Source organism: Schistocerca americana, chromosome 5, assembly GCF_021461395.2.
Source record: "Schistocerca americana isolate TAMUIC-IGC-003095 chromosome 5, iqSchAmer2.1, whole genome shotgun sequence".
NCBI lineage: Eukaryota > Metazoa > Arthropoda > Insecta > Orthoptera > Acrididae > Schistocerca > Schistocerca americana.
The window spans coordinates 305,921,801-307,075,233 of NC_060123.1; the positions used below are offsets into that span (position 1 = coordinate 305,921,801).

Consider the following 1,153,433-nt stretch of genomic DNA (forward strand, 5'->3'; position numbering starts at 1 on the left):
GATTGTTGACTTATTGCAATACATCAGTCGACTGGGCGTGTGGTGCGCTGAATCGCCGATCCTGTCGCAGCAACTCAGCAACGATGTCTGCAGCAGGGGAAAGAAAGGCAATCTGCAAACCAACAGGATTCACAACAACCTAACCGTGTACCCAACGTCGACGGCCCGCCGAAGATCAAATTATAAGTTCTTTCCCAGATACTTGAAAAATCCATAAAGCAAAACATAGAGCTGTAGCAGATTCAACCTGGAAGATAAGGATAGACGCATCAAAATTCACCAGTCCCTGTTGTAGACAAGTTTTCTCGTAGAAAATTTTTTTTGACAGTTCAACAAAGTGACAGAGTTTCTATATATTCGTTGTGTGGTCTGACACTCCTTGATATCTTTGCCAGAATAAATTGAAATTCTCCTGATTTTTCCTTAAATAGTGAAACACGTATGTAACATAGCAGCGATGGCGAGGCATTGTAGCATCTGTGACCAAAGAGTATGCGCTTGACCGCGCGAGTGTTGCGAGCGGTTCTTAGTCTGTCAGTAGTCGTTGCGAGTCTGTAGCTCTGTCTAGTTGCGTGGAGTAGTCTGTCAGTAGTTGTTGCGAGCAGTAGCTCTGTTCAGTTGTGTGCAGTACAGTAGTAGTCGTCATGTAGAGCAGTACGCTAGTAGTCGTCATGCAGAGCGGTCGGTCAGTGGTAGCAGCCCAGTGCGGTTGTGTGATGTAGTCTGTCGGCAACACTGGTCAAGATGCTGAATGAGGTATACTGTTACTTAGTTTATTTATTGTAATTAATTTTCAACAAGTGCCCCCAATAATAATTTTGATTTCAAAACCAATTTTACATAAAATTTTTTATTTTTTATTGAAGTAACTATTTCGTTCCATTTCCCTTAAAGTAAAGTTTCAGTTTTCAGTTAAATAATAAAAAAAAAGAATATTATTATTTGCAATGCAGTTCCTCCAAGCCGTGCGCAAGAGTAAGAGCAGAAATTTGACTAGCAGTTACAATGAGGTAAGAATTTAATTCTGATTTTTGCACAGGGCCAAAGACCGATATTTCGGTTTAATTGAATTTCATTAGCACTGAATTGTTTTTCATTATTTTTGTGGGAGCTTACACCAGAGTCAGATTGCGAATTTCACATTTTTGTTGCCTTTGTTAGTATATTTCATTGCAGGGAGGTTATGCTTCTTGGCTCCATTTCTATTAAATACTGTCTTTAAAGTTTCAGTGGAGAGGTTACGCTTAGCGCAATGTGCATTAGCATTCTTAAATAGTATTGTCATTCCTTTTAAATTTCGGTGGGGAGGTTACACTTGGCGACACCCAGTCCAGGATCGAATTTCGTTGAGAATTTTTTGAGCGACAGTCAGATATCTGCTCTTATTTGGTTAGGTATAATTAGGATTTGGCGCAACGCTTTTATTAACTTGTGACTTTCTTTCTACAGGTCAACGGCAATTCGTTGCTCTATTGTATTTGTGTGTTGCTTTTGCATTTGTGCTTATTTGTTTTTGAATAATTGTGACTATTGTAAAAATGCCGCGAAAGACTGTGAATAGTGTATCGCGAGGTATTGTGAATGAATTTACCGACTTAAACAACGTGATTGATAATAATTTTGACACGCAGAGTAATGATGACAATCCTGCGTTCACTAACAATCAGTGCATTCCAACCACTAATGATGACTTTTGTCTTAATGATGAACAAACGAACTCAATTGTCTCGTCTGTTAATTTGACGACAATTGATGGCGCGGAGCGGTCTATAGTAATGAGCGCTGCCGAGCCTAACACACCCGGTTTGAAAAATTCTGGTGAAAGTGGTCAGTGTACCGAAAATACGACGGACTCGAGTGAGAAACCCTTTTGTAAATTACAGAATGACCAAATGGTCACACAAAACGCGACAATGGCAAATACACCGTCAAACAGTACAGAGAATAGAGCAGGTAATGCTACTGAGGCTGAAATTATAGCATTATTGCTACAAATGATTAAAAAACTTGATGAACAGCACAAAGAATTTATAGAATGGAACAAAGAATTTTCTGAAAGTCTTAAACAGCAGAACGAAAAACACGACAACGTTAACGAACAGAACAAACAAGTTAGGGAAGAGATTACAGCTGTTACCGTTCAATGTCAGGACAATAAAGAACAATTACGTGTGGATAGTAAGGCTTGTGCTAATAACAGTAATGAAAAAGTTGGCACTGTTGCACAAGAATTAAGTAGCACACATGTAGACACAACAAAATCACAGATACACGAAATTAATGCAGTCACCGAACAATGTCCTAAAAACGCAGTACAGATTCGCGACGAAGTTAATTTAGAGTCAGTGGAAGTTTTACACACTGTGAATACGGAAGTTGTTAATAAAAGTGAACGACACAACAACCAAATTGACGAAAGTAGTAAAGTAATAGAATTAACAATTATTTCAGTCACCAATACGTCACAGAACCCGCCACGTTGCGAAGATTTGTCAGACTTACGCAGCGCGTATAATGTGAGCAATTTCCAGAGACTACGAGACGTAAAATCCGAAAAGCCACGCGACTTAAAATATGAAAAGCTACGCAACTTGAAGTACGAAACGACACAGACGAACAGATTCACACACAAACCTGAACGTGTTCTCAAATTCAGTGACGAGAACGTTGATAATAAGCAATTTGTATTTGTAAGAAAATGTAAAGAATTTAATAATGACAGAACACAGGTACACGCTTTGAGCTATATACGACAATTTGTTTTTGTACTTTCACCGCTATTATCTGTAATGGAGAAACTAGCTTTGAATCTGAGGCGACAATTTGCTATTGTATTTTCATCAGCATTATCTATTATGCAGAAATTTGAATTAACATGGTTACAACAATTTGGTTTTGGAATTTTACCGCCATTGCCTGCAACGCTAAAGCTAAAATTTATTTGCAGTGCGTAATTGACGTCAGGGGATTCATTACGCTTTAATGAATATGTGCCGTAGCGAGCATAGGGCCCCGAGCTGTAGTAGTGCTGTTTCATCTTTAGTTTTCTGCACTGCTGCCTTTTCTTCTACTATCCTTTATATCTATCAAAACTGCTCTTTAACTATTGCTCTATGTAGAATTAAGAATCGTTGTAATGAAAACCCGATATGACAAATCTTTTACCGAATGTGACAATTTTCAGTAGGCACTCCCGTAATGACAACTACCGCCGTAATTTTAATAACAGATAAAATCGCAATCATCAGTATGTGCAAAATTATCAGCAATAGCAAACCACATTTTAGTAACAATAGATGTTTTTCACTACAATAGCATGAAAGTCAACCGCTTAGCATACCTAACCAACAATGCAGTCTACAAGGTCAACCAAACTTTAATGTTTCGCCGCGTGCACGTATAGTCCCAGCTCCAACAAATAGCAACGCATGGCAGCAAAGAAATAACTACGTACAGATAACACACTATTTCAACTCGTATCGCAATGCGCCGTATAGAAATTACTATCATGACAGACGTAAAAAAAAATTATGAGCACAATTTTCAGCGTACATTTAATAACAGTCGATCTTTTCAGCAGCAAGAACATCAGCAACAACACATTATCATGAATGATCCAGACAATAGGTGTCATCGATAGCGTAATACGTCAGTAAGAAATAACAGAACAGTTCATATAGTGGATATGCCACAACATTCTCCCGTAAATAATAACACGTACGATAGATTTTAACCAGATACAGCACAGATTGCATATTACAGTAACGCAAACATTACTTTTGACACGCAGAATTTTGCTCACGAGAATGTTATTTGAAACATGCTCTGTTGAATGCACCACTTTTATCGCACCCCGATCTTACTAGAAATTTTTCCATTGCCACCGACAGTTGTAACACCGCTTTAGGCGTACACATTTTCCAGGAAATTGAAGAAGATGGTTCTACAGTAATTAAAGACATCGCATTTGCAAGTCGCATTCTGTCACCTGCTGAACGAAATTATTCCGTCACAGAACTTGAAACATTATGCGTTGTATGGGCTTTTACGAGATTTAGGCACTTTCTTTATGGCAGACATACCACCGTCTACACAGACCACACAGCAATACAATTTTTGCTTTCGGCTAAATTTACTCACGACAGATTAAGTAGATGGAAACTTTATTTACAAGAATTTAATTTTGCAATAGTTCACATTCCCGGTACGCAAAATGTTATAGCAGACGCACTATCGCGTTCTATCGGCAACAATCAGCAAGACGTAGCAACCAACTTCTGCAAAACAAATTTCAGTGTCATGTACATTCAGCAAGTTGCATTTGAAAACTTTATTTCATCGTCATTACAGGACATAGCACAAGAACAAAATAAAGACAACGTGTGGAAAGAAATTAAACACCTTTGGCAAGATAATAATAATGTTACGATTAGAAACCATTACACTGTACGCAATGACATTCTGTTTCGCCGCTCTCATCCTGACAGCAACAATTGGTTATTATGCATTCCTGACGAACTGGTTAACAAATTAATTTGGTACACTCATTTAAGTTACGCACATTACGGAGCACGAAAATGTTTTCTTATACTGAGACAGAACTGTTATTTTACCAACATGGAGAAACGTATACGACGAGTTTTAGCGTCTTGTAAAATTTGTCAGAAAGCTAAATCAGACACCACTTCACATATTCCTCCATTATATCCCATTATACCTGTTAAATTAAGACACATGGCCGCTGTAGATATTTTTGGTCCGATTCCGAGATCTAACAGAGGTTTTTGATACATATTTGTCGCTGTTGAGCTCGCTTCAAAATTTGTTACTTTCACTCCGTTACGCAAAGCTACTGCTAAAACTGTTTCGAAAGCATTTGTAAAACATTTTCTATTTCATGTAGGGCATGTGATGAAAGTAATTTCTGACAATGGATCTCAATTTCGTAGTAGCGTATGGACACGCATGTTACGAGCCAGAAACATTTCTCCGATTTATATATCCAAGTACCATGCTTCTTCGAACCCTTGTGAACGGTTAATGAAAGAAATTGGTAAACTGTGTAGAGTATACTCCCACAAAAGACATATTGATTGGGATACACACATACTCTCATTCCAAGACGTAATTAATTCCATTCCAAATGAATCCACTATGCTATCTCCGTCTGTTATACTGAAAAACGTAGAACCACCAAACAAAATTAAAGAATTAGTAAACTTCGCCAAATGTCGTCGACTAAGACACCACGAAATAATTGACATTGCGCTGAACAACATCAAACGTGCCGCAGAGCGCCGGAGAAAACAGCAAAAACAGGTTTGTACACGCCGCGACTTTCACGTTGGACAGAAGATATTAGTTCGTACACACTATTTATCCAGCAGAATAAAAGGTAAGTGCAGTAAATTTGAACTTCTATACGCCGGTCCATATCGGATTCGCAGCATCCCTCACCCCAATGTTGTACACGTCGAAACTTTGAGAACCAGAAAATCGAAAGGCAACCACCATATCTCAAACATTAAACCGTTTATTGAATGAAGACACTTTATGATTCAACACACTATGATGTCATTTATTAATGCAATTATTTCACTTGACTAATTACTGATGATTATCGCATTTTTTCTTGGCAAGTGCCCGGCAAGGTAAGGTTAGCAGGTCGCTTTTCTTGTCGTTACACATCAGACCGTGCACATTTTCCACTTTTTTTGTGTATATGATTGTATTCCAGTTTTGTTTGTATGTATTGTGAAATAGTTAGGATATAACACACACCAGTTGACTTTGACATTTTTTTGCCTTATGACATCTCAACATCGTGACTGTTTTACATTTTTTGCTGCTGCATTGTGATATTATCTGTACATTTTGCCTCTGAACACTGTCAATGCCTTTGACATATTACGTTTTTTGTCATGTTATGCTGTATGGTTAATTATGTTACCATAAACCAGTCATTATTTAGTGGGTATATGATTTAAATGCAAGACATTAATCTCTGTTCATCAATTTCAGTAAGAAATGGTGCGTGTAAGAAATAAATTCAACAGAAATGGGAATTTCACCTACGGAATAAACGAAAGAAGATGCAATAACTTTATGAGGAAGAGTAAATTGATCAGGATTAACAAGCATTAACAAGAATATACTATACTCATCGTAGAATAGCAGTCTTAACTAATTTTTTCTTTCAGAATACAAGGTGATTGATGCAGGCTGTCAGACTGAACTACACATCTTAGTTTTAGTGATGAAATATGCTAGAGATAAGGAATAGTTGTATAATGAGTAATGAAGTGATTTTTTGCAGATGATAATGAATACTGATGAATAATGATGAAGGATATGGCATTATGAATAATGAAGTTTTTATTTACAGGTGATGATAATAGTGAAGTTATGATAATATGGATAATGAAGTGATTGATAATGAAGTTTTTTCTTTACAGATGAGGATAATGTTGGAGTTTTATATTTATGCTATGTAGTTATTTAAGTATTTGTTGCAGTTTGTTTTGACAGCAGGTGTTATATTGCATAGTAGGATGACGGAAAGTTTTGGAAAGGACAGCTATGGAACACATTTTATACACATTTCACTACTTGTTAATTCGAAGTTCACTACTTTTCAGCATAGTGTGCGTTTCTTCTTTCAGGTCAATAATCCATTTTGTATTTTTTCCAGGAGATGCTTGTCATGATACTTACTAAAACTGTTACTTATTATACCTGTTCTAGTACTTGCATTTTTATTTTTTTTTTTTTTTTACCCATTTGTGTTTATCATTTATAAATGTGATCACATATACTGCCTTGTTACATAACCTTGCTACAGCTGACTCATGACGTATGACGTTACCTATCCTCATTTGCAGCAATAGGTCAAAAGCAAATAGTGTTATGCCTCAGCAATTAATTATCGATCCCAATGCAATGCATTGCTAAAAGAGGTATTACCACTCCCACATAATGTCACTAGTTTATGATAATTCTGAATAATACTAATTAGCTCTGAATAGTATGTCACTTGAGTAATGACTTCTTAATGAGACAAAAAAAAAGTGTATATATAAAATAATGCTTAGTAACTGGCTAGTAATTGCCACTGTTATTGTAATGAGACTACTTATAATCCCCATGATTATTAATGCTATGACTATAATTAACTGATTTTTAATAATGACTTCGTAATGATCTGAATAATACTGAATGAGGAACAATGCTTTATACTATTCGATACCTGATGGCCACTGAGTGCCAATAATTAGTGTCACTTAATGAATTGTTATTAATTATGCCATTAATTAGCTCTTGTTTTCAATGTTCATACTTTGTAATTGGAAATGAATGTGACTGTTTAATAATGCTTTGTAATTAGTAGAAGGCTAATGATTCTTACTATATTGAAATGACAAATGATTAATTAACTATGCTTTATAATTGGAAATGAATGTGACTGTTTAATAATGCTTTGTAATTAGAAGAAGGCTAATGATTCTTACTAGATTGGAATGACACATAATTAATTAACTATGCTATTGTTTCATAATGCTTTGTAATTAGGAAAAAGCTAATGATTATTACTATTGAAATGACAAATGATTAATTAACTATGCCATACTTTGTAACTGGAAAAGAATGCGATTGTTTCATGATGCTTTGTAATTAGGAGAAGGTTAATGATTAATACTATATTGGAATGACAAATGATTAATTAACTATGCTATACTTTGTAACTGGAAAAGAATGCGATTATTTAATAATGCTATGTAACTAGGAAAAGAAGATTACTGATTCTATGTAAAACAATTAATGAACATTTTTCTGTAATACTACATACATGGTACAGAAATGTTCAATAACTGGGCTATGAATGCCGCAAACTACTACTGTAATTGACAATATTATGTGACTTAATGTCCTTCACCTCATGAGCTAACTACCCTGAATTACTGCGATGTCCATTTGTCCTGTTTATCCTAGTGATCATGGAGCGCTATCTTTGGTTCTGCACTAATTCTACGTTGGCGTGCCTTGTAAGAGCGTGGTGTTGACACGACATGCTGTCCACCACCGTGAGCGATGAAGACGTTATTATGGTCCCACTGTTTGGTGTACCTAATGTACTGCCAAAATGAAAACATGAAACATTAATACGACAGTTCAGTGTCTTGGCTACACTGATAAATTCTGAGGGGAAAAGAACTTCAAGTTGTGTCACTTGGTGTTGTACTTCTGTGGAAAGATATGGACTTTCAAAACAGCTGTGTGCAATCTAAAGTGCTACAACCATGATGCAATCCTTCCCTTTCCTATCCTAATTCTTGTCACATAGTGAAAATCATTTTTTGCTAACATTATTTATGTTCATGGCTATACATTTTTTTCGATTCGCTAAACTCCAGTGCGAGTACACTTATGTCACTGGTCGACATGATTTTTTTTGCTATTATGTTTATTTATTGCCAGAATGCTAAAGACATTTTTTTTGATTTATTCCGAAGTACAATATATGTGCACTTTTGTCTTTTATATTGTATATACATTTTTTATCTTCTGAACTACAGTGCATGAGCACTTCTGTTAGGTGTTAATATGTTTTCTACTGAACTTCAGTGCCTGTACACTTTTCTCATTTTTCAATATGATTTCCACTATTCTGTATATTCAATACTTTAATGCGTATGCACTTATGTCATTTGTTACTAATTGTACATACATTTCATCAATTACTGATATGTTCTCAACTGCAGTGCATGTGCACTCATGTCACTTGTCAACATAATATTTTGCCAGTCTGTTTATTTGTTCTGAATATGCTAAAGAATTTTTTTCAGTGCCTGTGCACTTTGTTATCTGTCAGATAATTTGTATATACATTTTTCTGATTTGCTACTATGTTTTGTACTCACATTTTGTCTTTGTCTGATATATTTTGTACTTAGTGCGTGTGCACAACATTTAAATATTATGTAAGTTGTAGAATTTTGTTAATTAAAGAAAAATTTTGCCGCGCTTGGCAAGTCCAAATGACTCACCATCGATGCCAAATTTTTGCCCCCCCAGTGGAGGGTTATGAAACACGTATGTAACATAGCAGCGATGGCGAGGCATTGTAGCATCTGTGACCAAAGAGTATGCGCTTGACCGCGCGAGTGTTGCGAGCGGTTCTTAGTCTGTCAGTAGTCGTTGCGAGTCTGTAGCTCTGTCTAGTTGCGTGGAGTAGTCTGTCAGTAGTTGTTGCGAGCAGTAGCTCTGTTCAGTTGTGTGCAGTACAGTAGTAGTCGTCATGTAGAGCAGTACGCTAGTAGTCGTCATGCAGAGCGGTCGGTCAGTGGTAGCAGCCCAGTGCGGTTGTGTGATGTAGTCTGTCGGCAACACTGGTCAAGATGCTGAATGAGGTATACTGTTACTTAAGATAATCATCGGATAATGTAAAGTTTATTTATTGTAATTAATTTTCAACAAGTGCCCCCAATAATAATTTTGATTTCAAAAGCAATTTTACATGAAATTTTTTATTTTTTATTGAAGTAACTATTTCGTTCCATTTCCCTTAAAGTAAAGTTTCAGTTTTCAGTTAAATAATAAAAAAAAAGAATATTATTATTTGCAATGCAGTTCCTCCAAGCCGTGCGCAAGAGTAAGAGGAGAAATTTGACTAGCAGTTACAATGAGGTAAGAATTTAATTCTGATTTTTGCACAGGGCCAAAGACCGATATTTCGGTTTAATTGAATTTCATTAGCACTGAATTGTTTTTCATTATTTTTGTGGGAGCTTACGCCAGAGTCAGATTGCGAATTTCACATTTTTGTTGCCTTTGTTAGTATATTTCATTGCAGGGAGGTTATGCTTCTTGGCTCCATTTCTATTAAATACTGTCTTTAAAGTTTCAGTGGAGAGGTTACGCTTAGCGCAATGTGCATTAGCATTCTTAAATAGTATTGTCATTCCTTTTAAATTTCGGTGGGGAGGTTACAATAGTTAATTAATGTCACTAAAGAATCAATCCTGTTCTCTTTCAACGAAATATTCCACTTTAAAACCGATCCTCCCGACCACAATCGCCGATAAAGTTTCAAAACGGAATCCTAAAACACTTCCCAGTATCGATTTTGTTCAAAATATCAATACGTGTCGACCTCTCACCAATAAAACATCAAACCAGTCAACCATTGAAGATCGTCCACACTCTCGACAAAACCCTGCCAGAACCTCTTCAAGAAGTCTGAATTTTAATAAAACTTGCAAATCTCATACATAAGTAATATTTACGATGCATGTCGTAACAACAGAGTCAACTGACTGTTCCAACTCGAAGTTTATTTAACAGTTGATAACCAACTGACATCCAATTACAAACTTTATCCTTCCACATTCAACATTCAACTCCTTTTCCTTTTATAAAAAAAAACATAAAACATATTTTAATAATGGTCAGCATGATGTTTCAACGGTTCTTCCAGCCGCTGGCCGTCGACTACGATGCAATAGTGGTTAGCTCTCGTCGTGCGCCGCTTCTGGAGTCCCCACCGGATCATCTTGCTGCCACGCTCGACATGAAAGAAAAGAAACAAAATCTTTTTAAATAACAAGTCCCCACTTAACATACTACAAATAAATAAATATATATATTAACATTTCGTACCTGGCGTCGTTCAAGCGGTAAAGAAACGCGATGTTTCCTGATTAGACTTTTGAAACACGACATATCCCCACCACTAGCTGAGTGACTCCAGGTTTACTAAACCAATTATTTTCTCATATCAACTTAGACATAATTCATTTACTTTATGATTAATTGCTCCAGTTCATTTTTGTATACACTCATGTTTTTCTTTGCCGAAGTTTATTAACATCTTTTCCTTTAGTCCTCTTAAACCTTTTAATATTGACTATAAACTTCATTTTAGTTTGAATATATATATATATATATATATATATATATATACACATCTATCCCTTTTTTTGTATCATTCCCTACCAGTCATTCATAGGAATCATTCATATTATTCCTTTTAAGAATATTTGAAGAAATTATTTCAGACTACATAGTAGTCTCCTTTAGGTAAGTTCCTTATTAGTCGTTTTAGTACTAAATAGTTAGACTAAAAAAGTCATTCTAAGTTTTTAAACTCTTAACTTTAATTGTCACCCCTTATGGTGGTTACTCTTAATAACAACATTATTTTATAACAGATTACACATTTTACCTTTGTTGTTTAATACAACTGGTTTATCCACTTATATTATACAAACCTGTCTTATCTAACAGAACTCTGTTAATTACTTACAGATCAGATTTTCAGTAACTTTTCATGATATTTATTTCATAATATCGTAATCATTGGTTACTACCAAAATACCTTGTATTAATGAAATTTTAATGTGTTTCCACGTTATTTATTTCTACCGATTGATGTTTAAGTTTTTGATAATTGATCTTGATTTGTAAATATATATTGTGATACGTTTTGGAGAGATCAGGTATCCGATCCTCTATGGATACGAACTCTTTACAGTTCCTTTCATATTTAAAATTAACACAAGTTTACTGGTTTTATCCCAAAGGTTTGAATAATGCGTATTATCACACTCCCTATATGAACTTTAAACTACCATTTGAGAATGCTCTTACTAGTTTTCAGAGTCGAACTTTAATTTCATTAAGTACATACAACCATCTTAACATCCTCCTACTTCCAGTTGCTCTGATGTTTTTGTTAATTGGAGTTTATTACTGCCCTTTTCCCTAGACAGGCGCCCATGGCCCCAATGATCACCTTATTCCAGTTAGGTGTCATTGCAGAGTGTACTTACAAGTCATACTGAACGAACCTTAGTCTCAATGACAAAACAATTTCCTCTATATGTGTTTACCATTGCAGAGAAGCTTCATAGCAATACCTGGGTACTATGTACCAAGAGAAGGGATTACACTAAAGTGAGGCTAGTAAAACCCATATTTCCTTCTAATTAAAACACCACCAGTATGCAACTTCAAATTATTATAATCACTCTCCTACACCCTCTGTAATATTATTAATGCTTCATTAAAGTTCACTCGTCATTTAGTTTTCGTATTCTGGACGGTTAACTTCTATTTACTGCTTATCCTTTGGTAGATTTTATTTCTTTCTGTTATCCTGAGGTATCCATTCCTTTTCTCTCGCTCTCTCTCGTATCTTATTATTTATCCTGAACCTCTTTGCTTGACCCTTTTTACCCTCTCGTACATAGGATAAGATATTCAATCCTCTTAAAATAACGAATCCCTACTAACTTAACCCTCCCTTAGGTAAGTTAGTATCTGTGTGTGTGTGTGTGTGTGTGTGTGTGTGTGTGTGTGTGTGTGTGTGTGTGTGTAAGTGTAATGTGTTGTGTATGTTTAATGTGTCGTATTATACCCCCCCTACAAACAACAATATAAACCCACCCTTACTGCATTCGATTGGGTTAATAAAACATAGAAATAATCTTTCCTTCCAAGTCAATAAACATATTTCAACGGAAATACGTAATTGTTAAACGCAATTTATAGATAAACAATCTATGTACTGTGAACTTTGATTATTGTAACAGTCTTTCCTAAAATTGATTGCAGTGGGCATTGAAACTACCTTATTCATTCTTAGATCATTCGAATAAGATAGAAAATGAGTAAGGTTGTCGTAAAATAACCACTGTCACAGCTTGAAACCTGTGATCGCTACATCAACTAAAAATCAGTGAACCTCCTGAGGTTATTGTTCTGTAATCTCCCAATATTTTCTAACTTGTGTCACGTTATAAGTCCTCTTCTCTTTCTTACTTATTTGCCATTATTCGGCAGTTAAATCCATTGTACTGATGTACTTCCTCCCTTTTAATCGGGCCAACACTTCTTTCATAGGTAAGGGACGATCTCGTTCCATTTCAATCACTCGATTCAGTGTCTGTGCATCTAAAACTAATCTACACTGCCGTCTGCCTTTTTTACCACTAAAATCGGATTATTATATTGGCTTTTGGATCTTTCAATAATGTCCTGATCTATCATCTTTTTAAGTTCAAGAACTACAGCTGGTTTAATGGCTATAGGTGTGGGATATGGTTTCTTAAAGAAAGGCTTATTATCTTTAATCTTAAGTTTGCATTCATACCCTGCTATCCGACCGGGTTTATCGGAGAAAACATCCTTATATTTTACCAACAAGTCTACTAATTGTGTTTTTTTCCATTGGTGATAAATAATCATTCTCTTTTAATTTCTTTTTGAAACGATTCTCATTGCTTTGTTGTACTAGTTTGTTATCATTAATTGATATGTCTGCGACTGCACATAGGTGTGCTTTCTCTACATTATGTACATCCTCAATTTCACCTTTACAAAACTGAGATTCAAAACGCTTACCCTGTACAGTACATATCATAAACCCTTTCTCAAAATCTAGAATAACCCCATGGTTATTTAACCAATCTAACCCCAAAAGAACGGGTATATTCATCTTAGGAACTACCAAAAAGTTTTGGTAAAATCTAAGACCTGCAATTACAAAAGAAATCCACACCTCTAGCTTTACATTTTGTCCCTGTCTGCCTGTAATTCCTACTATCCTGACACTCGTTACAGGAAGCTTTTGGACATTTCAGGTTTTCTTCCCTATCTATAAACTATGCTTCATCTATTACACAGACTTCACTGCCGCAATCAATCATCATGGTGACTCTTTCCCCATTTATATGCCCATGGACGAACGGTTTTCTAACATCACCTCTTTCTATGATCTCAGTTTCTTCCAATAATTCTCTCCTGAGGTCCCTTTCCTCCTTTAAATTTATTATTCCTAGCCTTTTGGACCGATATTTAGATCTTCTTTGTCTCTCGATACGGCCCCCATCGAAAGACTTTCCTCGTTTCCCATATTATCTATCACTACGGCTCCTACAGGGTATTCCTAAATTTCAGACGACTTTTCTTCCTGTTTTCTACGAACTTTTTCTCTTCTTTTTCCCTCATTCTCCTCATTATTGTTACGAAAATTTGGATTGCTATTATTATTGTTGTTGTAAGCCCTAACATTACGACTGTTATTGTTATTAGAAGGGTAAGGTCGCTTTACTTGGCAATAATGAGAATTACGAAGTTCTCCAGAACCACCACCTCAATCATTTCCTCGCCCAAAATTATCTCTCGAAAATCTTTACCTGTCATCTTCACGGGATTTATTTAAAATATCTAATTGTTCTAAGTAGCTTAAAATACTACTTACTCTTCCCCATTCTCTCCCTATTAATTTCCTTTTTACATATGTCGGCATGCGACTTATTAACACCCTAATTGGATGTCCTTTATTGATAGGTTCATCTAAAAACTTTACTCTTCTTAAATGCCACTCGAAGTATTTTCGGAATCCTCCCCATCTGCGATTGTAAGGGGCCGGATCCAATAATTCTAACGTTAACTTTTGTTGCTACCCTTCTGACCAATATTTTTCCTTAAATTGGTAGACAAAGTCCTCGCAATTACGAAAATATTTAGCATTTAATACGCCCCATTCGGCGGCTTCTCCTTCCAGATGCGCTACCACAAAGCTAATTCTTTCCTTACTATCCCACGTTCAAGGTAAAGCATCCTCAAATGTTTTTATAAACACAATGGGATGTACAGTGTGTAACTGTAAGACGGCAGAGTTGTGAGGGGAGTGCGGGGAGAGGTGGAAGCAAGCATAGGCTGGTGAGGGGAGAGGAGCCGATGGGGGGGGGGGGGGACAAGGCACGCCTACCAGTTGCACTGCTAGCACTACAAATTGAGCGTCATGCTTACACGAAAGCAGACGAAAGGCCTGGAAGTAAAACTCGCTTTAAATGTTGTTCGTAAACGAAACTGAAATCGTCATGTACATTAAAATCTATATATATTCATCCGATATTCATCCGATTGCCATGAAACTTTGGTGAGTTGTTTTCCAACTCCCGAAAAGGTAATGGACAATGTTTCAACAGTTATGACAATGCAACATGCGTAGCGCAATTGATTAGGTCAAGGCTTGTCATGCAGCAGACCCTGATTCGATTCTCACTACTCGCAATTTTTTTCATTCCCTGCAATGTTAAACTATTAATTATACAATTTAAATATACTTAAGCAGGTCATGTAGTATAACGTAACTGTCAATCTCTATATATAAAAATGAATGTATGTATGTCTGCCCTCTCTGCGTTCCCAAATCATTCATCCGATTGCGATGAAATTCTGGTGATTTGTTCTCCGTACGCCCACGAAGGTTCCTAGGCGAAAAAAAAAAAAAAAGAAATAATACACGTTCTTGAGGAGATATGACGTCATAAACAACGAAATGCCACCGCGGGAAAATACCCAGATTTATGCATCCACTATTTGAGAATGAGAGCACTTAGCGTCTAGCAACAAACGTTACATACAATTTGAACACTTTACGAAAATTTTTCTCGCTGACACTCCCCACAAAATAATGACAGAAAAAAAAGGTGGTCGCTTACTAAATTTTTCAGTACATACCGTAAATCTGCCGCAGTAGGCATGACGTTTTAATGTATTTTTTCGTTACTATTAACTCTAATCGCAACATATTTAGCATACAGTATCCGCATATATCAGTAAATGCGCCGGCAAATTTATGTCTCTTTTGACATATAATTCAGGAGATATTACGAGGTAAACATCGAGATGCGTGAAAAAGTGCCGCGTCAGGCATGACTTTTTTTCTATTATTTCTCCACTACTAACACTATTCGCAACACGTTTCGCAAACGTGTTAAAAAAGTATATAAAACCACGCAGAGTAGTACATCGCAAAACAATAACGAAGCAGACGACAATGGCCACCTTGTACAACACAGCTACGTAATGTTGGTAGCAGTCGAAACTGCGTGCCTCCCGAAGCCTCCCGACGTTTACCGACTTCTGCCGATTCAGAACTAGGGAGAGGTCTGCCATCTAAAAGTTTACACACTGTACTGAGCCTTCGGGTTTAAAACTAGGAAACCGGTTCGATAACTGACCACTATTTCCAGTCCGAATTTCTTCCCACAAATCTTTAGTACAAGGAATAACCATAGGTTCTTTTCCATTTACGCGTGGATTCTCCGTGCTCCCTTCAGAGGTATTATACTGTACGGGATTTTCGTCTAATATTATTATATAGTGCTTTTGAGCTAGCACCAGAAGTCTCTTCCCGTTGTCCTCGGGGAAGTAACACGGACAATCCATCGCTAGTTACGTCACGGTTAATGTCCACTACAAAATCTAAATTACGATCAGTTCTAATTGTCTAGTTTCTTTCCGCACGAAGTCTCTCCAATCCGCATCGTTCAACAGATTCTCTTTGCCGAGACTCGTTTAATTCTATTTCATTCCTCTCTATTCGTTACTTAAGAGAAGAGGGTTCTTGTTTTTCCTTTTCTAATTCACTTGTAATCTGAGATAATTTTTCTTCCTGTATATTGTTTATAACAGTTTTAATTTCCTCAAGAGAATCAGTAAATTCATCCCTGGTAGCTTTAACAATGTTTTGAATCTCTTCTCTTAACTCATTGTTGTTAGTTTAGAGATCGGTGGAGAGATTTGATTTCAGACTAGCAAAATCTTCGGAAAGATAATGTATATCTTGTATCAGCTTATCTTTTTCTTCCCTAGACTCACGAATGTGTATTTGTAATTGTGAAGCTACTTCTGTTATCTGTTCCGTAACTTCTTGTTTGAAAGTATCGTTATCCTTTCTAATATCCTTTATCTGTCCACCGATCTCCACTTTCAAAGCATCTATACTATTATCTAAGGACTGCGACAATTCGGTTTTCGTTCTGTCCATAGACTGTGACAATTCGGTTTTCGTTCTGTCCATAGACTGTGACAATTCGATTTTCGTATCATCTGACTTAACTGAAAGAGCCTGAAGAATACTACTAATTCCTGCCAATTGAGTAGCTAAAGATAAATTTTCCTTTTCCAGCTGTGTACACCTTTCGTTCACATGCTTCGATTGTTCGGCTATTTCTTTTCTAATCTCCCTGTGTTCCTTTCTGGCTTCCCCACGGTCTCGTTCGACCTTCTCCATTTCATTTGTTATCAATGGTTCACTTTCTTGCGCCTCCATCTTATCGCGAAAACCCACAAATACAATGACTCAAAGTTATACCGTTGTCCGTGCTCAATTCGGTCCTAACCTTCTTCTTTTTCTGCTTTTACGGCCTCATTGGACCACTTCAGTCAATCATTTCTGGTCCTCTTCTTTGGTATTTTCCCCTTCCGAGTGGCCCAGTATCTCTTCATTCGTTCCGATGCTTTTCGTCGTTCCTTATCTGTAAATACCCTTTTCATTGTATGTCGTTTGTCAGTTTTTGGTTTAAATCTTATTTCTGTGTCCCTCAACTTCTTTAAATTTGGCGTTTTGTTCTGCAAATCATCCAGAGTTATTTCCAGTTTTTCCATATCCTCTCTTATTTCCTTAAGCCATCCTCCTTGTTGTTTCAAATTCCAGAGTTTCTCAATAATTTTCCTTGATAATCTGGTTTCTGGTGTCCTCAGAATGCGACCACAAAAAGAGATCCTTTTCTTTCGTATAGTATCAGTGATGGGCTCCAGTTCTCTGTATACCACTTCATTTGGAACTATCCGCCATTGCCCAGCTTTTTGATATTTCTTATTTATGCATGTTCTAGCAATTCTTCTCTCTACTTTTAAAATTTTGTCAATTCTGTTTTTCTGGGTGACTTTAAAAAGGGTTTCACTTCCGTATGTAACCTCTGGTTGAACCACCGTCTTGTAATGTTTTAATTTTGTTTTAATTGATAGACATTTTTTATTGTACGTAGACCATGTTAGTTTTTGAGCTTTTATCATTTTATTAGTTCTTGCTCGCCATGCAGGTTTCTCGTCCAATTTATGTGTTATAATTTCACCCAGGTATTTAAATTGTTTCACTATTTTAATTTCCCTATTGTTCACTGTGATGTGATCTATTACAAGTGGATCCGTTACCATTATTTCAGTCTTTTCAAATGATATCTGGAGTCCTAATTTTTGTGCTATATTTTGTAAGCTTGTTATTTGTTTCGTGGCTTCCTGAATATTATTAGCTAGTAATGCTAGGTCATCAGCAAATCCCAAGCAATTTAGGTTTATTTTATCTTTCTTAGTTCCAATTTTAATATTCATAGGATTTTCCTTGTACCATTCTCTCATTACATATTCAAGAGCACAATTGAATAGCAATGGTGATAAACAATCTCCCTGTCTCAACCCTGTTTTAATCGTAAATGGTTCAGATATTTCTCCTCTAAATTTTACTTTGGATTTGGTGTTTGTTAAGGTTAACTGTATCATTTTTATTAATTTAGGATGAAGTCCAAAATTCCTTAATATTTTCATCATTGAAGATCTATGGATGCAATCATACGCCTTTTTGAAATCTACAAAGGTTATGACTAGTTGTTTTTGCCTTCTTTTGTAGACATCCATAACTAACTTCAAGGTGATTATCTGTTCTGGGCAGCTTCTCCAGGCTCTAAATCCTCCTTGATATTCTCCCAGTTCCAGTTCTAATTGATCTTTACAGCGGTTGTATAGTATTCTTGACATGATCTTATACGTGCAGTCCAAAAGGGAAATTCCTCTATAGTTGTCTGGATTTGATTTTTCTCCTTTCTTATGTAATGGATGTATTATAGCAGTAGTCCAATTTTCTCGTAATTTCTCTTCATTCCAGATTTTTACTATGCATTGGTGTAATGCTATCTTTACTGGTTCTGCTGCATATTTCCAAAGTTCAGCAAACGTTTGATCTTCTCCACTTGCTTTGTAGTTTTTGAGTTCTTTCAAAGCTCTGTAGACCTCATTAATTGTAGGTGGATTTATATTTTCTGCTGGGGTTTTAATTGGGGTTTCTGTGTTTATCTGAAGAAGTTCTGGGGGATCTTCACAATTTAGTAACTTGTTAAATGTTTCTGCTAGAATTTCTGTATTTTTACTATTGCTATGGGCTAGGTTATTATCTTTATCTTTTAACATTAATGTTGGAGGATCATATCTTTGTAATTGTCTGCCAAATATTTTGTAATAGTCTCTTGAGTTTGTTTTTTCACTATTTGTTTCTATCATTAGAAGTATATCTTTTTGGTACTGACGTTTAACTCTCCTTATTATTTTTTGTGTTGTCTTCCTTTGTTTTGTGAGTTCCAAATATGATTTTTCTGTTTTTTCATTTTGATGCCTTAACCAGGCTTGGTGTCGATCCAACACTGCTTCATCACATTCATCGTTCCACCACTGGTGTTTTTTCCTTGGATTTACAGGGGCAACTTGTTCAGCTATTTGTTTCAATTTGGGAATTATTTCTTCCAGATCATCTGTTATTTTTATATCCCTGGTTTGTGCTTCATAATCCTCATTTTGTATCAGTTTATGAGGGTCATAGGTTCTCTTCTTCTTCTGGTGGGATTTTTTCTTTGCTAATGGGGTTAATTTAATTTTAATTTTTATCATGTAATGATCTGATCCGGTATCTGTCCCTCTCAGTACTTTCACATTGTAAATTTCCTTGTGGTAATTCTTATCCATGCACACATGGTCCAGTTGCCACTCTCCTTTTTTCCAGTCTGGATGTTTCCAAGTTTTTAGTTTACTTGGTCTTCTCTTAAAATACGCCGACTTTGAGATCATGTCATGGTTTCTGCAAAATTCCACTAGTCTTATGCCATTTTTGTTTGTTCTTCTTTGTGCTGTCCATTTCCCTATTATGTCTCTACATCTCTTTTCCCTTCCTAACTGGGCATTGAAGTCTCCAATTAAAATTTTGATGTGATTTTTATTAATGTTATTCGTCGTTTGATCTAAGAGCTCCCAAAATTTTTCTACCTCTTCTCTGCTTTTTTATTATTTTTATCATTTGTCGGGGCATGGGCATTTATTATTGTGTACATTTTATTTGCAGCTTTTAGAATTAATGTTGAGAGCCTGGGAGATTGTGCTTTAAATTCTATTATGGACTCTATTATTTTCAGACTCACCACGAATCCTGTTCCAAATTGTGGACACTGTTTCATGACTCTTTTCCCTGGTATTCCCTTATAAATCCTATATTCTTGTGATTCTATCGGCTCCTGATCAGTATTTCTCATTTCTTGAAGTCCGGTTATGAGAATCCCCTTGCGATCCATTTCATCCGTCAGAATTTTGAGTTTGCCTGGTTGTATGAGGGAATTTATATTGTGTGTCGCAATGTAGTTTATTTGTCCTGTCTTGAGTTTTGGTCGTCTGTCCGTTTTGGGTATTTTCAGATGCTCCGACTCATCCAAGTTATCTTTCAGGTGACTGCCCAACGTATCCGAGTGCAGTCTTCCTTGGTTATTGCCAAGCGGTGGATTATTCCTTGAAAGATTTCCTTCCATGTTTGACTTTCAAAGGTAGTCAACCTTGTATGGAGCAAGCTCCGAGTTACAACTACGGTTGTTAGCCGTAGAGGTTGTTTAGTGTTTGGTCCGCGAGAGCTATTTTATTTCGCTCAAGTCCGCCGGTAAACCGGTGAGGACCCCCCTATCCGCCACCTGGGACGCGCCACGTCGGAGTATCACCGCTCCGCCTGCTACGACACCGTAGTAGGTTCGTGGTCCTAACCTTCTACAAATTAATACACTCACTCGCATTTCGCGTTATACTCCCGTAATGAAAACGACTCACAGAGTCTGTCTTTCACCACTACAACGACGAGCTGCCGGCCTCGTCGTCTGCAACCCGCGTCTACTGCAACTGCGTCGCTGTCTCCGACCAGCGACTCTGTAACAGCGTCACTGACCAGTAGCAGCTACTCTGCACCGGCGTCGTCGGCTGCAAACGGCGCTACGGCAACGGGCGTCACCGACCGCTAACTGCTACACAGCTACGGTGTCGCCGACTGCGAGCAGCGACAACTCGAACCTGTACAAACTCTTTACCAAAATCGAACCTCTACAAACTCTTTACCAAAATTGACGGTGGGGTTTCTTCCTCCTCACCACTGCAGTCGCATCGGCTGTCTTGACTTCAGCCGTTCCGCACTTCGATCACTGTCGCGCTCTATCCGGCTTCGGTGTCCTGTCACCAGGACGCCACGTCTGCGCTGAACCGCCGATCCTGTCGCAGCAAGTCAGCAACGATGTCTGCAGCAGGGGAAAGAAAGGCAATCTGCAAACCAACAGGCTTCACAACAGCCTAAATTTTTTGACAGTTCAACAAAGTCACAGAGTTTCTGTATATTCGTTGTGCGGACTGACACCCCTTGATATCTTTGCCAGACTAAATTGAAATTCTCCTGATTTTTCCTTAAATAGTTAATTGATGTCACTAAAAACCAATCCTGTTCTCTTTCAACGAAATATTCCACTTTAAAACCGATCCTTCCGACCACAATCGCCGATAAAGTTTCAAAACGGAATCCTAAAACACTTCCCAGTATCGATTTTTTTCAAAATATCAATACGTGTCGACCTCTCACCAATAAAATATCAAACCAGTCAACCATTGAAGATCGTCCACACTCTCGACAAAACCCTGCCAGAACCTCTTCAAGAAGTCTGAATTTTAATAAAACTTGCAAATCTCATACATAAGTAATATTTACGATGCATGTCGTAACAACAGAGTCAACTGACTGTTCCAACTTCCAACTCGAAGTTTATTTAACAGTTGATAACCAACTGACATCCAATTACAAACTTTATCCTTCCACATTCAACATTCAACTCCTTTTCCTTTTATAAAAAGAAAAACATAAAACATATTTTAATAATGGTCAGCATGATGTTTCAACGGTTCTTCCAGCCGCCGGCCGTCGACCACGATGCAATAGCGGTTAGCTCTTGTCGTCCGCCGCGTCTGGAGTCCCCACTGGATCATCTTGCTGCCACGCTCGACATGAAAGAAAAGAAACAAAATCTTTTTAAATAACAAGTCTCCACTTAACATACTACAAATAAATAAATATATATATTAACATTTCTTACCTGGCGTCGTTCAAGCGGTAAAGAAACGCGATGTTTCCTGATTAGACTTTTGAAACACCACACTGGTATTCTCAGCATCGATCGTCGACGGTGCGCACTTTCTGTCCAATATGAGCCTTCCCGTACTGACCTTCCGCTAACGCAGATGGTCTTTCAATCTTCATAAAATAACTGTTTTACGAGATGGGCAAAAGACAGTTTTCACTCTGTGCTTTTTCGATATGCGTCTGTTTTTGCCCAATAGTGCGCCAGTGTACGGTATGAAGGCAGTGGCTGTCTCTTCCTCCGTGACCTGTTTTGTCTCCACAGGTTATGGTGGGGCAATGAGCGCACCTAATCTGCCATTCTGGATATCCGTTTTTTCGGAATACTGTTCTGAGGTCTTCCAGTTTGTGGGGCAGACCCTCTGCGTCTGAAACGGTGCGCGCCTTGAGTGCTTAGCCGGCCGCTTTGGTCTCGCGGTTCTAGGCGCGCAGTCCGGAACCGCGCGACTGCTACGGTCGCAGGTTCGAATCCTGCCTCGGGCATGGATGTGTATGATGTCCTTAGGTTAGTTAGGTTTAAGTAGTTCTAAGTTCTAGGGGACTGATGACCACAGCTGTTAAGTCCCATAGCGCTCAGAGCCATTTGAACTATTTTGAGTGCTTATGTTTTTAGTATCCCTTTCCTCCGCGAATGGTGGTGGCAGCTGTCTGCATGCAAATACAGGTCAGCGTCCATTTTATTCCGGTACACACCGTAGCCTAGGGCGCCATCAATTCTTTTATTGACCGTGACGTCCAAGAATGCTAATCTTTCTTGCTCTCCCGTCTCCATAGCGAATATTATTTTAGGATGTGTGGACTTCAAATGTTCGAGGAAGTACGGAGTTTGTCCCTTCCATGGGGCTGGTTGACGAACGTGTCATCCACATTCCATTTGGCTGACGCTAGGGCTTCTCCTTCGATTTTCTCCATATAAAAATTTGTCACCACAGGCGAAAGTGGGCTGCCCATGGTGACTCCTCCCGTATGTTCATAGCGTTCTCCATTAAACAGAAATTACATGGAAGTCAGGACGTGCCTGAAAAGGTCAGTTGTCTTTTAGTCAAATTTATGACCAGTAAGCTATAGTCACTCTCGTAGATGTAACCTGGTGAACAACGACAGGAATGGGGTACTAAAAACACTAATGCACAGGACGTGCGTCATTTGAGACTCGGAGAGTCTGCTCGATGAGCTGGAACACCTCACAACTGTATTCCGAAAAAACGGATACCCAGAATGGCAGATTAGGTGCGCTCTTCGCCCCACCATAGCAGTACAACCTGTGGAGACAGAACAGGTCACGGAGGAAGAGGCAGCCACTGCCTCTGTACCGATACTGGAGCACTATTGGGAAAAAACGGACGCATATCGAAGAAGCACAGAGTGGAAACTGTCTTTTGCTCATCTAGTAAAACACAGGCGTTGTTGGGAAGAGTCAAAGACGATCTGGGTTAGCGGAAGGTCAGTGCGGGAAAACACATTGGACAGACAGTGCGCACCGTCGACGATCGATGCATAGAACACCAGACGCCCAGTCGACTGATGTGTTGCAACAAGTCAGCGGTCACAGAGCACTATTTGACGAGAATCACCCGATGAAGCACGAACGTACCCGGACCCTGGCACAGACTTCCAAGTACTGTTAGAGAAGCCATAGAAATGTTCACCAGAGACGATCTCATCAAGCGAGATTGCGGCTATAATCTTAGCAAGTCTTGGGACTCTAAGCAACCAAAGCGATGTGGCGACCAGGGTGTCATTGCTATCACAGATGCCGTCGTTTGCGCCTCTGCGACCGCCGACGAGCACCTCCGACGAGCGGGTCGCGAGGGCAGGGCCGGTCGCCCTCAGCAGCTCAGTTCCTCACCACAGCTGACCATGACGACATATCTGATGGCCGAAATATTGTGCCCGTTGGACACTATGAACCAGCAGTACACCCGTGGACTGTTCGATCAACATACACGCCACGCGAAGTTGAAGAATCGCTGCTATAAAAATGTTTATAGAATTTAAAAAAAAAACTGTGCTGGCAGGTAGTTGACTCTAGCACATCGCCTTAAATGCATTTATATGTTATAACTTACCCTACATTTAAATTACAAAAATAATGTAATATTTGTACGAATTTATATTGTTAAACTGTAGTTTAATAAATTTGCTTTTATGACTTTTTTTGCCGCGCTCAAGCGTAAAATAAACAGTATATCCGTGGGCTGTCCGGCCATTTATATAACTGATGAGTACCAAACTGCTGGAAAAAAACTAGTACATCTGGAAAGAAGACGTTGCATATGCCACCTGAGGGATAGTGGATGTACTGATAATAGTTTCAACGCCGTCCACCAACAAATAGCGTAAAGGCATCTGTGTTTACCCTTTAATAGGGAATGCTAACAGTCAAAAGGCTCAGTGTGGCGCAAACGTGTGAAGCAATCAGGCAACTATGGCACGGAGACACACTCACGCTTCCTACAGCCAACTGAGTGAGTTTGAAAATGAGCCAAATTGTGGCCTTTCGAGTGCCGCGATGTCTTTTCGGAGACATACTACGCAAGTTAGACATGCTGTTCAGTTGTGGAACGATGTTGGTACCAGTGGCAACGGGAACTTTCTCGCACTAGTAGGCAAGGTTCTGGACGTCTATGCTGCGCAGACGGCCGTCAGGATTGTCGTATTCTATGACACATCTTGCAGCTACAGATAAGAGGGCTTGTGAACCCAGAGGCGTTAGCACGAACTGTTGCTAATCGGTTATTAGCAGAGACACTACGGGGACACACTCCTCTAGCTCGACTTCCACTCACAGCATCTACGTGCACGGCTCGACTGGTACTGTCAGAGGATCACTTTGGCGATGGAATGGCGCGCCGTGGTCTTCAGCGACGAAGTCAGGTTCTGCCTGCACGCATCTGATGGTCGTTCGAGCGGACGATACAGACCTGGTGAGCGTTGTGTCGTACAGTGCATTCGTCCAATACACAATGGCCCCACCACAGACCTTAAGGTTCGGTGTGCCATAAGCTACAACTCTCGTTCATATATGGTATTTCTGGAGGGCGCGCTCAGCAGCGCTCGGTACGTGCAGAATGTTGTTAGATCCGTTCTTTTGCCTATCATGCAACAGGAAGGTGATGGTTTGTTCGGTTAGGATAACAGTCGCCCACACACCGCCCGTGAAATTCAACGAGCTCTGCAAGACGTGCAGCAACTTCTGTGGCTAGCACACGACTTGTCTCCAGTCGAGCACTGGGGGGGCCAGAAGTGACCCGTACTACTCGCCAACCAACAACTCTTACGAAACTATGTGAACAGGTCGAGTAGACGTGGATCAACCTATTCCAGGACAGTTTTCGTCATCTGTACGATCGACTGGATGCCAGAGTCAGCATCTGCATTACCTCCCATGGAGGCGTACTAATATAGGTGTTTCAGCGAGGGTCGATATCTGATACCACAGAACCGCTTTTGGTATTAATTTGTACATGCAATCATTTCACGTACTCCATATGCACTGTTGCACGATAAATTTTGAGGGAATTGGAAACCTCTAAAAGGATGTACTACTTTTCTTCCTACAGTGTATTTAAATTTTCGTGAAAAGCTAGTTTTTTCCTTAACTATGTGTCGTATAATGATATAATTTCACAGGTGCACTCAATAGTACATGTGGATACTGTCAGCAAAACGTCTTTCTCATAGAGTAGGTAGTAAAGAAGTAATCATTAAAACGTCATGCCTGATTCTGAAGATTCACTGCAGGAATAGCGACTTTGCAGTAAGCGATAAACTTTTTTTCCTTTTATTATTTTGTGAAGTTGCCAGCGAGAAAAAGTTTCCAAAAGGTTTGAAATTATGTGTAACGTTTGTTGGAAGTCGCAAAGTGCTTCATTCTCAAATGCTGCATCAATGTAGTCTGGGTAATTTGCGCGCCGCGAGTTACTCTGCCTCAGTGCATACAATCTGTTACGTAAGAGCAAGGTTGGCATTACGTGCAGATAGTAAAAGATATCGCCTTAGTTCTTTCACAGACCAACAGAGGGAACATTTGTCCTTCATGCAATGTCCATGAAGCATCAGTCTGCTTTGAATTCTTGACTGAGATACACAAGAAGAGACATGAGTGCAGGTTAGGCGTCGAGTTTATCAAAGATGTTTGAAGGCGACTGCCAAACGTTGGTTCATCAACGAATATGGAGACTGGACACTGCAGGAGGACAATGATTCGTAACACCGTGACAAGCTTTGCAGTGACTGGAAAATGGAGGAAGGTGTGCAGGTACTGGATTGGTCCCCACGGTCGCCTGATGCTTATCCTATTGAAAATGGATGGTCTTACATCAAAAATAAGTTGCAAGAAAAAAAGAAGTTCGCTTTGTAACATCTGTCAACTCGCATTCGATACATTTGGAGGTGTTTTCCACGTAAATACGAGGAAAGCTTTGTTTCAAACATACCTCGGAGATGCCAAGCAATTATCGACACTGCCGGTGACTAGCGTATTATAAATTGCAAGTGTATTTTTGTTTTGTTCATATAAGATGTATATATATGCTTTAGTTTGTTGTCAAATACATTTTTTAACTTTAATAATTAACGTACTGTGATAAAAATTTAACGTGAGATTGTACCTCGTAAAAAGTAGGTTATGATTTAAATTTGTTAATTCTGTCGATAATGACAAGAAGTATTGAAAATCAAACCGTCCTTGCCCCTGGAAGCCACGAGGTGGACATTCTGCAAGCGCATGTGCGATCGTTTTATCCATTTAGCAGTACAGATAAATGTCACTTCGCACAGGTTAGTAGCCACACGACAGTTGTTTAGTAGTCTATTGTGTGCGTTCTAAGCGTGTGCCGACAGAATAGTTTGTGTGTGAACGGATATTTTTGTTATAAGAAGTGTATGTGGGAATGTCAACAGACCAGTATCTAGCACAGCGTTTACGGCGGTTTCGTAGATGTGGAGGACCAATTGATTTGTATTAAGAATTACAAATGAAACATATCTTTAAGACATTTAACGTCCTGTGTAGAATGACAATACGGAACGCATTACGCTTAAAATACAGAATTTTACAGAAACAAATGTGGGAGTAACTTTCCTCATTACTGGTTTATCTCTTTTCTTGTAACGTGGAAAGAGTCAGAATACGCAACCTGCGTATCAGTTTCTTTTTTGTGAAACTGTCTTTTGCAAGGCAATCATCCACTTCCATATGTAGAATACCTTAGTGCCAATTCAACAGTATTAAACAAACAGTTTTATTTTCGTATTAGCTTTCATTACTGATTCTACCACCTCATAAATTTAGTAATGGGAATAGCAGTGGAGAAAAGCGCAAGAAAAAGAGTTTTACGTATGCTTCAGTCAAGTGCATTGTACCAACAAAATCGTGTTACAGCTGTAAGTATCTAACGAAAAAAATTGTACCATAAGGTGACCAGATTTCCAGAATCAGATATGGAACCCGAAATAGAAGTTGAAATTAATCGAAAATTTGTGGAAACTTTTTTAATGCTATATGTATATAGCAGATTTTCGTTTTAACTAGTTGATTTATGCTACTATTACAAAGATTATCGTACATTTTTGATAAAAAATCTCACTAAAAAATCAAAATTCCTTGCACTATTAATCAGGTAAATATTTTATTGTTGTCACAAGCAAACACTGTATATTAGTTTAATGTAATGAACTCTTTAATTGGGACAGAAAAGATTGTTATTTACATAGGATAATTATTTTTCACTCTCTATTGGCCTGGAAGTTTCGCCATGGATAGCTACTGAAAGAGTTATTTGTTATATTTTGAAGAAAAATTTATGCCATTCAGGAGTTTCATTTTTTCAAGCGGAATCTTATAAAGAACAACGCAAACAGTTTCTTGAAAACGAATACTAGTTATAATTATTTCCTTAACAGTTTCCACACTGAACCTGTTATTTTTATGGTCCATAAACCATTTGTGATAGAGGACGCTCTTTGTGAAGCAGCATTAATGCCAAGTAGAACTAAACACAAATGTAGTATTGAGCTACAAATTCTTGCAGCAGATACCTTGAGATGCAAGGAAGTTGAAAGTGGTAGACTTCGTTCAGTTTGCTGTAATCAATCGATGACTAGTGAAGCGATTTATTTTCTTTGTTCCTTGGGTATGACTACATTTGTTCTTCATTTGGTTATACTACACGTTACTCGAGTTACTTCAAAATATATAGGAGGTTAAAGAAAAACAGAACAATATACGTCCCATATGTATTTTGACAGGACAACGGATCACTTAAGGTAAATAAAGGACGATCCGTAAAATAAGGGACGTTTGATCACCCTAATGTAACATCAGTTACGCGAGTCAGGTTGGTGCATGTGTAATACTAGGCGCACTTCTAAACGAGGTGACAAAGTCGCAACATGCAGTGAAAAGCCTAATGACGGTGATCGGAACCACATAGAATTGTAGTGAACTATACGTATGCTCCAGACCACAATAAACTGCGTGCCAACATAGCAAAACGTTGATTCCCTTGCCAAGAAGCATGAAAACCATAATGAATCACAACGATACCGAAATTATTTTATGCTACTCTTTTCGTACGATTCTCGAGCATGAAATTGGGCCTAAGATTACGACCGTAGAGACAAGAAGTGCATCTTCACACCATTTTATCTGATTTAACAGGACACTTATGCTAATTTAACTATACTTGTGCTGTATTAACAACAGCAAGAAACATTTAGAAGTAGCTTCTTATTTGATTCGTTTAAATGCTTACGATAGCAGAATTTCCATCTTCAGCCTGTATTAATGTTACTAGAGTGTGGAATTGCTTAACCGCTGTGAAAAAGTCACGGTAGGGCTAGCTGTTATGTACACAGGGACGAAGAGGACAGTGAAGAAGAGTGATCATTATCACGAACCTTTCCTTAACTTTTTAATACGATTATCCATAGATAGAAGAAATTAGTAACCTGATATTCAAATCAACAACGGGTCATAAATCAAAATTACATTGTTTGTTGGGACAGGATTAAACATGCAACGAGGATGAATTACATAGCCTCGTGCGGACTTAAGTCGATTACGTAGCATTTAGAGAAACGAAATCTGTTAAACAAAGACAAAATTTAAACGAACACAAAATCCAATGGCATGTACTTGAAGTACTATGGGAACTCAAACGGTTATTGAATACAAATTTCTGAAAGAAATTATATCTCTCGCCTATTTTAGACTGTTTAATATCGGGTGTAGGTGGAGGGTCCGCTTAATTCAAACGATTTCGGTAACTGCTGACGGTTGGGTGATTCTAGTGTATCTCTAACTGGAACATCAATCTCGGATTTCCATGGTGCCATCCAAAACTGATGTTTATTCGTGCCAGAAACATTTTTTGTTTAGAAAGCATGAATGGACATTACAAATATGAATATAAGCTTTTAATTACTGTTCAGATTGGAGTGGCACTGCCGTAGATAGTCGATCAAACTGTTCCGTCGGTGTTTGGTGTGGGGCTTCCAGGTTCGAATCCTAGTGGCAGAAGGAATTTTCGTAGCCACTTTTTACCGATAAAAGGAGGAGCGATGGGAGCATGCCGTTCTTGGCCCCTGCTTTGGGTTCCAGTATTCTGTGCTAAATTCCAAACACCTTCGCGGTTTCTCAAGGAGAGAGTGCATGTGGCACTGACTGAGAGAGATGTCTCAGTGATTGAGGAATACCCGAGGCGTGGGGTTCAAACCTGCTTCCGGCCATTCAGATATAGGTTTGCCACAGTTTTCCTAAATCGTTTAAAGTAAGGGCCGAGTTTATTGAAAAGGATACAGTCACCATTTTCCCTCATCCTTGCGCTTACCAAAGCAAGCTTCTCGGTGTTTTCTTTAAGCGACGTACGTAAATCACGGAAAATCTAAATAACAATGGCTAAGCGGAGAACTGAACCACCGTCCTTCGAAGTATGCACCTTTCTCAGAGCAATAGTGGATCCAGGGTACCGTTCACAATTACAGCATAATCATTATGTACTTGTACGAAATGTTTCAACGTCAACACTAAGGAGCATTATATCACAGCACTCAGTTTTTGAAGAACTTTCGAGTTCCGTGCAAAACGTGTACAGTTGCTTTAAAAGGAAAATTTCTTGCTGCAGTATCTCAGTTGATACAAGGGTTACAGGTATAAATGATGGGCGATGTTTTGCAGAAGCTCTAAATTTAGGGTGAACTTCAATGCAAGATACTTTTAATATATTCCACAACGAATCTCTGACTCGAAATTTGGCAGAAAGCCCAAAGAGATTTTGGTCGTAGCCAGTGGCGGGACACGAACAATAACTTCACTGCGCGACAGTAATGCTGATGTTATTAATGACAACACTAAAGCAGAGTTAGTAAACACGGTTTCCTGAAATTCCTTCACAAAAGAAGAAGAAGTAAATACGCCAGAATTATAATCAAGATCAACCGCCAACTTGGGTAAATTAAAAGTATATATCCTCGGTGTAGTGAGGTAGCTTAAAACACTTAAGAAAGGCAAGGCTTGCTGTCCAGATTGTATATCAGTCAGGTTCCTTTCACAGTACGCTGATACAATAGCTCCGTATTTAGCAAACGTATACAACCGCTCGCTCGCAGGAAGACCCATATCCAAAGACTGGAAAGCTGCACAAGGCACACCAATACCTAAGAAAGGAAATAGAAGTAATCCACTGAATTACAGACCCATATTACTAAAGGAGATTTTCAGTAGCATTTTGGAACGCATAAATCCTCGAAGAAAAGGATTTATTGACAAATGGCCAGCACGGATTCAGAAGATATTGTCTTGTGAACACAATTAGCTTTTTTTTCGCGCGAAATAATGAGTGCTATTGACACGCAACGTCAAATTGATTCCATACTTTTAGATTTCCAGATGGCTTTGACATCGTTCCGCAAAACGACTTCTAATTAAATTGCTTGCCTCTGGAGTATTGGCTCAGTTGTGTGACTGGATTCGTGATTTCCTGTCACAAAGATCACAGTTCATAGTAACTGACGGAAAGTCATCGTGTAAAACACAAATAATATCTGGCGTTTCCCAAGATAACGCCCTCTGTTGTTCCTGATTTGCATAAACCATTTAGCAGACAATGTGTGCTGTCTTCTTAAAATGTTTGCAGATGATGCTGTCAGTATTTTACTGTCATTTAAAGTCACCAGATGATCAAAACGAATTGCAAAATGATTTAGGCAAGATACCTGTACAGCGCAAAAATTAGTAATGGACTCCAAATCATGAGAAGTGCTAAGTCATCCACATGGCCATTTAAAAGAATTCGCTGAATTTCAGTTACACGACAAATCACACAAATCTAACGTCTGTAAACGCAGAAATACTTCGGGATGTAATTAGGAATAACTTGAAAATTGGAACTATCGCATAGATAACGTTGTGGGGAAAGCAAATCAAGGACTGCGATTTGTTGTCAGAACACTTCGAAAATGTAACAGGTTTACTAAAGAGACTGCTTACACTACGCTTGTCCTCCCTCTTCTGGAGTACTGCTATCCGGTGTGGGACCTGCATCAGAAGAGTCTGACGGAGAACATCGAAAGAGTTCAAAGAACTGCTCGTTTCGTATTATCGCGAAAAGGGGAGAGAATGCCACGGATACCATACACCAACTGGGGTGGCACTCATTAAAACATAGGTGTTTTTAGCTACGGCAGGACCTTATCATAAAATTTCTATCACCAACCTTCCCCTCAGACTGTGAAAATGTTTTGTGGGCGCCCACCTACATAGGGAGAGATGGTCATCATAATAAAATGAAAGAAACCAGCGCTCGCACGGGAAGATTTAAATGTTCGCTTTTCCCGCACGCTGTTCGAGAGTGGAACGGTGTAGATATATCTTAAAGGCGGTTCGATGAACCCTCTGCCAGGCACTGAATTTCCAGTTGCAGAGTAATCATGTAGTTGTTGACGTAGATGTAGATGCGACAAGGGTATGTGCTCAACTGCGTATTATCACATGTTGGAAACCTAGTTTTGAAATCTAAAACCGTTCACAAAATAAATGAGGCATTACTTCTTCTCACCTAGTATAATGGCTACTTTCAGTGCCACAAGGATATGCATGCTCGTACAGGTTTTCACCAACTATAATACGCCGTCATTCGTGTAATATTCCACAGCATTTGTTATTTAAGAAACCGGTTTTCAGTTGTTAGGATATCGACAGTTACAAAAATAAATATGTGTGACTGTGAAACTTTTGTGGAGTCAAAAATCTGAAAACAATGCAACTACAAAAACTAGAGTATCTCAGTTGGTTCCTAAAAATTACAGTTGTTGATTTTTCAAAGGTCATCATTTTTGCCATTGACTCTAGAAATAACTTATTTTCGCGATTGCAATTTCGGCCTTAGCGCCATTATATTGCGGTGTGATGCAAATGACTGTGGTTCAACACATGTCAAACTTTGAACATCCTCCGAAATGTACGCATGTCATTGTCGTATCTGAGCCTGTTAATAATGTTGACATCATTAGCATAAATCTCAATTACGCACAGTTCTTGAACACTGCATCTGAAATGAGGCAGTAGGCGTGAAGATACATTCAGAGGTCGCATTTTCTTTTAAACGTATCGTCGCACCAACTGCCTCAGTTTACATGTAAACAGTGTACGAGAACAGTGGGTTATTGGGATTTATGTTAGGAATAAAAAATAAATGTAAATGTCGTGTGAGTAGGGCCTCCCGTCGGGTAGACAATTCGCCCTGTGCAAGTCTTTCGATTTGACGCCGCTTCGGCGACTTGGGCGTCGAATGTTAGGGCTGTTAACATTTTTAACAGACGCAGAAAAGACAAATGACAGGTGCACATGTCGCAGGATTTTGGAAGTTTGACATGGACTGAAGCAAAGTCGTTCTATAATAGTCCTAAGGCCAAAATTGCAACCGTGAAAATAAATACTTTCTACAGTCAGTGGTGGAAATGTGTTTTAAAAAGTACTACACGACTCCGAACCCCCACCCATGAGAAGTTAAACTATTGTTAATTTTTCACTGAGGGCGAACGAGAGGTGTTTCAGTAAGAATGCGATGTAAGTGAAATAATTCCTCTAGATTGTCCTAAGTCAGACTTTAATAACATCATCATCGGAAGCCAACTGAGATACTCAGTAGCTGCACTATTTTAAAATCTTGATCCCACGAAAATTTCATAGCTATACATACTCGTATTAATCGCGCATACAAAATTGACACTCGGCGCGGAGGCTGATGGGAGCGACTGTAAATCGGAAATGCCTTTATGGTCGCTCCCGTCAGACACCGCGCCGAGTGTCAACTTTGTTTGCGCGAGTAATACTATCTTTCTACCTCATAATGGTATAACAGCCGAAAACCTGTTCGTAAAATAATGAATATTATAAAGCAACAGTTCGTGTGTTTTTTCATTCATAATGTATGAATTATTATACAAGAACCGTCGGAACAGTCAGTTAAAGCAACTACAATAACGTGCATCAGCAAAATCTCTCGGCAGTGGCGGGAATCGCGCGTTTCGCCTTACGGGGCGCGTAGGGTTCGCAACACATTCAAGTCTCGCCTGCACGTGTCCCGTGGGTCTGCAGTGGTCGGTTGGTGGTTCAGTAAGATTTGCTCAAATAGGCACGAGTATAATTCGGAAATCTGCCCAAATCGTACAAGTATTTCAGTCCCGACGCATTCAGTGAACTTTTATATGCTGATTACTTGTGTAAAGCGGAACGTGTCTAACACGGAAGCGGAAAGCAAATCTTAGAACATACTTAATAATTAACTGTATAATGCGGAAAATAATCTATACAGTACTACTGTATTACAGTTCATTAGTTATTCACGACTCTACAAAGATGTTACTTTTAACATCTCTGTTAACCGGCGCAAAACCAAGAAAAGAGGTCCAGCGCAGCGAGGCACTGCTGGTGTGGACCTAAAACCGCGCCGCTCTGTGCAGCAACGAGTAAGTTACGCTCAGTGTCGGTACAGTACATCAAAGGAAACGGTTCGTTCGTCAGCGCTCTGTTTGTTGGCTTTCTCGTTTTCCTCATTATTGACGCACGCCGGTGCATACAGGAACACTGCTGCGCATCTACCAACACCGTTGCAATGTGCGCAGTGAAAGAGATGGGTATTGTTCCGTTAAACAATGGTTTTATCCGGCAAAGTCATTACAGTAACATGATGTCGAACAAACGGTATGTGTCGTCAACACGTAACTAAAAGATTAATGTAATCGAAGCGAATGAGAAAGAGAAACTCTTAGTGCGCTAAATTATGTTGCGTTTCAAATGCGGTAAAACACAAATTTATGACACTTTAAGAAACAAGGATAAGATTCGGGATGAATGGATGAAAGGGAACAGGCAGATGAAAAGAAAGGCGAAGAAGGACGGAAATGAAGAAATTACGAGATAGTGTGGGAATGGTTCGTAAGTGCGCGGGCAAAAAACTTACCTTTATCTGGACCCATGTTGCAGAGTGAGGCTCTGAAAGTCACCAAAGAGCTTGGAATTACGGAGTTTAAGGCATCCACAGAATGGCTGGACTGTTTCAAAGCTAGGCACAACATCGTGTGGAATGACGTGTGTGGGGAAGCTAAGGATGTGCAGGAAAGTGTAGCAACAGAATGGAAGAGAATACTACTGTCCAAATTAATTGTGAATTATGGCCCGAAAGACGTATTCAGTGCCTATGAAACAGGACTGTTTTATCGCGCGCTTCCTTCAAAATTGATAGCAATTTGAGGTGAAAAGTGCACCGGTTGAAAAATGTCACTGTACTGCTGGTGATTGTAAAAGCGGCAAAACAGCGTTGTTTCAAAAACATAGACGTCACTTAGCTTGCAGTTACATGGTGAAGCAATAAAATGGCGTGAATGGTGAGTGGTCGTATGGAAGGACGGTTGGGCTCTTTCAATGGCACAATGAAAGAAAGAAATCGGCAAGTTTTCCTTTTCCTAGGCAATGCAACCTGCCACCCGAAAGTAACGTTACCAAACGTCAAATTGGCTTGGTTCCATCCAGGTTCACCAGCCTCACACAACCCATGGACCAGGGGGTATTTACACACTCAACCGTCTTCTTAGTGTTGAAGAAGCCGAAAGTGCGTTTGCTTTTGCACGGTCAGTTTCTGTCTCGGATGCAGTAAATTGGATTGGCTTGTCAGTAAAGGAAATAAAACTCGAAACTGTCACCAAGTGCTTCAACAAAGCGCGGTGTGGGGTTCAAGAACAAGACGCTTCTGTGGCCAACGAAGCTCAAGAAAACGCAGCAGCAATTGCTGAATTAATGAAAATGCGAAACATTTCATGTAGTGCAGATGATTACAATGGAAGTGATGACATTCTGTCAACTCACTCTACCTTCAATTCAGCAATAGATTTAACAGAAATCCGCAACACAGAAGAAGAAGATGAAAAAACAAAGGAAGAATAAGAGGAGCTAAATCATGAAATTAATACCCCTGAAGAAGCCATTGCACACACAATTCTCCCAACTTGTTGAAACTATTGTATGTTGCAAAGAATTGTCTAGAAGAAACAGTTTTGAACAGGAAATTTATATAAGTTTCCCTCCTTGGTATGTGGCGAAAAAAGTGAAATGTAAAGCAAATAAACATGACAATAATATTCATGTACGTACAATAATAAACCAATTTAAAGTTCCAGTAAAAATATAGAAATGCCGTGTTACTGTGCTGGAGTGAAGGTACGTAAATACAGCATATGCATAATTAAAAATTTTTACTGTACTTCTACGCATGATACTTGACAAATTTTATGTAGCCCAATGAGTTTAGTTTAATCCTGAAACTTGTCCAATTTGGAAAATTATTTTCGATTCCGTTTTGACCAAGTTTTATTGTAGCAGTGTTGCTTGTGCGTTGCACAGTATTTCTACGGTAATGCATACGCAATGATACCTTTAATTGTAATACATTTTTATAATATACGTAAATTATTTATTCGAAAAGTTCCTCACTATTAAGCTGGACTTTTTGTGTACATGTTTGGGTTCCTGAGCAAAAGGTACCGTCACTGTCAGTTTGTTTTTCTGTTGAGTTTCCACATTATTTTAAAGCGCTCTCTATCTGGATCGACCTTGCAAGCAGCGTTACATGTTGTAAACGGCAGGTAAACGCGTGCAGCCACTGTTCACGGCCGCTTGTGACTGTCAGGCTCCGGGGTGAAAGCGGCCTCGAAGGGTTGCGCGGTCTGTGGCCCTGCTCCACCGCCTTGCGTAGGCGTTGGTCTGTGTTCCCCAACACTTGACACATGGTACGTCAATGGTCGTCCTTAACAGATAAATTAACCGTTAAGACTGCAACGCTAGTACAATATCTCGTTATCTATATCCTGAGTAGTTATCCTATATTGTGTAAGTGTTCTTAACGCGACGATCAGCGATACAAAGGGTCAGAGTTGAAAGTATTCTCGTCGTATAACCGTTCTCAATTTGTGCAGCGTGATTCCCAGTGGTACATAATTATGGGGTATTTTGAGTGACTGGATCTACTATTCCGCGAAATAGCTCAAATGTAAAGTAAAAGTGCGATCTGGTGAGCGGGAAACCAATCAGAATGACGAAAGTGTCATTACGGCCTTGTCAGTGTGATCTGTCTGTCATAGCAGGCACTTGTTATAGAAGGTCTCCCACGAAACTAAAGAAATATACAGGGTGACTCAAAATTCAAATGGCTCTGAGCACTATGGGACTTAACATCTATGGTTATCAGGCCCCTAGAACTTAGAACTACTGAAACCTAACTAACCTAAGGACATCACACAACACCCAGTCATCACGAGACAGAGAAAATCCCTGACCCGGCCGGGAATCGAACCCGGGAACCCGTGCGTGGGAAGCGAGAACGCTACCACACGACCACGAGCTGCGGACAGAGGGTGACTCAAATGAATGGGAAATTTTGGCATGGAAATTAATAGCTCAATGTATATTAAAGAGTATGTCATTCCTGAACGTCACAAGCATTTTTATTTCTTGAGTATCATATCCGACAGATTAGCTCCCCTTCGGCGCACACATTCCTGCAGTCTGACGTTATGCATGACTCGACCTAACATTTCAATAGGAATCCTGGAGATGTTCTGTCGTATTCCTGTTTTAAGTGGTTCGGTGGTAGCATGTCGAGCGGGATAAGGAGCGCTCTTAAGGTGGCCACACAAGAAAGTCAGGTTCAAATGGTTCAAATGGCTCTGAGTACTATGGGACTTAACTGCTGTGGTCATCAGTCCCCTAGAACTTAGAACTACTTAAACCTAACTGACCTAAGGACACCACATACATCCATGCCCGAAGCATGGGACTTAACTGCTGTGGTCATCAGCCCCCTAGATCTTAGAACTACTTAAACCTAACTAACCTAAGGACACCACATACATCCATGCCCAAGGCAGAATTCTAACCTGCGACCATAGCGGTCGCGCGGTTCCAGACTGTAACGCCTAGAACCGCTCGGTCACTTAGGCCGGCGCAGTTATTGCAGTATGAGCTGCTGCAAGACTGGTCTTAGAGAGATAACAACAGAAATTATCGGCTCCTTGCTTTCTGCTTGTTCTCGATTAGAAGATGACAGGCGTTAATATCCAATGTAGGTGGAAGAAACGACGATACTGCGTCTGCAGCATACCGAATTTCTATGCCAAATATCTGACAGATGAAGTTCCTTGCGAATATAAATGGGGGTCGTGAGTCGTGGTTGGGTAGCTCAGTTACTAGAGCACTTCCCCGCGAAAGGCAAAGGTCCCGAGTTCGAGTCTCGATCCGGCCCACAGTTTTGATCTGCCAGGAAGTTTCATATCACCGCACACTCCAGTGCAGAGTGAAAATTTCATTCCGTTAAACACCCTGATGCTTACTATGAAACCTGATAGTTTAGTCGCCATTGTAACAAATTATGAGAGTGTAATGTTGTGAACACATTTTTGTAACTGATGAAAGAAAGTATTGTCGCAGGAACGAGCCCTCCAGAATTATTTTCCACTGAAGAAGACAGTAAAGAGATTCCTTCCCTCAACCGTCATACGAACACCAAAATGACAGACATAGAAAAAAAAAAAAAATACTGACAGATAAGAAAAATCAACCAAAATTTGTCAACAGAGGAAAGGTTGAGTAAACTTGATGGGATATGATTCCACATAGAGTTTGCAAAATAATCTGCTCTTCTTCAAGCAGCAGTCCAAGCAGGGACGATGCGTTCCCAGGGATTGGAAAAATGCGCAGGTCATACCCGTTTTTAAGAAAGGTAGTCGAATAGTTTTACTCAAACAGAGGCCAATATTCCTGAAAAATAATGGTACACGTTTTATACATGTGTGTTATGGCCTTTCTCCTCTGTAAGGATTCAATGAACAATAGATACCGGCGCTCAGGTTGACGTCGTGTTCCTTGACTTCGATACAGCTTCTCAATGTCGTCTAATGAACAAAATACCAACGTATGGAATATCAGACCAGTTCTGTGATTACATTGAACAGTTCCTAGCAAATAATACGTAGTTCTTCATTCTTAACGGAGACAAATCATCAGACATACTTCAGACGTATCACAGGAAAGTGTTACGGCTCGGAGCACTATGGGACTTAACAGCTATGGTCATCAGTCTCCTAGAACTTAGAACTACTTAAACCTAACTAACCTAAGGACATCACACAACACCCAGTCATCACGAGGCAGAGAAAATCTCTGACCCCGCCGGGAATCGAACCCGGGAACACGGGCGCGGGAAGCGAGAACGCTACCGTACGACCACGAGCTGCGGACGAAAGTGTTACGGGACCGTTATTGATCACAATACGGGCTGTTTCAGGAGGGATAGTAAATATTTTAGGAGTTTGTAGTACAGATTAATTCAAATAAAACATTCCATGCAACATGTGTTCAGTGCTTATTGGTTACAGAGATACAGCTGGTTACAGATGTAAGCTTTCATTAAGCCTGTTGGTATTCCAGTTGCCATGGGTTTATTTACGATTATCATTTTTATTTTGAAGTTCTTGTGAAGATGCACTTGACTTTACATAGCCGAAATCTTAAACTGTGATCGTGATGCCTATTTCTTCTTTTCTTTAGGTGAAATGTACAAAAATACGTTCGCGGAAGTAAAACCGTTCTGCGGTCAGCAGCAAATGCCTATTCTCTAAACTTTCTCAATAGTCTTTAGCGAAAAGAACGTCATATTCCGCCTTTCCCCGCTGGCTGTCCCCCGCTCCCATTCTCCATCGCCCCCCATTTGACCTCACGAAGCATATCTGTAATACTCGCTCGTTGCTCGAACCTACAAGTAACAAACCTGGCAGTATGTGTCTGAAATGCTTTAAGCTGCCCTTGAATCCGACCTCTGCGGATCCCAAGCACTCGAGCAATACTCAACAATGGGTCGCACTATTCTGTCCGCAGTTATTACGTATAAACTACTCTTTCTTAGAATGCTCCCAACACACTGAAGTCGACCATTCGTCTTCGCTACTACAGACTTTACGACCTCGTTCCATTTCATATCGCTTTGCTACGTTACTCCTATTATTTACGTGATTGTGTCAAACAGATGACTGCTAATACCGTATTGGAACATTACAGGATGTTTTCATACCAATCGGTATTAATTTACATTTTTCGACATTTAGAGGAAGCTGTCATTCATCACAGCCGACCGGAGTGGCCGAGCGGTTCTAGGTGCTACAGTCTGGAACCACGCGACCGCTATGGTCGCAGGTTCGAATCCTGCCTCGGGCATGGATGTGTGTGACGTCCTTAGGTTAGTTAGGTTTAATTAGTTCTAAGTTCTAGGGGACTGATAACCTCTGAAGTTAAGTCCCATAGTGCTCAGAGCCATTCATCACACCAAAATAAATTCTGTCTAAGTCATAACGTATCCTCCTACAGTAACTCTACGACGATAATATTTGGTGCAATACTTCATCAGCAATCAGTCGCAAGCAGTATTCAGCCTGTCCGTTAGATTGTTTACGTATATGGAGCACATGAGCGATCCTTATAAACTTCCATAGGGCACTCCAGATGATGTCTCTGATGAATACTCGCCGTCAGGAACAATGTACTGGAGTCTACTAGTCCAGAAATCTTAGATCCACTCACATATTTGGGGACCTATTTTTGTAAGCTCCAATCTTCGTTAAGTCTACATTAGGGGACTGTGACAAGCCCTCCCCGCAAATCTAGGAATATCAAACCAGACTGTTGCCCTTCATCGAAGGATATCGTGAGAGATCCGCGCGGTGTAGCCATGCGGTCAGTGGCGTCTTGTCACGGTTCGCGCGGCTGCCCCCGTCCGAGGTTCGAGTCCCCCCTAGGGGATGTGTGTGTTGTCCTTAGCGTATGGTTCAAATGGCTCTGAACACTATGCGACTTAACTTCTGAGGTGATCAGTCTCCTAGAACTTAGAACTAATTAAACCTAACTAACCTAAGGACATCACACACATCCATTCCCGAGGTAGCATTCGAACCCGCGACCGTAGCGGTCGCTCGGCTCCAGACTGTAGCGCCTAGAACCGCGCGGCCACTTCGGCCGGCCTTAGCGTATGTCAGTTTAAATGGTCCAAATAGCTCTAAGCACTATGGAACTTAACATCTGAGGTCATCAGTCCCCTAGACTTAGAGCTACTTAAACCTAACTAACCTATGGACATCACACACCTCAATGGCGAGGCAGGATTCGAACCTGCGACCGTAGCAGGACTCAAGCCCCTAGAACCGCTCAGCCACAGTGGCCGACAGTTTTAATTAGATTAAGTAGTGTGTAAGCCTAGAGACCGATGAACTCAGCAGTTTGATCCCATAGTCCTTACCACAAATTTCCAATATCGTGTGAGAAAAAGGCAAATTGAGTTTCGTACGAGTGACGTATTGTAAATCGAGGCTCATTCGCGGATAGAAGCTTATCTGTCTCAAGGAAATTTATTATATTAGAAAATAGAATTCTGCAGTAAACCGATGTTACGGATGTTGGTCTTTTACCTTTCTTGTCTGAAAGTAAGGAGTTCTGAAATAAATTTTTAGGGCAGAAACAGTACAATACCTGTCACAAAAATAGACAAGTTGCAGTGTGGAGAAGGTAAAGAAAACCGCATTTAATCCATCTTCTTCGCACAGTGTGAGAAAATGGTCAAAAGAGAAACTGCATCTTCAGGTCTGTAAGTGTCTCTCATTAATGCAACTAGTGTTCAGATATTGCAATTTGACACTTCACAGCACTGCCGGTAACCTAAGGATCAGTAGTAATCGAGCGGTACTGATTTGTTCCCGCTCAGTGCCAGTGGAGTAAGGCAACGATACTGTTCGCACTAGCATTGTATCCTGTTATGACGTAACTCGTAGCAACTGTAATAGGTTTCATTTTCGAAGATACGGAAAAGGAAAATTGCGGTTTCGAGCCACCATTTAGCAATCTTTATCTCCGTGTATCAGCTCCGCTTTTGTAGAAATAACGATGCCTGCTGTGCAAGAGTAATCGAAGTGTGAGTTGGAGGTCATTTAGATCCGCTGCCAGCGAAATTCCAATTTACAACTCGAGTACAGTATAAATCTTTTTATTTACGTGTATAAATTGAGAAAAAAATATAAAACTGTGCTAAAAACTGTACGTAGGAGCTGATTTACATTTCCGTTTTGTGTAAGACTCCCCTCCCCCCTCCCCCACAGTTTCACCAGTCTCCATATGTAAGCCCCACGGAAACAGTAAAGCTTACCTACAACATGTTGTAACTGTATGAGTAAGTATTAGCGCATATATTTACAGAAGGAATAGGCCTGCTTCGAATAGAGACGTGGTTGAAAGACAACGAAATCTCAGTGCATTACATGATGTCGGGGGCGTGTTTTCTGCCTCCTTGTGAAGGAAGTCCATAGACGAAGGTTGTAACGTAGTTCTGAAAAATGCCTTTATTGCGCCGATTTTCTGAGTAAGGACTTCCAACAGCTTGAAGCAGGTCAGAACCGTCGAATTTGTCACAAATTGTCAGAGATATTAGACATGAAAAATCTTGTCACAAGGCAGTACAGGATTGTCTTATTGAAACCCTGCGAGAAATGCTTGCTTGAACATAATGCTTATGCTAACCCAAGCATGCAGGTTGTGCTGTTGTATTTGACGACTAACGGCACCTGTGCAGTGTCCTGAATGAGTTGCAAGTGTGAGTCGTAGTTAGAACAGTGTTACATGTACTTGCGAGTGCATTACGTCGAAGCTAAGTGAATTTGTGGACAAGTTGCTGACACTCGTACGGTTGGTGCATTCGTAGCCAACGTAGCAGAATCTTTGGTTTTTCAAGAAGCATCGTATCGAAGATTTATACCGCATACAAGGAAAGCTGAAAAAAATCACTCGCCAAGTCACACCGCGGACGAATGTGTTTGTCGACGGATCGGGACAGATGCTCAACAAAGAGAATTGTGACGAAAAATAAAAGGATGACAGCTGCAAAAGTCACAGTAGAACTAAATGTCGCAATCGCGAATTCTGTCAGCACCAAAACAATACGAAGCGAGCACCGTAAGCAGGGAATTGCAGCGCGAGCTGGAATTCCAGAACCACTCATCAGTAACGCAAATGCCCGTAACAGGAAAACGTAGTGTCGAAGCCATAAAACCAGGGCTATGGAGCAATGGAAGAAAATCATTTGGGTCGACGAGTCTTGTGGCACGCTGCTTCCAAGTTCTGGACGAGTTTACGTACCAAGAGTGAATTTTGGCAGCCATACCACGGGGTTCTATGGGCTCAATGGTTGCTCTGTAAGGTCGCATTACTGTCAAGGATCATGTGAACATTTTGGGATAATCAGATCCATCGCATGGAACAATTTTTGTTCCCCAATGGTGGTGCAGTTTCAAAATGGCTCAAATGGCTCTGAGCACTATGGGACTTAACATCTGTGGTCATCAGTCCCCTAGAACTTAGAACTACTTAAACCTAATTAACCTAAGGACATCACACACATCCATGCCCGAGGCAGGATTCGAACCTGCGACCGTAGCGGTCGCGCGGTTCCGGACTGAGCGCCTAGAACCGCTAGACCACCGCGGCCGGCCGGTGCAGTTTCCCCAGACGACATCGCCGCTGTTCGCAAAGCTCGTATCGTCCAGGACACGTTTTGTCAGCACAAAGAAGAGTTGTCGTACCTCCCATGGTCACCACAGCCACAAGATCTAGATCTCAGTATTATTGAGCTTTTCTGATCTACTTTAGAAAGAAGGGTGTGTGATCGCTATCCACTTCCATCAGCTTTACCTAAACTTGGCAGTATTTTGCAGGAAGTTTTTTTTTTTTTTTTCCCCCATCCCTATACATACTAGTGGCGATCAATAGGTAATACAAACCTTTTTTTCTCGGCAAGTTTAGGTTTAAAAATGCGGAAGTTATTGTGGGAGATCGGGCAATATTCTCCCTTCAGCCGTTATAGTTTCATGAAGTTCCGATAGGTGTCGGCGCTACACGTGCCTTGAAAATGGAGCCTGTAGAGGAATTGCGTTCCAAGTAGAGCTACCATAATTTTCTTTTGGCGGAAAGCCAGAGCATCGTAGATACTCCTAGACGCTTGCAGAATGTCTAAGGAGACCTGGCAGCGAACAAAAGCACGATGAGCCGTTGGGGGAGGCGTCGGTCATCACCACAACAAAGCCGCTGGAGCTTGTCCGATGTCCCACGTGCCGGCTGACCGCACACAGTTATGACTCCAGCAATGTTGGAGTGTGCGGGCACTCTCATTCGAGATGATCGACGGATAACAGACAAACAGCTCGCTGCATAACTGGACATCTCTTTTGGTAACGCTGACAACACTCGTCCATCAGTTGGAATACTGAAACGTGCGTGCCAGCTGGCTTCCTCGCCTTCCGACTCCCCACCTGGTTGGTCCAATCAAGGATCCACTTCGCAGGAAGCAGTGCGTGGATGATGGGAAGGTTATTGATGCAGCAAGACGTTGACTCCGACGTCGACCAGTAGAGTTGTACCATGCGCGCACACAGGCCTTCCCAGTAAGTTGGCGTAGGCAGTCGCATTGAAGGGAGATTACGTTGAAGAATAGGATTTTATAGCCAAAAGAGTGAGACATAATATTTTGTATTGGCACCCTGCTTTCAGAAAAAAATATGTTGCATTACTTATTGAACTCCTCTTGTATTAACTACAAGACGCAATCCAGGAACTCTGCAAGTCAATTGCCCGATGAGCATGCGGATGTTTCAGAAGCGGCAGCTTCTCGGCTTAATAGCGTGCAGTAGCCTCAGAGCAGATAGGGTGTATGACACATGCCTGCCGTGTGTGACACCCTGCACTACACGGACGGGCTGATTTATTCTGGAGCCCACAACCTGGACAGTGTATCGATAGTTAGTAGGGGAATGTTCTCTTTAGAGACTTATCTTTCCTAGGCGCACAGTATGACCTAATGCATTTCGGGAGCAGCATTGCAAATTCTTGCCTGCAAGAACCAAATCATAAGAGACAATGTAAACTTCTGAACTTACGGTTTACTATCTTTAGCCCGAAAAAAGCAAGTTCTTTAAGAATTATTTCCTCAGGATTTGTCATAGATATCAATGTCAAATTTGGTCAAAATGTTTATTGATATTTCATCTACAAACTGGAATTTTTTAGATCGGAAATGTCGAAGAGCAAAGGCGGAAGTGTCGTTGCAACGAAACAAAATTTCGATGCAGACTTCCACGCGCGGTATGTCACAGGTCAGCCGGCTCGTCTGAAATTAAAATTGAGTTGACGTTAGCGAAGTATATAAGATTTTTAGGAGTTGTACCTCGCTCAAGTTATTTGGACCATAAGAAACAAAATGGTGGCCATTTAAAAAAAATTGGGTTTTTTCATCGATATTTCGACTTTGTCGGCCAAGTAAAATTATTTTTTGTTGATGGATCGGAATAAAAGTGGTACAACTCCTAGACAATTTAGTTAGCTTCGTCGGAAATAAAGAATCATGCCAATCGGTTCAGTAGATTTGAAGTTACCATACCGCGCGATAAAAAAAGTCATTTCGAGAAAAACGCTTTTGCAGTTTTGACTAAATATAAATGCAATATAACGCAACTTACGTTCAATCTGCTATTCCGGGTCCATAAACTAGTCCTTCCTCTTCCTCATAGAGGGCGTTCTGCTCGATCTGGGCCATCCTGCGCTGCTCCAGAGCCGCTCGTACGGCCGGTGACAAGCGGTTTTCGACCGCTTGAATCCGGTGGTCATCCGAATGCTTGGTGAACTGCGTCGAATAGAGTCCCAGGGTGACGTCCATCGTTGTCATGGTATTCAGAATTGCTGAATACCCTTCGCTGAAGCTGCTCACTGCCAGGAAAGTCGCAATCTCCACAGTCTTCTCACCAGAATGCAAATGCTTGGGGGCTAACTTCCAAACACACGAGTTCAGACTTTCATTTGAATTTTGTGTGTTTCCTCCCAAGCACCGGTACAATAACTCGTCCTCCGAAAGAAAAAAACTGGCGCGTGAAAAAGACCGATTTCAGCCAGGTGCATGTTTTTGTTCAACCGCGAATAACAAACATTTCCGTTCCGTATTCGGAAAAACCGTTTCAGGGGTAGATTCTAAACACTTTTATGGATTCAAAAATGCAATTTAAAAAAATAGTAAACCTCGCCTTAACATTGTGCTGATCTGATAGTACCCAGATTTAGATACTGCTATAGTCAACCATGTAATGTTTCTAACCAAAAATATGTAAACATACTGACAGATCCAAACGTTTTATCTAACTTCAGTATGGCTAGTGATGTAGATGACAGGAATTGGCAGATGCATGGAAATTCTAAGCTCCCAGACTATATTTCTTCATGCGGCAAACAAAGTCGTACTATTCACAGTGAAAAAAAAAAGTATTTTATGACAGCACGCTTGTTGCATTACTAAGTTTCTTAATCATTAGTCACCATTCGCTGAATTAACCATAGTAAAAAGGCAAAATAACTAAATGGTTGTTTTTACAATACTCATGGATGGGTTTCCACCGCAATATCTTTTGTTAGAGACATGTGTATGGTTGGTAACCATGGTGTTAAAACAATGTCTTAAGAAAACTGGTGCAATAAAAAAGTGCATTTTACAGTAGAGTACTCACATGCGCCTTTCTGTGCCTTTACCTGAGCTTATGCTAGTGATATTTGTTCTGACATTCAAAAGTGCCTCTAATTCGTAAACGAGATTATAACTAGAAAACCAGTTCATGAACACAGTACATGCGCAGTGTATGCTGAAAATCATTTGGTTAGTAGTGAAAAAATTGCGGTAAAATATACTGTACTAACTAGTTATCTACTGCAACTTTTAGATAATGTGAATTCCTCTTACTACGATTAAGAGACCTACAACAACACTCTGATGTTCGCGTAAATGGCCCAACTCCTCATGATAATTGTATGTCGAAAGAGGCCTAAAATTTTCTTAGTGTGGGTGGTATCTATTTATTCTCCTTGGACGCTTACATTGCTCACCAATAAAGTCGCTGCAATTTGTGTGATGGCTCATCACAGTTGTGGTGTGGGGTTTCTCCATGGCGCACGTATTACTAATGCGATTGTTGAGTATTTCGTCTTTCGCGAAACAGGTTTCATTCGAGAGAAGGACGTCCGCAGGAAAGAGAGTATTGAACAAACAGCGCTGTAGCAACCACTGGCTCGATACGTTGCGACATCCAAAGCCACCAGGAGTTGAAGCATCAGCTTTCTGTGAGTGATAAGCTTGTAGGTGCTGTTACCGTACTGAATCTCACACAGTGATTGCCTCTTCCAAGTCGGGAGCCCATATACAACTGTGTCCTCGATAGCTATATTGGGACATAAGCTGTTTACCTAAACCGTTGGGACAGTCTTGGAGACAGACATCTCCTGTTTGTTTACCTGGCTCGATTAAACCTGACTGCTTGCCTACAGTTTAAATTTCCTTGCTCGCACACGAATACCATGTGTAGTAAATCCTTAAGTGTGTATCACGCCGCATTAGTGGGGCTAGTTGACTCTTCAGTTACGCTCGTAAACGCAGAATACAGTGTTACGGGTACTTAGATCTTGAATGACCATGTCACTGTACACACTTCACCTGCAGTGCATAAGTAGAATTTGCCGTCCCACACCTCACGTCGTACGCCTACAAGTCAGTCGAGTTTGCCTTCCCTGCAACGTTAGTAAAAACTAATACAATAAATCAGTTTATTACATCGTTCGATTGGTGATACGTAAGTTCTCGTATTCGTCTGAGAGAATCATTCCACAGCACATTTGATTTTATAGTTTTCGACTCAGTTGTTTTGCTGATCAGGGTTCTCTATTGTTAATTAATTCATGTGACGTCCTCCATTCCATCACCGCCCCCTCCCCTCTCCATATAGAATTTATATGGTCATCATGGAAGAGACTCACATGTGAAAATAGTATTTGCCTGTAAGAGTGTCCCGTGTGTCTTAAACAGTACGGTATACGAGAACAGATAAAACCCGGAAGAAAAAACGCACTAAATGCCTGGAAAACTGGGAATGCAGAAATTTAGGTTAAAGGCAAACACGTTTCACTTGGAAACCACTGTTATGTCTCTCATTATTATAAATTAGTTCAGTAATGATTAGCAGAAATGAGATTAGTAATAAACTTAACACCTAAGTCGGTGACTGGGAAATTGAGAAAGTGAAGGAATTCTGCTACCTCGAAAGAAAAATATTACCTGACGGACGAGGCAAGGAGTACATAGACTACCACAGGCAAAGAGGGCACACCTGTACAAATGAAGTCTATTAGTGTCAAAGATCAACCTTAATTTGAGGAAGAAATTTCTGAGAAACTATGTTCGGATCACATCTTTGTATGGAAGTGAAACATGGACTGTGGGAAAACCATAAATGAAGAGAATCGAGTCGAATGGAATGTGGCGCTATACAAGGGTGTTGAAAATTGGATGGACTGATAAGATAGGAAATGAGAATATTGTCCGCAAAATCGGTGAGAGGAGGACCATGTGGAAAACATTGGCATGGAGAAGGGACACAATAACAGGACATGTTTTAATACATCAGACAATAACTTTAACGTTACTTGAGGAAGCTGTAGAGGGCATAAACCCCAGGGAAAGGCAGAAATTGGAATGCATCCAACAAATAATTGTGGGCTGAAAGTACATAAATGACATTAAATGAATTTGGATCAACTGACGAGAGCACTGTAATTTCGAGCGTTGCTCAGAGTTACCTATTTGGATAATTCCTCTTCCTAGTTCATATCAATGATTCACTACAGAGTGCGCAAGGCAGCTTCCAAGTTTTTCAGTTTTGTCTCGTCTGAGGTTGTTAACTCACACTATATAACTAAGAGTTCAGGTAATTCTTACGCCACATAAATCCAACTTATTATGCAAATCTCCATAACTGTCAGACTTGTGAGGTTGTTAAAATATTGTACGTTCTTATAATGATAATATTATTATAAACATATTATCAACTAGTTAAACATTTTACGCACGCTATAAAACAAAGACTTCACGTAATTCATACATCCGTCTCTAGGTTCAATACATAAATCCAACTCATTATACGAATCTCCATAGTTGTCAGACCATATAGCATTGTCTGTATTTTGTATTGCTTGAAACCGAACTTCAGTGAAAAAATTTTGGAAATTCAATAGTGATATTTTCTGAGTATTTTGGTGTATGGGACCCATGGTCTTCGGTGGCTCCTGATAGAGTATTAATGTGATTATGATTTATTCTGTGTGTTATCCCATTTACTTTTGTTCCTGTGTAATTACCTTCACAATACTGGAAAAACCTAAAATGTGTCGTCACCAAACATACAGCACCAGTCACAGAGAACTCCACAACACACAGACGAAACATGTCCCCTTTTGTCACAGTGTGTTCGATCCGTTTCTGCCAGTGTACAGCACAGGACGTTACATATCATCATCGATGCTCACAAATCCCACAAATTTGGCGCACTACTCCTGCGGCTGCAACATTCTCAGGTTCATATGACTATCGATAGGAGTTTCCTAAACTAGGCTCTCCACATTCCCCAGGAGAAGATGTTCGTTGGCGTTATGTCTGGTGATGTTATATCTGGTGACCGAGTCGCCCATGGAACAGGACCACCGCAGGGTGGTTTGGTGCTAATATTACGAACTTTCGGGGCTGATGGAAAAGGGTAAAGGTATCAACTTCAGGTAAGAGGCCCTGTTTCAGAAATGACTGTGTCGAAAGCTGTAAGGGAAAGTCGTTCTGATACAGTGGAATAGATGTAGCGGCACTGTTGTTGCTAAGATTGTAGAGTAGGCAACTTTCAAAGGTGGTAGTATTGACCAAAACAAGAAAAAAATTTCTGATAAACCTGAACTCGAAAATGTATACCTTAAAAGCTATGTGCACTTGTTCACCTTCGCTGCTGTGAAAGACATCTCTTCTGCTGAACAAGTGCCCTTAGTTCTTGAGATACGCATTTTGGAGCCCATATTTACCGGACATTTTTCTCGCTTCAGTCCAAACTACCTCTTCCCAAAATATGTAAAGCAAAGAGCTTGCAGTAGATGTGTTTCACAGTATCGAAGACGAACACGTGCTAGTAGCTCTTGAGGAATGCATGTTTACTATAAATGTTTGGTTGTTTTGGTCCATACTACCACCTCTAAAAATTGCCTACCCGCAACAACATTACCGGTACATGTATTCCCCCATCAGTGGTATCAGAATGATTTTCGCTTATATTTCTCGACTCGGTCTTTTCCGGACCAGGGTCCCTTACCTCAAATTGATACTTTTAGCCTTCTCTGTCATCGCTGAAAGTTTGTGACATCATCACGAATCACCTTGTACCGCTGCCTAAACTGCACATCTACTGACTCATTGAACTCCTATACTAGGAGTACGTCGGTCAACTCTTCATCAGTAAAACTATTCATGCTACTCTTGTATCACTGCGCGACATAGAACTAACACTGTTGGAAAAACGAACCAGAAACAAAACCGAGCAATACCAAACGCATGCTTGATAGAAAAGAGTAAAATGTTCAAGTTGGTTTCATTGTTGTCAACAGCACGTACCGCCAGTGAATGTAACACGTTCACTCCCAAATAAGACACACATCACACTCCGTCGCCATTTCAACTGTATTACCAATATTTTTAACTCAGTACTGATACAGAGTAAGAGATGAAACAAAATACCGTTACTTTGTAGCCAGCCACCGGAGACCATGTGTCTCTTGTACCAAAATATGTAGAAAAGTCGTTAGACAACCTCCGAAATTTTTTGGTACAGTTCGAATTCAGCCAACAAACGCGTTTCCATCGTGTTTTATTTGGCAACGACGCAAACATAATTAGAACAATTTTAGCTCAGGAATAATTAAAAGCCTATACTACAAGGCATTAGTTCTCTGTTCATAGCTAATAGACTTAATAAGTGATAGCAAAGTGAGTGACATTCAGTGCATCACATTCATAGGTCTAAGTAGAGCGACGTTCTCATGGAAGGCATAGTCAAGGCCTTCAGCAAAAGTGGACTGCAGCCAGTTCAAGGGTAGAATATCTTCCAGAATTAGTATTCACGATACACTTTTGTTTATTGGTGTAATAAGGGCTAACATTTTTAGGGGACTCAGTCCATGTGTCAAGGGTAATTTGAACCAATAGTGCGCCATCTGGACAATTCAACAATTTTATAGAGATCAACATCTAACATTCTTACATTGGTGTCGATGTACTACTTTTCCACGAAATTTCTCGTTGACAACATGCATTTAGTTGAATGGGACAGTTGTGTTATTTCAATAAATACATGATAGAGAAACAATTTATATGTTGTTAAAACCTGCTATATTGTTCACATAATGGTGGATAACTCTAAATCACATACAATGAAAGAACTCACACATTTATTGAAGACCTGTATAATTCCCATAATTTCTCATACAACTACAGTTACATTCACCTTTTTCTGCTATTCTGCTTCAGATGGATCGACGGAATGGTGCACTTTAATGTGATCAGTAGTGGCTGCCCAAGTTTCTCTTTGTTTCTCTACTTTACAATAGTGGCCCCTTTGGAAACAGCGACAACGACAACTAGATTCAATCTTTTGAGTCCAAAGATCAGGGGTTCTCTTTTATTTTCTTCACGAATACCTGAAGTCCACTTAACTATCATCGTTGCTATTTCAGTTTGTTAAAATGATTAGAATTTACCAAATATTAACCGCGCAATGAGGACTCAGGAATCCTACTTCGTGCAGTGTATATCTTAAAATATAGCAGGTGATTGGCAGACCGGGTGCTAAACTAATGCTCTAGAAGTCATCTTTCCCATTTCCTGACAATGGTTATTAATTTTAATTTAAAATTATACATTTACAAATTGTTATTAATATCACAATAATACAAATTTATTATTATTGATATAGTGTATCAATAACTTACTCCATCGTGTGACAATATTTCAATAGTCCTATGAAGTAAACAAATGTGAAATCCAACGTCAGATGCCCCAAAAGAGACAAAAATGTCGTCGGTAAACGTTTGATTCTTTTTAGTACAGAGTAAAGTTTCGTAGGTTGAGAACATTGGCGGTAATATAGAGAAGCAAAGGTGCGTGCGGCGCCAAGGACGCTGACACCCATAGACCTACGCATCCTCTGTACTGGGTCGCGCAACCCTCACACAGGAAACGAAACAGTAGAAAGCGTCGGAGTATATAAGTAGGCTACGACTGCAGACCGCATTAGTACCACGAGGACCTCCACTGGACAACATGAGGATCATAACGGTGAGTCAGCGGATCGCCTCACACCGCATAAACCTTGATGTATGTTCTGTGCGCCGCTCTATAAAGTACTTCTGCTGTGTCGTAAACAGATTGGAGAAATATTTGACGCACCTCATTTGCTGTAGACGATTTCGAGCATCATTCAAAGGTGCATCAAATGTTTCTATAAAACTTTTTTAATTTCAAGTTTTGTTCACAAAGCAAGATCTTATTGACACTTCATTTGCTTTCCTAGCGTCTTCGGTTCTCAAAACGTCCTGAATTTACTACTTGACTCTAAGAAAGCCATTTTAAAATAAAACATCATGTCAGTGCATGATTTTTACGCAAAATATCTAGGCCTTGAACAGATGAACCTTTGGCGCCTCATTAGCGTTTCTAGCGTCTTCTGTTCTCAAAATATTCTAATTTAGTACTTCATTCGAAAGAAGCCTTTTTGACAGTTAAATACCACACCAATGTAACTTTTGACGAGCAAAATAACTAGGCAAAGATGAACTTTTTGATGCTCTTTACATAGCTAGCAGCAGTAGTTCGTGAAAAATTTTAATCTTCCCTTGGATCACTAATTAAGTTTTTATTAGTTATCCTCATTACTTGGAAACCAGTTAGATGCATTTTTGCAAAACAAGACCTCACACCGGGCACTATCATACCCATTTGCCCTCCCCCCCCCCCCCCCCCCCCCCCCTTGTCTGAATTTGAAAATTAGGACCAAAACATTTCCTCAAATCACTAATTAATTTTTCTTGATTATCCTGATTATTTTCAAGCAAATAAACATTTTTTTTGAAAAACTAGCCCTCACGCCGTTCAACTTGATGCCCCGCTGGTCCATTTTCACTCTTTGTATTGCTGTGAAAATTCGGACAACACGTTGCGTAATTTATACAGAGTTTTGTTTTCGCTCCGCTCTATCACTTGAGCAAAATCCATGATTATTCGTGTGTAACTTTACATTCACTACAAGAACTGCCAACCAAATCCGATTTAATAAATTATCGATATCTACCCCTACTCCGTCAGCGAGCATTAAAGACTGCAGGAACACTGCGTTCCTGTCGTTTGCAAGATTCTGGTTGAGGTAGTGCGCTTGTTCCTCCGAATATCTATCTGTATTACGTGAAAGACCCTCGTCAATTATTACGCCGTATAATATTTTGGCTGTTTATTCAATAAAAGAGAGACAGATGGTGAAACTTTTCTCGTATTGAAGCAGCGTGGACGCCGAGCGTAACGCTCGACTGGCGAAGAAAGACAAGAATATTACGATCCCGTCGACGACAAGGTCAGTAGGGACGAAGTACACGTTCGAAGCGGAGAAACTATGACACACGAAGTAGGCTATGTTCTTTTCATTTCCCTCACAAGGTTTAGGAACAATATGGATATACGACATCCGGATGGCTGACCGTGGTTTTGATTAGCTGTTCTGATTACGAGCTGATTGTGTTACCCACTGCGCTATTTTGGGAAGAATGCTGTCTCTTCGTCTCTTCCCGGCAAAATGCTGGTGCTGAATGTGCTTCTATCTCCGTGTACGTATGAAGTATTCACCTGTAAGCTGAACACCATGCACCAGCGTGGGTAGCGACCATAGCTGCACGAGTGTTTCATCAAAGAGACCACAGCTATAATCATGTGAAGTAGAATGCAACACCTGTTACACTGCACAGCTGATCGAAAAATATATCTGTTGTTATATATTCGAAATGGATGGGCCAGTTAGCTAGAATGAACTATAAAGCATGCAGGTGAAAAATTTAATATATTTGTACGTTTCCACAAACTAAACATCGTTGTCGAAGCACTTTTTGTTTCCCCGAATGTGCTTTTTGAAACCTCCCCTTAGAAGTCCACCACCCCTTATTTCAACTAGTCAAAGCATTCAACACTTCGATGTATTTAAAATTTTGTGAAGCAAATCATCTGTTGAGATGTTGGAGGATATGACAGGATCCAGTGCGAGATACTGTGTAGTGTCTAAAAAGTTACCACAGCACAGTGCAGATGGCATCACTTTCCGCACATTGTATTTGTTTCTGAACTTCATCTCAGTTTCAAAAATGATGTAACGTCAGCTGAAATCTCTCAAGTCAACTTCGTTAAATATCTCGGCTGGCCGAATTTTCGTGAAGGGTTATCTTTGAATGTTTGCGGTGTTGGTGAATTCAAATTCTGCGGCTATATGAATTGCTATCTCGCCTTCATATTACATAAGAATCCCACATTTCCTCATCAGTCACGGTGTCCAGTGCCTGGGACATGTGGCACTGACGACTTTACGTACTTGGACAGGAAAGTGTAAAAGCGCTCTGTCTAGATGCGCCCACATCTGAATGACAAACAGTTGCACGTACATAAACGCAGTGCAATGCCTTTGCTGGACTTACTGAGAAGGTACGTTGATTGCCCTTGTTGTTACTGAAATTTCCAAAGTATCACTGGCTCAAGATTACTTCCAAATCCATAAGTTCCTATTCCAAAGTTTTTGCATTTCTACTCCTCTGTCAACTCCTTCAATTTTTACAGAACCTGTTGAATCAGCCTGCATATGTATTTTATCAAAAATACGAGCTAATACTCACATTTTCTAGGCAATCCTATTGCTATTTTGGAATCTAAACTGAAAATCAAATGTCCTAGAATACATGTAACCTATTGGTTAGAGCTGTGTAATGGTGTCCATCAGATCAGCCAGGAGATTTTGCAACTGAGATACCAAATAAAGGCACAAATAAGCTTTCGACAGCTGTCTCCGTCTTCAACATTGCCGACCACGACTTCTCAGCCAGCAAGTTTTAACCGAAGTAAACACAGCCCGTGAAAGCCTAGACTGTACTATTATAAAAACAACTTCTTAGCACACAGACCTGTAACCAACTAAGTTCCACACAGGAGGAATGAAAATGTTTCTTAGCTACGTATCGCTTGTACTGCTGTCAAAGTAAAACTAGGTATTTCGAATGGAGTAAAACCGCAAACATTGTGGAAGTTGACCTTTTGGCATGGAGTGGTAGGGAACGGAGATTTTGTCTTTCACATTCTGCAAACGGATTTATCATAAAAGAAACCATTTTGTGAATGTTGGCCGGCCGCGGTGGCCGAGCCGTTCTAGGCGCTTCAGTCCTGCTACGGTCGCAGGTTCGAATCCTGCCTCGGGCATGGATGTGAGTGATGTCCTTAGGTTAGTTCGGTTTAAGTAGTTCTAAGCTCTAGGGGACTGATGACCTCAGATGTTAAGTCCCATAGTGCTCAGAGCGGTTTGAACCATTTTATGAATGTTTGAACTGAACGATGAACATACCAAGATCTGTGACGCTACAGAAGATCACAAATACCGCGTTAGTAACTATAGCACATGACCTACATTGCATGTAGCATATAAAAACACAAAATTTTGAGTAGTATGAGTCAGGTTCAAGTATTTCTTTCTAACCCCTGTTCAACTGTTACTCCATTCGTTTTCTATTTCACTCTTTCAAATCTAGAAATTTCTTCTTTATTGATATACATATACAGATTGCTGTTAGATACATTAATTTGCTGTGCTCACAGATTCCTTACGTTTTACGAATCTTGCCGAAATTATCTTGTTATTCCGGCTTACGTATTACATGTGCTTACGTTTCAGTGAAAATTGGTAAAAATACCTTACCATAAATTTTAAATTTGAAGGAATTTGATAAAGTAATCTCAATACCATATTCTTCTGGGTGTCTTTTTGCAGACTTCTTACAGTGTTATTCAGTAATTTCTCTGTGAATTAGTATATTGTCAAAATTAATTCAAACAACACTTCTATTGCAGCGTACATTTTTTTGAGGTGTCCCCTTTCCGGGTTACAAGCCTGACATTGCTCAAGAAAATATATTGATATCGAAGTAATTGTCAATGTTTCATGTATTTATTGTCTCTATGAATCAAGTACACCTGCTGTTCTTCAGTTATATATAGTGTTAGCATTGGCCGCTGCTCGTACGTTGCCAAAGTGAAAACGTGTATTTCAGTACCGCTTTCACAAAAAAGCATTTCTGTTTCTGTCTGTCTTACTGGCTGCCTATTATATCATATCTAGAACTTTAAATGTCTTTAGATGCTTCGGGATTGCACACATCATTCATATTTTTGAGACTTATCAATTTGTTTATCTTTTTTATGAATATAGGACGCTCTTTGTGCAGGATTTTCATACTGTGTAATCACATCGTTTTAAATTTTTCACGTGAGGACATTGGAAGTATTAGTGATATGGTTGCAAGATATGACTCAGGAACTAACAAAAATAATTTATTTTAATTTTTTCAGCTTTGAGTCATACTCGCTCATTTTGTTTCGTTACATAATCAATAAGATGTTAACAGTCTATATCGGAGAAATGGTTCAGAATTCCATATTATAAAATCCCAATGTTCGTAGTTTAGTTGTTCATTCGAGAGCAGTCTTTGCAGTTAAATGCCCCAAGATAGTTCCAGCATAACTTGACATAAGTGGAACATTTAGTACTGCACAGTCATACAATTCACAGTAACTATGTTTACATTATTCACGTATGAACTTCCTGAACGCAGTTGTGATGCTACATCCTCTATGGCAAGAAAAGACTGACTCATCATTTACAATACTTCAGTGCAGAGGTTCCATACCTACCTCTACCCCTAAGCAAATTTTGCGAGTTTCTGGCAAAAGCTACGCTACCGATGAATCGTTAGGAAAGTTCTTACAAAATAATGACGGCACATATTAATTGCAAAGTGGTCATCATAAGCGCAGTTTCTGAACGAATGCTTCTATTGATAGCGCCGTAAACTACAGCCAGTAATCGAGTATATTCATAATTCCATGGGATGTTTGATGATTGGGAACAAACATAGTGATGAGCCAAAGCATTGTCAACGTGCTGGCCTACGTTTGGAACGCAATACAGCAGCGATTCTGATTGCGATGGATTCGACAAGTCCTTGGTAGCTGCCTGGAGACTGCCTACATTACGCTTGTCCGCCCTATCCTAGAGTACTACAGGGCGACGTGGAATCTTTACCAGATAGGACTGACGGCGGACATCGAAAAAGTGCAAAGAAGGGAAACTCTTTTTGTATTATCGCGAAATAGAGGTGAGAGTATCACAGATACGATATGCGAGCTGGTGTGGCAATCATTAATATTCTGTTGACTCCCACCCACATAGGGAGAAAAGAGCGTTACAGTATGAAACATCCCCTTATAAAAATTTATGAATGATTGTGCTGATAAACCCCTTACGTTATTTGACTTTCAAACAGCTGAGCAAAACTGAACGAACTTAGACATTTCTCTCTTTACTTATTCTGATCATCAGTAAACTGACACACAATACTTCTAGCGCAACGCAGTCTGACTTTAAATAATCCCTACAAAAGAATGGCCCTTACTAACAATAACCTATACCTTTCATGAATCACTTACCTCACAAAAATCATCGTTACTTGAACTACTGCTATACAACGAGCGCCAACACTGCCAGCTGAATAAAAGATTCTAACTACCGAAGTCACTAACTACTGATAGGCATAGTTAGCAAATGAAAGATTTTGATAGAGAACAAACAATTTATTTACCTTAATAGTGTTCAAAAATTGATGACATCCAATCTTACAAATTTACTGTCTCTGATAAGACACACGTCCAGATCATCCGCTCTCAAAACTCCGCCATCTCTCTCCCCACATCCACCACTGCTGGCGGTTCACCTCCAACTGCGCAACGCTACGCGCTTTTAACATCCAACTGCCCACTACAATACAGAATTTTTCAACAATGCCAACCAGCCACAGACTGCACACAGCACAGCCAGTGATTTTCATACAGAGCGCTACGTGCCGTTACCAATATAAAAACCTAAACAGCCTACTTAAAAGTATAATAAGAAAAGTCAGAACTCGCATGGATTGATTCAAGCGTTCGTTTTCCCCACATGCTATTCGAGAGTGGAATGGTCGTGAAATAAACTGAAAGTGGTTCCGACAACCCTCCACCAAGCACTTAATTTTGAATTGCAGATTAGTAATATAGACTTTGAGATATGTGGCATCAGATTAGGCAATTCCCATAAATTACCGGTCGGGGACGTGGGCACGAAGCTGGCACCCGAACGCGTCTCACATCGGGTTCAGATGAGGCGTATTTCTTGCCAAGATATCAACGGAAGTTGATTATTATGACTCTCGAACCAATGTATAACGATTCTGGCCTTGTGACACGGACAACTGTCCTACTGGGATACACCATCGCCGTTGAGGAAGACAGGAATGCAGTTGATCCACAATAATGTTCACATAGTCCACAGCTATCGTGGTGCCTTCGCCCCCCCCCTCCTCCCACGCTGTTCCACCACCACCACCAATAGCGTAATACTGCACCCACCACTCACTGCTCTGTGTCCGTTGCGCGGGCGGCATGTGCTTCTAGCAGCTTTTCACCTAGATGTCACTAGTATAATTAAAGAGAAATGTGAGCTGTCGTGAAGTGTAGCAACTGTACCTGTATGTGTGTGTGCAGGTGATTTTCTTGATCGTGCTGGCGCTGTCTCTTGTGATGGCGATGCCGGCGGGACCAGACTCAGACCCGACGGACGGCGACGAGGACACCAGGTCCAACCTGTTCCTGCTCAAGAAGAAACTGCTGTTAAAGAAGAAACTGCTGCTGCTTGGCTGAAGCCCACAGGTACCACACGGAATCTCTACTTTGCTTCTCATATGGCACTCACAGCGTCCAGATACGTATTACAGCAACATTCTTATTAATGTACACTACTTTCTACAAAACTTGGATTGTTATATACACAGTCACGATATATTTAATGGGGAGTTCCTCTCGAATCCGCTCCTCGAGTAGGAGCGCTTTCTTCTCTTGGTACGGTACAACACTAAGCTGTGCACTGAGGTGACAAAACTCATGAAATAGCAATATGCAGATATACAAATGGCTATAGTACCGCGTACACAAGGTATGAAAGGGCAGTGTACTGCCGGAGTTGTCATTTGTACTCAGGCCATAAGGCCGCGCGACGAGAATTAACAGACTTTGAACGCGGAATGATAGTTGGAGCTAGACGCCTGGGACGTTCCATTTCGAAAATCGTTAGGGAATTCAGTATTTCGACATCCACAGTGTCAAGAGTCTACCGAGAATACCAAATTTCAAGCATTACCTCTCACCACGGACAACAAAGTGGCCGACAGTCTTCACTTAATGACTGAGAGCAGTGGCGCTTGCATAGAGTTGTCAGTATTAACAGACAAGCAGCACTGCGTGTAATAACCGCAGATATCAATGTGGAACGAACGACGAACGAAACCGCGGCGAAATTTAACGTTTATGGGCTATGGAAACAGAGGAAGCCATGCCAGCATGGTATCGCCAGCAGCGCCTCTCCTGGGCTCTTGACCATATCGATTGGATCCTAGACGACTGGAAAAGGGTGGTCTGGTCACTTGAGTCCCGATTTCAGTTAGTGAGAGCTGATGGTAGAGTTCGAGTGTGACGCGGACCCCACAAACCCATGGGCCAAAGTTGTCAACAAGGCACAGTGCAAGCTAGAGGTGGCACCATAATGATGTGGATCGTGTTTACATGGAATGGACTGGGTGCAACTGAACCGATCATTGACTGCAAATGATAACGTTCGCCTGCTTGGAGACCATTTGCAACCATGTTGTTGGCCTTCATGTTACCTAACAACGATGGAATTTTTATGGGTGACAATGGGCCTGGTCACTGGGCCACAACTGTTCGCGAATGGTTGGAAGACCATTCTAAACAAATCGAGAGACTGCTTTGGTCACCTACGTCGCCTGACATTAATCACATCTAACGTTTATGGGACATAATTGGGAGGTCAATTCGTAAACAAAATCCTTCACTGGAATGAATCATTCTGCTGCATTTAAAAGCCTTGTTTTATTCGCCACTGATTTCGGCCCTTCGATGCAGGATCCTCTACGGTAAACCAGGTAATCATGCAGATAACCAGGTAACCGCCATAATATGCCTCAACAGTGGGCACTATCAAATCGATGTCCGTGGTGATGAATTCCTGAATTTCTTTTTGTGTTGCTGACAACACCCAGAACGTCTCATGGATCAACAGAATGTTACATTGCAGCATTTAGTCCAGCCAGAATCAAAGATTCTCCTCTGACCTACGCCATTACCGTTGACGCTCTCCGCAATGTCCATTCGTTGGGAATGACACAGAATAGTTGGGCAACTCATATGGAGCTAGTAATACCATCTAACGCTTCTGATAGATCATTGCTTGACTACCTCCATTCATGATCTGCTGAATTGGTCCATTTACGTCAGTGATACGAGTGTATGGCCGCCCGCACTAAGCAACGTCTTTACTGCTTGTGCGACTTTTCACAAAATCACATATAGAACTCAAACAGTTCCGAAAGTTTCGCTGTCGTGTTTCCTTCTGTTTCTTTCGAAATCTTTAGAGTCCCGGTAAACGTGCTACCATATAAAGATCGAACATTTACTTTCTATGAATAGAGAGAAATTCTAAATCTTGGAATTCGCTAACACTGTTCATCTACGACTCGGCTTTCGCGTCAGAAATGAGAATACAAGTTTCTTTTAGGAATTCGTCCTCTAACACGTGTAGTTTTTGACTCTACTACATGTTAACGATGAATAAGAACATTCACGGTGATAGTTATCACTACACATACTTTACTGTAACTGTCACCTTAAATAGAAACTAGAGTTGAGCAGCAATGTGAAGAAATGCCCGAAATGGCGCAATCGAGCTTGTTGGTGACAAACTCGTCGTTTGCAACGGAGACGTAACTTAAAACGCAACCCAAAGCAACCCAGGACATAGGTGGCTTGTTGCACTCTTATGGTGATACTTTTAAAACAACTGTAAGCAGTTAAGAGTTACAATGTTTTAACGAATTTTTCATGCAGATCCTGTTGGAAGCAGAACTAGTTTTTGATAATATTCTTCTCGGGTATGCAGCCGGATCATAACGTCTTCATGACACAATATTTCCGCGGTCCATCTGGCCGCCATCTTCAGGTGAGAGTGCTGGTGCACGAACTCGCCGGAACTGACTTCATAGCGCAAGCTGCGGCCCCTATATAGGCCAGCAGAAGACCCACAACGCGTGCGCGAGAAGGTGCCGTAACTGCCCTCTAGCGCAGTAAACATACCGCGCCGCCAGTGGTGGAAATAGGCGAAATCGAGATATCACTGTCAAAAATTAAAAAAACTTTTTATTCCGACGATCGAAACACAGACCGTTGTTTTTTGATGTCAGATAACACCGGGTCCCAAGTCTTACTTAAAAGATAGCCCTTGTCTCTATTAAGAAGATTGTCAGATAAACGAATCTCTATGGATTCTTTTAAAACACAGTCCCAATAGCGAGATGCAGGGGCAACCATTTGTGTCTTGTCATAGAGCATTCTGTGTCCTTCGGTGAGACAGTGCTCCGCCACTGCAGACTTCTCAGGTTGAAGCAGCCGTGTGTGCCGCTGATGCTCAACACATCGGTCCTGAATGGTCCGGATTGTCTGCCCAATATAAGCCTTCCCACAGTGGCAAGGGATCTTGTACACGCCGGGCTTCCTCAAACCCAAGTCATCCTTTACAGAGCCAAGGAGCGCTCTAATCTTGGCTGGCGGACGAAAAATACTTTTGATGTGGTATCTTTTCAGAATTCTTCCTATCTTCGAGGAAATGCTCCCAGCAACAGGCAAAAATGCCACCGATTTGCAGGTATCTTCTGGTGGTTCAGGTGAAGGTCCATACTGGAAAGCACGACGGATCTGTTTATCTGTATACCCATTCTTCTTGAACACAACCTTAAGATGGTCCAATTCTTGTGTCAAGCTTTCTCCATCTGAAATGGCATAAGCTCTTCTCGCCAACGTCCGCAGGACCCCCGTACGCTGGAACGATGGATGACAGCTAGAAGCATGCAGGTAACGGTCCGTGTGCGTAGGCTTACGATAAACACTGTGTCCCAGTGTCCCATCATCCTTTCTGTACACCAGAACATCCAGAAACGGAAGCTTCCCATCACTTTCCACCTCCATGGTAAACTTGATGCTAGGATGCAGGGAATTAAAATGATCTAGGAGGCGGTCAAGAGCTTCTCTCCCATGATGCCACACCATAAACGTATCGTCAACGTACCTCCAAAAACAAGTTGGTTTTAAGGACGCCGTCTTCAGCGCCATGTCCTCAAAATCTTCCATAAAAAGATTGGCGACTATTGGGGACAATGGGCTCCCCATAGCCACTCCGTCAGTCTGTTCAAAATATTTGTCATTAAATAAAAAGTACGTCGACGTCAGGACGTGGCGACAAAGCCTGGTTGTTTCCTCATCCAGTTTCTCACCAATTAATTGCAAGGATTCTTCCAGAGGAACCCGGGTAAAAAGCGACACGACATCAAAGATCACAAGTAAATCCGAGGGACTAAGAGACAAGGACTTCAATCTCTGAATAAACAGCACAGAATTGGAAATGTGATGTTCGCATTTACCGACGTGAGGGCCAAGAACAGATGCTAAATACTTGGCTAGATTGTAGGTAGGAGCACCCAAATTACTCACGATCGGACGAAGCGGGACCCCTTGCTTATGAATCTTGGGTAGACCGTATAATCTCGGTGGCACGGCAGCACCAGGACGAAGTTTTTTAAAAACGTCGTCAGGTAAAGAACTCTTCTTCAGCAGTGAAAGCGTCTTCCGTTTAAACTATTTCATTGGAACGTAACTACATAGTGACTGACAGAAAAATTAAATTAATGAAAATACGTTAACTGTAATGAAAGCATGATATTGTATCCTAGATATATGGCATATTGTACTTACCGTAAGTGAAAACTGTTTCAGTTAAAGCATGTTGTTGTTGTTGTGGTCTTCAGTCCTGAGACTCGTTTGATGCAGCTCTCCACGCTACTCCATCCTGTGCAAGCTTCTTCATCTCCCAGTACTTACTGCAACCTACATCCTTCTGAATCTGCTTAGTGCATTCATCTCTTGGTATCCCTCTACGATTTTTACCCTCCACGCTGCCCTCCAATGCTATATTTGTGATCCCTTGATGCCTCAGAACATGTCCTACCAACCGGTCCCTTCTTCTTGTCAAGTTGTGCCACAAACTCCTCTTCTCTCCAATTCTATTCAGTACCTCTTCATTAGATATGTGATCTACCCATCTAATCTTCAGCATTCTTCTGTAGCACCACATTTCGAAAGCTTCTATTCTCTTCTTGTCCAAACTATATATAGTCCATGTTTCACTTCCATATATGCCTACACTCCACACAAATACTTTCAGAAACGATTTCCTAACACTTAAATCTATACTCGATGTTAACAAATTCTTCAGAAACGCTTTCCTTGCCATTGCCAGTCTACATTTTATATTTTCTCTACTTCGACAATCATCAGTTATTTTGCACCCCAAATAGCAAAATTCCTTTACTACTTTAAGTGTCTCATTTCATAATCTAATTCCCTCAGCATCACCCGACTTATTTTGACTACATTCCATTATCCTCGTTTTGCTTTTGTTGATGTTCATCTTATATCCTCCTCTCAAGACACTGTCCATTCCGTTCAACTGCTCTTCCAAGTCCTTTGCTTTCTCTGACAGAATTACAATGTCATCGGCGAACCTCAAAGTTTTTATTTCTTCTCCGTGGATTTTAATACCTACTCCGAATTTTTCTTTTGTTTCCTTTACTGCTTGCTCAATATACAGATTGAATAACATCGGGGAGGGGCTACAACCCTGTCTCACTCCCTTCCCAACCACTGCTTCCCTTCCATGCCCCACGACTCTTATAACTGCCATTTGGTTTCTGTACAAATTGTAAATGCCTTTCGCTCCCTGTATTTTACCCCTGGTCAAAAGCTTTCTCTAAGTCTACAGATGCTAGTAACGTAGATTTGCCTTTCCTTAATCTTTCTTCCAAAATAAGTTGTAAGCATGCTGTAATGTTACTCGTAAATGAATCAATTTTACAAAGTCAAATTTTACTTAAGGTTATTGTATGTAGAGTGCAGGATGGCCTTCCTGAATCACTTGATTCGCTAATAATGAATTCCTTACGTAGTAAATGGTTATCTTATACTGTAATGCCACAGATTATTTGCATTCAAAGATATTTCACTTATTCTAAGTTTCCTTTTCGTTTTTCGTTTAGTTAGTTAAAGGCAAAGTTGTTTTCCTTTTCTTTTCCTTCAGTTTACAGTAGCCTCCTTATCCCTAACAACTCGGAATAACGAATACCTTACTTAGTAGTCTGAAATAGCAACTTTGTTCCCACGAACTGAGAATTCAGTTTTCTCCCCTAATGCGTTTATAGAAAGGAACATATATCTCTGTAAACTACGTTCAAGAATTGTTATACGCCTCACAACTGATTAAACGGTTACTTTGAGGTCAAAGTCTGAAATAAAGTCGAAGAAAACACTAGACGTAAACTGCTTACACATGAGTGCATTTTCCACTTCCACGCGTACATCAGTCTCGAGAAAACTTCTCCTTAAAGTAAAAAAAATAGAACAAATTAACACGACATCGTACTATCTATTGCTTGTAGCAATACAACTCTATATTCCTCCTTTCAATGAAAGCAGTAAAATATTTACACGTAAAATAAAAATAATTTTTATCGGTTGTCTTCTCCGTTAGCAAATGTTAATGCAATCTTTTTCTGTTCCAGCTTCGTCATCAACTTCGTATCAGCACAGGTGTAGACTACACTCATCATAGACTCTCCAAACACAGTCATCTCCTTCTGTACATATCGTTTTTCTTTGTATATATACTATGTTTCAGATTGTAAATAAATGTTTGTTTTACTAAATTAGATCTTTACGCTGGTTTCCTATCGAATACTTGCTCTCACCACTTACTTTCATTTTAAACAGAAGTATTCGTGACAGTGGATTTTACTCTACTTTCTCTCTGAAATAACAAGACAATCCGTTTCACACAGGTAAACTTTAAAAGTTTCACTGACAAACATCAATAGCTGACTGAATCTGCTGTGAGCAGATACATTTCCCTATTCGATACAAGTGCGAAATGTAGATTTATCACATGAAATGTAATTACATGACATAGGTATATTGAGGCTCTTTTAGTGTATTTACATTTACAACACGGTAAGAAAACAGTATTTTTCCCTATGTATCGTCATAGATCTCTCCTTCAAATTTATGAAATGTAAAGTAAAAGTCAAAATGTTTTTAATTCTAGAGAACAAGTACTAAGTTAATACATCAATATAGCCATTCTTTTTCTACAGGCATTCTTAATGTATGGAGCAAGTAGCACGATGACTTGGTAAAAATTAGTAACACCACCATGATATACGAAATAGAGGTAGAAATATATATTATTTTATTGGATTGCTAAAAGATTTGTATTGGTAAACAGATAATAAGCTTCTTAAATTTAAGTTGGGTTGTTCACAGATATTCTGTATAATCTACTCGACTACTTCACATTAAAACGTTCGTGACACTGAAAGATTCAGAATCATTCAAAATTCAAGTTTGACTAACTTTAAGAATCACAGTTGCTTTGCATGTCGGCAACAGCAGTCTGTCTTCTTGTGGTTTCTGAAAACAGCATCAACAGAGATTCGTAGTAACACATATGGAGGTTATATCAACAAAAATACAGATGCGGCTGTCATTTCTCAAGCAGTAATTTATTCATTAAAAAACTTAAAAGTTTTATTTGAGTCTTTTATTGTCTTTAAAGACTTATTTACTTCCACGGGGTATATTGATATGGATACTCTTCCAGGAAGCACAAGAGAAACGTCTATATCGCTACATACGGAGCCAAGAAGTACGTATGTAAAAACTAAGCATCAGCACAGTTAGTGAGAATATGCACGTGCATGACTAAACGAAACTTTTTAGTTTGTTGGAACATATAATAACGTAAAAAGTATATATCATAAAGGGTATAAGATGGAGAGAAACAGGACTAATATTACAATTGGTCTGTCGGAATGTGAGGCAGGTGGATTATTCTCAGACGATAATGTGAATGTAATCATTTCAGTTACAAAGAAGGCAGATGCTGACACGTTTGAATATTACTGAGCCATCAGTTTAATAAGCCGTAGCTGCAAAATACTGATATGAATTACTTATAGAAGAATGGAAAGACTGGTAGAAGCCGACCTCGGGGGATATCAGCCTGGGTTTTGGAGAAATGCAGAAACATATTAGACAATACTGATCCTATGACTTATCTTACAAAATAGGTTAAAGAAAAGCAAACTTACATTTACACTATTTGCAGATTTAGATATAACTTTTGACAGTGTCGATTGGAATACAACCTTTGAAAATATGAAGGTATTGTGGATAAAATGCAGGAAACAAGCATAAAGACGACTACCGTTACAAGAGTTGAAGGACATGAAAGTGGTTGAAAGCGGAGTGAGGCAGGGTTATAGCCAATCCCTGGTGTAAAAAAAAAAATGGTTCAAATGCCTCTGATCACTATGGGACTTTACACCTGGGGTCATCAGTCCCCTAGAACTTAGAACTACTTAAACCTAACAAACCTAAGAACATCACACACATCCATGCCCGAGGCAGGATTCGAGCCTGCGAACGTAGCAGTCGCGCGCTTCCGGACTGAAGCGCCTAGAACCGCCCGGCCACCGCGGCCGGCCCTGGTATTATTCAGTCTGTAGAGTGAACAACTAGTATAGGAAACCAAGGAGGAATTTAGTAAGAGGATTAAAGTTCAGAGAAAGGAAATGAAGACCTTAGATCTGGGGCAGAAGCTGTAATACTGTCACAGACGGCGAGAGTCTTGGAAGAGTAGTTGAATGGAATGGATAGTGTCTTAAAAAGGGATTATAAGATGAACGCCAACAAAAGAAAAATAAGAGTAACGGAGAGTAGCAAAATTAAATCATGTGCTGCTGAGGGAATTAGATTACGAGTGAGACACTAAAAATAACGGAAGAGTTTGGTATTTGGGCAGCAAAATGACGATGGCCGAAGTAGAGAGGACACAACATGCAGAGTGTTTATAGTTAAAAGAGAATTTCTGGAGAAGATGAACTTATTAAATCTACTGTTGATTAAAGTGTCGGGAAGTCTTTTCTGAAGGAATTTGTCTGGAGTGCAGATCTGACGGAAGTGAAACATGGACAGTACGCAGTTTAGACAAGAAAAGAATAGCGTTTCAAATGTGGCGCTATAGAAGAATACTGAACATTAGGCAGGTCTTTAAATATTTTACGATATATTACATAAACGCTATTAAATTAGTTACAGGGTTCATGTTAACTGCTACGGTCGCAGGTTCGAATCCTGCCTCGGGCATGGATGTGTGTGATGTCCTTAGGGGAGTTAGGTTTAAGTAGTTCTAAGTTCTAGGGGACTGATGACCACAGATGTTAAGTCCCATAGTGCTCAGAGCCATTTGAACCATTTTTTTTTATGTTAACGTTCAGCGGTTTTTCTTATACGTTACCCATCTAATGCAACGTCAGTGTTATTCTCTTCGGTGAGCGTAGCCTGCCAATATTATTCCATTCGGTGCGTGTAGCCCGTTACGACAGAAGATATATTCGATGCCCCTCTTGTGAGACAATTAAGTATTCAATAAGAAGCATGTTAATGACTCACATCGAGCAGCAATATAAGAGTTTTCAAGAAATCCCATTTCTTGTATATTTACACCGAAAATCTTAAGAATTTTATTCGAGCTGTTTGATAACTAAAATTTTGTTTACACTTAGTGTAGCTCCCAGATTATAGCTTCAATAAGAAACATGTTTATGACTCACATCGAGCAGCAATATATGAGTTTTCAAGAAATCCCATGTCTTGTATATTTACACCGAAAATCTTAAGAATTTTATTCGAGCTGTTTGATAGCTAAAATTTTGTTTACGCTTAGTGTAGCTCCCAGATTATTTGTGTTGACTGCTGCATTGTTTGTTACGTCGAGGGTCAAATGTTCTCAAGTATTATGCAAAAATAAGTTCAGAAGCAGGTATGACAGACACTAAGCTGTTACTTCTCCTTGGAAGCTTCTGTTTACGCTGCTTCTGGTTGCCAGTATTTCCTTGGTATATTATAGGAGGAAATAAAGGAAAACACGAGTTTCATTTCTTTTGTTGGCAGCACTACAAAAAAAAAAGATGGAGCTTTCCTACTTCTGCCTTCACATGCTGAGTAAAGAGATGTACTATGAATGGGAGTACAATATTTTAAATTCATTCTCCTATTTAATATTATTAAATCCTTTTTCACTTTCACAGAAAAAAACAGTCATAAAGGGTGATTATTAAATTAACGGATAAACATATAAAACTTCGTGACAATAAGGAAACTAACATGGAAACTAATATAAACGTCGAATGGAATTTTTGTTTAGAACTCAACAGCTGTAAAATAAGAGTTGTAACAGTATTATACCAAGTGAAAAAAAGTCGTTTGTATAATGAATTAACGAATTACTGTGGCCAACAACTGCAAAGTTGTAGGCACGGGAAGGTGAAGAGGTACATTTTTTTCTGCTATCGTCTGCGGCCCTGAGAGGATGCCCAGCTATCCAGCTACGCAAAGTGCCAACGGAGCGTGTAACGTTGGCGACAGATGATGAATACATGAGAGCGAGTGAAACGCCCGTGCGCTGCGTGCAGATGCTCTCCTGCCTTTTGCCGACTTGCATACGCAATTTTAGTTTGCGGAAGCCTTCACCAACGTGTCTTTATTTTGGGAGGCCATAAACGTGTACCTACTGCAAATCACGAAAGCAGCGTTCGAAATGAGCTAAGACGTAAGCAGTAGCACACACATCTCTCCAGACGTGAGCCCCAGTTTTCTCCAGGCAACCGCTTCTGAAGCGTCTAGATCTTCATGGATTTCCAATTGTTTAACATTACTGAAAAAGCAAGCTTTCGTTGTAGAATTCATTCCTCCTCCGTAGCAGATACCAGTAGCGCAAGATACCCACACGTAGCTGTCGTGAGTCTTGGGGCTGGAAGGAACCTGCAATTGTACGACGTCTTCAAGGGTTACTGTCCACTACGGTACCGTTGTTCAGTTTCAGATGCTCACCCTATCGACAGTGTTTGTTGGATGATGATGATTGGTGTGTGGGACGCTCAACTGCGCGGTTATCAGCGTCCTTACAAATTCCCAACCTTTGCTCAGTCCAATCTCGCCACTTGAATGAATGATCATGGAAGGATGAGGACAACACAAACACCCAGTCATCTCGAGGCAGGTGAAAGTCCCTGACTCCACCGAGAATCGAACCCGGAACCCCGTGCTCGGGAAGCGAGAACGCGATCGCGAGACCACGAACTGCGGACGTGTTTGTTGGAGACAGAAAAAAAAACCATGGTTCAAATGGCTCTAAGCACTATGGGACTTTACGTCAGTCCTCTAGACTTAGAACTACTAAAACCTAACTAACGTAAGGACATCACACACATCCATGCCCGAGGCAGGATTCCAACCTGCGATCGTAGCAGCAGCGCGGTTCCGGACTGAAGCGCCTAGAACCGCTCGTCCATACCGGCCGGTGGAAGGAGAGAGAGTATGACACTGTTTACAGTGATTCGTCCGTCGTATGGAGATGTTATTCTGTTAGTGCAATTCGAGATTATTAGGCCATATGCATACACCACGTTTCTCTTCCTTTTTGTCATTGTCATAAACAATGCAAATACTATACATCCTATACGGTAGTTGCGACCCCTTGTTGCGCTAAAGACAACCCTAATGTGGAACAATGAATATATTCCTTCCTGTGCTGTTATTAAATGTAGTTAAAAAGGAACAATGATGTATATAATTACAATATCAGAAGGAAAAATAACATTCATTATTCGACGTTAAGGTTGCCTTTAGCGGAAAAAGGGGTGCACAAAGCTGTAACAAAAACTTTTCATCAGTGATACAAAATGTCTGACAGACAGTTGAATAAAGTTTGAAAGCCAAATGAAAAAGTTTTTCTTCTATCCCTTAGAATAATTTCTATTACCTTAATGTCTAAAAATGGTGAGTAGGAACTACTAACTCATATCTGTATATATAAAATAATAATAAATAAATAAAACTTGTAGATGTTCTGCACGTAGCTATATTTACAACTCAATTTGCGATGTGGATGTAAAATTACTCTTCGCACAGCTTTAAGATTTATCGTGCAATGTTATTCATGGAACATGAAACTAACTAACTAACTCTACACTACAGAGTTATCGTTAAGGCACCTAACGGGGAAGTAACCGAAGTTAAGTCGAAATCCTTACACAAGATAAGTGAGCCGCATAGAATTATTATTATCATTGTTGGAGAACGCAGAGAGGTCTTTGTACTGCCGCATGGCATAGCGGCGGCACGGTGACATCTTGGAAAGTTGGATTAGACTATCTGGGAAAAAAATGACAAACACGAATATTTGTTCATTACAATATTTCATGTTTAAACAGTTCATACTTGTAATATACAAGGCGTGACGTCTGGAGAGGTTAGACACGTTTCCGGATATTAATTAATCGAGCTCACGTTGAGTCTACTTACTTTTCAGGACCACTCTGTTAAGGTATTGGCTGAAATGAATTATCTGGTGCAGGAAAATAGGAAGTTCAATGCAAACTTAGAAAAAGACAACCTCTCATCCGTATAGGAATTTAAGCCATACGAAAGTGTTTGTTACCAACAAGCGAGAGAAACTTATATTGGGTATTATGCGGGGTGTTCAAAAAGTCTCTCCGCAGATGATAGTTAACCTGCCTGGGTTTTTCAACGAAACAATAAACGCACAACGATACTGCAGTGATATTCTGTACCCATTCATAGGAGAACTTGTGTTAAGTGAAATACTGAATGGTTATTTTCAACAAGACGGTGCAACCGCGCATGCAGCTCGCGTTTCAATGTCACTGCTTGCTCATGTTTTTGGTGGTCGCAAATTTCACAGGGACTTCGGCCTCCACGATCGTCTGACCTAACACCACCTGGCTCTTTCTTCTAGGGTGCAGCGAAAGCAACTGTCTATAAAAACCGTCCAAAATCCATCGATGAATTGAAAACTACAAGATCCACTTTCACTGCTTCTGTTACAGAAGAAATGTTACAGCTTGCGTTTGGAAATATGATCAGACGAACTGAATTGTGTATTGAACAACAGGGGGGACACTTTCAATATTTAACGTGAAAATCTGTAAATAAAAATTAATATTCAATACATTAATACCTTTATTTCACTGAGTTTCATTTCGGTATATTCACTGCGGCATACGGCACGCGCGGCTAACAATCATACGGCACTGCGGAGAGACTTTTTGTACACGACGGAGCGGTTGGAAAAGCTATCCTTCTGATAGTATTGTAACCGTCAAGAAGAGGCACTTCGGTGCGGCAACTGAGTTTGCCCGCATCTCGTGGTCGTGCGGTAGCGTTCTCGCTTCCCTCGCCCGGGTTCCCGGGTTCGATTCCCGGCGGGGTCAGGGATTTTCTCTGCCTCGTGATGACTGGGTGTTGTGTGATGTCCTTAGGTTAGTTAGGTTTAAGTAGTTCTAAGTTCTAGGGGACTGATGACCATAGATGTTAAGTCCCATAGTGCTCAGAGCCATTTCAACCATTTCAACTGAGTTTGACGGTCACTATAATGTAGGCAATCTGCATAGAATTTTCGTTCTCTGTTCTGAAAGCGACCGCAACCGCTCAGTAATATTGAAGCTGTGCTTTTGAAATGACAATGAAGTTGCAAGGTGCTATAAAATGCTTGTTTGGAAGATACATTCTGGCTTTTGGAATGAAATGCACGATGGGCTGTGTTAGCTACTCGTGTATCTGGAAGCATTGCTTCGCAAGAAAGTTGAGAATTGAAAACCAAAACCGACCTGGGAAACAGTCAATTTAGGCCCCGAAATTCAAGCCCTGTTCTTATAGCTACTGTAACAGTCTACGAGTGATAGTACAGTGTGTTAAAAAAAGGTCGAATATTTTTAGACATGGTGGTACTCATGGGAACAAGAAAAACTTTCAGTAAACATGAATCTCGAAGTGCATACCTTCTGAGATCAGTTGTTCACATGAGATGCTGAGATGACTATCGATGGAATTGAATATCGGTGCCATTCGTCGTAAGCCATTAGATACCAATTTAAGCTGGCCCAGTTGAATTTTTACACACTGGTATTCACTGTGGACGTGGTTCTGTAGTGTGTGCTCATCGTTGACTGCCGTCTTGTTTCACGAGTCCCCATAGCCAAAATCCTAGAGCATAGAAGTCTGGGTACGAGGAGGCATAGGTATTGGTCTCCCCAGGTAATCCAGTAGTCTTGAAATATCAGTGCAAAAAAGTGCTGGTTCACCAACGTCTTTGCTGACATGGAACATCTTCCAGCCAAGAACGCCTGCCCATACCTTGACAGAACAACAATGCTAAGACAATACTTCCGTAATTGCGTGGATTTCTCTTTTCAGCATACGTAAGCTGATTAATAAGATTTGCAACACTGCTCGTGTGAACCACACCTCGTCAGTAAATAGAATCTCATATGTGAACTGTGGATCTATATTAAATTTTTTTCAAGCGCAATTGACGGAACCGCACACAGTTACCTCGTTACCTTTGGGCAGTGACACTCAACCTGTACACCGCAGCGTTCTGGTGCGCTATGAATGACGGCCCATGGAGCCTTGGATTTGTTTCATAGCTAGCGGCAAAGACAACAATTGTGGAAATAAAATGTCTGGTGTCGTAAGCAGTCATTACTCCGAAGCTGAACTACCGCGCGTTACACATAGCACCGGCAGTGAATGTTGTGTTTGAAACCAGTTTTTATTGTACTATGACTTTGTTATAAAGTTTTTAAATTTGTCAAGTGGAAATAAAAATCGACAACTTGCTAAGGACTACAAAGAAAGTGCTAATGAAGATAGAAATGCAAGTACAGAAAATACGACGGTAACTACTTAAATTTTTGTTTTCCGTGCACTATTGTGAACAATGAAATGAAATGATCGCATGGCATTTATGGGCCGGGAGGCCCCACGCGGGGGAGTTCGGCCGCTGTATTGCAGGTCCTCTTTAGTTGACGCCACTTCGACGGCTTGCGTGTCAATGATAATGAAAATGATGAAGGACACACAACACCCAGTCCCCGGCCGGGAATCGAACCCGGGCCCCTTGCGTGGAGGCAGAAACGCTACCGCTACGCTACGGAGGCGGAAATTGTGAACAATGAATAGAGTCCACAGTATGTTTTGGGTCTGAAGGTACTTTCTGTTGAATGTACGCTACTAGCAAAGTAAATGTAATTGAGAAAGTGTTCATAAAAATGATACGGTCAAAACAAGAGAATACTTTTCTAGGAAACTAAGTGAAATGAAGGAACATATATCATTTTCTAAATAGAAGAAAATCTCGAATAAAGCCCTTCTATGGTTCTACAATGTAGTTTACCGTGTAGCAAAATGTAACAAAGCCCATACTGTTGCTGAAGAAGTAATTCTACCATGTGCTGTTGACACGGCGTCTGTTATGCTTGGAGAGCCCGTGGCAAAACTGCTTTTGCCCCTTCCTTAGTCTGGCACTGCAATGAGTCATCAAATTCAAGATTTGAGAGAGGATCTTCATGAAAAAGTTACAGAAAAAACTGAAGGGAAGGATTTTGTTTTCCTGCTTGATGTGGCCATTGATAGCAAAAGAGATGCTTATTTAATGTACTACGTGCGGTTTGTTGATGAAAAAAGTTACGAAATGATGGGATATCTTCTTTTTTGTAATGAAGTAAATACAGGTACGACAGGCAAACGTTCATTCGAAATGCAGGCAAAAATTTGTTCGAAATGGTGGACAACTTCACGATAGAAAATCAGATTAACAGGGCACACTATGTTGGTGTGAGCACAGCTGGTGCACGATCCACGGCGGGACGTTACAGCGGTGTACAAGTACTTATCTGCGGCATAGCTCCTGATATTGTGTAGAACCGTTGCATTATCGATAGAGAAGCACTTGATTTCTCAATTTTTGATTGTTGCTCTGAAAAAAGTCTGAGAAGTGTCATTAATGTGGTGAACTGTATTAAAAACTCGACACCCGAAAGCCAAATTTCTTAATGTGTCACGATATGGGGGGCTGGATATATATCTCTCTCATTTTGCCCGTAGCTCTTGATCTAGTGGCTGCCTTTGGATCACGAGGTTTCGGGTTCGATTCCCGGCCGGGTCGGGGGTTTTCTGCGCCTGGGTACTGGGTGTTCGTGTTGTCCTCATGATTTTATCACCATTCGGGAAAGTGGCGAGACTGGAATGACTAAAGATTGACACTTTGTAAGGGCGCTGATAACCACGCAATTGAGCGCTCCACAAACCAAATATCGTCATCTGTTATTTTATAACAGGACTCGTTGGCTTGCCGGAGGGAAAGTGTCATGGCGCATTTTTAACCTGGAAGAGGAAAATCATATCAGTAATAAGTGCTTTCTAGAAACTGACGTTCTATTTTAGGTCGTAGACATACGTGATATATTTCAGAAGTTAAACTCACTGAATAACTCTCTGCAAGGAAGTGAAACTCATTTCATTCAGCTTCGGTCTTCAAGAAGAAACTTCTTCTTTGGAAGTAAACATGAAAGACGGAGGAGAAATGGACTACTTTCCAAGTTGGCAGCATTTATAAACGACGGTGAGATAGACATTACTGCAGATCTTTTTTCTTTAAGGGGACGACATTCATCTGAACTTAAAGTTCGCTTTGAAATATACTTTCGTGAAAAGAGTGGTAGGTTTCAGTGGTTTCAAAATCAGTAACGATTCTCTTTCTGAGATCAGTACTGTAGAAGAGGAAGAGTTGATAGAAGTTTCATTATATTCTGAACTGAAAGTGATGCCAACAATTTGGTATTCAATAAGAAAAAAGTTTCAAGACTTGAGAAAGAAGGCAATGAAGATATTAATTCCTTTTGCAACGTCCTATAATCGCGAGAGTGGGTTTTCGGCAGTGACTGTCACTAAAACCATGTAAAGATCAAGACTTTGTGAGGAAAAGGAAATGAGGTTGATGTATTTCAGTTGGTGCCAAGATTTCTCAAGTTGTGTAACAAGATGCAAGTTCAAGTGTCACCCTGAGTAGTATTTTATTCGTAAAATTGTTAATTAATTATTTAAGGTTTTACAAGCTACCCTGGAGCGTAGTCAAGGAAAAAACATAGCTGATCACCGGACCCAGGAATTCAAAAGTTTGAAAACCGTTGCCCTACTGCCGGAATTCGCAAAATGTGGTATGGATACAGCAGCTGTTCATGAAGTACCGCCTTGACAAAAAAAATGATCTACGCTTTCCTCTGGTAATAAGCATCGGGATTTTGGTCCAGTAAACGCAGCACACGCTCCGCCATCTTTACAGGTGATAGACTACCTGTGTCCTCATGACGTTGGAAACTTCGGCCGAAAGCTTATCAGCACAGTAGTAGAAAACACAGGAGTGAGATTATTTGTAAAAGTAAGGCACTATGAAACACGCAGAGTTGCGAGTAAGTTATCATACAATAACACACACCAACACAACTGAAAATGCAGTACAACGCAACTCGTACCAGAGAAATGACTGCAGGCTACCTAACTTGAGTGCTATTGAACAGAAAGGCATCAATAAATCTTTGGACCCTTCTCAGAAGCTCGAAAGCAACGTTCGTGCTCATATCCACTAACAAACGTCTATAAACCCTTCCTACAAAAGGGTAATGAGATAACAGAAAGTTTTACGTGGAAATATTTTAGGTTAGCCGTGTGATGCAATTCTATTCAAGTGGCTATTCATAAATCTGAAAAGAAGTGCCAGTAATCTATCTTTTCCAGATTGATTGCTTCATAGGGAAACCGCTGGCCGTTAGAACAAAAAGTGATTGAAATTATCCGCCTATTTTCATACTGGTCGTTTTACTTACCTTTACTTTATCAGCTTTCTTCTTGTGTTTAAAGTTATTGTATTTGGCTCCAATTTTAGAAATTATCCTTAGCTTTGCTAACATTTATTTGAAGTCAGAACCACTTCCTATGCGCGGTAACGTAATAGGGTTTGCGTAGCATGGCATCCAGCTAATCTTGCAAAGCTGTTATGAAAACACTGACTGCTCTTCTTAGTTTTGACACTTTTTTAGAAAAGCCTTTCCAAGAAACTGACGTTTTTCAGTCGAAGAAGGAGGTGAAAATACTTCGCTTCTAACAACTATTATCACTTAGAGAACTACGTTTTAATTAGTATTTAACTATTAAAACATCGATAGACATATCAGTAACTTTCATAATGCTTTGCCTAGATGAAATCCAATTGTAGGTTTGTGATCCTCTGATAAAACCTCTTATGAAACGGAATCGTTTGATGAACGTAACGATAGCATACTTTTGGCATTTTCAAATGATTTTTTTGTATGTTTTGAGATCTTATGCCCCTTTCGGCCCAGTTTAATCAGAACATTACAAACACAATTTGCATGCGACCAGAAACCGAAATTTGTGAGGAATTCCCGATCTCATTTGAGTAAACTAAACTATCGGTGTTATTAACCGTCAAAATGATTTAAATTTACACGATACTTAATTTGAGTCATAAAGAGTATCGTAATTTCGATGTAGGACTTACGTGACGCCACTAAGTACTAGAGCAACCTCCGCTGTAGGAGGGGGTGGGCGGTCGGGTCCCCTTTGAGAATAACACTTCAGTTGGTTAAAAATTACATTACAAAATACATCGCTGTACTACTATTTTTTTAAGACAGTCCATTTCGGTCCGCCATCAGACTATCTTCAGGTTGCAGAAGCAACTTATCTGTGCATTCTCACAGTTGCTATATCAGCTGGAATAGTAACTGTCTATGCGTAACATTTATGTCCTGACTTTCGTGAGTGGTTGTTACATGTGAGTGTCGTGGCAGACACTAGCAGACGGCAGTTGTGAGTATGTTGACAAGATAGCGCTGCATTATGTTTGTCTATTTTTTCTAGAAGTTGAAGGTAGCAACACTGAATCACATGGGCAACAAGATACTTCAGTCGACCAGTGCGTCCGTAAAATGTTGTTTATGAAAACATTAGTAATAAGTCAAGATTATTGGAAGTGTTGTTCATTATTTATAAAGTTTAAAGTTCACCAAAAACATATATATGAAGCCATGTACTTGCACTCTGGACAGTAAGTGACTTCAAGATAAGCATATCAAAGTCAGCTGTGGATTTTGGATTCTACATTATTAGTGGGACTCGAGTTAATAGCAGTTAAAATAAACAATAAGCAGATCTCAGACTTCCCGTGAATGTAATCGATAAAGAATGAAATTAGAGGGTCTCCGTTACCAGTTAATATTTGTTCTATTTCCGCTGGGTTTGAACCTCCAGAGTAAGATGGATTTATGTGAACTAATAAGACATGAAGGTAAACCTGTGTCACTATCTGTAGTAGAAGGCGAAAAGAAACACTGTTTAATTTATGGCTCCAAGTTTTGTGGAGGTCTTTGATTCAATAGATGAACAAAAACTTAAGTGTACAAGTAGTAGTCACAGATCCATTTTCGGTCATTTTAAATCACATACACTTTGCAAACACTGAAGTAGGCAAAGATGGCGTCTACAATCTAATAAAAGCGTAGACATCCACAATGCTTTGAGACTTGAGCAAAAATGCACTATAGCGCCAAAGATACTAGTATAGGCACGCGTATTCAAAGGTCTGCAGGGTTCTTGGTGTTAGTTCCCTTCAGCACTACTTCAGACACGTAAATATGCAGAATACGGCGCTGCGGTTGGTAACGCTTATATAAGACAACAAACAACAGCCTGGCACAGTTTTTAGATCGGTTACTGCTGTTACAATGGCAGGTTATCAAGATTTAAGTGAGTTTGAACGTGGTGTTAGAGTCGGCGCACGAGCGATGTGCCACAGCAGCTCCGAGACAGCGATGAAGTTGGGATTTTCCCGTACGAGCATTTAACGTGTGTACCGTCAATATCAGGAATCCGGTGAAACATCAAATCTCCGACATCGCTGCGGCCGGAAGAAGAAAATGCAAGAATAGGACCAACGAGGACTGAAGAGAATCGTTCACCGAGACAGAAGTGCAACCCTTTCGCAAATTGCTGCAGATTTCAATGTAGGGCCATCAGCAAGTGTCAGCATGCAAACCATTCAACGAAACATCATTGATATGGGCTTTTGGAGGCGAAGGGCCACTCGTGTACCCTTGATGACTGCACGACACAAAGCTTTACGCCTCGCCTGGGCCTGTCAACACCGGCATTGGACTGTTGATGATTGGATCATGTCGCCTGGTCGGACGAGTCTCGTTTCAAATTCTATCGAGTGGATGGACGTTTATGGGTATGGAGACGACGTCATGAACCCATGGACCCTGAATGTCAGCAGATGACTGTTCAAGCTGGTGAAGGCTCTGTGCCGCGTGGGATTAGCCGAGCGGTCTTGGGCGCTGCAGTCATGGACTGTGCGGCTGGTCCCGGCGGTGGTTCGAGTCCTCCCTCGGCCATCGGTGTGTGTGTTTGTCCTTAGGATAATTTAGGTTAAGTAGTGTGTAAACTTAGGGACTGATGACCTTAGTAGTTAAGTCCCTTAAGATTTCACATACATTTGAACATTTTCTTTTTGAAGGCTCTGTAATGGTGTAGTGCGTCTGCCGTTGGAGTGATATGGGACCCCTGGTACATCTAAATACGACTCTGACAGGTGACACGTACGTAAGCATCCTGTTTGATCACCTGAATCCATTCATGTCCATTGTGCATTCCGACGGACTTGGACAATTCCAGCAGAACGATGCACACTCCACAGGGCCAGAATTGCTACAGAGTAGCTCCAGAAACACTTTTCTGAGTTTAAACACTTCCGCTGGCCACCAAACTCCCCAGACACGAACATTATTTCGCATATCTGGGATGCCTTGCAACGTGCTGTTCCGAGATCTCCACCGCGTCGTAGTCCTACGGCTTTACGGACAGGTCTGCAGGATTCCTGGTGTCAGTTCCCTTCAGCACTACTTCAGACATTAGTCGAGTTCATGCCACGTCGTGTTGAGGCACTTACGAGTGCTCGCGGGGGCCCTACTCTATATTAGGCAGGTGTACCACTTTATTAGGCTCTTCAGTGCATATTTCTGTTCATATTTTTAGCAGGAAACCTCCAGAATACGTGAGACTTCTTTTGCCGCTATTGGCAACATCATTAATTTACGTTCTTTTCACTAGTACATCAGTGTGAAGCCTGATTTAAAACAGGTGAGACGAAGCTACATTCTGAACTATTAACCAGCAGTTTTAAAGAAGCCACGCCCTCATGACGAACTGTGTTTGGCAGTAATTGCGTTTGGATCTGAAGATGACCTGTGAGAAGATTCAAAAACGGTAATGAATGGTTTTCTATCTGTCATCCAATGGAAAGACGGTGGTGTCAAATGTACAGTGAGTAGTAACAATTTTAGCTCATCTCTAGAAGTGAGAGCTAGTTACGACACATATCGTAACTTCACAGCACCGCTAAACTTAAGGCGTACTTCTTAATGCTGTCCAAGTTAGTCGTAATGCACCGCTCGGTTAGAACAGTTTACCGTCGCTTACCAATAAGAACGTAATTGATGGATAACGTATTTTTTTTAAGTCTACAATTACAGTCTTTCATTCCTTCTATAGTGTATTTACTTTTCTTACAGATCTTTTGATGCGAGCCGTCTAGAGTGAAGATTACTTTATTGTTACTGAACTGTTGTTGTATAACGTGTTGTGGTACGATACTACTCTTTAACAACAAAAGAGTGAAATATAATTTTATCTCGTGTGGAATTTGCCGACAGGAAAGGAGAAGCACTGAAGAATAAGGTGAGCTTATTTGTTTTGTGTGTGAGACACTATGGGTGGGATTAGCGTTTTGAAACACCCCATACAATGGTGTAGCGTGCATATATCACACAGTGCAGCCATCCATCGTGGTGGTTCTTGTTTGTGAAAATGATACGAAAAAATTTCTCGTGTGACATTAACCCATCAAAAATAAGATGAGGTTATCCAGTAGCTCCATAGAATAATGGCTAACGCTCTAGGCTCTAGGCTAATGGCCGCGTGTTCATATCCACAGAACGTTAATTTTTATAAAATCCTTATGATTAGGATTGTGGTGTTTATTTTTATTCGTTTGATTTGGTTTCAATGGTTTTAAATATAATTCTTTTCTTAAAATTATTTTCTGATCATCGAATGCAATTAACGTATTAACTTTGTTATTTTGGACGAATTTAATGAAGTGAATTTGCATAAAAAGTGTGACTGAGCTAAGGTAGCGTTTATACACTATTGGCCATTAAAATTGCTACACCAAGAAGAAATGCAGATGATAAACGGATATTCATTGGACAAATATATTATACTAGAACTGACATGTGATCACATTTTCACGCAATTTGGGTGCATAGATCCTGAGAAATCAGTACCCAGAACAACCACCTCTGGCCGTAATAACGACCTTGATACGCCTGGGCATCGAGTCAAACAGAGCTTGAATGGCGTGTACAGGTACAGCTGCCCATGCAGCTACAACACGATACCACAGTTCATCACGAGTAGTGACTGGCGTATTGTGACGAGCCAGTTGCTCGGCCACCATTGACCAGACGTTTTTAGTTGGTGAGAGATCTGGAAAATGTGCTGGCCAGGGCAGCAGACGAACATTTTCTGTATCCAGAAAGGCTCGTACAGGACCTGCAACATGCGGTCGAGCATTATCCTGCTGAAATGTAGGGTTTTGCAGGGATCGAATGAAGGGGAGAGCCACGGGTCGTAACACATCTGAAATGTAACGTCCACTGTTCAAAGTGCCGTCAATGCGAACAAGAGGTGACCGAGACGTGTAACCAGTGGCGCCCCATACCATCACGCCGGGTGATACGCCAGTATGGCGATGACGAATACACGCTTCCAATGTGCGTTCACCGCGATGTCGACAAACACGGATGCGACCATCATGATGCTGTAAACAGAACCTGTATGCATCCGAAAAAATGACGTTTTGCCATTCGTGCTCCCAGGTTCGTCGTTGAGTACACCATCGCAGGCGCTCCCGTCTGTGATGCACCGTCAAGGGTAACCGCAGCCATGGTCTCCGAGCTGATAGTCCATGCTGCTGCAAACGTCGTCGTACTGCTCGTGCAAATGGTTGATGTCTTGCAAACGTCCCCATCTGTTGACTCACCTTCGAGTCAGGGCTATACGATCCGTTACTGCCGTGAGGATAAGATGCCTATCATCCCGACTGCTAGTGATACGAGGCCGTTCCGTATTACCCTCCTGAACCCACTGATTCCATATTCATCTAACAGTCATTGGATCTCGATCAACGCGAGCAGCAATGTCGCGATACGATAAACCGCAATCGCGATAGGCTACAATCCGACTTTATCAAAGTCGGAAACGTGATGGTACGCATTTCTCCTCCTTACATGAGGCATAACAACAACGTTTCACCAGGCACCGCCGGTCAAATGCTGTTTGTGTAAGAGAAATCGGTTGGAAACTTTCCTCATGTCAGCAAGTTGTAGGTGTCGCCACCGGCGCCAACCTTGTGTGAATGCTCTGAAAAGCTAATCATTTGCATATCACAGCATCTTCTTTCTGTCGGTTAAATTTCGTGTCTGTAGCACGTCAAGTTCGTGGTGTAGCAATTTTAGTGGCCAGTAGTGTATCATGGTGGGAAAAGAATTTATGTTTTAAATGTAAGACGATAACCACCCAAGAAAATGTACATATCGTTTTCGGACCAAAGTGCTGTTTTCTTTTATATCCTAAGCCTTGAGACCTAAAGGAAAGCAAGGGCCTCTTCTTAGCATATGCTATGCACCTCGCACTGCCGTAGTCCTGCACTGAGAATTAGTGATCTTCGTCAGTCAGATTCAGTTATGCAGTCTTTTGAACTGAGTTCAGCATATTTTGCACTTAAGTTGATGTGATTTGATTTGTTGTTATTTTACGAGTATTTTATAAATTTCTTCCAATTTTTGCCTTTCAATCTTCATTGCGTGTAAAGTTTTATTGTGTTGGTCTCTGTAATGCACTACTTCGTGCGATGCACTGCGTCATAGAAGTAAAATTTGATTCAAATTCGTCACCCATATTCGCTTGCAATATCTAGTGTTTCGCCTTTGTTTGTTTTGACCTTAGCAGTAGTAAAGAATAATGTTCTTCCCGCGTCTGTTAGACTGTGAAATACTTGTATGTGATACTTTTTCGTATGACTACTGCGTTGTTCTAAATGTTTTTTTTTTTTAAGACGCCGACGTTATTAATTGTTGCTATTAATTGTTTACCTCTGTTTATGCTGTGAACTGTGCAAATTTTGTGAGATCCCACGGTGTGTGGTCCACAGCGATCTTGCGAGAAAACCCATACGTTCCAGTGTGCTTTGCCTACCTTGGTAACAATTTAATTCTCATTTTTACCTGTGTTATGTTTTTTTGTATGTCTATGTGGGATTGAATTTGTGGAACTTTAATTCACGTAGTTTTTTGTGGGCACTCGTGTGTTCGGTTAATGTGAGACTTCTAAGGGCGCCCATATGGTATTTTGAAAGGGGGGGGGGGTTGGGGCCAATTTGTCAGTGGCCATAAAAAATTCCAGTTCCGACCATGTTAAAAACCTGCGTAATACCGATTTTCAAATTATTTTCTTGAAAGAAAAACATCTAACTACACCATATCTTTTCCTTTTTCTGAGAGCTAGGGGGTTGGGCGCCCCACCCCTCTTCTTGCCCCAGATGTGTGCGGCCATGGAGCCTTCAGCTGCTGATCACACACGCTTCCATTTTGCTTCTCTTATCAGTGTTAGCAATAGTCGTATGGAGTTAGATGGGTTCGTGAAAGTATACCTATCAATTTGTTTGATTGTAACCTTATGAGAAGGGAACGATAGTTTTGGTATAGCTTTGGGCACAGTCCACTGTCTTTCCAGATTCCTGTTGTCTCACTTTCATTATCCATTACCCGTTGTCAAATAACTGGATAAATAACTCGAATTAGAATGGGATTCATCCTTAACTCATCGATGTGCACTTGTATTGTATTGTGTTGTATGTTAACCGGGGACCTAGAAACGACGGAGAGGCTCCGTCCCCGCCGCAGCCGCAGTGGTCCACAACCGCACGACGACTACCGCAGTCCACTTCACCCCTCCGCCGCCCCACACAGAACCCAAGGTTATTGTGCGGTTCAGCCCCCGGTGGACCCCCCCAGGGAACGTCTCGCACCAGACGAGTGTAACCCCTATGTTTTCGTGGTAGAGTAATGGTGGTATACGCGTACGTGGAGAACTCGTTTGCGCAGCAATCGCCTACATAGTGTAACTGAGGCGGAATAAGGGGAACCAGCCCGCATTCGCTGAGGCAGAGGGAAAACCGCCTAAAAACCATTCACAGACTGGCCGGTTCACCGGACCTTGACACAAGTCCGCCGGGCTGATTCGTGCCGCTGACCAGGCGCTCCTTCCCGCCCCGAAAGCCGTGCGTTAGACCGCACGGCCAACCGGGCGGACGATGTGCACTTCTTTAATCGATTTTACTGCTAGATTTTACTTGTGGCAGAGTGGTCTTGGTGGACAAGAGTTCGTGATTAACTGCACACATGCACCTTGAATCTGACCAGTCAGTTATTAGCAGATAAAGTAAAACAAAGTACTTCAGCATGAGTAAATACTTTAATAGCACTGGCCACCGCAGTTGCGCTGAATGTGCTGTTGATGTAAGTGCACATTACTTCCACAGTTTGTATGTTTCAATCAAATTCTTTCGGGTAGTAAGCTGCGCATTTTTTAACACTAAAAACAGTGTCTTATGGTTGGTTTTAGTGTTACAATATGACCTGACTTGAGACTCAAAATGATTTTATTCAAAGTATGTTTTTAATATTTGACGTTTTCCTTTTGGGGAGCATATGGAAGTGGCATTAAGTGAGTCGCTGCGGAAGAGAAATTAGGAATACTGAGAACAAGCGTTCTTATTAAATTACAATTTACATTGTACTTTTTTTTGTAAGAGAGAACAGGTAACTGGTCCGGAAAAGCTCCTTTAGCCGAGTCAGTTTCTGAAAAAAGGGGAGCCGGAACTTTTAAAATCCGCTATACATCTTCGATGAATCCAAAAGCAGGATATTGGGCGGTGTTAGAGGTATCATTCTAATACGGATCGTTAATTTTTATTTGGCTTATTTTGCCTAATTTGACGAGCGCTGACGTGACGACACAGTCCTCGTTCACGGGCGTTCCTAGTGATGGCGGAGCGCTGGGAAACTACCATTTCTATAAGCCAATTGCAGGAACAGCGCAATAGCTGCTAAATAACGATCATCGTAGTTTTCAAGGTTATCCTTTGGACCACCATGCAATGCGTTTTCTTCTTATACTGCACTCTCAGCGACGTTCTGAAGGCAAACTCCAAAAACTTCGATGGCGAAGAAGGAGTAGTGCAAGATAGCTCTTCTCTGCGTGATTTTCATATGGACAGATGGATAGGAGATGTAGAGCTAGCAACAAGACAAATGGAACCCTTGTTTTGTTCTTCGTATTGAACACATACCATAGATATACTGATCGACAGAAGCAGGAACAGTTTGAATAATTCACATAACTCTAAATTGTTCTTTAAGGACGATTAGAGATCGCCCCTGACGTAGATAAACAAACTATTTCACTTCCCATTTTTGATTAGATACTTGAAAACAGTTGACATCTGTGATAGCAAATCGGATAACAGTCAACAAGAATGATGTAGAAACCACTTCTAGAGTAAAGACGGTTTACGACAGTTATCAAAATTCGTATAAAGTTCTTAACAATCTATATAAATAAAAATGTAAATGTCCGTTTGTTCAAAATCATGTATCTCCAAAAGTTCTCAACCCATATCTTTGAAATGTTGACATGCGTCTTTTAGGTGCCTATTAAATTTATAAAAAATGTATATACGTATATTAAAAATAGGTATATAAAAACACACGTTTATTCAAGTGAAACATTTTGCCAAAATTTCAAAGCCTTCTGTCAAAAACTTTTGGAGATATATGATTAGCAACATTTAAAGTGCTATGTAAGTACAGACGTAGATGTTCGTTTCTTCAAAGTCTCAAACCACCAACCGTTCTTCACAGATTGCTTTGGAATTATGACGCAACACTGCATTTGAATATACACGTGGTTTTATGTACTTATTGGAACGCTATCTTATATGTATGTAATATAACGAAAGGGGAAACATTATAAAATATGAATGTTGGTTTCTTCAAAATCGTAAATCTCAGAAAGTTCTTGACCGATTCCTATGAAATTTCCGAACAACTTTGAATTCTAATACCGGCATGTTTGTAGGTGCCTAATTCTTTAATATATGATTTATAATACATATATATGTAAATTTTTGAAATTTATTTGTAACAGTGTTTTCCTATTATTAAATTTATATAAATTTATGGATTACATCTATATAAAAATAGGTAAATGAAATCACACGCGTACATCAATGGAACGTTGTGTTTTAATTTCAAAGCAGTCGCTCATAAGCTTTGGGAGAACTGCGATTAGAAACATCATTCATAGGATAGGAACATAGTTCGCTTCTTCAAAATCTCAAATCTCCGAAACTTCTTAATGGATCGCTTTGAAATTTTGACACAACCTTGCTCAACTGTTTTTATATACCTGCTGGAACGGCATCTGATGTATGTGTAATATATACGTAATAAAAGGGGAAACGTTATAACAATGTAATTGTTCGTTTGTTCAAAAGCGAGTATTTCCGAAAGTTCTTGACCGATTGCATTGAAATTTTGATACAATGTTGAATTAGGTACCTAGTTATATATATATATATATATATATATATATATATATATATATATATATATGTGTGTGTGTGTGTGTGTGTGTGTGTGTGTGTTTAAGGGGAAAACATTGTTACCAAAAATGTCAAAATGTACCTTTTTGATTTAGTTCAAATATTTACACTACAGTAACAAACGTTTAGACACATACAGACTATATACGTTTTAATGTATGTATAAAATAAAAGTTAGTGAAATATTGTTAGCTTGTGGTCTATTTGCTTATAACTAGAATACTACTACAGAATCTGAATCTGCAATAACATTAAACAAGGCTCATGGTCAGAGAGAGGGAGAAAGAGCGGGTGGAAAGAGGGATGGAAGGAAATTGACACAGAAAACGGAAAGAGGAGACGAACAGAGAGTGGCAGGAGGAGATGTAGAGAGAAATGGAGGAGGAGAAGATAGACAGAGAAAGGGGGGGGGGTAATGGACAGAGAGAGATGGAACGAAGAGGAGATAGAGAAAGATAGGAGAGGGAAGAGGGCAGGAGAAGATGGAGAGAGAGGGGGAGAAGATCAACAGAGAAAGGGGGAGGAGGTGATCGACAGAGAGAGATGGAAGTAAGAGGAGATGGACAAAGTTAGGAGGGGAAGGGGAGATGGAAAGAGACAGGGAAGATTTCAGAGTAGGACTTATATCCAACTCTTTTCAGCCGGCCGAAGTGGCCGTGCGGTTAAAGGCGCTGCAGTCTGGAACCGCAGGACCGCTACGGTCGCAGGTTCGAATCCTGCCTCGGGCATGGATGTTTGTGATGTCTTTAGGTTAGTTAGGTTTAACTAGTTCTAAGTTCTAGGGGACTAATGACCTCAGCAGTTGAGTCCCATAGTGCTCAGAGCCACTGAACAACTCTTTTCCATCCAAGCAGATTGAGCCACAGCAAAGCGTGGCTGGGTACAGCTAGTCTCACTATAGTTATACAAAAGGCTAGTAAGTTTGTAAGTTTGAATTTGCTTAGCACTATTTTTATCATTAACAGGCTACTTGCTAATAAATATCCACTTTTGCTACAATATTGAAAATAATTCTTTGGCAAGTGGCTACACTCATGGAATAGAACAGTCACCAAGTTGATTTAGATGGCGGCCATGACAGAACACCAACATTTGCTCTGTGTGTAAATAAATAGTTGGATAAGAATTCCTATATATAAAGCAACTGTGAGTAGATTGCATAAGCAACTAACATGAATTTAAACACGTATGTGTCATCGGTTTAATATCGGTTATACGAAGAAGGCCTGCCGTAAAATACTTACAGACAGCTCCAAACGGCACTCGAACCACCGAGATTTATAATTATTACTCTGATGTATGATTGTTCCAACGTATTCGTTCTACTTTTGACACTAGTCCTCCCTCACCTAGTACACTTTACAATATGTCTTGCGTACGTTGTATACTGCCAAAAACTGACGTATGTTCTCGTTCATATTTCCTCTGAGACGAAAGCTGGGTCGATGCTCAAATTCCACATACACTCTTCATATTTTCGTGTGTCCTGACGTGGGTATTTTTTCAAGTTTTCATTTCATTTTATTTATTTTAGTACATTCATATGTAAGAATCAAATAAATAACACAACAGAAGAGGATAAATTATGTCTGAGAAGTAAAATTTGTCACTTGAAACCGTCAGTAAGCTCTACGCATTTGCTTCGACTACTGTTCGCGCTCTTGTGTAGAAAACGCAGCAGTGCATAGAGTGTTTCCGATATGTAAAAGGTGTGTCGCCCATTATTTAGCTCAGTGTGCATTTTAAACCATATTAAACCATATTATTATTTTTTGTTTCTAAGGCATTTAGCGTCTGGTGATCTCATGATATCAGTGGAGGAATGGATTTTACGAGGGTTATTCGGAAAAAAAGGAACGATCGGTCGCGAAATGGAAAATACAGTACAAATCTGATGAAGCTTTGCACAGATGCGTTGGGCACAGTGTCTAGTACACCCGTCGATCGCATCATGTCACTCTTTTCAGTTCTGAGCTCACAGTGAGAATGTAAAGATGGCTAGAAATTAGCGTCTCCAGCCAAGTATGAGGGCCTCCGAAAGATTTCGCCTGAAGCTATGCAATCCACATAACATAACTCGTGTGGTTCGTTCTACACAATTCTCGGTCGCATTCTGCAGCGGCAATGAAGATGCTCCTGCACCGTTTTCGATGGGAAGTGTTTGATCACCCCCAATACAGCCTGTAATCGGCTACCCCTGAGGTTCATCTCTGATCAAATGAACCGCTGGCTATGAAGACAATATTTCGACACAGACAATGAGCTGCAGTCCAGAGTAGAAAATTGTCGAAAAGCACTGGTGGCTGTCTTCTATAACGAGGGAATTGAAAAGTTGGGACAGCGCTACGACAAATGTCTAAGTCTGAGCTGCGACTGTGTAGAGAAGTAGCAGGAAGGTGTAGCTAACCGTTGCCAATAAAACAGTTTCGATTTGCACTGCGGCTTCCATTTCGCGACCTATCGTTCCTTACTTTCCGAATAGCCCTCGTAAATTTAGCATACATAGTAGACTACTGGTCATTATAATTGCTACACCACGAAGATGACGTGCTACAAACGTGAAATTTAACCGAAAGCAAGAAGATGATGTGATATGCAAATGATTAGCTTTTCAGAGAATTCACACAAGGATGGCGCCGGTGGCGACACCTACAACGTGCTGATACGAGGAAAGTTTCCAACCGATTTCTCGTACACAAACAGCAGTTAACCGGCGTTGACTGGTGAAACTTTGTTGTGATGCCTCGTGTAAGGAGGAGAAATGCGTATCATCACGTTTCCGACTTTGATAAAGGTCGGATTGTAGCCTATCGTAATTGCGGTTTATCGTATCGCGACATTGCTGCTCGCGCTGGTCGAGATCCAAAGACTGTTAGTAGAATATGGAATCGGTGGGCTCAGGAAGGTAATACGGAACGCCGTGCTGGATCCCAACGGCCTCGTATCACTAGCAGTCGAGATGACTGGCATCTTATCCGCATGGCTGTAACGGATCGTGCAGCCACGTCTCGACCCCAGAGTCACAAGTGGGGACGTTTGCAAGACAACAACCACCTGCACGAACAGTTCGACGACGTTTGCAGCAGCATGGACTATCAGCTCGGAGACCATGGCTGCGGTTACCCTTGACGGTGCATCACAGACGGGAGCGCCTGCGATGGTGTACTCAACGACGAACCTGGGAGCACGAATGGCAAAACGTCATTTTTTCGGATGCATACAGGTTCTGTTTACAGCATCATGATGGTCGCATCCGTGTTTGGCGACTTCGCGGTGAACGCAAATTGGAAGCGTGTATTCGTCATCGCCATACTGGCGTATCACCCGGCGTGATGGTATGGAGAGCCATTGATTACATACACCTCTCGGTCAGCTCTTGTTCGCATTGGCGGCACTTTGAACAGTGGACGTTACATTTCAGATGTGTTACGACCCGTGGCTCTACTCTTCATTCGATCCCTGCGAAACCCTACATTTCAGTAGGATAATGGCTGGTTCAAATAGCTCTGAGCACTATGGGACTTAACTTCTGAGGTCATCAGTCCACTAAAACGTAGAACTACTTAGACCTAACTAACCTAAGGACATCACACACATCCATGTCCGAGGCAGGAGTCGAACCTGTGACCGTAGCGGTTGCGTGGTTCCAGACTGTAGCGCAGAATAATGCACGACCGCATGTTGCAGGTCCTGTACAGGCCTTTCTGGATACAGTAAATGTTCGACTGCTGCCTTGGCCAGCACATTCTCCAGATCTCTCACCAATTGAAAACGTCTGGTCAATGGTGGCTGAACAACTGGCTCGTCGCAATACGCCAGTCACTACTCTTGATGAACTGTGGTATCTTGTTGAAGCTGCATGGGCAGCTGTACCTGTACACGCTATCCAAGCTCTGTTTGACTAAATGCCCAAGCGTATCAAGGCCGTTATTACGGCCAGAGGTGGTTATTCTGGGTACTGATTTCTCAGGATCTATGCACCCAAATTGCGTGAAAATGTAATCACATGTCAGTTCTAGTATAATATATTTGTCCAATGAATACCCGTTCATCATCTGCATTTCTTCTTGGTGTAGCAACTTTAATGGCCAGTAGTGTATTATTCGCAAAGAAACAAACTTATTGAAATATGGCAAAATTGTACATATTTGTAAGCTTTAAAATATTGCTGATAGGCATTTCAACTTACTAGATGGTGAGTCTCATTTTGACCATTTCTTCCCCTTATATACGTTATTACTTACTCCATACACTACGAATGCTTGCACAAAAATATGACCGAGTTTACGTGTTGACTTAGCACTTTCTCTCAAGAATTAATATTTTTGCTAACATTTTATTTGATTTTTCCGAAATTTAAAGGAAGTAACTATCATCGTACACAGTCATAACATAATTATTTACGATTTACGGTGCCTGTGTTATTCCGAATTACTATGCAAACTTTATTCGGACATGCACTCATGTCCGAAGGAACAGCGACTACAGCCGCTATGAAATACATGAAATGTATTCGCAATTGCGAACTTGAACAACCATCAGCTGTATAATAGAATGACGACAATGAAAATTTGTTCCGAACTGGGACTCGAATCCAGATTCCCGGCGTCACCTTACCTGTTGGCTACCCAAGCTCGATCTACAGCCAGCCCCTAACTACCACGAGAATTTCTGCTAGTAAAGGCAAAGCGGCAACGCACTCGACAGGTAACCAATATGAATACGTTTTCATTTAATATATCACACATTTATTTACAATTTGGAGCACAGTATATACACAAAGGAAAGTAATGAAAATGGAATATACAGGAGAGGCGATGGTGAATGTAGTCTACGAATGTGTTGAAACGAAGCTGATGGCGGATCTGGAACAAAAAAAGAATTGCATTAATTTTCTCACAACGAAGACGTACATGTAAATCTTACACTACTTTCCTGGAAAGGGGGCAGTACATAGAATATTATTTTACGTAATAGGAGGAACAGCTTCTTACGATGTCAAATTACTGTACTCTATTCGTCTTTAAGAAGAAGCTGTCACAAGATTTCTATGCGTTTAATAGTGTAAAATACAATACAGTAGAGTCTCGATAGTTCGAGTTTCCAGTAATCGGAGCCTTTTTTTTTTTTTAAAAAAGATTGCAATGATCTATTTTCTTTTTTTTACTGACATGATAAATGATAAAAACATCATTGCAAAAGACAAAAGATAGATAGGGAGAGTACAGCTCAGTGACAAAGCAGACAACAATGCAATCAACACCGACGATTAGCTCGCTGCCCTGTTGCACGAACATTTGTTGTCAGTATGGCACGAAATACCCCGACTGCTGCCGGCTGCTACCGATCAAAACTGGGGAGTTCATATGCTGCTGTAGTTCCCAAAACCCGTACTGTACAGTGTTGTGTGTCGTTTTGTTTGTTGACTGTGTGTTCCGTTGTACACCTTACAAAAATGAGTGCTGTAACAAAAAAGAGGAAATTTGTGCCTTTGCATCTAAAATTAGAACTAAGACGACTTGACAAAGGAGAAACAATAAAAAAACTTGCTCAACGAATATGGTGTCGGCGAAGTTACTGTTGGTGACTGGCGAAGAAACCGACTTAAATTGGAACAGTTTTCTTCACAGAAATGCTCACACGAATCTCTCAGTCGAAGAAGTATAAAGAAGTCAGACTTCGAAAAAACAAATCAGGCATTGTTCATGTGGTTTACCCAATAGAGGCAGAAGGGTGCTCCGATTTCTGGGCCAATCTTGCAAGAAAAAGCTTTGTTTTTCAGAAACCAGCTGCAGGAAGGAGATGACAATTTCGCTGCTAGTGTGGGCTGGCTCAAGTGGAAGAAGAGGCACGGAGTGCGTCAACTAGACGTATGTGGAGAAAAACTCTCTGGTGACGGTCAGGCCGTTTCAAAATTTATCGTCGAGTTTAAAAAAATCGTAACTGACGAAAATTTGTCTAATGAATAAATATAGAACTGTGACGAAACTGGACTAAAGTTTAAAATGTTACCAGCGAGAACACTTGCTTCTTGTAAAGAAAAAGTGCTCCCGGGCACAAAAAAAGCAAAGAGAAGCCACAGTTTTGGGAGCTTCAAATGCAACTGGAAACCACAAACTAGTTGTGATTGGGAAGTCTGCCAAGCCAAGAGCATTCAATAATGTATCCATCTCAGCTCTTCCGGTTGTCTATACACATCAGAATAATGCCTGGATGAATCAGGAAATCTTCAAGAACTGGTTTCTTAACTTATTTGTACCTGACTACAAGAATTTTTTAAAAGAAAGGCGACTGCCATGCAAAGCAATTTTGCTCATGGATAATGCATCCTCACATCCAAGTGCAGAACTGCAGTGCGACAGTATCCGCGCCTTGTTTTTCCCACCAAACGTTCCCTGTCTCATTCAGCCCAAGGATCAGGGCGTTCTGGAATGTCTAAAAAAAAGTATCGATGGCAATTGCTCAGTCAATCCTGCATTCCGAGGACAACGAAAGTATTGTAGGAGCTTTGATGAAAGTGACTTTGAAGGACGTCGTGTACTGGGATAGCGAATCTTGGAGCGAAAAAAAGTCAGACACGATTTCTAAGTCATGGAGGAAAATTCTGCAGGGAAGTATGCCAGACACAGAAACTGAAGATTTAGCAGATGAGGACGATCAACCATTGTGTAATTTAATCAGAAGATTGCCAGGGTGTGAAGAGGCAGAAGAGGTGGAAGTAAGCGAGTGGTTAAATTCGGACGAACAGTTGGAAGTGACACACTCTTTCTATAATTGACATGGTTAACATTCCATCGCAGTGTGAGAGTAAAGAGGATGACGAGGCAGAGGCTGCACCGATGATGAGTCACACCGATGGCTATGCTGCTCTCGAGGCCGCCATATGCTACGTGGAACAACAGCCGGAGGCGACGCCAACTGACCTACTGCTCCTGAGACGGGGGCGTGACATTGCCGCGAGGAAATGTTGCAGCTTCGCCAAACAAAAGACACTTCACTATTACTTGTCTATATAAATAATTATTGTTATTCTGCCAATGAAATTGCATGTGTAAATACTTTTATTTTAATAAAGTTCATATTTTGACCTGTATTACTTACAGTATCATGATATTTCTTTTTCCCATTTAAATTTCGATAGTCCGAGTTTTCGATGGTTCGAGGTGGTTCCGGTCCCGTTCATCTCGACCTATCGAGACTCTACTGTATATGAAAAATCTTTGGTACAAGTATATGCGTACTTTTTTCCAGTTTGCTTCAAATGTGCATACATACAGCTGCGTCAAGCGTATAACCGTTCTTGGACATAAATTGAATTTTCTCGTTATGAGAGTATTGAAGGGCTATCTGTTTTAATTGTTAAAAATCATTCCAAAGCCAATAGGCCTATCACTCAAAATTTTTTTTATTCAATACAACCCGCTTCAACAGTCTTAGCTGTCATCTTCAGGTCTTAAACACTTTTTTTTTTTAGTAAAATATGTTCATCTTCACTAAACCTCATGCACAAGATGTCAAGTGGACAAAACTTGGCACTTTATGAACATTTGTCATCGTAAAATATTTAAAAACACACACCAATTTGTGCAAAAACTCATGTCTGTATACAATTGGACATAAAATACGTCTGTTCTTTTTTCTCATCATTGTAGTCACCACTGAAGAGCAAACTGACTGACTTCACTAGCTTTGCTCTTTCAGTCTACGAAAAGTATTGTTATTCCGATTTGTTGTTGAGGACGAGGATGGTCTGAATGGGGAGGGGGGGGGGGGGGAGAGGATAAGACAATGAGCTCAGACTTGTGCTCTTTCTAGGGAAAAAGAAAACCTGAGTTGTAGCTGATGCAAGAGGAACTTCCAAACGAATATATTATAGCTTTATATTTAACCAGTCGCGTAGTGCAGGGAGTGGTTGGCGTGCAGTAATGAGAATGCTGTCGTGGTACCGTATCTGGACACATAGTACGAGAACAAAGTAGTTGTGCCGTGTGGTACCTGTGGATATTAGCCGAGTAGCAGCAACTTCTTCTTTAACAGCAGTTTCTTCTTGAGCAGGAACAGGTTGGACCTGGTGTCCTCGTCGCCGTCCGTCGGGTCTGAGTCTGATCCCGCCGGCATCGCCATGACCAGAGACAACGCCAGGACGATCAGGAAAATTACCTGCAAGCAAACAGTCGCTACACCTCAGCACAACTCAGATTAAACTTTAATTATCCTAGTAAATGTAAGCTCACAGTTGACAATTCCAGTATGAAATCAGCTACAAACAAAGGTGTGTTGCATCACCCAGATAGGTCCTGCTGGTGTGTTGTTATTATGACTACTCCTGTACCAATTGGAAGGTCACCCCCGACGTTGTTTTTAAACATACATACAGTTACCACGAGCGCTACCTTCGGATAGAACGCCACACTGGAGTGGATTGCAGCATTTGAACTGAAAATAAAGTAGCAGTACGGACGCATTAGGGACATCGTCCGCAACTGGTGGTCTAGTGGCTAACGTTGCTGCCTCTGAATCACGGGGTCCCGGGTTCTATTCCAGGTCAGGTCGAGGATTTTCTCTGCCTGGGGACTTGGTGTTTGTGGGGCTCTCATCATTTTATCATCATCGTCACCCGTGGCAGTGGTTAGAGTGGACTGTGTACAAAAATTGGGTTGCGTAAAAATTGGGTCTTTGCACGGGCGCTGATAACCCCGCAGTTGAGGGCCCCACAAACCAAACATCATCATCATCATCATCATTAGAGACGTCTGTGGAGCAATGGAGTCAACATCCACTACGCCACGAAAGACAATCGCAAGCAGTGATCGGGTCCGCATCATTACGTTACGCGTAGGAAGCTTGTCAACTTGGGAAGTTGCACCACCCGTACACCAGAATCAAAGTGGTGTGTTGCGAACATACAGACGGCTCCAATTGACAGGTAGTATTGATGCCTTGCACCACACAGGCCGTCTACGTTTGGCAGGTAAGCTTGTTGGTCGATAACTACGACTTTTGAGTCAAAGGAACCGTCAGATAATTGCTCCAGAACTCAATTTGGCGTTCGCAGAGGCTACAGGACGTAACGTATCGCACCAGTTAGGAGACAATTGTGTGATGCTAGTGTCCATTCACGAGGACCTAGGCGAACACCACGTCGTACACCAAAACAACATGGACTTCGTTACATGTGAGGAAGAAATCATGTAGAATGGACGCCTTACGATTGGCGTAGGGTGTTGTTTATCGAGGAAACTCGGATCTGTTTGAACCCTGATAATCACTGACAACGTGTTTGGAGATAGCCCGGCAATATTGAAAGTGTCCAACGCTGTGTCCCTCATGTGTAACAACGTTGTGATTGAGTGATACCCTAGGATGGCCTTACATGGGACCACCGTACACCTCTTGTGATTGTTGAGGGAAATCTCGGTGCTCTACTGTACAGGGACGAGATTCTGCAACCAATAGTCGAACCATATCGTCAGCATTTTGATGACAATTTCATCTTTATAGCCGATAACTCGCAAGCTCATCATGCTGTTCTAGTAAACACCTTCCTTAGCATCCTGGGATTACCAGAATGGGGCGGCCAGTCTGTTTCCCAAACATAAAGTGTATCGAAAGTGTGTGACTGAAACAAGCTATTTTTGGACGTCGACAACAAACACGTACACAGCGCGACTTTGCAGAACCGCTATTGAAGAATGGATAATTTGGGCCAGAACCTGATGATTTCATCTGCCACGATGTATTCAAATTTGCATCGGAGCAGAAGGACGTTCCACATTGCATTGAAGTTGCCCAGAAACGCTGTGAAAAACCTCCCATGGGAAACAGATTACACAAATGTTTTTACTTTCTTTTTTATTTGGTGATCTGGACAAATTGCAAATATATATGCGTCAGAGCAAGTTTTTGTTTTCTTTGCTTTGAAATACGATATAAAGGAATTAATGTAGGTTGATTCTTACAAAGAAAAAGACAGCAACCAGCCACTATTAATACTGCTATTTATTTAAGTAAATAGCGCTATTTACGTAAATAAATAGCAGTATTAATAGTGGCTGATTCCTGTCTTCTTCTTTGTAAGAATCAACCTACATTAATTGTATACAGCGACGGTCTCACTATGTCAGTTTTAGACAAAATAGCATAACGACGCAAAGGGGTCGTGAAAAACTTTTGTTGAGGTGGGTATCTATTCGTATTCACCAGAAATCACTTTTTATTGTGAATAAAGTTGACTATCAAATATTGCTCTGCCGGTGGATACATTCGTTTAGAAACAATTTTTATAAAGACTGTCTAGTAACTGGAAGTTGCAAACGGTTCAAAAGGCTCTAAGCACTATGGGGCTTAACATCTGAGGTGATCAGTCCCTTAGATTTAGAACTACTTAAACGTAACCAACCTAAGGACATCACACACATCCATGCCCGAGGCAGGATTCGAACCTGCGACCGTAGTAGCAGCGCGGTTCCGAACTGAAGCGCCTAGAAACGATCGGCCACAGCGGCCGGCTGCAAACAGTGTTTATAAAGATCTATGCAACATAGTACATCGGTAGTCCAGGTTTCTTCAGTAGCTTCGATCGATTTACTCAAGGATATAAGGGAAGTAACTGCCCGGAAGAAGCGACCGACTGTATAACAACTGCATTCGCAATGCGCATAACAAACGAAACCATAAGTGTGAATTGAGTAAGTGTACAATGCAAAACACTCCACTTACGTCACAGTCTACTGCAAGAATCTGTAAGCGTTTAATATCAGAGATTGCTATCGAGTGAAGAATTAAAAGAATATCATTGGATTTATAGTTAGTTCTCTGAAGCCACAGACGTAATACGAACATGATCGTGAATAACAGATTATACGTGTTCATAAAGTTCATTAATTTTCAATAGTTCCGAATTCAATCTCTAACATGACTTTTTCTTGGTAGCTGCAGCCCAGTCGTTGCAGCTCATACCAGTAGTATGGTCACTGGAGTAGCGTGAAAAACCGAGCGAGTTGGCGCAGTGGTTAGACACTGGACTCGCATTCGGGAGGACGACGGTTCAATCCCGCGTCCGGCCATCCTGATTTAGGTTTTCCGTGATTTCCCTATATCACTCCAGGCAAATGCCGGGATGGTTCCTCTGAAAGGGCACGGCCGACTACCTTCCCCATCCTTCCCTAATCCGATGAGACCGATGACCACGCTGTCTGGTCTCCTTCCCCAAAACCAACCAACCAAGTAACGTGAAACGTCAAACGGGAGGTTTACGGGTTAAGACAGATTCTTCTCAGTATTGATAAACAAAGAAAAGAAGGCTTATAATTTACAAAAATGTGAATAATAAATATAAATCTTGACTAACGGAAACATGCTGATGGGTTAAGAGAAGAAGAAACCATCAGTTACGACAGATAATAATGATAATACTCCTTCGTGAAAGGGGAATAATTAGGTTTTCAGTTATCAGTGGACGTGCAGCGATCAGTACTACCACAACACAATTGAAGACGCGTAGCTCAGCTCACAAATACCCGTTTCAAAGGTTATACACAATAAATATATTGACAATTATCTCCATGTTTATATACAGTGCGTGCAACAACTGGAATTGCTATGACGTTGAATGGCAGCCAGAGTGCATTAGTGTTATTCGTGTTTGGTGTTGTTACCATGCCTGGTAGTGTATATAAGTGGCGTGAACAGCATTAGATGTTGAGTGATGACTATGAAGGACATGAAGACGCCTCGTTCTCGTCTGAGAAAGCGTTATCAGCACCTGACAGAGTTTCAAAGGGCCCTCTTTGTGACCGGCTGGTCGAACCGCGCAGTATTCAGTTCTGTGGGCCATTCGAATGTGACAGTGGCCCGATGTTGGCCTACATGGAACGAGAGGGCAGGAATGCTGGTCGTAAAGGTTGGTCGACCACGTCTGACCACGACAAGCGACGACAGCCACACTGAGCACCAAGAACGTCGAATCCCCCTGACATCTGTGCCTGGCGTCCGGGAACAGGTAACTGACTCCCTGCAACACTCTGTGACATGCCGCACTATTGGTTGGAGAAAAACAGCAGCCGCACTAGGAAATTATCATTCCATGCGTAGGCTGCCGTTAACGTAACAACAAATGGTAGCGTTTGGGGTGTTGCCGGACTGGGAAGCATGGATTGCTGCTGCATGGCTTTGCAATGTGTTCAGCGATAAATTGCGGTTCTGCACTGCACCGTATGACGATTGTCAGCGAGCACGTCACAGACCTGGGAGAGCTCCTGTTCGTCCATTGTTTTGAAGAGCCGCAGCGGTATTAATCCTGGCGTTATGGTGTGGGAAGCCAATGGTTATGGCTTCAGTTCGCTGTTGTTAGTGACTGAGGGAACTCTGACGTCACAGACGTTCCGCGGCCTCATGTGTTACCTCTCATGCGACAGTACCGTGGTGCCAGTTTTGACGAGAACAATGCTCGACCACCATTTATCTCTATGAACTGTATGCTTGATTTTAAGGTGCTTCAGTGTCCAGGAAGATCCCCAGAACTATACGCGATGTAACATGTGAGACCAGCTCCCAAATTCACTCCGTCCCGGGCCCGATATCCAGAAGTTACACAAGTTGTGGGCCATCTTGCCTTAGGAGAGGATATAACTGCTTTGTGATGCCCTTCCCAACGGAATCAGTACATACATCCAGGCCAAAGGGTCTGCCATATCCTATTGATAAGTTAGCTCATTCTGAGAAATTCTTTGAAAATTATATTTACTTTTGTAATCACTGAAATAGTATGACGTACGCTCCCAACCCATGAAGTTTGCCGAGCGGGATTAGCCGAGCGGTCTTGGGCGCTGCAGTCATGAACTGTGCGGCTGGTCCCGGCGGAGGTTCGAGTCCTCCCACTGGCATGGGTGTGTGTGTTTGTCCTTAGGACGGATTAGGTTAGGGACTGATGACTTTAGCAGTTAAGTCCCATAAGATTTCACACACATTTGATCATTTTGAACATGAAGTTTCACTGCGTGTCTTCCTCTACTTCAGGGTATTTTACTTTTTTTGCTTGCTGTGTATTTGCATGCCCTTTAATCTGAAATGTGACGAGCTATATCACACGCGTGCTGCGTTGGGATTGATGTTTGCATTCATAGTGACGGTGAAGTTATTAAGAAAAACTGTAAGCAAATAACAAAATGAGAACCACAAAAAAAAGGGTCCAGAAATTTCTATGTACCAGTTCTATTACACACAATATAAATTTTGTTGTAAAGAAGTTTAACAGATTTTCCATAAAATGTAAGCAAATGTAATTCTTAATCTATACTAACAAGATACCTTCGCTCTATACCCCAGCGTCCAACATCATTACATTCTCTGGTTTCGGCTCTGTAGGAAGAATGACCTGCTGTTACTTCACAGGTAATCAGAGACCAGAATGAAAGTGTCCCCAGCAGAGTTCAAGTTGTCCTAAAGGCCAAGGGTGGACACATTCCCTATTAATGTGCACTAACAGGTGTCAGGATACTTTTGAACAGATAGCGTATGTATGGAAAGAAGTTGAATGTTGCGTGATTTTTCTTGAATTACGTTTTCTCGAGTTTCCAACGATATACATGTCCTAGACGTACAAAAGCAGTCTCGTGATGTCTGGCATTGGCTATCATGCTTGCTAAGCAACCCCTGAGAAAACGCCTTATTTTTCTTTAGATCTACTCTATCTCCTCTATTAATCCTATCTCGAAACAAAACAGCACTTACGAGCATTACATACAAATTCCGCTCTAAAATAATTTTTACTATGCCCTAAATTATATGAGCATCATTAGTTTACGGTAATGTTCTGTACTGCGCTCTTTTCTCAGCCAGTTGTCAGACTAGTATATTTTGGCACAGGATTTCATAGTAAAATTTGCCTACACAAATGATGGTACAATTTGGCGCAATTCTTCTAAGGATTCGACAATAAATGCAGAGATCCCAAAAACTCGGAGTCAATGGAGATATTGCTATCTTCATGAACGACAAGAAACACAAACGAAAAAAACTAGTATATTGCTTCAGGTGCAATAAGTACCAAAACACATATTGCTATCATTATTGATGCCATTATTTGGTTCCCTAGTGGTAAAAACGTCTGTATAAACTGAAAGTTACCGCTGAAGAGAGCTAACTAGGACGTTATAGGTGCTCTACGATAAAGCGTGATTCAGCTGCAATTGAAATGTACACTGTGGTGATAAAAGCTATTGGACAGCGATATGCATGTATACAGATAGCGATAGTATCGCGTGCATGAGCCATCAAAGGGCAGTGCATTGGCGGATCTGTCCGTAGTACTCATCTGATTCATGTAAAAAGTGTAAAAAGGTTTCTGAGTTGATTATAACCGCTCAACAGAACGGTAGTTGTTGTTAGACGTTTGCGACATTCAATTTGACGAATATTTAGGAAATTCAATGTTCAGAAATCCACAGTTTTAAGAGAGCGCAGAGAATACCAGATTTCGAGTTTTATCTCTCACCACGGATAATGCAGTGGCCGATGGCCTTTACTTAACGAGCGAGAGCAGCGGCGTTTGCGTAGAATTGTTAGTGCAAAATAGACAAGCAACACTGTGTGAAATAACCACAGAAACCATTGCGGGACATACGGCGAACGCATCCGTTAGGACAGTATATCGTATCTGGGGTTAATGGACTATGACTGCAGACGACCGACGCGAATGCCGCTGGTAACAGAACGACATCACCTGCAGCGCGTCTCCTGGACTGAAAACGATGGCCTGGTCATCCAACTGAACCGATCACTGACTGGAAAAGCAGTGGTTAGCACACTGAACTCGCATTCGGGAGGACGATGTTTCAAACCCGAGTCCGGCCGTTCTGATTTAGGTTTTCCGTGCTTTCCCTAAATCGCGGAATGGTTCCTTTGATAAATATGGGATGGTTCCTTTGAAAAGACGTGGCCGACTTCCTTTCCTATCCTTCCGATGGGAACGCTGACCTCTCTGTTTGGTCCCCTCCCCCAAATCATTCAACCAACCAACTTCTTTGAGGATAGTGATCATTATTTCATTATATGTTAATCTTTACTGAACTCGTTCAAAGCAAAGCTTAAATAATATTTCAACATTATATTTTTGTGCAATTGTAACCAACAATATTATTGGTATATCGGAGTTGTTTTTTTATACACTTTCTTTTTATTCGCGAACGCCAAAAGGTCACTGACACTTTATTCTACCACTGGGAAAAGATTGACAGTTAATTTTATATGTCCTGTTCCTCTTGCGGTGCGCCACGGACCTCCTTTTGTCCTGCGTAGTGCAGCAACGTGACGTAGCATGGAACCAAAAAGTCGTTGGAAACCTCTGCAGAAATACTGAGCCATGCTGGCCCTATAGCCGTCCATAATTGCCAAAGCGCAGCCGGTGCACGATTTTGTGCACGAACTGACCTCTCGATTCTTACCCACAAATGTTCAGCAGGATTCATGACAGGCAGTCTGGGGAGGGGGCAAATCATTCGCTTGAGTTGTCCTAAACGTTCTTCAAACCAATCGCAAGCAGTTCTGACCCGATGACATGTTTGAGAACATGAGGTCAATGAATGGCTGCAAATGGTCTCCAAGTAGCCGAACATAACAGTTACAGTCAGCTGGGTGGTTTTCCTGAAGCGATTTAGAGGTGAAATCACAGAAAATCTAAATCAGTGTGCCCGGACGCGGGTTTGAACCGTTGTCTTCACGAGTGCGAGTCCAGCGTTCTAAGCCGCGGCGCCACCTCGCTCGGCGCTTCAAAGAAGGGTGCAGTTTCTTTAACAAAGACTGTATCTGCGAGGAGGAAAAAAATCTTATTAATATTACCTTTCGTGACTTCTATCTCCAGCAATATAATACGCGGACAACGCTAAATGTTATTATACAGAGTAAAGTGAAGCTGCATTATGAATTAACACGTGTCATTCGTTTTATTTGGATTTTTAAATGGCTTCTTGGTACTCTACAAAATAATATTTTTACAGAAATGCCGGTGTTCGGCAAAATTAAATAGGCGTATACTTTTTGTACGATACTATATTCAGTACATACTCAGACGAGATTGTTAGATAGTGAAAATATGAAACTAAACAAGGTGTCTACAATTACTCCGCTCTATTTTGATGAGCAAATAATTATATGGAAGGCGGAAAATTACCTCAGTTTTGCGACATATGGCCTGAATCAAATGTGTAACAGCTACCATCTAAAACTGTCGGTATTTAAAGTTAATTTTTCTATAAAGGGAAATTTACAGTACGCTCCAAAATAGTACTGCATGAGTAATCGCTAGATATGTCACATTTTGAGGTATTAGGCTGCGAATGTGAAAACAATGTCACTAATAAATTAAAGAAATTTCAAATGAAATGTCACAGAACGCAGAGAACACAGGGTAAAAACTAGAATGGGTACAAAGCTAAAGTTTTAGAAAATCCGAATACGCCTATTCTAGTAACTGAAAGAGATTATCGGACATTAATTAAGGAAGACAAAAGAAGAATAGGCGACAGCTGGCTGAAATGAAATTTTTAATGAAAGTTAAAAGATGTACCCTCAGAGATCAGACACAAACCAGTCTTGTGAAGAAAAACTTAATGTGTTCCGTTTAAATGGAAAATTATAGCAAAGATGCATCAAATGGAAAGAACGGATCAACAAGTAATGAATTATAAACCGATATGAAAGAGAGATTCAGGGCAGATGAGGAACAGATGGTCTTAATGAAGACGGAACAGGCTGTAAGTGTACTCCATGAAGTTACGATGAAGAAGAACAAGAGGAGGAAAGACACTCCTTTACATTTCACATTTATCACTGTTTGCCACTTTCTTCTACACCTAATAAATTATTAGCTTCTCAACGGTTTGAAATTAGTGAAGTGTTGAATGCGTCACTGTTCGATTGATTGAACCAGAATGTGGTGGAAATCTAAGCCGAATGTCAAGAAAGTTTATTCTGAGATTTAGCGAGAATAGTGATGAGTATGCAGGGAACTGAACAATATGTGTATAGATACAATACCTTTTTGACCTACATGTCTCATAAACCGCTCTAGGCAGTTGGCCATTCATTTTGAGCATGTGTTGTAATAACAGACGAATTTTCTTAGATAAACTGCTCACGTGAGCAGGGTATACATGGGATCTTTCTTTGTTGACCTAGTCGATGGGACTTTAAAAATCTAATACACCTTCGTTTTTTCTTCCGCCACACGGAGATGATAGGCATGGAGCCCATCTTCATTTTATCTCACCATTTTGTGTCACCCTTTTCCCTCATTTCATCCTACGCCCAACCAACACATCACTGTACTGATAATCATGCACCGCAGTTGGTAGCCTATCACAAAAAGATACTTAAACTTTGTATTAGGTCGGAGGAAGACAAGTGCGTACTGTGTCTGCCAATACATTGCAAACTATAGCAGTGCAGAATACCCGCAGAGTTTAATGCTCAGTGAATATGGAAATATCCCAGATAACGATGAAGTACCAAATAAGACACATAGAGAGCTATCAATGAAATTTAAGATTACGCACGAATAATGCTGTATTTTAACTTTGAATGGCAGCAGCGCAAAGAATATTCGTGGAGGCCTATGCGATGTGAAGCGACCCGGTAACTCACCGTTATGATCCTCATGTTGTCCAGTGGATGTGCTGCTCGCTACTGGTGCGGTCGGCAGCCGGCCGCCTGCTTGCTTATATACTCGCAACGCTTTCTACTGTTTGTCTGCTGTCAGCTGGTTGCGCGACCCAGTGTGGAGGCTTCGTAGGATCGTGCGTGTCAGCGTCCTTGGTGCCGCACACATCTTCGCTTCTCTGTGTAGCAGCCAATGCTCTCAACCTACGAAGCACTGTAGCACACTGAAAAATGGAATCATTACTGGAAACAATTTCGTCTCTCTTCCTGACTTTTTCTTACTTGAGTTTCCCTTTTTTTATTCCGTATATTTGTACGACTATACAGATTAATCAAAAAATTGATGTAAAATAGGGTGTAAATGAAAGAATCATTAAAACTAAGCACTTGGGAAATGTTCAAACAAATGATGTATAAAAATATTTAGAGTTTAAAATAACGAGGGGATTTCAACAAGTAAGCTACATTTCCTTGTGACATTCCAAGTAACTTTTATTGAATACTGCTCTGTTCTTCAGAGTCTCTGTAATCGACAGTTGGAGCGTTCTACGAATCTTTCAGTTCCTCGACGATAGCAGTCCACTCCTTTGTCACGGAGCATTTTGGGAAACGTCTTCGTCGTTGGAAAATCTCTTTCTCCCATATGTCCTTTCAGTTTGCCCAAAGGATAGAAATCGTATGGTTCAAGATCTGCACATCCCGATCAGCAAGCCGGCCGGAGTGGCCGTGCGGTTCTAGGCGCTACAGTCTGGAACCGAGCGACCGTAACGGCCGCAGGTTCGAATCCTGCCTCGGGCATGGATGTGTGTAAAGTCCTTAGGTTAGTTAGGTTTAATTAGTTTTAAGTTCTAGGAAATTAATGACCTCAGAAGTTAAGTCGCATAGTGCTCAAGCCATTTGAACCAAACTGTTGGCACCATTTCACTACAGACGGACACGACAATGCATTTGGTCCATATACCAGCAGAATTTCACGGTGAATCTGTGTGCAATTTAGACGTTTTGGCCACAAGAAACGTATTGCCCCACGTACTTTTACTTTAGAGTGGGGCTGTTGACAAATATCGATATATCGACATTTATTCTATAATATATCGATAAATATGCATCGCCGATATTTTTTCCACCGACATAGCGACATCAAAAAAGCAAATGCTGTGACGATATTTTTATTTTATATTGTATTTTTTCACAATTTCCGGTAAATATTTGAAGTTGTTCTTTGGAAATAGTAGTAGACATAGTTTTACTTTCATTGTCTGAAGGAGTCTTACCACTTTTTGAGCTTTCATCAGGTCCAATCTTTCCCTTTGACTGTGTGAAGGAAGTATATGTGGCAGAAAAGAAGAAGTCCGACTGCACTTGGGGTTGGCGATGTGAATGGAATAACCAGATTTCTGATGTAAAGGAATAGCACACCAGCTGCGATAAAAAACAATTTTTATCGTAACTAGTGTGCTATTTTTTCGTTCTTCAAAACAGTTGCCGAAAATGATGGACATAAATCTAAATTACAAGATCGATCTTTACGATGGACGGAGACGTGTGAGGTAAAATGCTGACGCAATCGGCGCTCGCCGCTACCAACAGAAACTGAAACGTTTAGCTGTACCACGCAGTTTTGACAGTGCAAGTACTAGGTCGCTGGCGTTGGCAGAAATGAAAAAACAGGAAGTCGACATGACGTGTTTCAGACAAATCCGATATGGGATGGAACCGAACGACGGACCCATCGGACACCTTTTACTGCGCCACTTAACATGTGGTTACCATTGTTAGCAAAGTGGTTCTCGCAAAACGTGCAAGTGCATCGTTGTCCATTCAATTCGTGCTTCAGAGGACGATGGACAGGCTGCTAGTTTGTTGACGTACAGAAAACTTGAATATTGGAAATATTTTACAGTGCGCAGCCGATATTTTTACAGGCAAGTACGTCGATATTTTTTCGCCAAAATATCTATATCCATACACATTTTCGATTTATCGAGACCCGATTACGATATTCTATTAAGCGTCGATATATACGATTCCCAATATTTGTAAAAGAATCGACAGTCCTACTCGAGTGTGTGTGTGTGTGTGTGTGTGTGTGTGTGTGTGTGTGTGAATTCCTAAGTGAGCAAACTGCTTCGCTCATCGGTCCCTAGACTTACACGCTATTTACACTAACTTATCCTAAGAACAACAGACACACCCACGCCTGAGGGACGACTCGAACCTCCGGCGGGAGGGGCCTCGCACGGCGCATCAAACCTCGTGGCCAGTCCGCGCGACGACACTTATACTTCGAACAATGTTTCCAGTTGCCCCGCCATTCCAATCGCTCACTGTGAAGCACCTGTTATCCACGGCTCAGCAGAAACCCGGAACACGTACTCTCTTCTGGCCGCTACTGTTGTGTTCTAGTCTTACAAGGCGACCGTACGAACTTCTCTTCACCAATTTGATTCGTGTTGACAGGCCGTGTAGGGCACGTCCAGGACTCCAACATACACAGGGTGGTCCATTGACTGCGACCGTGCCAAATATCTCACGAAATAAGCGTCAAACGAAAAAGCTACAAAGAACGAAACTCGTCTAGCTTGAAGGGGGAAAGCAGATGGCGCTATGGTTGGCCCGCTATATGGCTCTGCCATATGTCAAACAGATATCAACTGGGTTTTTAAAATAGGAATCTCCATTTTTAATTACATTTTCGTGTAGTACGTAAAGAAATATGAATGTTTTAGTTGGATCACTTTTCTCGCTTTGTGATAGATGGCGCTGTAATAGTCACAAACATATGGCTCACGATTTTAAATGAACAGTTGGTAACAGGTAGGTTTTTTAAATTAAAATACAGAACGTAAGTACGCTTGAACGTTTCGATTGTTCCAATGTGATACATGTACCTTTGTGAACTTATCATTTCTGAGAAAGCATGCTGTTACAGCGTGATTACCTGTAAATACCACATTAATGCAATAAATGCTCAAAATGATGTCCGTCAACCTCAATGCATTTGGCAATATGTGTAACGACATACGTCTCGACAGCGAGTAGTTCGCCTTTCGTAATGTTCGCACATGCATTGACAATGTGCAGACGTATGTTGTCAGGTTCAAAATGGTTCAAATGGCTCTGAGCACTATGGGACTCAACTGCTGAGGTCATTAGTCCCCTAGAACTTAGAACTAGTTAAACCTAACTAACCTAATGACATCACAAACATCCATGCCCGAGGCAGGATTCGAACCTGCGACCGTAGCGGTCTTGCGGTTCCAGACTGCAGCGCCTTTAACCGCACGGCCACTTCGGCCGGCATGTTGTCAGGAGTTGTCGGTGGATCACGATAGCAAATATCCTTCAAGTTTCCCCACAGAAAGAAATCCGAGGACGTCAGATCCGGTGAACATGCGGGACATGGTATGGTGCTTCGACGACCAATCCACCTGCCATGAAATATGCTATTCAGTACCGTTTCAACCGCACGCGAGCTATGTGCCGGACATCCATCATGTTGGAAGTACATCACCATTCTGTCGTGCAGTGAAACACCTTGTAGTAGCATCGGTAGAACATTATGTAGGAAATCAGCATACATTGCACCATGTAGATTGCCATAGATAAAATGGGGGCCAATTATCCTTCCTCCCATAAAGTCGCACCATACATTAACCCGCCAAGGTCGCTGATGTTCCACTTGTCGCAGCCATCGTGGATTTTCCGTTACCCAATAGTGCATATTATGCCGGTTTACGTTACCGCAGTTGATGAATAACACTTCGTCGCTAAACAGAACGCGTGCAGAAAATCTGTCATCGTCGCGTAATTTCTCTTGTGCCCAGTGGCAGAACTGTACACCACGTTCAAAGTCGTCGGCATGCAATTCCTGGTGCATAGAAATATTGTACGGGTGCAATCGATGTTGATGTAGCATTCTCAACACCGACGTTTTTGAGATACCCTATTCTCGCGCAATTTGTCTGCTACTGATGTGGGGATTAGCCGCGACAGCAGCTAAAACACCTACTTGGCTACCATCATTTGTTGCAGGTCGTGGCTGACGTTTCACATGTGGCTGAACACTTCCTGCTTCCTTAAATAACGTAACTATCCGGCGAACGGTCCGGACACTTGGATGACGTCGTCCAGGATAACGAGCAGCATACATACATAGCACAAGCCCGTTGGGCATTTTGATCACAATATCGACCTTTTCCGCAATTGGTAAACGGTCCATTTTAACACGAGTAATGTATCACGAAGCAAATACCGTCCGCACTGGAGGAATGTTACGTGATACCACATACTTCTACATTTATGACTATTACAGCGCCATCTATCATAAAGCAAAAAAAGTAGTCCAACTACAACATTCATATTTCTTTACGTACTACACGAATATGTAATAAAAATGAGGGTTCCTATTTAAAAAACTCAGTTGATTTCCGTTTGACCCGTGACAGCGCCATCTAGCGGGTCAACCATAGCGCCATCTGGTTTCCCCCTCCAAGCCAGACGAGTTTAGTTCTTTGTAGTTTTTTTCGTTTGATGCTTATTTCGTGAGATATTTGGCCCGGTCACTATCAATGGACCACCCTGTACACATAGCATTACGCAGTTTTCGATCATTTTCGAGAAAATCGAATTTGAACATTTTATGCGGGCTTACATACTTCATATGGTCGCTAGTAATCAAGGATCTCGTAGCCAAGGGAGTAAGTACGTCTGTGGATCGAATCTTACTTACGATAGGCTTTTTCTTGTTACATTCCCATAAAATTCTAGCAAGAGATACGCGTGTCGACGCGAATTTGTTTGATGACGGAGTGCCGCTTACGAATGTAACCCAAGTTTGTTTTCCAATAGCCACATTGTAAAATCATGCACATGAAAAGATTCGGCGTTCATTACAAGTGCTGTATGTCCCAACTCCCCAGGGGCTCAGCATTCATTTGCTGAGTACGGGCTTGGCGACCCCGGGGTCCTGAGCTGGGGACTGGTCAGCGCCGCCAGTCTCCTGTCACCGTAAACCCCGGACATGCTTCAGCGACCACCGCATGGCGCAGCGGTGGAATGTTGTGTGCTGCGGGGAATGGTAATCTGGGCTTGACCGCCTGGATTGCGAGGAAGGTAAACCTCTATAAAAACCCCTCAATCTTGCAGTGTGCTGCGCGCCTATAAGATGCGTGGCTGTTGGGGTGGAACAGTCGCAAGCGGGCAACCTCTGGGGCACCTGCCGCACCCCAGTTGTATAAGGCTTCCTCAGGCATGCGGGGTTCTGTCTGAGCGGACCTTTAGTTCCCTAGCTGCTCGTGGGACCACAATGGACCCTTCGACCTCTACATTTCCCCCTACCAGTGGATTGGGTGGCCCACTGGTAGGAAAACACACCCCATCGAAAAAGCGACTTCGTGCTGCGAGTCCTCCAGCGCCTGGTGTTACTAGAGATTTATCAGACTGTCGTAACAGAGCACATGCTGATATCCAGAATGTGTTTTTGATTGTCAAACGGAAGGAAGGTAGCTTTGAGAGAGTTTCTCCCTTTTACATCCACAAGGGTCTTGAGGGAATTGCAGGAACACTGAAATCTGTGAAGCGTCTGCGCAATGGGACTCTGTTAGTTGAAACTTCTAGTTCCCGTCAAGTCACTTCTCTTAGGAAAGCAACCTGTCTCGGAGAGTACGCTATCGAGACCGAGCTCCACTCCACTTTGAACTATAGTAAGGGTGTTGTGACATGTAGGGACTTGGTGGATATCCCAAAGGACGAGTTGAAATCTGAGTGGGCTGACGAAGGTATTGTCGACGTGCAGCATATTATGAAACGAGTCGATGGGGACCTAGTCAAATCCGACTCGTTTATTCTCACGTTCAATTGCCCGAGACCCCCAGAGCATGTTAAAGCGGGTTTCTTACGTTTGCCAGTACGGCCATATTTCCCCAACCCAACGCGCTGTTTTAAATGTCAGCGCTTTGGGCATACTACGTTGGGGTGCAATGGGATAGCCACTTGTGGCAAATGTGGTCAGCCTGCCCATGAAGGAGCCGATTGTTCATCGCCTGTGAAGTGCGTGAATTGCTCTGGGAGTCACCCTGTCTGGAGCCGGGTCTGCCCCATCTATCTCGAGGAACGGAAGATACAGGAGATCAAAACATCTAAGCGCATCCCCTATGGTGAGGCCAAGAAGCTCTTTAAGGCCATGCAGCCTCCTGTGTTTACAACATCTTTCGCTTCCACTCTGCAGAAACCGGTACAGTTGGCCACTGTTGCTACACAAACGGAGGTTGCTAGTGTCAGCACTAATACCTGCATTTGCCAGTGCACTTGTGCTGCTGCGGTTGTTTTGCAACCTGCAGCTCTCCCCACAACGTCGGACAAGGCCGTGGTTGCTGACATTGGGGTACTTCCTGCCCCTCCCCATATGGCACCTTCTGCCCAGGCGAGTAAAGCTCCAACTGTTGACAAGGTTCTGCATTCTAAGCCCCCCAAGACGAAGACGCCGAAGGTGAAGGTTTTGCCACCTGAGGAGACTACGATGCCATCGTACTATCTGACATCTCCCTTGGGTCGCCATCGGAGCTGATGGACATTGATGTCGACCGGGGGCGATCTTCTCGCCCCAGGAATAAATCTCCGGCCAGTACGGGCTCTCCTCCAAAGCACAGGGGCAGGGTGAAAATTGAGCCACCCTGATCACTGGCTCCCATATTACAGTGGAACCTGAATGGGTTCAGGACGCATGTGGCCGAATTACAACTCCTTGTACGAGAGCGCCCCTTGTGCTTATGTCTCCAAGAGACACATTTCCGGGCCACTGATGCTCCTTCTTTACGGGGCTATACCGTGTACCGAAAAGATGATCTGATGGGGGAAAGGGCAAAGGGTGGTGTTGCGGTTTTTGTCCATGACATGCACCACTCATCTGAGCTCCCTCTCGTTACGGACTTGCAAGCAGTTGCAGTTGACCTTCTTGTGGGGAGGAGGCTCACAATCTGTTCCGTTTACTTACTGCCTCAGGATGCAATAGACTCTGAGGCTCTCACAGACCTTATTACCCAACTCTCCCGCCCATTTCTCCTTCTGGGGGACTTCAATGCTCATAATGTCTTATGGGGCTCTACGACTACTTGCCCCATGGGTCGCATTCTGGAAAGCCTCATGGCATCCGAAGAACTGTGCATCCTCAACTCTGGTGCTCCCACTCATTTCTGTACTGCTTCTGGGTCGTCGTCAGCTATTGACCTTTCCTTTTGCTCTCCAGCACTCGCGGATTCTGCTCTGTGGGAGGTTGCCGCTGACCTCCATTCTAGTGACCACTTCCCCCTGTGGATTCGCCTCCTGGATGAGACTGTGGCATTACCAGTGCCGCCCAGGTGGCACCTCTTCAGAGCTGACTGGACAGTTTTCAGCTATTTAGCTGTTTTGGAACACCGTGTCAGCGTCCACGAATGGGTCGACCATGTTACAGCCGTGATCTCCCATGCTGCTGAATTGTCGATCCCACGGCCCTCAAGTCATCCCAAGAGGCGCCCTGTCCCTTGGTGGACCACTGAGTGCCGCTCAGCCATCCGAACCCGCCGTGCAGCTCTGCGCCGCTTCAAGTGCCGTCCCTCAGCTGACAATCTTGCGGCCTTTCGGGTGGCAAGGGCCAAGGCGCGGCGAGTGATTAAAGAGAGCAAACGACGGTCATGGCAATCGTTCCTGAACTCCATCTCCCGCTCCACTAGTTCTACGAAAGTATGGGAAGCCATCAGGAGGATTTCCGGGAAACGCAGCCAACTACCTGTCACGGCATTGCTGCATCAGGGCTGTCTACTCACGGCGCCGAGAGACATTGCCCAGACACTGGCCATGTATTTTGCCGAATCTACTGCCACTATTAACTGTGATCCAGATTTCTGCCGCTACCGCACTGCCATCGAGAGGGATCACTTGGACTTCCGGTCTCCAAATTCTGAACCCTACAATTGCCCCTTCGCAATGTGGGAACTGGATTCGGCGCTGTCTGTGGCTCATGATACTGCGCCAGGTGATGGTCAAATCCTGTACAGCATGCTGCAGCACTTGTTGCTGCCATCCAAGGAAGTTCTCCTGAATTATTTTAATATGATATGGTCATCCGGCACGTTCCCTGACTCGTGGAGGGAGGCGATTTTGGTTCCCCTCCTAAAACCGGGAAAAGACCGAATGCATCCCAGTAGTTATCGGAGTATTGCTTTGACGAGCTGTGTCGGGAAGACATTGGAACGCATGGTCAACCGTCGCCTGGTTTGGCTGCTCGAGACCAGGCAGCTCCTTAGCCACTCTCAGTGTGGCTTTCGGAGATGTCGTTCAACTATAGACAACTTGACCCTGCTTGAGGCAGCCATCCAGCAGGCCTTCCTACGTAACCAGCATTGTCTAGGTGTATTCTTTGACATTAATAAGGCGTATGACACTACTTGGCGCCGCCTTATCCTCAGTCAACTCCATCAGTGGGGCTTTCGTGGCCATCTCCCCATCTTCATTCGGTCCTTTCTTTCCCGTCTCCTCTTTCGATATCGGGTTGGTAATGTGCTATCTGATTTGTACGTGCAGGAGAATGATGTGCCTCAGGGAAGCGTTTTAAGTGTCACCCTCTTTGCCGTCGCCATTAACAGTATTACGTCCAATATCCGGAGTCCTGCCCGGCGCTCCTTGTTTGTGGACGATTTTGCTGTTTTCTGTTCTTCCTCCAGTCTTGTCACTGCTTAGTCGGCAGCTGCAGCTTACGATAAAGCGATTAGAGGCATGGACTGCGAAGACGGGTTTTACCTTTTCTGCAGACAAATGTGTGTGTGTTCATTTTAATCGTTCTCGACGTGCTTTTACCTCCCCTGAATTGCGTCTGAGGGACACCATTCTTCCTTTTAGAGACACTGTCAGGTTCCTGGGCTTCACTTTTTATTCCAAGTTGTCGTGGTTGCCGCACCTTAAAGACCTCAAGGTGCGGGCCCTGAAGGCGCTGAATATTTTGAAGTGTCTGAGCCATCGGTCCTGGGGAGCAGATCGGGCGCGTCTGCTGCAGTTTTATGGGGCTTTCATCCGGTCGCGTCTTGCTTATGGATGCACCGTGTATGGGTCAGAGAGGCCTTCGTATCTGAAGATTCTTGACGCAGTACACCATGAGGGTATCAGGCTGGCTACTGGTGCCTTCCGTACCAGTCCCATCCCCAGCCTGTGTACTGAGGCAGGGGAACCGCCGCTCGCCATCCGGCGGAAACTCCTCATGGTGCGACGGGTGTGTCAATTCCTTGCCTGTCCTACCTCCCCTGCATACCCTACTGTTACCCGACCGCCTATGGAACGTCTCTTTTCCAGTCGTCCAAGGGCATCGAGACCATTTGGGATTCGTGTCAAGCATTTGCTTGAGTCCCTTGGTGTGGAGCGTGTGGCACCCCAACTCCAGGGTTTTACCCGCCTGCCTCCCTGGTTGCTCCAGAGGCCCAGCATCCTTTTAGACTTGTCAGAGTACCGGAGGAGCTGCACTCATGCGTTTGTTTTTACCTCCTTATTTTACGATATTTTAAACCAGCATGCCGAGCATGTACCAGTATTTACGGATGGCTCTAAACAGGGGGACTCTGTTGGTTGTGCTGTTGTTTTCCCTGATCGAGTCGTCAAGTTACGGCTTCCTGCGGCGTTTACCATCTTTGATGCCGAATTGTTTGCGATCTTGCGGGCATTGGAGCAGATGAGATGTGTTCCCAGTCTTAAGTTTCTCATCTGTTCTGACTCCCTGAGTGCCCTTCAGACCATGCAACACTTGTACCCAGCGGATACGGTCGTCCAGAACATCCATGATGCCCTACTCCACCTGCAACGGCAGGGGAAGGAGGTTTCTTTCTGCTGGGTGCCGGGGCACGTGGGTATTGGGGGAAACGAACTGGCCGATGTGGCTGCCAAAGATGCATGTTCCCTCCCTCACGTTGTTGAATGTGCCGTCCCCCTCCATGCTGTTACCTCCCTTTTGCGTTTTCGTGTTATGCGTCAATGGGAAGAGGAGTGGCTGGCAGTCGGTGAAAATAAGCTGCGTCTGGTCAAGGCCACCACGCGGCCATGGCGTACGTCCTACCAGTCATGCAGGCACGATGAGGTTCTCCTCCCTATCGCCTCCGCATCGGGCACAGTCCCTCAACACATGGTTTTTTACTCCGGCGGGAGGACCCCCCAATCTGCAGTGCTTGTGGCGTCCAGATTACTGTCCGCCACATTTTACTTGACTGTCCTTTATTCTCTGATCAGAGGGCGGTAGTTTCCTTGCCACCGGATTTGCCCTCTATTTTGCAAGACGACGCAACGACTGTGGTTAAGGTCTTACGGTTTTGTGTCCTGTCCAATTTGTTGCCTCAGATTTTAGGGAGAGGATTTTAATGTGCTGCTGGGTGACTGGCTCACCCAGGCTTTAGGTAACAGGTCCGCCACTCACGATTACTCACTTGTTTCACTTCGATTTCTGTTCTTTTTTCCTTGTGTTTCCTTTGCTTTTTTAGTGCGTTTCTCCTCCTCTTGTTTTGCCTCTGTATGTGAGGATTTGTAACTGCGTCAGGTCTGTGTCTTTTAGCCGTTCTCCTTGTTCGCTGTCCGTCTTCGTCCCTTCACTGCATGTGTTCCTGTTTCTATGCGTGTGGGCGCTGATGACCACGCTGTTTAGCGCCCGAAAACCTCAAACCACACACACTGTATGTCCCAATAATTATTGTCTCCCATGGCTCTACTCTCAGTATCAACCTGATTCGTGCAGTGCTTCGTAGGTTACACATTCTACTTGCCATACAAGTAGATAAAATAATATAAATAAAATGAATCTCTTGATATGATCAAAAGTTATTGTATACCCATCTTTTTTCCAATCTCATTACGAAAAGAAATTTTTCCTTTTTTTCAGGATAAACATTATGAAAATAATAAATAAATTATTCAATAACACAGTTCGCACAGTCATAATAATTAAGGACATATGATTTTGGGGCCCCGTGCTTCTGAAATTAACTGCTTAACATGCTCACCTGTGGACTTCTTGACTACTAGCGACTAAACAAAATATATATAAGCACGTGTAATATTTTCAAACTCTGTTTTCTCGAAAACGGTTGAGAGTTGCGTCTTCCTGTTTACATATGTTGAAATTGCAGTCAACAGTAAAAGCTATTTGTTTACATTATATTTTACTGAAAGTTGATTGTGTTTTTACTGTAATAGTCTGTTGGATGCTAAACTTTGCGCTTCTTACTTTTGAATGATGTGCATACCAGACTTATGGCTGCTGGTTTGCTTAACGGTAGTGTTGGTGGTAAAATTCAACTGCGAGAACGCATAGAGAAATTTGACTGCGTGAATTCTGTGCTAATCATGCCGTGTCTGAGATATTATCACAAAATCTGGCTACAAACTTTCATGAAAAACTGATTAATTTGAAACTTAAGTTGGCCCCTCTGAAATATAATCGAAGAAAAAAATCTATTTTCTACACTGTTTGGCGATCTACGCATACACAGGATGAAATGGTTGGGGACTTAACTTATACGTATTTACAACAATCCTCTCTTCAGTGAAAAAAATCACGTCTATTACAACATGACTATGCTAAGAAATGTGTAACACTAACAAAAAAATCAAAGGATTTCTCTACAAAATGTTTTACATTGGAATGTGGTGTAAACCACGGGATTATTTTGTGCACAATGTTTCGACTTCCGTCGCATTCAGGTGAGATATTGAGCTAATCGGCAGACACGGAATGGTCCATTGCAGACTGAGAAGAATTTTTGAAACTTATTCTTTGATTTCTTCAATAAATGTCGGACTAAAATCTTTGGAACTGCTTTCAATTTATTGTTGCATCTCTTCCTCTGTAGCAGTTTTCTCTTCTCGGCTGTCCGTTTCGCGTTTTAAAAGCTATTTCAGTGACTTCATTATGTCTTAAGCATTGTGACTTTGGAAAAGTTACTGTTTCTCTAATGTTGTCAGGCAGACATTCCTTTTTCAGTATCAAATGCGGAGAGAGTGAAATGTCCTGAAATATTTGGATGAAGTGTGATTTTTGTGATAGTACAGTGTGCATAATTATCGTATTTCTTTCATGATTCCTTCAGACATGTTGAAAGAAGCAATGGTACTGTGAAATGAAAATGTACGTATTCAAAGAGCCAAACGAAACTGGGGTCCTCTGCCGCGGTAACTTTGTAAACACGTCCAACTCCTCTTAAAAAATCCTTATTAAATGTTGCAAAGTGGTGTAAAAGAGGCAAATCTAAATGGAAGTTCTACTTCCTGAAAAATTTACGAAAAACCTTGACCGCTCATTGGAACGAATCCATGCAGGTACACCGCTGCTAAATGACGTAATTTAAGTTGAATAACGGGAAACAGCTGAGCAAAATGTGAAGTGGAGCATGTTTTAGCTTTTTGACAGATTTTACATTTGGTCAGAACACGCCGGAAGCTTTTTTCCATATTGTGAAAGTAAAAGGTCTGACGAAGTATGTAAAAACATTTTCTCGCTCCATAGTGTGCATAACTATGACGAATGTACCAAACTAAATCCTTGACGAAATCACGTGTAATTCAAACAAGCCACATATTGATATCAGATATCAAACGTTTGAAGAGAATGCTGTTCCTAAACAAATAACAATGTGTAACTGTCGAGTTGTTTGTTTCTCCTCACAGCTGCTTGATGTACTCCCATACTGGATCTTTATCTTGTTCTTTCACAGTATCCTTTAAGACAGAAGAAACATAATTTTCGAAAACAACTTGTTGTACGTGTAGAAGACTGAAATTTGTCTGGGAATGCTGTGGATGAGTCAGTTTTTGAGCCACCAAGAGATCGTGAAAAGGCATCAGCAACAACATTCTCATTTTTAGGAATGTGTATAACAGTGAAATGAAATTACTGTAAATATAGTGCCCATCATCCCAAGCGGTCGTGAGAAAGTTTGACGGACATTAGAAGTTGTAATGCACAGTTGTCTGTGTATACTTTAGTATGTTTGCAAAATAAAATGGTTCAAATGGCTCTGAGCACTATGGGACTTAACATCTATGGTCATCAGTCCCCTAGAGCTTAGAACTACTTAAACCTAACTAACCTAAGGACATCACACAACACCCAGCCATCACGAGGCAGAGAAAATCCCTGACCCCGCCGGGAATCGAACCCGGGAACCCGGGCGTGGGAAGCGAGAACGCTACCGCACGACCACGAGATGCGGGCTTGCAAAATAAAAAATATCGAAATTTTGTAAAAGCGCAAACGACAGTTAATGCCTCAAGTTCTGACTGAATAATTTCGTTCAGAAGCGGGAAGAACACAGCTGGCGAATACAATGCTCTTAGTAACAGTATCACCATTTTCCTCTACTTCGTGAAACATTTGAACACCAAGGGCAGTCTTGGAGCTGTAGGTCATGATGCGAAAATCATGTGAATGGTCCGGGTGAGAAAGTGAAAGTGCATCTAGTAAAGCTTGTTTCAATATATCAAATTCCTTTTGTGCTTGTTAGTCGCTAAAGCCCCCCTGAACCATGACCCTTGACGCTGGTGGGGAGGCTTGCGTGCCTCAGCGATACAGATAGCCGTACCGTAGGTGCAACCACAGCGGAGGGGTATCTGTTGAGAGGCCAGACAAACATGTGGTTCCTGAAGAGGGGCAGCAGCCTTTCCAGTAGTTGCAGGGGCAACAGTCTGGATGATTGACTGATCTGGCCTTGTAACATTAACCAAAACGGCCTTCCTGTGCTGGAACTGCGAACGGCTGAAAGCAAGGGGAAACTACAGCCGTAATTTTTCCCGAGGGCATGCAGCTTTACTGTATGATTAAATGATGATGGCGTCCTCTTGGGTAAAATATTCCGGAGGTAAAATAATCCCCCATTCGGATCTCCGGGCGGGGACTACTCAAGAGGACGTCGTTATCAGGAGAAAGAAAACTGGCGTTCTACGGATCGGAGCGTGGAATGTCAGATCCCTTAATCGGGCAGGTAGGTTAGAAAATTTAAAAAGGAAAATGGATAGGTTAAAGTTAGATATAGTGGGAATTAGTGAAGTTCGGTGGCAGGAGGAACAAGACTTTTGGTCAGGTGATTACAGGGTTATAAATACAAAATCAAATAGGGGTAATGCAGGAGTAGGTTTAATAATGAATAAAAAAATAGGAGTGCGGGTTAGCTACTACAAACAGCATAGTGAACGCATTATTGTGGCCAAGATAGACACAAAGCCTAAGCCTACTATAGTAGTACAAGTTTATATGCCAACTAGCTCTGCAGATGATGAAGAAATTGATGAAATGTATGACGAGATAAAAGAAATTATTCAGGTAGTGAAGGGAGACGAAAATTTAATAGTCATGGGTGACTGGAATTCGTCAGTAGGAAAAGGGAGAGAAGGAAACGTAGTAGGTGAATATGGATTGGGGGGAAGAAATAAAAGAGGAAGCCGCCCTTTAGAATTTTGCACAGAGCATAACTTAATCATAGCTAACACTTGGTTCAAGAATCATAAAAGAAGGTTGTATACCTGGAAGAATCCTGGAGATACTAAAAGGTATCAGATAGATTATATAATGGTAAGACAGAGATTTAGGAACCAGGTTTTAAATTGTAAGACATTTCCAGGGGCAGATGTGGATTCTGACCACAATCTATTGGTTATGAACTGCAGATTGAAACTGAAGAAACTGCAAAAAGGTGGGAATATAAGGAGATGGGACCTCGATAAACTGAAAGAACCAGAGGTTGTACAGAGTTTCAGGGAGAGCATAAGGGATCAATTGACAGGAATGGGGGAAAGAAATACAGTAGAAGAAGAATGGGTAGCTCTGAGGGATGAAGTAGTGAAGGCAGCAGAGGATCAAGTAGGTAAAAAGACGAGGGCTAATAGAAATCCTTGGGTAACAGAAGAAATATTGAATTTAATTGATGAACGGAGAAAATATAAAGATGCAGTAAATGAAGCAGGCAAAAAGGAATACAAACGTCTCAAAAATGAGATCGACAGGAAGTGCAAAATGGCTAAGCAGGGATGGCTAGAGGACAAATGAAAGGATGTAGAGGCTTGTCTCACTAGGGCTAAGATAGATACTGCCTACAGGAAAATTAAAGAGACCTTTGGAGAGAAGAGAACCACTTGTATGAATATCAAGAGCTCAGATGGCAACCCAGTTCTAAGCAAAGAAGGGAAGGCAGAAAGGTGGAAGGAGTATATAGAGGGTTTATACAAGGGCGATGTACTTGAGGAAAATATTATGGAAATGGAAGAGGATGTAGATGAAGACGAAATGGGAGATACGATACTGCGTGAAGAGTTTGACAGAGCACTGAAAGACCTGAGTCGAAACAAGGCCCCAGTAGTAGACAACATTCCATTGGAACTACTGACGGCATTGGGAGAGCCAGTCCTGAAAGAACTCTACCATCTGGTGAGCAAGATGTATGAAACAGGCGAAATACCCTCAGACTTCAAGAAGAATATAATAATTCCAATCCCAAAGAAAGCAGGTGTTGACAGATGTGAAATTTACCGAACTATCAGTTTAATAAGTCACAGCTGCAAAATACTAACGCGAATTCTTTACAGACGAATGGAAAATCTGGTAGAAGCGGACCTCGTGGAAGATCAGTTTGGATTCCGTAGATATGTTGGAACACGCGAGGCAATACTAATCTTACGACTTATCTTAGCAGAAAGATTAAGAAAAGGCAAACCTACGTTTCTAGCATTTGTAGACTTAGAGAAAGCTTTTGACAATGTTAACTGGAATACTCTCTTTCAAATTCTGAAGGTGGCAGGTATAAAATACAGGGAGCGAAAGGCTATTTACAATTTGTACAGAAACCAGATGGCAGTTATAAGAGTCGAGGGACATGAAAGGGAAGCAGTGGTTGGGAAAGGAGTGAGACGGGGTTGTAGCCTCTCCCCGATGTTATTCAATCTGTATATTGAGCAAGCAGTAAAGGAAACAAAAGAAAAATTCGGAGTAGGTATTAAAATCCACGGAGAAGAAATAAAAACTTTGAGGTTCGCCGATGACATTGTAATTCTGTCAAAGACAGCAAAGGACTTGGAAGAGCAGTTGAATGGAATGGACAGTGTCTTGAAAGGAGGATATAAGATGAACATCAACAAAAGCAAAACGAGGATAATGTAATGTAGTCAAATTAAGTCTGGTGATGCTGAGGGAATTAGATTAGGAAATGAGACACTTAAAGTAGTAAAGGAGTTTTGCTATTTAGGGAGTAAGATAACTGATGATGGTCGAAGTAGAGAGGATATAAAATGTAGACTGGCAATGGCAAGGAAATCGTTTCTGAAGAAGAGGAAGTTGTTAACATCGAGTATAGATTTAAGTGTCAGGAAGTCGTTTCTGAAAGTATTTGTATGGAGTGTAGCCATGTATGGAAGTGAAACATGGACGATAACTAGTTTGGACAAGAAGAGAATAGAAGCTTTCGAAATGTGGTGCTACAGAAGAATGCTGAAGGTAAGGTGGGTAGATCACGTAACTAATGAGCTAAAGCAGTTTCAACTTTTACCAGCTAACTAACATTCTCTCAGAGTGTCCACAGCTTTGCAGTGAATGAAACGGCGAAATAAAAAAACTCTTCTAGCTTGGCGTCTAGCATTAGGAACTGCAATTTCGCTAATGGCCTGTAGCTTTTCTGGATCGAGTTCAATAGCAGAAGCCGGAATGATATGACCTAACAATTTTAACAGACGATTTTTCAAATCCAGGTTTTCTTAAATTGACTGTAATTCAATGATTTCAAAATATTTCCAACAATGAGTTCAGGACGCTATTATGTTGGTTCCAAGTTTGTCGTCGACATTAGCACTGATTCTGTCCTTTAAATGTGTTGGGAGAATGGAGTTCAAACCTCTGATGAAAGCTGCAAATCAAATGTTGAGACTGAAAGGTAGTTTGCAAAGCTGACAACAAATTCCGAAACATATAAATGCTGTGTATTTTAAACAACAGAAATGTAATTTGATCTGTCAGAATCCTGATTTTAAATCGAGTGTGGAAAATATAGTGACCCTATGAAATTTCTGAAGCAACTCATCTAATGTTTCTGTTTCTGTTACTAAGATACCATTAATTAGTCTCGACTCTAAAACAAGTCTCAGAGAACCACCCTTTTTTGGAAAAACGTGTAACGGACTATTTAAGGGCTAGCTACTGTTTCAGTTAAGTCTTGTTGGAGCACAGATCCAATTTTCTGTTTTACTTTTTAATGAATGGAATGTCGTAATGTCTAGAAACGAAAGTATTGTGGGGCGTCACTTGAAATTCGTAAGCAAATCCGTGCATAGATCCGCGAACATTGTCGAAAACAAGGGAATGAGTCTGTAGAACTACCTGTAATTATTTCCTATCCATGTCTATTGCAGCTTCATACCTGTCTATTTTTGCTTGTGTTGTCGGAGAAATGTCTAAATTTGATTCTTCCTTTTAATTAATAATAGGAAATTCTGCATCAGTGACGAATGTCGTGTACCAATTCATGGTTTTGGTTGACATAAAAAACTGTAACCTGTTAAACTCCTGGCCCAACACTGAAAAACACTTCTCAAAATGCAATGTAATCTGTGTATCATTGTTTTGTAACGAAATGCGTGAATTTTGAAACTGATTTTCGTCTGTTTAAGAAATCCATGCAAAGCATAATATCTGTTACTGGTAGTGAAACGATTCAGAAGTTCAGAAAGAAAGGGTGACCTTGTACAGTAAATTGTAAATATGTTTGCTATTTTACATCGACACCTTTCCCTGAAACAGCTCCTCTAATTTTTGTTCGTTTTAACGGTAAAGTAGGGCAAGTTTCATGTAAATTGCAGTTATTGAATGCTACGTCACTAATTACTGAAATAGGAGAGTCTGGATCTAAAACTGCGTTTAAAGAATGTTTACCTATTTGTGGGTTAAATGAAATCAATAGCAATCTCATATAATTTGACTTGATAACATTTAATGCAACTTCAATAATAGTTAAGCTTTGTCTGAAATCACGTAACTATTATCCAAGAATTACAAACACTACACTTCACATGTATATGTAAAATTAAATGCAGATGGCACCTCTATAGACTGTGTAACAAATGAAAAATTTCTGGGAATGAATATTGATTCTCAGTTGACGTGGTGTGAACACACAAAGGTACTTGCAAACAGAAGGTCATCAGCATGTTATGCCCTTAGAATCCTATCATCAGTGTGTAACATGCAGTGTCTTTTAGTTACATGTTATTCATATGTACACCCAATTCTTAGCTATGAAATTCTTTTTTGGGGAACAAATGCACAAAAAATGAACACAATTTTCAAACTCCAGAAAAGAGCCATAAGAATAATAACCAAAAATACTAGTAGAGCTCATTGTAAAGATCTGTTCAGAACACTGGGGATTTTAACTGCTCCATGTGAATACATTTACCAGTCAGTTATACACATCAAAAATAACATTGCTAATTACTGCACAAACAGCTCTGCCCATGACCATGCAACAAGATATAGACTCAACTTACATTTACCGAGAAAAAATAAATATAAAACCGAAAACAGCATTTTCTACCACGATATAAAACTGTACAATAAATTGCCAAAAGAGAATAAAAAATTTGCCAAAATACACTTATTTAGAAATTCAGCTAAAAAGTACATGTTATGCAATACATTTTATACATTGAAGGATTACTTAGCTAAAACAGAGTAGGATTTTGATAAAAAATGTTATACAAATAAATATTAACAATAATGATTATAAATTATCCAAAATTCCACATAACACCTTCACTTTGATTTTTCCTTTCTAGAAATACTTACCATGAAGCTATGCATAGCACAATACTAACACCTTTTCCTCTTTCTGAGCTCAACATCTCACTCATTATGGAGGGATGCTGACTCAGTTTTTCAGGATAGCAAATTGGAAGTTGCGTTACAGAAAATGGCACAGAGATCACCAGTGTGTGTGTGTGTGTGTGTGTGTGTGTGTGTGTAGTGAGTGAAGTGTTATGAAACTGAAACAATGTGTGTATGGTGCGTGCAGTGACTGATAGTGAGATATGAGTGAACAATGTGACATTAGATTATTTAATAAGTTATTTGTAAAAAGAAGTGTTGTATACCAGGAGTAAAAGTAATGACTGTCTCTAACTAGAAGTCTGTAAATATATGTGTATACAAATTAGCTTATTTTAAATTGATCTATATTTGTAAATACTTTGACATGTCCTATATCCTTGTAAAAAGAGATCTACGGATGAATAAAGCTACTACTACCTCTACTACTACTACTAATCTTTCCTTTTAAAAAATCCAAAATCAAATTCATAAATCTATCACTCTCACGATGCTCGATAAATCTCAATAAAAAGAATTTACCAAGAATGTTGCATTATCAAACCGCTATCGCAAAGAAAACAAACGTAATCGATATCCTTACCTGTAATCCATTCTTCAAAAAGAGTATGCAGTTGTGTTTTGGAACATATACTGTATTCGAACATTATGAAGTACCTCGAAAAAAAAACGATTTATTGACACATAGTCAGCACGGTTTCAGAAAATATCATTCTTGCTCTTTATACTCGTGAAATAATAAGTGCTATCGACAGGGGATGTCAAATTGATTCCATATTTTTAGATTTTCAGAAGGCTTTCAACACCGTTCCTCACAAGCGTCTTCTAACCAAACTGCGTGCCTACGGAGTATCGCCTCAGTTGTGCGACTGGATTCGTGATTTCCTGTCAGAAAGCCCACAGTTCGTAGTAATAGACGGAAAGTCATCGAGTAAAACAGAAGTAATATCCGGCGTTGCCCAAGGAAGTGTTACAGGCCATCTATTGTTCCTGAACTAAATTAACGACATAGGAGACAATCTGAGTAGCTGTCTTAGATTATTTGCTGATAATGCTGTCGTTTACCGTCTTGTAAAGTCATCAGATGATCAAAACGACTTGCAAAATGATTTAGATAAGATATCTGCAAGGCTCGATAAGTGGCAATTGACCCTGAATAAGGAAAAGTGTGAAGTTATTCGCATGAGTACTAAAAGAAATCAGCCAAATTTCGATTACGCGATAAGTCACACAAATCTGAAGGCTGTAAATTCAACTGACCTGTCAGACTCTCCTGGAGCACTCTAGACGAGACCTATGTCTCCGATGAATACCCGCCGCCCAGAGGAACGTACTGAGTTCTGTTACTAGTGTTTCTTAATAGCATGCGCCTGTGTTGTTAAGAAGTTTGATGGTGACTAAAAGACAAGAGGGCTCGTTTTTGTTTGTTGTTGTAATTTTTTGGAACTTATAGTGTAGCTTAGAGTCGTCTGCAGCGCCACATTCGAGTGGTTTTGAAGATGCTAACTTAAATACTTCCATTCGTATTTTCTTGTCTGTAGCAAGTATTCGCAATGTGTAAATAGCTCCTCAGTCATTTATTCACTGAATTAATGTAGCTGTCCCACTCATCTAAGTACACTCCTGGAAATTGAAATAAGAACACCGTGAATTCATTGTCCCAGGAAGGGGAAACTTTATTGACACATTCCTGGGGTCAGATACATCACATGATCACACTGACAGAACCACAGGCACATAGACACAGGCAACAGGGCATGCACAATGTCAGCACTAGTACAGTGTATATCCACCTTTCGCAGCAATGCAGGCTGCTATTCTCCCATGGAGACGATCGTAGAGATGCTGGATGTAGTCCTGTGGAACGGCTTGTCATGCCATTTCCACCTGGCGCCTCAGTTGGACCAGCGTTCGTGCTGGACGTGCAGACCGCGTGAGACGACGCTTCATCCAGTCCCAAACGTGCTCAATGGGGGACAGATCCGGAGATCTAGCTGGCCAGGGCAGTTGACTTACACCTTCTAGAGCACGTTGGGTGGCACGGGATACATGCGGACGTGCATTGTCCTGTTGGAACAGCAAGTTCCCTTGCCGATCTAGGAATGGTAGAACGATGGGTTCGATGACGGTTTGGGTGTACCGTGCATCAATCAGTGTCCCCTCGACGATCACCAGTGGTGTACGGCCAGTGTAGGCGATCGCTCCCCACACCATGATGCCGGGTGTTGGCCCTGTGTGCCTCGGTCGTATGCAGTCCTGATTGTGGCGCTCACCTGCACGGCGCCAAACACGCATACGACCACCATTGGCACCAAGGCAGAAGCGACTCTCATCGCTGAAGACGACACGTCTCCATTCGTCCCTCCATTCACGCCTGTCGCGACACCACTGGAGGCGGGCTGCACGATGTTGGGGCGTGAGCGGAAGACGGCCTAACGGTGTGCGGGACCGTAGCCCAGCTTCATGGAGACGGTTGCGAATGGTCCTCGCCGATACCCCAGGAGCAACAGTGTCCCTAATTTGCTGGGAAGTGGCGGTGCGGTCCCCTACGGCACTGCGTAGGATCCTACGGTCTTGGCGTATATCCGTGCGTCGCTGCGGTCCGGTCCCAGGTCGACGGGCACGTGCACCTTCCGCCGACCACTGGCGACAACATCGATGTACTGTGGAGACCTCACGCCCCACGTGTTGAGCAATTCGGCGGTACGTCCACCCGGCCTCCCGCATGCCCACTATACGCCCTCGCTCAAAGTCCGTCAACTGCACATACGGTTCACGTCCACGCTGTCGCGGCATGCTACCAGTGTTAAAGGCTGCGATGGAGCTCCGTATGCCACGGCAAACTGGCTGACACTGACGGCGGCGGTGCACAAATGCTGCGCAGCTAGCGCCATTTGACGGCCAACACCGCGGTTCCTGGTGTGTCCGCTGTGCCGTGCGTGTGATCATTGCTTGTACAGCCCTCTCGCAGTGTCCGGAGCAAGTATGGTGGGTCTGACACACCGTTGTCAATGTGTTCTTTTTTCCATTTCCAGGAGTGTATATGTTCACAACAATAAATTAATTGAGAAGGCTGACATCTGACATACAATAATGACAATGTAAAAACCCTTACGTTTTTAAACAATGAACAATGAACAAAGGTTAGTATGGCGAAAATATCTTTAGTTCTTGAATGGAAATTCGTGAAAATATCTTTAGTTCTTGCGCGGAAATACGTGCAAATAATAGCCGTCGATATCACAAAGAAACGAAACTATGTTCGGTGAATATGGTTAAGAGTATTACACCGGCTAATTGCGGAAAATATTTTGGTGCTGAGGGTAGCTGTATTCAACTTTTCCCGAATGTCAAGGGTGTATGCCTTCAACAGAATCTCCCTCTATCCTTAGTACCAAAAAGGTAAGTCCTGTTATTCAGTCAGTATGCTGTCATTGTAATAAAGTATAATGTAACGTGTGAAAGAGCCTATATTTCTAGAGATTTATGGTAATTAAAAATAAGCGTATTAGGAATGACCCGGGAGGTAACGTCCTGATGTAATACTATTTTTTGCTTCATTATTCACCTTCTGGGCTAAACGTGTAGTAATTACGTTCGTATCGGTGTCAGATAAAAAAGCTTGGGAGCACTGTACATTAATCTAACGCATTATGTATCCCCTTAGACAGTATAACAAGTAATATAAATCGTAGCCCACAAAAGACATGTGATCTGACGATGGGGTAGCTAGAGAATATGATTTATGTGCAGGAAAACCTGAAGATTGGAAGATATACTCTCGAAAGACATAATTATATAATGGGAAGAATATGACCAGCTTTGTGGCAGAATGTTAATAAAAACAATAGTAATAATAATGATAGTAATGACGCGTAATATATTAACAACTGCAGCCTCACGTGCTACACATCATTCAAAAGTATGGAGCCCGTCTCGTACACTGTATCATTAATATATATTAGGAAGCAGATGAAGGAAGTTCACTTTCTATGATGTAACGTTGTATAGCAACTTTTTACTTCCCACCAGATACATAAGGAGAAATCAAACTCAGCAGCTGTCAGAACAAATATTTTTTAAAGTTTTCTACTAGGACAAAGTATGTGTGAGTCGCTATCACTTCACTCGTCATATACCTCATAATTTTATCGTTCTGTGTGAAGAGTAAGACTCAGTGATACAACTATCACAATTTAATTCTTCTACTACCTTTCGTTTCTTCTATCGAATGGACTGGGATTGAACACTAAATCTTTCTGCCACTGAGAATGCATTGCTTTTGTAATAGAATTAGAGGAGTTAAAGGTATTTTTATCGGTTCTTATTAGATAAAAATTTCATTTATGACATTAAAAGACAGAAAAGTACATGTGTTCTACAGATATTACTTATTAGTTTATACTTGCCGCAATATACTTTGTGTTGAGGGACTGTCAGCAGTATACCATGTGAAACAGCTTCACCTGCCATGGTATAAATATTGGATTCGCTATTACAACCCTAGAAATACACTCCTGGAAATTGAAATAAGAACACCGTGAATTCATTGTCCCAGGAAGGGGAAACTTTATTGACACATTCCTGGGGTCAGATACATCACATGATCACACTGACAGAACCACAGGCACATAGACACAGGCAACAGAGCATGCACAATGTCGGCACTAGTACAGTGTATATCCACCTTTCGCAGCAATGCAGGCTGCTATTCTCCCATGGAGACGATCGTAGAGATGCTGGATGTAGTCCTGTGGAACGGCTTGCCATGCCATTTCCACCTGGCGCCTCAGTTGGACCAGCGTTCGTGCTGGACGTGCAGACCGCGTGAGACGACGCTTCATCCAGTCCCAAACATGCTCAATGGGGGACAGATCCGGAGATCTTGCTGGCCAGGGTAGTTGACTTACACCTTCTAGAGCACGTTGGGTGGCACGGGATACATGCGGACGTGCACTGTCCTGTTGGAGCAGCAAGTTCCCTTGCCGGTCTAGGAATGGTAGAACGATGGGTTCGATGACGGTTTGGATGTAGCGTGCACTATTCAGTGTCCCCTCGACGATCACCAGTGGTGTACAGCCAGTGTAGGAGATCGCTCCCCACACCATGATGCCGGGTGTTGGCCCTGTGTGCCTCGGTCGTATGCAGTCCTGATTGTGGCGCTCACCTGCACGGCGCCAAACACGCATACGACCATCATTGGCACCAAGGCAGAAGCGACTCTCATCGCTGAAGACGACACGTCTCCATTCGTCCCTCCATTCACGCCTGTCGCGACACCACTGGAGGCGGGCTGCACGATGTTGGGGCGTGAGCGGAAGACGGCCTAACGGTGTGCGGGACCGTAGCCCAGCTTCATGGAGACGGTTGCGAATGGTCCTCGCCGATACCCCAGGAGCAACAGTGTCCCTAATTTGCTGGGAAGTGGCGGTGCGGTCCCCTACGGCACTGCGTAGGATCCTACGGTCTTGGCGTGCATCCGTGCGTCGCTGCGGTCCGGTCCCAGGTCGACGGGCACGTGCACCTTCCGCCGACCACTGGCGACAACATCGATGTACTGTGGAGACCTCACGCCCCACGTGTTGAGCAATTCGGCGGTACGTCCACCCGGCCTCCCGCATGCCCACTATACGCTCTCGCTCAAAGTCCGTCAACTGCACATACGGTTCACGTCCACGCTGTCGCGGCATGCTACCAGTGTTAAAGACTGCGATGGAGCTCCGTATGCCACGGCAAACTGGCTGACACTGACGGCGGCGGTGCACAAATGCTGCGCAGCTAGCGCCATTCGACGGCCAACACCGCTGTTCCTGGTGTGTCCGCTGTGCCGTGCGTGTGATCATTCCTTGTACAGCCCTCTCGCAGTGTCCGGAGCAAGTATGGTGGGTCTGACACACCGGTGTCAATGTGTTCTTTTTTCCATTTCCAGGAGTGTATTTTAAGACAGAAGTAGTTTGCTGCTGATGAGTTAACGCTAAAGTATTTTCGGCTCTCATCACTTATTACAGTTTTGACGAGCACATTAGAGAGCAGAAGAGCCGTCATTGTCCGCCTTCCTAGCTGCAAGTTGTTTTCACAGAAACAGCTTCATTACACTATTCTTCAATTTCGCCGTACCCTACTGAACACTTAATGATGGTTTTGCTAAGACGTGTGTTTGCACGGTCGCATGCTTGCGACATCTACGACACCATGTGAGAAATACGGTGTTTATGTTTATAGACTCGCTACTTTCAGAAGAACATCCATCCCGTTGTACATATTTACATCTACAGGTCTGCAACAAAGAGCAAACATTACTGTGGCTGCTTTTTGGTTTTTCAGGATTCTATCTTTTCGGACATCTGATAAACTAAATTTGCTTACTTGCTGTCTGTATATGTATCTTCCTGATAGACATTAGCTGCAGAACGTTAGACGCAACTGTGACATAAAAGAACAGAATAGGAATCTCAAAGAACTACCAAATACGCACAGTACACATCATAAATACTAGTCGCTGCATTTTATGGAATGAAGTACAACAAAATAAATATAATTAGCAATTGTTTCAATGAAAAACAAAAACGTACGTATAATTGGTGCAGTACTGCTGCTGCTGTTCAAATTCGATTCACGGTGTTGAGTTTACGAATTATTCCAGGGACAGCAAGAGTCCAGTAAGAGACAAATGGAAATGTAGTTTTAGACACGTAACACAGTGAACTATAAAACAACCAAGAGTACATAGCGAAACATTTTGTTTAAAGTAATTTTTTGTAATGTACAATATACAAGGTGAGTCAAATTAAACTTACAGCCCTTTTAATTCGTTAACATATAATTTTGTCGTATTGATGATACTCGTAACTCTTGCGTTAACCGAGGTAAAATGTGTGTGAAATCTTATGGGACTTAAATGATAAGGTCACCAGTCTCTAAGCTTACCCACTACTTACCTAAATTATCCTAAGGACAAACACACACATCCATGCCCGAGGGAGGACTCCAACCTACGCCGGGATCAGCCGCACAGTTGATGACTGCAGTGCCTAAGACCGCTCGGCTAATCCCGCGCGACGTTAAGCAAGGTATTGGAGCCAGTATGTTTATTTTAAATTGGTTAAGTCGGACAGTAGCGAGGAGATAGATACAAACAACAGCCATCGTTCGAACATGGCAGCAATAGTTTCGAGTAGTTGTTGTTGTGACCGAAAGGTGGCAGCATCTTATGGACTTAAATCTTACGTTGTTAAAACAATAAATATATCTTCAGAACGAAACTTTATCTTTAGTACTTGAATTAATTACACAGGCCAACGAAACATTTTTCTTTTAAAAACTCTTTTTTAGTTCGATAGCTGATATTTATAGATTTTTATGAGCTGAATCCATATCTAGTCTCAGGTTTGTTTTTATCACCCATAGTTTTAGAGCAATATGCTTTTTATTATATAGTATAAAAATCCTGTGCTATATGGTAAATGGGGAGATTATTGAAACGCCTTGTTATAACATAAGCATGGTTTGTATTTACAGTATGTACTTAAAACAATGATATGTGTTAATAGAGGTGTCACTTGTCAGCTGGAATTGGTTTGTATTTTCTTTCTCTTTTTTCTTTGAAGCTCATTGTGTAGCTTTTTCTTTGATGAGTCGCTTGCTGAACTTCTCTGTGAAGTGACCAGCACTAGTCCCCCATCATGTTGGTGCTCCAGCGGCCTTGGTAGCGTTTTTCCATTACTTGAGTGTCCTGGTGAAAACGCTCTCCTTGCTCCTCACTAACGTTTCACATATTGTCTGGGAAGTAATCAAGGCGACTGTTCTTTCAGGCTCATTAAACATCCTAAAGTTTTAAACTTCTTTAACATTGTAGCTATAACACAAACATATTCTGGGTCTTTTTCATGTCCTAAGAACTTTGTAACGACTTGCTTGAATGATACCCATGCATCTTTCTCATTTAACGTCATTTTGGATTCAAAGTTCACATCAAACATCAATTTCCTAATGTCAAATCCAACAAAGACGCCTTCTTTTAGTTTATCTTCTTAAAGGTGTGTAAACTTTTGGCAGAGATACTTAAAACGTGGTTCATCTTTACGCAAAGCCTTTACAAACCGTTTTATTAGGCCTAACTTTATATGTAGGGGTGGTAGGATCTACAAGGTTTTTGGGTAGAATGTTCTGCTCACCAGGTCTTAAAGACTCCCTGACAGGCCAGTTCTCTTCTCCACTAGTGTTGATCCCTAGCCCTACTGTCCCATTCACACAAGAAAAATGGAAATTTGGTAAAGCCACCTTGCTGACCAAGGAGCATGCTCGTTACTTTTAGATCGCCACATATCATCCAACCACGAGCAGAATAACCTATTTTATTTAGCACTATTTCGAGCTTTTCATAGCTTCCTTTCATATGTACAGAATGTCCAACAGGTATAGATGCAGACATGTTACCATTTTGTAATAAAACAGCCTTTAAACAAGTTTTGCATCAATCAATAAACAGCCTGCAGTCTTCCTTTTTGTACTGAATACCAAAATCGTTCATCAGAGTGGAAATGTCTGAACAGTACACTAAATCACCTTCTTGTTGAAAAACTTGGAAAATTGCTGCTTTCTCTTTCTATACATGTATATGCTGGTTCCAGCTGCCAATAAGTTCATTTCTTTAAATCTAGAGCCAAGCAATTCAGATTTTTCTTCCGTTAAGCCCAGATACCTAACCAGATCGTTAAGCACGGTCTGAGTAAATAATTTGGGCTCTAGGCTTTCTGTTTGACAATGGAATTCAGCATCATCTGGTTCATCTAAATACTTCTGTTGGAATAGAATTTAAATCATCTGGTGGTTCAGGAACTGGCAAATCTACATCATTCCCTACTGGTCAGATGGCGGACGGAAGGTTAGGGTAGCTTATTAGGACCAGCAATATCAACACTGCAAAAGTAGCAATCATCGGAATGATTTTTTTTGCTCCCTCTATATCACATGAACAGCAAATCTAAAGGCTCTTTCCTCCTTTTCGGACCATTTTCTCAGATCTTCAGCACACACATAACATACATTATGTGGCGCCCAAGATTTATCTTGATCTCCAAGTTCAGATCCAAAGTATGATAGATAAACCTTTTTCGTGAAGTCTGTAATGTTTCTTTGGTGTATTTTAATCACAAATTCACCACAAATGTAACTAAAACTGTCAGGAGAGTTTTTACAACAACGATTGGTCATTGTACAGAGCACATGTACAGGAAACGAGAAAGTGTGGTTAGGTTGACAGTAAACAAAACACCATCTGCTAACACAAAAATAGAATGGACCTTTCTTTGGGAGCAAATGTTTTTCAGCAGTGCTACCAACGTCATCTACATTCATTACATCTCCTTTTTTAAAATTATTTTAACTATATAAAAGCTGATAAATTCCTTAAAAATGGCTTAATTTAATAAATTTAACTGTAAAATGTGAAGAAATGGTAGGTGATACAGTTTTTTTAAGTATCATATTTGAATTTCCCACCCTAAAAGACATAAGAATAAGGTATTTTCAGCAAAAAAGTTTTAAGCTCGATATTATGAATGACTGTGATTGCGTGAGACTGTCGAAACTGTAATTTAAGATTGCCGTGGGCTTCGAGTGTCTTTGCAGTAAACAATCACCAATATATTGAAGTTCTCACTCAAACTATCCATTGTTAACCTGATTCCAGAAAGCCTTATCTGCAATGCTTAGAGGCGTATAGTGCGTCTAGTTTAGGCTACCGCTTTCTCTTGCCAGAGAACGTTATTCAGTTTCTAACATGTCAGACGTGTGGACCGAATTGCAGCAGAAGATATCGACGAAAGGTGAGTGGGCATTATCTGTAGGACGAACAATACTAACCTCGCCGTTGGGATTTTCTTCGGGATCTTCTGAGGTCCACGGTTAACTCATAGTTCAGTTAACTGACAGTCAGATACCCGTAGACACCACAAGATTCTGAAGAAAACCCAGCCGGGTTTCTTGTGTGAATGGGACAGTAGGGCTAGGGATCAACACTAGTGGAGAAGAGAACTGGCCTAAGAAACCAGAAGATTTTACCTTCAAAATTAGTTTCAACTAGACATACGGAATACATTATGTGTTTTAGATATTATCTGTCTGACATACTTCATTGGATCCTAATCGGAATGGAAACATGTTTGAGATGTCACTAAGTGCAATCAAATTAAGTTTACACGCATTAAAGATCCTCTCATACACAGTTACATATTTCCTGATATTTGTAATTTCCTAGTATTAATCTACATCTCTACTGATTGCCATACGGAGTAGTAGTATCGACTGCTATATTGTATTATCAAATTAGCATAGTCACCGTGGTAAGATGTATCGCATGGAAACTACGTTATACGGGTACTTAGAAATCGCGACATTTACGTTTCGGGTAGTTCGGATACTTTTGCACGTAGTAAATCATTGGTTGTTAATTAAAATGCACTCTGTGGATGGTATTGTAGGTACTAACGATGGTTTTGCGTGAAATGTCTAGAAAATGGAAGACCGTCGGAACAGATTTATTTAGAAAATCCGCACCCGCTGGCTGTTGCAACCCGTTACTCTTACTAAAATTTTGCCCCTTTGTCTTGGATTTGGCGTCGTCATTTCCTATCTGGTTTGTGTGAATCGCTCATGACTTGCGTGTACTGGAGGTTTTTGTGATAATAATGCAATAATTCAGATATAATGGAGAAAGGCAAAAATGGTTCATATGGCTCTAAGCATTATGGGACTTAACATCTGAGGTCACCAATCCTCTAGAACTTAGAACTACTTAAACCTAAACCTAAACGTAAGGACATCATACACATCCGTGCCCGAGGCAGGATTCGAACCTGCGACCGCAGCAACAGCGCAGTTCCAGACTGAAGCACCTAGTGGCAGGCTGGAGAAACCAGACGTGTAGTTTGATGAGGCTGCCAGAGAAATACCGAAACCCAGCAATCGTTGTTTGCAAGATATAATGAATTGTACGTCTACATCTACACTCCGCATGCCACCTTACGGTGTCTACCTTTCCCGGTTACAGTCGCAAATTCTGTGCAGGAAGCTCTGAACGATCTCGAACGTCTCTGATTTTGGCTTTACGGTCTTCTTGCGAGGTGCACTTAGGAGGAAGCAGTACGTTGGCTGGCTCATCTAGAAACACACTGATGAGTCAAAACACTATGACCACCTACGTAGTAGCATGTTGGTCCACATTTGGAATGCAATACAGAAGAGAAATGCGCGGCGTGAATTCCACAAATTCCTCCCGGCGTATGTCGCACCAGATGTCTATGAACAGGTGGCGCAATGCCCGTAAAGTATGCGCCGATGGTATCTGGGCGCGGAGCTGGCAACCAGTAGTGTCCTACATTGTTTTTATTCGGTTCAAATCAGGCGAATTTCCAAGCCAAGAATTCAACGCGAGTTCACTATTATGCTCATCAACCTACTGTAGCACAGTTTTGGTCTTGAGGCAAGCACGGTTACCCTGTTCAAAGATGCCTTCCCCGTCGGGAAAGACATCAACGATGAAAGCATGTACATCGTCCACAGTAATGTTCACGTACACAACAGCTGTCATCATGCCTTCGATTATTACTCACAGAAGCTCGAGTGAATATCCCCCATAGCATAATACTGTACCCACTGGCCTGCATCCGTGGTGCGGTTCATTTTTCGACCACCTGATCGCCTGGACGATACCATATCCCGACACGACGATCGATCTGGTGTAACAAGACACGTGATTTATCCGACTAGACGACACGTTTCCATTGATCCACGGTACAGTCTCAATCATTCCGTGCCCACCGCACTCGTAATTGACGACGTCGTTGTGTCAACATGGGAAGACGTAGGGGTCGTCCGCTACGGGGACTCAAGTACTATGAGCGTCATTTCAAACATTCTGCACACTGTAAGACAGCACTGAAGAAATAATTTATTTTACAAAATACCTTTACAGGCCTTCAGCATAATCTCCGTTTTTTCCTATGATAGTTTCCCAAACTTTTAGTAACTTCTCTATTCCTGATAGGGCACCTGGGTTGTTGAGCTGTCTGATTTCTCGGGTCACCTCTCTGGAAGCTTTCTTTACGAATTGTATCAAAACGTTTTCCGCGGGGTTCTTTGGTTGGTGGGGAAGTATTTCCCATCCGTATTTGTTGAGCGTTTCTCTCACTGGTAGGGCAATATGGGGTCTTGTATTATCGAGCAGAACGAGGACACCAACTGCACACATGTCAGGCCTCGTTTGACGAATTTTCGGGGGCAAAACATTTTGCAGAAATACTTTGTTGTACGCGCCTGTTACAGACGTCCCTGTGGAACTTTGGTTGCAACTGTGACTCGATTCATGTTATACGCAAAGATGATCACCAGTTTCACCTTTGATTGTTGGCGGCGGAAGTTTTTCGGGCGTGGAGAGTCGGAACTTTTTCATTGAGACGACTGAGACATCGGTTCTGGCTCAAAATCCCCTATCTAGGACTAATCAAGAGCAACAGTCGTTTTCAGATACTGTGCTCCTTCTGCTCGATTACGTTGAAGCAATTCTCCTGCTATTCTTCTGCGACTTGCTTTCTGCTCTTTACTCAGATCATGTGGGACCCATCCAGCTGCAACTTTTCTCAACTTCAGCTTTTTAGTTATGATTTTGTAAACTGAAGTGACAATAGATTCTGTCCTCATATTAAATTTCCTTACGTGTTTTGCGTCGATCGTCTCTCAAAATGTCATTAACAGTACCCTGAGAGATTTAGTCTGTTGCAGCTCAGCCTTTCACTTCTTTGGTTGTCGTCAGTGCTTACTCGACCTTCACGACAATGAGCAGACCACTGTGATACCGTGCTACGATCCACTAAAGTATTCCCATACACACCTCTCTCAACGTATTCTAAATTTCAGTTGAGTTCTTTCTACGCAGGGATTCGATTTTGATGTAGGTACGCTGGTCACTAAGTGTAATCCGACTTGAGTTGGTTTCAGCTTCTATTTTAAAACTGAGTTACGACACAACATCGCGAACCAGCAAACACGTAATATACGACCGTCATGGCTAAAGCCTACATCTACATCTACATCTACATCCATTCTCCGCAAGCCACCTGACGGTGTGTGGCGGAGGGTACTTTGAGTACCTCTATCGGTTCACCCTTCTATTCCAGTCTCGTATTGTTCGTGGAAAGAAAGATTGCCGGTATGCCTCTGTGTGGGCTCTAATCTCTCTGATTTTATCCTCATGGTCTCTTCGCGAGATATACGTAGGAGGGAGCAATATACTGCTTGACTCCTCGGTGAAGGTATGTTCTCGAAACTTCAACAAAAGCCCATACCGAGCTACAGAGCGTCTCTCCTGCAGAGTCTTCCACTGGAGTTTATCTACCATCTCCGTAACGCTTTCGCGATTACCAAATGATCCTGTAACGAAGCGCGCTGCTCTCCGTTGGATCACCTCTATCTCTTCAGCTGACAAGAATCTCACGTCACCGTAACAGTCGCGCATGCGCAGTGTGCAGGACTTTTGAAATGACCCTCGTACATTGTGCACTGGACGGTGTGCCCCAAAACAATTGTGCCTGCTTCAGCGTTGTACTCTGGCATCAGAACTGACACAAACCATCGGCATCTTGCTTTTCAGAGCGGGGCAAGCCTCTGACTTCCCCCAGGACGTCCAACACCTTGTCGCCTAGTCATGGTTTCACCGTCCTTGAACCACTTTTCCGTAGATTTTCACGACTAGAAGCTGGAGAACAGCCAAACGGCTTCGTCGTTTCCGAGATACTCGTACTAGGCTTCGGGCATAGCAATCTGTCCTTTGTCAGTAGTTTGCCCAATTGGATTTCCCCATTTGCGGTCCCTGTCGTCGCTAGAGTAACTTCCCAATCATTTCTGATTCGGTTATATATTTTACTTCCCGTGTGACGATCTTGTAACGCCATTAGAAGAAATTCAGTCACGCGGTGGGCAGTTGTCGTCATCCTTTCGCTCAGCAGCACCCGTTTCCAGAACTATAACATTTACCGGATCTTGCTGCACAATACGTATCTTGCACTGTCCTCCACTGCAGCTGGATGAGAATTTCCGCGAAATTTTCGCTATTTGTTCTGTCAGTCTTACCTGGCAAAAGTCTCAAACTAAGGAGGAATACTGCCATATCCGTAGAATGAGGGCTTTATGTTCTGTATCTTCTGTGAATGTATTACACTCCTGAGGACTTTTCCAAGGAATCTATACCTTTCTTACTGTTAGTTTTATGTGGCCATTCTACCCTAAATTGCTCGGTACACACTCTACCAAGCAATTAAAGGATGTGACTATTCCCAATGATTGTTGGAAAATAATGTGATTATAAAATAACATGTCTTGCAGCCTGTTGATGAGCAATAAGTTACATTTGTTTAATATTTGAGTCAACTTCCATTTACTGCATCATGCTTGATCCTCAGAAGATCCTTCGGCAGTTCGCTACAGTTTTGTAGCGTTGCGATTTCTCTATATATAGCATCCGCGAACGGCTCTCTGGAACTTCCGGCGTTATCCAGCCGGTCATTTATATTTAAGCAGCCATTATCCTATGACGCTAGCTTTGCGTACGCCCTAAGATAATTTTACATCAGTGTACTTCTCTGGTTTTCTGCGCACTACGCTCGTGTTTTATTCATTAGGCGACAGTGTGAAACTGTGTCGAACGCTTACCGAAATTCAAGGAACGGGTAGCTGCGTGGGCATCGACATCTGCTGTCTTCTGAGTCTGGAAGGTGAACAGAGCGAGCTAGGTTTCACAATGTTGTTGTTTGCGGAGTTCAACTCGATTCCTAGAGAAGAAATGTATTCTATCTAGAAAGGTACAATACGTGAGTATAAGACATTAAAAAAAATATTCCGCAGCATAATGGCATCAGTATATGGGTCTATAGTCGTATGCATCTGTTCAAATCCTTTTTGAAAACGTGAATGACCTGCGTATTTTTACAACCAATTGGAAGGCTTTTATTCCTCCAGTGAATTGCGACAGAGTGCTGCTCGAAGAGGAACTAGATCTTTCGAATACTGTATGTAGACTTGCATAGGCATCCAGTCAGCTCCAGTTGCCTTTACTGTGTTGAATGATTCTGGTTTAATTTTTATACACCGGTCGCTTATCTCGATATCTGTCATTTCGGTGCTTCTTCTATGACAGAAAGAATCGTAGTATGATCTTCCTCAGTAAAACTATTTCGGGAAAACGCAGTTAGTATACTATACACCACACTCCGCTCTTCGGCCGGTTTGAACATCGAGCGAATGAGCAGATTGCTTTGGTTAGTTTACTGACTAATAGTAAGATCAAAATTTCTCACGACTATACGTTGGATCGATTGATACAACTTTACTCGTTGAATGGTTGTATCATTGCGCTCATTTTGACTTCGTTCGTATTTTGTTTCTCAGCAAGGCTTTGACTATGGTTGAATTTGCACTAAAGTTTTCTCCACTTTCGAAATTACTTTATAATCCGGGTGTTGAACCTTGGCAGGCTTTTCTCATCAATCAGAGTCTTGCTCGGAATAAGCCTAAGGCCTGTCACACAATAATTTTGAATTTAATCCATTTATAATCTCAGAGACGAATGTTTGATGTTGAGCACACAGGTAATATGAACTCTGTTTCTTGTCGTACTCTGCAGTCATGGACTGCGCGGCTGGTCCCGGCGGAGGTTCGAGTCCTCCCTCGGGCATGAGTGTGTGTGTTTGTCCTTAGGATAGTTTATTGTAGTGTAGTGTAGTGTAGTGTGTAAGCTTAGGGACTGATGACCTTAGCAGTTAAGGCCCATAAGATTTCACACACATTTGAACTTTTTTTTCTTGTCGTACTTACTAAGCAAAAATATCTTCCTGCCTTTCGTAATATCTTTCCTGACACCCATAGTAAGTGATGCTACAATGACATTATGGTCACTATTTCCCTGCTGTAAGTTACGTGAACTGAAAAGGTCGAGCCGATTTAGAGCTAGGACGTTACCCTCACGACTTACGTCTCCCATTAACTGCTAAATTTAGTTTTTACATATTACATGTAGAACAATAATACCACACGAGTACCTAGCCATACCACTTCCCATAATCATTTGAGTCTCCCAGGCTATAGCTAATAAGTTGAAATATCCCCCTGATACTATAACGTGGGTACGAAACGTACGCTTTACTTTCACCAAGGTTTCTCTGAAATGTTTGACCACTATGGACTCTAAGCCAGGTGGCCTATAAAGTACTAGATTACTATGTTTGATCCTTCTTTAAAACTTCTGTTAACCCAAGTTTCGGAATATATTATAGCCTCGTTTGATCTTATGGCATTGTCTATATCTACGCACAAAGCTCTATGAGCGGTGTCCACCTATCTTTGCGATATATATTTCAATTACAATTTAAAATTTTGCTGTTATTTATTTCTGGTTTCAATCGTCTTTCTGTATCTAGTACTATGTGGTTCAAATGGTTCAAATGGCTCTAAGCACTATGGGACCTAACATCTGAGGTCATCAGTCCCCTAGACTTAGAACTACTCAAACCTACTAACCTAAGGACATCACACACATCCATTCCCGAGGCAGGATTCAAACCTGCGACCGTAGCAGCAGCGTACTATGTGGATAGTACCGTAGAAGTGAGACTGTATGTGGCACCTCTCCGTGGACATTCCTGCAGCTAACTAATACCGTATTAATATTTTACAAATTGTTTTATGACGTACGTTTTTGCTAATTTTTTAGGGCAGGTTAACCTGGCTAACATGTAGGTGTACAACATAAGGCTTGGAGAAAGAAACCTCCAATAATACTCTGCATATGTCGTGAAGCACACACTGAAATGGCCAGTGCGATGTAGCAGTCCGAAAATCTGCCTCCTACGTCTACAAGTTGAAATGTACAGTCGATCGCCATTAGTGAAATGGAGTTGAGACGCTTATGAAATTAGCAGACGTGATTTTCGTGTACTGGGAAGCAAATACAGACTCTAGGAAAACTCACACTTGGTGCTAGGCTAATAAGAGGGCTTTACATACAGATCACTTACTATTTTCTTCGTATTTATTGGATCAGTTTCCTAACGGAGTGAAAGCAGTTCTCAAAATACTCGAAAAGATTGGAAGATTCCCGGCGCTCTCAAGTGTAAAACAGTTTTAGCTTATTATAGCATTTGCCGATAGGTGAGTACGTAGCGTTATAGGATAGTATTTCAAAAGATGGTAGCTTAAATGTAGCTAGTAGCAACATTTTTTCTTTTTATTTAAATTCCTTATGCAAATAAAAATGTTATTTAACAAGTAACTAGTCGCAAGTTTTCAATAAAAGTAGCATCTTTTTATTTTTTACGTAGTATTCGCTTGAATGTGTGAGTATTCACAATAAACTGAAATTTGGTAGAAAAATGTGAAACATGAGATGGAATATAAAATACTTCTTCATTTCTAGAGCTTTAATAGTGTTATTCAATTATATACAAACCTCTGCAGCCGAGGTCACTAAAGCACAACAGTGCGGTGGCATTTGAATCGGAGAGAAAGCGGTTCGAATCCTCATGGTGGATGAAAATTTCACCGCAAGCATTTATCCAGCAATGGTGGTAGGAGTGGTGGCTTAACTTTCTCATCACTGGTCTTATCGCGTGTGTGGTGGGGTAACCTCCAAGTCTCTCCGCAGTATGTCATGAAGTGTGGGTCTGTGGCAGTGCTGATGGCGAACCGTCCGTAGGATGTGCACGTTCAGCTCGGTGGCCCCCTTAGTACTATTCGACAGGAGTAAAGCCTGTGCCAGCACTTCCTTCTATCATCATCATCATCATCATCATCATACAACACAACATAATAATGCACTATACGCGCAACCAATACCCTCCACAAATACGCATTTTAACTTAGTTGAATTATTACGATTGAATAATAACTGCACGCAGCTCGTGCTCTCGCGGTAGCGTTCTCGCTTCCCGAGCACGGGGTCCCGCGTTCGATACCCGACGGGGCCAGGGATTTTCACCTGCCTCGAGATGACTGGGTGTCTTCATCATAATTTATCAAATGGTTCAAATGGCTCTGAGCACTATGGGACAACTTCTGAGGTCAGCAGTCCCCTAGAACTTAGAACTACTTAAACTTAACTAACCTTAGGACATCACACACATCCATGCCCAACGCAGGATTTGAACCTGCGACCGTAGGGGTCGCGCGGTTCCAGACTGAAGCGCCTAGAACCGCTCGGCCACCACGGCCGGCCATCATTCATCCCCATTACGGTCGGAGGAAGGCAATGTCAAACCCCCTCCACTAGACGTTGCCTAGTACGGCTATGCGGGTCTCCCGCATCGTTCCCTACGCACTGTCAGGGAGTATGGGACTTCCAACATCAATAATAACTAGTAACTTGAGTGGAAACTTTTGGCTAGAGAAGTCGCTTGCCCACTGTTTTAACACGATTATCTCTCACACTTCCAGGAAGACAAGTAATTCTTAATTTAATTCTCAAGTCTATGGAACAAATTAATTTGATGTTACAGTTCATAATCATGTTGTATCTCTCGATGTGGAAGTCAGCACCTGCAATAAAATTTCCGAAGCTCTGCAGAATTCCGCGATCGTCGACTCTGAAAGTTCTTGAAATAGTCATAGGCATAATTGTACGCCTTGGGGAAGCCAAGTTTCGTGGCTGAGGTAAAGCTGTGAGTCGTGCTTGGGCGCCTCAGTCGGCAGAGCACGTCCGAACTCAGTCGAGAGCGGACGGGTAGAGCAACGCAGAGCGCTCCGAGTGCGTGTTGTCTCGGGCACTGTGTTATTGACAAGGGAAACTCACCACCCCCCCCCCCCCCCTCAGATTTTGTGGTAAAATGCCCCAGTGGATAGCCCGACGAAAACTGAACACAGATCACACAAGAAAACAGGAAGAAGGAGCACTAGTGTGAAAAAAGAAGAAAAATAGAACCAGTGAGCGGTTCAAGCTCAAGTTGTGGAACAGAGCGAATTGCACGAACGTGTGGTCACGGTTTTGGATATGTGAAGTTCCCTTGTGAGTACATTCGCGCTTGTGCTCGAATTGATCCCGGCAGAGAGACATTTAGAAAAGCGCAGGAACCGTTGTGCCAGACGTCTCCCGGCGCTCAACTGCAGCGATATCCCCGTACCGGAGAAAACGGTTAGTAACACTACCACTGGCATTGCTAAGAGCGAAAATTAAAATTTCCCTTCCCACGTAAGGCCATTACCGTGTGAAGTATATGAACGGCTGTTCTACTGCTGTCCCCTCCTATTTTTAGTCACAGTCCTCTTCAGTGACAATGAGTCGTGTGGATCGCTTCGATTTCTCGATCGTCGATTGTGCTTTGTGCCCGAGCGCGTCTCTGCTAAACGACAGAGCAGCCTCTTCAGTTAGGCGTCGGAGGAAGGACAGCGGCGTGAAGGACGTGTCCGCGGAACGCTGTGCTGTTAATTGGTGAAGCCGTGAGCCTGTTTGGGCAGGCGGGTGTATTTCGGACGGCCAGCGGAGTCGTATGCAAGGAACGCGACGGTGACTGAGCAGCGTTCTTTGCTAGTGCCTGCCGAGCTATGTCTCGGGGAATAAGCTTATGAGGGACAACATGAAACGTGGATCTGCAGCCATCCCCTGCAAACAAAATGTGCGCAGCCGGGTCCTGATAAAAAAAAGACGTGATGAACAATTTTGACTCTGTTCTTCATTATCGATAGTTGATGCCCTGTTGTGGATGTAATGTTTGAACCTGGCCTCGGTGAATTAAAACTTTGACCTTTTATGTGACTCTTGCTGTCGTTAAATTGTGTGCAGTTATTGTGCATTGGGACGCAAGGCATTCTATCAGAATAGGACAATGGCTGTGCCTATTTTAAATTCTACTATGCCAGAGTGAGTCTGTATGTCTAAATTGCTATTCTGTTCGTTTACTTGTAATTTCGGTACGGCCTGTAACGGCCGTCATATTGTAGCTTACTTTTAAGAGTCTGTAAATTTAGAAATATTTTCTTGTTAACTGTACAAGCAGCTTCAAGTAAGCATATTGATTAAGCTTTCTGGCCGCTTGTTGTATGGTGGGTTCACGGTTGCCAGTAAACTAGTGTCTGAGTAAGTGCATTGTGTTAAGTTAGGCTTCTAGGGGTCTACTGTTTACCCTTATCTAACGACCATTAGCTCAGGCCGAATTGCTCTAATTGCTTAATATTAGTAACAGGTGCTGGTTGGTGAAATATGTACGTCAGTTATTTAAGTCCATCATTGTCAGATGTGATATAAAATAATTTCTTGAATATTTTATTAACACTTAGGTCTGTTTTATTGTGGCTACTGTCAAATCTTAAAGGCCTTCTGTTGAATTAGGTCTTGTCAGTTGAGGTCGGCCATTTTACTATCACGCCCCTGCCTGGACCTCCTTCTAATGATGTATTGCTTTGTATGTTAATCGGCATGTAATTGTGTAATCTAACTTTAGTTTTATTTTAAAATGATTTCAGTAGCGCCCTCTCTGGTTTGGGCGGTTGTTAATTTCCCTTGCCGCGCAGACTCGGCCGTTGTTTCTCGGGCAGTGGCGTCGACGTCCTACCTGACTGCAACGTCACTACGGCCTTTCACAGAGTCTTGGCGAACAAAGAAATTTGATAAGACATTCTATTATTGTTGTATCTTATTTAATGTTGTTAACTTTATCTACGGACATTTTTACCAAGCCACTTCATTTAGTTGTTGTTTAAGAGTTAAGCTTTTCGTTTATTGATGAAGCCATCGACTGATTTAAACCAAATGTTTTAAGGTTCTGAATTTTGTTTGCTTTTACACTAGTTAAATTCATTAACACAACAGCTGCAAATAATTTCGAATTTCGAGTAGAAACTAATACCATTTATGAGAAATAATCCAAAGAATTGTAGTAAGATTTTCTTGCAATAATTCGCCACTGTCATCACACTGACTCACCAAGCTTCAATGTTTTAATGTCTTGTTACATTCTGTTGCATCTTTTATCAAATAAAGTGTTGTATTCGTTTTAACTGTGAATGATGCTGTTGTTGTTACCCTCTTCGGTCCGCAGTTGCACCCCACAGCCGAGTGTGCACAATCCTAATGCAGTTTGTTAAAGCAATGCAGTGCGTTTTCAGACCGTCTGTCACGTTCGCTCAACATACACTTCCGTTCACATTGCAGCTTAGCGGATAATATTTTTTTTGCTTTACCTCTATGCAGTATAAATCTTCCATACGGTGCCTCTTGAAACACCAGTCACTTCCGCTGCCTTGGTTATGGAAGCGCCAACGATACGAGCACCACGTCTGAATGTAAAGAACTCCGACATGATGCTTTCATAACAACACAGAGCACTGTTCTAGCCACGACTGAGACGTGCAACGCACAGGTGCAGTTCGTAGTCACACACAACAGCGCGACCTGTAGACTTGGTTAGCATCTGCGTTTATGTTCATGCGTGCACTCCTCACGGTGTTTCCATATCTTTGGCCAACTCCAGTACCGTCATACATAATTGTTGCTGGAAATAGAGCAGTAGCGAGCTACGGTGGACAGCCGTGTTCCGTGTAATTCTACAGAACACGTCACGTACAGTCCTTCTTACAAAGTTTCAAGAACCACCTTTGCGGAATCCAGGAATACGCTACTCCCCTGCATATGGTACCGGTAGGAATCTTGAAGAGAAGATTAAACTGATTGTATCGGACTGATTATATTGCCGGCTGTGGCCTTTAAGCACTCATCCTTCCCACATTCCATACATGACCTCAGCCGTAGACGTCACAGTGATCTTCACAGTATATGTGTGGATGTAAAATGTATGTGAAAATGTTAGAAGCTACATGGGAAAGTCTATTCGAACAGTTTCACTGCTCTGCATCGCATTTCAGAACAGAAATCTAGATAAATCTGCTGTTTCTGATCATGGTCTTAGGAATGAGGACAAGAATGCGTTTCAACAGACCCTTTTGAAATTACTGAAACATAAGGGTGAAGGACGCTAAGGATGTTATATAGGTATCAACGATTTTAACTCCTCAAGTGAATACTTCCCGTGCGCGCTGCTCTGCTCTCAATGCGTAATGTTCCCAAGAGCTGGCTCACTCATTGAAACATTTCGTAGTGAATGATCAGAAAGTAAAGTGGATTAGGGTGGACAAAATCTATTAATTTTACATAATTACATTTCGTTTGCAGTGGAGGAGCTACTTGATTGAGAAGCAGAGGCACCGGTCACGAAAACTGACAACGGCCGCGAGACCGACGTGCTGACCACGTGCCCCTCCGTATCCGCGTCCGGTGACGTCTAAGGTCTGAGGATGACACGGCGGCCGGTCGGTACCTTTGGGCCTCCAAGGTCTGTTCGGATGGCATTTGTTTGTTTGTTTTTGTTGTACAGAGAGGAATTTCACATTCTTTACACCAATACAATTTTTGAAAGGCCTCGTCTCGTGCGTATTCCAAACTTCGTGCTTGGCATATTCTTCCTTGTGCTTGACAAAAATGCTGGCTAATGAGTAAGTCGTTTTGGTGTTCGAGATGGACATCCGGAGGTTGTTGCTCTGGAGAGGATTCGGCCAATTGTTTCTCGAGAATAATTACGAATTCGAAACCGCTTTTTTCGCCGCCATATTTTTTGTATAACGCAATGAAGCATGCATGCAATGTTTAATCAATGGCGAAAAATCTGTTGTTAATAGCTTTTCTGTCTGATCTCGCCCATTTGGTGGCTTTGCAACACCACGCCTCAGATATTCTTATTATAACCCAATGAGGGGGAAAGGAAAGGATTTGGATTCGGTTTTGTTGTGTAATAGGCAACTTATAAAAAGTAATTAATGACTAATAACTACTAAGTATTTATTACCTAGGAGAACATAATATACAATTTTGTACAAAAATAATGTATTTAACGAATATAAAACAAATGATGCGAAGCGGCACAGTAAATTACTGTAGAGTCAATACGTCGCCGTTGACCAACAGGTGACGGTAAATGGCGGGCGCTGTGTTTGTGAGGCTCCTCTGTGATGACTTATAAGCTGTAACAGTAAAAAGATTGGCGAATTTGATATACTAAAAGAATATATCGGCATTAATCTACATTTCGCAGAAGACCCGAAACAAATCCGAGTAATCCAAATCATTTGTTTGCGATCACAGGACCAACAACAGGTTACTTTCTCTCAGCTGTTTTCTGCGGTTGGTGCTGTTTGTTACAAATACAAAGGATCAGAACAGTTTCAGAAGCCCCTTAGTCATTTATGACTAATTAATAATGTTATTAAATACGACACTGCATCAGTATCAGGCAGAGCTGTGGCAATTATGTTATCAAAATATGAGAGAAGCTGGAACTGAAGGAAGAAGGATTCAATCTTTCTTATCTTTTGACGCAATACCATTCACATGATATAGAATGAGAGGTTTTAAATTCTGTTAAGAATAGCAGAGATAGAAATCAATAAACACATGACACAGAATGCCAACTTAGTATTACAAGATCTTACTCAGTTTTCTTTTTCCTCTTTGTTAAATTAAGTTTTCGTTCCAAATTCTAGCTTCAGACTGTAAATTCATCTTATTTATAATCAAATGGTTCAAATGGCTCTGAGCACTATGGGACTTAACTTCTGAGGTCATCAGTCCCATAGAACTTAGAACTACTTAAACCTAACTAACCTAAGGACATCACACACACCCATGCCCGAGGCAGGATTCGAACCTGCGACCGTAGCGGTCGCGCGGTTCCAGACTGTAGCGCCTAGAACCGCTCGGCCACACGCACCGGCTATTTCTAATCAGATGTTAAAAGTATCTCCACATAAAACTTTGTTTCCCCTCTTTTTTTTAGTTAATGTAATTATTTATATACGACAAAATGTAATGTTTCCCAGTATAAACGCTATGTCATTCTTGTATCTCCTGCACAGATAATATATGTGTATATCGCACATTTTGTTGTCACCTGAAGATGGCGTAAGAAGCAGAAAGCCGGTTCAAGACCGAAGAAATATAATTTTGTCGAACATTAAGAAGTATTTTCTAATTTAATGTTAACATCATGTTCTGCCAAGCACTGGCCGAAAATTTTGTTAATGTTAGTTTAGAAAGTATTTATTTCAATTACAAGTATCAGTAAAATATAAAGTGGGAAATCTCTTATTATCACGTTTAGCTTAAAAAAAGCTACCATCAGTTCCTTTTATATATAAAAAAAGATTCTAGCCAACATAGTGCTTGATTTTTGATAATACAGTTAATTTGATCCTGGGAAACGGAGATAAGACTGGGTTACAACGTCAGCAACATTAGCAAACTAAATGCGAAGAAGAAACTGCGACTTTAACTTCCATGAAGTACATATTTTTAAAACATTTAATGTCCAGAGTACATTAATAACTAATCTGCATGAACTGAATGAGATAATAACGAATGAATATATCCTCCAAGGCTCATCTAAATGGAACACGAAGAAACATATGAATATTACTTCCACATAAATGGAGGAGGCGACGTTGTTCTAATTTTAAATTTTCCATGACGTCTACACACTTGAAGTTAAGCCCACATTTGAATCCAATATACTATACTGCAGTGCTCGTCGATTGCGTGAACGGAGTTCCCTTTATGAAAAATGTCCGTAAAGCTGAAGTGAAATTCCGCGATAATACAAAAAATTGCGGCTGATGTAAGCTGGCTTGTAACCATAGTAGATAAAATGCGTTTGAAAAATGCAAAATTTCTTATATATTGCCTCACGTCGTAGCACTTAAGAACAGTGATAATGTTATGAAGCTTACTAATTTCTCTCATTTTCTATCAATAGGTTGAACTGCAAAAGAAATTAGTATGCCATGTGAGTAGTTCTTTTAAGAATTTTAAGAATATGTGGTAAATCTAATAATAATAACCGGTATTACAAAAATACAGACTTTTCCAAGAACCGTTTCTTGTATGACTTTTGTTGGAATACCGTTCTAGTTTACAATGGCTGTAGATCACATAGATTGTATGCAAAGACGACTACAACGAGCAACCATAGTTTGATGGGGCACACGAATGTCACAGAAATGCTGTAAAATCTGAACGACTGCCGCCTCGAAAGATAACTCGTATATTGCTCCTTTTATTTTATTTTTTTTTGTTTGAATGAAGAAGGCTGATAGCACTTTAAACTCTACTCTGGAAATTCAGATTATGGTTTTCATCTAAAGAAACTAAAAAATCAAAGTTCTTGCGTATAAGTTCTGCTGAGACCATGAAGAAAAGACTGGCCCAGTATCTGTTCTCAGATACGTAGATGTTATTGTTTAAATATTCCATTGTGAATGGAAGCTTTATATATGAGAAACTGAAAGACTCCCTCCGAAATGCGCAACGCAGAGATCTGCAGACCGTTGACGTTGTTAGAGAGAGAAATAAACTAAACTTTATCTTTTTGAAATACATCCTTTGGTCATTTCGAAATTGAACATAAAAAAGAAGAATAACTTCAGTTATATTGTTGTTGGAGCTGATGTGATCGTTTTCAAATGCCGTAGTAGTTACTTGTAGCGGGGTTCAAATTCTAGTTAGCCCTCCTGATTTAGGCCTATATTTTCCGTGTCCGTGCTAAATAACTTCAGTGAATAAGGAACTTTGCTCCAATAATAATAGGAAATCTTCTATTTTCCTTTCTCGTCGAGTCTGTCAGTGCGCCGTCTCTAATGGCCGTGTTGCGTACGTCACGTTGAACTGTCAACATCATTGCTTCCTGTCGGGATCGATTCTAGTAGTAAATGAAATTTTGTCCCTATTAAGTTGCCCACAAGGAGTGAAAAGTTGGCGGTAACTAGTTTATGATTACCGGGATGTAAACCAATGTCAGAGTGTAAGTTCCAGACCTCTCCAAAGTTTAGGAGCATACCATACTGTTAACTGTAATCGTTCCATCAGATGGGAACGTTTACCTTGGAGTCCTTTTGGTATTATTCAGAGAAAGCAAACTGCTTGGCAGCATTATGTTTCACGGTCTCCTAATCCTTCCATCTTAATTATCTACTCGAACTCTACACTGCATCCTACACACACTCACTGAAGTTGCCTACTGCAAACTGTTACGCACAAATACCGGAAGCGGCAAATATAAAGGCTCGAACAAAATCGCACTGTATCTACATCCACACCTATTGTCGGCAAACCTCTGTGCGATCTATAATTTCTCCGATATTCTCATTGTGGCCGTTTCACGAGTAGTAGGTCGGAGGAAGTAATATGTTGTCCATCTCTACCTGGAATGTACGCTGTCGGAATTTCAATAGCAAAGTGCTCCGTGATTCCTCTATACTCTGCAACTACCTTGTGTGGCGGAGTGTATTTCTCGTACCACTATCTTTGGCCACCTACTCTGTTCCATTGGCGAATGGCGCATGGAAATGATTGTCGGCAAACCTCTGTGCGATCTATAATTTCTCCGATATTCTCATTGTGGCCGTTTCACGAGTAGTAGGTGGGAGGAAGTAATATGTTGTCTATCTCTACCTGGAATGTACGCTGTCGGAATTTCAATAGCAAAGTGCTCCGTGATTCCTCTCTTTTAGCGTCTTCCACTGGAGTTTATCATCTCTGTAACGCTAAGTGACCCGTGAAAAGCACACCTCTCTTCCCCATCTCTCCTATTACTTGGCTCGAGTCCATGGCTGATAATACTCATAATTGGTCGAACAAGTGTTCTGTAAGCCACTTCTTTCTTGCACGAGTTCTCTCAGTGATCCACTAGATCATTAGCATGACTTGTAAACGGCCATGATCACTCTAGTCGAAACTGTGCCCCGTGAATAGACGACACCACGTCAGAACTGCTGACAGCCGTGGGAGAGATAGCCGTGGCAAAACTCTTCTAACTGGTGTGCTAGATGTATGGGACAGGCGAAATGCCCTCGAAGTTCAAGAAGAATATAATAATTCCGATTGTAAAGAAAGCAGGTGCTGACTGTTACGAATATCACTGAACTATCAGTTTAATAAGTCGTGGTTGTAAAATACTAACATGACTTCTTTACAGAAAAATGCTAACACTGTTAATAGCCAACCTCGAGGAAGATCATTTTGGATTCCGAAGAACTGTAGGAACACGCAACGTAATACTGATCCTACGACTTACCTTGGAAGGTAGGTTAAGGAAAGACAAACCTACGTTTATAGCATTTGTAGCCTTAGAGACAGATTTTGACAATTGTGATTGGAATGCTCTCTTTGAGAGCAGAGGTAAAATATAGCGAGAGAAAGGATATTTACAACTTTTATAGAAACCGCATGGTAGTTACGAGAGGGAAGATGTGGTTGAGAAGGAAGTGAGACAGCGTTATAGACTATCGCCGATGTTATTCAATCTGGACATTGAACGAGCGGTAAAAGAAACCAAAGACAAATTAGGAATAGGAATTAAAGTCCAGGGAGAAGAAATAAAAACTTCGAGGTTTGACATTGTAATTCTCTCAGAGACAACGAAGTACTTGGAAGAGCAATTAAACGGAATGGACAGGGTCTTGAACGGAGGATTTAAGAAGAACATCAACAATAGAAAAACAATGATAATGAAATTCAGTCGAATCAAATCAGGTGATGCTGCGGAAATTAGGATACGACGCACTTAAAGTAGTAGATGAGATTCGCTATTTGGACAGCAAAATAACTGATTATGGGCGAAGTGGAGAGGATATAAAATGTAGGTTGGTGATTCCCAGAAAAGTGTTTACGGAGAAGAAAAATTTGTTAACGTCTAATATAGATTTAAGTGTTAGGAAGTCTTTTCTGAAATTATTTGTACGGAGTTTAGCCATGTATATAAGTGAAATATGGACGATAAACAGTTTAAACTAGAAGACAACAGCAGAAGGCTGAAGATTAGATGGGTGGATCACGTAACTAATGAGGAGGTACTCAACAGAACTGAGGAGAAGAAATTTGTGCCCGAGCGGTTCTAGGCGCAGGTTCGAATCCTGCCTCGGGCATGGATGTGTGTGATGTCCTTAGGTTAGTTAGGTTTAAGTAGTTCTAAGTTATAGGCGACTGATGACCTCAGTAGTTAAGTCCCATAGTGCTCAGAGCCATTTGAACCATTTTTGAAATTTGTGCCACAACCTGACTAGAAGAAGGTATACGTTGATAGGACACATTCTGATACATCAAGGGATCACCAATTTAGTGCTGAATGTAAGTGAGGGGGGGGGGGCAAAAATAGTAGAGGGAGACCAAGAGATGATTACAGTAAGCAGGTTCAAAAGGGTGTAGGTTGCAGAAGTTATGTGGAGATGAAAGATATTGCACAAGAAACAGTAGCATGGAGAGCTGCATCAAAACAGTCTTCAGACTGAAGACCACAACACAACAACAACATACTTTAAGACACTCCTGAAATTACCTTTATATCTATTGATTTCGTTCAGTTAAGTAACACGTTATCACATATTATTTGTTATAACTGCTACAATAAATTGGATGAAAATTTTACATCGGCGCGCTGTCACTTACGAGTTTCTAGTGTAGCTCTTAGAGGTGAGTTTCAATCCTCAAATTGTACGTGTTGATTTCTTTTAGACATGTATGATATGCCGATTGTTAGGGGTATACGTGCAGATACTCTTATTGCTGACTGAGGACAGTGTACTCAACAACATTACATAAAAAATTTTGATAGCTACTCATTTTAACTTGTCTGACATGTATTCCTGGCCATGCTACACCTTTCTTTAACTAGCATATCATCACATTTTAGTCTGTTCAGTTGTTCCCTTTTATGTGTAGGGATATTTGGTTTTATTTGCTTTTACTGGAGTTTTCACTTTGTTTATGACTATGTTTATGAGCGTTATTTTGTTGCAACTAGGTAATCACTTTCATATTGTCATATATGATGCACCCGCTATTACCAGATGCGTTGAACTGTCATTATTTGCTCTTAAAGAGAACGTTTACATTTGAAGTGTGCTCTGATTGTTGTAGCATGTTTCACACGCGCATATTTTGCATGCGTTTATTATGGCACGTTTGCTGCCTATTTTGTATTTCAGAAAGTCGTTTTTCTTTTGTCTGGAAAGCGACTTTAATTTTATTGTTTGACATAACAGTCACGGTACATGTATATGTACTCATGTGTTTACGTTTTAATTATTTTCATTCGCGTGCTAGTGTTTTCTATCACCTCTATTTAATACAATTTTTCGACATATATGTTCAGTTTATAAACGTATGACATCGACTCTGATTAGCTAGTGTCTTTTAGCTTTCAGATTATGCTCGCGGTATGTGAGATATTTGTCACTCTTCCGCCGTTGGTGTTTCTTCCACCACGCTGGTTACCTGAGACTTGTCTTAGGTGTCTATTGTGAACATAGTTTTTATCATTAAGTCAGGTCTTTCTCTTTTTTCTTCGAAGCTTCTTGTACAGCTTTTTCTACGATGAGTCGCTTGCTGAACTTCTCGGTGAAGTGACCAACAATAGTCCCCCCATCATGTTGGTGTTCCAGCGGCCTTGGTAGCGTTTTTCTATCACTTTATGTCCTGGTGAAAACGCTCTCCTTGCTCCTCACTAACATCTCCCATATTGTCTGGGAAGTAATCAAGGTGACTGTTCAAAAAGTGAACTTTCAGGCTCATTAAACATCCTAAAGTTTTAAACTTCTTTAACATTGTAGCTATACTAGAAACATATTCGTCCTAAGAACTTTGTAACGACTTTCTTGAATGATACCCATGCTTCTTTCTCATTTAAGATCATTGTGGATTCAAAGTTAACAAAAATTTTCTAACGTCAGGTCCGACAAAGACGCTTTCTTTTAGTTTAGCTTCTGAAAGGTGTGTAAACTTTTGGCAGAGATACTTAAAACATAGTCCATCTTCAGGCAAAGCCTTTACAAACTGTTTCATTAGACCTAAATTTATATGTAGAGGTGATAGGAGTACCTATTTAAGATCTACAAGGTTTATGGGTACAATGCTCTTCTCACCAGGTTTTAAAGACTCCCTCACAAGCCAGTTCTTTCTGCACCAGTGTTGATCCCTAGCCCTGCTGTCCCGTTCACACAAGAAACATAGAAATTTGGTAAAGCCACCTTGCTGAGCAAGGAGCATGCATGTTACTTTTACATTGCCATATATCATCCAACCATGAGCAGAATAGCCTATTTTATTTAGCACTATTTCTAGATTTTCATAGCTATCTTTCATATGTACAGAATTTCCAACAGGTATAGATGCATACATGTTACCATTGTGTTATAAAACAACCTTTAAACTACTTTTGGATGAATAATAAATAGCCTCCAATCTTCCTTTTTGTATTCGATACCAAAGTCATTCATCAGACCAGGAATGTCTGAGCAGTACACTAAATCATCTATCACCTTCTTGTTGTAAAAACTTGGAAAATTGCTGATCTCTCTTTCTGTACATGTATGTGCTGGTTCCAACTGCCAATAAGTTCTTTTCTTTTAATCTAGAGCCAAGCAGTTCTGTTTTTTCTTTCGTTAAGCCCAGATCCCTAAGCAAATCGTTAAGCTCGATCTTAGTAAACAATGTGAGCTCTAGACTTTCTGTATTACAATGGAATTCAGCATCATCTGGTTCATCTAAATACTTCTGTTGGAATAGAATTCAAATCGTCTGGTGTTTCAGGAGCCGGTTTAATCTACACCATGCCCTACTGGTCAGATGGCGGACGGAAGGTTAGGGTAGCTTGGTACCTTCTTGATTTTCAAATTATGACCACTAACATCAAAATTGCAAAAGTAGTAATCATTGGAATGATTTCTTGGCTCCCTCCAAATCATAGAAACAGCAAATATAAAGACTTTTTCCTCCTTTTTGGACCATTTTCTCAGATCTACAACACACACATAACATACTTTATGCGGCTCCAAAGTTTAGATTCAAAGTATGATAGATAACCCTTTTTTCACAAAGTCACCACAAATATAACAAAAACTGTCAACAGTGTACAGCACATGTACAGGAAACGGGAAAATGAGGTTAGGCTGACAGTAAACAAAACACCATCTGTTAACAAAAAATAGAATCGACCTTTTTTGCCAGCAAATGTGTTCAGCAGTGCTACCAACGTCATCTACATTCTTTACACCGCATTTTTAAATTATTTTAACTATATAAAACTGTTAAATTCATTAAAAACCGCTTAATTTAATGAATTTTTCTGTAAAATTTGAAGAAATGGTGGGTGATACAGGTTTTTAAGTATGATATTTGGATTTCCCACCCTAAAAAACACAAGAATAAGAGCAAAAAAGTTTTTCCATCGTTGGCCTGTGTTTTTGGTACAGCTTAAACAGAATGACAGCTTTCAATTTCAATAACATTACATCATTATTTACTTCTTTTTCAGACTAACAATAATAGCTATTAGGAGTAGTATGTTTTAGGTTGGTTAGTACCGCCAAGTATGCGTGGCAAGAGTAAGCCACTAATGCTTATTTTCCCCTGGGCAGCAGCTCAGGTGTTGGAGCGTGGACTGAAAATAGGTAATCTGTACTGACAGTCGTAGTCCACATAGTGGTGCAGTTACGACCGTGCAGAAAACATCAGATAGTAAATAATGTGCCGTATTTGAGGATAGTCTGTTAGACACAGAGGAAAAGAATTAACACACTGATATGGGTACATATTAAGGTACCAGTGGCCACAATATCTGCACTAATACCCCTAATACACTATATAACAAATACTTAGCAAACCAGAAAGCAAGAAAACCCTGAACGACTATTTGGGTGATGTAGCAGCAGCGATAGCAGAAGCTGGAGCGGCAGCAGAAGCAGTTGCAATGCTTACCAGGACGAGCTGGCGTATGTTGCAACATCAGCCGAGCAGCAGCAGCTTCTTCTTGAGCAACAGTTTCTTCTTGAGCAGGAACAGGTTGGACCTTGTGTCCTCGTCGGCATCGGTCGGGTCGGAGTCGCTTCCCGCTGGGGCGCAAAGAACTACAGCCACCAGCATAAGCACCAGCGCAAGTATCTGCCAAACCACAAAAGTATCGTTAGCAATACTGTGCGGGATACATCATGCGCAGAAACGGGAAAATTGGTACCTCTAACAATAGCGTTTTCAACCGTACCACAAAATCTACTCAGAAAGCTCCAATAAGGTAAGGGGCCCTCATATCGTCCCTGCTCCTAGCCTCGTCCCCATAGGAATTTCAGGTTTCCGCAGTCGGTAACAAAAGTCTAGCTGCGCGTGAATGCGTGACGTCAGTCCATTGTTTTCTTGAGACAGTTTGTCATATGCAGTACGTTTAGCTTCCGTGTATGAGGGAATTCAATTTTTTATGCTGAGGTGAGCCAGTTCTATAGTTCATAGTATGATGACTGATTTGTGTTCAAATATTGGGCTGAATTTCTGTCTTAGGTTTTAGTTTTTGGTACGTAATCGCTATAGTTAAAGGTTTGACTTATGTTGCCGTAGCGGCCATTATAACAAATGTGGGGATGCTTATAATTTCGTCCGGTGCAGTTCTTTTTTTCGTTCCGGGGTCATTATTTGGAACTGTTATTATAAATTGATTTTACTTGCTATTTATAAAAATTACTTTATTTTTTTTCGCACGGGAAACCGCAAGCGGAGGGAAATGGGTTCTTCGCAGGAAATGGTTGGTTTGATATCACGAAACATGCTCTTCGTATACACAGAAATACAAATTCACGTGTGACACATCTTCAGTAATTTGAAGGCTTTATTCATTCATGGGCCTTCAAATGATTTATGATAGTGAATGTGTCTGGGAACGTTAGAATTGGGAAATTCGTTTAAATTAATTGTACTTTTGAGAATGTTCATGGGGGTGAAATTACGACATATTTTTTGTATTTCCGTTTTTTTCAGTATCCATCTTTATGCCAAATACTGTCTTCAATATAGTAAACAATTTCAAGTGAAGGATACATTTTGAAGTATACACTCCTGGAAATGGAAAAAAGAACACATTGACACCCGTGTGTCAGACCCACCATACTTGCTCCGGACACTGCGAGAGGGCTGTACAAGCAATGATCACACGCACGGCACAGCGGACACACCAGGAACCGCGGTGTTGGCCGTCGAATGGCGCTAGCTGCGCAGCATTTGTGCACCGCCGCCGTCAGTGTCAGCCAGTTTGCCATGACATACGGAGCTCCATCGCAGTCTTTAACACTGGTAGCATGCCGCGACAGCGTGGACGTGAACCGTATGTGCAGTTGACGGACTTTGAGCGAGGGCGTATAGTGGGCATGCGGGAGGCCGGGTGGATGTACCGCCGAATTGCTCAACACGTGGGGCGTGAGGTCTCCACAGTACATCGATGTTGTCGCCAGTGGTCGGCGGAAGGTGCACGTGCCCGTCGACCTGGGACCGCAGCGACGCACGGATGCACGCCAAGACCGTAGGATCCTACGAAGTGCCGTGGGGGACCGCACCGCCACTTCCCAGCAAATTAGGGACACTGTTGCTCCTGGGGTATCGGCGAGGACCATTCGCAACCGTCTCCATGAAGCTGGGCTACGGTCCCGCACACCGTTAGGCCGTCTTCCGCTCACGCCCCAACATCGTGCAGCCCGCCTCCAGTGGTGTCGCGACAGGCGTGAATGGAGGGACGAATGGAGACGTGTCGTCTTCAGCGATGAGAGTCGCTTCTGCCTTGGTGCCAATGATGGTCGTATGCGTGTTTGGCGCCGTGCAGGTGAGCGCCACAATCAGGACTGCATACGACCGAGGCACACAGGGCCAACACCCGGCATCATGGTATGGGGAGCGATCTCCTACACTGGCCGTACACCACTGGTGATCGTCGAGGGGACACTGAATAGTGCACGGTACATCCAAACCGTCATCGAACCCATCATTCTACCATTCCTAGACCGGCAAGGGAACTTGCTGTTCCAACGGGACAATGCACGTCCGCATGTATCCCGTGCCACCCAACGTGCTCTAGAAGGTGTAAGTCAACTACCCTGGCCAGCAAGATCTCCGGATCTGTCCCCCATTGAGCATGTTTGGGACTGGATGAAGCGTCGTCTCACGCGGTCTGCACGTCCAGCACGAACGCTGGTCCAACTGAGGCGCCAGGTGGAAATGGCATGGCAAGCCGTTCCACAGGACTACATCCAGCATCTCTACGATCGTCTCCATGGGAGAATAGCAGCCTGCATTGCTGCGAAAGGTGGATATACACTGTACTAGTGCCGACATTGTGCATGCTCTGTTGCCTGTGTCTATGTGCCTGTGGTTCTGTCAGTGTGATCATGTGATGTATCTGACCCCAGGAATGTGTCAATAAAGTTTCCCCTTCCTGGGACAATGAATTCACGGTGTTCTTATTTCAATTTCCAGGAGTGTATGTAACAATTTGTAGCCTTTGCCATAACCTTTATGGGCTTATAATGTGTTAACGTACTAAGGTGACGAAATTCGGTCCCCCTATCTTATCAAAACTGAAAACTGGGGAATAATAAATTGTTTTGGGTTACCCGGATGACTATATGTGCTCCGAAAATACGAACGACATTTTTCAATTTCAAAAACGTGAGGACTCGCAATGAGGTATGCGGTTTCAGAGTATGATAGAGTACAGATTCATAACCGATATTACCGATCAGGAATCGGTGAAGAAGGTATAGAAGGTGACTTGAGTGAGAAGATGGAAGGGATTCCTTTACAGCGTGTTGCGTAACTTGGTTCCTGTCATTTATACGAATGGTGTACAGAGGGCACATCCAAAGATTTTGCAATCCGACTATCCTGCCTCATGTTAGGTTCCTTAGCGGCTTCCGTCTAGGGGACGACTGGAAACAAGGGGTTCTTGAGGTAGTGCTTCACCAAGGTAAAGCTGGCAATATTAAAGCCTCGGTCCACAAGAGCATCTGCTCTTCCGGAGCACCAGCATCAACGATCGCCTAGCCTGGCTGCAAGCGTCAACATGTGAGCAACAGTGGCACTGTGCAGGTCACCTAGCCCAGCCTGATAAGTATTTGAATTTTTATTTTATTTTTCACTTTTTGATTTTAATCTTTACCTGTTATGTTCAAATACAGATAACTGTGGTCCACGTGCAGAGTAGTATCATCCCATCAGCATGGAATGTGCTGACGTCATGCCTACTATGTATCGGCTGTTGGCAGACTCCATTGAGTGTGGGAGAGACTCACGTGACAACTGCTGGTCGCCACCTGGCGCGTCGGTTTCAGCCTGCCAGCCTGGTCGCTCCCCCTCCGGTACTGGCTTCCAGTTAGCACCGAGTGAAGTCTCTCCTACACAATTTACCTCGGACATGGTTCCGCACCGAAATTAACGTCTTCTGAAGATCGCCATGGCCGGGTGATGGCCTCACAAGCAGAACGGGGTGCGCCTGTATGTATCCCGTCAACTGAGTATAGTGAGTTTTTAGCTTCTAACTCTTTCCTTGGAAAAAGTGCCTTGAGATGCCCACGTCCTCGCAACCTCCAACATCCCCTCTACACCTGTGTAATATTATTGATTCGCTAACGTGCCCTGATTACTCAAGCGCATAGCTGGGTCTGGGTAACAACTAAAAATTATTCACCAGTTTCGAAATAGACTAGTGGGTCTGGCTGAAACATTCTACGGCCTTTTTAGACTTATGCAACTAAAAATTCCACTACATAGTATGTAGAACTGGCTGAACATCCTTTAAAATAGACTAAACAGTCTGGTAATTTCCTATGATGTAGCGGGGAATATTGTTAAAACATGGCGTGGCAATCGGTAACCGTCATTCTCGTAATGGTTCGTTCGAACAGAAAATAGATACAACATTCAGTTGTCTCTTGAACCTGTGGTATGTGGCCGGAGCTACGCATTGCGTAGAAATGGACGAAGGCGAATACCGAGGCCCACCAGCAGCGAAGATTGACTATAATGGTTGACCATGTTGGTGCTGCGACTGTCGAATCAGTTAAATCGTTATTTATTAAAAGTTACATCATAGCTGTTACACAGGTGACATAATAACTGAGATAATTTTCACTGAAAATGAGTGTTTTGGAGAGTCGGAATAAAGAATATTTCCTGTGATAAATCGTCATTGACAGACTAAGTTCATGGAACTCAGCGGAGATTATGAGGAAAGCGGACAGTTTCATTTATTATGTTGAGACAGAAATTTCTGGTTTGCATCATACGATGCACATTTTGTGGATACCCGATTTCTCAATTGCCTTTTCAGCCTCGAAAAGAGTTCCTACGTTATGCCAACATTGGTATATAGTGCATTACATGATACTAACCTGTAACCATTTAATATAGCCATTATAGCTTAGCAGCATCTAATGCAGTGTACACCAATGTTGACATAACACAGGAACTCGTTTCGAGGCTGGGAAGTTGGTTGCCAACACAGTGTACATCGTGTAACGCAATATGTATTAGACAGGGAGGGCGGTCTTGATGAGATACAAGGAACATAAGGATGCATACTGTATCATGGGGCCGCGCGGGATTAGCCGAGCGGTGTAAGGCGCTGTAGTCATGGACTGTGCGGCTGGTCCCAGCGGAGGTTCGAATCCCCCCTCGGGCATGGGTGTGTGTGTGTTTGTCTTTAGGATAATTTAGGTTAAGTAGTGTGTAAGCTTAGGGACTGATGACCTTAGCAGTCAAGTCCCATACGATTTCACACACATTTGAACGTTTTTGTATCCTGGAAACTAGCTTCATCTACTGCAAGGAAGTAGCTACACATGAAAGTAAATATAAAACATGTGCGCACGTTCAAAAGGGAGATAGCAGTACTGGATATTTAAACTGATTTATTAACCTTTCTTAGTGTCAACACGAAGCAATAGCCTTTTCGTAAGCTTAATTTAGAGATATAACAGAGAATAGAAGTAATTATAGAACTTCAGCCACTATGGTGGCAGGGCTTATCTCTGCAAATAAACAAGCAGCAAACAGCCACTTGGGAGTAGATATTCTCAGCTGAGTGCGCCGCATACATATTCCTTCTGCTAACCCGATAACGCAGTGTTACTGCTAGTCAACTGGACTGGCGTCTGGGTTACATAATCAAAACCATCAGCTGATTAAGATGAGAGCTTTGAATTTCTAACTGCGTTGTTGTGTTATGTGAACATCGTTGTAACGTATTTTGGGGTGCGGTGAAAAAGGGAAAAGGCACTCATCGAGTCACCGATTTTGATCACCTTTCGCACGATAGCAATACATGATTACGTGCAATAAATGCTGCTCTAGTACGATGCACTCTTCAGTGGTTCTTGAGAAATCGAAGTTCAAAGTTTTAGGATCCTATAACACTGAAGCGCCAATGAAACTGGTATAGGCATGTGTATTCAAATACAGAGATATGTAAACAGTCGGCAACGCCTATATAAGACAACAAGTGTCTGGCAAAGTTGTTAGATCGGTTGCTGCTACTACAATGGCAAGTTATCAAGACTTAAGTGAGTTTGAACGTTGTCTTACAGTCGTCGCACGCGAGATGGGACACAGCATCTCCGGGGTAGCGAAGAAGTGGGTGTTTCCCCTTATGACTGTTTCACGAGTGTACTGTGAAATCTGGAATCCGGTAAAACATCAAATCTCCGACATCCTTGCGGCCGCAAAAAGATCCTGCAAGAGCGGGACCAACGTCGACTGATGAGAATCGTTCAACGTGACAAAAGTGCAACCCTTCCGCAAATTGCTGCAGATTTTTCAATGCTGGGCCGTCAATATGTGTTTGCATGCGAACCATTCAACGAAACATCATCGATTTGGGCTTTCGGAGCCGAAGGTCCACTCGTGAACCCTTGATGACTGAACGACACATAGCTTTACGCCTCGCCTGGGCTCGTCAACACCGGCATTGGACTGTTGACTGAAAACATGTTGCCTTGTCGGATGAATATCGTTTGAAATTGTATCGAGCGGATGGACGTGTACGGGTATGGAGACAATCTCATGAAACCATGGACCCTGCTTATCAGCAGGGGACTGTTCAAGCTGGTGGAGGCTCTGTGATGGTGTAGGGCGTGTGCAGTTGGAGTGATAATCTTCCAGAAAACGCTATTTTGCTACAAAGAATAAAAAAAAGGTCTAATGTCTATATAAAAGGAAATGTCGTGACCGACTGATTGACTCATAATCGCGCAGCCCAAACCGCTAAGGATAGAAATTGAAATTTGGAGAGCGTGTTGATGTCTTGTTGTAGACATCATTTAAGAAGGGATTGTTCGAAATACTACTCCTAGGGCAGTCAAATGGGGGATGAAAGGCTTCTTGAAAGTATGTCGCTATTAACGAAATTTTGAAGCTAGAACTACGAAAAGTGATATTTGGTTTCTCAGTCAGAAATAAAAAAATACATGTTTCATTGTTTTCGTAAATTTAGCCCCCAAGGCACTGAAATAGGGGATGAAAGGTGTTACGTTAATATTTAATTCTGAAAGCATTCTTGAAGTTAAGTCTATGAAAATTTTTATTTGGATTCTCTGTTAAAAATAAAAAAAATACCTGTTTGAATGTATTTGGGAGATCGAACCTTAACGGCGTGAAATAGAGAATGAAAATTTTTAAGAAAATATTTAGTTACATTAAAACATTTAATAAGCTAAATCTATTAAAATTGATATTTTACTTCTCGATTGGAAATATCAGGACACGAACCCAAAAGGCAGGATTAAAAAAATGGCCGACTCCAGCTAGCAGAACCGCTTTTTGGTCAGAAGTAGATTCGGAAAAAACCGTGATCCTATGGCCTTAATTAGCGTGAAACGTTTAGAAGGTGTTGGAATTTATGAACTACACAAAGACTCGATTAAAGGAAAACAAGATATCTGCAGACCATACATTCTACGCGAGCGAAGCAGTGCGCGCTAATTTAGTTGTAAATGTAGATGCATGAGATGAATTGAAAAATAATTTGTTAATTAATGTTACATGTCCCGCCGGAGATCCGACTCCTCCCTTGGACGTGGACGTGTGTGTTGTTCTTAGCATAAGTTAGTTTAAGTAGTGTGTAAGTGTAGCGAACGATGACCTCAGCAGTTGGTCCCCTAGGAATTCACACACATGTGAACATCTGAATGTTAAATGAAGACCAGAGTGTCATTTGGGAACCTCTAAATGGCAGGCATGGACCTGCCGTAAGGTAAAAATGTACAGTTCAGCCTTCTGATCCTGCCGGTCCTTAGAGCCTGACCGACTACCGCGTCGTAGTCTGTCTGTGGCGTCATCGAACGCGGTGTGGTGGGGAATGTGATCAACACACTGCCCTCCCAGTGGTCGTCGGGTTTGACCTTGGCACGGCTACTAATCAGTCGCGTAAGTACCACTCCTTCCACCAAGGAAAAATCCTTGGCAGAACCGGGAATCGAATCCAGATCATCAGTATGGCAGTCAGCAGCGTTGAACACTTTTTGTTTGTTTTTTGTGTTGTCTCGTTTTGCTCGTGATTGTTCGTTCTATTTGTTCGCAGCGAACGTCCCATGACGCTTGTTTAAGTTCATCGTCGTTCCATTGATATAGATTTCTTTATTACAGAGGACGGCAAACCCTCTGACCGAACACGCTGTGCTACCGTGCCGGCATACTCAGCTACGAAGCTGCATACTGTAAAATGACTTGTTCCGGTTGAGTTCGATAAAAAAATCGTTCGAATTTAAGGGTTCTGCTGAACTGCCTCACTTCATCCTAAAGACCCTTGCCCTTGTCGCTGGTTCATTATTAGTGAAATCTAACGATCGGTTTGGTGGAGTTCATTGCACACAATGGATTGATATGTCACTATAAGTTAATTACATTTATTGAAAGTTATTATTGAATTATAATGACAAAATAATGGTTCAAATGGCTCTGAGCACTATGGGACTCAACTGCTGAGGTCATTAGTCCCCTAGAACTTAGAACTACTTAAACCTAACTAACCTAAGCACATCACAAACATCCATGCCCGAGGCAGGATTCGAACCTGCGACCGTAGCGGTCTTGCGGTTCCAGACTGCAGCGCCTTTAACCGCACGGCCACTTCGGCCGGCTGACAAAATAATGCCACGGAATTCGAAGAAAACAATTTTCATTAATACTTCAATTTCCGACATCATTACTCTTTCGGTAAGTAACCGTTAATACAATCCCGTGCTTAGACTTCTCCGACCGGTAACTCTCGACCCACAGCACTCACTGAGTGCCGCGCTGTTGCGCTTTCAAAAACATTCCGCCGTAAAACATCCTGTTGAGCCATGAGATACTTAAACGAGGGTTGTCGCAGTCACAGTGGTTGAATTCGCTCTCGTATCGATCGAAATGCAGCAACTGTGACTTCAGAAAATGATTAATGAATCATATAATTTACCAGTTAACGAAACATCTTCCTTTGGGCAGGATCGTTAACAAGGCAAAATCCGAGGTGAGGTATAGTAAGGAATCGTTAGGCAATGACTTATTTATCGACACTATTATTCATGCATCACAGTGAAGTCATTCTGCGTCATACCCGCTCCGAATAAAATACTCTGTTCCCGAACTGCATTTGGTGCATCAGTAAACAGCAACAGTGTCCTCTACTGGTGGAATGGGCCGGGATGTCCTATTTTCCCACCTTTTGTGCTGCAGACTGCTGCATTTAGATATCATAAGTGACTGAGTTGTTAGTCATGAGTTTATAACCGCTCAGGGCGCCCTTTTGTTACTGTACACTGCGAAGATACGTCTACTGTGTATTTAAAATGGCGCCTTTTCCGCGATCTTCAGCGGCGATAAGAGTGTTTTGTGGAAGATTAGAAAAAAAAAACAACGAAGAGATTCGACAGCAGTAAGGGTAAGTTTTGGGACCTTAGCCGATTGTGCTAATGCAGCTGCTCGGTGGCTGTAGCTTTCATAGGCTGCTTAACCGGCTCGTAAAAGTTTGAACCTCAATTTCTCGGAAACCGTTGAAATGTGCAACATACCAAAGCTTCATTCGTAGCATATACGTACGTCTCGAAAAGAAAATTGGCAATTTGTTAGATGATGATTAATTTTACTTTAGCAAAGGTAAAGACAACAGAGGCAACTCTAGTGTTGGGCTTGATAATGGAAGTAAGAGATACCGAAAATATGTACACCTTCACGGCATATGTCGACTTAGAAAAAAGTGTTCCGGAATGTAAATTCGTGTAAGATGTTTCAAATTCTCAGGAATACACATGTCATCTTAAGGAAAGATGGGTAATATACCGGATGTAGAAGAACCAAGAGGGAAAAATATGACTGAAATACCAAGTACGAAGGGCTCAGTTTAAATAGGGTGTAAGGCAGGGATACAGTCTTTCGTCACTACTGGTCAACCGCAGATAGGTCTGCTGGGTACTAGCGCCATACGATCATTTCATTTCACCGAAGCATCAATGACTGAAATACCGATTGATTATGATTAAAGTGCAGCTAATTACGGTGGGGTGTAACTAGCATATAGCAGCGAAACTTTATAAAATCATAATGCTTTAATGCGGAACCGATTTACGCTGGAAAAAGTTAGTTACAATTTTGGGCACCTAGTGCAAATATGGCGTTGTACTGCATCCCGTCGACGTCTCCGGTTTTCATATTGAACAAATTGTATATGCGGCAGTTAATAATAAAATCCACGTTGCGCCTTTCTCACTTGTTTGACCTTTTCTGTCCGCATCCCATTCCTATTGAAATAAGCCCTTCATATGGAAACGTTTCTATATGCCTTTCTTGCTTCACAGCACCAGATTTTCACCTAGTGACCACAACTAGAACCAATATCAGATTACCCTCCATTCAGAGGCTGTTGCACGCAGCGACCGTTATTTTGATTTGTAAATAATAGATTTCAGCTGTCAGTTGTCCTTTGGAATTTTTATTGGCAGTTCTAGATTTCAGCTAGGAACTAGCCATTCTCAATGCACCATCCTTTTTTTTTGGTCAATGCATGTAATGCATGTTGGTCTGGCTATGTACACAGTTCACTGAATACAAAAAGAAAAAAAAAGGATGGTACACTGAGAATGGCTATTTCCTAGCTGAAATCTAGATCTGCCCATAAAAATTCCAATGGACGACTGATAATTGAAATCTATTATTTACAAATGGAACCAATATTTATTCCGGCTGAAATCGGAGCCGCATTGACGCATTAAAATATCTAGAAGTTTCGGTGCCGTACGATGATTACAACCCGCACTGGACCTCTGTGAGTATCTGTGCTTTAATTATAGCCACCCGGAACGAAAAAGGTTCAGGAGTGGGCTTAAAATTCACGTTAAAGGACAAGCTCTAACAATCACAAGATTCGCTGATGAAATTGCTGTTCTCAGTGGACACGTGGAAGAATTCCAGGACCTGGTGAATGAAATGAACAGCCTAATGAGCAAACACTATGGACTGTGAGTAAACCGAAGAAAGTCAGAAGTAATACGGAACAGGAGAAATGAAATAAGCAATAAACGTATTATCAGAACTGGAGACCACGAGGTAGACGATGTGAAGGAATTTTGCTGTCTTGGAAGCAAACTAACACATGACAGGCGAAGTGAACAGAACACAGAAAATAGTTTACCACAGGCAAAGATAGCATTCCTAACCAAAATATGTGCAGTAGTATCAAACATAGGCGTTAATTTGAGGAAAATATTTCTGTCCCCATCGCATATCCCCTCAGATTTAGTAGTAAAATGGCCCAGTGGATAGCCAGTCAAAAATTGAACGGAGCTCTGGCTGAAACCAGGAAGGAGGTGGACCGAGCTGTGAATAAATAAGAAAACTAGACACAGTGAACGGTCAAAGGCTAAGATCTGCAACATCGAGCGAATTGTAAGGATCACGGCTTCGTGTTTGTGTGGTCCTGGTGTTGGACTGCAAAGCGGGAGATCCGTGTTCAGATTTCTCCCGTGCCCCATGTTTTTTACACAAAATTATGAACTTTAACGTCCGATCATTGACTTGTCTGTTCTCCTTCTGTAGTCTTGGCAACTGTCTTTTATACATTGGTTATAGAATATGAGTCATGTGGTAAGAATATATTTCCTTCGCAAGTAAATGTGATGAACAGTAAGAGCAGGCGATATACCGCATAGACCTCTCATTTAAGTGAAAATAACAAGTACACGGATGTGAATTATGTTACTACAAAGGAAATCAAGAGTCAAAACTTCAAAAAAACAAAAAAAGTTCAAATGTGTGTGAAATCTCATGGGCCTTAACTGCTAAGGTCATCGGTCCCTGAGCTTACACACTATTTAACCTAAATTATCCTAAGGACAAACACACACACCCATGCCCGAGGGAGGACTCGAACCTCAGCCGGGACCAGCCGCACAGTCCATGACTGCAGCGCCTTAGACCGCTCGGCTAATCCCGCGCGGCAAAACTTCCAAAATGGAACGCAAGAGTCATAACACGTGGTACTTGTGTAGAACAAATACGACATACTCACGTCTGGAGGTCCATTAATTATGCCTCGCTGTGACACAAATTTGAATACAGCGAACAGACACGTCAATGATCCGACTGCCAGTTCATAATTTTGTGGGGAAAAAAAAGTTGGTCACAAGGGAGATTTAAACACTGATCTCCCCATTCGCAGTCCAACCCCGCCACGACGATGTTGCACGTCTAGAACTTGGACCGTTCACTGTTTGTATTTTGCTTCATTTTTCACAGTTCAGTATACCTTCTTCCTGGTTCCGTGATTAATATGAGTTCAGTTTTTGACGTACTATCCACTGGGCCATCTTAACAACTATATATAAGGGGGTCGGGGGTCGGTTGCTATGGGAAGTTCTCATTGTGAGAATTTACGTTTTGAACACAGCACTGTATTGAAGTGAGTCACGGGACTGTGAGGAAAACGGAAAAATAAGAGTTTGAGATGATGAGAATTAGGGTAGCTGATAAGGTAAGAAATGAGAAGGTTCTCCCCAGAATCGGCAAGGAGAGAAAATTGTGGAAAACACTGAAGAGAGAAGGGGACATTATGACAGGAAATGTGTTAAGACATGAAAGAATAACTTGCGTGCTAGAACATGATGGTTCAGAGGATAAAAAGTAAAGAGACCGAGACTGGAATATGTCCAACAAATGATATAACCAACAAATGAATGAGGCCATTGCCTGTAAATGCTACCCTGAGACGAAAAAGGCGGCACAGGCAAGGAAATGATGGTGTGCATCAGACCAGTGAGAAGTCTGGTGGCTCACAGAAAAAAGTACATTGTATAATCGCGCTAAAGATGAGCCCCATCGGTGACGCGTTGGCTGTGTATTTACACTACTGGCCATTAAAATTGCTACACCACGAAGATGACGTGCTACAGACGCGAAATTTAACCGACGGGAAGAAGATGCTGTGATATGCAAATGATTAGCTTTTCAGAGCATTCGCACAAGGTTGGCGCCGGTGGCGACACCTACAACGTGCTGACATGAGGAAAGTTTCCAACCGATATCTCATACACAAACAGCAGTTGACCGGCGTTGCCTGGTGAAACGTTGTTGTGATGCCTCGTGTAAGGAGGAGAAATGCGTACCATCCCGTTTCCGACTTTGATAAAGGTCGGATTGTAGCCTATCGCGATTGCGGTTTATCGTATCGCGACATTGCTGATCGCGTTGGTCGAGATCCAATGACTGTTAGCAGAATATCGAATCGGTGGGTTCAGGAGGGTAATACGGAACGCCGTGCTGGATCCCAACGGCCTCGTATCACTGGCAGTCGAGATGACAAGCATCTTATCCGCATGGCTGTAACGGATCGTGCAGCTACGTCTCGATCCCTGAGTCAACAGATGGGGACGTTTGCAAGACAACAACCATCTGCACGAAGAGTTCGACGACGTTTGCAGCAGCATGGGCTATCAGGTCGGAGACCATGGCTGCGGTTACCCTTGATGCTGCATCACAGATAGGAGCGCCTGCGATGGCGTACTCAACGATGAACCTGGGTGCACGAATGGCAAAACGTAATTTTTTAGGATTAATCCAGGTTCTGTTTACAGCATCATGATGTGTTTGGCGACATCGCGGTGAACGCACATTGGAAGCGTGTATTCGTCATCGCCATACTGGCGTATCACCCGGCGTGATGGTATGGGATGCCATTGGTTATACGTCTCGGTCACCTCTTGTTCGCATTGACGGCACTTTGAACAGTGGACGTTACATTTCAGATGCGTTACGACCCGTGGCTCTACCCTTTATTCGATCCCTGCGAAACCCTACATTTCAGCAAGATAATGCACGACCGCATGTTACATGTCCTGTACGGGCTTTTCTGGATACAGAAAATGTTCGACTGCTGCCCTGACCAGCACATTCTCCAGATCTCTCAGCAACTGAAAACGTCTGGTCAATGGTGGCCGAGCAACTGGCTCTTCACAATACGCCAGTCACTACTCTTGATGAACTGTGGTATCGTGTTGACGCTGCATGGGCAGCTGTACCTGCACACGCCATTCAAGCTCTGTTTGACTCATTGCCCAGGCGTATGAAGGCCGTTATTACGGCCGGAGGTGGTTGTTCTGAGTACTGATTTCTCAGGATCTGTGAACCCAAATTGCGTGAAAATGTAATCACATATCAGTTCTAGTATAATATATTTATCCAATGAATACCCGTTTATCATCTGCATTTCTTCTCGGTCTAGCAATTTTAATGGCCGGTAGTGTATATGTGAGCCACGACGGATCATCTCCTAGCTATGTCCCCGCAGCCCGTGGGCCCCCCGCGGAGTCACGCGTCGCTCCGCCTAGGTCACGGGAGACCGGACAGGGCCAAACCGGACGCGCCCTTCGCCGCCGGCCGCAGCTTATTATCGCGCCGGCCAAATATTTGAACGCAAGCGCAGTTAATCTGCACCGCGGCGTACACATCCCGTCCCGCTTCCTGCTGCTGCCCGGACTCCGCTACGTGTGCTGCCGGTCCATGCCGCCCCGTCTGGCCGCAAGCACTCGACAGTCGATATCACTGGACAGCTATCGATAAGGCTATTGATACAAATCAGCTTGTTCTGTGCTAATAATTTTTTGTCAAAATTAGTCGTATTAGTGATACAGAGCTATCCACGATCTGTATTTACAATGTCGAAAAATATCCCAACACCATGAAGTAGTTGTGCGACATAAACGAAAATTGGTAGAGGTGTTTCTACTTGTGAAAGATGACGTCTATTCAGATTTCGCTCCTGTCGCATGTGGCACTAGAAGCTCCATTATGAGGGTACCTGTCATGCTTGTTTTAAATACCCGCTGTAACGATCGTGAGCGTTAGTTACCAGTGAGATAGGACTAGTAAGTTGGCGTTAGTCAAGAATGCCTTTAAGATGACGAAGATCGCCATAATCAACAGATCACTGAGTGTGAATGAGGTCCTGTAACAGAAGCTAAATGTTCTTTCTGCGATACTGCAGTAAGACTTGGCAGGAATTTAGCTACTGTACATGGCTGCTGGCAGCAGTGGCCACGACAATGTACGGTCGCAAGAAGACCGGTTTCTGGACAGTCACTTGGCACTACCGAGTGGGAAGACAATCGTGTTCGGTGTATGGCTCTGTCGCATCGTACTGAATCTGCAGCAGCAATTCGAGCAGTAGTTGGCACGGTAGTGATCCAACGAGCTGTTACAAATTGCTTACTTCAGGGACAGCTCCGTACCATGTACCGTGCATCCTACTGCCCCCAAACCACCGCCGTTTGCTACTTCACCGATGTCAAGCGAGGACTTACTGGAGATCGGACTGGAGGTCTGTTGTGTTTACTGATGAACTCTGATTCTGTCTCGGCTCCAGTGATGGCTATGTGTTGGTTAGCAGAAGGCTAATGAAGGGCGTGCCACCAACCTGTCTGCGTGCTAGGCACACTTGACCTATACCTAAAGTTATGGTCTGGTGTGCGATTTCGTGAGACAGCAGGAGCTCTCCTGTAACCCTACGCATCCTGACTGCCGCTATACATGAAGAGCATTCCAGAGGGTGTTTTCGAATAGCATAACACTCGCCTACATACCGCTGTTATAACCCAACTTGTTCTACAGAGTGCTGGCACGTTAAAAAATGGTTCAAATGGCTCTGAGCACTATGGTACCTCTGAGGTCATCAGTCCCCTAGACTTAGAACTACTTAAACCTAGGCAGGCTTCGAACCTGCGACCGTAGCAGCAGCGCGGTTCCGGACTGAAGCGCCTAGAACCGCTCGGCCACTACGGCCGGCTGCTGACATGTTGCCTTGTCCTTTTCGATCACCATATGCCCCCACTCGAGCGCCAAAGGGACATCATCCGATAACAACTCCAGGGTCACATACAACCATCATTAATCGTCCCAGTATTGACCGACCAAGTGCAACAGGCAATCTCACAAACTGACATCCGGCACCAGTACAACACAATGCAGACACCTTTTCGTGCTTGCATTCAATATTCTGGCGCTTACACCAGTTACTAAGGTACCAGCATTTCACATTGGTCTCGCTTACATTACTCTGTGAACTTTCAACGTCAATCACTTAAAAATGTTGCGTAAACAGATGTATTCCAAAAATTTCATTACTCTATGTTAATTATATCTTGATGAGATTTTTTCGTAATACACTTATCCTCTGTCTGTTGATTGCTGTTTCCTATTCCAAAATGACCGGCACTGTCACCCATCGTCAAATCATACCTCATAGTTACACAAGTAACTGTCCTAATGGAACTGTCATGACAGTGAACTGATAATTCCGTTAGGACAGGTTACTATCTAACTACGAGATATGACATTTTAGAATAAGATACAGCCATCAAAATACATAAAATAAGCGTATTTTGTCTTTGGAGATCATTACGGAACACGGTGAACTTACGTACTATTTTAATAAAAGCAATAGTCTGGAACACAATACACTGGTTTAGGTCTTTCAGACCATCCTCAGACCAAGGCCCTGAAATGTAGAACATTTGCAATGGGTCATGTGCGACACGCACTTAGCAACTTTGGAATCTAACATAAAAGCGACATTGATTACGATATAAGATGATACAATGTCCAGATGTCGCGAGGACCCAGAGCACGGAGCCTCTATGTAAAATCTACTGGTACCTGCCACAAATTGCTAACTATGTACAAAGACTAGGGTTAATGAAAGGGAAACTCACCCACCTTTCCTCACCTTGATTTTAACAAAACGATCAAAATCCAGAAATAGAGTGTCAATTAAAATAAAATCCTCATATTATACATGAAAACGTTATAGACTATTGTTTGCTATATGCAAACACATTTAAAATGTGTAAAAGGCCCGTAATAACAGCCAGAATATTAAAAAAACACCCTCTGTCGTGTACTTGGCCAAGCTATTAACTTGGGTCTATGTTGCTATGGTGACTAGCACGTAAGGTCCTTTCTGCTAAGCAGGACGCCCAGGGTCGCCACGAAGACACAAGTCAGCCTGTATTGTTGTGCATGGTGTGGCTCCTCTCGCTGGTGGGCGGCCTAGCGAAGTGTTCCACCCACTACTTGGCATTATGAAGTGTCCAGTCACAACATGTCCGTATACATAAATTGACAGTCTGTTTATTAAAATAACCCAAACAATACAGGTATTTATTACAATAAAATGTAACAATGGCTCCAACGGAAGTTTGCCCTTGTCATGTAGTTACCTGAACTATCAGGTTGCGTTTGGACTGTAATAGTAAATGACATGGAAATTCTAATCTATTGAGCAGAGACTGAGTTAAGCAACACCAAAGCGGGTCTGAACTGCTAATTTTACGAAAAACTCTTTCTGAGTTGTTTCTCAAATAATTTTTTCTTTGTTGAATTAGGTAAGCACGCCTGTCGAAAAAGCCATTCACTCCTAGGAACCTAACGCTAATATCATCTAATACCGCCTCCAAGCTTGATAAAGGTCTCATTTCGTCGAAGAAGAGTCCTTCTGTCTGTTCAGTTATGCTACATCCAGCTGAAGGTTGATTGATTGGTTGGTTGGTTGATTTTGTTCAGGGGACCAAACAGCGAGGTCATCGGTCCCATCGGATTAGGGAAGGGTGGGGAAGGAGAGCGGCAGTGCCCTTTCAGAGGTACCATTCCGGCATTTGCCGGAAGTGATTTAGAGAAATCACAGAAAACCTAAATCAGGACGGCCGGACACGAATTTGAACCGTCATCCTCCCGAATATGAGGCCAGTGTGGTTAACCACTGTGCCACCTAGCTCGGTTCCAGATGAAGCTACTCACTGATCACGTAGAACTGCGAAATTGCGGAAACGTTTCATAGCGGACCATTCGAGTTTCGATATGGTACATGAGTATTTGTAAAACCTGGAACATGTGCGTGCAGCCCTGCGAACATGCACGTTGCCACCTTGGAAGTGAGGAGTGTGTGCAATTTACTCATCAAGGAAATCTAGGAAGAAGGGCAATACGGGCACTGAGAGTTGAAATAAAATCCCGATTCACGTGCAAGGTAACGTGAATCAGTCCGCCCTAGTCATGATACAAAAGTCTGTCCCGATATCTGAGTGGTCAGCGTGACGGATTGCCATCCTACGGGCCCGGGTTCGTTTCCCGGCTGGGACGGAGTATTTTCCGCTCAGAGACTGGATGCCGTGTTGTCTTCATCATCAGTTCATCCCTATCCGGTGCTCAGGTCGCCCAATGTGGCGTCGAATGTAATCAGACCTGCACCAAGGCGCTCGGACCTGCCCCCGAAGGGGCCTCCCGGCCAATGACGCCAAACGCTCATTTCATTTCCATGGTACAAAAAAACGTCTTGAAGCATAGCAAGAGCTACATCTGGCATGAACTGGATCCTCCACACGCTAGTGGCAAATATCTCATTGGGCTATTGGTGGACTCGACGCTTTCCACTATCCGAAAAGAGGGAAAATCGAGACTCATCAGACCAAAATAACAGTTTTTCTATGTCGTTTGGGCCTTTGCAGAGGTGCAGCTTTATGTGCTGCTGAGAGCAAAGATCTTTTGAAGGGTACACTGCATGCTATTACCTTTGCAAGGTTCACTCGGAAATTGGTCGAAATGGACCAATATTCGCTGACAGCAAATGCTGCTGTCATGTTTGAAATCTATTTTGATTCACAAGGCGTCATAAACTTTTCAGGTCCCTGTCGGTTGGGATCTCACTAAGATCACTCTTCTTACACTCTAAGACTATTCTTGCCAATAGTAGTCCAAAGTACTAACCAATCGTCTTCTCGCTGAGTTACACGCACAAACAAAAATCGTATTAAGTTCCAAAAATACGTAAGGACCTGTTGACTGATAACACAAAATCTCTTAACATTTCCGGTGCAAATATATTCTAAGGATAAAAGCCGACACACCACGAAGAAATTAGCTGAAGCGGGTGAAAATATGAATATGTGATGTAAATGTACAGACAAACAAATTATTATAGTTTCAGAAAAACTTAATGATTTATTCAAGAGAAAGAACTTCACAAACTGAGCAAGTCAATGAAGCTTTGGTTCACCTGGCCCTTATGCAAGCAGTTATTCGGCTTGCCATTGACTGATCGAGTTGCTGGTTTCTCCTGAAGGCTATCTTGCCAAATTCTGCCCAACTGGTGCATTAGGTTGTCAAAATTCGGGGCTGGTTCGAAGGCCTTGCCCATTGTGCTCCAAAAGTTCTCTACTGACGAGCGATCAGGCGACCTTTCTGGTCAATGTAGGGTAGAAATTCTCGCCATGTGCGGCCGTGAATTACCTTGCTGAAATGTAAGCCCATGATGGCTTGTCATAGAAGATAACACAATGGGGCGTAGAATATCTCTGACGTACCGCTGTGCTGTAAGCGTGCCGCGGATGACAACCAAAAAGATTCCTGGTATGGAATGAAATGGCACCCCAGATCATCACGTCTGGTTGTCGGACAGCATGGCGGGCGACGGTCATGTTGGTATCCCACACTACCTGAGGCGTCTTTAGACACGTCCTCAGCCTGGAATCTCATTCACTGGAGTATAATTGTCTTCAGTGATGAGTTCCGCTTCGAACTGAGCGAAGAACTTTCTGGACACGTCCCGGACGGCCTTAAATGTCGCCTGACAGACAGCCCGACAATGGGGCAGAGTAGTTATGGTCTGGGGTGTCATTTCGTTTCATACCAGGACCGCTTTGGTTGTCATCCACGGCACCCTTACAGCACAGCGGTACGTCTACTATATTCTACGCCCTGTTTTCTTGCCCTTCATGGAAAGCCATCTGGGACTTACCCTTAAGCAAAATAACGGCCCCCCACTCTCTCTCCCCCCCCCCCCTCCCCGCGCACGGCGAGAGTTTCTACTGCTTGTCTTCGCTTCGTCCTTGCCAAACCCTAACCTTCGGAGCGTCATGGGTAGGGCCCTCCAGCCACTTCGGGATTTTGATGATCTAGGGCGCCAGTTGGACAGAATTTAATAGAATATCCCTCAGAAGAATATGGAACATATGGAACAATTCTGTCAATCAATGCCAAGCCAAATAACGCCTTCCAACGCGTTACTGACTTGCTCAATTTGTGAGGTTCTTTTTTTGAATGCATCATCAAGTTTTACTGAAATTGTAATCATTTCTTTGTCTGTATATGTATTTCACGTCTATACATTGCCGCCTCCCCCCCCCCCCCGTTTTTAGTGTATTCCTGAGAATCTGAGAATGGTGATTCATTCCTTTTCGAGATGTTGAGCAGTCCGTGCTGACAAACCAAGAAACTGGTTAACTTCGGTCACGGTTTGCTCATGGCCACATCCAGAAAACACTGTACTACCGACTGAAACACGCATACACTTCAGTGACATGACTTAGTACGTTAGCTGCAGAGAGTGACATCAGCGTCTGGTACCAGTTCTATACCATCCGCAGCACTCCAGAGCGGCCTATCTGTTCTTTCAAGACAGTGCATAATATTTTGTACGATGAGCTTTCTTCAATGGTGACCAGTCTGTCTTGAGTTGCTAGCAATGTTATGTTAGCGACCTTTATCGTATCTCGGCCTACATGCAACTGAATATACGGAACTATCATCTCCCTAGAGGTGTTTCGACTTTTTTTTATTATTATAAGGAAAAATGAGAACATGTGTCAACCCAACAAGATGCTTCAATAAAGTAATGTCAAAAGTGATCAGCAAAACGAAAATAGAGTATACTCAGTTACATGCACAGAGACATAATCTAAAATAATTAATATACTGACTTTGATTCAGTGAAATGAAGTGAATTGGTGGTGGCGATAGGCGCGTCAGTCCGGAACCGCGCAACTGCTACGGGCGCAGGTTCGAATCCTGTCTTTGGCATGGATGTGTGTGATGTCCTTAGGTTAGTTAGTTTAAGTTCTAAGGTCTAGGGGATTGATGACCTCAGATGTTAAGTCCCATAGTGCTCAGAGCCATATGAACCATTTTTGGTGGTGGCGATGACATGAATGAAGCTGGAAAGATTTGAAATGTTATAAACGAAAACCGATGTGATGTAATGAGTATACCACGACTAATGAAAATTTGCGACAAGGACTCGTACCTGGTTTTCCAGTTTTCCGTGAGCAGGTTCCTTAACTATCAGTTGTGTAAAGTGTCTGGGAAGAGCACTGCCACGTTAACATAGTTTGTGGACTACGGCCTTCAGTGGCAACAGTAAGAAGTGTTATATCACTTAAATAATTAATATTAATTACCACAAATAATCACATAACCGGTTTCAGCATAGTATTTCCATCTTCACATGTGATAATTACTCGTAAGCTACAAACATTTTCGTCATAATCTGCAGTTATATGCACATTGAACATAATGAAAATAATATAAAATTCACCATCCGTCCAAAAAGCTTCGAGACTGGTTTTATTGCCGATGTATAAGCGACGTCAGCACAGTAACTACGTTGGAAGTCTGAACTAAGAATTCTAAACAACAGATGCGAATTCAACGAATCAGTTGTGAGCAGGCAGTGTTATGTAGTGGACGTGCCGCCGCAGCGTGTCTTCGTTTTGGTATCTTAAATCGCAATGGAGCGACGAATTGAACAAGACTAAATCAAGAGTTCAAGACATTCTCTAGAATATTTTGCAGAAGAGAAAAGTGTGTGCAAAGTTTGTACCGCACACCTTGACTCTCAAACAGAAACGACGCATGTACGTTTGCGCGACTTCACTGAAATGCAAAACAACTCTTCTCTGGATCACGGGTGATCAGACTTGTTATAAATACGAACATACCGCGAAGCGAAAAGTGCAGAAATTCTCATAAGGGTCAACGCTTTCACGGCTTAACCGTTATTCAAGTCAATGTGTCCCGCAAGTTGAACAACATCCCAAAGAAGGACCTAGTTTGGCACGGTTGTATGAGAATTCTATGGGTCGCATTCGAGCGGGCAAAGACTATGTAGAACTTCTGAAACATTAAAACTACCATCTTAAATTTTCTCTTTTTTTTTACTAACCCACTCTCGAAACTTTTTGGGGTGATGGGGTATGTCATTAAAAATGCATAATGTCGTCACATGACATGACGAAACTATCTGTTGATTATCACATCTGAAGATGGCAGTAGTATGCTGAAAACAGCAACGTGTTTGTTTATAGTAATTATGAGGCCTGGACATAATAAATATTATTATGTGAACATTAATAAGGACGCATCCTCTCATCTGCTAATACGTTAGCTGTTAAAAAATGTTGGATCGCTGACCTAGTGTTTTCAAGACCTTTAGACTACCATTTTCAAAGTACAAGGTGTTTCGAAGATAATATACGTATTACTAAGTATTATGTTATGAAAACTATCTATCGGTACGCCACGGGTGGGTTATAGTAAGAACCAATAAATTGTATAGTTTGTATTCATGCCAGTTAGATGTCGGTTGTCTTCCGTTTGCTCGGTTTCCATCACATGTCGCAAAATGCCTACTCTGCAGCAGAAATTATCTGGTGTACTCGAGTTGCGAAGTGTAATTCCGTTGTTACGGCGCAAAGACGTTTCATGTTGAGGTACGAAACAGATCCTCCGAATACATGGAAAATTATCAGATGGTATCGACAGTTTGTAGACTCAGGATGTGTATGTCAAGGAAAGAGTCCTGGCCGCCCTCATGTTTATGACGCTTTCAAACTTAATCCTACAATATCAACTCGTCGTGCCAATCTGGATTTACAGCTGCCCACAACAACAATTTGGTGTGTTTTGCGACGTCGGTTGGCTATGAAGCTGTATAAATTATCTACGTCATTACGACAAACGCAAACGTGTGGCGTTTTCTGGCGAGCTTCAGAATACTCTCACAATGATAACACTTTCGCACAATGCACCGTGTTCAGTGACGAAGCGACTTTCCAGCTTAGAGGGAAAGTAACAACACAGTGTTGGAATCTGCGGCCAACAAAATACATATGCACACATTGATCATGTTGGTGACTCATCCAAAGTCGACGTGTTTCCGTGATATCCCACTCATTTCTTCACGGACCAGTCATTTTTGATGGACACGCGGTTATCGATCAGCAGTATCTTGCTATGTTACAAAAATGGTTGTTTCCTAGGCTGAAGCAAGACAAATTCATTTTCCAACAAGATGGAACACCCCCTCACTGGAGCCAGCGGGTGCTTCAATATCTGAATGAAACTCTATCGAACCGTTGGATTGGTCTGCGTTTTATTGACAGTACACTTAGAAAATGTAACAGACATACTAAGGAGACTGGCTACACTACATCTGTCAGTCCTCTTTTAGAACATTGCTGCGCGGTGTGGGATCCTTAACAGAGAGGACTGACGGAGTGCATCGAAAAAGTTCAAAGAAAGGCAGCACGTTTTGTATTATCGTGAAATATGAGAGAGAGTGTCACAGATGTGATACAGGATTTGGCCTGGACATCACTAAAAGAAAGGCGTTTTTCGTTGCGACGGAATCTTCTCACGTAATTCCAATCACCAACTTTATCCTCCGAATGCGGAAATGTTTTGTTGACACCGACCTACGTAGGGAGGAACGATGAACGATCACCACAATAAAATAAGGGAAATCAGAGCTCGTACGGAAATACGAGGCTGTTCATTCTTTCCGAGCGCTATACGAGATTGGAATAATAGAGAATTGTGAGGGTGGTTCGATGAACCCTCTGCCAGGCAATTAAATGTGATTTGCAGAGTATCCATGTAGATGTAGATATAGATGTAGAAGCAGTCGGCGACTTAGCACTTCTCAGCTGGCCTCCACGGTCGCTGGATTTGACGCCCTATTTCATTAATGACGACGTTCATGCAGCAACAGTGCCACAGAAACTACAAGACCACGGTCATTGTTATCTGAATATGGGAAGAATTCGAGTATCGATGTGATATTGTTCATGTCGCTGGTGGAGGACATATTGAACATCTGTGATCTAGATTTGAGAGATTCATAAACACGTGTTCAAAGTTTGACAGCTGCATGCCTTACAGTTCAATAAATATAAGCGTGTGAAATAGGCATATTCATTTTTGAGCAGCCAGCTCTTCCTTCCATTGAAAAAAAAAAAAACAAAAAAAAAAAAAACAAAAAAAACTAGCTTCTTACCTCGAGTTAAGAGAATTACGCGTAGAACAAAATTACGTGTCTTTCGGCCTATTCTCGTTTGCATGAAACCTCGCTTAGATTTTCTTGAACCATTAACGAAATAATAGGGTCGCAAGTTTCAGGTGATTCGCGCTGTACACGTATAATAACGATTGTTGCTGCTGCAATAAAGTTTATGGAAAGAAGAATACCGCTGGGTCAATTGAGGTGGTCGCAGAGCTTTAGACTACACTAGCTGCGAGCGGCAATGACAATAAATATCCACAGTCCAGCAAACAGCGGTAGAAATGATAGGTGACAATCATCAACCTTAACAAGACCCCCCTGGGAACGGGGTCACGCTGGCGGCTGAAGGCGGGTGATTAGAGCGGCAGGTCGCAGCGGAGCTTACCGTCACGAACTTCATGGCTGTCCTCTGGCTGCTCTGTTCCTGGCTCTGCCGCTGAATGATGGATGGAGCGCCGGCGCTGTCTTTATATAGGCGCAGCGCCGCCCTTCCTGGCGAGTTGCGTGTGCAGAAGGGCGAGGGCGGCGGTGGCGCCAGTAAACAAGGCCACCGGCCGCGGCCACCCCGCCCCAGTTACAAAACTTGGCGCCGCAGACACCGCCGCCTCCAGCGCGGGCTCTTCTGGCAGGTGGGGAAACACACAAACCAGCGGAAAATTGCGTCTGAAGACTGAAGTGAGCATAGCGATTAGGCTAAAAATTTAGGAGATTTCGATCTTACTCAAAGTCAGTAAGTGGATCGAAGTCATCAATTCAGTCGCACGGTCACGGTAATGTCTCCGTAACGGAAGTGAAAATAGAAGGCTGCAGTACGGAATTCAGCATTTCCAAATTGCTCCACCGTGGAAGATCGAGATATCTACATCTACATTTATACTACGCAAGCCACCCAACGGTGTATGGCGGAGGGTACTTTACGTGCCACTGTCATTACCTCCCTTTCCTGTTCCAGTCGCGTATGGTTCGCGGGAAGAACGACTGCCGGAAAGCCTCCGTGCGCGGTCGAATCTTTCTAATTTTACATTCGTGATCTCCTCGGGAGGTATCAGTAGGGGGAAGTAATATATTCGATACTTCATCCAGAAAAGCACCCTCTCGAAACCTGGACAGCAAGCTACACCGCGATGCAGAGCGCTTCTCTTGCAGAATCTGCCACTTGAGTTTGCTAAATATCTCTGTAACGCTATCACGCTTACCAAATAACCCAGTGACGAAACTCGCCGCTCATTTTTGGATCTTCTCTATCCCCTCTGTCAACCCGACCTGGTACGGATCCCACACTGATGAGCAATACTCAAGTATAGGTCGAACGAGTCTTTTGTAAGCCACCTCCTTTGTTGATGGACTACATTTTCTAATGACTCTCCCAATGAATCTTAACCTGGCACCCGCCTTACCAACAATTAATTTTATATGGTCATTCCACTTCAAATCGTTCCGCACGCATACTCCCAGATATTTTACAGAAGTAACTGCCACCAGTGTTTGTTCCGCTATCATGTAATCATACAATAAAAGATCCTTCTTTCTTTGTATTCGCAATACATTACATTTGTCTATGTTAGGGGTCAGTTGCCACTCCCTGCACCAAGTGCCTATCCGCTGCAGATCTTCCTGCATTTCGCAGCTATTTTCTAATGCTGCATCTTCTCTGTGTACTACAGCATCATCCGCGAAAAGCCACATGGAACTTCAGACACTATCTACTAGGTCATTTACATATATTGTGAAAAGCAATGGTTCCATAACACTCCCCAGTTGCACGTCAGAGGATACTTTAGCGTCTGTAGACGTCTCTCCATTGAGAACAACATGCTGTGTTCTGTAGGCTAAAAACTCTTCAGTCCAGCCACACAGCTGGTCTTATATTCCGTAGGCTCTTACTTTGTTTATCAGGCGACAGTGCGGAACTGTATCGAACGCCTTCCGGAAGTCAAGGAAAATGGCATCTACCTGGGAGCCTAATATTTTCTGGGTCTCATGAACCAATAAAGCGAGTTGGGTCTCACACGATCGCTGTTTCCGCAATCCATGTTGATTCCTACAGAGTAGATTCTGGGTTTCCAGAAATGACATCGCGAGCAAAAAACATGTTCTAAAATTCTACAAGAGATCGATGTCAGAGGTATAGGCCTGTAGTTCTGCGCATCTGCTCGATGACCCTTCTTAAAATACTTCGTGAGATGCTCTTCCTCCTCTCTGTCATCGCAAGAAGGTCGATATGGCAGTCACTGAGATTGTGACCGTGCAATAGGAACACTACCCCCTGGATCGAATTAGTTTCTATACAGACGCTGCGAAAGAAATTGCTCCCTTTCTAGCGCAGGTCACTGGTAAGACGAAATGTACCACGCAGTTGGGGAAAATCACAGGTCGTCATCGATTTCAAGAAAGTTTGTCGAATTGATGCACTTAATTCTAGGCCTATATCACTGACGTCGATCAGTTGTAGTCGTTGAAAGACATCTGGCTGCATACTATAGTATATAGCTACACGTAAAATGTTTAACTGTCAGCCTGGTATTCGGGCGTAAAGCCCAACGCAAACAAACAAATTTACGCATATTGATATTAATAACATAATAATATTCACATACCTAACAATAGAAACGTAAGTTTACTTACATATCATGCACCTCCATATAAAATTACATGCATTTCAATTATAAAATCTCTATGATGTTTTCTAGATCAACATCAGTTTTGAAAACACAGAGATTTTATAACTGACACCCATGTACTCTGATAAGGGGAGGAGGAACCATAATATGTAAGTAACCTTGTGTTTCAACTTTTATTTTATTTATTTCATGTACTGCATTTTTAGACACCTGTTGCCTATTGTTTTAAAACAGGTCTTACATTTTACAGTTTTTTCGTACGATAATGTGAATTGTTCGATTACTCTAAGCATATAACGTATTCAGAAATAAAAATTAAAATATTATTAATGAGGTACAAGGAAAAAAATTAAAATTAATTAACGGAAACGGAGGGTACTAGCAAAAAATTATTAACTAATCGTTGAAATTTAAGGAAAGATTAGAGATGAAATGCAGATTATCGCGACAGAAGTGCAGTGCGGTGTTGTCGGGGGCAGACACCACTTACAGTTAAAAATAATATCTACTTAGCCCCCTCTACAAGTCCTCGAAGTTTGCAATGAGATTTTGAATCGCCGTGCACACTAAGTGATTTGGTCAAGGTAGTTGCTGGCATCGTCGTCTGTGTTATTCTTTGGCTCAGTTTCGCCATCTTTGCCGGCCGGTGTGGCCGAGGGGTTCTAGGCGCTTCAGTCTGGAACCGCGTGACCGCTACGGTCGCAGGTTCGAATCCTGCCTCGGGCATGGATGTGTGTGCTGTCCTTAGGTTGGTTAGGTTTAATTAGTTCTAAGTTCTAGGGCAGCGGTCTCCAAACTTTTTAGTCCGCGGGCCACATTGACTCCTCCATGAAGTCATAAGGGCCAAGATCTACCTAGTGGGATTAAAGCACCCTAGGACTCCATGATCACCGTAATGTAAGGCTAAAGGAAAGATTAAATCGCAAAAATCTAAGGTTGTGGGAATAGCTAGCACTGAAACGAACTACGATTTTTATTTAATTACATAATTTTGATTGGTGGACGTACCTGACCGAAATTCTGGGGTATTTTATCCTGGCGAATTTCACCGACAAAAAAGTATGTCACTGCACATTCTGTATGTATTTTACAACGTAATCAAAAGAAAGTGAAACCTCGCTTAAGAAGCATCTTCCATAATGATTACTAAGGCTAGTCGCCGAACTGGCGTCCATTTGAAAGACTTGCAACCAGAATCGTGAGTAGAATAAAATGCAAAGAATTTTTTTACTTAACAATGGCTGGCCCTACAGTACCTTTCCAGCTCTAAGGATTATAGAAAAAAGGGTGAAATAAGGAATTCTGCATTCGCAGATTGTTTCACCGCGGAAGGTCAAGATACAGTTCCTCCTAGCAATCATTGCACGAACGCTGTAATGGAGATATTGAGACAAGTGATCTCGAAATAGATTATCAATGGAAATCACCGCATGGTGGAAAGACAGGTGAAACGGACTAGATACTTACGAGGTTCTACAGAGTCTCTCCGGAAGAACTTGCTTCCTGTCTATTGCAGAGCCCTCGGATAAGGAGGTTTCCAGGCGATTGGGAAAAATCACAGATCGTTACCGTTTTCAAGAAAGTTCGTCGAACTGACGCACGTAATTATATACGCACTAGCTGACAAACCCAGCATTGCCCACGTATTCATTTTACTAGTTTTCCTATTAGAAACGAAAACAAAAAATGGACTTTTTTTGTAGTGAAGTGTCGAAAATACTTCATTTCCATGTATTAGTGAAAACACCTTTGAACTTGTGAAACAGTAGTATACAGAAAAATGCAGTACGGATGTGTTGAGCCTTGTCTGCTCCAGTTCATTTTCTTTCAGTCTTCCGAGGTCTTCTTTCACTGGTGCCCCGATGTGCGGCGCGAATTTAGCACGATGATATCTGTCTCAGAGAGTTTGAAATAGGCCAGCAGTGGTTTGTGAAGTGAGAAGGGGTAGGAAGGGGTTTTTGCGCTCAGTGGTTCCTTCGGCCGTTAGTTCTGTTCGTGCCGAGATCGACCTCTCACTGCTTTGGGCAGATGCAATCACATTGGTGTATCGACGATGTCCTCCAACGGCCTCCAGTGGATTTACACTTCCTTGTTTATCCATGCAGTGCGGACCTGGAGGCTTACAGTTTTGCCCTCATAGTTTCTGCGTGTGCAAGAACCAATACCGTGAAAGTTTGGGGTCATTATTGCTCGCGCTCTGATATGTGTGCCTCTGCTGTTGGTGCCTTATGCATCACTGGAACATTTTAATTTATTGTGATTAATTTTGGCAGCAAGCGTTTTAGCGAGAGAGGTGGCGCAGTGATTGGCACACTGAACTCGCATTCGGAAGGACTACGGTTCGAACCCACATTCCACTGTCCAGATATAGGTTCACCGTAATTTCCCTAAATCGCTCCAGGCAAATGCCAGGATGGTTCCTTTGAAAGGGTACGGCCGATTTTCTTCCCCATCCTTGACACAGTTCGAGCATGTGGTCCGACTCTAATGACCTTGATGGCGACGGGACGTTAAACCTAATCTTCCTTCCTTACTCCGCAACCGTTTTGTACCTTGTGTTTGTCTCATTGGTGGAAATTTTGGATGTAAATTAGTGACTGTCACTGCCTTGACGATAAAGAACACTAAGACATTTACTTGCTGTGGATTATCAAGGCAGCATTTTCAAATTCTCTGGTTTACTAGTGAAATTTAACTTTCGCCTCACATCTATGGCAGTTTGTTGTTCGAGCTTCTGTGTTTAATTAAGTTTTTTACTCAGTCGTGGTAATTTGCTCATGAGCCGTGTGGCATAATTCCTGTTCACTGAGTTTGAGATTTTTTTACGCTTCGTAAGGTTTTTTTTACCTTTTAATTATTTTAAGCGGAATTTCCTGAATTAAAATGTGTGTTGTGAACCTAGGTTCTAATTAGTTGCCAAACCTGAGGACTGATTCAAGGAAACAATGTTTGTAAGGGCTAGTCACTAAGTATTCCCTTGAAGGGGTAAGGTGAATCGTTTATTTGTGTTATCTGTTTGATTCAAGCGGGCACCGACCTTGCGAGTTTGATGTAAAGTTTACCTAAACTATTTGTGGAGACAGTAATTATTGTATTTTTATACTCTGTTACCAGTGTTTTAAGATTTTTTTCTTTAAGCAGTTTTTTTGGGAGTAATGCTTGCTATCTTATTTTATGATGGATCTTTTTGGGCTTATAGCCGTGATCTCTTAAGAAGATGACGATAGTTGTTCATGTAATTTATATTTCTGTAGCCTATATCTCATGTGTGTGGTGTCTGTTTGCAGCATCTCTTAGCCTCGAGAAGCGCGAGTGCGACATTTCTGCGGCTGCCGGTTGTGGGGGACTGTTGCTGTTGTGCCCCTGCGTGTGCACTCCGGCTGTGTTTGAGGCGCGTCCGTTATTGCTGTATTGGGACTGTTCACCTTGGTGGCTTGCGTTCTTTGCGTTAAGTTTTGCCTTTCTCTTCTTAAGGCTCAGATGTACTTGCTTTAACTTCTAAATATTCTTCCTGGAATCCTATATGTTAGCGACGTTGTAATTAAATTTTGAGGTAGTTCCTGAGCCTGTTCAAATATTTGCATGTAAACTTGGTTTGCTGAGGAACATTTTGATGTAATTTCCGCTCTGATTGCCATCTTCTTAGATTTTTATTTTCCATGAGAACTCACTATTCTTTGCTTGAGATTAATTTTTCGTCTTAACCGTTCTATGGATGTAAGATCATTTGTCAGATCTGCCATGTATGGGTGTTTATTCCAAATTATCAGTTCTTAACTTACAAATTGTGACTGTTTGATAAGATTATGCAAGAGTTATCTTTTACTTCATTATTGTTTAAGAAAAGTTTTATTAAGACTTATTTTTTATTTGTTGCTGGCATTGATTCCTTGGGGTAGCAAGAACTGAAAGTCTAGTCATGTCAATCTATGGTTAAAATTTAAAAAAGCTTATTTTCATTTAACAACCTCGTATGTTCAGAGATATTTGGTGATATTGTATTTCATTTTGTGTTATTATGTGCACTCTAAAGAAATGTGATCATTTAAAGTACAAATGATGCAACAATTGTGGACCCAATCTTCCATGTGATCCTTTTCCTATCCCAACCTGTATCTTGCCGTTTCATGTACAAGTACAATATCCAAATTAAGAAACATTAGCCCGTACTGTTCCTGTAAGCTAGGCGCATCTGCTTCGTGTGTCTAAAACGCGATTTTATAAAGATCTCTAGGGCAACACCTCTTTGTAGCTCTATAGATGGCCATTGTTTTCGCCTACAGACGTTTGCACTTCGCAGTTGAAAGCTGTCGAAAGCGCTGCCACGTGTCAGGTGTTTCCTTAATTTGACTAGACCGTAAGAGTGTCTTAGTAGTAAGGAATAAATAAATTAAAACTTCATGTGTGACGCATGATGCAGTTCAGTCTTCATGAGGTCATATCTCTTAAACTATAAACTATAAGCCGTACAATGATGCATTTGTGTAGATACATCCAGCGGAAGATGTAGATACTATCCCCGAAATACACAACTGACCATTAAAATTGGTACACCAAGAAGAAATGCAGATGATAAACGGGTATTCATTGGACAAATGTATTATACTAGAACTAACATGTGATTACATTTTCACGCAATTTGGGATCATAGATCCTGAGAAATCAGTACCCAGAACAACCACCTCTGGCCGTAATAACGGCCTTGATACGCCTGGGCATTGAGTCAAACAGAGCTTGGATGGCGTGTACAGGTACGGCTGCCCATTCAGCTTCAACACGATACCACAGTTCATCAAGAGTAGTGACTGGCGTATTGTGACGAGCCAGTTGCTCGGCCACCATTGCCCAGACGATTTCAATTGGTGAGAGATCTGGAGAATGTGCTGGCCAGGGCAGCAGTCGAACATTTTCTGTATCCAGAAGGGCCCGTACAGAACCTGTAACATGCGGTCGTGCATTATCCTGCTGAAATGTAGGGTTTCGCAGGGATCGAATGGAGGGTAGAGCCACGGGTCGTAACACATCTGAAATGTAACGTCCACTGTTCGAAGTGGATGACGAATAAACGCTTCCAATGTGCGTTCACCGCGATATCGTCAAACACGGATGCGGCCATCATGATGCTGTAAACAGCACCCAGGTTCGTCGTTGAGTACACCATCGCAGGCGCTCCTGTCTGTGATGCAGCGTCAAGGGTAACCGCAGCTAAGGTCTCCGAGCTGCTGCAACCGTCGTCGAACTGTTCGATCAGGTGGTTGTTGTCATGCAAACGTCCCCATCTGTTGACTCAGGGATCGAGACGTGGCTGCACGATCCGTTACAGCAATGTAGATAAGATGCCTGTCATCTAGACTGCTAGTGATACGAGGCCGTTGAGATCCAGCACGGCGTTCCCTATTACCCTCCTGAACCCACCGATTTCATATTCTGCTAACAGTCAATGGATCTCGACCAACGCAAGCAGCAATATCGCGAGACGATAAACCGCAATTACGATAGGCTACAATCCGAACTTTATCGAAGTCGGAAACGTTATGGTACGCATTTCTCCTCCTTACACGAGGCATCACAACAACCTTTCACCAGGCAACGCCGATCAACTGCTGTTTGTGTATGAGAAATCGGTTGGAAACTTTCCTCATGTCAGCACGTTATAGGTGTCGCGACCGGCGCCAACCTTGTGTGAATGCTCTGAAAAGCTAATGATTTGCATATCAGAGCATCTTCTTCCTTTTGGTTAAATTTCGCGTCTGTAGCACGTCATCTTCGTGGTGTAGCAATTTACAAATAGAATCAGCAGGAAAGAATAATAAAATCAGACGCCAAGACTGATGTCGCATTTTTTCACGCGTCTCAGTGTTTACAACGTCATATTTTCTGAACTATCTTAGGTTGGTGGTTCTTACAACCATAGTGATTATTGCCTGACAGTAAGGGATATGTGTACCAAGTTTGGTTGAAATTGCTCCACACGCGTACATACATCCATATTTAAGATTTTTATGGATCTCTCTGCTGTCAAGCTGATGCAGTTGAAAGACGTCTTGCTGAATACCATGAGCTACGTGTAGATTGTTTGATTGCCAAACCGGTGTTCGGGCTTACAGCCCATCCCCAGTGGCATCTGGTACAGAGGTCAAACAGTCAAATATACTGGGGAAAGTGTTATACCTGACTGATATTGTACCTAGAAGCACCTGATGGTTTCTGGTCATTTTTCAATCTAGTGACAAGATTTTAGAGTCACACGAAGGAATGTGCACTACAAGTTAAAGCCGCCATAAGCAGATTCCGGCACCTACTGTTCTTCTTATTATGAGATGCGACGTTGTTTTTTGGACCGCGTTTGTAAATATTACCAGCTCTGCATATTTATGTGCTGTGTAATACATTTAAGCTATTTGGAGGATATTGCTAATTCTTCAGTTACAGTTATATGATGGGTAAAATGCTATGTACAGAGTGCGGCGCTTAAATCCGGACAAATGAAACTTTTTTTTAAAGCAAGTTTATTAAAGCAAAATGCAAATGAAAATCCTTTCTCACATAAATAGTGGTATTTATCAAGAGTAACATTAAACGGTGTAAACCCCTTCAGCCGCAATAACCACCTCCAATATTGTCCTGAAGGTATCGCACCCACTCTTTAAAACAGTGCTGTCTATATTCGCGAACGCTGCTTCGACAGCGGTGCGTACAGATGGACGTTATGCTGCCTCGTCTTATTGGTAACTCTTTCGACTATTCTCCAAAAACAGTGGTCGAGAGGGCTCTGTGAAGGCTTTCTCGCACACTCACAGATGTAGCTATCATCGACAGTTCATGTTCTTTCTATCGGGTTCTCTTTAATCATAAAAGATGGCAGTACTCCTCCCGTCTGTCAAAGAGAGTCTCTCTCTCCGTCATTTGCGGCATGAGAAATGAAATAAAACCTATTTAACTATGACTTACTCCTTATCTCCATAGGTTAAATCGTTTTACTTAAATTGTATTTAGGTTGTGTGCTTCGATAAATTACCTGCATTTCAGTAGGTATAAAAAAGACGCGCTGTTTGTGAGCGAAATTCATTTGGAAGTATGTACGTGAAATAGTGTTACCTTACACTTGCCTCCCAAAGTGCAAATAGTTTCTTACCGCACATGGAATTAAATAAATTCATATTAACCATTATACTATTCTGCAAAGCAGCTACCAATATTAAAGGAAAACTGAAAATCGCTCCTTCGTACACATTCGAGAACTCCTTTCCAAGCAACATTTTACACTTAAATATTGTTCATACAATGGAGAGGTCATTTAGCACAAAAAATGGTTCAAATGGCTCTGAGCACTATGGGACTTAACATCTGACGTCATCAGTCCCCTAGAACTTAGAACTACTTAAACCTAACTAACCTAAGAACATCACACACATCCCTGCCCGAGGCAGGATTCGAACCTGCGACAGTAGCAGCAGCGCGGTTCCGGACAGAAGCGCCTAGAACCACTCTGTCACACCGGCCGGCCATTTAGTACATTAAAATTCGTGTCTAACACATGGTTTTTTGAGTAATCTGTCTGATAAGTATGAATATTATTCTTTTCAGTATAGCAGGAAAAGCATACTTTTAAAACAGTGTTAATGACGCCGGCTGGTGCTTTCATCATCCACTAATGTTTCTGTGTCCGCTAGTCCACATGTCAAAGGGAATGGTGTACATACTTATGATCGTTAATTAGTGAATATTTTTCCAGTTAATACAATTCATGTCAACAGGCAACAATTGACATGCGAGAGTCGCATTTAACTGGGAGGATATAGCTCATTACATTCACAATCTTACTACCACTCATATTTGGTGTAGATTTAACTATCATTTTCTTAGAAAGACAATATTCAACACTATTCTTCAAGCTTTCGATTCCCTCTGTACCATTTCGAGCACAAAATAGCCTTTTCGTTGCTGCTCCGCAATTTAACCACGTAAATCGCCTTCTCTAGGTTCCTCAAATAACTCATAAATCATTTCTTCGCTTTCCTTTTCATAGCATAGCAATCCGTTCTACATAACTCACACCATAAATAAATGAATAGCTCTGTTCTTCGCTGAATGGCTGTTATCTTCTACTCACTTAACAAGACTGACATAGAACAGTCACACCTCACTATAATAAATGCCCTCATAGACGCACAATATTGAAAAATTATCTTTACATCCACTGGCAGATAGTAAGAAAAAAACTTGTTTTTAAGTGTTGTTCCATGAGTAGGAATAAAATGATAATGGGTTCATTAATGTTAGCACTAATCATATATACATGTCCTGTAAACCAACTAGTTCCGCATGATTTCGATAAAAGAATCGTTCAAATGGCTTATGGAACATGTAACTAACTAACTAACATAAAATGGATTGGCTTCCTTACGTTTGTCTTCTGTTGCAACTGTCGCAAAAGACAATATGTAACGTACACAGGTCCACCAGAACTTTATGACCACCTACTTAATGGCCGGTATGTCCACCTTTGGCACAAATAACAGCGGCGACGCGACGAGACATGGAATAAATGAGGCCATGGTAGGTCGCTGGATGGATTTGGCACCCAATTCCTGTAGATTCCGGGGAGAGGGGCGATCGACTATGACGCCGGTGCCAATCACATCCGAACCGTGTTCGATCGGGTTCAGATTTGGGGGTTGGAGGGCCAGTACATCAACTGGAACTCGCCACATGATAGTCAGGAAGAAGTGCTCTGCTGCCAGTATACGATACTCCTTGGCCTTCCTTGTGCCTTGCCCGAGCTCCACTTCACCCGAGGATGCCCACTAGAATGTTCCCCAGAGTATAATGGGGCCGCCGCTAGGCTGTCTCCGTCCAGCAGTACAAGTGTCAAGCAGCTGTTCCCCTGAAAGACGACGGATTCGTACCCTCCCGTTGGCATAATGAAGACGGTACGGGATTCATCAGACCAAGGAACGCTCTACCACTGCAACCAACGTCCAATGTCGATGGTCACATGCCAATTTCAGTCGTAATTGCCGATGTTGTGGTGTTAAGATCGTGACACATGCATGGATCGTCGATTGTAGAGGCCCATGTGCTCAGACACATGTACTGTGCCCAACATTAAAGTGTGATGTTAGTTCCGTCACATTTCATCGCCCGTCCTGTTTTACTAGTCCGCTCAGCCTACGACGCCGGACATCTGTAACGAGAAGTTGCCGCGCAACCCCACGATACCTGGACGTGGTTTCACCGTGGTTTCGTCACGTGTTGAAGACACTCACTACAGCACTCTTCGAACAGCCGACAAATCGTGCAGTTTCAAAATGATCGTGCCGAGTCTCCAGGCCATCACAATCTGCCCTCGGTCAAACTCAGACAGATCACGTGCCTTCCCAGTTTCTGCACACGGACAGCACCCTCAATGGTACTACATGCACGGTGTGTGTCCTCGCCAGGTGACGCTGCTATCATCAGGACGTGTTTATATCGGTAGTAGATCGGTTGTCATAGTGTTCTGGCCGATCAGTGTGTATAATTAACGTTGTCACCTGCCAATAAAAATCTTTTCTGTTTCTGCACTACTTTTCATGAAATTTATTAGTTTTCAATTACCTGAACGTCACTTAAAAACCGCCTCCTTACAATTTTCTGGTTTAGTCATTTACATAAAGTTCTTCAGTACTGCAACTCTTTCTTTATTTATCCCCATTACTTCTTGTGCTAAGTGTGTGGCATTACGATACACTCTATGAAAATATATTGAGAATACTTTTTTCATTACAGTACTGCACAGAAAAAGATCCAGTACTAAACGAAATAACAAGCAACACAGTAACGAAACTAAACAATGTATTATAAGATAATACTTACCGGAACCAATGTGAAAATTTTCTGCGTCTTCTTCCACTTTACTTTATCATGTCTCTTCCTCTACTCTGGAAAGAGAACAATCCCTTGACCTTAACTTTTTTGCTTCCTTCTCCCCATTTCCAAGGTGCTTGGTTCATCAAATGATTAAAACATTTGCTTGCACCAACACATCCGTACTCAGTATGAATATATTTGACTAACGAAACCAAATGTTCAGCTGTGATACATAGCTTGCACTGATGGATCCCAGACTCTTGACTATAGAGCATTCATGCAACTTGAATTTTTCTTGCCCAATAGATTGTTCCTGAACTTCTAACATCACCAGTTGCTGTCTCTGTAATGATTCTAAGTTCTCACGTTCATCAAGTTTGGTTGACAACTCGTTCTCTATAGTAACATCATTTACAAGCTGTACTTCCTTCCTGCTTACTTCATCAGTTTCTTGGCCGGGAGCTGCTACAGTGACCTGTCGCAAATTTTTCTCTGTAGCATGCTCTTCCAACGTCAGTTGATCACCCAAAAAATTTACTTCTCTGCTCTCTCCTTCACAACATATGCTCATTTTACATTCCCCAATGAAGACATTGACTTGGTTTTTCCTGAGCCAGTCCATTACCTGCAAAACTTTCATTCTTAACCCCACTACTACATACATTGCCTGCTGAAAATTCATTATTTCGTTACAAAATTTTATATCAGCCATCTTCTTTACCGACCTACTGCTACCTCTAGTCGCCCCATGCCAAATTATTTCTTTTACGGGTAAGATATTTGTCTCGCCACGCTTCGTAATTATCTCTCCACATGTGCTGTCAATTAAATATTTATCACTTCCAATGTGATCATTAATGTCAGTTCTTTATCATTGACACGCTTAGCAACGATTTCGGTAAGTTTAATTGCTCCTTTAACTGACCTTCTACTAATAATTCTCTTAACCCCACTATATCTTGACACCGTACAAAAGGTGACTTGTGTATGGGGTTGTCAACAGAGAGTGTTAGTACCTCAGATGGATGCTCACTAATTCTCACACCTTCGGTAACAACTGGTCCTCTCCAAGGTCTATTAGTTCTCTCGGCGCTTGGCATAACCCTGGGGGCGGCTGACTGTTCCGAACCTTCTCCCATTACTGCGTTTACTATGAATTCAATTACCGTTCTGGTTTTGATATTCCCAATTTCTGTTATGGTAGAATCTGTTGTTTCGTCTTATATTCTTGTTAGTATTTTGGTGATTGTATACTATCCCTCCATAACAGACTTAATAGATACATACCTCCTCATTATTCTTAATTTTGACCTAGTACTCACTTTATGACCACTTTATTCTTCCTCATTATTATATGACAAAAATCATTCTGTGCCCATGATGTCATAAATACTTATTTATTTTCGACAATCGCTTTCGAAAAGTTTTACGGTCATCTTCTCGTCTTCAAAAATTCTTGTTACAAAACGTGTTCATTGTGAGCTGGAACTTTATGCCGAGTTGTCATATTAGTGGGTATAATGTAGCACATTATGCATGAGTTTGTCATAAATAAAACGTTTAAATCAAAAAGCACCTTATGCAGATGGCCAAGTCCGTATATGTAATGCTGACAGATGATTCTTAAGCTAAACTCAGTCTTACCCTGTTACCAGATTGCACAGATAAACTGGCTGACGCGTTTCTAGGATTCTTCGAGTAACCACACCACCTACTTTTAAGAAAAGGCAAGTTGCATGCATTAAGGCTGTGTTAGATTTCGGATGCTCTATACGATCCTCCATAAAGACTTAATGTGATTGGCTTATGTATATACTTTGCCACTAAAGTTTACGGTTATCATGCATGCTTTAGAATATTTGCAGACGGAGCGCACACACTGTTTCGGCATATTTAATATGCAATACATAGCCCGGTAAGGAACTGAAACACCACCTCCGCTTCACGAGGCAGCGGTGGAACGCTAGACCTCCCGAAAGACGGCTGCAGAAGCTGATGTTCAATACTAATTTATTCATATTAATTGATATTCGTATGTAACTACCACAGAAGATTTTTTCTGTGTCCTCATTTCTCATGAAGAGAATGCACAGTGTGTGGATTCATATTTATTTCGTGTATCGACCATCTTCCTTTTTCCCCTATTTCATGTATAAACCAACTTCCTTTTCCTCTGTTCTTCTGATAATTTCTGATTACTTAATGTCTGTGAACTTATGTGTCCGAAATCGACTGGGGGGGGGGGGGGGCAGAAAGGTTTTGTTAGTAGTCGTCTGTGCTGTAGTATCGATTCTGTCCGCTTTTGCCACAGGAATCTAAGAGTTTTTTCTCACTCACGAATGAAAGCGTCTCCCACTCTTTGATACAGGTAGCTTTCTGTAGAACATTAGGGTGAGTTCTTTCCATGACGAATATTGAGAACCCTTCCCGCATTTTACCAACTGATGTTTGCAGCCGTGCAGCCACCGCTGCTGTGAAAAAAAGTCCTTGTGGAACATCTATATCAAGTGTTACTAGTATGGGGGAATCTCATTGCATTCAGTTTCAAGAACGTACATTTCAGTGATCCAATTTAATTAATTTACGAGAGGTATGCGTGGTCAAGCACTTGACCTTGTTTTCGGAGCAGGTGACTATGAGTACTTAGCAGTGATATCTCATTTGAGTAATTACTCGCTGTCGGCCGATGTGGTCGAGAGGCTCTAGGCGCTTCAGTTCGGAACCACGAGACTGCTATGGTCGCAGGTTCGAATCCTGCCTCGGACATGGATGTGTTCGATGTCCTTAGGTTAGTTAGGATTAAGAAGTTCTAAGTCTAGGGGACTGATGACCTCAAATGTTAAGTCCCAAAGAGCTTAGAGCTATTTGAATTACGCGCTGTGTTCTCCTGATCACCGTACATGACGTTATTTCTGAAAAAAGTTGCATCTCAGTCGCATGTATTTTCAATGTCTTTGAATAATCTTTAATTTGTTCCTGTCAACCACGTTTGAAGTATAATAATCAGTGTGCGATTGTTTAAGCGAGTATGTTACTCTTAGCAATCACTCGAAGTTAGATGTTACTGTTGCACGGTTTAGCTTCTGTAAAAAGGAACTATTTTATATTCATTCACACAGTGATCATATAGCGCCGAAACGGAAGACAACAGACAGAAGGCCGAAATACTGAATTCGGTCTCCCGAAATTGTTTCACCGCGGAACACCGTAACATGGTCCCCGCTTTGCATCGTCGAACGAACGTCTAAATGGAAGATACTGAGATAACTGATCGTGGAATAGAGAAACAACTACAATCGCTTAGCAGTGGAAAGGTGTCTGGACCAGATCAGATAACTATAGACTCTACAAAGATTATGTGAAAGAATTTGTGCCTCTCGTAGAAGCAATTTATCGTATATCGCTTTAGCAACTGGAAGGAAGCGCAGGTCACTCCCATTCTTAGGAAGGGCCGTAGGACAGATGCACACAGTTATAGACCTGTATTGTGGACGTCAAACAGCTGCAGAATTATGGAACACATTTTATGCTCAAGAATTATGACACTTTTGAATAATGAAAATCTCCTCTATAAATATCAACATGGATTCCGCAAACAGACATCCTGCGAAACTCAGCTCCCTCTGTCCCTCCATTGGATCCACAGCGCCATAGGCAACGGCGCTTGGCTTCAGGAAGGCTTTTGACGCCGTCCCATACTAGCGTTTAGTGAAAAAAATACGAGCTTATCGAGTATCGGAGCAGATTTGCGAGTGGATTCAAGAATTCCTTGCAGACAGAGCTCAACACGTCGCTCTTACAGAACAAATCAGCAGATGTAAGGGTAAGGAAGTGTGATATGACCGATACTGTTTCTAATATATGTAAATGATCTAGTAGAAAGCGTCGGATGCTCTTTAAGGCTGTTCGCAGATGCACAAAGTACAAATGCCAGAAGATAGTAAAGATTTGCAGAATGACCTCCTGAGAATTGATCAATCGTGTAGGCTCTGGCAGTTGAACCTGAACGTAAATAAAAGTAACCTAATGCGCATACATAGGAAAAGAAATCCACTACTGTGTAGCTACACTATCGATGACAAACCGCCGGAAACAGTATCAGCCGTAAAATACCTAGGAGTAACTATCCAGAACGACCTTAAGTGGAGTGACTACATAAAACAAGTAGTGGGGAAAGCAGATGGCAGACTCAGTTTGAAGGAAGAATATTAAGGAGATGTAGCTCATACAAAGAGGGAGGGGCTTATAAGCCACTTGTTCGGTCGAGTCTTGAGTATCCGGGATCCCTACTAGGTGGGAGAGATGGAAGAAGATCCAACGAAGAGCGGCGCGTTTCGACACGGGATCGTTGATATTTGGGCTGTTGCACAGATATTTCAGTACAACACAGATACAGGGGGCAAGAATCAAAACGAAATGTCACTACTGTGTACTCACAAAATGTCGCTAACCAAACCTGGCATTATTGCCGCTAGAGTTCTACGCAACGGATTTGACAACTGTTAGCAAGGCATAATTGTGGCATTATTCATAAAAAGAAAGTCCAAAGAGGGAAAAAATTGTAATAAAAAACCAGCTACGAGCATATATATATTTCATGTTCGATTTTTGGATTTTTAGTAATTTGGAGCCGCTAAAGTATTAGAGGCTTCAATTAAAATTATCCACGCCTTTGCGAAATGTACATACCTGCTTCTCGACATGTTGAAGATAGCACTGGAAACATATATTCTGTTCTAGCGTACACGTCCTGGTAAGCTTTAGTTCTATAGTCCTAATCTTGAATGATCACTGTGTTATGTCTAGCCCCATAACGCTGCACAGGACTCCTGGTCTAGTACACGAGTTTCCGTTATTCTGTTAAGTTTGGAACCGTCTGAGAGATTTTGTGAATAATAAATTTCTGGAATTTTGGTGGGTAAGTGGCTGAGGAGGACATGGCGTTATGAAATTAACGGTGTAACACACACACACACACACACACACACACACACACACACACACATATATATATATATATATATATATATATATATATATATATATATATATATATATGCCGCCGTTGGATAAGCAGCTGCCAGCAGCAAGTCGTATACTCTTAGCTCACTTATTTGTTACATAGTTTAATTCTTAATTTCTCTGCGTGTTTTTGGGTACTTGCATTGTTTAATTCATAAATTTCGGGCGTATTACAGTATTTGAGACTTGGAGCATCGCGTTTTAGTACCTGAATAGTGTAAAATCGCATAGTCTCCTTCCGCCGCCGAGCAGTGTGTCAGCAGTGCGCAAGTAGCAGCATTACTGCATTTACTAGGCATTCTTGTATTTTCATAAACGTTTAAATTTTGTGTCCAATTGTTTGTGCTCTCTGTAGATTAGTTCTTTGCACAACAGTTTTTAGCATGGATATGGACTGCAACTGCTATGTTCGGATGCGGGCTTAGTTGGCATCCCTTCGCTCCCAGCATCACGCAGTGTTGGCTTCGGTCACACAGCTTGAGGCTGTTGCCAATGGGCAACATTGTGGGGGTCCGGATGGGTGTTTGTCGGGGTCGGCCAGCTCGTCCCACGCATCCCCTGATCGGACTACGACTGTGGCTGCCCGGGATACTGCCCACATTGAGACTGATCCCTCACCTGTGATAGAGTGGGAGGTCGTCTCGAGGTGTGACAGGGGGCGAAAGACATTCCGGAGGGCTGAACAGAAGGCCTCTCCAGTTTGTCTGACGAACCGGTTTCAGGCTCTGTCTCCAGCTGATACTGATCTTCGGCCGGACGTAGCTGCTTGTCCTGTTCCAGAGGTTGCCCCTCAGTCTGCAAGATCCGGGCGGTCGCAGAGGGTGGGCTTACTGGTAGTTGGGAGCTCCAACGTCAGGCGCGTAATGGGGTCCCTTAGGGATACGGCAGCAAGGGAGGGGAAGAAAACCAATGTGCACTCTGTGTGCATACCGGGGGGAGTCATTCCAGATGTGGAAAGGGTCCTTTCGGATGCCAGGAAGGGTACAGGGTGCATCCATCTGCAGGTGGTCGCTCATGTCGACACCAATGATGTGCGTCGCTATGGATCGGAGGAAATCCTCTCTGGCTTCCGGCGGCTATCTGCCAGTCTCGCTAGCGGGATGAAAGCAGAGCTCACCATCTGCAGCATCGTCGACAGGACTGACTGCGGACCTTTGGTACAGAGCCGAGTGGAGGGTCTGAATCAGAGGCTGAGACGGTTCTGCGACCGTGTGGGCTGCAGATTCCTCGACTTGTGCCATAGGGTGGTGGGATTTCGGGTTCCGCTGGATAGGTCAGGAGTCCACTACATGCAGCAGGCGGCTACACGGGTAGCAGGCGTAGACTGGGAGGTTTTTTACGTTAGATGGCCTCGGGCAAGTACAGAAAGGGCAACAGCTTCAAAGGGTGCGGGGCGAAGTCAGGACATGCGGGGACCAAGAAGCTATCGGTATTGTAATTGTAAACTGTTGATGCTGCATTGGTAAAGTACCGGAAGTTCAAGCGCTGATAGATCGTTATAGGTACGGAAAGATGGCTGAAGCCAGAGATAAATTCTGCCGAAATTTTTACAAAGGCACAGACGGGGTTTAGAAAGGATAGATTGCATGCAACCGGTGGTGGCGTGTTTGTCGCTGTTTATCCTGTAGTGAAGTAGAAATGGATAGTTCCCGTGAATTATTATGGGTGGAAGTTACACTCAACAACCGAGCTAGGTTAATAATTGGCTCCTTTTACCGACCTCCCGATTCAGCAGCATTAGTGGCAGAACAACTGAGAGAAAATCTGGAATACATTTCACATAAATTTTCTCAGCATGTTATAGTCTTAGTTGGAGATTTCAATTTACCAGATATAGACTGGGACACTCAGATGTTTAGGACGAGTGGTAGGGACAGAGCATCTAGTGACATTATACTGAGTGCACTATCCGAAAATTACCTTAAGCATTTAAACAGAGAACCGGCTCGTGGAGATAACATCTTGGGCCTACTGATAACAAACAGACCCGAACTTTTCGACTCTGTAAGCGCAGAACAGGGAATCAGTGATCATAAGGCCGTTACAGCAGCCCTGAATAGGGAAGTAAATAGAAGTACAAAATAAGGGAGGAAGGTTTATCTGTTTAGCAAGAGTAATAGAAGGCAGATTTCAGACTACCTAACAGATCAAAACGAAAATTTCTCTTCAGACACTGACGATGTTGAGTGTTTATGGAAAAAGTTCAAGGCAATCGTAAAATGCGTTTTAGACAGGTACAGTCGTGCTGAAAAGTATCCGAACGATCTGAATTGCATTTCGCCTGATTCGCATGCAACCCACATAACGCAGCTGTCTAGCAGGTCCTCTAATCGCTCCTTGGTACAGTCGTTTGACTATTGAAAAAGGTTCCAACAAGTCACCACTAGAAAACACTGCTCTGTATCGCAATAACTCAAGATGTAAAGTAATACTACGATACTACAAATATCAGGGAACACCTTATCACAGGTAAAACTGTCCTTAAGGCTTGTAAGCTCACATTTATTACAATAAATGACATTCCTGAAATGTCACCACTCCATTATTACGTCAGATAGGTAATGCACATAGTAAGTTCTTCGTATTCATGATTTCCTCTTCAAAGTAACATACCGTACTTATTATTTAACACAAAATGACATTAAAAATTTAAGTTATTCACGAGCAGTTAGTTGAGAATATGTATGAACTTCAAATGACACGACGAACCGTCTCGTTCTGCATATGAATTCAAGCCCAGGTCATGCAGACTAAGCAAAGAATTCGTGACTGACGGAAACTAGCAGTCATTCCTGATTAGGCATACAGAGAATGATACACCTCGATTTTAGACAGTATCAGTTAGCAAATATCAACTTTAATTACATAACGCAAACATTTTTAACGGACGCGAATTCCAACCCAGCACCTATTGTCCCTGTTAACGAACCACGAGAGATGTTAAATATTGCTTCTTAACAAGTAACTTACTTGAAATGCCGTGAGGTAAAGTTTTATGTTGGACAGGGATTCGAACCCAGAACCTAATTAGATAGATATCGAAGCACAATCAACTGTGACATATCGCATTTTCTCGGCAGTACCTAGATGTTTTAACTGAAATGACGAGACGAAACACTCATTTTTTCTTCAAAGGACTCCAACCCGGCACCTATCGCTGCTATATTGTAGAGAAAACGAACGTTAACTATGGGTTTGTTGCACCAGCAGCGACATGTGAGCATATTTGAACTAGAGATAATATGACGAAGAGTTCAGTGCTGACTGGGAATAGAGCCCCATACATACCGTTGTTGACTACACGCAAAGACACGTGAGCTACCGAATTTTCCTCCACCAGCAGCTCGGAATAATATCTTGAACTTACAGTGATCTCGCAAATAGTTCTGTGTATCACTGGGAGTCAAAAACGTCAAATATCGCTAGCGTTGACAAGGAATGAAAATACATTGCTAGATCTTGATAAGACATAATGAAATATTTAGTGCCGGGCCAGGATTCGAACCCATTCACGCGCAATATGTGGAGATGTTGAGGAATCTGCAGTTTTGAACAAACAACAAATTGTAACCGAGCTGTGTTGTCCCGAAGGGAACAAATTCCGCGTTAAGGGCGGTCTGAGTTGCATTCACAGTTCAGAACCAATTTTATCGACATACAGAAGCTCAGATAAAAGATGGAATAAGTGTCCTGTGAGCCTACGTAGCGTTTGTTTCGTCACTAGAAATAAACAACTAGTATAAGAAAGGTTACTCGTGATGGAGTTTCTACATGTCGCCACTCCAGAATTTACTGTGGCTCAACCTAACGTCTACTTGGTAAAGATGGAATATCATTTTTAATGTCAATTTCAGACCACAATGCCATTATATCTTCTTCACTTGGTGTTGCCAGAAGAGAATGGAATCTGTCTCTCCCTATCTAAAATCACTGCCCGAAGTTGGAATCGAACCCAGACCATGGATATATGAACCTCTAATTTTTTTTGTATTTTTTTATTTTATATTCTTTTTTTAATTTCGGCTTCTTATTTTTTTCTGTAAGCTGGATGCCAAAATTACCTTAGCTAACATAAATGAGAATGAATATTTCTTCTTGCTATTAATTAAAGGTAATGAATCTTCCTCTTGCTAATGGGAAGACAAGTATATTAAAATAAACTGAAACGTGAAGTCTCTCATCTTCATAAGGAAACATAAAATCTTGCATCCCCTTGAAAAACGTTTTTTCGAAATTAAAATTTCTCTGCGTATGGCATAAGATGATTAAAAAAAATAACATACATAAAATTTGATGTCTAATTTCTTCATGAGGATGTAGTCCGGTGCATGTTGCCACGGACTTGATTTCTTTTCTGTAGTGTCTCGTGAAAGGATCGAAGGCATTCCGGTTCCAGTTATCTGTAATCGTGCAAGGCTGACGTCTCTGAATTCCGTACCGATCTTAATCTGTTATTGTTCTCTGTGTAATTTTATTCCACGATTCTATTTAGGAAGTGTCCTTAATTTTTTTTTGTAGTCTTTTGTCCGCATGAGATGATGGTGCTGAGTCGTTAGATACACCCAGTAATCTTCTTAGCTTTTATTTTCTGCCTTCAAGATATAGTGCACTGTGTGCCATTTTAGCCAGTTAACAGCTTTTATTTTCGTATTAGGATATGGCGCTGCGTCTGGAGTCAGAAAACGGTTGGAGATGTTCTGTTAGCGGTCGCTAATTTATGCTTAACTATATGCCATATGTCTCTTTCTCTTTCACACACGAATTGGTGTTCTTCAGTGTCAAGAAGGTTGCATGACGCGCACAAGGGCGAATTTGTGAGATGTATAGCATGCAATTTGGAATTAGTTGATATTTTCCTGTTGACTGCATTATACCAAGTTGCTTTCACCTTAGAGGGTAAGTTCCGATCGTGGATATTTTTCCAAATTGCAGACCAGTCGTTGTTGGGGTATTTTCTTTCAATAATATTTCTTTCCTTAGCTTCCATCAAATATGTATAGATGTCCTTTACTCTCTTCAACTGCTGTTCTGAGAGCCTCGAGGAGATATAACTGTACTCAACGAGAAAAGTTTTTAGGTGACAAAGACCAGCTGGTACATGCTTCACATCTATTGGCGGCTTCATGCTTGCTGGAGCAATTTCATTCAGCAAGTGGGCCGTTAAGCTGTCGGGCATCTGTTTCCATTGCTTGCACATTCGACACACATATAACGCTCGTGACCTGTAACTGACATCAACAAGGTTTAAACCTCCTTTCCTTGTTGGGAGTGTTAGTGTATTGAACTTCACTTTGAAAATGTTGCCTCGGCATACAAAGCTTCCTATCGCGGAAAAAATTCTTCTGGTTGTTTCTAATGGCATTGGAAAAGCTTGGACAACATAGTTAAGTTTGGATGTTATATACACATTTACTAGTTTGGTTTTCTGTATCTCGTCCAGTTGCCTCATACTGTTTCCTTGTACAGACGCTCGTATGCTTGCATGTAGTTTTTTATAATTGACGGCAATAGTGTGTTGGATGTTGCTCCTAAATTCAGTATCCAAACATTTCAGTGTGGATACTTCCGTCAATTGTCCCCGATTTTGCATGCATATTCCTCTTCCTAGGTTCATGATGCCTGACTTCCTTTTATTCAGTTTGGCGCCAGAAGCAAGTTCATATGTGTGTACAATCTGAAGAGCTTTCGCCAATTCATCTTCATTTATAACCAGCACGCCCACATCATCTGCGTAGGCGTTGCAGACTATTTTCTTTCCGTTTATACACAATCCTTGCAGGTGTCGCGAGGAGAGGTTCTATTGCTATTGCGAAAAGGGCCATTGACATTGGGCAACTTTGACGTACGGATTCAGTCAATTCAATCTCCCTACTTAGTTGTCCGTTTATCATTATTCGTGCTACACTGTTTTTCAGAATTTGTTGAATAATCCTCACGAATCGTTGTGGGAATCCCGTTACTTCCATGATACCAAGGAGATACTTATGATCTACTCTGTCAAACGCCTTCTCGAAGTCTAATGACACTAAAGCACGTTTTATTCGGCATACATTTGCGGTTGATATTATATCCCTATATTCGCATATATGCTGATAGATGCTTCTGTATTTGCCTGCACATGTTTGGTACGTGCCAGTTACAGAGTTCAAATGGCTCTGAGCACTATGGGACTCAACTGCTGAGGTCATTAGTCCCCTAGAACTTAGAACTAGTTAAACCTAACTAACCTAAGGACATCACAAACATCCATGCCCGAGGCAGGATTCGAACCTGCGACCGTAGCGGCTTGCGGTTCCAGACTGCAGCGCCTTTAACCGCACGGCCACTTCGGCCGGCAGTTACAGAGTTAATAACCATTTTTATTCTTCTTGCTAATACGCGGGCCATAATTTTGTAATCACTGTTGAGTAATGTTACTGGGCGAAGGTTTTCAATTGCTTTGCTAAATGAGTTTTTAGGAATTAGAACTATGATCGCTTCAGGAAATTCTTTGGGAGCGGCAACAGTACCATTCATGATTTCGTTGCACATACATAGCAACTTGCTTTTCATTAGTGGCCAGAACACTTCGTAGAATTCCACGGGGATACCATCAGGTCCTGGAGACTAATTTTTAGGACTCTGTGCTATTGCGTCTTTCAATTCGTCCTCTTCTATTTCAGCCGTGAGATTTTCTACTTGCTCTGTACTAATTCGTCCTGATACGTTGCTAACAAGATCACGCCGCGCCTCGTCGACGGTAGGTTTGGTGGACATCATTGTTCTTGTTGTGGTCTTCAGTCTTGAGACTGGTTTGATGCAGCTCTCCATGCTACTCTATCCTGTGCAAGGCTGTGGACATCGCATCTGAGATATATTTATGAACAGCGTTTCGAATTTCATGCTGTTTTGTGTGCCTGGTCCCATCAGTATTTTTCTGTTTCCTCTCTTATTCTCACGCATTACATGGTACATAGCTGTTTCTTCCCCCTCTACAGTGTTGTGTATTCTCGCTCTGGCTTTAAAACCTTCTGCCTGTCGCCTCTTCAGTGCTAAAAGTTTTGCTGTAACTTTCTGAATCCGGCTAAAGTTCTCCATTAATCGTGTGTCCGTGGTGTACAGGTCTCTAAGGCAGTTAAAATAAAATTCAGTCGTCTTTTTAATCCAGAAACTTTTCTGTCGTGAGTAATCGATCAGCATTCTTCTTATTTTAGGCTTCGCACATTGTAATCACCAAGCTATGGCAGAACCGTATAGCGGGAATCGTTTCTCGCATTCTTGCCACACATTAGTAAATGCTACGCGACATTCCCCATCTTGTAGATGTGTGATGTTGAGTTTCCATATGCCCCTCGCTCGGTAAGTCTCTTGTTTTGCCAAATTTACTGTGGTGATGTACGCGGCGTGGTCAGAAAACATAGTGGCCCAGACCTCAGACTGGAGTACATGGTTCTTAAGGTTGGACGAGACGTAAAATCTGTCTAGCCAGCTTGCTGAGTGACTGGTAAAATATGTGAAACCGGCCTGTGCGCCACGGGTATGTTCCCAGGTATCGGTTAACTGCATTTGGTGGACTATTCATTCCAGTTCTAAGGACTTGTTGAAGCTCTGTGTCTGGTCTTTCGGGCTAAGTACAGAATGAAAATCGCCGGCTAGGATTATATAATCTTGACGTGCACCGAAGACATGAACGATTTCACTTTTAAAAAAATCCGCTCTAGCACGCCTGTTATTGTTGCCTGACGGTGCAGAAACGTTGATGATGCGGGCATTATTAACAGTCACTGCAACCCCTCTGCTGTTTTCAAGTTTTGCTATTTGTTTGACACGGATGCCTTCTTTCGTGAGAATTGCGGTTCCCAGCTCTGCACCGATGCCGGGGTTTCTTATGGCGTTCTTTCCACGTATGTTTTCTAATTTAATATCTATTACTTCCTGTAACAGTAGTATATCAACGTCAGCTGCGTATAGAAAGTCTTGCAGATGTTGTAAATGCAGGGAGGAGCGTATCTTATTAATGTTCAACGTAGCGATTTTGTAGGCTTGTGCTGCGTTCATATTGTCCTATTCATTACCGAAGTCAATATTCGTCATACGAAGTGCTGTCGGAGAAAATCCTTTTTCACATGTATGTTCCGGCAATGATGTATCCATCGTGTTCAGTTGATCTCTTGGGGCAGGAGTCTGTTCCGTTCCTCCAGTTTCATTCAATTCTTCATCTTGATTCATTTCATCCGATTCATCAGCCCAGGTTTTGTGTTGATTAGCTTTCGATGTCTCTTTTACTGCATTTCTAGTATCAGGGAAAACCTTGTCTGCACCGAGATTTGCTAGCAGCTTCAACCTCTCGTGTGACGAATGGTCCGTTGACATGGGGCATGGTGTATTTGATTTGGCTTGCAAGGGGTTAGGTGCCTGCATACTCAGAACCGGATTACTATGTTGTTCTTCATGCAGTTTGTTGCTAATCTGCTTTGCTTTTTCTCGCAAAGGCGGTGCCAATTGTTCAGCGTCCTTATGAGCTAGTCTCCTCTTTTTATGTTTCCTTGGAGGACTGACTCTTGGGGAGGTTTCATCGTTTTCCATTACCTCTTGAGTTTCTTGCGCTCGGTCCTGTTCGCTGGCAAGTGATGGGTTGGTTTCCTTGTGATTTTCTGGAGACTGCTCATTCTGAAGGACTATAACCGGTTCAGGAGTTTGTTCTAATTGAACAGAGATATTTGGTTCCTTTTCTTGACTCTTTGGCTGTGTAGTCGCCGTCGAGTCGCCAACTTCCATTATCACTTCATTGCCGCGAGCTGCATCATCCTGAGTAGCGTCCCGAGTAGCGTCAGGAGCGTCACGCGTATGGAGTTGTCCTGCGCCTGCCGCTACGTAAGTTACAGGCAACGTTGACATGGCTGGGGGTCTCACTGCTTCGCCCGCAGGTAGCTGGGCCACTCGGCGTTGTATACACTGCGAGCGGACATGGCCCGTACCGCCGCAAGACGCGCGGGTTCTTGGCTGCCCATCATATATTACTACAGCCCGATAACCACAAACATTTAAATACGAGGGTATGTGCTTGTATAAATCAACTCGCAGTTGCCTGATACCATTCAAGACGGGGAACTTGTGAGCGGGAGACCACTTTTCTGCAAAATTGCTAATTATTCTCCCATAAGGAGCTATCACGGAATTGATCTGCTCAGCGGTGATTTCAAATGGTAGCTCAAAGATACGGACAGTCCTTAATCCAAAGCCAGCATGCGTAACACGAACTTCACTAACAGTGCCATCGTGATGTTTGAACTTAAATGTTCCGCCACTAGATTCAACAATTTTGTCACACAATTCCGTGTTTTTAAGCTTGACATACACAATGCTACTCACAATTGAAAGGTGAATACCTATAATATCATCAAACGAAATTTTCACAACTTCCTCTAACCATGTCTCAATTTCGAACGAATTCGGTCTCTGCCCTTTCTGGTCAAAAACAAATTTCAATGTGTCGCTTCTTCAGGCTGATCCATCTCTCCTTCTAATATGAATCCATCAAAAGTCTCAAACAACGCAGCTAACTACTGCAACAGGCGCTTGACTTACCGAGCGGAGCGCAGCAGACCGCAGCGCACAGCACACCCCGGAGGTCCGCACACCACGGCCGCCAAAAGCCGAGTATCTCATCAGCCCAACAGACCACCAAATCCTCTTCTCAGTGGCTCATTTTTCTATCATAACGCCGTTGTGCCACACTGGCTGAGAATTCTGACACACAGGCTCCCTGTATCAACTTGCAGCATGTTCAGTAAATTCATTTACTTGGTTGACCGAATCACCATGAACTAGCTGCCTCGGCTACCCAGTGAATACATTCAACTTTATTTTGTAATCACCAAAATAAAATCACGTAACTACCACCAACACAGAACTACCAACAGTGTAGGATGCAGAAATTTAAATAGGAAGTGTTCCTTTCCACTTGAGCTACTCTATTCCGCTATCTGTTTGTTGAAAACGTCGTGCAGTGCAAAAGAAAAGGTATAACTGTTTGTCTCTCATAAGTATTGACCTGGCCATTTGCATTATCCCACAGCGCTGTGGAATGCAGAAGTTCTGGAGGACTTGTTTTTTACTTCTCGAGCTGTTATAGCTACGTGTCGGCTAGTAGCGTAATGTTACGTGTCGCGCACGGTAGATAAGATGTCGCAAGTTCGAGTACATTCACTGCTATATTTTTTAAAACGCAATTCTGCTGTCTGCTAAAGTTATCAATCTAATGGAACTTGTAACATAATTCCCTTCACTTCTCAACCCAAAATAGTCGTATGTGAAAAAAGGGCTAACTTCTGCGACATTTTGTTCATTTCAGGTTTAACAGCCAGCCAGACAGTAGATGCATCTCGAAAATTTTGTATTATGTATGTCCGCAGCTCGTGGTCGTGCGGTAGCGTTCTCGCTTCCCACGCCCGGGATCCCGGGTTCGATTCCCGGCGGGGTCAGGGATTTTCTCTGCCTCGTGACGACTGGGTGTTGTGTGATGTCCTTAGGTTAGGTAGGTTTAAGTAGTTCTAAGTTCTATGGGACTGATGACCATAGATGTTAAGTCCCATAGTGCTCAGAACCATTTGTATTATGTATGGGTAGAGCGCATCGTGCCAAAATACGTCGGAAAAGTATTTTCTACATTAGCTGTCGTCTGGTAGTGGCATTTTATTCTTCTTCAAACCTTATTTGACAGCTTTAACTCAGAAAAAGTTTTCTACATGCATACAATGAATAAACCGTAAGTGCATTTTCAAACTCTTAGAGATAAAATCAAAGAATTCGCATATAACGTTGATGATTAATTTCTCTCTTACGTTTACTATTGTTTTAACAACACTAAAGGAAACATTAGGAGAATTGTGAGCTGGGTTATAAGAAATGTAATAAAACTACCCACAATAATCTTATGACGAAAGTCTGTTTTAATAAAACTGAGTATCTGCACACAAGCGTGCCTCTATCGTCACGAATTGGTAAAATACTACTCACTTAGATTTTGATTGGGTCTGTGTTTAATTTGTATGCTGTGTCATACTCAAGATGTATGCAAATGTGGCATTTCATAAATAAAGTTATGTATTCCTAGAAACCCAAAATTTGGTTGTCAGCAGCGGATAGAGGCGTTACCTGTTGTGCAGCATTGTAAGTTTTTCACCATTGCACTATGAGCCGAAAGTATTTTCTTGCGATTTCCTTATCGATGTTTGATTTGACTGGTTGTTGCTCTTTTTTTTTTTTTTTTTCATTTATTGAATTTCAATTCCCCCCGAAGGGGGCGGGCGGGCAGCAGCTTAGTACGCCGCTCTTCAGCCGACAGATTTTGTGACAAAGAGCGAGAGAACAAATAATAAAAAAAACAGGCGATAAAATCGGAGACTTAGAGAGTAACAAGGCGAAAAGAAATCATGGAACTTAAAACAACAACACAGGGATGATGACGCTAATAAAAATACATACGAAGTAGACAGGGAAAACAATAGACAATTAAAAAAACACGGCGACAGTCTGGATTCTGTTCGCAAAGGAAATAAAATTCACACCGAGCGACAGCATGGTTTCTGTTCGCAACACGAGAAAGACAAACAACACTGAATAGTCACTGGAACACTGCACTAAAAAGTTGGCAAATGTGACACCACAGTCGAGAGCAGGTGGGGGGAAACTGGACAGAAGGTGGGAAAACGAAAAAGGGGGGGAAAGGAGAGTAAAAGCGAAGGGGGGAGCCGGGAAAGGAGCTGAAGGAGGATGAGGACCCATAAGAGGGGTGGGGGGCAGATGCGACAGGGAGTGGGGTAGGCAGGGGAGGGGAATACAAAAGGACTGGGGGGGAGAAGGGAGGTAGGGAGAGGTTTAGTGGGGAGAAAAACAGGTCAGAAGGGGGGGGGGAGAGGGAGCCCAGGGAAAGGACAGAGGAAAGGAGGGGGATGGAGGATCAGAGTTGATAGGAAGGATAAATGGAGGGAGAGAGGGCATCATCCGGGAGGGGGAGTTGATGGAAGCCACCTTGGGAAAGGAGATGGAGGGTGTAGAGATGGAGGGTAGGGGGGACACAACGGTGAAGACGTGGCAGGGGGCGGGGACGGGAGAGGAGAGGAGCAACCAGGGGGTGAGGGGGTTCAAGACGGCGGGAGGTGTAGTGTATGCGGATATGTTCGAGGAATAGGAGCAGATGGGGGAAAGGAATGAGATCATAGAGGATCCGTGTGGGGGACTGGAGGCGGATACGGAAGGCGAGGCAGAGTTCATGACGCTCAAGGATCTGGAGGGACTGATAGAATTTGGGGGGGGGCAGATATCCAGGCAGGACTGGCATAACAGAGGATGGGACGGATGAAGGATTTGTAGGTGTGGAGGATGGTAGAGGGGTGCAACCCCGGTTGTTGCTCTTTCACAGAAGGGATAAAAACGCTACGCTCAGTGAGACTGGAAATGAGAACCGTAACAGACGCTGTGTCATAGGTCAGCACGTTGCCACAGAGCTGGCGAAGAAGTATGTGTCTTAGCTTCCTCTTACGAGAGCAATAGTGGCTAGAACTCGTAAACCGCTATTTAAAATACGAGATTAGTTGAGATATCCACGTGCAACGACTTTCCTGGGCTGAAACCGTAAATTTACAATCTTTTGTAACACCTCAAGCGATAATATCTCAGATTATTCAATGGAAATGACAGGTAAAATCAAGTGACCTCTGGGGCTTAATTCCGTGCACACCAGGAAGTAACTCGTCGATCACAGAGTTGCCAAACATACATTGCCTTGTTGCCAAATCTCAGTTACAATACCAGCAGGAAGAAGACGAACAGATGTGATCTTACAGCGGGCTGGGAAGTGACCATAGCGGTGTCTCCAAGTCGCGGCTTGTACGGCCTGAAATACGTAATGCGTCTGATTCGCATTTCTGTAACTAGGTTTAGGGACTGGAGCGTAGTTACTAATAATACTCAGAACTGACTGCAAACTAAGCATCATAGATCAGTAACTCTCATAGTTGTTTTTATATTTCTTTCGTAAGTGTACTCAAAATTAAGAAATTCATTCACAGGCGTTTTCGTGCCTCGCCGATAGTGGAGCACAACAAACAAATAAAAATAAAAGAAAGAATGTGTGTGTGTGTGTGTGTGTGTGTGTGTGTGTGTGTGTGTGAGACAGATAGTGAGAGAGAGAGAGAGAGAGAGAGAGAGAGAGAGTAAAAATCTGTAAAGAAGTTGAATCATGGTATGTAAAGAAATCATTAAAATGACACGTTCCACATCATTACGAAATATCGTGTTCATGATCTATGAAACAAGAATTAATCTAATGTAGTGTAATCTAATCTAATCATATCATATTGATGACTAGCCATGAAGAGTCATGAATTACCGAAATTTTTGTTAATACCAGTAACCAAATCTAAACTTGAAAATAAAAAACGACAATTTTTGTAATAAACCGGGACTTCTGTCAAGACCCTTTCGCCCCTGTTAATTAACCACGAAAGATGTCTGATATACCTCTATTCTGAAGTAACAAAGTGTGCATGTATTTAAAGATGAAGCGCATGATGTGAAGTTCTGTGACAGAGATACAAACCCAACACGGTTCTTTCCCTGTCTACAGAATCCTTTTCATGTCAATATCAAACATCAGTAATTACTCGTAGATTACATTAAAACTAAAGTAATTGATGAAGACGTTACTTGATAACAAAAACACGCTGCCTTTCTTCATTTACTTGCGCCTGGACCTGGCTATCGAGTACCTCCAAACCAAAAGGCAAGAGATCTTACTGCCTTCCGATATACGTCGCTGTCAGTTCTTCCATATGATTTGGTCGACATGACCTGTTTCAAGTTGTGTATGACAGACAATGTTTTAGAAAATCAATCGTTTTCCTTTGCAAGAAACAGAAAGATTCTCATTGTAAGTATCCAAGTACAAAATTTACGCAATATTAGTTCAAATTTAATATTCACTTCTTTAATGTAGGAAAGTATTTCACAGTTGCAAATTCGCATCCGAATCATTGACCTTACACTTAATCGCTAACCATAAATTCTAGCTCAGAGTGACACCAGTTTAAGTAACCTAATGTAGCGAAGACAGTTTGCCAGTGCTCTTTCTCACCGGAAATTACGCAGTTCACTCACTGGGCTCCATAAGTACACTGTAACACTAATTTCTGTGTGTAAGCAATGCATACGAATTAGAATTTAGTGGTGCTCTCTCTTCCACTTCTGTATACAATATGCCTGACCTAAACGGGCCCTTTATCATTACAGGCCCTGGGCAGTGCAACATCATGCTGACAACAGTAATATGCTTATACTGACAACCTGACTGTTCGTTTTACCTGATTTTGTAATCATTTAAATAAAACAACATGACCTCCCAGTGGGAGACATCTCGTCCCTCTTTTCCTTCTGTGAAATTTGTCACTAAGCTTTTTGCCTTCCACCCAGCGAAATGCGGCAGAGTACGGCCGGTAAACGATTCACAAACCACGATTTAGTGCCGTTAAGACGATTTCTTTAAACATTGTCGTAGCTGAAGGAATTTAGTTTCGTCTTAAATCGTCTCAATCAGCAGTGTTCCCAGACTTCTCAAATAGGAAAAAGCTCATTATCCAGGTACGAAGGATGTAAAACAAACTTCACAAATTTTGTGTCAGGTTGATCTTTACGTCTGATAGCACTGCTAAGTATTTTGTCTATGAGGTATCACAAGTAGTGTTCCAGTAGCTGTGGGAATCATTGGTTGAAAACGAGTTTAACACCAATGGGTACAGTACTGCTAAACATTCTAAATGATTATCAACCTGAGTCTGAATTCATCCGCAAACTGAGGCGAATTTATAATATTGAAGCTAGACTGTGTATCCTTGTCTTCCTTGAGTGGGCATTGGAAGGCGTTTACACACACGTATACAATACTATGAATACATCGAAAGCTATAGTTAACGTTGCTCTCATAAACTACTTTTGTTTTTTAATTCTTCTGGGTCTTCAGCGTGCAATATGTGTTGTAGATACAGTTTTAGAGCAGAAAATTGATCGCCGAGTCGTTCACGTAACGTGGGCAATACAGTCGTGCTCCTCTCAGAATCCTATGTCCGGCAATATGCTCGATCGTGCAACATTGTAGACTGCGGCACTTCCCAGAGGAAGTCTTGGCTTCAGTCTTAGTACATTACTCTTGACTACGACCGTAGTCTTGAGGTAAAACGCGAGACTAGCTAATACGACGTCTGGTAACTAAAAGCACACGCCGAAAAAGTTTTTATCGCCCCTTTCCTCTCGGTGCTGAAGCTGTGAGTGTAATTCAAGCGAATCTACAATAGATTTCGCTTTCTGTCACGCTAGTAATAACAGTTTGGTCCAACAATGTTTTAGCGAAAGATTTCTTTGCCGACCATCTGCCTCTGAAGACCGCATGCGTGTGAGTTGTCTGGGACCCGTTTACTGCCTACCGGCGGGGGCTGAGGCACTGCATTGTCTCGACTTCTGCCGACAACGTCTGCTCCACTCGGCTCTCTCGAACATGTAAAATGCTTTAATGTTGTTGAGTGGTGACCATAAAATCTGTCTACGATTTGTTCAAATGGCTCTGAGCACTATGGGACTTAACATCTGTGGTCATCAGTCCCCTAGAACTTAGAACTGCTTAAGCCTAACTAACCTAAGGACATCTCTCACATCCATGCCCAAGGCAGGATTCGAACCTGCGACTGTCACGCGGTTCCAGACTGAAGACCCTACGATTTGTATTTCCCTCTTGGTAGCAAAGGAGGCACAAAATCGTTTTTATTTGATGATTATTTTATTACACTATAATGCAATACAGAATGCGGCACAGAATTAATTTCGTTGTTTCTGATCCAGTGCACTACAATTGAAGCGTCACATTCTGTTCTTTTTCCTTTCATGGGAGGTTCCTCAAATAATTTCTTATTGTCATGGATTCATATGTGTTAGTCAAGGCACAGACAGTAAATGCAATGTAATATGTTTGATTTCTTTCTTTGATTCTCTATGGTCAATGGATGCAAAAAATTGTGTCAATACCTATCAGAACCTGCTCTATAGCTACTCAGGCAAATTGCTTGTTTTGAGGTCTATACCTTAATTAATGGAGAAGTGAACGCTGTTCACAACTGATATTTAAAATATTCAATTGGATTTAAAGCGACAAAATTGGCCATATTTGAAGCTACCCAGAGAAAAAGTAAGTTGCTAGAGCCACTGTTAGCAATTATCTGCAGGGAGTTCCTAATTGCTACTGTGGAAATTTAGCATAGACGCCCTATAGTAATCAAGAGGTTCATTTCCTTCATATCACCCTGGCATGTGAGTCTTAAGTGAAGAACAATATTGAAATTCGTGTCGCTGATGGTCGATTCGAATTTCTTCAGAGACGCTAGTACTGCGAAGCAGCTCGGCAGTCAGAAAGCCAAGATCTATGACCATTAACACAACTTACTCAGTCGAGCTACCAAGAGGATTTGATGTGTAAAGGTTTTCTTCCGATTTCGATGCAGAATTTTTTCTGGAAATTCGTAGCTCCACAAAATATATCAGAAAAAAAGCTTGCATACGCTGGCCCCTACCACAGTTAGAGCTGACGACTGATTGAGCCGTTCTGACTCAAGACACGGGCGGTACCACCGGGCTACGGACACACAGCTGCCTGTACGCCACTCTCATCATGGTGTTTGTCGCTCAGCCTCATAACGCATCGTGAAAGATAATAAAAGTTGTCACTTATGTGAAGAATAGCATTTCTTTAGGCAAAAAATTGAATTTTCAGTCTCAGTGTCTTAGTTTACATGAGGATTATATAGCACGAGTCATTCAAATGGAAAGGGAATATCAAGTGAATTTAGCGAATCAATTCAGTACCATACGCGGAAGTGATTGCACTGTCACAGTGTTACCTAATGTTTGTGACGATGTTGCCAATTCTCAGCTGTGCTAGGAACAGCTCTGTAGCGGTGTGCGAGGAGAATCCCATGCTCGTGTCATAGGAGGATTGGAGAGGTAGCTCGGGGTTTGGTTAATATGCAGCGTTTTCTCCCACCAGTTGTGTCAAACATTCACGTGTATAATCTTCCATCACGATTACAGTTTCCTACAAAATATATACGGATAAAACACTTACCTTGTTACTTTGTTACAAAATATTATTTCAGTAAAATAAAAAGTCTTTGGAAATCACTTATGCCCACCTGTCACAAAAGTAAGATAAATACTTTGCTCCTCGAAATCGATTGCACCTATGTGCAGTCTTGTGACGTTTAAATAAATCGTCTTAACGGCACTAAATCGTGGTTTTTGAATCATTTACCGGCCGTACTCTGCCGCATGTAACTGGTTTGAAGGCAAAAAGCTTACTGACAAATTTCACAGAAGGAAAAGGGGGACGAAATGTCTCCCACTGGAAGGTCATGTTGTTTTATTTAAATGATTACAAAATCAGGTAAAACAAACAGTCAGGTTGTCAGTAGAAGCACATTATTGTTGTCAGTATGATGTTGCACTGCCCAGGGCCTGTAATGATAAAGGGCCCGTTTAGGTCAGGCATATTGTATACAGAAGTGGAAGAGAGAGCACCACTAAATTCTAATTCGTATGCACTGCGTACACACAGAAAATAGTGTTACAGTGTACTTATGGAGCCCAGTGAGTGAACTGCGTAATTTCCGGTGAGAAAGAGCACTGGCAAACTGTCTTCGCTACATTAGGTACTTAAACTGGTGTCACTCTGAGCTAGAACTTATGGTTAGCGATTAAGTGTAAGGTCAATGATTCGGATGCGAATTTGCAACTGTGAAATACTTTCCTACATTAAAGAAGTGAATATTAAATTTGAACTAATATTGCGTAAATTTTGTACTTGGGTACTTACAATGAGAATCTTTCTGTTTCTTGCAAAGGAAAACGATTGATTTTCTAAAACATTGTCTGTCATAGACAACTTGAAATAGGTCATGTCGACCAAATCATACGGGAGAACTGACAGCGACGTATATCGGAAGGCAGTAAGATCTCTTGCCTTTTGGTTTGGGGGTACTCGATAGTCATTTCTAGGAGCTAGTAAATGAAGAAAGGCATCAATTACTTTAGTTTTAATATAATCTACGAGTAATTACTCATGTTTGATCTTAACATGAAAAGGATTCCGTAGACAGGGAAAGAACCTGTTCTTGGGAAAAAACTTCTGTGACCAAAAGGCATCACATGATCTTCAAGTACAGTGTTCCAGCAGCGGTATGAAGAAAATGATAGTAATAATGACGGTAATAATCGAATTATCCGGTAACTTCACACTTCCCAGTGGATTTTCTCGAACTAAGAAATTTGCTTAATTTGTGAAAATTTCAAAATGGCTTCACATCGAGCCTATGATGCCTAGAAGAGTCTTTACATCCTGCTGACATGAGAATAGCATGATCTCCGCTTCAGAAGCTTGCTTCTACTTAACCATTTAATAGACTCGCGTTTTTTCCACCGTGACTAATTTTGTAAGCTAAGCACTTCATCTGTTACAGCACACTCCTGGGGCTGGGAAATGTGGCCACAATTGTCTGGCGGAAAGAACTATCACAGGTGCAATGCGTGGGTTCAGGCATTTACTTTTAAGCGACACAAACAGATTTACTTTACCCCTGGTAACATCAAGAGAAAGACGTTATAATCCAGAATCCGCATTAAACATCAAGTTCCTTTATTACCAACTGGGCAGAGCCGGTTTACGTTGGGAAATGACATAGCGGAAGTCATGGTAAACAGAAATATAGTCGCCAGTAAACTTACTTACATTAGAAAATTTTATTTTATTTGATGAACCGATAGCCATTTAAAGGAACAGGGCTTTTATTTTACTTGTACTTGATTGAACTAGAGACGTTGAAAAATTTGGTACTGGACTGTGATTCGAATTCGTATCTCCACTTTTGAGGATCTGAATCTCTCGGAACAGTATCGTTCAATCATTTCTTTCCTTTTCTCCAGACTGCAATCTTCTCTAGGTCTCCTCCAAAAGGTAAGTATGTGGGTCCGAATCCTGATCCAGTACAAAAATATTCATAATTTCATTTCAAGCAATATCACGTGCACACCGGCCTATTAGTGAAAATTAACGAACATTTTTAATGTCTGTTCATGTGTTGCCAACAATCGCAATAGGTGTCGTTATTTCTGGTCAAACACGCACACATCTTACTATTGGTGAGTAAGCAACTGATACTTAAGCTGTATTCGTGGATGCACGGTAGGTGCCCATTTCGATTGTCGCTTAGGCACAAAAGTTTGTATCCTTATTTTAGATTCAAAAACCTAGCAGCTGGCAAGAAAAACAGATACGAAACATTTGCTTTTACTTAGTTAACAATCCGATTACGTGTTGGGTTAGTATCTCCGTCACAGAACATTACATCATAAACTTCATCTTTAAATGCATGCACACTTTGATACTTCAGAATAGAGGTATATCAGACATCTTTCGTGGTTACTTAACAGGGACAAAAGGGTCTTGATAGAAGTCCCGGTTTATTACAAAAACTGTCATCTTTTATTTTCAGGTTTAGATTTTGTTACTGGTATTAGCAAAAATTTCGGTAATTCATGACTCTTCATGGCTAGTCATCAATATGATACGATTAGATTAGATTACATTAGATTAATTCTTGTTTCATAGATCATGAACACGATATTTCGTAATGATGTGGAACGTGTCATTTCAATGAAAGATTTCTTTACATACCATGATTCAACTTCTTTACAATTTTTTACTCTCTCTCTCTCTCTCTCTCTATCTCTCTCTCTCACTCTGCCGGCCGCGGTGGTCTAGCGGTTCTAGGCGCTCAGTCCGGAACCGCGCGACTGCTACGGTTGCAGGTTCGAATCCTGCCTCGGGCATGGATAGCAGTGCTATCAGACGAAAAGATCAACCTGACACAAAATTTGTGAAGTTTGTTTTACATCTTTCGTACCTGGATAATGAGCTTTTTCCTATTTGAGAAGTCTGGGAACATTGCTGATTGAGACGATTTAAGACGAAACTAAATTCCTTCAGCTACAACAATGTTTAAAGAAATCGTCTTAACGGCACTAAATCGTGGTTTGCGAATCGTTTACCGACCGTACTCTGCCGCATTTCGCTGGGTGGAAGGCAAAAAGCTTAGTGACAAATTTCACAGAAGGAAAAGAGGGACGAGATGTCTCCCACTGGGAGGTCATGTCGTTTTATTTAAATGATTACAAAATCAGGTAAAACGAACAGTCAGGTTGTCAGTATAAGCATATTACTGTTGTCAGCATGATGTTGCACTGCCCAGGGCCTGTAATGATAAAGGGCCCGTTTAGGTCAGGCATATTGTATACAGAAGTGGAAGAGAGAGCACCACTAAATTCTAATTCGTATGCATTGCTTACACACAGAAATTAGTGTTACAGTGTACTTATGGAGCCCAGTGAGTGAACTGCGTAATTTCCGGTGAGAAAGAGCACTGGCAAACTGTCTTCGCTACATTAGGTTACTTAAACTGGTGTCACTCTGAGCTAGAATTTATGGTTAGCGATTAAGTGTAAGGTCAATGATTCGGATGCGAATTTGCAACTGTGAAATACTTTCCTACATTAAAGAAGTGAATATTAAATTTGAACTAATATTGCGTAAATTTTGTACTTGGATACTTACAATGAGAATCTTTCTGTTTCTTGCAAAGGAAAACGATTGATTTTCGAAAACATTGTCTGTCATACACAACTTGAAACAGGTCATGTCGACCAAATCATATGGAAGAACTGACAGCGACGTATATCGGAAGGCAGTAAGATCTCTTGCCTTTTGGTTTGGAGGTACTCGATAGCCAGGTCCAGGCGCAAGTAAATGAAGAAAGGCAGCGTGTTTTTGTTATCAAGTAACGTCTTCATCAATTACTTTAGTTTTAATGTAATCTACGAGTAATTACTGATGTTTGATATTGACATGAAAAGGATTCTGTAGACAGGGAAAGAACCGTGTTGGGTTTGTATCTCTGTCACAGAACTTCACATCATGCGCTTCATCTTTAAATACATGCACACTTTGTTACTTCAGAATAGAGGTATATCAGACATCTTTCGTGGTTAATTAACAGGGGCGAAAGGGTCTTGACAGAAGTCCCGGTTTATTACAAAAATTGTCGTTTTTTATTTTCAAGTTTAGATTTGGTTACTGGTATTAACAAAAATTTCGGTAATTCATGACTCTTCATGGCTAGTCATCAATATGATATGATTAGATTAGATTACACTACATTAGATTAATTCTTGTTTCATAGATCATGAACACGATATTTCGTAATGATGTGGAACGTGTCATTTTAATGATTTCTTTACATACCATGATTCAACTTCTTTACAGATTTTTACTGTCTCTCTCTCTCTCTCTCTCTCTCTCTCTCTCTCTCACTATCTGTCTCACACACACACACACACACACACACACACACACACACACACACACACACACACACACACATTCTTTCTTTTATTTTTATTTGTTTGTTGTGCTCCACTATCGGCGAGGCACGAAAACGCCTGTGAATGAATTTCTTAATTTTGAGTACACTTACGAAAGAAATATAAAAACAACTATGAGAGTTACTGATCTATGATGCTTAGTTTGCAGTCAGTTCTGAGTATTATTAGTAACTACGCTCCAGTCCCTAAACCTAGTTACAGAAATGCGAATCAGACGCATTACGTATTCCAGGCCGTAGAAGCCGCGACTTGGAGACACCGCTATGGTCACTTCCGAGCCCGCTCTAAGATCACATCGGTTCGTCTTCTTCCTGCTGGTATTGTAACTGAGATTTGGCAACAAGGCAATGTATGTTTGGCAACTCTGTGATCGACGAGTTACTTACTGGTGTGCACGGAATTAAGCCTCAAAGATCACTTGATTTTACCTGTCATTTCCATTGAATAATCTGAGATATTATCGCTTGAGGTGTTACAAAAGATTGTAAATTTACGGTTTTCAGCCCAGGAAAGTCGTTGCACGTGGATATCTCAACTAATCTCGTATTTTAAATAGCGGTTTACGAGTTCTAGCCACTATTGGTCTCGTAAGAGGAAGGTAAGACACATACTTCTTCATCAGCTCTGTGGCAACGTGCTGACCTATGACACAGCGTCTGTTACGGTTCTCAGTTCCAGTCTCACTGAGCGTAGCGTTTTTATCCCTTCTGTGAAAGAGCAACAACCAGTCAAATCAAACATCGATAAGGAAATCGCAAGAAAATACTTTCGGCTCATAGTGCAATGGTGAAAAACTTACAATGCTGCACAAGAGGTAACACCTCTATCCGCTGCTGACAACCAAATTTTGGGTTTCTAGGAATACATAACTTTATTTATGAAATGCCACATTTGCATACATCTTGAGTATGACACAGCATACCAATTAAACACAGACCCAATCAAAATCTAAGTGAGTAGTATTTTACCAATTCGTGACGATAGAGGCACGCTTGTGTGCAGATACTCAGTTTTATTAAAACACTCTTTCGTCATAAGATTATTGTTGATAGTATTATCACATTTCTTATAATACAGCTCACAATTTTCCTAATGTTTCCTTTAGAGTTGTTAAAACAATAGTAAACATAAGAGAGAAATTAATCATCAACGATATATGCGAATTCTCTGATTTTATCTATAATAGTTTGAAAATGCACTTGCGGTTTATTCATTGCATGCATGTAGAAAACTTGTTCTGAGTTAAAGCTGTCAAATAAGGTTTGAAGAAGAATAAAATGCCACTACCAGACGACAGCTAATGTAGAAAATACTTTTCCGACGTATTTTGGCACGATGCGCTCTACCCATACATAATACAAATGGTTCTGAGCACTATGGGACTTACCATCTATGGTCATCAGTCCCATAGAACTTACTAGCGGTTCAGGCGCTCAGTCCGGACCCGCGCGACTACTACGGTCGCAGGTTCGAATCCTGCCTCGGGCATGGATGTGTGTAATGTACTTAGGTTAGTTAGGTTTAAGTAGTTCTAAGTTCTAGGGGACTGATGACCACAGATGTTAAGTCCCATAGTGCTCAGAGCCATTTGAACCATAGAACTTAGAACTACTTATACCTAACTAACCTAAGGACATCACACAACACCCAGTCGTCACGAGGCAGAAAAAATCCCTGACCCCGCCGGGAATCGAACCCGGGATCCCGGGCGTGGGAAGCGAGAACGTGCATCTACTATTTGGCTAGTTGTTAAACCTGAAATGAACAAAATGTCGCAGAAGTTAGCCTTTTTTTCACATACGACTATTTTGGGTTGAGAAGTGAAGAGAACTATGTTACAAGTTCCATTAGATTGATAACTTTAGCAGACAGCAGAATTGCGTTTTAAAAAATATAGCAGTGAATGTACTCGAACTTGCGACATCTAATCTACCGTGCGCGACACGTAACATTACGCTACTAGCCGACACGTAGCTATAACAGCTCGAGAAGTAAAAAACAAGTCCTCCAGAACTTCTGCATTCCACATCGCTGTGGGATTATGCAAATGGCCAGGTCAATACTTATGAGAGACAAGCAGTTATACTTTTTCTTTTGCACTGCACGACGTTTTCAACAAACAGATAGCGGAATAGAGTAGCTCAAGTGGAAAGTTGGTAGTTCTGTGTTGGTGGCAGTTACGTGATTTTATTTTGGTGATTACAAAATAAAGTTGAACGTATTCACTGGGTAGCCGAGGCAGCTAGTTCATGGTATCTCGGTCAACCAAGTAAATGAATATACTGAACATGCTGCAAATTGATACAGGGAGCCTGTGTGTCAGAATTCTCAGCCAGTGTGGCACAACGGCGTTATGATAGAAAAATGAGCCACTGAGAAGAGGATTTGGTGGTCTGTTGGGCTGATGAGATACTCGGCTTTTGGCGGCCGTGGTGTGCGGACCTCCGGGGTGTGCTGTGCGCTGCGGTCTGCTGCGCTCCGCTCGGTAAGTCAAGCGCCTGTTGCAGTAGTTAGCTGCGTTGTTTGAGACTTTTGATGGATTCATATTAGAAGGAGAGATGGATCAGCCTGAAGAAGCGACACATTGAAATTTGTTTTTGACCAGAAAGGGCAGAGACCGAATTCGTTCGAAATTGAGACATGGTTAGAGGAAGTTGTGAAAATTTCGTTTGATGATATTATAGGTATTCACCTTTCAATTGTGAGTAGCATTGTGTATGTCAAGCTTAAAAACACGGAATTGTGTGACAAAATTGTTGAATCTAGTGGCGGAACATTTAAGTTCAAACATCACGATGGCACTGTTAGTGAAGTTCGTGTTACGCATGCTGGCTTTGGATTAAGGACTGTCCGTATCTTTGAGCTACCATTTGAAATCACCGCTGAGCAGATCAATTCCGTGATAGCTCCTTATGGGAGAATAATTAGCAATTTTGCAGAAAAGTGGTCTCCCGCTCACAAGTTCCCCGTCTTGAATGGTATCAGGCAACTGCGAGTTGATTTATACAAGCACATACCCTCGTATTTAAATGTTTGTGGTTATCGGGCTGTAGTAATATATGATGGGCAGCCAAGAACCCGCGCGTCTTGCGGCGGTACGGGCCATGTCCGCTCGCAGTGTATACAACGCCGAGTGGCCCAGCTACCTGCGGGCGAAGCAGTGAGACCCCCAGCCATGTCAACGTTGCCTGTAACTTACGTAGCGGCAGGCGCAGGACAACTCCATACGCGTGACGCTCCTGACGCTACTCGGGACGCTACTCAGGATGATGCAGCTCGCGGCAATGAAGTGATAATGGAAGTTGGCGACTCGACGGCGACTACACAGCCAAAGAGTCAAGAAAAAGAAGAGGGGCAGCAGCCTTTTCAGTAGTTGCAGGGGCAACAGTCTGGATAATGGACTGATCTGGCCTTGTAACATTACCCAGAACGGCCTTCCTGTGCTAGTACTGCGAACGGCTGAAAGCAAGGGGAATCTACAGCCGTAATTTTTCCCGAGGAAATGCAGCTTTACTGTATGATTAAATGATGATGGCGTCCTCTTGGGTAAAATATTCCGGAGGTAAAATAGTCCCCCATTCGGATCTCCGGGCGGGGACTACTCAAGAGAACGTCGTTATCAGGAGAAAGAAAACTGGTATTCTACGGATCGGAGCGTGGAATGTCAGATCCCTTAATCGGGCAGGTAGGTTAGAAAATTTAAAAAGGGAAATGGATAGGTTAAAGTTAGATATAGTGGGAATTAGTGAAGTTCGGTGGCAGGAGGAACAAGACTTCTGGTCAGGTGAATACAGGGTTATAAATACAAAATCAAATAGGGGTAATGCAGGAGTAGGTTTAATAATGAATAAAAAAATAGGAGTGCGGGTTAGCTACTACAAACAGCATAGTGAACGCATTATTGTGGCCAAGATAGACACAAAGCCCATGCCTACTACAGTAGTACAAGTTTATATGCCAACTAGTTCTGCAGATGATGAGGAAATAGATGAAATGTATGACGAGATAAAAGAAATTATTCAGTTAGTGAAGGGAGACGAAAATTTAATAGTCATGGGTGACTGGAACTCGTCAGTAGGAAAAGGGAGAGAAGGAAACATAGTAGGAGAATATGGATTGGGGGGAAGAAATGAAAGAGGAAGCCGCCTTGTAGAATTTTGCACAGAGCATGACTTAATCATAGCCAACACTTGGTTCAAGAATCATAAAAGAAGCTTGTATACCTGGAAGAATCCTGGAGATACTAAAAGGTATCAGATAGATTATATAATGGTAAGACAGAGATTTAGAAACCAGGTTTTAAATTGTAAGACATTTCCAGGGGCAGATGTGGATTCTGACCACAATCTATTGGTTATGAACTGCAGATTGAAACTGAAGAAACTGCAAAAAGGTGGGAATTTCAGGAGTTGGGACCTGGATAAACTGAAAGAACCAGAGGTTGTACAGAGTTTCAGGGAGAGCATAAGGGAACAATTGACAGGAATGGGGGAAAGAAATACAGTAGAAGAAGAATGGGTAGCTCTGACGGATGAAGTAGTGAAGGCAGCAGAGGATCAAGTAGGTAAAAGGACGAGGGCTAATAGAAATCCTTGGGTAACAGAAGAAATATTGAATTTAATTGATGAAAAGAGAAAATATAAAAATGCGGTAAATGAAGCAGGCAAAAAGGAATACAAACGTCTCAAAAATGAGATCGACAGGAAGTGCAAAATGGCTAAGCAGGGATGGCTAGAGGACAAATGTAAGGATGTAGAGGCTTGTCTCACTAGGGGTAAGATAGATACTGCCTACAGGAAAATTAAAGAGATCTTTGGAGAGAAGAGAACGACTTGTATGAATATCAAGAACTCAGATGGAAACCCAGTTCTAAGCACAGAAGGGAAGGCAGAAAGGTAGAAGGAGTATATAGAGGGTTTATACAAGGGCGATGTGCTTGAGGACAATATTATGGAAATGGAAGAGGATGTAGATGAAGACGAAATGGGAGATAAGATACTGCGTGAAGAGTTTGACAGAGCACTGAAAAACCTGAGTCGAAACAAGGCCCCGGGAGTAGACAACATTCCATTAGAACTACTGATGGCCTTGGGAGAGCCAGAAATGACAAAACTCTACCATCTGGTGAGGAAGATGTATGAGACAGGCGAAATACCCTCAGACTTCAAGAAGAATATAATAATTCCAATCCCAAAGAAAGCAGGTGTTGACAGATGTGAAAATTACCGAACTGTCAGTTTAATAAGTCACAGCTTTGAAATAGTAACACGAATTCTTTACGGACGAATGGAAAAACTGGTAGAAACGGACCTCGGGGAAGATCAGTTTGGATTCCGCAGAAATGTTGGAACACGTGAGGCAATACTAATCTTACGACTTATCTTAGAAGAAAGGTTAAGGAAAGGCAAACCTACGTTTCTAGCATTTGTAGACTTAGAGAAAGCTTTTGACAATGTTAACTGGAATACTCTCTTTCAAATTCTGAAGGTGGCAGGAGTAAAATACAGGGAGCGAAAGGCTATTTACAATTTGTACAGAAACCAGATGGCAATTATAAGAGTCGAGGGGCATGAAAGGGAAGCAGTGGTTGGGAAAGGAGTGAGACAGGGTTGTAGCCTCTCCCCGATGTTATTCAATCTGTATATTGAGCAAGCAGTAAAGGAAGCAAAAGAAAAATTCGGAGTAGGTATTAAAATTCATGGAGAAGCAGTAAAAACTCTGAGGTTCGCCGATGACATTGTAATTCTGTCAGAGACAGCAAAGGACTTGGAAGAGCACTTGAACGGAATGGACAGTGTCTTGAAAGGAGGATATAAGATGAACATCAACAAAAGCAAAACGAGGATAATGGAATGTAATCTAATTAAATCGGGTGATGCTGAGGGAATTAGATTAGGAAATGAGACACTTAAAGTAGTAAAGGAGTTTTGCTATTTAGGGAGTAAAATAACTGATTATGGTCGAAGTAGAGAGGATATAAAATGTCGACTGGCAATGGCAAGGAAATCGTTTCTGAAGAAGAGAAATTTGTTAACGTCGAGTATAGACTTAAGTGTCAGGAAGTCATTTCTGAAAGTATTTGTATGGAGTGTAGCCATGTATGGAAGTGAAACATGGACGATAACTAGTTTGGACAAGAAGAGTATAGAAGCATTCGAAATGTGGTGCTACAGAAGAATGTTGAAGATTAGATGGGTAGATCACATAACTAATGAGGAGGTGTTGAATAGGATCGGGGAGAAGAGAAGTTTGTGGCACAACTTGACTAGAAGAAGGGATCGGTTGGTAGGACATGTTTTGAGGCATCAAGGGATCACAAATTTAGCATTGGAGGGCAGCGTGGAGGGTAAAAATCGTAGAGGGAGACCAAGAGATGAATACACTAAGCAGATTCAGAAGGATGTAGGTTGCAGTAGGTACTGGGAGATGAAGGATCTTGCACAGGATAGAGTAGCATGGAGAGCTGCATCAAACCAGTCTCAGGACTGAAGACCACAACAACAACAACATCTCTGTTCAAATAGAACAAACTCCTGAACCGGTTATAGTCCTTCAGAATGAGTAGTCTCCAGAAAACCACAAGGAAGCCAACCCATCACTTGCCAGCGAACAGGACCGAGCGCAAGAAACTCAAGAGGTAATGGAAAACGATGAAACCTCCCCAAGAGTCAGTCCTCCAAGGAAACATAAAAAGAGGAGACTAGCTCATAAGGACGCTGAACAACTGGCACCGCCTTTGCGAGAAAAAGCAAAGCAGATTAGCAACAACAAATTGCATGAAGAACAACATAGTAATCCGGTTCTGAGTATGCAGGCACCTGACCCCTTGCAAGCCAAATCAAATACACCATGCCCCATGTCAACGGACCATTCGTCACACGAGAGGTTGAAGCTGCTAGCAAATTTCGGTGCAGACAAGGTTTTCCCTGATACTAGAAATGCAGTAAAAGAGAAATCGAAAGCTAATCAACACAAAACCTGGGCTGATGAATCGGATGAAATGAATCAAGATGAAGAATTGAATGAAACTGGAGGAACGGAACAGACTCCTGCCCCAAGAGATCAACTGAACACGATGGATACATCATTGCCGGAACATACATGTGAAAAAGGATTTTCTCCGACAGCACTTCGTATGACGAATATTGACTTCGGTAATGAATAGGACAATATGAACGCAGCACAAGCCTACAAAATCGCTACGTTGAACATTAATAAGATACGCTCCTCCCTGCATTTACAACATCTGCAAGACTTTCTATACGCAGCTGACGTTGATATACTACTGTTACAGGAAGTAATAGATATTAAATTAGAAAACATACGTGGATAGAACGCCATAATAAACCCCGGCATCGGTGCAGAGCTGGGAACCGCAATTCTCACGAAAGAAGGCATCCGTGTCAAACAAATAGCAAAACTTGAAAACAGCAGAGGGGTTGCAGTGACTGTTAATAATGCCCGCATCATCAACGTTTATGCACCGTCAGGCAACAATAACAGGCGTGCTAGAGCGGATTTTTTTAAAAGTGAAATCGTTCATGTCTTCGGTGCACGTCAAGATTATACAATCCTAGCCGGCGATTTTCATTCTGTACTTAGCCCGAAAGACCAGACACAGAGATTCAACAAGTCCTTAGAACTGGAAAGAATAGTCCACCAAGTGCAGTTAACCGATACCTGGGAACATACCCGTGGCGCACAGGCCGGTTTCACATATTTTACCAGTCACACAGCAAGCTTGCTAGACAGAATTTACGTCTCGTCCAACCTTAAGAACCATGTACTCCAGTCTGAGGTCTGGGCCACTATGTTTTCTGACCACGCCGCGTACATCACCACAGTAAATTTGGCAAAACAAGAGACTTACCGAGCGAGGGGCATATGGAAACTCAACATCACACATCTACAAGATGAGGAATGTCGCGTAGCATTTACTAATGTGTGGCAAGAATGCGAGAAACGATTCCCGCTATACGGTTCTGCCATAGCTTGGTGATTACAATGCGCGAAGCCTAAAATAAGAAGAATGCTGATCGATTACTCACGACAGAAAAGTTTCTGAATTAAAAAGACGACTGAATTTTATTTTAGCTGCCTTAGAGGCCTGTACACCATGGACACACGATTAATGGAGAACTTTAGCCAGATTCAGAAAGTTAAAGCAAAACTTTTAGCACTGAAGAGGCGACAGTCAGAAGGTATTAAAGTCAGAGCGAGAATACACAACACTGTAGAGGGGGAAGAAACAGCTATGTACCATGTAATGCGTGAGAATAAGAGAGGAAACAGAAAAATACTGATGGGACCAGGCACACAAAACAGCATGAAATTCGAAACGCTGTTCATAAATATATCTCAGATATGATGTCCACAAACCTACCGTCGACGAGGCGCGGCGTGATCTTGTTAGCAACGTATCAGGTCGAATTAGTACAGAGCAAGTAGAAAATCTCATGGCTGAAATAGAAGAGGACGAATTGAAAGACGCAATAGCACAGAGTCCTAAAAATAAGTCTCCAGGACCTACCAAGTGTTCTGGCCACTAATGAAAAGCAAGTTGCTATGTATGTACAACGAAATCATGAATGGCACTATTGCCGCTCCCAAAGAATTTCCTGAAGGGATCATAGTTCTAATTCCTAAAAACTCATTTAGCAAAGCAATTGAAAACCTTCGCCCAGTAACATTACTCAACAGTGATTACAAAATTATGGCCCGCGTATTAGCAAGAAGAATAAAAATGGTTATTAACTCTGTAACTGGCACGTACCAAACATGTGCAAGCAAATACAGAAGCATCTATCAGCATATATGCGAATATAGGGATATAATATCAACCGCAAATGTATGCCGAATAAAATGTGCTTTAGTGTCATTAGACTTCGAGAAGGCGTTTGACAGAGTAGATCATAAGTATCTCTTTGGTATCATGGAAGTAACGGGATTCCCACAACGATTCGTGAGGATTATTTAACAAATTCTGAAAAACAGTGTAGCACGAATAATGATAAACGGACAACTAAGTAGGGAGATTGAATTGACTGAATCCGTACGTCAAAGTTGCCCAATGTCAATGGCCCTTTTCGCAATAGCAATAGAACCTCTCCTCGCGACACTCACGCATCACCTGCAAGGATTGTGTATAAACGGAAAGAAAATAGTCTGCAACGCCTACGCAGATGATGTGGGCGTGCTGGTTATACATGAAGATGAATTGGCGAAAGCTCTTCAGATTGTACACACATATGAACTTGCTTCTGGCGCCAAACTGAATAAAAGGAAGTCAGGCATCATGAACCTAGGAAGAGGAATATGCATGCAAAATCGGGGACAATTGACGGAAGTATCCACATTGAAATGTTTGGATACTGAATTTAGGAGCAACATCCAACACACTATTGCCGTCAATTATAAAAAACTACTTGCAAGCATACGAGCGTCTGTACAAGGAAACAGTATGAGGCAACTGGACGAGATACAGAAAACCAAACTAGTAAATGTGTATATAACATCCAAACTTAACTATGTTGTCCAAGCTTTTCCAATGCCATTAGAAACAACCAGAAGAATTTTATCCGCGATAGGAAGCTTTGTATGCCGAGGCAACATTTTCAAAGTGAAGTTCAATACACTAACACTCCCAACAAGGAAAGGAGGTTTAAACCTTGTTGATGTCAGTTACAGGTCACGAGCGTTATATGTGTGTCGAATGTGCAAGCAATGGAAACAGATGCCCGACAGCTTAACGGCCCACTTGCTGAATGAAATTGCTCCAGCAAGCATGAAGCCGCCAATAGATGTGAAGCATATACCAGCTGGTCTTTGTCACCTAAAAACTTTTCTCGTTGAGTACAGTTATATCTCCTCGAGGCTCTCAGAACAGCAGTTGAAGAGAGTAAAGGACATCTATACATATTTGATGGAAACTAAGGAAAGAAATATTATTGAAAGAAAATACCCCAACAACGACTGGTCTGCAATTTGGAAAAATATCCACGATCGGAACTTACCCTCTAAGGTGAAAGCAACTTGGTATAATGCAGTCAACAGGAAAATATCAACTAATTCCAAATTGCATGCTATACATCTCACAAATTCGCCCTTGTGCGCGTCATGCAACCTTCTTGACACTGAAGAACACCGATTCGTGTGTGAAAGAGTAAGAGACATATGGCATATAGTTAAGCAGAAATTAGCTACCGCTAACAGAACATCTCCAACCGTTTTCTGACTCCAGACGCAGTGCCATATCCTAATACGAAAATAAATGCTGTTAACTGGCTAAAATGGCACACAGTGCACTATATCTTGAAGGCAGAAAATAAAAGCTAAGAAGATTACTGGGTGTATCTAACGACTCAGCACCATCATCTCATGCGGACAAAAGACTACAAAAAAAAATTAAGGACACTTCCTAAATAGAATCGTGGAATAAAATTACACAGAGAACAATAACAGATTAAGATCGGTACGGAATTCAGAGACGTCAGCCTTGCACGATTACAGATAACTGGAACCGGAATGCCTTCGATCCTTTCACGAGACACTACAGAAAAGAAATCAAGTCCGTGGCAACATGCACCGGACTACATCCTCATGAAGAAATTAGACATCAAATTTTATGTATGTTATTTTTTTTAATCATCTTATGCCATACGCAGAGAAATTTTAATTTCGAAAAAACGTTTTTCAAGGGGATGCAAGATTTTATGTTTCCTTATGAAGATGAGAGACTTCACGTTTCAGTTTATTTTAATATACTTGTCTTCCCATTAGCAAGAGGAAGATTCATTACCTTTAATTAATATTAAGAAGAAATGTTCATTCTCATTTATGTTAGCTAAGGTAATTTAGGCATCCAGCTTACAGAAAAAAATAAGAAGCCGAAATTAAAAAAAAATAAAATAAAATAAAAAATACAAAGATAATGAGAGGTTCATATTTCTATAGTCTGGGTTCGATTCCAACTTCGGGCAGTGATTTTAGATAGGGAGAGACAGATTTCATTCTCTTCTGGCTACACCAAGTGAAGAAGATATAATGGCATTGTGGTCTGAAATTCAAATTAAAAATGATATTCCATCTTTACCAAGTAGACGTTAGGTTGAGCCACAGTAAATTCTGGAGTGGCGACATGTAGAAACTCCATCACGAGTAACCTTTCTTATACTAGTTATTTATTTCTAGTGACGAAACAAACGCTACGTAGGCTCACAGGACACTTATTCCATCTTTTATCTGAGCTTCTGTATGTCGATAAAATTGGTTCTGAACTGTGAATGCAACTCAGACCGCCCTTAACGCGGAATTTGTTCCCTTCGTGACAACACAGCTCGGCTACAGTTTGTTGTTTGTTCAAAACTGCAGATTCCTCAACATCTCCACATATTGCGCGTGAATGGGTTCGAATCCTGGCCCGGCACTAAAGATTTCATTATGTATTATCAAGATCCAGCAATTCCGAGCTGCTGGTGGAGAAACATTCGGTAGCTCACTTGTCTTTGCGTGTAGTCAACGACGATATGTGTGGGGCTCTATTCCCAGTCAACACTGAACTCTTCGCCATATTATTTCTGGTTCAAACATGCTCAAATGTCGCTGCTGGTGCATCAAACCCATATTTAACGTTCGTTTTCTCTACAATATAGCAGCGATAGGTGCCGGGTTGGAGTCCTTTGAAGGAAAACATGAGTGTTTCGTCTCGTCATTTCAGTTAAAATATCTAGGTACTGCCGAGAAAATGCGATATGTCACAGTTGATTGTGCTTAGACATCTATCTTATTAGGTTCTGGGTTCGAATCCCTGTCAAACACAAAGCTTTACCTCACGGCATTTCATGTAAGTTACTTGTTAAGAAGCAATATTTAACATCTCTCGTAGTTCGTTAACAGGGACAATAGGTGCTGGGTTGGAATTCGCGTGCGTTAAAAATTTTTGCGTTATGTAATTAAAGTTGATATTTGCTAACTGATACTGTCTAAAATCGAGGTATATCACTCTCTGTATGCCTAATCAGGAATGACTGTTAGGTTCCGTCAGTCACGAAATCTTTGCTTAGTCTGCATGACCTGGGTTTGAATCCATATGCAGAACGAGACGGTTCGTCGTGTCATTTGAAGTTCATACATATTCTCAACTAGCTGTTCGTGAATAATTTAAATTTTTAATGTCATTTTGTGTTAAATAATAAGTACGGTATGTTACTTTGAAGAGGAAATCATGAATACGACGAACTTGCTACGTGCATTTCAGGAATGCCATTTATTGTAATAAATGTGAGCTTACAAGCCTTAAGGACAGTCTTTCCTATGATAAGGTGTTCCCTGATATTTGTAGTATCGTAGTATTACTTTACATCTTCAGTTATTGCGATACAGAGCAGTGTTTTCTAGTGGTGACTTGTTGGAACCTTTTTCAATAGTCAAACGACTGTACCAAGGAGCGATTAGAGAACCTGCTAGACAGGTGCGTTATGTGGGTTGCATGCGAATCAGGCGAAATGCAATTCAGGTCGTTCGGATACTTTTGAATATGACTGTACGTGCCGAGTAAAACTGTGAGGGACGGGAAAAACCCACCGTGGTTCAACAACAAAGTTAGGAAAGTACTGCGAAAGCAAAGAGAGCTTCACTGCAAGTTTTAACGCAGTCCAAACCTCTCAGACAAACAGAAGCTAAACGATGTCAAAGTTAGCGTGAGGAGGGCTATGCGTGAAGCGTTCAGTTAATTCGAAAGTACAATTCTATGTACTGACTTGACAGAAAATCCTAGGAAGTTCTGGTCTTACTTTAAATCAGTAAGTGGCTCGAAACAGCATGTCGAGACACTACGGGATGATGATGGCATTGGAACAGAGGATGACACGCGTAAAGCTGAAATACTAAACACCTTTTTCCAAAGCTGCTTCACAGAGGAAGACCGCACTGCAATTCCTTCTCTAAATCCTGGCACAAGCAAAAAAATGGCTGACATAAAAATAAGTGTCCAAGGAATAGAAAAGCAACTGGAATCACTCAACAGAGGAAACTCTACTGTACCTGACGGGATACCAATTCGATTCTACACAGAGTACGCGAAAGAATTTGCCCCCCCCCCCCTTCTAACAGCCGTGTACCGCAAGTCTCTAGAGGAACGGAAAGTTCCAAATGATTGGAAAAGGGCACAGGCAGTCCCAGTCTTCAAGAAGAGTCGTCGAGCAGATGCGCAAAATTATAGAGCTATATCTCTGACGTCGATTTGTTGTAGAATTTTAGAACATGTTTTCTGCTCGCGTATCATGTCGGTTTTGGAAACCCTGAATCTACTCTCTAGGAATCAACATGGATTCCGGAAACAGCGATCGTTTGAGACCCAACTCGCTTTATTTGTTCATGAGACCCAGAAAATAGTAGATACAGGCTCCCAGGTAGATGCTATTTTCCTCGACTTCCGGAAGGCGTTCGATACAGTTCCGCACTGTCGCCTGATAAACATAGTAAGAGCCTACGGAATATCAAACCAGCTGAGTGGCTGGATTAAAGAGCTTTTAGCAAACAGAACACAGCATGTTATTCTCAATGTAGAGACGTCTACAGACGTTAAAGTAATCTCTGGCGTGCCGCAGGGGAGTGTTATGGGACCATTGCTTTTTACAATATATATGTAAATGATCTAGTAGATAGTGTCGGAATTTCCATGCGGCTTTTCGCGGATGATGCTGTAGTATACAGAGAAGTAGCAGCATTAGAAAATTGTAGCGAAATGCAGGAAGATCTGCAGCGGATAGGCACTTGGTGCAGGGAGTGGCAACTGACCCTTAGCATAGACAAATGTAATGTATTGCGAACACATAGAAAGAAGGATCCTTTGTTGGATGATTATATGATATCAGAACAAACACTGGTAGCAGTTACTTCTGCAAACTATCTGAGAGTATGCATGCGGAATGATTTGAAGTGTAATGATCATATAATATTAATTGTTGGTAAGGCGGGTACCAGGTTGAGATTCATTGGGAGGGTCCTTAGAAAATGTAGTTCATAAACAAAGGAGGTGGCTTACAAAAGACTCGTTCAACCTATACTTGAGTATTGCTCATCAGTGTGGGGTCCGTACCAGATCGGGTTGACGGAGGAGATAGAGAAGATCCAAAGAAGAGCGGCGCGTTTCGTCACAGGGTTACTTGGTAACCGTGATAGCGTTACGGAGATGTTTAGCAAACTCAAGTGGCAGACTCTGCAAGAGAGGCGCTCTGCATCGCGGTGTAGCTTGCTGTCCAAGTTTTGAGAGGGTGCGTTTCTGGATGAGGTATCGAATATATTGCTTCCCCATACTTATACCTCCCGAGGAGATCACGAATGTAAAATTAGAGAGATTCGAGCGCGCACGGAGGCTTTCCGGCAGTCGTTCTTCCCGCGAACCATACGCGACTGGAACAGAAAAGGGAGGTAATGACAGTGGCACGTAAAGTGCCATCCGCCACACACCGTTGGGTTGCTTGCGGAGTATAAATGTAGATGTAGATATATACAGGGTGAGTCACCTAACGTTACCGCTGGATATATTTTGTAAACCACATCAAATACTGACGAACCGATTCCACAGACAGAACGTGAGGAGAGGGGCTAGTGTAATTGTTTAATACAAACCATACAAAAATGCACGGAAGTATGTATTTTAACGCAAACCTACGTTATTTTAAATGGAACCACGTTAGTTTTGTTAGCAAATCTGAACATATAAACAAATACGTAATCAGTGCCGTTTGTAATTTTGTAAAATGTTAATTACATCCAGAGATATTGTAACTTAAAGTTGACGCTTGAAACCTTCGACGTTCAGTTGCGTGTTGTAACAAACACGGGCCACGGTCGGCGAGCAGCATCTGCAGGGACATGTTTACGATGACGACCGTGTTTACGAGTCTGGCTGTAGTGCACTGTTGTGGTTTGGTCTAGCTGTCGCAGTGTCCGCATGTAGCGCTTGCTGCTATTGTTATTCTGCATTCGTCTCCGCACGCAGACCAACTGTAGTACACCGTGTTACCAGACGTCTGTGATTGAGTAGTGTTGTAGGAACTGTGACCATGGTGTATTCGAACTCTGAAAAGACAGAGATGATACTCATCTATGGCGAGTGTCGACGAAATGCAGCTGAAGCCTGCAGGGTGTATGCAGAACGGTGCCCGGACAGAGAGCATCCAACGTGCCGCACATTGCAAAACATCTACCGCCAACTGTATGCAACAGGTATGGTCGTAGCACGCAAACGGGTCCGTAACAGGCCCGTCACAGGAGAAGCGGGTGCAGTTGGTGTGTTAGCTGCTGTTGCCATGAACCCACACATGAGTACACGGGACATTGCGAGAGTCGGTGGACTGAGTCAAAGTAGTGTCATGCGCATACTGCATCGTCATCGCTTTCACCCGTTTCATGTGTCGCTACATCAGCAATTACACGGTGATGACTTTAATTATCGAGTGCAATTCTGTCAATGGGCATTAACAGAGAATGCGTTGCAGTTCTGCCTGTTTACCGATGAAGCGGGTTTCACAAACCACGGGGCAGTGAATCTACGGAACATGCATTACTGGTCCGTGGACAATCCTCGCTGGCTCAGACAGGTAGAGCGACAGCGACCGCGGACTGTAAATGTATATTGCGGAATCATTGGCGACCACCTCATTGGTCCTCACTTCATTGCAGGGGCCCAAACAGCTGCAACATACATCGCGTTTCTACAGAATGATCTGCCAACGTTGTTCGAAAATGTCCCACTGGAAACGCGTCGACGTATGTGGTATAAGCATGATGGTGCACCTGCACATTCCGCCATTAACACTAGGCTGACCCTTGACAGGATGTTCGACGGGCGTTTCATAGGACGTGGAGGACGCATAAATTGGCCAGCCCGTTCTCCTGATCTTACACCTCTGGACTTCTTTCTGTGGGGTACCTTAAAGGAGAACGTGTACCGTGATGTGCCTACAACCCCAGAGGATATGAAACAACGTATTGTGGCAGCCTGCGGCGACATTACATCAGATGTACTGCGGCGTGTACGACATTCATTACTCCAGAGATTGCAATTGTGTGCAGCAAATGATGGCCACCACATTGAACATCTATTGGCCTGACATATCGGGACACACTCTATTCCACTCCGTAATTGAAAACGGAAACCACGTGTGTACGTGTACCTCACCCCTCATGGTAATGTACATGTGCGTCAGTGAAAAAGACCAATAAAATGGTGTTAGCATGTGGATGTAATGTGCTGTTCCAGTCTCTTCTGTACATAAGGTCCATCACCGTTCCCTTTGGATCCCTACGTAATTCGGTGCTCTCCGATACACACGATCGAACAGCAGTGGAGTGGTACTCAAGCGTCAACTTTAGGTTACAATATCTTCGGATGTAATTAACATTTTACAATGCAACAAACGGCACTGATTACGTATTTGTTTATATGTTCAGATGTGCTAACAAAACTAACGGGGTTCCATTTAAAAAAAACGTAGGTATGTGTTAAAAAACATACTTACGTGCATTTTTTATGGTTTGTATTAACCAATTACACTAGCCCCGCTCCTCACGTTCGGTCTGTGGAATCGGTTCGTCAGTATTTGATGTGGTTTACGAAATATATCCAGCGGTAATGTTAGGTGACTCACCCTGTATATATAATCGCGCGCAAAACCCACATCTTATAGTAGATGAAAATGAAGATAATTACAAACAATCAATCACATTGTTAAATATTTGCACTTCACAGACCCATCAGTCAGCAACTGTTGTCTTCATTAGGAATTCAGTCTGACCTCTCTGATGATGACTGGAAAAGTAAGAACGAGGTCTGAAACATCCATGCTTCTCTGAAAGACAGAGAGACTGGCAACCTCCTCAATTGTACTGATGAAATAAAAAGGAAAAAAAATATCAAAAACCATCCAGCAGAACTTGAAAATAACCAACGATGTAGTTCCTGCCCTTTAGTGCTCATATTATTCCTGCAGAAGTTCGAGTGCATTAGGCAGACACTACTTTGTCAAAGTATTCATAGTTTTTAATTTTAACCCTGGGATATTGTGTAAGAAAATTAATCGAATTTCGTTTTAAGATTTAAGGGAGTAAATGCCTATTCACTGGAGTAATATTTCAGAAATTCAGTACACGTTCTTTGTTTTTACTTGAAATTTCAGAGTCTATATTTTAGAGCCTAATGAATGAGAAATAGCGTGTAATTTACCTAATCTTCAGTCACAAGTTTTAGGTACAATATTTACCCACTAGAGTATTTCTTAAAATTCTTGACTGTTTTTGAACTGATTTAAAATAAAATCTTTAAATTTTTCAAGTAAATGAATAATGTAACAAATGCTCCAAAAAGCATTGGACGTTCACCAAAACAACGTATAACTCTGTTTAAATGAGAAGGAACTAAATGAAAGCGATATTCTCAGTATTATACTTATTAGGATTATACGAGTGTTTAGTGGTGGAAAAGAATCTGGAGGAAACCAAAGAGTTAAAAGTTGTGGCAGAAAGTATTTGTACAGCAAACACTAAAATTTCTTCATTTCATTAAGTTTTGCGTTCATATTACAGTGTTTAAAGCATGTTTTTATTTTTCATATTCTTAAATTTTCAATTTTTTAAATTACTATTTCATTGTACAACAAATCTGCTTGATCTTTAGAAGCAAGGATGTTTAAATAATGAATTTTCTGATGAGAATTCCAATCAAATGTTTCATTTCACTTAGACGCGTATCGCCTGTGGACAGTAGGGAAACAAATATTTTATGAATAAAAGGAATTAAGGTTCATTGAGAGGATATAAATACTTTAAAGCTTCCTGATGTCACTGTAACTGTCGGAGACACGAAACAACTTGAAAGATCAGTTACACAGAACAGAGTGTATCTCGATAATTGGTTATGAGATTAACACCAATAACAGTATAAAAAGGATAGTGCAGTCCTGAATTAAGTCAGCTGACCAAAGAAGGATCAGATTAGGAAACGTGAGGCTGTAACTAGTTAATAAATTTTCTTATTTCGGAAGCAACTTAAGTGGCACTGCCGGAATCAAACGATCTACATATAAAAATCAGTCTGGAAACGACAAGTACAATTTTTCTGAAAAGGGGAAATTATTAACATTACTTATAAATTTAAGTGATATACGGAAGTGAGAGTTGAAACAAATGGAAAGCACCAGGCCGATATTCATTAATTTTTGGGGCAAAATTCATCACTTAAAAATGTTAAATGTTTCAGGTTTCATTCTATTCCGATCTGACGTCCACATCATTGTCAGTATGAGGTGTGATCCCCATGGAGAGAAATATATTCTTGTATTCATTGTAGCTTGGAAACAAACTCCTTCTGAATATCATCTCTAAGAACTGCTTTCCATGCTGTGTCAATTCTTGGAGATTGATGGTGGTGTAGGCTGAAATGGAAGTATCATTTTCCCATCATATCCCAAACACATTTTATGGAGGACAAATCAGAGGACTTGGCAGGCCATTCAAGGAACTGTGCATTCCCGAAGAGGTTTAGAATGTAAACTGCAATGATGTGTCTTGAATTACCCTGTTGAAGTATGGCATCTGGTACAGTAGTTATGGGAGTTGCGATTACAGGACCTATCATTCTTGCCACATGCTGGGTAGCATTCATCCTCCCTTTAAAAAACTACCAAACCAGTCATATCCAATAGCTCCCCACACCATGCTTTCAGGAGTCAGATATATGTATGTCACAGAATCACTACTTGCTGTGACATTTGACCGGGTCATCTACAGACACGTTGACGTCGATGTGGCCGTAACAAACAGAAGCGAGACTTACATCAACGCCAAAAAATCCCATCACCTTGTTAGAGTTGTGTGAGATAAGCGAAAGATGGTAAGGTGTTTCTACAATTTAAACATGACGTCTATTCAAATTTCACGCCAGTCGCATAAGTCCATAAGAGCATTGTGGATTACCTCGAAGGAAACGGTCTATTGACACACAGTCAACATGGGTTTAGAAGACATCGTTCCTGTGAAACACTACTAGCTCTTAATTCACATGAAGTGTTGAGTGCTGTTGACAAAGGATTTCAGATCGATTCCGTATTTCTGGATTTCCGGAAGGCTTTTGGCACTCAACCACACAAGCGGCTCGTAGTGAAATTGCGTGCTTATGGAATATCGTCTCATTTATGTGACTGGATTTGTGATTTCCTGTCAGAGAGGTCACAATTCGTAGTAATTGACGGAAACTCATCGAGTAAAACAGAAGTGATTTCTGGCGTTCCACAAGGTAATGTTATAGGCCCTTTGCTGTTCCTTATCTACATAAACGATTTTGGAGACAATCTGAGCAGCCGTCTTCGGTTGTTTGCAGATGACGCTGTCGTTTATCGACTAATAAAGTCATCAGAAGACCAAAGCAAACTGCAAAACGATTTAGAAAAGATATCCGAATGGTGCGAAAAGTGGCAGTTGACCCTAAATAACGAAAAGTGTGAGGTCATCCACATGAGTGCTAAAACAAACTTCGGTTACGCGATAAATCAGTCTAATCTAAAAGCCGTAAATTCAACTAAATACCTAGGTATCACAATTCCGAACAACTTAAATTGGAAGGAACACATAGAAAATGTTGTGGGGAAGGCTAACCAAAGACTGCGTTTTATTGGCAAGACACTTAGAAAATGTAACAGACCTACTGAGGAGACTGCCAACACTACGCTTGCCCGTCCTCTTTTAGAATACTGCTGCGCGGTGTGGGATCCTTACCAGATAGGACTGACGGCGTACATCGAAAAAGTTCAAAGAAAAGGCAGCACGTTTTGTATTATCGCGAAATATGGGAGAGAGTGTCACAGAAATGATACAGGATTTGGGATGGACATCACTAAAAGAAAGACGTTTTTCGTTGCGACTGAATCTTCTCACGAAATTCCAATCACTAACTTTCTCCCCCGAATGCGAAAATATTTTGTTGACACCGACCCACATAGGGAGGAACTATCACCAAGGTAAAATAAGGGGAATCAGAGCTCGTACGGAAGGATACAGGTGTTCATTCTTTCCGCGCGCCATACGAGAGTGGAATAATAGAGAATTGTGAAGGTGGTTCGATGAACCCTCTGCCAGGCACTTGAATGTGATTTGCAGAGAATCCATGTAGATGAAGATGTAGGAGTGAGCCGCTAATAGCGCCACTATGACAATACAAATCAGGTTTGCTTTAAATACGCACTGTAACGGTCGTGAGCATTAGTTATCTTTGAGATGCTATGTAGAGAGTTGATGTTAGTCAAGAATACCTTTAAGACGACGAAGACGCCACTCACTGAGTTTAAATGAGGTCATGTAATAGGGCTACAGAAGCTGGTTGTTTCTTCTGTCACACTGCAGAAGGACTTTGTAGCCAGTGTATGTGGCTGCTGGCAGCCATGGTCACAGGAACGTTCGCTCTCAAGAAGACGGACTCCGTATCGCCACGTGGCTCTACCGAGAGGGAAGACGGTCGTGTTCGGCGTATGGCACATCGTGATGCGACTGAAGCAGCAATTCGAGCAGCAGTTGGTACCACAGTGACACGACGAACTGCTACAAATCGGTTACTTCAAGGACGGTTCCGTGCCAAACGCTATGTAGCGTGCATTCCACTCACCGCAGACCACCATCATTTACGTCTTCAGTGGTGTTAAGTGAGAGCTCATTGTGTTTTCTGATGAAAGCCGGTTCTGCTTTTGTGCCAATGATCGGCGTGTGTTGGTAAGGAGGAGGCCAGGCGACCGCCTGCAGCCAACCAACCAACCGGCCTAGACACATTTTACATACACCTGGAATTATGGTCTGGGGTGCAATTTTGTATGACACCAGGAACACTCTCGTGGATATCTTACGCACCCTCACAGCAAATGTTTACGTTAGTCTGGTGCTACGACGTATTCTGCTACCATCCATGAACAGCATTCCAAGGGTGTTTTCCAGCAGGATAACCCTAGACCACATACCTCTGTTATAACCCAACATGTACTACAGCGTGTTGAATTGTTGCCTTGCCCTGTTAGATCACCAGATCTGTCTCCAATAGAGCACATACGCGAAGGATGACACCTCCAATTTCATCCACAACCAACATTAACTGTCCCTCTAGTTACCGATCATGTGCAATAGGCATGGAACTCCATCCCACAAAGTGACATCCGGCACCTGCACAACACAATGCATGCACATATACATGCACGCATTCAACATTCTGGTGGTTCCACCTGTTATTAATGTACCAGCAACTCACGTTTACAATGGCTTTTATCGCGATTACACTAACCTGTGCTCATGCAACGTTTCAGTTAAATATGTTACCTATACAAATATATTCCCGAAATTTCATTACTCTACGTTAATTATTTCCTGGTGTTGGGATTTTTTTTCCATCCTTGTTTTACTGAACACTACAGAATGCCACCCAATGTCTCAACGGACTCTAGCTCTCTACCATACAAATCTCTGATGTCTGCGGTCTGTTGTCAGCGGTAAACGACGCATGACGACTCGAGACCTCGACCCATCTCAACCTACCTCAAACTGCCTTGGTCGCAGATGGATCGCGCTCTGTGGCCACGAAGATGGAACACAGTAGGTGGGATTCTCAGTCACATCTGCTCGCTCTATCCCAATGTACCATTTACCTTGGAGGTAGAATAGGATGGTGTCCTACAGTTTCTTGAATGTCTTGTGAAACGAAAACCAGATGGCAAGCTGGAACACAGTGTTTACGGAAAACTAACACATAGTCTTCTGTATCTAAACGTCTCCATTAGTCACCATAACGCCCACCGTAAACGAGTATTACGCAAACTTGTTCACAAGGCGCAGTCCGTCTGGAACCAAGACAGCCTTCCAGTTCAGCTGAAGCACCTAGACGCTACATTCCGAAGTAATGGGAACAGCAACAAGCAGATTAGGCACGCGTCTTGACAGGTTGTACCTAGACAATAGCAGGAAGAAAAATAGAATAAAAAACCAATAGAATGAAGTCAGCAGAAGCCTGCAGCGACAAATGTCAAATGTGTATTGCATTCACCCCCTAAGACATTGGCACTACAAGGTTCAGTAAAAGATGAAGAATACATTCGCAAACCAGGAGTTTCTGAAATTCCTTGCCATTTCGGAACCCTGCTGCCTTGAGATTCAGTAAAGGATGATGTACGTATATGAAAACTGGCGATCCACCAAATCCCCTGCTAGTTTTAGAAGGAATAGATTGGGGAAGTTGTATGAACCGTAGTCGAGAGGTGGCATAAATATAAACGCCAAAATGAATTACGCCAACCCGCCAAATCGGCCGTGGCTATCCATAATATAAAAACTGCACATGCTACAGATTACAAAAAATCCCAGATTCTTAGGTAACCGTCCTCTTTTTGGAACTATGTGATCAAAGGGACCACTGAAATCAGTGTCCGTGATTATCTAGTTAAGGAAGACAGCGACCTAGAACCGAGATAGGTGTGGATACTTGCGCTGAGCAGAGAAAAAGGAATGCGTTCCAGTAGAGAGAGATCTGTACAAGCCGTTGATAGTACGGTCAGTGGGGGCTGTAATTGGCAGTTCACCAAGGCCACTCCTTCCCCCTCTCCTCCGACAAGGAGGAAGTTGCGCGGACAGCGACAGGAGTATGGTGGAAGGGTAACGGCCAACTATACAGGGTGTTACAAAAAGGTAAGGCCAAACTTTCGGGAAACATTCCTCACACACAAATAAAGAAAGATGTTATGTGGACATGTGTCCGGAAACGCTTAATTTCCATGTTAGAGCTCATTTTAGTTTCGTCAGTATGTACTGTACTTCCTCGATTCACCGCCAGTCGGCCCAATTGAAGGAAGGTAATGTTGATTTCGGTGCTTGTGTTGACATGCGACTCATTGCTCTACAGTACTAGCACCAAGCACATCAGTACGTACCATCAACAGGTTAGTGTTCATCACGAGCGTGGTTTTGCAGTCAGTGCAATGTTTACAAATGCGGAGTTGGCAGATGCCCATTTGATGTATGGATTAGCAATAGCCGTGACGCGGTACGTTTGTATCGAGACAGATTTCCAGAACGAAGGCGTCCCGACAGGAAGACGTTCGAAGCAATTGATCGGCGTCTTAGGGAGCACGGAACATTCCAGCCTATGACTCGCGACTGGGGAAGGCCTCGAACGACGAGGACACCTGCAATGGACGAGACAATTCGTCGTGCAGTTGACGATAACTCTAATGTCAGCGTCAGAGAAGTTGCTGCTGTACAAGGTAACGTTGACCACGTCACTGTATGGAGAGTACTACGGGAGAACCAGTTGTTTCCGTACCATGTACAGCGTGTGCAGGCACTATCAGCAGCTGATTGACCTCCACGGTACACTTCTGTGAATGGATCATCCAACAATGTGTCAATCGTCATTTCAGTGCAAATGTTCTCTTTACGGATGAGGCTTCATTCCAACGTGATCAAATTGTAAATTTTCACAATCAACATGTGTGGGCTGAAGAGAATTCGCACGCAATTGTGCAATCACGTCATTAACACAGATTTTCTGTGAACGTTTGGGCAGGCATTGTTGGTGATGTCTTGATTAGGCCCCATGTTCTTCCACCTACGCTCAATGGACACGTTATCATGATTTCATGCGGGATACTCTACCTGTGCTGCTAGAACATGTGCCTTTACTAGTACGACACAACATGTGGTTCATGCACGATGGAACTCCTGCACATTTCAGTCGAAGTGTTCGTACGCTTCTCAACAACAGATTCGGTGACCGATGGATTGGTAGAGGCGGACCATTTTCATGGCCTCCACGCTCTCCTGACCTCAACCCTCTTGACTTTCATTTATGGGGGCATTTGAAAGCTCTTGTCTACGCAACCCCGGTACCAAATGCAGAGACTCTTCGTGCTCGTATTGTGGACGGCTGTGATACAATGCGCCATTCTCCAGGGCTGCATCAGCGCATCAGGGATTCCATGCGACGGAGGGTGGATGCATGTATCCTCGCTAACGGAGGACATTTTGAACATTTCCTTTAACAAAGTGTTTGAAGTCACGCTGGTACGTTCTGTTGCTGTGTGTTTCCATTCCATGATTAATGTGATTTGAAGAGAAGTAATAAAATGAGCTCTAACATGGAAAGTAAGCGTTTCCGGACACATGTCGACATAACATATTTTCTTTCTTTGTGTGTGAGGAATGTTTCCTGAAAGTTTGGGCGTACCTTTTTGTAACACCCTGTATAAGACGCTGACCAGAGCGTAACAACAGTCATGAAGATCCATCTGAAGATGACAACGAGTCTGTTTGCCGAAATCTCGTGAAGAACCTAAGGATTGATCCGGACAGATATTTGAGAATTCTGCTAATCACGTATCCATCGGAAGATGTTGGTCTCGTTTTTGGCAGGACAGATGGTAATCTTCTGCCACCGGAGGGTGGGCATATTACTTCTTGTCAAATGTCAGGGAGAGGCTCCAAATTGTTCACGTTTGGTCAGCTACTTATCCTGTCCATTATCTGATAGGTCAGAATCCAGGGAAAACAGGTACAGAGCTGTGGCGGTGCAGTCTTGTATGCACCTAACAACATTCTGTTGGACTGTGAAGTAATAACCGGTTACTAGCTTTCGGAGCTCGAGGCTTCTACAAGTTAGTGTGAAAAGGAATCTAAACACGGAGTACCGTAATCACTGAAATGGCTTAATATTGTTCAATAGCTGTCATAGTCCATGTCGCCTCTTCCACATACTGTTGTTAACTATTACAAGTAAATTATTACAAGTATCTTTCCTTCTTCCTTTCTGTTCTTCTTTCCAATAGCTCTCTCACTTTCATTGTTATTAGTCCTCTCTCATTATTATTATTATTATTATTAGTATTTTATGTAATATTAGGTGGAGTATCTTAGGAGTCCCTGGTTTGTCAGTTAGAGGTGGGACTCCGTCACCTCCAAAAGTCCGAGGCAGTTTGCTCTGATTGTTGCCAGCATCATATTTAAAGTACCAGGGAAGCAGGTTGCTAGCCTTACTTGCCCCGAGTACCATTGGGTTTTACCCCTAACGGCTGAGGGACTAACCGATGGATTTGGTAGTCTTTGCCGTATGAGCACAAAGGTGACCACGACTCAGAATATGTCCGAGATGCCCAGCCTTATTCCAAAGTAACTGGTATCCCAACTGTCGGGACCACTTACTTGGCCACTCTTACGTTGCCCGTGGTTCATGAACTAGGACATGACTACAGGAACCCACACCATGAAGTTATTGTCTGTTCTACAAGATTATGGAATAGGAGGCAAACTTTTGCAAGCAATTAAAGGTCTTTACATGGATAGTCAGGCAGCAGTTAGAGTTGACAGTAAATTGAGTTCATGGTTCAGAGTAGTTTCAGGGGTAAGACAAGGCTGCAACCTGTCTCCACTGTTGTTCATATTATTTATGGATCATATGTTGAAAACAATAGACTGGCCGGGTGAGATTAAGATATGTGAACACAAAATAAGCAGTCTTGCATATGCGGATGACTTAGTTGTGATGGCAGATTCGATTGAAAGATTGCAAAGTAATATTTCAGAGCTAGATCAGAAATGTAAGGACTATGGTATGAAGATTAGCATCTCCAAAACGAAAGTAATGTCAGTGGGAAAGAAATATAAACAGATTGAGTGCCAAATAGGAGGAACAAAGTTAGAACAGGTGGACGGTTTCAAGTACTTAGGATGCATGTTCTCACAGGATGGCAACATAGTGAAAGAACTGGAAGCGAGGTGTAGCAAAGCTAATGCAGTGAGCGCTCAGCTACGATCTACTCTCTTCTGCAAGAAGGAAGTCAGTACCAAGACTAAGTTATCTGTGCACCGTTCAATCTTTCGACCAACTTTGTTGTACGGGAGCGAGAGCTGGGTGGATTCAGGTTACCTTATCAACAAGGTTGAGGTTACGGATATGAAAGTAGCTAGGATGATTGCAGGTACTAGTAGATGGGAACAATGGCAGGAGGGTGTCCACAACGAGGAAATCAAAGAAAAACTGGGAATGAACTCTACAGAACAGGCTTAGATGGTGGGGTCATGTTACGCGCATGGGAGAAGCAAGGTTACCCAAGAGACTCATGGATTCAGCAGTAGAGGGTAGGAGGAGTCGGGGCAGACCGAGGAGAAGGTACCTGGATTCGGTTAAGAATGATTTTGAAGTAATAGGTTTAACATCAGAAGAGGCACCAATGTTAGCACTGAATAGGGGATCATGGAGGAACTGTGTAAGGGGGGCTATGCTCCAGACTGAACGCTGAAAGGCATAATCAGTCTTAAATGATGATGATGATGATGATTAGGTGGAGTGTAATTTTAATGGATAGTTTCAACGGATAACAGCTACAGCTCACTTATAGCTAGTTCTTAGAAGCAACAAGTGCAGAGGCACGCACACTGCCAGAACGGTCGCAGACGTCGTGTAGGAAGGCCCCTAGTATAGGTCTAAAAGGTGATTCACAATTCCTATTACAGGCTGCTACAGGTTGTAGAGGGGAATTAGTAGATAAGGTTCTGAGAAGAAACCCGTGTCTGGAAATGTACCGTTTTCATATAAAATAGCTCTCAAGTTACTTAGTTACATGTTCCGGCCAACATTTAAACGACGCCTTTATCAAAATGATATGTAGATATACTTGATTACTGTTAACATTAATCAGTAAGTTATATTTTCAGTTCTAATTACACAACTACACCCAGAAACTTTTGTTTTTGGCAAATGGCCAATGATTTTTGTTACTTCTTATTGAAGGCCTTTCTGAGCCACTGACATTTTTAGTAGGGATAATAAAGGTAATTTTTACTCTAGTGCTGTAGGTATGGACTTCACTGTTCTATCCTGTTACTGACTGCTGGTTATGTGCTGCACCAGTTGTTCGTATGACTTTGTTATGCAGAGCTAAATGTAGAGTGTTTTCTCAGAATTTAGGAAGAGTCCATTTTGTGAGAATGACCTAATAATTATTTGGAAAACGTCAAGTTTACACCTGGCTAGCAGACGTTAACAATAGATTTTAACACATCGCTGATATTCACTGAACGTAAGTTTTAAATCACAGAAGACACGAAACGAATTAAAACTCGAAAAAGCATGAACAGTACTAAACTGCCACTACCCGGCAGTTACGAAAGCAATGCAACGTATCCAAGACAACACGTACTGTTCCGCAACCCAAGATCGGATCGCTTTCAAATCTTCAGGTACACAATCAGAGAAGTGGACTCGTCGTCTGTCCCTACTGTAATTATGGCATCACTATACATATTTCGTCTGTCTGGCTGCCAGAAACTGGTACGGTCGCTGCTAAGAGGGTTGACTGTGTTTTTCCACGGCGAATCGCTCTTTCGACTTTAAATAGCACGTCTTTCATAACACAGAAGAACTCGATGAAAAGTATCTGGAAAATTGCAAATACCATGGGCTCCTGTAGAGCGTGCAGTTCAGAACTTAGTATGTCCTCTGGGTGCTTACCGTGAAGTGGAAAATTTGAAAGCAGTCCGATCGTGAAACTTATTTTACATCGAAAAGGTACGTTTCCGGACATGAGTTCCTTATCAAAAGTTTATATGCTAAATCCTCGCTACAAGACTCAGAAGGCTGTAACAGGATTATGAAATACCCAGTATATTATATATTGTAAGAAATAACACAAAAATGTATGTGATTTTTATATAGCGTCTTTAAAAATTCAATGTTTAAATCGATCCATAGAGTTAGCTAGGTGATGAATCATCAATAAAGATAAATAAACAAAAGAAAAGCGTCAGCTTAGTAATGTTCGCTCGTAGTGTTCATTGTATAATACTTTCCATTCCTGTCAGTGTGTCTCACATTCACAGAAAAAAATAAGGCAGTGAAAAATGAAAGAAAGAGGCATAATGCCTCGAGACTAACAGCCTTGGGTGTGTAAGGTTTCTTTAGATGTGTATACTGGATATTTCTCAGAGGTTTGCAATAGTCGACACGTTACGCCACAGAGTTTATGAGTATAAGCAATGTGTTCTTTGGTTGTTAGAAGCATTGTAGTTGCAGTAAAATTAAAAGAGAAACTAGTGAATGAATCGGGTGTTGGTCATGCTCCTGAGTGGTCTGGAAATAACTTCCAGAATGCAGAGATAAAGATATAGGCGATGATGAATTTTGGAAATATAACTTGATAAAGACTAATTTGGGAAGTGAAGATTTCCAGGTATGTTATTGCAGCACTACTTGCTTGCACATACTTTATGATATCTTAGGGGAAAGAAAAGTTTTAATAGGACTTTTCTTTATTGGTTTGGGTCAGTTAGTTAATTATTGAGACGTGGTTAAACAAACAACAATAAGGGAAAACAACAATATGGGAATTGTGAGTCTGCCTTGCTGCAAAACACTTTGTTATTTGTTTACTTATACATTCCCCAAACTAGTTTCGGTGACAAATATCACTTTCATCTGTGGGTTCTTCAGATCTGAAACATGCAGAAAATACCATAATTATACAACCACAGCAAATATTTTTACTGTTCGTTTTTTGAAATATAGTTTTCTATGGCTACTTTCGTACTACCTTATTTATTGTATGTTATCACATGTTTTAAGAATTATTATCTGTGTTTGAGACATATTTTCAGTGCTTTTACTGTTCCCGTTTTTTCTCAGTGTTCATTATGTCGTCTGCAACTTGTGTGAGCGGCTGTTAGTAAACAAATCCTAGAAGGTGAGCTTGCGTATGTCAGCGTTATACACTTGATGTTGCGGTAGTGTTGTGGAACACACTTTTGGTGTGTACTGGGATGTTACTTAGTTATTCGTGTACTCACGTCCGTTGGAATGGCGGGTGTAGCAGATTCTGTACACAGAAAAACAAAACTTTCGCACTTTGTTTATGAACCAGAACATTACGCCATCTTGCTGTTCGCGTGTGTCGCGAGAGATGTATCGCATGTTGCGAGAAGGCTATGAAAACTGTTGCGGGAGTTACAACTTCTGTTCCTTATTTATGTCTGTGTGTGTGACGGGGAAGTGGTTCTTTTGCGTGTATGTGCTTTCTGTTCTGTGTTCTTTGTCAGTTCTCTCAGAGCGGTAAAGAGTGTGTTGTGTTTTCGTTTGTTACATTTTTTCCTTCCACTTAGCCTTTTGTATGTAGTAATTTTCTTCTATTGTTAGTTGTCGGTACATACTGTTACTTTGTTTCAGAATGTGTAGATCGCTTTCGATGTTAGTGGGTTTATGGCTTTTGTTCGTTATGTGTTCTGAGAAAGTTGAATGTGTGCTGTCATTCTTTAGAACTCTCAAGTGCTCTGTGTACCTCGTTCGGAAATTTCTGCTTGTTTGTCTTCTGTATTGGGCCTGACAAGAGTTGCATGTGAGTTAATATATATTCCAGCATTGCTGCGTTTGTCTGAGATTTTTTTGTCTGGTCTTAGCCTTTCCTGAAATGTATTGTTTGTTCTGAATGTTATTGGGATCCCTTGCTTTTTCAAGATGTTTCCAATTCTATGTCATATTTTGTTATTGTGTGTTAGTGTGTACCTTTTGTCTCTTTTTCCTGATGTGGTGTGGTCTGCTGTGTTGCCTGCGTGTTCTACCTCTAGGTTTCCAGATCCTGTGGTTGTGCTCTTCAGAGGGTGACTGCTATTTTTATGTTTCATTTTTACCTTGTTGTTGAGTTTGTTCGTGATGTCTGTTTTGTAGTCGTTTTCAACAGTAATTTGTTTGATTGTATTTAGTTCCTTTGTGTAGTTTTCTGGTTTAAGATGCGTTCTGTTTATTGTGTGGAGCATGTGTGTAAGACTGGCATATTTATGCACTGTTGGATGGTTGGATGAGCTATGAATAACAGTGCTTGTGAATGTGGGTTTTCTGCAGATGGAGACTTCATGTTGGAGGCTGTTTTTTTGATTGTAAGATCCAAGAAACTTAGTTCCTTGTTTTATTTCTTTTTTTCTATTTCCATTGTGAAGCGGATTTGTGGGTGAACTGTGTTGATGTTAATTTGTAGCTGTTCTACCCTGTTTTATGTTTCACCCGTAAGACAGATTATGTCATCCACATATCAGTACCAGTAGATTATTTTGTGCTCTCCTTGTTTTACAGTGTTGTTGAACATTGTGTTCTCTATATGATCCAAGAAAATGTTAAGTATTCACGTGGCTTGCACTCTGAAGTTATAGATTTATTACTTTTTCGCCATGTCAGCAATTACACTGGTGTCCAAAATTAAAGCAGCCAAACTGCTGTTTCCCCGTCTTGTGTCTAGTGCACGATATAATCATGCAAACTGTCAGCAGATGCCGTTACGATGGTGTTCTGCATGGAAGATAGCATTCATATCCACTGAGAACCACGCCAGCTACTACGTCAGGGCACCTATCTAACGGGGTAGTGTTGTCAGGGCAGCCCCACGTCCACAATTGCAGTGCACACAGTCACAGGCGATACAGTATAACACAGAGAAGACACCTACAGACTATCTACTGTGGGGGACCTACGAAGAATGGAAGCAGAAAAGTCACAAACTGATGTCGCTCGATGGCTTAATGTGAAAGGTTCTGTTGTTTGTCGAATGAGGCAACAGTTTAAAGAGAGCGAAACTGTATCCAAACCAGGACAGGACCGACCATGTGTGGCATCAGAGAGAGTGGGCCGTTATTTGGGTATAAGGGCACGATGGTACCACCATAGTACTGTACTGAAACTGGCATCTGACCTCACAGCATCCGCCGTACGTGTTGAATCGAGGAAAACGGTGTGCAGAAGGTTTCAACAGAGTAGCCTCTGTTGTTAGAGATCTGCTGTCTGTTTACGTATGGCGTGTCTTTTCAGAAGGGAACGTCTAGAGTGGAGCCTTCAACATGCTACCTGGATGGTCGGACGGTGGGCCAATGTTCCTTTGACAAATGAGTCCCGATTTTGTCTGGAGAATGATTCTCGACGGATTCGCATCTGAAAGGCACGTGGGACACGATTTCGGGCCCAAATATTGTGGAAAGAGACCGATATCGAGGAAGATCCCTAATGGTCTGGAACACCTCTTCAAGAAACTGTTCGGGTGTATCACCAAGATTTAACTGCTGTGAGGTACTGTGAGGAGTCTTGGGATCTGGTGAGTGTTTGTTGCCAAATGCTATTAGTCCAGACCTCGTACTGACGGGCGATAATCGATAATGCTCGAGCTCACAGAGCACAGTTTTTTTTTTTTTTTTTTTTTTTTTTAAACGTAAGATATTTGCTCGCATGACGAGGCTTGCTCGCTCTCCCAATTTGAATACCAAAGAGCATGTCTGGGATGAACTAGGGAGACGGGCTGCACCCCGTCAGCATCCTCCAACCACTCTGAAAGACTTGTGAGCAACTCTGCAGGAAGAACGGGCGTTATTGCTTCAACATGAGAATGAGGACATCATTCACAGCATGTCCCGTCGTTGTCAGGTCTGTATAGGTGCCAGAGGTGGTTACACCCCATACTGAACACGTTAACCAGTTATCACAATGTGTGTGCAAATCTGTTAAGTTGAAAAAAAGGAAGAAAATTTTTGTGTACCTTTACGCATGTTGCAGCTGATTACGTTCTGCATTCTTTAAATTGTTTCTACTATACTATTACCTGTTTATACTGTTTTGTGACAAAATATACGCAACCTTGCAAAATTTCCGTTTGTTGCCTTAAATTTGGACCTCAGTCTAATTTCATTGCGAAGTCATATTTTAAATAAGCAGTAATTTTTGTAAAGATGATTGTGATACACTATGAGTTCTGTTATTCACAATATAGCTGTTTAAAAAAGGTTAGTTTCTTTTCAAACACTAAATCGTTTAAACTGCACCACCTTCCCATCATGAAAGTTTATTTTCTTGTTATATGTGTCGCAGCATGGCACAGTGGATAAACTGTCGTTGAGCTAGTTTCCTGAAGTGCTGTGTTTTTTTTGTGTTCAGCAATTCGAGTAGTACCGACTTTCTTACACCACAGATAAGCGATGAAAATTTGTTAGGTCTAGTTCTATTATAGTCAAGATAATAAGATCATTCACAGTTAGGTGTTCTATTTAAGAATTATTATCGGTTTCAGATTAAGTAAAGTGTGTTCAGATTCCATTTCATATGCAGACAGTTATTACATTTGTGCAATTTATATTTGTGCGTGTATTATTTGATGCTTGGGATTATCTTTGACCAGTTTGCTAGCGTAAAATCACAGGGGATTTAGACTGAAACATTTTGGTTATTTATTCCTTCAAACTACGATTCCTAATTTTATGCAGCATTTTTATTCCGTTAGCTTCGTGCTTTGGAACTGCAAGTCACGTACATTGACGTCACGCATTACAGCAATGTTCACTGACTGCACAGTACATATTTTCACAGCATAGCTTATTTGATGTACAATTGTACGTTATTAAACTGGTGACTGTTAATTCAAATACCGTTATACAGTTTGAGATATTTTAGTGACACTTTATCAGCTAGCGTTTCGTAATTACGCTACTTGCATTGTTCAGGACAACAACACACACCCCAAGTTTAAGATAGGCATCCAGTCCAATCCACGTTTGGTTCACAACAAATAAACAATCATATTCAGCAAAGTTACAGCTGGTCTCCCTCACGTTGATCATAAATCTATCTTTGAATACTTTTTGATAGTCGCTATTTTCTAAGTAGTCTGTTTCTCATGGGTTTTCTTGCAACTGAGTCTGTGTTTGGATTTCGCCAGGTCTGAAGTTGCCTCGGATTTTCTTCCATGAGTGAATTCAACTAATAATAATGTCCATAATCATAGTATTAAACAAAAAAATCTTAGGTAGTGTTTGTTAAGTTTACTTTCATGTAGAAAGTGATAAATAGTACTGTGAGTGAGGTTGTTTACCATTTACCGAGTAATGTACAATGCTTGAGGGATAACTCTGAAAGAAAACTGTAAATGTTTCTCTTCATAACCCATGGGTGGTTTTTTATTCGTAAAGATGTTAAACATGTTGTATGAAAGGATAACGTGCTCAACCCTATCATCAAGCTATATTTTGCTTTTGTTTCTACTAATTTGCAAATGATAATGTGCCTCCAAACATAAAAATTGAGTTTGTAAATTGAACTGTAAATGATTGGTCCGACATCATTATTCTATTAATATCGCCAGCCGAATGTATAATTTCCAAATTAAATCATCTGTGTAAGAATAACAGTGACGTAGATGATGTTAATGTCCCCATCCGATGCCTTTAACGATGTCTTGTCTTATTTGCTCTCTAAATATGTGTATCTAATGCTCTGCGATGAAGGTTCAACCAGTTGTAATTATAGAGAACAAAAATTTTACAGCCCTGTAAAACAGGAAAATGTTGTAGGATCCCGTTGTGAGACCTGCCTGCGTCAGGGGAGACGCGTTTTTGTTGACTTTTAAAAACTAAAATCGTAGTGAGTTTACGAGAAAACACGTTTCCTGATGTTTGTTTTAAGCGTTCTATTGAAAGCCTTAATTTCTTAGGTGTTATCTGTCAAAAATAGAAAACTGATGAAGATGGCATCTAGGTGTAATTTTGTTTACAAGTTTGACGCAGTAAACTGACTGCTCGTTTTTTTTTTTTTTTTTTTATTGCAGTGTAATTTAATAGGTCTTCGTTCGTTATTACACAGAACATATTTCCGCGAGGAAGCGTGACTTTTAAACGTCTTAATTCATACAGTTTGCACGAATACTGTTTTATATAAGTATAATAGCATCTATAACTGGGTTTTGTAAACTATTATTAACTTATTCTCAATAAATCAGGTTTTTGTAAACTAGTGTGCTTGTTTATTCGGTAATGTATTAACTTATTCTCACCAAGTCATTTATTTATACTAAGAATGAAAAGTTTTTCGACATAAGGATCATTAAGTTTTTGGTTTTTTGTGATGGTTGCTGCGATATTTACTAACATTTTTTTCCGTTATGAGTGACTGTATGCCATGGATATTGTAGAAGTAAAACAGATTCTTTAGTTGATACATAGTACGTACAAAAGCGAACGAAACATACTGGAAGAGACGATTGGTACCCTCCAGACTGAATTAGACAAAGCAAGATATAGGTGACGAAGAGAGGAGGGTGAATAGAGATGAAAAGTGGCAACGGTAATGGAGGGAAATACCTTATAACTTATTCAGACAACTTTATGGTAAATGTGGAAAGTAAGTTTGACGAGTTGCTTCAGGTGGAGACGGTTGAGCCTTAAGTAGATGTAGGTGTAGACAAGGCACAACAAACGTTAAATAAGAATTTGAAAAGAAAGAACTTGGAGAGGTTGTTAAAGAGAAATAAAAGATTTATTGTTAAGTCATTCTCATGGTAGAGATGTGAGTCAACTGTTGTTGGATAAAGGAGTATCAGAACCAGTAAACACCGCACAGAATCGAGATCCCGTGTACAAAACAGCTTCAAACGTCTATGAGTTAGTGTGTTAAATACATGACGTTATGAATATCAAGGAAAAAGTTTGCAAAGCTTTGAAATTATGTTTAAAGTTTGATGGAAGACGCGAAGTGGCCTCATTATCGAATACTGACGAACTTTAGTTTGAGTAAAAGCTACTTTTTCGCGCGACTTAGTGTTCATTACAACACATCTCCGGAGCTACATGTCGTACAGTGCTACAATTTTACAGGTACATTTAGTCGTATGTACGGTAATACCTTTTAAATGTTTTGCGAATAGGGTTATAAATGAAGAAGTAATAAATTAAACCTCCTCACCTGATGCTGAAGTTTTACTGCATCAACAGGGAAAATGTAGTAAGCAATAAACTTACGTCCTCTTATCGGCTATGTCAGCAACAAAATGTGTGTAAAGTTTTGACATTACGTGCAACGTTTGTTGCTGGTTGCTAGGTGCCCTCATTCTCAAATACTGGGAATATAGGATGTGGGTTTTGTGCGCGGTGTTTTAGGCTACCTCCAGACATATACATATCTTTTTAACTGTAATACTTAGCTAACTGTGTTAAATTTTTAAATTCGGATAATGTATGAAATATTGGAAATCAAATTTTCTTTGCGTCTGTAAGCCGTTGGATAGGCAAACTGCAACTGGGAATGTGCACCATGACGTGGGTCCATCGTTAGGCAATGTGGATACCAAGTTAATAATTTTTTTTTAATTTACTGCTGGTTTGTATCGGGTCATAAAGATGTGTAAAGATTTCAAAAAGGTCGACATCTCATTTATAGTGTATATTTCAGGCGGTAGTACTAACTCAGGTCTTAGGGGGCCTATGGACAGTTGTCTATTAAGGATAGTGTCAGAATAAAGCCATTCCAGTATAGAACTTTCATCTGAGCTGCCATAATCGCCCACATATGAGCTCTACCGTCGGAGAACAGAACAGCATACGCTTCCCTGCTTATCACTCTCGTAGCGACTGCGGAGACGAGATTTGAGTAAATACAGCATGCACAGAAGTATTTAAGAAGCCATTCTTCCCGCAATTCACAGATGTAGATGTAATTACCAAATGGTAGTGGTTGGTTTCATGTGTCAGGGTAACGCATTTCTTTAATATGGGAACGAAAGAATGAAACTAATTCGTGAGAGTGGTTACGTTTGAAACAAACGTTCAGTTTGAGAATATCACTAAACAGCGTAACTAAGTCATACCGCTTTCACAAGAAAGACTGCTGGTTGAAAATATTTAGAAATCAGCAATTATAGATCGGTCAGTACAAAGTTTCAACTTTCCTTAGCTGATCGGAATATTCAACGGCCTATTTGAAATGATGTATTAGTACCATATAACCCATTCGTCATCATAAACCTGTCTGAACACAACACAACGACTGGTTTCAGTACACTGCCGTAAAAAATGCAACACCTTAAAGGACTGTGTTCAGTTGCATCAGGGTATAATGAGCGCATAAGGCCGATATTACGCTATCAAATTTCTTTCTCAAAGATTTGATCAAAGATATGCTCAAATATTTGTCAAATTTATTTGACAAAGGTCTTTGGCAAAGATCTTTGACGTGGCGCTAAAAAGGGGTATTATATTGTCATCATATTTTTCGTCAAAGTTCAAGATGGCTGACAACAACATCTTGTTATTAACTGCAGCAGTTGCATGTACCACAGTTGCACTGTGTGCACATGTGGAAGAGAAGTGAGAGAAAAATAAGAAACGTACCTGGGTGAAGCCGTGGGTTTTACGACGAGACGATAAAAGCATTCAACAAAACTTGTTACATGAGCTTGTAGTAGAGGACGTCAAGTCGTACATAAATTACTTAAGAATGGAGGAGGATGCATTTCAATATTTGCTCAGTGAAGTGTATCCTCATATCACAAAGCACAATACTCACTTAAGAACTGCTATATCTGCAGAAGACAGGCTTACTGTAACACTCCGATTCATTGATCAGGAGAGAGGTTAGGTTAGGTTAGGTGTCCAATCTTCTTAATCTATTCTTTTATTCAGGGTGCCTCACGTTGTAAAGCGCCTTTTATTCAGGGTGCCTCACGCTGTAAAGTGCCTCATCAGCTTCATACATCTCTATTAATTTTTGCATTTACCGGCCATGTTTATAAACACACTACAGATGACAGAACGCTGCAGCGATGCTAGCGCTCCACGTGGTAACATGTCACATTGCAGTAAACAGAAAACAAGTGACTTTTACGATCAAATCTACAGCGAGGCCCTAGATTTGATCAAATTGATTTGACGACAGACGAGATTTGACAAAGTGCCGTATTACACCATCTAACTTCTTTGACATAAATATCTGACATATCAACTTTGACAAAGAAATTTGATAGTGTAATACCGGCCTAAGGATCGGTTGTAGTGTTAGTGATTTATCTGTCACGGTCACAGGCGATCAGCACTCAGCAGGCCTGTCTATGCCCCATCTGTTTTGATTTTGAAGGAAGTAACTGTGCTGAGAGTAGAGGTGAGTGTGTTTGAACTATTGATTATAGAGTACAACAATTCTCCACCGACGAGTACACACTCCTCTGGAATAGCTTCATCCGTTCGAATGGCATCGAATTGTGAGCTTGGGGTAAGCTGGATTGATGTATCGAAGGAGTGCTGCACATGTTGGGCACATGTATCGGAGTACTGCCGCTGCTTTCTGGGGAACATTTCTGCACCTATTGACCAGGTGCTGACCGTTCGCGTAGTACAGATGCACGTCATGATCAACGCAATGTGCGAGCAACAGTGGCTGAACGAAGATTTTACAGGTACGAAATCTGGGCATATGTTGCACCTGCTGCGTCATCAGCGACCATTGGGAACCGTTTCCTTGCAGCAGGATTAATTGACGTGGGCCTCTGGCCAGGCTATCGCTGACTCGACTACACGGCCAAGCATGTCTGCTCTTGTGAGACAGTTGACTGGAGAGTGGAATGGTGCTCTGATGTCTTCAGTGATGAGAGTAGTTTCTGCCTGTATGCGAGAGATGGATGTACGTGTGTATGGCCTACACCTGTTGAGATGCCTAATACAGAGTGCGCTCGCCCACGGCACACAGGTTCCATCCAAATCCTCATGGCATCGAGGCCATCAGCTATAGCTCACGGTCGCATTTAGGTTTCCTGCAGGGTAAAATAATCAGTGCCCGTTTCATTCTACACGCAATTATCTCCTTGCTTCTGTCACTTCTGTGGCAAGAAGGTAAAGCGCTATTTCAGCAGGACAGTGCACGTCCACATACGGCTGCTGCAATGCAACGCGCTCTTCATTTTGCACAAGAGCTGTCCTGGCTGGTAAGAACACCAGATCAGATTTCTCGCCAGTTGAAGACGTGTGGGAAATGATGGAGTGGGAACTTACTCATTCTCCAGGAGTGAAAGGACTACTGCCGAACTGCAGCAAAAGGGGCAAGATACTTTGTGCAGTCTATCGTATGTCAGTCGACATCTTTATGGCCGTTTTCAACCGAGAATGGACGGCTGTGTTGCCATCAGAGGGACATACACAGTGTAATGATGCGATTGTGTGGACACACTTTACAGTGACATATCTATTTCCTTTGGTGTGAGTTTGTTATCATATACGAGGTGCGACAATAAAGTAATGAGACTGATTTTCTTCGCAAGATGTGGCACCCCTGCGGGCTTATGTAGGCACAATACCTATGACCTTGGTCTATAAGCTGCTTATAGTCCAAGCGGGACATCGATGCAACTGTTCAATGGTGAGTATTGCTGTAATAAATTAACTGGTGTTTGTGTCTCTCGTCATGGAAATGGAACCGCATAATATTGCGCAATGTTGTACCATTCTTTTTGCGTTAAATTGGGTGAAATCGCGACGACGACTTACGGTAAGCTTCAGAAGGGTTTTGGAGAGGGGGTTATGTCAAGAGCTCAAGGTTTTCGTTGGCATAAAATGTTTAGTGAAGGCAGAACGAATGTTGCAGATGAAGGCTCACGAACGAATGTCAACTTGGCCACGGTGCGTGAACTCGTACGCTCTGATCGAAGATTATACGTGAAAATGATTGCAGAAGAACTGAACATCAATTGAGAAACGGTTCGTCTAATAATAACTGAAGATCTTGGTATGAGAAAGATTAGTGCAAAAATGGTCCCCAAAAATCTCACACCACAACAGCGAGAAACACAGAAAAATGTGGCAGCCGATCTGTTAGAGCAAACGGTAATCAATCCAGAATTGTTGAGGCGTGTTATTGGTTCAAATGGCTCTGAGCACTATGGGACTTAACATCTGAGGTCATCAGTCCCCTAGAACTTAGAACTAATTAAACCTAACTAACCTAAGGACATCACAAACATCCATGCCCGAGGCAGGATTCGAACCTGCGACCGTAGCGGTCGCTCGGTTCCAGACTGCAGCGTCTAGAACCGCATGACCACGGCGGCCGGCAGGCGTGTTATTACTAGTGATAAAAGTTGGTTTTCTCAGTACGATCCAGAGACAAAACGCCAAAGTTCGCAATGGTGCTCAAAGGAATCACCCAGACCAACGAAAGCTTGAATGTCAAAGTCAAAAGTGAAATGCATGCTTGTGTGCTTCTTTGATTCCAAGGGAATTTCCGGTGCCTCCTGGACAAACAGTTAACCCATATTACTACAAAGAAATTTTAGAAAGGTTTCGTAAAAGAGTTGTTCGTGTCCGTGCCAACATTGCTGGTAATTGGATTCTGCATCACGATAATGCACCATCTCATACTGCTCTTCCAGTACAGCAATTTTTCACCTCAAAACAAATTTCAGTACTACCACAGCCTCATTATTCACCAGATATCGCTCCGTGCGACTTTTTTCTATTTCCAAGAGTCAAAATGATAGTCAAGGGACACCATTTTCAAACAAAACAAGATGTCCAAAAAGCTGTTATGAGGGTCTTGGAGTATATTACAGAGGATGAGTTCCGGAAATGTTACTATCAATGGCAAAGCGCTGGAAAAAGTGTGTGCAGTCAGAAAGGAACTACTTTGAAGGAGACAACAAATGAAGGAGACAACAAATGAAGAACGAGTATGGGCAACTCGTGTGTCGAAAACCTCTGTTGTGGAATGGTGCGTCAAGTTCAGTGCTGCAGCTTCATGGTAACGCATGCCCCTATATCGCAAATGCCGTAATGCAGAAGTTACGACAACTCAAATGTGAGGCTTTCGAGCCCCCGTCCTATAGCCGTCATTTCTCTCCATGCGATTATCATGCCGTCTGTCCCTTGAATACGGCCTTGGAGGGCTGATGATTTCTGTCGGACGAGGTTAGGCAGCAGGCAGTTACAGACTTGACTAAAACGGTAAGCAACATTTTTGTAACATCAGTCTCATTACTTTATTGTCGCACCTCGTACTCCTACAATGAGCAGTTGACAGTAAACTGACCTTGTCCTTGAAGATATTGCATTTTTTTCTGGCAGTGTATTACGTTATTCTTCTTTGCATCACACAAAAATTTATGACCAACCAGCATTTTAGCATGATAATGCTTCTCACACAATATAACTGTGATAACATTATTTCTCTTGCTAGTCGGACGACGAGTACTCGAATTATTTCCCGTACCATGGGCCCCCGTAGAGCACACAGGTCAGAGCTCATTATGCCCGTTGCGTAAAGTCATTTTGTGTATGGGATCTCGTTTTAAAAGATACCTGAATAAACAAGTCCTTATATATGTATGGGATGACTTTAGCTTTTTTAGTAACAAAATGAAACATCAGAATGAAAGTAGGCAGCCAGGTGGCAGCTCCGTATTTACGCGGAAGGAACTGGGAGGGGAGGTACAGTAGTAACAATGAAAAACGTTAACACTCCATTACTCTTATAGGGGAAGCGCTGCCGCACTTTTGGTAACTCAACAGCATCACATTTGATCCTCTTCAACCCTACCAACCTACATTTGGATCGCAGAGTTCTTCAATTTATTTATATTTGTAAGTATACGCTCACCTTAGCCAAGTTAATGCACCCTTTCTTCCACCATTGGTTCTCTTTGAACTGCACCACCGCTAGCGGACAATAGGATTTTATTAATTGCATGGTGCTGAAACATTCGCCAGTTGAAAATTCTTTGGTAGTAATTTATTACCACAGTTTAATTAATTTTCAGCAGTCGGACTGTTCAGTTAGTAACAGAGCTCAGTTACATTACATTGGTTACATTTGCTTGTAACATTGAGTGAATGCTCTTAAACAGTGTGGCCACAGTTAGTCGTTATTAGCAGTATGTATGATACTAATGTAAATGTTGTGTGACTAGGGCCTCCCGCCGGGTAGACCGTTCGCCGGGTGCAAGTCTTTCGATTTGACGCAACTTCGACGACTTGTGCGTCGATGGGGATGAGATGATTAGGACAACACTATACCCAGACCCCGAGCGGAGAAAATCTCCGACCCAGCCAGGAATTGAATCCGATGGTACTAATGACAGCAAAGTTCTGAATAATAACAGTTCAGGTTTCATGACACTGAACTTTATTTAAAAATATCAGTCATTATAATTTCTAGCTCTTACACGCACACCGTGCGAATCACAATTCCAGTAATATCTAACAATCAACGTAAGATACATTGTGCGTGAAATACTCGCGGTATCTTTTCGCTTCACCCTTTTAAATGACTGTGTTATCTGCACTTTCATGCCTTTAACGAGACCACACACCTCGCGCCCATATTTCGGCCCCAGACTCGACAGACTCCAAACGTTTCACTCAAACAAAGCCTATCGACCAAAATAGCTGAGCTACATTTCTGAGAGGACCAACGCCAGAGCAAATGGCACACCGCCCTGGCTGAGGTGAAGGGTTGTTGTTGTTGTTGTGTTTGAGGTTTACGGGCGCTAAACAGCGGGGTCATCAGCGCCCAAACGCATAAAAACAGGAACACATGCAGTGAAGGGACTAAGACGGACAGCGAACAAGGGGAGCAGCTAAAAGACACAGATCTGACGCAACTCCAAATCCTCACATACAGAGGCAAAACAAGTGGAGAAGGAACACACTAAAAAGGAAGGGAAACAAGGAAAAGAGAACAGAAACCGAAGGGAAACAAGGAGGTATTCGTGACTGGCGGACCTCTTACCTAAAATCTGGGTGAGCCAGTCATCCAGCAGCACATTAAAACCCTCTCCCTAAAATCCGAGGCAACAAATTGGAGAGGACACAAAACCGTAAGACCTTAACTACAGTCGTTGCGTCATCTTGTAAAATAGAGGGCAAATCCGGTGGCAAAGAAACCACCGCCCTCTGGTCAGAGAATAAAAGACAGTCAAGTAAAATGTGGCGGACAGTAATCTGGACGCCACAAGCACTGCAGATTGGGGGGTCCTCCCGCCGGAGTAAAAAACCATGTGTTAAGGGACTGTGCCCGATGCGGAGGCGATAGGGAGGAGAACCTCATCCCGCCTGCATGACTGGTAGGACGTACGCCATGGCCGCGTGGTGGCCTTGACCAAACGCAGCTTATTGTCACCGACTGCCAGCCACTCCTCTTCCCACTGACGCAGAACGCGAAAACGCAGGAGGGAGGTAACAGCATGGAGGGGGACCGCACATGCAACAACGTGAGGGAGGAAACATGCATCTTTGGCAGCCACATCCGCCAGTTCGTTTCCCCTAATACCCACGTGCCCCGGCACGCAGCAGAAGGAAACCTCCTTCCCCTGCCGTTGCAGGTGGAGTAGGGCATCATGGATGTTCTGGACGACCGCATCCGCTGGGTACAAGTGTTGCATGGTCTGAAGGGCACTCAGGGAGTCAGAACAGATGAGGAACTTAAGACTGGGAACACATCTCATCTGCTCCAATGCCCGCAAGATCGCAAACAATTCAGCATCAAAGATGGTAAACGCGGCAGGAAGCCGTAACTTGACGACTCGATCAGGGAAAACAACAGCACAACCAACAGAGTCCCCCTGTTTAGAGCCATCCGTAAATACTGGTACATGGTCGGGATGCTGGTTTAAAATATCATAAAATAAGGAGGTAAAAACAAACGCAGGAGTGCAGCTCCTCCGGTGCTCCGACAAGTCTAAAAGGACGCTGGGCCTCTGGAGCAACCAGGGAGGCAGACGAGTAAAACCATGTCGTTGGGGGGCCACACGCTCCACACCAAGGGACTCAAGCAAATGCTTGGCACGAATCCCAAATGGTCTCGTTGCCCTGGGACGACTGGAAAAGAGACGTTCCATAGGCGGTCGGGCAACGGTAGGGTACGCAGGGGAGGTGGGACAGGCAAGGAATTGACACACCCGTCGCACCATGAGGAGGTTCCGCCGGATGGCGAGCGGCGGTTCCCCTGCCTCAGCACACAGGCTGGGGATGGGACTGGTACGGAAGGCACCAGTGGCCAGCCTGATACCCTCATGGTGTACTGCGTCAAGAATCTTCAGATACGAAGGCCTTGCTGACCCGCACACGGTGCAACCATAGTCAAGACGCGATCGGACGAAAGCCCTATAAAATTGCAGCAGACGCGCCCGATCTGCTCCCCAGGACCGATGGCTCAGACACTTCAAAATATTCAGTGCCTTCAGGGCCCGCACCTTGAGGTCTTTAAGGTGAGGCAACCACGACAACTTGGAGTCAAAAGTGAGGCCCAGGAACCTCACGGTATGTTTAAACCTCTAAGAAACCGCATAAGGGGCGATCCAAAAGTTTCCAATAGAGGGCACTGTTGAAGCGTATACGAGACGTAGCGCGACTTCAATGTGGGTGTATAAACATCGACATGGGATTCGTGTGGTAAACAAGGAAACGTAAACTATGGCGACGTTATTACCAAATGCGTTCAAACCGGACGGAAGTGCTGTTACTCATTTCCTGGCCGCCGAAGGGCAAACACCGTTATCTATCCATCAGAGAATGAAGAATGAGTATGGGCAGCATCTGTGTCGAAAACCACCGTTGTGGATTGGTGCGTCAAGTTCAGTGCTGCAGCTTTATGTTAACGCATGCCCCTATATCGCAAATGCCGTAACGCAGAAGTCACGACAACTCAAACGTGAGACTTTCGAGCACGCGTCCTACAGCCTTGATCTCTCTCCATGCGATTATCACGCCGTCTGTCCCTCAAATACGGCGTTGGAGGGCTAATGATTCCTGTCGGACGAGGTTAGGCAGCAGGCAGTTACAGACCTTCGCGCTGCAGGACACGATGTTTCCCCAAACGGATGTCTTCAACTTGTTGCATCGGTGGGATGATTGCCTCATGCTGACGGCGATTATGCGTGATTGGCATACCGATTCTGGACAGTAGGGCCTTCTAACGGAAACTTTTTGATTGCCCATTATATTAATAGCTGTTGGGTTCCTAATGTCCAGTTTACTATTTAGTCAATTTTCCTGTAGTAGTCTATTGTCACCGAGGCACTGGGCGTGCGACAAGGCCTGAATCCATTGGATTAGTTCACTCCGTCAGCTGTTCCCAACATTCCTTCATCCAGATCTAAACACTGACGTCCAAGAAAGTCACAGTTATGAAGATAGTAACTATTCCGAAAGAACTGATACCAATGATGACAATGCAGCTTCTCTAGAAAGAAATGATAATTAATCGAAACCCTCAGCTGCCAACAGGTGTTGTTGGCAGCGGAGGGTTTCGATTAATTATAAAGTCACAATTAACAGCAGGGCCTGGACAACCATACTCATGCTCCTCCATCCTGCGAGTGTCCAACGAGCAATATTAAACCTGGACATAGATGTGCTCGCGGCAGTCCCAGCCCAGGTCGCGGATCCACGTCCACCTCGTGTTGTAATCTTGTACCACGCAGTGTTCACATATACCAGTCTGTCAGTATCTGTGTCAAGTGTGGTACCATGATATAGCAACGAGAAGTGCTCTGTGAGCACAATATTAGAAAATATGCGTGAGCATGCACAACCTGAGCAACGAATTTCTAGCGACAAACATCAGCCGTCTCGTCGTTAGTGGTAAGTGGACCAATTTCTGTGGTTTAAGCTGTAGTGTCAGTATCAACTGACATATCTACAAGTTGCAGTCACGTCTGCTGGTGCAGAGTCTGTATTTCCTATAATTACTGACCTAACTTAAAAATTTAAAAGGGTGTCATAATCTACTCCTTAAGAAAAATATTCTTGTGTTAAATATCTGATATTACAGTTAGAAACAATATGTATGTCTTGAGGTCGTGTAACTCATTGCATGAAGATACCCAGACTATATTCATTCAGTGTTTGTGACTAAGAGCATGACATGTTACTTTATGAAATGTAAATGTTTTTTAATTAATATTAAGGTTAGAGCCTAAATCTAGTGCGTATGTGTACCTTACATTTAATTAGGAATACACAAATTTCGTTTGAATCGATATTGTAAGACGCAGATATTCTATGAAATATATCAGCGATCTGCATTTCGGATCAATACTTCACAGACACTCAGAGATGTGCTGTATTCGTTTGCTAAAACCAAGAAAATGTAATGGTAATGAACGATAGCTCACTTCTATTTTGTCTTCCGCCTTCTGTACTGCAGAGTTGAGTTATTCTGCAAGTGTCTGCGATTTTACGTATTTTTCTTTCGATTTAAATAAGATTAAACTTGGGTATATAAGATGTACTACTATTACCATATAACGTCTACTTCTCTTTCCCCGAAATTTGATATACATCTGTATTTATTCGCTAGTTTTTGGAATATTCAACGGCTGGAACAGCGAAGTCGACAACGAATTGTTGGGAGACGTAATGACCGAACACATACTGTGTTTAGTTATTAATTTGTTTTTGAACAAAATAGAAAGCTTCTCTGGAATAGATTAACGGTCATTTAAAGTATCTTGAGGTAATTTTGTGCAAACTGTGCTGATAATGATTCGGTTATTGGTATCCATACAGCGACACTGCCGATTTATAATACCAGTCAGGTAAAGGCCCCAAAGGCCCAGCTGGGGTAGAAAAAGCGCTCTGTGGTGAACATACGTACTTTCTTTTCGAAGCAAGAATCGCTTACCTTGTTCAAATGAAGTGTTGTCCTCTCGCGGCTATGGTTGTCTGCATCTGTTACACATATGTCACTTAATTTAATTAATTCAGTTGAATCATCTCCGTGAAATCTTTCACTGCCTCAGAGAAAGCTGAGGGAGGAAACACTTCAAACAGTTGCAACAGAAATTTCACGTAATTCCAAAGTCTTACGAAACTTTTTCTCGCAGACAGCCTGCACAGTATGATGAAAGGAAAAATGTTTATCACCTACCACATTTTCGTCGTTCATTAGGAATGACATTTTAATTTAGTAGTTGCATATTACTAATTCTATTCGCAACACATTTTGCATACATTACCCACTATACCACTGAACGTCCTTGCAAAGTTATATCATTGTAAGAAATATACTTCAGAAGAAATGACGTCATACACATTTAGATGAGTGAAAAACTTAAGAAGAAACACAAATTACCCTGACTGTACTCATCCAGTGTTTAATAATGAGAGCACTTAGGGACTTCCAACAATCTGCAAACGTACTTTCAAAGCTCTTCTAAAGTCTTTCTCGCTTACATGTTTAATGTCATATGTTTGACACATTACCTCATTTTCAAAGTAATCAGAAGTTTCAAGCTGTTTTATGCTAGGAAGTTCGGTCATTTAAGGAGTTAGGCTGTTTTTTACTGGCAGGTACAAATAGCTGCAGTGATTGAAGGTGTGAACTGGACTTTGAAATCTACCTTAGTTGCTTCCCTTGATCTTCTCCACACTGTTCTTACTAGGGCCACTTCTGCACCTGTTATATACATGTGCTAACTAAAACATTTATCGATTGGCTAAGCATATAGTTTCTTCGTAGAGGTAACTAGTGTAACTAGTGTAGCCTTTTTGTGGACGGGAATTCATCTGATATTTAATTTGGGCGTGTTGTGCCCATTCTTCAAACGTGATCGATAATCGTTTCTTTTACATTTTTACAGATGCTGCTATAATTAATTTTGTTGTAATTTAATGATAACAGAAAAGTTATGATGCTGAAAAGTAGTGTTAGCCTAATATTTCAAAGAGGAAAAGAAATACAATGCAGTAAGTTCTAAGTCTCAGAAATAATAATTTTTTGTTGAAGTAGCACAAAAATACCTTTTGTGTAGCAACTTTGTAGAGAAATTAAATTGTTTCATCATATAATTTAATTAATCAATCATTATAATCTCATTTTCAGTACAGACTCTCATGGGATTATGCAAATTAACGAATTCTTTGGTGTCCCATCTTAGATGAACTCGTTGTTGACGTATCATAAAACAGAAATTTTTTGCTGTTTTAATTTTTGGTGTCCCTATTATTAAGGGAGATATAAGATTTTGTGTAAGCTATCATTAAACTGAACACCTTCACTTTTTTTGCTCTACTTGGAAATTAGATTTATCAGTGTAGCTTGGAAACAAACTGGAATAGATGTTCTGGTGTCCTAATTAGCTTATTATGTAACATTTTTCGAAGTACGGTGTCAATTAATTGTTCCTGCAGTTCATTTACACTACAAGATCAAATCATCATGTGGGTTGCTCTATAAGATCCAGTGTGGTGTCTTGCTTGTGGAAAGTCCAGTACTGGATTTATGAAATATTTCTAGGGCTTTATATTGGAATAATAATTGGAGGTAATACAATAAATTGATTATTTGTTATTTTAAATTTACTGGAGGCTCTTCTGAACGAAAGTATATGAAGAACTAGAAACCTAGAAAGTGATATCGTTTATGTATGATCATATTGTGACTAAACTACAATAGAGCCAGCATGTTGTTCGTCATCACACTGTCTGTTCCACTGATATGTATACAACTGTCTCTTGCATCCTCACTAGCCGTTGCAGATCATCATAGAAAATTGACTTTTGAAAATGAGGCGCGGTGAGCCGTAGTTAGTAAGCATTGTAATGGAAATTAAACTGAAACGAAGATAACACTTGATTATTGCATGTGTCGTAACAGTGATACTTTCCAAAGAAAGATTAGAAGTATATGTTTGTTTTATTGAAAGTTACTATTTTTTGGTTAGAAATTGTATGATTTGAACGATGATGATCAGGAACAGACTCCAATGGCAGTTATACAATGAAAATCACAAGAATCAATGCAAATTGTTGACTGTTCGTAGCACATAACATCTGACCCATGATGACTTATGGACATATAGGTGATAGCTGTTAAGATCAACGAGAAAGAATAGCCCACTAATGTTGCAGGAGAAGGGAAACTATAGAGGTGAGAGCAGGATCACGTGGTTTTAATTGAAGTGCTGTATGAAGCATTTCTTGTTGAACCATTCCTTCTGTTACGTATAGCAAAAAGGTGATTGACAACCAACACGGACTGAAGTAGATGTCCTGTTTATAGGTACAGATAAAAAATACGCACACGAATCGAACATGACTACTAGTAGTGTCCCCCACGTTTTTCTAACGGAATCAGTAGAGAAGGAATACATGTGCTATAACAATGATGTGATATTACTGCAGTGCGTCTAAAAGAATGCACTCTTATGCTGAAAAGGGTCCTCTGTTTGAGGCGTTGCCTGTGAATAAGATTAACTGCGAATGTGTGCTGTTAAGCAACACAGTGAAATTTAAATTTAGTAACGGAAGTTCATGTAGATACAATTGGTATCGAACTATCAAGACCTCAGAGAATTTTCCAATCCGATTACTGCAAAATTCTGCATGTATAAACTGAACGTTACTGTCAGAGTTTATTAATCCAGTAATTACATGTAAAACACGTAAACTAAATTATTCGTTGCCTTTTGTGATTTTTGTTTATATATTTGTAACTGTGCAGTTAATCTGTTCAAGGGTCATGCTTTTCTTGTGTTACGAGTGATTAGAAAATTTATAAATAATTCAGGTAACTAATTGCGCCGTGTTAGCTGAATAGTCATTACAAGTTCTTGAGTAGTATCGTTGGTGTGAAAGTTTGAATTTATAAGGAATTCGTATAACTAATTGCATCGTGTTAGCTGAACAGTTATTACGTGTTCTTAAGTAGTATCGTTGGTGTGAATGTTTGAATGTTTTGTATTGTCTGTGAAGTCACGTGTTATACTTTGTGTTGGAAGTATTTTGCCTTGTGGTTGCTAGGCATTCTGAAATAATCTATGGGTAATATTCCTTTCAATTTTTTTAAAATTTATTTTGCTAACGTTAATAAACAAATTCTGACTAAGTAGCTGTTATCGATTACTACGCTAGAGAATATAATAAAAAAGTATTTATTTTGCACATTATGGGCGCTGACTTGATAGGTGGCTCATAGTATGAACAGAGACTGCGGATGAGTTGGGGAACACGATACCGTAAACCTAATTGAGCTCATACCTTCACAGACTAGTGAGTAGGAGGCTTGTTCAAATTTACATTCTAAGTAAGTATTGCAGATGTGAGTAGACAGAAAGTTGTCCCTATAGTCCAGTCACGAATTTTCAAGCTTATATCGACTGGGATATTTTCACTGTTATTTTTGCTTTTACATCATACCCGTATCAGATTTTTCATTTTCCGTAAGCATGGCAAACTGATACAGTGTTACAGCATGGTAAATTGAAAAGATATTTTATGAAGTTCACTGTACTACATTGCTAATTTTTCTCTCTTCAACAGATATCAGAAAGGATTAACGTCCAATTCGGAGCAGATTTCAGAGTTTTCTCTATCACTGGCAGCTTTCTTTCATTTGTAATAGTAGTTCTTAAATGTAAAAATATGAAGTTTCATCATAGTGCAGAGTCACCGTTGAACTGTTGCTGCCTCTGTAAATGAATGGGTAAGTCAGTTCAATGTTTGAAATAAACAAGGGCTTGCTACTTTCTATAGAATCAGAGTGGCGATGAAACCACAATTGGGTTGAGGACAGCCTTATGTTATTCTGTAAATCTAGCTTCCCGCCAGTACCCCATTAGTTACAAATGTTCCGACTATAATGTGTGTAAGATTCTATGGCGCGAAGGTTACGACTACTTGCAATATAGTGAAAGACGTCACCTTTCAGTTTTTTCATTTTGCCTGAGTTCTGAGTCACTAAACTGTTGACAAGATATTCGTACTCACATTATCGAGTGCTAAATGTACCACATTCTTTGGCTGGTGAATGTAAGGTGCGTATTTAGGTCCTCTAGGTGATACGTGACAGTTTGGATCTAAAGTGAGCTGGCCAATAGGAGGCCAAAGCGGGCAATGTCACGTGTCAGCTTGCCGTGTTCAACGAGAGAAGGCTTTCTTCTGTCTGTTTCTGTTTCCGACTTGCTACGGACAACTGGTGTTTCCTGCTTTCGGCACTTGAGCTGGGTTGTTGACCATGTGACCTTTAGTTGATGTTTGGTTCCGATGGCTATTCTCATGTTATCATCTACGAGAATTACGGTGAGAAGGCGGCATTCTCGAGCTGGTTGACGTGATAATTTGTTTGCAACACCTTCCAGTCTACCTTCAGTCATGTCCATACATAGGTTACTATGTTCAGCTTCTTGTTGTTTTTGGGGGGAGGAGACCAGACAGCGAGGTCATCGGTCTCATCGGATTAGGGAAGGAAGAGGAAGGAAGTCGGCCGTGTCCTTTCTAGGAACCATCCCGGCATTTGCCTGGAGCTATTTAGGAAAATCACGGAAAACCGAAATCAGGATGGCTGGACGCGAGATTGAACCGTCGTCCTCCCGAATGCGAGTCCAGTGTGCTAGCCACTGCGCCACCTCGCTCGGTTACTATGTTCAGAGAGACAGGTTTCTCCATGCTCGTGGTACGGTATCGTTATTTCAGTTGTCCATCTGTGAGTTAACCACACTGGCTGTGTTTCACTCTCACTGGTTTAATATTGCTTACAGTATCCTGCTGTGTCTGAAGTTTTCTTTTGTTCTGATTTTCACATATCGCGGACTTGTACACCACGTAGTCCATCATTGGACACGTATAAATTCACTGATTGTCATTAGTCATTGAACTGCTCACTAATTATGAGAAATGTCACTAAAACGTGTTTCTTTTTTTATCACTCTCATTTATGAAATCATCACAATATTCGTACGGCACACGTGCTCTTATATTCGTACTTGCCACTGTAACTTTACTATGGTTTCTGCCTCCAGCGGAATTATTCGTCAAATTAGTCAACGTTCAAGCAACTGCCATCAACAGTCATATTTCAGATTCTTTGCATACCTTCGCAGCTTATAACGAAAGTCAGCATTGCCGAGAATACGAGATTTGGTATTGTTCAAGATTTTGTTGGATATGAATGTTCTATTTCTTTCTTTGTGGATAGACAGTGCAACGTTTTACATCTTCATTGCACGTGATTTGCCTATAAGGAATGTCACATCCACACTTCCCAGAGGTGCAACGTCAGTACCATGAATAATAATGATCGTAGTCATTTAAATATTTGTTCATGCCACTGCTCCTTTCCCATAGCGCAATGAAACCATTTCCTGTTTTTGCATATTTTCGTTAAGCCGTGGTCAAATAGTCTTAGTAATTTTTTGGATCAGTGTTTGATATAACAGGGGCACATTTTCAGGGCATTTGGCTCTAGTCATATATTCCTTGCACGCAGTTCGCTTCAGAGATGGAGAAGAAGTTTTCAAGAGTATCACCCGCCTGCTTTTTAGTGGATATTTGCATTATTGTTGGTAACAAGCTATTCACGAACATTCCTGTCTATAAATGCTACTGTTAGGCGTAGCGTCGGTTTAGTTAATAGCTGACAAATTGGTCAAGCTATAAAACGAACCACCTTTGTCGTATCATATTCTGCAGTTTATCCGACAACACTTAGGAGGCCACATTCGTACTTTTTTATTCCTCGTAGTAAAGCATAAGGCGTGCCGTAGGGACTTCGTTGCTCCATCGTTAGGGATTTTCTTCTGGCGGATAAATACAGCTACTCTGACATGGGTTCGAGAGAATCTATTCTATTTTAACAGGCACCCGCAACTTCGTAATGTTCATGGTATTTCTTCAGTTTTTGTGATTCTGTATGTACTTACGTTACTACCTACTGGTATCGGCAGGTACTAAAAATCGGTGGTGGGAGGGCGGGGAGCGAGGAGGACTACCTTAAAGGTTCGAATTTTCTGGTCTTTTTAGACCCTATGTGGTATGGAGGTGGTCTGTAATGTGGATTACAAGTATTAACTTGGGGAAGCCAGACAATCACGGAATTTCGGCAGATGCTGAGGCCTTTCTCTATCAGTTTTTCCCTTTAATCCTACCACAAAACGCACCTGGCCTTTCCTGTTGAACATTAAACTTCTTACTGCTTAAACGTATTTTTACATCACGTGCTTATCAAGATACAGTGCTTGTAAGATATGATATTCTTGTGGGAACATCTAAATATATATACCATCATGCATTATGTAATTAAAAATAATTTAGTTCACCTCGAATATCGCTACAAAACGTGTCCCTAGGTTTTTGTTGTTAGTGTATGGTCAACATCTACACATTCCGGATTTTGTTGTCAGTGTATAGTCAACATCAGCACATTCCGTATTTGATATATTTTATAGTGGCTATTAGGAATTAAAGTATATGTGTGATTATGATAATAACAGTGCACAAAGAGTTGAAAGTGTTTCACAGGTTTGAATGTGTTTTTGACCTGTGAAAAAGTGATCTATTACATCACCTTGAATTTTGTACATGATGACATTAACTGGAAAAAAGAAAATATTTTGTATAATATTCGCTTTTACTACTACAGTTTTATAAATGAACACACATCAAACTAATCTGAATGGGATTGTCAAAAAAATACTTGTTCCATAACTATATACTTTATTTTATAATTAAATATCAACATCGATTGAGTGCGCAGTATTTTCCCATGATGAAATACATGTGATGTTCAACTGTTGTTCACTTATGCCAAGTAGATATGAGAAAGCACAGAGTAAGGATCTATATGTCTGGAGTATAATGCAAAGTCGAACTCTTCTTGTAATCAGTCCAGCTTTGTTAGATTCTTCAAAACATATTGCTTGTATGTTAATAAAGGCATCTGTCACTATTTTAGGTCGAGATTCATAATCTTTAACGAATATTGCAACTTGTCACATTTTGTGGGGTTTAACGCTGTACTTTTTGAACCAGTACCATGAAGAATTATTAATTTGCTTCATGAGAAAACAATAAATTTATGGGCTTTATTCAGATGGTCTATCAATAATAATAATGTAACATGAACATGACTTTTTTGACGGAATAAATGATTAAAAACAGCCGCAGCACCGTACACACTTACTTGTAGAGAAAAACACTTCTGATAAAGAATCTTGCTGAACACGCAACAAACACAAAACTTTACACTTTCATACTGAGGAATTATTAGTAATACTCTGTCTTTCTTACAGTTTGTGCCTTACACACTGTTCACATTACTCATCTTCTACAATACCAATAATTATTTATTTGTAATCTGTTTCTTTAGAGAATGTACACAGGTGATGCATAAAGCGATTGCATGTAACGATTGTCTTTTATCGATACGCATCTAAAATTTTGTTATCTCACTTATATTCTCTGAATTGTTTCACTGAGTCCTTAAACCACCAAACAAACCACTGAGAAGATGAATATGACGAATGTCTGCAGCTTCCAAGAGATTTTATGTTATTTAAATTGTCTGTCGCACGGAACGTCGGTGTATTTGCACAATTATTTTCGCTTTTTATTTTCATTAAACAGCACACTTAATAATTATGTATATATATTTTTATGATCACTTTGAGGATAATTATTATTTTGTGTACACAAACATGATGTACATCAATTACATTTGAGCTCCTATCGACCTATAAATATGGAGTTTAATAAAAATGTGCATCATTCATATAATAATTGGTCTTTACGAGGAGACTTGGTCATTACATTAGTACAGTAAATATCAGTATTAAGTACACATATGGAGCGATGATTTTATTATAAAATATTTCAAGGCTAGCTGAGTTAACAAGTGAACTTGAAGAGGTGCAAGGTCGGGTAGGAATATACTATTAGGTGTTTTCTAATTACACAATTATTCACTACGTACATCCGCAATCAGCAAAATTTCACACAGCTACAACGTTTCATAATTGTCTGTTTAAAAAAGCATTAATCGTCTGGTCGCTAAGATCGAAATCCTTTCACGACAAAAATACATTGTTAATGTGCAATTAATTTTTTTCTTCAAATTGTGTTTTTTGTGAGGCAGTTGTATCAGACCTGCAAGAGCTTCTGTACTAAACGACATAATATTTTTTGTTTCAAACATATATATATACTACAAAGTCTGTAACTTCTTGAAATATATATTTATATATGTACATAATAAGTTTAACAGCCTGATCCCTTACTTGCTTATTCATCTTGATATATTTAATTAAATAAAAGAGAAAAATATATCAGTTGTCAATTGACATACAACCAAATACATAGGAACGTTTTATCTGTAATGACTAGTATTATTTCTTTGACTTTAACGACTAGAGTAAAGAAATAATCATCTCTTAAAAGACAGTCAACACAATATTCGAAATAAACATACTGTAAGGACTAGAATCACGATAACGTAAAATTTGTAGGGCCTTTTACGGGGTTTGCATTTCAGCTCTCGTGAAAAGTTTTTGTAACGCTCGGCGCAGTGGCAGTCCATTCGCTTTCATCAAAAATAGCATATTGGTACAATCCACGCCACCTAGCAGCGAATCCTATTCCTCGCTCGGCCAACCAGAATCGTTTTGGCACCAACGTAGCGTAATATTTCGTTGCACCATTCGGTTTCATGCCAAAAACAAAAGAAAAAAGAAATACATTCCAGGAACGGGATAGGGTATTGCAAAGCTGCCGTCGATAACACCCACTTGCCCATACTTTTTGTGCGTTTCCTCGCGTCTGGATGAAAATGTACAGCAGTTCGTAACAGCCACACAGCTTTGCTCCGAGGGGTCATCTGTGAGTGAACAGTGGTGGGGGGTGGCGGGGAGGGGGCAGCGGAACTGGAGTAAGGTGGCAGGACCAGTGGTCACCTCTGAGCTATCGGTAGGGAAGCTTACGACTCTCAGGAACGGGAGAATGGAGGTGAGTAGGGAAGTTGCCAAGCTGAACTCATTCCCCGGTGAGTGCGCACGTAGACCGCAGCGCTGATCCAGAAGTATCCCGATGACGTGCCCAGGAACCAGTGGGCTCTCGTGCAATGCTACGTAATCCCCGATGGACGCTACTGCTGTCCGCGCTGACCTCGACCTTTGCCGTCGCGATGAGCTGACACGAATTGCAAATCGGTGTCCGACCCGCGGGCACCAAGGGGGAGATGGGCCAGAGTGATGCACCGGTCCCTCCGCGTTAGGCCATTATGGTAATGTCTTCGTGAGGCCGATGACGATGCAGTGCCGGTGGCAGGTGTCGTGGTGAAGGGTGGGGGCTTGCGGGGGCGTTGGGCGGTGCATGGGACCCAGCAGGAGGGCGTCGTGCGTAGACCGTGCTGCGTTACGCGCTGCTGTCTTTGCGACCAGAGGACGACGTCGGCGCGTCCTTGTCCTTCTCCTTGTCCTTCTCCTTCTCCTTGTCCTTGCCGGTGGGCGTCGCGGCGCCGCTGGCGTCGTTGCCGTTGCTGGTGAGCTGCGCCAGCTTCTTGAACTGCGTCGAGTTGACGAAGCGCGGGTACGAGTCTCGGTGCATCAGCGTGTAGATCTGCAGCTGCGCCTCGTCGAACGTGTGCGGCGTCGGGTCCACCATGTTGCGGTTGACGATCTCGCGCACCCGCGAATCTAGGCTCACCTGTGCGGACAAGCAGGGAACGTGAGAAACATCATTTCATTATGATAAAATTTTCTCAGGATTCCAGCCGCGTCCAGTGGTTTAAAATCGACGAGCTTTCGGCCGAGTTCTCCTCGGCCATTGTCAAGTGGTGGCTGTCGAATGATTTTTTTTTTCTTTATTGTATTTCAATTCCCCATCGGGGCGGGCTGGCAGCAGCATATACTGTCGAATGATTGCTGCTGCCGTCTTTATATAGCCGCGCTGGTTATACAGCCTGTAACTAAGCACAGCTTGGAACCCGGCCATCGGAAAGTTGAAGCGGGCGCGGCAAGTGCGCAATCAAAACATTACCATATATGGCGCTGGAGCGAGCATCATTGACGTCACTGAAGACAGAGCTGCTATATAAGGACGGCAGCAGCAATCACTCGACAGTCACCACTTGACAATGGCTGACGAGAACTCAGCCGAAAGCTCGTGGATTTTAAATCACTGGACGCGGCTGGAAGCCCGAAAAAATTTTATCAGTATATATCGCAGCGAAGTTATGCATTCGTATATCATATCACTATATTTTTATTTTATTGTTGTTTATTCCTTATCACCATAGCAACATTGTCACACAATAACGAAAGATGTCGTTCATTTAGAGAACTGTAATAATGAATAAACCTAAATTCTTAGAAGACCAAATACACTGACGAAAATGTAAAGTGTTACACCATCAAACACGAATGCCATAGAGGAGTTGGATAAAAATACGGAATGACCGCGAGAATTGCTTGAACTTAATACACTTGCTAGCCAAGTGATGTTGTATTTGACCACGAACGGCACCCGTACAAAGCCCTGGTCAGAACTCGTGCAGAGCTGAATGTCGCACTCTGGAACCCTGTCAGCACTGAAAGAAGCCGAAGGGAGCTCCATAAGCGGGAAAATGCAGGGCGAGCTGGAATTTCAGAACCCCTTATCAGTGATGCAAATGCCCGTATTAGGAAAATATGGTGCCGAGGGGGTGAAACCTAGACTATTGAGCAACGAAAGGAAGTCCTGTTGCTCACTGTTTCCGACTTCTGGCCGAGTTTAGGTCTCCATACTGAAACGAGACAAGGATCTTGTTATTTGGGCAGCCATACCGTGGTATTCCACGGACCTCGTGCTTCCTGTGCAAGGTCGCATTACTGCTAAGGATTATGAGACCGTTTAGGCTGATTATGTGCATCCCAAGGCACAATGTTTGTTCCCCAGTGGTGATGCTGTATACCAAGAGGACACGGCTCGTGTTCACACAGATCGCATCGTCCAGGTCTGGTTTTGCGAGCACGATGATGAATTGCCCCATCTCGTCTGTCCGCCACAGTCACAGGATTTCAACGGCCACCACAATTTGCAGATCTCAACATTATTGAGTCCTCGTGGTCTAATTGGAGGGAAGGGTACGCGATTGGTATCCTCCTCTATAATCGTTACCTATCTTGTCAATATTTTGCAGGAAGAATGGTATTAGATTCCCATACAGGACATATATTTATCCATTCCGAAACAACGGGGAAGCTATTTTGAGTGCCAACGGATTTTAAGGTTTTAAACATGGCAAGTTTTAAACATTTTTGCGACCGAGGGCTGTTATTGCAACGGATTTTTTACACTGCAGTCGGTATGTTAACGTGCTGTATTTTTGGTGCTTCCCTATTTTTGTCGAGATGCTGTGGAGATGTTCATCCTATAAATGATAACTTTCTTTTCGCTCAGAATTGGTTTCCATCAACATCAGGGTGAGATGTGACCCACAAAGCACGAATAAAATTTTTTGATCCTCGTGACATGGAGTTAAAATGGCCCCCGAATGCCATCTTAAGGACTTTCTTCCCATTCCTGAAAGCCTTGCTCTGACAGTTCGTGAGGATTGCTGGATAGATAATGGTATGAGAGTATACGTCTTCTCATAATATCCCTCTATGAATGACGAATCAGACGACCATGTAGCCCAGTAAAGGAGTTGGAAAGATATGAGTCTCGAGAATCGCCGCTTATGGGACATTTAACCAGTTCAGCTGCGTCGATCTGACCGCCACAAACAGATGTGGATTTCAGGTACCGTTATCCATCTATTTGCCAGATCCAGTAGAACTGCCATACCATCTTTTGGTGGTGTAGTCCTACTGGAATGGCTTGTGCTTGTTATTCTGTCTAAACTTTTGCCCAGCTTCCATTTCACCACCAATCGTATCCTTGTACTACAACCAACTATCAGTGAAATCTGTCGATATGATGCTCTCATGTCCCTCACACCATCCATCCACTTTTTTTAGTCAGGAAAATCGCTATCAGATGTATGTGCATGTACTATGAGGATGCTGTGTCCCGATATGTGTCAGAAAAGTTTCAGTAACGTTAAACATGTCCAATACAGAATGAGATATTCACTCTACATCGGAGTGTACGCTGATGTGAAACTTCCTGGCAGATTAAAACTGTGTGCCGGACCGAGAATCGAACTCGGGACCTTTGCCTTTCGCGGGCAAGTGCTCTACCAACTGAGCTACCCAAGCAAGACTCACGCCCCGTCCTCACAGCTTTACTTCTGCCAGTACCTCGCCTCCTACCTTGCCTTCCGAAAGGCAAAGGTCCCGCGTTCGAGTCTTGGTCCGGCATACAGTTTTAATCTGCCAGGAAGTTTCACATCAGCGCACACTCCACTGCTGAGTGAAAATCTCATTCTGGAAACATCCCCCAGGCTGTGGCTAAGCCATGTCTCCGCAATATCCTTTCTTTCAGGAGTGCTAGTTCTGCAAGGTTCGCAGGAGAGGTTCTGTGAAGTTTGGAAGGTAGGAGGCGAGGTACTGGTGGAAGTAAAGCTGTGAGGACGGGGCGTGAGTCGTGCTTGAGTAGCTCAGTTGGTAGAGCACTTGCCCGCGAAATGCAAAGGTCCCGAGTTCGAGTCTCGGTCCGGCACACAGTTTTAATCTGCCAGGAAGTTTCATGTCCAATACACTTAATGTACTCAAACCATTCTTCATATGTAGGAATTGTATTTTTTTCTGTAGTAAAAAATACTGGAGTATGAACAGAGGTGTTCGGTGAAGGTGTTAATAGTGTAACACTTCAATTTCCGCCGGCGTAGGTAATGTATTTTGTGCAAGAGGTGCCACACAGCTCATGAACGGTAGAAAAAGTAATATTCAAGCATCAAGAGCTGCTGCTGAAATAAGCCTTTCTTGACTACCAAACCTCGATCAACCAATCAAAGCTCTCATAAAATCATCTATATCAACCTGTTTTACAACGTTCGTAATGTGACGTCAAAAAAAATTAAGAAACCTCCTTACGAAACTGAAACTACCGTCAATAGTAAATGTGTTAAAACATTTTACTATTGACGGTAGTTCCAATGACACGTGATGGCTTTTCATTATACTTTTGACGGCATGACAAGAACGTTAACAGACTGTGTGACGTAAATATTTTTATGTTACCTGGTGGTGACTGGCTGTTTGAAACTAGGTAGTTAATAAACGCTTGTTTCATTTGAAGGTTTTCTTAGTTTTGAAGCATGAATTCTTAACAGAGAGGTTAAATAGAACAACTTAATTAATTAAATATATTGAAGAAATTATACAGAAAAATGGATTAGTGAGAATTGCTACGGATGTAAAAATAGTAAAATGGAAACATCATATCATTTTAGTAAAAAGATGTTCAACAAGGTAAGCATATCTAGACACACAAAATTAAAACACTACGTCACAGTAGTAAGACCGAGACACTTGGAAAGACTAATTATTAGCAAAAATAAATGATATAAACTGCAGATTGTTAGGGATCGGAAAGTGGAAAAGTTAATTTCAATCTTCTTTGAACGTCTCTACCAAGTGACTGAGAACAGGCTAACGAAACCAATGTTACTGTATTTCTACAACAGTAGCATGGATTACAAATGTAAGAAAAGAACTAGGTATAAACAATATCAAAGAGACCGTTATAACAGAAAGAAACACTTCAAGAACAACATGCTAAATTTAGAAGAGTTTCAAGGCAAAAATCTATAAAATAAGACATCAGGAACAACGCGGAAGATATGAAAAGATGATCCGGGGAGATGATTGAGGAACAATGGGAAAACAGGAAGCAACAGAGAAAAAAGGAGAAACTCAAGCAGTTATGTGATTCCAGTGGCTCAATACGGAAAAAATAAAAACTATTAGAAAAATAGAGCATATAGAAGACGATGCAGAGGGCATACATTTTCACTTGGAATACCCGCAACAAAAGATATTTATCTTAATTCTTAAACTAAAACCATAGAGCATTCCGGGACACAGAACACAAACTTTTTCCTGAAAACATACACTCCTCATCTTGTCACATGACTCTGGTATGGCTTAAAACTTCGAAGAGCAAAATTAAAGGGCATTTCGCTGTTTGAGACAAGTGCCACAGCTAAGATATTATTTGCTTGTAATGAAATAGAAGAAACAGCCATTACTATCTTTAAATTTTTTTGTTGTACATTTTCGCTTTGGTGAGTCTCGGACATACTCAAACATACTGCTTCAGCATTGTGAAATGGCTCCATGGTACGCCAGAACTATTAAAAATATCTCAAAGACATTGAATTTGGAATTATAATCTGAAAAAAATCTGCATATCACATGCTTATATGCATCTTTTTCACAGATTGTATATTCTTTTTCCTTGCTTAATGATATTAAATATTTTAATGAATTTGTTTGCTATGTTTTACGTGCAAGTGTCTACTACATTGAAGAATAAAAGGTACAAAAAAGTTAATGAGTTAATAAATTCATAATAAAGATGAAAAGAGAGAAATTCATTTCATTCACCTGTACAGACACTATCATATGAAAATAAAAACTTGCCACACTAAAGTTATGCCTTGCAAAGTATATTTTAATCATTCATTGTTACCTGTTAAGTGGAAAGTAAATGTAGAAGCATAAAAGGGGAGTGAACAGTATGGCACTTATAAAGGAGTTCGATGACAGTTTACATACTAACATTTTATTTACCTTAACCGAACAGTGGAGACAATAATCTGAAGAAGGAAAACACTGGATTTTCCAAATGAATATTATATAGTACTTGTCTACTTCTCTTCCCATTCAGTGTGTTATTTACTTACTGATTCTCTCTCTCTCTCTCTCTCTCTCTCTCACACACACACACACACACACGTACCCACGCATGCACTCAGACACACACACTTAAATGGGGGGCTTGTCCTTCAACCACAAAATTTTCCTCATCGAAGCATTTCTCTGTGTAGTATTTCGAGACCACTGTAAAATATTTCTAGGGATGGAAGCATTTAGTTTCTATTTTCTGTTAGAGTGCATTTAATCTGTGTCCATCCTTAGGTAAACTAAAATAAAATCGAGTATAGCGGTTCTTCCTGTTCTACGTATCAGTACCAGTAGAATAGCTTCCCACTATAAATAGTGATGATTAGAAAATCTGAATAAAGCGGACGAAAAGACTCAGGCTGACATTTATAAACCGTGTTTGCAGGTTAACACTGCTCGAAATGTGTATACATTCAGTGGAAGACTGGATTCTGTTACATTTACGTGTTTCTTATCTTGTAAATACGTAGTGATAACAAGGCTTCATTTCACCTTGTCTTGCTAGCAAGATAAAATTCAGATTTTAAAAGTATTTCCCTATGAAAATTATATGTTTCTCCAGTCTAGAATCTCTCTTTGAATTCGCAAAAATGATGCAAATACCCATAATACTAATGTTTTGGTCTTTGCTTAAACTATGAACAAACACTGCTCATAAGTCGCATAACAATCCCAGCATAATGATGTGACCATAATCACTCCAGAGATATTTCTCCTCTATAATTAAAATACTATACAGCAATAATAAACGGAAGTGCTTATATACCAGTGAATGTTAATTGCTGGATTATAAGTTAGATAAGATGTAATGTAAATAAGACCTGTATGGAAAATATTAGTTTTGCTAACAACAAGAGAACTCTGAAAAAGAAGAGGCAATGATGAAGAATACACAGCATACAAGGCAATAGGGCAGAAACAGCACGGAAGAGGCTGTTGGTTGTCTTTGGATATATTTAAAGCATGGCTCCCACAAGTTAACCAAATAAATTTTAAAGTATCTTTGAGACAGGAAGACACGAAAAGTGCGAGCAAAGATATACAGAAAGGATTGGACAGAGCAGATGAATCGCTAGGGAGAGTGAGTTGTGAGAAGAAAGTATTAAAAATGAAAGTAATTTAGTATATGGATCAGAACAATGGGGCTGAGAGAAAACGAAGACATATACAGAAAAGTTGAAGTACTGGAGAAGAAGTAGGGAACAATGATGTATGTCAATTGTCCGTGGTTCCTTGTAGATAAAAGGTAACTGAATAATATGAGTGCTTAGTGAGTTAATGTTTGATTATTTGTGATGAGTGGGGAACGAAGAATATGACAAACTGCGTCATTCGCCTAGAATGATCTGCGAGAAGCTTCGAAGATATTAGTCAGGTCGACTGGAGTAGGTAACTGCCAGGATCCTCGTTTATGTACAAACTATTCGTTTTAGTTACAATCGCAACTTGATTGATCTTACGTATTCCTACAGACAGTAGAAGAATACTGTTGCACTTCAGGTTTGTTGCTGTGAATTCTTCAAGATTATTTATGTATCCTGTGTTTACCGAAAGAATCCAGCCATTCCTTTCAAAGAAGTGAAATTTCGTCACTAACGAACTGATAGATGGCCTGCGACGTCACTGTAAGTGTCCCCACCTGTTAACTAACGCTCGATGTGACATTTGGCAAACGGTCCGAATCGTACGCGTTATTCGACATAAAAGTCTTCTGGATATGGTACCGCGTCATAATGTATAAAACTACGGCCGCTGGAGAAAAACCAGCGTTTTGGCCACAGTTGCAACGGCCTTCTTCTGGGTCATTAGACCGCCGCAACCGTGTCCGAAACGTTGGTTTTTCTTCAGCAGCAGTAGTTTTATATATTATGACGCAATACCATACGCAGAAATCTTTTGTGTCGGCTGACTCTGGCGGCGAAAGCTTACGCAGTTATATGTAGGCGTCAAGCTCATTAGCGTATCTTGTGACGGAACTGAGTTGTCCCTACCTAATATGCCATAAGAAAATCAAAAAATTAAAGCATGGAAAATAAACCACCATAGGTATGACGGGGAACACAGCCATAGTAAAAGTAGCAGCGTTCAACGTCTGTCGAAGGTAGTGAATATGCAGTGAAGATTTTCCTCGCTCATCCTCAGTACCAAAAGTCTGTTTCCTTCTACTTCAGGCGTCAGGTCACCATTGTAAGAGAGTAGATTCCCATCCCTAAAAGAACTAGTGCAGGAATCTGATTATATAGTGTTTTCTACCGATTGAGTCACTGTTAATTAACTGTAATCTAGTAACAGACTCCTTACAACCTATTAATTTCTTTACTGCTCACTTTCTGGCTTATTTGGTAAGAATTGTGTTTGTGTCATCGTTGAAGGATTTGGGTCTGGAGGTATGTGGTAAAGTCAATGGTAAGGCAGTATCATAGTTAAGCAAAACACTGGCGTAAGCATCGCTCCTGAGAAATGCTACGATAAACAGTACCGAATCGCATGCCAGTTTTGGCAACAGTGTAAACTTTTGCTCCTTACCCCAAAAATAATAATGAGACTGTTGAAATTATTTTAGAAATCTAACTCAGTAACTGGGATACAATACATGATCATCTCGAGGATACAAATGTGATTTTAGTCAAAATATAATAAATTAACTTGGTCCACCTGATTCTGGAACTGACGCTCCTATACACATGATAGAATTTAATTTTTTTGGTGAAATATATGCAAATCAGCTGTCTTCAACTTTCACACACATTTCTTTCTGAAATCCTAACCTAGTTACGATACCAGTAAGTTTGCGTCCTGATTTGGCTTGGTTTTTATGTGCTTTGTGTTATTGTTTTGATAAATAATCTGATTCAGAGAAAGTTACCTGCAGTATGAATTAGTTTAGGGAAGCATGCAAGTGAAAGAGTGAGCGAATATAATCCCTGTAGACGTCCTGTTAAATGCGCCTCTCACGTTTCAGGAGACAATGGGTGGAAACTTATTTAACAAGCAGGTAATTCGTAACTTCTCCCAAAAACATCGGTTCATGTGTAATCAACGTTACTTAAGACTGAATATTAAAATGTTGAGCTCTATTATTTGTGTGCTGTCCTCTGTAAAATCGTTAATTCACGGTATTTTTACATATTATACAAATATTAAGGCCTAAACTCGAACGGCATCAACAGTTTTTGTAAAAAATAATAATCACAAGTTTTGGGAGCAAAGACTCTGTAAAAAAACAGTCATGGATAATTTCAGTTATAGTGATCGGTAGAAAATACTGGAGCAACTCATCGTCTAGGAAAATGTCATGTATTACACAAAAGGAAGTAATTAGTATTACTCTACGTAAGGATATTGTATTAACTGATGTAAATTCAAAAACAAGTAAATTATGCAGATGAATGTAGCCACATAAAATTTAGAACTAAATGCGCAAGATGATGCTTCTGCGTATTTTTAAGGGTGTATTATTTTTGAAAAACAAGTAATAGTGGTTCATTCGATTAAACTAGCGTTGATCTACTTAGTGAAAGCTCAGCTATCAATAAACAGATGAATATACATTAAATTATTATCCAAGAATAAGAAAATTTCGAAGGAAGAATCAATTCAAGGATACTTATGCATGACGCATAAACTACAACAAACGTTTTAAAATGTAGTGTGTAAATTAGTGTCTAGATGATCTAAAATGTTTGGATTAATTAGTAATATATCTGATACGATTAATGTAGCTTATTCTCTGTTCACAGCACCTTTACGGCTTGTTTTTCTCATAGGCACGAACGCAGTCACTGAGCCATATAATACTTCCTTCCTTCAAAGACACGTGGATGGCTTCGCTGAGAAGTTGCCAGAGTAACCGATATGGTTGTCACTTCGTTTGTCTAAACATTCTCACCATGTATGTATGTGTGTGTGTGTGTGTGTGTGTGTGTGTTTGCACGTCTGCCCGCTGCATCACATGAATCACAATTACGACCAGCCACTCTATAATTAGACATTATCCTATTGTGGAGAACGAATTCTATGAGCATTTGTCGCTTTTGAATTTTATGACATTCTGTCCCACACGACCTCAGTATTATTTGTACATCATACTTCACTGCGGTTTTTGCTGCGTTTTTATTATATCGTTTTCTTGCCTCTCTATCTGCACAAATTTTTCAATTGATTTTAACCTATCTTCCTGATGAGTTAGAGACTAGAAATATTAAACGCAGATCAGACCAAACGACAATGCAAAATAAATTCAATTTTTTCTCTCATACAAAGGGGTGAGGGTGAAATGGGTTAGTAACGCCTGACATCACGGCTGCCCTGCAGGACTAATGTGTCATGCAGGTAGAATTGGGATAAGGTACGTAAGCGGATAAGCACATCAAGCCAAGACCCCAGACAGGAGGCGGGGGTGGGGTGAGGGGCGGGAAAAGGAGATGGATATTGCTTTCTTGTCTGTCTGTCTGCTCAGTACCAATTTTGCAATTGATTTTAAACTAACCACGATGAGCTGTAGACTTGAAATTTTAAATGTAGCTCAGAACTGGATGTTTTGCAATTGATTTTAAACTAACCACAATGAGCTGTAGACTTGAAATTTTAAATGTAGCTCAGAACTGGATGTCAGAGCAATGGCAACTAACTTTCTTTCCTGTTCTTTGGTGGAGGGTACTTTGTGTACCACTGCCATTTTCTCCTTTTCTTATTCCAGTGGTTCTACGGAAAAACAATTGGTGGTAAACATACATATGAGCTCGACTCTCTCTAATTTTTACCTCCACTTCTTTCTATGAGATATATGTACAGTGATATTGTTGCAGTACTTTGCATACCACTGCCATTTTCTCCCCTTTTCTTATTCCAGTGGTTCACAGGAAGAACAATTGTTGCTGAGCCTCCACACGAGCTCGAACTCTCTAATTTTTACCTCCACATTCTTCCCATGAGGTATGTGTACAGTGGCTTGACATAGTGTTTCAGTCAGATGAAGAGAAGTTTACCACACATCTCAGTTGTAATCTCATCAAAATCTTTGAAATCAACTGAAAAATTTACACTGATATGACTAAAAAGCAGAATATAATTAAAACTAAACTAAAACTCCGTCTGAAGAGACCTTGGAAGACCCAACGGTACTGACCAGTCGCCGTGTCATCCTCAGCCCACAGGCGTCACTGGATGCGGATCTGGAGGAGCATGTGGTCAGCACACTGCTCTCCCGGCCATATGTCAGTTTATGAGACCGGAACCGCTACTTCTCAGTCAAGTAGCTGCTCAGTTTGCCTCACAGGGGCTGAGTGCACCCCGCTTGCCAACAGCGCCCGACAGACCGGATGGTCACCATCCAAGTGCTAGCACAGCCCGACAGCGCTTAACTTCGGTGATCTGACGGGAACCGGTGTTACCACTGTGGCATGGCCGTTGACAGAATATAATTATTTAAATAAATTTTTTTAATGTACCATGTTATAAATAAAACCAAAAAATGTAAAATAATTGATCCCAGCCCCATGCAGATTCTTAGTCCCATACAGACAGCTCCGAAAATTTGTGATAGTGAATTTTTAATAGCCATGAAAATTCTTGTAACATTTAAAACGAAAAACGTTTGGAGCATGCAATACGTAATTGTTGCATGAAGAGTTGCTTACTTGCTTACTAACTGATGCATGAATAGTTCACCTCTGTAGTGTTATCTATTGCATGTGCCCCATGCTTTTTGTCTCAAATCTATTAAAAATTCACAAATTTGCAGGACTCTCTGTATGGGGTTAGAAATTTATACGGGGCTGAGATATGAATATTAAAAATTCATTTTTTTTCAAACAATTATTATTCGGGTCTAGCGATCTAATTGTAAAGCCAGATGCCGCTGTGTACATGATTTGGAGGTGGTTGTTCACGATTTGGTCACTCAGCCTCAGGACAACATCAGACATTCAATCAACCCCATGCCGGACCGTGTTGCGGCACGTTTTGCGGCAAAAGGTGGTCCAACTCGTTTTTAATGTTCCACTGTGTTTGTCTACTTGTACTCACTCTATTTGCGTACTTGTCTTGGTCTTGGGATCACTTTAATCTCTATCTACAAGATGAAAAGTATTTAAACTCTAGGAGGTTGTAGGGGACATCAAAACAAATAGTTTTCCCTAATGTCATTTTTTCCTATGAGGATTATTTAAACCGGTGGTGGTCGCTCTTCAGTTGTTAGAGGCCGTATTACGATCTTCAGTTGTAGGCGACTGCTGTCCACCAGTGTAGTAGTGCATTGTCTCAGTTTACTAATGGAGCGATACACCTGGAGTGAGTACACTGATATGGTTGGTGCGTACTACGTAGCGCACCACAACGGACGAGCTGCACAGCAGTTTTGTCAACAACAATAAACTAATCGCCGTAACCCGCATCATACGACCTTTGCTGCTGTGTACCAACGTCTGCGTGAGACCGGGTCATTTAGCAGATTACCTGGACAGGGACGCCGTCGCACTGTAAGAGCGCTGCAATTTGAGGAAGTTGTCTTGCAGCATGTGGAACAGGATCCTTCAATCAGGACACGTGCCAGTTGCACGTAACATGGGGACGAATCAGACGAATGTAAGAACAGTCCTTTGAGAGCAATTGTTACGTCCATTTCACTTACAGCGTGTCCACAACCTGGAACCAGTTGATTATCCACCCAGAGACAATTTTTGCAGTGGTACCTGGAACAGTGTGAAATGCATCCTACATTTCCATCCTCTGTGTTGTTTGCCGATGAAGCAACATTCAGGTGTGATGGAGTCTTCAACATGCACAATTCGCATGTTTGGAGTGAGGATAACCCACATGTCACAGATGCTAGAGCTCATCAAGTGCGATTCTTCGTTAATGTGTGGGTCGGTGTTGTTGGGGACTGTTTAATTGGGCCGTATCTGCTACCTAGGCCATTAAATGGCAGGCACTAATACAATTTCCTCGCCAGAGCATTTCCAGAATTGCTGGAAGACGTCCCGCTCCCTACAAGACAATACATGTGGTTCCAACATGACGGGGCGCCGGCACATTTCAGTTGTGTGCGTCGATTCCTGGACCGACGGTTCCCAGAAACGTGGATTGGCAGAGATGGTCCTGTACCGTGGCCCGCTCGATCCCCATATATGTCCCCTCTGGGCTTTTTTGTGCGGGGAGAGGTGCGCAACCCTGTTTACGCAAATGCTGTCGCATCAGAAGAGGATCTGGTTGCCAAGATAGTAGCAGCAGCAGTAACAATTCAGGATACTCCTGGGGTTTTTGCCCGTGTCAGACAGAACATGATCCGACGGTGTAACCTTTGTTTACGTGTTAATGGAGGCATTTTTGAAAATCTATTGTAATTGAAATTGGGTTGTGTTAATGTGTTGTCTCTTGCTCATAAAAAAATGGAAAAGTGGCTGTTGGTTTAATTAATATGCCGCCAGATAAATCTTCCTCTACCGGTTTAAATACTCCTCATAGGAAAAAATGACATTGGGGAAAAATATTTGTTTTGATGTCTCCTATAACCTCCCAGAGTTTGTCGGTTTAAAAACTTTTCACCCTGTATATAATTAAATCTAATAAATTTCATTTTTGCTCCCCTCTTGGTGCGCTATTTTCAATGTTCCAAAGTGTATGTAAGATGCGATCAAAAAGTTTTCGTTAGAAGGCCATACAATCCATTTTCGTTAAGTCAGTCAGGCAAAATCGCCGTGAGCACTGGGGCAATCATTCCGTCGACGCACTAGATTGAAGATACCCTGCTGTAAAATAGCGTGTCCTGCAGCGTGAAGAAGTCTGTAACTGCCTGCTGCACATCCTTGTTCAGCAGTAATCGTCTCTACTACACGGCCTTTTTTTTAAGGGACCGAAGCCTTGAAAATGGCATGGTGGGAGATCAGGACTACAGGCCGAATGCTCAAATGACTCCCACTTGAGTTGGCGCAACTTTGGGGTTGCGGCATTTGGGACTGGGGACCCGTTGTCACGCACCATTCCACAACGATCGTTTTCGACAGACGTGCTACTCCACACACATAATTCATTCTCTGATGGATGTGTACCGGCGTTTGTCCTACGGCAGCCAAGAAAAGAAAACAGCACGTTGGTCCTGCTTTGGACGAGTTTGATAATAACGTTGCCATGGTTCACGTTTCCGCATTTACTGCATGCCGTCGGAAAGACACGAATACCATACTAGTCTCTTGTCTTCATATCGGTGCTTATATACCAGCAATGGAGTGACGGTATGTTTCGTAAACACTGCAGCAACGCTCTAGGACTGAAACTTTTTGGTAAATACTGAAAGCTAGCAGTTAAACTAAAAATATTTTTTTAAAATATTGTGAGTCATAGGAAGAACGATGGTTTTTAGGGTGCTAGGTTTCTAAATACGCCGTCGCTGTATGAACAAAATATTGTTGACAGAAAATACGTTTAACTATTCTTTAGTCAAGATTTTTTTGATTTTTAACAGATGGCGTAAGGCGCTAAATCATGTGCAAAGTGTTATCCAACACTGAATTGTATTTTAAAATAAATTTATCGCTAACAAGAAAGTTCTTCCACTGGTATTCCTCTGGAACAAAAGTCATCTTCGTCCTGTAGATATAAAACGTTTCAAATGTACAATTGAAAGCTGCTGGCGGGGAAACAGTAATTGGTACCACCGAATATATGTAGCGGCACAATGCGACCGTGATAAACGTCCACCAGCCCTGCACCAGCCCGTGCTACGGCGCACGTCAGCCGGTAATATGCTGCCGTCTTCCGTATACACATAACTCACCCGTAATAAAAGGTATGGATTTTACGTAACGACCATGCGCGGGCTCTAGCAGTAAGACGTATGGGGAGAGATTGATATTAGAATATGATTCTTCCTATTACTGCCAGAGTGCAAGTTCCAGAGAATCACGATGTTTCCCTTGGTACGTTCGTATGTTTTATTCATGGAGAATGCTATTGATTAAGCATGCCTGAATTATGGTTAAAAGTCGTGAAGCGCATTAATTTATTTTTTCTTAACAAATGTAAACGTGTCTCCAACATAATGTTTTGCATTTGTTTGTTGTAATGTTTTGCTGTTTTGCATTTGCTTTGTGACAATTCATCATTGTGTGCGTGAATCTCTGGTTATTCAAACAGTTATCTGGAGATTGGAGATTAGAGATGAGCAACAATTCGGTTTTTCTCTCAGGGCAAGAAGTGACGAAAGCATTCACAAAACTGTGTGGATGTCTGAACGGCCTCATAAAGCATAGCGAATATTAAAAAAAATAATAATGCCACAAATTTTACCTTCTTAAAATGTTATTTATGAACGGGAACCAAACAAAGAGATTTGGGAATGGTACCATTGGTTTACGGCAAAGATATTAGATATAATCTCTGACTGGCTACAGAACAAAAGATGTGTTACTAGGCATCACTTCAAAACTTCCTCCGAAAATGTGCCCATACACAAGTCGGCGTGTGATGAAGGACCCATCCATACTAAAACTGGTACCAAATCACTATACAGGTTGGTCCACTGATCGTGATCGGGCCAAATATCTCACGAAATAAGCGTCAACGAAAAAACTACAAAGAACGACACCTGTCTAGCTTGAAGGGGGAAACCATATGGCGCTATGGTTGTCCCGATAGATGGCGCAACCATAGGTGAAACGGATATCAACTGCGTTTTTTAAAAATAGGAATCTCCATTTTTGTTACATATTCGTGTAGTACGTAAGAAAATATGAATGTTTTAGTTGTACCACTTTTTTCGCTTTGTGATAGATGGTACTGTAACAGTCACAAACATATGGGTCACAATTTTAGACGAACGGTTGGTAACAGGTAGGTTTTTTTAAATTAAAATACAGAACGTAGGTAAGTTTGAACATTTTATTTCGATTATTCCAATGTGATACATGTACCTTTGTGAACTTATCATTTCTGAGAATGCATGCTGTTACAGCGTGATTACCTGTAAATACCACATTAATGCAATAAATGCTCAAAATGATGTCCGTCAACCTCAATGCATTTGGAAATACGTGTAACGACATTCCCCTCAACAGCGAGTAGTTCGCCTTCCGTAATGTTCGCACATGCATTGACAATGCGCTGACGCATGTTGTCAGGAGTTGTCGGTGGATAACGATAGCAAATATTCTTCAACTTTCTCCACAGAAAGAAATCCGGGTACGTCAGATCCGGTGAACGTGCGGGCCATGGTATGGTGCTTCAACGACCAATCCACCTGTCATGAAACAAGCTATTCAACACCGCTTCAACCGCACGCGAGCTTTGTGCCGGACATCCATCATGTTGGAAGTACATCGCAATTCTGTCATGCAGTGAAACATCTTGTAGTAGCATCGGTAGAACATTACGTAGGAAATCAGCATACATTGAACCATTTAGATTGCCATCGATAAAATGGCGGCCAATTATCGTTCCTTCCATAATGCCGAACCATACATTAACCCTCCTAGGTCACTGATGTTCCACTTGTCGCAGCCATCGTGGATTTTCCGTTGCCCAATAGTGCATATTACGCCGCTTTGCGGTGCCCAGAGGCAGAACTGTACACGACGTTCAAAGTGGTTGCCATGCAATTCCTGATGCTTAGAAATATGGAACGGGTGCAATCGATGTTGATGTAGCATTCTCAACACCGACGTTTTTGAGAGTCCCGATTCTCGCGTAATTTGTCTGCTACTGATGTGCGGATTAGCCGCGACAGCAGCTAAAACACCTACTTGGGCATCATCATTTGCTGCAGGTCGTGGCTGACGTTTCATATGTGGCTAAAAACTTCCTGTTTCCTTAAATAACGTAACTATCCCATCGAACGATCCGGACACTTGGATGATGTCGTCCAGGATACCGAGCAGCATACATAGCACACGCCCGTTGGGCATTATGATCACAATAGCCATACATCAACACGATATCGACCTTTTCCGCAATTGGTAAACGGTCCATTTTAACACGGGTAATGCATCACGAAGCAAATACCGTCCGCACTGGCGGAATGTTACGTGATACCACGTACTTATAAGTTTGTGACTATTACAGCGCCATCTATCAGAAAGCGAAAAATTGGTCCAACATAAAACATCCATACTTCTTTACGTACTACAGGAATATGTAATAAAAAATGGGGGTTCCTATTTAAAAAAAATACGCAATTGATATCCGTTTGACTTATGGCAGCGCCATCTAGCGGGCCTACCGTAGCGTCATCTGGTTTCCCCCTACAAACAAGACAAGTTTCATTCTTCGTAGTTTTATCGTTTGACTCTTATTTGGTGAGATATTTGGCCCGGTCACTATCAATGGACCATGCTGCACACACTGTAAGACTACGAAGAAATTATACGAATCAGACGGAAATCGGTAGAAGCACATGTACAAATAAATGAGTGCTATTTAAGAAAAATTGGATGATTTATACAAGAGTAAGAGATTCACAAATTGAGAAATTCAATAACGCGTTGGTTCACCTCTGGCCCTTATGCAAGTAGTTATTCGGTGTTGCACTAACTGATAGTGTTGTTGGATGTGCTCGTGCCAAATTCTGTCCAATTGGCGCGACACAGCGTCTAAATTCCGAGCTGCTTGGAGGGCCCTGCCTATAATGCTCCAAACATTCTTAATTGAGGAGAGATCCGGCAACCTAGCTGTGCAAGGTAGGATTTGGCAAGCACGAAGACAAGCAGTAGTAACTATCGCCGTGTTCGGGCGGGCATTATCTTGCTGAAATGTAAGCCCTGGATGGCTTGCCATGAACGGCAACAAAACGTGATGAAGACTACCGCCATGTACGCTGTGACGTAAAGGGTGCTGTGCACGACAACGAAAGGGGTCCTGATATGAAAAGATATGCCCCCTCAGACCATCACTCCTGGCTGTCGAACTGTATGGCGGGCGAGAGTCAGGTCGGTATCCTACCGTCGTAAGGGATATCTCCAGACAGGTCTTTGCCTTGAAACTCATTGACTGGGGTAAAAGTGTGCTTGCCAAACCCCACTTTGGCCAGCAAGGTCACAGAATATCTGTCTAGTTGAAAACATTTGTTGCAGGTAGGTCCCTCGAACTAGGTCGGGATTTTGAGGATCTAACTTGCCAATTGAACAGAATTTGGCACAATATCCTTTAGGACATCCAAAACCTCTCTCCATGAATGTCAAGCCGAATGACTGTTTACATAAGGGCAAAGATGCACTAGCGCGTTACCGAATTCCTCAACTCGTGAATCCCTCGAATAAATCATCCAGTTTTTCTGAATTTGTAATAATTCGTTTGTTCGTAAATGTACATGATATTTACCGATTTCCGTCCAATTCGAGAAATTTCTTTGTGCTGTGCCCGTTTCTTGTCTTAGAGCGTACGCGATACATTATGAAACACGAAGTGAAAGTTCTTTTGGTAATGAAAGTAAGTGTTCGGGATATAAACTGTAGAGAGCGGCAAAGCCTTGGATACAGTAAGTGAGTTGGAATGACTGTAGTTGCAGTTGTTATGCAGAGATTAAGACACTTGTAAAAGATAGTGTTTAGCTGCATCAAACCTATAACACTGTCACATCTGAAAATACCACATTCTACTTTCTCACTTTAAAACCGAACACGGGGAATACGCAACGTGCGTCTTAACTATATAGATTTATTAGCTGTCTCAGAGCAAGCACACCCACTGGGAAAGCTGAAATCCCCTCAAAAACTAACACAACTGTATCCATTATTTGCTTTGGCCGAATAAAGATAGCCATGACAGAGGTCACGCTATACATCTAGTCGTAGTTACCTCTTTAGGCGAGAGGATAGAGATGTAGTCCTCGTAGATGAACCTGGCCTTCTCCTCAACCACATCGGGGTTCGACTCCTTTTTCAGATCTTCGCAAGCAAGCCAGAAAAGGATGTTTTCTTCGCTGTATTCACAGCGCAGAAAGTCGCGGAACACCTTTCTGCCGGCTGTAAATCGGATAAAAGTTTCTTAATTACTCCAATTGTAGTACCACACAAACATACATCATACATATATATATGCACTTTACATATATGCAGGGTTATTCACATTTCCGGGTCTTCAGAAGACGACAGAATAAATACCAGAAAACAGAAAAACTACACGCATCAGTAAGTAGAGTGTCTCTCCAAGTTCAGATTCATAATGCGCGCCATGGCGTAGTTGCGTAGCTTACCAGCAGAGGTGTGTCGGAACATTCTCACAAATCTCCCTACCGAGCAAGGTGGCGCTGTGGGTAGCACACTGGCTCGCATTCGGGAGGATGACGGTTCAAACCCGCTTCCGGCCATTGTTATCTAGGTTTTTCGCGATTTCACTAAACTGCTACAGGCAAATTCCGGGATGGTTTCATTGGAAGGTCACAGCCGATTTCCTTCCCTACCCTTCCCTTATCCGGTGGGACCAATGCCCTCGCTGTCTGGTCCCCTCCCCCAAATTAGCCAACCAGTCAACTACTCCGTATTGTCGCATCGAATTAGTTCGCTCCTGCAGATAGGCAACACAGTGAACAAATTTCCAAAGCAGGTTGCTGTCGTATCTTTACTTTACTTTAATGACTGTGATGCACATAATGACTTTTGCTGCGTCAGGAAGGGTGCGCATGAGCACCTGTAATGTGAGTGCAAATCCTGGAGAGATGCTCTATGTGGTATTTTCTAGTATTCACGCAGTCGTCTTTTGAAACCCTGTGTATTTGACATTCATTGCTGGATGAAGCTGTCCTCTAGACTATTCCATTAGTAACTGTCGTTAGTGCTGGGCAATGATTTTTTCTGAGTTTTCTATTGCCGTCTACCTGTGTGAAGCTGGGAAGAAAAAGACTGATAAAATGAGTATTCAGAAATATGCGGGATGACCCAAAAGTCCATTAACATTTGAAAATTTAGTACACCCTGAAACAATGTAGGCAGAGAGGTAAAAACTTACACACATGTTTGAAACGACATGAAGTTTTACTGAAACCAAAAAAGTAAAAAAAAAATGAACACCATTAGGGCATCATATGAAACAAAAGCAGTAATTTGCATAAAAACTGATTTTTAACAAAGACTATATTCTTTATAACAAACGCTCAACATGTCGGCCTTCATTCATCAACAATACCTGTAGTCGAGGGACAATATTGTAAACAGCACTGCACAGCATATCAGTAGGTAAGGTGAGAAATTGGCGACGGATGTTGTCTTTCATCATTTCTAATGAGGTCTGACTGTCGGGGTAGACGTCCGACTTCAGATAACCCCACAACCACTAATCACACATATTGTGGTCTGGGAACCTAGTAGGCCAAACATGTCGTAAGTAGTTGCTTATTAGCTGATCCTCACTAAACTGTGTGCGCAAGAGATCTTTCACCGTGCAGCGGATTCTCCATTCTGATAGTAAAACTTCACTGATATTGCCTTTTCTGGTGAAGTCAACATGCCATGACTGCCGGCTCATCTAACTAACTCTCTCACTACAGCTCATTTTATACAAAGTCTGTTCAAAAAAACTCCAGAACATTCGTGATTTCGCGACAAATTGTGTGTTGGAGAGAAATGCGGTTAGTTCTTTGCACACGCCTGTGTTTAATGTGTAACTGCCGGAAGTTTCATTGTTGTATGTCTCTTTGTTATTGTTCAGTGCTGTATTGAGTGGAACGTTGTGTCGCATAATTTGCGGTTTTCGAGATGGCAGAGTTAGATGAGCAACGAGTCTGAATTAAATTTTGTGTGAAACTCAAGAGAAGCTTTGCAGAGACACACCAAAAGATTCAGGAAGCCTACGGCGATGAGTGGGCAAGCCGTTCTTGGTGTTATGAATGGTTCAAACGTTTTGAAAATGATCGGAGGAAAGTCAAAGATGACACTCGTTCAGGACGTCCTTCGACGAAATTGTGCGTGCCAATTGAAGACCCATCGTCCGAGAGTTTGCGGAAGAATGTAACATTTCAGTTGGATCATGTAATGAAATTCTGACACAGCATTTTGGAATGAATCTTGTTGCCGCCAAGTTCGTCCCACGGCTCGTGAGTCAAGATCAGAAAGACCTTTGCCTCACAATCTGTGAAGAACTTTTGGATCTCGCAAATGAAAATTAGATGTTCCTTAAGAGAACCATAACTGATGAGATATTGGTCTACGATTATGATGTTGAGACCAAGGTTCGGTCTACACAGCGGCTCAGGAACTGTTCTCGAAGACAAACAAAATCTCGTCTGGTCAGGTCACATGTCAAAGACACGCTGATAGTTTTCTTTGACTGCGAAGGATTAGTTTATCATGAATTTGTGCCACAGGTACAAACTGTAAATCGATAGTACTATTGGGACGGTTTGTGACTCCTGAGTGAAAATATGATAAGAAAACAATCTGAAATGTGGCGAGAAGATGCATAGATAACGTGGCAACACATTCATCGCTGTTAGTGCGTGACTGTTGTACAAACAACGAATTCACTGTGCTGCCTCATGCTCCATACTCTCCAGACCCGTTCCCTGAGGACTTTTTTTATTTCCAGAATTGAAAACCCCGTTGAAAGTACGAAGATTTGCAACGATGGGCGAGCAAATTGCACACGGCCGCGATCCAGCAACAGGCATACCACGACTGCTTCCGGAAGTTAAATGGCATTGGGAGAGGTGTGTCAAGTGTGGAAGAGGGTATTTCAATGGAGACCAGGCACTGTAAGTAAAAGATAAGCGTAGAAAAATTTTGAGGGTAAAGTTACAGAATTTTTCGAACAGACCTCGTATACGATTTTCATGCGGTGTGAATGACTTGTTGCAAAGACAGCCACCTGTTGGCTAGTTGTTTCATTTGTTTCTAGTCTCAATAAAATTCCGTATCATTTCAGACTTATGTGTCAATTTTCATATCTATACCTGCAGATTATGAGTGGTTTTCTTTCTTTCTTCAAAAAAAAAGAACAGGGAAATAAACTTTTGACACAGGTGAAAAGAGATCTACTATTTCAGGAGGAAGACATCCAAACAGCAAATAATGCTGCACCAACTCCTTCCAAGTTCTACAAGTCCCTCCAGATTCTTGAACGCCATTAACTCCTCCTCGCTTTCAGCGTCCGGTTACCTTCCCCTACGAGGATCTTTTACCAACGCATCACATTCCCGCCTCTCCTCACTTACATTTAACACCTCCGAGTACTCTAGACCATCTTCAAACACGACTCCAATAATCCTATTGTTTCCCCTGTAATTTCGAATCCTCATACACTGCCACACCTTTACCAACACATTCCACCAACTCTCCCCTTACATATCCTCCACAAGCTCTCCCAGAGAAACTTCAGTCATCTCCCCCTTCCAGATCATGAACTGAGCCCCGACATTAACCTACTCTAACCAGTCCACCTTATCAGGGTTTTCTCTCTCTCCCCTCCCCACATGTCCTTACTCGCACTTCAACTTCTGCCTTTCTTTGCACCCCCGCCCTCTTTTCACACCAACCATTAGTGTCACCAGTTCCCCCATCTGTCCCAACAGCCACTCCTACCGAACTACTCAATGCACCAGCCCTCCATCCTTACAGCGCAACATTCCTACCCCCTCCACCAGCCAATCTTTACCCTTCAACAACTGACTCCCTATCCCAAGGGAAGTCCTTCCAATTTCTAGTGTCAGAAAGGTGCATCTTTTACATATAAGTGTTTTGGCAACATGTTTGAAATGGTTTAAATGTGTGCTTATTACATTTAATTTTACCTTTTATTGTTACTGTTTTTAACTACCAGTGGCCGGCCAGGGTGGCCGAGCGGTTCTAAGCGCTACAGCCTGGAACCGCGCGACCGCTACGGTCGTAGGTTCGAATCCTGCCTCGGGCATGGATATGTGTGATGTCCTTAGGTTAGTTAGGTTTAAGTAGTTCTAAGAACTAGGGGACTGATGACGTCAGCAGTTAAGTCCCATAGTGCTCAGAGCCATTTGAACTATTTTTAACTACCAGTGCAAATAGTCGTCCATCGTATATCTCAAACTTCTACTTTATGTTTCACCTTTAAAAAGTTTTAAATTTAGTGTATGCATCTCCGCCATCTGTTTCTTGTTTTTTCGTCTGGTTTACTTTGTTATCGTCTATTGGCTGAAGGCCGGGTTGCTTGTACCACTGGCATCCCTCCCCCCCCCCTTCCCCCCGCCCATTTGGGGTGTGGAGGGGATGAAATGACTATAAAGGGGAAAAAAGGCATTGCACCTACGCAGAGTACAACAGACGAAAAAACTAAATGGGAAATAAACAACTGATAACTAAAAGGGAAATGATAACAGAAACATGAAGTAATATGCCCAATTAAATAGAGTGTCTTAGAGAAGATGCAATAAAAATATTTCAAGAGAAGCAACTGTGGAAAGATAAGAGTAAGAAAAAGACAAAATATAAACTAATTACGAGTGGATAACACATTTCATCAATTAAAATGGCAGATGGCACAGTGTATACCAACAGAAGTAAAAGTTGTACAAGAATTCAAAGAATAATTTTAAATTTTCGTATAGCTCAAGACGAGCAATTCCGTGGTCTAAGTGCACTGTATTTGACCAATAATTGAAACTTTGTGGATCCTGACACCGTTCCCCTCCGCTGCTAAAGCTTTCAATTAACATCAATAGCAAAGACGTCCGAAGCCTTCCGACATAAGAAGGTCGTCTCGTTCTGCCAACGGCCTTTAAAAAAAGAAAAAAAGGACGGGGTTTGGATCACGTTCTTGCCCTTGAGGGTGGGAAAATGCCATTAAAATGTGAAAGTATCAGCAATGATCAAACGAATTAGATCTCAGAACACAATCGAAACCACTGCAACATGGACGCGTGATGTGTATCTACAGGTAATGTAGCCCGTAATTAAAAACGTGTCTTGATCTTTTCACTGGTGAAAGACAGAATTAACCTCCATCTGTGTCTCTGGGAAGGAATTAAAAAGGGGAGGTGACTATGAGAAAAATATTGAATAACAAAAGAAAGGGTACATTCTGCTATTCAGTCTGTGGAGCGTATGTAATTTAGAAGTTGAAATGAGGTAGTCAAAATTTGAAAAGGAAATGCAAAGACTGAGTTTAGATATAATGAGGTTCAGTAAAATGAAATGGAAAGAAGATACAGATTTATAAACAGACGAAATATCAGCAACAGAAGATGGTGGAATGGGAGTAGGATTCGTCATAAAAAGAAAGGTCTGACTGAGAGTGAGTTACTGTGATAAGTTCAGTGACAGGATTATCTTCATCAGAGTCGACAGAAAACCGACCCGAACAGTGACAGTTCAGGTATACATGAGGACTTTACAAGGTGACGATGAATAAATAGAGAAAGTGTGTGTGTGTGTATATTGATCGAGTAATTCACTGTGTAAAGGGAGCTGAAAATGTAGTAATTATGAGTGATTGGAACGCTGTAATAGGGGAAGGAAAAGAAAACAGAGTTGTGGAAGAATGTGGGCTCGGTAATGGGAAGAGAGGAGGAAGACCAATGGAGTTCAGCAATAAATTTCATCTGCTAACGGCGAATAGACTATTCAAGAATGACAACTGAAGGAATTATACTTGGTAAAAGCCTAGAGACACTGACAGATTAGAACTGGAATGTATCGTGGTCTGACAGAGATTTCGAAATCACGCGTAGGATCGTAAGAAATAGCCAGGAGCATATACGGACACATATCGCAGTTTATAAATCATGAAGATTAGGTTGAAGTTTAAGAGAATCATCTCGAAGACTGTGAATTTCTCTAAGACTGAAGATACAGCGATACTGAATACCACAGCAGACAGAACAATTGAAGAGGAATGGACACCTCTAAAAAAAAGGTTATCACAGAAGTTGGACATACAGATATAGTAGTTACAAGGTAGAATACTGCGAGGAAGCCTAGGACGGCAGAAGAATACTTCATTTGATTGACGAAAGAAGGAAGTACAGAAATGTTCTCTGAAAGACAGGAATACAACAATATAAGCAGCTTAGGAATGAAACATATAGAAACTGAAGGGAAGCAAGGTGGAATAGCTGCAGCAAAACTGCGGAGAAATCAGGGGGTCGTCGGAAAGGATAATTCAGTTTATAAGAAAATTAAAACAGCCTACTATGAAATTAAAAGGAAATGCGTCAAAATTAAGAGTGCGGAAGGAATTTCGTTGTTAAATGCATAGGAGAAGGTGGAAGTAGTACAGCGAAGGCCTCTACGTGGTTGAGGAAAGCACAGTGAAGGTCTCTACGAGGATGAGAAACTGTCACATGGGCTATTAGAGAAAGATATGGGAATCGGCATAGATGACATATGAGATTTAGTATCGAAGTCAAATAGAGCTTTGGAAGTCCTACCCATGAATTAAGGCAGAAGACATAGGTAACACTCCCTCGTAGTTTCTAAAATCCTACAAAGAAGTGACAACGAAACCACTATTCAAGTCGGTCTGTAGAATGTACCAGTCTGAAAATATATCATCATAAATTTACAAAAATATAATCCTCTCAATATCGAAAATGGCAAGGCTAGACAAGCGCGAAAATGGAATGGGGTAAGGAATGAAAGTGGAAGCCGCCTGGTAGAATTTTGCACAGGGCATAACTTAATCATAGCTAACACTTGATTCAAGAATCATGAAAGAAGGTTGTATACATGGAAGTGGTCTGGAGATACTCGAACGTTTCAGATAGAGTATATAATGGTAAGACAGTATGATACTGCGTGAAGAGATTTTGGAACCAGGTTTTAAATTGCAGGGGCAGGTGTGGACTCTGACCACAGTCTATTGGTTATTAACTGTAGATTAAGACTGTAGAAACTGCAAAAAGTCGGGAATTTAAGGAGATGGGACCTGGATAAACTGAAAGAACCAGAGGTTGTGGAAAGTTTCAGGGAGAGCATTAGGGAACAACTGACAAGAACTGGGGGAATAAATACGATAGATGAAGAATGTGTAGCTTTGAGAGAGGAAATAGTGAGGGCAGCAGAGGATCATGTAGGTAAAAAGACGGGGACTAGCAGAAATCCTTGGATAACAGAAGAAATATTGAATTTAATTGATGAAAGGAGAAAATGACTGCAGTAAATGAAGCAGGTAAAAAGGAATACAAACGTTTCAAAAACGAGATCGACAGGAAGTGTAAAATGGCTAAGCAGGGATTGAGACAGGATAAATGTAAGGATGCAGAGGCATATATCACTAGGGGTAAGACAGATACTGCATACAGGAAAATTACAGAGACGTTTGGAGAAATGAGAACCACTTGTATGAATATCAAGAGCTCAGATGGAAACCTTGTTCTAAACAAAAAAGGAAAAGCAGAAAGGTGGAAGGACTATATAGAGGGTCTCTACAAGGACGAGGTACTTGAGGACAATATTTTGGAAATGGAAGAGGGCGTAGATGAAGATGAAATGGGAGATATGATACTGTGATACTGTGTGAAGAGTTTGACAGAGCACTGAAAGACCTAAGTCGAAACGAGGCCCCGGGAGTAGACAACATTCCATTAGAACTACTGATAGCCTTGGGAGTCCCAGCCCTGACAAAACTCTACCATCTGGTGAACAAGATGTATCAGACAGGCAAAATATCTTCAGCCTCAAGAAGAATATAATAATTCCAGTCCAAAAGAAAGCAGGTGTTTACAGATGTGAAAATTACTCCGTTGCATGTAATATCGTCTCTGTTTGTTAATTGGCCATTTTACGTTTTTCTTTGATGTCATAGCGAAGGAAGATAACATCTGTTATTATTTACGTAATGAGTCTCTTAGTCCGTAAATTAAATTCGACATTAAGGTATTCATTTTACTTCAAGTACAGGAGAAAAAAGAAGAAATGCGTATACTTACCGGCACTTTTCATGAGTCTGTCGAACGACTTTCCCCAACTCCGAATTTCTTCCAGCGAAGGCCTGCAACAGAATTCGGAAAAAAAGAGTTAAATTATGATACGGAGGGTTACTTTTAAATACTTTACAGCTATATTTGCCTTGCCTCAGTTAGATTATGAGATATGGCAAATTTTCTACTCGATGTAGGCCTTTATCGTAAAAGGGGAAGTTGCTGCTGGTACTGTGCAGTTGGCAAATCACAGTACCCCGGTCTTGCTCTTCGTAAGAGGTCTAGCGTCCTGAACGCAACACGTTATTTTCCGGTTTAATGTAGTGAAAGATATTTGTACACCTTTGAGTCGAAAACTGTTAAAGACAAAGCAGAAAGTATATCAGAATCGGCCAGGGAACCTGCCACCTTCATGCAGTCTGTCTCTTGTCTCTTGGAGTGCGGGCGTTATGTTCATCGAGGAGAAACGTACACTTACGACGTCGGAGATAGTATGTTGTACAAGTCTGTAAGAAATGCTTTATGAAATATCGAAATTTGTAATGACCGATTTTCGGTTTTTAGGTACTGACTATCACACATGCAGATTATTAAATCACTGAGTAACGGGTTGGGAATGCCACAAAAAATGTTATTAGGCCGACCTTATCAGGGAGAGTTCATTAGAAAACGAATCTCGCGAATCGTAGCAGTGAAACTGTTGTCAAACTATGTGTCGTTGACGCCTCTCAGGCGCTACTATATCTATTATTCGAGCTTTTGACAAACGTTTTCTGAAGAAATTTGGTCATGTCGGACAAAACACGTTACTCAAAGACCTTTTGAAACATAATGTTTGTCCACAAATACTCGTATGAATAGCCGAGTGCGTTAAATAGCCGACTTCCAAGATACGAGGAGATGAACCCACCTCGGATCAAATCCACCTCGTGGTTTAATGACGACGGCTGGTGAGTCTGCCAGCTATATATGGTTTTTACGCGGTATGTCACATCTCACTACGCTGGTGACCAAAATTCAAAACTAAAGAAACGAACAGAAATTTTGCGAAGTTGCGTTTATTTTGCCAGCAAGCAATATAAACGGATGATAGTGAAGTAAAAACAATGTAAAGAATACAGAACGTAAACAAACAAATTTTCTTCGTTTTTTCCAACTTAACTGATATAGACATACATTCCGATAAACGGTTAATGTGCTCAATATGGGGTGTGACCATCTCTGGCCGCAGTGCAGGCATGAGAACGATGAGGCATGCTGTAAATGACGTCGTCAATCTCATGTTGAGGCAGTAACGCCCATTCCTTCTGCAGAGTTGCTTGCAAGTGTTCGCAAGTGGTTGGTGCATTCTCACGTGATGCAACCCGTGTCTCTAGTGCATAACAGACTTGCTCTGCTGGATTCGAATCGGAAGAGCAAGCAGGCCACGCCATGCGTGCAAATTCTTCCGTTTCCAAGAAAATATCAGCTACCCGTTCTCTATGAGGTCGAGCACTATCGTCCATCAGTACGAAGACTGAGCCCACAGCACCTCGCAGTAACTGCCTATAAGGACCCAAAATTTCGTCACGGTATCTGACAGCAATTAAACCTTGCCAATTTAACCGTATAAGTTCATGAAGAGCTCTTCGAGTGGTCCACATAAACCCTCCTCGACATCGGTCTCTTTCCACACTGTTTTGATCCCAAAATAGTGTTTCACTTGCTCTCCAGTTGCGAATCCGTCGAGAATCACTCTTCAAACCAAATCGAGAGTCGTCTGTAAAAAGAATATTGGCCCACCGTTCGACCGTCCAGGTGGCATGTTGACGGTTCCACTCTAGACGTTCCCTTCTGTGAAGACGTGTCAGAGGTACGCATGTAGCACATCTCCAACAGTAAAGGCCACTCTGCAGAAGCCTTCTGTACACAGTTTGCTTTGATGCAACACGTCCAGTGGATGCTACGAGGTCAGATGCCATTTTCCGTGCAGTAGTAGGGCGGTACCATCGTCCCCATACAACCAAATAACCGTCCTCTCTTTCCGATACCGCCTGTCCTGCTCTGATCTTCGGGATACAGTTCCAGTCTCTATGAACTGTCGCCACATCCGAGAAACAACATAATGTTTCACGTTAAGCCATCGATCCATATCATTTTGCGACTTTCCTGCTTCCATTCTTCGTATGTCCCTCCACCCCATAGTCTGGTAGGTGTCCTCACTGTCATAGTACCGTCTATGACTGTGTACTGAGCGATTTTGGATGTGAGACTTCCTGGAAAACTCTACCCCGTTTAATGGGTGCCCTGAAGTCATCTCTGGCGTGATTGTTCGTTGACCGGAATGCCATCTTCCATGCAGAACACGATCGTACGGACTTCTGCTGACGGTTTGCGCGATTAAATCGTGAATTAGACACAGGACAGGGAAATAGTGGTTTGTTGCTTTAATTTTGAACACCAGTGAACGTAAGTACGGGGGTGATACCCACGTTCTGCCTCAGATGCACGCTACCCAAACATTTAGTAAAACCTTCTCACACTGTAACATAGATTTGTTCTAGATGCAGACAGAAGGGGTACACAGTCACCGACGGAGTGGTGGCGTCAGGAAGCAGGTCTGGCCACCAACTACCACCATCTTTGCCTCAACCAAACAACCACTCTTGTCATAATGGACAGTCCTGTCTCTCCCTTTTGTGCAGGGTAAGTTTGCTGAAAACTGTCCCTGCTTTTGCTTAAAGTGTGGTCCTTTATTTTCTCCAACGTATGTGTTTTCCCTCTCATTATTTTGTGCTGGTTTATGTACTGTTAACCCATCACCACTGCCGTAGAAGGTCGGCCGATCTAGTGGTCCTTCTTCTGTGTTGATGGTTTCTCTGACCTCCAGTCAGTCTAGTGCCACACTGCCGCGATGCTTCGTAGAACTTTCCGGCAGTTTTATTCTTTCCCTTTCACAGGGATGCCTCTTATCTTGTGAAGTTCCCGAGTAGTCACTAGAGGTACACGGTGAATCTTAAGGCTCTACCCTCCACACTCTAGAGTCCCCAGATGTGGCAATCGGCTCTGGTTCTGCACACTGTGGTCTCGTATTGTAGCACTGGTCGGATAAGCGCTTGATAAGGCGTAACAACAAAGTGTAATGGAAGCGTTGACTCTAGTTTTGTAAGGGGGTAAAGCGCCATCAGATGGGCATACACTTTACCCCAAGCCTCGTGGATATGTGGTTTCCAAGTGAGTTGCTTATCTTGGGTTACCCCGAGGTACTACAATGGGATGGGGAATCCCATGATCGGCGATGGCTGAAGGTCCTCCTCCACTCTAAACTTTAGACACCACTTCGTGGTCCATGCACCTAGAACGTCGCAAGCTGTCTGCAGACGCCGATGCATGGCATCGGTTTTCATGAAGCGAGCTTAGTGTGCGGTGTCGTCCGCGCTAACGACACCGTCACAGTGTTTGAGACATCAGTGGTGTACAGGGAGTACAAGTACAGCGGGGGCCTGAGGACAGATTACTGCGTCACTCCCGCTTGTACTGGTTTACCTGTCAAATGCTGTCTTCGGCAAAGACGTTGAAGGTGCGAACACGCAGGAAAGACGCAACGAGTCTGACATGAGGCGTCGGAATCCCCAATGAAGAAAGTCTTTAGAGGAAGCCCTCGAGCCACATGCAGTCAAAGGACTTAGGGATGTCCAGGAAAACCGCTCCTCAGCACTCCCGATATATACATACAAGGTGGCCCATTGACCGTGACCGGGCCAAATATCTCACGAAATAAGCGTCAAGCGAAAAAACTACAAATATCGAAATTTGTCTAGCTTGAAGGGGGAAACCAGATGGCGCTAAGGTTGACCCGCTAGATAGCGCTGCCGTAGGTCAAGCGGATATCAACTGCGTTTTTTAAAAATAAGAACCCTCATTTTTATTACATATTCGTGTAGTACGTAAAGAAATATGAATGTTTCAGTTGGACCACTTTTTTAGCTTTGTGATAGATGGCGCTGTAATAGTCACAAACATATGGCTCACAACTTTAGACTAACAGTTAGTAACAGCTAGGTTTTTTAAATTAAAATACAGAACATGGTACGTTTCAACATTTTATTTCGGTTGTTCCAATGTGATACATTTACCTTTGTGAACTTATCATTTCTGAGAACGCATGCTGTTACAGCGTGATTACCTGTAAATACCACATTAATGCAATAAATGCTCAAAATGATGTCCGTCAACCTCAATGCATTTGGAAATACGTGTAACGACATACCTCTCAACAGTGAGTAGTACGCCTTCCGTAATGTTCACACATGCACTGACAATGCGCTGACGCCTGTTGTCAGGCGTTGTCGGTGGATCGCGATGGCAAATATCCTTCAACTTTCCCCACAGAAAGAAATCCGGGGACGTCAGATCCGGTGAAGGTGCGGTCCATGGTATGGTGTTTCGACGACCAATCCACCTGTCATGAAATATGCTATTCAATACCGCTTCAACAGCACGCGAGCTATGTGCCAGACATGTTGGAAGTATACCGCCATTCTGTCATGCAGTGAAACATCTTGTAGTAGCATCTGTAGAACATTACATAGGAAATCACCATATATTGCACCATTTAGATTGCCATCGATAAAATGGGGGCCAATTATCCTTCCTCCCATAAAGTCGCACCATACATTAACCCGCCAAGGTCGCTGATGTTCCACTTGTCGCAGCCATCGTAGATTTTCCGTTGCCCAATAGTGCATATTATGCCAGGTTACGTTACCGCTGTTGGTGAATGACGCTTCGTCGCTAAACAGAACGCGTGCAAAAAATCTGTCATCGTCCAGTAATTTCTCTTGTGCCCAGTGGCAGAACTGTACACGACGTTCAAAGTCGTCACCATGCAATTCCTGGTGCATAGATATATGGTACGGGTGCAATCCATGTTGATGTAGCATTCTCAACACCGACGTTTTTCAGATTCACGATTCTCGCGGAATTTGTCTGCTACTCATGTGCGGGTTAGCCGCGACAGCAGCTAAAACACCTACTTGGGTATCCTCATTTGCTGCAGGTCGTAGTTGACGTTTCACATGTGGCTGAAAACTTCCTGTTTCCTTAAATAACGTAACTATCCGGCGAACGGTTCGGGCACTTGGATGATGTCGTCCAGGATTCCGAGCAGCATACATAGCACACGTCCAGTGGGCATTTTGATCACAATAGCCATACATCAACACGATATCGACCTTTTCCGCAATTGGTAAACGGCCCATTTTATTACAGGTAATGTATCACGAAGCAAATACCGTCCGCACCGGCGGAATGTTGCGTGATACCACGTACTGATACGTTTGTGACTATTACAACGCCATCTATCACAAAGTGAAAAAAGTGGTCCCACTAAAACATTCATATTTCTTTACGTACTACGCGAATATGTAATAAAAAATGGGGCTTCCTATTTTAAAAAAAACGCAGTTGATATACGTTTGACCTATGGCAGCGCTGTCTAGCGGGCCAACCATAGCGCCGTCTGGTTTGCCCCTTCAAGCTAGACAAATTTCGATCTTTGTAGTTTTTTCGCTTGACGCTTATTTCGTGAGATATTTGGCCCGGTCACTATCAATGGAGCACCCTGTATGTATATAGAAGGAGGAGGCATTTCCTTCAGCAACTTGTCCTGAAGTTAGCGAAACCGCATGTGGAAGAACGAGGAAGGTATCCAACTGGACTACATACAGAAAATGTGAGAGCCATTGAAGTATTGGATTAAGAAGAAACTTCAAAATTACCGACAGGAAAAAGATGTGAAATATGTTCCAGAAATGGAGACCATAAAATTAGATTTATGTGCATAAAGTGCAAAAAACCAATGCACCAAAACCATAGAAAACACACACTTGTGGCAAAATATTCTCAGTGTTACGAGAAGTCATCTAAAAAGACTAAACTTGTCACTTACTTAAAATTTTGATTTTCTGTTCTGTCAGCAGAGTGGCTACAGGATCGTAAATTCTTTATTTTTGGGCAATAAACCACCAACGATTGCTTCAAATAAGACATCAGTTTACGTTAATAATTGCATTGTGAATTATTTTGTGAATGTAAGATCTATAATAACAACAAATTTTTCAGTGTTGACCAAGGCTAATTACACTACACTGTTAGTAACTGTAAGACGTAACATAACCTTGTTGCAACAGGGTTGATATACTACATGGACAACAAGGGACCCAACGTACTCCCTTGCGTCACACCTGAAGTTATTTGTGTGCATAGCTACGACTATACATCCAACATAATAATCTGTGACCTCTCCATCAGGAAATCCTTAATGCAGACACAAGTCTCGCTTGATATCCCACAAGATCATACTTTCAATAATAAGCAGAGTTTGGTACTGAACCAAATGCTTTTTGGAAATCAGGAACACTGCGTCTACCTGACTGCCACGGTACATGGCTTTCAGAACGTCATTTGAGAAAAGCGTGAGCTGCTTCTTACGCGACTGATGTTTTCGGAATCCTTGCTCGTTCGCATGAAGGAGGTCATTTGGCTCGAGAAACCTCATTATATTTGAGCTCAGAATATGTTATTACTTAGAAGATTCTACAACAAATGGATCTCAATGATGTTGGACGGTAGTTTCGTGGCTGTGGATGGGTGGGACTTGTGGTTTCTTCCAAACACTGGGCACAGTTTATTGTTCAAGGGATCTTCGGTGTATTTGGTTACAAGAGGTACCAAATCAGCAGCAAATTCAGTACAGGATCTGATGGATATTCCATCAAACCCCGAAGCTTTGTTCAGTTTTAAGGATTGTCCTGGGGGTGGGAAACTGCCCCTAAAAGCGGAAAATCAGCAATGATCGACGGCATGAGGCTGCAGCAGACAATGGAAACCGCTGCATTAAAGACACGTAACGTATATCCACAGGGTATGTGGCCTGTAATTGAAGAAGTGTCATGATGATCTCTCCATTGGCAAAACAGAATAGTCCCCCATTCGGATCTTCTGGAAGGGTCTGCAAAGGGGGATGTTACTATGAGAAAAAGGTAGAATAATCAACGGAAGAATAACATTCTACGAGCAGGGGCGTGGAATGTGAGAAGCTTGAACGTGGTAGGGAAACTAGAAAATCTGAAAAGGGAAATGCGAAGGCTCAATCTAGATATAGTAGGAGTCAATGATGTGAAGTGGAAAGAAGGCAAGGATTTCGGGTCAGATGAGTTTAGGGTAACATCGCAGACTTTTTCCGGCGTAATAAGTCTTGAAAGCTCTTCGGTTTGCTGCCGGATCCTAAAATCAGTTCTTATCAGAATCGACAGAAAAACAACACCGACAACGATAGTTCAGGTATACATGCCGACGTCGTAAGCTGAAGATGAAGAGACAGAGAAAGTGTATGAGGGTACTGAAAGTGCAATACAATATGTAAAGGGATATGAAAATCTAATAGTCATGGGAGACACGAATGCTGTTGTAGAGGAAGTAGTAGAAGAGAAGGTGATAGGAGAATATGGGCTTGGGAAAAGGAATGAGAGAGGAGAAAAACTAATTGAGTTCTGTAACAAGTTTCAGCTAGTAATAGTGAATACTCAGTTCAAGAACCACAAGAGGAGGAGGTATATTTGGAAAAGGCAGAGTGATACAGGAAGATTTCAATTAGATTACATCATGGTCAGACAGAGATTCTGAAATCAGATACTGGATTGTAAGGCGTACCCAGGAGCAGACATAGACTCGTATCACAATACAGTAGTGATGAAGAGTAGGCTGAAGTTTAAGACATTGGACGGGAAGAATCAATACGCAAAGAAGTGGGATACAGAAGTACTAAGGAATGACGAGAGACGGTTGAAGTTATCTAAGGCTATAGATACAGCAATAAGGAATATCTTAGTGGGCAGTACAGTTGAAGAGGAATGGACATCTCTAAAAAGAGCCATCACAGAAGTTGGGAAGTAAGACATAGGTACAAGGAAGGACCCTGCGAAGAAACCATGGGTAACAGAAAAAAATACTTCAATTAATCGATGAAAGGAGGAAGTACAAAGACGTTCCGGGAACCTCAGGAATAGAGAAATACATGCCGCTGAGGAATGAAATAAATAGGAAGTGCATGGAAGATAAGACAAAATAGTTGCAGGAAAAATGTGAAGACATCGAAAAAGAAATGATTTCCGGAAGGACAGACTCAGCATACAGGAAAGTCAAAACAATCTTTGGTGACATTAAGAGCAAGGGTGATAATATCAAGAGTACAACGGGAATTCCACTGTTAATTGCAGAGGAGAGAGCGGATAGGTGGAAAGAATACATTGAAAGCCTCTATGAAGGGGAAGATTTGTCTGATGTGATAGAAGAAGAAACATGAATCTATTTGGAAGAGATAGGGGATCCAGCAATACAATCAGAATTTAACAGAGCTTTGGAGGACTTAAGATCAAATAAAGCAGTAGGGATGGATAACATTCTATCAGAATTTGTAAAATAATTGGGGGAAATGGCAACAAAACTGCTATTTACGTTGGTGTGCAGAACGTATGAGTCTGGTGACATACCATTTGTCTTTTGGAAAAGCATCATCCACACAATTCCGAAGACGGCAAGAGCTGAGATGTGCGAGAACTACCGCACAATCAGCTTCACATCTCATGCATCCAAGTTGCTGAGAAGAATAATATACAGAAGAATGGAAAAGAAAATTGAGGATGCTCTAGATGACGATCAGTTTGGCTTTAGGAAAGGTAAAGGCACGAAAGAGGCAATTCTGGCGTTGCGATTAATAATGAAAGCAAGACTAAAGAAAAATCAATACCCGTTCATAGGATTTGTCGACCTGGAAAAAGCGTTAGACAATGTAAAATGGTGCAAGATGTTAGAAATTCTGAGGAAAGTAGGGGTAATCTATAGGGAGAGACGGGTCATATGCACTATGTACAACAGCCAAGAGGGAGTAATAAGAGTGGACGACCAAGAACTATGTGCTCGTATTAAAAAGGGTGTAAGACAAGGATGCAGCCTTTCGCACCTACTGTTCAATCTGTACAACGAGGAAGCAATGATGGATATAAAACAAAGGTTCAGGGGTGGAAATTAAAATTCATGTTGAAAGGATATAATGATACGATTCACTGATGACATTGACATACTGAGTGAAAATGAAGAAGAATTACATGATCTGCTGAACGAAATGAACAGTCTAATGAGTACAGACCCCCCCCCCCCCCCCCCCGCCGGCCGGTGTGGCCGTGCGGTTCTAAGCGCGTCAGTTTGGAACCGCGTGACCGCTACGGTCGCAGGTTCGAATCCTGCCTCGGGCATGGATGTGTGTGATGTCCTTAGGTTAGTTAGGTTTAAGTAGTTCTAAGTTCTAGGGGACTGATGACCTCAGCAGTTAAGTCCCATAGTGCTCAGAGCCATTTGAACCCCCCCATGAACCATGGACCTTGCCGTTGGTGGGGAGGCTTGCGTGCTTCAACGATACAGATGGCCGTACCGTAGGTGCAACCACAATGGAGGGGTATCTGTTGATAGAGCAGACAAACGTGTGGTTCCTGAAGAGGGGCAGCAGCCTTTTCAGTAGTTGCAGAGGCAACAGTCTGGATGATTGACTGATCTGGCCTTGTAACACTAATCAAAACGGCCTTGCTGTTGTGGTACTGCGAACGGCGGAAAGCAAGGGGAATCTACAGCCGTAATTTTTCCCGAGGGCATGCAGCTTTACTGTATGATTAAATGATGATGGCGTCCTCTTAGGTAAAATATTCCGGAGGTAAAATAGTCCCCCATTCGGATCTCCCGGCGCGGACTGCTCAGGAGGACGTCGTTATCAGGAGAAGAAAACTAGCGTTCTACGGATCGGAGCGTGGAATGTCAGATCCCTTAATCGGGCAGGTAGGTTAGAAAATTTTAAAAAGGGAAATGGTTAGGTTAAAGTTAGATATAGTGGGAATTAGTGAAGTGCGGTGGCAGGAGGAACAAGACTTTTGGCAGGTGAATACAGGGTTATAAATACAAAATCAAATAGGGGTAATGCAGGAGTAGCTTTAATAATGAATAGGAAAATAGGAGAACGGATAAGCTACTACAAACAGCATAGTGACTGCATTATTGTGCCCAAGATAGACACGACGCCCATGCCTACTACAGTAGTGCAAGTTTATATGCCAACTAGCTCTGCACATGATAAAGAAATTGATGAAATGTATGATGAGATAAAAGAAATTATTCAGGTAGCGACGGGAGACGAAAATTTAATAGTCATGGGTGACTGAAATCCGAGAGTAGGAAAAGGAAGAGAAGGAAACGTAGTAGGTGAATATGGATTGGGGCTAAGAAAGGAAAGAGGAAGTCGCCTGGTAGAATTTTTTCACAGAGCATAACTTAATCATAGCTAACACTTGGTTCAAGAATCATGAAAGAAGGTTGTATAGATGGAAGAACCCTGGAGATACTAGAAGGTTTTAGATAGATTATATAATGGTAAGACAGAGGTTCAGGAACCAGGTTATAAACTTTAAGAGATTTCCGGGGGCAGATGTGGACTCTGACCACAATCTATTGGTTATGACCTGTAGATTAAAACTGAAGAAACTGCAAAAAGGTGGGAATTTAAGGCGATGGGACTTGTATAAACTGAAAGAACCAGAGGTTGTAGAGACTTTCAGAGAGAGCATTAGGGAACGATTGACAAGAACGGGGGAAAGAAATACAGTAGATGAAGAATGGGTAACTTTGAGAGAGGAAATAGTGAAGGATGCAGAGGATCACGTAGGTAAAGAGACGAGGACTAGTAGAAATCCTTGGGTAACAGAAGAAATATTGAATTTAACTGATGAAAGGAGAAAATGAATGCAGTTAACGAAGCAGGCAAAAAGGAATACAAAAGTTTCAAAAATGAGATAGACAGGGAGAGCCAGTCCTGACACAACTATACCATCTGGTGAGCAAGATGTATGAGACAGGCGAAATTCCCTCAGATTTCAAGAAGAATATAATAATTCCATTCCCAAGAAAGCAGGTGTTGACAGATGTGAAAATTACCGAACTATTAGTTTAATAAGTCACAGCTGCAAAATACTAACGCAAATTCCTTACAGGCGAATGGAAACACTGGTAGAAGCCGACCTCGGGGAAGATCAGTTTGGATACCGTAGAAATGTTGGAACACGCGAGGCAATACTGACCCTACGACTTATCTTAGAAGAAAGATTATGAAAAGGCAAACCTACGTTTCTAGCATTTGTAGACTTAGAGAAAGCTTTTGACAATATTGACTGGAATACTCTCTTTCAAATTCTGAAGGTGACAGAGGTAAAATACAGGGAGCGATAGGCTATTTACAGTTTGTACAGAAACTAGATGGCAGTTATAAGAGTCTAGGGACATGAAACGAAAGCAGTGGTTGGGAAGGGAGTGAGACAGGGTTGTAGTCTCTCCCCGATGCTATTCAATCTGTATACTGAGCAAGCAGTAAAGGAAACAAAAGAAAAGTTTGGAGTAGGTATTAAAATCCATGGAGAAGAAATAAAAACTTTGAGGTTCGCCGATGACAGTGTAATTCTGTCAGAGACAGCAAAGGACTTGGAAGACCAGTTGAACAAAATGGACAGTGTCTTGAAAGGAGGGTATAAGATGAACATAAACAAAAGCAAAACGAGGATAATGGAATGTGGTCGAATTAAGTCGGGTGATGCTGAGGGAATTAGTTTAGGAAATGAGACACTTAAAGTAGTAAAGGAGTTTTGCTATTTTCGGAGCAAAATAACTGATCATGGTCGAAGTAGAGAGGATATAAAATGTAGACTGGCAATGCCAAGGAAAGCGTTTCTACAGAAGAGAAATTTGTTAACATCGAGTATTGATTGAAGTGTCAGGAAGTCGTTTCTGAAAGTATTTGTATGGAGTGTAGCCATGTACGGAAGTGAAACATGAACGATAAATAGTTTAGACAAGAAGAGAATACAAGCTTTCTAAATGTGGTGCTACAGAAGAATGCTGAAGATTAGATGGGTAGATCACATAACAAATGAGGAGGTATTGAATAGAGTTGGGGAGGAGAGGATTTTGTGGCACAACTTGACTAAAAGAAGGGATCGGATGGTAGGACATGTTCTGAGGCATCAAGGGATCACAAATTTAGCATTGGAGGGCAGCGTGGAGGGTAACAATCATAGAGGGAGACCAAGAGATGAGCACACTAAGCAGATTCAGAAGGACGTAGGCTGCAGTAGGTACTGGGAGATGAAGAAGCTTGCGCAGGATAGAGTGGCATGGAGAGCTCCATCAACCAGACCCAGGACTGAAGACCACAACAACAACAATGAGTACAGAGTATGGATTGAGAGTAACTCGAAGAATGACGAAGGTAATGAGAAGTAGTAGAAATGAGAACAACAAGAAAGTTAACATCATGATCTGCTTAACGAAATGAACAATCTAATGAGTACAGAGTATGGATTGAGAGTAACTCGAAGAAAGACGAAGGTAACGAGAAGTAGTAGAAATGAGAACAGCAAGAAACTTAACATCAGGATTGATGGTTACGAAGTAGATGAAGTTAAGGAATTCTGCTACCTAGGCAGTAAAATAACCAATGACAGACGCAGTAAAGAGGACATCAAAAGCATACTAGCAATGGCACAAAGGCCATTCCTGGGCAAGAGAAGTCTACTAATATCGAATATCAGCCTAAATTTGAGGAAGAAATTTCTGAGCATGTATGTCTGGCGTACAGCATTGTATGGTAGTGGCACATGGACTGTGGGAAAACGGGAACAGAAGAGATTCGATGTGGTTCTACAAACAAATGTTGGAAATTAGGTGGACTGATAAGGTAAGGAATGAGGGGGTTCTGTGCAGAATCAGAGAGGAAAGCAATATGTGGAAAACACTGATATGGCGAAGGGACAGGATGATACGACATCTGTTAAAACATGATGGAATGACTTCCTGGTACTAGAGGTAGCGGTAGAGGGAAAAACTGTAGAGGAAGACAGAGATTGGAACACATCCAACAAATAATTGAGGACGTAGGTTGCAAGTGTTACTCTGAGATGAAGAGGTTAGCACAAGAGAGGAATACTTGGCGGGCCGTATCAAACCGGTAAGAAGACTGAAGACCACAAAAAAACTGTTGCAGCCTTTTCTCAACGCCACTGACAGTAACATCAACTTCAGTCGTTTTAGCAGTGGTACGAGAGTTAACCTGAGTTTTTCTGTGTAAAGCAACATTTGAACACAGGGTTAAACATTTCTGGTTTTGCTTTGCTTCCCTGTTTCACTTCCCGTCTCGTTGGTGAATGCCTGGACACAAAATTTGGCTATATGATATGTTTCACACGTATCATGCAGTAGTCTCTGTTTCTTTAGAAATATATTTACAGTGACAGTATATTATGAAGGGCCCCTCCCATCATGAACATCATGAACTCTTTACCACCTGCACATCTGTCCAGTGCAGAAAGGAATAACTAAGTATATACCGATAGTTCACTGCACATGTTTTTTTTTTAAAAAAAGATAGAAACATATCTGTAAATATATTCTCATTTTACATTTCGTAAAAAAAAGAAAAATAAATAAAAACCAGGTTACCTTCAAGATACTTTTATGGATTTACAATGGAAGTTCCGCAGTTTCTAACGGAGCAAGATCTTCGAAGTTTCCATGAGAAGTGAGTCTTCATCCCAAAGCTATTTTGATGTATCTCTCCATGTTAGTCTATTCTACGCAAGCCTCAACATCTCTGGGTAATTACTGCTGACTGAATTCTTTCAAACCTGCTTGCTGTTGTCAAGCCTTGGTGTCCCTCTACAATCTACCTCTCACTCTTCACTGTTTCTTTAGAAGTATCTTTACAGTGACAGTATATTATGAAGGGCCCCTCCAATAATGAACATCATGAACTCTTCTACCACCTTCATCTGTCAAGTGCAGAAAGGAATAACTAAATATATACCGATAGTTCATTGCACATGTTTTTAAAAAAAGATAGAAACATTCATTTTTTCTGAAATATTTTCTTGCTAATCCCAGTCTGTATTTTATATCCCAATAACAAAACTCATCCAAGGTGTCATTTTTTAATCCAATTCCTTGGGTAACGTCCGATTTAATACGACTACATTTCATTATCCTCATTTCATTTTTATCGATGTTCATCTCATAATCTCTCTTCGAGAGGCTACCCATTCTGTTCAGGTGATCTTCCAACTCTTCCAAATTTCCTTTTGTTTTCTTTAATGTTTACTCGTTGAACAGACTGAATAACAACGGAGACTGGCTACAGCCCTGTCTCACTCGCTTTTCATGTACTGCTTCTCTTTCATATCCTTCGACGCGTATAATTAATGCAGTCTGGTTTCTGTACAAGTAGTAAATAACCAGAGGACGTATGAAACTTCCTTGGGGGACGCCAGAGTTCAGTTTTACTCGATGACTTCCTTCCAGGCACTACGAACTGTGATGTTTATAACAAGTACGAGGCATGCATGTCAGAAACAACACTGCATCGTACTTCTGAGCAACAGAGGAACTGCCATATGGTATTTATCTGCCGACACCGGGCAAGCGACTTTCAGTTAAAATGTCTCCCATGCACGAGTTCAATGGTTCAAATTGCTCTGAGCACTATGGGACTTAACATTTGAGGTCATCAGTCCCCTAGACTTAGAACCGCTTCATCCTAATTTACCTAAGGACAGCACACACATCCATGCCCAAGGCAGGATTCCAACCTGCGACCGTAGCAGCAGCGCGGTTTCGGACTGAAGCGCCTAGAACCCCTCGGACACAATGGCCGGCTCCTATGCACGGCAATATACATAATGGATGTATGGGTACAGGTTGTAGATAAATGGTTGATGTTTGGAGGTTTTGGTGGTTAGAACACTGGATTTGCACTCGAGAGGACGACGGTTCAAACGCCCTTCCGGCCATCCATATTTCGGTTTCCCGTGATTTCAATAAATCGCTCCAGGCAAATGTCAGGCTGGTTCCTTTGAAAGGGCACGAGCGATTTCCTTCCACATCCTTGACACAATCCGAGGTTATGCTCCATCTCTATTGACGTCGATATCGAAGTGACGTTAAACCCAATCTTCCTTCCTTGCTTTTTTCTTTAAACTTTTGGTGTGCCCCATTAGTCGTGTTCGGATAACCTGATGGTAAGGTGACAGCTCGCGATATTCGGGAAATCTGGCTTCGGGTCCCGGGGCTGCACAAGTTTTTACTGTCGTCATTTCATTATACAGCTCATGGTTGTCCATATTCGCAATTGCGAATACATTTCATGTATTTCATAATGGCTTTAGTCGCCGCAGTGCCTGTTCCGAAGGAATATGGCATCGTGTTTCTGATTACTGCAGACACTATAATATTGTATTTGTTGCTGTTGTCTTACTAGAAGGGCCTTCCTGGTGCAGAGCTTCAACCACTACAGCACTTTTTTCAATTCTAGTCTGCTGGTTGCGTCCCATTAGGAGGAAGTATGGTATCGACCTGATCAGCTGTACAACACACTGCAAGAAGCACACAGTGTACTGAAAATTAATGCGAACTGATAGCTACACAGGCAGCTGAAGGAATGAGGCCTATTCAAATGGAATAGTCTTACGTAAAGACTCGGAGGTGTTGTGGACACTCATCACGGGTCCTCTATGCGAACAACCAATCAAATATACACCAGAGGCGCTTAGTCTTTACATGTGTATACTTGTTTTATTATCAGAACGGGGATAGGTGATCGAAAACTTATACCAGTAATCTATTGGTATGTCGAGGCGCTCTTACGCCATATTCTGAATTGTTATTTCACCTTTGAATAAACAGATGAATCTGTAGCAAAAGCTTCACGCGTCACAATTTTCACGGAGAACAAGAAGCAAAATCTGGTGACGACGTTTCAAAGAAAAGAGGAAAACGATATGGATTTTAGGCGTTGCTTTTTGACATCAAAATAATTAGAAAAAGTTCACATTAACGTGCGTCTAATCATCCTTCATTAGGGCAGCATGAAAGAAATTCCCCTCAATCACTCCTGCTTGAGTAATTTACTTTAAAAGTCGTGTTTACTCACTTTCTATTTACAATTGGTTATGGCATATATTTTGTTTTGTCCATAGTTTGTTCTGTTTCAGAGTAATTTCCATCGCAACACATCACGATGATGCACTTAACGGATGTGCGCTATATGCGCCGCCTAGCAGATGGAATGCGAACGCAGAGCGTCAACTTTATACTGGATGTTAAAATTGGAGACAGTTACCCTGTACAAGAACGTGTTTAGAATCCCACTAAAGCATGCTAAAGGCAAGATCCATTTGAGAAGAGAGTTGTAAGTGGCGATATACGAACGCTTGAGCCTGAAGAATAGTTTCTTCTTACTGTGGATGAAACTCCTTCAATACATACAAGGTGGTTTGTACGAAGGGAAGGCTTATTAATCACATGACGATCTGAAAAATTATTGATGAAAATATTATGTACACGTATCACCTTCTACGAAAGCGAGATTGAAATGGATCATACTTTCAGCCAAGGATATCTTTCTGTTAACGCATGTTAGGGCAGTATGCCGTGTTTCTGCACTTTTTAACATGTATCTTATTGACTGTGGGGACTGGCTTTTCACGTGATGAGATCTTCAGTTATCGTAACAATCATGTCTGGGTTTATGAAAACCGTCAGGAAGTGTGACAAGACAAACAGCAACAGTGGTTCAACCCCAACGTGTGGGATGGAATCGTTCGTGATCATCTCACTCTGGACCCTACTTCATTCCACAGCGTCTTATAGGGCAAACCTATCTACAGTTTGTCAGACGGGAGATGCTTCACTTACTTGATGAAGTAGGCCCTACCTCGAATGTGGTTTATGCACTATGGCGCTCTGCCTCACTTTACTCGGATAATTCACGATTATTATGATAACCATTTTCTCCACATGTGGATTGTTCGAGGGGCCACTGTACGGCGTAACCGACCGCCAAATTTGAATAAGTTGATTTTTTTCCTTTTGGGATCTTTAAAATGGTTGGCGTATGAAACTCCAGGATCAAATGTCCATGTTCTAGGGAGAGTATCCAAAATGGATTTAACCAAACATGGAACATACCAAGAGTACGAAGGCTCAGGGGATGCATGGAGCACGGGGTTGTTAGAACAATTTTTGTAAACATAACTCTATTTAGTAAATGTGTCATTTTTGTGCCATGAATAATAAATACTTTCATACATGAAGGATACTGGAACTCATTCCCACATCAATTTTTCTCATGTTGTGATGTCGTAATAAATTCTTAGAGTTTTTGACACATAATTGTGCACAATCTATGAGCAGGTAAAGGTAGTTGCGTAAACAGAGATGTTATGTAACCTCCGAAATTTTGTCCGTGGAGAACGAGTTCTCCCTGTTTATTTTAGGCCACTTTATGCGTTCCGTGCCAGAACTGAGGCGTAAGGTATTTAATTCAGCGGCACGCAGATTTAACTTCAAAATTATTAATCAGTTTTAAATATCAACAGAGGGTCGACAGGTGTAAAGTACTAACACTGACTGCCGGCCACGTAAACCTTGCTTTTCTAGAATGCCGGCCATTTATATGCGTGTTTTAGAAAATTCCTTTCTCTCGCTACACATTGAAGGTCTATTGTGTACATCAATATACGTGACTGCGTACTTAACAGCGAGATAAATCACACCCCGATCAACCTTAAGAGGTTTTGATTTTATGTAAAACCAGTAAGTGGTACGAAATCATCTATTCATTCATTCAGAGGCCATACTAGCACCGAAACGAAAGATAACAGAGAGAAAATCGAAATAATGAATTCGGTTTTCCGATATTGTTTCACTGCGGAAGATCGTAACGCAGTCCCACCTTTCAATCATTTTATGACCGTCGTAAAATCTGTTATTGAGATAACGAATTGCGAAATAGAAGAGCAACTACAATCGCTTAGTATTGGAAAGGCATTAGGGCCCGATGAGATACCTATAGGATTCTACGAAGTTTATGTGAAAGAACTTGCTCCCCTTCTAGCAGTAGTTTATCGTAGATCACAGGAACAACGAAGCGTATCTAGCGGCTGTAAAAAAGCAGCAGGTGATTCCTTTTTTGAATAAAGGCCGCAGGACAGATGCATACAATTATAGACCTATATCGTTGACATCGATCTGTTGTGGAATTATGGAACATGTTCTTTGTTCAAGAACTATGATTTTTTGGAGAACGAAAATCTCTATAAAAACCATAATGTATTCCGAAAACATGAGATCTTGCGAAACTCAGCTCGCTCTGTTCCTGCATGAGTTCCAATGCGCTGTAGACAGCGGCGATCAGTTTGATGCCGTAGGTATCAGGGTAGGGGTGGCGGTTGGGGGAGCTATCAGTTAATGGTACCAGAAATACCCTCCACGTATGGTTGCCAGCTATTCCGTAAATACTGAAAAATCCCGTATTTCCACTTAATTTGTGCGAAAATCCGGAATCCCGTATTTTTCAAGATATAGCCTGTATTTTCAGAATTCCCGCCATTCATTCTTTTAAATTAGATGATTTCTTTGTTGCTCTTTGTCACTTACTTTCCTTTGTTTTTGTCGCCACTCCCTCCTGTCGAATTTCGGCTTGCTAATATGATTTCCATTCGGGGTAGCATTACCCCGATACATCTCGACGTGTGTCGAGGTGTTCCTTTTTCACTATCGCTCAATCGTTGTTGTGTTCTGAGAGGACAACGTGTATCAGTTTGGCACTGAAATATTTTGTAAAGAGTTAAAGATAGGTGGTACTGGTGCGTATAGTGGAGAAGAAAATTCACTAAGGAAGGGAAAAAAGAAAGCTGTGCGTGCAGTTTCCAGGGCAGTTACTGAGACAGACTGTATGGGTTTCTATCCCACTTCGCTTGGATGCCTAAACCAGCATTTGAGATTTGATGAAACGTTCTGAATATAATCTTGGATACCATTTTGTTTAGTGTCTGAATCTAAATTTTAGCACATTCCGAAACTTTTGGAATTACTTCGGATTGAAGTTCACGAAGAAGCTTTGTATGAGGAATTTACCAATTCCTATGATGAAGGAAATGCATGTAAAAATGCATTTATTGTTTCACTTCTTTAAAAAATAGAAATGTCATTTTGCCTAATCTTTTGAAGGTAGATGGATTTGTTTTGAGTGTGCCTGGATCAAATGCAAGTACAGTAAGAAATTTTTTCGGTAATGAATTATAAATGACACAGAAAACAAGAGTAGTGTATATCTAATAAAAACAGATCGTCAGCTTAATGTAAATTTTGAATATAGTTATAAGGAATTTCTGTCTTTTGTGAAAAGTGATACCCATTTACAGAAAGAGGCATGGTCTGTTGCCAAATACCAGCAAGCCTTCAATAATTAAAAGATAAGGTCTTAAATGTGTGATCTGTCAAGTGTTGAACCCCTGTTCTGATGTAGTTTCTTTTCTTTATCTTTTTATTTGCAGGAATATATGTAATTTGTCTTGTTAATGCATTGTTATAATTTTTTGTACAGAATAGTAACACAATACAGTTATTTACCAATTGTTATACTGGACAAGCAGTCATCTTTAGGTCCCTTACGTTTTGCGTTTATCCCTTATTTTCACTTCCGTTATATACTATTATCCATTATCTCCACCTTAAAGAGTTGGTTACTCTACCTCCGCTTGCGAACGATGATGTAGGTGTAGATGATGGGATCGCCTGTGTACTGAAATTTTGCATCCCGTCAATTGGCGCAATTGGCAACGAAAGTTACAGCGGCAGAAACAAATCTACAAAATGCTTCTCACAGCCCCATAAACTGATCATTCAGTTACAATCCTTGGTCCGTGGAAGGTTAGGATGCGTCCACAGTGGCATCGACAACAGTTGCCCGACGCCGTCGCAAGAGGTCGCCTGAAAACATCGGCCGACAGCTTCGTCACAGTTCGTTTGGCGGTGTCAACGAGGTTAGGTTACGTCAGAATCTACTCTCAATATGTCAGATTTTATCGTAGCATGGGATGGATACCATGACGCCTCTGTGTTTGGAGACGAGAGCTGCATTGCAGCTTTTGCTATTAAAATATGAAAGAGCTATACCTGTCTCGAAAAGAGCATTATGAGTACTGTACTCTCTGACTTCAGTTATGGCAATAATCTGACAAGTTTTACGAATGAAATGAAGGAAAAACGTTTTTGTCACACAATCAATATGATTCGTGGTGACGCTGAAAAACAATATTACAAACACTCTATTCTGCTGTATTTATTTCAAGTTGTGCAGACATAACGCCAATCAACGTTCAACGACTGTCGTTCTGCATACGTGTGAAAAAAATTGTTCAAATGGCTCTGAGCACTATGGGTCCCCTAGACTTAGAACTACTTAAGCCTAACTAACCTAAGGACAACACACATACATCCAGGCCCAAGGCAGGATTCGAACCTGCGACTGTAGCAGCAGCGCGTTTCCGGACTGAAGCGCCTAGAACCGATCGGCCACAGCGGCCGGATCCGTGTGAAACATAAACATAAAGTTTCACAACGCCAAAAAGATCCACTATAGTAACAATAAGCGCAAGAATGCCACACTTCTCATTTGAAGAAATTATTTTTTGTGGTTGAAATTTACACCTAAGATTTTCAATTAAGATTTTGCCTACTTGCGGTTTTCCATAAACCTACGATTTCAGTCCATAGATTCCGAACTACATCACGATTAGGGTATCTTTTGTCCTCAGGATGCCTCAAACTGACTTCCTTGTACTAAACTTATCAGCTTCACACAAGCAATATTCCGTGTGTGAGAACATCGGTCAATTTGGCCGAATTACACAAGCTGATTTTAATTTCACCGATTATCGTCAGAAGTCTGTACGTTTGGACGGTGATATGGGCTACATTGTAACCGCGCCCACAGTGGCGTACTGATTTGAAAAGGTCGGGCGTCTTCGACCGATGTCGGTGGGCGAAGGGATCCACCGACATCAGTGCCGTTGTAACTGCAGCCTTAGGTGAGTAGCTCGGCTTGTACGACGTTATACCATTATGAATGGCCGCACTGTTCTTAGACAGCTTTGTAGCGGTTGTGCGGTAGTTACCTCACGTAACTCGACTCGCTGTGCAGGCCGGAATGTTGAGTAAATAACACGAGACCGATGTGCTCCCGTATTTGTTTACCGCCAGCGTGAAAGCGCCAAGGCCAGGAACCTCTGACGAAACACGTGGCGTCGCGCCGCGGCTATGCCTGTAACTAGGGAACCAAGGAGAAATGGCTGGCAGGACTCCCTCTGCACGGATAGCTGCGTCGGACGTCTATATACACACTTTAAAGACCAAACAAGCACAATACACGATGCTGTGTCATCACCTCATCTAATTTTAATTCATAATTTGGTCCCCAAAGTATCACACGAATAATTAATGTTTCGTCTTCCAATTTTACGAATGCTGTCTCATCCAACACAAATGGCAGCCATTACAATGAAATACTAGCATCAGACCACCTTACGTACAAAAAGTCACAGCTATAGCTAAAATATTTGTTAAAAGGCATATACAAAATGATTATTCTGTGACAGCTAAAGTATGGCACTGTAATGGTCGACAATGGTCAGCCTGTTATTGCGGAACCGCTGTTCATCGCTGAAAATGTAGGCAGTTCAAAAAATGGTTCAAATGGCTCTGAGCACTATGGGACTTAACTTCTAAGGTCATCAGTCCCCTTGAACGTAGAACTACTTGAACCTAACTAACCTAAGGACATCACACACATCCATGCCCGAGGCAGGATTCGAACCTGCGACCGTAGCGGTCACGCGGTTCCAAACTGACGCGCTTAGAACCGCACGGCCACACCGGCCGGCTGTAGGCAGTTCATCAGCAGTCTATGCTTCCTGGTCATGGAACCACTCTAAACAAAGCCGTCTCTGTTGCGGTGCATCGCAGTATACTTCCCTACTCTGAAATGATAATTAAATCAAGACCTTAAGCTGCCGACAGGCGTTGATATATATCAACGGGGACAGTTAAGGATGTGTGCCCCTACCAGGACACGAAGCCGGAATCTCCTGCTTACGTGGCAGGCGCTGTATCTATTTTTCTTAAATCTCATTTTGTTCGTTTTCGTTCGTTGCCACTGCTCGGGGCGCACGTCACAAGACACCCGTTTCAGTTCGTCGTTGATCCATTAACTCAGTTTTTTTTATTACAGAGGGCAGCTAACCCTCTTTTGTTTTACAAAAATTAAAAAAAATTAAAAAGGATTTTGGAAGGTTTGTTTTTCTGTTTTTTATTGTTATTTTATTTTATTTTTATTCAAATGGATAAAGGAAATCCGTTCCTCTTCGGCTACATAAACAGAATAATAGGAAGTCGTCCCGTTACGGCATAAGGATGCTCCATCCTATAGCCCGCTGCGAATTTTTCGATGACTGTCGTCTCGTTGCTGTGTTGCTTCCGTTGTTTGTTCAGTCCCATAAAGAAAAAAAGGAACTGGAAAGAGGTGCTGGGTTATCTTAGCATGTAATCGATAATCCAACTGCGAGGCTGATTATGTAATGCACTCCGAAGAAAATGAGAAAAATATTGCCTATATTTAGGGTTCTTGACGATCGCACAATGTCGTTCGTTGAGGTAATACCAAAAATCGGGTACTGTCTTTTCGGCATTACCGAAGAGGCAGTGAACAGTGTGGCCGCTAATCCACGTCACAGAGTTCGTATTTGCTCTTGGGAAATACATCTCATTGGGAAAAAGAAGTGATCGGGTAGTTATCCTGTCGGGAGTCGAGCGTATGAGAAAAACCAATATCTGGCCCACCAAATACCAAACGTCCTTTGCCGACCCGCATTCGAAACGATGTTCATCCGTGTCAATCACTTGGCCTTCTGACCGAACACGCCTTGTGACCGAACACGCTGAGCCACCGTGCCGACATCCATCTGAGCCTCCGAGGGCACAGAGGATAGTGCGACTGCAGGGACTTATCCCTTGCACGCTCCCCGTGAGACCCGCATTCCCAACTTAATGTCCACACACTAAATTCGTAGTGCCCTGCCCATTACACTCATTACTCGCGGCAGACAATCTTACCGAGTCCCGTAAGAGTTCGGGCAATGCGTGTGCATCCGCACAGAAGAAGGTTCATGGCCGGTCAGCCTTACCTACATGAAGATGGTATCTGTTCTTTCGGACATGTGCCATTTTCATATATACGAGGGCAGTTCAATAAGTAATGCAACACATTTTTTTTCTGAAACAGGGGATGTTTTATTCAGCATTGAAATACACCAGGTTATTCCCCAATCTTTTAGCTACACAACACTATTTTTCAACGTAATCTCCATTCAATGCTACGGCCTTACGCCACCTTGAAATGAGGGCCTGTATGCCTGCACGGTACCATTCCACTGGTCGATGTCGGAGCCAACGTCGTACTGCATCAATAACTTCTTCATCATCCGCGTAGTGCCTCCCACGGATTGCGTCCTTCATTGGGCCAAACATATGGAAATCCGACGGTGCGAGATCGGGGCTGTAGGGTGCATGAGGAAGAACAGTCCACTGAAGTTTTGTGAGCTCCTCTCGGGTGCGAAGACTTGTGTGAGGTCTTGCGTTGTCATGAAGAAGGAGAAGTTCGTTAAGATTTTTGTGCCTACGAACACACTGAAGTCGTTTCTTCAATTTCTGAAGAGTAGCACAATACACTTCAGAGTTGATCGTTTGACCATGGGGAAGGACATCGAACAGAATAACCCCTTCAGCGTCCCAGAAGACTGTAACCATGACTTTACTGGCTGAGGGTATGGCTTTAAACTTTTTCTTGGTAGGGGAGTGGGTGTGGCGCCACTCCATTGATTGCCGTTTTGTTTCAGGTTCGAAGTGATGAACCCATGTTTCATCGCCTGTAACAATCTTTGACAAGAAATTGTCACCCTCAGCCACATGACGAGCAAGCAATTCCGCACAGATGGTTCTCCTTTTCTCTTTATGGTGTTCGGTTAGACAACGAGGGAGCCAGCGGGAACAAACCTTTGAATATCCCAACTGGTGAACAACCGTGACAGCACTACCAACAGAGATGTCAAGTTGAGCACTGAGTTGTTTGATGGTGATCCGTCGATCATCTCGAACGAGTGTGTTCGCACGCTCCGCTATTGCAGGAGTCACAGCTGTGCACGGCCAGCCCGCACACGGGAGATCAGACAGTCTTGCTTGACCTTGCGGCGATGATGACACACGCTTTGACCAACGACTCACCGTGCTTTTGTCCACTGCCAGATCACCATAGACATTCTGCAAGCGCCTATGAATATCTGAGATACCCTGGTTTTCCGCCAAAAGAAACTTGATCACTGCCCGTTGTTTGCAACGCACATCCATTACAGACGCCATTTTAACAGCTCCGTACAGCGCTGCCACCTGTCGGAAGTCAGTGAAACTATACGAGACGAAGCGGGAATGTTTGAAAATTTTCCACAAGAAATTTCCGGTTTTTCAACCAAAATTGGCCGAGAAAAAAAAATGTGTTGCATTACTTATTGAACTGCCCACGTACATATAATTCCCTAGTCTGGCTGTTGCTAGACTTCGAGCAATGCTGGAGGATGACACAACATGCTATGACTGTTTGGTATACGACACAGTTACCTGTGTAAGCGAGTTTCACGACTATGCTCCCAGGGTAAGGGGCTCCTTATTTTAATGTGGCATTTGGTATCATACTTTTGCTGTCACAGAATCAGTAGTTTGTAAATATCTCTTAAGGAATATTTTAATTATATGCTGCGACTTTTTGTACGTAGGATGGCCTGATGATGGTATTTGATGGTAGCGGTTGCCCATATTTTAATGTTGCACTTTGTACCCGTCTTTAGCTATCACAGAACAAATGTTTTGTAAATGTCTCTTGAAGAATATTTTAAATATAGACTGCGACTTTTTGTACGTAGATGGCCTGAGTATGGTATTTGATACAGAAACCAGTAGTCATTAGACAAAATAATTTTCGCCACTAGCTTAAAGCATTTATTCTATTTCTTATTGTATTGATCGCTGTTTCAAGGGACACTATGTCGGAATATGTAATATGTCAGCTCTTCAAAACCAGTTTCAATATCTTGTATCCACTTGCAACGAGGTGATTTTTGCGCTTGATACGTTCAAAAGTACCCTCACAGTGCACTTCCTTCATTCATTTTGTTCAGGTAGCCAGAAACGATCAGCTTTGGTCCACTAATGGCTGCATTTGCTGCCTCTATTTTCTAACACAGTTCTTCATTGCTTTTCTTCCAGCATTCATTCCTCTCCTTTGAGAATTCCAAAACGGCTATCTATTTTTGTCAAGCCTAGGCTTTCAGCTGCGTATGAATGTTATACATTTATCAAAGGGTGAAATAACTTGTTTGCTTCACATTTCTAACCTCACAACACTCGTACTGAAACGTGCTAACTTACTAACTACAGTTCTCTTATGTCATGTATAAGGAACCGTCAAATCAAAACAAGGCAGGTGGAAAAAAGGTAAGTAAACTGGTTATTACTTCAAAAGTAATCGCAATAACTCTTGATAAAGTTACGCGAACCTCCCCCCCCCCCCCCCCCCCTCTGCGAGATAAGACGGTCAATGTCATCACCGAAGTGGTCGAGCGGTTCTGGGCGCTACAGTCTGGAACCGCGCTCGACCGCTACGGTCGCAGGTTCGAATCCTGCTTCGGGCATGGATGTGTGTGATGTCCTTAGGTTAGTTAGGTCTAAGTAGTTCTAAGTTCTAGGGGACTGATGACCTCAGAAGTTAAGTCCCATAGTGCTCAGAGCCATTTGAACCATTTGAATGTCTTCACCACAAAATGTTTCCAGATGCTCACGGAGTCATAATTGTAGTCAGGCATGCATCTCCTCGTCCGAAGTAAATCAACGGGCATGAACATATTTCGTCAGGGCTCCAAAAGTGTGAAAATCGCGTTGGCAGAGACCGGGATTCTATGGACGACGTGTAAGTGCTTCCCAGTGAAACGTCCGCAGCGCAGTCGAAAGAATAGTCACACGAGCTCCGCGTTAACCATAATGACTTTATCTCTGACGCAAGGGCCCACTGCTCAATGACTTTCTGGAACATGGTGGCACGATTAACGCACGTCGGTACGTGGACACTTTGCAAAAACTGAAGCGCACCATCAAGTCCAAAAGCCCAGGAAAGCTGACTATGTAATTATTTTGTTGCAGGATAATGCCCGACCACATGCTGTCAAGGTTATTTCGGCTACAGTTCAGATGTTTCACTCGGAAGCCCTTACAACCTCCACCCAGTCCCGATCCCTCACCATGCGATTCCCATTTTTTGGAACCAAGAAGAAAAATATTCGTGGCCTTCGATTGGCTTCGGACGAGGTGGTATATGGGTGCAATTACAGTTCCATAGGCAACCGAAAACACTTTTCCATGAAGTCGTTGCCCGTCGTGTCACAGTGGGATGAATGTATTAATAGTTACGGTGATTACCTTCGAAATAATCAATAGTTTACTTATTTTTTTCGATCAGTATCGTTTGCATTTGACTGTCCTTTATATTTTGATACTGGACCCTAAGAATCTTTTAGCTATAATTTTAAAATGAGAATTCTAAATTAAAACTAAGAGGAAACTGTATGAGTTCATGTACAAGAAGTGAAATTTAGACCTATGTGATTCTAAACTCCCATAAATTGTTCAGCTCACTTTTCAATGTTAACTGTAGCTATTTTATGTATTATAAACATGTGTTGATGTCATCGGTGTTGATTCGATAGGAGTTAGTTATATTTCCGATTAACATTTTGCAGCATCAAGGCAGTTCGTTCGTCATTTGATATGTAAAACAGTAATCATTTTCAGATCTACATGCTGTTTTGGCAACTGCGAAACGTAATAATTCATGTGCCAAAAGGATGAAAATTATTAGTCTTAAAAATTTCATATATCTTATTTCTTTAGTGCTTAGGAAGGAAGATAGGTGTTTTGAAACATACTTGATTTGCTTCAAATCCCCCACGACAGGTGCATAAAAAAAGGCGGTTGGAATGTAACTCCAAGAATTAATGATCATACGGCTTCTGAAAATTTACGGTATTTGTTTCATTTTAAAATGATTTCACCGGCTCACATTTTAATTGTGTGCTGTTTGTTCTTCCGATAGGTTTCAAGTAACATTTCTGGGATATTTTATAGGGATAGCGCCTCTGTTAGGAAAGTGTAATTCTTATAAATATTACCCATTTCACCTGGTTTTCTTGTATTTTCTACTACGTAACGGAGAAAACTGACGGAAGTCATAGGGCACGGCTACAAAAGCTACGTCGGTGCAATGAAGAATACTAAAATCACATTCTTCGCGTTTCTTGAATACAAATAAACAGTATACAAAAATGACATGTAATAAAATGCAGATCAAGGACCACCCAAAAACTTCATTTAAGAATAACGAACCATTTCCAAAAACCATGGAAGATAAAAATTCATTAACAGAAGATGCAGACACATAAATAAAACTTAATCATTGAAAATAAAATAAAAAAAAAACCTCGTACCTACGAGCATTTGCGCAGCTGATTCAGATACTTATAGTTACATTCTTGGAACCGAATTTAGAGATACTCTGTGTCATTAATGGCCATTTGAGTGGACATTGCGTCGATTCAGAACAAACAGCCTTGTTTGTTTCTGAGAATCTCAGCCGAGGTGAGAACGATTGATAACAAAGAATGTTTTCGCGACAGGGCTCATTCACAGCAAATGGACGAAGAAATTTTGCCTCAACAGTCCAACTTCTCATTAATTTGGACGCGAACGCTGCAACCCATTTTCATCAGTGCTTGCAGAACGTACGGAAATACTGAGGTAGGTTCGCTCTTCTTACGGAGACTTAGTTTCACATCTGCCTCTACGTCACGTAGATTACTGAGGTCCCTTTTTCTTTGTAGTTAATGCGTAAGATCTCAGCCAAATCTCAAAGAGCTGAGAGAGGGGCGAGGGGTTTCCAAAATGGGAATGTTTAGGTCGGGATTATCAACAGAAAGGAAAGAAGGAAGATTAGTGTTTAACGTCCCGTCAGTAATGAGGACATTAGAGGCAGAGAACAAAGTCGTATTGTTTCAAGGATGGGGAAGGACTTGACCGCGTCCTTTCAAAAGGATCATCCCGGCAACTGCCTGGAGCGACTTAGGGGAATCCCAGAAAACCTGTGTCGGGATGATCGACCGCGTACTTGAACCATCGTCTCCCCGAACACGAGTCCAACGTGCAACCCACTGCCCCACCTCGCTCGGTACAGTCAATGGAGGACTCCCGAAAACTTATCTGGGAACTGAGGAATATATCCTGTTTTTATTTTTGCTTTTGGAACAAGAAGCCCCTGGCAACAATGGTTCAAATGGCTCTGAGCACTATGGGACTCAGCTTCTGAGGCCATTAGTCCCATAGAACTTAGAACTAGTTAAACCTAACTAACCTAAGGACATCACACACATCCATGCCCGAGGCAGGATTCGAACCTGCGACCGTAGCGGTCTCGCGGTTCCAGACTGCAGCGCCTAGAGCCGCACGGCCACTTCGGCCGGCCTGGCAACAATGTTAAGGCCTATTGAGTGCACACATATATAGAGGGTATACTGGATGTAAGTGCAGATTCTTCTGTTGGTGACTGAGGACGGTGTACTGAACAACATTACATCAGTATTTACATCATTTGCAGATTAATAATTATAACTATTACAAGTCGTGTATTTTTAGGTTCGGTAGTACCTTCATGCGCACTTGGCAGAAACAAGCCATTAATGCAAATTTTAACATGGGCAGCAAGATGTTGAAGTGTGGAAGCGTGGAAGCAAAACAGTTGGTCTATACTTACAGGACAGTCGACTTAGAGGTGCAGTTACGACCATGCAGGAAACTTCAGGTCGTAAAGTCTGTGACGTGTTGGTGGGAAGACTGTTCGACTCAGAAGATACAATCAACAAACTGATGTGTGTACATATTGATGTACCACATGTAAAAATATCTGCAGTTATAGTCGTCACACCCTGTGTATGTCTGTTAATGTGTGTAATAACAGAACACACTCTGTGAAGTGCTCGACATGTTTAGCAATGTGTCTCACTGATTGTTTTGAGACTATGTTCCATGACGAAAACTAGTGCGGTCGGTTTTGGAGCTCGATTCCTTGAAGCCAAATCCTAGAAAACTGGATGTGGAATAGACCGATTCCCAATTGGGAATATTTGGGAGCAAATTCCTAAATCCATCATTTTCCTTATAACCACGGGAAACCTCCTCTTAACCTTTATAGGAGCCACGACTGGATCTACTTTTAATTAGAGTTAATAATTAATTATTAATTACGTATTAATTACAGTTAATAATTAATTATATATCGATTTACATATAATCGGTGTCGGTAAGAGCAGATCTGCCGTATTTCTATAACAGTAAGGCCATACTATGAGAATGTCCCACGCTACAATACAAACTAACATATTAAAAGGACAACGAAGGACTTTTTGTAATTCTGTTTTTAATGCACAACGAAGGGACACTCGCCCAGGTGCAGAAACGTTGGGGAAGAAATCGACAGCTAAAATTCGAAAAACCCATGCACCTGAAGTGATTCTAGGAAACTGCGTGTTTGAATTACTGTTATTGTGAAACGACTCCAGCGACTTACTCACTTCACCACACAGCAAGATATAAAAACTGAAAGTCAGAGAAGAATGTATCGTAAGATTATCTGTCGTCTACTAGAAGGTACCAGTGTACAAAATGACCGTCGCTGACAGTATTATACTTCTACCAGTCAAACTGTCTGAAAATAATTCAACGTGAATAACGCAATGGGATAGTCTTGCTGTCAAAAATTTAGTTTTATAGTTTATTATAACCGAAGGATCACCAAAGAAAAGCGGTTGTGCATATATCATTGGCTGGAAAAAAAAAATTTACAAATGTGGGAATAATAACAGGTGTTGGAACATTGAATAGAGGGAACAGACACACAGAAGTCACTTCCTGAGGACGTATACGATCACTCCCCTGTTATTTATGCACGGACAACTGGAACAGATCAAGGGAGAGTAGAAAGTGATAACCGTCGGCAACTAGATCATAAAAGGTGGGGCAACAGCACTGCTGTAGGAGGATCAGAAGAAAAACTGGTCGTGGTCTGTTCAAGAACGTATCGAGGCATTGGCATGAAGTAATTTCGGCCAACTGTGGAGAACTAAAAATCATGACGGCCGGCCTTGGATCGCGTACATACGAGATGAAAACCTTAGTCACTGAACCATGTCACCCGCACATGAAAGATTAGAAAGTCGATAATTACATACACAGATCGGCACGAATTCGGTCGAAACCATGTAAGAGATTTCAAGTTCGCCACACAAAATAAGGACATTCGCCACATAATTATCAAGTGACCATGAACAGATAACAACAAATAAGGGATATGTAGCAAATTTCGAATTTCCTATTTGAACGATTCCAGGCGGATTGTGAGACGACAGAACAAATAACATGATCTGCACAAATATGTGTTACAGGAGTGTGTAAAACACTGTAGCTCCTCAGATGCTATGTGAGGCACAATGGCACTTAACGAGTATTCAGTCGGAATGCACTCAGAATCCACATTGAAATTAAAGAAATTAAGTACGTAGGTGCTGATGAACACGCAGATATCAGAAACAACACGAGAATTTAAAACGTGCTTAGATCAGTAGATTTTCCTTCAGACGTTAACCTAACACAAAGTTTAAAAAAAACCAGAGAGATAAGGATTGTAACAAAGAACATACCTCTTTTTATAATCAAAAGAATGCAAAGTCAGGCCTACAGTTAATCACAGTTATCAGATGCCGAATAGAATTGAGGACAAAAGAAATTTGTGGCACAACCTGACTAGAAGAAGGTTCAAATGGCTCTGAGCACTGTGGGACTAAATTTCTGAGGTCATCAGTCCCCTAGAACTTAGAACTACTTAAACCAAACTAACCTAAGGTTCAAAATGGTTCAAATGGCTCTGAGCACTATGGGACTTAACATCTGTGGTCATCAGTCCCCTAGAACTTAGAACTACTTAAACCTAACTAACCAGAGGACATCACACACATCCATGCCCGAGGCAGGATTTGAACCTGCGACCGTAGCAGTCGCGCGAAACTAACCTAAGGACATCACACACATCCATGCCTGAGGCAGGATTCGAACCTGCGACCGTAGCGGTCGCGCGGTTCCAGACTGTAGCGCCTAGAACCGCTTTTTTTTACGATAAAAACGTTACAGCTAGCAAGACAGGAACCGCAAATCATAACAGACGTTTTCTCTTTTTTTGTAGTTGGAGTGTTATTATTAATTTTTTATTTTATTTATTCATTTATTTATTTTTAATTTTTTTAAAAAAAATTTCATTTTTATTTACTTTTTTTTTAACAGTAAGGAACTGAAAACTCTTAAGTGCACTCGTTGCGTCGAGTTGGGGACGCACATAACTAAAACCATGCTAATCGGTGTAGAAAAAGGCATAAAGATAGAGAGCAAAGTGCGGGGCGAAGGAAACCATGAAACAAAACTGAAGGGTGGAATCCATACCACCATTAACCAGTGCTACATCTTGCACCGGATGGGAAAACTAAAACTGCGAAGACCTTTTCGCACCGGGGACAAAAAGAGGAAATGGGGCAAATACTGCTACAGAGTGTGAGGGTTCACAACGAAACTCTATCTGCTATATCATCCAGGTATGACTTCTCGTAATGATGAAAGTAGATCCCACGTTGTACCGTGTAGTGTTCTATCATCGTATTGTAATTTTAGCTTCTCTTACCCGTGATGTTCCAGCTACGTGGAGGGTCGTGGAACGCAATCCACAAAAAATTGGAAAAATATTGTCGATACTTTGGGTTACGGAGGATCTTGCAATGTCGTTCCTGGAAATAGTCCCAAAAGTCTAAAGTGCCCTTAGTGCCGTCTTGAAACAAATAATGCACTGCATGTCCACGAAGCCACGTCATTGCATTAGTTTTAGTGCGTGAGTAATACGTTCCAAAAAAATGGCGGTGAGCACTATAGGACTTAACTTCTGAGGTCATAAGTCCCCTAGAACTTAGAACTACTTAAACCCAACTAACCTAAGCACATCACACACACCCATACCCGAGGCAGGATTCGAACCTGCGACCGTAGCGGTCGCGCAGTTCCAGACTGTAGCGCCTAGAACCGCTCGGCTACTCCGGCCGGCCAAATGCAGCAACTGTGACTTTCAGTTAGTGACAATTATTTAAATTTCTGTCAATTTCGATCTTAAACTGCGTAATCTTCAAAATACAACAGATATCTGAGTAACAAACAGAAAATACAGGCTATTTACACGTAACTTTTAGTACCGTAACTTTTATTCTTATCTAAACACGATTTATTGTCGATGGGATTTGCAACTACTGAGGAAACAAAAGAAATAACTGCACATTAAACCCCACAGTCACCAACGAGGTTGTCTCTAAGCCGCTACCGACACTCTACGAGTCCATAAAGAGCAGCATAAAACACCATGTGTTAGCATACGAGCCCTATCTCGCTGTAGCTACCAGAGTGTGATGTGAAGGGCTGCAGCTCACATCGGTCAGGAAGCTATAACACCAAGATCATAAACTAGTGCTGCCGCGTAGCCCGGTCCTGCGAAAATTTGCATTGTGTTCGTGGCAGCATTGCGCCGTCCTATGCCTCCGATAGAAATATAGGGAAACATTCATGCACTCAGGACGAACAAAACATGTAGAGTCACATCACCGTCGTGCTCGGATTTGTCAATAAACGCAACTGTGCGCGCTCCGGCATTCCAGCGAGAGATTTCCTCAAGTGTTACGTTCGAGTTACGTCAACAGCTGTAGGAAGACGAGGAAAAGAATGAAGAGGGGGCGTTTCCTTCGAAGCATTTTTCACTTATCTGAGGAACGTAGCGGCCGTGGTGCCAACTTGTGAGGAGGCGATCACCTGAACGCTCGTACTGCAGAAGTAACTGAAGTCTCACAAGGAAAGGCTCCAATCCGACATGTCGAAACCTACGCTGAAATTTTTATTCGAAAATTACGCCGAAAGAAACGCAATGTCAAAATTTTAGCTGCTAAGACACAATGCATGCATTTTTTGAAAAATGTTTAAAAATGCCTAATTCGTAGCTCGCCAGAAGTCTGGAGGAGTGTACACCCTTGCTGCAGCTGTAGCAGGCAGCTCATGCCCCACACATCGTCACATTTCCTTAGCTGACTGCATATTGATAAACAGATAAAATGGCGCAACGCGATCGTAATTTATAAAGCGAGTTTCCCTTGACGCTTTCTCTGACATCATCTACATCTATATCTACGTGATTACTCTGCTATTCACAATAAAGTGCCTGGAAGAGGCTTCAATGAACCACCTTCAAGCTGTCTACCGTTCCACTCTCGAACGGCACGAGAGAAAAATGAGCACTTAAATTTTTCTGCGCGAGCCCTGATTTCTCCTATTTTATCGTGATGATCATTTTTCCCTATGTAGGTGGATGCCAACAGAATGTTTTCGCAATCAGAGGAGAAAACTGGTGATTGGAATTTCATGAGAAGATCCCATCGCAACGAAAAACGCCTTTGTTTTAATGATTGCCACTCCACGTCACACTATATCCCCTACTTCGCGATAATACAAAATACAAAACGAGCTGCCCTTCTTTGTGCTTTTTCTATGTCAGTCCCATCTGATGCGGATCCCACACCGCACAGCAATACTCCATAATAGGGCGGAAAGGCGTGGTGTAAGCAGTCTCTTTAGTAGACCTGTTGCACCTTCTGGGTATTCTGCCAATGAATCGCAGACTTTCGTTTGCTCTACCCACAATATTATCTATGTGATCGTTCTAATTTAGGTTATTTGTAATTGTAATCCCTAAGTAATTTGTTGAATTTACAGCCTTCAGATTTGTGTGACTTATCGCGTAATCGAAATTTAGCTGATTTCTTTTAGTACTCATGTGAATAACTTCACACTTTTCCTTATTCAAGGCCAATTGCCACTTTTCGCAGCATACAGAAATGTTGTCTAAATCATTTTGCAAGTCGTTTTGATCATCAGATGACTTTACAAGATGATAAATGATAGCATCATCTGCAAACAACCTAAGATTGCTACTCAAATTGTCTCCTATGTCGTTAATATAGATCAGGAACACTAGAGGGTCTATAACACTTCCTTGGGGAACGCCGGATATTACTTCTGTTTTACTCGCTGACTTTCCGTCTGTTACTACGAACTGTGACCTTTCTGACAGGAAATCACGAATCCAGTCGCAGAACTGAGGCGATACTCTGTAGGCACACAGTTTGGTTAGAAGACGCTTGTGAGGAAAGCCTTCTGGAAATCTAAAAATATGGAATCAATTTGACATCCCGTGTCGATAGCACTTATTGCCTCATGAGTATAAAGAGCTAGTTGTGTTTCACAGGAACGATAGTTTCCGAAACCGTGCTGGCTATGTGTCAATAAATCGTTTTCTTAGAGGTACTTCATAATGTTCGAATACAGTTTATCCAAGGCCCTACCGCAGATCGACGTTAGTGATATACGCCTGTAATTCAGCGGATTGCTCCTACTTCCCTTTTTAGGTATAGGCGTGACTGGAGCAATTTTCCAGTCTTTAGGTACGGATCTTTCTGTGAGCGAGTGGTTGTATATAATTACTAAGTATGGAGCTATTTTATCAGCATACTCTGAGAGGAACATGACTGGTATACAATTGGACCGGAGGTCTTGCCTTTATTAAGTGATTTAAGCTGCTGTGTTACACCGAGGATATCTACTTATATGTTTCTCATCTTGGCAGTTGTTCTTGATTGGAATTCAGGAATATTTACTTCATCTTCTTTGGTGAAGGAGTTTCGGAAAACTCTGCTTTAGTGGCAATGTCATCAGTGACTTCACCATTGTTATCGCGCAGTGAAGGTATTGAGTGCGTCTTGCCGCTGGTGTGCTATATGTATGACCAGAATCTCTTTGGATGTTCTGCCAGATTTCGAGACAGAATTTCGTTGTGGAAATTATTAAAACATCTCGCGTTGAAGTATGCGCCATATTTCGAACTTCTGAGCAGTGTTGCCCCGCCGCGAGGGTCTTTGACAGCGAGTGTGGTTAGAATTTTTGGGTTTAAAATACCGGACGCCAAAGCACGGTGGGCACCTGAACAGTGGGTCGGTTTTGGTGCAGTGGTTCTGGAGGATGGAATTCCGCGATGTGTGCTAGCTACCAGCAAGAGGACGGAAGTGGGCCGGCGATAGCTGTCGCACGGGGCCGAGGCTGACTGTCCAATTAATACCGCTCGCCGACGCAACGGCTTCGGGAATGAAGTGTACCTTGCTGGTCTACATTGCTAGACGGTGAAAAGAAAGCTGTGAGCAAACTTGTTTTGTGAGTAAAACTGAAAGTGTAGCTTTTGGTACTGGGTATTACGTACTTCTTGTTTGATCAGTGTAAGGTGAGTCTGACATTATGTTACTGGAAGTCAGTTGAATTTAATCCTTTTTTTAAACTGCTGCGTCGCTTAGCTGGTCTTATAATTCAATTTTGAAAATGGCGAATGTGCAAATAGTGATTTGTTTTGCCAGTTCTACTACAGCTGTGGCTGTAGTGTCAAAAAAAAAAAGTGGTGAGTAGCTTTGTTTAATTATTTCCGTCCTGATAGCATGCACTTTAACGACGGCTGTTCTGTCCAATGGTATCTACCCGTACATGGCACACATTGGGGCTTTAGTGTACTTGGTCAAGCGACAATATTGTTAAAAACTTGTGGTTTATTCAGTGTTGTGTCGCAATAACTACTGTACTATTTATTAAAGTATGCAGTGGTGTAAATGAAGTATTCTGGTATTTAAAGGGATCACCATACTCAGGTTGAAACTTGGCGGTCATAAATATTTTTTCGAGTAAAGTTAATATTTTAATATGTTACTTGTTGAGAACCTATTTTGGGGCTGTGTGTATTGGAATTTTTTTTTTATCGTATGGCTAGGGCCCCCCGTCGGGCAGGCCGTTCGCCGGGCGCCGGTCTCTCAATTTGACGCCACTTCGGCGACCTGCAGTCGATGAGGATGATAGGATGAGATGAGGACAGCACAACATGCAGTCCCTGAGCGGGGAAAATTCCCCGACCCAGCCGGGAATCGACCCGGGCCCAGAGGATTGACAATCCGTCACGCTGACCATTCAGCTACCGGGGGCGGACTGTGGAATGTAATACTATTCAATGACGGGTTGAAACGCACTAATTGCAGTTGAAATTTGTTTCGGTTCACTAGCAGCCGTCTTCTAACGGCCAAGTGTTTGGACTCAGTCGTTTCCTGTCGGTACTTATCTTTCATTTGCCAATTGTATAACTCGCTCGTCTGGAGCGGCATTTGGCGGGTTTGCTAACCATGAACGTGTAATGGAATTTACCCCTTTACCCCTTTAAATAGCTTGGCTTCGAGTACAGTCTTACGCCTTTATTTCAAAGCGTACTCAAGGTATTAGTGTATTTTTCATTCTTCACTTGCGACACTTTGTTATTTATATAATTGTAGTATTCCGACTGCAAATTTCTGTCGTACTTCGCTACGTCCTTGTGTTACAACAGTGCCGAACGGGTTCTCATCCGAGATCTTAGTTTGTTCTAGAACGGTTTCCGGGTGTCTTGTACGTTCCCGTAGTCTGTGATTGGACCGGTGCCTGTGAGGGGTCAGAGCCGGAATGGAATAAGCTATGACCTGAGTGGTAGTGAAATTTTTACAGGGGTAGCCACGCTCTCTTGAGCGCCTAAAGTGCGCGTCATATATCTTGGCGGCCGAGTTTAGGTTCGTTCTGCGCATGTGACGTCACAAAACACAGTCAGCCAATGAACAGAGAACGACGTTGCCAGATCTCGACAGCAGTGCAGAGCACGGACGAGTGTCTTCAGTTTTAGAAACGTTCAGTCATAAATAAAGTAATAGAACAAAAGCAATGTCTTGATAGCAGACTTTCTTTTACAGAAAGTTTGGAAAAAGCATTCTTTATACCAATTGCTTCATATTCTATTAATTAATTAAACCAAACAAGCAATAAGACTCCTAATTCAGGCGATAGCAAGGAAAGGTGTTTGTTTCAATCTCACGAACTGCTTTTTCGCAATAAAGAACAGCAGTAATTGTTTATTTCCTATTATACTTCGACGAAGCGTGAGTAATTCATAGTCATACCAACAGTGTTTATAAGTAGTTGCGTGAGGTGTTACAGTCCTTATGGAGTTACACTGTTCGATGAGATGAGGTAGCGGAACGGTTAGGGTGTTGGGCTGCCAGGTGAAAGGTTATGAGTTCAAACCTTGTGCGGGGCTTAATATTTCCTTTATTTAAAAACAATATTGGAGTGCCTTACTTCACGAATTTTATTCGTTTGAATTAAATTTCTAGTGCTTTGCCTCTTCATTAACTTTTTCGCTGCTGCAGACACGTGCTCCCTGCATTCCGCGCTGTGTGCGATTTGGTCATCACTGCACTTCTCGCCTGTGCAGACACATGGTGTTCCTACTGCTTTGAAACACTTAGCATTCGATTTCACAAAAACTATTTGGCCAAAAAAATTTGATTTTTACATGTCTTCTTGCCTGTTACCTTCCCCACATAAATGACTTAATTTTGTTTTGATGTGCAGCATTAAATGTAGTAAACCATTGCACGAAATTTTGAAGAGTTTGCAGAGGTAAAAGTCCATAGCATATACTTTCCGTATGGTCGATTTTAGTTGCCACAATGTTGAGAATGAAATGTGGACAAGATACCTAAATTTCATATAATATTTACTGTATAACAATATCTCATTTAATTTAAGTACCACATAGGTGTCGTATGTAATATTGAGAAATATTCCGTCTTCCGCGACTGTAATAAAAGTTTTATATACACATGGCGCGTTAGGCTTTATTTTAAAGCACTTCCATCGGTGAAAGGTATGGCACATACACAATGGTATTCATGTTCTATTTCTTGTTTTTGTTCCACAGTCGCAGTTTTACCAATGGTATTGGAATATATCCCTCTTCTGCAACTGTAATAAGCGACTTATTTAGACCAGACGCGTTTCTCTCTTTTGAAGCATTATAAGAGGACTGTATTTTGTGTCCTCCATTGCCAAGTCACCTTTCGTAGTTTTGTGCTGCGGTAGCACAATATTCAACGTTTGTGTTGGCTCATCAGTGTTTTAGCAAATAAATGCTGTTTGTGTGTGCCACACACAAAATTATATTTGACATAGCTCTGAGCACTTCACTGACAGACGGTATATTCAAGTCCTAATGTTTTTGTAAGTCCACATGTATTTTGTCTACTTCCTTTTGATTGATTGAAGTGCTTTAAAATAAAGCCAAACGTGCCCAGTGTAAGAAAAACTTTTGTTACAGTCGCGAAAGGTGGAATATTTCTCAATATTACATACGACACTTATGTGGTACTTAAATTAAATGAAATATATAGGTATCTTGTCCACATTTCATTCTCAACATTGTGGCAACTAAAATCGACCATACAGAAAGTATACTCTATGGACTTTTACCTTTGCAAACTCTTCAAAATTTCGTGCAAAGGTTTACTATATTTAATGCTGCATAACAACTGCGTTGAACATCGAAACAAAATGAAGTCATTTATGGGGGGAAGGTATCAGTCAAGAAGATAGGTAAAAATCTAATTTTTGAGCCAAATAGTTTTTGTGGAATCGAATGATGAAGAGTGTCAAAGCAGTCGGAACACAATGTGTGTGCACAGGCGAGCAGTGCAGTGACAAAATCGCCCACAGCGCGGAATGCAGGGAGCACGTCTTTGTAGCAACGAAAGGGTTAATGCGGCCGTGGTGGCTTTACTTCATGAACTGCGCGCTCCCCCCTACACGTAAGCTTGCGGACTATGCTATACTATGGCGCTGCTTCTATTGGCGCGTGCGTCGTGTGCAACTGGCAACGCAGCAATCTCCAGCGTCTGGCGTCTGGGCGGGCATGCGTGAGCCGCCAAGATAAAAGAATTGAACTATAGTCACGGCTCCCCCCCCCCCCCCCCCCCCCCCCGTCAGAGGTTCGAGTTCTTCCTCTGGCATGGGAGTGAGTGTGTTTTTGTGTTTTGTCCATAGCGTAAGTTAGTTTAAGTTAGATTAAGTAGTATGCAGGCTTAGGGACCCATGACCTTAGCAGTTTGGTCCCATAAGACCTTACCACAAATTTCAAAATTTTTTTACATCTAATCCATTGAAACTATCGCTAATTGTGGTGTCATTGTAAGTGTATGTGTCTTCCGTAACGGATTTCAAGCCCGTAACTTATTTTGCCAGAATTGTGTAGTAGTTGTATTAACTAAATTTCTGAGTTAAGCCTTACTTAGTAAAGTGACTGTCTGTATCTTTGTAGTTTCTCCTTCTATTTATCGTCACAAGATGGGCTGATTACTCCGAGCCGTTGAGCTATCTAAGTTCTTGATATCCTACATTCGTTTTCTAATTAATTGCTTTGTTATTAATTAAATACTGAATTGCTAATATGAGCCTACAAGACCGTCCTGATGGATTTAATTTATGTAGCTGTTCAATTGTTTAACTTGTGTAGCTGTCTGAGACATTAGATCAGAATTGTATGACTAGATAATTTACTAATTTCAAAATTTTCTGTAATCGGCCCAGATTCTCCCTTACTAAATTTATTTGGAAACTAATAAACTTTGTATAGCTACCGAGAGTGGCAGTTACCCTTTATCTTATAGTGTTTGCTCTGGTTAATTGAGTAATTTAAATGTTTCCGAATTTGCTTTCATTGCTACCTTGGTATATTTTTAAATTAATTGCTAATAAAGCATTTTTTCACTGATCGTAAGTTAATTGCTGCCGTGACCGTCTTATGTATTAGTTGCGTTTAATCACTCACTGTTTATTTTACACTGGTATTGTAATAATGTACTGAGAAAGAAGTTGGAGAAAATTTCTCTTTACACCTTGGGGTGCGGTCCTTCCTACCTCCAGCCGTTTGTGTTGGCACCAAAGTGGCGCAAGGTTTCACAGTTACTGTTCCCTCGAATTTGCAATCCATTTAAAATCCACAATAATTAACAGTTGCGTTATCGCTATGTTTGAGCAATGGAGATAAAGGTGAATTAATTTTCTTTGTGATTTCTTCGTCTATGCTTGCTGATAGCATCTGTCGTCGTGCAGATTCCAGAATTTCACAGTATTGTGGAACCCAATTAATGTTTTCAGCGTTAAAAAGTTGAGATATGAAGAACGTGGTATCCAGTCGAAATTACTTTCGTCTCCTGAAGACTTACGTGTGTGCTACTTAATAGTTAATCTTTTGCCATTCATTGGAATGGTGTTAGAAATGGTAAAAACGTTAGAAGTAACAGGAAATAACTCTGACTATTCCGTGAATTGTGCTTCGAAAAATGTCCAGAACAAAAATAGAGTACCTTCCAAGGCCAAAGAAAACATATGCAGTAATAGTTTTCAGTGACAAAGAAAAGGCTGTACATTTTCTGGTTAAACGAAGGGGGGAGAAAACGCTTAAACGTAAGCAATGTGCAAAGCCAGTTTCGTTTCGTAAAACCTGAACATGGATTTTATAAATGGAGGAAAGATTTACATGAAGTACGAAATGTGCGCCAAAATGAAATTCGAGAAAGTGTGAAAGAAAAACCGTTCGAAAGATTTAGAACTGATCGTGAGAGTCAATGCGCCGATAGGGCAATCACGAGAGGCACTTTGAATATTCCAAGTGATACGAACGTTTCTTATTTTCCAGGCTTCTTCGACCTGGTTGCACAGATTCAGGAATTTGTACGGAAAAGGAAGTCTCAAAAATTACGAAGCTTCTTGTTATCCCCTAAAATGTTGTGTGCAAGGCCTATCAGTCAGGTTTCGTGCAGCAGCATCGTACTAACCCCACTTTATCATTCCGAGCGAAAAACGGAGAGTCGCTTGTGCAGTCAATGAATGCTGTGACACATTCTTATACAACAATGCCAGTGATATGTGTCATTACATTACTGTTTCCGCAGTTTTATTTCTGTCTTCACCAATATCAAGCCAAACTGGGACCTAAATTAAAAAAAAACAAAGACTGTTAACTTGCTAAAATCTTGTAATAAACGTAGTAAAGTCTGGGGAAATGGGAAAGAATAATTTTGTGTTTTTCATCCGAACCGTCTTCTTACCATTTGCAGAAAATAATTCTTTCCTTTTGTAGAGCTCTTATCCCATACATAACGATACCTCTGTCTTTAGGAGGATTCCGTACAGAACTAATAGTGTGATTAGCCACTCTATAAAAGGCTGTCCAGCAGCGTACAGCTGTTTGACAGTATGATTTCCGATAACTCATTGTCATTCCTGGTTGATGAGCGGAACAGTATTGTTAAAGTTCAGTCATTTCTCTGTTATCAGTTTGCATCATCATACTTTAAAAATTTGATCGAATACCCCTGGTACGCAGCAAAATATGTAGACGGCCACGACCATTTCTTACTATGATCCTGTTCTGTCTAAATAAAACTAGTAATATCTGTGAAGTGCCCGAATGCATCAATTTTTCTCTTCTCAGCTGTGCCTGGTATCAGTGAAAGGATTGTTTTCGTCATCGAATAGGCATTTCGCACTTTTGTGACGACTACAAGGAATAAACTACGAACTGTTTCATTATAAGCAAACTAGACAGTTTTGTAAACACATGAAAGTCCCGATTGAGGGAAGACGTGTGTAATGTAACGTCATACACTACCTTCATTTTTTTCATTTGCTAGTTACTTGTGTAACAATTACATCTCCAACATTTAAGTTGCCGATGTGAACCGCAAGTGATTCGAAAAATTGTTGACTTGAGACCTTTTTTTGATATGGTTTAAGTGCTTAAAATTCGCGTTTGAGCACTATGGACTTTGCGCTGTGCTGATTTATCTTCTCTTGCCACGGCTGTGTCTGCTTATTCGCTGATTCACATACTAGGCCGAAAGGGCCGGACAAACCGTCACTATAAGCGGTTCTTCGTGTAGCAAAAAGAGTAACTGTAACATTTAAAAAAAATACTTGCAGTGCTCCCTAGCAGCTAAACTTCTGGCAGTGGCATTCTTTCGCTGTATTGTTCTCATGTGAAAAAATTCAGGGTAGGTTACAACTTGTTGAGCTGGTCCATTCTCTTGTCAGACGTAGCTGTGAAAATCTGGATAAGAAGGTATTTAACGAGGGTGAAGAAGGCTAGAAATGGGCGATGAACGAAATCACCGAGCGCTGACCGTTATCGATACAAGTAAAATGGCCTATATTGCACCAAGTATTTGTTTCAGAGATATACTTCCAGGAACCTTTTTCTATTTTAACCAATACTATCCCCTTTAAGAATACAGTACGCACTGTTTCAAATACCCTGTTTGTGTGTGACTCATACATATAAACATGGCACACACACACACACACACACACACAACATTTTATTGGGTTTTCCACTTTTTCCAAAAACTTTTTTTTGTAATATTCAGTCTTCTGATTGAATTGACTGCGACGCTACAACTTTTTCTTCTTTGTCACTTTCGCCCGATGTCCTCAACTGTTAGTTGTATATATTCCAATGGCAATCATCTTCTGTAGTTTTTATCCTCCACACTTTCCTCAAGTAGCATAGGCGTTAATTCTTATTCCATGATGACTTCATCGATGTTTATCATCTTGTCCCTTCTCTTTTCAGAAGGAAGATTACGATTTAATACCCTATCGACATCGAGGTCATTAGATATGGTTTCTTATCAGAGTTTTCCAACTGTTCCTCTCCTCGTAGAATCTGTGGAGAGCTTCCTCATTGTTTCATTTATCATTCCCTCTAATTTTCAACATATTTCTGTAACTCCACATCTCAAGCGCCTTGATCCTCTTCTTTTACGGTTTTCCCACAGTCTCTGACTCACTAACTTACAACTGTCATCTTTCGGCCGGAAATGCCCTTTCAGCCTGTGCTAATCTGTATGAAAACTACCTCGCGTCTAAATTGCATTTTGAGTCATCCAAAAATAACACATTTACCGATTACAAATTTAATGCTATTAAAGTACTTTTGCAAGAAGAATTCTGGAATCTCTATAAACTACAGCACACCTGTTTCTCAGCATGATCTAGAAAGTATATTGGAACACTCTGTGTGAATGTCCAACTTCTGTCGTTCGCCAAGTTATCACTTCAATCGTTTTCTCATCGCCCTGTAGTAGTAGTAGTAGTAGTAGTAGTTTCATTCATCCGTGGATTATGTCTACGAGGATATTCGACATGAGGTGACCCATATACGGAGTATACACGTGTTTATACAGTCAAATGTCTACTTTGGCAAGGGCAGTTATATAGTCGGAAATCACCGTACAGTATGAACCGTTTCAGCTTTTGCTGAAAGAGTTTAAAAACACTTTGGAGAACTCAAATCCCATAATAGTTTGTAGATGATCAGAGGTTGCGCTCCAGTTAGAAACCCTGACTTCAGCGCTAGTTACCGAATCCTTTGGCCGCCTTAATAAGTGATAATAACTATGATATAGCAGGTGAAAAGATTTTAGAACGGTGTACAATCCGGTGAGCCTTCATATCAAAGATTTAAGAGGCAAACTGATTGCCAACAACAAAATGAAATTAGCATACAGACTCACCCAAAACCACATAAAAAATATAAAGAAGTTCTGGAAAGATAAGAAGGGCAAGACTGTGCCATAGTATTATGTTCTAAGCGGTCTATTATTGGCCAAATTCTGTAATAAAAAATGCTTTCTTCCTTTCCTAAGGTAAGTAAGTTCGTACGCACGCATGTGTTGTATACGTATATTTTCTGTTGTATGGGCGCTCTACCCAGATAGATTAATAACTGAGCAAAGTCGAACGAACTGATAGTCGAATAATGTGTATGAAAAGAGGGTTGTCGTGATATTTACGGGATATCACGTGTACGAAAATGAGAATCTGATTGACGTAAGCGTTAACATTTAGTGGAAAAGATACATAAATGTGGAGTAAAGAACAGGCGGGTCCAAGTACGAGCATATAGGTTCGCAATTGTGAGCTATAAAGGGCGGAAGAAGGTGGTGTTTTACTGAATTATAGTGAGGAATGATTGATTTCTTGTTGTGAGTACCTAGCACGTCTAACTGCTTTTTATGATTTTCCTGTTCAGTAAAGTGTTGCACCGCTACAATTGTATATCGGGCATTGCGATCAAATATTGAAATCGACATTTGTTAGTAAATTAAAAGTATTAGTCGCACCAGGATATTCCTTCATTTATTGCTCCGATTGTATCTGTACTTCAAATCCCCGATACCTGGCACCACTTTTCACTTGACAGATCTCAACTACGAAGCGCAAACGGCTGTAGGCGCAAACAATAGTTGGCTATGAAGAGACGTTGCCATAGCGACTTTCACAAAAAAATTGGATACCGTACTTATGCGTTCGTGCGTTAAGCATACTTCTTTGTACGATTGTGTCATAATTGCAATGACGTTTTCGCCAATACAGGGAAATGAAATTATTTCAGTATTACACCACAAACACAGTTCATTTTTTGTTTTAGTATCTAACAGAAAATTGTCAAAATGAATACTCGGAAATGCCGAGTTTGTCAGCTAGTAAACTAATGAACGGCTTGCGATATTACAGTTTTAGGTAACACAAAATATAGTTTGTACAATTTCGCACGTGCTGATGATGGGCATTTGAATGTTTATATCTGTCTTGTGAGTCAAACTGTGTGGCCGAAGTAAAGATAAGTTGCGGGGGAACATTTTGGTAAGGAAATAAAGTAAATAATACGGATGCTATTATAGTAGTAAGCAATGATTAATTTCTGTTTAGAGCTAGAAAGCGATCTACATAAACCTGAACTGCTTCAATGGGTCATAATTTCCCTCTAACAACTCGTAGAAACGGAAAAGTTGTTTGTCGCAGTGGCTCTGGGAGAATCAGAAGTACCGTTCGTTGTTGGCAAGTTGATTGTAGTTTCTGCCCATAAGGTCCTTTGACCGGTATGACGTCGCGCTTGATCGGTTCGCATTAGTTCGTTCGTAGCCTCGTCGGTCGCGGTTTCTGAAGTCTGTGAGTGTGTAGTTCGGTCCGCGTGACAAAAACGAGCTAATTAACGATCCGCTCGCACTCTTTAGCTGGCACAAACATGCAGTATACACTTTTAGAGCCGGTTTTTCGTTGTGCAAACATACTGCAGGACCGACTCACTGGTCACAAGACAACGGACATATTCCGGAGAGGATTCCATGTGCGCCATGTTCCAACAAAGGCAACGGTTATACCAATTGTAACGAACCTGGAAACAGCTGGTGTACTGAACAGCAATGGTGGTAAACGCAGACCATCACTGAGTGCAGAAGTTATTGATAATGTACGAAGACGCTTGGGTAACCCTCCAAGAAAATCGTTGCAACGACTGAGCCAGGTTGGTTGGTTGGTTGGTTGGTTGATTTGGGTGATGGGATCAAATACCGAGGTCATCGGTCCCAGAGTTTTACGGAATGAAATCGGCCGTGTCCTTTCAAAGGAACCATCCTCGCATTTGCCTGAAGTGCTTTCGGGAAAACACAGAAAACCTGAATCACGATGGTCGGACGCGCGTTTGAACCGTCATCCTCCCGAATGCGAGTCCAGGTGCTAACCACTCCGCCATCTCGTTCTGTGATTTAGCTTGGGGACAGGCATTTCATATGGCTCATAACGGACAGCTGCGAAGATGCAAGCGTCCCAAGAAACTGATCTTGAGAAAAGAATGCATTACTGTTCATGGTCTCAAGGATTTCTTGTCCAACAACCACACATTCTCTGCATAATTTGGGGTACATATGAGGCATAGCTCGAGTGGCGGGGCGGTTCTAGGTGCCACAATCTGGAACCACGCCACCGCTACGGCTGCAGGTTCGAATCCTGCCTCGGACATGGATGTTTGTGATGTCCTTAGGTTAGTTAGGTTTAAGTAGTTCTAAGTTCTAGGGGACTGATGACCTCAGAAGTTAAGTCCCATAGTGCTCAGAGCCATTTGAACCATTTTTTGAGGCATGGTTCCGTCTGTCAGTTTACATCAACACATAGTGGGCTGGTATAAGCCCTCATATCATCTACGAAACATCACTGCATGATGAAAAGGTAAGAGTGTGGTGTGCAATGTCAGCTTTGAGGAGTGTTGGCCCCATTTTCTTTGATACGACTGTAGACACTTCAGTTTAAGCGGGCATCTTCAATATACTTGTCGAGCAGCTGGGTCAAATGGCTCTGAACACTATGGGACTTAACTTCTGAGGTCATCAGTCCCCTAGAACCTAGTACTTAAACCTAACTAACCTAAGGACATCACAGACATCCACGCCAGAGGCAGGATTCGAACCTGCGACCGTAGCCGTTGCGCGGTTCCAGACTGTAGCGCCCAGAACCGCTCTCGAGCAGCTGGACGAAGTCGAAATTCCAGAAGGTTATTTCTAACAAAATGGAGCAACGTGTCACACCTCTAATGCTTTCCTGCAACTCGTAACCAGTTTCTTTTGTGACGGAATTATCCCAAAAAATTTTGCCCTGATCACCTGAACTCAACTCCTCGCCCCATCCGGAATTTTTCTTGTATGGGTATGTTAAAGACTGAGTGTACAAGAACAGACGACGGATAACTGAAGAACTCCGCGAGAGCCATTACACACAAAATTAGCAACACTGGTGAGGATAAACTTCATAGAACGTCGCGGAATATGGTGAAACGACTACAGTTATGCATCGATACAGGTGGAAGGCACTTCCAGAATTTGCTGTGAGGACTTTGTATTTATGTATGTAATCTCCCAGTTGTGTATTATCGTCTCCCAAAATTGCAAATGAGTCCCATTATTGGTTCAGATGTTATGACATATTAAAGTAGTTCAGGTCTATACGGACTGCAATGTGCTGTGTGCTGTGTGCTGTGTGTTGTGGTTTGGTCTGTATGACTGCACGTCGTGACAGCGCTGCTGCTGGAGCGCACCAGCTGCTGTACTTACAGAGGTTCGCCGTTGGTTGGCAGATCCTGCGGCTTGGGCCGGTCTTCGCCACTCTTCACCGCCAAGCTGCAACAAGCAACGTTCACGTTAGCTCTGTCCCAGTACAACATGAGTCTCTCTCTCTCTCTCTCTCTCCACACACACACACACACACACACACACACACACACACACACACAATAAACAAACAAACAAACACACACACACCGAACACACGTACACACAAGCTGAAACTAATATTACACTACCGGCCATTAAAATTGCTACATCACGAAGATGACGTACTACAGACGGAAGAACATGCTGTGATATGCAAATGATTAGTTTTTCAGAGTATTCACACAAAGGTGACGCCGGTGGCTACACCTACAACGTGCTGACATGAGGAAAGTTTCCAACCGATTTCTCACACACAAACAGCAGTTGACCGGCGTTGCGGGTGAAACGTTGTTGTGATGCCTTGTGTAAGGAGGAGAAACGCGTATCATCACGTTTCCGACTTTGATAAAGGTCGGATTGCAGCCTATCGCGATTGCGGTTTATCGTGTCGCGACATTGCTCCTCACGTTGGGCGAGATCCGATGACTGAGCAGAATATTGAATTGGTGGGTTCAGGAGGGTAATACGGAACGCCGTGGTGGATCCCAACGGCCTCGTATCACTAGCAGTCGAGATGACAGGCATCTTATCCACATGGCTGTAACGGATCGTGCAGCCACGTCTCGATCCCTGAGTCAACAGATGGGGACGTTTGAAAGACAACAACCATCTGCACGAACAGTTTGACGTCGTTTGCAGCAGCATGGACTATCAGCTCGGACATCATGGCTGCGGTTACCCTTGACGCTGCATCACAGACAGGAGCGCCTGCGATGGTGTACTCAACGACGAACCTGGGTGCACGAATGGCAAAACGTCATTTTTTCGGATGAATCCAAGTTCTATTTACAGCATCATGATGGTCGCATCCGTGTTTGATGACATCGCGGTGAACGCACATTGGAACCGTGTATACGTCATCGCCATACTGGTGTATCACCCAGCGTGATGGTACGGGGTGCCATTGGTTACACGTCTCGGTCACCTCTTGTTCGCATGGACGGCACTTTGAACAGTGGACGTTACATTTCAGATGTGTTACGACCCGTGACTCTACCCTTCATTCGATTCCTGCGAAACCCTACATTTCAGCAGGACAATGCACGACCACATGTAGTTCCTGTACGGGCCTTTCTGGATACAGAAAATGTTCGACTGCTGCCCTGGCCGGCACATTCTCCAGATTTCTCACTAATTGAAAACGTCTGGTCAATGGTGGGCGAGCAACTGCCTCGTCACAATACGCCAGTCACTACTGTTAATGAACTGTGGTATCGTGTTGAAGCTGCATGGGCACCTGTACCTGTACACACCATCCAAGCTCTGTTTGACTCAATGCCCCGGCGTATCAAGGCCGTTATTACGGCCAGAGGTGGTTGTTCTGGGTACTGATTTCTCAGGATCTATGCGCCAAAATTGCGTGAAAATGTAATCACATGTCAGTTCTTGTATAATATATTTGTCCAATGAATACGCGTTTATCATCTACATTTCTTCTTGGTGTAGCAATTTTAATGGCCAGTAGTGTAAATTGTAATTAACCCAGACGTGGTTGCCGAACATGCTGTAGAAAGAAGAACTTTTATGGAAACCGAATCACAGAGCTACTGAATAATTTATCCCGATTTTAGACCAGTATTAATAGTCATCGTACTCAGATCTACCGACTCTTATGTAATGGAAATAATTGAAGCCCCTATGGCCGAAGGCGAAATGGAAGGCACGTACTGCACAATGTTGTAAATTAGTCGATTGGTCTCAACTTTATAAGCAATATGTCCGATATGGGCACCCGAACGCAACAGTCACATGAATGGTCAGGGTAAAAACGAAGTAAGTCTATTTTAATGAAACTTCAGAAAACGCGATTTTAATGTTTGAACTGCGATTACAGCAATATTTAAGTACATAAAATAGTTTTTATTTCATAAATTAAACATTTTGGGTGTATCGAATGTGGAGATAGCGTTATTGGCAACCAGCTTGTCCCCAGAAATAAGTAATTTCCCAAAATGGAGCCAACGTCACTCTGTGAAGGGAAAGAAACGGGTAAATCAAGTGAAACATACGCAATAGTTCCACGAATCGTCACGACTAAACGAATTTCTGGCTGTGGTAACACAGCGACAGTACGTGTATGTAGCTATGGTGTAGCTGATTGTAGAACTTCAGAGCACCAGGATGACAAAACTTTATCAAGCTTTAAAAATCTTAATATTTTTAGCCTGGAAATTGTTCGATTTACATTAGAGCGAAAAGAAGCTAACTGCGCCCTATACAAGTAAAGAATTCTGAAGTTAAACACACCATTATAGGTAGGTATGTGCAGTTCAAGCAGCCATCGATTACTACGGTATATTGATAATTTTCACTTATGGACCGTCTGACAGCAACTGAATAAAACACAATTTTAGTGCCATACGCGTTTCGCCTTTATTTTCTGCAAGGCATCATCAGTGGCCTGGAATATGTACATATGTTAGCTATTTTATTTACATTTTTGTCACTGTGCCTATAGGTTATAAACAGTTCTGGTGGTTGGTATTTCCTATTAAGTGGTAATGTTTTGAACTGTACTTACAGGTTGCGTAGACAGTTTCTTACATATTACGCTCCTGTTGCATTTTTGGTGTTGTTCTTCTTCCTATGAGCGCCAATTTGCTGTTTTTTCCGCATTCCACAGCACTATGCACTGAATGCTTGTTTTAATGCAATGTTTTGGTTTCTGTTGCCGACTGTCAAATGTTTTTGACAAAGATCGAATATTACTGCCAAACTTATGAGTGTAACTATTGAAGTATCTGTGGTCTGTTCGTGTATGCATTTGTGTGTGTGTGTGTGTGTGTGTGTGTGTGTGTGTGTGTGTGTGTGTTTTTCTGGTGTCATACTAATTTAATTTAATTTTATTGTATTTATTTAATTATTTTTGTTTTTGTCCTGTGTATGTGTGTGTGTGTGTGTTTTAGTGTGATATATATTTTTTTGTGCTGTGTGTGTGTGTGTGTGTGTGTCTGTATTTTGGTGTTATGTAATTGTGTGTGTGTGTCTGCATTTTGGTGTTATATATATATATATATATATATATATATATATATATATATACTTTTTTTATGTTATCATTTCCTTTATTAAGTGTAGTAGGGAGCCTGTGCTGATGTGTGTTTGTTCATTTATCACATGTTTGTTTTCTGCTATGGCTTTCTGGATGTGGAAGTTTTCTTGCATTTGTATAAGATGTTTGTCATGGTTGCTTATTCTCATTATTTTCATTTCTTGTTCCATGTTTGTAGGATGATGGTTGTAGTGTTTTAAATGCTCTGCAAATGTGGAATGGTTTGTTTCATACTTCCAACATCTGATATGTTCTTTGTATCTTGTTTCAAAATTCCTGCATGTCATGCCTATGTATACTGCATCACAACTTTGACATTCAAGTTTATATATTCCTGATTGTTGGAATTTGTCCCTCTTGGTAGCTGGCTGGCTTAGGTGTGATTGAAGGGTTTGCCCAGGCTTATATGCTATTTTGAAGCCCTGTCTCTTTAGGATGTTTGCAACTCTGTGTGTTAGTTTATGTGTGTAGGTCATGGTGTACCATCTGGTTCTTTTCTGTGTGGTGTTGTCATTGTGTGTGTTTGTTGAGTGTGTTTGTAAGTTTTCAGCTTGTGAGTTCTTTTGTATTGTGGAAATGTTGTATTTGTTTTTTATTTGTGTTTTTATTTTTTGATTGAGCCTGTGTACCACATGTGTGTCATACCCGTTGTTCCTAGCTATTTGTATGATCGTGTTCATTTCTTGTTCATAGTTTCTCTTGCTGAGTGGGATTCTGTTTAATCTATGTAACATGTGTCTTAGTGCTGCAAGTTTCTGGCTTTGGGGGTGGTTGGATGTGGAATGTATTATTGTGTCCGTGGATGTTGGTTTTCTAAAGATGTTAAATGTATGTTTTCCACTTTCTTTTTCAATTGTAATGTCAAGAAAATTTATTTGGTTTTCTTTTTCTTTTTCAAGTGTGAATTTTATGTTCCTATGAGCTTTGTTTATTTCTGAATGGAGTTCATCTATTTTTTCACTTGGCTCGTCTACCAGACAAATAATGTCATCCACGTATCTGTACCAATATATGATTTTGAAACTTTCATTTGTGGTTATCTTATCAAATATCTGATTTTCAAGGTGACTGATGTGATAAATGAAGAAACACACATCAGCACAGGCTCCCTACTACACTTAATAAAGGAAATGATAACATAAAAAAAGTATATATATATATATATATATATAACACCAAAATGCAAACACACACACACAATTACATAACACCAAAATACAGACACACACACACACACACACACACAGCACAAAAAAATATATATCACACTAAAACACACACACACACACACATACACAGGACAAAAACAAAAATAATTAAATAAATACAATAAAATTAAATTAAATTAGTATGACACCAGAAAAACACACACACACACACACACACACACACACACACACACAAATGCATACACGAACAGACCACAGATACTTCAATAGTTACACTCATAAGTTTGGCAGTAATATTCGATCTTTGTCAAAAACATTTGACAGTCGGCAACAGAAACCAAAACATTGCATTAAAACAAGCATTCAGTGCATAGTGCTGTGGAATGCGGAAAAAACAGCAAATTGGCGCTCATAGGAAGAAGAACAACACCAAAAATGCAACAGGAGCGTAATATGTAAGAAACTGTCTACGCAACCTGTAAGTACAGTTCAAAACATTACCACTTAATAGGAAATACCAACCACCAGAACTGTTTATAACCTATAGGCACAGTGACAAAAATGTAAATAAAATAGCTAACATATGTACATATTCCAGGCCACTGATGATGCCTTGCAGAAAATAAAGGCGAAACGCGTATGGCACTAAAATTGTGTTTTATTCAGTTGCTGTCAGACGGTCCATAAGTGAAAATTATCAATATACCGTAGTATTACGCGCAACTGAGGAGGACAGGACCACAAAAGTTGAAGAGCCATCGATTGGTCGACATTGTCGTAGTGTCCTTATGCATCCAGTTTGAATTTCTCTGCGATAAGTCAGCTGATATTACGGCAATGGCTGGATTCAGATGATATTATCTTAATAGTGTGAATAGGCTTTGAGTTTAACAGTATTTTCTAGTCTAACACAATTTTTGATCAACACTGACCACAGTCAAACGGGATGGCTTACATCTAGATGCTTCGATCATTTCCTTCAAATCTTCGGGTGTTTCCATCAGTGCCTTTGGGTTTAATTATCCACTACCTCCTTCTTTCCCTTACAGAAAAAATTTGATTGTTAATATCTCACGACTCACTTGTTCTCTTTTTTCCCCTCTCTCGGCAGATCCATGCGTATGATCATTCTGAATCGAGCTGTTGCAGTAAGTTAGTTTCAAAAAAGGACTTACCTGGTATTATCCTCTGACCAAATAGTAAGATATGCGTTGTTGCACTTATTAAATATCTCAGCAGAGAAAGAATTTCCGAAATAGAACGACAACATCTGGATTAATATAATTTGTAATGTAGTAGGATGGTCGGTAGCAATAGTCACAGAAAATTATATTCTTACAGCTTTGTTAATGAACCTCGATATGACATCCATTTGTAGCGTGACACTAGAAACAACACGTAATATCAGCGTCAACTGTTAAGATCCATATTTCCTTTATATGGTCATGACAATAAATCAGTGGTGCGTGATTTGGGATTCTAAATGATGGCTCGTCTACCATTTTGCCTCCAAGAAAACTTATCAATAAAGCTGTGTTTTACTGGCGAATGAAATTTTGCTGTTCGATTTCCTATTAGACAATAATTTGGCCCAAGTCCTCTTCTGATTGTGGTAAATCAAACAGATACAATTTATGAGAGATAGAGGGTTGTTTTTCTGCAAAGGAAACGATGAGATTATGTTTACGTAATTTAAGCTAGACTGCAGTTACACTCTGAGCGAATCACAAGCAAACTGGACCATATCATTTATTTACTTTCAAACGCAAATAACGCGGATGTGAAGAACGTGAAAGGCCAGCTCATTCTTGGAAATAAAGAGTTATAAGTTTTTTGAGCAATCTTCTACTTTCAGTGCTATAAACTTGTGAAACTCTGCATTTTGATTTGGAGTCGTAGCTGTTATTCGTGTGCAGTGTCATTCTCTTTCATGTGATCTTATGCGGTCTTTATTTCGGAACAAATGGTGCTAACTACGGTGTGTATCCTGCTTACGTGCCATGTACAATCAGCTTCTGCTGACGCGGATAAAGTGCTTCACAAGCAGATCCTGTGCAATAATGAGCGTAAAAGAAGTACAGATGGAGTGTGTTTTAACTGCACAAGAACTATTATCTGGAAATAAGTGGTTAGGCTATAGATTTGTTCACACTTCTTCTATACTTCTTGATCCGAGGAACATCCTTCAGATATTTGTACCATTACTTTCCCAACATTACGCAATTTTGACGCGGATTGTGTAGTGCCAAACTGTGTAATACGGATGTTTCCTTGCATGGCGGCATAAGGCGGCTGTTGACTAGATGAGACGGTTTGTTCCTGAGGACCAGTCGTACTGATGACCTTTCAAAATCGAGATGAATGACGTACGAGCCTAGATGTACTTACCCCCATTTGTGGAGAAATTGACAAGGGGTTCCGAGTAAGAGAACGCAGATAAGGAAATAATAGGGGTATGTATCCAGTCTTTTGTTATACTGCAAATGATGTTCATGTCCTGCGAAAAGTGTCATCACTTCTGTCTCTATGCCGTTCATTGTTGGAACAGAGCCTACGACCAACTTAGAGACAGAAGTGATGAAACTTTCTGCAGGACCTGACCATCATTTTGCTAGACAATGTTCAACCATGTACAGTGCAACTTGTTACTGATTTGTTTGACTAATGGGGCTGCTAAGTGCTATACCACCTACTGAACTCCCCTGACTTAAGCCCTCGTAAGTTCAACTCGATTTCTAAACTGAAGGAAACAATTCACAGTATTCGCTTCAGAATTGCTACCAATTCGTCGGGCAATAGACCACGCCGCTCGAACTATCAACACAACTGGCACTGCTAAGAGTATCCTATGACTTCCACATCTCTGGCAACGGGTTATATACAATGCTGGTGACTACTCTGAAGGTCAGTAAAACTTTGAAACACGTATCTATTTTGTATGAACTGTAAATAAATAGTTGCCACTATTAAAGTTCCAACCCTCGTATTAATGAGAATGCAAACAATTTTAACAATAATCTCAGACATTTTACTGATTATGCTTTATGTACAGTGAAGTAATATCTGGAAAAAGCTGCACAAATATTCGGTAATAACTTGATAAGATTTCTGAGTGACTGAATGATTGGCAACTTGCTTTAAATGTTCAGAAATGTAAAAATGGTCATCTTACAAAGCGAAAAAGCTCCTATATCATATGACCACAATATCAGTGAGTCACAAATAGAATCAGTCAAATCATATAAATCACACAGGCTCAACCGTAGGTGTAGCAAGTAGGAATTCGGTTCATTGGTATAATACGTACCGTACTAGGAAAAGGCAATCAGTCTAGAAAGGAGACTGCTTACAAAACACATGTGCGACCCATTCTAAAATAATGTTCAGGTGTGTGGGACGCATTCGAAAGAGGACACACAGGTAATATTGGAAGTATACAAAGAAGGGCATCACAAATAGTCACGGGTTTGTTTGACAAATGAGTGAGCGACACGCAGATGCTGAAAGAACTGAACTGGCAGACGCTTGAAAATAGACGCAAGATATTATGTAAAAGCCTAGTTAAAGAGTTCCATGGACAAGCTTTAGACGACGAATCTAGGAATGTGCTAAAAGTATTACATATTGCTCGCTTAGGGATCGTGAAGACAAGATTAGACTAATCTTAGACTCTTCTCGAGCTACATACGCGAATGGAATGTGTAGTAGCCCTAATAGCTAGCACGTTGGCGGGTACCCTCTGCCATACACTTCACAGTGGTTTGCAGAATACGGATGTAGATGTAGATGCAGATGTAAGTGACATAAGCTGGATATGTGATAACTGAAGAAACACGTCGACTCTCTTCCACTTCGTATTGAGACTCATTCAAGGTTCGACACGGTATTAGTGTGATGCCTCCTGGGACGGAATGATCTTTTATCGGTGTCTTACATTCTTCATCTTTTTCATGTGACTTTGTCTCGCACCTACAACTACATCTACATCTACATGGTTACTCTGCAATTCACACTTAAGTCCCTGGCAGAGGGTTCATCGAACCATTTTCATACTACATCTCTACCATTGCGCTCTCGAATAGTGCGTGGGAAAAAGGAACATCTAAATCTTTCCGTTCACGCTCTGATTTCCCTTATACAATTATGATGATAATTTCTCCCTACATAGGTGGGTGTCAACAAAATATTTCCGTATTCGGAAGAGAAAGTTGGTGATTGAAATTTCGTAAACTGATTTCGCCGCAAAGAAAACCACCTTTGTTTCAGTGGCTGCCACCCCAAATCGCGTGTAATATCAGTGACACTCTCACCCCTATTGCGCGATAACACGAAACGAGCTGTCCTTCTTTGCACTTTTTCGACATCCTCCGTCAATTCTACCTGGTAAGAATCCCACACCCCACAGCAATATTCCAGCAGAGAACGGACAAGTGTAATGTAGGCTGTCTCTTTAGTGGATTTGTCACATCTTCTAAATGTTCTGCCAACAAAGCGCAATCTCTGTTTCGACTTCCCCACAATATTATCTATGTGGTCTTTCCAATTTAAGTTTCTCGTAATTGTAATTCCTAGGTATTTAGTCGAATTGACAGCCCTTAGATTTGTGCGATTCATCGTATACCCAAAATTTCTCGGATTTCTTTTAGTTCCCATGTGGATGACCTCCCGCATTTCTTTGTTTAGTGCCTATTGCTACTTTTCGCAGCATACAGTAATTATCTCTAGATCATTTTGTAACTGTAATTGATCGTCTGATGATTTTACTAGACGGTAAATTATAGCATCATCTGCAAACAGTCTAAGGGGGCTGCTTAGATTGTCACCTAGATCATTTATGTAAATCAGGAACATCAGAGGGCCTATGACACTACCTTGCGGAACGCCAGATATCAATTCTGTTCTGCTCGATAATTTACCGTCCATCACTCCGAACTGTGACCTCTCTGAGAGGAAATCGCGAATCCAGTCACGCAACTGAGACGATACTCCATATGCACGCAATTTGATTAAAAGTCGCTTGTGAGGAACGGTATCAAAAGCCTTCTAAAAATCTAGGAATATGGAATATAACAGAGATCCCTTGTCAACAGCACTCATTACTGCATGGGAATAAAGAGCTAGTTGTGTTGCACAAGAACGATATTTTCTGAATCGGTGTTGGTTATGTATCAATAAGTCATTTTCTTCAAGGTGAATTATAATGTTCGAGTACAGTATATCCTCCAAAATCCTACTGCAAATTGAGGTCAGTGATATGGGACTGTAATTCTGTGGGTTACTCCTATTTCCTTTCTTGAATATTGGTGTGACCTGCGCTACTTTCCAGTCTTTAGGAACAGAGCTTTCGTCAAGTGAGCGGTGGTATATGATTGCTAGGAAAGGCGCTATTGTGTCTCCATACTCTGAAAGGAATTAGTATGCCATCTAGACCGGAAGACTTGACTTTCTTAAGTGATTTGAGTTGTTTCGCAACACCTAAGATATCTATTTTTATGTCACTCATGCTAACAGCGTTTCTGGTTTCAAAAAATGTTCGAATGTGTGTGAAATCTTATGGGAGTTAACTGCTAACGTCATCAGTCCCTAAGCTTACACACTATATAATCTAAATTATCCTGAGGAAAAACGCACAGCCATGCCCGAGGGAGGACTCGAACCTCCGCCGGGACCAGCCGCACAGTCCATGACTGCAGCGCCTTAGAACGCTCGGCTATTTCTGATTTCGAATTCTGGAATATTTACTTCGTCTTCTTTCGTGAAGGAATTACGTAAAATTATATTTAGTAACTCCGCTTTAGTGGCACCATAATCTGTAACATTTCCATTGCTATAGCGATCTATACGGGGTCGCCGTGGTTACTATTGGATTTGGTGTAGTTAACTTAAGGGCTGGCCGGATATCCGTTCGGTTGCCACTCCATTACTCCCTCCCCCTGGGAAGAAGGCGCGTATCCACAGACTGGCTACGCGTAGTGTTATCCATGCGAAAGTTTCCTAAATATTGCGGATTCGGTCTGGGTTTCAAATGGCTCTGAGCACTATGTGACTTAACATCTGTGGTCATCAGTCCCCTACAACTTGGAACTACTTAAACCTAACGAACCTAAGGACGTCACACACACCCATGCTCGAGGCAGGATTCGAACCTGCGAGTGTAGCGGTCATGCGGTTCCAGACTGAAGCGCCTAGAACCGCACGGCCACACAGGCCGGCTGGAAAAGTATCGTTATGCTTAGATTGCTGATGTGATATTGTAATAATATGAAGAATGGCAGCTGGAATCGCAAGAGCGACTATCTCCCTCAAATCCAAAACGGCACGTTTTGCCTCCTCAGTAAACAACGGGAGAAGTTTAAGCCTGGAGACGGGGAATTCTGCGCCGGCGGCAACTGGTTCGCGTTCCCCGGCGACAGGAAACGGTGTCGGTGAGCGATGCGGGCGGCCCTGCCTCGTCCGGCCGGCGCTGCGGTTTCCGCCAAGTTTTAAAGCTGTCACACGTAAATTCTTGAGCTACTGCCAGTGCTAAAAGCGCCCCCCACTAATCTTATTTTATTCGATCAGTTTGCATGTTCGTTCGCCCCACATCCTTTTTAAAAGTCGTGGTATGAGTTACGCTGCGTGTTCGGAAAACATACTAATTGCGGAACATGTTCTGACGCAGTTTCCTCTCGGCATAAATGTTTCCCCAAACAGATGTTCTTTACGGCAGAAGGGGTGCAGTACAAATCACAGTTGCGTCGTTAAGTGTAGTCCAGTGATAGCTTTAACCAAATATCAGACTTAGTAGTTAGAGAACGTAATGTATTAGAAACGACTGAGTTTAGTGTTCTTATTAAGTTCGAAACGTAACAATCGAAGCTGATGTGAGGATACGCAGCATAACACAAGTCTTGGCTGCCAGTTCTGTGTTGTAGGATATTTAAAGACGAATGGCCGGAAGAAGTGAAACGAGTCATACACCAATTTACAGAAAATATTGCTTTCGGTAATAACAATTAGTATAAAATATTTTATTGTTTGTTGTGTTTTAGCATATGTAATTTAGTAACTGATATAAATACATTAGCAACTAGTAACCTACGTCTACGCTCCGCAAGGCACCTGACTGTCTATGGCGGCGGGTTCTTCTGCTACCACTAACTGGTACCAAACGGCTCAAATGGTTCAAATGGCTCTGAGCACTATGGGACTTAACATCTGTGGTCATCAGTCCCCTAGAACTTAGAACTACTTAAACCTAACTAACCTAAGGACATCACACACATCCATGCCCGAGGCAGGATTCGAACCTGCGACCGTAGCAGTCTCGCGGTTCCGGACTGAGAGCCTAGAACCGCTAGACCACCGCGGCCGGCTAACTGGTACCCCCCGTCTCTATATATATACAGGGTGTTACAAAAAGGTACGGCCAAACTTTCAGGAAACATTCCTCACACAGAAATAAAGAAAAGATGTTATGTGGACGTGTGTCCGGAAACGCTTAATTTCCATCTTAGAGCTCATTTTAGTTTGTTCTTCCACCTACGCTCAATGGAACACGCTATCGTGATTTCATACGGGATACTCTGCCTCTGCTGCTAGAACATGTGCCTTTACATGTACGACACAACATGTGGTTCATGCACGATGGAGCTCCCGCACATTTCAGTCGAAGTGGTCGTACGCTTCTCAACAACAGATTCGGTGACCGATGGATTGGTAGAGGCGGACCAATTCCATGGCCTCCACGCTCTCCTGACCTCAACCCTCTTGACTATCATTTATGGGGGCATTTGAAAGCTCTTGTCTACGCAACCCCGGTACCAAATGTAGAGACTCTTCGTGCTCGTATTGTGGACGGCTGTGATACAATACGCCATTCTCCAGGACTGCATCAGCGCATCAGGGATTCCATGCGGCGGAGGGTGGATGCATGTATCCTCGCTAACGGAGGACATTTAGAACATTTCCTGTAACAAAGTGTTTGAAGTCACGCTGGTACGTTCTGTTGCTGTGTGTTTCCATTCGATGATTAATGTGATTTGAAGAGAAGTAATAAAATGAGCTCTAACATGGAAAGTAAGCGTTTCCGGACACATGTCTACATAACATATTTTCTTTCTGTGTGTGTGAGGAATGTTTCCTGAAAGTATATATAGGGATGGGGGGTACCAGTTAGTATATATATATATACGAAGATGGTCCGAAAGAACAGATACCATCGATGACCACGCAGCTCGTTATAATGAAATTACAATGAAGTGAAAACCCTTAGCTGCTTACAGGCGTTGACATATGTCAACGGCGAGAGATGAAAATGTGTGCCACGACCGGAACTCGAACCCGGGTTCTCCTGCTTGCATGGCAGACGCTCAATCCATCTGTGCCACCGAGGACACAGAGGATAGTGCGACTGCAGGGATTTATCTCTGGCACGCCTCCCGTATTGTCCTCTGTGTGCTCGGTGGCTCGGATGGATAGAGCGTCTGCCATGTAAGCAGGTGATCCCGGGTTCGAGTTCCAGTCGTGGCACACATTTTCATCTGTCCCCGTTGACATATGTCAACGCCTGTAAGCAGCTATGGGTTTTCATTTCATTGTAACCCCCCATCCCTTCCACGCGAATGCCGCGTGGGAAGAAATGACTGTCGGCAAACTTCTGTGTTAGTTCTAATTTCTCCATTTTTCTCATACTGGTCATTTCGCGAGATGTGTGCCGGCCGGGGGAAAGGGAAGTAATATGTTGTTCGACACTTCCGGGAAAGTACTCTCTCGAAATGTCAATAGTAAACCTCTCCTTGATGCACAGTGCCTCACATGTGGTGTCCGTCACTGGAGCTTTTTGAGCGTCTCTGTAATGTCCGCTCTGACCAGACTACTTCGTGACGAAATTCGCTGCTTTTCGTTGGATCTTCTCTGTCTCCTCTATCAGTCCTACCTGGTGAATATGACGACAAAAGTAAGACTCCTTCATCACAGTGAAAATAGTCTGGATCGCCAAGACTTAAAAATGCTCAACAAGTTCGGCCAAATTTTATGGTTATGCTGACTGTTTTCTTCGATTTTAAGGCGTAGTGCACCATGATCTTCTGCCAGAATTTCGAATGCCTAATAAGGACAAGTACGCCTTCAAAGCCGTTTGCGTGAAGCAATCGGAAAAAACGCGCAACAATTCATGGCTTAGCACTACTATAATGCACCTCCCCACACGTCAATTTTTCTCCAAAAACAATGCCATAATGATGCCTCACGCATCTTTTTTTTGTCCACAAAAATACAGACAGCCTTAAAGGGCCGCCGTTTTACCAGCGTAGACGAGATTAAAGACGCATGGCCTATAGATCTGGAAGCTGTCCCAAAGATGGAGTTGTAGATGTGTTCAGAAATTGGAAAAGCGGTAGCAGAAGTGTATAATATCGAATGGGCTCTGTTTTGAAGGCGGATAACATTGAACCACGCGGATAAATAAAACTCTTTTCAAAAGACTAAAATTCCCAATAATTTCTGAACAAACTTCGTACGAATGTTGACAGCTCAACGGGGAAGTTACGCTGCCATCAGGTTCGAATCGGTTATCTCCGAATAAAGCACGACCATACAAGAAAGCTTAGTGTCCATGGAACGCAAAATGATTTAACTGAAGAAATACTGGGACCTCGCTAAAAGCCTAAACCAAGATGTCGGGACCGGGGCTCGAATTTTACATTTTCTATGTATCAGTCAGTTATCTCTACTATATCAAGAGATAAGTAAGTAAGATGGTAAATAACACTGATATCTTTCTGGTCTGAGTGACGCCAGTTAAATGTCTGTAAAATTTTATTTCACAGTATTTACGTTAGATTCATATTCAAAAATTCGCACAACTTTTTTTCTGTTTCATCTGGAGTTTACAAGGTCATGTCAACGTGGTATCGTTGTTCTCTGTTGACGCGGCCCTTTGCAGTGCAGCTCCTCGCGATGTTTTAGCCGGCGGCCAGCGACCTCGAAAGTATGTGATCTGCGTTGTCAAGACTCTCGTTGCGTTTTGTTGCAATGATCAAAAAGTAACCGAAATCAAAAGCTTTGTTATGGAGCCTGTAATTGGTGTAAAGAAAATTTTTAGTGTTTCTTATGAGCTGGTTGATGGTGTGCGTGGTCCGCTTCATACATAGAATGTGCGTGTTACATTCGGTGTGATAGATATTTGACAATCTGCAGACCAGCAATAGACATCCGTGTGAGAAGATTTATTAGAGACAAAATGTATGGGTATTATCTGTGTTTTATTTAAAGAATATTGAATATTTAGCATCCCTACACCTGAAAGTAATGGAATGTCATTTAAGTCATGATGCTAGTATTTCGTAGCTCTGGTATACACGCGCTCGTCATCCCCTCCTGTCTTACAGATTTTGTATTCCTGGACATCCTTCCACTGGAATCCTTTTTCCTCCTTGTCTCATATCGTTTTGTCCACCCAACGTGTCCTGAGCCTTCGGCGTGCCCCTTTTCCTTGGACATTTATTTCAAAATACCATCTGGTTCGTCTTTTCCTGACCACAATTACAGTGTGCCCATACCACTGCAGCCTGTTTTTTTATTATTATTACAATAGAAGTAGAGACTTCGATGCAGACTGCATTCCTGTTCACATCGTTTTTAATCGTCTCTTTCATAGTAGTTTGGTTCATAGTTCTTATGAATCTATTTTTATCGCTTGAAATCTGCTGCAGTCTTTTTTCAGTTGGGTACACGCCTTTAAACCAGAAGTAAGAATTGGCACAAAGTATGCGTGGTACGTGGCTGTTTTCGCTTTTTGTGGTATTTTACAAACACATAAAAGATTCCTGACTTGATTTTAAAAACCGCTGCTTATTTCCTGGTTTATTTCCTGGTGTTTGAAAAGTGTGCTTCCCAGGCATTTGAAATACAAAACTAAAAAGTGATATTAGATGACAGAAAATATTATTCTAAAATACCGGCGAATTTGGAGTATATCACCACAGTCATCTCTGCTTTAACAATTACTACTTATTTTAACCCTGTTCTCTACTCGCAACTGTCAACCAAACCTGCTCATTTACTAGAAGGGTACGTCAAAGAAGTAAAAGTGCTAAAATAATTCAAATTGACAATAATGGTACTTTTTTATTTATTATTGCTTAAATTTTCGATATCAGACACCTGGAATTCAATACGGGTCCTATTTTTACGCTGCTACATATAATTGTAAATAACTTCTGTGTATACTCACTTCAAAATTTATAATTTAAGTGCGTTCAGTAATCAATTAAATTAATTAAAAAGGAAACAGGAAGTTTATAAAGTATTAAATGAAAAGGAAAAACCCTCCAAAACCATTAAACCATGGTACAAAATTTATTAATTTATACTGGCGTCGTAGCAGATGGCCCACTTGGTGTTTCTAATATTGGTCACAGGGAAACATCAGGACTAAGGAAGATACATTCTTCAGGAAGTTCTTGTAGCCGAACTCTGCACCGATGAATCATGCTACCATTACTTGTTTCCAAGTGAGAGATAGCCCGCCCAAAGGCTGGGGTCAGCCTGCTAATTTTCCAGAACCAGACTTCCGCGAAACCCATACCATCCTCAAATAACTGCATACCCACCGCGCTTCAGCCCTGAGAAGAGACAACTGGTGAACTAACACCATAGCCTGTAGTCCAAGTAGAGTCAATTAATAGAACCAAAGCATCTACCACCCCCCACCCCCCCACTCTCCCCTTCTCCACACACAGCCCACTTTGTTCGGACACCCACATAAGTTACTTATAAGTTCCCATCTGTTACGCCAAATCTGCCATAGCTGCAACGTCGTTAGTCACGTACCAACTCCTTCTTGTCGTCCTCTTTGTCGAAATTCGCAGTATTCTTTCCAGTGTCATCACTTACTCTTCGCCGCGCGTAGTGGCCGCATGGTTCGAGGCGTCATGGCGCAGATTGAGCGACCCCTCCCACCGGAGGTTCGAGTCCTCCTTCGGGCATGGGTGTGTGTGTTATTCTTAGCACAAGTTAGTTTAGGTAGTGTGTAAGTCTAGGGACCGATGATCTCAGTTGTTTGGTCTCGTAGGAATTCAACACGCGTTTGAACTTACTCTTATACTGTGCATACAAGTTTCCTCCCAGATATCTTATTTAATCTCATTCACGAGGGGTCATTTGCCTCTGTCTCTAACAAGGTCACTTAGTGTTCCAATGGTAGTTATTTAAGTCGGCAAATCATCGTAGGTACGATACCCTCGTACAATATGATCTGGTGTACCAACGTCGGCACATTGACACCTATTTGTTTTGTTTAAATATTCATGGTTCTGTCAATGGCCTGTCAGGCAGTCATACATCGTACAGCTGTACTGTACCCAGGTCAGTCACACTGACTGAGATGACGCAGTATGCAGTATGACAACAATATTACTACGAAATGGTTCCAGATATGTAGTGTTTGATCGAGTTTCCTAGAAGCCCGATGCCGATGAATTAATAAACGCTGCAATAAGCGCCAACAGCAATTTCAAGACAAACACCGCATATAGCGTCATCTCCTTCTGCATGACTTAATTTACAGGCCCATATTGTTAATGTCGATATGCAGCAGGATTTTGTAACATATATTGTGTTCGAATATTATGAATTACCTCGAAGAATAACAGTCTATTGACACACAGGCAACATGGGTTTAGAAAACATCATTCCTGTGAAACACGACTAGCTCTTTATTCACTTGAAGAGTTGAGTGCTATTGACAAGGGATTTCTGTATTTCCGGAAGGCTTTTGACACTGTACCACCTAAGAGGCTCGTAGTGAAATGGCGTGCTTATGGAATATCGTCTCAGTTATGTGACTGGATCTGTGATTTCCTGTCAGAGAGGTCACAGTTCGTAGTAATTGACGTAAAGGCATCGAGTAAAACAGAAGTAATTTCTGGCGTTCCCGAAGGTCGTGTTACAGTCCCTTTGCTGTTCCTTATCTATATAAACGATTTGGGAGACAATCTGAGCAGCCGTCTTCGGTTGTTTGCAGATGACGCTGTCGTTTATCGACTAATAAAGTCACTAGAGGATCAAAACCAACTACAAAACGATTTTGAAAAAATATCTAAATGGTGCGAAAAGTGGCAGTTGACCCTAAATAACGAAAAGTGTGAGGTCATCCGCATGAGTGCTAAAAGGAACTCGTTAAACTTCGATTACACGATAAATCTGTCGAATCTAAAAGCCATAAATTCAACTAAATACCTAGGTATTACAATTACGAACAACGTAAATTGGAAGGTTCAAAAATGGTTCAAATGGCTCTGAGCACTATGGGACTCAACTGCTGAGGTCATTAGTCCCCTAGAACTTAGAACTAGTTAAACCTAACTAACCTAAGGACATCACAAACATCCATGCCCGAGGCAGGATTCGAACCTGCGACCGTAGCGGTCTTGCGGTTCCAGACTGCAGCGCCTTTAACCGCACGGCCACTTCGGCCGGCCTAAATTGGAAGGAACACATAGAAAATGGTGTGGGAAAGGCTATCCAAAGACTGCATTTTATTGGCAGGACACTTAGAAAATGTAACAGACCTACTAAGGAGTCTACCTACACTACGCTTGTACGTCCTCTTTTAGAATACTGCTGCGCGGTGTGGGATCCTTACCGGGTAGGACTGACGGAGTACATTGAAAAAGTTGAAAGAAGGGCAGCAAGTTTTGTTGGTTGGTTGGTTGGTTTGGGGGAAGAGACCAAACAGCGAGGTCGTCGGTCTCATCGGATTAGGGAAGGACGGAGAAGGAAGTCGGCCGTGCCCTTTCAAAGGAACCATCCCGGCATTTGCCTGGAGTGATTTAGGGAAATCACGGAAAACCTAAATCAGGATGGCCGGACGCGGGATTGAACCGTCGTCCTCCTGAATAGCAAGTTTTGTATTACCGCGAAATATGGGAGAGAGTGTCACAGAAATTATACAGAATTTGGGCTGAAAATCATTAAAAGAAAGGCGTTTTTCGTTGCGATGGAACCTTCTCACGAAATTCCAATCACCAACTTTCTCCACCGAATGCGAAAATATATTGTTGACACCGACCTACATAGGGAGAAACGATCTCCTCGATAAAATAAGGGAAATCAAAGCTCGTACGGAAAGATACAGGTGTTCATTCTTTCCGCGCGCTGTACGAGAGTGGAATAATAGAGAATTGTGAAGGTGGTTCGAAAATCCCTCTGCCACGCACATAAATGTGAGTTGCAGAGTATCCATGGAGGTGTAGATGTAGATGTAGCTGTGTCACTGAGTATCGAAAATATGGTAAACGTTGGTATAGTACGTTTGTGGGACTGAATGATCGCATTTGGAAAGCTATTCGTTTTGTGAACTCTCATGTTCTGTTGTTTATTTTGAGGATGACTGAACTGTATTGAATTCCCATATCAGGACATATCGCAATGCTTCTGAATACCAACAGTGCCTTTCTTCATACCCAGCCTGCAAGCGGTAATTTTTCCACGACCACCTTCGTTATCGTACAGATGCTTAGAGTTGACGCTGGGCAGACTAAGCCCTGACGGATTCCCTTCAAGGTACATTTGTGCCTCACGCCTTAGAGACCTCTTCCCTAGCGAGCCGAGCTGTTAGCCTTGGTAGAGCTGAGCCGTAACTGCCGTCAGGACTGCCTCCAGAGCTCCGCAGTCCCGCCGAGCTACCTGTTTGATGTCGGCTGCGCCAACAAACAGCCTTTGCCAGATCGGCCCTCAACATTTATTTTGCTGGACGGAGCAGCTTGCTTCGCTGGCGTAAATTGAAGAACTAGGTTAAGCATCGGAATGGCCACTCGCCCTTCGAGTCGGCAACATGCTGCTTCACCATGACCCAATGCACCAACAGCACATTTGTCGCTCCGCTTGCAGCGAAGCCCGATTGGATTCTGGATAATTCAGGCCCACTCACCTCTACCTTGTCTCATTCTCTGTACAAAACGCACATATACTAATCACTGTAATCCGCACATTCCTTTTCATGAAACACTGCGGAATAACAGCAGCACAGTTCTTCCCTTTTCAGTGTTCTTTACCCAGGCAGTGCCGGGTCGGCACTAGTATAGCGTCTCTCTAGTTTTCGCGGAGAACCAAGTATACCCGTAAGTAGACTATTATTACGACGATATTGTTGTGGCGTAACAAGACAGCTACGCCACACTGAAGTAGCCGAAAGGCACGCGTAATCTCACTTAGGCTAGAGAAAGGTCTGAAACAGGATACGTAATAAATGGTAGCAAGAAAAGTACGTAGCTGCTATCATACTTAACTTATAATCCTTGTTGTATACATCGTTCTTGATGAGACATTTCATACGATAACTATCAAACTATGTAAGGCTAATGGCGCCTTGCTAGGTCGTAGCCATTGACTTAGCTGAAGGCTATTCTAACTGTCTCTCGGCAAATGAGAGAAAGGCTTCGTAAGTGTAGTCGCTAGCAAAGTCGTCGTACAACTGGGGCGAGTGCTAGTCCGTATCTCGAGACCTGCCTTGTGGTGGCGCTCGGTCTGCGATCACACAGTGGCGACACGCGGGTCCGACATGTACTAAATGGACCGCGGCCGATTTAAGCTACCACCTAGCAAGTGTGGTGTCTGGCGGTGACACCACAGATATCACCACTCCCAAAGGCATCTTATAGCTACTATCAGCCCTTCCCCACACTCCCTACTCCTGTGGAAGGAATCTCCATACTCTTCCTATCTGCTTCTAATGTAGTGGGATAGGCAAATGTAACACGGTTTTCCAAAGTGTTTGCGCATCATGTATCTCAGGCGAAGCTTTGGTACGAGCTATTTATACCTAGGTGGATGTAGGAAACCACCTAAAAGACACGTGGACACTGTCGGCACCCTGGTCGCTGTCGTTAATCCACGAGGCAGATTCGATCCGGCGCCGGCGCGCCTCCACTTCTCAAGCAAGCTAGCACTTTAAAGCGCTCAGCTATCCGTGTGGGTCGGCGGTAAAGTTACTCTGTCAAGACACAAAGGAATTAAAGAGATTATCTGCCAGTCGGCATTCATTTATATCAATGAGGCGTTTGGAAATTTGTACCTGACTGAGCGGGATTCGAACCCTGGTCTCGTGCTTACTAGGGAGATGCATAGAACAGTACGCCATCCGGACACAGACCCAAATTTTCAACTTACACAACACGCTACTGATGTAGAGCCGCTGCTCATTATCCTCATTAATCGCGACATCTCGTCGATTTCTAAGAGTTAGAGATTGGTGTGCAATCACACTGAGGGGTTACTAACACATGTTTACTGAAAACGTTTCTCTTCTATGTTATCGAATATTCTCATGTGTGTCAGGTTCAAATGGTTCAAATGGCTCTAAGCGCTATGTGACTTAACATCTGAGGTTATCAGTCCCCTAGACTTACAACTACTTAAACCTAACCAACCTAAGGACATCACACACATCCGTGCCTGAGGCAGGAGTCGAACCAGCGGCCGTAGCAGCAGTGCGGTTCCGGACCGAAGCGGCTAGAACTGCTCGGTCACAGCGGCCGGCTCTGTGTTAGGTTTCCCTATTAATTTTGATACACCCTTGGTATGTTACCCGGGGTCTTTCGTAGCATCTACATCTAGATTAGTTTCTGCAAGCCACCTTCCGGTATGTGTACCACTGTCACCTCCCACCTTTGCTGTTCCAGTTGCGAAGAGTTCGCGGGAAGAACGATTGCGGATAAGTCTTCGTGCGGTTTCTAACCTCTCTAATTATATCTTTAAGGCCTTTTCGCGAGATGTACATGGGAGGAAGCAATATACACTCCTGGAAATGGAAATAAGAACACCGTGCGTTCATTGTCCCAGGAAGGGGAAACTTTATTGACACATTCCTGGGGTCAGATACATCACATGATCACACTGACAGAACCACAGGCACATAGACATAGGCAACAGAGCATGCACAATGTCGGCACTAGTACAGTGTATATCCACCTTTCGCAGCAATGCAGGCTGCTATTCTCCCATGGAGACGATCGTAGAGATGCTGGATGTAGTCCTGTGGAACGGCTTGCCATGCCATTTCCACCTGGCGCCTCAGTTGGACCAGCGTTCGTGCTGGACGTGCAGACCGCGTGAGACGACGCTTCATCCAGTCCCAAACATGCTCAATGGGGGACAGATCCGGAGATCTTGCTGGCCAGGGTAGTTGACTTACACCTTCTAGAGCACGTTGGGTGGCACGGGATACATGCGGACGTGCATTGTCCTGTTGGAACAGCAAGTTCCCTTGCCGGTCTAGGAATGGTAGAACGATGGGTTCGATGACGGTTTGGATGTACCGTGCACTATTCAGTGTCCCCTCGACGATCACCAGTGGTGTACGGCCAGTGTAGGAGATCGCTCCCCACACCATGATGCCGGGTGTTGGCCCTGTGTGCCTCGGTCGTATGCAGTCCTGATTGTGGCGGTCACCTGCACGGCGCCAAACACGCATACGACCATCATTGGCACCAAGGCAGAAGCGACTCTCATCGCTGAAGACGACACTTCTCCATTCGTCCCTCCATTCACGCCTGTCGCGACACCACTGGAGGCGGGCTGCACGATGTTGGGGCGTGAGCGGAAGACGGCCTAACGGTGTGCGGGACCGTAGCCCAGCTTCAAGGAGACGGTTGCGAATGGTCCTCGCCGATACCCCAGGAGCAACAGTGTCCCTAATTTGCTGGGAAGTGGCGGTGCGGTCCCCTACGGCACTGCGTAGGATCCTACGGTCTTGGCGTGCATCCGTGCGTCGCTGCGGTCCGGTCCCAGGTCGACGGGCACGTGCACCTTCCGCCGACCACTGGCGACAACATCAATGTACTGTGGAGACCTCACGCCCCACGTGTTGAGCAATTCGGCGGTACGTCCACCCGGCCTCCCGCATGCCCACTATACGCCCTCGCTCAAAGTCCGTCAACTGCACATACGGTTCACGTCCACGCTGTCGCGGCATGCTACCAGTGTTAAAGACTGCGATGGAGCTCCGTATGCCACGGCAAACTGGCTGACACTGACGGCGGCGGTGCACAAATGCTGCGCAGCTAGCGCCATTCGACGGCCAACACCGCGGTTCCTGGTGTGTCCGCTGTGCCGTGCGTGTGATCATTGCTTGTACAGCCCTCTCGCAGTGTCCGGAGCAAGTATGGTGGGTCTGACACACCGGTGTCAATGTGTTCTTTTTTCCATTTCCAGGAGTGTATTTGTTGGCTCTTCTAAGGTACTTAAGCAGTGAAACACACCGTGGTGGTGCAGAACGTCTTCTTGCAGCGTCTAACTTTGTAGTTGGTTGATCATCTCTGTGACGCTTTAGTGCTTACTAAACGAACTTTTAACAAAAAATGCTGCTCTTCGTTGGATCTTCTCTATTTCCTCTATCAATCGTGTCTGGTACGGATTCCATACTGACGAGCAATATTCAAGTATTGGTCCAACGAAGGTTTTGTGAGCTACCTCCTTCGTTGATGGACTGCATTTCCCGAGTATTGTTCCAATGAGTCTCAGTGTGGCAACTGCCTATCCTGCGATTAATTTTATGCGGCCGTTTCACTTCAGAACGCTCAGCTCGCGTGGTCGTAGATATTTTATGGAAGAAACTGCTTCCAGTGACTGGTCTGCAATCGTGAAGTCGTAGAGTAATGGGTCTTCCTGCCTACGTATACGCATTACGATACATTTGTTTATTCTGAAGGTCACTTTCTACTCTCTGCGCCAAGCGTCTATCCTATGCATGTTTTCCTGCATTTCGTTACAATTTTCTAGAGTAGCAATTTCTCTTTGTACAACACCATCATCTACGAAGAACTTCATGGAACTTTCAATGTTGTCTGTTATATAATTACACCTACTGAATAAAGACCTGCTACACTCCCGTGGGGGACGCCCGAAATCACCTTTTCGTCTGAAGACTTACGTTCATTGAGAATGACATGCTGTGTTCTGTTTTCTAGAAACTCTTCACTCCAATCGCACATTTGGTGTGATATTTCGTATGTTTGTATCTTATTCGTTAGGCGGCAGTGCAGAACTGTATCGAAAGCCTTCTTGAAGGAACACAGCGTCTCTCTGGGAGCCGGTATGTACCGTCTTCTCGGTCTCGTCGATGAACAGAGCGATTTCGGTTTCATGCGACCGTCGTTTGCCTAGAGAGGAGATTTATGGTCTCTAGAAATGTCGTACTACGTGACCAGAGAACATGTCCCACAAGAAAGTGTCATTTGGTGCAACTTCTTGCTCGTTTCCGTGACTTAAGCTCTTTTCGACAGCATTTGGGACTGATCGAGACTAAATCGCGTAGACACCGCTCTAATGCACACCGTTCTAATGCATACCGGAACGGTACTTGCGCAGTACGACTTAGTGTTTCATTTGTCATGTTCCTAGCCTGCCGGAGTGGCCGAGCGTTTCTAGGCGCTCCAGTCTGGAACCGCGCTACCGATACGGTCGCAGGTTCGAATCCTGCCTCGGGTATGGATGTGTGTGATGTCCTTAGGTTAGTTAGGTTTAACTAGTTCTAAGTTCTAGGGGACTGATGACCTCAGATGTTAATCCCATAGTGCTCAGAGCCATTTTTTTCATGTTCCTAACACAATAATATCTACTGTACTTTACTAGCCTTTGTGATTAAAATGATAGCAAGCTCATCTACCCCATACGCTTCGTCTTCCTTGCCCACCTTCCCCGCTCTTGTTACCAAATATCGCACAAAGCTAATTTGGGATCGCTCAGTCAGATGGGTGCCTAAATTCTCATATTTTGTAAGTAACGAGCAAAGAAAATCGACACTTTCCGTCGGCGCGTGGCGTTGCTTGAAATACGTGATGATCAATATTTGTTTCTACTCACTCCAAATATTGCACGTATGACAGATTGTCTTTGTAATGTACAACGGAAAGTAATGAAAGTTACTGTGGCGGGTGGTTGGGCCGCGCTGGACCAATCTGCAATACAGGGGAGACGATATGCTGAACACCAATATAATACTGTAACAAAACGTGCATATTTATCTGCAGATGGCTTTGATAGCCCGAAACCAGTCACGGTATTAAAATTGAGGTTTTTAAAAGTGTTCGTGGATGGTTAAGTTGTCCAATCGGAATCATTGATAGCATTTTATTCCAAAATCGAAAACTGGTTTGTCAACATCATTTTGGCTTTGTTCAATCTATTTGATCTGACGAGATTCCAGCTACTTTAATACTTCTTAATAAAAATCTCATACCACCTCTGAATATTAATCATTTGCGTCACTGATATCTTAACTAAAACAATCCTCCTCCAAGCCATTTTTTGAGTTAGCGAAATAGAATCAAATTCCATCTGCGGGAATCAGGTGAATGAGACACTATTTCGAAGTCCAATTCGTTCATTTCCACCGCTATCTGTGTTGTCCCATTGCCTTGATGCTGGAACGCTTTTGTGCCAGGAACCAAGGTTACTACATATTCAGTTATAAACGGCCCAGTAATGTTGCACAAATCAAGTTATATATGGTTTTCTTCTTTTACCGCTCAGTAATCCTAATGATACCTCCGTGATTTTTCCTGTTGTCCTAACATTCTTCAATTTTTTCGTGTACTTTTACATTTATGCCACAATCGTTTAGGATACAGGTATGTCCCAGGACATAATTGTGAATTCATGTATATGCAGTCTCAAAATTATATAGGTGGACATTCTTAATATACCTGGATAGATCAAATTTTTAAATAAACTTCGTAGAGAGTTTTTGTTCTGAAATCAACACCAATCGGCTTTTTCATAAGTGTTATTCAGAATGTCATGCATAATTTAGAAAGAACTGCTAACTACCTCTAAAATCTCAGTAATTGTAGGTAATACGATGGCCTACGATAGTACCATAATGATTTTTATCGACCATTTTCCGACAGTAAAACTTAATTCCGAAGTTCTCGTACAGCTTTGTTAAATTCATTTATTCAGAAAAAAATGATCCCGAATCCCAGTACAGAGACTAAGTAACATCAAATCTGTTTATATCTGGAACATAACCCACGCTTCTGACTACAGACAGTAACGCCACGGCACTAGCCTTCGTTCAGTCTTGCGGAACATGTGACGTAGACAACTTTTACGTAACTACCAAAAAACGACAGCATGCACCATCAGTCTAAAAGTGTGACAAAATCATTATAAAAACACAGTGAACGGCCTTTCAAAAGTACCAGGTTGCTGCCTGTAGAGGTGAGTCAGCGGTTTCGCGGCTCCATAAAGGTTGTCAACTGAGTTGAAAGTCACGCTTGTCCAAGGTCGTAACGAGCACAGTGGCAACGTCCTGCTGGCGACTTGTAGCAACGTGTTTACACTCAGAAGACTGCACGACACTGACGCTTTCTCTGGCGACGACAGCTTATGCGCAACGGGCTGTGACCCACATTCATGGATATGTTCGCCACATAGCGGCGGTGGAGACTCCCGTTCTGCCTAAATCACTGGCGAACTGTGCTGTAGCACACCCCGAAAAAGGAATTAACTTGTAAGAAAGAACAGACACCAGTTTAGGCCTGCGGCTGTTACCCTTGAATGATAACGAGTGCAAAACAAAATGGTTACAGGACACGGAGAAACGCGCGAGTAATGAGGATAACGGGCAGGGTCAGTATGTCATTAGTGTGCGGGTAAGTTGAGAATTTGGATCTGACGGGAGGGATGCTTGGACAGTCTGTGGAGTTGCGATGAACACTGTGTCCGAAAGGCTCAGTGGTCAGAGCATCTGCCTAGTTGATCGATAACGAGTAATTTCAATCTAAATTTATGAAGAGCGCAGACCATAATTATTGTTCATTTGCGCCTTTTTTTCTTCGTCTTCCTCTTTCCGAAGAAGGAGACGATGAACAGTTCTAAGGCGCCACTGAAGCAGCGTAGACACGTATGCTTTATTGTCCACTATTAGTCAAAGTCTGATGTATAGAAGCTTCAATCTTCCATAAAATAATAATGGGGGAATTATTGTTCAATGTCACATACTAATGAACTGCTGAGAGGAAAAAAGATATAAAATAAATAACAGATAAATATCAAACTTTATAAGCCGGCCGGTGTGGCCGTGCGGTTCTAGGCGCTTCAGAGAACTGCGGGACCGCTACGGTCGCAGGTTCGAATCCTGCCCCGGGCATGGATGTTTGTGGTGTCCTTAGGTTAGTTAGGTTTAAGTAGTTCTAAGTTCTAGGGGACTGATGACCTCAGACGTTAAGTCCCATAGTGCTCAGAGCCATTTCAAACTTTATCCTTGTCTTGTAGATTTTATAAATCAAAATATGAGCCTTTTGTTCTCAGAGCTCTATCCTGCACGCAATTGACGGTTTAAAGCATTCTAACTCCTGAAGCAGACAGAATCTCGGCGTTGTCAAATAAATTATACTGTGGGACAACCGTTAGTACATCGAGTTCCAAGTCGGAGGGTGAGCAGCCAAAGCGAAGTTCCCGGAACCAGTATCTAAACCAACAGCTAGGCTAATGTCGATAGTCTTCTTTTCTGCTCTTCTATTATTAGGTCTTCCCGTGTTCCGATGCCCGCTTTTTCTTTGGCCTTCTCACAATGCTTCGACTTACTGGGCTATAATCTCTGGCTTCGTAAGGTAGTCTGCCAAATTCATTCTTTCGAGATGTACACTCATTTTTCTTCTGTAGTTTCCAGTTCTATTTCTTACCTTGTGTTTCATTCCTTCCTAATTTCACTGTTTCTTAATCTGACTGTTCTGGTACTGGTACAGTGTTTCACCTTCGTAAGAAATCTCATTTCTGCTGCTTGGACCTTACTTTCTCGTCGTTTGTAAATGATTCCTTGATTCGCATCCGTAGAGTAGTATGGGGATGACCATCATTTTTGAAAACATCGCACATTTGTTAGTGTTATTTTGGAAGGAAGGAGGCTGAGTTTAACGTCCCTCGACATCGAGGTCATTTGGAACACAGCACAAGCTCGGATGGTGTCAAGGATGAAGAAGGAAATCGGCCGCGCCCTTTCAAAGGAACCATCGAGGCATTTTCCTGGAGCGATTTAGAAAACTTACGGGAAACCTAAATTTGGATGGTCCGACGCGAGTTTGAACCGTCACCTTCTGAATGCGAGTCCTGTTTATTGTTCCACAAATATTTCGATATTTTGCTACTTTCTTGTCTAAATCTTTGCCATACTTGTGTGAGATATCACATCCTAGATTATTATAGTTACTGGTCTGCTCTACTAGTGTACTGTTCACCATTATTTTTGTTCTTATGGTATCCATTCCCATTAAAGCCGTTATTTTAGTTTTCTTTGTGGATGTACTCACATTGCAGTCTTCGGTTGTTTTGTTTAGAAAGTAAGTTCCTTTCTACAGTCTATTCTCTTTCGCTGTTAAAATTGTGACATTGACTTTCTATACACTGTCGGATCAAAAGTATCCGAACACACGTGCGTAATGCGGAATACCTCGTGCGTAGCATACCCGCCACGGGTGGCGCACAGTATTGTGTTGTCAGTAGTGGTGCAGTAGCAACAGAACGAGTCGGTCAGCAGCACTGAGTACTTCGAAAGTAGACTAGTCTTTAGATGCCACAGGATCCGTCAGGAACATTTCAACCCTCCTGACGCTTCCAAAGTCGATTGTTGGAGGTGTGAAAAGGTGAAGTAACAACCATACCTTAAGCAAGATCAGGCAGACCTCAATAATGACGACAGGTATCGTTGAGCAGTGGGGAGAGGTGTTCTAAAAACCGCATTAAATCAGCGGAATGAGTTTCCAAAGTGCCAAACGACGCTTGAGGTGGTTAAGTGACACAAGTAGACAGTGGATAGTTGGAAACGAGCGATTTGGTGTCATGAACCACGTTCTGTCCAGTGGCGATCCATGATTACAGGATTACTGTTAATATTAGTGAATAGATTATCATTCTATTCCTATTCATGCAGCTACACTTAAAATCAATTTTTACAGGCTACCAGCTTTTAAGTAGAATTTCGCCAGTGGAATAGAAGAAGTTGTCCAGAACGTTACCTGTCATCATGTGCAGTGCTAACAGTGATGTACGGAGGATAGGTTGTTAGGGTACGGGGATGTTTTTCGTGGTTAGACTCTACTCCTCGCATAGTGATCGAAAAACGCTAAATGCAAAAGGTTGTGAACTCAATTTACATCCTTGTTTACTGCTTACTGCAAAAAAATGGCTCTGAAAACTATGGGACTTAACTTCTGAGGTCATCAGTCCCCTAGAACTTAGAACTACTTAAACCTACCTAACCTAAGGACATCCCACACACCCATGCCCGAGGCAGGATTCGAACCTGCGACCGTAGTGGTCGCGCGGTTCCAGACTGTAGCGCCTAGAGCCGCTCGTCCACTCCGGCCGGCTGCTTACTGCAGAAGAACAGTTCGGAGATGATGAGCGTGTCAGCATGAGAGTGCACCATGCTATAAAACAGAGGCAATGGTTTGTGAACAATAACATTCTTGAAATGGATTGTCCTGCTAGAGACCTCACCTGAACCCAATGGAACACTATTGGGAGTCTGTTGATCAATCATGGGTAGGGGACATCAGCTGATTAAGTAATTGTCAATGAAATTTTCATACAGCCGTGTAGCTAAGATGTTAATTTATTTTATTTTCACGACAAACAGGCCCCATATTGCATTTCTCAAAATAAACGATAATACATCTCCATCAAGTCTTCGAATGAAGCATTTGTGAAACGGTTTGAATTCATGAAATCCAGGGATATATGGTACTGTAGAGCATTATCGATTATTTTGAGAAATGCATATTGGGCCTGAAGATGGTATAGTGGAATGTCGAAACTGGTTCTCGTCAAAATAAAATAAAACAACATCTTATTTACACGACTGTTAGAAAATATCATCTATATTGTCAGTTACTATTGGGATGTATTAAAACGTTGACTTTGCTCCAGATCCTGGCGTCCATCATCAGTACCTTCAGTGGGTTTGGCCATTCAGAAATCCAACTGAAAGTGTCCCCAGTGGAGTTCAAACTGACATAAAGGCGAAGGTGACACGTATCCCATATTAATGTCCATTAACTGGTGTTTGTATACTTTTGAACAGATAGTGTGAAGCACAACTCAGAGTAGTCCCTTTGTGACAGAATAAAGAACGACCCACGAATGAGACTTCCAACTTCGTTACATATGTTCTCCGTCTTAAAGGAAAGTATCTGTTTTGTTTGGTATCGCGAGCGTTGAGGTGGACATCACGTCCGTAGCGTACTTTGTCGCCATGTGTTTCGCCCTCTATCGGAAACCAATAGCGGCCGGCCCCCCACGGAGCTACAACCCCGCAAATGGAGGCTCGTTGGCGACCCCAGATGAGTTGTGTCGGCCACATACGGCCGCGCATTCAGATCGGCCCGCGAACTAACAGCTGATTGATTTGGTCCGCGCAGGGGTGCACAGTCCAAACGCCATTCGCTTCCAGCCTGCACAATGTTATTCGATTAAGTGTACGTGTTTCCCATTTAAGATTAGCGAACGTCCGCGCGGCGCTTTCGTGTTCCGCAAACAAAGCTGTTACGAATTGCGCGGTGAACCTTTTAACGCTCACGTTCGTCAATTGAAGAATATACCTCCAAGCCCTTCTACATCTACATCTACGTGGATACTCTGCAAATCACATTTAAGTGCCTGGCAGAGGGTTCATCGAACCACCTTCACAATTCTCTATTATTCCTATCTCGTATAGCGCGCGGAAAGAATGAGCACCTATATCTCTCCGTACGATCTCTGATTTCCCTTATTTTATCTTGGTGATCGTTTCTCCCTATGTAGGTCGGTGTCAACAAAATATTTTAGCATTCGGAGGTGAAAGTTGGTGATTGGAATTTCGTGAGAAGATTCCGTCGCAACGATAAACGCCTACTCTCTTATTGATGTCCAGGCCAAAATCCTGTATCATTTCTGTGACACTCTCTCCCATATTTCGCAATAATACAAAACGTGCTGCCTTTCTTTGAACTGTTTCGATGTACATGAAGAATAGAACACAAGAGTCTTAATGCTAGAAAAGCTTAATAGATCTTCTTGTCGCTGCAAAACCCACGAAAAAGAACAAAAAAATTGTTTCCTGGCCCCCTGACCAGCATTTGAGTTGGTGAGAAGGGATCACAGGTATTTTAAAGGAGCGAAACTTTTTGGAGTTGAAAATCTTTGATGCCTACTCACACGTTATTTGTATTTATTAGGTGCGTTTTAATCCTGTTGAATCTTCTAAGGTTTTGTGCTTTAATTTTCTGTGTTTCTCCGCAACACTCTATTTTATTCGTGAATTCTCTTCTTCTTTATTGAGTCCATGTTGTTCCTGTTTCCTTCAAAGTTTCGTTCCCTGACTGTACTTCTCATTTATCAGTCTTTTTGTCTATACAAGACATTTATGTTGGACGAAATTAGAATGATATTAATACCTTCAGCTGCTAACGGGAGTTGATATATATCAAAGGGGACAGGTGAAAATGTGTGCCCCGACCGGGACTCGAACCCGGGATCTCTTGCTTACATAGCAGACGCTCTATCCATCTGAGCCACCGCGGGAACAGAAGATAACGCCACTGCAGGGACTATCTCGCACACGCCTCTCGCGAGACATACATCCTCACCTTGTATGTCCACGCACTACATTCGTAGTGTCCCACCCCAACACACTCATTACTCGTGGAAGACATTCCTACGAAGTCCCGTAAGAGTTCGGCGAATATGTGTGCATACGCACAAAAGAAGAAGAAGGTCATGGCCGGTGTTGCCAGAACTATATACTTATATGGATATGGTGTTTGTTCTTTCGAACATGTCTGAAAGAACAGACACCATATCCATATAAGTATATGTTTCTTTGAGTCCAGGTGACAAACCTGATGGTATCCTGCGAATCAACGAGACTTTCTAGTATCAAATACGAGAATTGACAATTTTTTCCTTCATATGCAGCTCCACAACAGCTATCGTGGGGTGTTGCTTACTACATTATTAAGTAATAGAACCCAGTACGTCGTCCTCGACGGCGAGTGTTCGTCAGAGACAAGGGTTTCGTTAGGAGTGCCTCAGGGAAGTGAGATAGGACTGCTGTTATTTTCTGTATACATAAATGATCTGACGGACAGAGTGGGCAATAATCAGCGGTTGTTTTCAGACAACACTGTGGCGTATGGGGAAGTGTCTTAGTCGAGTGACTATAGCAGCATACAGATGATCTAGACAAAATTTCTAGCTGGAGCGATGACTGGCAGCTAGCTCTAAATATATAAAAAATATGAGCTAATGCAGATGAGTAGGAAAAATGAGCACCTAATATTCGAATACAGCTTTAGTAGTGTCCCGCCTGTCATAGTGGCGTTGATTAGTATCTGGGAGTAACGTTTCAAAGCGATATGAAATGAAACAAACATGCGAGGTTGTGCTACGAATGGTGAATGGTTGGCTTCGGTATATTGGGAGAAGTGTGATTCATCTGTAAAGCAGACCGCATATAGGACGCTAGTGGGATCTATTCTTCAGTACTGCTCGATGTTTGGGATCCGCGCTAGGTCGGATTAAAGGAAGAAAAATGGTTCAAATGGCTCTGAGCACTATGGGACTCAACTGCTGTGGTCATAAGTCCCCTAGAACTTAGAACTACTTAAACCTAACTAACCTAAGGACAGCACACAACACCCAGCCATCACGAGGCAGAGAAAATCCCTGACCCCGCCGGGAATCGAACGCGGGAACCCGGGCGTGGGAAGCGAGAACGCTACCGCACGACCACGAGATGCGGGCAAGATTAAAGGAAGACATCGAAGCAGTTCAGAAGGGGCTGCTAGATTTGTTACCGGGGGGTTCGAGCAGCATGCAAGTGTTACAGAGGTGCTTCGGGATCTCAAATGAGAATCCTTAGAGGGAAAGGGTCGTGCTTTTCGAGGAACACTAATGAGAAAATTTAGAGAATCGGAATTTGAAGCTGACTGTAGAACCTTTATACTGCTGCCAACAAACATTTCGTGTAAGGACCACGAATATAAGATACGACAAATTAGGGCTCATACGGAGGCGCAGAGACAGTCGCTTTTCCCTTGCTCTGTTCGCTTGTCTAACAGGAAAGGAAATAACTAGTTATGGTACAGGGAACCCCGTGCTACGCACTGTGCGGTGCCTTGCGGAATACGTATGTACATGTAGATGTACGTTATCAGTTGTACACTAAAATTAAATTCTATCGCACTATCGTCCTCTAGGATATTAGTCGTTCAGTCGACTGTTGTTCTCTGCTCTGGCTATGACGCCATTAGACAGTACCTGTACAGTGAGTGGTCATGTTTGTGTTGTGAACGGTCAAATATGAAAACTGTAGATGGGTGACACAAACCAAGCAGCCCAATCCGAAGTTGGGTACTATCAGTAATGTGTGTCTATCTTTACTCATTAAAGTTAATCAGCGCTCTTGGCTAACTAAGCTTATAAGCTTACATTTCAAAAATGGTTCAAATGGCTCTAAGCACTATGGCACTTAACATCGGAAGTCATCAGTCCCCTAGACTTAGAACTACTGAAACCTAACTAACCTAAGGACATCGATCGTACACATTCATGCCCGAGGCAGGATTCGAACCTGCGGCCGTAGCAGCCGCTTGGTTCCGGACTGAAGCGCCTAGATCCGCTCGGTTACAGCGGCCGGCTAAGTTTACAGTCTGTAACGGCATGCTCCTGCACATTCTAGCGAAACTCAGATGGCGGTTACTACTTCCATAAGCGGTATAGCATCAAAGGTCAGTTTCATGCGATATTTAAGAGATATTGTCCAACAACTGGATCACTAGAACATAATTCAATTTAACTAAAATGTTATTATTGTTCCGTGTGTCAAACTGTGAAAACGAAACCCCTGTGGGATCGCTTTGTTGTCTATCTGTCCGACTGCTAAGAAACATTTTAATCAGAAATGTGTGGACGTAATAAGCTCAAATTTATGTCACATATTAAGGCCAATGGTCCATTGCCAACTGAAAACATTTAAGCTCCTAAATCAATTAAGTCGAAAGATACGACCATTTATGTCACATATTTTGTTACTCTAAAACTCACACATCAAACGCTATGGGGTACTTCCCGTTGACAAGAATCATGAAGTTTGGCAAGAAGGAAGGTTTAACAGTATGACGAAAGTAAAAAAGTCTGAAAATTGTTAACTTTAAATAAAAAATATGTTTTTGCCATTAGAACATACACTGCATTCATCAACCATAAAAAGCACAATAGACGAACATTACTACGAGGATCACTCCAAAAGAAATGCGCACTATTTTTGTAAAAATACAGTTTTCATTCTGCATGTATGAAAGTTTTACAGTGTGTAGATACATCCTTCCCGCTTGTTGTATGCCGTCACAGCATATCTTCAAGATGGCTGCTACACATGACGTTCATCAGAAGCAACGTGCTGTCATAGAATTCCTGTGCTGTGAAAACGAGACAGTGCGAAACATGCACAAGAAGTTGAAAAAGGTGTATGGAGATGCTGCTGTCGATCGCGGTACAGTTAGTCGGTGGGCAAGCTGGTTACGTGACGGAAGCGGGCACGGCAACATTGAGGGTTGTCCTCGCAGCGGCAGGCCTCGTACTGCACACACTCCAGACAATGTGCAGAGAGTTAACGAATTGGTGACTGCTGACAGACGCATCACAGTGAACGAATTGTCACACTACGTTGGGATAGGGGAAGGAAGTGTTTACAGAATGCTGAAAGTGTTGGCCTTAAAAAAGGTTTGTGCCAGGTGGGTTCCCAGGATGTTGACAGTGGCTCACAAAGAAACAAGAAAAACGGTATGCAGCGAACTTTTGGAACAATATTAGAATGGTGGAGATGAATTTCTTCGAAGAATTGTGACAGGTGATGAAGCATGGCTCCATCACTTTTCACCAGAGATGAAGAGGCAATCAATGGAGTGGCATCATGCAAATTCACCCAAGTAAAAAAATTCAAAACCTCACCTTCTGCTGGAAAAGTTATGGCTACGGTGTTTTTCGATTCCGAAGGATTCTTGCTTGTGGACATCATGCCAAGTGGAACCACCATAAATTCTGATGCATATGAGACGACACTGAAGAAACTTCAAGCTCGGCTGAGTCGTGTTCGACCAAATCGGCAAGAGCACGACGTTTTGCTGTTGCACGACAATGCACGGCCACATGTCAGTCAAAAAACCATGGAAGCGATCACAAAACTCGGATGGACAACACTGAAACACCCTCCTTACAGTCCTGACCTGCCTCCATGTGCCTATTATCTCTTTGGGAAACTGAAAGACTCTCTTCGTGGAACAAGGTTTGAAGATGATGAATCCCTTGTGCACGCTGCCAAACAGTGGCTCCAACAGTTTGGTCCAGAATTTTACCGAGCGGGTATACAGGCGCTGGTTCCAAGATGGCGTAAGGCAGTTGAGAGGGATGGAAATTATGTGGAGAAATGAAAAATTGTTCCTAAAGGATGTGTCTACGCACTGTACAACTTTCAAACATGTAGAATAAAAGATGAATTAAAAAAAATTGTGTGCATTTCTTTTGGAGTGACCCTCGTACATGCAAAGAAAAATGTGGGTTGTAGTCATGTATCTGTAAGTAAAAATATTAAAATCAAGTTTTCACGGAACCCTCATTGCGCGAGTCCTACTCTTAGTCAGTTTTATTTTTAATTACTTTCGCTTCTAATTTTACGTTATGTGCAAAACGAATATCTTTGCCTTAAAAGGTTTTGACTAAACTACTTACGCAGATAAGTAGCGTAGCGTTGTGGTCTACTGGTCGGTATGGTTAAGCAGAAAAATCAATAGGAGCGAAACATTACGGGCGACGCCCAAAGATATTGCTTTCGATAAAGGCGCTATCTCCGAACGTCATCGAACGCGCGGAAGGCGAGCGGAGCAGGACACGTGGGATGCACGCTGCTGTCACAGCGGCCCCCTACCGCCTGCCAGCCAGCCAGCTGCAGCACTCTCACAACCAAAGGCGACCCGTACCGGCCGGCGTCTCGCGAGAGAACGTCGTTCTCTAAGAATACACGTGTAGCTGCAACTCTGATCAACATTAAAAGTGATTGCCGTAAGTGGTACATCATATTCACTGATGACAAAAGCATTATCACAATCTGCTTAATATCGAGTTGGTTCACCTATGGAACGCCAAACAGAGCGAATATCCACATCATGGATTCAACAAGTCCTTGGTAGGTTTTCGGAGGTCTACGACACGAGATATCTTCGCGCAGGTCACGCAATACCAGTAAATCACGAGGAGGTCGTTTGTAGGCGTCGAGATGGCGCCCGATAGCGTTTCAGACGTGTTCCATCGGGTTCAGATAAGGCGAATTACATGGCCAAGACATCAATGTGAGATCAATGTCACGATACTCAAAACACTATAGCACGATTCTGTCCTTGTGACACGGACGGTTATCCTGCGGGAAGATGCCATTGGCATCGGGGAAGACATAACGCATGAAGGGACGCAGTAGTTCACAACTGTCACACAGTGCCTTCAACTGCCAAAGGTCCCATAAGACCACGTGTATGCCCGCACTGCATAGCATGTCAAGATGCCATTGTCATCGGGGAAGACATAAAACTGTGTGTGCATGTAGCTGTTTGCGTGAGTCGAAGTCTCAAGTCGGTGGCTTGCTGAACATAGACTGATAGTGTACCATCCTCTTTGTCCAGTTTATACTGCCCTCTAATTACAGGCCTCGAAAAGTACAATCGACGAAACAAAGATATTCCAGAAATAATTTATATGTGCGACTGCTGTGAGACAATGAGCTTTTGTCTTCCAAAGAACCATTCAGCACGAAAGTAACTGAAGTCTAATGTCGTTTATTCGTCATGTTAAAGATAATAATATAAGTATACTGTTTACTACGCCATGATCAAAATCTTGTAGAAGCGTACATTGAAGAAAATATTTACGCAACATCTATGTAACTGCCATCCAACAATGTGCCTGAAAATCTATACAAACAAATTGGCTGCTGTGATATTAACCCTTTGAGTGTTTGTGTATTATTGTCACTGTTTTATCGTTGTGTACTTTAATGGAAATACGACACGTTTCGTGTATATCGCGAGCTGTAGATATGATGTTTTAAATGTGAAAGGCCAGGGGGGGTAACCGCGCGGTCTTAGGCGCCTTACCACCGTTCGCGCAGCTCCCGTCGTCGGAGGTTCGAGTACTCCCTTGGGGATGAGTGTGTGTGTTGTCCTTAACGTAAGTTAGTTTAAGTTAGATTAAGTAGTATGCAAGTCTAGGGACCGATGACCTCAGCAGTTTGGTCTCATAGCAACTTACCACAAAATTTTAAATGTGAAAAAAAACGAGATGTAGCAGGTTTCATGCTGAGAGGGGGATACTTTTGCTGAAACATGAACCAAAGGAGGAATCACTGATACTTATAAATATTACTATCCGAGACATTGTAGATAATTACAAACCTACTAGGTTTACACTAAAGTGCTTTTGGCATAACAAGAAGCTGCCTTCCTCTTCCGAGTTGCCACATTGTTATCGGCTATTTCTGTCAACAACAGGTCGTTTCCTCTTCTGTGTAGTTCTACTGCGGTAAACAAGAACACGAAAATTCTGTAAGCCACAACCTGAAGGACGCTTTCGTTTGACGTAAGGGGAACCAACGGCGACTTGACAAAACTTTTCACCAACAGCGGCGTTTTTAAGGGACTTTATATCTCACATAGCTGGTAAACTCAAACACCTCCATTAAAATTTCGATTATTTGCGGATATTTTCGGAGTATTTTGGTCGGAGGATGACGTGGTATCCAGTGAGCCGTCACAGACTAATGATGTAATTATGATTTATCAGTTTGTTAGTCCAGTTAACTTCGTTTCTATGGGAAAGGTTTCTACAACTTTGAAAAACCCTGTAAATGAAGTACCCGAGCCGTACAACACAAAGCGCAGAGTGATTCAACAACACTCTGATACAGAACTACTGTGGTGCGGTTGCCGTCGATGCGGGAACTGCTCTGCAAAGCATCGTCGTATCGTACTGAATGCTGAAGGGCGAAGAAAAAAATGAACATCACCACTGTCAACAGTAAGTACCGTGAGTGAATGGAGCAAGTTTGTTTCGAGACAAAACACGGGACACTGCACTGATGGGCAGATGTTTTCAGTGAAGTACAGAAGCAACTGTAAATGGGGCTAAGAAATCAAACGGAATGCACTTGCTCTGTAACGAACGAATGTAATCAGAAAATATCCCTGAACAGCCGGCTGGAGTGGCCGTGCGGTTCTAGTCGCTACTGTCTGGAACCGAGCGAGCGCTACGGTCGCAGGTTCGAATCCTGCCTCGGGCATGGATGTGTGTGATGTCCTTAGGTTAGTTAGGTTCAATTAGTTCTAAGTTGTAGGCGGCTGATGACCTCAGAAGTTGAGTCGCATATTGCTCAGAGCCATTTGAACCATTGAACAGCCTCCAGAATTTTATCGGTGAAATTTTAGTTCACTCTTTTGACGGCTAGAGGCGATGATATAATTATGCCACTTACTCATTTTCAGAAATCTGATCAACTTGGAACTGTAGAAGGTTGACGTCATGAGATGCTGTTCACAATGTAGGCAGTACTCCAGAGGCTGCTTCCTTGGAGTATGAGACCTTCCACAAATTTCGCAGAGAACTTCAATGATGAATACCTGGAATTAAGGTAGTCGAACGTGTCGCATAGCTAACAGGTTTTCGATTCCCCTCACATCCCATCCCCCCAACCTTCCACTCCCCCATCCCCAGAAAAAATAATTAAATATATTTTTAAATGTGTGCGTCCTTCTGTCTTAATTTCTCCGATTTGGTCGCTTCTTAGAAACGTATGCTATAAAGGGTGCCTCAAAGGAATGGTCAGTGTCCAGGAATTAGACAGAAACTATCTTTCGAAACAAAAAAGTCTAGTAAACATGGGCTCTCAAATGCGTACTTGAAGAGCTACAAGCACTTATTCATCTTCGCTACTGTGAAACACATCTTTTCTACTGAATAAGTGCGCACAGTTCTTAAGTTGTGCATTTTAGAGTCCATATTTACTAGTTGGTCGTTCACATCATTTCCATGAATATTGATCGTTACTACTGGGACACCCTGTGTTTGGAGATAATGTATATTTCCTCAGTAGTCCATATGTATACATTCCTGTTTAAAATAGCTTAAATCAAAGACAATGTAATTTGGAACTGTTCATGTTCAGGAAATGTATTTCTTGAACATTTAGTTACGAAGTAACAGCTCTGTGTACGGGTCAGTTACTACGACGGGTGTTCAATAAGCAATGAAACAGGACTTTCACCTCAGCCAGTCTCGGTTGCAAAAAATCTGGAATTTATTGTGGGGCATCGTCGAATATTTTCGCTTCAGCCCCTATAGTTATATGAAGTTCCGACAGTTCGCGGCGCTATACGTAGCCTTCAAAATTTCGTATTTAAACGGAGTGTGTTCCATGCAGAGAGCTGTCATTGAGTTTCTTTTGATGGAAAACCAGAGCATCGCAGATATTAATAGAAGCTTCCAGAATGTCTACGGAGGCCTCGCAGTACACAAAAGCACAATGAGTCGCTGGGCGAGGCGTCTGCCGTCATCGTAACGAGGCTGCGCAGACCTGTCCGGTCTACCGTTTGCGAGCTGGCCGCACGCAGCCGTAACTCCTACAATGTTGGAACGTCAGAACACTCTCATTCGAGGCTATTGACTGATCACAATCAAACAACTCGCTACGCAATCGGACGTCTCTATTGATAATGTGAAACACTCGTCCACCAGTTGGTGTACTCAAAGGCGTGTGTCCGATGTCCCTCGCCACCTAGCAGAAGACCATATAGATGATGATATTTGGTTCGTGGGGCGCTCAACTGCGCGGTTATCAACTCCCGTACAAGTTCCCAACCGTTGCTCAGTCCAATCTCGCCACTTGCGTGAATGATGATGAAATGATGAGGGCAACACAAACACCCAGTCATCTCGAGGCAGGTGAAAATCCTTGACCCCGCGGGGAATCGTACCTGGGACCCCTTGCTCGGGAAGCGAGAAAGCGACCTCGAGCTGCGGACAAGACTATATAGAGAAACGGAGGAACATTTGTGTGGAATTACTTGGAAGAGTTTACGTTAATCGTGACAATTTTTTGTCAGATATCGTCACAGATGATGAAACAGGGGTTCATCGTGGCGCCACACCACCTCTCCTCCGAAGACAAAGTTCAATGTCGTACCCTCAGGCGGTAAGGTCAGGGTGATGGTCTTCTGCGGTTCTAAAGAGGTTATTTTGTTTGATGTCCTCCCTCATGGCGCAACAGTCATCTCTGAAATGTATTGTGCTATCCTGGGGAAACTGAAGAAATGACTGCAGCTTGTTCGTCGCCACAAAAATACAAACGAACCTCTCGTTCGCCATGACATCGCAAGGCCTCATGCAAGTCTGTCCACCTGAGAGGAACTCACAAAACTTCATATGACAGTTCTTCCTTATCCGCCCCCAGCTCGTACTCTAGCGGTCGTGTTCTCGATTCCCGAGCACGGGGGCCCGGGTTCGATCCCCGGCGGGGTCAGGGATTTTTCACCTGTCTCGAGATAACTGAGTGTTTGTGTTGTCCTCGTCATTTCATCATCATTCATGAAAGTGGCGAGATTGGACTGAGCAAAGGTTGGGGATTTGTACGGGCGCTGATAACCGCACAGTTGAGCGCCCAATAAACCAAACATCACCATCATCAACTTCCTTATCCACCCTACAGCCCGGATCTCGTTCCTTCCATCTTCCATCTGTTTGGCCCAATGAAGGATGGACTTTGCGGAAAGGAGTACGTGGATGATGGGGATGCACCAAGACGTTGGCTCCGATATCTACCAGTGGAGCTGTACCATAAGGGCAGACTGGCCCTTCCAGTAAGGTGGCGTGTGACTGTAACATTGAACGGAGATTATGCTGAAAAACACAGTTTTTTACCCAAAAGAATGGATAATAACAAGGTGTATTCGAATCCTGAATAAAACCAACCTGCTTTCAGAAAAAAATGTACTCCATTACTTATTGAACGCCCCTCGTAGATAACAGGTGTCACGGATTGTGTTTCGTGACTCTTATATGATGATATTTCATCACGAAAAGGCGTGTTACACAAAGATGTGCTCAGGAAATTTCAGTGGTACTCACCTTCCTTTTGGTGCACACGGAAAGGAAATCGTATACTCCGTCTTTATAGATTTCTCGAAGGTGTTCGCATTGTATCACACAGTCTATAATCGAGATAAGATGTACGGAAGTAATACCCTGCACGCTTCGTAGAAGCATAATAGGATCGCTGATAGTCTCTTTGCGTATGAAAGATTTATCACATAGTAACAGCTGAAGTCTGAAATCGTTCGATAATGATTTTATTCCTTACAAGAAGGCGTCGTCTTTGTAATCACTGTAAGAAATGTAGAACAACGTGGGCAATTGTTTGTCTTGGTATACTTACTCTTGGGTGTGATATTATTTGCAAATCAAGTGACGATGCGAGTGCAAAATTACAATAACGCCAGTATCACCGTGGTACAATCAAATAGCATTTCATAAATATTGCTCAAATTGTAGCAAGCAATGGCAGTAACAACATTACTTTATGGATGTGGGTGTTGGACACACACTAAATGAAAGATCATAGGAATGAAAAGGTTAGAGTTGGGATTTCTGTAAGTTACAACTAGCAACATGTTACAAGAAGATAAATGAAGACAGTGACAAAGAATTAAATTTCTCAGATTTGTCACCGGATAATACTGTGCAAAGTCTTTCTTCGAAATAACTGTACAACCTCTTCAGATCATTAGGCTAGTTACTGTTGCAAGGCGAGATTAGTCATAATGTCCTGTAATCGCCTGCAGATATACAGGGTGTTACAAAAAGGTACGGCCAAACTTTCAGGAGACATTCCTCACACACAAATAAAGAAAAGATGTTATGTGGACATGTGTCCGGAAACGCTTAATTTCCATGTTAGGCTCATCTTACTTTCGTCAGTACGTACTGTACTTCCTCGATTCACCGCCAGTTGGCCCAATTGAAGGAAGGTAATTTTGACTTCGGTGCTTGTGCTGACATGCGACTCATTGCTCTACAGTACTAGCATCAAGCACATCAGTAAGTAGCATCAACAGGTTAGTGTTTATCGCGAACGTGGTTTTGCAGTCAGGAAATTGCGGAGTTGGCAGTTGCCCATTTGATGTATGGATTAGCACGGGGCAATAGCCGTGGTGCGGTACCTTTGTATCGAGACAGATTTCCAGGACGAAGGTGTCCTGACAGGAAGACGTTCGAAGCAATTGATCGGCGTCTTAGGGAGCACGGAACATTCCAGCCTATGACTCGCGACTGGGGAAGACCTTGAACGACGAGGACACCTGCAATGGACGAGGCAATTCTTCGTGAGTTGACGATAACCCTTATGTCAGCGTCAGAGAAGTTGTTGCTGTACAAGATAACGTTTACCAAGTCACTGTATGGAGAGTGCTACGGGAGAACCAGTTGCTTCCGTACCATGTCCTTCGTGTGCAGGCACTATCAGCAGCTGATTGGCCTCTACGGGTACACTTCTGCGAATGATTCATCCAACAATGTGTCAACCATCGTTTCAGTGCAAATGTTCTCTTTACGGATGAGGCTTCATTCCAACGTGATCAAATTGTAAATTTTCACAATCAACATGTGTGGGCTGACGAGAATCCGCACGCAATTTTGCAATCGCGTCATCGACACAGATTTTCTGTGAACGTTTGGGCAGGCATTGTTGGTGATGTCTTGATTGGGCCCCATGTTCTTCCACCTACGCTCAATGGAGCACGTTATCATGATTTCATACGGGATACTGTACCTGTGCTGCTAGAACATGTGCCTTTACAAGTACGACACAACATGTGGTTCATGCCCGATGGAGCTCCTGCACATTTCAGTCTAAGTGTTCGTACGCTTCTCAACAACAGATTCGGTGCCCGATGGATTGGTAGAGGCGGACCAATTCCATGGCCTCCACGCTCTCCTGACCTCACCCTCTTGACTTTTATTTATGGGGGCATTTGAAAGCTCTTGTCTACGCAACTCCGGTACCAAATGTAGAGACTCTTCGTGCTCGTATTGTGGACGGCTGTGATACAATACGCCATTCTCCAGGGCTGCATCAGCTCATCAGGGATTCCATGCGACGGAGGGTGGATGCATGTATCCTCGCTAACGGAGGACATTTTGAACATTTCCTGCAACAAAGTGTTTGAAGTCACGCTGGTACGTTCTGTTGCTGTGTGTTTCCATTCGAAGATTAATGTGATTTGAAGAGAAGTAATAAAATGAGCTCTAACATGGAAAGTAAGCGTTTGCGGACACATGTCCACATAACATATTTTCTTTGTTTGTGTGTGAGGAATGTTTCCTGAAAGTTTGGCCACACCTTTTTGTGACACCCTGTACAACGGTCGCTTCAAAGAAATATTATGGAACTTACTCGATGTTACACGGCGACAAATCTGAGAACCAGAAACCAGAACACAAAAGTCACTGATGAATTATAGGACAAAATATACAAGAGGGAAGAAATGTCAGCCAAAGGAAAGGAAGAGATGGTAAAACTCTTGAAGACGAAACAAAATGCAGATTAATCTAATTTATATAACAAATGCGAATGTTTGGAGTGCGTGTGTTACTGCGTTTTTCCTCTTTCTCGCTGAAACGGCTAGACGAATTTCGATTAAATTTGGAATGGAGATAGCTTATACTCTGGATGAACACAAAGACTACCTTATACCATGTATACGCAACTGTAAAAGGGAGGGGGAGGGGGGGGGGGAATGAAAAGAAGCATAGTTCGCGACGCGTGAATATCTATACATCTATACTTTATTCATCCAGTATTTGAGAATGGGAGCATTTGGTTACTTGATTTAAACTTTACACATAATATCAAACACTTCTCTCTGACAACCCGAGCAAAATGATGAAAATAAATAAATACTGTTGGAGTAAGAATCACAAGCCTGCTGTAGGGGTGGGGGTGATAAAGTGGAGAGAGAATGGGGAGGGAGAGACAGACAGAGAGGGGGGAAGAAGAAGATGGACACAGGCAGGGGGAGGAGGAGTTGGCAGAGAAAGGTGTAAGAAGGAGATGGTGAGGAGGGGGGGGAAGAGGAGGTGGACAGAGAAAGGCAGTAGTAGGAGATGGGGTAGAAGGAGGTAGACAGAGATGGGGGAAGGGGGAGAAGGAAGAGAGAAAGGGAAGGAAGAGATGCACTAATATATTTCAAAAACTACATATCTCTGCATATTTGTATAAATGAATGTTTAACTGCGGGTAACACCGCGGGGCGCAGCTAGTCACTGATGAAACTATGAAACGTAAATATTTAAAATAATTTGCAGAGAAGACAGACGAAGGACTTTCCTCTGAACGTCCCATGTGACATCAAAGGCGCATACAAGGCGCTAGTGCTACCTCAAACTAGACAGCAGACCGAACGAATTTAGAGACGCGATGCTTGAATCGTAACAAGACGGTACAGCTCATAAGAAAGACGGAATTTACATGGAACTCACTCGAGGAAATACTGCATTGTTCTCGTAAACCCTGTATGGTAAATTTAGAGTGTATGTTATAATTCTGCTGTTTCCGTCGTCAAGTGATGAGCCGACACATTACGAACAACTTCTTAATAGAGAGTAGGTCCTCCTTCGGAACTGAATACAGCAACTATTGTCCACTGCAAGCATTCAGTAAGTCCTTAGCAGATTTCCGGACGTAGGTAGCAGCACATGTCTAAGCGTGTGTCACGCAGTTATGGTAAATTCCGGGGCCGGTAGTTTGTTAGGGCGAGGCTGGCGCTCGATTGCATCTTACATGTTTCCCAGCTGCTTCAGATTGGACGAATTTGGTGGCCAACAAAAATTGTTCAAATGGCTCTGAGCACTATGGGACTTAACATCGGAGGTCATCAGTGCCCTAGAACTTAGAACTACTTAAACCTAACTAACCTAAGGACATCACACACATCCATGCCCGAGGCAGGATTCGAACCTGCTACCGTAGCGGTTCCAGACTGAAGCTCCTAGAACCGCTCGGCCACTCCGGCCGGCGGTGGCCAACACATCGACGTGAATTCACTACTATGCTCCTCAGATTACTGTAGCACGAGTGTGGACCTGTGACAGGGATAGTTATCTAGGTGGAAGATGCCAAATTCCTAGCGGAAGACATCAACGATGAAGGGGTGTGAGTTAGCAGTAGTAACATTCACATACTCCACAGCTGTCGCAATATCTACCATTACTGCCGAAGGTTCCACTGAAGCCAACGTGAAAGGCATTCATAGCGCGGCGTGGCCCATGTTTCGAGCCGCTGTTAGCCTGTATGACGGCGTATCCGCATACGACCGTCGACATGGTATGACAAGAAAGATGGTTCACTCGACATGGCAGTATGTTCACGTTGATATACAACCCAGTCTAAACGAATCTGCGCCCACTCAGTCATAATTAATGAAGACGAGTGGTCAGTACGCGAAAAGGTGCGGGTCATCAACTATGAAACCCAGTGCCCACTGAACTGTGCACTCATGCAGTAAACACGGCACCAGCATTCTCCTCTGTCATCAGATATGTCACCAGACGGCGCCTATCCTGCTTCAACGAGCGGAAAAACATTCGACTGCCACGCTTTGTGATGAGGCGTGGACATCCGACGCGTTGTTGTCTGCTCGTGGTTTCCCGGTTCTTCAACCAAATTCCATGGATGCTGACGACATTAGCAATCGAACAACCGACCAGCTTCGCCGTATCCGAGATTCTCGTTTCCAGGTGCCGGGTCACTTTTGTCTGTGGATTTCACCATTTGTGGCCCATATCGTCGCTAGATGATTATCCATTCGTCTATGCGCCGCTTATATGCCACATTCGGTGCGTGCCCACAATGCTACCAGGTGCCCTTCACCTCTCGGTAGGCAGTGGTCGCATGGTTTTGGGTCATCACTGTATATCTCAGGTACAGAATTATCAGATTTACAAGACATTACGATGCGTTGTGGGCTTACAGCAATAGTACACCATACTTGGAGCGTTATGACCAGTTCCGTGTTGGCAGCGGTGAAATGTATGGATTAAGCCGTGGGTGGGAAACCGGCAATTCGCGTGCCGCATCCGGACCGCGATTGGTTTCAATCCAGCCTGTGGAAGAAATTTACGGCAAAGAGCGAGGCGCCCGCATTGTATTCTATTCTCTATGCATTTTCACATTCGCCTTGTATTTGCAGCTACAAGTGAAGGCTTTGCTAACCCAGCGGACGTGCAGTGCCATTTCACTACCGCATAAAAAGAAAGAGACCTTTCCAGTCTGAGCTCGAAGTCATGGGCGATGTGCTAATGCGCGTACGGAGTATGGGAGAGACAGCTCACTACCTTCCAGCATTTCGACGATAAGTATTTTTGGCTCTGAATTAATGTTGACAACACACATTTTATTTCCTTCTTACTGCCTACACCTCTGCTATCCCATTGATGGGTCAGAAACGTTGGTAGTGGCCGATACTGGCAAGAAAATTATCAACTACTCGTGAAATGTGCCGATTTGGACAACCGTAGCAGGGGTCAAACTTGGTGAACAGACTGGTTATCTTTCGTCAGGACGTGTGAAGATCTGTGTTAGTCGTTTGTTAACGTTGTTAGTGTGTCCGTGCGTCTTTACTCAGTTAATTCACGATATATCTGACATTGATATGAGAAAACTAGATGCCGAATGTCTTCAATTCGAGGAGAAACAGACGGAAGATTATTTCTTTACCATGTCCGAAGATAAACTTGTTTGCTTGTTGTGAAGTGAATCGTTATCTGTTGTGAAGGAATACAATATAAAAAGACACTTTCCTACGAAACATGTTGCTCAATAACAGCTTATAAGGCAATTGCAGAAAGACAAATTCAATATATTAATTTCCAATTTGGGCAAGGAATAGCAACTGTTTGTCAAAACGAAGGCACAGTACGATGATTCTGTTATAGCTAATTTTATAATAAGTAGAAATATTGCCAAATTGTTACTGCATTATGCTGTTGAAGAATTCGTAAAGGAGTGAGTGCTACTTGGTCATTGCAGATATATTATGTCCCGATAAAGGAAAAGAGACCGAACAAGCGAGCTTATGGAGATGAACAGCTGTTGAACGATTTGGTGTTGATTGCTGATGACAAAAATAAGTTTATGTGATTATGCTGCCGCATTAGAAGCATTTTCGATCACTTTCGATGCGAGCAGTCGTTTATCAGACGCAGCTCCCTAGCAATATTTGTTTGTGGTGTAGATGTGGAATGCGAGATAACGGAAGAATTCCTGACATTACAGCCATTAAAAAGACCAGTTACTAGTTAATTTGCTTTTGAAGTCGGGAAAAAATTAATCGAAACATTCAACTTGCAGCTGAGTCATTTCACTGGAACATTTATTAAGGACCACCTGCATTGATCGGTTCGCGGAAAGCTTTTATTATCAAGTTAAATGAAAACTCTACTGAATGAAGTACTGAGAAAGCGAATTTATTAACTCTTTACTGCATTTTTCATCGACAAAATTTGTGAGTAGCCTGCAAGCTTAAGTAAGCATGTAAAACAGGCCTGCATGTCACCAAACGTCCCCCATGCCTTTTTAAGTGAAAATAAAATTTAGTGCAGAAGCTATTAGAAGTGTGTATACCGCAGTGGTAACACCGGTTCCCGTCACATTACCGAAGTACTGTCGGTATTGGCTAGCATTTGGACCGATTACGGTCCGGGTCTGTCGAGTACTGTTGACAAGCGGGGTGCATTCAGCCCTTGTGAGGCCAGTTGAAGAGCTACTTGATTGAAAAGTAGCGGCTCTGGTCACGAAACATATTCGGATTCAGTGCCGCCTATCGGCTCAGGATGATACGCCGATCGGTTGGTACCTTTAGGCCTTCCGAGGCTTCTTCGGACGGAGTCTATAGTGTCTTCCACCCATAAAAGAGACATACATTTCATCAGAAACAACCTAGTGGTACCATGAAACCAGTGATCAGTCGTATGAAGTAAAGATTTCATGTTACTTGTCTAATGCATGATATTAGAATATACCCTGTAAAATGATGTCTCTAGCCATTAAGACTTCTTGAAGAACTCTTGAAAAGTGATTTTTCTAATTCATGTGAATCTGACGTTTTTTTTAAACAAGCAGCAGAGCAGGATATTTTACCCCAAATCTCTTCCGTTTCTAAGGAGTTTGCGGTCGAAGAGACGTTAAGCTCTTACATCTATGGCTCTGAGCACTATGGGACTTAACTGCTGAGGTCATCATTCCCCTAGAACTAAGAACTACTTAAACCTAACTAACCTAAGGACATGACACACATCCATGCCCGAGGCAGGATTCGAACCTGCGACCGTAGCTATCGTGCGGTTCCAGACTGTAGCGCCTAGAACCGCTAGGCCACCCCGGCCGGCTCTTATATCTATCCCGTCTATAGCATGAAAAAATAAGAAGTTAAAAAACTTTGCCATCGGTGGGTTTTATTGTGATTTAGCCGGGCCGTGTTGTAACGACTGTAAGAAATGAAGCAAGTCTGTAGATGTCTCTTACAAAGAAATACTTCGAGATGAATGCAAAAGACGTTTCAAATCTGTAGAACACAGACTTTAGGAAGGATTAAAGAAATACGTATACCTGAATTTCTTGGCGTAGTAATACAGAAAAATGAGACCGAGAGAAGATGCGGTCAGCTCAGAAGAAGAACCTATCAGTTGAATATAGACGAGTAAGCACTATATACTGTTTGGCGCTGCAGCGCATTTCTTCACTCTAACATTAAATTGAATTGAATAACTTTTTCTTCCTAACTATCTTCAATTATTCCGGAAGTAAGTTAATTAATTTTTACTAGCTAGAGTTCCCAATTACTGATTTTGGTGAGTATGTGGAATTAAAGTATTTTACAAATTATTATTCCGTTTTAATTTGAAGTTCACTATGATTAATTTTGCAGCCATCAAGTAAGCTGGCGACAGAAGATGCAGTGGTCTACCGGCTCAAAAAGAAAGATACACTTCATTACTCTGTGATATGTATTGTAAAACAATATCCGAGATTTTCAGTGTGTTCGTAGCACTATCACAAAACGACAGCTATCTCGGTCTGTCGCCGTCTTTTTTTTTTTTCTTTATTGTGATTTCATTTCCCTGCCCCATATGGGCAGGGGAGGGCTGTCAGCAGCACAATCCGCCGCTCTTCAGCCGAGTGACATGGCAACTAAAATAAGAATAAAATGTTACATAAGGGGATAAAAAAGGGGAAGATAAAACAGAGTAAAGGGAGAAAATGGAGGTAAAAATAGACTGACATGGAGATCTGTCGCCGTTTTCGAATGTTGTTTAAAATGATTCTTGTGCCACATAGAGGAATGGAGTCCGTAAATTCTATAAACATAGCCGTAACACGTTTTGTCACAGTGAAGCAAGATTTACAACACGTGGGGAATCTTACACAGATCCTTTAAAAATAATTACGGTGTGAAAAATACTAAAACCGACAAATTGCAGGGAAGGGTTCCTGACCAGGAATGGAAGCAAAAAGATACTATGGCCATGTGTCCGGAAACGCATCGTTGCCTCGATAGATGACGCTGATGAAAGACGGACGTTCTCTGACCAGGGGCCGTGTGTTCCTTCTGTGTTGCAGGCTGTGTGATCGACGCAGCCAATTGTAAGCAACAGAATGGTCCGGTAGTCATGACGGGCACAAGCCGAGATGGTGTCTGTGTACGGCCAAGGGTGGAGAGGTAGCACGGCTCCATAAAACAAGTACCCTCACAGACACCATCCACATCACACAACATTTCAAGCCCATTTTGGGCGTTTGTGTGATCGTGGGTCCTTTCAGACATGCGAACGTGCAGGGAGGCGGTGGACCGTACGTACACCAGATTTAGAGGGCCGGTTGCAGGTGACAGGGACAGTAGCGATTATCATACAGGATACACATAATAGTACTCTGGTTTACATCACGCAGGCTGAAGACTTGCCTGGAGGTTGCACTAAGCTCCGTTTCAATATCCTGCAGAACATGGTCCTCCAAATCTGGTGTACTCACAGTCCGCTGTCTCCCTGTACGTTCGTTTGTCTGAAAGGACCCATGATCACACAAACGCCTAAAAAGGGCTTGAAATGTGGCGTAATGTGGTTGGTGTCTGTGAGGGTACTCGTTTTGTATAGCCGTGCTGCCTGTCGACCGTTTCCATCTTCTTGGCCGTACACAAACACCATCTCGGCTTGTTCCCGCCATAAATACCAGACCAGTCTGCTGCTTACAGTACGCTGCGTCAATCACACAACCTGCAACACACAGGTAACACACGGCACGTGGTCAGGGGAAGTCGTTCGTCAGCACCATCTATCGTGGCAACGATGCATTTCCGGATACATGTTCACAAGACCTTTTATCCTCCATTCACAATCAGGAATCCGTCCCTACAGTTTGTCGGTTTTATTAATATTCATCCTGTATATTTCTTTTAAATCATCAGTTTTTTGACTTGTCCTATTAAGCACCATTTTTTTGACTAGTCCTATTGTTCACCGAACTTTTCAGCTGTACTTTCTCCTGCTCCAGCATCCTCTACAACCGTGGTCATTTTAGTCTTTCTCTGTCCTTTTTACTTTTTTCCCCTTCACTGCCCAACCCGGCACCAAGTTATCTGTCCCTGGATGCGGTAGTTCCACTAATCCCTCTCTTCTTCTGGTATGGATTTTTCACAGGCATCCATGCTCTTCTATTCTTTTCAATACTTTGCCATTTAGTATTTTATTTCTACACTTAATTTTTAACATTATTCGATGGCACGACATTTCAAATGCTTCCAGTTTCTTCTTCTGCTAATTTCAGATAGACCTCTTTTCACTTCCATTCAACCCTGCGCTCCAGACGTACGCTGGCAGAAACGTCTTCCCACTATCTGAACCAGGATAGTATTCTACGGAAGAAAGCCCTTATCACCTATGCCATTTTACATTGAAAGCTACAAGATTACTCTGCGATTCACACTTATTTGTTTTGAAGATGATTCATAGAACCACTTTCAAACTGTTTCTCGACAGAGTGGGAAGAATGAACACCTAAATCTTTCCGTACGACTTCTGACTTACCTCGTTTTATTATGATAGGCATTTCTGCTTATATGGGTGGGAATCATGAAATATTTTGCGATTTGGAGAAAGTTGGTGATTGAAATAACGTGAAAGGATCTCACCGCAACGAAACTGCCTTTGTTTTGACGATTGCCATCCCAACAAGTTTTTCACATTCATAACGCTCTTTCCACTAATGCGCGATAATACAAAACGTGCTGCCTTTGTTTGGAATGTATCGGCGTCCTCCATCAATCCTATCTAACAAAGACACCATACCATGCAACAGTACTGCAGGAGAGAACGGGCAAACGTAGTGTAGACCGTGTCTTTACTTGATTAGTTGCAACTTCTAACTTTTCTATCAATAAAACGCATTCATTGTCTCACCTATCCCACCTGGAATATGTAAATTCGTATGTATTTAAGTATTCTACATGCGTATTTTCTTTTTTATGTATTCTTTGTCCACAGACATTAATAATTAATTGCGTAAAATGATAAGAACGCATAGTTGAAGGACAATTGGTGAAGAGAGAGCCATGACGTTTGTCTGCCTGATTGGTGCCATGACGTGTGAGAGGCGCGAAAGTGATGTACAATGAGTTCAGGCTGTTGGAAGTAGGGATGGACTATTTAAAATAAACTATTGTATTATAGCGATTAATCATCAATAATTTTAACGACGAATTACCTAATGTTCAAGAAAGAACAGACGCCAGGGATACGACTCGAGATAGGCAAATTTTACTTGCATGCATTTTTGACTACAGGAAACGTAAACAGCATAAGCGAACCAAAAATAAACTAAGTCTCGTGTCCTTTCGAAGTGTAAAAAGAATTTATATTTTAAACAAATATACAAATATGCAAATTAACGACTTTCCTTTCATACGTGATGAAACAATTCCGTTTAGGAACATTCTCGCAGGCGAAATTACTTGAAAAGTTATGCTTACTTAGTAGCACTGAATGTACCTTCTCAATTAAGTTAAAAATTTGCAATTCTCAAAAACTGTTGATGTACATTCAGGTGATTGTATCCTAACAATAAACGCTTTGTGATGGTGTATGAAGACTAGCATATCAGTTCTAGCGATATCAACTTTAAAGTAATGAAATTTAGGTAGGCGTCCAATGTTGTGTATGGGTATGATGTTTAACATGTGCGATGGGCTGACTCCAGTCTCCGTTCTAAAAGGTTCACAAGCCTTATCCTCGTAAGTAAACTGCACTAATATATTACAGGCCTCTGAAGATGCTTCGCGAAGAATAAAGTCGAAACACTTATAGTACAAAAATTGTGTTTCATTCAGTTGTAATTAGACGGTCCAAAAGTAAAAATTATCAACAGATTGCTGTGTAATATGCAGCTGAGGACTACAAAAGATGAAGATGTCTGTAAATTGTTTCAGTTGGGGCATATGAACTGTTTGGCCTGACCATCAACATCATCAAAACAAAAGTACTCGCTCAGCCAGCTCCGGGACTGCTTTTCCTGATTTCAGTATCTCTGTTCCCAGCACACCTTTCGAGCAAGCAGATCTTGCTAAACACAGCTCGCTCTGTTACTCTATGAGATCCGTAACGTTGTAGACAGTGGCGGTCAGGTGGATGCACTTCAAATGGCTCTGAGCACTATGGGACTCAACATCTGTGGTCATCAGTCCCCTAGAACTTAGAACTACTTAAACCTAACTAACCTAAGGACAAAACACATATCGATGCCCGAGGCAGGATTCGAACCTGCGACCGTAGCGGCCACGCGGTTCCAGACTGGAGCGCCTAGAACCGCACGGCCTCGCAGGCCGGCTATTTAGAGTCAATTGCCATTTTTCGCACAATACGTATTTATTGCCCAAATCATTTTGGAATTCGTTTTGAGTTTCTGATGTCTGTACTAGATGAGACACATCAGCGACATCAGCAAACGGTCTCAGAAGCTGCCCTGATCGTCCCCTAACTCGCTTATGTACATTATGAATAGCAGAGCGCCTTTAACACTTCCTTGAGGAACTCCAGATATCGGTTCGGTTTTTCTAGAAGACTTCCTATCAGTTGCTAGCAACTGTGATCTTTCTGACAGAAAATCACGAATCCAGTCGCACAACTAAGACAACACTCCACAGGTACTCAATTTGATTAGAAGCCTTATGTAAGGAACTGAGCCAAAAGCTTTCTGGAAATCTAGATATATGGAATCATCTTGTGATTCTCTGTTGAAGATATTTTAAATCCGTCTCTGCAATTGCAAGAAAAAGTGTACTTTTGTCATGAAACGAGTATGGCTTTATTGAAATAAGACATCATCTGCGGTCTCTAATTAAAGGTATTTACAATTTGGCTTGCTTTTTAGATAAAAAAATTTCGGTAGAAAATGTGTTAATTTTGCTTACTGTATTTTATGCCTGGGTTTCGCTCACATTAGTTAATGCCATCTGCTTCCACGTTTTTGAGGTATTCCTTCGTTTGGCACTGTTGATTGGAACCTAACCGCACATTGTATTGCAGAACTATATTTTTCTCGATGAGAAACACAACATAATGCAGCACCACTACTTTTTGTTTGTGTGTTTCTGGTTAAATAAGTGTCTTGCGTTTTGTGTAATGTCACCAACTTAACGAATAGCTCTTCCTTTAATATGAAAATGTTATTCTCTTTTGCGATTCATGAAATGTAGTGTCATGTCGTTTAATTGTGTTACAGTTTATGGATTTTATGCGTAAGAGAAATGAAGAAGTACTGATGGAGCTGAAGATCTAAATGGTAAACAGATGGGGGGTCGGGGGGGATTGTGAGGGACGACGGGGCGGGGAGAATGGGGGGGGGGGGGCAGCGAGAGGAGTGAACAGTGAATACAAAGTAGTGGACTGGAGAGAGAGTTGGAAGAAAATGGGTGAGCAGCAAGAATTGAAATGATAGAGGGGAGGAGATACAGTGAGAGAGTGACGGATGGGAAAGAAAATGTTTTTTTATATTACATGATTTTTCAATTATTTTATACAGTGATTGGTTTACAATATTTATCTGGCCATTAAGTAATTGTTTAAATTGTTTACTCTGCGTTAATGTTTGTTATACATGGAAGTTTTATTGAAATGGGAGGAGGTACCTATAGTTACTGATTTTTGTGATGTTCGTATATTTTTCTGTAGTGCTTGGTGCATGGTCTCCTGTTTAAGGTGGTGTGCAGATGTTGAGTGGTATGCACTGTATTTTCATGGCCTGACGTGCTCGTTTCGTCGTCCCTTAAATCTCCTGCCAGTCATCCCAATCCAGTTTCTTTTTCCCATTCCTGCAATTGAGCTGGTAGATACACTGTTGGTATCTGTTTGACCACACAAAGGAAGAACTTGAAATCCCTTGTCGACAGCACTTCGCTGCTTCCGCCATCCAGTGTAACCGTACACCTGAGATGGTGTGTCGAGGCTAATCGGAGGAACGCCTCACAGGGCGTGTCCCCGGCCCGCACTTACAAAACCCGCCGCCCGGCCGGCAGGCCGCGTGTCCACACCAGCGCTGGTAGCCCGGCGGCTATCCCGGCGCGCTGCGCCCACGGCACGGCTGAGAGAGATTAGCGCTTATCTGGCGCTCTTTATTAGCAGCCTTTGTGCCAGGCCGTACGGCTAGCCGCTCCACGGCAGGCAACGCGGAAGCGACCCCTGCCTCTAGGAGCACCCGTCTCGTGTCCGCCGCTGTCCAGTTTGCTTTTTTTTTTTCATGTCACAGACGCCTGATATATACCTCGAACGTTAGTCACACTTGCTTGATTGAAAGCACCAGAGGGCGACGTTGTTTTACTGTAGTGTAACGACAATTTTTTTGCCCCCTACAAATCTTGAAAAAAAAAAAAAAAAAAAAGAATGGCGCTGTTGGCTGTCAGACGCCGAAGCTTTGTTCTGCTACCTAGTTAGGACAGCTTTCATTCCTCGCAAAAGCTGACACTTTCCCCGAGCTCCAGAAGCGTGCAGTCAGCATACTGGGTGTTCCACAATGACGCTTTAAAAACTGGAGACGGGTTCTTTATACCAAAGCAAGATAAAATTTTGCAGTAAACATAAGATGTCAAATGCATATATTAAGAGCTATACGCACTTGGTCGTCCCCTATACTGTGAGACACGCCTCTACTATTGCAGCCTCTTTGCTTTCCATATTTTGGGAGAATATGGTATGGAGCAAAACAAGTAAAGAATGTCCAGTAAACAGGGGTCTAAAATGCATACCTTAAGAGATACGAACACTTTTTCATCTTCGCCACTGTGAAACAAATCTCTTCTATTGGACAAGTGCTCACAGCTCTGAAGGTATGCGTTTCAGAGCCCATTTTTACTGGAATTTTTTTTATTTTTTAGTCCACACTAGCTCAAAAAATTGTTCGTATGGTTCTGAGCACTATGGGACTTAACATCTGAGGTCATCAGTCCCCTAGAACTTAGAACTACTTAAACCTAACTAACCTAAGGACATCACACACATCCAGGCCCGAGGCAGGATTCGAACCTGAGACCGTAGCAGTCGCGCGGTTCCAGATTGAAGCGCCTAGAACCGCTCGGCCACCGCGGCCGGCCATACTATCTCCTACGAAAATTGGAAACAATGAGCTTGCACTAGAAGAGATGTATTCCACAGTATCGAGGATGTACAAGTACTTATAGCTCTTAAGGTATGTACTTTTGAGTACATTATTTTACTTGAAATTTTTTTCTTGTTGTAATCTAAACTACCTCTTCCCAAAATATGTAAATGAAACAACTTGAGTAAAGAGTGTGTTTCACAGTGTCGAGAATGAACGAGAGCTCCTAGCTCTTAAGGTAAGCACTTTAGAGCCCATTTTTATTGGACATTATTTTCTTGTTTTGATCCATACTACCTATTCCGGGGCCGGCCGCTGTGACCGAGCGGTTCTAGGCGCTTCAGTCCGGAACCGCGCTGCTGCTACGGTCGCAGGTTCGAATCCTGCCTCGGGCATGGATGTATGTGATGTCCTTAGATTGGTTAAGTTTAAGTAGTTCTGAGTCTAGGGGACTGATGAGCTCAGATGTTAAGTCCCATAGTGCTTAGAGCCATTTGAACCATTTGAACCTCTTCCGGCAATATGGAACGTAAAGAGCTTGCAGGAGAAGAGACATGTTTCTCAATATCGAGGATGAACAAGCACTCGCAGCTCTTAAGGAATGCATTTTAAAGCTCATGTTTACCGGACTCTTTTGCTTGTTTCGGTGGAAGGAACCTGTCCCTAAATTTTTAAAACGTCATTCTGAAACACCCTGTATAACGTAAAGTCAAAACCCAAACCTCTTCAGATGACTTTTCAGGGACCTTGGGATTCTTGCCAATACATGAACTCCCTAATAAGGTTTGCTAGTTAATAACAAAGATATTTTTAAGATGACCCATGAAATTCACTATTATAAAAATCGGTTTCAGAAAGCAGAAGATCGTCCTCCAACGCCAGTAAACAGATAATAAATTTGAATCTGACTGAGATCGTGTAAAGCAGAGGGCGTCACAACGTTCTGTCCTGGCGCTCGTTTGCTTTTCTTGATATGCCGCTTACACATGGCAAATAACTCAACTGTTTTTCTCTTTGCTGATGACAACAAGTGTTATGCGACAAACGGGGAACGTAATAAAAATAATGAAGATAATAATGTAGTCAGAAACTTCAGCACGTTCATTTTAGAGAACAGACGAACGCATAACCGCAACAAAACACAATACATGCAGTTTCTGACTCAGAACTCTTGTAAAAGTGTGATCCAACGGTCAGAGAAGTACACCATTTGGATTGAGGCCAGATGGAATACTTTCTTGCAAGTTTCACCTTTGAGACTGTGTCCAGGAACTGTATGTTGCCATCTTCTTAACAGAAATGATAACCACTTATGAATGATCAAACTAAATGCTACGCTTACTTTCACTCCGTTCACTCGCACGATATTGTTTTTTTTTTCTTTTTTGGGCTACTCTGCACGCTCAACAAAAATATTCTCAGCCCAGAAAAGAACGTCCATAGTGGTCTGCGGTGTCAGTTTGCTGACTTCCTGTACACCATTGTTGGGAGGTCTCGGAATTCTAGCTCACTCACCCTTGTACACGTATTCATGGGATTTGTTGTTGACAGTATTGATTCATTAATAATAAAATTGCAACATCCATTTAGTCAACATTAGACCGAAAAAAAGACGTGCACTTGCTAACTATTCCTGAAGTAATGTGCCCGTTAAGAAGGTTTCTTTTCAATAGGCTTGCAGCAGAAGTGAGAAAATTGACTGATTAACGCCAAGTGTTCAAATATAAGTTGAAACGTTTTCTTATGAGATACTATTTCTATTGTGTACAGAAATTCCTCGTAGTAATTGAGAGTTTTTCTATACATGTAATATGTTATTTGTCCGTATACTTTTAGTGTTTTATTAATGCCTTTGTTTTTTTTTAAATTTTCTAATCAACGTTTTGTAAAACATGTACTGACTTGCTCCACAATCAAGCAAATTTGGTTCACATGATCCTACGAAACCAAAAAATATATATAAATAATAATAGAAGAAATAAAAACAGAGATTCAAATTTTGTTGCAAAAGCTTCTACAATGTTGCCGGCAAACATTAGGGAGGAAAAGTGGAAATCGTCAACCATTGAAAACATGCACAAAAAATGCTTTACACTGAGGTGACAAAAGTCATGGGATATCTCCTAATATCGTGTCCAACTTCCTTGCGACACGTACTCAACAAGCCTGTAGAAACAGTGAGCGATGCTCACTCCATAGCAGCCGTAATTGCGAGTGTTGCCGGTGTAGGTTTTTGTGCACGAACTGATGTCTCCGTTAGGTCGCATAAATGTTCCATTGGTTTCATGGTGGTCGATCTGGGTAGCCATATCATTGTCTCAAATTGTCCAGAATGTTCTTCAAGCCAGTCGGGAACATTTGTGGTCCAGTAACTTGACGCATTGTCATCCACAAAAGTTCCATCGTTGTCTGGGAACGTGAAGTTCGTAAGTGGCTGCAAATGGTCTCTGAGTAGCCGAAAATAACACTTCCCAGTCAATAATCGGTTCAGCTGGATCAGAGGACCCTTTCCATTCCATTCCATGTAAACAAAGCCACACCATTTTGGAGCCACCAACAGCTTGCACATTGCCTTGTTGACAACCCGGATCCATGCCTTGGTATGGCTTGCGTCACACTCGATCCCTACCATCAACTTTTACCAACTAAAATCTGGACTCATCTGACCATGCCACGGTTTTCCAGTCGTCTAGAGTCCAACTGGTTTGGTCACGAGCCCAGGAAACGCGCTGCAGGCGATGTTGTGCTGTTAGCAAAGGCACTCGCGTCTGTAGTCTGTTGACATAGCCCATTAATGCCGAATTTCGCCGCACTATCTGACTCATACGGTCGTCGTACGACCCACATTGAATTCTGCGTTTTTTTGACGCAGCATTGCTTATCTGTTGGCACTGACAACTCTACGCAAACGCAGTTGCCCTCGCTCCTTAAGTGAAGGCCGTCGGCCACTGCGTCGTCCGTGGTGAGAGGCAATGCCTGAAATTTGGTATTCTCTGCACTCTCTTGACACTGTGGCTCTCGGAATGTTAAATTGTCTAACGATTTCCGAAATGGAATGTCCCACGCGTCTGGCTCCAACTACCATTCCGCGTTCAGAGTCTGTTAATTGCCGTCGTTCGGGCGTAATCACGTTGGAAGCCTTTACTCATGAATCACCAGAGTCAAATGACTGCTTCACCATTGCACTGCCATTTTATATCTTGTGTACGTCCGTACCGTCATCTGTTCAAATGGCTCTGAGCACTATGGGACTTAACTTCTGTGGTCATCAGTCCCCTAGAACTTAGAACTACTTAAACCTAACTAACCTAAGGACATCACACACACCCATGCCCGAGGCAGGATTCGAACCTGCGACCGTAGCAGTCGCGCGGTTCCGGACTGAGCGCCTTAACCGTGAGGCCACCGCGGCCGGCACCGTCATCTGTACATGTGCATCTTGCTATTCCATAACTTTTGTCACTTTGTGTATTAACCGCGCTTTTTATAACATATCCCAATATTTTGACTCTGGAAAGGTAATTTAATTTAAAACTAATAGTCAGGTTACATGTATGTAGACTGCTGGACTTGTAGTGTTCTATGCAAAGTATTAAATGTCTTTCTTTGAAGTATTAGATAAAAGTAACATCTTGGTGATGTTGCAGAAACCGCTCTGACCAGCAGTAATCCCCAAATTATCAGTGTGCGTACATTAGCAATAGTTGTAATTTGTCGTTATTGTAATTCACACAAGTAGCTTGCGCTGTCTGTTTCTACGAATTAACCTGTAATTGACTCGTTACACATCCTTAATGGCTCTTCTTGATGATGGGATTGGTAATCAAGATATGTGAATGAAAGAATGAGCGAACTATGAGTAAATTACTGTGCAGATGGAGCTTAATGTTTTTACTTGTTGATAAGAAAAAGCAGCTTGATAACAGCAAAGACAGACAGGTACTGATAGGATAACCACCATCACGGTCGCCAGTCTTCACTGAGAGTGACGCGGAGGGGAGGATAAGGAACTTTGCGCTAAATCTTCTCCTCCTGCAATCTTGTTATTTCGCAACGATGAAGGAATCTTCCAGTGATTCTCTCTGGCGACCCTCTGAGCACCAGTTGCTGATCTTACATAGCAGAGAGATTTGGACGGGTAAGTTCCCAGCACAATCAGGCAGGCCTCTTTAAGCTCTCACAGAAATATAGCTTTTTATGTGATGCGTTTTTGTCTGCTGCAGTGTTTGTGTTGTGCAGACGACCTAATCACGCGTCTTTTCAAGTACATGAGTCTGAGCTTTATTTTTGATAAGGATAGAAGCTGAAGCAATGAATTAAAATTTGTGGCACAGCTGGTACTTGAAACCAGATCTGCTGCTTACTAGGCAGATGCGCTAACCACTACATCACCGTACCATTGTGGCTGCCACACCTTCATGGGCTACTCTAAGGGGAGAACAAGGCCTTTTTTTAAACACAGGGTGTAGAAATGACGATACTTTGTTTATCAGACGGGCGCCATATTACCTATACAGCAGAAAGGTGGCAAATACGACCGCACCAACTCCAGAGAAATCTCTCTCCTGAGAGACCACTATGAGAGACTGTCCAGTAAGTGATTGGTGAAAATCAAAGTGCTTTCAGGGAGATCGGTTCGATTGTGGAAAACATCATTTTAGTGCGACAGCTCACCAAGAAAATGTGGGTGTATGGCGAGGGTGTTAATATGTTCAGGTCAACAGCACAGGTGGTTCTGATGTACCAGGTATCGAACTATGCTGTACCGCCCACATTAGCATGTGGTGTAGCCTCCAAGGGCGGCAATGCAGGTGTTGACTCTGCCATCCAGTCGGTCATACTCTCCAGATACGTTATGCAATACCTGCTTGACATGTTCACGTAGTTCTGTAAGAGTTGTTGATGGATCAGTCGCCTTAGTCACTTCTCTTCCCATCGTATCCCACACGTGCTCGATTGTAAATAAGTCCGGAGATCGTGCTGGTCAGGAATGTTTCTACATATCTTACAGAGCTTGTTGAATTTCACAGGCAGTGTGTGAGCGGGCATTATCCTGTTGGAACATCACCTTCCTGTTGCAAGAACGACAAAAGAATGGATCTAATAACATTCTGCACGTACCGAGCGCTGGTCAGCGTCCACTCCAGAAACACTAAAGGTGAACTAGAGTTGTAGCTTATAGCACCTCTGACCACGAGGCCTGAGGTGAGGTCAGTGTGTTTTGGACGAGTGCACTCTAATAGACAACGCTCACCAGGTCTAGGTCGTACGCACAAACGACCATCTCTTGCATGGAGGTGAAATCTGCTTTCATCGTTGAAGACCATGGCGCGTCGTTCCCAGTGAGCCTTCCGGCTGTGAGCACACCCTATTAATGGGAAGACTCATATGGCGCTATGGCGGCCACGCCGTTACGATGTCTGTTGGTGTACGACGTTGAAATCATTGTCAGTACATCAGCAATCCCCCAGGTGACATACGCCGTCATCGAATCAATCCAGGTGTACTAATTTTTTTTTCAGGCAGTGTATTTATATTGTATACCGGCTTGGAAACAAAAGAAACTGTCTCTGTTTGCCGTTAAACATCTCTAATTGCAAATCATATCAGTAGACTATCGCCAAGTGAGAAACAATTGTTTTTGTTGTTGTTGCTGCTGTTTTAGTAGAGGTCTTCAGCACTCAGACTGATTCCATGTATGTCCCCATGCTAGTCTGTTTGCAAGCTTCTTCCCTTTGCGTAACTATTGCAGCTTCCATCATCTGAACCTGCTTTCTGTATTCAAGCCTTCGTTCCCGTCTAGAATTTTCCGCTAACACTTCCTTACATTACCAAATTAACTATTCCCTAATGCCTCATGAATCGTCCTCTCAACCGATCACTCCTTTAACTTAAATTGTAGCACAAATTTCTTTCTTTCCAACTTCGATTCGGTACCACTCATTAGTTCCTTGACCTTCAGTACCATTCTGAAGCACTATATTGGCAACACTTACATTCTAATCTTGTCTGAACAGCTCATTGTCGACATCTCACTTCTGTACATGGCTACACCCAAGATAAATACCTCCAGGAAAGATTTACTAATACTTAAATTTATATTAGGTGTTAACAAAACTAGTATCGGTCATGTGACGCTAGAACACCTCACAATACTATGTTTTCAAATGTCTACGAATTTTATGCTTTGTCTCTACTCACGTGCCTACAGGTTAGCCATAAGTTATCATATACAAGTGTATGATTTCGTTCTTTTACTATAAAAAGTTGCTTCTAATCCCTAGAAAAAATAGTATTCAACAATACCCGAATTTATTAAATTTTAGAATGCATAAAAATTCTGCATACAATATGTTTACTAAATATTTGATTTTGGTCTGCTGGGAGATAACAGCCCTCTCCATCAGCACCATGTCCAGAATTTTAAGTTCATCAAGAGTAAAAAGTAGAGTTACAGACTATCGAATGATATACAGTCGATTCAAGGGGGGAAAAGTCATTCTGAGCTGATGATGTAGCAATGTGACGATCGTTGTGTATCTCTACGAGAAAAGGAGACAAATATTGAGCTCAAAACGTAAATAAACATTGCCTATAATGTGCTCGCAGGTATTATCCATCAGAAATCTGTACACTATAAATGTTTTATGGTGTCTAAAGTTGTACAGTTGGCGTAGCCACTAGCAACTATTTCGTTTTGCTGTGTGGTGGATGTGCCTCCATCTATTAGTCTCCACTAGGAAACTGATTTCTTCAGGATTTTTATATCTAGATTTTAGATTAGTACCACGCTAAAGAGCTGTTTGTGCTGTGTCACACACACACACACACACACGCACACACACACACGCGCGCGCGCGCAGGCAGAGAGAGAGGGAGAGAAAGAGAGAGTGAGAGAGAGGGAGGGAGAGCAAAGGGGGGGGGGCGATAGTGTCAGGACTCTTCACGGACATTTATCTGCCTCTGATACACGTCGTTTGCCACTAATTTTCTGCGGAGTTGAAAGATAATTTCATGATAACTTAAGATTCTGTCTTAACTTTGTAGCAGACGAAACGAAATGTAGTACGTGAATAAATATCTCTGAGTACTGTGTGTGTGTGTGTGTGTGTGTGTGTGTGTGTGTGTGTGTGCGCGTTTGAGTGAGTGAGCGAAACTGAAATGGAGATCAACTGAAATGTTTACACCGGGTTGGTACAAATTGTGCTTTCAGAAAGTAGGAAATGCATTTGCTATTTCCAGAACTTCAAGTAGGTGGACGACTTGGCTTAGTTAAAGGGAACGAATCTTAGAAAATAGAAACATCACTGTTGTAGTAATTTAGATAGGTACCAACGATATAGAGTCAATGCTATCACTGAGATCAGAAGAGCCTTTTCTAGACTACAGATCTTACTTAGAATATCAAATGTTATTGTTTACTCCTAAGCATCACGTAACTGATTTGTACATAGATCTCTTAAACGAAAGAATGTAACCTACGTTGTCACGTATTTTATCACGCGCTTTATCGGTGTGGGAACTTGTCGACAAACGCTGTCAGCTAATGTACGTATCTATGTTTCAGTTGAAATGCTTTTCAAACACATTAGAAAAATTGTAAAGAATGTAGCTGTATGCTAACAACACTGGAAATGTGATGAAGGGTAAGTACGGAAGAAGGTTAAAGATAGATAGCAGTGACCTCTATACTACCTGGATGGAGCACAGTACTTTAGCGTGCATGCAAATACATGTTTTCTGCATCATCTACCATATTGAAGTAAGGTAAAAAAGCTCCCGTCGGTATGTACATGATTTCTGGTTATGAACGTTATGCAATTAACTATAATGGCGTCTAAAACAAGGAATACTGAATACATCCTTCGTTCACATAAGCTATGAGCTATGATTTTGTTTCTGCAAATGGTAACAAAAAAATTCAGTTTTCCTGAAATATTCCCCGACGTTTGACTCTTTACTGTGTGTGTGTGTGTGTGTGTGTGTGTGTGTGTGTGTGTGTGTGTGTGTGTATCTTGCTGAAAAGTAACACACATTTGCCATATTATTCTAAAAATCTGTTTCCTGACACCTTATACATGCATCTCCGTCGTCAAAATGGACCATATGTAGTACTAAGAATTGCATATATTTCCTTAAAAATCGATTTTTAATATCCTGTTTAGAGAAATGGGTAATTACATCTGTAGTGTGACTCTCTATAAGACTGAGTGAAGACATACACTGACGGAAAAAATCACAACACCAAAAAATAATTAATGAAGTTAATAAAATTTCTGGAGTACATTTATCTAGGTAACACATGTAAGTGAAAACACTGCAAGACCACAGGTTAATGCAAGCTTGAGAGAGGCCTTTGCAAATGTTAAATGCCTGTACGTTAATAGCAGTATGTGTTGTGTTGCACGGGTGTCGGATGCCTATACTACTTGGTCGGTCAATACAGGGACGATTAAAGCTGTTTGTAGATGATGCTGGAATTGTCGACCGTTGATGTCCCATAAGTGCTCAATTAGAGACAGATCTGGTGATCCAGCATGCCTTGGTGACATGTCGGCACTCATGGTGTTGTTTTCCGCGATATTAAAATACATGAACAAAGGAAAAATGAAGTACAGTAAAATCAGTTTTCTACATAGCCTATCAACGTCCGCGTCTAACTAGATTTTTTATACAGTACACCAGAACTGTAGAAGTTTTTGCGCTGGTTTTGAAAACATTTATTCTTCTCCAGAAATCTGGAACATCTGACGTTGTACAGTGATGTAGGCACAAAACTGAAATGTATTTTCTTTTGTGTTCTAGTAACGTTTCGTGGGCGCCATGTTGTAGTGAGGCAAGGAACGATATAGGCGATCCGTGGACGGAACGCTCAGACAGCACCAGTTCGATATCCGGCTTAGATCAGAGATTACAGAGAGTGGAATGTCTTGACTCGTGCCAGTATACCCAGGTGCGGGAAACTGCCACGCGTCAACTGTAGCCAAGATGCGAGAAACAGCATCTGCGGCCCTACGAGTGTTCGTGTACTGTGTTACTACAATGAGTGAACAGATTGAACTAAGATTCCAAAGCCATAATTTTTACAGAATGTTGCGGAAGAAACTCAGTACGTTTTTTCTCGTTGCAACAGTTTTCATTTTGTTCTACAAGAGCGGAGTAGCTGACAGTACAGACGACGCCGGGTACTGAAGAAGCTTGGGCATTTTCGGTCGGTCGATAGCAAAGTCATTTTATTACGTGAACGAAGTTATTTAAAACTTACTAGGGAATTTTCGACCTGACATCCTACATAATATATTTTTTATCTAACGTTAGGAATAAGTTAGTTGAGAATACCTTGAAACAATGTAAATGAAATAATATAATTAAAATAGATCATATCCGATTAAAACAAGAGGCAGGGAAGTTATTTAAAACTTACTGTGGGAATTTTCGACTTGGCGTCCTATATAATACTTTTTTTAAGTAACGTTAGGAATAAGTTAGGTGTGAAAGCCTTGAAACATTGTAAATGAAATAATATATTTTAAATAGATCATATCCGTTTAAAACAAGAGGCGGGAAATGCTTAACAAAACGTACTGCAATTTTTTCTGCTTTGTTGTTTATATGATGTTATATGAAGGAGAGTCGTACTATCAGCTGGAAGTGCGAGATGTTAAGTTTGGAAAGGACCAATCAGTAAAAAGTACTTATAATCAGTGCTGCGGACGGCGCCTCTGCGGCCAGCGATCAACTGCGATTTTGATCGCGGAATCTTGAAAGACTAGCTTTTCGTTTTTTCAGTGGACTGTAGCGATATGCCGAAAGTCATGTGCGTTAAGAGTATGATAATTGTGAGCTGGTAGATTAAAACCATGTGCCAGACCAGGACTCGTAACTGGGACTTTTCCTTCCTCGGGCGCCATCGACTGAGCTATCCAAGCACGACTCACGAAGCCCCGTTGCACCGCCAGTACCGCATCATTCTGTGCAGCGTCCGTTCATAGTTATTAGTCTATTATTGAAAATGCAATTAGATTTATTTGTGATTCACCCTTGGTCTGAGAAATTCTTGGTGGAGGCAGATGTATGAATGCATAGAAATCAGTGTAGTGTATGGATGAAAGGCGGAATACTGTAACAGAATCCTAAGGAAATGCAGTCCGAAAACAATGGAAGTAGGTTACAGTACACTTGTTTGCCCACTGCTTGAATACTGCTCACCGGTGTGGGATCCGTACCAGATAGGGTTGATAGAAGAGATAGAGAAGATCCAACGGAGAGCAGCGCACTTCGTTACAGGATCATTTAGTAATCCCGAAAGCGTTACGGAGACGATAGATAAATTCCAGTGGAAGACTCTACAAGAGAGACGCACAGTAGCTCGGTGCGTGCTTTTGTTGAAGTTTCGAGAACATACCTTCACCAAGGAGTCAAGCAGTATATTGCTCCCTCCTACGTATATCTCGCGAAGAGATCATGAGGATAAAATCAGAGAGATTGAAGCCCACACAGAAGCATACCGACAATCTTTCTTTCCACGAGTCCGCATCTCGTGGTCGTGCGGTAGCGTTCTCGCTTCCCACGCCCGGGTTCCCGGGTTCGATTCCCGGCGGGGTCAGGGATTTTCTCTGCTTCGTGATGGCTGGGTGTTGTGTGCTGTCCTTAGGTTAGTTAGGTTTAAGTAGTTCTAGGGGACTGATGACCATAGATGTTAAGTCCCATGGTGCTCAGAGCCATTTGAACCATCTTTCCACGAACAATACGAGACTGGAATAGATGGGAGAACCGATAGAGGTACTCAAGGTACCCTCCGCCACACACCGTCATGTGGCTTGCGGAGTATGGATGTAGATGTAAATGTGGATGTAGATGTAGAAATATTAAAAAAAAAAACTATAATTTTGAAAGCGAAATAATAATTTTCAGTATCTGAGTTTTATGGAACTGTGTTTCTTTTTGTTTTATGTGATTCAGAATACAATAGATTGGCTTCATCTTATGAAGACTGACAAATTCGAAATAATAGATGTGTCATTGTGTCAAAACAGGTAAAACCAAATTCAATTTTTTAAAGATATTTAATGTGTTAATGTGTTTTCAACAGCAGTTCAAACTGAAATACATATAGAAAATAAGTAAGTAGATGTAAAAAAATAAACAAAAAAAATAAAAAATAAATAACCTAGTATTCGAGGTTTTCATTATTATCACTTTTATGTGGCATATGTATGACTGTATGTAGTGAGTTCCAGTATTTCGATCGCATTGCGCTATTTGCCAGGATATTCGTCGATTAGCTGGTCGTTCCAGTTTTCCAGTTTCACTAAATCTTTTTCGAAACTTTAGTTACCACCACTGAGTAAAATTGAAAGTTTTTTATTACGATTTTTTTCAGTTCTCTGATGGGTACCAGCTTTGATGTGAAAAAGCCAGTAACATTCAAACACTAAAACTGCTGCTATTACTATTACTGTATCACTAGCACTCCCGGAAAAAATTCAGACAGAAGTGAGCAGTACTGAATGCAAGATTGGCAGCAAAGAGTAAAATGGGCGTTACTATTGTCAACAGATATTACCCTGAGCGAATGGCATGAGTTTGTTTCCAAATAAAGACACATAGCACAACAGTCGACACTTACACTGTTGTGCAAATGTTTTCAGTACTATGCAGATACGAATATAAATGGGGGTAAACAGTCCAACGAAATATCACGAGTCCCTAACGCCACCATACTCAGAAAATATCTCTAAATAAGGTCAAAATGCTTTCGGTGGAGTTCTAGTTCACCCTGCATACTGACGAGTGGTGTTATCGAACTAACATTAAGAAATGGGCCACGAAGGTGAGAAATGTAGTATATTCTTTTACTAACAGATTATATTGCTTTTTTTACTTTGGCGGCAGACGGCAGCAATACGCCGCAGAGCGCAGCAAACTGCTCCTTTGCGTGACCTCAGCAGCGACTCAGGGGACTATCCCTAGCACGCAGGCAACCCGCTCAGTCGTACCGCATGCCTGATTGCCTGCCGTGGAGGCGGCAACGATCGAAACCGAACGAGGAATGCTGTGGCACAGCTCGAGTCAGAAATGGTGGGCAGCCCAGCGCCACCAAAACTGTACTACACGTGACGGACCAGCAATTATAATTCCACTACTGTTGTGGTTGCTGTCACACTATTTTGTGCATTATGGTAATGCCGACCCATGACGTGTATCACTTTAGGAAAGGCGTATTTTTTAATGGAACCAACATTAGCGCTTTCGGTGGCTGCAAAAACCTTAATTCCGGATGTTTCTTCCCCTACATTCAGTTTTCTTCCTGGCATTCTTATTGTACGAGGCGTGTTTTTTAAATAAGTACTGTTTTCAAATTTAAAAAAAGACGTGCTAAGATATCTAAATAGTTTTATTTTTGCATGAAAGCCTGTACCTTAATCTACGCACTGACGCCATTACAGTCTGATTCTTCCTTGTTTACGTTGTGTACTGAGTGTTTAAGATGCCTCCGGTAATCGTGAGTCCCGCCGACGTGAAATACGATCTGTTATAAGATTTATTAGTGCTAAAGGCCTAAAAGCGATAGAAATTCATCGTGAGATCTGTGCAGTTTACGGAGAAAACATTATGAGTGATGGAATGGTGAGAAAGTGGGTGACAGCATTTAAAGATGGCCGCACAAATGTGCGTGATGAACAACGGAGTGGGCGTCCTTCGGTCGTTAATGAAAGTTTGGCGCAGGAAGTGGACAATAAGGTGAGAGAAAACAGACGCTTTACGATTTCCTCCTTGCCGGATGACTTTCCTAATGTTTCTCGTAGTGTTTTGTATGGCATTGTGATCGAGCACTTGAATTACCGAAAATTGTGCGTACGTTGGGTACTGAAAATGTTGACGGATGTACACAAAACCAAACGTTTAGACAGTGCATTGACTATCCTTGAGCGGTACCACAACGACGGAGATGATTTCTTAAGCCAAATTGTTACGGGAGATGAAACATGGGTGGCCTACGTCACACCCGAATCAAAGCAACACTCCATGGAAGTTGAGCAAGGGCATCGTTTTGCTGCAAGACAATGCCCGTCCGCATGTGGCGAATCAGACCAAAGACCTCATCACATCTTTTCGATGGGAAACTCTATATCATCCTCCTTACAGCCCCGATCTTGCGCCCACTGACTACCATCTGTTCGTGCACTTGAAGAAACACCTGGGCGGTCAGCGTCTTCAAGACGATGACGAAGTCAAAACAGTGGTGATGCAGTGGTTAATAAGTCAGGCGGCAGATTTCTATGAGTAGGGTATTCAAAAACTCGTACAACGTTACGACAAGTGCCTCAATATTGACGGAAATTATGTAAAAAAGTAGATTAAGGTACAGGCTTTCACGTAAAAATAAAATTATTGAGATATCTTAGCACGTCTTTTTTAATTTCAAAACGGTACTTACTTAAAAAAACACGCCTAGTATTTTTCTACGAGAGTACCCTTTTGTCTCGGTGGTTGATGGAATCCAGCTCTTCTTATTAACGAGGATATCATTAGCCACGATAATTGACTCAATTCGCGAGAACATAAGTTTCTTCAAGTATGCCTATGCGATGGACGTTTCGGATGTGAGTTTCGTCATTGTTTTGCACGTGGAAACTGTATTACTACAAACAATTGCATCTTGGCATCACGAGCTATACACCTTGATCATTTTTTGACATAGTCGCCACTGACATCGATACATTTGTCGTAGAGTGCAATCAGTTTAAAGAAACAACTCTAGTAAAAGTCGATGCCATGTGTTGCAAGGAATTATCCTAGCAAATTGGGATACTTCCACGTTATTTAGAGGGCTTAGAATTCTCGGATAAAGTTGTGCACACACGTCTCGTCGCCTGTGATGATTCCCTTTCACACGTACGTCATGAAGTGATCGAGGCTATTCTTATTCTTGCACTATTGTGATCGGGGTCAGGTTTCTAGGCACCCATACTTCGGACACTTTTCTGCACTCAATGCATCTTGGAGCTTGTGATGGGACCGAGCGCGGGTAACAAGCAGTGTGAAAGTCACATCTGACACCGTTATGCGCCTCTCCACTAACACCATGCCCTGAACTCTAGCAATGCTATTTTCATTCGTGGATGTTGAAGGACGCCCAATTTGACCTTCATCCTCCACGTTTTTCCTTCCTTCTCTGAACATGCAACACCAGCGACCAACTATTTGAGGAAATATGACCTCTTCACAACACATGGTCTGTAGGTGCTCATGGATGACGAACACACTAGACATACCTGCCCATTCATACCCGTTGGCGACCACATTGTCAGTATAGGTCCTTTTGCCATCATGGTGTGTATTCGAATAATCTCGGGTGCACCGGTCTGCTGCTGCTCTCTCTTCACCTGTGATCGGCGGATGCGTCATTCCTAATCCGCTTATGCCCCTTACGTCGTTGAACCAACAACTGGTGTGGGTACATATCGCTTTTGTTTGCATCTTTACTTACAAAAATAATGATGAAAGTTAGTATCGGAATGTCCCTCGTACAACTGAAGATAAATAAACCTACTAATTTATGATTTGAGCTCGTAAACCTACAAGACCTCGTCGATGTTAATTGCAATATTTCTCCCGCTGTCCCAAATGATACCACGTATTTTTTGTAGGGTTAAGATTTGGTGATTTAATGGACCAGTCGAGCTGCGATTGTATTGTACGGAACTGGGGACTGAGAAAAGACGGAGAGGCTTCGTCCCCGCCGTAGCCCTCAGGGGTACACAACCCCACAACAGGCTACAGCAGTACACTCATCCCACCACCGCCCCACACCGAACCCAGGGTTACTGGGCGTTTCGGCCGCCAGTGGAGCCCCCCCCCCTCTCCCCCCGGAACGTCTCACACCAATCCAGATGAGTGTAATTATGGTGTACGCGTACGTAGAGAAAGTGTTTGCGCAGAAATCGCCGACATAGTGTAACTTGTAACTGAGGCGCAATTAGGGGAACCAGTCCACATTCTTCGAGGCAAATGGAAAACGGCCTTAAAAACCATCCACAGACTGGCCGGCACACCGGACCTCGACACTAATCCGCCAGGCGGATTCGTGCCGCGGCCTGCCACGCCTTCCCGCCCGGAAAGCAGTGCGTTAGACAGCGCGGCTAACAGGGCGGGCCAAGCTGCGACAGGTTGCCTGATCACTCTTCCAACCGGGAGGAAAGTATGCGTGCAGCTCTGTGAAAACGGCTGCTGTCATCTTGGGAGTGTCCACAGCATACTCATAATGAAGATACAGAAGAAAGGGTAGCACATCATCACCGAGAACGATGAAGTAAATATTCTGGTTTACGTTCGCGGAAATCTGAATGAGCGGGCCCAAGGAGTGGTGCGAAGAACACCCCCAAAACATCACACAGTCATCTTCGGCCTGACCACAGACTCAACCCACCGTGTGTTAAACGCTCGATTGGGCATCATTTGAAAAGAGGCGAAATCGTGACCCGTCCGATAACACTACACGTTTCCAGTCAGCTACTGTCCATTTTCTGTTTTCTTTGCCCACCGAACGCTTTCAGCTTTGTTAGTCTCTGTGAGCAATGAAATACCCGACTCCAAATGTCCATTATATGCATGTGCCTTTGCAGTGTTTGCTTGGGAACTGGTTGAAATGGAGCTGCAACCATTGACATCAGCAATTCCTGTCGATTTTGTAACCAATAGTCAATGATATTCATTTCCGATTCCAATCTGTTACAATCTTTTTACGACTACTATTCTTAGGCAGTTTTACGTGGCAGCAAGTGGTAAACTATTCCTCGCACACAAGTTGGACAGACCGCGTCCATCCATCAACAAAAAGGTGATGGTGTGGCATTGTTGGCCGGGAGGCCCCATCCGGGGATGTTCGGCTGCCGGGTTGCCTTATTTTAGGTGACGCCACATTGGGCGACGTGCGTGTCGGTGATGAGGACAACACAACACCAGTCCATGATTGGAGACAATCCTCAAACCGGCCGGGAATCGAACCCGGGCCCAATGAATGGTAGGGAAACACGTTACCACTCAGCTAAGCAAGAGGACATCCATCAATAAATTGGGAAAATTCATTCGCAGTTTTGTCATGGTTCCTTTCTGCAGTTCTGTCACGTCTCCACCTCTACCCATCTTACCACAAGAATTTCATGTTACCGACTGCGAATCATTTCTCTGTCGTGACTTACTCAGCGGTGGAGTGCCACACCATCGAGTTCTATGCAGTCTACGATGGTCCAAAACGACCAACGTGATGCATGGGTTGAGATCTTGTGACACTCGTTCCTCAGACGTTAAACCGATGACATTATGCCCGGAACATAGCAGTAGGGATGGAAGGTTGTCTCGCTCGACATTCTCGAGAAAATTAGCCGAATTTTGGAGCATTTCATAAAGTTGCTCGAAAAGTGTTAACAGTCCTGCCCTGTCTTGATTCGGTAAGTAAAGCAACGCACTTTTAGGATCTATTCTCTAGGAATGTGCCTCTCGGTCAGAGCCGGATATTTAATAGCCGCCGCTGTTGCAGTCTCAAAAGTAGTTGTTTATCAACGTAATACGAATCGCACGGCGTCAGTTGCGTAAGCGAATCGGTCGGCGTCAGTTGCGTATCGATAGATTTTAGGTAACAGCATCCTTATCCACTCTGCTGGAATCTCTTACAGAAAGAAATGACACGGAACAGAACCCCGTCAGGTAAAATAAACGCTACTACATCCACAATTTGCGGTTCGTGATCTTGTTAGCAGAGTGGTTAGTCTGCTAACCAAGTACCAAACACAAAATACACTCCTGGAAATGGAAAAAAGAACACATTGACACCGGTGTGTCAGACCCACCATACTTGCTCCGGACACTGCGAGAGGGCTGTACAAGCAATGATCACACGCACGGCACAGCTGACACACCAGGAACCGCGGTGTTGGCCGTCGAATGGCGCTAGCTGCGCAGCATTTGTGCACCGCCGCCGTCAGTGTCAGCCAGTTTCCCGTGGCATACGGAGCTCCATCGCAGTCTTTAACACTGGTAGCATGCCGCGACAGCGTGGACGTGAACCGTATGTGCAGTTGACGGACTTTGAGCGAGGGCGTATAGTGGGCATGCGGGAGGCCGGGTGGACGTACCGCCGAATTGCTCAACACGTGGGGCGTGAGGTCTCCACAGTACATCGATGTTGTCGCCAGTGGTCGGCGGAATGTGCACGTGCCCGTCGACCTGGGACCGGACCGCAGCGACGCACGGATGCACGCCAAGACCGTAGGATCCTACGCAGTGCCGTAGGGGACCGCACCGCCACTTCCCAGCAAATTAGGGACACTGTTGCTCCTGGGGTATCGGCGAGGACCATTCGCAACCGTCTCCATGAAGCTGGGCTACGGTCCCGCACACCGTTAGGCCGTCTTCCGCTCACGCCCCAACATCGTGCAGCCCGCCTCCAGTGGTGTCGCGACAGGCGTGAATGGAGGGACGAATGGAGACGTGTCGTCTTCAGCGATGAGAGTCGCTTCTGCCTTGGTGCCAATGATGGTCGTATGCGTGTTAGGCACCGTGCAGGTGAGCGCCACAATCAGGACTGCATACGACCGAGGTACACAGGGCCAACACCCGGCATCATGGTGTGGGGAGCGATCTCCTACACTGGCCGTACACCACTGGTGATCGTCGAGGGGACACTGAATAGTGCACGGTACATCCAAACCGTCATCGAACGCATCGTTCTACCATTCCTAGACCGGCAAGGGAACTTGCTGTTCCAACAGGACAATGCACGTCCGCATGTATCCCGTGCCACCCAACGTGCTCTAGAAGGTGTAAGTCAACTACCCTGGCCAGCAAGATCTCCGGATCTGTCCCCCATTGAGCATGTTTGGGACTGGATGAAGCGTCGTCTCACGCGGTCTGCACGTCCAGCACGAACGCTGGTCCAACTGAGGCGCCAGGTTGGAAATGGCATGGCAAGCCGTTCCACAAGACTACATCCAGCATCTCTACGATCGTCTCCATGGGAGAATAGCAGCCTGCATTGCTGCGAAGGGTGGATCTACACTGTACTAGTGCCGACATTGTGCATGCTCTGTTGCCTGTGTCTATGTGCCTGTGGTTCTGTCAGTGTGATCATGTGATGTATCTGACCCCAGGAATGTGTCAATAAAGTTTCCCCTTCCTGGGACAATGAATTCACGGTGTTCTTATTTCAATTTCCAGGAGTGTATTTATCTGTCAGAGTACATTTTAAACTGAGTATATGTGGAGATAGATCAAAGGTATGTATGTAAGGTAACAATTAGGTAAGGCTACTATAAATAAAACCAGTGTAATGCATACTATACTTAAGGCGAATGACAACATACAAAAATTTCACCCTGCGACAATAAGTAACGCACCGTCTCCATTTTGATACCTGCATATCCAAGCTACAGTTAAAGAATAGCTATTAGCTGATAGCTGACAGCCATCAAATCAGTTATATGGCATATTATGCTCACTGTGTTTCTGATTTGGAAACTACTATGGCTTTAGCAAATGCGCTATTTTCTGGGACATCCGTTAAATGTTATCAGCCTAATTATTTCATCTCCGTCGCCATCACCGTGCACTGCAAGTACTGAATGTAGTTCAGCTGTCTTCTCCGCGAAACGAATGATGCAGCTTAAACGAAATGACCAAATTTTCCTCTTGTGTAGTAGGCCAGGCCTGCGTTTATGACTCAGTCTATTGGGTCATTCCGCCGAAGTTCGAACCAGTAGCCCTCAGTCTCTGAATGCCGTGGATTCCTTACGTCAAAAGGTGTTTACATTCTACCGAGAATATCTCGAGTATAGCGAGACATCCAGTTTCATTTCCCATATCCTCTAGCAGCACGTGAAAACTAAGGCTCAGAACGACTACATGGACTGAACTGGGTAACAAGTATCTCTAGGTTCGTCGTCGTTGAGAGACTGTAGCCGGATACAGGAACACTTGGATGGAATTTCTATTTGGAGTAATGATGTAAGCTTGCTCTACATGTGAAGAAACGTAATTTAATGCAGAGAAGAATGAAAAACAATCCTCTGATATTCGAGTACAGTACTAGTTGTGTGCTTGTTGACACTCTCGCATAGACTAAATATCTAAGAGCAACGTTGCAAAGCGAGTATGAAATTGAACGAGCACGTGTTGCCTGTGGAAGAGGAGGTGAATGGTTGACTTTGGTTCATTCGGAGAATTCTATGAAAGGGTAGCTCTCTTATATAGGAGACCGTGTACATAACACTTGGGGGATCCATTCCTAAGAAATGCTCGCTTCTTTGGGATCCCTACAGATCTGATTAAAGGAAGACACCGATGGCCTCTAGATTTATCACAGGTAAGTTCGATCAATATGCGAGTAGAAATAATTCAAAAGCTAAGATCGCTTAAATACTGCTTACTGGATAACCGGTTTCAACACACTAAAGGTGCCATCATCGGATCTGAATGTAGATTAACATTTATAAACCATTTGGACATAACGATACATGAGGCAGACCAGCTGATATAAAATCATTGTCACAAAAAATAAAAAAACAACTGCTCTCATGGTCAATCTTTTCGTGACAATTATTTTATATCAGCTGGTCTGCCTCATGTATCGTTACATCCTAATGGTTTATAAATGTTAATCTACATTCAGATCCGATGATGGCACTTTTAGTGTGTTGAAACCGGTTATCCAGTAAACAGTATTTAAGCGATCTTGGCTTTTGAATTATTTCTTCAACAGAGTGATCGCCCCACTACGCACTATGTGTTCACTGCACAATATGTGAGTATTACGGTAATGCACCGTGAAACAAATGCGAAACCCAGGAGAAAAGAAGACGTTCTTTTCGTGAAACACTATTGAGAACATTGAAAGAGCTGGCATATCCTACAGACTGCAGAACGATTCTGCTGCCGCCATTGGACATCTCGCGTGAGGACAGCGGAGACGAGATAAATCAGAATCTGTATGAAGTACACAGTGAAGTAAATTTATACGGCATGAATGGCAGGGAGACCCCGAGGGTCAGGTTCAGCCACCTAACGGAAAGGTTTTCTCTGTCCTTCGCGCCCGTGGGCACATTTCCTTCGCGTAGTATGAGAGCTGTGAACCTAAGTGTACCTGGTAAGTTTACAGGACTGTAACGTGTATGTATTCAGTGTCTTCTCGGTGTTGGAGACGATGAGAGAATGGAGAGGGTGACACCCGTTGCCTCACATAACCTACTCCTCTCGAAGAGTACCAAGGTGACTGTCGAGCTTGACGTCCCCGTCCGACGGACGGGTCACCATCAAAGACTGGTAATTAGAGGATCCACGCCTTAATCCTTCCGTCTCTCTACCGTAAGGACAAAGGGGAAATTTTCAAAAGCGTGACGTATCTATACGGCCACCCATGCACGTTTTGGCAATGCCCGACGGTGCTTAATATCGGTGATCTGACGGTAACCGGTGTCTTCACCTCCGCAATGCCGTTGACAGATAGACAGTCAGTTCCCTCCCTCTGTTTGCGACTGGAATAGGAAGGAGAATCTGTCCACTGCGCACCGTATAGGTGCACTATGGGACTCAACTGCTGAGGTCATCAGTCCCCTAGAACTTAGAACTAGTTAAACCTAACTAACCTAAGGATATCACAAACATCCATGCCCGAGGCAGGATTCGAACCTGCGACCGTAGCGGTCTTGCGGTTCCAGACTGCAGCGCCTTTAACCGCACGCACCGTATAGGTTTGAGGAGTATGTGCACTACCTGATCCAAATAATCCGTGTACCTGTTACTGGACATTAGTATGGGGTGTCTCTACCCTTTGCCTTTACAAAGATTTGAGCGTCGCTCAATTGCCTCAATGGAAATGAAATGAGCGTTTGGAGTCAATGGCCGGGAGGACACGTACGGGGCAGGTCCGGCCGCCTTGGTGCAGGTCTTATTATATTCGACGCCACATTGGGCGACCTGCGCGCCGGATGGGGATGAAATCATGATGAAGACAGCACAACACTTAATCCCTGAGCGGAGAAAAATCCCCGACCCAGCCGGAAATGGAACCCGGGCACGTAGGACGGCAAGCCGTCATGCTGACCATTCAGCTATCGGGGCGGACAATGGTCTCATTTTATGTGGGGGAATGAAAGTCCACACATCCTCAAGAGTCGAAACCAGCGAAGTTAATTCATCCTGAAGGTATTCCGTAAGTTTCAGGGCGGGACTCCGGGCAGGAAAGTCCGCTTCAGGAACGTTATCGTCCATAAACCATTACCTCCAAGATGCTGATTTACGATAGGGAATATTGTCATGTGATACTAACAATAATCTTTTCAGAACTGTTCCTCTATTAGACGCAGTAAACAATGCTGTAAAATGTGTTCACACCCTACCGAATTCAGCGTTTTCTTAAGCATAATAAGGTGACTACAACCGAACCACGAAAAACACACCAAATCGTAACACCGCTTCCTCCGTACTTCCCCGTTAGCAGTACTCACGATGGCAGGTAACTTTCTATGCCACTTGGCAAATCCAAACCCTTCCATCGGACTGCCATAGGGTATAGCGTGGCCCATCACTTCCTATCACCCCATTCCAGTCATCCATTGTCCAGTTGTGTCGCTCTTTATATCTGCTCAAGTATTGCTTAGTTATGACTACAGAAATGTGTAGCTTATGAGGAGCTGATCGCCCATCGTTCCCCATTCTTTTTAACTCCCTATGCACAGTCATCAGGGGTAAAATACAGGGAGCGAAAGGCTATTTACAATTTGTACAGAAGCTAGGTGGCAGTTATAAGAGTCGAGGGGCATGAAAGGGAAGCAGTGGTTGGGAAGGGAGTGAGACAGGGTTGCAGCCTGTCCCAGATGTTATTCAATCTGTATATTGAGCAAGCAGTAAAGGAAACAAAAGAAAAATTTGAGGTTCGCCGATGACATTATAATTCTGTCAGAGACAGCAAAGGACCTGGAAGAGCAGAAGAACGGAATGGACAGTGTCTTGAAAGGAGGATATAAGATGAACATCAACAAAAGCAAAACGAGGATAATTGAATGTAGTTGAATTAAATCGGGTGACACTGTGGGAATTAGATTAGGAAATGAGACGCTTAAAGTAGTAAATGAGTTTTGCTATTTGAGGAGCAAAATAACTGATGATGGTCGAAGCAGAGAGGATAGAAAATATAGACTGGCAATGGCAAGGAAAGCATTTTTGAAGAATAGAAATTTGTTAACATCGAGTATAGATTTAAGCGTCAGGAAGTCGTTTCTGAAAGTATTTGTATAGATTGTAGCCATGTATGGAAGTGAAACGTGGACGACAAATAGTTTAGACAAGAAGAGAATAGAAGCTTTTGAAATGTGGTGCTACAGAAGAATGCTGAAGATTAGAGGGGTAGATAGCATAACTAATGAGTAGGTATTGAATAGAATTGGAGAGAAGAGAAATTTATGGCACAACTTGACTAGAAGAAGGGATGGGTTGGTAGGGCATATTCTGAGGCATAAAGGGAACACCAATATAGTATTGGAGGGCAGCGTGGAGGGTAAAAATCGTAGAGGGAGACCAAGAGATGAATACACTAAGCAGATTCAGAAGGATGTAGGTTGCAGTAGGTACTGGGAGATGAAGAAGCTTGCGCAGCATAGAGCAGCATCGAGAGCTGCATCAAATCAGTCTCTGGACTGACCACAACAACAACAAGAAGCACAGTCACTGTTTTCAGGCGACTTTTTTACAACCAGCCTCCGTAATGCTCGACCGCTCCTGTCCATCAGCACATGGCGTCTGCCTGGTTTTGGTTTAGTGGTGGTTGTTCCTTCACGTTTCCACTTTACAGTCACATCACCAACAGGCGACTTCGGCAGCTTTAGAAGGGCTGAAATGTCCTGGGTAGATTTGTTAGTCAGGCAATACCCAATGACTAGTCCACGCTATAGTCCCCGCCTTCTTTTATACTAGCAGGTCAACATCTCGTGTCATCTAATTGTCAATTCGCTTTACACAGGGGTGTCCGGATACTTTTGATGAGATAATGCATATAGATTACAGGAAAAAAACACAGCAAATACTCATGTATACATGGTGTCGCAGGAGGAATGGTCAATATTGAGGGATATGAAGGGCAGATCATGCGAAGGAAAAAAGTCTAGTGTACATGGGCTCTAAAATTCATACACTAAGAGCTGTGAGCATTTGTTCATCTTCACTGCTGTGAAACTAATCTCTTCTACTGAGCAAGTGCTCATAGCTCATTTTAGAGCTCATGTTTAGTATACTTTTTCTTCTTTTTTGGTGCATACTACCTTCTCCCAGAATATGGAGAGCAAAGCGCTTACAGTAGAAGAGAATTCTTTCAAAGTTTAGAAGATGAACAAGTGCTCATAGCTCTTAAGGCATGTGTTTTAAGGCCCATATTTACTAGAAGTTTCTCCTTAGAATTATCGTCCCTTTCACATCTCTTAATACTGACATATTATACGGATATCCTGTGTAGTGTGATGTTTTCGTCGCACGTTCACCGTTGTTACGTGCTAGACAGATGGAGTACGTCTGGCGCACTCTTGTGTTGCAAGATGTGTCTCTCGGCTGCTGCAAGTCTAGACGCTGGCAGCGGCTTCGGCCTTGGTGGCCGCCACGTCATCCCACACGCAAAACACATGACAGGGACCTGGCGCCTGACATACACACACATCGCTCGCAGCTCTGCGGAAAATGTCTATTATTAGGCGCGTGGAACAGACAAAACTCGATTCACGCACTACGTAGAGAATATACAAAATGATGAATCTTTCTAGCGAACCCTTAGACGTTCTTAGGAAAGTAGTATCTTCGAAGTACAAAACTTAGGAATAATAACAGGCAGCTGATTTACGACTGAAGGAAACTGCTACTTTTGCCACAGAATTGGCAACTTGACAGGAATAAAAGAAACATTCTAACTGTAATTGCCTTAGTCTACAAAACAATTTTGAATTCTGGAGTCAGTGTGTGTGTGTGTGTGTGTGTGTGTGTGTGTGTGTGTGTGTGTGTGTGTGTGTGTTTGTGGAGGGGGGAGGCTGTATGTCTATAACGCACTAATAGGGAGAGAGTCGAAAACATGGTTAAACAGACAAGGTACCAAATTTACAGTTTTCCTCCGAGGAGTACTCTACTTGAAAAATTCTTCATGAGTTATGCTCTAATAAATATTGCTTTCTAAAAGATTTTGCTTGATCGCCATTATTTTCCATGGATTGTTCGAAGTATATTCTTGACGTTTTTCTTTTTCACCACAAATATCACCATGTATTAAAGAAACAACCTTTCTAGACTTTTAGATTCAACTTTCTTATTATTCTGCACAAACAATTTTCTACTACTTTTCTTTCATTTTTCATTTCCTGCTTGGTCGACTCTTTTTCTGTAGCGTGACATTTCAAATTCTCCCAGTTTTTCAACCATTTGCCTGCTGACACTGTTACACTCCAGAGGTGCACCATTCAGCAATTCTCTGGAAGTCATTCTGCAAATAGTTACTATCTCCTGGCTTTGTTACTTTGTTGCAGACAACCGCATCATCTGCAAACACCTTTAGAGTTCATCCGACTCTTTCTACTAGATCATTTGTATATATTGTAAACAATAACTGTCCTATCACACTTCCTTGGAGTACACCGGAAAATACCTAATCTTCCTTTCTGCCTCCATGGAAGTTTGACCTTGCAGGGTACGTATACATGATTAGTTTTAGTGAAAAGCTATATGATGGCAAATTAAAAGTTTCTAATGGCACACTGGTCTATACTGAACATTAAAGAACATATAATTTTTCAGTGCTACTCATGCAACTACATTTTAAAACTAAGTCTGTATGAGGTTACCGATTTTTAAATAAAAATTCGTCTGTTGAATAGAAGAAGCTGTTCAGAAAAAAAATGTTTTTAGGATAGATGTAAAGCTTTATGAGGTTGGGTAAATGATCATAAATTTTTGTCGAAGTGTGTTGAGTTTATTTTGAGTCACTGATGGACATAAGTTGCGAATGTGTCCAACTCCTTGACGAGGCACTACAAGACCGCTGCGGACAAACCCAGTATGTTGTTACTATTCCTCGCTTTTGTGCAATCAATACTTTACAACTGATGTGTTGCCTGAGATAACTATTGAATCAGACTTTACGAAGCAGAAATATTTAGAATGTCGATTCTTTCGTTTCCAAGATTTACAATTATACGAAGAGAAAAAGTAGCAGAACTTAATTGTTTGAGCATCTCACAAATATGTTTCTTCCACCTCGTGTTTCCATAAATATCAACACGCAAAAATTTGAAACGTTCTCCGTAGTTTTACTGACTCCTGTGCATGTGTTATATTGAACTTATCGACTATGTTTACTCAAGACCCTGACTGTGTCTCATTGGCTTCTTTAGTCTTTAAGAGCTTTAGGAACTAACTCATGCATGGAATTGTTACAGAAGCGTAATACGTAAATATTAAGGCTCAATAAAAATAATCTGATATTCACACAGCTCGAGACTTTCCTACATCGCGTTGTGTTTCAAATGAAACTGGGTACTTTTGTGCACAATTCTCTGCGCGTGTGCAAAACAGGACGTTGGGAACTGCAAATAGCAGGTAAGTGGACAAATGACAGTGCAATCATAATACAAACAAAAGTAATTTATTGCGCGGAAATAGACAGGACGCTACATTATTTTTAATCACGGCATTGACGATTAATTGCTGGAAAGAGTCCCATTAAGTATCTCATTTCATTATTTTGTACTGTATCCATTGTTTCCTGAGTTGATAACCAGCTCTCCCATTCGTACAGAAAAGTAAAAACTGTCATTGTAATGTAGGCCTTAATTCTTATATACGGCAGTATTTTTTTTAAGAGTCATCTATGTTTCCAGTTATTGCTTGACATTTGTATTAGCTTTTCCTTGTAAGTATGTCTTTATCGTTACTAATCTCACACAGTAAATGAAGAAGCGAATTTGTTTCACTTGTTCTCAACGACTACTTTGGATATTGACTCTTGTCCCTAGTATGCTAATGCTTTTGTTTACGCATTGATATACTCTCAATGAAATTTAACGTACCACTTGATCGGCTTAGATTCATATAAGCAGCAGTGCCCCCTGCCCTCTTTTTGGGCGTCTTAGCAATGTGCTTCACACAGACGTTACGACAGCAATCATTGTCTAGGGAAGTACGAGTGAGTTTTCACACCTAATGAACCACATTTACGTCTACATACGTACGCCGTACAGCTCCACGCGGTTAGAGACGGATAGCATCTTGTACCACAGCCAGTCATTCTCTTTCCTGTTCCAATCGCGAATGGATCGAGGGATAAACGACTGTCTATATGCTTCCTGATTTATTATTGTCTTGTCTTCGCGAGCTTACAGCAGGCTGGTGGCAACAAAAATGCTGGTTCTCCTCCAGGGATTCCCATTTCAGTTCACCCGTTATTTCCCTAATAATCGTATGCTGATCGAATCTACTCGTAACAAATACAGCACTAAGCCTCTAATTTTCCTTCGATATCTTTCCTGAATCCATCCTTGTGGGAATCCCAAACACTCGATCAGCACTCATGAATGGGTAGATACGAGCTACACTTTCCTAGAGTTCTCCCAATAAACCAAAGTGGGCCATTTGCCTTCCCTTCAAAGGACGTTACGTGCACTTTCAGCATCATGTCGTTCCGCAGTGTTGGGCCTAGATGTTTAATTGACGTTACTGCATCGAGCAGCACACAACTAATACCACATTCGACAGTGCAGATCTGTTTTTCCTGCTCGTCTGCATTGCTTTGCAACCTATATCCACCAATAGCTAAATTAGCAAACATTCACAGATTGATGCTCATCCTATTTGTCAGATTGTTTGTGGCAGAAGAGAATAAGAGTGGTCCTGTCATACTACCGTGAGGCACTTTTGACGATACCCCTTCCATCAGAACCAATCCCATACGCTCGCACCTCCGTATTTTGCGAGATGACGCTGTGGTTAGAATACTGGTCTCGCATCCGGGAGGACGACCGCTCAGATTCCCATCCGGCCATCCAGATTTAGGTTTTTAGTAATTTCCGTAAGTTGTTCCACGGAAATTCAGGCATGGTTCCCTTGAAAAGGGCACGACCGATTTCCTTCGCCAGCCTTTCACAATACGAGCTTGTGCTCCGTCTCTAATGACGCTGCTGTCAACGGTGCATTAAACTCTAATTTTCCTTCCTTTTTCGGTCCTTCGTCAATGCTTTTTAGTGTGGAACTGTGTCAAAAGCTTGCCAGGATACAGTAATACTGAATCTGCCTGTAGCCCTTGTTTCACGGTTCGCAGGATAATGGGCGATCAAAGGGCAAACCGAGTTTCGCACGACTGATGCTTCCTAAATCGGTATTGATTTGTGGATAGAAGCTATTCTTTCTTAAGGAAATTTTTTACACTCATACACCGAATACGCTTAAGATACATGCAGCAAACCTGCGTTAAAGACATCCAGTTTTTTACACAGGTGTCACGTACGCTTTTTTTTCCAGTCGCTTGCTTCTCTCCACTGGGCGAGGGATTTGCGATAGACACAAGTCAAGCAAGTGGAAGAAGAGTACTCTCTGTGAAGCCAGACTGCGGTTGCATCTGTATCTGCCGACTTACTTGTTTTCAAATCTTTCAGACGCTTTTCAGCTCCGGGATGCCTATTTCTATTCTTCCATATGGCTGTTTACGCGGCAGTCAAACCATAGTAAATCTGAGTGTGATAGTATACGGCACCGACAAGTTGCAAGTATAAAATATATTGCGTATCTACGCGTGTAACTCACGCAGAAAGAAGCAGGCGTGGCGGTAGCTCGTTCTCCCGCTCACGCAACGTTTCTTTAAATAGACCCCCTGTAACCACGACAGCTCCACCAACGTGGAACACGCCGCATAATGCTACAGTAACTGTATTTTCTTTCATTGGAACAACGGTCGTCCATCCTGTAATTATATATGTTGTTTTAGCACTAACATGGGAAAAAGTATGGCGTTTGACTGAGACGTGTGTGTGTGTTTGTGTGTGTCTAGAGACACGAAATTACGTACGCGTTGAAGAGGAAACGCGAGTAGTTTCTCAGTTTTATGACTAAATAATTTTTAATTGCAACTAAAAGGAGCAAGAAAGTGTTATGAGAATAGACTGAAGAGAATCCGGCAACAGCTTCAAGGCAGAGTCGCATTTGAGAGAACGGCGGTTCAAATTCCTACCGACCACACACATTTGGTTTTCCCTAAAGTATTTACAAGGAGAGGTTCCCAGCGGTGGGATCGGCTTTTTGAAACCGTCTATACGGTGATGTAGATGAAGCTCCCCGGTTTCACACCCTGCAGCCATACAGCCTTGTGGGCTATCGTCTGTCAGTAATCGACGAAAAAATTTAGGATTTTCGTGTGATGCTCTTCAGCTAAAAAAAAGGGACGTGTAACAGACTGATTACGCAGCATAACGGTTAAGGTACAGGCCTCACGCGCAAGAAGGTTGGGGGTTTGAATCTTGTCAGGAATTTTGAAATTCTTTATTTTTGAATCTTTATCGAAATTACTTTGATCATTATTTTTACTCACTTAATTGGGTTAATATTAACTTTTTCAAATTGTTGTCACTTTTCCTTCCTGTTATTATTTTTCCACTTGGGATCTTTGAGCATATGATTATAATTATTTTTTATGTATTAAGCTCGATTTAATTTATTCAGTTTTATCATCCTATATTTTTGTCCAAGCTATTGTATTCATTATTTCCGGCCTCCATTGAATTCCGTTAATATTGTACATCTTACAATGAAAAATACATTTTTGACACAACTGCACAGTCAATGTAAAAAACTTATTTCGTCTTTTGGTTTTTAGCCGATAACTCAGCAGTTTCAAATGTTTATATATTATGATAGGTAAATAAAAATATTTAAATTCACATGCAGATCCTAGGTGGAAAAAGAATAATAAGAAGAAAAATTAGAGTAATTCTAAAAGTTAATACACTATGTGATCAAAAGTGCAGATCCCAGGTGGAAAAGCCGGCCGAAGTGGCCGTGCGGTTAAAGGCGCTGCAGTCTGGAACCGCAAGACCGCTACGGTCGCAGGTTCGAATCCTGCCTCGGGCATGGATGTTTGTGATGTCCTTAGGTTAGTTAGGTTTAACTAGTTCTAAGTTCTAGGGGACTAATGACCTCAGCAGTTGAGTCCCATAGTGCTCAGAGCCATTTGAACCATTTTGAACCAGGTGGAAAAATAATAATAGGAAGAAAAAATGAGAGTAATTCTAAAAGTTAGTACACTCTGTGATCAAAAGTATCCGGACACCCCCAAAAACATACGTTTTTCATATTAAGTGCATTGTACTGCCACCTTCTGCCAGGTTCTCCATATCAGCGACCTCAGTAGTCAGTAGACGTAGTATGAGAGCAGAATGGGGCGCTCAGTGGAACTCATGGACTTCGAACGTGGTCAGGTGATTAGGTGTAACTTGAGTCAAACGTCTATACGCGAGATTTGCACACTCCTAAACATCCCTAGTCCACTGTTTCCGATGTGATAGTGAAGTGGAAACGTGAAGGGATACGTTCGGCATAAAAGCGTACAGGCCGACCTCGTCCGTTGACTGATAGAGACCGCCGACAGTTGAAGAGGGTCGAAGTGTGTAATAGGCAGGCATCTATCCAGACCATCACACAGGAATTCTGAACTGCATCAGGATCCACTGCAAGTACTGTGACATTTAGACAGGAGGTGAGAAAACTTGGATTTCATGGTCGAGCGGATGCTCATAAGCCACACATCACACCGGTCAATGCCAAACGACGCCTCGCTTGGTGTAAAGAGCGTATACATTGGACGATAGAACAGTGGGAAAACGTTGTGTGGAATGACGAATCACGGTACACAATGTGGCGATGGCAGGCTGTGGGTATGGTGAATGCCCGGTGAACGTCATCTGCCTGTATGTGTGGTGCCAACAGAAAAATTCGGAGGCGGTGGTGTTATGGTGTGTCATGTTTTTCATGGAGGGGGCTTGCTCCCCTTGTTGTTTAGCATGGCACTAACACAGCACAAGCTTACATTGATGTTTTAAGAACCTTCTTGCCTCCCACTGTTGAAGAGCAATTCGGGAATGGTGATTGCATTTTTCAACACGATCGAATACCTGTTGATCATGCACGGCATGTGGCGGAATGGTTACACGACAACAACATCCCCGTAATGGACTGGTCTGCACAGAGACCTGACTTGAATCGTGTAGGATACCTTCGTGATGTTTTGGGACTCCGACTTCGTGCCAGGTCTCACCGACGAACATTGATATGTCTCCTGAGTGCAGTACTCCGTGAAGAATGGGCTGCCATTCCCCCAAGAAACCTTCCAGCATCTGATTGAACGTATGTATGCGACAGTGGAAGCTGTCATCAAGGCTAAGGGTGGGCCAACACCATATAGAATTCTAGAATTACCGATGGAGGGCGCCACAAACTTGTAAGTCATTATCAGCCAGGTGTCAGGATAGTTTTCATCACATAGTGTACGTTGATTAAAATGATTTCACAAAGCAACAGAAATAAAAAATTTCACTTCATCCAACTAACTGAATAAAAATATTGATCAAGTTATTCCGATACAGGTTTCATTATAAAAAAAATTCTATGTATCTAATGAGATTCCAACCCACAACCTCTTGCACCTCGGGCTTGAACTCTAACTGTTAAGCTGCGCTGTCATGCTTTTAACGCTCCTTTTTTAAAAGCTGATGTGCACTGTGTAAAATTCCGAATTTTTTTCGTCGATTATTCGCAAATGAGGGACCACAAGGGTGAATGGCGGCAGGGTTTGAAAACTGGGACCTCAACTTCCATTACCATACGGCAGATTTCAAATAGTCGATCCCAGCGCTACGGACCTCTCTGGTAGAGCAAATGTCGCACGGTTGCTATGAGAGAGGACACGGCCGACGCTCTTTCTCAGTCCGTCTGTAATGACCTCGTGATTCGCAACACATTAAAACTGAATCTTGAAAGCTGAGGCTGACGTGAAAGTTGCCTACGTTGGATTTATATTACGTGGTAACTCACAATTGTTTCTATTAAGTACTACGTCTATACTAAAAATACGGTGTGATTAAAGCCCACAAATGATAAACACCTTGTATTTGAGTAATCATCAAATTGTAACATTTGGGTTCTTTGCTGAACCATACTGAGATATCAACAGCTACATCCACACTCTGCAAACACTGTGAAGTGTATAGCAGAACATTTTGCTGCCCTGCTTTGTGTAAGTTAATTATCTTTTGGTAGTCCTGTTAGCTGCGGATCCCACACACTTGAGCATTATTCTAGGATGAGTCACACGAGTGTTTGGTATGCAGTTTCTTTTGTAGATTGATTACATTTCGCAAATATTCTACTGATAAATCGTAGATTTCCTCGCGATTTACTTACCACTGAGCCTATGTAAACGTTCCATTTCATATTCTTACAAGTTTTTACATCCTAGTTCTTGTCCGACTTGACCGATTCTAACTGTGACTCACTGCCATTGTAGTTTTCGTTTTGTATACTGCAAAATTTTACATTTCTGAACATTTAAAGCACACTGCTAATCTTTGCACTATTTGGAATTTTACCAAGATTCGATAATATTTGTGCAAGTATATTCAGGTAGAACTTCATTACAGAAGACTGCATCATCAGCGAAAGATCTGAGATTATTATTGTTATTGTCAGCAAGGTCATTAATATGCAATATGAACATCATAAGTTCCAACACATTTCCCTAGGGCATATCTGAAGTTACGTTTACTCTTATTAATGACTGTCCACCCAACCATCCAAGGTAATACGCTGCTTCGGTACCTCAGTCAAAAATTTCACCTGAAGCCGCATATCATCGTCCTTTCGATTATAAGCGTAGGTGTGGTACTGAATGAAAAGCCTTTAGTAAATCAGTAAACACTGCATCAACTTGACTGGTTTGGTCCATGGTTTTCAGAACGTCATGTGAGAAACGGGGCCGCGCGGGATTAGCCGAGCGGTTTAAGGCGCTAAAGTCATGGACTGTGCGGCTGGTCCCGGTGGAGGTTCGAGTCCTCCCTCGGGCATGGGTGTGTGTGTGTTGGTCCTTAGGATAATTTAGGGTAAGTAGTGTGTAAGCTTAGGGACTGATAACCTTAGCAGTTATGTCCCATAAGATTTCACACACATTTGAACTTTTTTTTTTGAGAAACGGGCGTGTTGGGTTTCACATGATCGATGTTTTTGGAATCCCCGCTGTTTCCTATGGAGGAGATAACTGTACTGAGATATCTCATTACACTTGAACTCAGAATATGTTCTAAGATTCTACGACAACTGGATGTCAAGGCTTTTGGTCAACAATTATTTACACCGCCCTTCTTGTTGACGGATGTGATCTGCGCTTTCTTCCGCTACAGAGCGGCTGTTTATTTAGAGGGATCTACGTAATATGGTTAAAAGAGAGGCTAAGCTAGCCGCAAATTCCATATAGACTATGTCAGGGATTCCCTCAGGCCAGAAGCTTGGTTCAGATATTACGATTTCAGCTGTTTTTCAACACCACTGACACTGATATCTATTTCACTCATTTATGCAATGGTATGTTTAGTTGAGTCTTTCTCACCTCTTAAGCGAGCTGTTTGTGGGGTGTGGAACGTTACAGGAACGAATTAAAAATGGAAACAAGAGAGGTAAAGGTTTGATGTACTGTCAGTGTGATTGGTGGTTGGACAGTACCTGCATCGAACAAAGATGTGCACACAAACTGCCCCTAACCATTCCCAAAGGTTACAATCGGGGATTTAGGTAAAGTACGAAAAACAAAAAATCAGAATGACTGGACGTCGATTTGAAACTCACTCCTCCCGAATGCGAACTCATGGACTTATCCATTGGGCCACCTCGATCTGTGGAATTGTGGGGAAGCAGAGAATGAAACTGGGTTTACTTACACTCTGGCAGAAGAAAAAATCGCAACACCAGGGAGTCGTGCGACATAACCGAAACTTGGTAGACGTGTTTCAACATCTGAAAGATGATGTAAATGCATATTTCGCGCCAGTCGCATAGGAGTGGCGACAGCAGCGCCAATATGAGGATGCAAATCAGGTTTACTTTAAATACACACTGTAACGGTCATCAATGTTTGTTACCTTTGAGACTGGACTTTGTGAATTGATGTTAGCCAAGAATGCCTGTAAAGCGACAAAGACGCCATTATCAACACCTCACTGAGTTTGAAGGACGTCGTGTAATGGGGCTTCCAGAAGCTGGATTTTCCTTCTGCAATACTGCAGAAAGACCTGACAGAAATGTAACCACTGTACATGAATACTGGCAGGGTGGTCACGGGACTGTACGGTAGCGAGAAGACTGGGCTCCTGACGGACTGGTGGCACTACGGAGATGGAAGACCATCGTGTTCGGCGTATGACTGGCGCGTCGTTCTGCATTTGCACCAACAGTTTGAGCAGCAGTTGGTACGACTGTGACGGAACGAATTGTTACAATTCATTTACTTCAAGGACAGCTCCGAGTGAGACACCCTGTAGCGTGCATTCCGCTGAGCCTGAACCACCGCCATTTGCGTTTTCATTGATGTCAAGCGAGAGTTCACTGGAGGGCAGGATGTAGATCTATTGTGTTTCCTGATGAAAGCTGGTGTTGCTTCAATGCCAGTACGGCAATGTGTTGGTTAGGAAGAGGCCTGTTGAGGGCTTGCAACCAATATGTGTGCGTGCTAGACACACTGGATCTATACCTGGAGTTATCATCTGGTGTGAGATTTCGAATGACGGCCAGAGATCCCAGGTGTATATCCCACACACCCTGACTGCGAAACTGTAAGTCAGTTTGTGTTCGACCTGTTGTGCTCCCATTCATGAACAGCATATCAGGGATGTTTTCCAAGATGACTACGCTCACTCACATATCTAGCAGGATAACGCTCTCCTAAATGCACCTGCTGTAACCCAACATGCTCTACAGAGTGCCGACATGTTGCCGTGGGCTGCTCGAGCACCAGGTCTCTCTGCAATCGTGCAGATTAAGGGATGTCATCAACGACAGCTCCAGCGTCATTCACAATCAGCAATATCTGTCCCTGTATTGACCGACCAAGGGCAAGAGACGTGGAACTCCGTCCCACAGACTGACGTCGGGCCCCTGTACAACACAATTCATGCACGTTTTCATGCTTACATTCAACATTCTGGTGGTTACACCGGTTATTAATGTACCAGCATTTCATATTTGCAATGGTTTACCTCGAGGTAACATTATATACGATCTAGCATTGTTAATCATTAAAATATGTTACCTAGGCAAAAGTATTGCCGTAATTTCTTTACTATGCATTAATTAGATTTTGGTGCTGCGATTTCTTTCGGTTAGTGTATTATCAGTAACTACATAATACACGTTGGTCTACCTTGCACCTGAAGGCTGATTTTCTTCATTTCTGCTTAATAGGCGTTTGTCAACCTCTGAAACGGATTGCAGCACGGATTCTGCATGGCATGGACTCGACAAGTCCTTGCTGGGTTTCCTCAAGTAAGTGGCATCAGATGTTTAGGAGCTTGTCTAGCAATTCCGATAAATTACGGGCCAGTGGTTTGTAGGCGCAGAGCTGGTGCCAGATAGGGTCCCAATGTGAGTTCACTGCGTCGCTTCTAAAAGCATTGTTACACGATTCTGACTTTGTGACACTGATAACTGTCCCTGTGGAAGATGTCATCGTCGTCACGGAAAAACATCAAGCATGAAAGAGTAGAGGTGTTCTGCAATAATGGACATGTGCTTCATAACTGGTAACATTGATTTCTACCACAGATACCATCGAAGCCCAGGTTATATTCCACCAAGCATACTACTGCCACCACTGGCCTGAATTCGTGGGACAGTCCATTATTCGAACAGCCTTTTGCCTGAATAAAGGCGAATGCGTACATTATCGCCGACCGGGTTAACAAGAAAAGTGACCCATCCATTTAGTTGACACATTTCGATTCATTCGTGGCCCAATCTCCATGGTCCCGTGCTCACTGCTATCGAAACTGATCATGTCGTCGGGATCGACCTGGGAACCTGTAGTGATCGTCGCTGCGTACAGTGTACGTTGAACGGTGTGCTCCGAAACATTTGAGTCGCTGAGAACCGTAAGAGCCTAAGGAACGCCGTCGTCGATTTTGCAACTACAGTATGTACGCATGCGCCTGACATCTATGGATCTTATGGTGAAACGTCTTTGTCTGTGCTGTTGGTCCACATCGTATAAATTAACATTCACGAAAATCTGTCTCAGTGATTTCTCTGATATTCATTTTCAGATGGGCCCAAAGCACAAAGGATAATATTGTCGCTCTGCACTGCTCATTTGTTATCTGGAGTTGCCAACATAATTTCGTCTCTGTGTCATGTACATAGTAATAGTACTTCACAATTAGAGGTCTACTGACAGCTTTATCTGAACGTCAAGCCAAAAATGATAACTAGGACCATGAGGTGTCGGAATAGGTCGTACTTGCGTGTGTGGTGCATTTAATATTTGTTTTTCATGTTCTGAATATAATTTCTCATGGTTAAAAAAGTTGCAAATATCAAAACAGACTATTGTCCATAGCCTATATTAGGCACATTATCAATTAACATTAATAATAAACATAAACGTAGATAATACTTAATATTTCAGAACTCGAAGTGGGAACGTTATTTTCTCATAGGAAATCTGGGACGTTGAGACTTGATTAAAAGACAAGTCAGACCTATGAGCCTGATGATTAGTCTACAAATCATATTTTCCCAAATATCTATTTTTTTCGAAACTTCGTGATTTGAGCCCTTCTGGCTTTGAGTGTCTCATTTGCTTTACAGAGCGGCTAAGCCCCGACCTCTTCGTTCTGTAATGAGACATCTACGTCCAATACCCTGTCACCTAATCAGAGTTAACCTCCCTTCAACCTGTTGCCGTAAATGCTCCCAACACTTGCACGCGAACAGCTTCGCCATTTCAGAGAAATTCGTTCCCAGGAGTCGGGTTCAAAATGGTTCAAATGGCTCTGAGCACGATGGGACTTAACGTCTCAGGTCATCTGTCCCCTAGAACTTGAAACTACTTAAACCTAACCAACCTAAGGACATCACACACATCCATGCCTGAGGCAGGATTCGAGCCTGCGACCTTAGCGGTCGCGCGGTTCCGGACTGAAGGTCCTAGAACCGCTCGGCCACCGGCGGCCGGCCCAGGAGTCGGGCCCTAACAATCTGCCCTTTGTCAAGTCGCTTATGTCAGTGGATTTCCCCTTCTGCGCTCCGTACCTGCGCTAAAATAATTCTCCATTCGTCGGTGCTCACTTACTTATGTCGATTGGCTGTAGGATTTCGGAACATATAATGTGTTCAAACAGTATGAGTTATCTAGAAGAAAATGGCTTATTGACAAACATCCAACACGAATTCAAAAAATATCGTCCTTGCGAAACACAACTAGCTCTATATTCTCACGAAGTAATGAGTGACATCGACAGGGGATATCGAATTGATTCCATGTTTTTAGATTTCCAGAAGGCTTTTGGAGCCGTTGCTCGCAAACGACTGCTAGTCAAATTGCGCCCCTGTGGACTACAGTCTTTGTTGTGCGACTGGGTTAGTGTCAGAAAGGTTACAAATCGTAGTAACTGACGGAAAATCATCGAGTAAAAAATGGTTCAAATGGCTCTGAGCACTATGGGACTTAACTGCTGAGGTCATCAGTCCCCTTGAACTTAGAACTACTTAAACCTAACTAACCTAAGAACATCACACACATCCATGCTCGAGGCAGGATTCGAACCTGCGTCCGTAGCGATCGCGCGGTTCCAGACTGTAGCGCCTAGAACCGCTCGGCCACTCCGGCCGGCAATCATCGAGTAAAACAGAATGAACATCCGTCGTTTCCCAAGGAAGTGTTATAGGCTCTCTGCAGTTCCTCTGCATTAGGAGACAATCTGAGTAACATGCTTAGAGTGTTTGCGGATGATGCTCTTATAAATTCACCAGATGATCAAAACAAATTGCAAAACGATTTAGACAAAATATCTGTATGACGTGAAAAGTGGCAATTGACTATAAATAATGAAAAGTGTGAATTCCTCCACATGAAGACCAAAAGAAACCTGCTGAATTTCGATGATGCCTAAAATCACACATATCTAAAGGCTGTAAATTCAACTAAATAATTGGAGATTAAATTACGAATGACTTAAGTTGGAACTGTCACAAAGACAATGCTGTGGGAAAAGCCAACCAAATACTAGAATTTATTGTCAGAACTTTAAGAAAATGTTTACACTGCGCTTGTAAGTCCTATTCTGGAATATTGGTGTGCAGCCTGGGAGCTGCAACAGATAGGAGCGATGCAGAACATCGTGAAAGTTATAAGAAGGCAGTTCGTTTTGTATTGTCGCGAAATAGGGAGAGAGCGCCAGGGATATGATACGTGAATTGGGGTGGCAATCGTTAAAACAAAGGCAGGATCTTCTCACGAAAACTCTATTTTTGTTGTCACCACCTACACCGGGAGGAATGGTGATCATAATAAAACAAGAGAAATCGGAGCTCGCACAGAAAGAGTTAAGTGTTCATTTTTCTTGCGCGCTGTTGAGAGTGGAACGGAAGAGAAAAATGCTTGAAGGTGGTTCGATGAATCCTCTGTCAGGCACTTAATTGTGAATTGCAGAGTAACCATGTAGATGTATACGCAGATGTAGGCATACTTTATTTACCAGGTCAGGTGCCCGTCACTCAATCAGGTGACATTCAGTGTCGTGATTAGCAGTGATCATAATGTTTGCGATTATCGATGAAAGGCTACTGCACAGTATGTGACCACGGGTAATTTTTACCAGCAGTGGGCACATTCTTCCGTCTCCATTCATGGAAACAGCAAGAGGAAAAAGGTGTATGCTCCTGTATGCAGCGTAATCTCTCTTATCTTATTCTCATAATCCCTGCCAGAGATATATGGCGGGGGCAGCGGATTTGTTGCACGGTTTACCCCGAATACCGTTTCTCTAAATTTAACCGACAGAGTTATTTCTTAGGCCCGACTTTCTTTATCGTTTGGAGACGACCTTGGTTCCTGTATTAGTAAAAAAAGTTGTTATTGGCTGATACAAATTGTCATCTTTAGATCAATGGGCTTCAAGAGCGGATATCTCGGGGTCCTAGCAATAGACAATAACGTTTTGTATTCAGAAAATTTTACTGAATGTTTTGCTTCTGTAACAGACAACAAGAGCTAATTTGCAGAGACAAGACTAATCGATCTCTAGAAGACTTTGTGGTATCACGTTTAACTGCGTGCAGCAATGTGAGGTGGTGTAGATGGTTCAGGTAACGGATCTTTCTTGGAGCCACAGAAAGGATCAGATGAGATCAGTGTCCCTAGCAATGTTTAGATCTTAATGTGAATGGTCGATGAAATGAGAGCGCTTCTCCCATCGGACTGGCGCCGAGCTTTCCTGCCTTGTCCAAACACAAGTATCTGGCTAGGAAATTCAGCCACTGGAACACAGTCAGTGATATTGTATGAAATTAGATCGCGATGGATGAAAATTCGATACTGGCATCTTTCGGCTGCCACTATGAGACTAGACAACGATTCTACTGTCAACATCACGCGTAAGGACCACAAATACAAGAGATATCAGGGATCGTACGGAAGCCATAGATAAGACAATTTCACTCGTTCCCTAGGCGAGTGCAATAGGAAAGGGAAAGAATAGCAGTGGTACAAGATACTCTCCGTCACGCACCGTATGGTCGCTTGCGGGATATGGATATCGGGGGAGATGTAGAAGATAATAGTCTCAGTTTCATCAAACTATTGCTTGTGGAAGAAAAAATGTAAGGAAATATCGAGTGGGGGAGCGGTGAGCGCCGATTAGCTAATTTTAAGCGCGTTGCTGATACTGAGCTCACGGAGAAAGAAGTTTTTACTTGCGGGTTCTGGCAATTGTTTGCCACGCCCATGAGAGTAATGACATATTTTCGGTGCAGTATGAGAATGCGAGTGTTTTGTTGTGTAGTTACTTTCAAAATCTTGTTGTTTATGTTTCATGTGTAACGAGACACCCTTAGTGGCATCAGAATCCGAGGAGTTCGTAATTACAAAAAATGTCTCTGAGCACTATGCGACTTAACTTCTGAGGTCATCAGTCGCCTAGAACTTAGAACTAATTAAACCTAACTAACCTAAGGACATCACACACATCCATGCCCGAGGCTGTATTAGAACCTGCGACCGTAGCGGTCGCTCGGCTCCAGACTGTAGCGCCTAGAACCGCACGGCCACTCCGGCCAGCTCGTAATTACAATAACATGCCCCAATATAAGCAAAGAATGTCATTTCTACAACTTTAGGAAGGCTTGGTAGATGACTTTAGAGAAAATATTGTACTCAATAGTAGTTTTATTTCACACACTTCGACCATTTATTAGCACATATGATCACAAATTACGTTGCTTATTCTTTCTTGCACAAATGAGAAGAATTTTAACAATGTCAAAAGGAGTGCGATGCATTGTTCTGTTTTCTAAACGTCAAAAAACTATGCAGTTTCTTTAATGACAACTTCTAGAGCCACAATGAATTAAGCAACTTTGAACATACAAACAGTTTTTGTTGATACTGCTTGGATATTTGGTCGACGGAAGCACACAATCACAAACTGATTTTATGAAATACACATTACAATGACTGTATCACTACCATTGACAGATTCCCCTTTTCTACTCCGGACACTAGCTTCACCGTCTGACCAAAAAAAAAAAAAAAAAAAAGAGTGAGAGAGAAAAAAATTTAAACACCCAGAAGACATGGTCGGATGTCATTGTACCTTCGTACACGTGCACACCATCGGCGGGTACGCAGTTGATTACAGTCACAGTTGTCTGTGCCAGGTAGAGCGGTCACCAGAATGTAGTAGCGCTCATCGTGTGTAGTATTGTTATCAGGTCTGGTAGTTCATATAAGGTACGTGAACAGCGTCAGATGTTGACTGATCACTGTGAGGTACGCGGAGTTACGCGTGATGTGTGAGGCAGCGTTCGCAGCATATGACAGAGTTTGGTAGGGGCCTCCATGTGAGTATCCATTTGGCCGATTGATCGAAATATGAAATATCCGGATTTGTGGGTCATTCGGATGTGACAGTGGACCGATGTTGGACTGCGTGGGGACATGCGGGCAGTCATACTCATCAAGGTCCCGTAACCACGTATGACCCCTACAAAGGATGATCGCCGTACTGTGCACCAAGCACATAGCAACCCTTGCACATCTGCGTCAGCTACCCGGGAACAGGCAATGGACGCATTGTAACATTCTCTGTCATCCAGCACCATTGATCGGTGACTAGCAGCAGCCGGCCTAGGGAATTACCGTCCCACGCCGTAAGCTGCCGTTAACATCACAACATTAACGGCTGAGTTGGAATGGTGCCTTGAGTTGGAACCATGGTCAGCTGATGAATGGCATCGCATTGAGTTCAGCGACGAATCACGGTTCTCCTCTGCTCCGAATGACCATCGTCGGCAAGTTGGTGACAAGCTGGGGAGAGGTCCTATTCTTACAATGTTTTGGAGAGGCACTCCTGCCGTCATGGTGTGGGGCGTCATCGGGTAAAACTTCAGGTCTCAGCTGCTTGTGGCTGAGGCAACTCTAACAGCACACTTGTGCAAGGACATGACGGCGTCTTCATGAATCATGCAACAGGATTGTGGTGCCGTTTTTCAACAAGACAATGCTCATTCACACATGGCACATACTCCTGTGACCAGCAAGACTCCCAAGGCATCTCCCCCCGGCTCAGACGTCAGCTGTCTCAGTGGTGGTATCCTGGATATCAAGGGCCAGTTATAACAGTTGTAGGGCTGTAGAACATCCTTCCCACCGACTCAGTACGTGCATCCAGGCGAGAGGGGGCACGACGTTATACTGATAAATGGGCTCATACTGCCAACCTCTTCGTAAAATTTACTGGATTTGTAATCACTAAAATAACGTGACATACTCTGTGAATTCGTGAAGTTACACTTCGTTTCCTCCTTCCCTTATGGATGATTCACATTTTTTTTAGACTGTACTTATGAACCTTTTTCGTATAATAGGAGTTTCTAGAAAGAGAATCTCCACTACACTTTTGCTGCGAAATCTTAAATTTATTATAATCAGGCAATAAATAACATTTGTGATAAATGTTTCACATCGTTATGTTCAGGAGGGCATGGATTGTGCCCAAATAATCGTATTTAGACAGTAAATATGGTGATTAACAGATACTACTTCCTATGCTTCCGAGGAGACTGTTAATTTTTATCTAATTTTAATTTGTGATTTAACAATTTTGAACCATCACCATAATATTAGTGAAACAAAAGTAAATTGAGGATTACGGCAATGTATGTAATTTTCATACAAATAATTTTTGGCAGTGACTAAAACTCTTATCACCAACTGTCTCGAGAGCATTTATATATTAAATAAAACACTTCCCACAGAACGTATTATCTCTCTGTCATCCAATGAATTTAACTATCAAAAATTTAGTTGAGTATCATGTCTGATTTTATTTCCAGATTATGGAACTCTATTACACAATGTTTACACGGCCGAAAGCTCTCGAAAGAAAAAGTAAAAATGATATAGCATTAACAGAAACTCAACATTATGAATCTTTAATTCACTTAGCTATGCCAGCCGGTGTGGCCGTGCGGTTCTAGGCGCTTCAGTCTGGAACCGCGTGACCGCTACGGTCGCAGGTTCGAATCCTGCTTAGGGCATGGATGCGTGTGATGTCCTTAGGTTAGTTAGGTTTAAGTAGTTCTAAGTTTTAGGGGACTGATGACCACAGATGTTAAGTCCTATAGTGCTCAGAGCCATTCCACTTAGATATGTTTCAAGTAAAGTAAGGTTTTGTTCCACTGAAATTTGTGCCACTGAAACTGTCTGGCATATTAAAAGTGTCTGCTAGTTAGGGACTCGAAACCTCGCATCTTGTATTTCGCGAGCGATACTGCTAGCGACTGTGCTATCCGAATGAATCTCATGATCGGCCCTCACAGCTTCACTGCCGCCAGAATCTCATCTCCTACTTTTCGAACTCCACAAAAGTTCGTCTGCAAACATTGCTCGACTAATGGTTAAGAAATACTGCAGTGGGAAGTTGACAGAATTTCAATATGCTGCGCATTACAGAATAGAGACTGTCTAGTGTTTTTGCTTTTCATAATGTAGAATCTTTTCATAATATAGTAGCTTTTCATAACCTAATAGTTTAAATACACTCCTGGAAATTGAAATAAGAACACCGTGAATTCATTGTCCCAGGAAGGGGAAACTTTATTGACACATTCCTGGGGTCAGATACATCACATGATCACACTGACAGAACCACAGGCACATAGACACAGGCAACAGAGCATGCACAATGTCGGCACTAGTACAGTGTATATCCACCTTTCGCAGCAATGCAGGCTGCTGTTCTCCCATGGAGACGATCGTAGAGATGCTGGATGTAGTCCTGTGGAACGGCTTGCCATGCCATTTCCACCTGGCGCCTCAGTTGGACCAGCGTTCGTGCTGGACGTGCAGACCGCGTGAGACGACGCTTCATCCAGTCCCAAACATGCTCAATGGGGGACAGATCCGGAGATCTTGCTGGCCAGGGTAGTTGACGTACACCTTCTAGAGCACGTTGGGTGACACGGGATACATGCGGACGTGCATTGTCCTGTTGGAACAGCAAGTTCCCTTGCCGGTCTAGGAATGGTAGAACGTGGGGTTCGATGACGGTTTCGATGTACCGTGCACTATTCAGTGTCCCCTCGACGATCACCAGTGGTGTACGGCCAGTGTAGGAGATCGCTCCTCACACCATGATGCCGGGTGTTGGCCCTGTGTGCCTCGGTCGTATGCAGTCCTGATGGTGGCGCTCACCTGCACGGCGCCAAACACGCATACGACCATCATTGGCACCAAGGCAGAAGCGACTCTCATCGCTGAAGACGACACGTCTCCATTCGTCCCTCCATTCACGCCTGTCGCGACACCACTGGAGGCGGGCTGCACGATGTTGGGGCGTGAGCGGAAGACGGCCTAACGGCGTGCGGGACCGTAGCCCAGCTTCATGGAGACGGTTGCGAATGGTCCTCGCCGATACCCCAGGAGCAACAGTGTCCCTAATTTGCTGGGAAGTGGCGGTGCGGTCCCCTACGGCACTGCGTAGGATCCTACGGTCTTGGCGTGCATCCGTGCGTCGCTGCGGTCCGGTCCCAGGTCGACGGGCACGTGCACCTTCCGCCGACCACTGGCGACAACATCGATGTACTGTGGAGACCTCACGCCCCACGTGTTGAGCAATTCGGCGGTACGTCCACCCGGCCTCCCGCATGCCCACTATACGCCCTCGCTCAAAGTCCGTCAACTGCACATACGGTTCACGTCCACGCTGTCGCGGCATGCTACCAGTGTTAAAGATTGCGATGGAGCTCCGTATGCCACGGCAAACTGGCTGACACTGACGGCGGCGGTGCACAAATGCTGCGCAGCTAGCGCCATTCGACGGCCAACACCGCGGTTCCTGGTGTGTCCGCTGTGCCGTGCGTGTGATCATTGCTTGTACAGCCCTCTCGCAGTGTCCGGAGCAAGTATGGTGGGTCTGACACACCGGTGTCAATGTGTTCATTTTTCCATTTCCAGTAGTGTATAACGTAAAGCAAATGTTCATCATTTGAATCGGTAATTAGCATATTCTTGTTCTGAGTGAAGGTCTGTAGGAACCTTATATTTTATTGTATTCTATTGCTCATCCATTTTACAGAGCAACATTTCTCCTATATGACTTGTTTGTGTGCAGCACTGGCCTATTGCTACCACTAACAACAAGAATAACACTCATAAAATGTCATGAAGGAAAATATACAGACGACCCTTGCTAATTCTAACATCGATAAATTGAATTGGCCGATCAATCGAAGTACAGTATAGCGTCGATTATCCGAACGTCGGTCAACCGAACGACCGCTTAACCGAACTGTGTACTCGCTCGCACCTGTTACTCTCCCACCCTACCGTCCATCATCCCCCTCACTCCCAAACAAAGTTTCCCACAGTAGTCGCCGCACTGGGCCACCGCTGGCGGAACATTGCTACTAATGGGGCCTTCACAAGGCACTGCTGACCGGCCAAGCAGCCAGTCGCTGTTTTTCATCAATCAGCACACTTCTGTCGGCTTGGCACTGGCAGTAGAAGTAGCGGCAGTATCAAAGCTGTTCACAGCAAGATGAAGCCCAAGATGAAAGTGACCAGTTTCAGATATCTGTAATGAAAAAAGTAGGTGACTTAGCTGCTCGTAAGCGTGTAGGCTTGCTTAGACAGACCAAAATAAAGGATTTTTTTAAACGTTAATTTTGTATACTGTGTGTATTGTTCATGCAAAATGCGTATGTAATATGTATATATTTTTGTTTAATAAACTGTGCCACATACTATATGTTCCTACTGAAGTTGCCTTTGTATTTTACTTTGTAATACTAAAAGAGATGCCTGTTTTTATGAATAAACTGTACAGAACTGTACAGAACTTCTTTTTGGCAAATAAACATGTACAGTTCGACTATCCGAACAAACCAGTTTTCCGAACACCCATGTCCCCCAATCACTTCGGATAATCGACGCTCTACTGTAATTGCTCTACCTTTTGGAGGAACCTGTATAAATCGAAGAAATTCTGTATGCCACAGTAAATGTATCGAGGGGGTTGTCACAATGTGCCGCCAACAGACACCAGATTTCGAAGTCAGCTGCTGCCTAACACGCAGTATTTCGGATGATTCATTAATTGTTTCCTCATTCAGCTCTTCGCGACGTTTCTTACTTTAATCAACAATTAATATGGTACTGCAGTACATAAATAAGTTGCAAAAATGACATCAAAGAAGTACAAATGTTCGACTGTCGCTGGGTCGACTTCCTGATTTAGAACAAAGACTAGTAAACCCTGTTTCGAACTCCCATGTATAAAACAGCTTCAAACGTCTGATAACTTTGCAAATAAATTAATCCGTTAAGTTTGCGACGTTAAGCATGTGAGCAAGAAAAAAGTGTAGAAAAGGTTTAAAATTATTTTTAAAGCTTTTTAAAACTGGATGAGTATTGGCTGTATGATTTGCGACCGCTTTTAAGCAACTGAATTATCTGTCTTATAATGATACAATTTTGCAGTGGTTTATGTGGATACTGTCCGCAAAATGTGTTGTCAACAAAGACAGTAGTAAATAAGTAATACTTTAAAACGTCATGCCTGATGGTGAAGTTTTACAACACAAACAGCGAGAATGTATAAAGGACTTTTAATAAGTAATGGAATACGTTTTATTATCGGCCAGTTTCGGTTGAAAAATGTGGAATTTTCTGTGGGATATCGTGGAATATATTTTTGTGCTATTCCGACAGTTGACGCCCTCAAAATGGCGTCTGTAACGGAGGTGCGATGAAGCAGAGAGCTGTTTGTTTTGGCGGAAAACCAGACCATCACAGATATTCATAGGCGCTTGCAGAATGTCTAAGGAGACCTGGCAGTTAACAAAAGCACGGTGAGTTGTTGAACCAGGTGTGTGTCATCATTGCAACAGGTCGAGCAAACCTGTCCAACATCTCGCATGCCGCCCAGCCGCATACGGCTGTTCTACCCTCAGGTAGCTGAAGAATAGACGTCAACGTGTTCGACACCACATAAAGGCAACTTACTTCTCCTCCTCCATGACTACGCAAGGCACCACAGAGGTCTGTGCAAGCGAAAACTTCATTGGACTGTTCTTCCTCATACACCCTGCAGCCTGGATCGCGCCCCTTCCGACTTCCATTTGTTTGGCCCAATGATGGGTGCATCTGTGGGAAGCAGTACCTGAATTATGAGGAGGTTATTGATGCAACAAGACGTTGGCTCCGGCGTCGACCATTAGAGTGGTACCATATGGGCATCCATACCCTCCCATTAAGATGACGTAATGCTTTCGTACTGAACGGAGATTATGTTGAAAAACAGGGTTTTGTAGTCAAAAGAGTGGGGAATAATATTGTATACTGGAATCCTGAATAAAATCAACGTTCTTTCCCTAGCATTACTTATTGGACGCTCCTCTTAGTAAGCGATAAACATTTTATCTTTCGTCGTTTTGTGGGAGGTGCCCTGGTGCAAAAGTTACGATGAGGTTTGAAATTGTGTAAAGTTTGTTGTATGTTGTTAAATCATCTCATTGCACAATACTGGATGAATACGGTGTGGGTAATTCATGCGTCGTGGGCAACGCTGTTTAAGACTATTCTAACGGCAATATTTTTTATCTTATTTTTTTAAACCTTTCACATAAGATTATACCTCTTAATGAGTAGATTACGAAAGCAAGTTAAAATTCTCAAATCGGTCAAGAATTGTATGAAAGAATGAAAAATCAGTTTTTGTTGCCCCTAAAAGCCTTTAGATAGGCAGCCTGCCACTTGGATCGTGCACCTTGAACTGCTTCAACCGTTTAGTAATATGGATGTGACATTTGATGACTTCGTAGATTTTTAAAGATTATGTGGAAAGTAGAAGACGAAGCAAAGTCGATTCTATCTGTGCCAGTTGACACGATTCTGCGAATCGAGTGCAGTTTTGCTATCGATTAGTGTCTAGTGGTTGAACAGGGACGGAGCCGCGAGGTGATGAGCCAGCTGGGACAGGAGCCGCCGAGTGACAACAGCAGAAAGTGTGTTTGCCGCGCTCTGGCGAGTAACAGCGAAGTGAGGGAAAGTGTACAGTTCCTTAAGTGAAATCATGATGTTATGCTGCCGTTAGCCGCTGAGCGTGACCGTAAGTTCTGATTCTACAGAATGAAAATTGTATGAAATCATATGATATGTGGGTTTTAGAAAAACAATATGGAAGTGATCTGGAACTGACATGGATACTTGTGGCCAGCGTTTGATACGAGTTGTGTTGATCAGCATTTTATTGTCACTTAGTCTTTCGAACACTGTCCGCTGGGGTAGTGCAGGGCTGTTTCATCGTTTTTGGAGCTCTACCAACGACACTGCAGGTGAGGTGCTACAGTTGAGTGTTGAACTGAGGACGCGTCGCATGAATGATCCTGTATGGATCTTCGATCTGTCCTGTTGCTACGAGGAACTGGGAGGACGAAGGTCTCTGTAGGAATAGTAGGACAACTGGTTTGTGATCTGTTGGATGCATGGCATGTTTGGAAATGTTCTGACTCAGAGACACGATTATGGAATTCTACCGGAAGGTACGTTGATGAATTACAATCTGTTATGTTGGTATCTTATTTGTGTAGTTATAAGCATTAGTTCATAGATCTTTTGGTAATATGAAATAAGATTATTGTTGACTTTTTACGGCACAGCCACCTTTGAGTGTTCGTTAATTTTAAGTCGGGAATTTATAATATGGAGAATCATGAGTTGTTGGATTTAATTTACTGGATCAGCTGTTCTCAGTAGTGCTTGTGTAACATTCTCCTGTACCTTCATCGGCTGCTGGTTACTATGGAGGAACAGACTGTCCTAAGTGCGCAGTCCTAAGGCATCGACTGCACACCGACCAGCGCAGCGCCAGGAAACGTCATCAAGAAGGTGCTGAGCTGCGTGACAATTGAAAGAGCTGGCAGCGCCACACCTCCACGAAGACAGAGATCGGCGCCCCCTGTCAATGCTGGCTTACCCAACCGCCCAGCGCTGGTCGAGCCAAGTTCGGTCGCAGACTTCGAGATCATCAGTGTTGAGTAATAGGAAGACGATACTTAGCCTGCATTCTGTGAGTAGTAATACTGAATAAAAGTAACTGGAAGTAGAAGGCTCAGTAAGCACTACAAAGTTAAATTGTATTTCTTTCATTTTTAGAAGTAAAGTGTTCTATTAATCTGCAAGTGTTTTGTAGAGATATTTTTGGATTCGTGCCACCGGTCATCGGTACATCTTCCTTCCTTGTTCTGACGCTGCTGACTCCCACAGTAGCCGACACAACACTAGGTGCCAGCTTTTATAATATTTGCATGTTATGATTTCAGTTTGTGATTCCCGTGAATTAATTGAATGTCACTATCAATTTTCTTCTTTCTTAATTCAGTAGTACATTTATTTTCCACATCTTTGACTCCGGAAGAGGCAATGTCATCAGTGGATATGTTACGCGTAAGTAACCTTTGAACGGAAGTGTACACTGAAGCGCCAAAGAAATCGCTATAGACATGGGTATTCAAATAAAGAGACATGTAAACAGGCAGAATACGGCGCTGCGGTCGGTAACACTTATATAAGACAACAAGCGTCTGGCGCAGTTGTAAGATAGGTTACTGCTGCTACAATGGCAAGTTATCAATATTTAAGTGAGTTTGAACGTAGTGTTAGTCGGCGCACGAGCGATGGGCCACAGCGTCTCCGAGGTAGCGATGAAGTGGGGATTTCCCGTTTGACCATTTCACGAATGCGACGTGAATATCAGGAATCCGGTAAAACATTAAATGTCCGACATCGCTGCGACCAGAAAAAGATCCTGCAAGAATGGGACCAACGATGACTGAACAGAATTGTTCAACATGACAAGAGCAACCCTTCCGAAAATTGCCGCAGATTTCAGTGCTGAGTTATCAACAAGTGTCAGCACGCGAAACATTTAACGAAACATCATCGATATGGGCCTTTTTAAGTCGAAGGCCCACTCGTGTACCCTTGATGACTGCACGAAGCAAAACTTTCCGTATAGCCTGGGCCCATCAACACCGACGTTGGACAATTGATGACTGGAAACAAGTTGCCTGTTCTGTGGAGTCTTGTTTCAAATTGTATCGAACGGATGGACATGTACGGGTGTGCAGACAACGACATGAATCCTTGGACCCTGCATGTCAGCAGGGGCCTGTTAAAGCTGATGGAGGCTCTGTAATGGTGTGGGACGTGTGCAGTTGGAGTGATATGGGACCCCTGATACGTCTAGATACGACTCTGACAAGTGACACGTACTTAAGCATCCTGTCTAATCACTTCCATCCATCCGTGTCCATTGTGTATTCCGACGGACTTGGGCAATTCCAGCAAGACAATGCGACACCCCACACGTCCAGAATTTCTACAGAATGGCTCCAGCAGCACTCTTCTCAGTTTAAACAGTTATGATCGTCACCAGATTCCTCAGACATTAACATTTTTGAGCATACCTGGGATGTCTTGCAATGTGCTGTTCACAAGAGATCCCCACTGCCTCGTACTTTTACGGATTTATGGACAGCCCTGCGGTTCTAGGCGCTACAGTCTGGAACCGCGAGACCACTACGGTCGCAGGTTCGAATCCTGCCTCGTGCATGGATGTGTGTGATGTCCTTAGGTTAGTTTTAGGTTTAAGTAGTTCTAAGTTCTAGCGGACTGATGACCTCAGAAGTTAATTCCCATAGTGCTCAGAGCCATTTGAGCCATTTGAACAGCCCTGAGGAATTCATGGTGTCAGTTCCCTCCAGCACTACTTCAGACACTAGTCCATGCCACGTCGTGTTGCGGAACTTCAGGGTGCTTGCGAGGGTCCTACGCGATTTTAGGCATGTGTATCAGTTTTTTTTGGCTCTTCAGTGTATTTTCCACTTTGATCACAACAGAAAAGGCTTTTGTCCAAGCATGCTGAAGATCACTAAAGCAGAAAGAAAATCACTGATTTCTTCTATAACTTCCGGATACACTTACCGCGACTATTACGGATTCCACCTTGGCTGGTTAAATATCCAGTAAATCGAACTCTCAGTTACTGAAACATTTTCTGAGGTCCCTTGACATATTAATTATTGAGAGTCAACCATAAATGCTTTCTTGTTGAGGTTTTAGCTCCTCCCTCTCCGCTAAGGAGTACAATTGTCAGTTATTCAGAGACCGGGTCGATCAGAAACGAGTCAGTGAATGAAACCGTACCTCCGGCTCCCCGAGTGCTCCGCTATCGGATTCCCCGCTCACCGACATCGGTGCCTCAGCCCAGCGTTATGTGGAGGCGTTACGAAACGAGCGCCGGGCGCGTCTGTATCTGTCGGGGGGCGCGCGCGAGCTGCCCGCCTTCTTCTGGCCTTACGTAACAGGCTCGATACCGCCAAATTATGTAGCGTGTAATCAATAGGGCGAGCAGCAGGCGGCGGGCGGCTGGCGGCGCTGACTCCGCCGCTGACGCTGCCCGCCGGCAGCATTGTGAGGGCGCTCTCCAGGGCCTCTCTGCACGCCTCTCCGCCGCCGCTCGCCTAATGATACCGGCACGGCTGGAAGCTGCGCGCCCCGCCGTTTTCACGGTGTCCTCCTCCAGCGGCCACTGTGCTGGCCCTACCTGACTAACAGCAGGAGCCCTTGCTCAGCGGAAGGGTGTTACTCGCCTTACATACGTTGTAGCAATTACTGCAGAGCTTCTGTAAACCCACACTCCTACAGGGGAAGTACGTTGCCAGGCAAGCTATATGGATGCGAAAACCCGACCGCTTAAAACTGAGTGCGGTATTTTACCGGTCCTTTAGTTCTGGATATTCGGTATCATACACTACTGGCTATTAAAATTGCTACACCAAGAGGAAATGCAGATGATAAACGGGTATTCATTGGACAAATATACTATACTGGAACTGACATGTGATTACATTTTCACGCAATTTGGGTGCATAGATCCTGAGAAATCAGTACCCAGAACAACCACATCTGGCCCTAATAACAGCCTTAATACGCCTGGGCTTTGAGTCAAACAGAGCTTGGATGGCGTGTACAGGTACAGCTGCCCATGCAGCTTCAACACGATACCACAGTTCATCAAGAGTAGTGACTTGTATATTGTGACGAGCCAGTTGATCGGCCACCATTGACCAAACGTTTTCAATTGGTGAGAGACCTGGAGAAACGCCCGCATCTCGTGGTCGTGCGGTAGCGTTCTCGCTTCCCACGCCCGGGTTCCCGGGTTCGATTCCCGGCGGGGTCAGGGATTTTCTCTGCCTCGTGATGGCTGGGTGTTGTGTGCTGTCCTTAGGTTAGTTAGGTTTAAGTAGTTCTAAGTTCTAGGGGACTTATGACCACAGCAGTTGAGTCCCATAGTGCTCAGAGCCATTTTAGATCTGGAGAATGTGCTGGCCAGGGCAGCAGTCGAATATTTTCTGTATCCAGAAAGGCCCGTACAGGACCTGGAACATGGGGTGTGCATTATCCTGCTGAAATGTAGGTTTCTGCAGGGATCGAATAAAGGGTAGAGCCACTGGTCGTAACACATCTGAAATTTAGCGTCCAAATGTTCAAAGTGCCGTCAATGTGAACAAGAGGTGACCGAGCCATGTAACCAATGGCACCTCATACCATCACGCCGGATGATACGCCAGTATGGCGACGACGAATACACGCTTCCAATGTGCGTTCACCGCGATGTCGCCAAACACGGAAGCGACCATCATGATGCTGTAAACAGAACCTGGATTCATCCGAAAAAATGACGTTTAGCCATTCGTGCACCCAGGTTCGTCGTTGAGTACACCATCGCAGGCGCTCCTGTCTGTGATGCAGCGTCAAGGGCAACCGCAGCCGTGATCTCCGAGCCGGTAGTCCATGCTGCTGCAAACTTCGTCGAACTGTTCGTGCAGATGGTTGTTGTCTTGCAAACATCCCCATCTGTTGGCTCAGGGATCGAGACGTGGCTGCACGATCCGTTACAGCCATATGGATAAGATGCCTGTCGTCTCGACTGCTAGTGATACGAGGCCCTTGGAATCCAGCACGGCGTTCCGTATTACCCTCCTCAACCCACCGATTCTATATTCTGCTAAGAGTCATTGGATCTCGACCAACGCGAGCAGCAATGTCGCGATACGATAAACTGCAATCGCGATAGGCTACAATCCGACCTTTATCAAAGTCGGAAACGTGATGGTACGCGTTTCTCCTTACACGAGGCATCACAACAACGTTTCACCAGGCAATGCCGGTCAACTGCTGTTTGTGTATGAGAAATTGGTTGGAAATTTTCCTCATGTCACCACGTTGAAGGTGGCGCCACCGGCGCCAACGTTGTGTGAATGCTCTCAAAATCTAATCATTTGCATATCACAGCATCTTCTTCCTGTCGGTTTAATTTCGCGTCTGTAGTACGTCATCTTCATGGTTTAGCAGTTTCAGTGGCCAGTAGTGTAGTTCTGAATAACCGGTATTCTGAATAACCAGTATTCTTCAGTATTGCATTTTTTACCAATACCCGGGCAAAAATACCGAAATATCAATTAGCTAATGCAGCAGTGCTAATATTTTTCGTTTTCAAATAAACTTAGTTTTTTTAAAAAGGTTTATTCGTAAAACTTTCATCTGTTTTAAATATTGCGCAGTTATAGGAAACTGGAAAAGCGATCACTGCTATTTTAATAACAATGCTGATAGAAACGAGCACGAAACACATGGCATAAGACTTGATACAGCATTGCTTAAGCAATAATGTCCCTAGTGCCGTGAATTTTGGAAATTTGTGGTAAGTTACTATGGGACCAAACTGCTGAGGTCTTTGGCCCCCAAGAGTGCACTCTGCTTAGTCTAACTTAAACTAACTTACGCTAAGGTCAACACACACACCCATGCCCGAGGGAGGACTCGAACCTACGCCGGGGGTAGCCGCGTGAACCATGGCAAGTCGCCCTTGACCACGCGGTTACTGCGCCTGACAATGGTGCCGTGTGTGATGCCTTAAGGTACATATCTACGTGCAGTGTACAAGACATCCCCCACCTGGTCCGCCAGCCGGTGTGACCGAGCGGTTCTAGGCGCTTCAGTCTGGAACCGCACGACTGCTACGGTCGCAGGTTCGAATCCTGCCTCGGGCATGGATGTGTGTGATGTCCTTAGGTTAGTTAGGTTTAAGTAGTTCTATGTTCTAGGGGACTGATGACCTTAGATGTTAAGTCCCATAGTGCTCAGAGCCATTTTAACTTCACCTGGTCCACACGGTAATTTCTCACTGTCGTCGTCGGTCAACCGTTGTGTTTCAGAATAGCACCAACCTAAGTCTGAATTTATTTTTACGAAGTTATGTAGCAGTGAAGTCCCTTGGGGCTTTGCCTGTTCTCCTATTGGGCACGTCCCAAGTGGCGGATATGGGAACTCGCTGGACTTGTCCGGAGTGTTTGAGGGGAATAAAATAGCTCTCGCGGACTAGAAACAGGCCTTTCGCCAGGCTCATGAAGTCCTTAACGGAAACTTAGGCGGAGAAGAATACCTTCGATACGGCGCAATTGGCAAAGGAGGCACCCTCTCGTTCCTGAGGGCTAATGAAGAGAGGAACCACTGCCTTGTGGCGAGAAGTGGTCTTCAGAGGCCGACGGAGTAAACCCTGAAAGAAAATCCTCAGATGCGTTAGGCTTAGCAGGCCGCCAGAAAAGTAAAAGATGTTGCTGCTTTCAATGAAAGAGCCACGATGTAGCAATGAAGTACAAGGCTTCATGTGTGTGTTATTTCTATGAATGACCTGCTGCCTATGTCTACATGATATGTGATATTACCTCGAAAACGAACAAATTAGCACGAAAAAGAGGATTGTTTAACATCAGTTCTCACCCTTTCGTGCTGTAGTGATATAATCAACGATTACAACACGATTTTTCAACAGAGTTTCAAAAAATTCGAATCCGTAAAAGAATACTAGTATTCAGCCGCTTATCAGTTTTACAGAAAAGCAGCGAACTGTGGACGGACTAAGCTTTCTTTTATTTCCCCATTTAATTTGATATTATGTTTCTATATATCTTGAAATTGAATCAAAATTTTTCACTCTCTGTTCGATTTCTACGTTTGTTGCAGGACACAATAGGAATAAAATACAGAAAACTGATGATTTCACGAACCGGTTTTAACACGTAGGTTAACTGGCATGAAAAAGAACCAAAAATCGGTTGCTTCAGCGATAACTGTCATCCCTAATAAGCTACTGCAGTCTCAGTTAAGAAACACACCACAGAAAATATTAGTCAAAGCCTTAAAATGGCACAGTGGTCGCTTCCGAGCGATGTAAATGGTGTAGAGCTGTTACCAGGCGTTCAACGGACCCTCCGCGGCTTAAGTGAATCACAACCGAGAAGTGGTGTGTCTGCGTCAGTTGCTTTTATGGAACCAGCTCAGTAATGTCGGAAGTGTAGAAGGAAGGAACGAAGGAAGGAAGGAAGGAACGAACGAACGAACAAAAGAAGGAAGAAGGAGGATTAGTGTCCAGTGTCGCGTCGACAACGTGGTTATAACATACAGAGCACAAGCTTACATTAGGGAAGAATGAGGAAGAAAATTGGCCCTGTCTTTTCAAAGGAACCATTCAGCCATTTGCCTTAAGCGACGTATGGAATCACGGAACACCTAAACTGGATGGTCAGACGGGAATTTGAACTGTCCTCCTCCCGAACGCGACGTGTAGGCGTGATAGAATGCCAGAACGAAGCTGTTGTCCTAGGACGTGACCGAGACTATAGTTGGCTAATTTTTTTGGACTGTTAAGGCGGTGTGTCCAGCGAGTCTACAAGGAATAGTGGATCGCAATTTGGGTGTCAGGGAAGTTACTCTATTGAGAATTTTACTAGCATTCAATGGTAAAATACTGTTGGTTAGTATTTTCTACGGCCTATCTTAGGCATTTGACTTTGTGAATCACGGTATTCTCCCAGAAAAACTGGAGTTTTATGGGACTGATGGAGTACCAACCAATGGATACTGTAATATCTAAAGAATTCAGGAAGTTGTACTTAGTAATTGAATCAATAAAGTCCCGGGACGCAATTCTGAGTGGGGAGAAATCACGTATGAGTTTCCCCAAGGCTCAGTCTTAGGTCCTCTATTGTTCCTCACATATGTAAACGATCTTCCGTCTAATATATAAAAGCTGAATTAGTTCTTTTTGCGAATGAAGTTAAAACTGTAATCAATCCAAGGCTGCTTATAGAAACAGACGAGATGGTAAACAATTTTCTTAAAAGTGTCATTGACTGAATTTGTGCGAATGGTCTCAGCTTCAATTTTAAAAAGATCCAACGTATTCAGTTTTGCACAACCAGGGGCACTGCACTTATGATAAGTGTTAACACATGGCGAGGAAATAATGAATAGGATGGAAACTTCAAAATTCTTAGGTGTCCGTATTGAAGAGAATATAAACTAGAAAATGCATATTCTGGAACTCCTAAAACGACTCAGTTCAGCCACATTTGTACTTAAAATCATTCCAAATCTTGGAGAGAGACGAATCAGTAAGTTCACATATTTTGCATATTTTCATTCAGTAACGTCATATGGAATAATGATTGGTTGGTTGGTTAGGAGAAGGGGACCAAACAGCCAGCGAAACAAACTCTAGAGCAATGAATTTGTATTGTAAATCTCAACTAAGCTCATACAAAATGTCGACTGTCTGAAATTAAACAAAAGTAGTTATATTGAATTCTTTCTTCAGAGACAGGGCAAAAAGTTGGTGGAAGGATTGGTGAGTAAGGAAAAGATGACTGTTGGAAGAGGTTTTAGGGAAGGATGTTGTTTGCTACCTAACTTTCCAGTATTCATACTGAGGAATTAACAGATTTAGCCCTAAGAAACGCAAGAGGGAAACTAATAGGAGGAGGATGAATAGAGGCAATTAAGAACCCTCTCTCCCCAAAAAGTTAATTAAGGTGATTAAATAGATCAATAAAAGCTAGAGAAAAGTTGAAGTGGTGGTTTCAGGCGTTCTACAGAGTCTCCCCCGACTTGACTACAACGCACAGTATGTTTAGACAACCATAAAAAGCTTCCAGAAAAGTCCTTCTTTGGGGTGTTCAACTCGCACGTCTCGTTGACTTGACTGTTAGTCACGCGGTCGAAGCGCTGAGCTTTCATGTAAATTTTTACACTTCGCGTTGTGTGGCAGGTTCGTATTGATAACACCAAGCCAAGCCATCCGTGACCACTTCCTCGAGAAGAGAACTCCGCGTTTAACATTTCAATCATTTCGCTACAGGCATCCACAGTCATCGTTTTTGCTCGAGAGGCAAGTGCGCAGAGAAAACCCTACACAGACTTTTCACTTCTTCAGAAGATTCTGGAGAATGGCTTGTACACTTGATTTAGAGATTTTGTTTCATTGCGATTTGTAATAACGCTGTTGACACACTAGGGCCACACGGCCTGCACATAGTTCTACGTCTCACAACTGCACATCTGTTGTTTACAGTTGTTACTTCAAGCTGCTACCGTAGTTACTGCGTTGATGTCGCTCATGCGACAGGAGTAAAATCAGTCACGCAGCGTTTCGGGCCGGCGATTACGTAGATGATCAACGAGGGTTGACAAAATCACACAAAGAACGGGTGCAAAAGTGCGCCTTCCTGCTACTGAAATTGCAATGGCCAGCAACGTCGTTTCAGAAAGATAGTGGTACCATTTACTTTGTTATGAATAAAAACGTCTAGATAATTTAATAAGTATCTTTATTAAGAATGATTATTCACAATATATTCAAAATAATCGCTGACTCATACAGGAAATTTGTTTCCTTTTCTGTGAACACTTAAGTCCCCTTAAACTATCTTGACTATTCGGACACGTCTTGCTATAGTATTTATGTGACAAGCGAAGTCTTGAGAGGTGGATCTAGAACATCCCTGTGTCATTTCCCTCTCGCCAGTGGATGGGGCAGCCGCGCTCTCTTCCGAAACCATAGTGGCTCGGCTCTACGTTCGCCAGCTCTTTGGCCTCGCCTTCCGGAATGTTGCTCAGAGACCGTTACTCGACTCGGAGGGTAACGACGCGTCCCGCTCGATTCATTGCTGTAATTTGTTCGGGAGAAAGTTAACACAAGACGGGATTGGCATACTGCCAAACGGGACGCGTATCAAATTAAGTAGAAATAAAAAAAAGGGCGTGCTGAAATAACACCGGCTGCGAGGACCCGGTAGCGGATAGCTCCCACTGACGCCCGCTGTGGCCATCTAGTGCCTCCCTAACCACGTACTTCGCTATGCCACAATTATTTGCTCATTCTATTCATCTTCTTCTCAGGTTTATCGATGCTGGTTTGGTTAACTATGTTATTTACCCATATTCCGGTTTACCATAACGTAACTTTGACTTTTGATGCAGATTTATCCCATATACCGTTACTCCAGCGGTATGGATACGGCGTGCGGTGTACGGGAGTGTGTGGCTCCAAGTTTCGCCCTTCGCAACCGCAAGCCTAGAGTCACGGGAAAGACGTTATGTCGGGATTTCCGTCCTCTACAGAAAATAAATACGCGTCACGGCGAGTGTGTTGTGGCACGTGGCACTGTAAATGTCGTGCAGGTCGTTTGCTTTGTATATTGCTATATTCATTAACAAATATACAAAGCTACCATATTCCGGGACATATTGTCTGTTAATTTAATTACAAATAGTTTTCATCATCCGATTTGGATCAAGACAGAGCTCCCTGAGTTGTGAAGCAAATATTGGAATTGGAAATTCCTAATACAGTCGCTGATCACAGTCAGTTCCATGTTGTCGTTGTAGTCTTCAGTTCAAAGATTGGTTTGATGCAGCTCTCCAAGCTACTCTGCCCAGTACAAGACTTTTCATCTCGGAATAACTACTGGAACTTACATGCATTTGAATCCGTTCACTGTATTCATCTCTTGTTCTGGCTCTAGATTTTTTATACCTACCCACTCACACTTCCCTCCAGTACTAAGTTGATGATTCCTTGACGTCTCTGAATGTGTACTATCAACTGATGCTTATCCTAGTCTGGTTATGTCATAAATTTCTTTTCTCCTCATTTTCGTTCAGCATCTCTTCATCGTTACGCGACCTACACATCTAATCCTTAGCATTCTTCTGTAGCACCGCATTTTAAAAACTTATATTCTTATCTCGTCTGTACTTCTTATTGCCCACTTTTAACTACATTCCAGACAAACACCTATATGTTCGATGTTAACAAACTTCTCTTCATCAGAAACGCTTATCTTACCATTACAGTTCTGCATTTTACATCATCTCTACTTCAGCCATTCTAAGTTATTTTATAGCCCAAATAGCAAAACTCATCTATTAATTTTAGTGTTTCATTTCCTAATCTAATTCCCTTAGTATAATCTGATTTAATTCAATTACATTCCATTACACTTGGTTTGCTTTTATTCACAAGATACTCTCTATTCCCTTCAATTGCTTTTCGAAACCCTTGACTGTCTGTGACAGAATTGCCCAGTCACTGATAACCCTCAAAGTTTTTTTCTTCTCTCGGAACTTTTATTCCTTGTCCAATTTTTCGTTGGTTTCCTTACTGCTTCATCAATGTTCAAATTGAATGATGTAGGTGACAGGCTATGATCCTTTCTCATTTCCTTCTCAGTCATTTCTTCCCTCTTATGCCCTTCGACTCTCGTAAGTACCTTTGGTTTCCGTACAGGTTGTATGTATTCTTTCGCTTCCTGTATTTTTCCCCTGATGCCTTCAGAATTCCAAAGAGAATTCCAGTCAACATTGTCAAAAGATCTCATTAACTCCATAAATACTGTAAGCGTAGGTTTGCCTTTCACTGACCTATCTTTTAAGAAAAGTTGCAAGGACAGTACTGCCTACATTTCTCCGGAACAAAAACTGATATATCCTTAGGTGGTCTTCCACCAGTTTTTCCATTCTTCCTGTAGACAATTTGGGTAAGTATTTTCATAATATTCACACCTGTCAGCAACTGCTTTCTTTGGAATTGAAAATATTACATTCTTCTTGAAGTTTGAGGGTATTTCGCCTGTCTCATGTATCTTGCGCTCCAGAAGGAATAGTTCTGTCATGGCTGGCTCTCTCAAGGATATCAGTAACTCTGACAGAACCTCTTTTAGTGTAGGGCCCTTGTTTCGACTGAGGTCTTTCAGTACTCTGTCATACTCTTCTCGCAGTATCATAACTCCCATCTCATCTTCGTCTAGTTCCTCTTCCCTTTGTATAACATTGCCTTTAAGTTCATTTCCCTTTATTCCTTCCACTTTTCAGCTATTCCTAGTTTGCTGCGTACTTTCTCTGCATCTGATCTCTTGATATTCATACAGCTATTTCTCTTTTCTCCATAGGCCATAGACCTCTTTAATGCTCCCGAAGTCGGTATCTATCTTTCACATACATGATTCAATAGATTTCTATTTGTGCTCTAACCACTCCCGCTTAGCCATTTTGCACTCCCTTTCTATCTAATTTTTTAGACATCTGTAGTTCCTTTTGTCTGCTTCTTTGCTGTATTCTTATATTTTCCTTTTCATCAATTATGTTCAATATCTCCTGCGATATTCAAGGAATTCTACTAGGCCTTTTATTCTTACCTATTTGATCCTCCGCTGCCTTCAATATTTGATCTCTTAAAGCTAATATTTCGTCTTCTTTGGTATTTCATTCCCCATTTTCAGGCAATTGCTGCCTAATGTTACGTTTCAAACCCCCAACATCTTCTGGTTCTTTCAAGTCATTCTAGAAATGTCTTGTACTAGTATAACATCTGGTTCCGAAATCACTGTCTTATCATTACATAATCGATTCGGATAAACATGGGCAAATCTGTCATGACAGGTACGACAAGGATGCTATCTTCACATATTAAGTTGGTGCATAAGTTTGTAGCGTCTTTCCATAAGTTTAATAAACGCAATAGATACACATAACAGAGGCTTCAGTCACGAATAATATATTCTCCTCCATTATTTACATCAGTCTGCTAACGCTCAGGTAACTTTTCCATTCAAAGATTGTATAAATAACGTAGTTCTTAGGCGAAAAACTCATCGAACCAAGTTAGGAGCGCATTTTCATCTGTAAATGAAGCTGCCTGGAGGTTGTTCGATTGAGGGGGGAAAAGGTGAAAACCTGAGGGCGCAAGGTCAGGTGAATAAGGTGGGTGCGGAATGAATTTCGAACCCAACTCCTGTGCAGTGTTTTTTGTCAGTCTAACAGAATGCGGGTGGGCGCTATCGTGAACCAGTATCACCTCAAGCAGCCTTCCTGGTCGTTGTTCTTGGACTGCGTCTGCAGGACGTCTCAGTTGTCGACAATAAATGTCAGCAGTGATGGTTACACCTCGGAGAAGCAGTTCGTACATCACATCATCACTGTTCCGCCAGATGCGTGATATTATCTTTTGTGGATGTGCGCAAGTCTTTGTACAAAGGGTTGCTGCCTTGTCTGGACTCAACAGTTCCTTTGTTTCCTTTATGTTAGCATACAGACATCATTTCTCATCACCAGTAACAATACAGGATGGGAGTGCTCGATGTTATTCACGAGCCAATCAGAGATGCACGTTGGCCACCCTCTGATTTTTATGATTTTGGGTTAGAGCTAGAGAGACCAACTGGACTCGTGATTTACGAGTAACTGTAATGCAACTGATGCTACTAGCATGCTGCCGAAATGCGTCGTGCTAATAAATATTAGTAAAACGTGATTGAAGTATTAGTAACTTATTCCTCAAATTTGTAATAAAGTCGAAGAGCCCAGTTAATTCCATTCAATATTGATATATTTAAGTTTAATATTACTTCCTCCAAGATATATCACGCGAAATTATAACAATGCTATTCGGGCTCATACCACAGGTTACCGATAGTCATTTTGCCGCGTCCCATCTGTGTAAGAACAGGAAAATGGAAAAGGGGGAGTGAATACTACTGATATACTATTTAGCCTCTGTTGTACCGTGTACGATGGCTCCCGAGGCAGAGGTAGGCGTGGGATGTATATGGATGATGGACATGGAAACAGAAAACCAGACCAGTTGCACTCTGCAAACTGAAAAACTGTGGCGGTCATGTAAGTCGAGACATTTTTCGTGGCACGATCCCGACCAATATTACGAAACAACGGCGTTATGACTACGTAAAACTAAGAATACACTAATGGCCATTAAAATTGCTACATCAAGAAGAAATGCAGATGATAAACGGGTATTCATTGGACAAATATATTATACTAGAACTGACATGTGATTACATTTTCACGAAATATGGGTGCATAGATCCTGAGAAATCAGTACCCAGAACAACCACCTCTGGCCGTAATAACGGACTTGATACGCCTGGGCAACGGGTCAAACAGAGCTTGAATGGCGTGTACAGGTACAGCTGCCCATGCAGCTTCAAAACGGTACCACAGATCATCAAGAGTAGTGACAGGCAAACTGTGACGAGCCAGTTGCTCGGCCACCATCGACCAGACGTCTTCAATTGATGAGAGATTTGGAGAATGTGCCAGTCGAATATCTTCTGTATCCAGAAAGGCCCATACAGGACCTGCTACATTCGGTCGTGCATTATCCTGCTGAAATGTAGGGTTTCGCCGGGATCGAATGAAGCGTAGAGCCACGGGTCGTAACACATCTGAAATGTAACGTCCACTGTTCAAAGTGCCATAAATGCGAACAAGAGGTGACCGAGACATGTAACCAATGGCACCCCATACCATCACGTGATGGTACGCATTTATCCTCCTTACACGAGGCATCACAACAACGTTTCACCAGGCAACGCCGGTCAACTGCTGTTTGTGTATGAGAAATCGGTTGGAAACTTTCTAGGGGACTGATTACCACAGCAGTTAAGTCCCATAGTGCTCAAGCCATTTGAACCATTTTTTGAGGAATGGGTTGGAAACTTTCCTCATGTCCGCACGTTGTAGGTGTCGACACCGGCGCCAATCTTGTGTGAATGCTCTGAAAAGCTAATCATTTGCATATCACAGCATCTTCTTCCTGTCGGTTAAATTTCGCGTCTGTAGCACGTCATCTTCGTGGTGTAGCAATTTTAATGGCCAGTAGTGTATATTCTGCAAGGCGGTTCGTTTTTCCTCAGTGTGTTCTGACTAAGTTGTCGTCCTTATGAACATCTGTGCGTGAAGATACCCTAAGATTATGAAAACGTCGATGGTGCTGAAAGCAATCCCAGTTTTTTTTTTCCATCGTAATAAATGACCAATGATCCCTGCGTTCTCTCACTTGTTCTCTGCGGTAATATGCGAGCCAGATCTCTTGGAGGAAGGACCCACCACGCGGCGTGCGTAGCCTTGGCCGGACAGCCGTCTGTGTAACCACTTGTCCAAGGGTGTCGCTAAATATAGGTCACGGCTGGCGCTGGAAATTCCTGCAGTGCGCGCCCGGCCCAGCGAGGCGCGCGCCCCGTCCACGCCGCTCTTCCTCGCTCTCAACATTCCATCTGTCTGGCGCGACGCGCTCGCAGACAGGCGACAAGTCACCGTCCGGCCACTTCCCACGAGAGAGACACGTACGAACTGCCTGCAGAAATAGAAACTCCTCTTCGCATTTCTCACTTTCCAACATTAACTGCGAAAGTATAGGCCTTCAACTACGTCAGTTAACTTCTTCTATACGTTCCTAACCTTTCTGAGATTCTTATCACTGAATGCAATCACATATTGACTAGTACACCCCCCCCCCCCCCCCCCCTATCTCTACCATCGTCAACAACCGCGCCTAATTAAACATTAGAACGACGAAAGATAAATTGTACACTACTGGCCATTCAAATTGCTACACCACGAAGATGACGTACTACAGACGCGAAATTTAACCGACAGGAAGAAGATGCTGTGATATGCAAATGATTAGCTTTTCAGAGCATTCACACAACGTTGGCGCCGGTGGCGACACCTACAACGTGCTCACGTGAGGAAAGTTTCCAACCGATTTCTCATACACAAACAGCAGTTGACCGGCGTTACCTGGTGGAACGTTGTTGTGATGCCTCGTGTAAGGAGGAGAAATGCGTACCATCACGTTTCCGGCTTTGATATAGGTCGGATTGTAGCCTATCGCGATTGCGGTTTATCGTTTCACGACATTGCTCCTCGCGTTGGTCGAGATCCAATGACTCTTAGCAGAATATGGAATTGGTGGGTTCAGGAGGGTAATACGGAACGCCGTGCAGGACCCCAACGGCCTCGTATCACTAGCAGTCGAGATGACAGGCATCCTATCCGTATGGTCGCAACGGAATCGTGCAGCCTCGTCTCGATCCCTGAGTCAACAGATGAGGACGTTTGCAGGACAACAACCATCTGCACGAACAGTTCGACGACGTTCGCAGCAGCATGGACTGTCAGCTCGGAGACCATGGCTGCGGTTACCCTTGACGCCGCATCACAGACAGGAGCGCCTGCGATGGTGTACTCAACGATGAACGTGGGTGCGCGAATGGTAAAACGTCATTTTTTTCGCACGAATCCAGGTTCTGTTTACAGCATCATGATGGTCGCATCCGTGTTTGGCGACATCGCGGTGAATGCACATTGGAAGCGTGTATTCGTCATCGCCATACTGGCGTATCACCCGATCTGATGGTATGGGGTGCCATTGGTTACATGTCTCGGTCACCTCTTGTTGGCATTAACGGCACTTTGAACAGTGGACGTTACATTTCAGATGTGTTACGACCCGTGGCTCTACCCTTCATTCGAGCCCGGCGAAACCCTACATTTCAGCAGGATAATGCATGACCGAATGTAGCAGGTCCTGTATGGGCCTTTCCGGATACAGAAGATGTTCGACTGGCCAGCACATTCTCCAAATCTCTCACCAATTGAGGACGTCTGGTCGATGGTGGCCGAGCAACTGGCTCGTCACAGTTTGCCTGTCACTACTCTTGATGATCTGTGGTATCGTTTTGAAGCTGCATGGGCAGCTGTACCTGTACATGCCATCCAAGCTCTGTTTGACTCAATGCCCAGGCGTTTCAAGTCAGTTATTACGGCTAGAGGTAGTTGTTCTGGGTACTGATTTCTCAGGATCTATGCACACAAATTGCGTGAAAATGTAATCACATGTTAGTTCTAGTATAATATATTTGTCCAATGAATACCCGTTTATCATCTGCATTTCTTCTTGGTGTAGCAATTTTAATGACCAGTAGTGTATTTAGTTGTTTTAGGTGTTTTATTAAATCACGATCTAAAGATTTATCACAGAATTGGTAATGCTATTTCCAATATCTTTAACTTTAAAGAATGATGAAGCAATTCTCAGTGCATCATGAGAGCTACCTAGAACTCCTTCTCAGGAAAGAAAGCTAACTCTTCACACTGAGGGTGGACACTCGCTACAAAACGTGCTTCCTCTGCACCATTCCTGTTCCTATCGACACTTGCTTTTCCCACATCATGCCCCCACATTTAAAATCAACTAGGCTGAAACGCGTACACTATACTTACTCTCTGTAAATCACATGATTGCTGGGTCTCTTACTACTGAACTGGCAGAATCTGGAACACGTGAGTTTGTCAGTTCTTTGTGTCTGACTACTGCCATTAATAATAACAGTAATAACAATAACAGAGGCAACGGCCTTGCCGCAGTAGTAAAACCGGTTCCCGTTAGATCATCGAAGTTCAGCGCTGTTGGGCTAGGTACAGCACTTGGATGGGTGACCATCCCGTCTGCCGAGCAAAGCGGGGTGCACTCAGCCCTTGTGAGGCAAACTGAGGAGCTACTTGATCGAGAAGTAGCGGGTCCGGTCTCGTAAACTAGCATACGGTCGGGCGAGCGGTATGTTGACCACATGCCCCTCCGTATCCGTATCCAGTGACGCCTGTAGCCCGAGGATGATACGACGGCCGGTCTTTACCTTTAGGCCTTCATGGCCTGTTCAGGAGGAAAAAAAATAAAAATAACGAGAACAATACTGTGTAGGACCTTCAGCATTGTAGTAGCCATTACATTTATTGTTGTATTGTACTGTAATGTAGTTCGATTACCTGTTACTAAGTAAATAATACAGCAATCTCTGATCTGTTGGGGGTATTACGTATTCGGAGAAGGCATTTCCATGAAATATTTAAGCGTATGTTATGTATACGTGTCAGTTTTACTGTCAGAGATGCGTGCTACAAATTATGTGAGTAATGGGGGAGTATATGAAGAAGATGATGCTCATACATTTGTTTCGCAAGCGGTAACATCCACAACATTGTCATACGTTGACGCTAGCACTTGAAAACAAAATTTAATTTTTGGTAAGTTCAAGTCATCAGTATTACGGTCTTACGGACTAGTGATAATAGTAAAGATATTTCAAAAATAATTTAGTTTTATGATCGAAATACAATTGAAATTTTTTGTTTTTATCCCTCAGAAAATTAAATTTTATCCGTAAGGGGGAAATTACGCCCAGGTTGGGAAACACTCTTCCATAGGATCACTGAACGTCTATGCATTGTCTAAAATTTATGGGATACTCAGAGAAACAATGGCACACGTGATAAACATATTTAGTTAATGGATTAATTAAAATGAGAAAGAACGCAAGGAGAAATTTGGAATGGAAACTGAAGTTTAGGGAGAAGAAATTAAAATTTTGAAGTTTGCCGATAACACTGCAATCCTGTCAGAGGCAGCAGAGGACCTGAAAGAGTAGTTGAACGAAATTGTTAGTACTGAAAAGAATTTATAAGATGAATTTCAGTAAAAGTAAGACAGAGTTGTAGAAATAAACCAGGTGATACTGAGAAATTAGATTAGGAAATGAAACATTAGAAATAGTAGATGAGTTTTGTTGTTTGATGAGCAAGATAAGCGGCGAAGCTTAAAGTAGAGAGGATGTAAAACGCAGACTGGCAGTAGCAACAAAAAGATATCCGAAAAAGATAAATTTGTTAACATCGAATATAAATTTAAGTCAGTCAAATTGAAGCTTTTGAAGTATAGTGCAACTCAAGAATGCTGTCGATTGATAACTAATAAGAAATACTGAATCGATTGATGGAGGAAAGAAACTTCTGACACTACTTCACTAAAAGAACGCGTCGGTGGTCAGGACACATCCTGAATCATCAAAGGATCACCAGTTTGGTAATGCAGGAAAGTGTGGGAGATAAGAATTGTGGAGGGAGACCAAGAGCAGACTCCAGTAAGCACAAACCACTTTACGGTCGGGGCGTCTGTGGCTACTAGTGTATATTTCTTGCTGTTTCTATATGCACCTGATGATGTAGCTATAACCCACGAAACCGGTACTGCCTGAATAAAAACACTTAAAGATACAGCTGATTGTGAGGTTCTTGCTCTGAAACTTACAGTAATCAGGTTCAAATTCACGTAGGTTGCAGTAGTTAGGAAATGATGAAGAGGCTTGCACAAGATAGACTAGTGTGGAGAATTGTATCAGACCAGACTGCGGAATGAAGACCACAACAAGAAGAATTACAATGTGCTCCTTAGTACAACAAGAACTAAACGCAGAAACGTAACGAGTTGGGACAGTGGGTGGGAATGCCCGTATATTAGCGCCTGTTCTTATTGTCACATTCATCGTTTCCTTTTGAGGTCGTGTTGAGTGGCGCTTCAGTATTATTTCCATCTTCAGATTCAAAAGAAACTCAATAGGATACGTTACAACTTGTACGCAGTACACTACATTTAAGAAGAGTCCAAGAAATGAAATTTCACTGTAATGGCATCAATATTTCAATGTACTGCTTCTTGGGTCACTTTGTCAAGGTGTTTTAATTCTCTTTGGCCTTGAAGATCGCTATCAGAAAAAGGCAAACTCATTCGCATCTGATGTTGGGACTGACGTACGACAAGCCTGGGGCAGCAGGATATCAGGGAGATGACGATTTACAGTTTCTGGAGTCCACAACAGTTAGGAAGTTTCTCCATCTAACGTTCCCAGAACAGAACATGTACGTAACTTAGCGAAGGTATGGCATTCTCTTCCAAAACTGCGTCTCGTTCTCACTGTCGGAAGTTTCCTATTTTGGTCACTACCATGAGTATTTCGCAATTTAGGTTTCACTTTTTCCTAACGACACCTTAATGTGCTTATTCTGATTCCTTGTAGTACTGCAAACTAAAGACGAACCTGGAAGCCTAGTATTATGACTATCGTGCCGGCCTGCTCAAACGCAACAGCTAACAGCAGATGTTTATCGTAAGCAATAATGCATTACACGTCACGCTACATCGTAGCAGCAGCACGCAAAATACCACCGGACACGAAATCCAGGTAACGATCCTACCTTGGACTTAAAATATCCTATACACGTTAAGGTTCCAGTGCTAAGGGATCAACGTACGCAGTTGGTCGGTTTCGACTTGTTTCGGCAGGAGAAGGGTGAGTACCTCTCATCGGTACAGACAACCACATTAGGCAACACACATTACTCAAGGGCTAACCGGAGGCACAATTCCAGTTGAAGGTTCCCTCGCAAAGGCTTCTAGCGGAATAAAAATTTCAGCATCAATATTTCGTACAGTTACAGCCGAAATATAAAAAATTTTAAATGTTGCCGTTCCAGGTTTAACACAGTACAACAAAAATTAAAGTTACAGCTGTGTATTTGTTAATTCTTACAAAGAAGAAAACAGCAACCAGCCACTATTAATACTGCTATTTATTTATGTAAATAGGACTGTTACCGGTTTAGAACTGGCACGTTCTTCATCAGACGGCTGTTCACATGATTTTCAAGATACACTTTACATTATCGTTCGTTTTCGATTTTTATTATTCCACTGTGACGAAGTATTTTTGGTGTGTTGTTGCAGTCGAAAATTCCGCGCGATTTTGTTGCGATTTTCTTCTTTGTAAAAATTAACCTACATTAATTTTACACAGCCACGGTCTCACCATGTCAGTTTTAGACAAAATAGCACTGTGTATATGTGTTGAGGCAGCACAACTGTTGACGCCCAAATTACCCAAACTGTGTTCATCCAATAGTTGAGAATTAGTACATTTCCAGACATCCAGAAAACTGTACACCTAATTTTAAACCTTCATAGCTCAGGAGATGTGAAGTCATAAACATGACATGCGTGCAAAACTACCTATTGCTTAGTACAGATCTCGAAATACCGAGAATATACTCATCCAGTATTTGATTATGAGAGTACTGATCGAGTTTTAACAAACTTTAAATATAATTTCAAATCTCTTTTAAACTGTTCCTCCTCGCATGGTTAACGCCAAATATTTAACACATTAACTGATTTGTAATCGGATGTTTAAAGCTGTTTTATACATGGGAGCTTGATATGGTAAAGAACTGGGTGTTCGGGGTAACACAACAGGCCCGAACAACTGATTGTCACACTACGCTACACTATAAAGATATTTTCGTCTAATCATCGTTGTGACTTTGTTGTTTTTCTGTTTTTGTTTACTGGTTGTCGCGGCATGCCTATGCAGCCATATCCATAGTGGAATCTCAATTATAACGTTACGAACGTCGGGACAACACGACACCCGGTCCACGAGTGGAGAAAATCTCCGACCCGCAAGGAAATTGAATCCAGGTCCCTTTGATTTACCGTGCTGACAGTGTACCTGCCGAGGCAGACAATGCGAGCTACGAATGTTACTGTGATAGCGTCAGCAGTGAAAGTAGACCGTTCGCCGAGAGCAAGTCTTTCGATTTGACGCCACTTCAGCGATGGGGACAATTCAACACACAGTCCCTCAGCAGAGAAAATCTCCGACCCAGCCGGGAATCGAACCCGGACCCTTAGGATTGACATTCTGTCGCGCTGACCACTCAGCTACCGGGGACGGACACCACTGAAAGTGGCCTTATTGGTAAATGGTATTAACGGGATACTTCTCGATTTGCAAATAGCCAACGACAGAATTCCAGTCATCTACCAACATCTCTTTCACGAATGTGCTGAATGCGATGTAAATGATACGTACAAAGGCCGTGCATATGCAATGTCTACCACATACTTGTAAATAGAATACCAACAAGTGCAGAAATCTGCGTGTGCTTGTTGAAGGGCTACGTTCTACAAACTGAATAATGTCTTCTACTTCAGCAACATCCTGTTGATTTGCACGTTCAGATGATATCACTGTTGTTCATTGTACCAGTATTATGCAGTTCAGTGAAAACGCGAGTAAGACACTCTTGAATCTTGTGCTCCGAGGTTGGGAAAATGTCTACCATGTTATCTACAAGCTGTAGCAACGTTTTCATTGAAAAACCGATACACAAATACCATATCGGTTTACCCATCATTTGCAGATATCAGCAGTCGGCGTAAACGGTGCAGTAGAAATGGTCAAACAAATCACAATCACAGTGGTAAAACTCGATTATGTAAATTCAAGCACAACATCACGACTTGAACATCAACACAAAAATGACAGTTTATAAATTTATAAATAAACTTATAACGACTTTAGTACTAACATGCGAAATGATAACTTATCCATGTAACCAGCTGTGTCTCTGTAACCAGTAAATAGCGGACGCGTGTTACACGGAATGTTTTATTCGAATTAATCTGCACTACTAGCTCCTAAAATAATCACTGTCCCTTCTTAAACGCCCTGTATATGGGCTCCAATACAAATTCCGATATAATACTCGCGGGATGGAGACAGAAAAGTGAGCGTTTATTGCAGAGTACCGAGCGACGGGCGGCGTGCATCCAAGCCATTCCTTGAAACGCGCGCGTGTGCTGCTGGCGAGAACGAGCCGTTCGTCTTTGATGTCGTGTCGCGGCCGCGAGTACCACAAGAGATGACGGGCAGATTTCTCGGAAGACGAGTTCAGAACCGTCGCGTGCTGACAGCGCAGTTTCCGAGAAGAAAGAGATCGCCTGGTGTTACGGTATTTCATTCATCTGTCACAGGGAAACAGCTACTCAGAAACAGCAAAGATGTTCGCGGTACGTAAGCGAAGCCTGCAGTAATGACGCATTCGAAGAAATGCAGTTCGCTAGGAGGTACTGGTGAATCGGGCATTGATCCAAGACGGCAGTGCCTCGGAAACAAAGAACTTTCTTTTTCATGAATGATTTCAAAACTAAGAAATCTTTATCGTTTCCGTATTAGGTAAGCTACTTCCGATATCTGAACGGGGAGCATTACGCACCAGGTGCCCTAAATGTGTGATTTATTTATCACAACATACATTATGCCATTATTAAGTTCTTAAAATTAATGTGACATTAGGCACGTGAGCTTGACTCGAGTCTCTCTTTCTCTCTTTTTGACAATTTGATTGTGAGTAGCGGAAAAGTGAGGATTTTTTTTCCCTGTTTTCTCCTTCCTTTTCAGCATTCCTCGTGTGGATTGTAGAAAGATCTAATATAAGATTAAATTCTTTTATTTTTATTGTGGCTTTTAAACCGTAATTTTCAATTGAACGGAATGGACAGCGCCTGGAAAGGAGGATAGAAGATGAATACCAAGAAAATCAGAACAAGGGCAGTGGAAGTTAGTCGAATTAAATCGAGAGATGCTGAGGGAATAAGATTAGGAAATGAGACACTAAATGTAATGAATGAGTTTTTCTATTTGGGCAGTAAAATAACTGATGATGGCTGAAGTAGGGAGGATATAAAAGAAAGACTATCAATGGCAAGGAAAGCGTTTCTGCAGAAGAGAAATTTGTTGATATCCATGAATATTGAGAAATTGGATGTGCGTATATATCTATCTATGTATATATTTATGTATATCCTACATCTCCTCCTGAAACGCTGCACCAATATTACAAAACTTGGTGCACGTATTCCCGGCCGAAGTGGCCGTGCGGTTAAAGGCGCTGCAGTCTGGAACCGCAAGACCGCTACGGTCGCAGGTTCGAATCCTGCCTCGGGCATGGATGTTTGTGATGTCCTTAGGTTAGTTAGGTTTAACTAGTTCTAAGTTCTAGGGGACTAATGACCTCAGCAGTTGAGTCCCATAGTGCTCAGAGCCATTTGAACCATTTGGTGCACGTATTATATACTGCCTGAGAAGAATCGTTGTGGAAGTAAGAACCACCTACCTATCAAAGGGTTGGATGTGGGAGTGAAAAAGTAGCGTAGCTCATGACTCACAAATACCCACAACTATATTCACCCAATATTTGAGAATGAGAGCATTTAGTGACTAGCAACGAACTTGAACATAACTTCAAACCCTTATGAAACTTTTTGTGGCCCACATCCCCTCAAAATAAAAAGAAGAAAGTTTATCGCCGACTACATTTTCGTTGTTCAAGCAGTAAAACTGCAACATCAGGCATGCCGTTTTAGTTTATTACTCCTTTGCTAGTAAACGTATTCGAGATACATTTTGCAGACAGCATTGACGAATGTACCAGCAAAATTATATCATTGTACGACATTTAGTTCAGGAGGTATGACATGATAAACACTGAGATGCGTTAGAAACTTTCGCATCATGCACAGTGTTTAAATTTATTACTTCTTCGCTGGTTACTGAGTGCGCAAGACATTTTGCAGACAGTATCCATAAATACCGCCGAATGTACCTAGAAACTATAGCATTGTACCACACTTAGTTTAGGAGGTATGACGCCAAATACTAAGATGCATGAAAAACTGCTGCATCATGAATTTATTACTTCTTTACACAAACTCTATTTGCAATATATTTTGCAGACAGTATCCACATACGCCGCTGAATGTACCTGCAAAAATATCACTGTAGGACACTGACTTCAGGAGATATGTCGTTATAAACAGCGTGCTGCGTGAAAACGAAACTTCAGGCCGAATTTTGGTAGAAGCAGAAGTGAAATGTGTGTAAAGATATTTTTGTGAAATACGTTAAATACATGTGAAATATGTGACATACGCGATTGGGGGAAGCGACGGGTAGAAAGTCCTGCAGGGCAAATATCAAGTAAATTTGGTACACATATTATTCGTTACTTGGAACGAAGTATTATGGGGTAAGAACCAATAAGCTACTATTGGGGCGGGTTTGGTGACAAATTGGAGAGAGAAGGGGGTGTAGGAGGACATGGACAGAAAGAGGGAGGGGGAGAGGGAGAAAGAGAAGGGAGAGGAAGAGGTGGACAGAGAGAGGGGAAAGGAAGAGGTGGACAGAGAGAGCAGAGGAGTACATGGACAGAGAGGAGGGAGGAGCAGATGAACAGGTAGAGGGGATGAGGAGATGAACGGAGAGAGGGGAGGAGGAGATATACAGAGAGAGAGAGAGAGAGAGAGAGAGAGGGTGGAGGAAAGAGGTTGTGGACTTCAAGGTGGGAGGAGAGGAGAGGTTGACATAGGGAGGAGGAACAGATGGACAGAGGGGGGGGGGAGGGAGGAGCAGATGGACGGCGAGAGGAGCTAATAGGAAATAGGAGTAAATATGCACCTGGGCAACGCGTGGTTCTCAGCTAGTCAAATATGAATTTTAAATGGAGTTCAGCCTTGTATAGAAGTGAAATGTGGACGAGAAGGAACTCAGTCAAGAAGAGAATGAAGGCTTTTTATATGTGATGTTAATAAAGAATGATGAAGGTTAATTACGCAGATCACATAACTAAGACGGATGTACTCAACAGTACTTGAGAGAAAAGAAATTTGTGGCACAACATGAATGAAAGAAGGGATCGGTTGATAGGACACATTCTGAGATATGAAGGAATTGTCCATTTAGTATTGGAGTGAAGTGTGCAGACTAAAAGTTATGGAGGCAGACCAAGAAATGAATACAGTAATCAGGTTCGAACGTGTGAGGGTACCAGTAGTTGTGTGTGTCTACAGGGATACTCTGCAAACCACACTTAAGTGCCCAGCAGAAGGAGATGAAGAGATGAAGAGGCTTGCACAGGACAAAGTACCGTGGAGAGCTGTAGCAAACCTGTCTTCGGACTGAAGACCACACCAACAATAATAAAGGCATCCTTGTTGCCGGCCGGAGTGGCCAAGCGGTTCTAGGCGCTACAGTCTGGAAACGCGCGATCGCTACGGTCGCAGGTTCGAATCCTGCCTCGGGCATGGATGTGTGTGATGTCCTTAAGTTAGTTGGGTTTAAGTAGTTCTAAGTTCTAGGGGACTGATTACCTCAGAAGTTAGGTCCCTTAGTGCTCAGAGCCACTTCAACCATTTCTGAAGCATCCTTGTTGACTCCCGTTCAAAATCCACAACTCTTTACGAAATAAAAAAAAAAAAGATATCCAGGAAAACAGCTTCTCGAGCTACAGCGACAAATCTGAAGGATATATCTGTGTCGATGGGAGAAACAGTAAAGAATAATAGTAAATCAATTTTTACAGCTTATTTACATCGTCCATTGAAGTACGCAAGAGAAAAAAAAAACAAATAAAATACCATGAGATAAAGTATTTTTTCATGAACATTGATGTATTGGGGAACCATAACTGAAACTGTAGGACTGCTTCACTCGTCTGTAAAGAAAGCGTTCATGTAAGTCATAACCAAAGGGCTACCACTGAGTGCATTGTTTCGCTCTTAATATCTTCGATGGTAAGCTATTCAAGCACGTCATTACTTAACAGAAATCACCCTTACTGTATATGTCAAATTTTCTGCCAGTTAATAGTAGGCCATGACGAGATCCTGGTGAAGCTACGCAGCGAACCTGTGACCAGTCGCACTGGGAACGCCCGGACGCCAGGACGATCCATGCTCTTCGAGAATACTAGTTCTGAGTCAGAGCCAAAGGACCTGGACTCATTCGTGGTGAGCTTCCTCAGTGCGTCAGTAAATCACATTTTTTTTCAAATACTTTGGAACTATGACGTGGATCCAGCCATAAGTAAAGTTAAAGGGAAAAAAATACGCATGTGACTGAAATTAGAAGTGAAGATTCTGAATGAAAGATGTAATCTGTGATACCCTGGAAGTCTGGTACGTAACGTACGATTACAGATTGTACTCGCAACATCTACGTCTTCATTAATACTCTGCAAGCCTCCTAGGGCGCAGGGCGGAGGGTGCCTTCTACCACCACTAGCGATTTCCTTCCCTTCTGCACTCACAAACGGTGCAAGGCAAAAACGACCGTGTATAGCCTCCGTATGAGCCCAAATTTTTCTTATCTTCTCTTCATGGTCCTATCACGAAATGTACTTCTGCCTCAAATGCTTGTTCTCTAAATTTTCTCAATAGTGCCTCACGAAAGAACGTCGTCTCCCCTCCAAGGTCCGCAGCTCGTGGTCTTGCGGTAGCGTTCTCGCTTCCCGCGCACGGGGTCCCGGATTCGATTCCCGGCAGGGTCACGGATTTTCTCTGCCTCGAGATGACTGGGTGTTGTGTGTTTTTCATCATCACTTCATCATCATTGACTCGCAAGTCGCCGAAGTGGCGTCAGCTAAAATGGACTTGCAATTTCGGCGGCCGAACACCCCGCATGGGGTCTCCCGGCCAACAATGCCGTACGATCATTTCATTTCATTCCACTCCACGGATTCCCATTTGAGGTATCGAAGCATCTCCGTAGTGTTTTCGTGCTGATCGAACCTACCGGTTACAAATCTTCCACAACGCCTTTGAACTGCTTCGATATCTTCCTTTAATCCGACCTGGTGGTGATCCCACACACTCGAACAGCGCTCAACACTGGGTCACATTAACGTCCTATAAACGGTCCTATTTACAGACGAACTACACATTCCTAAAATTCTCCCAGTCAAACGAAGTCGACCATTTTCGCCTTCCCTACCTCAATTTTCACATGCTCCCATTTCATATCGCTCTGCAACGTTACGCCGACATATTTAATCGACGTGTCTGTCCCAAGCATTACGCTGCTAACGCGGTATTCGAAATTTAAGGATTGTTTTTCCTACGCATCTGCCTCCACTTATATTTTTCTACATTTAAAGCAAGCTGCCACTCTTCACACCAACTAGAAATTTTGTCGAAGTCATCTTGAACCCTCCTACAATCACTCAACGACGATACGTTTCCATATATCACGGCATTTTCAGCCGCACGTTTCTGCTCACCCTGACTGACAGGTCACGTACGTATATGAGGAATAAGAGCGGCATCACATTTCCCTGGGGAGCTCCTGCCGATACCCCTGTCTCCGAGGAACACTCTATTGAAGAGGATGAGGTAGATAGAAAAGTAGAAGTTAATTTCATCAAACGGTAACGTTACCAGCAGCAAATTTTCGAGTGATGTAAGAAGCATGCAGAACTACACAGCACCTACTTTACTTACGGCAAAGTGCCGACGTCTGTTGAGCAACCAATTGAATACCTTGGAACTCGGTGACAGGTTTGAACTTAGAATTTCTCGTAAAATTGCCAATTGTGCCCATAAAGAGAAAGCTGTGGAGACTATCAGAGAAATATTGAATTTTACTCTGTAATTAATCACATTTTTTTTGAAGAACACAAACGGATTCTAATTTCTATTTTGAAATGTTATCTGTGAAATAACTCGTGTTTTAGATGTGTATGAATTAAGGAGTAGGACTGTATTAAAGATTGGTTGTTGATCCTCCTCTACCTGCTTCTGTGATAGTAATTTTCTTTTTGGTACATACTGTAGTATATCGGTTCAATATTTGGCGGGCAGCAACCTTACTTATGTTGAGAGTACATAAATTTTACCCTAACTGTCTCAAGTATCTTGCAGAACCTGGTTTTGCCTTTGCTTCGTTTCAAATAAAATGTGTTACTTTAAAAAAAAGAAATAGTAAAATTGCACACGACCTTTCCATTTGCAGAACTGGCATAACACCAAGTTGACTATGGCAGGAATACCTACGAACTTAACACAACAGTTTCTAGAAAGTTATTGAGGGATGCGACGTGACGAGGGAAATGCCTGTTATCGATTAACTTTATCAGAAGTTAGATGCTCACGACAATGCTACAAAACAGGGACATCTATACGACAGACAGTGTATGTGAAATGGAGAATAAACATTTCAGACAAGAAGAGAATTGAAGCTTTTGAAATATCGTGGTCGAGTGAAATACTGAAGATTAGAGAGGTAGACAGAATGAGGAGGAACGCAATTGAATTCAGGACAAAAGGAATTTACGCCACAATTTGATTGGGATCAATTGATGGGACACTTAGGAAGCAAAGTGTGGTGCAATGTAGAAAGAGACCAGGGCTTACAAAAAAAAAAAAAAATAAAAAAAAATCAAATGGGCATATTAGCAGCAGTTATAAAGAAATATAAAGAGTTGTACAAGATAGATAAATGTGAAAAGCTGTACGGAACTAGTCTTCCGACTGAAGACCACAGTAGTAACAACATGTAGAGGGATTGCACTATTAGGTTAAAAGTATCTAGATAGCCTTACGCAATTACGAACTGACCACTATGTGTCAGGGGAGGCGGAGCCGCCGGTTTATAAGGAGGCGGGGAGTATTGTGTTATCAGTAGGGAAACAGTAACAACAGTATGGGTCGGCCAGGACAGCTCAGTGACATAAGACGTGAGGAGAGCTCGGTCACTTCATATGTGGACTGCTCCATGAACTAAACAATCTGACTAAAAAATGCATCACGTACATTCCATCCCTGCTGAAGCTGCACAGGTCAACTATGGTAATGTAACTGTGAGTGGAGACGCGAAGGAACAACCAGAGCTAAACCACGACTAGTCTCTGAACTGAGGGATGAGGGCCGTCGAGCATTACGGAGAATGGTTATAAAACTCGTATGAAATCAGCGGAGGGAATCGGTTTCAGGTTCCAGGATGAAACTAGCTGTCCAGCTAGCACAATGACTGTGTGTAGGTGTTAAAAAGATTGGCGTGCAGTGGTCGAGCACCTCCACATAGGCCAGATATTTTTAGATTCAACGCTAAGCGACGCTCGAGGTATGTGCGACACCACTAGACCGTGGGCGACTGGAAAAAATGGTTCAAATGGCTCTGAGCACTATTGGACTTAACTTCTGAGGTCATCAGTCCCTTAGAACTTAGAACTACTTAAGCCTAATTAACCTAAGGACATCACACACATCCATGCCCGAGGCAGGATTCGAACCTGCGACCGTAGCGGTAACGCGGTTCCAGACTGTAACGCCTAGAACCGCTCGGCGACCCCGGCCGGCGTGACTGGAAACGAGTGATATGAAACGGTAAGAGCCGCTACACTCTATGGCAGTCCGATGGAAGTGTATTAGTCGCTCTAATGAAGTAGGCGGGTGTCAGCAATATGTCTCGTGGTGTTATTGTAGCGTGTTTATCTTCTGCCGTTAGGTCAGACTATAGAAATGCCACTTGCACGCGACGAACTTTAAACAGAACTTGATTAATTTTCACACAAATTTATTAAAATAATAACAAGCATAAAATTACTTAACTTGATTCTGGATGCTATTTACAATTGAAAATCTTAAGTTCCTTTGGTCTTGGTACGTTAATCTTATTCTCGCATATCTCTGATACTTGACGAAGTGTCTATGCATTTATCTTCATGGCTATGTACAGGAATATGATAATCTTATTAGGCGCAGACTGAAACTTGACTACAGACTGGTGCAGACTAGTACAGACTGGTGCAGACAAATGCAGACTGACTAATCGGAGGTCTGTACACTCGTTATAACACCTCGCGCGTTCATGTATCACTGCGCGATTGTGATCCGCGAGGAGAAAAGGTTCTACGTTAGCAGCAATCTCATTGGCTGCATTACATATTAATACGCGGATCGGCGGAAGCAGAATTTGGTCTGTCTCTAAGGCAGCGCCATCTCGTAGTGCGGAGACGGACGAGCGCTGCGCCTGCGCTGTTGTGCTTAGCGGGGCGCGCTCTAGTGGGAAAGTTGTATACGCGCTGACTACGCGGAACTATGTACACAAAACTTACCATCATGTGTAATGCCAGCAGTGATGTACGAAGGAGGTGATGTCACGGTATGGGAATGTTGGGTGTTTTTCGTGGTTGGGGTGTGGTCCCCTAACTACGCCAAAGGAAACGCTAAATACAGTAGGATATGCATTTTAGAGTATTGTGTATTGATTACAGTAGAGGAAGTACTCGGTACGGTAGGAGACCAAGAGATGAATACAGTAAGTAGATACAGAATGATGTAGCTTGCAGCAGTTATTACGAGCTAAAGAGGCATGGACAGGATAGAGCTGCATGGGGAGCTGCATCAGAGCAGTCTCTGGACTGAAGACCACAACAACAACACTCCAAAATGAAAACGTGGTTCACTTAGCCGTTGCGTTGCCGCGCGAGCTGACTACGACGGCCGGCTCTGCCGAGTGCCGGGACGACCTTAGGGTCGGTCGCAGAGGGGGCGCCTGGCTACGCGCGGAGCAGACAGAGGCCTTTGAGCGGTGACTCCACTCCACGTCGCCCGCAGGCTTTGCCGCGGCGCGGGCGCGCTATCTGGCGGTGAGGGAGGTGCGGCTGGCCAGGGCGCTGTGTGGCCGCCGGCCTTATCTGGCGCGCGGACACGGCCGCAGCGGCGCAGCCTATGACGCGCGGTCATTCACAGCCGGACGGCGGCTGACGCGGATGTGGGCTCACAAAGGCCGCCGCAGCCGCAGGCACTCCAGCCGCCTGACGTGAGGGGCACGCCGCGCGCCGACCGAGCCGCCGCCCGCCGCCATTTTGTCTTTGCAGCGTAGTCACAGCTGATTCGCCGCGATTCACTTATTTCTACACAGTGTCAGGCGCATAGCCTCTGCTGCCACCGAAACAGTACAGTCAGAGCACGCGCTATACAACATAGACCCGACGCAGCAACGAATTCTCCTCGTAAGTGCCTGAATGAATCCATGCCGCCGTTCTAAACACACAATTACACTACTGGCCATTAAAATAGCTACATCAGGAAGATGACGTACTACAGACGCGAAATTTAACCGACAGCAAGAAGATGCTGTGATGTGCAAATGATTAGCTTTTCAGACCATTCACACAAGTTTGGCGCCGGTGGCGACACCTACAACGTGCTGACATGAGGAAAGTTTCAAACCGATTTCTCATACACACACAGCAATTGACCGGCGTTGCCTGGTGAAACGTTGTTGTGATGCCTCGTGTAAGGAGGAGAAACGCGTACCATCACGTTTCCGACTTTGATAAAGGTCGGATTGTAGCCTATCGCGATTGCAGTTTATCGTATCGCGACATTGCTACTCGCGTTGCTCGGCATCCAATGACGGTTAGCGGAATATGGAATCGGTGGGTTTAGGAGAGTAATACGGAACACCGTGCTGGACCCCAATGGCCTCGTATCGCTAGCAGTCGAGATGACAGGCATCTTATCCGCATGGCTGTAGCGGATCGTGCAGCCACATCTCGATCCCTGAGTCAACAAATGGGAACGCTTGCAAGACAATAACCATCTCCACGAACAGTTCGACGACGTTTGCAGAAGCATGGACTATCAGCTCGGAGACTATGGCTCCGGTTACCCTTGACGCTGCATCACAGACAGGAGCGCCTGCGATGGAGTACTCAACGATGAAGCTGGGTGCACGAATGGCAAAACGTCATTTTTTCGGTTGAATCCAGGTTCTGTTTACAGCATCATGATGGTCGCTTCCGTGTTTGGCGATATCGCGGTGAACGCACATTGGAAGCGTGTATTCGTCATCGCCATACTGGCGTATCACCCGGCGTGATGATATGGGGTGCCATTGGTTACACGTCTCGGTCACCTCTTGTTCGCATTGACGGCACTTTGAGCAGTGGACGTTACATTTCATTCGATCCCTGCGAAACCCTACATTTCAGCAGGATAATGCACGACCGCATGTTTCAGGTCCTGTACGGGCCTTTCTGGATACAGAAAATGTTCGACTGCTGCCCTGACCAACACATTCTCCAGATCTCTCACCAATTGAAAACGTCTGGTCAATGGTGGCCGAGCAACTAGCTCGTCACAATACGCCAGTCACTACTCTTGATGAACTGTGGTATCGTGTTGAAGCTGCATGGGCAGCTGTACCTGTACACGCCATCCAAGCTCTGTTTGACTCAATGCCCAGGCGTATCAAGGCCGTTATTACGGCCAGAGGTGGTTGTTCTCGGTGCTAATTTCCCAATATCTATGCACCCAAATTGCGTGAAAATGTAATCACATGTCAGTTCTACTACAATATATTTGTCCAATGAATACCCGTTTATCATCTGCATTTCTTCTTGATGTAGCAATTTTAATGGCCAGTAGTGTATTTCTGCACAGTGTCAGAAGCATAGCATCTGCTGCGACCGAAATCGTATACTTAGAGCACGCGCTGTATACCGTAAAACCGACGCAGGAACGCATTCTCCTCGTGACTGCCTGAATGAATCCATACCGCCGCTCTCAACACACATCTACTTTATGTCTGTCGGTGGTCGGACTTGTTTGGCTTCGACTGATTAATTATGTAACGTTTTCTTTATCGATACTCCAGTGAGAAACTAATCCGCCACGGTAACCGACAGTGCTAATGCGCTGCTTCCTGGACTTGGGTAGGGGCGACGGCCCCGTATCGAATCCGCCCAGAGGATTAACGACGAGGGCCGGTGTGCCGGCCAGCCTGGATGTGGTTCTTAGGCGGGTTTTCACATCCCTCTAGGTCAATTCCGGGCTGGTCCCCACGTTCCGCCTCAGTTACACGACTCACAGACATTTGAAATTGTCGTACTATTTCATGGCTTACACTAGGGGTACAACACTGATGTCCTGGGGGGGGGGGGGTGGTTAAGGGAGGTGGCAGCATGAACGGCATCCCGCATCCCTCTGCGACTAACACTGCCAGATCCGCAATAACACGGCCGACCCTGCGCTGATGCAGGACAAAGGCTCCAAGAAAAAAGAAAATTCAAATGAGAAACTACTGACTTTGAATGTCTATTTTTCTCAAATTATTGGTCCCTCTGTCACAACCAGCCATTACAATCGTTTACAGGTTCGTTAGCTGTAACTTAAGAGGTTGCGTGAGTTATGAATTTGTGCACATGTTTCAGCCGTGTAACTGCATCTCCCATCTCAATGGTAGTCATTCACAGTGAAGCTCCTACCACTGTCGTAATCCCCTACTCTGCCGCTCTGTCTGAAGAGGTACGTGCCAAGTCATCTTCTTCGTTCTCTGCCTATGTGTATCACGACTCATCATGCCGTACAGTCTTTTTCAATGGTTCGACCATTCCGTACAGACGTTCCTGTGCCCAGGCCAATCTCTCAAAAATGGTTCAAATGGCTCTGAGCACTATCGGAGGTCGTCAATCCCCTAGAACTTGGAACTTAAACCTAACTAACCTAAGGACATCACACACATCCATGCCCGAGGCAGGATTCGAACCTGCGACCGTAGCGGTCGCGCGTTCCAGACTGAAGCGCCTAGAACCGCTCGGTCACAGCGGCCGGCGGCCAATCTCTGTGCCCTCAGCTGTGCTGGGGACGCGAGGGGTTGTGGCCTCTGTATCCCATTCTGCAGGGTGATTTTGGCTGTTGCAGCCTCTCATTGGCTGTTGTTATCCAAAATTGAGCTCTTGGGTGAATCGTTACAGTCTGGCTCGCGTGTTCCAATGCACTATATTAGCCTTTAGCCGTTCCCATCACTACATTGAACACCACCTGACTAGAAGTATTCACACGCCTATTAGTGAACTTAATATGAGTTCTGACCACACTTCGCTTTGATCTCTGCTAGGGACACTTTCACTGATGTTTCTAAATGAAACCAGAGGAGTTTGTGATACTGGACGTGGGGCCTGGAACGAAGTCGACTTTCTAATGTATCCCAAAGAGACCCAATGGGTTCAGGCCAGTCCATTTCATCGGTATGCATGTACCAGCATTAGCTACATACTATGTTCCAAAACGCCACTCATAAACACGGAATTCCTCCAGTACTTATGTAAGTAGGCTGTTTAGGTTTTTATGTTGGTAACGCCACGTAGCGCTCTATATGAACATCACTGACTGTGCTGTGTGAAGGCTGTGGGTGGTTTTCATTGTTGGAGTATATGCTATTGTAGTATTGGGCAGTTGGCTGTTAACAGCGCGTAGCGTTGTGCAGTTCGAGGTGAGCCACCAGCATTGGTGGATGTGGGGAGATAGATGGCGTAGTTTTGAGAGCGGATGATTTGGACGTGCGTCCATCATAGACAGTAAATTTGTAAGATTAGATGTCACGAACTGATTTATATATATACTATGACTTTTGAACACTATTAAGGTAAATACATTGTTCGTTCTCTATCAAAATCTTTCATTTGCTTAGTATGCCTATCAGTAGTTAGTTCCTTCAGTAGTTAGAATCTTTTATTTAGGTGGCAGTATTGGCGCTCGCTGTATTGCAGTGGTTTGAGTAAAGAAGATTTTTGTGAGGTAAGTGATTTATGAAAGGTATAGGTTATTGTTAGTCAGGGCCATTCTTTTGTAGGGATTATTAAAAATCAGATTGCGTTGCGCTAAAAATATTGTGTGTCAGTTTAGTGTTGATCAGAATAAGTAAAGTGAGTAATGTCAGAGTACGTTCAGTTTTGCTCAGCTGTTTGGAAAGCAAATAATGTAAGCGGTTTATCAGCACAGTCATTCAATAATTTTTCTAAGGGAACGTTTCACTTATACCTCGGGTTCTATTGGCAATAGAAAGGTAAAACCAAGTGTTTTGGATAGTCCTTGGGCTAGGAAACATTTGTATACTCAACAGAAGGATCATCTTAGTGTCGCTATCTTACACTACAGGATCAACATGTGTGTACAACACCTTTCCCCTAGCTTAGGCAAGTGAAGGAAATCATTATATGTGACCTATGGTGCACCTTAAAGCGCTTGTGGAAGCACCATTTAGTTCATGGGCGGTTTCTGAGGAAACTCGAAAAATTGGTGAATGTCTGTGAAGGAATGGCAGCCCATTCTTCCTGAAGAGCCGAAACCAGACACGCAAGTGATGTGCGACATAGGAGTCTGGAGTGAAGTGGATGTTCTAACTCATCCCAACAGTGTCCCAATTGGCAGTTCAGTCCATTTCAGGAAAGATACTGAGTAGTGCAAGGGTCATTCAATAAAATGTCTGGATTTATTTTTAAGGGATCTATTAAGAGAATGGAATTTAACACTTACTTATTTTTCAGCGTAATCCCCCTCAAGTTCTCTGCACTTATATCAGTGCTGGACAAGCTGCACAGTCGCACGTGCAGAGAATTCTTGCCTGACTCATGCTACGTCTCGTGCGATTGCGCGAGAGCTAACGTGTGTTTATTTCCCTCTCTTCCGTCGGAACTTGTTTCCTTCTGTTACATTGTCTATGTGTTATACTTCCACTTTCACGTAACTAGCTGAAGAGATTCATGAATAATTACCGATATGGTTGACGTCTATTGGGCTATATTGCCTCATACATCGTAAAAGAACGAACTGTATTCATCCTGTGCTCTCCATGCACCATGAGCACGTCGGCTTTTTCTGCATTCGTAAATCTCTTCGTCCACTCGCGGCCTACTGCTTGGACTGTCACACACTGACTGATTAGCAAGTGGCAGTGCACTCAACATTTGAATGTGCTGAAGTTGAAAATGAGAATTAAAAATACAGATTATCTCAGGTTTGAAAGTACGTCATTTGCTACGATCTAGCAAGGCGCCATATTTAGTTGCTATTCTGAACAGATAATATTGTGAATCATGTACCGTCAAGAGCGACGTTCATCATTAATGGATTAAAGTTAAGTATCAAACTAATTACGTCCGCTTTCTGAATTCTAATTCCCTGTCATGTTCCAGACCTCACGTCAGTATAGTTCTTCCCTCTTCACGCCAGCATGCATGAGCTAAAACGCGTGCATTTCGGCCTCCATTCATAACACGGTGTTGGCTCTTCGGCCAACACTACACTGTCCAACACACATTTGTTTACCAAATGTTTCACAGTGGTTTTGGAATTAATTCGATGCACTGATCATAAATATGGAGTCAGTTTTTCTAGAATGCCTCAGTTTCTCAAAGACACATGTAATGTCATTCACAATGTCAATGTAAATTTGAGCCCACCTACGTCCGAAGAACAACGACGTAACTTTCTGAAATCGTTACCCTTCGTGTAGCTCGTTAGAAATGAGAATACTTTCGAATTTCTGATTTCCAAGGACCTTACGTATTTGTGGGCCAGTGATTACCCCTTGCTTGGTTGATGTAATTGAGGATGTGATGAAGGTCGTCACCTGCCATTAGTGTGTGTGTATCTTACAACTGAGTAAAACATAGCATTCACGAGTAATTTGAGTGGCATTCCTGATATAACAAGAAGACGAGATCTAAAGAAGGGAAATAAGGGCGTAACAAACTTTATGCAGCACGAAAACGGGAGCTGAAAACGAAAATTATAGTCATTTTGGAATTCACCGTACCAAAACCTATAAAGATTGGATATTTTTCTTTATGTAAATATACCGTTGTTGGACGGTCTTGTCTTCATGTTAAGACCTAATTTTAGCGACGTAGTAAAACTAAGCTGACCAAGGTTATAACTGAAGAAAACAAGTTTTAGTTCAAAACACTGTGCTAAGCGGGCAATCACACAAACAAATAGACAGTGTGAATTACAGCCAACTACTGGAAGAACGCAATTAATTGCATTTTTTAGCCCTTCACTTGGTATTATTCACAGTGCGTCTTCAGATTAAATATTTTCGCTAATAAAATATTCTGTGTTGCTTGTACATTGTTACTATGGTGTCTCCACGTTTAAAATACGTAAAGAGTGTTGTCCCAGCTCTGACATGAAGGTCAATTCCACGCTGGAATCCTAGCAGTAATAAGGAAAACTTACTCTGACTTCGAAAATTTCATACGAGCAGAAGGCTGATATCTACACTGATATGAATGTATGGTGAAGTCAATACTTTTACATGGGACAGTCGTCACGAACAAGAAGAAGAAGAAGTAACATATGTATATGAAATTTGGTGTTTTATCTGTGGTGACATGAACAATAATCTCGAGGTGTTTGCTGCTCGGTGTCGGATTGTTCTATATTATACATTCTGTTTCGCCTATACTTGTATAATGTCAAGATTCTTAAGTAAATGTATTGTGTCTATATGGATCCTGTAAAATAATCTAAAATTGTTGTTCATACTCTTTACACCGCGATTTTTGCAAGGTTTTGGCTTAACAGAATTTTTGTTCTAATCTTCTTGATTATGTAGTAATAAATTGTAATGACTAACGCATACAAAAAGGCAGAATGGAAATTTTAATTAATTTCATTAAAAAATACTGAAACTTCAGCGGAGGCTAACGGCGTATTTATCAGAGTGATGTACTGGTTATTTTGTAATGCCTATGTCATCCCGACATTGTCTCTGAGAGGTGCTTGTCCAGGCTGGGATTTTTAAGCATTTTCTTCGAAAGTGAATTAAAAACGTTAAAATCTAATTATGAATTCTATGTTTCATTTTAAGATACTTGTAAGAGTTAACTAAAATCACAATTCCTTTTTATGCATTGAAAGAACTGAGAATTTTTCTGAGTAATACGTCGTTGGTAACAGCTGATCTTATTGATGCTTCGCAGAAAATACATTTAAGATGTAAGTTGCTAGTATAGAGTTAGTGAAAGTTAGTGAAGAATATAAAGAAACAATAACGACGAAGAATATTCTCGTCACAGACTGATAGAGTTTCGACATTTTAATCACGAGGGGAGGCACTCTCAGAAAGAGTGAATTTTATTTAATATCTGTTGCTACAGACGCTTGAATGTTTGTTTCCTACACGTAAACTTTCGTAATGTATATCTGCGTTTACATTTCCGTGTATAAAAGTGAAATAAAAGTATGTAAATCTCCCGTCAGTGGTTCTCGTGTAAGTCGGGTAATGTAAACGCTGTAGATAGTTATCTAGAATGCGTCACGCTTACGCTAGATAGCAGACGAAAACACCAACTGAAAAATGTTTCAGAGAGATGGGAATATGTAATGTCGTTTAGAATCCATTAGCTTCCTGGTAAACTACGCGATGACCTTGCAGCTGATGGCTCCTCGCATAAAACGCACAATCTAACTCTCCTTCGTAGCCAGCTACATTTTGCGTGAAGGCTTGGCAAGTGACAATCTGATTAACTCCTTGCGCTCCAGGAAGATTCTGCTGCATTAATCTTTGGTACCAGTGTTGAAACTGATTCAGCTCTTAGGTTTTTCTTTTCATTGAATCACTCCAAAAAAGCCCAATTTAGAACGCAGAGAGCAGCTTCTTCAACAGTAGTTTTCAGAATTTAGATACTCGGTCGTGTCTACTTCTCTGTTACTGAGCGTTACGCTAGCCAGAAAAGTATCAGAAGTCACGCAGTAGATTAAATTGTACACAGAGGTAGTACAAAGAATTTAACTGTTCACCGTATGTTGTTTGGACATTAAAGGGATTCTGGCGTGACAGGAAACATGTGGTTGCCAAAATTAGATAATTATCAGTCTAAAAATGATAGGTAACGAAATAAAGAAGTTATATTCAACAACATACATTAAAATTAAATCAGTTTAGAGAAATTATAACAAAATCAATTACGGTCTTGCATAGAATAGCAACGTTTTATTCATTAGTTACTTCGTCAAAATTATACAGAAATTAGATTTATCAAACTTTTCTGGCACAAAATTTCTCAGTAAACATTCTGTGGACTTTATAATGTTCAGTCAGTAAGATGTAAATGGCTGAGAAGTGATGATGTTTTAGAAAGATAGATCAACAAATCCTTAGAATATGTGTAATGTGGGTATATCCGAAACTACACTAATACAGGGTTATTACAAATGATTGAAGCGATTTCACACCTATACAATAACTTTATTATTTGAGATATTTTCACAATACTTTGCACACACATACAAAAATTCAAAAGGTTTTTTTAGGCATTCACAAATGTGCAATTTAGTGATTCGGCAGACATCAAGCCGATAATCAAGTTCCTCCCACACTCGGCGCAGCATGTCCCCATCAATGAGTTCGAAAGCATCGTTGATGCGAGCTCGCAGTTCTGGCACGTTTCATGGTAGAGGAGGTTTAAACACTGAATCTTTCACATAACCCCACAGAAAGAAATCGCATGGGGTTAAGTCGGGAGAGCGTGGAGGCCATGACATGAATTGTTGATCATGATCTCCACCACGACCGATCCATCGGTTTGCCAATCTCCTGTTTAAGAAATGCTTCTGCTTTAGCCTTTTCCGTAAGATTTTCCAAACCGTCGGCTGTGGTACGTTTAGCTCCTTGCTTGCTTTATTCGTCGACTTCCGCGGCTACGCGTGAAACTTGCCCGCACGCGTTCAACCGTTTCTTCGCTCACTGCAGGCCGACCCGTTGATTTCCCCTTACAGAGGCATCCAGAAGCTTTAAACTGCGCATACCATCGCCGAATGGAGTTAGCAGTTGGTGGATCTTTGTTGAACTTCGTCCTGAAGTGTCGTTGCACTGTTATGACTGACTGATGTGAGTGCATTTGAAGCACGACATACGCTTTCTCGGCTCCTGTCGCCATTTTGTCTCACTGCGCTCTAGAGCGCTCTGACGGCAGAAACCTGAAGTGCGGCTTCAGCCGAACAAAACTTTATGAGTTTTTCTACGTATCTGTAGTGTGTCGTGACCATATGTCAATGAATGGAGCTACAGTGAATTTATGAAATCGCTTCAATCATTTGTAATAGCCCTGTACAGTGACTGTAACTGATATAAGTCTTTCAAGAACTTACCTATCAGTACATAATAAAATGCGGAACAGATTTTGTAAATTCAGATACTCTTAATAACAAAAAAACACAGAGACGGTATAAGTAAACAACTGGAGGTAGAATAGCTGGAGCAAGGCGTCCAGAAATACCAATGTAAACTGCAGATACCTTTTTGGGATGCCAGAGGAAATTGTACCACATAAAGTATTGAAATATCCTTCTGATCGACTGCCTCTCATCTGATAGTCTCAAAACATTGCGCAGTCACGGACAGGGAATTTATCCAATACTCTTAATGGATGATGATATGTACAATTTTTTTATCCTTGCATATAATCGTAACAAACGAAGTCGGCAGAGAATAAACATTAAATTTCACAGCTTATGGCACAAATATGGTTTTCCCAAATTATTTAACAGCTGTAGACAATCACCTACGAAAATCTCTAAATAAAAATCACTTTGCGACCTTCGCCATAATCGTCCATGCAGTGTACAGTGCATGAGCTATCGCTTTCAAAAGTTCGCATGCCGCCTGAATCAAGTATTTGTGTGATCCGCGGTTCTGTGCCGTATTTTATAATAATACCCATCTAGCATCTAACAGCTAAATCCAAAAACGTCAGCTAACATTAAGAACGTCTTAAGAGTGCAGATTTCATGGTATTGGTTCATTCCGCGTGAGCTGAGTAAAATTGGCTCCTTATCACAAGGTGGAGAGTTAATTAGCAGAGATTCTGCGGCGGTAGAGGATGCAGAGAGCTAATGTCCTCTTGTTTCCCTTCCAGTACTTTCAGTACTGACAAATGACGGGCGTACCCGAACGTACCCTGCAGCTGCTGTGATATATAGGGTGGTCCACTGATCGTAACCGGGTCAAATATCTCACGAAATAAGCGTCAAACGAAAAAACTACAGACAACGAAACTCGTCTAGCTTGAAGGGGGAAACCAGATGGCGCTATGGTTGGCCCGCTAGATGGCGCTGCCATAGGTCAAACGGATATCAACTGCGTTTTTTAGATAGGACCCCCCATTTTTTATTACATATTGGTGTAGTACGCAAAGAAATATGAATGTTTTAGTTGGACCACTTTCTTCGCTTTGTGATAGATGGCGCTGTAATAGTCACAAACGTATAAGTACGTGGTATCACGTAACATTCCGCCAGTGCGGACGGTATTTGCTTCGTGATACATTACCCGTGTTAAAATGGACCGTTTAGCAATTGCGGAAAAGGTCGATATTGTGTTGATGCATGGCTATTGTGATCAAAATGCCCGACGGGCGGATACTATGTATGCTGCTCGCCGGACAGAGTGGCCGAGCGGTTCTAGGCGCTACAGTCTGGAACCGCGCGACCGCTCGGTCGCAGGTTCGAATCCTGCCTCGGGCATGGATTTGTGTGATGTCCTTAGGTTAGTTAAGTGGTTCTAAGTTCTAGGGGACTGATGACCTCAGAAGTTAAGTCCCATAGTGCTCAGAGCCATTTGAACCATGTATGCTGCTCGGTATCCTGGACGACATCATCCAAGTGTCCGGACCATTCGCCGGATAGTTACGTTATTTCAGGAAACAGGAAGAGGTTCAGCCACATGTGAAATGTCAGCCAAAACCTACAACAAATGATGATGCCGAAGTAGGTGTTTTAGCTGCTGTCGCGGCTAATCCGCACATCAGTAGCAGACAAATTGCGCGAGAATCGGGAATATCAAAAACGTCGGTGTTGAGAATGCTACATAATCATCGGTTGCACCCGTACCATATTTCTATGCACCAGGAATTGCATGGGGACGACTTTGAACGTCGTGTACAGTTCTGCCACTGGGCACAAGATAAATTACGGGACGTTGACAGATTTTTTGCACGCGTTCTATTTAGCGACGAAGCGTCATTCACCAACAGCTGTAACGTAAACCGGCATAATATGCACTATTGGGCAACGGAAAATCGACGATGGCCGCGACAAGTGGAACATCAGCGACCTTGGCGGGTTAGTGTGTGGTACGACATTAAGGGAGGAAGGATAATTGGCCTCCATTTTATCGATGGGAATCTAAATGGTGCAATGTATGCTGATTTCCTACGTAACGTTCTACCGATGTGACTACAAGATGTTTCACTGCATCACAGAATGGTGATGTACTTCCAGCATGATGGATGTCCGGCACAAAGGTCGCGTGCGGTTGAAGCGGTATTGAACAGCATATTCCATGACAGGTGGATTGGTCGTCGAAGCACCATACCATGGCCCACATGTTCACCGGATCTGACGTCCCCGGATTTCTTTCTGTGGGGAAAGTTTAAGAGTATTTTCTATCGTGATCCCCCGACAACGCCTGGCAACACGCGTCAGCGCATAGTCAATGCATGTGCGAACATTACGGAAGGCGAACTACTAGCTGTTGAGAGGAATGTCGTTACACGTATTGCCAAATGCATTGACGTTGGCGGACATCATTTTGAGCATTTATTGCAGTAATGTGGTATTTAAAGGTAATCGTGGTATAACAGCAAGTGTTGTCAGAGATGATAAGTTCACAAAGGTACATGTATCACATTGGAACAACCGAAATAAAATGTTGAAACCTACCTACGTTCTGTATTTTAATTTAAAAAACCTACCTGTTACCAACCGTTCATCTAAAATTGTGAGCCATATGTTTGTGACTATTACAGCGGCATCTATCACAAAGCGAAAAAAGTGGTCCAACTAAAACATTCATATTTCTTTACGTACTACTGGAATATGTAATAATAATTGGGGGTTCGTATTTTAAAAAACGCAGTTGATATCCGTCTGACCTATGGCAGCGCCATCTAGCGGGCCAACCGTAGCGCCATCTGGTTTCCACCTTCAAGCTAGACAAGTTTTGTTCTTTGTAGTTTTTCGTTTGACGCTTATTTCGTGAGATATTTGGCCTGGTCACGATCGATGGACCACCCTGTATATTCTGACACGTGAGTAACATGGATTCGTGAATACGCATTATAGAGACGATCATCTTCAAATATGGTTGGTGTCTGCAGTAAGACATATGAAATTAAATTAAGGCTCTTTTAATACAGTGTAATGAACAGAATAAGAATAACATTCGAAACATTTAGTAAGCAATTGATGCTGTGTCTCATCGGCATAAGGTGTTTAAATAAATTACATTTTCTATTATTAAGCAATTAATCTTTCCCTCACAGAGGCAGCGCAACAACACTTCGTCAGTGAAGACTTTGTGGTCATTGAGGATGGCAATAATCGTTGTGGATGGTAGCAATACGAAACAGATAACAATCGAGTATCGACACGAGTGTTCCGCATGGTGCCGACTTTAAACGATCAGTACTAAGGGGCTGGCGGTCAACTTAGCTCGTCGGTCTATTGGGGCCTCATAAGATGCTAATTATACAGGTTAGCAATTAATAAGAGATACGTATATATGCTGCCCGAGGTACCGGCCCAACGTTCCAATATTGGCTCTTGATCGAAAAAGTTTGACGACCACAGCTGTAGACGCAGAGACGAACTATCACTGAAATTAAACACAGGCTGTTCGGCGTGGCACATAAATACATCTACATCTAAATCTGTGCTCCAGAAGACACCTTATGATGTGTGGTGGAGACTGCTTTGTGTTCCATCATTATTTCCACCCTATCCCGCTCCAGTCGAATAGACTGCGGGAACAACGAATGTTTGTGAGTCGTCGATAGGAGCTAGAAGATATCTCTATTGCATTCATGTTTTCGCGAAGTACAGGTTAAGAGGAAGCAAAACATTGGTTGAGTCTACGACGCACGTGTGCACTGGGAACATCAACAGTAACCCATATGATGACGCACACATTTCTTGCAGTGTCTGCTACTGGAGTTGAGTATCATATGATCTATCCACTTTAAATCGCCTTGTACGTATGATCCCAGATGCTGAATAAATATAAACTGTTTCCATCGAATGCTCGGCAGTCACGTACTCATACAGAAACGGATCTTCCCTCCTGTTTAAGAAAAATCCTTAATTTTTTTTAGAGTCTCCTACCAAACCTTGTACCAAACGCCGACTCTCAGCAGACTTTGCTGGATTTTGATACAATTTATTAACGTTGCCAATTCGTATTCACGATAATCACCCACAAACAGCCTCATTGAGTTTCTGACGTTATCCTCTATGTCATTTGTACTCATTGCGAACTGTAATGGTCCTATAGCAATGTCTTGATGAACAGCCGAAGTTGCAAGTTATACCTCAATCCCTTTGATGTGAGCTTAACGTAAATGCTTGTGGCATGTTGGCTTATGAGCCCCATCGTGTGTGGATGAATCCGAATGTTAAAACTGCTCATACATTAATGTTTTCCAATACTGAATTTCCGGCACGGTGGTTCATCTGTCTGTTGAAGCTGCCTAAGATGATCCTTATCACACACGATGTTGCTGCAAACTGCAGATGGTCCATGCTGCAGCTCGTAACGTTACACTGCCTTTAAAGGTCCGTGGCTCTGCCATTACGAAGTGAAGTGCAGTATCTTTCAGGCTTCAGTGATATGCCAGCACTCGCTATTTCGCCACAATAGATAAAGAAATTCATTTTCGACTCAATTTTCCATATAACTAACACATCAGATGATAACATTAAAATGTTTCCGATCTTCTTAACATAGAGATGCAACCTTCAATACTCAGCTTCACGCTAGAAACACGAATACGAAACGTCTGCATGCCTCATCTGAAGATGAGCCTTCAAGATTCGAAAATTGGTGGAAATAAACAAATATAAGCGACAAGTCTTAGTCATCTGTATTGGTCCTGAGTAGACAATCCAGTTTCATTTTTCCCTCATGCTAAACTGGTTGCCAGTATATACGCCTATAAGCTTAATACAAGTGTTAGCATTCTCTTTTTGTTCTTCCAAAATTATCTCAATTTAGTAACGTAGTTAATGCAAGTTAATGTACAGATTCTTTTATTTTGTTACTCGTGTTACAAAAACACTGCTGTGCTGTGTAGGAAGGACAAGTATGCAATTATTTTTATTAGACTAATACGGTTGCTAGGTGTTGTATGTATCTTAATAGAACCGATATAGAAAACTTCGCTCACTTGGAGGTTACTGCACAATTCCTTGCATACTTGCAGCTCAAAAATATTTGTAAGAAACTTTGTCGGGTGGATATCTCAGGTAGAAAATGGAGGGCCATGGTCGACTATTTGGTAACACTGCAGTCACATTTACGGTAAGGAGCTTCATTCAGTATTATATAACAGCAATGGGTTAGAATGCTATGTAAAGTGTACGTGCACGATTTTTGCTTCAGTCTATGTATCAAGATATCAAAGCAGTGGCAACAAAATTTTAATGGTATTTATAATAAACAGAAAAATAAAGAGTATAACTATAATCAACTCTTGAAGAGCGCAGTGGCTAGCACACTGGACACGCATTCGGGAGGACGACGGTTCAATCCCGCGTCCGGCCATCCTGATTTAGGTTTTCCGTGATTTCCCTCAATCGCTCCAGGCAAATGCTGAGATGGTTCCTGTGAAAGGGTACGGCCGACTTCCTTCCCCGTCCTACCCTAATCCGATGAGACCGATGACATCGCTGTCTCGTCTCCTCCCCCAAACAACCCAACCCAAGTCTTGAAGACATAACAATGTGCTATCGAAACTTTAGTCTGTGGGTGCAACAATCAGTTGTCACCTCAAGACAGACCTAAGGAGGCGCAAACTACTTCGTTATAATGAAAAATTACCATCTAACTAGAAAATTATCAAGATTTGCGATTGGTCTTCTACGAAGTAATTGTCATTAAACGAAAATAGTAGCTTCCACACAGCACCTGATTACCTTCGTTCACATCGAATGTGGGAATATTGCAATTTCTTTGACTCTGCCCAGTACGTAGGAAAAACATTAGTGCAATTCTGTATGAAGAGTTATAACCAACTGCTAGATGACCCTCATCGTTCCATGTTTAGTAGTGACATTCGTGCTGGTGTCAACTTCACTGCAGATTTCTTTGGCATATATGATCATTGTAACTTCAATTATCAACCTTCAGGGAAGTTTTTACGAATCTACAATAATTAAAAAAATACTTCAGTGATTTGATGTAAACAAGTCCACTTTCTTCCGGATGAATTATGTACGCGTGTGCCAGATATCTTCTGTTCTTTAGAAGCGCTTGCTTGTATCTGTTAATAACCTCTTGCAATGACGAGAAGAGCGAGGACTGTATGTAAACAAGACTTTAATATTACTTTTGAGTGAGTTCCTTTGATGAGAACGAGGTTATTGCGTGGTCTTTTTGAAGGGTTCTGCAGCAACCTGGCGCAGGTTTTATCGCTTTAAGCGGCGCACTTGAGGCGGAAGAAGCTGTATGATGCTGGCTGGGATGACGCGACTTTCGGAAGACTTGCGTTCAAACAACGCAGAGGAAACTGACAACCAGCAACGTTATTACGAGCACACGGATCCACAACTGTTAACCGGTGCCCAGAACAAGCGCTGTGAAATGACTACGGCTCCAAAGGGCACCAAAGTACACGATACGAAGTGGAAACAGTGCCGAAGGGCAGAGGCAGGTAAAAGGCCATTCCTTACTGAGATGATAGTAACTTCCACATGGCACTTGATTTCGTTTGTTCCCATAAAACGGACAGCGTACTGGAGTTACTTTGTGTTGCGTTTCCCTCCATAACTGAGACAGAAATTTTTAGGTATGTTTACATTATCGCAGTTTTTATTTCTTCTTTTTTCTTCTTATTGCTCAGTTCGATCGTGGAGGAGGCTTTTAGTCCGTACCCTCTTGACCGATGCCATCTGTTCCTCGGTCGACTGTGGGGCAAATGAAAGTCTCCCGGAGAACAGAGTTTCAGGGTACAAAGAAACTCAGCAGAGGAAAGGAAATGCAGTACTAACGTGACTATAGCAGATGTTGAAACTGACCGCCATTAATTTCGAGGCACTTTTGGGCCCTGGTCAGCAAGTTGCCGAAGGCGGATCGAAGCTGGTGTGTTGGAATTTCTGCAGCCTCATCCGAAATATTCCGCTTCGACGGTTGTTGGGATACACCTTAGACATGAGGGCTTCCCACACAAAGTAAACGCACACGACAGATCAGGTGACCTGGGTAGCCAGCTGATGCCGCGACCAGACTGACCTTTGCCAACAACTCTGTCAGGCGTGAAGATTGCGTAAAAGCGCTCGATGGTTTAGCCGGCCGTCTGGGCAGCTGCACAATCCTCTTGTAAGTAACTGTATGTCTTTCCTCCTCCGTTAATGCTACCAAAAATGGTTTCAAAATGATAGCAAAGTAACGGGCCGAAGTCAGCTTTTGGTGAAAGAAGATGTAACAAATAATGCTGCGTTCAGACACTGCACACCAAACCCCAACCTTCTGATCATGCAGTGGTGTTTCGTGGAAGTTATGCAGATTCTCCGCTGCCCAGTACCTGTGATACCTGTGCTTCTGCGAGTCGACATAACCACTCGGGTGAAACGAGGCTTCATCAGAAATGAAGAACAGATCCATGTCCACGCCATTCAATGTTATTTCAGTGAACAGCCATTCACAAAACCGGAGGCGTTGAGGAGCCTGTGCTGGTTTTAATGCATGAACAATAGACATTCGTTAGGGATGTATGTGCAGGTCCAGGTGGTGTATTCGTCCACTGGATCGATGTGATATGCCGGTCTTTTGTGACCGGCGTCGGTTTGACTTGGTAGGAGTCGCTATCATTTCCTGGTGAACTGCAGTCACATTTTCTGGTGTGCGGGCATATTTCGGAATGTTTTTTGACTTGACATATCTTGACTGATGCCATTTTCGGACTAAGGTTTGCATGGCACTCTTTGCTGGCCCTTTGACACGATGAAATTTTTTAGGAAATAACTGAGCACACCGTTTCCGCGACTTTGTTTTCACGTAACTTTCCACAACGAACACTCGCTACTCCCCTGTGAGCACCATCGTCCCCTTTGCACTTCTCCACTCATGCTGACACAGCCAGCACTACGCTCCGAACCGGTGTGGATCACGTGGTGTGTGCATCGCGGGCTGTGGTTATATGTATACATTCTCGTCCAATTACATCCACTCGACCAGGCCACTTTTATTTTTCCCACCCTGCATTAGTTTTTGGTATTTGATCATAATTTATTACTTGTTTAACTAATATGTCTTTCCTCACACTGTTGATATGTTGTTTCAATTTTATGTATCCGCGCTCTATCTATTTTTTATTTTTGCAGTTTATGTTAAGTACGTCCCTATCAATATTATTTTGTATTTCATTGTACAGGGTACGCCTTTTAACTTTCCTTAAACATTTTATTTCAGCCGACTGTATGCTTCTATTATCTTTCTTAGTTCAGTCCAAGATTCAAAAACTTATGTTAGGTAAGGGGGGGTAGTCATTAGTTTGTAAAATTCGAAAGTTTCGAAGACTGCCTCCTATGTCTTATTTTGAACACTTCATTGACGATAATGTTATATTGCTATTTGGGATTCCAAAAATAGTGTGCACGTGCTCGCTCTGGCGTCACGTGGGTGTGCACCCATGTCATGTGTCTCTAGCGGCGAGTTTGTGGTCTCAACGCTCTTATGGGGACTACACATTCCTCCCTAGGCAATGGTGTTAATCTGTTCAGCAGTTTCATTTTAAAGACTTCAATTCGTTTCTTTCTAAACAGCCCTAACATGTAAAAAGTAAACGTAACATGTTCAACGCCAAATGCCCACTGGTGGGCATTTTCAAACACCTCTGTCATCTCATATGCTTACCCGTGGTCATTCGGCGTGTCTTACTTCCAGCCTGTGTTTACACCCGTGGGCATGTTTTGTACATTATAAACATACACTAAGACTATTTTGTGGCGCCACCGGACGACAAAATTTGTATGCGGACTTAGCGGAATATATGTACTGGTACAGATTTTTGAGGATCAAGAATAGGAAATCTACTCTGACGTTATGTTTTTTTATTTTGATTTCATGAATGAAAAATATATGATTACAAAAATGCTTCAAAACAAATTGTACAAATGCAGTGCATTTACAATTAATAGACAGGTCTCTTGCATAATTTGACAGTGCTCCTTACGCAGGGGGTATGTGATGCCATCTGGTCGGACAGGCCGATAACGGCATTTCCTTTGTTATAGTCGATGGCTATAGCGCACTTAATTATTTTACTTGTTTCTTTTTCCTTTTTGGGTAACTTCGACAATTGAGACATCATGTTTCGTAATAAACGTTAGCATGTCTCGTTTATCCTTCAACTTTAAGACTACAGTTTTGCCCCCGTTCGGTTGGATTATGACGTCCCTCTTTTTCAAAAATGGTTCAAATGGCTCTGAGCACCATGAGACTTAACATCTGAGACAATCAGTCCCCTATAACTTATAACTACCGAAACCTAAGTAATCTAAGGACATCACACACATCCATGCCCGAGACAGGATTCGAACCTGCGACCGGAGCGGTCGCGCGGTTCCACACTGAAGCGCCTAGAACCACTTGGCCACAGGGGCTGGCTCCTCTTTTTCAATTTTGCCTTGACAGTGAGGGGGAGTATTCTACCAGTGGTGTCTCTCGTATGATTAGCCTTTTAGATAGTGAAACACTAGTGTACCAGTTGTCGGTATACGGTGTTCTATCACTATTTATGAGTCCATCCTGTTACCACCCTCCTGGCAGCAGATATGTCGTCTGCTTTTTCTTTGCCAGCAACACTTTGAATGACCAAGTATAACTTCCATTAAGACAAAGCTCTATAATCTTAATCCGATATTTATGTCATATGTTAAGGATGTTGTGTCGTAAGTAAATACGTCCACGAAATGGTACGTTGCTTTGGTGTAGTACAGGCTAGAGCCCTGTCTGACTTCCTTCTCAACCACTGCTTGCGTTTCATATTTTGTTTACGGAATAGTAAATATGAGCATAATAAAATTTTAGTATTTCATGAAATTAAGTAAATATATTGTAACCCAAGCCAATTAAAAGTCCGTCCCTGGCATCTTTCCACATCGGAGATCTTGGTTTTCGCATGTGTTATACAGAATGATTCATACAAATTATTCAAATGGATGTAGTTTTCAGTAGTTTGTATTTTTCAGTAGATATTCAGAGGTTACCTTTCATTAGGAAAGTTGGTGCACTCAGCGACTATTATGTAATTTATAAATGATGGAGCGCAGCTATCAGTCGCCCTATTTTTTCGAACCTGCAAGAAAAAAAGAAAAAGGACGACTGACTGGTACGCTCTATCTTCAGAGGTTAAGAGACTGGCACAAAATAGACTGGCGTGGAGAGTTGTATCATACAAGTCCTTGGGCGATAGCAACAACTAGAACAACAGTTCGCAGCCTTATTCGTATCCAACAACAAAATAGTTTAATGTACAGAAATCGTAATACTACTTTTGGCATTTCCCTGATTCCACCGGGAGACTGACGTCTGTGCACCCGCGAGGTGGCAGGAAGCGCAGATGGTTTGCGCATGCGCGGCACGCACATCCTGGATGTCTGTGTATAACGGAAGCCGGCAGCGGGTCACCAGGAGGAACTCGCCCGCGCATCACAATGCCCTCCCCACAATCCAGCCCACGCCCCACATCACACGTCTCTGATAGCACTGTTTGCCCTCCATTCTCTCCAGCTCCCAACATCCGGAAGGATACGGTCGCCTCTGATCGGTGTAGCTGGAGAAATTCCCTTCTCGTTCTGGATATTTTCTACTGCATGGTCACTTTGCGTACACGAAGTGTGCCTTTTCACACTGAGGTGTTGGTGTCCATCGGCTAGAGGGCGCTCTTCTGAATAATTCTCTCCATCTGTTGTCCATCACGCACCCGTACATGAAGATCTACTTTTGTTTACACAGAATGCGTAAAAAACTGGACAACTGTTAGTAGGATTTGCGCTCTGAGATTCCGTACAAACTTCGCATATACAGTTCACATGTAGATCTTGATAAGTGAGTTTGCGACTATTAGAATATGGGGTATAAACGGGCGTATCTTTTGACTTGATTGACTTAGAAGCTTAATTTTTTTCACCCTGCCGAGGAATCCTATCTGACACAAATCCCAACTTGATATCTATACCCGTTCCTGAGAAAAAGGCTTCTTAACAGACACGACAGATGGACGACAAAGTCGTCCTATAAGGGCTCAATTTCTACCGACCAAGGTACGGGACCGTAAAAAATGACTACCAATCAGACTTCCTTCAGCGGAAGAGATTGTGATTGGCCTTCCGAGTCTCGCGATCCCACGAACGTCCTGCAGAACGCTTCTCTTGCAATGCCTGGTACTGGAATTGCCTGAGCATCCCGTGACGCTTTCCTGGTTATTACGTGACGAAACGTGTTGCTCTTCTTTGGATCTTCTCTATTCACGCTATCAATCATATCTGGTACAGATCCCATGCTGAAGAGTAGTATTCAAGCATTGGTCGAACACGTAATTTGTGATCTACTTCCTTTGGTGAGGAACTACATTTCCTGAGGATCCTTCCGAAAAATCTCACTCTGATATCTGCCGTACTCGCGATTAATTTTATGTGATGGTTCACTTGAAATATGTCCGTACATTTACTCCTAGATATTTAGTGGAAGTAACTTATCATACTGCTCGTTCTGCAATTTTGTTATCATACAGTAAAGCATCTTTCTGTCTGTGTATTCGCAACATGTTACATTTATTCTTGTTGGGGGTCAGTTGCCACTCACTGCACCAAGCATCGATCCTCTGCAGGTCTTCGTGCATTTCAGTACGATTTTCTACCTCCAAACTTCTCTGTATACAGTGCCATCATATGCGAAAAGCTTCGTGGGACTTCCGACGTCATCTACTAGGTCATTTATATATGCTGTGAACAATCAAGGAGAGTTTGATTTTGTGCGGTTTGTAAAAGTAGTAAAACTGCCACATACGACAGTTATCTCACTGTGTGTTCGCATCGTCCAGAAGGTAGAGTGTGAATACAGAAAGGCATAAATTAGATTCAAGAAAGACGGCATCGCCGGTTGATAACTAACATCCTAATAATGTACCAATATTCGGTGCTGAATTATTTCTGAAATTTCGTCGTTTCAGTAATTTCACAGTCAATAATGAAGGTTTTCGTAAGTAGTAAAATTTAATTCAGAAACATTCTCCTTTTACTGAGATTTATTTTTTGTATAAGGACATCAGATCATGATTGTGTCCTAAACCTAACACACAGAAACAGTTAATAGCTCAGAAAAAAAATGCTGCCACTCAATTCTAAAGCGGAATTCTAGCTGGAGACAGCACAACGGCTTTTCCAAGTCTTAAACACAATTAATTGCTTTTCATAGCCCTAAACACTACCCAACAATTAAATGACTGCTACCAGTATTTCATATCGACTGCCACTTCACCTAGTCTCTTGGTTACACAAGGCTAAATTGAAGCTTATTTGCTTCAAATAAGGTAATTTCAATTAACTTGCTTCATAAATTAATGGTAACTTAATCTTTGTTGCTAGAATAATTAACACAAGTTTTCTTCAGTCTATTATTAATTCCAATCTCTTTTTGAATATTAACTAGTAGTTCTTACTCGCTTCTAGTAGAATTTAAATAGTATCCATTGTTAAGTTTCTCATGTGAATAACGAAATCCCATAATTAATATAACTTCCAAATTATTGGCGAGAAGAAAAAAAAATAAAAATAAGATATTTCTATGATCAAGATTAATGGCACTTAAAATCAATAAAGCCCAACTTCGCAGCATAATTTATTAGCGTGCTCTAAATATTTTACAACATATGCCACTATGAAATTTTAAATTTCGTGGAATTAACACAACTTAATTCCTGTGTGATTAATAAGAATTTGGTAGAACATTGTTGTCCGGAAGTAAATGGCAAAAAGGGAAAAAGAGCTTTATTTATTTTACCTGTGATGCCTTTACAAGTTAAATGTTTCAGTTTCTTACATTCAAACTGTACTCATCACATATTTATTTAACATATGACACAGACAACTATTAATGGTTTTTACTGATCACGGACAAATAACTAACATACAGTGTCGCAGGCGGATCGCGTATCGACTACGTGCTTGTAGCACTGTACTCACCATATTTCGTTTTGACCTATATCTACGATATTCAACAAGTTTAAGGGTATCGGAAATAAGTTAAACACATTTTTCCCCTAATCTCGTGCGGCACAGTATACATAAAAAAAAAACATTGTGATGTAAAATAACTACACCAAGCTGCTAAAAACTTTGTTTCATTACTGTGTATTTATTATCGACCTAGCAGTCATCTTCTGGCGGAACTTGTGTACGATACATAATCAAGGGCATACAGTTTCTACTAATAATGCAGAAAAACATAATTTAATAATATTAGTCAAGTTCGCAATCCTACCTTGAAACTTAAAATCTGATTTATATATAAATTCAGCCTTAACTTGTTTAGGGTTTCAGGTATGTGTTTTCTGCCAAAATGTATGCTCTCGATGCACTTTTAATTTAAGTCGCTGGTACGCCAATATTGCACACCTAGCCTCATCAGGAAAAGACCAAGAAATCTTCTTACAATCGCGCGGTATGTTAATTTTTGACAGAGAAAGCCGGGAGAGTTAACAGGTTAAGGTTGGATCTATTTCTGATGCAAGATTTTAAGTTTCTTGATAGTGCTAAGAACATGACCAATATTATTGCATTATGTCTTTTCTACTTTCTGTTAATGAATATTCTGGTTCTTGTTTATGTATCTATCCGGCTTGTGCCAGAAGAAGATATTGGGTTTTGGGAGATTGGTGTGCTTGTTTGACAACAGAAATGCAAACAGAAAGTCTTATTCGCGATTATATTTGAATGTCATGCCAATTACTCTCAAGACGGCCGTTTAAGTGGTTGTTGTTGGCCCAAGCGCCTCTTCTTGTGTTCCTCACGCACTCGGCACCTGTATGTGTACGTGACACTGTGCAGTCCTATAATAGCGGACAGAGGTAGCAGGTCATCTCGGAAATTGAAATTGTCGTGTATCTTTTCTTAGCTGGTTGAAGCACGCTGTGTACACCACGAAAATTTGCCAAAACGCATCTCGCTGTACTGGATGAAGAGGGAGGCAATGTGTCCACTTCTGTCCAAAATTCCACCAGTCCAGACAGGTGATTACAACTCAGAATGCGAAATAATATGGTCAAAAGATGGTAGTATAATTGCAAATGTTTGTTTCATCGGCCACCCGCGTATTCCGTATACAACTGTATTCTACAAGCACGCTTACGATGTGTAGCAGACGGTACCTGTTGTGCTATGATAAGTACATTAATTGCTGTTCAGTTGGTGAATGTAGCGTTGGTGAAACTTTATACATGCGCTAATTTCTTTGCTTATGTCCGTGCAACCGTTAGTGCCATGCCCGAATTTCAGGAGTAACAGCTCAGTGATGCACAACGCTTTCCTAGGAACGTCTATCAGTTCTCTCTGATAAGTTCTCAGACGGACAAACAACAATCAAGAATTTGTCGAAAGAGTGTTTTGCATACTATCTCTTTCAAATAAGACTACCGGACAGTAATCGTTCTTTCTGTACATTTCGTGGATCACTTTACATGTACTTAAATTGTGAGTCAGCTGCCAGTTGCCAAACCAAGCATGGCTACTTTGCTATCTACAATTTCGTGACGGTGCGCCTTCGGCATGTACAACAGCATTCCCATCTGGACGGTTGATGTCAGTGCGTCCCCTTGCCTCTCACTATCGGAGTGCTTGATTTCGTTGAATCCCTTTGTCTCCCACCATTGGGATGCTTGATTTCGGGGAGTCCCCTTGCCTCTCGTTAATGGGCAGCTCGACTTGGGCTTGACGGAAACAAAAAACTATTACATTCACGTTGTTGTTCCTGTATTACGGCCGGCCGCGGTGGTCTAGCGGTTCTAGGCGCGCAGTCCGGAACCGCGTGGCTGCTGCGGTCGCAGGTTCGAATCCTGCCTCGGGCATGGATGTGTGTGATGTCCTTAGGTTAGTTAGGTTTAAGTAGTTCTAAGTTCTAGGGGACTGATGACCACAGATGTTAAGTCCCATAGTGCTCAGAGCCTGTATTACGCTAACCTTAGCTTCTAGCCATACAATGAAAAGGCTAACCATATTGTATTGTACAACGAAATTCGCAACAGTACAATAAATTTCGAACAAAAATATCAACTGTTAGAATACAAAGGTTACTTTACGTCGTAATTGAAACGTAGAAGCAAATGCATCGAGTTTTAATTCCAAATACAAGCACAACTGATACTTATCGATTACAGCACCATTTACAACGAATGGAAAACAATGGTTTGAGTAAAGCGCATGTATTTTTTAGCGTAGAATCCGAATATACAATAAAAATATGGGTTCCTCATTTGGAAATAGAAAGTTAACCCCGCCCATGTAGGAGGAGTGATTAGGAGGTGGTAAGCTGTGCCACAGACAGATGTTTCCTTTAATCATACTAATTTTTCACCTAGAAAAGCGACGAACACGCTGTAGTCCTTTCATCAGTTTTCTGAGGGTAGTACAATACACTGCAGAACTGACCGTTGCACCGTAAGTCCGTCGCCTTGATTTTACTGGTAGAGGGTGCGGCTTTGAACTACTTCTTTGTAAGAGAGGCGGTGTGGCGCCACTCCAAGCAATGCTGTTTTGCTGCCGGTTCGAAGTGATGAACTCATGTTTCATCGTCTGTGACGATGGTCGGCAAACAATTGCCACGATCAGCCTACCACAAGCAATTCCGTACAGATTTTTCTTCCCTGCCCTTTACAGTCTTCTGCTAGGCGGCGAGGATCCAGTGGGCACACATCTTTGAGCACCCCAGCTGGTAGAAGGGAATATCGGCACTACCAACAAGACGTCCATTTGATCAGCGCGGTGTCCCTCGATCACACCGAATGAGAATTCCCGCACGTTCCAACATACTGCACGAGCACAGCTGCTTGCGGCCGGCTGGCACGCGGGACATTGGACAGGTTTGTGTGACCCCGTTGCGGTGATGACAGATGCCTCGCCCACCGGCTCACCGTGCTTTTGTTCACTGACAGATTTCCGTATACATTCTGCAAGCGCCTATGAATATCTGCGATGCTCTGGTTTTCCGCCAAAAGAAACTGACAGCTCTCTGCTTGGATCGCAACATCGTTTACAGACGCCACTTTGGAAATGTTAAAAAATATATCGGCTCAACCACTTGTTTATAGTGTAAAACACTAAGATTGACGCGTTTCGTAAGTCAAGCTTCCATCATCAGAATAATAAAAAGTAAAAGAACCTGTTAAAACTCGCTAAAATGGAACATGCACCATGCACAATAAAATTGATAATAAAATTAAAACATCGTGGCTACTTCCCTTGTTGCAGCCGTATCTTCCAAGGTGCATCTCCACATAGTCGTCAAAATATAAAAAACTCTAAAATGGTGTCGCCGATGGTGTTCAATATCTAACCACACGGCTCTCTTCTCTATCGTCGAAAACCGCCCGTCCGTCTTCATTGATACCACACACCACGTAGCCAAACACGACACTGAAACGCGAGTGAGCTCACGCGCAAGTAAACAAGGAAGTCACAGAGATGTCTATACAAACAGATAGCGTATACATGTTCCAAGGACCTCATGAAATGATGGTATCCTGCCAATTGCTAAAAATGTAGTTACAAAAAGAAACCAGTGAAATGTTTGAAAAAGTTATTTGTATCACCAGTTAGCTGTTCATTCAGTGTGTTCTGATTATCCACGCTATCTATCGTAATTTCCAGCTGTTCTAGTAGATCCAGATTTTTCCCTTTGTCCTGTTTATGTAAAATAACGAGATCCTGATCTATTCCCAACATGGGGTGACCCGTTTCCCAACTGTGCGTGGCTACAGCTGACTTTTCGAAATTATTAAGCCGGAAAGCATCGCTATGTTCTTTGTAACGTACTTTTAAAGGACCTACCAGTTTGGCCTACATAGCTTGCCTTGCACGTGTTACACTGAATTTCATAGACCCCAGCTCTCTCATATTTATCGCTTTCCTGCTGTAAATTATTTCTAAGTTTAAACCGCAGCGCATTATTGGTCTGAAAGGCAGTATCAAGTTTAAAACGTTTGAAAATGTTAGCCACTTTTTGCGAAATATCACCGAAGTATGGGATTGTGACTCTCGTAATATTATTTGCGGTATTCTTCCTTGCATTCGCGCGCTGGATATCACCAAAACGTTGTCAATAAATTAATACGACAGAAACTGCTTTGTGTGCGTGCGTGTGAGTGTGTGTGTGTACATGTGTGTGTCACAATGTGGACTCGAGTGGGCGGTAACGTCCAGACTTGCCCGCGGGGAGCTGGTTGGTAGTTGCCGCTGCGATTCCCTGCCGCGGGGTAAATGAGTCGCGAGCCGCGCCGGGGCAGGGCGGCGAATTGACGCCTAACGACCTCATCACGGCGGCGAGGGGCTGGCTAGCTGGCAGCCGCGTTTAAAAAATCCAGCCCGCCAGCGGCGTTCCAGCGACACAGGTCGTCCCCACCCCTCTATCTCCGCCACACTCCCACTAGCGCAATTCGTTGACGGAGCAGATCTATTTCATCGCAGGGATTTCGTGGTCGAAAACAGGAAAACACGGGTCAAGCTCGCTTTCCTTATTATCTTTTACCAGAGATCTCTACATCAGTTGACTAGTTTTCATTTCTCATCATTTTCGATCTTCGCTAGCAACGCTCATAGCTGTCCGAGTATCCATACTTATTACAAAAAATGGTTCAAATGGCTCTGAGCACTATGAGACTTAAGATCTGTCGTCATCAGTCCCCTAGAACTTAGAACTACTTAAACCTAACTAACCTAAGGACATCACACACATCCATGCTCGAGGCAGGATTCGAACCTGCGACCGTAGCGGTCATGTGGTTCCAGACTGAAGCGCCTAGAACCGCACGACCACACCGGCCGGCATACTTATTACAAAAATGTGTGTATGTATTTGTGCATGTTTCACATCTCCTCCGAAACCACTGGACCGATTTTACCCATACTTGGTACATATATCCCTTACTGTCAGGCAAAAATCGCTGCGGGGGAAAGGACGTCATAAACAATGAGATACGAAAAAACTGCCACATCATATTTAACGTTTAAATGTATTACTTCCGTGCTATGAAGCGTATTCGCAATAAACCTCGCAGGCAGTATCAACGTATCCCTCAAAACGCCCCTACAAAAGAATGTCGTCGTACCGCACATATTTAATGACCTATATCATAAACACTTAGATGTGCGAAAAACTTCTGCATCATGCATGACATTTAAATTTATTACTTCTTTGCTGCTAACTCTATTCGCAACGTATTTCGCTGACAGTGTCCACGTATGCCGCTGAATCTACCCACACAGATATGTTATTGAATGACAAACAGTTCGATAGATAAGGCGTCATAAATACTGGGATACCTGAAAAACGCCGCATCATGCATGTTTAAATACATTTATTCTATTCTATAGAGACATTCCTACAGTCGAGTCAGCTTAAGGAAATCCCTCACACCTGACAGCACTTTTGACAGCTTTCAACTGCGAAGGGCAAACGGCTGTGGTTGAAAACGATAGCCGTCTATAGAACTATGAAAAGGCGTTGCCATAGAGACGTTTAAAAAATAGCTTTGTAGACACACGAAGCAGCTGTGGCCAGCGTACAGAAATTGTCCATTATCAAGTTTCTTGATTTCGATACTGTAGTAATACATTTGTGCATTACGTACACACATCAAAAACAAGTTTTGCATCACTCCGGTTTCCCAGAACTCCTGAAGGTAGACGTTGACTGTGGATATTGTATCACAGGCATGGTACCTTTGACTGTTCAGAGATGACACTAAAACCGCCCAAAGGTGTAAACAACCATGCATGAGCAGTGCCCATGAGACGGAGAGGGTCCGACAGCCGAACAGTTCCAGTCATTCCACCAGGAAGGAGGTACACGGGTCGTGTTGCCTGTAGTTCAACAATGCCTAGACGGTCAATACCGCAGTTCCATCGCGTCCACATCGTTACTTTGTGCCAGGAAGGGCTCTCAACAAGGTAAGCGTCAAAGCGTCTCGAAGTGAACCAAAGCGATGTTGTTCGGACACGGAAGGGATACAGAGAGACAGGAACTGTCGATGACATGCCTCGCTCACGCCGCCCAAGCGATACTACTGCACTGGATGACCGCTACTTACGGATTATGGCTCGGATGAACCCTGACAGCAACGCCACCACGTTGAATATGTTTTTCGTGCAGGAAAAGGCGTCGTGTTACAACTCGAACTGTGCTCAATAGGTTGCATGACGCGCAACTTCACACCCGACGTCCATGGCCAGGTCCATCTTTGCAGCCACGACACCAAGCAGCGCGGTAAAGATGGGCCCAACAACATGCCGAATGGACCGCTCAGGATTGGTATCACGTTCTCTTCACTGATGAGTGTCACATGTGCCTTCAACCAGACAATCGTCGGAGACGTGTTTGGAGGAAACCCGGTCAGGGTGAACGCCATAGACACACTGTCCAGCGAGTGCAGCAAGGTGGAGGTTCCCTGCTGTTTTGGGGTGCCATTATGTGAAGCCGACATACGCCGCTAGTGGTCATGGAAGGCGCTGTAAGGGCTGTAAGATACGTGAATGCCATCCTCCGACTGACAGTGCAACCACATCGGCAGGACATTGGCGAGGCATTCGTCTTCATGGACGACAATTCGCGGCCCCATCGTGCTCATCTTGTTAATTACTTCCTTCAGGATAACGACATCGCTCGACTAGAGTGTGCCAGCATGTTCTCCAGACATGAATCCTACTGAACATGAATGGGATGGATTGAAAAGGGCTGTTCATGGACAACGTGACCAACCACTGTCAGGGATCTTCACCGAATCGCCGTTGAAGAGTGGGACAACATGGACCAACAGTGCCTTGATGAACTTGTAGATAGTATGCCAATACGAATACAGGCATGCATCAATGCAAGAGGACGTGCTTCTGCGTATTAGAGATACCGATGTGTACAGCAATCTGTACCACCACCTCTGAAGGTCTCGCTCTATGGTGGCGCAACATGCAATGTGTGGTTTTCATGAGCAATAAAAAGGGCACAATGATATTTATATTGATCTGTATTCCAGTTTTCTGTACGGCCTCCGAAACTCTTGGAACCGAGGTGATGCAAACCTTTTTTTTTATGTGTGCGGCTGGTTCATACACTCCTGGAAATTGAAATAAGAACACCGTGAATTCATTGTCCCAGGAAGGGGAATCTTTATTGACACATTCCTGGGGTCAGATACATCACATGATCACACTGACAGAACCACAGGCACATAGACACAGGCAACAGAGCATGCACAATGTCGGCACTAGTACAGTGTATACCCACCTTTCGCAGCAATGCAGGCTGCTATTCTCCCATGGAGACGATCGTAGAGATGCTGGATGTAGTCCTGTGGAACGGCTTGCCATGCCATTTCCACCTGGCGCCTCAGTTGGACCAGCGTTCGTGCTGGACGTGCAAACCGCGTGAGACGACGCTTCATCCAGTCCCAAACATGCTCAATGGGGGACAGATCCGGAGATCTTGCTGGCCAGGGTAGTTGACTTACACCTTCTAGAGCACGTTGGGTGGCACGGGATACATGCGGACGTGCATTGTCCTGTTGGAACAGCAAGTTCCCTTGCCGGTCTAGGAATGGTAGAACGATGGGTTCGATGACGGTTTGGATGTACCGTGCACTATTCAGTGTCCCCTCGACGATCACCAGTGGTGTACGGCCAGTGTAGGAGATCGCTCCCCACACCATGATGCCGGGTGTTGGCCCTGTGTGCCTCGGTCGTATGCAGTCCTGATTGTGGCGCTCACCTGCACGGCGCCAAACACGCATACGACCATCATTGGCACCAAGGCAGAAGCGACTCTCATCGCTGAAGATGACACGTCTCCATTCGTCCCTCCATTCACGCCTGTCGCAACACCACTGGAGGCGGGCTGCACGATGTTGGGGCGTGAGCGGAAGACGGCCTAACGGTGTGCAGGACCGTAGCCCAGCTTCATGGAGACGGTTGCGAATGGTCCTCGCCGATACCCCAGGAGCAACAGTGTCCCTAATTTGCTGGGAAGTGGCGGTGTGGTCCCCTACGGCACTGCGTAGGATCCTACGGTCTTGGCGTGCATCTGTGCGTCGCTGCGGTCCGGTCCCAGGTCGATGGACACGTGCACCTTCCGCCGACCACTGGCGACAACATCGATGTACTGTGGAGACCTCACGCCCCACGTGTTGAGCAATTCGGCGGTACATCCACCCGGCCTCCCGCATGCCCACTATACGCCCTCGCTCAAAGTCCGTCAACTGCACATACGGTTCACGTCCACGCTGTCGCGGCATGCTACCAGTGTTAAAGACTGCGATGGAGCTCCGTATGCCACGGCAAACTGGCTGACACTGACGGCGGCGGTGCACAAATGCTGCGCAGCTAGCGCCATTCGACGGCCAACACCGCGGTTCCTGGTGTGTCCGCTGTGCCGTGCGTGTGATCATTGCTTGTACAGCCCTCTCGCAGTGTCCGGAGCAAGTATGGTGGGTCTGACACACCGGTGTCAATGTGTTCTTTTTTCCATTTCCAGGAGTGTAGTTTCAAAGGTGATTTCACGAATACATGGAAATGAAATTCTTTGGTGCTTCACTATACATTCAGTTCATTTTTTGTTCTTGTTTCCAACAGAAAATTGGCAAAATGGAAACCGGAAAATGTCAGGTTCGTCAGCAAGAAGTTTTATAATTTTAGTGTTATGCAATCGAGTATTGTTTAAGCACGCATCATAAAGAAGATGAGAATTTCATATTAGTGTAACCTCTGTTACTCGTAATAAAAAATAATCGGGTAATGATGTCATGAACTATTAAGGTTAGTGTATCCCTGTTTTTCTAGAAACGGTCCTACTTGAGGTGGTTGTTTTTTTAATCGAGTGAGGGACAGCAGTTGCCCTTTTTCTCTTTAAAAAGACGTAAAGTAAATAAACTAATTAGTAGGAGAAGCCCAATTGGATGAATGAATCGGTAGCCTATAACGGATCACTTAATGTGAAATAATTAATTAAAAATGGCTTTTCCTGAGAGCACCAAGCTTTGGTCTGCCAGTTAAATGCAAAAGTCGTGAACAGTTAGTCAACTCAATAGATTCAGTCCCGCTTTTACTTTCGTCCCGTTAAGGGTGACATCGAACGCACATTAAATTAACAGCACTGTGGCAAATAAATGAGAGACAGCTCTTTCGAAATTCTTGATACGGTAAAAAGAGCGCAAATTTTGCCCAGCAGATGGAGGGATACCAGGATCCCCTACATCTCGCTGCCAAGGGTGACAGGAGATAAGTTTCAGATCACCTGTGGTTCGACGTGAACCATTCATCTCTCAGACTTAAAGTGATAGGTATGAATTGGTGAAATTCAGGGATATTGTGCAGTGCGCCTTAGACAGGAATCTGCCGAGCAAATGATACGCTGTAGTTCGATCGTCGCATTAGAAAGCTGTTTCAAAAGCAAGAGATCTTCACTGCAAATTTAACGACGGTCAAAGCCTCACAGACAAACAAAAACTGAACTAAGGTGAAATTATCTTAATGAGAACCATACGTAAAACATTCAAAGGAATTCGAAAGAAAATCATATATACCTATCTGACAGAAAATTCAGACGCGTTTAAGTCTTATGTTAAATCAGTAGATCTGTCAGACCCATCTGTCCAAACGCTACAGTGTCTAAACGGAGGATGACAACAGAAAACCGAAATACTAATTCCTTTTTCCAAAATTATTTGAATAAGATCGTACTGTAATTTGTGCTTTAAGTCGTAGCATGAACATCAAAGCGGCAGATATCTAAATAAGTGACTATGGGAAAAAAATCTGTCGATGTTCCTCCATATAGGAAAGTTGAATGGATCTGACTGGAAATCTGTACGAATCCAGATCGAGTATTCGAATGAATTCGCTGCTGTTGTAACAGCAGAGCACTATAGGTCGCCGAAGAGACCAAGCGTTCTCAAAGACAGAGATAGAGCGCATACCATTATCGTTTTCAAGAAAGGTCGTCGAAGAGATGCACAAAACTGCAATGAAGAGCCAAAGAAACTGGTACACCTGTCTAATATCGTGTATGGTCCCCGTGAGCACGCAGAAGTGCCGTAACACGACTTAGCATGGACTCAACTAATGTCTAAATTAGTTCTGGAGGGAATTGACATTATGAATCTTACAAGGCTGTGCATAAATCCGTGAGAGTACGAAGGGGTGGAGATCTCCTCTGAACAACACGTTGCAAGTCATCCAAGGTATACTCAATAATGTTCATGGGTGTGGAGTTTGGTGGCCAGCGGAAGTGTTTAAATTCAGAAGAGTGTTCCTGGAGCCACTCTATAGCACTTCTGGACGTGTGGGGTGTCGCATTGTGCTGCCGAAATTGCCTAAGTCCGTCGGAATGTACAATGGACATGAAAGGATGCAGGTGATAAGACAAGATGCTTACGTACATGTAAACTGTCAGAGTCGTATCTAGACGTATCAGGGGTCCCATATCACTCCAACTGCACACACCCCACACCATTAAAAAGAACCAGCTGGAACAGTCCACTGCTGACACGCAGGGTCTGTGGATTCACGAGGTTGTCTCCATACCTGTACATGTTCATCCGCTAGATACAATTTAAAAAGAGACTCGTCCGACCAGGCAACATGTTTGCAATCATTAACAGTTCAATGTCGGTACAGACGGGCCCAGTCGAGGTGTAAAGCTTTGTTTCGTGCAGTCATAAAGGGTACACGAGTGGACCTTCGGTTTCGAAAGCCCATATTGGTGATGTTTCGTTGAATGGTTTGCACGTTGACGCTTATTGTTGGCCCAGCATTGAAATCTGCAGCAATTTGCGGAAGGGTTGGAGTTCTGTCACACTGAATAATTCTCTTCAGCTGTCGTTGGTACAGCTCTTGCAGGATCTTTTTCGGCCACAGCGATGTCGGAGATTTGGTGTTTTCCCGGATTCCTGATATTCACGGTACACTCATGAAATAGTTGTACGGGAAATCCCCACTTCATCGCTGCCTCGGAGATGCTGTGTCCCATCGCTTGGGCGACAACTATAACAGCACGTCCAAACTCACTTAAATCTTGATAACTACCATTGTAGCAGCAATAACCGATTTAACAATTGCGATTGACGCTTGTTGTCTTCTATAGGTGTTTGAATACTTATGCATGTACCAGTTTCTTCGGCGCTTCAGTTTATATTCCTATACTGCTAACGTCGGAATGTTGAGGAATTTTGGAAAATGTTTCAGGCGCACGTATTATTAAATTACGGGGACAGAAAGTCTTCTCTGTAGAAATCAACGTGTATTCTGCAAACAAGCCCAGCTACCCCTGTTCGTCCATGAGACCTAAAGGCAGTAGACATCGGCATTCGGGTAGATGCCGAGTGGCGTAACTTGCGAAAGCGTTCGATACACTCCCACACTGTCACCTGATTGACAAAATTCATGTGTATCGAATATCAGAGCAGTTTTGTGGTTGTGGTGAAGAATTTCTGGCAAACAGAACACAGCATGCCGGAGAGAAAGCTACATATGTAGAAGTAAATTCAAGCGTATCTCAACCGAATGGTACAAGAACATTACTTTTAACAGTTTATACAAATGACCCAGCGTAAAACGTTGGAAAATTCACAAGAACTCGCAATGCTACAACACTGTAGCGAAATGCAGGGAAACCTGCAGAGAACTGACATTTGGTTCAGGAAATGGTAGTTGACCCAATCATAAACAAATGTAGCGTACTGCGCATAAATAAGGTGAATTATCCATTACTATATGATCACATGCTTGGAGAACAATTACTGAAAGTTCCCACATCCATGAAATATCTAGGAGGATGCATATTCATCAGTTTAAAGCGGAAAAAAATCTCAGGTTAGGCAGATGCCAGACAGAGTCTCCGAAGAATCCTCAGGAAGTGCAGTCCACCCACGAAGGAGGTAGCTCACAAAACCCTCATTCGACCAACACTTGAGTATTAAGGTTCGTTTAGTAAACACGAAAGCGCCACTGAGACTCTCATCCAATTCCAGCTGTAGACACTAAATGAGAGAAATTTCGAATCGCGGTTTACTGTTAATAACATCCCCAGAGCGCACCGGTTCGTTCCAAGAAGAGCCAACAATTGCGCACTAAGGAAAAAAAGAGACGCACCGCGAAAATCGGTAGATGCAATGTAAAGACAAGCAAATAGCCGGCCGGTGTGGCCGAGCGTTTCTAGGCGCTTCAGTCTGGAACGCGCGACCGCTACGGTCCTGCCTCGGGCATGGATGTGTGTGAAGTCCTTAGGTTAGTTAGGTTTAATTAGTTCTAAGTTCTATGGGACTGATGACCTCAGACGTTAAGTCCCATAGCGCTCAGAGCCATTTGAACCATTTGACAAGCAAATGATTACGTTTTCAGAAAAATTGGATAGTTTATTTAAGGCAAAGCGCTTCACAATTTGAGCAAGTCAATAACATATTTGTCCACCTCTGGCGCTTATGCAATCAGTCGGCTTGCCATTGATTGGCAGAGTTGTTAAATGCCCTTCTACGAAATATCGTGCCAAATTATTTCAAATTGGAGCGATAGGTCGTCTAAATCCCTTGCTAGTCGTTTTCTCCGTTCTCTCCATTTTTTCACACAAAGATGCTGCTTCAAGATTACATTAGCCACAGTTCGTTAATTTTGAAATAAATAGTTTTAGATTACTTCAGTAAGTTTTACTTTCATACATAAACGCATGCAAAGCCTGATGACGAACAAAAAATGTTGGAAACGCGCCTCCATGCATTAAACTGAAACGAAATAAATATTGCGACTGGTAGCTGTACAAAACAATTTATTCATAAACGTTACGTTACGTACTTGTAGCCATTGTGACTACATTTAATATTCTGAGAGCATGAAGAAGAGAGATTAGATGTCTATTGAGTAGTGCTCGTATAGGCACAGAAATGATTTTCCTGCACTTTCAGAAGTCAGTAGGGCTTCTTTGATGCGGATTACCTATACAAGATTACGGAGCTCAGGACCGCAATCCACTGCGAAATCCGATAAAAGGTTCTTTGCTAGCGAAACTGGCGTACACAAAATAGGATATACTGGAGTAATTGTTCACGTGTTGCAGCAACAGTATCAGCTTCGTGTCAGACTATCCTTGGTTCGATAGAATACTACTAAAAGTCATTACTTCTAACAGTACACAATTAAAAAACAGCTGTAAAAACTCCTTTTTTATGAGCCGTCAGTCTTCTGACTGGTTTGGTATAGCTCACTACGAATAACTCTCTTGTGTCAACCTCTTCATCTCACATTAGTAGTTTCACACGACGTGTCAATTATTTGTTCGATGTATTACGTATCTGTCTTCCTCTACAGTCTTTTTTCCCTCCACAGCTGTCCCTAGCACTGTGGAAGTTACTCCCAGATGTCTTAACATATGCCCCATCACCTATTCCTTCTTGTTTTGTTTTCAGTATGTCCCATTCTTCCAGGAGAACTTCCTCACTTCTTATTTTATTAATCTACCTACACTCATGGTCATAAATTAAGGATAATACTGATACATGGAGAAACAACGCTCTGGTGGGAGGTTTGCGGGTTTAAATCATGTCTGGGTATGAACGTGCGGTGCATTTGACCTGCGGTCGTCGCGCGGTGGCGCTGGCAGCAGTCCACATACGCAGAGGTTTGTTGGTGCATGTCAGAGTACGGTGCAGCGAGTAAGTGTGCAGACGTTTTCAGACGCGCTAATGGTGATTGTGTGTTGAAAATGGTTCAAATGGCTCTTAGCACTATGGGACTTAACATCTATGGTCATCAGTCCCCTAGAACTTTGAACTACTTAAACCTAACTAACCTAAGGACATCACACAACACCCAGTCATCACGAGGCCTGTGTGTTGAAAATGGCTTAAAGAACACATATTGATGACGTTATGAGGGGTAGAATACTAGTGCGACTGGAGGCTGGTCAAACACAGCAGGTCATAGCGCGGACCCTCCGTGTGCTACAGAGTGTGATCTCACGATTATGGCAACGATTCCAGCAAACAGGAAACGTGTCCTGGCGCTACAGTACGGGACGTCCACAGTGTACAACACCACAGGAAGACCGATATCTCACCATCAGTGCCCGCAGACGGCCACGGAGTACTGCAGGTAGCCTTGCTCGGGACCATACTGCAGCCACTGGAACAGTTGTCTCCAGACACACAGTCTACAGACGACTGAACAGACATGATTTATTCGTCCGGAGACCTGCAAGGTGCATTCTACTGACCCTTGGTCACAGGAGAGCCCGTAAAGCCTGGTGTCAAAAACACAGTACATGTATAGTCTGATCAGTGATCCGCGCCGGGTTTTCATCTGGCGTGAACCAGGAAACAGATACCTACCCCTTAATCTCCTTGAAAAGGACCTGTATGGAGATCGTGGTTTGATGGTGTGGGGTGAGATTATGATTCGTGCACTTACACCCCTGCATCTCTTTGACAGAGGAACTGTAACAGGTCAGGTGCATCGGGACGTCATTTTACACCAGTATGTCCGCTTTACAGGGGTGCAGTGGGTCCAACCTTCCTCCTGATGGATGATAACGGACGGCCCCACCTATCTGTCATCGTGGAGGAGTACCTTGAAACAGAAGATATCAGGCGAATGGAATGGCCTGCCTGTTCTCCAGACCTAAACCACATCAAGCACGTCTGGAATGGTCTCGGTCGACGTGTCGCTGCACGTCTTCAAACCCCTAGGACACTTCAGGAGCTGCGACAGGCACTGTTGCAAGAATGAGAGGCTATACCCCAGCAGCCTCTCGACCACATGATCCGGAGTATGCCAACCCGTTGTGCGACCTGTGTACATGTGTCTTGCACCATTTTAGATCGCTGAACGCTTTTCCTAGTTTGACAAGTATATGAGCGTGTCTTGATTTTCCTTAAGTTTTGCTTCTATTATCAACCACAACGTCAGAACTGTTTCTCTCATGCGTTTACCTTTCCAAAAGCCAAACTGAGTGTCATCTAACAGATCCACAATTTTCATTTCCATCCTCCTGTACGCTGTTCTTGTCTTGTGCGATAGTTCTCCCTCCTAAAAACAGTAGAAACCAATTATTCTTACAGATTATCATACTTTTAAATTATTCCATGCGAATGACGAGGGAACGCGTACCTGATCCACCACAGTACCTTGGTAAAGTTATCGAGCCTTCTCGTTTCTAGAAAGATGTCGTTACCAGTATGTCTATCCAAGGATGCTAACTGACCAACAGGTATTCCTTTACAGCGCTGAAGTGCCGAGTCACCAGATTATAAATCGTTGGGACATACGTTTCCGCTTCTTTATACAATATGCTTTCTACTTAATACAGACATTGAAAATTTTTATTATCGTAGGGATTCGAAGCAGCATAAAAACCGCCGATCGAATTCACGATATACTGAGTACACACAGGTGCTACGAACTGTATATTGTAGGATGGTAAAATGTGGTTTACCCACTGGAATGTTATAGGAGAATACACTCCTGGAAATTGAAATAAGAACACCGTGAATTCATTGTCCCAGGAAGGGGAAACTTTATTGACACATTCCTGGGGTCAGATACATCACATGATCACACTGACAGAACCACAGGCACATAGGCACAGGCAACAGAGCATGCACAATGTCGGCACTAGTACAGTGTATATCCACCTTTCGCAGCAAGGCAGGCTGCTATTCTCCCATGGAGACGATCGTAGAGATGCTGGATGTAGTCCTGTGGAACGGCTTGCCATGCCATTTCCACCTGGCGCCTCAGTTGGACCAGCGTTCGTGCTGGACGTGCAGACCGCGTGAGACGACGCTTCATCCAGTCCCAAACATGCTCAATGGGGGACAGATCCGGAGATCTTGCTGGCCAGGGTAGTTGACTTACACCTTCTAGAGCACGTTGGGTGGCACGGGATACATGCGGACGTGCATTGTCCTGTTGGAACAGCAAGTTCCCTTGCCGGTCTAGGAATGGTAGAACGATGGGTTCGATGACGGTTTGGATGTACCGTGCACTATTCAGTGTCCCCTCGACGATCACCAGTGGTGTACGGCCAGTGTAGGAGATCGCTCCCCACACCATGATGCCGGGTGTTGGCCCTGTGTGCCTCGGTCGTATGCAGTCCTGATTGTGGCGCTCACCTGCACGGCGCCAAACACGCATACGACCATCATTGGCACCAAGGCAGAAGCGACTCTCATCGCTGAAGACGACAAGTCTCCATTCGTCCCTCCATTCACGCCTGTCGCGACACCACTGGAGGCGGACTGCACGATGTTGGGGCGTGAGCGGAAGACGGCCTAACGGTGTGCGGGACCGTAGCCCAGCTTCATGGAGACGGTTGCGAATGGTCCTCGCCGATACCCCAGGAGCAACAGTGTCCCTAATTTGCTGGGAAGTGGCGGTGCGGTCCCCTACGGCACTGCGTAGGATCCTACGGTCTTGGCGTGCATCCGTGCGTCGCTGCGGTCCGGTCCCAGGTCGACGGGCACGTGCACCTTCCGCCGACCACTGGCGACAACATCGATGTACTGTGGAGACCTCACGCCCCACGTGTTGAGCAATTCGGCGGTACGTCCACTCGGCCTCCCGCATGCCCACCATACGCCCTCGCTCAAAGTCCGTCAACTGCACATACGGTTCACGTCCACGCTGTCGCGGCATGCTACCAGTGTTAAAGACTGCGATGGAGCTCCGTATGCCACGGCAAACTGGCTGACACTGACGGCGGCGGTGCACAAATGCTGCGCAGCTAGCGCCATTCGACGGCCAACACCGCGGTTCCTGGTGTGTCCGCTGTGCCGTGCGTGTGATCATTGCTTGTATAGCCCTCTCGCAGTGTCCGGAGCAAGTATGGTGGGTCTGACACACCGGTGTCAATGTGTTCTTTTTTCCATTTCCAGGAGTGTATATGAACACTTTAAATCATTAGTAACCACAATTTAAAAGGTGTAGTGTGCTGCATGCCCTCGGGAAAAATTACGGCTGTAGTTTCCCCTTGCTTTCAGCCGTTCGCAGTACCAGAACAGCTTGAATAGAATTGGGTAGAAGAGGAGCTTGTGGCACAATTTGACTATATGAAGGGATCGGTTGGTAGGACGTGTTCTGAGACATCGAGGGATCACCAATTTAGTATTGGAGGGCAGCGTGGAGGGTAAAAATCGTAGAGGGAGACCAAGAGATGAATACACTCAGCAGATTCAGAAGGATGTAGGCTGCAGTAGGTACTGGGAGATGAAGAAGCTTGCACAGGATAGAGTAGCATGGAGAGCTGCATCAAACCAGTCTCAGGACTGAAGACCACAACAACAACATGTGTACGCTAGAGTTAAAATATGGCCGGCCGCTGTGGCCAAGCGGTTCTAGGCGCTTCAGACCGGAAACGCGCGACTGCTACGGTCGCAGGTTCGAATCCTACCTCTGGCATGGATGTGTGTGATGTTCCTAGGTTAGTTAAGTTTAAGTAGTTCTAAGTTCTAGGGGACTGATGACCTCAGGTGTTAAGTCCCACAGTGCTCAGAGCCATTTGAACCATTATGAATTACTGGAAAATATGTAAAATGTTTTAATACAATGAAATAGCTCTTTTTAATATCAGCGTGTAGTACATGGCTTTAGCATAACTGCCAAGAAATCACATTTAACAGAAATAGAACATCTGAAAAACGTTTGTCCGAAAATTTGACAAGTACGTGTAACACGTAGTTGACTTAAGAACTCTAATAACAAGAAACTCTCAGAGCTTTCACAGTGCCATATTTTATACAGTATAAAATCGTCGTGTGCTTTCCTCATTATTAGTTTTTAATATGGCACTAACAAGTGGACCGCCCCTACCCTTTATCACCGATTTGGTCCTACTTTGTGGTACATGCTGCTCTTGGCCACAGACGAAAGCAACAGAAGTTCAGAAAAAAATGGCATTTATGCTAGCGTACATCCCAGGCAACCGTTGGGGCCGCGGAAAACGTACCGATCGGTAAACCAAAGGTCGTGGGGTCGAGTCCCTACCCAGGAACTTCTTTTTACTAGCACTTTTAATATCTAGTATATTGTACTTATTGATATTTTCATACGATGTACAAAAAGGAAAGGAAAAGGAAAATTTCGGATTCTAAATAAACTTCCACAATGGGATTATGAGGCGTATATGAGAACAGGGGATGAGAAAACGAGGGAAGCAGTAATTGTCACAGCATCTTAGACACATTATAAAGAACGTATTTTTACAATTATGTAGTTTTTAAAATGTTCTATAGAAAAGAAACTTGATTTACATTCATAACACAGTTTGGTGGCAAACCAAGTGTAACGCACAATTTCGTCAGGACAACTGGTGATGTAAAATGGAATGTACTATGATGCAGTCTTCTGACGACGTGATTTCCATTTCTCTCTCGATGGGCTAGCTCTAGCTGCAGCAGGAACCTACTGTTCATGTGCAGCTGGCGAGGGCCGCTTGACAGTCAAAATGAACCTCACAGAATACAAAGTCCTGTATGCTCCTGCTACGATCCCTTCTTTGAAAGTTATCTGTGAAGTCCTCAAAACGCTTTATCTTCAATCCTTTTTTGGAAATTTATTTGCAGTCCAAAATTTCCCTCTGCTTTTCCTTTAAATATGAAGCCTCCTACAAAAAAGTTCAACAAATTAGGCTAATTCTGCACCCACAACATGCCTGTCATGTTGTGAAGGCTACACATCATGGGTTTGGAAATAATGTTTTTACCCCTGACATACAGGCCGCCTTGCAAAGCAGGTCGACAAACCAGGTCGATACTGTTGCCACACGACCTGCCTGTTATGTAGGGCAGCCTAAACTCTAGAGACCAGAAAAAGGACGTTTTGGCCCATATCTCCCCTCCTATTGGAGCTAGGAGCTTCTAAACCCCACAGTGTAATTACTTGTCAGACCTCCTGTTCCTAAGCCAGATGTGGCTGAAATCTATCCAAGGGTTTGGGAGGAGATCCTGGACGTACACCCTTACATACACGTTGCTTTAGATGTATAATAGATTAATAAGTACAATACACTGAGAATTATTTCATTTTATTTGCAGTGTAAGTAACATAAAAATTGAAAACAAGCAACTTTCCAAACAGCAGATGAAGCCCACGACCTTCAGATTACTATTATTCAGTCTTACTGCTGCACAACGGCTGCCTGGAAACAATGCTGTTACAAAGAGCTCAAGCCTCCCCCAATCCATGTCTAAAATACCAGTTTTTCGAAACGCTTGGCCATCTGGAGCTCCCACTTCTGTGACTTTCGTTTCTGGCCAAGCACAGTATATATCACAAATCTGGACAAAATAGGTGGACACGAGAAGGCAGGGTCCCTTGTGGGACTGCCAACACAGGTCTGTGTATATGGCAATGTGAACGTGTAAATCAGTGGAATGCTGTTTGTTTCAGTCGTTTCCATCTACGGTCGCGAAGTCAATTTCTGTTAACATTTGTCATAGTGGATTGTCTTTCCATTTCTGCTTTGCCTCACTCAACTTCCCATAGTTTTATGTGATGTGTGGCTTTTCGTGGCTGGAATGCTTTCTTCAAGTTGTCAGGCCAGATGTTGTCTAGATGGTCAGGGCCTCAAGTTGGATGATCTCCTGAGTTGTACACACCTTGCGATTTCTAGACCTCTTCCCCATTTTTGAGACTCTTAAAGTGCAGTTTCATTGAGGCAACGCTGGGTACATTTTAACACATGTCACATACTGCAAGTTGCCTGATTTGCCAAGTTTTGGTGCGCAACATGAAACGTTGCTATAACGATACTGTTACCCAGGAAAATATGCTGACCAGTGTTGCATGCCACAAGTTACCTTATTTTCGTAGCATTCGCCTCAGTTAATTCCATCGAATCAGCGTCAGAGAGTACGTAATGTCTTATTAAACGGCATGAGCAGGTACATTCTTGCTCGTATCAGAGAGAAAGAAAAGAAGAAAACCAATATGATGGTAAAGACAATTACTTGTTGGAAGCCAGGAACACCGCAGTAAATTTTTCGGACACTGTTTTTTGACTGAAGTTTTGGCAAAAACTTACATGAATCGTTTTAAAAGATTTCAGCTACTTTCTGGACCAGGTCACCTCAATAATAAGAAAATCAGACATCAGCTATCGTCAGGCAGTTCCGTGTGATGTGAGACTTTTAATGTCTTTCATATATGTAGCTACAGGTGGCAGTTATATTTCATTGATAAACGTGTTTCGAATCTCTGAATTAAGCGCAGCAAGATGTATCTGGTAAGCATGCAGAGCTACAACATGAAACGTTGCTATAACGATACTGTTACCCAGGAAAATATGCTGACCAGTGTTGCATGCCACAAGTTACCTTATCTACAGAACTATCCGTCACAGAAAATGCTAGAAATAATGATGTCGATGCTGTCACGTATTCTGCACATGCGCATCTCCTTCATTCTCTGTCCAGAGCACTTCGCTGTCAGTAAGATCGAGTGAATGAGAGAAGAGCAGACATGTTTAGTGACTAGCTGAATGCGACACAAAAAACATAGCGTGATGATTGTCGAGTGTTAAGCAAAGTGCATTCGTGGAAACTGTGCGAAACTGCTTGGGTAAGAGTTTAAGACTGGACATACTTTTAGCAAATCCTCCAACAAAGTCTGCAATGCAACGTAATGATAAAATTACGTGATAAGTGCTCCGTAGCAAATAGAAACAGTAGGGCTAATTACACACTTGTGGGAAAGAAAGCCTCGAACTCGAATTCGCAACGCAGTTAATCTCTGCAAGGCGGAATTAGGAGGTCGTCGTGTCGTAGGATTATCAAAAGGACCAGTATCTGTATCCTTGCAAATTTACGGTAGTGCATGAGTTAAAGCCCACTGACGAACTTTCGCCTATTGAATTCTGCTAGTAGTTTCTGACTGAAGTGGAATTTGAACTTTCGGGTCACCGGTTTTTCATTTCATCAGATGAGGCCTGGTTCAGCCTTTCAGAGTATGTGAAGCACAGAACGTACGCCATTGTTCATCAGAAAAACCCCATCAGCACTCTGAAGAGAGATTGCATACTGGCTCTGAGCACTATGGGACTCAACATCTTAGGTCATAAGTCCCCTAGCACTTAGAACTACTTAAACCTAACTAACCTAAGGACATCACACACACCCATGCCCGAGGCAGGATTCGAACCTGCGACCGTAGCAGTCCCGCGGTTCCGGACTGCAGCGCCAGAACCGCTAGACCACCGCGGCCGGCGATTGCATACTCTCAGACTTGATGTGTCGTGCGGATGTCAGGTGCCCCAATCATAATTACTTCACAAAATTTTAATGCCACCCAATAGGTCCAAAAACTGTTTAATCCATATGTGCATCAAATTACAGAAGATAAATTGCTGAATGGATATTTTCAGTAACACGGAGCAGCAGCAAACATCGCCTTGACAACCACGTCGTGAGTAAACTAGTTATTCAGTGAAGAGAGGACAATCAGCAGAGGCAGTGCAATCCTCTGGCCGCCTCGATAACCTGATCTTTCTTCCTGTGAAGCAAATTGAAAGGTCAGGTGCAATCAAATAATCCCCATACACTGAAGAGCTGCAGCAGAACACTGAAAAAGCTGTTGCTGCTTTCTCTCAAGCAGAGTTCCTACGCGTGTCTCAAAGTTTGATAAATAGCGTCACAATACTGCATCGACGTCTACGGTGACTATTTCCAGAATCTTCTGGAATGTTCGTTGACAAGCGTCAATCGGTTGTCAGTCTTACTGTCCGGGCCAACTCTGTTATATCCAAAATGTATAATACGTATTCACCATTATTTTGTCCAGGTATTTAGGATAATAGTGACATTCCAAGTTACAATTGCGATACAATTCCGTCTGTAAATTATTGGTTTTCCTCTCTGCTGCCAAAGCATATCATATTTCTGCTCTAGGCGACCTAGCGTATTCGTTGTATCTCTTACCTTCGTAATAACTGTTTTTAATGTCCCACAGCTCTCGTGAACTGTGTGAGTTTACAATAAATAAACCCGGCAAATCGTACGGACCCACTGATTGACAAGTAGTTGGCAAGGTGCAACATGTCGTTTCGCATCGACAGGTGTCGTAAGCGGCTGGTAACAATTTGACAAGTGCGACGAACTACAAAATGCTGGTGGTGTGTTGCTTTGTGTCGCCGTGGCCAAATTTCTCCATGTAACATGCCGCAAAAGAGCATCGGCCTACCCCGCGTTTGCCTCGGTGGAACTGCTACATTAGTCATTGAATGTTAGCTGAGAGATTGGGGAAATTGTGCATGTAAAAAATAAATACTTTCACTAAATTTTTTAAATTTTATTTTCAGTATGGGGGAGGCCTTGAAGAAGGGGAGCTTGACGTTCTTGGCCTCATCCCCTGATCCACGCCGATGTGATATTGGTTAAGAAACTGTCTCGCAGTGTCGAGTCGTGACATAGGGAAGAGGGAAGACAAGGGTTTACGGGTCAATCTGCAATTTCCTAACAGTTACAAGCAAACGCAGAAAGACAAACTTCCAGTGGAGGCCAGCTGATTGTTTGGACCAGAGCGAAACACAAACACAGGGCTCTTACTTTCAAGGGCGGTTTTTGGGACTCGATAGGATGCTTGCAGCAGGAGACTCAAGAAAATACGGGGGGAGGAACAGGTTTTTAAAGGATTGTGGCGAAGCAATATTTCTCCCTATCTACTATGGGCCCGCTAATTCACTCGCTCTTTACAGGCACCGACCAGTCTGACATGGGACTCTTCACTTCCCTGATTCCTCTGTGAACGTTTAGGTCCTTCCCCTCCTCCTACTCTGTAAGTGATGATGTTGGTAGCCTTTGCATAAACAAACTCCAAGTTTAGTAGGAAAGCCTTCAGCTGAATGCTAAATGTCAGTGCTCTTCCCATTACGGCTAGCAAAACAATGTTTTACGTCACTTGGCCCCGTCCTGAGGCCCCCTGAGATTGGAGACCGCTGTCCAAGCATTTCCACCCATTTCACATCTCTAACCTTTGTACACACACTGGTCCTCAGGTGCAAGTATCAATCTTCTCTTGACACGGGCCACTTTCTTCTACTGTGACGCCTTACAACGGCGTCTAGGTGGTTGTGGAGTTAACGATTAATTCTCTGAAGTGAAACTTCTCGCCTCGGACAGCTGACCAGAGCGTCTCCAGTTCACAGGCCTGCAGCGTTAATGTTTACCTGCTGTAACCTAAACATTAGCACATTTGCCTGCTCCCTGCATCGTCTCTCTCTTTTTCTATCTTGGAGTGCCCTCGATTGTTTCCAACAGCCTTAAGCTTAACAAGGAGCAAGTCAATAGATCGTCAGTATACAGGGTGGTCCATTGATCGTGACCGGACCAAATATCTCACGAAATAAGCATCAAACAAAAAAACTACAAAGAACGAAACTCGTCTAGCCTGAAGGGGGAAACCAGATGGCGCTATGGTTGGCCCGTTATATGGCGCTGCCATAGGTCAAACGGATATCAACTGCGTTTTTTTTTTAAATAGGAACCTCCATTTATTATTACATATTCGTGTAGTACGTAAAAAAATATGAATGTTTTAGTTGGACCACTTTTTTCGATTTGTGATAGATGGCGCTGTAATAGTCACAAACATATGGCTCACAATTTTAGATGAACAGTTGGTAACAGGTAGGTTTTTTAAATTAAAATACAGAACGTAGGTACGTTTGAACATTTTATTTCGGTTGTTCTAATGTGATACATGTACCTTTGTGAACTTATCATTTCTGAGAACGCATGCTGTTATAGCGTGATTTCCTATAAATACATTAATGCAATAAATGCTCAAAATGATGACCGTCAACCTTAATGCATTTGGCAATACGTGTAACGACATTCCTCTCAACAGCGAGTAGTTCGTCTTCCGTAATGTTAGCACATGCATTGACAATGTGCTGACGCATGTTGTCAGGCGTTGTCGGTGGATCACGATAGCAAATATCCTTCAACTTTCCCCACAGAAAGAAATCCGGGGACGTCAGATCCGGTGAACGTGCGGGCCATGGTATGGTGCTTCGACCACCAATCCACATGCCATGAAATATGCTATTCAATACCGCTTCAACCGCACGCGAGCTGTGTGCCGGACATCCATCATGTTGGAAGTACATCGCCATTCTGTCATGCAATGAAACATCTTGTAGTAACATCGGTAGAACATTACGTAGGAAATCAGCATACATTGCACCATTTAGATTCCCATCGATAAAATGGGGACCAATTATCATCCCTTCCATAATGCCGCCAAAGTCGCTGATGTTACACTTGTCTCAGCCATCGTGGATTTTCTGTTGCCCAATAGTGCATATTATGCCGGTTTACGTTACCACTGTTGGTGAATATCGCTTCGTCGTTAAATAGAACGCGTGCAAAAAATCTGTCATCGTCGCGTAATTTCTCTTGTGCCCAGTGGCAGAACTGTAAACGACGTTCAAAGTCGTCACCATGCAATTCCTGGTGCATAGAAATACGATACGGGTGCAATCGATGTTGATGTAGGATTCTCAACACCGACGTTTTTGAGATTCCCGATTCTCGCGCAGTGTGTCTGCTACTGATGTGCGGATTAGCCACGACAGCTGTTAAAACCCCTACTTGGGCATCATCATTTGTTGCAGGCCGTGGTTGACGTGTGGCTGAACACTTCCAGTTTCTTAAATAACGTAACTATCCTGCGAACGGTCCGGACACTTGGATGATGTCGTCCAGGAGACCAAGCAGCATACATAGCACACGCCCGTTTGGTATTTTGATCACAATAGCCATACATCAACATGATATTGACCTTTTCCGTAATTGGTAAACGGTCCATTTTAACACGGGTAATGTATCACTAAGCAAATACCGTCCGCACTGGCGCAATGTTACGTGATACCACGTACTTATACATTTGTGACTATTACAGCACCATCTGTCACAAATCGAAAAAAGTGGTCCAACTAAAACATTCATATTTCTTTACGTACTACATGAATATGTAGTAATAAATGGGGGTTCCTATTAAAAAAAAAAAAAAAAAACGCAGTTGATATCCGTTTGACCTATGGCAGCGCCATCTAGCGGGCCAACCATAGCGTCATGTGGTTTCCCGGTTCAAGCTGGACGAGTTTCGTTCTTTGTAGTTTTTTCGTTTGATTGTTATTTCGTGAGATACTTGGCCCTGTCACTATCAATGGACCACCCTGTATAATGAGATGATGAAAGGCTTGCGACAGCGAAATGCACCTACACACATGGCGGCAGTGCCGCGTACACAAGGTTGAAAAAGCTAATGCATTGGCGGCGCAGTCATTTGTACTAATGTGCTACGTCTGAAAAGGTTTCCGACGTGGTTATTGCCGCACGACGCTAATTAACAGACTTTGCAAGCGGAATGGTAGTTGGAGCTAGCCGCAACGGAAATTCCATTTGGGAAATGGTTAGGCTATTTAATGTTATCAGATCTACAGTGTCAAGAGCGTGGCGAGAGCACTAAATTTAAGGTATTACCTCTCACCACCGCCTACGCAGTGGCCGACGACCTTCAATTAACGACCCATATCAGTGGCGTTTGCGTGGAGTGCAATTACTAAAAGTCAAGCAACACTGCGTCAAACAACCACAGAAATCAATGTAGGACGTACGAGGAACGTATCAGTTAGAACAGAGCTCTGAAATTTGGCATTCATTGGCTATGGCAGCACACGACCGACGCGAGTGAATTTGCGTAAAACGTGACATCGCTCGCAACGCCTCTTCTGGGCTGTTGACCATATTGGCTGGACCCTGGACGACGGGAAAACCATGGCCCGTTCATATGAGTCTCGATTTCAGTTGGTATGAGCTGATGGTGCACTTCAAGTGTGGCACAAATCCCGCTAAGCGATTGACACACGTTGTCAACAAGGCACTGTACAAGATGGCGGTGGCTCTCAGACCGATTCCATATTCCTAGATTTATAGAAGGCTGGCTCTGAGCACTATGGGACTCAACTGCTGTGGTCATAAGTCCCCTAGAACTTAGAACTACTTAAACCTAACTAACCTAAGGACAGCACACAACACCCAGCCATCACGAGGCAGAGAAAATCCCTGACCCCGCCGGGAATCGAACCCGGGAACCCGGGCGTGGGAAGCGAGAACGCTACCGCACGACCACGAGATGCGGGCTTTATAGAAGGCTTTTGGTACGTTCCTCATAAGCGACTATTAATCAGATAGCGTGCATATGGAGTATCGTCTCAGTTGTGAGACTGGATTCGTGATTTCCTCTCAGAGAGGTCACACAGTTCGTAGTGATGGACGGTAAATCATCGAGCAGAACAGAAGTGATATCTGGCGTTGCGCAAGGTAGTGTCATAGGCCCTCTGCTGTTCCTGATTTACATATGTGATCCACGTGATAATCTGAGTAGCTCCCTTAGATTGTTTGCACATGATTCTGTAATTTACCGTCTAGTAAAATCATCAGACGATCAGTTCCACTTACAAAATGATCTAGAGAGAATTTCTGTATGGTGCGATAAGTGCCATTTGGCACCAAAAAAAGAAAAGTGCGAGGTCATCCACATGGGTACTAAAAGAAATTCGATAAATTTTGGGTATACGATAAATCGTACAAATCTAAGGGCTCTCGATTCGACTAAATACCTAGGAATTATAGTTACGAGCAACTTAAATTGGAAATACCACATAGATAATATTGTGGGGAAGGCGAAACAAAGACTGCGCTTTGTTGGCAGAACACTTAGAAGATGCGACAAAGCCACTAAAGAGACAGCCTACATTACACTTGTCCGTCCTCCGCTAGAATACTGCTGCGAGTTATGGGATCCTTACCAGGTAGGATTGACGGAGGACATCGAAAAAGCGCAAAGAAGGGCAGCTCGTTTCGTGTTATCGCGTAACAGGGGTGAGTGTGTCACTGATATGATACGCGAGTTGGGCTGGCAGTCACTGGAACGAAAGTGGTTTTTCTTTGCGGTGAGATCTATATACGAAATTTCAATCACCAACTTTCTCTTCCGAATGCGAAAATAGTTTTTTGACACCCACCTACGTAGGGAGACATGAACATCATAATAAAATAAGAGAAATCAGAGCTCGAGCGGAAAGATTTAGGTGTTCCTTTTTCCCACGCGCCATTCGAGAGTGGAATGGTAGAGAAGTAGTATGAAAATGGTTCGATGAACCCTCTGTCAGGCACTTAAGTGTGAATTGCAGAGTAACCATGTAGATTTAGATGGTGTGGGCTGTGTTTGCATGAAAGGGACTGGGTCCTCTGGTACAACTGAATCGATCATTGACTGAAAATGGTTATGTTCGGCTTCTCGGAGACCATTTGCAGCTATTCATCAACCTTATGCTCCCAAACAACGACGAAAGTTTTATGGATGACAATGCGTCATGTCACCGGGGCACAATTATTTGCAGCCGGCCGCTGTGGCCCAGGATATTGAGACGAAGCTTAGTGCAAGTTCCAGGCAAGCCATCCGCCTGCGTGGTGTGAGCCAGAATACTATTATGTGTATCTTGTATTATAATCGCTACTGTCCCTGTCACCTGCAACCCCGTCCTCCAAGTGTGGTGACATTTAGTCAGCGCGAGAGCGTTACAGAGATGCTGAACAAGCTCCAATGGCGGACACTTCAAGAAAGGCGTTACGCAATACGGAGAGGTTTATTATCGAAATTGCGAGACAGCACATTCCGGGAAGAGATGGGCAACATGTTACTACCGCCCACATATATCTCGCGTAATGATCACAACGAAAAGATTCGATAAATTAGAGCAAATACGGAGACTTACAAGCAGTCGTTCTTCCCACGCACAATTCGTGAATGGAACAGGGAAGGGGGGATCAGATAGTGGTACAATAAGTACCCTCCGCCACACACCGTAAGGTGGCTCGCGGAGTATAGATGTAGATGTAGATGTAGAACGCACGATGCGCCGCCTCCCTGCACGTTCGCATGTCTGAAAGGACCCCTTCGCCGGCCTCTGTGGCCGAGCGGTTTTAGGCGCTTCAGTCCGGAACCGCGCTGCTACTACGGTAGCAGGTTCGCATCCTGTCTCAGGCGTGGATGTGTGTGATGTCCTTAGGTTAGTTAGGTTTAAGTAGTTCTAAGTCTAGGGGACTGATGACCTCAGATGTTAAGTCCCATAGTGCTTAGAGCCATTTGAGCCTTTTCAATCACTCGCAGTTAGTTTGAAGAATGTTTTGGACATTTCGAGTGAATGATTTGGCCACACAGATCATTCGATATGAATCCCATCGAACATTTATTGGACATAATCGAGAGGTCAGTTCGTGCATCTTGCAAAGGCAACACTTTCGCAACTATAGACGGCTCCAGAATGACACTTTCACTCTGCATCGGAGTGCGCCGATATGAAACTTGCTAGCACATTAAAACTGTGTGCCGGACCTAGACTCGAACTCGGGACCTTTCCATTTCGCGGGCAAGTGCTCTACCAACTGAGCTACCGAAGCACGACTCACGCCCCGTCCTCACAGCTTTACTTCTGCCAGTACCTCGCCTCCTACCTTCCAAACTTTACAGAAGCTCTCCTGCGAACCTTGCAGAACTAACACTCCTGAAAGAAAGGATATTGCGGAGACATGGCTTAGCCACGGCCTGGGGGATGTTTCAAGAATGAGATTCATGTCTCCGCAATATCCTTTCTTTCAGGAGTGCTGGTTTTGCATTGCAGGAGAGCTTCTGAAAAGTTTGGAAGGTAGGAGACGAGGTACTGGCAGAAGTAAAGCTGTGAGGACGGGGCGTGAGTCGTGCTTGGGTAGCTCAGCTGGTAGAGCACTTGTCCGCGAAAGGCAAAGTTCCCGAGTTCGAGTCTCGGTCCGGCACAGTTTTAATCTGCTAGGAAGTTTCATGTAGACGGCTATTGTGGAGGCATGAGTCAATATTTCTGCAAGGGACTTCCAGCGCCTTGTTGAGTGCATGCTACGTCTAGTTTGCTGCACCGTGCAGGGCTAAAAGAGATCCGACACGATATTATGTGGTACCCTATATTTTTTGTCACCTGAGTGTGTGGCATCAGTGAGCGCCTATACTTTGTCGAGTACTTTTTCCGGCACAGCACTGCGCTGCGACACCCTGGGTTGGCTGCGTCCCAATGTGCACCTGCCCTTTACTCCCCTTCGCGCACATAAATTATTTTCTTTTTTAAAAGATAACTTCCTATCATTTATTACGAGTGCTGGCAGACCACGCATACGATCTGGTGCGGATGCGTTCTTATCATAGCGCGAATATTCAAGACGGGTATGGCCTAGTCATTAACAGTTTTTCTTTGTTTACCCCCGACACGGGAAACACACCGAAATTATATGCTCAAATGGCAGTGTATTCCTTCAAAAACCGAAAATATTCACTCTCTTTTGTTCCAAAGTACTTATTGAAGACAATCAATTAAAATAAAACAAAAGAAGTCACTTCGACAAAAACAAAGGGGTGAAATCAGAAAAACGTATAGTAAGGAAAGGGGCGTCAGTTTTAACGTACCCACACATTCTTTCTTCCTTCACTTCTACATGGTGGAACATGTAAATCCATAGAAGTATCCACAAAAGGGGATCATGGCAACTCATCCAACGCCTTGCCGATGAAACACAAGATACAACATATTAGAAAAAAAATTCACGATAACGGGGCATCCTGAGCCACGTCCAATGTGCGGTGGCCAGATATTGGAAAAAGGCACGCGGATCTGCTTCATATCCGCTCACCATCACGTAGTGGACATAATGACCAACAAGCCACATGATGGTGTTGTTCTTCGAGGAAAGGTTGAATCGGGACGCACGAGAATCTCCCCCGAGATAACCGCCTCCGACGTCCTGAGGAGAAAAGCAAATTGTCGGCGGAGCCATCTCCAATGGTCACGACCGCAGGAAATCAACCGATGAGATGATGTATCAGTTTCATGGCAACGATTGCAGCGATCCGTTACACTGAGGCCGATACGAAAAAGTCGCACGTTGGTAGGTACGATATCAGGAACAACTTGGTACCACGAGGACGCCACTTCCAGCGGGAAAATTGGGAGGCTGATGTTAGACCAAACGATCTTCCATATCGTTTCTGGCGACAGGGCTTCCACAGAGGGAAGACTATAAGGAACTGGCCAGCGGCTTAAAAGCATTTTTATGGAGAGATTCGCTTGGGAAAGGATGTTGTTGTTGTTGTTGTGGTTTGCAGTCCTGAGAATGGTTTGATGCAGCTCTCCATGCTACTCTATCCTGTGCAAGCTTCTTCATCGCCCACTACCTACTGCAGCCTACATCCTTCAGAATCTGCTTAGTGTATTCATCTCTTGGTTTCCCTCTACGATTTTTACCCTCCACACTGCCCTCCAGTACTAAATTGGTGATCCCTTGATGCATCAGAATATGTCCTACCAATCGGTTACTTCTTGTTGTCAAGTTGTGCCACAAACTCCTCCCCAATTGTGGTCAGTACCTCCTCATTAGTTATGTGATCTACCCATCTAATCTTCAGCATTCTTCTGTAGCACCACATTTCGAAAGCTTCTATTCTCTTCTTGTCTAAACTATTTATCGTCCATGTTTCACTTCCATACATGGCTACGCTCCACACAAATACTTTCAGAAACGACTTCCTGATACTTAAATCTATACTCCATGTTAACAAATTTCTCTTCTTCAGAAACGCTTTCCTTGCCATTGCCAGTCTCCATTTTATATCCTCTCTACTTCAACTATCAACAGTTATTTTGCTCCCCAAATAGCAAAACTCCTTTACTATTTTAAGTGTCTCATTTCTTAATCTAATTCCCTCAGCATCCCCCGACTTAATTCGACTACATTCCATTATCAACGTTTTGCTTTTGTTGATGTTCATCTTATACCCTCCTTTCAATACACTGTCCATTCCGTTCAATTACTCTTCCAAGTCCTTTGCTGTCTCTGACAGAATTACAATGTCATCGGCGAACCTCAAAGTTTTTATTTCTTCTCCACTGATTTTAATACCTACTCCGAACTTTTCTTATGTTTCCTTTACCGCTTGCTCAATAGACAGATTGAATAGCATCGGGGATAGGCTACAACCCTGTCTCACTCCCTTCCCAACCACTGCTTCCCTTTCATGTCCCTCGACTCGTAACTATCATCGGGTTTCTGTACAAATTGTAAATATCCTTTCGCTCCCTGTATTTTACACCTTGTCACCTTCAGAATTTGAACCAGAGTATTCCAGTCAACATTGTGAAAAGCTTTCTCTAAGTCTACAAATTCTAGAATCGTAGGTTTGCCTTTCCTTAATCTTTCTTCTAAGATAAGTCATAGGGTCAGTATTGCCTCACGTGTTGCAACATTTCTACGGAATCCAAACTGATCTTCCCCGAGTTCGGCTTCTACCAGTCTTTCCATTCGTCTGTAAAGAATTCGCGCTAGTATTTTGCAGCTGTGACTTATTAAACTGACAGTTCGGTAAGTTTCACATCTGTAAACACCTGCTTTCTTTGGGATTGGAATTATTATATTCTTGAAGTCTGAGGGAATTTCACCTGTCTTATACATTTTGCTCACTAGATAGTAGAGTTTCGTCAGGACTGGCTCTCCCAAGGCTGTCAGTAGTTCTAATGGAATGTTGTCTACCCCCGGGGCCTTGTTTCGACTTAGGTCTTTCAGTGCTCTATCAAACTCTTCACGCAGTATCATATCTCCCATTTCATCTACATCCTCTTCCATTTCTATAGCATTGCCCTCAAGTACATCGCCCTTGTATAAGCCCTCTATATACTCCTTCTACCTTTCTGCTTTCCCTTCTTTGCTTAGAACTAGGGTTTCCATCTGACCTCTTGATATTCATGCAAGTCGTTCTCTTTTCTCCAAAGGTGTCTTTCATTTTCCTGTAGGCAGTATCTATCTTACTCCTAGTGAGAAAAGCCTCTACATCCTTACATTTGTCCTCTAGCCATGCCTGCTTAGCCATTTTGCACTTCCTGCCGATCTCATTTTCGAAACGTTTGTATTCCTTTTTGCAAGCTTCATTTACTGCATTTTTATATTTTCTCCTTTCGTCAATTAAATTCAATATTTCTTCTGTCACCCAAGGATTTCTATTAGCCCTGGTCTTTTTACCTACTTGATACTCTGCTGCCTTCACTACTTCATCCCTCAAAGCTACCCATTATTCTTCTATGGTATTTCTTTCCCCCATTCTTGTCAATTGTTCCCTTATGCTCTCCCTTTTTGCAGTTTCTTCAGTTTTAATCTACAGTTCATAACCAATAGATTGTGGTCAGAGTCCACATCTGCCCCTGGAAATGTCTTACAATTTAAAACCTGGTTCCTAAATCTCTGTCTTCCTAAATCTCTGGGAAAGGATATTTACTCCTAAATAACTGACCTCAAGAAAAAATTCCTCGACGTGCCGTAATTTATAGCTAATCCTACCGATATCTACCGGTTGTGTTAAACTCGTACCTTCGTACTCGTGAATAGTGGAGAATCGAACTGATTAACAGTCCATCGTCGGTCCTCGCAACTGCCTGCCAGCGCCTCTCGACGCAGCGGCGGAGCAGACGGCCCACCGCCCGCCAGACCCCCAGAGGAGGCGGGCGAGTCGTCCCCGCCAGCTGCCGGCGGCACGCCGCCAGGGCGTTTACTCAGCGCGGACGTCATTCAGCGGCCGGCGGGCGCGGTGTCCGCGCCGTAATTCTGGACCGCGAGTGCTGCCCGGCCGCCCGGCCCTCTGGCCTGCTCATTGTCCGTGACCGGCGGCCAGCTCATTATTCGGCACCAGCCGCGACGCGGCGCTATTTTAACATACCATTACCATTATTTTCAGGCCGCGGCACTTGCTCCGTCGCAGTGGACATTTTGTGCTCCAGTGCGACTCGGTTTGCTCTGGTTCTCTCTCTGTAGGCCAGCATTTCAGTGAGAAAATTTCGAATCGTGTAAAATGCAACTGGTCTCTAGAGTCTTTACAGCTGAGAGTGACGGCGTTATTGTTTCTTGACACACAAAAACTATCTGATCAAAAGTATTCGGATAACTACTAGTGGATATTTCTATGGAATTTGTACACCCTTTGTCTGTATGACGGGTTGAACTGTTTTGCAAAGACTTTCAATGTGGTGCCTCAATGTCTGTGCCCATTATTCGCCGGCCGATGTGGCCGAACGGTTCTAGGTACTTCAGTCCGGAACCGCGCAACCGCTACGGTCGCAGGTTCGAATCCTGCTTCGGGCATAGATGTGTGTGATGTCCTTAGGTTGGTTAGGCATAAGTAGTTCTAAGTTCTAGGGGACTGATTACCTCAGATGTTAAGTCCCATAGTGCTCAGAGCCAACTGAACCATTTTGAACCCATTATTCAAGAGACCAAATCAGAAAAGTTAATAATTTTCAATCCTGGAGTCTGGAGAAAAGTCGACATTCTAACTCATCCCAAAGGTGTCCGATTCGGTTCGGGTCAGCACACTCGGCGGCCAGTCCATTTCAGCAATGTTATTGCTCATAAACCTTTGCCACGTAGATGCTGCTTTATGACAGTACATTGTCATCCTGATACAAATAATGATCCTCTCTGAGTTGTTCCTCTACAGCACACAGTATACGATTCTGCAAAATTGCTTCATATTCTCCTGAATTCCGCATTTTATTAAGTGCAAAAAGGGGACTGTATGACGAGAATCGCCCCCAATGTCGTAACACCGCCTCCTCCGTACTTCACTTTTGTCACTATACATGATGCAACTAACGTTATCGAGGCATTTACACAACGCAGACGTGTCCATCGGATTGCCGTAGGGTGTACCGTGGTTCATCACTCCAAATCATTCGTTTCCAGTCATCCATTGCCCAGTGGTGTCGCTCTTAGATTACCTCAAGCGTCACTCAGCTTTGGCAACCAAAATTTGTAGCTTATGAGGAGCTACTTGATCAATGTATCTTAATTTCCTTAACTCCTTTGTACAGTGATAACTAGCCTGCTGGAAGCCACTTGAAACTCGCGAGTGATTCAGTGCGCTTGTTTTATGCGATTTTCTACAACCAACCTTCGCAATATTCAACGGTCCCTGTCCACTTGTGCATGACGTCCGCCAGATCTTTCTTTATTCATAAGGTTATCTTCCACTCAGAAGGCTGTTGCACGCATGTAAATAATAGATTTCAGCTATCAGTCGTCCTTTCTCAATTTTATTGGCAGATCAAGATTTCAGCTAGAAACTAGCCATTCTCAATGCTCTATCATTTTTGATCAATGCGTGTAATGACTGTTGGTCGGGCTTCATCCACAGTTCATTGAATACTCAATTCAATGAACTGAGTGCACAGTGAAAGTAACCGACGAAACGAATAACAGGCATTACATGCATTGATCAAAAATGATAGTGCATTGAGGATGGCTAGTTTCTAGCTGAAATCTAGATCTGCCAATAAAATTTAAAAAGGACGACTGATAGCTGAAATCTATTATTTACAATTCTTTGTTTATTTGTGGTTGTTCCTTCACGTTTCCACTTTACAGTCACATCACCAACAGTCCACATGGGCAGCTTTAGAAAAATGGAAATGCGTTGATGGATTTGTTATTCAGGTGGCATCCAATGACTTAGCTTTCCCGAACAAACCAATCTGCTTTGACTCTTTCTCTACTGATAGCAAAATACTCCCCGCCTCCTTTTATACTGGGACTTCCGCCTCTCGTGACATCTATTGGTCAATTTCGCATTACATAGGGGTGTCCATATGCTTTTGATCACACAGTGTACTTTTCTGATCTACAGTCCAAGAAAACTTTCACTACAAAAACTGCGTTCTTTAGCATGTATCTTGTCGCCTGATCTGTATATTTTCTTCGAGAAGTCCTGTGCCCACAGCCCCGGATGACCGTACGGTATCTCCCTTCTACTAGCTGCAATCGGTGGACTGTGGGATGGGATCACAGTCCCCATTTCTTTCAGTCCATGGACAGCGAATATCGGATATTAGGGTGTTGCCTAGCACTTATCTTTCCTTGGCTCTACCTTCCACAGATACAACCAGTTGTTGGCTATAGATGTCACGTTTTGTAAGCATCCACACATGAAACCAAGCACAGCTCCAAAGGTGTGATAACCTGGGGTCTTAAATACCTCCTCCCCCCCCCCCCCCCCGCCCCCCCGCTATCGGCCATCAAGAGGAAAGCCTCCTAAAAGCATGTTATACTGGATTATACCGTCCAATTTTGCGGCCGCCTTTCGTGCAATATAGCAGCAATTGGCAGAGAATTTTTAGAAAACCAAAAATCTTACCTGTAATTAATACAGGACACTTTCCAGTTGTTTACCCGAAGGCGAGCCCACGTGGCTTCGTACTGTAGCCTCATTAGTTGCAGGAAACATTCCAGCAACGTAAAGGTAGCCCGACGCACTTATGAGACCACAGATACAAATACAAACTATAGGAAGTGCCGTTTAAGAAAAAAATGACGCAAAGAGTGAAGTTTTCTGAACGTCGGAGGAAAGGATGGAAGCAAACAGCGTTTCCCACATTTAGACGCTCACACATAATTTGCAGATCTGTGCTTACTACTGTGGTGCTAAGAGCAACCCGCTGGTAGTGTTCAGTGCACACTTCGATTCTGTTCTGTGTACAAAAATGTACTGTCAAAGTTTTGAGAGTTTGTTGCTATTATATTTCTTAAAACAGTTGAATGACTCGTGGAATTCTCAAATTTTCGTATGAGTGATATCAAAATAACATATTTCCTTGGAAGATCTTCTGAAGCGAGATACTAAGCGCTAATGTAAACATGAAGCATTATGTCCGCCCCTGCTACCTGACTGGTAAGCGCGACGGAACGTCATACCTAACGGCCCGGGTCAGATCCGCTGCTGGGTCGGAGATTTTCTCCGCTCAGGGACTGAGTGTTGTGTTGTCCTTATCATCATCATTTCATCCCCATCGACATTCAAGTCGCCGAAGTGTCGTCAACTCGAAAGACTTGCACCAGGCGACCGGTCTACCCGACGGGAGGCCCTAGCCACACGGCTTTTCCATTGCATCGATACACGTTTCATTGTTATTGGCCGGCCGGAGTGGTCGTGCGGTTATAGGCGCTTCAGTCTGGAGCCGAGCGACCGCTACGGTCGCAGGTTCGAATCCTGCCTCGGGCATGGATGTGTGTGATGTCCTTAGGTTAGTTAGGTTTAATTAGTTATAAGTTCTAGGCGACTGATGACCTCAGAAGTTAAGTCGCATAGTGTACAGAGCCATTTTGAACCATTGTTATTGTTATTAATGTTTGACATTTGTGGCGATTTGAAAATGGGTGTGACGGTAGTTCTTTTTTCTGGAGAGATGTTGAGGTCGGATGGTGCGAGACGGTGCAGTAATTGCTGCAGGTAGACAGAGCGTACAGTGAAAGTAACCGACAAAACGAATAACGATTGAAGAAATCTTGAATCGAGTAGATGCTATTCTCCTCCCCACCACAACAATTTAGCCGATGATAAAACATATTTTAAAAATCAGCCTAAAATATGAACATGGTGTGAACTTACCCTCTCCTGCCAACGACCTTGCCTCGCTTAATAAGTTGGTTTTTTTGTCACACCACCAACGTTAAGGAATGTCGGGCGTGGCCGGTACTTGGATGGGGAACTGCCCGGATACGACACGTGCTGTTGACCCCTTTTACTTCGGCAAAGGGGAGAGGGTGTGGTGGTAGCGTAAAATTTTTGAACACCATTCTTTGCGCCGATGTCCTGGATTAACCTCCAAACCTCTCCGCAGTGTCTCATGCAGTGGGGACATGTGACACTGTTGATGGTTATCCGTTAGTCGGATGTGGACATTAAGCTCGGCCGCCATCTTGGTGGTATTCTGGAGGAGTAGACTACGTGACGCACGGGGTTTCACCCTCTCTCTTCTCCCATTATCATACAACACAAAAGTGACACTTCTCTGCATAGACACCCATTACAGTCACCTGAAAATTACTAGATAAACTTAAAAATACAACTTTTACAATTCGCGAATGTGATACCAGGGTGTGCGAGACTTTTCCAGTTAAGAAGGTGACCCTGCCCTTCGTGATCACGCAGTCAACATACCACACCAGTTCCCTTTTTACTCCTCTCCAGAGCCAAACCCTGGATTCACGCGTGCTTCAAACTACCTGATTCCCCCTGGGCTGACATACATCCAATATTCCAGCTGCCTTCTGTTGTCAGAGGTGAAGTATCCTGCAGTGCACAGATGACGCAAACGGATTGCAGCGGCACTGGTTTGCATGTGTCAGTTTTATACAGCGCTTTCATGTTAATTTCTTTATGCCTTCTGAAGCTTTTACTATTTTTTTCCAAGTTATAGAAACCAGTCAATAAGTTACTATGGTAAGACAAATGATGGGACTTTTTCATTAACGGCATATGAAACATGTTGCTGCACCCGTCAGTGTGAACTGTAGCCTCTTATTAGACCAACAAAACTCGTCAAACAACAACATGAGGTCGACCATGGACACATTCTTGTCTACGCGGCTCCACGCCCTCATTAGAAGCCATAGAGTGTTTATCATTTAGTAGCACCTTCTCAACTACCAAATCATTTTGTGTGTCTAACTACACAGTTGTAACCCATTCCCATGTGCTCCTACTTATGCTCTCTTCCTCTTTTAGCAAAGGGTTGTGGTTACCACGTCAGAAACAGTGATTTTTAACGATTTAACGTGGCTCCTTGTAAACAAAACCTTTTCTGTGATACCTTAGGAGAGACTTTTACCTCGCTGACTCGTAGGTCTTTTGTTCGTTTTGACGGTAGCAAAAAAAAAAAAAAAAAAAAAAAAAAAAAAAAAAAAAAAAAAAAAAAAAAAAAAAAAAAGATGTAGGTGTACTCAATAGAGTAAGTATGGTAATAGGATGGAAAATTAAACACATTTGAATCAAATGGTGTCAAATCAGTATCCTGACAAGAGGACAAAAAAGATTAACAGCTCGACAAATTTGTGTAGTAAGAGGAATTAAAACTGAGGAATGGACAGGCAGTAATAGAAGTGAACAGAAGAATAAAAACGACTTAAAGGTCATTACAGGAATTTTTTTAGCTCAGTATATACCATCTGAACGAACATACAACTAATCAACTTTGCTAATTCTAATCTTTTAGTTCCAAGCATCGAATTTAATGCGAACATAATTTGAAACAGGCATAGCTTTAAAAGTATTGGGAATAAAGTGACAGGAAAATAAAATAAAATAAAACAACGGGTAAAAGACAGACATATTCGAAAAATTCGAAGAAATTTAAATGAGACTGGCATAAACATAGACGAAGAGGCACAAGATGGAGTTATTAAACGGGTTGCTGGATTCTTCAGGTCAAGAAACAACTTGCGTCTTCTGGGCAGCAGACCTATCCAAGCGAAATGCACTATTGCAGAAATGTAGAAATTATATGCTTCATTTAGCTAAGTGAACATGTTAAGCTAGGAATATGAAGTAAACTCTATCTGCTTCTTTTCAGTTGATACATATTTTAATTGTTTCCCAAGTATTAGAAACCTAGTTTCAGCGCCAGATCGTGGGGTGCGTGCGTGTGTGTGTGTGTGTGTGTGTGTGTGTGTGTGTGTGTGTGTGTGTGTATTCGAGAGCCAGACTCTGTTATAGGTTTGAGCTGGATGCAGTAAGCAGAAGTAGTAGGAAGGGGCAGAACATACTCCACAACGGAAGCTGCCGTTTTCTGATTTGCTGAATGTCGTAAGTGATTCACGAAATAAACGCTGAGACGAAGGGTTCTATCATCTCAGAAGAGGTTTTTATTCTGACAGTCACAACGAAAATTTCAACAGTAGTGACATAAATATAGAGAAGATGAAGCTGGAGGGAAGAGAACGACGTGAATAATGACGACGCGCAGAAGGTGAAGAAGGAGTACAAGTCGGAAACACAAAATATTGCGAAGGAGGCGAATATCAAGAAGCAGTCGGTGGACGTAAGACGGAGAATATGGAGTGAAAGAATAGTGCAGAGAAGAGGGCTAGGAAGACAAGGAAGATGAAAAGGAGTGAGAGATAGGTGACGGAGAAAGGGAAAGGAAGAGGAAAGAGAGTGAGAGGGACTGGAGAAAATATACATGAAGCAATATGTGTCATTAGTAAATATCAAGTCAACTTTTGTTCAGTACCTCAGTGCGCTATAGCAGCAACGTGGCGCTATTACGTGTTTTGTCACATAAACGTGGAGATACAACATGGAATACATTTTGTAAGCAACACCTATTATGCAAGAAGTAGACATGCAATGAAAATTTCGCAAAAAAGAGTTTCACAGATTTTTCAATTATGTCGTACTCAGATAACATTGGCTGGGTGCTTGAAGGAAGAATGGAGACGTATGGTTAAGCTATGAAAGTGTTTTGAAAGGCATTCCTCAAAGATCTGCAGACAAGAACTAGCAGCCTGGCGAGATGGACGGCCTTGCTAGGGCAGCCTTCCAGACAAGACGCCCCTCACATTCCCGTGACGCATGGTACACACGGACAGCTCACAGGTTTATGGGTCGTTAATGCCGCCTGAGGTTGCGGATTAAATCACGGTCTGATCACGTGGTGAGGGCGATAAAACAGGAAGAGCCAGCGGCGTCCCCTTCGACAGGAAATTGGAAACGCTGTGGCCTCGGTGTTATGAGGTGAGAAGCAGTGCGTCAGCCCGCTAAACTCATCTGCGCTGGAAATTACAAACTAGCGGAGCGAGCGGTTGTGTGAAAATACTCGGTGCTCGCCGTGAAAAAGGAAATGGTGGTGCCGAGTCACGCGGAGAAACGATGGCATGCTGATCTCGAACTGAATAAAGGGTACGAGAACTTTACGGAGACATATTTGCCTCGTTTTTTTTTCCATATTACTAAGCACTGATAGTTATGACCACCCTTTCACTGAAATTGGGAAGAGGGCAGGGGACCATGTTATTAAACATTACATCCTGCACCGAGAAAACCAGGAAGAGACTGCTGAGGAAAAACGAACTTAATAGCGCAGCGAAGCAGCGAAGAACACAGCAGTGAAGATGCGCAGGTTAAGAAGAAAATAAGGTTCCTCAAACTGCAGTCACGCGCCCAGAAGTCTACTGAAGTAGTATTGGGGGGGAGGGGGCGATTGTTTAAGTGACGAGATACGACTTCGAACATAATATTTTCATTTTTGGACACAAAATTAGGACAAAAATTCGCTGTACAAATGATAAATGGAGTAAAAAGATGAAACTTTCTGGAAGATTAAAAATGTGTGCCCGACCGAGACTCAAACTCGGGACCTTTTCCTTTCGCGGGCAAGTGCTCTACCATCTGAGCTACCGAAGCACGACTCACGCCCGGTCCTCACAGCTTTACTTCTGCCAGCATCTCGTCTCCTACCTTCCAAACTTTACAGAAGCTCTCCGAGTTCGAGTCTCGGTCGAGCACACAGTTTTAATATGCCAGGAAGTTTCATATCAGCGCACACTTCGCTGCAGAGTGAAAATCTCATTCTGGAGTAAAAAGATAATTATTTAAAATACCCTCCCCCCATGAACCATCGACCTTGCCGTTGGTGGGGGGGCTTGTGTGCCTCCACGATACAGATAGCCGTACTGTAGGTGCAACCACAACGGAGGGGTATCTGTTGAGAGGCCAGACAAACCTGTGGTTCCTGAAGAGGGGCAGCAGCCTTTTCAGTAGTTGCAGGGGCAACATTCTGGATGATTGACTGATCTGGCCTTGTAACGCTAACCAAAACGGCCTTGCTGTGCTGGTACTTCGAACGAATGAAAGCAAGGGGAAAGTACAGCCGTAATTTTTCCCGAGGGCATGCAGCTTTACGGTAAGGCACTCTGGACTGAAGACCACAACAACAACAACAACAACAACAACATTTAAAAAAGGCCATAAAAAGGAAGAAAAACCATTCCAGTTCTAGGTGCCCATCTAACCGCTTCCAGGGGCAACAAAAACTATTTTGAATATCTCGTATAATTATTGACCAAACTTAACAATTTAGAAAATGATGTCATGAGCTACTCTTTAGGAAGTGCAACCTCATCTTAAACCTTTAAGAAAACCTTTAAGAAAAGTATTAGGCAACGGAACTCGCAGCACGCAAATAATAGGACTATGTTCACCCGCCGGCCGCGGTAGCCGAGCGGTTCTAGACGATTCACTCTGGAACCGCGCGACCGCTACGGTAAAAGGTTCGAATCCTGCCTCGGGCATGGATGTGTGTGATGTCCTTATGTTAGTTAGGTTTACGTAGTTCTACGTTCTAGGGGACTGATGACCTCAGAAGTTAAGTCCCATAGTGCTCAGAGCCATTTGAACCATTCCAACCATATGTTCACCCAGTATTTGAGAATGAGAGCACTTAGTAACTTCTAACAAACTACAAGCGTAATTTAAAGCCTTTACGAATTTTCTCCTCGAAGACATCCTCCTCAGCATAATGAAAGGAAGGAAGTGCATCGCTTACCACTTTCTCGCCGTTTATGCAATCAAATTACAGCATCAGGAATAACGTTTTAGTTTATTACTTCTTTCCTACAAGTTCTATTCGCAACATATTGTACAGATAATATGCACATGTATCACTGAACGTATCTGGAAAATTGGCTCATTGTGCGACAGATAGTTCTGGAGATAAACATTGAGATGCGTGAGAATTAGCTTTTCCTTAAAATGGAGCGCATATTACACAAACCATATTCATCCGGTGTCTCAAAATGAGAGCACTTAGTGACTTCCAACAAGCTAAGAACATTATTTCAAATCTTTTCTAATCTTTCTCTCTAAAATACTCAACGACAAATATTTAACACATTAACTCATTTGTAAAATACACTCCTGGAAATGGAAAAAAGAACACATTGACACCGGTGTGTCAGACCCACCATACTTGCTCCGGACACTGCGAGAGGGCTGTACAAGCAATGATCACGCGCACGGCACAGCGGACACACCAGGAACCGCGGTGTTGGCCGTCGAATGGCGCTAGCTGCGCAGCATTTGTGCACCGCCGCCGTCAGTGTCAGCCAGTTTGCCGTGGCATACGGAGCTCCATCGCAGTCCTTAACACTGGTAGCATGCCGCGACAGCGTGGACGTGAACCGTATGTGCAGTTGACGGACTTTGAGCGAGGGCGTATAGTGGGCATGCGGGAGGCCGGGTGGACGTACCGCCGAATCGCTCAACACGTGGGGCGTGAGGTCTCCACAGTACATCGATGTTGTCGCCAGTGGTCGGCGGAAGGTGCACGTGCCCGTCGACCTGGGACCGGACCGCAGCGACACACGGACGCACGCTAAGACCGTAGGATCCTACGCAGTGCCGTAGGGGACCGCACCGCCACTTCCCAGCAAATTAGGGACACTGTTGCTCCTGGGGTATCGGCGAGGACCATTCGCAACCGTCTCCATGAAGCTGGGCTACGGTCCCGCACACCGTTAGGCCGTCTTCCGCTCACGCCCCAACATCGTGCAGCCCGCCTCCAGTGGTGTCGCGACAGGTGTGAATGGAGGGACGAATGGAGACGTGTCGTCTTCAGCGATGAGAGTCGCTTCTGCCTTGGTGCCAATGATGGTCGTATGTGTGTTTGGCGCCGTGCAGGTGAGCGCCACAATCAGGACTGCATACGACCGAGGCACACAGGGCCAACACCCGGCATCATGGTGTGGGGAGCGATCTCCTACACTGGCCGTGCACCACTGGTGATCGTCGAGGGGACACTGAATAGTGCACGGTACATCCAAACCGTCATCGAACCCATCGTTCTACCATTCCTAGACCGGCAAGGGAACTTGCTGTTCCAACAGGACAATGCACGTCCGCATGTATCCCGTGCCACCCAACGTGCTCTAGAAGGTGTAAGTCAACTACCCTGGCCAGCAAGATCTCCGGATCTGTCCCCCATTGAGCATGTTTGGGACTGGATGAAGCGTCGTCTCACGCGGTCTGCACGTCCAGCACGAACGCTGGTCCAACTGAGGCGCCAGGTGGAAATGGCATGGCAAGCCGTTCCACAGGACTACATCCAGCATCTCTACGATCGTCTCCATGGGAGAATAGCAGCCTGCATTGCTGCGAAAGGTGGATATACACTGTACTAGTGCCGACATTGTGCATGCTCTGTTGCCTGTGTCTATGTGCCTGTGGTTCTGTCAGTGTGATCATGTGATGTATCTGACCCCAGGAATGTGTCAATAAAGTTTCCCCTTCCTGGGACAATGAATTCACGGTGTTCTTATTTCAATTTCCAGGAGTGTAATTAGCAGTTTGGAGATGTTTTATAGACGGAAATTCTATTTTTTAAAGATCGGGTTTGTACTAAAGCAGAGACAGGTACCTCCCTTCAGTAAAATTTCGTGAATCTGAGAATGTACAGTGATCGATAACCTAATTTTAAACTGTTCATTTAACATAAACTGAAAATACTCCGTATCATATAATCTCGGCTTGTCCTTTCCTCGCACAATTTTCAGGGAGCCACGGATGAAGCGCAAAAGGATGGTCCATGTCGCTGTAGTTCCAGAGAGCGTTTGACAAAGTACAACACCGCAGACTGTTAAGGAAGGCCCGAACATATGGAGGAGGTTCTCAGATATGTGAGTGACTCCAAAAGTTTTTAAGTAATAAAACCCATTACGTTGTCCTAGGAGGCAAATGTTCATCAGAGGTAAGGCTGAGGCGAGGACTACTCCAGAGAAGTAGGATAGGAACGCTCTTGTTCTGTATATGGGTAAAGATCTGACGGACAGTGTGAGCAGCTGTCTGCGACCATTTGCTGTTGGCCCTGTACAGCATGGGAATGTGTCTTCGTTGAGTAGCTGTAGGAGGATACAGCATGACTTGGACAGAGTTTCTACCTCTATATGTGGAATAATGGGAGATACCGCACATGAGTAGAAAAAAAAAAACAAGCCAGATACAGTATTAGTGGTAGACTTCCTGGCACAGTCCGTCGCTTGAATACTTAGGCGTAACGTTGCAAAGGGGCATGAAACGGAACGAGCAACTTCACATCAAATGGTTGAAATGGCTCTGAGCACTATAGGACTTAACATCTGAGGTCATAAGTCCCCTAGAACTTAGAACTACTTAAACCTAACTAACCTAAGGACATGCCACACATTCATGCCCGAGGCAGGATTCGAACCTGCGACCGTAGCGGTCGCGCTGTTCCAGACTGAAGCGCCTAGAACCGCTCGGCCACACCGGCTGGCGAACGAGGAAGCAACGTCGGCTGTAAGGCGAATAGTCGACTTCAGTGTACAGGGAGATATCTGGGAGAGTGTAGCTCATCTATAAAGAAGACCGCGTACAATATGCTTGTGAGGCCCATTCTTGAGCGCTTATCGAGTATTTGTAATCCCTGCCTGGTCGATTTGAAAGAAGGCTTCGAAGTAATTTGGAGGTGTGTTGCTGGGTTTGTTACTGTTAGGTGTGATCGACGAGTGAGAGTTGCTGAGATATTCCGCAAACTGAAATTAGAATCCCTGGAGGGAAGAGGGTGTTCTATTCGCAGAAGACTACTGGAAAGTTTAGAGAAATGTGCGACGGACTGTGGAATTGCCTTGCCACCAACGTACGTTGACTGATCAAAAGTATCAAGACATCCCTATGCAATGCGGGACTGACAACTAGATACGATATTGCAGTGCCTGTTGTCCAGACCTGCGATACAATGTTGCTTCGGACATGCAAGCTTGCCTGAAGTAACAGTTTCTGCGGCGACTACAGCTGCCGCGCGTGATTAGCCGAGCGGTCTCAGGCGCTGCAGTCATGGACTGTGCGGCTGGTCCCGGAGGAGGTACGAGTCCTCCCTCGAGCATTGGTGTGTGTGTTTGTCCTTAGGATAATTTAGGTTAAGTAGTGTGTAAGCTTAGGGACTGATGACCTTAGCAGTTAAGTCCCATAAGATTTCACACACATTTGAACATTTTTGCAACTACAGCCGTTATGAAATACATGAAATGTATTCACATTTGCGAATATGGACAATTAAAGCATCGTTGCCCTGAACAATACAGGCACTGCAATATCGTATTTATCCGTCGACACCGGGCAAGCGACGTTCAATTAAAATGTCCTCCCTGTATGGCAATCAACATAATGAACGTACAAGTCCAGCTTATGGACACGTGCTTGACGACGTAGAGCGGGAAAAGTTTGCGTCTAGTCGTAGGCCGTGCGCGGACAGCCTGATGGTGAGGAGCTGGCTCGATAGAAGTGGGAAATCCGTGTTCAAGTCCCGATCCAGCACAAGTTTTCATTGCCATCATTCCACTACACATTTGATGGTTGTCCATATTCGCAGTTGTGAATAAGTTTCATGTTGATGACTAGATGTCACGAGAAGGCGGACGCACCAAGAGAAAGGCAGGCGGGGGTATTATGTTGTCGCCGCGCGGTTTCAGGCGCCATGTCACTGATTGCGCGGTCCCTCCGGCCGGAGGCTCGAGTAATCCCTTGGGCATGTGAGTGTGTGTTGTTCTTAGCATAACTTAGTTTAAGTATGTGTAAGTCTAGAGACCGATGACCTAAGCAGTTTGGTCCCTTAGGAATTCACACACATTTGAACATTTATTATGTTGCCAGTAACGGCGGAATGGGTCTCTCAGGAGAGCTAGTGACCTGAACGTGGACTAGTCATTAGATGTCACTTAAATATACAAATCTACATGATCGTCTTAGCCCTACTGAAGCTGCCTAAGTCGACGTTGGTGACATGTTCCTGAACTGGAAACGCGAAGGAACAACCACAGCTAAATCAAGACCCAGCACGTTTCTTGTAGCGGCGAACATTATACGTCGAGCATTGAGGAGGGTGCTTCTAAAAAATTGTATAAAATCTGAGAAAGGAATCACTTCTGAGTTCCAAAGTGCTACCAGCAGTTCAGTTAGCACAATGACTATGCGTAGATAGTTGAAAAGAATGGGATACTACGGTCAATTAGCTCTTCATAAGTCACGACCATTCTGGTGGCGTAAAGAGCGGTGCCACTGGACAATGGATGACGGGATACAAGCTACTATTTGGACAGACGAGTCACGCTATACCAAGTGCCAATCTAATGCAAGTGTCTGGATTTGAAAAATGCCTGGATAACATTACCTGCCATAATGTATAGCGCCGACAGTGAAGTTCGGAGGAGGCTGTTTACGGTATTATCGTGTTTTCCGTGGTTAGAGTGTGGTCCTCTCATTCATTACACTTCAGAAAACGTTAAATTCTGAGTAATGTGAACACGTTACAAAACATTTTATAGTACGTAAAGTGGAGAGACGATGATTGCTTATGTCAACATGACATACGCTCTTATAGAAAACAGCATATGTAGACAATGGTTTGTGGGCAACAACATTCCTGAAATGGACTAGCCTTGCCCATAGTCCCTCCCTCAAGTGAATGGGATCAGTTACTACGTCGATTCGGCTTAAACCCCAGTTCGAACAAGGCTACCTTCTCTTGTCTCAGCTCTTTAGGAAAAATGGGCTGCCATTCCTCCGCACAGGCAGATACCTTACTGCAAGTGCCCCCAGTAGAGTTCGAACAGTCATAAAGGTACAGAGTGGTCATACCCCATATTAACGTCTACTAATAGGTGTCCAGATATTTACATCAGATAACATACATTTCGAGAAAGAATCGCGAAGGCAAGGTAACTGAAATCAGGACTTGTGGGGAAGCATATAGACAGCTATTTTTCTTTCACTCCATTTGCGAGAGGAGCAGGAAAGGAAATGACTAGCATGCCCCGTATGATTACTTGCGAAGTGTAGATGAATTACAGAATATACTATCTTAGCCTTCGATTGTAATCCAGTCTTGGAGACGAAAGCGGTAAGAGATACAAGTGGATGAGCCGCACGAGGTAGCCGTGCGGTCTTAGGCGTCTTGTCACGGTTCGCGTGGCTTCCCCCCGTCGGAGGTTCGAGTCCTCCGTTAGGCATGGGCGTGTGTGTTGTCCTTAGTGTAAGTTAGTTTAAGTTAAATTAAGTAGTCCGTATGCCTAGGGACCGATGACCTGAGCAGTTTGGTTCCATAGTCCTTACCACAAATTTCCAAAATACAGGTGGATGTAAGAGTAGCTGCAGTTAGTGATTTTGAGCGAAATCTTTGGTTACAGCGTGGTTTTGTGGGTTCGCCCTGTGAGAATTCGCTCTCCGTTCTATTTGATTGCCGAAGCATTAAATCATTTTTTGAATGCAGATTCTTCAGCCCAACACGTTTTCGCGCTCACCTTAGGAAACGGATGGACGATACATAAAGTCGATGCTCACCCTTTACGATGACTTGCGGAGTAGTATGTAAGTGTTGATGAAGTAGGGAATGCACTATCTTATTCTTTGTTTGTAATCCATTGTTGAAGACCGAAGCGCTGAGAAATTGAAGTGGATGTAAGATTAGCTGAAATTAGTGATTTTGAACGAAACATTTGGTCAGAGCTGATTGTGTGCTTTCGCCCTGTGAAGATTCGCTCTTCGTGACTATTTGATTGCCGAAACATCATTTTTGCAACAGATTTTTCAGCCTAATACGTTTTCACACTCATCTTTGCAAACAGTTGGAGGACTTATAAAGTCTTTGGTGAAGAATAAAGTTTATTTCAGTCAGTACTCACAAGCCATCGGACATCTAACGTTCGTGACTTATTCAGAACGACTTTACAATCGAATCTCCATAGCAAATAAACAGACTGAGGTAAACGTCATAGTGAAAAGCAGTGTGATAACTGATGCTCTGAGCCAGTAACATGTCGCGAACAAATTTTGCACACTAGCCTTGAGTAGAAACTATTGTTATGTACAAGATGTAGAATCTCTGTGTACAACAATTGCGAAGACTAAAAAAAAGTCATACAGCATTCTGGATGTATCCTGAGGGCTTGTTTGGCCACAAGTTCTTCCCGAACATGAAACTACACTCCTGGAAATTGAAATAAGAACACCGTGAATTCATTGTCCCAGGAAGGGGAAACTTTATTGACACATTCCTGGGGTCAGATACATCACATGATCACACTGACAGAACCACAGGCACATAGACACAGGCAACAGAACATGCACAATGTCGGCACTAGTACAGTGTATATCCACCTTTCGCAGCAATGCAGGCTGCTATTCTCCCATGGAGACGATCGTAGAGATGCTGGATGTAGTCCTGTGGAACGGCTTGCCATGCCATTTCCACCTGGCGCCTCAGTTGGACCAGCGTTCGTGCTGGACGTGCAGACCGCGTGAGACGACGCTTCATCCAGTCCCAAACATGCTCAATGGGGGACAGATCCGGAGATCTTGCTGGCCAGGGTAGTTGACTTACACCTTCTAGAGCACGTTGGGTGGCACGGGATACATGCGGACGTGCATTGTCCTGTTGGAACAGCAAGTTCCCTTGCCGGTCTAGGAATGGTAGAACGATGGGTTCGATGACGGTTTGGATGTACCGTGCACTATTCAGTGTCCCCTCGACGATCACCAGTGGTGTACGGCCAGTGTAGGAGATCGCTCCCCACACCATGATGCCGGGTGTTGGCCCTGTGTGCCTCGGTCGTATGCAGTCCTGATTGTGGCGCTCACCTGCACGGCGCCAAACACGCATACGACCATCATTGGCACCAAGGCAGAAGCGACTCTCATCGCTGAAGACGACACGTCTCCATTCGTCCCTCCATTCACGACTGTCGCGACACCACTGGAGGCGGGCTGCACGATGTTGGGGCGTGAGCGGAAGACGGCCTAACGGTGTGCGGGACCGTAGCCCAGCTTCATGGAGACGGTTGCGAATGGTCCTCGCCGATACCCCAGGAGCAACAGTGTCCCTAATTTGCTGGGAAGTGGCGGTGCGGTCCCCTACGGCACTGCGTAGGATCCTACGGTCTTGGCGTGCATCCGTGCGTCGCTGCGGTCCGGTCCTAGGTCGACGGGCACGTGCACCTTCAGCCGACCACTGGCGACAACATCGATGTACTGTGGAGACCTCACGCCCCACGTGTTGAGCAATTCGGCGGTACGTCCACCCGGCCTCCCGCATGCCCACTATACGCCCTCGCTCAAAGTCCGTCAACTGCACATACGATTCACGTCCACGCTGTCGCGGCATGCTACCAGTGTTAAAGACTGCGATGGAGCTCCGTATGCCACGGCAAACTGGCTGACACTGACGGCGGCGGTGCACAAATGCTGCGCAGCTAGCGCCATTCGACAGCCAACACCGCGGTTCCTGGTGTGTCCGCTGTGCCGTGCGTGTGATCATTGCTTGTACAGCCCTCTCGCAGTGTCCGGAGCAAGTATGGTGGGTCTGACACACCGGTGTCAATGTGTTCTTTTTTCCATTTCCAGGAGTGTATTTTCTTCGCGATGGATGGGCGTTGCGTCGTGTGGTGTAGTCCAGTGCAACGGTCTAGAGTGGAGACACATGATCTATAATTAATGGCGGAGGACTAAGCAGGGAGACTTTAATTTTACTTCCAGCATCGATCGAAATCTTCTTTGTGTGTAACCACCTTTCGCTTCATGATGTAAAATGGTGTGTGCGAACGATTCGCTCGCTGTAACTTGTAACCTTTCGCTATGCCATGGTACGACACACAAATAATTTCAATAAAAATTGGCAGTAGCCACGCAGACCTACGCCCTTGCCCTTAACCCAGATAGTGACGCACGTTTTTGATGTTATACAGGATCGCGTCTACATCTTTTGTTGTTTAAATACCCTCTAGCTCTAGAATTCCAATCCGTTACCTCCAAGTCGGATACATTCACCTTACCGCAGTTAATGTGTCCCGTAGTGAATATGACTCAATGCCTTTACCTATACAACGCCACAAAAATCGGTATCCCATACGTTGGCATCAATGTTCACCACTATATTTCTCTGTACTGTATATGACGTATGATATTGTATGATGGATGAGTGTAATGTTAGTCCTTGTCAACTCTTGTGTTGTGGATATTATGGTTGTATATGGAACAGTGAAGGTAACTGAGCGATGGAAATCCAAAGTCTGTCCTCTCTCACACCGCAATACCTTTGAGTCCCAATGACATAAAAAATAGTTTTAAAATTGTTCACAAAATTAACCAGCGAATACAAGAAGAAACTAACAAAAATCAGACAGACAATTGTTTTAAGAAGGTAGTTTTATTTTGGAATCTAACGTTAAAACTTTTGACAAATTTAACCTTTATTGTCACAGCAAGTAACGAATACAAGAAGTTAGCGAAAAGTTAATAATCAATTGTTTCAAGGAGGTAGTTTCACTTTGGAAGCGCTGGGACACGCAGTTTTCAACAATCCATTATTTTGTGACATATATTCGAAAGCAATTTCGCATTTATCGCAGACGCAGTCCCACGCCTCGAAACTTCCATGAACTCATGCCTAAAATTAATTATAGTCCTAAACAACAAGCAAAAATGGGCCTAAAATTTAATAAATTTATATGAAAAGTACGTAATCCCCCAGTTATTTCATTTCGAAACCATTTATGAAAGCTGTAGTACAAACGCAGATTCTCTGACTGTTGCATTTAAAGCTGTAAGTTACTGCTGAAATTCTCTACACTCGTAGATGCACCTCAGTTTAGCACTATTTGTCTATGTCTGCGTATTGTACCTGTGGTTTCATGCGAAAGACGGTGGCACTTCCATCAAAAATTAATAAAATGATGGTTTCAGGCAGAAACCACTGGTACTCAAAGTATTAAAAGTTAACTTAATACAAAGCACTGGAAAATAATTAAATAATAAGGAAGAGTGCCCCACAGGGTCTGTACTGGTTGCCGGTTAAATTATAAATGATGTAGGCCATTTCTTGCTCAGCTGACACTCTAATCCAGTACTTGATCATCGAGCACCTCTTACGACTACAGTGCGCTACTTCCATCACTGAGCCGGGTTTCAGGACCAAAATGTAGGCTTAATAAAGCAAATTCTCTCCAAATTCAGATGGGGCTTCGTAGCTACTATTGTCAAATGACCCAATCTCAAAATGCATTCTACGGTGATCGTCAGCTTCTAATTCATCAACGGTTATGAGTATATGACGAGTTCGCTGAGTTGACCTCAAGCCTTTTTTTAACATACATGACGTTAGTGGGTCGTTGACGCAACAGGCTTAGTCATTAACTCCATGATATAACCGAGAAGAAGCTCGCAGCAGTGCCGCTGACGCGGTTTCATGGCAGGAGAGGAAACTAAGGACGTGGGGAATATAAGTGTAATAGATAGCGATAGTAAATACACTTGAGTGGTTGCAGAGATTTCCGCATCATAAGATTCCTAAGTTCGGATCTACTACAGCTGACACAGATTTCTGTGATCTAAGAGAATGAAAACCTCTGAATCCTTTTCTAAATTTTTTCGTGGTGCATATTTTTCACCACTCTCTCTTATTTTAATTCAGCTCTTTGCTTACACACTAGGTGCTAATCACACTGCGTCACATTTCCAATTCTTAATCATGTCAGTGCCATTGCTTTAGCACCTCTTGCTAGGAGAAAATGAGTAAATGAACAGTGTGAGTATTCTTTCTGGTTTACGCGGACATTTGCTCAAAATCGATCACCAGTAACTGGTTCATCCACCTTCCTCCGTAGTTGTTCGCCTTCTACTGTTCTACTGGATACTCGCTATCATTGGAAACGTGCTGTCGCTTGCTCATAAAATACGCGGTGTAAGAAGCTGCTGTAGCTCGCTGCTACATTCGAGCTAGATGCAACAAATCAGGAAATTTTAAGCTGATACGAACAGTTCCTCCGAATTTTGACGACTAAATTAGTGGGAAACAATCACCTTATAGCAATGGCTCCGCGCAGATAAAATTTATTCATATATTATGCGTTTTGTACACTGCATGTGACTACATTAGCAGAGTCAATAGGTAAGGAGAAATTGTGTACATCACTATTTCTGAATCTTGTGGAGTCTCCTCTACGCACAAAGCTGCTCTGTAGTTGTGCATACAACGATCATAAGGGTGTCGGACAGATTTAGTTTCCATACTAAGGATGCCTGAGACTTTTTTCTACAGGACTCTCCAAAAGTTTCAGATTTTATCTCCTTTCCTTTTCACAATCTACCACTGAAAAAATAACTCCAAGATATACAGGCCGCTTATTTCCCAACACTTTAGAGCAACAAACAGCACTAAACATCGCAAGTTCTGGTGAGATACTGAATTATGTGTACCACTTAATCTGTATATTTTCGCAACAGGCAAATAAAAATACGAAAATCGTCAAATACGACGTATACATATGTAGTGTCTGTTCTTTCTTCAGTGTGTGTGGTAATTTGGGAATTTGCGTCGATCAGGCACCGTGTCCAGATGACCGAGGCTGTCAAGGCGACTGTTCGGAAGAGCCGGAAAAATCCGGATGTGAGTCCCAACCCGTCACAAATTTTAAACTTTCCCCATTGACTAATTTCTATGCCCACTTGCAGATGACGTCATTATTCCTCTGATTAAATACGACGTAGCCTATGAGCTTTGCAGCAAGCTTAACAATTTTCGTGTTTTTCAGTTCTGAACTTGAGACGTGTAATGTATGTCTACTGTGCTGAAACTGTGGTGTTTGTAAGTTCGTGCGACGATCCCAGTGAAGTATCTATGATGTCACAGGTCCTACGCAGTTATTGGCAGACAGAATCAAACGAGCACCTACCATGCCGATTTTTTTGCGAAAGTAACATGCCGCATTTGATAGTTTTTGTACTTACACACACATAAAAAAAAGCTTTGCATCACCCCGGTTCCCAGAACTCCTGTAGATAGACGTTGGGGATATTGTATCACAAACACAGTCCCTTTGACTGTTCAGAGATGTCATTAAACCCGCCAAAAGATGAAAACAACCATTCATGAGCAGCGCCAATTAGACGGAGGGGTCCAACAGCCGATCAGTTCCAGTTATTTCACCAGGAAGGACGTAGACGCCTCGTGTTGCCTGTGGTTTAACCATGCCTAGTCGGTCAATACCGCGGGTCGATCGCGTCCGCATTGTTACTTTGGGCCAGGAAGGGCTCTCAACAAGGGTTGTGTCCAGGCGTCTCTGAGTGAACCAAAGCGATGTTGTTCGGACATGGAGGAGATACAGAGAGACAGGAACAGTCGATGACAGGCCCCGCTCCGGCCGCCCAAGGGCTACTACCTACGATTATGGCTCGGTGGAACTCCGACAGCAACGCCACCATGTTGAATAATGCTTTTCGTGCAGCCACAAGAACTCAAGTTACGACTCAAACTGTGCGAAATAGGTTGTATGATGCGCAACTTCACTCCTGACGTCCATGGCGAGGTCCACGTTTGCAACCACGACACCATGCAAAGCAGTACAGATGGGCGCCACAACATGCCGAATGGACCGCTTAGGATTGGCATCACGTTCTCTTCGTCGACGACTGTCGCATTTGCCTTCAACCAGACAATCATAGGAGACGTGTCTGGTGGCAGTCTGGTCAGGCTCAACGCTTTAGACGCATTGTCCAGCGAGTGCAGCAAGATGGAGGTTCCCTGCTGTTTTGGGGTGGCATTATGTGGAGCCTACGTACGCCGCTGTTGGTCACGCAAGGTTCCTTAACGGCTGTGCGATACGTGAATGCCATCCTCCGACCGATAGTACAACCATATCGGCAACGTACTGGCGAGGCATTCGTCTTCATGGACGACAATTTGCGCCCCGTCGTGCACATCTGTGAATGGCTTCCTTCAGGGTAACGACATCGCTCGAATAGAGTGGTCAGCATGTCCTCCAGACATGAACCCTATCGAACATGCTTGGGATATATTGTAAAGGGCTGTTTATGGAATACGTGACCCACCAACTATTCTGAGGGATCCACGCCGAATCGCCGTTGAGGAGTGGGACATTCTGGAGTTGCCTTGATGAACTTGTGGATAGTATGCCACGACGAATACAGGCGTGCATCGATGCAAGAGGACGTGCTATTGGGTATTAGAGGTACCCGTGTGTGCAGCAATCTGGACCACCACCTCTGAAGGTCTCGCTGTATGGTGGTATAATATGCTGTGTATTGTTTGCATGAGCAATGAATAGGGCGGAAATGATGTTTATGTTGATCTCTATTCCAATTTTCTGTACAAGCTCCGGTTCTCTCGGAACCGAGGTGATGCAAAATTTTTTTATGTGTGTATTTCCGTACTAGGAAAATTTTCAGTCGGCCGGGGTGGCCGAGCGGTTCTAGGCGCTACAGTCTGGAAACACGCGACCGCTACGGTCGCAGGTTCGAATCCTGCCTCGGGCATGGATGTGTGTGATGTCCTTAGGTTAGTTAGGTTTAAGTAGTTCTAAGTTCTAGTGGACTGATGACCTCAGAAGTTAAGTCCCATAGTGCTCAGAGCCATTTGAACCATTTTTTTGGAAAATTTTCGATTTAAGTTACACACTGTATTAAAGGCCTCTCCATCGCCTTATTTTTAATATCGTGAGTTATGTTAAAGTGTTGGTATATGCGACGTCGTTGGCTTTACAGGCTACCAATTCAAGTGTGTCGTTTTCTGATTCACGGTATGCTGCAGTTATTCACGAGAAAATAGAACTCTCGAGAGCTCAGGTACATTACATTTATAAAAAGAAACTTGCTGATAACATACTTACGCCGTAAACATCGTCAGCATACATCGATATTCGTAGCAACTGAAGGTGACGAGACATCTTTGTCGGCCTTATTTTCCCTAATCATTAGCGAAACTCATGCTAGCTGGTGACACTCACGCTACCGTACTCCAGTGCACTTAGTGACAGATCTGCACACTTAGCATGCGTTTCCTACAGTGAATAGGACTGTCAGTGCTGCAAACAAAACTATATCTTGAGTGTTTTTAAGTCTATTAACAACGCTTCAGAGCACAAGAGTTATAGAGACAAGGATTCAAGATTGTACACCAGGTATCATATTAATTCCTTTACGTTTTCACCAACAGACCGAGAAAATGGATTGTGGAAGGACGTCCTTCGATTGGACAAAAGGAGCCTTCTGGAAGCCCATAAGTACTGTACTCAGTAGAAACAACGCCCTTAAACTTCTACTGCGTGAAGTTAACGGAAATTTTTTAAAAAATGACTGTCATTATTTAAATCCATGTGGGAAATATTTGTAAAAAGTCTTTATTATTTAAATTATTAAAACATTATTGAACAATATATTTTGATATATAAATTGGGGTGGCTGCGTCTCAGAACCTTTAACTACAAATCGTGCCAGTCGTTGGAAGTCATCAGGAAAGAAACGATGCGGCCAACTTTCACCTGCAGAACAAAGAGATCAAGGCATTTGTCCGTTAATGGATGACAGAATAGATCATAAAATTCCACGAGGGCTATACTACGAACGTATGAAGAGTGCCTCGACGTGTTTACAGATAGATTCCCTAGTCTGCTGGTGACTACGGAAGGAAGTCGGTAAATTACATCTGCATACACACGCTCTGGAGATACTAACATACCCTCTAAATGAAATGACTCAAAGAAAACTCAAACCATGTCTACCTGACATATTTTGTATTCTGACATCTTCAAAATGTGAGCTCAGTACTTCATCATCGGTAGAATTCGCAACAGACGTAACACACTGATCTTCCAAAACATTATAACAACCTGCTTAATATCATGTTAGTTTAGCTTTGCAAACGTAATAACGAAGCGAATCCGTGTAGAATGGAATGCACATGTCCGTGGTAGCCTTCTTCAGGATATCTATGTATAGGTCACGCAGTAACTGTGGGCAAGGAGCTGGCGACCTGTAGCGTAGCCGATCTTTTCCATTGGTTTGAGATCCGGAGAAATTCGTGACACACATCCTCGTCATGCTCTTCAAACCACTGTAGCAGGCTTCTGATCTCGTGACACGGACAGTCATCCTACTGCAAAATGCAATTGCCGCCGGGGAAGACAACGGTCGTGAAGGAATGCAGACAGCCCGCAGTAAAGTTCACGTAGCACACAGCTGTTAAGCTGCCTTCGATTATTACACTACTGGCCATTAAAATTGCTACACCAAGAAGAAATGCAGATGACAAACGCGTATTCATTGGACTAATATATTATACTAGAACTGACATGTGATTACATTTTCACGCAATTTCGTTGCATAGATCCTGAGGAATCAGTACCCAGAACAACCACCTCTGGCCTTAATAACGGCCTTGATACACCTGGGCATTGAGTCGAACAGAGCTTGGATGGCGTGTGCAGGTACAGCTGCCCACACAGCTTCAACACGATACCACAGTTCATCAAGAGTAGTGACTGGCGTATTGTGACGAGCCAGTTGCTCGGCCACCATTGACCAGACGTTTTCAGTTGGTGAGAGATTTGGAGAACGTGCTGGCCAGGGCAGCAGTCGAACATTTTCTGTATCCAGAATCGCCCGTACAGGACCTGCAACGTGCGGTCGTGCATTATCCTGCTGAATGTAGGGTTTCACAGGAATCGAATGAAGAGTAGAGCCACGGGTCGTAACACATCTGAAATGTAACGTCCACTGTTCAAAGTGCCGTCAATGCGAACACGAGATGACCGAGACGTGTAGCCAATGACACCCCATACCATCACGCCGGGTGATACGCCAGTATGGCGATGATGAATACACGCTCCCAATGTGCGTTCACCGCGATGTCACCAAACACGGATGCGACCATCATGATGCTGTAAACAGAACCTGGATTCATCCGAAGAAATGTTTTGTCATTCGTGCACCCAGGTTCGCCGTTGAGTACACCATCGCAGGCGCTCCTGTCTGTGACGCAGCGTGAAGGGTAACTGCAGCCATGGTCTCTGAGCTGATAGTCCATGCTGCTGCAAACGTCGTCGAACTGATCGTGCAGATGGTTCTTGTCTTGCAAACGTCCCCATCTGTTGACTCATGGATCGAGACGTGGCTGCACGATCCGTTACAGCCATGTGCATAAGATGCCTGTCATCTCGACTGCTAGTGATACGAGGCCGTTGGGATCCAGCACAGCGTTCCGTATTACCCTCCTGAACCCACCGATTCCATATTCTGCTAACAGTCATTGCATCTCGACCAACGCGAGTAGCAATGTCGCGATACCATAAACCGCAATCGCGATAGGCTACAATCCGACCTTTATCAATGACGGAAACGTGATGGTACGCATTTCTCCTCCTTACACGAGGCGTCGCAACAACGTTTCACCAGGCAACGCCGGTCAACTGCTGCTGTCTGTGAGAAATCGGTTGGAAACTTTCCTAATGTCAGCACGTTGTATGTGTCGCCGCCGGTGCCAACCTTGTGTGAGTGCTGTGAAAAGCTAGTCATTTGCATATCACAGCATCTTCTTCCTGTCGGTTAAATTTCGCGTCTGTAGCACGTCATCTTCGTGGTGTAGCAGTTTTAATGGCGAGTAGTGTACCACAGGTCTCATGGAAGCGTTGGTGAATGTCCTCCACAGCATATTACTACACCCACCCTATTGCTTCTGTGGAGCGGTACATGTACAGAGCAGCTGTTCGCCTGGATAATGGCGTATCGCTACACGACCGTCGATCTGGTGTAACACGAAACGAGATTCATACGATCAGACGGCACGGTCGCATTTTTCTCCGTCACAGTTTTAATGACCCCCTGACCAGTGCATTGGTAACTCATGAGGATATCATTGGCGCAACACCGGTAGACGTGGGGGTCGTCTTTTGTGGACACCCATGTTCACCAATGTGCGCTGTACGTCGTGCCCCGAAACACTTGTACTTCACTGCCACTGTTTTCTGTCATCAGATCTGTCACGGATCGCCGCCAACCTCCATTACAGAATGGGCAAGCCTCCAATCTCCACGCGAGGCGAGCCGCGGATATCCACCACTTTGTAACCTACTCGTGGTTTCATCGTCCTTCAAGTACTTTTCCGGAGGTACTCACGGCAACAGCAGCAGAACAACCGTGCGAGGTGGCGCAGTGGTGAGCACACTGGACTGGCATTCGGGAGGACGACGGTTCAATCCCGCGTCCGGCCATCCTGATTTATGTTTTCCGTGATTTCCGTAAACCGCTCCAGGCAAATGCCGGGATGGTTCCTTTGAAAGGGCACGGCCGGTTTCCTTCCCCGTTCCTCCCTGATCCAATGAGACCGATAACCTCGCTGTTTGGTCTCTTCCCCCAAACAACCCCCCACCATATTCGCTGTTTCCGAGATGCTCCGTCCCAGGTGTCAGACCATAACTGCCTTTTTTTAAAGTGGCTTATGTCGGGGCTTTTCCCCATTTTCAACTCGTACCGTAGCTAGAATGATTCGTCATTCGTCTCTGCTCCGCTTGTATATTTTCCTTACCGAGTCGAGAGCCTGCAACGCCACTGACGGACATTCAGTCTCGCAATAGACAGGGGTCATCGATCATAATGTTTAGGCTCATCAGTGTACTTTAGTGCATGTCAGAATGGCAACAAAAATATTCGCATACAAAACTTTCAAAACATGAAAACAGCAATAAAAGTACCGCCTTTACCACTGAACCGATTTAATTTTCGCACTAAATGTTTCCGGTATCCTAGTTGATTCTTTCCTGAGTCCCAGGCAGGTATTCGATTTTTGTGTTTGGAAATAGACGCCTGAAGATGGAAAACGTCTTCCGGAACCTGTAGTTTGAGGAATAAACCATTTGAGTGACGAATTCGGAGCATTTTATCGCTGAAACTTCCTGTCAGATTAAAACTGTGTGCCGGACCGAGACTAGAACTCGGGACCTTTGCCTTTCGCGGGCAAGAGCTCTACCAATCTTTTTTTTCTTTTGCATTTTGTTCGTTATTGTGCGTTGTATTTGATCGTAGCTAACGTCACATGACACCCGCTGTAGTTCGCTTTGTAACCCCCTCACTCAGTTTGTTTATTACAGAGACTAGTCAGCCCTGTGACCGAACACGCTGAACTACTATGCCGGCGCCAACTGAGCTACCCAAGCACGACTCATCACCTGTCCTGACAGCTTCAGTTCTGCCAGTACCTCGTCTCCTACCTTCCAAAGTTCACCGAAGCTCTTCTGTGAAACTTGCAGAACTAGCACTCCTGGAAGAAAGGATATTACGGAGACATAGCTTAGCCACAGCCTGCGGGATGTTTCCAGAACGAGATTTTTCACTCTGCAGCGGAGTGTGCTCTGATATGAAATTTCCTGGCAGATTAAAACTGTGTGCCGGACCGAGACTCGAACTCAGTACCTTGCCCGTGAAACGCAAAGGCCCCGAGTTCGAGTCTCGGTCCGGCACGCAGTTTTAATCTGACAGGAAGTTTCATGTCAGCGCACACTTAGTCGCAGAGTGGAAATCCCATTCCGGACAAAAGAAATACTTTTCGTCTGATATAATTATAAATTCACACTTTTCTGAAATTTTTCCTTTACTTGCTCTGTGAAACATTCCTTCTCGCCAAATTTCATGATTCTTGGTCAACGGAAAGTACTCTATACTCGTAGGTCTTAATGAGTGCATGTGCGAGTATCGCAACCTGTAACGTACATGGCCATATATTTTTATTGCATGGACTTTAACATTTTTACATCACCAATGGTCGATTGACATTAGTGCGTGACGTAAATATCGACTTGAATCGTCTACCCGTTCCTGCGAGTCGGATAACAAATGACAAAAAAGTCTCTGATATAGTTCAAAATTGACAATTTTCAAATTTTTTCCTTTAGTTGTACTGTAAAATCTTACTTCTTGCCAAATTTCATGAGACTGAGTCAGTGGGAAATACCCTACATCGTTTGATGAGTGAGTTTGCGTGTATCAAAATATGTGATATTAATGGCCGTATCTTTTGATTGCATTAACTTTAGGAGCTTAAACTTTTTACAGCGCCAAGAGACCGTAGACCATAGTTTTATACATAAATTTCAACTCGATGCATGTAGCCATTCCTGAGGAAAAGGGTTTTAACCGTCAGAGAGACAGACAGACGAACAACAAAGTTTATCCTATAAGGGTTCCGTAAAAACGAAGTTCGTAATCACAACACCTTAACAGCAGGTCTGGCTACGCCTTTATGTCACAATGGTAGCAGCACACTATTGTTCGAAAAATAGTTCCATCTGGCTCCTCTGCTTCGCATGGAATTAGATTGTTGTAGTATCGTTATGTGAAGAATACGAAGAAGTAATTTCAAGGTACAAAAATATGAAGAGCTTGTTTTCTTTTTCTTCAATTTTTCTTATGCATTTTAAGGGAAGTTCATCTATTTCGCGAGGTAGTCATCCATGAAATTGCCTCTGGGCATCCCCGCAGCGATGTAGGATTGTGTAATGGGAACCATCATACAATTAGCGATTTATCAAGACGTGTAATATCCAACGTCGGGAGATCAAGTGGGTTGCTAGGAGAGATGGAAATGGTTTATCAGTTATGTAAGATCTTCGCTGTTAGTCATTTGAGGTAGGCCAACTAAGATTTACAGAGTTTTTTAATAATTATTTAACACTTAATTTATACCTTGCATTTCGAAACTGAGCGTTTATATTTTTGGAATTTTGTGGTAAGATACTATCGGGCCTAACTGCTGAGGTCATCGGTCCCTAAGCTTACACACTACGTAATCTAACTTAAACTGACTTAAGCTAAGGACAAGACACACACCCAAGCCCGAGGGAGGACTCGAACCTCCGACCGGTTGAGCCGCGCGAACCGTGACTAGGCACCTAAGACCATGCGGCTATAAGGCGCTGCTGCGTTTATATTCTGGAGATTAATATCGATATATGATGTTAGTCCCCCTGGTTGGAGTATGTCTTCTAAAGAGTATGTCTTGTAAATAACAAACTGGACATTATGTCGTACATACCCTTGCCCATGCTGTTACAGATGTGTAAAAAATTGGTCCATTTCCAACATTTTAACACGTCAGCAATGATTTTGATGTTATGATATTTTACAGTTTCTAATTTACTTTACATTAAACTCAGCGTAATTACTTTTTGGCGATGTTTTAAGGGGACTACGCTACAGTATGCATTGCAACTTCCGATCGTTACTCAGAATTTAAATTAAAGTGAGTTTAAATGACAAACATTTCCTTTAATATTATTACTACGTAGGTACGTAACAGAAACATAACTACTGCGAAAAGTATTTTAAAATATATCAATCATATCTTCAATAGGGACAAAGCGAACCAAAACCTCGAATCACACAGCAACAGGAGATGCAACCTCTTCACGACAATATGTTTATGCGTGAACAAAATGAGAGACGATTCGATTAGTAATTTCATCTATGGTAATGAGTTCGGCCACATGTGTGCCTAAATTTCCAGTGGATGTACGATAATGATATGTATACAAAATAGAGATTTGTCCATATCCGTGACGAGCTGTAATATCATGAGGTACTAACTGTAGGGATGATTAGGATCATTTGCGAGGAAAACTATGTAGCTCCCTGCAGAAGCAGTTGCTGTTATCAGGCCCTGAAATGGCTAATACCGTGCTGCGCTATACCCAGGTAAATGTGTGTGAAATCCTATGGGACTTAACTGCTAAGGTCATCAGTCCCTAAGCTTACACACTACTTAACCTAAATTATCCTAAGGAGAAACACACACATCCATGCCCGAGGGAGGACTCGAACCTCCGCCGGGACCAGCCGCACAGTCCATGACTGCAGCGCCTTAAACCTCTCGGCTAATCACGGGCGGCATGCTATACCCAGCCTGTCCACTGTTACTGTCCGCGAATGTCAACGGCTGCCTCCTGCCATCAGCAAGTTGCCTTCCGCAGCTGTTGCCTCTGGCGACAATCGTTTCGCTCTTACCGAGGTACTCACGGCAGAGTGTTAACCCGGAAGCAACGAAGAAGCATTGCGTGTGCACGGCCTTGGAGATGCGTGTGCTAGGCGACGGCTACCCAGCCAGATGGAGGCGATCATATAGCCAGAATCACGCTCTCTTGTCCCTATTGAGCTCGATTGACGTGTCGATAGTCAGTATAATGTCTGACGATATACTAGTCACGTGACACTACTCCATTCGCCGATGTGGCAGGCGTTACCTTTTTTCCAACACAGTCACTATCTCTGATTCAATAGACCGTAAGTCTAGTAGCTCATACGTACAGGCGGTTAGTTTCGAATTTAGAATGCCTACAGTTACTTCTTTTTGTTAATTACTCACTTACTTTATGTAACACGTTGTGGGGACATATTGTCTTGACTGGCAATCATCTGGGCAACATGTATAACGTTATCATCCGACGGATAGATAATTGTCGACAGGATTAACTGCTCTCACTCCACGGGAGACTGTGGAAAGGTCTGATGATCAGGAGCTATCCGAAACCTTCTTTTCTACTTTTACTGGTGAAATGATGGCGATGAAAACTTATACCGCCAAGAGTTTCCGAACAATTCATCGTTAGGACAAGTGTCATGGAAATAGTGATCTATTCTCTCCTAAATTTTCTCTTACCTTACAGATAAACTTTAAGTGTTAGAATTTTTTTTCTAAAAGTATTTCTCTCGAGTGTAATTTTATATGTAAGTGAAACGTGAGTGATAAACAATTTACACAGGAATAGAACTAAAGCTTCGGAAATATTTACTGTTCTTTGATCACGTACCACATTCCTACAATAGTTGTTATCTGACAACATTTCCACTTTCTACTGTATTTATTGTTCATTTACATTCTACTGCTGGTCAGTTTTGGCTACGATGCTATTTTCAGACGGTAGTTGTCGTTCGTGCTTAGATGCCACCACGCTGTCCAGCCACAACTTTACAACGGACAAACATAAAACTGCCATGCGTAATTGTCTGGTATTACGCTTGACCCTTTTTCAAGCGTTTGTCTGTCGTATGCTAGTAGCTGGGCAACTTGAACTTTAAATTGTAGCTGAAACTGAAAGACTTCCCTTGCGAGTTAACTGCCCTAAAACAAGCCGCCACAGAATCGGCAATAGCCCAACACGTAGTAACATGTTACAGTGTTCTTCTCATTCTTTTTAATGCAAAAGCTTTTATCATAGGTCTTATATTTGTCCACCATATGCTAGTGGCGAGATAACTTGGTGGCTTGTGACCATGGAGGGCTACTAGAGCTAGAAAATGGTATCGTAGCCGAAACTGGCCAATACCGATACATAAATAAATAATATTTGCTGTGTAAGATGGAAAATGTTGTCACGTAACAACACTTTGCAATGTGTTATTAGAGAATAACGCTGAAGATTAGATGGGTGGATCGGTAGGTCCATCTACATCTACATCTACATGATTACTCTGCAATTCACATTTCAGTGCTTGGCAGAGGGTTCATCGAACCACAATCATACTGTCTCTCTACCATTCCACTCCGGACAGCGCGCGGGAAAAACGAACACCTAAACCTTTCTGTTCGAGCTCTGATTTCTCTTATTTTATTTTGATGATCATTCCTACCTATGTAGGTTGGGCTCAACAAAATATTTTCTCATTCGGAAGAGAAAGTTGGTGACTGAAATTTCGTAAATAGATCTCGCCGCGACCAAAAACGTCTTTGCTTTAATGACTTCAATCCCAACCCGCGTATCATATCTGCCACACTCTTCCCACTATTACGTGATAATACAAAACGAGCTGCCCTTTTTTGTACCCTTTCTATGTCCTCCGTCAATTCCACCTGGTAAGGATCCCACACCGCGCAGCAATATACTAACACAGGACGAACGAGTGTAGTGTAAGCTTTCTCTTTAGTGGACTTGTTACATCTTCTAAATGTCCTGCCAATGAAACGCAACCTTTGGCTCGCCTTCCCCACAATATTGTCTATGTGGTCTTTCCAACTGAAGTTGTTCGTAATTTTAACACCCAGGTACTTAGTTGAATTGACAGTCTTGAGAATTGTACTATTTATCGAGTAATCGAATTCCAACGGATTTCTTTTGGAACTCACGTGGATCACCTCACACTTTTCGTTATTTAGCGTCAGCTGCCACCTGCCACACCATACAGCGATCTTTTCTAAATCGCTTTGCAACTGATACTGGTCTTCGGATGATCTTAATAGACAGTAAATCACAGCATCATCTGCGAACAACCTAAGAGAACTTCTCAGATTGTCACTCAGGTCATTTATATAGATCAGGAACAGCAGAGGTCCCAGGACGCTTCCCTGGGGAACACCTGATATCACTTCAGTTTTACTCGATGATTTGCCGTCTATTACTACGAACTGCGACCTTCCTGACAGGAAATCACGAATCCAGTCGCACAACTGACACGATATCCCATAGGCCCGCAGCTTGATTAGAAGTCGCTTGTGCGGAATGGTGTGAAAAGCTTTCCGGAAATCTAGAAATACGGAATCAACTTGAGATCCCTTGTCGATAGCGGCCATTTCTTCGTGCGAATAAAGAGCTAGCTGCATTGCACAAGAACGATGTTTTCTGAAACCATGCTGATTACGTATCAATAGATCGTTCCCTTCGAGGTGATTCATAATGTTTGAATACAGTATATGCTCCAAAACCCTTCTGCAAACCGACGTCAATGATATTTGTCTGTAGTTCGATGGATTACTCCTACTACCCTTCTTAAACACTGGTGCGACCTGCGCAATTTTCCAATCCGTAGGTACAGATCTATCGGTGAGCGAGCGGTTGTATATGATTGCTAAGTAGGGAGCTATTGTATCAGCGTAATCTGAAAGGAACCTAATCGGTATACAATCTGGACCTGAAGACTTGCCCGTATCAAGCGATTTGAGTTGCTTCGCAACCCCTAAGGTATCTACTTCAAAGAAACTCATGCTAGCAGCTGTTCGTGTTTCAAATTCTGGAATATTCCATTCGTCTTCCCTGGTGAAGGAATTTCGGAAAACTGCGTTCAATAACTCCGCTTTGGCGGCATAGTCGTCGGTAACAGTACCATCGGCATTGCGCAGCGAAGGTATTGACTGCGTCTTGCCGCTTGTGTACTTTACATACGACCAGAATTTCTTCGGATTTTCTACCAAATTTCGAGACAATGTTTTGTTGTGGAACCTATTAAAGGCATCTCGCATTGAAGTCCGTGCCAAATTTCGCGCGTCTGTAAATTTTAGCCAATATTCGGGATTTCGCGTTCTTCTGAACTTCGCATGCTTTTTCCGTTGCCTCTGCAACAGCGTTCGGACCTGTTTTGTGTACCATGGGGGATCAGTTCCATGTCTTACCAGTTTATGAGGTATGGATCTCTCAATTGCTGTTGCTACTATATCTTTGAATTTGAGCCACATCTCGTCTACATTTGCATAGTCAGTTCGGAAGGAATGGAGATTGTCTCTTAGGAAGGCTTCTAGTGACACTTTATCCGCTTTTTTAAATAAAATTATTTTGCGTTTGTTTCTCGTGGATTTGGAAGAAACGGTATTGAGCCTAGCTACAACGAACTTGTCATCACTAATCCCTGTATCAGTCATGATGCTCTCTATTAGCTCTGGATTGTTTTTGGCTAATGAAAAGGTACCACATTGAACAGGGGAGAAAACAGCTGTATGTTGTTACTTCACCGAAATGGGGGAAAGGTTAACGGCACACATCGTGAAACATTAAGGAGTAAGCTGTTTAAAATGTATGTGGATTTCAGTAGTTATGCAAAAATGAAGAGACTTGCGTCAGGTAGACTCTTGTGCAAAACTGCAACATAGCAATCCGCGGAGCGAAGACAACAGTCGTCAAGTTCCCCATTTTATTGGCAGAGAGCATATTTGAGCGCATTACGTCTAACCACCGAGTTTAATACAGTGTAACGCACTCGTGTGTTATTTAATGGCTGAAGCAGTTTCGACTCAGCACCCGTTATCAACAGCCAACGGTACAATTTTCTATTGGGAGCCTCATGGAAATGATGATTCCTAGCATCGACCAGGAAGTATTTATCGGCTACGGATAACTACTAGTCTGTCGAAAGAGTTATAGCCATTAAATAATGTACATCTGTAACAAAAAGGACAAGTTCAAGACAACTGCCTAACCTTCGCAGATGCCCTCTCATTTTTAACACCCAGTGTAGAAAAAGCTATTTGCAACTTTCTCCCTCAAGTAAATAGCAGCTCAAGTTGGGTTGTAGATCACCATGAACAAGAAAGAGTACATCACAAACCTAAGAGGTGCATCCCACTCCATCTCGTTGCACAATACATTAATAAAGAACAAAATATTATTCAAACATCTCCGAAAATGGGTGATACTGAAAATGAGTGAAAACCCGAGCATAAAAAATAGATATACCAAACTGGAGGAGGTCTACTCATTCGCTAAGAACATATACAGGTTTAAACCTCTTTTGCTCAACCTAAAATCGTTGTGAGACCTTCAGTACAGTATGCCACAGAATGCCTGAACATTTTCAGAAAGGAACAACTAAGGAAACTAGAAATAAAGGGTAGGAAGATACTGGGAAATATCGTGGGTCCTATCAAAGACAACAGTGTGTACAGAACCAGATACAACAAGGAACTCTCCAACGTCTAGGGTGCATTACAAAAGCAATGAGAAAGATGAGAATAATCTTTTCTATGGTGATGCAGTAAGGATAGACAACTGGAGGATCCCGTCAAGTATCTTCAGCAGAGAGTACAACTTACGCCAATTAGGCAGATTAGTTAGGAAAGACTTGAGAAACTAGAATTTGACTACAACTACATTCACGACAGTCATTAGTAAAGACTACCCATCAGAACATTACATTCAGCAGTAAAAGTACGTCAGGAAACTGCAGGGAAATAAACTCTGGGAAAACAAATATAGCCCCAGGACGACAGAGCACTCGTCAGAATTAAGACCTATGTGGCCCACTGCAGGGATAAATGGAATACCCTAATTCACATTCTTGTCGAATATGATAATAGATCTGCTGAGACAGCTATTTATACATTTATTGACAACATAGTAAAATTTTTAAGTGATACAACATTGTCTGTTGAGATTTTCTCTGGATAATCCAAGGTATTTGATTGTTTCAATCGTAACATTCTGTTACAAATGTTAAAGATTTAGAGATTCCTGGTTCAGTGACCCACTATTGTTTTTGTTATACGTTAATGATCTGCCATTTTATTTGAATTGGGAGGCAGGTGATACAAGCATTCTTGTGAAACCAAGTGAAGGGGCATCAACACAGAAAACAGTAAATCATGCCCTTATTAACGTTACCGCATAATTTTGAACAAAATTGAAAAAAAAATTATGCAGTTTTGTACGGTGAAAAATATCCAAAGTCCTATTAACCTGACATACCAACAAGAAATAATAAACAAGGTAGTAATTCCTAAGTCTTAGGTGTGCATCTTGATGAAAACTGGAACTGGAAAAACTAGGTGGCAGACTCGCTACAAGTCAGTTCTACTACTATCCTCATAACAATGACATCCAACATTTCGGATATAGAAGTCAAGAAGCTGACATAACTTGCATATTTTCATTCGCTGATATCTTACGGGATAACTTTTCTCAGGCAACTGTTCCATTAGGCAAAACGGTATTAATTGCACAAATAGAAGTAATTACGAGGAGCGTAATGCAACACATTTGTTCTTGTCTAATTTCAGCTGAAAAAATGCGGAATTTCTAGTGGAACATCGTGCAATATTTCCGCTTCAGCCCCTATTGTTTCGTAAATTTCCGACGAGTGGCGACGCTGTACGTACCCATCACAATGTTGTTTGCAACAGAGGTATGTTCCAAGCAAGTAGCTGTCATTCAGTTTCTTTTGGAGGAAAATCAGAACATCACAGATACACAAATATTCATAGGGGCTTGCAAAATGTTTACGGAGAACAAAACCAAGGTGAGTCGTTGGGTGAGGTGTCTGTCATCATCGTAACAAGGTCTCGAAAATCTGTTCGATTTCCCGTGTGCCGGCTGGCGGCACACAGCTGTGACTCCTGAGAAATTGGAACGTGCGTACACTCTCATCCGAGGTGATCGACGGATAACAATCAGATACCTCGCTGTACAACTGGACGTTTCTGTCGATAGTGCTGGTACAAGCTTGCGCACCTCGGAGCTCACAAAACTTCATTGGACTGTTCTTCCCCATCCACCCTGCAGCCCGGATCTCGCAGCTTCCGACTTCCATCTGTTTCGCCCAGTGAAGGATGCATTCCACAGGAAGCAGTACATGTTTGACGGGGAAGGTTTTCGATGAAGCAAGGCGTTGCGTCCGACGTCGACCAGTAGAGTGGTACCATACGGGCATACAGGCCCTCCCAATAAGATGGCCTCAATCCGTCGCATTCAACGGTGATTATGTTGAAAAATAATGTTCTTAGTCTAAAAAGCGGTGAATAACATGGTGCATTGGAAAACTGAATAAAACGAACCTGCTTTCAGGAAAAAGTGTGTCTAATTACTCATTGATCGTCCCTCGTAGAACTATGTGCGGAGTTCTTAAGTGCACATCTCGAAGACATCACTTTTAAGCAGTTGGGAGTGTTAAGTACATCTCACAGCACTTTTATTCACATATGAAATTTGTTATCAGCAGTATATCTGAGTTTGAAAAAATCAGAGATATTCATAACAATAGAAGGAAAAAAGATCTTCATTACACTTTAGTGACTCTAATTTTGGCACAGAAAGCAGTGAATATGCAGCTAAGAAACAATAAAACAATCCATCTGTAAAAATAAATTATCTAACAGATAACAGTGGTGTTTTCAAATGAGATTACATATGCTTCTATACCATGGGGAAATTCTTAAAGAGGAGCAGTCAGTCATTTATACAGAATGAAATATTCCCTTGAGAGAGAAAAGCTTATATCAATAAATCAACACGTCTATAGAAAGAATTGCTCTTGACAAACTGTTTGCCCTTTTTCCCATCATGAGAGCCAATTACCAAAGGCAACAGACAGTCCAATTTTCTACATTTCAGGAATTTGTTTGACACAGTGCCACGCTGCAGATTGTTAATAACAAATGTCGGTGCACTCGGAATATGTTTTCAGGTACTTCTTATGTGTGTATTGTATTGCATTTAAACCGGGGACCTATAAACGACGGAGAAGCTTCGTCCCGCCGTAGCCCTCAGTGTTCCACATCGAACCCATGGTTATAGTGCGGTTCAGCCGCCAGTGGACACCCCTCATTTCCCCCCCCCCCCCTCCCCTCCACGGGAACGTCTCATCCCAGACGAGTGTAACCCCAAATGTTTGTGTGGTAGAGTAATTATAGTGTACGTGAACGTGGAGACAATGTTTGCGCAGCAATCGCCGACACAGTGTAACTGAGGAGGAATAAGGGTAACGAACCCGCATTCGCCGAGGCAGATGGAAAACCGCCTTAAAAACCATCCACAGACTGCTCGGCACACCAGACCTCGACACTAATACGCCATGCGGATTCGTGCCAGGGACCGGCACACCTTCCCGCTCGGGAAGCAGCCCGTTAGACCGCGCGGCTAGCCAGGCGGGCTAATTCTTAAGTAATAGGACCTAGTACGTTGTCCTGGAAGGCTGTTGCTAATCGTGGACTAGATTATCAAGAGTAGTACTCCAGGATGTGTGATAGGGCCAATATTGTTCTCTATGTGCATAAACGATGTGACAGATAGGGTGAGCAGCAGCAATCTGCGACTGTCTGCCAGTGACGCTGTAGTGTACAGAACTGTGTCGTCATTAGCCCTAGTGCATTACCAAGGGGGCGGGAATGGTGGTACTTTATGTCCACTCCAAAAAAGTCTAAAAAAAGTAAAATTCGTTAACTCTCGTTGACTTATATTAACAACATATTTTTTCAAGAGGCACTGATATGTAGTAGAGCCCAGAACTTGAACATTGTGCCTAATACACTCTTAGCAATATCAAGGCAATTTCAATTTCGTGTACTAGAGTTGTACCATGAACAACACTAAAATTTTTTGAAATTTATATTTCGTTAACTGTTGTTGATTTTTACTCACAACACACTTTTTAAGGAAGTACTGATGTGTAAATGAGGTGCTGAACCGGAAACTATTGAATGTGCCATTCACTGGAAAAAGTGGTATCTATTACAAATACTTAAATTTTTGAGATAACATTACCCAAAAAATTTAATACGTTTCCGGAATCTGGTTGAAAAATTCATTAAAACCAATAAATATTTTTTCATGATTTTAAAATATAAAAAAACTTACTAGATTACAATATTTTCGAAAGGTAGGCATAATGTCTCCCTACCCACCCACCTTGGCGTTGCGAGGGCGAAGTGACTGTAGGATAATTCAGATTGGCTTGGACGAATTTCTATTTGGTGTAATGATTGGCAGTTTGTTCTAAACGTGGAAAAATGGAAGTTAATGGAGATGACTGGGAAAAACAGTTCTATAATGTTTGAATGAAATGTGAATGATCTGCCACTTCACACTGTTATGTCAGTTAAATATCTAGACGCAAAGTTTGCAAAGCGACTTAAAATGGAACGAGCTCGTAAGGCGAATGGTCGAAAAGGCAGAATTCTAGGAACGTGTAGCTCATCTTTAAAGGACACTTGAGTGACCGATTCTTGAGTATGCTCGAACGACCGAGATTCACTGTATTCAGTTCTGTACAGCGAACAGAGTTATATTAACAATTGATGAAGCACATGAACAGGAGTCAGTAAAATAGCGTAGATTGCGTCATATTTCTGGGTGTACATATTGATGAAAACATGATCTGGAAGAAGCATATTAATGAGCTCGCCAATCAGCTCAGTTCACTTACTTTTGCTCGTCGTACAGAAACTAGTCTTGGAAACAAAAGAATTAAACTACCGACAAATAATGCCTTATGGAATAAGTTTCTGGAGTAAGACACTACTTACAAAGAAAGTACTGATTTTATAAAAGAGAGTACTAAGAACAGGTGGTATTCACCTGCTATCTTCATGTAGGTACCTCTTCAACGCGTAGGGCATTTAAACTGCAGCTTAACGATATATATTCACTAATGAAATTCGTCATAAATAATGCATCACAATTTGAGAAGAACAGTGGCGTCCATATTTACAATACTAGAAGAATAATGACTTTCATTAACCATTATTATAGCTGTCAGTGACTGAAATACGACTACAATAAGCAACAATGAAAATGTTGATCATTTTCTCAATAACATAAAATGTCTGACATGTAGCAAACCAAATTTTACATTTTCCTGGAAAACTCCTACTGTACCATGGACGAATTTCTATTTCCTGTGTAGGAAGGATATCAGGCTTGTTTATTAATGTTACCACTAATCATAAAACCATATCTTGTAAACTGAGTCGTTCCACATCATTTCGATAAAAGACTCGTCCGAATGTTCTATGTAACATGTAACCAAATATCCTTGATAAGTCGGATTAAAGGGAGACATCGAAGCAATTGAAGCGCACTGCTAGATTTTTTACCTGAAGGTTCGATCAACGTGCATGTATTACAGAAATGCTCTATGAACTCAAATGGGAATCGCTGGAGGGAAGAAGACTTACTTTTCGCGAGACGCGATTGGAGGGCTTAAAAAATCGCCATTTGCGAAAAACTGCAGAACGTTTCTATTCCCGCCAAGATACACCTAACGTAAGGCACGTAAAGATAAGAAAAATCAGGCTCGTACAGAAGTATACAGGGTGTTACAAAAAGGTACGGCCAAACTTTCAGGTAACATTCCTCACACACAAATAAAGAAAAGATGTTATATGAACATGTGTCCGGAAACGCTTACTTTCCATGTTAGAGCTCATTTTATTACTTCTCTTCAAATCACATTAATCATGGAATGGAAACACACAGCAACAGAACGTACTACCGTGACTTCAAACATTTTGTTACAGGAAATGTTCAAAATATCCTCCGTTAGCGATGATACATGTATCCACCCTCCGTCGCATGTAGAAAAAAATCCCTGATGCGCTGATGCAGCCCTGGAGAATGGCGTATTGTATCACAGCCGTCCACAGTACGAGCACGAAGAGTCTCTACATTTGGTACCGGGGTTGCGTAGACAAGAGCTTTCAAATGCCCCCCCTAAATGAAAGTCAAGAGGGTTGAGGTTCAGGAGAGCGTGGAGGCCATGGAATTGGTCCGCCTCTACCAATCCATCGGTCACCGAATCTGTTGTTGAGAAGCGTACGAGCACTTCGACTGAAATGTGCAGGAGCTCCATCGTGTATGAACCACATGTTGTGTCGTTCTTGTAAAGGCACATGTTCTAGCAGCACAGGTAGAGTATCCCGAATGAAATCATGGCGGTGAATCGAGGAAGTACAGTACATACTGACGAAACTAAAATGAGCTCTAACATGGAAAACAAGCGTTTCCGGACACACGTCCACATAACATCTTTTCTTTATTTGTGTGTGAGGAATGTTTCCTGAAAGTTTGGCCGTACCTTTTTGTAACACCCTGTATAGATAGTCGTTTTTCCATCGCTCCATTTGCAAGTGGAACTGGAAAGGGAAATACTAGCTGTCAAGCACCGTATGTAGCTTGCAGGGTATGTTAGAGATGAAGATGTAGGAAATGGAAAGGCAATGACTGGCAGTGATACAAGGACCTGCGAAGTACGTATGTAGATGTAGTCAAATACGTAGTTTCCATTTGCTTATGTTTCATATTTTTCAGTTCATCCTAACGTTCATCGTGAGTGTGATCCTTCGAGTGTGCAACTAACTAACTTTATGTAAGTGGGGGGTTGGGTTGTTTGGGGAAGGAGACCAGTCAGCGAGGTCATCGGTCTCATCAGATTTGGGAAGGACGGGGAAGGAAGTCGGCCGTGCCCTTTCAAAGGAACCATCCCGGCGTTTGCCTGGAGCGATTTAGGGAAATCACGGAAAACCTAAATCAGGATGGCCGGACGCGGGATTGAACCGTCGTCCTCCCGAATGCGAGTCCAGTGCGCTAGCCACTGCGCCTCCTCGCTCGGTGCTAACTTGATGTAAGTATGTAGACCTTCGTGCTCGTTGTCATTGATGTTAAATTCTCCTGAAACGTTAGCCTGCGTCATAATGCTTTCCAAATTTATTCCCTGCTCGACTTTTCCATCCCTCCGCTGGAGTATCCTTCAGGATTCTACTGATATCCATAGATGACTGGCTTTCATAAATCCAGCAGCACCAGTGGAATCCCGAAGAGGATCATAGCAGAAGGGTCGAAACGTTGAGAAGTGAATAAGTTTGAAAAGGACTATGACGCACCCTAACGACTCAGGAGATTTTACCAAATGTTGGAACACGTGAGGCAATTCTGACCCTACGACTTACCTTAGAAGAAAGATTAAGGAAAGGAAAACCTACGTTTCTAGCATTTGTAGACTTAGAGAAAGCTTTTGACAATGTTGACTGGAATACTCTCTTTCAAATTCTGAAGGTAGCAGGGGTAAAATACAGGGAGCGAAAGGCTATTTACAATTTGTACAGAAAGCAGATGGCAGTTATAAGAGTTGAGGAGCATGAAAGGGAAGCTGCGGTTGGGAAGGGAGTGAGACAGGGTTGTAGCCTCTCCCCGATGTTATTCAATCTGTATATTGAGCAAGCTGTAAAGGAAACAAAAGAAATATTTGGAGTAGGTATTAAAATCCATGGAGAAGAAATAAAAACTTTGAGGTTGGCCGATGACACTGTAATTCTGTCAGAGACAGCAAAGGACTTGGAAGAGCAGTTGAACGGAATGGACAGTGTCTTGAAAGGAGGGTATAAGATGAACATCAACAAAAGCAAAACGAGGATAATGGAATGTAGTCGAATTAAGTCGGGTGATGCTGATGGAATTAGATTAGGAAATGAGACACTTAAAGTAGTAAAGGAGTTTTGCTATTTGGGGAGCAAAATAACTGACGATGGTCGAAGTAGAGAGGATATTAAATGTAGACTGGCAATGGCAAGGAAAGAGTTTCTGAAGAAGAAAAATTTGTTAACCTCGAGTATAGATTTAAATGTCAGGAAATCGTTTCTGAAAGTATTTGTGTGGAGTGTAGCCATGTATGGAAGTGAAACGTGGACGATAAATAGTTTAGACAAGAAGAGAGTAGAAGTTTCCGAAATGTGATGTTACAGAAGAATGCTGAAGATTAGATGGGTAGGTCACATAACTAATGAGGAGGTATTGAATAGAATTGGGGAGAAGAGGAGCTTGTGGCACAACTTGACTAGAGGAAGGGATCGGTTGGTAGGACATGTTCTGAGACATCGAGGGATCACCAATTTAGTATTGGAGGGCAGCGTGGAGGGTAAAAATCGTAGAGGGAGTCAAAGAGATGAATACACTAAGCAGATTCAGAAGGATTTAGGCTGCAGTAGGCACTGGGAGATGAAGAAGCTTGCACAGGATAGAGTAGCATGGAGAGCTGCATCAAACCAGTCTCAGGACTGAAGACCACAACAACAACAACAATTAATTTCTTTGTGAAGACATTGTCAAGGTTTTATGATGGATGGGGACAAATCATTAGATATTGACAGTGTTCGGAGGAGAGGTAGCGTGACGCATCAGTACCACCCGTGATGCATCAGTACCTCCCGTGACGCATCAGTACATACTGTGACCCATCAGTACACCACTCCCAACATTAAAAATGTTGACCAGCGCTTCGCTTTGCGTTTTTAGGAGCGGAAACCCTGGAAGGGTGTCTGTCCGCTGTCGGTGGCCACGTTCCACCAGAGAGCGGGAAATAGCACGGCGCCGCTGCAGCACGAGGTGTAGGCTCACGGCAGGTGAGTAGGCGCGCCGTGCGGGGGCGGTGGGTAGGTTGGGCGGAAAGGAGGGAGGAGTGTGGGGGAGGGGGGCTCCGCTGTGTAAACGGTGTTCCGCCGGTCGCGGCTCGCGGCTCGCAGGCCGAGGTTTGCGCACGCAGCCGCGGCCGAGCCGCGCCGTGGGCCAGCCGCCCAGAATAGCCGCGGCGCCACCTGCCTCTCTCTCACAGCTGCAGCTTCCTGCTCTGTCCGGTACCGCGGCGCCGTCCCCTGCTGCCGTCACCGTATCCGTCATCTCCCACGCTACCAAGTTGTTGAAGTTCCGAGGTGCAGAATCACACTAGTCTACTTCTTGTCTGCGCCTACGCTGGCCGACAAAAAGAATGAAGCACCCGGGAGACATGTTGACGTGTTCGGATGTCAGTGTAACTTCGTACACGTACACACCGACGGCAAGTATGTACATCGATAGAACTGCATTTCTCTATGCCTGGTAGGACGGCCACCAGACTGCCATAATGTTGTTTGTGTTTGTTGTTGTTACTAGGCTAGTAGGGTACGTAATTGGCGTGGACAGCGTCAGCGCGTCATGACTGTGAAGGACATTGCATGCTGTGTGAGACAGCATTATTAACACCCGACAGAGTTTGAAAGGGGCCTCATTATGGGTCGATTCCCGGCGGGATCAGGGATTTTCACCTGCCTCGAGACGACTGAATGTTTGTGTTGTCACCATCGTTTCATCATCATTCATGAAAGTGGCGAGATTGGACTGAGTAAAGGTTGGGAATGTGTATGGGCGCTGATAACCACGCAGTTGAGCGCCCCAAAATCCGGAACATCATCGTCATCATCATCATCATCATCATCATCATCAATATGGGTTCCCTACGGTCCCAGGTTCGAATTCTACCTCGGGCATGGATGTGTTTGATGTCCTTAGGTTAGTTAGGTTTACGTAGTTCTAAGTTCTAGGGGACTGATGAGCTCAGATGTTAAGTCCCATAGTGCTCAAAGCCATTTTATGGGTCCCCATTTCTCCAACTCGTCGAATCGTACAATGTTCAAGTTTGTGGGGCATCATTCACGTGTGATAATAGCCTGATGTTCGACGGCATGGGAAGTTGAGATCGAGCATACTCCTCATCAGGATCTGGTCGACCACGTTTACCACTACAAGGAGTCAAGGCTGCACACAGTGTGCATCCCAGAGTGGCCCTGAGAACTACAACACTAAGAAGAATCGCTTCTCGGCTTTTGACAAGGTCAATGTGTAGTTTTTGGGTAAGGATAAAGGAAAGCAAATTATTTATTTAATTCCTATAATAATGAGAGAGATCACTGACGAGTTTAATTCTTTTTACAGTTGTCAACACATTTGACCCACACTGACACAGATTCAGATTGATTTATTTTACGATGATTGCTAGTTCTGAGAACCAAGGGCATCGAAGACAGGTATACTATTTACCCATATCCCTGTTGTAGACCTCTGCGATCTGAAATGTCCGATAAGCAACGACGTCATGGCTGTTTAAACTTTCTAGCCTCGCAACTTTGTCGACTTTAGGTCCACGTATTACAGCAACGGTTACCCAGCCATTAGGGTGCTGTTTGGCATCATTGTTGCTAAGGGTAATGTTAAGAACTCCACCACAGAACACTGATGGACCATGCAGGATGTGGTCCCGGTGGAGGTCCGAGTCCTCCCTCGGGCATGGGTGTGTGTTTGTCCTTATGATAATTTAGGTTAAGTAGTGTGTAAGCTTAGGGACTGGTGACCTTAGCAGTCCCATAAGATTTCACACACATTTGAATATTTTGAACATGCAGGATGACTTGTGCAGCTACACAGTTCTCGGTATTAATAGCAATATTGTCTATTGCTTTATACACTGTAGGGCGGGTACGCCTTCTTCTCCAGACCTGAACTTGCCATTCAATAATAAGTTATTGACCCCCTGGACCATTTTGTATCGTCCACACCACTAGTCGGATGGTAGTAGCAGACTGTCCAATGCATATGTTGCCGTTAACAGCGTAATACAAAGGCCTGCGTTTGGAGTGTTGGCGTGACCGGAAAACATGGGCTACTAATGAAGGACGTCGTATTTTGTTCAGCGATGAATCGCAGTTTGCACCAGCCCGTACGACCATCGTTGGTGAAATTTTCTGCTAGATAGTGAGAGATGGCATTCATTTAATGTTTTTGAGAGGAACAGCAGTGCTATCCCTGGCATTAAGGATCCATCCGGTATGACTTGAGGTTATGGCTGACAGTGATTGAGGGAACTCTGAGTGGACAACGGACTGTCACTGACATGCTGCGTCCACATATGTGAACTCTCGTGTGACGGCATCGGGGTGTCTCTATGAACTCCATGAGTAATGTTAGGATACTCCCGTCTGTAAAATGCCAAGATCCTCAGATCTGTTCCTGGCAGAATATGTGTGGGACCAGCTCGGAAGTCAACTCTGGCCCAGGGTCACTATCCAGCATATCAAGGACCAATTACAGCAGTTGTGGGACGGCTTGCCTCAGGACAGGATACAACGGCAACAGCTAAGTTCTTTGTAAATTTCACTCTATGTTGCAATAACAGTTAAGTTCCACTTTGTTTTCTCCTCCCTTTCTGAGTGCTTCACTTCGTTAGGCAGTGTAGTCGACATCACTCAAGTCTTACGGCAAATAAGATCTAGGAATCCAAAATATTCCATTAGAAAAACCATATAATGAAACGCAAAAAGTTGTAAAACAGTACTGGTCCAGGAGACGGGCTCTTTTGATACTCAGCTCGCCGGTGATATTGAAGCATGCTTGAGAGTGTGATAGGGAGCTGGGCTGCTTGGCATTAACAAAAGAGAAAAACAATCTGTACTTATGTGTTAGACATTCTGAGGGTCCTACGTGCATCGATGTAAATCAGTAAGTAGTATAGGATTAGAAGACATATCTCAGTAAACTGAAGAAGCACAAACCAGTCACCGTTCGCCACCGCGAGAAGAAGGAAATATGGATTCTTATGTCATATAAGATAGTGGAGCTCGCCCCAACGGCGGACAGGTCTCTGCGCTGGATAGATTTTAGAAGACATAAGCTGAGTGTCCTGCAGATGCAGAGGAACACGACTGCGTGTTGTTACGTACACTGCTTTCCTTTTGTTCTTGTCTGTAGCTCGAAATCGATTGCTGATACTGTTACGTAGAAAATCTTCGTAGAAATTCAGGATACTCTTCTGGTAAGCTTAACGAAACTATTACAACGCTGACAGAAATGTGCATGAATTAAAATAAGATAGCGCTCCTTTGTTAAAGAAGCTTACCTGTATTTCAATAGCGATGTTGTTGTTGTTGTGGTCTTCAGTCCTGAGACTGGTTTGATGCAGCTCTCCATGCTACTCCATCCTGTGCAAGCTTTTTCATCTCCCAGTACCTATTGCAACCTACATCCTTCTGAATCTGCTTAGTGTATTCATCTCTTGGTCTCCCTCTACGATTTTTACCCTCCACGCTGCCCTCCAATACTAAATTGGTGATCCCTTGATGCCTCAGAACATGTCCTACCAACCGATCCCTTCTTCTGGTCAAGTTGTGCCACAAACTTCTCTTCTCCCCAATCCTATTCAATACTTCCTCATTAGTTATGTGATCTACCCATCTAATCTTCAGCATTCTTCTGTAGCACCACATTTCGAAAGCTTCTATTCTCTTCTTGTCCAAACTATTTATCGTCCATGTTTCACTTCCATACATGGCTACACTCCATACAAATACTTTCAGAAATGACTTCCTGACACTTAAATCAATACTGGATGTTAACAAATTTCTCTTCTTCAGAAACGCTTTCCTTGCCATTGCCAGCCTACATTTTATATCCTCTCTACTTCGACCATCATCAGTTATTTTGCTCCCCAAATAGCAAAACTCCTTTACTACTTTAAGTGCCTCATTTCCTAATCTAATTCCCTCAGCATCACCCGACTTAATTAGACTACATTCCATTATCCTTGTTTTGCTTTTGTTGATGTTCATCTTATATCCTCCTTTCAAGACACTGTCCATTCCATTCAACTGCTCTTCCAAGTCCTTTGCTGTCTCTGACAGAATTACAATGTCATCGGCGAACCTCAAAGTTTTTATTTCTTCTCCATGAATTTTAATACCTACCCCGAATTTTTCTTTTGTTTCCTTTACTGCTTGCTCAATATACAGATTGAACAACATCGGGGAGAGGCTACAACCCTGTCTTACTCCCTTCCCAACCACTGCTTCCCTTTCATGTCCCTCGACTCTTATAACTGCCATCTGGTTTCTGTACAAATTGTAAATAGCCTTTCGCTCCCTGTATTTTACCCCTGCCACCTTCAGAATTTGAAAGAGAGTATTCCAGTCAACATTGTCAAAAGCTTTCTCTAAGTCTACAAATGCTAGAAACGTAGGTTTGCCTTTCCTTAATCTTTCTTCTAAGATAAGTCGTAAGGTCAGTATTGCCTCACGTGTTCCAGTGTTTCTACGGAATCCAAACTGATCTTCCCCGAGGTTGGCTTCTACTAGTTTTTCCATTCGTCTGTAAAGAATTCGTGTTAGTATTTTGCAGCTGTGGCTTATTAAACTGATTGTTCGGTAATTTTCACATCTGTCAACACCTGCTTTCTTTGGGATTGGAATTATTATATTCTTCTTGAAGTCTGAGGGTATTTCGCCTGTTTCATACATCTTGCTCACCAGATGGTAGAGTTTTGTCAGGACTGGCTCTCCCACGGCCGTCAGTAGTTCCAATGGAATATTGTCTACTCCGGGGGCCTTGTTTCGACTCAGGTCTTTCAGTGCTCTGTCAAACTCTTCACGCAGTATCGTATCTCCCATTTCATCTTCATCTACATCCTCTTCCATTTCCATAATATTGTCCTCAAGTACATCGCCCTTGTATAGACCCTCTATATACTCCTTCCACCTTTCTGCTTTCCCTTCTTTGCTTAGAACTGGGTTTCCATCTGAGCTCTTGATATTCATACAAGTCGTTCTCTTATCTCCAAAGGTCTCTTTAATTTTCCTGTAGGCGGTATCTATCTTACCCCTAGTGAGATAGGCCTCTACATCCTTACATTTGTCCTCTAGCCATCCCTGTTTAGCCATTTTGCACTTCCTGTCGATCTCGTTTTTGAGACGTTTGTATTCCTTTTTGCCTGTTTCACTTACCGCATTTTTATATTTTCTCCTTTCATCAATTAAATTCAATATTTCTTCTGTTACCCAAGGATTTCTACTAGCCCTCGTCTTTTTACCTACTTGATCCTCTGCTGCCTTCACTACTTCATCCCTCAAAGCTACCCATTCTTCTTCTACTGTATTTATTTCCCCTATTCCTGTCAATTGCTCCCTTATGCTCTCCCTGAATCTCTGTACAACCTCTGGTTCTTTCAGTTTATCCAGGTCCCATCTCCTTAAATTCCCACCTTTTTGCAGTTTCTTCAGTTTTAATCTACAGGTCATAACCAATAGATTGTGGTCAGAGTCCACATCTGCCCCTGGAAATGTCTTACAATTTAAAACCTGGTTCCTAAATCTCTGTCTTACCATTATATAATCTATCTGATACCTTTTAGTATCTCCAGGGTTCTTCCATGTATACAACCTTCTTTCATGATTCTTAAACCAAGTGTTAGTTATGATTATGTTGTGCTCTGTGCAAAATTCTACCAGGCGGCTTCCTCTTTCATTTCTGTCCCCCAATCCATATTCACCTACTATGTTTCCTTCTCTCCCTTTTCCTACACTCGAATTCCAGTCACCCATGACTATTAAATTTTCGTCTCCCTTCACAATCTGAATAATTTCTTTTATTTCATCATACATTTCTTCAATTTCTTCGTCATCTGCAGAGCTAGTTGGCATATAAACTTGTACTACTGTAGTAGGTGTGGGCTTCGTATCTATCTTGGCCACAATAATGCGTTCACTATGCTGTTTGTAGTAGCTTACCCGCATTCCTATTTTCCTATTCATTATTAAACCTACTCCTGCATTACCCCTATTTGATTTTGTGTTTATAACCCTGTAGTCACCTGACCAGAAGTCTTGTTCCTCCTGCCACCGAACTTCACTAATTCCCACTATATCTAACTTCAACCTATCCATTTCCCTTTTTAAATTTTCTAACCTACCTGCCCGATTAAGGGATCTGACATTCCACGCTCCGATCCGTAGAACGCCAGTTTTCTTTCTCCTGATAACGACATCCTCTTGAGTAGTCCCCGCCCGGAGATCCGAATGGGGGACTATTTTACCTCCGGAATATTTTACCCAAGAGGACGCCATCATCATGTAATCATACAGTAAAGCTGCATGCCCTCGGGAAAAATTACGGCTGTAGTTTCCCCTTGCTTTCAGCCGTTCGCAGTACCAGCACAGCAAGGCCGTTTTGGTTATTGTTACAAGGCCAGATCAGTCAATCATCCAGACTGTTGCCCTTGCAACTACTGAAAAGGCTGCTGCCCCTCTTCAGGAACCACACGTTTGTCTGGCCTCTCAACAGATACCCCTCCGTTGTGGTTGCACCTACGGTACGGCTATCTGTATCGCTGAGGCACGCAAGCCTCCCCACCATCGGCAAGGTCCATGGTTCATGGGGGGGGTCAATAGCGATAACTCTTTTAAAACCTATCCTGTTGGCACCAGTCTCAGACACTACGTTTGTGCCTAGCCGAACTAGAAAGAGTGAATCAGTTCTACAGACAAACATACTGAAACACCTGGCTCAAGGAAAATAACGATAATTTCCGCCTGGGAAATATGGATGAATGGGTAGTGGCAGATCTTGCTCTGGGAACAGGGCACCATCAAATTCGTTTCTCAGATACTATAGTTTTAACAAGATCCAATCATTATTCTGCCAGGATGTATACAAAGGCCGCAGTAATCCAAAAGCAGGAAAATAACTTCAGCAGAAACGAAAATGAACTAAAAGTAGACAATTTATGCCCCGGAACATACATATGCGCCACTCCACGTCATGACGAACCGACCGTTCTTGGATACGTAGTGCGTGGTCATAATTAAAGTCAATCTACTCGCAGGAGTCCAGTGTCAGCTGTAATTATCGTATGACAGCCAAACTTGGTAGATATTGTAAAGCGTTAATGCGGAACCGATTTACGCTGCGAAAAAATTAGTTCCAATTTTGGCCACTGGGTGCGAATCTGGCGCTGTGAATCCAAGAAAGACGTATCCAAGATGCGTCAAACAAGCGATAAAGCCATAATGTTGATTTTATTATTAACCGTCGCTTACACAATTTGTTCAATATGAGCACCGGAGACGCCGACGAGATACTGCATCCATGAAACGACGTGATCGATAATTGTTTGCAGCAATTCTGGTGAAATGAAATGGTGCGATCAATAGTTGCTCGCACCAATTCCGGTGGAATCTGAGCAACATATTCCCGTGTACTGGCCTTTAGAGAGACCGAACGTGTCCCTCGTAACCGCGTTCGTTTATATACCCCCCCCCCCCCCCCCCCCAGAGCCAAATTATAAATGGATGCAGATCAGGTGATCTTGCAGGCCGTGCATCTGGAAAACCTCTGAAATAACACGTTCGTGAAAGGTTGCATTAAGCAGATCTCTCTCACTGGGCTAGCGATATGAGGTGTTGCCCATCTTGTATGACAACAGTGGTTTCCACATTCCTGCGTTCTTCCAAAGCTTGAATCACTTGCTGTACAAGAAAGTCCCAATGACGTACAAACGTCGCTGTACACCTGAGAGGCCCTCTGGGTGTATTCTTTTCAAAGGAGAATGGGCCGAGAATAAGGGTGCTTGGGAATCGCCACCACACAGTCACATACGGCGAATGTAATGGCTCTGCGTGCACATCGCGCGGTTTAACAGTACCTCAAATTCGGCAGTTCTGTGTATTCACGGCATTGTAAAATGTGCCCCGTCACTCCAGTGAATATTGCCCGGCCACATATTACCAGCCGGCCGGAGTGGCCGTGCGGTTCTAGGCGCTACAGTCTGGAACCGAGCGCCCGCTCCGGTCGCAGGTTCAAATCCTGCCTCGGGCATGGATGTGTGTGATGTCCTTAGGTTAGTTAGGTTTAATTAGTTCTAAGTTCTAGGCGGCTGATGACCTCAGAAGTTAAGTCGCATAGTGCTCAGAGCCATTTGAACCATTTTGAACATGTTATCAACTACGACCAGTGCCACAAACCGGAGAGGAAATTCAGAGCGTTGCTGCGTATCATGAGATTTCAGTTGCTGCACTGTCTGGACCTTAAACGGATATAAGTGTAAAATAGACCGCAAAACTCTGCGTACTGTTGGCCGTGGGACGGATAATTCTCGTGATACTGCACGACCACCAGGACTACACGGAGTACCGGAGTACGTGTCCATGGTCAGTTACAGCAACAGGAAACTTCCACCGGTATAGAACGCCTTACCCCTCCAAGTGTCACACCAACCACACCCGTGTTTTCGAATTTCATTATAATCTTCTTTAAACCATTTAATGAAATCGGGTTTCTCCTCAGACCTTTCAGTCGGCGATTCTCTCGTAATGCAGAACTGTCATTGCTGACGTTCACGTTAAACGGTTTCACTAACAGCATACGTCCTCTCTTCTCGATATCCATACTGTTCACTCTGGTTAGGGCTTGTTGAATGACAACGTGGATGAGATACCGTCATACAAACAGTCTGCAGCGCCAGATTTGCAACTGGTTGCCAAACATCGAACTACTTTTTTTCCTGCGTAAATCGGTTCCACGTTAACGCATTAGCATATGTACTAAATTTTGCCGTGACGCGATTAATAAAACACATACTAGACCTCCGTGAATAGCTGCACTTTAATTATAACTACCCGGCATAAACAGTTCTGTCAGCTGAGCTTGTTCAAGTTTGTAACTGCTGCCTCACTCTATGTTGTCTCTGACGATGTCCCCAGCAGTAGTAGACGAAGGCACGCATTTGGACCACAACAAAGCTTCAACTTAGTACTAGTTCCTGCCCACATGTATCGCGGATTTGTACCGCGAGAGGAGGCATTCTCTTTTGTGAACCGATTTGGCACACATTTTTATTTTTATCCAGCGAGTTATTTGTAGTCAACTTGGCAGTAATTACATGTTTGTGATCCATAATGAACCCAACGTTATGCGATAAACATGATTAAGTAATCCTTCAGTTTCATTATAGTAAACGCAGCACAAGTCTTCCGTACAGGGTGAACGCAAGTGAAAGTAATTAAATACGACACGAATCAGAATTGATAATTGCCCTTAAAATCGGAATTGTAGTTCCAATAATAAGGAGGAGAGACGTAGATGATGGTAGCCTTTCAGTGTTTACGCAAATCCAAGCATTTTCTAAGTGGAATTCCTCTTTGCAGTAATCTGATATTTATTATTGCCTGGTAGCGTTGTGGGTGTACCACTAAAATTAATGCTCTAAGAATTTGACGTGAAATTAATTGGTTTGAAGAGCTAAATTTTCTCGATGAACCTTTTTACTTCTTTCTGTGAAGTTTGTCGAATGAAAATGTCAGTATCTTTGTTAAAATGGCTAATTTTTTTCTGAGAAAATATCTCGTTATAGAAACGATGAATCTCTCTCTCTCTCTCTCTCTCTCTCTCTCTCTCTCTCTCTCTCTGCACCTGTGAGCGAAATTTAAGACGTGACCAGTGGCCGGAACCAACGGTACCTCGTCTCGCTGCTGCTTGCTACGCTTAACCGCTTGCGGTGACTTCGTAAAGAGAAAAATAAAACTCCTGCTGACAAGAAGAACCCTGGATATCTCCGCTTCGGCAGGCTTGCTGTGGAGTACCAAGAATGGTCCATAAATAATGATTTATAAAATGGCAACGGTTCTTGACCTCCTAGCAACCTTCAATACACTTCCGCACTGTTTCCTCGCAAATACAACCAAGCATCTAATTTGACTAAAGACTTACTAGAACTCAAAACGTCGTTCTTCACGAGAAAAATGTCGCTACCAGAAATAATACGGCACGCTGCACCTCAAGGAAATTTACTAAGGTCACTGATATTACGTATATAAAGAGCGTACGGGCCTACATGGTTAATTATAAACAGGAACATAAGTCCAGAATTGTACAATATTGTGCTACGCTGATAGTGAAAATAATGTCAAAAACTGAATTTAATTCTCCCATGTCCATTTTTGAAAGTGTAACAGTAATTTTTGTGATTTTACTGATGCGTGTGTAATCACCTAATAGTACTGTACCATCGCCCTATCTAAGGGATAAATGAATGTACTGTAGTTTCGTGCCACATGGTACATTCTATAATTCTTCTTTTACTGATGCTCGGTATCCTGTAATTGTTGCAAGAGGAGTTACCGCTAGGCATTATCATCAGGTTGGTCATTTAGTAACAGCTTAAGCCAAAGTGGATTACTGTCTGTCAGTAGACATTATTTTACCTGTTTGTTTCTGTAATTCGTAAATGTTACATTTCTAGATATGATTTCCTGTTGCAAATGGTAGCTTCCTGGTTCCCACTATACATCCAAACAAAGTGTAATGGCAATTTTAAACAATTTTTTTTAATTACTTCAAAGAAAATTTCTGTTTCTATTCACAGACTAAAAGGGTTTATTCAGAATAATCACATAGATGGAAAATTGTTATAGAACTTGTACTTAGCAGCCCAACCACAGTTTGAAACAGTGAGATTTGATTCTCATAATAAACTTGTGTAATGTACTGAACATAAATAGGGAAGAATGCCCAATCTTTTTGACAGCGCAGTCGGCGATCTGTTACTAGAAACAGACTCATATGGAGCGGTCTGTTGTATTAAAAAAAACAAAATACAAACCTAAATCTAGTTGTGGTGAAAGCAAAAGTCTGTGTGAGATTTATTGAAAGGATTCTAAAGAAATGAGATTCATCAACGAGGAAGGTCGTTAAAAAAATATTGTTCGACAGACTCTTAAGTTTTAGTCGACAGTGCCAAAGAATTTGCCTCGACGGAAGAGAGAGAGTTAAGGTCAAAGAACTGCGTGATTTGTCAAGATTTTGTTTACGCTGCAAATGAGTGCCACGAAAATGTCAATTAAACACGAACGAGAAACGCTACAGTCAAATTTTTGAGGATAACAACTGCAGTCTTAAAATTAAGATGGCGCACACTCAAAGACAAGTCAGAGGATATATTAGTTCCTCCAGCATATGTCTCGCATCTCTCTCTCGCTCTCTCTCTCTCTCTGTTTCTCTCTCTCTCTCCTTCTTCTTTCTCTAGTGCTACATCCTGTGGCTCGTAGCAGCAGTAGGGTGCTCTACCCTTGTGTCTTCCTTTCTCCTCGTTTTCGCAGATGCACATTTTTGCTCATAGCCGGGGACTTTGTCCTCCAACATCTTCTTCGACAATTATTACAGTGATGATGTAATTTGAATTGTGTCCTGCGGGTTAGTTTCTTCTTGTCTGGATGCTCTTCCAGAGATACCAGAAGTCGTGTTTTCCGCTCAGCGGCTGTAGCTGGATAACCCTATCACTCCAGCTACCATTCACGGTGTCTCGGTTTCGATTCTCAGCCGGGTCGGGAATTTTCTCCGCAAGGGGACTGAATGTTTGTGTTGTCCTCATCATTTCATCATCATTCAGGAAAATGGCGAGACTGGAAAATGAAAAGATTGGGCATTTGTACGGGCGCTGATAACAACGCTGTTGAGCGCCCCACGAGCCGAACTCGTCATCATCATTGTCACCCAGCTAGCTTCAGCTTTTTCTATATTATTCAGAATATAGGGTGTCTAGCAGTCTCCCCTCTTGTTTTCCTGTTGTACAAGTTTTTCATCTGTGTAGGGCCACATTCCTGACAAATGATTTCATGACATTCTTAACGAACTGAATTCAATTTTTGCCTAATGCATTCTGATAAATCTCTTTCTGGCTTGTACATTCTCCACTGGTTGTGTTTCTCAAATAGGGAACTTTTTCTATCTTTTCCAATTCATCTTTTCCAACTTTCAGTCCCTGAACTTCATATTATTCTTCAGCGCCGCATACTATCACTTTACTATTGTATTGTGTTGTACGTTAACCGGGGACCCAGAAACGACGGAGAGGCTCCGTCCCCGCCGCAGCCGCAGTAGTCCACAACCCCACGACCACTACGGCAGTCCACTTCGCCCCTCCGCCGCCCCACACGGAACCCAGGGTTACTGTGCGGTTCGGCCCTTGGTGGACCCCCCCCCTCCCCCCCTCCAGGGGAAAGTCTCACACCAGACGAGTGTAGCCCCTATGTTTGCGTGGTAGAGTAATGGTGGTGTACACATACGTGGAGAACTTGCTTTCGCAGCAATCACCGACATAGTGTAACTGAGGCGGTATAAGGGGAACCAGCCCGCATTCACCGAGGCAGATGGAAAACCGCATAAAAACCATCCACAGACTGGCCGGTTCACCGGACCTCGACACAAATCCGCCGGGCGGATTCTTGCCGGGGACCAGGAGCTCCTTCCCGCCCGGAATGCCCTGAGTTAGACCGCACGGCCAACCGGGGGGGCATCACTTTACTATCATACCAAACCAATCACAGAAAATCCTTTCCTTTGTGCTGAAGAACTTCTGTAGGTTTTCATTAGTCTCCACGATCACGATGATATCACCTGCATATTGCAGCATCTCTATCTTCTGACGGTTTATATATACCTCGCACACAACAGAATTGGAAGCGAAAAATATTTGTACTTTTAAGGATTACTTTACTATAACATGTTCGTAAGATATGGTTCCACTGTCACAAATTGTGTAAAGAGGCAATTGTTCGTTTATGGTTCTAAAATCTTTACTGTAGTGTGCTACTATTTAATTTCAACTAACTTGTCATTTTCAAGGGACCCAACAAGGTGCCAGTACAACGAGGAAAGGAAAGTAGTCACTCACCACACTCATCATATCCACAATCACGCAATCGAGTAACCCAAAAGTAATTGTCTAATTGTGCGAGTACTTACATTTTGTTCAGCTACCTCATACGTATGTTAGGCATCATACAGACTCATATAGCTTATGTTGTTTGCTGTGATAATTTATCGTCCTAGTTTATGACCGTCTTCCAACAAAATTATGCGCCAGCTGATATGTGCCAATGCGTATTCTTATCCTAAAAGCGTTCAGGAAAGTTATATGACGTTTCAGTGGTGAGTGAATCAAACGATATGATTTTTTGAAGAAAGATTAATGTTTTCTGTCATATAGTCTTTCCTTAGAAAACGTCCGTAGACATACAATTTCATATTCATATTCATATTCAGTATGCATATTTCACTTTTAAGCTCCCGCTGACAAAAGTACATGTACTTTGCTTCCTTGAGAAAGGACACTTACCACAATTTCATATTCGTAAGCTACAGGACGCTCTGTTAAAAGACGCCTCATTTCTGTCGTGACTCTGGCGGTGGGAGCTCATGTCGTTGGCAGATCCGGACGTAGGATAAATATGGCGCACAATAAGCCATTGAGCCTGTGTGCGTCAGAGACGGCCTGATGCTACGGGCGAAGACTTTAGAAGACTGCGAGAGACTGGCCAAAGTTAGGACTCTGTCTTGCATCTCAGCCATGGAGGCTTCTGCTAGTGTGACTAGACGTCGCGGTCTGACGGTTGGCAAATAACTTCAGAGGATATCAAAGTGAGCACGTGTCTCTGCCAGGCACTTCATAATGAATTGCAGAATGCTTACATAGATGCAGATCTACGTAAAGGGACTTCGGCTTTGCTCACATCGCTAGAAAAAGTATAAAAAGCTCGAAATATTAGACATCAGACTGTAAAATATAATGTATAGGTTTAACTGTAAGAAAATATGGTGGGAGAGTGATTATTCTATGCTGACTGGTGGCGGTACCAGTACTCTTTGAATGATTTATTCTAATAATTATACACAGTTTCCAAGGGCGCTAAATAAAAGAAATACAAAGTGCATGCACATTTCCTTGATATTTCGGTTCGCTAGTTGGTTGTCTGTGGTTGTTGTTGCATTCCGCTTTCTTTCCGGCTGAGTGACTGTTTGTCATGTACCCTACATATGATTCCATCTTGAAAAAGCAAGCTTGTTATCAACAGTGATGGCCACCCTGTAGGCAACCCACTACTGTGCATAAAACATAGATGTAACGGTCACACCGTGTTTATGACACACGACCGGGTACCACTGTAGCAGTACTGTCGACGCCACAGAACATGTGCGGGGTGAGCCTTGCTTCATCAACTCCATGACTCCTCTCGCCAATGGGACAAAAGTACATGCATATTGTATATTCACTTTGTAATTGTATTGGTGTTTTGTCCGAAGTCATGCTATTCTCCAGAGCACTTTATCCTGTGATTGTATCTGCATCCCTTTATAACTACTGCAGCGTACATCCAGTTGTATCTGTTTAGTAGCCTTGTCTTGCTTCTCCCTCCCTCCCTCTCCCAATCACACCTCCATTCATTACCAAATAAACTACGTCTTGATGCCCCAGGAAGGGACCTGTCAACCTAACCCTTCTTTTAGTGAACTTATGCCACAAGTTTCCTTCATTCTCGATTCTTTTCAGTACCACTCCAGTAGTTACACCATCCATCCATCTAATCTGCAGCATTCTGCTGTAATACAGCATCTCAAAAGCTTCTTTTCACTTATCGTTTGCCCTGTCTAACGTCCATATTTCACTTCCATATAAGGGTACATGCCATACAAATACTTCCAGAAATGGCCGCGCGCTTTAGGGCGCCATGTAACGGACTGCGCGGCCCCTCCCGCCGGAGGTTCGAGTCCTCCCTCGGGCATGGGTGTGTGTGTTGTTCTAAGCATAAATTAGTTTAAATTATTTTAAGCGGTGTGTAAGTCTAGGGACCGATGACGTCAGCAGTTTGGTTCCTTAGGAATTCACACACATTTGAAAATTTCAACTTCCCGAAAAATTTCCTAACACTTAAATTTGTAGTCAATATTAACATACTTATTTCAGATAAGAACTCCTTGACGTTTCCAGTTTTCAGTTTATATAATCTTTACTTCTGCCGTCGTCTCTTATGTTGCTTCACAAATGGCGAAAACATGTCTACTATTTTGCCGCCTCATTTTCTACATTAGTTCTGTTAGCAGAAGGTGACTTAATTCGACGCTCAGTTAACAGCACTTAGCTTCTTTTCATGTTCAATTTATAAGCTCTGTTGAACACACTACCCATTCTCTTTAACTGACCTTCCAAGGCTTTTGACAAGTGTGATATAAATACGAGGAGCGTTCAATAAGTAATGCAACACACTCGTATTTTTTCTGGGAGGATGGTTTTATTCAGAATACCAATTCACCATATTATTCCACACTGTTTTGGCTACAACACTGGAAGTTTTACTTCTTCTCCCTGAAGTTTGTTTCCATTTCCAAATTTCTTCTAACTTTTCTTTACTGCTTACTCAACGCAAAGATCGAATAGCATTTTGTGCCACCATCTTGTGCCACTGACTTTTTATTGCTGCTTCACTTTCATGTCCGAGTCTTACAACTACAGTCTAGTCTCTGTAAAGGGTTGTATTGTATCGTCCGCAGCTCGTGGTCGAGCGGTAGCGTTCTCGCTTCCCGCGCCTGGGTTTCCGGGTTCGATTCCCGGCGGGTTCAGAGATTTTCTCTGCCTCATGATGACTGGGTGTTGTGTGATGTCCTTAGGTTAGTTAGGTTTAAGTAGTTCTAAGTTCTAGGGGACTGATGACCATAGCTGTTAAGTCCCAAAGTGATCAGAGCCATTTGTATTTTATCTTACTAATTTCATGATTCTAAAGAGGCTACTCCAATCAGTTTAACAGGTGGAATTCAATGAATATCCTTGGAATCAGATAGACATTAACGTCACTTTGTAATACGATGTGCTTTTAAGCGCGGTCACTTGAAAACTGGTATATCAATAGACAAAATAAAGATACTATTAACATTTGAAATTTGAAGCTTATTTTAGAATTGTATTGCGCTGAGAAAAGTGTAGTAGTGTAAAGACAATGAGTCATGAAACCGAACCCTTCTACACTCATGTCCGCAAGTTGAGAGATGTTCGAGGTCTACGAAAAAACAACGTATCATGTCTACTCTACATGAACTGGATTGTGGCATGGCAACACTAAAACGCGTGAAGTACCAGTGTGAAAGCGTTCAGTACGCCTGCAACACTCCGCGTGATGAGAGGTCTTTGATACAGTGGTTTAGATTTCGCGTGTTGTGCGTCTGGCGCACAGTGTAGTAGTTGTAGCAAAACACGCAGATAACTTAACGCATGACTGGGTCATCAGCAGATCAGAGACGGACAGAATCACACAGAGTGAGGCGTAAATTGTATGTTGCAGATACACTAATGAATTAAAATACTACACTGAGCTGACAAAAGTCATGGGATAGCGATACACATACATACAGAAGGCGGTAGTGCCGCGTACACGGGTATAAAAGGACAGTGCATTGACGGAGAAGTCATTTTTATTCAGGAGAAAAGGTTTACGATGGGATTTAACAGACTTTGAACGCGGAATGGTAGTTGGAGCTAGACGCATGGGTCATTCCGTTTAGGAAATCCTTAGAGAATTCGCTATTTCCAGATACACAGTGTCAATAATGTGCCGAGAATGCAATATTTCAGGTATTACCTCTTACTACGGAAAACGTAGTAGCCAATGCCCTTCATTTAACGACTGGGAGCAGCGGCGTTTGCATAGAGTTGTCAGTGCTAACAGACAAGCAACACTGCGTGAAATAAAGGCAGAAATCAATGTAGGATGTATGATGAACATGTCCGTTAGGATAGTGCGGTGAAATCTGGCGTTAATGGCCTATTGCAGTAGACGACCGGCGCGAGTGCCCTGACTAACAACACAACATCGCCTGTAGCACCTCTCCTGGGCTCCTGGCCAAATCGGTTGGACCACAGATGACTCTAAACCTTGGCCTAGTGAGATGAGTTCCGATTTCAGTTGGTGAGAGCTGAAGATAGGGTTCGAGAGTGGCGCAAGCCACACGAAGCCGTTGACTCAAGTTGTCAAGAAGGCACTGGGCAAGTTGTTGGTGGCTTCATAATGGTGCGGACTGTGTTTACATGGAACGGACTGAGTCATCTGATCCAACTGAGCCCATCGTTTACTGGAAATGGTAAACTTCGGCTACCTGGAGAGCATTTGCAGCTGTTCATGAACTAAATATTCCCAAACAACGACGGAACTTTTAGGGATGACAATGCGCCATGTCACCGGGCCACTATTTTTCGCGATAGGTTTGAAGAACCTTCCGGACCATTCGGGGGTATGGTTTGGGCACCCAGATCGCCCGACATGAATCCCATGGGACATTTATGGGACATAATCGAGAGATAAGATAGTGTACAAAATACTGTACTGGCAACACATCCTCAATTGCGGACGGCTATAGCGGCAACATGGCTCAATATTCCTGCAGGTGACTTCCAACGACTTGTTGAGCCCATGCCACGTCGAGGGGCTCCACTATGCTGTGTGAATCTATGTCCGAAAGATATTAGGAGGTATCGCACGACTTTTTTCACCTCAGTGTATGTCATCGCTAAACGGATAGATTACAGTTTACTAATATTTTTTGCTGTCGTTGCGAAAATTTTCTAGTCTTAGTAGAATTGTTATTTGCATATCAACCTTCTTAGATCACAAAATGCTTTTAGATTCATTCTCCTGATCTTGCATGTGTCTCCCATTCCCTCTTCGTCAGCTGTTCTTATTCCGTCAGTGACTTGACTTCTGGAGATTTTGAAATCTCATTCTCTGGCTGTACTACACAATAGTTCAGCATCTCACTGAAAACGTTGGTGTCTACTACCTCCACCGCTTCTATCTCAGCACTGTAGAGGTTCTTTTTTCTTGTTGAATCCATGGTATATTCTTTAATTTTTCTGTATTCCAGAATGTTCTGCCTAAATCCTTCGAAAATCAGTATGAAATTTTAATCTTCGTTTTCTTATGTCTGCTTCCAGATTTTATTATTAGTCTGTTGATTTACAGTATGGGATTTCAGTCTGTATCTGTCTTCCGTTTTCTTTTTATTTTTATTCTCCTCAGCGTTATATTTAGCGCAGATGAACTCGCTTTCCTCGAACGAGATTTATAGGCCAGCTTTTTCAACGTGTTCTCTGAGAACTCTTATGTGGTTTTGTGAGTCACTTAAGTATGTATCTTTGGTTTGAGCACTTTACAAATCAAATGTTTTTGGTAAAAGTGTTTCGGCAGTGACCTAATCGAAATTCTCTTCGGGAAATGCTCCCCCAGTTATTGCTTAACGCAACTTGCCTGTGAACGCCTGGAAAAATACTAACAATTTTCATAAAGTTTACACGGTTCTAACTAAAAAACGCGCACTCTTAAGTAGGATGAAAATCATAGAACATTGGTAGTGTTTCTTGCTGATGATGTATAATTAATCACATTAGTTCTCACAGTGACTTTATTACAATTTTTTGTGAAGATCAGTAAATTACATATTTGAATGTCGGTCCATACTTTGAATCTATGCATCGACTACCTATCTTACTTAGATGCTCGAAAAGTTAAGTACACGTTAACAACTTGTCTGTCTAAAAAGGAGACTATAATCATGGCATTTCAGCCAAAAGTTTTTATTCTAGGAATATTTACATCCGCTAATCAAAATTAGGGCCACTTCTTTTGTAATTAATGTGTATGCATTTTCCTTCCTGTTTATAGAACATTAGTGTCTATAATGTATTTGCCTCCAAAAGGTATTTTGAAACACCCGCCGGCCGCGGTGGTCTAGCGGTTCTAGGCGCTCAGTCCGGAGCCGCGCGACTGCTACGGTCGCAGGTTCGAATCCTGCCTCGGGCATGGATGTGTGTGATGTCCTTAGGTTAGTTAGGTTTAAGTAGTTCTAAGTTCTAGGGGACTGATGACCATGGATGTTAAGTCCCATAGTGCTCAGAGCCATTTGAAACACCGCAAAAAATTTTCATGCCTCTAGCATTTTGGATATTAAATAAAAACGTAGCAAATTTAATTTTAAGTTATATCTGATGTACGACTCACCTCTGTTGTTCCTAATTCATTCAAGTTGCGCACTTTTCTTGGTCTACATGTTCCCCATCTTCTCTCTTTCTTTTCTTGTTTCTCCTTATTATTCTTGTGTGTTTAGTTGCTTCAGGGACACACTTTTCATCTTCGGTCATTCTCATGGAATCAGTTGCCAACAGTGACTGTCGCATATTAAATACAGAATATCTTCCTAGCAACTCAAGCACTTCACACGTACTAACATTAACACTAATTACAGGCTTAACGACTTTCGAGAATGATAAAATATCAGCATCTCAAACTACAGAAAAATTTGTAAGGAGCACAATGCCAGAAAATCCGATACACAAGGGAAACATTAAGAATATAGCAAAGCATATCGCAAAGCATATGTTCCTTGAACAGGAGTTGTCTAATGACACTGACATGTGAAGACAGCGGACACATCGCTGTGGACGCACACAGAGAGACCTCCTGATGTCCAATTCAGTCTTTTAATCATCGTATTGTTCAAAAAACTATAGACATCGATTGAAGATGGAAAACAAAAGATCAGTTTTTTTGAAGCCGGTGCACTGCGAAGCTACCTTAGGCTTCCCCGCGGCACATTGATGCAGCAACGCCACGCGGTGGGCATAGCGACGGCCGCCAGGCACATGACACCAAAATATCAGAAGTGCAAGGTCCTGTTGCCGTGCGGAAACATCGGCTGATAGTAGTGCTCCTAGTGGATTGGCAGTGAACTTCGAATTCGGAAAAAAATGGCTCCATACTTTGTGAAATACGATTGCTGTATGATAATATTTTTCATTTATACTTTGTGGGTGGCTGTGGTAGCGGGGAGGTAAAATGTATTTATTTATTCAAACCCAGTATTGCAGTTTAGACCGTGTGGCTCTTACCAAGTGGAAATAGTGTTCCTGATCACGTCCTTCTTGTATGCATTGCACCTTTCGAATTGGAATGTAAATGTGTTGCTCGTATTCTGCTTAATTATTGCTCTCATTCGTAATAATAGATGGTGTAAACGATTCCATATCTGTTTTTGTGTGATATGAAATAGAAGCTGGTTTCGTTGTATGGTATTCTGTGGATACATGTCTGTTTCTCCTGCTTGCGAATCCGCGTGTGAATTGTTTGATTTAAATGCACTGTAGGTATATTGCTCGTATTCTACTTTATTTTTATTCCCATCCGCTTTCCACACTCTCACGTGTAATGGAGGCCACTGACAGTTTCATTGCCTTCCGCTATGATGTAGTTTGTAGCACTTGTTCATAAGATGCAAAACATTATCGAAACTACTGTCGCTATTTTAGCCTTTGCGAGGAAGAATGATCTAGTCATCAAGACTAGAAAACATACTCATTTACATCTATACCTGTTCTCTGTAAGCCGCTGTGAAAAGCATGGCTCTCAGTGGCAGGAAGCAACACCATTCAAAGCAGAATTACGTAGTCATTCCGTGTAATAAAACTGAATACCGATACTATCAAAACCTGGTAAGATCGAGGTCAGCCGCAAACAAAAATAACGTAGAATACGAGCAATATACTTCTAATGCATTTAAATCGAGCACTTCACACACAGATTCATAAGCAGTAACAGACACACTTCACATAACGCCTTGTAACTTGTTTGAAACAGTAACGAATATGTAATCATTTACCCCACCTAACATTGCGGATGCGAGAAGAACGCAAGCGGAATACGGCAACATATTTACAGAGCAATTAAAAGAGTGCAGTACACACGAGAAGCACTTCTGTTGACTATGAAACGAAAGCAAACTCCGAAGACTAAAAATCAACCAATAAGAAAGTAAGGTGATGGGTGGCCCGCCAGGTTAGCCGAGCTGTCTAACGCACGGCTTTCCGGAGCGGGAAGGCGCGCCCGGTCCCCAGCACGAATCCCGCCAGCAAACTTGTGTCGAGGTCCGGTGAGCCGGCCAGTCTGTGGATGGGTTTTAGGCGGTTTTCCACCTGCCTCGGCGAATGCGGGCTGGTCCCCCTTATTCAGCCTTATCTACACTACGTCGGCGATTGCTGCGCAAACATGTTCTCCACGTATACGTACACCACCATTACCCTCCCACGCAAACATAGGGGTTATACCCGTCTGGTGTAAGATGTACCCTGGGGGGTCCACTGGGGGCTGAACCGCACAATAACCCTGGGTTCGGTGCGTGTCGGTGGAGGGGTGGACTGCGGTAGCCGTCGTAGGCTTGTGGACCACTGCGGCTGCGGCAGGAACGGAGCCTCTCCGTCGTTTCTAGGTCCCCGGTTAACATATAACATACACAACATACAAGGTGATAGGTTGATAAACTTGCAGCGCTCCGAGTGGCCAGGCAGCGAACCAAGTTCGTGTTACCGGAAGTCCGTACACGGGTTTCACCCCCGTGCCGCAAAGCTAGCGGCTGGTCCGTGTAGGCCCTCGGCTGGCCTGGCCGCCGCTTAGTCACGTCTGCCGCGGAGCGGCGCAGGACCGAGACGCGTGCCAGAGACTCGCCGCGGCGCTAACGAGCTCGGCTTCGCTCGCCTCCAGGCGGCCTTCATCTTATGCTATGCCGCGCACCAAAATCTGCTACCATCAGCTGTACACACCTCCCGGGTCCAATCATACGGCTACCGCGCCTCCAGAAACCACGCGCCATTGTGGTGTGTGGAACGCCCGGGGTAGGGGGTTGGGGGGAGGGGTGGAGGGGGGGGGGATGACAGGGGCGCAAAATCTATACAAAAAACGATAGGAGCCTGCTTTTGCAACACTTCATCATTGCGCCGGAAAAGCAACTACAATCGCTTGGTAATGGAAGGCCGGCCGATGTGGCCGAGCGGTTCTAGGCGCTTCAGTCTGGAACCGCGCGACCGTTACGGTCGCAGGTTTGAATCCTGCCTCGGGCATGGCTGTGTGTGATATCCTTAGCTTAGTTAAGTTTAAGTAGTTCTAAGTTCTAGGGGAGTGATCACCCCAGATGTCCCATAGTGCTCAGAGCCATTTGAACCATCCAACAGTATTCTAGAATTGGTATAGCGAAGGTCCTCTAAGTGTCTTTGTTTATGCATGATACTGACTCAGTACATCCTTGGGCTATTGAATCAGAGATAGGCGGTGCATAGAGAGCCCACGATGGGCAAGCGAGAGCTAGCAACTTGTTTTCTTAGTATGCTTATCGAAAGCCATGGTTAAGCAATCAGGAGGATGCTTTATTTACTTATGGTTGAAAAAGACATGACTCAGTACCACATAACACACTAAGGAAAGTAATATTACATGGGGTATCGAAAGAAATTTGTGATTGGATCTATAATTTCTTGGTAGGGAGAGTGTCACATGTTATCTTGGATGGGTATAGAAGCTACTCTGTGAAAATGGGCGAGAATTAACCACCATGAACATTAACAGTAATTTACGAGGTAATATTTACGAGGGTTGGAACTTTAATAGTGGTAACTATTTATTTACAGCTCCTACAAAATAGATACGTGTTTCAAAGTTTTACTAACTTTCAAGGTAGTCACCAGCATTGTGTATAACCCGTTGCCAGCGATGTGGAATTCGTAGGACACTCTTAGCAGTGCCAGTTGTGTTGGCAGTTCGAGCGGCGCGGTCTGTTGCCTTACGAATTTGTAGCAGTTCTGAAGAGAATGCCGTGAAGTGTTTCCTTCAGTTTAGAAATCGAGTTGAACTTACGAGGGCTTAAGTCAGGGATAGTGTAGTAGGTGATAAAGCACTTAGCAGCCCCATCAGTCAAACAAATCAGTAACAGCTTGCACTGTATGCGCTTGAGCATTGTCCTGCAAAATGATGGTCAGGTCCTGCAGAAAGTGTCAACACTTCTTAGCTGGTCGTAGGTTGTGTTCCAGAAATGAACAGCATAGTTATCTACTTGTTTTAAAAGTTCAGAAGTGTAAACTAGTTCAGTTCATAAATCTGCAATGTCAATGACCCACAATCAGTCATTAACTCCCATAAACACTTAAGTCTAACAATTTATTAGGGAACGAAATGGAAGCATCAACGTACTAGTGATTTCATCGTCTGTAAAGCAGGTCGTGGACTGCGGTTTATTGGTAGGATACTGGGAAAGTGCAGTCATAAAATACTTGTGTCACGCAGTGTAAAATATTGTTCAAGTATGTGCGACCCAGACCAGACAGAACTAACGCGGAATATTCAAAATGGTTCAAATGGCTCTGAGCACTATGAGACTCAACTTCTGATGTCATTAGTCCCCTAGAACTTAGAACTAGTTATACCTAACTAACCTAAGGACATCACACACATCCATGCCCGAGGCAGGATTCGAACCTGCGACCGTAGCGGTCTCGCGGTTCCAGACTGCAGCGCCTAGAACCGCACGGCCACTTCGGCCGGTGCCGCGGAATATTGAACGCGCACAAAGAGTAGCATGTCTGATCAATTCGAGTCACAGGAGGGCGTGAGGGGGATGTTGAAAAGTCTCAACTGGCAAGAGCTTGAAGAAAAATCATAATTATACCCCTGAAAGCCGACTTAAAAAGCTTCAAAAGCATTAGTAAGTGAGAAATAAGGAAATTTACTACAGTCCTCTATGTATCGGTGCAATAGGGATCACGAAGACAACCTTAGACTAATTACAGCGCGTGCAGAGGTGCTTGAGCAGTCATTCTTCCTGTGTTCCGTACGCAAATGGAATGGGAAGAAAGTCTAGTACGCTGAAAAATTAGAAGCACTCTCTCTCATGTACTTCACTACAGTTTGCAGACTATAGACAGAGATTACGAAGATGATATCAGACCATTTTATCGCAGAGAGACCGTGGGCGGCAACGCACTGTGCATTCCAGCGTCGAGATTGAACAGAAAATGGGCTTTCCGCGTGCACCCTTGTGTAGTGTCAGCCTTGAGTATTTCGATACGGGAACCCTCGCCGCCTCGAGAGTGAGCTGCGTGCCAAACAACGTCTTGGTGTCCTGATATACAGTGCCGTACTGCCCCCTAATGAACGAAACACGAGCGTACTTAATCACAGACCTGCTGTGTGACGGGACTGAAGAGTTCCTAGCAGACACAACACAGCGCGTTTTTCTTAAAGAAGAGAAATCTTCAAAAAAATGTGTGTGAAATCTTATGGGACGTAACTGCTAAGGTCATCAGTCCCTAACCTTACACACTACTTAACCTAAATTATCCTAAGGACAAACACACACACCCATGCCCGAGGGAGGACTCGAACCTCCGCCGGGACAAAGAAATCTTCAGATGTAAATGTAAGTTCAAGGGAGTCTTACAGGACCATTACTTTCCTCAATATATACAAAACGATCTAATGGGTAATTTCGGAGGCTCCATAAGGCTTATCGCGGATGTCACCGTTGTATCGGAAAAAGTGGCATCAATAGAACATTTGCAAAAAGCCGTGCGTGTAACCTAATTCATCAGTGTTAGAGTCATTCGTGAAACAGGTGCTCTCCCGCGACTCAATGCTGAAATGAATGTACGCAACGGATTTACTAATGCTATAAATTATTTCAACCGTAGAAGTGAATCTTAAGGTGGGAAACTGACAAACGTTTATCATTTAAAAGGATTAAATGTAGTAATAAACTCAAGATGTAAAGCTTCCTGTTGTTTATTACCGAAAAAACATTGTACTCGTAAAGCATTCAAAATAATTACGATATTATCAAAGTTACTAAGACTTACTTTCCAATGTGAACTGGAATACAAAGACTGTCAGCTGGAAAAGTTACTCGATGCAGTGGAGATGATTGATACTCTCGTGAAATGTATCGCAACGTGAGTATATGACGATTACAGTGACTGATTGAACCAAGGACTGAAGAATCCCAAAGATTTGAGAATGCTCTGACGCACGTGAGAAAGTGAAATCTTTCATGAATCTGGACTACACTACTGCTTGCAAAAAGGGAAACACCAAGACCGAGAGATGTGATCACAACGAAATTTTTTCCACCGATCAGGGCCATGACACTACAGACGTGATTAGAATTATAGACCTGTAAGCGCACTGTGGCTACGGAAATTCAGTACGAAGTAGCGCCACCACGAGTTGCCATCAAAGCCGCTAAACGTCGTGGCATGGAATCAAAGAGCGCCTGAATGTGTTTCTGGGGAATGCCATGCGGTTCGTAGGCGCTTCCACTAAGCATCAACTGTGGCTGCAAGGGGACCTGAAAGAACAAGTTGCCAACCGACCACCGAGCGAGGTGGCGCAGTGGTTAGCACACTGGACTCGCATTCGGGAGGACGACGGTTCAATCCCGTCTCCGGCCATCCTGATTTAGGTTTTCCGTGATTTCCCTAAATCGCTTCAGGCAAATGCCGGGATGGTTCCTTTGAAAGGGCACGGCCGATTTCCTTCCCCATCCTTCCCTCACCCGAGCTTGCGCTCCGTCTCAAATGACCTCGTTGTCGAGGGGACGTTAAACACTAATCTCCTCCTCCGCCAACCGACCATAACCCACACATTTTCGGTAGTCTACAAGTAAGGCGAGTTGACCGGCCAGGGAATGTGGCATGTGGAATGGCCTACGGAAGGGGCACTGCCTCGGGCTGTAAACCTTCCTGATTTAGTGATAACTGTTCAGATTACCCTCAAGACGTAGGAAGCGAGATCGCGTGTCACAGGCAATGACGCCCCACACCGTCACAGATCCGTACTCAAAGACTGGAAAGTTGTACAGGTCACACCAATATTCAAGAAATGTAGTAGCAGTAATTCACTAAATTACAGGCCCATATCGTTAACGTCGATATGCAGCAGGATTTCGGAACATATATTGTGTTCGAACATTGTGAATTACCTCGAAGAAAACGGTCTATTGACACACAGTGGTCGTGCTGGATTAGACGAGCGGTCTGAGGCGCTGCAGTCATGGACTGTGCGGCTGGTCCCGGCGGAGGTTCGAGTCCTCCCTCGGGCAAGGGTGTGGGTGTTTGTCCTTAGGATAATTTAGGTTAAGTAGTGCGTAAGCTTAGGGACTGATGACCTTAGCAGTTAAGTCCCAAAAGATTTCACACACATCTGAACATTTTTGACGCACAGTGTTTAGAAAACATCGTTCCTGTGAAACACAACTAGCTCTTTATTCACACGAAGTGTTGAGTGCTATTGACATGGGATTTCAGATCGATTCCGTATTTCTGGATTTCCGGAAGGTTTTTGACACTGTACCACACAAGCGGCTCGTAGTGAAATTGCGTGCTTCTGGAATACCGTCTCAGTTATGTCACTGGATTTGTGATATCCTGTCAGAGACGTCACAGTTCGTAGTAATTGACGGAAACTCATCGAGTAAAACAGAAGTGATTTCTGGCGTTCCGAAAGTTAGTGTTATAGGCCCTTTGCTGTTCCTTATCTATATAAACGATTTGGGAGACAATCTGAGCAGCCGTCTTCGGTTGTTTGCAGATGACGCTGTCGTTTATCGACTAATAAAGTCACCTGAAGATCAAAACAAACTGCAAAACGATTTAGAAAAGTTATCTGAATGGTGCGAAAAGTGGCAGTTGACCCTAAATAACGAAAAGTATGAGGTCATCCACATGAGTGCTACAAGGAACTCGTTAAACTTCGATTACACGATAAATCAGTCTAATCTAAAAGCCGTAAATTCAACTAAATACCTAGGTATTACAATTACGAACAACTTAAACTGGAAGGATCATATAGAAAACGTTGTGGGGAAGGCTAACCAAAGACTGCGTTTTATTGGCAAGACATTTAGAAAATGTAACAGACCTACTAAGGAGACTGCCAACACTACTCTTGTTCGTCCTCTTTTAGAATACTGCTGCGCGGTATGGGATCCTTACCAGATAGAACTGACGGAGTACATCGAAAAAGTTCAAAGAAAGGCAGCACGTTTTGTATTATCGCGAAATATGGGAGAGAGTGTCACAGAAATGATACAGGATATGGGCTGGACATCATTAAAAGAAAGACGTTTTTCGTTGCGACGGAATCTTCTCCCGATGTTCCAATCACCAACTTTCTCCTCCGAATGCGAAAATATTTTGTTGACACCGACCTACATAGGGAGGAACTATCACAACCATAAAATAGGGGAAATCAGAGCTCGGACGGAAAGAAATAGGTGTTCATTCTTTCTGCGCGCCATACGAGATTGGAATAACAGAGAATTATGAAAATGGTTCGATGAACCCTCTACCAGCACTTAAATGTGATTTGCAGAGAATCCATGTAGATGTAGGTACAGATGTAGATGTTTGTCCGCTATGTCGCTCAACAACACGGTCTGCCCGACTGCGTTCACTATGTCAGCATCGAACGAGTATATGGCCGTCACTGTAGGACAAGATACAGTCAGAGCCGCTAAACGAAGTGACATGTGCTCAAAGAGCGCCTGAATTTGCTTCTGGGGAATACTGAGCCACGCTGTTTGCAGGCGCGCCCACAAAGCATCAGCTGCACTTCTCAGCACGCCAGTGCCGGCGTTGACGTGTCGATTGCTGCCTGCGCCGCTAGTGGGTTCTGGCAATGGTAGCCGACGCAATGGAATGCGCACCACCAGTCCAGCCAGCAGAAAACGGAGTCGAACTGTCAGCACTTGCTGCAGTGCTCAAACGTCACACCAACACTACTCTGTGAACGGAGCTGTTCTGTCCGTTACGGCCAAGCGGGTAAAATGCTGGTCATCTCGGGCGGTGGTCGCATTCTTGTCGGTGGTGTGTATGGCCCTCTTCTCTCCACTGGTTCCAGACAAGCCTCACTGTTGAAGCAGTATGCCCTGTACAAGCTGCATTATCACGGAACGACATACCCGTCTTCCGGAGACCAATCATTCTGCCCCGTTCGAACGCACTCATATGCCGATATTCCACCCCTTGATGTCGGCGAGGCATAATGGCACTTGGCTAGACGTTTCCACTTCGTATGATGGCTCCGCACCGAGTGAATGTTGCGTGTCACTGACCTGTCTTGTCACGCAAAAGATGGCGCTGGTGAGCCTACGCGCTCGCCACCTCTCTGCCATTTAACTCACTCACCTTGATTCCGCTGTTTTACACGTTCTCTTATCGTGACATGGTATAGACCATTGTTTCTGAGTGTTTCACTTCTTACGAACTGTCGCTTGCTCCAAAACCTGCGCGCGTACGGTCTATCAGATGACATATGGGGATGGATAGAAAATTTTCTAACAAACACAGAGCAGTATGTGACTTCAACTGAAACAAGCGTAACTTCAGGTGTGTCCCAGGGCAGCGTAATAGGTCCCCTGCTTCTTACGATTTACATAAACGATCTGGTTAATGGTACTGACAGAGGCATTAGACTGTTTGCCGATGATGCTGTAGTCTACAGGAAAGTAGTATCACACGAAAGAGAGGATTTGCAGAAAATAAATGCGTGGTGTAATGACTGGGAATTATCTCTCAATATTAGTAAGTGTAACCTACTGCGTATAACATGTCTAAAATCCCCATTAATGTACGAGTACAAAATAAATGCCCAGTCTTTGGACGCGGCAACATCCGTCAAGTATCTGGGTGTGACTATTCGAAATGATATCAAATGGAATGATCAGATTACACAAGTAACGGGCAAGGCGAACTCTAGATTGCGGTTTATTGGTAGAATCCTGAAGCGATGAAGTCCTTCAACAAAGGAAATTGCTTACTATACTTTAGTTCGTCCAGTCTTAGAATATTGTTCGCCGGTATGGGACCCTTAGCAGTTGGTTCTGTTTCAAGATGTTGAGAAGGTCCAAAGAAGAGCGGCAAGATTCGCGACTGGTACATTTAGCCATAGCGAGAGCGTTACAAATCTCATTGAAAGTTTGAAGTGGGACACACTTGCAGATGGACGACGCGCTAAACGGAAGGGGCTGCTCACTAAATTACGAAACCCGATCTTCGCCGAGGATGTAGAGCATATATTATTACCAACAACTTTCTAATCGCGCAATGATCACCATTCAAAGATAAGAGAAATTAGAGCTAGCACTGAGGCGTTCAGACAGTCGCTTTTCCCTCGCGCGATCCGCGAGTGGTACAGAGAGGGGGAAAGGGGGGGAATTATGACTTTGGCGCGAATTGTGCCGTCCGCCAGACACCGCTTGGTGGCTAGAGGAGTATATATGTAGATGTAGATGTAATGTAGAACTCTCACTTGTCCTAATGTGCCGGAGCTGAAAGCGATGTTCCACAGAATCTTTGGCATAATACGAGCAGCGTGGAGACACCTTGCCTCGCTACCATGTAGTTAGACGGTCTGGCTGCTGAGGACTCGAATGTTGGACGCCAGTCGGCTCCTCCAGCTCAGAGCGCAGTCGGCAGTGCTCCGATATGTTCAGCTTTGTGTCAAGTCCGTAAAAAGCTGCTTGCTCCCATCTTTCCATCTTTCCCCCAACAAGACTAGACCATCAATCGTCTCTAAAGTCGCTACAGCCCGCGGAGTAATGGTATCTTCAGCGAAATATCCCGCCAAGAAAAGGCGAAACGTCAACAAGCCAGTGAATTGAATTTCCTCCCCTGTTTTATATCTGTTCCCTCAGAGACCTCCGTCCTCCACAACGGATGCTCTTAGCTCGACCGCCCACAGCGTACCCGTGCAATAAACAGCACGACAGCCTCTTTGCCCTATGCCACTCTCAGAAGCGGCTTTCTCCCCGATAAGGCGAGATGGATCTACCTGCTCTTCTGTCTTCTGCTTCCCGGGCAGCATTACGCTGAGGGTCGCTGTAAATCACCTGTCTCATATTCATAGCACTCCTCACTTCCAAGACTCGCCCACATAAGAAAACTGATATAGCCAGTACCATTTAGATAAGAGACTGTTAAGAGAAGGAAATGAAATCAGCGCATATAATCACTGTAATTTCATTAATTCCGTTAAACTAACTCAACACATCTCCAAATAAGTGAAAAGAGACAATCCGATGGGGTTACTGCTTTTCACGTTGCAGTGAAATGCAGAAAGACGTAGCCTGCCGCAGTGGCCGAGCGGTTCTAGGCGCTACAGTCTGGAACCGCGCGACCACTACGGTCGCAGGTTCGAATCCTGCCTCGGGCATGGATGTGTGTGATGTCCTTAGGTTAGTTAGGTTTAAGTAGTTCTAAGTTCTAGGGGACTGATGATCTCAGACGTTAAGTCCCATAGTGCTCCGAGCCAGTTTTGCAGGAAGACGTGCACAGGATCGGCAGTTGGTGCAGGTTGGCCCTCAACATAGACAAATCTACAACTATATCTAAATCTACATCTACATCTATACTCGGCAAACCGCGGTAAGGTGCATGGCAAATAGGGAACCTCCCAAAGTACCAGTTATTACGGTTTCTTGCCGTTCGATTCACGTATGGAGTGTGGCAAGAATGAGTGTTTGAATGCCTCCGTGTGGCCAGTAGTTATTCTACTCTTATCCTCAAGATCCCTGTGTCAGCGTTACCTAGGGATATGTGGAATATACCTAGTTATCAATTAAAGCAAGCCTGTTCTTGAAACTTTGTTAATAGACTTTCTGTAACGTATTGCACATAATCAGGCAGAAAGATCCTTTATTACATGATTACACGATTGCAGAACAATCAGTGGAAGCAGATGAACATTAAATATCGAGGAATATGCGTACGGAGCGATTTAAACTGGACCGACCACTTAAAACTAATGGAATATAATTCTGATTCCAGATAGATTAACTGGAAGAATCGTCTGGAAGTGTAGTCCACCCATCAAGGAGGTGTCTCACCAAACACTCGTCCGACGAGTACTTGAATACTGCTCGTCAGTCTGGGCTCTGTACCAAATAGATATTTGTAGACAGAATTAAGCAGAACCAAAGAAGAGCAGCGCGTTTCGTCACAGATTTATTTAGTTAGCGCTAAAGCGTCACGGAGATACGCAGCCACACAATAAAAGAGAGCCGTTCTGAATCGCGGTGTGGCTTACTGTTAATATTCCGGGAACATGTTCTTCTAGAAGAGTGAACCAGTATACTGTATTTCTTCCTCCTGCGATAAGACGATGAAAGTGAAATCAGGGAGATTCGAGCTCACGCAGAGGCTTACCTCCTGGGGACGATTCGTCATTGGAACGGGGAAAGGGGAAAAGTGACAGTAGCACACAATATACTTTCTGCTACACACCCTAAGGTGGCTTATGGGCTCCGATGTAGCTGTATCACAAATCTCTTCACATTACAGTAGCACGTGACAAGATGGGTCAAACAAAGTGGCGTTGCACACTGGTAAATTGGAGGTTGGCTGCGATATTCTGTCTTTATCTTCTAGTGATTGCCACAGTGGCCACTGTGCCTCAGTTGTTTCGTGGATGGAAAACATGTTTGCTATATGTCTGCAATACATTCCGTTGATTTGATGCTTATCTAAACGTTGCGACACCCAGTTCAATAGATCTTGACGATGACTCCACTTAATAAAGTCTAAGTACAATCAATATAGTTGTATGTGATAGTGGCTTAACGCGGAAATCATGGTAGTAATGTAAAATGAAGGAATTGTTCAGCCAAATGGCGGAAATATTATTCAAACACTCTTAAGAAGAATTGATAACACGTTGCATCAGACTTGCTTTCTAAAATCGGCTCCAGATTACAACAGTGATTGTTACACTGGAGGATGAATAAAACGGACAGAGAGTTAGAAGTATACTGAAATATGATTCTTTTTGTGGAAGATATACTATTTAGGGCTAATAAAACTATGGTCAGGCAACTGATACCCTGAATAGCCGCAGCGTCGCGAGGTGCTCGTGAAGTAATGAGACGTGGAATTGGAAAATTTGGAAATTTGGAAAAGTTCCGATGGTACCAAAGTGCTGAGGTCATCGATCCCTAGGCTTGCACACTACTAATCTAACTTAAACTGACTTACGCTAAGGACAACGCACACACCCGTGCCCGAGGGATGACTCGAATCTCCGACGGGGAGAGCCGCGCGAACCGTAACAAGGCGCGCGTAGACCGCACGGCTACACCACGCGGCAACGTGGAATTATTACGCATCCCGGTTGTAGCATGTATTTTCTACAAATCGAAGAAGACCTAATAGATCATTTGTTTCTAACGTGGAGGTTCCAAACCATTTAGGTGAAATCAAATTTCTTCAGGGGAGGAAACAAAAAGATATTTTTGTGTCTCTGTCACGAAATTATTTTAAAAAAATAATTTTTATTATCTTAAAAATGGTAACACCAATATCGGTTACATATATATTTCAAAAATTACTTTTTCAAATACTTGCATTAATACTTAACACGGTGAGATGGAGGTTACAAGAACGAATGTAGCAACAACATCTTCACATATCCAACCCCTACATACGTACTTCGTGTTTTGTATATTGCATCTATGACACATAAAAAGTAGAAATGCACCTACCAACTGCTAAATATTTCATTAAAATTTCTTCTCCGAGTTAAGGTAGTTCCTGCAAAGGGCCAGAAATTTCTTCATTTCTCACTTTGAAACACGTAAAGGAACTAACTGACAGTACATCACAATACTTACTACATAATAGCTACTACAGTGCAGTACAAATTATTATTATTATTAGTTAAAGCAGCCATGCACAAAGCATTGGCAGCCTTTCAATTTACGCCAGTTAAGAAGTAAGGAAAGACTCGAGGAATCAAGTCGTTTAAAAACAGTAAGTGAAGTGCTCGCATTTTACCTTGGTATATTTCAAGTGGAGGTGCAGGGTGGTGTAGAGGAAACATATTTTGTGACAAGCCTCTACCTGTGGCTAGGGAGGTATCTTTTCCGTGGAGTTGTATCTAGCATTGACAGCGTACCGATATTTGCTTCATCATTCATTCTAGCTCACACTTCTCGAACACAGCACATGGGAAAGATAGATGTAAAAATAGATATTTGACTATGATGGTAATGAAAACAAAAACAAGGCACTGAGTAGACTTGACGCCTGATTTGTAATGTTCAATAAATGAGAACAAATAAAACCTAAAGAAGTTTGCTATAAATAAGCAGCAAACAATGGTCTCTCCGACTCAGTTGTTCTGCAAAAAGTGGATATTGTTATCATACATTGCCAAGAGTGGAATGGTATGTGCGAAACGGTTGATTAACATTCTGGTTTCGACAAGTCACATTAGACATCCTGATTTTAGAAAGGGTATAACAACCTCTTACTGCCATGAACCTGAACTAAAACTTCACTAATCGCTGGGTGAATCGCAGGTGGTTGCGAGCATATGACCTGTGAAGAAGTGGTCACAACTTAAAGTACGGTCAATAAACTCATAGAAATGTGCTGAACGACCGCCAGGCGAAGATCCACCAGTGAACAACGTGACTTCTGAGGTGAATCGGTATTTAGTACCCTTATTTTAGTATGCAGTTGGCAAGATAGTCGTCGAGATTCCTGCCAGCTTACCGTAAGAAAAATCGTGTGGAAGTTTCCCAGTAGTGTTTGGACGTGTTCCACTACAATACAATAAGTTGTTGATGTGCTATGTAGCATTTTAAGAGATGCGTATGTATTACTCGCAAACTGAGAACAAACTATCGCGAAAAATCTATTTCTTGTAAGTGTAAGTGGTGATCAAAAAGCTTCCGTGCGAAGGTCGCACAGCCCATATTCGGTGCGCCAATCAGGAAAAATCGCCGTGAGCACTGAGGCAGTTTCCCCACCGACGCATGGGATTGAAGATACGCGTTCGATAAAACAAGATGCTCTGCTGCGTGAAGAAGTTCGTAACTGCCTTCTGCACACCTTCGTGCGATAGGAATCGTTGACCCTTCAAAGACTTTTTTAAGGGACCAACGGCGTGAAAATTGCGTGGGGAGAGATCAGGAATATAGAGCGGATGCTTGGGTGTCTCCCAACGAGCGAGGTGGCGCAGTGGTTAGCACACTGGACTCGCACTCGGAATGACAACGATTCAAACCCGTGTCCGCCCAATCGGATTTAGTTTTTCGGTGATTTCCCTAAATCGCTCCAGGCAAATACCGGGATGGTTGCTTTGAATGGGCACGGCCAATTTCCTTCCTGTCCTTGACACAATACGAGCTTGTTGCTCCGTCTCTAATGACCTCGCCGGCCGCGGTGGTCTAGCGGTTCTAGGCGCTCAGTCCGGAATCGCGCGACTGCTACTGTCACAGGTTCGAATCCTGCCTCGGGCATGGATGTGTGTGATGTCCTTAGGTTAGTTAGGTTTAAGTTGTTCTAAGTTCTAGGGGACTGATGACCACAGATGTTAAGTCCCATAGTACTCAGAGCCATATGAATCTAATGACCTCAATGTCGACGGAACGTTAAACCCAACCTTACTTTCTTCGAATGTGTCCCACTTGACTTGGCGTATTATCTGCATTATGACATTTGTGATATGGGGACGTGCGTTGTCATCAGTCAGCAGCACCCCTGGGCGCACTGTTCCACACCGGTGGTTTTCGCCTGACATGTTGTCCCATACACATTCTTCATTCTCCGGTGGAGGTCTACCGGCGTTTGTCCTTCTGCACTCAATAAAAGAATAACAGCATGTCGGTCCCGTTTGGATGCATTTTGCAATAACGTTGCCACAGCTTACTTTCCGCTTTTACAGCTAGCACATCGAAAAGACGCAAATGCCACACTAAAATAAATTAAAGAAGCTAGGCACCGGGAATCTGTGCGATGGATTTTCTGCGCTGGGCAGGACTTGCCGGTGGATAGCGGTGCTAAACCGCGGTTCTTTATAAATGACCACTCTGAAGCGTGCCTTAGCAAATCACAGAACAGAGATATTATAGTACTACAAAAATAATTACAATGGATGTTTAGAAGAGAGAAACAGTAGCTTACTCTGAGACAGTAAAACTAGTATTTAATATAAAAATTATTAAAAATGAAGAAATGAAGATTGGATTTCAACGTCCCATCGGCATCGAGGTCGTTGGAGAAGGAGCACTACCTTGTATTGTGTCAAGGATATGGAACGAAATCGGCAGTGCCCATTGGAGCGATTTAGGGAAATCGCGGAAAACCTAGATCTGGAAGGCCGGACGCGGGTTTGAACCGTCGTCCTGCCGAATACGAGTCCAGTGTGCTAACTACTGCGCCACTTTGTTCGGTAAACATTAAAAAAAAGGAAAGGTATTAGCAAAAGTAGACAGTGTAGGGGGATAGGCGCCCCGTGATTCCTTGACGTTTCTTCAAAATCGCTGACCCAGCAGAACGTGCCATCTGCCCAGTGTTCTCACTCGCTTCCCCGAAAGACGTGGAAATGTGCACATCTAGGTAATACTCGTGGCTCTGACCTCTCACGTAAGCTTGGTGGTCTGAAGAAGGCAGAGTGGTATGCCGTTTTGGTAACTGGAAGTGATGTCGAATCTCGTTTATGCCACTTTTGTGAAGTATTTGTGGATAGAATTACTATGAGTCATGTGTTAAAACCAGCAATATATAGACGCACTGAAAAAATGGCTCTGAGCACTATGGGACTCAACATCTTAGGTCATAAGTTCCCTAGAACTTAGAACTACTTAAACCTAACCAACCTAAGGGCATCACACACACCCATGCCCGAGGCGGGATTCGAACCTGCGACCGTAGCAGTCCCGCGGTTCCGGACTGCAGCGCCAGAACCGCATGGCCACCGCGGCCGGCTAGACGCACTGACATCTTCAATGACATGCTGATGATTTTCCAGATGTGTGAATGGTATTGATGTAACAAAATTTAAAGTAAATAATTAAATATTAATTGGGGTGCTCACACACTTGGTGACCCAGTAATAATATGAATTTTGATGTAATTATCAAATATTCATCCATCTTCCCCTAGTTAGGAGTCGGCCGTTGCATGGAGGGGCCAGCCTAGATACAAACAGATCTACAGGTCTAGCCAAGTTCATTCACAACTAACCCCTGATTCCTTAAAGAACCGAATTCGCATGTGTAAGACGGCTTCAGACTGATTACCTTAGAAATTCGTTTATGTGTTAAAGTATGTAAGCGTTAAGTACGCAAGCGAAAAAAAATTTAGAAAAGGCTTCAAATTAGACTTAAAATTTGTTGAAAGTCGCTAAGCGCCCTCAGTATAACACTGGACAAAATGGTTTGCCTAATGTGCACTGCATTTGAAGCAAAAGATTTTTGAGGCATCTCAATTTCTTTGAGGACATATCTCCTCAACTATCTCCGCAGCGACATTCAGTACTATATGTGGAAAATGCCTGAAAAAATTTGTTGCAATAGAGTTAGCGGTAAATAAATAACAAAATACACCCTCATATCTGAGTCTGAAGTTTAATCGCATAATCAGCAAAAATGTAGCAAGCGACAAACCTTTTTCCTTTCATCATTTTGCAGCGCGTGTCAGCGAGAAAAACTTTCTTAAAGGTTTTAAATTATGTATAAAGGTTGTTGGAAGTCGCTAAGTGCCCTCATTCTCAAACAGTGAATGAATACAGTCTGCGTAATTAGCGCGTCGTGAGCTAAGCTGCCTCAAGATTAATACACAGTTTCCTACCGTATTACTCGTCCTATTTTATTGAACCTTTAACACAAGACAATATCTGTTATTAAGTAGATTATAACAGCATTCTGAACTTTCAAATTCGATCTATACCCATGTGAAATACTGCAAATCAAGTTTTTCTTGCCCTGGAAGCCGTTAGATAGGCAACCTGCAACTACTTCTGTCCACTATGAACAATTAATTGGGCGTGTCGGTAATACACATATCCAGGAAGTGTTTCTTCTAAACGAAACTGTCGAGAAAACTGATTCTGAGACTGAAAACATGGTCCAGATGCGCTGTACGTTTTTTTATTATCTACCAGATTGGTCAATTTCAGTCTTTCGTCATTTTCAGGCACGTATCTAAATCTTCCGGCTTCATTTTACAGCATAACGTATGTACCAGAGATATATTATAATGTAAATTGAAGATGGAAGCTTAAGACACGTGCTTGAAAATGATCAAAGGCTGAAATTGTCAAATTGCATAGATAATAAAAAGAATGCAGCCTACCTGGACCATGTTTTCATTCTCACAATACGTTGAGGTTGTGAAACCCCACAAAAACAAAATAAAATAAAATAATGTTTGTAAGATTCTTTTATTTACTTCAGAATTACTAATTTTGTACTTGCAGGTTGTAAATGGAGTTCTGCACAATCCCTTAAACCTGTCTCCGTTACAGAAATCACTAACATGTACAGTTTGATGGCCCTTCAGTCGGAGGTATCATATTAGAACCCAACAATGCCCTCCTAGGCTGATTATGCGCCCGTATTCAGAATAGACAAAGCTGTCGGCAATGTCTCATAGAATCATCGAATGGCGCTCTTTTGCTCATCGCATACGTTCACGCAGTTCGACGACAGTAGGTGTTCTGCAGGGGCCTGATTCACAACCCATCTTCCACTCACTTCTACAAACACCGGTAGCTACAAAAAAATAAAGCTACCCTGTCAAAACACTGTCAGCCGCATGACAACGATAAGTATTTGACACACAAAACTAGGTTAAATAACTCTACTTCGTATTTCAGAATTAGAAGTGTTAAGAAATTAATATCAAGAACTTGCAATTTTCAAAGCGACTGTTGATATTTTACCAGAAGTGCAATTTGCTACTTTCTGTTATCACTGGAAATGCTTGTCACACGTTTCAGTAATACAATCGTGATAGGACGGGTAGAGGTCTTATTAAAATACTGTTATTAGACGGTATGAAATTCGTTTAATAAATTCTTCACGCATGTACTGGATAACATATCGAAAACGGATTTTAAATTTATTTTAACTGATAGTTTCTGGTAGTTAAAGACTTTCATATATATGAAATGGTTTTCTGTAAGTTCGTTTAAACAATCGACACGTAGCGACTTTTGGGTCAAATTTTCACTCGGCCAGGCATATTTAGGTTTTACATGTTTCTCCCAAAATCTCTTGAAGCGGATGCCGGAATCGTTCTTGATTGACCGCGTTCAGTTTCTTACCCACCTCTGTCGAATGCGACCTTGTGCTCTGACTGTGGTTGTCGCATCATAGTCGGGACATCAAAACAGTGAATCGCTTCGAACAAAAAGAAGTAATGGTACACTTTTTATGTAGAACAAAATTTAGCAATCATTGCACGCAGCTGCTGTCATGTAAGCTACATTTACCACCGACAGGCCATAGTTAAAATGCCTCAGCAGCGTTCAGTTTACCAGATCTCGTCAGGTAACACTTCCATAAGCTACAGCTCCTCAAAGTGAATCTCATCCTGAGAACCGCAAAACTTCGATAAATGCATTAGCAGTCACATTATTAATCTTCAAGCGAAAATAATGGAAAAGCTACAACGCATTTTACGTTTTACGTCTACAGATGTACCTACACTGCTTCCCTGAACAGTAGTTAGATGAGGGACGGAGAGTGAATTTTGTTGTGTTAAAATAAATTTTAGTATTAGGAAGTCTTTTTTGAAGGTATTTGTCTGGAGTGTAGCCTTATACGGAACTGAAACGTTGTCGATAAGCAGTTCAGACAAGAAGAGAATTGCCGGCCGGAGTGGCCGTGCGGTTCTAGGCGCTACAGTCTGGAGCCGAGCGACCGCTACGGTCGCAGGTTCGAATCCTGCCTCTGGCATGGATGTGTGTGATGTCCTTAGGTTAGTTAGGTTTAATTAGTTCTAAGTTCTAGGTGACCTCGGAAGTTAAGTCGCATAGTGCTCAGAGCCATTTGAACCAAGAAGAGAATTGGTGCGTTTGAAATGTTGTGTTACAGTAGAATTTTCTATATTAGATGAGTAGATCGCGGATTTAATGGAAAAGTACTGAATCGAATTGGGGAGAAAAGAAGCTTATGGCGCAACTAGACTAAAAGGAGGGATTGGTTGACAGGACACATCCTGAGGTATCGAGGAATTGTCAATTTGGTATTGGAATGAAGTATGGGTGGGGGGAGGGGTGAAAACTGTAGAGAGAGAGAGACCAAGGGATGAGTACAGAAACAGTTTCAGCTGGATGTAGGTTGTAGTAGTCATACAGAGGTTTGCACAGGATAGTAGAGCTTGGAGAGCTGCATCGAACCAGTCACAGTAGCAACAACAACAAACAGCGTAAAATCTATCAACTTCTCTTTTCTGTTTAGCTGACATCAGGTTGACGGAGACTTCGACAGAATATCGGTATTATAAACTCGAAGTCAGTTTCCGAAAAAAGATATGAGAATATTGCGCCCCTATTAACACTTATTCGTTACTGTAAATTAGATCGCTATTATCCTAAACGTGAACTACGGTCATATGCAAAACAAGAACGACATTAGAAAATTTTGTGTGGTTATATGTAAACGTAGTGTTATTTTTCAAGGAACAAACTGGCTTGTCAACAGAGGTTAACATCCCCAGAAGGCTTTGAATCTCGGGATATCGTGTGACAATTAGCTGCACAGCTTGCTAGAGGTGAAGCAGATATCTGTAAAATAGTCGAATGTATCCAGATAGGAATGACATGCGTTAGCGCTTCTTCTGCCGACTCCTTCAAATGCCATCTCCTGCGAAGGCATGAGGTAATTTTTTTTACTATAAAAAATGTACTACGCCAAAGGGCTGTGTAAGTTAGTAGGGGCCTAAAGTAACCAAATGGAAAAATCAGATTTCAGTAATACAGCTAGATGTATGTATAATTTTATTCCTCAAACAGTTAACACAAAATCCGCTGTCATAGCGAAACGCGGCCATGATCTAACCAACCCGATTCATTGTTTTAAATAACAAAGACAAGCGCTAGTCTTTGTTTTCAATGAAACAGCGTTGCTAAGAATATTGCATTTAGTGATAATAATGAGAACATCAATTAACTACTTACAGATAGAAGATTGAAACACAGTGATAAGATGGGACTACAAGTAGATGATAATTGCCAAATTACATCTCTGACAGAACGTGTAAAATAAGCGTTAATTACTGTTCTGAACACGAAACTTTTGCGTACATTGGATACGGATGCAGAATTCAGATGGCAGTGAAATGAGTCACTTGACAAAAGGCGATACTGAAACCACGATATTTGCGAAGAAGGGGCAGAAGCTAAAAGTGAACAAGGGACGTAGATTTCTGTGACGAAAAGGGAAGTTGAGTTAGAATATGAAGAAAATGTGAACGACACCAAAACATATTTTATGGGTAACATGAGTACTTCATCAACATTTGATTATGTAGGCCTGAGTTTCATCGATATGTATGAGTCGCTACAATCTTCATCACGGAAATAAGTAAAACTGACGTAAAAGTCTTTGCAGTATTTATTGGTAAATTAAAAATAAATTTCTAGAACTGCGTTTTTGATTCAACATTTAAGAAGTTCTGCAGTATTTTATGCGGTATTAGCGACCATTCAACCTCATATATCTTCTGCTCATCGGAAACACTAGTAAACCGATTTAATAATTTACTTTTTTCAATGTCGTATTTATAGGTAGTAAGTGTAGTATTTGCTTGAGAAAGTCTTCATGTAAAATTAAAAATGCTGCTTTAATTGTTTCTTGCGATCTGCAGAACCCGGTGGAAGTTTCGCGAACGCTCCGTCTTTCGCCATCTGCTGGACCGCCATAACCAGAAATTTCTCTAGCGTGTCTAGCTACGCCACGCGTTTTCTTTCTTCCATTCGTTGCTTGACATACGGAAACCAGCACATAAAGCGATCTCTTTAGCTGCCAAATGCGCCATAATGGAAAGAGTGTAGTAAATACAAGCTATGTTTTCAACATTACAGTACACGCAGCCTCTCGTACCGTCATAGTCCTTTGTTGTTTTCTTCGTATTCATTATACTGCTGAAATATTCACGACTTTCAATTAGAGAATTGAGCTGTAACAACAGTTCATAACTATTAAGGAAATCAGATCAACGGAATGCTACAATCTCACGACTCTTCAACGGCAAGATCATTAGAGCCGGGGTAACACCTCAGGGAAGCAGCGGTGTCAGCGGCAGTCGGTCATGGCCTTGTTCGGAAAACTACTCTGATTTTCGGCTTAAGTGATTTACCTATTTTACTGCCTCAACTAATGCGCCACTCCGTTCCACGGTTCTAATTACAGACAATAAAGTGACTGGGAGTCCTAGGAACATAAAAAATTCACCTATCCGACAAGTGTAAGACACTTAGCGGATTATAGGCATTGTTTTACTTGTTCCTAATGAAAATTTGAAGCTCGGTCAGAGGAAAGGCTTAAATACTAACTAAAAATTCTGCATGATATTTTCTGTCGATTATAAATTCGTTATCCCTTTGTTCTTACTCTTACGGAGAGCATGGGAATACACTTTAACGTTTCTTTATGTAATTTCCATTTTTCACTATGTTGGAGTGAATAAACGATCGACTGGAAAGGAGACACCACAGAGAAAACAAACCGGTGTATGCAAGCAGATTATTTCTGCGTATTCACATTTGAGATTTAAATACTGTAAATGTGTCGGTTTTCTTTTTTACTTAAGTGCGAAATAGCTAATAAAACGTTCTGTGAATCATGGAAAGGCTTGAAATTGTTTGAGCTACAGTCCAAGACGAGTACACAAAAACAATAATTTCTCACATAACCTTCTTGCGTAATTATCCTAAGGATAAAATATGAGAAGCTCTGGGCCGGCCGAAGTGGCCGTGCGGTTAAAGGCGCTGCAGTCTGGAACCGCAAGACCGCAACGGTCGCAGGTTCGAATCCTGCATGGATGTTTGTGATGTCCTTAGGTTAGTTAGGTTTAACTAGTTCTAAGTTCTAGGGGACTAATGACCTCAGCAGTTGAGTCCCATAGTGCTCAGAGCCATTTGAACCATTTTGAGAAGCTCTGGGTTATGAGGAGGCAGTTGTTATTCCTTCGCTCTGTCGACAAATTAAATAACAAAAGTACGGTGACGGGGGGGTGGGGGGGGGGGGGGGGGCGGAAGGAGGAGGTACGCTGTCTGAGAGTTAGCTCGATCTCTGTCGACAACCATTCCGAATGTGGTCAGGTACTTCAGTGAAAGTTTTGGAATAAGTTACTTTGGCCTCTTTTTGTTTTTAACAACATAATCCTTTGGGCTTGTTACCCTGTTGTGGTCAGGACCGAATCAGGAATAGCTTCTATATTTGATTCTGGATTGTTACATACAGAAGTAGTTTATCGGTGATAACAAATCGAAAAGGCAACTGGGGTAACAAGGCGAACGAGTTAGTACATAACGATCTGTATTCATTCAATCTTCAATGAAATTAGTCTATCAATACCCAGTCAGCAGTAATGACTCTTTGGATTATGCTTGTCTATTCGCAACTCGATGTACGCAATTTTCATTTTGTCAGATGCATTTCGACTTCATTTATACAGACGTTTTCAATCACCTAAAATACATACACATTTTCACTTACCTGTAGCATTTTTAATTTACATATTGTGTCATTGTGCTTGTAATCTACAAACAAAGGCCAGAATTGTTTGTAACTTATAAATTCAATGACCAAACACGTACCTAAAACGTGCTGCATTGAAGTGAAAATGTGTATTTTTGTAGGATACTGAAAGTGTCTCAACAGATTAAGGGGAAAGCGCCTGGTAAAACGTGAATAACGTTTATTCACTTACGCTTAGACATAGCGAAGAGGTTCGGTTGACAGGACACATTCCGAGACATTAAAGAATCGTCAGTTTGATAATGGAGTCAGTTATGCGCAATAAAAAGTATATAGACGAAGACCAAGATTTCAGAACACTAATCAGAGTCAAAGGACTGTAGGTTGCAGTAGTTATGCAGAGATGGAGAGAATAGATCAACGTGGAGATCCGCATTGCCAAGGTCTCTGGACTGACAACCACAACTGTAACGACAAAAGATAGCCCTAATTAAACTATCAATATTTTTTTCGGCGAAATTAAATTCATTCTGAAATTGAAATCTGCAATACTCGTCAGAAGATTATGTAAAACGGAGTTATTCGTCCTTAAATTTCAATCACCAACGGTTGGAGGCTAGGGTATTCGACCAAAGCGTTAACATCCTCACGGTCTGCTGCGCTTTTAATACACAACGCAATAATCTTCCGAGGAATTGTAACGCCACATGTGTTCCCAGGAGCCGCGCCAGCCCTCTCCCGCGAGCAAAAAGCACCGACGACAGATATGTGCCCACTGTCGCAGCTTCCGCCCGTCTGGGACTTACCTTTTCCGTATCCGGTGCACGACGGCCTTCCACCGACTGGACATGGTCATGTTTGAGCGCTCCGTTATCTCTCCGATAAAACAGATAAACACTAAAGAAGTGCGGCTGCCGCCGGTTCGCCGTCCCGCTGCGCGCTGGGCCGAGGCGGAGGATTCCAGCGGCGTCGCTGGAGACTGCTGGAACACTGGAGGCGACGGCGTCGCTGGAGACTGCTGGACCACTGGAGGTGCCGCTGCCGTCTCAGCCGCTGCGCTGTCTTGCTTTGGTGAGCTTCCGACGGCGTCTTCTTCTACACAGAAACTACTTAGACTGCTTCCGGTATTCTACGATCTTCTGTGCTGTTCTACCACACTTCTTCTACCACGTAGTATCTGGTTGGACCGCTCCGGGTAGAAACGTTGAATCGCTGTTATATTCAAACGATTGAGATGTGGCTTTTATTTAGGACGGTCTTCCCGCCAAAGAAAGAAGTAGTCAGTGACAAATAGTTCCAGTAATGATGATCGCTGTCGATATTTTTCAGTTCCAACTTATCACCAGCGACGAGTCACAGCTTCACCAACCAGACTACTGGGGCTAATGACTTTATAGCTTATGTTTTGACAGCTCTTATCAAAAGCGTTTGCGTCCAAGCAGACGAAACAGACAGCACCAGCAACGATGCCCTCTGCTTGTAATTCTGAACAGAAAGTAGAATCTGTACGTGCTTCACTCAGGCACAAGCGGTCGCCCAGCTGCGCTTGTGAGAGCTTCACTTCCGCTAGTCAGCGAGGAGGGAAAGCGGCTTATTCGGCTTCGGAAATTCGACACCTTATAGCCTTCGGATGGGCACAGAGCGAGATTCTAAGGTCGGGTTTCTGGTCTCTCTTTGGTACTGTTATACTCGTCTCCTCCCGCTGCTTTTGAAGAAATTGTTAAGAGCAGTTTCGGTTTATACGGGCTTCATTTGTTACCGGTAGCGTGGAAAGCTGTGTTATCGTATCGCGCTCTTCAGAGTGGCTGTCAAATGAAGCAGGTCCTAGCGACGATGCGTTGGTGGCGTCTGCTTTGTTGACAACAGCCAGGGGCCAGGTGGAACGGCAGTGTCGAGCACAGCACCACGGATGTGACGGCAGAGGCGGCGGGCCCCCCGGCGAGTTGAGACGCGACAGGCAACTCACGGCGCGGCGCGGCGCAGCGCGAGGACGTCTGCTGCGCAGGCGACGCCGGCGGCCGGCCGGCGGCGCGACGCCCCCCACCACTACTCCCGCGTGACGCGGGGCGCATGCGCGACTCTGCCGCTGCCGGCTGTGTGTGTGGTGAGGCGGGCGCTTCCTTCCTGCCTTATCTTTGCTGCCAGGTGAACAACCCGCTCAATCGCGGCGGCCTCCCGTCACCATGCTGACGTCACGACCTCTCACTGTTTGGCTCTCGCCTTTGCAGAACGCCCGGTGTGTGCGGACCGGTTCAAGTTTTCCGGAACGGTGCCGTCTCCTTATCAATGAAACCCCTCATTTTCTGACACGTCTGCACAGTGGTTGGAATCAACATGGGAAAACCGTATTTCCATGTTATTTGCAAGTATGGCGTTGGGATTAAATGACAAGTAAGGAATACCCTTAGATGTACAATACAAAGAATTATTTATTGCAGCTTCCTAAAGTACGTAATACACGATGCAACAAAGTTATAGTAAAATATATCGGGCAGGATTTTAAAAAAAAATTTGAGGGGAAGTCTCATGAATGAAAAAAAACCACTCCGTCTACAGGCCACAAGTGGTCCATCGGGGCCATCCGACCGCCGTGTCATCCTCCGAGGAAGATGCAGGTAGGAGGGGCATGGGGTCAGCACACCGCTCTCCCGGTCGTTATGGTGGTATTCTTGACCGAAGCCGCTACTATTCGGTCGAGTAGCTCCTCAATTGGCACCACGAGGCTGAGTGCATCCCGAAAAATGGCAACAGCGCATGGCGGCTTGGATGGTCACCCATCCAAATGCCGACCTCGCCCGACAGCTCTTAACTTCAGTGATCACAAAGGAACCGGTTTAGCCACTGTGGCAAGGCCGTTGCCTAAGTCTTATGGATGGATGGTGCAAATTCTACACTAAGGGATCAAATGCATCCGGACACACTTATGTAGTGTGAAAGGAAGCACCACATATGTCACGAGAAGTGGCCCGCCACTATAAAAGGATATGGGGAACATTGTATTGTCAGTACAGATTTGCAACACGGTATGGGTCAGTCAAATGAGCTCAGTGACTTAGAGCCCGTACCAGTCACTGTCACGGGAGTAACAAATCTATTAGGGACGTTTCCATCTTTTCGAACCTTCCCAAGTCGACTATGGGAAGAAACAACAACAGGTAAATAGTCTGACCTGCCCAAAGTCCCGACCTTAATCTGGTAGAATACCCTTTTGATGAGTTAGGACATACGTCAGACACCAGCGTACTACATCACAGCCATATAATGGGCTGTCATTCCCGCACAGACATTCAGACACCTCAGTAAAAGTGTCCCCAAGAGAGTTGAAGCTGCCGTAAAGGCGAAGAGTGGACACATCCCACATCAATGTCCAGTAGTAGTTGCTCAGATAACGTAGAAACATATATACGATACATGAACTGAATGACGCTCATACCTACCGAGCACAAGCATTAAAAAAAAAAAAAAAAAAAAAAAAAAAAAAATGTAGTGTCGACATGCTTTCTTAACAAAGATTACTCATATCTCAGAATTTCGATCATTATGGCTCCTTATACTCAAGACTATCTGAACATGGCCGCGCGGGATTAGCCAAGCGGTCTAAGGCGCTGCAGTCATGGACTGTGCGGTTGGTCCCGGTGGAGATTCGAGTCTTCCCTCGGGTATGGGTGTGTGTGTTTGTCCTTAAGATAATTTAGGTTAAGTAGTGTGTAAGCTTAGGGACTGATGACCTTAGCAGTTAAGTCCCATAAGATTTCACACACAATTGAACAATATCTGAACATGTATTTATTCCAGTTCCATTAGCCCGTCATTTCCTTCCCCCTCTCTCTGTCCCTCTCCCCCCACTCTGTCCTTTTTCCCCCCCTCTCTCTGTGTCCACCTCTTCCAACCACACCACAAGTCCGAAATAACAGACATCATATCCATATAAGTATATAATTCTGGCAACACCGGCCATGACCATCTTCTTTTGTGCGGATGCGCACATATTCCCTGAACTCTTACGGGACTTGGTAAGAATGTCTTCCACGAGTAATGAGTGTATTAGGGAGGGACACTACGAATGTAGTGTGTGGACATGCAAGGTGAGAATGTGGGTCTCGCGGGATGCGTGCGCGTGAAAGTCCCTGCAGTCGCACTATCCTCTGTGCCTTCGGTGGCTCAGCTGGATAAAGCGTCTGCAATGTAAGCAGGAGATCCCGGGTTCGATTCCCCATTGGGGCACACGTTTTCACCTGTCCCCGTTGATATATATGGACGCCCGTTAGTAGCTGAAAGTATTAATATAATTCTAATTTCGTTCTAGACGGCAGCAGGTCATCAATGGTGTCTGTTCTTTCGGACATGTCCATAAAAGTATAGTATTTGTTCTGTTCTTCTCTCTGTTTTACGCCCTCCTCTCTCTTTCTCTCTCTCTCTGTTCATCTGCTCTTTCCCTCTCACATTAATCTCTTTCTCATCCCTCTCTATGTCCATCTCCTTCACTCCAACAACTGTCCGTGTCGTCCTTCGTCCTCTCTGTGCATCTCTTCCCCTGCCCCAATAAGAGGCTGCTGATTCTTATCCCAACATCATTGCTTTTCAGATAATAATATGTGTACCATGTTTGTTTGAAATCGATCCAGGTATGCAGCAGGAACGTTTTACTCATGGCTTTATCCGCATACGTACACGCTGCACATATTTCACACACATATACATAATATATTTCACACGCTTTAGTATGCATATCTCACCTGTATCTCTAGCGAAGTTCATCATGCAGTTTCTTTTTCACGTAACTCAATGTTTATGACGACACAGCTGTTGAACTATGAGTCATCCAATGATACTAGTTTTAGGTTAAGCTTGGTAGTTTATGCGAATCTGTCTTCAAAACGTGTTAGTACTATTAGTCAAGAAGTAATAAATTAAAAGGTCATGCCTGATGCGACAGTAAAATTGTATGAGCAGCGAAAATGTAGTAAGAGATAATCTTCTTTCCTTTCATCATTTTGTGTGACGTAGGGTGGGGGATTGGTGGAGGTTCGAGGAAGTGTCTCGTAAAGGTTTGAAATTAAGTATAACATTTACTGCAGGTCACAAAGTGCTCTCATTCTCAAACACTGAGTGAATACAGTCTTGCTATTTGCGGGTCGTGAGCTACGCTACTTTTTCATACCTACCCCCACCCCTTTGAGACTTGGGTGGTTGTGGCTCTTACAGTGGTTATTTCAGGGGAGGGGATGTGGAACAAGCTGGGTGGTTATAATTAAGGTGCAGCTACTCATAGGTCCGGTGTGGGCTGTAATTATCGTATGGCAGAGAAACTTGGTAGATATTTCAGTGCGTTAATACGTAACGTGATTTACGTCGGAAAAAAGGTAGTTCCATCGTTGACCACCAGGTACCAGTCTGGCGCTCTGAATGAAGAAAGACGTATAGATATTTTCCATATGTAATGAATTAGGAAATGACGTGGGCATAAAAGGGCAAAAAAGTGAGAAATGCGTGCGGATGACTTTGTTATTGACCGCTACTTACACAGTTCGTCCAATATGAGCACTGAAAACGTCGACGGGATGCTATATAGCGCCAGATTTCACCCGGTGGCCAAAATTGAAACATATTTTTTCCAGCGTTAATCGGTTCCGCATTAACACATTAGCGTATCTATCAAAATGGTTCAAACGGCTCTGAGCACTATGCGACTTAACTTCTGAGGTCATCAGTCGCCTAGAACTTAGAACTAATTAAACCTAACTAACCTAAGGACATCACACACATCCATGCCCGAGGCAGGATTCGAACTTGCGACCGTAGCGGTCACGCGGTTCCAGACTGAAGCGCCTTTAACCGCACGGCCACACCGGCCGGCAGCGTATCTATCAAGTTTCTGTGTCATGCTATGGTTATAACCCACACTTGACCTTCGTGAGTAGTTAACTGTAATTATAACCACCCCGTACATACATACATCCATCTCACTTCTATAATATCTATGGGTTAAAGGCGAGAAAAAGCTGAGAATAGAGAGCAAAACTCGCCACCTTCACGCCGCCCCCTCACCCCCTCCCACCCGCCCCCCCCCCCCTCCCACACAAGGCTCTCTTCGTTTTTTGTTTCCGACATAGGAAAATCCGATACATAAAGAGAAAACAGAATGAAGATTCGCAACAGGGATATGACCTACAAACCACATGCGTACGAGGGACACTCATACAAGTTTATTTGTCAACTCTAAAAAATAAATTAAGTTATAATATTGTTGTTTGAAGGTGAGTCACAACAGTCCTGACGCACAATGAAATCCCTGTGCCACAGCACCGTAGCATGACTCTAAAGGAGCCAGGAGAAAATGGTTGCGCAACCTACTGAAAATTGGACTATCGTTCGGTAACGTCAGTATGAACAACGGCGCACCAGTCGATGCTGATTTGGAGACAGCGTGCGGCAGCAATGCACAATTGTATGACACATTAATTAGGTGGCGCAGTGTCTTTCATTGTGGTAAGGGCTGAATGACAAGAAATGAAGTGGCTTTGCGAAGAACCGGTAATCACAAGATAAATGGAAGAGCTGGTGCTCGAAGCCCTGTATGTCAAGGTGATATGGAAAAATGTGAAAAATTAGTCATGAATCAGTTTTCAAATGGATAGGTTAAAGTTAGATATAGTGAGAATTAGTGAAGTTCGGTGGCAGGAGGAACAAGACTTTTGGTCAGGTGATTACAGGGTTATACATACAAAATCAAATAGGGGTAATGCAGGAGTAGGTTTAATAATGAATAAAAAAAATAGGAGTGCGGGTTAGCTACTACAAACAGCATAGTGAACGCATTATTGTGGCCAAGATAGACACAAAGCCCATGTCTACTACAGTAGTACAAGTTTATATGCCAACTAGCTCTGCAGGTGATGAAGAAATTGATGAAATGTATGACGAGATAAAAGAAATTATTCAGGTAGTGAAGGGAGACGAAAATTTAATAGTCATGGGTGACTGGAATTCGTCAGTAGGAAAAGGGAGAGAAGGAAACATAGTAGGTGAATATGGATTGGGGGGAAGGAGTGAAAGAGGAAGCCGCCTTGTAGAATTTTGCACAGAGCATAACTTAATCATAGCTAACACTTGGTTCAAGAATCATAAAAGAAGGTTGTATACCTGGGAGAATCCTGGAGATACTGAAAGGTATCAGATAGATTATATAATGGTAAGACAGAGATTTAGGAACCAGGTTTTAAATTGTAAGACATTTCCTGTGGCAGATGTGGATTCTGACCACAATCTATTGGTTATGAACTGCAGATTGAAACTGAAGAAACTGCAAAAAGGTGGGAATTTAAGGAGATGGGACCCGGATAAACTGAAAGAACCAGAGGTTGTAGAGTGTTTCAGGGAGAGCATAAGGGAACAATTGACGGGAATGGGGGGAAAGAAATACAGTAGAAGAAGAATGGGTAGCTCTGAGGGATGAAGTAGCGAAGGCAGCAGACGATCAAGTAGGTAAAAAGACGAGGGCTAATAGAAATCCTTGGGTAACAGAAGAAATATTGAATTTAATTGATGAAAGGAGAAAATATAAAAATGCAGTAAATGAAGCAGGCAAAAAGGAATACAAACGTCTCAAAAATGATATCGACAGGAAGTGCAAAATGGCTAAGCAGAGATGGCTAGAGGACAAATGTAAGGATGTAGAGGCTTGTCTCACTAGGGGTAAGATAGATACTGCCTACAGGAAAATTAAAGAGACCTTTGGAGAGAAGAGAAACACTTGTATGAATATCAAGAGCTCAGATGGCAACCCAGTTCTAAGCAAAGAAGGGAAGGCAGAAAGGTGGAGGGAGTATATAGAGGGTTTATACAAGGGCGATGTACTTGAGGACAAGATTATGGAAATGGAAGAGGATGTAGATGAAGACGAAATGGGAGATAAGATACTGCGTGACGAGTTTGACAGAGCACTGAAAGACCTGAGTCGAAACAAGGCCCCGGGAGTAGACAACATTTCATTAGAACTACTGATGGCCTCGGGAGAGCCAGTCATGACAAAACTCTACCATCTGGTGAGCACGATGTATGAGACAGGCGAAATACCCTCAGACTTCAAGAAGAATATAATAATTCCAATCCCAAAGAAAGCAGGTGTTGACAGATGTGAAAATTACCGAACTATCAGTTTAATAAGTCACAGCTGCAAAATACTAATGCGAATTCTTTACAGACGAATGGAAAAACTGGTAGGAGCCGACCTCGGGGAAGATCAGTTTGGATTCCGTAGAAATGTTGGAACACGTGAGGCAATACTGACCTTACGACTTATCTTAGAAGAAAGATTAAGAAAAGGCAAACCTACGTTTCTAGTGTTTGTAGACTTAGAGAAAGCTTTTGACAATGTTAACTGGAATACTCTCTTTCAAATTCTGAAGATGGCAGGGGTAAAATACAGGGAGCGAAAGGCTATTTACAATTTGTACAGAAACCAGATGGCAGTTATAAGAGTCGGGGAGCATGAAAGGGAAGCAGTGGTTGGGAAAGGAGTGAGACAGGGTTGTAGCCTCTCCCCGATGTTATTCAATCTGTATGTTGAGCAAGCAGTATAGGAAACAAAAGAAAAATTCGGAGTAGGTATTAAAATTCATGGAGAAGAAGTAAAAACTTTGAGGTTCGCCGATGACATTGTAATTCTGTCAGAGACAGCAAAAGACTTGGAAGAGCAGTTGAACGGAATGGACAGTGTCTTGAAAGGAGGATATAAGATGAACATCAACAAAAGCAAAACGAGGATAATGGAATGTAGTCAAATTAAGTCGGGTAATGCTGAGGGAATTAGATTAGGAAATGAGACACTTAATGTAGTAAAGGAGTTTTGCTATTTAGGGAGTAAAATAACCGATGATGGTCGAAGTAGAAAGGATATAAAATGTAGACTGGCAATGGCAAGGAAAGTGTTTCCCAAGAAGAGAAATTTGTTAACATCGAGTATAGATTTAAGAGTCAGGAAGTCGTTTCTGAAAGTATTTGTATGGAGTGTAGCCATGTATGGAAGTGAAACATGGATGATAACTAGTTTGGACAAGAAGAGAACAGAAGCTTTCGAAATGTGGTGCTACAGAAGAATGCTGAAAATAAGGTGGGTAGATCACGTAACTAATGAGGAGGTTTTGAAGACTAGAAGAAGGGATCGGTTGGTAGGACATGTTTTGAGGCATCAAGGGATCACAAATTTAGCATTGGAGGGCACCGTGGAGGGTAAAAATCGTAGAGGGAGACCAAGACATGAATACACTAAGCAGATTCAGAAGGATGTAGGTTGCAGTAGGTACTGGGAGATGAAGAAGCTTTCACAGGATAGAGTAGCATGGAGAGCTGCATCAAACCAGTCTCAGGACTGAAGACCATAACAACAACAACAACGTTTCAAACTCGAGGAAGGTCGGCGCCAGATAGGTAACGCGAGTGTTCAAACATGTTCAAAAAGCTCGCCGACCCGAAGCAGTGGTGGAGGTTTTGTAGCAGTGTCAAGCCAATCCAGAAGACCCCTCCTGGCGCCTAATTCCCATGGACCACTGTTAGTTATATCATTACGACAGATAGAGCAAGGAGCAAACCAAGCGATGAAGACATGTGGATTAAGCATCTCTGAGAAGGACAGAGATCCAACCATCACTGGGCAAGATGATGCTGAGAGTTTTTAGGGACTGCAACGGCGTGGTCTTAACAGGTTATGCTGATACGGAGGAAAAACCGTCAGGGCAGCATGCTGACAGGGCTATGAATGGTTGTCTGCGCAGGGCACAGTCACACTCGCTGTTTTGCACCCCCGCCCTTCTCCCCCACCCCCTCGCACTTCCCCTCCCGTATTCCCTTTTCATGACTAGCAGTGACATCTTCCTATTTCCTCAGATGAATAAATCATTGCGTGGCGAGCGTTTCCACAATGACAATGAGGTTCTTTTCGATGATGATGATGATGATCACTGGTTTGTGGGCGCTCAACTGCACGGTCATCAGCGTCCGTACAAAGTCCCAATTTTTTCACAGTCCAATTTTTTTCACAGTCCAATCTAGCCACTGTCACGAATGACGAGGATGATGAAGAAACGATGAGTACAACACAAACACACAGACCTCGGGCAGAGAAAATCCCCAGCCCTGCCGGGAATCGAACGCGGGATCCCGTGATCCAGAGATAGCAACACTAGCAACTAGACGAGTTGCGGATGGTGCTTTTCGAGATGAGACGTTTCCTTAACAGCCAAAATATCGACTTCTACAACAAAATTCTTCGCTAAGCCCTCATCCGTGCCCGCATCTCGTGGTCGTGCGGTAGCGTTCTCGCTTCCCACGCCCGGGTTCCCGGGTTCGATTCCCGGCGGGGTCAGGGATTTTCTCTGCCTCGTGATGGCTGGGTGTTGTGTGCTGTCCTTAGGTTAGTTAGGTTTAAGTAGTTCTAAGTTCTAGGGGACTGATGACCATAGATGTTAAGTCCCATAGTGCTCAGAGCCATTTGAACCAGTCCTCATCCGTGGGAAAAATGTGTGGAATGGAAGGGTGAACGTGTAGAAAAGGACTAACAACATTATCACATATTTTGGTCGCAGCTCTTTTTTCGACATAATAATTAAAATTTATAACTATGTCTGGTATCTAAGAACCTTCAACACCGCAGCGCGTCAGCAATCGTAGGTTAATATATTAAAAAACTAAAAACCCGCCTCAATTGTGAAAAAAGCACCTAGTGTTAACCCAGGTTTCGGCGTAGATAACTACACCTTCTTCAGAACAACAATAAAACCCACTAGTGCCTAAGAAGACCTTTGTCAATGATTAAAAGAACACCATAGCTATATATTTATAAATGAAAAAGAAAAGGAAAACACAAACAGTACATATGTACAAAGTCAAAACCACTACTTAACTTGACAGTTTATGACGGGTCATGGCCCATCGAACATAGGCCGGTGTGAGGTGGAGCGTACACTATTAAGTTAAGTAGTGGTTTTGACTTTGTACATATGTACTGTTTGTGTTTTCCTTTTCTTTTTCGTTTATAAATGTATAGCTATGGTGTTCTTTTAATCATTGACAAAGGTCTTCTTAGGCACTAGTGGGTTTTATTGTTGTTCTGAAGAAAGTGTAGTTATCTACGCCGAAACCTGGGTAAACACTATGTGCTTTTTTCGCAATCGAGGCGGGTTTTGAGTTTTTTAATATCTCTAGTATTTCCCAATTTTATAATGTCTCATGTTCATGACTATAGGAACATTGTGCTAAAGAGAGTAGGCAGAACATCTCTGTCTCTCTCCCTGTCTCTCTATCTCTCTCTCCATCTATTTATCTGTCTTAAAAAAACCATGTGCTAGGCCGAAAATTTCCGTCATAAGTAAATCCCAGGAATAAAATGAAAACAGAATCGAGGTGCGCTAAAGAAATATGATCTAAGAATCACAAGCGAATACATCATCAAAAAAAACAAATGCCTGGTGATTTGTGCCACAAAGAGTCTTCAGACACACGGCACGAATTCAGAGTTTCATCATCGAGGAATATTTTGGCTGTTAAGGAAATGTTTCATCTCGAAAAGCGCTGTCCGCAACTTGTCTAGTGGCTAGCGTTGCTATCTCTCGATCACGGGATCCAAGGTTCGATTCCCGGCCGGGTTGGGGATTTTCTCTGCCCGAGGTCTGGGTGTTTGTGTTGTCCTCATCGTTTTTTCATCATCCTCGTCATTCGCGACAGTGGCTAGATTGGACTGTGAAGAAAATTGGACCGTGAAAAAATTGGGACTTACTAATAAATAATTCCGACTAGTTCAGACAAATAAACGATCAAGACTCTGAAGAACATAGCATAAGGACTAGAATCTTCAGAAGTAGGTAATCGAGTAGCCCATATCGCTATCCCAGCAGTTACTTTCACCTCTGGAAGACACCACTGCTCCTTCAACAACACTCTTCCACAAGGCGCCACAAAAAACTAGTGTGTGTGCAATTTTCTTAATGAAAAAATCCAAACATGATAATGGCAAAGGGTGGTGTTGTGTACATAGTTTCGCGTAGTCAGCGCGTACACAACTTTCCCACTAGAGCGCGCCCCGCTAAGCACAGCAGTGCAGGCGCAGCGCTCGTCTGCCTCCGCACTACGAGAAGGCGCTGCCATAGAGACAGACCAAATTCTGCTTCCGCCGATCCGCGTATTAATATGTAACGCAACCAATGAGATTGCTGCTAACGTAGAACCTTTCTCCTCGCGGATCACAATCGCGCAGTGATACATGAACGCGCAAGGTATTATAACGAGTGTACAGACCTCCAATTAGTCAGTCTGCATTTGTCTGCACCAGTCAGTACGAGTTCTACATTTGTCTGTACCAATCTATAGTCAAGTTTCAGTCTGCACCTAATAAGATTACCATATTCCTGTACATAGCTATGAAGATAAATGTATAGACACTTTTTCCAGTATCAGAGATATATGTGCGAATAAGATTAACGTGCCAATACCAAAGGAACTTCAGATTGTCAATTGTACATAGCATCCAGAACCAAGTTAAGTAATTTTTATGCTTGTTAATGTTTTAATAAATGTGTGTGAACATTAATCAAATTCTGTTTAAAGTTGGTCACCGTCTATCTGCTACTCTAAGCGTGCCAGTGGCATTTCTATTTTCTGACCTAACGGCAGAAGATAAACACACCACGATAAGACCACGAGACATATTGCTGACACTCCCCTACTTCGTTAGAGCGACAAGTCAAATAATCTGATGGTGTGTGTGCTGAAGGTCTTACAGTACGCACACCACAGGTGGCTCCTGCTTTGTTAAATATTTTGGTCCGACCAAAAGCGTTAGAGTTGTTACACGATTAGGCTCAGGGGCAGGGACACAATATAATTACTAATTTAGATACAGACAATGAAAGGAATGAAACACACTCATTTCGAACTCTACTGACCAACCTATAAAGATTTTTTAACGGAATCAACGTGACGGTGAAAAGGGACAGGTCGTACCTCTTTATAAAGACTCACAGCTCATATGCTCTGAACTGCAGACCTATCTCACTGAAGTCAGCATATTGCCGAATCATGGAACATGTTTTGTATTCGGATAGGATGGATTCTTTTAGATACCGAACAATACTTTCGTATGAATAAAAATGGTTTTTACAAACAACGGTCACGAGACACCCAGAGAGTTCTATTCTTTACTAGACCCTCTTGATAACTGCGCGGAAAGGATACAACTAGATTGTAGCTGCGATGACCAGCCTTTTTTCTTGTGTTAACAGTAAGTTGCGTTACTTGTTTTAGTTCTGTATAGGACTGTTATCTAAGCAACGCTGTTATCAGTAAAGCAGCAAAAAGTATTCGTAGCTCTCCTCCTGCCTCTCTCCTTCCGTCTGCTATGATGATGATGATGATGATGATGATGATAATGCTGATGTTTGGTTTGTGGGGCGCTCAACTGCGCAGTCATCAGTGCCCGTACAAAGTCCCAATGTTTTCACAGTCCAATTTTGCCACTGTCAGGAATGATGAGGATGATGATGAAATGATGAGGACAGCACAAACACACAGAACCCGGGCAGAGAATATCCCCAACCCGCTAGCCACTAGACCACGAGCTGCGGACCCGTCCGTGTTCTATTTGCCCCACTCTCTGGCCAGCCCCTCCTCCCCCTCTCTCTGGCCATGTCCTCCTCTTTCCCTTCTCTATCCATCTCCTCGTACCCCTCTCTCTGTCCATCTCCTCCTTCCCTTATATCTCCTGAATTACGTTTCGCACAGTGATATAATTTTGTCGGTACGTTCACCAGCATATATGGATAGTTGCGAATAGAGTTAGTAGCAAAGGAGCAATAACTTTAAATGACATAACGTCGTGCCTGATGAGATTTTTACTGTAAGAACAGCGAAAATATTAAGCGATAAACTTTTCTACTTTCACCATTTTGTGTATATATATGTGTGGGTGGGAGGAGTGGGGAGTGGGGGATGGGCAGCGGGGAGGGGGGGGGGGCGTCAGTGAGTAAAAGTTTCGTAAAGATCTGAAATCATGTGTAAAATTTGTTGCAAGTCACAAAGTGGTCTGGTTCTCAGCTTTTGGATGAATAAATCTGGTTGTTCACGCGTCGTAGCCTACACTTCTCTTTCACACCCAGCCCCACCCCTTTGATAGGCAGGTGGCCCTTACACCCCACAGCGATTCTTTCCAGACAGTAAGTGATATTTGTACCAAGTTTGGTGGAAATCGGCCCAGTGGTTTCGGAGAAGATGTGAAACATTCATACATACATACATACATTATTACAAAAGGTACGTATATTTTTATTTTTCGTGGTCTGATTTTTCTGAAATACACCCTATATTGTGCCGCTAGCTACGCTGAAATTGCCGGCGAAGACCTCTTAAAAATCCGTCCAATAGTTTTGGAGGTTAGCTGTCCAGACAGACAGATTGACAAGAAAATTTTAGTAAAATTTTAAATTGCGATGTGTTTCTTTTTCGTGATCCGATTTCCATAAAGTAAAGTCTATATGGAGCCCCATACTGTGCTCAGGTTAGATGCGCAATCTACAAGAAATTTTGTCTAGTAATTTCGGAGATTAGCGTGTGCAAAGAGAAAGAGACAAACATGACGGTCTAACAGTATTAGTATAGTATAGATTACTATTTTACACAAATAGGATCTGGTGATCTATATTTCATTAAATTACTCTTGCTGGTGAGTAACTGTACCTATGAGGTGGAGTTTGCCGCGTGGAGTGGCCGCGCGGTTAGAGGCACCATGTCACTCACTGCGCGGACCCTCCCGCCGGAGGTTCGAGTCCTCCCTCGGGCATGGGTGTGTGTGTTGTTCTTAGCATAAGTTAGTTTAAGTAATGTGTAAGTCTAGGGACCGATGACCTCAGCAGTTTGGTCTCATAGGAATTTACACACACATTTTTTGAAGTGGAGTTCATGAATAGTTTTTCTTGAAGTTTCCCAACAGTTAGCAATTATTGCTTAGGAGACAGTTACGTCCTTCAGGCTCAAAGGTAAGAAAGTGGAAGCCCTATTTCCATTCTGAATGAGGGATAATTGAAACTGACTGAAAAGCTTCTTCACAAACTCTGGCAAAACCCCGTTGCATCGAATACCAAAGGTACAAGAAGTAGATCCTACAGAGAACAGTGCAAAAGGAGTATATCTATTTACGCTGTTCTATAATTCACTATTTACAAATTCCACCTATTCTAGAATCATATATGTTATGCCAGATTTAGTTAGATAAAAATTATCCTACTTTCACCCCGTCCTAACTTGCGTCGAATGAAAATACTGCTGAATTAATTCCCAGAATATCTCAGTTAAATGAATAACAATGTTTAATGTGACTCGGCAGCCAAGATCATACAGCTGGTAATGTGGGAGGACGTTCATGAAATTTGCATTTCGCCCAGTGTGACTTCGACCGCCTCTAAAATTACCGCGCTCTGTTAATGGCGACGCCCTGTAATCCAATTGTCAATGTATGGCATGGGCCAAATGCAACCCGCTGGCGCTCGTACCGGTGGTGGTAGCAGCAGTAACGAATCATGTCACTGTACGTAACGATCTGCTCCACTTCCGACAGGGAGTCTGGAGCGCAACTGTTGTACAGCGGTAATGAACTGCCAGGTTCACTTTTATCGGATCGGCAATTGAAGTTTCAGCACAGCAAAGTCTAGATGGGTTAACATGAAATAGTAACCTACAGAAATCCATGACGTATTTAGTAAATAAACTGCTACGTCTCGTAGTTATAGAAATAATATTTTCGTTTGCAGACGAATTATTGGTTGTGTTGTGGGATTCAGGTTGTGTATAATCTTGCACCGGTGTGTGTATCACGAGCAGAAATTATTCAGTTTTTCTCTGTTTTCCAGCAAATGAAGGAGAAATAAAATTGCATGGTGATAAGGAATTACCGCGGATGTCTAAGGTGCCATAATGATAAGAAAATAGTTCATCGTGCCCCAATACTCACGAGGGAACATCCCCATCGCACCCCCATCAGATTTTGTTATAAGTTGGCTCAATGGATAGGCCTTGAAAAACTGAACACAGATCAATCGAGAAAACAGGAAGAAGCTGTGTAGAACCATGAAAAAAATAAGCAAAATATACAAACTGAGTAGTCCATGCGAAAGATAGGCAACAACAAGGATAGCATGAGCTCAGGAGCGCCGCGGTCCCGTGGTTAGCGTGAGCAGCTGCGGAACGAGAGGTCCTTGGTTCAACTCTTCCCTCGAGTGGAAAGTTTGATTTTTTATTTTCAGACAATTATTATCTGTCTGTCCGCCCGTCCGATGCGAGGTAACTGCGCCGTAGTATGGGGACGCTACACCTAAACAAACATCGAAACGCACGACGTCAGTCGACTACAGCGCACGGAAGAGAGAGTATTTCTGCTAACGAGGCTCCCTGGCTGGCAGTTGACTGCTCGCTACTTTGGACGAGAATGCATTAAATACGTGAGATGTATTCCGTGGGCAATATGAATCCAGCAAATATACACTCCTGGAAATTGAAATAAGAACACCGTGAATTCATTGTCCCAGGAAGGGGAAACTTTATTGACACATTCCTGGGGTCAGATACATCACATGATCACACTGACAGAACCACAGGCACATAGACACAGGCAACAGAACATGCACAATGTCGGCACTAGTACAGTGTATATCCACCTTTCGCAGCAATGCAGGCTGCTATTCTCCCATGGAGACGATCGTAGAGATGCTGGATGTAGTCCTGTGGAACGGCTTGCCATGCCATTTCCACCTGGCGCCTCAGCTGGACCAGCGTTCGTGCTGGACGTGCAGACCGCGTGAGACGACGCTTCATCCAGTCCCAAACATGCTCAATGGGGGACAGATCCGGAGATCTTGCTGGCCAGGGTAGTTGACTTACACCTTCTAGAGCACGTTGGGTGGCACGGGATACATGCGGACGTGCATTGTCCTGTTGGAACAGCAAGTTCCCTTGCCGGTCTAGGAATGGTAGAACGATGGGTTCGATGACGGTTTGGATGTACCGTGCACTATTCAGTGTCCCCTCGACGATCACCAGTGGTGTACGGCCAGTGTAGGAGATCGCTCCCCACACCACGATGCCGGGTGTTGGCCCTGTGTGCCTCGGTCGTATGCAGTCCTGATTGTGGCGCTCACCTGCACGGCGCCAAACACGCATACGACCATCATTGGCACCAAGGCAGAAGCGACTCTCATCGCTGAAGACGACACGTCTCCATTCGTCCCTCCATTCACGCCTGTCGCGACACCACTGGAGGCGGGCTGCACGATGTTGGGGCGTGAGCGGAAGACGGCCTAACGGTGTGCGGGACCGTAGCCCAGCTTCATGGAGACGGTTGCGAATGGTCCTCGCCGATACCCCAGGAGCAACAGTGTCCCTAATTTGCTGCGAAGTGGCGGTGCAGTCCCCTACGGCACTGCGTAGGATCCTACGTTCTTGGCGTGCATCCGTGCGTCTCTGCGGTCCGGTCCCTGGTCGACGGGCACGTGCACCTTCTGCCGACCACTGGCGACAACATCGATGTACTGTGGAGACCTCACGCCCCACGTGTTGAGCAATTCGGCGGTACGTCCACCCGGCCTCCCGCATGCCCACTATACGCCCTCGCTCAAAGTCCGTCAACTGCACATACGGTTCACGTCCACGCTGTCGCGGCATGCTACCAGTGTTAAAGACTGCGATGGAGCTCCGTATGCCACGGCAAACTGGCTGACACTGACGGCGGCGGTGCACAAATGCTGCGCAGCTAGCGCCATTCGACGGCCAACACCGCGGTTCCTGGTGTGTCCGCTGTGCCGTGCGTGTGATCATTGCTTGTACAGCCCTCTCGCAGTGTCCGGAGCAAGTATGGTGGGTCTGACACACCGGTGTCAATGTATTCTTTTTTCCATTTCCAGGAGTGTAGCTCGCGCTCGCAAAACACAGACACTACACTTATTACAGTGAACCGAGACGTCAATGAACGAACGGAGAGATCATAACTTTGCGAAAATAAAGAAAGTAAACTTTTCACTCGAGGGAAGACTTGAACCGAGGAAATGGTTCAAATGGCTCTGAGCACTATGGGACTCAACTTCTGAGGTCATTAGTCCCCTAGAACTTAGAACTAGTTAAACCTAACTAACCTAAGGACATCACACACATCCATGCCCGAGGCAGGATTCGAACCTGCGACCGTAGCGGTCTCGCGGTTCCAGACTGCAGCGCCTAGAAACGCACGGACACTTCGGCCGGCTTGAACCGAGGACCTCTCGTTTCGCAGCTGCTCACGCTAACCACGGGACCACGGCACTCCTTTACTGAATAGGAAAATCATTGTCTCGTGTGTATACGGAATTGTTTATTTACTGAGAGAGTCTTCAAAAACGGCTCTGAGCACTATGGGACTTAACTACTGAGGTCATCAGTCCCCTAGAACATAGAACTACTGAAACCTAAGTAACCTAAGGATAGCACTCACATCCATGCCCGAGGCAGGATTCGAACCTGCGACCGTAGTGGTCGCGCGGTTCCAGACTGTAGCGCCTAGAACCGCTCGGCCACTCCGGCCGGCAGAGTCTCTTCATTCGTAAAAAATTTCGACGACTGTTACAGTCTCTACAATTGGATTCACGAATAGCACTGTCCAAGACAGAGTTGTATTCGGGAGGATGGTAGAGTTAATCTCCATCCGGTTCTCCTGATTCATATTTTCAGTGGTTTTCCCAAATTACTTCAAGCAAATGCCAGGATGGCTTTTACCGTAAGGTCGTTGTCGATCACCTGCACCACCTTTGTCAAACTACGTCTGTATTTAAGTGCCCGTATGCATGAATTACGTTTTTATTTGTTTGTCCTTAAATGTAGTACAGTGTCATTTCCACAGACTTTGTAAAAGATATCCACAGATTAATAAAACAACAAGACCTAGAACAACAACAACTACTACTACAACTAAAACGAATAAACTTAACATCCTGTGACTGAAGAAACGACTTCGCTAGCTAGTAGTAAAATGAATTCTAATTGCTATAAATGGGATAATGACTAGCAGAGTACCTTGAAAAATACAGCGGGAGAATCATTATTCTCGCAACTGGAAGAAGAAGCACGAAAGTCATCGCCTACGCTGCAAGCTTATGATATAACAGAGGGAACATATACGAGAAGGAAATTGAGAAATTAGTAAGCATGGTATGTCAGTGCCATAATCAGGTCATGAACTCTGAGGACAGTGATTTCCCTAAATAATTTCAAGCAAATGCCGGGATGTTCCTTTGAAAGGGTACGGCCGACTTCCTTCCCCATCATTCCCTAATCCGATGGGACCGACAATCCCGCTGTTTGGTTCCCTGCCCCGAATCAACCAACCAACCAACTCGGAGAAGAACGTCGAAGTCCTCATGTCGCTGTCTTGGACGACGACCTAGTTGAGATATTTTGCATTTGCTTCCCTTCAGTCTGTCTTAAAGTGTCAAGACTGCATCTTTGCTGTCATTATTTGTATAATCCTACGGTGTCAGAGAACAGCTACAAACGTAATTGGTACTATATCCTTCTCTTATAAGTACCGTTCGTTTGAATGTTACACATTTAAACCATGTTGTCACAGGACATATCTTTTTAATATTTGGCGCACTGGAGATATTTATATTTATTTACTTTGACAAAACACGTTTTGGGTCTTCAGGCCCTCTTGTAGATCAAACCAGGAAATTAAAAAATCAAAACACTTGCACAAAATAGTTTCTGAAATATTGTAATTTTTGTACATCATTGTGGTATTATATATACTTTGAGGAATTAATTATGACAGTTGTTGTGATTATTACGGTTATTATTAGATTATTATAGCAAATGAACTGGGAATAACTATTCAGAATAACAAAATATTAATAAATTTCCTAACTTTCAAGCAATCATGAGACTGGCAGAAATGGAAATGACAGATACAGTGACTCCTAAGAAAACCAAGACAAACTGTTCCAACGGAGAACACAATAAATAAGGAGAAAAGAGTGAAGGAAGTTTTAGTGGAAGGAGCTAGTTTATAGTTTATGGGAGACGCTGTAACTGAAGGGGCCGACAGAAGGATGTTCTATCCCACAAGAGAGTACCGTTACTAAATTGAGGGTTAGCATTTTCTTCCGCCGGTATCTTTTTTTGTGGCAAGAGACGGAAACGTGTCTGGTTTTTCCTGCGATGTTGAGAATGATTATTCTGAAGTCAGGTTGCAGATTTTAGGAAAATGGCTGTGGGGGTGGTACGGAGGCGATAATCAGTATTTTTATTGAATGAGATTTTCACTCTGCAGCGGAGTGTGCGCTAATATGAAACTTCCTGGCAGATTGGCAGATTAAAACTGTGTGCCGGACCGAGACTCGAATATCTTCCAGGAGTGCTAGTTCTGAAAGGTTCGCAGAAGAGCTTCTGTGAAGTCTGGAAGGTAGGAGACGAGGTAATGACAGATTTGAAACTGTGAGGACGGGTCGTGAGTCGTACTTGGATAACTCAGATGGTAGAGCACTTGCCCGCGAAAGGCAAAGGTTCCGAGTTCGAGTCTCGGCCTGGCACACAGTTTTAATCTATCAGGAAGTTTCAGTATTTTTATTGCGTTTTTCTGACAGAAAGCGCTAAAACTGAAGCTAAACTGAGCTGAGGCTGGAGCAAACAGAGAGAATGGTAATTTTTATGTTTGTCTATATTTTGCAAAGATAACTGTTTGTTGGATGGAGCGATCTAGTATAAATGACGAGCGTCACAAACGTTTCATACAGAGGAGTTCATCGCTCCACTAGTCGGCGTGAAAGCTGACGTAATTGGCTTTCCAGAATACTATCACCATAATCTGGAATTGGGAGTACTAGGGATTGTAAGAGCGTCTGCTCCGTCTCTAGATGAAATATAATTTTTATGGTAACAGAATCGGGCCTGGGGAGACAATGGTACCTTCTTACAGACTGCAGCTGTGTTCAGCCCAGTTTAAGTGATGGCCCGGTATTTCTCAGAAGTCCTGTGGTGACGTGTAATTCACCATTATCGAAAAACGGCAAGCCACCATCAATGAATAACGTGATGCTATGGCATTGTGTTAGCAGCTTAAGGTGCTTTTGGTTAAATGATCGCAGGAGCATACTACCGAAACCTCCTGAAGAGACTATGGGAAATGGTTAAGATGAAGTGTCGTGAGATACTGTAGAAGAGGGTATTTTTTTCTAGAGAATAACCCTCATTGTTACAGATGCTGCTTCTTTGGGGTGTCAAATTGCGCCTCCTTCCGTAACTTTCCCCTTCCTCCACCGTCTTCCTCCCACGTGGCACCCAGTAACTTCTTCCTCTTTCTTCAGATAAGGAAACCATTGTCTACGCAGGAACTTCTAGACTGAAAACGAGGTGATTTTTGAGGTGGGGTGTGCTTCATCGTGGACTTACGCCTACTCTGCTGGCAGCGTACGTTACATCAAAGTTACTTGGGCAGCCGGCTTTCTAGCACACGCACTAGGGGGTTGCCACGCTTCACACAGCCACCAGACGGCAACATAAGCGCCAGCCCCACGGACTTCTTTCTTACAGCGGCTACGTGACAGGAACCAAGCCTGACTGTATCCTGCGTTGAGGTCTGTACTTAAGCTGGTGCACGAGCCCTGACAGGCCGGTTCACTCAGAGTGAGGGTCCTCGGCCGGGCGCTGAATGCTGTTGCATTTCCACAATCAGGAGCGAACTCCAGAGCCACTGTGACCCCTTCAATGCCGTCCGTTCTAGCCTTCGCATCCCAGAACTTCCAACGTGGCATTCCAGAAGAATCAAATGTGTGTGAAATCTTATGGCACCAACTGCTAAGGTCATCAGTCCCTAAGCTTACACACTACTTAACCTAAATTATCCTAAGAACAGACGCACACACCCATGCCCGAAGGAGGGCTCGGACCTCCGCCGGGACCAGCCGCACAATCCATGACTGCAGCGCCCTAGACCGCTCGGCTAATCCCGCGCGGCCCAGAAGAATCCACCGCCCCTTCGCTGTCACTAATCAGCCGATTTGTAATATTTCTGTTTGTTTTTAAAATCGGCTTCGCCGCTCTTACAAGAATTATCGACGTGAACTTTGACTTTGACTGGCCCCATCAGGATTTTGATTCCGCACTAAACTTTCATAGAATTCGATTCAGAAGTCCTTGTTTTTCACAAATAAAAGGCCTTTTGGCTGAGGTACTGTTTTGTGTTCAAATCATAATAATTAATTTCGTTCGTAACAGCTTTAAAACTGAACGAAGCTTGTGTTCTCTTATTCCAATAAATTTGGTATTCATGGTATACCTGGCCTTTCTATTTCTGACCGCCTGCGGCGGATACTTTGAAACAGTTTCTGGACAGCCAAAATGGAGACTTCTGAAACCAAAGTCTCCGCCAAGTTATCCGTCATTGCGGAAGAAAGTCGAATTGAAGTGTGAATATGTAGAGAAGTGCTAAAACAGTCACCAAATTTCATGGCAGCATTTGAGCCAACAATTGAACCTTTATGACTACTCAGCGACCAAGCACCGAGAGAGGTGAGGCACATTTCGGGGGACGACGGTTGAAACCCCTGCACTGCTACGCAAATTTCGGTGTTCCGTGATTTCCCGAAACCGTGTAAGGCAAATGTAGGGATCTCTTCTGATGACGTGTCCTTAAACTCTAATCTTCATTCTTTTTAGGGTTTCGAGCCTCAATCTGTAAAAGTAGATTGCTTATATGGTCGCTTTATTGTCTATATGTCTGTCTGTCCAACTGTTAAGAACCCTTTCTCCCAGGAATGGAAGCTCAAATTTGTGTCTCATGCAAAGGTCTATGGTCCATGGTCCCCTACCTAATTTTAAGCTTCTAAGTCAAGGCACTCAGAAGATAGCGCCATTTATGTTACATATTTTGACACTCAGTCATCAAACCATATATGGTACATACGTTTACCTAGAATAATGAAATTTGCGAACAAGCAAGGCTTAGCAGTAAAAATAAAGGAAAAATCCGAAAATTGTTAATTTATAATTATATCACACAAAGAAACTGTTTTTTGTCATTTTTACCCGTTTTTATGCTCGTCTTTTAAGACCTCCTTTCAACAGGAACAGTTTCGCTTATCAGGTTCAAATTTACGTCACATACTGAAATCTATAAACCCTTGGCGGTGTAAACGATTTAAGATTCTAAGTCAATATAATCAAAAGATTTATGTCACAAATTTTAATATTCGAAAACTCACTCATCAAAAACTATGTGGTACTTCCTCTTGACCTAGAATTATGAAATTCAGCGAAAAGCAAGGTTTCACACCACAGGTAAAGTAAAAAAATCTGGAAATTGTTGAACTATTATTATATTCCATCAAAATACCTTTTGCGACTCGAACGTGTATTTCACTCATCGTCCGCCGTAAGTATAATAGTAGAACATTACTGTACGCAGATACACACATCAAAAAAAGTTTTTCATCACTTCGGTTCCGAGAGTTCCGGAACCTGTACAGAAAATTGAAATAGAGATCATCATTTCCACCTTTTCTATTGCTTATGAAAACCACACATTACATGCTGTACCACGATACAGCGAGAACTTCAGAGATGGTGTTCCACACTGCTGTACACACCGGTACCTCTAACACCCAGTAGCACGTCCTCTTGCATTGATACAGGCATTCGTCGTGGCATACTATCCACAAGTTCATCAAGGAACTGTTGCTCCATATTGTCCCACTCCTCAACGGTGATTTGGCGTAGATCTCTCAGAGTGATTGGTGGGTCACGTCGTCCATAAACAGCCCTTTTCAAACTATACCAGGCGTGTTCGATAGGGTTCATGTCTGGAGAACATGCTGGCCACTCTAGTCGAGCGATGTCGTTATCCTGAAGGAAGTCATTAACAAGATGTGCACGATGGGGGCGCGAATTGAAGTTCCATTAAGACGAATGCCTCGCCAATATGCTGCCGATATGCATACATTATCGATGGGAGGATGAAATTCACGTATCGTACAGCCATTAAGCCACCTTCCATGACCACCAGTGGCGTACGTCGGCCCCACATAAAGCCACTGCAAAACAGCAGGGAACATGCACCTTGCTGCAGTCGCTGGACAGTGTGTGTGTGTAAGGCGTTCAGCCTGCCCGGGTTGCCTCCAAACACGTCTCCGACGATTGTCTGGTTGAAGGCATATGTGACACTCATCGGTGAAGAGAACGTCATGCCGATCCTGAGCGGTCCATTCGGCATGTTGTTGGGCCAATCTGTACCTCGCTGCATCGTGTCGTGGTTGCGAAGATGGACCTCGCAATGGACGTCGGGAGTGAAGTTGCGCATCATGTAGCATACTGCACACAGTTTTAATCGTAACACGACGTCCTGTGACTGCACGAAAAACATTATTCAACATTGAGGCGTTGATGTCATGTATTCTCCGAGCCATAATTCGTAGGCAGCGGTCATCCAGTGCAGTAGTAGCCCTTGGGTGGCCTGAACGAGGCATGTCATCGACTGTTCCTGTCTCTCTGCATCTTCTCCATTTTTGTCCGAACGATATCGCTTTGGTTCACTCCGAGACACCTGCACACTTCCCTTGCTGAGAGCCCTTCCTGGCACAAAGTAACAATGTGGACACGATCGAACCGCGGTATTGACCGTCTAGGCATGATTGAACTACAGACAACACAAGCCGTGTGCCTCATTCCTTGTGGGATGACTGGAACTGATCGGCTGTTGGACCCCCTCCGTCTAATAGGCGCTGCTCATGCATGGTTGTTTACATCTTTGGGCGAGTTTAGTGACATCTCCTAACAGTACTTTTTCTTATGTGTGTATAAAAGCCGCGCAGTCTAGTTGAATTAAGTAGTATGTAACCCTATGAACCGATGACGACAACAGTTTGGCCCCATAGGACCTTACCAAAAAATTTACGAAGAATTCCAAATATAAAATGTAGCCGACCGCTGTAGCCGAGCAGTTCTAGGCTCTTGAGTGCGGAACCGCGCTACTGATACGGTCGCAGGTTCGAATCCTGCCTCGGGCATGGGTGTGGGTGACATCCTTAGGTCAGTTAGGATTTAGTAGTTCTAAGTCTATGGGACTGATGACCTCAGAAGTTAAGTCCCATAGTGCATAGACCCACTTGAACTTTAACTATAAAATATAAATACACTACTGGCCATTAAAATTGCTACACCACGAAGATGACGTGCTACAGACGCGAAATTTTAGCTACAGGAAGAAGATGCTGTGATACGTAAATGATTAGCTTTTCAGAGCATTCACACAATGTTGGCGCCGATGGCGACACCTACGACTTGCTGACATGAGGAAAGTTTCCAATCGATTTCTCATGTACAAACAGCAGTTGACCGACTTTGCCTGGTGAAACGTTGTTGTGATGCCTCGTGTAAGGAGGAGAAATGCGTACCAACACGTTTCCGACTTAGTTAAAGGTCGGATTGGAGCCTATCGCGGTTGCGGTTTATCGAATCGCGACATTGCTACTCGCGTTGGTCGAGATCCAATGACTGTTAGCAGAATATGGAATCGGTGGATTCAGGAGGGTAATAGGGAACGCCGTGCTGGATACCAACGGCCCCGTAGCACTAGCTTTCGAGATGACAGGCATCTTATCCTCAAGGCTGTAACGGAGAGTGGAGCCACGTCTCGATCCCTGAGTCAACAGATGGGGACGTTTGCAAGACAACAACCGTCTGCACGAACAGTTCGACGACGTTTGCAGCAGCATGGACTATCAGCTCGGAGACCATGGCTGTGGTTACCCTTGACGCTGCATCACAGAGAGGAGCGCATGCAATGGCTTACTCAACGACGAACCGGGGTGCACGAACCGCAAAACGTCATTTTTTCGGAAGAATCCAGGATCTGTTTACAGCATAATGATGGTCGCATCCGTGTTTGGCGACATCGCGGTGAAGGCACATTGGAAGCGTGTATTCGTCATCGCCATACTGGTGTATCACCCGGCGTGATGGTATGGGTTGCCATTGGTTACACGTCTCGGTCGCCTCTTGTTCGCATTCACGGCACTTTGTACAGTGGACGTTACATTTCAGATGTGTTACGACCCGTGGCTCTACCCTTCACTCGATCCCTGCGAAAGCCTACATTTCAGCAGGATAATGCACGACCGCATGTTGCAGGTCCTGTATGGGCCTTTCTGGATACAGAAAATGTTCGACTGCTGCCCTGGCCAGCACATTCTCCAGATCTCTCACCAATTGAAAACGTCTGGTCAATGGTGGGCGAGCAATTGGCTCGTCAAAATACGCTAGTCACTACTCTTGATGAACTGCGATATCGTGTTGAGGCTTAATGGGCAGCTGTACCTGTACACGCCATCCAACCTCTGTTGACTCAATGCCCAGGTGTGTCAAGGCCGTTATTACGGCCAGAGGTGGTTGTTCTGGGTACTGATTTCTCAGGATCTATGCACCCAAATTGCGTGAAAATGTAATCACATGTCTGTTCTAGTATAATATACACTCCTGGAAATGGAAAAAAGAACACATTGACACCGGTGTGTCAGACCCACCATACTTGCTCCGGACACTGCGAGAGGGCTGTACAAGCAATGATCACACGCACGGCACAGCGGACACACCAGGAACCGCGGTGTTGGCCGTCGAATGGCGCTAGCTGCGCAGCATTTGTGCACCGCCGCCGTCAGTGTCAGCCAGTTTGCCGTGGCATACGGAGCTCCATCGCAGTCTTTAACACTGGTAGCATGCCGCGACAGCGTGGACGTGAACCGTATGTGCAGTTGACGGACTTTGAGCGAGGGCGTATAGTGGGCATGCGGGAGGCCGGGTGGACGTACCGCCGAATTGCTCAACACGTGGAGCGTGAGGTCTCCACAGTACATCGATGTTGTCGCCAGTGGTCGGCGGAAGGTGCACGTGCCCGTCGACCTGGGACCGGACCCGCGACGCCCGGATGCACGCCAAGACCGTAGGATCCTACGCAGTGCCGTAGGGGACCGCACCGCCACTTCCCAGCAAATTAGGGACACTGTTGCTCCTGGGGTATCGGCGAGGACCATTCGCAACCGTCTCCATGAAGCTGGGCTACGGTCCCGCACACCGTTAGGCCGTCTTCCGCTCACGCCCCAACATCGTGCAGCCCGCCTCCAGTGGTGTCGCGACAGGCGTGAATGGAGGGACGAATGGAGACGTGTCGTCTTCAGCGATGAGAGTCGCTTCTGCCTTGGTGCCAATGATGGTCGTATGCGTGTTTGGCGCCGTGCAGGTGAGCGCCACAATCAGGACTGCATACTACCGAGGCACACAGGGCCAACACCCGGCATCATGGTGTGGGGAGCGATCTCCTACACTGGTCGTACACCACTGGTGATCGTCGAGGGGACACTGAATAGTGCACGGTACATCCAAACCGTCATCGAACCCATCGTTCTACCATTCCTAGACCGGCAAGGGAACTTGCTGTTCCAACAGGACAATGCACGTCCGCATGTATCCCGTGCCACCCAACGTGCTCTAGAAGGTGTAAGTCAACTACCCTGGCCAGCAAGATCTCCGGATCTGTCCCCCATTGAGCATGTTTGGGACTGGATGAAGCGTCGTCTCACGCGGTCTGCACGTCCAGCACGAACGCTGGTCCAACTGAGGCGCCAGGTGGAAATGGCATGGCAAGCCGTTCCACAGGACTACATCCAGCATCTTTACGATCGTCTCCATGGGAGAATAGCAGCCTGCATTGCTGCGAAAGGTGGATATACACTGTACTAGTGCCGACATTGTGCATGCTCTGTTGCCTGTGTCTATGTGCCTGTGGTTCTGTCAGTGTGATCGTGTGATGTATCTGACCCCAGGAATGTGTCAATAAAGTTTCCCCTTCCTGGGACAATGAATTCACGGTGTTCTTATTTCAATTTCCAGGAGTGTACTTGTCCGATGAATACCCGTTTATCATATGCATTTCTTCTTGGTGTAGCAATTTGAATGGCCAGTAGTGTAGTTCTCATGTTTTAGTAAGTAAATAAATTTCTTTTATTAAATGGTCTCTACATATGTAAACTGAAGTCCGCTACTTGCTTCTTTTTGGAAGACCGTCGTAGGAACTAGAGTAGAGATTTTGATACAGTGTTGGAATTGCCGAGACCAATATTTTGCTAGTATTGATATCTATAACAGGAGCTGCCGATCAGTAGCGTTCATTATTGTGTGCGTGCAACCGTAAGGTCATTTATAAATTTCACGCTTAGAAGCCGTGGGAAAACTCCACGCCACACGTAACCAGCAGATTTAGGTACGCACATTAAAAAATAGAGACATTCTTAAACTGAGTTTCATTTGACGTACAAAATATGTAATGTATGCAGCATACGCTGTTTAGAAACAACAGATTATAAGAATATGCAGCGCAACGTTTACTAGGTGTAAGTTGGGCGCGAGCGCAGGTTAATCCAGCGCGGGGACTCGTGCCGGGGACAGGTGGTGTGCGAAGCACGTCCAGGCTTTCCGGCGCTGGCGCACACAGTCGTCAAAGGATAATATGGCTGCTTCATTAGCCAAATCGATGTTCCGCTCGCAAATCACGCTGTGCAAGCGCACAAATGGAAAATCGTTAGAGCCGGTAAGGCGATTACTCAGGTGGCTGGGACACTGCACGCTAACAACTCAATGGACGGGCGGGCCGCGTGCTACATCCGCACCGGGTACCTGGGGCTGCACGCGTGAACCGGTGGAGCAGTGCGACCCACTTTAAGGTACGGTAATCAGCGCACGTTTCACGCCTCTCTTTATCAGACTAATTAATGTGACGCAGTCATATGTCACAGGACTAGTGTGCAAAAGAGTAAGAATAGATGACCAATGACGAAGTGCTCGGATTAAAAAGGACGGGCGGCAGGGATACGATCTCTCTCGACTACTATTCCATCTGCACGCTGGAAAAAACAGCGACGGAAACGCAAGAAAGGTTCAGGAGTAGGATTAAACTTCAGGGTGAAAGGATATGAGCAATATGACACTGCTTTCCTCAATGAAACTGAAAGGGAATTACAGTAAATGTTGAACGAAACAAACAATCAAGGAGCAAAGTTAAGGTACTGACAATAAAAAAATTGGAAACGGAAGTATAGAGGTGCGTCAGCAATGAAACTGGCGATACTCGACTTCTTAATTGGGAACCACGATGTTATCAAAGTCGCTCAAAAGAGGAAAGTTCCCTGGACCTGATGGGATACCAGTTCGATTTTACACAGAGTACGCGAAAGAAATTGCCCCCCTTCTTGCAGCGGTGTACCGTGGGTCTCCAGAAGAGCGTAGCGTTCCAAAGGATTGGAAAAGGGCACAGGTCATCCCCGTTTTCAAGAAGCGACGTCGAACAGATGTGCAGAACTATAGACCTATATCTCTAACGTCTATCAGTTGTAGAATTTTGGAACACGTATTATGTTAGAGTATAATGACTTTTCTGGAGACTAGAAATCTGGTCTGTAGGAATCAGCATGGGTTTCGAAAAAGACGGTCATGTGAAACCCAGCTCGCGCTATTCGTCCACGAGACTCAGAGGGCCGTAGACACGGGTTCCCAGGTAGATGCCGTGTTTCTTGACTTCCGCAAGGCGTTCGATACAGTTCCCCGCAGTCGTTTAGTGAACAAAGTAAGAACATATGGACTTTCATACCAGTTGTGTGATTGGATTGAAGAGTTCCTAGATAACAGAACGCAGCATGTCATTCTCAATGGAGAGAAGTCTTCCGAAGTAAGAGTGATTTCAGGTGTGCCGCAGGGGAGTGTCGTAGGTCCGTTGCTATTCACAATATACATAAATGTCCTTGTGGATGACATCGGAAGTTCACTGAGGCTTTTTGCGGATGATGCTGTGGTATATAGAGAGGTTTTAACAAGGGAAAATTGTACTGAAATGCAGGAGGATCTGCAGCGAATTGACGCATGGTGCAGAGAATGACAATTGAATCTCAATGTAGACAAGTGTAATGTGCTGCGAATACATAGAAAGAAAGATCCCATATCATCTAGCTACAATATAGCAGGTCAGCAACTGGAAGCAGTTAATTCCATAAATTATCTGGGAGTACGCATTAGGAGTGATTTGAAATGGAATGATCATATAAAGTTGATCGTCAGTAAAGCAGATGCCAGACTGAGGTTCATTGGAAGAATCCTAAGGAAATGCAATCCGAAAACAAAGAAAGTAGGTTACAGTACGCTTGTTCGCCCACTGTTTGAATACTCCTCAGCAGTGTGGGATCCGTACCAGATAGGGTTGATAGAATAGATAGAGAAGATCCAACGGAGAGCAGCGCGCTTCGTTACAGGATCATTTGGTAATCGCGAAAGCGTTACGGAGATGATAGATAAACACCAGTGGAAGACTCTGCAGGAGAGACGCTCAGTAGCTCGGTACGGGCTTTTGTTGAAGTTTCGAGAACATACCTTCACCGAGGAGTCAAGCAGTATATTGCTCCCTCCTACGTATACCTCGCGAAGAGACCATGAGGATAAAATCAGAGAGATTAGAGCCCACACAGAGGCATACCGACAATCCTTCTTTCCACGAACAATACGAGACTGGAATAGAAGGGAGAACCGATAGAGGTACTCAAGGTTCCCTCCGCCACACACCGTCAGGTGGCTTGCGGAGTATGGATGTAGATGTAGACGTAGAAAGTGGAGGAATTCAGGAATTGGGAGAAAACGCCGACTAGTTTACCCAAACGGGTTATTCCTTGTCAAATATAGTGTACTACAATGCGCACCAAAATTAAAGGATCAGTTTCTCGAAACGCCGTTATTGTTTCCCATTTCGACGCAAAAGTTTGAAATTTGGCTCAAAGACGTCTACGACCTTCCTCAGTAACTGAGCAAAAGCGTGGTGCACTGCGACATCAGCTTCTGGCTCAACAACGCTTCAGCCTGCAATGTGTCTACACACACAAAACAAAAACCCACAACTCAGAAGGTACTGTGAGCTGTAAGGTGGGTTAATGATGTCACATTGGTCCCAAATTTTCCCACAATTCTGCCAGACACCACCATGCATGTCTCACGCAATGGGAAGGCCGTCATATTCCCTCTTACAAGTCACATCTTCTTTTGATGACTCGGCGATGGGGTCAGAACCACGACACCAAGCATTGAAATCACTCAGTTTTCTTATGAGTGGCCGAGGAAAACATTTCAGACAGACCGCCGCTCAGAATTGGCACAAGAACGCCTCAGGGATGATAAAACCATCCCTTCTCTTACGGCGTTCATCCTCACACATTTCCCGGTCGAAACGACAGTTCACAGCGCTATACGCAACAGGATGAGGTTCTTGACAACGTTCGACATCTGGCCGTTTCAACCCTACTCTAAGAACAGCGTGGGCTGCAAGCACACTGAACGTGATATGAACCTTCTGCTGCTTCGAATCATGTTGAAATTTCGTCGAATGGTTTTCAACAGTCCCAATTGTTCCCGGCTGTACAGCGGAGCAAAGACTGCGGTCGCGCTACATCCCAAATGAGACCGCAAAATGTGTGGGAATCAATGCTCTAAGCGAAGGGGTGGTTTCACCGACACCATTTATGCTGTCCCCTAAGGCGTTTCAGTGTTGTTTTTGAGGGGCAGTGTGTCTTAAATGTTTTCGTCGGTTACCATAAGAAAATAGCGTGATTTCAACGCCGGTTGTTGCGGTTATGACCTCCATTGCCAAGACGCCAAGAGAAGGAGTGAAATGTACGTTAGAAGTGCGTGACGATCTTCACATCGTGTGAGACGTGCATGGTGGGGTTAGGAAAAATTGCGATAAAATTTGGTGCCAATGACACATTATTACCCACCCTTAATCCCCCTTACAGCTCACATGAAGTTCTGGGCTGTGGTATTTTTTTCCTTTATTTATTTATTTATTTATTTGGCCTCTGTCGACATCTTGCTGTTGAAGTGTCGCCGAGCCCGAAGGTGACGTCACAGAGTGCCATGCTTTTGCGCTATTACAGGGGAAAACAAACGAAGACAAATGAATTACAAATTAATGTGTACAAAATACCTGAATAGTCCGAAAACTGACAATTACACGTGGACAACAAGCTTTGATATCCATCACGTTCATACCCAGAGAATTTCGTCGACTTCCATTACGCTGATAAAAGACACAACTGTAGATGTTTTTAATTCAACTAAATATGTAGAGATCTCAGAAGAAAGCTTACAGTGGAACGATCATATAAATAATGTTGCATGGAAGGAGAACCGATGACTACGTTTTATTATCAGAGCCGTTAAAAGGTGCAAGATATTCTCTATAGAAACCGTTTCAGTTACAGTTGTCGAGTTCTTGTAACGGATTATTCCATGATGACGTCACAGAATTTCAGAGATGATGGAGGAAACTAAATATATGGTTCAAATGGCTCTGAGCACTATGGGACTTGACTTCTAAGGTCATCAGTCCCCTAGAACTTAGAACTACTTAAACCTAACTAACCTAAGGACATCACACACATCCATGCCTCAGGCAGGATTCGAACCTGCGATCGTAGCGGTCGCGCGGTTCCAGACTGTAGCGCCTAGAACCGCTCGGCCACCCCGGCCGGCAGTAAATATATCAAACTGAGGTAGAAGCCCGCAGTCCGGAAGCAGTCGAATCGAAAGTTATACGCAAAAATCGTTCTGATACCTCTGACAGTGAAATTCCCGAAGAGCTGTGAGCATTTGTTCAACTTCTATACTTAGAAACACATCTCTTCTACTGCAAGCTCTTTGATTTCCATATTTTTAGAAGATGTAGTATGGACCAAAGAAAGAAAAAAGTGTCCAGTAAATGTGATCTCTAAAACGGATACTTCGATAGGTATGTGCACTTGTTCATACAAGAGATGTGTTTCATACACTCCTGGAAATTGAAATAAGAACACCGTGAATTCATTGTCCCAGGAAGGGGAAACTTTATTGACACATTCCTGGGGTCAGATACATCACATGATCACACTGACAGAACCACAGGCACATAGACACAGGCAACAGAGCATGCACAATGTCGGCACTAGTACAGTGTATATCCACCTTTCGCAGCAATGCAGGCTGCTATTCTCCCATGGAGACGATCGTAGAGATGCTGGATGTAGTCCTGTGGAACGGCTTGCCATGCCATTTCCACCTGGCGCCTCAGTTGGACCAGCGTTCGTGCTGGACGTGCAGACCGCGTGAGACGACGCTTCATCCAGTCCCAAACATGCTCAATGGGGGACAGATCCGGAGATCTTGCTGGCCAGGGTAGTTGACTTACACCTTCTAGAGCACGTTGGGTGGCACGGGATACATGCGGACGTGCATTGTCCTGTTGGAACAGCAAGTTCCCTTGCCGGTCTAGGAATGGTAGAACGATGGGTTCGATGACGGTTTGGATGTACCGTGCACTATTCAGTGTCCCCTCGACGATCACCAGTGGTGTACGACCAGTGTAGGAGATCGCTCCCCACACCATGATGCCGGGTGTTGGCCCTGTGTGCCTCGGTAGTATGCAGTCCTGATTGTGGCGCTCACCTGCACGGCGCCAAACACGCATACGACCATCATTGGCACCAAGGCAGAAGCGACTCTCATCGCTGAAGACGACACGTCTCCATTCGTCCCTCCATTCACGCCTGTCGCGACACCACTGGAGGCGGGCTGCACGATGTTGGGGCGTGAGCGGAAGACGGCCTAACGGTGTGCGGGACCGTAGCCCAGCTTCATGGAGACGGTTGCGAATGGTCCTCGCCGATACCCCAGGAGCAACAGTGTCCCTAATTTGCTGGGAAGTGGCGGTGCGGTCCCCTACGGCACTGCGTAGGATCCTACGGTCTTGGCGTGCATCCGTGCGTCTCTGCGGTCCGGTCCCAGGTCGACGGGCACGTGCACCTTCCGCCGACCACTGGCGACAACATCGATGTACTGTGGAGACCTCACGCCCCACGTGTTGAGCAATTCGGCGGTACGTCCACCCGGCCTCCCGCATGCCCACTATACGCCCTCGCTCAAAGTCCGTCAACTGCACATACGGTTCACGTCCACGCTGTCGCGGCATGCTACCAGTGTTAAAGACTGCGATGGAGCTCCGTATGCCACGGCAAACTGGCTGACACTGACGGCGGCGGTGCACAAATGCTGCGCAGCTAGCGCAATTCGACGGCCAACACCGCGGTTCCTGGTGTGTCCGCTGTGCCGTGCGTGTGATCATTGCTTGTACAGCCCTCTCGCAGTGTCCGGAGCAAGTATGGTGGGTCTGACACACCGGTGTCAATGTGTTCTTTTTTCCATTTCCAGGAGTGTAGTAGCGAAGATGAACAAATGCTCGTAGTTCTTAAGGTATGCATTTAGAGCCCTTGTTTGGTGGTCACATTTTTTTTTTCAGCCAAACTACCACCTCTGGATGTTACCTACCGTGCAAACTTATCAGCATCAATAATGATACATTTATTCCATTGTCAGGGGTATCACAACGATTTTCGCTTGTAACTTCCAACCCGGTCGTTTCCAGGGTTCATTATCTCAGACTGATACATGTACCCTTCTCCATCATCCCTGAAAGTTTATAACGTCATGACGGAGCCATCCAGTAGAGTACTGATGCGCATTTGTAGACCGTACTTGCCACGATTGAAACCACCGAATAACATAAAAAAAGGACGCCTCGTTTCGTGTTATTATGAAAAATGACAGTGTGTGTAATGTATATGATTAGTGAGTTGAGATGATAATCATTAGTATTAAGGCATTTATCGCTGTGGTGAAATCTTTTTACGAAATTCTAATCACCAATTTCGCTTCTGAATGCTGTACCGTTTTGTGTCATCCGATTTCTACATCATTACGATAAAAGAAGAGAAATCCGATTTCCTATTCTCTATTCGAAAGTGTAATGGTTTGAAATTGAGTCTTTCACCCTCTGCAAAGCAAGAAAATGTGAATTTCAAATTAACCATGCAGATGTCGATGCAAAAAAGTTAAGCCTAAGCACAAAAGAAGGGTAATTGGAAACAGAAAATTTGAAAAATAACTGCAAATAACGCTGAAGACATCCATACAAAAGGGAATTGTGCCATCTGTGGAAGAAAGAAATTCTCCTTCCTTCGAATAGGTATGTGATTTGCAGATAACGAAAAACAGTGCTCTTAGATCCGTAATGCTCAAGTCTGATATGCTCTTTAGTAGAGACATGTTTCCAACGTAACAACAGAAAACGGCATTGAGATCTTCTTTTAAGGTTAGAGTCCTCGGATGTCTTGATGCAGTTGAGAGTCACGTTTCAGAACGGCGAAGATAAACAAACGGACAAGAAGAGTCGTTTAAGGAATTTGGCGACATTTCCAAGAAACTTGGTGATGGTTCCGAGAAACAGGTAAAGTTTTTCGTAGGCCACTGCTGAGTCAACAGAGAATAGCTACTCCGCAACAAGACTAATGTATGGCCGTAGCTACAAACAACTTCAGACATCCAACTTGCTTGCAAGATAATTTTTTTAGATCTCATAGCCCCTTCGAGAGTAGTGGCTGCCAATAAAGCGTGTATCGGAGGCTCATTTCAATATATGTATGCCACAGTACTGGAATTTTGTGTTCCCCTCACGGCAATGCAAAGCGAGGCTGTTTATTACGTTGTAGCAACAGTGAAATTAAACCGCGAATGGTAAGACAGTCTCGTTTCGGATTTCAGAATGAACGTCGTCGCGCATTAATCTTGTTTGCTTGATGGACAGTGACAGAAAAATTTAGGAAAGATGTCAATTTTGTGACTGTCAGGCCTCGGTGTGGGGAAACGTGATGTTGGATAGGTGCACGAAGTTTCGCAACTTACTCGATAGCAACAAGTGCGTTAACGGCCAGAGTTACAGGTGTGAGATAGTGAACTACATATTCGACTTTTTCACGATACAATGCGCTCAGAATTTGTCACAACGGACGATAGTGTCTACCTCTGTCGAGTCCCTCTGGTGGACCCTATTTTCGCTGATGATGATGATATTCATGGATTGGAAACCTCAGGATTTAAATGCAATTAGGATGGTATAATATTTATTTTATTTCTGACATTTTATTTCAATTTCATTTTCAAGCTCAATATGCATGGTTTATTAGTAAAACAGGGTGGGGGAGGGGGAATGTAAAGATTCGTCGAAATCGATGCTAGAAATATGGCTAGAGTTTAACATTTCGTTAACTACAGCGTCACTGTAGGCGGGAAAGCGCCATTACATAAGGAAAGCGGAAGGTTCGACGTTTCCAAGAATGAATTTTATGTCAGATGCAATTTAGAACCATACGTCAGCAGTCGAGGTGGGTAGGCCAAGTTTTTTAGGTGGCGCCCGATCAGGCGTGAGCTATTGGTGGCTTCACGTGGATAGATGCCCACACCCAATGTTAATTTCTGAACCACTCCTCAGTTCACAATAGAGGCAGTCCACTAGCGTATAAGTAAACAGTAAGATACAGACTACAATATGTGCAAATAGTCAGACATGTGGATGCAGGAGCAAGTACCAAAACGCAACTGGGCATAAATGACTGATCAAACTTGGATTCTGCAAAGTGGGACCGCGCCAGGAAGGAGAGAAATATTCCGCATCTACGCTAGTAGAAAAAAATGTGAGTACATGGTTATTGGTTTAATCAGTCGATACTTTCAGCAGATGTTGCGGGTTTGGTATGACTGTTTCGTGTACGTGTAGTGGACTCTAAATTAACTAAATTGGAGAACATGAATTTAATACTTAAAATTTATTTTTAAATTAAAAATGTTTATAAGCTTCATTATTTTCAGTCTTTCCTGTGGTTTTAAGGAAATACCATTAAAATTTTATTCAGCAATTGTAAGTCCAGGGCAAAGTTACCGCCCCGCTTCGATTATGACCTTTGTTTTTTCCATCCCTCCCCGCATTTCCTGTGCCCCTGGTTTACAATGTGACAACATGGAGTACAATTCATTAACGTACGAGGGAATGCAGAAATGTACCGCTTGCGAATGGTTATGTGAAAACTCTTAAGGCTTCTTAAATAAAACAAACATTATTAACATTCTGCATCTTTGTTTTGCGTGTCTAGTATCTGAAACCCTCTGTCGCTAAAGGGCTCCGAATTGTAGCGGTACAATGATGGTGTGTAACTTAACTATGTCGGTGCGCGAGAAACAGCCTGTTGTAATAGAGTTTCTAGCCGCAGGAAGAGTTCGTCCAAACATGGGGTACCCTCTTCTTCAGCAAGAAAATGCCAGACCACACACGAGCGCTGTAATACTTGTAACAGTCCGATGCCCATACAGACTATCCGATTCTCATCTCTTTCCAGAACACCTTTGATGACTTCTCTTTGATAGTGATGAAGCAGTGCAAGCAGAGGTAAGGTTCTAGCTCCGTTAACGAAGTCAGACATTCTACAGCGACGACATCAACAAACTGATTTCTCGTTGTTATTCGCCAGAATAAGTATTTTGAGAAATGAATATGTAAGCATGAACAATAAAGAGGTAGAATGTTAATAACGTTGTTTTATTTAGAAAGTGTTTGAGTTTTCACATAAGAAACTGAAGGTGTTACCTTTCAGCACATCTTCGTATTTTTTACCAATTTATTACGTTCAGAATGAATAACGTGAGTTTTTGTATATCATGACGAAGCTGTTATTGCATTAACTCTCACATCAGAAGAATACAGCAAATTCCCGAAACCGGTTAAGTCTATATCGTAATAATCAGGCGATCTTGAAGCAATAAATTATTATATAAAATTAATGCGGTCATAATTCTTCTATTTGACAATATATCAAGTCTCAAAAGAATTCAGTAGTTGCTAATACAAGAGATAAACAGAAGCCATCTATTGAAACATTTTATTACCGCATTAAAGGTGGAGTCGACATCACGGATCAGTTGACCGTTTTGTAAAAGTTGGCGACAAATGTGTGCTGTTGGTTATAGTTCTTGCAATGATGAATATAAGTGAATCAGTTATATCTTTTGGTAACAATGAAAATAGAACCGGAACAAAACAGTTTTCGAAACAAGCATCTCAAGCGTTATTTTTGCCTTGTTCGATCTGAAACATTTTGAACAACTCTGAAATTCATATGGATATTTAGTGGAGGCTTTAACGTTATATGAATAAGAATAAGAAGAAAAAGAAAAGAAGATGAAAGCAGAAATGAAGAAAACAGAGTTGGAGTCAAAAGAAAAAGTGTAATATCTGCACAGTAAAGAAGAAAACTGACAAAATATTCGTGCAAAACGTGTCAAAAGAGGATCCGTCTGGTGCTCTAGTTGTGGTAAAAGTTCCTCTTTTATTACCACGGCCCAACAGTTAACATGAGGCAGTTCACGCATTAATATTTCTATTGTTATTGTGCTCTTTCGTGATCTTTGCCTTTGACATTTACAATGTTTTTAATTAGTGACATTGAATAAAGAAGAAAGTGAATAAGCGATGTGATGAATCTGATATACTTCGCCGGATCGCGTTGAGCATAACATCGCCCCAGACGGAAGGTTAATACAACTAATGAATTAACATAACACATAATGGTAGTTATGACGTTTGTATTGATTCTGCTCGTTTCTGTGTTATTCCGGGTGTGGTGGTGCTCTTGCAGATCTAAACTGGCAGCGCGATGCAGAGTCTGGTAACCGTCGGCTCATTTTCCAACATAACATCCATAAAACACTTTACAGTTGGTGAACAAACATAGAGTTAGGTTACAGCTGCTCTCTAAATCAATATAAAAAATAACCAACAGGAGAAAGGGTTTGGAGTAATTAAAATTCTGCAGCTGGCTCTTGCTAATGCTTTTTACCCGTAATCAATTTATGTTCTCGCTCGCATATTTAAAAGCAAATTTTAGTGTACTGGCAAATGGGACAATCAGAAACAAATATTGCTTCACACAATCAAATTCACTCCTTCCATTTCATTCCATTTATATATGAATGTCTCTAAATAGATTAATTAGCCATCGCCCACATTGCTAACTCGCGAAACAGCGCTAAATATCCTGGAGTCCCTCCCACTGCAATGTGCATACAGAGCTCTCAGCAGAGATTACTTTAGGGGAATTCTGTTGCCACTGATTGCGGGAGCAGCGCTGGTAATACTTTTGGAACGAACCAAGGAACTTGAAAAAACTGATATTATCAATCTGACGAATGGCATATTAAATTCTATATTAAAATATCTTGGACGCATTGACATCTGAATATGTGCCATCTACTGAACAAATAACACGACAAAGTACTGAAGGGGAAATGTAAGTCCGCCAGAGTGAGGTGTGTACTGTTTCCTTGTTCAGACGATCCAAATATACGGCGCTCCAAATGCACCCAAAGGCTTTTCCAAAGAGTTCTTTCACTGTCGGAGATAAAATGAAGCGTTGTGTGTTTGTGTCAAGACAAAAGTTCCGGAAATAATAAGAGGATGGTGGGAAGTTTCAGGTCTCGTCGTCAGCTCGGCCATTTAGAGACGCAGTTACGACTCAGGCAGGCATCTGGAAAGAAATCGACCGTGTTTTTCTCTAATTAGACTAAACTGAATACGAGTAATTCTTGTCATAATTATTAGCTTTACTCTAAGTGCTGTACCCAGAGGCGTCGCAGCTGTTCATGTTACGGCAGTTGATGCATGAAGTGCATTGTACGAGGGTTGGGACATTAATAGTGGCAACTATTTATTTGCAGCTCGTACAAAGTAGATAGGTGGTTCAAAGTTTTACTGACCTTCAAAGCAGTTACCAGCACTGTGTATAACCCGTTGCCAGCGATGTGGAAGTTGTAGGATTCTCTTAGCAGTGCCAGTTGTGTTGGCAGTAAGAGCGGCGCGGTATATTGCCCGACGAATGTCTAGAAGTTCTAAAGCGAATGTCGTGAAGTGTCTAAGCTGGGCGTAGATTGTGTTCCGGGAATGAACAATATAGAGACAGAAGTGATGACCCTTTCTGCAGGACCTGACCATTATTTTGCTGGACAATGCTCAAGCACGTACAGTGCAAGTTGTTACTGATTTGTTTGACTGATAGGGCTGCTAAGTGCTATACCACCTACTATACTCCCATGACTTACGCCCTCGTAAGTTAAACTCGATTTCTAAACTGAAGGAAACACTTCATGGCATTCGCTTCAGAAATGCTACAAATTTGTCGGGCAACAGACCGCGCCGCTCGAACTGTCATCACAACTGGCACTGCTAAGAGTATCCTACGACTTCCAAGTCGCTGGCAACGCATTGTACACAGTGCTGGTGACTGCTTTGAAGGTGAGTAAAACTTTGAAACACCTATCTATTTTGTACGATCTGCATTTAAATAGTTGCTACTATTAAAGTTCCAACCCTCGCATGAGAGGCGATCAATAAATGATGCAGGTTGCTTTTTTCAGGATTACAGGATTTAGGATTCTTTTGGCACCAAAATTGTATTATAAATATAATATCCTTGCAAGCAAGGTTACCCAAGGGACTCATGGGTTAAGCAGTAGAGGGTAGGAGGAGTCGGAGTAGACCAAGGAGAAGGTACCTCGATTTGGTTAAGAATGATTTTGAAGTAATAGGCTTAACATCAGAAGAGGCACCAATGTTAGCACTGAATAGGGGATCGTAGAGGAATTTTATAAGGGGGACTATGCTCCAGATTGAACGCTGAAAGGCATAATCAGTGTGTGTGTGATGTCCTTAGGTTAGTTAGGTTTAACTAGTTCTAAGTTCTAGGGGACTGACGACCACAGATGTTAAGTCCCATAGTGCTTAGAGCCATTTGAACCATTTTCAAGATCAGTCCAGTTAAGTTTTGTGAGATCCTCTCGCATGCGCAGACTTGCGTGACGCCTTGGGTTGTTACGGAGAAGCAAAAGTTCGTTTTCATTTTTATGGCGACGAACACACTGAAGTCGTTTCGCCTATTTCCTGAGGGTAGCACAATACTTATCTGAGTTGATCGTTACACCGTGAGGGAGTTCGTAAACAGAATAACTCCTTTACAGTACCAGGAGACAGTAAGACCGTTGCCGTGACTTCATCGGCTGAGGGTGCGGCTTTGAATTGTTTCTTCGGGGGAGAAGTGGTTTGGCACCATCCCATGGATTGCCGTTTTATTGCCGGTTCAAAGTGAACCCGTGGTTCATCGCCTACGACGACGTTTTTTGTCACGATCAGCATCGTAAATCTCAAGCAATTCAGCACAATGATCCTTCGCTGCTCTTTATCGTTTACTGTTTGGCGACGAGGTACCCAGCGGACACACACCTTGGTTCAAAATGGTTCAAATGGCTCTGAGCACTATGTGCTTAACATCTGACGTCATCAGTCCCCTAGAACTTAGAACTACACTACTGGCCATTAAAATTGTTACACCAAGAAGAAATGCAGATGATAAACGGGTATTCATTGGACAAATATATTATACTAGAACTGACATGTGATTACATTTTCACGCAATTTGGGTGCATAGATCCTGAGAAATCAGTACCCAGAACAACCACCTCTGACCGTAATAACGGCCTTGTTACGCCTGGGCATTGAGTCAAACAGAGCTTGGATGGCGTGTACAGGTACAGCTGCCTATGCAGCTTCAACACGATACCACAGTTCATCAAGAGTAGTGAGTGGCGTATTGTGAAGAGCTAGTTGCTCGGTCACGATTGACCAGACGTTTTCAGTTGGTTAGAGATCTGGTGAATGTAGGGTTTCGCAGGGATCGAATGAAGGGTAGAGCCACTGGTCGTAACAAATCTGAAATATAACGTCCACTGTTCAAAGTGCCGTCAATGCGAACAAGAGGTGACCGAGACGTGTAACCAACGGCACCCCATACCGTCACGCCGGTGATACGCCATTATGGCAACGACGAATAAACGCTTCCAATGTGCGTTCACCGCGATGTCGCCAAACACGGATGCGACCATCATGATGATGTAAACAGAACCTGCCGGCCGCGGTGGTCTCGCGGTTCTAGGCGCGCAGTCCGGAACCGCGCGACTGCTACGGTCGCAGGTTCGAATCCTGCCTCGGGCATGGATGTGTGTGATGTCCTTAGGTTAGCTAGGTTTAAGCAGTTCTAAGTTCTAGGGGACTGATGACCACAGCTGTTAAGTCCCATAGTGCTCAGAGCCATAAATAGAACCTGGATTCATCCGAAAAAAAGGACGTTTTGCCATTCGTGCACCCAGGTTCGTCGCTGAGTACCATCGCAGGCGCTCCTGTCTGTGATGCAGCGGCAAGGGTAACCACAGTCATGGTCTCCGAGCTGATAGTCCATGCTGCTGCAAACGTCGTCGAACTGTTCGTGCGGATGGTTGTTGCCTCATCTGTTGACTCAGGGATCGAGACGTGGCTGCACGATCCTTTACAGCCATGCGGATAAGAATCCTGTCATCTCGACTGCTAGTGATACGAAGCCGTTGGGATCCAGCACGGCGTTCCGTATTACCCTTCTGAACCCACCGATTCCATATTCTGCTAACCGTCATTGGATCTCGACCAACGTGAGCTTTAATGTAGCGATAAGATAAACCGGAATCGCGATGGGCTACAATTCGACCTGTAAAAATTCGGAAACGTGATGGTACATATTTCTCCTCCTTACACGTGGCATCACAACAACGTTTCACCAGGCAACTCCGGTCAACTGCTATTTGTGTACGAGAAATCGGTTGGAAACTTTCCTCATGTCAGCACGTTGTAGGTGTCGCCACAGGCGCCAACCTTGTATGAATGCTCTGAAAAGCTAATCATTTGCATATCACAGCATCTTCTTGATGGTGTTTAGTTTTCGCGTCTGTAGCACGTCATCTTCGTGGTGTAGCAACTTTAATGGCCAGTAGTGTACTTAAACCTAACTAATCTAAGGACATCACTCACGTCCATGCCCGAGGCAGGATTCGAACCAGCGACCGTAGTGGTCACGACATACACCTTGAGCGCCCCAACGTGTGGACACGTGTGTCAGCATTACCAACAGATACTCCACTTGCGCAGCGGGGTGTCTGACTGTGATCTGTCGATCACCTCGAATGAGAGTGTGCGTACGTTCCAACATTGCCGGAGTCACAGCTATGTGCTGCCAGCCAGCACGCGGGAGTTCTGACAGGTATGCGCGATCTTGTTGCGATAATGACAGACACATGACCCAACGACTCACCACGCTTTTGTTTACTTCCAGGCCTTCGTAGACACTCTACAAGCGGCTATGAATGTGTACGGTGCTCTGGTTTTCAGCCAAAAGAAATTCAATGACAGTTCTCGGTTTGGAAGGCACCTCCTTTACAGCCGCCATTCGGAAGGCTGGGTATAGCTCAGCTATCTATCGGAACTTAAAGAAACTATAGGGGCTGGAGCGGTAATATTGAACGATGTTCCACAACAAAGTCAAATTTTGTCAATAGAAATTGACTGAGAAAAGAAGTGTGTTGCATTACTTATTGAATGTCCCTCGTAGCAGAAAATGGGATCGGTATTCTAGTATTATATTGGTCTTTAACTGAAGAAATTGTTCTTTCGTGAAAAGCCACTGAAATTTTTATAATAAATCTACACTGGGGGGCCAAAACATATGACCACAGCCTACGGCGAGGGTGAATGCTCTCTGTTGGCGTTGCGAGCACGTGACGCGGTGAGGAATCTGAATAAGCGAGTCAGAGACCAGTGGGGGACCATTACATCGACGACAACGGCCGCAAGTTGGGAAGTCACTGACATTAGTGACCTTGATAAAGGGCAGATTGTTAGAGCTGACTGTCGTCAGCTTCTATGGAAAATCGAAGCACGATGAACCCACGAGCCGGCGACAAGGTGTTGGACATATCCGAACACGAATACGATTCTCATGCAGGCGCACATTTTCAGAGCACGCCGTTCAGAGTACACTGTCGAACTAGAGATCCGCAACAGATGACTCCTATGCGTCCCCATGTTGATCCAACGATATCGTCAGTTACGATGAAGTTTGCACGGCATTATCGTGATTTCACTGTGCATCAACAGAAACGTGTCACCGCTCAGGGTTAATTCCATTTCTTGTTAAACCAGGTTGGTGGTCGTGTCTGCAAACGCCGTCATCCAGGCGAACGGCTAATCGAAATATGCACCCGTCACTAACGCCGACCAGCGACGATAGTACTGTGCCATGGATTACATTCACCTGAAGATCCATAGGACCTGTGGTAGTAATATAAGGTACTACGACAGCTGTGGATTTCTTGAACATTATTATGTATCATCTGCATCATTTTATGCATTATGTCTTCCTCAATTGAGATGGTATCTTCCAGCAGGATAACTATTCATGTCAGAAGGCCAGTATAGTGCTACAGTGGTTTCAGGAGCATGACGGTGAACTCACTTTGATGTCTTTCTTGGCAACCAAATTCGCCCGACCTGAACCCAATGGTACATACTTGGGCCGATGTAGCATACCAGCTCGCCACAACACACCACCGATCAGTAATTTACGAAAAATGAGTGACCTGTGCATAGATGGTGCCACATACTTGCGGAAACCTAACAAAGACCTGACTGATAATGACAAACTGATAATGTAAATGCATCTGAGCATAACGGCTATCTGACTCTAACGGAATTAATTTACTGTAATTTAAACAAAAATGTACTCACGTTTAGCGCTTCTGACTGCATAAGAATATCTTCTATCTGCACTGCTGCATTGTTCATTTTTTTTCTTCTGAAAGTCATGCAGCCATATTGAGCTGCATCTAAACACAGTGCACACATATCTAGCACCGCTGATTGCACAGCAATTTGTACCGGAACAAAAACCCGGAAGAAAACGATACTGTGCTATGCCTCGTAGGCGGTAATCGTGCAACGGACTCACTTGGTCGTAACCACGTGGTTACCAAAACTTTCGCATCTCCTAATGCGTATCTTCTGGTTCTAATTCTGTGGGGGTAACAGCTTAATCTGTTTTAATAAAAAAAGTATCGAAGACATGGACGTAGGCGGCACGTGATGTACTAGTGCGAAACAAATGTTCAGTACAGGTTAATAAAACATAAGAGGAGGAAAATACGAGTACATAATTTACACGTAGTTACACCTATACTCGAAATACTTTAAAATAAAGGCTCCTGTGTTCATCACATGATACATATTGTTCGCCCCAGGACGATGTATTCAGGATTAAGGAAAATCTTTAACCAAAACAACAGAAATAACGAGATAAGTAATGTAAAGGTAGTACTTTAGGACTGCACCTTGTCGTATTCTTCACAGTTTCAGCATCGGGTTCCACTATAACGAGTAAAATAAAAACACCTCGAAGCTGACTCAAATAACCGTAACTTTCGATACCATATGAGATCGCTTCCTGGTTGTACAAAGAACTAGTAACTGATTACCTGGCACGCGGTATACAAAATCTCGAATTTCCCCTCGAGGAAATTACGAGTACTCCACACATTTCGACGTAACAAATTCACAAACAGTTACGAAATACGCGGCCGAGAAGTGACCATAGTAATAGCACATGTAGTCACACAAATAAACGTAGCAGAAAACTCCAACCAGTGTCTTCTTACGTTAATTTGAGAAACATTGCATTGCAAAATCACATAACACGCTGCAAACGACAGCTTATTATAGTAATAATAATGATTCGACAAATATAGTCGTCAAAATTCAATAATTTCTCTCTGCAATACCGAAAAATAAATACTCATATGAAAAAAGGACTAACCAAAGAAAAAGGAGATCTGTGGTCGCTACCGAAAGGAACTCTCACAAAACAAAAAAGGGCTAGTACTGTAAATGTAGCTTAGGGGACAACGTCGCTTACTACGATAATGACAGTGTATAATAAAGAACGTGTGCTATATGAAGATGTGTGACAGTCGCCTAACAATCTGTTACACAAATTACATAAAGATATTCACTTCTAATTTTTCCGCGTCTTTCCAAAACAGTGAAACCTTGGGAAGTTCTTGTAGCTGTTTTTTCCCCTTTTTTTGTTCTCGTTCCTGAGAGATTGGAACAGCGACCGTTTCTGCAACCTCTTACGCACAGTTTTTAATGAGATATTTGCTTCCTTTTTTTTGTCTTTTTCGTCAAAATGTAATGGCATTGCAGTTAATTAGGTGTGCCTGCAAAGACTTCAGTGTCCTACGGTGAACTCATAGTGAAGAGATAGAAGAACGCTCGATGTATGTAGGTTGACGGGCCGAGACAGGTGACTGTCACCTCAGAACAACGGGATGGGTTCACCCACTGTTCGTGACGATAATGCGCCTTCGCGCCGGTGCCACGTTATTTTGGTCGAGGTCCACTTTTCACCTGCGCGGACAAAATAAGAGTGCTGGTACTTAAAGCAGTCTGATCTTGCCTTGAGGGTGGTTCAGATAGATTAGTATTAGCGATATGGATTTGTACAGCACGTCTCTGAGCCGCTCATATACAAGACAGACAACATCCGAAGCTACGTACGGTCTAGGACACTCAGCCATTTAAGCGACGTTAAGTTGCAGTTATCTTGGGGAGAGCATTTTATATGACAGATTCCTTTAGATCTCTGCAACAGTCTATCACCTGAACGTCCGTGATCAGGGCTTTCTTCAATCTCTTGTCATTGTTCAGATACACTATCTGTTCAAAAGTGTCCGGACGCTTACAGTGGTGAGTCAAAACATTATGACAACTTGCTTAATAGCTTGTTTGTTCGTATTTGCAACGAAATAAGTCAATCATTCTGGTTATCAGGGATTCAAAAGTTTGTTGTTACGTTTTTGGAGATATGTGCCACTAAATGCCTATGCATAGGTGAAGTAATTCGCATAAATAACGGGCCGCCGATTTGTGTATGCTGTGATGACGCTCTATAGCGACCCAGATGGGTTCCATAGGATTTACAACAGGCGAATTTATCGCCGAGACATCAAGGTGAGTTCATTGTAATATTCCTCGAACTACTGTAGCACGATTCTGGCTTCGAGACACGGACAGTTATTCTGTTGAAAAATGACGTCGCCGTCGGGGAAGACATCAAGCATGAAGGGGCTCGCAGTTGTCAGCGTGTCCCATGCAAACGCAGGAGAATGTCTCCCATAGCATAATATTGCTCCCACAGGCCTGCGTTCGTGGCGCGCTGCACGTTTCGAACCGCCGTTCACCTCGATGACGGTGTTAGTGGAGACGACCATCGGACTAGTGCAGCAAAAATATGGTCAGCCGAAGAGCCGACTCATTTCCATTGATCGTCAGTCGAATCACTATGGTCGTGCGTCCACTACAATCACAATTGACAATATTGTTGGGTCAAGACGTGATAACATAGATGTGTCTGCTGCGGAACTTCATGTGCAAGAATGTACAATGAACTGTAAGCTCCGAAACACTTGTGCGTGAACCAGCATTTTGCTGTTTCGGCAGAGATGCTACAGATTACCATCTATCCTACTTTACAGTGCAGACCAACCTCTGAACCACACATTCAGTGAAGAGTCGTGGATGTGCAGCCATTTAGCTCCTAGTGGTAGTTCCACTGTCGTCCAACCGTTTCCCGTAGATGCTCACTGCAGTACCACCTAATCATTTGACCAGCTTCGCCCTTTTCGAGATAGTCGTTCACAGGTTTTGCGTAATACACGATGTGGTCAAAAGTACCTGGATACTTGGCTGCCTGCGGTTCTAGGCGCTACAGTCTGGAACCGCGCGACCGCTACGGTCGCAGGTTCGAATGCTGCCTCGGGCATGGGTGTGTGTAATGTCCTTAGGTTAGTTATATTTAACTAGTTCTAAGATCTAGGGGACTGATGACCTTAGAAGTGTTTAGAGCCATTTGGACACTTGGCTGAAAATCACTTACACGTACGTGGCACCCTCTAACGGTAATGCTTGATTTCAGTATGGTGTTGTCCCAATCTAAGCGTTGATGACAGCTTTCACTCTCGCAGGCATATACTCAATCAGGTCTCGGAAGGTTTCTTGGGGAATGGCAGCCCATTCATCACGGAGTGCTGCACTGAGGAGATGTATCGATGTCAGTCGCTGAAGCCTGGCACGAAGTCGGCGTTCCAAAACATCCCAAAGGTGTTCTGTAGGAGTCAGGTCAGGGCTCTGTGCAGGCCACTTCATTACAGGGATGTTATTGTCGTGTAACCACACCGCCACAGGCAGTGCATTATGAACAGGTGCTCGATCTTGTTGGAAGATGCACTAGCGACCCCCGAATTGCTCTTCAACAGTGGGAAGCAAGAAGGTGCTTAAAACGTCAATGTAGGCCTGTGCTGTAATAGTGCCACGCAAAATAACAACGGGTGAAAGCTCCCTTCACGAAAAACACGACCACACCATAACATCACCGCCTCCGAATTTTACTGTTGGCACTACACACGCTGGCAGATGACGTTCACCGGTCATTCGCCATATCCACACTCTGCCGTCGGATCGCCACATTGTGTATCGTGATTCGTCACTCCACACAATTTTTCCACTGTTCAATCTTCCAATGCTTACTCTCTTTATATCAATTGAGGCGTCGTTTGGCATCTACCGGCGTGATGTGTGGCTTATGAGCAGCCGCTCGACCATGAAATCCAAGTTTTCTGACCTCCCGCCTAACTGTCATAGTACTTGCACTGGATTCTGATGCAGTTTGGAATTTCTGTGTTTTGGTCTGGATAGATGTGTGCCTATTACATATTAGTAACAGACGAGGTCGGCCTGTACGCTTTTGTGGTGTAGATGTCCCTTCACCTTTCCACTTCACTATCACATCGGAAACAGTGCACCTAGGAAGTTCAGGAGTGTGCAAATCTCGCGTACAGACGTATGACACAAGTGACACCCAATCACCTGACGACGTTCGAAGTCCGTAAGTTCCGCGGAGCGCTCCATTCTGCTCTCTCACGATGTCTAATGACCTCAGAGGTCGCTGATATGCAGTACCTGGCAGCAGGTGGCAGCACAATGCACCTAATATGAAAAACGAAAGGATTTGGGGGTGTCCGGATACTTTTGAGCACATAGTGTAATAATTTGCCGTTTCTCAAAGTCGTTTATCTCAATGTATTGCCCCATTTGTAGCCCATATCTTCGCTACGGTGATCCCGTGTCTGCTCCGCTTACATACTTCTGTTACCTCGTCACGTGCCCGCAAAGCCACCAGGCCAATGTCGCGGTGAGCAGTGGTCATAATGTTTTGGCTCATCAGTGTATTAGACCGCACTGATATGGATTTTGTGCACCCTTCGCCTTCATGGCGGTTTGATTTCGGCTGGAGACACTTTCAGTGAGGTATCCGAATGTATGTGGAGGAATGACAGCCCATTTCAGAAATGATATTGTCCACAGACCGTTGTCTTACAAATGCTGCTCTACGACAGGGTGGTTTTTCCTGCTGATATAATCAACCATGATCTCCGAGATGTTCCTCTATTGCAGGCAGTACACGGTGAAGTAAAATATGTTGATAACCTTGCGCAAGCAGTAATTTGTTAAGAGAAATAAGGAGACCACACCGTAAACATGGAAAACACACTCATACCTTAACAACACCTCCTCTGTACGTCACTGTTGGCGCAACACATGATGGCAGGTAATCGTTTCCAGGCGTTTGCCAAACCCGGATGCATCCACTGGATTGCCACAGGGTATAGTGTTATTCATCACTCCAAATCTCTTACTGCCAGTCGACCATTGTCGCACTTTGCATCACCTCAAGCTTTGGGTAGCAATGACTACAGAAATGTCTGGCTTACGAGGAGCTGCTCGACCATTACACTCCATTATTTTTGACTCCTTATGGTTAGTGACTGTGATACCTGGACCACTAGAGGCATTTTGAAATTCACGGAGTGATTACTTTGAATGATTTCACGAAATTTTTTTACAACAGTTCTCTGCAATGTTCGACGCGACGACCCCTTTCCTTCAGTACATGAGGTCTGCCTGGTCTTTTTTTGGCGTGGTTGTTCATCACGCCACAAACATTTGATACGCGCAGTTTTAGAAGGGTTGAAATGTCCACTATAGATTTATTACTCATGTTCCTTCCAATGCCCAGTCCAAATCCGAATTCACTGAACTCTCCTAACCATTGCATTCTGGTGTTACTACTTCTACACTGAAGAGCCAAAGACACTGTTACACCTGCCTAATATCGTGTAGGGCCCCCGCAAGCAAGCAGAAGTGCCGCAACACGACGTGGCAGTGACTCGAGTAATGCCTGAAGTAGTGCTGTAGGAAACTGACACCATGAATCCTTACTGATTTATGGACAAGGCTGTCCACAAATCCGTAAGAGTACGATGGAGTGGAGATCTATTCTGAACAGCACGTTGCAAGGCATCCCAGATATGCTCAATACTGTTCATGTCTGGAGAGTCTGGTGGTCAGCGGAAGTGTTTAAACTCAGAAGAGTGTAGCAATTCTGGACGTGTGGGGTGTCGCATTCTCCTGCTGGAATTTCCAGAGTCCGTCGGAATGCACAATGTACATGAATGGATGCAGGTGATCAGACAGGATACTGACGTCGCCCCATACCATTACAGATCCTCCACCAGCTAGAATGATGACATGCAGGGTTCATGGATTCATGAGATTGCCTCCATACCCGCACACGTCGATACGCTCGGTACAATTTGAAACGAGACTCGTGCGATCAGCAACATGTTTCCAGTCATCAACAGTCAGGCGAGGCGTAAAGCTTTGTGTCGTGCTATCATCAAGCGTACACGAATTGGCCTTCGGCTGCGAAAGCCCATATCGATGATGTTTGGTCCAATGCATCTCACTCTGACACTTGTTGATGGCTCAGTGTTGAAATTAGCAGATGTTTGTGGAAAGTTTTGCACTTCTCTCACGTTGAACGATTCTATTCAGTCGTCATTGGTCCTTTTCTTGCAGGATCTTTTTCCGGCCGCACCGATGTCGCAGATTTGTTGTTCTACCGGATTCCTGATATTCACGATAGACTCTTGAAATGGTCCTATGGGAAAACCCCCACTTCATCGCTACCTCGGAGATGCTGTGTCCCATCGCTCGTGCGCCGACTTTAACACCACGTTCAAACTCACTTAAATCTTGATAACCTGCCATCGTTGTAGCAGTAACCGATCAAAGAACTGCGTCAGACACTTGTTGTCTTACATAGGCATTGCCGACCGCAGTGCCGTATTCTGCCTGTCTATATATCTCTGTATTTGAATTCGCAGGCCTGTACAGTTTCTTTAGCTCTCTAGAGCAGGGGTTCCCAACAAAATTTTCTCGAGGACCCCTCTCATCGAGCATGATTGGTACCTTGTCATATCACAGTATCAAGAACCTAAAAAAAGCCAAATTAAGAGTCTTTTTATGCTTTTTCTAATTTTGGTACTTAGAAAAACATTGACGTATTCATTATTGAAAAAACATTAAGCTTAAAATTTATTCAATTTAGCCATCATTGTTATTGTTTAACTTTTGATTATTGCTCAAAATCTTTGTCTTCAAAACAGTGTGTTTAGTATAACAAAATCCTTAAAAAAATAAAAATTTAGTATGAACTGAAAATGACAGGAAAAAATTAAAACTGAGTGTATTGGTCTTTCAAGTGTACTACACTTGAGATTGCATTGAGTAGACATTTGAGAAAAATAAGAAAACACTAATTTCATACAAAGTGTGCTGGTGTCAGTTGGTTCTAGGAAGACGCTAGACGCAAAAGTTAGCGTTCGCTAAAGCTCTGCTCATGCAGGAAGCGGCCAAAAAAAATCTGTTATCACACGAAATATATTTAATATATTTTTTATTCTAATAGCATCTTGCGGACCCCTCTGGCATAGCTTGGTTACTACTGCGGACCACCTGTTGGGAACCACTGCTCTAGAGTATATAACAACACAGTACTGTGCACCTCGTTTCATAATGGCGGGTTTGCACTCGTGACTTCTTGTGGTCAGTTACTCATTATATTGGGATGACCGAATACATTTTAATCAAAAAGTGTACAAATGAGCCACTGCGATGCGTGAGAGGGGTTGGTGGAAGTGTGCGATTGAATCGGTGGGCCTGAGGTCACGTGTTTCCTAGACTGTCTTTTGTCGTTTGCAGCCCCTGCGCGCCCTGCCGTGTTCTCGTGAGTGATAACACGAGACGGCGCGCCTGGGACACAATGGCCGCCCCGTGCGCGCTGGAGTGCGTGAGCGGTGTCACGCGCCCACGACACAACAGCCGCGCTACGCGCGCCGCCTATTGATCGCTGTTCGATAGCAGCTGTCGACCTTGTAGCCACAGCTGATACTCTCGGTTACAGCCCAGCGCCGTGTCCAGAGATCGTACCAGCGCACACCGCTGCGTCAGCGTCCGCACTGTGTCATCACAAACACGTCCTCCTGCTTCATCCTCGCTGCCTCTTGTTTTGATCCCACTTGCTTTCGCAGATTATGGTACTTCATCTTTCTGACTTTCTGACATTTTTTACATCGGGGAACAACAACCGTTGTATCTTAATGAATGACTCCCTACCATCTCTGGTTAGGTTTCTCAAGAGGGTTCTGCCGTTTCCGGCTGTACGCAATTTAAGCATCAGTCACCGGTGCTGCTCTGAGCGCCTGTCGTTACCAGGGAAATCAGCCTCCCTTTTTTTTTTCGCTGTACGAAAACACTCCTTTATACACCCGGATTGAAATAATTCATTTATGCAGCCAAGAATACGCATGTCCTTTGCAATGCGGTCTCGGAGATAGGACTGTAACAGTAGTAACCAAATTTTGTTCCGTACGTATCCCGTATTGTCGAGACACATAATCGTTACAAATTATTCGTTGCTTGCTTCTTTCGCTACTGAACGTCATTACTGTTATAGTAATTATCCACTTAAATGCTTCCTAGATAGTGGTGGGTATAAAGACGCTCCTCAGAGCGCCACTTGAGAGGATTTTCTTTCCTGAACACAATTTTTTCACTTCTACATACTGATGAGCAGTCACGACAGCTATACTTGTATTAAGGACAATGTGCTACAATTGACGTCATTGTCTTATTAAATAACTACAATATTTGCAACTACATAACACACAATCCCTGGATAAGCATCATTCTTGAAGAACACGACAGGCAAACTGTTTGCTTTGTTTATCAATACCCAGCCATTGTGCTTTTTACAATCACACCACTTAGTTTTGCATTCTTCTAAACTGCTAAATGAAATCGACTCAATCATTTTTGCAAGGGATTTCACATTCTGCTGAATGCTTACATCGAGTCCCCTGTTTTCCAAACGGTCTCAACAACTATCTGGAGCTTTTAGAGCAGATGTCTGATACAAAGACAAATAAGTGGGGCACCCTGGAAAAACTTGAGGGGTCAGCATCTGGAAATAGAGAGATAAACAAGACATTAATATAGCAATTTTTATAATGTACTTTTCTGGCCTGGACCACTATCAACACCGGAAAAATTAAAGAATCGATGCTATAATTTTGATTTTTTTAAAAACATATTACATGTATGGTACAGTATTCACTACTGTGTACTAAATAAATTTTCTGCCACTTTAAATGAGGATGGTCCAAAGGTGCCATACGGAGTCAGCCAGTTCATTGGTCATCAGCGCTGGCATTCCTTAAAAGTTCATGTGCAATGAAATGCGATTCACATATCTAAAGATCTTACAGTTACTCTAGAGATAGGGTGCAAACTGACAAAGGAAAACTGACTCAAGTCTGCACAAAGTGACAGTGTATAACACTCCATTGTAGCAAGCCTATTGGTTAATATTTTCAGTTCTATAGCATTACGTTACTAAAAAAAGTAGGGGAGAGTGGGGCACTCTGAACCACGGGGCACAATGAATCAGGTAGCATAATTTCAGTATAAGGTGGTAATCCCCACGCCTCTGTTAACGTAGTCCACTAGACGGAAATACAAAGGGGTGAACAAAAATATGGAAACACAACAAACATAATTATTAAACTTCCTGGCAGATTAAAACTGTGTGGCGGACCGAGACTCGAACTCGGGACCTTTGCCTTTCGCGGGCAAGTGCTGTACCAACTGAGCTACCCAAACACGACTCACGCCTCGTCCGCACAGTGTTACCTCACCAGTAAGTCGTCTCCTACTTTCCAAACTTTACTGAAGCTCTTCTGCGAGGAAGGGGCGGGAGTCGTGCTTGGGTAGCTGAGTTGGTAGAGCACTTGCGCGCTAAAGGCCAAGGTCCCGAGTTCGAGTCTCGGTCCGCCACACAGTTTTAATCTGGCAGGAAGTTTCATATCAGCGCACACTCCGCTGCAGAGTGAAAATCTCATTCTGGAAACATAATTATTACTATGCCTAATGCGAGGTAAGGAAAGCGCTGGCATACAAGACAACTTCCAATCGTCTCTGAATGGATAAATATAGGTCCTGTACAGTTTTTAAGTGAATTTTATACAATTCTCGCTGCAAAATAGCAGCACTTTCAGGCAACGGCCATGGAGCTCGCTAGCGATCACGTACTTTTCTCTCCAAAGTAGACCACAACGGCTCAATAATATTGAGATCTGGTGACTGAATTGCTCAGGGGAGGTGCAATAATTTATCCTCGTGCACACAAAACCAGTTCTCGATTGTACGAGCAGTGTGAACAGGTGGCGTGTCGTTTTGGAACACATCATCAGCACTGGCGAACAGACATCGTACCATGGTCACACGATCTTTGGCAGTAATGCAACCTCGTGAGTAACCATGGGGCCCATAGAATACCACGATATGTACGCCCAGGTCATCGCCTAACCTGCCCCGTGTTTCACTCGTGGGATGTAAACTCGCCCAGCAGACTCTTGGGGTGCAAACTCACCCAACAAGTGTGTGACACTGTGAAACAAATCTCATTCGACCAAATGACTTTTTTCCATGTTTTATGGTTTTGGCACCATGTTTTCTGCTATGGGAATTTGCGTCACCGGTACTGATATTCTCTCTCTCTCTGTAATCCCTTGCTTATGGATCTCCCTTACTGTTGTTTTGGCTCTGGCAAGGTTCACAAGTGCGATATTCAGTTCTGCAGTGACGTTTGCAGCTGGCCTTCTCTTTTTTGTCGTCATAATCCTCTTCAATAACCGTCCGGCACGATCACTCAACACACGCTTTCGACCGCGTTGTGACGTAGTGGATGACGTTTCTCCGCTTTCCCTATATGCGATGTGGTGCCTCGTGAAATACCAAACGCTTCCGCTACCACAATTACAGATGTACAGCCATTCTGCCGTATGGCGACCGGCCTCTGCAATGGCAAGGCACGGCGATTTGCCTCGCGCAGAAACCAAAAAAATGTGAGAGATCTTATGGGACTTAACTGCTAAGTTCATCAGTCCCTAAGCTTACACACTACTTAACCTAAATTATCCTAAGGACAAACACACACACACCCATGCCCGAGGGAGGACTCGAACCTCCGTGCAGAAACCGTAGCATGTGAAACGAAACGATTGGAGGATTACGAATAAGCCTACTGCCTACTCTACCCGGGTCGGACACGAATTATATGCGGGCTAGAAAACGCAATGAGAAACAAAATTGTGCCGTGCGGTCCTGCCTTGCGCGAATTTCGAAAATCTCGCCACCTTCCGCGCGCGGCGCTATGTTTCAGTGCGATGCTCATTGGTGGCTGTTTTCGCAATCTGGCCTCCTCTCTTAGGACGTGTTGTAGTGTAAAACTAGCGAGCAGTGTTCCTACTTCGTATTTAGAACTTATCTTTATAAACGACGCTGTTGTCAGGCTTTCGATTATAATTTGCTGTGGATGTCATTCTCCTCTGAAACCGGCCCTGTACGAACTCTGGTTCGTAATATTATGTTTTTTTGTTTATGTAATGAACTAATCACAGTACTTCACACATTTATCTTTTCTATTCTGAAAACTACATTAACGTTAATTTGGCACTGTTGTACCTACTGATGGCTGTATGGTGCTCGTTTTATAGTGTTTTCATTTTACATTTAGAACCTACGTTTGTATATCGATCACTTTTTATTGTTTCACTGTGGAGACTGAAATTATGTCAACATAACACTTTTGCAACTGATGTTGGCTTTATTGCTTTTGCTTTCTAAAGCCTTCAGTAAATAAATACAGCTAGAAAAACAACTACCGAGCAGTGTGGGTTGCCTCTTGCAGCTGCGGTAAAGTTCTCCTCATTGTAACGCCGAGGAGTGCAGCAATGTATCCGAATGGGTAGGAAATCGGTAAATGTGGTGTACATATTCAGACGGTCTGGAATCTCAGTGACTGGAGTATAATTGTCTTCAGTGATCAGTCTCGCTTTGGACTGAGCCCCGATGACCAGCAAAAACGTGCGTGTAGACGTCCCGGACAGCCGAGGGACGCCAACGTGACTGTTGCCTGCCACAGGCCCGACAACCAGGGGTGATGGCCTGGAGTGTCATTTCTTCTGATAGCAGGATCACTTTGGTTTCCACCCGCGGCATCCTTACTGCACAGGGGTACGTCGACGATATTCCACACCCCTTTTTGTTGCCCTTCGTGGCAAGTTATCCTGGGCTTACGTTTCAGCAAGAAAATGCACGCCCGCGCCCGGCGAAAATTTCCACTGTCTGCCTTCGGGCCTTGGAAACCCTATCTTGGCAGTAAGGTGGCAGGAATCGCTCCCCAATAAAGAACGTTTGCAGCATTAGGGGCAGGATCCTCTAACCACCTCGAGATTTTGACTATCCAATGCGCAAATTGGACAAAATTTGGCACGATGTCACTTAGGAGAACGTCCAGTAGCTCTCTCAATGAATGCCAAGCCAAATAAGCTTGCATAAGCGCCAGAGGTGGACCAGCGCTCAGGTTGTGGAGCTCCTTCTCTATAATCCAATTTTTCTGAAATTGTTTGTCTGCACAGGTACACCACATTTACCCACTGCCGTCCCATTCGGATAATTCCTAATTCCTTGTGCTGCTTCGCTTTCTTCTTCCTCTTTCCCTGTTTTTTTTTTTTTTTTTTTTTTTTTTGCTTCTTTAGGTGCTGAAATGAAATGTCGTGTGACTAGGGCCTCCCGTCGGGTAGACCGTTCAAAAATGGTTCAAATGGCTCTGAGTACTATGGGACTCATCTGCTGTGGTCATCAGTCCCCTAGAACTTAGAACTACTTAAACCTAACTAACCTAAGGACATCACATACACCCATGCCCGAGGCAGGATTCGAACCTGCGATCGTAGCAACAGCGCGGCTCCGGAATGGAGCGCCTAGAACCGCACGGCCGCCGCGGCCGGCGTAGACCGTTCGCTGGGTGCAAGTCTTTCGATTTGACGCCACTTCGGCGACTTGCGCGTCGATGGGGATGAAATGATGATGATTATGACAACACAACACCCAGTCCCTGAATGGAGAAAATCTCCGAGCGAGCCGGGAATCGAACCCTGGCGCTTAGGATTGACATTCTGTCGCGCTGACCACCCAGCTACCCGGGCCGACTATTTAGGTGCTAATGTTGTGACAGTCTTTCCATCGTACTGTTATGAGCAATATAGTGGAATTCGCTCTGCTTGGTATTTTTCTAAGTAGCTGAAGTGCTTTAACTATGTAATATATCACGCATGGGTAGTGATTAGGAATACATACTGTACTCGCCTTGCGAAAGAGCCACACCAGCAGGAGTAGTCTTTACAATGAAATGAATACCCTTAGCTCTTTTTTTTTTTAATCTCATTTTGTTCGCTTTTGTTCTTTGCATCTGCTCGGAGCGGACGCCGTAAGACATCCCTTTAAGTTCGTTGTTGATCGATTAACTCAGTTTTTTGTATTACAGTGGACAGCTAACCCTATGACCGAACACGCTGAGCTACCGTGCCGCCACCAGAAGAGCCAACACTGTGTTTCTAGAGGAGGCCGAAATGCACGCGTTTAATTACACGCTGACTGGCGTGAGGTCTGGAACAGGACAATATCTTGAGAATTGCAAATAAAGTACGTAGTTGATATAATACTTAACTTTAATCCACAATTGTAGAACATCTCTCGTTACGGTACATGCTTCATAATATTAATTATCAATTGATTACGGCGCCTTGCTAGGTTGTAGCAAATGTAGCTGAAGGCTATGCTAACTATCGTCTCGGCAAATGAGAGCGTATTTGTCAGTGAACCATTGCTATGAACGTCGGCTGTACAACTGGGGCGAGTGCCAGTACGTCTCTCTAGACCTGCCGTGTAGTGGCGCTCGGTCTGCTATCACTGACAGTGGCGACACGCGAGTCCGACGTATACTAACGGACCGCGGCCGATTTAAAGGCTACCACCTAGCAAGTGTGGTGTCTGGCGGTGACACCACAGCCCTTGCCCATTATACTCAGTACTCGCGGCTTTTTGCCGATTGCCGTAAGAGTTCAGGCTCTGTTTCTGCATCCGCTCGGAAGAAGATGGTCAAATGGCCGTTGAGCCTTAACTGATAGTTTTTGACATTTTTCGGTCTCCTGTTTTGCACTAGTTAGCGTGTGTGTTGCCGTCGGCTTTCGGCACCACGATCAGTGAAATCGGTTTGGTCGCTTTGCAATGTTTCCAGCGTCATATACCGTTCCAGATGGAATATTTACGTTGCCTTCCTTGTGAAGGGTCTGGAAGTTTAGTTCTCTAAAGTTTGTTCCCGATGCTTGGCATTGTCAGCTGTACATTGAGATGTGGCTTGTGCAATTCGATTGAAGTCTGATATTCGATTTCTGTAATAGTGATTGCATCATTCGCATAGTGAGTACTGTTATGTGCAACGAAACGTGCACAGAGTTAGATGCTATGCCATATGCCTCTAGAAGTGAATATTTGTAGTTGTTTTCTTTGCTGTCAGTTTGGTTGGTTATTTGCTTATGAAATGTGGAAGTATTCGGTATCTTCGGTTACGTTCCATCAGTACCTGACTGGGATTTATTTCCTGTGGCAGGGCATCAACAAGCTGCTTTCAGCGTGGATTTATTGTAAGTTTGGGTGACGTATCTAGTTTGTATCACGTCTTCGGAGATCGGTTATAGCTCCATTAGATGTGATTCTGCTGGGAATCAGTTATAGTTCCATTGCGAGTGGTTCTACTGTGACGTGTGATTCATGACAAGGCACACATGTGTCGTGTGTGCTTCTCTTCTCAGACAATGTGAAAGATCAATGGCCTACAGTTTGTCTGTCTGGTGTCTTGTATTAGCTATTGGTTGAGATTTTATAGTTTATGTTTGAAATCTGATTCTGTATCTCAGTGGTATGATACGAGTAGCGTTTATTGACGAGGAACTAAGTTTAGCATGTCGTACGAGAGGGGGACTCCAAAGTGTCGCATGTTTTTCTCTATCGAATCTGCAGCGGCTAAATTAAGACTGAAGCCACCACTGTGCGTTGAATGGATTCTCAGTTGTGTTGTTCGATGACCTGCGGTTCGCGAGAGCCGTGTTTCGCAAAGTATTAAGTGTGACTGAAGGTGTTTGATTAATTTGTGATCATGGTGTTCGTAGCTGGACGAGCGTGGACTTGGTTGACTGTGTCGCCGCATTCTGTTACTTTGTATTTGAACTGAGCGTTCCCATTGTGGTTTTGGTATTATCTCTGTGTTCATCGGCGTGTGGTTTCAGGATTGCCGTTGTGCGATTTGAGTGGTTTTAAAAACTGAGCTTCTTGTGGGTGATTGCATTTGCCCGTGTTGCTTATTTTATGGACGTGCCCATATTTGTTAAATTGAACTCCTGTTGTACGCAAGGGACAACGGACGAGTGTTCCTCATCGCCGTGGTGTTAGTATCTTATGCTGTTGAGTCCATCACCGAGAATTATTCTCATTCTGCAGTGATTAATTAGCCAAAGGTGTTGTTTATCATGATGTCTGCCACTTTAGTAGGAGTTTTACTGGTAGTCAGACTAGTGCCAGTTTGGTCATAAAGGGGTTAGGTCCCTGCTTTAAAGACCTAGTTTAAGTTACGGCTAGTGTCCGTAGTCATAGTTCATCTTAAGGACCTACCAGCATAGTTGTAAGCGACGCCTAGCTCGTTAACGTTAACTAATGTGAGCGCTCTAGTTTAAGTAGCTTGGGAGTAGTTATAACAGCCGCTACTGTCTACTAACGTCTGATAACGTTTGATATTAGCTGGCTGTATGGAAAGATGTTAAGTATATCACTACTTCATGACGAATGTTTGTTTCTTACGAACTGTGCTTGTTATTTACATGTCTGACGTTTATTGAGGTCAGAATCTAACTAACGTTTTTCTGATTATTTTGTGGTAAAACTTAACAGATTTCTTTTTGTCTAGTTTTAAATGTCGTCGGACAGTGGTGTCTTCGCTTGGATTGATATCTGGTTGCTTATTCAGATTTCTGTTCCAGGGCAAGAGCACTCCGCTTTCCGTGCGTCTTCTTCCCTCGGTAGTCGATGGGGTGCGCGTCATCCTTGGCACAGAAGCCACCCCAGTCCTACCGGTACGAGTCCTCGATTCAGGAACCTCGCTCACACAAGAGACGTCGGCCGTTCGTAATTGGCACCCCAGTCAGGCGACTGTTTATGGAATTTGAGAAAAGAGAAAAGAAATAATAAAAAGAAAATTTGAAAAATTGGCTGCACAAGCACACAACTCTTCACACCCTTCCCCGCGCTCCCTGCCGTTTCAAAAATGCGTTCAATACTCCGTGCCACTGCGCCGCTGAGAATAAGAAATAGGAGAATACGAAAATTACCGACTCGGCACGAAACGGGAACGAACTGAGTGCAAGGAAGAAAACATGCTATAATAACGAAGTGTTTCAGAGAGTAAGGAAGCAAGTCTCGTGGAATACTCGTTACCCAGTAACGAATACCTACTACACGCAGCAGCACTGCTGATGCATTGAACATTAGCTAACAGTGACAGCGACCTCAAAGTGCAAGTGGGTCGATAGCTATCCTTTATAACTTCTCTTTTAATGTACTGGCAGTTATCTCACACGGTAGATTAACGGCACGAGAATGCAGAATCAGTAGAAACCACTGCACCAAAGACACACAGAACACGTGGCCTGTGACACAAATAGTGTCGCGATAATCTCTCGATTGGCAAAAGATTCTGGATTAATCTCCCATTCGAATCTCCCGGAAGGTACTTCCAATGGGGAAATGACCATGAGGAAAAGATGCTGTAACAAACGAAAGAGTAACATTCTACGAATCTGAGCGTGATACGTCAGGAGTTTCAACGTGGTAGGAAATCTAGAAAATCTGAAAAGTGAAATGCTGAGGCTTGATCTATACGTAGTGAGGGACCAGTGAAGAGAAAGGGAAATAAGAGAAGAATTTCTAGTATAACGAATATAGAGTATCAACAGCAGCGGAAAATGATGTAACTGGAGTAGGATTCGTTATGAATAATAAGGTACGGTAAAAAGTGAATTACTGTGACCAGTTCAGTGATACAGTTGTTCTCATCAGAATCGACAATAATTCGAGTATAAAAGCCGATGTCGAAAACAGAAGACCAAGAGATAGAGTAGGTATACGAGGATGTTCAACGGTTAATTCAGTACGTAAAGGTAGATGAAAATCTAATAATCATTGGCGACTGCAATGCAGTTGTAAGGGAAAGAGTAGAAGAATGCACCAGAGAATATGGACGTGGAAGTAGAAATGAGAGATCAGAAAGACTAATTGAGCTGTGCAATAAATTTCAGCTAGTAACAGCCACTACTCTGTTCAGGAATCACAAGAGGAGGAGGTATAGGTGGAAAAGGACCGGAGACACGGGAAGATTCCACCTGGCCAGATAAATATTCTGAAATTAGATACTGCGTTATAAGTTGTACCCAGAAGCAGATCAGATTCTGATCACAAATTAGTAATGTTGAACAGTAGATTGAATTTTAAGAGAATCGTAACAAACACTAACTTTGGAAAGAAGTGGGATACTGAAGTAGTAAGGAAGAATGAGACGCTTTTGAAGTTTGCTAAAGATGTGGACGCTGGGATAAGGAATAACACAGTAGGCAGTTCATTTCAAAAGCAGTGGGCATTTCTAAAAAGAGGACTTAACAAGCGATGGAAAGACAAACATAGTTATTAGGAAATTAGCTAAGCAGAAATCTTGCGAAAACGAAAACTACATCAGCTGACCGACGAAAGAATGAAGTATAAAAATATTCACGGAAAGACAGGAATACAGGCAATATAAATCACTTAGGAATGAAATAAATAGGAGATGCAGGGAAGCCAGAGTGAAATGGTTGCAGGAAAAATATGAAGGAATCAAAAAAGAAATGATCGTCAGAAGGACAGACTCAGCATATATAAAAGTCCAGACGACCTTCTGTGAAATTAAAAGCAAGGGCGGCTAAATTAAGAGTACGATGGGAATTTCACTGTTAACAATACACTGAAGGCTTCTATGAGGGGGAGGAATTGTCTGATGACGTGACAGAAGAAGAAATTTTAGGTAGAAATTCCTGAGAATGTACGTTTGGACCTCATCATTGTATGGTAGTGAAACGTGGACTGTGGGAGAACAAGAACAGAATTGAATCGAAGCACGGAGATGTGATGCTACAGCGCGATCTTGAAAATTAAGTGGACTGATAAGAGAAGGATTGAGAACGTGCTCCGCAGAATTGGCAAGGAAAGGAAAACACTGAAAAGAAGAAGGGATAGGATAACAGAACATCTGTTAAGACATCAGGGAATAACTTGCATGGTACCAGAGGGCGCTGTGGAGAGTAAAAACTGTAGAGGAGGACTGAGATTAGGATACATCCAGCAAATAATTGTGGACGTAGGTTGCAAATGCTACTCTGAGATGAAGAGGTTGGCGCAGAAGCGGAATTCGTGGCGGACTGCATCATCCCACTCAGAAGTCTGATGAGTCAAGAAAGTCCAGTTGTTGCTGTTGCCGTCGAAGACTGGTGTAATATAGCTCTCCATGCTACTCTATCCTGTGCGAGCCTGCTCATCTCCAAATAACTACTGCAATCTGCATCCTTCTGAATCTGCTTACTGTATTCATCTCTTGGTCTCCCTCTACGATTTTCTGCCTGGCGTTCTTTAAACCACCTATCGGTCAACATGTTGCTTAAGAGGTTATCTACAGACTTACAAGATACCTTTTTTCAGAAATTTCAGTACTAGATCTTAATGCCACATCGTGTCATAAGCTGCTGACAAGTCAACGAAAACTGCTCTAGGCAACAATGCCTTCTTCATCTGAAACCAGCTATGACAATCATTAATGGAGCAATCAGATCTACACTTATATGCTTGCTGCTAGAACTATCAACCACATGTCCATCCCACCTTCGTCTACAACCTTCGCCAGTAAGTTTCTAAAAATGACTCAGTCCCACTACAGGCAGTTTTACTTTCGCTACCTAGCAAACGTCTCATATCCAGAAGACCACCATATGAAGAAGGAGTCCAACTTCTCTCCAATGGGTTCAAACGGTGCGCTAAATGGAAATGTGACCGGCAATCCAAGAAAAACCGAAACAGCGAACCTTTTGACAATACGGTTATTAGGCTTTTTTCATCCTGTGGAGGTGTGGGTACAGATTAACACTAGGGGCGTTCAATAACTAATGCAATACTTTTATCTGAAAACAGGTTGGTTTTTTTCATGATTCCAATGCACTATTTTATTCCCCACTCTTTTTGCTATAAAATCCTATTTTTCAACATAATCTCCGTTCAAGTAGACAACGTTACACCACCTTACTGAGGGGACCTGTATGCCCGTATCGTACCACTATACTGGTCTAGGTCGAAACGATCTTGCTCTATCAATAACATTCCCATCCTCTCGATGTACTGCCTCCTGCGGAGTGCATTCTTCATTGAACCAAACAGACGGAAGTTGGAAAGTGCGAGATCCGGGCTGTAGGGTGGACGAGGAAAAACATTGCAATGAAGTTTTGTAAGATCCTCTCCTGGTCTTCGACTTGTGTGAGGCCTTGCTTTGTGTGGGGAAGTTCGTTTGCATTTTTGTGATGACGAAAACGCCAATGTCCTTAGGTTAGTTAGGTTTAAGTAGTTCTAAGTTCTAGGGGACTGATGACCATAGATGTTAAGTCCCATAGCGCTCAGAGCCATTTGAACCATTTTTTGAAAACGCCGAAGTCGTTTCTTCAATTACCTGGTTGACTGGCGAACTATCAGGAAGGACATCAAACATAACAACCCCTTCAGAGCCCCAGAAGACAGTCGCCATGACTTTATCAGATGAGGGTGCGGCTTTGAAATCTATCCTCGGAGGAGAGTTGGCGTGGCGCCGCTCCATGGATTACCGTTTCGTTTCCCATTCGAAGTGATGAACCTATGTTTCATCGCCTGTGACGATGTTCGAGAAAAATTGTCACTCTCAGCCTCGTAATAAGCAAGCATTACGGCGCAGATAGTCCTTCCTTGCTCGTTATGGTCTTCTTTTACCCTAACTGGTGGACGAGTGTGTCAGCAGTACCAACAGAGCCAGGTGTCTGACTGTAATCTGTCGATTACCTCGAATGAGAGTGTCCGCACGTTCCAACATTGCAGAGCAACATGCTCTGAGCGGCCGGCCGGCACACGAAAGATCGGGCAAGTTTGTGTGACCTTATTGCGATGATGACAGACACAGTCCTTTTGTTCACTGCCAGGTATCCGTAGGCATGGTGCCAGATCCAATGAATATATGGGATGCTGCGGTTTTCCGCCAAAAGAAACTCAATGACGACTCTCTGCCTGGAACGTACCTCCGATACAGACGCTACGTGCATCGCCACCACCTATGGGTGTTGCAGCGGGAATATTCCACGGTGTCCCACAACAAATTCCGCATTTGTTCAACCTAAACCGGCCGAGAAAAAATTTGTTGCATCACGTATTGAACATTTCTTGTAGATTTCCTGTTGGAGAAGGTATGTGAAAACACAACACACACTGCCAGCATGTTTGACTGTGGTGGTATTTTGACGATGGGCTACATTGTAAATATGTACCCAAGAGAAGTTTCTTGATGATATCAAGAGACTACATGAAGCATCCGACAATTTGCTCTAGTGGATTGAGTCTTCTGACATCCGTATATAGTTTGGGAAGTGAAATGTTTATGTAGCGTAAATACATAGTCGCAAATGTGTATTTTTGGTTAAATATGTATAACAATTTTGTTGTTGTAATTGATGCGTATGGTAATAATACTAGTAATAATATTAATAATAATAAAATTATGCACTTCTCCCGACAATGCGACAGTAGCCAGCTACCGTTCGACTAGTCCATTCGACCGGCTATTTGCCACTGACCGCGTCTGTAGACTCTGCTTTAACGACATCTGCGCTGGCATGCGCTTAAAGCAAGCACCCGCGAAAGTCATTGTTGAACCAAGAGATGCTTAACTACAGTAGCCGCTCCTCACAAATGTTGTGTCTGTTCCCGTACTTATCGAGGCGCAGTAGAGAATCCGAACATATCTACTTAATTCAGGAACATAAGCGCGCTGCCTGGTGTCAGCATGCGCCTGACAACGTATGATTTCTACATCTACATCTACATCTACATCTACATTTATACTCCGCAAGTTACCTAACGGAGTGTGGTGGAGGGCACTTTACGTGCCACTGTCATTACCTCACTTTCCTGTTCCAGTCGCGTATGTTTCGCGGAAAGAACGACTGCCGGAAAGCCTCCGTGCGCGCTCGAATCTCTCTAATTTTACATTCGTGATCTCCTCGGGAGGTATAAGTGGGGGGAAACAATATATTCGATACCTCATCCAGAAACACGCCTCTCTGGAAACCTGGAAAGCAAGCTACACCGCGATGCAGAGCACCTCTCTTGCAGAGTCTGCCACTTGAGTTTGCTAAACGTCTCCGTAACGCTATCGCGCTTACCAAATAACCCTGTGACGAAAGGCGCCGCTCTTCTTTGGATATTCTCTATCTCCTCTGTCAACCCGACCTGGTACGGATCCCACACTGATGAGCAATACTCAAGTATAGGTCGAACGAGTGTTTGTAAGCCACCTCCTTTTGATGGACTACATTGTCTAAGGACTCTCCCAATGAATCTCAACCTGGCACCCGCCTTACCAACAGTTTATTTTATATTATCATTCCACTTCAAATCGTTCCGAACGCATACTCCCAGATATTTTACAGAAGTAACTGCTATCAGTGTTTGTTCCGCTATCATATAATCATACAATAAAGGATCCTTCTTTTTATGTATTCGCAATAGATTACATTTGTCTATGTTAAGGGTCAGTTTCCACTCTCTGCACCAAGTGCATATCCGCTGCAGATCTTCCTGCATTTCGCTGCAATTTTCTAATGCTGCAACTTCTCTGTATACTACAGCATCATCCGCGAAAAGCCGCATGGAACTTCCGACACTATCTACTAGGTCATTTATACATATAGTGAAAAGCAATGTCCCATAACACTCCCCTGTGGCGCTCCAGAAATTACTTTAACGTCTGTAGACGTCTCTCTATTGAGAACAACATGCTGTGTTCTGTTTGGTAAAAACTCCACAATCCGGCCTCACAGCTGGTCTGATATTCCGTAGGCTCTTACTTTGTTTATCAGGCGACAGTGCGGAACTGTATCGAACGCCTTCCGGAAGTAAAGGAAAATGGCATCTACCTGGGAGCCTGTATCTAATATTTTCTGGGCCTCATGAACAAATAAAGCGAGTTGGGTCTCACACGATCGCTGTTTCCGGAATCCATGTTCGTTCCTACCGACTAGATTCTGGGTTTCCAGAAACGACAGGATACGCTAGCAAAAAACATTCTAAAATTCTACAACAGATCGATGTCAGAGATATAGGTCTATAGTTTCGCGCATCTGCTCGACGACCCTTCTTGAAGACTGGGACTACCTGTGCTCTTTTCCAATCATTTGGAAGCCTCCGTTCCCCTAGAGACTTGCGGTACTCGGCTGTTACAAGAGGGGCATGTTCTTTCGCGTACTCTGTGTAGAATCGAATTGGTATCCCGTCAGGCCTCCTGTTATTCCATAATGTGTGACAGCAATCAGTCACCGACCCTGGCGCCCAGGAGAAAGCTTCCGGTCAGCGCTCTCCACCTGTGGGAGCGCGTGGGCGGTGCCTGCATTATGGAGGAGCACCGGGGACTGCAGACATCCGACCGCGTCCCCTGCTGCCTGAGCGGACCCCTGCATATTGCAGCGCGACCTTTGACTGCTGTTAGCATAGCGGGGCTAGGACGACTCAGCTCCTGCCACCCACTGGCGCTTTGCCCACTGCACTGTGCAATACCCGTGACAACTGTGACAGTTTTTATACCGGAGTTTCACAGATTCCTTGTGGTCGTAATTTGAAAATAATAATAATAATAATAGCTCATTTACATGTACAATGGAAACTGAAAAAAATACAGGTTGCTAAGGTAAGGGCAGCTGCCATGTTCGAAAGACCACACTGTATTCTAATACGTGATGCTTGTGACTAACAAATTCTCATCACATAAGAGAACATGAATACACTACTGGCCATTAAAATTGCTACACCATGAAGATGACGTGCTACAGACGCGAAACTTAACCGACAGGAAGAAAATGCTGTGATATGCAAATGATTAGCTTCTCAGAGCATTCACACAAGGAGGAGAAATGCGTACCATCACGTTTCCGGCTTTGATATAGGTCGGATTGTAGCCTATCGCTATTGCGGTTTAGCGTATCGCGACATTGCTGCTCGCGTTGGTCGAGATCCAATGACTGTTAGCAGAATATGGAATCGGTGGGTTCAGGAGGGTAATACGGAACGCCGTGCTGGATCCCAACGGCCTCGTATCACTAGCAGTCGATTGACAGGCATCTTATCCGCATGGTTGTAACGGATCGTGCAGCCACGTCTCGATCCTTGAGTCAACAGATGGGGACGTTTGCAAGACAACAACCATCTGCACGAACAGTTCGACGACGTTTGCAGCAGCATGAATTATCAGCTCAGAGATCATAGCTGCGGTTAACCTTGACGCTGCATCACAGACAGGAGCGCCTGCGATGGTGTACTCAACTACAAACCTGTGTGCACGAAAGGCAAAACCTCAGATTTTCGGGTGAATCCAGGTTCTGTGTGCAGCATCATGATGGTCGCATCCGTGTTTGGCGACATCGCGGTGAACGCACATTGGAAGCGTGTATTCGTCATCGCCATACTGGCGTATCACCCGGCGTGATGGTATGGGTTGCCATTGGATACACGTCTCGGTTACCTCTTGTTCGCATTGATGGCACATTGAACAGTGGACGTTACATTTCAGATGTGTTACGACCCGTGGCTCTACCCTTCATTCGATCCCTGCGAAACCCTACATTTCAGCAGGATAATGAACGACCGCATGTTACAGGTCCTGTACGGGAATTTCTGGATACAGAAAATGTTCGACTGCTGCCCTGGCCAGCACATTCTCCAGATCTCTCACCAACTGAAAACGTCTGGTCAATGGTGGCCGAGCAACTGGCTCGTCACAGTACGCCAGTCACTACTCTTGATAAATTGTGGTGTAGTGTTGAAGCGGCTTAGGCAACTGTACCTGTACACGCCATCCAAGCTCTGTTTGACTCAATGCCCAGGCGTATCAAGGCCGTTATTACGGCCAGAGGTGGTTATTCTGGGTACTGATTTCTCAGGATCTATGCACCCAAATTGCATGAAAATGTAATCACATGTCAGTTCTAGTATAATATAATTGTTCAATGAATACCGGTTTATCATCTGTATTTCTTCTTGGTGTAGCAATTTTAATGGCCAGTAATGCATAAACATTATCGGACAGTCAGTCTGATACGTCATACTTCTAAACTGTTGACTACAATAATGTAAACAAAAATAGAAAGAAAAAAACTGTTTAAATACTGGACGAATTCCAGTTTGATTTCAAGAAGATAAAAGGTACCACAGAAACATTTCTGATGTGGCACTTAGTAACGAAGACAGACTTGAGAAAAATCAGGATAACTTCCTAGAATTTCAGGATGTGGAGACTGCCTCCGACATTTTAAGGTGGAGTAAGATATTCCCAATCTTACGATCGTTATAGAGACAGCCGAATAATCTATGATATCTAGAAACTCCAAGTTGGAGGAAAAAGACTGCAAGACCAAGAAAGATAAATTCGTGTTAAGAATGGTGCAAGGAAGGTACCAAAGGTTTGAGGACGGTCTGGTCCTTTCTAGCCGGATGCAAGGACTGCTTAGAAAACTTGCTGAAAGGAATAGACAGCATACGTATCACAAAATATACTTGAGGAATAAACAAAAGAAACTCGAAGATAACGCTTAGTACAAAGGAGGACACGGAAATGCTTAGCATCAAAACTGGAACCGACGATGTAGTGGAAGAACTGAAAGAATTTCCTCATGCAGGGTGTCCCGTTTATGTTGACCATACCAAATAACTTTTTGTCCAGAAGTGAAACAAAATGTATCAAATAAATATTTTTAAGCTAGCAGTGGGACATCAATCAGCATGACTGCCTTTCTTGTAACTTTTCTCGTTTCGAAGACGTAAACACCAGTACGTGTTTCTTAAACAGCACTCTAAATTTTTTATTCGGTAATCCATTCTCTCTTCTCATCTGTTCAGAAACTTACCACAGTGCGCCAGTAACTGAAGCGTAACGTTATTAAAAACGTAACGCAAAACTGATTTTGACTCTCCCGCACTAGCAAAAGTGCAGATACCCGGTCTAACGTAACCCGGCCTCATGCTCAAGCTGACGGTAAACAAGTGGAAACAGAAGGAAAATGTACATCGGTCATTCAGTCAACCACAGTACAAGAAAAATAATGATGAAACCGTATTCAATCAGTGATTGCTTTTACTGTCTACAACATATCGTTTAAAAGTACTAAAGTACTACAACATCTACTAGGATCATAGGCCCCTCCCGCCGGAGGTTCGAGTCCTCCCTCGAGCATAGGTGTGTGTGTGTGTGTGTGTGTGTGTGTGTGTGTGTGTGTGTGTTGTTCTTAGCATAAGTTAGTTTAAGTAGTGTGTAAGTCTAGGGGCAGATGACCTCAGCGGTTTGGTCCCTTAAGAATTGACACACTTTTGAACAATTGATCTCGAATCGTAAATAACAATTTATTACTGCAGTTACTGTTCTACTTATATTCGCCTCGTATGATTGGCATTTCTACCTTCTCTTCGTTGGTGTACATTATGCTCACACAAACCTTCAACTGACCGGATATCGATGTAGATTTTTCACGTGTTACTGTCATCTACGGCAAGCGAATGAGTTGTTTTAGCCAGCTGCCAGTACTGCGCGCTAGTACACAGGATTCAAAGTTGTTTTCCTGTTCCATCTTTAAGAACATCACGTGATTTTGTTTTTGAACCGGTCCTGAGAAGAGGAAGTGTTTTACAGAATTTAAAATATAGGGTGTTGTTTCAAAAAGGCACTCTCTTGTTCGTATCATCAATACGAACAAAGTTACAAGAACGTCAATTATGCTGTTTGATGTATCTGTGCAGTTAAGTAAAATGCAGAATGTTTTTAAACGTGATTGGAACGAAGTGGCTTGTATGCACAGCTTAAACGCTGCACTCTTTGACACTTTTTGGCAACAGGATGTTCCCACAGAACTGACATACGTCACAGTGACATCATTCGAACATCTAGTCCGTAACGTGACGCATACAACATAGAAGTTCTGCCTCGTACTGGCCGAATACAGACAACAGCCCCAGTTGGCTACAGATTATAGCCGAGGAGAATGCAGCAGAACTGCGGGATGTCTTTTTAGAAGAAATCGGGAGGGCTGTGTGATACCAGAAGGTACACAACTTTTTACACTCCGTAAATATCGTCTCTAGGCGTCGATTACGAACAAGAGTACAAATCTCCCTTCATCGTACTGCACAAAGGTGAGCAAGGGAACACCTGGAATGGAACCTCAGTCAATGGCGTCGGGTTCTCTTTAGCCTGCAGTACAAGATTCATCTGACGCCTGATGATCGTCGTAGATGAGTGTGAATGGGACATGATGCTAACAGACATCTGAGGCATACGGTACCACGGCTCAGCAGGGAGGCGGGTTAGACATGTGCTGGGGAGCTGTCACATACTTACACTGGCTGACACAAAAAACTGGAGCAGCGCGAAGGAGAGGAAGAAATGAAATGAAACTTTGCCGGTTGAGAGGGATTGTGATATACACCCACGCTCATAAATTAAGGATAATGATGTTAAATAGTGAAACAACGCTCTCGTGGGCGGTTTGCGGGTTTAAATCATATCGGGGTATGACAATGCGGTGCATTTGACCTGCGGTCGTCGCAGGTTGGCGCTGGCAGCAGTCCACATACACAGAGGTGTGTTGGAGCATGTCAGGGTACGGTGCAGTGAGTAAGTGTGCAGACGTTTTCAGACGTGCTAATGATGACTGTGTGTTGAAAATGGCTCAAAGAACACATCTCGATGACATTATGAGGGGTAGAATACTAGGGCGACTGGAAGCTGGTCAAACACAGCAGGTCGTAGCACGGGCCCTCCATTTGCCACAAAGTGTGACCTCAAGATTATGGCAACGATTCCAGCAGACAGGAAACGTGTCCAGACGCTACAGCACGGGACGTCCATAGTGTACAACACCACAAGTGCCCGCAGACGGCCACGGAGTACTGCAGGTGGCCTTGCTCGGGACCTTAAAGCAGCCACTGGAACAGTTGTCCCTAGACACACAGTCTACAGACGACTGAACTGACATGGTTTATTCGCCTGGAGACCTGCAAGGTACATTCCACTGGCCGCTGGTCACAGGAGAGTCCGTAAAGACTGGTGTCAAGAACACAGTAAATGGTCATTGAAACAGTGGCCCCAGTTTATGGTCACGGACAAGTCCAGGTATAGACTGAACAGTGATTCTCGCCGGGTTTTCATCTGGCTTGAACGAGGAACCAGATACCAATTCTTTAATGCCCTTGAAAGGGAACTGTATGGAGTTCGTGGTTTGATAGTGTGGGGTGGGATTTTGATTGGTGCACGTAAACCCCTGCATGTCTTTGACAGAGGAACTGTAACAGGTCAGGTGTATCGGGACATCATTTTGGACCAGTATGTCCACCTTTTCAGGGGTGCAGTGGGTCCCACCTTCCTCCTGATGGATGATAACGCACGGTCCCACCGAGCTACCATCGTGGAGGAGTACCTTGAAACAGAAGATGTCCGGCGAATGGAGTGGCCTGCCTGTTCTCCAGACCTAAACACCATCGTGCACGTCTGGAATGCTCTCGGTCGACGTATCCCTGTACTTCTTCAAACCCCTACGACACTTCAGCAGCACTTCGGCAGGCACTGGTGCAAGAATGGGAGGCTATACCCCAGCAGCTGCTCGACGACCTGATCCAGAGTATGCCAACCCGTTGTGCGGTCTGTGTACGTGTGCATGGTGAGCATATCCCATATTGATCTCGGGATACGTTGTAAGTAGGCTGTTTAGGTTTTCTTATTGGTAACGCCACGTAGTGCTCTGTGTGAGAATCACTGGCTGTGCTGTGTGCAGTCTGTGTCTAGTTTGCATTGTTGTCTGCCATTGTAGTGTTGGGCAGCGGCAGCTGGATGTGAACAGCGCGTAGCGTTGCGCAGTTGGAGGTGAGCCGCCAGCAGTGATGGATGTGGGGAGAGACATGGCGGAGTTTGGAAATTTTTAAAACCGGATGTCATGAACTGATATGTATATTATGAGTTTTCAACATTATTAAGGTAAATACATTGTTTGTTCTCTATTAAAATCTTTCATTTTGCTAACTATGCCTATCAGTAGTTAGTGCCTTCCGTAGTTTGAATCTTTTATTTAGCTGGCAGTAGTGGCGCTCGCTGTATTGCAGTAGTTCCAGTAACCAAGATTTTTGTGAGGTAAGCGATTTGTGAAACGGATAGGTTAATGTTAGTAAGGGCCATTCTTTTGTAGGGATTTCTGAAAGTCAGATTGCGTTGCGCTAAAAAAATATTGTGTGTCAGTTAAAGCACAGTCATGTATAAATTTTTCAAAGGGGACGTTTCATATGGCGACCCTGACAGATCCAGAAAATAATAATTTTGTGATACTTCCAAAAAAAAATGAGGGAGCACAAAAAGACATTTACCTTCACAGGAACTGCATACATAATTTTCATTTCAAGTACTTGGTAATTTTTTGTAGAATTAGTTTTTGTGGTGCACCACTTTAATGACATAGATATTAAGATGTGAATAGACATTTCCCTTATCTGCATTGTTGTCTTTAGTGTAATATTTTTTCTGCTTGATCTTTGCCATGCTTAGGTATTAGTTATAGCATTTGCTGCTGTTGTTTGCCATGCATAGTGCTACTGAATGTCACTTTGTATTACTCTGTTAATCTAGTTTTACTACTGATTTATTTTTCTGGTTGCTGCACATTGGCTCATATTAGTTGTAATGTTGCATTGCATGGTAATTTAGATTTACTGCAGCTTGCTTTGACTATTTCCATTTTTTTTATTGCTGTTCGTATTAATTGTTTTATATGCTGCTGCATTGCCTCGTCCCTTGGTATATATATCTGAGCTCAGTAGATTTAAGTTAGCTTAAGAGGGGGTAGACTATATAAGAAACTAACTATGATGAATTGGAAGAAATGCATTGAGAAGCTATAAGAAACAGATTTGGCAAAAATGCTTATTGTGCGCTGAGAAATAATTATTTTGAAAGAAATATGAATAGAATACAGAAAGGAGGTGTAGATAGGACTTTTTGGGAATAATGATGAACGAAGGGAGGTCTCCAAGAACAAAAAAGGTTTTGTTTCCAAAATACTGCAGTACCATATGTTACACTGAAAACTAACGCTGTCCTTTCCATTGTGTTATCCCCCTATGTGTTTGTGTACCCTTGTGTATTTGTTTTCTTCCTGTCTCCGTGTACTGTTTCATAGAATTTTATCTCTTCTAATACTAAGCTACATTCACTATGATGAGGAATACTGTCATCCTCAAATATAATTTGCATTAATAATATGTTATTTACTTCATAAAGATGTTTAGACATTATTTATTCCATTTTGATTTAATCCTCATGTGTGAAGTTGATGTTTCAAAAGTTATTCTGATCTTTCATATATTTACTTATGTCATAATTCCTGTAACACTGATGTATATGTCTGTTTCTATTCTTTTGTAAAGCCTGTTTTACTACAAATGTTATCTGTATTATTATATTCTTTAATGATGTATTTTGTACCTTTGTAATTGTATTCTTATGTTATAAAATTGTAATTGACACCAGTTCATCAAATTAAGTAACTTGTAAGTTACATTTCACTGCACACGTTTCTGTTGGTCATAGTATATGGACAATATGTGAGAAGTAGGGACTGATAGTGTTTGCACGTGTGTTAATAATTCAGCAAGGGACTCGATAACAGCATTGCTGGTTCTAAGGACATTTCAAACAAATTTTTTGTGAGTGGACAAGTGGTGGTTTATGGACTTGCTATATTCTCCGCAAAAATTGTCGATGGTGATTGTGCACCTGCACAGTCGCAACGGATGGCTGCTAGCCATCTCTACAAGGACTATAGTGGGTCTGCATCTTTGATGGCCCACCAATACCACTATTTCTACAAGGACTACAGTGGGTCTGCACCTCTGGTGGCCCACCAATACCATACTCTCTACCAGGACTACAGTGGGTCTACTCTGTGATGACCTACCTACCAATATTCTTCAAAACGTCGAATGACTCTGCTGTGAGTTTGTGGCCCATTATCTGTCAGCATGTCAAGAGTCAGCACTGTCTTTCTGTTGGAAGGACAACACTATTTCTTCAAGACTGCATGGACAGCCACTACTTCCGTGTGCATTTTCTTTTACTGCTCAGACTTTGAGAAAAACACTGCTATTTTACTGTGATGAATCAGGACTGTCTTTATAGACTGTGAGAAAATTTTAGCTTTTGACCAACATTGTATCAATAAGTGTGTGCATTTGATGTCTTTGTTATTGTAATTATGAAAAACTTTATCAAATCATTATTGGCCACTGCCCAAAACAATTTGTAAAATTTTTTGTGGTGAGCATGGGGGCTATGTAAGTAGGCTGTTTAGGTTTTCTTATTGGTAACGCCACGTGGCGCTCTGTGTGAGAATCACTGGCTGTGCTGTGTGCAGTCTGTGTCTAGTTTGCATTGTTGTCTGCCATTGTAGTGTTGGGCAGCGGCAGCTGGATGTGAACAGCGCGTAGCGTTGCGCAGTTGGAGGTGAGCCGCCAGCAGTGATGGATGTGGGGAGAGAAATGGCGGAGTTTGGAAATTTTTAAAACCGGATGTCATGAACTGATATGTATATTATGAGTTTTCAACATTATTAAGGTAAATACATTGTTTGTTCTCTATTAAAATCTTTCATTTTGCTAACTATGCCTATCAGTAGTTAGTGCCTTCCGTAGTTTGAATCTTTTATTTAGCTGGCAGTAGTGGCGCTCGCTGTATTGCAGTAGTTCCAGTAACCAAGATTTTTGTGAGGTAAGCGATTTGTGAAACGGATAGGTTAATGTTAGTAAGGGCCATTCTTTTGTAGGGATTTCTGAAAGTCAGATTGCGTTGCGCTAAAAAAAATATTGTGTGTCAGTTAAAGCACAGTCATGTATAAATTTTTCAAAGGGGACGTTTCAACGTGCGCAGGAAACAGTGGCGTTTTGTAGCACATGTATTTCGGAACGGTTTTCTCAACTTATCACCAATACCGTGGACTTATAGATCTGTGTCGTGTGTGTTCCCTATGTGCATATGCTATTAGCGCCAGTTTTGTGTAGTGCCACGTTGTGTGGCGCCACATTCTGCAATTATCCTTAATTTATGAGCATGATTGTATTTCGTCGACTACAAAATTGTGCGTAATTTATAAAGACCTTGACGATAAAAAAGCACTTATCAAATGGACGCATGGGTGCATGCACTCATCCGGTTGGGAAGGGTGTCGTAAAGCTCGTGTATCCCCTCCTGAGGCAAGATGGCCCACAACTGCCGTAACCGGCTCATGGTATTAATACCGGCACTAGGACGCAGTTGACGTGCGAGCAGGTCCCACACATCTTACATCTGGGGACGCTGCTGGCTGCGAGGTGCCTCTACGTGACTCTCATAGTTCATAGACACACGTGCCAAGAGTGGATAAGCGTTGTCCGCTTAGCCACACCGGACGGCGTTCCCCTAATCACTACCAGCTGTGACCTGAATTCGTAGTCGAAGCGTACCTAAACCCTGACAGTGCGACTAACACCCCTGCGCCCTTCCAAAACGTGGGAGAATGGGACTTCTCCATAGTTCGCTGCCATAATCGTCGACGAGGGTCATCCGCCGTTCACCCCAGACACAGCGCGACACATTCATAAACAGAGTATGTTTCCCAGACACGGCACACTCTAATGGCGGCCACCTGTGTTATGCTGTTAATGGCAGTCTACGCATAGGACGATAATTCCCTATCCCCTCTTCTGCTACTCTGTGCCCCAGAATCTATTACTTGTTCTCGGATGGATTCACGATTTACTTGGTAGACAACACAGCGATCCTCTCTTCTGGTTGGATGTCGGTCGTAATCTTGACGACGAGTATACCTGTCCTCATATCCCCATGTAGTCCAACATCGGGTCACTGTCATATCTGAATGCCCCAAAAATTTGGATATTACGTAATTCTATCAGTCGGCCAAATGGAGACCCACAATGAAGTGGCCATCAGTCCTTAACAGGTGCAGGTAACGCTGTCTCACATGAGCACGCAGCATCTCCGTGTCCTTCACGGGATCACTCAACATTTCATAGCGGCCAGGTCCCTTATATTTCCTTTCAGGCTTGGGAACAATACTAAACATGAACAGCACTAACGCACTCTCGGGACCATTTACGTACCGGTCGATGTATGAAGTTGCATTAACATCCGACTCTGTCTTTTGCGTACTTCTGTTTTTTGTCAGTCTGAAAGTTATCTTAATAAAAATAATACAATTTTTGTAACTTATTAAAAGTTTTGCTTGGTGACAATGTAAGCTATCTGTAATGTTATGTAATATTTCAACATAGGAAACTTTGAACGTGCTCTTTGAATGTAAGAATTCGACTCCGAGAAGATGTTGCAAAATCTGACTGCGAGAAAGTAACTTGAAACTCATTATCTGGTACCCTGTCTGTTTACATACTCTTAATGGCAAGAATAAGGCCTGAATTCAACAAAGTGAATCATTAAACTTTTAAATTGGTAAATCGGCTCTGGAAAAATTCATTGCTCCCTTTTTGTATTATTTAATTTTGGCTTACCTGTTGCCCAATGGAAACACCGTGACACTGCTCTCGTCTTGAAAGCGCGTCGCATTTTCTGAATACAACTCACTACTGAGCTGCCCTTGGTGCAACGCACTCTCTTTTTTTTTTTTTTTTTTTTTTTTTAAATGGCAAAGCATAATTGGTTCATAACAGATCTGCATAAGTAAAAACGATAACTCATATTTTGGCATGGACTTCGGATGCGGACAGTTACTTGAATAAATTATAGCATCAAATGTAATTACTTTTCTAACTAGAAAAGTTCTGTAGTGAAAAACTGTATCTTTATCTGCTTTATAAACATAAACATACCAAAGAAAAAAAAATGCAGTTTTTTAGGGGACAAACGTGAGTTAACTTTAACATCAAATGAGATCGTTTCAAAAATGCAACTCGTAAAAATGACATTAAATATTCAACAGTTATTCTTACCCCAAAATTCAAATTGAAAATTGTGCGTGGCTGTTTATCTTTTCCCATTCTCAAGTCTCTGGATGTCTAAACCAAGAATGCGTAACTACAAGCTAGCGCACCAAAGTATAAAATCTAAAATCAATTACCTTAAATTAAATCCTCTTCTACTACTCATCAAAATAATCATAATAATGTATTCTTCTCGGAATGTTTCAATCTCTTTCCTCATCGTAAATAATTAATCAGTAAATCAACATGTTTCACTTCTTCAGAATATAACTCCAACCTTACCACCCAGCCTATGCCGTATTACTACTCACGACACACAGCTGCAACTACTGTGACTCCACATCTCACGATTAACAGTGTGCATCATCTCCTGCGCATCTTGGGCAAGGCAGAGATGGTCCACTCCGACCATCCTGATTTAGGTTTCCTGTGAATTCCCTAAATCGCTCCAGGCAAATGCCGGGATGGTTCCTTCGAAAGGGCACGGCCGCCTTCCTTCCCCATCCTTCCCTAATCCACTGAGACTGATGACCTCGCTGTCTGGTCTCTTCCTCCACAACAGCCCAACCCAGAGATGGTCCAGGCAAGCATCCAGGCGACACAGCATCTCGGATAACTTTCCGCGCTTATAATTACAAACAGTACAAAGGCGCTTATGGATTCATGACAGCCATATACTAGAGAAAATGCCAATGAAATTATCTACACTCCATTATCAAGGCAGCATAGGTCGTACACCTTTCATCGCTCTCGAAAGTAATTTGAAAACGGTGCAATATCGGGATATTCTGTTGTCCGCCGCGCGGAGTAGCCGCACGGTCTTAGCGTCTTCTCACAGTTCGTGCGGCTCCCCCTTCGGAGGTTCGAGTCCTCCCTCAGGCATGGGTGTGTGTGCTGTCCTTAGCGTAAGTTTACTGAAGTTAGATTAAGTAGTGTGTAAGCTTAGGGACCGATTACCTCAGCAGTTTGTTCCCATAAGACCTTACCACAAATTTCCAATTTTTTGTTGTTGTCCAGCCCAACGAGCGCAATTTCGGCGATGGATTCGTGTTTCGCGGTTGAGTACAATCTAGACAACACTTCCTCCAACAGGCACTTATCAACCCAGAAGGATTGTCTCAAATGGCTCTGAGCACTATGGGACTTAACATCTGTGGTCATCAGTCCCCTAGAACTCAGAACTACTTAAACCTAACCTAAGGACATCACACACATCCATGCCCGAGGCAGGATTCGAACCTGCGACCGTAGCAGCCGCGCGGTTCCGGACTGCGCGCCTAGAACCGCTAAAGGATTGTCTCGCTCCATTTGTTAAGATGAACTCATTGAGCATTGATCTCAACTGAAACTTGTGGTGCGCCGACGGAGGAACCATCCTCACGCACTGGATACTCTCATCTGGGCTGCAGATGAAAAGTGGAACAGGCTTCAGTAGTAGCACCCTGACTACCTTCTGAACAGCGAGCTAAGAAGCCAAACCAGTTGCAAATTTTCAGCGTGGAGGAAACGGTAACTAAATGTTACCAGAAGCAAATTTAGCTTTCACAGGTGTTAAAAGATGTGCTCTTTCGTAAAGATTGTCTTTATTTTTGTTATTGTTTTGTTTTTATTTCAGAGCAAAGTTGCGTAAAAGTTTGATAAGAGTTACATTTTCATTCTCTCTTCCCACTGAATCTAAGACCACACGCGTTAGGATGTGCAGATGATGCAAACATCCCTTTTTTTTAGCAGTTGGGAAGAGGATTTTAATGAACGCTTCTAAAGATAGTTGGAAGAAATGCCATATCAACGCTGGGCTCTGACTAAGGCAAATAAAGACAACGATTAAAGACATTTTCTTGTAGACGGTGTAAGCTCCACATACTAGTCTGAATACACTAAGGTTATAACAGTTGTACTTCACTTGCTGTTTCGAACATCGTACTGGATAGAAATCACTGTAAATACAGCAGGATGTTGAGGACGATCAACATTCGAAAAATTAATTAAAAAACATTGATATCGTATTATTAGTTAGCAGTAGTATGTGCAACGCAAGTCAGGTGTACTGAAACTGACGGGTTTTGTATAACAATTGCGTAGACGTGACTATATAATACGTTTAGAAAGCAGAGTAAAAAGGAAGATTTTATAATTGCATAAGTCACCATTTTGCTAACTTCTTCTAGCCGTTCGACTACCATACCCGGAAATTGTGCAAGTACTGGTTCAGGCCTAAGTAACACTCCAGTAAGTGCTCCATAGATTGCTCTTGGACACTATCACATAGGGGTCATTTCGTAGGCCTCACGTTGGTATGATTTTCCTGTATCTGCCTACTCTTCTTCTCATCCCTCTCTCCTATACTGGGGCTAAAGCTCTTCCATCTTATACGATGGGTCAATCACAATAGCACGACCCCTACTCTGAATGACATTAATTGTCACCTGTCATTGAAGGTGCAACGTTAGGACACTGTCACGATAAGTACAGCTTGCAGGTAGCAGCTGCAATACGAAATACCTTTGAAGTCTCTCTCTGCTACAGAAATTATGACACAAATATGATGTTCACGAGTAGTAGTACTGTTAATCAAGCATAACACATTTACGAATACATATACATTTCCTTTACCACTGCTTGATCATCATTATTATTATTTATTATTATTATTTCTATTACTGTGCTGAGACACAACTTTGCGGTCAACCTAAACATGTAACGAAGTGGAAAAAAGTTAAAAACACGTCATATCGTGCAAATAGGAAAGAGTAGGTCGAAGGGAAGCAATAAAATAAATAAATAGTACAAATCGCTACATTGTCTCTATGCATGTCAAAATCTTTTCCTAATTTTAACTATGCCCAGAGTTATTTTAATTGTTTTTAAATGAATAAAATTTTCCCAGTTAGGAAATATTTTCAAACTTATCACATCGTATATCGAAAACTACTCAACTACGTAAAATAAATTTTTATGGTGATTGCCAAAATACGTCATTCAGCAACTTTTCTTCCTAAAGTTGCGTTTGGTACGTATAAGATTTGAAAAAGGCCGTTTTTCTTCAATATTGTCAATATTTATCTTGTAACAAGTATAACGTAAAATATGTAGGTCCGTATGGTACAATTTTTTGTACGGTTTTTAAGTATGTAGAATATCTTTTCTTAACGCGCCGTATCACCGGAGGACTTTTTACCAAAAAATTATATGGATGGGACGTAGCCTGTGTGCTCCCTCCGTTCATAGTATGCGCATATTTTCGGACTGTATCACAACTTCTTGGGACAAAAAAGTTACATTCTTCGCCTCATTCTTACTTGGCGACTTTCTTCTAGATAATACTTACAACTGATCGTTCAATTTTTTTTTTAAATTCTTTATTCATAACAATGTTAATGATACATCAACAACCCACCATCTAACTAATTCGTGGGTCGTACGAATCTACAATAGTGTGAACAAGCAGCTAATGTCTGATAGTGTTTATATAGTTTATTCTAATGAGCAAGCTACTGTGGTATTTACGCTACTGCGAACTACAGTTGAACTACAGGGCCATGCAACATTATAGGTGTGCCAGCAGACTATAAACCTACTATTTTGGCCGTGCCCACCGAGCTTATGTCAGTGGGCATGCCCCTGACTCTGGTCTAGCCCTACGAACTTGATTATCGCTACAGGACACTAACTACTGCTTTCAAAAATCTATTTCTACTAGACTACTCTATTACTAGCTCAAGAAACTAGTGCAATTTCCTTCGTCGGTGAGAAGCGCATGTCCCTCCTAGTCCGTGACGCGGCGGATTCCGATAGTAACGGCGGTACAGGCCAAATGCGTAGGTACTTCTCTTGTCAGTTTTTGCCTTCATTGGTTATCCCTCAAGTATTACCTTAATATCTCAGCGGAAACCTCGTTAGCCAATGGGAAGAGGATATCGAAGGTATTCTGATATCTTATCAGGTGATGGGTGTCATGTTTTGGCAGTTGACGACTCATTTCGACTGCCGTGGCACTCATAGACCACGTGGTCAGGAGTGCCCTACAAGGCTCCACAGTCACACGAAGGAGTTGCCCGCTTCCCAAACCGGCACAGTTATGTCGGATAGGGCCCACGTCCCGTGAGAAAGTGCTGCAGACCTGTGCTAGGTTGAAAATACTTTAATTTCGTCTGTTCCCTGATGCTTGGCAAGAATTAATATGTCTTTCGCACTGCCTCGTCGGCCTTCCAGGTCTCTTGCTATAGCTCCTCCTCTCGACGTCTGATCGAAATTTTGTCCATTACTTGAACGTCATGATCTCGACTGTCTTTTCAGGCTTCCTCCTCTTTACCCAATACCACGCTGCCTGCTCTCGTATTTTAATGTCAAGTGGGTAAAGCCCTATTATGACTAGCAAGGACCCTCCCTGACTTGTCCGTACGCCCCGATTGAACGTAGTAGCATATTCCGTTGCACTCTTCGGACGGTCATGGCAGGCATGATCCTCGTGAATCTGTGTACCAAAACTTCGTAGCCGTAACTCACGGTCGAAGTGGGAATCTGTTATGATACAGTTTAATTAGATTCGCCGGGAGAGGGAATCTTTTGTGTCCAATTCCAATGAAATTGTTAAGTACTTCCAACGATCTCTGGGTCACGGTCTCGACATGCGTGGCGAAGTTCCATTTTTCATCAACGACGGCTCCCAGGTACCAGAACTCGCGATTCCAAAGAACGACGAGCCATCGATTCTTCAGGTTGGGTTTCAAATTGTCTATCCCTTTAACAACAAAATATGTAAATTTATTTGGGGCACTCTTTATTTTAGATTTTCGGCACCTTTCTGATAGGAGAGATATTGATCGCTCTATCTTAGATTCTAAGTCCTCGTGGTTACTGCCGCCCACTAGCAGGAGGGAGTCGTTTGGTAGGCCATCACCTCTAGCCCATCGTCACTATTCACTGTTTTGCAGAGCAGCTACAACTGGCTTCAGCACATTGTCCAGACGAGCGAGAAATGCTCCTTTCTCTCAAAATATCCCCCAGCGGAAAACACTAATTCAGGAGAATGACAACATATGTTAACGCTGTGTTCGACATTCCTTGAAAGTGCCTTAAGAGACTGCAGCTTCACTCTGCCTCTCTTTCGAATACTTTAATCTCACATCGTGAGGCATGTGAGTCTAAACCTAGTAAAATAGTGTAGTTCATAAACCTGCGATATCAATGTCTCATGAACAGCCACTTAACTTCTGTCAATACCTTGGACTAACACTTTATGAGGAAGTGAAATGGAATCATCAACGTAGTTTCATCGCACGTAAAGCAGGTCGTTAAATTTTATTCTTTTGGCGAGCGGAGCGTTCCTAATGATTGGAAAAAAGCACACGTATTTCTCATTTTCAAGAAGGGTAGTCAAACAGACGTATGAAACTACAGGCCCATATCTCTGACGTCGGTCTGTTGTAGAATTTTGGAACATATTTTATGCTCACATACGACGACAATTCTCGAGAATCGCTCTGCTCCTCCTCAAGAACCAGAAAGCAGTAGATACACGATACCGTGTCCTTTGACTTCCGAAAGCCATTCACTACGTTTCCACACTGCCGCCTAATGAACAAAATACGAGAGTACGGAATATCAGTTAAACTGTGTGACTGGACTGAAGAGTTTCTAGCGAACAGAACACAGTATATCATTCTGAACGAAGAAAAGTTCTCAGATCTAAAACTAACTTCGGGCGACTTGCACATGCTTCAGGTGAATGTTACATGACCATTACTTTTCACAGCATATGTAAATGACCTAGTAGATGACGTCGGAAGTTCCACGAAGCTTTTCGCATATGATGCTACTGTATTCAGAGAAGCTGGGAGATCGTAGCCAAATATAGGGAGACCTGCAGATGATCGAAGCTTGGTGCAGGGCGTGGCAAATGATCCTCAACAAGAATAAATGTAACTTGTTGCAAATACATAGACAGAAAGAGCCTTTATTGTGTGATAACAAAATTGCAGAACTATCAGTATAGTAAGGTACTCCCACAAAATATCTAGGAGTATACGTACGGACGGATTTCAAATGAACCATCACATAAAATTAATAGCGAGTGCGGCAGATATCAGAGTGAGATTTTTCGGAAGAATCCTCAGGAAATGTAGTCCGTCAGCAAAGGAAGTAGCTTACAAAACACTTGTTCGACCAATACTTGAATACTACTCTTCAGCATGGGACCTGCACTAGATAGGTTTGATAGCGTGAATAGAGAAGATCCAAAGAAGAGCAACACGTTTCGTCACGTGTTCGTTTAATAAACAGGAAAGCGTCACGGGGGTTCTCAGGCAACTCCAGAGTAAGGCATTGCAACAGAAGCATTCTCCAGCACGTTATGCTCTAGTGTTAAAATTCCGAGAGTGTACTGAACTGACCAGTATGTTGCTTCCTCCAATGTGTATTTCGCGAAAAGATCATGAAGATAAAATCAGAGTGATTAGAGATCACACGGAGGCTTACCAGCACCCGTACTTTCCGCGAACCACACGAGAATGGAACACGAAAACTGGTAGATAGCGTACTCTCCGCCACACACTGTAAGGCAGTTTTCGGAGTAGAGATTTATGTGTAAACGTTGATGTTCTTCCACGATTGCCCAGTCATTGTCGTCTGAGTTCGATGTCGACGGCCTTCCTTCGCATTTGCATCGCCTACGTCTGTGCGGCCTTGCTCAAATTTTTGTACTCTTCTGGGCCCGCTGCGTCATATGTGTCATAGCCGGCCGAAATGGCCCAGCAGTTCTAGGCGCTACAGTCTGGAACCGCGCGACCGCTACGGTCGCAGGTTCGAATCCTGTCTCGGGCATGGAAGTGTGTGATGTCCGTAGGTTAGTTAGGTTCATGTAGTTCTAAGTTCTAGGGGACTGATGACGTCAGAAGTTAAGTCACATAGTGCTCAGAGCCATTTGAACCATATATTTCATAAAACGACATTATTATATTACGTTGTGAGACCAAAGACGTTGCTGTGATTGATTATATTGTTTATTTTTATAAGCCTATTTCGGTGTGATTGTTATCTTCAGATTATCTGTGAGAAGTACGTAGTCTGGTACAATATTTCAGACTTTTAAGTAGGTATTTTAACCACTTATAGAATTATAGTTTGCTAAGTACATCACGTGGTATTGATTTCCATATGACATCGATGTTTCAGTTGCTGCTACATTGTTTTAAAGTTCGTTCTCTTGATACTGCTGAAGGTATACTGTTGGGTTGGAACATAAGTTCTTAGCGTCAGCCCATAAGTTTAATAAACACGACACATGCACGTAACAGAGACTTTATTAACAATAATATATTCTCCTTCACTATTTGCAACAGTCTTCTAACGCTGGGGTAACTTCTCGATTTCACAACTATAGAAACCACGTGGTTTTGAGCGAAGGACTTGTCGAGCCATGTTCGGAGCCCATTTTCACTCGGAAAGGAAGTTCGTTGTGGTTGTTCGATAGAGAGCGGTGAAAGCGAAAATCGGAGGGCGCAACATCAGGTGCGGAATGACCTCCCAGCCCAACTCTTGTAGTGTATTTCGTCCATCAAGCAAAATGCGGGCGGACGTTATTGTGGAGTAGCATTACTTTCATGCAGTCTTCCTGGTCGTTGTTGTTCGACTGCGACTGCAAGACGTCTCAGTTGTTGACACGAAATGTGAGCAGTGATGGTTACACCTCGTGGAAGCAGTTAGTAGTAGACCACACAGTCGTTGATCCACCAGACGCATAGCATTATCTGTTGTGGATCCGTGCAGGTCTTTATTCGGGAAGTTGCTGCTTTGTTTGAGCTCATGCATTCCTCTTTTCCTTATGTTAGAATAAGGACAACATTTCTTGTCACCAATAACGATACAGAACAGGAATGGCCTGTGTTGTTCACGAGCCAACTGATGGCGAGCAGGCAGACATGCACATATGACCACCCGCTGATTTGTGTGATTTTGACTTAGAGCATGTGGTAGCCATACACCCGATTTTTGAACCTTCCCCATTGCATGCAAAAGTAGCACGGTGTTGGAGTGATCACAGTTCATCACATCTGCCATTTCTCCAATACACTGAGGTGCATCATCGTGGATTAATGCGTTTAAGCGATCTTCATCACACCCCTAAGGTCTTCCTGAACGTGGAGAGTCACTAATGTCAAAACAATCCTCCTTAAAACGAGAAAACCGTTTTCTTGTTGTGCTCTGCCCACGGCATTAGCCCAAGTATCTCACAAATGTTTCCGGCTGCCCCCGCTCCTGTCAGCCCTCTACTGAACTTAAACAGAAGAATATTTCGGAAATGTTCCGATTTCGCCACTTGCAACTCCATTTCCTAGCGTTCACAGCTGCACTTACTGTCTCCAAATGACAAAATAACAATATGTAAACTAAAGCAGCAACAGTGAACTAAAAATAAAAAAATGACAATCAATAAATAAAACCCTAGCAACCGGAATACAAACATGCAAAACAAAATCCCTCCGAGTTCATGAGATTGGTTTGTCGTGGCCCGCCACGAATTCCTCTCCTGTGCTAACCTCTTCATCTCAGACTAGCACTTGCAATATACATCCTCAATTGATTGTTGAATATATTCCAATCTCTGCCCTCCTATACGGTTTCTGCCCTCTACACCTCCCTCTAGTACCGTGGAAGTCATTCCCTGATGTCTTAACAGATGTCGTATCATCCTGTCCCTTCTCCTTGTTAGTGTTTTCCAATATTCCTTTTCTCTCAGATTCTGCGCAAAACCTCCTCATTCCTTACCTAATCAGTCCACTTAATTTTCAAAATTCGTCTGTAACACTATATCGCGAATACTTCGATTCCCGTCTGTTCCGGTTTTCTGGCAGTCTATGTTTCACTGCCACACGATACTGCCCTCCAAACGTACGTTCTTAGAAATGTATTTCTCAGGTTAAGGCCTATGTTTGATACTAGCAAATTTCTTTTGGCCAGGAATGGCCTTTTTGCAAGTACTAGTCTGCTTTTGATGTCCTCCTTGCTCCGTCCATCATTGTTATTTTGGTACCTAGGTTGCAGAATTCCTTAACTTCATTGACTTCGTGACCATCAATCCTGATGTTAAGTTTGTCGCTGTTCTCGTTTCTGCTACTTCAGATTACTTTCCCCTTTCTTTCATTTACTGTCAGTCATAATCTGTACTCATTAGACTCTTCGTTCCACTCAGCAGATCGTGTAATTCTTATCAACATTCACTCAGGACAGCAATGTCATCAGCGAATTGTACCATAGATATCCTTTCACCTTGAATTTTATTTCCACTCCTGAACCTTTCTTTTAGTTCCACCATTGCTTCTTCGATGTACAGATTGAACAGTAGGGGCGAAATACTACACCCTTGTCTTACACCCTTTTTAATACGAGCACTTTGTTCTGGGTCGTCCACTCTTATTATTCCCTCTTGGCTGTTGTACATATTGTATATGACCCCTATTTTTCTTAGTATTTCGAACGTCTTGCACCATTTTACATTGTCGGACGCTTTTCTCAAGTCGACAAATCCTATGAACGTGTCTCGATTTTTCTTTAGCTTTGCTTCCATTATCAACCGTCAGAATTGCCTCTCTGGCGCGTTTATCTTTCCTAAAGCCAAACTGATCATCATCTAACACATCCTCTTAACAGATAAAAAAAATGTTGGAATCTGCGTAACTGTCGAGTTAGGAAAGTTTGTGTCATTATGACGTTTCATGACAACTATGTTGACAGTTGAGTCAACCATGTTACATGATTACCGGCCGTTTGCTTTCTTTGGCATTCTCTAGGACATATTTTTGTTCTTGTCAGCTAGTTTATATGGCTCGTATAGTTCGCGTTTATGTGGTTCTACGATCATATGTAATTTAATCCTATTGTTTTTATGGAACTGGTTATGCCAGATTCTGTTGTGGTGTGCGAGGTTTGTGACGACTTACTAGTATTGCTTACGTAAATGCACGCTTTTCAGTGGTTACGTTAATTTCGTGGTAACATGACATCTGATATGTTTCTAGATTTTGTTTTTCTACTCATCTCTTGTTTCGAAGATAGCTCGACTGAAATTTCCTGTGTAATGCATAGGTTTCAGATCGATTTGTTCAGTTAGAATAACTTGAGGGTAATTTTGTGTGCTTTAATATATTTCAGTTTCTTCAAGAATACTCATTAGTGGTCCTCTTTGTGGAGTGCGGAAACTTGACGGCCTGTTCTCTATAGTCCTCTGTATGTCGTTGTTTTCAAGTGGTGGAAGATTTTGATGGATTGCTGTTGCTTCCTCTAATGTGTACTTGGTATCGAATATAGTATTCCGTCCAATTTGACCCATACAGAATGTATAACACACTTTACACTCAATTTTATATATTCTTGGATTTGAAAACATGGTTGGTTTTGTTTGTCTGGAGTACAGAATTTGACGTAGATGTAGATGTTCTTCTTCTCTTCTTCGAACACTGCTACAATTAAGAATTAAGAAGAACTTCAATTAGAGCTATCCATAGAAGAAAGCGATTTCTTGACAGAACACTTTGAAAATGCACAGGGCTACAGCAGATACTGCTTTCCTTATGCTTGTCCGCCCTCTCCTTGAGTACTGCTGTGGGGTGTGGGATACGCATTAGATAGGATCGACGGAGGACGTCGAAATAGATCAAAGAAGGGTAACTCGTATCGTAGTATCGCGAAGTAGGGGAAAGAGTGCTGAGGTCATGATACTCCCATTGGGATGGCAGTCATTAAAAAACAGGCGATTTTCGTTGTGGGAGGATCTTTTCGTGAAATTTCAGTTACCAACTTTCTCCTAAGAACGCGAAAATGTTTTTTTGGCATCCACCTACCTATGGAGAAATGATCATCACAATAAAATAAGAGAAATCAGAGCTCGTACGGAAAGATTTAAATGTTAATTTTTCCCCGTGCGCTGTTCGAAAGTGAAACAGCAGAGAAATAGGTTGAAGAGTGTTCACTGAACCCTCTGCCAGGTACTTGATTGTGAATTGCTGAGTAATCATGTAGTTTGAGACGTAGAAGTAGAAGAGACGTTTTCACAGTTACAAAGGTGATGCTCATAGTTCTTAAGGTATGTACTTTAGAGCCTATGTTTACTAGACTTTTTTTCTTGTTTTGGGCCACGCCAGCTCCTCCCAAAATATGGAAAGCAAAGAACTTGCAGCAGAACAGGTCAACTGTCCGAGGTATCAGAATGATTTTCGCTTATAACTTGAGACTCGGTCATTTCCGGACCAGGGACCCTTACCTCGAATTGATACGTTTATCCTTTTCCAACATCCCTGAAGGTCTGTAACATCATAACGGGACCACCATACAGATATCGCTATTCTTTATTTATAAGCTGTGATTGTTGACTCATAATTCCCATTGTGGTAAGTGTTGCAGGATCGCATTTGTGGGATACTTCTGGCATATGAACGGAGGAAAGTGATGACGTATCAAATTAACCTTCTTGTGATCCTTACACGCATCTAAAGGCGAAAGATAATGTCTCAAAAGAGTAGATAGAAATCAACATTTCGTACAATTACGAAAACAACGGTGGAGGTAGTTGCCCTTCCTAGAAAAGGAAGGAAAACCTTTGAGTTTAGATTCGTCCATGTTACATGCAAAGCAAAAGACTTACACTTTTCAGTTCAGGGTATGTCACATCAGTAAATTCTTCACACACAGTTGTTTCCGAGTGTTATACTTACAACGATGTTTCTTTAAGGAAATTCATTGCTGTAAGAACCCAAGTCTGTAGCCATTAAACTATTAAGGATCTCAGAACGTTATTTCAGCATTAAAGGACGGGAAGTGAAAGATGGTTAAAAAAGTTCCTTGTTAAGAGAAAATGGTTGTGTGCCGTTCGGAAAAACTCTTCGGGAAGCTCAATGGGTGGAACTGTTTCATTCTGAAAAGACAGCTTTTCAACATAAATTTGCACTCGTAAAAATATTGTATATGCTTCGAACTATGACGAATAAATAAGTACGGTAGCTGAAAAAAAACGAATATGGAAATATGGAGCAATTAAAAAACGAATAACAGTTCATAATTAACACATAAAAAAGAATTTTAACTGAAGAAATAATTCTGAAGGCTCATTTTTAAGGTAACCTTTTTTTAAACTCAGTTATCTCGAAACTATCATCTTTCAGTTACGTTATTCTTCCATCGATGTCGTCAATTGTTTTCAGTTAAGATGGTGATATCACGCTTGTGTTTGTACAAATACAATAACATCAAGCGTTTGATGAAACAGATCGGCACTGAGCTGTTAACAGAGAAGCGACAGAGTGATTCAAACGGGGAAATATGTTACTGAGCAGGATTTTCAATTAATTATGATTACGTCGGCACTCACATATGCTCATACTTCCTCATTATTGCACCTCTTTCCTTACCTATACTGTTTTGATCTCTTTGTCACATCGACTTATTTTTAATACAAACTATTTCAACTTGTGATAGGAATGTAAGATATGTATAATTTTATTTTATTTTTTAGCGACTGTAGTATTTGGTTCTGTGGTCTGGCGATAATGTGTGTTAGATAACTTATGTATCCGTACATATTTTCCAATTTCTTGTTCACAACATTCAGGCACTCCATGATCAATTTGAGTGACAGAAAAAAAATTGTTGGAAGGTTCACTCTGATGTGCACATATAAAGCTAGTCGACAGTAAAAATTTCAAATGTATAGAGTGAGGCTAACTTTGTACAATATAAAATATTGCTTTATTTATTTCTAAGCGTTATGTATCTGTTGCAGTTACGGGACATGCTGTTGTCTTCAAACAAGTTAGAAGCTTTTGCAGAACATGTATTATGTCTTCTACGCAACTGGCATTATTATGAAAGACGAAGGGACTAGCTCACTTCATGAAATTCAACGTCATACGTTCCTGCCGTCGCCAAGGGCGCTGTAGAGTGTAAGCAGGCGACACAGTAGCGATCTCCTCAAAATCTTGTACTCGTCTACGTAATTGCAGTGTTATTAGTGATATTTGGTTTAGTTGTTACGAAGAATCACATAAGTACAAAAAACTATTTACTACTCATCTGCCGCATAGCTAAAATAAATGCGAATAGTGCACAGTCTGTAATTGGGTTAGCTGAGGAATTGTATTTGTGATTTTATTACTGTGTTAGCGTTAAACGATAGTTTAGACGTACAAAAAAGTCACACGCATTATTTAATGAAAGAAAAATTTACTTTTATTAACGATAAATAACAAAGAAATTTGTATTGGTTTAAGTGCCGAATATTGAATGTGGAGTATGTGCCCTGTGGCGCTCTCGGACGGACCAAGCGATGACTAGCAGTTCGCTGAACGGCCACTAGAGTGCAGGGCAATACGCTTTCTACAGCAGCGCTGTGATCTGCTCAATAACATCCTATTTTGAAGTTGTCTGTCTGCTTGGCATTCAGCAATAAAATCCTGCGATATTAGAGGTATTACGCATCAGTGACAAAGGTGGTTACTGTACTGCCGGTTTTTACCGTGGGCCACCCGTTTGTGAGTCCCTTCCCCACCTTCCCCCACCCCCCTACTCAGTTTCAGATGTTTTGCAAAACCATCCGTTAATGTTGTTATTGATGACTCAGTACCCTTTGAGGAAATACACGCTTTTAGAACGTACTACACGATCAACTTTGCAACTTTGATGTAGAAATGGTATCAATACGTGAATAATAGTGTTGACGGCATTGAATTGTCGGGTGTTGTAATACTATTCTGCCACACCTACACGTAATGCAACAATAGAGAGAATAATTTCTCTGCTAAATTTTCGGTGGACGGATGAGCTCACTGTTGAAAACATAAACCTGCTGTTGATTGAACTGTACAGAACGAAAAATGTAACATGTGTTTAGTACTGTGACAGAATTATTTGTAAAAAATATTTCTTAGAAAAGTCCAAGGAAATGGAAAATATGTGAAATAAATCACATTATCTGTATTCTCCCAGTTTTGAACATTAAAATATTTTAACACTAGTGACGAATCGACAGCGCGAATCCCCTGTTTCCTATTGTCAGGTGCCGGCCGAAGTGGCCGTGCGGTTAAAGGCGCTGCAGTCTGGAACCGCGAGACCGCTACGGTCGCAGGTTCGAATCCTGCCTCGGGCATGGATGTTTGTGATGTCCTTAGGCTAGTTAGGTTTAACTAGTTCTAAGTTCTAGGGGACTAATGACCTCAGCAGCTGAGTCCCATAGTGCTCAGAGCCATTTGAACCACTGAACCTATTGTCAGGTAATAGTAGACAGCGCTCAGTTAATGGTTTCCTGGAAAGTAGCCCACAGACGTCGAAGATACCGTACCACATTATCTGTTGAAAATTTTCATTTTAGTGTATCGTTCTCGATAAATCTACCGTTAGTGGACACGGTTCGTTTTTATTTTGTGTGTATTCGTCTGCATTTTATGTTGTAAAGTACACTGAACGCTCTCTCCCTCTTCCTCTCTCCCTCCCTCCCTCTCTCTCTCTCTCTCTCTCTGTGTTTTGTCTGAGTAGGTGCTGACCATAAGTGTAGGAGCTATAACATGAAACACATCGTCATAACTGTGGGAGCTGTAACTTAAGATATTTCGTCATACACATGTAGCTAGATCCACTTCGCTGTGGCGAAGTGGGAATTTCACAACTGGACTAAACGCAGCCATCGCTTTAATAGGTTTAAGAACTTAACGGATACCCATCGCTGCAATCTACTGTGCGGACCGATCGCCAGAGATTCTTTCTAAGTACTCTAGACAACATCGGTTGAAGTTCATGTAATTACAACACTGAATTTCCATGGTCATATTGATTCAAAGAAGCAGCTGATTAACAGAAAGAATGCGCAGCGCCACCGACAGCTGTACAAATATCGTAATAACCGATCTGTGTAACAGTGATAGAATCGCCATAGTAATTATCCTCTGCGGAATAAAATATTGTATCGTGGAGCGATGACAATGAGTTATCTTTGCTGAACTGCCTGGTTAGCGCTTCAATCTTTACTATATAGAATGTATGGTTACGTGAGAGATTAGTTCACCCAAAAATCCCTCAAAAATTGTTCACTATGCCTTAAAAGGAATGGAAACAGCTCCGCATTCAATGCACTGAAAGCATCGAGGAAAGTATTACCCAACACATAAAGCATGAAATTGTAGCAAACAGACGTCATACATATTATTAGTTAAACCCTACCTACATTTTTTCTAGAGGAAAAGAAGTTTCTCTCATAGAGTGGGCAAGGTTTCAGGAGGAACCTCTCGTATGAAACACTGTTTCTTTATTCACACGATATCTTGCACAAATTCGATGCAAGCTGAGCAGATGAATGCTGTCTTCTTAGATTTCCTAAAGGCGTACGTCTCCATACTAGGTCACGGAATATTATCACATGCATAAAAAAGATCGATGAATTTTTAGTAGTAGAACCTAGTGTTGAGGACTGAAATATGTTTTTGGGTTAATGTTATCTCTGATTCGTATTAGTATTCCTTGACATACAATGTGTTTAGTTTTACTCTTTGGAACTAAAGTTGTTGTAACTGAAGGAAACGGCTTGTATTGTGTATTATTATATGTCATATCTAATATTTTTGTGCCGCAACTAGGCATTCCAGAGTTTCGAAGGAAGCACTTGTTCGCGGTAGACGATCAGTCACGGCTTCTGCCCTCAACGCTGCTGGAATGAGAAATAACAGGAGAAACATCCCGGACATGGTAAGTAAGCTTATTCAGCTGTGCCATTACACATGTAGATCGTTGCTTATCGCTACATTTCCGTACTGAGTACGTGTAAGATTTGTTGCTACCACCTACTGCAGCTGTCTCTAAGATTCGTTGCGTTTCTGTCGCTCTATAACCCTATAGCTGCACGTGTTTACAATGATTCTTGCACCATTGAACTTCTTAGGCGTACTCCGTCATTTGTGTCAGTAGGCTTTGGTAACAGCCATAGAGTGGGAATATCTGTAGAATGAACATTGCGTACTGCGTTGTCCCGACATCCACCATTACAGTTTCATGACTGTTGTTTACAGTTTTGCGCTAAGACAAACTTTAACTATACACTTCTGTACCCTGTTTTCACACATTTAGTGAATAATAAGAGCAGTGGTGCTGTGGTGTTGCTGCTAAATATGCAAATCAGTATTTGTCAAAGGAGGGAATGTTTGTTTAATAGGTACGCACAGCAAAGGACTAATTATATTTTCCACACTAATTAGAGACGCTTTACATGTTGTTTAACACCGAGATACAGTCTAATGTAGGCATAAAATCTTAGAGCAAAATTTATGTGACTGTATGGCCACATATTTATGAGACAATTGGCATATAAACCCAGTAATGTGGAAGTGTGCTGATAGTCGATCCTTTCACCGTATGTACATTTCAAGCTATGTTCATCTGCAGATAAGGTTAATATATAAGGTTTTATATATAACAGTCTGAACGTTTTTCCATTTTAGACATATTTTCAAATCAATGCGCTCGTTTTAAAATAGTTATAGTTGGGACCTATACTACTACTACTACTACTACTACTGCTACGACAAAAAAGGAACAATTTCGTCCCTAAAAATATCTCAGAGTGTATAAATCGCAAATTTGCTTCATTTCAGAGTTTCAAGTCAATAGTCACTTTGAGGTACTAACTAGGAAGTCATTTCTCGATGCCATCAAGGCGTAATTTATTAAAACAGAGGCAGAATAATACGGTAAAATGAGGCCCATAACTTTTCCTTTTCTTATAAAATAGAAAATTCACAAACCAGATGACTTAAGACAAGTTTATTCCAGAAGCCCAAAACACATTATCAACATCTTAGTTGCAACAGCGTCCGCAGCTGTGATAAAATCCTTGAAGTATATGTTTGCCGCACTGGCCGTTATTGGTACAATTAAATCACAGTTTTATTTTATCCTGTTCACTACTTCGTACTTTCTCTGTGTCTCACTTTTCTGTCGCACGTATCAGATATAAAGTAATTAAAATATAAAGAATAAAATGAACAGTGGCACTTCAGTCAACATAATAAGAAAGGAACTTACAAGGTATACGCTGTTAAATACACATACTCGTATTACAGCCAGTGCACTTGCTTATATCACAATTTTACAAGCAGGGCGTGACTGGTGTGACGTAAAATAAACACGAATTAAGTTAAGTTAAAAATTGTAACTATACAGTGAGGGAGGATATCATGTAATAAAATATTTAACAATAGAATATTTAAGCGCGGGATTAGCCGAGCGGTCTAGGCGCTGCAGTCATGGACTGTGCGGCTGTCCCGACGGAGGTTTGAGTCCTCCCTCGGGCATGGGTGTGTGTGTTTGTCCTTAGAATAATTTAGGTAAAGTAGTGTGTAAGCTTAGGGACTGATGACCTTAGCAGTTAAGTCCCATAAGATTTCACACCCATTTGAACATTTGAATATTTAACTTCATTTTCGGATTTAAGAGTAATATGCATAACCCTAGGTGTTACAAACAATAATTACACTGCATAGCCACAAGTGTAAGGGAGTACTGAACTATGCCAATGACACCCTGTGGCTGATTGGTCAGAGATAAACCTGAGCGGATGGATGTACTCTATGTAGCTATAATGCTTTTAACCATGAATCTGGCACAGTACAATGTGTGGGTGCCAGGAAGGGAAAGAAGGATTATAGTTTCTTTATTATGTGTGCCAGTTTCAGAGACAGGCCCTATGTACATTTTACTTCACATATAAAAAATTTATACTAGCAGTCAGAACATTTTCGTGACAGTTGTTTAAACAGTATGCAATTATGAGATATAACAAGTAAAACAAGGAAGCAATAAGGGGTATCCAGATAAAATATTCAATAATAATATACTGTTATTCTCTGAAAGTTCTTTTGGTATTTTGTTGACTAAACAACCATTGGTGGCCTTATGCATTGTATATTAATTATGTTCCTCCCCATGAACCAAGGATCTTGCTGTTGCCAGGGACGCTTCGTGCCCCAGCTATACAGATAGCCATACCGTAGGTTCAACCAAGGTCTTGGGTTCAATTTCACCGGAGGGGTATCTGTTAAGAGGACAGACAAACCTATGGTTCCTAAAGAGGAGCAGTAGCCTTTCAGTACTCGCAGGGACAACAGTCTGCATGATTGACTGACCTGGCCTTGCAACATTGACCAAAACGGCTGAAATCGAAGGAAAACTATAGCTGTAACTTTTCCCGAGGGCATGCAAAAATGATGATGGCATCCTCTTGAGTAAAGTATTCCGGAGGTAAAATAGTCCCCCATTCGGATCCCCGGGCAGGAACTACTCAGGAGGATGTTGTCATCAGGCAAAACAAAACTGGCGTTCTACGCATCGGAGCGTGGAGTGTTAGATCCCTTAATCGGGCATGTAGCTCAGAAAATTTAAAAAGGGAAATAGGTAGGTTGAAGTTAGAGATAGTGGGAATTAGTGAAGTTCGCTGGGAGCAGGAACAGGATTTCTGGTCAGGTGGATTCTGGTTTATAAATACAAAATCAAATAGGGCTAATGGAGGAGTAGGTTTAATGTTGAGCAAGAAAATAGAATGCGGGTAAGCTGTTACAAACAGCATTGTGAATGCATTATCGTAGCCAAGATATACACAAAGCCCACGCCCATTACAGTAGTACAAATTTATATTCCAACTAGTTCTGCAGATGATGAAGAGACTGAAGAAATGTATGATGAGATATAACAAATTATTCAGATATATAAGATTTTAATTGTGATGAGGAACTGGAATTAGATAGTAGGAAAACTAAAACAAGCAAAAATTTTAGATAAATATAGACGGGGGGAAAAGAATAAAAAGTAGCCTGGTAGAATTTTGAACCGGAGCATAATTTAATCATCACTACCACGTGGTTTAAGAATCATAAAAGAAGGCTGTATATTTGAAAGAGACCTGGAGACACTGGAAGTTTTTAAATTGATTATATATTGGTAAGGCAGAGATTTCGGAACCAGATTTTAAATTGTAAGATATTTCCAGGAGCAGACGTTATTGGTTATGAACTGTGGATTAAAACTAAAGAAACTGCAAAAAGGTAGGAAATGGGACCTGGATAAGTTGAAAGAACCATAGTTTCAGAGAGAGAATTGGGCAACAACTTACTGGAACAGGGATAAGGAATACAGTAGATGGCGAATGGATACCTTTGAGAGATGAAATAGTGAAGGCAGCTGAGGATCAAATATATAAAAAAGGCCTAGTAGAAATCCTTGGATAACACAGGAGATATTGAATTTAATTGATGAAAGGGCAATGCAGCAAATGAAGCTTTCGAAAGGGAGTACAAACTTCTAACAAATGAGATTGATAGGAAGTGCAAAATGTCTGAGCGGGAATGGGTAGAGGACAAATGTAAGGATATAGAAGTATATATCACGAGTAGAAACATAAATATTGCCTACACGAAAATTAAAGAGGCCTTCGTAGAAAAGAGAAACAGCTGTTTGAATATCAAGAGCTCAGATGGAAAGTCAGTCCTAAGCAAAGAAAGAAAGGTGAAACGTGGAAGGAATATATATAGGTTCTGAACAAGTAAGGCAAACTTGTAGACAGTATTTCAGAAATGGATGAGGACGTAAATGAAGAAGAGATGGGTGGCATGATACTGAGAGAAGAATTTAACAGATCACTGAAAGACATGAGGCGAAACAAGGCCCCAGGAGAAGACGACTTTCCGTTAGATCTACAGATACTCCTTGGAGAGCCAGCCATGACAAATATCTTCCATCTGGTGTGTAAGATATATGAGACAGGCGAAATACCTCAGGTTTCAAGAAGAATGTAATAATTCTAATTCCAAAAAAAGTAGATGCTGACACGTGTGAATAATATCGAACTACCAGTTTCGTAAGTCATTGTTGCAAAATACTAACACGAATTCTTTACGGAACAATGGAAAAACTGGTAGAAGCCGACCTTGGGGAAGATCAGTTTCGATTCCGAAGAAATGTGGGCAGACGGGAGGCAGTACTGATCCCCCGACTTGTCTTAGAAGATAGGTTAAGGAAAGACAAACCTACGTTTTTGGATCTGTATACTAAGAGAAGGCTTTTGATGAAGTTGACTGGATACTCCTCCTGAAACTCTAAAGATAGCAGGGGTAAAATACAGGGAACGAAATGCTATTTACAATTTGTACAGAAACCAGGCGGCAATTATAAGAGTCGAGGGACACGAAAGAGAAGCAGCAATTGAGAAGGGAGTGAGACACAGTTGTAGGTTATCCCCAATGTTATTCACTCTCCACACTGAGCAAGCAGTAAAAGACATCAAAGAAAAATTTGGAGAAAAAATTAAAGTTGAGACAGAGGAGATAAAGGTTTTGAGGTCTGACGGTGACACTGAAATTCTGCGAGAGACAGCAAATGACTTGGAAGGGCAACTGAACGGAATTGACAGCATCTTGAAAAGAGGGTATAAGATGAACATCAACAAAAGCAAGACAGGAATAATTGAATGTAGTCGAATTAATTCAGGTCAGGAAATTAGAGCAGGAAAAGAGACTCTAAAAATAGTAGATGAGCTTTGCTATTTGGGCAGCAAAATAACTAATAATGGACGAAGTAGAGAGAGTATAAAATGTAGACTGGCAGTGGCAAGAAATGTGTTTCTGAAGAAGAAAAATTTGGTAACATCGAATATATATTTAAGTGTTACGAAGTCTTTTTCAAGGCATTTGTTTGCAATGGATCCATGTATGGAAGTGAAATGTGGACGATAAACAATTTAGACAAGAAGAGAGTAGAATGTTTCGAAATGTGGTGCTGCAGAAGAATGCTGAAGATTAGATGGGTAGGTCAAGTAACTAATGAGGAGGTACTGAATAGAATTAATGAAAAAAAGAATTTGTCGCACAACCTGACTAGAAGAAGGGATCGGTTGACAAGACACATTCTGAGACATAAAAGGTTCATTAATTTAGTACTGGAGAGAAGTTTGGGGTGTAAAAATCGTAGAGGTAGACCAATACAATAAGCAGATTCAGAAGGATGTAGGTTGCAGTAATTATTCAGAGATGAAGAGTCTTGCACAGGTAGAATAGCATGGAGAGCTGCATCAAACCAGCCTTCGGACTGAAAACTACAACAACAGTAACAACAACATTAATTCTTTTAAATCTGATATTTTCTGCATACACATGAAAATGGCTACATAGCCGAAACTAAGTAGTACTGAACAAGATGAAATAAACGGCCGGTTTAATACCAACAGTAACACCCAGTGCGACAAATTGCTATTATTCAGAATATCATTGAGAGAAACGTTTGTGCAGCATTCACAGTACTAATGAACTGAACCAGCCTGAATTAGCAAGGAACTGACATTAGAATTCTACAGAGCTCTTATGGACAAACCTCACAGGACACCATAGCCAAGTGGATAGAACTTAATGTATGTTGGCGACAAAAATTGTACTCTGCGGATACGCGCATTTGATTGATGGAGCATACATTCTCTAAGTCGGTAATTGGGATTTGGGAAAAACTCAAAAATGGTTCACTTCACACCTGGACAGTAGGGAGCAGAAGGTTATCCTCTAGTCTCAACAAATAGAGAAGGGGTTTAAACCTGATTGGTGCCATTTGAAGTGGGGGTGAGGGAGGCTGGGAGTTGCCACGGGTTTCTGCTCTGGGTCTATTCTTTTCTTGATATTTATTCCTTTTGCAGATGACACAAGTGTTGCTGTGAAAGACATGGGACGTAATATAAATGATGTAGTTGCTAGGGCATTTAATAATATCAGATCGTGGCTGTCAGAGAATAGATTATTGCTTGATTGTAATAAAACACAATGCGTACAGTTTATGACAAGGAATTCTTCTAAAAGCGAAATTTTATTGTGCAAGGGTAGTCAAACAGTCAGTGAAGTTGACCATTTTAAAATCTTAGGACTAAGGTTAGACGAAAGGCTTTCTTGGAAGTATTACGTTTAAGAACGAGAACATGAGGTCGCAATCAGCAAAGGGTTGACTTCGTTTTATTCGGTGAATTCTATCTAAGTGTACGTTACATATAACGGAGACCATGTATATAAGATTAGTACGACCTATTCTTGAAATTGCTCGAGTGTCTGAAATACCCACCAGATCGGATTAAAACGAGACACGAAAGTTTCGCGTAAGCACCCCAAATACAAGAGAAATTCAGGGTTGTTGAGAAGCGTTTAGAAAGTCGTTTTTTCCTCGCTCCATTCGTGAGTGTAACAGGAAAGCGAATGGCTAGTAGTCATATTAGCTACCATCTGTCAAGCATCGTGTGGCACCTTCCTAAATGAGTGTGGAGATGTACGAAGGGCGTTTGAAAACTCCGTGCAAAGTCCGAGAGATGGCACCACCGGCGCGTATCGATGTCTTGTTTAGTTAGTAGCATCTTTGGAAAGAACGCACACCAAATTTCAGCCATATTGGTCTATTTCTTTGTGTTTTGGACTCGTGTGAATAAAGGAAGTCGAGTGATTGTCAAAAAATTGACCAAAAATAATTTCGTGTGGTGATTAAACATTACTTTATGACAGGCAAAACGCCTCAGGAGACTAAAGAGAAGCTTGATAAACATTATGGTGACTCTGCACCTTCGATTAGAACAGTTTATAAGTGGTTTCAAAATTTTCGGAGTGGCCATATGGGCACAAGTGATGCTGAACTTTCTGGACGCCCTGTGGAGGTTAAGACTCCAGAAATTATTGATAAAATCCATGACATGGTGATGGATGACAGATAAGTTAAGGTGCGTGAGATTGCTAGTGCTGTGGGCATCTCGAATGAACGGGTACATAATATTTTGCATAAACATTTGGACATGAGAAAGCTATCCGCAAGATGGGTTCCGCGATTGCTGACGCTTGACCAAAAACGGAATCGTGTGAAGTGTTGCAAAGATGGTTTGCAGCTGTTCAGGAAGAATCCGCAGGACTTTAAAGTGTCGTTTCGTCACTGTGGATGAAACATGGATACATTACTATGCTCCTGAGACCAAACAACAATCTAAACAATGGGTTACCAAGGGAGAATCTGCACCAAAAAGGCGAATGTCTTTTGGGATTCGCAAGGGATAATCCTCATCGACTATCTGGAAAAGGGTAAAACTATTGCAGCTACATATTATTCATCGTTATTTAACCGTTTGAAAACCGAACTGCAAGAAAAACGCTGGCGATTGGACCGCAAAAAAAGTCCTTTTCCATCACGACAATGCACCAGCATAGACCTCAGTAGTTGTGGTCGCAAAATTAATAGAAATAGGATTCCAACTCGTTTCACATCCCCCCTATTCTGCAGACTTGGCTCCTTCGAACTACTATTTGTTCCCCAATTTGAAAAAAATGGCTGGCGGGACAAAGATTTTATTCAAACGAGGAGGTGATGACAGCAACTAATAGCTATTTTGCAGACTTGGACAATTCCTATTATTCGGAAGGGATCAACAAATTAGAACAGCGTTGGGTGAAGTGTATAAGTCTAAAAGGAGACTATGTCGAAAAATGAAAAAGGTTTACCCCAAACACGCAAGTAGTTTTTATTTTTGCACAGACTTTTCAAACGTCCCTCGTAAGTGAAGGTCTTGTGCAGAAGGTGAGTGCTACTGTCTTCACTAAGAGAATAACATCTGCTGTTCCTGACGCTCTAACAGGAGGATTTGTTTTCTTTTCTTATTTTCAGTCCACGAGGGTTTTTAATAAGTAATGCAACACATTTTTTTCTGAAATCAGTTGGTTTTATTCAGGAATCTAGTACACCAAATCATTCCCCAGTCTTCTAGCTACAAAGCCTGTTTTTTAACATATCTCCGTTCAATGTGAGAGCTTTACGCCACCTTACTAGGAGGACATGTACGCCCATATGTCACCCCTTCACTGGTCAGCGTCAAAGCCAACGTATGTCAGAATCAATAACATCCCTGTCATCCATGCACTGCTTCCATCGGAGTGCATCCTTCATTTCGCCAAATAGACGGCAGTTAGAAGGTGTTAGAACCGGGCTGTATGGTGGTGAGGAAAAATTGTGTATTGAAGTTTCGTGAGGCCTTGGATTGTCATGGAGAAAGAGAAGTTCGTTTGCATTTTTGTGGTGACGAAACGCTGAAGTAATTTCTTCAATTTTTTGAGGCTAGCACAATACCCTTAGGAGTAGATCGTTGCACCATGAGGGAGGACATCGAACTGAACCCCTTCAGTCTCTCAGAGAACCGTTGCCATGACTTTTAAGGCTGAGGGTACGGCTTTGAACTTTTTCTTCGGCGGACAGATGATGCGGCGCTACTCCATGGATTGCCGTTTTGTTTCCGGCTCGAAGTGACGGACCAATATTTCTTCGCCTATGATGATGTCCGACAAAAAATTGTCACGATCAGCCTCCTAACGCGCAATCAATTCCGCGCAGAAGGTCCTTCGTTGCTCTTCACGGTCTTCTACAGTATTAAGCGCTGTGGAACCCAGCGGGCATACACCTTTGAGTAGCCCAATTGGTGAACGAGCATATCAGCGCTACGGACAGACGTCCATTTGTGCAGCGAGGGGTTTGACTGCGATCTGACGGTCACCGCGAATGAGAGTGTCTGCGTATTCCAACATTGCAGGAGTAACAGCTGTGCGCGTCTGGCCGACACGCGGGAGATAGGACAGGTTTGCGCGACTTTGTTGCGATGATGACAGACACCTCGTCCAATGAATAACTGCGCTTTTGTTCACTGCCAAGTCTCCGTAGACATTCCGCAAGTGACTATGAATATCTGCGATGATCAGGTTTTAGGAAAGACGAAAGCTTGTGTCAGGTGTCTGCTTGGAACGACCTCTGTTACTGACGACACTTTAAGGTTATTCATAGCGCCACAGCTGTATGAACTACATGAAACTATAGAGGCCAAAGCGCGAACATTCCACAGTGTCGCACAACAAAATCAACATTCATTCAACCGAAATTGGCCGAGAAAAATTGTGTCGTTTTACCTTTAAACGCCTCTCGTATTTATACTGCTGGCCATTAAAATTGCTACCTACGAAGGTGACATGCCACAGACGCGAGATTTAACCTACAGGAAGAAGATGCTGTGATATGCAAATGATCAGCTTTTCAGAGCATTCACACAAGGTCGGCGCCAGTGGCGACACCAACAACGTGCTGACATGAGGAAAGTTTCCAACCGATTTCTCATACACAAACAGCAGTTGACCGGCGTTGCCTGGTGAAACGTTGTTGTGACGCCTCGTGTAAGGAGGAGAAATGCGTACCATCACGTTTCCGACATTGATAAAGGTCGGATTGGAGCCTATCGCGATTGCGATTTATCGTATCACGACATTGCTGCTCGCGTTGGTCGAGATCCAATGACTGTTAGCAGAATATGGAACCAGTGGGTTCAGGAGGGTAATACGGAACGCCGTGCTGGACCCCAACGGCCTCGTATGACTAGCAGTCGAGAAGACAGCCATCTTATCCGCATGGCTGTAACGGATCGTGCAGTAACGTCTCGATCCCTGAGTCAACAGATGGCGACGTTAGCAAGACAACAACCATCTCCACGAACAGTTCGACGACGTTTGCAGCAACATGGATTATCAGCTCGGAGACCATGGCTGCGGTTACCCTTGACGCTGCATCACAAATAGGAGCGCCTGCGATGGTGTACTCAACGACGAACCTGGGTGCACGCATTGCAAAACGTAATTTTTTCGGCTGAATCCAGGTTCTGCTTACAGCATCATGATGATCGCATCCGCGTTTGGCGACATCGCGGTGAACGCACATTGGAAGCATGTATTCGTCATCGCCATACTGGCGTATCACCCAGTGTGATGGTATGGGGTGACATTGGTTACACGTCTCGGTCACCTCTTGTTCGCATTGACGGCACTTTGAACAGTGGACGTTACATTTCTGATGTGTTACGACCCGTGGCTCTACCCTTCATTCGATCCCTGCGAAACCCTACATTTCAGCAGGATATTGCGCGACCGCGTGTTGCAGGTCCTGTACGGGCCTTTCTCCAGATCTCTCACCAATTGTAAACGTCTGGTCAATGGTGGCCGAGCAACTGGCTCGTCACAATACGCCAGTCACTACTCTTGATGAACTGTTGTATCGTGTTGAAGCTGCATGGGCAGCTGTACCTGCACACGCCATCCAAGCTCTGTTTGGCTCAATGCTAAGGCGTATCAAGGCCGCTATTACGGCCAGAGGTGGTTGTTATGGGTACTGATTTCTGAGGGTGTATGCACCCAAATTGCTTGAAAATGTAATCACATGCCAGTTCTAGTATAATATATTTGTCCAATGAATACCCGTTTATCATCTGCATTTCTTCTTGGTGTAGCAATTTTAATGGCCAGTAGTGTATTATCTCGTATGGTGTTACATTCTGTGACATCTTGTGCCCACACGAAAAATATTCTTTAGCCAGAAGGGAGCGGTCAGACTGATCAGCGGTGTTAGATTACAACTTGATGTAGGCTATCATTCAGGTGTCTTGAGATCCTAAATCTCTCTTTCGTTTACTTGCATTCCTACAAGGGATTTGTTGTTGATAAAATTGTCTGATTCAAAAGAAGCTACGTCATTCACTGAGTGAACGATAGATGGTAAAATTAACTGACACATTCCAAGTACGCAAATGCAGGTGGAAAGCTTTCCTCGTAGCGCCCTCCTACATAGGAGTTTCCCCTGTTAGCAAAGAACTCTTCTCTATAATGTGGCATTTACTCGTACGCTATCTTTTTTCGTGTTTTTTTAAAGTTCTTTATGTGTAAATTTTCTGATTAGCATTCTGTGAACGAAGTACTGGTTTGTTCCATGACCAAGTTGCTTTGGATGGCACGGTCGTACGGAAACTGCGAAGTAAGTAAATGAAATATAGACACCACATCCGTCTTTTTCATATTTATAAGTAATACTAAGAAGCAAACTCAGTAGATATATTGCAGAGATTCTGGGAAAGTATGGTGTATCTGTAAAGGAAATCGCTTGCAGTACACTAGTGCGACCAATTTTAAGGTACTGTTCCAGAGTTTGGAATCCTTGTCAAATAGGTATTACAACAAAAACTGAAAGAACTTGGAGAGACGCTGCTAGGGCCGTAACAAATTGTCAGTCCCTACGTATATGTAACTGAGATGCTCGGAGGGTAGGGGGGGGGGCCCTTGAACGGGAAATTCTGGAAGAAAGACAAAGTTGTCTCGCAAAACCCTGTAGAGTAGTAAATCCAGTAAAGCGGTAGTCAAGTAATACTGTGAACCGTTCCACTGCCACAGCCGTGCATTTCGCGTAGGGTTTTGAACATCCAGATGCATACAGGCTGACTTGGATTAGGTCATAAATTTGGTGATGTTGTTACCCTGTCTCGTCCACCTTCTCCACACGGACAAATATAAAACGCTACACGGATTGCCGAACACATAAGTAATTTCGTAATGTTATACATTTTGGTTAGGACACAAATGTAAAACATGCGAAAAAAATCAACGCTACCGTCTTACGATGACCTCAGGCCCAGAACTAGTAGCAGTAGAATAAAAGCATAAAAAAACTTGTGGATGGTTGCATTATTTCCTGCAGTGTAGCATAAGTAATGTAATTGCAGATGTATATGTTAATGTACATTTGTGTTGGCGAACAGTAATGGATGTTCAGAGATTGTTGGACAGAAATTATATGTAATATCTTAGCACCTGATAGTGATTGTGCATTATGCTGATCATATAAGCTCATGTAACCGCTCTTCGTTGGGTGTATAAGTAGGAACTGCGGTCTGATTTTTTTTCGGAAGTACGTTAGCTAATTGTGAGTGATACAAGTAGGGCCTTTTTGCCGAAAACTCATTCTGTATTGGGATTCGTAAACAAAGGAAGGGAAAACAGAAATAGGGAAAACATTTATGAAGTAAGCAGATCCGGAGAAAGCCTCCAACAACGACGTAAACCTTACGAAGATGTTCGGAAACCTAAATGCGAATGGGAGAATGTTTAGAGTCCCGTCGACGCTAAAATGAAGGCAGAATAGACAGAGATACATTTATAATATGAACGGTTACTAAAAGGATAATACTCATAAAGGCAATGCCTTGTGAAAAATGAGGCAAGGTACCGCTGTCTCACTTGAAAGACGTAAAAGAAATGAAATTAAAAGTCAAATCGGAAATATATAAGAAACCCGAATACAAAAATATATTTCCTTTTTTACTGTTTTTTTGAGGGTTCCTTTGACCTAATTTGAGAATACCGGCTGGATATGCAGGCATTTGTTCTAGGAAATATTAAATTATGAAAAATACAGTGTTGTTTTTGTTATTAATCATCCATTCAGTATTGTGTAATACTGTTCTCTTTCTTAAACGCTGGTATAGTGTAAATACAAAGTACAGCGTCTCATCTACGACGTCACTAAGAAATCTTTCCCACAAAAATTTCTGGGAGATATAAAAAGAAAAAATCGAAAAAGCAGCTTTGCACCTACCTATTTTGTTAGTTTGTATCCTTTTTACGTTTATTAGCTATAAATTCCCTGAACGGAAGAACATAACACATGAAAAGGAATTTTTTGATTTCAGAGCACTCCGTTTTATAAGGACAAAAAGTTTGGAAATAAATGAAAAGATAATTGAGGCATTTGTTCCACTAACAGCGAACTTACAGTTTGTTGTTCGTATAAATTAGCGTTGGATGTATGAATTGTGATCCCTGGTAGAGGCGTTATCAACAGTAAACATTAAAATACTCACGACAGCAAATTAAAATATTTTTTAGCGTAGAAACTTCGTAACAAAGCGCATAAAATCATTCGAAAATAAATATCAGTTGTGATGACAAGCAACATGGAAACTGACCCATCAGTTAGAGATCAGAAGCTTTATTTCCATCTGCACTGAACTGACCTATATTTATTCAATGATATTTTACGAAATACATGTGAGAATGAACATAGACGGAAATTTATCTCCGTGAAGTGACTTAACTCAGTAGTTATTAGGGAAAATAATAATTAAAAGTGAGGTCATCGCATATAAGCACTAAACATATATTTTAATTCGTGATCAACTGTGGAACTGATGAATTTAATCATATACAAAGGGATATAATAATTGCAATATCACGAAGATAAATGTGAGCAATATAAGAATTATACTACAATATCGATCCAGGACAATGCGTAAATGATTGGGATCATAGAACTACGCGATACCCGACTCTTAAGCCCCATTTAAGGTACGTAACAATGAGCAAAAGATTGGGCTTGCAGAAATGTACGTCACCCCTGAAAATTCGCATATTATGACATAGAAATGTGCAAATGATCAAGATTACAGATTTATACATGATTTCTGATAATGAGAAATAACACATTACGTACGTTATAGTGTACAAATTATAAGGATTACAGTACAGAATATAACCAATGACTCCGAGAAGTCACAAATCAGAATACTGACAGAATGTTTGGATTACAGGACTGTAAGTGACCTCCGAGGAGCTGCAGAACAGATAGATGACAATATATGCAACTGATTAAGATTATAAAACTGCACTATGAGAAATTTGTATGGTATGGTACTTCAAGTAGAGCCTCTATACACCGTACTGTGAAATAAACGAAGGTCTAAATATAGTCCTAGAGAAGGTCATTCCAACCATTTTGCATCGAGCTCGTATAGCACACTTCGCAGTTCATTAACGTAAGCCACCAATTTGCGATCACCGCGATTTCGTCTACTAGCTGTAGGAAAGCTTTATACGGCACTCCCACAAAAACATTACTATTTTCCACCCGGCATCTAACTGACACGGCAATCACATGGCTGTTGTAGTCTGATATGGTATGCACGTGTACTCGTATTAAAGCAGTATGGTAATCTAGTACTCCTCCAGCCATCCTGATTTAGATTTGCAGTGGTCTCCCTAAATCGCTAACAACAATCAATTGGAGGGTTTCCTTGAAAATAACCCAGCCAATTTCCTTTCCCATATTTGTCCCCTTCGAGCACTCATTCCGTTCCTAATTGAGATCATCATCGATCAGGTGCTAAACCCGAACATTTTTCCATCCTTTGTTAAAAAAATGAGGGCGAAGTGCTTAGTAGGCAACTGAAACTAAAGGGATAGCAAGCGTATCACCAATCCAACCCGTCGAAGACAGCGGCAAACTAATGATACTATCTGGTTCGCACTTTGTGCAGTGCTCCAGCGTCGAACGAAAACTGTGGACCACGATGTGTATTCCTTCACAGCGACGCAGAAACATAGCGGTTATTCTGTGCTGTGGTCATATAGCTTGTTCAAGCACCCACTCATCCAAATGTATGACCTCCTTTAATCAACTGATTCCACACTCCCAGAAGAAACCATTCCCAAGAGACAAAGCACTCTGCACTGTCTCACTCACTATAATTGTAGTCTGTGTCTGCGTTGATGCGTTGAGGCTCGTTGTCTCGTTTTCATATTTGTACTTCGTTTGAGCGCTCTTCACTAAATGACTTTCCCAGTTATATAAGACAGCTCACTGTTGGACGTAGCACGACGTCATGTCTTTGAATTCTAAATCACGTATTGCCGGTGCACTGTTCCGCACATCCTCTGTCTTTTGGTTCATTCGATCTACACTTCCCAAGTGCTACATTTTTCACAAACGTTACTGCTCAGTTACATACAGAAGTTCACGGAGTCATCAAATACATTAAAGGTAAGAAATCTGTTAGTAAAAAAAAAAAAAACAACAAGAAAACGAAACCAATGTATGCATAAGAGGAGTGCACTAACAGAACACAGAGATTCTTAAGAGAGAACAACAAAATCCGACTGACCTGTGACAGAACATGTCTGAATAGTACCACTAAAGAAAAAAACTGCAACCAGCCACACATTTTGGATGAATTATTTATTTCACAATAACTACTTAACCCTTAGACCCATACTCAGGTGGAGCAAATATTTCTCGTACAGATTTCATATAAATGCCTTGTAGTAGAATATTCCTGATTTTATGATTTACATAAGCTTTTCCCTTGTATGTAAGGTCAATATATTTGACTTACATGAGAAAAAGTTTTGCCTTGCTTTACAAGATAGGGGTCTGCTATACTGACATGTGGTATGCTGAACCATGAGATAAACTAGGGACAACATGGTGGACACTTTGAGTTTATGTCTACGTTTACACATGGTGTCAGACAGACACGTCAGTTAAGTGACTTGGTTGGCTGTAGGAAAGAACAAAATAGCACAGTAATGGAGAGCTTAAACGGTTATGTAGTCTCTTATTGGACATATTTTATTACTGTCCTAGATGAAAAAATTAGGTTTAGTATGTGAAACTAGTGGCAATGTTCGATTTAGAATTTCCTTTTCAGACAATATAGTGTTTAGAATGAAATATTGTAGTAATATTTTATTTGTTTAGTATAGTTGGTCATTAAGGATGCAGTCATTTGTTATGAAAGTAGCTGTATATTTCTAATTCTTCCAAGAAATTCCTTTGTACATTTTTTTTATAGGAAGGCGTACAGACGAATTTGTTAGAAGAATTAAAAAAGTATGGTCACTTCACAACGTAATCGAAAACAGCCATGATGTGCTCAAACCATCCTGCACAAAATAACTTCCAAGTAATTTTATTAAACTCCTACACATCCAGACCATAAATCTAAGTACACCCAGATGAATGGACTCCAGCGTAAAAAAAAAAAAAATAAAAAAACTGCGGAACGAACCGTTACCTTAATTTTGCCAATTAGGACTGCTGCTTATGCATGATGAATTTGCTTCTGTTTAAGGGGGAAAGTTTATAAAATTAGTCAAAAATGTTGAAATTCTTTTACCAGCAGATAGCGTTTTAGTATGTTAGAAACATTGTCTGCAGTTTTCAGAGTTAATTTCGTGCTATAAAATGACACAAAAACCATCTCGTTTCAACCAGTGCGCAGCGCCACGTCCCCTCTTCTACATGGTTCTGTCCTTGTTTGCGGTATTTTATTTCCTGACACCAGAGAAGACATCTTTAGGGCAGGGGTTGTGAGCCCATTTACGATGCAAGTAATTCATTAAAAAGTTTGCACATGGTGGAATACAAAACCCAAACAAAAGTTTTAATAACCTCATCAAGAAGAGACGCCCAGAGATAAAATTTTGCTCATATACTGTTGTTAAATTACCTCATATGATGGTTGTCTGGTGTTCAATGATGGTAATAGTGGGGGAATCAGGACCCTTAAGAGGCTAGGATTTGATGCACGTTGCTTCACTGAGAAACTACTGAAGAATACTTATGTTGTGAGTGTTGCTAGTTCTGAAGTGTCAGTGAAGAATATTGCCAAAGGGGCATGACGATAAAAAACAAAATGTATGGTTATGGCTAACATTAAGTTACTTGTTTCTGACATAAATGCTAATAAAAACTTTTTTTCTGCATTTCCCATATTACCCGCAACTTTCATTTGTCAGTGTATAAGGAACATTTTCTGCTAAACCATTGGAGATAAAACTGTGAAATTTGGCACAGACACTGTAAATACTATGACACAGCCTCCTGTGGTACAAAATTTTTCAAAGTGAGTTACTGTCAACTTTATTTAAATTTTAATGAAATAGAAATTGCTATGTGTCAAACACATAAATTTAAAGAAATTTTTGCGAGAGTTATAAGATTGATATTAAAAAAACTGGTATACAAATTTGTTTCTCTAATTGCTAAGAAAATTCTCACTTTTTGGAAGTGGTAAGATAAGTAACCCTTGAGAAAATGTTCCTCCAAAAGTATTCAGCAACGTCCTGGTGAAATTATTTGACAAAAAAATTGAAAAAAATTCAGTTTATAGGCACTGACATAATGATAAAATATGAAAAATCTGGTTCAATTATTTCTGATACAGCAAAAGTTACATTACTTATATGTACCCTTATATTTTTTCAGATTTGCCCGTTAAACACTAGCAATATTTCCCAAATTAGGCATCTTTTGAAAAATGAAACTGATGGAAGGAAATTTAGTGGCCAGAATAGACTCGAATCTGCAACCATGGCGCGCACATCCTTCGTGGAATCGGACAGGGATACGAGAACAGAACGAGCTCCACAATTTCTCGTTTAAGGTCCCATTCCGGTAGCAAAGCAGCGGCGGCGCCGGAGTGCGCGCTGGGGAAGGGACTGTCGGCCGGCGTGGCTAAGTGAAACGCATGGCTTGTCTCGCAGGGGAGCCTGCACCGGCTATTTCCTCCACCAGAGCGCGCCTTCATTACTTGCCGGAGCCGGCAGCTACAAGCCCAAGGACGAAAGAAAGCCAAGAAAACTCGTACGTCTGACCTGTCCGTTCATATCTTCTCTCCTGGTTTAAATGCGAGGGGCGTCCAATAAGTAATGCAACACTTTTTCTCCCGACCAATTTGGCTTAAAAAGAAAAAGAGGAATTCGTTGCTGCACATCTCGGAATATTCTCGCTTCAGCCTGTATAGTTTCATGAAGTTACGGTAGGTGGCGGCGCAGTACTAGTCTTCAAAATGATTTCTGTAACGGCGGTATGCTATAAGCAGAGATATCGAGTTCCTTTTGGCGGGAAACCAGAGGATTGCCGATATTAATAGGCGCTTGCAGAATATCCATGCGACCTGGCAATGCACAAAAGCACGGTGAGTCGTTGGGCTCGGCGACTGTCATCCTAGCTACAAGGTCTAACAACGTGTCCGATCTCCCGCTTGCTGCTAGTCGCACACAGCTGAGACTCCTGCAGTATTGGAACTTGCAGACACTCTCATGCTAGGTGATCGACGGATCAAAGACAGACATCTCGCTGCACAGACGTGTCTGTTTGTACTGTTGACACACTCGTCCACCTCTTGGGGTGCTCAAAGGGGTGTGTCCGCTGCATTACTCAGCACCTTATTGATGATGAGGTCCCATACTCCGAGGAGCGTAGGGGACGTGGTGGTTTGCCATTGCCTTCCTCCGACGGTAATGGGGATGAATGATGATGATGAATACGACACAACAACATCCAGTCATCTCGAGGCAGGAAAAATCCCTGACCCCGCCGGGACTCTAACCCGGGACCCCGTGCGCGAGAAGCGAGAACGCCACTGCAAGACCCCGAGCTGCGGACCACCACTTTATTAGACGAGCATAAAGAGCAGGAAGGACCGTCTATGCGGAATTGCTTGGGCGTTACGAGAATGAAGGTGACAATTTTTTGTCGAACATCTTCACAGAGATGAAACTTGGGTACATCACTCCGAACGGGAAACATAACGGCAATCCATGGAATAATGCCACACCACCTCTTCTCCAAAGAAAAGGTTCAAAATCGCACACTCAGCCGCTAATGTAAAGGCATCATCTTCTACGGCTTTGAAGGGTTATTCTGTTTGATGTCGTCCCTTATGGTGCAACGGTCAACTTGAATTATACTGTGCTACCGTCAGGCAATTGAAGAAAAGGCTACAGAATGTTCGTGGCCACAAAAATGCAAACGAAGTTCCCCATGACAATGCAAGACCTCACACAAGTCTGCACACCGAGAGGAGTTCACAAAACTTCATTGGACTGTTCTTCCCCATCCAACCTACAGCCCGGATCTGGCACCTTCCGACTATCTGTTTGACCCAACGAAGGATGCACTGCGTGTAAAGCGGTATGTGATTGATGGGGAAGTTACGAGGGTTGCCCAGAAAGTAATTCACCGCATTTTTTACTTCAACATTTCTTTGTTGAACATAATGAGAATTACATACACGAAAGAATGGTGTTTTATCTACGCACCCTATATTTCCACGTAATCTCCGTCCCATTGTATGGCCTTCCTCCGGCGCGAAACAAGGGCGTGTATGCCCTGTAGGTATCAACCCTAGTCCTGGTGGCGGAGCCAGTGCTTCACTGTGTGAATCACCTCCCCATAGTCCTCAAAATGTCTTCCACGAACGTCTGTCCTCGCAAATGACAACATCAGCTCGCAGCAACATGTGAGGTGTGACAGCCGTGGATGATCTCCCCGACCGCTGCAAATCGTGGAGCTCCGCCGAACCGACTCTGTGCCCAGCGACAGCAGATACTCCATAGACTTTGCACAAACGTTTGTGAATAATTCCCACATTTCATTTCTCTGCAGTGAGAAAATCAGTGACGGTACGTTGCTTGTAACGTACATCACCTACAGACGCCATTTTGAAACTGTCCTGCAGCTACGCTATCTGTTGGAAGTGACGGAAACTTGGCGCGCTCACTCAGGAGACTTCAAATAATACATACGTAACGTTTCGCATTCGTATGATTGTTCTCGCCTGAGAAAAAAAAAATGCGGTGCGTTACTTCCTGGTCAACCCTTGTATTAATGCAGCAAGACGTTGATTGGTACTACGACTAGTAAAGTGTTACCTTGTGGGCATACACGCCATCCCAGTGAGGTGGTGTAAGGATGTCGCACTGGACGGAGATTATGTCGAAAAATACTGTTTTGTAGCCATAGGAGTAGGGAATAGTATGGTATAATGGAATCCTGAATAAAACCGTCCTACTATTAAAAAAAAGAAATATCCAAAAAAGTATTGAATATCAGTCGTGTAAGTGCAGAAATCATCAACCAGTTGTTTATTCCTACAAACTGGTTTTCGAGCCTTTTCAAGCTCATCTTCAGAAGGGGCACATAAACGTCAGCTCTTTATTTCTACAGCGTGGTGATGGATACAGGCTCTGTGGATCTACATCTACATCGTCGTAGATACTTCGCAAGCACCATACGGTGTCTCCTCTATCACGACCCACTCTCAAATGGAGCGAGGTAAACATAACTGTCTAACGCCTCCGTACAAGTCCAAATTTCTATTTTGTTTCAGCAATCATTATGCGAAACGTACATTGGTGACAGCAGAATCGTTCTGCAGCTGTCCGAAAATGCTGGTTGTCTAAAGTTTCTCAATAGTGTTTCGCGAAAGAACATCGTCTTCCCTGAAGGGTTTCCCATTTGACTTCACGACGCGTCTCCCTAATAATCGCGTGTTGATCGAACCTACCAGTAACGAATTTAGCAGCACATCTCGGAATTGCTTCGACGTCTTTCTTTAATCCGACCTGGTTGGGATCACAATCTCTCCTGCAGTGAGAATGAGTTACCCTTATACCTGAGTTACACTTTCCTAAATTTCTCCCAAGAAACGATGGGTTTCCTCCTACCGACCTTACATGCTCGTTCCGTTTCTTATCGCATACGCCTAGAAATTTCACCATCGTGACTGTACAAGGAGCACACTACTAGTGTTGTATTCAAAAACTACAGATTTGTTTTTCCTATTCATCTTCGTTAACTGACATTTTTCTACATTTAGAGCAAGCTGCCATTGATTGCACGAAATAGAACTTTTGTCTAAGTCATTCCGTATCCTCTTCGAGTCACACAACGATTACAGAGTTCCGTACACTATAGCGTCATTAGCAGATATTCGCAAATTGCATCTCTCCCTATTCGTCAGATCAATTATGTGTATAGAGAACAAGTGTCATCACATAATACTTCTTTGGGACACACCAGGCGATAGTCTTGTCTCTAATGAACACTTGTAGTCTAGGACAACGTAGCCCTGCTGGGTTCTATTACTTAATACGTCTTCAAGCGACTCACGTATCTGGAAACCGAATCCACATGCTCGGACCTTCGTTAACAGTCTGCAGTGAGACACTGTATCAGGAGACAGCAACAAAAACAGTCCGTTGAGCAACCAGCTTTCTGAAACGCATATTGAATAAGTACAGAATATACAGGTAATCGCTGGATATGGTTAAGAATAAAACAATGTTAAAAGTGTTTCAGTCATTCCTTGTTATGAGGAATGTTAGAAAAATACGTTCATCGTACAGCCAGTATCGATGCATAAGGGCATCTAGTGTCCTATGGAAGAGGCATAGAAATGGTTGCAGGAAAACAGACAAAATAAATATTTAATATTCCACCATGTGTGAAAGTTACATGGCAAATTGTGTCGAAACACGAATTCCCTTACTTGCTTCGGTAATATAGGTGGCACTGTAGTTAATGTTCACATGAGAGCTTCCATTTGGATTGTCTGCTGGCACAGATTTATAGTGACAACCATTATTTACATTTACAGTGAATTAAGTTATTTTAATTGGCCATGTCCACAGAGGTTGGTGACAATATTTATACATATAGTAAAAAATGATTAATCTGAGGACAGTAGGCAATTAAAATAAGACCTGCCAGGTGGGTAGTAACTACAGTGCCTCATATACACTGAGGTGACAAAGTAATGTAATAGCGATATGCACATTTACAGACGGCGGTAGTATCGCATACGCAAGGTATTAAAGAGCGATGCGTTGGCGGAACTGTCATTTATACTCAGGTGAATTATGTGAAAAGGTTTTCGTCGTGATTACGGCGGCACGACTTGTATTAAAAGACTTTGAACACGAAATGGTAGTCGGAGCTAGACGCATGGGTCATTCGGTTCCGGAAATCGTTAGGGAATTCAGTATTCCGAGATCCACAGTGTCAAGAGTGTGCCGAGAAGGCCAAATGTCAGGCATTACCTCTCACCACGGACAACGCAGTGGCGAACGGTCTTCACTTAACGACTGAGAGCAGCGGCATTTGCGTAGAGTTGTCAGTGCTAACAGACAAGCAACACTGCTTCAAGCAACCGCAGAAGTCAATGTGGGGCGTACGACGGATGTATCCGTTAGGATAGTGCGGCGAATTTGGCGTTAATGGGCTATGGCAGTAGACGACACGTGAGTGTCTTTGCTAACAGCACAACATCGTAGTTGGTAAGAGCTGATCGTAGTGTCTGTGTGTGGCGCAGACACCACGAAGCCATGGACTCGAGTTGTCAACAAGGCACTGTGGAAGATGGTGATGGTCCATGATGGTGTGGGATCTATTTACATGGAATGGACTGGGTCCTCTGGCCCAACTGAACCGATCATTGACTGAAAATGATTATGTTCGGCTACCTGGAGACCATTTGCAGCCATTCATGGGCTTCATATTCCCAAACAAGGATGGCTTTTTTATAGATGACAACGCAGCATGTCACCGGGCAACAAGTGTTCGCAGATTGTTTTGAAGAACGCTCTGGACATTTCGAGCAAATGATTTGGACAGCCAGATCGCCAGACATCAATTTCATGTTACATTTATGGGCCATAATCGACAGGTCAGTTGGTGCAAAAACTCCTGCAACGGCAACACTTTAGCTATAGAAGCAGAAGGGCTCAATATTTCTGGAGGGGACTTCGAACGGCTTGTTGAGTCCCTCCGACCTCGAGTTACTCCGCTATGTCGCGCAGAAGGAAGCCAGACAAGATATTAGGCGGTATCTCATGATTATTGCCACATCTGCCATAATAAGTAAAACAATTCATTTCTCGACTCAAGGCCATGAATGCACGGCGATACATTAATTATTTTTTCATCCTCTTTTCCCAGAGCCAGTACCCTGTGTCGCACTATGCAGCTTGCTTATGCTCCATCTGAAGAGGACACTGAAAAGGCTCAAAAACTAGATTAAAGGAGTTCAGAACTTCATTGCTCAAACTAACATATAATGTCAGAGACAACAACAAATACACTATTGGCCATTAAAACTGCTACAACACGAATATGACGTGCCACAGACGCGAGATTTAACCTACAGGAAGAAGATGCTGTGATATGCAAATGATTAGCTTTTCAGAGCATTCACACAAGATTGGTGCCTGTGACGACACCTACAGCGTGCTGACATGAGGAAAGTTTCCAACCGATTTCTCATACACAAACAGCAGTTGACTGGCGTTGCCTGGTAAGACGTTGTTGTGATGCCTCCTATATGGAGGAGAAATGCGTACAATCACGTTTCCGACTTTGATAAAGGTCGGATTGTAGCCTATCGCGATTGCGGTTTATCGTATCGCGTCATTGCTGCTCGCATTGGTCGAGATCCAATGACTGTTAGCAGAATATGGAATCGGTGGGTTCAGGAGGGTAATACGGAACGCCGGGCTGGATCCCAACGGACCTCTGTCAGTAGCAGTCGAGATGACAGGCATCTTATCCGCATGGCTGTAACGGATCGTGCAGCCACGTCTCGATCCATGAGTCAACAGATGGTACGTTTGCAAGACAACAACCGTCTGCACGAACAGTTCGACGACGTTTGCAGCAGCTTGGACTATCAGCTCGGAGACCATGGCTGCGGTTACCCTTGACGCTGCATCACAGACAGGAGCGCCTGCGATGGTGTACTCAACGACGAACCTGGGTGCACGAATGGCAAAACGTCATTTTTTCGGATGAATCCAGGTTCTGTTTACAGCATCATGACGGTCGCATCCGTATTTGGCGACATCGCGGTGAATACACTTGAAAGCGTGTATTCGTCATCGCCATACTGGCGTATCACCCGGCGTGATAGTATGGGGTGCCATTGGTTACACGTCTAGGTCACCTCTTGTTCGCATTGACGGCACTTTGAACAGTGGACGTTACATTTCAGATGTGTTATGACCCGTGGCTCTACCCTTCATTCGATCCCTGCGAAACCCTACATTTCAGCAGGATAATGCACGACCGCATTTGCAGGTCCTGGGCGGGCCTTTCTGGATACAGAAAATGTTCGACTGCTGCCCTGGCCAGCACATTCTCCAGATCTCTCACCAATTGAAAACGTCTGTTCAATGGTAGATAAGCAACTGGCTCGCCACAATATCCGAGTCGCTGCTCTTGATGAACTGTGGTATCGTGTTGAAGCTGCATGGGCAGCTGTACCTGTACACGCCATCCAGGCTCTGTTTGACTCAATGCCCAGGCTTATCAAGGCCGTTATTACGGCCAGAGGTGGTTGTTATGGGTACTGATTTCTCAGGAACTATGCACCCAAATAGCGTGAATATGTAATCACATCTCAATTCTACTATAATATATTTGTCCAATGAATACCCGTTTATCGTCTGCATTTCTTCTTGGTGTAGCAATTTTAATGGCCAGTAGTGTATATTCGTTCAGCAGCCAGGTTCTGAAGACACATAATGAGTGAGAGCTAAACATGTTTAATTACGTTCGTTGCGAAAGCGGTAAAGAAAAAGTACCTCCTTCAAGCATCGTTACACCAACACCACTGGTTTGAGTTTCGAAATGGTGTGACATCTTGACGCTCATGTTGAAGCAGTAAACAGCATGTAGCGCTGTAGTGCCTGCTTGACGGTCACAATACATAACATGGAGCGCAATGTATGGCTTGGAGGACCCCGGTAATTCACATCATTGGACTTCTTTCGACGACGCCGCATAAAAGCCGAAGTGCGGTCTACCCCTGTGGATTCACAAGAGGAATTAGTAGTAAGAATTCTTCCAGTGGCCACACGCGTAGGAAACACGCCGCAGATGTTACGTCGAACAGGGAACGTCCTACTACGTCGATACAGGCTCTGTGTGTTGCAACATCAATCAGTACAACAAAGGACGGAAACATATTTAGCATTTCACTTTTTATGTTTTTTTCCATTTTCTGTCAGAGTTGCATTGAAAAACTTTTGTTTTATGGTTACTAGTTTCGCAATAAATTGTCCATTCTCAAACCATAGCCATAGGCTATGCAATTATTGAGTACAACTGTGATGGTAACTGGAAAAATAGAATTTAGTAATCCAAGTTAGTGGTCCTTGCTCCTACATTGTCTTGAAACTTCACATATACTTTTAATATTGTTTTATTATTTAAGCACATTCATTAACCTTCTGTATACACCTAACTCACTCATATTACATTTCCGGCACCTAGTTGTTTCTGTTGTTGTCTCTGTCACCATTTTTGTGAGTTTGGGCCCTGAATTTTTGGACATATTGTGTTAAGTACCCTATAGTTGATCGGTGCTGTAAGTGAAAGTAGGTGCTGACATCTATTTTTCAACATTATAACATAGTTACGAATACATAAACTATCTAACGAAATATTTGATGAAGAATTATTGATTTTGTGTACCCAGCTTACTGAATACACTATAACTGTGCTGCGCTATTTTATATGTACTGAAATTGTGAATTTGTATCCTTAATGCGTACGTTCGGAGCAGCTCTTATTAAATACTACGGGGAGAGTGTTGATTACACTGTCGAAAGGACAATATGTAGGGAACGCAATAAAATCATCTACCAATAGCAACCACCCTTCAGTGTAGACGTTCCTAACGAAATTAACTTGCCTGATGAAATTGCGATAAGTTCGATAAATGTGCACTGCTTTCTTTTCTGAATCTTGTGATCAGCCCGAAATGCATCTGTTCATAAAGAAAGAACAGACGGGGAACACCATTAAAACCGCAATGGTAACGCCACATTGTCACTGTTATTGAAAGAGCCATAGTAGAAGTATGTAGGCCTGACCTCGTTCTCAAATTAGGTCGTGACGAGCTACAGTGGTATGTGGCTAGGAAGACTGCGTTTGAAATTGCTACCTCTGTGCTGAATCAGTCACTTAATAAAACAAGGCTCTACAGGCTATGAATTCCGTTCTGCTCTTCAACATACATATCAACAGTTTCCATTTCAGTTGCATCTTCTGCACTGAACACAACAGCTTTTCACACTGTTTGACTTTAATCTACTGTCACATTGTACAGCAGTACTAACTGTTAAAAGTGAAATGGACATACTGATAATCTTATAATAATTCTTGTTTGTGAACATGAATGTCAATAAATTGTGTATCTTCTACTAATGTGGGAACTACCATGCCATTTTCTTTTCAGCTATCAGGTCTGTGATTAAGTTGCGTTTTATCGACCCTATGTTCTGAATACTGTATTGGAATATTATTGTTTTGGTCTCTGTGTAAGGTAATTAGTTTGATAAAGCTACTGTCGAGGAAAGTTGCCGATCAGTGCAAAATTAAATGCTTTTTTCAAGGTGTTCTCATGCTGATTAAACGGTTTTTTTGTGTTACTACTGATTTTGTAGTTCTTGGTCAGTGGCCTAACATTAAGGCGAGATCAGTACCTGCAAGTGTATCTACATTGCAGTTTTTTCCAAATACAGACATTAAATGGGAAGACGTAATAGACGGGACATATTAACAGTCGCACACGCTCTTAAAGGATCGCGACTCCATTAATGGGAATAAAAGAACTGTCGACTCACAAACCCATCGCAAGACAGTTCAAAGTGAAATGCATGCAGGGTTCAGCTTTTTGGTTAGCTTCTTCGTATGTACGTGTTCTCTCTCTTTTAGTCCGTAGTCCACAAGGCTACCTGGTGCTCTCATGGTACAGACTTATTTATAGTCTTTCTTATGTAGCCGGAAACTAAATTAAATCTACATTTGCACATTATTCTCCTTATACAGGCGGAAACTCTGACTTAACACTAATAGTAGTAACTACAGGCGACTCTCCGATTATTGGATTAAAGAGACTTTAAAAGGACAGACTTCGGTTGATAGTAAATGGCCAAAGACAGTTTCCATATTCTCGCTGGAAAGTTAATACAGAGTGATATAAAATATTAAAAAATTTCACTCCAGAATTATTGTTAGCTCTGATAGTATCGTGGCAGTGTTAACTGGTTTCCTTAGTCTGTTGTTATTATTATTTACCGTAAATGTCTGGTTTGTGTCCTTCTCCATTTGGTATGGATACAAGGTTACCCTGACATTTTTGTTTATAGGATAGTCGTACTAGAAAATTGATTAACAATCGGAAAATTATTTGAAATAGAAACTGAAGAAGTGCTTCCATCGATGTACTTCATACAGAGTTTCACTGCGCTTCTATCATTAAGTCGTCGTAAATGGTATAGGCGTAACTTCATTGACATGACTACAATTTCTAGGAGTTTAATCAGTCGGAATAACTTTCTTTCAGTAAGTTTATCTGTCTGCTGAGTAACAAAGATCATCTGACTGCCTAAATGATCTCTCTTTTTCTAAAATTATCAATTGCCATGAACCAAAATTAGCCAGCCAGAGTATGTTTAGACCTATGTAAGTAAGTTCCTTATCGTTGTCTTACCCGTGTCCCACACGCCTGAGGCACATCACACCGCAGGGGGAGCGAGTGTGCTCCTGTATCCTGGAAAGGAAAACACACTACTCAGCCCTCCACTGTACTCAGTTCCGCATGCGGAGTTTCCTAGCATAGGCTCAATTAGCCTCCTCTGTCTTTCTCTCCATTCACACGCCTATGCACACACACGTTTCATACACGCGCACGAACCATATCCTCCCTCCCCCAATAATTACATTTTACTCAGAAGAGGAAAAATTCAAATATAATGAGTATAACCCATCAGAAAGCGGTTCTGAGTAAAGGGCGATAAGTCAGAATTTCAGAGTATTACCATATTCTTGTGTTTTAGAGTCATCTTTCTTTGAACTGGAAACAAATATTTCTTCTCCTTCCTTCATTCTTAACGGCAGTATTTACTTGAACAATTGTACAGTTTCCATACGCGTGTTACCAAACATCGTATGTTTATATCAAACATTTAACGATACACGTTTTGGGTGTACGTCTTCTCTAATTTGCATGGTGCGTGTAAGATGTGTTGATTACATCGCAGTGTTACAAATAATTCAGTATGGCAAATCGTCGGAAGTTTTAGAACCTTCCGGAAAATTTCACTGTATTACAACAGAACTACCACCTAAAACTGATGTACTATCTGCTGATAATTTTCATTAATTTTAAGCACACTGAAACACAAAACTTTATAATCAATTTCATGAAAAGAATCTGTGTTTTAATAATGACCAACTATATCCTAACTATTGCATAAACTGAGACAGTGTATTTTACGAGTGTGTAAATATGCAGGATACTAGTCTCTGCGTTTAAATAACATTTGTTTCAGACAGATACTCGACATATCAGCGTACGGCGATGTGGAAATGGGAAAAAAAGACGGACATTGTACTCTTCGTAACGACGTGAAAAGCAGAAGCAAAGATATGTTCTGTACTCGTAGTATGAGAGCTACGTAGCAATTAAAATATTTTAGGAAAAGTAGCCAAATAACGTGTACTGCTGCCATTTTTGTCCCTAAACATGTCCGAAACTCTTGCCCCATTAATGCCTTTAATTGCCTTTATTAATTTGGTAAAAAATACATATTTCGTTATACTGCATGGAAATTATTTTGCTCTAAACTATGTTGGAAGCAACACAGAAGTAATAATTTCAATGAGACAGGTATTCTTAAAGAATTTAATTCACTTGATGACAAGTCACAAAAATGGTCTTGTTTGGATTAGTTATCGTGCTCTACATATTCTAGGACCTCTTGTAAATGCACTCTGAACAATTAAGACATTAAGAAGTCAAATCTTGCTTAACTTAAGTGTACAGCAACGTTCTTAAAAAGTTGTCAATGTTCGGGTCATGTGTTCGATGCTACATTTACAAATATTAATGTCCAGTTTGTGATGAAGTTTTGCCACATGCTTGGAAAAAGTACCAATTTTTGTTCTGTCCACAGAGGTTTCAGCTGTGTTGTTATACTAGTAGTAATGTACGAGTATCACAGTATTATCGTGCTTCCAAGTAAGAATATCTTTTTATGTGTACCTATGAGAAAGTAGGTTGGCCGAGAAACCAGCTTGACATGAAGAAAACAATACAGAGAAACGGCTGAAGGCTGTTGATAAAGCTATATAGTCACAGTGGTATTTCCTACCATTACGTTACAAACAATACTTTTTCTGACTACTTTGGTTTGCTGGAGAGCTTTAGAGACTTTTTTACCAAACTGTATCAAATTTTAGATTTTCCCCTTGACCTTTACCTGTCCATATCGAACTGTTAACACATAATAATAGCTCTACGTTACACAGATATTTGTAGAGAAATAGTTTAAAATTGGTTTACATGAGTCATTACATGCAGATAGAAGCAATTTTTCCTACTCTAATTTCAATATTTCCAATATCTAATGTAAGCGGACAAATTATGAGTTTAGTATTAAGAAGTGTTTAGTTCATTATGTAATTAGCCTTTTTAAGTTATAAAATATCCAGCTAAGGAAAACTACCTCCAGTCATCAACTTTTCGTTTCTGCATGTGCTGAAAGACATGAAAAAATGGGTTTCATAATAGAAAGTGACACAAAAATGATAACATAAAAAAACAAAAATACAAATTACATGTATAGCTGCTAAATATTGGTTATCTATCCATTTACCTCCAAGGTCTCAAATGAGAAACAAGACCTAGTATCGGATTTGCACCTACACCACAAAAGCATGAGAAGCTTGTTGCAAGAGAATTGTAAAACACATTGCCACTGAAAAATAACATGGTACAAAGTTATCAATTAATTAATACAGCCAACATTCAGTTCTGCTAGAGAGATTTGTCACTTCTTAATTATGGAGACATGCATGACTAAATCAATCAGAAACACAAGAATATATAAGTAAAATAACTTTGAACTTGGCAAATTGAACGTCAACCAACAAATTGATTTAGTGAGCCATTCCGTTGACCATCAGACATTAAAATAATTTCACACATAAAGAGAAAATTCAGAAAAAAGTGTTTTCTGTTACTGGTAATAAAGGTTCAAAGATAGTAATTATAGAAAAATAACTGTAAATAATACAAGAAGGTTTTCATAAACATTTATATTTTCGAAATCGTGAATGATGTGTAAGTAGGCTGTTTAGGTTTTTTTTATTGGTAACGCCACGTCTGTATGAAAATCACTGGCTGTGCTGTGTGCAGTCTGTGGCTGCTTTGCATTGTTATAATACTCGCCATTGTAGTGTTAGGCAGCTGGATGTGAACAGCGTGTAGCGTTGCGCAGTTGGAGGTGAGCCGCCAGCAGTGGTGGATGTGGGGAGAGAGATGGCGGAGTTTTGAAATTTGTCATGAACTGCTATATTTATATATGATGATATCAAGGTAAATACATTGTTTGTTCTCTATTAATATCTTTCATTTGCTAACTATCCCTATCAGTAGTTAGTGCCTTCCATAGTTTGAATCTTTTATTTAGCTGGCAGTAGTGGCGCTCGCTGTATTGCAGTAGCTTGAGCAGCGAAAATTTTTGTGAGGTAAGTGATTTGTGAAAGGTATAGTTTAATGTTAGTCAGGGCCATTCTTTTGTAGGGAATTTTGAAAGTCAGATTGCGTTGCGCTAACAAAATATTGTGTGTCAGTTTAAGCACAGTCATGTATAATTGTTAAAAGGGGACGTTTCATATGTCGACCCTTAGCCGAGGATACCTCACTGGAATCTTCTGATTTTTTTCTTGTAGTTTGTGTAATTAGTGTAGATTTTGTTTATTGCTAGCGCGTAATTATAGAGAGAATTTCCATTGTAGTTGTAGTTTCTCACTGTTGTACAGTAAAACAGGTGTGGCATGCATGTAGATTGCACCAAGTATTTCGCAGCTGCGCTTTAAATTAAGTAGACATTATATCCATTGCTGTGTTATTTTATTTTGCTCTTCAAATTGTGCTTTTCTGTGTTATCGTGTGAAATATTGTGACAATTATGGCGTGTGAAAAACGTAATACTAGGCTCCAAAGTAAACTGAGAAATGACAGTGAAAATGAAAGCAGTGTGTTAGCGCCACCGAGTAATGAATTAACTAATGTTCAAAGTAGTAATTTGGTAATTGCGCATAGTGAGATGGAGCGGGTTGCAAATAATGGTGTACACAGTGAAACAATTAGTGAACAGGGAAGCATTATCGGTCGATCGGTCGGCAACAGCTCGCCTCAGGAATCCGAAATGACAGGAAACAATCTCGCAAATACTGTAGATTCAGGTTTTGGGTCCTCACCGTATTCTCAAATGAGTCAAGACACATTTTCTGCTTGTCAAAATGTGAATGTTGCCGGTGAAAATACACTGCCAAAATGCATAGAGAAACAGATTCCAGACACTAATACATTATTATTGCAATTAATGCAACAAATGGAACAAAATCAGAGACAAACACAGCAACAGTTACACACAGTGGAACAAAATCTTAAAAAGTTAGACACAATGGAACAAAATCTTCACACCACGCTTGAACAAACACGTGAAGATTTAACTACTGAGTTACATAAAATAGAATCGAAATGTCAAAAAGTCTGTAATGACGTAAAAACACAAATTTGTGAGCATTTCCAACCTATTTTTTCGCGTCATGAAAATGCATTACAGAATCACGAAGCAGCCATAAAAGAACTGCAAACTATTGTTCATGAAAATCATGAGACCCTGCAAGCTAAAATTGACTCGGTTGCATCTACCGATTCGGTTATGCAACTTGCAAAAACTCAGGAAAACTTAAAGGACACAGTAGATACTCTGAAAATTGGTTCAGAAAGACACATGGAGGAAATTAGTTCATTATCGGAGAAAGTAGCCGAACTTTCTGATCAGTTCACTAATTTTTCTACAAAGGTAGATGATGATCTGAATGACACAAGACCCGTAGCCTTCACTGACACAGAAGAGTATGAACAAATAAGAAAATTCAAACAAAATCAAAATCAAATCAATACACAGTACAAAAGAGAAATCCGAGAAGTACAAGATCAGTTGACGCAGGTGATACAAGAATTACATATTTCAGAGGACACTCGCGCTCCAACACGGGAAGAGGAACTTAGAAATACGGAAAAGCCACAAAATAATAACACAGGGCATTTCGGTAATTATGAAAGGAATTGGCAAGGTGGACCGAATTTTGAGATGGAACCGCCGACACGACGTAACAATGACCGATATGCTACTCGCCAACACGATGACTTTGACTATAAGCTGTTCATTACTACACGTAAATTCAAAACATTTAAGAATTCTGCCAACGACATTCATCCACAAGCGTGGCTCCATCAATTCCTCTCATTGTTTTCCTCCCAACTGGTCATTAGAACACAGATTAGAATTTATGTGTGGCTACTTGGAGAATGAACCAGCTGTAAGAATGCGATCGGTCATTCACGATTGCCACAGTGAAGGAGAGTTTTACCATGCCTTCCTCTCAGCATATTGGTCTCAAGCCACACAAGACCGAGTAAAACATAGCATCATAATTTCGAACAATCTGAATTTTCCAGTCTTATGAAATATTTTGAAGACATGTTGCATAAGAATCAGTATCTTTCAAACCCATACAGCCCCTCAGAACTTATCCGCATTTGCTTAATCAAATTGCCTGAACATTTACGACACATTATTTTGGCAGGACATTGCAAAGACGACATTGAAGCTTTTCAGGGACTGTTACAAGAATTGGAAATTGACACTGACAATCGCGGAATGCGGAAACAGGAACACAACAATTACAGGTCACATCCGTCACAATTCCTTGATAATAACTGGACGCGACAAGGCTATTCTCACAACACAAATCGTGACCAAAACAGACACCACCCGTATGACAACCGTTGGCAGAGTAGTAATAATTACAGGGAAAGATCACCTCTCCGCGGTAATGACTATCACAGAGACAATCAGAGAAACAGACAATATGGGAACCAAAACAATTATTATCAAGGGAGACAGAATAACTTTAGACGCAACGGTCCAGAGCGCAGTTACGATTCAGGGAGAAATTCTCCACCACGTGACCGACAAGGAAGAAACTACGGAATCTACCGACATGACGACAGACGATATAATCATAACGACAGACGTCAATTTCATCAGAACTGGCGGGATTCTAACACGGCTGGGCCCTCTCGTCACGGTGAATTTGTAGAAGTTCGGTCTCCTAATCCCAATAACGGCGCGCGCCAACAAAGAGACAGACAATGACTCGCATCGCAGGCAGCCACGTGCGCCGGCTGGCTCAGAGAAAAACAACATACACGCTAACCTTGAGAAAAATTCCAGTATTCTTTACCGACGTATACCGCATGACAATTGCATTCAAGTTCAAACTCTGAGTACTATGAAGAGTAAAGGTTTACACCAGATTTCACATGTAAAACCGTTTATTGAAAGATAATCTGCTTTTTAACTTTGTCTTTGCCATAAAACGTTTCACTTCACGTTACTAGTATGCTTCAGAAATTGTTACCATGCAACAATGTTTGAAGTTAAATATCTAGTCAAGAACCAGGAGAACTTATTTAAACAGAAATTACGAATGCATTGTTATTGTGAACAGACGACACAGTGTAATTGTGTGTGTACATTCTTGCTTGTTAGTTGCACGATTAGAACATTTACCAGTACTGCTAATGAGATTTTAATGCAACATTTTGGTTTACTTGAAAATACATTTGGGATTTAAAGTACTTTCTGTGAGATTAAAGATGACTTAGTATTTGGTTTCTTTGACAGCTACACTGTTATATTATGACACTACTAATGTGTGACATAATTTACATTGTTGCTTTTGCGGTGTATCTGTTTTATATCTGCACAGTTTTTCTGAATTCTTCTGGAAAGCAAAACATGTTTTATTAGTAACTTTTGTGGTATAGCTACAAGGAGACAGCCTTTTCCATAGCACAACAATACGTTACAGCACAGTACTTTCTTCATCATGGCAATAAGCGTAATAACTAAGATATCTGTACATAAAGCATTTCACTTTTGTTTATCATGAGGTAAGTACATTGGCTTCTGCAGAACTTAGCTTTCAGAGGACGATAACTACGACACTTCCACAGAGATTATCTTACAACAAGACGCACATTTAGCGCTACAGTACACGTATTTGAGTGATTAATTTTGTACTTAAAACATTTATTTTTAAAGATTTTTGAATTACAAGGAAAGTTTTCCGTGATACATTTCATTCCATTGCTGTAATCTGTAACACCTGAGGGTATAATTACATTAATCCTCAGGGGGGTACACGCTTACTTTGTGTACCATGTGTGTGGCAACCACAAGGAACCTTAGCTAATATGGTATTTGCTTATACAACTTTACGCATCGGTACCATATTTCTCCAACACACAAACTACACAGCTATCTGTTCATTTAACTGAGATAAACATTTTTTTACTACATCAGTGACACATGTTTACGCAATCCACAGTTGGGTAACTTCACACTTATGAAACTGTATTTTGTCTGTACTTTGTAAACTGTTCATATTTTTTCGGAATCATTGTGATACTATGAGAGCTTTGAATGATGTATTTGGTAAGGGAGCATGATTTTAAAGTGCGATTGAGGTAGATGACACAATTGAAATGAGCAGAGAATTCTTTTTAGGTTTTGAAATTATTGCAGAAAGCTACGACGTTTTTGAGATTTGACTGAGGTGCTATGATGTTATTATTACGACGACGATGTGTACTATGCTATTGAGATATGTTTATGATCAATAAGCTGATGCTAAATGAGGAATTTGATTATGCTACGTATTTATTATGATAAAATATTGAAAAAGTGTCGACGAATATGTATATGTGTAATAAGGTAAGGAATAATGAGTAGTGGTTAGGGACTCTGATTTATGAAAAGGATGTTGGAAACCAAGAAATGTACTTTAAGAGTTATGAAATGTGTGTGTATATGCGTGAATGTATTACAATGCAGACGAAAATTTTTTGGACACTGTTATATCAATAGCATTTTGTTTCTACAGATTTGTAACGCAAATTCTTGACCTGTGAAATATTTTTATGTGAGACTGTCACTGTAGCGGAAACTGCTGTCGTAAATATTTCCGTGAGAAAGTTAAGTGACCACCTGCACGTAATGCGTCACGGGCACCCACCTGGGCGACAGCCGCCCAAAAAAAAAGCCATTAGCCTTTCAGCGGCACAGGTACAAAAAAAAAGGGGAGGCCATTCTCCTCGCTATTGACGTTCCTTTACAGAAAGCATCGCAAAAACGACACCCTAATTACTTGGAAACATATCGTACTTTTTGATATTTAATGAAATGCCTAATGAAATGACAAGAAATAGTTTGTCTACACACCTGACTATGACTACTGTCTTTCTAGATGAGAGATTTTTTATACTACATATGAAATGCCACATGACTAGTGAATGATGTTTTTATGCTTTGGTTTGCGTAATTGCTTATTTTATTTGACATCTGTTTTCCAGCTGTGTTGCAGCATTGGTTTCATAAAATAAAATTAAATGCATTTGCTAATGTGAACACTTTCTGTCAACAGATCTATTAAATAATAATTTTGTGATCCACATTCTTCAAAAAAGGAGCACTTGGAAAGGAAAGAACAATAATAAAGGACTAGTAACAGTAACTGCATACATAATATTCTTTTCAAGTACATGGTAATATTTTTTTTACAATAAGTTGTTGTGGTGCACCACTTTAATTACATAGACATTAAGATGTGAATATACATTTCCCTTATCTGCATTGTTGTTTTTACTGTAATATTTTTTCTGCTTGAGCTATGTCATGTTTAGGTATAAGTTACTGCTGTTTGCCAGGCATAGTGTTACTGAATTTGACTTTGTGTTACTCTGCTAAGCCAGTTTTACTACTCATTTATTTTTCTTGTTGCTGCACATTGGCTCCTATTAGTTGTAATGTTGCATTGCTTGGTAATTTAGATTTACTGTAGCTTGCTTTGCAATTTTCCATTTTTTTGGTCATTGCTGTTTGTGTTACTTATTTTTTTGCTGCTGCACTGCCTCATCCCTTAGTTTAGCATCTGAGCTCAGTAGATTTAAGTTAGCTTAAGAGGGGGTAGCCTCTAAGAGAATGAGTTGCGATGAATTGGAAGAAATGCATTGAGAAGTTATACAAAAAAAAAGTACAGAAAACAGGTTTAGGTAGGATTTTCTTGGAAATAAATGTTGAGGTAAGAAATGTGTGAACATATAAATACAGAAAGCATGCTTAGATAGAATTTTTTTGGTGGAAACAAAGGATGAAATAAGAGGAAAGATATATGAAGTTTTGGGTTGGACTGCAGTACCAAATGTTACACTGAAAACGAACCCTGTCCTTTCCTATTGGTGTTATCCCACTATATGTTTGTGTACCCTTGTGTATTTGTTTTCTTCCTGTCTCTGTGTAGTTTCATAGAATTTTTTCTTCTTTTAATACTAGGCTACATTCACTATGATGAAGAATACTGTTATCCTCGAATATAATTGGCATTAATAATATGTTACTTACTTTGTAAAGATGTTTAGACATTATTTATTCTGTTTTGTTTTAATGCTCATGTGTGAAGTTGATGTTTCGAAAGTTATTCTGATCTTTTATGTATGTACTCATGTCATAATTCCTGTAACACTGACGTATATGTCTATTTCTATTCTTTTGTAACGCCTGTTTTACTACAAATGTTATCTGTATTGTTATGTTTTAATGATGTATTTTGTACCTTTGTAATTGTATTCTCGTGTTATAAAATTGTAATTGACACCAGTTCATCTTATTATTAACTTGTAAGTTACATTTCACTGCACACGTTTCTGTTGGTCATAGTTTATGGACAATATGTGAGAAGTGGGGACTGTTAGTGTTTGCACGTGTGTTAATAATTCAGCAAGGGACTGGATAACAGCATTGTTGGTTCTAAGGACAGTTCCGAAAACTTTGTGAGTGCACAAGTGATGGCTTATGGACTTGCTATATTATCCGCAAGACTCTTCAATGGTGATTGTGCACCTGCACAGTCACAACAGATGGCTGCTGGCTATCTCTACAAGGAATACAGTGGGTCTGCATCTTTGATGCCCCACCAGTACCATTATCTCTACAAGGACTACAGTGGGTCTACATCTTTGATGATCCACCCATACCATTATTTCTACAAGGACTGCAGTGGGTCTGCACCTCTGGTGGCCCACCAATACCGTGATCTCTACCAGGACTACAGTGGGTCTGCTCTGTGATGACCTACCTACCAATACTCTTCAAAGTTTCGACTGACTCTGCTGTGGGTTTGCTCTGTTGTGGCCCATTACCTGTATGCATGTCAAGAGTCAGCACTGTCTTTCCGTTGGAAGGACAACACTACTTCTTCAAGACTGCATGGAAATCCACTACTTCTGTGTGCATTTTCTTTTACTGCTCAGACTTTGAGAAAAACTCTGCATTTTTACTGTGATGAACAATCTGGACTGTCTTTATGGACTGTGAGAAATTTTTAGCTTTTGACCAACATTGTATCAATAAGTGTGTGCATTTGATTTCTTTGTTATTGTAATTATGAAAAAAATTTTTAAAATCTGTATTGGCCACTGCCCAATCCAATTTGTAAAATTTTTTGTGGGGAGCATGGGAGCTATGTAAGTAGGCTGTTTAGGTTTTTTTTATTGGTAACGCCACGTCTGTATGAAAATCACTGGCTGTGCTGTGTGCAGTCTGTGGCTGCTTTGCATTGTTGTAATACTCGCCATTGTAGTGTTAGGCAGCTGGATGTGAACAGCGAGTAGCGTTGCGCAGTTGGAGGTGAGCCGCCAGCAGTGGTGGATGTGGGGAGAGAGATGGCGGAGTTTTGAAATTTGTCATGAACTGCTATATTTATATATGATGATATCAAGGTAAATACATTGTTTGTTCTCTATTAATATCTTTCATTTGCTAACTATCCCTATCAGTAGTTAGTGCCTTCCATAGTTTGAATCTTTATTTAGCTGGCAGTAGTGGCGCTCGCTGTATTGCAGTAGCTTGAGCAGCGAAAATTTTTGTGAGGTAAGTGATTTGTGAAAGGTATAGTTTAATGTTAGTCAGGGCCATTCTTTTGTAGGGAATTTTGAAAGTCAGATTGCGTTGGGCTAACAAAATATTGTGTGTCAGTTTAAGCACAGTCATGTATAATTGTTAAAAGGGGACGTTTCAGATGCAGCACAAAGAACAGCTTAAAACAAAAGGTGAACCACAAATTCTTATGCACAGAAGTGAACCAAAAGCCCCATCGTGCCTATTGTTTTTAATCTACTCTAAAATCCCAGCTTACAACTATATGAAATGGTACTATGTCACTGTGATAAATATTTCTCTAGTATCATACACACAAGAAGTAAGGTGGTGAAGGGTAGTATTCTTTTTAGTCAAATGATAGATATTTTCACCAAATGTTTGGAGGATAAAATTTCCAAGTAAATGAAAATATCGCACAAAAGACAGCTTGTTATAAAATATATACATAAAGGGTACAAGCATGATGCAAGATTGCACAAATGGGGAAGTATGGCAAAATCCATCAATTCCAGCAAGCTATACCAACATTTTCAACTTAAAATTGACCATGAAAAGAACGGGACATTTGACTTCCTAAGTAGGAATGTAACAAAGAGAAACCAGAGTCGCCTTCAGTATATAAAGGAAGTCCATCACAGTAGAAACTACACTAGTAAATGTTTTACCCAGCCTATCAAAATATTTGTATGCATTTCAAGAAGCTATATCTGATAAAATAGCCAACATGTTTAACAAAACCCATATTGATATACAGAGAAGTTTAATACAGGATGCAAATCAGGACAGGAATAGGGCATGAAAATGTAATATGTACATTATCACTGTCCAACTGTGTTGGACAAGTCGGAATACACTTAAACATCTGATAGAATGAAGACACACAGGGTGTACAAAAACTATGTATACAAAAGTTTGGTGTTTAAGAGTGACAAAATAAACTTTTTTTTATGTTAGAGAAATGTCACAGGTGCAACGTTTGCCCACCAGCGTTCCATGAAGACGCTGACTCCTAGTGATGATCAGAGAAGGTGTTCAAACTGACTTGTGATAAACATTGTTTTAGAGATGCTGCTGAAAAGGTCTTCTATTTAAATTAATGCGTTCTAATGATAATGTAAATCGCTCAGAACAACCAGGTGTTTCATGAATAATGGCTGCAGCTTCAGCCAAATAAGTGGAGGGACGATAGTTGTCTCGCGCACCAAACTCTTCTCCCTTCACAAGAGTAGCCAACAGAAGTGAGGCTGGGAGAATGTGATGACCACGCTACCGGCACGCCTTTCCTTATAAATAAACTGGGGAAAATGTTTTCTACACTTTCTCTGACATTAACGACAAATTTTTGTGGGTCCCTGCCTGACTGCTAGCGGGACTTTCTCGAACATTTTCGGCAGTACTTCATGAAGAGGGATACGATAATTTCCCCCACCGAGTGTGTTAAGCAAAAGATACTGCCCAGTCAGATGGTCATGGTCTTTACCATCCCAAACCTCTGTTGACGGTTGAACAAACGAGTTACCGTAAGATGACATTTGCAGCAACATCTCTCAAGCAACACTCAGCCTCGATCTTTCGATGTCGACTGCAGTGACTCACTTCTGGATGTCATTTACACTGTCGCTAATCAGTTGGTGGAGAGTGCTCCGTATTTTGTGAAATGTGTGTTAGAATATATTACATAAAGAGAAAGTGAACGTAAAGCTACACATTTGGCCATTGGTAGCAGTGGAAAAATTATCAGATACTTAGTAATCATCGACACATAACGTAAACATCAAGTATGATCATAGGTAGGACAATAAAAGGACGATACTCAGTGATCTTCCACATAATTGTGGGAGGGAAGAATTCACCATGCGTTAGGAGAGCAATGCTTGTACACCCGAGTGAGGCAATGGATAACTTACTGAACAGTGCTATACTGCTTAGGTTAAGTATGACGTAAACAGATCATGTATATTGTATGAAGAGCCTGAGGGTGAGCTCCCAGAGCTCTAAATACATATTACACATACAAGTTAAACAGGACGGTTCAGGTGACCGGCAGCTTTCAAATAAGTTGAAATAGATTTAAAACATAACAAACATAGCTGTGGTAAAGGAAAAAAATGTTAACGAGACAATGTAGATTATTAAGTAACTTAGATTTGCAATCAGAGACATACAAGATCGATCTAAAACTAAATGTGTAACTACGAAATCACTGAGAGACGGAGGTACTAACGAAAAGAAAGACGAAAGTACTGACTAACAGGAAATAATTCAGCTAGATACCAGGGCAGCAACATTTCAATGTTGACGAAATGCATAGTTCTAACAATGGGACATTTAGCAGTGGCTAGGAACTGAGCCAGCAAAAACGTGTTATTTCACAACATTCTGGTTGATATGAACTCAAAAGACTGTAGGAAACTTTATCTGGCAGTTACAAAATTTGCGAAAATGTTTCAGTACGAGGATGCAACTGATGTGGAATTTACAGAAAGGTGAAATAATTCGAAATGAAAAACTCCCGGAGTATCTAATTTTGCTGGGACTGGAATTAGTTGAACAGGTGGATACTAACCACTTTCGAAATGTTTGACAATACAAGAATTTTTATTGCACACATGTAACTTCTGAATGGATGTACTTACCACTGATCTGCAAGTTGTAGAGACGAATAGACTTCTTCTATTATCCAGTCTACAGAAATACAAGCTATCCCAATTCACTTGGTCTTTTTCGTGGTCCTTGTGATGGCCTATCGAACGTTTTTGTGGGCTGGTTCGAAGAAAGAAGGCGAATACCTTGAAATTTCTCGAGGAGTGTAATGAAATTTGCGATTTCTTTTTATCAATTTTAAATATTTCTCATTTTACGTTTCATATGCTGAAAACAATTCCAAAAGACATGTGGAAGTTTATTTAGGAATTATTTAGTCCAAATTATACATTAATAGTTAAAACATGGGAAACATCAAATACTATTAAGGCTCATAGTGCAGTACTCCTGAATAATGTGTATTTAACTAGATATTTCGTCAGCTAGCAATTTCTTTGCAAAGCTACGATAAAACCTATTGGCCAGCACCTATTGGAGATCTTACTGTTTTATACTGCTGATAGCTTTTTCTTTCAAATATCACTGTGTTCTCCTGCGAGACAGCGTGGAATAAAATTAGGTTTTCATTACGATCGACAAATTGACAAAGATATCGAAGTGCTTTTGGAATGTAGCATTTACTGTTGAAGAACTGGAAAAATTTAGGGATGGGTTCTCTTAGCTGAATGCAACCATTTATGTCGCTTGGAAGTCTCAGTCCTTTTTATTATGGGTATCAGTTCTCCGCTATAATTAAAATTGTGCCACACCTGACTTAAACATATATATTTCACATATACCCTGGCGTGCAAATAACATGTGGTACTAAATGCGGAACGACATAAAATTCTGTGCATTTAACTAGTGATAAATCCTAGCTGAAATGTGGAAAAGAGAAAAGGCGAAAAAATGCGTAACAATATGCTACTGAGCTTCTAAAGCAAACAGTTAATACACATCTATAACTGGACACATAGAGTAAAACATTTAACTACCCTATAACTAGAATCACATCAACTTTTTAAAATGTCAGACATGCACTGCCACTAAATACAACGTGACAAACTATGATTTAGTTTGCTGTTAATTTCGATGCGTCAATGGACATGAAAAGTGAGGAGAATGAGAGTGACAAATTTCGGTAGTCAGCGTTACTTTGCATAAAACTCTCTAACGACGACCGAGGCCATGAGAACTTCTCATGAAAGATTTCATCCAGAACGATTTCAGGACAACAGAAATTTGCTCTAAGCTAGCAGAATAGGAGGAAACTCGCTTTTTTTGTTATCATGTGACTTCTGGATTTTCCTGTGGTTGAATGATGAATGTTATGTTTTCAAATATCTGTGTCGATTAACGATACCATTTTCCGCATCGAGTGGAAAGTAGAATCGTCAGTGTGTTTGCTCATTCTACTGCATATAATGTCTGTGAAATAGTTTGTATTATAAATCGTAATCGGTGTATTGTCTGAGAATGAATGTGTATGTGTGTGAAGAAAAAATGCTACACTTAGCCGTCGGCATAAGATTTCTCGCCCCAGTTGAAGACAAAAGTGTATCTAGCACAACACAGTCCTGCCAACAGGTTTAATAGAATGCAATTAAAAAAAAAAAAATAAACAAGACTCTGCATCGTCGTAACTGAATGCGTTGTGGCCGAGAACGGGCAACACGAACTTTACACTGTGCTGGGGATGACCCATTACCGCAGTGAGACGAGGAAAGGCCGAAGAGAACGGATATGGAGACTCGTCGACGTTCGAGTCACTATCACGCTGAACATTTTTTTTTCCGTTAAAGCATAAACTGTATCCAATTTAGACCTTCAGAATGTGGCATCTCGTGTACTTCGTTTTGTTAGTGTGTTACTGTTACCTTTATTTGAACATTAAGACATAACATGAACTTACGTAAACGACCACTTAGTTTCATCCATCTCACAAATAAAGCCAACAGAGAATAATAATGTATACGGTAACATTGTGTGTATCCAGTGAGGTACAAAAAGCCCAATAGATTGTTTGCACCAGATTACACACAATAATAATTCCGTTCTATACGTTTGACGTCTACGCCTGTCTTCATAGATGATCAGAGTGAGCACCTTGCATTTGCAAACACGTCTCCAGTAGCTGGATCATACTTCGATAGACCCTATCCATCACCTGACGAGAATTCGAATCATAGCTCTATGGTGCATGCGGGTCTGATATCCCAGCAGTCTACTCAGTGAGTTGCGACGGCTGGTACGTGGTGCTGGCTGATAAAATTTCCTCCCTAGATTCCGATGCACTGGACTATGTGACAGCGTCGCCACCTCCTCGTTTTCATACACGAGTTTTCAAAATGCATCCCATATGAATTTGCTGGATAAATTTTTGTCTTGAATCTGGATGAATAATCGTATGCTGTCCTCCAAGTGATGCATTTTTCCTTCGTACAGTATACAGGGTGTATCATTATTGATGGCGTAAACACATACAGTTGAAAGTACATTATACTAGAAGGAAAATAGTCTCAGTAGACATAGGAGAGAAAATGCATATCTTAAGAGCTACGAGCAATTTTTCATCTTCTATACTGTGAAGAAAATCTCTTCTATTGCAAGCTCTTTGCTTTCCATATTTTGGTAAATGGTAATGTGGACCAAAACAAGAAGAAAATGTCCAGTAAACATGTGCTCTAAAATGCATACTTTAAGAGCTATGAGCACGTGCTCATCTTCGCTACTTCGAAACACAACTCTTCCAATGAACAATTGCTCATAACTTTTAAGGTATGCATTTTAGAGCACATGTTTACTGGATATTTTTTCTTGTTTTGGTCCATACTACTACTTCCCAATATGCGGAAAGCAAAGAGCTTGCAGTAGAAGAGATCTGCTTCACAGTATCGAAGATGAAGAATTGCTCGTAGTTCTTAAGGTATGCATTTGCGACCCTCTGTTTACTGAGACTTTTTTGCTTCTAGTGTAGTGTACTTCCAACTGTATGCGTTCACGCCATTAATTATGATACACTCTGTATACACTTGCGTAAACTATTTACCTATAATAGGGTAAGAAGTTTCTGGAAATGTTCCCATGTTTCATGGAAGTTATAGGCGTAACTGTAAGACATCGTGACATTTGCAATCTTGCAGTAAAGAAAGGTGGTCAAGTTATGTGTATAGATAAGGTATAAAAGGAATTGAGCAATTGTTAAACAGAAAAGGTTAAGAAAGAGTTTGTAAACCTTTTACTTGGAAAAGGGACAGGTTTCTGGACTTCTGCAGAGAACACCCCTACGTACATTAATCTTAAAACAGAAAGAAATATGGCTGGAAGAAAACAACAGAAATGTGTCCCTGAGGTCATCGAGTGTAGAAGGCATAGGGTCCTTTAGGTATGATATTTTCTATAAGCATCATGTATTTTATGCCGAAGAATTATAAAAGACATAGATGTTCTCAGCTATTTATCTGAAGATTATAGATAAATATCCATCCCAGTAGGTAACAGCCATTGTCCTATGGAATTAAGAACTTGCGTTATGTTAGACTAGGTCCGCAAGGAACAAATAATGTAAATAACGACAAAAAATTGATTATATTATGAACATACGTATGTTATGGCCACTACAGATTGGCGAAGAAAACTAAAAGTAGTCTGAAGATTACAGCATTCTTTCCTTATTCACTGCGAAAAATCTGGGAAAAAATGTGAGTTAAATGAGCTTTTTCCAGCGTTATGTACTTCCATTGTTTGTACACAGAATAAAACAATTCTTATTTTGTCCACGGGAGAAAGAATTCTGTTGTTACAACATAATGAAAAACTCGCGTCACAAGACATTCAAAAAATTTCTGTACAAAAAAATGACATGGAACTTAAAAAGGAAAGAAAAAAATGACAGAGCATAATGGCATGATTGTGTTAAGTGCCATGCGCTCTACATTCCATGCAGTAGTACAACTGGCCGGAAGCGACTGTGTCGCCGTTGCTACTTACACAAAGTATCATGCCACCTTTCGCACACTTACCATTTGGTCCTATAAGGAAAGCAAAAGAGAGAGAGAACAAAAACAGTTTGAGTAGTGCAGAGATACAGAAGTTGTGTACATGAGAGGCTGTATCTTAAGCAGCTAGCCGTCTAACCGATGAAGGCGGAATATTCTACGTCGTCATCGTCGCTTAGGATAAACTGACAAAAAAAGTAACTAACTCATAAAACTATCATTCTCTATAATCGCAGAAACATATACGCACGTTTCCATAAATCAAAAATTGACAAGAGACTGTGTAGTCATTTGGCAGTAGTTTTCTACAGCGTTTTTCTCACTGTATTCATCATTGCCTGCAAAGGTTAGGTCATACCTATCTCCTTTCCTGTTTCTGAATGTCTGACTATCCCGAAATTCCTAAGTCATACGGATACATTATGTAGTTTTTTTTATATACGGTACGGAGTACCGTTTTGTAGACATTTAAATTTTGTAATACTGACAATTAATAACCAATTTATTTCATATTTTACTGAAAAGAATGCGTGTTTTTAAGAATCTATGTCAGTTTACACAAGAAATCTTCTTCAGGCTCGATGCAAATCACAAGAAGTGTGCAACTAATGTAGATACTGAATCGGTCCAACTTTTGTTGTACATAAACCACCTCCACACTTATGCTGTAAAAAGTATACATAAGCACAGAAAATAATGTTCATGCTGTTTTATACAAGGCATGATGTAACTTTCTCAATAATAGTAACTCAGGGTGGAAAAAATTGTGTTTAAACCTTCTGGACGCTAATACTGACAAGAAATTGAATTGTAGAACTGTAAATAATATACAACAGATATTCCTGTTCTACAAGTCTATAGCTTAAAAGCCTTGCGCGTGGCATGATTCCCTGTTATGGCAATGTAGCTGTCACGAAAGTTACGATGCATGCTTACTTTCATTCATGTCATATGGAACAATGTATTGGGACAGTTCCACACTACGATATAGTGTAGTCAACGCTTTAGAAACCGAAATAAAGAATATTGTCTGGCATAAATTTTCAAATTTCTTACAGAGAACTTCAAATAAAGGAAAATAGTAATAATATTCACAGGTTATTTATTGACATATGAAATTAGTCCTTAACAAGTCGACATAAATCCAGAATAGCAGGGCCGTTCGGAAGAATAACTCTGAACCTGGGTTTAGCAAGCAACATAAATATAAGTATAAAAATATTCCATCAGCCTCCAGTGATTCAAAATAGTTGGTAAACGTGGAAGTAAGGAACACATCAAATGAATTCGCAATTGCGAATAATGAGTACCATGAACTGTAGAATGGAATGACGACAATGAAAATTTGTGAAGGACCGGGACTCAAATCTGGATTTCCCGCTTATCACGAGCGGTCGTCTTACCATTTGGCTATCCGTGAGGGATTCAGGCCAGACCCAAACTTCCCTTATGTCGTCAACCATGCGTCTACTATCTGTGCTGTCACATCCATTATCTATATTCCCGTACAGGTTAGACGTTGTGCCTGAAAGTCGTTTGCCCGGTATCGGCAGATAAATACGACATTGCAGTGCCTGCATTATTCTGCTGACGACGTATTGAGGCGACCACAGCTGTTGCGAAGCATATAAAATGAATTCGCAATTTCGAATAATGACTACCATCAGATGTAGAGTGCAATGGCGACATGTTTCAGAAACTGTACAACTGGAGCATAGACTTGTATAGGAGAAATACGTGAGCCATGGAAAAACTTTACAAGAATGAACGACAAGCATTTCAAATATTGTGCAATGTCTGACTTGAACATTTACAAGTATATAAATATGTACATAACCAATAGCCGAGAAAGTCTTATAGCTAATGTGAAATGTAGAAGCAATAACTTCAACAACCAAGATCGCTAATTATAATTTTATTTTTGATGACCGGTTTCGACAAATCTAAGTTACCATCATCGGTTCTGTAAAGCACACAGATCGCAAATATCAATCGTAATCAGGTCAGACACAGTAAGGTGGCGCACATATTTTCAGAAAATTGGTATCTGCAACATCCCTTACGTACCTCTCACTACATGTCCATCACATCTACAACATAGCGTGTACAGTCGCGGCATGTCATTCTAGGAACATGCAGAAATTGATGCTTCGGCGTGTCAATAATAAAACAAGATTTGCTAAAATATCTTGCATATTGCACCGACTGCACAAGTTCATGTTAACACGACAGAGGAAAGAAGACTAAGCATCACAAGTCAAAGCAAAGATGTTACACGCTAACAGCTGGTGGCAATGTTGTGGCAGATATACAGAAATGAATTATAAATCGTAAGTAAAGATTTTTTTCCTGAAAAATTTTCTTAATTATTTTTAAATTAAATTTCTAATAAAATTATAAAAGAACGTACTGTATATTAACCGCACTACCTATTGCCATACAGTCGAACAGGTGCTAATGAGATGATGACGCGAATATACAGCCTCTCTCATCGAACTATTCAATTTCACTTGCCAGTGGTGTACTCTGTCAAGCAGACGAGGCTCTAACGACTGAGAATTGGTGGTATAATCATAACATCGAGTACAGAGGAAATGCTGTACCACACTCACGTGAATTACGAACTGTGGCTGGTAAAGCTCACAGATGGCAGTTCCATCACCAGCCTTACCTGCAATAGGTCTGTACCCCTCTCAGGGACTCAATGAGCATACTTACTGTATTAAATCTAGCCTACGAAACATGATAAATCACTGGGATACGATATGGGCAAGAAACAGAAACAAGAGAAAATTGATTAATGGAACTTGGAAAGTTGCCACCTGGAAGGTTAGAGGAATTGCTCTTAAGGAAGTGAATTAGCTAAAGATATGAAAGAAAAGGAAACAGATTCTGCAGCAGTTACAGAAACAAAGAAGAAAGCATCAGGAGCTAAATATGTAGACGACTCTATTATGATCTACAGTAGAGTAAATCGTTAACAAACAGCAAGTAAAGATGTTGCAATCTACATTCATAAAAAATGGGAAGATAAAATACTGGACAGTGGATATGTAAATGAACGCACTGTACTAGTAGAAATAAAAGGTACAAAAATAATCCTAAGAATAATAGCAAGTTATGTCCAGAAGAAGGAAAAATTGACGAGTCCAAGACCTTTTACAAACAGTTACAAGTGATCTTAACCAGGGACAAGGTCAGATTTTACTTACGGGAAATCTCAGTGCTAGAATCGGAAACATACCAGTTTCAAAAATCATAGACACATTTGGAGAAAACGTTTGTAATGAAAACGGAAAATATTGAGAGATATTGCTGCCTTTAATCACTGAGAAATTACTAACAGTTTCTTTAATAAGGAAGTCGTGACCAGTTTTCCTTGTCAGCAAGAGGATATAGACCTGTTATTGATATATAATAGTAAATTATGGATTTCCTGGACAGGTTATAGATGCCAGAGTTTACCAAAGAGTGGATACTGGATCAGACCACTTCCTGACATCCATGCAAAATGAAGAAAACTTAAGAAACCAGTTCAGGACCAAAAGAAAGAATAAGTTCTTAAAGTTTACGTTTTAGAAGATAGCAGCATAAGAAATCTCTACTAAAAGCGGATGACAAAAACATTAACAAATTTAGAAACGGCAGAAGACTTGAAAGAACAATGTAAAAACTTAAAGTCAACCATACTGAACAGAGCTAATGGGGTTCTGGGGAAGAAAAGGAAATACAGGAAACGTAGAGGAGTAAGGATTTGGAAGCCAGAGATACAAAGAGAAAATAAAGAAAATCGACAAGGTTTCAAGACCTAGACAAATAATCTTATTAATTAAAGGTATAATGCATTTGAAGAGATGAGAAATAATGCAAAATACATAACATGGAGGGTGCATGCAGAATGGGAACGCTTCGTTAGAAATAGAGAGTATGATTTACACCGCAGACAAATTATCGCTGATAAAGTTATAAAATAACGTAACAGCCAAGAAAATGATCGTATACTTATTAATAAAATAGGAAAGAAAGAATGGATAACTCATTATAAAAACTTGTTGTATGATGATATTTCAATTCAGACTTAACCCGAACTGAATGATACAAAAGGCCTGGACGATATTGATATGAGAGAACTGATGGAAGCTCTAAACGCTACAAAAAGCCATTGGTTTAGATGGAATAAATGTAGTAACTATCGAGGAATAAACCTCCTGGATTCAACCTATAAATCATATGCCAAAATCTTGAATGCAAGGCTTAAAGTATCATGGAAATGCTAATATCTGAAGAACGATCTGGGTTTAGAAAAGGACGATCAACTACTGACGATGCTTTTACACTGTAACAAGTTATAGCAAAGAGACGAGAGTTCAATTAAAAAACCCATCTTCGCTTTCATGGATTTTGAGAAAGCATTAGGCAGTCTAATGTGAGTAGAGAAGTCGTATAGAATATCATGACTGGACGAAACTATTCATCTCACCTCATAATACTACTAAGAATCTACACACAAACAAGGGTATTGTTAAGAGAAGTGGAAATATAGCAACAAATTCAATGAACCCAAACAAAGGGGTACAACAAGGACGCTGTATTTTTTCAACACTCTTCAATATACTATAAATATAGATGAAGTTATCAGCAAATGGAAAATTTTGAACATAAATAGAGTTCTTTTAGATCATTACTCTAGACTAAATGTAGTTTTATATGACATTGATTATAGAGAATGAAGGTGACCTACACATGGGAGTCTATAAGTACCAGCACACAGCCTTAGATTACAACCTAACATTATCGGTAGATTAAACGAAAGCGATGTCATTTCAGTACAGTCTACCAGTAATATCTAAAACAGTTTTGAATAACATAATCTTTGAGCAAGTATAACATTTAAAATATGTAGGATGCGACAGCACTTATGAATATAGCCATGACGTGGACCAAAAATTTAATAAATTTACTTCCGTATGTGGAAACATCGTAAAAAGTTGGCAGAATGAAGCTGGGAAAGAACTCAGCTGAAGTTTCATAAAAAAAATTGCAGCAGTGAAGCCTTACTTATGAAACTGAAGCACGAGTAACAGAAAGATGTAAGAAAGTAGAATACAGGCTCAAGAAATTTGATTTATAAGAGGAGTAGAAGGATGTACAAGGGAAGATCGAAAAAGAAATGAAGATATAAGGAATGATTTAGGAATATAAAAACAAAACGAAAAATAAAGGAAGATAGGAGAAAATAGAAGAATCATATAGACTGTATGGGTGGAGAAAGATACCTGTAAAGGCTGGCAATTATAAATGCTTTGGAAGAGGAAACGTAGGAAGACTATACAAGAGATGGAGTACTGTAACAGGCAATTTGCTAATACGTAAAGTGAAGAAGAAGAAGGAGGAGTAGAAGAAGAAGAAGAAGAAGAGGAAGAAGAAATTATAAGGCAACTACAGTGTGGAAATATATCGTCACTTAGTAAGCTTACAGATTGCTCGGGCGTCTAGGTGATAAGAATACAGAAAAAAATGGACTAAGTACATGTCATTATGTATATAGGCAACAACGTATAACCACTAAAATATTGCATTCTTGAAATATCATATACAAATCACAGTATTATTGACTGATACCAGTAGAACAACGTCTAGGTGCGAACGTAACAAGGTGCTTGAAGTTTTGGTGTAACGAGAATTTAGTTAAAGACCAGAAATTACGTAATCAATAAGAGCAAACAATTAATTTGCATTATAGTGATATAAGTACAATATGAAAGTAACTATGATTACTATCTATAAAAAAAACACCATAAGAAATCATCGTAGTTCGAAGTCTAGCTGCCATTAGTCAAAGGTAGGACATCAGTAACGTGAATTATACCGATAATATATACATAATTACAGTGTTTAATTTTCATAATGCGAGAGAAGGATAACATGTAATATCGTAAGAAAATATGTAATTCGACACAAGGTGTCAGTGCTAGTTTTAAGACCTCGAGCCACATGTTACGTTAGCACCTCACCTTTTGTTCTACTGGTATTGGTGTATAATTCTGTGATTTGTATATAGTATTTTAAGAATGCAATATCTGAGTTGTCCCACTTGTTACCTACACGCACTGTGACACGTTCTCTTTATCACCAAGACTTCCATTGATCTTCTGTAAACTTATTAAAGCGCGATATATTTTCCCTCTGTGTTTGCCTTGTAGCTATTTGGCTATATATCAGTAGATAGTACAATACATTATTTTATACTTTTATAGGAAGTTTACTTTTAAAATTTTTTACAAAATACTGATCCAAAAGAAATTTGTTATTTCAATACACCCCAATCTGGATTACTTGTGTTAAATAGTTACGTACTAAAATGTACCTGTAGCATTCTTTTGTCGACCCCTTGGATGTAACTTCCTTTTTATGCTTTACAATTTACGATCGCATTTCTGTGTGTCTATTACTGTAGTTGCACCTGCTAGTACTTTGTAACGTCTTTGCTTTGACATGTTATCCTCAGTTATCTTTCATGTGTAGTGTGAACATGAGCTTGTGCAGTCGGTGCAATATGTATGATATTTTATGTCAACCTTGTTTTATTATTGACATGCCGATGCATCACTTTCTGCATCTTCGTGGAATGACGTGTCGTGACTTAACACCATATATTGTACGTATGAAGAAGATGTAAGGAGATGTATTTGCATAAGGATGTTGAATAGCCTATACCCATTTTGTGAAAATATGTACCCCATCTTATTGTAGCTCACCTGATTATGTTTGTAATTTGTGATTTACATGCTTTCAGTTCCAGTGATGGAAACTTAGATTTACCGAAGCCGGTCAATAAAAAACAAAATTATGACTAGTTGTCTTGGCTGTTTAAGTTTTTACTTCTACACACATCAAAAACAGTTTTGCATTATCCCGTTTCTCAGAACTCCTGACGATAGACGTTGACTGGATATTGTATTACAGACACAATCCCTTTGACTGTTCAGTGATGTCACTAAACCCTCCTAAAGATGTAAACAACCATGCATGAGCAGCGCCTGTTAGACGGAGGGGGTCCGACAGCCGATCAGTTCCAGTCATTTCACCAGGAAGGAGGTACACGGCTCGTGTTGTCTGTAGTTCAACCATGCCTAGACGGTCAATACCACGGTTCGATCGCGTCCGCATTGTTACTTTGTGCCAGGAAGGGCTCTCAACAAGGGAAGTGTCCAGGCGTCTCGGAGTGAACCAAAGCTATCTTGTTCGGACATGGAGGAAATACAGAGAGACAGGAACTGTCGATGACATGCCTCACTCAGGCCGCCCAAGGGCTACTACCGCAGTGGATAACCGTTACCTACGGATTATGGCTCGGCGGAAACATGACAGCAACGCCACTCAGTTGAAAAATGCTTTTCGTGCAGCCACAGGACGTCGTGTTACGACTCAAACTGTGCGCAATAGGCTGTATGATGCGCGACTTCACTACCGACGTCCATGGCGAGGTACATCTTTGCAACCACAACACCATGCAGCGCGGTCCAGATGGGCCCAACAACATGCCGAATGGACCGATCAGGACTGACAGACTGACATCACGTTCTCTTCACCTATGAGTGTCGCATATGCCTTCAACCAGACAGTCTTCGGAGGCGTGTTTGGAGGCAACCCTGTCAGGCTGAACGCCTTAGACACTCACTCTCTCCAGCGGGCGCAGCGAGGTGGAGGTTCCGTGCTCTTTTGGGGTGGCGTTATGTGGGGCCGACATACGCCGATGTTGGTCATGGGAGGCGGCGTAACGGCTGTGCGATACGTGAATGCCATCCTCCGACCGATAGTGCAGCCATATCGGCAGCATATCGGCGAGGCATTCGTCTTCATGACTACAGTCAGCGCCCCCATCGTGCACATCTTGTGAATGACTTCCTTCGGGATAACGACAGCGCTCGACTAGAGTGGCCAGCATGTTCCCCAGGGATGAACCCTGTGGAACATGCCTGGGATGTATTGAAAAGGGCTGTTTATGGACAACGTGACCCACCAATCACTCTGAGGAATATACGCCGAATCACCGTTGAGGAGTGGGACAATCTGGACCAACAGTGCCTCGATGAACTTGTGAATAGTATGCCACGACGAATACAGGCATGCATCGATGCAAGAGGACGTGCTACTGGGTGTTACAGTTACCGGTGTGTACAGCAATCTGCACCACAACCACAGAAGGTCTCGCTGTCTGGTGGTACAACATGCAATGTGTGCTTCTCATGAGTAGTAAAAATGGCGGAAATGATGTGTATGTTGATCTCTATTCCAATTTTCTGTACGGGTTCCGGAACCGAGGTGATGCAAAACCTTTTTTGATGTGTGTATATTTCATATTACTCTAGATCGCCCCCATATTTGAACGATGTCAAGCATATATGTTACAGATTAGTTACATGTGAGCTTAAGCATTTAGAAATAGACACCGAAAAGAAATACTGAGAAAAAGAAAACAAAGAGCAAATAAAAAAGACCGCCATGGTGCTGGATATAATAAATAGGTATTCCTAGATGAAAAGATAAACGTAATAGGAGAACGATTTGAAAAGCTGACGGTAACAAACGCTACATTTCTACAACCGCGCCTAATGTAAATGAAAAACTGTGTTGTCGGTGAATTCGCTTCCCAGTGCTCGTAGAATTTACAGCAGCAGCTACCTGTTCCTGAGCTCAACACAAAAGTTTTGTCTCAAGTACAGATAGTGTTGAGGATCAGTGGACAAAGTTCAAAACCATCGTACAATATGCATTAGATGAGTATGTGCCAAGGAAGATCGTAAGAGATGGAAAAGAGCCACCGTGGTACAACAACCGAGTTAGAAAACTGCTGCGGAAGCAAAGGGAAGTAAACAGCAAGCATAAACATAGCCAAAGCCTTGCAGACAAACAAAAATTACGCGAAGCGAAATGTAGTGTGAGGAGGGCTATGCGAGAGGCGTTCAATGAATTTGAAAGTAAAGCTCTATGTACTGACTTGGCAGAAAATCCTAAAAATTTTGGTCTTATGTCAAAGCGGTAGGTGGATCAAAACAAAATGTCCAGACACTCTGTGACCAAAATGCTACTGAAACAGAGGATGACAGACTAAAGGCCGAAATACTAAATGTCTTTTTCCAAAGCTGATTCACAGAGGAAGACTGCGTTGTTGTTCCTTCTCTAGATTGTCGCACAGATGACAAAATGGTAGATATCGAAATAGACGACAGAGGGATAGAGAAACAATTAAAATCGCTGAAAAGAGGAAAGGCCGCTGGACCTGATGGGATACCAGTTCGATTTTACACAGAGTACGCGAAGGAACTTGCTCCCTTCTTGCAGAGGTGTACCGTAGGTCTCTAGAAGAGCGTAACGTTCCAAAGGATTGGAAAAGGTCACAGGTCATCCCCGTTTTCAAGAAGGGACGTCGAACAGATGTGCAGAACTATAGACCTATATCTCTAACATCGATCAGTTGTAAAATTTTGGAACACGTATTATGTTAGAGTACAATAACTTTTCTGGAGACTAGAAATCTACTCTGTAGGAATCAGCATGGGTTTCGAAACAGACGATCGTGTGAAACCCAGCTCGCGCTATTCGTCCACGAGACTCAGAGGGCCACAGACACGTGTTCCGAGGTAGATGCCGTGTTTCTTGACTTCCGCAAAGCGTTCAATACAGTTCCCCACAGTCGTTTAATGAACAAAGTAAGAGCATATGGACTATCATACCAGTTGTGTGATTGGATTGAAGAGTTCCTAGATAACAGAACGCAGCATTTCATTCTCAATGGAGAGAAGTCTTCCGAAGTAAGAGTGATTTCAGGTGTGCCGCAGGGGAGTGTCGTAGGACCGTTGCTATTCACAATATACATAAATGACCTTGTGGATGACATCGGAAGTTCACTGAGGCTTTTTGCGGATGATGCTGTGGTACATCGAGAGGTTGTAACAATGGAAAATTGTACTGAAATGCAAGGGGATCTGCAGCGAATTGACGCATGGTGTAGGGAATGGCAACTGAATCTCAATGTAGACAAGTGTAATGTGCTGCGAATACATAGAAAGAAAGATTCCTTATCATTTAGCTACAATATAGCAGGTCAGCAACTGGAAGCAGTTAATTCCATAAATTATCTGGGAGTACGCATTAGGAGTGATTTAAAATGGAATGATCATATAAAGTTGATCGTCGGTAAAGCAGATGCCAGACAGATTCATTGGAAGAATCCTAAGGAAATGCAATCCGAAAACAAAGGAAGTAGGTTACAGTACGCTTGTTCGCCCACTGCTTGAATACTGCTCAGCAGTGTGGGATCCGTACCAGATAGGGTTGATAGAATAGATAGAGAAGATCCAACGGAGAGCAGCGCGCTTCGTTACAGGATCATTTAGTAATTGTGAAAGCGTTACGGAGATGATAGATAAACTCCAGTGGAAGACTCTGCAGGAGAGACGCTCAGTAGCTCGGTACGGGCTTTTGTTGAAGTTTCGAGAACATACCTTCACCGAGGAGTTAAGCAGTATATTGCTCCCTCCTACGTATATCTCGCGAAGAGACCATGACAATAAAATCAGAGAGATTAGAGCCCACACAGAGACATACCGACAATCCTTCTTTCCACGAACAATACGAGACTTGAATAGAAGGGAGAACCGATAGAGGTACTCAAGGTACCCTCCGACACACACCGTCAGGTGGCTTGCGGTGTATGGATGTAAATGTAGATGTAGGTGAGGCGTTGCTGCTGCATAAACACACAAGTGCTCCAACCACTAGCATCATAGCCAGACCTCGTTGTCTCGCATGCATCCTCCAAATCTCGTTCGTTCTAGCACTTGGGATTTTCACAACAGGTAGTGTATACCAATTTGTAACATCTCATCATATTTTCAGGTTGTCTTCAGCTTATTCTTTTCGGTTTAATTGCATGTTTATTCATCTCTTTACAGTTCTCTGATATTGTCTACCTTCTTTCCAACGTCGTAGGCCCAACATCTGGGAAGCTTTACAACTCTACCGAACTCCTTGGGTAACGGTAACCTTCAGCTTTCCTGGAGGTAGGGATCGACACTTACTCATAGGTAGTTTTAATCTGAAGAATATATCAAAATGGTTCAAATGGCTGTGAGCACTATGGGACTTAACTACTGAGGTCATCAGCCCCCTAGAACTTAGAACTACTTAAACCTAACTAAGCTAAGGACATCACACACATCCATGCCCGAGGCAGGATTCGAACCTGCGACCGTAGCGGTCACGCGGTTCCAAACTGACGCGCTTAGAACCGCACGGCCACACCGGCCGGCAAGAATATATCGAAATCTGAAAGACATACGCATGGACAGCAGGATGACTGAGGTAGCACTTGCCAAATGTATTCACTCAACTATTCAGGCGATCATTCTCCTGAAGTAGTAATAGCACAGCGTCCAACAACTGACGTCACATGTCACATTTCTTGCATTTTTTTTCCTGTACGACAATAAATTTCCGTGGCAATTACACCTAAAGGCTCTCTGTCTGACATGATGAGGCCTTTGTAACCATAAGAAAAAGTCATCAGTTTCATCACTTATTTAACGTTTACAGGTTACGTCGCAACTGTTTCGGGCTGTGATTTCAGCTCACATCATCTAGCCTCAACGGTTCACCTTCAATGTGAATCTTTATTTTAACGAGATTATGATATCCACCCGCCTCTGCCTCTGTTCAGCAGTAAAGCACTGAGGAACCCATGGCGCAGTAATTTTTTCTTTGCTTAAAGAATATGTCAAAATATGGAATAAATCCCTGTGGACACACAAAGTTCTTCTGTGTCGAAGACTACCTGACGCACGCTTATTATCCGTGCAGCAAAATGGAATGCTAGAACAAACAACGGGCACTATGCAAACGATGTACGGTAGGAACAGTATTCATTGCGTCGACTCTACTCAATGCCGAGGAAGAATTACTTCCTCCTTTTCTAAAACCTGATCGTTCTTCAGATATTAGCATTTCCATGATACTTTAAGTCTTGCATTCAAGATTTTGCCATATAATTTATAGGTTGAATCCAGGTGGTTTATTCCTCGATAGGTACTACATTTTTTTTACAAAGATGCTGAGTGTAGATTATCATATAGAATAACATACTTTTCGTCGCCATTAAATGGAAATGAAAAAGAAAAGCAGGCGAATGAAACTCAAATTATTAGAAATCTGGACCAAAGTATTTCATTTTGGCGTAATTGTTCCAAACATTTCGGAAAGGAACGTGTCAGTCTCATAATATGCATTCTACTTAAGGTAAATTTTAGTCACGATGCTGATCGAATGTGAAGTTCTTTAGTGGGAGATAAGGTTGGCAGGTGTAATCAGACACAAGCTGTACTGTTATTTAGTTTTTCTGCACTGTTTATAATAAATTTCTGCACGGTGAATGTATCAATAAAAGCGGAAGTTTAAGAAAATCATCGAATTTTTCACATTGGAACATGCTTAGACGGTTCCTGCGGTATATAAGAGAATCAGACCGCTGAGACAAGACGCAGGAAATTGCAGACAAACGTAAACGTAACAACGGTTCTTTCTCACGTGAAAGGTATACTTACAGTGTAAACAATTTTTTATTCATTTAAATTATTGAGGGGTGAGAAAAGGAGGCTATTTGTCCTAAAGATACAGAATGTGTTGCACAACCCAGGAGCAGTTTTGGGGCTTGCGTACAACAGAGTGAACTTTCGAAACACCACAGTATTTTCATCGAATGTTAAAGGACATCGAATGTACGACTATTTGACACATGCTGTGACATTTTATGGTACGAATAGTTGTTCTATATAAATGCCTTGGGCCGCGCGGTATTAGGCGAGTGGTCACAGGCGCTGCAGTCATGGACTGTGCGGTTAGTCCCGGCGGAAGTTCTAGTCCTCCCTCGGGCATGGGTGTGTGTGTTTGTCCTTAGGATGATTTAGGTTAAGTAGTGTGTAAGCTTAGGGACTGCTGACCTTAGCAGTTAAGTTCCATAAGATTTCACACACATTTGAACATTTTTTGAAATGCTTTGGGTCCGGAAAATGAATTCTTCCGTCAAACGCCAAAAAGTTTATACACCAAGTATATCTATAAAGTCAGCAAGATAATACGGATATTTCTTACAATATAGCTATTTTCTTAGAATATAGCTACATTTTTGATAAAACTTATTACGTACTGAAAAGGTCATCAGATATGGACAGAAATTAATCGACATGTAACTTGTGGCGTGTAGAAGAAATAATTGTGTGATCGATAGTCACACCTTGTCGCCTACTTGTGCTTTCATCGTCCTCAGCCATTTTCCATGACGCTCACAACAGTAGATCACGAACAGCAGACCGGCTTCGCAATTTCCTAGACGCTCTTTTCCAGACAGTGAACCATATCAATCTGTCCCTTGTGAAAGCTGATAATGTCAGTGGATTTCCCACTTCGATTCCTGTATCATAGTTAGAAGGATTCCTTATTCATTTCTGCTCCACTTATATACTTTCTTTACCACATTAACTGGTTGGAATTTAATTCCAATGCCGGGCTACGGTCTAAATGTTGTTGGCCCAGTGTAAATGCACATATAAAAATCAAAACGAAAATGCAACAGTTTATATTTTAACGCCATAATCATCTTTTAATAATTTTGTAAGTTATATGTAATTGTTTTCTCTTTTTAAGTACAAGTGAAGTATTCTCAGCCAAATGTACTCAGGCACTGTGGCGAATGCAGAAGGCTTGGAGGCAAACGGATCTGCAGTTCTTCTGTTGACAAACGACTTGCAGGGGCCGTGCCTCGTCCGCAAAGACTTATCCGTGTGTTTAGCGGCCGAAATTGCAGGTATCCAGCCGCGCATATACGAGGGCTCTTCGGAAAGTAAAGTCCGAATGGCCGTGAAATGTAAACCACTGAGAAAATTAAGAATGTTTTATTTGCAAATCAGCTACTACACCTTCCAGCTGCCTCTCTACATAGTCGCTGCTCCAATTTAGACATTTGTTATAGCATTGTACCAACCTTTCAATACCCTTGTCATAGAAGGTATCTGCCAATTCTCTGCACTCGTCCACAACTCGTTGTCTGTACCAAAATGTTCTCTTCATAGCCTGCAGTTCATGTCAGCAGAGAGGAAACTCAGGGAAAACCAATTACGGGCTTCACTGTGGGCCATCAAACACTTCCCATCTAAAATGCTGCAGGAGCATCTTCATTCCCTCTGCAGAGTGCAGCTGAGTGTTTTCATGGAGCAGGAAATGCATGACACTTATGTTATGTGGGTTGCATGACATAAGGCGAAATATCTCGCCAGGCTCTCATATCTGGCTGGAAACACTATTTTTTATGCATCTTTACGTGCTCATTGTGCACTCAGAACTGAAAAGAGCAACGTGACATGATCGATAGATATACTAGAGGCACTGCCCAAAATATATGTGAAAAGCTTAATTTTACTTTCAGTATGGTTTCCATTTCGCGCCCGATCGCGCCTTACTTACCGAATAGCCCTGGTACTACAACATGTCGTATCCTCTGTTGCATATTTTAATCCATCTGTCTGAAGAGTGTGGCCTTTTGTACTGCTGAGAGCCCTACCCCCCCACCTCTTCCCCACCCCTGTCATATAGTGCTAGGGGATGAAACGCTCTCCACAACATAAAGCACAAGTCTGGGGGATCTGCAAAGTGTCTTCCTAAGAAAGTCAATGGTGGAAGATGGACACGCCATGCCACATAGTGTGCGCAGTTCAGCATCAAACATCCTAAAACAGAACGTCGTACTTCTTTAAGCCTATACAAGGCTTGTCCAGCGTTCCTGTTGCGAAGAAACTGTGGTCGTAGCTGTTGTGTGCAACACTGTATGCATGATGCTCTAATTTGTAGTCTATGTTGCTGTTGCTTCAATTAGGGTAACAAACTTATTCATAATGGGTAAAGAGTATCGTTTGTTTGTTGATGGTTATAGAAATACTTAGGACTAATTATCATTTTTTGCCAGAAAATTTGTGAAATTGTAGTTGTGTGACAAAAAGCACGTTTATTCAGTCAGAATTCTGCTCACCTAAAACGTTCCTTAAAATTAGTTGAACTAATGTAACCGAATTTTTCAAAACTTCCACTGATTAGAATTGTAATTTTGGTATCTAAAGTAATTTTAACCAGTAATGCCATATTTCAACATGAAATGGTTTCCCTCATCCCTTTTGTGTTGTCTCAGCCTCAGTTTCTTGCTTTTAGATTATCGGTGTGGTTTTGAATACATTCATGAAAGAAATTTCTATAGTTTCAGTCAGTGAGATAAATGAAAGTAGTATGCAACTGAATGCTGCTGCGAGGTAATGTACTTTTATTGGACAGGTTGCCGTACTTTCATAAACTTTATTTGTTTTCCACCTTATGTTGAATCCAAAGAGAAAAATGTTCGATCATTATGTAATATATTTCACAATTTACGCTTGTTATGCAAGTGTTTTCATTTACGTTATGTACAATAGTAATTGATAAACCAACCGGTATTCTGATAATTTGGTCCTGTAGACTGCGGTTTAATCGAATATTTTTTGTTTCATACAAATTTTTCGTATACTTCTTTACGCCCTGTTGCGTTTTCATTTTTTTTTTTTTTTTTTTTTTTTTGGCATGGAGATGGTTGTCATTTTGTTTCACATTTCGGAAAAAGTTGTCCTATTCTACAGTCAATTTGATGCTCACTTGTACGCCGTATAGCATATAACACATCATAAAAATATCGCATGGTTTCCTGTCTTCATGTAGAAGTTAAACATATGACCTTAGGTATGTTTGACATAACTACAATCGAAAGCTCACAAAGAGGCAGAAACCAGACGAAAAGTATACCAGTCCGATTTATAATCTAAAGCGAAGCTTACAAGCAACGCATTAAATTCTCGCCAGATCTTTTTCATGAACTGATACATAATATACATAGTATGGGGTGGGCCATGAGTCAGTTGTGACTAGCGATCCTTAGACTTTGTTTTCCATAGAGTACTGGCAGTCAGTTGTGAAAATGACTAGTGTCTAGCACCCATAAGTCAACTGACACTAGCAGTCTGGGGTTACGTTTCTGTTGTTACCAGAGAAACATTTAAAAGGAAGTTTGTTTTTATCTGAAAGCATTAACAGAAATTTAGCTACAGAACAGCATGTGTTCGTTTTACAAACATGGTGAAAATCGACCATAATTACAGTGATATTTGTGAGTTGCTTCTGGAACATTCTCCAAATATCCATCCACCAACTCGACTAGGCATTCGCAAAATCAAGTTAAGATTTGAAGAGAGGGGGTCAGTAATGTATCTTCCTCTTTCAGGTAGGCGAGAGTAACTATAGAAGAGAAACATAATGTTATCACACAATGTTTTGTGCAATATCATTCACTAAATCTTAAATAAAAGCGTCAAAGTACTATGGAAGATCAAGAAGAGGCTTACGAAACGTTCAGAAAAAGCTGAAACTGAAACCATAAAGGCCTACTTTACTTCAATGCCTAAATGAAGATGTCCAGATAGGCGTATGGAATTCTGCGACTTGTACACAGTCCGACAAGAAGCCGACCCTAAAGTTTACAAAAGCATTCTGTAGAGCGACAAAGTGACTTTTAAGAGCGAATGGCAGAGTGAACAAACAAAACCTTCTCTGTATGTCCATCTTCATACACATGGTTGTGAGAATTCGGCTGTTAGGTAAAATGTCAAATTAAAACACCTTTCAACCGTCTAAACTTCAAAATTGTTATTTTATTGAGCAACAAGTTTCGGTGATGTATTACATCTCCTTCAAACCCGCTGACCGACATGTAAGAGGATTCCCAGCTTTGTTCCAATTAAAACGGGAATCAATGAATGGTATCCATAGATTCTTGAGAAAGCGATCACTTCAATCGTCACCTGCCAAAAGTCGGCAGGCACTAGAGGGAGTCGTAGAAGGTAAAAATTGTAGAGATAAACAGAGAGTAAAATACATACAACAGTTACTGGAGGACAAAGGTTGCAAGTGTACTCTGATGATATAAAGGTTAGCACAGGCGAGGGGTTCGTGGTGGGCCTTATAAAACCATTCATGAGGCTAATGACTCAAAAAAAGTAAATTATGCTAATTACTTAAGTAGATATGTTTCCAGAAGTGGAAAATAGTCCCCTTTTTGTATATCTGTAGCCGTTTAAGGAAAAGTTGTTATGGCTACAAGACGATACTTTTTTAACTGAAAACACTGATGAATCGATTGGCAATGCATTACTATGGTTTCCATGATACCCAGACGCCAAACACATCGATTTTCAGTCTGATTTACACTAACATATGAGGGTAGTTCCATCCAGAATCTTGACGTTGAGCATTTGCAGGAACGAATCCAAACAGAATTTGAAAACCTACAGTCCTGGGAGATTTGAAATCTGTGTTGTTTGATTAGAACAGCACCTTTTTTGGGTTTATTGTGCTCTACATATATTTCTGTGTTTTTAGTAAATTTCTATTTTTTCATTAGTATTATTGCATCAAACGCATTTCTGACAACTGATGTATGACACAACGTTTATGTTACAAAAATCAATATTTCATAAAAAAAGATTTCACTTCAATAAGCTGAATTACAAGAAAGTAATTATTTGCTTTACATTAATTTAACTGAAGAAATGTGGAAACATACTGTTACCAGTGACCCACCCTGCCTTTGCACAAGTATCGATAAATGTCTTTGCCTGGACGACATGGCTGGCAGAGCTTTCATAATTTGTATACTCAAACTTCCTTTGTGAATCAGACTACCTATTAGTGAAAACCATATCTAAATCTCCACAGTACTTCTCAAGATTAACCTCCAAATGACATTCAGAGATTTGAACGTGATTCAAAGCAGAAAACTGGTTATGGTTTCTCGTCCTACCTGTATAATGCCCTCGAGTGGGGTCCCACGTTCGTTACAGTCCTCTGTTTTACGGCTTCTTCACCAAGGACATTGGGGTATAGTGCGAACGAAACAACTTGCTCGTCAGCACTGTACTTGGTTCGGAATCGATGCTGCGATTACGAATATGTGTTCTTCTTGCATGGCGTGTGCCGAACAACAATCCGCACCGCCGCGGAAAGTCTTTGCATGGCCAAAAGCCACTTCCCCTTGGCAACGCTTGCACGTCGATTTTGCTGGTCCATTCTGGATTGCTCGATGGTTGGTTCTGATAGATGCCTTCAGTAATTTTCCTTTTGTTGTCCGGATGTCTTCCACGACGTCAACTGCCACCATCCAAGCGTTGTCTGCTATCTTTTGCATTGAAGGTCTTCAGCAGACTATTGTTTCCGACAATGGCCCACAATTCATGTCCGCAGAATTTCAGTCATTCTGCCAGGCCAATGGTATTCAACATCTGACATCCGCGCCGTTTTCGCCTCAGTCAAACGGTGCCGCTGAACGATTGGTCCGGACTTTCAAGTCACAGATATTGAAGTTGAAAGAGTCGCATTCTCGGGAGGAAGCGTTGTTGCTCTTTTTGTCATCGTATCGCTCTCAGCCCCGAGATGGTCGCTCGCCGGCTGAGTTGCTCCATGGTCGTCCTCATCGAACCTTGATGTCTTTGCTGCACCCGCCGCATCAGGTTCCTGTGCAGCGGCAGACTTCTGCTTTTGCCCCATGGCGGTCGCCGCAGCAGCCGCCGCCTTTTCTCCCGCCGGCGCCGCCCGCATTCGACGCTTCGCTGCAGCCGCCAAGAGCCTCCCTGGGTCACGCGCCGCCGATCGCTTCCCGTGACCAGCTGTCCTCCGCCATGGAACTCTTGCCCGCTCCGGACCACATGACGTCATCGCGCGTCGGGTACCCCGACGCAATGGAGGTCGACCCTTCGGCCCCTCCTGTCTCTTTACGGGCGCATACACCGCATGTTGACGTGCACCCTGGACTAGGTTTTCAGGCGTTTCCTAGCTCCCCTCGGACCGATGGCCGGGTGCGGGTGGCACAGCCTCGCCTGTTGTTAGGCTCCCCACCTCATCGCATACGTCAACGTGGGGGTCCTCCCCACGGCGGGCGGAAGCCTTATAACACGACCGTTCGCCGATTTGCGGGGGAGGAATGTGGTGTCACCGCCAGACACCACACTTGCTAGGTGGTAGCTTTAAATCGGCCGCGGTCCATTAGTACATGTCGGACCCACGTGTCGCCACTGTGTGATCGCAGACCGAGCGCCACCGCACGGCAGGTCTCAAGATACGGAATAGCACTCGCCCCAGTTGTACGGACGACATTGCTAGCGACTACACTGACGAAGCATCGCTCATTAGCCGAGCAGATAGTTAGAATAGCCTTCAGCTAAGTCAAAGTCTACGACCTAGCAAGGCGCCATTAGCCTTACATAGCAATGGATAGTTTGATAGTTATCGTATGAAATGTCTCATCAAGAACGCTGTATACAAATGGTGGATTAAAGTTAAGTATTCCAGCAGCTACGTACTTTTCTTTATATCTTTTATGTAGTATCCTGTTTCAGACCATCAAGTCCGCCTGCTTGCTTAATGGCCCCCTCCCTTAAATAATGTGCGTAGTGTTGGCAATCTGTCAACACTACAGAATGGATGGTTCATTCAATGGTTTGTGACATTTTCTGATCCGTTTTCGCGTAGATTCTGAGCAGCGGTTTGTCCGAAATGTTTTCCTCGGCCACCTATAAGAAAACTGCGTGTTTTCAACACTGGACGTCGCGGCTATGATCTCCATGGCAGATGCGTCAAAAGAAATGGCGAGATGCGGTTACGGGGGGGTTTGGCGGCCTTCCCGTGATGTGGCACGTTCACAGTGGCGTGGGGTAGGATTGTGGTGAAATTTAGTGACATCATTAACCAGTTTACACCTAATATCAGCTTTGGAATTCTGGATTTCGTTATTCTTTTGTGTGTGCCGACACCTTGCTGTTTGAAGCATCGCCGAGTACAAGCGTGACGTCGCAGGGAGGCACACTTTTGGACCGTTACAGAAAAGAACTGTAGGCACATTCGAGCCAAGTCTCTAGGTTACGCATCACAATAGCAGAAAATGATAAAGTTGGAAAAAGTGACACTTCACGAGTGCTGTTCAATAACGAATGATCATAACTTTTTATGGTCATAATTTCTCGCACTAACGTTTAATCTTATGATATTCTGTTAGCAACAAACACGCCGTAGTAGTTTCATTGTTGTGACTCCTGGTTCCAGCCTGTGAGAGGCAGGCAAGGTCGGACAAGTTCAGTATCGCCTGCTGCTGCAGTGGAGGTAACACGCGAGGAACAATACGCGGCTTTGAAATTCTGATTTCGTCTCAACAAATCTTCAGCTGTGGCCTATACAATGTTACAGGAGGCCTATGGAGAGAGTGTTCGTCCCTACAGTGCAGCTCGAAGGTGGTTTAAAATGTTTAAAGAGGGGAAACAATCACTTTCAAAGGAAGGAGGACCTGGTGCTCCAGTTACTACTCTTACGGAAGAAAACATCAACACTGCTGCGGTCATTGTGAGAGAGGATCGACGAATTACCTTAAGATCACTTTCCGAAATACTGAACATTTCATTGGGTGACTCCAACATGTTGTTGACAGAAAAGTTACACATGACACGTGTTTCTGAACGATTGGTTCTTGAACAAAAGAACATTTCCGTGCAGGTCTGTATGCAGTTAAAGCTGATGTTAGAGGAAGGTCCGGAGTTTCTTTAAAATGCAATCGCTGCTGATGAAACTTGGCTACATCATTATGATCATGAGAGCAAACAGCACAGCTCAGTGTGAAAATCTCCTTCATCACCAACCCCCAAACAAGCAAAAGTGGTTGCTTCTGCAGGAAAAGTTATGGTCACCTCATTCTTTGATATTCATGGAATGGTTTATCAGAATGTTGTACCTGCATGCACATCAGTAACTGGACTATACAACAGGGATGTCCTGAAAACATTGCAAGTCCATATCCAGCGCAAAAGACCACATTTCCGTAAAGCAGGCTGGATGCTGCACCACGATAATGCGGCGCCGCATATTGCTAATGTTCTTGCTGAATATCCTGCAAAAATCAACATGAAGTGCATCCCTCACCCTCCCTATGGACGGGGTTTATCCCCATGTGACTTTTTTCTGTTTTTAACATGTATTTGAAGACTGGCAGAAACGCTGGGACAATCTCAGGGGAGATTACTTTGAGAAGGACCATCAAAATTTTGAGTAAAGGTATGTTATCAGAAAAAAATTATGATCATCCCTTATTTCACAGCCCTCGTAATTTGTTGTGCAGTTTAGCACTGTAAACTATGACCTCTTTAAGAGCGGACAGTAACTGCAGCCTATGCAGTTTCGAAAGGTGGGTGTTGGGAATGAATTAGATGATGTGTGGCAATTGTACGAGGGTTGCCCAGAATCTAATGCACCGCATTTTTTTTTTCTCAGCCGAAAACAATGCTACGGATACGAAACGTTACGTATGTATTATTTGAAGTCTCCTGAGTAAGCGCACCAATTTTCCGTCACTTCCGACTGATAACGTAACTGCAGGACAGTTTCAAAATGGCGTCTGTAGGTGATGTACGTTACAAGCAACGTCATGTCATTGAATTTCTCACTGCAGAGAAAGAAACTTCGCGGAATGTTCACAAACGCTTGTGCAGAGGAGTCTATGGAGCATCTGCTGTCGACAAAAGTATATTTAGTCACTGGGCACGGAGGGTGAGGTCATCAGGAGGCGGTTCGGCGGAGCTCCACCATTTGCAACGTTCGGGGAGACCATCCACCGGTGTCACATATAACACGTTGCAGCTAGCTGATGTTTTCATTCTTGAGGACGGACGCATTACGACTCGGCAGTTGGCGCTGCATCTGTCAATCAGCAAAAAGTTTGGATGCAATCATCAGTCCTCTTGGACGTACAAAAGTGTGTGAAAGATGGGTCCCATGGTGTCTAACAGTGGATCACAAATCGCCCAGAAAAAACCATTTGTATTGATTTGTTGCACGTTTTAAAGCTGAGTGGAAGGCATTCTTGTCCGGGATTGTGAGAGGTGATGAAACCTGTGTTCACCATTTTGAGCCCGAAACAAAACGACAGTCGATGGGATGGCTCCATTTCCACTCCCCACAGAAAAAAGAATTCAAGGCAACTACTTCCACCGGTAAGGTCTTGATCATCATGCTCTGGGACTGTGAAGGTATGATTCTCACTGATGTGATTCCAAGAGGCGGTACCATTAATTCAGAAGCGTATGTCAACACAGTAACAAAACTCAAGACGCGCTTCCGGCGACTTCGGTGTCACAGCAACACCGGAGATGTTTTGCTGCAACACGATAACGCTCGGCCCCACACAAGTCTGAGGACTACTGAACACATCGCAAAACAGGTTTGGACAGTGTTACCCCATCCACCCTACAGCCCTGACCTAGTCCCCTCGAACATCCACTTGTTTGGGTCATTAAAGGATGCCATTCGTGGAAAACATTTTGAGGACTTTGAGTAGGTGATTCACACAGTGCAGCACTGGCTCCGCCACCAGGGCAAGGATTGGTACCGATAGGGCATGCAAGCTCTTGTTGCGCCCTGGAGGAAGGCCATAAAACGGGATGGAGATTACGTGGAAAAAGAAGGCGTGTACATAAAACACCATTCTTTCGCTTGTGTAATTCTCATTGTGTTCAATAAAGAATTGTTAAAGAAAAAAAATATTCAATGTATTACTTTCTGGGAACCCTTGTATGTTAAAGAGCATATGACGATACCATGGAACTTTCACTTAATAATGCTCTATACAGGCTGTGTTTACTAAGGTAGACCAGCTCAAATTCAACCAGATCGAGTGCAGAAATGCATCAAGCGTTGGTTTCCGCTGAAGTGGCGAATTTCCTGACTATGTAAGTGAGTTTTTAACGTTGGAAGCCAGTGAGCTCTTCTGAACGACTCAGACTGCTGTTACTGTTTCTCTACTGATGGCACAATACTCCCTGCCTCCTTTCGTACTTGCTTGTTCGTCTCTGATAAAATCTAACAATGTACTCCGCACTACATAGAGTGTCCGGGTATATTAGATCAGATAGTGTATTTACTCGTTCCGGATATATTTGTGGTGGCCATTATTAGAAGTATCCCCTGTACAAGTGTATATGAACACCGCTGAAGGTTTAGGAGAACACAACCGTGTTCCGTCAAAGGCGCCAGCTAGAGCGATAGTAAAATGCTTCTCGGCAGAGTTTTGAAACATGCCATGTTTTGCAAATGGTGGGGCGGACTGCCTTACCAGGAGCAGGAGCAGCAGCAGCACCAGCAGAAGCAGCACGGCTTTCGCTGCTGCGGCTGCCCCGCCGCCGCCGTTGCCACCTGCTTGGCGCCACCAGAGTTGGAGTTGGGAGGCTGAGGTTGGGCCTGCGTCGAGGCGCCCCCGCCGCCCCCGCCGCCGCTGCCACCCCCCGCCGTGCCACCGCCGCCGCCTCCGCCGCTTCCTCCACCGCCCGCGCCTCCACCGCTTCCACCGCCGCCGCCACCACCGCCGTCGCCGCCCCCAGAGCTGGCCCCAGAAGCGGGGTTGGACGACGTGCTGCCCCCGCGCAGGCGGCAACCAGAGCCGGAGTTGGGCCGCTCTCCCGGCTCAGTCGCGTTCGACATCTGCAAACACTGACGCACAGAACACACAGTCAGACACCTGCTGCCTGTATCACTGATATTTATGTGCAGAAGAAACACAGGGTAACTCAAAATTATGTTAACACTGAAATGGACATTACACTACTGGCCATTAAAATTGTTACAGCAAGAAGAAATGCAGATGATAATCGGGTATTCATTGGACAGATATATTATACTAGAACTGACATCTGATTACATTTTCACGCAGTTTGGGTGCATAGATAATGAGAAATCAGTACCCAGAACAACCACCTCTGGCCGTAATAACGGCCTTGATATGCCTGGGCATTGCGTCAAACAGAGCTTGGATGGCGCGTACAGGTACAGCTGCCCACGCAGCTTCAACACGATACCACAGCTCATCAAGAAAAGTGACTGGCTTATTGTGACGAGCCAGTTGCTCGGCCACCATTGAGCAGACGTTTTCAATTGGTGAGAGATCTGGAGAATGTGCTGGCCAGGACAGCAGTCGAACATTTTCTGTATCCAGAAAGGCCCGTACAGGACCTGCAACCGCGACGTCGACAAACAGGGATGCGACAATCATGATGCTGTAAACAGAACCTGTATTCATCCGAAAAAATGACGTTTTGCCATTCGTGCACCCAGGTTCGTCGTTGAGTACACCATCGCAGGCGCTCCTGTCTGTGATGCAGCGTGAAAGGTAACCGCAGCCATGGTCTCCGAGCTGATAGTCCATGCTGCTGCAAACGTCGTCGAACTGTTCGTGCAGATGGTTGTTGTCTTGCAAACGTCCCCATCTGTTGACGCAGGGATCGAAACGTGGCTGCACGATCCGTTACAGCCATGAGGATAAGATGCCGGTCATCTCGATTGCTAGTGATACGAGGCCGTTGGGATCCAGCACGGCGTTCCCTATTACCCTCCTGAACCCACCGATTCCATATTCTGGTAACAGTCATTGGATCTCGACCAACGCGAGCAACAATGTCGCGATACGATAAACCGCAATCGCGATACGCTACAATCTGACCTTTATCAAAGTCGGAAACGTGATGGTACGCATTTCTCCTCCTTACACGAGGCATCACAACAACGTTTCACCAGGCAATGCCGGTCAACTGCTGTGATGGTACGCATTTCTCCTCCTTACACGAGGCATCACAACAACGTTTCACCAGGCAATGCCGGTCAACTGGTGTTTGTGTATGAGAAATCGGTTGGAAACTTCCTCATCTCAGCACGTTGTAGGTGTCGCCACCGACATCAACCTTGTGTTAATGCACTGAAAAGCTAATCATTTGCATATCACAGCATCTTCTTCTATTGGTTAAATTTCGCGTCTGTAGCACGTCATCTTCGTGGTGTGCCAATTTTAATGGCCAGTAGTGAACTAAAATGTATTATAACATATGCTGTATTTTATTTTTAGTTGTAGCAGAGCTAATTACTGTAGAGTCTGCAATCTCTTCTACTTTCAGTTCACATAATGGCTGCATGATTGACACTGAAGAAAAGAAGATTTGTGGCAAGCCTAACGGAAGTGTGTGGTTTGCCGACTCTTGTCCGTGAAAAGTTTCGACAATGATTTGTTCGTGAGCCACCAATCCGTTTAACTATGTATCGCATCTACATGAAGTTTGTGGATACTGGATCGGTAGTTAACATCTATCGAGGCAGTGAAGGGCGTCCAAGACCAGGAAGATGTGAACAAAACTTCTGTGTTGCAGAATTCTTCGAAATGAAGCATACGATGCAACTTGGAAACAGAAATTCCTCAAAAAACGGTTGGCGCATCTTGAACCACGGCCTTGGGATGAGACTATACCAAATCCAAGTTGCCCAAGGTTTAACATTGGCGCTGAAACGTAAGTGGGTGGATTGCTGTCTGATTTTAGCTGAAATGACGAATATCCGGCAAGATATCCTGAATGACGTTCAGCGATGAAGCTACTTTTCACGCAAGTGGATTTCTGAACCGATATGACACTATTTTCTGGCCCACCGAAAACCCACGAGTCATTCTGGACCGTGAATGTGACTACCTCAAGGTGAACGTTCGGAGCGTTGTGCCCGATACTAGAGTAATTGGGTCCTACTTTTTTGATATACGAACATTAACTTCTGACGTCTACTTACAGATGTTGCAGCAGTACAGACTTCTGACGTCTACTTACAGATGTTGCAGCAGTACACAACCGACGAGCTACCACTAGAAATTCACAGTGCAGGTTATTTCCAACAAGACGGCGCTCCACCGCACTGGACCCGTAGTGTTAGAGAATGTCGCGATGCGACGTTTCCAGGTCGGTGGACTGATCGTAATGGACCATTGTGCTAGCTTCCACAGTATACAGACTTAACACCATGTGCTTTCTGATTATGGGGCATGATAAAGGAGGGCGTTTTCAGTAGGAAAGTTCGTGACATCGGTGACGTAGAGGAGTATATACGGGATGTGATATCATCCATTCCCAGTGAAATGTGTGTACGGCTTTAAATGCTGTTGTTAATCGTTGGTTTTTTAGGTGTTGAACGTGGTGGCTAACAGGATGAGTTCACAGATATTTAGCACTTGTGGCACATCATTTAACACATTCGATGTATTCCGTTTATAGGTATATGTAAAGATAATAAATTGTTTCTGTCATTTGAGAGTTAACATAATTTTGACTAACCCTGTATTTTAAAGTTTTCATCTTCTTAAATTACAGTAACTTTAACAAATTCTCGTCTGTGCTATAGTGGGCCTAACGAAATTCGTTGGATCGTGGTTGTCTCGCTTTTTTATAATTTCAAATGTTAGTAAAACGCCGAAAAATGTTAGACATCCACATTTTTAGTCTGTAATATGATGGAGTGTTTTCCAAAAGAAGAGTCTTGCCAGAGTTACGAGGAAAACTAAGGAAAAAAGCAAAAAAGAAATGCTAAAAGAAATCTTCAGGAAAAAAATGTATTACTTCAACCCGAGGAAAAAGACAGAAGTGTTAACATATTCGCATTGAAAAGATTTATGAACACTCTCAAAGCTTATACATGGATGCGACACATATTTTATCGAGAAAGCATAAAAAATTAAGAGGTAAAAAGTAAAATACCGTAAGAGTTGTAAAACTGTTTCACGAGTGTAAAGATAAATGTAGTTGCTGAAGAATTTGCATTCTGTTTGACATCGTATAATCTTCCAGCTAGACGTTTGTGAAGAAAATTATGAAATTAATGTTGGTAACATCTGAGACATCATTATTGTACCGTATCACCTATGAACGCGGCAGTGCCACGAGGAATTGCAACTTCTCACGGCTCGCCTAAAGAGGGCTGTGGATGTTCTCTACCTCACGAAAAGATTACATTTGCCGCTGTTATAGACACTTTATAACTGCACTCATCACTCAAAACACCTGTACGAAAGTATCATAAAATTACTTTACCTGTCCTGATAATTGACAGTCCTATTGTCCTATTGTCGTAAGATACCCTCCTCTATTACTGTATTCCAAGTCACGAACCAGTTCTTTGTCTCTTCTGAGTAAATCTACTTGACCGTTTATACGTCTTTCGTTGCGAATGAAAGACAGCACTCACACATACAGCCTCTATAGGCTAAAGGATGCCGCTAAAACTTTGCACTGGTCTTTCTAAGACTTCCGCTGTCAATTTTTGTGCACGAGTAAAATAAATGTTCTGGCTAGCTTCTTTTCTATGCGGGAGTTTCTTAAAAAAACTTTAAGAAATTTGTTATTAGTTAGTTATTATATAATTAGTTTTCTGATGTCTTGTCGGTTCCGCCATACATCAAGATGATGTCGGGTGTCAGCTATGCTAAACGCAAAGCGTTGCTCTTCAGTGTAACTCATAATTATCTGGAAAGCGGAACGAGTTTACGAACAAAGCGAACCCAATCACACGGAAGAAAGAAATTGCGACAAGCGATCGACTAAAGGGCGAGGAGTGAACCAGAGTGAGATGTGAGGAGCTGACACAAGCAGCCTCAGCTGCTTATTTTCGTGACGGCCACTTTAGTACAAGGTAGAATACAACAGAGCAATCTTTCAGAATTGACACCTTGGTAAAAAATGAACGTAACCACACCCGTTATAACACTTTCTGACGCGTTACAGAAATTATTTCTTCGTGCATCTGAATCCGAAAAACGTACTCGATCTCCAGTGCTCGCAGAGTGTGCTGAGGAGAATTTCATGACTGGCTGGAGCGAGCTATTTTCCAGCATCGTTTCTTGCTTTCGGATACTATGTAACATTTGTCCACTAATTAACAAGAGGAGGTGGAATGTCTGCACTGGAAACAAGTGAGCTGGTGGGTTTTTTTCGTTTTATGACAGTGAACTATGTTGTCAGACTGTGAAACATTCATTTGAAACAGAACGATGTTTCGATCAGAATCAGCGAGTAGTTTAATACATTGAACATTTGTTCTTCTCTAAGCTGAGTTTGAAGCCACTACAGTCTTTTAGTCTTATGCTGGCTTTTAGAGAAAGCTGATTCGCGAAGTACAACGAAACAAGCAGTACACTCTCAGATTTAACAATGAAAATGTGGAGACCGGAGCTATGACACTTCATCACAGTACAATCATTAGCTTATCAAATTTTCATGTCGAAAAGTAGCGCATGCTGCTAATAGAAGAGTTCTTATTAATAGCTATAAAGAATTATGAATGTGCTGGGAAGAGAGGTAATGGAGTGATCGTCCAACTGTGTGACGTTATAGCCGTTCAAGTAGTGCGTAAAGGACTCGATATCTGATGAAATTATACAGAGCACAAATGTGCAGACGTCTCCATTGACGTATTTATTGGAATGCTAGCTTACGGAAGAATCAGTATTTCGAGACAGTAAATCGTGATTGCTTCCAGAGTCTATCTAAATTAGCCACTGAGGACATTACACTTGCATTCTTTAACAATGTTCAAAATGGATGAGTATATATGTTAAAAGCTTTGTAGTGATCGTTGTTTATGTTACTCAGATAGAAGTTTACTTTTCGTATGCCCAGATTAGTTGACTATTACATGCTAATCATTTATTAATAGACTGAGGTGACAAAAGTCATGGGACATCGAGCTGGACATTCTTTTGCGCGGTGTAGTGCAGCAGTTTGACGTGGCATACATTCAACAAGTCGTTGGAAGTCCCCTACAAAAATATTGAGCGAAAGTGTTGGCGGTGCAGGATTTTGTGCACGAACTCAGCTCTCAATTATGCCCCATAAATGTTCGATAAGTTTCATTTCGGGCTGTCTAGATGATCACATGGTTCGCTCGAATTGTCCAGAAACTTATTCGAACAAGTTGCTAACAATTGTGGCCTGGTGACATGGTGCACTGTCATCCATAAAAACACCACCGTTTTTTGGCTGCAAATGGTCTCCACGAAGGTTAACATAATCATTTCCAGTTAATGATCGGTTCAGTTGGACCAGAGGAGGCAGTCCATGGCATGCGAACGCAGCCCATATCATTATGACCGCCCACCAGCTTGCACAGTGTCTTGTTGACAATTTGGATTCATGGATTCGTGAGGTCTGCGCCTACTCGAACCCTACCATTAGCTCTTAACAACTGAATTCGTGACTCACCTGACCAGGCCAAGGTTTTTCAGTAACTAGGGTCCAACTCATATGGTCGCGACACGAGGAGATGATTCGGAGGCTATGTCGTGCTGTAAGCAAGGGCACTGCCGTTGATCGTCCCCTGCCATAGCCCATTAACGTCAAATTCCGTCGCATTGTCCTAACAGATACGTTCATTGTACGTCGTACGTCGTACATCTGTGGTGAGAGATAACACCTGAATCTCTTCACACTGTGGACCGCGGAATGTTGAATTCCCTGACGATTTCCGAAATCGAATGAGCCATGTGTCTAGCTCCAATTACCATTCCGCGTTCAAAGTCTGTTAATATGCGTCGTGCGGCCATAATCACATCGGAAAACTGTTTACATGATTCACATGAGTACAAAGGACAGCTCAACCAATGCACTGCCCTTTTATATCTTGTGTACGATATACTGTCGCAATCTGTATGTGTGCATATCGCTATCCTGTGAGTTTTGTCACATCGAGATACAATTTATGTCGATAACGCTAGTTAAATCTAGGAAGTTGCACCATTTGTATCAATCGCTATAGGAGATGATCTCAGATGTTAAGTCCCATGGTACTTAAAGTCATCTGAACCATTTGGCGAACATTACTACACTGATGACCCAATGTATGACGAATACTGCCCACTGCAAGATTAATGCCACCGGTGGTATTACGAGCACGCGACCTGGTAAGGAAATTATATAAACAGATGAGAGGCGAATGGGGAATCATTCAAGCGACGCCATGGAACGCAAGTGCTAAAATCGAACGACTTCCGCAAAAGGCGAAACAACGAGCACGTGGCAAGATATTCGGAGTCCTCCACTCATCACAAAACTTGGAGGTAATTTTACTAACGTGTATGAAAAATTTATACATTACAAAACACTGTTGACACAGATATTTTTGATAAGCGGCTAATGACGTGTCCTGCTATTCACAACCATCTTCAGATCCGAGCAAAACAAAACATAGCATACCCGTTTTTCATATTTGGACGAAATAAGAAGTAATTATATTTATTGAGACCTGAAGATGATAGTAAATTTCGAAACCAAACAGTAACTGTTATTTCGACGGTCAGAATTGCTGAATAAGAAACTGTTTGTCATATAAGAAACCGTTTTTGTCATAGGAAAAACTGTTTGTCACAGATATAACTTTTTACAAACTTTACATACAGGTCTATTGTTGAAATATCAAGCAAATTTATTTTCATATGTGTCTAATTACAAGAGCTATAATTGTTTCTTGGAGCAGAATTGTAGCGATAGACATGCGTGTGTGCGTCCAGATTCACCATCTTCCCAACACCGGAAAATTGCTTCTGACGGTTTTCGCCCCTGTGAACTAAATTAATGATTGACGTAATTCTTCGAACAAACAGTCGCCCGTCGTGTTGTGGAAAGGTCAAATCATTGGCGTCAGTATATAACGACACGGCACGCATAATGTTCTGGCATTCTGAGATGTAAAATGGAAGCCAACTGTATGCGACGCTGTTGTTTTCAAACGCGTTCTCCGTTTATTGACAGGATTGATGAGAGACACACAGTGTCGTAATGTTCGAAGCGTGTACCGTTTAACAGTGACACTCTAGCGGTCAGAAATTAGAATACAATCTGTTACTGCCGCAGTCACGATGCACATTTTGAAGCTATTTTTACGGTTGTCTGCATGCACGAGAACAAGAGAAATAGAAGAGCGTAGGTTTCCGCGGCTGTAGAGCATTTCAGTTAAAATTCTTCTGGGTACACGAACGCTTCCTGTGTGTAGTGATGGGAGAAACGACTCGTCTCAACAGTCGATTGGCCCGTAGGTTGTTCTTTCGTTCAATCAGTTTTTTCAGTGGAATGAAACAACCGAATGAAACCAGTCTCTGCAGCCACGTCAGTAATATAAATGTATTTCACTCAACATTCGAACACGAATGGTTTCACTCAACATGGAAAAGCCAATTGGCCAGTCTCTAACGGTTACGTCAGTTTCATACCGGTTGTCTCTCCTACGGACCGTCAGGCGCATTTTCGGTAGTTTTTCGGCAGATATGTCAATTTCGTTTTAGCAACGTGTAGCTGGAGTCAGGCCAAAGAAATACTACTCATCATGTCTTTCATTTGACGCCCAGCGTCGACAGAAAAAGCGTCGGTTAGTTTCTCGTCATAAAAAAATGATTTTTAAACTGGAATTTTACGCCCCTATTCGATAGAGCAGTCCCTCATTAGTCTAGTGCCTTATCCGTTTTATCGATATGTATTAATAGGCACAGTGAAACGCGAAGAATAATCAATACTCTAGCAGTGACTGAGCAGTGCTCCTATACGGCAGCAGATGGGCTGGGCTGACTCCAGCTACACGTTAGTAAAGCGAAATTGAAAATATCTGCCGAAAAACCACTGAAAATACGCTTGGCGCCTCTTAGAAGTGACACCCTGCATTTTTTTTCTTTGGCTTTCCAGGCTGGAGTGTTTTCACTTACATTATTTCTCCAGAGTCTTCGGTTATATATAGGGCGTGTTCACTATTGTCAACTTTTTTTACAGACAAATAACGTAATTTATTTCAAAAAACGACACATCAATAGTATGTTTCTATAAATGAAGTGTTTTCAAAATTGATGCATTTGTTTACTAAAACACGATTTATTTCATTTATTGCATTAAATATCGGTTTTGATTGTTTATTAAGTTAAATTTATTGAAGCTCAGTTGCTCTCTTTCTCCCAGTTTGCACTTATCCTCGACAATTTTCTTTTGCAAAATGCTGAGGTGACGTGTACAGAAAGCATACTTTTTAAAAAATTGTTCGTTGACTTAATCACGTGCTTCTCAAACATATAAGGCTTTTTCGGGAGTGTTTTTACGTGGAAGACACTGTCTTCATTTGTTAATATTTTCTGGGTAGTCGGCCGGTCTAGCTTTCGCCTACATGAGTCAGGGGAAATCGCCTAAAATTCATATTCAGATTGGCAAGTGCAACTGACAGAAAGACGAAAGAGTGGTTCCACTTGAAAGAAGAAATTAATAATCCAGCCACAGTCACAGCGGACTGTGTCGATTGCTACAGCTCTGTTCCTCCCACAGAGTGGTCTCACTCGAAATGAGTGAATGAATAACAATCCAATCCTTTCGAAAAACCACTACCGACTGAATCCACTGTTTTCGTTCAACAGTTCCACAGAATTTTTTCACTCGAAAGAATGAAAGAAATATTCCATTTATAGGTAAAACTACCACCGAATGGGTCGATTGTTTTCCAGCAACTGATTGAATCGATTGTTTTTATCGGTGTCCCATCACTACCAATGGACAACACAATCGAAGTTTCGACTGCTACTGCAGATAGCTTCCACACGACGGAAATATCGATCTTTTTATCACATAGCATATGCTCATACAAGAAAAAGACTGAAAAAGAAATGTATGCGCTGTAAATTTTTACTTCTAAAACCCGATGAAGAAAGGTCTGTTGTTAAATAACATGTATAAATATGTAAACAAAAACAGTACAAAAGGTCAGGAACATTTAATGGGATAGCGATATACACATATACAGATGGCGGTAGTATCACGTACATAAGCTATAAAAGCGGAGTGAACTGGCGGAGCTGACATTTGTACTCTGGTGATTCATGTGAGAGGATTTCCAATTTGATTATGGACGCAAGACGGTAACTAAACAAACTCTCAACGCGGAATAGTAATTGGAGGTAGACGCATGAGGCATTCCAATTCAGAAATCGTTAGGAAATTCATTATTTCCAGGTCCACAATCTCAAGAGTGTGCCGAAAATATAAAATTTCAAGCATTCTCTCTCACCAAGGAAGACGCTGTGGCCAACGGCCTTCACTTAACAACCGAGAAAAGCGTCGTTTGCGTAAAGTTTTCAGTGCTAACAGACAAGCAATACTGCGTGAAATAACTGCAGAAATCAATGTAGCACGTACCACGAGCGTATCCGTTAGGACAATGCGACGGAATTCCACGTTAATGGGTTATGACGGCAGATCACCGACGTGCGTACCTTTGCTAACAGCACAACATCGCCTTCAGCAGCTCTCCTGGGCTCGTGACCATATCGATTGAATCAAAACCTTGACCTGGTCAGATGAGTCCCGATTTCAGTTGGTAAAAGCTGACGTTATGGCTCGAGTGTGTGGCAGACCCCACGAAGCCATGGACCCAAATTGTAAACAAGGCATTGAGCAAGCTGGTCGCGGCTTCATAATCGTATGAACTGTGTTTACATGGATTAAAGTGGGTCCTCTGGTCCAACTGAACAGATGTTTGACTGGAAACGGTAATATTCGGCTGCCTGGAGACCATTTGCAGCAATTCATGTCCTACACATTCCCAAACAACGATGGATGTTTTGTGGATGACAGTGCTCCATGTCACCGGCCCATAATTGTTCACGATTGGTTTTAAGAACATTCTAGACAATTCTAGGTATGGTGTGGCCACTCATATCGTACAACATGAATCCCTTCGAAAATTTATGGAACATAATCGAGAGGTGATTTCGTGCACAATATCCTACACTGGCAACACTTTCGCAATTATAGACGGCTATAGAGGCAGCATCGATCGGTATTTCTGTAGCGGACTTCTAACGATGTGGTGAGTCGACTCCACGTAGAGATGCTGCAATACGCAGGGCAAAAGGAGGATCCACACGATATTAGGAGGTATCCCATAACTCTGTGTACTTATCCGTAATACTTGTATAAAATGAACATGTAGATCAAAAGTTGATAAAGAAGACCCTAGATTTTTTTTGGACCAGGTATACATCAGACTGAGTGTGTCACAAGGCCTTCGACGTATTTTAGGTTGATATGAAGAGAGCTCAACAGATTATAAAATTCCAAATGTTCTCTCTGGGAACATCTTCCCTTCCTGCAGTCGCAAAGAAGAGAACACGTGTAGAGAGTAGTTCATGCTTTAACTAGTGGCCAAGTAATTCTGCAAAAATAATGCTGGAAGAATAAAAACCTGGTGAAAAAAGAACTACAATGAAAGTGATAGAATTACGGTGGGTAATTGTGACAGACGACTGAATGTAACAAACAATACTACTGCGAGACACAATGTGACGCACTCGAAGAAGATAATGAAAAGAATGATGAAGTGTTTCTGTATAAAAACAAGCTTGCTACGCGCTCTATTCCATAAATAATGAGAATGACTTTTTGTTTCAGTCGAAAAGAGGGTTGGGGGTAGATGCCTCAACTAGAATCTGCGTTTCTGGGTGTCAGGTATCCACCCTCATTCAAGTCATGCGCTTAGGAGCTTTCACAACTATTGGCCACTAGTTCGGAAGCGTGTTGCCGTTTCAAAATAGAACTCAGTCTTGAATAACGGTGTGCAATAAATTTTAACCGAAAACAAATGAAAGGGACGCTAAAACAACTGAAAGAAAGTTCTGTCCTTAAATTTTCCGGTTTCATGAGGACTTCAAGAATGTTCGAGCAGAGTCTCAGATGGACTACGATCTGAGCTCTCTGCAACTTCTGCCCATATCTGCGTTGTATGAAATACTGAAATGAGGAAGATGACTCAGTGGCAGAATGATCATTCATATTGTTAGACTTCCTCAAATGAATACATTTTGCATTGTCTCCTAATATCTGAATTGGAGACAAATCTGTGCAGAACTTCTTCTCAGTGCTTTTATCCACAATGGAAAGAGTATTCGCATCACGATTTCACGCTTCCTCGCTGACTGCTCCAAGTAAATGATAGTTCTCAATAAAATTTGAGTGTTCGAATACAGACAAAAACAAAACGTCAGAGTTACAAGACACACCCTTTGGCCTCTTCTGTTCCAATATGAGTTGCATTTCGCTCCCAGATACCACCTTGATATATAAAAAGGGTGACGCGAGCCCAAGCATAATCAAGACAGGAAGTGTAAAAGCAGAGGACATTAATGTCGTCCGCTGTTCGTATTTGTGCTGGCAGCAATTAAGACCGTGTAGTAATTTACACATATGCACGTTCTGTAAGTGAGATACATTAGAATCTAGGCCCACAGATATTGTTTTTCTTCACTAACTACAAAACGTGATTATGTTGGGGGAAAGGCTTGTGGAATGAAAATATAGTGGCCGCATAATTCTGCAAGCAAGGCTTGTATAGAGAAATGTTGGACGCAATGTACGGAGCTTGAATGTGAATATGTTTGGACTTTCTCGTTTATTTGCTGGGAGCTTGTTACATGTTCAGCTCTACTTTTAATAGATACGATCCAGTCACAGCTCTTATAAAAGAATTTTCCTTGCAGTCATCAATGTGGTACTCAATCAAAATTCTATAAAAGAAAATGATACCGTGTATTGCACGATGGATATCACATGCGTAGAATGCCAGCTGAATTTCGCAAATCCTGATTACAAAGGATAAGATTATTTTGTTCAACACAAAATCATTGCCAGATGAATTTTTTCATTGTATACACTACGCAACACTATTAAAGGGTCTCTCCCGTTGCGAGCTGGTAGGTCTAAATTTGGATCGAAGGCACCTACAACCTATCTTCGTAATGGCGCAAATGCGTGGCGTCTTGCGAACTAACGCCCAGGTTAGGTGGCGCTTCATGCAGCGTTGTTTGGACACAGGTAAAGGAAAACTCTAGAGTTCAGAAGCTTATGTGAGGTGTAAGACGGGTTAATGGTGACACAATGGCACGTCATTTCAACACTCTTTTGCCCAATCCTACCGTGGACCTGCAAGTCCTCACATCTGAAATATATTTACCCAGATGTCGCTCATTCTCTTGATGCATCAGCGACAGAGATCGGAATCGCGACTCTTGGCGTTGAAATCACGCGATTTTCTTATGCGTGGCTGAGGAAAACTTTTCAGACACACTGCCGCTCAGAATTGACACGAAAAGGCATCAGGAGGTATCATAAATGGCGTCACAGAAACCACCTCTTTCTTGGGCCGTTCCTTTTCGCACATTTCGCTGTCAAAAATGACTGTTTGCAATGTGGCGTTGCAACAGGACTGCGGTCTCGAAAACTTTGACACCTCCCCCGCCTCCCAGACGAACAACCACTTATCTAAGAACGTCATGAGGTTGCAACCCCACGTAAGGTGAAGGTGTTCTCACACCTTTGGAGTGTAGCGGGGTCCATCTTTTTGCTCTTGCAGACCGCTAGGGACCGTAAAAAACCGTTTGACGAAATATGAGTGTGATTCGAAGCACAAAAAGGTGATTGTGTCTTTTCAGTCCTCCTTTTTCGCGCCCGCCTGCTGGGTTGCACTGAAGGGGTCGACGAGGGTGTCGTGGCATTCACATATATATCCCCCACCCCAGTCTGGCAACACCAACGATGCCACCAGCGCCATTTTGTCGCGATTTCTAAAAATGTCCATGTACAGAGGCGTGTGCGTTCATCGATGACTAGGTGCCGGCGCGGCAGCAACCCTTTCGGCACATCTCAACTGAGTAACGCTGCGTCGCTGCATTAGCGCCATTTGGCCGCAGGGAAATACGAGGCGGGCGTGGTGTTTGGATCTTCTAATAGCCTTTCTAGAACAGAGAACAGAGTTTCATTGCAGAGTATTGTCTATTCATGTATCATTTCTTTTACTTCTACTGTGGATTTCTATATTTTGTAATTTTCTTCTACAATACTTTTCTGTGGAACGCTGTAGCCAAATTTAAGAACTTCTAGATCGATATTTATGTCTGTTCGCCTGTGGTTCACATCCATAACGTACTCTGCAAAGGTAGAATGACCTCAGTTACTGTACGATGTATGATAAAAGAGGAATAGGAATTTTTGTTGTTCTTAAAGAATCTTTATTTATTCACCAACATCAACTGTTTCCCCTTCGAAGTGATCTCCCTCAGATATGATATAATTGCACCAGCGCGTTTTCCAATCTTGGAAGCAATTCTGGAACTCACTTTTCGTTATGACTTTGAACTTCTTCAGCGATTCTGTTTTTGTCTCATCAGTGGTGGAAAAGTAACATGCTTTCATCGTTCTTTTCAACGTCAGGAACTGAAAGAAGTCGCAGGGGGCAATGTAAGACGAATAGAGTGAATGAGGCAACATAACGGTTTTATTTTTCGCCAAAAAATCACGAATAAGGTTTGAGGTGTGAGCGGGAACACTATCGTGATGCAATATCGACGAGTGGTTTTGCCACAATTCTGTTCGTTTTCTTTGCATCACTTCAAGCAAACGTCGCGAAACTTCAGGTAACATTGCTTATTGACTGTACGACCATGAGGCAAGAACTCGTGGAGCACTATCCCTTTGTAATTGGGGAAAACATTGAGATTAACCTTCACATGTGATCTAACTTGTCGAATCTTTTTCGGTCTTGCCTCTTCAGGCAATTTCCATTGCGAATATTGTGCCTTGGTTTCGACGTCATACCCATACGCTGACCAGTCAGAACATTATGACCACCTCCTAACAGCCGGTACGTCCACCTCTGGCATGGATAACAGCAGCATGGAAGCAATGAGGCCTTGGTAGGTCGCTGGAGGGAACTGGCACCACATTGGCATACACAAGTCACCTGTTTCATGTAAATTCCGAGGAGGGGGCTGATGAGCTCTGATGCCATGTTCAATCACATCTCAGATGTGTTCGACTGGGTTCAGATCTGGCGAGTTGTGTCATTATCACATCAATTGGCTCTCACCACTGTCTTCCACTCCATCTCACACCTGGAGTTGTGGAATGGCAGGAGCTGCCACTAGCTTGTCTCCGTCCGGCAGTACACGTGTCATGGAGATGTTCCTCTGGCAGACAACAGATTTGCGCCGTCCGCTCGGTATGATGAAGAAGGTATCGGGAGTCATCGGCTCCAGCAACGCTCTGCCAATACTTCAACACGCAATGCCGACGGTCACGTGCGCATTTCAGACGTAATTGCCGAAGTCGTGGATTTAACACTGGCACATGCATTGACCGTCAGCTGCGGAGGCCCACCTTTAGGAGTGTTCGGTGCACTGCGTGTTCAGACACACTTGTACTCTGCCCAGCATTTAAATCTGGTGTTAGTTCCGCCACAGTTTGCCACCTGTTCTGCTTTACCAGTTTGCCAAGCCGACGACCACCGACATTTGTAATGAGTGGTAGGCGCCCAACCCCACGACCTCTGGACGTGGTTTCACCTTCGTTTCGCCACGTATTGAAGGCACTCACCACAGCACTCCTCGAACACCCGACATATCGTGCAGTTTCCTAAATGCTCCTACCGAGCCTGCGGGCCATCACAATTTGCCCTCGGCCAAGCTCGTGTAGGTCGTGCGCCTTCCATACTCTGCACATGGGCAACACGCTCACTGATACTGTATGTACCGTGTAGGTGTGTGTGCGTGTGTGTGTGTGTGTGTGTGTGTGTGTGTGTGTGTGTGTGGTGTGTGTAGCAGTCAATTCTCGTCAAGTGACGCTGCTATCGGCTGGACGGGTTTATATCCGTAGTACGACGGTGATCATAATGTTCTGGCTGATCGGTGTATATCCTTGTTTCGTCACCTGTTATAACTGTGGTGTCACCGCCAGACACCACACTTGCTAGGTGGTAGCCTTTAAATCGGCCGCGGTCCATTAGTATACGTCGGACCCTCGTGTCGCCACTGTCAGTGATTGCAGACCGAGCGCCGCCACACGGCAGGTCTAGAGAGACTTCCTAGCACTCGCCCCAGTTGTACAGCAGACTTTGCCAGAGATGGATCACTGACAAATACGCTCTCATTTGCCGAGACGATAGTTAGCATAGCCTTCAGCTACGTCATTTGCTACGACCTAGCAAGGCGCCATTACCAGTTTATATTGAGATTATAATTCATGTATCAACAAGAGCGATGTTCTCCAATTGTGGATTAAAGTTAAGTATTCAAAAAGCTTCGTACTTTATTTATTAGACTCAACTCCTTTTACTGTTCCAGACCTCACGCTAGTCTGCGTGAGCTTAAACGCGTGCATTTCGGCCTCCTCTAGCAACACGGTGTTGGCTCTTCTGCCAACACATCAATAACCTTGTTTAGAAGTTGTAGATCGTTGTTGACTTCATTCCGTAGTTCCAGGGCCATGTCTACACGACGTCGTTTTCGCTCGAAGTTCAACAATTCCGGAACAAACTATGCTGCTATACGTTTCATGCCCAAAACAACCGAAAAGATTGCTTTGTATGGGCAAAAAGATATTCGGACATCATCAGCAACTTTTCTGATGTTGATTCGACGATTTTTCAGAACCAGTAATTCACGTGCTCGGGGGTTTCAGGGCGGTCGTCGTCTTCAGTGTTTCCTCGACCGTCTTTGAAACATTTCCATCAATTCGGTAAGCTCTTTTCTTCCTCACAGTAGATCTGCCAAAAGCCACAGTCAATATTTCGAATGCGGCGCTGCACTTTATTCCATTTTTCAAGTCAAATTTAATCCAGTCTCTTTGATCCATCTTCTTTCGAAATTAAGAATTCGCGAAGCGCTCGAAAACAGGTGTAATCTTCTCGTCTGTCAACAGTAAACTAGATATTCAAAACAGTTGAAAATGCGAACACACGTCAGGAACAGGTTTACCAACAACACAAAAGAAATTTAATAATTGGATGTATACTCGTAAACCCGCAAAATAATAAATTTCGTATTACTTTTTGATCAGGCCTCATATGTGCCCTTCTGTGTACAATGTATGTAATGCCGAAGCAGTGTTTTAGTCGATTCTGTTAATGATACAGTTGAGTGGAGTCGAGCGGTAGGTTTCATCTAGACGGCGCGGCATTCGGCGGAGACAGCGTGAGGACGTCCGGGCAGCGTGGCGCCGGCGTCTTCGGCGGCCGCCAGTGGTCTCGGGGCTGTGCAGGTGATAATCTGCGGTAATGGCGCGCCGCGGGCCGCGCTCGCCGCCTTTGTCCGCTAAGTAGGCGCAATGAAGGCGGCAGCAGAACAATGGACGGCTATTTAAAGCGCGGCCAGCTCTCCAGGGCGGCAAGCGGCGGGCGGGATGCTGCCGCGAGGGGCCGCCGATGCGCCGCTCCCCTCACCTGCTGCTGCTGCTGCTGCTGCCACTGCCGCTGTCACACACCCCCACTGCTGAATACTTCCCTTCGTCCATCTCCTCAGTGCTGCTTGTTACAATACTAAGTTGTAACTCAATGTCACAAATCGCAATCAAAATTCGCTTTACATGGCACCATAGTCGAAGTGGTCAACATATGATAGTGGCCTCTAAATCTGCGTGTAGAGGTGACTCGGACAGTCATGTATTATATACACTGAGGTGACAAAAGTCGTGGGGCAGTGATATATACAGTATCGCGTACACAAGGAACACTACTGGCCATTAAAATTGCTACACCAAGAAGAAATGCAGATGATAAACGGGTATTCATTGGACATATGTATTATACTAGAACTAACATGTAATTACATTTTCACGCAATTTGGGCATTGAGTCAAACAGAGCTTGGATGGCGTGTACAGGTACAGCTGCCCAGGCAGCTCTAACACGATACCACAGTTCATCAAGAGTAGTGACTGGTGTATTGTGACGAGCCAGTAGCTCGGCCACCATTGACCAGACGTTTTCAGTTTGTGAGAGATCCGTAGAATGTGCCGGCCAGGGCAGCAGTCAAACATTTTCTGTATCAAGAAAGGCCAGTACAGGACCTGCAACATACGGTCGTGCATTGTCCTACTGAAATGTAGGGTTTCGGAGGGATCGAATGAAGGGTAGAGCCACGAGTCGTAAGACATCTGAAATGTAACGTCCACTGTTCAAAGTGCCGTCAATGCGAACAAGAGGTGACCGAGACGTGTAACCAATGTCACTCCATACCATCACACCGGGTGATACACCAGTATGGCGATGACGAATACACGCTTCCAATGTGCGTTCACCGCGATTTCGCCAAACACGGATGCGACCATCATGGTGCTGTAAACAGAAACTGGATTCATCCGAAAAAATGACGTTTTGTCATTCGTGCACCCAGGTTTGTCGTTGAGTACACCATCACAGCCGCTGTTGTCTGTGATGCGTCAAGGGTAACCCCAGCCATGGTCTCCGAGCTGATAGTCCATGCTGCTGCAAACGTCGTCGAACTGTTCGAGCAGATGGTTGTTGTCTTGCAAACGTCCCCATCTGTTGACTCAGGGATCGAGACGTGGCTGCACGATCCGTTACAGCCATGCCGATAAGATGCCTGTCATCTCGACTGCTAGTGATACGAGGCCGTTGGGATCTAGCACGGTGTTCCGTATTACCCTCCTGAACCCACCGATTCCATATTCTGCTAACAGTCATTGGATCTCGACCAACGCGAGCAGCAAAGTCGCGATACGATAAACCGCACTCGCGATGGGCTACAATCCGACCTTTATCAGAGTCGGAAACGTGATGGTACGTATTTCTCCTCCTTACACGAGGCATCACAATAACATTTCACCAGGCAACGGTGTATGAGAAATGGGTTGGAAACTTTCCTCCTGTCAGCACGCTGTAGGTGTCGCCACCGGGGCCAACCTTGTGTGAATGCACTGAAAAGCTAATCATTTGCACATCACAGCATCTTCTTCCTGTCGGTTAAATTTCGCGTCTGTAGCACGTCAATTTAATGACCAGTAGAGTATAAAATGCCGGTGCATTGGCGAAGCTGTCATTTGTACTCGGGCGACTCACGTGACAAATTTTCAAATGATTATGGTCGCATGACGGGAATTAACAGACTTTGGACGCGGAAAGATATAGTTGGAGCTAGACGCATGAAATATTCCATTTTGGGAGTCGTTAGGGAATTCAATACTCCGAGATTCACAATGCCAGGATGGGCCCAGAATACCACATTTCAGGAATTGCTTCTCACCATGGACAACGCAGTAGCCGACCGCCTTCAGTTGACGGCCGAAAGCAGCGGCGCTTGTGTATAGTTTTCATTGCTAACTGACAAGCAACACTGCGTGGAATAACTGTAGAAATCAATTTCAGACGTACGAAGAAATTATCTGTTAGGACAGTGCGGCGAAATTTGCGGTTAATGGACTATGGCAGCGGATGACCGACGCGAATGCCTTTGCTAACAGAACGACATCGCCTGCAGCGCCTCTCGTGGAGTCGCGACCTTATCGGTTGGAAATCACACGACTGGAAAACCATCGCCTGGTCAGATGAGTCCTGATTTCAGTTGGTAAGAGCTTATGGAAGGTTTCGAGCGTGGTGCAGATCCCACGAAGCTATGAACCCAAGTTCTCAACATGACTCTGGCTCCATAAGGGTGTGGGCTGGGTTTACTTGGAATGGACTGGGTCCTCTGCTCCAGTTGAACCGATCACTGGCTGGAAAGGGTTATGTTCGGCTACTTCGAGACCATTTGTTTCCAAACAACGATGGAATTTTTATGGATGACAATGCTCCATGTCACCAGGCTATAGTTTTTCGCAGTTGGTTTAAAGAACATTCTGGACAATTCGAGTGAATAATCTGGCCACCCAGATCGTCCGACATGTATCCCATCGTTATTTATGGGATATAATCGAGATGCGCTGGACGTTGGCACATTGGCAGAGTGTTGCATGGACCGATGATTCCGGATACCTTCTTCATCATGTCGATGGGTCGGAGCGAATCCGTCGACTTCCAGAGGAACAGCTCCTTGTCACGTGTACTGTGGTGCGGAGTCAAGCTGGCGGTGGCTCCATTATGCTCTGGGGAACATTCTGTTGCAGACCACGTACAAACCCTCATGACGATCGTGTTTCCAGGTGCGGAGGCAATGGCATTTTCCAACAAGATAATGCTCACAAAATCCTTCACTGGCAACACTTTCGAAATTATAAACGGGTATAGAGGCAGCATGACTCAGCATTTCTGCAGGGGGCTTTCAAAGTTTTATTGAGTCCATGCCACCTCGAGGTCGATTCGTGGTTTAAATGGAATGGACTGGGTCCTCTCGTCCAACTAAATCAACCATTGACTGGAAATGGTTATGTTTGGCTACTTCAAGATCATTTGTTCCCAAACCACCTCGAGGCGCTGCACTACGCCCGGCATAAGGAGGTGCAACACGATATAAGGACGTAGCGCATAACTTTTGTCATCTCAGTGCAGAACAGCCATGCAATATGTTATACCCACATTTCTCCTATGCACGTGCCGCGTTCTTTTCAGCGCACAAGAGCCCGCGGAGTTGTTCAGACTACGTAAACTCGTCACCTACATCATGCTGCAGAATGCTGCACGGAAAAGAAGACAAGTCCACGGGTTATTTAAAACAAGTGTCACATATTCCTACAGGAGGTGGTATTTATCAAAACTAGAAGAAAAGTTCCTATTATGTTGTGTCCGGAAACCAATACCTGTAGAAATTTGGGCCAATCTGCCCTCTGATTCCCATCTGGCTGTTACGTAGAAGTGACCCTGTACGCAGTACTCTTTCAAGTACGCCTGTATCCATTCTGATTGTGTCACATGCGCTGATCACGTGTTCCTGTAATTTCCGCAGATTCTCGATGGTTTTAGCATGTACCAATTTCTGTAAAAGTACCACAGCCAGAAATGCAACGGATTCAGGTCCGATAAAATGGAAGACCGTGCTACCGGAAGTCCTTCGACCAATCCATCTCACATAAAACGCTGCGGTAAGGCACTGTCACACTATCCGTCAAAAGTCGAGCAATGTCCCGTCGTGTGTCAATCTTTTCTGCATCCAATAGCACTTTTATTAGGGAGACCGGAAAGTAATATAGTTTTTTACATTACATTCAACCAGATAAATTGTTAACAAGTTTACGTTTTTAGTCAGTGATTTAATCACTCTCTTTATCAGCAACCTCTGGAAATTTTCAATGCCGGGTCGATAAAAATCAATTGGCTTTTGAGCAAAATTCTGGAGATGGCATTTTAGACGTCTTCCACGTTTTCAATTATTTGCCACTAACAAAGTGTTGTACCGATCTTAGTAAATGGGAATCCTATGGCGCACTATCTGGCGAGTGTGGTGGGTAGGCATCACCTCTCACCCGAATTCATCACTTTTTCCCAGGGTTCGTCTTGCGCTACGCGGTTTTGCATTAGCGTTGCAGAATAACGTCTTTCCTGTTGATTTTTCAATTAAATATCGATTTATTCGATTCAGTTCTTCAGAGTAAGGGTTTGCACTGACAGTTTGTTAAGATTTCAGCACTTCAAAATGAAAAACCCCGCGAATACTTCACCACACACGCCAAAACGTCTTTTTGAGGTGTAAATCTGGCTTAGCGTACTTCGTGGTGATTCATTCGGAGAGGGCTACTGCCTCTAGGGTTTTCAGTTATAACAGGGGACCCATTTTCCATCTCCAATGATCAGGCGATCACGGAATGCTTCTGCCTTGTGCCGTTGAAGCAATAAGTTGCATGTGATCCATCGCTTAGCTTTGTTTGTTTTTACCAATCTCCCACAAATGTTCCTGAAGTTAGACCATGGATGATTAAGAGTGTTTGACAGTTTCTCGACTATTTGCCGCCGACTTGCTTCCACTTCCGCTCTTAACATGTGATTGTCTAAAACTGTTAGTCTTTCTGAACGAAACGAGTAGAAAAGATCAAATTACCAGATATGAACTTAAAAAACCACCTCTGGCAATTACGAGCGTCTAGTGCTCTAGGGTAAACATCGAAATGCTCTTATCAGTAACTGTTGCGTTACTACGTATGGCGAAACTCAAAATGCACACGATGCGACATATGTATTTCTTCTGATATTTAACTGGCCATTTCACAACAAATTATAAAGAAAAAAAAAAGTTTAATTGTTACGAGTAAACAAGTAACTCTGACCATAAAATGTCTTTGTCATGACATTGAAGTGCACAGTGAGCTGATAAATGGGAAACGAATATCGACATGCGCAGGAACGACTTTACTTTCCTGTCGCCTTAATAATTAATGGCGCAGATATTGGTGATTCACGTCTCTACTGAATCCTGAATCTTCTGCAAATAAAATGCTATCACACAGTACGGGTTTCCGGACATGTCATTATAGGAACTTATTTTCTTGTTTTGACCAATAATACCTCCCGTAGTAAATGGAGACTCTTTCCTTTAACCATCGCGTTTATAGGTGCGTAGAAGCACGTACAGTGTGGCATTAATGCTGCCGATGGAAGCCAATTTGTTTACACAGACGTGTACCTTCGAGCAGTGAAGACATCTGCAGCTACGTACGTCATAGCCCTCGCAGGGCGCTGACAGAGCGGCTTACAGAACAAAGAAGGTGGAACATAGCAATTTGATGCACAGATCGAGTTAGTGTTGTAATTCTCAATATGAAATAAAGCCGTGTTTTTCTTAATCAGATTTTAAGAATATCACAATACGAAGCAAACATTATGCAGCACTACATAAAATGTGATATACATTAAAAGAGTGCAGGACGTATACAACTGTGGAAGATAATGAGACAGAAATAAAACATTTTCCTTGGAATTACTGTTTGTGTTTAGTGAGAGAATAGTGGAACGTAAAAGTAATCGAAAACGATTTATATTGATTTCGAATACAGAGTTTACCATGGTTCTGGGCTAACTGGTAATGGCCCTGATGACATTTAACCCCTGGAGGTGACATGAAGATCATGTTGTTGTTGTGGTCTTCAGTCCTGAGACTGGTTTGATGCAGCTCTCCATGCTACTCTATCCTGTGCAAGCTTCTTCATCTCCCAGTGCCTATTGCAGCCTACATCCTTCTGAATCTGCTTAGTGTATTCATCTCTTGGTCTCCCTCTACGATTTCTACCCTCCACGCTGCCCTCCAATACTAAATTGGTGATCCCTCGATGTCTCAGAACATGTCCTACCAACCGATCCCTTCTTCTAGTCAAGTTGTGCCACAAACTCCTCTTCTCCCCAATTCTATTCAATACCTCCTCATTAGTTACGTCATCTACCCATCTAATCTTCAGCATTCTTCTGTAGCACCACATTTCGAAAGCTTCTATTCTCTTCTTGTCTAAACATAGCTCGGGAATATCTGGAGTAATTTCATAGCCTGCCATTGTAGTAGCATTTAACCGATCTAATAACTGCGCCAGACACTTGTTGTCTGTATAGATGTTGCAGACCTCAGCGTCATTTTCTGTCTGTTTACATATCTCTGTATTTGAGTACGCATTCCTGTACCAGTTTCTTTGGCGCTTCAGTGTATAACAGTGTACTGTTTGCGTTTAGTGAGAGAATAGTGGAACGTAAAAGTAATCGAAAACGATTTATATTGATTTCGAACACAGAGTTTACCGTGGTGCTGGGCTAACTCGTAACGGCTGCGATGACATTTAACCCCTCAAGGTTTGGTAGGAAGGGGTGACATGAAGAGCATAGCTCGGGAATATCTGGAGCAATTTCACTCAGAGTTGGAATGACATAAGAATCATAGCCATAGCGTTTGTGGTTATTAACCCGATTGACAGCCCTGATGTCACTTAACATGAATGGTTATCGAACGCAGTAAGACAGAAGAAATATTCATAAGTAATCAACAAGCGACTGTTCATCATCCAGTACGTAAATTGAAATTCATTGAAGGACAACGTCCCTGAACGGGATATGGTTTTAACATTCTCATTCCCCTACAATATTACTGCTCAGTGGAGCAGAAGTAGCTCAAAATTTATGCAAACAATTAGGGTTATAGTTCAAAGCACCACTGCGGAAATCGGTTAGATATATACTATGTTGTGACGTTGACACCAGTATTTATAAAAGGCTAATAAACAGAACGCTATTTATCTGAGGTACCACTGACTGCACATGGACTACAGACAACATTTTGGAAAGTTCTAATGGTCCAAATGGCTCTGAGCACTATGGGACTTAACATCTGAGGTCATCAGTCCCCTAGATCTTAGAACTACTTAAACCTAACTAACCTACGGACATCACACACATCCATGCCAGAGGCAGGATTCGAACCTGCGACCGTAGCAGTCGCGCGGTTCCGAACTGAAACGCCTAGAACCGCTCGGCCACCTCGGCCGGCTTTCGGAAAGTGTGGTATGCCTCCACTTTCCTCTTATGATGATAATCTGCGAAAAATGTACAACGTTTATTTTACTACAAGAAATGTTTCTAAAAATTTAGATCAGTAATCACACACACCACCATCATACTTCAGAATTTTATGGAAACTGTAGACAGAGAGCGTAGAGAAGGTCATTCTAATTACATATGCCAATTTTGGTGGATTTCACTTCAGTCATTTAGGAGAAAAGTATACCTGGATCATAGAAATTCAAGTTTCTGATAAATCACAGAAGAAGAATTACGAAGTTGTTAGCTTATAATTATATAGTTCTAAAACATTAAAGCTGGATATAACTTTCGGTAATATGTTTCTTTATACTCCGTACTCTTTTTCTTCGCTCTTCTATTTATGCTATCCTCCTTGTTAACAGCTTCTACAGGTCTCTCTGTATCAGTTACTCGTTGACGATCAATAACAGATAGAGTGTAAACCATATTCTCCTCAGCCTGGATATCTAATTTTTCAGAACATGATTCCTAGAAGTTGAACCAGGATCGAAAGTTGTTACTGAATCCATTACATCCTTTCTTTCAGGAGTGCTTGTCCTTCAAGTTTCGCAGGACGGCTGCTGTAAAGTTTGGAAAGTAGGAGATGAGGTACTGGCGGAAGTAAAGCTGCGAGGACGGGGCGTGAGTCGTGCTTGGATAGCTCATGTGGCTGCCGGCACGGTAGCTCAGTGTGCTCGGTCAGAGGGTTAGTTACCCTATGTAATAAAAAACTGAGTGAACGGATCACCAACGAACATGAACGGGTGTCATCGGACGTCCGCCCCGAACAAATGCAACGATCAATATAGAACAAAATGAGATCTAAGAAAGAAAATAGTTGGTAGAGCACTTTCCCACAAAAGGCAAAGTTCCCGAGTTCGAGTCTCGGTCCGGCACACAATATTAATCTGCCATGAAGTTTCATATCAGCGCACACTCCGCTGCAGAGTGAAAATATCATTCTCCATTACATCTATTTTCAACACTGTAAGCCTACTAAATACAGTTTTTGGGATTCGCTCCCTTATGCAGCTGTTGAAACTTTTGCTGGATTCTGTGAGAGATATCTACTAAGAAGATTTATATTTGCAGATGCCTTTATTTGGGCTTAATAGCCTCCATAACAGCAAGGAATGCTTGTGAGTGGATTCTATGCCTGTACATGGAATTTTAGTAGGTGACTGTTGGACCAAACGATATGTATTAGTGGATGTTGCTTTGAGACTTGAAGCCTCCGTTTTGTGTTAAATTTATTTATTATTGGCATTTCTGAGGCAGTAAACATATGCACTGAAATAGAACAACGTATCAGTAACTATAAGTTACAATGAAATGAACACCCTTAGCTGCTTACAGGCGTTGACATTCGTCAACGGGGACAGGTGAAAATGTGTGCTCCGACCGGAACTCGAACCTGGGATCTCCTGCTTACATGGCAGACGCTCTATCCATCTGAGCCACCGGGGACACAGAGGATAGTGCGACTGCAGGGATTTATCTCTGGCACGCCTCCCGGTCGGGGCACACATTTTCATCTGCCCCGTTGATTTTAGTAAATATGTAACTATAAGTTTCAAATTACAATGGCGAGAAGTAAACAAATGTGTCATAAGATCTTGTTTGCAGCTAAGTCACATCCTTCTAAATACGCTTATCCTTAGGTTACAGTAGTCAGAGCCTTCTAGAATGCATCTGTGTTTAAGATCCATATCTAAAAGCTAAAAAAGTATGGAAAAGAAGAATACATCACATATTTTGACGCGTTTTAAAATGAGAGAGGGGCGCATAACCTGTGCAATAATATGCTCAAACTGAATTTTCGAACAAGCAGAAAATGAAAATGTTCATAAGTTATACATTTTTGTATTTATCATGAAATACACTTTTCTATACAGCAGAAATATTTTCTTCAAATATTTGGTCTTTTTCCACAAGCAGGTCCCCTTAATATGGGACGAATATTTAATTCAATTTTAACAACTGTAGCTCTTACTGAGCTAAATAGGACAGTGGTCAAGGCGTGGGACATGTATTTGAAAAGAGCGAAATTTAAAGTCTATGATCACTCATTATAATTTAGGTTATCCACGGTTAGGCGAAATCACGTCCGGTAAATGATCTGGGATGACCTCTCAAACCGCTCATCGATGCTCTCTTGCTCCATTTTTACTGGCATTTCATTTCTACTGGGCTAGACGACGACGCGATTTTGATCTCTAGCGTTCCTCACCTCATTAATAATGCCGTAGTTTCCTCAGGATGTAAATCGTCTTCTAATATAACATTTTCCAAGCACTGCATATTAGCACATAGGGAATTTCACTGGCGCACGTGCGCCACTAAAGCTATTAAAACTGAAGTCTTCACTGTCATTCATAGAAAGAGAAAGAACTCTAATTGATCTTTAGTAGCAGAAACATTTAAGAATGTTCATGATTAAATGAGCATTTATAATAAAAAGTTGACCGACAAAGACTCGGTTTGTCAGATTTAGGCGGATATTAGCTGGTGACAAGAGTCCGACTGCACAACAGAGTAAAGCGGCGGAGCTGAAACCTACAAGGGAGCTGGTCGATGGCCTGTTATAGAGCCGCAAGGAGAATGTCGTATTGTGAGCGCGGGCACTCAACAATGACGTCAGTGGCGTTCGGCGAATAAAAAAAGGAAGAGGAGGACATGGCGCTTGAGCCCTAGTCTGAATCACGTGTCATTATCGATTTCCCATAGGAGCACGGCGTACCTGAAATGTGTCCTCCCACGCCGTCAACTACGACGTAGTTTCTTGACAAAACGAAGAGAGACGATTCTCACAATATTGATAGAGAAGAAACAGTTTATTTCAATTTCTTTTCCAAGAAATTGCTGATAGTGAATCTGTGATCGAAGGTTGTAGTACCGTTCTTTCACTAGACGGAGCGTTTGGTTATTATAGTTACAAACGACAGGCACAAGCGGAGGACAGTGAAACAAGCAAATCATGCTAATAAACATAGGTACCGAAACCAATGGTTTACCCCGGTATGACGTGTACGACTAAGTACTTGAAAGCCTTAAAATAAGAGTCCCTGAGGATCCAAACTACACATACGCACTTGAGGACAAACAAATTACAAGAAGTATTGCACATGGCCACCGTTCATGTTAAGGCAGGTTTCAGTGCGACTCCTCATCGATGCCGTTACGCGTTGAAAGATCCCAAATAGATTTTCAACGACACTATCAGCGGACTGGGATTCAACGAAACTTTTAAACAATCCCCCACCCCACTCCCACACCCACACACAAAATATATCGAGACAGTCTACTCCTTATTCAGTATCGAGAGAAGCTTGTATCATTCTGTTGGGGTACATGGCACATGCAAATTTGGGGAATTGAGCAAGCAGACCAAGCAACTAAGAAACCGTGCAGGGAACGCGATGAGAAGCAGTGTAGCAGTGTCATTTCCCTGCAAGCTATCATTTCACTGTTGGGTGGGAGATCCACAAAACTGTGAGAGGAGGAGTTTCTGGCCGTCAGGGACAACAAGCTGCAATAGTTGAGGTGACTATACGTCCACGGTATACCTCATACTAATCACTGCACCAGCATGAAGTATCCATAACCAGGCTCCAAACAGGGCACTGTCATCTAACACATTGCTTTATACCACCCAATCTGTAATGCTAGCGGAGTACGAATCAGTATGTACCATATTTTATCTGAGTAAGTTTTATATTCTGATGAGGGGGCATATACAGACTTAGGTGGGGACTTGCCCTCTACTTTAAGTTATGATGAGATGAGCTTGGTAAAAGATTTAAAATTTTTACGGTATGTGGTGTCCATCCAAAGCTTATAGGCTGGGATTTATGTGTACTTCAGAGTTGTTGGCTCACTTCTTTTATTCCAGTATCTACTGTACGATCTTAATAACTTCCACTGAATTTCTGTTTTTGTTATAAGGCAGGAACGGCATCCGGCCACCCCTTCAATTAACCTTGCCAAATCCGTTCGTAACCACGCCGACCCTGCGAAAACTGCGGGACAAAGGCGCCAGTAAAAGACGATCTCATGAAACTAGTTGTGGAAGGGGTATCTGCCAGACTGAGTTTCACTGGAGGAATCATCCGCGAAGAAAGTAGCTCACGATTCTTTAGTGTGATCGTTTGTTAAGTACTTTTCGGTAGTATGGTATCCTCACCCAGTAGTATTAATAGAGGATGTAGAGAAAATCCAAAAAAGAGCATCGCGCTTCACAGGATTGTTCAGCAAATACGATCTATCCACGCAGATACTCCAGTGCAGACGCCACAGAAGGGACGCTATTCTTTAGCGGCGGGTTTACTGTCAAAAAATATTTCTTTTTTCTTGTGTGTATCTTGCAAATGGACGCTTAGCGATAGTCGTTCTTTCCGCGCCCCATACGCGATTGCGACAGGAACGTGGCCGAGTGATGATTGCGCACGCTTTAACCTCCTGTAATGTTGAGTATAGATATAGGTACAACGTCGTTTAATGAAGGGTAATGGAAAGAGGACAGAAATAATCACCTTGCCCTGTTTCCTCTCTAGAGGAACGGAAAGTTCCAAATGATTGGAAAAGAGCGCAGGTAGTCCCAGTCTTCAAAAAGGGTCGTCGAGCAGATACGCAAAACTGTAGACCTATATCTCTGACGTCGATCTGTTGTAGAATTTTAGAACATGTTTTCTGCTCGCGTATCGTCGTTTTTGGAAACCCAGAATCTACTATGTAGGAATCAACATGGATTCCGGAAACAGCGATCGTGTGAGACCCAACTCGCTTTATTTGTTCATGAGACCCAGAAAATATTAGATACAGGCTCCCAGGTAGATGCTATTTTCCTTGACTTTCGGAAGGCATTCGTTACAGTTCCGCACTGTCGCCTGATAAACAAAGTAGGAGCCTACGGAATATCAGACAAGCTGTGTGACTGGATTGAAGAGTTTTTAGCAAACAGAACACAGCATGTTGTTATCAATGGAGAGACGTCTACAGACGTTAAGGTAACCTCTGGTGTGCCACAGGGGAGTGTTATGGGACCATTGATTTTCACAATATATATAAATGACGTAGTAGATAGTGTCGGAAGTTCCATTCGGCTTTTCGCGGATGATGCTGTAGTATACAGAGAAGTTGCAGCATTAGAAAATTGTAGCGAAATGCAGGAAGATCTGCAGCGGATTGGCACTTGGTGCAGGGAGTGGCAACTGACCCTTTACATAGATAAATGTAATGTATTGCGAATACATAGAAAGAAGGATCCTTTATTGTATGATTATATGATAGCGGAACAAACACTGGTAGCAGTTACTTCTGTAAAATATCTGGGAGTATGCGTGCGGAACGATTTAAAGTGGAATGATCACATAAAATTAATTGTTGGTAAGGCGGGTGCCAGGTTGAGATTCATTGGGAGAATCCTTAGAAAATGTAATCCATCAACAAAGGAGGTGGCTTACAAAACACTCGTTCGACCTATACTTGAGTATTGCTCATCAGTGTGGGATCCGTAGCAGACCGGATTGACGGAGGAGATAGAGAAGATCCAAAGAAGAGCGGCGCGTTTCGTCACAGGGTTATTTGGTAACCGTGATAGCGTTACGGAGATGTTTAGCAAACTCAAGTGGCAGACTCTGCAAGAGAGGCGCTCTGCATCGCGGTATAGCTTGCTCGCCAAGTTTCGAGAGGGTGCGTTTCTGGATGAGGTATCTAATATATTGCTTCCCCCTACTTATACCTCCCGAGGAGATCACGAATGTAAAATTAGCGAGATTCGAGCGCGCACGGAGGCTTTCAGACAGTCGTTATTCCCGCGAACCATACGCGACTGGAACAGAAAAGGGAGGTAATGACAGTGGCACGTAAAGTGCTCTCCGCCACACACTGTTGGGTGGCTTGCGGAGTATAAATGTAGATGTAGATGTAGATGTAGATGTAGATTTTGACCAGTCTCAGACATGAAGTTTTCTCTCAAACTGTGACCCAACATATTCCAGAATAGTTTTATGCCCATTTCCCTTGACCAACTAGTCGATCGCTGACGCTGTACAGTAATTAAAATCGAGACTGAGTACCTCCGGTGATTGTCCCTGTATTGCTTTCTTTCCACTTCTCTTTTTAATGTGGTGAAAGGATTGCACTGTTAGGAGGCCAGGAACTGGCTAGCAAAAGACAAGAGTCTTTTTTAAGAGCATCTGGCTATTATAAAAATATTCAAAACCCTAGGCGAAGTCTCAGCCTTACGTATACAGACTGGCATCCTTTCCATTCATGTCTCCCATCCCACATTCTCAGGGCAGGACGCAGAAAGTCTCTTTCTGTCGAGAAAGCAAAGTAGTGGTCGCACAAGCATTTTAGCAAGATAAGGAATCTCTAGCCAGTTGTCGATTCGCAAAGGCTAGAGTGTGAATCTTCGTTACCTCTAGAACAACGCAACAAAATAACGTTCGGTCCACATTTTCAGAATCTATCGATCTGTTTGGTTCTTACTGTTATTTTCCGTAGACCATGCAGTTTCTCGTCCGTGCCTATGTGCCGGCCGTCTCACAGATCTATTTCGAAATTGTGGGAGTGATTTTCTGCCTTACTTCCCATCTGAGAGCACAACTGGTTAGGTAAAGCAAAAATCCGAAACAGTGCGAGATTATTTAACATCTTTACTTGTGTTTTACTGAATAGAACTTGCAATGTCCCCCATTGTAGCCGAAGGGTTCCCTGGCGAACTTGTGAAAACCGGCGAAGTTATAGAGCGTCCAGAAAGATGAACACTGACGTCTAGATGGTGGAAGTGTTACGACAAGTAAGAGCTAAGACTGGCTGGCGTTTGGGACGATGTGTTCACTTGAGCACTGACTGTACAGAGAAACCTCAACTCCGAATATCCAACCTCTACATGTTGCTGTCTTCAACATTACATCATGAGTACGATAAGATGGGCCATCATTGCGAGCGCCGATTCAGTACGGATGCGACGTCAGCCAGTTATTCCGTTTTAATAATTTGCGGACAGCTGGTTTGCTTTCAGTGTGCATGTTGGTGATCCCACTGGTGTTCGATCCTATTGTTCCGTGTTCTTCCTGTAATCCTTAAAGTCACTCGTCATATTCGTGTATTACCCACGTAACTCCGATTTATCGTGTTCAACTAGTTGTCTCAGGGTTAGCGTTCATCATAAGAATTCCTTTACCCAAGTATCATATCTTCAGTTCTTTATCTCAGTGGGTAACTCATGTGTTTTACTTTCGACAATAAATCTTTTTATTGAATTGGCGGGTAAGCTCGTAGCGTTTTTCCATAAGTTTAATAAACGCAACAGATACATATAAAAGAGAATTTAGTCATCAGTAATAGAGTCTCCTTCAGTATTTACAACAGTCTACCAACGCTGGGGTAACTTTTTCAATCCGCGAATGTAGAAATAAAGTGGTTCTAAGGCGAACAGCTCATTGAGCCATGTTCGGATGGCATTTTATCTGGGAAGGAAGTTCCTTGGAGGTTGTTCTATAGAGAACGGAAAAGATGAACATCTGATGGCGCAAGAGCAGGTGAATAAGGTGAGTGCGGAATGACTTCCAAACCAAGTCCTGTTTAGTGTCTTTTGTTAGGCTAGCAGAAGGCGGGCGGCGTTATCGTAGAATAACATCACTTCACACAGTCTTCCTGGTCACTGTTGTTGGACTGCGTCTGCAAGATGTCTCAGTTGTTGAAATTAAATGTCAGCAGTGATGGCTTGTAGTACGCTACGCGGTCGCTGTTCCACAAGATGCAGAACATTATCTTCTGTCGAAGCAAGCTGTACATTGTACGGGGAGTTGCTGCTTTGTTTGATCTCAAGCATTCTTTTCTTTTCCTTAAGTTATCATAAAGACACCACTTCTCGTCACCAGTAATGACACATGATAGGAATGGTCTGTGTCGTTCATGACCCAATTGCAGATATGCACATCCGGCCACCCACTGATTATTGTGATTTTGGCTTAGAGCATGCGGTACCCACACACCCCATTTTTGAACCTCCACCACTGTATGCAAATGTCACACTATGATGGAATAGCCACAGTTCATCACATTTAACAGTTCTCCAATGCACTGACATGGATCATTGTGAATTAATGCATTTAAACGATCTTCATTAAATCCTGAAGTTCTTCCTGAACGTGGAAAGTATGTAATTTTTCCTCCTATCTATGTAATTATGTAGTTCTCAATTCGTTCGAGCAATCAATCATTCATAATAGGAAACACAGTCATAACTCAGTCACTAAAAATGATTCAGAAATTTTACTTGTTAGAATGAAATCAGGCGATGATTCTTCTTCTCTGCAGGCTCGTGCTTTGCGGCAGTCTGCTAATCTTGGTCGCTTTGGGAGCGTTGTATAATCAGTCGGGATATTTGGCTTTCATGAAGTTTAACCTTCCGAAGAAGTAATGGAGCTCTTGGATTATTAAATGCAGGTTCGTATCCAATCTTTCGGAAGTTCGCTTCTGATTAACAACTACGCAATATATTGATGAATATCATTAATTCTCAAATGTCAAATTATGTAAATTGTTACCCACCTTTTGTATGAAGGAACAATATATATATATATATATATATATATATATATATATATATATATATATATATTTCCCTTTTAATCGTACAATTTCGTATCAGTTACCTTTTGTCATAAATCTCAATATTCAGATTACAATTCTTCGAACAATGCTCAGGCTAATCGGCACGAAGACAATCTCGGAAGCTTTTTTTTCTAACAACCACCAGAGAGAGTACCACAAAGAATAATTATGCGCTCATGGCATAGCTATTGTATGAAACTACTTTGCGCATGGATTCTGCGAGTATGAAGATAGAAAATTAGTAAACGTCATTCGAGGGTAGAATTGCATCAGAATAATTCATCGAATATAAAGAGGTATTACAAGTAAACGATGTCATTTTCCTGCCGCGCGGCGGGGTCAGAGATTTTCTCTGCCTCGTGATGGCTGGGTGTTGTGTGCTGTCCTTAGGTTAGTTAGGTTTAAGTAGTTCTAAGTTCTAGGGGACTTATGACCACAGCAGTTGAGTCCCATAGTGCTCAGAGCCATCATTTTCTTGCCGCACCCTGTTCAGTAGAATCAACTCCAAGTACGGCACAAATGTTTCTGGCTGTCTCCGTTGTTGTCACCCCTCTATTGAACTCAAACGCCAGAATATGTCGGAAGCGTTCCGGTTTCTCCACTTGACACTCCATTTTCTAGCGTCCAGAGCTGCACTCACTATCTCCAAATGACAAAATGACAATACGTAGACTCAAATTGCTACCATGAACTACAAACAAATAATGGCAGTCGATAAATAAACACATAACAACTGGAAAACCAGCATGCAGAACAAAAAATCTACGAACTTGTGCACCAACCTAATATTATAGTTCTGTTATAGGTTAGATGATCCATCCTTACAATATGTCTATATGCGCAGTGTGGTACTCATATTGTTAAGTCTGACTGGGCCATACATATTAATTATCAATTTAGTAATATGTTTCTCTTGCGTGACATTATTATTTCCTTTAATTATTTTGCATCAGGAGATACGATACTGCATGAAGAGTTTGACAGAGCACTGAAAGACCTGAGACGAAACAAGGACCCGGGAGTAGAGAACATTCCATTAGAACTACTGACGGCCTTGGGAGAGCCAGTCCTGACAAAACTCTACCATTTGGTGAGCAAGATGTATGAGACAGGCGAAATACCGTCAGACTTAAAGAAAAATATAATAATTCCAATCCCAAAGAAAGCAGGTGTTGACAGATGCGAAAAGTACCGAACTATCAGTTAAATAAGTCACAGCTCCAAATTATTAACACGAATTCTTTACAGTCGAATGGAAAAACTGGTAGAAGCCGACCTCGGGGAAGATCAGTTTGGATTCCGTATAAATATTGGAACAAATGAGGCAATACTGACCTTACGACTTATCTTAGAAGAAAGATTAAGGGAAGGCAAATATACGTTTCTAGCATTTGTAGACTTGGAGAAAGCTTTTGACAATGTTGATTGGAATACTCTCTTTCAAATTCTAAAGGTGACAGGGGTAAAATACAGGGAGCGAAAGGTTTTTTACAATTTGTACAGAAACCAGATGGCTGTTATAATAGTCGAGCGGCATGAAAGGGAAGCAGTGGTTGGGAAGGGAGTGAGACAGGGTTGTAGCCTCTCCCCGATGTTATTCAATCTGTATATTGAGCAAGCAGTAAAGGAAACAAAAGAAAAATTCGGAGTAGGTATTAAAACCCATGGAGAGGAAATAAAAACATTGAGGTTCGCCGATGACATTGTAATTCTGTCAGAGACAGCAAAGGACTTGGAAGAGCAGTTGAACGGAATGGACTGTGTCTTGAAAGGAGGATATAAGATGAACATCAACAAAAGCAAAACGAGGATAATGGAATGCAGTCGAATTAAATCGGGTGATGCTGAGGGAATTAGATTAGGAAATGAGACACTTAAAGTAGTAAAGGAGTTTTGGTATTTGGGGAGCAAAATAACTGATGATGGTCGAAGTAGAGAAGATATAAAATGTAGATTGGCAATGGCAAGGAAAGCGTTTCTGAAGAAGAGAAATTTGTTAACATCAAGTATAGATGTAAGTGTCAGGACGCCGTTTCTGAAAGTATTTGTATGGAGTGTAGCCATGTATGGAAGTGAAACATGGACGATAAATAGTTTAGACAAGAAGAGAATGTGGTGCTACAGAAGAATGCTGAAGATTAGATGGGTAGATCACATAACTAAAGAGGAGGTATTGAACAGAATTGGGGAGAAGACAAGTCTGTGGCACAACTTGACTAGAAGAAGGGATCGGTTGGTAGGACGTGTTCTGAGGCCTCAAGGGATCACAAGTTTAATACTGGAGGGCAGCGCGGAGGGTAAAAATCGTAGAGGGAGACCAAGAGATGAATACACCAAGCAGATTCAGAAGGATGTAGGTTGCAGTAGGTACTGGGAGATGAAGAAACTTGCACAGGATAGGGTAGCATGGAGAGCTGCATGAAACCAGTCCCAGGACTGAAGACCACAACAACAACAACAACAACAATTTGCATCAGCGGGTGAGGTGCTTCCCTCCTTAGATCACCAGAGAACTGAATCAAGCATCATAGGGGTATGTAAAACAGCACAACCGAAGCCCCATAACTATCATAAGAGATACACATAAGTGTACCGCAATCCGACATATCTGGGACGTCTCCCGTGAATATGCTCACGGTCGTACCGTACAGACGGATATAGTGACGTCGGCGGCAGCATAGTTTTTCACAAACACGCTGCTACTATGCTGAGGGCTGAGCGCAGTGTGTGTCAGACGGCTCGGTGGCCATGTTTGGGGCGGCTCTTAAACTAATTACCGGAGCGACTCTGCCGCGACCGCTCATTAGGGCAGTGCAGCTGCACTACTGCCCAAAATAGCGCGTTTAGCCCGCTCTGTCCTCTGTTGTGGCGTGTCCGCAAAACCGAAAGCAGTGCACACCTACGGGGCCATTCTAACTGGGTCTGCTACTGTGATGCGCTCCACAGTTTCATTCAAATGTGCTGTGCTTCCATCAAATGTGCGTAAATTTTGCAAAATAACTTGTGTACTGAAAAAATATGGTGCAAAATTGGCCACAGTACCGAAAACAGTCTGAAACGTCCTAGAGATTGTTGAATGGACGCTAAAGTTTGTGAAATTTCAGTGCCGATGAAAAATCTCGCAAATGAATCCAAAAGGGAAGTTTGAAGAATGAAATAGAAGTAGTAAGCTGTAGATGTAGGTTAAGAAATATTCTGCCTTAAGCGGCAGGAGAGGTTAGTGTTTCGCCGATTAGATTAAGGGGGGTAGGACGTCAAACGGGCCGACTTGGAGGAGGAGAGGCACCACAGGACATTTAATTTTCTACTGTCTATAATTTTACAAAGAAATTCATACAACTTTGTCAGCATGTCCAGGAAGGATTCAGAATGCACACTCATAGCAGTGGAAGTGCAAAAACATAACAAAATAATTTTTTTTAGATATGAAATTTCATCATTTTTTCACTTACTGTTGGCTGCATTTGTTGCTATAGGTACATTTTTCTTCACATGTAAGAGAGATTCTTTAATGAATTTTGCACGGCATACAAGCCATACTTACAGGTGTATGAAACTCTAGAGTTTTCCAAATCTATTAAAAACTGTGGTAAAAATTGAGATAATTAACTACAAAATTTGATTTTTTTCTAAACATAAAGTTTAATACGTAACAGCTCATTCATTTTTTCATAAATTAAATAGATTCTAGAGTTTCAGACACCTGTAAGTATGGTTTGTATGCTGTGCAAAATTCATCGAACAGTCTCTCTTACTTATGAAGAAAAGTGTACCTGTATCAACAAATGCAGCCCATAGTAAGTGAAAAAAAGGATGAATTTTCACATGTAAAAATATTATTTTGTTATGTTTTTGAACTTCCACTGTTACGAGTGTGAATCCTGAATCCCTCCTGGTAGTGCTGACAAAGTTTTATGAATTTACTTGTAAAAGTACAGACAGTGGAAATTAAAATGTCCTGTGGTGCCTCTCCTGCTCCAAGTCGGCCCGTTTGACGTCCTACCCCCCTTAAGTGAAGGACCCTCAAACTAAGGGCAGATGTGAGGGAAGTGCCAGGCCTTGTCCCTTTATTGTGGTTAAGAGAACGCTAAGCGTGAAAAGATATGAACACATTTTACAGTACTGTCTGTTGTGCAGTAGAAGGAAAGTTCGGTGATGGTAATTGTATTGGCATGACAATGTGCCGTGCCATAAAGCGGCACCTTTCTATGGATACTAACATTCGCAAACTAGAACGAGATTTTCACTGTGTAGCGGAGTGTGCGCTGATATGAAACTCCCTGGCAGATTAAAACTGTGTGCCGGACCGAGACTCGAACTCGGGACATTTACCTTTCGCGGGAAAGTGCTCTACCACCTTTTTTTTGTGCATTTTGTTCGTTGTTGATCGTTGTGTTTGGTTGTTGCGGACGTCACATGACATCCGGTCAAGTTCGTTTGTTGATCCCTCCACTCAGTTTTTTATTACAGAGGCCAACCAGCTCTCTGACCGAACACGCTGAGCTACTGTGCCGGCATGAATCGAGCTATCGAAGCACGACTCACACCCCGTCCTCACAGCTTTACTTCTGCCAGTACCTCGTCTCCTACGTTCCAAACTGTATAGAAGCTCTCCTGCGAACCTTGCAGAACTAGCTCTCCTGAAAGAAAAGATACTGCGGAGACATGGCTTAGCCACAGCCTGGGGGATGTTTCCAGAATGAGATTTTTTCACTCTGCATCGGAGTGTGCGCTGATATGAAACTTCCTGGCAGATTAAAACTGTGTGCCGGACCGAGACTCAAACTCGGGACCTTCGCAAACTAGATTGACCAATCCAGATTCCCGACCTGAACCTTAGGGATGAATCATAACGTCGACTTCGCTCCAGACCCAGCAACAAACACCACTAACTTTTCTGACTTAGACTCTTGAAGAAGAATGGGCTGCAATTCCTTCACAGACACTCAGACACCTCACTGAATTTTTCCCCAGGAAACTTCAAGCCGTCAGAAAGGAGAAGGGTGGACACACCCCGTATTAGTGTTCACAGATATGTCGGGATTCTTTTCATCAGGTTGTGTGCTCATGTGATTCATCATCTTAGTTTTATGATGCAGATTTGACGGCAGTTACTAAATGAAACGCGACTTTGTGAATAAATCGTTTCAAAACGAGTGACTGCGTCGCCACCCTGATATGGACCACATGGAACAGTTGTCCAAACGTTGGCCTTAAACAAGCATGCGATGTGGTCACATGCTCGCGAAACTTTTAGTGAAGATGTCCATGAATGATAAGTGGACTGCCACAGCTTCAATAAATATAATTCATCGTAGCGAAATATGATGTACTGAGGTGGTTCACGTTGTTGTTGTTGTGGTCTTCACTCCAGAAAATGGTTTGATGCAGCTCTCCACGCTACTCTATCCTGTTGAAGCTTCTTCATCTTCTCGTACCTACTGCATCCTACATCCTTCTGAATCTGTTTAGTGTATTCATCTCTTGATCTCCCTCTACAATTTTTACTCTCCTAAATTTACTAAATTGGAGATCCCTTGATGCCTCAGAATATGTCCTACCAACCGATCCCTTCTTCTAGTCAAGTTGTGCCACAAATTTCTCTTCTCCCCAATTCTATGCAATGCTTCCTCATTAGTTATGTGATCTAACCATCTAATCTTCAGCATTTTTCTGTTGCACCACATTTCGAAAGATTCTATTCTCGTTTTTTCTAAACTATTTATCGTCCACGTTTCGCTTCCATACCTGGCTACACTCCATACGAATACTTTCAGAAAAGACTTCCTGACACTTAAATCTATCTACATCTACATCTACATCTATACTCCGCGAGCCACCTTACGGTGTGTGGCGGAGGGTACTTATTGTACCACTATCTGATCCCCCCTTCCCTGTTCCATTCACGAATTGTGCGTGGGAAGAACGACTGCTTGTAAGTCTCCGTATTTGCTCTAATTTCTCGGATCTTTTCGTTGTGATCATTACGCGAGATATATGTGGGCGGTAGTAATATGTTGCCCATCTCTTCCCGGAATGTGCTCTCTCGTAATTTCGATAATAAACCTCTCCGTATTGCGTAACGCCTTTCTTGAAGCGTCCGCCACTGGAGCTTGTTCAGCATCTCCGTAACGCTCTCGCGCTGACTAAATGTCCCCATGACGAATCGCGCTGCTTTTCGCTGGATCATGTCTATCTCTTCTATTAATCCAACCTGGTAAGGGTCCCATACTGATGAGCAATACTCAAGAATCGGACGAACAAGCGTTTTGTAAGCTACTTCTTTCGTCGATGAGTCACATTTTCTTAGAATTCATCCTATGAATCTCAACCTGGCGCCTGCTTTTCCCACTATTTGTTTTATGTGATCATTCCACTTCAGATCGCTCCGGATAGTAACTCCTAAGTATTTTACGGTCGTTACCGCTTCCAATGATTTACCACCTATGGCATAATCGTACTGGAATGGATTTCTGCCCCTATGTATGCGCATTATATTACATTTATCTACGTTTAGGGAAAGCTGCCAGCTGTCGCACCATGCATTAATCCTCTGCAGGTCCTCCTGGAGTACGTACGAGTCTTCTGATGTTGCTACTTTCTTGTAGACAACCGTGTCATCTGCAAATAGCCTCACGGAGCTACCGATGTTGTCAACTAAGTCATTTATGTCTATTGTAAACAATAAAGGTCCTATCACGCTTCCCTGCGGTACTCCCGAAATTACCTCTACATCTGCAGATTTTGAACCGTTAAGAATGACATGTTGTGTTCTTTCTTCTAGGAAATCCTGAATCCAATCACAAACCTGGTCCGATATTCCGTAAGCTCGTATTTTTTTCACTAAACGTAAGTGCGGAACCGTATCAAATGCCTTCCTGAAGTCCAGGAATACGGCATCAATCTGCTCGCCAGTGTCTACGGCACTGTGAATTTCTTGGGCAAATAGGGCGAGCTGAGTTTCACATGATCTCTGTTTGCGGAATCCATGTTGGTTATGATGAAGGAGATTTGTATTATCTAAGAACGTCATAATACGAGAACACAAAACATGTTCCATTATTCTACAACAGATTGACGTAAGCGAAATAGGCCAATAATTATTCGCATCTGATTTATGACCCTTCTTGAAAATAGGAACGACCTGCGCTTTCTTCCAGTCGCTAGGTACTTTACGTTCTTCCAGCGATCTACGATAAATTGCTGATAGAAAGGGGGCAAGTTCTTTAGCATAATCACTGTAGAATCTTAAGGGTATCTCGTCTGGTCCGGATGCTTTTCCGCTACTAAGTGATAGCAGTTGTTTTTCAATTCCGATATCGTTTATTTCAATATTTTCCATTTTGGCGTCCGTGCGACGGCTGAAGTCAGGGACCGTGTTACGATTTTCCGCAGTGAAACAGTTTCGGAACACTGAATTCAGTATTTCTGCCTTTCTTCGGTCGTCCTCTGTTTCGGTGCCATCGTGGTCAACGAGTGACTGAATAGGGGATTTAGATCCGCTTACCGATTTTACATATGACCAAAACTTTTTAGGGTTCTTGTTTAGATTGTTTGCCAATGTTTTATGTTCGAATTCGTTGAATGCTTCTCTCATTGCTCTCTTTACGCTCTTTTTCGCTTCGTTCAGCTTTTCCTTATCAGCTATGATTCGACTACTCTTAAACCTAAGATGAAGCTTTCTTTGTTTCCGTAGTACCTTTCGTACATGATTGTTATACCACGGTGGATCTTTCCCCTCGCTTTGGACCTTAGTCGGTACGAACTTATCTAAGGCGTACTGGACGATGTTTCTGAATTTCTTCCATTTTTGTTCCACATCCTCTTCCTCAGAAATGAACGTTTGATGGTGGTCACTCAGATATTCTGCGATTTGTGCCCTATCACTCTTGTTAAGCAAATATATTTTCCTTCCTTTCTTGGCATTTCTTATTACACTTGTAGTCATTGATGCAACCACTGACTTATGATCACTGATACCCTCTTCTACATTCACGGAGTCGAAAAGTTCCGGTCTATTTGTTGCTATGAGGTCTAAAACGTTAGCTTCACGAGTTGGTTCTCTAACTATCTGCTCGAAGTAATTCTCGGACAAGGCAGTCAGGATAATGTCACAAGAGTCTCTGTCCCTGGTTCCAGTTCTGATTGTGTGACTATCCCATTCTATACCTGGTAGATTGAAGTCTCCCCCTATTACAATAGTATGATCACGAAACTTCTTCACGACGTTCTGCAGGTTCTCTCTGAGGCGCTCAACTACTACGGTTGCTGATGCAGGTGGTCTATAGAAGCATCCGACTATCATATCTGACCCACCTTTGATACTTAACTTAACCCAGATTATTTCACATTCGCATTCGCTAATAACTTCACTGGATATTATTGAATTCTTTACTGCTATAAATACTCCTCCACCATTGGCGTTTATCCTATCCTTGCGGTATATATTCCATTCTGTGTCTAGGATTTCGTTACTGTTCACTTCCGGTTTTAACCAACTTTCCGTTCCTAATACTATATGCGCACTATTTCCTTCAATAAGAGATACTAATTCAGGAACCTTGCCCTGGATACTCCTGCAGTTTACCAATATTACGTTAACTTTTCCTGTTTTTGGTCTCTGAGGACGGACGTTCTTTATCAACGATGATGATGTCCTCTCTGGTAAGCCGTCAGGTATTTTATCGTTTCGCCAAAGGGGGGGTCCCTCTAACCTAAAAAACCCCCGTGTGCACGCCACACGTACTCTGCTACCCTAGTAGCTGCTTCCGGTGTGTAGTGCACGCCTGACCTGTCTAGGGGGGCCCTACAGTTCTCCACCCAATAACGGAGGCTGATGAATTTGCAACCATTATAGTCGCAGAGTCGTCTGAGCCTCTGGCTTAGACCCTCCACACGGCTCCAAACCAGAGGACCGCGATCGACTCTGGGCACTATGCTGCAGATATTAAGCTCAGCTTGCACTCCGCGTGCGATGCTGGTTGTCTTCACCAAATCAGCCAGCCGCCGGAAGGAACCAAGGATGGCCTCAGAACCCAAGCGGCAGGCGTCATTCGTTCCGACATGTGCTACTATCTGCAGCCGGTCACACCCAGTGCGTTCAATAGCTGCCGGAAGGGCCTCCTCCACATTACGGACGAGACCCCCCGGCAAGCACACCGAGTGCACACTGGCATTCTTCCCCGACCTACCCGCTATTTTCCTGAGGGGCTCCATAACCCGCCTAACGTTGGATACGCGATGTTAACAAATTTCTCTTCCTCAGAAACCCTTTCCTTGCCATTGCCAGTCTACATTTTTTATCCTCTCTACTTCGACCATCATCAGTTATTTTGCTCCCCAAATAGCAAAACTCATTAACTACTTTAAGCGTCTGATTTCCTAATCTAATACCCTCAGCATCATCCGTGGTTCACAAAGTGGTGGATTTTTCTCTGGTGAAAGATCAGTGTCTCAAAGATCAGTGCTCTTCTAGCAGCCGTGTTAAACGGACTCACGTTGCCTAAATGTCAAAATGGTTCAAATGGCTCTGAGCACTATGGGACTTAACATCTGAAGTCATCAGTCCCCTAGAACTTAGAACTACTTAAGCCTAATTAATCTAAGAACATCACACACATCCATGCCCGAGGCAGGATTCAAACCTGCGACCGTAGCAGTCGCGCGGTTCCGGACTGAAGCGCCTAGAACCGCTCGGCCACCGCGGGCATCCTAAATGTCAAAAAAACTATGTGACACATGAGGCCAGCTTGGAACATAATCTGAATCTTGTTGTCCTTTACATCGAAGAACTTTGTGACACGATATGTCTTTCTGGCCTGCTGTTTGAGCTGTTCTAGTTTCCTAATTTCCCACACACACAGTCCAGTCACATTAATGTGACCACTGCCTATGTTCAATGTTAACGTGCAATAACCACTCACAAATGGCGGGTGGCAGTGCTAGCAGTGGTCGGTATAAAAAGCATGTTGGTGGGAGGAAGAGTGGTGGGTGCTGTTAACAATGCAGTCATTGTCGTATTGCGGAAATGAGCCGATTTATCTGGCGTCCAAAAAGGCATGATAATTTGCTTTCGGGTCAAGGGTGGAAGCATTTCCAAAATGGCACTCCTCGGGTGCCGCCCTGGCTAAAGTATACTGTGCATGGCAAAACAGTGTTATCCAAAACCGGCGCCGAAACAACTATGGTGCACCACAGTCCATAGATGAGAGGAGTGAACGGCAGCTGCTTAGATGTGTACGGACGAATAGACGTACAACTGTTTAACAACTGACCGACCAGATGAAACAAGCGACTACCAACACTGTCTCCCCAACGACTGTTGGACGAAAGTTGCAGCGTATGTACCACAGCAATAGGTGGATGGTTCCTGCACTCATGCTGAGTGCTGTTCCTCTGCGACGAAGGCAAACAGCCTCCAACAATCATCAGATTGGTCCAGGCCGGAGGAGGGAATGTTATGCGTATGAAATGTTGTCTTTGCTTTCCCTGGATGACGTCGTTATTTCGGAAGGCACAATGGATCAACACCGGTATGCATGTAGCCTTGGGATCATGTCCACCACTATATGAAGTTTGTCTCTGCTCGGCACGACGGTATCTACCAGCAGGACAATGCAACGTGTCACACAGCTCGCAGTATACGTGTGTGGTTCGAAGAGTGTCCCCCCGGCCACCAGATTCACCGGATGTAAACCCAACTGAGAGTCTGTTGGACCATCTGGACTGGACTGTTCGCGAATGGATCGTCAACCGAGAAATATGACGCAGCTGGTTGTGGCATTGGAATTCGCACGGCTACACATCCCTTTATGTACCTTCCAGAAAGTCACTGACCCTTTGCCTGCCGGTCTTACAGCCGTCCTACCTGCAAAAGTTGGTTATTAAGGCTTTTGACAGATGGTAAATGTGACTGGACAGTCTATTATGTCAGCCAGTGAAACTGCATTTTCTCCGATTCTTTGAAGACAACGAGGGGCATCCTGAACACTGATGAACACTTGCACCATTGGGTACATGCATTGATTCTCTTCATCACTCAGCAAGTCGAATAATAGTAATTGCCTACAGTGCTTTCAACATTGCAAGTAAATTCGTAACAAATACGTCTAGTTCATTTGGTAAGTGGATCCTGATAACATGAAAAAAAAAAAAAACTATAGAAAGAATTTCTCAAACTTAGGCCGGCCAGAACACAACGTCATAAATATGTGATAGGTTGTTTAAAATGTTGCTAGCAAAAATCCTTCTTACATTCGGGCAACTCTGTAATTCTATATTCCGACATAATTTTCGTAAGGAGTGTGACCAAAATATAACTTAAATGTTTATTTGACACTACTATAACGAGGCCATAGCCGCAGTCCATAAAAAATTTTTCTTTAAAAAGAAAGGGTTACATTACCGGTTTCAACGAAATACGTTGTCATTATAAAATGTAAAACATCAGTTGGAGAATATATAGTGGGAATTATGACCATACATGTGAAAAAAAAATTGGTCTCATTGTTTCTCGTCATTTATGTCAGATGTATGGTCATAATTCCCATTATACACTCCTGGAAATGGAAAAAAGAACACATTGACACCGGTGTGTCAGACCCACCATACTTGCTCCGGACACTACGAGAGGGCTCTACAAGCAATGATCACACGCATGGCACAGCGGACACACCAGGAGCCGCGGTGTTGGCCGTCGAATGGCGCTAGCTGCGCAGCATTTGTGCACCGCCGCCGTCAGTGTCAGCCAGTTTGCCGTGGCATACGGAGCTCCATCGCAGTCTTTAACACTGGTAGCATGCCGCGACAGCGTGGACGTGAACCGTATGTGCAATTGACGGACTTTGAGCGAGGGCGTATAGTGGGCGTGCGGGAGGCCGGGTGGACGTACCGCCGAATTGCTCAACACGTGGGGCGTGAGGTCTCCACAGTACATCGATGTTGTCGCCAGTGGTCGGCGGAAGGTCCACGTGCCCGTCGACCTGGGACCGGACCGTAGCGACGCACGGATGCACGCCAAGACCGTAGGATCCTACGCAGTGCCGTAGGGGACCGCACCGCCACTTCCCAGCAAATTAGGGACACTGTTGCTCCTGGGGTATCGGCGAGGACCATTCGCAACCGTTTCCATGAAGCTGGGCTACGGTCCCGCACACCGTTAGGCTGTCTTCCGCTCACGCCCCAACATCGTGCAGCCCGCCTCCAGTGGTGTCGCGACAGGTGTGAATGGAGGGACGAATGGAGACGTGTCGTCTTCAGCGATGAGAGTCGCTTCTGCCTTGGTGCCAATGATGGTCGTATGCGTGTTTGGCGCCGTGCAGGTGAGCGCCACAATCAGGACTGCGTACGACCGAGGCACACAGGGCCAACACCCGGCATCATGGTGTGGGGAGCGATATCCTACACTGGCCGTACACCTCTGGTGATCGTCGAGGGGACACTGAATAGTGCACGGTACATCCAAACCGTCATCGAACCCATCGTTCTACCATTCCTAGACCGGCAAGGGAACTTGCTGTTCCAACAGGACAATGCACGTCCGCATGTATCCCGTGCCACCCAACGTGCTCTAGAAGGTGTAAGTCAACTACCCTGGCCAGCAAGATCTCCGGATCTGTCCCCCATTGAGCATGTTTGGGACTGGATGAAGCGTCGTCTCACGCGGTCTGCACGTCCAGCACGAACGCTGGTCCAACTGAGGCGCCAGGTGGAAATGGCATGGCAAGCCGTTCCACAGGACTACATCCAGCATCTCTACGATCGTCTCCATGGGAGAATAGCAGCCTGCATTGCTGCGAAAGGTGGATATACACTGTACTAGTGCCGACATTGTGCATGCTCTGCTGCCTGTGTCTATGTGCCTGTGGTTCTGTCAGTGTGATCATGTGATGTATCTGACCCCAGGAATGTGTCAATAAAGTTTCCCCTTCCTGGGACAATGAATTCACGGTGTTCTTATTTCAATTTCCAGGAGTGTATATTCTTCAACTGATTTTTTTACATTTGAAAATGACGACGTAGCTTGTTGAAACCGATAATGTAACCCCTGCTTTTTAAACAAAAAAAATTTTGTGCACAGTGACCTTGGCTTCACTATTGTAATGTCAAATAAACAACTGTGCAATAATTCTTACTTCTTAAGCAACTAAGTTGCACCTCGTTGCCTGCAGAAGAGACAGACAGATATTTGGCTCATATCGTGTGTCGCTATATTGAGCTTTTCTGGAAGAGAAAGAGCCGATTTGCTGATCAAGTATTTCCGGAAGGCAGTTAGAAAAACGGGAGATTGTGGAACAGATAACAACCTAAGTGCCGTACATAATACGAGGATCTTGCTTATACTCGACTGCTTATGAGGCAAGTCCTTGCGTCTTTATATTGAAAAACTTCAACGAAATTCAGGTACGTAAGTCTTGTTAATCCACACACTGTGTACCTAAAACGCAACAGAGAAGGAGCACAGCTTCTGATTCTGGAAGGAAAAGGAAGGAAGTAACCCGTGCCATTTCAAAGGAATCATCCCAGGATTCAACTCAAGTGATTTAGGAATATGTACACATTTTTGTAATAACATTCCATTGCGGTACAGCTAACATGAAGCTGGGCGTAAGCTGACCGAAATAATAAGAATACGAAATAAGAAAAAAGGACATCCATATGAACAGACGATGAAATGCTCCTAGTATTTTGAAGTCATCGCCAATAGCCCGCACAGAACATTAGTCACACACCTCAGGTAGAGCTGTTCATAAATTTCAGCTTCTCGCGGAAGACAATGGAATCAATAGCAATCAAATTTCGGCTCAAAGAACCAAACTTTCCATTGAAACTTTTGCTTTACATGATGATTTTATTTTTACCCACTGATGTGAGTGTACTTATGATCACTCATATGACACTGGTGCATAACACATCCAATCAAAATAAAATTACAAAAAAAAAATTCTGTATATAACGATACTCCAAGTGACTGGGAATTAACGTAAGAGGAGACTTAAAGTCAGGTAAGAGAGTTCACACACAGGTTCGAACAATGTCTGAAATACAAATACTACGCAATGAGCTCACTTACTTAAGACTAACAGTAAAAATACTAACACTTTTCTAGAGATATAAATTGTTTATGTCTACGAAAGGATTACTCAATTTTTTGTATTTGAAACGGCAAATATTATTCGGTAATTACGTCGCGTGTGGCTTGTTGGTACCATTTCGTATATAATTTGCCCTTAGTTTGGAGGAGGTATTCTGGCCCATTACATATGAACATTTTCATTTGAATTTGGGTGAACAGGCATTATTGCTGGGTGCCTTTCTCTATAATACCAACGCAAAGGTCAGTCACCTAGAGATCTGAAGCACACGATGTCCTGACTACGAGGGCCTGTAATGAATATTGCTTTGTGTACATAAATGCAGGATGTCAGCCAAAACATTTTTTATCCTGTGAACACGCTTTGTTCCACACACGTTCCACACCACTCAACCGATCGACAGGGTGCACTGATTGACGCAACTGACTCGAATTTTGAAGAAGTGAAGCTGAGATATCTATCGAGTCATCCAAGTTTTCATTTTGATTAATATTCCTAAAGTAAAGTAAACGAATGCCTGGATACTTCATCCAATAGCACTAAGGATGCATCGAAGAATTAGAGATGCGGCGTCCAGCCTTTTATCAAAAATTGTATAATCCGCCAAGTGTATTGCTGCTAAAATGTACCAGTATCTCAAAGATGGCTGTATCAGAAGAGTACCTGATACTGCACCATTTGACATCTGGTAAGCGCACAGCGTGTTGATAATTTGTGACAGTTTTAAGTGTGTGCTGGAATTATGGGGTGACTGAGCTCGCCGGCCTATGTGGTCGAGCGGTTCTAGGCGCTTCAGTCCGGAACCATGCGGCTGTTACGGTCGCAGATTCGAATCCTGCCTGGGGCTTAGCTGTGTGTGATGTTTTTAGGTTACTTTGGTTTCAGTAGTTCTAATTCTAGGGGAATGATGACCTCAGATGTTAATTCCCGTAGCGCTTTGAGCCATTTTTTTACTGAGATCCTCAGCGAAGAGATACTGAACGAAGAGCAATGGCTGAAAATGACTAAAGTCTGAGCTACAGTACTGCACAAAAAAATTTTTTTTATTTATTGCAGAAGTCTGTAGTGCAGTTTTTTCACGAGTTTCCCGCCTCTGCGTTCATGTGTAGATACTTATGAAAGTGACATTAGTTTTTAGTATGCTTGCCTCCTTCTTTATAACTAACAACAGTGTAATTTTTTGTCGTGTTATCAATCACTAAATTTTCGTACGCGGCCTGTGTCGCAGGCATTATATTTTTAAATCGTTGATACCTGGCCATCTACCGGACAGCTCGTCACATTATTTGATAAAATTCGATGACACTGAAGTTTACTGTCATCTCAAATATTCCTGTCTCACTAAGGGAAAATGTAAATTAAAATGTGTCCGCAATCTTGAAAAAACACAATTCTGTTTTGTTTTGTTTCATCCCCAAACATCTTGCACCACAATTGTGGCATGTTCAGTGTTTCAAAAAAATGGATCAAATGGCTCTGAGCACTACGGGACTTAACTGCTGTGGTCATCAGTCCCCTAGAACTTAGAACTACTTAAACCTAACTAACCTAAGGACATCACACACATCCATGCCCGAGGCAGGATTCGAACCTGCGACCGTAGCGGTCGCGTGGTTCCAGACTGTAGCGCCTAGAACCGCTCGGCCATAAAGGCCGGCTTCAGTGTTTCCTTTCATTGTTTCTGAAATATGTACATACACATTTCATGTAGGTTAGGAATATGTTGAAATCAGACTTCGTTATTATTTGGTTTACATGTGCACTTTGTCTTCCTTTATTTTTATTTTTTAAATCACGAGTAGCCTGTGGCGGCGAAACAGTATTCAGCTAAAAATCCATATTCATACAGCATGTCATCTACAACACACTGAAGGTGTGGCAATGTCTGCATTAGAGTTTTGCTTAGAATGTAACCCCTAAACCATGTATTACGGTAAAACAGTGACACATCCTCGTTTACGACGCTTACCACTGCTATGCTTAACGTGTCCTGAGACGTACTTAATTGTTATCTGCTGAGTGTGTTGTTATTGTTTTTATGTATAAAGTGACTTGTGAGCATCAATAAAATTTTGTGAAGTTTTGGTTTGGATAACTATTTGGTGTGGTTTACTATTTACAGGTTGGGTTACAGGTTTATAACAGCTTTTACTTACGACTTGTCGTCCTCATTGGCAAATTCCTGAAGTTACTATGTTATTGTGTCTTAAACACACTTTCCACTGAACATTTACTTTTCAAATACGCTGTTGAGTCGTTTATGCCACTCTTTTGTTTGCATGTGTTAATTTTCTTCTGGTGTTAATAAATGCTGCAGATGATTACTGTGTTTTAAGGTATGAGGGTCTATTTCTATGCAAATGTGAGTCCGCGTTATGGCTCGGCAGTCCTCTAAAATGTTCGGAATATCTTATTTTGAAGTTTATACGTATCTGCCCCAGGTATACTGAATCTCAGTCTTTGCAGGTGAACTGATGTACATTTGATTTGCTAAATTTATATAAGGGAGTATTGAACATTTTTAATATTTTCTGTACTGTATTGTTTGTTCTGTATTCCATTTGTATACCATGTTTTCACAAAATGTTTCCTATTATGTGGGTTATTTTGTTGGTATATGTCAGTGTGCACCATGTCTTCCTGTTGTTTGTGGTGCCTTCTTGTTTACTTTGTGTGTTCCCTACTGTATAATTATTACTGGGGAGTAAAGTGTGATTTACTTTAGTGCTTTCATGTAGCTATCCTTATCCACTGGACTTCTGTACAGTCTGTGTAGCAGATATTAGATGCTGGTTTGTTTATCTGCTGTTGGATAGTTAGATCTGTTGTGGATTATTCTATTGTATACTGGCGAACGAGATGTTTGAGCCAGGCGAAATATCCTCAGACTTCAAGAAGAATATAATAATGCCAAGTTTAAGGAAAGCAGGTGCTGACAGGTGTTAATATTACCGAACTATCAGTTTAAAAAGCCATTGTTGCAAAATACTAACTCGAATTGTTTGCAGAAGAATGGAAAAACTGGTAGAAGCCAACGTCGGGGAAGATCAGTTTGGGTTCTGGAGAAATGTAGAAACTCAAGAGGGGTTACTGACCCTATGACTTGTCTTAGAAGGTATGTTAAGGAAAGGCGGAGCTACGTTTATAGCATTTGTAGACATAGAGAAAGTTTTTGACAACGTTGAATGGAATACTGTCTGTGAAATTTTGAAGGTGGCAAGGGTGAAATACAGGGAGTGAAAGGCTATTTATAGCTTGTATAGGAGCCAGATGGTAGTTATAGGAGTCGAGTGACATGAAAGGGAAGCTGTGGGTGAAAATTCCAGGGAGTAGAAATAAAAATTTTAAGGTTTGCCAATGACATTGTAATTCTCTCACAGACAGCAAATGACTTGGAAGAGCTGTTGAGTGGAACGGACAGTGTCTTGAAAGGAGGATATAAGATAAACATCAACAAAAGTGAAACAAGGATAATGGAATGCAGCTGAATTAAGTCAGATGATTCTGAGGGACTTAGATTAGGAAGCACTTCAAGAAGTAGATGAGTTTTTCTCTTTGGGTTGGTTGATTGATTTGGGGGAGTGGACCAAACAGCGAGGTCATTGGTCCCATCGGGTTAGGGAAGGATGGGAAAGAAAGTCGACTGTGCTCTTTCAGAGGAACAATCCCTAAATTTGCCTGAAGCGATTTAGGGAAATCATGGGAAACCTGAATCAGGATGGCCGGATGCGGGTTTGAACCGTCGTCCTTCCGAATGCGACTCCGTGCTATTTGGGCAGCAAACTAACTGGTAATGCTAGAAGTAGAGAGGATATAAAATGTAGACTGCCAATGGCATAAAAAGCGTTTCTTAAGGAAAGAAATTTGCTAACACTGAGCATGGATTTAAGTGTTAGGGAGTCCTCTCTGAAAGTATTTATATGGAGTGTAGCGGTGTGTGGAAGTGAAACAAGAACGATATGCAGTTTAGGCAATAAGAGAATAGAAGCTTTTGAAATGTGGTGCTACACAAAAATGGTGAAGATTGTATGGATAGATCACGTAACTAATGATGAGGTACTGAACAGAACTATGAAGAAAATAAGTTCGACTGTGCGGCTGGTCCCGGCGGAGGTTCGAGTCCTCCCTCGGGCATGGGTGTGTGTGTTTGTCCTTAGGATAATTTAGGTTAAGTAGTGTGTAAGCTTAGGGACTGATGACCTTAGCAGCTAAATTCCATAAGATTTCATACACATTTGAGCATTTGAGAAAAGAAATTCGTGGCAGCCTGACTAGAAGCGATAGGTTGTTAGCAAACACTTTGAGGCATCAAGGATTCACCACTTTAGTACCGGTTAGTAATGCGACGGGGGGGGGGGGGCAGGGGGGAGGGGGAAGGCGTAAAAATTGCGGAAGGAGACCAAGAGATGAATACAGTAAGCAGGTTCAGATGGATGTAGGCTGGAGCAGTTATTCGGAAATGAAGAGGCGTGCACAGTATAGAGTATAATGGAGAGCTGCATCAAACCAGACTTCTCACTGAAGACCACAACAACAACATACTGAGAGATGGCTTTGGTGGTTTCGTCTTCTATTGTAATGTCAAAGAAGAGCATTTTCTTGACTGTTTCAGGTGTAAAACGGACATATGAGTTGGCAGTATTGATGTGTCTGTGTAACCGTTGTATATGGTCATGTGTTTCATCTGCCAAGCAAATTACATAATCAACATTCTGAATGTGTTACTTTGTATCTGTTATGGTGTATTATTTTTTTAAAGATTATGTTTTCATGATGGTTAAGGAAGATACTGGCCAGAAAGTTACTTTTGGGTGATCCCATGGCGAAACTTTTCTGTTGGATGTAAACTACATCCTTAAATTAAAAATAATTTTGCTCAGTGGTCACATTCAGAATAGCTGAGGTTTCTTGTGTCTGTGTTTCTGATATAGTGCTTATCTGTCTTATCTGGCCTTAAATTATTTTCATTATTATTTCAGTTGGTACGTGGATGTACATTGAAGTGATACCAAATGATGTGGATTAGACAACTGATGTGTTCAAAGCTTCTGTTGTTTGTATACGTGTAGTGTTTTCGTAGAAAAGTGTGCATATATCTGGGTACATGATGTTCTGTACAGTTCTTAAATTTTTCATTTGCCTGATTGCTACACCGGGATTTTGAATTCCTGATAAATTCTGTAGGTATTCAAGGGTTATCTGATTTGTTATTTTTATTTGTCTTTGTGAGAGGTAAATTTAATGGTTTTTACTAATTTTTGTGTGTTACTTTGGAATATTCAGCTAGAATCAAATTTTAAATTTGTTATTTGGTTTCCTGTAATGAGGGTCACTGTTTTCCCAGTATAATGCGTCAGATACAAGTTAATAAATGTCTTCCCCAATTTTCTTTTGTCATCATTGCATTACATGTATTCGGCTTGTTGTGTGCGTCTTTGGCTGTTTTCACCTCTTTAGTTACCTTATCATCATTGATAGTGTTTCTGTTCTTTCAAGTAATCTTTGCAAAAAAAGTCATCAATGATCAAACAGTACTCTGCAACAGAACATTATACAACACTATAACCGATATGGCAAACGCATAGTAAACTCTCTCTCTCTCTGTCGTTTTTTCTGTCTGGCTGTCTGTCTCTCTCTCTATTTCTCCCTTTCATACACACACACAAAGTCAGAGACGGAGAGAGAGAGAGAGAGAGAGAGAGAGAGAAACATATCGAACAAATTCAAACTCCACTGCCTGCCAATCAAAACAAAACACTGAAAGAAACGACTGTGATTAGCGTTCTGAAACGTAAATGCATGTGTGAATCGTAGCAACATAGTGACATCCAGAATTTGCCAATGAGGATACCTAGGCGTATGTAATAGCTTTTATAACTCTTCAATGCAATCTGTAAATAGCAAATCACACCTAACAGTTTTTGAAACCAAAGCCTCACGAATCTTTAGTGACGCTCACTGGTTTCTTTAAACATAAAACAATAGCAACAACACATCTGGCAGGGAAGTAACAGCTAAGTTCTTCTCAAGACAGGTTAACTATATCTACGGTAAGGGACAGAAAGGGGAGTATGCCATTATTTTGCAGGAATAACAGTTTATAGGCTATATTCCAGACAAAAGTGCAGTACATACAATGCTGTAACATTCCTGCGTTGCAGATGACATGCTGTATCAATGCAGACTTGTAGCTGATTTCTGTTGTTAAGAATATACGTTATCTAAACAAGAACAAAAATTGGTATTAACTTATTCTGAACCTACACAAAATTTGTGTTTACATATTTCAGAAACAGTAAGAGGACGTATTTGCTATTTCCTGCAAGCACCAGAACAGAGTTTATAATTCCATTGTGGAAGTAAATGTGAAAAGAGAATTTGAAAGTTGTGGTAGTTACCAATCTGTTTGCATGAGTGCTGGTTCAAATGGCTCTGAGCACTATTGGACTTAACATCTATGGTCATCAGTCCCCTAGAACTTAGAACTACTTAAACCTAACTAACCTAAGGACATCACACAACACCCAGTCATCACGAGGCGCATGAGTACTGATCTCGTGATTTCCTAGTAAAGTAAAAAATAACTGGAGGAATTATACAAAGAAGATTCTAATTAGGAGTGATTGTACATTATCTATCCATATCTTTCCGAGGAATCATAGATATCCATTAAGTGTCCGTGCAAAAGGCTGCTTCTAAGCATTATTTAAGTGCAAGAAGTAACTGAAAGGACGAGGTTTGAAAACTGTGCTAGCTATCAGTTTTTTACGATCTACCCATGTGAGTGTTGCTCTCGAAATTTCCTAGTAATTAAAAGTTTTATACAGACAAGAAGTTTCCAAGTTGGAGTGGCTGTACGTGATCTGTCCGTGTCTTTCAAAAGAAACGTTGGCATTCATTCAGTTTTCATGCAAAAGGCAGTTTCTAGTCTTTGTTCCATACAGTTGGAAGAACTGATGCTATACGTAATTTACGTTCCAAAATTATTTTTAGAGGCTCTTTTTCTGAGCTCTCCCGCTAGGTGTCGTAAGGAGGTCAGAGTAAATTCAGAGTGGAAGAAAAAATCTTTTCAGTGCCTTTCAGTGTTCCGCGGTCAATGAAGGAAAGCTGGCAGCTCTTCCCGCTGGGGCGAACCGAGGGCGCATGCGTGTGGGAGTCAACTGTCAGGAGGGCTCGGGGATCTCCCGGGCGGTGACGTCACAGTGACGCACACGCCCACGAGGAATGCGCAGAGCATGCTGGGAGGCGACGCCAGATTGATTGCGAATATGCGGCGGCGCGTGTCGCCCGCTTCACGTGGGCGCTGCAGGCATGCTGCCAGCCCATTACGTCATCACTGCACTTGCCCGAAGCTCTACTCTACTACCCAAACACAAGTGGGAAACTCAGACTCACTGCCTCTCGTCAAACCGCATCTCGAGTCACTGATTTCAGCCAACGCTGTCTGAAGAGACGTGCTCCTGCACGATTGCAGAGAAGTTGAACCCATTGTTACTCCCACTCTGGTATTTATTTACTCTGTTGGTGTTTACAAAGTGACCTTTACCTGACTTTGAAGATAAACGTACTTATTTATAATTTTCTTTGTTTACTGCATATGCTCATAAACCAAATAGCATGCATGAAAACATCCTTTTATTATATTTCTTCCTCTTTCTCTCCTTCATCTTCTGCCTATCCATTAACGGATATTGACGATCATACGATGCATTTTAATTAAAAGAAAGTACGTAGTGGTTGTTCTCCTATTGGTAATCTTGTCCGCTGCATTACGTTATATAACCAAGACAGTCTTCATTGCTCTATTCTTCTTTTACCCGCGAACTTCCCTTCTGTTATCAAACATAGACGTAAATATTTGGTGTTGCCTAAGATACGTCGTAGGTATTAACATTTCTTACTGTTTATGTATGCGTCACAATATTTTGGTGTCAGTTATTCTTGTTGTCCGTGGTATTTAAAGCATTTTGGGGTATATCATCATTTCCTGAACCTCGATTTTCTTTGCATTGGCATTTAGTGTCCAACCTCAAGAACTGTGTAGAAATATAGACCAGATGTAGCATCTTACCAATCGAACTCTGAGGTTTAGCTCTAGATCTATAATGCTGAGAATTTTCTTGACTTTTATGAAATCATTAAGGGAGTTCTTTAAGCGACATTTATGTCTATATCTGACCTCCAACAGAGTCAGATTCCACGGTTTTCTACACTTTGTATTAAGGAACCACTAAACCGCAGATTTGCATTTGTAAAGGAGTCGAGCTGTCGTGTGACAATCTTAAAATATGTCTTCTTGTTGTAGACATTTAGACCCATGCTACTGCTGTAATCTCGTACTAATCTTGACGAGTTACTGAAGATCATCAAAATTATCTGTGACCAATACTCTACCATAAGCTTAATGAATGTTGTTGATCAAGAGCTCATTAACCTTTATGCCTTTTCCTGCTCGTATATCACCAAGTGCTTCCTGAAAGGTACCCTATTAGAATATGTGTTGGAGTATAATTAAAATAAGAAAATAATAGTTATGATAAAATTTGCCTTCCAGTGCCTGCTTTGGCAGAAAAAAGTTGTGACTCTTATTACAGAGATAGCTGCTTTAACTTGGCCACATACACGTTAACATTTTCATCTTGGGCAAAGTATCCCTTATCTTCAGAATTGTCGCCATTCCCTGACAATTAAATAAAAGGCATGGTACACATGGAAGACGTTTCTTAGGGTGCTTTAGCTTCGCTGAGGCTCTTTATTACTGCTTATTCGTTCCACAGATGTAGCTCATGAGCAGTTTTACATTGTTTCGCTTTGTCCTTCGTTTGTAATGAGCTTAATAATTTGAAATTGTTTATATATTTGAAAAAACTTTCTTTAGAAGATGTAAAGACAAATTTAAATTTTCATTTAAGCACTGTCTGTAGGCACATTCCTTAAAGAGCTGCAATTTTCTTTCACAGAAAAGACCTTGGGTACAGATAATTTCAATATCATGTATCATTGGCTTAATTACATTAGTGTATTTACTTACAGACTGCCAAGAAGCTAATACAAAGTGCAAAAAACGGATTCACCCATGACAGATATGGAAGGCAGTTTTTCTAGAATGGTAATTCAGGGCTTGCTTCAATAGTTGAAATACCTAATGGGGAAGTTTCCCGAAATTCATTCTTCCCGTGTACCATTCGCATTTTAAAAGGGAAAGAGAGGAAATGGCAGTGATACGTGAAGTACCCACCACCACACATTGTACGGTGGCTTGCGAAAAATAGATTTAGATGTAAACGTTAATTTAAAACCTCAAGCATACAGTACAACAAAAAGTTAGGCACCATTACGAGACATCATACTAATATCGCGTAACACCGTCTCAATTCGGCGTGGAAGAGAATCCACAAGGAAATTCGGGTATGCCATTTCCAGCTGGACATGTTAAGTCCCCCTACAGCTATCGAATTTCGGGTATGGTTACTGCAGAATTTCACCTGCTGTCCCAAACAGTTCCTGACCTTTTCTATGAGGCTGAGCTGGAATGAGTCAAAGGGCCTGTTGATGTGCGTTGAATGCTCAGAGATCGTGGGACCATTAACGTATGCCTGGAGCCATCTGAACACAGCTTTTGTCACCTTGAATGATGGGAGGGTCCAGAGCATAGTCGTCGTGAGGATATAGAGGCAAGGGCACTGAGAATGTTGAAATAAACTCCTCAGAAAATGTGCACAGCAGCCAAAAACTCGTGGTACGAAAGACACTCCTCAAAACATCACAGAACCGCCTCTGATGTGAAGGAAATCATGGTATATGAATTCACTCACGTGCATAACTTCTTGTTATTGAAGAAGATACCCGACAACTAGAATCACATTTCCGGAGTCGCTACTGGGTTGTTGAGTATCCAACTAGAAGAGATATTGGGAATTTGGTTTATGAAAACCCTATTTAGGAGCCTGATGTAAACGTACATTGTTCGTTCAAGACCCCATATTGGCTGAAACATAAATCAGCGACTATTGATTGATCATCTCAAAATACTCAGTTTAGGATCCTCTAGCATACATATATAATTTTGACCGTAAACATTTGGAACACCTCGTCTATAGTTGCAGTAAGTCGAAGTCGTGATCAAAACAGGCGTGTCAGGATATTAGGGAGGCCGTCTATCTGATGAGTGAAATCTATTGTTGACGTATAGCAGCCTTCGTTGACCACCACTGGTTTTTACTTCCAAGCGTCTTGGACATCTTCAGTTGTTGATTTTTCCTATTGTATTCGGTTTCGATGATTGCTCGTAATCCAAGTCTCCAGTCGTAAGTGGGCTTTCGTATCACCACAAGAGAATCATCTATTAAATTCTGTTTCTGCTAGTGTTATTCTTTCTGTGAAGTTATGAACATAATTCATTTAGTTTCCGAAGAGATACAGCAACGAGTTATAGTTTCTTAATCGACTGTAATGTTAACAGAAATGCAGTTTCATCATATGCTGAATTTGGCTACACAAATAGAAACACGATACCAGTGGTCTTGGCTCTTTGGATATATAGGCTCTCCTCAGCTCATCCGAGTTAAGCAACATCGGGCGTGGCCAATACGCGATTGCATGAAATGTTTATGAAATGTTTCGGCCCAAGAAAGCCATTCCTCATTAATTAGTGCTCTTTGTGGATGAGGCTCCTTATCAAAGCTTTGGGTTTCTGGCAGACTTCTGGTCTGTTTCTATTCGATGAGTTTAATGAATGCCAATTTCCAATAAACGCGATCTCTACGCTGCTTATACATTTATGACATCTTCACTGTAAATCTAACTGTCTGATCCACGCGTGGTACTTGTTATTTAAACATAATATCAATCTTACATTTTGTCTCATAAACTAGTACCACTGATGGAAGGGAAGGTGCATCCCAGATTCTTAATATTTTTTTAGGTATGGTGTATGTCGTGCCCGTAAGTAAGCATAATCCTAAGGCGTTGTTGGCTGGGACACTCCTAGTGTAAGTTCAGTAGCAAAATTGGAAAGGTTTTTACTATCCTTCGCGAACAGTGGCACCTTTACTTCGTGAAGTGTTAGAGTCGTGTGTCTCAGTGTATGTGTTAAGTGTAGATGACTGTCATGGGTGTGCGTAGTGTGATATCACTTTTGTGCTGGATGGTGATGAGGGTAGGGAGAGGGTGAAACCTAGTGCCGGAACATAGCCTACTGCTTTTGAACAGTACCAAGAGGGTCACCAAATTTATCGTCCTCGTACGACTGACGGATCACCATCAGCAATCTCACTTGCCCTCACTTAATGGAGCGTTGCGGAGGGGTTTGGAATTTAGTCCAGAACACTGGCGCAAAGTCTGGTGATCAGAAATTCTACACAATCACCCCAACGCCCCTTTTCCATAAAAGCAAAAGGAAAGCAGCCGACAGCACGTGGAGTACCCAGGAGGATACCTATCCAAGTACTGGCCATACCCAACATTGCTTAACTTCGGTGATCTGACGATAACCACTTTACTGAACGAGCAAAGGCCGTTGGCATCGTGTTTCGTAATGGTGTGGCCGAATTCAGCACGGGATGAAAAGGCATTTCCGTTGACACTGCAATAATTGCTTGACAGTTTATTTTGCTGCGTAAGTATCGACTTCTAATCAATGCCGAAACACTGTCAAAACAGACAGCGCACGTTTGTGAGACATGTAGGCTTAACCGTTACTGTGCTTATAGTAATGATGAAATGAATTGGCGATTCGCAATCATTAACCCACGGAATTCCAGTCGTCCAACTGCAACATATGGCGTACGTCTGTACAGCGAACACTGATGCTTATAGAAATTCATCGCGTCGTGTTTAGAGGGAGCTGATTCACCAGACAGATATAATTTAACCTGAAATTAGAAATTTGATCTTCAAAACCATCACTACTCACATGACAGCACTGTACGTCAGATTTACATCTGGGAAATTTGACTCTACTTTATGCAAAATTGTTTACTGCAGGTTCGTCGTATGACCATGTCCTCGAATATTTGCTGGTCCTTTTGAAACAGTGTGCATATTGTAAGTGTGTAACTTTGATTTCTTCAAATGGTTCAAATGGCTCTAAGCACTATGGGACTTAACAGCTGAGGTCATCAGTCCCCTAGACTTAGAACTACTCAAACCTGACTAACCTAAGGACATCGCACACATCCATGCACGAGGCAGGATTCGAACCTGCGACCGTAGCAGCAGCGCGGTTCCGGACTGAAGCGCATAGAACCGCTCGGCCACAGCGGCCGGCCTTTGATTTATGAGTGACACAGTTACCCAACAGACATCCCATACCAAAAGCAAGGGAGAATGTTAAAGTGATGACATTGTATCGGGAAAACAACGAGAAAGTACGGTGGTATGCCCTCAGACGTAGTTTTGCTCGCTCTGTGAGAGCTAATCGAACTGTGTTACCTACATCGGTATACAAAAATTAAGAGTTAAGCATCCGCTGTGCTGTTTGATAAATAACATTCAGGTCTGGCTGCCAGCAATTTTGACAAGTTGAATGATACGTTTTAGACGAGTTATGTCAAGTTGACAGCTCTGTCCAGCAACCGTAAAAGTTGTTCCAACGTACCTTTACACTTGTTTAGAACTCCAACTTTGTTCGCCCACATTCCACTAGTCAGAAGAAAATAATTAAGGTGGTTCACAGCCGTTGTACAGTCGAATGGTAAGTAACACCACGAGACCCACAGGCAATTTAAAACTATGAGCCCTCTTGACGTAATTGTGATATTCAGCTAACGCGTTTATATACACCTAGGGCGAGTCACCTGACCGGTAAAGAGTAACCCGCAACAGTCTGAGCAGTGAAATATTTTCGAATCTCAATTTAGTCGATTTTTACGGTTTATGTATGCATTCGATCTTAGCAGATTCGTAGAGAGTTCATAAATTTGTCTACTTTGCCATCTGTGTTATTCCTAAAGGGATACTTTGCTAAAAGTGTTCTATCCTTATATACATATCAATTTCTATATTCCTGAGTTAATTTTTAGAGAATTCAGTGTCTCAGAAAATGGAAAGGAGGCCTAGAAAATTACAAAGTATATTCAACGTAAAGAACGTTTCAATTATTAACTCACGTTCTTTCTCTTGAAACACGACAATCGCGCAGCAGGCTGTGTCCTATTCTTCAGCTGCGGGCACCAAGAATGTCCACTGGCCTCTTCTCTTGATCTCTGGAGGCAGTCAAGTGGTCACTTTTGGTGCCACAGCTGAAGAACACACAGCCTGTTGCGTGTTTGTGGTGTATGAAGTGGACGACTGTGCGCAAGACGAGGACCCATAATGCAAAGTTTAATTTATTTTATTTCGTTTAATTAGAACATTAATATAGGGGAGAACTAGTTCAATAGGCTGAGAAGGATCCAGAATGAAATCTATCATACCATAGTTAACTAAACATCGCAGCATTCATCTGAAGAGATTTAGACCTTGACGTCATATTATTCCTCGTTTTTGTCGAATGCCTCCTCTGATCTCCTAAAATGATCGCATAGGAGAGATCTGCCAGTTAATTTAGGTGTTTCCCAAGCTTTCAGTGTGTGAAATATTCTGCCCCATGATATCTTCTGTAGTTTCCACGCAAATGTACTTTTCACTAAAAAAATCGATGTTTGTTTGTCCGTTTTTTGGTTTTATTACACAAGTTTAGATTTTCAGTCATGTTCTGTCGTTCATATCATCCACTTGTTGTATATTCTGGCATCATTTAAAACAGAACCATTCTGAATTGAGTTAATTCCTTTGCTCTCATCAAGTTTCCACTTAATTGTCCTATCCTCGCACAGTCCATAGTATTGAAGAAACAGTTGTCTCATAGCAAATTTATGCCGATTGTCCATGGGATACTTAAATATCGGAAACCATTACTGAGAAATTTTAGAAATCTTACGATATCAGCGGATATCGATATCTTTGTTTATATAATGAAGAGTTCATATAAAAGAATGTGTCCATAAAAATAAATTATTTCACGCTTAAATATTTACGCACATGTATTTAAAATAATGTTGAAGTTTTAGTATCAGATTTTGTAAATTCAGTACTGTGAAGTCTTGCTTGTCAAGACCTCAGATAAACGGATTCACGATAACCCGGATTGTCAGCCGCAAGCAAATATATTTATAACGTATTCCGTGTGTGCACCGTGCAAAAGCGAAAGAAAAAAAAAAGGTGCAGAAAATGACGCAGGACCATTTCAAGCAGAGGCATTTCTGGCTCTGGAAATATCTTGGTTTGAAACATAAACAGTGTGATACAGTGAGTTTGCATCAGTTAAAACGAATTTGTGATGTACCAACAATGATGAGAATAAATTGTTTACGTCAAATGACAATTACCAAATATTATAAAGAAATATATATTTCTGAGATTATATCAGCGTGGGATCGATCTGCAATAGAGCGGTCTCTGAAGAAACTTCCAAACGCCAATCTCGCTAGTAAAGCATTTATTATATTTAGATAACCGTTTCGGCGAGACTATGTTGTGATCTTCGGATGTTATGTTATATAACAGTATATCATCTTTTTCAGCGGTAGTGTAAGTGATGTTAATCACATGTACATATGTGAGCGTCGTGAAATTCATTAAAAATCAGCACGCCAAACATAAAGGAAATACTTTGTACAGACATGATATTTATGCTCCGACTACCGTACCGTACTGATGAAAAAGATGATGTAATATTATAAAGCATGAGATCCGAAGAAGGAGCATTTACTTGCGAAACCAGTTATCTAAATCTAATAAATTGTTTACTAGCAACTTTAGCTTTTAGAAGTTTCTTAGGTGACCACATTTTAAACAAAATTAAACTACAGTGACTTTCCTGTGTGGCTTTTGTTAAGCTTTTCATGATTAAGGTTGTAGCATTTTAGTTATTTAAAAAAAAATATTACATACCTATGATAAAGTGTGTCTAATCTCTTAACAAAAATTGTTTTTAACGATTTAATTTGCTTTCGTCATTTTGAATAAACAACTTGCATTATGTGGTAACCTTATAAAGATAACCTTACAACAATGTACCTAAAAGATAACCACATGCGGACGACATGGGCTGTCTCCCTAGAATTAATAATACAAAAATCGCTTTTCTTCATACATTCAGTTATCCGGAGCCATGTCTTCTGACAAATTAATTTCAGCAAGGAGATATGTAGGATTGTCTGTTTGCCTTTGCTTCTTGGCTTTAGATATTTGCCTTGATGTGACTGATCTTTAGCACCACCCGGAGGACACGTATGACTTATGGTATGTCACGAACGCGAACCCGGAAATAGCAAAAGCCTCGATGCAGCCGGACGTATTAGGTGGACAGAGACTATTGGCACTCAGTTTTCAAACAACAAGTAGAAAAGGATGGTCATTGAACTAAAACAAAATTATAGTAAGGTACAAGATCCACCTATCAGCTAATAGGATTGCATCACATTAGCTGTCCACATCAAGAACACCAAGCGGTAAAACTCATACAAGATACATCAGACGCAAACTTGCATTACTCAAAAAGAAGAATAATGAAGTATGTTACTTCTCAATATTTTTCTCTATATCCAAAACTTCTGCTGCTCTTAAAATTCCAAAACTCGGTAAATCACTGGTAAAAGACGGAATTCACACAGAATTTCCTCTGTGTAGTGGGAATTAAGCAAAAAGACGGCTGGCGGATTTCTTCTCAGACTTTATGATATGTGGTTCAGTCCCACAAAAAACGAAGCAGTCAAAAATCATAGCAATACTCAATCTTGACAAGGCAGCAGACTAGTCTAAGAACTATCGCCCAATCGCACATTGTGCGCTATTTATAAGTTCCTTGAAGGTACAATCGGATTAGTCCAGTAATGTTTCAAAACCTTCCTATTGAGCGAGCTGTATTCGGACCAGGACGTAGCTACGCTGATTAGATTTTATCTTTAACAACATTAATTGAGGCAGGATACCAAATGAAGCAGGAAACATCACTTGCTTTCGTCGATCTAACTGCAGCATATGACAGTTTGGAGGCACGTATTGCTTTATAAATTATTAAAACTTGTCCCACGCAGAAGGACAACAAAACTAACATCATGTTAGCTGAAAGGACATTTACATTAACTACAGAAAAAGACAGTAGCTGCCCAAAAGTATTGATAACGGCTTATCAAAGGGTTCCGTCCTTGCTCCTTTCTTGTTTACTTGATATTCCTCCGACACAGTCCAGAAAGTTTGGCTATGCAGACGACTAGGCAATAGCTACCCAGCAGAAAACGTTTGAAAGAACTGAATAAATCCTAACTTCTGATATAGACATCTTAAGCCACTATTTCCGTAAATGAAGGTTAAAAACAAACTCAAATAAAATAGTTAATGCTTTCATCTTTACAGTAGGTTGATACACAAAGCACTCGATGTCTGAAGGAGACAAACGTCATCATAATATGAGAAACAACATTCTATATAATTCTGTGGCTCTCGTTGGGAATCGTCAACAGACACTCTCCAGGTATCAGGAATGGGACTGGTATACTCAGCAGCAGAGTACTGAGAGCCTGACTGGCTTAATAATCCACTTATAAAATCCTTATCGAAGCCGTGATCATTGTCGATGGGTCAATACGACCTACTCCAACAAACGGGCTACCTATCTTGAGCCGCATTCCACCTCCTGATATCCGACTGTGTGGACACCAGAAGATTGCTGACAACACCAACCTTCCAATAAGTGACGACGTATTCCATGCGAAGCGAAAAAGACTAAGACGAAGATATCTTACTCTTATTACAACCAGGAGTCTCATGGAAATTGAATTCAATACCGTCGATGAACGCAAACGCTGCTGGCAACACAACTGTTGTCCACAATGCCTGAAGCTGCCTTGCATTCGGAAGAAACTCCCTGGATTCGACCAACCTCGAGCAATCTGCACTGCCTTGAACCGCACCCGAACGGGCCATGGTCGCTATGCAGACATTCTCTGCGAGGGGGGTACATATTCATCACGATCGTGCGGCTGGTGCGGAAAGACAGACAGTTGCTCGTGTTGTATCGACATGCCTCGCACGTGCCTACAAGGGTTCTTTAGAAGATTTCCTGACAGCGACGATTGATGTTGTAAAATACATAGAGGACATTGAGATACATATATTTATGAAACTTCCTGGCAGATTAAAACTGTGTGCCGGACCGAGACTCGAACTCGGGACCTTTACCTTTCGCGGGCAAGTGCTCTACCAACTGAGCTACCCAAGCATGACTCACGCCCCGTCCTCACAGCTTCAATTCTGCCAGTACCTCGTCTTCTACCTTTCAAACTTTAGAGAAGCTTCCAGAATGAGATTTTCACTCTGCAGCGGAGTGTGCGCTGATATGAAACTTCCTGGCAGATTAAAACTGTGTGCCCGACCGAGACTCGAACTCGGGACTTTTGCATTTCGCGGGCAAGTGCTCTACCAACTGAGCTACCAAAGCACGACTCACGCCCGGTACTCACAGCTTTACTTCTGCCAGTATCTTGTCTCCTACCTTCCAAACTTTACAGGTTCGCAGGAGAGCTTCTGTAAAGTTTGGAAAGTAGGAGACGAGATACTGGCAGAAGTAAAGCTGTGAGTACGGGGCGTGAGTCGTACTTCGGTAGCTCAGTTGACAGTCTGCCTTCGGCAGTGACACAGTGCGGACCGTGTTACCTGCCGGCCGCGCTGTGGTGCGCGCGCCTGTTTGTTTACGCCGGAGCAGCTTCGCGTGTGCGGTGTTGTGAGTCTAGAACGAGATGGCACACTCGTACAGAAAAACGACTTTGAAGTTCAGTTTTGCGAACGACTATACACGACCAAAGGCACACGAGATTGAACGTTTCTTCAGAGAAGAGGTAAAAATCGATCCACAGGAAATCGTGGGAATCAATTTATCGCTCGTTTCAAGCGTCGTCTATGTCAAGCTTGTTGACGAGGCTGCTTGCGAAAGACTTCTACAACGATCACCGAACGGGTATCGTTTCTGTCATGCCGACGGGAATGTTGGTGCGGTTACAGTCGATCACGCGGGAATGGGGATCCGCACTATACGAGTCTTCGAACTTCCGTTTGAGGTCCCGTCTGAACTTGTTACCGACGCCTTTCGACCATACGGTACAGTTCTATCCCATGTGGCCGAAAAATGGACGAGTTTTACCACGTACCCCGTTTTAAATGGGGTGAGACAAATACGGATAGAACTGCGCAAGCACGTCCCCTCTTATTTGTACATAGGAGGTTCTCGAGCGATTATAATTTATGATGGGCAACCTCGCACTTGCTCGGGGTGCGGGAAAGAAGGTCACGTCCGCTCGGAATGCCTCCAGCGACGTTTAGTGCAAACTCCACGGGATGACGTTCAGGCGCCACAACCGACGACTGTCTTACCGTTGACCTTTGTGGAAGCCCTGAGAGGCGACCTGAGGGAGACTTCCGATGGGCACCAGCAGCTGCCCCCTATAGAGAACATGGACACCAACGGGCTGGAACTCCGACCACCGGTTCCACCACAGCAGACACAGGACACCACAGAAGAGATGCAGCTGACGGCCGCTCCAGGCTCATCCGTGGTGGCTGCCAGTGCTTCCACCGAGAGCGTGATAGGCCAGGCCCAAGACGGAGGATATGCAACCCCAACAGCCGAAGCGGAAGCAAGGCAACGGAAACAGCGTTCGCCGAAGAGAAGAAAGAAGCGTCGACTGACTTCTGCTGACGATAGCCATAGTCCCGAGGGGACAGTGGACGACAACGACAGTATCGACCTGAGACCAGTGGATTCAACAGATACCGAGATGACGATGCAGGAACTACACAGCGACGATACCTTGAACTCACCTTCTGGTGACCGGAAGGCGGAAGTGGAGATGACAACTGTCCAACATCATAGCGATGACAACGTTACCTCCCATCGTTCGACCAGTTCCAGAAATATGCTGGGGGACTGGGCGCAAGAAATGGACCAACAGGAACAGGATGAAAATACGAACGCGACGATTGAGGATAGTCCTGGCCAGAGGCCGGGAGGGGTCGGGAAATGTTGACCAACTTAGTGTGTTGAGGAGCGCCGGGGGTGCAGATGGACGCTTAATGACAGCGCCCTACAACTAATGAACACAAGCCAGGCGTACCGCATTGCCACGATAAACATTAATGGCATACGGACACCGCTTAAACTTCAAATGCTGAAAGATATGTTACGCGCTGCGGACGTGGATATTGTGCTCCTACAAGAAGTGCGTTTCACATCGCCGCCAGAGTTCTACGGTTACGAGGCACATTATTCAGTGCACGATGAAAGTGGATGCGGTGTGGCGATTCTCACCAGGGAAGGAATAGGAGTGGAGGACGTCAGGTCTCTCCCTTCGGCACGCGGCATAGCGATCACTGTCGACGGCGTTCGTTTCATCAATTTATACGCACCATCTGGCTCCACAAAACGAAGAGAAAGGGCGACTTTTTACACCGAAGAGATAGCACCGTTGTTCGCTGGACGCTTTGATAACTATATAGTGGGCAGCGACTTTAATTGTGTCGTCGACAAAAAGGACCAAGTACCTCATTATGTGCCATGCATGGAACTGCGTGCGTTGATTACCGAAATGGCGCTTCTGGATACCTGGGAACTGCAGCATGGTGACAGACCGGGTTATACGTTTGTCACGGGACACTCGGCGAGTAGACTTGATAGAGTGTACGTGACACGAGCTCTACGGACGACGATACTGGATGCCGAAATCTGGCCAGCGGCTTTTACGGATCATATGGCGTACGTCTGTACGATTTCACTAACGTGTCAGAAGATATGGCGGAGTAAAGGTCCCTGGAAAATGAATTGTGCACTTTTACGTGACACTGAATGTCACCGGTCGATAGAGGCGGCCTGGGAGACCTGCGTTCGCCGCCAACGAGCATACACCTCGGTTCTCCAGTGGTGGATTAAATGCGCAAAACCAACGTTACGGAGAACGTTGATACGATACGGGCAGGACAAATCGCAGTGGAACCGCACAACGGCTGATTTTTATTTTACAGCCCTGAGGGAGCTGATGACCCAACAACCATCGCCGGAAAGGCACACGGCCATGCGCAGGATAAAAGCCAAGTTATTACAGCTGACGAGACTAAGAATGGAAGGTATAAGGGTCCGGGCGAGATTGGCGGACACAGTTGCTGCCGAAACCCCCTCCATGCACCACGTGGTACGTGAACGCCAACGACGACGCAGGACATTGATCAGGGAACTAATCTCTGAAACTGGCCAGCAAGTTGTGCACCAGCGTGATATTGCGCATGTGTTTACCGACTATTTCCGCCAGTTATATGGACCTGTACATGTGAACCACGAGACACTACATGATGTCATCTCGGAAATGCCAGATAGAGGACCACCACTGGATGCAGAGACTTTCATCACAGCGATAACAGAGGACGAGCTGACAGACGCAATTGCCAGGGGGGCTCCGAACAAGTCCCCAGGACAGGACGGCTTCCCAATTGAATTTTACCGCGCCTTTGCATACCTCATGGGACGGACCTGGATTCACATGTACAACGAACTCCTGTTACCGCAGACTGAGATACCTGCCGAATTCACGGAGGGTATCATCATCCCAATACCCAAACCACGCGGTGGCAGAAATCCAGGAGATTATAGACCACTCACTCTCCTGAACTGCGACTATAAGATTTTCGCGCGCATCCTTGGGACTCGCCTGCGGTCTTCACTTTCTGATAGACTCCTCATAGATCAAACTTGCCTCGGCGGTAAGAGCAACGTACATACGGCGCTCAGTGACTATCGAGATATCATCGCATTAGCAGCGGCATGCCGAGTGCGTGGGGCACTCGTCGCTATTGACTTCGATCATGCATTCGACAGAGTGGATCATACCTTTTTGCATGCGGTGATGGGCAGATTGGGAATCCCACAGGCCTTCATCCTAGTGATCATGCGACTGTTACACGGCGTACGATCAAAGGTCTCGGTGAATGGGCGGGGCACTGACTACATTGTTATTTCAAGGTCAGTTCGTCAAGGTTGCCCCCTTTCGATATTTTTGTATGCAATGGCTTTGGAACCCTGTCTATATGGTCTCCGAAGACGGTTGGAGGGAGTGCCGTTGCCACAACTGACCTTTCATTGCCGCGCTTATGCTGACGATATGATGCTGGTGGCACGGACGGGCGAAGAAGTACGTACGGCGTTGGCATGGATACAGCGATATGGGATGGCGGCAGGAAGCGTGCTTAATCTACAAAAAACACGCTGCATGAATGTCGGTCGAGGATTACAACCGGGGGAGGAAGGCCCGCTCATCTTGGTTAAGACCATAAAATGCCTAGGTATTACGTTCCACACGGATGTGCAGCGAACAGCAGCGGATAACTACCGACGCATATTGAAGCTGATGCGGACAATGGTGCTGTTACAGAAATTAAGAGCGTTGGATATGATTCAGAGGGTGACCTATGTTAGCGTATACCTAGCACCGAGACTCACTCACGTAGCGCATGTCCTGCCTTTAACGCGCACAATGGCATCACGGATACAAGCAACTTTCGGAACCTACGTGAGTGTGGGACACCTGTTTAAGATCCGATACACAACGCTTACGCTTCCACCTGGAGAGGGTGGACTTGGTCTAGTGAACGTATATGAAAAGGCACGGGCGTTATTCGTCAGTACGATATTCCGACAGTGGCGAGGTCAATTTCGCAATATCTCGGGTGCGTTGGCCGATGTACTAGCGCCCACTTCAATGCTGCCCCCAGTCGATGTGGGCCATATTTCACCGAAGCTGTCACATTTCAAGTCTTTTTTTTTGGAGCTTAGCTATGTCAGAGATTCCTTCCCAACAACACGACTACCGACGACGCGAGACGTATACCAACTCTTACTGCGCCGGTGCCCCAGAAATACCCTGGAAAAGAAGCACCCAGACAAGAACTGGCGACAGATATGGCGCGTTATACGGAATGTTTACCTCCCAACGTCGGTACGCTCAACATGGTATGTGGTGATAAATAGGAAGTTCGCAACAAATCAACGGCGGCACGCGATTCATTTGGCAGACACTCCACTATGTTTAGACTGCGCAACAGTGGACACTGATGAACATCGTTTAACATGTAGTGGGACGGCTCCAGTGTGGCACTTGGCACAACAGATATTGGCGTTCCTGTTACGCTCCGCCCCTCACACAATTTCATCAGACACACTTTTTTTCCCCCAAGAATATTATTTCCCGGTCCAAAAAACCAATGCAGTGACATGGGTGCGGGGAATGGTGGTGGGCTACGTGTATAACGAATCGGAAAAGGACAAAATTGATTTTTGGCATTTGCTCCTGGATGGACACACGAAGCTGCAACAGCATAAGAAATATAGACAAGACTTCGCTAATTACTTGCGACTTACATTTACCGACCCGCCGGCCAGATGGGGTGTGACGGGTGAGAGATGAGATAGACGAAGAAGCCGAGATAGACATCGATCACACTTACGGACCCTTAGTTAATTTCGAGAAGACGACCCAGTCTTACACCAACGTCTGGAGAACGAGTCGATAGATGGCTCTCTTGCTCTATCGAACGTCGGGTCGTGAGCAGGTGTCGCCCCCGACACGAATTTCATTTCGTTGCTACAGAAGCATGTTTCTTTTGTATTTGTACTATCCGCAATGTCTTCATGTCTTTCATTTGGGAATTTTCAGTTTTATTCATTTCCTTAATTAATTAATTTTCTAATTAGCCACTATTTGTCAACATATGGACTTTGTAGACACTATTTAAAAAAAAAAAAAAAAAAGGGGGTAGCGTCTAAAAAAAAAGTTGGTAGAGCACTTGCCCGCGAAAGGCAAAGGTCCCGAGTTCGAGTCTCGGTCGGGCACACAGTTTTAATCTGCCAGGAAGTTTCATATCAGCGCACACTCCGCTGCAGAGTGAAAATCTCATTCTGGAAACATCCCCCAGGCTGTGGCTAAGCCATGTCTCCGCTATATCCTTTCTTTCAGGAGTGCTGGTTCTGCAAGGTTCGCAGGAGAGCTTCTGTAAAGTTTGGAAGGTAGGAGACGAGATACTGGCAGAAGTAAAGCTGTGAGTACCGGGCGTGAGTCGTGCTTCGGTAGCTCAGTTGGTAGAGCACTTGCCCGCGAAAGGCAAAGGTCCCGAGTTCGAGTCTCGGTCGGGCACACAGTTTTAATCTGCCAGGAAGTTTCATTTTAGAGAAGCTCTCCTGCGAACCTTGCAGAACTACAGGTACTGGCAGAAGTGAAGCTGTGAGGACGGGGCGTGAGTCGTGCTTGGGTAGCTGCCGGCATGGTAGCTCAGCATGTTCGGTCGGAGGGTTAGCTACCCTCTGTAACAAAAAACTGAGTGCATGGATCAACACAGAACCTAAACGAGTGTCATCGGACGTCCGCTTCGAACAAATTCAACGAACAATGTAGATCAAAATGAGTTGCCGGCACGGTAGGTCAACGTGTTCGGTCAGAGGGCTGCGTGCTCTCTGTAATAAAAAAACTGAGTCAAGGAACCAACAATCAATTTGAACGGATCTCTTGTGACGTCCGCCCAGACGAAACGCAAAGAAATATACCGAACAAAATGAAAAAAAGGTGGGTGAGCACTTGCCCGCGAAAGGCAAAGGTCCCGAGTTCGAGTCTCGATCCGTCACACAGTTTTTATCTGCCAGAAAGTTTCATATCAGCGCGCACTCAATCTCATTCTGCAAACATATATTTATGTTATTTTGTCCTGGAGTGCTGTGCTTAAATGTTGACGTGTCGTAGTTTTGCAATCTTTGTATATGTACTGCCATATGATAAATAAATAATCGGAATTTTCGATGACCTGAATGACTTGGGACCATAATTAGTCTACCTAATCGAGTCTCCCCTATACTATCAATTCTGATATATATGCACCGTGATTGTCTTAGACACAGATGTAAACTCTGTGCTTTATATATCAGCTCTGTTTTTTTCGTCGTGTAGAAACTTGGCGGGAAGCTGATGTGAAAGAACGATTCACTTTATAAGACTGCACAAGAGAGTCGCATTATATGTTTTGTTTGTTCAGATTTTGTAGTCATAATACGTGAAATATTGCAGACTACAAACGTTTAAGAGTTGAGATACTTTACTTCATTTGGTATTACGAGAATCACCAGATTTTCAGTATCCTTTCATCAGTTTTTTTCCGTTCTGGAAGAAAACCTGTGGAAGTTATCATGCCTCCAAATAAGATAACGAAGTCATTATCAAGATAATCAGTTAAGTAAAACATCACACTCTCATATATGGATGAGTCCTTCGATGAAACTCACTTTAAAATAATAACTAACGTCCACTCTAAGGAGTACTCATTGAATATGGAGAACTCTGATACCCATTGTTTTACTGCTACAAGCATATATATGTTGTCTCTTCATTTATGTAATTCGTTTGTATTTGCACAAAAAGTGTGTTTAGTCTTTTCTGTAGGAGATGGTGTTTAAAGATACAAACTGAGAATTTAATTTTGTGGTGTCACTGCCAGACACCACACTTGCTAGGTGGTACCCTTTAAATAGGCCGCGGTCCGTTAGTATACGCCGGACCCGCGTGTCGCCACTATCAGTGATTGCAGACCGAGCGCCGGCATACGGCAGGTCTAGAGAGACTTCCTAGCACTCGCCCCAGTTCTACAAGTTGTACAGCCGACTTTGCTAGCGATGGTTCACTGACAAAATACGCTCTCATTTGCCGAGACGATAGTTAGCATAGCCTTCAGCTACGTTATTTGCTACGACCTAGCAAGGCGCCATTACCAGTTACTATTGATGCTGTAAAACATGTACCGTCAAGAGCGATGTTCACCATTTATGGATTAAAGTTAAGTATTCCACAGCTACGTCCTTTTTTGCTGAAGTCTAATTTCCTTATCCTGTTCCAGACCTCAAGCCAGTCTGCGTGAGCTAAAACGCGTGCCTTTCGGCTTCCTCTAATAACACAGGCTTGGCTCTCCTGCCAATCCACAACAAATTGATAAGAAATCATTTTTTCTTCAAAATTGAACATTCTCTAACTTACGACACGACCGCTGATAATATATTTCCAATAAAAATCTTCAAGCCACGATTAAGATGCATGAATTATATTTCATCACATAAAAGCTATTCGCATTTCAGATGAGGCGTTTTCCGCTGCAACATACAAAATAATGAATGAAATGGATATTTATTAAATACGTAAGCGTAAGATACGTTAATCTTTCTGCTGAGCTATGAAGATAGTTCATTCATTTTTCAGGGAGTTATAGCAAAGAGTCGGAATTTTTTAGATAGCACGTTATTTTTTATTGTGTAGCAGATATATTTAAACCCGCTGTTGATAAATAAGTTTGAATCAAATTTCTGTCAGTTTTAATAACGGAGACAGAAACGTTCAAAGCTTTCGGAGTGTTTGCAACGTGCTGTGCACAATTGCCTGTGCTAAAGGGTTGTTCTAGTGGTGGAAGTGTTTAAACGAGAGCCCATTTTCCTTAATTTATAATCCATTGTGACTTACAAATTACTGTTCATTTCCATCGTGCTTGGATGAGCCTCAAGTACTGTAGAGATATTTAGAACTATCAAAGAAAACGCAGACAACAGCAGATAATACGTTTAAAAATCAACATAAATATGATGCTTGGTGTTGATGAGTAAGTCTTACTGAAATCATGATAGCACGTAGAAGACAGGTGGCACCAGTAGGCCTGTATTGAGTCACTATCTTCCCGTTGCCGTGATTAAAGTTCCAGAGCTCTATAGCTTCGCATGGGAAATGTTTATCATCAGCTCAACAGAAATCAGACGAGTACTGCGGGAGCCGCCCCATAATTAATACAAATGGGCTGCCAAACAGAGTTAGGGGTACTCCGTCCCTGCGCATTTAATATTGGCGAAAAGCGAGTTGGCGGCAGGGTGAGATGGATGGCTCAAACCACCGGGGTAAGGGAGTGGAGGTTGGGGTGTTGCGTTATCTGACGGCCACGGCCTGCCCTTAACCTGATTAACGCGACGTTGTTTTGTTTTAGCAGCAGGCAGTAGAGCGCGCACTCTTCGCCGCCAGTGGCGCCTCCCACGGTGTCCTCACGAACTCGATCGACAGCACAACGGTACAAATTCACCCGCCTTTCTGTCCGGCAGATAGCGCCAGCAGTACTTGTGTAATCCATTGAGAACGCGGTTTGTTCCATTACTGTTCTGAATGTTTTAATGCGACCTGCCACGAAATCCCCACCTGTGCCAAACTCTTCATCTTATAGCAGTAATTGTAGTAAATATCCTGAATTATTTGTGCGCTGTATTTCAACTGCGTTACCCTTAGTAATCTATTTGGTGTACTTCGTGTGACGTAGAGATAATCTATTATAAAATGGGATGAAATAACGTGCATGAAGTGATAAGTGCAAAATGTGACTTAAATTTGCTGACAGTTCAATTATCAACAAGGATATATTATAGGACATTCTGAGTAAACCATTCTCCCTCTGCACACAAACATAAACAGGTACACAGGCTAAGGATATGTTGTAACAGGGGCAGCACGGTCCAGCCACCAAAGTTATATAGTCCTCATTTCTAGTTATGAACAAGGCTTACGATACAATTGATGGAAATGGAAACCAACCACAATTACTGCTTATCGGGAAACTCTCTTACGCACTAGCAGCTTACTACAAATGGCGTAAAAGGAAGCAATAGTTCAGCAATGAAGAGCTTAATTCTGAATTACATAATGTTAAATGTCTTCACAACGATGAAACGTAGTAACACGTTGCTCATTCAAGACCCCATATCGTCTGAAAGACTTATCAACGATAGTTGGTCGCTTATCACAAAATACCCAGTTTAGCATCCTCTGGCATGTATATAATATTGACGCTAAATATCTGGGACACCTCCTCTGTCGTTACAGTAAGATTACGTCTTGATCAAAACACGGCTGTCAGGGCATCGAGGAAGCTATGCAGATTTCTAAACTTTGGAAGCTATGCCGATTTCTAAACTTTTATTAGTTTTTCATTATGTATAGATTTTCATGATACAAATAAGTTTATTATTACTTTTGGTGATACGAATTTTGTTAGGCCAGCAATTCGGGAACGCGAAGGTGGGGTAGCAGTTCGTAATGTCTCTTCCTCAAGACAGATGCTTCTTTAGGTACCCGCCTAAGAAATTTCTGTTCATTAGTTAAGAAAATTTGAAAGATGGAATTTTTGTTGGTACAGAAATTCACAAATTTATGAGGGATCATAAATCGGAGAATACCATAAACGTTAGAGAATATACTGTCGGATTGTTTATTGTGGGAACTCGAGTTTAGGCTTTTATTACAAGCGAACCAATAAGTCTATCGCAGAATGAGTTATACCAGTATTTCTCTTGTTTTATTCTGCGTTAGGCTATATGGAGCAATTTGCTTTTAAAGTTGAATACATATATTTTTTTAGATAGTAGTAAGGACTGTCCGTGTTTGGGTTTCTTCGCTGGAAACTGGCAACTTTAAAACTATATAGCTTGAAATGTATTTGTACGCTAGGTTATAGGTACATATATTGGTAGCGGCAATCGCAAGTTAAAGAATTTTTCAATCTTCCGAAAAAAAGGTTCTTGTGATATTTGTAAAGTAAATTTTTCTCAGTCCAGGATAAACATGCAATAGAAAGCGTGGGTTTGTTTTGAATGTCTCTTTCGTGGTTGTAAGACGCTACAACCACTGTGATCGTATTGTGTGATACGGATTTTATGAAGTGTAATATTGCGTGTTGGACAGTGCGATCTGATACTAATGATACTATCTGTGTCCGTTGTGGTAGATACACCATAATTATCAACGTCACCGTTGTCAGCGGTTGAACTTGCAATGGTTTTAAGTGATATTCGTTTCTTTCAAGGTAAAGGGGGTAAAAGTAGGGGACAGTACGTCTCCGGCGAATCAGAAAGTGGAGCACCGCCTTGGTATTTCGTCGTCAGTGAAGAGAGTAGGGAAACGACGAAAATACGTCACCCTTGTCAATAAAAAAGTTGTGTTTGTCAAGGGCGTCCGATAATTCAGTTCGATGATTTCACTTTGTGCTCAATATGAATAACTATTCACTATTTTACATGAATAATGTATTTGCCACAGTTAAAAATTTCCCTCTGAAACTAATAAAATTTTTCCCGTTATTTTAATCCCAACTCTTTTGAAAGTAGTTACAAGTTAATGAGAGAACTACGAGGACAGGGCTGCAAGATCTTCTTTACAGACGAGAAATAGTGCTGCGGACAGAATCACACAATGACGCATGGGTGGCGGACGAAATCACACAATGATGCATGTGTTTCAAGAAAACGTACCTGATACTTTAGAAAATAGCTTTGACAGCTAAATCATTATCGAAGATACATTCAGCAAATTTATTGATTGTTTGGAGGGTCCAAAACACCGTCTGGAGCTGGGAAGCACATCAGAATTTCGCGCACCGGAAATTAAGAAGGATTTATTGACGGCGCAGAACTTTGCTTTGTTGGGAATAAAGGAACCGGAGATTACCGCAACGAGATGAACTCGGCTCATTATAAAGCATGATTCAAGAAAGTCCTGAATTTATTGTCTCAAAGGTCAGCCGTTATTATAGATGAAGGACCATATCGTACGATAGTGGATCTTGAACTAAAAACCCGGGAATCATATGGCTGAAAGGTGAAATCTTTTCTTGGATAGCAATTTCAGCAAATTGACTAAGGCAGAACTAATATTCCCAGCCAGGCCTTATAATCAAACACCAGTAAAGAAACTGCAAAAAGTAACTAAACAACAGAGACGTAAAACTTGTTTGGTTGCCAGTGGCTCATTGCGAACTTAATCAAGTTGAGCTCGTATGGGCTTATGTAAAGGTACAAGTAGGAAGAACGAACACGACTAACACATTAGAAAACGCTAGAGATATAGAAGCATTTAACACTTTATGCCGAAAAGCTTTACGTGCTCTAACTCACTAACTCTGCAAAAAGTGTATTAAAGACGACACCCAAACTGAAGATAACTACTGGGAGAAAGATGAACTGTCTGAATATATCCCTGATATCGGGTCAGTCATAACAAAATGAATAACAGCAGTTCTGGTTCTGATCTGTCGGAACATCTTAATTTATCAGATGAAGAATATTTGTAGATATAATTATTTTAAAAATGTGTAAATAATACTAACAGCTCCTGTAAAAATTGTACGGTACAGAATTTCTAAATGGAAGCAAACCATTTTTAAACCTACCGTTGAAAGTCCAAATGTAGGTGACGTAAAATGGATTTTTTAGTGCGACAAAACAGAGTCAAGGCCTGAAACGATAAGTAATGTGGCGTTCCTTCCGAGCCACAACTCTTTATATCTGATCGCGGCAACGTAGCACCCGATTCCGCCACCGCGCCGCGCCCACTGTTAATCACACGGTGCAGCAGGGCCACAACAACTCTTCAGTATTACTCTCCATAAAATTCGTGTCGCATTGTCGGATCACAATGCTTGTAGCGTCTACAACCACGAAAGAGGCTTAAAAAATACGTGCTTTCCGTTTTATGTTTATCTTTGGTTGTCAAAAAGTTGCTTTGGAAAAATCACAAGAACTTTTTCTTGGGAGACAGAAAAAGTCTGTAACGTGAGATTTCGACTACCAATATATGTGCCTATAACATAAGAAAATTTACTTAACGTAGGACTAATACATTTAAAGATATATAGTTTTAACGTTAACAGTTCCTAACGAAAGCACCCAAAACCCGGCAATCCTTATTACGCTGTAAATATATATATATATATATATATATATATATATATATATATATATATATATACATATATATATATATATATATATTTTTTCAGCTTTAAAATGAAATTTCTCCATATAAGCTAACGCAGAATGGAACAAGACAAATATTGGTATAACTGATTTTGTGGTAGACCTATTGGTTCGCTCATAATTAAATCCTGAACTCGGGTTTCTACAATAAAAAAAGCCGACAGCACATGCATGAACTACCTTCTACTCTACTACAGAAATTTTTGTGCGGAAAATCGTGGCCTGGTCACATGAGTTCCAATTTCAGTTGGTAAGAACTGACTGTAGGGTTCGAATGTGGCGCAGATCCCACGAAACCATGGACCCAAGCTGTCAACAAGGAACTGTGCAAGCTAGTGTTAGCTCCATGATGGCGTGGGAAGTTTACACGGAATGGACTGGGTACTCTGTCCAACTGAACCAATTGCAACTATTTATAGCCTTTATGGGCCTCATGTTCCCAACAAAGATGGATTTTTGTATGGATGACAATCCGCCATGTCACAGAGCCACATTTGTTCACGACTGGTTTAATGAACGTTCTGGACTGTTCAAGCGAATGATTTTTCCACCCAGTTCGCACGACATGAATCCCATCGAACATTTATGGGACGCACTCGCGATGCTAGTTCGTGCACAGTCTCCTGCACGGGAAGGTTTTTCGCAATTATATACTTTTATAGATTTGGTGTCTGTTCTTTCGGACATGTCCGAAAGAACGGACACCATTGATGACCTAACACGACATTAGAATTGTATTAATACCGTCAGCTGCCGACGGGCGTTGATATATATCAACGGGGACAGGTGAAAATGTGTGCCCCGACTGGGACTCGAACCTGGGATCTCCTTCTTACATGGCAGACGCTCTATCCATCCGAGCCACCGAGGGCACAGAGGATAGCGCGACTGCAGGGACTATCTCGCGCACGCCTCCCGCGAGACCCTCATTCTCACCTTGTATTTCCACACTCTACATTCGTAGTGTCCCACCCCAACACATTCATTACTCGTGAAAGACACCAAGTCCCGTAAGAGTTCGGGGAATATGTGTGCATCCGCACAGAAGAAGAAGGTCATGGCCGGTATTGCCAGAACTATATACTTATATGAATATTGTGTCTGTTCTTTCGGACACGTCATTGTTTCGCACAGCGGTTGAAATTGATTATGCTTAAAGCTCGTTCGATTAATAAAAGTGTGCGAATATTTTTCATAAAAAATTCAGGGACTTCGCAGCTCCTTTTCAGCAGTAGTACAAAGAACAACAGTTGTTGACGAAAGAGTACAAGAACGATTGCCACGTCCAGTGCCAGCTCGTTGCAGTTTCCAGTCAAGTAGTGTGTAACATCATAGATTAAGGGTCGACCTGCGACAGCAATCGCACAACTTGCGTACGGGCCGCTAGACGCCGCCGCGAGCGCTAAGAGTGCATTGCGATCGCAGGCGCGCGTGTTGCGTACGGGCCGCGAGGTGCCGCCACGAGCACAACCGTATATAAGTACCGACGGAGTTCGGCCAGCTCTCATTTTGTTTGGCATCTCATTTTTGCCTATTCTCTTATTTGCTTAGCTCTTATTCGTTTATGGCTCATGTTATTGTACTCTCTTTCAGATATTCTGATTGTTTTGATTTACTGCCAATTGAGAAGTGCTCATTTTGGCATTTCACTTTTGCATATTTCTCATTTTGTTAATAATATGCTCCTTAGCTTTTTACAGTTGAACTGATTAACATAGTCTCATGTACTGTTTGTTCATTTCAGCTGTTCATATTTTGATGTTCTTTAAATACTGTAATAATTATCGGAAGCATTTCTTCCCTTAAACTTGTGTAAAGTATTCTCGATGTAGGAATTTTTCTGTGACACAGGTGTAAGGTTTTGAATATAAATTATATACGGAACTGTGCTTTAAATGGAATTTATTTTTTCAGTTTGTACTACATCAGACGACGATTTTGTGATATGAGGGAAAAATTTGAGGGGCGACCCATGGAAATAGTCTTCAGTGATCCCCTTTAAAAATAAAAATTTGTGTGACACTGCGAGACGTGACACTGTAGGTACAGAAAATTTATAAATATAAAATTATAAGTCACTAGTGTCAATACCGTTTTCGAAAATGGTGAAGATATTATCAAGTGCATGAACAATATAATCAATGAAGAAAACTGTGTAATGAATATTCTATCCAACAAGCCTGTGGTTTAGTAACGATTTCGAAGGATGAAAAGCTCATTTTCTGGCTCTCATTTTCTCATAAAATTATGAGCCATCTGGATATTTTGCATACACAACTACAGAAGAGTGGCCGGCCGGAGTGGCCGAGCGGTTAAAGGCGTTACAGTCTGGAACCGCACGACCGCTACGGTCGCAGGTTCGAATCCTGCCTCGGGCATGGATGTGTGTGATGTCCTTAGGTTAGTTAGGTTTAAGTAGTTCTAAGTTCTAGGGGACTTATGACCACAGCAGTTGAGTCCCATAGTGCTCAGAGCCATTTTAGCCTACAGAAGAGTGATATTGACCTAACTTATGCACAAAATCATCTAACATCTTTTTAGCATGAAATTTCAAACATTAAGGAACATGTGATTGAAAATTCGGCAGATTTGCAAGAGTATCATAAAAGAGAGAGGAACTGAAGATGGAGGAGTTTTATGTAATCTACTGCAGGAGGCAAAAGACGTGTATGATACTGTAAGCTACGAGTCAAAAGAAAGATTCAAGTTGACGGGACATCTTGCTGCAGCTTCTCTCTTTATGCCAGAGAGATTCACCACTTGCTGTTCCACTTTCCCAGACACTTCTTTCAGTAGTGTTATTGAATGCCATTATTTTTTTTTAATTAAAGAAAAGAGACTTCGAACGGAACTCTGTTGTTTATGGAAGAGAGGAGTACACAAAGTGTGTATGGAGTCTTTAATCTGCTGGATTACATAACAAATAATAATCTTTGTCCCACATTGACCTAATCTTGAATGTAACAATTACAATTACGATGTCCACGTCAGAAGCAGAATGTTGTTTTTCATCGCTGAATTGTATCAAAATCTTCTTACGGCGTTCCGTGAACCAAGTAAGACTGTCAGCACTCGCAATGCTCTCTGTTGAACGAGACTTCGTTTTAGGAATTCCTGACTTCAATCAAAAAGTGATCGAAAAGACTGCAGATATGAAAGAAATAAGAACGGAATTGCTCGACAAGTGATCACCGCCACGTCAAACGGCAGAGATACAATCGAAATGCGTTAATATCGGTCCTGCTGAGAAAGATTAGTAAGGCAGACATATTTTTTGCGTTCATAGAGCTGTACATTCATCTTAATTTCTTTTATTCTGCAAAGAAATATTCTACTCTGTGAACACGCTTTTGGTGTTATTATCAGCAGATGCTGCAATGACATGAGCGAGCGATCTGTTCAGATCACGAATTAGAAAAACATGAGCAGTGCGCTGATTTTCTCTCCTTCGTTAATTGTTGTCTTGGTGAGCAAAGTGCACCACCACCTTTTTTGGTCACGAGTCGCCACTGCCTTCTGTACTATACTGGAGCAATTATTTCCACGTTTGGTCCTCGTTTAATCGAGCTATGTATCTTGGCGGTGAAACAGCATGCGAAAGTTACTTTTGTCCTTAATTTTTGCACACCTATGTGTGTCTTCCCAATTCACAATTATTTGGCGTCTTCTCAGTACATAAATTCTCCTTTAGGCTATAATTGTCACTGCTATCAACATCTTTCACTGTTGTTTCGTGAAGAGAGCGCCAGAACGGCAAGACACAGAAGTCATTTTTCCCTGGACTGCCGAGCGTTCAAATGATGAGCACTACTAGGTTGCATAACTTATAGGCGGCAGCGTTTCTGTTTCACAGCCCACGCGGCGGGAACACGGGCTGCGATCAGATCTCAAAGCTTCTCGTGTTTTCCGTCGCTCAGAATCTTCAGTTACCTTAACAGCTAGCGAAATTGCTAAAACTGAAGATTCTTGTTCGAAAACAAGTAACATTACTATTATCGGAGAAGTGGTACAAGGGCTGCAGTCTCTTGTGCATTTACTGATTCGCCTTGGAAAGGTGCCTTAAATAGTGAAGCATATACAGTTTGCTAAAGAGGAGAAGAGTTCCAGGACTTTTTTAATGTAATGGACACAGAATATACACTGACAGTAAACCTAAGAAAGACGGTAATTATGTTGGATTTAAACTTGGTTTGCTAATTGTCAGACATTTTATGTTATTACCAAATGAACAAATATTTTGTTGTTGCATATTGAACTCCTCTCAAAGCAAGTGACAACTTAAATAATGGGTTAACAGTAATTTCCCAAACAGTGTTGCAGCTACGGACATCATTGTTCTTCTCAAATTGTGATGGATTATTTACGACTAATTTTATTAGCGAATATACGTACTATGACGGCGCAGTTAAGCTACCTAGTTCCTTGAAGAGGTACCTACATGGTGTTCACGGGAGAACATCACATATTTTTTCTTACTGCTCACTTTTGTGCAATTAATACCTTCTTTCTAAATGATGAGTAACCTCGGAAAATTATTACGTAAGACATTATAGAATGGAAATGTGTGGAATATGTGTGGAAGTTGATTCGTTTGTTTCCAAGATTAGCAATTATACTAAGAGCAAAAGTAACTTCACGTCATCGTTTGAGAAACTCAGTAATATGCTTCTTCCATTTCAAGTTTTCGTCAACATGTACCTTCAAACATCTGGACCATTCTACTCCATTTACTGACTCCTGCACATGTGCTACGTTCATTGCTGGAATGACTCTTTTTTTTCAAAATTTACGGGAAGTCCATTTTTTGAGAAACACTTATAATTCTGTAGTAAATATCATTTACCACCTCTTCTGGTGGGATTGATTATAACACGAGTATTGTCCGCAAAACGTACCAATTCCGTTTGTTGAGCGATAAGTGCAAGGCCATTCACATATATGAGGCATGGGAGTAGATCGAAAATTGTACCCTGTGGGACTCCGTTTCTGATTTATCCCTGACCACGGAAATTCTCTACCTTTCTGACATTGTTTAAATTATTCAGCACAACTTTTTGCATTCTGTTTGTTAAGAGTGATTCAAACCAGCTCCATCAAACTTAAGTTTTTCTACACAATCAAGCACCTCGGAGAGATCACAGAAAATACTAGCTGACGATATTTTATTATTTAACACTTGTAGTATTTGATGAGTGAACGTGTAACTAGCATTGCAGACTGTCGTAGGTGAAGAGTAGCCCTGTTGCCCTGCCAGGCAAACCGAATAATTTGTTGAAAGGGTAGGCAAAGAGCGTTTTCTTCAGCTACATTCGTCTGTCACCACATGAAAACAGTTTTAATGACCGGAACCGGCGGTGATAATCAAAAATAAAAAATGCAACTGGTACTGTCATTTAAGTCCACGATATCCTGTAGTTGCGAAACTTGCAATCCCACGTTCCAAATGCTGGACAAGAAAGCAAAAGTTCTTCATTGGGGTACTCCTGAAATTACCTTAGTCGTCGATTTCGTTCCGTTGTGAACGAGCTGTTGTGTTCTGTCTGAAAGGACATTCCGAATTCAGTCACAAATCTTATACGATACCAAGTCACGAGTAAACCTAAATATACGTGAAGACGTCGGTGCAAAATTGGAATGACAGCACTTTTTCCCAAAAAATACATCAGACCCTATAAGCTGTAGAACCTCGTCCCATTATCACTTCACTGAGAGTAAGGGATAAATACTGGAGATATCGCTAATTTGCACTGAATATTCACTATCCAGTCATACTAATGCGATCAGTGTCTAAGTTCGATGTCAGAGTTGCACCAAGATCTTCAATTTCACCTGCATACTGCAGGGGCAATGAAGCAGCTGCGGCGTTTTCGATAGGAAGTGTTTCATCATCCATCATACAGTCCGGAGTTGGGCGCCTGTAATGTTCATCTCTGCAAGCATGAACCGCTGGCTGCGAAGAAAACTATTGGCACAAACAACAAGCTGTGAACCAGCGCAGGGAATTGGCTGAAAGCACAGGGGGCTGCCCTCTACGACAGCGTTATTGAAAAGTTAGTAGAACACTAGGGGCTGTATTCTATGACGAGATTGTTGTAAAGTTGGTACAACGTTATGATGAATATCTGTATCAGGTCCAGTCACAGGGTACCAAACTTTGTGTATGCGGGGTGTGCAGGTTGCGTGCGGACCAAGCCTGTCTCAGCTTTGATCGGTCCTACTCGGAAGTACCCGAAACACAGCAACTTTTCATTTAGTATTGCGATGTGGAAGATTTTGGTCCGCAAAATTCTCTTAAGTTCGGCAAAATCGTGCTGTCAGCGCTGTTTACCCATCGTTCTTTGTTCCTGGTGTGGAGAACGTTCACTGGTACAATGGCTGCTTGCACGAAAACAGGGCATCTAGCGATCTATCGTTAAAAGCCTTTAAAAATGAATGGAAATGGTGCGAGAAACAGATGAGAATTCTCAACATATATTAAGCATAGAGTAAGCAACGGTTGCTGCAGATTTACTAGGAAACGACATTAAAATATCATACAGAAAGAATTTAAAGATTTAGCAGGCAATTAAAGAGCCAAAAGTTGCAACGAACTACGTGCGGAACTCATTATTCTCTACATCAAGAACTACCTTTTACTAAATTTGCACGTGAAGGGATTGGTGGTACCAATACAAAATATCTGACGTCTCACGCATCATTCCGCTGTCAGTTGCTACAGTTTTCGATGGAAATGAACGAAGATTATGGAGCTTTTATATATTACTGCAAAGTGCGATGGTCAAGTCAACAGGCATGCCAGGAACGATTTTTCGATTGAAAACTCACTATTGCTGAGTTTACGAGGGAAGAAAGAGTGCAGGAACGAAAGTCAGAACCTCCGCAGTGCACTGCAGATCTTTCATTTTAAGTGGACTTGACTGCAAACTGATCACAGAAGGAGGTAGCAAGTAGAGAAACAACTTGTTTCTGAAACTGCCTGGCAGATTAAAACTGTGTGCCGGACAGAGACTCGAGCTCGTGACCATTGCCTTTCGCGGGCAAGTGCTCTACCATCTGAGATACCCAAGCACGACTCACGCCCCGTCCCCAGAGATTTACTTCTGCCAGTACCTCGTCTCCTACCTTAAAAACTTTACAGAAGCTCTCCTGCGAACCTTGCAGAACTAGCACTCCTGAAAGAAAGGATATAGCGGAGACATGGCTTAGTCTGGAAGGTAGGAGACGAGGTACTGGCAGAAGTAAATCTGTGGGGACGGGCCGTGAGTCGTGCTTGGGTAGCTCAGATGGTAGAGCACTTGCCCGCGAAAGGCAAAGTTCCCGATTTAGAGTCTCGGTCCGGCACACAGTTTTAATCTGCCAGGAAGTTTCATGTCAGCGCACATTCCGATGCAGAGTGAAAATCTCTTTCTGGAACTTGTTTCTGATTTGTTGGGGATACATTTAAATACAAAATCGCGTCGTAGAAGGGACACCTTCTGAGAAACACGGGCCATTTCCCTAAGCTCACGGACGTTGAAGAAATCCGAGCTTTGAAGAATTCATTGCGTCCTTGAAAGAATTACAAGTTTAGTTTCTTACTCGTTTTGCGGACACTGCCAACCTTACATCTGTTTTCGAGTATGCTTACGTGTCAGCTGAAAGGACCCTGTGCATGCGCAGATGTAACTCACTGATCTGCAGGGTAAGTTCACTTTAAATACAAATTCCTTTAACATTAACATTTTTCCGGGATATCTCCATTGTTTGTCTCTTGTAGAGTTTCCATGTCTCTGTAACGAGACTGTAGAAGCGGTATAATATTTCAATCAACATGTGTGTGTACAAGACGTTTTTATCGAAGTAAGTCACGATTACGTGGCAGCCTGAGAGCTGAAACCTGTGAAATTGTCTGAATGTCAGTATGCAGACAGTTTTTGCCAGATAAATATTAAATCTTCAGTTCGCCAAAAATAATTAAATAATACTGAAAATTTGTTTTTTTTTTCTTTTTAATCCATGTCGTCGAGAAATGGGAAATATAAAACCAAGTCGTACGCAGTTTGACTGCTTTGCCATTTGGATGCTGCACATTCGCAGTTTTCCCCACCTCACGCTCAGACACCGTGGTGTGGCGGTAGGGGGAAACGTGCCGGATGAGCTCTATGGCACTCGTGCACTGGCTTGCGTGACGCGGAACTCGGGCGTAATTCTTTGCCACCCATGGACTAAATCGTAAAAAAAACTTTGTCTTCTGCCTTACGGCAGGTCTTGTCATGTGGGAAGCCTCGTCAGAGAGGTCCACCGCATGAGCGTCTGTCCCAGTGTGGTTTCCTGTTGCCTTCGACTGATGATGATGAAATGATAATGAGGACGACACAACACCCAGTCCCTGAGCGGAGAAAATCTCCGACCCAGCCGGGAATCGAACCCGGGGCCCCTTGGCGTGACAAACCGCCGCGCTGACCTTTCTTTTTTCTTTTTTTTTCGGTTTCGTTCGTTGCATCTGCTCGGGGCGGACGTCGTAAGACACCTGTTTTAAGTTCGTCGCTGATGGGTTAACACAGATTTTTTTTATTACAGAGGGCAGCTAACCCTCTGACCGAACACGCTGAGTTACCGTGCCGGCTATATATCATATTTGATTTTCATTGTGGTTTCCATTTCGTGACAGATCGGACCTTAATAAACGAATAGTCGTCGTAGAGGGGTAAAGCACAGCTAGAGTTACATATTGAGAGAACGGCGCGAACGGACGGCTAGGCGGACAGGCAGAGAGACCGCCGTCCGGCGGCCGGCGCGGCGGTCGATATGGGCGCTTTGTGCCGCCCCTGCCGGCCGCTGATTGACAAAACCAGCCCTTTCCTAACTGCTGCCGTCTGCAGGTGGCGCTCAGCTGTTGCTCCCACTGTCGTTGCCTTTCGCTCTGGGCCTCGGGCCGACTGACACAATTCTCGAGGGCCCTGCGTGTTGCCGCAGCATCCGTGTAACGTCTGCAGGATCAAGATTCGCTCGGTACCCACCACACACGTGGTCTGGAGGTGGTCTAGGCGCGCAGTCGGCGATCAGCCGTGATACCGTGCGGACGGGTTCGGCGCGCCGAGCAGCGCTCCGCAGGCGTTGTTGTTTACCCGCTAGCGCGCGGTCGTCCGTCGTTCTATTGACTTATAGTACCAGTACCGACCCGCCATGGCGTTATCATATCGACAAGCCGCAATCAAACTGGCGTTCAAAGCATCGTACAAGAGACCGAAGGCCCATGAAATAGAACGCTTTCTTTGAGACGTGATGCACATACAACCGCAAGAACTGATAGGCATCCGCCGGCCGGGGTGGCCGAGCGGTTGTAGGCGCTACAGTCTGGAATCGCGCAACCGCTACGGTCCCAGGTTCGAATCATGTGTGTGATGACCTTAGGTTAGTTAGGTTTAAGTAGTTCTAAGTTCTAGGGGATTGATGGCGTCAGAAGTTAAGTCCCGTGGTGCTCAGAGCCATTTGAACCATTTTTTGATAGGCATTCATTTGTCTATTATAACCAGCACAATGTACCTCAAACTGATTGAAGAAACGGCCTACGACAGACTCCTCCAACTATCTAAAAACGGCTTCTGCTTCTGCCACGCTGACGGTAATGTGAGCGTGGTAGCAGTTGACCACGCTGGTCTGGGGGTGCGTACCGAGCGCGTCTTTCAACTACCGTTCGAAGTTCCCGCCAGCCTTGTCGCGGACACGCTGCGGCCATAAGGCACAGTTTTGCGCCACGCAGAGGAGAAATGGAATACATTCGAAACGTACCCTGTCCTTAATGGGGTACGCCAAGTGGGCATAGAACATAAGAAGCACATTCCATAATATGTTTTCGTTGGCGGCTGCCGCGCAATTGTTATACATGATGCCCAACTGAGGACCTGCTGGGGCTGCGGCCAGGAGGGCCATGATGAAACTGAGTGTCTGCAGCGCCGCCTCGCTCAGGTGCCCAGCAATGAACGTCCCCAATACACGATGATCTCTCTCCCGCCGACGTATGTGAAGGTGGCACGACATGATGTGACGGATGATCAAAACCTGACAGCACCTCAAGCCGCTGCATGCCCTCTTGGAGAGTCAGCACCGACGACGACGATGACTACGACGCCACCACAGCCAAACTGTGCAGAGCTTGAAGATCTCTCGGGTTGACTTGTCGTTGCAGAACGAATTTGCGACGGCGTAACGTGCCAACATCATCAGGGTAGTCCTGTTGACTGACGTCCTAGGCCGGAGGGTGGTGTGGTATATATACCTGTCGCCTCTCCCCTCCACTGACTCCGCGTATGGACCGAGGGATGTGCAGGCCGCGGTGGTGGGGGTAGCTTGCGCTGACGAGATGACTGATGGTCGTCAGTACGCATGCCGCCTTCGGCGGGTGTGGTGCCCCGTTTCCGCTGCTCCTGCAGAACTTTTATTGCTGGATTCCACCCTTGGCTGAGTTGAATTCCGTTGTCCTTGTTAATAACGTTCTCGTGCAGTTGGATTTCAATTGCTTCCTTGTATTCACAGTCCCAAAAGCGGGATATGTTGTGCATGACTTCTGTGTTCTCGTATTTCATACGATGATATGTCTCGAGGCAATGTTCTGCGATTGCAGATTTTGTAGACTGTTGGAGATCGGTGTGCCGTGCGGGCAACATATCTGGAAAAATAGGCAGGATTCTAGGACGTCATAACATCAAATGCATTTACCGCTCGCCGCCAAAGATCAAGTCCCTTGTAGGGACAGTGAAGGACGATTTAGGACTCCGGAAATCTGGAGTTTATTTCATACCGTGCGAATGTGGGAAAGCATATGTGGGGGCAAACCATTCGCACGATCGAGGAAAGGTGTACTGAACACAAACGGCACAGGTCTATAACCGTGCGCGATCGCTTTGTCTCAACACGTCGCACGTGGTACTCTGTCCACGCCTATCTGACGGGTGCCCCGATAGCTGAAGTGGCACCACACTCTTTGCATCCCCCGATTTCTGTAGAGCACATTTCACCAACATTCGTCCACATCAGTGAGTTCTTGATTGGCCTCAGCTACTTAAGATCAGACCTTCCGACGACACGGATGCCCAGCACGAAAGACTATTATCGCCTTTATCAACAGCAGCAGCCTGTCAATACGGTCGCACAGACATCGCGAAATTGGCTGGAACGCGGTGGGGCGAGCAGTACAGACTCCTTTTCTACCTACGACGGTGCGTTCATTGTGGTTCTGGTTGTGCACAGGAAGTTCGCAACTCGTCAGAGGCTACATTCCATTCATCTGACGGTGTCCGACATGCTCAGTGGTTGATTCTGATGCACACCGCCTGATTTGTGCCGCTATCAGTGAGTGCTGGCTACTCACGCAGCGCATGCTGGCATATTCTTGCGGCGATTGCCGGAGTCTGTCTCCCGTGAAGATATATTTCGCCCCGACGGCATATTCTTTCCACCGGCTAGGACGAACGCCGTTAACTGGCTAAAAGGCATGGCCCTTTACCACATATTTTGTGATGCTCCCAAAGGCACACTCGACTCTTGGTCCCTACTGATGTCGACACCTGCAGGCTTCAGCCACCACCGGAACTATAGGACCCACTTCGCTAATTACGTTTAGGTTCATTATTTGCGGATCCTCCTGCTCACTGGAGCGTTCTGGGTAAGAGACGCTGAGACTGAAGAGGAATCCTGGAGTATATTGATCCACTACTGACGGAATAGGGGGAACCCCTACCAACAGACGAGAAGACGACTCGGACGCTCGGCTACGGCAGTTTGGGATCTTTTTATAATAAAACATAATTAATTCCATAAATACAACAAAATAAAATAAAATAAAATAAAAATTCAATGAATAAATAAATAAAATAACATAGAAAAACCCGCTAAGTCCTAAAAAACAAAGGGGTAGCGTCTTTGATTCATAATCAAAACGTCTTCGGTTCCGGGTTCGAATCCCAACGCTGCTTAAATTTTGATTAATAATCAGCATTGGCGGCTGAAGACTTCCGGAATAAGAAATCACCCCTCATTCTGCCAACGGCCTTGTCAAAGAGGGCGGAAGAGCGGTTCAGGGCACATTCTCTTCTCCTAGGGGTGGTAAACTTCCCCAAAAGGTTGAAGAATCAGCAATGATCAACGACATGAGGATGCAGAAGGCAATGGAAACCACTTCATTAAAGACACGTAGCGTGTATCCACAGCGTATGTGGCCTGTAATTGAAGAATTGTCATGATGATCTCTCCACTGGCAAAAGATTCCGGAATAGTCCCCCATTCGCATTTTCGGGAGGGGACTGCCAAGGGGGAGGTTACCATGAGAAAACCAACGGAAGGATGACGTTCTACCAGTCTGGGCGTGGAATGTCAAAAGCCTGAACGTGGTACGGAAACTAGAGAATCTGAAAAGGGCAATGCAAAGGCTCAATCTAGATATAGCAGAGGTCAGTGAGTGAAGTGGAAAGAAGACAAGGATTTCTGGTCAGACTAGTACAGGGTAATATCAGCAGCAGCAGAAATGGCATAACGGGAGTAGGATTCGTTATGAATAGGAAGGTAGGGCAGAGAGTGTGTTACTGTGAACAGTTCAGTGCTAGGGTTGATCTTATCAGAATAGACAGGAAACCAACAGAGACAACGATAGTTCAGATATACATGCCGACGTCGCAAGCTAAAGATGAAGAAAGAGAGAAAGAGTAGAAGGATACTGAAAGGGTAATACAGTATGTAAAGGGATTTGAAAATCTAATAGTCATGGGAGACTGGAATGCAGTTGTAGGGGAAGGAGTAGAAGAAAAGGTTACAGGAGAATATGGGATTGGGACTCTATTCAAGAATCACAAGAGGAGGAGGTATACTTGGAAAAGGCCGGGTGATACGGGAATATTTCAGTTAGATTACATCATGGTCAGACAGAGATTTAGAAATCAGATACTGGATTGTAAGGCGTACCCAGGAGCAGACGTAGGCTCAGATCACAATATAGTAGTGATGAAGAGCAGGATGAAGTTTAAGAAATTACTCAGGAAGACTCATTTCGCAAGGAAGTGGGATACGGAATTACTAAGGAATGACGGGATACGTTTGAAACTCTCTAAGGATGTAGATACAGTAGTGAGGAATAGCTCAGTAAGCAGTGCAGTTGCAGAGGAATGGACAGGGCCATCACGAAAGTTGGGAAGGAAAACATAGGTAAAAGGAATGTAACTGCGAAGAAACCATGGGTAACAGAAGAAATACTTCAATTGATCAATGAAAGGAGGAAGTATAAAAATGTTTCGGGAAACTCAGGAATAGAGAAATACAAATCGCTTAGGAATGAAATAATTACGAAGCGCAGGGAATCTAAGAGGAAATAGCTGTAGCAAAAATGTGAAGGCATCGAAAAAGAAATGATTGTTGGAAGGACAGACTCGGCGTACAGGAAAGTCAAAACAACCTTGGGTTAAATGGTTCAAATGGCTCTGAGCACTATGAGACTCAACATCTACGGTCATCAGTCCCCTAGAACTTAGAACTACTTGAACCTAACTAACCTAAGGACAGCACACAACACCCAGCCATCACGAGGCAGAGAAAATCCCTGATCCCGCCGGGAATCGAACCCGGGAACCCGGGCGCGGGAAGCGAGAACGCTACCGCACGACCACGAGCTGCGGACCAACCTTCGGTTACTTTAAAAGAAAGGGTGATACCATTAAGAGCGCAACGGGAATTCCACTGCTAAATGCAGAGGAGAGGGCGGATAGGTGGAAAGAACACATTGAAAGCCTCTGTGAGGGAGAAGATTTGTCTGATGCGATAGAAGAAGAAACAGGAGTCGATTTGGAAGACATAGGTGATCCAGTACTAGAATTAGAATTTAAAAGAGCTTTGGAGGACTTAAGATCAAATAAGGCAGAAGGGGTAGACTATATTCCATCAGAATTTCTAAAATCTTTGGGAGAAGTGGCAACAAAACGATTATTCATGTTGGTGTGTAGAATGTATGAGTCTGGCGACATACAATCCTTCGGAAAAGCATCATCCACACAATTCCGAAGACTGCAAGAGCTACCAAGTGCGAGAATTAACGCACAATCAGCTTAACAGCTCATGCATCCAAGTTGCTTACAAGAATAATATACAGAAGAATGGGAAAGAAAACTGATGATGCGCTAGATGACGATCAGTTTGGCTCTAGGAAAGGTAAAGGCACGAGAGACGCAATTCTGACGTTGCGATTAATAATGGAAGAAGACTAAAGAAAAATCAAGACACGTTCATAGGATTTGTCGACCTGGAAAAAGCGCCCAACAATGTAAAATGTCGCAAGACGTTCAAAATTCTGAGAAGAGTAGGGGTAAGCTACAGGGAGAGACGGGTCATATACAACATGTACAACAGCTAAGAGGGAATAATAAGAGTGGACGACCAAGAACGAAGTGTTCGTATTAAAAAGGGTGTAAGATAGGGATGTAGCCTTTCGCCCCTACTGTTCAATCAGTGCATCGAGGAAGCAATGATGGAAATGAAAGAAAGGTTCTGGAGTGGAATTAAAATCCAAGCTGACAGGATACCAATGATACGATTCGCTGATGACATTGCTATCCTGAGTTAAAGTGAAGAAGAACTACATGATCTGCGGAACGGAATGAACAGTTTAATGAGTACACAGTATGGTTTGAGAGTAAATCAGAGAAAGACGAAGGTAATGAGAAGTAGTAGAAATGAGAACAGCGAGAAACTTAACATCAGGATTGATGGTCACGAAGTAGATGAAGTTAAGGAATTGTGCTACATAGGAAGTAAAATAACCAATGACGGACGGAGCAAGGAGGACATCAAAAGAGATTAGCAATGGCAAAAAGGACATTCCTGGCCAAGAGAAGTCTACTAATATCAAATATCGGCCTTAATGCGAGGAAGAAATTTCTGGGAATCTACGTCTGGAGTAGACATGGACTGTGGGAAAACCGGAACAAGAGAGAAAGAGAATCGAAGCATTTGAGATATGGTGCTACAGACGAATGTTGAAAATTAGGTGGACTGAGAAGGTGAGGAATGAGGAGGTTCTGCGCAGAATCGGAGAGGAAAGGAATATGTGGAAAACACTGATAAGGAGAAGGACAGGATGATAGGACATCTGTTAAGACATGAGGGAGTAACTTCCATGGTACTAGGGGGGAGCTGTAGAGGTAGAAGGCTGATTAAAAAAAAAAGAAAAAAACCACTGCGAATTCCGAGGTGTGTTCCTGGTGTTTGTGTGTGTGTGTGTGTGTGGGGGGGGGGGGGGGGGGACGTGTCTTAGTCTCAGGTCTAAGTTTCTTCCTCCTCCTCCCACCAACCACACCCTCAATTAAACTTGCTATCACCCTAACTTTTAACGTACTACAAATGCTTAAGGTTTTAGTAACGACAATACAATCTACACACTAAAACAACGCACAACAAAGGAATTATTCGAATGGGACGCAAATTGATACTTCCGATGTACCTGTGCAGACAAACACATAATTACAATTTCGGAAAAACTGGATGGTTTCTTCAAAAGTAACAGTTTCACAAATTGAGAACGTCAATAACGCGTTGGGTCACCTTGTAATACCATAGCTCTTCTGCTGTATGGATTTATTTTGCTTTTGTTTTATTTAATGTTATAATATTGAGTATCTGTAAATGTGTTTGATTGAATAGATAACACAAAATTGTATACTCCTTTCTTTGTACAAACTTTGATGTCATGGTTTGGTTCTATGCAAAGTAGTGTGTCTGTCATTTAAATTCTTTGTCCCATTTGGAGGGAACAAAACTTACTGTATATAATTGTAATTTTGTGTGAATAATTTTTTGTAGAAATGTCAATAAGTGCGAATCTTCTGTTTTATTTAAAATGTTTGTTTGCTGTTATGTAAATTGCTGATCCTCACTTAGGGTTCTTAGTTAGTTTGTATGTAAAAGGTGTAGTGGTTCCCCTCGAGAACGGAACTGTGTAGCGCGTGCAAATTGTGGTTGGCCTAGGTAGGAAAGGTGGAACTGATAGTCAGTCAGGGACGAGCTACCAGTCGGGGACGATCTACGAGTCGGGGATGAGCTACCAAACTGTGCACTGCCATGTAAAAGATGCATATTGTGCTGGTTCCGAGAGAGGCTTTTTCTGCTACTTTCCCATGCCTCGGATGGATGGATAAATAGCTGGAACTATTCTGGAATTTGTATCTATCATCGCCGCAAAGAAATGACAGAGTCCAGGAATTCTACCTGCAATTCCACCTACCAACATGCAGTTGCCACCACATTGCGCAATCATTGCATCGGAATACTACAATGATGTACAGTGAAGGATCAGCTTAATGAATGTGTGAGTGTGCTCAAATAAAAGGTAATTTATATCTGAATTTATGTACCTACCTTGATTTTTCTCCTCATCATAACATCTCTCAGGTTCCTCTCCGTTTGAGGTAAAGTGATATCCGAGTGTCCTTACCGAAAGAACATTAAAGCCCAGTGTTTTGCTAACTGATGCCTCTTGAACATAGTAAAAAGAAAGTTAAAGTTAATGTGGCTTGCTGAAAATAATTTTCCTAGTAAAACTGCTTATTAATGTTGTTGCCAACTTCAAAATTAAAAGTTCTTAAGATTAAGGCTTATAAAGTTTTGCTTAGTGAATGATCATATTACTGCCTGTTGTAAATCGCAGAAGGTGAGTCAGTATTTTACATATACACTCCTGGAAATTGAAATAAGAACACCGTGAATTCATTGTCCCAGGAAGGGGAAACTTTATTGACACATTCCTGGGGTCAGATACATCACATGATCACACTGACAGAACCACAGGCACATAGACACAGGCAACAGAGCATGCACAATGTCGGCACTAGTACAGTGTATATCCACCTTTCGCAGCAATGCAGGCTGCTATTCTCCCATGGAGACGATCGTAGAGATGCTGGATGTAGTCCTGTGGAACGGCTTGCCATGCCATTTCCACCTGGCGCCTCAGTTGGACCAGCGTTCGTGCTGGACGTGCAGACCGCGTGAGACGACGCTTCATCCAGTCCCAAACATGCTCAATGGGGGACAGATCCGGAGATCTTGCTGGCCAGGGTAGTTGACTTACACCTTCTAGAGCACGTTGGGTGGCACGGGATACATGCGGACGTGCAATGTCCTGTTGGAACAGCAAGTTCCCTTGCCGGTCTAGGAATGGTAGAACGATGGGTTCGATGACGGTTTGGATGTACCGTACACTATTCAGTGTCCCCTCGACGATCACCAGTGGTGTACACCATGATGCCGGGTGTTGGCCCTGTGTGCCTTGGTCGTATGCAGTCCTGATTGTGGCGCTCACCTGCACGGCGCCAAACACGCATACGACCATCATTGGCACCAAGGCAGAAGCGACTCTCATCGCTGAAGACGACACGTCTCCATTCGTCCCTCCATTCACGCCTGTCGCGACACCACTGGAGGCGGGCTGCACGATGTTGGGGCGTGAGCGGAAGACGGCCTAACGGTGTGCGGGACCGTAGCCCAGCATCATGGAGACGGTTGCGAATGGTCCTCGCCGATACCCCAGGAGCAACAGTGTCCCTAATTTGCTGGGAAGTGGCGGTGCGGTCCCCTACGGCACTGCGTAGGATCCTACGGTCTTGGCGTGCATCCGTGCGTCGCTGCGGTCCGGTCCCAGGTCGACGGGCACGTGCACCTTCCGCCGACCACTGGCGACAACATCGATGTACTGTGGAGACCTCACGCCCCACGTGTTGAGCAATTCGGCGGTACGTCCACCCGGCCTCCCGCATGCCCACTATACGCCCTCGCTCAAAGTCCGTCAACTGCACATACGGTTCACGTCCACGCTGTCGCGGCATGCTACCAGTGTTAAAGACTGCGATGGAGCTCCGTATGCCACGGCAAACTGGCTGACACTGACGGCGGCGGTGCACAAATGCTGCGCAGCTAGCGCCATTCGACGGCCAACACCGCGGTTCCTGGTGTGTCCGCTGTGCCGTGCGTGTGATCATTGCTTGTACAGCCCTCTCGCAGTGTCCGGAGCAAGTATGGTGGGTCTGACACACCGGTGTCAATGTGTTCTTTTTTCCATTTCCAGGAGTGTATATCCAATTAATGCTTCTGCATTGAATAGTAATAACGTTATAAAGACCATTCAGTTTGTGTAAGCCCTGAAAGAAATAGTGTGTTTCGGTATCTGTTATAATTTTGCAAATAGTTTGTGCTGCTCTAACTGTTAGTTTCAATCTTACCGTAAACATATGTATGTGTCGGAGTTCATTGCACTCGCGCGTGACAAAGTATAGGTTGTGTTTATTCGTTAAAATTACTAATAACTATTTTCTTGAACGAGATTGTTAATCATTCTCTTGCCTAGTTAGGCTGGAGACCGTTTTCTTTATACGTTAAACAGTGCAGATAGGCAAAATTTTGTTTGTTACTGTTCAAATATTTACGTAATTCTGACTTTCATTTCCGATAAGCCACCTCTGTTAGGTACAACACGGTCAACATAACAAAATTCCTCTCAGAGGGTAACACTGTTCTGTTACTTTATACCATAATTGCTTTAATAAGACAGTTTTATTTCACAACCTGCCTCCAGCTTCGAGGTTATGGTATAGCAGTAGCAGAAGGACAGGAGTGTTATAACCTCCTCGCCTTAAACCAAGCGGCTGTTCGATTTGGCAGAGACAGAGTACCTAGAAGAAGGAGCAGTTTACGGGCTCTCAAACAGAGTTGTGCTATGTCCTCCTGAGAGATATCGTGCCAAATTCCGTCCAATTGGCTAGTTAGATCGTCAAAATTCCGATATATTTAGAGGGCCCTGCCCATAATGCTCCAAACGTTCTAAGTTTGTGAGAGATCCAGCGACCTTGCTGGCCAAAGTTGGGTTTGGCAGGCGCAGTAGTATCTGACCACGTACAGGCGGGCATTATATTGCTGAAACGTAAGCCCAAGATGGCCTGTCATGACGGGCAACGAAACGGGACATGGGATATAGTCTACGTACAGCTGTGCTGTAATGCACCGTGGGTGACAACCAAAGGGATCCTGCTATGAAAAGAAATAACACCCCACACGATAAGAAAAAATCTTAGTGAAAGGAATCCGTAGAATCTGGTACTCTGTCGTTAGGAAGTCGCATACTGTTTTCTCTAAAAGCATTACAAAACCTGTACACCAATACCACAGCGATGTATTCAACATTTGTAAATACGTTTGGCTGCCCTAACCATGCTGTAGAATTCGGCATCACAATCACAGATGATAGTACTGTCGTTTTACGTTGATGAGGCATGTTTTGTTTATTTGTTGTTATATCTTTGCAATTTTCAAGCTGCTAGATTAGTTTCGCTATCGCTGTGGTGCTGCTAATCATGGCTGCTCCACTGTCTATTTGCACAAAAGAAGAGCAACGTTGAGTGATCCGTTTTTTCCGGTTGGAAGGATTATGAGGGGCCGAAATTCATCGGAGACTTCCGGTACAGTACGGGAACAGTGTTTTACCACAGCGGAGTGTCTACGAATGGACTGAAAAATTCCGAAATGGTCGAACAAGTGTAACGCACGATGAAAGAACCGGACAGCCGTTTACCGCCACAAATGAAGAAAGCATTGAGCGTTCACGCGAAATGATTCTCTTAAACAGCCGATTAACTATTGACGAAGTGGCACATCGTCTGCAAATTAGTCACGGTTCTGCCTACGAAATCATCCACAACAGACTTGGGTTTCATAAAGTTTATGCGACTTGGGTCCCGAAACAACTCACACAGTTACATAAACAAACGCGCTTGGACATCTGCAAAAAACATTTGGATCGCTATGGTAACTAAAAGGACAACTTCTTAGACAGGATCTTACTGGTGACGAAACATGGGTCCATCATTACGAGCCGGAGAGTAAACGGCAGAGCATGGAATGGAAACATCCAAATTCGCCATGAAAGAAAAAGTTCAAGACCCAACCATCCGCAGGGAAACTGATGCTTACGGTTTTTTGGGACGCACAGGGTCCAGTACTGGATCATTATGGGAAAAGGGGCACAACAATAAACAGCGTACGTTTCAGTCAGATCCTTACTGAGAGGCTAAAGCCTATAGTTCGGAGCAAACGCCGAGGATTGTTGTCAAAAGGTGTTGTGTTGTGTTGTTGCACGACAATGCCCGTCCACATATTGCTGCTCACATTGCTGAAACGCTCCAGAAACTCAAATTTGAAGTACTGGATCATCCTGCATATAGTCCCGGTCTTGTCGCTTCTGACTATCACTTGTCTGGTCCACTCAAACAGGCATTAAGGGGCCGTCAATTTGCCTCGGACAACGCAGTGAAAGAAGAGGTGCATTCCTGGCTCGCAGCTCAACCGATAACCTTCTTTTATGAGAGCATCAGGAAGCCAGTATACCGATGGACCAAGTGCGTTGAAACGCAAGGAGACTATGTCGAAAAATGATGTTCTTGTAAGTTTCCTATTTCATTACAATAAAATTTTATAGCTACTTTGCCGACAATAATTGCCTTACCTTTGTATGTATTAAAATCGATAAATAAATCCATACAAACTGCAGTATCAATACACGAAATGGAAACTTATCTCTGTAAATAACAGTGTCTCTCTCACCAATGAAATTTTGACACATGTTATAAGAAATGTTTATTCTAATTAGTATTTACTACCGCCTTCTAAAAGATCGGCTGCTCCGTCTGAGACATCGTGCATAAGTGAAGGCGGCTGTTTATCTTGTAGTTGAAGCTCACTTTTTGTCCGTGTTTGCTTTCAAGTTCATAACTATGGTAATGTAGTTATGTAGTTTTGCCATTATCAGACACAAATTCTTCTTTTTTCATACGCGAACATGCTTCGGTGACGTTTCACCATCGGCTGTGAACAATATTGTATGGTAGTGAGTCACGTAATGTGGCAAAACCGGGCAAGAAGACAATCGATGCGTTTGAGATGTGCTGCCTTAGAAGGGTACTCAAAATTAGATGGACTGATAAGGTAGGGAGATAGTTCCTCCGGAGGATGACCGAAGAATAGGAAAAGAACACCAGGCGATAACTTCCATGGTAATAGATGGGGCTTTAGCGGATAAAAACTATAAGGGCAGATACACACTGGAATATATTCAACAAATAATTGAGTACTTCGAGGAGTGAAATTGCTGCTTTGAGAAAAAGAGTTTGAAACAAGAGAGAATTTCGTGGCGGACCGCATCAAACCAGTCAAATTGGTTCAAATGGCTCTGAGCACTATCTACATTACTACTCTGCAATTCACATTTAAGTGCTTTTCAGAGAGTTCATCGGACCACAATCATACTATCTCTCTACCATTCCACTCCCGAACAGCGCGCGGGAAAAACGAACACCTAAACATTTCTGTTCGAGCTCTGATTTCTCTTATTTTATTTTGATGATCATTCCTACCTATGTAGGTTGGGCTCAACAAAATATTTTCGCATTCGGAAGAGAAAGTTGGTGACTGAAACTTCGTAAATAGATCTCGCTGCGACGAAAAACGTCTTTGCTTTAATGACTTCCATCCCAACTCGTGTATCATATCTGCCACACTCCCTCCCCTATTACGTGATAATACAAAACGAGCTGCCCTTTAATGCACCCTTTCGATGTCCTCCGTCAATCCTACCTGGTAAGGATCCCACACCGCGCAGCAATATTCTAACAGAGGACGAGCGAGTGTAGTGTAAGCTGTCTCTTTAGTGGACTTGTTGCATCTTCTAAGTGTCCTGCCAATGAAACGCAACCTTTGGCTCGCCTTCCCCACAATATTGTCTATGTGGCCTTTCCAACTGAAGTTGTTCGTAATTTTAACACCCAGGTACTTAGTTGAATTGACAGCCTTGAGAATTGTACTATTTATAAAGTAATCGAATTTCAACGAATTTCTTTTGAAACTCATGTGGATCACCTCACACTTTACGTTATTTAGCGTCAACTGCCACCTGCCACACCATACAGCAATCTTTTCTAAATCGCTTTGCAACTGATGCTGGTCTTCGGTTGACCTTACTAGACGGTAAATTACAGCATCATCTGCGAACAACCTAAGAGAACTACTCAGATTGTCTATGGAACTTAAAATCTGAGGTCATCAGTCCCCTAGAACTTAGAACTACTTAAACCTAACTAACCTAAGGACATAACACACACCCATGCCCGAGGGAGGATTCGAACCTGCGTCCGTAGCAGTCGTGCCGTTCCGGACTGAAGCGCCTGGAACCGCTCGGCCACTGCGGCCGCCTAAAACCAGTCAGAAGACTGATAGCGTAATAAAGAAAAAATGGACTCTGACAATGGCAGACTGGTATGGACAGGCGCGTGGTGACTAGCATCTCGCAAACGGCGTAGCTGTTCGTGCCTTTACGTCATCGTCATCAATGAGAAGTAACTGAAGGGCGACAGGGTGTTGGACCTAACGTCTCCTCACAGAATGTGCTCGAATGCTTCGCAGCTCTATAAAACAGGACAGGCGGTGATGCATGGCTGATATGGAGAAAGACTACAACACTGGTACAGGCAGACATGTTTGGGAGCAGACTTTTTATTACGCATTGTTTAACATGGGACTCCACAGCAGACGACGCTGCCGTTTCCCCATGTTAGCGACATCGTCAATAACGAGTGCAGTTGGCACGCCATAGTCGACATAGACCGAGGACCAATGGAAATGTGCCACCTGCGAGGATGAATCACGTTTCTTTTTACATCAGGTCAGTGGTAGAGTCCAGTCACGCCAAAATCCAAACGAACTGCAGCTCGAAACATTCACCGCTCCAGGTCGCCGGTTGGTGGCGGTAGTATTATGCTACACGGACATTTCATGGGAACTATTGTGCTAACTTAAGGGACTATGGCAGTAGTGAACTACATGAACTTCATGTTGGAACACCTGCAACCCATCATTGTTGTGTTCGCTGACGGCAATAATATAGTCTAGCAGGTTCAAATGGCTCTGAGCACTATGGGACTTCTGACGTCATCAGACTCCTAGAACTTAGAACTACAGTAGAACCCCTCTAATCCGTCACCTTCGGGACCGGGACCTTGGTCGGAACGAAAAAAAGGTCGTATTATCAGAGAAATCGAATATTTATTGCATAAATATAAAAAGACATTTAGTACAAAAAATTAAACGACTTAAGAACTAAAAGACGTCTACAGTAATATAAAAAGATGTTTCTTACAGGGTGTTAAACAATATATTAACTAAAAAATGTCTACACACACTATAATTTGTATTGGTTTTAAAAGGAAAAACGACAAACAAATTACAGTACTGTACTGTACTTAATAACGTATAAATGATATATACTGTAAACTAAAAAATTTATACAGCACTGAAAACAAAAAAGAAATTTTTTACAAAGAAATAAACTACTGTACGTATAAACTAAGAAATGATTATACTGTATGCATTGTTTTTACAGTAAAAACGAAAATAAATTACTTGTAAAAAGAGTCAGTTTTTAGCAGATGTTATTCTAGATTTAGCTGCAGTGTCCCTCCATTTTTTTTATCCACAAAACGTTCATTGGAGTTGAAGTTGGATTCTGCTCGATGTATTGAAAGGTGACGTCAAAAATTTTTTTTGCATCGTTGTGTGAAATCCGGGTGGTGGGTTCGTCTTCGCCGTCCGAGTCCTCATTCACTGTTTCCTGGCTAACAGCGGCAACAATCTGGTCGTCACTGAGCTCTTCAAAAGTGTCACAGTCTTTGTCACATTCGTTGATCCACTCTTCAGCTTCATTTGCGTGGACGTTCGGCTCCAGAGTTTGTAGATCTTTAACGATTTCCAGTGCGTCGTTGTTTAGCTCATCTTCGGTATGCTCATTTTAAGTCATAACTTGCGGCCAAAGCTTACGCCACGATTTCCGCAGTGTGTCACGTTTCAGTTCATTCCATGCTGCAGCGATTGTGTAGATAGCATCTTTGATGTTCAGGAATTTCATTGCCACACGTAAGTTATGACCTCCTTCAGATTTTTCAAGATTGAGCTGATATACTTTCTGTGATATCGCCTTTTTAACCATTCGATAACGCCCTGATTCGTTGGTTGCATGAGTGAGGTCACATTAGGAGGCAGAAAGAGAGCTTTTATGTCCCCTTTCTCCAAATCTTCCTCATATGGATGTGATGGTGCGTTATCCAACAGCAGTTTGAACACGAACAGGCAGATATTTTTGCTTCAAGTCTTTTTCGACCGATGGCACAAACTCGTCGAAAAACCAGAATTCAAAAAGGTTGCAGTCCATCCAAGGAGATTTTTGATTGCGGCAGTAGACAGGCAAGGAAGATAAGTTTATATTTTTGAATGCCCTTGGCTTCTTAGATTTGCCACTGACGAACAAGGGGAGGTTGCGTTGCTACAAGGAATGACTGTTATTCTATGTTTTATAAGTTTCGTTCCTACCCGCGGATTCATTTGAAGCTGCGAGAGTTTTTGTTGGCAACATTTTAAAGTTCAGCCCTGTCTCGTCGGTGTTATACATTTGGCAGGGTAACAGTTCATTTTCTTCTACAATTTCTTGAAACTTAACAGAAAACTCCTTAGCAGCTGTGGCATCGGCAGATAATTTTTCACCGGAAATAGAAACAAATCGGACACCATGACGAGTATTCCAACGATCAATCCAGTCTTCACTGGCAGAAAATTAACTTTCGGCTTCCAATTTTTTTTGTGCAAAACTACAGCTTTTTCTTTGAGAATTGGCCCGGATATTGGAGTTCCTTTTCTTCTTTCTTGACAAAACCACACCCACAATGCGTTATCAAGCAGTTCGAGTTTAGGCTTTTTTAATGTTTTGCGATTCTTCACAGTGTTTTCACCATCAATCGTAACTGTATAGGATTCAATGTCTTTCCGATTCTTCCTCCAATCCTTAATTGTCGTAACACCTACATTCAGTTCCTTTGCAGTTTTGGAGCGAGTCTCCTCCGTCCAGTCTTTGTAGCACTGCTAATTTTTCATTTAGTGACAGTTACGTGTTTAAGTTTGAATCCAGACATGTTGAAAAACAGACAACTGTACACACAATGAATCAACAGTAATAAGTACTGTAGAGAACACGGGATAAAGCAAACTACGACGTTTCTTAATCCCAACAAAGGATAAAACTGCACAATAACGTACAGTATAACAATATGCACAGCGATAGACACCGCAACAATGACCCGACAGGCATCCAGTGAGTAACAAGTCGGCACAGACTCGAAGGCCTCAGCATGGTCGGACTAACCGAAGTGACGGACCATCCAAGATCGGATTAGAGGGGTTCTACTGTACTTAAACCTAACTTACGCAAGGACACCACACACATCCATGCCCGAGGCAGGATTCGAAGATGCGACCGTAGCAGTCGTTCGGTTCCAAACTGAAGCGCCTAGAACCGCTTGACCACAGCGGCCGCCAGTCTTTTGGTTTCACAAGGCGATACATTTGCTACAGTGGTTTGAGTAGCATAGAGTGAACTCTTATTGGCGTCTTGGCCAGTAAATTATCCTGATCTGAAAGTAATGGAATACATCTCGGACGCTATCGAGCGCCAACTCCGCTCCTACAAACCACTGGCTCGTAATTTTCGGAAATTGCGTGACCTGTGCGTAGACATTTGGTACCACATACTTTCGGAATTCTACTATGACTTACTGAATGCATGCCACAAAGAATCGATTTTCCAAAGGCAGACCAACAAGCTATCAGTGTTACTGTTTGATATCGATGTCATTGCTGGAGGTCCTCATATGAGAATAGTCCCACCACGGCTTGAATCTTTTTTTAGGGCCGATACTCAACCGAATATCGGGTCATCTGGGACGATAATAAATTTCAGAATCGCTCTCGTACGAACCCGTAGCGCAATAGAAAGCCGGCGCGCGGAATTCGCGCTGGAGGCAGGCAGGCGGTAGTACGGTGAGCCTCGGCCATTGTTCGCGGCGGCTCGGCCGGGCGCGGCGGCAGGTGTAAGGGGCGGACATCGATTTCCCGTAATGAAGGCGGGAGCCGCCTGCGCCTCCGCCTCCAGCACACCGCGAACCACCACTAGCTGCGCCTCCTCCTGCCGGGCCACTGACCTGTTGCCGCATCCGCCTCCAAGTCTTCACCTCTGCCATAAGCACGCATGCAGACAGTATTTGTCGTGGTGGCACAGAGCGCAGTTGATTGACATCCGCATCCATTCACGTAATAAACCGCACTGTGCAAATTACACTGTGTACATTACTGTCCAATCGCTTTCATCTGACGACCTGTCAAAAGCTTTGCAGCGTTGATCGTTGCGATACGTGCAGGAAGAGAGTTAATGCCGTTCTGGAAGGTACCGCAAGTGGTGTTTACCCATTCCGACTGCAGGCCGTGGGCAGCTGCGCTAGGTTCCTCTGTTCAGGAACCGTGGCGTGAACAGCCCGATCGGGGTAGTACCACAGATTCTCAATTCAGTTTAAAACCGGAGAGTTTGGTGGCTGGAGGAGTATGGTAAACTCGTCCTGGTGTTCTTCGAACATTGCGAGCTGTGTGAAACTTTACAATGTCCTCCTGGTAGATACTATCGTGTTGGGAAAAACAAATTGGAAATCGACGGCCCCTTGGTGCATGTTTGAGTGGACCAGACAAGTGATAGTCAGAAGGGCCGAGATCGGGACTACATGCAGGAGTTTCTGGAGCGTTTCAGCAGTGTGGGCAGATGTATGCGGACGGGCAATGTCGTGCAACAACACAACACCTTTTGACAGCAATACTCGGCGTTTGCTTAGAATTGCAGGCTTAAGCCTGGCAGTAAACATCTGACTGTAACGTAAACTGTTTATTTTTGTGCCCCTTTCCCCACAATGTTCCAGTACTGGAGCTTGTGCGTCCCAAAAAACCGTAAGCATCAGTTTTCCTGCGGATGGTTGGGTTTTGAACTTTTACTTTCTCGGTGAATTTGGATGTTTCCATTCCATACTCAGCCGCTTACTCCCCGGCTCGTAATGATGGATCCATGTTTAGTTACCAGTAATGATCCTGTCTTAGAAGTTGCCCTATTCGTTACCATAGCGATCCAAAAGTTTTTGCAGATGTCCAAGCGCGTTTGTTTATGCAAGTGTGTGAGATGTTTCGGGACCCAAGTTGCATTAACTTTATGAAACCCAAGTCTGTTGTAGATGATTTCGTAAGCAGAACCTTGATTAATTTGCAGACGATGTGCCACTTCGTTCGTGTAAGAGAATCATTTCGCATGAACGCTCAATTGTTTCTTCATTTGTGGCGGTAAACGGTCATCCGGCTCCTTCATCGTGCGTAACACTTGTGCGGCCATTTCGGAATTTTGCAATCCATTCGTAGACACTCCGTTGTGGGAAAACACTGTTCCCGTACTGTACCGAAAGTCTCCGATGAATTTCGGCCCCTGATATGCCTCCCGACCACAAAAAACGGATTACTGAACGTTGCTCCTCTTTGGTGTAAATAGACAGCGGAGTAGCCGTGATTAACAGCACGGCAGCGATAACGAAACTAATATAGCAGCTTGAAAATTGCAAAGATATAACAACAGATAAACAAAGAATGCGTCATCATCGTAAAACGACAGTACTATCGTCCGTGATGGTGATTTCTTGCATCCCCTAGGATACATGTATATTTGTGCTGATCCATTGTGCCTTCTATAACGAGATCACCCACAGAAAACCACTGAAACATTCCTCATGCCAAAACGCTCCCTCTTTCAGCCTGCACCCTTTACTTCACGCTGATCATGCCAACGGCAATCTGTCCGATGGAACATAAAACGAGATTCGTCTGAAAAGACCGCATGTCGCCATTAAGTGGACGCCTTCGTCGCCGATGAACAGCAGTCAGCGTGGGTGCATGAGCTAGGCGCCTCCTGCAGAGGCCCATACGCAACAATGTTAACTCAACTGTCATTGTAGAGCCACTGTTGATAGCCTCTTGGTTCATTTGCGCAGTCAGTTGCTCGACAGTGGCACGTCTATTCGCCCATACGCATCTCCGCAGCCGTCCTTCACCCCTGTCACCTATGCCTCTGGTGCACCACAGCTTCCTCAGTGGCCGTTTTGGGTAGCGCCATTTTGATATCATTTAACCACGGCGGCACACGAACAGTATACATAGTTCCTTCCTCCCTCCCTCGGCGCGAAGGTCAATGGTCCTACCCAATGAACCACATTACGATAACGACAGCACTGTATTCGCCTCCCCCCCCCCCCCCCCCCGACACACTTTATATACCATGCACGGCCGCATTAACCCTTTCGCTGCTACAGAGACGTGCTTCCGCGCTGTGCGCGATTTTCTCATCACTGCACTGCTCGCCTATGCAGACACATGGTGTTCCGACTGCTTTGACACACTTAGCAGTCGAGTTCACAAAAATTTAAAGTAGTAAAGGAGTTTTGCTATTTGGGGAGCAAAATGACTGATGATGGTCGAAGTAGAGAGGATATAAAATGTAGACTGGCAATGGCAAGGAAAGCTTTTCTGAAGAAGAAAAATTTGTTAACATCGAGTATAGATTTAGTGTCAGGAAGTCATTTCTGAAAGCATTTGTATGGAGTGTAGCCATGTATGGAAGTGAAACATGGACGATAAATAGTTTGGACAAGAAGAGAATAGAAGCATTCGAAATGTGGTGCTACAGAAGAATGCTGAAGATTAGATGGGTAGATAACATAACTAATGAGGAAGTACTGAATAGGATTGGGGAGAAGAGAAGTTTGTGGCACAACTTGACCAGAAGACGGGATCGGTTGATAGGACATGTCCTGAGGCATCAAGGGATCACCAATTTAGTATTGGAGGGCAGCGTGGAGGGTAAAAATCGTAGAGGGAGACCAAGAGATGAATACACTAAGCAGATTCAGAAGGATGTAGATTGCAGTAGGTACTGGGAGATGAAGAAGCTTGCACAGGATAGAGTAGCATGGAGAGCTGCATCAAACCAGTCTCAGGACTGAAGACCACAACAACAACAACTTGACTGATACCTTCCCCCCATAAATGACTTAATTTTGTTTCGATGTTCAACGCAGTTATTGTGTAGCATTAAATGTAGTAAACCATTGCACGAAATTTTGAAGAGTTTGCAGAGGTAAAAGTCCACAGTGTATACTTTCCGTATGGTCGATTTTAGTTGCCACTAAAAATGTCAAAAAATTACATTCAAACGAATAAAATTCATGAAGTAAGACACTTCGATATTGTTTTTAAATAAAGAAAATATTAAGCACTGAACAAAGCTCGAACTCAGAACCTTTTGCTTATCAGCCAAACACCTTAACCATTACGCTAACGCACGTCGTTATTCAAAGGAATTCCTGAAGGACTTTAAAATATCACGCAAAATACAGACAGACACTGTTGGTCTGACTATGAATTACTCACGTTTCGTCGAAGTACAATACGAAATAAACCATTACCGCTGTTCTTTATTGCGAACAAGCGGTTAGTGAGAATGAACTTCCTTGCTGTCGCCTGAATTAGGAGGTTTGTTACTTGTTTGGTTTAATTAATTAATAGAATATGAAGCAATTGGTGTAAAGAATGCTTTTTCCAAACTTTCTTTTATAGAAAGTCTGCTATCAAGACATTGCTTTTGTTCAATTACTTTATTTATGACTGAATGTTTCTAAAATTGAAGACACTCGTCCGTGCTCTGCACTGCAGTCGAGCTCTGGCAACGTCGTTCACTGTTCATTGGCTGACTGTATTTTGTGACGTCAGATGCGCATAACGAACCTAAACTCGGCCGCCGTCGTAAATGACGCGCACTTGAGTGTTGCCACCTGCAGTATGGGATTATTGCACGGTGATGTCGAACAGAGGCCGTGGTCAGACTAATGTTACTCGACTGTGTACATACTAAAAGCATAAGCCACTGGACAATGGATCTTTCCAAGTTGCAGTTCGTAGTATGGGCTGTGGTATAATTGTAGAGCTCACCACTATGGGGCAGGCGTTTCAGAAGAAGTAAACCAATAGTCCGCTCCATTCTGTCGCTTCGAATCAGTCTGCCCCAGCAGATAGACAACCCAATGAACATGTTTCGAAATGTGGATTGCTGACGTTGGGACTTCCTGACTTGCAACGACTTCAGTGAATTGTATGCACGGGCTCATCTGCCCATATTGACATTTGTCGCAGTCGCATCACAAATGGTGCTGATACTGAGCTCAAGAAATGTGCTCTCTTGGAGAGATGCTCTATACACTGATAGCTTGGGCGGAGAGGAGGGAGTGAGTCATCAGTCTTCTGACTGGTTTGATGCGGCCTGACACGAATTCCTCTCTTGCGCCAACCTCTTCATATCAGAGTAGTACTTGCAACTGACGTCATTAATTAGTTGTTGCATGTATTAAAATCTCTGCATTTCCCCACAGCATTTCTACACTCTTTTAGCTTACCTGGGACACATAGTATTTTTGGACGCACATATAACGCATGATACTAACGATAACCCATGAGAAAAAATTGATTTTATGAGCTTTTATTCTAAAAAAGCAATACGGAACTAATTCGACATTTTATATATGAGATTTATTCTTTCATAACTTTGCATAAAAGGTTTTGTGGATTTTTTTTATTTCACTGATCGTGTGATACACGCTCATTTCTTGGGCCGCACTGACAGTTGCTTTGGACTCCATGTGGCCGACGGGCCGCAGTTTCGTCCCCCCTGACCAACAGTTTTTACCTGCTACATTTTCCGTTAGTACCATGATAGTAATTCCCTGATATATTAACTGAAGTCGTATCATCCCGTCCCATCTTCTTTCAGTGTTATCTATATGTTGCTTTCTTCGCTGATTCTACGTAGAACCGCCTCATTCCTTGTGTTATCAGTCCACCTAATTTTCAACATTATTCTGTAGCACCACATCTCAACTGCTTAGATTCTTTCCTGTCCCGGATTCTACACAGTACATGTCTCACTACCATACAGTGCTGCGCTCCATACGTATATTCTTGAAAATTTCTTCCTCAAATTAAGGCCTATGTTTGCTGCTAGTAGGCTTCTCCTGGCCAGGAATATCCACTTTGTCAGGGCTGGTCTGCTTTTTGTATCCTTCTTGCTCCGTCCGTCGCGTGTTCTTTTGCTTCCAAGGTAGTAGAACTCCTTTACTTTGTGTACTTAGCGACGCCAATTTTGATGTTCAGTTGTTTGGTATTCTCATTTCTGCTACATCTTACTACTCTCAGTCTATGTTCTGTACTGAGCAGACTGCTCGTATCATTCAATAATCTTGTAAGTGTGCTTCACTTTCACTGAGGGTACCACTGTCTACTGTATTACTGATGAAATCCGTTCACTTTGAATTATAATCCCACTCTTGAACCTTTGTTTTATTGCCATCATTGGTTTTTCGGTGTATATGTTCAATAGTGTAACTCTTGCTTCTTTTACGTGTCTTGACTTTTCTTCAGTCTTTCTTCCATTATCAGTCGCAGTGTCAGGACTGCTTCAGGTTTCCTAAAGATGAACTGATCGCCATCTAACAGATCCTCAATTTCCTTTTTCTTTCTTCTGTATATTAACCTCTCTTGCTATCCTCGGAACTTTGTGGGTGATATTTTTCCTAAAGTCTGATGGCATACGTGCCTGTCTCATAGATTTTATACGTCAACTTGAGTAGTCGTTTGTTTTCCATTTCCGTCATTAATTTCAGAAATTCCGATGATATGTTATCTACCCTTTTGCCTTATTTGATTTCAAATGTTCCAAAGCTTAAATTCTAACTGTAATATTGGATTCCGTATGTCTTCCATATTGACACCGATTTCTTCCTCGGTTATGTCATCAGGCAAGACCCCACTCTCATAGAGACGTCCATGTGTTTTTTCCATCTATCCGCTCTCGTTACTGCCTTCAACAGCGGGTTTCCCATTGCTCTCTTAATCTTGCCGCCCTTGTTTTTACTTCATCGAAGGTTGTTTTGATTTCTCTATGCGCTCAGTCAGTCCTTCCGACATTCATTTCTTTTGCAACCTACACATTTTTCCTGCAGTCATTTCGCCTTGGCTTCCCTGCAATTCTTGTTTATCTCATTCCTAAGTGATTTGTATTGCTATACTCTTGTCTTATCGTGAAATTTTGTATGCTTCTTCCTTTCGTCGATCAGTTGAAGTATTTCTTTTATTACGCAAGATTTCTTTCCATCCGTGAGGAGGCCATCTATTCATGCATTAAATAGCAAATTATTGTGATAATAAGAAGATGAACTATTCGGGTACCAATTACGTATTGCATGTGCCCCACGTTTTTCGTTTGAAACTTTACAAATACTTTCATAGCTATGAAAAATACGTAATCATTTATTTTCAGGATTATCTGTGGGGGTTAGGAATGTGTGTGCGGCTACGAGAAATTATTTTACTCTTTTTAGTCCGATTTAAGAACTTGGTATGTTACGAAAATTTTTTTCAAAATTATTGTTGGCGACTTTTTAATCTTCTATGTGTAAACTTTCTCGGCCGAATTCAGTCATTCATGAGATTATAACAGATACATTGAGATTTATTTCATTCTCTCTTCATCTGACTCAGCCAATATATTGCTATCCCCTAAGAAAATCTCGCTACAGGACACTGAAGGTAAAAATGAGAGAGATTCTAACTAACGCAGAAGCTTACCAGCAATCGTTTTTTCTGTGAACCATTTGCGACTTGAACAGGAAAAGGGGGAAATTGTAGTGATGCACTAAGTACCCTCCCCCACACATTAGACAAAAAATCGAGTTAATATTGTACTGTCATCGACTTCTGAGCTATATTGAAATTTTCAAGTCTATAGCTCATCAGCATATGACAGTGGTAAATGAAGTACCATCGACCGCATACCAGACAGCTAAGACATTTAATATCGCATTGTCGTCTAGTCCGGAGGTATGTTGGAAATTTGAAGTCTCTAGCTTTCTGAGAAGTTAGCAAAACCAGCTACAGAATTTGTACTGAACAGACATGAAGACAAGTAGGTGAAATGCATCTCCTGTCTCCCCCCTCCCCTCCCTGCCCCCCCCCCCTCTTTCTGCTGAGCAGTGCCCATCCACTCGCATAACAGGTGGAACGCATTCTGATACTACCTGCAGGGCATGCTGGTCATGCAGACAGCCTAGATGTTAGGTGTTAGCAACCGGTTTCACCCTATCCTAGTCCCTATGGGACTAGGAGGAATAAAACGAGTTAATATTGAATTTTCATACAGTTCTGAGCTATGTTTAAAATTGCAACTCTCTGGCTCATCAAGAAGTTAGTTTAAAGTCAGTCACAAAATTTGTTCTGAACAGACAGACAGACAGGAGAGCAATGTAATAAAAACATAGTAAAAAGGGAAACAAGGCTGGACAGACCTTACTTTCTGTTCTATAAGAAAAGAAAACTGAGAAAGGTGGGTATCCTTACACACCTGATTTACCCCTGAAGTTTTATTTTATATTTTATTTAATTACTTACATATGAGTTTCTCTGGTGTATCGACACTACATACCAACGGCATTGTCACAGTGGTAACACTGATTTCCGTCCGATCACGGAAGTTAAGCGCTGTGCGGTTTGGCTAGCACTTGGATGAGTAACCGTCCCGGTCTGCCGAGCGCTGCTGGCAAAAGGGATTCACTCAGCCCTTTTGAGGTCAATTGAAGAGCTACTTGACTGAGAAGTAGCGACTCCGGTCACGAAAACTGACAAGGGCCGCGATAGCGGCGTGCTGACCACATGCCCCTCCATATCTGCGTCTATTGACGCCTATCGTCTGAGGATGACACGGCGTTTCGTCGGTACCGTTGAGCCTTCCTGGGTCATCAATATTACACTAATGGCATTTTCAGTCACAAGAAATTTTCTCATTCTGTGCACAAAAAAGTGGAACTCTGATGTCTTAGCATATTTGCGTCCTGAGAACTGGAGGGAAACTGCTCTGAATAAACACAGAAAATTAACGAGATAAAATATAGAAATAACACTTTTGCGAAAAATTAATTGTATAGAAATGTAAAATCTTCCTAACGTATAGACACGGGCCACCACCCACCTGCCATGATGTGTGGGCCTAGATTGAAAGGGAAAAACTAAAAATATCACTACTGAGAAAGAAACAAATGACATGCTAGTCTGTTCGAATGTGCACGTTTCTGCTCTGAGTGAGAGTTAGTCAAAAAGACGACAAACATATTTTCCTTTGTTGCTCACGACCATATCAAGAGACGAAGCATTTGAGATAACGACTGGTCACAGGTCCTGAACGCCTTGCTCAGTAATTTGAAAATCTTAAAGATTAATAGCATTAAAAAGCAGACGTTTCATTACGAAAAATGGTTCAAATGGCTCTAAGCACTATGGGACTTAACAGCTGAGGTCATCAGTCCCCTAGACTTAGAACTACTTAAACCTAACTAAACTAAGGACATCACACACATCCATGCCCGACGCAGGATTCGAATCTGCGACCGTTGCAGCTGCGTGGTTCCGGACTGAAGCGCCTAGAACCGCTCGACCACAGGGGCCGGCGTTTCATTACGAGCGCCTTTTCATGCATCATAGCTCTGCAACACGCATGGTATTAGTCACTTGATGCCACAAGAAGACACGAGCCGCGGGTCAAGTTGTCCTCTCACGCGATGCCTCTGTGTCAAATGCGGAAATGTTCTTTTACTGTGACGTTGAAAACTTTGGCCTAATTCGCTCAGAGGGAACGTGAGATGCTTATAAATTCGGTTGGTCCCAGGATTCAGCACTTCCCGTCTCAGCTTCCCTTGGGCAGCACGCTGGTAGCAAATAGTGACTCAGATGTTTATTTTGCATGCACGATGGGAGCTTTGACCACCACACTTTTACATAAATGGTGAGATGCTTTAACCCACACGCTTTGGAGTTATTTCAATACCAATGAGCTTTGTAATAGTACTGGGTTCTGAATATTCGTCACTATTTCGCGTTACTCTTCATATGGACATTTCGCGTGCTAAACGGGGTTTCTATTCGCCATCGTATTTCCTTTATAACACTTGGAGATCTGAATCTAGTGATAGATGTCTGCATCCGCAAGCGACTCACAGGCAGCTCTTTCAACTTTAAAAGAAGTTTTATGTAATTAGGAACGTCAATTTTGTAGCGTGTTTGTAAGGTAATGCATTAAAGGCATTTAAAGATAGTTCACTTCGAATATATGTATGGAGATTTAATTTCCTTGTGGATTATAAGGGATTCCAATTTCATTTGTCGATGGAAATGCATTATCTTACATCACGTTTCACGATTTATTTCGTCTACAACTGGAAGTCTCATCAATTTGGAATTCCACAACTTGATCACATAGGATAACGTATCTATCGAACATACGCTGCGCTTTACTTAAAGGTCACATCACACGCGCGTTATTGCTTAGAATTTAATTTTGTAAGTGATTTTCTGCAGTTAAGGGAAGTTTCATTTTGAGGCAGCAGCTCAAGGTCATCCAGTAGTCGAGACGACAAATTCGCAATTAATTTCGTCAGTAAGAATCTTGCTCTGGACTTGTTAGGCGGTAGGTAGGTGAACGTAAGTATGGTACATTACTGGAGTTAGTTGCACCTTATCTCCCTTTGAGTTCGGGTAATGCTGAGTTTCCAGCTTGTAATACATATTCAGTGTTCAGAAGTTATTACTATCAAGTATTTCCCCCCGGTGTTGCGAGCTGCGGGAATTTTGCTATTTTCGGGTCGTGAGATCGCTATATCCATAAATCAAGTTTTTCTGTTTGGGCGTATGTATCGGGGCATAAACAGTCCTGTTATTCCTGTGTGATCACTTGCGTTTTGTTCAGGAAGGAGTGGCAGCTGTCAATCTCTGAATATGTTCTCAATTACAGCTAAGTCATTTGACAGTTTTCTATACCTTATTTGAGTACAATTATAGAATTGTGAAAGGTTAGTCTTCACATTATGTTACTATTGCATGCCCAGAGCTAAGAATACTTGTGGAAAAAAATGGATGAAAATAGGTTTTGAAACCAATATTTATTTTTACAAGATGGAGCATTTCTTAAACTATTTTTCTACGTTGTTGCCACCATTCTTCAGAGATTTTTCATAGCAGTAAATCATACTTTCCATGCCCTCTTCTTAGAAAAATGTCACCAGTGGGGACAGCCACTGCTGAACACCGTTTTTTGCGGCTTTGTCCAAAAACAAGCTTCAAGGGCAAGAAGAAGTGGCATTCAGAATGTGAGAGACTGGGACCGTACGGTGGGTGATCGAACTGCTCCCTACCGAATTGTTGAATAAGCTTTTGCGTGACACATACAGAATGGGGATGTTGTCATGAAGCAACACAATGCCCTGACTGAGCATTCCACGCCTTTTGTTTCTAATTGCCCCGATCACACACCTTCTGGCTGCCACTTGTTCTTAAAAGTGAAGCATGGTTGAAGCATGGTTTTGGAGGAATTTTTGTGGGCAAAGAAATTATCAAAAACTAGGATACTAACCTACCCTCACATTGCGTGCATGAGAGCTTTTTTCAATAGTAAATTTATTCTCCACCAACTCAGTGCATTAACCAGCTATGACATCACAGATGTAAATGAGCTAATGAAGATTTTAATCATTCTTTCCTTGATAAAAAATTTTTCATGTGTAGAGATAACGATTTTAATAATCGTCAATTCAATATGTCCAAGAGTTAAATATTTTGTTATTGACTGTCAAAAGTAATTGAACATGATTGTTGTGTATCACTTGACAGCTGAAAGTACCGCTGGTAAATTATACGTAGAATAAAAAAGGGAATAGCTGTTTTGTCTTTCTAGAATAGACCCCCAAACTTTCACTTTTATTAATTCATGCATTCTAATTATGTGACAACAGCATTTCTAATGATTTTTGTTACAATCTGCACATGATATTAGCTGACTTATAGGGCCAGTTTCATATTTATATAGAATGTCTGTTTAACACCCTGGGCTTGAGAAGGCAGTTTAGATGTTTTGTCCATTTTCGTGCTAAGTGGTGAGCTAAGTTTGCACACATTAGTGCACTCGTTGTACAGATACAAAGTGCAGACAGTCTCACAAGGGTGGCAAGAGAATACAGTGCCTAGCCTGACAGTATGCTGTTTTCTTTCTGGGTCTGAGTTTTTAAATAGGACCCAGCAGAGCAATTCAGCTACATTTTTGTGAGTTTCCTGGGTCAGTCAATACTTACAGTCTGTGTGGATTACAGGGAACGTCGTAAAAAGCGCCATCGACACATCACGGTGAGATGGTACATACCATCATGACCCATTGTTGCTTGTCATTGCTAGCACTTCACTTTCTCGTTCGTCCCAATCTTACAGCTGTTTTATAGGTTACATTTTTCTCAACTTTTATCTTGATTGGTGCTTCATAACGTGTGAACTTCACCTGAACTCTAGCGCAGCCCCTTCCTATCGATTTAAGTGCTTAATATTCGTTTTCTGTTGGTTCTGTAAATCTTGAATGCAAGATATACGGGGTGTTACGAGTATAAGTGCAGATATTGTGATCGTAAGTACCTTAACATATACCCTCTTCCGTGAGTTAGTTGTTTTCTCTCTTCAACTAACAGTCTTCCCTCAAACACGTCACATAATTTAATGGATGATGTTTTATGCTTGGTCATAATTGCTCCCTTAAGTGGGCTATACCTGTCTGTATAGACTAACTGTTTTGTGCCCACGCATTCGCACTTCAACAGCTTACCTGCTGTATAGGTGAAAACAGGAATTAATGGCTTGCTCTTTCCACACATACTTGGAGGTACTCCCCAACCTAAAAATATAGCACTACTAATACGTATAATTGTTAGTCTGCAAACGATGTAAATATTCATGTAACGTTGTTCAGCACACTATCATCACCGACCATCAAAAATATGTGCAATTGTTCCTCTAATACCCTGTAAAGCAATTAAGAAAAAGAATTTGGGATTTTCACATTGTTACGATTGTGGTAGTGCCCTTCCTGTTCACCTACATCCCCATGATTATCTTCAACCAGTGAAAGTAATTTCTTGATTCAGTTTACAAGCAGGATTGAGTTGTACGCTTCCAATACAATACGATGTGATGTCATCTTCTTTGGGTGCCATTTGTTAGCGGCAACGGAGGCAGACGAAGTGTAACACTGCAGTCGTTGAAACTAAAACTTAATTCAAATAATTTAGGGTTATAAGCTGCGTGTAGACCAGATTTGTACCGGAAACAATTATAATCTTTTGGCAGTCCACCGTAACGACCAGAGGAGGAGGAGGTCAGAAGTGTACAGGACACAGGATATCTATTTTTAAGTGGCGACATGGAGTTTAACAGACGAAGGATTTCCACTCTCAATAAAATCTGCTTGTGCAGCCGAGGGACTTGTGGACGGTACAAAATATTTATCTGTTCTCAGCACTGGATCGACCCGTTTTTGGAATACGTTCGGTGTCCCTTCTGGTGGACTCGTTGTCGTAATAGCCCGTTACATATCTCTATGAGAGCGGCGGAAAAATTAAGAAATTAGATCTGTTTACTACTGTGCTCTGTTTTTTGTCCTGTCGCATTTTCCTTTCGTTGGCGTAGAAAATTTATTGCATTCAGTGATATTACAGCTAGACGAGAAAGGGTAAGAAAATACCTCACGACACGTAATTTAGGTTTTATAATTCTCGGAAATAATTTATTGCCGGCTTAACTGCCGGCTCAACTTAACGCTGGCAGGGCATTTTGCTCATTATTTGGAGTCTAGAGCTCGTAAAGCGGACAGTTAAAGGTGGGTATGCGGCAATTATGTAGAACTACAGTGGTGCGTCGTGAAGGGAACGAATGCCTAGCAATGAGTGGCCTGCGTTCTGGGAAAGTTACAACGACCGCCTCTTAATGAACGAAGAACATTTGCCTGCAGTAAACTATGAGACTAATGCATCATCAGGATAATACAGGAACGGTATGAATCCGACCGCCACGATCGTTGGAAAGTACGACTGTTTATGAGGGAATGCTGAAAAGTAATGCCTCCGAATTTTTTGTTCTTTTCTGAATATTGATTGAGGTATTGCAGGTCATAATATTACACAGTCGACTTTTCCGCTTCGCTGACACTAGTTGAAACCCTTTACCGCTAGAGGGCTCCGAATTGTAGCGTATAACATGACGGCGTGTAATGTAACTACGTCGGTGCATGAGAAACTGCACATCTGGAGCGTCATCCTCATCACCACGACAATGCCAAACCACACACGAGTGCTGCGACATCTGCAACAGTCCGACGCCTTGGAAACACTGTCATCGGTCATCCTCCAGAGACCCCCAGCTTGGGCCCATCCGATTTTCGTCTGTTTCCAAAACTTGAAGAACTCCTTCCAGGACTTCATTGATATTTACTGTAAAAACAGTCTTGATCACGATTTATTTATTAAAGTGACCGGTTTCGACCACTACTGTGGTCATCTTCAGACCTACAAGTCGTCTACAAAGCTTTAATTAGAGGGTTACATACATTACAGAAAATACATAGAGTTATAAAGCTATAAAACGATGAATTACCATTGAGTAGGAACCTCTTTCTGCTGGAGAATCACTACTGGAGAAACCAGTGCACGTCTTACTATATAATGGAGGCTCCGCCCACTTCTGATAGCATGATGTCATTACTAACCAATGAATTATAAGTCGGATAACAATGTAAAATTTCTTAGTTAAAAGAACATTGTCAAGAAATAAAAATAAACACACACTAAACTTAGCTTATTAAACAGCTATTGTCAATTAAGAAGCGTTAAAAATATTTAAATATGTAGGATAAATGAACTTCGGTTTGGCAGTAAATGGGTTGCCCTCTCAAGGCCTGTTAGTGAACCATTTGGAACCGCTGGTTGCCATGGTGAAGTTGTACGCCGTTCCAAAGATGAGGCAGCCGGTTTCTTTCCGCTGAAGTTGTTGTAAAGTCGATAGGCAAACTGATGGTTGCCATGGTGAGGAAAAACGCCATGCAAAGATGTGGCAGCAGGCTTCTTTCCAACGATGTTGTTGCGAAAGTGGAATGGCGAAGACTGTCACGCCAGACGATGTATTACTGAGCAGCAACATGTCTTTATTGAAACGATTTTCAATGAGTAGGCTGAAATAATCTTTAGCTGACATGTATACTACATGCTGCACAAATGCGATACGAAGTAGTTGTCCATATTTATGAAATATTGTCTATGAAGTTCGTATGTAGATTGCATTTTTTTTTTTAAATTACATGTGACACTTTTTAAAAGGCATTACTATTCCTTAAGTTGTATGCCAGTCTTATAAATAAATAAAAATAATGAAAATGGAAGGAATTTAAAATTATAATACTATGAGCCGTAGTGTCAGAAATAAAAGGATGTGAATTAGCAATATGCAGTCTAAAAGCATATAAGCAAACACTCTAAAACAGATAGTCTCCAGCAAAAAGAGGTTCCTACTCAATGGTAATTAATCGTTTTATTGATTTATAACTTAATGTATTTTCTGTAATGTATGTAGCCCTCTAATTAAAGCTTTGTATACGACTTGTAGGTCTGAAGATGACCACAGTAGTGGTCGAAACCGGTCACCTTAATAAATAAATCGTGATCAAGACTGTTTTTATAGTAAATATTTGTAACACATTGATCACCGTTACCCCCATAATGTATTCAAAAGTAATTACATGATTGATAGTTTTGAAGTGGTGCAAGCGGAGGTCTCTTATTCGGAGAAATGAGTTAAAATGAAACTGCATGGTTCCAGACACCTTTTCAAGTCTCTTTTATGTGTGATGTACATGTGCAGACTGAATCGATGAATGAAAATTTGTAGCAAGCCCAGACTCGAACCCAGCTCTTCTGCTTACTTTTTTTTTTACATTCGGTGTAACAATAACAAACATAAACCGCTTCTAGCATTTTTTTTAAATATATAAGACGATGACTTTATAAAATAAAATTTTTCTGGGAAACGTAAATAAGTGGACTTTTTTTTACATAATAGTGAAAAAAAAAAATAAAAAGAATATCCTGCCTCTGTCAGTACAAAACAATAACGGTCTACGTTCCTCTTTTAGGCGCGTACCTCGCTAATCCCGTCATACCTCGCGTTGGTGTCGAGTACGTCTTCACGTGTGTTTGTGGATCCTCTCCACAGTCCTGGTTCTTTCTTGTTCTGATACTTATAGACAATAATTACATTCTCCTACCCGGGACACCCCAACTGGGTGGGGGATCAATCAAGGCACTCCCTAAAAAATTTGCGTAATATGTTCGATATCTCGGATGTCTCATAAGCTGTGAGTGATGTTCCTGTAGTAAGGCCCAAAAGTCAAGCACATTCTTACTGCCGTCTCGGAAAAGATAACGCACAGTCAAACCTCGAATCCAAGTCACTGCGTTTCTCTTCGTTCGGGGATAATATGTCCTATCTGGGAGAAGTAGTGTGCGTGGTTCTATTGTTTGCGGCCCCACCCGAAGGAGGAAGGCGATCATTTCTTTGACCAAACACCATATGTCCGCCGATGGACCTCATATCAGGCGATGCTCCTCAGTGTCTATAACATTGCACTGCGGACACAGTGGCTCGTCCGCCATATGAATTGTATGCAACCTGGAACGCGTCATGTATTTCCCATTTACCACCTGATACCACAGTGCGCGCGTTCCCGTATCAAGGTGTGGGTGGTGCACTGTACGCCATACCACTGACCACGCAACTGTTGGTTGGCGGCGCTCTACGGCATTATTCGGCCGTCGTCGAGTCAAGATGTGATATATATCACGTGCCGTTGCCGTCCTGGTAGTCGGTAGTTCCATATGTACATAACTGTGTTCCACAAAGAAGGTTCGCATATGGGCAAGCGATGGTGAGATGTGAGCCACCGCTACCGGAGCCGAACGAGAGGGTGGAGCGAGTTCGTCTATCAAGCTGCCCGTCAGACTTGTCTGGTGTCGTGTCCACATCTTTATCATTGTGGTTACATAAATAGCCACTGCTCGGTCGCGTACGTGGACTAGTCCAAGACCTCCACGACTACGAGGACGGGTGAGGGTTTCGTATCCTACCTTAAAAAGCAGACCTGTGCTCACAAAATATCCTAGTGCCGCCAGGATTCGGCGGGCCAACACCACCGCCATAGGAAGAACTCGTGCCAGGTGGGGGATGCGAGAGGCTAGATAAGTGTTGGCAAAAGTGACTCGTTGTATCATATCCAGTGCCCTTAACCTGTGACTTCGGACACTCGCACGAATTGTTTGCAGAAGATGTCTGTAACTCAGTGCCACCGTGCGTCGAACGTCTGTAGTGAAGATAATTCCTAGGCATTTCATCTTGTTGATCGGCTGTAATGGTGCTACACTTCCTGTCAGGAGTCCTCTCCCGATGTTCATCGCTCCCGACTTTGCCATGTTCAGGCGACTTCCCGTAGCCATACAATACAAATTAATCCAATGCAAGGCCGCTCTTGCCTCGTCGCCTAACCGTGCTAAAAACACTAGGTCATCTGCTTATGTTCGGCATATAAACTTGTTGTGCCTTATCGTCATTCCTTGGAGTCGATTCCGGAGCCCGCAAAGCAGCGGCTCGACAGCGATGGCATACTATATCGTTGACAGCGGGCACCCTTGTCTGACCGATCGTGAGATGGTGATGGGCCCCACCAAGCGTCCATTGATGAGCACTTTGGATGCGGCTCCGTGGAGTAGTCTCATGACGACGGTGACAAAACTTTCCGGAAACTTCATTTTCGTCATCACGTCCGTGAGATATGCATGACTCAGCCTGTCAAATGCGCGATCGAAGTCTATCGATACCAATACACCCCGGAGACGACACGTTGAAGCCAGTGCGATAACATCGCGGTAGTCGCTGAGTGCCGCTTGTATATTGCTAGCTCCTCCTAGCTGGGTTTGGTCGAGTGAAATCACTTGGCGTATTACGCGTTTAAAGCGTGCTGCAAGTATCCTGGCGTAGATCTTGTAGTCGCAATTAAGAAGGGTCAGTGGCCGGTAGGCCTGTATCCCTGTGCCCCCAGATGGTTTGTGGATGGGGATGATCATTCCTTCCACGAAGGAGGGTGGAAGAGGCACGTTGGGAGACATCAATTCGCAGTATATGGCAGTCCATCGTGGAATCATAAGATGTTTAAATGTACGATAGAACTCTAACGGAAACCCGTCGGGCCCCGGCGATTTGTGCGACGCTCCCTTATCAATCGCTTCCATTACGTCGTCAACTGTGATTTCACCTGTTAATTCCAGGTTGGCCGACTCGTCGAGACACGCGGAGAGCGTTCGTCGGACCTCATGAAAGGCTGCCTGATCGTGTTCCGCTTCTTCATAGAGATGACCGTAATGTTCCACGAAAGCGTTGGCAATGTCTTTTTGCGTTGTCATGCGGCGACCACCTGGCAGTACGACCGTCTGTATTAAGGTTCTGCGGATAACGTGATACATCGACGGGATTCTCCACGGACTCGTTCAAAGGCCCTTGCACGGATTGCGACACCCTCCAGTCGGTGGCGCGTTATGGAAATTATTTGGGCCTGTGCTCGTTTTATACCGGCACGACGCTCCTGTGAAGGTGCTTGTACAGAAATTCGCGGAACATCGTGAAATAAAATTCCGACGTGTATCGCCTCCACCGTATGCAATTAACGCTCGGCGCAATGCAGGCTTAACGCATTCCAGCCACCACTGCAATGTCGTCGGATATGTCGGGAGGCGTCGTTCACACACGTGCCAAGTGTCTTCGACTAAGCGCGTGCACTCAGGTTCCCTAAGGTGTGCTGTATTCAGTTTCCAAACACTGCGACTCCTCCACACTTGTTGACGACTCAGGGAGACCGTGCATATATATGCTATGTGATCTGAAAAGGCGACAGGCCACAATTCCGCATCGAGGATCGCAGGTTCGAGACGACGTGTTACGTAAATGCGATCGAGACGACTTGCAGAGTGACTCGTGACGTAGGTGTATCCACGTCTGTCGCCATGTATCGTCTCCCATGTATCAATGAGATTCATATCCCGTATGAGTTGCCGCAGCTCCGGGCATGAAGTATAACGTGGGTGTTGATCTTTTGGTGCGAGCACGCAGTTGAAGTCGCCTCCAAATAAGACATGTTCATACCGACCTAAGAATTGTGTTGCAATCTCCTCTGCGTAAAATCGGGATCGGTCGCGCCGTCTGTCTGACCCCGACGGTGCGTAAATGTTAACGACCCGTACTCGCAGCACTGTGAGCGCCAGTCCTCGCGCTGAGGGCAGGTACACCACGTCCTCGGCTATTATGCCGCTACGTAGAAGTATCGCTGTTCCGCTGCCGCCGTCGGCAGTAGGTGTAATGTACGTATCGTACTCATAGAGGTCGGGGAAGCTCTCAGCACATACTTCCTGCAGCAGAACGATGTCGACGTCTGACGCATGCAACATGTCTCGTAATAATTGCAATTTGACAGGCGTTCTGATCGTATTAATATTAATAGAGGCTGTTCGATATGCCTGCCGCTGTTCCTCAGTGCGTAAAGCGCACATGAACGCTTATGTTAATTTGTGTGCTGCTGCCCGGTGACATGCTGTCTGTGCGTCAGTCTGCATCTTCTGCGCGGTTAACATCCGGTGGACGCAGCACTCGCCATTGCGGGTGCGTCGTCGGTGTGGGGGTCAGTATCGGGTTCGTCGGCCCAGTTCCTGTGCTGGAGGTCCAGCTCCTGTCGTGTCTCTCCGGCCGGGCTGACCGAAGGCTGTGGCGTTGCTGCGGTGGGTGGAGGGACTCCTTCCGTCGGCTTTCCGTCCGGTGTGTCTGTATTCAACCCCTGTGTAGTATGATTCGCGTCGTACTGCTGTGTGGGAGGTAGAACCTCCCGTTGCGGCCGGCCGAAGTGGCCGTGCGGTTAAAGGCGCTGCAGTCTGGAACCGCAAGACCGCTACGGTCGCAGGTTCGAATCCTGCCTCGGGCATGGATGTTTGTGATGTCCTTAGGTTAGTTAGGTTTAACTAGTTCTAAGTTCTAGGGGACTAATGACCTCAGCAGTTGAGTCCCATAGTGCTCAGAGCCATTTGAACTCCCGTTGCGCATCCGGATGCACTGTATCGACGTTACACCCAAGTCCATCTGACGTGGACTGCAGTAAGCAGGTATCCGACGGCGCTAGCCGTCGTTTCTTGTGGCGCTTCGGCGATCGTTGTTTGCGCGTGTGCGCCTCCGTATCCGAGTGCGGAAGTGAATCCCGGTGCTCAGGGACGAAAGCAGCTGTCGGCACAACAGCAGGATCGATTTCCATTTCTCCTATCGATCCTTTCCGCTTGGTTAAGTGCGTCGTCGGCGCCGGAGCGGCAGAGGTGTGCGTCGTTTCGTCACTGGAGGCGGTCTCTGCCGCATTCGGTTGCCGTAAACTGTCAGGATTCTGTAGCTGGTCATTCTTCGGGATGGGATCCGTTCGAAATGCGTCCGCATACGTTAGTGGCAGCGGCGTCAACGTGGACGGAGGTACGGGTTCGCCGTTTGGAACTTGCACTATCCGCCGCTGCATACATTCGGAACGGACGTGGCCCTCTTTCCCGCAGCCTGAGCATGTTTTGGGTTGTCCATCGTAGATGACGATAGCTCTGCATCCGCCGTTGAACAAGTACGAGGGTACATGTTGTGTCAGTTCTATTCTGATTTGACGCACCCCATTGAGAACGGGGTAAGTCGTGAAGTTGGACCATTTTTCCTCAACATGGCTAAGCACTCTTCCACATGGGCGTAAGGCGTCAACGACCAAGTCAGACGGAACCTCGAAGGGAAGTTCGAAAATACGTATGTTTCGTAAGCCCAGTCCTGCATGATCAAGAGTTACTTCTCCAACATGTCCATCAGAGTGACGAAATTTGAGTCCATGTTTAGTATCTCGGATGATTCTGTCACATACTGCATCGTTAATCAGCTTGACGTAAACAACACTGCTCACTATGGAGAGGGGGATTCCGAGAAGTTCGTTGTAGTCAAGTTTAACTTCGTCTCGTAGGAACATTTCTATTTCGTAGGTTTTCGGTCTCGCATATTCATTCGAAAAACTAATCTTGAGAGTCGTCTTTCGGTATGCATGTGCCATTCTATATCGATTCGTCTAAACGCACGAGTACGCCGAAGAGGCAAACAACGGCGCGAGCGCGAACTTCTCCGACAGGGACGTAAACAGACGTCCGTGCCGTAGCACCGCCGAAGGCAGACTGTGAGGCACTGCTAGACAGATGCGATAACCACTACACCACCCTTGCATAGTGGGTTTGAAGAACTGCACGGATTACCTACGACCCCTTCCTCCCAACCCAAATTCTCGTTCACGCTTCAGCCCACTTCATGTTCTCACAAATTCCACAGCATTACAGAGGTCCAGAGGTTCTCCAAATGTATTGGAACAGCACTACAGGATCAAAATAAATTGACGATCCTTCCCATAGATTCTTTAATCAAATGAAACTATATGGTTGAAATGGTTTTTTCAAGTCTCAAACATCTATTATGTAATATGCCACATATATGTACGATTTTAATAACAATATATGTTGGTTTGGCCTACTAAGGACCACATGCAATTTACTTATGTGACCTTTCTTGTCTCCTTACGTACTTTTCAATAGTTTTTAATTCTATTCCTATGTAGTTATTTCTTCCTTCTATACTGCACCTGCCTTTTTATTCGTTTTCTGTTGGAGTCCTTGAAAGATTTTACTTTTGCTCTCAACCTTTCTCTTTTTCTATTTCACCCTCCGCTATTTCCATTTTCCTCAGGTCTGCTTTAACACCTTAGTTCCACGTCATTAATATTCTTGGCTTTCTGTGAAAAAAGTTAAAAATTCTTTTCTCAAATCTTTTCACGTCTAGCCTTTTCAGGTGTCCACAGAATGCATCCCTTCTCTTCCTCGTAGTATCTAACATTCTGTAAACTTTAGACACACAGAAGTGCTTTAGCAGAGTAGTAATAAAATTTCAATTACCATAAGATATTTGAATATATTAATAATAGTTATTTTAGACCACTGAATAGTGGCTAGACGACCTTTTGAATCAGGCCAAAAGGTGTTTATTTCAGTCGTTTGCGCCTACATTCAGGAAGTCAGTGTTCTTTTCTCTTTTTTGTTACAAAAAAGTGGAGGGTCTTTCCTATCTATCTTTAGTTTCCGGCACTTTGCCGGTATCACCTCAGGGGATTCGCGAACAGTGTTGCGTTTGTTTTTTGCAGAAAGTACAGTCGGCCTTTGAATGTACGCCTTTCCTATTTGGAATGGAATGTTCTCTCCATGTGGTCATCACACCTCGGAAGCCCATCCCGTGAGCAGGCCCTCGCTCAAGGTAACTGTGAAATTCGGAATTTTAATATACGTAAAAATATGAACGTTTCGCGTCTTTTCCTTTCTACTAATGGTTGTCACTTGGAATGAATCAACGGTTACAAATTCAGACCCCCAGTGAGATGCGTTTTGTGTATTAACATTCAGTATTAAATGAACCAGGTCCGTAAGAAACAATAATGTGTAAACACACTAAGAGTATGACCTAGTCGCCACATTGCTAGTTACGGCCGAGAAACACACAACAAACGAGTAGGCCGCCCTGGGCCGTGGAGAGCAGGTGAGAGCGTCACGCGCGGGCAGAGTGCTGGCTGGGTAATGCGATATTCTTTTAGAGGCTGCTGCGAAGCACCTGCTGCCTGCTAGCCGCTACCTGCGGTGCACTTAAGCCGCGGGGAAGCGAGCCCGCCGCACCGGCTCGTAGATAACGGACGGGCGCCCACCGGCGTTTGCATACAGAAGCAGCTCTTCCACCTCAGCTCACGACGCCGCGGTTGCGACAGCCGAATGGGTGAAGGCCAGGGCGAGCCGTAACGCAGTACGTACGTGCGATGCACAAACATTTTCACTGCGTCCTGGACTGTGTGATGTTGCTTTGTTGTTTTTCGTGTAAACGGAGCTGCAAGAGTCTTTACTGTGTTTGTGTACAACGTCCTGAAGGGCTGTCCACCCTAAGAGTACGATGGGGTGAACATCTCTTTTGAACAGCACGTTGAAAAGTGTCCCAGATATGCTCAGTAATGTTCATGTCTGAGGAGTTTAGTGGCCAGCGGAAGTATTTAAACTCAGAAGAATGTTCCGGGAGACACCGTGCTGCAATTCTGGATGTATACGGTGTCACACTGTCCTGCTGGAATTGCCCAAGTCCCCCAGAATGCAGAATGGACCTGAATGGATGCAGGTGATCAGACAGGATGCTTACGTACGTGTAACCTGTCAGAATCGTATCTAGAGGCATCAGAGGTCCCATATCACTCCAACTGCACACGCCCCATACCATTACAGAGCCTCCACCAGCTTCAACAGTCCCCTGCCGGCATTTAGGGTTCATAGATTCATGAGGCTGTCTCCATACCCATACACGTCCATCCGCTCGATACAATTTGAAACGAGACTCGTCCGACTAGGCAACATGTTTCCAGTCATCAACAGTCCAATGTCGGTGTTGACGGGCCCAGGCGAGGCGTAAAGCTTTGTGTCGTGCATTCATCAAGGGTACACGAGTGGGCCTTCAGCTCCGAAAGCCCATATCGATGATGTTTCGTTGGATGGTTCGCACGCTGACACTTGGTGAGAGCCCAGCACTGAAATCTGTAGCTATTTGCGGAGGGATTGCACTTCTGTCACGTTGAACGATTATCTTCAGTCATTGTTGTCCCGTTTTTGCAGGACCTTTTTCCGGCCGCAGCGATATCGGAGATTTGACGTTTTACCAGATTCCTGATATTCACAGTATTCTCATGAAATGGTCGTACAGGAAAACCTTCAGTTCGTCGGTACCTCGTGCGCCGACTATTACTCCACGTTCAAACCCACTTAAATCTTGATAGCCTGCCACTGTAGCAGCACTAACCGAGCTAACAACTGTGCTAGGCACTTGTTATCTTGCATATGCGTTTCCGATCGCAGGGCCGTGTTCTGCCACTTTACATATCTCCGTATTTGAATACGCATGCCTATACCAGTTTCTTTGGCGCTTCAGTGTACGTTCCTAATTGAAGGGTATCCCAAATTTCAGAGAAGTTAAAGTTTGCCACCTCCATAGGTGATGGACACGTGGCCAGTCTGCTGCTACACAAGATGATTCAAAACGTTGCATAGAAGTTGAAACCGAACGCGCATTCGAGAGGACGACTGTTCAAACCGGCGAGCGGCCATCCAGGTTTAGGTTTAGGTTTTCCGTTGGGGTTGGGTTGGGTTGTTTGGGGAAGGAGACCAGACAGCGAGGTCATCGGTCTCATCGGATTAGGGAAGGACGGGGAAGGAAGTCGGCCGTGCCCTTTGAAAGGAACCATCCCGGCATTTGCCTAGAGCGATTTAGGGAAATCACGGAAAACCTAAATCAGGATGGCCGGAAGCGGGATTGAACCGTCGTCCTCCCAAATGCGAGTCCAGTGTCTAACCACTGCGCAAATTTTCCGTGATTTCACTATCTCGCTCCAGGCAAATACCACGACGGTTTCTTCCATAGGGTATGGCCGATTTCCTACCCTGTCCTTGGACCCAATCCGAGCTTGTACTACGTCTCTAATAACCTCGATGTTGACGGGATGTTAGACCTAATCTTCCTTCCTTTTCGTAGAAATTGAAGGCACTGACAGAGAAGTCGAAATTCAGCTTTTGATTTGGAACTTATAGTCTTGGAAATGACACTGAGACAATGAAACATTTGAAATGTCGCAAACGGCAAGAACAGTCAATGCACACGCACCAAAGCCTTATCAAAGATAGCGTGCAGTTGCTTGTGAAGGCATATTAAAAGCCTCGTGTACGTGACACCAGTTCCCGACGAAGATATACCTTTTTCCAGCTCACTTGCAGTGTCTGATGAGGTTCGTTCGGTGGTTGGTGTGCTTGCTAGAGAGCACCGGAATTTTCTATGAAGATGCTATGCCTGTAATGGATGTTGTGCTCTCGATTTTGAACATTTTCTGTAATGGACAACATTGTTGAGAGAACAATAAGTCTTTGCTGAACTCAAGGTGCGTGTACATTGGATGGGGACGTTACTTTTGATGCTGAAACCGCTATCAGTAATATGTCCTTTATAATTTCGGTAAATGAATGAAACGTTACAAAAAACAGTCCCATTTTTCATCTTTCTCTTGATCAACTTATTGAATAGCTAGAGTAGCTGTTAAAGTTTTCTGCTTCAGCGAACAGTATTCCCTACTCCTTTTCTTCCCTGAAACCGTATGAATATTCATTAGGCGTCAGTTTTGTTCCAAAGCTCTACAGGAGAACTCAAGGGCTGAGAAACACAGACTTCAATAACGTAGTGTGCATTTTCTACGATTAGAAAGATTAGAGTGTAGAGTCTCGTCAAAGTCGTGGTCGTCAGATACAGATGTTCAGAAGAAAAAGGCAGGGGGAGAAGGAACAGACAGTGGAGTTTCAGCATAGAGCTTTCTGTTTCCTTCTCTTTCATTCTTCAAAGATCTTTTCATTCAAACTAGCTGCAGTAGTACATTGCGGAGAAACGGCAAATGACCTCAGGCTGAGGGACGTTACAAGAAACATAAATAATTTCTGTCTGATACGAAACCATTAACTTTTTACAGGTAGTGATAAAAAATTAGCAAACCAAAGAACTCACTTCTGGCTCTTGTATAGGTCTCCATTACATGAGTTTGTATCTGGCACAAAGTACAAATTTAAAGATGGGATCAACCCGAATGCTGATGATCTTGACGTCGTCTTCAAAAGGACGGATTACCATTAACAGTTTTACACGCCCTCATTGCATGAAACAGAAAACGTTCGTGGTTTGATTCAGGGCACTGACGAAGACTAGAGATGTAACTTTATATTATTTCCTCTCTTATCATTCACCCATATTCTGGCGACGAAAACTTATTCCATCGCCGGTACTCGGAGTCGTTTTTAGCACTTTGAAGTTAATTCTACAATCATGGTTAAGACATAGGCCTATACTTCTCATTATGTGATGTCTGGTTGAACCATTCTAGTAGTTTGCTGGGAGTGTGTCTGTCGAAGTTGGTATCGTACATAATTGGTACTCTCCCAGGTTTTAAACGAACTTCGCACCTAATTTTTATAAGATCTACGATTTAGCATTGAATCCGAATAGCAATCCAATTTGTCAAACTTTACACATACAAAATGCTGCGAGAAGTGAAAGCAGTAATAAGTGAGAGAAGAAATCTTGGGACCGACTAGGTATAAATTTCTAAACCTTCTTAGTTTCTATCTATCTCTCTCTCTCTCTCTTTCTCTTCGAAAGTACACAAAACACACACACACACAGCCAACGAGCTACGCATCAATACTGAAGCATATAATTGAGAACAATAAATGGGTTGCCAGTTACACGGCTGTTGTGCCTGCACTATTCCATTATGCATTCAATTAGGCCTTGCAGTACCATAACGGAGCGTTTGCTGAACATACTGCTAAATAACTGCATTAGCCACATTGTATTGGTGGGTCAACCAGTTTAAAGGTTGTCAGACACAATTTCTCTTGAGAACTGTGGGCGCCGTGCTATTAACAGACTGTAAAAAAATGACTCATTGTCGATCCTCAGACGTCGACCTTGATAAAAGCTCACTTAACACAAAATGAAAAGTGTAGTTTGCTGTAACATTGGTCGCTCACAACGGAATAAACTCCACGGATATCGCAAAGGACAGGCAGATCAGACACTTTACGTGTAGATAGCGTACCTATAGTTCGCTGATAACTCGCAATTGCCATGCCATCTTGACTTTTCAACAAAACAACTATTTTTGTGCACTCATTTATCGTGAAAGTGATCATTTGCATTGAACCAGGAACGATATGAAATCCATGATGAGGTAGACGACTTCTAATATCATGTAGACTATGATTTCCGACATGCATGATTCTGGGTAACCTGGGATACAGAATCATTATTATTAAAAGAGGGTCACATTTTTGAGAATGCGACTTTTGTTTGGGAGGCATTGTTTTCTGCAAACTGCTATTTCATTTCTATTTCTCATTCCATTTGAATCTGTTGTGCTCGTTCCTATTCATTTATTTAAAACTATGTGTTGTGATCAGGTTTCATAGATATTTGTTCTTCACTGACCTATGATTCATACAAAATGAAGACAATGTAGAAACATTATAAGGAAACAGGGTCTCTTCGTAGCATACAGAACAACGAAGGTCCTCAAATCAAATTTAAGTAGCCCAACAGTGACAACAGTTCTTTCAAGGACCAGGCATCTAACCAGTTGAATGTTAAAACTGCAGTACTAAGTGTTAAAGAGTGACTGCATAAAATCTGAAACAAACGAAAAGCTCAAATGAGTTGTTCAAACCAACTACTTCATATTTAAAAATTATTTAAGTAAAATAACAATCACTTCAGAGCTATACATATTGGTGTGTAAAACTTGAGGGCGAAAGTACACTGAGGTGATAAAAGTCATCTGATACCTCCTAATATCGTGTCGGACGACCTTCTGTCCGGTGTAGTGCAGCAACTGGACGTGGCATGGACTCAAAAAGTCGTTGGAGGTCCCCTGCAGAAAGACTGAGTCATTCTGCGTCTATAGCCGTCCGTAACTGCGGAAGTGTTGCCTATGCAGGATTTTTGCACAACCGACCTCTCTATTATATCCCATAAATGTTCTTTCTGATTCATGTCGGGCGATCTGCGTGGCCAAATCATTTAGTCAAACTGTCCAGAATATTCTTCAGATCAATCTCGAACAACTGTGGCTCAGTGACATTACGCTTGGTCATCCATAAAAATACCATTGTTGTTTGAGAGCATGAAGTCCATGTATGGCGGAAAATGGTCTCCAAGGAGTCATACATAACCATTTCCAGTCAATGGTCGGTGCAGTTGGACCAGAGGACCCAGTCAGTTCCATATGAAGACAGTCCACATCATCAAGGAGACACAACCGGCTTGCGCAATGGCTTGTTGAAAACTTCAGTCCATTGGATCGTGGGGTCTGCACCATACTCGAATCCTACCATCAATTTTTACCACCTGAAATCGAGACTTAGCAAGACAGATTTTCCAGGCGTCTATGGTTCAACCAGCATGTCCACGAACCCAGGAGAGACACTGCAGGCAATGTCGTGTTGTTAGCAAAGCCACGAGCGTCGGTCGTCTGCTGCCAGAGCCCATTAACGCCATATTTCCTAACGGAAACGTTCCTCATACTCCCCACAGTGATTTCTGCTGTTATTTCAAGTAGTGTTGCGTATCTCTGTATTTGAATACGCGTGCCTGTACCAGTTTCTCTGGCGCTTCAGTGTATAACGGTAACAGAAAAGTTCCCAACCCAATCTTCTGAGACGCGCCTCGAATTAGTTGTACTCCTGTCGGTAATTCTCCATCAAAGACACCATGCTGTTGTCCTCAAAACTGTCACAAGTTGCGTTTGATAATTATTATGACCGTATTTGTATTAACACGTCAAGAAATGCTGCATACGAAGGTAGCCTGAGTGCATTCTGCCATTTCTATGGAGACCATGCGTAATCGCATCAAACACCGCAGTCGAGGCACTCTTAGAACGAGAGGAGAGGACTGGTCTGCCAGTATCCCCGATTTAAATCCCATCGAGTGCATGAGGGATGCCTTGCACCAATAACCTTCTAGCAGTTGTCAAGCTCTCTGATGGAGAAATGGAACGCCCTACCTCAAGAACTCCTAGCCAGCATTGCAGCTCGTTGCAGAGCATATCGTTCCGTCCGTGGTAACCACACATACTATTCAAAACCAAGACCCGGCTGTTCTAATTTGCAGGGGTCCATCATGAATGGCGGTGACTTCATTGTAATTACTGTGTCCTTATGATCACCTCATTTTGTATACCTTTTAATTGCTTTCTGTATTGTACTGTAGCAATCCTTTCTACGTATGGTCCACGTTTCATTGAGCTTGGCAGTGACACATCATGCGAAAGTCACACTGAGGTGAGAAAAGTTATGTGATAGCGATATGCACATATGCAGATAGCGGTAGTATCGCATACACAAGTTTTCAAAGGATGGTGCGTCGGCGAAGCTGTCATCTAACGATTTACGACATGGATTGTCCCATGTTCTAGCTCCTACTACCATTCTGCGTTCAAAGACTGTTAACTTCCGTCGTGCAGCCACAATCACGTCTGAAATCTTTTCACACAAATCACCTGAGTACAAATGACAGCTCCGCCGTTGCACCATCCTTTGAAAACTTGTGTATGCGATACTACCGCTATCTGTATATGTGCATCTCACCTCAGTGTGACTTTCGCAAGATGTCACTGCCAAGTAACATAGCTCAATGAAACGTGGACCATACGTAGAAAGGATTGCAACAGTACAATACAGAAAGCAATTAAAAGGTATACGAAATGAGTTGATCATAAGGACACAGTAATTACAATGAAGTCACCGCCATTCATGATGGACCCTTGCAAATTAGAACAGCCGGGACTTGGTTTTTAATAGTATGTGTGGTTACCACGGACGGAACGATATGCTCTGCAACGAGCTGCAATGCTGGCTAGGAGTTCTTGAGGTAAGCCGTTCCATTTCTCCATCAGAGAAGTTGACAACTGCTGGACGGTTATTGGTGCAAGGCATCCCTCATGTACTCGATGGGATTTAAATCGGGGATACTGGCAGACCAGTCCTCTCCTCTCGTTCTAAGAGTGCCTCGACTGCGGTGTTCGATGCGGTTACGCATTGTCTCCATAGAAATGGCAGAATGCGCTCAGGCTACCTTCGTATGCAGTAATTCTTGACGTGTTAATACAAACACGGTCATAATAATTATCAAACGCAACTTATGACAGTTTTGAGGACAACAGCATGGTATCTTTGACGGAGAATTAACGATAGGAGTACAACTAATTCGAGGCGCGTCTCAGAAGATTGGGTTGGGAACTTTTTTGTTACCGTTATACACTGAAGCGCCAGAGAAACTGGTACAGGCATGCGTATTCAAATACAGAGATACATAAACAGGCAGAATACGGCCCTGCTGTCGGCATCGCCTATAAGACAACAAGTGTCTGATGCAGTTGTTAGATCGATTACTGTTCCTACAACGGCAGGTCATCAAGATTTAAATTCGTCTGAACGTGCTGTTATAGTCGCCGCACGAGCGATGAGATGCAGCATCTCCGAGGTAGCGATGAATCGGGGATTTTCCTGTACGATCATTTCACGAGTGTACCGTGAATATCAGGAATCCGGTAAAACATCAAATGTACGACATTGCTGAGGCCGGAAAAAGATCCTGCAAAAACAGGACCAACGACGACTGAAGAGACTCGTTTTTTCTACTTCTTTCTACTTCTCTGTATTCGTCTGCCACTAGTACTGCGTCTTTCATTGTTTTCCTTGCACTCTTCTGTCACTGTTAACTATGTTCTCTTGCTACTGTCCTGTCTCTCAAAGTGCCTGTGTGTCACAGTCTCCTTCGCTCTTTCTGGACAACAACCACTGTCTACTATCTTCTAACGTTCATTACTTTCCCGTCTCTTCTCTACTGCTACTGTCTCCTTCTCTGTCAGCGTAGAAAAGCGCTAATATGTTCGTACGCGAAAACTTTTAATACATATTTTGAAGGTGCTGAGGAATGAAGGAGGACACAGCTGGTACCCCACTATTCAGTCATAATCTTTTAAATAAACAGGAACATATCCACATTTTTTGTGCTCCGATACCAGCAATTTTCCGCTGGTTCCCTCCTTTTCCCTGGTACAGCAGAGCATGTCACTCGTATGGAAAGAAATGTATTTGTCAGTAAGATTTTGGTAGTTTACGTATTGAATTGATATAAAGGAAAACTAATTTACACCTCAGACCGTATTTAAGTACAAAAATGAATTGCATGTGCTCCAAGTACAACAACATGAGATTTCCAGAACCCTTGTGATGATAACGGACACACTTTACTGGACATTTCTCTGTGCTACGTTACTTTAAAAATTATCTTTCCATCTCACACCTGCTTTTGTGTGCGTATTTTACGTGTACAAGTAGGGTGACTTCGAACCTCTGTATCTCGGAAACGGATAAAGACATGAACAAATTTTCAAAGCTATTTGATGACAGGAACTTAGGAATATGTCTTCAAAACAATAGTCATTTTCTGGGCACAGCCGTCTTGATATCCACGGCTCGGATTTGGTACCAACAAATAAATTTTTTTGGCTGTTTTTCCATAACGGATAAAGATTTTTGGAGACAGAAAATAACATTTCTGTATAAATGCCTAGTAAATATACCGCTAAAATTTGAGTAATTTGCTGCGGTTATTTATTATTTAGATTTCGTCTCACACCGTGTTTTTCGTGAGTATCTTACTAGTAGAAGCAAGGTAACTTTGGATCTCTCTGTCTCGTAAAGCGAAGAAGATATCAATAAAATTTTCAAGTTAGTTCCAGATCTGGACCGTAGGAATATATCGTAAAAATTTGCCGTCTTGGAACCCGCTGCTCGGTTTTGCTATGACAAAATAGTAAAAAACGTTTTTTTCCAAATTTTTACGGAACCACGCATGTTCATTTGGTGCGTGGATAACCCCCTTAAGACTCACTGTAGTCTACATCCAATTAAAAAAAGAACCAACCGATTTTTTCTGTTTTTCTAAGCTGTAGGAAGTATGTAATGTTCACACTTTGATCATTTCTCTAGGATAGTGACACTAAGACGAGCCTTCCGTTGAGCATACAAATAGTCCGTAGGACAAGGGTTATCCAAAACACTTGACCCTATATTTCTGTTACCAACATAACCTGAGGAATGCAACCCCGGAAAAAACACCGTTTTTAAGCGCGGTTTTTTTGAACATATTGGTAAGCATGGTATTGCATGCGTACCGATTTCAAAGTTAAAACTATACTGAAAAGTAGAATGTGTATTAACAAAGAAACAATGTATGCAAAACATTTATTGTTCTTGTGCGAGAAACTGCAATAGTCAAACAGGGGCTTCCCTTATCGTAACAACTTCAAGAGTAGTTGCCTGTGAAAGTTGTTTTGTTGTGGCAATGTCATGTGCTCTATGTGCAACTGTGAACATTCTTTTAAGATTGACGAAATACATATGGAGAAATATATATAACATGGTTATTTATGGAAATAATGGAAGTACTACTAGAAGAGAAGTGCCACTTGTAATAACCATCGTATGATGACAACAAAAGGAACGAGGAAAGATATAGAAATTCTTTATGTGCTACCGAACAGCGAAGTCATAGCAACAATCGACCTAACTGATTTTTACTTGTGGAGTGCAGTTTCTCACTAACATTTTGCGTTCACACTCTGAGTCTAATGAAATTAAATACTGTGTCAACAAGTGATTTCTTTTATTAATTACCTTCTCAAACTTCATTACAACTTATTTTGGTACTCAAGTACGAAGTATTAATACAAGCGTGCTGTTTCAGCCATTACAGTAAACAATTCAATTTAGTAACGGCACTATTTTGTCTGTATGAGTAGTTATTTCGATTAGTCCATGAATAGTATTTCAATGTGCGTGAATGATAATGTTAGTGGATTATTGCAATTATTAAGCTATCAGACTATTATGTGTCCCAGTGATACAGTGTAACACATCTTAGCTACTCCATTCAACCTTCGATCTGTCTTAAATGTTTCTAAGTACCAACTGTCAGCCCGTGATCATAAAAGTGCAATAATTTTACCGTTCGTACAAAATTCTGCTATGACTCGGTGTCAGGTAGTGTGATGCCTTGACGGTCATATTTTCAATAAATTAACATCTTTCGTGGTAAATCCCGACGGCCGCATTATATGTTAGACAATGGAGGAAGGGGTGCGAAGATGTGCGACTGGATTCGTGATTTCCTGTCAGGAAGGTCGCAGTAAGTAGTAATAGACGGCAAATCATCGAGTAAAACTGAAGTGATATCAGGTGTTCCCCAGGGAAGCGTCCTGGGACCTCTGCTGTTCCTGATCTATATAAATGACCTGGGTGACAATCTGAGCAGTTCTCTTTGGTTGTTCGCAGATGATGCTGTAATTTACCGTCTAGTAAGGTCATCCGAGGACCAGTATCAGTTGCAAAGCGATTTAGAAAAGATTGCTATATGGTGTGGCAGGTGGCAGTTGACACTAAATAACGAAAAGTGTGAGGTGATCCACATGAGTTCCAAAAGAAATCCGTTGGAATTCGATTATTCGATGAATAGTACAATTCTCAAGGCTGTCAATTCAACTACGTACCTGGGTGTTAAAATTACGAACAACTTCAATTGGAAAGACCATAAAGATAATATTGTGGGGAAGGCGAGCCAAAGGTTGCGTTTAATTGGCAGGACACTTAGCAATGCAACAAGTCCACTAAAGAGACAGCTTACACTACACTCGTTCGTCCTCTGTTAGAATATTGCTGCGCGGTGTGGGATCCTTACCAGGTAGGATTGACAGAGGACATCGAAAGGGTGCAAAAAAGGGCAGCTCGTTTTGTATTATCACGTAATATGGGAGAGAGTGTGGCAGATATGATACGCGAGTTGGGATGGAAGTCATTAAAGCAAAGACGTTTTTCGTCGCGGCGAGATCTACTTACTAAATTTCAGTCACCAACTTTCTCTTCCGAATGCGAAAATATTTTGTTGAGCCCAATCTACATAGGTAGGAATGATCGTCAAAATAAAATAAGAGAAATCAGAACTCGAACAGAAAGGTTTAGGTGTTCGTTTTTCCCGCGCGCTGTTCGGAAGTGGAATGGTAGAGAGATAGTATGATTGTGGTTCCGAACCCTCTGCCAAGCACTTAAATGTGAATTGCAGAGTAGTCATGTAAATGTAGACGTAGATGTAGATGTAGACCTTCAGTTTAACAAGAATTCCAAAGAACATGTCGTTCCCGGCTACTCTTTACACCCTTGAGAGGTGAAAGCTAGATTACAGACAAGCTGAAAATCTACTTGATCCGACTGGGATTCTATCCCACGAGCTCTATGTTTCCAGGCACTTGCTTGACTCCTAGACCACCAGGCCCAATGGCGACCAGGAAATAACTGCCGCTGTAGTCTCCAGTCCGAACACTGTTCTGTTGCAGCTCTCCAAGCTAGTGTATCTCGTGCAGGCCTCTGAATAGCTGCTGCAACTTACTAAGCTGGTGGGTAAGTTCGTAGCGTTTTTGTGTTGGATGTTGATATATCGGTTGCTATGGCTTTATTTATGGATTGTCATTTCATTTTGTCATCTGGAGATAGTGAGTGGAGCTGTGGACGCCAGGAAATGGAGAAATCGGAACATTTCCAACATTTTCGCCGGCCGTAGTGGCCGAGCGGTTCTAGGTGCTTCATTCTGGAACTGCGCGACCGCTACGGTCGCAGGTTCGAATCCTGCCTGGGGCATGGATGTGTGTGATGTCCTTAGGTTAGTTAGGTTTAGGTAGTTCTAAGTTCTAGGGGACTGATGACCTCAGAATTTAAGTCCCATAGTGCTCAGTGCCATTTGATCCATTTGAACCAACATATTCTTCTGTTTGACAATAGAGGGGTGACAGAAGCGGAGGCAGCTAGAAAAATTAACGCCCTGTATGGGGATAATGCAACTGGACAGAGCACGCCAAGAAAATGATTTCCTCGTTTTATGGAAGATCGTTTTGATAACAGTGACTCTCCATGTTCAAGGAGACCTTTGAGGTTCGATGAAGATCGTTTAAAATCAGTGATCCTCAATGGTCCACGTCAGTGTACTCTAGGACTGGCAGATGTGCTGAACTGTGATCATTAAAGGACTGAGCGACATTTGCGTGCAGTGCGGAAGGTTAAAAAATAGTGTGTATGGGTACCGCATGCTCTCAAAGAAAATCACAAAAATCAGGGGTAGTCATATGTGCATCTCTGCTTGCTCGTCATCAGTTGGCTCGTGAACAACACCGACCGTTTCTATCCTGTATCGTTATTGGTGACGTGAAATGGTGTCTTTATGCTAACATAAGGAAAATAAAGAAATGGTTGAGCCCACACAAAACAGTAACTGTGCGTACAAAGACCTGACCGAATCCACAAAAGATGCATCTGGTCGAAAACCGACGGTGTGGTGTACTACGAATTGCTTCCTCAAGGTGTAACCATCACTGCTGACATTTACTGTCAACAACAGAGAAGTCTTGCAGACGCAGTCCAAGGACAACAATCAGGAACACTGTGTGAACTGATGCTACTCCGCGATAAAGCCCGCCCGCGTTCTGCTACACTGAAAAAAAAACATTATACAGGAGTTGGATTCGGAAGTCATTCCTCACCAGCATGTTTGTCTGATCTGGCGCTCTCATATCTTCACCTTTTCCGATCTCTATCAAACAGCTTTCAAGGAACTTCTTTTCCGGTTGAAAATGAGCACCGAACATGGCTTCACGTCTTCTTCGCCACAAAATCACGTGATTTCTACAGTCGCTGTGTGTGTGTGTGTGTGTGTGTGTGTGTATGTATGTGTGTGTGTGTGTGTGTGTGCTCGAGCGCGCGCGCGTGCGCGCAACGTATGAAAAAACACTAGGAATTTATGCACCAACCCAATACATCTATTTAAAGTTGCTTACTGTATTAGTGCCTTGCTCTCCTTCTACAATTATTGCTCCCCCCACCCCGCTCCCCTCAAACTTTCCTCCATTACCGACTGACGATTCCATGATGGCTCAGAATGTGTCCTATCAACAGATCCGTTTTTTTACTCAAGTTATGCCGTAAATCAACTTCTTCTCCAGCTCACTTCAGTAACTTCTGATTAGTTACTCGATCTACCAATCTAATCTTCAGCATTCATTCGTAGCACCACATTTCAAAATCTTCTATTCCCTTCTTGTCTGAACTGCTTGACGTCTACGTTTCACTTTCGTAAAAGGCAACATTGCAGACAAATATCTTCAGACGATAAACCTAACACTTAAATATATCTGAGAGGTTTCTTGCAATACCAGGTCTGCATTTTATGTCCACTCGACTTCGAATACCATCACTTATTTTGCTTCCCCATATCACAACACATGTACTACTTTTAGCGTCTTATTTTCTAATCCAGTTGCCTCGATGTCTCCCGATTCATTTCGACTTCTTCCCATTATCATTGTTTTACTTTTACTAATATTCATCTTATTCCAACGGCCTTGCCGCAGTGGTAACACCGGTTGCCGTCAGATCACCAATTTAAACGCTGTCGGGCTGGGCTAGCACTTGAATGGGTGAACATCCAGTCTGCCGAGAGCTGTTGACAAGAGGGCTGCACTCAGCCCTTGTAAGGCAAACTGAGGGGTTTCTCGATTGAGAAATAACGGCTCCGGTCTCGTAAACTGACATACGGTCGGGAGAGCGGTGCGTTGACCACATGCCCGTCCGTATCCGCATCCAGTGACGCCTGTGGGCTGAGGATGACACGGCGGCCGGTCAGGACGGAATTAAGTAGTTTTCATTTAGATATTCATCTCATAACCTCTTGAAAAGGCAAAATCCATTCTTTCAACTGCTCATCTATGTCCTTTACTGCCTGTGACAGAATTACGATGGTATCAACAAACCTCAACGATTTTAATTCTTTTACCTTTCCTTTCCAAATGTCTCCTAAACTCCGTAATGAGCCACACACCATAGTACGTGTAGAAATGAACGTCTGTGCATGTTATTAGTAAATGTCTGCAACATGACTGTGAATTATTTGATGACTCCTTTAGTCAACGCCAGAAACATGTAGAACCCATGTAAACGCAGCTTTTTTCCCGCTAAGAGGACAGCAAAGCGCTATTGAGAGGTGATCATGAAATTTCAAGCTGCCAGCCAAGGTAAGGTATTTCCAGTGCATTGGGCCTAATTAATAAAATGCCTGCTCGGCCATTTTGACTTAGCGTTTCTTTGGTTTCTGGAAATCACTTCCACTACCCACAGATAATACTGTCGTTCTTCTCTTTTCAAATAATCTATCTCTAATGACCTCATTATTGATAAGGAGAATTTGTTAAGATTAGTTATCAGAAAGATAAGTGGTGGTGACCTCTACCATCCGCTCCCTGTATGGACGTCTCAATTTTGGTTTTTTGATGGCCACTCGACTTTCTGCTCTATTGGTTCAACTTCATTCGAGGTGTATCGTTCCTAACTGCATGTTGTCAATATGCGGGCTAGAAAAAGGTGTAATATCGTTGCTGCATCACGTGCTTCGTCCCATCGTCTTCAAAGGAACCTCGCTGAATACAAACAGCTCAAGAAACGTATCTGCTGTTGTGCCACAGAAACGCCTGGCGATCACGCAACCTGTTGGGTGTTCCTAAGAAGGTAAATGCTGTCCGTTCGCTGTGTGCGCCATTAAAAAGCAGAAGAGGAAGGTTAAGGTTAGCCGTCAGCGGCAAAGAGCTCATGAGAAAGTCATGAGACACGAACAACGAGCACGGTTTGAAGTTGCGTGCGGAAGGAAATCAACCGTGTCACTTTCACGGTAACCATGCTGACCTTAGCCTTAAAAGATTAGAAAAACAACGGAAAATCTGTATCTGGATGGTTGAATGGTAATTTGAATTACCAACTTCAATAATGCGGTTTCAGTGTCATAACCCTACTTCAGAATGTTAATAGCAGTCAGAGCGTACGGAATAGGTTCTCAGCTCTGTGAATGGCTCAAAAACTTCTTAAGGAATAGAACGTATTAAGTAGTTCCTGACGGCGAGTGTTCATCGGAGACAAGAGTATTTTTAGGAGTGGCTCAGGGAAGTGTGGCAGGACGGCTGTTGTTCACTATATAAACGTTCTCACGGACAGGGAGGGCAGCAATCTGCTAGTTTCCTGGTAACGCTGTTGTGAACGGGAAACTGACGTCGTTGAGTGACTGTAGGAGGATACAAGTTGATTAGACAAAATTTCTAGTTGCTGTGATGAGTGGGAGCATGTTCTAAATTAACAAAAAAAGTGAATTAATGTATATAAAAGGGAAAACTAATCCTCTAATTTTCAAATACAGTATTATTGATGCGCTGCAGTCACGTCGATTAAAAATCCAGCCGTGACATTGCAAAGCAATATGAAATGGAACGAGCACGTAAGGTCGGTAGTAGGAGTGATGAATGGTCGACATGGGTTCATTGAGAGAATTCTATTAAAGTGTAGCTCATTTTGGGACCACGAGTACAACATTAAGGCAACCTACACTGCTGGCCATTAAAATTGCTACACCAAGAAGAAATGCAGATGATAAACGGGTATTTGTTGGACAAATATATTATACTAGAACTGACATGATTACATTTTCACGCAATTTGGGTGCAAAGATCCTGAGAAATCAGTACCCAGAACAACCACCTCTGGCCGTAATAACGGCCTTGATATGCCTGGGCATTGAGTCAGACAGAGCTAGGATGGTGTGTACAGGTACAGCTATCCATGCAGCTTCAACACGATACCACAGTTCATCAAGAGTAGTGACTGGCGTATTGTGAAGAGCCAGTTGCTCGGCCACCATTGACCAGACGCTTCCAATTGGTGAGAGATCTGGAGAATGTGCTGGCCAGAGTAACAGTCGAACATTTTCTGTATCCAGAAAGGCCTGTACAGGACCTGCAACATGCGGTCGTGTATTATCCTGCTGAAATGTAGGGTTTCGCAGGGATCGAATGAAGGGTAGAGCCACGGGTAATAACACATCTGAAATGTAACGTCCACTGGTCAAAGTGCCATCAATGCGAACAAGAGGTGACCGAGATGTGTAACCAGTGGCAACCCATACCATCACGCCGGGTTGTACCCCAGTATGGCGATGACGAATACACGCTTCCAATGTGCGTTCACGGCGATATCGCCAAACACGGATGCGACCATCATGATGCTGTTAACAGAACCTGGATTCATCTGAAAAAACGACGTTTTGCCATTCGTGCACCGAGGTTCGTCGTTGAGCACACCATCGCAAGCACTCCTGTCTGTGATGCAGCGCCAAGGGTAACCGCAGCCATGATCTCCGAGCTGATATTCCATGCTGCTGCAAACGTCGTCGAACTGTTCGTGCAAATTGTTGTTGTATTGCAAACGTCCCCATCTGTTGACTCAGTGATCGAGACGTGGCTGCACGATCCGTTACAGCCATGCGGATAAGATGCCTGTCATCTCGACTGCTAGTGTTACGAGGCCGTTGGGATCCAGCACGGTGTTCCGTATTACCCTCCTGAACCCACCGATTCCATATTCTGCTAACAGTCATTGGATCTCGACCAACGCGATCAGCAAATTCGCGATACGATAAACCGCAATCGCAATAGGCTACAATCCGACCTTTATCAAAGTCGGAAACGTGATGGTATGCATTTCTCCTCCTTAAACGAGGCATCACAACAACGTTTCACCAGGCAACGCTGGTCAACCGCTATTTGTGTATGAGAAATCGGCTGGAAAATTTCCTCTTGTCAGCACGTTGTAGGTGTCGCCACCGGCGCCAAACTTGTGTGAATGCTCTGAAAAGCTAATCTTTTGCATATCACAGCATCTTCTTCCTGTCGGTTAAATTTCGCGTCTGTAGCATGTCATCTTCGTGGTGTAGCAATTTTAATGGCCAGTAATGTATTTTTTAGTATTGCTCGAGTGTTTTGGATCCGCTCCAGGTCCGATTAAAGGAAGACATCAAAGCAATTCAGGGGCTTGTTTATAAATTTGTTGCTGATAGGTTCGATCAACACGCGAGTATTACGGAAACGTTTCGTGAACTCAAACAGGAATTCCTGGTGGACGTCTATGTACTTTTCGTGACACAGTGTTAAGGACCGAGTGAAGTGGCGCTGTGGTTAGCACACTGCAGTCGTATTTGGAAGGACGATGGCTCAAACCGGCGTCCGGCCATCCTGATTTAAGTTTTCCGTGATTTCTCTAAATCGCTTCAGGTAAATGCCGGGATGGTTCCTGTGAAAGTGCACTGTCGACATGCTTCCCCATCCTTCCCTAATCCAATGGGACCGATGATCTTACCGTCTGGTCCCCTACCAGAATCAACCAACCAACCAATGCTGAGAAAATTTAGAGAACAGACATTTGCGTCTGACTGCCGAAAGGTTCTACTGCCGCTAATGTACATTTTATGTAAGGACCGTGAAGACAAGAGGAGAGAACTTAGGGCTCGCACGGATCCATACAGGCAGTCATTTTCCCCTCGCTCCATTTGCGAAAACAGGAAAGAGACTGTCTAGTAGTGGTACAAGGTACAATCAGCCATGCAGTGTGTGGTGGCTTGCGGACTAAGTAAGGTATTTAGTTGTAGATGTACGACTCCTGATCCATCTACCTCTCGGTTCCGAGCCCCGTGTTCAATTCCCTCATCTCTTTTTATCCTATTACGAATGAGGTCACTTGACCGATAAATTTCGAATATCACAATATTTACCGATAATACGACTTTATTTTCAGAAATGTAATTAGTACGAACAGAATCTACATCAAACAGAACAGTAAGGTTGTTTGCGAGTGCAACTAATGTCATTACCTGCCGATCAGTACTGTTTAACAGATCATGTCAGTTTCTCACTGAGCACGCATTTTGAATTCTACATCTCCGGATAATGAGCTTTTCGTACCTGTGTGAGTAATAAATCCAACATCCAACATTTATCTTGCATTCTGAAATGAAGGATACACATTTTGAAATTTACTAATAATCATACTGTGTGTTGGATCTGAGGATCTAACTTAGACTCTTTGCTGTTCCAGGCAATTCTCTAAACAATCCAGTAATGACTAACGATGATAGATGTAGCAGTTTTTCTGCCATAAGTATCCATAAATTCAACTATCGCCACACTCACAGAAATAAATGGAAACATTCCGTTACCAAAAACATGGTTGTCATTGGCATCATTATCATTAGCACTAAATTTATCTTATTGTCGACACCATCATTATCATTTAATGACATATACTTCTTCTTCTTCTGGCTTAGAACCCAGCCGACCGTGGACCCTGTAAAACAATTACTCAAGAGAGTTGTTCTTTTGAATGAGGTTATTTATCTTCGGAGTAATTTTTTTCTCATACGCCACGGGTACATCCGATTGAAGATTTTCTCTGTATCTCCAATTTTTCTTGGAAACCGGCGAAGCTTTTATTTTTATTCTGAATTTTTTTCTGTTTTGAATGTCTTCTACAGTTATGCTAATCTCTTCTAAGTCTTTTAGTGCATTTTTGGCACAATGATCCTTCTTCTTTTTTGTTGTTGTTGTTGTGGTCTTCAGCCCAGAGACTGGTTTGATGCAGCTCTCCATGCTGCTCTATCCTGTGCAAGCTTCTTCATCTCCCAGTACCTAGTGCAAACTACATCCTTCTGAACCTGCTTAGTGTATTCATCTCTTGGTCTCCCTCTAAGATTTTTACCCTCCACGCTGCCCTCCAATGGTGATCCCTTGATGCCTCAGAACATGTCCTACCAAACGATCCCTTCTTCTAGTCAAGTAGTGCCACAAATTTCTCTTCTCCCCAATTCTATTCAATACCTCCTCATGATTTATGTGATCTACCCATCTAATCTTCAGCATTCTTCTGTAGCACCACATTTCGAAAGCTTCTATTCTCTTCTTGTCTAAACTATTTATCGTCCACGTTTCACTTCCACACATGGCTACACGCCATATAAATACTTTCAGCAAGACTTCTTGACACTTAAATCTATACTCGATGTTAACAAATTTCTCTTCTTCAGAAACGCTTGACTTGCCATTGCCAGTCTACATCTTATATCATCTCTACTTCGGCGCCGGCCGGTGTGACCGAGCGGCTCTAGGCGCTTCAGTCTGGAACCACGCGACCGCTACGGTCGCAGGTTCGAATCCCGCTTCGAGCATGGATGTGTGTGATGTCCTTAGGTTAGTTAGGTTTAAGTAGTTCTAAGTTCTAGGGGACTGATGACCTCAGATGTTAAGTCCCACAATGCTCAGAGCCATTTGAACCATCTACTTCGGCCATCATCAGTTACTTTGCCCCCCTAATGGCAAAACTCAGTTACTACTTTAAGTGTCTCATTTCCTAATCTAATACACTCAGCATCAAATGGTTCAAATGGCTCTGAGCACTATGGGACTTAACACCTGAGGTCATCAGTCGACTAGAACTTAGAACTACTTAAACCTAGGTAACCTAAGGACATCGCACACATCCATGCCCCAGGCAGGATTCGAACCTGCGACCGTAGCAGTCACGCGGTTTCGGACTGAAGCGGCTAGAACCGCTCGGTCACAACGGCCGGCCGTAGTTGGGTAGATATCTCATTGTATGAGGTGGTGTACAGCAGGAAAATGCGTTAACCCTTAGATGTATGATGCCTTGGGGTTGAGGAAACTATGGTTCAGTGAGGAAAATTTTCTAAAATGTTATGTGATGTTTTTCAGAGAGTGAAAGAGTGATTACAAAAGCTCTTGAGTGTCAGGAAAAACTGGAACAATGGGTGGGTAAGTTGCCACAGTACCGAATGGGATGGTGGGTTGTAGCGAAGAATCCATAGACAGGTAAAGGTAGGACATAGAAGTTCTTCAGCTGATACCAGTCACCATAGCAGGTCGTAGAAATAACATGACTGATCCCAACAACCGTAGCAGATCGTAGGCGTAACGTCAACTGTCAAAGTGAAACTGTATTTACCGACAAAAACTTCTGTTGTTCACGCGGGATGAGTGAAGCCATTTAAAGAAGCTATACACACTTTGCTGCAGTTGCCTGTATCGCTGTCAGGCCAGGGTACTGAATCTAAGAAGGAAAAAGGGCAAGTCAACTGGGTACACATCAGCTTGTAACACCATACCTCTCCTGCTGTACAGATTTATTTTACTTTTGTTTTATTTAATGTTATAACATTGAACTTCTGTAAATGTGTTTGATTGAACAGATAACACAAAATTGTATACTCTTTTCCTTGTCAAACCTTTGATATCGTGATTTGATTCTATGCAAAGTAGTGTATCTGCAATTATATTCTTTGTCCCATTTGGAGGAAACAAAACTTGCTGTATATAATTGTAATTTTGTGTGAATAATTTTTTGTAGAAGTGTCAATATGTGAAAATGTTCTGTTTTATTTAATGTGTTTGTTTGCTCTTATGTAAATTGCTGACCTTCACTTAGGGCTCTTAGTTATTCTGTATGTAAAAGGTGTAGTGGTTCCCCTCGGGAACGGAACTGTGTAGTGCGCGCAAATTGTGGTTGGCCTAGGTAGAAAAGGTGGAACTGATAGTCAGTCGGGGACGAGCCAGCAGTCGGAGACGAGCTACGAGTCGGGGACTGCCAAGTAACCGATGCATATTGTGATGGTTCCGAGGGAGGCTTTTTCTGCTACTTTCCAATGCCTCGGATGGATGGATAAATAGCTGGAACTATTCTGGAATTTGTATTTATCATCGCCACCAAGAAATGACAGAGTCCAGCAATTCCACCTACCAACATGCAGTTGCCACCACATTGCGCAATCATTGTATCGGAATACTACATTGATGTACAGTGAAGGATCAGCCTAATGGATGTGTTAGTGTGCTCAAATATAAGGTAATTTATATCTGAATTTATGTACCAACCTTGATTTTTCTCCTCATCATAACACCTCTCAGGTTCCTTTCCGTTTGAACTAAAGTAATTACCGAGTGTCCCTATTGAAAGAACTTTTATGACCAATGTTATGCTAATTAATGTCTCTTGAATTTAGTAAAAAGAAAGTTAAAGTTAATGTGGCAAGGAAGTGGGTTAAAGTAAATGTTCGATGAAAATAATTTTCCTATTAATACTGCTTATTAAAGTGCTGTTGCCAACTGCAAAATTAAAAGTTCTTAAGACTGAGGTTTCTAAAGTTTTGCTTAGCTAATGATCACTTTGAAATCTGTAGTAAATTCTAAAAGGTGAGCCAGTTTCTTGCAATTTTGTTAGCATTGTGTTTCGATGTAGTAAAAGTGAGAAAGCTGCAGTGGTGAAACGTTATACACTCTTGTTTGCTAAGTGTTTGTCTCTCTTGTGTATTAGAAGGGCATATTAATAGTAATGTTATAAAGACCATTCACTTTGTGTAAGCCCTGAAAGTAAAAGTGTGTTTCGCTATCTCTTGTAATTTTGCAAATAGTTTGTGCTGCTCTAACTGTTAGCTTCAATCTTAAAACATGTGTGTGTGAGAGTTCATTGCACTTGCGTGTGGCTAAGTCTAGGTTGTGTTTGTCCGTTACAGTTACTTATACCTACTTTCTTAAACGAGAACGTTAATCTTTCTCTTGCCTAATTAGGCTGGCGACCGTTTCCCTTATTCTATAAACAGTATAGCTAGGCAAAATTTTATTTGTTACTATTCAAATATTTACGTAATTCTGACTTTCATTTCCGATAAGCCACCTCCGTTAGGAACAACATGGTCAACATAACAAAATGCCTCTCAGAGGGTAACACTGCTCTGTTGCTTTATACCATTATTAATCCAACAACATAATTCTGTTTTGCAAATTGCCTCCAGTTTTGAGGTTATGGTACAATAGTAGCAGAGTGGAAGTGTTATAAGCTATCTTATGCACTTACACTGTGTAGATGAATAGCATGTTCAAGTGTTTTACGTCGTTTATTGGGGATAATATGTGTATTAATGTCGTTATTTTACGTTGTTTGGAGGCACTGGTGGTTTGTTCTTTGTTTTTCTGTTGTTATAAAGTGTGCATTTTGAGGGATTTTGTAATAATGTTATGGAATGTGAGGCTAATTCTTTTCGGCTTTTGATTAACCGTGTTCACGCATGTTTTGAAAGAGGGAGGAGATGTGGAACAAATTCCTTTCTCCTAGGTGGCGTATCACTGGTAGCGTCCAGGAGGATGTGTGTCTGTCCTGGTTGTCATACACCTCTTCAGGTGAGGATCTACGTGAATCCCAGAGAGAGAGAGAGAGCTTTACAGTTTGTTTGAATAGAATGGTTCAGAACTGGGAAAGGGCATAGGAGGTAGGACTGTTCTTGAGGAAAACAGAAGCAGCTGAGTGTCAAAAGTAAGTGCTGTCACCACACCATTACTTCCAGGAAATAGACTGTTAAAAGGAAACCCGAAGGACATGATTACGGTTCATGGTACAACTATTAATTCTGTTCAGTGATTTAGTTAACTTTTTATATTTGTTTCTTTCTCACAGCGTTTTAATCATCGCAGTGACTGTTTTATTTACTCTCACTGTTTCCCCCTTTTAATCAGTTTTTCTTTTGGAACCTTGTCCATGGGATTTTTTTATGTTTTTAACTCGATTTAATTTCTCCCTGTTCACCAGTTTATATGTTCGCCACTGTTATTGCAATCGTTACTTCTGTTTATAATTTTGCTTGAATTTCACTTTATTTGTAAAACTTTCTTTTGAATATATCTTGATGTGAGTTATTATGTCCATGGTGCAAAAATAACAGCTGTGTGACATTACCACCTTGTAACGAAAAATAAAATTTTCACCAATTTACGCAACTATTATAAATAGATTACATCGTCTTTTGTTTTCTAACTGACAGACATTTAAACGCTTAAATATTACAGTAACCAAAAATAGATAAAATCACTCAGACGAAGATTCCAAATGAAAAATGAATAAAAGGAAGAAGAACTGAGAGCAAATAGAAAAGTTAATGCAATGATTAAAATGATTTAGCAAATGATCAGAAATAAAAAAGTTAAATTTAAACCAATTAACCGAATAAAAATACTGATCAGAGATACCTCGATAGAGATGTAAAAAAAGATGATACTCGACTGGACTGAAACCCACAGTCAAATAAGTTCACCCCTACACTATGCCACCACTCTGATAATTAGCATTATTTTCAGGCCCTAGTGCATCACGATCTACGAAAAATTCTTGTCTATCACTAGCAATTACGCGTCCATCATATTGATTGGCCACATGTGATACTAACCTACACCACTGTATATGTGGTTTCAAAAAGTCAATCCCACCCCTGTGAACCTCCCCTTGTGAGATGGAGAGGTGATCACCAGAGAGAAAATCATGAAGTCGTAGGCTGCCACGTGTAACCAGCAAGTCCTTGGTGATAAAAACAAACACACTGACAACCACATAAGTCAACATAGAGAATGTTCTGTTCTCCCCATCACTTCTGATCTTCCATGGATCCACGGAGACGGAGCTTTCCTTTTTTTTTTTCTTTATTGAATTTCGATTCCCCCCCCCCCCCCCCCCCCAGAGGGCATGCAGGCTGGTAGCAGCATAATATGCCACTCTGCAACCTACATAAGGGTTTAAAAACATAATCAGTAGAGAATAAACAATAAAAACAGGGATAAAACGGTGACTGGTTAAAATTGTAACAGGGCGAAAAGTTGCAGAAGTTAAAATATGAAAACAAAGGGTTGCTTATGCTGACTAAAACACATAGTAATTAGACAGTCAAAACTAAAAAAACAAAAACAAAAACAAGGCGACAAAGGGTTCAAATGACTTTGAGCACTATGGAACTTAACATCTGAGGTCTTCAGTCCCCTAGACTTAGAACTACTTAAACCTAATTAACCTAAGGACATCACACACATCCATGCCCGAGGCAAAATTTGACTGCGACTGTAGCAGCAGCGCGGTTCTGGACTGAAGTGCCTAGAAACGCTCGGCCACAGCGATCAGCAAACATGGCGACAGTCTGGTTTCTGTTTGCAAGAGTTAAAAAACACACCTTCTGGCAGGATGGTGTCAGTTCACAACATGTAAAAAAATTGATGCACAACACTTGACACATCACTTAAACACTGTACTATAAAGTAGCCACGAAGGCAGAAGGGGCAAGGAGGACTTGGACAGGATAAAGGAGGAAAAAGAGGGTAGGAGAGGAAAAGCAAAAAGGGGGAGAGACGATGGAGGGGGAGGAAACAGGAAAAGGGGGGGCAGAGCAGACACGAGAAGGAGTGGGGAACGCAGTGGAGGAGAAAGCAAAAGGACTCAGGGGAGAGAAAGAAATCAAAGAGAGGGTAGGTGGGGAAAACGAAACAGGATAGAAGGAGGGGGAGAGGGAGCCTGGGAAAATGACAGTGGGAGGGAGGGAGAGGTGAGGATCAGAGTTGATAGGAGGGATAAATGGAGGGAGAGAGGGCATCATCTGGGAAGGGGAGTTGACGGAAGCCACCTTGGGAAAGGAGATGAAGGGTGTACAGGTAGAGGATAGGGGGGACACAATGGTGAGAGCACAACAGCAGAGGAGAGGAGCAGCCAGGGGATAGGGGATCAAGACAGTAGCAGGTGTAGAGGACACAGATACATTCGAGGAAAATGAACAGATGGGGGAAAGGAATCAGGTCATAGAGGATCCACATGGGGGATGGGAGGCATATATGGATGGCGAGGTGGAGTGCATGGCACTCAAGGATCTGCCGGGACTTATAGAACATGGGGGCGGCAGATATCAAGGTGGGACTGGCATAACAGAGAATGGGATGGAATAAGGATTTGTAGGTGAGGTGCCAGAGGGGTTCAACCACATGTCTGGCCAGAGAGGAGTTTATGGTGACGGGGGTGGTTGTGGGCTTTAGATTGGATAGAGCAGAGATGAGGGATCCAGGTGGGGTGACAATCAATGGTGAGTCCAAGGAAGGTCCCGGGGGGCGGGGGGGGGGGGGGCGGACAGGACAGGCACATGTGGTAAGGGAAAAATCAAGGAGCCAGGGGAGTGAGTGGTACAACCTATGATGATTGCCTGGGTCTTAGAAGGATTGAGTCACAGAGGGATAGAAGGTGTGGGAATTGGCGTTATGGATGGTAATGTAGAAGGGATGACGGGAGAGGAAGGAGGCAAGCAGACGGACATAGGAAGGGCGTAGGTCTGGAGTTTAAATGGGAGACCAGAATGCCATACATGGTCGTAAACGTTTTCGAGGTCTAGGGAGACAAAAATGTCAGAGTGATGGGAGTTAAGCTGGAAGGAGAGGACATGAGTGATGTGCTGGAGTTGGTGGTCAGCAGAGAAGGAAGGTCTAAAGCCACATTGTTGGGGAGGAGGTGGTGTCGGTGTAGGTGGTGATCGATGTGCCAGGTAAGGAGGGATTCGAAGAGCTTGCTGAACACCGAGGTGAGACATATAGGGCGATAGGAAGAGGCATCAGATGGAGGCTTGTTAGGTTTGGGGAACATCAGGATACAGGAGGTTTTCCATGGGTCTGAGTAGAAGCCAGTCGCAAGGATTATGTTGTAGAGGGCGGCAAGGACTGCAAGGAAGGAGGGAAGGCAGTGTTTGAGATGGCGGTAGGTAATGTGGCCGTGGCCAGGAGTGGTGTTGTGTTTAGTGCGGAGAGTGAGGCTTATGTCCTGTGTAGTGATGATAGTGTTGAGTTCTGATGGTGGTGTAAGGCCCAAGTACTGGAAGCTAGGAGCAAGGGGAGGAGCGGAGGTATCTGTACATGCGTTGACATTGGGGAAGAGGCAATAATCAAATTTGGGATCATCGGGAATTGAAAAGACATTGGGTGGGTGGGAGGCAAAGTGGTTGGCCTTACTGAGATTGTCAGGAAAGGGACGGTTATCAAGGAGCAGAGGGTACTACGGGGTAGGGCGGCTCCCAGTAAGGCGATGGACAGCACACCAATGCTTGGAAGAGTTTATTGGGAATGTGGCGTTGAGGTGTGTGCAATTCTGTCGCCAATCACGCGTTTCTTCGCAGTAAGCATGTTGCGGATGTGATTTAATTGCCGGTGGCGGGTTAGCGTGTCCCGGTCACGAGTGCACTGAGCTTTCTGCCCTTCAGCCTTCCTAATTGTCGGTAGTTGCTTAAGTTGGGGCGAGCAGCGCAGAAATCTAGTGGCGATGAGATGAGCCAAGCGGGAGGGGAGCGGCCGAGGTGGGCTATTAGTGGGCTTCGCAAATGAGTGCGCGCCGATGAGGCGGGAGTAACGCCGGCTTTGATGGCCGCCGGCTGTGTGCACATCGCGTCCGCCGCGCCACGCGCCGCTGCGCCGCCACGCGGTCTCTCCGCTAACTAACCACCGCACAAGCTGGCGGCAGGTCGTGGAGCGCCCGCTACTCGCGTTAATAGCGTGAGCTTCACTGAAACCGCATACCGATGTGATTTCTCTGATTACATGGGGTAGCCACAGATCTTAAGGCTCAAAAGTACACTGCTGTAGAGGTACATATATTTCCAAATCAGCATCATCTTGCGGACCCTCTCGTCCCTGAGAAATGGAAAGAACGAAGCATGAATGGAAGTTAATAGTTGTAAGGAGTGATTTTTGGCATTACAACACAAGCCTGTCTCATCTTGTGGCAAGAGGCGCACATGATCTCTCACAAGAGGTCAAACAACAAAGAAAGAGTGATAATAATAATAATAATAATAATAATAATAATAACAGTGATAGTAATAATGACATTAATAACAATGATAGTGGCAGATATAAGAGGAATTCGTTGGTGTACAAAAATATGCTTCAAACGACTCTGAGCACATCTGAGGTCATCAGTGCCCTAGATCTTAGAACTACTTTAACCTATCTAACCTAAGGACATCACACACATCCATGCCCGAGGCAGGATTCTAAACCGAGAGAGGTGGCGCAGTGGTTAGACACTGGACTCGCACTCGGGAGGACGACGGTTCAATCCCGCGTCCGGCCATCCTGATTTAGGTTTTCCGTGATTTCCCTAAATCGCTCCAGGAAAATGCCGGGACGATTCTTTTCAAAGGGCACGGCCGACTTCCTTCCCCGTCCTTTCCTAATCCGATGAGACTGACGACCTCGCTGTCTGGTCTCCTTCCCCAAACAACCCAACCCAGAATTCTAACCTGCGACCGTAGCGGTCGCGCGTTTGTAGACTGAAGCGCCTAGAACCGCTGGGCCACACGGGCCGGCTCGTAGGTCTACAAAATAGATGTTTTCTGATAAAGCGAGTGACATTGTTCAGTGATAAGGCAGTAGAAAAGACAGAGTGTATTGCAATCTCTGTACTTGTATACATGCAGCCAAGATAGGTGTGCATCTAATGATGAAAGGTGATCAACGAGTTGAACATTACAAATAATGAACACAGGCGTTCATAACAAGTTCCAGGCACCACGAGCTTTCCCGGGGAAAGCGTTTTAGGATAACATTGCTGTAACCAAAATTTGGAAGTATAAGTGTGTGTACAAGTTTCTTTTTCAGGTCAAGAGGGAAGAGCTTCTTATATTTTTCTAGTACATATATAGTTGCTGATGCCTTCTTACACATCGCAGTGACGTGCTCAGCGAACTTTAGATTTTCATATATTATTACTCCCAGAGTCTTTGCTAAAGGAGAGAAGTTGATATTTGCCCCATTTGAGGTTAAAGACGGTAGGCATTCCCGATATTTCGTGCTAATGAGCCCAGATTATCCAAAGAGTATCGGGTGGGTTTTGGATGGGTTGACCTTTAACACAATATCCTGCGCCCATCTGATAGAGCACACAAGTCGGTACTGAGATAGTTGTCTTCAGGTATTTTGGTTTTGCGCATAGATAGAACTGGAGGTCATCAGTGAGCATGTGGTATTTTTAATAATGCAAAACTGACGACGTATCATTTACGTACAAAGAAGAGAGTATAGGATCTAATACTGAACCCTGGGGCACGCCTGATACTACCTGCCTTCATTACGACTTTATGGTGCCGGGCATGACGCACTGCTGACAAGACGTCAGGTATGAGCAAAACCGTTGCACTGCACTTGGCGAGAAATTTCGGCTGCTAAGTTTGGCAAGTAAAATATCATAGTCGATTACGTCAAAGGCTTAGCTGAATTCTAAGAAGCACATGATAGTTTCTTCTTATGCATTCATGGCTAGCTTCAGATCATCTGTCACCTTTGTTATGGCAGATGTTATGCTGTGATGTTTACGGAAGCCTGATTGGTATTTGTTAAGTGGGTTGCTTGTAGTTAACTGGTCTTAGACTATGTACCCTAAGGCCTTGGACAGTGTAGGAAGAATGCTGATTGGTAGGTAATCAGAAGATGCTGTGACAGCATCCTTTTGGGTAACGGCTTAACTAGTCCCTACTTCCAGGCCTCAGGGAAAACACTTGAGGTCAAGCAGTGGTTAAAAATATGTTATGGCGGACAATAGTGGGTCAATAATAAACTCCATCAGTTGGATTGTGATACCATCGTGTTCAGTAGGTGCTGATATGATACGCAAGGTGATGGCTTTTTGGGTGACGGTACTGCAAGTAAAGTGCTTTAGATAGAATTATTCGTGGCTGCAGTCGTTTGTCCCTATGAAGTAATCGATGAACGTCTGTTTCATTTGTGGTTTAGTTGTGGTTGTAGGTAATGCCAAATAACGGTTCAGTTAAATAAATGTAAATGTCGTGTGACTAGGGCCTCCCGTCAGGTAGACCATTCGCTGGGTGCAAGTCTTTCGATTCGACGAAACTTTGTCGACTTTCATGTCGTTGGGAATGAAATGAAGATGATGAGGACAACACAACACCGAGTTCCTGAGCGGAGAAAATGTCCGACCCACCGGGAATCGAACCCGGGCTCTGAGGATTGACATTCCGTGGCGCTAACCACTCAACTACCGGGGGCGGACACAGTTCAGTTCACCAGCTGGGAGAATGGCACCAACTGCAGCTTTTACGTTGTGAATACCAATAGTACGCAGGTTTTTCCATATGAGACATGATCTATTTCTGTTGTCCGTTAATGTATGGGCATGCCTGAGTTTTGCATTTCTCACAGTTTCACTGATTCTGTTCCGCTCCTGATTTTAAGCAATGTGATTTTCAGGCGTGGGCCGCTGTTTGTATGCCCGGTGTCCAGCATCTCTGAGATTCATGAGCTGTTGTAGTTCTTCAGTTAGCTAAGATGCAGGTTTCCGTTTTACTTTCCAGTCTTTACGGGGGCATATTTGTTATATAGTGGGCCGCTGTTTGTATGCCCGGTGTCCAGCATCTCTGAGATTCATGAGCTGTAGTTCTTCAGTTAGCTAAGATGCAGGTTTCCGTTTTACTTTCCAGTCTTTACGGGGGCATATTTGTTATATAGTTGAGTAAGATTTTTAGTAAACTCATAGATTTTGTTTACATGCGAGAAAGGAATAGGAGACATCTCCAAAACTATATCTTGCTCCTCAGTTGCAAGTTCGGATAAATTAATGCTACAGAAGTCTAGGTATGTAGTCAGTTGCGGTTTTTTTCTGGTACATTCCAGCGAGTATGTCATGAAAATTATGTCATGGGCGGACTTGCCAGGTGCAGATATTTGAGAAGTACGAATTACTCTGTTTGGGGATTTCGTTGCAAATATATCTATCAGATTTACTATTCGTATGATGAGCAGGAGCAAGCTGAAGTAGCGATACGTACGAAGAAGAAAGCATCCGCTTAAATTTCGCTCTGGATGGACTATTGTTTAGGAGAATTATATTAGTCTCACCGCCTATCATTATATGCTCGTATGTCACTTCGAGAGTTGAAAAATGGCTCTGAGCACTATGGGACTTAACATCTGAGGTCATCAGCCCCTAGAACTTACAACTACTTAAACCTAACTAACCTAAGGACATCACACACATCAATGCCCGAGGCAGGATTCGAACCTGCAACCGTAGCGGTCGCGCGGTTCCATAGTGTAGCGCCTAGAACCGCTCGATCACTCCGGCCGATAAAGCCCGAACTAGTGGTTGTAGAACATAGGGGAAAACGTAAAAGTAAAAACGAAAATGTAAAACAATTGGCTGAGGACGACAGACCTAGAAGATAAAAAAAGAAATTATGTGAAAATGAAAACGATGGTTGGAAAAGAAATTATTAATAAGAAAAATCAGATGTGGAAAAAGAGATGTGAGAAATAAATAGGTGTATGAGCGCTACATCGGTAGCAGAAGCCTGGAAAACAATGAAGAATTCAAGAACAGATATTAAAGAAGGGGCAAATATAACAGTTACTGGCCTTAGAAAATGGAAAATCGTTTCGATGAATCGGTTACAGAGAAGAGATCCAGGTACGAGGACGTAGGACTGGTTTTTGTGGATGAATTATGTGTGAGTAATGAAGATGCAATAACTACAGCAGAAGTAGGAAGATGTTTCAAAGATATGGAAAACCTCCCAGACCAGTAAACCTGCCAATAGTATTAGTGACGTACGGGCCGAATGTGTTGAGGGCATGTTTGAGTAAGGTATTTAATGCATGCATTTAGAAGAAGTGCCCAAGGAATGGAATTTAACATATCTAAGTGCAGTTGATAAGCAGGACAGGAAGAAGGTGTGTGGAAGTTACTGTAAAAACTCTATTGGTAGGTTATCCGGTTGTGTCCTAAAAAAAAAGGATGGAGCGGATACTGATGGACGTTGAAGAGCAAAGTGAATTAGCGAACGGAAGATCAAGTAATGATAACATTTTTAGTTGAAGACAACTACTGGCAAAGAGACTGGAAATGTACCAGAGCAGCCATTGCTCATACATCTCGAGAAACCGTTTGAAGTCCTGAAGGGGAATGGGCTTGGAATGATATATACTGCTCTGCCAGAACATTAGGACCACCACCTACTACCGATATAAACTCGTCCAGGAGGTAACGGCGTCACCTGGTGACAAATAACAGTATCAGTGAGCGTGCTGTCCGTGTGTAGAATGGGGAAGACGCGTGATCTGAGTCTGGCCGAGGGCCGATTGTGATTACCAAGAAGCTCACCACGAGCGTTTCGGAAACTGCACGACTTGTCGCGTGTTCAGGGAGCGCTGTGGCGAATGTCTTCAACAAGTGGCGTAACCAAGGTGAAACCATGTCCAATCTACTCACGTTACATATGTCGAGCGTTGTAGGCTGGGCAGACTGGTAACACAGGGCCGGCGGCGAACTATGGCGGAACTAACAAAATGGTTCAAATGGCTCTGAGCACTATGGGGCTTAACATCTATGGTCATCAGTCCCCTAGAACTTAGAACTACTTAAACCTAACTAACCTAAGGACAGCACACAACACCCAGTCATCACGAGGCAGAGAAAATCCCTGACCCCGCCGGGAATCGAACCCGGGAACCCGGGCGCGGGAAGCGAGAACGCTACCGCACCCGGAACTAACACCACACTGTAAAGTTGAGGTAAGTACAAATATGGCTGAACACACAGTACACCGAACACTTCTAACGGAGAGCTTCCGCAGTCAACGATGTATGCATATACCAGTGTTAACATTACGACATCGGCAACTACGACTGAAATAGGTAAGTGACCATCGGCACTGGACGTTGGCACAGTGGCAGAGCGTTGCGTGATCTGATAAATCTCGATACCTTCTTCGTCATGGCTGTGTGAGGGCGCGTAGCCGGCGTCTTCCAGGGAAACGGCTTCTTGACACCTGTACTGCGGCTCCATTATGCTCTTGGGAACATTCACGTTGGCATCCATTGGTTTAATGGAGCTCGTGCAAGGCACCTTGACGGCAATGGAGTACCATAAACTGGTTGCACACCGGATACATCCATTCATGACGATCATGTTTCCCCGACGGCAGTGGTATTTTTCAACAAGGCAACGTGTCATGTCACAAGGCTAGGAGTGTGGTGGAGTGGTTCGAGGAACACAGTTCCAGTTGACACGCTGGCCGCCCAACTTTCCAGATCGGAACCCGATGGAACACGTCTGGGATGTGATTGACCGTGGAATCTCAGCTCATCGCCCTCCTCTTCGGATTTTGCGGGAGTTAAGTGATCGGTGAGTGCAAATGTGGTGCCATCTGCCTACAGCAACCTACCAAGGCCTCACTGCTTCCAGGCCACGACGCGTCGCCGTCGTTGTTCGTGACAAAGGCGGACATACTGTAAGTAGGCTGTTTAGGTTTTTTTATTGGTAACGCCACCTCTGTATGAAAATCACTGGCTGTGCTGTGTGCAGTCTGTGGCTAGTTTGCATTGTTGTCTGCCATTGTAGTGTTGGGCAGCGGCAGCTGGATGTGGACAGCGCGTAGCGTTGCGCAGTTGGAGGTGAGCCGCCAGCAGTGGTAGATGTGGGGAGAGAGATGGCGGAGTTTTGAAATTTGTCATGAACTGCTATATTTATATATGATGATATCAAGGTAAATACATTGTTTGTTCTCTATTAATATCTTTCATTTGCTAACTATCCCTATCAGTAGTTAGTGCCTTCAGTAGTTTGAATCTTTTATTTAGCTGGCAGTAGTGGCGCTCGCTGTATTGCAGTAGCTTGAGTAGCGAAGACTTTTGTGAGGTAAGTGATTTGTGAAACGTATAGGTTAATGTTAGTCAGGGCCATTCTTTTGCAAGGATTTTTGAAAGTCAGATTGCGTTGCGCTAAAAAAAATATTGTGTATCAGTTTAAGCACAGTCGTGTATAATTGTTCAAAGGGAAAGTTTCAATACTGTCTATTAGGTAGCTGGTCATTATGTTCTGGCTGATCGATGTATGCTAGAAGTATATGCAACCTATACAAGTTTGCAAAATGCGTAATCAGAATGAGGAATAAAATCTTGTAACAGCCTTTCAGAATTTCAGCCGGCCGAAGTGGCCGTGCGGTTAAAGGCGCTGCAGTCTGGAACCGCAAGACCGCTACGGTCGCCGGTTCGAATCCGGCCTCGGGCATGGATGTTTGTGATGTCCTTAGGTTAGTTAGGTTTAACTAGTTCTCAGTTCTAGGGGACTAATGACCTCAGCAGTTGAGTCCCATAGTGCTCAGAGCCATTTGAACCACCATAATTTCAAAAGGACTGAATAGGAATGGTAACTGCCTCCTGCATTGTTAGAAGTATACTTTCAGATAACCTTGCACATGCGGAGTAGGAAATGTGCAGGGCTGGGTATTCAGATAACAAAGGATCAATGTTCAGTATATACACCTTGTTCTTCTCAGAGGACAGAGGACCGGATATTGGTGGATAGTGACAGGGATATCTGCTTTACGCTAAGCACATTTTTGAAAGAATGTAGTAAGTGGAGATTGAAAATAAATTTTCAGAAAACTGCATACCTGTGGAGTGGAGAAAAAGCAGGAAGCATTATAGTAGATGGCCAGCACATCAACACATGTAAAAGATTTAAATATTTAGTTAGCATCCTATCGAAATATGGAAGAAGCAATAGAGAAATACAACGAGTAGCCCATGGGAAAACAGCGATCCAGAAGCTAAACCCTTTGTTTTGGTCTTCAAAACAAGAACGACGACTCGTGGAGGCGTGTTGATTCAAATACAAAACGCCGACATTTAGTTCCCGGAAAAATTATCACCAGTGACGAGACTTGATGTTATCAATATCTACCAAAAACCGAGAAAGTGCAGAAATTCACATGAAGGATCAACGATTTGCTGACATAACCGACATTTAATAACGTGACGAGCGAGTTGAAAACATCTTAAAGATCGACTTTTCACACAATTTCTCGTGCTTTGAAGCTCAGAGGACAAAAAATTGGCCACATCTGTGCGCACGCGCGGATGAATCGTTAAGCCTTTAGAGTTGGCGAAGCGACCGAATTACGTACTCATCCACTTGCGCACTGCCTCTGCCTGAGCATAAGGCAATATCAATCAGTGTGACATTTATGTTTCAAGCGAACCTTGTACGGAAACACAGGTAAATGTAAGGACGTGGCAGTGTGGCAAAAAGGCTAAATCATCTTTGACCGTACCCAAGGTCATACAGGGCGGTCTGGATTCTTGGTTTTTCGCAGTAGACTGTTCTACAAGTAGTGGCGTAGCACACGTGGCCACAGAACACGACTTTAGAATTGTCGGAAAAAGAAGCTGACTGAAAGCATTTCGCGGCCTGCGGGTCAAAATCGCTTCCAAACCAGACAGGAACTGCTGCAGGCAGTGAATGAAGGTCCATTCCAATCTGTCTGCGAGAGACCATTGCGACGGCACTGCGTACAGTGAACATTTGGAGTCGTTTACTTCGCAAGAGGCCTTTACTAGCACGGGCACATAAAGATAACAGCAAAGAGCTGGAAGAATATATGACTGGTTCTTTGAAGAGTCCTCCACCGTATTACGTCTCAACTAGCCTGCAGAATCACCTGACTATGACCCCACAGGAAATCTGTAGGTCATGTTGGAACAGCGAGTAGAACGCCGGCAAGAGCATCACCGAAATTTGATGGAATTGCGCGATCAAATCCTCAGCGAGGGGCTTAACCTGGGTGTCACATACCTGCAAAAAATCGTGGACACTCTTCCTAACCGAATCAAGGCGATTATCAGCTGCAGGGGTGGATTAACACGGCATTAAATGATTGTAATGATTTCTCTAGGGATGACTAACTTCTCGTCCGGTGAGCTTATGAACGTTCTGTGTATTGCACACAAGTAAGGGGAGATTGCGTAGAATACCTGAAGCACCAAAAGCATCATCGTAACTTTTCTCTATTTTTTATCCACCCAGACTTTTTGGATTGACAGGATATAGCTAAACTACTCTAGCCTCATCAGGTAGCGCTACCAACTAGATGACGCCACTGCCTTATGAGACGGCAGGTTGCCATGGTGATTCGAGGCTACGTACTGCATCCATCAAGGAAAGTCTGCCCAATGGGTGCCGTCGCCTAATACTCCAGCCAGTCTCAAAGTATCCTCGGTTTGATGCGCGGCCTCTGCACTCCCCGCCAACGTTACAGGGCGGCAGCCTTATTTGGCCGCCTCCTGGTTTGGCTGGCTGCGTTGGCTACAAGGCGACTTGCATCAATAAGTTTTCTGTCAGGCGCTACTTTCTCAGCATAGTGCTAGGGATGTCACTAGCTGCGTACTAGCCACTAGCAGCACCTGAACTGCTGTTACCAAAGTACTGTACGGCAGGCCTCAAGTGTCTAGCAAGTATTCTTGACTATGTATTCTCCAATATACCACAGCTTCCTGCAGCTAGCAAGGGCCATCCCGCAACAGATAGGAAGAGGAAGAGCATTCTTTAGGGCTTTCTAAAAACTCTCGAGGGTGGACGAGTGCGTGCTGAAAAGGAATGCTTCCTAATTTTTTTGTGAAAACTCTTAATGGTTTTAAATAAAACAAATTTCATTAACATTCTACATGGAACTTCTTGGCGAATTAAAACAGTGTACTTGACCGAGATTCGAAGTCGGGACCTATGTCCCGCTACCAGATGAGCTACCCAAGCACGACTCACGACGCTTCCTCACAGCTTTTCTTCCGCCAATACCGCGTCTACTAACTTCCAAATTTCACAGAAGTTCCCCTGCAAAACTTGCGGGACTAGAACTCCTGGAAGGAAGGATATTACGGAAACATGGCTTAGCCACAGCCTGGCGGATGAAATATTCGCTCTGCAGCGGACCTGCACTGATATGAAACTTCCTGGTAGATTAAAACACTTGGCAGAGCACTTGCACGCGAAGGGCAAAGGTCCCGAATTCGAGTCACCATCCAGCACACAGTTTTAATCTCCCAGGAAGATTCATATCGGTGCACACTCTGCGGCAGAGTGAAAATTTCATTCTGGAAATATTCTATATCTTTAACCTTCATGTCGACGTATTTATTTCTCAACATAGTCACCCAGGCGATGAACACATTTCTTCCAATGGGAGACCAGTTCGTTGATTCAGTCAAAGCAGAATATTTGACTTCATAGACGGAGTCACAACCTCAGCTCTGCCTGCACCACTTCATTACTATGAAAGCGAAGTCCTCGAGGCAGGTGCAACACATGAAAATCGGATGAGGCCGGGATGATGCGGAATATAATCGACGACAGTGGACCCAAGGCGTCCGATTGTGGCAGAGGTCGCATCCCTCGTGTGTAGTGCGGCATTGTCATGCTGAACGAGAGGATGAGTTCAGTTTGTGACTCGCTAACATAATTACATTATACATCACCATGCTACAATGCGGAGACCTCTGGCGGCAGAGAACAGAACAAAAAATTTGGAGGCATTACTTTTCAACACGCCTTCGTACATGTACAAGACTGCTATCTGTTGGATTTGAATCAAACAGTTATAGGCTAGAAATGGTTTTCAGAAATATTTTATCCGATATCTTGCACTATTATTCAATCAGCTACTTGGGAACACTGTAACTGAACGCCATGGAATTATGTCATAGTGTTACTGTTTTCTGTCATGGATAGTGGCGGCAGACGTCTAACTTATATCTCGTTATAAATGTGAGTTTACTGAATTTGTGTCATCTTTGACCTCTTCTCTCTGGCCAGACGTCTTCACTTTCACTACTGGTAGCTGCTGGAACGAAATCAAAATTCTGTCCAGCAGGACTCGAATGAATCGTCGAAGCGTGAGAACTCCTGGCCCGCGCAAATGTAGTAGGAGGATCAGCTGTTATCCAGCCGGGCAGGCACGCCTACCGGTCTAACAGGCAATCTCTCCGTTCATACTCCCATCCACGCTCATGACAACAATTGGTAACTGCGTGATTTTCGTTGATGTATTTTTCACTTCGCTAGTGAAGCGACCCGCTGATTCCTTTACAGTGGTTACTCTTAATACATTCGGCATTTCTATTCCGGACTGACAGTTCATTTTCTCAGTATGAGCGTCGGATTCTATCCTCAACTTTTCAATATTTTCATGCAGAGTTCTAATGACTCCTTCTTGTATGGATTGATGATCTTCGGTATTCACTTTCAGGTACTACGCGCGACGCCTGTTCTGTTTTCGCTGGTCATCCTTCGTCATACCATCTCTTCTTGGGTGTTCCAAGATTTCTTGTTCCGTGTGGAACATATTTGATGGATTGAAGTGGCAGTTATCACTCTGACGGTCTTTGCTTCTGTTTGTCTCTATATTCATCTGTTATATCGTGTGTTGTTTCAACTTTTATTTGAATTCTTGTCTAATCGTCATTTTTTTCTTTTATCTAACTTTTTACATCCTTTCAGAGCTGTTAGGAATCTCAATTCAGGCACCTGAATATTACTTCTCTGTCGTTTGATAACATTTTAACTACTTTTCCGATGTTCATGCAGTAATACTGTACACTGTACACTGAGCTGCTTGAAAACGAAACAATAGGGCGAAATTCACTAGGGATACAGGTGAAATATGTTATATATCCACTGATAAGGCAGAACATTATGACCACTGCCTACCGCGACGTTCATTGCCGTCTGGTAGCGTTGCAGGCACGCGACGCGGTAACATAAGAACGTAAGCACAGCAGACACGGACTGGGCAATATCCATTCACAAAGGGTCGATTATTATTGCGCAGAGCCTGTGAACGAGTTTCTCGAAAAAGGCGAAGTTGGTCGAATGTTCACGTGCTACTGTCGTAAGCATCAACGGAAAGAAGTAGAAGGACAGAAACTACCACTAGGCGCTAAATGGTTGGACGTCGACGACTCTTCACATAACGAGGGGTTCGGAGGTTTGTCTACTCTGTAAAATAGGATAGATGGTGATCTGTAGCATCTCTGCCGAAAGGACAGAATGCTGGTGCACGCACAAGTGTTTCGGGCGTCACATATTGTTGAACATGGAGCGCCGAAGCAAACCATCCCTGCGTGTTCACATGTTGACCCAACGACATCGTCAGTTAAGATTGCAATGCGCACGAGACTATCGGTGTTCGACGGTCGTTCAATGGAAACTTGTCGGGTCTTCGAGCGACTCACAGTTTTGCTACACTAGGTCGCAGCGCGCCACGGACGCAGGCTGGTGGGAGCAGCCGTATGCTGTGAGAGACATTTCCCTGCGCTTGCGTAGTAGTAAACGAAGACACGCTGACAGCTGCGCAATACGAGGTGCATTCAAGTTCTAAGGCCTCCGATTTTTTTTTCTAATTAACTATTCACCCGAAATCGATGAAACTGGCGTTACTTCTCGACGTAATCGCCCTGCAGACGTACACATTTTTCACAACGCTGACGCCATGATTCCATGGCAGCGGCGAAGGCTTCTTTCGGAGTCTGTTTTGACCACTGGAAAATCGCTGAGGCAATAGCAGCACGGCTGGTGAATGTGCGGCCACGGAGAGTGTCTTTCATTGTTGGAAAAAGCCAAAATTCACTAGGAGCCACGTCAGGTGAGTAGGGAGCATGAGGAATCAATTTAAAGTTGTTATCACGAAGAAACTGTTGCGTAACGTTAGCTCGATGTGCGGGTGCGTTGTCTTGGTGAAACAGCACACGCGCAGCCCTTCCCGGACGTTTTTGTTGCAGTGCAGGAAGGAATTTGCTCTTCAAAACATTTTCGTAGGATGCACCTGTTACCGCAGTGCCCTTTGGAACGCAATGGGTAAGGATTACGCCCTCGCTGTCCCAGAACATGGACACCATCATTTTTGCAGCACTGGCGGTTACCCGAAATTTTTTTGGTGGCGGTGAATCTGTGTGCTTCCATTGAGCTGACTGGCGCTTTGTTTCTGGATTAAAAAATGGCATCCACGTCTCATCCATTGTCACAACCGACGAAATGAAAGTCCCATTCATGCTGTCATTGCGCGTCAACATTGCTTGGCAACATGCCACACGGGCAGCCATGTGGTCGTGCGTCAGCATTCGTGGCACCCACCTGGATGACACTTTTCGCATTTTCAGGTCGTCATGCAGGATTGTGTGCACAGAACCCACAGAAATGCCAACTCTGGAGGCGATCTGTTCAACAGTCATTCGGCGATCCCCCAAAACAATTGTCTCCACTTTCTCGATCATGTCGTCAGACCGGCTTGTGCGAGCCCTAGGTTGTTTCGGTTTGTTGTCACACGATGTTCTGCCTTCATTAAACTGTCGCACCCACGAACGCACTTTCGACACATCCATAACTCCATCACCACATGTCTCCATCAACTGTCGATGAATTTCAATTGTTTTCACACCACGCAATTTCAGAAAACGAATGACTGCACGCTGTTCAAGTAAGGAAAACGTCGCCATTTTAAGTATTTAAAACAGTTCTCATTCTCGCCGCTGGCGGTAAAATTCCATCTGCCGTACGGTGCTGCCATCTCTGGGACGTATTGACAATGAATGCGGCGTCATTTTAAAACAATGCGCATGTTTCTATCTCTTTCCAGTCCAGAGAAAAAAAATCGGAGGCCTTAGAACTTGAATGCACCTCGTACTTGCATGCCTTCATGCTTGATGTCTTCCCGGACGGCGATGTCATCTTTTCGCAGTACAGTTGTCCGTGTCTCGAAGCCAGAACCGTGTTACAGTGGTTTGAGGAGTATTATGGTGAACTCACGTTGATATCTCGGCGAAACAATTCGCCTGATGTAAATCCCATGAAACCCATCTGGGTCACTATCGGGCGCCATCAACGCGTAAGTAAATCAGCGCCCCGTTATTCACGCGAATTATTTGACCTATGCGTAGGCATCTATTGCCTTATACCTCCAAAAACCTACCAAAAACTGTCGGATCCCCGACAGGCAGAATCAGCTATATATTTCTTTGCAAAGACGGACAAACAAGCTATTAAGCAGGTGGTCGTAATGTTTTGGCCCATCACTATATGTGACATCAGCGAAGTCGGACAAACCGAAGGGTATAACGATCCTCCTAAACACCTGGATCGATTTCCACCAAACTTGGTATACATATTACTTACTGTCTGGAAGGAAATACTGTTGTAGTAAGAGTAACCTCCAATTGGGGAGGGTGTGATACTGTTCCCAAAGAAGAGCGAGAAAGAGAAGGACAGTCAGGAAGGGGGAAAGAGGAGATAGACACATATATGAGGGAGGAGGAGGCTGACTGAGACAGGGTGAGAGAGAAGCGAACAGAAGAAGGGAAGAGGAGGGAATGGACAGAGAGGGACGGAGAGGGGCAGGAAGAGGAGATGGACAAATAGAATTGAAATAAACGCAAACCGAGCAACGCTGGATGCTCAGGCATGGTAGAGTCAGTGTAAGTTGATCCCTGGAAGTTGCAGAGGGTTGGGCACGGCAGCTTTGCACGCCTACCTCAACCAGCCATGTAAAGCTATTTTGTAAACGTCCCTATGACAACACCGCAGTGATGTCGCAGCTCTGTTGACGACAAATGTTGTCGCTTGCAGCCGTTAGCGCTTTGCATTTGAAAGCTCGCAGAAGCGCTACAAGCTATCAGGGATCTTCTTACACTGAATACAGTGTAATATCAAATAAAGTCGTACCTTTCTGACATCAGAAGGTAACATTACCACAATAAGAATAAAATTGTTATAGCATTAAATGAAATATGCTATACATGAAACGAGTGCAAGCAGCAGACAACAGAGTAAGAAGTTTAAAATAAAATAAAGATCCTGCATTCACACTACTTCCGAGGAAGATTTGACACTGGGGCATCGAGGAGAACTGGTGCTGACGTTGAGGATGTTTATCTACTAAAGGTATAGTTGTTTGACATTCACCAGTGGCATGGAATTGCAGATTAACCTATAACATCTCGGACAAAATAATTGATTTTCTCATCACGGCGTTCTGTTCTCTTAATTTCCATTGCACAAGGTCCAATATGAACCCATACTTATACTCGCTCCTTGTTAATTAATTTTAAAACTCGTTCTCGTCCTCTAAAATAATTTTTTATCGAAGAAACGTCAATCTTCCCCTCTCTTCCGACCGTTTTCCTCCTTTCGTGTTGTTCACTGCCAAGGCATATGGTGCAGTGGCAACAGGCAAAGCGAGAATTCTAGAATTGGTTTTCTTTTCCCACTAGATGTCACGGAGTTGTAACGGAACAGTGTTGATGTTCATGTACATAGCGTGTTGTCGAGATCTGGCGTGCTTACACAGTGACATTATTGAACTACATGAAAAAAAATGTAAATTAGTTACAAGCTACGGGGTGCACACACTTTATTCAACATGTGCAGATATTCGGATTTAGGTTATGACATGTTCGATATGCCTGCCATCATTGGCGTGATGAGGCGCAAACGAATATCGAAATTCCGCATGACCCCGCTGAAGTGTTGGAACATCGATGCTGTCAGTGACATCCTGAATGGCTGTTTCCAGTTCAAAAATGCTTTTGGAGTTATTGCTGAACACATTGTCTTTACTACAGTCCCACAAAAAGTAGTCGCTTGTGTTCAGATCTGGAGAATATGGCGCCAAATGAGGGCCATGCTAGTGGCGCCTGAGTATCCTATAGCCATAAAGCTGTTCCCAGTGCTTCACCATGACATCAAACGCTCTCCCGCTTCGATGGGGTCTAGCTCCGTCTTGCATGAACCACATCTTGTCGAAGTTAGGGTCGTTTTGGAAAATGGGGATGAAATCATGTTCCAAAACTTTCACGTACCTTTCGATAGTCACCGTGCCATCAAGGAATATCGCACCAACTATTCCATGACTGGACATTGTCCTCTACACAGTCATCCGTTAAGAATGAAGAGACTTTTCGATGGCGAAATGCGGATTCTCAGTCCTCCAAATGCACCAGTTTTGCTTATTGACAAACCCATCCAAATGAAAGAGGGCTTCGTCGCTAAACCAAACCACATTCACATCAAAATCTTGTTCTCAGTTCTGTGGACAATAGTTCTGGTGAAACACAACCGCTGTTGGATGGCCCTGGGGCTTAATGGCTGATTGGTTTGAATTTTGTATGGGAAGAAATTCAGGCATTCAACAACAATTTGTGGCAGAGTCTCTCGCTCGATTCCCACCTGTTGTGCAGCTCGTCTGATCGATTTACTGGGGCTAGTTTGAAACACAGCGCCTGTCTTCTCGATGTTTTCAGGCGTTTTCACCGTTTTTGGTCGACAGACATTGCCAACACTGTTACCACAAACACAATTCCTTCTCTCAAACTAGCGAATCAAATTCTTGATCGTTATCACACTTGGACCGGTTGTCTCAGCTTGAACTTGGTCGCAAACTTCCTTTGAGCCGCAGTTAGGCTGCCATTGCTCTCGTAGTAGGCCTTCGCAAGCGCTATACGCTCATGCACGCTGTATCGTAACATTTTCACGTGCAAATGGCCGACAACAAGGCGCGTGCACATGCATGTACTAATTACCATCATGCCCCGCGGCCAACAGTCCAGTTTGAACTCCTAACGCAAACCGTTCAGAAGCTGTGACTCTTTTATTTAATAGATTTATATAATTGTCACACTGTTTGTTGTAATTTTTTTGTAAAATTTTAATTCGAAAGGTAAGTTCATGATTAAATTATTGCTCTAGAATTAAAAACATAAAATAAATCATTTCTGTACAAGACGAACTCTTGCTTATTATTATTACGAAAGATATTTCCTGCCTAATAAAGACGGAAGTCATTAGGCCTAAGTGAGGCCAAGGTTTTGCCCTTGTCTTTTCCATTTAGTGAACGCTTTTTCTACAGAGGAAAAGGGGCCGCAGACAGACACAGCTTAGAGTTTTGAGATCGGAGTAACAGGTGGCCTTGTCGTGTTCAGTTCTGGAGAACAAGTTTTGCGTGGAAGAAAGTTTACCGCAGACAGACTCAGCTCTGTAGGAGTAGCCAGTCGACATTGATAGTGGGAGGTCGTATTTTGCTGTGCTCTACTAATGTAGGCACGTATCATCGGAAAGCCACGTTTATTAATGCTTCACGGTTAAGAAGTCGTCTCTGGTAACTATTAGCCATGGTCACAAGACTTACCTGACCAATGTATGGTGTTGTAACGATTACACCACTTCGCTTCAAGCAGACTCCATTTTCATGTCATTTTAAGCAGAGATACGAAGAATTTCTAAAAGTGTTTCTGGCACAATATCTTCAACTGCGCTGTCCATAACAAGACAAGCTACAAAGTGTTTATTTGTTGTTCTTGTAAAAGGAGAGCCAGACTTAATACAATACATACTATGAACAAGAGTGGTTTTGGTCAATACATTTCTATAGCTTGTGACTATTTAATGCCAGTTACTCATTTCAATGCCATTAAATCTTACATCAAAATTTATCAATGTTGAATGTAACAGCAGCAACAGTAATTTCTAAGTTATAGTCAGCTCACTGAGGCAGAATACTACACAATGGCGGCTGCTGTGTAAGAGCACAAGAGCATATGAACACCCTAACGTTCTACACCTTGCGGGTTTATTGGCTATTTTTCTTTGAATGCTGTTAAACGTAACGTAGATGCTGCAATCTGAAAGACATGGCACTTAAATCTAACGCGCTACAACAGGGTCGCGAGCACACCTTCAGTTGTGCACGTTTTAAGGAGCTTTTGCGGATGCGCAAGTCGTGTAACGGAATTGTCTTATGGGTCAAATACATACGAGTTTGATAAACAACGTGCACGGTTCACGACGTGCACAGCTATCCATTGTCGCTCAATTAGAAGTTGACGTCAGTGCCACCAGGTGGTAGCAAATTGCGTCAGACTTTTATCCCCGTTCGCTCGGCATAAATCCTGCTAGATGATAGCACAGTCCACAGATATGCTAATTCACTCACTATATACTGTAGTAAAATTAGATCAGACATGAGCATATGTCATAGTTTTACCGAGAGTACACCTATTTTGTGGGTTTTTGAATGAGTTGTAGTTATGAATTTTATCGTACAGTAATCCATTTGAGGTGTTAAGAGTCATAAGGGCCTGAAGTACGTCGATTGTGAGATTGTAGCATTTATTCATGCTTCTGAAATCAGTTGATATTATGGTGAGTCAGGTTTATCTGTTTGTAGGGCGACATTGCATGTATGAAAATTCACGAAAAGCTGTATCATCGGTTTCTCCGATATTCACTTAATGTGGGATCGAAGACGGTGTGCTTTAGGCCCCTTTGGATCTCAGCGCCTCAATTGTATTGTAGTCCAGTTACCATGTTGGTAGACACTACTACTTCAGTTTAATCATCTCCACAAACGGCACTTTCTGTTTGGAATTCGTTGTTTACTGCGAGGGCATCGGCTTTCGTGTGCAGTGTAAACATCAACTATGTCGAATTTATTTTAAATGCCGACAGAAAAGTAAAGCCATGAGGACGAGTCGTGAATCTTGCGTGGGTAGCTCAGTCGGTGGGGCTCTTTCCCGCAAAAGGCAAAGGTTCCGACTTCGAGTCTCGGTCCGGCACACAGCTTTAACCTTCCCGGAAGTTTCATATGAGATCACACTCAGCAGAGTGTAAATCTCATTCTGGGAACAGACAAGTAAATTACGAGGAAAAGTTAGCCGCAAAGAAACTAGGGCCTTCGTGAACAGATCCTTTGACAGAGAGTGTTAAAAAATGGTTCCAATGGCTCTGAGCACTATGGGACTTAACTGCTGTGGTCATCAGTCCCCTAGAACTTAGAACTACTTAAACCTAACTAACCTAAGGACATCACACACATCCATGACCGAGGCAGGATTCGAACCTGCGACCGTAGCGGTCACGCGGTTCCAGACTGTAGCGCCTAGAACCGCACGGCCACTCCGGCCGGCGACAGAGAGTGATTTCAAGCGAATATTTAAGAAGGAAGTGTACACTTAGTGCAAGTTGTTGTGTGAGTGCAAGGTAAGAATATCAGATTCGTGGACTAATACATCTCTTAGGGATCTTGTACATTTGTCCGAAAAAATGGAAAAGCGTGAAAACTCCCACTTACACAAAAATTTGAAATGGCGAGTTGCGAAAGCTTACACATTATTTCGTTATTGCCATAAACTGCATCTAATTATGTAAAGATCTGCAAAATTCCACAAAAACAATTCTTCCCTTTTGACTGGTAAGTTAAGCATCTTATTAGTAATGATATTATTAATGTTGCTATTATTATTGGCAGTGGCTGTAGTTGTATAAATTTGTTGATAAGCACAACTGTTATACAGCATATGCTATTAATTTCACTCTCTCAAATTTATCTACATCTGAAAATTTGCGAACACCCAGAACGTACACCCACAAGCCGCCAATGGTACTACACGTCTTTGACGCGTCTCTTTGTTGCAGTACTTGAGTAAACTTTGTTTGCATAAAATCATTTTCTTGAAGTTTTCTGAAATGACATGAAGTAAGGAAAGGAAGTCGACAACTATATTTTAGTTTTATCCTGGTTCAAAAGCAAATTCTGACGTTACTAAAATATGAATGAAGTAACTGTCGGAAGTCGAATGAACAAATTTAACTTTCAAAATTCGTTTCATTAGACCGTGGCGGACGTAAGTATACAGGGTGATTCAAAAAGAAAACCACAACTTTAAAAATGTGTATTTAATGAAAGAAACATAATATAACCTTCTGTTATACATCATTACAAAGAGTATTTAAAAAGGTTTTTTTTCACTCAAAAACAAGTTCAGAGATGTTCAATATGGCCCCCTCCAGACACTCGAGCAATATCAACCCGATACTCCAACTCGTTCCACACTCTCTGTAGCATATCAGGCGTAACAGTTTGGATAGCTGCTGTTATTTCTGGTTTCAAATCATCAATGGTGGCTAGGAGAGGTGGCCGAAACACCATATCCTTAACATACCCCCATAAGAAAAAATCGCAGGGGGTAAGATCAGGGCTTCTTGGAGGCCAGTGATGAAGTGCTCTGTCACGGGCTGCCTGGCGGCCGATCCATCGCCTCGGGTAGTTGACGTTCAGGTGCGTAGTTACGGACAGATAAGTGCCAATGTGGTGGCGCTCCATCCTGCTGAAATATGAATTGTTGTGCTTCTTGTTCGAGCTGAGGGAACAGCCAATTCTCTAACATCTCCAGATACTGTAGTCCAGTTACAGTAGCATCTTCGAAGAAAAAGTGACCAAAAACTTTATTGGCTGAAATGGCACAGAAAACGTTCACCTTAGGCGAGTCACGTTCATACTGAGTTGTTTCCCGCGGATTCACAGTGCCCCATATACAGACATTGTGACGGTTGATTTTCCCGTTAGTGTGGAAAGTTGCTTCATCACTAAACACAATCTTTGAAACGAAAGATTCATCTGTTTCCATTTGAGCAAGGATAAAATCACAGAAATCGATTCTTTTAATCTTATCAGCTGCAGACAGTGCTTGAACCAATTTCAGACGATAAGGTTTCATAACTAACCTTTTTCGTAGGACTCTCCATACAGTTGATTGTGAAATTTGCAGCTCTCTGCTAGCTCTGCGAGTCGATTTTCCTGGGCTGCCAACAAATGCTTGCTGGATGCGTGCTACATTTTCATCACTCGTTCTCGGCCGTCCAGAACTTTTCCCTTTGCACAAACACCCATTCTCTGTAAACTGTTTATGCCAACGTTTAATACACCACCTATCGGGAGGTTTAACACCATACTTTGTTCGAAATGCACGCTGAACAACTGTCGTCGATTCACTTCTGCCGTACTCAATAACACAAAAAGCTTTCTGTTGAGCGGTCGCCATCTTAGCATCAACTGACGCTGACGCCTAGTCAACAGCGCCTCAAGCGAACAAATGTACAACTAAATGAAACTTTATAGCTCCCTTAATTCGCCGACAGATAGTGCTTAGCTCTGCCTTTTGTCGTTGCAGAGTTTTAAATTCCTAAAGTTGTGGTATTCTTTTTGAATCACCCTGTATAATAGCACAGCTGAATTTCAGAAGGGATTACCCAAGGTGAGTTTTGTCACGGTTCCCGTTCCAGCGGTGAATGCAGTCATCAAGATTAGTGGACAACATAAATTATCAAAATGATAATTCAAGGTAAGCAGAGAAGTGTGACGAATACTTCGCCGCTAAATACAACGACACAACGATTTGTCTGCTAAATGTTTCAGAAGAAGTTCGATAGCCAAATTAACAAAATGGTTCAAATGGCTCTGAGCACTATGGGACTTAACATCTGACGTCATCAGTCCCCTAGAACTTAGAACTACTTAAACCAAACTAACCTAAGGACATCACACACATCCATGCCCGAGGCAGGATTCGAACCTGCGACCGTAGCGGTCAGGTGGTTCCAGACTGACGTGCCAAATTAACATTCAGTCAGGTAAATACGCAGGGAAGATTAGTCAAAGAGTGCATTAAAGTCTAACATATTGCTCAAGATGTTAATATTGTTGCTTGAAAGTCTCTCGAGCATGTTGCCAGATTGATTGGTCGTTGTAGGACTAATTTTCGACGGGAAAAACATGTCATCACCATCAGATTACTCCTGATAACTATCAACCTGGATCAGTGGGTGCGATATATATACCGATCGTCTTCCCCACTCCACTGACCCCATGTATGGACTGTGCGATGTGTCGGCTGAGGGTGTGGGGGTAGCTCGCACTCGGTAAAAGACTGGCGACGAAATCCATTGTCATTGTTGATGAGGTTCTTACGTAGACGGATTTCGATAGCATGTAATACTGTTGCATGGATTCGCGAGTTAGAAATTAACAGTCCGGATGACGAAGCAGCTTCAAGGTCGCGCTGCTTCTCAGACGCAGCCAGACGCTCGTAACATCACACGTAGAGAGAACGCTACGTTTGAGAATAGGAGAGAGGACGACAGGGTCCCTCTACGCATTCTGTGCCTGCGTGCGTCCCGGCCCGTTTTTGCTCTGAGGTGCATCTGTTACACTTTCAACTTTTCCCGTCCGCTATCGCGCGTACTTTGTAGCGCGCTTTAGGCAACGTGCAACTTGACGCTTGGGGGACACCGTTAAGCTGGGACATCAGTTGTGAGGAGCGAGCCGCGACTGTCTTGCGCCTGTCGAGCCGGTATGGTGCATGTCGATACAGGAAGAGGGCGCTCCACACAGAGCCAAACCGAAAGTAAGGGCAAGGCGACCGATACGATTACGGTAGTTATGAACTGCTGCAAACTGCTAGTGTGTCGTAGTCTAATGCGCCCCGAAAACTCATATACACTCATGATCATAAATTAAGGATCGTTGCAGAATGTGGTGCCACACAACGTGGCACTACGCAAAACTGGCGCTAATAGCATAGGCACGCTATTGGTGATAAGTTGAGACAACCGTCCCGAAACACATGTGCTACAAAACTCCACTGTTTCCTGCGCGTGTACCCCGACATGAATATGGGATATGATCACCATGCGCACGTACACAGGCCACACAACGGGTCGGCATACTCTGGATCAGGTGGTCGAGCAGCTGCTGGGGGATAGCCTCCCATTCTTGCACCGGTGCCTGTCGGAGCTCCTGAAGTGTCGTAGGGGTTTGAAGGCGTGCTGCGATACGTCGATCGAAAACATCCCAGCAGTGCTCGACGGGGTTTAGGCCTGGAGAACAGACAGGACACTCCATTCGCCTGATATCTTCTGTTTCAAGGTACACCTCCAGGATGGCAGCTCGGTGGCGCCGTGCGTTATCATCCATCAGGAGGAATGTGGGACCCATTGAACCCCTGAAAATGCGGACATACTGATGCAAAATGACGTCCCGATACACCTGACCTGTTACAGTTCCTCTGTCAAGGACATGCAGGGGTGTACGTGCACCAGTCATAATCCCACCCAACACCATCAAACCACGACGTACATACAGGTCCCTTTCAAGGACATGAAGGGGTTGGTATCTGGTTCCTGGTTCACGCCAGATGAAAACCCGGCGAGAATCACTGACTATACCTGGACTCGTCCATGAACATAACCTGGGACTACTGTTCCAATGACCATGTACTGTGTTCTTGACACCAGGCTTTACGGGCTCTCCTGTGACCAGGGGTCAGTGGAATGCTCCTTGCAAGTCTCCAGGCGAATAAACCATGTCTGTTCAGTCGTCTGTAGACTGTATTTCTGGAGACAACTGTTCCAGTGGCTGCGGTGAGGTCCCGAGCAATGCTACCTGCAGTACTCCGTGGCCGTCTGCGGACACTCATGGTGAGATATCGGTATTCTTGTGGTGTTGTACACTGTGGACGTCCCGTACTGTAGAGCCTGGACACGTTTCCTGTCTGCTGGAATCGTTGCCATAATCTTGAAATCACACTTTGTGGCACACGGAGGGCCCGTGCTACGACCTGCTGTGTTTGACCAGCCTCCAGTCGCCCTAGTATTCTACCCCTCATAACGTCATCAATATGTGTTCTTTTACCTATTTTCGAAATACAGTCGCCATTAGCACGTCAGTAAACGTCTGCAAACTTACTCGCTGCACCGTACTCTGACATGCACCAACACCCGTCTGCGTATGTGGACTGCTGCCAGCCCCACCGTGCGACGCCCACAGGTCAAATGCACCACACGGTCATACCCCGAAGTGATTTAAAACCACAAACCGCCCACCAGAGCATTGTTTCACGATGTATCAGCATTATGCTTAATTTATGAGCATGAGTGTACTACAGGAACATATGACCGGGTCATCTCAGGTGCATATTCACAGAAAACTGAAAGGTCATAAACATTGTGATCCACACTTTAGAGCACAGGATGAACTATAACTATCCTGACTAACTTTCTGAGGTTGTTCAGGGATACCTTCGGAGTATTTTTGTATCAGGGGCCCACGGTTTACGGGGACTCATTAGAGAGTTACTGCATTTCGTTTGGTTTATTGCCCCAGTTAATGTCTGTATTGTACTGAAAATAGAGCGCAACAGTGCAAATGTCGACCGTTTGCTCTGTATGTCTTTTCCATTCGCTCGTGGTACCTGCAGCTGACGACGGTAATGCTCTCCTTATCTCGTTGCCCTCAAACCTGCATTCACTATTGCTCGGTTCTGTTTAAGGCTTTGTTTTCCAGCAGGAGTTAGTAGTGTGTTAACAGTGATACACATCACTACTTCGGATGTGTTTATTGATGAAGATTTGGCCGATATGCACCTCGTGTATGAGTTCACTGAACCCAATGGAAGAGTGGCACAATGCTGCTATGCTGACCTGTTCCCGCACCACAGTGCTTTGGCATCTGTAGAAAGACGCCTACAAGAAACTGACATCTACGTGTTGGAATGGAAGATAACGGTCGTGTGAGATATGCTAGAATGCCCGATATGTAAGTGAAGATTATGGTAAACATTTTTGGAACAGTGATCAATAAAGTATTATATCTTAACTAAAGTTCAGTCTTGATCACAGCACTTATGTCTCACTAACATAGGTGAGTTCTTTCAGCTTCAGACCCATGGCTTCCTTGGAGGATGGTAGGCGGAGCTCTCCTCAGCTGCTACGAAGCCAACTGATCAGTTGACTTTGTAGCAGCTGAGGAGAGCTCCGCCTACCATCCTCCAAGGAAGCCAACTGATCAGTTGACTTCGAGGCAGCTGAGGAGAGCTCCGCCTACCATCCTCCAAGGAAGCTAACTGATCAGTTGACTTCGTAGCAGCTGAGGAGAGCTCCGCCTACCATCCTCCAAGGAAGTCAACTGATCAGTTGACTTCATAGCAGCTGAGGAGAGCTCCGCCTACCATCCTCCAAGGAAGCCAACTGATCAGTTGACTTCGTAGCAGCTGAGGAGAGCTCCACCTACCATCCTCCAAGGAAGCCAACTGATCAGTTGACTTCGTAGCAGCTGAGGAGAGCTCCGCCTAACATCCTCCAAGGAAGCCAACTGATCAGTTGACTTCGTAGCAGCTGAGGAGAGCTCCGCCTACCATCCTCCAAGGAAGCCAACTGATCAGGTCGTCTTCGTAGCAGCTGAGGAGAGCTCCGCCTACCATCCTCCAAGGAAGCCATGGGTCTGAAGCCGAAACCGGTCACCTATGTTAGTGAGACATACGTGCTGTGATCAAGACTGAACTTTAGTTAAAATATAAGTGAAGATGCCGACAATCCTGGGCCCAGTATTCGGAGCGTTTCACGAGCTTTGAACACAAGCCAATCAACTGTTTTGAGAGTCGTACACGAACAACGACTGCACCCTTATCATTCGCAGACGGAGCAATCATAGTAGCCACGGATTTCCGATTTCGAATGAGTTTTGCAAATTCGATCGTACAGAAGAGCACAAAAAACCCCAGTCTTCCTCCTTTTATTGTTGTTTACAGCCTAGGCCATGTTGTCAACAGTGTAAACAAAAGAGGACGGGTTTAACAACAGGAATAGCGATGAACGGATGACGAAAATCCACAAGCATTGGTGTAACGATCTTATCAACCGACGTTTTCTGTGAATCTATGGTCTTGTAATGTCAACGATTTTGTGACTGGGCCTTACCTACTTCCTGATACTCTGTACGGAGTCGTGTTCAAAACGTCCTTCAACAAGTCCTCCCGCAGTTCCGCTGAGAATTCGTCAGCTTATGTGCTTTCAGCATGAAGCGCCGGCACACTTTAGACTTGGAGGTAGGAAACACATTCAGGTACCGTTAGAATCACAATGGATTGGTGGCGGTTGTCCTCCTCCATGGCCAGATCGATTACCAGGCGTGACACTAACGGACCTCCTCTTCTGGGGCATGTGAAGAGCCTAGTTTATAAGACATCGGTCGATAATCGACACGGATATGATTACCGCGGAAGTAGTATGCCAACCACCTGGAATTATTGAGTATATAAGATAGTCGATGGGGCGTCGCTTTACTCTCCCCATGATCATGATGTTTGAAACTGGAAACAATACCTGTAGGAGAAAAGTTCGGCATTTGTTACTAGATGTACTGCACAGTGACAGAACAGGTGAACACACTTAGCCGGTCGTTGTGGCAGAGCCGTTCTAGGCGCTTCAGTCTGGAACTGTGCGACCGATAGGGTCACAGGTTCGAATCCTGCCTCGGGCATGGATGTGTGTGATGTACTTAGGTTAGTTAGGCTTAAGTAGTTCTAAGTTCTAGGGGACTGATGGCCTCAGATGTTAAGTCCTATAGTGCTCAGAGCCATTTGAACCATTTGAACACTGTTTTAAAAATGTATGTTTTTCGTCTGAAGGTTGCTGCATTACCCTGTGCTGTATGTTGTACGTTTCGGTTAATGGGTAGTACAGGCTTCTTCCCTATTGGGAAGGCGTTTTTCACAGAAGTTCTGAATGTTTGCGACTACAAACCGAATAAATTATAATTACATCATTACTTTGTAATGAACAACCGGAGACCGTGGGTTCTCTTATACCAAAATAGAATGTATTCCTGAATAAGCTGTAAAATAGTTTGGCCGTGAAGTTCTGGTTATTCACAGAGGGCAGAGGGGCGTGATACAGGACGGTAGTTCTTTCTTTGTGACTGGCTGAAACTAGTGCTCTTCTTCAGTTTCTGGTAATGTCGAACTTCAATGGATATGTTGTTAACAGTATTTTAAAAGAAGCTGTTACAAGTAGAGGGGTTTTGGATAGCGCCATATTGCGATGCACGGTATACTGTAACCATGGCTGCATGCAAACAGTTTACATATTCAGCCGTTTCGGAAATGCTTCCACCTTTCACGTGAAAGCCAATGATCATGTCCTTTTGGACGTCAGATAAATCGCTCCGTTTCCGCATTACGACAGCAACTGTCGGTCTACTGTTTTCCAAGTGTCCCTCCCCCCCCCCCCCCTTCCCTTTCCCTCCAGCCCGCCGACCCGCTTTATAAACTCTTCACTGCTACTGTACTGTTGCCGCCTGCAGTCTGTTAGTGGTATGGAAATGGAAATGTCGTGTGGCTAGGGTCTTCCGTCGGGTAGACCGTTCGCCTAGTGCAAGTCTTTCGAGTTGATACCACTGCGGCGACTTGCGTGTCGATGGGGATGAAATGACGATGCTAAGGACAACACAACACCCAGTCCATGAGCGGAGAAAATCTCCGACCCAGCCGGGAATCGAACCCAGGCTGTTATGTATGACATTCTGTCGCGCTGATCACTCAGCTACCAGGGGCGGACTGTTAGTGGTTATTGGAAACGTAGGCAATGGTGACATTAATGTGGTTGGAAATGGAAATGAAGTCCCATGCTTCTTGACAGAGCGTAGGGGAAAGATGTGGGAGACCCGCACTGCCATACTACGGAAGGTCCTAATGGAGGTGGTTTGCTGTGGCCTTCCTCCGACCGTAATGGGGATGAAGACGACGACACACAGACACCCAGTCATCTGGGGCAGGTGAAAATCCCTGACCCCGTCGGGAATCGAACCCAGACCCCGCGCTCGGGAAGCGAGCACGCTACCGCGAGATAACGAGCTACGGACGTAATGTCTCTGGGCCTTGTATAAGTTTCTATTGTCACCGACTTCTTATGGCACGAAACGTTTCGAACTTTACCAACTTGTTTACAAAAAAGTGGTGATTTTGGAATCTTGTCTCCCCCCAGGACAAATTTATACAGAATCCCGTGAGTATCACTGCCTGTTTTTCATTTTACTGATAACACCACACACAATAATTACACATTATACGTTCACTCTCAAAGTATTTCTGAATTAATGCAGCAAGAACACAGGCATTTACGTTTGAAATAAAAAACGAAATAAAATAAAGCTGTAGAAATACATTCTAATTTGTATTGCAGTCTGGTGATGTACCTATCACACTCTAAATCGACAACGTGCCACGCGAGTAGAGTAAATACAAACTGACGACTTAGTTTTAGTAAAACAAAACAAACCCACAGTGTCATCTGTTTTCGACAAGAAGCATTGATTTTCGCCTATTCGATGCCTAGCTGTACTGTGAATTCTCAAAATTTACGTCGCGGGAGGGAGGGAGTCTGAATTTGGGGCACACGGGAGTGGCGTGTTGCTCGGTAAGGGCTTGAGCGGGGCGGAGAGAAGAGGACGTACATCGCGGCCGGGATGGCCTAGTTCCGCCGGCAGCGCCGCCCGCGGCCGCGCACCGAACCGCCGGCGCACCGCCATGTTTGAATCGATACGGCAAGCTCGCGGCGCCGGAAACTGCCGAAGTGGCGTCGGGACGGAGCCGAGCCGGCCAGCGCCGCCCGCATGGCCGGGACACTTCCTCTTCCGCCGTCGCGCGGCCCTCGGGCGCACATTCGCCCGACCCGCCGCGCCAGCATCCTCTGGCCTAGCGAATGGCCCTGCTTCGTCGAGAACAGGCCGCTTGCCTCTCCTGCGAGCTTCCGCTGTAGTCCACATACATTGTTTTGTGCATGTAGACTGCACTGGCCAGAATCAGTTTCAATAAAATTCTTCTAGCTGCGAGACGGCGTAGTTGTGTGACATATTCCATTGTAGTAAACACCTCCAGTACTGATGTAAAGAGTGCTCTATATTACTCCATGGTGCAGTCAAACAGTTAAATTTTATTGAAAATGTATATTAGTCCAGTAATGGGGGTTGGCTTGCATAAACGAGGAAGAAGATCATAGTTTTTTGTCTTGCACGTACACTTGACAGTATGCTGAATCCAAGTTTTCGACCTCCAAAACCCTCGGGACAACTTTTTGTGGACGAAAAAGCAAGAAATTTTAGCAGTTTTTTTTCAGGTTTTCGCCTATTACTCGGAAACTATGCGTCCTTCTGAAATCTCACCCGTACAAGAAAGAAAGAGCATTAAATTCAGCGTCGAATGATCTATTTAAATGTCAAAATCGAGGCATCCGTTTGGCCGCAATCAGTTGTCAAAGTTCGTTCATCTTGAGAGAGTGAGGGTTTAACAAAATGGTTCAAATGGCTCTAAGCACTATGGGACTTAGCATCTGAGGACACCAGACCCCTAGACTTAGAACTACTTAAACCTAACTAATCCAAGGACGTAACACACATCCACGCCCGAGGCAAGATTCGAACCTGCGACTGTAGCAGCAGCGCGGTTCCGGACTGAAGCGCCTAGAACCGCTCGACCACAGCGGCCGGCAGGGTTTAACAAATTCAGCAGCTTGCACTCTCAGGTATGGTTGTTGCTCTACAAGGTTTAGTAATTTCCCTTTTCCTTAGCCAAAAAAAGAGTGTATCACATCCTGTGAAGGCATGACTGAAAAGGCTAAAACTAGAATCGAAATTGAAAGAATTACTGGAGAACCACACTCCTGCTGATTTTCCTCTTCCCGGCTTATGGAAGTGCAAGATGTAGTTCTTTTCTCGACCCGATAGGAGGTCAAGCACGACAATGTCCTCGCTTAGGATTGCCACACTGCCAACTCAGCAACTATGAAAATAGCTGTTTCCACAATTCATGAATTAGTATCTTCTTCTGCCTGTAGCTCTTGAACATCTTCATACTCAAATTTCCTCATGAACACAAAAAACAAGTGGTTATTGTTGCTCTTATTTGTGATAAACGTCTCCTGTGCGACTGCAGGATTTGAATCTTCGTCGAAAATGATATCTGATTGAGGGACTCGGCATCTTTAAACGGCGAAATCTTTCAGAAGATTTTGTTCCCCTTTGCGACGCATCACTTGGGTAGACAAAAATTCAGAAGTTGAACGTCTTCTTTACCGATGAATGTTCTTGTCAGATTTCATAGCTGTGCAAGGAAAGACTGTCCTGATTCCTCCCATGGACAGGACCGTATTCAACTCGTCAATCGCGCAGATATTAAAGTCGGCGTTTTCAGAGATGAGCTGGCTGAATCCTTCACTCGGTAAGATAGTCGAGGACGTCTCAAATAGGGAAGCTTCCATTATTGGAGTTGCGAATCCAAATGCACTAAGAGCGTCGACAATAAATCTTGATCCGAATCTTTTGGACATGAATGTTTTGAATCCAGTCAATAGTGAAAATAGAAATGACGATGGCCCTGATGCAGAAATCACTGTATGCGACAAAGCAACTCACTTTTTTCATTTATCTACAATTCATATTGACTTACAAAAAAAAGCATGATTTTGGCTTTCAAGTGTGTGAACGCTTAATAATGTCTAAAACTGAAAAGCCAGATGCTTTTGTGACATGAAATTTCATGGTCTGTAACTTTGAGAACTTGACATTTTTCATTTCAATTAGCCGTTTTTGAGTTACAGGCATTGGAGCCGACTTCTTAGCTAAGATGGCAAAAATGAACGAACTTTGATAACTGATTTCGGTGAAACGGCTGCACAAATTTTGACATTTAAATGAGTCATTCAACTAAAAATTAAATGCACTTTCATTTATGGCACAGGCAACATTTTCAGTATTACTCATAGTTTCCGAGTAATTGGCGAAAAACCGAAGAAAGTGCCATAGTTTCTTGAATTTTTGACCACGAAGAGTTGTCCCGAGGGTTTTGGAGGTCAAAAACTTGGGTTCAATAGACTGTCAAATATATACGCCAGATAAAAAATAAAATCTTCTACCTCATTTTTTGCAAACAAAGCGCCGTTTTTGTGACGCCGTTACTGGACTACATAATTTGCAAGCCATTATTTGGCAGTTTGCAGAGATAGTTTGTACAAGATTATTATTTACTATCCTTCATCCTCCGATCTAGAAAAAAATACTTTACTCAGGCTCCACTCCATTTTTACCCGCAAGTGAAAGGAGGTTGGTGGAGTGTAATCGAATCACATCAGGCGATGCTGAGGGAATTAGCTTCACGAGTGAGACACTAAGCTAATACGGGAACGCTGCGGTTTGGGTAGCAAGGTAACTGACATTGGCCAGAACATAGAGAAAACAGCAAGAAAAGCATTACTGACAAAAAATCGTTATTTCCATTGATAATACAAGTGTTAGAATCTCCTTTCTGAAAGTATATATTTGAAGTGTTTCCTTATGTGGTACTGACACGTGAACAACAAAGAGTACACACGCGAGAATATGGAATTTAAAAAGGGTTGGGTGGGTAGATATTGCAAGTAATGATGAGGAACTGCATCGAATTCGGGGTATAAGAGCTTGACTAAAAGAAGGGATAGACATAGGACATATTCTGTGGCATCAAGGGTTTGTCAGTAGTGTTACGTAAGGAGGCGAGGGCAGAAAAAATTGCAGGGGGGAGACAAAGATTTGACTACAACGTGCAGATTCAAATAGGTGTGGCTTGCAATACATATGCAAAATGAATAACTTGCACAGAATAGATCAGCGTAGAGATGTGCACCAAGTCAGTCTTCAGTCCGGAAACTGCGGCAACAGAACGTGAAATATAATTTGCATGCAGCAGTACAGGGTAACTTTGAACGTCACGAACTGGCGTAATTAAATCCTGCGCACATAAGGAACAAACACTACGAATGTTAACCTACACACGGACAAAAGAACCCAAAGAAAAGACGAACGAAAGACACAAAGCGAGAGCTGGTAAAACTATATACAATAAACACTCACAGCCAGCACACAGTGTAAGGAAGTATTCATTTGAAATGCGTTGGAAAACGCCGAAAAAACCAAAATCCTGGCGTACGGTGGCCAATTAAGTACAACCGCAAGACTACACATATGAAATAATAAGATGACAAGTCGTGTAAACAGACAATAAGAGAATCACAAAAATTATAATATAGTAATGTCTATAGTCATTATATAATGCAGTTATTCTAAACATAACTCAAACATATATTACAGGCCACTGAAGATTGTTCATAAACAAAAAGAAGCGAAATGTGTATGGGACAAAACAAAGAGCCTTCAATTTAATTGCAAGGGCGGACGACATCTGCAAGAAAAATCTTTTACTGAACAAGTATTAATAAAGGGTGGATCGTGCTAGAGGTCATTTCAGTTATACCACTCTGGTGTGTAAAATTTACGTACAAAAGTAACTTTCGCATGATGTGTCATTGCCAAATAACATAACTTCGTGAAACTTTGACCATACACAGGAAGCCGAAAGCAATACACAATGAGACAAACAGAAATGACGCTTTTATTCAAAGATAATAATTAAGTTGAAGTCACCGCGACTTATGATTTTCCCCTGGACATTATAAAAGGCGGGACATGGTTCTTAGTACGACATTTGATAACTGCGGACTACATTGCATTCCTGCAACGTTCTCCCACGCTGGCCACACAGTTTGTAGGGCGTTCCATTCCCTCAACAGCACGTTTGACAACTGCTGGGGATGGGGAAGTCGTTGGTATTTGTGGACGTGCTGCAATACGAGTCCCCATTGCGCGACATATGTTCTCGATGAGATTTCAGTAGGGGTACGGGCAGGCCAATCCACTCGCCAAATATTCTATATCCCCAAGATCTCCTCAATCTGCGGTCACGCACTGTTATAACGTAACAATGAAATCGGGGCCGAATGCGCCTCTGAAAAGACGCACTTTGGGAAGGAGTACGGTGTCACAATAACCTCGACCGGTCACGTTCGAGAAATCGTTCACACGGGAGAATCGTACAAACATACCAGTCAAAAAAATGGTTCAAATGGCTCTGAGCACTATGCGACTTAACAGCTGTGGTCATCAATCCCCTAGAACTTAGAACTACTTAAACCCAACTAACCTAAGGACATCACACACATCCATGCCCGAGGCAGGATTCGAACCTGCGGCCGTAGCAGTCAAACATACCAGTCATTCGACCATCGCACAGACTTAAGTATGGACGACATAGCATACCTGCCGTAGACAAACAACTGAAAGATTTGAAAGCAAATAAATCACCAGATCCGGATTGAATGCCAGTTCGATTTTACTGAGAGTAAGCAACGGTTACTTTCCTTGCATCTATCGTAAATCTCTCGCTCAGCACGTAGTTTCAAGCGATTGGAAAAAAGTGCAAGTGACTCCAGTATATAAGAAAGGTAAAAGAATGGACGCGAAAAATTACAGACCAGTATCCCTAAATTTGCTGCAGAATCCTTGAACACATTCTCAGTCGGAATACAGTAAACTTTCTTGATTCTGAGATGCTTACGTCCACGAATTAGCGTGGTTTTAGAAAGCATCGCTCCTGGGAAACTCAGCTTGCCCTTTTCTCACAAGATGTACGAAGGGCAACAGGTAGATTCTATATTTCTAGATTTTTTCAGAAAGCATTTGACACAATGCCTCATTTCAGGCTGTTAACGAGCATATGGAATAAGTTCACATATATGTGAGTGGCTCGAAGAGTTCTTAAAAAATAGAATCCAGTATGTTGTCCTCGATGGCTAGTATTCATCAGGGACAATAGTATCGCCAGGAGAGCCCCAGGGAAGTGTGATGGGAAAGCTGTTGTTCTCTACATAAATGAATGATTCGACGGACAGGGTGGAAAACAATATGTGGTTGTTTGCTGATGACGCTGTGGTGTATGGTAAGGCGTCGAAGTTGACTACCTCTAGGAAGATACAAGACATCTTAGACAAAATTTTGGTGTAATGAACGGCAGCTATCTCTAAATGTGGAAAGATATAAGTTAATGCAGATGAGTGGCAAGAACAAACCTGTGATGTTCGCTTACAGTATTACTACTGTCCTACGTGACACAGACAGGTCGTTTAAATATCTGGGCGTAATCTAGCAAAGCGATATGAAATGGAATGAGTGTGTGAGAACTGTGGTAGGGAGAATCAATGGTCGGCCGGCCGCTATGGCAGAGCGGTTCTAGGCGCTTCAGTCCGGGACCGCGCGGCTGTTACGGTCGCAGGTTCGAATCCTGCCTCGGGCATGGATGTGTGTGATCTCCTTAGATTAGTTAGGTTTAAATAGTTCTAAGTGTAGGGAACTGATGACCGCAGAAGTTAAGTCTCATAGTGCTTAGAACCATTTGAACCATTTTGAACAATGGTCGACTTCTGTTTATTATGACAGTTTTGGGAAAGAGTGGTTCAGCTGTATAGGAGACAGCATACAGGACGAGGAGCGACATATTCTTGAGTACTGCACGAGTGTTTGGGATCCGTACCAGGTCGGATTGAAGGAAGACATCGAAGGTTGCTAGGTTTGTAATTGGTAGGTTCGAACATCATGTAGTGTTACGGAGATGCTACGGGATCTTGAATGGGAATCCCTGGAGGGAAGGCGACGAACATTTCGAGAAACACTACTGAGAAAATTTAGAGAACCGGCGTTTGAAGCTGACTGAAGAACGATTCTACTGCCATCAACATACATTGTGCTTAAGGACCACGAAGATAAGATACGAGAAATTAGGGCTCACACGGAGGCGTAAAGACATTCGTTGTCCCCTCGTTCTATTTGCGAGTGGAACAGGAGGGGAAATGACAAGTAGCGGTACAGGGTACCCTCCACCACGCACCGTACGGTGGCTTGCGGAGTATCTACATAGATGTAGATGTAGATGGAAATGTATCGTGTTCAAGGATTTGGAGGTCGACAGGACCATCCAATATTATGTCACCTGGAGCACAAAAAGGATCATATCTGACAATGTTCCTGTGTGCGTTACGTGTTCTCACTCTTGCAATATTAGTGTACATCCTCTATCATTACTCAGACTGAATGTACCTTTATCCGAGAAAAGCACGCGATCCCACTCGTCGTAGGTCTAGTCCCTATGTTCTTGGCACCATCGCAATGCGCGCATGTCAGCGGCACAAAACATACTGGATGTCGGGCAAAGAGACCACCTCAATGCAGTCGCTGTGCCACTATGGAGCGTGAGATTGCTTGCCTTGCAGTCGTGTTAAATATGGTTGCAGATGCATCCGATGTACGCGCCCGGTAGGTGAGTAGTCAGCGCGACAGAACGTCATTCCTAAGGGCCCGGGTTCGATTCCCGACTGGGTCGGAGATTTTTCTCCGCTCTGAAACTGCATGTCGCGTTGTCCAAATCATCATCATTTCATCCCCATCGACGCGCAAGTCACCGAAGTGGCGTCATATCGAAAGACTTGCACCAGGCGAACGGTCTACCAGACGGGAGGCCCCAGTCACACGACATTCACATTTATTTTTAGCTGCATCCGGCTTTTGATGTGCGTCCCTTCTCACCTGTTGCACACTACAGCGGTTATCGGCAACTGTAGTGTGATCATGGAAACCACGTCTTCCCCTTCGGGCAGCTGAATGAGTGGTTCGGAAGGCTCCCCATTCTCGTGAAACTATACTGTGTGCTATTCCAAATTCCTAGGCTACATTCGTCACACTTTGTCCTTCTCGCAGTTTCTCAACTATTCTTATCCGTGTAAATTCATCCAGATGTGGTCTCCAGACCATGTTGTAACGAAGAATATCGCCACAGTGCGTCATAACTGCCCGCTCGTAGACACATACTGACGTTTCCCGTTCCATCAACTGCCACGTACTGTGATGCCTGCCCCATCTGTCACTCTCGTAGCACTGACCTCACGTGATGTTGGTGTCCAACTTTCTGTGACGACTAGGAGACCTCTGCCAACATGCTCCCACACTTTCATTCATTTTCACCAGTTAGTTAATACACCCTTCAAAAAAAAAAAAAAAAAAAAAAAAAAAAAAGTATTGCATCACTTCTGTTCCGGCAGTTCCGGAACTTGTACAGAAAATTGGAGTAATCAACATAAACATCATTTCCGCCCTTTTTATTGCTCATGAAAACCACGCATTGCATGTTGTACCACCATACAGCGAGACCTTCAGAGATGGTTGTCCAGACTGCTGTACACACCGGTACCTCTAATACCCAGTAGCACGTCCTCTTGCATTGATGCATGCCTGTATTCGTTGTGGCATACTGTCCACAAGTTCATCAACGCACTGTTGATCCAGATTGTCTCACTCAACGGCGATTCGGCGTAGATCCGTCAGAGTGGTTGGTGGTTCACGTCGTCCATAAACAGCCGTTTTCAATCTGTCCTAGGAATGTTCGACAGGTTCCATGTCTGGATATCATGCTGGCCACTCTAATCGAGTGATGTCGTTACCCTGAAGCATGTCATTCACAAGATGTGCACGGTGGGGGCGCGCATTCTCGTCCATGAAAACGATTGCCTCGCCAGTATGCTGCCGATATGGTTGCACTATCGGTCGGAGGATGGCATTCACGTATCGTACAGCTGTTAAGGCGCCTTCCATGACCACTAGCGGCGTACGTCGGCCTCACATAATGCCATCCAAAAACAGCAGGGAAGCTCCACCTTGCTGCACTCGCTGGACAGTGTATCTAAGGCGTTCAGCCTGACCGGGTTGCCTCCAAACACGTCTCCGACGATTGTCAGGTTGAAGGCACATGCGACACTCGTCGGTATAGAGAACGTGATGCCAATCCCGAGCGGTCCATTCGGCATGTTGTTGGGCCTATCTGTACCACGCTGCGTGGTGTCGTGGTTGCAAAGATGGACCTCGCCATGGACGTCGGGAGTGAAGTTGCGCATAATGCAGCCTACCGAGCACAGTTTGAGTCGTAACATGACGTCCTGTGGCTTCACGAAAAACATTATTGAACATGGTGGCATTGCTGTCAAGGTTACTCCGAGCCATAATCCGTAGGTAGTGGTCATCAGAAATGGTTCAAATGGCTCTGAGCACTATGGGACTTAACTTATGAGGTCATCAGTCCCCTAGAACTTAGAACTACTTAAACCTAACCAACCTAAGGACATCACACACATCCATGCCCGAGGCAGGATTCGAACCTGCGACCGTAGCAGTCGCGCGGTTCCAGACTGTAGCGCCTAGAACCGCTCGGCCACTCCGGCCGGCTAGTGGTCATCCATTGCAGTAGTTGCCCTTGGGCGGCCTGAGCGAGGCATTTCGCCGACAGTTCCTGTCTCTCTGTATTTCCTCCATGTCCAAACAACATCGCTTTCGTTCACTCCGTGACGCCTAGAGACTTCCCTTGTTGACAGCCTTTCCTGGTACAAAATAACAATGCGGACGCGCTCGAACTGCGGTACTTACTGTATAGGCATGGTTGCACTGCAGACAACACGAGCCGCGTACCTCCTTCCTGATGAAATGACTGGAACTGACCGGTTGTCGGACCCCCTCCGTCTAATAGGCGCTGTTCATGCAAGGTTGTTTACATCTTTCTGCGGGTTAGTGACATCTATGAACAGTCAGGTGATACAATATCCACATTCAACGTCTGTCTTCATGTGTTCTGGGACCGGGATGATGCAAAACTTTTTGTGGGTATGTGTACGTTATGTCACTTTATGGTGTTCGTCCTTGCATTTTTCAGAGTAGTGTATTTAATACCTGGAACCGTACGTCGCTATTAACAATAGGTTGTTGTTTATTGCTAGAGTGCGGAACTGTGCTACTGTACCGCAGTGCAGCAGCCGCAAGCCGTTTCACACCGGGGAAGACACTTGCCGCAGCATACGAACCAGTGCGGAGAAACAGAAGTTGCCGAGATAAGGAGGAAATAAACTGTAATGAACATAATTGCTATCGCCGTCGGGAACTGTACATCTGATTTAGAGTTGATGTGGATGGATTTACATTCTGGATCATATTAGTTCACCCATCAAATAATTCACGCTAGTACCATCTAACAGAGCTTTCAGTCTTGATGACAGCATCAATTTGGCGAGGAAGCCAGATGCTTTCCTCAAGTCTGCGATATCCAGCGGAAGCCTTATTTGATGGGTACATTCTGTGGAACTACAAAGTTGTGGAGATGGTGATTGCTACTTTTCCCACTCTGTTTTATAAGGTTATGGTATTTTGTATGAGATTAAGATTGGGTGATTTACCAGGCTGGTCTTGGTGTTGTAAGGACGCGAGCCTAAGACAAGAGGGCTCGTTGCCGAGTACGGTGTTGCGGGCTTGCGCCATATCGCCCGCTTGAGCGAACTGCCATCTTCTACGAACGCGACGCAGCGCGATGACCGCGCGAAAAAAATCAGTCGCCCAGCTGTTGAATTGTCTGTCCTATGTGAGCGCACACGTGCGATGCAACGAAGCAGACGCAATCAATTGTTGTTACTTAGCGATTACATCTTCTGGCATAATAAGAAACATTTTTCGGCCAAAGCTAAGTATCCCACACAGAATACCGTAAATATTCACTAGTGCAATACTATAGTTTTCTTGTTTGGCGGGATATCAAATGCTGTTAGAAGAACTACATTTTCCAATTGAAAAAAACTACAGTTATTTCCATATCCCAATACACAAAAAAAGCTTCCAATATTAATCACATGGCAAAACATGTACGTCTTTTCATGCTATCATTTTGAAACAACTTCGTTTCGATGTCTTGAACCATTTATGAAATACGATGAGTGCTGCGACCACATGATTCGTGTTGCAGAGGGACAGAAATAACTCTACTGTTGTGCGACATTCCCGTACACATATGAACCAAAAGCTCGAGAACGGAGATAGATATCATTCTGCTCTAAACTTTAAATACGCATTCGATATGATAGCTACATTTCATGTACAGCAATGTGTGACCTGAAATGAACCATATGCAAAGTCTACAAAATATGTGTTTAACTCTGCAAACTATTAAAACCACGTGTAATTATTTACTTAGTTTGATGCAGCACTGTACCTATGACGAATAACAAACAGGAATTCAGTCCTTTATCGAGCGAAGATATCAGACTGTAAGATGTAAAGGAATCAAATTTTTTCACCCAATAATTTTCCTAAAGCCGTATGATAAATATTTCATGGCGCCTGGCATGTCTGCTCAAGAAATCCACAGACAACAACGCATCTGCGCTGCACACGTAGGACAAAATTACTCTGAGCACTATGGGACTTAACATCTATGGTCATCAGTCCCCTAGAACTTAGAACTACTTAAACCTAACTAACCTAAGGACAGCACACAACACCCAGCCATCACGAGGCAGAGAAAATCCCCGACCCCGCCGGGAATCGAACCCGCGAACCCATTCGTGGGAAGCGAGAACGCTACCGCACGACCACGAGCTGCGGGCACACGTAGGACAGACTTACCACATCACAACTATTTGCATTGCATCGCTGGTTCCACAGCCTGCCCCGTTCACGTCAGATCGTGTACGTAGGACGAAGTTTTAGGCCCCACATCTCGCCTTTCGGTTAGTGATCAGTGAGCTACAGAACTCATTTTGACACGTGGCGTATGCGACGCCTCCGGCACCTGCACCCCAAAACACCTGCTATGGTGCATGTAAATGATGGCTATGTGGCCATGCTAATTATTGGATAGAACTGATGGTTCAAAGAGTTAGTATCTGCTGTAGTATGGGCTTCTGCTATTACGCCTCCATCGACCGATCATTATCCTGACCGATCCGCCTGCTATGGGCGCCAGCCACACCATTGATGGACCGAGTGTCAAATTGATGTCCTCCGAGCTGCTGAGCAATTGGGCGACTGTCAGAACCACATTCCACCATCTAGCGCAGTCTACGGCCGAGTCAAACAATAAAACCTCGTACTGCAGCTGAGCCAGCGCCGATGGCCTACTGAACATGCACATGCTGCAAGGCCCACGGATCGCTACACCCGGTTGCGTCACCGCTATGGCTCATGCGTCAAGGTTTGTGGGAAGTACGCCCCGCCATCCAGCACTCGACTGAGGTGCGCACGATCTACAGTACTCTCTGCTGATACGTAAATTATGGCTTTATGCCTACTACGAGTGGTTTTTTACTCACTCTGGTCTACCGACCTCCACCAGAGAAAGCCTGCACCCATTATAATGCAAAAGGGTGCCTGAGTGTTCGTCAGACCAGAAAGTTATAAATGCAGTTCTGTGAAAATTGGTGTTGTCATTTTTAAGATGGCAGTAGCCATAGCACGCTCCCCAGGATGACAGGAGAGTCACACTTGTTCATCCAGAATGTTGAAATAAACGTTTTGGTTCAAATAGTTCAAATGGCTCTGAACACTATGCGGTCGCTCGGTTCCAGACTGAAGCGCCTAGAAACGCTCGGCCACAGCGGCCCGCTAAACGTTTTGCTTCGTATTTATAGTGACATGAATGACTGCGACCAAGTCATTGCAACCCCCAAAACATTACAGAACAACACGGGTTTTAAGCGTCATTGAGTCATAACTGAGCTCGACTACTTGCATAATTAAAAACACCCTCACCGGTTAGTGGGTTGCTGAAAATGCTGGTACACAGGGCACACAACATTTCAGATACAATAAGTCGCCCCGGGAAGTAGAACAGTACTGCGGAGTAAACTCTTACTAATGGTCGGTGTCCTTACTTTGCAACCCATTGACACGGACGGAGTTACATAGAAATGGGCAACCAAAGCCGTTAAACTGTACACCAGCATCTGCATAAATTGGGTGTATCTTCAAAAAGTACTAAGAGAAAACTGTATAAAACTGTGTTTTGTCCGCCCAATGAAACGCGAACATTATTGGGAACCACTAAATATGGTCTCGGTTTACAAAAGTTGACGGATTACTAGGCTCTGGGCCAATTTGGAGAACGTACACTGAAGACCCAAAGAAACTGGTACACCGCCTAATATGTAGGACGACCGCGAGCACGCAGAAGTACCGCAATACGAGGTGGCACAGACTCGATTAATGTCTGAAGTAGCGCTGGAGGGAACTAACAACCTGAATCCTGCAGAGCTGTCCATAAACCTGTAAGAGTATGAGGGGCTGGAGATCTCTTCTGTATAGCCTGTTGCAAGGCATCCCAGCTCAATAATGTTCATGTCTGGGGAGTTTGGTAGCCAGCGAAAGTGTTTAAACTCAGAAGGGTGTTCCCAGAACCACTCTGCAGGAATTCTGCACGTGTGGGATGTCGCATTGTCCTTCTGGAATTGCCTAAGTCCGTCGGAATGCACAATGGACACGAATGAATGCAGGAGATCAGACCTGTCAGACTCGTATCTAGACGTATCAGGGGTCCCATATACTCAAACTGCACACGCCTCACACCATTAAAGAGCCTCCACCAGCTTAAACAGTCCCCTTCTGACATGCAGAATCCATGGATTCATGAGCTTGTCTCCATATACGTACACGTCCTTCCGCTCGATTCAATTTGAAACGAGACGCGTCTTACCAGGCAACATATTTCCAGTCATTAACAGTCCAATTTCAGTGTTGACGGGTGCAGGAGAGGCGTAAGGCTTAGTGTCGTGCAGTCATCAAGTATACACGAGTGGGCGTCCGGCTCCGAAAGCACATACCGATGATGTTTTGTTGAATGGTTCGCACGCTGACACTTGCTGATGGCCCAGCGTAGAAAGCGGCAGTAATTTACGGAAGGGTTGCACATCTGTTACGTTGAACGATTCTCTCCAGTAGTCGTTGGTCCCGTTCTTGCAGAGTCCTTTTCCGGCAGCAGCGATGTCGGAGGTTTATGTTTTACCGGATTCCTGATATTCACGGTACACTTGTGAAATAGTCGTACGGGAGAATCCCCGTTTCATCGCTACCTCGGAGATGCTGCGGCCCACCGTTTGTTCACCGACTATTACACCATGTTCAAACTCACTTAAATCTTGATAATTTGCCATTGTAGCAGCAGTAACCGATGTAATAACTGCACCAGACACTTGTCTTATAGAGGCGTTGCCGATAGCAGCGCCGTATTCTGCCTGTTTACATATCTCTGTATTTGAATACGCGTACCTAGACCAGTTTCTTTGGCGCTTCAGTGTATATTAGGCAAGCAGTGCGCACTATCGAAACTGTAGAGAACATGAGCGTAAATTCCGACTAACGTACACTGAGATGAAAAAAGTGATGGAGTATCTCCTCATATCGTTTCTGACCTAAGTCTCAACAAGTTGTTGGAAACCCCTGAAGAAATACCGAGCAATGTTGCCTATATAGCCATCCATAACTGCGAATGTGTGCCGGTGCAGGATTTGTGTACGATTCGACCTCTCGACTATGTCTCATCAGTTTTCTATGGGGTTCATGTCGGTAAATCTGGGTGGCCATATCATTCACTTGAATTGTCCAGAATGTTCTTCAAGCCAATCGGGAACAATTGTGGCCCACTGACGTGGCGCATTGTCATCCGTAAAAATTCCGTCTTTGTTTTGAAACATGAAGTCCATAAATGGCTGTAGATCGTCTACAAGAAGCGGGAAATGACCATTTCCAGTCACTGATTGGGTCAGTTGCTCCATTCCATAAAAACACAGTATGGAGCCAGTACCAGCTCTGGCAATGCTCTGTAAAAACACCTAGGTTCACGGCTTCGCGGAACCTGCCGCTACTACGAGCTCTTAACAACTGAAATCGGGACTCATCTCAGCAGGCCACGTTTTCAAGTCGTCTGGAGTCCAACCGATATGGTCACAAAAGCGCAGGAGAGGCGATGCAGGCGACGTCCTGCTGCTAGCAAAGGCAATCGCGTCAGTCGTCTGCTGCCAGCCAAATTTCGCCGCACTGTCCTAAACCATGCGTGCGTCGTACTTCCCACATTGATTTCTGCGGTTATTTCAGGCAGTGTTGCTTGTATGTTAGCACCGACAACCCTACGCAAACGCCGCTACTCTCGGTCATCGTTAAGTGAAGGCTGTCGACCACTGCGTAGCCCTTGTTGAGAGGTAATTCCTGATTGTGGCAATCTCGGCACACTCTTGACAGTTTGTATCTCGGAAAATTGAACTTCTTAACGATTGCCGAAATGGAGTGTCCCATGCGTCTAGCGCCAGTTACCATTCCGCGTTCAAAGTCTGTTAATTACCGCCGTGCGGCCACATCCACATCGGAAACCTTTTCATCTGAAACATCTGAGTAGAAATGACAGCTACGCCAACGCACTGCCATAGGGGTGTATGCGATACTAGTGCAATCTGTGTTTGTGCATATCGCTGCCCCATGCCTTTTGTCGTCTCAGTGTATACGAAATAGTCGGCAGAAGCAGAGCACTGTTTATCCTCGACACATATGGTGGAATGTTAGCACAAATGTTCGAAATACAAAGACAGCATTGTTAGAGAAGCCATCGAAATATGTAGCAGGGACAATGTTATCAGCCAGGACTGCGGCTATAGTCTCAGTAACGCTTTGTAGCCTGCACTAGATCTAACTTATGAGGTGATAGAAAACGCAACGAGCCGGTGGCCCGGATTGTCGAAGTACCTGCATCCACGCTGCCATAGCCAGAGCGCCCCACCGGGAGTCGCCAGACAGCAGCCGACCTCCGATACACTCCCTCGGGCGCGGACTTCGTACGCAGCGGCCCACAACTTGGAAATGTGGAAAAGTCTTCACCGCGTTACTCTTTGTTAGGCTTTGGTAGATTCGAAATTTCATCATCAGACAGAAATAGTGCGGAAAAGTGTATACGAACTTGACGATAACAAATACATACATACTGACGTAAGAATGCATAGTTGTGTTCCATATACAGAATTTTCAGCTCTTGCAATTAATATCTTAATTATATCAAAATAAAACATTAGTAAAAGGCTCAAGAAAGTGAGCACATTGGCTGTAATACGCATCTGATCTCATATAGACATATGGTTCAAATGGCTCTGAGCACTATGGGACTTAACATCTGAGGTCATCAGTCCCCTAGAAGTTAGAACTACTTAAACCTAACTAACCTAAGGACATCACACACAGCCATGCCTGAGGCAGGATTCGAACCTGCGACCGTAGCGGTCGCGCGATTCCAGACTGAAGCGCCTAGAACCGCTCGGCCACACCGGCCGGCATGTAGACATATCTGACAGTGCTGTTGTCTATGGGAACACAACCAAAGCCAAAGTGACTGTAGCGAATAAGCTATCTGAGAAGTAAACGAAGACAGGTAGGTGACGTTAACACTGACCATAGAAATGAGGTCAAAGAGTAACTTAGAAAGAAATCGTTCTGTGCAATGTCGCTATACTAACAACTCCTTCAGTGCGATGTAATATATTAAAAGACATCTACGTTATTTATAAAAGAAAAACTTTTGCTGACAATAGGTAATTTTTTTTTACATAGCGACAAACTTCATGTCATAGCATAGCATCGTAGGCATCTTGAAGGAGATACATTTATGCTATTTTTATTGAGAATAAACTCATATGTTGACATTAGATATAATTTACATAGCGTGAAACATACGTCGTAAGGTCACGTCATGAAAAACGTAACAGAGATATACGTTAGTCAATAATTACAACAGAAGACAGATTGGCATCTGTTAACTGGTATTGTTCGATGTAAACATAAAACCGATATAAATCACAAAATAAAATATAGTACAAATTGTAAAAGACTAAGTTTACTATCATCACAAGCTAAAATATTACTTGGATATGACCAGTTGTTACGTTAGTAACACCGAAAGTAGTGTTATTACATAGACAAACATATAATAAATGAGATAAAACAGGACTATGTATGCAAGCCTAGATGAGTGGCAACACCTTGAAATAAACTATAAGCTAATATTACAATGAAACAGTTTCTTTTTTCAAATTTTTAACCACTTAACAGCTGCAAATACGTCTTTTGTTATACTTATTGTCTAACGATACCTCTGTTACATCTTTTGTGGTATCACCTTATGACACACGTTTAATGCCATGTAACTTTTATCTAATGTCAACGTGTAAGTATCTTCTCTATAAAAATAGCGTAAATGTACCTCTTTCAAGTTGCTTACGTTGTTATCTTATGACATGTAGTTCGTTGCTATGCAAGAAAGATTACCTATTTTAATAAAAGTTTTTCGTTTACAGATAACGTAAGCGTCTTTCAATGTGTTATATCGTACTGAAGGTGTTCTTAGTATAGTGAAATTGCACAGAACATTTTCTTTCTAAGTTACTCTTTGAACTCGTTTCTATCGTCAATGTTGACGCCACCTACCGGCCTTCGTTTACCTCTCAGATACCTTATTCGCCACAGTCAGTTTGGCACTGGTTCTGTTCCAGTGGACAACGGCAGTGTAAAATATACCTATAGGAGGTGAGGTCTGTATTATATTCAGTCTATCTACTCACTTTCGTGATCCACTTACTAAAGTTTGATTTAAATGTAAATATAAATATGATATTAGTTGTAAAAATTCAAAATTCTGTGCATTGATCACTACTGTGCATGCTAATGTTAGTATATTTGCTACCGTTAAATGCTTCGGACACTTTATCCCACAGCTTTTGACTTATGATAACATTTCGAACCGCCTAACACTTTATAAAGAATTGTGCGATCAAGACTTTTGCATATTTCCAAGTTGTAACTACCCGAAATAGCACAAACCATTTGCCACACTCGTGAGTTACCTATCCATCAGTTTCTCATGTACCCCAACCTGTTAACGCTGACGACTGGAAGAGAGATTGGTAGACGAAGGGGGTTCCTGACTACGTATTAATTAGTGATTCAACTAAACAATAATGAGGCGACGAAGCACCCTGACAGACGTAGGTTATAGAAAACAAGATTAGAGTTGGCGTGGGGAGATGCATATGGCAGAAGGCGAAAAGGGACTTTCCCTAAGATCCAGCCTATGACTATGGGCAAAGGTGGACAGCAGAAGACATTCTGTACAGAAATTGGTATTAATAGTCTTGAAACGGTTGACTTACAAAAGTTAGCAGATAAGAATGCTGAATAACTTGAAAAATCGTGAACTTGAAAAATCGGTAGTTGCTGAACACAATCTCACAATCTCACAAATAAACACATAATCTCACAGAAATCTTGTCCCATTCTTCTAAAAACTGGAATTTTGTTCTTAAAGGAGCAGCAGAAATTGGAATGTTTGAGAATAACTTCAATTAGGACAGTGGCCATAGTATTAGTAAATTGTGGAAGAGAGTTCTCGACATTGAGCAGACACAGAGAAATGCTCTGAATTGTTTACGCTCATCCGAGAGTACTGGTACCTTTAGTGTAGATGTGGACACGACGTAATTATGACGTATGCCGGCCAATCACAAGTCATCTATCGGCTGTAAACGGTCACCACGACAGCACCCGCTTCAGTTCTCTTGTTACTGACGAAGTCGCTGGCGAATCTCGCCGAAAGCTTGAGATTTTACCCAAGCTGGACGCGACAAGTAAACCAAGAGTGCCTTATGCAAGGATGTTGTTCCGCGAAATTTCGAACTCTCCAAATATTGAATATTTACTCTAAATGCTATTACACGTTTATTACACATACGTTCAAATACGTCTTCTATAAATCTCCTGTCCGATGCAACCGGTGACTAACACAAAATGGTTTATATTACCGCACTTGAGTGTTGCACATACCTTCAGAGATCATAAAGTTGAAGTAGATAAAGTAGCTGACATCTACATATATACTTTTTAAGTCACCTTAAGGTGTGTGGCGGAGGGTACTTTACGTACTACTGTCACTTCGTACCTTTCTTATTCCGGTCGCGAATAGTGCAATGGGAGGACAAATCTTAGTAGTTATCAGTGTGAGCTCGATTCTCCTTCATTTTTCTTTAATCGTGTTTTCGTGAAATATATCGTTGTAGGAATGTATCTTTCGTGTTTTCAACAGTAGACAACACGCTGAATCATAACGGTTCTTCTTTGGATCTTACTACCTCCATCAATTATATCTCGTAAGGGTTCCAAACTGAGAAGAAAAACACAAGTATCTGCATATACGCACACACTCAGCAAGCCACCATTTAAAACCAGCCTAATTAAAATGTGTGAAATATACATACATTTGTAAATCACTTGCTCATTGGACCCCTTGCTTTCAGAACTGGAAGAAACTGGAAGACTTCAGGCAGACAATGATTTGCATCTGACCACTGCCATTAATAATGAAAGCGGTTATCCCCATCACATTGTGCCATGTGTTAATGCAAGTATTTGGCAAAAGTAATTATTGGTCGCTTAGCTACTCACTATTAGCGTCTTACGAAATAGTGATTATAGTAATGATTTTTAAATAATTTAGTATCATGACTGAATTATACTTGAAATTGATGATTTAACCCTTCAGAAAACTTCTTCAGGGGTAATTACCCCCAGGTTGGGAACCACTGCCGTAAACCATGAGCATGTCCGTTTTTGCCACATTGGGAAATACCATCTTCCAAGCACATATGTTTACGTCTACTGTCACACAGTAACTGACAGGACCGTTGCAGTGCAAAGTCGGTATGCACACAACACAATGTAAATAAACATATAAATAAGGTCGTTACCTAGCATCTGAGCAACAGTGTGGTACAAACAGTTGTCCGTGTTTACAATGTTCACCATGCGATAACTCGGTAACTACTTGTTCTAGCTTCTTGCAAAAAACACCACAGACATTTTACCATTTGCGCTACTTTTAGGATTTTACTGTCAATAGACGTTGTTCCATGTAAAAATTTGTAGCTCTTGTAAAAACTGCACTTTCGGAAACTTCTCAGACTCTGTGTATTGGCTGCGAATATGCGCCCCAGCCTACTTCTGTGATAACCGCATATTATCAATAGAGCGTTCCATGGCCGAAATATTTGCGGTACAAGTGTTAAATGAGACACCTTGTATCTATAGAGTTCAAGAGCAGTCCAGTTACAATTCTCTGAGGCACACCTTTGTCTCCCATGACACTCACCGTCCTCAACAACTTATGGGGTTCTATTACTTAAAAAGTCTTCGACGCACACCCATACCTGAGTACCTATGTCGCACGCTCGGCCGTTGTTAAACAGTCTTCCTTGTATCACCGAGTCAAACGCTTTCCAGATCTACCGAGGGCTTTGTAAGCTGCCTCCTTACATTGCCGATACCGTCCTATGTGGGACTGCGAAACTCTCTACTATCTGTCCTATGGTCGGCTGGCCTTGCTGACGCCTCAGAACAATTTTTACCCGGCATTTTATTTTCTTGGAAGAGGTGGGTGTAAGTAGGGGAGAGATTTTTTAAAGTCAGAATGTGTGGTAATTTAATGTTTTGGGTAGGACGTGTGGAACCCTCGCAGCATTCACGTGAGCCCCACGCGGCGCCGCAGTTGGGTGTCGTGCGGTGCGAGCAGTCGCCCGTCGGGCTAGTGGATCGATGCTCCCCAGTGTGCGCGGCGGCTCGCCGTGCTCACCTCGCCCTGCCGGCCCGTCCTCGGAAACGACCACTTGGCGGTTTCCGCCACCCAAACAGGTGGCGGCCAGTTATCTAGCAACACTTGTCTCCAGCTGCGCCGCAGGGGACGCGGGAGGGTGGCGCGATTGTCCAGCAACAGTTGGCTGTAAAAAGTAAGCGTCGCCTTCCCTGTGCAGAAATGCAGTTCCCGTAGTCCACGAGATAGAACACTAGTTACCGTCAATAGAAGCACAAACAACTGAAGAGAATACTTGAACTAAGGGAGCAGCGGTTTAGAGTGATTATTGTTGTACACTTCAGTCCGAAAACTTCTTCGATGCAGCTCTACAACACTTGTCAATACTGTAAAAATCTCTTCATTTCTGCATGCATGAGGTCGCCCACAAAGTGAAGAACATTTTGGCTGTAACTAAATATGAACGAAAGATATCAACACAGAACTTTGTAAATAAATTTCAGTACTTTACGGAGTGAACCATCTAATACTTGCAATGCAAATATTTGGGAAACGGAAGGCACTATCGACACGCGTATTTCACAGAATAGAATTTTAGGCAAGAGCGCATATTTGCAGCCAATACACAGATTTCGAGACGTTGACGGTGCAGTGTTTTTCAACAGTTTCTAATTTTTAAATAGGGCAATACCTATTGGCAATAAAATCCTAAAAGTAGCGTAAATTAGAATACCAGTTGTGTTTGTTGCAGGAACTATTGCAAGCATTTACCAGTTATCGTACTGTGAACATTGTAAACACCGACAGCCGTTTCTGCCGTTTTATTGCTTAGATGTTAGGCGACGATGTTACGTTTGTTTACATTATGGTGTGTGTACTCTCCGACTGCATTGCTGTGGTCCGGTCACTTGTGTGATGGTGAATGTGGTAGGATGTGCTTGGAAGATATTTTCCAATGCTAAAAAAGCGGGCAAGCTCATGGATTAGGGGCAATATAGGAAGTATGCCGAACGTTCGTGTACTGTGTACTCCGAAAGATATCCCAATAGACGTCAACCTCTTCAAACAATTACAGAAGATATGGAATGGCGTACTACTGTTACCTGTCCTGCAATTTTCGCTGAAATCCTGGGACATGTGTAGCAATCGTTGCTTGGCAGACAGCAAGCGTGTACTGACGCTGGTGATGGTAATTTTGAACACAGGCTTTGAGGGTACATTGGCATCATCATGAACTCAAGAGGTGCCGCATTCATCTTTGTTTGTCTCTCGTTTGTCGTGGGCGATGTCCCATTTACAATACGACACCTCCAGAAACGTATTAGCATCTGTGTAGGGCTGCCCTTACGTACCCGTGTGAAATTCACATTCGTTTGTGCTACAAAATGGCACAAACAATTGTCGATGTTTACAATTTTCAAACTGCGCTGTTTCGTAAACTACTTGCACTAGACACCTGCAACAAACGCCATTGACGTTCTGATTTGGTCTACTTTGACTGCGGTACTGTTAATGGTGCCTTCCATTATCGAAATATTTGCGGTGAAAGTTTTAGGTGATTCATCCTGTATTTTTCGATGTAGTCGCCTTAAGTGTCAAAGCACTTATTGTAATATGGGACTAGTTTTTTAATTCTCGTGTTGTACGAAAGATATCAACACAAAACTTTCTTTAGAAAGTTCCAGTACTTTACCGAGTGAATCATCTAACTCTTGCAGCCAGCGTATCATTATTTGTTTGAGGTTTTCATCATCTGCGAAACGTTTTCCATTTTAAAAAAATCCTTTCGGTTCGGGAATAAGTGAAAATTATTTGGTGCTAAGTCAGGGATGTAAAGAGGATGTCCAAAAATTGCTGACTTAGTATGGAGGCGTTCTTGCTGTGTTCGAGCTGATGCAAGAGGCCGCGCATTTTCATGAGTCAAAAACACATCTGCTGTCAACATCCACATCACTGAACACTCGTTCATTGCAAATCACCGTATACATTGCCTACAAATTTCGATAGGCCGAATATTTTGTGCATTCAGGAAACGAATGAACCTACGCACTTTTCGTCGGGAGGGATTTTCAATGGACGCCGTTATTTATAAACGTTACAGAACGAAGACGCCTGACCGCTCGGCAACAAAACTCGGCTCACACTGTGACGGGGGAAGGAGCCAACTGCTATGCCTGTGATCTTAGTGGTGGGTTATCGGCGTTGGGTGTGGTACACAATCGATATTTTCTTTCTGTATGAATAGAAGCTTCATACATTTTAACTGGCTAACTGGGTTCGAGCCATGAACTCTCCCCTACAATTCCCCCCACCCCCCACCCCACGTCTCCTCACCCATTTTACCAAACTGCCTCAAGATGTGTTCTATCAACCGATACTATTTTTTACTCATATTGCACCAAAAATCACTTTTTTCCCGCGCTTTGGTTGGGTACCTCCACATTAATTATTTGATCTACCGATCTGTTCATCTGCATTCTTTTATAGCACCACATTTCGAAATCTGCGTTTTCCTCTTGTGAGAAGTATTTATTGTCCACTTTTTCACTTCCGCATAAGACTGCACTGCAGACAAATATCTTCCGCGAATACTTCCCAGTATTTAAATTTACATTCGATCATTTCTCTTTTCCAGAAAAGCTTTCTTGTTTTCGACAGGCTGCATTTTCTATCCTGCCTGTTTCGGCCGTGTTGTGCAATTTTGCCACCCATATAGCAAAATTTGTCTATGACTTTTAGTGCCTCATCACCTAACGGAAATCGATTACATTTCATTACCCTTGTTTTACTTTCGTTGGTGTCCATCTTAAAACCTCTTTTAGAGACGCAGCCCATTGCGTTCAACTGCTTTTAGAAGTCCTTTACCGTCTCTGACAGAATTACAATGGTGCCGGCTTACTTCAAAGTTTTTAGTTTTCCTCCCTGAATTTGAATTTCATTCACACTTTTGCCGGTGTATCCCTTTACAAGTCACTATATGTACAGATTCAGTAATATTTAGTATAGGCTACAGTCATGTATCACTACCCTCCCATCAAAAACTTCCCTTTCATGTCTTTCGACTTTTTTTAATTGCAGCTTGGTTTATCTACAAACTACTGACAAATTATTATTTCCTGGATTTCGTACTTGCTATCTTAAGAATTTCTAAGACTGTGTTCCACTCAACATTCTCAAACGCTTTCTCTAAATCTACAAATATTAGAAACGTAGTTTTTCGTTTTTTCAGTCTGTCTTCCAAAATATTGCATAGTGTCAGCATAGCATCGTATGTTCTGCTTTTCTCTGTATTAGTACCGAGAAAATAAATGCTATCACGGTTCCCTTTTTCGGTGGGGTGGGGTTTGCGGCGGCTGGGTGGGGGAGGGGGGAGAGGAGCAGGAGCAAAGGCACATTCTGTGGTCATTAGCCTTAGTTCGACATTTCCCGCCACGATTTCATTCCTAGGGCAATCACTTCGCCTCAGATTAATATCAGACATTGCATTACGATGATTTAAACTTGCATCAGACTTCTGGAAATCACAGATTAATCTGTTGACACCTTTAGTGCGAAAAGTAAAACAAATTTGTGCACCTGACGACTGATTTTTATTCTGGAGAGTATATTTGCAATGAATACTTGGTGACCGTATTTATAGTTCCAGTTTCAAAACGCTATACAAAGAGAACCACTGCTCAGAATGACGTCAAATTTGAACAGAGTATTATTGATGCAAGGGAACCGTCATGGACCAAAAAAATTAACGAAAATTTGACCTAAAGGACGAATATGCACACTCGTAGACGCGAGGCACACACATCTTCCGCAGTTTGCGTCCGAGACGCGCAACATTACCGTCTCAATGAAGGATGCGCGCTGCTGTAAAGCTCTTCTATAAGAATGGTGACCATGCGCCAGTTGTTGTTGTTGTGGTGTTCAGTCCTGAGACTGGTTTGATGCAGCTCTCCATGCTACTCTATCCTGTGCAAGCTTCTTCATCTCCCAGTACCTACTGCAGCCTACATCCTTCTGAATCTGCTTAGTGTATTCACCTCTTGGTCTCCCTCTAAGATTTTTACCCTCCACGCTGCCCTCCAATACTAAATTGGTGATCCCTCGATGTCTCAGAACATATCCTACCAACCGATCCCATCTTCTAGTCAAGTTGTGCCACAAGCTCCTCTTCGCCCCGATTCTATTCAATACCTCCTCATTAGTTATGTGATCTACCAATCTAATCTTCAGCGTTCTTCTGTAGCACCACATTTCGAAAGCTTCTATTCTCTTCTTGTCTAAACTATTTATCGTCCATGTTTCACTTCCATACATGGCTACACTCCATACAAATACTTTCAGAAACGACTTCCTGACACTTAAATCAATACTCGATGTTAACAAATTTTCCTTCTTCATAAACGCTTTCCTTGCCATTGCCAGTCTACATTTTATATCCTCTCTACTTCGACCATCATCACTTATTTTGCTCCCCAAATAGCAAAACTCCTTTACTACTTTAAGTGTCTCATTTCCTAATCTAATTCCCTTAGCATCACCCGACTTAATTCGACTATATTCCATTATCCTCGTTTTGCTTTTGTTGATGTTCATCTTACGAGTATACCTCCCTTTCAAGACAGTAGCTCTAAACAAGTGCCGAACAATCAAGGATATGAAAAAAGGTGCTGGTCTGACGTCTGCTTAGGGTGTGGAGAAAATGATTACAGAATTCGGAAACACGGGTTCTGTTGAAGTGCAAAGTGGCAGAGGGTGTAAAGCAGAGGGATAAGACAATATTACAGTGGGAGCAGGGGTCGACAGGTGGTATGCAAGCAAGCAATACATGGGGAATTGCCCGAACGTTTGACATGCCTGCGAGCACAGTGCATAAAATCCTGCGAAATACCATGCACTGCTATTCATACGAAATCACCCATGTTCGGGAGCTGCTTTTGCTGACCTGCCAGCAAGAGAAAAGTTCGCTCTGGAATTTATTACTCGCGTGGAAGTGCACAATGAATGGCCATGGAACATTCTGTGGACAGATGAAGCTCACTTTAATCTCCAAGAAGATGTCAGTCCGCAAACTTGTAGAGTACGAGCAATGGAAATTGTTCAAGCGCATCAACCGGTACCACTTAATTCTGTGTAGGTGACCGTGTGGTGCTGGTTGACGGCATCGTTTATCGCAGGGCCGTAATTTTTTGGAGGAGATGAGTCCTACTGGCTCTGTTGCCTTTAACGTCACTCATTAAATGTATTCACAGTTGCGAAGATGCGTAACGATCAGCTACGTAATGCGTAATGGACTGAAGACAATGAAAACTTGTCCCGGTCGGGGACACGAACCCGGATTTGCCACTTATCGCGAGCTGACGCCTTACCGTTTGGCTATGCGGGCATGCATTTCCGAAGACACGTCGTATCGTAATTCGGAATAATACAGGCACTGCAGTATCGTATTTATCGTTACTGGTAAAGGCTGTGAGGGTCTTTCGCGCACCTATGTCGTTCCAACACTTTGACACCGTCGATGTGTGGGTAGGATCATTTTTATTCAAGATGGCGCTCTTCTGCACACTGCACAGCCGGTGAAGCAGCCGATGCGGAGGCATTTCGGAAATGCTAGAATTACCAACCATCATTTCCATGCAGCTTGGCCAAGCAGGTTACCTGATCTTAACCCGTGTGACTTCTGGCTATTGGGTTATCGGAAAGATATTGGGATCAGTTACGAATGTGGTTGAATTGAAGCCACGCACTACGCAACGCATTCTGAACGTGACCCCCGAAACACTCTGATCTGTAATGGAACATGTTGTTTCTCGATTTGAGCTTGTGGCAGAAAATGGTGGACAGCTTGTTAACATATTTTGCGCTAGTGTCACGACACAGACAAACTGACGCCATTTTGATTTTTATGCGGTTTGTGGCCCCAGGACAATTAAAAACCGTTGTAATTTTGATTTTTATGCTTTTTATGATCTCAGGACAGCTAAAATCCGATTTTTCTCATCCGATTTGTGCGATTTTGCTGTGGTGGTTGGGCTTACCTAACTACCAGTGCCACAACTCTTGACTGCAGAACTTATTCAGTCATTCACGTTGAGCAATAGGGATGGTGTAATATGCAACTCAAACCATAGCCGCCGAATTGTGTTTCATCAGTCATTTCTAGCCGACCCCATTTACCATCTACCGGTAAAAATTTGTGTTTTCTTTCCCATGAAGTTTCCTCCTGCTTCAATAATATAATGTTCACATTTGAACATTTGACGACATTCTGAGCCGTGGTTCTCTTTCTACAGTGTTTTGAAACAGGATCTCTAATTATGGACATCCTGCATATACACTGATAAGCCAAAACATTATGACCAGTGTCCATCGCGACGTTAGATGACGCCTGGTGGCTACAGGCAACGTTATGCACTAACAAAATCAAGCAAGAGGAGCAGACACGAACAGGGGATCACTCTTGCGAAGATTTAGACTGCAAATGGGGAAATCCATTGAGATAAGCGACTTTGACAAAGGGGAGATTATTATTAAGGAGAGCCTGTGACCGAGTATCTCGAAACGGCGAAGGTGGTCGAATGTTCACATGCCACTGTCGTGGGCACCTACGGAAAGAGGTAGAAGGGCAGTGAAACTACCACTAGGCGCTAAATGGTTGGACACCCACCACTCTTCACAGAACGTGGGGTTCAGAAGTACCGGGTGATCAAAAGGTCAGTATAAATTTTAAAACTGAATAAATCACGGAATAATGTAGATAGAGAGGTACAAATTGACACACGTGCTTGGAGTGACATGGGGTTTTATTAGAACAAAAAAAAAAAAATACAAACGTTAAAAAACATCTGATCAGAATAGCAATAATTAGCATAACAAAGTAAAACAAAGCAAAGATAATGTTCTTTACAGGAAATGCTCAATATGTCCACCATCATTCCTCAACAATAGCTGTATCGAGGAATAATGTTGTGAACAGCACTGTAAAGCATGTCCGGAGTTATGGTGAGGCATTGGCGTCGGATTTTGTCTTTCAGCATCCCTAGAGATGTCGGTCGATCACGATACACTTGCGACTTTAGGTAACCCCAAAGCCAATAATCGCACGGACAGAGGTCTGGGGACCTGGGAGGCCAAGCATGACGAAAGTGGCGGCAGAGCACACGATCATCACCAAACGACGCACGCAAGAGATCTTTTACGCGTCTAGCAATATGGGGTGTTTTTTTTGTTCTAATAAAACCCCATATCACTCCAAACATGTGTGTCAATTTTTACCTCTCTATCTACATTATTCCGCGGTTTATTAAGTTTTCAAATTTATAACGACTTTTTGATCACCCGGTATGTCTGCTCCGTAAAGTAGGACAGATGGTGATATGTGGCATCTCTGGCGAAACTGCAAAATGTAGGTGCAGGCACAAGTGTTTCGGAGCACACTGTTCATCATACATTGTTGAACACTGAGCTCCGCAGCAGGCCACAGCTATGTGTTCACATGTCGAACCTCGACATCGTCAGTTACGATTGCAGTGGGCATGGGACCATCGGGATCAAGGGAAACCTGTCAGCTCTTCTGGTGAATCACATGTTTGCTACACTATATTGATGGTCATCTCCACAAACGCCATCACCGAGATGAATGGCTGCTCGAAATGTGCAGCGCGCCACGGACGTAGGCTGGGAGCAGAATTAGCTTGAAGGGGGAAACCAGATAGCGCTATGATTGGCCCGCTAGACAAGTTTAGTTGTTTGTAGTTTTTTCGTTTGACGCTTATTTCGTGAGATATTTGGCCCGGTCACGATCAATAGACCACCCTGTATATTAGGAAGTAATTAACTTCGACATCTTCATTAATATTTTGCTGTGCCTTCATCAAAGGTATTTTGTTCATTTAGAGTTACAAAATTTCAATATTTTTCCCCATTAGATTTTTTTTTGTTTTTTTTTGTTTTTTGCTTTTGTTCGTAATTATATGTTAGTTGGCAGTGGCGATGGTTTGTTGACGACAGCCAATGACGACCTCTGAGTATGATATTCTTTGTGCTGTGACACAGACTGATAAGCAAACGTTCTTGAGGTAATGGCGTTTGGGTCACTGGTTCTGTTTCCACTGACAAGGAACTGTGCATAGTTCTTGGAATTAAATAGCCTTTAAGAAATTATGATAGAACCAAGACCAAGCGGAATTACTTTTCTATGGCGTTTTCCTTGGATAACGCGACCTGCTTTTGTCCAAGTGTTTCTCTGTACCTGTATCTAAGCATCTAAGGTGTTTCCATTTTAATTTCTCGATTTTTATTTGAATAATAATAAAAATGTGAAGAGTGTAGCTCTTTAGTTCCATAATGTTATAGGTGTATGATAATAAGATTAAGTGACTATATGGACTGAGTAACTTCGGATATATCGTTATAATACTTTTAATTTTGCCTCACTGATTCTGAAGCGTGGAGGGGCTTGGCCAGGCCGCCACTGTGAACAACTCAATAAAGAACAATAGCTTTGACATCCAGGCGGGTCACTGTCTTGGCGCAGCTCGCAGAGTGAACACGCCTTAACAGTAGCAAAGCTTCTTCTCCGATTTCTGTCTTCTCATTCTTGCATTTCGCTACGTAATTTATCTGCTCAATTCTTAACGTGTTTCGGTGAATCTCCAGCTTTGCTACGGTTGACGTTTGACTTTTACATAATAACGAACGACGGGTACCGGTTTTGCACTGGTATTAGTAAGTGTCTAGGGCTCGACTTGTTGTCTGACGTCTCGGTAACCCAGTAATGAATTATATACGCAGACCTGTCTCGCGGATCAGTCTGTGAAAACAGTATCAAAATCCCTCCATAAGTTTTTCAGTTGCGTCTTCACATACTAACAGATAAATTTGGCGGGGACTTTTATTTAGTAATATGTATATATTTACACCAGATTTACTGGGCAGATGCTTCTTCTTTGTTTATATAGCCGCGCGGTGTAGCCATGCGGTCTGAGGCGTCTTGTCACGGTTTACGGGGATTCCCCCGTCGGAGGTTCGAGTCTTCCCTCGGGCATGGGTGTGAGTGTTTTCCTTAGCGTAAATTAGTTTAAGTTAGATTAAGTAGTTCGTAAGCCTAGGGAACGATGACCTCAGCAGTTTGGTCCCACAGTCCTTACCACAAATTTCCACAATTTGATTCTATGTTAATACACTGATCAGACAAAACGTTATCACCGCCGACAGCAGCGTCACCTGCCGATGAATGACTGCTAGTCAGACACGCGCACTGTGCGTGTAGTATCAGTGAGCGTGCTGCACGTGTGTAGAATGGGGAAGGCACGCGGCCTATCTGAGACTGATCGAGGGCAGATTGTGACAGCCCGGAGGCTCTGCACGAGCATTTCGCAAACTGCACGACCTGTCGGGTGTTCGAGTGTTGTGGTGAGTGTCTTCAACACATGGCGGGGTCAAGGTGAAACCATGTCCAGAGGTCTTGGGGCTGGATGGCCTCCCCTCATTACAGATAGACGTCGTAGGATGAGCAGATTAGTAAAGACTAGTAAAACCGGGCAGGCGGCGAACTGTGGCGGAACTGACACCAGATTTTAGTGCTAGGCATAGTTCAAGTGTGCCTGAACACACAGAGCACCGAACACTCCTAACGAAGGGCCTCCGAAGCCGACGACCCATGCATGTGCCAATGTTTAACACCCCGACGTCGGCAATTACAATTACGACTGAAATGGGCACGTGACCATCGGCACTGGACGTTGACGCAGTGGCAGAGGGTGGCATGGTCTGATACCTTCTTCATCGTGCCGGCGAGAGGCGCGAATACGTCGTCTTCCAGGAAAACAGCTCCATGTCACCTGTACTGTGGGACGGAGACGAGGTGGCCGTGGCTCCATTACGCTCTGGAGAACATTCACGATGGCCTTCATAGGTTCAGTTGAGCTCCTGTAAGGCACCATGACGGCCAAGGAGTATCGTACACTGGTTGCCATCAACGTACACCCCTTCATGATGATCATGTTTCCCAATGGCAGTGACATTGTTCAGCAAGATAGTGCGCCATGTCTCAAAGCCACAGTGTGATGGAGTGGTTCGACGGAGACAGTGGCAAGTTCCAGTTCATGTGCTGGCCCCCCAGCTGGACAGATATGAACCCGATCGAACACATCTGGGATGTGACTGAGAGTGATCGTCAGAGCTCATAGCGCCCTTCCTGGAATTTACAGGAATCAAGTGACTTGTGTGTGCAGATATGGTGCCAACTCTCCCCAGCAACCTACCGAAACCTCATTGCTTCCATGCCACAACAAGTCGCCGCTGCTATCCGTGCCTAAGGTGGGCATAGCAGCTATTAGGGAGGTAATCATAATGTTCTGGCTGATCAGTGTACAAGTTGTAGATAAAACTCTTTTACTGAAAAAAGTTATTCACTGACACAAACGTACAGCTGTGATCTGTTTCTTACAAAAGTTACAGAATTCTTGCACTACTTGTACTGTGTTCATGCATCGTATTCTCGCCAGTTTAATAGTTTAGAAAGTTTATTACACTTTGCTGGGACGTCTACCTCATCTGAAAGCGCCGGCCGGTGTGGCCGAGCGGTTCTAGGCGCTTCAGTCTGGAACCGCGCGACCGCTACGATCGCAGGTTCGAATCCTACCTCGGGCATGGATGCGTGTGATGTCCTTAGGTTAGTTAGGTTTAAGTAGTTCTAGGGGACTGATGACCTCAGATGTTAAGTCCCATAATGCTCAGAGCCATTTGAACCATTTTCTTCATCTGCAGGCATATTGATCGATTTCTGCTCCCCTTCCACTTTTAATCTGGCTTTTCAAGGAAAGAATCCATTCCTTTGGTACTCCTTTGGTATGGAATGTGGCAATCCATTTTGCATGCATTTTTCATTTAATAAGAAAATTATTCAGTAATTGGAGCGTAATAATGGTGTGGCAGTCAATAGTCCTGTTTTTGTATGTGAAATCATAGCGACTGTATGTACTGAGTTCTCTCTAGTTTCATTTCCTTTCCTTACATTTATCATGGTGCTAGACTCCATGGTTTTCTGGATGATACCAGAGTGCATGGAAAGTGGCAGCGCTTTGGATCTGGGACAGAGAGGGCAGATAATGCCGTGAAAAAAGTGGCTCCTTGCCGTCAACGCAGACTGGAGCCTCAGGTGTTGTCTCTACGGAACTCAGGACGCTTTGGGCAGCCAGGGGTGGTGGTGGGGGGGGGGGGGGGGGGAAATAGGGTTGGGTTGTTTTTGGTGGTGGAGACCAAACAGCGAGGTCATCGGTCATCGGTCTCATCGGATTAGGGAAGGAAGTCAGCCGTGCCCCTTAGAATTTAGGGAAATCACGGAAAACTTTAATCAGGATGGCCGGACGCGGGATTGAACCGTCCTCCTCCCGAATGCGAGTACAGTGTGCTAACCACTGTAACCACTGCGCCACCTGCCACCTCGCTCGATGGAGTGTGGGGGGGGGGGGGTAACAGCCTATTGTGTTGTGCATTTTACAACCGAAACCTGCCCAGTGGCCGAACTTGGGAAAGGAGGCTATTCTAGCTGCAGGAGGGAGGAACATTCCCATTTTTCAGAGAGAGCGCTTTGAAGGTAACAATCTTACACTTATCAAAAGAAACACGAGTTGCAGAAAGTAATGGCCTAGGCTTGTGAGCAGCTTTCTTATTTTAGAGGACATCTAACGTGAGGGTATTTCAGTTACCTCTGATAAATTTGTCAGTTACATCACAGAGATGGAGATGAAGCGACAGTGTTCTGGAAGTAGAAGGCCATATTGTAATTTGGTTGGCGTTTTATTGTGATGTGTTGTACTGGAGGGGTTGTGTGTGCTTGAAGGAACTTAATTGGGAAACTGTGTGTGTTTTTGCTGCTTTGGCATGTGTGTCCTGTATGGCAGGAAGAAACAGCCGGGCATGAGGTTGAGTTAAAAACTATAATGGTCACTGGAGATATGTGGAGGAGGATGCATCTTGTGCACATCTGGAAGTTAGAGTTCTGGGGGGGGGGGGGACATAAGGCTGTGTGCATTTTGCGCATTACAGGTGTGCATGAAATAGATGGACGGCGGATGCAGACGAGAGGGATCCAGAGTTGTTAAGACAGAAGTGCGCCGCTCTTCCTGTAGAACAGAGCCATTTACATGACAGTGGCATTCTGCGTGACTGACGGTGGACAATTATGGTGAACTTAATTAGCAGCACCAGTGTGACAGTGTTTTTTTTGGTCCGCACTTGTGGAAAACAGTATGATCACCTATCTCTTGTCCAGCATTGCTGTAGTGAATTACGAGTTTCTCAAAATACAGTCAGGGACACAGTCAGTGTTTTTTGTTGGTGTTAACGAATTTTGTGGACAATTTTCAGAACGCCATTTCAAAGGGCATGTATCTTGTTGATTCAAGGAACGTTGCAAATCAACAGATCTACCGTTAGGGTTTACGTAGTGGTGTTAGTGAATCATTTCATTTTCATATACGATCCACTTGGAATAATTTTTTAAATGAATAAATTGCTGTATTAATCGAAAGATTGTTTCTGCTAATACCTTCCATTCATATTAAATAATGTATCTATGTAAATCTCCACTTAGGATCTACAGCTAATTCCTTAAATCATCCCCGTTATCCATTAAAGTTGTACGCACTAATTTATAGCTTAGATCTTAAAGGCTTCTACTTAGTTTTCTGGGACAGGGTAAAATTACACTGTGCGGACTGAGTTTCACAGGTAAACGAATGAAATATTAATGACAATCAGATGCATTCCTGTGTCACGTGATTATTAATAGGAACTTGCCTTTACTACATTTTCTCTCTTTACTGCCGTTTATTCCTTCGTATGGATACACTGTGCATTCTGTATTTAATAAATAATAACATATGTACATAAGTGAAATGGGAACAAGCAATCGCCGCCATTTTAGCACATTCAATTTTATCGTTTGTCCAGTAACGTTTAATTAGCAGTTGTGTTCGAACGGTGGTGTAGATTGAAAACTTTCTGAGCAGCAGTAAACAGTTGTCAGACGAAGAAGATCGGAATCCAGTTCGAAGACTGGACGCGAAGCCCTCAGTGGTCGGTCTGGAACAATGGCTTGCCGTACGTGATTCGAAGGCCATTATGACGATGACTGTATATTAAGAAAAGTAAATAGCTCCTACACATTCTGCAATAGTCATGAAATTTTTTGGCATCTTAAGCTATTCTCGGCTGAAATGACTAGGAAACTCCAAAACCAATTGTAGGATAATTAGGTAATGCAGAATTTGTAATATACAAAACAGTAAAGTTGATTTTTGTACTGATGATGTTGTCCCTTCCGTCAGCGTTTACCAGTCTTCGCACAGGCTCCGCTGTTCTCAAGCTTTGGGATATTTATTTTATTTGACTTCGCGACCGGTCGCACTTCGTCGTTGTCGACATTTACTTAAAGGAGAAAAGTCGTGTGCGCCTCCTGGCTGCGAACTGTGTCAGCTTTGTTCTTTGTGTGGCCGTATGTTAATTGTTTGCTGGTTGTGTATCGCGTTTTCTGAAACGGAAAGACCATGGATTTCCAAATGCTCTGCTTTACTTGCTTACATGTATTTTTCCTCTGTAGGTAAGCATCTGTTTCTATAGTTTCCACTACAGAATTACTACTTCCTTTAACAGCTTTCGTTTCAGGCATCACCACTCTGTTTTTGAATACAGAATGCTAGGACGACAACCCTTCACGAATATTGCCACCTGTAGGCATTAGCAATTACTCAAGCAGTAATGAGGGTCAATTTACGGAAGCAACCACCAACCAATCCGCAAGCGAATCATTTTCACAGCGTATGTGCAAGTTCTATCAGCAAATTTGTAGCGTGCTGCCTACAGCGGTTTAGTTACTGAGCACCCGGCTATTATGCCGCTGGGCACCAGCCGGTTTCAGCCGGCCGAAGTGGCCGTGCGGTTAAAGGCGCTGCAGTCTGGAACCGCAAGACCGCTACGGTCGCAGGTTCGAATCCTGCCTCGGGCATGGATGTTTGTGATGTCCTTAGGTTAGTTAGGTTTAACTAGTTCTAAGTTCTAGGGGACTAATGACCTCAGCAGTTGAGTCCCATAGTGCTCAGAGCCATTTGAACCATTTTTGAACCAGCCGGTTTCGCTCTACGCAGGACATAGGTATGTGGAGTGTAGGATGACGAACGAAGACCATTTAATGTTATCTTAAATATCGCTTTTTAGGCCCTAAGTTGTCATCAGGTCTACACACAAGGGCTACATTCAGCTCTATGGGTATCTTCGTGCTTTATTTTCTTCATACTTTGCAAAATAACAATAAATAAAGCTACTCTTAAAATTCCAATTAGGCATTTTACTAGCTGTTTAGGGAAACTTAACTAACGAACTTAAGAACATAAGCTATCAAAAAATGGTTCAAATGGCTCTGAGCACTATGGGACTCAACTGCTGAGGTCATTAGTCCCCTAGAACTTAGAACTAGTTAAACCTAACTAACCTAAGGACATCACAAACATCCATGCCCAAGGCAGGATTCGAACCTGCGACCGTAGCGGTCTTGCGGTTCCAGACTGCAGCGCCTTTAACATAAGCTATCCACAACACTTGTTTTCTTTTCTTGTGCAAATCGTGTAACTTTCTCCTTCCTGGTCATCTGGTCCAGTTGACTCTGAAACAACAGTTGGTTGACATCATGCTGAGGTGGCGAAGACTGCCAAGCTTGCAGAACGACGGCAGTGATTCCGCGGGACGCCCAGACGCCCAACCAACGTTTAGAGGGCTTCTGTTTGGTTCAGCTATCGAAAGGGCTTCACCCACCGCTTAACACAATGACACTCTTCCCTGCTAAGCCAGTTGTTGCTGAGGACGCTTTTGTTCGTAGCCTCTATGCAGCTGATAAAGAGGCGCAAAAAATGGCTCTGAGCACTATGGGACTTAACATCTGTGGTCATCAGTCCCCTAGAACTTAGAACTACTTAAACCTAACTAACCTGAGGACATCACACACATCCATGCCCGAGGCAGGATTCGAACCTGCGACCGTAGTAGTCGCGCGGTTCCGGACTGAGCGCCTGAACAGCTAGACCACCGCGGCCGGCAAAGAGGCGCAAATAAGACGTTACAGACTTTAAATGGAAGGATCCGGTAGCAGGCACGATGCAATTAGCATGCTATTAGCCCCTAGCGCTTGCATAGAAACATAGAACGCCATAACTTGTTTACGAAATATGCACAACAGTAATTAACGTTAAAGTCTAGCTTGTAACGTACCCATTATGTTCAAGCCACATTTTATTTCCTTGTTGTCCAGTTTTACAATCTTGTATCGCGTCTGTAGATCTCATGTAGCATTCAGTGACTAAAGCGGTATTGCAGAACGCACACAGTTGGGAATGAGATTCCAATTTCCACGATATCTAAAGAAGCCGTTGGACCTAATGGCATTGCCAGTGGACGTTGGTGTGAGGCGCTGTAGCTGGATATGAGAATGCCCGTTACGTCAGCAGCGAGGTAGGTAGGAAGAGCACAGTTATTCTGAAGCGAAGCAAGTAATATTGTTTAATAAATATTTGCTAATAAGAGTTGATTTTTCCAATAAAGATTGTAGGAGAAGCCAACAGGTCGTAAGTACTTTCTCACAACGATATTACTAAGCCAGAAATCTATCAGCTTAATAAATAAATGAATAATATTTAAGCTAACGATAATGTATGAACAGCTACAAAATATCACGGGTGTAAGTACGAGGTACAGGCTGCACGCCGTAATCGCAAGTCGGTGATAGGATACCTTCCGATATAGTTCTATCGTGAGACCATGCTCTCGGGAAATTATTAGTATTTAGTTAAATTATCATTAATTGAGTCGACATTATCAGGTTATGGTGCATAGTAAAAATACCGGGTGATCAAAAAGTCAGTATAAATTTGAAAACTGAATAAATCACGGAATAATGTAGATAGTGAGGCACAAATTGACACACATGCTGGAAATGACATGAAGTTTTATTAGAACCAAAAAAATACAAAAGTTCAAAAAATGTCCGACAGATGGCGCTTCATCTGATCAGAATAGCAATAATTAGCATAACAAAGTAAGACAAAGCAAAGATGATGTTCTTTACAGGAAATGCTCAATATGTCCACCATCATTCCTCAACAATAGCTGTAGTCGAGGAATAATGTTGTGAACAGCACTGTAAAGCATGTCCGGAGTTATGGTGAGGCATTGGCGTCGGATTTTGTCTTTCAGCATTTCTAGAGATGTCGGTCGATCACGATACACTTGCGACTTAAGGTAACACCAAAGCTAATAATCGCACGGACAGAGGTCTGGGGACCTGGGAGGCCAAGCATGACGAAAGTGGCGGCTGAGCACACGATCATCACCAAACGACGTGCGCAAGAGATCTTTCACGCGTCTAGTAATACTTTTTTTGTTCTAATAAAACCCCGTGTCATTCCAAGTATGTGTGTCAATTTTTTACCTCTCTATCTACATTATTCCGTGGTTTATTAAGTTTTCAAATTTATACTGACTTTTGATCACCCGGTATACATCATAATGGCGTCCCTTTTGAACGTTATTCCAAATTATGTAGGTTCCCGCTTCATCACTTGCATGGAGTGGAATTGCACATTACAGGAACCAGATGACGCTGATACTGCTTCTGCGAAGGACAGAAATTTCGAGAGCTTGCCCCAAAAAACAGAAATAATTTTACGCGACGACTTAGTAAGCTAGTCCAAGGACTGATTGTCTTAATCTCCTCACAACCCGGATGGAAAGGCACAGCCAGTCATACTGTATCTTTTACCATCCTCTAAGGACTCACTGGCTTATCTGAGACATTCTGACGGATAGTGAAAGTGGGGAATTCTCGTATTCTATAACTGTACAAACAAGAAAACTACCTATAGTAGGCCCGTATAAGCCCATATAACTCAAAGGATTTATTTTTGGAAAGAAAAACTATCTTTCTCCTGCATATGAAGTCGTACTAGAGGTAACGAATACTATCATTTTCGTATCTTCTACTTTATCAAATCCTACTTGAGAAACTAAAATACTATGGTCCCAAATGACGTCCAATTTGAGTGGAAGCTTACCCTTATTATAGAACGGAAGGGTTCCAACAGCGCACCACAGATAGAATTAAACTTTCAGTGACCGAATATAAAATGTGAGTTACCATATGTTTTGATAATGGGTCTACTCCTGTTCTTGACCATTCTAAGACATTAAAGGATTGTGCAAAATCATATCTTTTTCAGATGAAGCAAGGATACTAGTGAACAACCCACTGTCCAAATGGTATTCGGAAAGGTTTCAATGATTCATGACAGTCTTACCTCAGTACACTCACATTATACATTAGAGATAGAAAAAGAATTACCACTACCAGAATTAAACATTAAAATGACGTGAACATACCAGTTAAACAAAACTTTTAGCTTGAAATGTTTCCACATGCAGGGATTGGACAAAAATAGGGAAACAACGTGAGAAATGCATACTTGAACATTAAAGCACATTGTAGCCAAGCCAGCAGGCAGCGCTGTTGTATCTGAGTACGAATGTCACCCTGTAATGTCCCCAATACGTCGGAAATGCCAGTCGTGGTCAGAACAGTGTATGGTAGAGAGTGCATTATGTCTGAACTAAACCAATTCGAACACGGACAAATACAGTAGCTGGCGCTCGTATGGTGAGTGCTTCCGTAACCAAGCAGAGAACTGAAAGGCGAGCTGGAATTCCAGTATCATCCATCAGTGATGGTCCTGCCCGCAACAGGCAAACATGGTGCCAAAACCATAAAACGTGGGCTATGCGGCAATTTAAGATGAGTCTTGTTTCACACCTTTCCCAAGTTGTGACCAACTTTACGTCCCAAGAGTAAAACACGGTGAGGACTCGGTAATTATTTAGGCAGATGTGTCGTTGTATTCGATGGGACCCATAATTACTCTGCACGGTCGCATAACTTTCACGGAATATGGGACCATTTCGACTGATCAGGTCCATCTCATGGTACAATGCTTGTTCCCCAGTGGCGATGCGGAATTCCAAGATGACTCGGCTCCTGTTGACACAGCTCGCAATCACAGATCACAATATTACTGAGCTTTTGTGGTGTACTTTGGAGAGAAGTTTGCGTGGTCGCAATCCACCTCCGTAACCATTACCGGAACTTGTTTACGACTCCCTTACAAGCAATCCATTTCAAGACGTCTAGAAGGTCTTTTTTAATGCCAATTGGTCATGGTAATGTGCTGCGTTTTTGAAACTCCCATTTTTTCCATGCCCTGTATAAATATCTCCCATAGTAATGACATAAGTAACATGCTGAAGATTATGTCGGATAATTTCAGTTCCTTTTGACTCACTGATGGCCAAGCGGAGTGGCGGCGCAGTTTGAGGCGCCGCGTCATGCATTGCGCTACCTCTCCCGCCGGAGACTGGAGTCCTCCCTCGGGCATGTGTGGTTGTGTGTTGTTCTTAGGATAAGTTTAAGTTAGTCTAAGTGGTGTGTAATTTCTAGGGACCGATGACCTCTGCAGTTGGAGCCCTTAGCAATTCACACAGGCCGGCCGAAGTGGCCGCGCGGTTCTGGCGCTGCAGTGTGGAACCGTGAGACCGCTACGGTCGTAGGTTCGAATCCTGCCTCGGGCATGGATGTGTGTGATGTCCTCAGGTTAGTTAGGTTTAACTAGCCCTAAGTTCTAGGGGACTAATGACCTCAGCAGTTGAGTCCCTTAGTGCTCAGAGCCATTTTTTTTGAATTCACACACATTTGAACATTTTGACTCACTGATTTAACTTCATGGGTTAAACTAGCTAATGAAATAAAATATTTATTCAATAATAGACAGCAGTAAGAATGTTGTGTAAAGTAGTTAGCCCCCTAAAAATCTTAGAATTCTTATACTCATATCCATTGCAATTCGTTCTTAATACAAATGGCAAATGCGAGGGCGTCCGTCGAATCACTCGAGAACTTCTCGGTGCATTTCACGTAGAGCATGCGATAGTAATAGTAGTAGTAGAAGTAGTTGGTATTAGAGCTGCACCTTTTTTAAATTGAAGTCTGCTGATAGATATACCTGCTTAAAGGAAGTCCCTCTAACTAAGGAGTCACCTTCAGAGGGGGTATGGTATCCAAGTAGAGAAATAATTAGCATATTTCATCAAAGTACAAGAGGCGTTAGAGATAAAGTTAGTGAACTGCTTATAGATGTTGACTCTGACATTACTGGTATATCGCAGGACCACTTCAATAATTTGACAATTCAGAAGTCTCCTTCACCGGAATGCATATTAGCCGGCTGTTTTTCAAAGAGTTCCCAGTGGAGTGGGGGAGTGGGCATGTACGTAAAAACCAGTATTCCCTTTGAGTCCATAGATGTATCGCGGCACTGCACTGAATAGATATTTCAATGTTGTGCAGGAGATGATTTCTGCTGAATCTTGAGAGGGCTCTTGGTTCAGTTTATAGGAAGTACCAAATATTAGTTATATGTGGTGACTTCAATATTAATTTTGTATATGACTGAGCAAGGAAAAGGATATTGTTAGATCTCCTAAACCCATATGATCTCTTGTACAGAAAGATGTGCAGTATACTGCTGCTTCCATTTTCAATAAGCTCCCACAAGGACTTAAAAATCTTAGCAGTAATCCATGCGCTTTCAAATCGAAACTGGAGAGTTTCCTCATGGGTCACTTCTATTCTGTAGAAGATATCCTTGAAAAATTAATCTGATTCTTATGTTACATTGTTGATTGCGTTTACTTAAACTTGTGGCTTGGCCTTTCTTTGGATTGATAAACATTTTATTTTATCCGTATTTACTTTTATGTTATAATTTCGTGTACTGACACGTTCCATGACCTTGGAGATTTGCTCCTCGATTTGGTCCTACGGAACTAGACATGTAAGTAAGAAATGAAAATAAAAGTAAAATGACAGTCTCAGGATGCTTCTGACGTCACAGAAGCACAAACGCAGGCTCAGACTCCTCTGAATGAGTCAGTAGACTGTCATTAACAGTGGAGTCGCCTTCTAATCACATCGAACAGTGTACGTACAATCTGATTGGCTTTGAACTTCAAACAGCACATGAGGAAAATTCGGTCATTTCATTTGAACTGTACCAGATGTTTAGATGAGAAGGGAAGAGTAGTGCTAAAGTGAATACTTTTAATGCACAATTTTGGGACGAAGAGGTAATCGTGGGCTCAGAATATTTTACGGGTATCCCAGAAAATAAAGCATTTCTGAATGGAAATATAAATTTTTATTTATTATCTTTTAATTAAGCGTTTAGGTATAGCCCTATCATCAGCTGTTTAAAAACAATGCGCCTATCAAACACGACTGCACGTGGCACCGCTGACCTTGATCCGTCCGTCGGACGGGGACGTTAGGCTTGGCGGCCCCTTTGGCGCTATTTGCGAGGGGCAGGCTATGTGCCGTCAACGTGCTTCAGCCACTCCCTTCTCTCAGCAGCGTCATCGTCATCGTCATCATCATCATCATCATCATCATCATCATCATCATACAACAGAAACATTATGCTCCACACATACATACCCGCGCACGCACGCACACACTACATACATGTAGTATTACAAATACTGTAATGGAGAATGTTGCAAATAAGTAAACAAAAATGAAATACGCTTGTAAGCAACCCCTTGTCTCCTCCTACCACATTTCCAAATACACTATGCACTTATGGTGTTTCGGAATGTCGTCCAAGCAGGAGGCAACGGGATACAGTATATTGTTTACGAAAGATCTGATGATTGTGCTATCCCCTATCGCGTAATGATGAGATGATAAATAAAAATTTTATTGGTGACCAAGGCTAGTTATTTTCATTCAGAGCTGAAAATGGTTGCGGATATCCTAACACGTCTTGCGTAGAATAATAAAAATGCTGTCTTTTTTCCCGCTTTATTGGTTTAGAAAGCCAGAATAGGACGAAAACGATTCGTCGTGTCAAGAACCGTAAATATGTCAAATCAGGCAGGTTTCCACGAGTAGAGCTATATCGTACTCTATGTAGGTTAGTAGTGCAGATATAACAGCAATATATGACTCATTATCTAAGCATTAAAGTTTTTCTCTATGTACGTATGGAATGAAAAAGTATTATTACGGTGGCATAAGTGTGATATACATTACACAGATTTTTATTTTAGTATATTTAATTACATTCTTACTTTTAACTGCTCTAGCTCGTGGTAGACTGAAGGTAAAACGTATTCAGATAACTAGGCATTCTGGCTTTGTATCTTGTTTAGATAGATCACGGCGTTAATAAGAGGCCAGTTACTAACTATTACAGATGTAGTATTTATTTCACACGTGAAATATGTAATATAGTTAAAAATTAAATATTACGTAAAATAACACGAAACCCTCACCAAGGCAAGGCAGGTTAGAGTGAGGACAGTATCATAACTGACAGAGCAGAAAACTCGAAGTTATGATTTTTATCAAAAATTTGGCCGAGAAAAGGTAAACGAACACATAGCATACGTTGTGACATATAAACAACCTTTTGTTTCCGGGTCTTCGGAAGACGAGTGCGTGAAGGCTACAACAGAAAATGGATACATACCAGTGAATAGGAAAGTTTTAATTCACATTACAGGTGCTCAATAGGGGAACCGCTTATGGTGTGGGCAAACGTCAAAACGACAACCAAACTCTTGCCATATACGTCCCAAGTCGTCATGGTCGATATCGGCAATTGTATTAATTATCCTTTCCTGTAACTTTTCCAAATTAGGTGGCAGTGCAGGTAGGAACAAACGATATTTGACATAACCCTATAAAAAGCAAATCACTTGATGATAAGTCAGATGACGTGGGGGCGCTGAAGAAGGTCGTAATAGGAAACAATTCCAATGGCACAGTTCCAGTGAAATGACCGAATTTTCCTCTTGTGTTGTTTGGCTTTTGCAAGAAAGTTAGATTACACGTGCACTGTTCGCTGTGAATACACGTCCACTCAGCCGTTAAAGACTCAGTCTACCGGACCATTCTGCAAGATTCTGAGTCTGCTTTTGTGCTCAGGCTCTAAGAGTGCCGCGGAATTGCGACAGCAGAAGGATCACGAGAGTGTTTTCAACTTTTTACTTTGGTCGTTACAATGAGACACACACACACACACACACACACACACACACACACACACACACACACACACACACACACACACACGCACGCGCGCGCGCACGCACACAAGGGGGGGGGGGGGGGCTGGAAAAAATATGGAAACAACAAAGATGCAGCACATTACTATGCAAATACCGCGTAGGAAAGCTACAGCCGTTCAGAACACCTTCCAGTCGTCTCGGAGTGGAGAAGTACAGGTTCTGTACGTTTTGCAAGGGAATCATGTACCATCCTTCCTTCAAAATAGTGGCAAATTCAGATAACGATGACGGAGGTAGATAGCGACTACGCACGCTTATCTCCAAACTACATGACATCAGCTCATTAATATGCTGATATGGTGACTGGGAGGCGCAGGAAAGATGTGAAAATTTGTCCTCGTGTTCATACAAACATTCCTGGGCCATGAGAGGGGCCCAGTCGTCTTGAAATGCAGTATCATGGGAAACGAATTCTGCGGTGTCGTACCATGGGATGGACCTGAACAATCGAAATTGTCACATAATCCTTGACAATAATGCGAGCTTGAAGAGTTTGCCCAAATAATCAACGAACTACCGCCATGTTTCGCTGATGGAGCATAATCTCGGCCAGAAGTTGGGAACAGTGTTAAACAAGACTCATTCGACCAAATGACATTCTTCAATTGCTCCATAGTCCAGGTTTTTTGCTTTCGGAAATTTGCAAATTTGTAGTAAGTTCCTATGGGACCAAACCGCTGAGGTCATCGGTCCTTAGCCTTACACATTACTTAATATAACGTAAACTAACTTGCGCTAAGGACAACACACACACCCACGCCCGAGGGAGGACTCTAATCTCCGACAGGGGGGTCCGCGCGAACCGTGGTCAGGCGTCCGAGACGGCGCGGCTACCCCGCCCGGCCACGGTTTCGGACACATTGATCTAAGGTTTTGGGATTCCAGCTCGCCTTTCAGTTCGCTGCTTATGGAGCTCTCTTCGCGTTGTTTTGGTGGTAACAGGGATCGTTAGTGCGACATCCAGTTCTGCAATGTCTTTTGCAGCTGTCGTCTTCTTATTTTTTGTCACAGCTCATTTCAGTTACCCTCTGTCACGATCACTTAACACACATTTTCATCCGCTTTCTGACTTAGTGGATAATGTTTTCTGCTTTCCCTGTGTGCTGTACTTATCTTCGATACGATGCCTCCCAAAACACCAAACACTTCGGTTACCTCGATTCCGGAAGCACCTATCACACGAGATCAAATATCTGCTTACGTTCGAAATGACTTAGCTGCGACGTGATGTACTAACAACTACACAGAACACAGTTCTGGCGACTAGCTCTTGCAACATACTGAGCACATTCCACGGGTGCCGTTCGTGGTCGAATACAACAGTGCAACCTTCAGGCTTAGCTTGCATCTGCATTTTATGTTGAGGCATATATTACTTGCGGTGTTTGCATATTTTTTCCTTTGTCCTACAATCAAGAATGTCTGAAAGGAAGTGTAGTAGAGTGATGTTGCAAAATGAAGTTTCCGTCTTGTTGTAACTGATGTTCAAATTGTTCAAATGGCTCTGAGCACTATGGGACTTAACTTCTGAGGTCATCAGTCCCCTAAGAACTACTTAAACCTAACTAACCTAAGGACATCACACACATCCATGCCCGAGGCAGGATTCGAACCTGCAACCGTAGCGATAGCGCGGTTCCAGATTGTAGCGTCTAGAAGCGCTCGGCCACGCCGGCAGGCTGTAACTGTGGCATAAGCCATTTCTGGATACGTCTAGGTACACGAAACAAGTTTTCTCCGCAAAGGAAAATATTCTATAAACTTTTGAAAGAGACATGGCACAAAAGACGTTAATTTTAATGAACCACGAATATGTTCCACAATCTCGTGTGAGTGGTCTGTGCCCCCAACACCCATGTTGTGATAATTCACCTTTCCAGTCACATGAAACGTCGCTTCGTCACTAAAACCCAAGTTCTATGAAAAACCATCTTCGTCCAGTACCCACTGCAAATCATTACAAAACCCAGAACGAAGCTCATTGTCCCAAATAGTCAGTGAATGTAACTACTTCGACTGGTATGGTTTACACGCAGATAATTGCGTACAATTGTCCCAGAGAGGTGACTGTTTTATCTTCAGCTCTCTACTCGTACTTGTTGTCGATGTCTTTGGACTGATATCTGCAACGAAATCGTCGCTGAACCGACACGACTAACTCATATTTAACGAATTCAAGGACACAAAAAGAATACACCGCTTCATTATAGGCCACGTTCAAACACGCGTGCCCCATTGTGTTGCGCTCTGCAGCTACGCCACGACGCATATTACGAAATGAAACTTGGGGAAATATCCTTTCCAGTGACATGTATCATTTTTCTGTATGTCTTGTGGTTTTCGCGTATTCGATCTCTGAAGCGCAAAAGTACTTATGAGCAGTCGTTTACACTTCGGCAGCTTTTATTAATTGATTCTGTGTGTAGTAATTCTCCACCGCCAACATTTTGCACCATTCTTGTGGAAGTCACTTTAGCATGTCGCTTTTATTTATAGACATGGCTAGTGCAGGATTCTACGAGCTACTACAATTTGTTGGACAGGAACCATCATTTATGGCAATATTCTTAGTACAATTATCTCGTTGTATGATAATTTCTCTTTCGTCTATATCTATACAGTGTGAGGCAACACATATATACTTCATGTAGCACTGTTTCCATTCGAAATCCACTTTTGTGGCACTCGCAAACGTTTGATTACAGTTTGTCAATATGTCATGTTGCCCATTACACCTTCAACAAAATACAGGTTTCTGATTCCAGTCCAACTTGTTATGCACCCTGAAACAAGCAATGACTGATCCCTGAACTTCATAATTAGATTTACTATTCCTTTTCTGGGGTGCAGCTCTATGTAGGGTGGATCATAATTAATTCCGTAAACACTTACAGTTGGAAGTACACGATACTATAAGCAAACAAAAGTCCCTGTAAACATAGGCCTTCAAACGAACCGTTTGTGGACAGTTGTGACATTGTGGTTACCAACAACCTCTGACTTGATACGGTATAACAGAGATACTTTGGTGGAAGTGCATGTGTTTAGAATGAACTGGAAAGCTGTTGCATGACTGTACCCGTAGTTAAAGGAGGCATTCAACGTGTCTTTCTTGTTACGGATGTACAGCTGTACTTTATTTACTCCATTCCATCGAACAATAGGAAACCTCGCATTTTTTGTAGGGATTCAATTTTTCTGTCACCTAAAGTTCATATTCTTTGCAGACTCGTGGCTCTGATAAACAAGACCTTCCGTTTTTTTATGAGGGTCAGAATCAACGTAATTTAACAAAATCATGTGGGTCAAAGAAAAATTCTCAAATAAAATATGAAATGAAGCTAATATTGTAAAGTTAAAGAATTTAAGTAATTTTTCATAGTGTTTAATTCTTTTTCAGAAAAATGATATTTTAAATGGAGTTAAAATTATACCATAGTGTTCAGCATTTGACTTAAAAACATTGTTAGTGAAGTTCTTTATGGTATCTACAGTGGAGAGATGTAGAAAAATAAATAAAAAGTGGATAGATTCAACAGCAACACCCATGAACCGTGACGAGGCCGTTGTCGACCGCCTGCTGTTTAGGTTTCACGGCAGCCCATCCCAACCTTAGTACACAGCGAGAAAAAACATTTTTATTTAATTAATTTTTATTTCAGATAAAGGGCACCATAAAGCTTAAAACCGAAATCAGTGTCTGATAAAAGGAGGGTCAAGGCTATGTAAGTTTAATCTTTATGAAAATTGTGTTTATGCTTAACACATAAACAAAATGTTTTAACAACTGTATTATTCGTTGTAATGTTTTTGTTATGTACTCATGTCAACAACAGATATTCAACTTCAAAACGAAATTGTAGTTCACTGAAATCATACAAACCAACATAGGGTTCTTGAGTCACACAGCAGGCAAATAGTCGCGTTCCGAAAATAAGGCAAACTTTACCGAATTTTAACTAGAAAACTAGTCAACGTTTAAGTGATAACTTCATGAAAGTTACTTTCTTTTGCAGTAATTGACTCCTGGATCGATTAGAAATTCTCGACAAGCTTCATTTCCGCTACCGTGTTAACCAGAGTGGAATACACTACGCCTTTAAAGTGGCCCCAAACACAGAAATCCATGGGGTTCAGGTCAAGTAATCTTGGAGTCCAGGATGCAAGTTCTCCTCTTCCAGTCCGTCTTTGTCGTATCGGCGTGTTAGATGTCTCATTATAGCATCAGAATGTGCCGGTGATCTATCATGCATCTATCAAATCGTCTTTCGCAGATCCAGTGGAACGTCCTCAAGCAGTACTGGAAGATGACGCCACAGAAACCGAAGGTAATTCCATCCATGGAATTTGTTTGGTAACATTTGTGGCCCAATTAAGGCGGTCACCTAGTATCTGTAGCCACATATTCAATGAATGGCATCGCTGAGACTCATGTAAAGCATCTGGGCAGGAACCTTAATGATCCCAAACGTAAGAACTGTGATTGTTAAACACACCATCAGGAGAGAAACATGTTTCACCTTCGAACAAAATGTTATTGTGAAACGTAGGGTTGCCTACAGCTTGTTTTTGCATCAGCTGACAGAACGATAGTGTAGAGCCAAAGTTCGCCTCACTAAGACTCTGAACTCGTCGGAGGTGGTATTGGTATATTGCATTTCGATGCGTTATTCTCCAAACGCTACTATGCGTCATTCGAGGAACTTGTTTCTTTGTCGAAATTCCTGGTGAGTTTTCAGCTGTTTCCAGCACTACATCTTCAAGCACAGGTGTAATTTGTGCAGGCCTACCCGCTCCCACAGCATGTGCAAAGCTCTCACAAGGGGAGGCCACGACCTCTGGAACGCGGATTTACTGCAAACTTCGTACACTCGTAGTACTCCATTAGGACAACAAAATGTGTAATCAGTTGCGCGTACTTCTCAAGTGTTATTGAGAAAATCGCAAGATAATTTCGGTCGTCAAATATATACTTGTGCATGGCCATTTTTGCCATGAAGAGCCGGCAGCCGAGTGGTTGCCGGCACGGCAGCTCAGCGTGTTCGGTCAGAGGGTTAGCTACTCTCTGTAATAAAAAACTGAGTTAACCGATCAACGACGAACATAAACGGGTGTCTTCGACGTCCGCCCCGAGCAGATGCAACGAATGAAAGCGAAGAAAATGAGGTTTCAAAAAGAAGAAGAAGAAAAAAAAAGTGGTTAGCGTTCAAGCCCCGTAATCGCTGGGTCCCTGGATGGCGTCCCACTCGTCAGTTTTTTTTTTTATTTCTAACACAGTCATTTTCTTTACTATTTATATTACAATTGATGTAATGGGAAAAATACGTGTAATCGGATGAACTTTCATTAAATTTACAATTTTGTTTGGCATTCTAAAAAATTTTACCATCACAAATAATATAATCTTCATAGCTACCGACTAGTAAACGACCAAACGCATAAAGTGATACTGAAAACGTATGCTTGTCCGTGTCTTCAAAACTGTTTGTATTTAATCGAAAGAGAGCGAGAAATTGCTTCTCGTGAAGACGCTGTTAAAATACACTCGATACTGCATGACCAATGATCAGCGCCGATAATTAAGGAAATATTGCGTTATGCATGGTTTGCTTCCAAATTATCGGCTGAAAGAGATGTTTTTGAAAATGTTAACGAGGTTTGTTTTTCTACGGAAAACCTCAAAAGACCTTGCGCGTGCGGAAACATGGCATTTATTCAATGCAGCGGGTGTCGTTTAACTTTGTTTCTCATGTTTTTACGAAAAATATCATCCTGCAACTTGTACTCGTAATGTCGAGAGCGACGATTAATTGTACATCTTTCGAAAGCCGTCTGTGCCGGTCAAAACTTGGAGGTAACAAGTCGTTTCGGGCTTCTTCCAGGTATAAGGGATTTCTCAAATCACGGACAAGCATACATTTACAGTATCACTTTATGCGTTTGGTCGTTTAGTAGTCGGCAGTTATGAATGTTATAGTATTTGCGATAATAAAAATTTGTAGACTGGCAAATAACATTGTAAATTTAATAAAAGTTCATCCAATTACACGTATTTTTCCCATTACATCTTTTGTAATATAAATAGTAAATAAAATGACTGTGTTAGAAAAAAAAAACTAGCGAGTAGGACTCGATCCAGCGACCCAGCGATTACGGGGCTTGAACGCTAACAACTCTGCTGCCGGCGCTTCATTGCAGAAATGGCCACGCACATGTATATATTTGACGACCGAAATTATCTTGCGATTTCCTCAATAACGCTTGAGAAGTACGCGCTACTGCTTACACATTTTGTTGTCCTAATGGAGTACTACGAGTGTACGAAGTTTCCAGCAAATCCGCGTTCCAAACGTCGTGGCGTCCTCTTGTCAGTTTCTCGGAGGTTGATGCTTCCTTGTAAACGTTCGACTCTCGGCGTGCCTTCGGGTAGCGTATGTTTCTTGGTACGAGCGTGCAGCCTCCTGTGCATTGCTGTTAGCCCTGCCATACAAGAAATATATATCCGCATGCTCCTCATTAATAATGTTCCATGGTACCACCAACACTCGTACAATACAACAGACGCTCCGCAAACAATTGCCTTGAGTGGCACTATGACTGTGTACTATACTGTCGTATCAATTCTGTTTTAACTCCACGTCTCGAAAATGTAAACAAAGACCACACAACGGACTGGCATGCAGTGCTTACGCAGAATTCCATCAGTAGTGCCTGGTAATCACAAAGTGGCAATTACAATGCAAACTATTTGTCTCGGACCTATGTTTACTGAGACTTTTTTGCTTCCAGGATCAAGTACTTTCAACTATATGCGTTTACGCATTTAATTATGATACAACCTGCATGTACTAAGTATAAATTAAAAAAAAGACAAATCGACGAACTAGATAACAACTTTATGTAGAAACGTTACAGTGTTTTCTTTAAGAGTTGAATACTCCTATTTACATTATTTGTTTTATTTGGTCTTTCTGACTCCAAATGAGAAACATATTCATCGTTTTTTCCCCAAAATAATATTTACGCTTTTGAATAACGGCAAATGATCGGCGAATTGAATGCAGAATAAAATAAAACTTTATTCAAAAGAAAACAAATAAGTTTGTATCTGGGTTTACTCCTATTTCACATCTTATTCGTAAATAAACTGATATTCCCGTATTAAGTTAGAGCAACTTTTCGGTCAGATCGACAGAAACATGTGGTCGTTTAAAACCGTATACTGATACGTACTGCTGCCACGAGTAACTGCACGATTTTCGCTCGTAAAGACTTCGTTTAAGAGCACAGCAGCGGACAGTTGAAGCGCGGATTAATCCTATCGCCGTACTCCAGTGGAGTAATTATTGCCCTAACAGTACCTGATTTAAGTACGCGGTCAAGAGAGAGCATCACAGTTCCCTGTATCTCGACATACTTTACGATATAATCCAGCATTTGGCTATTTTCTCGGGACTCTAGAGCGAGGCAATTTCCCGACTCTACCATTTTATGCTATTTGTTACCAATAATGAAAATCAATTTTAGTTAAAGTGTGGTTCTCACAGTTGCTTAGAACAAGATAAAGAAATTTTTAACTTTTCTCCTTTGTCTGGGGTTCAGATTACGGCCCTGTATTCAAATTAAGGATCTTTAAAAACCTTCCATAGCACTTAAAGCAAGAAAAATAAAAATTTGCAAATTTATATAACAGGGGCAGCCAAGAATTTGGCCTACAATCCGCGCCTTGGCATGAGTGCCATAGTGATCAGCCTAGCTGCACACTTCCCCCACCACTACAACACACTGTGAGCCCGAGGAGAAGGAAACTTTGAACGCAACACTTTTAAGTGACAATGAGGTCGTAATGCATGAAACATAATTTTATATTAGAGATTTATCAACAACACACATCACAAATAAAACAAATTTTAAATATTTAATTATTTTTGATGTGTTGAAGACGTAATATAATTTTTACTTAGTATAAACAGTTGGCGTATGGACAAACACGGACAGTGTCACAGATTTTCGCACTGAGGTTATACCGTAATTGTGACTTATTCAGTTTCATAACACAAAAAAGATCTTTAACACACATGTGTTGATGGAAATATTGTAGTACTCTTTCAGCTTCACTATGGAGATGTAGATACGCTACCCGAGAAAAACAACGTAGACGTCTTGGACAATTTTAATGAAAAAATAATTGTCATTAAAACGTGAATTATACTGCAGTTTAGTCAGTTACTTCTGCATATGCCCAGGGGCGCTTTCTACTCAAACGGCAAACGGTCTCGAAAACACGTATAAGAAATGACAGTGTCTTCCAACGGCGACAATTTCTTCAAATCTCGCATTTTATTTAACGTCAGTGAGCTTAGGGAACTGAACTGTGTTTGTTAGAGTTTGTCCATTCTACAAAGCGATTTTTTATTAAATGTATCCCCATCAAATCAGAAATACGTTGTTTCACACTTGCAATTTGTTACTGTGATTAGTGTGTAGTCAAATTGACTTAAAATGCAAGGTACGCAAACCATTCTGGATGTTATAATTTTCCTCCCTGCACACCTTTTTCCTTAATAAATTCAACAGTTGCGGGTTTAAAATCAAAAAATCGTTCCAGGCCTGCTCTTTGACTCAGCCAACATACTTTCAGTAATATGTAAAACATCCATACTCTTTGTTCAGTTCCATTTTAAACTGTTGCAACTGACACTGGAATAACGCTTGCGACTTCAGAAAATTTTGCTATTCTTATCGCGAATTTCTTCACGTGCTGCATTCCTGCAAATTATCACAATGTCTTCTTAATGTACAGAACAATCAGTCCCCTCGCCTGATCGTTGCAAATTTTTTGCTCTTTCAGTGTCAGCTCCATCATTAAATTCTTAAATTCTTGTGGTTTCATTGAGAATTCTCATCCCTCTCTTCTGTCATTCTCATTCATTTTTAATGTTTGTGACGATAGGTCGCTAGATTACCTCTTCTTTTTGTGCAGAGGGCCACTCGACCTGTGAATGTCCTTCAAAAAACTAAAATTCCATCCGAACAGGCCTTCGAAGGCCCAAAGGTACCGACCAGCCGCCGTGTCATCCTCAGACCACAGACGTCACTGGATGCTGATATGGAGGGGCACGTGGTCAGCACACCGCTCTCCCGGCCGTATGTCAATTTACGAGACCGGAGCCGCTACTTCTCAATCAAGTCGTTCCTCAGTTTGCCTCACAAGGGCTGAGTGCACCCCGCTTGCCAGCAGCGCTCGGCAGACTGGATGGTCACCCATCCAAGTGCGAATATCCTTCATGCCATGAACAAATAGCCAAAGATAAACAACGCTGACACCATGATTCCGCCGAACTGTAGAGAGTTGTGCCTACCGAACAATGCCACATCGCAATACTAAATGAGATGCCGCGTACTCCCAAGGAGGACCGAGTAAAGCCGAGATAAGCTGAGACTCGGCGCACAGGTTGCTTGTATAGTTGCATGCCTGCGGTTTGCCTTGCTGTGGCCGGCCCTGCTCTCTACATTGAGATGAAAATTAAAAACATTTCATGTTAGCCTTTCAACCTAAACAAATTATCCCAGTAATAATATTTAACAATTGACGATTACTATTAGCAGCAAGGCACGTAGGCACGTTGGTAATTATCGTGGCGTATGGGTAACTATTTCTCTTGGTTGTAATCAGTGCTGTCATGTAGACAGTAATGAATCGGGTGGAGGTAAAGTACTGCTATACACATTCTGACGAACTAACACATTATGACCACTTGCTTAACAGCGAGTTATTCCACTTTTGAATCGAAATACAGCAGATATTCTGTATCGTATGGATTCGACACATTCTTGGTGGTATTTGGAGGCATATGGCACCAGAGACCTACTCACATGTCACACAATTTTAGCAAATTAAAGGACAGTGGTATATGGGCGCGTATCTGGCACTCGATAGCGTACTAGGTCTCCTCCATCTGATTCAAATCTGGCGAATTTGTTAGCCAGTAGATCATCGTGAGTTCACTGCCATGCTCATCAAGTCGCTAGAGCAGATTCTGGCCTTGGCGCACGTCTGTTGTTCTGCTGGAAGATGACATCAAGCGTAAGACGATGCAGGTGGTCCACAATAACGTTCAACGTTGGCGTAGTCCACAGCTGTCATGGCGCCTTCTATTGCTACTGCAGATCACATAGGAGCTCGGTTGAATGAACACCATAGCATAGGCCTCATACGTAAGAGTCATCGTCGTCTATGAAACGTAGCCTCACCTCAGCGGTCGTAGCGATCAGTCGTGAGGTATTCACTTGTGTGCGCTGCAGCCACTGTTTACAAGTTACATGCTATTCGTGACGTCTCGCGTAGCTTCCATTACACAACTACGTTAGTCGGGAAGTGACAGTCCTTAGACTTTCCTAGATGTGTGGAAAGTATAAACAATGGAAGCCTGCACTCGGAGGATTACTGTGTAACTGGAATTCGCCAAGGAAACGAACGATTTACAGCACTCGAAATTCAGAACTGGGTAGCTACTTGCTTGACACTACAAGAGATTAGGTAGACAAGGTGCAGTTTAATACTAACGAGCCGATCTACAGTTTCAAACTTTTCTCTAATTTAGTCCACGAGCAAGTAATCCGTGAGTGCACTGGCAACTTTGATTTAATATAAGCAACAGGCTCTATCTCCAGTCCCTGTAGGGAGTCCAAACTAAGCAAGAAACCTTAAACTGCCGACTTACGTAAGCGTTCGTAGAATTCGAAGCAAGGTCTGAGCGGATTTTATTCCGTCATCCGTCCGAAATGGAAAAAGATCAATCAAAATTGATGTTAAGAAACCGATCCTGTTCGTAGTAAATACTGGGAGCTATCAGCATACTCACATACATGTGACAAACGCCAGAGTACATAATAAAACAGCGCTTTAAATAGGACGCTTCCAGACGAAAATTCCACCTTGATTTCAGCGCGACTAAACGTAGAGCATTATTCTCTCACCTTGTAGCAGAGAACTGGTAGCAAATGATGCTACATCAACTGAAAGTAATTCAGATGCTATTAATGATCCTAAACTGTAAACAATATGCCTACACACAGTAGCGATGATCAAAATATTTTCAGTGTGCTTACATTTCCGCCTTCAGGCGTACGTGGAGAGAGTCCTAATGATTTAGGAACGGGAATACTGCTCAGTTACCTAACAGTCAAGCACAAAGTAGTTGTTTAGTGGAATGGGATAGCACAGCTGGTGCTAGCAATATCAAGGCAAGAGACGGTAAACAAAGCGACTGTCAAAGTGGGGTTGCAATCATGGTCGTACAGTTTGTAAGAAACAACTGAGAAATGTCCACGGTGCAGGCCGTTCAGGGTGACGCGATGGGTGGTACTCCGGAGCCAAATCTTGAAACGCGATCGATGGTACATGCAGCATAAGCATCTATTGGATTACCATCTGAAAAAACTGAACAATCACAGATGGACACTGCTGAGTCTGCTGATACAGAAAAGCCGATCCAAGTTTCGACTGAAAAGCTTAAGAGAAAAATTTCTGATAGTGGTAACGAAGAGAGGGAAAAAAGTAGCAAATAAAGAGCCATTAGAAACATCCAATCGTGACCTAGGGGAAGGAGATTGTTATATCATCGGTGTCTGACTTGGAAGCGAACTCCCGCTCCAAACACCTGTTATCTGCGGCAACCATAAACAAGAATATAAATTAAACAGAAGCTAGAAATTGTGGGGTCAAGTAGAACCGAGCGGAAATTAACCCCGTGGTGCATGGTGTCCACTACAGTGGACAGCTGTTAATGGTCGCTTCTTTGGCGTTTTCAATCAGTCCTGAGGCTGCAAATGCACACAGTTCACAGCAGTGGGCACTCCCTACTGGTGTTGTGTCCTGCATGCATTTGCAGCCTCATGACTGATTGAAAACGCCAGAAAATTGACCATTCTCCACTGCAGTGAAATTCATGCACCACAGGGTTAAGGAAAAGAAGCGAAACCTAATTTCAATCTAAAATACAATCCTATTACAAGATCAGGAGCAACAAGTGTAGAAACCAGATCTGAGAAGAAGTCATGAATAACCACAACAGACAACAATAACCAACCAAAATTACAAAATTTGTGCTTTAAATATCAATAAAATACCAACTAATCTAAAACTGAGATGATAACGTTTGTTACGCGCGTCCGATATCGATGTAACATTATTGTAGGAGATCTAAACTGCTAATATAGAGGCAACAAAAGAACATAAGGCGATTCTTAACACATCTCGAATTGCAGGTACAACGATATTAACATGAGCCGGTATTCAAGCGGCAGAGACAGGGAGACTTTTAGGGGTTAGACGATTATTAGCAAAAATGGAAGATACAATCATAGTGAATGTGTATGCTTCGTCTGTTAGCAGTCGTAGAGAGACGAGAGGCGAGCTTTTTAAACAAGAACTTATGCCGGTTTTACTAACGCCTTGGTAAGCCAAATTTTAACAGACACTTAGAACTCTATGTATGCTCAGTAATCTAAACATGATCAACACGTGCTCGGCAACAAACACAGAATCATTGAGCAGAATAGACCGAATTGACATCTCACAAGACATAGTAGGTAACCTCACTACACCAGAAATCCGGCTAGTAAATTTTTTCCGATCGCTGTGCTTCTATAACAAGAATCAGTTCACAGAAGCAAACGACTTTCCCTGGAAAGGGATACTGGAAATTAAATACTACCTGACATAGAGATGAGGAATTAAGATCTTATTGTGCTACGAATATGGAATCCCTGCATAACCGATCTACAAAATTACCGCAGCAGATTAAATTGGCGGCTGGAGCATGGAAAACCAAACTAAGGAAGTTGCTTAGACAATGTGGCAGTAATAAAAGTGAGTAGCAGAAAAGCAGAGAGGAACTTTATTTCACATGTCTCTGAGGATCGTACCAAAATATACTACATATAACCAATAATTGTTCAAAGAAAAAGCAGATTAAATTACTGCTTCTGTCAATGCAGGAAGGGAACTACAGGGTCTGAAAGTGAGGTCCAGAGTTCACATTGTCATCCAAGGGAAGAATGTGTCAATGTGTCACGTAATGGAAGAGAAGGGCAAAGCTCAAAAAATCGAGAAACTGAAGATAGGAAACGTGACAACACAAGAGCAGGCTCGTATCACAAGCAGAGTGCTGCAACATATCCGTGACTTGCATGCTGCAGTACAAGTAGACGAGAACCTTGATTTAGCTTTCTTTAATGATATCGACGACGTACCGACAGAAGCACTCAATCGTTCTCTCAGAGAAGTATTTGCAGAAAAGGAAATACCCGAAGCGCTACTGAGAACCCCGAAATCAAAGCCTCCAGGAAGAAATGGCTTATCAGCTGAATTTTACCGCAATTATTGGAATATTCTGGAAGAAGACCTAATAAACATTTTCAACGGCGTATTAAATATCAAACAGCTTTCTGCGAACTTTCACGAGGTGCCCATCGTTTTCGTATCTCAGAAATACCCACCACAAATATTTAGTTCCTTAGGCCGATAATCTTGATGAAGGCTGTCTACAATATACTTGCTCGAGCAGGAAATGCAAGATTAAGGTACGTAATGGGAAACATGTTAAGGAAATACCAAGCGTGTGCTCTGCTTGAGCACAGTATAACCATCATCAATGGCTATTGCGACATGTTACCCATTATGGATATTTGTAAAACAAGGGGCTCTGTTATATCGAAAACTTTCACAGTTTTCTGTTAAATGTATTGTGGAAAGTTGGAATCTGCAAAAATTCTCGCAATTTTTCAGTGCAGTTTCTCAAATAGCCCAGCCCAAAATCATGATCAATGGGGAAATCATTGGGCCATTCGACAGGAAGCGGTCAATCCGTGAGGGTTGCCCACTACTGATGGCCCTACATGCAATTGCGGTCGTATCTCTGCTCAGGAAACTTAACACCTCATTACCAGGACTCATATTATTAGAAAAGAAAATCGTATGTCGAGTAGCTGTGGACGACCTGAGCGTATTTGTCGGCACAACCCCAGATAATGCACGTAAAACAATTACTCAACACAGAAATGATTAACAGAACAAATCCTAGATAACACACTTTGGGAAAGGATTGCAGCAGCACCAGGGGCGCCTGCAGGTGGGGGCGGGATGGGGAGAGGGGGAAGAGGGAGGACAGTGAGGTCAGTTACCCCTACTGAGAACTCATTTAGTTAACGAATACGAAAAATGATCCGTAACTGCAGTGCCTCAATATTTACGATCTAAAGTACCTGGAAGATTATCACCAAAATGACATGAGAATATTGAAAAAAAATACGTAAAAATGATATAGCCTAAAACATATTTTAAGTGAATTATAAAATGAAATAAATTTAAAAAGTTTATTGGAGGGCTATCGTCTATCAACTCTGAGCCGTCTAGAGAGCCACATACACAGCAGCAGCCGCCACCTTATGCCATCACCGACCAGTGGGTGCCTGTTTCAGCTCCAAATGCGCCGTTATAATCGGTACCCTGTCGTTCTCGAGCTCGTTGTCAAAAGTGCGCCTGACCTAAGTCCAGCGTATTTATCGGAGACTCATCGAACGCAGCATCAACAGGAACTTACGTGGCAACGGATCGACAAAATAGTGTTCTGAGGCTGCGGTTACGCATAGATCGCTTCTCTCTCCTGGGAGAGTCGGTGAACTAGCATCGTCCTTCTTGAATCCATATGAATTCTAGGAAAAAAGGATGGAAATCAGATTATTCTTAATAGTGAATGTACAAATTGTTGTTGATAATTCTTCCGGGTTATATGGCCGTGGTCCATGGGATTCTTCTATTCCTAACGTTTCGTCCAATACTACGTTGGACATCCTCAGAGGTATGGTTGGTCCTGCTGAGTCCTGCCGACTGACGAGTCGGGCGTCGGAGAGCGGCCTAAATGCCGAGGAAAGTGGGCGTGGTCTAGCTTGCACATAGTAGCAGAGAGAAAACTAGTCAAAGATAAAATGTAACTATCGATAATAGTCCGTCATAGATAAAAATCACTTACCTATTCTGTAACGCCACTGTCCATATCTCGCTTAATTTCAAGGTCTCTTCTTTTCTATTACAATTATTTTCATGTTTATAAATTTCAATAGTCTCCCTATACATTCGTGGATAATAGTTCGTGGTAGCACTTAAAACTGTAGTTCCAGAAAAATTAACTACATGTCACCTGACTGAAGTGCATGTTCCGCAACGGCCGATTTATCTATTTTTCCCAGTCGGCAAAGACTTTTACGCTCCTTTACCCTCGTATTCACACTTCTTTTCGTAGTACCATTATAGACCTTGCCACAAGTACGCGGAATTTTATACACACCGCTAGATGATAATGGTGGCCTTCTATCTTTAACAGAACGAAGTACTTGTCCTATTTTTCTGGTAGGTTTGAATACCGGTTTCACTTTATGTTTCAGCAAAATTTTGCCGATTCGATCTGTAAACTTACTAATGAAAGGTAAAGACACAGTGTTCTTCCATTGCTGTGTACCATCCTTGTCCTTCGGCCTACTGTAATTAGGTCTTAAAACTCTATTAATTTCTTTGTTTGAGTACCCATTCTTTTCGAAGGCCTGTTTCAGATGATTCAGTTCCGTATCCAGATGTTCCGGCGTACCAATCCGTTTTGCCCTGTCCACTAAACTTTTGATTACACCTCTTTATTGTTGTGGGTGATGATTGGAGTTCTTATGTAAGTATCTATCAGTATGTGTGCTCTTCCGAAACACTTTATGTTTTAGACTGCCATCGGCAGGACTCAGCAGGACCAGCCATACCTCTGAGGATGTCCAACGTAGTATTGTACGAAACTTTAGGAATAGAAGAATTCCATGGACCACGGCAACATAACTCGGAAGAATTATCAACAACAGTACCATCCGGTCGTGAAAGCCTTCACTGAATGTACAAATTGATGCAATGGTTATACAGACAAAGCAGCTGAACCAGCAGGTAATTGCGCTTATAATACCTAATAAGAATAAGCTATTTTCTTCGGAAAAACTGACAATACATATGGCTACAATACATACAAAGGAGGGGGGGGGGGAGGGGGAAGAGACCACACCTCGACATTCAAATAACGATACCTGTCCATTTCGTGCTTTGAATATAATTACTCTGTTACAGCCTAGTTTACAAACCTTTGACAAACCCAGGTCAGTTCCCAGCGCTAATACAGACTCCATAAAGTATTTAGGAATTAATTAATATTCGAGAGGCATTCAACACTTTTTTTCCTGGTCAGTTTCGGCTGAAAAAATGGGAAATTTACTATGGTATACCGTGAAATATTGCAGCTTCAGTCCTACAGTTTCATGAAGTCACGATAGATGGCGGCGTTACACGTAGCCTTTAAAATGACGTCTGTAAGAGAGGTACGTTGCAAGCAGACAGCTGTCGTTGATATTCTTTTGCTGAAAGAACCAGAGCACTGCAGGTATTTATAGCCCTTTGTAGAATATCAGCGGGGACCTGGCAGTAAAGAGAAGCAGGGTCAGCCGTAATTAGACGAGGCGTCTGTCATCATCGCCGGCCGGAGTGGCCGAGCGGTTCTAGGCGCTACAGTCTGCAAACGCGCGACCGCTACGTCCGCAGGTTCGAATCCTGCCTCGGGCATTGATGTGTGTGATGTCCTTAGGTTACTTAGGTTTAAGTAGTTCTAAGTTATAGGGGACTGATGATCTCAGACGTTAAGTCCCATAGTGCTCAGAGCCGTTTGAACCATTTTCTTGCCATCATCGCAGCAAGGTCGCTCTAACCTGTCCGATATCTCGCGAAATACGAGAAACGACTTCGGCTTGTTCGTCGCCTCAAAAATGCAAGAGATTTTCTCCTTCTCCATGACAAGCGAACCCGAGGGTAGCTCATAAAACTTCATTGGACTGCTTTCCCTCATGCACCCTACAGCCCGGCTCTCGCAGCTTCCGACTTCCATCTGTTTGGGCTAATGAAGGATCCACTCCGTGGGAAGCAGTACATGGATGATGGGGAGGTTATTGATGCACAAAGACGTCGGCTCCGACTTCAACCATTAGAGTAGTAGCCACTAAGGTGGTGGCATAAGGCAGTCGCGTTGAAAGCAGATTATGTTGAAAAAGAGGAGAGAATAATATGGCGTAGTGAAATCCTTAATAAATCCAACCTGGTTACGGAAAAAAGTGTTACGGTATTTATGGGACGCCTCTCGTACTTAACAATTACACGTATCACATTTGTCTCTGTAGCTGAGAGGTCATCGTGTCTGACTGCCATGTGGAAGATCCGGGATCAGTTCTCCGTACTGCCAGAGATTGGTGAGAGGACTGGAACGTGGTGTATTCTGCCTCGTGAGGTCTGTTGGGGAGCTACTTGAATCGAAAGTAGCGGTTCCATGGTCTGAAAACTGGTAACGGTAGGGTGAGCGGGGTGTTGGCCACACGCACCTCCATACCGCATCAAAATAACGTCATACGGCAGAGGACGACGCGGCGGCCGGTCAGGATCGTGTGGCCCTCTGATCGCGAATTTACATTACATTACGTATTATAGTAGACATCATCACTGAGTAGTGGTTAGATTTGATAGATAGAGTGCGTTCAATGAGCAACCGAAAAAAAGAAGTTGGCCAAAACAAACGGGTAGGCACAGGAAGCAGCGAATCCTCGTTGTCTACAGATTTCACAGACGTAATTACGAGGGAAAGGCAATATTACCTCAAGGAGAATCTGCCGACAGGGCTGCGGATGTGGTGTCCAATGCTTGGCATGTGCCATTTCTGGAGCAACCACCAGCAGACCTTTCCGGATTCATACCGACTACCGATTCTGTTTATTACTAATATTACAGAACACCAATGGTTGGCGTTCAACATAAAATGATGTCCTCTGGTTGTACGCGAACAGAGAAATTAATAGAAATGGGGAAAGGAGAGTGTATCAAATCAGACTCGTCCATTTATTTCCTTGGTAAGAAGTAACAACTCATCCCCTCCACTGTGTCCCAATGCCAACACAACTACCGAGATGCCATCCATGCGTGTTCCTTTATCTAGAGACGGTAGGAACGACTCTGATTCCTGAGGTTGGTAGACGCGAAAAAAATAGACTAGGCAAATGCAGAGGCATATGCACCAGTGGATCTCATTACACATTTTTAATGGATACAGCAGGAGATCCCTCAGCACAACAGTCTTTTCAGGCGTGTCCTGCCATGGCCAAGAACGACAAGGCTTTCGAAATGAATTCTCCACCATCTTAGTTAATTTTTTAAATAAGTTAGTGGGAATCATAAGAGATCGTAAGTAGGGGACGTGGTCCTCCATTTGCTCAGTATCATACTGATAAAGCTAGCTGAATTCTAATTCTCTCAATTTCCGCCAATCATCTGCAGGGGTTGGACCTTTCGAAAAGCAGGTTATTCCCCTCGGACTCTGATGTTGCAATCAAAACTGTCGAGCAACGGAACGTCATTGAAAGAGTGCCGCTTACGGTGTACAATAGTACGATTGGTGAAATACTGAATCATATCAACAATATCCTCTGTGTTAGCACAGATTATCTGTTAATGTTTACATTTTCTCTGGGAATGCATACACGCCAGGTGCCTAATTGCCTTCACCTCCCTGAGTGCAGTGCATAGAGTTCCGTTAGTTTTGACCAATTTGCAGTCTTCTAAAGAAGCTCTCTGCGCAGTCAATAGCACGTACGTCGTAGATCCGCTGTCTTCAAGCTATAATGAACTGTTAGCTGGGAACTGGTATTAACGTAAGTAACTGTTTCATTCACTATTTAGGAATGCCACTCGTACTTATTTAAGCAGAACACGAGAAACTGCAAGATAAGAATTTTATCCACCATCTTTTAAACAAGCCACACGTTATTAATACATTTACTAACTTTACTTGTGACACCAATAACTGATTACAGATTCTTAAAATGTTCTTCTTCAGTATTCCTGCGCAAAATTAATATTTAATCGACCGCACCAGACAAACACATCTGCCCGTTATGGCAGCCCCATTTGATTTGATTAAGCCTTTACTGAATTTGCATGAACGTCAGACATATCTCTTTCTCCCATGACTACCCCTTCCATTTTGATTAACATCTTACTAAATTTACAAAAAATTGTTATATAACTCTCTCACCAGACAACACGTCTGTACCCTATGACTCTCCTTCCAATCTGATTAACACTTCATATAATTTACGTAAAGCTGAAGTATAATTGTCCACTTCAGTGAGCACGCCTGTTTCCCATGACTACCCCATCCGATCTGATAAGGCAGCCCCGCTACTTCACTTGGGAGCCCAGTCTAGGCGGAGCTCCGAACACACCCGATGAGCTTCATCTGCCTTTCAGTTTGCTTTTTTTAAATTTTCCTTGTAATTCTGACTTTCGATATAAGGAGGCGATAGCTTGCTACTTACAGATACCTATTCCAGAATATTAAACAAGTTTAAAGCACAGTTATTAAAACATTAATGAAAGAAAGTTAGCCTTTTGGATCGCAGCTACCGATCCTATTAGCCGATCACCTTGATACCGTACAGTTCTGGCGGTCTTTCCCACTAGGAAGGTCCCGTTTACTAGTGGTACCTCACACCACTGACTACGTCATAAGCATAATGCTGCAAACCTATTGCTCTGAGGAAAGAATCTTGGAGCTAGATATGATGACAGCTAAAGCCAGAAAGATCACACCCTGTCAAATGAGTTCGGGTTTTGGTTCTTTCAGAAATCGTTAATAAACTCGAAAAAAGTGGTTCATTTATCTACTGCAACGAAGTATTGTTCTAATTTGGCCCCTAGTTATTACAAGATCTCAGTGACTCATAGGCAACACGAATTCTCAGATGAAAATGATATCGAAGAGAATAACATATGTAACAAAAGTGACAAATAATCTCTACGGACAATGGGCAATTTCCGCTAATAATGTACTCATCTGACAAAGACCGTGGGGTATAAGGAAGAAGGGGATAAACGTAATCTTACACGTCAATGATGAAAAGAAGCGATCGCAATGTACGCTCGGCCGGCCGGAGTGGCCGAGCAGTTCTAGGCACTACAGTCTGGAACCGCGCGACCGCTAAGGTCGCAGGTTCGAATCCTGCCTCGGGCATGGATGTGTGTGATGACCTTAGGTTAGTTAGGTTTAAGTAGTTCTAAGTTCTAGGGGACTGATGACGTAAGTCCCATAATGGTCAGAGACATTTGAACCAATGTACGCTCATTGAGTGCTCCGAGTTTGCCATGAGGCACAGGGTGTCAAGTGCCACTATCATATCTGAATTTTTAATGGGGTTTGGATGCCTAGACAAAGATACTGCCACGCGGAGTGGCCGCGCGGTTAGAGGCGCCATGTCACAAATAGCGCAGCCCCTCCCGCCGGAGGTTCGAATCCTCCCTCGGGCATGGGTGTGTGTATGTGTTGTCCTTAGCGTAAGTTAGCTTAAGTTGTGTGTACGCCTAGGGACCAATGACCTCAGCAGTTCGGTACTTTAGGAATTCACACACATTTGAACATTTTTGAACAAAGATATTCAATATTTCGAAAACTTAGTCGAAATCATGCACCTACCGAAAGACTGACAACTCTAATTTCCGGTGGCCGGTGCTGCAGTTTCTCACCACGAGTTAGGCTGTCAGCTGGAGTGGTGTGGGCGGTGGCCAACAGAATGGCGACTCAACACCACGTTTCTAGCACAGCTCTTGAACCGAAGTCCTTCGACACCTTCTCAGAAACCTCGAAGTAGAGTCCCGCTCTTGCTGTTCGCAGAGCTGAAGTCAATGGCCTCTCCTAGAGCTGACTCCTGTCTGCTATCTCTGAAATCTCGAAACTGTACCCGCGACAGAGCCAGTCCCGTCTCTGCTTTCCCCAAAGTTAACATAAAACTATCTGTCGCCAATGCCAAGGGTCCGTCAAATTCCCACCAGCAAAAATGTTCGTAAAAAACTGCCAAACTCCCCTGCTAGAAAAAAGTTTATTAGCCAGCCAGTGGAATGCATTTCAGCGAGCACAGTTCCTAAAAGTGAAACGAAAAAATTCGCAGTCTCCACAGACGTAACAGTTTCAGACAGTCCATTGTTCTCCTACGTCTGCAGTTCTCAGAAAGCAGCCTGATAGCTCCCACTCTGGCAATTTTGTAGGAGCAGCCAGTGGAATTACTTCTCGTGTTTTCTACGACACGGGAGGCCGTTCATCCTGCGTGGAGACAACGCACCTCACCCTCACAAAAGGAGAAGAGAAATTCTAAAATGAGCTCAGCTATTTATTTTCTCACGAAAAAGCAGAGATCTTTGTCTGCGAGTGGCGTCTCAATCTCTTGCTTTCTAGGAAGGTCCCCACCCACAGAAAACAAGTTTTGTAGACAATACAGTTTAATTCCGTCCTGGATTTGACAACCTCCTGGATTCAGTTAGGAAGTGAGTCCAAAAGGTTGTGCAGGTACGTTTCATCCAGGTTAAGCTTCTCACTGAGGATTTGATCGCGTAATTCCACCAAACTGGGGGATTCTGATGTCGGCGTTGTACCCGCTGTTCCAAGATGTCCCATAGATTTTCTATGACTTTCAAGTCAGATGATTTTGCAGGTCCGTTGAGATCTAATAGGGTCGGAGACTGTTCATAAAACGTCAGATATTCTTCCAGCCCGATGCACTTCCGACATCTTAGCGCGCCTGTGTGGGCAATGACCTCTTGCGAGGTGAACAACTGTACGTGCTCACTGCTTGCAATCCTCGTCGTAATGAGGACAAAGTCTTTAGGTAAATTTCCTTTACATTAGCTAATTTTACAACTCCTTAGGTTAGTGATTAGGTTAGTGGTGTTTAACGTTCCGTCAACAACGAGGTCATTAGAGACGGAGCGCAAGCTCGGGTTAGGGAAGGATGGGGAAGGAAATCGGCCGTGCCCTTTCAAAGGAACCATCCCGGCATTTGCCTGAAACGATTTAGGGAAATCACGGAAAACCTAAATCAGGATGGCTGGAGACGGGATTGAACCGTCGTCCTCCCGAATGCGAGTCCAGTGTGCTAACCACTGCGCCACCTCGCTCGGTTTTACAACTCCCCAAAGTTGCTATGTTCATTCATTTCCGATACAGTAGTGAAATTTGATTTAGTTATCCATTTGAATAAACCAAGGTGTTACGTTGTTCCTCTCTTTGATTCATTTTCATCTGCTAACACTTCTTACTTTTACTTTATTAAATATAACTACCGTAGTTGGGTGCACTTTTACTGTATTGACGCATTGCTTTATGTGCCTGTACTGCTCGATTATCTTTTGAACAAAATAATTTGGTTTCGATTGGTTAATTTAATTGTTACACACGCAAAGTTACATGTGCAGTCATTACAATTTGAAAGAAACCTTCCGCCAGAATCATTTTCATATACAAATGGTGCACGCAAGACACTGATAATATATTCAACTGCTGTCGTGGCAGAGATCGAGTTAATGGCTTTCTGATTCAAATAAACTGTCGAACCCATTTGTTGACTTACAAAGCGATCGTCGCACTAGCGTATGCTCGGCCACCCATGGACCGAATTAGTCAGTGGTATTTGCTCTGAGCTAGTATATTATGCCTATGCAAACACAATACATTCGACTTGTTTATAACAGGCATCTGCATTATTCGAAGGCTGCAATGACACGCTGAAATGCTATGAAATGTTGCTCGTATCCTTACGAGGGAGAGAATTGTTTCAGCTACTTTGCGAAATCGACAGAAATACATTCACAGTTCCATTCGCCAAACATTTACACAGAATAATCGGATTTTCAAGACGGGCATACACCTTTAGTGTAGTTATTAATACTACTAATGAGCAGCAGTTCAAATGGGAGAAATATATTGAAGATGAAGTGAAGGAAGTATGTTACCTTGGAATCAAAATAACGCATGGCGAACGAAGCAAGGAGGTCCTCAGAAGCAGAACAGCACAGTCAAAGGAAGCTTTCTTCGCCAAAATAAACCTGCTGGCATCAGACATAGGCTTTAATTTGAAAGATAAATTCCTGAAAACGTATGTCTGGAACACAGCATTGAATGGAAGTGAATTAAGGAAATTTTCCGTAGAATCGGCAAGAAAAGCAAAATGTGGAAAACTGTTAGCAAGAAGGGGCAGGATGAATGACGTGTGCGACCTGACGTTGTCAGTAAATGGATACATGGCTTGTATATGGTCGCCCAGAGTCCATACGGGCACCAAAATGATGATACAGAGAAGGTCGAAATACTGAACACAGTCTCCAAAATGAATGCCAGCGTCAAAAAGCGTAACACGGTTCCTCCCTGCAATCGTTCCAAGAGCGACAGATATTAAGAAAAATGATCGCGGCTCCGAAAATCGGATAAAATCGTTCAATAGACGAAAAGCAGCTGAACCAGATGCGATGCTTGTACAGGCGCGGGTCCATGAGGAGAGGGGAAGAGCCGTTCTGTTCTTGGTTTTCGGTTTGAAAGGCCGTCTGCTTTATTCTGCTGCTTGCTTTGTCTGGTGTCGATGCGAGCTGGTTTCTACGGTGATGGAGACTATCGGTGAGGTTTTGTCAATTAACTAGCTGCATCCGGCCACGCCTTGCTATGACTCAGCTGATAAAATGGAACAGAAAGAAAACGGAAAGCACACGTTTATAATATGTGTGGGAAGTTGATATATGCGCTAATCTCTTTTTCCAACCTAACAGGGCACAGGCAACAAGTAGAATTAAGTCTATATGTATAAACACAAATAGTGCAATGGGTATTCCCTACACAAGCATTTGAAATATGTAATAAGTGGAACTAGTTATTACACGGTAGAAACCAATACACACACAGTCATTCGTAATGTATTTCATTGGTATTATAAGAAGACATAATTTTGTATGCTGCTACAGGTGCGACAGTCTCGATGTTTCTGCCGAAGCTCTTCGGCCTGGAGTAGCAACAATACGAACCATAATTCGTATGTTATATTTCATTTTAACAGCAAAAGAAAATCGGCACATCGTCCCTTTCTTATCTTTGTATTATTTTCTTCTACATTCGTGACATTTATCATTGTAACATTCCGATTCCTACAACTAAACTAATTTTCCTTGTAACTCATTACTCTCATTATTTCTCTTCAAAAAGGATTTTATATTAACGTGAAATAATGTTCTATTACACGTAAAACTGTAAATGTTTTTACACGTTTCTCTAAAAAGGGTTTGGACGAATATAGACGACATATTTTCCAACATACACAGTGGATCGTTGTTTGCAAAAATGTCGAAAAGTTCTTGAGATATATATATATATATATATATATATATATATATATATATATATATATATATATATATACTGATTAGCCAGAACATTATGACCTCCGACCTACTACCGATATGAGCTCGTCCACGCGATAGCAGTGTCACCTGGCGAGGAATGACAGCTAGTCAGACACACGCGCGGTGCATGTACGAGTATTATCAATGAGCGTGCTGTCTGTGTGTAGAACGGGGAAGGTACGCGATCTATCTGATTTTGACCGAGGACCGATTGTGATGACCCGGAGGCTCGGCACGATCATATCGGAAACTGCACAACTTGTCGGATGTTCGAGAAATGATGTAGTGAGTGTCTTCAACACGTGGCGAAACCAAGGTGAAACCACGCCCAGACGTCGTAGGGGTGGGCGGCTCCCCTTCACCGCAGATAACGGGCATCGTAGGCTGGACAGACTGGTAAAATAGTACAGGCGACGAATTGTTGCGGAACTAATATCAGAATTTAATACTGAGCAAAGTACAAGTGTGTCTGAACACGAAGTGCACCGAACTTTCCTGACGATTGGCCTCCGCAGCCGACGGCCCATGTATGTGCCAATGAACATCATGGCATCTGATCGGCAACTACGACCGAAATGGGCACATGACTATCGGCACTGGACATTGGTGCAGTGGCAGAGTGTTACATTATCTGACAAATCCCGATACGTTCTTCGTCATGCCGATGGGAGGACGGGAATTCGTCGTCTCCCAGACGAACAGACACCTATACTGCGGGACGAAGAAAATTTGTCGGCTCATGGTTGCGCACCACGTACATCCCTCCAAAAACATGAATGCAACGTTGCATTAAAATTTCAAGTCAATCGACCGAATACTTTTGTGAGCATAAACATGGGCCGGCTGAATTTTTGTATATAAAGATTTTCGTGGTGTCTAATAGGCGACGTGTTAGTGCAGGCAGGCGTGCATTCTGAAATATCTGCAAGGATATCGTACAATCTCTTTACGCACAGAACTGCAATGGTATCATCTAAAATGGTGACACGAAGATTCATAGTTCGCTCACTTTTCATAAATGGAAACTGATCATGGGTTCGAGTAATGTTTTTTGTATCCGTCGTGTGGTGGATTTAAACTTACTGTCCTCTCCTGCATTGTAAATGATTTTCTGTCTGCGGTGGAAGTTGTGTGATCCGACGTTGGAGGCAATCGGATCGGAAGTTACCTTCCTTGTTGCGTCCGGAACACGTTTTAGTTTATGTATTGAGAATATATGATGTCGTTATATTTTTGAGAAATTCATATTTTGTTTGCTACACTGGAACCCAGGTGGGCTTTGCGAGTGAGTGTCTGTACTGTTTTGAGAACGACATTTAGATAAATTTTGTACCTTTTGATTGAATTATGTCATTTAACCCAAGTCATTTCATTAATCATCTTACGTTGTACAGTTACATGCTAGAGTGCCGTCACATTTACCACAGCTGTTGCCTCTGTTCTCGTCACATCTGTGCTCAGATATGGCACGAAACTGTTACTTGAATTGACCAGATGCTACCGCTGCGTACTATTAGCAATAAACATTCTCTTCTTGGCATGGATGGAAAATACAGGCTGATAAAGTTAAGTCATCTAATGCTGTTCTGGAGCACTGATGATCTGTAAATACAGTACACCAGCATATCTGGGCCACACTGGAAGAGGAGAGTATTTTTTCGGATTCCACATAACATACGTAAAACTAATAACTGCTGAGTTAAAAGGAATGGACCAATGAGAAATTAGCATCATGTGACTAGAGTTTCAGACTACAAATGGTGAAATTATCATAACTTTATCTAAATGGAATTTTATGAAACTTTTTCCTGGTTGTGTGATATATGCTCATTTTTTGGGTCGTGTTGACATTTGCTTTGGGCCTCATGCGGTCCATGTGCCGCGAATTGGACACACCTGCAATACACAGTACTTCCAAATTAATTTCCATGACATCAGCTGTATCAAATCTAGAACTACTACCTAAAGTGAGATATGAAAATTTGTGCTGGACTTGGACTTGATCCTGTATTTCCTGTTTATCGCGAGCGGTTGCCTTAACGACATTTTTAATGAATTAGTTAACTTTTTAGCAGCAAGCTGTCTCTATCGCGAGTCCTAACATTCAAGTGTCCCTTGTTTTGCTGCTTTTTTTACTTTGCAGGAATGCTTAGTCTTGTGGGTCGTATTGTTTCAGTAGCTGGATATTGGCAGGACAGCTAATCATGTTGATATTCATCGTGGCCAGACGGCAAGCCTTGCGGTGCTGTGGTTGGTCAGGATTATCCATGGTGATGGTGAAGAGAAGCAGACGTCGCGGGTGACTTCACACACCGCCGATCGCTGCCCTCCGGGTGTTGTTCAGAGCTTAGCGGCCCCACGATCGGTGTCCTGCTCAGTCTCGACGTCCTCGGCCCATGATGTGGGCGCGGAAGTCGGTTCATATTTCGCTTGATAGGGAGGGACCGAGCGGCTCCGCAGCCTGTATCGGTACCTTTCTGTTGATCACTGTTTGCCGCAGAGAACTAGCAGACGGACTGCGTCCAGCCCGCCGTCTTTTTAGCAGGGGCGGAGGTAGTGGCAATGGTGTCAGCCTCACAATCGGCGTCCCGTAGGAGCAGTCCGTCTTCCTCCTGCGAGTCGGAACTGCCGTGTTCCGACTTTGTCCTACACAGGTGATTTCGATGTTTCGGAGAGCGCTGTTTTCCTGTGTGGCCTGCCTTGTCGGACGATGGCACTGACTCACACCTCGCCGACACAAAGGTTTCCGTCGGTACGATAAGTGCATCATTAGACATCCTGCTGCCGACGGTGCCTGTAGTGTCCGGTGGTATCGATGGCGCTGGAAGGAGTTCTCCCACTGGCCACTGACTGATCGACCTGGTGTCGGTCTACGGCGGGTCCTTCCGCTACTGCAACGTCGTGAGCACCGCCGCGTAAGTTACTTGGAGGACTGCCGACCTCGGTGGAGGAGCCACGTCCTGCGGTGGAAGTTGTGTGATCCGACGTTGGAGGCACTCGGATCGGAAGTTACCTTCCTTACTGCGTCCGGAAGGCCGTCATTAATATAGCACGGCAGCCTCCTATTGGGCCAACGGCCTTGCCGCAGTGGTAACACCGGTTCCCGTCAGATCACCAAAGTTAAGCGCTATCGGGCTGGGTAGCACTTGGATGGGTGACCACCCGGTCAGCTCTGCGCTGTTCGAAAGCGGGGTGCACTCAGTCCTTGTGAGGCAAACTTAGGAGCTACTTGATTGACAAGTAGCGGCTCCGGTCTCGGAAACTGACATACGGCTGGGAGAGCGGTGAGCTGAGCGCATGCCCCTCCATATAAGCATCCAGTGACACCTATGGGCTGAGGATGACACGGCGGTCAGTCGGTACCGTTGGGCCTTCATGGCCTGTTCGGGAGGAGCTTAGTTTAGTTCTAGTTTAGCCTCCTATTGGAAGGTATGATGGTACTCGCCGTTGGTGTTCAATGCATCCCTGGCGTGCTTAGTTGAGGACTACACACTTTTTAAATTGGGTCCACTTTCTTGCCACATGTTCGTGTACTGTATCGTAGGGGCGGAGCACTGCCACGATGCCAGCCGCCGGAATTTCTAAGGGTAGTTCGAATACGCTTTCAGTCCGCAGTCGCAGTCCGGCAGGAGCAACCTCGACGTTACCAACATTCCGTCTGCTTGGTTGAAGCCTAGTCTTTGTTACATCTCTCGAAGGACCCTGTCGCATGTATCGTCGTTAACAAGTTTCACTTAGACCGTGTTGCTTACGATCGCAAAGTAGCTGCCGAAGATTTAGGGATCTTTACCTCTTCCTTTAAAAAGCGTTCGACATCCGGTGCTTTCCGTCTCGAAAAGTAGTTCTTAAAAGCAAACCTCAGTGTTGGTTTTCGGTATTGCTTCGCCGTGATCTTGCCGCGTCACTGTTGGCCTAAGGTAGTAAAGAAGTCGAGAAGGCCCGCGCTGTAGGTAGAAACACACGGCACGTCCGCTCTGGTCGGCCGCTAGAGCCGTAGCGGTCACTTCGGTTATGCGTGCATCTCCCCAGACTGTCCCAAACGTCAATATGTCATTCTGTGTACACCCTCATATTACATTTCACTGAACTGATGTCAAGAATTCACAGTCAGCGGATTAGTTTCGGATTATTTCATACAGATGTGGAACGTCAGCAATGTCTGTTCTTTCACATGTGCATGTAAGTAAACACAGTGTTTGGTACCTTAGTAAGATGTTCTGTGATTCACAGTATAGTAAGGGCCTCACTAGTTGCAATATAATGTGGAGATTTTGTTCGTAAATTGTATCCTGCACTGTTTGGTTTAATGAAGTGCTAGAATAAGTACCCGTTTCAGTTATAAAACCAGTGATTACAGATACCAGGGATTGTCCTAATTGAACGACTTTTGGCTTTAAGCTGTAAATCATGGGTCAGCGATATGGACAAGTGCAGTTGTCGATAGTATCCCAAACACACGGTATAAAAGAGCAGTAAATTGGCGGACCTATCGTTTATATTCAGCTGATGCACTTGAAAAGTTTTCCGAAGAGGTTGTGGCCGCGCGAAGGGAATTAACTGTCTTTGAACGCGGAATGGTAGTTGGAGGTAGACGCTTGGGACATTACGTTTCGGAAATTGTTAGATAATTTAATATTCCGAGACCTACAGTGTCCAGAATGTGCCGAGAATACCAAATTTCAGATATTACCTCTCACCGCATACAATCGACAGAGAGCAGACTCGTTTACATAGGGTCGTCTATGCACACAATCTACACTACTTAAAACAACCGCAGAAAGCAGCGTGGGACGTACGACGATGATATCCAGTAGGGAAGTGCGGCGAAATTTGGCGTTAATGGGCTATGACAGCAACGACCGACACGAATGCCTTCTCTATCACTACGACATCGCCTGCAGCTCCTCTCCTGGGCTAATGACAATATCGGTTGGACCCTACACTACTGAAAAGCTGTGGACTGATCAGGTGAATCCCAATTTTAGTTGATAAGAGTTGATGGTATGATTCGAGTGTGCCGCAGACCCCTCGAAACCATGCACCTAACGTGTCTACAAGGCATTGTGTAAGTTGGTGGTTGCTCCTTAATGGTGCGAGATGTGTTTACATGGAATGGACAGGGATCTGTGGTGCAACTGAACCGATCATTGACAGGAAATTGTTATGTTCGGCTACTTGGAGACCATTTTCAGCCATTTATATGCTTGATGATCCCAGACAACGATGTCATGTCACCAGGCCACAAATGTTCGTGATTGGTTTGAAGAGCAGTCTGGACAGTTCGAGAAAATGTTTTGGCTGTCAAGAACGCCAACCACGAATCCCACTGACCATTTTTGGGACATAATAGAGAGGTCAGGTCGTACCCATCATTCTGCACCGGGAACAGGTTCACAGTTATGGACGGCTACAGAGGAAGCATCGCTAAACGTTTCTGCAATGGACTTCCAAAGACTCGTCGAGTCCATGCCACGGCGAGTTGCTGCAATATGCGAGACCAAAGCAGATCCGACACGATATTGGGAGCTATCCCATTACTTTTATTACCTCAGTGTGTAGCTTTTGGAGAGGATCTTGGTGTCTGAGAGAGTATTGTTTGATGGCTAATTACTTAGCTGTGTATAACACAGGGTATCTCAAAAGGTAGACGATTACTTCAATGTGTTATAGCACCAAAACTAATTAAGAGATTCACACCATGTATGGATAATGTGACAGACAAACTCACAAAGTTTTGTTTCTCCGTGTTGTAGGTTGTCGTGAGTGAGGCACAATGACAACAAATCAAGAAAAGACTCAGTGTGTCGAATAATTAGTTTAGACCAAACCGGACACGCGGGTTCAAAGGAACTACTAGGCACTATATAGAAATCAACCACCTTCGCAGATTTCGATACGCCGGGAGCACAGGAATTTTGTGCAGATAGGAAGCGTTGATGTGATGCACGATACTGACAGACCTCGAACAAGTGAGGCAGACGTAGAAAGGATACTATTAGCTTTTCAACATTCACCGCAGAAGTCCGTACGGAGGGCGTCGCAGGAGTTGCAAATCCCCAGACGCCCGAGCGCCGGTTGGTTGGAAAACATATACGCCGGCCGCGGTGGTCTCGCGGTTCTAGGCGCTCAGTCCGGAGCTGCGCGACTGCTACGGTCGCAGGTTCGAATCCTGCCTCGGGCATGGATGTGTGTGATGTCCTTAGGTTAGTTAGGTTTAAGTAGTTCTAAGTTCTAGGGGACTGATGACCACTGATGGTAAGTCCCATAGTGCTCAGAGCCATTTGAACCAATTTGAAAACATTTACAGATGTATCCGTACCGATTACAGCTGTTCCACGCACTGAAACTAGACGACAAAGCACGGCGTGTGCAATTCGCTGTGGACGTTCTTCACCGTTTAGAGGAGGATAGAGATTTTCTAAACAACCTAGTATATTCTGAAGAAGCAACAGTCCACGTATTTGGTAACACAAACAAACATAACGTTCACCTCTGGGCCACAACCAATCTGCATTCTGTGACGGAGGAGGTACATGACAGCCCGAAAGTGAATTTGTGGTATTGGCTGATTGTTGTTGCTTTTGGCTGATTGCATTGAGAGACCATTTTTCTCAAGAAAAAATTCTGACACTTAACTTGATATGCGGGAGCTGTTTTCTTTACCACAACCGGCTAACTGCCGGGACGCAGTCGTTTTCCAACAAGATAGTGCACCGCCAGATTTGGGTCAGAGTGTGTGAGATGTTCTACATCAGTTATTTGCCGATTGCTGGTTTGTCAGGAGTGGTCTAGTTCAGTGGCATACTAGATCACCTGATATTACACCGATGGACTTCTTTCTATGGGGATACGCCTAGGGCAGAGTCTGTCTGTCCCATCAATGATTTAAAGGACCAAATTGTTGCTGCCACTGCCGCAGTTGTTTGGGATATGTTTCGCCGAGTGTGGATAGAACTCGAATTAAACCTGGATACTGTGCGTACCACCAAAGGTACCCATGCTGAAATTGACTGGCTGGCATAACAACTTTGTGAGATCCTGTGTCACGTAAGCCAGACATGGTGAGACTATATTGAGCAGTTTTTATGCTATAACACGTTAAAGTTATACCGTACCTTTTGAGGTTGCGCCAACATTAAGTGTGTATTTGACATTTTCGTTAAACATTTGTGGTCATATCGTGTTTCTAATTTGTTTCCAGGGGAATCGATATATTTTTTTACAGCCTAGCTTTTAGTACAGGGTAGAAGTTCAGTTACTTCACGTAACGTGCTGCCTACACCTGGCGACCCTGCCATGACTTCCTTCTTGTGTTCTTGTAATTCCTTTGCAACTACAATTTCTTCTATTTTTTGAAAAGGTCCTCATTCGCAGGCAGAAGGGGAAAGAGACGCCACTAAGAAATAAAGAAAAAACCAGAATGACTCAATTCCTGAATGTAGGCGAAGACGCCGGAAAGAAATACACTCCTGGAAATTGAAATAAGAACACCGTGAATTCATTGTCCCAGGAAGGGGAAACTTTATTGACACATTCCTGGGGTCAGATACATCACATGATCACACTGACAGAACCACAGGCACATACACACAGGCAACAGAGCATGCACAATGTCGGCACTAGTACAGTGTATATCCACCTTTCGCAGCAATGCAGGCTGCTATTCTCCCATGGAGACGATCGTAGAGATGCTGGATGTAGTCCTGTGGAACGGCTTGCCGGGTGTTGGCCCTGTGTGCCTCGGTCGTATGCAGTCCTGATTGTGGCGCTCACCTGCACGGCGCCAAACACGCATACGACCATCATTGTCACCAAGGCAGAAGCGACTCTCATCGCTGAAGACGACACGTCTCCATTCGTCCCTCCATTCACGCCTGTCGCGACACCACTGGAGGCGGGCTGCACGATGTTGGGGCGTGAGCGGAAGACGGCCTAACGGTGTGCGGGACCGTAGCCCAGCTTCATGGAGACGGTTGCGAATGGTCCTCGCCGATACCCCAGGAGCAACAGTGTCCCTAATTTGCTGGGAAGTGGTGGTGCGGTCCCCTACGGCACTGCGTAGGATCCTACGGTCTTGGCGTGCATCCGTGCGTCGCTGCGGTCCGGTCCCAGGTCGACGGGCACGTGCACCTTCCGCCGACCACTGGCGACAACATCGATGTACTGTGGAGACCTCACGCCCCACGTGTTGAGCAATTCGGCGGTACGTCCACCCGGCCTCCCGCATGCCCACTATACGCCCTCGCTCAAAGTCCGTCAACTGCACATACGGTTCACGTCCACGCTGTCGCGGCATGCTACCAGTGTTAAAGACTGCGCTGGAGCTCCGTATGCCACGGAAAACTGGCTGACACTGACGGCGGCGGTGCACAAATGCTGCGCAGCTAGCGCCATTCGACGGCCAACACCGCGGTTCCTGGTGTGTCCGCTGTGCCGTGCGTGTGATCATTGCTTGTACAGCCCTCTCGCAGTGTCCGGAGCAAGTATGGTGGGTCTGACACACCGGTGTCAATGTGTTCTTTTTTCCATTTCCAGGAGTGTAGAATTCCCCTCATTTATTGATTTGTTTGCATCACGTTAGCTTACAGACCTTCGTTTGCAAAATGTCGTATAAAAACACCTTCAGCCGTATAAATTTGTTCACAATATTATTGCTAAGTGAAATACTAATAACGATGTGTGCACAGTAAGATTTTATATTCTTTAAATTATCGCGTTGTCAGAGTTTGTTGCTATTATAGTTTTTACATAAGTTTCATGACACATGTAGCATTCAAACTTTCAGGCAAATTCTTTTCAAATGCCGTATTTCTCAGGACTGAAATTTTTTCGAAGCTATGCTACTGCGATTCCTTATAACGTGGGGAGATGTAAATATACGATGGCGTGCTGAAAAGCAATGCCTCCGAATTTTTTATGTGAAAACTCTTACAGCTTCTTAATCTACACCTTTATTCTTCATGAGTAGATATTTGCAGCCCTCTTCCGCTAGAAGGCTTCGAATTGTAGCGTGTAAAGTGACCGTGTGTAACGTAACTTTGTCGGTGAGTGAAAAGCACTGCGCTGTAATCGAATTTCGAATTCGAAAAGTTCGCCCACACATGGATCACCTTCTCCTTCACCATGAAGGTCAGACCACACACGATCGCTCCCACGTCTGCGACAATGCGAAGCCTTGGTTCACTGTCATCGATCAACCGCCATACATTTGCGACTATGCTCCATCCGTTTTCCATGTTTCCAAAACCTGAAGAACACTTTCGAGGACTTTGACAGTTATGAAGCGGTTCAAGAGATTGTAGCTACGTCAGGAAGACAAACATTCTACAGTGACGGTATCAAGAAACTGGTCTCTCGTTGGAAGAAATGTTTTCGCCGCCAGGGTCACTGGGCTGAAGAATAAATATGTAAACTTGAAGAATGAAGTTGTGGAATGTTAGTAACATTTGTTTTATTTATGAAGTTTTAAGAGCTTTCAAATAAAAATTCGGACGTATTAGTTTTACACACACCCTCGTATTATTATTATCATTATTAGGTCTATTATTATTATCATTCAAAATATTTTACATTTTTTACTGTAATTAGTCACTTTATCCTTACAGTTGTTATTATTCTTGAAGTTATTAGTATTAAAATAGTGTGGTGCGATGAAAGAGAGTTTGAGGGCCATATTTGAAGACGGGGCAAAAGGAGGCTACAGAAAGTCAAAAACTGTGAGACCACGCTTCCCATCTCCCCTTCCCCCTCCTTCCCGCCACCAAAAACCAACCTGGGTCTGCACCTGATACAGTACTATTCTGTAAACATTAACCAACACAGTGGTTTGTCCTTCAAGCAGCGGTGAATGGTAGCATGCTGGCGCAACGAAAGGTCCTAAGACTTAGGAAAGAACACAGGTATTTCTTGTTATCAAATGAGGGGTCGTCTGACCTACAGGCTTATACCGGTGACGTTAGTGCATTGTACAGTTGTTGTTATTGCTGTCATCGTGTTCAGTCAGGAGACGTTTGTTATGTGTAGGTCCCTTCATCTCTCTGTAAATACTGCAACCTACATATTTTCCGTCCACATTACCCTCCGATCCCAAACAGACGGTTCCTTGATGTCACAAGATGTGTCCCACCAACTGACCCCTTTATTCAGTAAGGTCATACCAGTAATTTGCTTTTTCTCCAGTTAGATTCGGTGCCTCTTCATTAGTTAATCAATCTACCCATTTAATCTTCATCATTCCCCTGTAGCAACACATTTCAGAAGCTCCTAATCTCGTCTGAACTGTTTATTGTCCACGTTTCAATTCTAAGCAATGCTACATTCCACAACAAATACCTCCATAAAAGACTTCCTAAGAGTTATATTTATATTAGATACTTACAAATTACTGCAGAACTTAGAAACTGTTTTCGTGATATAGTCAGTCCTCATTTTATATCCTCTGTACTTCGGAGAACATCAGTTGTTTTGCTACTCAAATAGCAATACTCATCTACTACTTTTATTACATGATTTCCTAATCTTATTCCCTCAGTATCGCCTGATTTCATTCGACTAAACCTCAGTAGCTTTTTTTGGTTGATGTTCATCTTATAATACCTTTTCAAGACACGATCCATTCTGATCAGCTGCACTTCCAAGTCCTTTGCTCTCTCGGACAGTATTACAGTGTCATCAGCAAATCTCAGGTTTTATCTATTCTCTCTTGTCCGCCCCCGGTAGCTGAGTGGTCAGCGCAACAGACTGTCAATCCTAATGGCCCGGGTTCGATTCCCGGCTGGGTCGGAGATTTTCTCCGCTCAGGGACTGGGTGTTGTGTTGTCCTAATCATCATCATTTCATCCCCATCGACGCTCAAGTCGCCGAAGTGGCGTCAAATCGAAAGACTTGCACCAGGCGAGCGATCTACCCAACGAGAGGCCCTCGTCACACGCCATATTCTCTCTTTCCAAATTAATCATAGGTTTCCGTAAACACTGATTCATTTACGATGGGTATAAGCCACAAGCGTTTCTCACTCACTGTTGAACGACCACTTCCCTTTCATATCCTTCAAATATTATGACTGCAACCTTATTTCTGTACAATTTGTAGATAACCTGTCCCTCCCGGTCTGTTATCCCTGCTGGAATGTGAAGGTGCTTAGGATGCCTGTGGCTGCGCCAACGGCGTGGTGGGTGAGGTGCAGAGAAGTGGTAGGGGCTTCGGTGCTAACGACCACCGCGTGGTAGGGGAGGCATAGTTCAGCAGCAAACATATGCATATCTCGCATAACGTGTAAGCTTCAGCTGGCATCTCTGCAAAACAATGATCGTATTGACAGGTAGCGTCAGTGCGACCAATAAATTGACGAACACAGACATTTAAAGTCGTTTCTCACTAGAAGACCGAAAGAGAGAGAGAATCACAGAAACAAAGGAACATTTAAAGAAAAGAAAAATCTAACATGTGCTACCAGAAGGAAATGTCATAAAACACAAAATGGGTAAAATGTGTTGTAGCATAAAACATCACTTACAACAATGATGACCATGGAAATTAAAAAGGTATCTATGACGTGGAAATTATGGGCAAGTCCTCTGATAACCTACGCGGCATATTACATAAGATAAAATGTTCTTCCTCTCCTTTCCAATGTAGTGAAGTCTTGGGAAGTACTTGCAGCTACGTCCCCCGCTCCCGCTCCCTCCATATTTTTTTTATTGTGTGACTGGAATAGCTAGCGGTTCCTGCAACCAAAATTTTAATGACATATTTGCTTCTTCGTTCGCGTCCTCCAACAAAAATTGATTGGCATTGCATATAATCACAGGAGCCTAGTTACAAAGAACGTTCTGCACACCTTTGGTGTCAGAAGACTGCAGTGCCAATCTAGGTAGTAAATAACACTGGAAGTGTGCAGGTCGGAATGCGACAGTCAACTGTTGCGGCAGAACGTTCGGAACAATGGGGTGCACTCACCCAGCGCTCACGACGAGAATGCTTTCCTGCGCCGATGCTACGTTACTTTGCGCGAGTTCTCCTTCAGAATACCAGCCATTATTGTTAACAGCTTTACAAAATCTATTCTACCGTATGTTCATGGCGCAACACAATTAATAGCTCAATTTTTCGAAACCCTGTAATGGTTTCCCATTGCAATACAAAAATTGGCTCAAAGATGCCTACAACTTTGCTCTGAATAGCGCAAAGGAGTGTTGTCCCCTGCGATGCCACCCTCGGGTTCGCCGACGCTTCAAGCAGAAAGGTTTCGACACGTGCGAAGAAAAGGGCAGAGCTCAGATGTTCATGTTAGCTGTAAGGTGGGCTGATGTAATCGCATTGCTATCAAGTTTCAGCAAACTTCTGTCCAGCGCTTCAGTGGACGTGTCATACAATGCGGAGGTACATTTCAGCCCTGCCTTTGACGTCTCTGTGATGGAGATCAGAACCATGATGCCCTGAGTTAAAATCCTGCGGTTTTTCTATAGGTGGACGAGAAAGACATTTCACGCACACTAACGTTGAGAAACGACTCGAAAAGCCACAGGGTGTGGCATAAATGGTGTCGACAAAACCAGTCATTCCCCAGGGGGGTTTGAGTCCCTCACATTTTGCTGCCAAAAACAACAGTTTGCAGCGCCGTGAGCAACAAGGTGACGTTCTTGACAACCTTTGACACTTCTCACACCCATTCGGACGATTCAACCCTTTTGTACAGACATTGCTGGCTGCAATCGCAATGAACATGATTGCTGTAGTGTAGCGTAACTGGAATTTTTGCTATAGTGAAGAGGATGGAATCACTAGAGGCCGTTCAAGACCTTTCGATGAAATTTGAACGCGACGCGAAGCAGCAAAAGGTGTTTATGCTTTTCCAGTCCTCCTGTTTCTCGCCCTCCTTTGGCGTCACTACTCGAGGGCGTGACATTCACACAATCATGTAGAAAACGGCAATCCCTGAGGGCTTTTCGTGTCGATTCTGAGCAGTGGTGTGTTTCCCTAAAACTCCTCAGTTCTCCAGCACACTCGGTGGCACCTGTCCACCTTTGTTGATTAGTTGAAAAATGTGCCTGTACAGAGAAAACCTGTGCCTGTAGGCAGGTAACCTCTTGCCACATTTCAGCTGAGAGGTGCCACACTGCTGCTCTAGGACGTGCTTGTGGGCATGTTGAATCTGAGAGGTGCTGAATGGATTGGCTTCTTTTATGCGCCTAGAATTTCATCAAGGCTTGTCTCTCTACAGGTACGTTTTCAAAGTGCTCAACAGTGGTGGGTGGGTAGCACCAAGGTGGTTTCAGAGTGACCTTTTGCCTTTTTTTCCCTCCCTGTCCGGGATCACGGGACAGGGCTGCTTCAGATCACGTTCAGATTTCGTCAATGGCTTTCAAGAGTCCCTATTGCTTGCACCCTGTACACCATAGCAAAAACTGTGGTCGCGCCACACTCGAAAGGGCTGTGATCGCGCTGAACAGGGTCGCAGCCAGGCGATGTCCTAGAGGAAGGCTGAATCGTCCCGGATGGTGTCAGACCTGCAAAAGATTGCAAGGACGTTGTCCCGCTGATTGTGAATTGTCAGTTTCGGGGGCGAAATGTGTGGGAATCAAGGCTCCAATTGGAGGGTTGGTTTCCTTGACGCGCATTATGGAAATCTTTGAGGCCTTTTCGTGTCGATTCTGAGCGGTGGTGTGTCTGAAATGTTTTCCTCGGCTATGCATAAGAAGATTGTGTGATTTCAGATATGGACGTCGCGGTTCTGATCTCCATTTCAAAGGCATCAAGAGAAGAAGTCAAATGTGGGTAATGGAGGGTAGTGTGACGACCTCCCCAACTTGTGACACGTCCACGGTAGTACTGCGCAGAATTGTGGTGAACTTTGGTGCCTTCGTCACACCATCAACCCAGCTTAAACCTCACATAAACTTCTGTCTGGCCTTTTCTTTTCCTCATGTATCGATACCTTGCTGTTTGTAGCGTCGCCGAGCCCAAATGTGAGATTCGAAGGCGCCACGTTTTTGGACGATGACACATGAAGTTTTTAGGTATCTATGATCCAAATCTTAAACGTCTGCGTCACAGTGGGAGACGACTTCAGCACAAGGTCTGCGAGTGGTGTTAGTCCATTCTGAGTCTTCGTTGTGAATCACTACCATTTGGTTTCGGGCGAGTGAGGGAGGGGGGGAGAGAGATGCAGGTAGGGTGGGAGGGCGGCGCCGGTCGGTCGTGCTGGGAGTGTTGCGCCCTCGGTGGCACTGCGTGGGCGTTTATTTGAGATGGCGGCGCGTGGCTTGGCCAGCCAGCCATCCTGGAGCAGAGCGGAGCGGAGCGGGCGTATTGATTTTCGGGAGGAGAGGCCCGCAGCCTGTAGCTGTCCGGCGCGCGCGGAGCGGCGCGTCTGCAAGGAGCCCGCTGCGTGGGCGGCGGGGCGGCAGGGCGGCAGCGCCGAGGCTCCGCCGCTGCCAGGTACGCCTCTCGTCTTCCCGAGCACCCCTGCGGTTGCTGCCGCCGCTCAGCCGATGACGACTCTCCGCACAATACAAGCAGACCACCCCGTTACCGGATTTTTGTAATTTTTTATGTTTGTGGTTCTTGAAGTTCAGAATGATAATATCAATCAACATAAGCAATTCTATGCAACTATAAAACCTCGAGAAAGTCGACATTGAAGTTTACAGGAGAACTTGAACACACTAAAACTAAGAACAGCGGGTCACTTGACTCAGTCGCTAGTGTTTTGGGTTCGAAACTCGCTGGAAGACTATTAACTGGCACTTAGGATTTTCCCCTTCTTGGGATTGCTAGACCAAAATCGGCTAGGGCATATTATGAAAAATCTCTGCATCGTAAAAATAATAATAAAAAGGTAGCCAAACGGTTAGTATTGCTGCCATCACAGAGAAAGGAACTTCGTTTGATTCGCAGTACCTCCTAAGTCTTTTCTGACGTGGGGAGGTATGGTAGGGGGTCCCTTCAGTCCTTCAGCCCTTGTGATGCCAAATGAGGAGGTTATTAAAAAAGTATCGGAGAATGTTAATCAGTTCGAATCTCATTATGGTTCTCTTCTTTTCGTTTCATGTTTTTCGTCCAGTTCGAATACCTACGAGGGTAATCCCAGAAGTAAGGTCTTTTATTTGTTTATAAGTACATAGACCTGTTTATTTCCACAATGGTTTACATCAATTTACAGCTTGAACCTTTAGCTGTTTTTTCGACATTATCACCATTTCTGTCAATGCATTTTTGTAGACGCTGTGGAAGTTTTTGTATGCCCATGTCATACTAGCTCGCCGCCATGCTGTTCAGAACGTTATGAGACTCTTCTTTCACCTCGTCGTCGGAGCTGAATCGCTGTTAATTACGCTGACAGGTACTGTGAGACTCTGAATAAACTCAAACGGGCAATTCAGAACCGGAGAAGAGGAATGTTGAGCAAGGCCGTACACATTCTCCATAACAACGCTCGCCCACACATTGCTCGGCAAACCGTTGCTCTCCCGCAACAGTTTCAGTGGAACATAATCACCCACGCACCCTATAGCCCCGACTTAGCGCCCATTGACTATCACCTGTTCCCTAGATTAAAAGAACATTTGGCCGGTAAGCGATTCAGCTCCGACGACGAGGTGACAGAAGAGGTTCATAACTTTCTGAACAGCATGGTGGCGAGCTGGTATGACATGGTCATACAAAAACTGTCACAGCGTCTACAAAAATGCGTCGACATAAATGGTGATTATGTCGAAAAATAGCTAAATTTTCAAGCTGTAAACTGATGTGAACCATTGTAGAAATAAACAGGTCTATGTAGTTCTAAAAAATAGGAGACCTTACTTTTGGGATTACCCGCGTACATAATCTAAAAAAAAAAAACATCAAATATACGCTAATTAAAACTTGTCAGAGCATCGTCTTTATGAAAAATGTACGTCTTCTTGTTCGTAACTGCATGCTCCACACAAAATTACAATATTCATTGTAAATGGAAATTATTAACCATCGATATTTCATACAGATTGTTAATGAAGGTTGCTTAAATTTAAAAAAATTAGAAATTTATGAAAAACTTTTTCTAAACTTTGACAGAATTTCAGTGAAAATTTTGTGCATGATATATATCTGGAAACAAAAAGACATGAATTTCTCATTAAAAATTATGATTATGTATCCTTAATTAGAACATGCTTGAAAGCTTTTACCTTTAAATGATGTCAGCATTCGAACTGGACAAAAAGAAATTAGAACCAATGATGATTGATTACTGATTATCATTCTCCGACACAACCGAGGCTCTTTTGTCATTATTATTATTATTATTATTATTATTATTATTACCTTTATTGCACAGTCTGCCGATTCATTGCATCATGATACATGATGTTACATCGCTAATACCTACATTACTTTTTGGTGAAGTGAACTTCTCTTCTTATGAAGATTTTTAATTTCCGTGAAAATCACCTTAATTTTGGTGATTTTCTTCACGGCTTTTTATTGTTGCATGGAAATGCCTTGGCAAGCTTATATTTCACTTCTGCACTTTACCTACCATGAATGTAAGAAAAAAACCAAAATTCAATTGTGGGTTTAGCCGGGGCGGTGCCCCAGTTTAACTACTCCCAATTAAGAAGCCCAGGAAGTAAATAATGTTTTAATTTTATAAATTTAAGAAACAGGTAATCTTAAATAGCAGTTAAAATGTACATTAATTTTATGGATTTGGAAAAAAGCTTACGACAGAATACCAAAATCTGAGATTGCGCTTGCCATGAGGGACTGAAAGTACGATATAAATTGATTGATATACATAGTTATGAGAATGTGCAAGGAGACAGAAGGAAAAGCAAGGGTGGAAAAGAGAATAACAGAAAGCTTTAAAACCAATAAAGGCCTTAAGCAAGGTTGGAGTCTATCCATTTTATTTTTTAATATATGTGTACGTCATGAACTGGAGACACGGTACAAGTACTTTTCGGGAATCGGTAGGTTAGTTGCAGAGGACAGAAGGATCGACGTGCCCGCCTCAGCTTTGCGATCGCTGATTCCCACTCCCCGCTGAGCTGCAGCCCGTTGCCCATGTCAAGGGTGTTATCAGCGATTTTTATTTGGATGGCTTCTTTAATTGCAGAGTCCCAGAAACCATTAGCGTGAAACACGACAGAGTTTCAAGTTTGATCCGGTGAGCGTTTTCTAAAGCATGCTCAGCTAAAACGGATTACTCGGAGTAGCGTTGGCGATAAACCTCTTTTCAATCTCCTTGTCGGTGGTCTTATTGTGATTCTCACTTATTCGAAATTTCAAGCAGTCAAGAAAGCAGTGAATTTGTTTGTTGATCGTTGTAGTCGTTGCTCCTGGAGATCTTGCGAACATGGCTCAGCTCATGGGGCAGGTTACCGGTGTCTGAAATCGCTCTTGCACGATTCACGGTTCAAATGGCTCAGAGCACTATGGGACTTAACTTCTGAGGTCATCAGTCCCCTAGAACTTAGAACTACTTAAACCTAACTAATCTAAGGACATCACACACATCCAACCCCGAGGCAGGATTCGAACCTGGGACCGTAGCGGTCGCGCGGTTCCAGACTTCAGCGCCTAGAACCGCTCGACCACTCCGGCCGGCTCTGTGCCGGATGACGATGGCTGATGGCGCCGCAGTAGAGATGGGTGTGATCAGCTTTCTACAGACGCTATGTCAAAGCACCATTTCGTTTGCGGCGGAGGAAACGTCGAGGATGAGCAATGCGTTGTCTTTCTCTACCGCCATGACGTACTCGATGCTATTGTTAATGCTGTCGACATGTTCCAAGAACTAGTCAAGATTCTCAAGTGTACGGGGCCCAATGACGAATGTCATCACAGAAACAAACAACAGAGAAGTGTGAAGGAAAGTTCTCTGCCCTCTGGAGACAAGAACATAGTGCGGGCCAGAAATCCACAGAACGCACCGTCACCAACTTAACGACCAGAGACATAGATACGGCTACATTGTCGGCACTTATGTAAGTTAGAATTGTATATTAATACATTCAGCTGCTGACAGGCGTTGATATATATCAACGGGGACTGGTGAAAATGTGTGCCCTGACTGGGACTCGAATCTGGGATCTCCTGCTTACATGGCAGACGCTCTATCCATCTGAGCCACTGAGGGCACAGAGGATAGGGCCACTGCAGGAACTATCTTGCGCACGCCTCCCGCGAGACCCACATTCTCACCTTTTATGTCCACACACTACATTCGTAGTGTCCCTACCCAACGCACTCATTACTCGTGGAAGACATTGTTATGAAGTCAAGTGAGAGTTCGGGTAATATTGTAACATCCCGGGGTTACAAATGGGTGGGGGTGGGTACCTTAAACTGGTTGTCTTTTCGTGACCATTGCTTGACCGTGCGCCCTGTCCACACCACGTACCTGATAATCCCGCGGCGGTCGTACTGTTCTGCTCCACACTGCTGCTGTGGTTGCCTGAAATTATCTATCGAAATATGCAAGCGGGTTTAGGGGAGCCACTCAACGTCAAACACAACACTGTCATACGTCTGATATGAACATCTATATTCTGAGACGATACGGAATCACAGGTTACACTGTTCACATTCTAACTCGTAAATGTTCATCCCAATTAACAATCTTGTTGATTAATCTGTCCACAATATCACTGAAGACGAGCGTACGCGTAACCGACCCGACGCGGGTGATTGTTGATGATGCTGAAGCCGAATGATCGAACGAAAGTTCTTACGCTCGTCACACATACAGATATCTGGTAATAGTTCTCCTTGACACTAGTAACGATATAACACTGTTCGTAAAGTTAATTTTTCAGTTTCTTAGTTCTCACTTGTACGAGAGTGCGAGTAACCGCCGCGGCGCGACTGATTGTTGATAATGCGGAAACGTGATGATGGAACGCACGTCCTCACGCTCGCTACAAGACGCTGGCACTTGACTGCACTCTTTTATGGTAACTAATTTTTACTAATTCACATTAGTTCATTCCGGGAGACCGAACACGGCGCGGATGTTCGATGCTGCGCGACACGCAACGAGAGGATACACAAATACGTTATTGGCGGCACTACTCATTTTCAATTACTTCTTGTCGCACTTTCCTCTGAATCATTTCCATATATCATCACTTTACTGTAATAGCACTTGTAGCAACACGTCAACTTCCATACTAACAATGCCTCTCACATGCAGAGCTGCACACTACACAACATATCAGTTCCGTGTTCCGCGATCGACTCCACCGACGTGGCTGCCCGCAAAGATATTCCACAACTAAGCCAGCGATATGACAATACTCTTTGCGTTGGCGATAAAACCTCTTTTTCAATCTCCTTGTCGGTGGTCTTATTGTGGTTCTCACTTATTCGAAAATTCAAGCAGTCAAGAAAGCAGTTAATTTGTTTGTTGATCGTTGTAGTCGTCTCCGCACCGAAGAAGAAGGTCATGGCCGGTATTGCCAGAACTATATCCTTATGTAAGCACTTCACACCTTTGCCGTCGGGCGTACCTGTCTGTGAAATAATAAGTTTCGACCAAAAGCAATTCAACGGGCTACCCAGAGAAACAGTGAACGAAATACGACGTAAAACGAGCTATTCTCACGATAGCAAAGCTACAAACATCCGATATGACCGTGGCTGAGCGTAATGGCCTGTGCGCACTACGCAATGATGAAATAATTCTAACCCTTTCTGCTCAAATTGCACCCATAATTGTGGATACGTGAACTACGATACGAAGGTCTGCACACAACTGGACGAACATACTTAATGGAAATGCCCACACGACCCAGCATCGAGAATAATAAAAAAGACATTTGAGCATCTTAAGTGCTCTTTGGTGGAAGTCAGTGTGATCAAAAATCGTCTCAGGTACCTAGAACGCCTGAAATCTCATTGACAGGAGTAGTACTGTCTTCAGTGATGAACTACGCTTCGATCTGAACACCGATGACAGCAGTGGGTCACCAACTTGAGTGTCGCTCGCTACACGGTCCGAAAACCAGAAGTGATGGCCTGGGGTGCCATTCCTTTTCTCGGCAGGACTTCTTTAGTTGTCATCCGCGACACCCTTGCAGCACACCAGTACGTCGGCGATATTCTACACCACGTTTTGTTGCCCTTCATGGCAATCAATCGTGGGCTTACATTTCAGCAAGATAATGCCCGCCCGCACAAGGCGAGAGTTTCTACTGCTTGTCTTGGTGCCTGACAAACCCTACCTTGGCCAGCAAGGTCACCGGATGTCTGCACATATTGTGGGCAGGATCCTCCTACCATATCGTGATTTTGGCGATCTAACGTGACAACTGGACAGAATTTGACACGACATCCCTCAGAAGGGCATCCAACAACTCTGTCACTCACTGCCAAATGGAGTATCTGCTTGCATTAGGGCCAGAGGTGGACCAATGCGTTATAGACTTCCTCGATTTATGAGGCCCTTTCTCTTGAATAAATCATCCGATGTTTCTGAAACTGTGATTTTTCGTTTGTTTCTACATGTAAATTACACATGCCGGTTTCTATCCCAGTCGGATAATTCCTTCATGTTGCGTCACTTTTTTTTTATCTTAGAGTGTATGTCAATGCCGTGAGCAGCAGTGACGTCACAATTGTTAGCCAGTGTATTTAAGAGAGTACCAACAGGTCACTGGCAGTCATACCAATTGAGAATGGCCAAGGCGTGTTTGGTCGAAAGTTCGTGTAATTTTGACCACTTGACGTGGCTGGAAGCAACACAACTTTTTATTCAGATCGTGTGATTATTCTGGGCATTTATCTATCCTTGATATCTTTGTGATTGTGGGGATAAATTCTACCAAAAGTCCGATAGTATGCCTCTTGTCTCGTAGATTTACACACTAACACGAATAATCCTTTGCGTACCAATTTCCCTATCACTTTAGGAGTTACTACGGAATTTTATCTGCAGCCTCTATCTTGTTAGTCTTCAAGTATTTCAACGCTTTGTGAAACCTTGGCTCTAATACTTGATTCCCTTAAACGTATAATAACTGCAGACTCTTATAAGATATATTCATGCGTATACTGCAAACCATAGTCTTGCAGGTATTGGCTTAGAATTAGATGTAGAATAATAATATGATAGTACAATGCAAGACTGAGTCAGTTACTTAACCAGTCGGTCGCCGACATGGGGATTTTGTTTCTCTAATTTTTATGACTTTTTATGTACGAGTACTGTTATTGAACTAATCTCCGAATTTTTTTAGTATACACAAGTGTGGAAAACGTAAAGACGAAAATAACTTCCGCATGATGTCCTCGATGAAACTTGGACCACACATAGAAAGAACGTCTACAGTATACAGCGTGCTCCATTGATCGTGACCAGGCCAAATATCTCACGAAATAAGCGTCAAACGAAAAAAATACAAAGAACGAAACTCGTCTAGCTTGAAGGGGGAAACCTGACGGCGCTATGATTGGCCCGCTAGATGGCGCTCCCATATGTCAAATGGATATCAACTGCGTCTTTTTAAATAGGAACCCCCATTTTTATTACACATTCGTGTAGTACGTAAAGAAATATGAATGCTTGAGTTGGACCACTTTACTCGCTTTGTGATAGAAGGCGCTGTAATAGTCACAAACGTATAAGTACGTGGTTTCACGTAACATTTCGCCACTGAGGACGGTATTTGCTTCGTGATACATTACCCCTGTTAAAATGGACCGATTACCAATTGCGGAAAACGTCGATATCGTGTTGATGTATGGCTATTGTGATCAAAATGCCCAACGGCCGTGTACTATGATGCTGCTCGGTATCCTGGACATCATCCAAGTGTCCGGACCGTTCGCCGGATAGTTACATTATTCAAGGAAACAGAAAGTGTTCAGCTACATGTGAAACGTCAACCACGACCTGCAACAAATGATGATGCCCAAGTAGGTGTTTTAGCTGCTGTCGTGGCTAATCCGCACATCAGTAGCAGACAAATTGCGCGAGAATCGGGAATCTCAAAAACGTCGTTGTTGAGAATGCAACATCAACATCGATCGCACCGGTACCATATTTCTATGCACCAGGAATTGCATGGGGACGAATTTGAACGTCGTGTACAGTTCTGCCATTGGGCACAAGAGAAATTACGGGACGATGACAGATTCTTTGCACACGTTCTATTTAGCGACGAAGCGTCAATCACCAACAGCGGTAACGTAAACCGGCATAAAAGCACTACGAGTTTCGTTCTTTGTAGTTTTTTCGTTTGATGCTTATTTCGTGAGATATTTGGCCCGGTCACTATCAATGGACCACCCTGTATAAATATGTAATGAGATGATAATTACACTGAAGTCGCTGAAATTCATTATGGTGCCCTGAACATTACGAAGTGCGAGACATAATACTTAATGAAATGTGTGATCACCACGGGTCGGCAGTGCATAGTCTGTAACGTGCTCCAGTACTGGCCATAAGGTTGGTAAGGAGTTCCTTGTGGCACGGCGCTCCTTCTTTCACCTTCGCGGGTGGCAACCAGCAGTACGTCTCCTCAACGCATCCCACACCTACTTGGCGGCATTTAAATCGGAGGAGCTAGAATGCTAGTCCATATGCGAATATTCGCTAATTTCTGCTCATTTCATTACCCATTTCTTTCAATAGTATACTGTAGCTGTTTTCTGTAGCTGTTTTCTGTGCGTATGGTCCATTCCTAATAGAGCTATGATACATGACAGTGACACTTCATGCGAAAATTACTTTCGTACTTAAGTTTTGCGCTCCAGTGTACAATCTGTAACTATGTGTAGAAATTTCTTCTTCATATTGTCGCCACTCAAGTAAGATATTCTACCTCGTCATCACGACTGGGGAAATGTGATTCGTCGAAGGTCTCCAGGAACGAGTAAAGCCTCCTGTGAGCCTTAGATAGCAGCCATTTGGGTATGCATGTAGGTGGGATAAGAGCCAGGAAACAGATAGCACATGCGAAATGGTCGCTCGAATACATGTCAGAGAGAACGGGCCAGTAGAGGCGATAGGCAAGGTGGACAGTGCAGGAGGAGAGGTCCTAATGGGAACAGGTGTGTGTGGAGTCTGAAAAGAATGTGGGTGCTCCCATCTTAAGGCAGATGTGGTTAAATTGATTGAGAGACTCTGCCAAGAGGACACCTCTCTGACAGAGCCCTAAAGGGGATGGCGCGCATTAAAGTCACCAAGCAGCAGAAAGGGGCGAGGGAGTTGTCCAATAAGCTGGAGGAAGTGTGTCCTGGTGACACCAAATGACAGAGGGACGTAAAAGGTACAAAGGGAAAGAGTCAAGCGAGGAAAGATAAGGTGAACTGCAACAGCTTGAAGTTGGGTAGTCAAGGAGACAGGCTGACTATGAACGTCATCCCAGATGAGCAGCATGACTCTCTCATGAGATGGAATGTCGTCCTTGGGGGGATGGGGGGAAGGTCGAAGCGGACTAGAATGAATTGCGGGAGCTCAAAAAGGTCGCGAGGACACAAATTGTTTCCTCAAGGCGAACAACAATTGGAAGCTACGATTCTAAGAGCAGATGTAAGTCCTCTTTGTTGGATGAATGGCTGTGAACATTCCATTGAAGGAGAGTCATGACGATGAAATGGGAGGAGAGAAAAAACGAAGGAGTGTCACTTCGGCGGCTGCCGAGGGCCGGCCTTCGAAGACTGACTGCTACAGGGCACAGAGGCTGGATGATCCTGCTCCATGAAATCCACAGAGGCCTTGGCATTCTCTCTCTGTCGGTCTGTGGACCCCAGGGCAGAAAAACAGGAAAACGTTTGGCGATGTGCACTGGCGACACAGAGGTCGGCCGGACGAGGGTATCACTTTACGACACAAGAGGATCTCTGAGGCGGCGAAGGAAAAGACCCTTTGCTTTGTTCGACTTCTTGAAGCCTTTCTGGTTGGCAGGGGAAGACTCAGATGTTTGTTGGCTGGAGGGACGTAGGAAGTCTTCGCGGGAGTATTCCTTCTGTCCTTTCCGACCTGCTGGTTATGAGACAGGGGACGTCGCCCCATTAGTCGAAAGCTTGGTGGCTTTTTGCACAGCTGGAGGAGGACACGGGGATGCTACCATAACATTGGGCGATTTTACAAACGCGGTGCCGAATTTGAGGCCGCATGTCTTCCTGGCCATGTCCTTCGTGGAGCGAGAAGCAGCAAGAACAGTACTGTAAGTGCTCGATGGTAGAATACAGGGTTTCCGACTAGCTAACAACTAGCGAGCGACCGGGTAAGGCACTTTTTCCTCTACCCGGATCTCCTGGACAGCTCTCTCATCGAGATACACGGGAAAATCATTGGAGGAGGTGGCACAGTCGTCAATGCAGTTGATACAGCGGGCAGAAGGAAGCGGACAATCGCCCTCATGAGCATCCCCACCACAGGTTACACATCTGGCCGCGGTTCGAGAGGACATTCGAGTGTGGTTGTAGCGATGACACTGGTAGCAGCGCATCGGGTTCAGAATGATAACTTCATAACTGTTTTGATCTTTGACGGAAGCACCACTTTATTAAAAGTGAGAAAAAGAGTGCGTGTGGGCACTAAGGAGGCATCTACCTTTTTCATCACCCGACAGACTGCAGTGACGTCCTGATCAGTGAGGTACGTTTGGATTGCAGCCTCGGTAAATAACACCACGGGAAGAATTCAGCGTTAAACGGGCCTCGACACGGACAGGATAGCTGTGGAGAAGCGAAGCTGCAAGCAGTTGTTGTGCTTGAGAATCGGAAGTAGTCTCCAAAAGCAAAGTGCCATGCGTAACAGAGACCAGGATTTCACAGGGCCAGAAACTGCACCAACACCTTTCTGAATGATTAACAAGTTTACCGTAGCGAAGGACTGACTGTCTACCGTACGTGAAACCACGAGGAACCGTGGAGAAGCTGGGAAGGTCTTTGAATCATTAGCCTCATTCCGTGCACGTTTCGTAGAGGTTGACTGTGAAGAAGATGATTGGCTCATTGCGAGAACATCCACCATGAAGGCCAGCTCCTCGATGGCGCGCTTCTAACGGGAGATCCCCTTCAGAAGGGGCCCACCTGCCTTAGGTGATTGTTCACACCTCAGGTCATACCTCCCAAACAGTTGATAAAGGGACCAATCGGCGATTTGGGAAGATAGCAGCTCAGGCAATCACCACACCCTGGGCCTGACCTGTAGCAGGAGATATGTGCGAACCCCACTTTTCAACCCGGGGCTAGGAATTACGCGTTACCCAGTCACCTGTTACGAGTCAGGCGCGTGGGCTGGCCTTCAGCAGCGCACAGCGAGGAAGAAGTAAAAGGGGAACCACAACCGCCGGAGCGGAGGAAGGGTAGGAGAAGGGGAACGAAGAAAGGAAAAAGGAACGAAAAACAATGGAGAGACTGTTCTGATATCGGCTGCTGAACATGCAGAACAAATTTCCAAAAACATCTGACATGTTCCCCAAGGGAGGGGGAAAGGAGTAGCAAGAGGATACACATGCAACACGGAAGGGAATCTATGCAGCAAAGGCTGGGGCCCCGTGGTAGCCAAGCATGAACACTCCAAAGAGCGGCGAGCCCTCTGGGGGAACTTCTCTAGATAGCAGTAAAGAATGCTTTGAATTTAAGCGGAAATAGTATTAGAAAGCAGGATGGCCGAAAGTCTGGTATTAAAAGGTTATATACAGTTGTTGGAAGAACCAACACTTCATACAGAGAGAGATGTGCAGTTTGCGTACAATATGAGTAGTACCTTGTGCTTTAGGTAAATTTTATTTAAGAAGTTGAAAAGTAGTTAGATGGCATGGAAAGTCATTAACCGTTTTGTTTCCAGGAATAAGACTCGAACATGTGCACTTTTAAAAGCACAGTACAACTGAGCCACTCGAAGTTTCAATTTTACATTGGCTGCGCTTTAGTGCCAATAAAAGTACGAAGAAATGTTTTTCAACGTCCCACTGATGGTGCTGTCACTGATAGAAAGAATTTGCTTAGATGGATAAGAATGGGAAAAGCCAGCCCAATGGATCCATCGTGCTAGAAGGCATAGAAGGCTTAGATAAGCTAAATCTAGACTGCTGGACGTGAGTTAACTGACTTAACCATTCCACCATCTCCTTCGTTATTCGTATCAGGGGCAAAGGAATATAGACAATGTGTATTCTGGCGTGTTCCACAATAACAATTCTTACGAATTATATTCTAACACATTGCAACGCACAAAAAGAACAACTGTTGCCTTGTTTGCCTTCCAATGAAGGTAAGTAGAGTATAAATAGCACCCATGAACTCTGTATAATTTATTATTCAAATGTTTTTTTCCTCTCGATCGGATGTAGCAGGCATCAACAATAATTTGATGCAGTTATTTTATGCTCAAGATTAAGCTTTGAGAATATGATCAGAAATAATTGCTATGTATTATTAACACCGTAATGTTTTGTAAATAATGAAACAATGGCAATATAAAGTCAAAAGTGCAATTTTTGTAGACAATATTAATATTATTTTGCCGTGGAAACAGGGATAAGGATTTTCAGTTGTCATCTGTGGAAGAATATTCTGGGATTAATCATAATTTTCAGAATAGGATTTAGCTTTGATTGTTGAATCATAAATACGACTGAGACTCATGTAGGATGTTCCTACATCTATAATTCCTAATTTTCTTCAGTCCAAATATATACAGATATTTCTGTAAACTGATATTTCCATAGTGCTTCAAAGGACAATGAAAAGTAAATTATTTACCAAATCTGTCACATAATTATAATGAAAGGTAATAAGAAACTTTGGAGCAGACAATACTGCCGTTCGAATAAAGTTAAGCCATGAGTGAAATCTGCAGATTTGTTCTGCAAAATGACAGAACAACTTTATTCGTTTGCTTTCTTCATTCATTTAACTGAGATCTAAACCATAGTTAATTACCGGAGCGTTATACTGTTCTAATTAAAATTTTAATGTTAAAAAGAACCATTATTTTTGTCTCTTACTAGGTGTTGCTTTATCACGCCATAGTAAATAAGTAACGGACCAAAGGAAGACACCGACATATAGAGGAATCAGTGTTGCTAAAGGTCTAGAAATAGACATTTTTCACCTAACACAACTCATTTGCAGTTGTTCTGTGATTTGTGTAACACTCCCCGTAGATTTACTGGCAATGTTACTTCAAATAAAGAAAACAACCTAAAGTTAGATCATGATCTTGGCTAACATAAGGATGATTGGCTCGGAAAAGGAGATTTTACAATGGTTTTGGCGTACTAAATGCTAATATTGACGTGAATCTTAGGTTCCACTGTAGTCTAAATAACTATTGAGTTTTAACACATACGATTGTTTTCTTTCGTAAGACATATACTCCACGCCCGCATCTCGTGGTCGTGCGGTAGCGTTCTCGCTTCCCACGCCCGGGTTCCCGGGTTCGATTCCCGGCGGGGTCAGGGATTTTCTCTGCCTCGTGATGGCTGGGTGTTGTGTGCTGTCCTTAGGTTAGTTAGGTTTAAGTAGTTCTAAGTTCTAGGGGACTGATGACCATAGATGTTAAGTCCCATAGTGCTCAGAGCCATTTGAACCATTTGAACATATACTCGACCCCTTAGTCCCACAAGACTAATTTCAGGTTATTTCGTCACAGTTCAAAAATGAAATATTTATCATCATGTGAATTCTGATAACACTTACATCCAACTCTGTAATCCAAAATACACTACAATCCAAAAATACCCATCACGGTAGAAGAGAACACTGCTGCAATTTTCACTTAGATAATACTGATACATTTCTCATTTATATTTGGTCTAAATAAAAAAGTAATCATTTATACTACTTACTGTAATTACAGCTGTTATTGAGGGCCTTCCCATGGCGAAGGCGACTTGCTCAACCACTGTCTTTCGGCCACCATCACCTCTTATCTCTACTCCACGACTACTACTACAAAACTAACATCACTGTCACAGCGCTCTAGACGCTTCGACCTTAATAATCGAAACCTAGACGCACTCATGACCTGTGTGAGTAAACAAGTAATAACGTTGATTACAGAAATGTTGATTCCTTAAATATAACCATAGGTTTGAAACGCAAATGCTTTAAATTTTCCTTACTTACGAGTAAACGGCTTATGTACAGTCGGATTTAAACAATAATCACATTCAGTGTCGAAACTAAAATGCTAGACCCTTAATGGATGGTGATAACCGAGAGCATAACCAATAAACACATGGAGTTAAAAAGACGTATTTAAAGCTACACTGAAGCGCCAAAGAAACTGGTATAGGCACACGTATTCAAATACAGAAGTATGTAAACAGGCAGAATATGATGCTGCGGTAAGCAACGCCTATACAAGGCAAGTGTCTGGCGCAGTTGCCAGATCGGTTACTGCTGCTACGGTGGCAGATCATCAAGATTTAAGTGAGTTTAAACGTGATGTTATAGTCGACGTACGAGCGATGAGACAGGGCATCCCCGAGGTAGCGATGAAGTGGGTATTTTCCCATAGTTTCATTTCACTAGTGTACCGTGAATATCAGGGATCCGGTAAAAAATCAAATCACCGAGATCGCTGTGGCCGGAAAAAGACCCCCAAGAACGGGACTAACGACGCCTGAAGAGAATCGTTCAACGTGACAGAAGTTCAATCCTTCCACAAATTGCTGCAGATTTCAGTGCTGGGCCATCAGCCATCAACAAGTGTCAGCGTGCGAACCATTCAATGAAACATCATCGTTATGGGCTTTCGGAGCTGAAGGTCCACTCGTATACCTTTGTTGGATGCATGACACAAAGCTTTACGATTCGCCTGGGCCCGTCAACATAGACATTGGACTGTTGAAGACTGGAAACATGTTGCCTGGTCGGACGAGTCTCGTTTCAAATTGTACCGAGCGGATGGTCGTGTACGGGTATGGAGACAGCCTCACGAATCAATGGACCCTGCATGTCAGCAGGCCGGTTGAGGCTCTGTAATGATGTGAGGCGTGTGCAGTTGGAGTGATATCGAACCCCCGATACGTCCAGACACGATTCTGACAGGTGAGCATCTTGTCTGGTCACCTGTAGCCACTCACGTCCATTGTGCATTCCGACGGACTTCAGCAATTCCAGAAGGACAAGGTGACATCCCACATGTCCAGAATTGCTACAGAGTGGCTCCAGGAACGCTCTTCTGAGTTTAAACACGTTCGCTGGCCACCAAACGCTCCATACATTTAACATTATTGAGCATGCCTTGCAGCGTGCTGTTCAGAAGAGGCCTCCACCCCTCGTACTCTTACAGGTTTATAGACAGTCCAGCTTCTTTGGCTCTTCAGTGTAGAAATTAAAGATACATATTAGTTGATACGTACTAAAATTTCAATAATAATTTTATGTCGACGAGGAAACAGGAAGAGAGTGGTAAAAAAATCATGTTCCCTAGTTATAGTGATATTTTTCCCTAATTTTCGTTGGTCAATAAGTAATGGAATTAGTATCCTGCGAATTATTGCAAAAATGGGTTCTCCATTGAAGTAATGCCCTTATGAGCGAGAGCCCGTCTTCACGTGCAGCGATACGCACGCAAGCGGAGACAGTTGGTAAAAAGTCTCCAGAGCCTGATTGTATAACATCTCAGATAGATTTCTTCAGAATTTTCAGCAAAAAGATATACTTAGATAGTTTACAAAAACAGGGATACTGTGAGCAGGAGTTCCTACATAGGATCAGGAGGAACAGCTACACTCATTTTTTAGCTGGGCTTCGAAGGGACAACGTGCGTTACAGTCTCCAGGCCACATGGACCAGTAGTTTAGGTTCGTTGTAGGTAGAAGTACTTACGAATTCGGAAACCTCACAAGCTTAGGGGAAGATTTCGATCGCATTATTACTCAAGAGTTGTGATAAGTCGGAGGCTAATTTAAGATGGTAAACCGAATACAGGATCGTGCCCGAGCCACGAGTATATCCATCACGCCGTTCAGTAAATGCCTCAAGTACTGCTGTTGTATCATTATTTGACATATCTCTCTTGGATGCTTCCTTACTTTATTTTTCCGTTATTTAACTACCCGAGCATTGTCTGTCAGACTTATTACTTGTCGGGCCGAACATTGTCCTGACGTCCGTAAATACTGCTTAAGTTTTTCATCCTTTTCTCTTTTATCCAGGAATGAGTAACAAATGTACGAAAATGCAAGAATACCAAAATTAGATTATATTGTTCTTTTCTTTGTCTTTTTGCTTTTTTCATACCTAATGTAGTCTATAAGCCGAAATATTACCACCAGACGAAGGTGGGCTATGTGAACGCAACAACAAAATAGAGTGCAGAAAACAGTCACAATATTAATCTACAGATGGCAGCGCAGTAGCCAGTGACAATAAATTTGGGCTCCTTTAAAAGAATTTCATGCAACAATGATGCAACGGCGTTGCCTCAGTGGATACACCGGTTCCCGTCAGATCACCGAAATTTAGCGCTGTCGGGCGTGGCCGGCACTTGGATGAGTGAGCACCCAGGCCGCCATAAGCTGTTGTCATTTTTCGGGGTGCACTTAGCGTCGTGATGCCAATTGAGCAGCTACTCTACCGAATAGTAGCGGCTCAGGTCAAAGAAAACAATCATAAGGACCGGGAGTGTGGTGTGATGACCACACGCCCCTCCTTCCCGCATCCTCAGCTGAGGATGATGCGACGGTCGGTTGGTCCCGGTGGGCCACTTGTGGCCTGAAGACGGAGTGTCATGGAACAATGAATGGTGGACTCCTTGAAATAAGCGGACAGAGGAAAATGAATGTTTATAGGTGACAGCTGTTGTTATTAGATCGAAGAACAATAGATTCTTGTGATTAATGTAAGGATATTATTCTGAAAAACAGGAAGGGAAAGGAACTTTTGTACTTATATGTGAAGAGGATAGTAACGTTAAAAACAAGAATTTCATTAAAGTGTAATTTGAAAAATTTAAGCACCAAAAATTTTGTCTTAGTTTGAATTACCAGGACAATATTTCTGTTTAAGTTTCAACAAAGGTAAATGTTTATTTTCGGTTGCAACAACTCGTAAAGCAAACTGTAATCTTTTCTTCATTTCTGATTACCTGTTCTAGCTCAACACACTAGATTGACTGTTGTGACTTGGCAAGACAGCCAAGTCACAATGAGAGGAAGCCGAAAGGCACGCGCTTGAGCTCACGCAGACTGGCGCGAGGTCTGGAACAGTTAAGGGAATTAATAGTAGCAAATAAAGTACGTAGTTGATATAATACTTAACTTTAATCCACAATTGCAGAACATCTCTCTTGACGGTACATGTTATAACCACAATATAAAATAATATCCAATGCTATGGCGCCTTGCTAGGTCGTAGCAAATGACGTAGCTGAAGGCTATGCTAACTATCGTCTCGGCATATGAGAGCGTAGTTGTCAGTGATCCATCTCTGGCAAAGTCGGCTGTACAACTGGGGCGAGTGCTAGGAAGTCTCTCTAGACCTGCCGTGTGGTGGCGCTCGGTCTGCAATCACTGACAGTGGCGACACGCGGGTCCGACGTATACTAGCGGACCGCGGCCGATTTAAAGGCTACCACCTAGCAAGTGTGGTGTCTGGCGGTGACACCACATTGACAAACAAAAATATCTATCACCAGCCACGTACAATATGTGAACGTGGAACAGAGTATTAGTGTAATGTTTACAGAGTCTGAACACGAAGGTCCAGGAAACATAGCTGCAAGAGTAACACTACGTGAGAACAGCTCCATGTCGTACAAGCACTGACAGCCTCTGCCGACAGTGAACCAACAATTTTAGAGCCAGTGCTTGAGTAGACCACATATAAGATACGAAGTTCTGTTTGGTTATTGTTATAGTATTACGATAATGCCTTAGCATTTCATTTATCTATAAGTATTTAGATACAGTGCTGCCCAGAATTTTCAGTTTCCAGCCAGCCACAAACTTGCTGCTGTTGAACTGACAAATGGAAAGGACTGTTTGTAACTACAAGCAACTGTGGAAATACGAGGCTACAGGGGACCTGAACTTAGGCGAGAACAAAGGTAAACAAATATCGAAGTTTTCTCTTGACTGTTGGAATATGTAGGGATGTAGGGATAAGTAAAATTCGAAGTTAGTTTCAACGGTAACAGAGTGTGTTTTTGCTTTGTGACTCTGATAGTGCAAATTGAACTGAAGCAAATTAATTAGTAAAATGCAGTGACTGGAAGCCACTACGCAGATTACCAGTTTAGCAGAACTTAGCCAAGAGCAATTGTAAGCAGCGGTTAGCAGTGTGCCGCTATCGATGGTTTTGTTCGTTAGTTCATGTTTAGAGAGGGGCTCTAGCTTAAAAGTCCCGGATGAGCCACATCGTTTTTGTGAATAGGGGTGAATAGGGGACAGAGCAAGGTGACAAAAGTTCTATTGTGGTTCTGATAAGTAATTAAGTATCTATACGTGTACGAGTACGCCACGAACAGGGGTAGACGATACACTTCTATCGCCGGTCGCGGTGGCCGAGCGGTTCTAGGCGCTTCAGTCAGGAACCACGCGGCTGCTACGGTCGCAGGTTCGAATCCTGCCTCGAGCATGGATGTGTGTGATGTCCTTAGGCTGGTTAGGTTTACGTAGTTCTTAGTCTAGGAGACTGATGACCTCAGGTGTTAAGTCCCATAGTGCTCAGAGCCATTTGAACCATTATCGCAGAGACATTTGAACAATTTTTTCACTTCTGTGTTATTTTGAAACAATTTGTGCCGAAAACGATTTATATTTGATGCGGAGAGCAGACTATGAACTGAAACGCATGGATTACTCACTAAAGTATTATGCTGTGCGATGTATACTGATCGCGAACTTATAATCGTGATACCTGAAGTTGAGCTCAATAGTTATCGCGGCGGGAAAAATGTTGTTAGGCTCACGAGGAATTAGTCGCTAGACTTGTGTGATCTGTCTGTGTCAAATATTCTAATGTGTATATAATATTAATATGGGGACAGTGTATCCAAATGAAGTAATATTTCAGAATAAAAATCAAATTCCACCAGAACCACGTTAGTTTAATAGTGTAGTAGCACCGATTCCCTCGGTGTCGAACAGATACCTTGTTTTTAAGCATTACAGCATTTCTAGCATCAGTAGTGCCACAGAGGGAGAAGTAACCCGCCATATAACTACAGGTAGGCCATGGCCATTTAGCGTCTCCGTTACTAACTGTACAACACAGAGTGAGAATGTTATTAATTTGCATTTATAACGTTGCCTATGTTGGCGCGGGCTGCTTATGTATTGAAAATAAAGCTGTTATTAGGCAGAGAACAATTTGCAGCGTATTTAAATGCACTGGTATCTTGTGCTTGCCCAAATACGAATAGCAGCGGTACACGGAGTACAAATCTTTGTTGCAACAAGTTTCATAAAAGCTATTTGCAATATAAGTTTTATTATTTTCGTATTTTGGTTACTTATTACATCAAATACATGCTTTGCGCAACATTTAAGTTTAAGGTCCCATGCTACACTAGTGCTACCGTTGTCTGTAACCACAAACCCTGCCTTCGCTAAGAGAAGCGAGAAACACCGGATTTGTTATAAACGAATAGTCTACGGAATAGGAATTCAGTTATTCAGTACAGAAGCTCTACGCTGACAATAATTTCAAAATATTAGCTGGAAATAATTAACTTTTGATTGCAATATTTGCTGATGTTGAATTTACGGCAAAAATAGCAAGCTCCATCGATTTCCTTGGCTGCACTAGAAGGATAAGCAAAAACATTGTAGAATGATGTCTTGTTTAACAACAAGACCTTTATTTCAGATTTTATTCATTTATCAGTGCTAATAATAATTTTCGTAAACGAAAATAATTGATAAATGACTAGATTGTGCAAAAGGAAGAGTAACAACAACAGTCCAGCAAGGAACACTTTTGATGGTGTCTCTACTAGTTATGTAGCCATATCCTTCCCAAATTCTACTTTTGCTTAACCTCTAATCATGGCGTCATCGACGGAACCTTAAAACTTTATCCTCCTTCCAAGCAGGTGGCTCGCCAGCCCCTCATGCTTAGACGTTACAAGAAGTGTGTGTGTTTTTTCTTTTTGTGGCTTATAGGCCCACACCGGAGAGGCTAACAGTGCCCTTACGATAATGAGTAGAAACAAATGTGGTTGAAACGTCGAAAACTTGATAAAAGTAGTAAGAAGCAGTCTGACATAAAATTGTAAAATTGATGTTCTAAAACTGTAAAATAAAACACAAGCAAGACAACAAGAACACCAAAACAGATACACAGCAATTAAAAAAAGGAAAAACTTTTCCCTAAACTGCTCGTTTGAATGACGGTTAGAATAGACGGCAAATCTGTCGGCAAATGGGTCACTGCCCTCTTGTCTGAACGCAAAACACAGTCTAGTAAAATACGGCTGTCCGTGATCTGTGAGGCACAACCACCACAGATACAAGGGTCTCTTCACCGGAGCAAGAAACCGTAGGCGAAAAGGAGTGACAAGGACCTCATCCCGTATGCGACACTGGAAGTGGCCGGATTGTGGACTTCACCAGACGCAGCTTATTGTCTTCGTTCCCAGCCTTTCTTCTTCCCATCGTCACATGATTCTCTACCTCAACAGCGAGGCGACAGCTTTCAGGGATATGGCACATGAACTGTCTGAGAATCGCGGCACACCTTCTTGACTACTACATCTGACCTTTCATTCCCCTTAATACCCACATGCCCTCTCACCCAGCGGAAAGACACCTCCGTCCCCATATTTTGTTGGGTAAAGAGGGTCCTGGATATCTTCCACTACTTTGTATGCTGGGTACAAGTGTTGTAGAGAGTGAAGGGAACTCAGAGCTCTGTAAAAGACGAGGAATTTAGCACTCAGAACACATCTAATCTATTCCAGTGCCCGCCAAGATTGTGTATAATTCAGCATCGAAGACACTGAAGTCTTGATCCAATTGGATCTTGAGAATGCGATTATGGAAAACAACAGAACAATCAACGGAGCCCCTAAGTGGAGACCCATCCGTAAATACAGTTACACAGTTGTTGTGCTTATTTAAAGTGTCAGACAATAATGTATTGAAAACAGACGCAGGAGTGCACACCTCCTGTACAGCATTAAATCTAAGATTACTTTGGATCCCTGCAACAACCAGCGTGTTACTAAGTAATGTTAAGCAGCTTTTCAACATATATGAATGCCACCCAGTGTCCATTTACGAGATCACAGAACCCTGGAAATACTAAAAGGTATCAGATAGATTATATAATGGTAAGACAGAGATTTAGGAATCAGGTTTTAAATTGTAAGACATTTCCAGGGGCAGATGTGGACTCTGACCACAATCTATTGGTTATGACCTGTAGATTAAAACTGAAGAAACTGCCAAAAGGTGCAAATTTAAGGAGATGGGACCTGGATAAACTGAAAGAACCAGAGGTTGTACAGAGTTTCCGGGAGAGCATAAGGCAACAATTGACAGGAATGGGGGAAAGAAATACAGTAGAAGAAGAATGGATAGCTTTGAGGGATGAAGTAGCGAAGCAGCAGAGGATCAAGAAGGTATAAAGACGAGGGCTAGTAGAAATTCTTGGGTAACAGAAGAAATATTGAATTTAATTGATGAAAGGAGAATATATAAAAATGCAGTAAATGAAGCAGGCAAAAAGGAATACAAACGTCTCAAAAATGAGATCGACAGGAAGTGCAAAATGGCTAAGCAGGGATGGCTAGAGGACAAATGTAAGGATGTAGAGGCCTATCTCACTAGGGGTAAGATAGATACTGCCTACAGGAAAATTAAAGAGACCTTTGGAGATAAGAGAACCACTTGTATGAATATCAAGAGCTCAGATGGAAACCCAGTTCTAAGCAAAGAAGGGAAAGCAGAAAGGTGGAAGGAGTATATAGAGGGTCTATACAAGGGCGATGTACTTGAGGACAATATTATGGAAATGGAAGAGGATGTAGATGAAGGTGAAATGGGAGATATGATACTGCATGAAGAGTTTGACAGAGCACTGAAAGACCTGAGTCGAAACAAGGCCCCCGGAGTAGACAACATTCCATTGGAACTACTGACGGCCTTGGGAGAGCCAGTCCTGACAAAACTCTACCATCTGGTGAGCAAAATGTATGAAACAAGCGAAATACCCTCAGACTTCAAGAATATAATAATTCCATTCCCAAAGAAAGCAGGTGTTGACAGATGTGAAAATTACCTAACTATCAGTTTAATAAGTCACAGCTGCAAAATACTAACACGAATTCTTTACAGACGAATGGAAAAACTAGTAGAAGCCAACCTCGGGGAAGATCAGTTTGGATTCCGTAGAAACACTGGAACACGTGAGGCAATACTGACCTTTTACGACTTATCTTAGAAGAAAGATTAAGGAAAGGCAAACCTACGTTTCTAGCATTTGTAGACTTAGAGAAAGCTTTTGACAATGTTGACTGGAATACTCTCTTTCAAATTCTAAAGGTGGCAGGGGTAAAATACAGGGAGCGAAAGGCTATTTACAATTTGCACAGAAACCAGATGGCATTTATAAGAGTCGATGGACATGAAAGGGAAGCAGTGGTTGGGAAGGGAGTAAGACAGGGTTGTAGCCTCTCCCCGATGTTATTCAATCTGTATATTGAGCAAGCAGTAAAGGAAACAAAAGAAAAATTCGGAGTAGGTATTAAAATTCATGGAGAAGAAATAAAAACTTTGAGGTTCGCCGATGACATTGTAATTCTGTCAGAGACAGCAAAGGACTTGGAAGAGCAGTTGAATTGAATGGACAGTGTCTTGAAATGAGGATATATGATGAAAATCAACAAAAGCAAAACAAGGATAATGGAATGTAGTCTAATTAAGTCGGGTGATGCTGAGGGAATTAGATTAAGAAAGGAGACGCTTAAAGTAGTAAAGGAGTTTTGCTATTTGGGGAGCAAAATAACTGATGATGGTCGAAGTAGAGAGGATATAAATTATAGACTGGTAATGGCAAGGAAAGCGTTTCTGAAGAAGAGAAATTTGTTAACATCGAGTATAGATTTAAGTGTCAGGAAGTCATTTCTGAAAGTATTTGTATGGAGTGTAGCCATGTATGGAAGTGAAACATGGACGATAAATATTTTGGACAAGAAGAGAATAGAAGCTTTCGAAATGTGGTGCTACAGAAGAATGCTGAAGATTTGATTGGTAGATCACATAACTAATGAGGAAGTGAATAGAATTGGGGAGAAGAGAAGTTTGTGGCACAACTTGACCAGAAGAAGAGATCGGTTGGTAGGACATGTTCTGAGGCATCAAGGGATCACCAATTTAGTATTGGAGGGCAGCGTGGAGGGTAAAAATTGTAGAGGGAGACCAAGAGATGAATACACTAAGCAGATTCAGAAGGATGTAGGTTGCAGTAGGTACTGGGAGTGAAAAAGCTTGCACAGGATAGAGCAGCATGGCGAGCTGCATCAAACCAGTCTCAGGACTGAAGACCACAACAACAACAACATTTCAAATAGAATAAATGCAGACTTGGCCATGTTTTGGTAGTATTGATCACGGTCGAGAAATGGCGAACAAAACGTTCATTAAATTCTCTGAGCTTGAAAACTAATGTACTGAACACACTGTTGTTCTATGAACAACAGCATCTGCAGCTGGCCGATGATTGCCGACAACAGCTATGGTTGTGTCATAGGATGTGACTCTGTCTGAAATAAAAGTAAATTCACAATACGTCGGTCACTAATTTCCTTCTGCGGAATGACGTTTCTTGCAAAATCTCGCAATCTGTTGCCCAGTGCATGAAGACATATGAAATGTATAGAGGCGCGTTAATGCAATATGCCTGGGTACAGTTCGTCAGTTGGGGTCGTAAATAGGATTGAAGTGTGTACCCATGTAAACGTGGATTTTAGTGAGTGTAGAGTTCCATTCAGTCAAGCACAGTTGACGATGAAGCGTATTGGCATCGAAATCTGTTGCATCATACATAAAAATACAGGCGAGGAAGAATTATTTTTATTTAATACTGAATCTTGTGTTACGACAAGGTGTAAAATTCATGTAAAAACTGCGTCTCCGATACAGAATGTAGAAGCAATTGTGAAACTTATGTTGCCAGTACGAGATATTGTCATCTGCAATGAAACGATGACAGCCACGTATGCGACTGCTGAAATTAATACGTCTCAATGTCTATGAAAATAGTGAAACAAGATCTATATGAGTAAAGCAGCCTTGGTGGAGATGCTACCATCAAATGTATTGTTACCCAAATCAATTCGCTTCATTAGATAAGGAGCATGAAACCAGGACTGTTGAAAGTAAAGCGTTCAAGGGAATCTGTGGACTACGTGCAGATCATTGGGGTTAGAATGAGAGGTGAACCAGGAATGAAAGAGTAAGTCTTATTAAAGCAAAAGCATAATTTTATTGCGAAATAAAAACAAAATAACAACCATAATAAAGGCAGTCTGATTGAACGTTGACATCGTTGCACGCCTCTGAAATGTAAGTCAGATGACATTCAGTCGTCAACCTGTGTACCGTAACATGTTACACTCTTGGATTGCATGCTGTCCAGACGGCGGTCGACATGTTACCGTTCAGGCCTTCCCACTCGTGGTCGATGACTCGTCTGAGATCATCCGGTGTGCGGTACGGGAGTTCCTGCGACTATTAGTTGGTATTGAGCGTGTTCTGTCAAATTCATGTCAGCATATCTAAAAAGTTTCTTCAAAATAAAATTCAGCCATCAGCTATACAATTGGAATATTTTGTGTCAGTTAAAAGGTTTCGACAGATTAATCTGTTATCTTCAGAAGTTCAGTTTTGCTTATAACACTGATAAGCAGACGTCATCAAAGCATAATGAAAAGGTATATCGCAACCTATACATAGTGTATGTGATAAATATGGCCACAGATCGATAACACACAGCGAATTAATCTCACTTATAGAGATTGTTTCGAAAATACTTTTACAAACTTTGGGACGGCGTTCCTTACACGAAAAGAAGATAAAAAGTTCATACAAACATTTTTCCGAAACTCCTTCCTTTTTGAGTTATTAATGCAAGTTAACAGTTTAGATGACTGGAGCTCATCAACACACAAACCCTTGACAGTTGCTCTGAACGACCTCTGAACAGTTCTAAGCACACATGCACTCTTCGGATCGTGGACTGCTGCATCCTTTCAAATACTCCCTGATGGTTTCAAATGGTTTCACAGGCTCCATGACACGCGGTGAAGAGTTTCGACATTCGGATGGTCTGTTGCATAGACCAATTGTTTAAGGTGCCCCAAAAGATAAGAATCCGAACAGGTCGGGGGAACGTGCAGGCTATGGAAATGATCCTCCTCTATCTATCCATCTGCCAGTGCAATCGGTCCTTATGTGTTGGTTGTTACATCTGTTCCTAACGTTGCCTCATCTGTAAATAAAACAGAAGAGACAAACAAGGAATTGGCAATTTGTGCAACAAAACATCGGCAAAAGCTCTCCCGCGATTGGTAATATGCAGACGTAAGGCCCTGCACATGTTGAAGATAATGAGCATAGATGAGTTGTTCCCGAAGTGTCTTCCATGCTGAACTTTGAGAAGTACCACATGCAAGCGCCATTCCTCTTTCGCCGATACTTGGCTTATTTTCGACAGCACGTAGAACGTACTCTCCCTGGTCAGGCGTACGAGCGACACGTGGTCTTCCTCGATCAATAGTTCGTGGTGCTACGGATCCCGTCTCAGCAACGTAACGATACACAACACGAAAGGTACCGAATGGACTCGTTAAAGACAGATAAATGACGAATGTTAACAAGTCTCCCTGAGAACATAACGCCTTCTAGGATTCAATGAGTTAGACGGGTCCATAGATAAGTGAAGTCTTTGGGTTGTAATTGAAAAGCAGTCAACGACAAATTTCATAAATAATTCAAAAGTGGAGGATTTTCGGATGTATGTGTTTACGAACTTTTTTCTTGTTTTTGTATAAGTAACTTGTCCCCACAGCTTATAAAAGTATTATTGAAACACACTGTATATTGAGTTAATGTATGTCGGTATAGTTCATACGTCTGAATACAGATTTAAATAGTTGTAACGGGTTTCGGACGCAAAGCGATATTTCGCAAAAAACGACATTCTGCCGAAAAAGGTCAGTGACTGACGTACTACGATCGTCCTTTTCGTTTTGTATGCATTGACTATGTAATGAGTGATATAAATTCAGACTACGTTATCAATCTGTGATTATAGTTACTGCACACATTTTGCGAAATGTTGTGGCATAACGGTTCACTGACAAAGATACAGATGTCTGCTTATCCGTGTTAACACTATTGAACATCCGGGAAGATGACAGATCAATCTGTCGAAATCGGTTAACTACAATAAAATATTACAATCGTGCAGCTGACGACTGAAGTTTTTTAGAAAATATATAACACACTTGGTAAAAGATAGCAGAAGTAAATAAAATCATCGATGTAATAAGCTAAGTCCTTCCGGTTGGTTCTTGCCTCTTAGAGACAGATGTTCACAAGGTGGGTACTGTGTACACTGATTTTCTTCTTCTTGACGAACTAACACATCGCCTAAATGCCGACTGTAAATCTTACCAGTACGCGCACATCCCTCAAATTACACCTCGATTGCGGTAAGAGGTGTACGACATCCAAACACGATACAAGGACAAAACGTGACTGACCCATCTCACTTCTGAATCGGTTAGACTGAATGACTGACAAATACATTGGTGTTACAAAATTATTGAAATGCTTTAACAGGCAGACACATGAAGATAGATGGCGTAAAACAAGCAACAACGTGCTTAAAACTTCAGGGAGAGTTTTTCAAGGCAGAAACTACAAATAATCCACAGCTTCCGACTTAAATATTTCGTTAAGGTCACAAAGATATAGTTAGGCAAACAACAAACCGCACAGAGGCATACGAGCAGTCTTTCTCCCAACATATTGTGGAAGAGAACTGTAAGAAACCCCTGGTACACTGAATGCACTTCCTGAAGATTCGCAGAGTAGTAGATTTAAGTGTAGATGCCTGGCTGGGTGAGCCAGTTCTCATGTTGGAGGAAGGCAAGGGCATATCAGTTCCAACAAGAGGACGCACGGCTCAACAATGTTACGTCCAAGCGAAAGCTTCAGCTGAGGAACGCTATATACTGTTTTAAAATAGTTACCACCTTTACGTACTGCTGGTACCCAAACAGTTGAGAGTATGTGCTCACGTGGATACATTGGTTTGAACAAGAATGCCGTAGCGAAACTGGAATTGCAGATCGCACACTTTAACTTGGATCCTGAGCGGAGGACGCTGGGAACGGAAGCTTGCGATTGGCTCGCAGTACATTGGCCCGCCTCCAACTTACGAGGTAGCCAATTACAGCTTATAAAAGGAACGGACGTGTAAGAGGTAAATGCGTCACAGAAGTGATACGAAAATGAGCATCACTTTAATGTTTGAGTCATCGAGTCGCTAGAAGAACCAAGTTCGGCCTCTTCATTCATTTTGTAAACAATATTAACACCCACTGCGTACACGAATCAATACTGTATTCACAATGGCTATTTATTGCCACTGCGCTCAATAATGTTACGTAGCTAAGGTTGACAACGAGCGTTCACTGACTTGACACAAGTCATGGGATACCTCTTAATATCATGTCGGAATACGTTGTTTCCGGCGTAGTGCAGCAGCTCCGCGTGGCATGGACTCAACAAGTCGACGGAAGTCCCCTGCAGAAACGTTGAGCCATGCTGCCTCTATAGTCGACCATAACTGCTAAAATGTTTCCAGTGCAGGATTTTGTGCATGAACTGATCTCTCGGTTATGTCCCACAAATCTACGACTGGATTCATATCGATCGATCTGGGTGGCCAAATCATTCGCTCGAATTGTTCAGAATATTCTTCAAACCAATCGCGAACAATTGTAACCTTGTGACATAACGCATCCATAAAAATTCCATCGTAGTTGGGGAACATGAAGTTCACGAATGGCTTAAAATGGTCTCCAAGTAGCCGAACATAACTATTTCCAGTCAATGATCGGTTCAATTAGACCAGAAGACCAAGACCGTTCCATGTAAACACAGCCCACACCATTCTGGAGCCACCCTCAGCTTGCACAGTGCATTGTTGGCAACTTGGGTACATGACTCGGAATCTGGGCCACACTCGAGCCCTACGATCGGCTCTTTTTTTTTGCTCATCAGTCTACTGACTGGTTTGATGCGGCCCGCCACGAATTCCTTTCCTGTGCTAACCTCTTCATCTCAGAGTAGCACTTGCAACCTACGTCCTCAATTATTTGCTTGACGTATTCTAATCTCTGTCTTCCTCTACAGTTTTTGCCCTCTACAGCTCCCTCTGGTACCATGGAAGTCATTCCCTCATGTCTTAGCAGATGTCATGTCATCCTGTCCCTTCTCCATATCACTGTTTTCCACATATTCCTTTCCTCTCCGATTCTGCGTAAAACCTCCTCATTCCTTACCTATCAGTGCACCTAATTTTCAACATTCGTCTGTAGCACCACATCTCAAATGCTTCGATTCTCTTCTGTTCCGGTTTTCCCACAGTCCATGTTTCACTACCATACAATGCTGTACTCCAGACGTACATCCTCAGAAATTTCTTCCACAAATTAAGGCCGGTATTTGATATTAGTAGACTTCTCTTGGCCAGAAATGCCTTTTTTGACATAGCGAGTCTGCTTTTGATGTCCTCCTCGCTCCGTCCGTCATTGGTTATTTTACTGCCTAGGTAGCAGAATTCCTTAACTTCATTGACTTCATGACCATCAATCCTGTTGTTAAGTTTCTCACTATTCTCATTTCTACTACTTCTCATTACCTTCGTCTTTCTCCGATTTACTCTCAAACCATACTGTGTATTCATTAGACTGTTCGTTCCGTTCAGCATATCATTTAATTCCTCTTCACTTTCACTCAGGATAGCAATGTCATCAGCGAATCGTATCATTGATATCCTTTCACCTTGTATTTTAATTCCACTCCTGAACCTTTCTTTTATTTCCATCATTGCTTCCTCGATGTCCATATTGAAGAGTAGGGGCGAAAGGCTACAGCCTTGTCTTACACCCTTCTTAATACGAGCACTTCGTTCTTGATCGTCCACTCTTATTGTTCCCTCTTGGTTGTTGTACATATTGTATATGACCCGTCTCTCCCTGTAGCTTACCCCTACTTTTTTCAGTATCTCGAACAGCTTGCACCATTTTATATTGTCGAACGCTTTTTCCAGGTCGACAAATCCTATGAAAGTGTCTTGATTTTTCTTTAGCCTTGCTTCCATTATTAGCCGTAACGTCAGAATTGCCTCTCTCGTCCCTTTACTTTTCCTAAAGCCAAACTGATCGTCACCTAGCGCATTCTCAATTTTCTTTTCAATTCTTCTGTATATTATTCTTGTAAGAAGCTTCGATGCATGTGCTGTTAAGCTGATTGTGCGATAATTCTCGCACTTGTCAGCTCTTGCCGTCTTCGGAATTATGTGGATGATGCTTTTCCGAAAGTCAGATGGTATATCGCCAGACTCATATATTCTACACACCAACGTGAATAGTCGTTTTGTTGCCACTTCCCCCAATGATTTTAGAAATTGTGATGGATTTTTATCTATCCCTCCTGCCTTATTTGACCGGTCCTCCAAAGCTCTTTTAAATTCCGATTCTAATACTGGATCCCCTATCTCTTCTAAATCGACTCCTGTTTCTTCTTCTATCACATCAGACAAATCTTTACCCTCAGAGAGGCTTTCAATGTATTCTTTCCACCTATCTGCTGTCTCCTCTGCATTTAACAGTGGAATTCCCGTTGCACTCTTAATGTTACCACCGTTGCTTTTAATGTCACCAAAGGTTGTTTTGACTTTCCTGTATGCTGAGTCTGTCCTTCCGACAATCATATCTTTTTCGATGTCTTAACATTTTTCCTGCAGCCATTTCGTCATAGCTTCCCTGCACTTCCTATTTATTTCATTCCTCAGTGACTTGTATTTCTGTATTCCTGATTTTCCCGGAACATGTTTGTACGTCCTCCTTTCATCAATCAACTGAAGTATTTCTTCTGTTACCCATGGTTTCTTCGCAGCTATCTTCTTTGTACCTATGTTTTCCTTCCCAACTTCTGTGATGGCCCTTTTTAGAGATGTCCATTCCTCTTCAACTGTACTGCCTACTGCGCTATTCCTTATTTCTGTATCTATAGCGTTAGAGAACTTCAAACGTATCTCGTCATTCCTTAGTACTTCCGTATCCCACTTCTTTGCGTATTGATTCTTCCTGACTAATGTCTTGAACTTCAGCCTACTCTTCATCACTACTATATTGTGATCTGAGACTATATCTGCTCCTGGGTACGCCTTACAATCCAGTATCTGATTTCGGAATCTCTGTCTGACCATGATGTAATCTAATTGAAATCTTCCCGTATCTCCCGGCCTTTTCCAAGTATACCTCCTCCGCTTGTGATTCTTGAACAGGGTATTCGCTATTACTAGCTGAAACTTGTTACAGAACTCAATTAGTCTTTCTCCTCTTTCATTCACTGTCCCAAGCCCATATTCTCCTGTAACCTTTTCTTCTACTCCTTCCCCTGCAACTGCATTCCAGTCGCCCATGACTATTAGATTTCCGTCCCCCTTTACATACTGCATTACCCTTTCAATATCCTCATACACTTTCTCTATCTGTTCATCTTCAGCTTGCGACGTCGGCATGTATACCTGAACTATCGTTGTCGGTGTTGGTCTGGTGTCGATTCTGATTAGAACAACCCGGTCACTGAACTGTTCACAGTAACACACCCTCTGCCCTACCTTCCTATTCGTAACGAATCCTACACCTGTTATACCATTTTCTGCTGCTGTTGATATTACCCGATACTCATCTGACCAGAAATCCTTGTCTTCCTTCCACTTCACTGACCCCTACTATATCTAGATTGAGCCTTTGCATTTCCCTTTTCAGATTTTCTAGTATCTCTACCACGTTCAAGCTTCTGACATTCCACTCCCCGACTCGTAGAACGTTATCCTTTCGTTGATTATTCAATCTTTTTCTCATGGTAACCTCCCCCTTGGCAGTCCCCTCCCGGAGATCCGAATAGGGGACTATTCCGGAATCTTTTGCCAATGGAGAGATCATCATGACACTTCTTCATTTACAGGCCACATGTCCTGTGGATACACGTTACGTGTCTTTAATGCAGTGGTTTCCATTGCCTTCTGCATCCTCATGTCGTTGATCATTGCTGATTCTTCCGCCTTTAGGGGCAATTTCCCACCCCTAGGACAAGAGAGTGCCCTGAACCTCTATCCGCTCCTCCGCCCTCTTTGACAAGGCCGTTGGCAGAATGAGGCTGACTTCTTATGACGAAAGTCTTCGGCCGCCAATGCTGATTATTTATCAAAATTTAGGCAGTGGCGGGGATCGAACCCGGGACCGAAGACGTTTTGATTATGAATCAAAGACGCTACCCCTACACCACGGCTCTTACCAACTAAAATTTGGATTGATCTGAACGGGCCTCGGTTTTCCGATCATCTGGTGTCCAACCGATATGGTCTTGAGGCAGGAGCGGCGCTTCAGGCGATGTCGTAGTGTTAGCGAAGGTACTCTCGTCAGTCGTCTTCTGCCAAGCCCATTAACACCAAATTTCGCTGCACTGGCGAAACAGATACGTTCTTCGTACGTCCCACATTGATTTAAGCGGATATTTCACGCACAGTTTTTTGTCTGTTAGCACTGACAACTCTATGCAAACGCCGCTGCTCACGGTCGTTAAGTGAAGGCCATCGGCCACTGCGTTGTCCTTGCTGAGAGGTAATGCCTATAATGTGGTATTCTCGGCACACTCTTGACATTGTAGATCTCGAACTATGGAATTCCCTAACGATTTCCGAAACGTAACGTTCCATGCGTGTAGCTCCAACTATCACTCCCTGTTCAAAGTGTGTTAATTCCCGTCGTGCGGCCAGAATCACATCGGAAACTTTTTCACGTGAATCACGTGAGCACAAATGACAGTTGCTCTTATGCACTGCCCTTTAATAAGTTCTGTACGTGACATTACCACCATCTGTATATGTTCGTATCGCTATTTCATGAGTATTGTCACTTCAATGTAAATATTCCATACACTTTCACCGATCATGGAGAAACCAAATTCAAGTGTGCGACCTATCTCCGAATGTCTGCCAGTCAAGGTGTTTCAAAATTTCTGGAATACCAATGTATATATTTGATGAAGTGTACTTTTTGAGATTATCGTTGTTTGCTTTGTTTTAACTTGATAATTTTGAATCAGTTTTCCATTGAAGTTGTTCAGATGTTCATTTTTTCTTTTAAATCCTCTGTACATCGCAGATCAATAACGACTGTGCCTAAGCAAAACTTTTGTATCGGGAAATGCTATTTGTTGGATATTTACATCCAGGGTACGATCTGCTACTGTAGCTCAGCTGAGTCGCTTTGGCGATAATTACTATTTGTAATCCTAGACCCATGTGTTAATGTTTCGGTTGTTATTCCAATACACACGAGGACATCTAATCAGTTGCTCAGTTGTCTGGACATTGTCGCCTGTGGTCAATGTCGACTGCCATCTTTCACGATTAACATCAGTAACAAATACGCAGCTTTGGTGAAACTGTTAGCATCATTTCACTACAGCGAGACGCAGCACTGTATTTGGTCGATACACCGCCACAATTTCACTATGAATCCGTGTGAAATTTAGACATTTTTGGGTCATGAGAATCTGTACTGTTCCGCGTATTTCATCTTTGGAGTATATTTCCAATTGCCGCGCCATTTCACTGCGACACTGTGATGCATCTGTTACGCGCACCGTAGCGGAGTTGTCTCTGCAGGAAACCCACCACATGTACGCTCTTCTGACATGCGCCACTCCTGTTGCGCAGTGGTCTTAGTGTGATACGTCATGTGCAACTTATTTTACAAAGTCCCGTGGTACTGTAATTAGCACAGGGCGCAGGTATTTTGCGGAATTCGGGCATTCCCTTCATTTTCCATTGCAGGAGAATACTGAATGCCCGGCGCATGCATCGTCAGTTGCTAGTAATGAAATGAACTCATGTGGAGTTGGTGTTACATCTAGCCTCTGACGCAACAGAACATGACGGACAGATAGAGTCAATGCAACAAGTATCATTAATTTATCAATACGTTTATGTAGCCTACATGATGGACTGATCAAAAATATCCGCACACCCTCATGTGAAGTGTAACTGACCACTTGGCGTCACGAGAGACGGACCAGCCAGCATCACAAGCGGTGGTGTGTATTATGTCGCCAATAGAGAAGCATAAACGGCTTAATTGGTCGGTCAGGAGAACTTAGAGTCTTGAACATGAACTAGTCATTGGATGTTACGTGAGTAACAAATCTATCAGGCACATTTAAAACCTCCTATAGCTGACCAGGTAGACTGTTGGTGATGTGACTGTGACATGCAATCGCAAAGGCACAAACTCTGCTGAACCGAAACCAGTTAGATCTCATGTACTGACAGGCAGCAACCGTCGAGCACTGGAGAGGTTGGTTGTAGAAAATCGCATGAAATCAGTGGAAGGAATCGCTCGTGCGTTCCAGTGTGCTATGAGCAGTCTAGATTGCTCGGGGAGTTAAAAATAATGGGGCATAATGATCCAGAAGCTCCTCATAAGCCCCATAGTCAATGCAAAGAGAAGCTAGATGTAGTGTGGTGAACGGATAATTTTTATCTTATCTGTACTACTATATAAAGACGAGACGTTGTGTAAGTTTGTTACCGAAAATCTAGAAAAATTCTTGACTGATCTTCTTCATATTTTTACACGATATTTTAACAAGCTTTCAGACGGATGTGTATACGAAACGGATATATGTGCAGTTATTTATGTATGTACTACTTAATATCTATACACATTGGAGTGTTTTTTTCTCTGTGTCGAGCATGTCAGAAACTTTACGATCTGATATTTTCTTTACGGTCGTAACCGCACCGCTAATTGTACTACGGCTGTTAGTATAGACTAAAACTTTTGCGTCCATGAGTCCACACTTCAGCATCTGACTTTCTGCCCAGGAGAACATAACCATTAAGGGCTTGCTCTTGCCACAAGTAATTGGAGGTACACCGTCCGAACAGCCTCGGGAAGCCAAACGGTACCGACCCGATAAGCTTCACAGGATGCGGATATGGAGAGGCATGTGGTCAGCATACTACTCTCCCTGCCCTTATCGGTTTACGTGACCAAAGTTGAGATTGGTACCTTGTGAGCAAGGGCTGCGAGCATGGCGCGCTCCACAGCGATAAGAAGATCCGGAATGTCGTCCATCCTACTGGTAGCCAAGCCCGACAGCGCGTAACATCACTGATCTGGCGGAAACCAATGATGCCACTGCGGTAAGGACTTTGGCACTTGAAGGTACTACCCAGTCTAAAAACATGGGAATTGTAATAGCCATAATATTAGTCGGTAGATGGCAAATGACGTAAGGTACTGACGTAATGCTGTTCAGTACACTGTCGTCAGTCACCATATACACTGATAAGCCAAAACATTATGACCACTATCCACTGTGACGTTGGATGCCGTCTGGTGGCGTTGTGGGGTGGGACGAGGGATCATCGTAGCGAAGATATGGAGTGAAAATAGGGAAATCCATGAGATAAGTGACTTTGACAAAGGACAGATTATTATTACTCAGAACCTGTGAACGAGTATCTTGAAAACGGCCAAGCTGGTCGAATGCTCACGTGCTACTGTCGTGAGCATCTACAGGAAGAGATAGGACAGTGAAACTATCACTAGTCGCTAAATGGTTGGATGTCTACGCCTTTTCAAAGAACGTGGGGTTCGGAGGCTTATGTGCTCTATAAAGTAGGACAGACGGTGATATGTGGCATCTCTGCCAGAAGAGTACGTTGCTGGTGCACGCAATAGTGTTTCAGAGCACACCGTTCATCGTACACTGCTGAACATGGAGCTCCGTAACAAACCACCCTCACATGATCACATGTTGACCCAACGACATCGCTAATTAAGACTGCAGTGGGCACAGAAGCATCGGGATTCGACCGTCGATAGATTGAAGCGAGTCGGCTCTTTGGGTGATACCAACTGCCTTCATTGAGGTGAACGGCTGCTTGAAGCGTGCAAAGCGTCACGGTCTCAGATTGAGGAGAGTAGTGTTATACTATGGGAGACATTCCCCGGCTTTTGCATGGGACATGTGGTAATAATCGAAGACACGCTGACAGCTGCAAACCATCTGCATCCCTCCATCCTTTATGTCTTACCCGGTGGCGATTTCAACTTTCAGCAGTATAATTCTCAGTGTCTCGGAGCCAGAACCCTGCTACAGCGTTTTGATGAGCATTATAGTGTACTCACGTTGATGACTCGGCGACCAAATTCGCCTCTTGTAAACCGTTTGGAACCCATCTAGGTAACTATAGGGTATCAACACTTCGGACACAAATGAGCGTCCCGTTGTTTACGCGAATTACGTGACCTGTACGTACACATGTAATGCCACATACAAATAAGTTTTTCATCACCTCGGTTCCGACAGTTCCGGAACCTGCACAAAAAATTGGAATAGAGCTCAACATAAACATCATTTCCACCCTTTTTATTTCTCATGAAAACCACACATTGCAAAAACAATGGCTCTGAGCACTATGGGACTTAACTTCTAAGGTCATCAGTCCCCTAGAACTTAGAACTACTTAAACCTAACTAACCTAAGGACATGACACACATCCATGCCCGAGGCAGGATTCGAACCTGCGACCGTAGCGGTCATGCGGTTCCAGATTGTAGCGCCTTTAACCGCTTGGCCACACCGGCCGGCACACATTGCATGTTGTACCATCTTGCAGCGAGACCTTCACAGTTGGTGGTCGCTGTACACACCGGCACCTCTAATGCCCAGTAGCACGTCCTCTTGCATTGATGAATGCCTGTATTCGTCGTGGCATACTATCCACAAGTTCTTCAAGGTACTGTTGGTCCAGACTGTCCCACTCCTTAATGGCGATTCGGCGTAGATCCCTCAGAGTGGTTGGTGTGTCACGTCGATCATTTTCAGTCTATCCCAGGCACGTTCGATAGGGTTCATATCTGAAGTATTTGGAGTAGTGTGTTTACATTTTGCGGCGTGCACTGCAGCTGTAGCGGTTATAAACTAAGTACTGAAAAACTTATTTGTGCTCTGTAATACAGTTATTAAATTTAATAGATTTCAGTGGTGTTGCGTGCCGTTTGTGGCGAAATAACGACTTAATAAACTTTTGTAATCGTTCGCTCGCTGTGTTTTAGAGAGTTTTCAGTGTGTTGAAGTCGTTAGTAATTTTCGTGCTTTAGTTTTCAACTGACGTTTATTATTTCTTTCTAGTGAAATATTTCAGTAAAATTTTCGTATAGTGTTTTAACTTCGTTTAGTGTTACAATGGTAGTTTCAATTTTTTGGTTGTAGCTAATAATTTTGTGAAGTTTTACTGGTATTGATATCGGCTGTGTTGTAGTAGTATTAATACAAGTAGCTGCTTTCTTAGTAGGCAGAGAATTTCGAGACCATTATTGTTAGTTCTTAAATAGTTCTACTGGTGTAACTGAACTTTGGTAACGTAGACGTATAGTTTTTTTTCAGTAACTGTAAAATTTAACATGAGCGAAAAGTGTGGGCTCTGTCGTAGGTTTGTGAGTAGTGGATTACGGTGTGGGATTTGTTCAAAGTATTTTCACTGGGGGGAATGCAGTGGGGAAGCCAGTGGTCATTTTAGGCAGATCTTCTCCTGGGAATGTAGAATCTGTAGTAGAAACAAGTTAATAGAGGAGCAGATCTGTGCCCTTCAGGTGCAGTTACAATGCGCAAAGGAGGAACTAGATAGGTTGAGGAGGGTGAAGGGTGGTGGGGAATGGGAACTGGCAGTTGGCAAGAAGGTAGCTAGGAAGAGGAAGTATTCAGACAGTTTTACTCTGCATACATGCAATAGATACGAGCAACTGTCAGAGTTGAGTGGAGAGGAGCCTCGTGTAGCCGTAGATGTAGGTAACTTGCAGCATTCCTCAGCAATTAGGAGGCCTAGGTTAGTTGCAAAGTCTAGCAGAAAGAAGGTTCTGCTGCTAGGTAGTTCCCACGGTAGAGGTGTGGGCCAGCAGTTGCAGGAAGTGTTGGGGAGTGAGTACCAGGTCACCAGCATTGTGAAGCCTAGTGCAGGGTTGGCTCAGGTGACTGAAAGCATAGGGGAGTTATGTAAGAATTTTACGAAAGAGGATCAGGTAGTGATAGTGGGTGGAGCAGGGAACAGTCTCGATAGGGACAGGGAATATGATGTCAGTGGTGACTTGGTTAAGATAGCTACTCAAACTGGTGGTACTAATGTGCATTTCGTGCAGCTGTTTCAGCGTCAAGACCGGCCTCACCATAATGCGGCGTTAGGTGCGTTAATGTGGGGCTGGGGAGGGCACTGATGGCGGAGGGCATGGATCACATCTCAGTGGTGCCAGTTGGGTCTATCAGTAGATGGGGTTTCACTAGGCATGGCCTGCACGTCAATAGGTATGGGAAGGGGAGGCTGGCTAAGCTTATAGGTGACAGTGTAGTGGGTGGTGGTGGTGGTATCACTCATGGAAAAATTCCTACAGTAGTTGGTGATAGAGCTGCACCTTTTTTAGACTGAAGTCAGCTGATAGGTATACCTGCTTAAAGGGAGTGCCTCTAACTAAGGGCTCACCTCCAGAGGATGTAATGTTTCCAAGTAGAGAAGGAATTAGCATATTTCATCAAAATATAGGAGGTATTAGAGATAAAGTTAGTGAACTGCTAATAGATGTTAACTCTGAAATTATTGGTATATCAGAGCACCACTTAAATAATTTGGTAATTCAGAGGCTTTCTTTACCAGGCTACAGATTAGCTGGCTGTTTCTCAAGGAGTTCCTTGCGGGGTGGGGGAGTGGCTCTGTACGTAAAAAACAGTATTTCATTTGAGTCCATAGACGTATCACGACACTGCACTGAACAGATATTTGAAAGTTGTGCAGCATTAGTTGAATTTAATGAAACTAAACTTCTAGTTGCTGTTGTTTATAGGTCCCCTAACTCCGACTTCAGAGCATTTTTGCTTAAGCTAGAGAGGGTTCTTGATTTACTTTGTAGGAAGTACCAGAAAGTAGTTCTATGTGGTGACTTCAATATTAATTTTGTACATGATTGTGCAAGAAAAAGGATGTTGGTAGATCTCCTAAATTCATACGATCTGATGCAAACTGTGTTTTTTCCAACTAGGGTGCAAGGGAACAGTAGCACAGTCATAGACAATATTTTTATTCATTCTTCATTACTAAATGTGCATTCTGTTAGTAAAAGGGTGAATGGCCTTTCAGACCATGATGCACAAATTTTAACACTAAAAGGTTTTTGTACTCTAACCAATGTCTTATTTAATTACAAACTACGTAGGAAAGTTAATCCAACAGCAATAGAGAGGTTTTCAAAACTTGTCAAGGAACAAGAGTGGCAAGATGTTTATAGTGCCGATAGTATAGATGATAAATACAATGCTTTCCATAACACATTTCTCATGCTCTTTGAGAGTTGCTTTCCATTAGAACATTCTAAACGGGGTACTAGCAGTAATGGACAGCCCGGTTGGCTGACTAGTGGGATAAGCATATCATGTAGAACAAAGTGGGAATTATATCAAAATGTTAGAAGTAGTCACAATCAAGCTACAGTAGCCCATTACAAACAGTATTGTAAGGTGCTTAAAAATGTTATTAGCAAGGCAAAAAGTATGTGGTATGCAAATAGAATAGCTAATTCACAGGATAAAATTAAAGCCATATGGTCAGTTGTGAAGGAAGTGTCTGGTCAGCAGCACAAGGTTGACGATATAAAGTCAGTTTGCAGTAATAATATTTCTGTTACTGATAAATCAGATATATGTACAGTATTTAACAACCATTTTCTGAGCATTGCTGGTGAATTAAATAAAAATTTAGTATCTACAGGAAATCATATAAATTTCTTAGCAAATGCCTTTCCGAGATTGACGTCTGAAATACTCCTCTGTGATACAGACAAGAGGGAGATTGAGACAATAATCAAATCGCTGAAGACTAAGGACTCTCATGGTTATGATGGAGTGTCTAGTAGAATATTAAAGTACTGTGCTGCACATGTTAGCCCTGTATTTAGCCATATTTGTAATTTTTCCTTTAGGAATGGTCAGCGATTAAAGTACTCAGTAGTAAAGCCTCTTTATAAAAAGGGAGAAAGAGATAATGTAAGTAATTTTAGACCTATTTCTATGCCATCAGTGTTTGCAAAAGTTATCGAAAAGGCTGTGTATGTAAGGTTAATTGATCATTTTATATCACACGATTTGCTATCAAATGTACAGTTCGGCTTTAGAAGTCGTTTGACAACTGAAAATACTATATTCTCTTTCCTCTGTGAGGTACTGGATGGGCTAAACAAAAATTTTCGGACGCTTGGCGTATTTTTTGATTTAAAAAAGGCATTTGACTGTGTTGATCACACAATATTGCTCCAGAAGTTGGACCATTACGGAATAAGGGAAGTAGCTCACAATTGGTTCACCTCTTACTTTAGCAACAGGCAGCAAAAGGTCATTATTCACTATGTTGATAATGGCTGTGATGTGGGATCTGAGTGGGGTACTGTCAAGTGGGGGGTTCCCCAGGGATCAGTGTTGGGGCTGCTCCTGTTCCTTATTTATATAAATGATATGCCCTCTAGTATTATGGGTAACTCTAAAATGTTTCTGTTTGCTGATGACACTAGCTTGGTAGTAAAGGATGTTGTGTGCAACATTGACTCAGTTTCAAGTAGGGCAGTACATGACCTCAGTTCATGGATTGTAGAAAATAAACTAACGTTAAATCACAGTAAGACTCAGTTTTTACAGTTCCTAACACACAATTCAACAAAACCTGACGTTTTAATCTCACAGAACGGGCATATGATTAGTGAAACTGAACAGTTCAAATTCCTAGGTGTTCAGATAGATAGTAAGCTGTCGTGGAAAGCCCACCACGTTCAGGATCTTGTTCAAAGACTTAATACTGCCATTTTCACTATTCGAACGGTATCGAAAGTGACTGATATTTCGACACGTAAATTAGTCTACTTTGCTTATTTTCATTCACTTATGTCGTATGGTGTTATGTTTTGGGGTAACTCTTCCCATTCTAGAAGGATATTTTTGGCTCAGAAACGGGCGGTTCGGGCAATAAGTGGTGTGAGTTGACGAACCTCTTGTCGACCTCTTTTCACGAATCTGGGTAAATTGGCATTGGACTCTCAATATGTACGTTCCTTATTGTCGTTTCTTGTTACCAATATTAGTTTATTTCCAACAATAAGCAGCTTTCACTCGGTTAATACTCGGCAGAAATCAAACCTCCATTTGGATCGGACTTCCTTAACTTGTGCAAAAAGGTGTGCAGTATACTGCTGCATCCATTTTCAATAAGCTGGCATTCGAATTCAAAAATTTTAGCAGTAATCCACCCGCTTTCAAATCGAAACAGAAGAGTTTCCTCATGGGTCACTCCTTCTATTCTGTCGAGGAGTTCCTTGAAAAATTAAGATGATTCTCATTGTATTGCTGATAGCGTTTGCTTAAACTTATGGGCTGATTTTCTTTCAGGTTCATGAACATTTATTTTTATCTGTTATTACTTTTTATGTTGTAAATTCATGCACTGACACGTTCCATGACCTTGGAGATTTGCTCCTCAATTTGGTCCTACGGAACTTGACGTTTAAATAAATAAATAAATAAATAAATAACATGCTGGCCACTGTAATCGAGCGATGTCGTTATCCTGAAGGTAGTCATTCACAAAATGGGCACGATGGGGGCGCGATTTGTCGTGCATGAAGACGAATGCCTCGCCAGTATCCTGCCGATATGGCTGTACTGTCGATCGGAGGATGACATTCACGTACCGTACAGCGGTTACGGCGCCTTCCATGACCACCAGCGGCGTACGTCCTTCCCACATAATGCCACCCGAAAACTGCAGGGAACCCCCAACTTTCTGCACTCGCTGGAGGGTGTGGATAAGGCGTTCCGCCTGATCGGGTTGCCTCCAACGATTGTAGGCGCTGCTCATGCATCTTTTGGTGGGTTTAGTGACATCTCTGAACGGTAAAAGGGACTGTGTCTGTGATACAATATCTATAGTCAACGCCTATCTTCAGGAGTTCTTGGAATTGAAGTGAAGCAAAGTTTTTTTTGATGTGTGTATAAATTTGTCGAGGTGTATAAATAAACTGTCAAAATTTTACTGACATATAGAATTCGTTTTATGTAAGCATCACGCGCTGCTGTAGCAGGGAAAAGAAGGGACGAGCCGAAAAAGGCTACTGTCTCAGCGCAAAAAAAGGCGAATATGTTCTCTTTAATACACTCTGCCAGAAGAATGGGTAACTAGCTTCCTCAATCATTCCCCCTTCCTCAACAAAAATTTTGGAGTTCGAAAATATGCGACTTTTTTGTGCTGAAAGTGAGTAGCAGAGAGACAGCGACAGTCGAAGAGAGGGATACAGCGCCGAGAAAAAGAGTGCGAGGAGAGAGTGATGGCGGAAGAGAAAAAATTGTAATGAAAGAGAGAGAGAGAGAGAGAAGGAGAGAGAGAGAGAGAGAAAAGAGAGACAGAGAGACATGGCTGAATACAAAAGCAGGGTTAGCTATAAAAAGGCGAGATTCTGATTATCAGTGAGAGGCAGTGGCAGTAAAAGAGAGAGATGAATGGCGACATATGCAGCGGGAGCAAAGGAGAAAGGGGACAGTGGAGATGAAAAATACAGATGAGTAGAGATAATACTAAGCTTGGAGGCGTCTGATGAAGATGGGGGAACTTTTTTTGGACCGTAGTTTTAAACACGTGGATATAGGGGGAAGATAAGTTGGACCCTTCCCTCTAGAATTTTTGAGATGACTAGGTATGTTGGAGACAGTAGCAGTGGGAAAGAAAGACAGAAGGAGACAGTGTAAGTGAGACGAGACGTTGGTGTTAGTATCTACAGTAAATTAGTGGTAAAAAAAGGAGACCGTGAGAGAGAGAGGTATATAGACAGTGACAGTTAGATGGAGATGCCCAGTGTGAATGCTTAACTGCTAAGAGACACTGGGTAAAAGGGTTTAGAATGTCCTGTGTTAAAAGAGCTCGAATATATCATAATATTTGGAGAGGAAGGTGGAATGAGTATTGAGGATGCTGATTCGAATTTTTTCTATCAGATTCTATTAAAGAGGAACATATTCGCTTTTTGTGTTCCGACAGGAGCATTTTTGCGTTCATAACAAAGTGCTCAAAAAATAACTCTGACCAACGTTCGAATTTTTCCACATACATGTAAAGGCCCGAGTTCAGGCATACTCTCTACCAATTTCCCGTCACTACATAGCATGCTGATCGTTTCATTTATTTTCACGTTTAAGCAGTGAAATCTTCTCCACGTAAGCGTTTTTAAAGGAGTCGACAGTTACCGACTGCACCATGCCAATCAGTACGTGTGTTAATGTGCTCTTTATAGAAAATATTTAAGTCTACTTCGTTTCTGTACGATTTGCTCTTTGCTGTTCTAATTATTTAAATTAACTTATCTTCTGCACGTCATTGGAATACTGGCTTGCGGTTTGTAAACCAAATAAAGGTGCTCACGTCTCTGGTGAGACAAGGCCGTTATATTTGAAGAGCCTGGCCCTCGATGAGCAATAGCCTATGAATTTCTCACAGGGGCGTCCCAACCTGTAGGTCGATTCCATAACCACTGTAGTGACCAGAATTGGACATGGAACATGCTACAGTATTTTTTCACAAATGTCAGGTCGAGCATTTTCCTACCCATGCTATCTGCCTACCGCCACTATCTTTGTTCCACCACACTGCTGAAAGGCACAGCCTACGATTCAGACTAGCATGCTTTCAAATTGTTCAATGAAAACTGTTAGGTTATTCTAGCCTTACTTCCGGTTGCTTGACAGTTCATAGAAACTATTCAAAATAAGAGATCACACCTCTGCAACTTCGATAAGGTGGCAGTGGAAGATGATACTGTTCCTGTTTTGCTTACAAGGCGAACTCCCTATCGCATCCCCCTCAGATTTAGTGGTAAGACGGCCCAGTGGACATACCGTCAAAATCTCAACACAGATCGAGCATGAAAACAGGAAGGAGGTGTACTGAACAAAAAACCGTTAACGGTTCAAGCGCAACAAGTGCAACATAGAGCAGATAAGTGGTCTCGGTGTTGGACTGTAACGCGGGCGAGACGTTTTCAAAGCTCCATCGAAATGAACGCAACACTTTCGCAATCACACAGTTCCTCTGTGCTCTGTCAAGACATATATTTTTACATTTTTGAAGTTGCATTCCATTTTGGAAGTTTTAACTCTGGAATTCCTTTGTTTTAAAAGACACTGAAGCAGCAAAGGAACTGGTATATACAACCGCGTGGTGTAGCCCTGCGGGCAGAAGCATCTTGTCACGGTACGCGCGGCTCACCCCGTCGAAGATTCGAGTCCTCCCTCGGGCATGGGTGTGTGTGTTGTCCTTAACGTAAGTTAGTTTAAGTTGGATTAAGTAGTGAGTAAGCATAGGGACCGATGACCTCAGCAGTTTGGTCACATAGTCCTTACCACAAATTTCCAAAAAACTGGTATAGGTACGCGTATTCAAATACGGAGATATGTAAACAGGCAGAATACGGCGCTGCAATCGGCAAAGCCTATACAAGACAAGAGGGGTCTGGCGCAGTTGTTAGATCGGTTACTGCTGCTACACTGGCAAATTATCAAGATTTAAGTGAGTTTGAACGTGGTGTAATAGTCGGCGAATGAACGATGGGCCACAGCATCTCCGAGGTAGCGATGAAGCGGGGATTTTCCCGTACGCCGGCCGGTGTGGCCGTGCGGTTCTAGGCACTTCAGTCTGGAACCGCGCGACCGCTACGGTCGCAGGTTCGAATCCTGCCTCGGGCATGGATGTGTGTGATGTCCTTAAGTTAGTTAGGTTTAAGTAGTTCTAAGTTCTAGGGGACTGATGACCTCAGATGTTAAGTCCCATTGTGCACAGAGCCATTTGAACCATTTTGAATTTTCCCGTACGACTATTTCACGAGCATACCATGAATATCAGGAATCCGGTAAAACATTAAATCTCCGACATTGCTGCGGCCGGAAAAGGATCCTGCAAAAATGGGACCAAAGACGACTCAAGAGAATCGTTCAACGTTCTGATAAGCAGAGCCGTTTGGCATTCTTTCCCCACTCGGAAGAAGAAGGGTGGGAATACGTTACAGACGCAGGGATTTCTGGCAAGTCCGTAGATATAGTACGGAGCTCCGGGTTAGGTCTATTCTCGTGTGATTCTGAAGAGGAGGTCTCGGTCGTGGGAGTCACGTCGGAGGGAGTGCTGAACGCTTTCGAAGCTTGTACAGCAACCGACATGTTACCATCCGGTCTAAATTCGGGGAGGGGAGAGGCCTCCTCCAAAGGTATCTATTCAGTAGATCGGAGAAGAGAAGATGAATCGTCTGACTCCTCACTGTTGTGAGTTGGCTGGAGAGCAAACACCGGTTTTGAGAGGAAGCCGAAAGGCACGCGTTTTAGCTCACGCAGGCTGGCGTGAAGTCTGGAACAGGACAAGGAAATTAGACTGTAGAAAAAACTGACGTAGCTGGTGGAATACTTAACTTAATCCATAAATGGTGAACATCGCTCTTGAGGGTACATTATTCATAATCTCAATAGCAACTGGTAATGGCGCCGTGCTAGGTCGTAGCAAATGATGTAGCTGAAGGCTATGCTAACTATCGTCTCGGCAAATGAGAACGTATTTTGTCAGTGAACCATCGCTAGGAAAGTCGGTTGTACCACTGGGGCGAGTGCTAGGAAGTCTCTCTAGACCTGCAGTGTGGCGGCGCTCGGTCTGCAATCACTGATAGTGGCGACACGCGGGTCCGACGTATACTAACGGACCGCGGCCGATTTAAAGGCTACCACCTAGCAAGTGTGGTGTCTGGCGGTGACACCACACTCACCATCTTGCGTCCATCGACGCTGGTTTTGAAGTGCGGGTGAGAGCAGCGCGGAAGCTACAGTGGTGAATACCCTACGCGAGGACAACAGCGGAAATTTGCTAGGACCATCACGCAATGGCTCCCGTTGCTCCTTAGTAACTTGGGTAGGCACAATGGTTGTTACTTGGGGAACCAGATCCGCTATAGTTAGTCTTTTTCGATGTTCATAAGCGGATTTTAAGACCGTGTTCGGACGTGTCCATTCTCATATATAATACAGGTCCCTCCTTGTCCTGTGTCAATTATATGTACCTGTTATCCAAATCATGTGCATGAATCGAACTCCGCTATCAACTTGTAAACCATGTTGAGTGGACCAGCGTTCCCACAGTATATTTCGTATGTTACGAAACTGAAACAGAAGGGTCTGAAGGAAACTGTCATCAATTTCGGGCGGAAGGTTAAACACCCTTACATGCCTAATACTACCTCCACGTTTTCCGCAATAACCGTGTCATTGGAGACGTCGTGATGAGTGAAAGAGACTTGCTGTTCATGCCGCAAGAGGAGCCTGACAGCCTGAAGCGCGTCTAGCAGTTTGACATAAAATAAACACGATTCGGAACCGAAGTAAGCCGTGTGAACCTGTCCTGAAGTGACCTTGATCTTATCTATAAGCCATTCATGAATTTATAACGGATTTGGCAGCACATGCCGCTCGCACTTGTCAAAACTAAAACTGACGGTACCTGTGCGTGGAACGTTCCTGGGAACCACGGACGTCATCACGGCGCAAGACAACGCCGCGTCAATATTGCATCACATACGCGAGACACAGACAGGCAAACAACGAGGTGACGCTCACAACGACTTACACGACACTGAGGACAAACGAGGAAACTCTCGCAGCGCTACGATAGAGGCGGGAAACGGCAGACTCTTCTCGCCCGGTGTGCGAAGCGGGAATGAATCACGACGCGAGGGCTCTTCCACTGCGCTCGATGTTGCACTTGTTAAGCTTGGACCGTTCACTGTTTCTAGTTTTCTTTTTTCACAGTTCAGTAAGCATTCTTCCTGTTTTCATGCTTGATCTGTGTTCAGTTTTTATCCGGTCTACCCTTTGGGCCACCTTACCACTAAATCTGAGTGTGGTGCGATGGGGAGTTTCCCTTGTTAGTGATGGGGTCACCTTTCATCGGCAGGGCACATAGTGTTCAGTATGACTGCTGGCTCCAAATCCAGGCAATACGACTTTGCTCTTTGATGCGGTGTTTCGGGAGTCGAAGATACAGGTAATAATGATGGCCCACAACGTTTCGGCTGGATCAGACGCAGTGGAAGAGGCCACCCGTGAGGTAAACAGGCGATCGTCTCATAATATTCTTTCATTCTCTCATGATCATGGTTCATACTTAAAAGAATTATTAGAGATGGGATAAGGCTCGCCGGCCGGAGTGGCCGAGCGGTTAAAGGCGCTACAGTCTGGAGCCGCACGACCGCTACGGTCGCAGGTTAGAATCCTGCCTCGGGCATGAAGTTCCATAGTGCTCAGAGCCATTTGAACCATTTTTGGGATAAGGCTACCAAAAGTCGTGTAATAGTTCATTGTGTTGCTGGTGACAGATACGGTATATGAAAACTGACATGGTGACACTACGTTGTCGTTCAGGTCATTTATTGTGCAAGGCTTTGAATAAGTCCTTTTTATACTTACCCATAAATGCCTAAATTTCTGCGATACTTTTTCCGATTTTCCCTCCTCGACGCAGCCGGCTGTCAGTTAGTTCGTTTTCGTGTGTGTGTGTGTGTGTGTGTGTGTGTGTGTGTGTGTGTGTGTGTGTCAGTCGCCATTGGTGGCCCACCACTAATCAAATGGTTCAAATGGCTCCAAGCACTACGGGACTTAACATCTGAGGTCATCAGTGCCCTAGAACTTAGAACTACTTAAACCCAACGAACCTAAGGAGAGCACACACATCCATGCCCGAGGCAGGATTCGAACCTGCGACCGTAGCAGTCGCGCGGTTCCGGACTGAAGCTCCTAGAACCGCTAATCAGTATGCGACTGTATTTCTGAATAACAGCCACAGTCAGACATTGTTTGGCACACAGAAACAGTATGCAGCTCCCATCTCAGTCATTTTCATAACACAATCGATAGGACAGCGAATCAGAGAGGACTGGTTTCACTCAGAAGTCCATTCCAGTATAACAATTCCAACGAAATACAAACGTGTTTCTCGTTCACTTCCAATGCCACGAATAAGTATAAACATGAGAACAATTTTGAAACAACAAAACAAGGTTCAAATTCGTCAAGCTGTGGTCTTTGACGATAAATAAAGCAACTGACGTTAACTCACCGACTCCGCGATATTCAACAGTGTTCAGATAACGTCAGGGCACGACGACCGTTAAAGAATTTCGGATAAGCAAATCAAACACTTTGGATAGCTGAACAAGTAGGGGAAGGTGTGTTAAAATGGCCAGGGCGGCAAGAGTGGCCACAGCATATTTTTTGCCCTAAATAGTGCTGCTGCCTAGCGGGAAGTGGTCGGACTAGTGCTAATATGCGCTATCACATTTGTCAATGACTTTGACACAGCAAGTTTGTTCCGTTATATTTTAGTAAACAATTTTCTGGTTTTCAGTCGACTGACCTAATGTAAGTAAATTATATTAATCTTGTTGTTTCACTCATGTTTAGGGTAATACTTCCTTACCACATCAGTATTTCAACAAAGTCTTTTGGACTACAAATGTAGTTCCTTGTTGTTCGTTTCTGTTTGACAGTATCGTCTGTGAACCACTAATGCCGGCATGGCGTTCAGTCGGGAAAAGTGGCCACATTACTCGTCGGGAATAGCGACCGAGTCGTTTACCCTGGTAAGGGATAGTTACTTACATATATCGTGCGTGGCACTTCAGGTCTGATTTATTTTCAATCCCTTTTATAGAAAAAGCTATCGCTTGGCATTCTATCGACTGAATTAATTTACATTATTTTAAACTGTGTTCGTTCTAATATATGCGGGCTAATACAATAATTCGACTGAAAACGATATGGCCAAATCGCTTGATACTGTTTCAGATACTATGACATCAAGATACCTACAAAGTATGTCCGAAAATCAGAACAACAAAAATGGGATCCTATTGCGATGGAACTGATCACATTACGTCCATAGGTAGGGAAAAGTGGCCACTTCGTCAGCCTTCCGAAAAATGCACATAACTTCTTTGTATTATTTTCCTTTTCACCTATAAATATTTGGTGTGATAGGTTGTAATATGTATATTCAAAAAGCGTAGGCGCTATCGATAATCATCGTTACGTGAAAATTCAGTTTTCCTTAGACTTGCCATGTTACGCCACCATCCCCTATAGGGCTGTGAACATCTTTTTAAAGCAGTGAACGTCAGAGAAACTAGCCACCTACATGAAGATGAGCGAAACGTTAGGGAGTAAAAAACCAAATCTTATACCACAACCACAATAGGTGAATTGAACGAATTTTCTACCTTGAAAGCAAAGTTACACATAACGCAAGGAGAAATTAAAAAACACAGGTAAAGAGTGCATTCACGGAGAAAAGACGTCTACGGGTTACAAACATCGGCCACAATTTGAGGTAGCAATTTCTGAGATTGTTTGGCTGGAGCGCAGCATTGTATGGCGGTGAACCAGCTTGAGGAAACTGGAAAATAATAGAAACGAAGCACTTGAGTCTTGTTGCTATAGAAGGCTTTTAAAAATTAGTTACATTGATAAGGAGGGAGGAGATATTCCGCAGAGTAATTGAGGAAAAGATGATTGTGGAAATCACTGACACGAAAATAGGATCGGATGATAGGACTTGTGGCGAGACCAAGGAACAGCTCCCATGTTACTTGAGGAAGCTATAGAGGGTAAACGTTTTAGAGGGAGAAAGAGGCTGGAACATATCCGACAGATAAATGAGGATAATGCGTGCAAGTGCTAGTCAGAGATGATGAGGAAATGGCACAGCATAGGGGGTCGTGCTGTCTTGCATCAACTCAGTCACCAGATGTGACTTCTTCTTCTTTTGTTAGATCAGTCGGGATCAGTTCTCTTTCTCCATCTTCCGAAAATATAGTCAATTAGTTTCACTATGAAGGGGCAGTGTCTTCCATGTCTACAACCCACGGGACCCGGAGTTCGTTCATAGCCTCCCGACGTACATTTTCTCTCTGTTGCTGAAGACTTCTTCCTTGATTATCCTCTCTGTACATGAAATTTTAGCACTTTTCTCCAGCACCGTGCATCAAACGTCTGTAGTCTTTTCCGGGCTGGCTCCCCTGCTGTCCACCTCTGGGAGCCATACGGGGCAACGCTTGGTGATTATAGTCATATCTTCTTTTTGTTTGTGAATGCTGATTCTGCTTGTGCTGTTCTGTACCTAAACTCCTGGCATAAATCACCATTCTCTGTTACTCTAGAACCTGGGTTCTTAAGGGTGGTGAGTTATTACAGAGACTCTCCACCCACGCATGGGTTTGCTGCTATTGGTACTTTATTAAATATGAGAATTTCACTTTTGTTCTTATTTATTTTCATACTATATCTTTCTGAAAACAGCTGATACATGCCTTCTATGGGCTTTTGGAGATTGTTTCCATATTCGTGTAACACTCGTAATGTAACAAGGTCGCCGGATGTGCTTGCGCCATTCTGACAGGAGCAATTTCCGGCCAACACCAGTGCAGCGCATTCCAGATCAGGGTAGTAGTAATTTAACCGGGCTTAAAAAAATGCAGATTTTTTAAAAAACTTACAAAAGCGTCAGAAACCTTAAAAAAAACCAACAAGGGCAGCTCGTTTTGTATTATCGCGAAATAGGGGAGATAGTGTCACAGACATGATACGTGAATTGGAGTGGCAATCATTAAAACAAATGCGTTTTTCGTTGCGACGGGATCTTCTCATGAAATTTCAATCACCAGTTTTCTCCTACAATTGCGAAAACATTCTGTTGGCACCCACCTACATAGGGAGAAATGATCATCACGATAAAATAAGAGAAATCAGGGCTCGCACAGAAAAATTTAAGTGTTCTTTCCCCGCGTGCCATTCGAGAGTGGAACGGTAGAGAGACAACTTAAAGGTGGTTTTGGTTCAAATGGCTCTGAGCACTGTGGGACTCAACTGCTGAGGTCATTAGTCCCCTAGAACTTAGAACTAGTTAAACCTAACTAACCTAAGGACATCACAAACATCCATGCCCGAGGCAGGATTCAAACCTGCGACCGTAGCGGTCTCGCGGTTCCGGACTGCAGCGCCTTTAACCGCACGGCCACTTCGGCCGGCAAAGGTGGTTTTATTGAACCCTCTGCCAGGCACTTTATTGTGAATAGCAGAGTAATCAAGTAGATGTAGATGTAGAACTAAATTTAATTATGAAGATTTGAACCATGTGCAGAATGTTATAAAGACTTACACAGATTGAAAAGAACCATCGTATTTATTGAAGGCACTTACTTATTGCCACAATAATTTATTTTATTAATATAGTGTTTTAAATTTTCTTGCAGTATAAGAAGCAGAGCTAAATAACTTTCACACTCCCAGAAATTTTGTTTTTAATTTGATGTAGAATCGTAGTGACTATACTGTTCAATTTACTAATGTTTGGAGGCATGAAGAAATTTTTAGATCGTCACTAATTCCTCGGGGATTTTCTCTCCTAAATTATTTAGTGATTATGACCAAACAAACCCCTAGTGGAGAAGATTCTCTCAGTGGATGCAGTGCTGCGAGGACAAGAAAAGAAGCAGTATTAAAAACAGTTGTAAGAATTGGATATTGTTTTGAATAAATTTACAGTATGAATTTGAGTTGAAGAGTTGAACTAATTAATCTTCAATACGAAAAAATCCTTAAAAAATAACACGCAAAAAACTCAATTTACTCACTTGGATGATTTCTAAAAAAAAATACGCAGCTTTCTCTCAAACCTGTTTCAGAGGGTTTTTTCTGGAAAATGCTATTGCTGGGCGGGCAGGCAATTTCTTTCACTCGCTACCCTTCGAGAGGAGGGAGATTTTTCAGATGGAACTGTCGGAGCAGACCATGGAACAAAATTGCGAGTCCGAAAACTACAAATAATTAGCACACCCAGCAATCTCCTTTAATGAATAAGAGAATGAGGACAGATAAAGACTCCTCTTAAACCGAGATATGTCTCGATTTAAAAGTAATAGGAGTGGCCGTGCGGTTCTAGGCGCTACAATCTGGAACCGAGCGACCGCTACGGTTGCAGGTTCGAATCCTGCCTCGGGCATGGATGTGTGTGATGTCCTTAGGTTAGTCAGGTTTAATTAGTTCTAAGTTCTAGGCGACTGATGACCTCAGACGTTAAGTAGCATAGTGCTCAAAGCCATTTGAACTATAAAAGTAATAAAATATCATCGTTTTGTAACTGCGGAAGAGGTATGGCTTGTGGTGGGGTTTTGGCGATTGCCTGTTGGTTCAGTTCGATACAGGGCAGTTATGTGCAAATGGACATCAACCTGCTAGAAGCAATGTGACAGGACTTCACTTTAGACAGACTGTTGTTCTACGACGGACGTTCCCCATTAGTTGTACAAGATTGCCTGTGTAATAAGTTGTGTGGAAGTAAGGTGGCACACATGAAATAGGCTTTATAGAACGTTTCTCCCAGATATTTGGTCATAGGAGTAGCATGTGATTAAGCGTGACAGTATTAGGGTACTTGTAGCAAGAAACTATCTTCGATATTCTGTGTTCTTGAAATACTAAAAATAGATTTCCCTTGGTAAGAAATGTTTTACTGTGAGTCAGGGTGCAGTCATCACCATGACACGTTACCAGATGTCCAGTTCCACTGTTCACACGAAGATCAGCCAAACCTGCTTTCACTTTTTTCCAGGTGATAAAACCGAGTGGCGACCTCTTATTCAATAGTTAATTTGTTTCTGTTATATCCCAGAATGTTGCACTGATTTACCCACTCCACAAAAAGGGTGGCAAGACAGACCCTAATAATTACGGAGGTATCTCATAATTGCCAGTCACTTACAACGTTCTCTCGAATGCATTTTTCAACAGACTAGAACCATAAGCTGATATAAAAACAGGTGGAAACTAAGGAGGATTCAATAAAGGAAGGGCCTGTGTTGCACAGACGTGGAACCTGCGAACATCCCTGAAGGTCAGACAGACGAAAACACTGCAATCACGTTCTTTGACTTCAAGGCCTACGACTCCATAGACCTGCAGACTATCTTTAACACACTAGAACAATATGGAATAGGCATAAAAACACGAGCACTCATACAACAGATACTCACAGATGCCACTTCCAAAATAAAATTTATGGTAGAAATCTCAGAATCATTTGGGGACCAAACAAGTGTCAGAAAAGGAGATAGTCATTAACCCTGTTATTCAACAAAAATTATCTAACAATGGGAAGAAAAGTGGAAGGGATACAGTTAGGAACAACTGCAGAGAAGGCATTTGCAGATGACCTGGAAATACTCAGCAGCAACAGACAAGAAACAGGAAACACTGGAATACTTACATGAAGACTCTGTCAAAACAGGTCTACATATGTCATACGAGAAAATGCAATACATGGGAAAGAGGAACAACAACACACAAGTCATTCACGCGAAATACGGAATGATTGAGAGAGTGGAAAATTTCAGGTATCTCGGGGAATATATACAAATAAGAGGATCAAACAAGGCATCCAACATAGAACAAACAGAAAAATTTCATAAAGCGTACAAATTGACATGAACGCACTTCAATAAAGGAAATACATGAATACACGCCAAACTCGGCCACTGCAATACAGTCGTACAACCAGAAGCACTGTATGCGTCGGAAAAGACCACAATCGGAGCATCAGTTAACACAGAGACAGAAAAAATAGAAAATAATCTTCTCAGAATATTTTTTGAGCATTGCATAGAGATGGTATATGGATGAAGAAACCAACCAAAGAGTTATACGAAAACACAGACAGACTCACATACATGATCAGAAAACGCCGACTAAGGTTCCATGGGCCCGCCCGGATAGCCGTGCGGTCTAACGCACTGCTTTCCGGGCGGGAAGGCGTGCCGGTCCCCGGCACGAATCCGCCCAGCGGATTAATGTCGAGGTCCGGTGTGGCGGCCAGTTTGTGGATGGTTTTTAAGGCGGTTTTTCATTTGCCTCGCCGAATGCGGGCTGGTTTCCCTTATTCTGCCTCTGTTACACTATGACGATGATTGCTGCGCAAACACTGTCTCCATGTACGCGAACACCATAATTACTCTACGACGCAAACATTGGGGTTCACTCGTCTGGTGTGAGAAGTTCCCGGGGCGGTCCACTGGGGGCCGACCCGCACAATAACCCTGGGTTCGGGGTGGGGCGGCGGTGGGGTGAGTGGACTGCTGTATCCTGTTGTGGGGTTGTGTACCACTGAGGGCTACGGCGGGAACGAAGCCTCTCCGTCGTTTCTAGGTCCGCATTTCAATACAACACAGTACAATACAAGGTTCCAGGGTCACATACATAGAATGAACAATGACACTCACAAAAAGGATTTTTGAAGTGGTAAGCAGCTCAGCTATAAAAACTAGTTGGTTTCAGGACATAGAAGGAGTCCTAAAACAAGCGGGAATCAATAGAGAAGTGATAAATGGAGAAGAAAAATTCCGAAAAAAATTATGGATACGAAATTTTAAATAAAGGAAAGGAAGAAAACAGAGAAAATATGGTCAGAGCAAAGAAGAAAGGAACACATTCATAGAATGAAGAGATTTCGGGAAGAGAAGAAGAAGAAAGAAACGAAAAAACATTTGAGTAATCATGTAACATTCTAGTTAAAGATTGTCTTAAGGTCAACCATGTGTAATAACAATAATATCTCAGAGTCAGCACGTGCCTTTTAACAGGTATTTAGTTAAACATAAACATGCATAGCCTGTGGGGCAAAGTGGAAATGAAAGGGAGGTACTAAGATAGTAAAGAAGCTCACACTGCAGAGAAGAGAAGAATACTTGTCACAACCACCTGGAAATCCGCATAATCATACACACTGCAATGCTAAGCATTTTTATTTGTTCTCCATGCTTAGTTATACCTCCAACATATTTATCTTCACATTAGTTTATTGTAGCGTCACAGTATACGTTGAAGAGTGATGGTAAAAGGCTGCATCCGTGCCGACAACATATATTTTCTCTTGCAAATTTTACATCATAGTCTGTCATTTTGACAACTGCTATCTGATTCCCTTAAGTCGGCTAGGTTATTTTCCTGTGTGGGTGATAGTTAACAAGACATGACAAAAGTCCTTTAAATGTTCGAATCCTGTCATTGTTATTCTGCTAACACCCTCCGCACCCACCACCACCAGAAAAAGGCATGCGTACCGGCATTGTGTATACTACTAATCGACTATCGCGGAACCCGATACCAATTGCAGGTTGTCTACCTACGAGCTTCCAGTGTCAGCAAAAGCTTGATATCGAATATTACGCCCAATTACTCGCCGAATCTAAAAAATGTAATTGCTATCAGATTCTGCTCATTCGGGGATATAATATTTTCTCAAAAGCTTAACACAATAAGTCAAGTATTACAGTTAAAAACTGTATGTTTGTCTTGAGGCAACGTAACTCATGCCGGGCAAACACCTGGACTTTATTCATCCAACAAATGAGAATAGGGCCCTTAGCTATTTCCAACAAACTTTTTGTGGCTGGCAGTCCCCATGAAATGATAAAAGGAAGAAAACAGTTTATCGCTTACTTTATTTTCGCTGTTCATGTTGTAAAACTTCAGCATTAGACATGACGATTTCTTACTTCTTTACTAACAAATCTATTCGAAATACAGTTTGCATATAGTATCCACGTTTACCACTGAATGTACCTGCAAAATTATGTCATTGTATAACACGTAGTTCATTGAAATATAACGTCATACACCTTTAGATGAGTGTAAAACTAGCTTCTGGTTGTGCAAAAAACATCAACATAAGGCATCACGTTTCAATTTGTTACTTCCTTACTACTAACTCTATCATTAACATACTTCGCAGACAGTACCTGCGCGTGTCACTGAATGTACCTGCAAAATTGTGTTATTCTACGACGCATAAGTCAGGAGATTTTTGATGGTGTAAACATTAATATGTGCGAAAAACTTCCTTTGCTTAAAATGGAGCGCAAATTACCCAGACTAATGAAAGCACTTAACGACTTCGAACAACTACAAGAATAACTTCAAACATTTTCTAAACTTTCCTTGCTTAATACTTAACTTCGTATACGCAGTGTTTCAGAAGTGATGGCCAATATTTAAGGATATGACAGGACTGATCATTCGAAACAAAAAAGTCAAGTGAATATGAGCTCAAAAACGCATACCTTAAGGGCTGCGAGCCGTTATTGATCTTCGATACTGTGAAACAAATCTCTTATATTGCAAGCTCTTTGCTTTCCATATTTTGGGAAGTGGTAGTATGGACCAAGACAAGAAGAAAATGTCTAGCAAACATATGCTCTAAAACGCATGCCTTAAAATTTATGAGCACTTGTTCATTAGAAGAGTTACGTTTCAAAGTATCTAAGATGACCAGTGCTAATAGTTCTCAAGGTTTTCATTTTGGAGCCCATATTTACTGGACTCTTTTTTCTTGTTTTGGTCCATACTATCACTTCCCAAAGTATGGGAATTTATTTCTCAAGTAAAGACCTGGTGTGGGTTATTATATAGCAGGTCGTAAGTCGTGTGATTTTACGTGTTATATCACACACATTCACTTTCTTCACTAGCACATTTTTTGTCGAAAATTTTACAAAAGGATAAAAAAACAAATAAGATACATAATACGTTTTGGATGTATTTTAAATTGAAATCAAAAGTGTATTTAATGGAAGAATCAGAAGATGACAGTTTGGTTGAGATATGATGTGACAGTTCTTCCCTTTATACATTCTGCGTGTATGGTTACGTCTGTTACAGATGTCTTGACAGTGGTAATACTTAATTTAATGTATTGATTTGTTAGATTATAATGTATTTTGGAACTTAAGGTAACAGTGGAAATTGCGAGTTGATTTAAAATGCCATAGTAAGCTGCATCAGGTGCGAGTGCTCGGTAAAACTACGTGCCAGTCAGTCCTGATGCAACGAAAGAAGAATAAATGTCCCATCTTCAGACAGTATTACTTGCTACGAAATAGTATAAAAACAGCTACACAAAGAGTTATATTTTCAGATTGATTCGATTTAGTGTTGTAGAACCTTCACTTACTTTTGCTATGTTTGCATGTATATCTCGTGTTCACTTCCCAAGCGTGATATAGAATCGTAGTCCGCGTGTGTGCTTGTGCCTGTGTCATTTACCACGTAGTGCTGATCTGTGCGACGTGGAGCCTGTCTTACTCTAGCGCAAATTCTCTCCTGTTTGTATGCCACATATAGTGCTATCGATACTTCGTCCGCGATGTTGTTTATAGAGTTCCAGTCATCTTGTCTGTGTATTAACTGTCCTATGTCCTGATTTCCAAAACTCTGTCTTATGTGTCCTAGGACATCGCAGATGAGCACTATATGGAAATCAAAGAACTTGCAGTAGAAGAGATTTGTTTCACAGTATCAAAGATCAATAATTGCTTATAGCTCTTAGAGGCCATGTTTACTCGACTTCTTTCTTTCGAATGATCATTCCTGTCATATACTTGAATATTGACCATCACTTCTGAAGCACCATGTATTTAGCTCATTAAGTCAGTTGTAAAGTAATCAGCCGTTTGAAGCTGTTTAATACATTGGGGGTTTGCTGGCATGATCAGAGACCAAAACTCCTTGTCCATGGGCCGAGCATTACTCCCTGCGCTCGTGCTCTGGGCCGACTGCAGTGGCCACGGAGAGGCAGCGACAAATGGAAACGAAACGTCGCGCCGGCCTCGGGCGTCATCAGTCTGGACACAATGGGATTGGCCGGGCAGCGACAGCGGCGCTTCCCGTAGGCACAGTGAGGCGGCGCGAGGTGAGCCGGAAACGGACGGCGGGGCGGCAGGGCGGCGGTCCGTGATTGGTGGGCGGCGTTTATCGCGAGGGCGGCAGGGGGTAGGGGATGGGGGGGGCGTTTCGCGGGGCGGCTATCGATCCGGCGTCGGGGCGCGGCGCTCCGCGGCGCTGGCCCGCAGACGTCCATGTCCCGGCCGCAGTGGGCGACGCGTTCACCGCTCGCTACGAGACGCCCACAGCACGCACAACATCTGGGGCCTTACCGTACTCAGCGTTTCGATCATAACATTCCACTTAACAAGCTGTAATAATAACTAGGAACCTGTGAACATCTGGTCAAAAATGTCCAGACACCTGTTAATACAGATTAATATCGGGTGTGTATTCCGTTCGCCTTTATGATGGCTTGAGCTCTGCTGGAGACATCCCTTCAATGAGGTATCTGAATGTCTTTGGAGTAATGGCTGCTCATTCTTCCTCAAGGCCCGAAACCAGAAGAGGTAGTGATGTCGCATTCTGAGCCCCGGACTGAAATCGATGTTCTGAGTCATCCCAGAAGTGTTCTGCAGAGTTCAGGTTGGGACTCTGGTCGGGTCAGTCCATTTCAGGAGTGTCATTGTCCACAAGCTATTATTTTACAGATGATGCACTACGAGAAGGCGCATTGTCATGCTGATACAGTCATCGTCTCTGAAGTGTTCCTCTACTGTACTCAGTGACAATACAGCGAAATGTGTTAGTTTCTTTCCACATTCAGCATTTTCTTAAGCGTAATTAGAGGATCACATTCTAACCACGATTGATTCCCCCTTACCCTAATACCACCTCGTCTGTACTTCACTGTTGGCACTATACGAGGTCTCTTCAAAAAATTCCGGTATTTTGCCCACAACATTTTTCTACCCGTACCTTTTACCTATTATGTATGGTTTCCTTCTAAATGCCCTCCCACACAACTGATACACAGCTCCCAGTGCCGTTTCTGCTACCGGGAGCTGTCTTGGTATGCCTCTTGCTAGATTGCCCGAAGCGCCGTCTGCGAATCATCTTCTGTCTCGTCTATCGTTGTAAATCTTCCTCCTTTAACGGGGTTTTCAGGTTTGGAAATAAAATTGTCTGAAGGGGCCAGGTCTGGAGAGTACGGAGGATGAGGCAGCACAGACATTCCGTTTTTTCTGCAATAGTCACGCAACACCAGGGATGAGTGTCTGGGTGTATAATCGCGACGCAAGAGCCATGAAATTTCTCGCCACATTTCAGGCCGTTTCCTTCTCACATTTCCTCGCAGACGTCGCAACACGTCCCGATAATACCATTGCTTAACAGTTTATCCATGATGCTCGAATTCATGATGAACTAATCCTTCAAACTGAAAGAAAACTATCAGCATAGCTTTGACATTCGACCTGACATGACAAACTTTTTTTTTGGTCTTGGAGAACCTTCCCCGACCTAGTGTGAAGATTGAATGTTGGTCTCAACATCATAACCGTAGACCCACGTGTCATCATCCGTTATGATTCTCTTAAGGAACATTTCGTTCTCATTTGTGTGATCCGAAAGCTCCTCACAGATTGTGAGGTGAACGTCTTTCTGGTCTTGACTCATGAGCCGTCGGACGAAGTTGGCGGTAACACGATGCGTTCGAACATGCTGTGTCAGGATTTCATGATATGATCCAACTGAAATGTTACATTCTTCTGCAATCTTTTGGACAGTGAATCTTGGATTGGCACGCACAATTTCGTTGACGTTCCTGACATGAGCGTCGTCGGTAGACGTCGAATGGTGCCCTGGACTAGGGTCATCTTTAACTTCCGTCCGGCCATTTTTAAACCTTGTGAAACATTCGTAACGCCCAGTACGGCTTAAGCACTCATCACCGTATGCTTTGTGCATCATTTGGTGTGCCCCCGTAAAGATGTTCTTGTATTTCACAAAAAATTTAACGCAGACGCGTTGCTCCTGCAACTCTGTCATCTCGAAATTCGCAAACTGTGCGACACAACGTTCTACTCAGTACCGCACTGAACAATAACTAACAGACATACAGCAATGAATCTTCCAGCAGTTACACGTTAAACACAGGCGTGTGCAGTGATTCCAACCACATTTCAGTCTAACACACCATTCGCGCGAAATTGCGATTGTTCCGTAATATTTTGAAGAGACCTCGTACATGAAACTTCCTGGCAGATCAAAACTGTATGCTGGGCCGAGACTCAAACTCGGGACCTTTGCCTTTCGCGGGCAAGTGCTCTACCAACTGAGCTATCCAAGCACGACTCACACCCCGTCACCACAGCTTTACTTCTGCCAGTACCTCGTCTCCTACCTTCCAACCTTTACAGAAGCTCTCCTGCGGACCTTGTAGAACCAGCACTCCTGAAAGAAATGATATTGCGGAGACATGGTAGAGCACTAGCCCGCGAAAGGCAAAAGCCCCGAGTTCGAGTCCCGGTTCGGCACACAGCTTTAATCTGCCAGGAAGTTTCATATCAGCGCACACTCCACTGCAGAGTGAAAATCTCATTCTGGAAACATCCCCCAGGCTGTGGCTAAGCCATGTCTCCGCAATATTCTATCTTTCAGGAGTGCTGATTCTGCAAGGTTCGCAGGAGAGCTTCTGTAAAGTTTGGAAGGTAGGAGACGAGGTACTGGCAGAAGAAACGTTGTGAGGACGGCGCGTGGGTCTCGCTTGGGTAGCTCAGTTGGTAGAGAACTTGCCCGCGAAAGGGAAAAGGTCCCGAGTTCGAGTCTCGGTCCGGCACACAGTTTTTATCTGCCAGGAAGTTTCATATCAGCGCACACTCCGCTTCAGAGTGAAAATGTCATTCTAGATGACTCTTAGTCGCTTGTCGGGAGAATTTTTTATAGATGTTGCTTCTTGGGACAGGAAGTCAGAGTGAAGCCATCGTGTCCATACTTGGTGAAGTTGACAAAAATGATGTCAATCGCAGGCCTAGAGCAAAATCCACTTGTCAGGAAACTTAACAGACAAAAATTTTCCTGTCGTTCCTGTGGGGGGGGGGGGGGGGGGGGTCAGGGGGTGATCCCTACCAGATCAATTCGGCTGCCATCATCGGAGCACCCAATGCAGGAGATGCGCTGGAGGCAACTTCAAAACAAAGGCCGATCCAGTCCGCCGACCCAGTCGCCAACCTGTCTGACACTATGTGGACACCGGCAACTGCTTGCCAGACCCTACATGCCTGCACTGACGGACTGCAGGCGGGCAGGCAGCGGTACGATACGACCGGTAGAGGAACCATATCGGCAGCATGTTGGCGAGGCATTCATCTTCATGGACGACAATTCGCGCCCCCATCGTGCACATCTTGTGAATGACGTCCTTCAGGATAAAGACATCGCTCGACTAAGTGGCCAGCATTTTCTCCAGACATAAACCCTATCGAACATGCCGGGATAGGTTGAAAAGGGCTGTTTATGGACGACGTGACCCACCAATCACTCTCAGGGATCGACGCCGAATCGCCGTTGAGGAGTGGGACAATATGGACAAACAGTGTCTTGATGAACTTGTAGATAGTAGGCCACGACGAATAAAGGCATCCATAAATGGAAGAGGACATGCTACTGGGTATTAGAGGTAGCGGTGTGTTCAACAGTCTGGACCACCACCTCTGAAGGTCTAGCTGTAAGGTGGTACAACATGCAATGTGTGGTTTTCATGAGCAATACAAAGGGCGGAAATGATGTTCATGTCTAATTTTCCGCGCAGGTTCCGGAACTCTCTGAACCAAGGTGATGCAAAACCTTTTTTCAAAAAAATGGTTCAAATTGCTCTGAGCACTATGGGACTTAACATCTTAGGTCATCAGTCCCCTAGAACTTAGAACTACTTACACCTAACTAACCTAAGGACATCACACACATCCATGCCCGAGGCAGGATTCGAACCTGCGACCGTAGCAGTCCCGCGGTTCCAGACTGCAGCGCCTAGAACCGCACGCCCACCGCGGCCGGCAAAACCTTTTTTTTTTTTCTTTTTTTATATGTGTGTTTCGATTAATGTACGCTGTTACCTTTTTGGAGGAATCATTGAGCAACGTTTATCTGCAGACCGCATTTCATTGAGTTAGTTCAGTTAGTCATAGATGTCCAAGCATTTGAAGTAAGGAATGAGATGTGACTGACTAATTAATCTCAGATAGAGCCCAACAAAATACACTTAACGACTGGCTGTGGTCACACCTAGCAGTTAGAGCACACACGGTGAATATAAAAAATATCTCAGACTGTTATAAGAAGCAAACTAAATTAATACAGACTCCAAAAAATGAAGAAAATTTTGTTTCTGGTCTGTTTATATACCAAAATAGGTATGTATTTTTTAGCTTAATTCCAAGTATTTTCAATTTATTTTCAACAAATATGCTGACATAGGTTTTTCACAATATGTTGTCTGAAAAAAATATGTCGTTCAACATTTTATCCTCCATAGATAAAATGTCTGTGAAACATGTTACCACAGTTGGCAACTGTTTCGGTATAGGACGGCGACTCTCAGCAAGAGCGCGATGTTTTTTGGTTTGTTTGGTGAATTATGGTATTACTTTAGTGGACATATTGCGCGATTTAGTGATGGAGGTTTTAAAATGAAGTAATCTCCAAGCAGAAACATAAGTAACAGAGTTATGACAATTTCTTGTGCTGCCAGTGTTGCTAGCTGTAGTAAGGTTCTATGTTTGACGAAACATACTGCGACATTCTGTTTAACGATCAGAGGACCAGAATTATGATCCAAATCGAATTGTAAGGCATTTCACGGTAACTCGGTATATGGCATCTCTCTGCCTTTATAATTTCCATGACAGCTGTGGATATACTGTTGCTATGTATATAAATGTATGCTGATCCCTGGAATCGTATTTGCACGCAGTTTCTGGTCCATCGGGGCATAATCCAAGTAAAGTTTAAGAACTGTGGACAGAGTATCTTATATCCTACACTTTGATGATGCTGTTGCCACATACAACGAAATAAATGTTAAGATGAATTTCCTCTGGGAACTACATGATCAGTGCTTTGCCGTTCATACACAGTGAAGGGAAGGGGATGCTGAGAGGGAACGGTAGGACTTGGAGAAGCAAGCTAGACAAAGAGCGAAAGCTGCTAAACGAAGTACAAATAAAGAGTTTATAGTAACTCAGGTCCTCATTAAATTATTATTGAAACTTCTATCACCGTTTCCAGCAGATGTGCTTTTCTTGCAATACAAGGAACTTTTTCAAATGACGTATTGGAGACCAAGACCAAAAGTTTTCGGTAATTATTCAGCATGTCACTATGAATTCTGTCATAGCCTCTTCACAATAAGTGAAAAATGAATTATCAGTACCGTAAGAAGAAGGTGACACGCTATTTTAATTTTTCGATACATAAAATAGTTATCATCTGAATAATATTTACCAACATTTTTAAATCCCTTTGATGTAGTGTTTCAAACATAAGCAGCGTGCTGCCCCAAAAATATTGCCTTTATAGTTCACGTGGCGCAAGATAAAATGTTTCTTAAATTTAACAGGATAGGTGGAGGAGACTTTGGACACCTTTAATATACGAGTTTCTCACCGTACAAATCAGGATCAATACTGTTATTGATGTTCGTAAGTGACTTTCCCAATGACATCTCGTGGAAATCGGGTTCTCTGCCGGATATCAGCTGATATCCGGCAGAAAACCCAATTTTCACGAGGTGTCATCAAATCGTTGGAAAGTCTAAGAAATTTGACTTTCCCAATGCTGATACTTCCAATGAAAAATATAACCACAGAAAAAAACCTTCTTTCAGAGAAAACCTCAAGGAGCTTTACAATTAGTCAATACGCAACGCACATACAGAAAACGCATGTCATGAATTTCAGTTCGCCGGCCGCGGTGGTCTAGCGGTTCTAGGCGCTCAGTCCGGAACCGCGTGACTGCTACGGTCGCAGGTTCGAATCCTGCCTCGGGCATGAATGTGTGTGATGTCCTTAGGTTAGTTAGGTTAAAGTAGTTCTAAGTTCTAGGGACTGATGGCCTCAGATGTTAAGTCCCATAGTGCTCAGAGCCATTTGAACCATTTGAATTTCAGTTCGAAGAAGTCAGACGATACTGTTATATTAAACGTCCATTACATAATAAATAAATTCAAGGAATGAATATTTACCATTGTGCTGATACGATGATATATCTCGCGAAGATATCATGAGAAAAAGATGAGAGAGGTCAGAACGCCTACAGAGGCATTTAGAGAGTCATGTTATCCTCGCTCATTACACGAAAGGGATAAGAAAGCAAATTTATAACATCTGTGCGATGGATCCTCCGTTACGAACTGTTCAAAGGCTTGCTGAGTATTTACAGGTATGTAGATGTAGATGCAGGTCTGTTCTCCGCAAGGCACTGTACCGTGTGTGACGCGGGGTACATGTGAGGAACGACTGTTGCAGTCTCTCTGTATAAGGCTGAATTTCTGCAGTTCTACCGTCTTGGTCATTTCTCGTGATGTAAATTGAAAGAAGTAATACGAGTAGAAATGTCTCCATGTTGTAGGCACTCTTCATCAAGAGAACTCTGTGTGACTTGTCCCTCAGATCGAAGCTAGTTCCATATAGGCATATAGGCTACGCAAATGGTACACGATGCGTTGCAAAATCTTTGTCGATTGCAGCCTTCATAGCACGTGTATGAAACACACGCAGTGGCGTCAAGCTGCCTGTAAAAAGAACATATGCGCCTCCATTTTGCTCCCTTTTTACAGTACTTGAAGGGTTGTGACCTGTAACCGAGTGAGGTTCCACAGTTCCGCAGACATATGCCAGTGGATGACATTGTAATTCTGTCAGAGACAGCAAAGGACTTGGAAGAGCAGTTGAACGGCATGTATAGTGTCTTTAAGGGAGGATATAAGATGAACATCAGCAAAAGCAAAACGAGGATAATGGAATGTAGTCGAATTAAGTCGAGTGATGCTGAGGGGATCAGATTAGGAAATGAAACACTTAAAGTAGTAAAGGAGTTTTGCTATTTGGGGAGCAAAATAAGTGATGATGGTCGAAGTAGAGAGGATATAAAATGTAGACTGGCAATGGCAAGGAAAGCGTTTCTGAACAAGAGAAATTTGTTAACATCGAATATTGATTTAAGAGTCAGGAAGTCGTTTCTGGAAGTATTTGTATGGAGTGTAGCCATGTATGGATGTGAAACATGGACGATAAATAGTTTGGACAAGAAGAGAATAGAAGGTTTCGGAATGTGGTGCTACAGAAGAATGCTGAAGGTTAGATGGGTAGATCACATAACTAATGAGGAGGTAATGAATAGGATTGGGGAGAAGAGAAGTTTGTGGCACAACTTGACTAGAAGAAGGGACCGGTTGGTAGGACATGTTCTGAGGCATCAAGGGATCACCCATTTAGTATTGGAGGGCAGCGTGGAGGGCAAAAATCGTAGAGGGAGACCAAGAGATGAATACACTAATCAGATTCAGAAGGATGTAGGTTGCAGTAGGTACTGGGAGATGAAGAAGCTTGCACAGAATAGAGTAGCATGGAGAGCTGCATCAAACCAGCCTCAGGACTGAAGACCACAACAACAACACATGCCACTGGATTCATTTCAGTTCAAATATCCGTTCGGCCAACCACACTTATGTTTTACGTGCTTTCACTAAATAGCTGCCGGCCGCTGTGGCCTAGCGGTTCTAAGCGCTTCAGTCCGGAACCACGCGGCTGCTACGGTCGCAGTTTCGAATCCTGCCTCGGGCATTGATGTGTGTGAAGTCCTTAGGTTAGTTAGGTTTACGTAGTTCTAAGTCTAGGGGACTGATGACCTCAAATGTTAAGTCCCATGGTGCTTAGAGCCATTTGAACCATTTTGATCTAAATAGCTTATTACACATTCCTGTAGAGCGCCTGTAGTGCGCCATAGTAGCTGAAGAATTACTATCAAACAATGAATTTCTATTTACAATTACACCAACCACATTGAAGAATAGCGCATGTCTTGCAAATGTAAACAGCGTCAGCATTAAATTCCAAAGAAAATAACACACAAGAGTGACGTTAATAATTAAATAGCGCTACGCAACTTCTGTAATGATATACTCATTCGTTTTATTCATTTACACTGCATTTGTGAAACGCAACATAAAGATGTCCAAAGCAAAGAGACCTATGGCGCTAGCAACAGGTTAGAAACCGCGCGCATTTCCCTAGAATGAACAAAGCATTTTACTAAAATCAAAATAGTATTTCCTATATCTCTTACTTATTTTGCTGTATAAAACTTCGAGCTCAGGCATTATGCGCTGCAGTGGGGCGGAGCGAATGACAACCGATGCGCGCGAAAGTTCAAAAGCTGTACATTTGACAAGTCATAGCTGCGTACTATCAAAATTATGGCGCAAATTTTCGTACGTGATAGATTTCTGGGGTGACTTCGACAACCTGTGGTGGCCTTCGCTCTTCTCCTGCTTGCGGGAGTAGGAGTGTCCAGGGCCGCAACATGGCTACCTGAGGAGCTATTGCGAGGAGCGGGAGGTCTGGTTATCATTCCCTAGTGGGGGAATTGGAAAATCAATAGCTAAGGGATGCCCCCATGGTTCCGTATTAGGACCTCTGTTTTGGGACATCCACATGGAGCCGCTATTAGATACTTCACAACAAAGTGAAGAAGTGCTAGAGGTGGTAGCCTACGCAGGTGACCTCCTCCTGTTGGTTGGCGGCTGTAGCCGCGAGGATATATAGCCCAAAGTAGAAAGTGCCTTGATCAAACTGCAACTATGGTGCCAAAACACTAAAATGAAAGTGTCATCAAGTAAGTCTACTTACCTATTATTAAAAGGACAATTAATCAGAAACCCTACTGTGAGAATTGAGCACTCACCGGTTCTTCGGCGACGTGAGACACGGTACCCAGAAATCATTGACGAAAGGTGGAACTTCGGGAAACACATTGACACCGTAACCCAGAAAGCCCTTTAAACATTAAATAATCTCATTTCCATCGGACACAAAAGATTTCATCTTCCCCCTTATCTCATAAAATTATACCACAACAGTATTTTAACGTCAATAGTGGGCTACGTCTCGGGAGTCTGGGCACACAGGCTCACGAGGGTTGTGCCCGCCATGACAGTGAGAAGGGTTCAGAGAAATATGATACTTAGATCTGTGGGGGCCTATAGAACAACTCCATGGGGAGCCCTATTAGTCATAATGGGGCTCTGCCTCCTGGACATCAAAATTAGAGAGCAGGCTGCGTGGTTCTGGGTCAAGAAAGGGAATATCACGAAGGCAGAAGAGATATTAGGCACTGAGGTTGAGGATAAGGGTGAGATACGGCAAACAGGCCAGCAATTGTGGCAAGAACTATGGTGGGCGGATGAAGCAGGGCGTAGAACTTTTGAATTCCTTTCGAGCGTTAGGGAACGACTGGAAATGAGATACTTTGAACCCACTCGAGGACTGATCGATTTTCTCACTGGACATGGGCCATAACCGAGATATTTATGTCGGTTCGGGAAAAGGTCCACATCCGAGTGTGAATGTGGTGACTCAGAGGGTACCCCCTATCATGTGGTCTACGAGTGCCCCCTTTTCAATGATGTTGCATCCACATTACGCGACCAATTACCTGACAGTGACACATACCATTTACTAAGACAAGAAGACACTTCTGAAACTCTCAACAAATTAGCAGATGAGTTATCACGAAAAGTGTTAAAGGAGTACCCGAGGGACCTAAATTAACTTAAAAATTGAGACATAACAAATACTGAATGCGCGCCCTACTCGTATACCGCCTGCGCGTGGATAGGCCGACTTTCCTCGTAGTCTGGAATCTGCCACGTACAGGACTAGGGGGAGTGGGGAACAACATCACCGATACTAGACAAAAGCACCGGACTTGACTTAGGTTAGAACTAGTTGGTAGGACTTAGATTAGCAAATTAGTTATTAGGAACCTGCAGCGAATAACATCTTTGGCCTGCCCATCGGGATTAGCTCGATGGGCAAGGCACTAAAGTAGGTTTACATATTTCTAACACAACTGTGACGCTGCAGGCAGTAGAGTTTTAGTTAAGATAATATACATTAAATATTAATAATAATAACAGTAGAAATTTAGCTGCCCATTGTTATCAGTAATAGCTGTAGCTCACAAATTAATTAAACCTATAACTAGCTGCAATTGATGTTTGAACAAATTAGGACCCACTAATCATATAAGGAAGTGGGTTATGTTTGTATAATTATTATTATTATTATTGAAGTAAAGAAATTTTTTTACGTATGCAGGTGCAGGTGTGATGTGGACGGACAGTCTTATAAATCAAGGGGAAATCAACAGCAATACGATTTCGCCCGACGAGGAACTGTAGAGATTAAACGGACTGCCAGATTGAGATCTACTTTGCCTTTGCTAACGCAAAAGCTAGCTTTCTAGTCTAGCTGACAATAAGTCACTGGAACATCCTAGCCTTGCCTCGCCTGTGCGTGTGCTGTCGTGGCGCGTGCGGCATCGCCGCCCGGGGAGGACGTGTGTGTGTACGTGTGCGTGCGTGTGTGTGTGTGTGTGCGCGCGCGCTCGTTTTTCCGCGTGCCTCGGCGGCGCTGGCGGGCCGCCTGAGTCACCGCTGGCCGCTAGCCAGCTCGTAGCCAGACGCCAGACGCCCGACACGGCGGGCGCCAGGGGAAGCCCGCTGCATCTGCTACACATCACCGAGCCGTACCGCACTTCCCTCCTTCTTCAGCTTTGCTTTGCATACATTATACCCATCTACTGTAGCGTTTCGTTTTCTTGCCCAACGGTAGCTAATTTTCGTGGTACGTGGGACATTCAACAAGTATACAACACATCTTTTCTGTCAGTCAGTCCGGTTGGAAATATGCGTCATTTGCTGTAGGACATCGTGGAATATTCGCTCTTCTCTCCCTATAGTTTCACGAAGTTCCGATTGCTGGCGGAGCTGAAAATAGCCTTCAAAATGGCCTCTGTACCTGAGGTGTGTTGCATGCAGAGAGGTGTCGGTGGAAAACCAGAGATTCGCAGATATTTATAGACGCTTGAAGAATGTCTACGGAGACCTGGCAGTGAAAACAGGCATGAGTCGTCGGGCTATGCGTCTGTCATCATCTCAACTACGTCGCACAAACCTGCCCAATCTCCTGTCCCGGCCGGCATGCAAGAGCTTCAAATGGTTCAAATGGCTCTTAGCACTATGGTACTTAAAATCTGAGGTCATCAGTCCCCTAGACTTAGAACTACGTAAATCTAACCTAAGGACATCATACACATCCATACCCGAGGCAGGATTCGAACCTGCGACCGTAACAACAGCGTGGTTTCGTACTGAAGTTGTAAGTGGGCTGTTTAGGTTTTTATGTTGGTAACGCCATGTAGCGCTCTATATGAAAATCAGTGACTGTGCTGTGTGCACTCTGTGCTTGGTTGGCATTGTTGAAGTATTCGCTATTGTAGTGTTGGGCAGTTGAATGTGAACAGCACGTAGCTTTCCACAGTTGGAGGTGAGCCGCCAGCAGTGGTGGATGTGGGGAGAGAGATGGTGGATTTTTGAGAGCGGATGATCTGGACGTGTGTCCATCACAGATAGTAAATTTGTAAGACTGGATGTCATGAACTGATATATATATATATATATATATATATATATATATATATATATATAAAATGAGTTTTGAACACTATTAAGGTAAATACATTGTTTGTTCTTTATCAAAATCTTTCATTTGCTAACTATGCCTATCAGTAGTTAGTGACTTCAGTAGTTAGAATCTTTTATTTACCTGGCAGTTGTGGCGCTCGCTGTATTGCAGTAGTTCAAGTAACGAAGATTTTTGTGAGGTAAGTGATTCGTGAAAGGTATAGGTTATTGTTAGTCATTCTTTTGTAGGGATTATTAAAAGACAGATTGCGTTGCGCTAAAAATATTGTGTGTCAGTTTAGTGTTGATCAGAATAAGTAGAGAGAGTAATGTCTGAGTACGTTCAGTTTTGCTCAGCTGTTTGAAAAGCAAATAATGTAAGAGGTTTATCAGCACTTCATTCATAAATATTTCTAAGGGGACGTTTCAAAGTGCCTAGAACCGCTCGACCACAGTGGCCTGCGGCCTGCTGACACCTGAAATTTTGGAATGTGCGGACACTCTCATTCGAAGTGATTAACGGATCACAGTCAAACACCTCGCTACACAACTGAACGTCTCTGTTGGTAGAGCTGACACTCTAGTCCACCAGTTGATTTTCTCAAAGGTGTGCGCCCGCAGACCTTCTCGCAGCCTAACACAAAACCACGAAGTACGGAATTGCTTGTTCGTTACGAGCGTGACGGTGACATTATTTTTGTAAAACATCATCACAGGCGATGAAACATGGGTTCATCACTTCGGACCGGAAACAAAACGGAAATCTTTGGAGAGGTACCACACCTCCTGCCCTCCGAAGAAAAAGTTCAAAGCCTTACCCTCCGCCGGCAACGTCACGACAACGATTTTCTGGGACTTTGAAGGCTTAACTCTGTTTCATATCCCTCCTCATAGTGCAACGATCAACTGAGAAGTGTGCCGGTCGCTGTGGCAGACCGGTTCTAGACGCTTCAGTCTGGAACCGCGTGACCGCTACGGTCGCAGGTTCGAATCCTGCCTCGGGCATGGATGTTTGTGATGTCCTTAGGTTAGTTAGATTTAAGTAGTTCTAAGTTCTATGGGACTGATGGCCTCAGATATTGAGTCCCATAGTGCTCAGAGCCATATGAACTATTTGAACTGAGAAGTGTATTGTGCTGCCAGGAAATTGAAGAAATTAGGTCAGCGTGCTTGTCGCACACAAGAATTTCTGCTTCTCCATGAGAACGTAGGGTCTCACCCAAGTCTGCGCACCCGAGAGGAGCTCACAAAACTTCACTGGACTCTTATTTCTCGCCCATCCAACAGCCCTGATGTCGCAACTCCCGACTTCCGTCTGTTTTCCCCAATGGAGAATGTACTCCGTAGAAAGAAATGCGTGAATGACTGGGAGGTTATTAATTTAGCAAGACCTTGGCTCCGACATCTGCCAGTAGAGTAGAACCATGCGGGCACAAAGTCACTCCCAGCGAAATGCCGTAAGGCCCTCGCATTGAACGAAGATTATGCTGAAAAATATGGTTTTGTAGCCAAAAGAGCGGAGAATAATGTGGTGCACTGGACCCTGAATAAAACCAACCTGCTTTCAGAAAAAATGTGTTGCATTATTTATTGAACGTCGCTCGTAGAATACGGATTTTAATGAATCAGTGACTAGTAAAAGGGAACGTTGATTACGCAGGTAATTCGAACAACTAAAGTATGGGATGTAAACCGAATAAAGACAGAAGTAATGCGGAGTACCGGAAAAGAGATCAAGGATAAACTTAACCCTCCGATGGTAAAAGGTGTGATGCGTCACTCCAGCAATAGATTGCTTCTTCTGTGAAGTTGGTTACAATAGCTTCACTTTTCACATACCTATCTATTCCTTTGTCATTGATGCACAAATTAGTTACTGGTGAGTCATGCTGTTAGTCAATTTCCTTCATCCACTAATGGAGATCGATAATCCTTGGGGCTCTAAGTCATCTCTGTTACCGTTTACTTAGCCGAAACTTCTTTGCTAGTCTTGATAACTTCCATGATCTTTTCTGGTCTTAAATTTGTAGACGTGAGTGATCCAAGGTGAGGGAGTTCTGGATTAAGACGACAACGATAGCAGTGAACATGACTTATTTTCAAGTGAGGAAGATAATTTAGAAATACAATCTGAACGTAATTCTGAGGCTGAAGCTGCAACTTTGGAAGATGGTGATGATGATGATGATGAGGAGGAGGAGGAAGAGGAGGAGGAGGAGGAAGAGGAGGAGAAAGAGGCTCCATAAAAAAACATGATCAAAGGTAAGAATAGATTTTAAGGTCTTAAGTGTCGCCTAACGAAAGTAAAATGCAAATTCGAAATATTGTGAAATTTCCTAAACCCGCTAACTTCGCCAACAAAACCCCAAACCTATAAATCTGCAGTAACAAGTAAGATGTCATTAATTGTGTTCTAGAGATAAAGACAGAAAACAGAAAATAGTTTGTATAAAATGTGTTAGGCCTGTGTTCAATGACCATAAAACAGAAATTTTCATATCCCATTTCTCGTAAGGCACAATGTCATCATAATCGCTATTAAATTACTGTAAAGTATTTTCATATACTAATAAGAATGCTAATCTGAGCAGTTCTCTTAGGTTGTTCGCAGATGATGCTGTAATTTACCGTCTAGTAAGGTCATCCGAAGACCAGTATCAGTTGCAAAGCGATTTAGAAAACATTGCTGTATGGTGTGGCAGGTGGCAGTTGACGCTAAATAACGAAGAGTGTGAGGTGATCCACATGAGTTCCAAAAGAAATCCGTTGGAATTCGATTACTCGATAAATAGTACAATTCTCAAGGCTGTCAATTCAACTAAATACCTGGGTGTTAAAATTACGAACAACCTCAGTTGGAAAGACCACATAGATAATATTGTGGGGAATGGGAGCCAAAGGTTGCGTTTCATTGGCAGGACACTTAGAAGATACATCAAGTCCACTAAAGAGACAGCTTGCACTACACTCGTTCGTCCTCCGTTAGAATATTGCTGCGCGGTGTGGGATCCTTACCAGGTGGGATTGACGGAGGACATCGAAAGGGTGCAAAAAAGGGCAGCTCGTTTTGTATTATCACGTAATAGGGGAGAGAGTGTGGCAGATATGATACGCGAGTTGGGATGGAAGTCATTAAAGCAAAGACGTTTTTCGTCGCGGCGAGATCTATTTACGAAATTTCAGTCACCAACTTTTTCTTCCGAATGCGAAAATATTTTGTTGAGCCCAACCTACATATGTAGGAATGATCATCAAAATAAAATAGGAGAAATCAGAGCTCGTACAGAAAGGTTTAGGTGTTCGTTTTTCCCGCGCGCTGTTCGGGAGTGGAATGGTAGAGAGATACTATGATTGTGGTTCGATGAACCCTCTGCCAAGCACTTAAATATGAATTGCAGATTAATCATGTAGATGTAGATGTAGAATAGCTCGCCGTGGACCAAAAGGCATTCTAAAAGTTTTTTAATTATCTAATTGCATACCAAATAACGCATTGGCGTGATCAGTTACCCCTGTTCCCTTTGAATGCTGTGCTGTTGTGTTATCAGTGGAGGGTTAACATCGCCGGCCGGAGTGGGCGAGCGGTTCTAGGCGCTTCAGTCTGTTCCCTTTGAATGCTGTGCTGTTATGTTATCAGTGGAGGGTTAACATCGCCGGCCGGAGTGGGCGAGCGGTTCTAGGCGCTTCAGTCTGGAACTGCGCGACCGCTGCGGTAGCAGGTTCGAATCCTGCCTCGGGCATGGATGTGTGTGATGTCCTTAGGTTAGTTAGGTTTAAGTAGTTCTAAGTTCTAGGAGAGTGATGACCCCCCGCTGTTAAGTCCCATAGTGCTCAGAGCCATTTTTGAGGGTTAACAACAAAATTGTGGACCCCGAATCAGAAGAAGTGAAGGAATATTGTTACTATTGAAACTTAACACGATACGACGAACGAAGCAAGGAAGACACTAAAGGCAGACTAGCACAGGAAAAGATGGCATTCCTGGCCAAAATAAGTTTACTAGTATCAAACATCAGCCTTAATTTGAGAAAGAACTTGTGAGAATATAGATTGGGGAATAGAACGGAAGTGAATCGTTGAGTGCGGGGGCACTTGTAACGGAAAGAATCGAGGCGTTTAGGATGTACCAACACAGACTTTTGCTGTAAATTAAGTGGACAGGTAAGTAACGAAGAGGTTCACCACAGAATAGACGAGCAGAGGAACTTGTGGAACACATTGACAAGACGACGGGACGGAATATTACGACATACGTTAAGAGACTTAGGAATGTTTGTCAAGGTACTTGAGGAAGCAGTATAATATAAAAGTTGTACAGGAACAGAGAGATTGGAGTATATCCAACAAATAACTGAGAACGTTGCTTGCAATTGAGACGAAGAGGATAACACAGGAGATGATTTCGTGAAGGGTCGCGTCAAACCATTCAGACGACTACTGACAACAGTAAAGAAAATGGCAGTAAGCAGACGAGATGGTGAGACGAGGTTTTGTCGGAAAACGCACCAGCAAGAGGGTTACGAATGTCCAAATGCAATGAAGGAAAAGGAGTCACAATATCACAACACAACGAATGTAGAATAATGAAATTTTGGAAATACGTTTGTCTAGATAGTATATTTAAGTTATTAAAAAAGTAAAATCACAGGTTGCTGTGAGACTGAGTCAAGCCATTACAAATGTGAAACGCTGGTACATTAATAACCCATGTGACCGCCAAAATGTTGAATGCAATCATGCCAACGCGCATGCATTGTGTTGTTCAGGTGCAGGATGTCGATTTGTGAGATGGGGTTCCATGCCTGTGGCATTAGGTGGGTCAGTAGAGAGACGGTTTAATGCTGTTTGTGGTTGTCGTCCGATGATGTCCTATACGTGCCCAATTGGAGACAAAAAAATGAGTGTGAAATCTTATGGCACTTAACTTCTAAGGTCATCAGCCTCTAAGCTTACACACTACTTAACCTAAATTATCCTAAGGACAAACACACACACCCATGCCCGAGGGAGGACTCGAACCTCCGTCGGGACCGGCCGCACAGTCCATGACTGCAGCGCCCCAGACCGCTCGGCTAATCCCGCGCGGCAATTGGTGACAGATCTGGTGCAGGAGCAGGCCGAAGCAACATGTCGAGACTCTGTAGAGCATGTTGGGTTACAACAACGGTATGCGGGTAAGCGTTATCCTGTTGGAAAACACCCCATGGAATGCGGTGCTTGAATGGCAGCACAACAGGTCGAAGCCCGGGTTCCCGGGTTCGATTCCCGGCGGGGTCAGGGATTTTCTCTGCCTCGTGATGACTGGGTGTTGTGTGATGTCCTTAGGTTAGTTAGGTTTAAGTAGTTCTGAGTTCTAGGGGACTGATGACCATAGATGTTAAGTCCCATAGTGCTCAGAACCATCAGAACAGGTCGAATCATCAGATTGACGTACAATTTTGCGGTCAAGGTGCGTGGGATAACCACGAGAGTGCACCTGCTGTCTTACTAAATCACACCCCAGACCATAACTCCAGGTGTACGTTCCGTGAGTCTAGCAGGCAGGTTGGTAGCAGGCCGTAAACCGGCCTCCATCTAACCCACACTGGCATCGACACAGAACCGTTTTTCATCCGAAAACACAACAATCCTGCACCCTGGTCTCCAATGAACTTCACTTGATACCAGTGAAGTCGCAAACGGCGGTGGTTTGGGGTCAGTGGAACGCAACGCTGCAAGCCATCTGCCTCGGAGCTATCTTTGAAGTAACCGATTTGTAACAGTTGGTTGTGTCACTACGTTGCCTGCTTCTGCTGCTGCAGAAGCAGTTCGGTGCACCAGAGCCATACACGGAACAAGATAGTCTTCCCTCTCGGTAGTGCCACGTGGCCATCCGGAGTCCGGTCTTCTAGGTACAGTACCTTCCTATGTCCACCGCTGCCAGAAATCACGTGCAGTAGCTACTCTCCTGCTGTAATATCGCAGACGTAACATGCAGTTTCTCGTAGACCTATTACACGACCTCGTTCGAACTCACTGAGGTGCTGGTAATGGTGTTTGTAGCCTTAAAGGCATTCTTGACTAACATCAACTCAGCACGTACAACCTGAAAGATAAATAACATTCACGACCTTTACAGCGTGTATCTAAAGAAAACCCGATTTGCATGCTCATAGTAGCGTTATTAGCGCCACTATTATGCGAATGGCACGAAATTGGAATAGACATCATCTTTAATATGTAGAAACACGCCAACGAACTTTCGTTTATGACGCACAACTCCTTCTTGGTGTCGCGATTCTTTTTTTTCCGTCAGTGTAACTTAAGAACATACTGCACAAGTAATACCCGCACTGCTGTATGGAAGATTGCGTTCGTTGCACGAGGCAGTCCTTTCCATGCAGGCCGGCCGGAGTGGCCGAGCAGTTCTAGGCGCTACAGTCTGGAACCGCGCGACCGCTACGGTCGCAGGTTCGAAACCTGCCTCGGGCATGGATGTGTGTGATGTCCTTAGGTTAGTTAGGTTTAAGTAGTTCTAAGTTCTAGGGGACTGATGACCTTAGAAGTTAAGTCCCATAGTGCTCAGAGCCATTATTGAACCTTTCCATGCACCACCGATACGAGGAAGTTCATAGCACAATGGGACGTCAGCCATGCTCCGCGCTCGAGGGATACAAGGGCACGAATTCCGAGCGAATCAACGTCCACTAGCATCGAAGACTGAACACTCCTTGAAGAACAAGGATGGACGATGCACAAAACAACTTTACTTTGTACAAGAGCTAGAGAACGTTCTGAGTGTCTCGTGCTCCATCACATCGTGAGGGACCACCCAATGAAGCAGATATTTTTTCAAGTAGTCGTCGATGGCGTAGTGTGCAGTCTGAAAGATGTGGATAAAGCTCGTCACACTGAATAACTGTTTGGTAGCTCAGTGCCTACAACAAAGCAGCAAAAATCTCTAAGTAAACTCATTGTAAATTGAGGCAATTTGGTTAACAGTGATGACTGAAATCGATCCCTTGTACTTCTTTCATGAAATGCATGACCTAATTGATATAAACTAAACTAAACTAAACTCCTCAAGAACAGTCCATGAAGGCCCACCGTGCCGACCGGCCGACGTGTCATCCTCATCCACAGGTGTGACTGGATACGCACACGGAGGGGCATGTGGTCAGCACACCACTCTCCCGGCCGTATGTCAGTTTCCCAGACCGGAGCCGCTACTTCTCAGTCAAGTAGCTCCTCAGTTTGCCTCACAAAGCCTTAGTGCACCCCGTTTGTCAACAGTGCTCGGAAGACCGGATGGTCACCTATCCAAGCCCGACAGCGCTTAACTTCAGTGATCTCACGAGAAACCGGTGTTACCACTGCGGCAAGGTCGTTGGCCCTAATTGATATACGTTACCGTTATTTCCAAGCAGAATCTGTTGACGATCTTTTAGAGCTGGAAAATCAAATTGCTTCTGGTTATATGCATTGCATCACAGAGACACAGAGACGAAGTGACGATTCATCGAGATTATAGGAGGAGCATTCAATAAGTAATCCAACACATTTTTCCCAGAGAGCAGGTTGGTTTTATTCAGGGTTTCAATACACCATATCATTGGGACTGTTTTGGCTACAAAACTCTATTTTATTTTTCAACATAATTTCCGTCCAGTGTCATGCCCTATGCCACCTCATGGGAGGGCTTGTATTCCCGCATGGTACGACTCTGCTGGTTGACGTCGGAACCAAAGTCTTGTTGCATCAATAACATCCCCATTATTCACGCACTGATTCCCAAAGAGTGCGTCCTTCACAGGGCAAAACACAGATACGAGCTGTAGGGTGGATGAGGAAGAACAGTCCAATGAAGTTTTGTGCGCTCCTCTCGGGTACACAGACTTGTATGAGAACTTGCATTGCCATGAACAAGGAGAAGTTCAATAATTCAAGAACAGTCTTAATCCCATTTATTATTGTTATAATACCGCCAACCGGTTTCAACCTTACGTAGGGGTCATCTTCTGGGCGTTTACACCATTGGTCGACTGCTAGTGGTGTCACTCCTGTCTACATCACGGCAGGAAACTAGATGACCCCTACGTTGAAACCGATTGGCGGTATTCTAACAATAATAAATGCGAGTAAGACTGTTCTTGAATTATTGATTAATCATACTAATGCTTGCTTCTCTCCACAACCATGTTGTCCAAAAAAAAGGAGAAATTCGTTTACATTTTTGTGACGACGAACACACTGAAGCCGTTTCTTAGTTTCCTGAGGGTAGCACAACAAATTTCAGAATTGGTTGCTGGCCCACGAGAGAGGACATAGAATAGAATAACCCCTTCAGAATCCCAGAAGACTGTCGCCACGATTTTACCGGGCTGAGGGTGCGGCTCTGAACTGCTCCTTCGCAGGAGATGTGGTGTGGCGGTACTCCATGGACTGCCATTTTGTTTCCAGCTCGTAGAGATGAACACATATTTCATCGCCTGTGACGATGTTCAACAAAAAATTGTCACCATCAGACTCGTAACGCGCAAGAAATTACGCGCACATAGTCTTATGATCTTCTGTTAGGCGGCAGGGAACCCAGCGGGCACACGTCTTTGAGTACTCCGACTGATGGACGATTGTGTCAGCACTACCAACAGAAACGTCCAGTTGTGCAGCGAGGTGTCTGATTGTGATCCAGCGATCGCCTCTAATGAGAGTGTCCGCACGTTCCAACATTGCAGAATTCACAGATGAGTGCGGCCGGCCTACAGGTGGGAGATCGGAGAGGTCTGCGCGACGCTGTTGCCATGATGGCAGGTGCCTCGCCCAACGACTCACAGTGATTCTCTGGGTTTGCTTCAAAAGAAACTCAACAACAGCTCTCTGCTTAGCACGCATCTCCGTTACAGACGTCATTTTGAAGGATACGTATAGCGGCGCCACTTATCGGAACTTCACGAAACCATAGGGCTGAAGCGGGACTATTCCACGACATCCCACAACAAATTTCGCATTTTTTCAGATGAAACTGACCAAGAAAAAAGTGTGTTGCATTACTTATTGAAAGCCCTTCGCACGTGAGGTGGAGCACCAAAACAACAACCCACAAACAAAACTCGGTAACTGGTCATTTGACATACCCCAAAGGTGGCTAGTAAGCTCGGTCGTTAGTTTCTCGTCACTGAAATCGCATGCGAGATGCGTAAGGTCTGGCACACTGGACAGGAAGCTTAGTTTGTCAACAAGCATTACATGTCTCTTTCATTTATTTGCTTTGCATCGAAATAAGTATTTCGACTGATGTGACGGCGTCACAGCCAGCCAGTGGAAAGGCAACGCCGCGTCTAGCTACGCTGTAAAATACGAGCTGACGCCAGCGTGCAAAGGAATTCCGACACACTGCGCGTCTACCAGGACTGATGCGCGTTGCCCATCCCGCTGGTCTGGTATCACTGGATCTTCTTTTAACTTCATGAATCTTTTGACTGTTTTTATGCTGTTTTCCATATTTTTCTGTCTTTTAATAATCGTATCTCTACTGTAGTCTCTACTACTTTTATTCACACGGTATGTCACACAAAAGGTCAAAACATCGATTAACCGAATCAGGTCCGAAAACATGCAAGTTGAAATCTAACAAATAGGCAGGCTAAAAGTTCCGAGGTAGCGTCACTCCCTATCGAAAGAGAACAAGAAAGGGGTCCTAATCTTATCGGCCATATAAACCAACAGAAGCTCACATACCCGTCTCAGTTTAGACTGTGCTATAGGCGAGGAGAAAAATGAGACAATGTGAGTTGTGTATACTCCGATTTGTATCCTATCCTCACCGTTATTAAATCTGTACATTGTGAAATCTGTAAAGGAAACCATGAAGAACACTGGAAGTGGAATACAGTGCAGGTAGATGAAATAGAAACCTTGAGATCTGCCGATGACATTGTAATTCTCTCAGAGACGGCAAGGGACTTGCAAGAGCAGCTTATATGTATGGATAACGTCCTGAAAAGAGGGTAGGAGATGAAAATAAGTAAAAGGACTACAGTCGAATTAAAGCAGGTGATTCTAAGGGAAATGAGAGACTAAAATCAGCCGATGAGTTTTTTCTATTTGGGAAAAGAAACAACTGATGACAGACGAATAGAGAAGATACAAAATGCTAACTGGCAACGGCAAGAAAAACGTTTCTGTAAATGAGACACTTTTGAACACCAAATATAAATTTAAGTCTTAGAAAGTCTTTCCCGAAAATATTTGGAGTGTAGCCTTGTATGGAAGTAAAACTTGAGCAGTAAATAGAATCTTTTGAAACTGGATGCCATAAATGAATACTGAAGATTAGATGGGTACAATGAGTAGCTGATGAGGCGTTGCTGGATCGAACTGGAAGAAAGGAATTCATGGTACAGTCTAACTAAAGTATGGGGACACATCCTGAGACAGTGTACTGCCAACTTGATAATGGGGGGAAGTGTGGGTGTTAAAAATTGTACAGGGAGACCAGGGCTCAAATACAGCAAATAAGCTTCAGATGGGTGAAGGATGCAGTACTAACGCAAAGACGCAGACACTCGAACAGGGTAGACTAGCGTGGAGAGCTGCATCAAATCACTCTTTGAAGATCATAACAACGTAATGTCAGTGTTTGTGTAGTCTGTAAATTGTGACAGTCGCTAATGTGTTCTGTGACAGTTATCCACCGTTGTTTGGGAAGCGAATTTTGGGATTGTTGGCCGGCCGCAGTGGCTGTGCGGTTAAAGGCGCTGCAGTCTGGAACCGCAAGACCGCTACGGTCGCAGGTTCGAATCCTGCCTCGGGCATGGATGTTTGTGATGTCCTTAGGTTAGTTAGGTTTAACTAGTTCTAAGTTCTAGGGGACTAATGACCTCAGCAGTTGAGTCCCATAGTGCTCAGAGCCATTTGAACCATTTTTTTTTTTGGGATTGTTGCCCTAGTGAACGGATGAGATTGTGGAGTGAAACTTTTGTTATCACGTAGAATCCTGTGGTTTTCCTCTGGATAATTTGGCAGATGTTAAGTTGCGCTAATTATCTCATAATGGGTATGTTGCTTGTATAATGGGGAAATGTTTGTCAGTGGCCTTTGACCATACTTCCGAAACCTACAAGACGGCCAGAAGTTGATGGCTCCCCAATTGTTAGTCTTGTAATGCGTGTTAGAGGGCCACTCTTGAAGAGTAGGTACACTTAATAAATTAGGCCACAACATTTGTTAACCACTTTGGCTATCTATGACAGCCAAGCCATTCTCTTAGCTACGGTAACTCCAAGGTATTTGACTGCGTGACACCTTTTGTGTCACCAATTGTCGGTTGGCAGTTTAGGGTGCTTGAGCTTGGCAGTGAACATAATTTTTGACTTTTGTTAGGAATGATTTTCAGTTTCCAGATATTGCACAATTGTTTGATTAAGCCCAGTTGTTTCTGGAGATGCCTATCTAATGGCAGCATTTGAATAGCGCAGTGTCATGGACGTACAGAACGAATATCCCGTTCGTATGCTTGGTTACGTGGTTGATGTAAGAAATTTTGCTGCCGCACCTATTCCTTATATATATGACCTAACACTTAACATTCAACAAGCAAATCTGTTACCTTTTGCAGATTATACAAGTGTTATACTAAATCCCATTAGAGAGAAAGCAACGGAAGGGTCAGTAAATATATTCCAAATAATTACTAACTTCTTCTCTGAAAATGGACTCTCCCTAAGTATAACAAATAGATCCTAGCAACAATTAATGTAGCACATAAGCAGACGTTAGTAAATACGGTAGGCTGCTTCAAATTTGTGAGTGTATATATTGATGAAAACTTGAACTGGACGAAGCATATTACTGAGCTTCTCAGACAGTTCAGTTCAGCTACTTTCGCTCATCGTATAATTTCTGATCTTGGAACAAACGTTTCAACCTCTTGACATATTTTGCATATTTCCACTCAGCAATGTCTTACGGAATAATTTTCCGTGGTAACTCGTCACTTAGAAAGAAAGTATTTATTGCACAAAAGCAAGCAGTAAGAATAATATATGATGTTCACCCATCGACGACTTGTAGGTACCTCTTCAAGGGGATAGGCATTTTAACGGCACGGTCACAATATACATATTCGCTAATCTGATTCATCATAAATAATCCATCACAGTTTGAGAAGAGCAGTCATGTCCATACCTACAGCGCTAGAGGGAAAAATGACCTTTACTACCTGCTGTTAAAAAGAATCGGTGGTTCAGAAACGAGTTCAATATGCAGCAACAAAAATTTTTTATCGTTTGCCCAGCAACATAAAATGTCTAGCAAATAGCAAAGTAATTTTTAAATCTAAGATCATTTCTTCCGGAGAACTCCCTCTATTTCACTGGCGAATTTAAAAAAAAACCGGTAACCAGAAAAAAGTCTAGTGTAGTTGCATGTGTAGGACCGAAAATAACTATGGGTTCGTTAACGTTAACAGTAAACATGTACGCATATGCCGTAGACTGACTCGTTCCATATCCTATCGATTAAAGAGTCGCTCAAGTGATCTATCGATCATGTAAATGACTCACTAGCAGGATCCCATTGACTGATGGATAAACGGTACGTCGCGAACAAGCTGCGTCCTTATGTCTTACCTCTCATGCGACAGTATCATGGCGCCATTTTTCAACACGACGAAGCTCATACATACATATCATGTCTGTATGAAATGTCTGCGCAATGTTCCGGTATCCAGTGACCAATAAAATACTCAGATCTGTCTCCTATGGAACGCTTGTGGAATGTCAAAAGTGCCAGTACATAGTACGTAAAGGAATATTTGTAACAGCTTTGGGCCAGCTTGCTCAGGAGAATATACTTAAGCTTCCTTATACCATTTTCAACCGAATCAGTGGGTGCATCCAGGCAACAGCGGGAGCAACGTCACACTTATAAGTGGGCTCATACTGCCAGATTCTTTGTAAATGTGTCTCGAAATCTACATCTACATCTACATCTACATCCATACCCAGCAAGCCACCTGACGGTGTGTGGCGGAGGGTATCTTGAGTACCTCTATCGGTTCTTCCTTCCATTTAAAGTCTCGTAGTGTTCGTGGAAAGAAAGATTGTCAGTATGCCTCTGTGTGGGCTCTAATCTCACTGATTTTATCCTCATGGTCTCTTCGCGAGATATACGTAGGAGGGAGTAATATACTGCTTGACTCCACGGTGGAGGTATGTTCTCGAAACTTCAACAAAAGCCCGTACCGAGCTACTGAGTGTCTCTCTTGCAGAGTCTTCCACTGGAGTTTATCTGTCATCTCCGTAACGCTTTCGCGACTACTAAATGATCCTGTAACGAAGAGCGCTGCTCCCCGTTGGATCTTCTCTATCTCTTCTATCAACCCTATCTGGTACGGATCCAACACCGGTGAGCAGTGGGCGAACAAGTGTACTGTAACCTACTTCCTTTGTTTTCGGATTGCATTTCCTTAGTATTCTTCCAATGAATCTCAGTCTGGCATCTGCTTTACCGACGATTAATTTTGTATGGTCATTCCATTTTAAATCACTCCTAATGCCTGCTCCCAGATAATTTGTGGAATTGACTACTTCCAGTTGCTGACCTGCTATATTGTAGCTAAATGATAAAGGATCTTTCTTTCTATGTATTCGCAGCACATTACACTTGCCTACATTGAGATTCAATTGCCATTCCCTGCACCATGCGTCAATTCGTTGCAGATCCTCCTGCATTTCAGTGCAATTTTCCATTGTTACAACCTCTCGATATACTACAGCATCATCCGCAAACAGCCTCAGTGAACTTCCGATGTTACCCACAAGGTCATTTATATATATATTGTGAGTAGCAACGGTCCTACGACACTCCCCTGCGGCACACCTGAAATCACTCTTACTTCGGAAGACTTCTCTCCATTGAGAATGACATGCTGCGTTGTGTTATCTAGGAACTCTTCAATCCAATCACACAATTGGTCTGATAGTCCATACGCTCTTACTTTGTTCATTAAACGACTGTGGGGAACTGTATCGAACGCCTTGCGGAAGTCAAGAAACACGGCATCTACCTGGGAACCCGTGTCTATGGCCGTCTGAGTCTCGTGCACGAATAGCGCGAGCTGGGTTTCACACGATCGTCTTTTTCGAAACCCATGCTGATTCCTACAGAGTAAATTTGTAGTCTCCAGAAAATTCAGTATACTCGAACATAATACGTGTTCCAAAATTCTACAACTGCTCGACGTTAGAGATATAGGTCTATAGTACACTCCTGGAAATTGAAATAAGAACACCGTGAATTCATTGTCCCAGGAAGGGGAAACTTTATTGACACATTCCTGGGGTCAGATACATCACATGATCACACTGACAGAACCACAGGCACATAGACACAGGCAACAGAGCATGCACAATGTCGGCACTAGTACAGTGTATATCCACCTTTCGCAGCAATGCACGCTGCTATTCTCCCATGGAGACGATCGTAGAGATGCTGGATGTAGTCCTGTGGAACGGCTTGCCATGCCATTTCCACCTGGCGCCTCAGTTGGACCAGCGTTCGTGCTGGACGTGCAGACCGCGCGAGACGACGCTTCATCCAGTCCCAAACATGCTCAATGGGGGACAGATCCGGAGATCTTGCTGGCCAGGGTAGTGGACTTACACCTTCTAGAGCACGTTGGGTGGCACGGGATACATGCGGACGTGCATTGTTCTGTTGGAACAGCAAGTTCCCTTGCCGGTCTAGGAATGGTAGAACGATGGTTTCGATGACGGTTTGGATGTACCGTGCACTATTCAGTGTCCCCTCGACGATCACCAGTGGTGTACGGCCAGTGTAGGAGATCGCTCCCCACACCATGATGCCGGGTGTTGGTCCTGTGTGCCTCGGTCGTATGCAGTCCTGATTGTGGCGCTCACCTGCACGGCGCCAAACACGCATACGACCATCATTGGCACCAAGGCAGAAGCGAGTCTCATCGCTGAAGACGACACGTCTCCATTTGTCCCTCCATTCACGCCTGTCGCGACACCACTGGAGGCGGGCTGCACGATGTTGGGGCGTGAGCGGAAGACGGCCTAAGGGTGTGCGGGACCGTAGCCCAGCTTCATGGAGACGGTTGCGAATGGTCCTCGCCGATACCCCAGGAGCAACAGTGTCCCTAATTTGCTGGGAAGTGGCGGTGCGGTCCCCTACGGCACTGCGTAGGATCCTACGGTCTTGGCGTGCATCCGTGCGTCGCTGCGGTCCGGTCCCAGGTCGACGGGCACGTGCACCTTCCGCCGACCACTGGCGACAACATCGATGTACTGTGGAGACCTCACGCCCCACGTGTTGAGCAATTCGGCGGTACGTCCACCCGGCCTCCCGCATGCCCACTATACGCCCTCGCTCAAAGTCCGTCAACTGCACATACGGTTCACGTCCACGCTGTCGCGGCATGCTACCAGTGTTAAAGACTGCGATGGAGCTCCGTATGCCACGGCAAACTGGCTGACACTGTCGGCGGCGGTGCACAAATGCTGCGCAGCTAGCGCCATTCGACGGCCAACACCGCGGTTCCTGGTGTGTCCGCTGTGCCGTGCATGTGATCATTGCTTGTACAGCCCTCTCGCAGTGTCCGGAGCAAGTATGGTGGGTCTGACACACCGGTGTCAATGTGTTCTTTTTTCCATTTCCAGGAGTGTATATAGAAATTGTAGTCTGTAGAAACTGTAATCACTGAAATAACATCACATACCCTCTCAACCCACAAAGTTTCATTTCGTCTCCTCCTCTCCTGCTGGCTGCTCCGCTTTTTTTGTAATTCAAATGTCATCACGCCAGGCGCGGCCAAACGCTGTGAAGGTGTACATCGCTTGTTGATCCTTGTATAGGTGCGCGTGGTCCGGTCCGTAGACTGCATGTGTTGCTGGCACCTGTCATGAGCCACGCCTACTGCAGAAACGTGACGGCTGCAAATTTGGCGGCTGTGTTGTGGTGTCGCACGTCTGGTACTACCGCAGGTATCATTCCTGGTTGCGCCCGCGGCTGCTGTTGACACCAGAGGCAGATTCCATTGACCCGGAAATTGGGGATTTTCCCAGGCAGCTAGATGAGTTGTCTTTCTCTCTGTAATCTTATCAAATGACTGTGGGTGGTGACTACTATGCTGAATTATGGGTAATGCCTTTTCCATGACCGCAGCTGTTCTCTAACACTACTGCAAGTAAACTTCTGTAGAGTCGAGAGAGGAAACAGCACCTTACAGCAGTTTGACATGTAATTCTATTTAAAACGCAGTTATTCTGATAAATCCGACCTTGCCTGTGACAGATCGATTTATCCAAATCCATTACTTCGTCATAACATAAAGTCTGCATAATAAAAGTAAAAACTTTCGGACACTCCACTAAACAGCTTGAAGTTCTCTGTCCCTTGTCATACTGATCCTTCTGCTTTTATTTACATTTGCACCATTCTTCGCCTAGTTAAAGTCTTCTTATTTGATTTATCTTTTAGAAGTTTCCCAAGCTTTACTAACAGATAATGGAAACCAAAAGGATTAGATTGGATTTATACTTGTTTCGTAGACAATACTTGGTAATGATGTGAAAAATGTCGGTTTTACAAAATTTTCTTTACATGTCGTAATTAAACTTTTTTTATTTATTTTTTTGTAATAATTCTGTGATTACTAATTTATATATAAAAATTCATGTACTGAGTGGGAGGAGCTGTTATTCAGAAATTCTTTCAGTTTGTTTTTCAAAGCTGGTTGGCTATCTGTCAGACTTCTGATGCTGTTTGGTAAGTGATCAAAGACTTCTGTGGCAGCATAATTAACCTCTTTCTTGCTAATGTTAGATTTAACCCACAACAGTTAAGGTCAGCCGTTCTCCTAGAGTTGTAGCTATGCACGTTCCTATTACTTTGGATCGAGCTGGGTTATTAAAAAAAGTTTCATAAGTGAACATATATATATAGTGAAGCTACTGTGAATGTCCCTATTTCCTTAAACAAATTTCTGCAAGATGTTCTTGAGTGGGCTATTCTGATTGTACGCTTTTGTGAAATCAATACTTTTTTCGTTAATGATAAACTACTCCAAAACACGGTGCCATACGAAAGCACCGAATGACAATAAGCATAGTGAGCTTATTTACAGTTATGTTTATCACCAAAATTTGCAAAACCCTAATAGCATAAGTAGCTGAACTCAAATGTTTTAATACATCACCAATACGTTTCTTACAGTTCAATCTCTCATCAATGCACATATTTAAAAAATTGGAATATTTTGCCTTAGCTGAAGACTTCTGTTCAGACTCTAAATTTATTAGTGGCGTTATGCTATTTACTGAACAGAACTGTATATACTGTGTTTTATTAAAATGTAATGAGGTTATCTTTGCAGGGAACCACTTTATAATTTTCTGAAAGACGTTGTTCACGATTTCCTCAGTTAATTCTTCTTTATTGGGTGTGATTACCATAACTTTATCATCAGCAAAAAGAACTAGCTTTGAAACCTCGTGAATACAGAGTGGCAAGTCATTAATATATATTAAGAACAATAAGGGCCCCAAGACTGAACCATGTCGGATCCTATTCTTGATACCTTCACAGTTTGAGAAATTTCCTGATTTCTCCGCATTATGTGAACTGTTTACTTCCAGTTCCTGCACTCTTCCAGTTAAATATGAATTAAACCATTTGTGCACTGTCTGGCTGACATTGTAGTAATAAAGGTTGTTTAGAGAGAACATTGCCCATCTTGATTTTTACAGTTCTTTAGAAAAGCCTTCTGAAGCACCTGATTTATTTAAGTCAACACAGGAGGTAAAAATACCTCTCATCTGACAACAAATGTTACAGACAAGAGCATATTTTGGTCAGTATCAATTAATTACATTAGTAAAGATATATCAATAACATTCATAATAGCTGTAAAGCTTTGCTTTGAAAAAATTTAGTTATAGTTTTATAATCTTCTGATCAAACGGAATCGTCTGACACACACCATGATAGTACTCTGTTTACATTTTATAATGATTTTTGCTTTTTTATGTTTTTACTTCTTTCCATAACTTTCAACTCAGAAGACTTTTGATACCGTTCCTCACAAGCGACTATTAATCAAATTGCGTGCGTATGGAGTATCGTCTCAGTTGTGTACTGGATTCGTGATTCCTCTCAGAGAGGTCACAGATCGTACTGATAGACGGTAAATCATCGAGTAGAACAGAAGTGATATCTGGCGTACAGCAAGGTAGTGTCATAAGCTCCTGATTTACATAAATGACCTAGGTGGTAAACTGAACAGCCCCCTTAGGTTGTTTGCAGATTACGCTGTAATTTACCGTCTAGTAAAATCATCGGAAGATCAATCCCAATTACAAAATGATCTAGAGAGAATTTCTGTATAGTGCGAAAAGTGGCAATTGTCACTAAACAAAGAAAAGTGCGAGGAGATCCACATGGGCACTAAAAGAAATCCGATAAATTTTGGGTATACGATAAATCGCACAAACCTAAGAGCTGTCGATTCGACTAAATACCTAGGAATTACTACGCGACCAACTTAAATTGGAAAGACCACGTAGATAATATTGTGGGGAAGGCGAAACAAAGACTGCGCTTTGTTGGCAGAACACTTCGAAGATGCGACGAACCCACTACAGAGACAGCATACATTACATTTGTCCGTCCTCTGCTGGAACATTGCTGAGCTTTATGGGATCCTTACCAGGTAGGATTGACGGAGGACATCGAAAAGGTGCAAAGAACGGCAGCTCGTTTCGTGTTATCGCGCAATAGGGGCGAGAGTGTCACTGATATGATACGCGAGTTGGGGTGGCAGTCACTGAAACAAAGGCGGTTTTCTTTGCGGCGAGATCTATTTACTAAATTTCAATCACCAACTGTCTCTTCAGAATGCGAAAATATTTTGTTGACACCCACTTACGTAGGTAGATATGATCATCATAATAAAATAAGAGAAATCAAAGCTCGAACGGAAAGATTTAGGTGTTCCTTTTCCCCACGCGCCATTCGGGAGTGGAATGGTAGAGAAGTAGTATGAAAATGACTCGATGAACCCTCTGCCAGGCACTTTAGTGTGAATTGCAGAATAACCATGTAGATGTAGATGTCAACTAAAACATTATAAACGTAATTTTTATGTAACCAGAATCGGCAATTGTTGAGGGGTTCCCAACGTCATTTTGATGCACTAAACTCTTTGTCGTATTAGCCATCAACTTAATTTAAATTTACACAATACTTCATTTGAATGACGTAATTATGACACTGGGCCTGACTGACGCCATGTGAGTGACTCTAATCGCTCCTACAATGAAAGGAGTGGCATCAGCTGAAGGACGAACTGTTCCGGCAGTAGCCTTTGCGTGGGTGGTTGTTATTGTGAGAGCCTTAGCAGTTGTGCCTATGTTTACAAGATGGCGCTGCATTGTTTTTCCCTAGGGTGAAGGTGGCAACACTGACTTACTGATGCAGCAACATACGACTGTCGCTCACTGCATAGGTCTGTTGCTCTCTGCGTGCGGAACAATAATGGTTCTGAGCACTATGGGACTTAACTGCTGAGGTCATCAGTCCCCTATAACTTAGAACTACTTAAAACTAACTAACCTAAGGACATCACACACACCCATGCCCGAGGCAGGATTCGATCCTCCGATCGCAGCGGTCGCGGAACAATAATGACCTAAACTTATTCGAAGTGCTTGTGTTTTAATTATAAAACTTAAAGATCACCTCAGACGTACCTATGAGGCCGAGGACCTGTACTCTGATCAACAAACGAGTAAAACGTATAGAGATTGGACAAAATACGTAAACATCAAAAACGCAACACATTACCATTCCTAATACGGTTTAGGAAACCCGTCGGAATGGATAAACAGAGTGCGTATGTGGTTTCAAGGGAATGTTGTTGCCATCCTTCCAGCAAAACAGTTGAAAATTCAGGTAATGATGATGGAGGTGGATACGAACACGTATCCTTGTCTCCAAAGCAGACCACAAAAGGTCAATAATATTGAGGTTTGCTGACTGTGATTCTCAGTGTGCTTACAAAATCAGTCCTGGGCATTGCGAGCTGTGTGAAGAAGGGTCCTGTCTTCTCGGAACACAGAATCACCACTGCGGATTAAACAGTATACCATCGTATGGACCTGATCACCCAAAATGGTCACATAATCCTTGGCAGTAATGACACATTACAGGATATTCATATAAACATGGAATACAAAGATATGGCTACCCAAATAATCACCGGAACCCCATTATGTTTTACCCTTGGAACGTAAACTCGGCCAGGAGTTGGAAACAATATGAAACAAGACTCATCCGACCAAATGCGATTTTTACATGGCTCCGTTCTACGGCTTAGGCACCACGTTTTCCTATTAAGGACATTTCTATCACTGATGAGAGGCTTTGAAATTCCAGCTCGACCTGCAGTTCTCTGCTTATGGAGTCCCCTCCGTGTGGTTTTGGTGCTGACACGGTTCACAAGAGTGACGCTCAGTTCTGCGGTGACTTTTGCAGCTGTCTCCCTCTTATTTTTTGTAACAATGCTCTTCAATAACCGTCTATCATGACAACTCAACACACGCTTCCTTCCACGTTGTGACTTAGCGGATGCTGCTTTTACGCTCTCCCTGAGTTTACGTCTACGATCGGTGCCTTTTCAAACACCGAACACTTCAGCTCCTTTCGTTACGGACAAACCCACCATACGAGGATTAATAATTTGCCCATGTTCCGTTTCACTTAGCTCCGACATAACGCACTCACATCTATTCAGAACACTGTTCTGACGACTGAAACTTACAGCCTATTTAGAGTATTATTTAGTGCCGTTCGTGGTCAAATACAGAGGCACAACATAAAGGCTTGGTTACCATATGCATTTACGTTGAAGCATGCGTTTCTCGCTGTGCTCCCACGTTTTTGCTCAACGCCAGTAATTAAATCCAATGGAGTTGGGATGTTAATCTATTAGTGAGGGCTCGAGTTAATTTCAGTCAAAATAAACAGTAAATAGATCTTAAATTCTATTAGTCAGAGTACGAGTAGACCAATGAAATGCTTGCATTTCTGTTACTGACAATCTTTGGTTGAAACTGCGACATGGAGCGGCTCGGAGCTCCCAGAAGCCAACAGCCGGTCAGCTGCTTTCGAAAATGTAGGAGGCGAATCATGAGCCGTGCATGGTGGAGGCAGTATATAAAGCATGGGTTCCCAAAGGTGGGGGTCGCGCCTCCCTGGGGAGGCGTGATGATGTTGCAAGGGGGGCGCGGGTGGAGTTAGCGGTATAAATCTAATATTTCTTTTTAATATCGATATTTTAATAAAAATGAATGTGCAGGTATTAATGATAGATTATGGTGCTAAATGCAATCGTTTGGCGTCCCACTTCCCACAATCCTATCTCAATAACCTATCCTAGAAAATACAGCTTTTGCCGGCCGGAGTGGTCGTGCGGTTCTAGGCGCTACAGTCTGGAGCCGAGTGACCACTACGGTCGCAGGTTCGAATCCTGCCTCGGGCATGGATGTGTGTGATGTCCTTAGTTTAGTTAGGTTTAATTAGTTCTAAGTTCTAGGCGACTGATGACCTCAGAAGTTAAGTCGCATAGTGCTCAGAGCCATTTGAACCATTTGAACATACAGCTTTTGAAGATCATGTTTAGAATGTCACGTTTAGAATGTCACACACAGAAACTCTCAAAATTACGAAGGCGATATGCGTTAATTCTAATATATCAGATTTGTAAACAACTTACTTCTGACAATTGGAAAACAGATAAGTCAGGTATTAACTATTCCGTACATTTGTACACATGAACTGAACATAATCATGTTATAACTTTTAGCCGTAGTAGGCTATGTTCATCAGTGTAATAATCACTTATACTTCGTAACTGCAAAAATGCCGTTTTATTACCCTGTCAGCCCGCGGATCCCCATGTGATGCGATTACAGTGACTTTAATAGACTGTATACGCTTTAAATGAACTGGATGGTTCGTAATTTGGACGCCAGGGTTATGCCCTTTGTCACCAGAAAAATGTGCACGACGTAAATGCGAAACTGGTACAAGTGTTCGTTCTGAGCAGAGTACTCCACGCCGTTCTGGAAACATTGTCGTGACTGCTAACAATGAAACATAACCCAGCTAGGTAGACAATGAAGTGCATTAGTGAGGATATTTTTTTTTTTTTACTACAGCTCTTTCATTCAGATTACTTATCTGACAAAACAGTTATTTTTCTTCTGCCTTTTTGAAATGCGGCATAATTTCGTTTGAAATTAGTGTACGTTCTTTGCTGCCACAACGGCTTCTTTTGGCACGAGTACGGAGATAACTGCTTGGCACTGTGCACAGTTTCCAGCGATGTATGAGGTGTATCCACGACCTTACTTAATTACTGTGAAATTTGACAACCAATTCATTGATGTTATCTCAAAACTTATAACGTTTCATTTACAAGTAACGAAAGATAGGGGGCACGAAAATGATTTTCGCATAAAACCCCAGGCTGCACTGCTCAGAACAGCACCGCAGAACAGGTAGCAAATTCTTAGGGTGCCTGTGGGCTGTTTTCGCCCTAATCCGGGAAAAGCCCGTTTCTGACCAGCAAGAGCCCTGCTCGGCCAATAGGTCGCAGACAGACAGTGCACTGTATACCTGCGCTGCGGCTCGGCTTCCCCGTTCTTCGCCCCACTCCTCACAGGCAGTCATCTGAGGTGCCGACAGACGACAGTAGCTTTCCTTTATTTCAGTTGGTTGCTTGCAGTTGTTGACACATCTGATGTATTGGATTTTGCTGAAATCGCGTTGAATCTTTCACAGTTGTGCCTCAGTAAAATCAGTGTTAGTGCGAAATTATACTGTTAACTTCTTGTTTTCTTTTTACTTCACCATGAGTGTCGTGAAAAAACGTGTATATAATGATGATTATATCAAATACGGTTTTGCTTCTACACAAAAAAATGGTGTTGACCAGCCGCAAAGTGTTATTTGCTATGGGGTATTGAGCAATGATTCCATGAGACCACCTTGTCTGGAACGCCATTTGTGGGCAAAGCATGGTGCATTGAAAAAGAAGCTGAAGGAATTTTTTGCTGCAAAATGTGATAATTTGAAGCAAATGAAGTTGGACACTGCTGGATCCTTCGCTCAGACATCAGAAAAGGTACTGAAAGCCTCGTATGAGTTATTGCCATTTATTTCAAGGACCAAGAAAAGTCATATTATCGGAGAGAGACTAGTCAAACCCTGATTGTCGAAAGCTGCTGATATTGTTCTTGGGTCAGAAAGTAAACAAAAACTTTCACAAATACCGCTTTCTGACAATACTGTGAAACGTCAGATTGATGATATGGCCGAAGACATACAAAATCAATTAGTTACTCCTGTCAAACAATCGCAGTTTTTCGCAATACAGTTAGACGAGAGTACCAATGTTGCGAATTGTTGCCAACTGCTAGCTTTCGTGCGCTATATAGAAAATGAAGCAATTAAAAAAGAGTTGCTGTTTTCTACAGAGTTAAAATCAACTTCAAAAGCAATTCATATAATGGCAGCCGTCTCTGAATTCTTTTGTAAAAGTGAGTTATCATGGCAGAAACTGATAGGCGTATGCACAGACGGCGCCACATCAATGCTTGGATGTCGCTCAGGATTTGTGCAGATGGTCAGAGGAAAAAACCCTAGTGTTACTGCTATCCACTGTGTAATACACTGTCAAGCATTGGCAGCTAAGACACTTCCAAAGGAACTCAATGATGTCTTGAAACTGTGCATCAAAATCGTGAATCATATTAAAAAGAGTGCGTTAAATTCCAGGTTATTTACAGCTCTTTGTGAAGACTTGAGAGCAGAGTATAAAACACTTATTTCATACTGAAGTACGCTGGCTCTCTAAAGGAAATATGCTAGGAAGATTATTTGAACTTCGAGACAAGTGAAGCAGTTTTTGGAAAATAACAAACAAACGGAATTGTATATGGAATTTAGAAAGCCCGGTGTTCATGTTGCATTGGCTTATCTGTCAGATATTTTCGAATCATTAAACACATTGAATTTGAAATTACAAGGTGGAGAGTCAAACAATTTTTCATCGGGATGCCATCAAAGCATTTACTGATAAGTTGCAACTATGGAAACGTAAAATTTTAGCCTGCAATTATTCCTGCTTTTCCAGATTGTTTGGAATCCTGGAAGAAGCCCGATTTCAAAACAATTTTAAGGATACTCATACTAAGAGTAAAATATCGAACCATTTGCAGCACCTCATTGATGAATTCTAACGATACTTCCGTAACAGTTGTGATGATAAAATTTATTATAGGTTAGCGACGGATCCATTTCACGTTGATTAGATTAGATTAGATTTACTTTCATTCCAATTGATCCGTAGTGAGGAGGTCCTCCAGGATGTGGAACATGTCAGAAAAACAACAATACATGACAAATATTTAAACTAAAACAAATAAGCTAATGTACCATTCCACAGGTCCCAAGTGGAATGATCGTCATTTTTTAATGAACACTAAGAGTCATTTTACAAATACTATTGCACTGAATTTAAAATAAAAAAGTTTTTTATTCATTTATAAGGTAAGAAACATGTAATACAACTACTGTAATACTTATTTACAATGAACACATTACTGCACTGAAATGGTGCAGAAGTTAGATTATACTTACACACACACACACACACACACACACACACACACACACACACACACACAAATTTTCAGTGAACACATTACTGCACTGAAATTGTGCAGAAGATATGTTGTACTTATATACAAATCAGTTGGTTTTCCTCAGAAATTCATCAATGGAGTAGAAGGAGTTGGCCACCAATAAATCCTTTAGGCTTCTCTTAAACTGAATTTCATTGGTTGTTAAGCTTTTTATGGCTGCTGGCAAGTTATTGAAAATGTGTGTTCCTGAATAATGCACACCTTTTTGTACAAGACTAAGTGACTTTAAATCCTTGTGAAGATTATTCTTATTTCTAGTATTGATTCCATGAATTGAGCTATTGGTTTGAAAAAGTGATATATTTTTAATGACAAATTTCATTAAGGAATAAATATATTGGGAAGCTGTAGTTAGTATCCCTAGTTCCCTAAACAGGCTTCTGCAGGATGTTCTTGAGTTCACACCACATATAATTCTTACTGCACGTTTTTGTGCCCGGAAAACTTTAGCTTGGCTTGATGAATTACCCCAGAAAATAATCCCATATGACATTATGGAATGAAAGTAAGCATAGTATGCCAGCTTTTTCATTTTTATATCCCCTATGTCTGACAAAATTCGCATTGCAAACAGAGATTTGTTAAGACGCTTCAGCAGTTCTGTGGTGTGCTCCTCCCAGTTGAATTTATTATCAAGCTGTAATCCCAAGAATTTAACACCGTCCACTTCTTCTATCTTCTTGTCATCATATGTTAGACATATACTCTTGGGACACCCCTTACAAGTTCTGAACTGCATGTAGTGTGTTTTTTCAAAGTTTAGTGACAAAGAATTGGCTAGGAACCAGTGATTAATGTCTACAAATATTTTATTGGCTGATCTTTCTAAGACTACACTTGATTTGCTATTTATTGCAATGTTTGTATCATCAGCAAACAAAACAAACTTGGCATCTGGTAATGTTACTGATGAAAGGTCATTGATATACACAAGAAAAAGTAAGGGCCCCAAAATGGAACCTTGTGGGACCCCACATGTAATTAGTTCCCAGTTGGATGATGCCTGATAGCTTGATACATGTCTCTTTCCTAATAACACCCTTTGTTTCCTGCCAGAGATATAAGATTTGAACCATTTTGCAGCATTTCCTGTTACACTATAATATTCTAGTTTACTTAAAAGGATATTGTGATTTACACAGTCAAATGCCTTTGCCAGATCACAAAATATACCAGTTGCCTGCAATTTTTTGTCTAATGAATTAAGTACATTTTCACTGTAAGTGTAGATAGCCTTCTCAATATCAGAACCTTTTAGAAATCCAAACTGTGACTTTGACAGTATGTTATTTGAGATAAGATGGTTATAAAGACGACTGTACATTACTTTTTCGAAAATTTTTGAGAATGCTGTGGATGTGTTGCCAGACAGCCTACAAGAGGAAGTCTTAGAAATTAAAAATGATTCTGCAGCAAAGTATGACTTTCAGAAGATGGATAAACCTTTATTTTGGGTGAAATATCCCACAGTGTATCCCAGCACAGCAGAACAAGCACTGAAACTGTATTTACCATTTTCAAGCACTTATTTGTGCGAAAGAGCGTTTTCAGCGGTAGTGGCGATAAAAAATAAGCTTAGAAGTAAACTCAGTATTGCCAATGATTTACGTTGCGCAGTTTCTACCATTCAGCCAAGAATTCAAAATCTTGTAAAAAATATGCAGGCTCATCCTTCACATTGATTTATTTGTTTGTTTCTTGCCATATGTGTGTGGAAATAATATTTTTATAATAAATACGTCACATTATAAGAGAACTTTTTATTTTCCTCCTAACTATCCTTACATGTAGGCAATACTGTAAAATTACAAAAAGTTATTTCGAAGAAACAATATAAAATAAACATAGTGAATCTGATTTAAATATATATACTGCGTGTGATCCTTATGGATTCTGATGTTACGTGTGGTATGTTATTTCAACTAATAATAGTATTGCTTCTGGATGAAGACACAGCGAAAGTTTATCCTAGAGATGGCAAGCGAAGAGTAGTCCTAAAATCGTATACTGGTGAAGAAATGGTGTGCAGCAAGGGAATGTAATCAAGGCAAGGAAGTTGTTTTATTCATATTTTTTAAAGTTCTGTGTAGTCTGCACGATTATTTCGTAAACTTATTTTTTATTTTTTGTCTGGTTCTGGGCACTGGGCCTTTGTCGCCGTTCAGTAGCTGCCGTCGTTGACATAAATGCCAACCTATGCGCAGTGACAATGGGGAGCGCTATAGGCGTACAAATCAGTGATGTTCGTTAACACCGTGACTGAGTGACTATTTTTGATAATGAGTGAAAGTAATAAGCTGCACTCAACTTAAAATAATGGCCCGCATCCACTAATCTGCAAAGGTCGCAACTATTTTTCCTTGTTTACCAAGGACTTTCTTTGCTTTAGGAGTGGCTTATAATCACTAGACTAGGCTGATGACGTATAACTGCGACTCGATACATTAACAGCCCACCATGCTACATGACGTCACCATCACAAATTTTTCAGTAGTTTCTTGATAATTAATAAAAATCTCTATTTTTTTTTGGGGGGGGGGGGGGGGGCACGGAAGTTTTCTTTTCGGCAGAAGGGGGGCGTGACTAACAAAAGTTTGGGAACCTCTGATTTAAAGAGTATGGCTCCTGCTGGGAGTGAGTATTCTCAGTGATAAATAGAGTTGTTGTGCCAATGTTTAAAATTTGAAAAGAGTTTACAATTGAGTTTACGTGAGATGTGTGGTATCGATAGCTACGATGCCACAACGTAGGTCCTCTCTGCTAGGTTGGCACTACAAGAGACACCGACGACAGCACCCTCTAGCCCGTGCTGTCGAGGTCTACAAGCTCCGCGACTGCTTCTCCCCATTTCATCAGGTGCAGCCAGCCAGGAAACTTCGCTTCAGTTTGCTCTCCATACGACGGGTCGAAGACTTCGCATCTGTACAAAGTTATGTATTCTTCTTGCACCAGTAAACCGCTTTTACTCACAGCAGTACGGACGTAATTTTCCAGCTCCTGCTCCTACCCACGCGTCGCCTTCCAGGCGGGATACAAAACGATGGGGTGGTATTTTGCTTAATACTTCTGTTATATAAGTGAATATTGCAGATTACTGAGCGTTGTAACAGTTATAATACTTATCAGGAACTTAAATAATAGTTTCAGTAACCATTGTCTTACGTTGTTATAGTCGGTCAGTCGTATACAGGATGAACCAGAAATCCGCCAATAATCTTTCATTGTTCATATAAAAAACAAATAACGTTCTGATGACTAAATAGATACAAATGAAACATTTAGAAGTCGCTGAACGACATGTGTTGTAAAACATTATAGTACCTACATATATTCGGTGTATGCATATCTTTTCTCAATTTTTTTACAAAAATATTTCGTTTTTTACACGTTAACTGTGTATTAATCACAATGCTAATTTTTGGTGCTTCCATATTATGTATTTGATAAAGTAGTAGTCCTTTAAGTGATAGCAACTTCAGAAGCACGTCCACTCACAGCATCCAACGTGTTTAAATTGGGAAACTGAGGTTATGGTCAATCGAGCTTAGATCAAAGAAGTACACAGATGTTACACGTAGAGATACATAACAGATGTTAAAAATTACGAATGAAATTGTTACGTCATTGTTGAATCACACTGTCATTTATAATATGCAGAATGGTTGCCGACAAATTATTTAAGGTTAAAAAGACACTGCTTTTTTTAAAAAAAATAAAAAATAAAAATTGCTAGTTGTGAGGCGAGTACGAGTGTCAGTTCTTGATTTTTGAAATACACTCATATTCAGAAAAAAACAGAACACCTTTAACGACTAGAGATAGGATTTTCATATTCCCATTACATGCACATTAGTATGTTCTGTAGAAATGATTAGCATTTAACCCTGTCGGCCCGCGGGTTCGTCAACATCGATATCGTGGCGCAACAATACCTCCCGGTAAAATGTGCCTGCGGCTATCGTTCTCGCTATAAACAGAAGGTAATGGATCAGTGTGACTTGAACAGAGGTGAAGGATGCCTCGCAAACGTATGCGCGAATCGTACCATTAAATCAGTGAATTAGAAATAGGGCGGATTATTGGAGTACGAGAATGTGATGCCTCCATCTTGCAAATTGATGCTCGTGTGGAACGGAGTGTTTCGGCAGTGCAACGAGTGTGTGCGTAGTCATTCACGGAAGGCCGTAACACACGACGAATGGGTCGGGTCGCACCACACAGACCAATCTCCCGGGAATACCGACGCCCCACCCGAATAGCATTGCAAGACAGATTTGTATCCTCCTCGGCTCTGGCGCAACAGTGGAATAGTGTGACACATCGTACACTGTCAGTGGTGACAGTCCGTCGGCTTTTATTACGGCATGGGTTACGTGCGCGTTGTAAGCTTCTCCGCCTACTTTTGACGAATGTGCAGATACACGCTAGACGGCAATGGTGTATAGAAAGACGTCACTGGGGACAGGAATGGCATCAGATAGGCTTCGGTCGAATGCAGGTTCTGTTGTTTCAAAATGATGGCCGCATTTTGGTTCGCGGCAGACAGGGGAGCGACATTACACTGAATCCATTCGCACAAGACATACAACATGATCTTTGGAATCAGGTTAATGCAGCGTGGATGGCTATGCCACAGGAAGCCATTCGCGCCTTATACATGTCTATACTATCAAACATGGAATAAGTTATCAGCGCCCATGGCGGACCATGTCCCTACAAGGCAACAGGACAGATGCTGAACCGAGTGACCGAAATGCTAATCATTTCTGCAGAACACACTTACGTACATGTCCTGTAAATATGAACACCATATCTCTATTCGTTCAAGATGTTCTGTTTTTTTTCTGAACATGAGCGTATTTCATTAAATGTGTGTAAAACGAATTGTATGCAAGGTCTACTTGCTCATTGAGAATTAGGTGTGGTGTTTTGGAGCTATGGATGTAAGTTTCGTGCTCTTCAAGGAGATTCATTTACTTTCCTTTGCTAACAGTGTGTAGTATTTGCAGATCCTCTTTAATGGCTGTGGCTGAGTGGTCATGTTCTTTCAAATGTGTTACGTAATTGCATTTATCGAAATCACTTATCCAGAAGGCATTCATGTGTTCGCAGTATTTTGTAGGGAAACTCCTTCCTATCTGGCATACTTAGAATTGTGGGCGAATGTTACATAGAAGTTTGTAAGTACTTGATTTGCTGCGGCACTGGCTATTTCTCCTGTTACAGTGAATAATGTGCTGTTGTACCTTATTGTTAGTGCTGAAGGCTATTTGAATACCACCGTTTGTTAGAAGGTGTGCCTTGTTTCTTCTGATCTGGCTGCGAAGTTCATCATTTATATCTGTTTAGTCGTCATCACATTATTTGTTTTTGATTTAAACCTACACTGATTTTTGAGTATGGAAACATGTGCACGAATGCAAACTATCTAAAGATAGACACAAGCCAGAAACCGGTCTTGTACTAAACGTAATCACCTTATATTGTCATTGTTAGCGGCTAGTTGTTGCATTACTCCGTGTTGTGTGTTGAAAGTTTGGTTGTTGCGTACCACAGGCTTCTTCTCTGTTATGAAGGTATTTTCACAGAAACAAGGGTGACTGCGCTAACAAGCCAAATAACTCATAATGACTTCATTACTCTGAAACGAGCAGCTGTACATCGTGGATCCTTTATATAATTTACCCTGTACATTAATATTACTACTTGCTAAGGAGCGCTAACGAGAAAAGTAGCCATTTACATTATTGCTAACTGTATATCTCTGAAACTATTGCCTGGATATGTAATGAAAAGGAATCGTGCACATTGTTTCTTTGATAAAATAGATTGTAACATTTACAGAAACGAAACTCATTGACAATCTATTAATAATGGCTCCAATTTATGTAGAACGATACAACATATTAGAATGAGGTTCTTTCTTTACGCATCTGCACTGTGTCTCCATTGAAAGTATTAAAAAGTGCTATAATATATACCTCCATTAGTAGTAATGTCACGGATAGTTAGACAATAATACTACATAGCGTTTTTGTAATTCTCAACAGCGGTATCTGTCTTTCCCCTAGCTGTAGGTACTTTTATAGACTTACGTTTGTCCTCTACTGCTTAGCCATTTTGCTGTTTTGTCAATCTAATTATAGACTTTTTTATTTTCCTTTGCCCTCTTCATCTGTTGCATTATTTTTTATTTTCTCTTTTCATCAGTTAAATTCAATATTACTTGTTACATCCTAGAATTTCTACTGGGCCTTGTCTTTTTACGTATTTTCTGCCAACAATATCCCACATACATTGCAGTATCTACATCTACATCTACATCTACATCCATACTCCGCAAGCCACCTGACGGTGTGTGGCGGAGGGTACCTCGAGTTGCTCTACCGGTTCTCTCTTCTATTCCAGTCTCGTATTGTTCGTGGAAAGAAGGATTGTCGGTATGCCTCTGTGTGGGCTCTAATCTCTCTGATTTTATCCTCACGGTCTCTTCGCGAGATATACGTAGGAGGGAGCAATGAACTGTTTGATTCCTCGGTGAAGGTATGTTCTCGAAGCTTCAACAAAAGCCCGTACCGAGCTACTGAGCGTCTCTCCTGCAGAGTCTTCCACTGGAATTTATCTATCATCTCCGCAAAGCTTTCGCGATTACTAAATGATCCTGTAACAAAGCGCGCTGCTCTCTGTTGCATCTTCTCTATCTCTTCTATCAACCCTATCTGGTACAGGTCCCATACTGCTGAACAGTATTCAAGTAGTGGGCGAACAAGTATACTGTAACCTACTTCCTTTGTTTTTGGATTGCATTTCCTTATGATTCTTCAAATGAATCTGTCTGGCATCTGCTTTACCGACGATCAACTCTATATGATCATTCCATTTTAAATCACTCCTAATGCGTACTCCCAGATAATTTATGGAATTAACTGTTTCCAGTTGCTGACCTGCTATATTGTAGCTAAATGATAAGGGATCTTTCTTTCTATGTATTCGCAGCACATTACACTTGTCTACATTGAGATTCAATTGCCATTCCCTGCACCATGCGTCAATTCGCTGCAGATCCTCCTGCATTTCAGTACAATTTTCCATTGTTACAACCTCTCGATATACTACAGCATCATCCGCAAAAATCCTCAGTGAACTTCCGATGTCATCCACAAGGTCATTTATGTATATTGTGAATAGCAACGGTCCTACGACACTCCCCTGCGGCACACCTGAAATCACTCTTACTTCGGAAGACTTCTCTTCATTGAGAATTACATGCTGCGTTGTGTTATCTAGGAACTCTTCAATCCAATCACACAATTGGTCTGATAGTCCATATGCTCTAACTTTGTTCATTAAACGACTGTGGGGAACTGTATCGAACGCCTTCGGAAGCCAAGAAACACGGCATCTACCTGGGAACCCGTGTCTCTGGCCCTCTGAGTCTCATGAACGAATAGCGCGAGCTAGGTTTCACACGATCGTCTTTTTCGAAACCCATGCTGATTCCTACAGAGTAGATTTGTAGTCTCGAACATAATATGTGTTCCAAAATTCTACAACTGATCGACGTTAGAGATATAGGTCTATAGTTCTGCACATCTGTTCGACGTCCATTCTTGAAAACGGGTATGACCTGCACCCTTTTCCAATCCTTTGGAACGCTGCGCTCTTCTAGAGACATACGGTACACCGCTGCAAGAAGGGGGGCAAGTTGCTTCCCGTACTCTGTGTAAAATCGAAATGGTATCCCATCACGTCCAGCGACCTTTCCTTTTTTGAGCAATTTTAACTGTTTCTCTATCCCTCTGTCGTCTATTCCGATATATACCATTTTGTAATCTGTGCGACGATCTAGAGAAGGAACTACAGAGCAGTCTTCCTCTGTGAAACAGCTTTGGAAAAAGACATTTAGTATTTCGGCCTTTAGTTTGTAATCCTCTGTTTCAGTACCATTTTGGTCACAGAGTGACTGGACATTTTGTTTTGATCCACCTACCGCTTTGACATAAGACCAAAATTTCTTAGTATTTTCTACCAAGTGAGTCATAGAACTTTACTTTCAAACAGTTCAAAGTCGAAAAGCGAAAAACACGCAAAAACACCACTCAGGAAATAAATGGAATTTATTGTCTTTCATTATGCACCACCTCCAGCTAGCTATCGAACTCTTCCTACCTATCACGCACACACAGTGGTGTCTTAATCAAAGGGTAGTTAAATTACGAAATTTACAAGGAATTAAATTATGTCTCTGGTCTAGAAGTATATGCTTGATACAACAAAGACAGCGCAAGTAGTTTAATATCTGTCATCGCATATGTTTTTGATCGCTGACATCGGGGGTTAACTTAATTATCTTTTGAACCGTTGTAATTACTAGACGATAACATTTTTTATGAACGATCAAGTCGCCATTTAGTGCACGAAGATTAAATAAAATAAAAATATATAATCTGTTGAGAATTACAAAAACGCTATGTAGTATTATTGTCCAACTACCGTGACATTTGGCGAAAAGAGAAGCAGCTTTATCATTATTAATACTTCAGATGGAAAACCAAGCCGGCCGGAGTGGCCGAGCGTTTCTAGGCGCTACAGTCTGGAATCGCGCGACCGCTACGGTCGCAGGTTCGAATCCTGCCTCGTGCATGGATGTGTGATGTCCTTAGGTGAGTTAGGTTTAAGTAGTTCTAAGTTCTAGGGGACTGATGACCTTAGAAATTAAGTCCCATAGTGCTCAGGGTTTTTTGTGTGTGTGTGTGGGGGGGGGGGGAGGGGGGGGGGGGAACCAATACTAAGCAAGGAAGGAAAAGCGTAAAGACGGAAGGAGTGTGTAGGGGTGCTCTACAGGAGATTTTAACTTGTTTAACTTGAAGGCAATATTGTAGAAAGGGGAGGGGCAGTAGGTGATTATGGGACGGGAGATATGATACATGGAAAAGAATTTGACAAACTGAAGGACTTACGCGGAAACAAGGCCCTTGGAATAGATGATATTCACCCAGCACTGCTGAAATTCTTGGGAGAGCCAGCCATGACAAAATTATTCCACCTGGTATGAAAGATATATGAGACAGGGGAAATGCCCTCAGACTTTAAGAAGAAAGTAATGATTCCTGTTGCAAAGAAAACAGGTGCTGATAGGTGTGACTACTACCGAACTGCAATTTAATAACTCGTGGTTGCAAAATACTGGCACGAATTATTTGAATGGAAAAATGTGGTAGAGGCAGAAATCGGAGAAGATCAGAACATGCGAAGCAACACTGATGCTAACACTAATTTTATAAGGTACATTATAGAACGGCAAAGCTACTTTACAGCTTTTGTAGGCCTGAAGAAAGCTTTTGACAGTGTTGACCGAAATACATTCATCGAAATTCTGAAAGTAGCAGGGGTGAAACATAGTGAGCGAAAGGTTATATATAACTTGTACAGAAACCAGAGAGCAGTTATAAGAGTCGAAGAGCATGAAAGGGAAGCAGCGGTTTCGAACGGAATGAGGCTCCGTTGTAGCCTATCACCGATGTTATTCAAACTCTACATTAATCACGCGCTAAAGGAACCCAAAGAAAAATTTGAAGTAGTTAAAGTTGAGGGAGAAGCAATAAAATATTTGAGAATAGCCAATATATCGTAATGCTGTCAAAGATAGCGAAGGACTTGGAAGTGCAGATGCGCGTAGTGAATAGTGTCTTGAAAGAAGGATGAAAGGAAAACAAGGATAATGGAATGAAGATGATTTAAATCATGACATGATGAGAAAATTAGATTCGGAAATGATACATTAAAAGAGAAATTGGTGAACACTGAATTCAAATTTAAATGTTAGAAAATCTTTTATGAAGACATTTTCCTGGAGTGTAGCCTCGTGCAGAAGTGAAAGGTGGACGATAAGCAGTTCAAAGAAGAAAATAAAAGTTTTTTAAATGTTGTGCAACCGAAACATGCTGAAGATTAGATGGATAATTATAGCAACTAATGAAGAGAAATTGAATAGAATTGGAGAGTAAAGAAACTTGTGGAATAATTTGACTAAAGAAAGGGATCGCTTGATAGGACTTATTCTGAGACGTCGAGGAACCGTGAATTTAGATTAGAGTGATGTTTCTGCGGGGACCGGGGGAAGGTTGGGGGGGGGGGGGGCGGCAGGTAGAAATTGCGAAGGAATGCCAAGAGACGAGTACAGTAAGGAGGTTCACAGCTGTGGGTTGCAGCAGTCATTCGATATGGATAGAGTAACGTAGGGGGCTGTTTCAAATCATCCTTCGGACTGAAGACTGAATCAACAGCAACAACATTGGCAGGAATTTCAGTAAGAAGCGGAGGGTGGTGAAAGTTTTACAACATAATTCACTGATCTGAGGGTCTTTCTATTTCTGTTAACCGTCACTGCTGTAACGGCATAATAATACTGTAATAACAGAATGCTCTAAGGTGCAGTGACGCGTTCGCTTTATTTATTTACTCTATTTTAGTGGGAAGTGAGTGTACCCTCCCGCCGTAGTATGGTACATAAAATATGACTTTCAGTTGACGTGCTAACACATCTCCCCCTTTTCTTGTCTTTGTCTCACTTGTGAGTCAACAATCACCACTGGATCGGTTTCTAGTTGTGGCAAGAAGACTGTAATCGTCGCAGTGTATCTAGCGGGGTGTACCATGTTACGTGTTTTCCATTTGAATAAGCTTTATTGACTGTTTTACACTACCGTATTTAGTGCAGGTGTGTGTGATACAGTGACTTGATAAAATGTCTGAAAAACGTAAACGTGTTGTTTTAGGACTTAATCAAAAACTTGAAATTATAAAATGCTTAAGAAAGGGTGAAACTGCGACAAGTGTAGCGCTGATTTATGGTATTGGAAGAACAACAATTAACCATATAAAACGTGATGCTGATAAAATAGAACAACATGTGTCAATAATGCAGAGCATGGATGGAGATGTGGTAACAAGAAAGACAATTAAACCTGCAAAATATGATGAATTGGATACTGCAACGTACCGATGGTTTATACAAGCAAGAAGTCAGGGGATTCCACTTTCAGGGCCTATAACAATGCCCAAGGCTGTTGAAATGAACAACAAACTTGATGGTGACTCGTCTTTTAAAGCAAGTATCGGATGGCTCGACAAGTTTAAATTTCGTCATGGCATTCGTCAACTTGATATCAGTAGAGAAAAACTCAGCACGGATAGCTCTGTAATTGCTGAGTTCCGGGAACAATTTATAGAAAAAATGGCTGAATTGAATCTTGTTAGGGAGTAAGTTTACAATAGTGATGAAACTGGGCTCCATTGGAAGGCTTTACCACAAAAGACATTAGCATCACTCTCTGAAAAAGCTGTCCAGGTTTCGAAGAACAAAAAGATCGCCTCACTGCTATGGTTTGCGCAAATGCGACCGGCAATCATAGGCTACCCCTACTTATGATTGGGAAATCAAGAAAACCTCGTGTATTCAAGAATTTGAATTCGAATGCTCTCCCTGCACAATTCTGCGCCCAGAAGAGTGCTTGGATGGATCAATCAATTTTTTCTGACTGCTTTCACAAACAATTTGTACCTCAAGTTAGAGCACATTTGGCTGAAAAATAAGTTGCCACAGAAAGCGCTATTGCTATTAGACAATGCCCCAACGCACCCTACTTGTGAAATGAAAAGTGATGACGGCAACATAACATGTCTGTTCCTTCCAGCAAACACAACTTCACTTGTACAGCCCATGGATCAGGGAATCATCGAAAACATGAAACGTCGTTATAGAAAAATATTTATCGAAAGTTTGCTCTCATCTTATTAATCAACATCTGTAAAACAGTTTTGGAGGTCTTACAGTATTAAAGATGCCATTTTCAATGTTGCCAGTGCATGGAGTGATTTGTCAGTGTCAAATCTCAAGAACGGCTGGAACAAACTTTGGCCTCAACCTAGAGGTGAAGAATCAGAGGAACCTGAGTGTGTGACAGTTGACGAGATGGTCAATTTGTGCAATAATTTACAAATCAGCACAAATTTGACGTCAGAAGAAGTATCAGAGTGGTTAGTGTGACAAAGTGGACGGGGGTTTTCAAATTTTGAGTGATGACAAAATTGTTGCCGGCGTAGGTGCCACCCAAAGCAAAAGGGGCTGATGAAGACCAGTGTTCAAACCATGAAGAAAAACAAACAATTAGCCATTCAGAGGCCGAAACAATGCTGTCCAAGTGTATAGAATGGTTTGAAAGTCAAGAAGAGGCTAATGCTACGCAGGCATTACTGCTCCGAAAAATACGAATTATTGCGGTGAAAGCTCGAACATCAAAAAGGCAGAAGAAATCGACTGACTATTTCCAAGATAGATAAACTATTTCACCTGTAAGTTTATAGTACAGTACAGTACTGTACATTACGTATTTTGCAACTTTTGTAGCTACTGTACGGATGTTGTTATCAAGTAATAAATAGTTTTATTTGCTATTACAATCGTGTTTAATTTGTTTTCGCTCCGAAATATTATTATATTACTGTGAGAGTGATATGTGTCTATACATAAAATAATTGATTGAGGTTATGTTTTGGAGGAATACAGTGTTTCTGTTATCTGTCTATTCGCTCAACCGTCACGACCACGGTCCCGAAGATGACGGTTAATCGAGTTTTCACTGTAATTTGGTTTCTAAAGGACATTCATGACTGACAATTTCAACCCTGTATCCCGTGTCAAAGCGAGGCTGACGAACCTTACATAAACCTTTTGTGTAAATTGAAGAAAGGGATAGGGAAGGAACTAATGATATCAGCTGCTTCGGGACTTTATGCAGAATCAGCGGTGCTGAGTGAAAATGAGCGTCGAACCGAGACTCGAACCCGGGATCTTCTGTTTACAGTGTTTATCGCAAATGCGGGAGACTCGCCGGCCTAGTCATATTTCCACATAGACCCACCTGTCTGCAGTCCCCGTTCATGTCCTCTCTGCACACTAATTTTAGATTCCCGCTGAAGGTCGAATATAAATGTGCATCCTCACTGAAGGGTATGGATTCATTGCCCATCGAGGCGAATCAGTTATAAGAATGCGTGGTGCCTGTTGTTTCGGACTTATTACGCGAAATAAATAGAAAACAATAAAAATATGGAGAAATCAAAATAGATAATTATTTTAAGCGGGAACCATATTTCCTGAGTTAGTATGACAGATGTCTCGATAACTACGCACAGAGGGAAAATTTTACATGTAATCAAGAAGACAGATATTTGTTTCCGGGTACAGAATTAGTGAAAATTTTGTCATCAGCCACTGAATGTGTAAGCGAGTGTTTGTCGTTAGAAGAGAGAGTGGGTATAGTAATTTACAAGTTAGCCACCTATGGAGGATACAGGGCAATTGCCAAGTAATTTGATTTTGCCAGCCGGCCGGAGTGGCCGAGTGGTTCTAGGCGCTACAGTCTGGAACCGCGCAACCGCTACGGTCGCAGGTTCGAATCCTGCCTGGAGCATGGATGTGTGTGATGTCTTTAGGTTAGTTGGGTTTAAGTAGTTCTACGTTCTAGGGGACTGATGACCTCAGATGTTAAGTCCCATAGTGCTCAGAGCCATTTGAATCATGGACATCAACTTTACGATATCTAGAAAATTTATTACATTATGTGATAATAAAAAAAAAATGGTTCAAATGGCTCTAAGCACTATGGGACTTAACATCTGACGTCATCAGTCCCCTAGAACTTAGAACTACTTAAACCTAACTAACCTAAGGACATCACACACATCCATGCCCCAGGCCGGATTCGAACCTGCGACCGTAGCGGTCACGTGGTTCCAGACTGAAGCGCCTAGAACAGCACGGCCACACCGGCCGGCTCTAAGTTCTAGGGGACTCATGACCTCAGAAGTTAAGTCCCATAGTGCTCAGAGCCATTTTAACCATTTGAGTTTGCCAATTGAGGACACATATCAGCATTTGTACAGTGACTACTCAAAAGTCATGCAAAAGCATTGTACGTCATGTCACTCTTCAGCTGCTGAAGCCTATTCAGTGCAACTGTCTCTTTACAGCCGTGGTAAAAAAGATTTCCTGACGTCCCAAATTCACCTTTGCGGTGTTCTGATTCGCAGCAGACCGTCAGTCGTCCCACATGGCTCAGCGAAGGCGACGTGACGTCCTTCCGTACGATGGGTCTGTGCGGCGGTTAACGCTTGGGAAAAAATCGTCCCTGGAATGGTAAAGACCCGCACTAGACACTATTCACCTCGGAAACTCGAAATCCTTGTGTAATCACCGATATCCTATGATCCGTGCGTATTGCAATGAAGATCATCTCACGTTCAAAGTCGATGAATTCGCGAAGTGCTGCCGTATTTATTCGACACCCGTCTGTAGCAGAAGCAGACTGGTCAAATACCGCGTCTACACACGCACCGTACGACGCACATCTGTGACTGTTACACGGCACATCTTCACATGCGAAAATCGTTCCCGTAACTTTTGGTCACCCACTTTATATCTGCAACAAAAAAGATAAAATATGCCTCGTTTCCATTAAATGAAGAAAATAATTGACTTCGTGGTCAATCTATTTCTTTTCCTTCGCCACACAAAATCATTTTGCTCACATTAACCGTATATATATATATATATATATATATATATATATATATATATATATATATATATTGGAGGGGTCGCCTGCTGCGTATTACGTACTACCCGCTCTACATACAGTTCTCTGGTGCGATTCCACACGACTTTCTTATGGACGTGACAGTAGCTCGGGTGTGCTTCCACTCAACCTTGTTAATATTTTTAATTTTTTGTTCTATGTTAGGGTATACCACAATATCCCATAAAACTGTGTCCACCACCGTAAAAGACATTTTAGAGGAGTTACAAAGGCAAATAGCTATGCATTCTTATGATGATCGATTGGTTGATTGACTTTGGGGAGGAGATCTAACAGTGAGGTCATCGGTCCCTCTGATGATGAGGATGAAGAAAATTTTGATGAATCTTGCTCGGAGATATCGGATGGCGTATTATCTGATGATGAGGCAATCAACAATGAATTCAAAACTTAGGAGATATTCCTTCACGAAAAAGGGCAGCTACCCGAAGACAGCGACGGAGAACATATATTTTGCGCTACGGAAAGATTCGGAAACAATACGGACCAACACAACTCTAAAGTCTGATTATTACAAAACGTCTACAAAACTGTAGTATTACCTCTTCTCTCACCTAAGCGTATCGCCAAAGACCTGACGGATGAGGGAAGACTATTTTCGCTGTTTGTAAATGAAGAAGTGATTGATAATATAATCATATATTGGGGAAATACACAAATCGGTAAATTGAACACATAGCCAGGAGATTCAGTTCCGTCCAGTGGTATACCGCACCCACAGACAAACTTGAGATGAAACTGCTTTGTGGATTATTATAAAGGAGGGGATACATAAAGAATTCCCGTTTGAACACCGAGAAAATATTTTCAAAACTAGACGGACCTTCGATTTTTCGATTTACAATGTTTCTTATCAGTGCCCTTAGATTCGACAGAAAGGGAAAACGAGATCAAATAAAAATAAACGACAAGTTAAATATTCTCAAGTACTCTTTAATATTCTGAGATTCAAAGTTTACCAGTGAACCTGAAATTCTAAGTCGGCACCTTATTTGCTGTACATTATGAAAAGACGTATCAAATGTTTCTCTAATACATTTTATTTTTTATTTTCAGACAAATCATTTCGCAAATTACTTGACAGGTATTGTATCAAAAATTTTATTTCTATTTTAGGTCAGAAAGCGTGAAATATAGTATATTTCGATATCGTTCAGTATTCTATTATTATGAAAAATGTATACATCAGGAGAGCACAGAAGTTCCTTTTATCCTCAAATTTTAGATTTGGGTTACTTTTTCAACAGTGTAGCTACGCCTTGAGGAGACGAACCTTTTGACACTCCATTTACTCAGTTAGTAGCAACTGTTTACTGTTAGTGAAAATCACTAATTAAGTCTTTCTTAATTACCCTGATTACTTTGAAGCAATTTTATATACGTATACTTTTTTTAAAACAATTTTTTCACTTCAAACCCTTCGTTTGGCTACGAAAATTCACAGAAAAATCTTCCTCAAATCACTGATGAAGTTTTATAATTTCCTTGATAATTTTCAAGCAGTTAAATCTTTCTCTACAAAACTCAAGCTCACATTCGTCAATTTCATACCCCATCTCTCCAGTTCCCTCTTTTCGTTTGGCTGCGATAATACGAACAAATATCCATTGTGTAATTTGTATCACGTCTTGTATCCCCTCCGCTCTTACGTTTTACCAGCAAAGAATAAAACAAATTTTTAAAATTATTTTTTCGTGGTGACAGCTAACTAGCTGGTGGCAATCTGGCAATTCCGTTACGACTCAAATGTGGCAGAGCAGGGACTTTCAACATTTTAGCTCACCTGGATCACATCGGGAGAAGATGAGTATTTTTGGGCTAGACATAATATATTTACCACAAACAATAACCGCTGAACAAAAAGAAGACAAGACTGTATTAAGATTACACTTTCTATACAAGATTTCATTAATAGTTTTCTATATAAGTAATTAGAAATCACAGAAGTAATGTTCTTATTCGAGGTATACTGCCACGAAATGGTAGGTTCGCAATTGTTCAGTACTGAGGAATGGAATAATTTTCTATTTCATACGTCTTAGTTACCTTGATATAAAGTTCAGCTATGGTGGTTACTGGTTTCGGGCTGACACTCCCATTCTCAAAACATTCACTTTCTGTTAACCATAATTTTTCACACAATATGGTGCCAAAAGGAACGAACAGTATCTGTACAGCAAAGTGTGCAGTGGGCAACATGTATCCTCATTGATCTTAGCCTCTGTGTCCCTTCTGGTTGTGTCAGTTGGTTGCAGCTTTGCTGTTCCTGTTGGAACAGTACTGTGTGAATAATTACTGTTCGCTAGAAGGTGTGTCATTTGAGAATGGGCATGTCAGCTCGAAACTGGTAACCACGACAGCTGAGTTTCATATCAGTGAAATTGAAACGGAAGAAATAAAAAATTATCCAATTTCCTCAACAGAATTAATGTGAAATTTGCTCTGAATTTGGGAAAGTATTTTGTCAATATCAGAGTATATCGAAGTAATTGCAGTTCTCAGAGTGTTCTCAAGGTCTCTACCTGAGGTTTTCATAAACGTACGTGCCTCAAAACTACCATGAAATATGTAAAGCATGACTGTGCAGCAAGGAATATTTGTCTCTGGTCAGTTATGGCTTCTAAAAGTCCAACGAAGATACATGATCTAATTTTTCTTTTAGTTGGATGTCAAACTCCGGCTCTATGCATTTCATCTGAAAATCTTCTGGCAATATATCCATGTTGTTCGAAAAAGTAGAGTTTTTGATTACTTTTTTCGAAAATCATGAAATATATTTTCAAATCTTTGCATCAAATATATAAGTATGGCTGCGTACTCCATCCCGTCTTTATGATTATATTTGGCCAATGTGCTGAAATCAGAAAAAAGAACGGTTGCATTTACTTGTGCTTGCCTTAACCTCACTTTCATATGAAACGCTTTTATTTGTTGATACATCGTACTGATACGCACGTTTCTGCCTTGAATACCCCTGCTTAAGTCACATAAATGAGCAGCCAAATGTACCAAAAATGCTAAATCTGCCACCAAGTTGGCATCGTCAAGTTCTGTCACAGATTTTGCTTTTAATATCACGAACGATTTTATTTCATCAATTATGCCATAAAGTTTTTGTAACATCTGACCTCGACTCAGCCACCTCACTTCTGTGAAATATACGACAGCACCACGCTCGGCATCCAAACTTCTGAGGAGTTCTCGGTAGTGACGATGATTCAATCAAAAATGGTTCAAATGGCTCTGAGAACTATGGGACTTAACATCTGAGGTCATTAGTTCCCTAGAACTTAGAACTACTTAAACCTAACTAACCTAAGGACATCACACACATCCATGCCCGAGGCAGGATTCGAACCTGCGACCGTAGCGGTCGCGCGGTTGCAGACTGAAGCGCCTAGAAGCGCTCGGCCACGCCGGCCGTCTATTCAATCCCATAGCAAGCTAGTCCATGGGATGTCAAATGAACAAATTACGTTAAAAAGCTCATCTCTTTGTACCGGCCATCTACTATGGTAGAAGCTGTTCACGAACGTAAAACAAATTTCGTAACTACCCATTATAAAGACGTTCATGTTCAAATGAGGTTCTTACAGGGTAGCAATGGATATGATATCAAATTAAACCTGTTATAATTACGATACTGTTACAGAGCAAACATTGGCAGTAAGTGCAATCCTCATGAACGTTTCTAACTTGTACCGACGTCTGGTGATAAGAAGTACGGTGAAAAGCATTATACATCGGTGGAGCAGAAATACTACAGAATTTTGTTGTATTTCCATAATCTGATTTCATCATAGGTCTCAAAGTCTCTAGTGTAACAGCTGCAACTGAAGTAGCCGTAGGATAACAGACCAGCGCATCTGACGGATTGGTCGTTTGTACGAGCAGTCATAGCCGCCCGGGTCACGCAGGTGCGCTTTATAGGCGTTTGACTGCATGCATTCCCGGTGGCAATTTTGGAACAAGAGGAATTTTCCGAGGCTGCGATTGAAAGTTGCAGTTCTTTGCAGCCACAGTTTGTGATTTTTTGGTCCACCTACGGTAGATGTTTGCCTATCAGTGTTAGGGCGTGGACACGACGTCCTGCTAGTGTTAGATTTCAGATGCACCTGATGATGGGGCTAACACCCGAAATCGTGGTAATGTACAGCGACTTCTATCGTCCAAGTCGTTGGCCAATAAAGTATTTTGTAACTGTGGTAGGTATGTTACCACTAATACGTCATAAGAGTAACACTATGGGGATTAAAGATTAGCACGTGCGGTAGTGTTAAGAACGGGATGGTACAATCAGAGAATAGCATCGTGAGAAAAGAATTTGAAATTGAGAATATTTAGTTCCTCATATCTTCGTGTAAACGGATTTTTTTTTTCAATTATGTCCCAAATGCTTTCTTCTTGTGCCGCATTGATGCTTACTTCGGACTGCATGTGGCCCGCACGTTTGACAGCCCTCTCGTAGAGTGTTTACATCACGCGAAAATCGACTGCAGGACCTGGTATCTAGCAGCCAAACCCAGAATTGATGTGGAATGTTTATGAGACTAACCAGAAGCCTTTTTCGAAAACCGCTTTCGGGAGTCCGTATACAGTACGTTTGGCTGGTTGGTTTGGAGAGTAAGGGACCAAACTGCAGTGTCATCAGACCCCACACTTTCGATATATCGATGTATCGATATGTCGCTAAGATATACAAGATATCGATACTTGACGACTACATATCCTACATAGATATATAGATATCGAAATGGCAACATCGTGTGCCAATATTTTTATTTTATATTATATTTTTTCGCAATTTTTGGTAAATATTTGAAATTATTCTTTGGACATTGTAGTAGCACATAATAATACTGTCGCTGTGTGAAGGAGTCTTACTACTTTTTCAGTTTTCATCACGTCCAATCTTTATCTTTGACTGTTTGAAGCAAATGGAATAAAAAGATTTCCGATGCGAAGAAATACAACACAAACTGCGTTCAAAACAATTTTTAACGCAACTAGTATGCTATTTCCTCACATCGGCGTTCCTCAAGAACAGTTGCTGAAACTGATGAACAAAAATGTAAGTTAAAGGATTGAGGCGGGCGGAGACGTGAGGGGGATATGCTGACGTAGTCGGCGCTCGGCGCTACCAACATAAACTGAAACGTTTAATTGCACCGCGCAAGTTTGACGTTACAAGTGCTAGGTCTTCGGCCTTCGCAGAAATGAAAAAAAAACAGGGAAGTCGACATGAAGTGTTCCGGATGGCCGGCCGTGGTGGCCGAGCGGTTCTAGGCGCTTCAGTCTGGAACCGCGCGACCGCTACTGTCGCTGGTTCGAATCCTGCTTCGGGCATGGATATGTGTGATGTCCTTAGGTTAGTTAGGTTTAAGTAGTTCTAAGTTCTAGGGGACTGATGACCTGAGATGTTAAGTCCCATCGTGCTCAGAGCCTGCCCGGACAAGTCCGATATCTGACGAAACCGAACGACGGACCCATCGAACACCTTTTACTGTGCCACTTACATGCAGTTACCATTGTTAGCAAAGTGGTTCTCGCCAAGCGTGAACGTGCATCGTTTTCCTTTCAGTTCTTGCTCTAAGGGGGAAAGGCAGACTGTTAGCTTGTTGATATCTAATAATAAATCAGTACTTACATATACAGCTCTAAAACTGTCAGTACATTTGCAATATGCAGCCGATATCTTTATCGACCGGTACGTCGATATTACTACAGTCGATATATCATGTATCGATACGTTTCTCGGCATATCTAGAGCTGAAACTGACGCTTTTTAATTAGTGATATATCGAATTCCCAGTATTTTCAGAAACATCAACATTCCTAGTGTGCACGTAGTGGCAGAGAGCGCGAGGCGAGGTGCGGACAGCTTACCAGCAGCTGGGTGTCCTGCGGGCCGCTGCTGCTGGCCAGGTGCCCGTGGCCGCGGTACGCAGCCAAGAGCGCCAGCCGCGCGGACAGTCGGCGGAACCAACGGCGGGGCATCCCGGCATTCCGCGCGCGTCCGCCGCCCCACAGCAAGTGTCGGCGCCGTCCATCAGCGCCTGTGCTCGCGCCGCGCAGCAGCTGCCCGAGGCTGATGCGAAACACATGGCCCCGGCCGCGGCGCGCCATTCCCGGCCAACACTCGATCGCACGCACGGTGACGTGCGAAGAGGCACCGACAGCGTCGTACCGAGAGCAATTACCGACTGACAGATGCACTCGCACGTGTTTCTTGTTAGGCTCTAGCGAGGCTTAGAGCGAGATCACTAGAGCCGGAGTACTTCCCGCCCCTGTCTGAGATGCAATGGATGCCGGGTTCCCGGGTTCGATTCCCGGCGGGGTCAGGGATTTTCTCTGCCTCGTGATGACTGGGTGTCGTGTGATGTCCTTAGGTTAGTTAGGTTTAAGTAGTTCTAAGTTCTAGGGGACTGATGACCATAGATGTTAAGTCCCATAGTGCTCAGAGCCATTTGAACCATTTTACAATGGATGTCAAATCCGATTGGGGTGAAGAATGAGGTTCCGGCACAGCAAACGTAAATAAAGGAAAGCTTTCATGGTTGAATGCAGCCTCACGTACCTTGGTTTCATCACATATCAGCACATCCGATGCATCAGAGTTGCTAATGACATGACACTGCTTGCAAATACGAGGGTCATTCAATAAGTAATTCAACACATCTTTTGCATGGTCATTTTCGGTTGAAAATGCGGAAATTCTTGTGGGACATTGTGGAATATTCCTGCTTCAGCCCTATAGTTTCAAGACGTTCTGATAGGCGCCGGGGCTATAAGTAGCCATCAAAATGGCGTCTGTAAAGCAGATGCGTTCCAAGCAGAGAGCTGTCATTGAGTTTCTTTCGGTGGAATATCAGAGCATCGCATATAGACAACGGCACTTGCAGAATGTCTACGGAGACCTGGCAGTGAACAAACGGATGAGGAGTCGTTAGACAAGGCTGTAATCATCGCAACAAGGTCGAGCTAATCTGTCCAATCTATTGTGTGCCGGCCGCCCGGACACACCCTCAGCAAGCTGAAGAAACGACTTCATTGTGTTTGTCGACCGCCCCCCCCCCCCCCCCAACAAAAAAACACAACGAGTTTCTCCAATTCCATGACAACGCAAGGCCACAAACTAGTTTGCGGACTCGACAGGCCTCACAAAACATCATTGGACAGTTCTTCCTCATCCACCCTACAGCCCGGATCTCTCACATTCCGACATCCGCCTGTTTGGCCCAATGATGGATGCACTTTGCGAGAAGCAGTACGCTGATGTTGGGGAAGTTGTTGAGATAGCAAGACGCTGGCTCAGACGTCGATCAGTAGAACGATACCATGTGTGAATACAAGCCCTCCCAATAAGTTGGTGTAAGAACGTCGCATTGAACAGAGATTACGTTGAAAAATAGAGTTTTGAAGGCAAAAGAGTGGAAAACAATATGGTGTGTTGGACGCCTGAATAAAATTAACTAGCTTGCCGAAAAAGGTGTTTTGCATTACTAACTGAACGCCTCTTGTTAATTAATATATCTTTAAAGAACACGATCCAGACATGAAGAAGAATTGCAAGAGCACGAAATGAATTTGAATGAAAACAAAATTGAGATAATGAGAGTAGGTGACAACGAAGATATGAAAGTGAAAATAACAGAAGTTCAAATTGAACAGATCAAAAAATACAGATATTTGTGGAGCATGGAAACTGATAACTGGAAAGTAAAAGAGAAATCAGATCAAGATCTGAAATGTCAAAGCAAGGTTTTCAGAAAAAGAAACGCTTACTCTACAGCAGCTTGAAATTGGTGTTAAGAATGAGGTTGCTTTAAGACTTTACGTGGATTGTCT

The 1,153,433-nt window shown here is 42.8% G+C and overlaps 1 protein-coding gene and 1 pseudogene across 1 annotated transcript; both read right to left on the reverse strand.

The window, feature by feature from the left end:
* Window positions 1-269,182: 269,182 nt before the first annotated feature.
* Window positions 269,183-779,319, reverse strand: LOC124616332 (regulator of G-protein signaling 17). Its single transcript, XM_047144638.1, has 7 exons — window positions 779,249-779,319; window positions 778,955-779,113; window positions 755,707-755,715; window positions 345,150-345,215; window positions 298,084-298,145; window positions 290,049-290,215; window positions 269,183-272,136 (listed from the first exon to the last, which is right to left on the reverse strand). The coding sequence occupies exons 1-7, from the start codon at window positions 779,317-779,319 to the stop codon at window positions 271,846-271,848; spliced, it is 825 nt and encodes a 274-aa protein (XP_047000594.1). The 3' UTR covers window positions 269,183-271,845.
* On the reverse strand, window positions 282,560-282,676 carry LOC124617455 (annotated as a pseudogene).
* Window positions 779,320-1,153,433: the final 374,114 nt, after the last annotated feature.

Bases quoted from the DNA above. Each gene is read 5' to 3' on its own strand.
- LOC124616332 (XM_047144638.1), bottom strand. From the start codon at position 779,319: ATGTCGAACGCGACTGAGCCGGGAGAGCGGCCCAACTCCGGCTCTGGT. The intron at 779,114-779,248 runs GTCGTCCAACCC...GGGGGGTGGCAG, and splicing joins CGCCTGCGCGGGGGCAGCAC to CGGCGGCGGGGGCGGCGGGG. The intron at 272,137-290,048 runs GTAACTACGACT...TTGTCCGCACAG, and splicing joins CTATCCTCTCGCCTAAAGAG to GTGAGCCTAGATTCGCGGGT.